Below are 1,108,410 nucleotides of genomic sequence, written 5' to 3'. Positions count from 1 at the left end.
ACAGATGGTATGAACTGGGAAGGGCAGTGTGATTGGAACAGAGGGTGATCAGTAGAAAACACTGAAGGCTGGAGAAGGAGCAAAGCACCAGGTAAAGGCCAAGTTGAGAATTCTGTTCTTTATCCTAAGAGCCACAGAAATACATTAAATGGTTTTAAAGAGAGGAATGACATGATCAGATATATGTTTATTAAAGATCATTCTGGCTGCAGGAGGATTATCAATTGTGTAGGAGAGTAGAGAGAATAGAAATAGGAAGATCTGCTAGGAGTCAATTTCATGGTCCCAACAAGGGAAGCAAAGCACGGTTGTCAGGCTGAGCACTACTGGAGTTTGGGACTGGATGAGGGTGGGGGTGGGTCTCATGCCTTGCGGGATGTTTAGCAGCATCCCTGCCAGTAGCGCCTGCACAGTTGTGACAATCAAAATTATCTATGGACATTGTCAAATGTCCCCTGGGGGACAAAATCACACCCAGTTGAAAGCCACTGTTGAGTCCATGTGTTAAAAATATCTTAAAGGTAAAAACCTATAGACGTTGTTGATGGATTGATAAAGAGGGGTAAGAGAGAAGGAAGAATCCAGGATGCTCCTGGGTGTCTGATTATCACAGTCAGAGATGGTTGTGTCCTTTGCTGAGGTGGCATGAGGAAGGAGTGGAGCTATGTGTTTCTGCCCTGAAGAATTTCTTTGCTGAAATGCGAGTGCCAAACACAGGCAGTGCTTAGTGCAAGTGCCAAACACAAAACTGGCTGACAAAATCCCACATTGCTGAGTCACAGGGAGAAGTGTCTTGGACAACAGTCAAGCTTTCTCCTCTAGTGCTTCTTAAGCTCTGGGCAGTTTCTGTTGCTACTCCCTCACTAGTTGGCTTATTTGTGTTTCCGTCAAGCTCTCCATGCACCACCCCCCAAAACACAATATACCTTTAACTACAACCTGAGCATTTTAAAGCCACCACTAGAGAAGAATGTGATGAGGCAAGTCCTGCCACTGCTCCCAGAGTAAATGGTAGGTAGAGGATGTAGGGTGGGCAGGAAGTGTGGACTCTGGGAAACAAATACTGACCTTGGCTGCAATCAGCTATGACTCTGGGAATCTGAACTTGCCCTGCGCTAGAGCAAAGGAGGAACTGAACAGAATCAAATTGAAAAAGCAATCATGTGACTATCTTACTCCATGAAATCCTGACTGGGTTTTAGATGAAAACGGAGGTCTCCAGCTGGGTTTCTGGGAAATATCCGTGGCTGATATTCAGGAGAAGGTGCCCTGACCTCTGCACCATGCAGATCAGAGGAAGATGAGTGGCCTTTCTTTCTTAGTTGGGAAGGGGAAAGATAGACTATCCCAGAGAATGGACTGGGAGAGATAAATAAGGAAAATGAGTTCCAGTTCTCACTGTGAAAGATTTACTGATATCGGTAGAGGCACAAAGCACAAAACTCACAGCATTCAAGAGAAAAAAGCTGAGAACTCTGGAGCCAGAAAGGGGTTAGTCACAGCAGTATATCTTTAGGGTCGCAGTGGTGCTGGCGGAATGTTGGGTGCTGTTACCTGCTGTTACCATGACAGAGGCCTGAGTCCTTTAAAGCAGGGGACCCATGGCCAGGGCACCCCTTGCTGCATTTGTGGGTGGCACTATGTCACATGTGTCTGACAAACCATGTACTTAGTGAAAGACAAAATAATGTCAGAGGAAGACTTTGTAGTGGCTGATGAAAGGGGAAAACAGGGTTATTTTTAAGAAGTATGATAAAATACATTACAGTGTAACAAAAAGTTAGGTATTTATCCCTGCGGGTGGTACCTGGAGGTAGAGGGGCTTCACCATGGAGGCTTGTGAGGTTGCTTGGGGCAATTTTGCAGAACTGGTATCTATGGACTCTAACACGGACATAATTTAAAGAATTCCAAGGGCCATTCATGGGCAAAAACAGGAGACAGTTTGCATTGTGGCACAAATAGCATTTAAAATAGCACTTTAGGAGAGCATTAAGTACAAAAAATTTTGAAGACTGTGGTTTACCATCATTACATGTTCAGGATTTGAGTTTGAATAATCTCATCAAGACCTAAGATCCTCTTCAAAAGCTTCAAGTCTCATCTGCATTAAATTCTCCATTGAAACTTCTCACAAAAGTAAAAGTTTAAAAGCACTAAAATCCATCAGTACCTTCCATATTATATCCTTTTATCTGACTTCCGTTCAATTTCCTTTGCCTTTAGGGTCTGTGTACTGTGTTCCCTTAGACTAAAGAAAAAGAAATAATGCTTTCCAAAAAACAACGTGTACTGTGGCTATAAGTTTTTACTGGTAGAAACCTGGCATGACCTGAGCATGTATAAAAACACCTCATTAATATCAATTTCTTATATATTAGATAGTATAAAATTATTCCATTTGCATTCCTGAAAATTCACAGAAGAATGTTCTTACCAAGTGGGTGTATATGGGCAATAAAAACAGGTGATACTTAGAAGGAAGAAAACTATTTCTTACCACAAGGACCTCTAACTCTTTATCTTTAACCAGCAGAATCAGTTCAGTTTAGCTTCCTCAGGTTAATATTACTGACAATTACAGCTACAAAAATTACAGCTACTGTGCCCTTTTACCTGTGGCTAACAGCAGTGTGTATCTAGATGTTCACATCTTATGCGCACAACCACAAAGGCCTTGGAGATGATTCACTATAATGCAGAGCAGTACTACAGAGCTGTACTTTCCTAGCACAGTAAATTTGCTTTCAACTTCTTTCTTCTGCCTTGCAAACTGGTTCATCTATACCATTTTTCTAGATTCCACGTATATGCATTAACATACGATATTTCTTTTTCTCCTTCTGACTTACTTCACTCTGTATGACAGTCTCTAGATTCATCCACGTCTCTACAAATGACCCAATTTCGTTCCTTTTTATGGCTGAGTAATATTCCATTGTATATATGTGCCATATCTTCTTTATCCATTTGTCTGTTGATGGACATTTAGGTTGCTTCCATATCCTGGCTATTGTAAATACTGCTGCAATGAACATTGGGGTGCATGTGTCTTTTTGAACTATGGTTTGCTCAGGGTATATGCCCAGTAGTGGGATTGCTGGGTCATATGATAATTCTACTTTTAGTTTCTTAAGGAACCTCCATATTGTTCACCATAGTGGCTGTATCAATTTACATTCCCACCAACAGTGCAAGAGTGTTCCCTTTTCTCCACACCCTCTCTAGCATTTGTTGTTTGTAGATTTTCTGATGATGCCCATTCTAACCAGTGTGAGGTGATACCTCATTGATTTGAATTTCTCTAATAATTAGTGATGTTGAGCAGCTTTTCATGTGCCTCCTGGCCATCTGTATGTCTTCTTTGGAGAAATGTCTGTTTAGGTCTTCTGCCCATTTTTTTATTGGGTTGTTTGTTTCTTTAATATTGAGCTGCATGAGCTGTTTATATATTTTGGAGATTAATCCTTTGTCCCTTGAATCATTTGCAAATATTTTCTCCCATTCCAAGCATTGTCTTTTCGTCTTGTTTATAGTTTCCTTTGCTGTGCAAAAGCTTTTAAGTTTCACTAGGTCCCATTTGTTTATTTTTGTTTTTATTTCCATTACTCTAGGAAGTGGGTCAAAAAAGACCTTGCTGTGATTTATGTCAAAGAGTTTTCTTCCTATGTTTTCCTCTAAGAGTTTTATAGCATCCAGTCTTACATTTAGGTCTTTAATTCATTTTGAGTTTATTTTTGTGTATGGTGTTAGGGAGTGTTCATTCTTTTACATGTAGCTGTCCAGTTTTCCCAGCACCACTTATTGAAGAGACTGTCTTTTCTCCATTGTATATCCTTGCCTCCTTTGTCATAGATTAGGTGACCATAGGTGCATGGGTTTATCTCTGGGCTTTCTATCCTGCTCCATTGATCTATATTTCTGTTTTTGTGCCAGTACCATATTGTCTTAATTAGTGTAACTTTGCAGTATAGTCTGAAGTCAGGGAGTCTGATTCCTCCAGCTCCATTTTTTTCCCTCAAGATTGCTTTGGCTATTTGGGTTCTTTTGTGTTCTTTTCTCTCCTCTAAATGTTTGATAGAATTCACCTGTGAAGCCATCTGATCCTGGACTTTAGTTTGTTGGAAGATTTTTAATCACAGTTTCAATTTCATTACTTGTGATTGGTCTGTTCATATTTTCTATTTCTTCCTGGTTCAGTCTTGGAGGGTTACACCTTTCTAAGAATTTGTCCATTTTTTCCAGATTGTCCATTTGATTGGCATAGAGTTGCTTGTAGTGTCTCTTATGATGCTTTGTATTTCTGCAGTGTCTGTTGTAACTTCTCCTTTTTCATTTCTAATTTTATTGATTTGAGTCTTCTCTCTCTTTTTCTTGATGAGTCTGGCTAAAGGTTTATCAACTTTGTTTATTTTCTCAAAGAACCAGCTTTTAGTTTTATTGATCTTTGCTATTGTTTTGTTTCTATTTCATTTATTTCTGCTCTGATCTTTATGATTTCTTTCCTTCTGCGAACTTTGGGTTTTGTTTGTTCTTCTTTCTCTAGTTCCTTTAGGTGTAAGGTTAGATTGTTTATTTGAGATTTTTCTTGTTTCTTGAGGTAGGATTGTATTGCTATAAACTTCCCTCTTAGAACTGCTTTTGCTGCATCCCATAGGTTTTGGATCATCGTGTTTTCATTGTCATTTGTCTCTAGGTATTTTTTTGATTTCCTCTTTGATTTCTTCAGTGATCTCTTGGTTATTTAGCAATGTATTGTTTAGCCTCCATGTGTTTGTGTTTTTTACGTTTTTTTCCCTGTAATTGATTTCTAATCTCATAGCATTGTGGTCAGAAAAGATGCTTAATGTGATTTCGATTTTCTTAAATTTACTGAGGCTTGATTTGTGACCCAAGATGTGATGTATCCTGGAGAATGTTCTGTGTGCACTTGAGAAGAAAGTGTAATCTGCTGTTTTTGGATGGAATGTCCTATAAATATCAATGAAATCTATCTGGTCTATTGTGTCATTTAAAGCTTGTGTTTCCTTATTTTCTGTCTGGATGATCTGTCCATTGGTGTAAGTGAGGTGTTAAAGTCCCTCACTATTATTGTTATTATTGTTATTATATTATTATTACTGTTGATTTCCTCTTTTATAGCTGTTAGCATTTGCCTTATGTATTGAGGTGCTCCTATGTTGGGTGCATATATATTTATAATTGTCATATCTTCTTCTTGGATTGATCCCTTGATCATTATGTAGTGTCCTTCCTTGTCTCTTATAACATTCTTTATTTTAAAGTCTATTTTATCTGATATGAGTATTGCTACTCCGGCTTTCTTTTGATCTCCATTTGCATGGAATATCTTTTTCCATCCCCTCACTTTCAGTCTGTCAGTGTCCTCAGGTCTGAAGTGGGTCTCTTGTAGACAGCATATAGATGGGTCCATTTGTATCCATTCAGTAAGCCTGTGTCTTTTGGTTGGAGCATTTAATCCATTCACATTTAAGGTAATTATTGATACGTATGTTCCTACTACCATTTTCTTAATTGTTTGGGGTTTGTTTTTGTAGGTCCTTTTCTTCTCTTGTGTTTCCCACTTAGAGAAGTTCCTTTAGCATTTGTTGTAGAGCTGGTTTGGTGGTGCTGAATTCTCTTAGCTTTTGCTTGTCTGTAAAGCTTTTGATTTCTCCATTGAATTTGAATGAGATGCTTGCTGGGTAGAGTAATCTTGATTCTAGGTTCTTCCCTTTCATCACTTTAAATATATCGTGCCACTCCCTTCTGGCTTGTAGAGTTTCTGCTGAGAAATTAGCTGTTAACCTTATGGAAATTCCCGTGTATGTTATTTGTCATTTTTCCCTTGTTGCTTTTAATAATTTTTCTTTTTTTAATAAATTTATTTATTTATTTATTTATTTTTGGCTGCATTGTGTCTTCATTGTTGGGTCTTCATTGCTGTGCACAGGCTTTCTCTAGTTGCGGTGAGTGGGGGCTACTCTTCATTGCAGGGCGCAGGCTTCTCATTGCGGTGGTTTCTCTTGTTGCAGAGCTTGGGCTCTAGGTGCGTGGGCTTTGGTAGTTGTGGCACACAGGCTCAGTAGTTGTGGCTCACGGGCTCTAGAGTGCAGGCTCTAGTTGTAGCACATGGGCTTAGTTGCTCTGTGCATGTCGGATATTCCCAGACCAGGGCTTGAACCTGTGTCCCCTGCATTGGCAGGCAGATTCTCAACCACTGCACCACCAGGGAAGTCCCAATAATTTTTCCTTGTCTTTAATTTTTGTCAGTTTGATTACTATGTCTCAGCGTGTTTCTCCTTGGGTTTATCCTGCCTGGGACTCTCTGAACTTCCTGGACTTGGGTGGCTATTTCTTTTCCCATGTTAGGGAAGTTTTCGACTATAATCTCTTCAAATATTTTCTCGGGTCCTTTCTCTCTCTCTTCTCCTTCTGGGACCCCTATAATGTGAATGTTGGTGCATTTAATGTTGTCCTAGAGGTCTCTTAGGCTGTCTTCATTTCTTTTCATTCTTTTTTCTTTATTCTGTTCTGCAGCAGTGAATTCCACCATTCTGTCTTCCAGGTCACTTATCCATTCTTCTGCCTCAGTTATTCTGCTATTGATTCCTTCTAGTGTAGTTTTCATTTCAGTTATTGTATTGTTCATCTCTGTTTGTTTGTTCTTTAATTCTTCTAGATCTTTGTTAAACATTTCTTACATCTTCTCAATCTTTGCCTCCATTCTTTTTCCGAGGTCCTGGATCATCTTCACTATCATTGTTTTGAATTCTTTTTCTGGAAGGTTGCCTATCTCCACTTCATTTAGTTGTTTTCTGGGGTTTTATCTTGTTCCTTCATATGGTACAAAGTCCTCTGCCTTTTCATTTTGTCTATCTTTCTGTGAATGTGGTTTTCGTTCCACAGGCTGCAGGATTGTAGTTCTTCTTGCTTCTGCTGTCTGCCCTCTGGTGGATGAGGCTATCTAAGAGGCTTGTGCAAGCTTCCTGATGGGAGGGACTGGTGGTGGGTAGAGCTGGGTGTTGCTCTGGTGGGCAGAGCTCAGTAAAACTTTAATCTGCTTATCTGCTGATGGGTGGGGCTGAGTTCCCTCCCTGTTGGTTGTTTGGCCTGAGACGACCCAGCACTGGAGCCTACAGGCCCTTTGGTGGGGCTAATGGCGGACCCTGGGAGGGTTCAAAACAAGGAGTACTTCCCAGAACTTCTGCTGCCAGTGTCCTTGTCCCTACGGTGAGCCACAGTTGCCCCCCGCCTCTGCAGGAGACCCTCCAACACTAGCATATAGGTCTGGTTCAGTCTCCTATGGGGTCACTGCTCCTTCCCCCTGGGTTCTGATGTGCACACTACTTTGTGTGTGCCCTCCAAGAGAGGAGTTTCTGTTTCCCCCAGACCTGTTGAAGTCCTGCAATCAAATCCCGCTAACCTTCAAAGTCTGATTGTCTGGGAATTTCTCCTCCTGTTGCCGGACCCCCAGGTTGGGAAGCCTGACGTGGGGCTCAGAACTTTCACTCCAGTGGGTGGACTTCTGTGGCATAAGTGTTCTCCAGTTTGTGAGTCACCCACCCAGTGGTTATGGGATTTGATTTGGTAATTGCGCCCCTCCTACCATCTCATTGTGGCTTCTCCTTTTTCTTTGGATGTTGGGTATCTCTTTTGGTGAGTTCCAGTGTCTTCCTGTCGATGACTGTTCAGCAGTTAGTTGTGATTCCGCTGCTTTCACAAGAGGGAGTGAGTCTCAACTTCTTTCTTTGAGGAATTAACATTTTACTTTATTGATTAACTGGATCTTTCTAATCATTACAACAAAATGTTGCATTATTCATACTAATTAGGGGACGGGCCATTCCAAATAAAAGTTCTCAAATAATCCCTACACCTGGAATCACTAGATTGGCCAATCAGAGGTTTTGCCTTGCTATGTTTAAATTCACAGGGTTAATTTGCATATCATTAATGTGCTAAAGACCTTCTAAACAGTTAATTTTCTAAAAAAGAGTTAAGCAAGACTCATGTTTTAGCAAAAATGTGGTCTAATTTTTTTGTTTAGTATCTAATAATAACAAACATTTATTTAACATTCATTCTGTGCCAAGAACTAAGTATTTCTTATTTATTAACTAATTTAATCTTTCTTCAAACTCTATAAGAGAGGCATTAAGTTTCTACCACCACATTTTACAGAAGAGGGAGCTGAAACACAGAGAGAACTTGCCCACATTCACATGGTTAATAAGGGATTATTATAATTCATATGGTTTCATAATAAATTTATAAGTTAAATTATGAAATTATGAATTCATAAATTCGTATGTTAAAGTCCTAACCCTCAGTACATCAGAATGTGATCTTATTTGGAAATAGGTTCATTGCAGTTGTAATTAGTTAAATTAAGATGAGGTCATGCTGGAGTAGGATGGGCCCATAATCCAATATGACCAGTGTCTTTATAAAGAGGGGAAATTTGGACACAGACATGCACCCAAGGAGAAGGGCATGTGAAGATGAAGGCAGCTATTTGATGATACTTCTACACTCCAAGGAGCACCAAAGATTGCCACCTAACCATCAGAAGCTAGAGGAGAGGCACAGAACAGATTCTCCCTCACAGCCTTCAGAAGGAACCAACCCTGCTCACACCTTGATCTGGGACTTACAGCCTCCAGAACTGTGAGAATAAATTTCCAGCGTTTAAGTCACTCAGTTTGTGGTATTTTGTTAATGGCAGCCCTAGCAAACTAATACAGGCATGGAGTCAGGATCAAACTCAGGCAGGAAGCCTCCAAGATGGGCATGCTTATCACCTCACTCTGCAGCTCCAAATATAGAGCTAATCAAAATAAAAACACTCCCTGCTCCTTCCTCCCCAAGTAAACAGCACAGGAGGTACCAGCTTGGAAATCTATGCAGACAAATAAAACATTGACTGCTCTTTTCCAGTATCTGTACTATGTGCCCTGGAACCCCCTCTTTCCTAATTGAGGGGGCTGATTGAGTGGATGATCTGGCCAGACATTTTTCATAGACCTGCAGACTAAATTCACTAACCCACCTGCCTGACTCTAAGCATGTGCCCCTACTAGGGCTTCAAAATCCCCGTATTTAATAGATTTTTGAAAGTAGCATCATCATTCTGAGATTAGTAATATCCAGATTTGTGCTGTTTCCTTTGGGTTAAAATTAAAAGGATGTGTCCTAAGGGTGACAGTAGAGACAGTGACCCTCCCCAGTAGTCATATTAAGTTAGTACAGACAGAAAAAAAGGAAATGGCTCTCCAGGTGGCTGGGCGACCTGGCCCTGGGCTATGGAAAGGAGAGCATGTTCTGGAACCTTGAGCAAGCACTGGCCCCGGGGGCCACAGGCTCTGAAGTAAGGGCAGCCTTTGGGTGGAGGGAGAGCTGCAACCAAGTCGGAGCCACGTGACTGCGGCCTGGGCGCGCGTCCCTGCCGCCAGGGCGCGGGGTGTGGGAGGTCAGGGTCTGGTTCCGGTGTGGACCCACGTGCCGGCAGACTGGAGACCACTATCCGTCGGGGTCAGGGAAAGGCTCTGAGGATTTTGAGCTTCATTTGTGCATTTTTTTTTTTCCATTGCACCAAGAGAACACCAAGTCTTTATTACACGAATTCCTATGAAACAGCTCCAAGAAAAAACCCACACGTAGGAGAAAAAACAAAAACAAAAAAACAAAGCCACACACACACGGACGGGGTGGGGGTGGGGCGACTGGTGCTCCCCCTCTTCTGTGCCCAGGCCACTGGGGGGTGGTGAGGATCGGAGGGCGGCCGCACTTCCGCACCCGCTCGGGATGCTGAGCCGGGCTAGGGTTCCCCTCCAGCACCGTGGGGAGCCCGCCACGCCCTCATTATCTCTGGGTGACTTAGGGCCACCAAGCCTGCTCCCAATGCCCCAACGCTGTGCGGCTGGGCTAGCTCGTCATGGGAGCACCTCCCGGCCAGCAGGCTGAACTTGGGTGCGACCTCCATCTGCGGTGTTCGAAGCTTTGCCCCAGCAAACCGGGAAGGCCGGCCCTGGGTCGGGGCTTACTGGGTGGGCGTCTGGCTACGATCTCCCACAAGGCACGCGGGAGGCGGCGGCGGCGCGTTCCTTCTCGCGGAGGGTAGGGAAGCCGAAGTCAGCCTGGGCGCGGGGTCGGATCGCCCAGGAGGCCTCCTGCGCGCGGGTTGCTGGCACTACTGGGAGAGACGGGGAGGAAGGGAGAGGGGGAGGGAGGGAGGGAGGGAAGGAGGAAGGGCGGGGCGACCGACTTTCTGAATCGCCTGCAAGCCCCAGCGCGAGCTGGGCCTGTGCTGCGCCGAGATGTCCGGAGGATCAGCTAGGAGCCTGGGGAAGGGTGAGGCCTGCCCGCCGCGATCCGCGGCGACCCTCAGACGCGTGTCGGGGCCAGGGCCTGGGGGCCGGGCTGCTCCGGAGCGGAGCCACGCAGGAGGTCTTCCACCCGCAGGAAACTGGCCCGGCCCGGCGGGGCGGCGGGAGGCTGGGAGTCCCCGCTGCCGTCGGGTCTGTAACCGCCTCCGCTTCTCCCCGAAGGAAGCGCGCCCCCAGGGCCGGTCCCCGAGGGCCTGATTCGCGTCTACAGCATGAGGTTCTGCCCGTTCGCCAAGAGAACGCTCCTGGTCCTGAAGGCCAAGGGAATTGGGTGAGGATCAAGGCGCGGGCCGCTCCCAGAGCCAGCCAGGAACCAACAGCTGCCGGAAGAGCAGGCGGAAATCTTCGATAGGGTCCCCGCAGCTTCCTTTACTACAAAATACACTACATCAGCCTTTTTTGGGGGGGAGGGGGGAACATAGAAAGTTATGAACCCTATCCTCGGGGGGCGGGAGGAATGCCACAGACACCACCAGTCTAGGACACCCCATTTAGATTAACCATTTTATGGATCAGAAAAGCTGAGGCTCCAGTAAAGTTAGTGGCATGCAGAGATCACTCGAATGGTAATCACAGGCAACTCTTTTAGCTCTGGCAGACCCCTGATTTCTGCTGTACTTCCTTCTCTTTCACCCCACTTCTTTCATGTCCTGTTTATATTGTTTGCTGTTATTCTGAGGCTATAGTCCCTTCCTGAATAGTCGGTAATTTACCCCCTTGAAGAGTCCAGACCTTGACCCTCCGCTGGACAGAGTGCTGAGTTAACTGTACTGTGAATATTCCTATAGATTGTTGGTTGAGTGAAATAAAGTGTTTATGCCTAAAAATTCAGACTTTTGGGAAGCCTCACTGAAACTATTAAGGTGATTGACATATGGGTTACCCACAGGAAATATGCAAGTCATTGGCTTTTCCCTGAGCTGAATAGCCATTGAACCGCCTCCCTTCCAATGACCTTTGGAATCTGTTGAACAGACATTAGATACCTGTAGTGTGGAAGTTTAAAACAAAGCCCCCATTACAAAGTAATTTTCCATGTATGTGCTTAGAATTTATAAACTAATTTTAGTCTTCTTGGGGGAGAATTAAGCAGGCAATTCTTTTCCCTAAAAAAAAAAAGTAAGATACAGTCTAAAGAAAAAAAACTAATTATCTTTGGATTAGTCATCACTTCAGTAAGATCTGCATCTTTTTTTGGATGAAACAGATTGTGAACACATAGCAAAATATTCAACAATTAGTTAACATTTATCAAAACATTATTTTATCCAACTCTTGTTATGTTTACTGTATTAGTCAGGATTCTTTTATTGCATTTAAGAGATATCCAATTCAGTTGGATTGAAAGAAGACATATCTTGTGGTCATACAATTGAAAAGTCCAGGAGCAAGACACAGCTGGATCTGGGGCCACAAAGTCCTGGGTTAGTGCCCTTCTGGAACTCTGGGTTGAAAACAACCATATCTTACTGGGACAGTTTTCCAAAGGAAAATTGCAGTGATTTTATCATAAAAGTGTGTGTATGGAAGGTGAAGGGTGTAATAGCTGCCAGGCAGTGCGAACAACAGAGGTCTGCTATGTTTATGGATCCGTTTTAAGTTTGAGTCCCAGAAGGCTTTGATTAGAGAGGTACTAGATTTTGCCACATGATGGAATTTACTAAAGCATGGTTTTCTCTAAAAGGTGCATCTTCCAACTTGTTGCAGCAGATATGTTGCCTTGTTGGCTCACCATGCCAGGTTAGCAAAATGCATGTGTGTTCTGAGAACTTTCTTTATTACAAAAGCCCAGGATTTACCTTTTCTTTTCATACTATAAAATTTCAGAAATGTTGATAATTCCTTAGCAGGGAACATCATTTTTCTTGCAGTGGCTTCTATCTGAAGTGTCCAGTAATCTGACAGCACACGAACCTTTTCATACATACACACAGATGCCAGTGTTCAATCTGGCTATTCCTTTGTTTCAACGGGGGGAGGGATTGCGTATTTAAATCCTCAAGATAATGCTGTTATAGCTAGCTACTGAGGTGGATGAGGAAATAGGAAACAAAAGGTGTTGGGTATATTATTTTTGAGTAGCTAATCTGTTCTATTGAACACTCATCCAGCTTTGACAATTATATGGACCTGGCTTTAACAATTATATGAAACTTTCTTTTCTCTTATTTCCCCTAAAATCTCTTAGGCAAGATACAAGTTAGTTCTAAAAACAATCTTAATATAGCCTGGACTTCACCTGTTTTTCACACTTAGTGTGATTTACCCATGTAACATTTTTAAAAAGTATCAGTGCATGGAGATTTAATCTGAAAATTTATTTTGTGGATGGATTTTTTGGATTCCCTAATATTCTTGAAAAAAATGAGGAACTTTCTATTAAAATTAGCAAAAGGAACTGAATTTTATCATGTTGATTCTCATACAGTGGAGTGGCGGGGTGTGGAGAAACTCAGTTAGTTGGCTCATATATTTTTACAATTAAGATTACCTCTTAGTCCCAAATGGAGTATCTAATTGACAATCTTGAAGCATTTCCACTTATTTATTCAACAAATGTGTACTGAGTACCTATCTGAAAATGTTTGTATTTCTTCATAGCATTTAAATCTATTTATAACTTTGCTCATTTACATGTTGGTTTATGAATATGACCAAGACACACAAGATCCCTGCTTCCATGGAGCTTACATTCTAGGGAGGTGACATAACAAACGTAATTAAGTAAGCGAAGTAATTTCAGTCACATATCATCAGTACAGTGAAGAAAGTAATTCAAGAAATCTAAAAAAGGCCAGTGTGGCCAGATCATAATGACCAAAGGAGAAGTCATAGGAAGCAGATGTGACAGGTAAGCAGGGGTCAGATCAAGGGGTTTAGAGTTTATCCTCATCGCAACGAGGAGCAATCGAGGGGTTGTAAGTAAGCAGGAGGGTGGCCTCATCCAATTTACTTTTGTGTGTGGAGAATGGACTGTAGGGAGGTCACAGTGGAAGCAGAGGGGCTGGTGGGACTATTGTAGAGGTCCAGGTGGCAGATGACATCTTAGATGAGGTGGCAGTGTTAAAGCTGAGAAGTGGATGAAGCCAGAATGTGATTTGAAGGTCTAGCTGACAGGTCTTGCTGATCCATTTGATTTGAGGAAGAGGTGGCAGGGGGAAGGAATCAAGGCCAAGCTGACTCCAAAATTTCGGGTCTGACCAGCTAAGTGGATGATACCGATGAGGCTTTATTCAGGGGTACAAGAAAAATGTTACTCTCTTCATTGTCCTCTATGTGTTTTTCAGGCATGAAGTCATTAACATCAACCTAAAAAATAAGCCTGAGTGGTTCTTCAAGAAGAATCCCTTCGGCCTGGTGCCAGTTCTGGAAAACAGTCAGGGTCAAGTGATCTACGAATCTGCCATCACTTGTGAGTACCTGGATGAAGCATATCCAGGAAAGAAGCTGTTGCCAGATGACCCCTATGAGAAAGCTTGCCAAAAGATGGTCTTTGAGTTGTTTTCTAAGGTGTGTGTTCAAGAAATTTCAGCTCCTATATAACACCTTTGTTTTTTAAGCTAAATCATTGCTGTCACTGATGGTTCAGTGATTTGGGTGGGGAAGACAAACAGGATTATGCTCTTGCCCGCTTGGACATATCCTGTGAGCCCTTTCATGGTCCGGATCCTGTTTACTTCCCAAAGTTACACCTCTCCACTTTTCTCCTAACACTTTATATTCCTGTCATGCTGAATGTTTTTATTTTTCCCAAACTTGCCACCTTCTTCTCAACTCTTGCTGGAAGACTCTTCCCCCTTCTCACTTTGCCTGGTTGTCTCCAAGTCCTCTTTCCTGTACAGTCTGCACTCCTGTATGTGCAACATGTGAGGATGCTGAGGGCCCACTATACTATGCCGTTTTATAAAGAACTTGTGCATCAGTGGATTTTGGTATCTGCTGGGGGCCCTGGAACCAATCCTTCAAGGAACCAAGGGACAACTGCCTTTGCTCAGATACCTTTGTCTTCCAGAAGCTTGTCCGGGCTGGGTTAGTGCCCAGCTCTGTGTGCCCACGTGTGCTAACTTTCCCCTGTGGGGACTGCCGCCTTCTTGCCTGTGTCTTGTACCAGGGCTGTGAGCTCCTTGAGGGTGAGGGCCGTGTTTCCATCACCGTTGGCCCACTGCCTAGGCTTGCGACCAGCCCTTCCTAGTTATGTGACGGTGAGCTAGTTGCTTATTACTTTACCTCTGTGCCTCAGCTCATGTGTAAACTGAGTATAGTAATTGATCCCATCCCATTGATAAAAATCAGTTAATATAAAACACCTAGAGTCCAACAGATGGTGGATACTCAATGTTAGCTCTTGTTGTTCTAGCCACATTGTCTAATTGTGAGCATCTTCTGTGTGTTGGCAATAGCTCCTTGTGGACTGAGTAAATGGCATTCCTATAGGTGAACTGCCTGTGTCTTAATTAGCATCAATGTTAAATCAAACATTTAGGTGAGTTCAAACAATTAGTATTAACAAAGAAATGACCAACAGTAGACAATGCGAATAGCATGGTCAGGTTATATCTCTATAATTCTGTTACTTTTGTCAGGATATATCTCAGCATAATAAGAAACATCTTGTCTCTAGGGAAAGAAATGGTTAGAGAAATATCCAGAAGGTGAAACTTGTAGGGAGAACATTTTCTTAAAGGAGATATTGCAAAGGGAAGTCAATGGGGAAGGAAGAGGGAGTTGTCTGGCTTAGCAGAACGAGAGTGAAAGAATACTAGAGATGGTTGCCATCAAAGATGATGGACAGGGGATATGGCATTTACAAGAAAGATGTTGGAGAATTTTTAAAAATAGTAACGAGATTCATTGTACTGTCCAGAAAGAAAATGAGCTAACAGCTGGAGATGCCCACCATTACTTCCCTCCTCACACTCAGGGAAGAGGTGGCCTTAAGTACTATTATGACACCACCCTCCTGGCCCCAGTTCAGCAAACCAGAAATGCCCCCACCTGCACCCACAGCCAAATCACCTTCTCCTGGGAACCTGGAAATGAGACACAGAGACTAAGACAATAAATGTGTTGAGGTTTTAGAGGTGTATGTATATATCATTGGAGACGACAAATCAGTCACACAAAAAAAGAATTTTTAAGGAATCAGAAATTAAGAGCATTGCAAAGGGATCTGACATTTGGAAAATAACAAGGAGCAGACATTTAAGGAGAAGCAGAGATGAAAGACCAGGCAGGCCCAGATGGAAACGTGGAAGGAAGGGCTGCCTGCACACCTTCAGTTCCAATGACGGCAAGCTGTACCCTGGGGTGGATGGGCTTTCAGGACGTTGTCCTGTATTTTTACAAGTGCCTGTTTACTTCCACTGGACGAGTGGACTTTTTTGTCTCTTGCAGTGAGACAATACCAAAGACCGAGCATTAAAACACAGACACCTCCACCACAAGCATGAGAGCATCTGACAGGACACCTGTCAAGTCTTCAGGTCATCAACCACTTTGAACTGTCTTCTCATGCCCTCCCCAAGATAGAAATCAGGAAAATCCCCTTCCCAGCTCCCTTTGCAGCTGGGGCCAAGGCCTGGACCTAGGCTCTTCCTCTCAGACACACACATGGTAGAGTTCAATTCAGAAATGAGACATGTGGGGAAATGGGCTTGGTGTGGGGTGCTGGTTCTACTGGGGAGGGTGGCTGGTGGCAGAGCTCCTGGCTTTCAGGAGCTGGGGTGGTTGCCAGGTTGAATTCCAGAGTGGCATTGGTTACCTCAGAGTCCAACTTCTGGCAGCAGCACAGACTGTAGCATCTAGTGCTCGGTTCACTGGTGGCAGTGGGTGCTTCCCATCAGGTCAGTTCCCAGCATGATTTTGAAATGTTCCAGACCTGTTTGTTCAGCCTCTCAACAATTCTATGAGCCACTCAGTGTCCTTTTAGGACATTTTTGACCCAAGCTCACCAATCAGCTTCTCTTATTTGCAGCTTATAAAATCCTGACCAGTACAGCATCTAAGCCACAAAACTGTTTTTAAGATCAGTACCCGACCTCTGTGAGCAAAGGAATTGGTGTACTTTTGAAGTTTCTAGAACATCCTGACACTGGGACTATGAGGGTTCTATGGTGCTTTTATATGAGGGGGCTGGTATAGTTCGCCTCACACTGATAAACTAAGAAATTACTCTCTGTCTAGGTACCACCTTTGTTATTAAGCTTTCTTAGAAGGCAAAATAAGGAAGACTGCTCTGGCGTGAAAGAAGAATTGCATAAAGAATTCAGCAAGCTAGAGGAGGTAATTAATCCCTTCTCCTTGATTTTTATTGAAGTGATACATTGTATCTGCTCTCACCTTCTACTCTTTTCTTCATACTCCCATTTCCAAAATCACTTTAAGGTAATTAGCAATAATACCAAATAGGAAATTTTAGTTTACAACAGATAGCAGCTGTAAGCTGTTGTGTTTAAGATACAAACCAAAACACCTAAAAATGGTTTGTCATGGGCTTGCTTTTAAAACATTTTATCACACTGACATGAAAATATCACGGAAAAATTTCACCCACATTTCCAGTTTTTCACCTGTTGTCATTTTTCCATGCTTGTTTTCAGTCCTTGAACATATATATTTTTATATATATATAAATTTATTTATTTATTTATTTTTGGCTGAGTTGGGTCTTTGCTGCTGTGCGCGGGCTTTCTCTAGTTGCGGCAAGCGGGGGCTACTCTTCATTGAGGTGTGCGGGCTTCTCACTGTGGTGGTTTCTCTTGTTGCGGAGCACGGGCTCTAGGCACGCGGGCTCAGTAGTTGTGGCTCGCGGACCCTAGAGCGCAGGCTCAGTAGTTGTGGAGCACGGACTTAGTTGCTCCGCGACATGTGGGATCTTCCCGGACCAGGGCTTGAACCCGTGTCCCCTGCATTGGCAGGCAGATTCTTAACCACTGCGCCACCAGGGAAGTCCGGCAGGCGGATTCTTAACCACTGCACCACCAGGGAAGCCCAGTCCTTGAACATATATTAAAAAGTTAACATAACTATAATCAGAGTATAAGTCATTGTGTTCTTTTTCCCACTTAGTATTATATAATAAACTTACATAAACTTATATAAAAAGAAATAAAATTATTTGTATAAAAACTTAAATAAAATTATATAAAAATGTTTATTATATAATAAACATTTCCCACAAGAGTTTGCCATTAGTCAGACAGACGTTTGGGGAAGCCCAGATGTGTTTTTACCTGCTTTGCGGGAGAGCTGCCATTTGGACCTGTATATGGAATCATCATCCTCCATTCACACTCAACCTTAGGTTTTTACTGAGAGAAGATACAGTCCTGTCTCGTATGGGAATGCATCCTAACCTTTTATCATTAAGTATGAACTTTGCTGGAGATTTTTTCAGAAACCTTTTTTTTTTCATTAAGAAAGTTCTATTACTAGTTTTCTAATTTAAAAAAAAGTCATGAATGAGTGTTGGATTTTTAGTGTTTTGTTTGCATCTATTACATCTACTGAAATGTTCACTGAACTTTTTCCCTTTAATCTGGTGAATATATATGGTGGCACTGACAGATTTTTCTGGTGTTGAACCATGCCAGTATTACTGTGTAAAACCTACTTGTTTTCAGTGGATTTTCATATATACTTTAGAATTAGTTGATATTTAAATGATTTTTGCATATTTGTTCGTAAAGGAGATTTTGTTCTTATCATATCTTTATTTGGTTTTTATATCAAGGCTACTGTAACCTCATAAAATGCGTTGGCTTACTTTCTCTGGATTTCTAAGGTCTGAAACCATTTGACAGGGTTTGGCTATTTCTTTAAAACATTTGAGTCCGGTGTCTTTTATGGGGGTGGAGTTTAATAGTATAGTTCAGTTTTCTTAATGTTAATTGATTTTCAGGATTTTTATATTCTTGAATCAGGTTTTTTTTGTTTGTTTGTTTTTTATTTTTGGCCACACCACATGCCATGGGGGATCTTAAGTTCCCTGAGCAGGGATCGAACCCATGCCTCCTGCACTGGAAGGCAGAGTCTTAACCACTGGACCACCAGGGAATCAGTTTTCACATATAGGGACATGAAGATAATCATGTTTCCTGATTTCAAATAATCTCTATGTACAACTACAGTTGACTCTTTTTTTTTTTTTTTAATGTCTTCCTTTTTTTTTTTTTTTTAATTAATTAATTTATTTATTTATGGCTGTGTTGGGTCTTCGTTTCTGTGCGAGGGCTTTCTCTAGTTGTGGCAAGCGGGGGCCCCTCTTCATCGCGGTGCGCGGGCCTCTCACTGTCGCGGCCTCTCCCGTTGCGGAGCACAGGCTCCAGACGCGCAGGCTCAGTAGTTGTGGCTCACGGGCTTAGTTGCTCCGCGGCATGTGGGATCCTCCCAGACCAGGGCTCGAACCCGTGTCCCCTGCATTGGTAGGCAGACTCTCACCCACTGCGCCACCAGGGAAGCCCTACAGTTGACTCTTGAACAAGGTGGAGGTTGAAGGTATCAGCCCCTGGAGCAGTATAACATCCACATACTACCTGCTAAATTTGGGGTTAGTTGGGGGACATATAATTTTCTTCCCATCTGAGTTCACAGAACTCCAGGTTAAGGACTCACACTTTACAGTGAGTGGTACCATTTCCATGTTTCAGGCTGCTGAGAGGGCATTTCCTTCTGAGTGAAACTATCATGCTTATTTTATTTATGCATAATATTACCAGGCACTACAGTTTAAGGACAGCCCCAAACAATAGTGATTCATTGTACAATTCTGAGTGCCTAATAATTGCAAGGCACTCTGCTGGACAGCATGGGAGAAGGTGAGATGCGGCCCATACTGCTCAGATGATCAGTTTGGTGGTAGACCAAAGACAAATACTCAGGTAGATATAAATGATCTATCTTCAATGCAGAATGTTATAAGGGCCCTGAGAAAAACTATGGATGTTTTATAAAATGGTTTGGTGTTGATTAGCCAGATGATAGTCTCAGTTCTTCTGTGTGCAAAACCATAATACCAATTCACCTTCTTAAATTTCAGAATCATAGTATTTGTGTTTGGTTTTCAAAGAATTTTATTTGGCATCTGTTTAACAGTTAATCTAGTTATTTCCAATATATTTTAAGTAAATTTTTTTTTTAATTAATTTATTTATTTATTTATTTTTGGCTGTGTTGGGTCTTCGTTTCTGTGTGAGGGCTTTCTCCAGTTGCGGCGAGTGGGGGCCACTCTTCATCGTGGTGTGCAGGCCTCTCACTGTCGCGGCCTCTGCCGTTGCGGAGAACAGGCTCCAGACGCACAGGCTCAGTAGCTGTGGCTCACGGGCCTAGCCGCTCCGTGGCATGTGGGATCTTCCCAGACCAGGGCTCGAACCCGTGTCCCCTGCATTGGCAGGCAGACTCTCAACTACTGCGCCACCAGGGAAGCCCAAGTAAATTTTTTATTGAAGTATTATATGCAGAGATTTACCCAAAGCATAAGAGTACAGCTTGGTGAATTTTTACAAAGTGAACACAGCCATGATACTAGCATCCATATCTAGAAACAGAATATTAGTTTTGGATGGTTTTTGTACTTTATACAAATGGAATCATATAATATGCACTCCTTGGGGTCTGGCTTCTTTCATACAATATCAAGTTTCTGAGGTTCATCTATATTGTGTGTAGTTCATTCCTATTCTTTGTATAGTGTTCCAATGTATGACTACTGTACAATTTATCCATTTTAGTCCTGACAGACAGTAAACATTTCCACTTTGGGGATGTAACAAATAGTGCTGCAATGAACATTCTTATACCTATATTTTGGTGAACATATGTTCACATTTCCAAGGAATATAATTACTGGGTTATACCGTATGCATGAACTCATGCATGAAGCTTCAGTAGATACTGTTAAAACATGGTTGTACCAAATTATTGATACATTCCTATCAGCAGTAGATCCACACCCTTACTAAGTCTGTCTTGTTCATTTTAGCCATTCTGATGGACGTGAAGTGGTATGACATTTTGGTTCTAATTTGCATTTCCCTGATGACTAATGTAGTTGAGCACCTTTTCAAATGGTTATTGGCCATTTAGACCTCCTCTTTTGTGAAGTCCAAGTCTTGCCTAGTTTTATGATGGGTTTTCTGCTTTTTTTCTTTTTGATTCCCAGGAGTTCTTTCTATATTCTGAATACCAGTCCTTTGTTGGATATATCTATTACAAAGATCATGTACTCTGTAGCTTGTTTTATTTTTCTCCATTTTCCAGTTTATTTTATTGACCGTTTTGCTTCATCCCAAACCAAGAGATTCTAAAGCTTAAACTAATGAGACAAAAAGCCAACCTGAATATGTCAGGGTAAAACCTGCTGCTCTCACTTGCTTAACTTAACTCTTGCCTTCATCATTTCTTTTGATGAATCTTACCAGATGCACAAATAAGAAGTACTCTTATGCTGTTTAATGTTCAGGTTCTGACTAATAAGAAGACAACCTTCTTTGGTGGCAGCTCTCTTTCTATGATTGATTACCTCATCTGGCCCTGGTTCGAATGGCTGATAACCCTGGAGTTAAATGAGTAAGATATTTGAATATTTTGTACTTAATTTAGGATAATGATAACTGAAATAGTATATACTAACCTTTTTTTATGAACAAAAATTAACATATCTCATTCAACTGGCATGAATGGGAGCAAGCAGACAGGAGGAGACTGGGACTTTCCAGGGCATGTCCTATACCTACACTCACCATTTTTCATCCTTGGGGCCGGTAGGGGTGGGGAGTTCTGTGACATGTAGTAAAATGTTTTCAAAATAATTTACTCCTTCCCTCCTGGTTAAAAATCCATAAGGATGTGCATTTTCATAAGGATTTCAGGAAGGATTGTATGACCAATGCTACCTCCCATTTACCATCAAGAGTCCCACACTATTTTCCAAACTCTGTGTTTCGAAGTTTGGTAGCGACCTTGGCTTACTGCCACTTCTTAGAGCTTAGAGCTATTCAGGGTTACTTTTAGTCACAATCTGACCATAGAATAACAAATATATAACATTCTTGGTTGTCTTTCATGTTCTCATTTTAAAAAACTATCAGCCTCCGTTTGGACAAGTTCTCATGCTAACTGAGCAAGTCACTTCACTCTAGTCTTAGATTCCTCTTCACAAAACAAGGACCTCTACAATATCTTCCAAATCTCATATTCAATGATTACATGCATCTTAAATAAGTATTTTTAAAGAACTATTTTAAAAAGTTAGAGGAAAACAATATGAAACTGTAGAGTGGTAATAATGATATATAGGAGAATTTGCAATACCTTCGTACTTAGCCTTGCTCACACCTTCATTCTTTCCATCTCCCACAGATATGTAGACCACACTCCAAATCTTAAGCTCTGGATGGAAGCCATGATGAAAGATCCTGCAGTATCATCCCTCTTCATTGATCCAAAGGCCTTTCGAGGTTTCTTAGATCTCTACTTGCAGAACAACCTCGAGGCCTGTGACTATGGGCTCTGAAGGGGACAGGAGTCAACAATGAAAATATATCTGATATTTTCCTTCACTAATATGAATAATAACATGCTTTTATTTTACCAAGTGCTCTCATGTCTCACTGGATCACCTTCTCTGATTTGACACTATGGCCTTACTGTGGGCTTTCCTCAAGTCCCTCCTGCAGAAACGTAAACACATTTCCTGTCTCAGGATGCTCAGAGGATGCTAAGGGTTCTATCACAGTCCATGCTGAAAACCTCTAAATCATCTCTAGTGAGAGCTGAACTTCAATCTGGGTTTCTAACTGCCCATAGGACATTTCCACTTGGATACTGTGTTGTCATTTCAAGAGATGCCCTTTCAAGTTTGTCTTCTGGGTTGTGAGTTAAGAACCTTTCAATTCCTCATTCTTTCCTTTCCATCACTGACTCAGTTTTACACCTTTCTTCTTACTGTTGTTGCCACTGAAGTCCAGACCCACGTCACATCAAAGCCAGGTGACTAGGTGGTCTCCTATTTGTTCTCCCAGTCTCCAGTCACTAACTCCTTCAAATTCTTCCTACCAAATCTTATGCTGGGCACACAGAAGGTGTCCCATATATGTAACTGAATACTGTGAAGACCACCTCCATCAATTCAGTATATAAGGCTGGATTTCATTCTACAGATGATTCAACTAAGGTCCTGAGGTTAAGTGAGGCCTTAAGACGCTGGCAGAAAGTTCTGGGGAAACACACCCAGCATAGGGCTCTTATTTCAGAACTAGGGGGCGGGCTGTCGACCTGCCCCAGTACAGTCTAGTTTCCTGTACTTATTCTTAAACGTAAGAGCGCGTTAACAGTCACCTAAGGCTCACCCCTGGATTTCCGATTCGGTAGGGTGGGCCGGGGAGTTCACATCTGAAATGAGTCCTCCGCCCCATGGTGACGCAGGCGACCTGGGGGCCGCACCCTGAGAAGCAGCTGAGAATTGGCTGACTTCACAAAAGGCCTCCAGCCACCCACCTCGGCCGCCACCAACGCCCAGGCTCCGGGCGGACCCATCTCTGCCGCCGTCCGCCTGCCCCACCCGGGGCAGGCTGCGGGCGGACTTCGGTCGGATGTAGACCAGGGGACTGAGGTGCCACGACCAGCCACTACCTGCCTTCCACTTTGGCCAGCCACAGACACCCGCGGGGACCCAAGACTCCGGGACCCAGGAGCCTGTAACGCGGCCGCCCATTGGCTCAGCTTGGCACTGCTAGGCCGGGGCATTTCCAAAGGCTTGGAAGATTGGCTGAAGCTCCGGGCGCCGCGGCCAATTGGCGGATAGGATCGCTTTCTAGGGGGCGGGTTCCGCCTGGGCCCCGCCTCTTTCTGCGGCCCTCTTCGCTTCACATCCGGTTTCGTCCGCCGTGCGCCTGGAGGTCCCTCGGCCTCGTCTTTCTTTTCTGCTGCGCCGGGTGGGTTGCTGCTGCCTGCGTAGCATTTGAAGGGGCGAGGGGTTAGAGGTCAATTTTGAATTTTGAGATTTTTCACGAATTTGGGGACCCAGAATAGGATTGCCAACTTTTAATTTTGCGTAACCGTTTTAAAAGAAAGCTCAACTACTTATCTTCACCAAAGTTTCATCAGAGATTTTACCATCAAAAAACAAAAGAAAGAAAAAAAAAGCGCAAGGGCTATAATCTGAGAGTAAGGAACAGGTCTTTAAAGCGAATACCTTTAACTTAAAGGGGGGGAAAAAAGTCATTAAATTGTTCTCGTTTTCTGATTTGACTGGAGACAAGTAAAGACGACCCCATATCACTAATTGTCAGCCCTGCATTGGGCACCACTAATTTAGCTACATTATAGGGCACTGGCAGACGGGCATTTGGTCCCCAGGAACGTTCTGTCGTGTCAGAACTATGGGTCTTCCCTGCAACATTCAAATAATTAAAATAATAGCTAACGGTTGCTACGTATTAAATGCTTCTCATCCATCGTCTGAATTACTTCAACCCAGACCATACAATGTGTTGGTACCATTAGCTCTGAATTACAGATGAGAACATCAGGGCATAGAAAGTTGCTGTGATTTGTCCAGGGTCGACCAGTAAATGCTGAAGAGGTGATTCAAACCCAGCCTGAACTCTTACAGTCATTCAGACCATTCTTAAAATAAGCGTTTAAATATGCCTCTGCCTCAGACTCTTTATTCATCAACTTTTAAGTTTTAGAGATTGAGCTGAGAGAGGACTGTAGCCACCTTTTTGACACACCACTATTGTTCCTGGGATAGGACAGGAAGTGTTGATGTTCCTTTTCGAAACCCAAACAAATCGAAATTTGTTTGATTTTACAAATGTTTGATTTTGGCTTATTTTAGGATCTTGAAAATGTGCCTTTGCATCTTCAAGTGTTATTATGTAAAGTTGTTAATTTTTTTTTTCTTTGATCCCTTAAGCTGTAAAATAGGGACAGGAAAGCAGAATCAGGTACTTAAAAAGAAAGTCTCCTTTGACCCTGCTTTCCCCAGTGGGAAGATGAAGTTCCCCCACTGACAACTTTAGTAATCTTATTTAATGTCCCAAAGACATGAGAACATAGGATTCTCTCTGATCCTAACTTCTTTGAAACGAGTCCTAAATCTAGGCCCATTTGAAAAAGAACCTTTTTCCTCACTTGCCTAACTCTTTGAACTTGGTGAATAATAGTGGGACTCCCAGTAACACAATCTGTCATGTAAATTAGGCTTCTGAAATATTAAGAGGAATGTCCTCCAGGTTCTGCCACTATCAGAGATTGGTATGATAAAAAAAAATTTTTTTAATTGCAAAATGCAAACCCCACTTCCTCTCCTCAAAACAGAGACTCATGTAAATAGAGTGAAGAGATTATTATTAATGTGGTGGCACTGTTTTCCTAGAAGGCTTAAGTCATCTTCACCCAGGACTGAAGATCTCCCCATTTTCAAAACAGATGCGATCATATTTCAGGTAGCTGGAAACCAATTTGGAGTAGGTTTAATATAGCCTTATTACCATTTATTTCTTGCTTGAGTGACTCAGTATAATAGAGGTGTAAACATGATATAACATACAAGGAACATTTGCAAAGAGGATTCCAAAGAGGTACTTACTGAGTTTTAAAGAGGAAATAGGCTTAAGCTTAAAGGTCATAATTAAAATCTTTCTAGGGAAACCATAGTGTTCAGTGGTAAGATTAAAAACCACATTACTGAAAGGTAGCCTGCAGCATTCAACCCATTCAATTGGTATTAAACTGGTAACTGATGAAATAAGCATTCTGAGTTGAATTTTAATTCTAATGTGCTTGGCAAAGCCGAACTGCAGTGCACTTTATCTTTTTGGTTATAAAATCAGAATGCACTATGCTATTAAAAATGTGTCCTTATTCACTTGTATTAATCATTAATTTTGAAGTACACTAAACTCTTACTATACTGAGGATGGCCACCTGAACAATTTCATTCGCTACATCAAAACCCTTCTAGTAGGTACTTAGTGTTCTCATTTTACAGGTGAGGAAGTTGAAGGTCAAAGAGGTTAGATAGCTTGCCTAAGTGCCAAAGCCAGGGTTTGAATATAGTGCCCAGTGAGAACTTTGACATAATATTGCTTCCATTCAGAGGAAGAACTTTCCATCCCTTTGTCCATTCTCCCCTGACTACATCAAATAGACTTGCATCTCGGAATGTGACTTCCCATATACAGGTATACAGTTGACCCTTGAACAACATGGGTTTGAACTGCAAGGGTCCACTTATACATGGACTTTTTTCACTAAATATGTACCGCAGTACTATATGATCCGCAGTTGGTTGAATCTGCAGGTACATAACCACGGATGCGGAGGGCTGACTGTAAGATTATACTTGGATTTTCTTCTGTGTGGCAGACCAGCACCCTGAAACCCTTAGTTGTTAAGGGTCAGCCGTACTTTTAATAAACAATATTTTCCAACTCTCGGAGTTGCTTTTCTTGAAAAGGTGGGAATGAGGAGACACAACATGAAAATACATTCTCTTCTGGCATGGTAGAAAGGTGGATCCAGGAACCTTTCACTTTACAAATGGAGTCCTTAGCTTGGCTATTGCTAATCCAGTCATTGTCAGTGTATACCAGGGATGGGCAAACTAAAGCCAGTGGGCCGAGTCCAGCCCCCTGCTCATTTTTGCACAGTTCAAGAACTAGGAATGGTTGGAAAAAACATCAAGTGAAGAATTATGATTTGTGACATGTGAAAATTACGTGGAACTCCTCAATGGTAAGAAATGCCCCTCCCACCCTGATGCAGGGTGCTCATAGTCGGGGAGGCTGTGCACGTGTGGGGGTCGGAGGTTAGTGGGAAACCTCTATATATTCGGCTAAATTTTGCTGTGAACCTAAAACTTCTCTAAGAAACAAAGCCTATTAAAATATATATGAAGTTCAAATTCAACGTTCATAAGTCATGTTTTATTGGAACACAGCCACACCCATTTATTTATATCTTATCTACGGCTGTTTTCACCCTACAAGGATAGAGTTGAGTAGTTGAGACAAGACGACTTGAGAAGCCTAAAATATTTACCGTCTTGGCCTTTACAGAAAAAGTTTTCCCATCTCTCGTATAGATTAAGATCCTGGTTGGAGTGATGCCCGTGGAGTCAAACTTCAGGCTTCATAGTACCCTTTGCACCTCTTAGTAGATGTGAGGCTTTTGACAAGTGACCTAACCTTGCTAACCTCAGTTTACTGAGGCAAGAATACAACCCTTATAGGACTATTTTAAAGATTAAATGAGTTAATACACATAAAGCACCAAATCCATGTTAGTATTATTTATTTTGATTTTTGAGAATTTCACATTCCTCATATGGCCTTTCCTTTTAGAATCTGTTTATATTTTCTCTCAACTATTTGAAATATACTTTCTCTATGTGAGTGTTATATTTGTCTGATCAGGAGTCAGCTCCTTGTCTACCAGAAGCTCTCACATGACATGGTTATGTTGATTGTTCCTATTTTACCCTCCAGTTTGTACTTTTTGATCAAAATTAGCTCCTGAAGAGTAGTTATCTTATTACTTCCTCTGTCTTCCAGATGCAAAACTGCCAGCACGGCAAGTCAAGAACGAATTTGTCTTTTCCAATGCCAGATTTCTTGGTGGCATATATGCATTTTCTTTCCAGAGGACATTGATTCAAACATTTTGCCATTCCCCAGTTCTTAGAAAGTGACAACTTACCATATCTTACATAAAATCACTCTGAGTAACTTAACAAAGAATGTAGTTGAGTGACTATTCTGAAGATTTTCAAAGATTCTTATTCAGCAGAAAAAAATGTAAACACTGTTAGCCAAGAATTTCTGGATAGGTTGGAATTCCAGAGACCAAAAAGTGCCCGTTCATAAGCTACATAATTAGGTTCTATTATTTTAGTAAAAGATATTTAGATTCAGCTAACATTTGTTGAGCAGCTATGATGCACTATATCTTTTTTGGGATTTATGTCCTTTCCTCTCCACACTGTTGCCAGCTTTAGAGACCAAGTCAATGAGCCAGACTTCGGACTTTTAAAGTTCTTCAACCCTACTAACTGGTCACTTTGGGCAAATAATTTTCTTTTTCTTTTTTTTTTTTTTTTTGGCCACGCCGCGCAGCTTGCGGGATCCTAGTTCCCTGACCAGGGTTAGAACCCAGGCCCCTCGCAGTGGAAGCACCGAGTCCTAACCAATGGACCACCAGGGCATTTCCTATTTTTCTGAGATTATTTTCTAACTTGTAAAATAGGAATAATAATAATAGCTGACTGAGTAGTTGTGGGAATCAAATAAGGTAACCCATGGAAATCATTTAGTCACTGTGAGTGAAACGTGATACTTTTCTTTCCTTCTTTACCTGTCAACCCCATAAAATGCATTTACAAGCAATTCCCATTTCAGCTCTATCCTGTAAAAATTAAAAGAATTATCTTTCCACCTGCTAAATTTTAGGATCTCAGCTTCTTAAGGTCAGAGCAAAAGCTAGCTACCTCCTTTATCTCACGTAGATGGATGTGCTATCGAAGTGGCCCCTGTATTTGCTGGCTGTTCGCAATGTGTCCTTGGTAATTAAAAAGGGTCTTCTCTGAAATTTATACTGGGAGTTGGAAAGAGCTCACAAATTTGTCTTTGCCTCTAGGTATCTTGCTTCTGTTCATCACCAGTTTTTCATAGTTTGGGTAAAATCTCATAAATATGGCCAGAACTAGGGTGAGGCAATGAGGACACAAAATTTAAGGAGACACTTTTAGGGTCGTGCAAGATCTTAACACTAATACGTTTTTCTTCTTATCTGCTAGATCATGAAAAATTTGGCCTTATTTTAAAATAAAGTACTCATTATACACAGGGTATGGCCAATTGTCTTAGGTACGCAAGAGGGAGGGTTTAGAATGGGAAAGAAAACGTTAGCGTTACCCTGGTCAATTTTTATTAAACTCCTTTGAAATAAGTGGAGTTTAAATGCCCATTCTTCACGGATTCTTGATGCAGAGAAGAGACCGCACAGGATGTTGTGAGTTCAAAGCAAGGGGTTACTTTTCAGGTGTTTTTTGTTTGTTTGTTTTTTGTTGTTTTGTTTTTTGCTTTTTGTTCTTTCCCCACTCCTGCTACGGCTTCTGAATCTGGGGCTATGTCTCTGCAGGTTGAATTATCCTAGCTGCCGTCCTGGATCACTCCCCGTCTACCTCGCCGCTGCCCTGTTGCTCCAAAGATGAATTTAGGGCAAGAGGGGAGAGCCGGAGTGCCGCTGTCCTTGGAGTCTGCAGCGGCGGCAGCAAGCCACACGGCCGCGACTGTGAGCGTTGGTTGCTGTGCAGACGCCAGGAGAGCATGACTGATGATGCGACCAGGACCTTGGGGAAAGGTGAGTCCTCTTGACAGCTGTCCGCGGGCTGGGGGCGCCCCGTGGCTGGATGTTGGCTCTGGTGAGGTGGCTGCCGGCCTTGGCCTCCAGACCAGCGTGGCGAGGAGGGACAGTGTTCCTCGCACCAAAGCCACGTGCAAAAAAAAGGTGTCTTCTCTGGGACACGGGAGGCGGAGCGCCCGCGGCCTTCTTGGGGTCCTGGGGAGGCGAGTGAGCCCCTCTCCCCTCTGGGCTAATCCGCCTCCCTGTATCCCCCTCCGCCCGCAGGGAGCGCCCCCCCAGGGCCTGTCCCAGAGGGCCTGATCCGCCTCTACAGCATGAGGTTCTGCCCCTACGCGCACAGGACGCGCCTGGTCCTCCAGGCCAAAGGCATCAGGTGAGAAGCGGGGTGGGGGGGGCCCATAGGCGTGTGGGAACGGCTAATATCTGGGGAGCCCTGTTCAGATTTCAGAGGCTCTCTGTGCCTTTCTTCTGAGGCAAAGTCAATAAATGGTTAGCAAAGGACAGGTTCTTGACAGTGCCGTCCTGAAATGCAGAGACAGGCCTGTGCAGGAAACTTTTAGGACAACTCAGAGTAAACTGAATGATGGCTCTGGTGAGCTTCTTCCTCCCCTAAAGCTTGTGAAGAAAGGCACCACGGAGGCTACCGAGGCCTTCCCTGACTGCTGCATCCAATGTAAACCCCACCCCAGGCATCTTCAGGTCAATTCTGTTCTCTTCATTGCGCTTGCAATGTTTTCTTATTTGTTTATCCGTCTCTCCTTTACATCCCCCAGCCCCACTTCCACTGCCTCTCCCCCTCCCCCAACACACATAGAAACACACACTCACGCACACACAAATGTAAGTTCTTGAAGGTAGGGACTTGTCTCTCTTATTCATGGGCCAGAAGAGAGCCTGGCATGTAGTAGGTGCTTAAAACTATTCTTTGAATGAATGAACAAATAGTTCCAAACAGTGAAAAAGAAGGAACTGCTATCAAAGAGGTATCCTGAAGGTACCCACACACCTGATAAATAGGTACACACCCGTCCAGAAGGAATTTTGCAAGACGAGCTCCTGCAAAGGACATCTGGATTTGGAAGGCAGAGCAACTTTGCTGGAATGTGGACGGCTGGATGGAGCCAGCTCAAAGCCAAGGTGTTGAGAAGTATTACTCCAGCCTCTTGACTCTGGCCTTGGAGAATCGGTAGTTCGGGAGTTTAGGATTCATGTTAAAGAGATGCAGAGACTAATACAGAGACATTTTAAAGAAAATTATGTAATTCTGCTCTGTGGAGTTTCTATGGCTTATATTTCCAGGTTCTTCCCCCTTGCTCAATTCTACTTGGCCTTAAGGTTACTTTTTTTTTTTTTTTTTAAGAAAAATAACAATTGATGTTTTACCCCCAGTGATGAAGTGGCAGCTTAGGAACTGATGTAAATACTTCTTTGGGGCAGGGTTTCTCACCCTTGGCACTGTTGACGTTCAGAACTGGATAGTTCTTTGCTCTGTGCGTTTGGTGAGGGCAGGAGCTATCCTGTGCACTGCTGGATGTCTAACGGCATCCCTGGCCTCTACCCGTTAGATGGCAGTAGAATCCCCCTCCCTCCAGTTGTGGCAAACGAAAAATGTCTCCAGATATCAGATTTGTACTTTCAAACTTTAAAATGTACTGAAATCTGTGGTGCCATGGTTAAGCTTGTGAGCTCTGAGTCAGACTGCCTGGCCTCCCATCTCGGCTCTGCTACTTCTTAGTGGGTGATATTGGGCAGGAGATTGAACCACAAGGAGGCTTATTTCTCATAGGGGCTGTGTTAAATGTTTTCTTTGCCTCCCCTCCGTTGCTCCTCATCATGATTCCCCGATTCACTGGGGAATCATGAGGAGCTAATGGGATAAGGCATCGAAGACATCTAACACATCTTACTGCAGGAATGAAGACAGTGATGTTGTTATGTATTTTTCTTCGTACAAACCTAAATTAAAAAAAAAACTTACTGCAAATTTTAATTTTATAGGTTGATTGCTTCTGCTTTCAAGATGAGTGTCTGCCTGCCTAAGCCTTTCATTTTTGTTCTGTCCTGTTTTCCCTTTGCTTTGTAAGACATGAAGTTATCAACATTAACCTGAGAAACAAGCCTGAGTGGTACTTTACAAAGCACCCTTTTGGCCACATTCCTGTCCTGGAGAACAGCAAAGGTCAACTGATCTACGAATCTGTCATTGCTTGTGAGTACCTGGACGACGCTTATCCTGGAAGGAAGCTGTATCCATATGACTGTTACGAGCGAGCTCGCCAAAAGATGTTATTGGAGCTATTCTATAAGGTATATCCAATTTTTGTTTAAAGCCACTTACACTCTGTTTTACTTTGTATGTCTTTCCCAAACTCCAATCCATTTTAAAAGTCAAATCGTTGGTGAAATCGATATGTTTTAATACATATGTGTGCCTTAGGAGGATAACTGGTGTGGAATTATAGTAAAGCTGTGACCTCTGATATTAAAGGTTAAAGGCTTAGCCGATAGGTACTTTTCCATTTGAACTAGCAGTCTCAAGAGTTACGGTTATGGTATAGTTATGACTGTGTAACTTGAGACAGGAATATTGAAAGAATTGAAAACTGGTGATACTTTAAAGGAACCATTTCCAAGATCCCAGGTTAAAAAAAAAAAAAATAGGGGTGTGAAAAAGGTAATGCACAGAAGGAGATTGTCCTTTATGGGGAACAAGAGTGCCAAGCATCCAGGAAATGTGTAGAAGAGAGAAAAGGGGGCACCTGTTGATAGTGGGAGAGAATACGGTGGAGAAATTTTAAGACAGTTCTCTTTGAAAAGAAACAAAAATAACTCAATGATATTACTAGCTGATGTCTGTTGAGCACTTGTGACGTGCCAAGCACTGTTCTAACTACCTTATAAAGGTTAACTCGTTTAATCCTCACCACTGCCCTTTAAAGTGGGTACTATTATTGCTCCATTCCTCAGATGAGAACACTGAGGCTTAGAGAGGGTAAGTGCCCTACCCAAGATTGTACAGCATGGAAATAGCTGACCAAGTAAGGAGCACCGGAGAGCCCCCTGTAAAGCGCCTTGTTTACCAGGGTGCTGTGACAAGTGGATTCCTGAAACCACAGAGGTGGCCCTCAGAGGGAGCTGGGGAGCCTGGATGTGGGTGTTGGCCTGTTCAGCTGGAGTGACAAAGCTCTGGCTGCGTTTTTAGGCGGAGCAGGAGCCATCAGACTTCTCCACTAAGAACCTGTGTCCTCTGATCAGGTCCCACATTTGACCAAGGAGTGTCTGGTAACATTGAGATGTGGGAGAGGATGCGCTGATCTGAAGCTAGCCCTGCGTCAGGAGTTCTGCAACCTGGAAGAGGTACAAAACGGGCCCCCCTCCTGGCCAGATGCAGTGGAAGAAGTGATGCAGGTCCCCACCCTGGTCACCCTGGCACCCTCCACTTTCACAGACTTATTCTTTTCCTGCCAGACTTTGATAAGTTCAGTTACTAGGCATCTGATTTTAACTTGTGGGTACTTGCCCTCTGCTAACGTGCTCTGGAACTTTTCTTGGAAATCTGGCAAGGAGTGAGGGAGGGCATGTGATGAATTTCTTCCTTTCCCAGAATCACCACGTTCCTTAAGTATCTCTGCACGGATCCTCTAGCTTCTGCCACTGAGTCCAAGGTCTATGTTGCTTAGAGATTGTGTTCGGCTGCTAGTAAAAGGGACCTAACCACTGTAAATTTGTCCTATAAGGATTTATTCTTTCACACACATACACACACACGCACACACACAGAGGTAAGGTAGTACAGGGCTGTTTTGATGCCTTCTTCATGAAGTTACCAGCGACTGAGGCTTTTTCTCTCTTCCTGTTTGTTATTTTTGGTGTAAGGCTTATATCCTCAAAATAACAAGATAGCTGCTAGAACTGCAGCCATCACATCCAAGTCCAGGTCACAGAAAGGACAACAGAAAGGAAAAAATGGCAAAAGGCCATACTACTTTAAAGGCTTTTCTAAAAGTCCTACCCCATGACTACTTAAATCTCATTGGCCAGAACTTAGTTGTAGAGTCATAAGTATCTGCAGGGGAGCCTGGGAAATTTAGTCTTTTAGCTGGGAACACCCTGCATAAAATCAGAGTTCTGTAATCAAGAAAGAAGGGGAGGGGCTTCCCTGGTGGCGCAGTGGTTGAGAATCTGCCTGCTAATGCAGGGGACACGGGTTCGCGCCCTGGTCTGGGAAGATCCCACATGCCACGGAGCGACTAGGCCCGTGAGCCACAACTACTGAGCCTGCGCGTCTGGAGCCTGTGCTCCGCAACAAGAGAGGCCACGATAGTGAGAGGCCCGCGCATCGCGATGAAGAGTGGCCCCCGCTTGCCACACCTAGAGAAAGCCCTCGCACAGAAACGAAGACCCAACACAGCCAAAAATAAATAAATAAATTAATTAATTAAAAAAAAAAAAAAAGAAAGAAGGGGAAAGTGTCTATGGGTAAGCAAGGAGCAATGACTGTTACCAGATTCTCCATTAATCTGGCAGTAATGGGGAATTCTCTGGTGGTCCAGTGGTTAGGACTCTGCACTCTCACTGCGAGGGCCTGGGTTCAATCCCTGGTTGGGGAACTAAGATCCCACCAGCCCTGTGGCGAGGCCAAAAAAAAAAATCCAGCAGTAATAGGGCTACTTACCCTGTACATCTAGAATAACCTGGAAGGCGGTTCTTTGACTTCCTTAATCTTTGTTCCAGAAACTGATAAATTCCCCCTATGAGTGGGTTGTAATTCTTTTGGCAGCCAGAGAATGCTACTTTTATCCCCTTAAGGGAAGGCTGATTACTAATATGCTTCCATTTGACCTTTGTTAAGTGGAAGCAGTTCAATTTATTTACAATTCCAGCTGCCTATCTTAGATTTATACAGTTGCAGTATTTCTGGATGAATAGTCACGTGTAAGAAATGTCAGCCTTTGGTCCTGAGAACACAGACTGTGGTCTTGACTCCAAGGAGGCAACTAACTAGGATGAGGTAGACTCTTGGATCCTAGACTTGGCTTTACTAGATTACAGAACCTTTGGCAAGGTTCTGGTCCTCTCTGTGCCTTGGTTTCCACATTTATAGAATGAGGGAGTGTTTTAAAACAGAGAGTTACTGGGTTCTACAGAGGGACCACTGAGTAGGGGAGGTCTGGTGGGTGGTTCCAGATCCTGCTTCAGCCAGACCAGCCCTGCTCTTATCACTGAATTTAACAAGACATCCAATAAGGTCGAATTTGGAGAGGGAGGGGGACCTCTGCTTTCAAAAAGAAGTTTGAAAGCTCTTGCCCATAGAGAATGTTTAAGGTCTTTATTTCAAAGATTAGCTGAACTGATTTTATAATGTCTGGTTACCTTTTTACAGTTCATTGCTGGGCCAGGGAAAGGAGCTGGGAAACAAAACCCTTTAAATTCAGAGATAATTAAAAACACGTTTTGAACTGTGTTCCTCCTACTCTGTGTTTGGATGATGGATGAACTTTGAAAATTACAGATTGCTAAAGAAGCGTATAATATTACGACGGAGGCACAGTTCTTTAGTTGGGTTCTTCCAGGGGAAGTGAACCTGCATTTTTATGCCAGGCATGATGCTACAGGTGCTTTGCATAATCCTCTCATTTAATCTTGCCAACAACCCTGTCAGATCTAATAAATAGCATCAGTGAAAGCTACCTAAGCCAGGGCTAGTTTAAGGACCACTCAGTATTCAGCATTGTTCTACCAGATTTGAATGTAGCTTTTGTCCCCTAACATGTTAGCAGGAATTATAACTACATCAAAGGCAATATCAGAATCTGAAACATGCCCACTGAGCTTGAATTATTTGATTCATTCATCTCAATACCAGTATATTGACTCTAGGAGATTCTAGTGAAATTGAAACTTGTCAGAATAACTCTAATAGAGATGGTCCCTCTATATTAATAGAGATGACGTGTACAATTTTTTCCCGTGGTTTTGTACAATCAGGATTTTCTGTGAGTTGAAAATATCTTAAATATCCTTGGGCTTTCTGAGTGATAAACAACTCGAGACCAATGTATAATTTTCTGCCACATTATCCTCAAGTGAACGGCTCAGTTTAACTTTTGCAGCCTTACACTCTGACATTTTCTTCTTTTGAAATAAATGCCCTGTTTGACTTTTAAATTTTTCTTTAAAAAAAGTTTCATCGAAATTAAAGGCTTATTGTGCTTGTTATATAACCATATTTTTCTATGTTATTTTTACAATTCTTTGAGATACATTACTGCTGTTTTTCTTTCTAACCAGCAGGCTCCCCACTTGCTTTCCTGTTCTGAATATTTTCCTGAGTTTTGAAAACTGCCGAGCTGCCCTTCTCTAACCACACGTTCTGTCTTCAAACCAATTTGCTAGTCTTTACTGAATCATTAATCTCAGCAGCATAATTTTTTTAAGCTTTAGTTTTTTAATCCTTATTGCTGACTTTCATTTCAAAATAGCACCTGATCCCACCTTTCTTTTATCTTTGTGGATTGGAATGTTGGCAGAACCTTTCAGCTGTTCTTTTTTCGGGTGGCAGTGCCTTCATTCTAAATATTTTCATTATGGAAGTAGTCCAATCAAGTCCAAGTGCAGTGAAGGACAGGATTCAGCCAGATTACAGTCACTCCCCATCTCTTCCCAACCCTCCCAGTTATAGGCAACTACTAATTTACTTTCTTTCTCTATGGATTTACCTGTTTTGGACATTTCATATACATGGAATCATTTAACGTTAGCCTTCCATGTGCTTCTTTTACTTAGTGTAATGTTTTCAAGTTTCATCCTTTATTCCTTTTTATGGCTTAGTAGTATTTCATTGTACGGATACACCAATCTTGTTTATCCACGCATCAGTTGATGGATACTTGGGTTGTTTCCACTTTTTGGCTCTTACGAATTGTGTTGCTGTGAACATTCATGTGTGAGATTTTGGCTCGGACATATGTTGTCTGTTCTCTTGGATTTGTTAGCTAATTTAGCGTGTCCACCTACGTGCCATTTTTTGGTTGTAATCACCATTCCTCCACACTAGGGAACTGGTTATCTTCTAGTCACCGTGGCTACTTGAGCAGTTTTAGTGCTGCTAGTTTGGTAACTTAATTCATTGTCCAATTCTGACAGCTGCTTTCTAGGTAAACTAATATTTGCTGTATTTCTTTTAATAAACTTCCTCTATACCTTCTCCCACCATGTAAACAATAGAATAATAGTTCTTCTTGTTATTTAAAAATTAATTTTACTCATCTTTGATTATAAAGTAATAGTTGTTCATTACAGAAAGTTTGGAAAATACAGAAAAATATAGAAACTAAGAAAAGAAATTCATAATCCCACTACCCAGAAACAACCACTATTATTATTTTTTTCTCTCCTTTTCTTATGTATATTATTATGTAGTTGAAATTGTACTGTATATAGAACTTGGTTACCATTATGACATAAGGATTTTTCCCATATTTTAATAAACTCTATAAATGCTTATTTATGGGTATAAGGGTGTTTATTAGAGCAGCCTTATTTGTTATGGTGAAAAATTATAAACCTTAATGTACATTAGATAGGGAATGGTTAAATGAAGGATTCCCTGGTGGCGCAGTGGTTAAGAATCCGCCTGCCAACGCAGGGGCCACGGGTTCGAGCCCTGGTCCAAGAAGATCCCACATGCCACGGAGCAACTAAAGCCATGTGCCACAACTACTGAAGCCCGCGCACCTAGAGCCTGTGCTCTGCAACAAGAGAAGCCACCGCAATGAGAAGCCTGCGCTCGCTGCAACTAGAGAAAAGCCCGCGCACAGCAACAAAGACCTAACGCAGCCAAAAATAAAATAAATAGAATTTTAAAAATTTATAAAAAAAAAAGAATGAGGTAGATCCATGTGTACTGAGATGAAAAGATTGCCTAGAAATATTAAATGAATTACACAGTAATACAAGTGATATGATCCAATTTTGTAGAAGAAACCAAAACTTAACTATATACGTATATATATATATATATATATATATGTATATGTATATATATATACATGTAAATAAACGCCTGGAAAAATATCTGGACATTTTTCAGACACACATCAGACTCCTACTGGTGACTACTACTGGGAAGGGGGATTAGCACTGGGGTGGGAAAGAAAAGTGGTTAAGAGCAGGGATAGGAAGGGAGAGTCTTTACCTTTTATACTGCTTTCTGTGTTTGAATTTTTTTTAAATAATGAGAATGTATTTCTCTATTAGATGTGTAACTATTAAAGATGGAAAAATATCACTTTTCATTCTGCATAATTTGCCATATGTATAAGCCATAGTTATTTATCCAGCAACACTCAGAGTTATTTAGTTTGTTTCAGTTGCTTACCTTTGTGAATGATGCTGCCAGGAACAGCAGCTTCTTTGAATAAAAATCCTTTTCTCTATTTTAGAATATGTCCTTAGGCCGTACTTCCAGGAATGGAGTTACCAGATCAAAGGGTATGACCACTTTAGAGGCTGGAGCTGGATGTTGCTAAATTGCTTCCTCCAAGACATGTGCTGTATACCCCCCACCCTCAGTGTATGGAAAATGCCCTTTGTATCGTCCCCTTTTCACTATTGGGAGATTTCATTTAAAAAGATATTTGCCTGTTTTGAGAAACAGTAGTTTCTCATTGTTGATTTAATGTATATTTCTTTGATTGCTAGTGAGGTGGTAGATTTTCCCCCAAAGTATTCCATCTCTTCGTGTTTTATTTATGAAAATGGTCTACTACCCATCTGTTTGTCAAGGTCTTACTGATTTTCCTTGTTGATTTGTTTTTTTAGAGTTCCTTATATATAAAGGATATTGGCTTGTTTTGAAGGCACATTTTTTGGTTTTGTTTTAACTTTTTGTCTTTGTTTTGTACATATATAAGTATAACATTATTGTTCTATACGTCTTTCCTGTTGTGATTTCTTCTGATGCTTTTATACATAGGAAATCCTCTCCTGCTTCAGAGATTTGATATTCATTTATATTTTCATCCACCACCCATCACTTTAAAGATATTTGACTTGTCAAGACTTACCCGACTAGCTTTTCCCCCCTACTATCTTACAAATATATTTTGACAAAAGAATTAAGCCCATGAAAAGGATTCCAGGATAGAATTTTCAGGGTGGTCCTTTGATCCCCCCAGATGTTGACAGGTTGCATTCCGAATCTTCACAGGGAGCTCCAGGTTGTAAGTGGTGATCAGCAGGAGGGGCGTGTTCTGCACAGACCCTACTTCTCAGGCTTCTTTCTAGAGAAGTGGTTTTATCTATACTCTACGTTTGTTCTATACCCTTGGTTTGTTTTAAAGGGAACCAGTTCATCTTCGTTAGCTCAGCCTCAGCTATAGTATGTCAGTGTAGCAGGGACCTGAAATTTGAAATCTTGAGAATCTCCCCCTTATCTTATATGAACTTAAAAGATTTCTGCCCTGTAGTTGAGTACTTTGCTTCTGCTTCTGGTTAAGGGCCTGCATTGCTGATGTACCGGCAGGTGGCTTTGTGTATTTTATTGGGGGAGGGGGGTCTGCTTCATTTTTTAAAAAAATAAATTGCTATTTCATTTTTAAAATTTATTATTTATTTATTTACTTATTTATGGCTGCACTGGGTCTTCGTTGCTGCATGGGGGCTTTCTCTAGTTGTGGCAAGTGGGGGCTACTCTTCATTGCGTTGCGCGGGCTTCTCACTGCGGTGGCTTCTCTTGTTGCGGAGCACGGGCTCTAGGCACGCGGGCTTCAGTAGTTGTGGCACGCGGGCTCAGTAGTTATGGTGCATGGGCTCAGTTGCTCCGCGGCATGTGGGATCTTCCCGGACCAGGGCTCGGACCTGTGTCCCCTGCGTTGGCAGGCAGATTCTTAACCACTGTGCCACCAGGGAAGTCCCAGGTCTGCTTCTTAAGAACTATTTCCATCAAGAAAAACCTCTTTCTTCCTCCTCCAGCCAGGACAGCAGCACCCACTGAGAGCCACCAGGCTGTCCTCGTTAGAGGTCCGGGATTTGTCGGCTGTGGTGTAAATGACCACGTGCAGGGCAGGTGGCCAAGTCAAGGTCTAAAGTGCAGTTATTGAAGCTGCACTTGAGAGTCCAAGATTGTAGACTGAAGCTTTTTAGAATGCCTGGTTTGAGGAAGTCTGGGCTTTGCTTCTCTTTACAATCTTGCTCCTTAAAAAATTTTTGCAGATTTCCTTTTCCTTCTTGTTGAACTTCCTGGCGGGGAAGCCCCGGCCAGTGAGCCTCACCACGATGGCCACGAGGGAGAGCCCCGCGCGCTTCTTCCTCCTACGTGCGCTCTAGCGCGAAATTCCTTTCGTCCGCCTGGGGGAGCCCAAGAGGCCTTCGCAGTAGATGAGTGGCCCTTCCAGGCTTTCCAAGTTCGGGGTGGAAGTAGCGATACTCATGTCTCACCAAGCAGTCCCTCCCTCTTGATTTGCATGCTCACTCCTAATCCCTTGTCACATCTAAAAGCAAGAAAAGGATCTGTAGTCATTTTTCAGTGAACTGGAGAACAGAAAAGTTTTAAAAATAGAATTTTCTACTATTCCAGAACATCAAATGGATTTCCCTAAAATATCTCAATTCTTAATCTGAATTGAAGATGTGTTAACACTTTAAGGAAGCCTGAGGGCTTGAAGCTAGAGGCTCAGTTTCCTCCCCAGGCCATGCATGGCCTTGTGGGGATGTCTAGGGCCTTGGTGGAAAAGTGTCTTCACTAAGCAGGCCATCTTGCCTTGCTTGACGATACCAAGGACAGTAGTTCTGAGAGTGAGGGAGTCCATCATGAGAAAAGCTATTCAACATTAAGAATGGCCAATATCATTATATGTGGCAGGTGGGTGACAGGAATAACTCAAAACAGAGTTTTTTAAAATGACATTGGATATTAACATAAGCACTGCTAAGTGGGTCGAGGTATAGCCACAGCTTCCTGTTCTGTTTCTGATGACAGAAAACTTAGGAACGATAAGACATTGGACATTATGACTGTCGGCTTATTTTACTTCTGAGTATCTGAAAATTTGTCAGAGCAGCTAATTGGCTGTAAGCAAGGGACTTAGTTTAAACTGAAAACACAGAAGAACTATTTTAAGTCAAGTTGCCTGAAGACCTTCTTATCCATGGAATGAAACAGGAAGGAGAGAATTTTGAAAAGCTCTTTTGCCATGATTGTGTCACACCTCTTGGTTAGTTAGGTGCTCTGGCAGAGCCCCTGACAGAGAGACTGAGAAAGAGGAAAATTGAGCGGGAAGTTCTCACAGGGACGCTCAGAGCTGGACCAGTCCTTGGATGTAGAGGGAAAGAGGCTTTCAGAGTTTGCTGATTCTAAGCTTTTTGCTGCTACTTAAATTTTAAGAACAGGCAAAGAATTCACAAGAGACTTGGGGAAGCCTCTGTGATTAGAGTCATCATACATACATATTTGAAGTTGAATGACACAGGGTTGACACTAGTCTGGGACTTAGGAGAATGGTGTTTTTGTCTCAGCTCTGGCACTAACCAGAGAGCCCTCTTACTTCCCTGGGATGGAGTTTCCTCCTCTGTAAGCGAGAGTCTCTTGTGCTTCCACGCAGGAGACAAGAATCAGCTCACCAGCATGTTTTCCTCTCCACTTGAACTGCCAGGAAACTCAAGTCAAATCCAAAGGTTTATTTATGAAAGAACTCTGCAGGAGCCTTGGCTTGATATCTTGAGACCGTTTTCCTTCCTTATTTTGACCTTCTGTTCTAACTTTTCTTTTCCCTGATCTTAGCAGTTATTATTTTTCATATTTAGTATTTTAGTGTACACGTTTTTGTACACTGCAACTCTAATCCTTTGTGTAATGAGCATGGTATAAATAAATGGAAAAATGGAAGGGGAGTCACACTAGATGAATCCCAGTGGCCCTTCCAGTACTGAAGTTCTGTGATTCTAAGGGGACAAGTCATTTCACATGTCCGGAAAGTCTCAGGTTTGCAGAGGAGGGAGATCTCCTATTGAAGATCCTAAAGATGGTAATAAACCTCCAAGGAGGCCTGGCCAGGTTGTGCTCCTGGGTCACTGCAATGTGTCTGTAGGGGAGCCAGCACTCTGCTGGTTTATAGGAAGACTGCTTTTCTATTGGGATTTTTAGACTTGCTCTATATGAAATCTGGTGGAGAAATGCCTGTTTGAGGCAGGGCTCAAGAATCTACAGCTGTATCAAGAACTCCAAGGAATTTTGATGTCACACTTGGATTAAAGAAAGTCTGAGGGAATGTGTAAATGTATTTCATGGGCGAGGGAGAGGCTGGCAGAAGATAATTGATGCCTCATTCATTTCATCCATATACTTATCTTGACTTTTTATTGTACCAAGCACCTTGATAAGGCTTAAATTGCTTTATGAGTGTTTATATAAAAATTGATTGTATCTATAAGATCATAAATATTCAAAGGCATACTCCTACTCTGAGTAAATGAAAAGCTTGAAAAATATATACTAAATAAATATCAATTACTAAGCAGTTATTCATTTTCAAAATATCTCATCACTTTACCAAAGGACTCATCATGGGTTCTAGTAAATGTCCATATGTGGTCTGTTTTGACAAGGACTTTCTCAAGAGTACCTCTGCTCTGTAAAGCAGAAGAGTTATATAGAAGTTCCAGAGTCGATCAGTTTAGATTCAGTTCTCATTTGTGCCATGAAAGGCCAATAAGAAGCTGGAGGTATACGTTTCAGAGCCAGTGATAAAAGTTTGGGTGATTACTATCTGTTCCTGAACATAAAGAAGGTTTGGGGCTTTCTGGAATCCATAAAAACTGAACAATTTGTTCCTTTCCCCTGTAAATCAGGACTTATTTACACATGGCTGAAAATAGCCTCTGTTTTGAGTTTTCATTGGCCAGATTCTTCCACTTTAGTACCATCCTGTGAGTTTCTTCGAACAAAGTGATGCCACCTAACATTTTTTCAGACTTTCAGGACACTAGTCAGGGGGGTCTCCTCTATGCCATACTGGGAGGTAATGAAAACATAGACTTCAGGGCACCAAGATTTGCTTTCTCCTCTGAGAAGCATGGCAGGTGGAGGATCCCATTGATCTTTTCTATTGGGGAAGGATTTGCTTTCTGTAGATGTAACCTCTGGGGGGGGGGGTCTCTGTGCTTTCTTATCATGAGAGCTCACGTTTATTCATGCATGATTCCGTCACTCCTCACCATAACCTCTGAGGAGGGCACTAACATTACCACCATTATACAGATGAGAAAAATGAGGCTTGGAGGAGGAGGTGGGTAAGTTGCCCTGGGTTCCATGTTGAATGAGAGGTAGAGCCCAAGGTAGGACCAGGTCTGCTGGTACCAGAGCTCATTCTTTCTTTTTTTTTTTTTGTAAATTTATTTATTTATTTATTTTTGGCTGCATTGGGTCTTCGTTGCTGTGCATGGGCTTTCTCTAGTTGCAGCAAGCCGGGGCTACTCTTCGTTGTGGTGCACGGGCTTCTCATTGCGTTGGCTTCTCTTGTTGCGGAGCACGGCTCTAGGCACGTGGGCTTCAGTAGTTGTGGCATGTGGGCTCAATAGTTGTGGCGCACAGGCTCTAGAGCACAGGCTCAGTAGTTGTGGTGCACGGGCTTAGTTGCTCCGTGGCATGTGGGATCTTCCTGGACCAGGGCTTGAACCCGTGTCCCCTGCATTAGCAGGCAGATTCTTAACCACTGCACTACCAGGGAAGTCCCCAGAACTCATTCTTAACTTCAGCCCTAGACTACATCATAGAGGCAACAAGCTGTCCTGGAGTACGAAGAATCAAGCCTGAGAGATAGAGATAGAAAGTTTGAAATCTAGATAAAGGACACAGGAATCTAGATCTATACCTACGGGGAAGTATCTAGTTCATTATGCTTTTCGTGGGTCAAAGAGAGCCTTTTGCTTGATTTAACTAGGTAACTGGTGTCATACTTTTCTCTATGGGAAGACCTGGCCCAGCAAAAACCTCTGCTAAGCACTGTTGCTTTTTAAATTCTCAAGTACCTTTTCCCCGCCACTGTCTTTGGCTATCTCTCTGTCAAGAGTTTATCTGTTTTCTTGATGATTCATCTATCCAAGTTGATTTGTCCCATTTGGGAATGCGAAATTTTATTTTAATGTAAAAAGTTGATAGTGTTGAGTGGCCAATACGTGTGAAGTTCAAAGAGCTCAAATAAGCAAAGAAAATATGATAGAAAGACAGTGTTGGGATTTGAGCGAGCCCATTAGATAGCCCTGCTCTTCCCTGCCTTAGTTTTGAATTGATTGAGAAACAAGGCAAAAGAGGAAGATGTGTGGAGACTGTGGTATCCCCTTTTTTACAGATAAAGTGGACCCTGGAGAATGGGAGTCACAACTGCAACAAGTGGGGTTCCTAATGTGGCCCCTCCCTCCCAGTAACAGGCAGTGATGGTCAGGGGCAGGGTCCCCTCTCCAGGGGCTGAGCTCATCCCTGGAAAGCTTAGCACAGGGAAGAACCTGTTCTAGGCTGAGAAGGAGTGGCTGGGCTGGGCTGTCCTTCGAAATCCTCCAGTCAGATAAGCTGCACGAATGCCCCAGGGTTGAAAGGAGGGCAGGACTGAGCATGGCCAGGAGTCCGACCCTAAAGGAGGTGGAAGAAACCTCAGAAAAAGGGAAGACGCATTCACCTAACAAAATGGAAGGAGAATCAAAGTCTTGGTTCTCCTTCTTTGGGAATTAATTTGATATTTGTACTTAGTGTCTATAAATACGTTAGCATATAGGTAAATTAACTTGCTTTTGCTCTGTTTAAACTTTCAGATTCTTGGCTATCAGAACACCATCTTCTTCGGTGGAGACTGTATATCCATGATTGATTACCTCTTTTGGCCCTGGTTTGAGCGGCTGGATGTATATGGAATAGCTGAGTAAGACATTTAACTGTGTGGTTGTGGATTCCTAGGGTCGCCCTAGTGCTTGAAATGGTCTGTGTGCCATTTGTCCTTCTCTGGACATGTGAGACATGTGAATGTGAAACACAGTCGGGTTTTAAACTATGTGTTTCCTTGTTCAAAATGCATCTGTGCTCTTATGCCACTAACTGTGGACCCAAACTTTACCCATATTTCTGCTGATAAGACCGTGTCCGAAAGCCTCCTGCAATGCTACAGAGCCCGCTGTCCTCAACACCCACCCAGCACAGGCCGGTGGTGAACGCAGAAGCAGGGGAAGGGTCTCAGTCACAGGGTTTTGGCGCCTTGTCTGCAGCTCCCTCGGTGGCCCTCCACCTGGTCCTGCTGTGTCACCCAGCGGACCCCACACACCTTACTCACACCTTAGTTCCCCAAGGAACCTTTCCCCAGATAGGCATACCCTTCAAAAAATAAATGATTTTTAAAGTAATATATGCTTGATGGTATACAAACAAACAAAATGGCCAGCCATACGCCATGGAAGTGTAGGGATGTTTAAAGTAGAAGAAATTGCCTGGTAGACTCAGGGAGGCTGCATAGGAGCCCTGGGCAGAGCATGTGCTTTGTTCCCACGATGCTCACAGGAGAGGTTGAACTTGTGCTGGCTCTGCTCTCACGCCAGCCGGTTGCATGGTGGGTGCCGGCCACTCTGGTGTTTGGGAATCCAGTCCTGCCGAGGTAGAACTGCGTCTCCTTCATAATGCACACACTTGAGTCTACCCAGGAGGCATCTCCTGTGCGTCCCACTTAGGGAAGTTAAGATATAACAAACTTGGATATTTTAAACTATGTCACACCATAAACTTTACAAAAACCTGTCTCTTCTGGGAACAGAGTGTTGAACCACAGATTAGGAACCCTCACCTCTTCTCCTGGATTTTACACTAACAAGTTTATTGCCTGGGCAAGTCACTTTACAGATCCTAGACCTAAACATCCCGATCGGTCTTTGAAAGGACCCAGTCAGCTCCATTATTTCAAGGTTTAATGATTGTTTTACTCATTGCTTTCCAAAAAAAGTGTTTTTGGAAACTACTTGTCTTTATTTTTTTCAAACCTCCTAAAGTAAAATCTGAGAACGACAGAAGGATGTGTCTTTCAGGGGGTTGTCTTTTTGTTGGCAAACAGTGAAGCACAGATACCTTATTTCCCCAGAGCACTCAGTCCACAAGCATTTTAACTGCAGGGTTAAAAGCAACAACTTTTGGGGCTTCCCTGGTGGCGCAGTGGTTAAGAATCTGCCTGCCAATGCAGGGGACACGGGTTCAAGCCCTGGTCTGGGAAGATCCCACATGCCGCGGAGCAACTAAGCCCGTGAGCCACAACTACTGAGCTTGCACGTCTGGAGCCTGTGCTCCGCAACAAGAGAGGCCGCGATGGTGAGAGGCCCGCGCACCATGATGAAGAGTGGCCCCCACTTGCTGCAACTAGAGAAAGCCCGAGCGCAGCAATGAAGACCCAACACAGCCAAATATAAATAAATAAATAAATAAATAAATTTATTAAAAAAAAAAAAAAAAAAGCAACAACTTTTGCAATTCTAAAGCACACACAGCCGTTCCAAGACTTAGATTTTCCTTCAGTAAGTGATTGTGCTCAGTTGATAGTAAGGGAACTGAGATACCTTTACTGCCCCAGTAAATCCATTTCTTGTAGTTTGTAAGTCTAAAAAGTGATCCGTGTCCCCTTTGCCCTTTAGCTGTGCTAATGATTCTCTCCTGTCCTGCAGCTGTGTGAACCACACCCCCGCGCTCCGGCTCTGGATCGCAGCCATGAAGCAGGACCCCACAGTATGTGCTCTGCTCATAGATAAGAACATCTTCCTCGGCTTCTTGAATCTCTATTTTCAGAACAACCCCGATGCCTTTGACTATGGCCTAAGTTGCTGAGCCTTGCAGCCTACCCATTCACCACCCAGAATTCCCAAGCATGTTGTGATTCTGCATCAGCACTTGTTTTGGTGGGGCAGTCAATCTCTGTTCATTTTCTTTGAGGTTCCCAATAAACATGGAGACAGAATCATTTCTGATAATCATTTGTATGGCTCCTCTAGCCCACAGCGTCCAGTGATTCTCTAGAAATCTCAGTGCTAATGTCCAGGGACATTTTGAGAGCCTGTGTGCCTCCCAGTTCCATGGTTATCAACCCAGTTTGACCTCCAGGTTGTTGGTGCTGATGTTGAGGTTCAAGGCCGCCCCATCACTGATGCTTGTCACTACAGATGGGACCCTCCACAACTTCCTGGTGAGAGAGATGAGAGGGAAGAAAATGCTTCAGGTCCAAATACTCTCCATTTGGCAAATGAAAGCTGCAGTCCCTGTGGGTGTGCATGAGTTTCATTCTCCCTCAAACTTTGGCCGTGGGCCCGGGAGACACCAAGGGTCCTGTGACTGAAAGAATTCCAAAGCAGGAAATGAAACACCCATTATCACCCTGGACTACCGACGTCAGAATATCACCGGTGCTGTCAGGGCTCAGGATGGCTCACAAAATGTTCTATAGCCAACATCCTGCCTTAAAAAAGTACACACATCCCAAACCCAGTCAGAGGTAAAGGTCATTCTGTTGGATTTGCGTCACAGACGCTTTCAATTCATCCCAACACATGCCTCTGGTTGCCTGTTGTGTACCAAGCCTGGGCTGTGTGGGTGATAAAGATGACAAAGATGACAAAGACACAGGAGCCCCTGATCTCTCCACTCATCTTGGTTGAGATTTTAAACCTAGAGCTTTCGGAGCTGCTTGTCTTGCAGTGGGAATGCTTCTCTTTTTAAAAAAATTATTTTTAATTGAAGTATAGTTGGTTTACAGTGTTGTGTTCATTTCAGGTGTACAGCAAAGTGATTCAGTTCTACATGTATATATTCTTTTTCAGATTCTTTTCTATTATAGTTTATTATAAGATATTAAATATACTTCTCTGTTCTATACAGTAGCTTCTTGTTGTTTATCGATTTTATATAGAGTAGTGTGTATCTGTTAATCCCAAACTCCTCCTTTCCCCTTTGGTAACCATAAGTTTGTTTTCTACGTCTGTGAGTCTGTTTGTGTTTTTTGTTTTTTTGTTTTTTTTAAATTTTCCATGCCCCCTGCCTTGATTTGTGCCAAAATAAATGATGTTTCGCTTTTAAGATCAAAATCCAATTATTCCTTGATAATATGTAGGAAAACAATTGGCTTTGTACATTAACCTTGTATCCTGCAACCTTGCTATAGTTGTTTATTAGTTTCAGGAGGTTTTTTTTTTTTCTTGAAGTATAGTTGATGTACAGTATTGTGTTAGTTTCAAGTGGAGAGCAAAGTGATTCTGTTTTATAAATATACGTATATATTCTTTTTCAGATTCTTTTCCTTTATAGGTTATTATAAGATATTGAATACAGTTCCCTGGGCTGTATGGTAGGTCCTTGTTGTTTATCTCTTTTATATAGAGTAGTGTGTCTGTTAATCCCAAACTCCTAATTTATCCCTCCCCCTCCCTTTCCCCTTTGGTAACCATAAGTTTGTCTTCTATGTCTGTGAGTCTGTTTCTGTTTTGTAATTAAGTTCATTTGTATCATATTTTTAGATTCTACATATAAGTGATATCATATGATATTTATCTTTGTCTGACTTCACTTAGAATGATAATCTGTAGGTCCATCCATGTTGCTGCAAATGGCAATATTTCATTCTTTTTTATGGCTAATATTCCTCTGTGTGTGTGTGTGTGTGTGTGTGTGTGTGTGTGTGTGTCTGTGTGTGTGTATGGATATATATCTTCTTTATCCATTCCTCTGTTGATGGACACTTAGGTTACTTCCGTGTCTTGGCTATTATAAATAGTGCTGCTCTGAACATTGGGGTGCATGTATCTTTTCAAATTAGAGTTTTTGCTTTTCCAAGATAAATGCTCAGGAGTCAGATTGCTGGATCATATGGTGACTCTATTTTTTTTTTAAATTTATTTAATTTATTTATTTTTGGCTGTGTTGGGTCTTCATTGCTGTGTGCGGGCTTTTCTCTAGTTGCGGCGAGCGGGGGCTACTCTTCTTTGCAGTGCGCGGGCTTCTCATTGCGGTGGCTTCTCTTGTTGTGGAGCATGGGCTCTAGGCGCGCATGCTTCAGTAATTGCGGCACATTGGCTCAGTAGTTGTGGCTCACGGGCTCTAGAGCACAGATGCAGTAGTTGTGGCTCATGGGCTTAGTTGCTCCGTGGCATGTGGAATCTTCCCGGACCAGGGATCGAGCCCGTGTCCCCTGCATTGGCAGGCGGATTCTCAACCACTGTGCCACCAGGGAAGCCCCTATTTTTAGTTTTTTAAGGAACCTCCACTTGTTCTCCACAGTGGCTGCACCAGTTTACGGGAATGCTTCTCTTGGCTGGATATGGCACCTCGGCTGGCTCCGTCCAACAACGCCCACCACTGAAGACGATAAGGAGCCCCAGAGGATGGCCAGTTGTGCCAGCAGGTGCCTTAGGAGTGGGACAGTTCTGTACAATGCCATTTTATCTCAGGGTCTCAGGATCAGCCTGTGATCATTTGCTTTGTTCACGCGGGATCTTTTCCCAGCCTCCAGCCATGCTGAGACCAGGCAGCAGCAGGAGTGACGTTTGGACTTGTCAGTGCTCGTGGAAGAGCTGTCTGCTGCTCCTGCCTCTGACTCAGCCCAAACCAGCCCCTCTCTCCTCATGTCTCAGCCTGGCCTAGCCTGGCCATCTGCTGCCTCTGGGTGGATTTTGACTCATGTAAATACTTACCAGTGTGACCCCATGCCAGTTGGACAGAGCCAGCCTGCTTGGGGAAGTAGAGGGTCTGCCAGAACAGGCGCCACTTGATGGGGCAGTCTCTGTACCATCTACTCAGGATGGGGCGCTCTGTTGCCATGGCACCCGAGCCAACACAGAGTGAGGTCTGTGAGTCACATTTCCCTGGCATCCTTGCTTGGCTTCTGTGGCCTCTCCTGGGACTCAGGGATTGATCATCTTTGCAGGTGTAAATCCTGTGTGCTGGCCAGTGTTTGGCATGGGACTGAGACTGCTGTTGACTCAACAAAGGCTTGTTTCTGGGTGGCCAGAACCAAAGATGTTCTCTTCTGGGGCTCCACATGCTAATTCAGAAAGCTTGGAGAACCAGGAAAGAAAGGATGATGGAGAAGAGTGTTCATGGAAAGTTTGCAGGCTGGTGGCCCACAGCCCAATTTGGGATTTGAAAGCCCTTCAGCCAGGCGTGCTCTGTGCAGTTGGCAAGGGTCACCTGCACTGCCTTACTTACTTCCTTATCTTTCCTTTATGTCACCCGTCAGCCACAGATGAATTTGAATTGTCAACCTCTGGATGAAACTAGAAGCATTTAGCCTGGAGAAAAGAGGCAATTAAATAAGTCTCCATGAGGAGCGTTCAAAACAAACACTTCTTTTATGGGTGGGGGTTTAAAAATATTACATCAGGGTTAAAAAAAAATCAGTGAAAGAGAAACAGGAGGTCTTCCATCATCCCATATCTCGGAGATAACCACTTTCAACAATTGAAGAATATCTTTTTTTTTTTTTTTAAAAGGTCCTGATGGCCAAGTCCTTTTTTTTTTTTTTAATTAATTAATTAATTTATTTATTTTTGGCTGAGTTAGGTCTTCGTTGCTGTGCGCGGGCTTTCTCTAGTTGCGGCGAGCAGGGGCTACTCTTCGTTGCGGTGCATGGGCTTCTCATTGCGGTGGCTTCTCCTGTTGCAGAGCACGGGCTCTAGGGCACACTTCAGTAGTTGCGGCGCATGGGCTCAGTAGTTGTGGTGCACGGGCTTAGTTGCTCCGCGGCATGTGGGATCTTCCCGGACCAGGGCTCGAACCCGTGTCCCCTGCATTGGCAGGCGGATTCTCAACCACTGCGCCACCAGGGAAGCCCCTGGAGAATATCTTATAAAAGCATGTTCAACTATGGATTTAAGGTGAAATGTGTGCTCTATTAGAAAAAGAGAAAGACAGTTTAAACCACAGCATTGAAAGAGCCTCCTCGTCATAGATGATGATAACATCAGAACTGATGACTAGAGGCGGTCGTGTGGACTCCTTTCCTTGGTGGTTCTGGACTGGAGCGCATCTGGGCTGAGTCCAGTTACATCCTGGCACAGTGGGGGTGGGTTGGGGTGGCCAGGACAGCTGGCAGTGGTTGTGCTGGGTGGTGGGGATGGTGAGTAAATGGTACTTGAGATTCCTTCTAGCTCTAAACTTCTCTGATCTCAGACAGCAGAGTGGCTGTGTTAGACTGGATTAAACCTATCAGCAAATGGTCAAGTCCAAGGTGGAGCACCTTCACTGCTGCAGGAACTGCCCTTGGGGACCTCCACATTGCTCCTCGGAGCTTTGGTGGTGAGGGCTGTGGTTGGGGTGTCTCTCGTAACTTCTTACCTCACATCCCACCTGGTCCACATTTCTTTTGTCAAAGTCAATGATCATCTTGATGGAGGGGAAACATCGCTGCTCTGCCTTAGGCTCCCCTGTGGTTTATGTCAGCCTGGTTCCATTTATTATCAAAAGTCTACACAAACAATCAGATATCCAGCCCGAGGGGCTTCTCACTGATTAGCCTCCAGCCCCTTCCCCGCCTTACACACACACTGAACACTGGGTCCACCCAGGAACCCCATTTCCCATTAATCCACCCCTATGAGTCCCTGGAAGGCTGGGCATTTGGTCTTTGCAAACATTTTGCTCACATATGGCTTGTGCCAGAGCTCTTGAGCCTTTGCAAATGCTGTTTCCTCCACTCTCTAATCTTCCCCAGAGCAGGCTCCTGGTGTTTTTCTTCAACCAGCTTTTTCTCTTGCAAAGTTCAGATAAGAATTTTTCTTTGGGCAAAGAGGTGGTGTACCATAGAGGATAAGAAGAGGGCTGTGTGGTCAGGTGTACCAGGTTCAGATTCTAGCTTTGCCACTCATTAAATTCCATGGGCAAGATGCTTAATCACTCTGAGCCTTAGTTTTTTATCTGTAACACGGAACGACTAAGGACCTGTTTCACAGGGTCATTGAAAAGTAATGGGGTCATCCATATAAGGACTTAGCACCCTCCAGGGAAATGCTCAGTGAATGGCCAACAACCCTATAATCATGGCAAGGCTTCTGAGGATGATTAGACATGAACTCTGCATTCATTCTCCAAGCACTTTGTGGAACAAGGTGTCCTACGTTGCACACAGCTTGATGCATGGTTTGGAGTTGTTTTCTGGTTGCTTCATGTGTGCAGGTTTAGACTCAAATGACCTGTGAACCCTTTGAAGCTGGGACTATTATTCCTTCCCCTACCCCCATTCCGTGCATCCCAAGCCTAGTTTAATATTGTGAATCTTGGAATCTTGCCATGTTGCTGATGATGGTAAAATAAATACCCTCTCCTGTGTTATGGAGGAGTACTCAGAATCCAGCTTGTCTGCCCTCTCAGAGGATGTTATCATCTTACGAGGGTTAAAGTGTTAGGGATTTGAAATGCCCGCAGGCCTGCCCAGATACCGGGCAGCTTGGATGCTGCATGGAGCACAAAAGCACCCGGAACCGTGCTGCTCATGGAGAGGATGATTACACACATGCTCCCGACAAGAACTGTAGGATACGCTGCCCTGTCATTTCCTCCCAAAGATCCACCACAACCAAGAATCCCCTCGCAGGCAGCAAGAGTCCCCAGCCCACTTAGTAGCAGACAGCCTTCCTCAGAGGGTGTGGTTGAACAGCAGCAGTCAGCTCCCTGGCGGAGAGCAAGCAGGGGAGAGCCATTCACAGGCCCGTCAGCCAAGGAGGAAAAAGCAACTGAGGCAGGCTCTGTGCTGCCCACGCAGGGGAATCTGAGTGTGGCACCCCTCTCCCGGCAGCACAAGACTGGGGGCCTGGGAAGCAAGGATGTCTGTTAGCAGGGGTGGCCTTTGCTAAATCTGGGTTTATACTTCCAAAGCTGTGGAATATTTGGATTATACTCAGAGGTTTAGAAAATCTCTCAAAGGTGTGTATGTTTGTGTGTGTGTGTGTATGTGTGTGTGTGTGTGTGTTTCTGGGCATTTCTGCCAAAGGAGGAAAGTATCAGGATGAATACTGAGGAACCCTATAAATGATCAGAGCAGGAGGTATTTTAAAAATTCCATCCTGAAATAAGTGGTACTTGGCCATTCATGTGCTAAACAGAAAGACTCCCTTTGGGGACTTTATCTGGGACACTGTTCTGATAATCTGCTGGCAGCAGGGGGTGGGGTACACACAGACTTCCCAGGTGCAGGGGCAGTGGGGGCTGCTAAGCCTGGAAGCTGGGGTAAGAGTTAGCTGGGGCTCTGCTAAGGAAGCACTGGAGGAAGCTCTAATCTAAAACTGGCTTTGGGTGTGTGGAGGAGGGAACCCGGGGTAGAGTCAGAACAGTAGAAAGCCTTCTGTTTACTGAGTGCTTGCCATATGTCAGGCAATACTTTACATATACTAGTGATACCTCACAGCCTTTGAGGTAAGTGCTAATTACTCCCATTTTACAGATGGTAAACTAAGGCTTAGAGATGAAGTAAAGTGCCCAGATGTCACATGGAGAGTAACAGGCAGAGCCGGGGTTTGAATGCAAGCAGTCGACTCCAGAGGCCCTGCTCTTAACCTCTACACTCCTCTGCTCCCCCCTCACCCATACCCCCTTGCCGCCTGCCCTCCCCGGCCTTCCCCTTCTGCTTCCCTCTCTAGACTGGGAGCTCTCTCAAGGCAGGAATAGTGTCTCACTTGAACTTTTTTTCCTAGCAGCTGGCACAGTGCCTGTCATATAGCAGTGACAGCCACTCAGTGTTTTGTGAAGGGGCAAATACGTGATTGGATGAAATAAGGGGTATATGGATGACGTTGAAACCTGGACCCCTTCTAGGGAGCTCATTATGAGGCAGCCGTCACAGCGGTTTCCCCTATTTGCTGTCCAGAGGAGGCACCTGGTCTCCCGAGAAGCAGGGATGCCCTGCCTGGTACCCTCTCTCTGGCTCTGTTGTTGCTATGGTAACTGCTGATCTAAGCGCTAGCTGTTCTGCAAAGGGACCAGGAAAGCAGAGGGGGCAGAGGGGCCAAGGAAAGATACCCCTTCCTATTCCCTCAAACTGGGGCCAGGGCTGCAGACCCCCTTTGGTTAGGTGCACAGACATTTCCTGAGCATGTGCCTGGCCCTAAGGTAGGTGTGGAGGTCCTGCAGGTCCCACACTGTGTGCTGAAGGAGCTCCCAGGGAAGACAGACTAATGTGTGATTGAGTATGGCAGAGGAGGTACTAGAGGGAGAGCCTCACTATCAGTGGGAGAACCACGAAGTAGGACTTTGGCTGTAAGGAGCCCTCCTAAGAGCAAGGGTAGAGACCTCCCTGGTGGTCCAGTGGGTAAGACTCCACACTCCCAATGCAGGGGGCCCGGGTTCGATCCCTGATTGGGGAACTAGATCCCACGTGCCACAACTAAGAAGTCCACATGCCACAACAAAGATCCGGCACAGCCAAAATAAAATAAATAAAAATAATAAATAAATAAATATTAAAACATGGGAGAAAATTTTTTTAAAAAGATCAAGGGTAATAACCACTACCTTTTTAAAAAAATTAATTAATTTATTTATTTTTGGCTGTGTTGGGTCTTCATTGCTGCGCGCAGGCCTTCTCTAGTTGAGGTGAGCGGGGGCTACTCTTCCTTGTGGTGCGCAGGCTTCTCATTGTGGTGGCTTCTCTTGTTGCAGAGCACAGGCTTCTAGGCGCGTGGGCTTCAGTAGTTGTGGCACACGGACTCAGTAGTTGTGGCTCGCGGGCTCTAGGACGCAGGCTCAGTAGTTGTGGCGCACGGGCTTAGTTGCTCCGCAGCATGTGGGATCTTCCCAGACCAGGGCTCGAACCCGTGTCCCCTGCATGGGCAGGTGGATTTGTAACCACTGCGCCACCAAGGAAGTTCCAACAACTGCTGTTTTTGTTGTTTATTATTCATCAAGCCCTAAGCTAAGTGCTTCACAGGTGCCCTTTACACTCAATCTTCTCAATGGCTCTATGAGGTGGGCAGCATTATACACATTTTACAGGAGAAGAAACGAGGCAAAGCCATGACTCACAGAGATTATGTGACTTGCTAAGCAGGACGTGGCACAGCTGGGATTTGAACACAGAGTCCAGGTTCTTAGCCCCTGTGCCATCTGCACTGTCTGGAATCTCAGTCTCATTGGTCTTTGCACGGTTTTGTCACGGGAGAAGTCTAGGTCCCTCATGGGCAGAATTTCACACTGGGCTTCCAGTTTGAGTGGGCACATGGAGATGGGGCAGGGGGACCTCCCTTCCTTGTCTCTCTCTGGGTCATTGGACACTCAGGCTGAGCAATCTTGCTGCTTGAGGTCTTGTCTTGTCCTGGATAGGTGGGGCTTCAGTAGCTTCTATGCCTCGCTGATTACAAAATGCTGCAAGGAGGAAACAGATGTGTGGTGGGAGCTTCTTAGGAATCGTTCTGGTGGAAGCTGTGGCTATCAAGAGGGCCGAACGCCACCAACCTCCCTGGCCCTGAATCTGGCTCCACTTAAGGTTTCTGCTGCTGCATCCGTTGGCCCTGATTCCTGGGGTATCAGCAATCGGGAAGTATGTATGGGCTGACTCCTCATCTCTGGCTGGGAGATCTCAGGGCTGACCTGAAGTCCCACTTCTGGGGGGCTGACTCAGCACTAGCCCTGTCTTTTGGGAGAGACCCAAGAGCAATATCCGCCTTTGGAGGCCCAACCACTGTCCCAAGAGACTTTGGTCTAACACAGCTCAGTTCTCGGCAGGAATAGGTGAGCAATGAGGCCGGGGGTGGCTGTGTGAGTCATCTCTGGCCAGTTGGGAAGACAGGCCCAAGGGTGCCTTGCGAGAAGTGGCAGGGAAGTGGGTCTTTGCTTTCTATTTCTATTTTAAACAAAGTTCCCCTAAGAGAAACCTTACTGATCGGTGGGTTTTAAAGGAATAGATTGGACTGAATTTTTCCCAACTCCCTACCCTACCCCTGTCCTGAAAATCTCATCTCACACTTTTTTTTTTTTAGGTTTTAACATATGTTTATTACATTGAAGCCTTCAGGATCCCTATGGGATCCTAGGATCAGGGGATGACACAGGTCAATGGATGTGAGGATGCTGAGAACTCAGATGTAAGTCTCAAGCCACCTGTCTCTTTAAAACATCCTCGGCTCTCTTAGGAGGAAAGAAGGAGGGGCAGCGTCCACCTGCCTAGGTCTCAGCACTTCTGAGCAGAAACCTCAAGTGTTCACAGCAGCCGCAGCTCCAAAGCAGCTGTGTTGGTGCTGAGCTGAAGGGGTGGGTGGAAGACAGACGCGGAAGTGCACCTCAGCAGAGTTCTCGCCTTCTAAGTAGAGGGGCGCCAGGAGGTGCTTCCCAGCCCAAATGAGAGGGAGGGGCCTGAGCTTCCCGGGGAATGGGTGCGGGAGACCGGGCTGGGGCAAGAGCAGCTGTCCTCGTGCCCCCTCCTCTGGGCCGGTCACCTTAACGCTCCTCCTCTTTGGTGTGGGAGGTTGTGCCACCCCTGAGGCAGTGGGGCTTCCGGGGGGCATCTGAGAGCACTTGGAGTCTCCTGAGATTGCTGCTTCTGCTGTGACATCGCCTGGCTAGCCTGTGGAAGCCTAGAGGAAGACGTGTGGACCACTTACCCCGGAGGAGTCTGGAGGCCTCTCCTCTTGCACTTTTTAAGACCTAACCTTTTCCCCTCGAAAAAAGAAGTAATATCTTTGAACACCTCTGAGGTTTATGTGGTTCCATTTTGCTGGGAGAGAGTTTGTTGTTGAAAGTTTTATTTTCTGTTTTCTTTTTGGGGCTGTAGAGGAACACCAAAGGGATAGAAAATGCCACTCTGGGCTCAGATGAATATAACACAGGCATTTGGTGACAGAACGACAATTGTGTTGATTTGATTTTCTTTGGGGAGGCTCTTCACATTTTCCTGTGTATAAGGACAAAGTGTCTCACTTGAACTTTGTTTTCCTAGGAGCTGGCACAGTTCCTGGCATATAGAAAGTGATAGCCACTCACCAAGTATTTTGTGAAGGGGCAAATACATGAATATGTGATTGGATGAATGACGGTATGAAGGGGTGTATGCATGACGCAGAAACTTACAGCTCAAACCCAAAGCTGATCCGGCAGCTCACACACCCCTCTCGCCACGCAGGCCTCAGAGCCACTTGTTTCCCTTTCAATTACTTACCAGTCTTCATTGTTTTCTGGCTTATTTTGTGGCCATTGGTCTTGTCTTCCTAATAGATCCAGTTCAGTGGGGACAGAGCCCTTCCCTTGTCTTATATCTCTGTTCCCCACATAGCATCTGACCCAGGGTGGAACACAAGCTGTGTTGTTCAGTACTTGGTTAAAAATGGCTTTTCCTCACTCCAGAGTCATGATGATTGAATAAATCCCAGAATAAAGGGATTCTTCTTATTTTTATGTTAAGATGCTTGGTGGTGAGTCCATATACAGCAAGTTGGTGAGTACAGAATATAGCGATTACCAGGAGAGGATCACTTCAAAGCAGGTTTTACACACAGAGGTGTTCACTGCAGTGTTGTTTAAACAGCAAAAAAAGTGGAGACACCTTAAGTGTTCCTCAGGGGAGGGTGGGTAAATTAAGGTACACCTCTCACACAGGGAGATAGCAAGCAGCTATTTTAAACAATAAGGTAGAGCCAAATGTTCCAAAAAGATGTCCAAGAAAAGTTAGATGGTATGGTGCAATTTATGTAAAAAAGAACTAAAGGGATGCATCCACACACGTGATACGTACATACACAGAAAAATTTTGGAAGGATAAACAAGATACTTCCTACTGATTAACGTTGGGGAATGGGCTGAGAAGTCAGGCGTGGGAGCTTTTATCTGTTATTTAATTTTTCTGTGGTTGAATTTTTTTATCATGACTGTATTGGTTTTGTTTTTAAAAAGAACAGACACACAAGTTAGAAAAACAAGCTATCTTTGGATGGCAAGGAGAAATGTTAACTTCGAAAGATGTCCCTCCAGGGTAGAGGGAGGGGGCACGTCCGGGGAGGGCGAAGTGGGGGGCCGTGGTGAGGTGAGCCGAAGGCCCACACTTCCGTTACTGCATGGCTCTTGGCTCTCTCTGCTTGTGGTCTGCTGGCCACACCAAACAACGTTCCCGCTCTATCCCGTGAGGCGGAGACCAGATGGGGCATGAGAATGTTCTGAATCCCAGTCTGCTGAGTGACTTAAGTTAGAACTTCCGGGACATTCACTCCCTGCTGCCACAGCTGCCACCAACCCCGCTCTGGAAGGGTGCTTGGCACACAGTACGTGCTACTTAAATATTGCCTACATCTGTGGTGCTTTCCTGCCCTCGCTCCATGGTTCTGGCTGAAATGCTTTTCCTGGTCAGTCCTGCCCATCTTTTAGAAACAGTATCTGGCAGCACTCTACCATGAGGCCTTCCCTAATCCTCCAGTATCAGGGGTTCTTGGACTTCCAGCATCACCTGGGAAACTCGGCAGAAAGCAGATTCCTGTGCCCGACTCCTAGAGATTCCACTGAAGTTTGCAGTGTGGCCCAGGAACCCGTGCCCCGGTGATACCCATGCGTGACCTGCTAGAAAGGAGCGCTCACCAGCTTTGCCTCCCCCATCCCCTCTCTGCTTCTCATACCACTAGTGTAAGCGTGGGTGTACTCATGGATGTCTGTGGTGTGGCAGATGCCGCCTGGACCATAGATCCCAAGCAGGCTCATTGGCTTCTACCAGGCCTTTCTCCCAACAGTTTTGTAGGGAAAGCAGTCCACTTGGGTTTTCTTTCACTTTCCATTTGGAAAGGAAGTGAAGAGCCATCCTCAGCTAGGGGTGTCATCAGTCACTTGAGGGCGCTTTAGAAATAGAGCCTTACCTGGTTGCCGTGTAGGTTCAAGGTGGGGTCTGGGCATCTGACCTAGCTCTCCATGGGATTCTGATGACACCTGTGATTACAAACAAACCAGTGCTGGCTGGTTTGATTACAAACCAGATTCTCAACCCAGGCTGTGCTTTTTTTTTTTTTTTTTTTGGCCATGCATCATGGCCTGCAGGATCTTAGTTCCTGGATGAGGGATTGAACCCGTGCCCCCTGCAGTGGAAGTGCAGAGTCCTAACCACTGGACTGCCAGGCTGTGCTTTGACAAGGCAGAGAGAGGGGCTGGGGCTTTTGAGGAGGAGGGGCCCTCGTTCAACCTAACCGACCTTGTGGCTTCAGGCCAGCCCTGCTCACTTCACTTGTCAAGAGGTGCAGCAAAAGTCCTGGGGCATTTGGTACAGCAAGTAAGCAGATGCTGGGTAAAGTCAAGCATCCTCGGGAAGGAAAGAGATCCCTCGGAGAAAGTTGTCCTTAGTGGAAAGGCCTAAGTGCCCTAAAGGTCTAGAACTCTTCTGTTTAAAAGACAGTCTCTTTCCTTCAAGCCAAAAGCTTCACATTACTCCCAGGGCCCACATTCTTTGCACACATCAGCTCTGTGAAGTAAGGTTTTGTGTTGGAATCCACCCTATAGCCTGCTTTCAAAGGCCCTTTCTGGAACTCTGCAGGCTGCCTCAAAGATGGGCCAGAAATATTCTGTTTTGCTATTTTTTAAATTTCCTGAAAGCATAAGAATAAAAAGGGAGTGAAAGCTTCCGCGTGTCAGTAGGAAATCCACCCCCTCCTCAGCTCTGCCCTGGGAAGCTCACAGATTTCCTGAAGTTAAAAACAAACACTGTGACCAGTTTCTACTCCTTGCAAGAATTTAATTCTTCCTTTAACATAAATAAGGCAGCATGAAACACCAAGAGTCCCACCGCCCTCTGCTTCAGAAGCAGCTTTGGTGCATAAAAGATCCCCATTTCCCCGCTGAGTTGTTGTCTCTGTATAAACAAGAGGCCAGAAGGGAATTTTTCAGTGAATTTTCTCCTGGAAGCAAAGGGGAAGCTGAGGGAGATTCAGGCTTGGTCTTGGCTTCTGGAGGCTGGTTCTTGGTTGCTGGGGTCTCCTCAAAGCACATCAGATGAGGATGAGGATGGGAAAGGAAAGGCATGGGTGACAATAAATAAGGAAATTCCCCCAAACTGGAAATGGGGCTTTGGGGTTACTGTTGGAGACCATGTGGGCCTGGGGAGGGGCAGACCCAGGTGCTGCTCAGTCTAACCCCAGCTCACATGGAAGGAAGCTTCCTACAGTTTCCTATGGGCTTCGATGCCCCATAACAGCTGAGCCTCCTACTGTGAATTAACCCTGTCAGGCAAACTGTCCATCTCCTAGAACACTCCGAGGCCAGGTGAGAGCACTCCTGGGGTAGAGACAGGATCCTTTCTTCAGTTCATGGTGAGCCCGACACCCCTGAGGAATTGGGTACGTGTCTGGGAGGCACGGCCAGCTTCAACCATGGAAGGAGAGTGCTGGGAAAGGAGCACTCATTCTTGCTTCCCCTCGGCCCTCTGCAAAGGTTACCGAGGCAATGCCAAGAGAGGAGCCCCCAAAGGGCAAGTGAAGCCATAATTGGAGGAGGGAGTGGCTTCCCAGCCCCTCTGAACCAGGCCTGGAGACTGAGGCCAGCTCTGACCGCAGGCTCTGGTGCCTGCCCAGGGACCACAGCACAGCAGTGCCAAGGTGGCCTCTCTGAGGTCTGAGGGCTGTGCTTGTAGTCTGTCCTTACGTGTCCCAGTCAGCCAAGCCTCTGTCAGGCTCTTAGGGTGTTGGTCATCTGTGTGGCCAGGAAGGTCCATCCAGAAGGGAGGGTTCTGTGCAGTGAGGGAGCCCCGCTGGAATGAACAGCCAAGGGAATTTTGGGGCCTGCATGTGGAGCTGGGTTTCCACAGCAGTCTTGTTTCCAGGCACGCCCTGCTCTAGGATTGGAACCCTGAGGAAAACTCAGGGCTACAGCATCCCTCACCTCTCAGCTCTACGACCTTCTCTGAACTAGGCATCAGAGGCCACACTGCAAACCAGACCCCAGCACCCCAGGTACCAGGCTCTGCCCTTTGCCCCAGTGACCCTGTGCTCCTCTTTCTCTCTCATCGTCTATCTTCAGTGTCTCCCACCTCCCAACATACTGGTGGCCATAGAGACCAGCTGTGGAGAGAATAACGAGGGTGAGGGGCCCACATACCATGCTTGTACCCAGCATGGTATGTGGCACCCACAGGGTTCAGGACATAGCATCCTGGGAGAAGGGGCAGAGAAAAGGGGGTGCACCCTGAGTGAGATGTGTAGCTGAAACAACAGCCAGCTTAAACTTCTGTCTGCCACCAAGTACCCACTTCCGTGTAACAGAGACATTAGCCACCTGGGGCCTTGAATCTCTCTAGGTCTTTTCTCCAAATAGTATAAAAATGGCAGCCACAGTGGGGACCCCTACTGTGCAGGCTGTGGATGGAACACTGCAAATTCCCACACTGGTGCCCACTGCTTGGTTGCAGATGCCTGGGGTCAAGGGTTACTGGAGTGCAAGGGTGCAAGGTCTTAACACGGGTCCCTGTTAGCATTGCTGTAGATCTTTTGTTGATATTCAAGTAAAGACTGGACCTGGGATGTAAAAAGAATCACACCCAAATCGATGTTTGCATTGTCTGTAACTCAGCGTCCATAGAGTTCTGTCATCATCTTGGCCATTGGTGGTGATCCAAAAGTAAGCTGCAAAGGATCAGTCCCCAAACCCAGACAACAGCTTCACCAGCAAGTCCCAATGGCATGAAAGCAAACCAGCTTTGGCTTGGAATTCTGTTTCCTTTGTGCTATAGGGTCTGGCTCCCCCGGCAGGCTGAGCCACGGCGCCCTATAAAGCCTGTCATTTTCCCAGGACAGGGCCTGCACATGCCCCCAAGTGTGTGGACATGTAGGATGCCTTGTGTCCTGGCCCTCTGGGTCGTGGATGCTCTACAAGATGACAGCTTTTGAGGGCAGGCTGCCATGGTCTGAGGGAATATGGAGGGAGTACTCGCTAATGAGCGCTGGGGCATTCTTGAGCATCTCATAGAAGGAGTCCACTGTCTTCCGGTAGACACTTCGTTGCAGGACGAAGGGCCGGAAGAGGTTGAGAGGCTCAGCCCTGCGTACGGCCTCAGGGAGCCCCATGGCCTCGGGCACCTTGCAATTGCCGATGAAAAAGTGATGGAGCTTCTTCTCCAGCAGGCTCTTCTCCAGGAAGCAGAGCAGCTCGTGCAGACGAGCATCGAGCTGCTCAGCCTTCCAGGCGGCTGGCCGCCGGGCGAGCAGGAGGTGCAGCAGGGCGGTCTTCAGGTGGTAGTTGCTGAGCCGGCTGGGGCCCGTCAGGCGGCTCTGTTTGGAGAGCAGGAAGGAGGCAATCTGCAAGCAGCTGAGGTGGCAGGCGCCCTCGGGCAGCGCCTTCGAGGTCATCCTAAGGAAGTGGCGCTCATAGACAGCGAAGGACAGGAGCCAATCTGTGCTGGATGGCGGGGTCCCCCCACAGGGCTCCCTGGTAAGATGGGAGACCAAGTACAGGTCGGAGTCATCATACTGGATCACAGGAATCAGGTTGAAGGGCATGAACTTCCCCGAGCGGAACCTGATCTTGAGGGACCCCGGGGTGTCCAGCTGGCCAAAGGCCAGGTCGAACTCGTACTTGTGGTTGATGCGGTGCCAGGCTCTGGTGAGGGCCGTCTGGAACCACTTCAGGACCCGCATCGTGTCCAGGTATGGGGAGTCTCCGACGCACAGCGGGTCTTCCGCCTCACTGCCTGGCCGCACCAAGTTGTTCTTGCCGTGGAGGAGACACAGCATGTCTTCCCCGAGTTTGGTCTTGCCGCAGATACAGCCCAGCGTGTCCTCGTCGGCCCGGACCACCTTGATCTGGCCGTAGCCCTGGCGATCCAAGGGCACCGAGCGGCTGGAGCACCAGAGCTCTGGGTGGAAGCGGTAGGGCTCGGGGGGCATGAAGGGCACAAAGAGGTCGCACAGCAGCGGCTTGTTCACCTGCCAGTTCTCGTACATGCTGTCCACGCCGATGAAGTCCTCCACCTCCATGTCCGTGTCCCGGCTGCACAGGCTCCTCAGGGCTTCCAGCAAATCATCCACGAAGCCTTCCACAAACTCCCGGGTGCGGGAGGCGTCGGCCGGGGCCCCCCGGATGCAGCGTTCGTAAAAGTGGTCGAGCGTGGCCTTGTTGGGCAGGGTGAGACCCCGGAGGGGGGCGCCCTCCAGGCCGGGCAGCTCGTCCTCGTCGGCGCCCAGGCACTCGGGCGAGGGCGCGTCCTGGTGGTCCTGCCGCCACACCTCGATCACCAGGAAGAGGATCATGCAGAGGGTGCTCCACAGGTCCCAGGCGGCGCGGCTCTCGTTCTGCTGCTGGCCCTCCTCCGCCACGCGCTCCAGCGCCTCCTTCTCGGCCTCCTTCTCGGCCGCCAGCCGCGCCACCTCCTCCTCCAGGCGCAGCTGCTCCAGCTGCAGCTTCTCCTGGTGCGCCTGCATCTGGCGGATGATCTCCTCCTCGTTCTCGGGGACCGTGGCGTTCTCTCGCGGGAACAGCAGCGGGTGATTGATGATGGCCGTCACCACCACCAGGCACACCCGGAAGAGCCCCAGCGCCATGGCTGCAGCTTTCCTGGGAACAGGCAGAGAGAAGCCAACGGTCACACCGGGCTTCCCTCGGTGCCGCTTCTTCCCTCGTGGTTCCCTCCCACCGACCTCCGCCCCGCCGAGCTGGTGGACGCCTTACGGCTCTTCCCCATCCCCACGCCCAGCCTAGCCTCGGGAACAAGAACCCCGAAGTCCCACAGCAGCGATCCTGGCAACACAACCACAGCGGTGGACCTGTTTCGGTCTGCCCAGACAGCGCTCTTTCTGGTAGCAGCACCCCACTTTCCCTGGGAACCAAACCTTTTCTACTCCCAGTCCTTATGGTCTGGGTGGGGATGAACCCACCCCCTGCTTAAGGGGTGAGCATGTAACCCAGGCCCAAGGCTATTTCATGCTCCTCCTCACCAGCCACAGGGGTTGTTTCAGGGTGAGCTTATGACCCTATGCTGGCCACTGGGAGATAAGAGGTAGGATTTGTTGGGACCAGTGGGGAGAAAGACTCACCCTGTTGCCTAGGGTTGCCGAGGGAACAGGAGTACACCTGCTGGTGGCTCTCTGGCTGCCTCAAAGAGGGGATGAGAAAGATGCCAACATGGAGGAAAGCATATGCCCTGGACCCAGCTGTGCCTGAAGCCATCACCTCTGGACTTTGTAGTCATATAAATCAATACATTCTCTCTCTCTTTTTTTTTTTTTGGTGGCACCACGTGGCTTGTGGGATCTCAGTTCCCCGACCAGGGATTGAAACTGAGCGGTGGCAGTGAAAGCCCACCAGGCCACCAGAGAACTCCCGATACATTCCCTTTTTATTTAAGTCAGTTTGAGTTGTTTTCCAACACTTGAAACCAAAATAGTCCTGTATAAGACATCCCTTCCTCCCCTGCCAGTGAATGCCTTCTAGTGAATGCTTGTTTCCTCAGTACAGTATAGCCTAGTGGTTAAGAACAGGAGGGTTGGGTTCCAAAGCCAGCCCTGTCACTCACTGGGTAGCTGTGTGACCTTGGGCATGTTAACTCACCCCTCTGAGCCCCAGTTTCCTTAGTGTACAAAAGGAAAGCCAGAGCACCCAGAGGGTCATCGTGTTGATGGATGTGTTGGTCCATGCAAACTGCCTACACAGCACAGTGAATGGTGCACAGCATACGTTCATTGAACAGTAACTGAAGCAGTCTTGAGCCCTTATCTTTCCCCACTGTAAACCTCTCCTTCCGAGCTGGAAGGCTCCACCCCAAATTCAGACATTGATCTCCTGGCTACTCCTGGGTCTTTCCCCAGAACAGTCTAGGAGACAACCAGAGTGACTGAATCGTTGGCTTTCCTCTCACGAGTCATCTGAACTTTAAATCTGACTTAATTGTGAAAGGAGACACACCATTCCTCCAGGATAAATGGATTTTTAGCTTTCAGGTGACTTTTGGGGAAGGACTAACCTCTTACAACACAGTACTTGCTATGCAGACTGCAGCTGCAGCATCTTCTGGGAGTTGGTTAGAAGTGCAGAATCTTGGGACTTCCCTGGTGGCGCAGTGGTTAAGACTCCGCCTGCCAGTGCAGGGGGACACAGGTTCGAGCCCTGGTCCGGGAAGATCCCACATGCCGTGGAGCAACTAAGCCCGTGCACCACAACTATTGAGCCTGCGCTCTAGGGTCTGTGTGCCAAAACTACTGAGCCCACATGCCACAACTACTGAAGCCCGTGTGCCTAGAGCCCGTGCTCCACAACAAGAGAAGCCACCGCAATGAGAAGCCCGCTCACTGCAACAAAGAGTAGCCCCTGCTCGCCACAACTAGAGAAAGCCAGTGCGCAGCAACAAGGACCCAACGCAGCCAAAATAGATAGATAAATAAATAAAATAAATTTATAAAAAAAAAAAAAAGTGCAGAATCTGTGCCCCACCCCAGACCTATTGAACCAGAATCTGCATTTTAATACCATCCACATTAAAGTCTGAGAAGCAGACTCACATGGTAAGTCTTATATTATACCCTCTTCTCCCTGGCTGGAATCTTGGGAAGTAACAATTGGCCTTTTCCACATTTGCCCCACTTGCTTCCTGCCGGGGACCTCAGCTAGGAGAGCAGATGGCCAAAGGAGGTCATTGTTGGAGAACCAAGAGCCGCCCCCCACGCCTCCCCAATACATGCCAATACACCCCATTCCCTGACCTTGAATTCGCACCCTGAAAGCCACCTGTTCTGGTTCTTACCCTAATGGTGCCAAGAGGCAGGTATCTGTCATTAGGTAAGAGCACCTCTGCAGGTTCTACTCAGCAGTGCCAGGATGTATTGGTTTGGCCAGAAAGTTTGTTCAGGTTTTTCCAATGTTACGGAAAAACCCGAACGAACTCTCTGGCCAACCCAATAGACGGCCTGAGTTGCCACACTTGGGCAAAGCCTGCTGCTCAGATGTGATTCCACCCTGTCAGTAGGAACCAAAAGGCTTGGCAGGGAGGAGGGAGGTCCAGCAGCAGCAGAGTTCAGTGTGCAGACACATTCAGGCCTCAGAGGTGAACTCTGAAGCACTTAGGTATTTCTACTTGAGGAGGAAATGGAGGACAGGAGAAAGTGGAGGAAGTCTCAGAGTGGAAGGGAGGTGGGGTGAGGAAAAAGAACGGGGGCAGCCAGCCAGCTTCTCTTCCCCAAGACAAGAAGCAGCTTGCTGGATAATTGCAGAAACAGGTCAGCCCCGGATTCTACATTAGAGAAACTTCAGTGGAAAGTTTGGCCAGGGTGGTCCAAGATAAAACTGTAAGGCCGGCTGATAAACGGGGATCAGAGTTTTAGGATAAAGGTGTGGAGTACTAATAGTAGAATACTAGGCAGCAGCCAATTAGGAGATAATTTGGGGGTTTTGAGGCCCTTCCGGGCCTCTACTGTAGGCAGCCACATTTGGGCACAGCGGGCCCTGACAAGTCACAGCAAAAGTCTTTGGCAGCACCTGATTCCAGAGGTCAGTTTCCACGCCAACTCAGGGTAGGATGCTACCAGCTGGGGAGGGGTGCCATCACCAAGCCCTGTGACTGGGAAGTCCTCCTCCTCTCCAACAGCTTCCACAGGGCTACCTGTATATGTCCTCATGCCTGCTGGAAGATGATGGGCTGTACTGGGGCAGGCAAGTTTCAAAACTCCTAACCAACTGGAGCAATTGACACAGTGCATGAGGGGCTAAGAGGATGGACTCTGGAGGAGACGGACCGACTTAGCACCCAGCATGTGTACCTACTGGATATGTGACCTTGGACAAATCATTCAACTTCTCAGAACCTCAGTCTCGTCATCTGTAAAATGGGAATAATTATACCTGCTGTTGTAAAGGCGATAATGCATAGAAAGCACTCAGCAAAATGCTTGCCCCTGAGCAAGTTTTCTTATAAAAGGGTAGCTGTGATGGGATGGGAATAGCAGATGAACTTGCCTGCAGGGGTTTGCGATGCAGTGGGCCACACAGATGCCCCTATAAGGGACTCGGGCAGGAAGCAGGCAGCCACAGGAACACTGGCAACAGCAAGGTTACAATCAAGACTCAACAGGAGCACAAGGGAAACAGGAAGGAGCCCAGGCTGTAGAAGCAGACAGGCCCAGGTTTGAACCGTGACTGCTCCTTGCTGAGGGGTCTTGGGTGAGTCACTTGGGTTCCCTGGGGCTCCACTGCTGTACCTGTGAGATGGCCCTCACAGCAGGCCCTCCTTCATAGGAAGGGGAGGTTAAGCGAGACCATCCACCTCAGGTGCTGAGCACAGTGCCCGGCATAGGGTCAGCACCTTACAATACCAGCTCCTTCCCCCTTGGCCTCCATGGGCCTATTTTCTCACCTGTCAAGCACACCAGCCCTGCCCAACTCCCATGGGCATGGAGGAACACATGCTCAAAAGTGCTCTGAAAGCACAAAATATTCCCCTGGGATTGCTGTTCCTTGGCACGCCACTCCTTCCACCCTGCCCCCAAGCAAATGGGGAGAGCCTTGGATCCTCCTGGAGGTGGAGTTCTCTCTGACTCACTCCCAGCTTAAACCACCTCCACCCTCCCATGGATGGGATGGGATCCCAGCTGTCATTTTGCTCCTGGTACCCTCCGTGCAGGCTGGCTCTGCCTGCGGCACCGAAGTGATGGTGAACAGGGCGGTGGCTGCTCAGTGCCCACGAGGTGGGGCTGGGTTAGAAGCCTCCACTACTTCCCCTCCCCAAACCGAGTCACGAGAACACTGCCCTAGGGGCTGCGGGGGTCAGAAGAATGAGGGGGGAGAATCTGGATGTTTGGACTTTTGGAGACCACAGGGACAGAACAGTAGCTGAGAGCCTCTCACAAAACCGTGGATACATGCATGCACGCATACACACACACACACACACACACACACACACACACACACACACACACACACACACACACACACTACTCACCACTCACCAAAGGGCCCCTTTCCCCCAATTTCAAGTATGTCCACCTCTGCCTTGGCCCAAAGCTCTCACCTCTACAAGGCTGCCCCATACATGTAGTCTGAGACATCCAGTTGGGTTTGGCTTTGAAAATAAACCTGGGCCACTTGGAGGGCTTTTGTTGGTCTGCTTGCCCGGAAGCAGGCAGGAAACCTGCTGAGTTCCTCTCCACCCCTGCCCCGGCCCACAGAGTGTAGTGGCCCATGCAAGTCACGGCTAAACTTAGCCTGGCAAAGGGCCAGGGTCACGGGGGCAGCAGGGGCTGGGGCAAAGGGCTGCAGGTGGTGGGCCCAGACCAATGGGTTACTCAGGCCGTTACTCTGAGTTTGGCCGGAAGCCCCAGACCCTGGGGGAGAAATCCAAGATGGCCCCTCCCTTCCGTGGGTCCCTCATTCCCAAGGCCCGCAGACCCCTATAGCACACCCACCACAGCTTAATCCAATAAATGCCACTGAGAGCTGGCTAATAGTGGGACTTCTCTGGCAGTCCAGTGGTTAAGACCCTGTGCTCTTAATGCAGAGGGCACAGGTTCCGTCCCTGGTCAGGGAACTAAAATCCCACATGCCACACAGCGTGGCTGGAAACAAAAAAAAAAAAAAAAAGAGTTGGCTAATAGTGATACACTAACATTTATCAAGCCCTCACTAGGATGTGCTGGGCACTGCACACAGCGAGCCCTGCAACCTTCTAGGTGGTGGGTGTCACTCCTGTTTCACAGGTGGGTTAACCATAGCCCAGGAGAAGTAATTTTCTAGCCCCACAACTAGAAAAGGCAAAGCTGGGCTGAGAAAGCTTGCTCTGACTGCCTCCGCCAAAGCCCAAGTTCTTTCCACTGTGTTATGTTTACAGAGCACCTACAGTGTGCAAGGAACATGCTGGGTGCTACAGGGCCCACAAAGATGAGTGTGCCATGATCCTCAGTAGTAGAAACGCCACAATCCATTATGGGAGGCAGACGGCCACCAAGTGCCCTCACAGGACAGAATGAGCAATAGGTTATAACATCGCAGAGAGGGGGCCCCTCCTTGTCTGTAGACCTTCCCTGTGCCCATCTGCTTGGCTCCATGTCCACCATGCCCCTTCCTTCCAGACAATTCTTACAACAAACCGAGAATAGCAAGAGCCTGTGTCCAGCCCCACAACATGTTCATCAACACCCCTCTGCCCTGTCACCCACCAGCCCCCTCCCAGGGCTGGCTGACCGTGGCCTCAGCAGCGGGGGCACCTTTCCCAGCAGCCCGGCAGCCCCCCTGGGACAGTGGTTCTCCAACTGTGGTCGCGGTTCAGCATCACCAATATCACCTGGGGACTTGTTAGACAAGCAAATTTTCAGGTGCTATCCCAGACCTGCTGATCAGAAGTTCCAGGGGGCGGGGCCAGCACCTCCAAGTGGTTCTAATGCCCAATCCAGCTTGCGAACCACCCCTTCCCAAACCAGGCAGGCCTCCAGGGAGGAGGAGGGTGGGGCTCCAGTGACACTGCAGCCCAGATCCTGGAGCTCGCCAAGGGTTTGCCCCACGCCCAGCCTGTCAGATGCAATTAGCTCTGCTAATTACCACAGCAAAAGTAGCTCAGGCCCTGGCGTCATCTTCAGAGCCGAAAGGAGAGCTGATGGGTCCTTACGAAATGGAATAAGGAGGTGGGCTGATGGCAGGGGAGGGCACTTGTAGCCCAGGCCCCGTTGGGTGACTTGAGTCCCTTTCCCATTGCTTAGGTTCTGGGCCTCCTGAGAAAGAAGGGGCTAAGGGAGACCCAAACCGTTGATAAGTTTGGGCTGAACCCCTCCTGTGTGCTTGGCCTTGTGCTGGAGTTTCGCAGTCCTGGCTAATGACATACATGTTGTTTGGGGGAAATAAATCTACACATTTAAGAAAGTCAGAGTTTAGAGTGGTACTAATCTAAGCCCCATTCTACCGAGGCATAATGAGGAGACACACTTGACTGAGAGATGGGTGAAGGTGGAAGTGGTCCAGGCAGGCTGGACATCACCCCGTGGACCCTCACAGACAGGAGAGGATTAGTGGAAGGTAATGATGCTTTCATTAACAGCTGATAGGAAGCTAATTACTCTGCGTGTGTTTTGTCATTTGTTTTCAGAACACCAGTTAGGTAGTTGCAACACCCCTACCTTGTGAAGGGACTGATGGTCAGGGAGGTTCACTGGGTGGGCTCTGAGATTCCCTGGACCGCAGTATGGGACGGAGTCTGCCCCTTCTCTCTGCTCCACCGCCATCCCCCAGGGGCTGATGGGAAACTGAGTGAGCCCTGCCACCTCCCTGGCATCACTGCCAGTGGCGACCACCAAATCATCAGGTTGACTGTCCCTCAAGTTTCTCAGGCCTTGGAGAAACAGGACTGTAAGAAAAGAGAGATTGAGGGGACTTCCTGGCGGTCCAGGAGTTAAGACTCGGCGCTTTTAACGCAGGGGGCGTGGTTTCGATCCCTGGTTGGGGAACTAAGATCCCACGTGCCACACAGACAAAAAAAAAAAAAAAAAAAGAAAGAAAAGAAAAAAGAAAAGAGAGGTTGAATGCAGAGCACAGAGTTTGACCCTGAGTCTTGGCTTGGAGTGTGGGCGCCAGGAGCAGTCCGTCTGAGCCCTGTGAGGCGCGCCTCCTGTGGTCCCGCCTGTCTCATCCCCGATTCCACGCTTCTCTCCGGCAGAGCCCAGGCCGCGTGCTGGAGTCTGACCAGCTTTCCTGTTGTTCAATAGCACCCGCCGTTCAGGGCCAGCTCAGGGACCCGTCCTCCAGGGAACCTGCCCTTCTCCAAACTCCTGCGGGTCAGGCGGCCTTCCTGCTGTTTACCGAGCTGGTTTACCCATGGGTCCCTGCCTTCCCTCCTATGGTGCCAGCAAGGGCCCCCTCCAGGCGCCAGGCATGAGGCTGGACACCTGCAGGCGCCCAGTGTGTCAGTGGGAGTTGGCTTATCCCATACTTGGGAGGAGACGGCCGGCTGTGCGAGTGATGGGTCTCCACACACTCCTTCCTCGTCGCCTCAGGACCCAGGGACAGACAGACTCAGCACAGACGGTTCCAGAAGGGCAGCTCTGCAGCCACTGCCTGCCACCCTTACAGGATGGGGCTTCCCTGCTGGAGAGGAGGAAGGCCCAGCAGGGGCAAGGCCAGAGAGCCACTCTCTTCGTCTGCATCCCACACAGTGATGGGGGAGGCGGCTTAGGGGGGAGGGGAGGGGGGCTGAGTACAACGGGGGTGGGGGTGGGAGCGGGACGCTGGCAGGGCCTCAGGCGTGGGCAGAGGGAGGGGCGCGCAAGGAAAGGAAGTGAGGAAAGAGGAAGGAAGAGGACCAACAAAAATTAATTGAGCAAGTGGGTAGAAAGGGTGCGGTTCTGGGCCCCCAGGGCCGCCTCTTCTCAGTGTCTTTGCAGTGACCGCCTCCATCACCTCCCACCCCTCCCACTGGGCAGGACCTCTGTCTTGGCCTCCAGCCTGTGTCACCTTCCTGGGACCTGCCACCCTCAGGGCCACTGGGCCCCTTCCCTTATGTCCTTTCCCCTTCCTGGGGGCGGGAGTGGCGGTGGGAGACATGCCTGGAGTAGGGGCGTGGAGAGGGGACACTCCCCCACCACAGATGAGCTTGGCTGCCGATGCCAGACCACTGGGCCGCACAGCCCTCCTCTAGGGGGAGCTACCGTACTGCGGTTCTATGCACCCAAAATGGCATAATCTTTTTTGTTTCCCCCAAGAGAAGCCAGAAATCTGGATTTTATCAAAATCCCAATTTTACAATGTCTTCTACTCTTTCAAAAATTCTTTAAAACCCATGTGAGCCAAATAAAATACGTCAGTGGGCCACCCAGAGTCTGCTGCCCCTCACACGCCTCCTCGCCCTGCCCACCGCTGCCCCCCACTCCCCACCAAGCATCCCTCAAGGCGGCCCGTGACCCCGGGGCTCTCCTCACTCTTCCCCCTCATACCACCACCTGCTAGCACCTCTGCATCCAGGACTCCCCAGAATACCCGCCTGGCTCAACTTTTCACCCCAAGTCCAGGGCTGACTCTATCCCAGTGTCTCCCAGTTGGCCCTAGCAGCCACCCTCAGAATAACCCTAACCAGCTTGTGCTAGGGGCTTATACGTGCCTTCCCCACAGCCTCTCTAGGGACTAGAAGGAAAGAGAGAGACCGTGTGGCCTAATGGGTGTGCACTCAGCAGCACTCAGATTACAGACCAAGGCCTGTGGTCCCCAGGACTGAGAGCTGGACCCCCGCCAGCCCTCCCTAACCTGGGGAAACCCCAAGGGTCAAGACTGGGCCCTGATGGAGGTTGGGGAGCAGGGCAGAATGAAGGGGAGAGCAGAGACCCCGCCCCCATGCCAGAGAGGTGGACCTACTGATGGGCCCGTGGGAAAGTGCACACTGTGAGGAGAGTGGCCTTTCCACTGACGTGAGCTCTGCTGTCACCGCACGTGGCCACACTGGCCAGACTCACAGCGGATGCCCAGTCACACCTGCCAAAGTGTGAAGTTTCCTCGAGGCCCACTCTCGGAATAGGGAGGCGTTTCCAAAAAGTCACCAGGATGCCAAACCCATCCTCTGGACTGGGGTCATGCAGCCAGCCAGCCCAGGTGCAGGAAGGACAGTGGACTGGACTCCAGCCACGTGGGTGGGAGAGCCCACATCCTTCCTGTTTCCGCTCCTCTGTCATAGCCCATGCATGTCCCTTAGTGGGCAAGGGATGGAAAAGGCAGGGAAGCCATCAATCTCCCAGGAAGGACAGGGCATCCTTCCTCCAAGCCATGCTGCCTGACTTCCCCATAGCAGAGGCCCTGACCCACAGGGAGTCATGGAAAATCACAGCATCTTAGGACAGACAGACAGACTGCGGCCTGGGGTCTCAGAGGCTAAGGGATGACAAGGAGACCTGCAGGTCACAGAGATAAGGGAAGGCTCCCCTGGCAGCCCTGAGTCAGGGCCCACACCTCCCCCCCCCCATCCATATTCCCCAGGGCTCCTCCGGCAGTCACTGCAGTGGGTCTAATGGCAGCCCTCAAAAAGACAAGTCCATGTGCTAATACCTGGACCCTGTGAATGGGACTTTATTTGGAAGAAGGATCTTTACGGATGTAGTTAAATGAAGGCTCTTGAGATGAGACAGTTCTGGATTGCCCTAAATTCAATGACAAGTGTCCTTATAAAGAGACAGAAAAGGAGAAAACAGACAAAGAGGAGAAGGTGATGGAAGACAGAGGCAGAGGTTGGAGTGATACTCCACAGCCCAGGAAGGTCTGGAGCCACAGGAAGCTGGGAGAGGCAAGAGAGGATTCTTCCTTAGAGCATTTGGAGGGAGTGTGGTCCTTCGAGTACCCTGATTTCAGGCTTTTGGCCTCCCGAGCTATGAGATAGTAGATTCCTGTTGTTTTAAGCACCGCGTTTGTGGTCTTTGGTTATGGCAGCCCCAGGAGGCCAATGCAGTCTCAAAGCACAATGCACCCCCCTCCCCTCCCAGTTTGGCCACTGACATTCCCATTTCTGCTGGGCACCTCCAACCTCCCCAGCTGCCGCAGCCATCGCTGTGCACCAAAGCCTGGGGCTTCCACACCAATGGGACTCTCCCTTCTGGCCCGGCGTGGTCCTTTGGAATCAGCTCCTCTAAGCTCTCCCTAATTCCCAGACACCTCAGGTAGCCCTGGCCCTGGAGGTCTCCCTGCCCCACTTCAGGGAGTTCTTGTGTCCATGAGACACAGGTCTGAGCTTTAGTTCAGTCTGATGTTCAGGGCCTGATCTCAACCAGCCTCAGGGGACCTCTCAGGTCGCTTCCCTCCTGCCCGGGCCACTTCAGATTATCTACTGTCCTCTGAACACCTCCTAGGCTTACTTTCCCACCATTCCCTGCAATGTCCATGCCTAAGCCTACCCAATGGTCCTCACGGCCAGCCCATTTCAGAAACCGCTTCCAAGATTCTTCCAGATCCCTCCCTCCCCCAACTTCTGAGACAAATCCTTCTTTCTTGAAAGGGATAGAAGAATAAGGGGAGGGAGATGGCCTATTTATTAAGCCCCTCCGAGTGCAGGCTGGTGTCTGGTGCCTTGTGTAGGTGGTGTCTCCATAGATGCGCCCCTAGCAGGGACCCAACAAACACTTGCTCCTCAAGCCTCTATTCTTAGCTCATTTCACCTGTGTAGCAGCCCCATTTCCCAGGCAGGAGCCCAAGGCGATGAGAGGTTGAGCAATTGCTTAAGGTCACACATGTAGGAAGAGAGCAGAGGAGCCAGACACCATGCCAGGCCCAAGGCTCCAGACCCTGCTGCCTCCCCAGTGGACCCCGGGCTACTCTTTCATAACAGCGAGCTGCTTGCCTGAGATCTGGTCTTATCCCACTGCCTTCCTTGGTTGGGCTCCTCTTGGGTCAAGGTGGGCCTGTTTGCCTTAACACTCTGCAGAGCGCCTGGCAGAGACCAAATGCAGGGCTGCCTGCTTAGTGTGCTAAGGACAGGGCGGGCGACCTTGGGGGCCCAGCAGCTCACACGTTGCACGTGGGAGACACCCACTTTCTAAAGACGGCCTCTATAAACGTCTCCATTCTTAGGAAGGATGCCTTTCCTACAGCAAGCGTGCACCCAAGGGCCTCCCTTGACCCCCAATTCCCTCATCAGGTTTCTAGACCTGAAATCACAGGGTGCATTTTAACAACAGGAGCTCAGGGCTAACCATTTCCCACAGCGAAGCAGCCCTCATGACTGTCAGACGCTGGCTTGGCTTGAACTAGTGTGTCTCACGAGTTCCCCTCTGCCCATGGGCCCCATCTCACTCACAAGAGCGGCTGCCCAGAGGGAACAGGAACGCCCACCTCAGGGCAGCCAGGCCAGGGCTCCCAAACTTGTCCGCTGTCTCTCCCTTCACCTTGTGTTTTCTACACCCCAGGCCTCCAAGCACAGCAGCAAATACTCAGGACAAACCCCACTTTTGCCATGGGGCAGGGAGGGAAGTCTGCAGCAGGGGGCGCGGGAAGCCGGCTCTGGACGCCGCCGCCGGCAAACACACAGGCTTAGGGGAGGAGACTTGAGGGGGTGGAGCAGGAAGCAGAGAGTAAACACGAAGGACAACAAAGGGAAGACAAGGCCCTCGCTCGGCCACCCGCTCCCCTGTCTCAGAGCTGGGATGGATGGGATCAAATAGCCTGTCACTGCCCAGCAGCCCCCTCCCCTGTGAGCCCTGGCCTCTCCGGCATGGGCGTGGGGGGATGGGCCCCGGTGGCTTTTCTGTGGCCACAGACAGTCAGGTCCCCCACTCCCTCCCTCCCCACCCAGCGCCTCTTACTCCAGTTACTCACGTTCTGGCTTAGAGGGATGCTGGCCCCTACACGGCGAAGTCCCAGGCCACGTTCCCACCCTGGTCCCTGAGGCTCGGGTGTACCTGACACAATGCCTGGGCCCCAGCTGGGCTGGGAGAGGGGGAGAGAGATGGGGAGGAAGGGAAGTGCTCTGGGCCTCCTGCACACGCACGCGCACACACACACACACACACACACACACACACACACACACGAGTCATGCTCTGTGACTGCAAAGATCTAAAGACGCCTTTCATCCTAATAAAGGGGAACAGCAAGAGACACAAAGGCAAGAGGGAGGCCAACACAGCTGTAAAAAACTTTAAGAGTTGTGTCTGGCCTCTTGACTGTGCTCTCTGCTGCAGGGACCTGGGCTGAAAACAGAGCGGCCAGTCTGCCTGTCCTCCCTCACCAGGGCTGCATCAGTCGTCAGAGCAAACCAGTCCTCCTCCACCAGGGGAAGCTGGGGGCCTAGGCTGTGAGGCCGGGAACTGTTAGAAAAACGACCCCCAGAATCATCTATGAACACAGTCACCCTCCCTGTGAATTACACAGAACAACGACCCACAACCACACGGTTCTCCAGCCACAGGGATGGAGTGATGATGCGCTTGGGAGGATGCCCACGCTCTGTCCTGGCTTCTGCTCGAGGCTGCACACGGCACACAGTAGGTGTCCCAGAACCAACACACAGCTCAGGCTGGTGTAGGGTGCAAGCAGCCACTAACACTGCTGAGTTCACCTGGACATGTTGTACTCCCGTCCCAAGGCCGCCCAGAAAGAAATAGCTCAAAGCTCTTCAGTTCAGAAGAGCTTAACGCTTTGTAGAGGCTTAGCAGCAAAGGGGCCAAACTCTGGAATCAGAGGCCCGGCTTTGAATCCTGGTTCTCCCACTTGCTGTGACAATAGCACCTACTTCATGGCATAGCAGTCACATGGTCGTGCTCTGTAAAGGACATTGTTATTGGCAATGGTATTGGTGACAAGGCCAGGTCTCCGTTTTGATTTGTTAAATCCTGCCGGGTGCATCTTAGGGACTCCTCTGGGCAGAGGGGGGTGGCCTGTATCCCTGCAGCACCTCCAGAAGCCTGGGGACAGGGTGAAGTTGTCTCCTCTACCTCCCCGTTTTCTTCTAAAGGCCCCCAGGGGCTGCCACAGAGGGAGAGCAGGAAGTCTGGCACCTGGGAAGTTCACAGCTCCCTCCTGCCCATCTGGCAGCGACACTGAAAGCTCCTCCACTGAACCTACAAGGAGAAACGGGTGTTGGTCTCTGATGCCTGGCATTAAAGGTGCAGGCGCCCCATGGATGCTTGCTGAATGAATGAATGAATGAATGAAGTCAGGACTGGGAAAAGAACTTCACTGCCTTTACTCCCAGGAGCAGGAATTTGAGATGGGAATGGAGTAGGGCATCCTGGATGAAGTAACTTCTAAGTTTTTTTTCCTGGGAGGCACCCTGCCATTAGAAAAGCAAAGCAAAGCACTAACAGTGGTAAGCGACTCGGGAAATGTGAGCAAAAACCCAGGCACACCCCTGGAGACAGACCACAGCCACTTTAGGTCTGGACAGCCTTCAGCTAATTGCAGGCTGACTGATTCACCACCGGCGCTGACCACAATAATGACCCAGGAATGAACTCTGACACAAGTTATCTGACCCCCAGCTGCGTCTCTCCTTGACACCCACCTCCTCGCTTGAGAGCCTTCTAGAAATGGATGATAAATGGCGGATGACAGGGTTTGATGCAAATCAGGTAAGAGAAGAAGCAGAGGAGCAACTCTTGGTAGAGTGACGAGCAACTCCCCCTTTCTGGAGAATACCAGACGAGCCGCATGGCCCTGACACCCAGGGGAGGGTTTAGTAAATAGCAACCAATGCACTACATTAATTGAGATTTAATCATTGTGCAAAATGCTTTACATTGCGATATCATCCTCACAATAAACCTCTGAAGGAGTCACTATCCTCATAAGGAAACTGTAGCACAGAGAGGGGAGGCCATCCACTCAACATCACAGAGACAGGATTTGAACCCAGGACTGCCGAACTTTCAAGCCTCCAATCTTCCCGTGACACCATGTTGCTCAGTGACCTGTGAAACATCAGTCATGCACCTGTGGGCTTTCCTTCCCTGCACTGTTTAGGGGAAAGCAGGTGACAATTTAGGTGAAATATGGGCATGAAGCAGGGAGTCAGACTTAATGAACCTATGATGTTCCTTCCACCCAGAGATTCTGGGAGTGTGGCCTGGGATATCGGAGATGGCTTTTCCTGGGGAAGCCTCCTCTGCAGTCGATTAGGAAAAGGGAGTGAGGTCTCGTCTAACCCTGGGTGGTGGGCTTGGGGGTGAGGCATCAGGAGGAAGAGGCATGGATGCATGGGGGCCTCCGGGGCAGCACACGGGGGTGGGGCCCAGGCACCCCCACTCTCTTCCCCTCCAGCCCAGGCTTGCCTGCCTCCTCAGTGACTCTGAAACAAAGTCTCAGCAAACAAAGGACCTTTTCATAAACTCCAGGCAGGTCCCCTGACTGCTACTAAGAAGGCTATTGAAACAGGCTCCCAGGAGAACAGTTTGTTATGAGCTCGTGGCTTTGCACCAACCAGCAGGGCCAAAATGATGACAACGCCCTCCCTTTGGTTTGATGCAGGTTGGTAGGAGGCTCTCCTGCATCTGCTGCAGGGAAATAACCTGGAGGGAGAAAGTCCAGGAGAGCTTCAAGCGGAGCCCCTCCTCCTGGGCAGCAGAGTGCCTCACTGTGTTATTCACCTGGAAGTGACCCACTTAAACGTTGTGGGCTTTGAATTTTTTTCTTGGGACTTCCATCAGAGGATCTCAAAGTGCTCTGAATATGACCTGGTACTGGCCATTACTGTCCCCATTAAACAGACAGGGAAACTGAGCCCTGTCTGTCATTATCACAGAGCAGGAGGGGACCTGGGGTTGGTGGTCTGCCTGTTGTCTTCTCACCTTTGACACTCAGACTTCGTGGGATTCTGTCCTTAGGCAGGACACTGTGAACGTGGCTGTCCTCTCTAACACGACTCACCAAATCTCTGGTACATCTCAAACACCCTCAAATTCTGGCATAAACTGCTGGGGAGGAAGGGATTCCACAGGTCTCATTTAGCCCACCTAGAATTCCACAGGGAATGCCAGAGCTGGGTGAGAGGGAACTCTGAGACCTTGCTTCTATTTCCAGCTGGTACCTACTCCTGGGGCAGTGGATTCCGGACATTCCTCCTCTGTGCGCATTCGATCCGAAAGCTCTGTGAGGCCACAGGAGCCCCAGCGAGGGCCCTAGCACATCGTAGGTGCACAATAAATACATGCTCGCTCCATCAGTGAATGAAGGTTCTCTCTTAAGTCAGCCCCCACAGGAAGGACGTGGGCAGCCTTGTTTCTCACTTTCCTTTGCGGGAGGGGAGGGGTCGGTGAAGAAGGCAAAGCCACTTTTCTGATCTCCCCATCACTGCTCTGGCCTGCTCTTGCCCTACCCCCTTCATGGACTGATTCAGGCGGTAGAAGGGAGACCCAGAGCCATGGAAGCCACCAGAAGCCCCTTAGGAGTCATGCATTTTGCTCCCAGTTGCAGTTCAGAGAACTAAACAAGATAGCATGCTGACAGCTGTGCTCTGCTCCCTCGGGGCAAATCCAAGGCCCGAAGACCTTCCGCCAACTGGCTCATAGCCCAGACCTGTGGCCTGCAGCCCCGCCCTCTTCCCCTGGCCCATCCTCTAAGAAACACACCTGTGGATGTAATGCCTTCTGAGCTCCTTCCCGTCAACGTCAACGTGTCTTACAGTTGGGTGGTTCCTGTTCCCCGGGTCTGACTTAAGGTGGAGGTGTTGCCTTGGGCAACAGTGATGTCACCTGTGAGGTACTTCCATTCCGCTGATGTCATGGGGTAGGCCACGTGGATGGAGGGGGATGTGCTTTCTACAGGAAAACGTCACAGGTCCCAAACTGCTCAGGAGGATCCTATACGCCTCTTGGGCACAACCAAATGATCCTCTTCTTGTCCCAGAAAACGTTCTCACCCTTCTCTCCCCTCTGGATGCCTGTTTAGGCCATGCCTCAAACCTGACTTTCCCTCTCCAAGTGTCAGTCAAAAGGTTGGGTTGGGCAGCTTTATCCTCAGCTCTGAATGAACCCCACGCAAGGGCACCAATGATCTCCTTCTCACCATCTGGGATAATCTGGGTCCCTGTGGCCTTGCCCTTTGCCCAGACCTCAGAGGAGGGAGCAGTGGCACTAATGGGGGAAGTGAGGGTCCCAATCTGGCAGAGAATGCAGACCCTCCATTGACCTCTACTGTCTTTAAGAGCTCATACTAGCCAAATACTGGTCTGCACCAGGCACTGTGCTCAGTGTTTTATAAGCAGGCCCTATGAGGGGTTATCCACATTTTACCGATGACAGAGCTGAGGCTTGGAGTAGTCAACGCAATTGACCAACTCCTGAGAACGCCCAACTCCTGAGCAGTGGAGCCAGGACTGAATCCAAGCTTTCCCTACTCCAAAGCCCATGTGAGTCATACCTCCTTGGCTCTGCGGCACCTGGAGGCTGTGGCTTTCTAAAGATGAACCATGAGGTGGCCTGGACAGAGACCAAGGAGAGCCCTTTAAATCCAAAGAGGCCAGCTGGGCAGGCCAGGTGGCTAAGGCAGCCAAAGCAAGCACTTAGGACTGCTTCACCATGCCCATGCTCACACAGGGGCTGCAGTAAGTGGCCAGTCCTGGGCCTTCCACTTCATTGAGCATCTGTGTTGACTAGGGACCATGTTTCTTTGTTCTGCTTGACTTCTTGTTGACCCATCCAGGTCACCTGACCACCCCCTTGATTTGAGTGCAGCATTTACCCCTGTGGCCTGAACCTACAACCCTGAAATTTTATAGTAGTTATTTAACTTATGCAAATGCAACTCAATGTAGTTGGGAGCTAATGCTTAGAAAGCACTAAATGAAATAAGTAAATAAAATAAAAACTGCTAAATTATGAAAGAGGACAGGGAGAAATCCTACTGGTACACTGCCTTTGAGGGACTGGCCAAGGAGATACACACAGCATACAGGAGCACTAGTCTACCTGGCAGGTATCTCTCCACTGGTGAGGGGCCACAGAAGTGAACAGAGCCCATGCTATTGGACCATCACTCCCCCTGCCCTCTCCCTCCCCTGATCTGAATCCAGCTTTGCCAAGCAGAAGCTGCCTTCTGATCTTTGGTTTCCCATGTGCCTTGCCCAGGACGCAAGAAGCAGGTATCATTCAGGCTGCACGATAGTCACAAAGTCTCCTTGCAAGTTAATACACTAGCCATTTTATTTGTACACTCACTTCGGGGAGCTCTCTTGAGATGACTCAGTAGCCGAAGTCCAAACCGTGCTGAAAACTGTGGAGATGGGGTTTCTAGAGGGCACAGCTAAGAGCCAGATTCTGGGACAGGTGACATGATGCAGGTAAACACCACCCTTCTGGGAAATCAGCTAGGCACCAGCCGACCCTTTCCAGGAGACATCGTGACTTTCCCATTAGCTGAGAAGCCTATTTTGTTTAAAATACTGTCTACAGACAGTACGTAGTAAAACGCTCTGTTGCACCTAATTAAGTGCTGAAATGTATAGTGTGAAAAATAAATGACCATATATATGGAGCTGTGAAATGGAGTTTTGGAAAGTCTTCCTGGACGAGCTTGGGAAGGGCGTTTGCACGTGAACAGCACTGGACAGGGATGGGGCCTGTGGGGCTTGGAAGTGTCAGGACAGCGTGTTCAGATACTTCTCCCATCGTCCACTCCGGCAGGCGTTCTCTGCCTAGGTCAGGGGCCCTGCGTGGTGCCTTTCCTCTGCACCACGCCCAGGCAGCACTTACGCATCACCCTCATGCCAGGCCCCAAACTGGATTTGCGACCTCACACTGCCTAGCGATTAAGAAGGAAAGCCATCTGAGGCTTGGGCCAGGCCACCCCATCAGCCCCCGAGGCCAGGCCTGCCTATTTCTTTCCTTTCTTTTGGCTGCCGGGTGAGTTTTACGTCTTTTTCCGTCTGAGCTGAGAGCAGGTATTACTTCCTTTGACAAAGAAAAATAGCAACCGCCCTTCTCTCTTTTTCATGAGGGCCCCCCAACCAAACTAGCTTTTGAAGCTTAACCTCCTTCTTGCTCCGTGAATGCTCAGTGACTGGAACATTCTGAATACTTTACTTCTCTGTGCCTTAGTTTCCTTGACTATAAAATGGGGATACCAATACCTATGTCACTGGGCTACTGAGAAGATTAAATGAGTTAATACAGACAAAGTGGTTTTGGGGAAAAAAAAAAAAGCCTGGCAAATGTTAAGCCCTTACTAATTGTTGGTTATTAGGGCTGCTGTGTACAGTTGTATGGGTGGTACACTGCTCAAGAACACCCGGCTGCGGGGTGGTGAGGATGAATCCAGCTCGCATGCTGCTTGCCCAGCTATGTGCCTTGGCTCTGTCCACCCAGATGAGGCCCCTTTTTCTAAATGGCACCAGGGTGCCATCCTCTTGCCAAGAGGAAGCACCTTATTCTAATTCATGCAAAGGATGAAAGAGGCTTGCAGCAGCCTTGGAGGTTATTATTATCAGCCCTCGGCACTCTCATGGCTATGTCCCCCTCCGCAGCAAGACGAGATTAGCCCCAGCCCCAAGTACGGTTCTGCTCCTCAGGTGCCCAGCATACCTGGAGCACTTGCCCCTCCCTTAGGACGCCTGTGGGGTAAAGCCTTCCCCAGGATCCCCCAGGGGCTGCCCTCCTATTGAGGGGACTCTGCACTCCAAACATGGAGCCACAGTGTCTTGACTCTGAAGGGACCTTCTCCTTCGTAATTGTTGATGGCTACCTGTCTGCTGACAGTGATGGCAGCGCTTTACCTACTGAGGAGCTCTAGTTGTCGGCAAGTTCCCCCTTACTTCTAAGTAAGTAAGATCTGTCTCCTGCTTCTCCCACCCAGTGAGTCTATGAGGCCAGAAAGAGCAAGTCTCCTCTTCTCAAGTGACAATGTTGGAGATTCCTGAAGGCCAGAGCCAAGTCCCCCTAGGCTTCTCAAACCTGGGGGAAATATTGCCAGTTCATTCCCTTCTCCCTCACAAGAAGCCCCTCCCAGACCCTCCATGGCATTCCATCCTCTCTCCTGCGGACAAGCGGGAACAGGGCTGTGCACTCCAGACCCCCTCCCAGATGTGCACCCTCTCCCTCAGACAGAATCCCCCATCTTCTTTCTCTTTATTGACGCCAGGGGGTCCAAGAAGGAAAAAATACAAAACCAGGTTCCTCCCTGATGATACCTTCTCAGGTGGACAATCTTGCCAGAGGTCTCTACCAGAAGTTCCTCCCCTTTCTTGCCCTCAGATAAAAAGTTCACCCACACACCCTCGTCTTTGTTTCCCTCGTGGGCGCTGCAGGAGCCAGGAGGTGTTCTTGGTAAGGTGACAACTTCTGGGCTGATGGCATGAGGATAAAAGTTCAGATCCTTGCCACCCGAAAGCTGGAGCTTGAAACTGCTGCATCTTTGAAAATTACGGAGCTAGAGGATGGCACTTGAACAAAAGCCTTCCCATTGGAGAGTCGGTCTAACCACTTTATGGTTACCCACAGTGGAAACTATGAGGGCAGGATGGCCAGGAGCAGCAGCACACAGCGAATTAGCAAACAATGAAAGCCACTTAGGCACGTAGGCTGGGATGAGGATTCAGAAGCACAGCCTATTACGTTATTAATAAGAGGTGAACGGCAGCAATTCTACCTGTCTACCAGGCCATTTTCCAGGCTGACTTGGACCTGTGACTGCACCCAGCACAGATTTGCTTTACCTGGCAGCCTCTCCGGGGTAGAACTGGTTTGTAAAAGGGAAGGGCCCTGAGTCAAATCCAAAAGAGGAACAAAGGAAAAAAGAACAGGACTCTGAAACCGACTTAGATCCAAAAGGATAGGGTCCAGGATCCACCAGTGGCTGGTACTCTTCTAGTTTTTTTTTTTTTTTTTTGGGGGGTGGGGAGGGAGGGAGGGGTGGTTCTCAAACCAGTCAGAGGAGCAAAAGGCAAAGCGTGGTCCCTGAGAGGTTCAGTAAAATATTTTCCCTTCCTGGGAGGCAGCAGTTTTGTTTTTAAAGAGAAAGAGCATTCTGAATGGGAAGAAGCCCAGCCCTGGGGCGTCTGAGTCCCTCCAACCCAGCAGCCAGGAAGTTGGAAACTCTGGGAAGGGGTCTGGGATGCTATCAGAGGTCAGGTGGCAGACTAGCTGCAGCCGCAAGAGAAAGTTCCGCACGGCGTGGGGTCTCCTCCACTAATAGGCCCGAAAGAGGAAGCGGCGGGGGCTTTAATCGGCCCCAGTAACCTCATAGCTTCACTACCTTAAACCGAGAAAAAAACAGGCTTCACACCTACTCCCTCCCTCCAGGAAGGGAAAGAAGGAGCGAAGGGAGCGAAGGAGCAGGACGACTCGACCACTCTTTCAGCTCTAGCACTCTGCTCGCAAGGTCGAAAGTAACGGATCTTCGGGGCGGTAGAAACAGCAACTTGGTCCCGCTTCCGGCACCGCGGCTCGGTCCGCGCGGAGCAGGAGCTGCCAGCCGCGCGGGGCTGCAATGAAGCGCCCACTGGGGTCTCTGCGGCCCGGGAGAGGCCCGAGCGGAGAGGCTGGGACGCAGGACCCCGCGCGGCGCGAGGAGGGAGAGGACAGCACCCCCGCTTTTGCTCGGGCGCCGTAACCGGGTTCCCCAAATCAGCCCAGACCCGGGAGGGCCGGGCGGGCACCCCGCTCCAATCCTCCTCCATCTCTGGCGCAGCTCCGCCTGGTCCCTCTTCTTCCTTCCAGCACTCGAGATGCCCGGGGAGGACGCAGAGCCTCGCGGCCGCGGGCCCGATACTTACGTTCAGCTTTGGTCCCCGCTCCCCGGCTCCGGAGAGACCGCGCGAGCCCCGGCTGCGCTCGCGGGTCCCGGGAGCCCCGAATCCGCTGTCTGGCGGCGGCTGCGGCTGAGCGTCCGGCCCGGCAATTAGAGGGACGGGGACGGCGATACCCCGGCCGGCTCCCGCCTTCTGGCCCCCATCAACAGGCTCTAAAGGGCTTCAGACTTACTCATTTCCTGGATGTCAAAGAAACTTTTCCTCCTTATAAGAACAAAACACCCGCCTCTACTCCCGGCCGCGGAGGCTCCTTAAGGTGGACCATGAGGGTTAGGAGGGGCTGGACCCAGGGTCCGCCAGGGCGGTCTGCCCATCGACCACCCCAGAAACTCCAGAGGGGACAGCAGAACTGGAAGGTGATCGGGCGAGACGGAATCTGGCTACGGGAGTAATCTGGGGCGAATGGACAGGGAGTCAGGGGAAGACGCCCTTAAAAGTCGTTCTGGGCCGGCGGAAAGGAAGGGGTTAAGTTCCAGCACGCCTACTAGCGTTTTCCGCGGCGCGTTTTACAAGCTGTGGAATTCCAGGGGCCACCTATTTTGTCCTCTGGAGGGAAATATAAATCGAGACCCAACGCCGGCCCTTTTCTCTTTTGCCGCTTGAGTGGAGTAAAATAACTCACCAAATGCTATGATAAATGAATGCATCGTCTTTTCCTGAGTAACCGGGCACAAAGGAGAGTCATGACTAAATGCTTTTGTCTGTAGAGGGCGCTTTACTGTCTGAAGCCTGTTTACAGTTGGGATGTTAGACCCCTATTTAAGATGCGAGGAGCAGGCCAGGAGGGACAGCAGCACCCGGTCATACTTGATGGGTTATGAAATCCATAACCTATTATCTTCTCTTTGTGACCTGCCCAAATTCCACAGCCAGTAAAAATGGCTGGGAAGGGCTTGAATAAATCCTACGTAAGTGGCTTTGCGGGAATCAAACGGCATTTAGGGTACATTGGGGGAAATTATGACAACACACTGTCCGAATGATTATCACCATTGCCACTGCTGTTTGGTTTTAGATCACCTTCTTCCTCTCCTCAGCAAGCCAGCCAAATAGCTTTAACAGTCGCCTGGAAGACATTAGGCTGAGTCTGAAAGATAAACAGGCAATGAGAACAAGTTCTAAAAATAGACCCCCTGGCCCTTGGCCCAGGTTACTCTTGTTTTCAAGTTTCTGCTGCTGCTCGCAGCTCTTTCCTTACATCAGGGACAGTTATGGCAGAGTTTTGGGGGCTGGTGGGAAGCGGTGGGGAATAGGGTGATCTGGGCAAACATTCTTGAAAGGGCGATGTATTTCCAAAACGTCTGCTAGTTGGATAGGTGGGGTATTCACCCACCTACCCCAAAGGAGGTGGGGGAAATTCCTGGGAGGTGGGGACCCTGGACTGAGCACCACTAAGCATGCCTTGTAATCCTTGGGGTAAGAAGTCAGGGTTATGTGTGGTGGAACGCCAAGGTTCATGCTTGAATGCCCTCTGGGATTGTCCTGTGTGCAAAGTTGTTTCAGCATTTTCTATCTGGCTGTGTATGTTTGCTTATACAAGCAACATCTCTTACCTTTGTTTTTCTTTCAGACCTGGTGATTTCACCCTCCGTGACCTGATGGTCAGCTTCAGCTCCACTCTGTTCTCAGCACAAGGTCCACTGTCCTAACCAGGCCCATGGCTGTTCATGAACTGGCCCCTACTTATCTCACCAAGCGCGTATCTCGTTCCATTTTCCACACCAAACTTCTTGTAGTTCTTGGAACTTGTGCTTCTCAGAATGTGATATGAGGTTTGTTTTCCCCCCTTGGATGTTCACATGGGCTCTATCTTCTGCCTGCAACCTTCACCCCACCTCTTCGTCCAACCTGTCACCCCTGATGCACACACACTTTTTCTTTGCCTGGCTAATGTGTGCTCAGTCTTAAGGTCTCCGAATAGGTGATTTCTCCCCTAGGAATTCTTCCTTGAACCCGCACGCCTGATTTAGACACCCCCCCACCGTGTAGTTTCCATAGCACCCTGTGCTTATTCTAGAAAGGGTTTTTAAAAGACAGGAAAGTACAAAGATTCAACTTCTGGGAACATGAAGGGAATTCAGGGAACCTCTGCTGAACACAGAAATGCTGAAAAAAAAAAGTCAACAATTGAAAGAAAGAAAGGGGGATAGCTAGGTGTGAGACAGGAAGAAGGAACTCAGAGGCAAATAGGGGTATTTGACATGAATATAAATACAAATGGCTGAGGACTGGGGTTGGTACCCACTCAAGCCTTGTGTTCTAGAAAAGCAGAGATCTGGACTTGAGACCCCTGCCTAAAGCTGACACCCTGGGAAGGATCTTAGGAGTGCCACAGCAAGGAAGTCTGTGGTTTGTCTGTGGGGCTCTGAATGAATTTAAAAATGTGTGCTATAGAAACTGAAACCACTAGTCTGCCTCCGTCATGCTTAGGTGTGAGGTCCCAATCTATATTACACATGTGTCCAGGGAATCCTGAAGTCAAGAAAGAATATAAAAGCTGGTTCCAAAGTGATGAATCCCCTCAGTCCTGTCAGAAGCAAATGCAAAACACAGTTGTTTTTTCTGATCTCTAACAGATAAAACAACTTCCATTGGAGATGAGTTTATAATAAGAATTATAAACCCAACTAGGAAATGAACCACATGCGGGACTGGATCAGTAATAAACAGGAGATTAGCCCCTTAAGAACTTGAGGCAGTAGAACAATTTGAAAAAGACTATAAAATAGTTACCTTCAACATAATTACAGAGACAGAATGATAGAACATAGCACTATGAAAAAATAGGCAAATTTGAAAAAGTACAAATACAATATGTAGAAATAAAAAGTTTAGTCATTTACATTTAAAAAACCCTCAATGGGTGGAATTCTTTTTTTTTCTTAAGTCAGTAGTAATATATCAGTCAAAAGTACAATAAAAATAACTCATTAAAAAGGGGAAAATAAAGAAAAGTAACACACTAATCTCATTTATGAATACTGTTTTAGAAATCCTAAATAAAATATTGACACAGAATCCCAGTAGCACATCAGAAGAATATTATATCACAAATATATCAAAAAAGAAAAACTGAAATATCATCACCATAGATCTGAAAAGCTATTAGAAAAAATTCATCATCCAAATATAGATAAACACTTCTGTAGTATGATAAAAGTGAAGAGTGAAATTCAGCTCCAAAGCTAATATCATGTTTAATGGGAAAATACTAGAAGGCTTCATGTTAAAATTAGTGCAAGGTAAGAATGTCCTCTTTCACCCCCACCCCCCTTCTTTTCAGATTTATCAGTTAGGAATGTGTTAGGTTGCAAGGAATAGAATACCTGACTATAATTTTATGTGTGTCTAAGCCTACAAGAAATTAAACAAATAGGACTTTATTTTCCTCAGAGGAGAAGTCTGTATATAGGCTGCTTTAGTTCAATGCCTTCATAGTTTCAGGGCTGGTCAAAGGTTATGCACATTTACTCTTTTGCTATTTATTGCAAAATTGTCCTCCAAAGAAGTTTCACCAATTTAGACTCTCATAAATGCATGAGAATGCTTATTTCCCCACATCCTTTTCTGCATTGGCTATTTCCTAACTTTAATTAGTTTGCTTCTTTTATAGGTGAAAAAAGATATCTCAATGTCTTGATGTGCATTTCTTTAATTATCAATGCAAATGAGGCTGAACAGAACATTATTACTGACCATTTTTTTAAATTAATTAATTAATTAATTTACTTATGGCTGTGTTGGGTCTTTGTTTCTGTGCGAGGGCTTTCTCTTGTTGTGGCAAGTGGGGGCCACTTTTCATCGTGGTGCACGGGCCTCTCACTGTTGTGGCCTCTCTTGTTGTGGAGCACAGGCTCCAGACGCGCAGGCTCAGTAATTGTGGCTCACGGGCCTAGTTGCTCCGCGGCATGTGGGATCTTCCCAGACCAGGGCTCGAACCCGTGTCCCCTGCATTGGCAGGCAGATTCTCAACCACTGCGCCACCAGGGAAGCCCGACCATTTTTATTTATTTGTGAATAATCAGTAATAACTTCACCTATTTTTCTGTTGTCTTCGTGTGTGTGTGTGTGTGTGTGTGAAAGTAAATGGAATTTTTTTTCATGATCTTTGGTGCTAGACATGACTTCACATTCCACAGTGAAAGGTGACTTGTGACCAACGCCGGACCAACTGCAGGACAACCTCACACTGTACTTCACAGTCAGGAATGTTGGAAACAAAAAAACCAAACAAACGGGGACAGATTTCCTGTTCACCCCAGCTGTGGTTATCCCAGTATATGGAATAAAATACATGGCAATGGGAGAGACAGGAAGCCAATGCTAGTCATGAAGGGTCTGATGGATGGAAAAAAAGAGCATTTTCCTTGATTTGGTCAATCCCTCACCATCCTGAATTCACCTTTGCATGCAATTTCGAGAGATAATAACAAGTTGGCTTATGGGGTTTTTTCTTTGGAACAGGCTGCTTTTCTGAGACCTCAAAGGTGTCCATTTTACAGGATGGATGATTTGCATTGGGCTATTTCTTTCCTCCAGGTTTGTGTTAGGAAACCACCTCCCACCCCTTCTTGGAATGTTGGTGCCAGCAGGGCCTTTGGAGATTTTTTACCAATAAAAATGAAACCCACCGAAGTTAGGTCACATACTCAAGTTCACATTATTGGTTAGTGACAGCATAATAATAGCTAAAACCTATACTACGTGTTAGGTATTGCTCTAAGCACTTTACATATGACAACTTGTTTAATTCTCATAATAACCCCATGTAATAGGATCATTAGCATTCCCATTTAACAGGTAAAGAAACAGGCCCAGAGAGGTGAAGTAACTTGCCCAAGGTCACACAGCTAATAAGCGGCAGAGTCAGGATTTGAACCAGGAACTTTGGCTCCAGAATCTTGCCTTCAACTACTATGCTAGCTATGTTGAAGTAAATCCCCTTCAAATGTACAAATACATTGAATTTCCCCAAGAATGAGATTATAATAGTTAGAGCATTTTTCAAACTTTTTTGAAAATACATTCTACCCCAGAATCCAATATACTCTCACATACAAGTACATTGTAAGTGAAAGACAGTTTCCTTAGAAACAATTCTTATGCTTACTACATGTGATAGACTTTGGCGTGTTCCCTCTTCTTTTTCTCTTTGCATGTCTTATCCTTTTTTAAAAAAAAACGCAGGCCACAACTTACTCATGAGTCATGATCCACAATTTGAAAAATATTCTTCTTTAAACTATTCTAGTTCACATCTCTGTTATGAAAGCTGTTAGTGGTTTGTACTTGCTAAGTTTCCATCCACACACACTACTTGGAGAGTGGGAAAGACTGTTAGATAATTCCTATCAAGCTTATTTCTGGTCAGGAGGTATTCATTTCTCTCCTTGTAGTTAATGTCTAATGATGGTACACAGGTGCTTTAAGACAAATCACTATGCCATTACCTTAGGAAAATCTTCATTCCCTCATTTGTTCATTCACTCATTCATTCATTCAATATATGAGCACCTACTATATGCCAGGCATTGTGCTAAATCAGGAGTTGGCAACTCTGGCTGGCAGGCCAACTCCAGAGCACCACCTGTTTCTGTAAATAAGGTTTTCTTGGATCACAACCAAGCCCATTCATTTATGTGGCTGCTTTTGTGCTTACGGCAGAGTCAAATAGCTGCTATAGAGACCGTGTGGCCTGTTGAAGCCCAACATGTTTCTTAATCTGATCCTTTATAGAAATAGTTTGCAGATTACGGTGCTAGATTCTAAAATACAATGGTATTTTAGGCTGGTGTCTACCATCCTGGATGTTTGAATTGTCCTGTTTAGCTTAAACTGGGTTTCAAGCTTGTTTGGCCGGCTTGGAGGGGGAGGCGTCGAGGCTTTTTGCCTCCTTTGCATTGCCTCAGAGAACACCTGTTCACAGTAGCTGCTCAGCAGACATCTTTTGTTATTGGAAATAACAAATTATAGCAAAAATAACAAAAATAACATTTTTGTTATTCGGTAGATCTGGCAGCAGATATTGGAAATAAAGCAACCTATCTACAGGGTAGAAAAGAGTTTATTCCTTTAAGATAGCAAGGAGTTTCACTTTACAGATGCTTATCTTCGCTGTTATGAGAAGCAAATTGTAATTTTTATTGAGTACCTACTGTGCATGCAACCCTGTGGGTAAAAAAAAAAAAGACTTGGTTCTTTGGCACTTGCATCAAAGATGGAAAGAGAAATGAGATACATGCATTTTATAGTAATACTTAATACTTCTGTTTGAGGACCTAGTGTATACTTGGAGATGATTTCATTTAACTACCTTAGAATCTTAAATATTTGTGTTCCAATAGCTTTTAGCTAGTCACTAATCACTCCCAAGAGTAATTGCTGTGTGCCTGAGTGCAAAGCTAATTGTATTTTTCCTTCCTTCCTCCCTCCCTCTCTTCCGTCCTTCCTTCTTTCTTTCCATTTTCCTTCCTCCCTTCCTTTACCAAACTTCCTGTTTTGAGTGTCTCTTATGGTTCAGCACCATAGATGTATTAAAGAAAAGAGTGGTCTTTCCAGTCTGGTGGGGGAGACATAGAAATAAACACATGATTATAATACAGTGCATTGATAGAGGGATGCTCAGATTGTCTAGTAATACAGAGAAGGTGTGCCAAACAGGGGAAGACTTCCTGGAGGAGGTGACATTGAGTTGAGTCTTAAAAAATCTCACTGGACAAAGGAGATACAGGATATTCCAGACAAGGCACCAGCATACGTAAAGACTAGAGGTATTTGACAATATGGTGTTTTCAGCAGATAGTATTCAATAGAAATAAGAGCATTGGCCCATCATCAAAAGGATTCGTGCTTTGATTTTTTTTTTTTTTGCCTACAATTCCCTCTCTTAACGTGATTATTAAAAATTCTATTTATTCACTTATTTACTTCTTCACTCATTTATTTAGTCAATTTATTTATTTGTTTGTTTTTTTGTAGTAGGAACAGGTTGTGTGGATCTATTCAGTCTTTTTAACCAAGCTAACCGGTTAGCTGGTTGGTTTGTAGGACATCAAACTGCAACCTTGGCCTGGCCTCTTGGGCAAGAAGCACCCACTGAATAAGCTAGCCTATCCAGTCATACCCAGAAGGAATCTGACCAACCGGGAGAGGTGCAGTTGCTGTTAAGCCAATAAAATTCAAGGCAGTTAAGATGACTGGGTTGTGACACTGTCTCCCTCTAGTAAGATCGACCGCCTGCTGTGGCAGATTGCCAACTGCTTCCACCTCATGCCTGACCTTTCAGTCTTCCTAATAAATCTGCCCGAGCTTCGTTGCCTCCTCTGGTATCAAGAGGGGAGTTTGTATGGAGACCCTTTGGGAATCGATGTCAAATGCTCAGCAAATGTTCTGTTAAGTTAGGTCTGCAGCAGGCTGGAAAAGGAGCAGATTAAAGGAATAAAATATGGCCCAAACAGTTTTGGAGAGCACTAGGCAGCTGGGTCTCTGTTCTGTCATTTAAGGTGAGCATGGGGTCGGCTGATAAATGATAACAATTTTCTGCAACACGTGGGCTTTTAATCTTCCCAGCAGCCTGGAGGAGAAGTGTTAGCTATGTTGACTGGAGCAGTTTTTCCCATGTTGTTTTGGGGTCCCAAATGCAGTGTTTAAATTTCATGGATACTAAATCCAGTGATATCACAATGCCTATGCAAACAGGACCTGTGTTTGTCCTATTTTGTCTTTGGGTTGTTTTTTTTTTTTTGCAGGGTGGGCGTTGGGGGGATAAAGAGTGCAAACTCGCTGCTTAAACAAATACGGTGAATTTGTTAGGAGGATGCAAAGTATCTGGCAGAACCCGAGAGAGCAGGTGTTACTGGACCCGCTCAGGGACTGCAACCAGGATGTGAAGAGGCATCAGCAACCAAGGGAGCCCCTCCCCCAGCCCTCCCTTCCTCTCCTGAGCCTGTGGATTCCCCTTCTTGTTCATTTATTCGACTCCCCCCAGATTGCTTCTAGAACCTCTCTGATCCATTAGAGGAGTAGGTTTCTTTTAGGGCACAGTTGTTTTGCATTGCAGGCTGGAATTTCCATGCAGAGCCGCATGTCAGCGTTTCTGCTTTTCTGGAGTTTCACTTCACAGCCTCACTGGATGCTGTTGAAGAGGTGAACACTGTGTACAGAAAATGCCGGGGTTTTTTTGTTTATTTATTTATTTATTTATTTTTAATTTTTGGCTGTGTTGGGTCTTCGTTTCTGGGCGAGGGCTTTCTCTAGTTGTGGCAAGCGGGGGCCACTTTTCATCGCGGTGAGCGGGGCCTCTCACTATCGCGGCCTCTCTTGTTGCGGAGCACAGGCTCCAGACGCGCAGGCTCAGTAGTTGTGGCTCACGGGCCCAGTTGTTCCGCGGCATGTGGGATCTTCCCAGACCAGGGCTCGAACCCGTGTCCCCTGCATTGGCAAGCAGATTCTCAACCACTGCGCCACCAGGCAAGCCCCCGAAAATGCTGTTTTTATTACTGAGTCACAGCACATAGCTTATAAGTCCTAAGGAAGCTAAAAAAGAGGCACTTATATCCAGGCTTAAACCAGGAGCTTTGCATATGTATTACAGATCATGATCATATATTTAAGTTATCTGGCAGAACGAATGGCTGCGTCCTTGGCTCTCCCTGGTCCTTGAGTTTGTAGCTACTTCTCTGTCATTCTTCCAAAGGCTCCACCATTCACCCAGACCCTCATATCAACACTAGTGTCCACTGGTCCCTGATAGGGACCCCACCCTCCCTGTAGCAGGATTTTTGCATTCTTGCCTTGGTATCTGCCCAGTGCTATTTCCCACACTTGAGATTCCTTCTCTTTTCTTCCATGTATCTAACTCATATGTATCATTTAAGGTCAAGTTCAAGACCCTCGTCTACCATGTACCTTTCCCTTCTAATACTATCCTTCACAGGTCTTCCTTATTTCAGAACTCGTTCAGTAGTCACTCACTTAATAGTTATGTACTGTAGAGGAGTGATGGCCGTTTGTATTAGTTTGCTGGGGCTGCCATAATAAAGAACCATAGACTGAGTGGCTTAAACAACAGACCTTTATTTGCTTACAGTTCTGGAGGCTGGACATCCCAGAGCAAGGTGTCGGAGGGTTTGGTTTCTCCTCTCCGCTTGGCTTGCAGATGGCCTTCTTCTCACTGTGTCTTTCGTCTGTGTGCCCACATCTCTGGTATCTCTTTGTGTGCCCAAATTTCCTTTTCTTATAAGAACAGGAGTCAGAGTTGGATTAGGGCCCAACCTAATGGCCTCATTTGTATTTATTCCCCTCTTTAAAGGCCTTATTTCCAAATACAGTCACATTCTGAGGTACTGAGGGTTAGGGCTCAGTAAGACCCTAACATAAGAATTTTAGGAGGACCCAGTTCAGCCCGTAACACCAGTGGAGACAGCGCTGAACTAGAGAAAAAGTGATCCTTGTTCTCTTGTTGTTTGGCAGCCTGGTAGAAAAGATGAAACTGAGCAGGACCCTGTGTGGCCCTCATGGGTACAAAAGCCTTTCCTGCCTCCCGTTTCTTATTTGTAGGAAAAAGGCTTCAGCCTCCTAGAGCTTTCCTGAGTTTCAAAGGGCAGATTCAAACAGTTACTAATTAGGGAATGGAGGGAATGCAGAAACAAAGAAGAAACAATAATGTATATCCCAACAAAGGATGTACATAACAATGTATCTCTGAGTTCTTCTATATGAACTAGGGCCTCCACCCGGGTGGAGGATGGTAACTTCTGGCTGAACATAAGCAGGAGGAACCCAGACTGGTTGGAACCTGAAGGCTGATGACTGAGATTCCAGGAACACCACCTTTGTTACCTCACCACCAACCAATCAGTAGACGATCACACCCTGTAGCCCACGCCCCAAATTTTGCCTATACTTTTCCTCCCTACCCCCCCCCACCCCCCCGACCCTGTTCTGGCTTTTTCAGCATGAGCTGGTGGTTCTCCTTGCTGGACCCTTGCAATAAACCTTTCTCTACTCCAAACTCCGACGTTTCAGTTTGTTTGGCTTCACTGTGCATTGGGCACACAAACTTGGGTTCAACAACAAGGACAGATAGGAAACAACCATTTCCATGAATACATAATTAATTACCATGTGGGATGATCCAAGAAGCAGAATTCGTTGTACTTGAAAAGGTAGTCTGGTGTTGGGGGCAGGTCAGGAAGGTCCCCTGAGGAAGCGAGATCTGAAGGATGGATGGATGGAAGTTAGTCAGGTGAAGAGGGAGGGTCGAGTATTCCAGACAGAGAGATCAGCCTTTGTGAATGCCAAGCAGCAGGGAAGAACATGACATATACAAGGAATTGAAAGAAGCCATTGAAGAAGCAAGGAGTGAGTGGTGGGAGAAGGCACCAGAAGGCTAACGGGGCCAGATTACACAAGATATTATGTTTTGACATCCTCATTTCAGTGCTCAGGCATCCTGCCTTGGACTGTTTAAAATTTTTTTGTGTGTGGAGGAGGGGAGGCAAGTATGTTTTGCTTCTCTTTATGATCCTTTAATGGGGAGAGCCTTTTGACTCTGATGCCAAAAGCTCAGCTTCTCTGTACCACCAGTGCAGGATCAAATCTTGGAGACAGAGTTTTGGATGAAGTAGAAAAGGATAGCTAGATTACTTTGCCAGGCAAGGGGAGACACAGTGGGTTCCTGCCTAGAAAAACTATATGTCCCAACCCAGGAGGATTTGATGAGGAGTTTTATGACAATACTTCCCAAGGGTGGGGTTGCTGACAAGATTAGGGTGTATGCAGGGTCTCAGGTGGTCGGGTCTCCTAATCTTGATGAGTTTTTTTGGTCCCTTTAATCTTGCCTCAGGTGGTTTCTTGGGTGCTCCTCCCTTGATTAGCAACTGTTCAAATCTGCCCTTTGGAACTCAGGGAAGGTCATGGAGGCTAGAGTCTTGCCTACTAGAAATGGGGGACAAAAAGGCCTCGGTGCCCGGGAGCCCCACAGGGCCCCGATCGGTTTCAAATCCTTTATAGTCTCCACAGCGTGCAGGAGAGGGCTGGGCATATAGTAGGTGCTCAGTAAATACATTTAGTGGGTGTCATGAGAAATGAGATTGATAGAAGCACTATTATTTGTCGAAATAGGGGCTGACCCAATCTGGAGAGAGTTTCTCCCAAAGGCTCTAGAAGGTGAGGACTTTTGGTAGTATGATGCCACCTAGTGCTCCTTTTTATTACAACAACAAAGGGGAGCAGGGTGATGAGTAGTCTTCTTCCATAATCTGGAAAACTGGAAATGAGGCATTTTCTTACATCAGCATAAACTAATTTGTCCAGGCGCCCAGCCTCTCATTCACTCATCCAGCCTTGTTGATGTCCACATGCATCTCTTTCCTGTGAGTCGAACATGTCACGTTCCTTTCTACCTCCAGTGGTTCTCTGATTTCCCATGTTCCGTCTTTCTGTCCCCACATCATAAGTAATACTCTCAGGAATCAGAGTCTAGATTCCCTGAGCCACCCATAGTGCTTGCTGTCAAGAGGGCCTGTTGTAAATGATACTATCACATCATGTTAGAATTAATTGTAGATTTTCCTTTCTCTCTTTTCCCCAAAGCCAGATTGTGAATGCAAAGGGGAGTGACTCTGCCTTAGTCACCTTTGTGGTTCCTGTGGCCAACCTTGTGCCTGCTAAAGTGTTTTCTGGACTGAATTGCTGTCACCCTGGCAGTCATCTGCTTGTGAAATGTCCCTTAGGAAATGGGGAGACACATAGCCCCACAATTGACACCAGTAGAAGATATGCGTGGCCAGGGCCTTCTAGGTCTTTCTTTATGGCCATGTACCTTCAGGAGTGTTATGGAGTCTCTCTGGATCATGGTGGTCCCACAAGCTGGTCCCAGTGTATACTCAAATTTTCTGTAAACACACAAAGCAGCCTGAGTCGTGTTTCCTGCTCCATCTTCAGCTTGTTTCTATTAGCTTGGCTTAAAGTTTGGTTCAACCTGCTTCTCCAGCTTCATCTGCCATCTCTTTCACCATTTTCCTGCACATTATGCCTCAGTCATATTTTTGTTCTGTTTGTCCACCACATATACAGTCTCTGTTCATGAATGAGATATTGTACAAATGTTAACTTTCCCCAAATTAATTCATAAATTCAATGAAGTTCCAATTAATATTTCTCATGAGGAACTTGAAAAACATCCTGAAAATTATATGGGATAATAAAGATTTATGAATAGCCAATGCAATTTTGGCAGCACAGGGATGAGAGTTCTGCCCTTTAACCATGATGACTGGCTACAAAACCAAAGTAATAAAACCCTGTGGAACTGGCACAGGACTAAACCAGAGAGCTCAGAACAGATCCATCTATATCTGGGAACAAAGATGTTGAAAAATGGGCTCACTCCATTGAGAAAAATAAAATTGGATCCTTATCTCACACCACATACAAAGGTGAACTCCAGAAGGATTACAGAACCAAATGTGAAAATGTACAATTATTAAGCTAACAGAAGAAAATGATAGAGAATACCTTTATGACCTTGGGGTTGAGAGGAACTTATTAAATTATACTAAAAAAGCATAAAAAGATGAAGGGCTATAAAATTAAAGATTATTGTTCTACAAAGGACATCACAAGCAATGTGTCCAGTCTTTGAAAGCAGATTAATATCTAGACTTTACAAAGACCTTTTGCAAACCAAAAAGAAAAAGAGCAATAGAGAAATAGACAAAGGCTATAAATAGACAATTCACAGAAGGGGACCCCAAGTGTCTTATGAATGTATGAAGAAATGCTCAATTTCACTCATAGTCAGAGAAATGCAAATTAAAACAAAAATGTGTTGACATGACTTCCATGATATTGACAGAAATTTAAAAACTGGCTAATCAGATGAGTCAGTATTTGTAAGGCACTGAGAATAGTATCTGGCACTTAGTAAACACTACATGACTGTTTATGAATACATAAACTACCACATGCTGGCAAGGATGGGAGTGGGGGACAGAAACCCTTATACTATATGCTGGAGTGTGGTGTAGTGCAGCAGTTCTGGGGTGCCATCTAGCAGTACTTGGTGAAGTCAAGTACCCAGGGCTTCCACCAGGCTACTAGGTAACTTTATGCCATGGGAAAATACTGTCCACCACAGTATGAATTTGAAGAATGCATACCCTCTGGATAGTCACAGCCTGTAGGTTCATGGCTTGACTAAGAAACAAAGCTTTTGTGGGAACGAAAGGACATGTCTTCCTCCAGCAGGGCACATGACATGGGCAAGGGGGTAGGGTCTGTCTTTCTGCCCCCACTGGCCCTCTGGCTGGATGTCATTGTGCAGGACAAGTTGAATTTGATGGCCCTGTGCATCCCCTATGGTTTTAACAATTTCACTCATAGGCATATATTTCAGAGGAGTTTGTACACAGGTCCATGAAGGACCACTACCAAGGATGACCATGGCTGCATTGTTTGTGGTATTGGAGAGGTGGAGTCAGCCTTGGTATCCAGCACTTGGAGGCTGGAAGTAAAAGGTGTGGATGTCCAACATGGAAAGCTATGCAGCAATAATTAGCAATAAACTGGGATTACAACTGAAACAGGGGTAGAGCCTTAAAAATGATGTTGAGCGAAAACAGTAGAAAACAAGATGATCCCTAAAGTCCAATAACCATTATTACAATTTTTAAAAATGCACTTATGGAAAATGCTATACATTTTTCAAAAATATATATCCAAGCACAGTAGCATGAATTCCTATGGGGGCTGAGGATGAGGCATGGGAGTAGGGGTGAGGAAAATGAGAAAAAAGAATACAAGAGAGGCGTCTTTAAAGAGTTTAATTACTCCAACTCTGCACCTTAAGTCTAAACGGGGTGGAGGAGGAGGGAGAGGGAGAAAGAGAGAGAGGGAGAAGGAAAGGGAAGAGAAAGGGTCTTTAGACATGACCCCCAGATACAGGCAGATTTTCACGATGTGGCTCCACATACGTTTTTCCAGGGTACCTCGACCTCTGCACCCTATTTTCCTCACCACTAGTGACTGAACCCTTTGGGGGCAGGGTCTGTGTTTTCTCTACCTTAGTTTTCCCCGTGTCCTGCACACAGTAGCTGCGTCGTAAGGGTTTGAATCGACTCGAACTGGGATTATTTCTTGTTCCCGTGACCGAGTCACTTTGTGACAGAGGGCAGAGGGAGGCTGCCGGTCTTTCCTTCATCCAGAACCCTCTGATCCACATCTCCTTCTAAGCGTCAGTCCTTCGTTCCCCGTTATCTGCTTCCGGGTCGTGCCTTGCATCTCCTTTCTCGGGGGTTGCTAACTTCTGCGCACGCCCTGGGACTCCTCCCAGCGGCCCAGAGGCACCGCCCCTCATCTCCCTGGTCCCGCCCTTTACAGGATATTTGCGTGCGACTCTGAGGAACACCGCCCAGGCGCCAGCCTCGGAGGCTCCACCCCTTTCGAACATTCGCTAGTGCCTCCAGAGGGCATGGCGGTTGCTCGGAGACCGGAGGACGCGCCGAGCGGCGGGTTTCCGCCCCCTGCAGGGGATAGAAATAACGTGGCGCCGTTTTAGACGCTGGGGACGGTGCACAGCCCCTTCCTCAGACTCCGGCCCAGCTTGCGCGTTCTCCACAGCGGCCTCTGAGGCGACCCGCCGAGCGCGTCAGGATGGCCGAGGTCAGAAGTCAGCGCCCCTCTTTCTGTCGCGTCTCGTTCGACCCCTCCCCGTCGTGTCTCTTCTACTATCCCTTGTCACATGCAATGATTCCGAATATTCCCCCAGTCAATATCCTGTCCCCAGCCGCATCCCCCTCCCCCTTTCCTGTTGGCTCTGGCTCCATTATCTCTTGCCCCTCCTTCCATTGGGTGGAACCCCCCCTCCCACCACCCTATTAAACTGGCGCGGTGCTAAGTGCCGTAGGAAATGCATAACTTTCCACACTCACACATGACAGGCCCCCACCCCTAGATTTTGAGCCATAAGGTGATACCACAAGAGAGATACACACAGAACTATTGATGTCTAGCTGACTGGGAGGCCCTGGAAGAAGGCTTCATAAATACCCAGTGTCACTGCTGTTCACTGACCCTTGACCACCTGTCATACCACGATTCCCTATCATCTGATCACCTGCTATGACACATCTTCATTAAGCTTTTCAGCCCATCGCCACTGCCCTGTGTTGTCACTGACCACTGTTTTACTATCTTAAGCCCTCCATTCACTTCCCCACTTTGTAGCACACCCCAACTTGAGTCTCACCGATGAGAGGTTATTTCTGCAACCCTTTAGTGACCCCTTGCCTGTCCATTAGCACCCTCATTTATAGCCTGGACAACCTCAGGTGCCTGCCATCACTTGCCAGTCACCGTCCTCATCCATTATGGCCCTAATGCAAATCCTTTATCACCCCATCAGAGCCCTTCCCTATATTATCCTTCACATGGTCAGTCCCCGACAGGATCAGCTACACAGTTTGTGGGGCTCAAGGAAAGATGAAGATGCAGAGCCTCTTGTTAAACAAATTATTAAGAATTTCAGCAGAGCATTAAACCAAGGGTAGGGCACTTCTGAGCAAGGAGCCCCGTGCAACTGAATAGTTCACACACCCATGAAGCCAGCCCTGGTCCCAGCTTCGGTCACCACCATCATGCCCCCACCCCTGTTCCAGTTCCTTCTCTGGTCTCCTCTACACCATTCACATCCCCTCATCATTCCATCTCCTCCACATCTAGTCCCCCCCTTGCAAACTCCATCTTCCTGTGGTCAACAACTCTCTCCTTTCCTTATCATACAATCCCTCTCATACTCTCCATCTTCCTCCCTCTCCAGGCTCCATCACTGTCATTTCTCTCTTACATCCATCCTGCTTGGCCACATTTCTTATTTCCGGTACCCACACTCATTCATATCTCTTTTCTTCCCATTTCCTCCTCCTGCTCCTAGTTTAATTTTTCCATTATTTCCTTTTGAGTATTTTCTCCCCCACTAGTCATCTTGGTTTATTTCATTCTTCTTCATTTTCCCTATGTAAGCCCCAGATACAAATACTATAAACTAATTATTTCCCAGTCTCTCTTCCCTTTCACAATCTCCTGTCGTTCCTTCATTTCTTTTATTTTTATTTTCAATTGACCTCAGCCAAGTTTTCCTCACCTCTGCTTTCATAAGTTGGCATTTCCACGCTGGCCTCATTTTTCACTGCAGCTCTCTTTTCCTTTTTCCTTTTCCTTCTCCTCACTAATTGGTACTCCCAGCACCTAGAACATCGCCTGGCTAATCGTAAACACTCAGTAGATAGGTGTTGTATGAAGGAGCGTCACAGTTCCTTTCTGATCAATTCCTGTTGAAATCATGCTTCTGAATTAGATAGCATTATATGCTATAGCAGTGTAGATCCCAGCTGGTTACTGGTCACAGCTAAGAGATTATTTTTGCTTTGCTTTTAATAGCGGTACATTTTAAAATGGCAACATAAACAAATCTCTTCTGTTCATAAAAGTTTCTTTAAAACTTTTCTTTCTTTGATATTTTTCCATTCCTGTGCTAAGTGCCAAGTGTACAGGGAAAACATTTCCTGTGAACAAATCATTAGGCTAGTGATCAAGTGATGACATTAATACCATTTACAGGGATGGAACCTAGAACATTGCTGTGATAAATGTTTGTGTGTTCATGTTTAGCATCAACAAGGGGAAAGTACAGAGCGGCAGCACCATTCCTTAATATGATTTTTCCTCCTTTGTGGAATCGCTATATTGTGATCTTTGCGATAATCTGCTTTTTAGTCAGGAAGAAAACCTCTGTTGAGTTTAACGTTAGTACTAGTGCTGTTATACAAAATGTTATATAGGTATGCTTGTGACTCCACGTCTGTTTTAAGATGTGGACTCTGTTTTGTTTGCATATCATATTTAGAAGTGTAATCAAGAGTACAAGTGTTTTTTTAAAATAAATTTATTGTATTTATTTATTTTGGCTGCATTGGGTCTTTGTTGCTGCACGCGGGCTTTCTCTAGTTGTGGCGAGCGGGGGCTACTCTTCGTTGTGGTATGCGGGCTTCTCACTGCGGTCGCTTCTCTTGTTGCGGAGCACGAGCTGTAGGCACGAGGGCTTCAGTAGGTGTGACACACAGGCTCAGTAGTTGTGGCTCGTGGGCTCTAGAGCGCAGGCTCAGTAGTTGTGGTGCACGGGCTTAGTTGCTCCGCGGCATGTGGAATCTTCCCGGACCAGGGATTGAACCTGTGTCCCCTGCATTGGCAGGCGGATTCTTAACCACTGTGCCACCAGGGAAGCCCCAGTACAAGTGTTTTTGAAAAGCAAGAATATGTAGACTTTCTCCATGTTGGCCAAGGCAGATTTGTCAAAGCAGAAGGTAAACTAGACTACTTACCCAAAATCTTCAGGGTGAGTTTGAATTTTACTTTATTATTGGGATTAGAGATTGTCTCAGTTAATTTCTTTGATTAGCAGTAGAGTTTTTTTTTGCTTTTTGTTTTTGTTTGTTTTAATTAATTTTTATTGGAGTATAGTTGATTTACAATGTTGTTAGTTTTGGGTGTACAGCAAAGTGAGTCAGTTATACATATACATATATCCACTCTTTTTAGATTCTTTTCCCATATAGGTCATTACAGAGTATTGAGTAGAGTTCCCTGTGCTATACAGTAGGTCCTTATTAGTTATCTATTTTATATATAGTAGTGTGTATATGTCAATCCCAATCTCCCAATTTATACCTCCCCACCCTCTTTCCCCCCCTGGTAGCCATAAGTTTGTTTTCTACATCTGTGACTCTATTTCTGTTTTGTAAATAGGTTTATTTGTACCATTTTTTAGATTCCACATGTAAGTGTAAGTTCCATATGATATTTGTTTTTCTCTGTCTGACTTAACTCAGTATGATAATCTCCAGGTACCTCCATGTTGTTGCAAATGGCATTATTTCATTCTTTTTTATGGCTGAGTAGTATTCCATTGTATATATGTACCACATCTTGTTTATCCATTCCTCTGTTGATGGACATTTAGGTTGCAGAAGCTTGTCCTGGCTGTTGTAATTAGTGCTGCAGTGAACACTGGGGTGCATGTATCTTTTCAAATTCTGGTTTTCTTCGGATATATGCCCAGGAGTGGAATTGCTGGATCATATGGTAGCTCTATTTTTAGTTTTTTTAAGGAACCTCCATACTGTTCTCTATAGTGGCTGTATCAATTTACATTCCCACCAACAGTGTTAGCAATAGAGTTTTGACGTTAAAGTCCTTTTTAGTGTAGAATATCAAAGCATAATGTCACAAACATAAATAAGACCTTTCAAACCTTATCAGTTCTTTGCTCAAAAGGCTAAGTGATTACCTGTGGCTTCCAGAATAATTCACTTTGTATTCCCTAGAATGCCATTCGAGGCCTCCAGTCTGTCCCTAACTCCCTGTCTAGTCTCCTTCCTTCTCCCTGTCGTATTTGTTGTACTTTAAGCTAACTTGAGCTCCTTAACCAATCTCAAATCCTAGATACCTGCTTGTCCCTGAGCCTTTGATCAAGCTTTGCCATGGGCCAGGAATGCCCTTTCTCTTCACATCTACCTGTGAAAACTCCAGTCTCCCTTTTGTGCCTGCTCAAATGCCACTTCCTTTATGAAATTTGCTTTAATTCTTGCTGATGGGAGTAATTCCGTCTTCCTATAGGTTCTTGTAGAACTCTGAATCCATTTTATGGCAGGTATCAAATTCTATACTTCCATTTTCTGCCCACACACCGCATCAGCTCTTCATGTATATATTTCCTATGGGAAGGCTGTGTAGTTCTTACTTTGATATCTCCTCCAGCCTCCATCATTCCAACTTACATACAGCAGATGTTCAATCAATATTTTCTGAGTAAATATATTAACCATAGTCATTCTTTTTTTTATTATTATCGTGCTGTATGTAGTAAGAAGTAGGGCATCTGTAACATAGTGCCACAAACTGGATGGCTTAACAGCAGAAATTTATTATTTCACAGTTCTGGAGGCCTCGAAGTCTGAAATCAAGGTGTCCGCAGAGCCATGCTCTGAGACTGAGTAAAATCTTTCCTCGCTTCTTCCTAGCTTTTGATGGTAGCCAGCAACCCTTAGCTTTCCTTGGCTTGCGGCTGTACCAGCCTAATCTCTGCCTTCACTGGTCACATGGAGTTCTCGTGTGGGGGGTAGGGTGTGTCTGTATCCAAATGCCATGCCCTTTCCTTTCTTAATTGAGTTATAATTGACATGTAACATTGTATTAGTTTTAGATGTACAACGTAATGATTTGATATATGTATACATTTCTTTTTTCTTTTTCCTTTTTTTTTTTGGCTGCGTGGCATGTGGGATCTTAATTCCCCGACCAAGGATCGAACCTGTGCCCCCTGCATTGGGAGCTCGGAGTCTTAACCACTGGACCGCCAGGGGAGTTCCATATATGTATACATTTCGAAGCGATTACCACAATAAGTTTAGTTAACATCCATCACACCACATAGTTACAAATTTTCCCTCTTATTATAAAGACACCAGTCATATGGTATTAGGACCCACCGTACTCCAGACCTTAACTAATTGTATATGTAATGACTCTATTTCCAAATAAGGTCACATTCACAGTTACTGGGGGTTAGGACTTCAACATATCTTTCTAGGTGACACAATTCAACCCATAACACTAGGGAAATAAGAATTCATATATAACCATATAGTCCTGGGTTATCATCTAAGTCGTAGTCAGACTTGCTTGAATTACATCTGTATGTCTGGGCTTACATTTTAAATAATTTGCTGCCCAGCTAATCAAGGAAAGCAAATGTGGAGAAGGCCCATGACCATTGCCCAGGGGACATTTCAAAATTCCTGTGGAGATGAACTAGGCTAATTTTTTAAGGGGTAAAAATGATGGAATATTTTTAAAGAGAATATTCCATATTCTGGATGGGTTCCACCATAAGTGTAGTTTTATGGTATCTATATTATGTCTGACCTCAACATACTGTGGCTTCCCTCTGCAGTCCTGGGGGCAGTAAGAAGCAGGCTTGGAATAATCATAATAGGTCTCGAAATTTATTGAGTACCTTCTGTTTGCGGGCACTTGGCTAAGTGTTTAACATGAATTATCCCATTTAATCTAATCCTTAACACTATGTGGTAGGAAATATTACTATCCCAGTGCTATGTATACATATACACAGGTATCAGGGGATGAACAAGGAGCCTTCCCATCATATAGCCTTAAATTGTCTGCTTGTCAGTGGCTTTTATTTTGCTCGTACGAAGGTCTTTTATTCACGAATAATAACAGTCATTCCTGAATAGTGATGGGGTAAATATTTCAATCTTCATTCCCATCTTTGCCCTTTTGAACAGGAAAAGAGTGAAAAACTAGTGCTGGAGGAAACTGCGTATGAAGAAATAGAAAGGGATTTTCAGGAAGTTCTCAGTGAACTTTCAGGAGACAAAAGTTTGGAGAGATTTAGGGTTGAGTATGAGAAGCTTCATGCTGTCATGAAAAAGTCTTATGACAATGAAAAGCGTCTGATGGCCAAGTGCAGAGAGCTGAATGCGGAGATCGTGGTTAATTCCGCGAAGGTCGCCACTGCCCTGAAGCTCTCTCAGGATGATCAGACCACCATCACATCCCTGAAGAAGGTCAGTGATCTTCTAGAAATGGAGCCAATGGCGAGCTTTCATAAATGCATCCTGTACTTAAAACATCATCCTTTCATTATATTGGCAGCTCTAGGCTGGTAGTAAAAGAGTTATTAAGTCAAAATTTACATGATTTATATATTCATTAAGCCTAGGGAATAATGTTAATTTTCAAAGAACTTAATTAGCTTGAGTGAATTTCACAATGCAGAAAATAAGGTAGAACCTTACTGGCTTGGTTTCTAAGAAATACTGTGTTCACAAAAACAATTGGCCATAAGTAAGTATAGTATTAAGAATATCAGTATGTCTTGTTTGACTCAAGATAAGTAATTAAATATCTTATGATGATAGCTTGTAAAAGATCTTTTCATATTTCTACGTTTTCCAATGTTTTAGGAGAGGTTACCTTGAGAATTTCCAGATGGTAGTTTTCATGATCTTTCCTCTTATCGCCCCTTTGCTTCTCCCTTGATCGTCCCAGTTCCTCATAATGCGAGAACAGGGATTCAGTCTGGGAGGGATATTGAGGAAGTATGGCTTTTTTTTACACTTTATTTTTTCATCCTCAAGTGTGTTGCATTATTTTGAAGGTGAAACACAAATGTTCCTTGTAGATTGCAGGGTGATAAGAGGTTAAGATATTTTAATTTATAATTGAAACCCTAGTGCTGAGAAATAATTTGCAATTTTTTAGATAATTCCCTTGATATCATGCAATTAAACATAACCCAATTCTAATGAAGTTCCAAGACTAGTGCAAAATGTAACTTACCTGTTTTCTTAGGAACCACTATTTTTAGTGTCTTTTTCTCTCCATTGTTATTTTCTTCTTCTCCTTGCAAAATACCAATATAAGAAGGCTTTAAATCATGTTATGATGAGAAAAGACCCCACTTTTTATTGTAAATTAAAAAGCTGGAAATGGAAGTCATGAATTGATTAAAATATAATTGGTGAATTTGCTTTGGACAAGACTCCATATAATCATATTTCATTTAAATATCCTTCATTTGTTTTGCCAAAAATAGTATATATGGTTGCTACAGAAAAACATACCCCTTAAACTGACATTTTGTTTTGAATCACTAAATTATGTGCTGCAGTTACCCAAGAATCATCTCTCTCTCTCTCTAATGTAATAGCATGAATTTATTTAATTAAATAATTTCTTCCACTCATTTTATTCCTTGCCAACATAAAAGAATATTTTCACCTTAAGCATATAGAGTCTTACCTGTATAAAAGGACTCACATTGCACTTGATGAAATTTTGCAAGAAAATTAAGTGGCAGGGCAAAACTCAAGGCTGTTGCAACATTTACTGTCCTTTGTCCATGTACTCGAATGGCTGTAATTCACTTTTAAGTATTTCTGTTAATATTCCACTTTGTATTCAGAATAGTTTTGTTTTTCCCCTATAGTTTTGTTTATCCCCAGCATTTGATGAGAAAGCCTGGGCTTGGGTTTCTGGAAATGGGAATTATCAAGGCTGTTGTGTACAATTAGGACAGCCAAGACCTCATATCTATGGATGGCTCTAAAGTTCACCTTGCCATCCAGGAGCTCACTTGGGGCCTGAGGGCAAAATATATTTTTAATATGGAATGTATCAAGAGCTTCAAATTTAGGACTTGGATCCAAGACCATTCCTTATGTGAAAAAGCTTTTTTTTTTTTTTTTTCCTATAAAATATCTGGACTTGCACAGCACATAAGCTTTCATTTTCGATTTTGTAAACCTATCCTAACATCTTTACTAGAGATAATACCATTAGTTATAGCAGCCCCTGCAGTATGTGAGCCCTGTGGCCACATTTACCTACACAAGAGAAAATATCCTTTGCCAGTATCCCTCTTTAAAACTGCTTTTAGTATTGACTAACTCATGTTGAACAATGCAGTAAGTCAATATACATTTAATACATAGTGTATAATGTGTAATCTTCTTTCCCCATAAATAGCTTCTATAACGTAGTTGTTTTATTATTCTATTTATTCAATTTAGCTTGCATCTGGGACCTAGTTTGGTTTTTCTCACTGATATCCCATGACCCACCTAGGAAATTGAAAAGGCTTGGAAGATGGTGGACTCAGCCTATGACAAAGAGCAGAAGGCAAAGGAGACGATTCTTGCCCTGAAAGAGGAAATAGTGAACCTAACCAAACTAGTCGAGCAAGGGTCTGGACTCTCCATGGACCAGGATAGCAAGTAGGTCATAGCCGTCTCGATTCATGTTGAACTTGCTTTTGCAGAGGCCACCTTCTTCAACAGACAGCCTGGGGCTTACCGGTACCGTCTTGAATGTTCTTTGTGAATGCAAGACTCCACTTTGTTGGGTTCCCAGAGATAGTTTTCTGTCTATTGCCGTTTCTTTCTTTTTAATACTCCCTTTCTCCACACCCAAGAACTTCTAATTCATAACTTCTAATTCCAAACTTCTGGCTCTATAAAATCAGTGCTACAGTTTTAAAATGAGTAAAGATTTTAAGTTTATTTCTCTCAAACTTGTGTGGAATGGCTGACTTTCTACCCAGATTCCCAGCCCCTCCCATACACCCCCTGCCCCATGATTAGCCATATCACTATCCTTCCTACCACCTCAGATTCTAGGCCAGAAAACAGTTGCTCTTCACACTTGTTACTCCTTCATCCCTTAAAGCCTCGTCTTGTTGACTCAGTCTTCTAAACATCACTTCATTCTTCCCCTCCCCACTATCAGCAGCGGGTCCCCTGTTCTCTGCTGGATTTGGCAGTAGACTCCTAACTGTTCTCCCTGCCTTTGAGGAGACATCTCCCCTCTTTACCATCTTCCATACCAGACTTAGTCTTCAAAAACATGTAACTACATGCTTCCATCTCCAGCATATGCACCTTCGACAGCTACCCATTTCCTAAGGATAAAGCCCAAAGTCTTGAACATGTCTTGCAGAGCCCTTCGTAGATCTGCCCCAGTTAGCCTTGCTAGACTCACGTCCAGCAGCACCATGCTTGCTCATGCCTCCATGCCTTTGGACATACTGTTTTCTATGCCAGGGATCCTTTTTCTTCCCTTCTCCACTTAGTAAACAACTATTCATTCTTCAAGACCTATCTTAAACACCATCTTAACTTTATCACCATCAGCATCTCTGTTCCAACCTCCTCCCAAGCCTCAGACCCAGTGACCAGGCAGAAGAGTCTTTGTGTTCCCTGTTTCCCTAGGACCCAACATCTCCCTCAAGTATGGCACTGATCACATGGTACTGAAATTATTTGCGCTTCTCTGCCCATTAAGCTGTAAACTCCTTGAGGGAAGACATCTATCTTTACCTTCCCTCTAGGAATCTAGCACTCTGTAGGGCATGCAAAACCTTGCATTAATTAATGAACCAGGAATGAGCATACACTTCCTTAGGCATCCTTAACTAAATCTACCTGCTGTCTAGGTTTCTTATACTTTCTAGATACGTTTATCGAATGTTGAATAGGTAAAATAAACAGAAGATGTGGTGTTCATAATAATGGACTCTTTTCTTATTAAAGAAGTCATGCACGATGAGAGCAACTATTGAAGAGCAACATGAGGGAACTGATTTGGTTAGGAGGAGTTTTAATGAAAATCAGAACATGATGAGGAGGAGAACTGATGAAACAATCCAACTCAGAATTTTGTCTTCAGCAGTGCGCTTAGGTGTAGCTGTCTGTCTTTACAGTAACCTTAGAATTTAAGGTCTTGTTTATGGAGAAGAGTTTGCGGTTTTGAAGGTTCTTAATTAAACAATTATATCAAAGTTGTTGGTCAATACATATTATCGAATTACTGTGTTTCCAACAGTCGTTTGATGTCTGTCAGCTGCAAGTGTCTCAAATGCAAGTTTTCTGCTTTCTCAGCTCTAAAGTAGCTGCCTTGTTCTAGATGATTTCTGCTGCACAGGTCCTATCAGACATAGTTTTTCTACTTTCAAAATGAATACTACAGGGATGTGGAAAGCAAGGAGTAGAAATCAGCCCCCCCAACTCTTCCACCCTAAATGTCACTCCTCAGAGATAACCAGTTATCAATTTGATGCCTATTTTTCTGGACTTCTATAAAAATGCCTATAGTACACACACACACACACACACACACACACACACACACACACACACAGACTGTAATTGCTTAAAAATAAGAAAAGGGGTCATATTATGCATATTATTATTGGAACATCCTCTTTTTCAGTTAAAAACTCAGAAACAGCTCCCACGTCAGGGCATAAAGATCTTTCTGTTTCACACCTGAATAGTGTTGATCCTTGACCATAAGTCTTTCCCATGAAAACGAGTTCAGAGGATGGTAAGAAGGCTCCCCGAGCAGATGGCCATTTAGTCTGACTCCTGTGTTCTTCCTTTTTAGTATCCGAGATTTGCTGAAGTTCAAAGAAGAAGTGACAAAGGAGCGAGACCAACTCTTGTCAGAAGTGGTGAAATTACGAGAGGCCTTAGCTCAGACCACTGAACAACAACAAGAAATGGAGCGGTCCAGGGAAGAGGCAGAGCTGGCCATCAGTCAGGTCTGCTGTGACACGGAGAGCAAGACAAAGGACCATTACCTTCCAGAAGGAGGTTTTGTCCTTCTCCAGGCTCCCTTCGGGTCTTGTTCCTTTCTTAGATTTACGACCCTCCCTCCCCCTTCCCCCCGGCCCCCCTGCCCCCGGGCCCCGTCACCAAATGAAGCATCCATTGTTTTGCTTGTTTCTCTGGTTTGTTTTTGGAAGAGCAGTTTTACTTGAGTCATTCTCTGTCTGAGATGTTACGAAGATAGGGCACTGCTTACATTTCTGGCCCAAGAAGTTGTCCCCTGTGACAGCCAGGGCGCCCTGCACCTGGGGGTGGTGAAAGCACTTCCCCTGGCCTTTCTCCTGTGTAAGGAAGCCACCTAGCTGAATCGTTCTGAATTCTTTTCTATAAAACCAGAAGTCGAATAGATGGTACACAAGCTCAGGCTTGAAGAGAAAAACAGGAGACTCCTTTGATCATGAGACAGGAGGAGGACTTTTCATAGAATTTGGCTATCATGATAAAACTGTAGTAATTTGTTTAGCAATATCCAGGACTCATGGAAAATACACTTTCATATTTAGGGTAGCTGGCTACATTTTATTTAGTTTCTGTTGATGGAGAGTTAGAGGAATTCTTTCCATGTTTGACTTCCCTAGAATTCTGGGCTTCTGTATTTAACTGGATTTAATACCTTTCTCTGTGGATTTGTTCCCACCATCAAGGTGGCTGTTTGGTGCCAAGGCTCTGAAAAACAATACAGAATATTCTTGAAAAGTTTGAACATTGCAGTTCAAAGATGACTCTCCTACAGGAGAAATACTACTCCAGAGTCATTGCCCTGAAAATATCTGAGAGAGGGAGCAGCTCGGCTGGTCGAGACCTGTCCTGAGGGGCTCATGTCCCGCACCCCATCCCCCATCGTCCTTTCTGTGCCTGTAGTTCCAACAAGAAATCCAGCAACATCAGAACGAAGCTTTGCGGGAGACTCGGAAGAAAGAAAAACTAGAGAAAGAGCTCAAGCAGATGCAGACGGACATGGACACCAGGCAGACGGAAACCAAGGCCCTGCAGCAGTACGTGCAGAAGAGCAAGGAGGAGCTTCAGAAGCTGGCGCAGCAGCTGAAGGAGCAGAAGGTGGGCTGGGCAGGGCTGCGCCACGGGGCCTGGCCGAACAGGAGCGGGGAGTTTAGAGTGTTCTCTGGAAAGCAGCAAACTCCCTTCACTGCAGATGTTGGTGGATGTTGGTAACACAGCGCGTAGCACTATACTGCGTCTGGTCTTTGAATGGCTCTTACGGGTAGATATGCTCTATCCCCCCCCATCCCCCTCCTGCCGTGCTCCAACAGGTTAATCTCTTTTTATCCTTTTATTGATGTGTAACCTACACATAGAAAAGTGTGTAAGTCACAAGTATACAGCTTGATGAATTTTCTCCCCTTGAACACGTCTTGGTTACCCGCACCCAGCCTGAGAAATAGCACCCCGGGAGCCTCCTCGTGCTCCTTCCCAGTCACTCTCTCCCCCAAAGGTCAGCGCTCTTCTGAATTCTAAGCAGAGGTTAGTTTTGCCTGCTTTTGTACTTTACAGAAATTAAATTATACAGGATGTACTCTTCTGTGTCTAACATCTTTCTCCTAACATCCTGTTTTTGAGATTCACTTATGTTGTTGCCACATAGTTATAGAACCACACTATCCAATATGGTAGCCACTAGCCACATACAGCTATTTACATTTAAATTATTTGAAATTAAATAAAATTAAAAATTCAATCCCTCAGTTGCACCAGCACCATTTCAGGTGCTCCATAGCCACATGGGGCTAGTAGATACCGTATTGGACAGTGCACATAGAGAACATTTAGTTCATTGCAGAAAGTTCTATTGGACAGAGCTCAGAAGACCATTCATTCTTATTGCTCTAAGCATTCCAGCCTGTGAATATAACATGATTTATTTTTAACAGGTTTAAGTTTCAAGTTTGGGAAACCCACACAGTCTTTATACGTTTTAAATATGGTAATTTTTTTAAACATTTCCTCTGTAATAACAGTTTAAAGTAACACAAATGCTAGTCTGTTCTAATTTCTTAAAGAAGAACCATTTCATCTAATTGAAAAAAGTCATTTCTTGAAAATATGTTCTCTTAGGAAGTTTCCAAAGTATTTTTAAGCCATACATCATTTTTCTACTTAAAAAATTAGATAGTAGAACGCATTTATTTGTCAGTTGCTTTATTAATTTTATATAAAGCCAGACATCAAATAGATAATATGCAGTGTGCAACATCCATGAAAAATCATGTGGCTTCCTTTGAGCATGAAATTTGAGAGGCTTTTGGTTATCACGTTAAAACTATAGTACTTTGCTTAGCAACATCCAGGACCCATGGAAAATTTTATTTAGTCCTTATTGATGGGAAGTTGGATTGATTCTTTCTGTGTTTAACTTTTGCTTGAGGGGAAGTTATATATTGGAGTAAGTGTCTTCTAAGCCATCTTCTCTCTTTTTTTTTGATATCCCTCCATCTCCCTAATATTTTCCCAATAGAAATGACTTCCCAAAATATAATCCTCTGTTTTTATAAAACCTTGTCTTCTCTGAATAGTCAAGGTAGGGAAGGGGAAAATCCAACTGATACTGAAGTCAGGGAGGTAGAAATCATTCCACTACTACTCCACGGTTTTGACTTAAGTTGGATGAAGGGGAATTGTTTTGTGTTGGTGTTAGTGAATGGTTCTGTTCACGAAAATGTTGTAGGCATGCTAATGCAGGATTTGCTTCTGAAGATGTAGCTTCTGAGCCCCACAGCCGATAAAGCTCGTTTGAATCTCTAGCTCATTTGCAATGATTATAGCAATTGTTGTGTATGCGAAGCCTGCCAAATGGCAAACAGGCATTAAAATATTTATCCACCACCTGTGAACAAGACTTCCCAAGGTGCCCAGAAAAAAAAATTATGCTCTCTGTGTTATTCATTAGAAGGCATCATTTCCCTCAACCATTTAACATTCATCATATTTGAGTGCCTTCATGCTTTCACTGGGGAGAAGGAACAATTTCTGCGAAGACAAAAAAAGTGTGGTTGCCCTGCTTGTCCCAGGACGTCTGCGTGGCCTCCTGCGTGGAGGTGCAGCTACTGTAATCAGATTCAAAAGCGTTAACCAGCTCGTTCTGCATCTTTCAGATACTGAATGAGAGAGCTGCAAAGGAGCTGGAGCAGTTTCAGATGAGAAATGCTAAACTTCAGCAAGAGAACGAACAACATAGTTTGATTTGTGAGCAGCTATCCCAGGAAAACCAGCAGAAGGCGTTGGAGCTCAAAGTAAACACCAAGTGACATATCTGTTCCCTAGCATGCCCTCCTTCATTCCCTATTAATATAAGTTGGCTGATGCTATTGGAGCCTTTGGTTGGATAACCTGTATTAGCCTTGGTCCTTCAGAGGCAGGTGTAAACCTACAGTGATTGCTTTATGCCCAGAAGCAGTTTGATAACTTCCATTCTTATAACATTGCTAAGCTGATTATTAATCATATGACTATGCAAATACTTTCCAAAGTGAGCTCAGATGTTCACCTCTGTAATTGAGCCTTGCAAGTAACCAGTTGCCCAGAGCTAGAAATCATTTACACAGGTGAGTGGCAAAGAAGTGAGATTGTATTTCGCTACTTGTATGGAATGGGAGGGGTGGGGGATGGACAGGTACTATTTGATGTCTACTCTTAGGACTGCAGAATCATGATTTTCACTTCTGTCCAATGTAAATTTCAAGATATGTCTCCTATCCTCCCTGCCCTGATTGAAGAGTGCTTGCAAATTAAGTTTGGATAACCGTTTTATACTTGGATACATATTGTCTGCCTACATGCTTAGCAGAGCGGCTTTATGTTTATCACCAATTCTGAAAAATCCACAAGCCCTACTCTAGTTATGTTAGAATACTGGGCATAAAATGAGTGACTAATCAGGAAAATACATTGATTCGAGTAGTAAATCTTAACAGTTTTTGCATCACAACACCTTTTGAGAATCTGATGAAAGCATGTGTGTGCGTGCACATACACATGCACGCACGCACACTTATTTGCACATCTTGTGTCTTGTTTTGCATGCAGTCTTAGAGGTTTACAGGATTTTTCTGAAGTCTAACCATGGGGTCTGGATTAATTTTTCTAACCATGGGGCCTGGATTAATAACTACTGAATTAGAACATCTTATTGTTTTAATGGAAAGGGGCCTTAGATGAACTAATTTGGACCCGGTAGGATCTGAGGCTGAGGAACATTTAAGCACCCCAGAAATGTTTGACTCAAAACCATTGTTCATGAGAATGCTCCAAGTTAAAGCAGAAATGAAACGACTCCTGAAGGCAAAATAATGTATTAGCCCCGAAGGTGAAATTAAAGGAAAAATACTTATGCCAATAATTCTCTCCTTTGATGACATGCATGGGGCACCTTGAAAGATGGAATATTTTTGTTATCAGATCCTAAACCTATGGGATTCTGCTTCTAGCAGTGATCTGAGGATAACGTGCCCAGCTAAGTGCAGCCTCTTCATTGTCAAGAACTGGGAATAATTGCTACTCTTTATTTGCAGAAGAATCACTAGTTGCTTTCCCAGTCATTTCTAAGAATGGCACATTTTTTAAAAATGAATTTTTAAAAAATTCATAAAACTTGAAATCCATAGACAAAAATCTGGTGCTTTACTTTGCTGGAATTGCTGTTTTGATACCTTTTGACATCGTGTAGACTTGCTTATTAATGCTACCCTGTCCACCTGTCCATATATACAGTCATTGACTAACATACTCTGAGGAAAGAGGGCCCCTTTTCTAACGTATGTAATTGCACTACAGTGGCTGGCCCCTTTTCTAACATACGTAATTGCACTACAGTGGACATGTGGATCCAAAAGACTCAATATTTTATAGCATGTTAATAACCTCCAAGAGATCACTTTGTGAGTCTATGAAATTTGCTAATCAGTACAGCATTTGTACACAAATTTCACACATTTATGATACAACTCAGCATTCTTATCTTGCTTGATTCAACAATTCCATGGTATCTTGAGGTATCAGGTTTAATCAGTCTTTTCATTGTTTTTAGCTCATGTAGCCATATATTTTATTATGGCTTATATAGACTTTTTCAATTTCTCTCAAAAACCAAACAGTGTGTGTTTTGATTTAATCCCACAGAACAACTTTACACTGACATAGGAACAATGTCCTTTTATTGGTTCTGAGTTTACCATCATCCAGTCACTGGCTCTTTATTGACTGAGTGTCCCTGGTTAATCCTCTCTCACTAATCATAGGCCAAAGAGGAAGAAGTCCATCAGATGCGCCTTGACATTGGGAAGCTCAACAAAATCAGAGAACAAATCCATAAGAAATTGCACCAGGTTGAAGGTCAAAAGGGAGAAGTGGAACAGCACAAGGAAACCCTGAAAAATCAGATCTTGGGATTAGAGAGAGGTAAACCAAGAATCATTTTGTGCTTTGTTTTATTAGTTTATGAGCGTTTCATTGGTAACTAATGTCATTTGGCAACTCCATGCATGCAAACACAAACCATGCCAAATGAATTCAGTAAAACAACATTCAAACTGGTAAGTAGATAATATGGAAGAGACATCGTTTTGAATACCTTGAACTTTCTTACCTTAAAAAACTCTTCGGGCTTCCCTGGTGGCGCAGTGGTTGAGAATCTGCCTGCCAATGCAGGGGACACGGGTTCGAGCCCTGGTCTGGGAAGATCCCATGTGCCGCGGAGCGACTAGGCCCGTGAGCCACAATTGCTGAGCCTGCGCGTCTGGAGCCTGTGCTCTGCAACAAGAGAGGCCGTGATAGTGAGAGGCCCGTGCACCGTGATGAAGAGTGGCCCCCGCTTGCCGCAATTAGAGAGAGCCCTCGCACAGAAACGAAGACCCAACACGACCATAAATAAATAAATAAATAAATAAAATTAAAAAAAAAAAAAACTCTTCAACAGGTTATACTGAGCCCAAAGTATTTTTCAGTATTTGTCAATGGAGTAAATAGCATCTATACTCTTAGGTCTGGGTTCTACATGTCTTTTCCTTCAGTCTTCTTTTTTCACAGAAGATGCGGGATAAATTCAAATGAATATTCCGCATGAGCGGTATTTGAGACAATAGTATACCCAGAATCAGTGAGACAAAAATTAATGGCTTCTAACTCCTTTCCTCTGTTAGTACTTTACCATATGGCAAACGCTTGTTTTAGCCAACTATCACATTGACCTGTGGAGGGAAAATTTAAGTGCCACAGGAGGCCGTGTAGTACAGAAACATCATTAAGGATACAAACTCTGGAGTCAGATCTACCTGGGTTCAGATCCCACCTCTATCACATTTAGCTGTTGGGGATGAAATGGCTAATATATAGAGAGCTCTTGGGACAGTGCCTAGCATATAGTAAGTGCTTACTAAATGTCATCTATTGGGACTTTCCTGGCGGTCCAGTGGTTAAGACTCTGTGCGTCCACTGCAGGGGGTGTGGGTTTGATCACTGGTCGGGGATGCATGCCGTGCAGTGCGGCCAAAATAAAAAAAAAAAGTCATCTATTGTTATCCAGATATATTACCACTTATAAAAGTAATAAGAGAATACTATCTCATTCTGAAAAAGAATATAATTAAAAATAGGATATGCTAGTTAAACATGGTGTGGTAGAAACAGCTCAGAGACTTGGAGACAGAGGATCAGGGTTTGAATTCTGACTGCACCAGAAAATGTGAGGCAGGAACACCTCATTGACCTCAGCTGTAAATTACTGACTGAGATAACATACATAGAAGCATAAAAATGTACATTGCCTCCCTAAAAGTTATGTAAAATCTAAATCTCTAGATAAGATTATTAGAAATATTTGTCACGTCTTTGAGAAGTGCAGATATTTTTCCTCCTAAGATATCGGAAATAATCTTTTACTGAGGCACAGTTGCAGCTGATATTGATAATTTCTCCATTTATTTATTCATTCAATAAATTGAGTACACACTATGTGCAGGCATTATGCTAGGCATTGGGTGCATGGAGGTTCCTGCCCTCAGGATGCTTACACTCTAGCATGAGTTTACAATCTAATGTCTTCAATGACAGATATGAAAAAAAAAATAGAACTAGTAGAGCATGTTTTATAACTGGCTTAGTGAATTTCCGAAAACTCTCCATATTAAAATTTCTGTATTTTTGCTGGCGATAGTTCTAAGCTTTGAAAAAAAATTTTATCCATTAAGTATTGAACCCAATCCTTCATCCTTAAATCATGTTCACAAAAGTCATCGTGCTTTCTCTTCTGGTTATTTTATAGATATCGTTAACATCATTATTTCTTAGGGAGCACTTCCTTTTGATGTGCCCTATCAAAGAGTGGCATTGGACATAATGGTTAGGAGCATGATTTCCTACCACATATGTTATGATTTCCTACCACAAAATCCAAGAAATGAACTGAAAAATTGCCAGAACTAACAAGAGTTCAACAGGGTGGCAGGTTATAAAATAAATATATAGATATCAATAGCTTTCTTTCCTACAAAGAACCAGTTACAATATATGATGGAAAATCCCCCTTTCACAATAGCAACTAGAGTAATAAAATATCTATGAATAAAGTTACCAAGATATCTGTAAGACCTATATATAAAAAACACTACAGAATTCTTTTGAAGGGTATAAAAGAAGACTTGAAAAATGGACAGATACACCAAGTTCTCGATGAGAAAACTTGATATGATAAAGATATAAATCTGTCCAAATTAATCTACACGTTTAATATTTCCAATAAAAATTTCAGTGAGTTATGTTGCTTGGGACTTGAAAACTGATTCTAAGTTTCCTCCAGAAGAATAAACATGTGACAATAGCTATAAAATTCTGGAAAAGAAGAGTGAGAAGGGAGCATTTGCCTTACCAGGTGTTTAAATGTATTATAACACTTCAGTAATCAAATAGTTTAGTGAAAATGCCTGAATAAACAGATCAATGGAGATCAGAAAGGCCGCAAAAAGACCCACAATTATCATCTAAGATAAAGGTGTCATTTCATACCAGTGTGCAGTATGGATTATTAAGAAAATGGTAGTATGACAATAAACTATTTTTTGGGAAAAAAGTTAAGGTCAAATGTAGGAACAATAAAGCCAAGATGCAGAGATTTAATGAAATTAAAGGTAATTTTTTTTTTAGCAGCCAAAGACTCTATATATGAAGGCAAATTGACTAAAATATTGCCAAAGAGTTAGTATCCTTATTATATATAAGGAGCTCTTACAAATTCACAGAAAGGTAAACAATTCATGAGAAAAATGAGCAAAGGACCAGTGTGGGCAATTTGAAAAACAGAAAAACAAATAAATGATCATTAAACAGGAAAAGTAGTCGCCTTCACTACTAATCAAAGAAATGTAAATTAAATATGGACATACTGGTTTAGAAAAATCTATCAGGTTGTTGAAGATCAAAGAGAATGATAATAACAGTGGTGGTTTGGGTGTGGATTTAAACTGCTTTTAATTTTTGGAGAGAATTCGGCAGTAGGGGAGAAATGTCTTTAAAAAGAAAATCACTTTTGATCCAGGACTTCCTCTCCTAGAGGAACAAATGAACAGGAACTTTCATAGGATTATTGTTTATAATTGCAAAAAAATTTTAAAAAAAGAAGCAACTTAAATGTTAAGATGGGGATTGGCTAAATAAATTATACATTTTTATACAGTGAAATATGAAGTCATTAGAAATTCTGACGTAGATACACATTTATAATATAGAGAGGTATTTATTTTATGTTTGTTAATTATAAAACAAGTTATAAAACTGTATGTGTGGTATGATTCCCTCTTGGTGTATGTGGTGTATAAACATTCATATTTATATACACATGTATATTTGCATAGGAAAAAGTCAAAAAAGAGACACATCAAAATCCTAAGTAGATTCTGATTTAGAAAATTTTCCCTTCTGTTTATTTTTATTTCCAATTTCTTCCTGTATTTCTAATTACTTGTATAATAAAAAAGATTTAAAAAGAGCAAGGACTTTTTGAAGTCAGAGAGACCAAACTTCCCATCTCAGCCCTGTCACCTCTTGGCTGTGGACCCTTGGCATATGGGCCTTTAAGTCTCAGGGACAGGAAGACCTACCTCACTGAGTTATAATGAAGATCATGTAACACTCAACGAAAAGTAGTTTTATAGCTACAGATAAATATATAAAGCAGTTTTTATGTCACTTTGGCTTTGGCAGATTCTTTCTTAGGTTTTCTTTATATTTATTATTGTTTTTCTCCCTGGTGATTTAGAGGTGGAGGCTTCAAAGAAACAAGCAGAACTTGATAAGAAAGCAATGGATGAGCTTCTGAGAGAAAGGGACCTATTGAATAAGGTGAGTTTGTTACAGTAACACTGGTAAATAAATGTCTTTCTTTAGTGCTATAATATCTGCCTATAACTGGTTGCAGGGGAGAGAAAACTCTGAGGCAAACAAAAGTAGATTAGAATTAATAATAGTGCTCAATTTTCCTCTAAGCAGTTATCCATGTTCCACCATTCACTGGCTGTGAATTGAAACCGCATTATCACCTGTGAGCACAAAGGGACTTTGGAGAATTATCATATAAACCAGCAGGGGATTTCAGGGTGTCTTGTGGTTTCTGTTTTTATTGCTGGTGTGTTATTTGGCATCTTAGCAGTTGATCAAAATTTCTGATTTTAATAAATTTATTGATTGATTGATTTTTGGCTGCGTTGGTCTTTGTTGCTGCACGTGCGTGGGCTTTCTCTGATTGTGGCGAGTGGGGGGCTGCTCTTGGTTGCGGTGCACGGGCTTCTTATCGTGGTGGCTTCTCTTGTTGCAGAGCATGGGCTCTAGGAGCGTGGGCTTCAGTAGTTGTGGCACGTGGGCTCAGTAGTTGTGGCTCGCGGGCTCTACAGCACAGGCTCAGTAGTTGTGGCGCATAGGCTTAGTTGCTCCGTGGCATGTGGGATCTTCCCAGACCAGGGCTCGAACCTGTGTCCCCTGCATTGGCAGGCAGATTCTTAACCACTGTGCCACCAGGGAAGTCCAAAATTTCTGATTTCAATATCTATAATCTGCAACTTGTACTAATCCAGAAAATACAAGTGAGTGCTAATAAAATTTAACTTTTAGGTGTTTGAAGGATGGCTGGTTGGCCATATAAAGAGTCTCTAACCTTTCCTCCATCTTTTCAGGAGTGTTGTAGGTTTTGGTTTCTGTTTTTGGCCCTTATTTCTCCTGGTCTTTGAGCTCAATATGGTCCAAAGCTGAGGGAGGGGTTGGGGGAGCTTGAGGCCTAGAAATCCTCTATTCAAGGCAGACCACCCCCCCTTTCCCCTCCTTGCCCCTTCCAGAGGATTCCTTTGATTGACAGTCACTCTTAGGAGATTAACTACTTTCAAGGATTTAGGGTAAACATTCCTGCTCAAGGATTTCCTCCAGGGAGGAAAAAGCTATGGGCCAGGTGTAGAGTGGGGAGGCTGCTTCCGGAGCAGACAGCCTGATGGCTTTTGGCCAAGATAGCTTCATCTCATCAAAGTAGATACAGCCTATATTTGTTCATTCCGAATTTTTATTATTTCTTTAAGTTTCCCAGAATTGAATAAATGTTAACAAAGTATTGAATAGATTACCCTGTAGCTTAAAGCAGACTATTTGGGGAATCTCAGGAAATAGTATAAGATTAGATATCTTTACATGCTGAGCACTCCTTAAGAAAGTCATTAATTTTTTTTGCATAATCCTAGTAACTGTTTCTTTATTCTATAAATTTATATATGTAAATAATGTTGGATTTAGATTTTTAAGTTTATTTGTAGCACATACAATATTTAATCCATTTATATTTTATATATTCTGATAAACAACCTATAGGTTTTCTGCCACAATAGGACACCTAACACATTAATTTTACACGTATTTTGTTTGATCTGACTACGTCAACTCCCTCTTTAGGGCAGGGTACATTTTTAACTTTTTTTTTTCCCGGGCCATTGCATCCTTAATGCCTGGCACAGCGCCTGCCCCTCTGCAGGTATGCAGTCAACCTTTACTGATAATACATTCTTTCCCCACTGACTTGAAATGCCACCTTCATTGAGTGAGTGAGTGACATAGTTTTGACAGGCGGCAATGTTAATAATATTTGGTTCTTTCAGTGTCATGTTGAAGTGGCTTTATCTTTCATAGAGCAAATGTTTAATTCAATACTTGAAAGTAAAGTTGACCTTTTCCATTTTCTACATTGTCATCCGACCAAGGTTTAATGTTCATTTTTTTTTTAACCTGTTTATGCCAGTGGTTTTCAGACCTGGCTGAAGTTCTGTATTGGTTAGAGATTTGTGAAGGAATTATGAGGCACCTCATGGAACCCAAGGATACAGCTGGGCCTCAAGAACAGATAGGAACCTGGCCTAACACTCTTGGGATGCACAGAAAGCTCTCTCCCTCCACCACTAGACTTCCAGCTGAGTTTTTGCTTCATTCCTTTTAGTGAAGATCGTCTCTCTCTGTTTCCCTGTCCATATGGCAGAAAAAAGCTATCACCAGCAGCTCCCAAGTTTACATCTTTTACTGAGTTATAAAAATCTGGAGGCCCTATTTCAAAAGTCACTGGGCCCATTCAGCTGTGGCTAGAAAAGCAGACAAGCTCTGCTCCATCATGAGCATGGCTGCCAGAGTTGCACTCTATTAACTCTGTGTTCCAGAGGAGCAACCTGGCTCCTTGGGCAGCCAACCCAAGGCATTTCCATTATAGCATCTGAAACCACCAGGGCAGCTTTTTAAAAAAATTTAGGTGCATAACAGCTCCACTGAATCAGAATCTCTGGAGTTGGGACATCTGTGTTTTTTTAAAAAACAAGTTAATTCTTTTTTACTGTTGTAAAATACATACAAAGCAAAATTTGCCATTAGTGACATTTAGTACATTCACAGTGTTGTGCAAACATCATGAGTCTAGTTCCACAACATTTCCATCACCCCAAAAGGAAACCCTGTACCTGTGAGGTGGTCACTCCCCACTTTCCCCTCCTCCCACCCTTGGAAATTATGAATCTGCTTTCTGTTTCTGTGGATTTGACCATTCTGGATATTTATATAACTGGAATTATACAATATGTGACTTTTTATGTCTGGCATCTTTCACTCAGAATAATGTTTTCAAGCTTCAACCATGTTGTATCGTGTACTTCATTCCTTTTTTTTTGTTTTTAATTTTTGTTTATTTATTTTTGGCTGCATTGGGTCTTTGTTGCTGTGCACGGGCTTTCTCTAGTTGCAGCAAGCAGGGGCTACTCTTCATTGCGGTGCGTGGGCTTCTTATCATGGTGGCTTCTCTTGTTGCAGAGCATGGGCTCTAGGAGCGTGGGCTTCAGTAGTTGTGGCACGTGGGCTCAGTAGTTGTGGCTCGCGGGCTCTACAGCACAGGCTCATTAGTTGTGGCGCATAGGCTTAGTTGCTCCGCGGCATGTGGGATCTTCCCAGACCAGGGCTCGAACCCTGGTCCCCTGCATTGGCAGGCGGATTCTTAACCACTGTGCCACCAGGGAAGCCCTTCATTCCTTTTTATGGTTGAATAGTATTCCACTGTGTGGATATAGCACATGTTGTTTATTTAGTCATCAGTTGATGGACATTTGGGTTATTTTCCCCTTTTGGCTTTTGTGAATAGTGCTACTATGAACATTCACGTACAAGTTTTTGTTTGAACACCTGTTTTCTATTCTTTTGAGTGATATTGTTGGAGCATATGTTAATTCTGGGTATCTGTATTTTTAATAAGTTGGTTTTATTTTATTTTGTAGTCAAAGCCTGTGTTACATGATTAGGTTCAGCTGTTCTGACTTCACAAGAAAAAGGCAAGAGCTGGAACAGAGGTTGGCTTTGGGGTCAGCTACCTCTGGATTCAAATCCTAACTCCACTGTTGTATGAACTTGTAGGCAAGTAGCTTAACTTCTCATTCTCAGTTTCCTACCCCTAATATGGGAGCGATATAGTGCCCACTTCCTGGGGATGTTGTCTCTTAGTGCATTTATATGTAGGTCTATAGTGCTCTGTGCAAAATTAACATAACAAGCTCTAAATAAGCTGTAAATAATATGATTATTTTTATTCATCTCCCAAACAATGCATCTAATTATTTTAGGATTAAGACAGGGAGTAAATTTAACCAAAAATCTCCAAACATTTTGAGTAATGGGGCTGCTGTGTTGTCCTTGTTTTTAGAATATGCTTAAGGCGGTCAGTGCAACCCAGAAACAGATAGACCTGGTAAAGCTCCATGAACAAGCCAAGAGAAACCTGGAGGAAGAAATCCAGAACTACAAAGAAGAGGCTCAGAAGCAGAGAAAGATTATCTTTCAACTGGAAAAGGAGCGAGATCGGTACATCAATGAAGCCAGTGACCTTACCCAAAAGGTAAGCTACTCCTCCATGGTGTGGGTCGAGCACCGGCACATTCTTTCTGATTGTCACATTTCTGATTGCCACACACTGTTGCAAAGATGAATTATTCAGATTTCAGCTTGTGGTTCACATGCAGATTTAAGATAGTGAGAAATAAGCTTTGCTAGGAAATCAACTACTTCCCATTTAGAGTAAATAAATGCTGAGCAGATATTTGCAGAATGTAAATTTGGAGGAGCACAAATGCATATGATCAGTCCAGCCCTGGCAGGGCATATCTTCCTTGTAAAAGAACCCCAGGGATCCTCGTATCCCTGATTGGGAGCCACTGTAAAACAGCATATTTCTCTTGCGACTTGATCATTTAAGAACCTCCACTGATTGGTTTACTGACTCTGAGAGGACTAGCTGTCAGTTCAGGCACTCGTATTCTCTATCTTGGCTAGCCTTGTTAGCCTCTGTATCAGTCAGATTAAGTTGTAACAAATAACCCTCAAGTCTCAGTGGTTTATAGCAACAGAGATCTATGTTTTACTCACGTTATTGGTCTTTGAGAGTCAGCTGTAGGCCTGCTTCACGTCCTCTTTATTTCAGACTGACTCTGTTGGGATGTGCTGGCCTCTTACAGAGGGAAAACAGTGTAATAGTGGACCTTTGATATGCTCTCAGAACTTCTGCTGGCAAGGGAAGGGTACAGGGTCTGTCCGCTCATATTTCATTGATCAAAGCAAGTTACGTGACCAAGCCTGATATCCCCAGGCAGGAGTGTGATCCTACTAAGGGAGGGGCCCTACCTGGGGAGACAGCCAGTATGTCTGAACATATAATCTGTTGCAGCCTCATACTTCTCCTTCCCAAGAGTCAGTCTTTCTCCACTGCTGGCTGCCATCAAGTTGTTAAAAATTCCAACCTGGTCTTATTATTACTCCCAGCCTTACAAACCTCTGTCATCTCTCAGCAACCTGGGGCGGTGCTTCCTAGCATTCTCTGCATCACAGCATCATAGAAAATTCTGTATCTACGGTACGTGGGAATGAGAGAGATGAGAATGTGCAGGGCTGGAGGGGACTAACCCAGGGATGCTAGCTGCCCAGGTCCCACCTGGCCATCCTGTGGGTGATACATACCTGTATTTTGGTACATACCTATAAGCCACGCGAGACACAGTATTTTGGTACATACCTGTAACCCATGCAAGACACAGCCATTGGTATATTCTGACTTGTGCAACAGAGTCTAAGCTCTTCGTTCTCCCTGGAAAGCCCTTTCTTCCCTTCTCTGCATAGAAAGCTCTTATTCAATACCCAGCTCAAATGCTCATCTCTGGGGTCAAGCCTGTTTTGACTCCCTAGGCAGAACTAGTCACTTCCTACTTTATTGGTTTGTTGGTGTCTCTGGAATGGCAGTATCATCTTCTAGTGTAATTATTTGTACCTTTGTCTTCCCTACTTTATAGTGAGTTCTTGGGAGCAAGGACTTTATCTCATTCTTTTTTTCACTTCCAGCATGCTGGTAAATAGTAGGCGCTGAAAAAGTGTTTGTTGAACAAATAGATAGATGATGAGTGATAAAAAGAATACTGCCACTGATTTTAACATAGGATTGTATATTTCTCTCTGTTTCATTGTAAAGGAGAGATACTGGTAACAAGTTTTGCTGGTAACTGTTTTTCACAGTTTCTGATGTTTAACTGCACAAGGTTACATAATGTCTTACCTAAATAATTTAAGAACGAGTTCTTAAAATGTTCTTTATTGACTATAATTTTTCTCTTACTTAAACCCTGACAGCATATATCAGTTGCTACAGCAACTTGTGTCACCTCTGGACTTCTTATTAAAAACATATATGTCTTTTTAACACCTTCCCATATTTCTTTCTTTCTTTACTGTCACACACACACACACACACACACACACACACACACACACACACACACACACACATACCTCATTCCCAGAAACAGAAAGTTTCCTTTCGTGCATTCTGTTTATAGGGAGTTGAGGAATAATACCAGGGGTGGGGAAGATGTCATGAAACTGATATTTTGATCTACTTCTAAAGTGAGTTGTTCCAAGTTTATCCTTTTGACCCAGCAATTTCTTTTGTAAAAACTGAATATATGAAAAAACAATAATGCAAAGATTTTTATAAAAGAATATTCTTCAAAATAAATTGTGCAAATTTGCTATGTACCATTAAAACCATGTTTTTGAAAAATATTTTTTAAATGGGGAACGTGGTCACAGTATGAATCTGATAAAGACAAAATGCAAAATTATTAATATGGTTTGACCTAACTTTTATCTGTGTGCAGAGGAAAAGGCTTGGGGGCATATATCATGGGGTGGTGGTGAGGATTAAATGAGGTAATATCTATAGGGCATTTAGAATGATCTCTGGCAGATAGTAAATGCTATGAAACATCTCATAAATAAGCAAGTAAATAAATAAATAAATTCGTTGATGAACAGCCCAGAATTTTTGTTCAAAGTGGCATTTGAATGTAGCTATTTTCAACTTCTTGTTAAATGTCAATAAGGTGCAGACATAGATGAAAAGTTTTAACAGTCTCAAACACTAAGGCTGACGTAAAGCCTGATGCTAAAATAGAAGAAAAGAGACTGGATGAGAATTTTAAAGCCAATAGAGGTGAATTGAGGAAAATCTACCTGGACCTCAACTCACAGTCCCTTGAATTTGCTTCCAATTGGGAAGGGGAGGGGTGGTGGTGAGCAGGAAATGGGGGGAGATAGGAGAGGATGAGAGAAGAGAGCAGACAACACCAACAGCGAGGCAGTAGGCTGGGCTCTTCTGGAAGAGATGACCAGTTCTCAGGGCAGGAATGACCAAGGAATTGCTAAGAATGGGATGTCCGAAGGTTGATTTTAAGTTCTTTACTGTGCTCTGTACCTGAAACCTTTGGTGACGGTCTGCTACATCAACCCAGTGGCTGGATTGTGCTTTGTGGGGTCAGGGATGGGGTGGTGAGGGATGTGAGGTAACACATCCCAGAAAAGGAACAGTATGTGCCAGAGAAAAGTGCCAATTGAGAATCCGGAATTCTATGGAAACAGGAAATCAAAGCCACAATGAATAGGAGAAATATAATTCCTCTAAGAATTCTTGGAGATACTAGGTGGGATGTTGGTCTTCCTAGCACACAGAATGAAGATTCTAGATGTTCTGTTGTGGTTAAGAACAGAGTGACCCTGACAGGACAGAGAACTATCATCTGGGTTATAAGTCCAAGATGGCATTACCTCTGTGATAAAGCAGAGATGAAACAGAAAGGAAGTGATGGATAAAATAAGGAACAGTTGTAAAGAGACTAAAATACACACAAACCCCAAACCAAACAAAAGCAAACAATGGCAGATTTAAAATCTACCTTGAAGTTAGTAAAGAACAGAACTGATGTGGAAAATAGAGTCAGTGAAGTGGAGTGCAAACGAGTAGTTCTCTTAGAATGCAGGTGGAAAGAAAAGATAAAAATGATCAAAGAGAAGATAAGAGATAAGCAGGACAGGGAATGTAAACCAATCTACAGACTGTTGGTCTCTGATGGAGGAACTGAGCCCCAAGTCAAAGATGTAACGGAACAGATTTTCTGGAAATGAAGAAAGAACGGTACACGCGGCTTGAGCATGTGTCCGGCAAAATCAGTGACAGGAGAATCTTATAGAGACTTGCTCTGGGAGAAAGTTGTGTGTGTATTGTTTCACCCACAGTGATGCGGAAAAGTACTCTCTGAGAATTAGGCAAGAAGAAAAAGCAGAAGCCTACTTGCCTTTTTCTTTTTTTTTTTTAAAAAAGGAAGAAGAGTGGAAGGTAACACACCACCATGTGAATACTACTTATCTCTGAGTGGTAGGGATACAGATTGTTTTAATTTCCCTCTTTTGTGCTTTTTGTATTTTTCAAATTTTCTGAAATGAATATGTATTACTTTAGTATCTTGACCAAAAGAAAAAAAAAGAAAAAATATTTTAAAAAACTTTGCCTTTCCATCAAGGGCCAATAAAATCCCACGTTTCCCAAGGAGCTTTATTAAAAATGTTTTCTAACCCATCTGTACTTGGCTCCCCTCTCTGGCAGTTGAAGAAATCTGATGTTATTACCATCTTTGCATTTCTGTGTCTGCCTCATGCTACTTATAAGCTCCTTAAGGGCAAGTCTCCTCCAATTTTGAGCTCTTCTTGTTACTTATTCACTAAATAGGTACTCAAATATATTTTGAAAGAGTGTATGGAAAGCATAATTAGACATCTGAATCAACTAGTCAAAGATTTAATTTTAGGTATCTATATTAAATTCTTCTTCAGTAATCTATTTATCACTATGGGTCTGCCCTCCTTTAAATTCATTTGAAATAGGTTGCCATAATGGACAATGCTATCTAAATTATCCTTGGCAATTTTAGCTGTGAGTGACTTCTGACCTGATGTCCTCTTCATTCTGGGCTGCAAAAACAGTGTCAACATTCGCTTTCTAGCTCTTTTCATTTAGAGAAATAAAAGTGACATCTAAGATGCTGAAAGCCCTACATTACATTTTATTAATTTAACTGGGCATTTGCAAATGAGAAAGAAGATACTTCTTTTGTGCCAGAATTGGATGGCTCAGAATCCCAAACCCTTTCTTTATGTGTTTGTCTCAGTCAACATGTGCCACAATATCGTTGCATAATAAATAAACACCAAATCTCACTGGCATGCAGAAACAAGCACTTATTTCTTGCTTACACACCTGCAGTTGACTAGCATCAGCTGATGTAGGCTGAGCTTGCCTGGGCTTGGCCTGGGGCTGTGGGTTGGGTCCAGATTTGCTCCACATGTTTCTCATCCTCCAGAATACATGGTATTCTCATGGAGAAAGGAAGGAACGCAAAGGACAGACGCAACCACGCAAGCACATTTCATGATTCTCTACTTGCCAAATGTTCTCTGACACCCCATTGGCTATGGCAAGTCACATGTCCAGGCCCAGCCTCAACAGCAAGGGCAAGAGGTGCTGGGAGCGAATATTCACGGAACCGTAAAACAATCTCCTACAATGTTGCAGCACTTTTTATCTTCATGGTTTTTCCTCTGCTGCACTGTAAATTTTATTATTCAGGTAAATTGAGAGGCACCAGGAATGGCATCAGAAGTTGTGGTCCACCATATTTACTTCTTTTCTAGACTTTTATAAATTCTAGGTAAAATCATTTCCAGTAAATTATTAAATCTGGGGAACATTTTGCGCATTATGCATTTGGCTCATTTTAGGACCCCTTCTTTTTCTTCTGGCTATCACCTCCCAGACAGCTTATATGCCAAAAAGCATTTTTCACAATGAATCCCTACCTACAGGTTTCTTAGCTGTCTGTTTATTTGCCTATGACAGTGTTAAACAAAGCTCTTTTAGACAGAGGTTCCAAGAAATGAATAATAATGTGCTTGCAAGGACTTGGAAGTAAGTGAGGCTAGCAAAAGTTGATCAAAGAGATATTGTTCACTGAATACGTACTTCATCATAAAATGAAACTTCTGCTTCTTCAATATTAATTTGAAGTTTTTTATACAGAGTGTCTTTAATAGGGTAGAACCCTGGAGAGAGCCTTCAAGGGGATGTACACAAATTTTAACCTTTTCATGTTATAATAAAAGAAGTGTACTATGGATCACTATTTCCCTGCAGGAGGACAGAATTTGATCCATAGAAAAAATCAAATTAATTTGTTAAGTGCTAATATTATATAATATCACATAATGTTAACCTATCATGATAATCTATTAACATTTATTAAATGATTAAATTATGATATGCCTGGTACTTCTATGATGGCATAAATATATTTTTTCTCACTTATATCCTTATAATAGCCCTCCGAGGCAGATATTATATCCCTCATTTTGTATCATAACATGTTATTAAAAGCAGATAGGAAAATAGATATGCCTCTCTAAATTTGAGATAGAGGATAAAATAAGAAAGCAAGAAAAACAGAGAAGACTTAAAATTTCACGTGCCTGGGCATATAGTTTTTTTTTCTTTTTTTTTTTTGAGAATGAGTTTTCCAGTTTTCATTATGGAGGTAAAGGCGTGTCAGCATCAAAACCATTGACATCAAGTCAGAAAAAACTTATTTGAGAAGTTTATTGTACTGATATTTCATCAAATGCAAGTTAAAGGATTCCAAATTCAATGACCCACTTTCTCATCCTGCCTTCGTCCATATGATGTTTTGACTATGGCTGCAGATTTCCAGCATGTGTTATTGATTTTTATCTCACTCGTTTCTATTGGCAGGTTGTTTTAACAGAAAAAGAAGAGGTAGTAGGTTATAAACTGAGATTGTACCCTGATAGCGCACCGCAAGCACTTTTGGGGCTCCTCTGAAGCAGGCCTCCACGTGCTAGGATCTCCAGCCCTCTGGCTATAATAAAACTTTCTATATCTGGTTGTGATTTAGCTCATGAGTTGGTTTGAGGTATCTAAAGTGTAATCAATTAATTAAGCTCCAGCCCCATAGCTGGCATTCTACATTCTCTGATATATCCTTTTAAATGGGGACATTATGCTGATTAAGGGTTTTGCTTCTACTTAACACTCCACGTATTTTATGAATTTTCAGGATTTGAACCTCTATGTGACATTGGTTTGAATGATTTCCATCAAAACAAATTGAGTCCCAACACTTAGAACTAAATTGCTTTGTGAATTGTCTTTTCCCTTTGTTTCAATACTTTTACAATTTTCGTTGTCATTTAAATGAAATACCCTTGATCTTCTTGGTATCATGATGGGTTCCTATTACTCCCAGCTTCAAGAATCCGGAAGCAAGTTTGATTTCGTGCATTGTTGTTTGCAGAAAGATGGACCCTGCTAGCTGGGTGCCCAAAAAAGAAATGCCCTTGTCTGCATCCTTTCTCTGGAGCATTATTCTGTCTGTGCGAAGGATTATTCTTGCTGTAATATCTCTGAAAGTGATTGAACAAGCAATTTTTTTCTTTTCTCTGACGTGCTGCTTGATATTCTGAATGCTGATGATGCTCTTCAAAGTATTTTCAATCTATTCATTTCACTGACCCCAACGAGGGTGGTCATGTCCATAGAAAGGCTAAATTTTGGGCTGAGATAGTCCCTTTCTTTTAAAAAAATCAAACAACTAACAGATCCAGGAATAGATACCTTATTTAGGTTTCACATTTGTTCCTAACTTATACATTTTAGTTGCTAGTGGTGGTACCTTAAAAGGCCACCTGCTACTCATTTTTAAGGATTCTAAAGGTACAGATCAAAAAAAATGATGGAAGAAGGAGTGGGATTTCTTTTCATTTCAGATCTGTCCATGTGCCTCTTCTCCAGACCTCCTCTTCTCAGATTTTCTAATTTTGTTCCTTCCAGCCCCCCAACCAATGATGCAAGCCATTCAGCACGGAGTCTGTATACATTCTTACCTTGGGCCATTTTCTTTCCACACAAAGTGAGTGATAGCAATTAATAGTAATAAAACAGCAAAATCATATAAAAATACTTTGTACAACTCTGGTTGCATAAATTTAAAAGATTGGTTGAAATAGATAATTTTCTCGAAAATATGTACACACATCGAGGCTTGACTCAAGGAGAAGTAGAAACCATAGAAAGATTAATAACCATGGAAGCCACCAAAAAGGCTGAGAGAATTAGCTCCAGCATTGTCACTGGGGACCTAATTATTTTAGAATTGAGTTCCTTCAAACTTTTAAGAATCAGATAATTCTCAGGCTATATAAATTTGTGTGTGTGTGTGAATTTAGAAAAATGTACTGTATATTCTTTGGGGTAATATTGATTGGCATTACTATACTGACGTAACCCCTGCCTTCTGCTGTGATAATGAACAAAGACTCTAGGCCAAGGAGAGAGCTTGGCGTGAGTCCTTGGCTAGGGTGATTGAGGAACAAGAAGGAAGAGGTGGTTCTCACAAATTATGTAAATACCAAATATTAACTTCTTAGATAAGATGTGAATGACCATCCTATTAAACTCCCAGTGTTTAATTCTGTCATAACACCCTATGCGTATCTCAGATTATTGGTTGTATCCATTCCTTGATTATCCATTTTATGGTGGAGTCACTCACTAGAGGTGAACTTGAAGGTAGGGAATGCATCTTATTCTTCTTTACATCACTAGTGCTTTTACAGTGCCTGTCATAGATGGGTCCTCAATGCATGTTCAGTGAGTGAATGAATAAGTAGGTGAGTGGATGAATGAGTGAACAGAAGGGTACTCTGCTCACTTTATGAAACTAGCAGAAATCTTGATATTGAAATAGAAACAAAAAGAAAGCTATAGACTTAGGTCACTTATGAATAGGTGTGCAGCATCCTAAATTCTAGCAAACCAAATTCAACAGTACAGTAAAAGAATCATCCAGTATGACCAAAGAGGGTTTATCCTGCAACTGCAAGGATAGTTTTCTATTGAGAAAACTGTTGCTGGCGGTATGGAAATGTAAAGTGTTACAGCCATTTTGGAAAGCAATCTAGCAATGTCTATTAAAGTTAAAAATATATATGTCTTTGGAGCCAGATATTCCACTCCTGGAAATCCATCTCAACAGAAGTAAAAGAACAAGTGCATAGGGACACATGTATAAAATGTTTATTGCAGCATGGCTCAGAGTGGCAAAAAAGTGGAAACCAAGTGAATGCCCATCAGAGGGGAGGAGCTGAGTATATGATGGCTCATCCACACTGTAGGGCATTATGTCCCCTTTAAAGAGAATGAATTAGAGCTAATCCACCTGATTTCCACAAAGTATTATTAAGTGATAAAAATCAAGGTGCATAAAGGTATGTAAGAGGATCCCATTTTGCTAAAAAATAAAGACCAAACTCAAAAAGCAAAAGGAAAACAAACAAATCCCTGTATCTGTATATTCACTAGTTGAACAGCTGTGAACTATATTACTTCTTTTGACTTCAGTTTCCTTGTTTGTGAAAGTGGGGTGATGATAATGCACATCTCATAGGATTTTTGTGAAGATTAAATGAGTTAATGCATGTAAAATTCTTGGTATATAGAAAGTACCTGAGAAATACTAGCTATTGTTATGAGGATGTTATAATGATGACATTAGTAGACCTAAAGAGAATATGCAGAATTCAAAGAAAATTTGGAAGAACACATAGTAGATTATTAACCTGGTTACTTTATGTATCAGTGAGGGATTGATGTGGGTTGAAGGGAGAAGGAAGGTCCAAGTAAATAAGGAAAAGAAAATAAATGTATATTTTCCATTTATGCATTTATTTAGAACTGTGGCACATGGGACTATGTATAAAGAAATAAAATTAAAATACTTGTAAAAGGAAATATTTATTACTAAGTATATCAAATCAGTAGACCCAATAATGTAGTGCAAAATAATATATGCTAAAAAGGCATTTACTAAAATTTAATCCCATCCCTCCTTAAATATAAGTCTAAGAAAACTTTGAAAGGTGTTTATTTAAAGATATAAAGGAAAATATATTAAACACCAGCCATCATTAACTCTGATGGGAAAACATTAGAAGAGGGTTTCTTGAAGTATATTTTCTGGAATACTAATTCCACAAGTGGAGTAAAAGAATTCCCTAGTGCAGTGGTTTGGGAACATGATGCTCACAGATAGCTCTCACCTGATTCACAGTATCAGCATGGCAGAAGGCCTAAGTCCTTTTTGACCTTTAGGTTCTAGGTAAAGTGCCTCTTCTTTAGAGGAAACCCTTCCTTCCTTCTCTGTCATATTGCTCTGTTTATTTCTTTCAACTGTAATCATTAATTAAGAGAACTCCACTGAAATGAAGTGAAATATTCTTAAGAATTTTCTCCTGTGTGTTCTAGCTGTTGTTAGATCATAAGCTCCATTGATTTAATCAGTCTTCCTTGTTAAATTTTTTTTTCTTAAGGGATTTTTGAAGAAGTTTGTCCTTAGAAAAGCCAATTCTGTGGCCATTGCAGCTGAGAGTCATGATTACCTTATTTCTACTGTATGGATTGCTTGTTGAGAGGTATAGGCTCATGGTAGAATTTCAGGCCTCAGTTTTTCATACTTGCAAAAAGGAGGCAGTTATTCTTTTTTTTTTTATTTTTGGCTGTGTTGGGTCTTCATTGCTGCACGTGGGCTTTCTCTAGTTGCAATGGGCAGGGGCTACTCTTCGTTGTGGTGCACGGGCTTCTCATTGCGTGGCTCTCTTGTTGCAGAGCACGGGCTCTAGGCACGTGGGCTTCAGTAGTTGTGGCACACATGCTCAGTAGTTGTGGTGCACAGGCTTAGTTGCTCCGCGGTACGTGGGATCTTCCTGGACCAGGGATTTAACCCGTGTCCCCTGCATTGGCAGGCGGATTCTTAACCACTGCGCCACCAGGGAAGTCCCGAGGCAGTAATTCTTGCATCTCATCTTGCCTAGAAGTGTTTTAGGCACAGTAGAACACATATTTTTATGGAGTCCTTTGGGTTTCCCTGATGGAGTGAGTTTGACATTGGCAAGACAGTGTTATGATTGCTATCAATGTTCAAAGGCCACTTTTCTTTCTCGTGGTTAACCTTATAAAGCCACGAGTATGGCCAAACAGCTAAGTTATCTCTTATCCTTCCTAGTGCTTTGTGTTAAGATCTGTTTAAGCCTGTGCTTTTTTTTTTTTCTTTCCTTTTTTGGTGGGTGGGATGGTGAAGAGAGGTTCTCAGTATTGAAAGAATTTTTTTACTTTCTTTTCCCTCTTATGGTCACAGAATAGCTGTGCTAAACCTTCATGCTTGAGCAGAACTCCGGCATAGATAAAGTATATGTTTGCCCCTCATCAGCTGGGCTGAATGTCTGTGTTGTACTGCAGTGATTATAGCCACAGCCACATTTTCTGATTGGTGGCATTTCTATGAGCTACCCTTCGATAAAAAATCTCTGTTTGTCCTGAACCGATAACCACCGATGGGCTATTCAACCATCTCTATTACTTCTTTCTCCTCCAGGTCCTCATGAACATGGAAGGCATAAAAGTCCGTGAAATGCAGATTTTTGACTACAGGAAAAAAATCGCTGAATCAGAGACTAAATTAAAACAGCAACAGAACCTGTATGAAGCTGTGAGGTCAGACAGGAATCTGTATAGCAAAAATCTGGTTGAAGCTCAGGTAAAGAATATATTTATGTCTTTACATTTTGATTCCTCCCCATCCTGGGTTTAAAGCAGTTTCTGTTATCCTAATGGCAGGATTTAAAATAGATCCAGAAAGAAATATCGTGGAATTCACCTGAAAGAGAAGATCAGTTTATGCAGAACTGTCAGATTGTTTGAAATGGAAATAACAAAACTTGACTGGATGTGAAGATCATGGTGCTGGTTTTAATTATTATGTAGAATTGCCATTCTCCTCTTTCTATTTTTTAAAGCTGCTAATAGCTACCATGACTCAGAGGGGATCAGTATACACTTGTCATTTAATTGCAGAGCTTTGCTTTGTAATCTTTTAGTTAAAAATGCTTGTTGTGATTCCAATTCCTCTCTTGTACAGTGAGGAATAAAGTAAGTGTGTGTGTGTGTGTGTGTGTGTGTGTATGACATATTCATTATGTATACTTTATCTCATGAGAATATTTGGAGAGTTAATGCTATAAAGTACTTTGAGGTTGATGGGCACAAGATACAAAGGAATAGCCCAGCTGAGACCATTGTTTTGAGTGAGTCTCCCTTAAAAGCTCTTGAATGTGTTTTGAACTTCCATAGGCATGGTGATGTCTATTTAATTCACTTTCCAACATTTCTCCTTTTATTCTCTTAGGACGAAATAACGGAAATGAATAGAAAATTAAAGATTATGACCCATCAGGTAGATCAACTGAAAGAAGAAATCTCAGCCAAGGAGTCAGCACTTGTGAAGCTACATCTGGAACAGCAGCATATAGAAAAGGAGAAGGAAACGTTGAAGGTACAGACCTTATAATAAAAGCAATGAACCAATAGTCAGTCTATTAGACCTATTGGGGCCAGGCTTCACGCTCATGGAAGGGAGTAAGGGGGCAGGAAGAACAACCAAAGCACCTGGAGGATGACCTCCACCACCTCCAGGTCAGTCTTCCCCACGAGGAGTGCTCTCAGGTAGAATGGGGAGGGGCCGGTGGAGATGCAGAGCACCTAGTTTACCTGTGATGGCTGTCATGGCATCAGTGCAAGAGAACTTAGCAGGTCCCAGGAAGTCCTGGAACTTTCAGGCTGACCACAGTCTCTTTGCATTTACAACCCAAGTCCAACACTTTGCCTGTACTCAACCCTCCCAAACTCCTCCCTGGGGCTTCTATAAGGCAATGCTGGCAGGACCCTTTGTCCCTCTGTCCTAATCCTTGTTTACTTCATGTGCATGTGCCTTTGCTGCCTTCAACGTCATTAACTACCAGGTGTCAAGCTTTGTCCTCACTTGATTTGCCCTCAGCTAGGTTCATTGTTCCCCTTACTTCTGTGAATCTAAGAACTTTGCAGCCACTCCTCTAGGGAATCACCTTTGTCTTCACACATATTACTAAGATATATCCTTTTAAATCTACTAATTTAGAACATTCTATGTCTACTAATATAAAGACTCTTCCCCAAAATACATGCCAAATAATTATACCATATCAAATCCTTGAACTAAATGTTTTACTGTATACATTCACTAAACCTAATGTATTTTCCTTTTCCTATCCAATCCAGTAGATTTCCCTTCTAATCCATTTGACCGAAGAATTAAAAAAGGAACTTCTAAGAGAATGATGCCACTTTTATTTTTTGTGTATGTTTATGAGCCACTTGCAGGAACTTTCTACAAACAATGAGACTGGTTATCTCGGTTTCTGCATATAATTAACTTCAGAGATAGTTCCTATCTTGAAAATGTGTATCTCATGTTGGACAGGTTTAATGCCAAATTTCCTTGATTCCATGATGCCATAGATTGACCTATGCACTCTCAGTTTAATAATAGGTTTTGTCAACTTAATGATAGGTCTTCATAGAAACAGAACTACTACATTAAATTAAGATACATGAGGTTTGAGAGAGATTAAAATGTAACAAAAGTGCCTTTACAATAGAGATATGGTAATTGATTTATTTGCCTAAAACTGTCATCTCCCCACTCTAGCTCATGACAGAAAAAAATAGAAAATTCTGTACTAAAGTTTATTTACATATAAAGAAACAAATGTATTTTCTAAAATTTGAAAATATTCTGTGTCTTTGTCCTTATTTTCCTTGTTTGAAAACAGTTTTATAGAAGGTAGTATGTTGCTATACCACCCTGGAATCTATAGTGGGATGGGGTTTATTTATTATGGGCTGAATCAGAAGAATCTTATTGTAAACGTTGCTTCACCCATGGGCCTCATGGACCCACGTTAGCAAGGCTTCAGTGTAACTTGACTTGGTACATCATCTCTTCCTTTCAGAGGATGACATTGATCCTCATCTCTTACTTTCCCAAGTAATGCTCGTTTCAAAAGATTAACTATTGCTGCATAATGGGGTCCAAGGTAGACAAAATCCTGCTTTAGAATAAGTAATGTCCTATGCAAAAAAGCAATTACTCCTGATTCCTTAGTTTGACTTTGGTTAATATTGGTTTCAGTTACACCCTCCATCATTAGACATCTACACACATAGCTCCAAAGAAGCATCATAATAAAATAAAGGATAATAGGGTCCTGTTTTTTGGTCCTGGGCCAGCCGAGTTGGCAGCTGGTGAATAACAGAGATGATTAAAGGGCTTCTGCTCTAGAGAGTCTGCTCTAAATGAGGAATCCTAGGTCTGGATAACTTTGGGTCATCGATTATAGAAAGGTGGTTGCTTTGGACTTACTTTGAAACTAGGATGCCTTTTCCTCAGGTTTTCCCATTAAGGCAAGAATTAGGAACAGAAAAAGGCTGCCTCCTTGACTTATTATTTGAGGTTATCCAAGGGGAACTTGCAATGGTGCTTTGACTGAATAATTTTGGCCTATCATTAAGCCCGTTTGACATTCTTTAGAAAAATGTGACAGCTTAAATGTTGAGTTTCATTTAGCCTCTTGACTTTTTTAGCCTCGAAGATGAATCACGTTTACAGAGGTCCCTGGATTTCATGCATCTGAAGTTCGAGAACCAAAATCCTGGAGGGGAGGGCAGACTTTCTAGTAACTTTGCTCCATGAGAGACATGTAGTCTATTATTATGAGTTCCACAAAGCTATGTGGCTACATAATCCCTCCCGGAAGGGCAAGCCCTAGCCTGTTTGGTAGACCGTGAGATGCCTTTTGACAGGACAACCCAATTTACTACTTCTCCAACTCGACAGACAAACAATCGTCCGTAATAGGTCATCCCCATCCTCATTCATCCCCCTCAAAAGAAAAGTCTTGCTTCTTCCATGTTTCTTTTTCTTTTTCAGTCGCTACCAGGCTCTACTGACTCCTCAGGATTCTAGACATTGTCAGCACATGATGGTTATGACAGAATGTCAGTAGATCTTTGTAGATGTTGCTGCATCTGCGTTCATCTGCCCATTGTGTCCCCGTCTTGTTTCTTCAGCACTAAAGGGGCCGTCTCATGTGGAGTGTCTGCCTTCCAGTCCTAACAAGCTCTCGATTCTGTTTGTCACCTCCCAATCATCCCACGTCAATCTGACAGCACTTTGATTCTTGGTGAATAATTCAGCAGCAAATTCTCTATGTCCAGAGCTCAGCATCACATTAGCAACTGGCTTCAGGGCACCATATCCTTGTACTTAGTCGACTCTCTAGAGTGACATGGATGGGAACTGTCGGAGGGGAGTGGGGGAGACAGAGAGAAAGCCTAATTATTCTCATGGCTAGAAGACTTTAGGTGGTCCTATTTGTTCTGCTAGAAATAAACAGATGGTTTCTGTGAAACCCAGTGAATGTTGGGATCCTGTATGAATGGGTGAAACTCCCTCAAGTATGATTCTTGAGATATGACTTATGCCTGAAGCAAGATTGGATGATATATATTCTGTAAACACCTGTCACAAAACTGTAAAATTGTAGAGGCAGTGACTAAAGAGTGTGTCCTGCCATTGTATTACAACTTCATACCTTGGGTCCCATCTAGAACATTACTTGATGAGCTTTTGGGTGCACAGTAGTTGTTACCATCTTTCCTGGATGAGACAGCTCAGATTTACAGCTGCTAAATGCATTAGACCTAAGGTAGTTTGTTGATGTTAACATTTGCTGCCAACATCTAATGGCACATCTTGTTTACAGCCCATAAATTTATGACATAAGGAGACCACTCAGAATTTTGATATATTATGAAAAAAAAAACACCCAGCAATGCCAAACACATGAATGGTTTTACATTTCAGACAGATACTTTTACACACCATTGATTGCATTTTAATATAACAGCCATTTCATTTTGTTCTGCTGATGGATTCTGATCAGCTCTCGGCACTTAGGAACAGGGAAGTGAATACCACACATCTGGGAAAATAAAAGTTTTATTAAAGAAAGCATGAGCCAAACGGGTATTTTATTGCTGTCTTTGCTGTCACCTTAAATGATTATAGAAGTAGAAAGGCTGGTTCTTCACTCTCTTTCCTAACAGGCAATCCCCCAAAGTGGTAAATACTAGACCAGATCTTTTCTCACTAAGTATTTCCTTTTGCTTTTCCCTGGACCAAAATATATTTCATGAATGAACAAAATGTCATAAAGGAAACTCTGGGTTTTACAGTAGCTAGCTGCATTTAGTTTGTGACATTACAGGTCTGTTGCTTGGTGCATGGTATCTTGTACTGTTTGGGTAAGTTTGAGCTATGGAATTAATGACTCTTGGTCTTCATGGATTAGAGGCAGGCTACAACTAGAGTTGGGTTGGTTCGCAGGCACTCACTTGGCAAATATTCGGTTTTCTATCATCCCAGTGACATTTCTGGGTGGATGGAGGTAGGGGACCCAATACTTTCTTGAAGGAGAAAACTATTACTTTTTCATTTTCACTTGTTGACCTGCAGGCCATTGAAACGTTGGAGCCTTTTTTTTTTTTAATATTTATTTATTTGGCTGTGCCAGGTCTTAGTTGCGGCATGTGGGATCTTTTAGTTATGGCATGTGAAATCTTTAGTTGCAGCATGCAAACTCTTAGTTGCGGCATGTGGGATCTAGTCCCCAGACCAGGGATTGAGCCCAGATCCCTTGCATTGGGAGCATGGAGTCTTAGCCACTGGACCAGGGAAGTCCAAAAAGTTGGAGCCTTAATATTGTCTTGTCCTCTCCCTTGTGATTTCAGGCATGGGTGAAAGCAGAATTCTTCCTGCATTTTTCCTTCTTGTGTTGACCTGGTTGTGATACCACCTGTCCTTCCTGTATGGGCTTGGAAGCTCTCGAAGACTTATTCTTCTTTAATATGATTAACTTTGTGGCTCCCCATTGCATACTGTCCACAGTACATACAGGGCCCTTCTCAGGTTGGCTCAGCTGTTTTACCAGCCTTACCTCCTGCTATTCCCTACCTAATACTCTAACCCAGCCACATTGGGTGCTCTGCTGTCTGGTGAACACACCAGGTACTTTATAGTTTGCATGCCTTTGTTCACACGAGCCTGACCATTGACTGCTCTCTCCCCAGCACATACCTCTCCATTTTAGAAATAACTGTCAACTGCCAAAGCCCTGACTGGTTTTTCCCTCTAAACCCCAGGAAGAAATAGGAACTCTTTCCTGTTCTCCCATGTCCTTCTTCACACAGTAGAGAGTATTTCCACACCGTAGTGTAGTTGGGTATATCTGTCATCTTCGATGGGTGGTGAATCCCTCACGTCTTACTCATTTTCTGTATTTGACTTGGAACTATTGTGTGGTGATAGCAAAGGGGGCAAAAGCTTTGGAATCAAAAGATCTAGGATGGAATTTCAACTCTGCTACTTATTAGCTGTGTGACCTTGGTCAAGTTGATTTGCTTTTCTTTGTCTCTGTAATTGCATTTGTGAAATGGGGATAAGAGTACTGAGGCAAAATACCTAATATCATGCCAGGGATATTGTAAGCCACAAATATACTTGTGGAATTGAAGCAAATGTGTCCTTTGATGAGAGGAATTTTCCTTCTGAAAATTACCAGTTCATAGCACGCTTTCCCCATCACTCTTAGGATTTCCATGTAGCCTCAAGAGCCTCAAGATCTGAGTTCTCCCAGGAAGGCTTGCTAACAACTGCAGTCCTCTGACCTCCTGTAGCATCAATTCACTGTCTGTGTGATAATAAAGGTCCTGGAACATTATTGCCTGGACTTGTTAATATTTGCATAATACTTACATATCTTATCTTCTCATCTAGATTGTAATTGTCTTAAGAGTAGGATCTATATATCTTTTTATACTATAACATCTCTTCTGTTCCATCAAGATGTTTTATATGATAGACCCTTGGTTGTTATCGTTATTAATTTAAGTGTTGCTTGTAATAGGCTTTATCTCTGCAGTTGATATGCTGGTGGTGTTAGGACTGTTATAGGAGCCAGTACATACAGAGCTGCCCTCACCCAACCCCCCACCATGCTGCTCCCCACATCTTTCTCTGCACTATTTGTGAATTTTCCCCATGTTTAGCTGGTAAGAGAACTGCTGCTGAATACCAATGAAGTCCCTGCTATACTAATATAGAAAAATGATGGAAATCCCTCAAGGGCACAACTCATAGAATAAAACATGATCACCTTAATGTGCACTGTTGTTTCTTTACAGGCCATGTGTGTGTGTGTGTGTGTGTAGCTTGCTTTGCTTGTGAGGATGATCAAACCATGCTAAATGAAACATCACAGGGAAGTATAAGAAGCACACTGTCCATCTAAATCTGGGCCCTGCCATCCTGGTTTGTGCTGTTACAGAGTGAAATTGGTCTTTCACTCTTTGTCAGGCCGAGCTGCAGAAGCTGAGACAACAAGCGCTGGAGACCAAACACTTCATTGAAAAGCAGGAAGCCGAAGAGAGAAAACTCCTGCGAATCATTGCCGAGGCTGACGGGGAGAGGCTGAGACAGAAGAAGGAGTTAGACCAGGTAAGAACCTCTCCTCACCAGACCTGCAGACCTTATCAGCAGACACAACTGTTTGATGCAACTCTTCACAAAGCCTCATTCTTTTCTAAGCTCTTCCCTTCAGTCTATCAGAAGAACAGCCCCAGAGGCCCACCTTCTGTTGATTAATTATGAAATATTCATTCATTTATTCAGCTCCTATTTATGAGCACTTACTATGTGTCAGCCACTCCTCTAAGCTCTGGGGAATACACTGACCAACAAGAAAATAAGGTCCCTGTCCTCAGGGAGCTTACATTCCAGCATAATATAATTGCTCGTGTATAATTACAATGAATAATTACATAATTTGGGGGTTAGAAACTTAAATGCTTTCAGAGATCTGGCAGGTTAAAAAAAAGACATTGGCTAATGCAAGACAGTAAGGAATGGTAGAACTTGGCAAGAGCTAGCTCACCCTAAAGGCATTCAAATTTAAACACTTATAATGTGTTGGAGAAAACCAACCAAACAAAGACGCATGGGCCTAGGATTATTGGATTATTATTATTATGGATTATTTGTTGTACTCTTTCCAACAAGGCTGCCAACTCTCATGGGAGGAGTCCAGTGTTGGTTGTCTAGCAGGCTATTTCCAGGGCCTCACCCACTGGGTGCTTAGCACATGTGGCCATTGGATGGGTGTTCATTGACAGACTGAATGCTGCTGCCATAATGAAACATGGGACTTTTTGTCCCCTGGTGGCCATGCCCTTCCTTACCTTTCTAGGTCATCAGCGAGAGAGATATCCTTGGGTCACAGCTAGTCCGGCGCAATGATGAGTTGGCTTTGCTCTACGAGAAGATCAAGATCCAGCAGTCCGTGCTGAATAAAGGCGAGAGCCAGTACAACCAGAGGTTGGAGGACATGAGAATCCTCAAACTTGAGATCAAGAAGCTTCGCTGGGAAAAGGGGATTCTTGCCAGGAGTGTGGCTAATGTTGATGAACTCAGGTAACAGAAGACCCCCTGGGAGCTGAGCACACAGCACTCTGTGGGGAGGTCCTAAAATGACCTTGTGTTCCTCCAGTTGGTCATTGAAGGTCTTTATCAGGTTGCATAAAATAATTTTTTTATGTTGAAATGATTAGCAGATAATGAGATCAACTTTTCCATAATCCAGAATCTATATCATGCCCATTCTATGTCACAAAAAATGAACTGGTTTCCTTTCAGGGGAACATAAGCAAGTGCAAAAGGATTTTTTGAAAACTTTATTCTGGATTTAGAAAAAGAAATTTCAAGTCAAATCATAACCACAAACCAGTTACAACTCAGAAAAAAATTCCCCCAATGAGCTCTTTAGAATTTCTTTAATTAGGTAGTATGCAAGAAATGGAGCATCAATATTTAAATTGAATCCTGGTAATGTCTGCACGTCTTTTTCTTGGAATTACATACAGAATGAAAAGAGGGGAAAAATTTAATTTTACACTGTTTGAAAACTCTGTTTCCTTAGAAGGCGGCCAGATTTTACATCTCACTCTTGATTTATCTTCTGCAGCTTTCATTTGAGCTTAGTGCACCTTCTCTTTGCTTTAAATCTTACATTATACAAGATCTACTTTCCCTTTGGGAAAACATCACCATGTTTTATATAGGCAATTGCAGGAAACCAAATAATAAGTCTGGTGTTTTCTCAGTAGCTATCTTATTCTCCACAGACTTGTAGATGAACAGTATCCTTGGCCACCTTGGGACAAGGACACAGTTGGGAACTACTTCATAAATTAATTGAATTAGATAGTTTTGATATTTAAGTGCAGTGAATATGTTCAGGAATAGCAAGGGAAGTTGCCACCATCAAGGATAGATCAATACTCTTTTTTTTCTTTTAAAGAGTTGCTCGTATTTCAGACGATGAAAGTAGTACAGATTCATTGTAGAAAATATGGGGCATGCAGAAAAAATATGAAGACGCAATTAGAAAATCTCTCATAAGTTTACTATCCAGAGATGCTACCATTGACATTTTGGAGACAAATGGATTCATTCTAAGTAGCTATTGAATGATCTCCAGGACTATCACTAAACTTGCCAGCCATGTGTTATTTTTATTATATACGCAAACGACCAAATTCTACCCATTCTCAGTCAACATTGCTGGTTTGTTGATAATAGATTTTATCTTTCTTTATAATGGGAAGACAATAAAAATATTGGAGGCAAGCAGGCATGAATTCCAATCTCAGACTTGTCACCTACAAGCTGTGCGACCTTGGGCAAATCACTTATCTGAGCTTAAGACTTGCAGTTAAAATTAAACACGAAAACGAACGTAATATGCCTAGCACAGAGTCTGGTACAAAAGAAGCCATCAATAACAGTAGCTAATACTCTTGCCCTTCGCTGCTGATGACACTATAGAAAATCATAGTGTTAAAAATATGGTTTTAATTCTAAGCAGCTTGAGCTCCCTGTTGAGTGAACATTATGCAGTTAATTCTAATGGTTTGTCTTGCTAATGAGGGGAAGTTGTATTATTGGTTTAAATGAAGCAATTAAGTAAAAGAGATGGCTTAGTATTAGTAATCTGCGCACACGCAGCAGATGAGGACAGATAATAATATCCTCTTCCCCGTGTCAACGCGAGTGCTTGCCTCTTCTCCACCTCCCAACAGAGCTTCTCTTTCAATAGGGTGGCAGCCAGCTCACTGGGTACTGTGGATGGCTGTAGCACGTTACCTATTAACTAGAGATCCTACAGATTTAGAAGTATGTTTGAGCCAGAGCTAGTTCTTTGGGACTTTTTCAGCCATCTGTGTAGTTGCGGAACATGAGAGAAAAGATCACTCCTAATTTGGTGTTTTTCAATGCTGGCTGCACATTAGAATTACCAGCAGGACTTAAAAAATCTATGAAACCCAAGCTGCATGCTAGACCAATTAAAGTAGAATCCCTTTGGGGGTTGGGTCCAGGCAAAGGTATGTTGTTAAAGTTCCCCAGGTGATTCCAGTATGCCATCAGGGTGGTGATGCACTGCCCTAATTGATGTCAGGTTCTCACCTGAGCCTCAGTCTCTTGCATTCAGATGCCATACCTCATGGTGGAATGTGGCTTGTTTTCTTCTGCTTCTGTAGGAGACGTTTAGACACATTGAACAATATATTGAAATCCTCATAATTTACCTCCTCCCTGTTCTTTCCATATACTTCTAAAATTCCTTTGGTATCCAGAATCGTAATTCTGAAGCTCTGGTACTTTTTTTTTGTAAAGCTAAAGCTGAAGTTTGCACTCTGCAAGAATTGATATCATCTGTGTCTTGCACAGATTAGGAGGCTAGTCTCAGTGGTCCTGAAGTCTCTCTAATCCCAGCTTTTTGTATAAGACATAGTGGACACGTAAAGGATATTCAAATGGGTGGAGAACTTCTTTGCAAAAGAAAGTTTGTCTTATTCAGGCAGGAGCTTTTTCACACGCAAAGGGAATTCCTGAAGGAGAGGACAAGATGCCGAGCCCTGGAGGAGGAACTGGAGAACCCCATGAATGTGCACAGATGGAGAAAGCTCGAGGTAACATTCGGGAGAGACTTCCTCCCACCCCCAAACCTCCTTCTAACCTGCTTGTCTTCTTACCTAAAGCACAATAAGAAGCATGGTTTTATTTAATGCTATGCCATTGTCACCTAAAATGCAAGGTTAGATCAAATGTAAATTGGATTGTTCCAGATTTGGGTTTTGTTTTTAAAAGTCTTGGACAAAATCCTTTCTGCCTAAAGAAGACCCAGTGAAAGCTGTGAACTGGCCTCACCAATTGACATTGATTATTATTATTTTTTGTTGTTATTTAAGCAGTGTTTGGTCAACCAGCTATTTTGCAGCTACCTGTTTGTCTTGGATGGTTAGTTGCCTTCAGCTGCGCTGGCTATCAGCGTCTTCGCCATCTTTCAATTGGCCTTTGCACCCTTTTATTTCCCAAAGAAAATAAGGCTTTTGTGAACTTGCCCTCTTTTCAAAGAACTAGCATTGTGTTAATCAAACTCCTTCTTTTAGGATCTGGGAACACAGCCAAAGTCCCATTGGTAGGTGATGGATAATAAACCTCATATTTTTATTTTATGACCTCCTGATAGACATTTCCACCAACAGATAACAGTAACAGACAAGCTCTGCTTATTCAAGAAAAAGATGCCCATCTCCTTTAGTTGTACCCAGCAATGTGGGTGTCAGAAGGGGCTTTGACTAAGTGAACAATTAGGGTGTTGGGAGAATAGAAGTATGTGGTATAAGAAAGAGCAGGGCAAGGGGGAAAAAACAGCCAAGTAGGTTTTTGTTTTCCATTTTTATTTTTTCCTTTAAATGAAGAAAGCATTAAGGAGAATGCATTATAAATTGTTATGTAAACATGAGGCCTGAGTTTTAACGACATCCAGTCTTGCCAAGTGAATGTGTGCCAAATCTACTTCCAAAATATGGATATCGGTTGGCAGTGCTTAGTATTTCTTAAGCAAAGTCATAGTCAATGGAATATCTCCCCCCACCTCTTTTGGACCTTCATTTATTCCTCTTCAAATGCCAAGAGTGGGGTAGCTTACTAAACTAACAATAACATGGATGTGTCTGGGGAAATGGAGCTGAAAATTTAATTTAATTTAATTTATTTACTTATTTTTGTGGTAGCTTGGTTGTTGCACAACTTTTTTTTTTTTTTAATTGGAGTACAGTTGATTAACAATGTTGTGTTAGTTTCAGGTGTACAGCAAAGTGATTCAGTTATACATATACATGTATCTATTCTTTTCCTAAGGAGCTGAAAATTTTAAATTCATTTACTGTCACATTAGTTTATTCCATGTGTTTTCAAGCAGATCTTTAAAGTTTCCAATTCCATGTCAATGTCTATTAAAAAAATTAGAAAATAGAGACTCTGGGAGGTAGTTGAAAATATTTAGCTGCTAGATTAATTCAGAATGTCAGTACAGTTGAAAGTAAAGCTTTGGCTCAACGTCTAGAGGACAAATTATCAATGTATAACTGTAGATCTTGTTTGAATTGTACACAGATAGCTATTGAAGGCGCATCAGAGCCTTACAGATTGATAATGCCGTTTGAGAGCTAAATGCCATGGTCCTGTTCTGCTGCCAATTATTAGCAGATGTCCACATCCTAGAAACTTTCCCCATCATAGGCTGTAATGAATCTTCTTGTTGACAATTATGAAAGGAGAATCCTGAGACTGAATGAATTAGGGAACCCTGTCTCATTCCTATGGAAACAGAAATGATGGTAGGGAAAACCTCAGAGCATAGTAATTAAGAAGCCCAGGCTTTGGAGCCAGGCAAATCTGGGCTTGAATCCAGCTCTGACCTTTATCGGTGTGGGTAAATGACCTCCTCTGAGCCTCAGTTGCCTTATCTGTAAAAGGGGAAGATAATACTGTCTAGTAGGGCTGTCATGTGACTAAAGTTTGATAATGTATGAAAAACACTTAGCATAGTGTCCAGATGGCGGCAGAGAACCAGGTATCAGACCCAGGAGCTACCATTATTGCTACTGTTGTTATTATTTTCCCTGGTGGAATAAACATACTCACTTTCCATTTATTGGCTAACTAGAGCCAAACATCAGTCTGTTTTGATGACTGTCTCATCTGTTGTACTTTTTTTTTTTTTTAAATCACTATTGACTTTCATTAGTTTTGAGGTCAGAGCTAACAGAAGTAGCTCGTTTTTTTTTTTTTTTTAAGATTTATTGATTGATTGATTGATTGATTGCTATATTGGGTCTTCGTTTCTGTGCGAGGGCTTTCTCTAGTTGCGGCAAGCGGGGGCCACTCTTCATCGCGGTGCGCGGGCCTCTCACTGTCGCGGCCTCTCTTGTTGCGGAGCACAAGCTCCAGACGCGCAGGCTCAGTAGTTGTGGCTCACGGGCCTAGTTGCTCCGCGGCATGTGGGATCTTCCCAGACCAGGGCTCGAACCCATGTCCCCTGCGTTAGCAGGCAGATTCTCAACCACTGCGCCACGAGGGAAGCCCTGTTGTACTTTTTATTTTTTATTTTTTTGGTTCTAATTCTTTCTGTATTGGGTCTACAGCTTTGCAATAGATTTTAACAGAACAATAATTATTTTACATAGGGACCTCAGTGCTTTGAAACTGATAATTTCAGCTGCTTTATTTTGTTCCCCTTGAGTAGGCCAGTGACCCCAGTACCTTTGAGCTGATACAGAAAATTCATACCCTGCAGAAGCGTCTCATCAGCAAGACAGAAGAGGTGGTTGAAAAAGAGCTGCTCCTTCAGGTAACATTTCCATTGTCTGTACTCATCGAACAAGTATATTTTCTTAGCACCATCATCTCCAGGACAGTGTTTTTAGAATTAGTTATTTGGCAGTGTTGCATGCCCCATTTTTAACTGTAGATGGCAACAGGGACTCACACACAGAGAACAAACAATCTGATTAATTGGTCTTTTATGCTGCCATCACTGATATTTCAAGAATTCTAGAAAATTAAGTTCAAGGCTACACTTACTGCATTGGGTAATGTGAGCTCCCTGCTGCCCTGCAGTTTTATTCGTTAGATTCTTTTAAATACTTTTCTTCATATCTTCATATAATGTGAAATGCCATGATTTTGACTTTGAAAACTAGCTTTCACATAGAGCACAAATGTCCTCTTGAAGGTTTGTGAGAGTGAAATGGAAGGAAAGGTATCTTTCTGAGGATTTTATGCAGTAAGTTATTCTGGAGCAATTAACAATGGTAACATCCTTGTGGGCCTGTATCTTTGCAAGTACCAGTTGTCACCACCATCATTTCCTTCATCACCATTATCATCATCGTGCCAGACACTGTGCTGGTGGCTTTATCTCCTTGTCTCAATTCCTCTTCATAGTTCTGGGGTTGGGGGTTGTCATCCCCAATCAGCGGATGAGGAAGGTTAACCTCAGGAGTTTGGTGTGGATAAAGAATATAAGCTCTGGTGTTAGGTGGCCTGGGTTGGAATCCTGCCTCTGCCAATCTGTAGCTGTGTGAGGTTAACTTCTCTGCACCTGAAGTTCTTGATCTGTATTATGGGACAATATAGAACCTATGAAAAGGGATGTTGTTGGGACATTAAGAGTGTACAAGACTAATGGCTCAGGATCCCCATCTTTGACGTCATACCTTGTCCTATTTCGTGCACTCACACCGATGCTCCTGGGCTGCCTGGGTCCTAACTCCCCAGATGTGGGGAGAGAGCTCCTATATTTTGCTCCTGGCCCATATCCCTGATTTCTGAGGACACTCCAGTGTGGGGAAAGCCTGTGATTCTCCCCAGTAATAAAATTAACCAGCACTAGGTAGAGAATTCTAGAATATAAGGCTACTTGTCCCCAGTAGTGTAACCATTTAACTTCAGTAGCTCCCTACGAAACTGAGTAATTCACTGAAAGGAAGAGCATGGCTTCACTCTACAGGCAGCACAGAAACTAGCACGTAATTGTGCCAGAAGAATTCATTTATCCCCCTTCATTTTAGCTGCCCTCAGTCATAGTCTCAGGTTTCATCACTCTCGTTCAGTTCCCACACGGGGAAAGCATGACACCTCAATGTCCTTGGTCACCGTTTATCATGTACCAACAACAGTAGCTCCCTCTTTTGCCTGGGCCCTCCGTGTGGCTGGCTTCATGCAAGGTCTGTGTCTCTGTTCATTGTTTTCTCTACAGTCAGTGAAATCTGAACATGGGATGTGTGTTGGATGACATTAAGAAATTAGTGTTGATTATATAAGGTGTAGTAGGAATGTTATGGTTATGTTTTGTAAAAAAAAAAAAAAAGCCTTTTTATAAGAGAGATGTATTGAAGTATTTACAAATGAAATGATACATAGTCTGGGGTTTATTTTAGAATTTTCCAGCAAAGAAATGAAGAAAGGGGGAAGGGATCAGAGACACATGGATATGGAGATGGAGGATCGATGAAATAAAATTGGCAAAATGTTAAAAATAAAAGGCATGTTGAAAGGAGGATTGAAAGAGCTTAGCATTATGCTTGGCAAATAAATGACCAATTATTCTTATTATTTCTAATTCCAAAGCCCATAATATTAACCGTACTTTGGGTTCATTCTGTTCTTTTTCTACCTGGTTAAGGTTGGTGCTCAGCTCATTAATGTTCAGCCTACTATTCTAATAGAAATAAGCATTTACAGGTACAAAATGTCCTTGAAAAACTTTCGTTTCTTCCCACAGGTTTTGAAACGTGGTATTTTCATTTTCATCTAGTCCTAAATATTTTCTATTTTCAAAATTATTTCTATTTTGAGAGTAAGTCTTAAAAAATATCCACTATTTCTCCTATGATAATTAAAAGTACAAATTTAAATTTCCAAAAATATAGGTATTTAAGTTATCTTTTAGTTATTGATTTCTCACTTTTTGCATTGTGATCTGTATTATACTGATTCTTTGGAATTTGTTGAGACTTGTTTTGTGACCAGCTAAATAGTCAGTTTTATTTATTTTTTTAACCAGCTTTTAGTTTTATTGATCTTTGCTATTGTTTTGTTTCTATTTCATTTATTTCTGCTCTGATCTTTATGATTTCTTTCCTTCTGCTGACTTTGGGTTTTGTTTGTTCTTCTTTCCCTAGTTCCTTTAGGTGTAAGGTTAGATTGTTTATTTGAGATTTTTCTTGTTTCCTGAGGTAGGCTTGTATAGCTCTAAACTTCCCTCTTAGAACTGCTTTTGCTGCATCCCATAGGATTTGGATCGTGGCGTTTTCATTGTCATTTGTCTCTAGGTATTTTTTGATTTCCTCTTTGATTTCTTCATTGATCTCTTGGTTATTTAGAAATGTATTGTTTAGCCTCCATGTGTTTGTGTTTTTTACGTTTTTTCCCCTGTAATTGATTTCTAATCTCATAGCACTGTGGTCAGAAAAGATGCTTGATATGATTTCAATTTTCTTAAATTTACTGAGGCTTGATTTGTGACCCAATATGTGATCTATCCTGGAGAATGTTCCATGCGCACTTGAGAAGAAAGTGTGATCTGCTGTTTTTGGATGGAATGTCCTATAAATATCAATTAACTCTATCTGGTCTATTGTGTCATTTAAAGCTTGTGTTTCTTTATTAATTTTCTGTTTGGATGATCTGTCCATTGGTGTAAGTGAGGTGTTAAGGTCCCCCACTATTATTGTGTTACTGTGGATTTCCTCTTTTATAGCTGTTAGCAGTTGCCTTATGTATTGAAGTGCTCCTGTGTTGGGTGCATATATATTTATAATTGTTATATCTTCTTCTTGTATTGATCCTTTGATCATTATGTAGTGTCCTTCCTTGTCTCTTGTAACATTCTTTATTTTAAAGTCTATTTTATCTGATATGAGTATTGCTACTCCAGCTTTCTTTTGATTTCCATTTGCATGGAATATCTTTTTCCATCCCCTCACTTTCAGTCTGAATGTGTCCCTAGGTCTGAAGTGGGTCTCTTGTACACAGCATATATACGGGTCTTGTTTTTGTATCCATTCAGCAAGCCTGTGTCTTGTGGTTGGAGCATTTAATCCATTCACATTTAAGGTAATTATCTATATGTATGTTCCTATGACCATTTTCTTAATTGTTTTGGGTTTGTTTTTGTAGGTCCTTTTCTTCTCTTGTGTTTCCCACTTAGAGAAGTTCCTTTAGCATTTGTTGTAGAGCTGGTTTGGTGGTGCTGAATTCTCTTAGCTTTTGCTTGTCTGTAAAGCTTTTGATTTCTCCATTGAATCTGAATGAGATCCTTGACGGGTAGAGTCATCTTGGTTGTAGGTTCTTCCCTTTCATCACTTTAAATATGTCATGCCACTCCCTTCTGGCTTGTAGAGTTTCTGCTGAGAAATCAGCTGTTAACCTTATGGGAGTTCCCTTGTATGTTATTTGTCGTTTTTCCTTTGCTGCTTTCCATAATTTTTCTTTGTCTTTAATTTTTGCCAATTTGATTACTATGTGTCTTGGCGTGTTTCTCCCTGGGTTTATCCTGTGTGGGACTCTGTGAGGCTCCTGGACTTGGGCGGCTATTTCCTTTCCCATGTTAGGGAAGTTTTCAACTATAATCTCTTCAAATATTTTCTCGGGTCCTTGCTCTCTCTCTTCTCCTTCTGGGACCCCTTATAATGCGAATGTTGTTGCATTTAATGTTGTCCCAGAGGTCTCTTAGGCTGTCTTCATTTCTTTTCATTCTTTTTTCTTTATTCTGTTCCGCAGCAGTGAATTCCACCATTCTGTCTTCCGGGTCACTTATCTGTTCTTCTGCCTCAGTTATTCTGCTATTGATTCCTTCTAGGGTATTTTTCATTTCAGTTATTGTGTTGTTCATCTCTGTTTGTTTGTTCTTTAATTCTTCTAGGTCTTTGTTAAACATTTCTTGCATCTTCTCGATCTTTGCCTCCATTCGTTTTCTGAGGTCCTGGATCATCTTCACTATCATTATTCTGAATTCTTTTTCTGGAAGGTTGCCTATCTCCACTTCGTTTAGTTGTTTTTCTGGGGTTTTATCTTGTTCCTTCATCTGGTACATAGCCCTCTGCCTTTTCATCTTGTCTCCCTTTCTGTGAATGTGGGTTTTGTTCCACAGGCTGCAGAATTGTAGTTCTTCTTGCTTCTGCTGATAGTCAGTTTTTATAACCAATGCCTAGGTGCTTGAAAAAGATATGTATTCTCCAAATGTTCAAGATTCGGGAGTCTATATGATGTTCGTCAGACCAACGTTGTTAATTGCATTGTCCAAATCTATATCTTTCCTAATTTTTTCGTCTACCTAATTACTGAAAAAAAGTTTGGAGATTTGTCTATTTTTCCTTGTAGTTTTTGGCCTTAAGTACATTTTAGATTATGTTCACAAGGTGAGTAAAAGGCTATAGTTAACATTTCTTCCTGGTGAATTGTTCCTTTAATATTATGCAAGAACCCTGCTTAATCCTTATTGCTTTTACTTATAAAATTGTCTGATATTAATATAGCTTTACCAGGTTTTTTTGCATCATTTTCCTGTACTTTTAAACTTTTGGTGTCCTTATATTTCAGTGAGTCTCTTGTAATTAAAAAAAAACAAAAAACCTAATCTGATATCTTTGTTTTTTGACTTGTGTGTTTAGTCTATTTATATTTATTGATAATTTTAGGTTTATGTCTACTTCTTATTTTCTATTATTTACCCTGATTTGTTTTTTTTTTTAATGCTCAAATACAGTGTGTTCCTGCTTTCTGTTGGACTGAGTTTTCTTTATTCCCTCTTTTTCCCTCCACCACTCACTTCTCTCTCCTCATTACTCCCTATTCTCCTTTTCCTGGTGTATTTATTTATTTTTGCTGAATAGTTATCACCGCTCAGTGTAATTCCGTCTCTCTCTGATTTCCTTAAAAATTTAATATGCATAGTTGACATCAAGTCTAAACAAATGTAAAGTTGATCAATATCCTTATCCTTCTTACAAACAGTGCAGGGACTTGGAATGTTTTAACTCCAATTACCTCCTACAGTCCTCCCAGTATTAGTCATCATCATCAGTATTTTATAGAGTCTATGAATTATTTATTCAGATTCACCAGAATATTTACCAGTTCTTTTGTTTTCTGTTTCTTCACCTCTCCAATTTCTTACCTCTAGGTTCCATCTCCTTCTTCTTGAAGTGCATCCTTTCATAGTTCTTAAAATGACAAATTTTTCAGTGAGTAACACTCTCTTTTGCTTGTCTGAAAATGTATTTATTTTGGCCTTACTTGTAAATGGTTAAGTTGAAACCCTGTTTTCTGCTTGTACTTTGAAGATGTTAGTCCTCTGTGTTAGCTTTTAATGATGCCGTTGAGGAGTCTGCTGTCAGTCTAATTATTATTGCTACTTTTTAAGTATCCTGCCCTTTCTTTGTTTGATTGTTAGAGTTTCTCTTTGTCCTTCGTGTTCTGGAATTTCAGCACAATGCATTTGGTATGAATTTAGTTTTAATTAATATGCTTAGGACTCATTGTGTTTCCTGAATCTGAGGATTCCTGTTGTTAAAAAACAAAATTCAACTGAGTAAATTTTAAAGATATTATTGGATTTTTCCAACAATTCATGAATTGGGCAACATTCCATCTAGCAATTAGAAAGGAACTCTAAAGAGCTGTACAAAATGGAAAACTTTTATAGGCAGAAGGGGGCAGGACAAGGAAGTTACTAGCAAAGAGTGTGTTGTCTCAGGCAAGGTCACCTTCCTTTGGGGTACAGCAGGAGTCTGTCAGGCAGATTTCCTCAATGACCAGGAATGACCAGTGCTGACCAGGTAATTTCAGACTGACCAGTTGAGATTACATTTCTAGGAAAGGCTGAAATTGCAATTGGGTTAGGCATTAAGTCTCAGTTTGTTGATGTGGGCTTAACACAAGTGACTGCATTTTGGGCCTTTCGTCTCTTTTTTTAACACTGTATCTTTGAATAATCTCTCCTTTATCTTTCTATTTTCACTCCTTCTGGAACTCTTATTAGATGTATGTTGGACTTCTTCACATTCTTTTTTTCTTATCTACTGACCTCTTTGATATTTTTCTTCTCTTTATTTATTGTGTTACATTTTCTCAGCTTTATCTTCTTGTTCACTAAGTCTCTCTTGAGGTGTGCTCATCTGCTATTAGCCAATCTATCAAGATTTTATTTTCAAAAATTTAATTTTTATTTTCTAGTGATTCTTTTTCACATATGACTGGTCTTTGTTGATAGTGTCTTGATCTTTCATGTTTTTATTCCTTTCTTTATGTCTTCAATTAATTGAAACATTTATTTTATAGTCTTTATCTGATTGTTCTATTATTTGAAGGTCTTGGAGGTCTTTCCTATTGTTTACTGTGACTGCTGACTTTCATTCATGGTGGACTTTTTCCGTTTGTGTTGGATTTTGGATTATGAACTCATTTTCAGAAAGGCTTTATTTATGGAACTCGGGAATGGTCCAGGTTAAGGGTATGTCCTTTCATTTGTTTCTGTCGGACGCTCTAAGAGATATCACTTGCTTAGGATAATTTTTTATGTTAAATTCTCATTTTGGGGCTTTCTAGACTACCTGGTTGATGTATATTAGAACTCTAAACTCTTATGATAGAAGACCCATGGATACAGATTCTCAGGGTAGGCTTTTTTTTTTCCCCCACGCAGAACCAGGAGAGATAGTTGGATTTCCTTGTGGTCTTCCTGTCCCAGTGGGTGAATTTCTCTTTGTTGTCTCTTTACACTAAGGCTGTAACTCTTTTAAGTCCCTAACTTTATCTGGAGGAGTCTCAGTACTAACTACCCACTTCACGCAGGCTCAGTACCTCATCCTTTATCCTCTTATGGCCATTAAACTCCAAGCCCCTTGTTCAGTGAGTCCAGCCATTTGTCCCAGTCAGCCCCCAAGAGAGAGCTGCAGTTTCTATTTACTGCTGTAATACGCAGTTCACCCTTTGATTTTGACATTTGAGGATCAAACTACTTGCAAACTCCATTTTGTGATTAAAAGGATGTGTTGTTTTGTTGAGCAAGTCTAATGCATTGTGGACTTCAGTTTTCAGGTTATTTAGTATGCCATAATGCCATAAACAGAAATTTCTTGTTTATTCTAATCCCTAGTTTTCTCATCCATAAACTGGTACAATAAGTACCCACCCACAGAATTGAGTGGAAGTGCACATACAGGTTGATCAGAGTGTTTAGTTATCATTAACATTATGGTGATGATTGTTAATATTATTAACCAAAAAGCGTTTTTTTCCCAGGTCTCCAAAGTTTAATATCCTGCCTCACTCCCCTCTGTCCAGTTCCTCATTTCACCTTTCTTTTGGATAGTTGGGCTGCCCTGGGTCTGCTGTGAATTTTCTTCCAGAGCTTGCACATCTGCTGACAAACAAGCCTTGGTATCTTGGTGAAACCCTGGGTGCTCCACGGGGTTTGACAGTTTCTCAATTTCATCTGTTTTATTAAATTATTAGAGAAGTTCTCTAAACTCACAACAGAACATTTTGCAATTAGGAAGATTTTTGGTTGAACTCTTCTGAGTATCAGAACATTTTTTAAATGATTGTTTAATCTGTTACATGGTGCTGAAGAGCCCCTATCATTTCCCAGCAGCAGATGTAATGGAAGTCTATTTGCCCCCAAGAGACTGTGAGTTCTTTGAGGAAAGGCACTTGTTAATTAATCCTTCTAACCCCAATGCCTGATACAGAACCAGGCATATAATAAGTGCTCAGTAAAGATGGACAGGCTCTTTGCCTGGGCAACTCCTGTTCACCCTTTAGACCTGAGACTAAATGCTCGCTCCTCAGGGGTCCCTCTTAGGTCTCTAGGTTAGGTTTCTTGGTACACGTTCCCATACCTTGACTTCACTTTCATACCACTGTCACACTTGTAATTAATGAAATAATTGCAATTGTGTGCTTAGTGACTTTCCTGCTAGACCATAAGCTTTCCAAAGGCAGTTCCCGTGTCTATTGCAATGATTATTTCATCCCTCGCAAATATTTATTTAGTGACTGATTAAATGTTGCAAGAACGGTGGTCCTTCAATAAGTGATGTGTCCCACAGTCATTTGAGTTCTGTCTTTGAGCTCTGAGAGGTTATGGGAATTACTGTTCCTGTTGCCTCTGCATTTGTGTTATTAACTTCTAACTTTGCAGGAGCCTGGAATTTACTGTGTTTTACAATGTTGTGTTAGTTTCTGCTATATAACAAAGTGAATCAGCTGTACATATACATATATCCCCATGTCCCCTCCCTCTTGCGTCTCCCTCCCACCCTCCCCATCCCACACGGAGCTGATCTCCCTGTGCTATGCAGCTGCTTCCTGCTAGCTATCTATTTTACGTTTGGTAGTGTATATATGTCCATGACACTCTCTCACTTTGTCCCAGCTTTCCCTTCCCCCTCTCCGTATCCTCAAGTCCATTCTCTACGTCTGTGTCTTTATTTCTGTCCTGCCCCTAGGTTCTTCAGAACCTTTTTTTTTTTTTAGATTCCATATATATGTGTTAGCATACGGTATTTGTTTTTCTCTTTCTGACTTACTTCACTCTGTATGACAGACTCTAGGTCCATCCGCCTCACTACAAATAACTCAATTTCGTTTCTTTTTATGGCTGAGTAGTATGGAAAGCTGCTTCTTCCTTGGCATCTGGGTCCTGCCCTTTCAAGGTGAACTTTCTCTCTAATTTTATGACTGGGTGCAAGTTTGGTTTACTTAACTGTAAAATGGCTTGAATGATAAGAGGGTTTGGATGGATCTGTGCAAATTATTAGCTGTGCAGTGAGAGCAAACCTCATAGAGCACATTTTTAGATAATTCTTTGGTAGGATCTTCATTTTTCTTTATCTTCTGATTGTCTTACATTTATTGAATGTTTACAGTGGGTTAGACCTTGTTCTAAATGCTTTGTATAAGTATTATCTCATTTAATCATTGTCACACCCCAATGAGATAAGAGCTATTATCTTTCCCTTCACAGGCAGGAAACATGAGGCACAGAAAAGTTGAGAGACTTGTCCCCAAGGCCACACATCTGGCATTCGGTGGAGTTTTGAGTCTAACTGTGGCAGTCTGGCTCCATGGAAAACTAGGTCACTGATTTGATTCATCTGCAGACCACGTTGGTCATTAATGGGGAAAGGTCACATTTCTCACTGCATCTAGAGCCTTGTCACTCTAAGCGTGGTCCTAGGACCAGTGGCATTGGCATCACCTGACAGCTTTTTAGAAATGCAGAATCGCAGGACCTCCCCAGGCCTTAATAAATCATAACCAGCATTATAACAAAGTTCCTAGGCATTCAGGATACTGGTTCAGACAGAGAAGCACTGAGGCCCCTTTCTTAGCTCCAAAGCAAGAGCCGTGGTTCAGGAAGGAACCCCACGACTCTTGGTTACTACATGCATGGCCTTGCCTAGTTATCTAACCTTCTTATACTTTGGTCTCTTTCTCTGAAACTTGGAGCTCATCATCTTATCAGCATCCTTTTGTTGTTGTGAAGATGAAGGGAAAGAACTGCATAGAGCACTTAGCAGATGCCAGGGGGCACGAGAATTGGCCAGTGCTCAAGAAATATCGTTACAGCTGGTCCTCCATATTTGTGGGTTCCACATCCGTGGATTCACCCAACTGCGGATCAAAAATATCTTAAAAAATTCCAGAAAGTTCCAAATAGCAAAAATTGAATTTGCCACATGCTGGCAACTGTTTATGTAGTATTCACATTGTATTAGGTGTTATAAGTAATCTAGAGACTATTTAAAGTATATGGGAGTATGTATGTAGGTTAGGTGCAAATACTATGGCATTTTATATAAGGGAATTGAGCATCCGTGGATTTTGGTATCTGTGTGGGGTCCTGGAACCAACCTCCCATGGATACCGAGGGATGACTGTATTTCTGGGTTGGAGCATACTAACCTGACACCTTGGTCCTCAGCTCTTGAATTCCAAGGACTGAGATCTGGGAGGGAACTGACAAATGAGTGCACCCAGGATTTGAGGCATGTTTTAGGACCCCATAAACTCTTGAAGGCTACTGATGTTAGTATGAAAAGTCTAGAATGTTTCTTCGTTAATAGAGGCATGAGGATCCTTGATCCTGTTTGATAGCAGCCTGGATGCATTTGGCAGAAGCTACGGAGAGTTTTGAAGAGTGGAGGAAAATGACGGTAACAGCTCACACTTACTGCCTGCTGCGAGCACGCGCAGCCACTCCGTGCTAAAACATTTTGCTTTCATTGTATCCATAGGAAACCCAGTTGAGGTTGAGGCTGTTATTGTTTCCATTTTACAGAGGAGGAAACTGAGGCTTGGAAACAAAACTTGCCCAAGATTTTATGGCTAAGAAATTCCAGAGCTGCAATTATAAACCAGGGTTTAGTAAGCTATGGCCTGCAGTGGGCCATATCTGGCTCACCGCCTGTTTTTTTTTTTTTAATTAATTAATTAATTAATTAATTAATTTTTGGCTGTGTTGGGTCTTCGTCTCTGTGCGAGGGCTTTCTCTAGTTGCGGCAAGAGGGGGCCACTCTTCATCGCGTCACCGCCTGTTTTTATATGGCCCACAATAAGAATAGTATTTATATATTTAAGGGATTAGAAAAAAATCAAAAGAATAATATCTTGTGACATGTAAAAATGATATGAAATTCAAATTTCAGTGTCCACAAATGAAGCTTTCTTGGTGCACAGCCATGCTTATCCACTCATCTATTGTACATGACTCCTTTTATGCTGCAACAGCAGAGTTGAGTATTTGTGACAGAGACTGTATGGCCCACAAAGTCCACAGGACTTACTGTTTGGCCTTTTACAGGAAGGGTTTCCTGCCTCCTCTTCGAAACCTTCGTCACCGGAATCCAGAACAGAGCCTCTCACCACTGCTCTATGGTGCCTCCGCATAAAGCCACTAAGCATCCCATTTCCATGACCACTTTCTCTCCCAAATTCCAAAGTAATTATAAAATTATTAATGCACTGCCTTAAGATATGGAAGGTGAATTCTAACATCGTGTCCCAGTTGCTGGTGGTGTGATGGACACCAACCACAGTTCTGGCCCATTCTGTTCGAGGATAGCTAAGTGACCATGCTCCCCAAACAGAGCTGAAGTTGTTGAAGATGTTCCCTCCCTAGAGAGACGGAAGGACTGAAAGGCACAGTGTAAGCCGAAGCTGTTGACTAGAAGCCCATCTGCAGGCTTTTGTTTGGGTCTAAAATCAAAGGGAAGAAGAATGAGGTGAGAGGGGGATTACCTCCTGGAGAGCCTTGCTGTCCTCACCAGAGAATGTATAACGTGTTGGGAATGGCGGCGGTGGCTTCTTCCCCAGCGTGTTCCTGCTGGGCTGCTGCGCCCCTGCCACCTCTTCCAGGAATCCCGGGGGATTCCTGCTGTCCTGCACATGCTCTTCCATGTCAGGGAGGATGGAAGGAGCAATTGGAGATGGTTTGTTCAGAAAACAAGCTGCTAATGCTGGCCCGACACAGAGATGCGCACACATCCGTGTGGGCTGCCTGCGGGGCACCATCTACCTCTATGCACCTGGTCTGTCTGGGTCAGCCTCAGTGTGAGCGCTTAGAGAGGGTGGCACCTCACTCATGGTCTTAGAGCACCACAGCAACCATTAGTGTCTGATGGGCACATTATCAAAGTGCCTTCCATATATTGTATCTCAGTCGTTCCCAAATGTTCGACTGGGGATTGGGAAAATCTGTATGTTTCCAAACAAATATTCTTTGGTTTGTAATGAAAGAGCACAATGTGTAGCATAAAGCCAATTTTACTTTTTAGTTTTGGGGACCTCTCTTTTTCCGTTGTCCTTCTTTCTTGCCTTTGGAGATGTAAGATGTTATTTTTTGAAATGGCATTCTCTTATTTTTTTGCGCATTCCTTTCTTTTTTTAAATTAATTTTTATTGGAGTATAGTTACTTTACGATGTTGTGTTAGTTTCTACTGTACAGCAAGATGAATCAGCTATACATATACATATATCCCCTCTGTTTTGGATTTCCTTCCCGTTTAGATCACCCCAGTGCGTTAAGTAGAGTTCCCTGTGCTATACAGTATGTTCTCATTAGTTATCTATTTTATACATAGTATCAATAGTGTATATATGTCAATCCCAATCTCTCAATTCCTCCCACCCCCCCCCTTTCCCCCTTGGTACCCATAGCATTCCCACAGCTGACTGGTGGGCTAGACCTTTGATTTGGTTAGGAAGGGTTTTGTTCATGTTATGTGATTTGAAATAAGTGGTTTTTGAAAGGGGCTGTCTTGATCGACTTCCTTCTCCTCACCCCTGTTTTCATCTCAGTATTGAGTTAGGGTTGAGGCATTTTAAAGTTTCAGAAATCCAGGGCAAAGCAGGCCTGATTCCAGAGGTTTCATTAGACAGACAGTAAGTCTGAGGTAGATACGGAGGCTCTTCCCTCTCCTCATGGGAACACCTACTATACCCACGAGAAGAAAGGAACTTCTGCCCAACTTCCCACCCATTTCTCCAACCCTTTCCAAGACTCCTTTCCCTCCCCACCCTCATCCCCCCAAGACCGGAAAGGGAGTCATTGCTCATCTGATTGGTCACAGCCTGAAACTTGGGCCACTTGTTGCTGATGGGCCAGGTCATCATATGTTAAGTAGCTCCTGCCCTTGTGCTGAAGCTCTCTTGCTCTTCCAGTTTCTGCGTCAGAGGTCAGCAGGCCAGGGCAAGATCCACCATGTCCACCATCCACCCTAAATCCTATGTATCTTCGATTAGGTGGATAGGCCTCATTGGATCTGTTCTGCCTGACCACTTAAGATACGAGAGAGAGAGAGAGAGAGGTTAAATCTCTTGGTCCCAACAATTATCCAGCCCAATGGACAAGAGAAGCCTTTCATGGCAGATGGTGTGGGTGATATCAGATAGAAAAACATAGTGATTAAGAGCTCAGACTCTTGAGCAAATCAGATGTGTGAGTCCAGGGTTACTCATAATACCGTGTGACCCCAACCAAGTTACTTTACTTCCCTAAGCCTCAGTTCTTGATTTGTAAAATACAGATTATAATAATACCTTTCATATGAGGTTTTTGTGTAGATTAATCAAGATCATTTGTATCAAGCACATAGCCTCATGCTTGCACTGAATGAATGTTAGCTGCTGTTATCATAGATTGCACATTGGATGTAGATTTTAGAAGGATTCCGAAACTAGTAGCTTATAAATGGCTTAGTATAACAACTCAGCATTTCATAGGCAAACTCACTTTTGGGAATAATCACATAGACCCACACATTCTTAGGGAAGCCTCTCACGTTCTCTCTGTGGTGACTGGAGCATTAACTGGTGTGCTCATGAAATAGGTTCTGTGATGACCTTGGTATCAGATAGCTTTTGCTGTATAACAAACCAATCCAAAACGTAGTGGCTTAAAACAAAGTCATTTGTTAGATTTTGATCCTATCAGTTGGCAATTCAGGCTGGGCTCAGCCAGCCAGTTTTTCTGTTGGGCTTGTCTGGACTCACTTGTGTTTCTGCAGGCAGCTGGCAGGTTGCTAGGAGCTGGTTGACTTAGATGGTATGTAATTCACATGTATGGTGCTTGGTGCTGGCAGTTGGCTGGAGTGATGGGAGTGACAGACCACATGTGTCCACTAGGCTAGCCCAGGTTTATTCTCCTGATGTCAGTCTCAGGGTTTCCAAGAGCAGCAAGAAAGGACAAGCCCCAACATGCAAGTGCTTTTTGAGCCTCCATTTGTGTCATGCTTGCTAATGTTCCATTGACCAATGCAAGTAACATGGCCAAGCCCAGAGTAAATGTGGAAGAGGATTAAGATCAGGAGACATGCAGCCATTATTGCAACAATATGCCACAGTCTCCATTCTTCTGTGAATCTGAGGGGAAATACTTTGCGTTTAAGCATTCAAGTGGTATAAGATCTCTTTTTTTTAATCCTTTGTCAGATATGGTATTTTAATATGCTTGGCATCTGGTCGCTCTCCTTGGATTTTATTGCTGACATGTTTTTCTTTTCTTTAATCTTTTATTCCCTTTATTTGGGAAATTATAGTTTGCTGCAGGACATAGTTCTTTTTATAGGAGAAACAGCTGTGATGTCATAACTGAGCACATTTCCTTAGGGATATGCATTTATCCCCATGCATTTGGAAACATGACCCATAATCCACTTGTTTATTTCTATTTTGGTCTCTGACTTCATATTGAATAAGAGCAAATATGTCAACCAAAAATATGTAAGTCGATAAATTAACCTTTTAAAAATGTTATTTACTATTTTCTTTTGATTTCTAGTTATTGAGCTCTAATAGATGAGGGAATGTTTTAAAAAATTCTTTCTTTTATAAGGGCCAGTTTGAATAAAGTTTCACAAAACCAAGTGATAAGCAGAATAACGTGAGGTTTTGGTGTCAGAAACTATTCACTTTTTTTTTTTTTTTGGTAAGAGCAGTGTTTAAACAGGATATTTTTAATGCAAAAACAGATAGTAGTAATATGGCTAGTAACTGAAAATGGAAATAAATAGATTACTTAGAGTTCAAACAAAACATTCTCAATAAAGAATTTCTCAGTGGAACATTTAGGTTCTTATTGAATCTGTGCATAATTATATCTTACTCCCCAAATGAAACAGATTTCCAGTGATAAATGTTTCTGGACAGCAGCAAGATTCAATTCAGTTCATTTCAAGATGCAGATTTATTTGTGAAATTAGAAGAAAATAGTTGCCAGTGAGAACCTGGGGGAGTCCTATTTTTAGCTGCTATGTTGGTGTTTCACCCAGAAATATCTCAGAGATAGAAGTGCTTCTCACAAGGATGAGAAAAAACTGCAGCTGGAGCAGAAATTAATTTGTATTTATAGTTCAGACACCTACATGATTCCTTAATCTGTTTTTTTATGATTTTAGGGGAATTTATAGAATCGTTTAGATTGGAAGAAATCTCCAGTTGGTCATCAAGTTCCCTCTCCTTATAATGGCAGCACTGATTTTATTATCCTTAAAGCAGCTCTGATAGATGGGTGTCAAGTCTGGCTCATGTTTCATGCATTTAAAAATGTGTATTCCCTACCCTGAGTATATTTAATGTGTCAGAGACAGACCGGGAGCTGCCCATATGCCCAGGAGACCTTTTCTGAGTTCCTGACACACAGTCTTTTCTGGAACAGATGCCAAATATGTAGCATATTAAGCATTATATTGATGCCATCAAATCCAGTTTGCTTCAGGCTTCTGACAACTGGAAACATTTTTCCCAATGTGTACAGGGACCCAGGTGTGCTCTCTGCTCTGACATAATAACAGAAGGTCATTCCATCTTGGATCCTTTTGTCCTGCATACCTCCAGGGACCTGCCATTTCCCCCCCACCTCACCCCACCCCACCACCCCAGTTAAGAAAGCCTGCTTGGAAGACCAATTATGAACCAAAAGGTGTTTTGGGGTATCTCTAATATCTGCAGAAGTTTGTGAGGCACAAAGAAATGCAAGATGTGATCCTTACCTGCAAGAAATTTATATTTGAGAAGATTCCTGAGGTATATCTGGGAAGAAATGAGACTGGTCTCTATGAGCAGTGTGTGAAAATGCAGATCATTACTTTATGGTTCCACTTAGTGAAGGATACCCAATTATGCATAATCATGTTATACTGGATACTGACAAAAGTGAGCGCCCAGTTATGCAGTATAGATGCTGTCTAGGACAGTATATAGTATGGTGTTTGCTGTTTAAAACAGCTGTAAGTGCCAAGGGGTAAGAGCAGGGGAGAGTAATAAGAACTGGCTCCCTCAAGGACAAAGAAGATGTGATTGGGCTGGACTTTGATGTGTTAAGTTGACTCATCCAGCCATTACCTAAAAATATGAGTTGAGGAAGGATGGGATAGTGGTTGAGAGTGCAGACCTAGGTTTTGAGTCCTTGTTTTACCGGTGGCTGACTTTGTGACCTTGGGTAAGCAACTCACCCTCTCACAGCCCCAGTGACTCCAGCTGTAAAGTGGCGAGAGTAATAGTACCTGGTTGTTTGGGCTGTTGTGAGGATGAAATGAGGTGCCTCATTCAAACTGCCCAGGACAGAGCTGGACATGCAGTGTGGTAAGAGCTCACTGCGTGTGATGTTGGTGCTTCTGGGGTGGAAAAGGCACTGTGGAGACACAAGGGTGGAGTGATGGAAGGAGTTCCTGAAGGAGGCATATTTGGAAACAAGTGCAAAGGGCACTTTAGGCCAAGGGAAGATGGAGAGTCAAAGTTCTGGGATAGGGGTGAGTACATTTGGGATGTGGAGATGGAACTGAATAGCAGGGATGCATAACTGGCTAATTTGTGTTGGGGAGTGCCTTGCATAAGTTGGGTGGGGACCAATTATATGGTCTTAGAGAACAAGTACCAGCATTAAACTTGCGCCAGCAGACAACTATGGACTCTAATCGTGATAATGGCCACAATTCTCATGGCAACAGTGATGGGTTTTGAATGCCTGTTGTATTATTGTGTGTCCAGTCCTATGATGGGTCTTGTATTTTATGTATTATTTTTAATCCTCACAGTAATTCCTGTTACTATGCATTAGGCCAATTTTACAAACAAGGAAACTGAGGCTCAGAGTGACCAAGCAATATGCTCCAGGTCACAAAGCTAACCAGTGGCAGACTTGGGGCTCAAACCCATGCAGTCTGGTGTGAGAGGTGAACCCCGTATTCTAGCCCAGGTTGGTTGGCCTGCCAGGCCTACGTTCTATAGGATATTAACCAGTCAGGGGTGTGACACAGTAAAAGTGATGAGAAGAAAAGACAGAAAGTCCCCAGTCAGGGACTGGGGCTGAAGGAACCGTTAAGAGATGGTCGTAGTTCAGGCCCAAGTTACTGAGGATATTGGCAAGGGACAGGTGCTAGGGTTGAGGAGAAAGGAGTAAATGCATGAAATCTTTAAAAGGATCAATTTATAGGACTTGGAAATTGAATGTCTGTGTAGGACAAAGAAGAAGAGTCAAAGGTGGCTTTCAGATTTCCATCCTGATCAGTGACAAGTGCCAGGTTGGTGCAGCGGATCACTGCCTTGGGGCCTGTTAACCACATCACACCCACCCTGCTCCTACTCTTCCACCATTTTCCCACCTCCCCACCCACACACAGAGCTGCCCAGGCTGAAACTTGGACCATGAGACTCTAAATCTTGAACAGAAGGTGAAAATAAAACAGGAAAGAAACCCCATGTCACATAAGGGCTGCAGTTACCATTACAGAAAAACGAGGGACTCTAGTAATTCTTTCCTCCCCACTTTCACTCTTCCTAACTGTGCCTCTGGTGGGCACTGGCAGTTAGAGTGAAAGAAATCTTTCCCCCACTATGTGTTCCAGTTGGTTACTGCTGGCGTATTGGGAGGCTGTTGATTTTTGCATGCTTAATTTGTATCCAACCCACCACACTAAATAGCTTCTCAGTAAATTTTCTGGGCTTTTTAGGTATATAATCATACCTTCTCTAAGAAGTGATGATTTTCTTCTTCCTTTCCAATAATTATTCAATTTGTTTTTGTTTCCTGACTCATCACTTTGTTTATAATATCGATATTTAAAAAAATTAGTTGGAATAACAAAAATAATGTTGATTTTTTTGAGCATCTGTAGGAAGGATGGATTGTAAATCACAGAGGCTAAAGATAGATTGAATGGCCAGGAGGCTACTGCAGTAGAATCATGATGTTATGATGCCCAAGGAAATTGAAAGGAAGGTAATAGTCACAAGAGAAAATGGGCTGGCCTTGTTATTGTGGCCTGGGCACAAAAGATGACTTTCGGGCCTCAAATCCAAAGTTTGGTAATCTAGAAGTCACCGGGAACTTGACTCCGTTGTTAATAGAGTTTGAAGTTTACTGCAATCAATTCACCTGAAAAGAGGTGAGAATATAGAAATTAATTAGAATTCTCAGGTTATAAACTGCTCCAGGACTGTGGATTTAAAAGAAATTAGCTGGTATTTTAATTTTCTTCAATATTGCCATGGTCTGATTCTTAACCTACCTAGAGGCAAAACATCACATACTAACTACAATTTATAAATGTTTTTTCCAGTTGACAAAACCGTTTTTCATACATCATCTCATTTGGTCTCCAACAACTCTGTGAGGTAGATGACGAGAGAAGTATCTAACATTTGCCCAGCAAGTTACAGTTTGCAAAATCCTCCCACCTACACAACCTCATTGAATACTCAACACTCGCTGGTTTCTAACGTGCACCCAAAAGGTTTATCTAATGGTGGTTTGCTACATGCAGACTTTTTGGTCTTTGAAAATGAAATTCCCCACGGAGAATGTCCTTCCTTGCCTTGTCCACATGCTGAACCTCTCTTCATTTCTCAAAACCCTGTTCAAGGAGGACATTATCTTTGCTCCTTCCTCACAAGAGAGAGGTAATGGACAGGGGTGGAGTGGAGGGAAGCTGGGCAAAGTAGCTCAGGAAGGGAGAACCCAGCCCTGTGGCCCTTGGGGGAGGAATATGGAGAGGATGGTTGACAAGAAGTCCTCTTGGCAATGCTGAGGGTTATGGAAACTTTGGTGTGGCCTTATCATCTTTGGCTCTCCCCCAAAGTAGAGGCAGTGGAGAAGGTTGTGTGAGGGTGTGTAGTGTGCTGTTTAGAGGATGACATTTCATAAGCAAACACACATACATGCATCTAGAGGCTCCCATTCTGCAGCTCCTGTTAATTCCTTTGATTTTAGGAGAAGGAAAGGGAAAGCTCCTTTGATTGCTTGCAGGATTTTTCAGTGAATTGTGTCCAGTTTTGCAATGGAACTCAGAAGGCATCTCGTAGAGGCCGAGAGAGGAGAGAGTTTCAAAGAGGGGGTAGGTCATCACTGTTGGCATCTTCCAAGAGTAGGACAGAGGGAAGGATGTGCCCACAAGGAAGCCACCCACTGATGCCCTTTTAGAGTCCAGTTCTGCGAGGTTGTTGGGCACAGAAGCCTGGCCACCAGGGGCCCAGAAGGGAAGAGACGGTGAGAGAATGGAGGAGGTAGACTTGGGTTACTTGTGTAAGACATTTGGCTGTGAAGGATTGGGGAAAAAGTTTTTTAAAACATACATGTAAACTATTATAAAAAATTCAAAAACATACATATAAACTGTTACAAAAGATTCAAAGAATTTAGAAACACAGAATAAACCATGCAAGACCTCTGTCCCTTTTCATTGCATACCCGAGTGTAATGGAGTGACACGTGCTCTTTCAATCCTTGGTAAACATTTTAGAGAGAAAGGGCGAGATTAATGTGAATGTCAGGCATGAGTGCAGAGAGTAAGCCCAGAAGAAGGAGAGGAGGGCGAGATTAATGTGAATGTCAGGCATGAGTGCAGAGAGTAAGCCCAGAAGAAGGAGAGGAGGAGATTCAAGGTAGGCATGATATGTGTGTGGGGGGGGGGCGGGGGGTGTAGTATGTGTGGTTTTATGTGCATGGGTGTATGTCTACATATGTTTATTCATCCACACGCACTGGGAGAGAGGATGAAGGTGTCCAGCTCTTCATTCAACATGGACAGGAAGGAAGAGAGCATTTATTAGCACTGATGTCTTATGATGAAGATTGGGGTCTCTTAAGACACCTCTGTGTGTTCAGATCAAGTCATCTGCTGAGAGGGAGTGTGACCAAGGTGAAATTGGAGTCCTGAGGAAGGAGGTCGGGAGAGGATGCTGAGGAGGTGACATCTGGGTGTTCACAAGACATGAAAGTGAGGATTGCTGAGGAGACGGAGGGAACACATCACCGTGCACAGCTGGACTTAGTAATGGCCCCACTCTGCACGTCCGTTCTGCAGTTCCCTCCAGCAGCACTGGTGGGCTGGGAGCTGAGAAACTGGACAGTCGGACAGAGGTCGTACTGGGAGTGTGCACGGCAGGCATGACAGAAGGTTGGAGGAGGGAGCTGAGAGTGTAGAGGGCACTTGGAAGTATTTGACTCTGGGGTAGGAGTTGGGGAAGCAAAACGGTAAAGCCAGGAGGAGGCTAATGGGCTGAGTGGAGCGGGAAGGTTGAGTGATTGTAGGTCCCAGGGAGGGCAGAGAGTGAAGGAGTGAGAGAAATAATAAGTTAGGAGTCTGCATTCAGAGAGGGGAACATGGAGCTGGAGCATTTTAAAGCCTGCTCTTGGATTAATGGCATTCATATTAAACTGGCTATGGAATTTCAGGTGTACTATTTCAACTGGATAAAAGCAAAAAAAAAAAAAAAAAAAGCCAGTGCCTATAGTGGTGTATCAGACTCTATTTCCTGAATTTGTTTATGAAAATTTCCTTGTTATTGAAGCATCCCTTAGTGTCATTTCTGAAAATCATTATGTCTCCCAATGGCATGTATTTGGAGAAGTCTCGATTCATCTTTAACATAGACTATTACAGATGCTCTCTGACTTGTGAAATCCTTCTATTCTGCAAAGTCTGATACATCCTGAATTTATCCTAAGTAAAAAATGACTCAAGGTTCATTTTTGTACAACCCCTCACCTTTTCTTTATAAAATCTGATCTTTTCAGATGTTTAGCTACCCATGTTGACCCTTAGAATAGCTTTGACTGGTTTGGACAAGACACCAAATATAAACTTAATTTTTTTCCCCACAGTCTTTCCTTTTTTCTGCCTGCTCGAGAGGGTTCTGGCTTTGCCCTCTCACTGTCAGGCCCTCCTCTGCACTTGGAGGGAGGTGTCTGTCCTTATCTGAGTAGTTCTCTTGGCTTTTGAGATACATAATCATTGTAACAGTGAAGGATGGATAGACGGGCACCACATGAATGAAGTTTTTCTAGGAATTATGAAGTCAAGGACGTGGGAATAGCTGCAGATTATGAGGGAAGGAGGATTTTAAGAACTGATGTAGATAATATAGCCCCTTTATAGTAGTTGATACCAAGGAAGTACTGAAGTTAGTCTGAAATTACCTTTTTAGTAGCGTTCTCTGACCATGGTCCTTCTCTGTGACTGGGCCACATAGGTCTTAGTATCAATAGGGCTGCACTAGAATCATCACTTTCCAGTCAAGAATAGACCACAGTAAAAAAAGAGAGTAACCCCATGACCATTGAAATAACATGTGCTGATACAGTGATGATCCACGGGACAACAGAAACATTAGAAGACTGACAACAAAATGTCATTTCGTTATGGCTGTTGTTTTTCATGTTACCTTCTCACCTTATGGTCTTCTTTTGCAAATGAATCTATTTTGTATCACAAAACTTAATACAAAATTTTCCACTTCCTTAAAATTTTATTAAGTGCTTTGTAGAACAATTTGCGTAAGGTCTAATTTTCCAAGTTGGCGGCTGTGCAGCATAATGACCTCATATTTTTTCATCTAGTTTCATGCCATTATTTATATAAAGATGTGGTTGATTTGCATTCAGATTTAGGCAAATGTGAAAAGTGAGCATGTTTTTTTCTTCTGTAATTTTAGATCTAAAACAACATTGTTTTTCTGTTTCATTGCTGTCCAGTAAAAATGTAATGTGAGCGATATCTGTAACTGTAAATTTTCTAGTGGTCCCAATAACAAGGGAAAAAGAATCAGGTGAGATGAATTTTAATAGTGTGCGTTGTTCACTCTTTATCCAAATATTTATCCAAAATATCATTTTAACATGAAATGAATTTTAAAAGTTATTAGTGTGATATTTTACATTTTGGGGATACTAAGTCTAGAGTATCAAGTATGTATTCCACATTTACAGCACATATCAATTCAGACTACCCATATTTCAAGTGCTTGATAAGCCACATATGGCGAGTGGCTACCATATTGACTGGCATAGATCTGTCTTACAGCCACGATTACTTGAATATCAGCTTGGCTGTTAAATTCTTTCTGATTTGCTGAGTATGTTTATATAGTCTGAATTTGAGTGGCAGAAAATTATTTAGTCATTTAGATGAATTATTCATTCATTCATTCACTCACTCATTTTTGTTGATTCATTCATTTATTCAAGTCATACTTTATATCCTAAATTTTAAGAAATATTGCACATGTTATAGAATAAAATAAAAGTGAATTTCTATATATTCTTGGAAGGTGGAGTAAGCCCCCCTTTTTTTCATTTGGGAAAAAATGTTAACGCAGAAAAATAGAGTGTAATAGAACAAAATAACTCACTACCCATCCAGAATGGTAAAGACTAATGTTTTGTCGCATTTTTTAAAGAGGGTTATTATAAAAGGTTTATTAGTCAAACAATGAGGCTTTCTGGGGAGATCAGAGTGGCTGTCAAGCACATCCAAAAATGGCTTGAGAAAGAGCAGGGGCAGGAAACTTGGTTGGGGTTTTTATGGTGGTTGGTGGTGAGGCTGGGGTGTGCATTTGTTTTTGATTAAAAAATAAATAGAGTAGATCTTTCAGATCGGGTGAATGCCTCTTTGTATCCCTTCAAAGTCCGATTTTTTTCCCTGCCTTTCCTAGAGGCAACAACTACCATGAATTTGATGTTTATTCCTTCAGTATGTTTTTATGCTTTTATTGCAAATTGATGCATCTACAAACAACATAGAGAATTACTTATATTTATACACGTGGTAATATAGTACAAGTATTATTATTCATTTTGTTCTTTTTTCCCCACTCAACATTATATATATATTCTTAACATCTTTATTGGAGTATAATTGCTTTACAATGGTGTGTTAGTTTCTGCTGTATAACAAAGTGAATCAGCTATACGTATACATATATCCCCATATCCCCTCCCTCTTGCGTCTCCCTCCCACCCTCCCTGTCTCACCCCTCTAGGTGGTCACAAAGCACCGGGCTGATCTCCCTGTGCTATGTGGCTGCTTCCCACTAGCTAGCTATTTTACATTTGGTAGTGTATGTATGTCCATGCCACTCTTTCCCTTTGTCCCAGATTACCCTTGCCCCTCCCTGTGTCCTCAAGTCCATTTTTTGCGTCTGTGTCTTTATTCCTGTCCTGCCCCTGTCATACAGAGTGAAGTAAGTCAGAAAGGGAAAAACAAATACCATATGCTAACACATATACATGGAATCTAAAAAAAAAAAAAAAAAAAAGGTTCTGAAGAATCAACGTTATATTTTGAGAAATATTCATGAAGATACACATAGATGCTACAGGTAATTCTGTTGTATATTTCACCATATTTATCTACTATATTTATATTTTTACTATGTTTATTTTTTTACAATGCACATTTAGTTTTTCCCCCAAACTTTCACTACTGTAAACCTATTTCAGTGGGCTTTCTTGTACAAGGCTCCTTGTACACATAGATGGACATCCCTGTAGATTATGTACCTAGAGGTTGGGGAAGAACTTTCTAAGTGTAATGTCAAAGGTAGAAATCACAAAAGAAAAGAGTGATAGCTTTGTCTGCATAAAGAGTTTGAAACATCATCAGTATAGCAGAAAACACTTTAAAAATGGAAAGGCAAAAAAAGAAAAAAAAACATTTGCAACAAATATGGCAGAGAAAGGATCAATATCTTTAGTATATAAAGAACTTTTGCAAATCAATTTGGAAAAGATGATCACCTCAATGAATAATTTGATAGAGACCATAAGCAAGTAATTCACAAAGGAAGAAATATGAATGGCTAATAAACATATAACAGTATGATTAACATTATTAGTAATCAGAGGAATGAAAATAAAAAGAATAACTATCCTTTTTCCTATCAGATTAGAGAAGTTGAAAAAAGATTGATTATACCTAGTGCTACTGAGAATGTATGGGGTAATAGATACTTTTGTATACTGTAGGTGGAGTTTGAATTGATGTAAACTTTCTAGAAGTGACTTTGGTAGTATGTATTAAAGGTCTTATAATGTGCAAACTCTGACTCAGAATTTGTACTTTTTTTTTTTTTTTAATATTTTATTTATTTATTTATGTATTTATGGCTGTGTTGGGTCTTCGTTTCTGTGTGAGGGCTTTCTCCAGTTGCAGCAAGTGGGGGCCATTCTTCATCGCAGTGCGCGGGCCTCTCACTATCGCGGCCTCTCTTGTTGTGGAGCACAGGCTCCAGACGCGCAGGCTCAGTAATTGTGGCTCACGGGCCCAGTCGCTCCGCGGCATGTGGGATCTTCCCAGACCAGGGCTCGAACCCGTGTCCCCTGCATTGGCAGGCAGATTCTCAACCACTGCGCCACCAGGGAAGCCCTCAGAATTTGTACTTTTTAAGAAATTAATTCAGAGAAAATAAGTCAGTTGTGTATAAATGTTGTACTGAAGATGCTTAATGTAGTGTTATTTATACCATGTATAAATTTAAAGATGGACCAATGTTGAATAATGTATCATGAACTGAAGAATATGATTAAGTCAACCCAAGGTTAAACAACATTGTGATAATGCCAAGGATGCAGTTAATTGGAGGAAATTGGAAAGTCCTCCTAAGGAGATTACTCCTAACAAGGTTGAGCAGGGTCTTGAAGGATGAGAAGGTGTTTGACCAAGGGTGGAGGTGGGAGTAGGGAAAGGGCTTTCTGGAGAAATGAGTGGCCAGTACAAAGGCAAGAAAGCTTAAAAGAGTCTGGTGGATCAGGGAGTGACAATGACTTAGCATCATGGGCTCACAGGGAACATGAAGGGGAGCAGAGTAAAGATGGAGCGCTCTCTGCTCTGAGCCCATCCTGTGATGTCATGGATCTATTTTTGCTTGGAAGCTTTTTAGATTTAATCACAAAATCTAAGTTACTTGGAGTTATTTCAACTTGAGTATGTAATTCCATCAGAGTATTTCTTATTTTTAAATTGAATTTGGCTTACTCAAAGCTATGCACTTTCTGAAGAATTTTCCAAGTTAGCAAGATTTCCCTGAGCTACCTCTCATTGGCCACGTTGCATGTTTTAGTAACTTCGTTGTGTAGGGTCTTTTATGCAGCAGTTATCACTGTTGATGAACAGCTACACAGCTGCTCTGTTCTCCCCTGATCCCTCACTCTCTCTGGTTTGGCTGACAGTGGTGGAGGAAGTTTGACAACAGATTGGAAGAAGCCAAGAATGTGCTGGTCCAGGTCTGGAGTCACACTGGCCTGGGTTAGAATCCTGTCTCTGTAATTCATAGGTGTGTGATCTTGTGCAGGTTACTTAGCCTCGCTGAGCCTCAGTTTCCTCATCTGTGAAATGGAGTTGATATATGAGGATTACATGGATAATGTCTGTAAAGTGTTCAGATCTTGTGGTATGTGTTCAGTAAGTGTTAGCTATTATAATTACTATTCTATGAATAATTGGAATCATCCTGCCTTTTCCTATTAATCCCCAACAGGTCATTCATATGGTAGGCCTAATTAATTTTTTTATGGTTCTAGAATTTTCCTTGTATCTCCTACCTCAGTGGTACCTCAGTGAGAGGAAGCTGAAAGTTCATTGTCTGACCTCTTTACCCCAGGCTTTAAGGAGAAGAGTATAGGAAGCCTTGAGCTCTCCTTCTAATTTAGACAATTTAGACAAGGCCTGAGGAAGGAGCCACTTTTAGGACCAAAAAATATGTGCTTGATTAAAGCATCCCCCTAGGCTGTCTCTCTCTAGAGCCCCAATATTCATGCAGCCTAGTTCAGCCACCCCTGAACAAATCACCAAGATGCAAGGGTCCCAGAGAGAGAGAGATCCAGGGGAAAGAAACAAATGGACCCAGCCAGGCAGTCTTTGCAGATGAACCCCTTGAGCCCTTGGGAAATGATGGACCAATATTAGTTATGGAATCTCAGGGGCCTTCCTTTTTAGGGTTGTCTTTCTCTGATTCTTATGTTATCATTTGTGCCTGTCCAGAATTGCTCTTATCACAACACATTGTTGAGTCACTTGTCTGTCTGTCTGTCTGTCTGTCTGTCTGTCTGTCTGTCTGTCTGTCTGTCTGTCTGTCTCTCTCTCTCTCTCTCTCTCTCTCTGACTCTAAATCCCTTGAGAACCACACAGTCTACAAGGACCAATATGGTCTTTTGGAATTAGGTTAGCTTCATAGCTCTAGCACTGGTGAGCTTGGTCACCTACTTAACCTATTTCCCCATTTTGTAAAGTGAAGATATCTACTCATTGAAATAATTGTTATAAGGATTGGATATAATTTATGAAAAGTGACTGGCATAGAGTAGTTGCTTAAAATGGTAGCTGGTGATGATGAGAACAGTCACAACAGCAGTGGTGATGTCACTGGAGTGTAGCACAGTGCCTGTGGTATCCATGAGCACATGTTGAATGGATAGATAGACAAATGGTTGGGTGAATGGATGTCAAACAAATGTATGTTTATTTATTTATTATTTTTAATTTTTAAAATTGATTTACAATGTTGTGTTTCAGATATACAACAAAGTGATTCAGTTATACATATGTATCTATCTACCTATCTATCTTTTTCAGATTCTTTTCCCTTATAGGTTATTACAAAATATAGAGTCTAGTTCTCTGTGCTACACAGTAGGTCCTTGTTGGTTATTTATTTTATATATAGTAGTGTGTATATGTTAATCCCAAACTCCTAATTTATCCCTCTCCCTCCGTTCCCATTTGGTAACCATAAGTTTGTTTTCTATGTCTGTGAGTCCATTACTGTTTTGTATGTAAGTTCATTTGTATCATGTTTTTTTAGATTTCACATATAAGCAATATCATATGGTATTTGTCTTTCTCTGTCTGATTTACTTCACTTAGTATGATAATCTCTAGGTCCATCCATGTTGCTGAAAATGGCATCATTTTATTCTTTTTTATGGCTGAGTAATATTCCATTGTGTGTGTGTGTTTGTGTGTATACACACCACATCTTTATCCATTCATCTGTCGATGGACATTTAGGTTGCTTCCATGTCTTGGCTATTGGAATTTACTTTTAAATAGACGAGTAAACAATGAGTGGATTGGTTTCAACCCTTGTCTTTGTTGACCTCAACCATATTTGATACTGTCAAACACATTCTACACTTTCTTCTTCCTTTATCTCAGGGCTCACAAGCTTGCTGATTCTCCTCCCTTGCTGACTATCCCTTCTCTCTTCTTTCTTGGCTCTTTTTCTTCTTTTCTTCTTCCCTAAATGGTAACCAATCTCCAAGGCATATCTTTGAATGTTGCTTTTACTGCTTTCTCCCTTGAGGATCTTGTTCTTTATTAAGGCTTCAATTTTCACCTTTATGTAGATACAGTCCTGGTGGCTAATCTAGACTCTCCTGTATTTGGATTCATATTTCTTAATACTTGTTGGTCAAAAGGATGTCCTGTTGACTCACCCCTTAAAATTGAACTCTCCATCTTCCTGAAGCCAGCTCTGTCCTTGGCTTGTGTGTGCACGTTGTTGGTGTGGCGGCTTTTCCAGGTACCAAGAGGCTTCAAATACCAGAGTCATGTCTGACTCCTCCATCCTTTTCCCACCATGTCAGTTGCTGAGTCATGTAAATTCCATCTCCACATGCTCTTGCATCTGTTTCTAACCTTATATTTTTGCTCCCAGCCACTGTCTTGATTTAGGTCCTCATTTCTATTATCTTAGACCTGTGTTCTTCAAAGTGGAGCACTTAAGACAATCCACTGAGTGTTGGAAGAAAACATTAGAATTTATACATACATGCATGCATACATATATATATATATATTAATCTCAGTCTTTAAAATGTTCTATTTTACATATATTCAATATCTTGTAAATAATTTATTAGGGTAGTACATATATACAATATATAAGAATATATTAATATTATTACTATAGTAATAATATATTATCCACCAAGAAACCCTCAACGGTTTCTACTGCCTATTATGTTGAAAACAAATTCATCTGCCTGTTACTCAAGACACATGCAATCCTCCTTTCTAGTCTAGTAAGTCTGCAGGCTTCTGTGTTCTCACTCCTTACCTTTATACCTTTGTTTGTATTTTTCTCTTCTTTTACTCTCCACTTGCTGTAAAAAGCAGTACATGTGTTACATAAGAGCAAAATGGATATATCTCAGTCTTTGAAATGTTCTATTTAATATAGGTTCAGATCTTGGTTCTTCCACTTTCTAGTTGTTTCATTTGGCTAAGGCACTGACACTTCAGAGCTGCGATGTCCTCATCTGGAAAACAGGAATAACAACCATCAGTTCTCAGGTTTGTTGTGATGAGTTATTGAAATAACACATGTGTTGAGCTTAGCATCATGCCTGGCACATCCATAATACCTGTTCTATAAATGAGAGCTGCTACCACTGCTTCTGATACTCTTTTTCCAGTTTTCTTTTGTCCAGTTATCCCAAATTGTGAGATTGTGCAGGAAAGTGTATGTTGTCATAATATAAATATGTTCAATAATGAGGTTGACATTTATATGACTATTACTACTCAGACCTCCTAACCAGCATCATGTGACTAACTCCTACCCATCTTGACATCTTTGGTCTCATTTTTCAGTAGGATTGTCCAATGTTATTAATACCCAACAGGAAGTGCAAATACAATGCAAAGCAGTTGTAAAGTGAAAATGTAAACTTTGCAAAAGATGTCAGGTCTCATGAAGTCAACACAAGTGATATTAGAAAAATGATGGAATCATATACAAAGGCAATGACAAATCAGCATCTGGTGGAAAAAGAGAAAATTGAACAAGTAAAGTATAGGTACCTCAAAAAAGAATGTTTTAAATATCAAAGGATTAAGAGGGGATTTGGGAGAAATTAATGAGGGCTTTGAATATTTCTGCTGAAGGAAGTCTTTTAAAAATAATTGGTCTGAGTACTTAACTAAGATACAAAAAGCATTAACCATGAAAGGAATTATGGGTAAATCTTACTACATTAAAATTAAGAATGCTCCTCAAAAAAAGTCAAAGAAAGCAAGTCACGAACTTTATATATCTTTATCTATCAGAATATATAAAGAATTTCAAGTCAACAAGAAAAAGACAACTCAGTAGAAAAACAGGAAAATGATGTATGTGAATAGGCATTTCTCAGAAGAGGAAACATGAATGATGAATGAACTTGAAAAAAAATGTTCAACCTTATTTTATAAGCAGAGAAATGAAATATACAACCTCATTGAGGCATAATTTTGCAGTTTCTAGAGGGATGAAAGTTGTTTATCTATTGCTCTGTTATAAATTACCACCAATTTCACGGCTTAACACAATATACATTGTTTTATCATTTCAGTTAATCAGGAGTATGGGTATGGCTTAGCTGGGTCCTCTGCTGAGGAATGCCTGACAACACCAAGTAATGGCAAAGATGCAGATCAGTTTTTATACAACACTTTGGAAAATAATTTTACATTGTCTTACAAAGTTGAACATTCATGTATCTTTAAGATGCAGCAATTCCACTTTTAGGTCTACATGCTGGGAAGACTTGTACTTGTGAGCTAGGGAACATGCATGAGAATGTTCATAGCAACATTACTGGTAAAAACAAAACCCTAGAAGCAATCCAAATGCCCACCAACCGGAGAATGAGTAAATTGTAGAATTCTTATCCTATAGAATATCAAGTGAACTACATGAGCAGAAACATAAAATGACATCAGTAAATCTAGAATCATCATGGTGAATAAAACAAGCAAGTCAAAGAAAATTAGGTACACTTGGATATATTTTTATAAAGCTCAAAGCAAAGCAAAATTAAATAATAGGTATATGATAAAACTATATGAAAAAATCTAGGGAATGATGATAATGGGATTCAGAATGGTGCTTACCTTGGCTAATGGTGACAGTTGTGTAGGCACAAGGATGGGACAGAGAAAGGGGTATACAGATTTAGGTATTGATAATGTTCTATTTCATAAGTTGGGGGATGGATTAATCACAAGCATTCATTTTGTTATTATGATTTGTAGTTGTATATGGTATAGATATTCTTTTATGTGGTTGTTAAATAATAAAAATTTAAGAAAATGGTGTATTGCAAAAGTCAGATATATGAAGTCAAATTGTACTATAAAATAATGTTAGTTGTGTTAAAAACACAATTATTTAAATTGATTTTTTGTTCTAGTAATTAGTATATTATTATAATTAAAATATAAAAATTTAAGTAAGACAAGATAAACTTCTTTTTATGAGTTTTAGATGAGTTTTTCAAGGAAAAAAATCTCATTCAAACTTTTTTCCTTATTATTTACTATGAAAAATGATCACATTTCAAGTGGATTGACTTCAAGTGGCTTTAGCTATTAAATTTGTCCTTTGATAGTGAGGCCCTTTTCTAATTCATGAATACAAATATTATTGCTGCTACTAATACTCCTATGAAGATCTAAATGAACTGTTTCCCTCTCTATGGCCCACCAATGGCTCTCATCTCTACCTCTGAACCTACTCACACACTGCGCACCACTCCTACCACCTCTCTGTGGACCTGGCATTACTCTGTCTTGCTTTATGACTTATTATTTGTTTTTCCTCAACTGAATAGTAAGCTCCTTGAAGTTTTTGATCTTACTTGTCTTTGTATGTATGAAACTGGGACAATCACATGCATGGTATTGGTACTAAATAAAAACTTAGTTGGCTGGCAGTTTTCTAGACCTGTTTCATTACAAGCTTAAACTCAACACTATCATTATTTAACATGTGCAGATTCTTCATGTACATTAAGTTGCTAGGTAAGGTACAAAGGTTAAACAAGCCAACAGTCGTGGTAATGAAGTTCAGGCTGCTCTAGACAATTATATACTTTGTACAGGACTTCATAAACATATATTTGCATTTGGAAATAAAATCCCTTGTGAAAAGATCTCTCAAGAAAGTTTGTGTTAAAAAAAGAAGAAAAAAGAAGTTTGTGTTGCTTATATCAGAAGGCACCAGAAGTATTTTCTATTGTCACAAAAATGGTGAAGGTTAGTGCATGCACATTTCTCATATGCCTCATAAAACACCTAATCATCTACATCTGAAGCCTAGAACCACTGTGTAACCAAGTAGTTCCATGCTCATAAGGAAGTCAGCTGTATAATTCTGTTTTATCCCCAAATCCAGCATCTCCCATCCTCTCCAGGGGGCTTTACTACTTCATGACATCATAAACAAGATAGGTCCAGAGTTCAGTTTAGCTGACATTTTTGTTATAAAGCTAATAAACAAGAAAGCCCCAAGGTATCAGCTGTTATTTTTTCCTTTTCTAAAGCTGGATAGAAATGTAATATGTTTACAAAGTTTCTAATTTATTTTCCTACTAATGAAAACAGGCATTCCTAGATAAATTAGGCAATGTTCTGGAGTTGCCTTTATAGAGAGAGGGAAGCAATTTTGTTTAAACATTTAAATCTTAGTCTTTCGTCTTTAGTCTTTTGTTAAGAATTGTGGATGGGGGTGGGAGGATAGAAAAAGACTAAAATCAAGCAAAGAGGCAAAAGTGTATTGCATTTTTTTTTAATTATGGAAAAGAGTTATGTGTGCAATTAGAATTTCTGTGTTTAAGGAGGCTGTTGAAAAAGCCAGCATATTATTTAGTTGAGGACTGTAGTTTAAGAGTTATGCTTGCATTTTCATACTTACATGTATCAGTATGTATGTGCACATACAAGTAGAGTTTTCAGAGCCAATTAAGTGAATACATTTGAATTTAAAAAGGCATTTGAAACAACTTGAACTATCAGAAAATCACTATAAACATATAACTAAAAGATCAAGTGACTTCCTCAGTTACAAACAGTATACACAATGAAAAAGTTTAGCTCAAATCTGTGAAACTTATAGTACTGGCTCACTGGGGTGAATTATATACAAGCTCTGTTAACAGGAAGATTGTACCCAATGGTCTAATTCAAGTAAAAGTTCAACATAAATATATCTTACCTCTATTGACGTGTCCTACTAAAGTATGATGGACATAGTTTGCTGACAACATAATTGCAAGCAACAAAATTACTGAGCACCTAGAATGAGTAGAGAACAATAGTAGTTGCAAGGGAGCTATGGAATGATCCATTGTGGTTCTGACCTTAAAGGCTCATAATTCAATTGGAGAGAAAGAATAGACTCATAAAGATTAAATACTGAAGTAACACAGATGGCATCTGTTGACATTTTGGAAATGAGATTTTCTGTATATTCTGTGAAATAGGCTTTCTCAGAAGTAGTGGTTATGGGATTTAAAAGAAAAATCAACTTCATCTTGAACCCATTGGGTGAGCAAGAGTGAAGGTAAGGTGGTGTCTCTTTCCTTAGAGTGTGTGATATCGAAGCATCTGAATGGGTGACTTTCACCCTGGCGGGTGTAGATAAGTGTGTGTATTTAGATCAGGAGGAAAGCTGCCTGTTTCACATGAGGTAGTTAGTCCACAGGGTGAGGTAATTATTCCTAATGCTCGCGCAAGCAAATTGACGCATCCAGGGTGAGCAGAATCAATGCATTGGCATTTGCCAAGCTCAGATTCAGATTAAAACGGAATAAATTAGTTCCTCTTAGTCAGTTATTGCCTCAAGTAGGTGAGCTGAGGAAGAAGAGTGTTAGGGTGCACATTGAATGTGAACTACCTTCTGTTTTCAGCCGAAGAGGCAAATCAGAAGACACAGAATAGAAACAGACAGTGAATATAAAATTGTAGCTCAGTGGGGAAAGGAGTTCTGTGAGCAACTCAATTTCTTCCTCTGAATTGTACCCAAAATAACACTGACTCTTATTTGCATAGACTGTTCAGAATGTAGACTTTTAATTTATTGTCAGATTAAATACAAATACCTGAAGTCTGAGTGGTTCCATATCTGGAGCTTCCAATATGGGGTTACAGACTGTCACCATGTAATGACAGCATTATTTGAAGCTAATACTGTAATTAATTTCTTACCACTGTACTCAGCCAATATTGACAATGAGCCATGCTGTTATCCAGCATAACTTGGCAGAGGCTCTTGCAGCAAAAGAATCCATAACCATGTCTGACAGTCTGTCCAACTGAGAGACTGGGCTGTCTAGAAAGAGAATATCATTTCAAGGATGGACGTAGTACGATTAATGCTATGCTCAGCCAAAGGGAAGGCTAGTCTTTTGGTGTTAATAGCCCAGTACAACTGTTCATAAAATAATTTAAAGCATGAGGCATGCTACAAAGTAATATTGATGTGCATTATGCACAAACTGAATAAATAAAGAAGTGCCGAGCTGAAGATGCTATCTTTTGTTGGTGGGGAAATAATAAACTATTTATGATTTTCTTATGATATTTCATTGACATATGGTTCTTCTAACCCAGTGACAAATTAATTGACTTGGTTTAAAAAGAAATGGATGCAGCTTAGTGAAGAAGGACAGGATATGTATTACAAGGCAGCTGGTTCTGCCACTGCTGGCTTATGGAGACGAACAGCTAATGAGTCTCTGTTGCATAAGATAGATTCTCTTTATAATAGAATTGCATGCTTTGTCTCTAAATGGGGTTATTATACACACCATTGCACAATGTTTGAAGAGCTTAGTTGGCCCTTGTAGAGGGTTAGGAGAGAAATAAATTGGAAAACAATCGTACTTAAGACCTTCAATCCATCAAACATTCCATGTTTATCTAAATTACTAGCACGTTCTCCCCAAATACAAATCTGTGTGATACACACGGCTAGAATGTTAATGCTGACCAGCTTTCACTTTGCTTTTATCAAAAGCTAGTTTTTTTGTTGTAAGCATAGACCCAAGTTCACGCACGTTGAAGCCTGCCAGTGCATTTCAACCAGAACCCTCCATTCCCTCTCCCACTGTCTTCGTCACTGAAGTTTCATTTGGTATTCTTTCCATCCACCATGAATGCACATGCATCACTTCTCCTGGGTTATTTCACCCTCAGAACTTTTTGACTTTGAATACTCAGACAGTTTTCATGGTTATTCACTCAGTTTCTTCATTTCCCCTCCACACTTGTGGGCCCTGACTGTTCACTCACTCAGTTATTCTTTAGAATAAATCCATTTCAATTCATTTTATAGCCTCGATAAAACCCCAGGAAGTTATAGAAGAAGACAGGATAAGTGGCAACATTGTCCACTTTGTATATGAAGATTGCACATCCTGTTAGAGGACACGGCAAGGCTCATACAGATGGGGTGGGTCAGGAGAAGTGGGAGCTGAGTTGGGCTCTTACCTCTGATACCCTCTCACCTGGCTTTGAACCTGACTCCATTCTTCTATTGATGTAATCGTGTAGCCTTTAGGAATTATGTAGCTCAATTTGATCCAGATTCTTTCAGGGTTGTAACACATCTTCAAGCCCCAGAGGAGGTGTTGCGTGGGAAAAGTGATCCTTGAGTATATCATGACAAGGTTTTTGACTTGTCGAAGAATTGGATGCACCACTCATTCCTGTTGACCTTGGGATTCTTATCTGTGAGACGAGGTAAAGTGATTTGCTTCTTCCCGTCTTTTCTGTGACTCTTTCCTCCCTCCCTACCAGGAGCAATTGAAAAGAATTATGCCTGTGAAACATTAGACGGTTCTCGGAGAAAGATGGCCTTTTCGGTTTAAGACATTATTGTATCCCAAACCAGATTGTTTCCTCCTCGTCACTGGGAGATTCTTTACTTTTCAAGTCAACTCGTACTCTGGGTATAGAGAAATGTGAGATGACAGAAATGGACAAAACAGTTTCATGGGCTTCCCCACATATTTATTACCCTCTCCAAATTGAATCTTGAAGCCTTGTCAGAAGTGTTATTTTTCCAACAGAGCAGGCATTAAGTGGCTAGAGAAAATAAACTCACTTCCTGATATCTTTCTCATTGCTTGCTACATCCATTTACTGGGAACATTATATTGTAAGGTGTGACAGGAGGTATTGTACAGCAAAGGAAAATCACCACTTTGTAATTCTATTTGTCCAAGTTTTTTTCTTTTGCATGGACTTTTGGGTTTCCGTGTCATTTCTGGAATTATTTCTTAAATGGTGAGCATTATTATTATTTTTTAACGTCTTTATTGGAGTATAATTGCTTTACAATGGTGTGTTAGTTTCTGCTGTATAACAAAGTGAATCAGCTATACGTATACATATATCCCCATATCCCCTCTCTCTTGCGTCTCCCTCCCACCCTCCCTATCCCACCCCTCTAGGTGGTCACAAAGCACCGAGCTGATCTCCCTGTGCTATGTGGGTGCTTCCCACTAGCTATCTATTTTACATTTGGTAGTGTATATAAGTTCATGCCACTCTCTCACTTCGTTCCAGCTTACCCTTCCCCCTTCCCATGTCCTCAAGTCCATTCTCTACGTCTGTGTCTTTATTCCTGACCTGCCCCTAGGTTCTTCCCAACCATTTTTTTCTTTCTTTTTAGATTCCATATATATGTGTTAGCATACAGTATTTGTTTTTCCCTTTCTGACTTACTTCATTCTATATGGCAGACTCTAGGTCCATCCACCTCACTACAAATAACTCAATTTCGTTTCTTTTTATGGCTGAGTAATATTCCATTGTATATATGTACCACATCTTCTTTATCCATTCATCTGTCGATGTACACTTAGGTTGCTTCCGTGTCCTGGCTATTGTAAATAGAGCTGCAATGAACATTGTGGTACATGACTCTTTTTGAATTATGGTTTTCTCAGGGTATATGCCCAGTAATGGGATTGCTGGGTCGTATGATAGTTCTATTTTTAGTTTTTTAAGGAGCCTCCATACTGTTCTCCATAGTGGCTGTATCAATTTACATTCCCACCAACAGTGCAAGAGGGTTCCCTTTTCTCCACACCCTCTCCAGCATTTGTTGTTTGTACATTTTCTGATGATGGCCATTCTAACTGGTGTGAGGTGATACTTCATTGTAGTTTTGATTTGCATTTCTCTAATAATTAGTGATGTTGAGCAGCTTTTCATGTGCTTCTTGGCCATATGTATGTCTTCTTTGGAGAAACGTCTATTTAGGTCTTCTGCCCATTTTTTGATTGGGTTGTTTGTTTTTTTAATATTGAGCTGCATGAGCTGTTTATATATTTTGGAGATTAATCCTTTGTCCGTTGATTCGTTTGCAAATATCTTCTCCCATTCTGAGGGTTGTCTTTTCGTCTTGTTTATAGTTTCCTTTGCTTTGCAAAAGCTTTTAAGTTTCATTAGATCCCATTTGTTTATTTTTGTTTTTATTTCCATTACTCTAGGAGGTGTATCAAAAAAGATCTTGCTGTGATTTATGTCAAAGAGTGTTATTCCTATGTTTTCCCCTAAGAGTTTTATAGTGTCTGGTCTTACATTTAGGTCTCTAATCCATTTTGAGTTTATTTTTGTGTATAGTGTTAGGGAGTGTTCTAATTTCATTCTTTTACATGTAGCTGTCCAGTTTTCCCAGCACCACTTATTGAAGAGACTGTCTTTTCTCCATTGTATATCCTTGCCTCCTTTGTCATAGATTAGTTGACCATAGGTGCATGGGTTTATTTCTGGGCTTTCTATCCTGTTCCTTTGATCTATGTTTCTGTTTTTGTGCCAGTACCATATTGTCTTGATTACTGTAGCTTTGTAGTATAGTCTGAAGTCAGGGAGTCTGATTCCTCCAGCTCCGTTTTCTTCCCTCAAGACTGCTTTGGCTATTCGGGGTCTTTTGTGTCTCCATACAAATTTTAAGATTTTTTGTTCTAGTTCTTCTTCTGGGACCCCTATAGTTCAAATGTTGGTGCATTTAATATTGTCCCAGCTGTCTCTGAGACTGTCCTCAATTCTTTTCATTCTTTTTTCTTTATTCTGCTCTGAGGTAGTTATTTCCACTATTTTATCTTCCAGGTCACTTATCCGTTCTTCTGCCTCAGTTATTCTGCTGTTGATTCCTTCTAGAGAATTTTTAATTTCATTTACTTTGTTGTTCGTTATTGTTTGCTCTTTAGCTCTTCTAGGTCCTTGTTAAACGTTTCTTGTATTTTCTCCATTCTATTTCCAAGATTTTGGATCATCTTTACTATCATTACTCTGAATTCTTTTTCGGGTAGACTGCCTTCATTTGTTTGGTCTGGTGGGTTTTTACCTTGCTCCTTCATGTGCTGTGTATTTCTCTGTCTTCTCATTTTGCTTAACTTACTGTGTTTGGGGTCTCCTTTTCTCAGGCTGCAGGTCCATAATTCCCGTTGTTTTTGATGTCTGCCCCCAGTGGGTAAGTTTGATTCAGTGGATTGTGTAGCCTTCCTGGTGGAGGGGACTGGTGCCTGTGTTCTGGTGGATGAGGCTGGATCTTGTCTTTCTGGTGGGCAAGACTGTGTCCGGTTGTGTATTTTGGGGTTTCTGTGAACTTATTATGATTTTAGGCAGCCTGTCTGCTAATGGGTGGGGTTGTGTTCCTGTCTTGCTAATTTGGCATGGAGTGTCCAGCACTGGAGCTTGCTGGTCGTTGAGTGGAGCTGGGTCTTAGCATTGAGACAGAGATCTCTGGGAGAGCTCTTGCTGACTGTAATTATGAGGGACCGGGAGGTGTCTGGTGGACTAATGTCCTGAACTCAGCTCTCCCACCTCAGAGGCTCAGGCCTGACATCAGCTGGAGCACCAAGACCCTGTCAGCTACATGGCTCAGAAGAAAAGGGAGAAAAGAAAAAAAATAAAAAATAAAAAAATAAAATAAAGTTATTAAAAATATATATATATTATTTAAATAAAAAATTAATTAAAAAATAAAGAAGATAGCAACCAAACCAATAAACACATCTACCAATGATAACAAGCGCTAAAAACTATACTAAAAAAAAATGGACAGACAGAACCCTAGGACAAATGGTAAAAGCAAACGTATACAGACAAAATCACAGAAAGAAGCATACACACAATCGCAAAATGAGAAAAAGGAAAAAGTATATATATATTTTATATATATATAAAAAAGGAAGAGAGCAACCAAATCAATAAACAAACCTACCAATGATAATCTCTAAATACTAAACTAAAATAAACATAAAACTAGAAACAAATTAGATGCAGAAAGCAAACCCCAAGTCTACAGTTGCTCCCAAAGTCCACCACCTCAGTTTTGGGATGATTTGTTGTCTATTCAGGTATTCCACAGATGCAGAGTACATCAAGTTGATTGTGGAGATTTAATCTGCTGCTCCTGAGGCTGCTGAGAGATTTCCCTTTCTCTTCTTTGTTTGCACAGCTCCTGGGGGTTCAGCTTTGGGTTTGGCCCCTTCTCTGTGTGTAGGTCGCCCTCTGGCATCTGTTCTTCACTCAGACAGGACGGGGTTAAAGGAGCGGGTGATTAGGGGGCTCTGGCTCACGCAGGCTGGGGGGAGGGAGGGGGTATGGAATGCGGGGCGAGCTTGCAGCGGCAGAGGCTGGCATGACGTTGCACCAGCCTGAGACGCTCTGTGTGTTCTCCCGTGGAAGTTGCTCCTGGATCACGGGACCCTGGCAGTGGCGGGCTGCACAGGCTCCCAGGAGGGGAGGTGTGAATAGTGACCTGTGCTTGCACACAGGCTCCTTGGTGGCTGCAGCAGCAGCCTTAGCGTTTCATGCCCGTCTCTGGTGTCCGCGCTGATAGCTGCGGCTCGCGCCTGTCTCTGGAGCTTGTTTAGGTGTTGCTCTGAATCCCCTCTCCTCACGCACTCCGAAACAGTGGTCTCTTGCCTCTTAGGCAGGTCCAGACTTTTTCCCAGACTCCCTCCCAGCTAGCTGTGGTGCACTAGCCCCCTTCAGACTTGTTCACGGAGCCAACCCCAGTCCTCTCCCTGGGATCCGACCTCTGAAGCCCAGCCTCAGCTCCCAGCCCCCGCCCACCCCAGCGGGTGAGCAGACAAGCCTCTCAGGCTGATGAGTGCTGGTCGGCACCGATCCTCTGTGCGGGAATGTCTCCGCTTTGCCCTCTGCTCCCCTGTTGTTGTGCTCTCCTCCATCACTCCATAACTTCGCCACCCCCTCCCCCCGCTACACCCCGTCTCCGCTAGTGAAGGGGCTTTCTAGTGTGTGGAAACTTTTCCTCCTTCACAGCTCCCTCCCAGAGGTGCAGGTCCCATCCCTAGTCTTTTGTCTCTGTTTTTCCTTTTTTCTTTTGCCCTACCCAGGTACATGGGGAGTTCCTTGCCTTTTGGGAAGTCTGAGGTCTTCTGCCAGTGTTCAGTAGGTGTTCTGTAGGAGTTGTTCCACATGTAGATGTATTTTTGATGTATTTGTGGGGAGGAGGGTGATCTCCAAGTCTTACTCCTCCACCATCTTGAAGGTCCTCTCGTGAGTATTATCTTGATATTTGTTTCTCCAGAAGCTTATCCCATCTGACTAATTTTTAACTTGCATACACTCTTTTGAAAGTAGAGCCATGTTATTTGTTATAAATTTTCTGTAATTTGGCTAGGGAAAACTAAAACAAATGGTAACAATGACTGGTTAATGAATTTTCTTTTACCTATTTTTTAGATGACATTTATGTTCTCTGGCAAAAACAGATTATTTGATGACAGTGGTAAGATTAGTTAGCTCTAGGTAAAAATTAGTTTCCAGTTGATTGGATGTTTATTTAATGAGGGGGCATTTACTTATATTTTTTTTCCTTAAACATAATTAATTACCTTAAGGAAGTAAATGTAAAAGTACAGAGACAAATGAGTAGACACGCTAGTCGTTTTTTTTTTTTAATAAATTTATTTTATTTACTTTTGACTGTGTTGGGTCTTTGTTGCTGCGCACGGGCTTTCTCTAGTTGCAGCAAGCGGGGGCTGCTCTTCGTTGCAGTGCACGGGCTTCTCATTGTGGTGGCTTCTCTTGTTGCGGAGCACGGGCTCTAGGCTCACAGGCTTCAGTAGTTGCGGCACGTGGGCTCAGTAGTTGTGGCTCGTGGGGTCTAGAGAGCAGGCTCAGTAGTTGTGGCTCACGGGCTTAGTTGCTCCACGGCATGTGGGATCTTCCCAGACCAGGGCTCGAACCCATGTCCCCTGCACTGGCAGGCAGATTCTTAACCACTGTGCCACCAGGGAAGCCTGACACGCTCGTCTTTATCAGTGTTTGTTCAAGTGACTGCAGTTCAGAGAAATGGGAATCCAGAATTGAGACGCCTTAGAAATAAATCTTGGCTCATGTGTAATATCTTTAGTTCAAGGATCTGAAAACACGTTACAAGCAATTAAACTTCAGAGTAGAAATGGGAATTCTGTATTGCTTATTGGTTTAAATAAGTCATAGAATTATGATTTGCTTTGGGATCCTAGGAAGTCCTTTCTTTTAGTTCTACAAATTTGTATACCTTAGGTTTCCTGGATTTTTACCTACTCCCTCAAACCAGTTCCAGATCTCATTTCTTCTCATGCCATGTTTCTTAAAAGACTCACTTCTTTTTTACTTCTGACTTGTTCTTCAGTCTCTGTGACCTTTACCCCCATATGTTACTCCATCCTTTCTGACTGAGGTTGCTTGGTCCTCACAGCCCACCCCAGAGGCTGTTTTCAGTCCTTCTCCTGTTTCTTCTCTTTATGCCCTTTGATATTACTGATGATTCAAATCTTTCCTTCCTTTTAAAATGTCTGCCTTTTCATGGTTTGGGGTAAATTATTCTCCCTCATTCTCTTTCTCTGGGTCTCTCATACTTACCTACCCCTTATATGCTAGTTTTCTCAAAAATCTGGTTGCCTTGGCCCTCCCTGTAAGCCATCCCAGTAGACAGATCCACTCCCATGGCTCTGGATGTGATCCACCTCTAGTTCCAACATGCTCCTCAATTCTCAAGTCTGAGACTTTATTTTCAACTTCTCTTCTAGGTAGTCCCACAGGGCCTCAAGCTTAACATTTCAGGAACCCACTGATCATCAGCAGAGAATGTAGTAACAGTTCCCTTCCCCTCTCCCTATATCCTCCCCTCTCCCAGCTTGTCTGCCTCCAATGCCAACACCTCCACCCCCCGAGGTGTCCACGGTAGCAACCTTGAAGTCCTATTGGCTCCTGTTCCTTCCTTCTTCCCTTGTCTGGTCATTCACCAAATCTCCCTGATTCTGCCTCAGAAATGTCTTTACATCTACCTACTTTCCATTCTAGCGGGTTTGGGTCCAGCTTTCTTCATCTTCTGCTTGTACTGGTCCCCTGAGCAGTCCCCTCATTCTGTTCTCTGCTTTCCTGCTGGATTTATTCTTCTGAAGACAAACCCAGGCATGGCTCATCCTTGGCTCCCAGTTGCTTAAAGGATGTGGTCTCAAACCACATCGCATGTGCCAGCCTACGCACCCAGCATTTTCTCTTCCTGTACCTGCCTAGTGTACCTGCTGAGCCGGACTCACCTCTCCCCTGTCCTATCACTGAATCTTGGCCTAAAAAGCCCTTCTTTTCTCTCTCTGCTTGGGGAAAACTCCTACTCATTCTTCAAGGGACAGTTTAAGTGACATTTTTGTGAACTCTCCCCCAACTCCTCCAAACAGTTAGTCACTCCCTGCAATTACTGGCCACAACACTTGTAGAAATCTTCTGTCACCATCCTTGTCTCTCAGTCATGTGACATAAGTTTAGGAAGAGAGGGACTATCTCTTCCTCATTTGTCTTATTATTTGTATCCAAATGCTAGCACATCCTGGGCCCTTGATCAGGGTTGGGATATGCACAACTTTTTAAAGTTGAAATATGGTTGATGTAGAATATTATGTTAGTTTCAGGTATTCTACATAGTGATTTGACATTTACATACATTATGAAATGATCACAACACTAAGTCTAGTAATCATCTGTCCCCACACAAAGTTATTACAATATTATTGACCATTTTCCTTATGCTGTATGTTATATATCCCCATGGCTTATTTATTTTATAACTGGTGGTTCATACCTCTTAATCCCCTTCAGCTATTTCTTCCTCCCCCTACCTGCCTCCCCTCTGGCAAGCACCTATTTGTTCTATGTATCTATGAGTCTGTTTTATTTTGTTTTTTAGATTCTACATTTAAGTGAGATCATATGGTATTTGTCTTTCTCTATCTGACTTATTTCACAAAGCATAATACCGTCTAGATCCATCCATGTTGTTGCATACTGCAAGATTTCAATTTTTTATGGCTGAGTAATATCACTTTGTATACATATACTACATATTCTTTATCCATCATCTATCAATGGACACTTAGGTTGCTTCCATATCTTGGCTATTATAAATAATGCAGCAATGAACATTAGTGTACATATATCTTTTTGAATTAGTGTTTTTGTTTTCTTCAGGTAAAAACCCATAAGTGAAATTCCTGGATCATATGGTAGTTCTATTTTTAATTTTTTGAGGAACCTCCACACTCTTTTCCAACTTACAAATTGGCCACACCAATTTACAGTCTCACTACAGTGCACAAGTACTCCCTTTTCTCCACATCCTTGCCAACACTTTTTATAGTCTTTTTTGATGATAACCATTCTGATAGGTGTGAGGTGGTATCTCATTGTGGTTTTGATTTGCATTTCCCTGATGATTTGTGACGTTGAGCATCTTTTCATATGTCTGTTGGCAGTCTGTATGTCATTTTTGGAAAAATGCCTATTCAGGTCCTCTGTCTGTTTTTTAATAGAGTTGTTTGGTTTTTTTTGATTTGAGTTGTATGAGTTCTTTGTATATTTTGGATATTAACCCCTTGTTGATTATATTGATTGCAAATATCTTCTCCCATTGAGTAGGTTGCCTTTTCATTTTGTTGATAGTTTCCTTCTCTGTGCAAAAGCTTTTTAGTTTGATACAGGTTCTATTTGGTTTTATTTTGGTTTTGTAGCCCTTGCCTGAGGAAACAGATCAAAAAGATATTGTAATGACTGATGTCAAAGAGTTTACTGCCTATGTTTTCTTCTAGGAGTTTTTATGGCAGGCCTTGCATTTAAGTCTTTTCATGGCTTTCCATTTTGAGTTTATTTTTGTATATGGTGTGATAAATTAGTTGTTTTTTTTCAACTTTAAAAAAATTTATTTATTTTTAATTTACATTTTTTATGTGGGTAAGCATACAATTTATTTTTTCTATGTTCTTGTTTTTTAATATTTTTAATTAATTTATTTTTGGCTGCATTGGGTCTTCGTTGCTGCGCATGGGCTTTCTCTAGTTGTGGTGAGCAGTGGCTACTCTTCATTGCAGTGCACAGGCTTCTCATTGCAGTGGCTTCTCTTGTTGTGGAGCATGGGATCTAGGTGCATGGGCTTCAGTAGTTGTGGCTCGTGGGCTATAGAGTGCAGGCTCAGTAGTTGCGGCGCATGGGCTTAGTTGCTCCGGGGCATGTGGGATCCTCCTGGACCAGGGCTCGAACCCATGTCCCCTGCATTGGCAGGCAGATTCTCAACCACTGCACCACCAGGGAAGTCTGATAAATTAGTTTAGTTTGATTCTTTTGTATGTGCCTGTCCAGTTTTCCCCACACTATTTATTGAAGAGGCTGTCTTTTCCCCATTGTATATTCTCGCCTCCTTTGTCAGAGATTAATTGACCATATAAACATGGGTTTATTTCTGGGATCTCAGTTCTGTTCCACTGATTTATGTGTCTGTTTTTGTGCCAGTACCATATTGTTTTGATTACTGCAGCTTTGCAGCATAGTTTGAAATCAGGGAGCATAATACCTCCAGCTTTGTTCTTCTTTCTCAAGATTGCTTTAGCTGTTGGGGGTCTTTTGTGTTTCCATACAAATTTTAAAATTATTTGTTCTAGTTCTGTGAAGAATGCCTTTGGTATTTTGATAGAGATTGCATTGAATCTGTTGATTGCCTGGGGTAGTATGGTCATTTTAACAATATTAATTCTTTCAATCTATGAGTATGATATATCCTTCCATTTGTTTGTGCCACCTTCATTTTCTTTCATCAATGTCTTACAGTTTTCAGAGTATAAGTCTTTAACCTCTTTGGTTAGACTTATTCCTAGGTATTTTGTTCTTTGTGATGCCATTGTAAATGGGATTGTTTCCTTAATTTCTATTTCTGACAGTTTGTTATTAGTGTATAGACATGCAGCATATTTCTGTATATTAATTTTGTATCCTGCAGCTTTACTGAATTTCTTTGTTAGTTCTAGTAGTTTTTTGGTAGCATCTTTAGGGTTTTCTGTGTATGTAGTATCATGTCATCTGCAAACAGTGAAGTTTTACTTCTTCCTTTCCAATTTGGATTTCTTTTACTTCTTTTTCTTGTCTAGTTGCTGTGGCTAGGACTTCCAATACTATGTTGAATAAAAGCGGCAAGAGTGGGCATCCTTGTCTTGTTCCTGATCTTAGAGGAAATGCTTTCAGCTTTTCATCAAGTTTGCTTTGAGTTTGTCACTTATGGCCTTTATGATGTTGAGGTATATTCCCTCCATATTCACTTTGTTGAGGTTTTTGTAATAAACAGATGTTGAATGTCAAAAGCTTTTTCTGCATTATTGAAAAGATCATGTGATTTTTATTCTACAATTTGTTAATGTGGTGTATCACATCGATTGATTTGTGCATATTGAACCATCTTTGTATCCCTGGGATAAGTCCCACTTGATCATGGTATCAAGGTGATGCTGGCCATGTAGAATGAGTTCAGAAGTGTTCCTTCCTCGAGGAAACAAGATGGCGGAGTAGAAGGACGTGCTCTCACTCCCTCTTGCGAGAACACCAGAATAACAACTAGCTGCTGGACAGTCATCGACAGGAAGACACTGGAACTCACCAAAAAAGATACCCCACATCCAAAGACAAAGTAGAAGCCACAATGAGACGATAGGAGGGGCACAATCACAGTAAAATCAAATCCCATAACTGCTGTGTGGGTGACTCACAGACTGGGGAACACTTATACCACAGAAGTCCACCCACTGCAGTGAAGGTTCTGAGCCCCACGTCACACTTCCCAACATGGGGGTCCAGCAATGGGAGGAGGAATTCCTAGAGAATCAGACTTCGAAGGCTAGTGGGAATTGATTGCAGGACTTCGACAGGATTGGGGGAAACAGACTCCACTCTCGGAGGGCACACACAAAGTAGTGTGTGCATCGGGACACAGGGGAAGGAGCAGTGACCCCAGGGGAGACTGAACCAGACCTACCTGCTAGTGTTAGAGGGTTTCCTGCAGAGGTGGGGGTTGGCTGTGGCTCACCGTGGGGACAAGGACACTGGCAGCAGAAGTTCTGGGAGGCACTGCTTGGCGTGAGCCCTCCCAGAGTCTGTCATCAGCCCCACCAAAGAGCCCAGGTGGGCTCCAGGGTTGGGTTGCCTCAGGCCAAACAACCAACAGAGAGGGAACCCAGCCCCACCCATCAACACTCAAGCGGATTAAAGTTTTACCGAGCTCTGCCCACCAGAGCAACAGCCAGCTCTACCCACCACTAGTCCCTCCCATCAGGAAACTTACACAAGCCTCTTAGATAGCCTCATCCACCAGAGGGCAGACAGCAGAAGTAAGAAGAACTACAACCCTGCAGCCTGTGGAACAAAAACCACTTTCACAGAAAGACAGACAAGATAAAAAGGCAGAGGGCTATGTATCAGATGAAGGAACAAGATAAAACCCCAGAAAAACAACTAAATGAAGTGGAGATAGGCAACCTTCCAGAAAAAGAATTCAGAATAATGATAGTGAAGATGATCCAGGACCTCGGAAAACGAATGGAGGCAAAGATCGAGAAGGTGTAAGAAATGTTTAACAAAGACCTAGAAGAATTAAAGAACAAACAAACAGAGATGAACAACATATTAACTGAAATGAAAACTACACTAGAAGGAATCAATAGCAGAATAACTGAGGCAGAAGAACAGATAAGTGACCTGGAAGACAGAATGGTGGAATTCACTGCTGTGGAACAGAATAAAGAAAAAAGAATGAAAAGAAATGAAGACAGCCTAAGGGACCTCTGGGACAACATTAAACGCAACAACATTCGCATGATAGTGGTTCCAGAAGGAGAAGAGAGAGAGAAAGGACCCGAGAAAATATTTGAAGAGATTATAGTCAAAAACTTCCCTAATGTGGGAAAGGAAATAGCCGCCCAAGTCCAGGAAGCTCAGAGAGTCCCATGCAGGATAAAGCCAAGGAGAAACATGCTGAGACACATAGTAATCAAATTGGCAAAAATTAAAGACAAAGAAAAATTATGGAAAGCAGCAAGGGAAAAACGAAAAATAACATACAAGGGAACTCCCATAAGGTTAACGGCTCACTTCTCAGCAGAAACTCTACAAGCCAGAAGGGAGTGGCATGATATAATTAAAGTGATGAAAGGGAATAACCTACAACCAAGATTACTCTACCCCGCAAGGATCTCATTCAGATTCGATGGAGAAATCAAAAGCTTTACAGACAAGCAAAAGCTAAGAGAATTCAGCACCACCAAACTAGCTATACAACAAATGCTAAAGGAACTTCTCTAAGTGGGAAACTCAAGAGAAGAAAAAGACCTACAAAAACAAACCCAAAACAATTAAGAAAATGGTCATAGGAACATGCATATGGATAATTACCTTAAACATGAATGGATTAAATGCTCCAACCAAAAGACACAGGCTTGCTGAATGGACACAAAAACAAGACCCATATGTATGCTATGTACAAGAGACCCACTTCAGACCTAGGGACACATACAGACTGAAAGTGAGGGGATGGAAAAAGATATTCCATGCAAATGGAAATCAAAAGATAGCTGGAGTAGCAATACTCATATCAGTTAAAATAGACTTTAAAATAAAGAATGTTACAAGAGACAAGGAAGGACACTACATAATGATCAAGGGATCAATCCAAGAAGAAGATATAACAATTATAAATATATATGCACGCAACATAGGAGCACCTCAATACATAGGGCAACTGCTAACAGCTATAAAAGAGGAAATCCACAGTAACACAGTAATACTGGTGGACCTTAACACCTCACTTACACCAATGGACAGATCATCCAAACAGAAAATTAATAAAGAAACACAAGCTTTAAATGACACAATAGACCAGATAGATTTCATTGATATTTATAGGACATTCCATCCAAAAACAGCAGATTACACTTTCTTCTCAAGTGCGCACGGGACATTCTCCAGGGTGGGTCACATCTTGGGTTGCAGATCAAACCTCAGTAAATTTAAGAAAATTGAAATCATATCCAGCATCTTTTTTGACCACAACGTTATGAGATTAGAAATGAATTACAGGGGGCTTCCCTGGTGGCGCAGTGGTTGAGAATCTGCCTGCCAGTGCAGGGGACACGGGTTCGAGCCCTGGTCTGGGAGGATCCCACATGCCGCGGAGCGACTAGGCCCGTGAGCCACAATTACTGAGCCTGCGCATCCGGAGGCTGTGCTCCGCAACAAGAGAGGCCGCGATAGCGAGAGGCCCGCGCACCGCGATGAAGAGTGGCCCCCGCTTGCCGCAACTAGAGAAAGCCCTCGCACAGAAACGAAGACCCAACACAGCCAATAAATAAATTAATTAATTTAAAAAAAAAAAAAAAAAGAAATGAATTACAGGGAAAAAAACGTAAAAAACACAAACACATGGAGGTTAAACAATACGTTACTAAATAACCAAGAGATCACTGAAGAAATCAAAGAGGAAATCAAAAAATACCTAGAGAAAAATGACAATGAAAACACCACGATCCAACACCTATGGGATGCAGCAAAAGCAGTTCTAAGAGGGAAGTTTACAGCAATACAAACCTACCTCAAGAAACAAGAAAAATTTCAAAGAAACAATCTAACCTTACACCTAAAGGAACTAGAGAAAGGAGGACAAACAAAACCCAAAGTTAGCAGAAGGAAAGAAATCATAAAGATCAGAGCAGAAATAAATGAAAAAGAAACAAAGAAAACAATAGCAAAAATCAACAAAACTAAAAGCTGGTTCTTTGAGAAGATAAACAGAATTGATAAACCATTAGCCAGACTCATCAAGAAAAAGAGGGAGAGGACTCAAATCACTAAAATTAGAAATGAAAAAGGAGAAGTTACAACAGACACAACAGAAATACAAAGCATCCTAAGAGACTACTACAAGCAACTCTATGCCAATAAACTGGACAACCTGGAAGAAATGGACAAATTCTTAGAAAGGTATAACCTTCCAAGACTGAACCAGGAAGAAATAGAAAATATGAACAGACCAATCACAAGTAATGAAATTGAAACTGTGATTAAAAAGTTTCCAACAAACAAAAGTCCAGGATTAGATGGCTTCACAGGTAAATTCTATCAAACATTCAGAGAAGAGCTAACACCCATCCTTCTCAAACTCTTCCAAAAAATTGCAGAGGAAGGAACACTCCCAAACTCATTCTGTGAGGCCACCATCACCCTGATACCAAAACCAGACCAAGATACTACAAAAAAAGAAAATTACAGACCAATATCACTGATGAATATAGATGCAAAAATCCTCTACAAAATACTAGCAAAGAGAATCCAACAACACATTAAAAGGATCATACAACATGATCATGTGGGATTTATCCCAGGGATGCAAGGATTCTTCAATATACGCAAATTAATCAATGTGATACACCATATTAACAAATTGAAGAATAAAAACCGTATGATCATCTCAATAGATGCAGAAAAAGCTTTTGACAAAATCCAACACCCATTTATGATAAAAACTCTCCAGAAAGTGGGATAGAGGGAACCTACCTCAACATAATAAAGGCCATATATGACAACCCCACAGCAAACATCATTCTCAATGGTGAAAAACTGAAAGCATTTCCTCTAAGATCAGGAACAAGAGAAGGATGTCCACTCTCACCACTATTATTCAACATAGTTTTGGAAGTCCTAGCCATGGCAATCAGAGAAGAGAAAGAAATAGGAGGAATACAAATTAGAAAAGAAGAAGTAAAACTGTCACTGTTTGCAGATGACATGATACTACTATACATAGAGAATCCTAAAGATGCCATCAGAAAACTACTAGAGCTAATCAATGAATTTGGTAAAGTTGCAGGATACAAAATTAATGCACAGAAATCTCTTGCATTCCTATACACTAATGATGAAAAATCTGAAAGAGAAATTAAGGAAACACTCCCATTTCACATTGCAACAAAAAGAATAAAATACCTAGGAATAAACCTACCTAAGGAGACAAAAGACCTGTATGCAAAAAATTATAAGACAGTGATGAAAGAAATTAAAGATGATACCAACAGATGGAGATATATACCATGTTCTTGGATTGGAAGAATCAATATTGTGAAAATGACTCTACTACCCAAAGCAATCTACAGATTCAATGCAACCCCTATCAAATTACCAATGGCATTTTTTACGGAACTAGAACAAAAAAATCTTAAAATCTGTATGGAGACACAAAAGACCCCGAATAGCCAAAGCAGTCTTGAGGGAAAAAAACGGAGCTGGAGGAATTAGACTCCCTGACTTCAGACTATACTACAAAGCTATAGTAATCAAGACAGTATGGTACTGGCACAAAACAGAAATATAGATCAAAGGAACAGAATAGAAAGGCCAGAGATAAACCCACGCACCTATGGTCAACTAATCTATGACAAAGGAGGCAAGGATATACAATGGAGAAAAGACAATCTCTTCAATTAGTAGTGCTGGGAAAGCTGAACAGCTACATGTAAAAGAATGAAATTAGAACACTCCCTAACACCATACACAAAAATAAACTCAAAATGGATTAGAGACCTAAATGTAAGACCGGACACTATAAAACTCTTAGAGGAAAACATAGGAAGAACACTCTTTGACATAAATCACAGCAAGATCTTTTTTGATCCACTTCCTAGAGTAATGGAAATAAAAACAAAAATAAACAAATGGGACCTAATGAAACTTAAAAGCTTTTGCACAGCAAAGGAAACTATAAACAAGACGAAAAGACAACCCTCAGAATGGGAGAAAATATTTGCAAACAAATCAACGGACAAAGGATTAACCTCCAAAATATATAAACAGCTCATGCAGCTCAATATTAAAGAAACAAACAGCCCAATCCAAAAATGGGCAGAAGACCTAAATGGACATTTCTCCAAAGAAGACATACAGATGGCCGAGAAGCATGTGAAAAGCTGCTCAACATCACTAATTATTAGAGAAATGCAAATCAAAACTACAATGAGGTATCACCTCACACCAGTTAGAATGGGTATCATCAGAAAATCTACAAACAACAAATGCTGGAGAGGGTGTGGAGAAAAGGGAACCCTCTTGCACTGTTGGTGGGAATGTAAATTGATACAGCCACTATGGAGAACAGTATGGAGGTTCCTTAAAAAACTAAAAATAGAATTACCATATGATCCAGCAATCCCACTACTGGGCATATACCCAGAGAAAACCATAATTCAAAAAGACACATGCACCCCAATGTTCATTGCAGCACTATTTACAATAGCCAGGTCATGGAAGCAACCTAAATGCCCATCAACAGATGAATGGATAAAGAAGATGTGGTACATATATACAATGGAACGTTACTCAGCCATAAAAAGGAACGAAACTGAGTCATTTGTAGAGATGTGGATGAATCTAGAGACTGTCATACAGAGTGAAGTAAGTCAGAAAGAGAAAAACGAATATCATATATTAACACATATATGTGGAACCTAGAAAAATGGTACAGATGAACCGGTTTGCAGGGCAGAAGTTGAGACAGAGATGTAGAGAACAAACGTATGGACACCAAGGGGGGAAAGCCGTGAGGGGGTGGGGATGGTGGTGTGCTTAGTTGGGCGATTGGGATTGACATGTATACACTGATGTGTATAAAATTAATGACTAATAAGATGACTAATAAGAACCTGGTATATAAAAAAATAAATAAAATTTAAAAATTAAAAAAAAAAAGATGTGTTCCTTCCTCCACAGATTTTTGGAGTAGCTTGAGAGTAATAAGTATCAACTTTTCTTTAAATGTTTGGTAGAATTCACCTGTGAAGCCATCTGATCTTGGACTTTTCTTTGTTGGGCATTTTTTTTACCGATTAAATTTCAGTAATTGATCTGTTCATATTTTCTTTTTCTTCTGTCATTATTCAGTTTTGGAGATTGTATGTTTCTAGGAATTTATCCATTTCTTCTAAGTTGCCCATTTTTTTGGCGTCTAATTGTTCGTAGTAATCTCTTATGATCCTTTGTATTTTGGTGGTGTTGGTTGTAACTTTTCTTTCATTTCTGATTTTTTGTTTATTTGGGTCCTCTCTCACTCTCTCTTCAAAGGTGGCCCTGCTGACTCCCGTTGGTGAGGTTAACCCCAACCCTAGCCCTGCCCTGTTGTGCTTTGATGACGTTTCAACTTCCAGTGATGCACTTCCTGCTGAGTCATTTCTGGCTGATGCAATCTCCACTTCCGGTTGTACCACTTGCTATGCTCCCCACCACATGACCGCGAATGAAAGAACCAGATAACAGGGAAACTTCAGGGTGAGAGAATATAAGCAGGAAAAGCTGACCATAGTGCACTGCCATGGCAACTGATTGCTGTGGTACCTTCTACGAGGTTATCATCTGCCTGCCTTGTGCAATTGAGCAACATTTGTCTGGCATATCTGACAGCTTCATATGATGGCTGGACAACACTCCCATTACACTGCCCATGGATACCCTCTGGGACATCCAACAGGTGAACCAGCAGATGGCCATCCTTGCTCTGATTCTTTATTATTTCTCTATTTCATTTATTTCTGCTCTGATCTTTATTGTTTCTTTTCTGTCCCCTAACTGTCAGTCTGTGTGTGTCTTTCGATCTGAAGTGAATCCCTTGTAGGCAGCGTAAATTTGGGTTTTGTTTTTGTATTCATTCAGCTACTCTATGTCTTTTGATTGGAGCATTTAGTCCATTTACATTTAATTATTGATAGGTATGTACTTATTGCCATTTTGTTAATTTTTTTTTAAAGTTTTTTGTTCCTTTCTTTTTCTTTTGCTCTCTTCCCCTGTGATTTGATGACTGTCTGTAGTGTTACAGTTGAATGCCTTTCTTATTTTGTGTGTGTGTATCTATTATTATATATTTATATATATATTTGATATATATATGTGATTATTTTAAGTTGCTGATCTCTTAAGTTTGAATGCATTCTAATCACCCTACATTTTCATTCCCCACCTACCACGGTTTATGTTTTTGATGTCATATTTTACATCTTTTTGTTTTGTGTATCTCTTAACTACATATTGTGATATAGATGATTTTACTACTTTTATCTTACAGCCTTCCTACTAGCTTTATACATTGTTGACTTACTACCTTCACTGTATGTTTAGCTTTACCAGTGAGATCTTTCCTTTCATAATTTTCATATTTCTAGTTGTATCCTTTTCTTTTTCACCTAGAAAAATTCCTTTAACATTTCTTTTAAAGCCAGTTTAATGGTGCTAAGCTCTTTTAGCTTTTGCTTATCTGTAATCTTTATCTCTCCTTCAAATCCAAATGATAACCTTGATGGGTAGAGAATTTTTGGTTGTAAGTTTTTTCCTTTCATCGCTTTGAATATATTGTGTCACTCCCTTCTGGCCTGCAAAGTTTCTTCTGAAAAGCCAGCTGATAATCTTATGGGAATTCCCATGTATGTAACTAGTTGCTTTTCTCTTGCTTTTTTAATATTCTCTCTTTATCTTTAATTTTTGCCATTTTAATTACAGTGTGTCTTGGTGTGGTCCTCTTTGGGTTGATTCTGTTTGAGACTACTCTCTGTGCTTCCTGGACCTGCATGTCTTTTCTTTCCAAGGTTAGGGAAGTTTTCAGCTATTATTTCTTCAAATATTTTCTCTGCCCGTTTCTCTCTCTCTTCTCCTTCTGGAATCCCTATAATGCAAATGTTATTACACTTGATGTTATACCAGAGGTCTCTTAAACTATCCTTATTTTTTTTTTAAATTCTTTTTTCTGTTCAGCTTCGTAATTTCCACTACTCTGTCTTCTGGTTTATAGTTCCTCTGTACCATCTAATCTACTGTTGATTCCTTCTAGTGTATTTTTAATTTCAGTTATTGTATTCTTTAGCTGTGTTTGGTTCTTCTTTATATTCTCTAACTCTTTGTTGAAATTCTTACTGTGTTCATCCATTCTTCTCCCAAGTTCAGTGAGCATCTTTATGATTATTACCTTGAGCCCTTTGTTGGATAGATTGCTTATCTCCACTTCCTTTACTTCTTTTTCTGAGGTTATGTCTTGTTCCCTCATTTGGAATATATTCCTCTGTCTCCTCATTTTGCCCAATCCTCTGTGTTTATTTCTGTGTGTTAGGTACATCAGTTACATTTTCCAATCTTGGGGAAGTTGCCTTATGTAGGAAATATCCTTTAGGGCCCAGCAACACACTCCCCTCTGGTCACCAGAGCTGTATGCTCTAGTGGTGCCCCCTTTGTGGACTGCATGTGTCCTTCTGTTGTGGCAGGGCTGACTACTGTGGGCATGTTGGTAGGTGGAGCTGGCCCCTGGCCAGGCTGGCTGGGAGGCCATTCCTCATGCAGTTGTTGCAAGTCCACTGGAGGGCAGGGTAGGCTTCCCATGTGGTTTGCCACACAACCTGGGAGTTGCAAGGCTGCTGCCAGCCTGCTGGTGGGCAGTGCCAGGTCCCTATGTGGCTTGATGCTTGATTGAATGAATCTATGTGTGAATATAATCAGTGTGGAGCTGAGAAGGGCCTTAGGATGATCCCGTATCATCCTGACCATGCTGTTAAAGGCACTTCCCTTGTCTTGTTGGGGTTATTTATCTCCACCTGTGGTTATACTCTCCACCAGGAAAAGGAGAAACTGTATGTGGAACTAAAGCACATCCTGGCCCGGCAGCCTGGGCCTGAGGCTGCAGAGCAGCTACAGATCTACCGCCACACGCTGCGGGAGAAGACCAAGCAGCTTAAAGTAAGTGGTAGCCTCTGCTCCTTCCTGACTGAAGGACAGACACACTCTGGGGAATACCCGTGGACAAGTCTACTGCCTCAGCACAAGGAGCCAGTCTCCCAAATTCTGTCCTCCTTTGATATCAGCTTTTTTAGTGCTCCAGTCCCGGGAGGCACAGGGCAAGCCTTAAAGCTACCCCTCCGCTCCTAAGCTCATAGACTCCCACAAAACAGGGAGATGAACAAGTGGAGAAAGAGCTAGGGAGAGGATGATGGCAATGGGATAGAAATTTGGGGAACAAAGTTTGTATAGATTATCTCAAGATGATTTAGAGGATTCAGATGGTGGGAAAGAACAGAGGGAATATTTTAACACCATTGCCCACTGAAGCAGATCATTGTGTCAAAGCAGGTTTTTACTATTCATTCCGCCTGAAATACATGTACACAAAACACAGGCTACTCCCCAGTCCCCAGGAACCTTGCTTCATGACCATCTATGAAATAAGAAGCCATGAAAGGGAAGTAAAATCATTCTAGGATTCTGTTAGCATAAGTTCCCTTCTAAGTGACATAAGCACATTAGCTGCGGAGAGGGAATGTTTTAGTATTATATGTGCCTTTTTAAAGTTTTCTCAAAAACTGTATGTTTCCACTATATCCTCAGCTTTACCTGCTAAAAAGTACTTAGATATTCTTGGCATGTTAGGGAAGCCTTATACACACACATGCACAGAATGTAGCACATGCCAGCTGAATTCTCGCTTTCCTGTGCAATGATGGTAATAATCATTGCCTTTCTGCCTGGGGTAAAATAGATGCCACGCTACTAATATAGTACTAATCCTTTCACAAATAGAATGTTGTAAAATCACATCCTTTTACTTAAAAAAGGCAGATGAAACAAATGTAATGAGAGCATTAATTTTCAACTTATCACTGTAAGCATTCATTTTACATGAGTATCCTGAGACATAATTTGAGTTTTGCAGGAGGCATAATCTTTTGATTATTTTCATCCCTTTAAACAATTGAATATATCAAATAAAATAAAAACTTATTTTCTCAGGGGTGGGTGTAAATTAGAAAAGCACATGTCTTTACACTACTCTCAGATAGGCATACTTAGCGCTGGATTGTATTCAGTGGTTCATAGGAGACTTTTGTTACTTTAAACCTTTATCTGAGGATATCCAGATTTTTGCTCTGAATGACATGTGACCCTTGGTGGAAGATTCAGGGGTGGATAATACCAAGCCTGTCCACCAGTTTGTCCTCATTATCTGGGCTGTTTTAGAAAATTCCACATTCATTGCTTGGAAACAAGGTCTTTGTTCCTAAGAGTTTAACTATTTTTTTTTTTAACATCTTTATTGGAGTAAGATTGCTTTACAATGGTGTGTTAATTTCTGCTGTATAGCAAAGTGAATCAGCTATACATATACATATATCCCCATATCTCCTCCCTCCCACCCTCCGTATCCCACCCTCTAGGTGGTCACAGAGCACCGAGCTGATCTCCCTGTGCTATGCAGCTGCTTCCCACTAGCGATCTATTTTACATTTGGTAGTGTATATATGTCAGTGCTACTCTCTCGCTTCATCCCGGCTTAACCTTCCCCCTCCCATGTCCTCAAGTCCATTCTCTACGTCTGCGTCTTTATTCCTGTCCTGCCCCTAGGTTCATCAGAACCTTATTTTTTTAGATTCCATATATATGTGTTAGCATACAGTATTTGTTTTTCTCTTTCTGACTTACTTCACTCTGTATGACAGAGTCTAGGTCCATCCACCTCACTACAAATAACTCAATTTCGTTTCTTTTTATGGCTGAAGACAGTTTTTCTTCCAACATGAAAATCATATTCTTTAGCTCATGATAACATCGTCAGAATCCTTTTCACAGCAGTTAAGAGGAAAGAGTTCAGAAGCAGATGAACACTTGAAAGATAAAGATCCGCCTTTTATGCAAATTTTTAAAAAATGCAGAACTAGACGAAAAACAAATCAAATCTATTGCATGCCCCTTAGGACAGTAGCCTCCCTTTTTTCCCCTTGGTTTTTTTGGGGGGTACCCCTCGCTTTAGTGTGCTCTACACATCCGTTTAGGTGAGCAAATTCCCTCTTTCCCTGTCCAGCCTGAAACCAGTAGCATCTACTAAACACAGCAGTGCAAGAGGCAGGTAATTAGGCTTCCTATTAGAGCCCCTCGCATGCAGCACACCCTCCCTGCAGATGTCATAGCCCCCTGCTTCTTAGACGTAAGTCCCAGTGCTGGGATAAAGAGAGAACCTGTGAATAGTCCCAAAGGGCACAGTAAAGAGGTGATTGACATTCAGCAGAACAGCAACCTTGGAAAACATATAAATTGAATACCTACTGAGTGGTGGTGGCAGCAGGATGATTCTGAGTAATTTTTACAGTAATCCTCAGATGAATCACGCTCCCTCGTAATGACTTCTCTGAATGCTTTATTAAAAAAGGCTTTGAAAGCAATTTTATGCTGTACGTCTGGGAGTTTTTCTGTTTCGACTCACAGTGTTCTTGAACCACATTACACCATTCATATGTGAGCCTGTGCCTGATGGTTCTCCTTTAAAGCAGGGGAATGAGGTTCCATTGTTTGCCACTGGATTATGAGTCTTCAGACCTCCGTCAGACTTTTACCCAGATACAGACCTTGAACTGGTAGAAGTGTGCGGGTTAACTGTTAAACCTGGGCATGGTTTTGTATCTCTAGCCTCACTGAGGTAAGTGGCCGCAGATTAAAAAGATTTTTCAGAAAAGGATATTGTCTCACCGCGTATCTTCTGTTAATGCTGCTTTATTTGTCACGCTAGGTTTTGTCTTCAGAATTGAATATGTATGAATCACAGAGCCAAGAATATAAGTATGAGATTGAGAAACTTAGCAATGAACTGCTGAACTTAAAGAAGAAATACCTTGCTCAGAAACGTAAAGAATACATTCAGAAGTAAGAATTAGTCAAATGTTCGAGTTTTGTTGTGCCTATTAACTCCTGATAAGAAAATAATTGCAGACAGTCACAGAGTCACAGACTTCACTGGGGTAAACTAAGTCAGGGGTGAGCAAATTACTTTCTACAGGTCCCTCAGTGGGCTGGTGTCAGAGCAAGATGGGTGTCTCCTCTGATACTGAGACCCCTCCTTAGGACCCTAACAGGGATTCATTAATATCAGCTCACCGGTGGACCTCGTGTGGAGCAGAGGAGACCTAGTGTGATTTTTTTCCCCACACTGTTCTCACGGTTTGGAGATAATCATTCCATAACTATGTCTGCAAAGGAGGTTCACGATTAGCCTTGTATGGGCTGAAGCATATTCACATTTAAAACCACTGTAATTATGAGCAGTTCACAAGTAATTTTCACCTATGTTTTAGATAAACTGTCTCTGAACCATTTCTATGTCTAGTACCTGACTTCAGTATCTGCTGTAGGGTATCGGCATGAGCATTCTTCTAGGAGATGGTAATGCAGATATCAGGTGAATATTTTGGGTTTCAGGATGCCTACATGTTGAAGAGTAAATGTTCTCTTCACTTTGTTATTGTTTGCCTAATCCTGGGGTGAGTGAGTGGGCCCAGGTGAATCATCAGGTTTGAACCTTGGCTGTGTGCATTGCCCAAATCATCTTGTTCATTCTGTAGAGGCTCACATTGTGAGCTGAAAGTCAGGATTGGTATTTCATCCACATGGGCGTTTCAAGGACATGGTGAAACAGGGTTTGAACGCATCCACCAATAATCCATTAGTGGCAAACAGCTACTTAAAGTAGCTGGATGTGAATTCATTTGCCAGTAAAAATCTATCCTTTTTGTAAATCAGAATATTCCCCCATTCCACATTTAGATGCCAGTTCCTTGGTAGACTAAAATATTGCTAAAAACTATAGCTAATTTAGATGGGTCTGGCTTAATGTGTGGGTCTAGCAACTATCTGATTCAGAATCACTGTTGAGATTTATTAAACATGCAGGTTCCTAGGCCCAATTTCCAGATATTTGGATTCAGCAGGTTCTGGATGGGCCTTAAAAATCTGCAGTTTACTTGCTCTCTAGGTGAATTCCATGCACACTGATGTTTGAGAACCACTGATATTAATGATGTGAATTGAATGAATGTTGGAGTAGAAACACTGTAGTTTTCTTTTAGGACACCAAAGTTGTGCTTATGAAATGTCATGTCTAGTTTCCATGTGAGGCAGTTGTCTAGTTCTGTGGCCTTCAAACTTTCTGAGTGTGCACCCTTATCAGAAAAACAGTTTTGAACTTGCAGCCCCCCTAATATATATGCATATAGTTTTTAAAATTAAAAAAATACTATTTTGGAATAGTTTTTTACCTCCAATATATTTTAATTTATAAAGTACACACAAATACTATTGTCACTTTGTGAGTAATTATTAGTAAAGAATGATTTTTAATTTTCAAAGATAAAATATTGAATCTCTAATATCTTCTTGCCACTTGCCAACAGGTCATCCCACTCATCTTGTAGAGTTCACGCACTCCATTTTGGAGACCAGTGGTCCAGTTGAAACAGTTAAAAACAGCTGGCTTGGCTAAACAGTTAATTGCCTTCCTAGAGCTCATTAACTCCCCTGCCTTGGCCCTGGGATTTGGCCTAGTTTCCATTGACCTTACTGATCCCCCGGCCAGGCACACACAGTTTTCTGGACACAGGGAGCATGCTGACAGAGGGACACCCCTCTGATAGCTCATTCCCTCCCAATGGCCCATCCACTAGAATTGCACTGCCCCCGGGCAGTATGCCACTTGTGGCTATTTAAATTAAAGTGAATTGCAATTCAATCAAATTAGCAGTTCAGTTCCTTAAATGCACTAGTCACATTTCACCTATTTAGTAGCCATGTGTGGCTAGTGGATGCCACGTTGGGCAGCTCAGATATAGAGCTTTTCCACCATCATGGAAAGTTCTATCAGATAGCATTGCTCTAGACTCTGCCTTTGCCTTGAATCCTCATTCCTTGTGGCCGATCTGACCTGGCTAGGGCATCATTTGGTCATTCCATTTAGTTGGGATCCATAAACTGGAGGGAGACAGAGAGTTTTGAGTTCATGGGAGAACAGGGGAAAAAAAAAAAAAAAAGATTAAAGAGCTGAAGGAAAATATGCCCAGGCAAGAACAAAAGTGCTGAGATGGTTTAGACTGGAAGGAAGAAGGCTGAAGGGAGTCATTAAGATGGTCTATAAATACATTAAGAAGATCGTATAAAGGAGACATTATTCCCATTAGTCAACTTAGATCAGGCCAGAAGCATTAAGCTTAAGTTCCTTCGGAGAGGAAATTTTAGGTTATTTAAGGAGAGAGAGGGCAGGGGGAGGGGGGCACTGCCTGCATCTAGCAACAGTCAGGAGGTAGACAAGTTGTCAGAGTACTTGAAGGAATCTTCTTTGCTGGACCCACTCAAGGCTAAAGCTTTTGTCCTATTTATGGAGGACGGCTTTTTATAATAATGAAATCAATTCTGCTAAGGGACAGCTGGATTGATTAACAAATTCTCTGCAGGTTCTTTTCAAATGGAATAATTTAGAATAATCTCTGTGGATATTCTCCTCACATATACTCTTTATAAAATAGCAACTCATATCATTTTTACCTTTTTGCCTTTTTTTTTTTCACTTTTCTCAAACCCTGTTTTTATCATGCTCCAGTCCTGACCTGAGCTCCTACCCACCTTCCCTTGACTCCCCTACTCTGGACTTCCAGGCTGATCTAGAGTCTGCAGTACAATTCAGATTCTTTTGCAAAAGGTAGAATTCTCTTCCCTGAAGTAAATCACTTCTATTAGCCAAATCTAATTGGTTTTAGTCTTAGTAGTTTGCTCAGTTTTTATTTTTAAAAAGGGACTCCAAAGATGTTTTCCATAAGACCCCTAATTATTCAATAGGTAATTTGTATAAATTTAAGATACCTCTGCAGGAAACCTGAATGTGTGTGTGTGTGTGTGTATGTGTGTGTGTATGTGTGGGTATTTAAAGAAGATCTGCATAGAAGATACATTGTAGATTAGAATTTCCTTTATCTGTTGCCAAATGTACTATCTTATTTATCTTTCCCAGCTTTTCTTGTATCTTAAACTATTTCTAATAATAACTGCTGCTCATCTAAAGTTATAGGAAAATTTATATTTTATAAATGTCCAAGTTTGATGAAGATACCTTGTGTGTGTGATAAATATTTATGTTTCCACTGAAACTATGGATTATAAAAGTTGATAAATGATGAATTAATCATTATAATTGAGCCAAGAGAAGGATTCTTCTGACTGATCTTTGGAACTAAACAAATGCTTTATAAAATAGGAAGATGATTACAAGTCAGGAGCCTCCAGTCCACAGGATCTGAGCTCTTATGAGGCCTTCTGTCCATATTTAGATCAACATGAGGAAAGCACATTTAATTGTGTCTTTCTCTAATTCTATGTGTTATCAGTAACACCTAATTAGATTTAAACCACCACCTTGTCTCAAACTGGAAGCTTTGATCAAAGCAGTTTTCAGTGGCTAATTCACCCTAAGAACTATCAAACATAGAAGAGGAAAAAGGTGGTAAGGAAGTTAACTTTCACCTCCTTTCTTATAGGAACAAGGACAGAATAGGCATGGAGGATGCCTTCTCAATGGCCAAACCAGCTGGCCCTCGTTTTACGGGGGGTGGATTTCCCCTCAGCAAGTCATCCAAGATGAAGTCCTAACCCCAAGCTGCTGGCTGGGTCCAGCTGAACAGCTCATGAAATTCACTCTGGAACCTTTTGGAGGAATCTCTTTGAAATCCCTTGGATCACAGACATTTAGGGAAGTCAGTCCTCAGATTCCAGGATGGAAAGAAATGCAGAACTATTATAGTCATGTACATATAAGAGTGATGACGTTCTACATAGTCCACATGGATATTAACAGAGTGTAATTATATCTGTTCAATTAGGCCGACCCATTCCATGAAGCTGATCTTTTGTTACTACCACATTGATTTATTTTGAAATGCACCACATCTACATACTCTGTATGGATGAAAGTTTGGATCCTAATGTCTCTATTATAGACATTGGTGCATAGGTTTTATATTTTTTAAAAAATTTTTTGAAATGCAATGCATTCTTATTAATAAGAATCTATTGTAATTATTCCTCACTAACAAGTCATTGATGAGATGAAAAAGAAGGACACACTCTCGAGTACTTAAAAAGTGTTCTGAGAGTGATTTCTATGTGGAATTTCTTTTCAGGCCTGGGGTATGAAAATCTATTCCAAAGAGACATACTAATAAATGCTTCATCATAAAAAATAAAAAGAACCTTTGTAGAGATTTTGATCTTTGCTTTGGTAGAGTACATAATTAAAGTTTAAAACTACTGTGAGAAATGTTTAACCCAAGAATGTGATTCAGAGGAACCAAGACTGTAAAATGAGGGGTTTGGGCTGGTATCCATTGAAGGTCTATCCTTTCTAGACCTCACACTTGGAGAACAGAGTTACATGGGACAGAGATCTGTTTGCCTTCCAGGCTGTAGGCCAGCATTTTGAGCCGCTGAATCCATTGTATTTTCTTTGTGTTGAAGCCACAGTTATGTGGGCATCAGTTCAAAGTTCCCTTGTTTAGAGTGTTCATTCAGTAATATTATGTGGGACACTCTGGCCATCTCTCTCCCAATAACTTGACTGCTGTAATTTTTTTAAAAATAACTGAAGAGTAAGTAGCTCATGGATAAGTAAGGACAGTATAAGTAGATCATTCCATTTGTGCTGCAGAACTAAGGTTCCCATTGAGAGGAGCAGGAGACTTAATGGCCCCAAGATGTTTGTTTAGATTATCCAGAGAGGTGGGAGTTTAGAGGGATCTAAAATCATATTCCGCTGTCCCTCTCAGTTCACTGCCAGAAGCAGACCCAAGGCAATGATGGCCATGAAAGTGATTGATTCTGAAGTGATCCCAGGAAACACCCTAAGAGTTGGGGAAGTAGGACAGGGAAGGGAAGGAGACCAACCTAAGGCTCAATGTCAAGTTCCATGGTGGGAGACTTTGGCTGGACCTTTCAGGGAGCTCTGGAGACAATGTAATCACATCTCAGAGTTGTCCCCATCAGGGTGAGGGAACTGGGATATTTATATCCCCCATGCTTCCAATCACTGGCCAAAGACTGCTCTGGAAGGGTCTTTCTGGTCTTCCCTGTAGGCAAAGCAGCTCTCAGACAAAGAGACAGCGGTTGCTGACTGTTGAAAGCAGAAGTGTTTAAGGGCTGGGGGAACTGAGTCAGGCAGTGTCATCCTCTGTTGCTTCTCTCACATGATCCCAGTTGAGAACTGCAGATGGAAATCAACCTCCAGTGTAGTTGGTGACCCTGTGGTGAGGTGTGATCATCAGCAATTTGTGTACCATGCGGGAGCGTGAGGATGGTTATATACACAAGAGAATTTGCTTAGAAAACCTTGAACCTGAAGAATCACAATGGGGCTGTTTCCATTTTTGAAAATCACTGATGCTGTATTCCCTCAGAGCCAACCACAGTCTGTTTAGGTAGAAGACTTTTACAGGTAAGGTGAGGCAAGACAGTTATGACATGTGCAACACTGGAGGGTTTCCCATCCATTCAGGAACATTTTGAAGTACAGCCATAGCCAACTTCCTTCTGAGCCCTTGGGTGGCTTTATAAGAGGTTCACTTCTCTAGAGAAATGGGATCTGTGATTCTTGATCTATTGCAGTATGGCAAAGACTCTGGAGACAGATGCCAGGTTCAAATCCTGGCTCGTCATAACAATTGAGTTGTTTTGAGGATTAAATGAGTTAATGCATGTAAGCTTAGAACAATGTCAGGCCCATAGTAATTGTTCAATAAATACCTACTATTATTATTACATAAGAGATACCTTATGTTTTGAAATTTGAGAATCAAAGTTGTTACTTAATACTTTATTATATCAACTGTAAAGATGATTCTTATCCTCGTTTAGCGGGTGAGTGACATTAAAATGTCTGGATGAAGCTAGATTTGCTAATGCAATTTATAGTTTAGTATCTTGCAGAAATGCCATATTGGGGACCTCATGAAAACTTCTGTATATTTTTCTTATAACTGTGATCTGGGGACAGATCCTTCACTTTCAGGATTTGGAGCTTCCAGAGGGAAGGACCCTGGTGGCCTCTAGCTACCATTTTCTTCTTGTTTCTCTCCACGTAATGGAGAAGGGTGGTCAGCCTCTGCTGATGACCTCTGATCTTGGTCCCATTAGCTGAGATCGCACAGGCTCTGGGAGCTGACGCAGCAGCTCTATCAGCTCAATACACTTATGTTCAAACGGAGGAAGAGTAAATTAAGGCTTAGAAAAGGTGGAAGATACTGCTGCTGCCTCTCATTTACTGCACATCCTGACAGCCCAGGGTATTAAAAGCAATAACTATTTAGGTGCAGGTGTTGCCACTGTAGCCACAGTACAAAAATGAGCTATTAAAAACACTGAGATTTGCAGATCATTAAAGATAACTGTGAGCTCACAGTGGGCTTAAGGTGCTTTTAAAATCACATATTTGAGCTGCATTGTAAAGCAACATTAGGAGATTATACAGTAGCATCATTTTACCCCAGGGTTTTGAGCGTTTCAGAAAGGAGTCCTTTGTAGTATAGTCTGAAGTCAGGGAGCCTGATTCCTCCAGCTCTATTTTTCGTTCTCAAGATTGCTTTGGCTATTCGGGGTCTTTTGTGTTTCCATACAAATTGTGAAATTTTTTGTTCTAGTTCTGTGAAAAATGCCAGTGGTAGTTTGATAGGGATTGCATTGAATCTGTAGATTGCTTTGGGTAGTAGAGTCATTTTCACAATGTTGATTCTTCCAATCCAAGAAGATGGTATATATCTCTCCATCTATTTGTATCATCTTTAATCTCTTTCATCAGTGTCTTATAATTTTCTGCATACAGGTCTTTTGTCTCCTTAGGTAGGTTTATTCCTAGATATTTTATTCTTTTTGTTGCAATGGTAAATGGGAGTGTTTTCTTAATTTCACTTTCAGATTTTTCATCATTAGTGTATAGGAATGCAAGAGATTTCTGTGCATTAATTTTGTATCCTGCAACTTTACCAAATTCGTTGATTAGCTCTAGTAGTTTTCTGGTAGCATCTTTAGGATTCTCTATGTATAGTATCATGTCATCTGCAAACAGTGACAGCTTTACTTCTTCTTTTCCGATTTGGATTCCTTTTATTTCTTTTTCTTCTCTGATTGCTGTGGCTAAAACTTCCAAAACTATATTGAATAATAGTGGTGAGAGTGGGCAACCTTGTCTTGTTCCCAAAATGTTCATTGCAGCTCTGTTTACAATAGCCAGGACATGGAAGCAACCTAAGTGTTCATCATTGGATGAATGGATAAAGAAGATGTGGCACATATATACAATGGAATATTACTCAGGCATAAAAAGAAACGAAATGGAGTTATTTGTAGTGAGGTAGATGGAGTTAGAGTCTGTCATACAGAGTGAGGTAAGTAGAAAGAGAAAAACAAATACAGTATGCTAACACATATATATGAAATCTAAGGAAGAAAAAAAAAAAAGGTCATGAAGAGCGTAGTGGTAGGGCGGGAATAAAGACACAAACCTACTAGAGAATGGACTTGAGGATATGGGGAGGGGGAAGGGTAAGCTGTCACAAAGTGGGAGAGTGGCATGGACATATATACACTACCAAACGTGAGGTAGATAGTTAGTGGGAAGCAACCGCATGGCACAGGGAGATCAGCTCGGTGCTTTGTGGCCACCTGGAGGGGTGGGATAGGGAGGGTGGGAGGGAGGGAGATGCAAGAGGGAAGAGATATGGGAACATATGTATATGTATAGCTGATTCACTTTGTTATAAAGCAGAAACTAACACACCATTGTAAAGCAATTATACTCCAATAAAGATGTTAAAAAAAAAAATAGTCCTGTTGCTAAACCAGCCATTGACTCTCAACTGGGCTGATGGGGAGCTGGTATGGTTTCTCTGTTGATAGAGAGACACATGATAAAGAGGACTCCCTGGTCATTATTTGCTGATAATAGCTTCTCAGTGACTGCTCTTAGGCCAGGTTTTTATTGTGCTTACCTCTGAAGAAGTTGCTCAGAGCAAAGGTTTGTTGCTCTGATAAGCCGTAGAGATGGAGGTTGTCATGCTAGGAGGAGATGGCAGCAACTCTCCTTGTCATGGGCTGTAATTTTGCTATAAAAATTTATCCAAGGTTGATAATTATTGTTTGATTTCCTGGCTTGCTCAACCAGATTCTGAAGTTTGACCTAGGCCAAGATACCCATCAGAAAACACTATATCTTGACTTTAGAGCAGAATGGCATTTCAGAGCCTGGACAATTTGAGGAAAGATATTCTCTGTCTTAAACATAATCAATTGTATGGAGACCTAGTTGTAATAGGAGCAAAGGGAGGGCATTTTAAAATATTAAAATGGTAAAATAGTTAAAAAATATATCTCACTATTTTCTTTGTAGTAGATAGGAAGTATTTTTATGGCATTATCCATTTTTAACTTCTAATTCAATGCTGTTTTAGTATACCGTTTCTAATATCTATTATTTAAAAGTTCCATTAGGGTTTTGAGATCCATTAGAATTTTATAACAGTATGAAATGTGATGTCAAGAGGGTACCATTTTTCTTTTTTATAATTAAAAATAGATTTTTCCCCTTATTTTAAAGTACCTGATTGAAATACAGATAGAAAATTAGAAAATACGAATAAGCAAAAAGAAGAAAAAGGACATCAGTAATCCCACCATCTATTGATAACTATTGTTTTCCTGGGCTAATACACGTCTCATTCACTGTACCAATTGTTCATGCCCACCATCTGTTCTGACTGGTTGGTGCTTGTAATTCCCAATTGTTAAATATTTTGAATACCACCTTTGAAATACTACTGTTTTAGAATTTTGAGTGTATCTTTCTGGACATTTAAAATAAGTATATATAGATATATTTTGTTTTTTAAAAATCAAAGATGTAATTGAGATATAATTCACATATAATGAAAGCACGTATTGTAAGTGTACAGTTTGCTAAGTTTTGACAAATGCATATGCCCAAGTAACCACTACCACAATCACTACCACAACTACAACCCCTGCCCTCCACCCCCACCAAGAATGCCCTTATGCCCCTTGGCAGGCAATATTCACAGCCCCCATCCAGCCTAAGCAGTGATGGATCTGTTTTTCATCTTATATTAGTTATGTCTTTCTTAGATTTCATATAAATGGAATCATACAGTAGGCACTCTTTTGCACCTGGCTTTTTTTCATGTAGTTTAATGTTTTTTTGAGATTCACCAATGTTGTTGTTTATATCAGTAATTAATACATTTTTATTGCTGAGTAATATGCCATTATATTGACAACACAATTTGTCTATTGGTTTACCTGTTGATGGGAATTCAGGTTGTTTCCAGTGTTTAGCTATTATGAATAAAGTTGCTATGAATGTTCATGTACAAGTCTTTATGTAGACAAATATTATCATTTCCAGGAATGGAATTGTTGGATCAATTCTAGTATACATTTAATTTGATGAGAAACTGCCAAACTGTTGGACCATTTTACATTCCTACCAACAATGTGTGTGACTTCCAATTACTCTAATCTTTGTCAGTATTCAGTATTGTCAGTATTTTTTTAAGCCATTCTATTGGATATATAATGATATCTCATTGTGGTTTAAATTTGTATTTCCCAATGACTAATAATGTTAAACATTTTTTCCATGTGCTTTCTGTCATTCATATGTGAAGTGTCTTCAGATCTTTTGACCATTTAAAAAATCTTTTTATTAGGTTGTAAACGTTCTTTGTGCCTTCTGGATACAAAACCTTTGTCAGATATATGTATTGCAAATATTTTCACTTGGTTTCTGGCTTACCTTTTCATTTTCTTAATAGTGTATTTTGAAGAGCAGACCTTTTAAATTTTACTGAGGTCCAATTTATCCTTATTTTTCTTATGTAGTTTGTACTTTTCTTGTCCTAAGTAATTTTTGCCTACTCTGAAATAGTAATGATTTTATATCTGTTTTCATCTAGAAGTTTTATTATCGTTTTAGTTTTTATGTTATATTTATGGTCCATTTAGAGTTAATTTTATGTGTGGTGTGAGGTTAGAGTAGAGGTTCATTTTTGTTCCATATGGATATCCAGTTGTTCAGCTCCATTTGCTGAAAAGACTGTCATTTTCCACTGAATTACCTTGACATATTTATAGAAAATCAGTTGACTTTATTTGAACAGTTCTATTTATGGAGTTTGTTCTGTAACTCTATACCTATCTATTTTGATGACAATAATTTTGTCTTGAAATTTAATGGTACAAGGTCTTCAACTTTTTTCTTCTTCTATAGAAATCTTTTAATTGTTCTAGGTTTTATCCATATCTATATACAGCTTAGAATCAGCTTATCAATTTCTACAAAAAAGCCTGCTGGAAATTTGGTTGGGATTGCATTGAATCTAGAGATCAATTTGGGAAGAACTGTCATTTTGACAAAATTGAGGTTTTTAATCCATGAACATGGCACATGTCCCCATTTATTTAGATTTTAAATTTTTTTCTCAGCAACATTTTGCAGTTTTCAGTGTACAGATATTGCACATATTCTGTTAAATTTTTGCCTAAGTATTTTGCAATTTCTGATGTTATTTTAAGTGGTATTTTACCTCTTATTTTCTGTTTGGTATTAGTATATGGAAATACAACTGATTTTTGTATATTACTTTTGTATCTGAGGACATTGCTAAATTCATTTATTTTACAACATTTTGGAATTACTTAGGATTTTCTATAAACGTAAACATGTTTTCTACAAATAAAGACAGTTTTTCTTTGTTTCCAATCAGTATGCTTTTTATTATTTGTTTGTTTCTTTGTTCGTAATCACCATACTTGCACTGGCTAGGACTTCAAATAATTGTTAGATTAAAGTGGTGCTTTGTTCTTGACATTAGGAGGAAGCTTTGAGTCTTTCATCATGAGGTATGGTGTTAGCGGTAGGATTTTCATAGATGCCTTTTATTAGGTTGAGGAAGCTCCCCTCTATTGCCTGTTTGCTAAGTTTTTAATCATGCATAGATACTGTTTCATTAATGCCTTTTCTGCGTGTATTGAGTTAATCATATTTTTTTTCTCATTTGTTAACATGGTGAATTACCTTGACTTTCAAATGTTCAACCAACTTTGTATTCTTTGCATAGACCCCACTTGGTCATTTTTATACATATTATCATTATTATATGTTGTTGAATTAAATTTGCTAACATTTTGTTAGTGACTTTTACAGCTATGTTCATCAGGGTTATTGGTCGTAGTTTTCTTTTCTTATAATATCTTTGTCTGGTTTTGGTTTCAAGGTTTTGCTGGCCTCACAAACTGAATTGGGAAATGATCCTTCTCCACTATTTCCTGAAATACTTTGTGTAGGATTGGTATTATTTCTTCCTTAAATACATGACATAATTTTCCATTAAAGTTACCTGAAATTACAATTTTTCTTGTGGGAAGGTTTTAAATAGATATAGGGTTATTTGGATTTTATGTTTCATCTTGTTTTTTGGGTTTTTTTTTTTGAAATTTATTTTATTTATTTTTTTTATACATCAGGTTCTTATTAGTTATCCATTTTATACATATTAGTGTATATATGTCAAACCCAGTCTCCAAATTCATCACACCACCACCAACCCTCCTTCCACTTTCCCCCCTTGGTGTCCCTATGTTTGTTCTCTACATCTGTGTCTCAATTTCTGCCCTGCAAACTGGTTCACCTGTACCATTTTTCTAGGTTCCACATATATGTGTTAATATACAATATTTGTTTTTCTCTTTCTGACTTACTTCGCTCTGTATGACAGTCTCTAGATTCATCCACGTCTCTACAAATGACCCAATTTCATTGCTTTTTATGGCTGAGTAATATTCCATTGTATATATGTACCACATCTACTTTACCCATTCGTCTGTCAATGGGCATTTAGGTTGCGTCCATGACCTGGCTATTGTAAATAGTGCTGCAGTGCTGCAGTGAACATTGGGGTGCATGTGTCTTTTTGAATTATGGTTTTCTCTGGGCATATGCCCAGTAGTGGGATTGCTGGGTCATATGGTAATTCTATTTTTAGTTTTTTAAGGAACCTCCATACTGTTCTCCATAGTGGCTGTATCAATTTACATTCCCACCAACAGTGCAAGAGGGTTCCCTTTTCTCCACACCCTCTCCAGCATTTGTTGTTTGTAGATTTTCTGATGATGCCCATTCTAACTGGTGTGAGGTGATACCTCATTGTAGTTTTGATTTGCATTTCTCTAATGATTAGTGATGTTGACCATTCTTTCATGTGTTTGTTGGCAATCTGTATATCTTCTTTGGCGAAAGGTCTATTTAGGTCTTCTGCCCATTTTTGGATTGGGTTGTTTGTTTCTTTAGTATTGAGCTGCATGAGTTGTTTATATATTTTGGAGATTAATCCTTTGTCCATTGATTCATTTGCAAATATTTTCTCCCATTCTGAGGGTTGTCTTTTCGTCTTGATTGTAGTTTGCTGTGCAAAAACTTTTAAGTTTCATTAGGTCCAATTTGTTTATTTTTGTTTTTATTTCCATTACTCTAGGAGGTGGATCAAAAGAGATCTTGCTGTGATTTATGTCAGAGAGTGTTCTTCCTATGTTTTCCCCTAAGGGTTTTATAGTGTCCGGTCTTACATTTAGGTCTCTAATCCATTTTGAGTTGATTTTTGTGTATGGTGTTAGGGAGTGTTCTAATTTCATTCTTTTACATGTAGCTGTTCAGCTTTCCCAGCACTACTTATTGAAGAGATTGTCTTTTCTCCATTGTATATCCTTGCCTCCTTTGTCATAGATTAGTTGACCATAGGTGCGTGGGTTTACCTCTGGGCTTTCTATTCTGTTCTTTTGATCTATATTTCTGTTTTGTGCCAGTACCATACTGTCTTGATTACTATAGCTTTGTAGTATAGTCTGAAGTCAGGGAGTCTGATTCCTCCAGCTCCGTTTTTTTCCCTCAAGACTGCTTTGGCTATTCGGGGTCTTTTGTGTCTCCATACAGATTTTAAGATTTTTTGTTCTAGTTCTGTAAAAAAATGCCATTGGTAATTTGATAGGGATTGCACTGAATCTGTAGATTGCTTTGGGTAGTAGAGTCAGTTTCACAATATTGATTCTTCCAATCCAAGAACATGGTATATATCTCCATCTGTTGGTATCATCTTTAATTTCTTTCATCATTGTCTTATAGTTTTCTGCATACAGGTCTTTTGTCTCCTTAGGTAGGTTTATTCCTAGGTATTTTATTCTTTTCGTTGCAGTGGTAAATGGGAGTGTTTCCTTAATTTCTCTTCAGATTTTTCATCATTAGTGTACAGGAATGCAAGAGATTTCTGTGCATTAATTTTGTATCCTGCAACTTTACCAAATTCATTGATTAGCTCTAGTAGTTTTCTGGTGGCATCTTTAGGATTCTCTGTGTATAGTATCATGTCATCTGCAAACAGTGAAAGTTTTACTTCTTCTTTTCCAATTTGTATTCCTTTATTTCTTTTTCTTCTCTGATTGCCGTGGCTAGGACTTCCAAAACTATGTTGAATAATAGTGATGAGAGTGGACATCCTTGTCTTTTTCCTGATCTTAGAGGAAATGCTTTCAGTTTTTCACCATTGAGAATGATGTTTGCTGTGGGTTTGTCGTATATGGCCTTTATTATGTTGAGGTAGGTTCCCTCTATGCTCACTTTCTGGAGAGTTTCTGTCATAAATAGGTGTTGAATTTTGTCCAAAGCTTTTTCTGCATCTACTGAGATGATCATATGGTTTTTATTCTTCAGTTTGTTAATATGGTGTATCACATTGATTGATTTGCATATATTGAAGAATCCTTGCATCCCTGGGATAAATCCCACTTGATTATGGTGTATGATCCTTTTAATGTGTTGTTGGATTCTGTTTGCTAGTATTTTGTTGAGGATTTTTGCATCTATATTCATCAGTGATATTGGTCTGTAATTTTCTTTTTTTGTAGTATCTTTGTCTGGTTTTGGTATCAGGGTGATGGTGGCCTTGTAGAATGAGTTTGGCAGTGTCCTTCCTCTGCAATTTTTTGGAAGAGTTTGAGAAGGATGGGTGTTAGCTCTTCTCTAAATGTTTGATAGAATTCACCTGTGAACCTATCTGTTCCTGGACATTTGTTTGTTGGAAGATTTTTAATCACAGTTTCAATTTCAGTGATTGTGATTGGTCTGTTTATATTTTCTATTTCTTCCTGGTTCAGTCTTGGAAGGTTATACCCTACTAAGAATTTGTCCATTTCTTCCTGGTTGTCCATTTTATTGTCATAGTGTTGCTTGTAGTAGTCTCTTAGGATGCTTTGTATTTCTGCAGTGTCTGTTGTAACTTCTCCTTTTTCATTTCTAATTTTATTAATTTGAGTCCCCTCCGTCTTTTTCTTTGAGTCTGGCTAATGGTTTATCAATTTTGTTTATCTTCTCAGAGAACCAGCTTTTAGTTTTATTAATCTTTGCTATTGGTTTCTTTGTTTCTATTTCATTTATTTCTGCTCTGATCTTTATGATTTCTTTCGTTCTGCTAACTTTGGGGTTTTTCTGTTCTTCTTTCTCTAATTGCTTTAAGTGTAAGGTTAGATTGTTTATTTGAGATTTTTCTTGTTTCTTTAGGTAGGCTTGTATAGCTCTAACCTTCCCTCTTAGAACTGCTTTTGCTGCATCCCATAGGTTTTTGATCGTAGTGTTTTCATTGTCATTTGTCTCTAGGTATTTTTTGATTTCCTCTTTGATTTCTTCAGGGATCTCTTGGTTATTTAGTAACGTATTGTTTAGCCTCCATGTGTTTGTCTTTTTTACGTTTTTTTCCCTGTAATTCATTTCTAATCTCATAGCATTGTGGTCAGAAAAGATGCTTGATATGATTTCTATTTTCTTAAATTTACTGAGGCTTGATTTGTGACCCAAGGTGTGACCTATCCTGGAGAATGTTCCATGCGCACTTGAGAAGAAAGTGTAATCTGCTGTTTTTGGATGGAATGTCCTATAAATATCAATGAAATCTATCTGGTCTATTGTGTCATTTAAAGTTTGTGTTTCCTTATTAATTTTCTGTTTGGATGATCTGTCCATTGTTGTAAATGAGGTGTTAAAGTCCTCCAGTATTATTGTGTTACTGTCAATTTCCTCCTTTGTAGCTGTTAGCAGTTGCCTTATGTATTGAGGTGTTCCTATGTTGAGTGCATATATATTTATAATTGTTATATCTTCTTCTTGGATTGATCCCTTGATCATTATGTAGTGTCCTTCCTTGTCTCTTGTAACATTCTTTATTTGAAAGTCTATTTTATCTGATATGAGTATTGCTACTCCAGCTTTCTTTTGATTTCCATTTGCATGGTATATCTTTTTCCATCCCCTCACTTTCAGTCTGTATGTGTCCCTAGGTCTGAAGTGGGTCTCTTGTAGACAGCATACGTATGGGTCTTGTTTTTGTATCTATTTAGCGAGCCTGTGTCTTTTGGTTGGAGCATTTAATCCATTCATGTTTAAGGTAATTATCAGTATGTATGTTCCTATTCCCATTTTCTTAATTGTTATGGTTTTGTTTTTGTAGGTCCTTTTCTTCTCTTGTGTTTCCCACTTAGAGAAGTTCCTTTAGCATTTGTTGTAGAGCTGGTTTGGTGGTGCTGAATTCTCTTAGCTTTTGCTTGTCTGTAAAGCTTTTGATTTCTCCATCGAATCTGAAAGAGATCCTTGCCAGGTAGAGTAATCTTGGTTGTAGGTTCTTCCATTTCATCACTTTAAATGTGTCATGCCACTCCCTTCTGGCTTGTAGAGTTCATGCTGAGAAATCAGCTGTTAACCTTATGGGAGTTCCCTTGTATGTTATTTGTCATTTTTCCCTTGCTGCTTTCCGTAATTTTTCTTTGTCTTTAATTTTTGGCAGTTTGATTACTATTCATCTCGGTGTGTTTCTCCTTGGGTTTAGCCTGCCTGGGACTCTGTGCTTCCTGGACTTGGGTGACTATTTCCTTTCCCATGTTAGTGATGTTTTCGAGTATAATCTCTTCAAATATTTTCTCGGGTCCTTGCTCTCTCTCTTCTTCTGGGACCCCTATAATGTGAATGTTGTGCATTTAATGTTGTCCCAGAGGTCTCTTAGGCTGTCTTCATTTCTTTTCATTCTTTTTTCTTTATTCTGTTCTGCAGCAGTGAATTCCACCATTCTGTCTTCCAGGTCACTTATCTGTTCTTCTGCCTCAGTTATTCTGTTATTGATTCCTTCTAGTGTAGTTTTCATTTCAATTATTGTATTGTTCATCTCTGTTTGTTTGTTCTTTAATTCTTCTAGGTCTTTGTTAAACATTCCTTGCATCTTCTTGATGTTTGCCTCCATTCTTTTTCCAAGGTCCTGGATCATCTTCACTATCATTATTCTGAATTCTTTTTCTGGAAGGTTGCCTGTCTCCACTTCATTTAGTTGTTTTTCTGGGATTTTATCTTGTTCCTTCATCTGGTACATAGCCCTCTGCCTTTTCATCTTGTCTGTCTTTCTGTGAATGTGGTTTTTTTTCCACAGGCTGCAGGATTGTAGTTCTTCTTGCTTCTGCTGTCTGCCTTCTGGTGGATGAGACTATCTAAGAGGCTTGAGCAAGCTTCCTGATGGGAGGGACTGGTGGTGGGTAGTGCTTGGTGTTGCTCTGGTGGGCAGAGCTCAATAAAACTTTAATCCACTCATCTGCTGATGGGTGGGGCTGGGTTCCCTCCGTTGGTTTTTTGGCCTGAGGCGACCCAACACTGGAGCCTACCTGGGCTCTTTGGTGGGGCTAATGGCAGACTCTGGGAGGGTTCAAAACAAGGAGTACTTCCTAGAACTTCTGCTGCCAGTGTCCTTGTCCTCATGGTGAGACACAGCCACCCCCCACCTCTGCAGGAGACCCTCCAACACTAGCAGGTAGGTCTGGTTTAGTCTCCTACAGGGTCACTCTGTTTCCCCCAAGTGATGATGCACACATTACTTTGTGTGTGCCCTCCAAGAGTGGAGTCTCTGTTTCCCCCAGTCCTGTTGAAGTCCTGCAGTCAAATCCCGCCAGCCTTCCAAGTCTGATTCTCTAGGAATTCCTCCTCCCGTTGCCAGACCCTCAGGTTGGGAAGCCTGCCTTGGGGCTCAGAACCTTCACTCCAGTGGGTGGACTTTTGTGCTATAAGTGTTCTCCAGTTTGTGAGTCACCCACCCAGCAGTTATGGGAGTTGATTTTATTGTGATTGCGCCCCTCCTACCATCTCATTGTGGCTTCTCTTTTGTCTTTGGATGTGGGATTTTTTTTGATGAGTTCCAGTGTTTTCCTGTCGATGATTGTTCAGCAATTAGTTGTGATTCTGGTGCTCTCGCAAGAGGGAATGAGAGCACGTCCTTCTACTCTGCCATCTTGAACCAATCTCCTGTTTCATCTTGTTTTGATTTTGATAATTTGTGTCTTTCAAGCAATTTGTGTATGTCATATAAGTTGTTAAATTATTGACTTAAAGTTGTTCAAAATGTTCTTCTGACTACCCTTAACATTGCTAGGATCCGAACAAATATTCCTTATTTCATTCTAGATATTGGTAATTTAAATCTTCTCTCCTTTTTTTTCTTTATGAGAGTCTAGCTTGGAGTTTATCATAAACTTTTATTGATATTTTCAAAGAACTAGCTTTTTGTTTTATTAAGTTTTGTCTATTGTCAGTTTTTTATTTCATTGATTTCTGGTCTAATACTTAGTATTTTCTTTCTTCTACTTTGGGTTTGATTTTCTCTTATTTTTTCTTTCCTTTATATCTTCTTAACATAGTTGATTTTAGCCCTTTCCTTTTTTAAAATACAGCCTTAGAGCTATATATTTCTCTTTAAGCTCGGCTTAAAATGCTCCCCCACATTTTAATATGTTCTGTTTTCATTATTATTCATTCTAATTTGTTTCTACTTTACTCTATGACTGTTTCTCTGACTCATGGGCTGTTTAGAATCATGTTTTTAAATTTCACAAACATCTAGGTGCTTTTTCAAGTGTCTTTTTGTTACTAATTTTTAATTTAATTTTGTTATCAGAGAACATGTTCTGTAAACTTTGAATCATTCCAAAATGACTGAGATTTGTTTCATGGGCTGGAGTATAGACTGTCTTGATAATTGTTCTATATGCACTTGAAAATAATATATATTTTGCTTTTGTGGGGTGGAGTGTTGTGTAACTGTCGATTAGGTGAAGTTAATTTGCTAAGTGTTGTTCAACTCTTCTAAATTGTTACTGATTTTTTTTCTACTTGTTCTATGGATTACTGAGAGTGGATTGTCAAAACTCCAAATATGGTTGTGGCTTTTTCTCTTTATCCTTTCACTGTTGTCAGTTTTTGCTGCCTGTACTTTGAAGCTTTGAAATTAGTGCATAGACATTTAGGATTATATCTTCTTGATAAATTGACCCTCTTATTATTATAAAAGACTTCTCTTTATATTCCTGGTAATATTGATTATCTCAAAGCCTACTTTGTCTAATATTAATATAGTCACTCCAGCTTTATTGTTATTAGTGTTTTTATAGTATAGTTTTTCACATCCTTTTACTTTTAAGCTATTGGTATCCTTATATTAAAATATACCCATTGTAGATAGAATATAGTTGGATGTTGCTTTTTTCCTTTGAAGTTCAGTATGGAGGGCAGTCTTGCCCTTTTAATTGGAGGGATTAGACCAATTACATTTAAATCAGTTATAAATATTGTTTAGTTTAGGTCTGCCGTCTTTCTCTTTGTTTTCTATTTGTCGTATCTGTTCCTCTTTTCCCATCTGCCTTTGTAGTGAGTTTTCTTTTTAGCTTTATTGAGGTATAATTGCCAAATTGTAAGATATTTAAAGTGTATGACATGATGATTCGATATACGTATACATTGTGAAAGGATCCCCCCCACTGAGTTAATTAGCGTATCCATCACCTCACATATTTACCTTTACTTTGTGGAGGAGTGAGAACATTTAAGTTCTATTGTCAGCAAATTTCAATTACATAATACACTGTTACTAACTATAGTCATCATATTATACTTAAATCCTCAGACCTTATTGCCCTTATAACTGAAAGTTTATACCCTTTTACTAACCTCTCCCTTTGTTGTATTGTTTTCTGGTATATAATATTTCTGATTATGAGCCTGCAAATATTCTTATCTTTCACCTGAATATAATTTGTCTTTTACTTTACAAAATTTGTCTTTAGAACTGATTTTGGGGATTTTATTATGATACTTTGGTGTGATTTTTTTTTTTTAATGTTTATCCTGCTTGGGAGTCATTGAGATATGGGGGTATATAGGCTTATAGTTTCCATAAAATTTGGGGAAAAAATTGAGCATTATTTTTTCAAAATTTTTTGTGCACTCTCTTTCTGGGATTTCTATTACTTTCATGTTGGACAGTTTGATAGTATCTTACAGGCATTGATTTCTCTATTAATTTTCAGTCTTTTTTTGTTTTGTGATTCTTTGAAATGGAAACTTTGGGTAGTTTCTATTGCTGTGTCTTAAAGTTTCACTAATATTTCCTTGTGCAGTGTTTACTCTGTGGTTAACCCCCATTCAGTAAATTTCTTATTTCAGGTATTGTATTTTTCAGCTTTAGAAGTTTCATTTGGTTACTTTTGTATCTTCCATCTCTCTCCTCTTTATGTTCATGGATTCTTTACGTATATGAGCTGCTTTTGTTTTTACCATAGCTGTTTTGAAATCCCTATCTACTAATTACATCATCTATGTAATTTATAGCTATTTCTACTGACTGAACTTTCTTCTGGTTTGGGTCACATTTTCCTGCATCTTTGCAAATCTGGTAATTTTCTACTGGATGTTAGATATTGTGAGTATCACACTGTTGAGTGTCTAGGTTTTGTTGTCTTCCTTTAATGAGTGTGCAGGTTTGTTTTGGTAGATAGTTAAATTCCTTGTGAATTACCTTAAAGTCTTATTCAAAAGTTTTAAAAAATTTAAACTCATTTTTAGACTTACAGAAAAGGTGCAAGAATAGTACAAAGAGTTCATTGATATGCTTCACCCAGATTAACCAACTGCTATCATTTTACTACATTGGCTTTACTCATTTATCTTTTTTTTTCTGAACCCATTTAAGAGTAAATTGTAGAGATGATGCTTCTTTACTCCTAAATGCTTCAAAGTGTATTTCCTAAAGACAAGGAACCCGGTTACATAACTCTAATAAAGTCAACCTCAGAAAATTAGCACTATATAATAGTATTTTCTAATCAGAGACTTTATTGAGATTTTACACCTTATCCCATTTATGTGCTTTTTTTTTTTTTTTTTTTTAAAGGGAACTTTATTTATTTATTTATCTATTTATTTATTTATTATTATTATTTTGGGGCTGCGTTGGGTCTTCGTTGCTGTGCACGGGGTTTCTCTAGTTGCGGCGAGCGGGGGCTACTCTTCATTGTGGCGTGTGGGCTTCTCATTGCCGTGGATTCTCTTGCTGCAGAGCACGGGCTCTAGGCACGCGAGCTTCAGTAGTTGTGGCACGAGGGCTCAGTAGTTGTGGCTCGCGGGCTGTACAGCGCAGGCTCAGTAGTTGGGGCGCACAGGCTTATTAGTTGCTCCGCGGCATGTGGGATCTTCCCGGACCAGGGCTCAAACCCGTGTCCCCTGCACTGGCAGGCGGATTCTTAACCACTGCGCCACCAGGGAAGCCCCCCATTTATGTTCTTTATAGAAAATGAAAATCCAATACCATATCTTACATTCAGTTGTTGTATATCTTTAGACCCTTTACATCTGGAATGGCTCATGAGTCTTCCTTTGTATTTCATGGCATTGAAAGTTTATTTTTTAAACTCAATTTGATTTTTTTCAATGTTTTCTTGTGGTTACATTTAGGTCATATAATTTTGGCAGAAATATCACAGAGATGATGCTGAGTTCTTCTCACTGCATCATACCAGGAGATAGATAGTCATTCCCCTTCTGATTATAAGTTTAATATTTTGCTTAAGGTGGTATTGCCATGTTTCTCCACTGTAAATTTATTCTCCAACCCACTGAAACTAATAAATATCTAGTAGGTAAATAATTTGAGACTATGTCAAAATTCTTTCCTTCCTTAAACTTTACCCACTAGTTTTAGCACTAATGATGATTCTTTCCTGAATCAACAGCAGTTATTATATTTTGCCAAATGGTGATTTTCTTATTCTGTCATTCCTTCTCCATTTATTAACTGGCTTTTTACTGGAAGAAAGAATGTTTCCTCCCTCCCTCCCTCCTATTTTTCTCTCTTTCTTTCTTTTTGATATTTATACAAACAATATAATTGTAATAAATATAACAATTTTAAAAATGAACAAAAAGCTGCCAGAACCTAAGCTCTTTGACAAAGTGACTATTTTCATTAAGATTTCTTATTTAATGATACAACAACAATTGAAAGAATATTCAGTCAACAGTATGTTTTGAGTTTCTACTGTATATAATTTATTGTGCTAAGCACTTTAGGAAATGTAAAGATGTCCTTGTAAATTTTAGAATTTTTGCATTTTTCTCCTTTTCACTTTCAAGCTCCTTTACATTTTTTTTTTCCTGGCTACCTTTCCCTCTTTTATTCTATCAAGCAAGGGAGCATGCCTCTACTTTTTCTCTAAGGCTAATTCCTCTATCTTTGCCCACAGTTCTCTTCCCTTTTATGGCTTATGGAATCTTGTAAGTAGACAGGATGGCATAGTGGTTAAGAGCATACAGTTTTGGGGACCACATGGACATTTTTATTTGAATCCATACCCTCTCAGTTATAGCTGTTTGATCTCAGGCTAGTTAAGTGGCCTCTCCAGCCTTTGGACTCTCATTTGTAAATGGGGGATAATAACAGTACCCATGTCATAGAATTGTTATGAGGATTATAGGAGACCATATGTGATATTTGCACAATGCCTGGCACATAGTAAGTGCTCAATCAGTGTCAGCTTTAATTATTATTATCTAAAAATCATCTCCTTGCTCCTAATAATAGCCTGGAAATTTAAAAAATATTATTCCAAGTGGTCAGTTGAACGGACAGTAAACATCATGACAAATGCTTATGTCTGAATGGATATAGTCAAGAATCCTCCTTGGATTGTGAAGCCTTCTATTTTGCTCTTTAAATAGGTGTTAGAAGATTGAACAAGCTATGAAAGTATATTTTACCAATTCTGTCTCTTTCACATAAGTGATTAGTTTTTCTTACAATTAATCTGAGACAAAATACCAGGAATTCTTTCCTCTAGTTCCAGAATAACTTTGTTTTCTTCTATTTAAATAAAGACAGTTCCTTTTCCTCCTTCTCATTGTGATGATGCAAGGGAAATTAATAAGTGTAATAATAACAGTAATAACCATCATCAACAAAGGCTTTTAAAATCCCTAATGCCCAGGCCACACCCCAGAATCTTTGGGAGAGGAATCCACATTCTCAAACCTGGTTTTTATGGGAATCATTTGGGGAACTTTAAAAAATACTGATTTCTGGCCCCTCCCCTAGAGACTCTGATTTTATCCGCCCAGATATGATGTGGGCATCAGGATTTTTTAAAGCTCCCACGTGGTTCTGATGCATGGCCATGCTTAAGAATGGCTGCTTTACACACAATACCTCCCCCTTGAGAGAAGCCTGTCTTCAGACTCACATGGCCTCACTAGTGACAGAGGAGGCAGCCTCCTGGGTCCTGGTCCTGGAGCTTGATTTTCAGAGATAGGGCTTGTACTGATATATGCCTCTTTGTGTAATCCTGTCATGCCCTTCCTCATGACATTGAGGTTTTTCCTCCATCTCTGATGCAAGCACAAGCTCCCAGCCATCCCATTATCACATTATTCAAACTGACCCAACCCTCTATCCCTCCTCACCCTCATGTGCCCTCTGAACTCTGACCTATGATCAGCAAACTTCCAACATCCTCAAACTTTTATTCTGAATAGAAGTCCCCTTTCTCCTCTCCTTGCCCTAAAGGAGACTTGGCTCACACCCTTGTATCTCTCTTGAGTGGAGACCTTTTTCTTCTTAAATCTCACATACTCCATACTCCAGGTTGAGGATATGGAGGAGGTGTCATCTTTGCTCTGCATTTCTACTTTAATTCCTATTATTTTTTCCTTCAAACTGTTAGTGTGTTTGAAGTTGGGCCATCCTGCTGTATCTCCCACCAGCCCTTTGAATTTCATTTGTCTACACACCCACCTCCTAGGCACTCTCCTCATGCTTCTGCACATGCCTTAGCTAATGGCTCATTGTGTCTTTTGCAAGCCTACCTACTCCTCTTATTGCTTCTCATGATGTCAGCAACTGTGTGGATGACCCACACAATGTGCCGGGCTCTTGTTCCTTGAGATCCTCACTTCCCACAACTTTTTCTCCCTTCCACCTCAAGTCACCATCCAATTATTCCACTTACAATTAATTATTCCAATTATTTATAGTCTTAAACTCTTGATTTTGAATATTCTGCTTCCTATTCTTCCAGATAATATGCTCTAGAGTAACCAATGCCACAGTTTTCCAACATCACTGAGCCCTTCAAAACTTAGACTCTGCTACTTTGTCACTATTCATCTTTTCTTCCTTCCCCACCTTATGTGGCTTAGATTTCATGGCCTCCAATTACTGTTGTTTCCTTGCAAACACTCTCATCTCCCGTGAACCTTCCCTTTCTGCTGTAATGGACTGGCAAGTCTCCTAGTGTGGGTATGCTCCCTTTTTACCAGCCTTTCTCACCCCTCACCTTCTAATTTTAACTCATGGCTTGTTTCATACCTAACTGAGAATGTAGAAGCCATAATCTCCCCACCAACAAATTTAGAAATCTACTTGGAGCTTTGCCTATCTTCACTTCCCTCCCATTAAGAGGTGAGAAGTGTCCCCACTTCTATAGAATGTCAACCTCTCTTCTTGAGTTCTGGATCTCATCTCCTCACTTTCTCAAGAATGTGCTGTTTCAGCAAGTTTTATTAGATCTCTCCTGCATCATTGGTCTGTTCTACTCTATGGGATCATCCTCATTAATGTATAGATATTTGCTAGCATGGCCCATTAAAAACCAACAACAATCTTCCTGGATTTCACATCCTCCTTCCACTCATATCCCAGTATCTTTTCTTTCTTTTCCAGAAAATTTTCTTGAATCCGTTATCTATCCTTGGTCCCACCCACTCTTCCAACTTCTCCAATCTAGCTTAAGTTTCCAGCTGCCCCTCTGGAAACAATCAAGTCAGTAGAAACCTCCCTGTCCTAATCTTATGCAACGTCTCAACAACATTTGACCCAACCAACTACTTCCTCCTCCTTGGAACACTGTCATGTAGATATGCCTCTAATATGAATTTGTCTAACGTTTTTCTCGTGATGAGATTGAAGTTATGGATTGAAGTTATTTTTGCGAAGAATACCACAGAGGGGAAGTGCCCTTGTAATCCCTTCATATCAAGAAGAACATGACAGCCATGTAACATCACAGATGACGTTCACCTTTATCATTTTGTTAAGGTAGTGTTTGCTAGCTTTCTCCACTGTCAACTGACTATTTTCCCCTTTCCATACTCTGTTCTTTGGAAGTGAGTCACTAATTCTAGTCTAGTGCAACCTCAAGCCGTGAAGGGATGTTAGTAATTAAATTCCACCAGGGGAGATATTTTTTGTCCCAGTATTCAGATGAGGAAATTGAGGCTCAGAGAGTTTGAGTGAACTTCCTAAGACCACAGATGGTTGTATGGCTAATGATGTTGGCTAATTACCTTAGTAACTTATAGCCATCCAACTTGTATTAATGCAGGTAGCCTTGCATGAGGGATTAGTTTGATTGAAATGATTTAAAAAAGAAAACCTCCAGGTAAATGCAAATACATGCTCTCAGCAAGACATTTTACCATTTCTGCAGGCCAGTGTGTAGGGCAATAAGAATACAAAGAGAACCTAAACAATGCTGGCCATTGTCATATAAACTACCATACCTCTGGTTCAGAGAAGAGAAGGTTTTAGAGAAGTGAATTCCAGCTTGTGTTCTGTGGTTTGGATCTGGCTGGCAGAGGTGTTTCATTTGGCTTACATGATATTTAAAATTATTTTCTGATTTGGTTGTCAACTTTCAAAAACTGGAAAATTTCAAATACAAATCTAGATTTCATGCTTCACTTGGAAATTTGAGAGCTCTGGCAGCATTGGATCTTCATTTATCTATGACAAAGTCGTATGGTGCCAAGTCATTGCTTGTCCCCTTGTATGAGCTGCTCTCTGGTTCCCCAGAGTCCCACATAGCCTACCTACTGTGACTTTTGACTACTGTAGCTGTTTGAGCCCAACACTCTTGCTGGGAGGGATGAAATTGCTCTCTCTAGCTATTTGAGGGGTTGCTAAGTTAGAAGGGGAGTTGATGTATTCTATGGAGTCCCTGAGCGTACAACCAGAATCAACAACTCAGGTTGTAAGGGATAACATCCAGCAAACGGAAGGCAGAATGGTCTACACATGTTTGCAGTCTGTCAATCCAACAGGTTGCCTCAAATATCGTGACCTTCTTTACATCTGAAGTGTTGAAGCAAAGTGGGGAAGATCATGTATCAGGCTATCAGAGAATGTGTGCACTGGAGAAAGCTCAGAGCAGACACGTTGGAAGAAGCACTCCCAGCTCAAATATTATGAGACCCTGTTTTCCTGAAGAATTAATAAACTTGATGGAGTGGTAATTCTACTCAAAGAAGTAATCATACTTTATGACTGATTATACAGAAAGACACGTGAAAGCTCCAAATTAAAAAAAATATGGGAAGCAAAGACTACAGTGCCTGACCTCAAGTATGCAAGCTACTGGGGATGGTGAGAAGTGGACAGAGATGTAGGGAGAAAATTGGGTGATGGGAGAAGGTAACTGGACCACCAGCAGCTTGTGTTTTGTATTAGATGGAGAGAGAGAGGGGTAAGGGCAGGGGGGCAATGATCCAGGGAAAGGAGTAGCATGCTTATTACTAGGCAAACAGCATGCTTGGGTTTTGTTTTCTGATTGAACGACCTTGGCTTGAAATGAAAGCCAGGTGTAGTATAAATCATTTGTGTAATATCATCTAAATACAGCCTGCGAAAGATGGTGTCTCAACTTTTTTGTTGTGGGATCATATGTAGACTGAGGGCAGTGGGGTTTTTAGTTTAGGTGGTTAAATCCTCAAATGCTAGCTGTCTAGTTTGTTACCATCAGAGATTGTTCCAGCTTTGCCCTGAGTTGCAGGGTCCACTTTGGCCACCCTCCTGGTGTTACCCATATTTATGTTGTTACAGAAAGTTAAGTGGTTTGGTCTAAGGCTGTTTATGATCACAGATGTGAGGATTTGCCTGAGGATGCCTTTGGACTCTCTGACTCTTTTCCTCCATGAGGAGGCCTGGGGAAATCATTCAGAAATTAATTTGGGACATTGTGTTACCAAATCAAGACAGATAGAGCACACCTATCCATAAGGTGGGCTATTACCCTAACAGTGATGGAGACATTAATCTCCTTGGCATCAGTGGTGTTTGCAATGAGAAAGGAGTGCTTGTAGCACCTAATTAATCCCCCTGTATTAATTAACATGTCAAATGACAGTTTTGTTCACACCTTGTTGATTTTGCTAAGGAAGAAGGAAAGAACAATTTTGTGCAGTTCTCTGAAGATTTAGAACAGGAATCTTGGCTCTTGTCCTTACCAGGTTTTAGGATCAAATAAGAAAAGAAGAGAACTATTCCACTTGTGCTTGGTGGCTTAATAGGAAAAAAAAGTTAATGACTTTTATCTTATTTTGGCTCAGACGCCTACTTGAGATATGATTTGAAATGATTTTCCTATTCTCACCTCCCCTTCTTGAAGACATGGAGATTTATCAATATCTCACAACAGCAAAGAACATTGCTCAGTACAATTTGACACCGGCACTGCTTTCTTCTCCAAAGAGCCATCACACATCTTTTTAACTTCTATAGATTTAAACAGGATTTATACTTCATAAACCCAAGCGTGTATCCAAAGCCTCTTGTTATTGTTAAGAACAACAACAAAAAAGCTGTACTCTCAATAAACCAGTTTTGTTTTCTGTAAACCTCTAAAGAAAGATTTGTACTTTACTTAGTCTGGGCATTAGAAGAAATAAACCCGGTTTGGCCAGCACCCCTCCCAGAAACAGCATCTGAGAACAGGCCCTGGGGCCCTGTAACTTTCCAAGCACTAATAGGAAGGACTCGGCAAAGTAGCGAGAGTCAATTTGTCACTGCTTCTTCTTTTTTAAAGTAGGCAGCAACTTATGTTTATGTTTGTCTTTCTGGAACATTGTTGTGTCACGCTGTTATTTAGTCAAAGACATTTTTACTATTTCCTTATGGGATTTATAACCACAGGGTTTATTTCCCTACTGATGTTTAGCGTTACATTTTAGAATTATGCCTACCTGACACTTCAGGAAATTTCCTCTGAAGAGGTTGTATTTAAGCCAGAAATGGCCAGGTTTGTCCAGAACCCACTACTCAGCCACTACTTTCTATGCAGTAGAAGGATTCTTTTGCCCTACCCAGGTACGTGGGGAGTTTCTTGCCTTTTGGGAGGTCTGAGGTCTTCTGCCAGCGTTCAGTGGATGTTCTATAGGAGCAGTTCCACGTGTAGATGTATTTCTGATGTATCTGTGGGGAGGAAGGTGATCTCTGCGTCTTACTCTTCCGCCATCTTGCCCAGACCCCCCTAGAAGGATTCTTTAAGTTAAATTGATTTTACACTTTCGGAGTTAACTCTACCTTCTATTTTCCTTTTTCTCACTTGGCATTCCTTTCCATTGCCTGCGTATTAATATAGTTGATGCAGAAAATGTGGTACCCGAGCATTGCACAAGCTTATCACACATGTGATGCCTACAAATGTGCATGCTACATGCAGACACACTTGGGGCATTGCTGAGAAGGACACATAGGGGTCATGGAAGGAAGTATGGGCTGGAGTCCAGAGAGACTTGGGTTAAACGCTGGTTCTTCCAGTTACTAGTTTTATTAATTGATTTCCTACCTTCTAAAATGTGTAGGGTTGTTGTAAAAGGACTACTCGAACTAATATATATAAATCATAGGAGATGAATAGGAAATGTTAGCTTATTTGTGATTGATAGCTGTTTTTCTTTGGAAGTATATCAGATTCAGGGTCCATGTGAATATTATGAAGCTTGGCTTTCAATCATTTAACAGTTTCCCATCTGAGAAGCACCAACATCCTTTAGAAATGGTATTCCTTATTTGATCAGTAATCCTACCTTCTCTAACATGAGTCTGGGTATAAAAGTTTAAAATACTTTTGACTGACATATATGTATATTTCCATATCTGTGTGACAAAGGACTCCATGAAAAGTACTGTACTATACCCACCCAGGCACTTTGATCCTATTCGAAATATTACGGTATAAGTTTAACCTATTTCAAAGGTCTAATAATTTCCACTTTTATTCCCAACATAGAAATAACTCTTTATGCAGCCCCCAGCCCCAGCTGGAACATTTCTGCCGCTGCTCCCAGGAAGGACACGTCCCTTTCATGCTCAGTGTGGACAGTCACTGATGGTATCAGGACACCACCCCCTCATGTGGATGATAGACTATGTACCGGCTTTTACTTAGCTGCTAATGAGTAATGGTCCTGCGGCTGGCACAAATGTGGCCAGCCACGACAGGGCTGTTGTGAGAAGGCAAAAACACTTTTATCCTCCAGGGCCTTAGATGTCGCCTTCAGGTTCTGCTAAGAAGAAACTGGCTGTTGGGCCAGCATCTCAAGAGCAGCCCAAGACTCAGGAAAGACGTGATAGGCTAGCGTGGTTGAGCAGCATTATTATTATTGAAAGACATAGCTATTGTCTTTCAACAGGATGGTCAACCTGTTCTCTCTTTAGTAGCAAAGTTGACTTGGGAAACCAGTTTAAGTCCCAAAAATGTTGCTTGGTATGTATAGAATCAGAGTAATGAGATTGAGAGGTTTTTATCATGATTTTTTTCCTTTTTAAAATTACACAAGCAATACATTTTTATTACAGAAACATTAGAAAACATGATATAAAGAAAAAAAGAGCCACACACACCATTTAGAGATAACCATTGTTAATATTTTGATGCATAACCTTCCATACATTTTTTTTTTTTTTTTTTTTTTTACGTTGGGTCTTCGTTGCTGCGCACGGGCTTTCTCTAGTTGCGGCGAGCGGGGGCTACTCTTTGTTGCGGTGCTCAGGCTTCTCATTGCGGTGGCTTCTCTTGTGTGGAGCACAGGCTCTAGGCACGCGGGCTCTAGAGCACAGGCTCAGTAGTTGTGACGCACAGGCTTAGTTGCTCCGCGGCATGTGGGATCTTCCTGGACCAGGGCTTGAACCTGTGTCCCCTGCATTGGCAGGCGGATTCTTAACCACTGCACCACCAGGGAAGTCCCTTCCATACATTTTTTTTTTTTAACATCTTTATTGGAGTATAATTGCTTTACAATGGTGTGTTAGTTTCTGCTTTATAACAAAGTGAATCAGCTATACATATACATATGTTCCCATATCTCTTCCCTCTTGCATCTCCCCCCCACCCTCCCTATCCCACCCCCCTAGGTGGTCACAAAGCACCGAGCTGATCTCCCTGTGCTATGCGGCTGCTTCCCACTAGCTATCTGTTTTACACTTGGTAGTGTATATATGTCCATGCCACTCTCTCACTTTGTCCCAGCTTACCCTTCCCCCTCCCCGTATCCTCAAGTCCATTCTCTAGTAGGTCTGCATCTTTATTCCTGTCTTGCCCCTAGGTTCTTCATGACATTTTTTTTTTTTTTTAGATTCCATATATATGTGTTAGCATACAGTATTTGTTTTTCTCTTTCTGACTTACTTCACTCTGTATGACAGACTCTAGGTCCAGCCACCTCACTACAAATAACTCAATTTCGTTCCTTTTTATGGCTGAGTAATATTCCATTGTATGTATGTGTCACATCTTCTTTATCCATTCATCTGTTGATGCCTTTCATACATTTTTATGCCTCCTTATTGAGACTTACAGACTTTAGGTCTTGATGATAATTCATTCTTTTAGAAACTTAAGGTCCTACAAGAGTAATTGTATTCAGATTTTATTTTGAGCAGGGGCAAGAAGGGGAAGATCCTTTTCCTGTAAAACCAACTCTTTTGCCAGATGCATGGATGGATAGATAGATGCATGGGTGGATGAAAGGATGGATGTGTTGCAGGAAGGGGGACCCCTCCAGGGCCTGAGAGTGGGCTCTTGCTAACACTCAGAAGTGAATTGTTTGAGGAGACACACATACTGACAAAGCAAGAGACTTTATTGGGAAGGGGCGCCCAGGTGGAGAGCAGCAGGGTAAAGGAACCCAGGAGAACTGCTCTGCCACGTGGCTCGCAGTCTCAGGTTTTATGGTTATGAGGTTAGTTTCCGGGTTGTCTCTGGTCAGTCATCTTGCTTGGCCCGTATTTGGTCTGACTCAGGGTCCTTCCTGGTGGCACACACATCTCTCAGCCAAGATAGATTCCAGTGAGAAAGATTCTGGGAGGTTGGCAGGACATATGGACTGGCATCTCCTCCCTCCTTCTGGCCTCTCCCGAATTCTCCTGGTTAGTTTTCGGTGGCAGCACCGTGTTCCTTATCGGGACCTCTTGTTGCGAGACAACTTACGCAAGTGGCTATCATCATGCCTGGCCTAGGCGGGCAGTTTCTGTCAACATTTCCCTAACAGGTGGATGGAAGGATGGGTGGAAGAAAGGAGAGATGGTTAGATTAATGGATTTTTTGGAATGAAGACACCTTAATTTAACCAGTAGAGTGCATTTTGAATTTGGATAACTTTCTTTGGGTGGGCAGGATTTTGTTTGCCAGCATCCTGTCCTTGGGGGAATCTCCTCTCCCCCTACTCAATGTGATATGGTTAACTGTTAAAGATGCTGTATGTATGCCCTCTCTCTCCAGATATTATAGCCACATATGACCCAGTCTGAGCAAATCATATTCTTGCAACCCCTTAGATACAGCGATTGGTCCAGGGGTGGGCATGTGATCCAAACTGTGGTAATCAGCGTTATTCCTGGAATTGATATATGAACACTAGGAGAAAACATCTCTTTATACTGAGGTAGCTCAATGGGGAAGATGGACAACAGGGGCAGCCTGATGTCTTCTTGCCGGCCATGTGGCAGAGAGCTTGTCTGAGAGCAGGGACCAGCAGTGCGGAGACAGACATGGGGAGAGAGGAAGAGGGAGGGGGAGAGGTTAAGGGAGAGGGAGAAGGACACACACACACACACACACACACACACACACACACAAAGGTAGGTGAGAACAAGCTCTCACCAATGAGTTGACACTGTTTGAGCCCTTGGACCCAGACAACTTTAAAATTCCCAGTTATGTTAGCCAACTAAACTTTTCACTTTTGCTTAAGCTAGTTTAAGCTGGTTTTGGTCAAATATAAGCAAAAGTCATAACTACTTCTCCAGCTCCTTGGGGACAGGGGCCCTGTCTCACCTAGTCTCTAAACACACAGCCTAACTTACTCTCTTCTTTTTTTATGCTCAGGGTGTAACTTTTCTTCATTTCATTCTGCCTCGAAGAGCTTCCAGCTCTGCATTCACTGTGGCGAAGGGCCCGTATCCTCCCGGGAAAAGAGGAGTGCAAAGCACCCTTTAGTTGATCTATCAACATAAGGTGGAGCCCATGACTTCTCTGACAGCCAGTGGGGTCAGATGCGTAGGGCAGGCCCGGTTTTGATTAATATGCCTATAAAATGGAATTCTGGGACTGACCTCCATTCGACTCAAGCAACACAAAGATAATTGACCTTTGGAAACTGCCTTTGGCAGTCTTTTATTATTTTTATAGGAAAGTCCTGCAAACTAATTACATCTCACAATGGGCCTTTTATGGTGCTATTAGTTTAGTGCAGATTTCAGAGAAATTAGTCCACGGGGAGCCTGAAATTCTAGGAAAAAAAAAGCTCTCCATGGACTTATTTGACTTTAGGATTAGTAGGAAAGATGGATTGGTGGCCTGATATTCTCTATAGTAACTTCTGGCATTTTGAGCCATCTGACCAAGGTACCACGTTCCCATTTGGGCCCCTGGTGTCCACCCCAAGCAAAAGGAAAAATATAAATTTAAAAAAGGACAAGCTGGCTCTTTAAAGAATTCAGTCTACAAATCAAAGAGGGTTTATGCCTCCCTCAGTCTGAGGTTAAAGAAGAATGGGGTGAGAAAATTGAAACAGCACTTCTGTTTAAAGGTCTGGGTTTTCCTGAATATGAAATTACAGATATCTGTCTCAGATTCTCATGTTGGCTTCTGCACCTGTCACTGTGACCATAATTATTTGTAGAGTGACCGTTCTGGGGCCACTGTCACAGGGTCAGGCTGTAGGTCTGGGCTGCAAGAGAGGAGGTATCATCTCAGCAAAATCACCCTGCCCCCAAGCCAGGGGTCAAGTGCATGGCTACCCATGCCCTGCGGAGCAGAGTGGGGGAAGGAGAGACGCTAGATGGTGACAAGGGTACCAAGGCTTGGCAGGGTGCCCTTCCATTTCCTGAGTTCTGGCCCCAGCTCACCCTTAGGACATGGAAGGGGCCGCAGAGCAGGTCCACACGGGGCAGAGTGCCTGAGTGACTTGTGCACCAGAGATGCTTCCCCATCAGCCCAACCTTGACCCTTGATGCCCCCAGCCCTGCCTGTGCCTGTGTCACGTGGTTGTCAGCCAGGCTGCACTGGGAGCCCACAGTCCTCTGTGCCCTTTCTGTCTTGAGGACTTGCACTGTGTCCTTACCCTCCTTTCCTTTCAGTTACTGTTTGCTCTGGCTCTGACCTTGTTGGTGCCTGCTCACACGTCCCGGGCATACCTAGCCAGGGCTTTCTTCTGCAAGCACCTGTGACTGTCTGCCTGGGGGCCTCCTCTAGCTGTAGGAGGAGCGTGCTTAGCCTGAGCAGGTGGGGTGGGCTGACGTGCTTGGAGGTATCTCCCGTGAGACCAACCCTCAACTATTCATGTGAAGGTGCTGATGGGCTAATACCCCAGTTCCCTAACCCCTGGGGTGGGACAGCTCTGAGGTTTGTTCCGCATTGTCGCCAGGAGTTCCCTGTGCAATTTGGCCCCAATTGCCCCCAGTGGTAAACTTCCTATTAACACGCCCTGCATTCACTTCCTTCCTCTTCTGCCTCAGTTTCCCAGCCCCTACTACTACTTCTGAGTCTCCTCCCAGAGCCTTGTCTCAGAGCCTGCTTGGGGGCTGGCAACCTAAGCCAGATCTCTTTCCTATCTTGGCCCCGAGTCTCTCATTGTAGGTCTAAGATCCGAGGTGGCTTGTCCTGTACTGTCTTAGGCCCTTCTTGCTCCCTTCCTTACCTTAAACTCATATGACTTCTCAGGGCATATCTGTTTCGGGATCCTCTGAGCAATGACTTAGACCCTCCCCAGGCCCATTTGGCTGGTATTCCTCTGATTTTGGCCCAGTCCTTGAGTGGAAGAAATGGAGTCTCATTTTGAAGGGAGAAGAAAGAAAAAGAAAGAAAGAAAGAAAGAAAGAAAGAAAGAAAGAAAGAAAGAAAGAAAGAAAGAAAGAAAGAAAGAGAGAGAGAGAGAGAGAGAGAGAGAGGGAGGGAGGGAGGGAGGGAGGAAGGGAGGGAGGGAGGAAGGAGGGAAGGAAGGAGGAAGGAAGGAGGAAGGAAGGAAGGAAGGAAGGGAGGGAGGGAGGGAGAGAAAGCCTCCCTCTTGAGGGAGGGCAGGAGAGGGTAGTGAAAGGACCACACCTCGGGCATGATACATACGGATGTGCGTCTAGAGAAGGAGCAGAGCCCCGAGGAGCTGTGTCCACCACCCACGGGGGCTGCCCTGCGTTCTTTGGATCAGTTTCTGGTCCTTGAACCCGCCAATGGACCGGCTTTATTAGCAAGTGGGACAGGGCCCCCTCTCTTCCGCCAATTCACTGCTCCCTTTGGAAGCAGTGGCGTCTTGCTTACGAAGCAGAAAGCTCTGGCTGCAAGCACTGCTTGTGTGGCGTGGGGCAAGTTGTTTAATCTCTCACCACAGCTCATTGTCCTCGTCTGAAAAATGAGGCTCAACATGTCCACCTCACAGGGTAGCTGGGAGCAGTAAATAAGAGAATGTGAGGAAGTGCTTGGTGGAGTGTGCGGCACACGGTAAGAGCTCAGCATCGCTAGCTGTTATCATTCACCTGGCACGCGCTGCCTGGTTTTGTTCGTTGTCTTTTGATGTTTTATCCCCCTGAAGGCAGGAGGCATGCGATGGCATCTTTCTTCCGCATGGAGTGTACAGCATGTGTATAAAGGGGGTGTGTAAAGAGATACGTGGGTAGGGAGCAGGTAGCTTAACATCCTGGCTGACACTTGCTCTTCTTGACCTTTCAGGCATGGGGCCGCCTGGGGGTTAGGACGCACGTGAAGAGGCAGTTCTGGTTGTGGCTAGGGTTCAGTCTCATCCCTGCATTCCTAGGGATGCAGCCTCGCTATGATGAAGCCCTTTCATCAGTGGCCCTCCTTCGTCATGCTCAAAACCTGAAGACAGTGCAGGGGCTGGTGCCCCAGGAAAGGCCAGGGCAGCAGTGGGGTATTTTGCACTCTGAGGTGCAAAAATGTTGAAGCTGGACAAGTCACTTAAATAACGGCGTTATCTGCTGCTTCCCCTTCAGTGTTCCAGACAGATAAAGACAAAATAGCCGAGGTAATTGTGGAGATGGAGTGTCGCTGGCAAACGATCTGAGCACAAAGACCATTTCCAGAGACAGATGGAGTGGAGGCTCTGGTAATTTTTCTTGAATCATGTTTAAAGGGGCACAGCCTGAAAACCAATTCAGCAGGAGTGCCGCTCGGAGGGTCCAGGACCACCTGAACTCTGAAAACATGAAAGCCCAGTGAAGCTCATCGGTGACAAAGAAAGGAAACTTCCCCAAATAGCCCGGCGTAGGGGTGGACTGGCGAGGGAGCTTGAGGGTCACCCCTGGGGAATTCCACCCACACAGTGCTGGGTGCCAAGTGCCGATGGGAAATCACTGGTGAATCTGGCAAAGCTGCCGTCTGGGCTTGGCTTGATTCCAGGGCCTGGGGAAGTGATTACTGCAGCTACGGGTGCGATCAGCTGAGCCTGGGAAGCTTCCTCGTTCATAATTTGGTTTGTTCAGGGGTATCAAGGCACTGGCTTCCAGGAACTGGGCGCCGTGGTGTTTGAATGTGCTGGCAGTGTCCTTGGGCCCAGTGCCAGCTCCACGGTGGTGGAAGCCGTTGGGGACTTCCCTTCACTCGCTTTCCACCTGCTAGTGAAGGAAGTAATGGGCTCTGAAGGTAAAATGACAACAGCTATGGAACACTTTGCAGCCATTAAAAACCATGTTGTAGAAAACTTTCTAATGACTTGGGGTAAGATTCATGATACATTGCTAAGGGGAAAAAGCAGACTACAGGACAGCATGTAAGTATGCCCCGTGATTGTTTTAAAAAATTACATATACGCACACATACGCCAAAAAAATGAATGAAGAGTCAGCTAAAATATGTCATTTACAAATTTTTTTCACCTTTAAATCTTTCTACAGTTTCCAAATTTTCTACAATGGGTGTGTATTTCTTTTGCAATGAGCAAAAGAGATATTAAAATCATATCTTACGTTCAAGTAGTATTTATAGTTTTCAACGTTTTTTGTATACATGCTTTGGTTTGATCCTCATAACAGTTCTGCAAATTAGGTACAACAGAGATTCCCATTTTACAGATGAGGAAACCGAGGCCCTGAGTAAATCAGGGACTTGAGTAACATGTTGCCTGGCTTGTAAGTCCCTGAGCTGGGGCTAGAATCCAAGACTTGTGTAGTCTGGTTTTAGTGTTCTTTCCACTGTATATTAGGAGTTTTAGGATAAGCCAGTGGCCAGTATCTGCCACCTCATAATTGAAATCCTAACTCATGTCACTTACTTAGGACTCCTACTCTGATCCTGCCAGTGAGACCAGGTTCCTGTGTTATGTGCTCTCAGAACCGAGTCCATTCTTTTCTATGCTGTCCAATGCGGTAGCTACTAGTCACCTGCGGCTATTTAAATTTGCATTTAAGATAATAGAAATTAGATAAAATTAAACATTCGGTTCTTCAGTCACATTAGTCACATTCTAAGTGCATGGCAGCCATATGTGCCTGTGCCGTGTCCACCTATATCCATCATCACGGAAAGATCTGGGCAGGCTGTTTCAGATTGCTCATCTCCCTTAATGATGATATGTTGATTTGTTCAGTTATTATTGGATTCATGTCTGGTCCCTGCACAAAATTGTAAAGTCCATGAGGGCAAGCATCGCATCTGACTTGCTTCCCTCCATATCCCCAATGTCTCATCCAGTCCTGACACACAGAAGTTGCTTAGTAAATATCTGGGGAATGCTTTCCGCTGCTTTAGGACAAAGTCCACATGCCTTAGCGTGGCTTCAGGCTGCATAATCAGTCTGGCCCCCTCACCAAGCTCCCTGCAAACACTCTCTTCCTTGTCTCCAGCCACCCAGTTGCCCAGATCCCTTTCAATTCCTTGCATATCACATTTCCTCTTGCCACTGAGCTTTCACAATGCTGCTCCCTCTGTCTGTAGCACCCTTCCCCTACCTCAGCTTCTCTTGGATGACTTTCTCATCCTTCAAGTCCAAGGGTTAAAGATTAAATGTCTCTTCCTCCAGGCAGCCTTCCCTGGTTCCCTGAGTCTGGTTTAGTGGCTCCTCCTCCATGCTCTCATAGCACCCTGTATTTCCACCCCCCCTTGGCATACTGTAACGTAATGGCCTCTTAATATCTGTATCTCTCCAGCTAGATCATAAGCCCCATGGGGCAGAGGCTCTGTCTCTTTTACTCATCATCTTGTCCCCATGTGCCTAGATTAGTGCCTGGCAAAAAGTAGTCAATCAGTCAAAAAATGTTTACTGGGAACTCCCTATGTGTCAGGACCATGTCGGGCACTGGGCGTACATTAGTGGACAAGAGAGACAAGGTTCTGACCTTTAGGGGCTTCCCCAGTCTTTAGAGCTTCGCAGAATGTTTGTTGAATGAATAAAGGACTAAAGCTGTGTCTGATGAGATCGGTCTGTCTCAGGAGGTGGTGATTTCTCTGACCCTGGAGCTATGGGAGCAAAGTCAGGGAAAATCTCGGAGGGGCCTCTGCAGGACTGGACTGCAGTCACTAGGTCAGTGGTTTCCGTGACGGCGTAGGGGGGAGACTGGGAGAGGCATCTCCCAGGGGATGTGTACTTAAATAACTTGGAGTCTTTTTGAGATTTTACCCTCACCCCCAGAATTACTGCTAGAGTGTTCCTGGTAATAATAGCATTGCTTATTGCACATTAGTACATGTCGTTTAGAACACCACCTGTTCTAAAGGCTTTATACACATAAACTCCTCATCTTCTTAAAAACTCTGCAAGGGTAGTACAATTCCCACCCCCATTTCACAGAAGAGGACACAGAAATGTAAAGCAACTTGTCCAAGGCCACCCGGCTAATGAATGCTGGAGCCAGGATTGGAACCCAGGCAGTGCATCTTCTGATATGTGCTCTTTATCACTGAGCTAAAGCCTGATGAAAAGATCGAGAGCCACTCAGGTGGAGAGTTGGCTCTGAACTCAGAGAATCCCTTCATCTCTGAGGCTCGTGCTCTTAGCTTACATTGGTTGGGAGACCCAATGGCTACCCATGAATCTATTCAAGAATGTTCCAGAGCAGGACACAACCCAGTGCTCCATTTGGTGGCCCAGACTGTGTGAGACCACATGGGATAGAGGAGCAAGGAGAGGGGTGGGTGCTCTGGGACAGGCAGGGCGAGGGCACATGAGGACCTGATGTAAAGTTGGTCCAGAGCTTGGGGCTGGACACAAAGTGAATTTCCCTGAATTTTCTAGAAAGGACTTGAGCCTATCCTTGTTAATTCATCATGGAGTTATTGAGCACCTACTGTGTTCCAGGCACTGTGCTGGCTGCTAAGGGTATACTGTGAGCAGAACACACTCAGTCCTTGCCCTTGTGGAATCTGATGAGGCAAATCGACAGCAATCAGTTTATTAAACAAATGAGCAAATAACCACAAAGGGAGATAGATGATCTAAAGGAAAGAACGTGTCTCTTTGGGAACATGTAATGGAAGGATCTGGCCCAGGCTGGCTGTGGGTGGGGGAGGAGGTCAGGGGAAGCCTCTCTTCCAAGTACTGTTTAAGCTGAGATATGGGTGATGAGCTGAAGTTAGTCTGTTAAAGGGGATGGCCAAAGGGATTCCAGGTAGAGGGTTCAGCACATGCAAAGGTCCTGTGGTAGGAAAGGGCACGAGGGTTTCCAGGGAGTGAAAGAAGGCCAGCCTGGCTAGAATGTAGAGCAAAGCAGGAAGGTAGCTCAGGCTGAGCTGGAGAGAGATTGGGGCCAGAACACGCAGGGCCTGTATGGATGGTGACCATACACCTCAGTTTGCTGGGGACAGTCCTGGTTTGCTTCTGTTTCTGTAGAAAATTAGGAATAAGGTCTCCCTTTCCTCCCAACACTGTCTTGGTCTGGGTGACAGAGTATACAGTCACCCCCTCAGGCCACATTAAGGATTTCATTCTTATTCTGAAATATGGGAAGTCGCTAAAGTGTTTTCAGCAGATAAGGTCCTCCCCTGACAGTATCAGGTTCAAGTTTTCCAGGTGAGAGTATGTGGCTGCAGTGAGGGGAACGGACCAGGGATGGGGGCCAAGTGTGCAGGGCAGAAAGCCAGTTAGGAGGCAATTTCTATAGTGATGGGGGAAGAGTTGTCTTTTATTACCAATGGTGAGGACTACTCCCTTCAACTTCACCCCCACCCCAAGAAAGTTCCAGAACTCAAGTTTAAAGGAGTTAAACCTTTGGCTGGGTTTAAAACATCCTGGCGTCTCGTCACCAGGTGACCTTGTGTCATGCAGCATCTGAATGGGTGGGAGCCCTAGTGGGATTTCCTGAAAGGCCAAGAACTTCATGCCTGTCCAGGAAAAAGCACACATAGGTCTCCCCAAATGTCACCCATAGGCCAGCTAGCACAGGCTGAGGGCTGTTCATCAGAGTCATCCATCTAAGGCGCCAGCTGTAGGGATAGTATCCCATGCCAGGGCTTGCTTGATGGATATTGTTGACAGAGGAGATTCTGGTTGTGGCCACTCATTTTCCTAGAGGCTGCCTTGGATTTCAGGTGAGGTACCAGAGTTTGAGAGGGGTGCTCCAAAACCCACTCCTCTGTGGTTATACTCTCTCACTCTCCATCTCTCTCTCTCTGTCATTTTCTCTGTCTCTCTGGAGCTTCTGCTTTGTTTAAAATCTGTCTTAAAGTACTCTTATTATTCCTCCTGCCAGCCTATTAAAACTGCCTGGGCTTGACTGCTTTTTCAAAGCATCTCAAGTCTTTTCTCTTGGTCGGTGAAATGAAAACACAATTATTCTAGCGGAACATTTTACGTTAGATGCAATCTAAGAAAACGGCTTACAGAACTGAGGGCTCATTTGGAAGCAGCCGGGGCTCAGAGGGGCTCAGAGGGGGAAGGAGAGCCGGCAGACAGAGCACATTCTTGGAGGGTGGGGCTGCGGGTGGGAGAAGCCAGGGCTATAAATGCCTCAAGGATCTGGGTGGCTCCAGAAAAGTCTACATGAGTTGATGACCCTCTTCAGTGCTCTCATCCCCCAGGATTTTAATTTTTTTTTTATTCCAGAATTATACAGCTCTTTAACAAGGCGCCTCTCTCTCTTCTCCTTTTATTTTCCCCTATCCCTCCTGCTTTTAATGCTTTTTTTTTCTCTGCTTCAAGTTTTTACTGCTTTCCCAGCTCTAGCCAGGAAGTCCACTTTCTCTGACACCCACCCGCGGTGCATCTTTGGGTTGTGAGTGAACCCTGGCAGCACGAAACAAAGGTGTCTGGCTCACCTCCCTCTAAGTGCTGGGGCTTCAGCAGCTGGGAGTGTTCAGCTCAGCCTGTCTCTAACAGGACACGGAGGGCAGGACTAGCTCTGAACAAGGACTGAGGCCCCTGGGGTCATCATGCTGCTCCTTCCCCTGCCAAACCAGATACTTGCTGATGCTGCGTAATGCCGAGTTAGTGCCAAAGGGAGCCTCTGCGTCCCTCTCCTCCAGTCTTCCCAGGTCACAGGAGGAGAAATGGGAGTCCATAGAGGTGACCTGGGGGAGGAGGAATTTACACACCCCTGGTGCCAGACTCCCAACCCAGTGCTCTTTTTCTTTTGGGGGACAAACAGAGTCTGGAGGGCAAAACTGTCCTGGCCTCTTCTCAGGGCACCATTTTAAGGACTTCATGGAACCCCATGGGACCTATGTTCTTTGTCTTCTTACAGAATAAGGGACCAACGGAGGGTCAGGATTTGACTGGGAGAGTAGCTAAGTAGGTGGCTCTAGACCAGATGTTGCAGATGCCCATGGGCCAGGCAAGCGATGTAAGTGAAGATAAAGCAAAAGGGAATGGTGAGGACTGTGGCAAACTGAAGACTTCTCGCCCCGACTGAAAGAGGCAGCTGCTACTGAGTACCAGCCTACTGCTGACACAGGGGAAGGAGGGTCCAGTGTGGCCTGATTTCTGGCTCTTCAAGAGGGACCAGAAACCTGAACTTTTTAAAATAGAAAATCTGATTTTAAAATATTGTCTGTATTAAAATATGAAACCCTGAATTGGTCAGACAAAAATTCTTGTGTGACCTGAGTTTAGGCTATTTTTATGCAGACTGAGTATAGCCTCTGCTCTAGCCACATCGACTAATCTGGGATTTGATAGGAGACAGGGCAGTAGAGGCAAAGGACGCTCAGTGCTGAGAGGAAACTTGGCTATTCCCTGGTGCTTCCTTTTCCACCACTCTCCTTGAACAACTTTCCTGTAAGGGAGAAGAAATTATTCCAGAATGCTGTAGCCTTTCTGTTTTAAGAGTAGAGGGCTAACCTACCTTCATCATGGACCATCCTGGATTATTTCACCAGTTTACCTGATGGAAATTTAGGAAACTAAATGTAGGACGTTTTTGGTGGTGGACCAATGACCAGGGGACTTAAAAAATTAAAACTGCCTGACAGATTCTACTCTGTGTGTTTTTGCCCCCAAATCCATCTTTATCTTTTGCTTTATCTCTCTTCCAGAGTATGGGTCAGCCTTTAATCATCATTTAATAGTTTTGATTGCTTTCTCTAGGTAGAAGAAGGGTTAGTTTTATTTGCTCATAGTTTCCAAACCACTTTTAATATCTTCCTTGAGAATGAACTAGTTAAACCATTGAGTCACAGTGAGTTTTTGTTACTTTCTATAATTTTCAGGTCTGTTTCTTCCTTTGTTTTTAAATTTGAAGTATAATTGATTTACAATGTTGTGATAGTTTCAGGTGTATCCAGGTCTGTTTCTTAACCATCTCAGTGTTGGCTTTGAAAATTAAATTTGTCATTGGAAAAGAAAAAGAGTGGAGGGCTAACTGTAATGCTGGTGGAACTTTCTATTCCATCCAGACAGCAAGGAATTAGGAGGGATCTTATTGTAAGAACTGATAGGACTCCCAAATCCAACCAAACTTAAAAAGAATATTTATTACTAATTGAGTGCTTACTATATACCAGGCATTATATACTAGCTCATTTAATCCTCACGATGACCATGTGGCGTAGATATTACCTTTTAAAAATTTTATGGATGAAGAAATTGAGGCTCAAAGAGGTTAAATAACTTACTCAAGTACACCCAGGAAGTGGCTTTCTCTGTCACTGTGCTTTTCTTTCCAGTTATTCTCCAAAAGTACATGCACACACGCACACACTCACTCTATATACAGATGCATAAAACTTTTATAAGTTTTGATTCCTAAAAACAAAGCTACTTTCATATCTTGTACAGTTTTTCATTAGTGATAATTGTCCTTGGATGAGCTCATGAACTGCAGTTTATTGGCTTGGCAAATGTGTCAGCGAGTTTGGCTGTAGCTTTATTCTCTTTCCCAGCTCTCAGAGAAGAAGTGCTCAGCCTGGGAGACAACCCAGCCCGTCTTTGTGGCAGCCAGAGAGCTGGCAGCAAAAGGAGCAAACATGGAACAAAAGCTGCTCCATTTCCTTTCTTCTTGTTCCCTTTGGGCGTAAGCCAGGCTCCCTGCTTCTCTCTCCTGTCCTCTCACCTCTGTGATGAATAGGATAAGCCTGCCACCCCCTTGAGTCCTGTCCCTTCTTCACTCTAAGCCACAAGCTCTGGCACAGGGTCAAATGCATGGTGGGAGCTCCACGCCCACCTGCCTGAGTGTTTGATTAGAGTCAGTGTTTGATCTGAAGCTCAGGAGAGAATAGCTATCGTATTTTCACGAAGGTGGTACATTTTATTTATTTAGGCAAAATCAGTTTATCTTTGAGGCCATATATTTGCTAGGAATGGAAGTCCCCTGGAGTTAAGTAAGGGGAAGAATATTCTAAGGCTATGGGCCTGCTGGAATCCAGCTAAAATCTGGACAAGTAGGTCACAGGAAAGGTGGGAACCGGGCTACCCCCAGGACAGAAGCAGCAGCAGAATTCCCCAACCTTGCGTTATTGCCTCTTCATTAGTGTGATTCAGCTAAACTCCACTTCTAATCTGCTCCCATTTGGGGCTGAATCTCAGTTTCCATTTCACATTCCCAGAAGTGGCAGATCACTTGGGCAAGATGGTCATTACTGATTGAATCAGATGTGCACAGGGTGCCTCCAAATGTTTGGTGCCCCCTATGATTTTACTACAATATTATCATTACAGCTAAGATTATATCAGAAAGCTCAGAAGGGGTGAAGTCATCCTTTTCTATGCTTGTGCCCAAATGCCTCTGCTCTAAATTTTGCAAATTAAAAAAATTTAATTTAATTAAAAACCACAACGTGTACTTGCTAGTGCTGAAGACAAATGATTCCCCCTTCATGGGTCAAAAAATGAACTTGGGAGGAAATCAGAGTGAAGAAAGCCAGATTTCTAACTTGCCAAGAATAGGAAACATCAGGGTTTAGACCCCAACTCAGACCTTGGACTGTCCTAATTTCTTTTGGAAAAAAACTATGGTAACAACGTAGAATAAGGGATATATTTGCAGCAAATCTCTGAAACTGGAATAGTAATGCCCCCGTCTTGAAGTAGTTAAGAACACCTAGGACAGTGACTGGCACATAATAAATGCTCAGTAAATGGTGATTGTGATTATCAACTCCTGAGGGCAGGGGTCACCAGGTACCTAGATCTAAGTGCAAAATAAAGTTGTTAACTGAATAACTGATAACCCAGCATGGCCCAGCGAGAGCAGAAAGTGGCTTTCATGGAATGGACTTGGTGAAAGAAGAACAGAGAGACAACCTGAACTGGCAGAAAAAAAGTTGGCAAAAAATGACCATTGAAGGTTTTCAAAAACACAAGTGAGTATAACCAATTTGTTAATAAAAAGAGAAAATAGAATCATATAAAATGCTCGGTTCAAAACCACAAAATACAAAAAAAAGAGCAGAAGATGAAAATAGGATCAAAGAAAAAGGGCAACAAATAGAAAACAGTAACAAATGTGATAGGTATTAATCCAACTATACAATAATCACTTTGAATAACAGTAATCTAAATGCACCAATTAAAAGACAGAGATTGTCAGAGTGGATCAAAAAAACAAGGCAAACTGTATATTGTCTATAAGAAACCTATTTTCTATATAAAGACATATGTATATGAAAAATAAATAGATGGAGAAAAATATACCATGCTAACACTAATCTGAAGAAAGCAGGAGTAGTTATTTTAATCTTAGAGCAAATTTCAAACTAAGGAAACTTATCAGGGATAAAGGAAGGCATTACATAATGATAAATAAATCATTTCTCTAAGAAGATACAACACTCCTTAATAATTGCTTCATAACTTAACAACAGAGCATCAAACCACATGAGGCAAAAACTCATAGCACTGCAAAGAGAAATAGATAAATCCACTATCATAGTTGGAGACTTCAGCACTCCTCTATAAGAAATGGACAGATCCAGCAGGCAGAAAATTAGTAAAGACATAGATGATTTCAACAGAACTTTCAATCAACTGGATAGTATATATATACTAGTTCATCCAACAATAGCAGAATACAGATTCTTTTCAAACTCATACGGAACATTCACCAAGACAGACCACATTCTGGGCCATAAAACAAAACCTTGACACATTTAAAAGAATAGAAACTATACAATGTCTGCTCTCAGAACACATTGGCATTAAGCTAGAAATCAATAACAGAAAGAGAAACAGAAAATCCCAAAGTACATGGAGATTAAACAACACACTTTTAAGTAACACATGGGTCATAGTAGAAGTCTTAAGAGAAACTTAAAAATATTTTGAACCAGATGAAAACAAAAACACAGCCCTAACAAAATTTGTGGAATTCAATGAGAGAAGTACTTAGAGGGAAACTTATAGAATTGAGTGCATATATTAGAAAAGAAGAAAGAGCAAAATCTATCATCTGTGCGATTCTAGGAAATCTGAATTTCTAGGAAACTGGAAAAAGAAGAGAAAGTTAAATCCAAAGTAAGCAGAAGAAAGAATAAGAATTAGAGTAGAAATCAATGGAATGGAAAACAGGAAGTCAGTGCAGAAAATCAATGAAACCAAAAGCTGGTTCTTTGAAAAGATCAATAAAATTGATAAGTCTCTAGTCGGGCTAACTAAGAAAAAAAGAGAGAGGGCACAAATTACTAATATCAGAAATCAAGGAGGGAATATCACTACAGATCCCATGGACATTAAAGGGATAACAAAGCAATGAACAATCTATGCCTCCAAATTTGATAACTTACGTAAAATGGACAAATTCCAAGATAGGCACAATTTGCCAAAACTCACGCCAGAAGAAATAGACAATCTGAATAGGTGTATATCTATTAAAGAATTTGAACCAATAATTAATAACCTTCCAAAATAGAAACACTGGGCTCAGGTGGGTTCGCTAGTGAATTCCACTAAGGAAGGAATTATACCAATTCTCTACAATCTCTGTCGGAGGAGAAGCAGAGGTAATACTTCCCAATCCATTCTGTGAGGCAGGCATTACCCTAATACCAAAACTAGACAAAGACATTACAAGAAAAGAAAACTACAGACCGTTATTTCTCATGAACATAGATGCAAATATCTTCAACAAAATATTAGCCATTATAATCCAACAATGTATAAGAAGAATTATACATTGTGACCAAGTGGATTTATCCCAGGTATGCAAGGCTGGTTCAACATTCAAAAATCAATTAATGCAATCCATCATATCAAAAGACTTAAAAAGATCACGTGATTATATCAATAGATGCAGAAAAAGCATTTGGCAAAATACAATATCTATGTTTGATAAAAATTCTCAGTAAACTAGGAATAGAGGGGAACTTTCCTAACTTGATAAAGATTATCTAGAAGAAATCTACAGTTAACATCATACTTAATGGTGAGAAACTTGAAGTGTTCCCACTAAGATCAGGTACAAGGCAAAGAATGTCCCTCCTCAACACTCCTTTTCAACATCATACTGGAAATACTAGCTAACATAGTAAGCTAAGAAAAGGAAATGAAAGTTATACAGATTGGGAAGGAAGAAATAAAACTGTCTTTGTTTGCAGATGACATGATCGTCTATGTGGAAAATCTGACCAAAAACTCCTGAAACTAGCAATTGATTATCGCAAGATCACAGGACATAAAGTTAACATACAAAAGTCAATTGATTTCCTATATGCCACATTGAACAATTGGAACTTGAAATTAAAAGCATGATGTCATTTACATTAGCACCCTGAAAAATGAAATATTTAGGCATAAATCTAATAAAATATGTACAAGATTCATATGAGGAAAACTCTGATGAACAAAATCAAAGAAGAACTAAAGAAATGGAGAACTATTTCACATTCATGGATAGGAAGAGTCAATATTGTCAAGATGCCAGTTCTTCCCAAATTGATCTATAAATTCAATGCAATACCAGTCAAAATCCCAGCAAGTTATTTTGTGGATATTGACAAACTGATTTCAAGTGTATATGGAGAGGCAACACAATATTGAAGAAGAAGAACAAAGTTGGAGAACTGACACTACCTGACCTCAACACTTACTATAATGCTACAACAATCAAGGCAGTGTGGTATTGGTGAGAGAATAGACAAATAGATCAGTAGAACAGAATGAAGACCCCAGAAATGGACTCACATATAGTCAATTGATCTTTGACAAAGGAGTAAAGGCAATACAGTGGAGTAAAGATAGTTTTCCAACAAATGGTGTTGAACAACTGGACTCCTATGGGCAAAAAAATGAATCTGATGCTTACCTTTTAGAAAAATTAACTCAAAATGGATTACAGACCTAAATGTAAAATGCAAAACTATAAACTCCTAGAAGATAAAATAGGAGAAAACTTAGATGACCTTGAGTATGCCTTCTTAGATACAACACCAAGGGCATGATCCATGAAGGAAATAATTGATAAGCTAAACTTCATTAAAATTAAAAGCTTGTGCTCTGTGAAAGACAACATCAAGAGAATGAGAATACAAGCCACAGACTGGGAAAAAATATTTGCAAAAGACACATCTGACCAAGGACCTGTATCTAAAATATGCAAAGAACTCTTAAAAACTCAACAATAAGAAAATAAACAGACTGATTTCAAAATGATCCAAAGACCTTGACACCTCACCAAAGAAGATATACAGATGGCAAATAAACATACGAAAAGATGTCACACATTATATGTCATCAGAGAAATACAAAATAAAACAACAAAGAAATACCACTGCATACCTATTAGCATGGCCCAAACCCACACTGACAATACCAAATGCTGGCAAGGATGTAGAGCAAAAGGAATTCTCACTCATTGACGGTGGGAATGCAAAATGGTATAGCAACTCTGGATGACAATTTGACAGTTTCTTATAAAAAACTAAACACACTCTTAGCATATTATCTAGCAATTGTTCTCTTTGGTGTTTACCCAAAGGAGTTGAAAACTTACGTCCACACAGAATTCCACACATGGATGTTTATAGCAGCTTTATTCGTAACTGCCAAAACTTAGAAGCAACCAAGATGACCTTCAGTAGGTAAATGGATAAATAAACTGTGGTGTCTCCAGAAGTGAGCGATCAAGCCATGAAAGGACATGGAGGAAACTTGAATGCATGTCACTGTGTGAGAGACGTCAGTCTGAAAAGGCTACAGACTGTGTGATTCCAAGTGTATGACATTCTGGAAAAGGCAAAACAGTGGAGACTGTAAAAAGATCAGTGGCTGCCTGGAGGGATGGGGGGTGATGCACAGGTGGAGCACAGAGAAGTTTTTGTTTTGTTTTTGTTTCTTTTTAAAATTATTTATTTATGTTTATTTTTGGCTGTGTTGGGTCTTCATTTCTGTGCGAGGGCTTTCTCCAGTTGCAGCAAGTGGGGGCCACTCTTCATCGCGGTGCGCGGGCCTCTCACTATCGCGGCCTCTCTTGTTGCGGAGCACAGGCTCCAGACGCGCAGGCTCAGTAGTTGTGGCTCACGGGCCCAGTCGCTCCGCGGCATGTGGGATCTTCCCAGACCAGGGCTCGAACCCATGTCCCCTGCATTGGCAGGCAGACTCTCAACCACTGCACCACCAGGGAAGCCCCAGAGAAGTTTTAAGGCAGTGAAAATACCCTGTATGATATCATAATGATGGAGACTTGTCATCATACATTTGTCCAAACCCATAGAATATACAACACCAAGAATGAACCATAGTGTAAACTATGGACTTTAGTGATTATGATGTGTCAATATAGGTTCATCCTTTGTAACAAATGTACCTCTCTAGTGGGAGATGTTGATAATGGGAGGGGCTATGCATGTGTGGGTTCAGAGGGTACATGGGGAATCTCTGTACCTTCTCCTCAATTTTGCTGAGAAACTTAAACTGCTCTAAAAAAATTAATGTTTTAATACAAGAAATATTAGTGATACCATCATTGACTAATTCTTAAGAATCTCAGGGATGAGGCTTGGGAAATTTGTCTTCTTTTTTCTAAATGCTCTTTGAGTGATTTTAAAATACAGTCAGGGATGAGAACCACACTGGTCTTAAAAAATAATCCTGAATTTGCTCTAATTTTCCTTGATTATATTGATTTCCTTGTGTAAATCAATGAACTTCCAGGGGTCTGAGATTTTCCTAAACCTTGAGGTATTGTAAGAAGCCTACCTAAATAGGGATTTACAAGTTGGTACCTTCTAATTGGTTTTTCTTACTGGTCAGAAATATGTTGGGGTTTCTAATTTCTGAGTGAGAAGGGAAAGTGAGATGAATGGTAGGAAGAGCCCTCACCATGGGCCAGTCTCGTGCTGAGTATCCAATGTCTGTGACCTCAGTTAACTATCACAATAACCCTTTGAATTGGGTCCTATTGTGCAGACGGAGATTAGTGATAGACAGGAAAACAGGTGGTTAAGTGTGTCTTGAGACATTGGCGGAAGCATCCTAGGAGAGGTCTGGTTGGGGGGCAGCCTCCTGTGGTTCAGACAGAACCTGGAGGGTGGTGAGGGCATCCAGTGGGTGTTTGCTCAGCCCTCCAGATTCCCACCCAGAATCCCATCCAGGTGTGAGGGCAGCACAATTGGCTAAGTAAGCTGAAAGCAGCGTTAAGGAGCCCAGGGAGGAAATCAAGACATCTGTTCCCCTCAGCTCATCAACTGGCTCCTTTGTGTTGCTCCTTTGTAAGAATGGGTCCCCCTCCTCTCAGCTGAAGGCCAGCATGGAGGGCAGGGTGAGGGCAGTTAGTGGGAGCTGCGGTGAGCCCCTCTCTTCTCTTCCCTTCTCCCCGTGCTCTCCAGGGCTGAACCTTTTACTTAATATCCACCTCTGGTGGAGCCAGTCCCATTTCTGTCTGGGGACAGCGTGCAGATCCCCAGTCCCCGCCCTTTCTACTTCATTTATTTGTTTAGTTTTATCCTGTAAGGAGAGCTACTTCTACTGCCCCATCCAAGGCGGGGAATAAAGGCTATGATCTGGTTACCAAGGGTGATAAACAAAATGAAATGCTGATGAAACCCCTGCATTTGGCTTCATGTGCTTGGGGAGCTCAGGTGCAAGGCACCATTCAGGCTCTTCTCAGGGACGACTGGTACAAAAGCCAAAGGAAGTTCAAAATCATTGGCTTCTTCGGTTTGTAGTGAAGTCAGAGATTGGACACACATAGTCACTAACATTCAGTGTGTTCTCAGCCCCCTTCTGTCACCCGGCTGGGGACCGAGAGAGGAGGCCAGAGGAAAGGTAACTGACATTCATATATTGAATATTTAGCAAAAAACATTCAGTGAACCATCAGTTCTATATCTTCTTATTTGTATTATTGTTGTTAATAAAAGCTAATATTTACAGAGTGCTTATATATGCCAGGCACTATTCTAAGTACCTTTTAATTCTCACCTATTTTAAAAAATTGAAGTATAGTTGATGTATAGTATTGTATGTTACAGGTGTACAATATAGTGATTCACAATTTTAAAGGTTATACTCCACTTATAGTTATTATAAAATATTGGCTATATTCCCTGTGCTGTACAATATATCCTTGTAGCTTATTTTACTCACCCAAGAGTCTGAATTTGCATCAGTTCTCTTACTCCAAACGACGTTCGACTCTTCTGTTCACGGTTGTGTTCCCAGTGCCTAGAACAGTTGCCTGGCATGGTAACTGTCTGTTGGATGGGTGAATTCCAAAGCCCCTTACTTTCTGCTCCTCATCTTGACTATAACCGTCAGAGCTGTCCGAGCAGGAAGGCACCGGGTCCTCCAGGGAGCCGTCTATCACCCATGTCTGCCCCAACACCCCTGTGAGACTCTCCCTACGGGCAGTTTCCAGACCTGACTTTCACTGCCTGCAGTATATCTTTCAATTTGGAAGATATGCAAGGAAATAAGTGAAATAAAGGTATGCCAATGAAATAAAAGCTCACCCAAGCTTTATGAATTTTAATCTTCAGAAATACTCGGAAACCACTATAATTTAATGTTTCCACCAAGGTCCAGAAAGTGTGCAAATATATCTATTAAAACTAAATCAGTTTTTCACAGCCAGTAGGCTTCTGTGATGTCCTGAGTCACTGACACATCAAAAGAAAGATATATTAAAGGAGATGAAAAAGAAACATTTTATTCTTTGTATAACTCAGTGTACATCACACCTGATCACTAGGGGACGGGACAGTTTTTGTTTGTTTCAGGGTTTCCTTATGCTCTGTCGGTGGCTGTTTAGATGACGGTATATTGTGCACATCCTGCAAAGCCCTGTGACATTTGGCAACAGCTGCCTGTCACCACCACCCACTCCTCTTCCAAAGCCATGGGTGTCTGAGGAAGCACGAGCGCCGTGCCTGGTGCTTGGTAAGAACTCGAAAACTATCTCTGGAACTCAGGTTGAAGAGGTCAGCAGGTAAAGCGCTCTTTGGAGAGCACCCATGTGCCCTTCTCCTGCCCCTGGACCTGCTGCCCTTTGCTTTTTCGTGAGGCCAGCCTCCCCTCTGCCCTCTACTCTCCCCCGCCCTCTGGAGCCTAGCACTTGCTGCTTATTGAGTCTGTCAGCGTTTCCCCCGTGGAGCTCAGACTGACTAATTAGCCTTCGCAGCCTGGTTGCTGAAGCCACAGGGCACAGCCAGGCCAGCATTTTTTCACATGGCATCTGCTGAGGAAAAGCAAGGCCAAGCCCTTAACCCAGTCTTGTCAACTCTGCATCTACAGGCGTGTCTGTGCTGTATGGGCACCTATGGACGTGTGTGTAGGTGAATGTGGGGTACATACTCCCGTTGGCTTGAGGGATATGGGGTGTGAGCTCTTCTCCTGGAGCCACTAGATACTTCCCTGGATGGTCAGGGCTGGTTGGAACCCTTGGAAAAACTTAAGTTGACAATTCTCATCAATATGGAGGATAATTTAGGGTGAAGGTGGCATGGGGTAACTGAAACTATTACCCTCATTTTGATGCAAATTTTATTAAAATTTTTTTTTGCCATCTAACTTGGGCTTTTGGTTTGAAAGAAATCATGGTCAGTCCAAAAAAAAGTCATGATGGACATCAGATGGTTCTTTCTCTCTCTCACATGCATTTAATATATGTTTCCTCAGGCCATTGCAGCATGAGGTTTAAGGCGGGTCATGTCATCAGTAATCTCCTATCTTTCCTAGCTCGCACCCCCTCCTGCTAAGGCAGGACCCTGATCCTTGCCAAAAACCCCCCAGGTGTTCCTGGTGTGCACTGGGGTGTCCCGTGAGAGCTCACAAGCGAGCTTGGTCAGCTGTTGCAGGTTTCTGCTGGGCGCTGCTGCCCCTGGGCCAACTGTGTGTGTGTGTCTCTGCTGGACGTTGCCGTGTCCACAGGGCACTCACTGCCCCTGCTTGCCACCTCTACCCCATCTCCCATGGGGCACCACAGTCTCCCTGCATGAACACATGCCCTCCCACTGAGGCATGACTAACGCCCTGGGGAACTTTGGAGGTGCTCATGCATGGTGGTCTGGGGTACAGTTGGAGGGAATTGCTGTCTCCTCTCTGTGCACCCCCAAAGCCATCCTGTCGGCAGCTGCTGCCTTGAAGAGTAGTCCGGCATTGGGCTTTTCCATGTTTTTTTAAGGTCCTCTCTCCCCAGGGGATCAGGATAGTGTGAGGTTAGAATCTGGGCAATGGGTTCAAACTGACTGGAATTTAAAACCTAACTCTCCCGTTCAGTAGCCGTCTATGCTAGAGAAAGTTCTTTCCTTCTTTGAGCTTCAACACCTTCCTGTGTGAAATAGTACTAAAACAGTCCCTGACTCAGGATTGTTTAAAGGCTAAATGAGCTAATGCATGCAAAACTCCGTATATGTAGTAATGCTCTGTAATGTTAGCCGATATAAATTAGCTAATAGGCCCAAATGATACAGCATAAGGGCTAGGCAAGAACAGGGCCAAGTGACAGATTCTATATTATCAGCAGAATTAGGCCTCATCTCTCACCTTGAGGACTTGATATTGGGTCATTTTTCCGTATATCCCTCTTCCCTTAGGAAGTTCGCTGCCAGGAGGCTTTCTCAGTCTTTATTATGATCTCCTAAATTGAATCACCAATTCTTCAAACATTCCAAAATATGTTGAGTTCCAGTGTTGATACAGCCTAGCTTCAAGATGGGACCATGCTCTCTCCTGCTTCCCGTTCATCTGATTGTATCTGTCTGTCTGTCTATCTATCTATGCATCTAAGCAAATACATATTTATAAGCTATTTTTTGTATATATATGTATATAGAGCTATTTGCTATATATGTGTATATATACATATATATACAAACATTTGTGTGTGTATTCTAACACACATGTACATACGCACACACATATAATTGCAGCTACTGAGTGCTTTCACTTTGTAGCTTAAAAATCTCCCCTGTGAACAGTTATGCAGTACACTCTATGAGAAGATGCTGATGAAGGACTTGGTTCCCCAGGCTCAAGAATATTTATCTGAATGGGGCATCAGGGAACTTGGAAGATCTAGTCTGAGAACAAACGCATAATCTAGCATATCATGGAGGAGAGAGGTTTTCCAGAACAATCTGTGAGAGCCATTGTAAATACACTGATGTTCCCCGAAAGCAGGAGTCTTCAGCAGACCCAGTTTGGCTCCAACTTTCCTGTCAATGAGCACGTTTTTATTCCCTTCCATTCCCCAGTTCCTCTGCCACATGATGGAACTTTCTACCGTTTAAATGACCTGTGATGCTATTGAAGGAATTAACTGGCTCAGGTTAATAGTGAACCCAGACAGCACAGGACTTTGGTTTTGGGTGTGGGATTTGGGTATCTCCTGGGATTACTGGTGTTTTGAAGTCTTCAGCAGACTAGGGTATATGACATAAACATGCCCTAGAATCTCTTCCTACATCTTATTCTCAATCCTTGCCTGAAGCTCAGGTGCTCTCCTACTTGCAGAGGCTGACAGTTCTGACTGAGGTCTGGTCTGAGTCGAGAATGGTCCAGAGAAGTGATTGTGTCTTATGTTGCCATCCTTTTTCCCACCCCGGAGTGACACTGTGTGGCTGCTTGACACTCTGCCATTCGCGTTCTAGATGAGACAGGCCATGGTATATGCAATTCCTTTGGTACCACATGCAATTCTATTCCTTCTCTCCTCCCCAAGGAAGCATATGGGTAGGTGTTCTGAAGGATCCTTGAGAAAATTCTGCAAAGGATTTTAAATCCCTGGCAATGGTCATGTGATAGATTTTTCTTTTCTAAAGGGTAATAATAAAGGATTTTAAATCCCTGGCAATGGTCATGTGATAGATTTTTCTTTTCTAAAGGGTGCTAATAAAGGATTCTAATAAATTATGACCATTGTTCTTAATCAAGGTAGCCCGAGGCCACTGCATCCTATAAGTTATGTGCCTAAATGCTTTGAGGGAGAAGGGAAAACGTCTACACATCTTGTGCTTGAGCCTCATGTTTAGCCAAAATTTTACATATACACACACATGGGCGTGTGCACACACATACACACACATCTTCTAATAGATAAAGAAAAAGTAGTCCCTTTGTATTTTTAAAACAAAGCAGAATGCTGTAATATAACTTCACCATGGGGTTTGCTCTCCTTTAGGGGCCCATAATCTTTTTTTTTTTTTTAATAGATTTTATTTATGTATTTATTTATTTTTGGCTGCATTAGGTCTTCGTTGTTCTGCGCGGGCTTTCTCTAGTTGCGGTCAGAGGGGCTACTCTTCATATTGGTGCGCAGGCTTCTCACTGCGGTGGCTTCTCTTCTTGTGGAGCACGGGCTCTAGGCGCGCGGGCTTCAGCAGTTGTGGCTCGCGGGCTCTAGAGCGCAGGCTCAGTAGTTGCGGCGCACGGGCTTAGTTGCTCCGTGGCATGTGGGATCTTCCCGGACCAGGGCTCGAACCCGTGTCCCCTGCACTGGCAGGCAGATGCCCAACCACTGCGCCACCAGGGAAGCCCTAGGGGCCCATAATCTTTTCCTGGGATCCCCAGGTTGAATGGCTACAGGAGTTGGGCAGAGGGTTGTGGTAAGATATTAGAGAATGGTACACATTCCACATCTAAAGGCAGTCAAAGTCAAACCTTAAATAACTGCTGGCCAGGCATGGATGGGTTCTTCTGAGCAGGAACCCACCAGGCTCTTGGAACCCCACCTGGCCCTACTGCCGGGCACCTTGGCCTCTCCTGCCCCTGATCTCTCCTTCCTCTGCCCACCCCCCCCATGCTGGGTGTCTGCAGTGTTCTGGTTCTTTCACCACATTATCTTGTACAGTTAGTTTGTTCAATTTGGCTTTGAGCTCTTCAGATGCTGGGGCAGGCAGATGTGAACTTAAATTTCAACTCCACCAATTCCTGGCTATATGACCTGGCTGTTAAAACTTTCTGAACTTCAGTTTCCTGATGTGTAAAACTGGAATCATGATATCTCGTTCATGGGTTGTTTAAGGACACGATGATAATATATGGCATTTAGCACAGTGCATATTCCATGGGTTTAATAAATGCTAGTTATTATTGTTGTTATTGATATTTACCACTCATTCCTTCATCAGGCATTGTCCTCTGTGTCTGTGCATCCCTGTTCACTGACCCACAGTCGGAGCACAGCGTGTGTTAGCTGAATGAATCAAGTCAAAGGGAACAAATTCCTCCTGAGGTCATGGGATACGGCATGAGTCAGCGCTCATCTACTTGGGTCCAAAGCAGGATGTAGGCTTGGAGTATCCTAGTGGGAGCTGGGATTTGGGGAGCAGGCATCAGGCGGGGCTAGCTAGCTGGGGACTGGATTCATCTGTGTCCTTGGCTTCCTTCTGAGTCCCGCCTTGACTACTCTCCAGATCGTAGAGCACCCCTCACATCCATGCATGGTCAGGGTCACCTCTGCACACCTCTGTGCCTGCAGGGTGGACTGTCACATAACCCTGAGCCTAAGTATTAGAAGACAGAGGCCATGGTCATTTAAATGCCCTGAGCATTTCAATCTCTTGTCTATTCTCATGGAAACCCTGGGTGGATGCATGGGGCCGGCCAGCTCTTGGGTCCTTTGTCATGCCTCTCAAATGCCTGCAGTGACCCCCAGAACCTGCTCAAGTGGCAGTGCCCACCTCTTTCAGAGCAGCCTTCTTTAGGCAGCCAATACCTCTACCTTCAGCCCTCCCTTTTCTTTCTTTCTCTGCTAATGATTTTTGTAGTTAATGAGATTTTCCCCCCTGTTCTCTAATTACATGACTCAGGGGTCATTTAGTAAACATCCAGCTCTCTGCTTATACACCACTGGGCTTCTCAGCTCTTCCTCCCAAAGTTCTTCCATGACCCCTTTATTTTTCACTGCTGCAGCAAACAAAGTATGTCTTGGGGAAGATGGTTATTTTCCTAATAAGGGTCTCAGTACTTGAAGAGACACTGCTGTCGAATGTGAATAATTATCAAAGACATTGTTGGGATCCTTGGCCTTAAGACCAAGTGTTTGGCAGCTCAGTTAATGCTCATCTGAAGTTGTCTAATATTCTGTGAGGTTTTCTCACTGTTAAAATGGAAACTAATAGAAATGATGGCTGCGAGGGATAGCCCCTTCTTGTCAGTCATATTGATCACCAAACTCTGCATCTCAATCGATTTATTAAGTCCTTCTTGAATATTTGTTGAACTCAGTATTGTGCTGTTTGCTCTAGGGAAGTGGCTAGGGGAGCTTTAAAATAATAGATACTTGCTCCATCCCAGGATCTCTGGGCATGTAAAGCTATCCAACAGACTCCAATATGCAGCCAGGGTTGAGAACCATGGCTTTGGGGGAAAGGGAGGAGACTGTGTTCCTCGCCTTCTGGAAGTGTAGCAGTGTTCAGAGAGTTTCTGTTGTGTGCTACACAATGCTGGGCACTCTTGCAGCCGTTATCTCACCTTCTTAGTTCTTTACCTGGACTGAGTTTCTTAAATTCTAAGCACAGATGTAGATTCTGAGGCTCAGAATCAAAGTTAGACAGCCAGGGACTGGCAGGACTAGCTTCAAGCCTAAATCTCTTTGGCTACAAAACCCACACCTTTTGCAGCCTATTGAGCTATTGATGCCAGGACAAGACACAGGGCCAAGTACAATTAAATGCCACATCCTTTTTTTTTTTTTAATTTTGAAATTTATCTATTTTACTTATTTAGTTTTGGCTGTGTTGGGTCTTCGTTGCTGCGCGCAGGCTCTCTCTGGTTGCGGCAAGCGGGGGCTACTCTTCATTGTGGTGCGCGTGCTTCTCATTGCGGTGGCTTCTCTTGTTGCGGAGCACGGGCTCTAGGTGCGTGGGCTTCAGTAGTTGTGGCACGTGGGCTCAGTAGTTGTGGCTTGCGGGCTCTAGAGCGCAGGCTCAGTAGTTGTGGCTCACAGGCTTAGTTGCTCCGCGACATGTGGGATCTTCCTGTACCAGGGATCGAACCCGTGTCCCTGACATTGGCAGGCGGATTCTTAACCATTGCGCCAACAGCGAAGTCCCAAATGCCACATCCTTGATTCGGGTTCAGTGTTCATTTAGAAGAGAGAGGGGGAGATGAGTAGGGTTTGGAGAATTCAGCCACGATTTTGCTGAGGAGGTGAGTTTAAAGTAGGACTTGACAGATCCCTGTGACGAACTTAGAAAGCATAAGCTGATAATGCTTCTTTTGTTCAAAATGAGAGCAATTTCCCAGGTTTAACTTATATTTTCATTATAAACAGGTGTGTGTTGGGGGGAAGACGGTGGATGGAGTGGACAACTTACTACCCATTCTGGGCCTCCTGGAATTTGTGATCCTCTAGGGGGTCATTTGCATCCTCAGCTTTGCAGGTTTAGAGCTTCACCTTTTTGTATTGGCCAAGCATTGAGGTTTGGGGATATGGATTTGCTGTGGCCAAACAGGACTCTGTTCCCAGGGGACCGAGACCTGTAGTGGAGTGCTGATGTGGAACTTTACAGCAAAAGGCCTCTCCAGCCTCATGCACCTGCAGGGGACATTGCCTTCTGGGGTGAGTGGGGAGCAGTGCTTGAGAAAGCCCCAATCGTAGATCAGAATATTGCCTGGGGACCCCAGAAGAGGAGCAAAGGGGGTTGGATATTCACCAGGAATATTGCCTCCTGTTTATCCTGAAGATACTTTTGCTGCATTCAGAAGTGTCTGTTATTAAAATCAGACCAGCCATTCACCTGGACAGGGATACCTCAAAACTTGATTTCTTTTGTCTTTCTGCTCTCCATCCAATACATTATGACAACTTTGTCAAGGTAATTTGTAATTAAACTTGTCTCATTGATTTTTTAAAATCTCCTTAATAGGTTTTTTTAAAGTTGTGGTACAATATACGTAACACAAAACTTACCATTTTAACCATTTTTAAGTGTACAGTGCCGTGGCTTTAAATACATTCACGTTGCTCTGCAACCATTGCCATCATCCATCTCCAGAACTTTTTCATCTTCCCCAACTGAAACTCTGTCCCCATGAAATGCTAACTGCTGGCCTCCCCCTTCCCCCGCCTGTTACATTTTTGATGGGACTTGAGACACCCTAGGAAATATCTCAAGTGTATATAAATCTGACCTGCGATCGTGTTTAAGTAGAGTCCTAGATCTCCCCCTCACAGATTCTGATTCTGCAGGTCTGGAGTGAGGTCTGGGGGCCTGAGTTTCTGTGATTCTGATGCAGGAGGCCCATGGATCTTAGAGTTTGGGAGGGTGTTCTCTCAATCCTGGTCCATCCACCAGCACTCCCCCAGCCCTAAGAGCCCACCTCCACCTAACACTCCTCCTTGACTGATGAGTAATGGAGTGATGCTTCCTGGGCAAAGGATCCAGAGGTGTGATTCCTCTAGAAAAATCTGAGCTCCTTGAGTGTATGCGTGTGGATACAGATGTTCATGTTTATATATCTACTCTGTTCAGTCAGTTGTTCTCAGAGTGGGGTCCCTGGGCCAGCAGCATGAGTATCACCTGGGAAACTGCTACAAGTGCAAGTTCTTGGGTCTCATGCCTGACCTACTGAAACTCTGGGATGAGACCCAGAAATCTGTGTTTGAACAAGTCCTCCAAATGGTTCTGATGGACAGCAGTGTGTGAGAACTGCTGCTTTAAATGCATTGTCTAATTTAACCCTCACAAGAGCGCAGAGAGAACCTCCATCAAAGAGAAGACAAGGAAACTTAGCAAGGTTTAAAGATAAGGGGGTTGACTAGGTCCCCTCAAAAATCCCGATGCCAACTGATTTGGGGGCTCTGGGGATCCTGGCAGATAGTACTCTTGTACACTTCCTTGCATTTCTAGCAACCAGCTGCTACATATAGAGGAGGGTCCCCAGGCCTTTGCAAACACAGAGAAGGACAAAGAGGACAGAGAAGCGTGCAAGTGGGAGTAAAGGGCTTGGTGTCAGGGGGGCTGTCTGCGCAAAAAGCAGCCAGGAAGCCTCTTTGCACACAGCTTCCCTTTGTCCCATATTTAGCCTGCTTGCCCTCCCCAGAGGGGATCCATGGCTTTCTTTGGCATCGGCAGCTGGCTGTGCTCTGCAGGAGGTGGCAGCCAAGGATCTGATTGGGAAGTGTCATCACTCGGGGCGGGCATGCTGTGTGTGCAGCGGCATGAGGGGGGCACAGAAGGCCAGCTGTTGGGTCCGGGACCCGCAAAGATTGGCGCCGGCTCCATTTGGTCTCGGCTGCCGCTTCCCGCAACGCCAGGGAACTGCCGTGCTTGCCGCTTGTACGCCAGCTGTTTAGGTTGCCTCTGAACAAGCATAAAATCCTCACTAGCTGTTTTCTTTTTCCTCTAAAGTTTGCTTTGATTAGTGTGAAGTTTGCTAATGGAAAATCAACTTGTCTTTCCGACTCTGGCTCTGGCAGAGAGGCTGCCGGGCATTGGATTATTGTCTTACATTTTCTCCTGGTCCAGCCTGAGGTGCAGATGAGCAATGGTGAACTCATCCATCAATACTAGGGGGCTCCTGCTCTGTGCTGGGCAAGGCTCTAGGTGGTGGGGATACAATATGCAGACAGACCCTGCCCTCATGGAGCTTACCTTTTAGAGGCAGACTTTCTTGTTGATTTGTGGTAGATGGTATGAAGATAGTGAAACAGAGAGATTTGGTATCAGGTGTCTATTGCTGCATGATATGCCAACCTAAAACTCCGCGGTTTAGAGCAAAAATTATTCAATTTTGTCACAGTTCTACCATCGGGGTTGAACTCGGCAGGGTGGTTCTTTTGCTAACCTTGCTGATGGTCCCTGTGTGACTACATTCGTCCGGCAGGTTGGCAGTGTCTGGCATCAGCCAGGTCAGATCCCCCCCCTCAACCCGCGTGTGGTCTCAGGGTATCTCCCTCTGCATGTGGCTTCTCCACCTAGGCTTTTAGGAGCAGAGCTGGACTTCTTACACAAGGGCTCCAGCCTCCCACAAGCACAAAAGTGGAAGTTGCCAGGCCTTCTTAAGGCACAGCATCACCTCTGTCACATTCTTTGGCTGAAACAAGTCACAGGACCAGCCTAGATTCAAGGGAATTTGACTGTGTAAGGTACAGGTAGTTGGAGGCATGATGCATTGGGGACCACCATTTAAAGGGCTGTCGCAGAGATGCTAGACTAGACGGTGGGTGGTTAGACAGATCAGGCAGTTGTGGGGATGGCAGGTGGGCTGGCAGGGGAAGGCGTCTCTGAAGAAGTGACATTTTGGCTGAGGCCTCCCTGACTGTTCAGGTGAAGAACTGAGGGATGAGCATTCCAGTCAGGGCAGAATGACTTTCTCTACCATAAAAGTGCCCTCCTCATAAAGACGTAGACGTAGAGAATGGACTTGAGGACACGGGGAGGGGGAAGGGTAAGCTGGGACGAAGTGAGAGAGTGGCATGGACATACATACACTACCAAATGTAAAATAGATAGCTAGTGGGAAGCAGCCACATAGCACAGGGAGATCAGCTCAGTGCTTTGTGTCCACCTAGAGGGGTGCGATAGGGAGGGTGGGAGGGAGATGCAAGAGGGAGATATGGGGATATATGTATATGTATAGCTGATTCACTTTGTTATAAAGCAGAAACTAACACACCACTGTAAAGCAATTATACTCCAATAAAGATGTTAAAAAAAAAAAAGAAAAAGAAAAACAGGGATGAAATTCATCCATCCATCCAAAAAGAAAAAGTGCCCTCCTCACCTTCTGCTTCCCTGGCTGGAGCTAGATGAAGATCCCCTTTTTGACAGAGGTGGGAGAAACAGAAGGAAGAAACTGGAGGGAGGAAAACAAGGTGCCTCTGGGTCATAGAGCCAGTCATTAATCAGCGGGGAGGGATCAGGAGAACAGAATCGAAGGAACAGCCTGGGGACACCTTCCTAGCCTGCGTCTTAGGCGCCTCTAGAACAGACGCTGAGCCACTGGCCCTCTGCAGGGAATGAATGGAATATGGGGCTTTAGCTCTAAAGTTCTTTGTGTCCTCTTGGTGGCACCAGTGTTATGGCAGCAGCTGTTGGTTTGCTTCTTGGGAGGGGACACCTATGTAGAAGTTTTGGGAATTGTTTTCAAATGTCAAGTGTCTGAAAACAGCCCTTTGGAGTTTTTGTTTCCATTCCTTTTTTTTAAAAAATAAATTTATTTATTTATTTTTGGTGGCGGTGGGTCTTTGTTGCAGTGCACGGGCTTCTCCTTGCGGTGGCTTCTCTTGTTGCGGAGCACAGGGTCTCTAGGCGCACGGGCTTCAGTAGTTGTGGCAGGCGGGCTCAGTAGTTGTGGCTTGCGGGCTCTAGAGCACGGGCTCAGTAGTCGTGGCGCATGGGCTTAGTTGCTCCGCGGCATGTGGGATCTTCCCAGACCAGGGATCGAATCCATGTCCCCTTCATTGTCAGGCGGATTCTTAACCACTGCGCCATTAGGGAAGTCCTACTTCCCTTTCATAATAGTACAGATAGAATCAAGAAGGATTAAACCAGTTCTTTCTCAGAATGTGGTCCATAGACCAACTGCCCCAGAATCCCTGGTGAGCTTGTTAAAATGCAGATTCTCCGTGCCAGTTTCAGATGGATTGAACAGAATCTGTGGGAGATGGACCCCAGGACTGCACATTTTATAGATACTCCCCAATGATTCACGTGTTCATAAAAGCACAAGAAGCACTGCCTTCAACCTTCTGTGACTGCAGATGGAGTCTCAAGTGAATTGCTTGGAACTGAAGTATAGAACCATTCTCTGAGGTCCAGCTCAAATGTTACCTCCTCCAAGAAGCTTTCCTGGTTTCCCTGAGATGAACCTGCTCACATGTTTACTGGGTTGCTTGGTGCACGTCTTTAAGGGGGTCTGATGACCCATCCTTTACTCTTGGCAAACTGAGAGCTCCTGATGGTGGGGACAAGTTTTATTTGGGTTCCTGTCCCTAGTGCTTGGCACAGTGCCTGGCACAGAGGAGGCAGAGTGAATGCTTGTAGTGAATGAACAAATGAATGAAGGAATTCTAAAGAACACCTTGTACAACCCAATCCTTTTACAAATGGAGACTTGAGTGCCTAAGAGGCAAGGTGACTGACTCAAGGGCTCAAGGCTAGCTTGTACTGGTACCCAGGCTTCTGGACTCCTCATCCAGGGCTCTTTTCTCTCACCCAGGCTGACTTCTTCCTTCAGGTGACAGGCATTTCGGTTTCCTTTAGAAATTAAATCCTGACCGTTTTCCTGCTCTCCTCCCCCCCTCACTGTGCAGTGTGGAAGGAAGTTCACATCCAAAGCAGATCCTCCTTTGCTATCCCCACTCAGGCCGAGCTGGGCACAGAGGCAGGACTTTTGCTGGAAGCGCTCTAAGGAGCACCTGGCCCCCAGCTCCGGCAGGAACAGGCTTCCTCTGCTCCCCTCCACCCTCTTTCATTTTTCAGGCTGCAAACCCCTTTCGGTGAGTATCCCCTTGGGCTCCTTGGAATGAATGTCAATGGCTGCTGAGGGTGCCTCTCACTTCATTGTGGGCAGCAAAGGGCTCCCGGTGGGATTTGCATATTGCTAATTACAGTTGCTTCCAACTTTGGAGAAAATCATTGATCCATTTATAACTTACAGTAATTTGCAAAGCAATTACCTCTGGCATCTTCTTTCTTGCTAAAAATGTGTTGTGGTTTGGTTTTTTTTTTTTTTTTATGTTCTTTTTGAAAGAAAAATGATCTGGGCATTATCCATGAAGGACCAGCCTCTCTGTGTGCCTGGAAGAGGTACATATGTAAAATCCTGCACGGCTGGAACATAAGAATCTTTAAATCTTATTTGGCGCCCACACGTAGTAGGTGTGCAATCAGCCTTTGGTTAAAAGAAGAGATTATAAACACCGTGGGGATCTGCTGGATCTAGGACCTTCCTCTCTCCTCTGATGTGCAGTGCAATGGTGGTGGATACAGCCTCTGGAAGCAGGCTGTCCAGGTTGGAATCCTGTATCTTCCCTTTACTGCTTTTGTGACTTTGGACAGACATACCTTTCTGTACTGGGCACTTCTCATTTGTGAAATGGAGAGGCTAGCAATACCTCCTTCCCCAGATTTGACATAAAGATGGAATGAGATGATGTGGGTAGAGTGCCCGGTCCGTGGTAAATTTTAAATTAATGTTAGAGATGACCTTTCCTTGGTTCAAGGAGTTGTTTGTTCTGATTCAATAGGTGAATTGCCATTTTTCAGCTGGACACCTAACAGACAAAAGAAAAGCTCTCTGGTGTGGACTGAGGATGTTGGCAGACAGAGGACAGCACAGTTTCCTGCATGCATGGTGGTCTGGGGGACTGTCATGGGGGAGGCCAGGCTCTGCCAACCTGTTTGAAGGGGTCACAGGAGGAGTGGGAGAACAGGGGTACCAGAGGGTGTTAATCTGGGGAACTGGGGTTTAGCGGAAAGAGTCATAGATTTGGGAGTCAAAAGTCCTGGGTTTGCACTTACTGTGTGATCTTGGGCAAATCACTCCACATCTCTGAGCCTCAGATGGAAGACGGGGATCCTGGCGCCAATCTTGCAACCAAGGCCAGGACTAGAGTAAGGAGAGTCAGGTACTCACCTCGGGTGCAAAATTTAGAGCAAGGAGGCACCAAAACCTCAGTAATCAAGACAAATAATATTTTAATGTGACATTAAAAAAACCTTAACCAGTGCAACCCATTCTGCTCATGTAGACGCGGCCCTGAGTGGATGGTAGGGAACACGACCCTCCCTTGGGCTGCCCTGTGTGGAGCTTCTCTCTAGAGAAGTGTTTCTCACAGTGTGGCTTCCACCGGCAGCATCGGCAACACCTGGGAACTTATTGAAATGAAATTTCTTGGGCCCCATCCCGAGACCTGCTGAATCAGGAGGTAGAGCCCAGGAAATTGCTAGTGAGACCCACTTCTTGGGGAATGCAGCCTTTTCTCTCCAGGTTAGGACAACATCCCTGTAGCCTTCTGACACTTTTGGTTTGTAATGAAAGTGTCAGCTTTCTAAGGGTTAGCAAATAGCTCCTCTTTATCCCTCTGGGTCCCTGGATACCTCCCTCCATTCCCACCCCAGTTAGAATGTAGATTTTTTTTTTTTTTTTTTTGGTAGCCAAAGTGGTAATAATTTATTTTAGAGACATCTATTTATTAATGCGATATAGAAAATTATTTTACAGAGTCTTCTCCTTAATATTATATATATATATATTTTAACGTCTTTATTGGAGTATAATTGCTTTACAATGTTGTGTTAGTTTCTGCTGTATAAGAAAGTGAATCAGCTATATGTATACATATATCCGCATATCCCCTCCCTCTTGCATCTCCCTCCCACACTCCCTATTCCACCCAGAATGTAGATTTTGAATGAGCTGGAAATAGAGCTGTTTCCTTCTAGCTCGGAGCTGCAGCGAGAGAAGGTATAATGCAAAAGAACCATCCCTGTTTCTCCAGGCTTAATGCCATGCTCAATTGTCTTTAATTTTCTTGTCAGAGCAGACAGGTTAAATATCATATTTCCTTCACTCTCTGCCAGCATTGCCTTCAGAGTCCTGGCCTGCTAAGCTTGTGCTATAGTTGAATACGATTTGGCTGCTGCTCTTTTGTTTCTTTTCTTTTAAAAGAACCAAGTAAAGAGTAAACATGTTGTTTCTTTTCTTTCCCATTTAAGTAAATATCTTTCTTTCATTTCTAAAATCTCCTTGCTCTGGTGGGTTTGCGTACTAAATGAATCCCATCAACTCTGATTGCATGCATCTTTGGAAGAGGCGTTAGAAAATAATCTCTCTGCCTCTTCCACTCTGCCTGAACCCTCAGCTAGTCTAGCTAAAAGCCATTTCTGCACAAAAGTGCCATCATCCTTGGTCAAACACATAGCTGGGAGAGTGTTTGGTTGTTAACATGTAATTGGTTAATTTGTATTGTGCAGGTTCCATTTCTTTCTCTGTTGACAAAGACAGTTTTGTCTACCAATAGTGCTACCCCGTAGATGGAAACTCTACATCTGTGCTGTCCAATATGGCAGCCACTGGCCACAAGGTGAGCACTTGAAATATAGGCCTTGTGCAAATGAAGAACCATTTTAAATTTTATTTAATTTTTATTAATTTAAATGAGAAAAAGCCATACGTGGCTATTGGCCACCATTGTGGACAATGCAGGTCTATGAACAAGATCACTCTTGATTAGAAGGGAATGACCCCTGCCCCCCAATGCTGCTCTGCAGAACCCCTAGACACCTGACGAGGGTTTACATGTCTCCACTGGGGGGAGTGGGGAGGAGTGGTTGGCTTCCTGAACTGCTCCAGACCCCTCTTCCACCAAGGGCACCACTGCTCTCAGGTCCTGGGCAGGTTCTCCCAGCTCTCAGTGGTCCCTGAGCACATTTGGCCATTGCAGGGAATGGGTGGGTCCCACAGCAGTGGAGAGCCTGAGCCACAGGTGGGGAGCTCTGGATTGGCAGTTCAAGTCCCCGGGACCACAAGACCCTTGAGCTCCTTCCTTAGCCACTTGGGGTCTGTAGGTTCCTCCTCTGGAGCACAGGCCCATTGATTAACTGCACAAAGAGCAATGGACCAAAGATGCTTTGCCTTCCAGGCCTGAGATGCTGACATAACCAGAGAAGCTGGTGTTCAGGAGATAGGGTCCAACCAGGAAAACAGACACTGTGAGTTTTTACAATGCTGGACATTTAGTGCAACGTGATGGAAAAGCCTCAAACTAAAAGGGATGATGGGGCAACCCAGAGATTAGCACCACAGGATGTAGTTGTCCCCGCTAGGCTGGAGGGTCAAGGGGAAGAGGTGGTATTACCAGAGCCCTGGAGTGGAGGCAGGGTTATCACCTGGTAGAAACTGGAGCCATGGGGCAGGGGTTTCTGATGGGAGCAGGAGCCAGTTAGGAAAGCATCTGTTGCCATAGACACTTTCTCCGATAGAGAAGGAAGGGAAGATACTCTGGCTTCTCCCTTCCTCCTGCCCTCCAGTCTCCTACTAATGCTTCCCATTGGGCTAACCCAGCAGGAAGCCAGCTGACACAGGAGCCTGGAAAAGGCTCTTCCAAGGTCTTCTGTTACAGAGGACAGAGCGGGGGAGGGGCAAGGACTGGCCCAGAGTCTATGCGAGTGTGTTTAAAATGTGAGCCTCTGGGGAGGGGGAAGGGTAAGCTGGGACGAAGTGAGAGAGTGGCATGGACTTATATAAACTACCAAATGTAAAATAGATAGCTAGTGGGAAGCAGCCGCATAGCACAGGGAGATCAGCTCGGTGCTTTGTGACCACCTAGAGGGGTGGGATAGGGAGGGTGGGAGGGAGACAGAAGAGGGAGGAGATATGGGGATATATGTATACATGTAGCTGGTTCACTTTGTTATACAGCAGAAACTAACACACCATTGTAAAGCAATTATACTCCAATAAAGATGTTTAAAAAAAAAACCTGACAAACACATTACAAAAAAAAAAAAAAAAATGAGCCTCTACTGTTTCCCCAGCACACAGTTACAGAGGGCAAGAACCATGTCCTGTTTCCCCCTGCTTCCTGCCCAGTCTCCGCCTCCCCCAGGGCTCCCTCCCAGTGTACCCAGTTCACAGCACACCTAGATGGGGTGTCAGTGGTGTTGATGGAAAAGACCTTTTGGAAAGAATGCTGTAGAGTGGAGTTAAACATTGGTGGTGGTGAGGGTTTGAACTGAATTTCTTTTTTTAATTGTAAATTATTTTTTAAATTAAAAAAAATTTACCACAATTAAAAAAAATCCCCATATAACATAAAATTTACCATTTTAGCCTTTTTTTTAAAGTTAGGAGACGTTAAGTTAATCCACATTGTTGTGCAACCAGTCTCCGGAACTCTTTTCATCTTGCAAAACCCATTCCCCCTCCCCCAGCTCCTGGCAACCACCATTCTAAATACTTTCTGTCCCTATGAGTTTGACTGCTCTAGACACCGCTGAACTGAATTATTTCTGAAGTGACTGCCGACCTGGAGATTCTGTGATTAAGTCTTCAAAGTCTGTGTATAAAAATGTCCCTGCGATTTAAAACAAAACAAAAAAGAGCATCTGGGTGGGATTGCCATGGGTGGATTTCTCCCTCAGAAATAGAAGGAAAGAAGTTCAGAAAGGCCTGCTGCTGACAGGGTGGGCTCCTTCTGGGTGAAGTTCTCCTGGTGGGTGTCCCAAGGCTTCATTCCTGTGAGATCTAAGTCTATTAGGGCTGCCTTTAGCCATTAATAATCCATTAACCAGGATTATTAGACGAAAGAGTACCAAAGGTACCTAGTGAGTCCCCGGTGCTCCAGACATAATTTCTCTAGCCCCACTGTGGGGCAGCTGCCCAGTTTCCCTCTGGATCAGTCCCCTCCCCGAGTCAATTGCCCCAGCCTGTGCTTGAACCCCCTTTTCTGCCTGTTGGTTCAGCAGCATGAGAAGTGGTTCAGCCCCATTCAATTCGTCCATGACTGAGGCTTAGGACATGCAAGTGCATCTATCGCAGGTCGACCTGGTTTGGATGTATGTAAAATCCTTAGTTTTGTTGTTGTTGTGTGTTTATACAATTTTCATAGCGGCTTTATTTGGAATAGCCAAAAACTCTGTGGTAGGAAGAATTCTAAGATAGTCTCAAGATTCCTGGCCCCTAGGATACATGTACCTTTTCCCAATTATTCAAAAACTAATCTAGCTATGCCTGTGAAGTGGCTTTGCAAATGTTAGTAAGGTCTCAAATCAGTTGAGTTTAAGATAGGGAGATGATCGGGGTGGGTTGACCTAATCGCACAAGCCCTTTAAATCTGGAACTAGAAGTCAGAGAGTGGGAAGGTCAGAGATATGAAACGTGAGGTCAGAGATTCAAGCATGAGAAGTTTTCCACTAGTGGCTTAAAGGTGGAGGGAGCCACCTAGCAGGGAATGAAGTCAGCCTCTAGGAGCTGAGAACAGATGCTGACAGCCAGCAAGAAAGGAACTATTTGACAGTGGATTTTTTTCCTCAGAGGCACCAAAAAGGAATGCATTCTGGTTGACACCTTGATTTCAACCTATGATTCCCGGAGCAGAATTGCCAGGTGTGCCAGGTGTTGCACACCTGGCAACACTGTGTTTGGACTTCTGACCTGCAGTACTAAAAATGAACAAATGGATAGTGTTTGCAGCAGCTCAGGTGGCAGTAATTTGTTATGCCTAAAATGCTTAGTTTTCGATGAAAGTAAAAGGCTTTAGTTCAGGATCTGGCATGAAGTTAAGTTCTCCTTAAATAGAAAAGGCTGTTGTCTATTTTCTAACTGAATTCTTGTATCATCATTATAGGGTAAGCAGTTCAGGTATTAATACAATTAATTATATAATTAATTATGGGATTAACAATAATTAAATTTATGAGGAAATTGAGTCCCAGCGAAGATGACTGACAAGCCTAAAGCCCCACAGTTGTTAGTTCCGAAGCTGGGACTAGAGTCCAGGTCTCTGGAACTCAAGCCTGATGCTCTAATTACATGGCCACATTCCTTTAAAGGTATTTTGAAATTTCAGGAGTACCTGGGAGGGGCAAGGTATGGATATCCCTTCCTGGGCTTCTTCTAGAGGCATTAGATGGAGCCAGAAGGCAAGCAGGGGCCTTGGCCTGTCTGGATGGCGAGCCTGGTTACCTTGACTCTGTTCCTTGGTGAGGAAGCCACCACCAGCTGCAGCTACAGGAGGTTCTGGGCAGGTGTCTGCAGGGGCTGTTGAGAAGGGATTGGGTGCTGCTCCGGCTGGCACCTGCTACCTGTATTTCTAATTGTAGCCTGACAATCAGCGCGCTCACCGGCAGGAATGGGTGGAGGCGCAAACAAGGGGTCCTGGAGGGAGGTCCTTCAAGACATCCGTTCTCATCTGCTGTATTCAAGAAAGTTCCTATACTAGAGGCCAGGACTATCCCTGCTCCAAGTGATTGTGTGGGACCTGAAATCAGCTCCAAGCATTGGTTGAGATGTGGGCCCTGGAGTCTCAGAGATGATGGAACTGGGCCTTTGAGGATTTAAGCTGGGATTATTTGGAGTGAAAAGACAAGAGCAGGGCCCTCTCCCCAGACACCGATCTGTATGTACCCCCCCTGCAGGTTCTGACACAGGCAGTGTCCTGCCCCTCGGGGGCTCCATTTGTGTCTGGAAAGGACCTCCAGCTGGAAAGGACCTCAGAGATCAGTTAGTCCTACCCTCTCATCGTGGAGGGGGGAAACTGAGGATGCTGGATGGGGTGTGGAGGTGGTGCACAGCCAGCAGATGGCAGAGCCAGGGCCAAAACCAAGAGTGTCGTGGCAGATGGAAGACAGGCCAACTGCCGCGGAGAAGCTGCTCTTCTGGAAGCTCTGGGCAGCCCCTCTCTGTTAGTCTGGAGACAGACTTTTAGACATGCTTGTTTATTTTGACCTACTTGTTAAGAACGTGAAGTCATTTGAACATGGAACCCACAGACCTTGTTGAGAAACAGGTTGAAATAAGTAACACAGATTGGTGGGTAGTTAACACAAGGAGAACGCATTGGCTTAGGGTAAGTTCAGAGTCAGACTGCTCTACCTGGATTAAAGTCTAACTCCACCAGTTACTAACATATGACCTTGACCTATAATCTTACTGAGTTCCAGTTTCCTCATCTATAAACTGGGGATTATAACAACTATAACTACCTACTACTTAGAATTGTTCTGGGGATTCAGTGAGATCGTTTAGCAACACCTGGCATATTAGGAGCACTGCACGAAGTATTAAGTATTACGAATGACTTATTATTTGTGCGGGTCAGCTAATTGTGAAGTTGCAGTGATCTGCCTCATTTAACTCATTAGAGTCATTTGATTTCTTTGTGGAAAATACATATTATAGTTAAATGCAAAATGGGGCAGCATTCACCATCCCCTCTCACCTCCCAAGCTTTCTGAGGTAGTGAGGTATTTTAAACAATCACCAGGTATTTATTAAGCACCTACTACATACCTGGCTCTGGGTTACAAATCTATCCATGCAGTAAGAGAAAGAGAAGACTTGGTCCTTGCCTTTAAGGAACATGAACTTGCTGGGGCACTGCATGGCAGGGTGAGACAGTATCTGAACATGTTCTCTCCTGGGGGGTATATATACTATGGGTTCAGGGGGTGAGGTGGGGTTTGGGACCCAAATCTTTCCATTAGCTTTTTAAAAATAAACTTTTAATTTTAGAACACTTTTAGATGTACAGAAAAATCTCAAAGATAGTAAGAGAGACTTCCTGAATACCCCACACCCATTTGCCCTATTATTAAAATCTTACATTATTATTGTATGTTTGCCCTATGCAATGAACTGATATTTATACTTGATTATTAACTAAAATCCACACTTTATTCAGATTCCCTTAGTTTTGGCTTACTGTCCTTTTTCTGATCCAGGATCCCATCCAAGATACCTCATTACATTTAGCCCTCATGTCTCCTTTGGCACCTCTTGCTTGTGACAGCTTCTCAGACTTGTGTTGTTTTGATGACCTTGACAGTTTTGAGGAAGACTGGTCAGGTGTTTTGTAGAATGTCCTTTGGGGAGAAACTAGTAAAAGATGCCTTTTTCTGATGGGCTGAGGTTGAAATATGAGGTTGAGAGGAAGAGACAGTTTCACCTTCCCCACAGAGTAAACAGAAGCTTGTAGAGGTCAGTGGAGGGAACCGACCAGTGAGGGCTGAGGAATCAGGGATGGGACTTGGGTGGGGCAGATTTAAGGTTTTGGAAGGAAACTCTAGAAGGACCGTCCTGGTGTTTCCTCAAAGACATAGCCTATTTTCCAACGTGACGTTGATAACCACATTTTTGGGAATGTGATGGCACTGAATTGCCTCACGCTGAACTTGTCATAAGTGTTTGTGCCTCCGGGTGGGCAAGAGAGGAAGTCACTGGCTGGGGCTCAATGCAGGCTGTACCAGGCCTGGCATGACCTGCTGGGGGCTCAGAGCACTCTCAGAGCGACAGGCTGCTGAGGGCCTGCTGGGCAATGGCATTAATTAGGAGGCTGACAGCATCGGCAGAACTGTTTGGGACATGACGTCGAGTTGTTTCTGTGTTATTAACCTACATAACATAAGCAAGTGAGAAAACGAATCAGGCTGCCCCTTCTGCCTTTGGGTGCAGCCTGGCTGGAATAACTAAGCCTGTGGAGGGGGGAAAAGAGTCAAAATTCAGAGTTAGTTTGAAGGGGCCAGAGAAATCTCCTCAGGATTAGGTCATCTTATTCATGTATTCATCCATCGAATCCCTCCATCCATCCATCCATCCATCCAACCCCTGTATGTGTGGGCAATGGGCGGGCCACGTCCTCAGTATACACTGAAGCCAGTCTTTACCTGGCCAGTCCAGCAGACCGAGTTTTCTCACCCACAGGCCCTTTCTGCCTCTACGATCAGCTGGTTAAACACCTCTTGTTTGAGTTTCCACCCTGTGTCAGTCCCGTGCCAGATCCCAGAGGGGATCAACAATAAGTATAAAGACAGTGCCTTCCTTAAACCATCCCTGTAATTGAGAAGAGAGCATGTCCACTCTGAAAATAGTATGTGCAGTCAGTATAGGAAAATATTTGGTGACCAGTCTCTAACACCCATCCTTTTCCAGCAAAGGAGGAAATGGAGGGTGGAGTAGGGGTATTGGGGATATTATTATTTCTGTTGCTATCTGAGAATAACAGGGTATTTTAAAGTATAAGACTGTCCCTGACTACAGCTGAGTCCACTGTGGACTCCATGAAAGCTCTTCTATGATATCTGTCATGGCACAGGTGCCCTGGTTTCATCGCTAGGTAAATTGAGGCTTCCCGGGATTATTTTACTGGTTGTTGCATGACCTCAGACTAGCTCTTGATCTGGTACCACCTGGCTAAATCCCTTGTGAACTAGGGTCTCTAAAGGGTTTCTTGTGGCCCCAGAGTGCTATAGCGGCCCTGCCAAACAATGCCTCCCTGGGCTTTTTCTGGTTCCCATCGCAGGCCCAGTTTGACCCCTTAAGGGAGCTCATGCTTTTGGCGTGTTTGTGACTTAAAATAATGAGGCAGTTGTTTTAGCAAGAGGAGACAAATAAATCACTAGGAGGAGTTTTGCACAGGTCAGCAGGTTTGGGACTCGGATACATTAAGATGGAAAATTGCTTTTCCTTCTGAGAGGGGGGCTAGACGTGGACGGGGCACGAGGCCTCGGGCTTCCCTAAATCACAGTGTCCCATTTTCCAGAGCCCCTCCTTAGGACAAGTGGGGAGTCAAGGGCTCAGCCCCACGGTCGCTCTTGACCCTGAAGTCTGTCACACATCAACTCTGAGACACCCTGCTGCTCCTTACTGCCCACTGCAGGGGCTTCCTCCAGCTCATCTCTCAGGGCACCCTACTGGCCTTTCTGCTCTTCCCTCTGCCCCTTCCACACATGTCCCCATCTCTCTGCTTTTGCTTGGGTTGGTTCCCCTCTGCTCTGATGAGTCCCTCCTCTCAGCTCACCTCCTCCCAGAAGCCCTCAGGGATCTCTCGTCTATAGGCGTCGACACTCTTGCCTCCATCCCTCACCATGGACCTTCTCCCAGTGCTCCTTAGCTGGCTTTGGTAGCTGTCCCGTCCCTCCAATGAGGCTGGACTTCCTTGAGGAGAGGGAACTTGTCTTAATGGCCAAGAGCCATTAGGTCTGGGGTTAGACAGGCCTGCCTGGTGCCTTTATGACAGTTCTTTTCACTTTCTGCCTTGAGCGGGGATCCACTGGGCACAGAGAATGGGATTTGAAGTCTGGATCTGAGCAGCACTGGCTTCTGTCACTTTCCACTTTGGGAACTTGGAGAGGGCACTTAACCTCTCTGGGGCTCCTTTTCCATCCATACAGTGGGAACAACTTCAGTATTTATCTCATCAGGTAGTGGTGAGGACGAAGGCATAATGCGTGTAAAGTACTTAGGACAGCTCCTGGCACAGGGAATGAGGCAGCTTCCTCCTGCACGCCCTCTGGGCTGGCACAGTGTCACTTAAACTGATTGGTTAAACCAGCTAATGTACCCACAGGCTTGTGTGAAGGAATCCCCTCTGTTGGAAGAACTAAAGTCTGGGTCTTCCAAGGCCGTCTCTGGTGAAGCATCTCAGCATGGGAATGGGACTGCTGGCCTCGCACACCCGCAGCTGCCTTTCGACTTCCAAATTCTCCTTCTGGGTGTCTGCACAGGTGACACAAGGCTGGATTTCCAAGTAACACCTTTTCAAGTTCTCAGGGATACCAACAAGACAACAGAGAACCGAGTGATGAGGAAGAGCAGAGGGTCTGGGGTTCGAGGCCCACGGCACTTGTACGCCACCCACAGCTCTTTCCCTACTGGGCGGAGGAGCCCAGACCATCCCGGGTCAAAGCCGGGCTCGGCCACGTGGAAGCTGTGTGCGCTCAGGCAGGAGGCTGTGACGCCATAGTCTCTCCACGTGCGCAGTGGGGACAGGATAGCGTGTGCCTCAGAGGGCGTGTGGGGCTACGGTGAGTTCAGGCAGGCTTGGTGCTCGGTTAGCACAGGCAGTGGACTCAGTCCTGAATGAGTCCATTGTCATTAACAAACGCGATCTGGTTTCCTCACCTTCAGCTGTGGCTTCCTCCACTGGGACCTCTCAGCTCCGGCTTTCCCTCTTCAGGGAACCCTCCCCAAGACATCTCTGCCTCCAGAAGCTGGGAGTGAGGAAATCCAGGCTTCCTACCCTCAGATTGCCACCAAGGGAGCCTCCCCGGCAACCCCGGGGGGCCACTCACACCTCCCACCCCAGCTCAGGTTAAGCCCTTCTGAATGAATGCCACGTAGTAACCCCATATCCATGCATTCCTTCAGAGGGAGGGGCTGGGGTAGGGAAGAGGGAGGAAGAAAGAGGGGTGCAAAATCATTCTGTTATAATGTCAACAGCCTCTTCTGCCATCTGGCAGCCCGAGCAACACCCCTTATTGCAGAAATGCATCCATCTCCGGGCTTCCTGAAAGAATGGAGACACTCAGAGCAGCGTGCTGTGTGATGTAGCCGTAGGGATGACAGGGCCCACTGACGGAGCATCCTCATGGCCACGCCCACTTCTGAGTGACAGTGTTTATCCTCACGACTCCTTGTGGTGAGTGCTATCATCATTCCTGTTTTGTAGGTGAGGAAACTGAGGCATGAGAGGACCTGACCCTTAACAACACTATTCCACTACTTTACTTTCAGGATGGTTACCTATGCCCTTGTTTTAAAGGAAAGGAAATCATAGTTCAGAGAGTCAAAGACACCTGCCCAAGGACACACAGTTAACAAGGAACAGAGCTGGATTAGGTTGCTGGTTGCCTCGTTCTAGCCTACGCTGGTTCTATTTCAGAATCAGAATGGTCTACTCAAGTCCCTGAGCCCCCAGGGAGATGGAGTCAGGTCGGTTCGGTAGACTCTGGGCTGGTCCTCCGGCAGGGTCTGCAGGGAGATGGTGATGCTGGTGGCCGAGGCTGCTGCGGCTGAAGATGAAGAGGACGAGATGTGGGGCTGGCACTGAGCCTGAGCATCCTGCCAGAGCTGCCGATACTAAGTTGCATTTTGTCGTCTGTTCCCTTTGCCTGATTTAATACAACCTTAAATAATAATGCGGCAGGGGGAAGGGGGAACGAGGGAGAAACAACACAGCCAAGATTCTGTGTAACGATCTCATCAAGGCTGGCGTTTTTCCTTTGCTATTTGAGGAGCAGTTTCTCCTCTGATGTAAACATTTTTTTTTGATGATGATTCCAGGCTGAGCGGCCCCAGGAGCTGCTGCTTGGCACTTTCCTCCAGCTCCCTCTGGTCCTCAGATGGAGGCAGAATGGGGCCTGTAACCATGGCAATTCTCTAATGTTCTTCTTCCATAAACCATAAACATAGGCGGAGTCTTCATTATGGCTTCTTCAAAGAGAAAACAAAGCTTTCCCTGACTGGGGCAGGGCAGGGTGGCAGGGGAGAGGGGAGGAGAGATCTTTGATTTTCTTTTTTTTTTTTTTTGCCACAGAGATGAATTGCCTCACATTGGTTCAGTCCAATGCATGGTTCCAGCAATTAAAAAAGATACAGCCCCACAGGACAGGAATAAAGACGCAGACGTAGAGAATGGACTTGAGGACACGGGGAGGGGAAAGGGTAAGCTGGGACGAAGTGAGAGAGTGGCATGGACTTATATATACTACCAAATGTAAAATAGATAGCTAGTGGGAAGCAGCTGCATAGCACAGGGAGATCAGCTCGGTGCTTTGTGTCCACCTAGAGGGGTGGGATAGGGAGGGTGGGAGGGAGATGCAAGAGGGAGGAGATATGGGGATATATGTATATGTATAGCTGATTCACTTTGTTATACAGCAGAAACTAACACAACAATGTAAGGCAGTTATACTCCAAAAAAGATGTTTAAAAAAAATAAAGTTAATTGTCAAAAAAAAAAAAAAAAGATACAGCCCCAGGGCCAGGCTCAAAGGAGGTGCTCCTTAAATATCTGTGGAAAGCTGGAAGGGAAGGAGACAGGGACGGAGTGGTAGGGGGGGAGGGGAGAGGATGTGGGGAATCTTGAGGAATAATGTTGGGCGACAAGATGGGCCCATGTTTTGAAAGGGTTTCAAGTTCTGCTGACCTGTCTAATAGGTTTCTTGGAAGAGCAAGATGATACATGGGTTGTCCTACCTGAAGGCTGGCGTGGCGTCTTATCTTGCTTGTATTCCCAGGGCTGAATACCTGGTCTCTGAATTGTCAGCATCAGTATTTGTTGAATAAGTGAAGGAAGGAGTGGATCAAATATTTTTAACTTTTTGGAAGTGGTCATAGTTGTACTGAGAATATAGATTGATGAAGGCTATGAATTCTTACTCCAAAATTGTAGTCATGAAAACACACATTTTATATGTCATTTCAGGGTGCTTACAGACTTACTCATGACCATCCCTAGACTCCACAGTGAGAATTCCTGCTGCATTAACCTCTAGATGATCTTGAGCATTTGTTAGTTCAGATCATCAGCAAGAGAAGGCTACTAGGCAGCCTTGGTTTCCCCAATGTAACTGAGAACCGATGGGTCTGAAGAGGCAATCTTGCTCCTAATTTCCAAGTTCTGAGAAGATAATCAGAGTTCATCCAAACTCTTTGGAGCCCGGGGGCTTCACAAGAAATTCTACTCCAGACGCCTACAGAGAATTCAGATCCTCTTCCAGGGAAAGGTGCAAAGTGTGGACCTTGACCTGAAGCTTCTCAGCATCTCTGTTGTCCTGGAAGCTTCCACATTAACGCTGCCCTTGTTTCGTGTGGTTTTGGTGTTGCAAACTGTTCTACTGATTTCCCACAATCATAAGCCGCGCACCTGCATGCATGTGCAAACATCTCTCATCTGTTCTGAGAGTTTTAAGGACTGCCTGATCTGAAGGCAGGAAACTGTGTCTTGTTCATCTTTGGGTCCCCAGGGCTTAGGAGAGTTTGGGGGTCCTGATACAGGCTTGGATTAGGTGACCTCTCAAACCCTCTTCAGCACTGTCATGCTGGGAACCCAGCCCCCCTGCACCCTTAGTATCCAGTACTACGAAAGCAGTTTACAATATTAGGCATCATCTTTGATCTTGGATTTCTTGCTCTTGGCTGGAGAGCTAAGGTCCTTTCCTTTTTTACCCATCAAAATCATTCTTGTACCTAAGATGTTCCCTCTCCTGCAAAGTAGTCCTTGACTTTTGCAGACAGGATATGTCGCTTCCTCCCCAAGCTCTTTGCTTCATATTCCAATGTTACCTCTTTATGGACTTACTTGTTTCTTTTATTGGGTTGTAAATTTCTGGAGGGCGAAGACTGGTTGGAATTCAACTTGATATCCCATGGTGCCTTGCATGTAGTGGAAACTCAGCAAATGTGGGGCCTGGTGAATAGCAGATAGTTCACTTATTATGGGGATGGGGTTACCCCTCTTTATAGCCATGCCCCTTGCCTTATCACTTTGCAGTCCCTCTCAAAAAGCTGGATTACACGTCCCTGCTTTTCAATGCTGGTTTTGGCCACTGGACTTGCTTTGGCCAATAGGGTGCTAGGGGACATGGTGCAAGCAGAGGCTTGGGATGCGCTGGTGCAGTCGACTTGCCTTCTTTTGCTGTGACCATCACCTGACTCACCCCTGACCCCGGGATGAGGATGAGAAACACGTGAAGCAGAGCTGCCCCAGCCAACCTGCTGAGTGAAAGGTAAATGCCTATGGTTGGGTGCCAGTGGGATTTGGGGGGTGTTCATTCCTTAGCAACAGTTGTTTAATACAACTGTTCATCTAAAATATAGGCTGAAAAACATAGAAGGCCTTGCGGCGCTAGTTGTTTTTTGTTTTTGTTTTTTAAATTATTTATTTATTTATTTATGGCTGTGCTGGGTCTTCGTTTCTGTGTGAGGGCTTTCTCCAGTTGCGGCAAGCGGGAGCCACTCTTCATCACGGTGCGCGGGCCTCTCACTATCGCGGCCTCTCTTGTTGCAGAGCACAGGCTCCAGACGCGCAGGCTCAGTAGTTGTGGTGCACGGGCTTAGTTGCTCCGCAGCATGTGGGATCCCCCCAGACCAGGGCTCGAACCCGTGTCCCCTGCATTGGCAGGCAGATTCTCAACCACTGCGCCACCAGGGAAGCCCCACGTTAGTTGTTTTTAAGGGATGACATGGATGTTTTAGAAAGAATGGAACATTGAGAAGTGACTTGAAGAAGTGGTTGGTTATCCCCCAAATGGAAGACTGAATGGAGGTGGAGGAGGTGTAAAAATTTTCCCAAACGTCTTCTTCCCTTTACCAAGTCTGCTGCTGTTAAGACCTGAATGATGACAGCTTTTGTGGGAGGAAAAAAGAAACTGAGCTTCTTTGAAGAGCAGCACATTTCCCCCATAGTTACACAAGGTGTTGTTTCCCATAGCTGAGTCTGCATTGTGATGAGTGGAAAAGCAGACTTCACGTTGTCTGATCTGGACGATTAGCTTCTCTTCTTTCCGCCTTGCCCACATTGATATGGGGTAGTATGGGGGCTCCCTCGGAGCATCAGGGTACAGGAGTTGTCAGGTCTGCATGGTTTCCACAGTGATGTTACTGCCCACCTGCTCACTGCTCATCTCGCTGGCACTCGAGGTGGAGGGGGCCAGGGACTCGTAGTGTTCTCAGGCTCTGGAGTCCAGTAGAGATCCCGACTTGGCCTTCACTTAGCTCTTCCTACCAGGCGTGCCCTGTGTGTCTGTCATGTTCTCCATCTATGCCCTGCCCCAGCCGGCCATCCCAAGCCTTTGCAATGGGATCATTTCACTCCTGCCTCTGTGGGCACTGCAGAAGGCCAAGTGATTCTTGACTTGGAGTCTACACCACGTGTCAACTGAGAAAGGCTGAAGAAGGTAGCACACGGTGGGTTCCCTCAGTTTGGAAAGGATGAGCTCGCATCCTACAGGGCACCCTGCACAGAGCTCTCCTACCAGAGTCCCAAACACAGACCCACTCTGTGATTAGTGTCACTTTCAAGGTTCATAATATCGTAAAGCCAAACTTGCAGTGGCCTTTGGACTTGGCTTCCGGCCTCTGATCTCCTCCCTCCTAGTTCATGCTCACATTGCTGTTGCTTTCCTTATTAAGACAAAGCTCTGATCATGACACCTCCAGCTCAAAAGCATTAAGTGTCTCCTCACTGCCTCCCAGATAAAGCCAGAACTCTTCAACGCGGCAACTCATAAGGTTTTCATTCCTGGCCCCAACTTACCCCACCAACGTTGCTTCCTAGTTGATTGCCCTTGCATCGAGGTACTGTCCTCCCTGAGCTCCTGCTGGCCCCTAAACACACCAGAGGCTTTCACTCTGCCGTACCTTTTCTCTCACTGTTTCCCTCACCCGGAGTTCCCTGTCTCAGTGCTGGCTCTAGACAGTCTTCTCATCTTTCATGGCTCAACTCAAATACCATCTTTACTGGGAAGACTTCCTTAAGTATCCCTGTGGGAATTAGCATGTTGTTTCTGTGTTATAGCCCATGTCGCTGCATTTATTTTCTTGGGTATTTTTCTTTCTAGGTTGAAAATCTTGATTTCCTGAGATCTAGGAAAGGATCTTGGTCATCTTTGTTAATGTGCTTGGTGTCTTTCTACCACTGGTCCCCCATAAATAGTTATTGCTGTCAAAACCGTAGGCAAGAGAAGGTGTGGTCCTTGTACTGGAGGTACTGACTGTCTGGGTGAAGAAACAACATACAGGCACATAAAATGCCGTGAAAAGAATGATGATAAACAAGTCAGCAGTGGTAGAAATGTAAAACGGTAAAACCACAGTGGAAAAACCATATGGTGGCTCCTCAAAAAATTAAACACAGAATTATTGTATGGCCCAGAATCCCACTTCTGGGTATACATCCAAAATAATTGAAAGCGGGGAATCAAACAGATATTATACACCCGTGTTCATAGCAGCATTATTCACAATAGCCAAAAGGTGGAAGCATCCCAAATGTCCATCTATGAATGAATACGTAAAGAAAATGTGGTTATACGTACAATGGAATATGTCTTAAAAAAGAAGGAAATTCTGATACATGCTATAAGATGTATGAACCTTGAAGACATGATGCTAAGTGAAATAAGCTAGTCACAAAAGGACAAATATTGAAGGATTCCACTTATGTGAGGTACCTAGAGTCATCAAACTCATTGAGGCAGAAAGTAGAATAGTGGTTGCCAGCTCCTAGAGGGAGGAGTTATTGTTAAATGGGTATAGAGTTTCAGTTAAAATGATGACAAAGTTCTAGAGATGGATAGTGGTGATGGTTGCACAACCTTGTCAACATACTTAATGCCCCTGAACTATGCACTTAAAACTAGTTAAAATGGTAAATTTTATGTAAGCTATATTTTATCACAATGAAAAAAATGAAAACAACAACAAAAACAAAAAGAAATTAGCAAGTACAAATAATGGTCTGTATGCAAATTGGCTGCAGCCTCAAATGTTTTTGGCTGGGAATACTGAGGTGGGTTTAAAGGGTGGGAGTTCTGGCAGGAATGTATGAGCTATTTGGATTCTGCCTAAGCGAGAAGTGGGTGTGGGGTCTTCTGGGGTCATGCCTGCCTTGGTTGGAGGTTCCCTACTTGAGCCCCAGAGGCTGACAACTAAGGACCAGTCAGCTCAAGTCCTCTGTCTTCCAGGTGGGTCTGGCCAGTGTGAAGGGCCAGCAGGTGGGAGGAGGGCAAGAGATGAATGAGGTCAGGGACTCTCCTGCTGGTTTGGCAGTAGCTTGGGTCCTTTACCGCCGTCACTTCTGAGTATGGGCAGAAAATGGGAAGAAGGGAAGGAAAAGGAAGACTTCCTAGAAGTTTCCCACACACTTCTGCTCCATTTCATGTGGTCAGAACCCAGCTGCCTAGGGAGGCCAGGACATGTAGCCTTTATTCCTGGAGACAGTATGTAGGAATCAGTCTCAGGATTCTGTTTCTAAGGAAGAAAGGGGGATGGATACTGGGAGTCCACTGGCTCTGCTGTGGAGCTGATCAAAGCCCACTCATGACTGGGATGGACAGAGTCAATGTGCCTTCTTTATTCTCCCACTAGTGGATGTCTAGGCTTTGTCTATTGGTGGGGTCTTGGCCAACTTGTGTCCCTTCTCCGTGCTGAGTGTAGAGCAGGGACCATGTGCCCAATCTCACAGGGAAAAGTTAAAGAACCAGAGCAGATCCATGTACAAATAACTTAGATCAGGAAGCTAAAAGTCCTGTTTGCAAGCTTGCTCCTTCCACCTCTCCTCTTGATGATGACGGGACATAAGTTGCTATGGTGATGGGAAGATGAGGGAGGGGATTGTGGTTACTGAGGCTGCTTTCACCTACACATAAAACTTTGTAAGTTTCCTCCAAGGAGCTGGAGTCGAGATAAGGCAAAGCCTGCCCCTAGATGCCAGAGGGCTCGAAAATGTTTCCCAGGTTTTTGTCCATCAAACAGATCTTGCAGGAAGCCAATGCTATAAACTGGGGAGCCCAGAAACTTCCCAGGAGGAGGAACGATTCAATGCAAATCCTAAAGCACTGAAATGAGCTGAAAGAGCTCTCTTCTGCTTCGGAGTTGAGGGTGGGCACGAGGAGAGGGGTGGTCTGGACCGCTGCCTAGCAAGGCCCCGCCCCCCTGTGTAGATGGCCGTCAGCACTCAGCACCGGAGCGCTGGCAGAGGGCCCAGGCTCTGGCATCTCCTGGACTTGTATCCTTCCTCCATCACTTTCTAGTTATATGACCTTGGGATAATTTCTTTCGATTTCCGAGCTTCTTCTTCCTCATCTGTAAAAAGTAGATAATACCAGATCCTGAGGAAATGACATGAGGGAATGCACACAACATGCTTAACCCAGTGTTGGGCTCATGGTGCGGGTTCTACATATAATGGCAGTTATTTTAACTGGCATTTCCAGGTGACCAAGTTTCTGGGTACTTCAGTGTGCAGAGAGTTACAGTCTTTTGGGGGGAATTAAGAAGCACCTGGGAGTGAGGGAGGGGCGGGGGTGGAGGAGGGGTGCTGTGACCAAGCAGGTAAGGAACCCTAGAGCATTTGCTCCTGACTTATTCATGGAAATAGGCTTTGAATCATTGGAAGCCATTTTTCATTACCATTATTTTCCAGAGAAATTACTCCATTGCTAAAATCTGAGGCGGGGAAGGATACTCGATTCAGCTTAGATCGCTTTCTTAAAAACTGCTTAGGGAGGGCCCCAAACCAGCACCTCGTTTGGGGCGGTGTGACTGCAAGGGCAGATAGTCCTGCCTTGTTAATTACTTCCTAAAGTGAAAGGGGAGGGGAGAGAGGGAGGAGGATGAGGGGAGTGGGGAGGGGACAGAGGGTGCTGAGGAAAGAGGGAGAAGGGCACTTAAAATGGAGGCAGGGACAATCCTGTGGCTTGACAGTCCCGGCAAAGGCCAGTCTGAAGATGCACACGTACGCACACACTCAAGCACATGCATGCACACAGGCTCATGCATGCACGCGTTTGCCTCGTCTGGGTATCTTATGAAGCCTTCTTGAATCCCCTACCTCCACCCCCCCTGCTCTAGCCCAGCTGACCCAGGTCAAGGCAGATGCATTCATATCTGGTGGGTGAGATGTAAGCAGAGGTGTCACATGTCAGTATCTGGGAACCTTCCTTAAGACCGCCGGCACCTGCCCTTGGTTGTAATTTACTTGCCATCTGGGAGGTTTGTGGGGATTGCGTCTGTCTATCTAATGAGTTAGAAGCTCTCAGGGAAAGGAATCCTTCTTCTATGTCTTGCCCCCTCCCTCCCACCCAGAGTCAAGCACAGGACTCTGGATGTCATCAGCCTGCAATACTCCACAGGCCATTGGTGGAAGGATGGATGGATGGAAGCAGATACCATCCAGTGACATGTTTTGAACCTGGCTGAGAATTCATCCTGGGGACCATCTGAGTGAAGAGAGCCTAGTGCTGAGGAGAATGGATGGATCAAATGGGTCAAATTTGACAAAGGAAGATAAGCAGGCGGCCCACCCTCATCCCACTGCCAGAAGGAGCCCTACACCCGGGGATCAGCTTCCTTGTCTATGTCAATTCTCCCCATTCCACTCCACGTGATAACTTCATTTCTGGGAAGAAGATGAAGAAAGCGCCGTATACGTAGTAACACTGGTCTTGATGTTGTTCCCAGAGAACAAAGCCTTAGCCCAGCATGATAGACACGAGGGAGGCACTAACCCCCTTAGGTCCTTTCTGGAGCCCCTGCTCTAGAAAATCACACGAGATTCCCCTGTGCTTGTGGTTCGTCTGGTGTGGGGACAGGGGGGCAGCTCTGACTTGGCCAAGTGAGTACCAGCCCCGGCATCTGTGAGCTCCAGACCGGCAGTAAAGCTGCTTATTGGGGGAGGGGCATACCACCCACTCCAGTGACGCTCCCAGGTAACCCCGAGGAAGCCCTTGACAAGGCTCACCACTGCTGAGGGGCCCAACCCAGACGGCCAGCTAAGATTGCTCATCAAACCAAGCAGTCATCTGAGCCTACCGGACCACTCCCCAGCAGGGTGGGCAAAGATCCTTAAGAATCCATTCTTTTCCCCTGCACAGAATTTTCCCCTATGATTTCCTTGCTTGCTTTGACCAGTAATTTCCAGATATGCCTCATTTAGGGACAGAGCTAGAGTTAGGGACAGAGATGATAGAGATAGAGATAGGAGATGAGAGACGGAGAGGGAGAGGGAAAAGGAGAGGGAGAGAGGAGATTATGTGAGTGTATGTGCTGTGTGGAGTGACTGCAGAAGAGGCCTGGAGCAGGCGTGGCGGGGGCTGCTGAGAGCAGCTGAGAGAGAACCTATGAATTCTGTCATTGTAAGTAGAGATTAAACAGTGGAGAGAATGGGGTTTCGCTGCAGCCACTGGATTAACAGCTTGTAAATGTCAGTAATCAGTTTAAAGTTGAGTTTATCACGCATGCCAAGAAACGTGGCTCTTTAAGATGAGCTACGCCTTTGTTGCTGGAAATGGTTGAAAGCCAGGGAGGCGATTTGCAGCCTGAAGATGCTGCCCCTCAGAGAAGAATCATCCACCCCTGCAGCAGCAGCCTGCTGGGAAGAGAGAGCCCGTCAATTCCTTAAAACCATGAATTTGAGTTGAGATGCCCCAAGACAAGGCAGATGCTATTTCTAAGGTGGTGACTGAGACAAACTGGCTCAAGAAGCCACTGCAGTGCCCCACGGCCAAAAGAGTAAAGCTCTAAACCCTTGGCCAGAAGCCTCAGCCTTCCCCCAGGGCCTCCGAACCCCTTCCTAGGTGCCCCCTCTCCCAGACCTGTACTCTACCAGACCTACCACCCTAGCCCCCATCTTCCCGAGCAGCCTTTCTGCCTGAAGCGCTCATTCTTTTCCACCTGTCTAAACTAGGCCCACTCACCAACTCCAAATAGAATACAGACGCCTCCACTGAAAGCTCCCTGAAGCCCTCCCCCTTCCCCAAGTGGGAAGACATCCCCTTGCTCCTACAGGGCCCATCACATTTTCCTTGTTATAGCATGCAGGTAGTTGTAACGTGACTCCTAGCAGGTTGTAAGCTCCAGAAGGCAGACGGCTCATCTGGGCTTCCCCATGTGTCCTGTGGCTTGTAGTCCGGTTGGCAGACTACCTTGACCATGGCTACCACATCAGATACTGTCTGTTCATTCTTGGCTTTCCCATCACATTCTTTCACCCACAGTAGCCAACTCACTGTCCCCCAGGGTACCGTGAATTTTCACACCTCTGGGCCACTCATTGATTCATTCATTCATGCCTTCATGCATTCAACATGTTTTTTTGAATGCCTACTATATGCCAGACTACTCCACTTCCAAGACTCAGGGGTGAGCACATGACCTGGACATGACCAGTCAGAGCATTCCATTCTCCTAGCCACAGGACTGGTTACAGATGGGCGAGGGACACAGGTCATACCACTGAAACTCAAATCTAAGACTCCTTTGGGAACTTGCATATATTGTACCTGCTTAATAACAGGTATCAGCCTGGAGCTCCTGGGGGCCACCCATGAATAATGAGAATCAAGTCCCATCAAGGAAAGCAGATCTGAGAGGCAGAGAGCTAGACATTCCTGGTGACATCCATTGAGCACCTAGATCCAGCCATGCCTGACTCATCCCTGGACTTTAGTTATACGAGTCAATCAGTCCCCTTTTCTGCTTAAGCCAGTTTAAACTTGACTTCTATAACATTCAATCAGTGTTCTCACTATACTAAAGGTAGAACATAGGCCTTTATGGACATGAAAACCTGTCCTTTGTTTTCCTGGCTGTTCTATACCTGGGTCTAGAACATCTTTGCTTTCTTGCTGCCAAGAAAGTGGGTGGGTGGGTGGTGGGTGATGGTGGAGGGGTTGTTTGCTTGTCTGTTGTCGTCTATGCCTGACCTTCAGGCCCCACTTGGCTGTAACCTCCTGCTTTGTCTAGAAGTGCGCCTGAGATGGGTCCCCCTCACATCTCTTAGAGTTCATGGATTAATAGCACACACAGATTGAATGATGGGCTCCGGATGGTGGAAGGGCACTGGTACAGAGGCCACAGCTCAACCTTGCTCAGCTTGATTAGTAACTAGGTAGGTTAGTGGTAGGTCAAATTAGGATTTGAATAGGAACAGTTATTTTTGGTATCGGATATCTACATTTGTCATTATTGCTGTTGTTTTTATATTGAGTTTTACTTTAGCTGCCATTTCGCTCGTGCCCCTTGAGATCCTGAGGTCCCGTCATTGCCCCAGGGACTAAGAACGTTCCCGCACATTTAATGAAGTCTGCAACGGGTGTATTTTTAGATGGCTTGTTTGCATCTGTTCTCTCCCTGTTCCTTGCCTGATAGACGCCGGCTGGGTGAGAGGCCCAGGAGCATGACTGACTTTGCCATGGGAGCTGGCGGACTGCAGCAGCTGGCTCCGCCGAACCCTCTGGTTGTATCTGGCCTGCGCGGGGACGTGGAGATTTCCATCTCTCCTGGTTTGCTGATTCCTCTGTTCAAATGGCCGGCAGGGAGGCGAGCTGGCCTTGTGTACCGCCTCTCCGTGGCTAGTGGGTGAGAGACCCAGGCTGCACGTCTGTGCCTGTTACAGCTCCCCGAGTTCGGGCTGGACAGCCTGCCTGAGAGAGGCATTTCCAGGCTGCGCCCGTCTCTGGCTTGGAGAGGCTTCTCACAGCGTAAGCAGTGTTTGATACAGCCCTGGCTCTCTGCTGGAGCGCCTCAGAGCCCTTTGCCAGTGGCAGAGCCTGGGGGAGCTGCTCAGGGTCCTGGCAGGAAACAGATGGTACATTCATAGAGGGGATTGAAGAGAGCTTAATAAAGGGACTGTTCACAAGTGTAGGCATGTTTGAGGGGACCAGGGATGCGAAATGCCTCGGGATTAGTCACAGTAAGAAACTATTACCACACTGGCCCCCCACCTGAGACGTGAAGCGCTTACCACACCCCAAGAAGGCTGTGGAAGGGGTGCCCAGCAGCAGCAGTGGTTTTCAGCAGAGGAACACAGCTTTTGCCCGCCTGGGGATGGGCTGTGAGAGAGCTGGGGGAATGAAGAGCCTGACCTCTCTCTCCTCCCACCCTCTGGTCCCTTGATCCTCCTGTTGGCTGAACCCAACCCCGTAAGGGAGTCTTACTGATGCTGTCCATGGATGCCAGCCTCCTAGGGACACAAGATGGGGGTGGAGAGTGGACCTGGGAGGAGAAACGGACAATATCTAGTCCTCAAGTGCTATCTGCTGTTTCAGGCAGGGCTCTCTGGGACAGAAGAAACAGAGAGCCACTCACGGTCACTTCAAGGAGAAGCGAGTGATGGGGCTGGAACCTCAGAGGTGGGCAGGCACAGGGGGTTGTGTTTAAGATTCCCAGGGAGGCTGTGCGTGGATGCCACATGGGATGGCAGGAGGGACAGATGATCTGCCAGGCCCCTCCCCATGCTGAGCTTGGCGGTTAAGCCTCATGGGAAAGAGGTAATGCTGTCTGGGTTAGAGCAAAGTCTGACATAGCTGGACTTTGCATTGTTTGTAATGCTTACTGATCCACCCACCCCCAGAGTAAAAAGTAACGCATGCTTGTTTCAACAAGCCATGTGACACGGAGACCGCAAAGGAAAAGCCAACTCCTTCCTCCATCCCCACCTCCATCTCCCCAAACAAACATTAACAGTTTGTTGTATATCTTTCCTTCCTTTTCTCTACATTCACTCAAAACATATTTAAATGTTTATAAAATATTAAAAAAATTTTTTTCTTCAACAATGAGATCACACAATTTTCATAACCCTACAATAATTTTTTTCCACTAACAGTGAAATAGATATCTTCCTAGGTCAATCAATATATATGGCTCCAACTTATCCTTTTTAATTGCTTCCTAATATTTCACAGTATCCATATGTAAAGATTTTGCTAGAAAATCACACTTCCCTTTCAATTAGCCAACACAGAGTTCTTGGTGACCTAACAGGTCAAATTGCCATAAAGACTCCCTTTTAGTCTCCAGGTACTTCTGGTCCAGTTAGGGCTGTACGACTGGGGCATGGACAGAAGAACTTATATTTCAAGATAACCCGTAAGTGGCACCTAGGTGACTTAGACTCCAGATGCTTTAGGGAAAGGTGTTGGACTGAGAAGTCCTAGAAAGCCTCATGCAGGGGCAGGAGAGGGGTGATTTGAGCTGGACCTTGAAAGTAGGGGAGAGTTACTGTTGCTATTTTAAGCACAGGCAACAACACCTATTAGTGACTGACGGAAGTGTTATGGGGCAGAGGGTCTGCTGGGCCTCTGATGCAGGGAGACAGCTATCATTTATTTGGATGCAAAGAGAGAGGCGCTAATGTCATTCCAAGTTCTTGAAATCAGCTGCTTTTCCCCAAGTAGGTTTATTATCCCTCTTGCCCATAATTCTCTCACACTCTTGATTTGTGGAACAAACTGTTTTCACTGAAAGCTCACATGTCAGTTCAAGTCTTGTCTGTGTCCACTTGATCACGAGTTTGAAATCAGGCATGTTCCTGTTAATGAGGTTTGACACGATGCCCATTAGCCGGTGAGCACCATGGGGCCCCACAGGTCTGTGTCAAATCCCAAGGGCGTCTCAGCTGCAATCAGTTTCCTGCGGAGATCAAAAAGAATCTTCTATCTCTGGGTAGTGTGAGAGGGCAGCTCGGAAGAGCAGGCTTCTCTCCTGGTCCCGCACCAGCCTCCCTCAAGCGCTCGTCCCTCATCTTGGCCACCACCTCATTTCTGCCCCTTCACCTGAATCTCTGAAGGCATCTCCTGTGCTTCGAGGTGGCCAAGCATTCTCTCCAGCTCCCCAGTTGTACCTGTTTCCCAGGCACCCTGGGAGAGTCTTATCTATACTTTATCTTAGGTTCCTGGCCATCTCATGGGAACATGGCCCCTTAAGGTCCTTGTCTAGGACAGCAGCATTTTGATTCAGCCTCCATTTATTTCCCAGAGCTCGCAGCTTGAGGACACAGACTTTCTCTTCGCACCCCTGCACCCAGCTCTGAGCTCCTGGAACGCTCTGGAATTCCGCATCTCTTTACCTCTCTGTTGCTGTAACTTTGGACTCTTCCAATGTTTGGGGTATAAACGTTCACCACTCATCTCCAGTGCAAAGTTACACCTTAAATCTCTTCATTCAGAAGCTTTGAGGAAACATTCCAAACCCCAGTGAGGAATGAAGGAGACACAGAGCTTGATGCAGTCCCCTTTAAATGGGAAACACTCCCAGTTATGGACCATATGGGGAAGGCAGATTCTCACCTTGAAGAAGTGGTGCTGGGAATTGCTTTTCCTCCGTGGCCCCCTCTGAGCTGCTGAAATATCTCCCCTCATTATTGAGAATGTATATAAAAGCCAGTAAACTTTTATTGCAGGCATATTATTGCTTTACTTTAAAACATTGCCCCCACCCTCCCTGCCCTTGGCAGCACTGAGGGGTGGATTTCATATGCAGTTTGCAGCTGCCATCCAGGCCCTCTCTGAGCGGGGAGGGCAGTGGAAGATAACTCTGGGAGCCCCCAGGTCCTCAGAGAGCCTCCTCTGCCCCAGGCCCACTCCCCTCAGTGCCCACTTGTGCTGAGCCTTGCGCTGTCCAGGGCACTAATGAAGGGCAAGGGATTACCGGCATGTAAGGGAGAGAGAGGGTCTTCAGGGAGGGGGAGTGGTTCCCAGTCATTCCCAGTTTGGGTAGCTGCAGAGAGAAGCCTCTGGAGAGAGTTGGAGACTGGCCAGGGTGGCCCAGTTGAAATGGGAAGGGGTTGGAGAGGAGAGGTTCCATTCTCTGGACCTGAGCCTCATAGGAACAAACCCTCAGCTTCCCTAAGTGACTCAGGCTTTGGAATCTAAGGCAGACAGAGAGTGGGGGAGGGGAGCATGGGCTCTGATGTTAAATTGTTCTCTATTGTCATCTCGGTGTCCCCACTCGTTAGCTGCATGTCCTTGAGCAAGCGACATCATTTCTCTGCCTCTGAGACCGCTCATGCTTTAGTAGAAGTAATATTCTCTTGGAGGGGGATGGTGGGGATGAAACACAATAACATAGGCAAAACTCCCAGTGCTGGTCCTAGCATAAAGTCAATGCCTAATTGATCTGGAGCATCTCCTTGTATTTATCTAAGCCTGCTTCTGCTGCAATCATGGTTTCCCCCTGTCATTCAGTTCTCAGTGGTCCAGTCTTATTAATTTTTATGGAAATATGTCTACCAGTTGAAGGACTATGTCTCTTGCAAGGCCAACTCTAGGACTCCATATGCCCATAGTTCTCTATTAACCTTTCATAACCGTTAAACTTTTTTTTTCTTTTTTGCCTTTCTTGATCTTTTCTACATTCTCTGCTTGTTAGCTAGGACTACCTGAGCTCTCCCAAAAGGGATATCTGGAATAAAGGCCAAAGTTGAGGTTCAGGATAATGAAAGGATGATTCACACATTTTAAATATCTGTTATATACCACCAAATTGGGTGCATATTAGTAGAAGATTACCCAGTTCTGCCTAAAATGATTTATAACTGGCCCTCTAGATCAGAGGTCAGTAAACCACAGCCTATGGGACAAATCCATCCCATCATCTTTTTTTGTAAATAAAGTTTTATTAGAACATGGTCACACTCATTTGTTTAGAAATTGACTATCAATGCTTTTGCATTACAACAACAGAGTTAAGTCATTGCAACAGAAATTGTATGGCCTGCAAAGCCTAAAATATTTACTGTCTGGCCCTTACAGAAGAATTTTGCTGACCTCTGCTCTAGATCATCTTCTCCTGGTGTGTTTCAAGGTTCCTGCCTCAGCTCCAAGGGGACATTGAGGAATTAACTCCGTGCAATCCACTAGGTAAGCTCCCCAGCCTAGCTACACATTTACTGGGAAAGCATTGCATAAATGCTGCATGACACATATGTTGAGTATGCATTTTAGGCAGTTTGGGCCTATCCTGACAAATGAATTGTAAGATTCATTTCAAGGTTAAGTCCCATCCTGGACGACCTGGGAGCTCAAGGAAGACCTGGAAGGCAGTTAGCTCCGCTGTCATCTGTCCTTGATGCTGATCACAAGCACTGATTGGGTCCAATACCTTAATAAGTAGCATCTTATGTTTATTAGACATTTTATTGTTTTCAAAGGACTGTAAAATGTGTTTTTTCACTTGATTCTACTATCACTTCTGAGAGTTATATTCTTTTTTGTATACATTACAGATAGGACCTGAAAGTATTTGGGGACTCTTTTTATACACCATGCCTTATCTGTATTTTCACAATTACAGCCTTACTTTCAGCCTCTCATGAAGCTTCATTCTGCCTTGCCTGAAGATCTTGACAGATAGCCTTTGCTGGAATGACAAGGTCTTTGGCTTTATTCTGGCATTCATATTGCCCATACCTACACTTGACTCCTTGAACTCCTGAAGTCACGGGCCAGGCCTCCACCACCCTCTTTCCCTTCTCTGCCCTCTCCTTTAGAATTTGCTTTCTCATGCCTCCTGCTCAATTTCCTTTCATTCACTCAACATTGGGCAACTTGCCCACTAGGTAATATGCTCTCAGGACACTAATTAAAGCCTCCAGGTAATTGGTAAACGTTTGTCTTCTTTTATAATAGGTAGTCCTGAGGTGAAGGATATTTTAAAAAGAAACAATGTGATCTTTAAGATCCCGTGGACCTCCAGCTCCTGACTTCCCATTTTGGAGGATCCTTCAGGGTCTTTGGACTAAGGTAGATATGTCACTTTTTGCTTCTTTCACCCTCTGGCCAAAGCCACAGCCTCACTCCCAGGACTGTTGGTTTATTCTCAGTTTGATAGTTGTATGTGATATTCTGCCACATGCAGGTGCCCAGGTGTGGAGTAAGGCAACACAGGATGATATTGCTTCATTTAATAGAAGCAGTTGTACCCTAGTGGTGGGGATATAGCTATCTCATAGAGTATCAACAAATAGTTATTCAGCATAATAGATTGGGGTAGGCATGGGGGAAAGACAGGAAAACCAATAATCAGATCCAGTAACCAGAGTCCTCCTTGAGTTATAGAAGTCAGAGGGTCATTAGTGATTACATACCGCAAGCTCTCCATTTTAACCATGAGAGAGCTGAGACTCAGAGAGCAGAAGTAACTTGTCAAAAGTCTCCCTGGCATAACAGATAGTTATGCCACTGTTACTGGCATAACAGATAGTTATGCCACTGTTACTGGCGTAACAGATAGTTATGCCACTGTTACTGGCGTAACAGATAGTAGAATTCAAGTCTTCCAATTCATCCTGTACTGATAGTTTTCTAAGGGTTCAGAGGTAGTGTCTCAGGGGATCCTTCAGGAGAGAAGGGGATGATGGGGCCAATTTAATCTGTTTGATTTATTTTGAAGAGAATATTTTGCTCCCAAAAATGATTTGAAAGTCACTGCAGCAAAACATGCTCACTCTTGGTTGAAGGAGATTGAAAACCTTTAAAAGAAAATGATTGGGATTGACATATAAACACTAACATGCATAAAATAGATAACTAATAAGAACCTGCTGTATAGCACAGGGAACTCCACTTCGCTGTACAGTAGAAACTAACACAACATTGTAAGACAACTATACCCCAATTAAAAAAAAAAAAAAGAAAACTGAAAAGTCATTATACAATTGGCTTCCATTTACTGAGTGTCTGTTGTGTTCCAGGTACTTGACGCTCAGTGGCTCATTTAATCTTAATAATATTCCTAGGAGACAAATGCTGTAATTCTATTTTAAGTGGAGAAACTGAGTACCACACAGTTTAAGAACTTTGTCCAAGGATTCATAGCAAGTTAAGTGGAGTAACTGGAATTCAAACTGAGGTCTTTCTGATTTTTTGAAAAAAATTTTATTGGAGTATAGTTGATTTACAATGTTGTGTTAGTTTCTGCTATACAGCAAAGTAAATCAGTTATACATATACATATATCCACTCTTTTTTAGATTCTTTTCCCATATAGGTCATTACAGAGTATTGAGAAGAGTTCCCTGTGCTATACAGTAGTTACTTATCAGTTATCTATTTCATTTTCTGATTTTAAAATGCATTCTTTCTTTCCAGATTAAATTAGATTATCAAATACTTGAAAGTTTACTGAGAATATACCCTAAGAGCATGATAGGTATAAAGAGTCAAGTGTCAGAGGGCACTGCTTTCATTGAAACATGAGATCCTAGCTTAGACCAGGCCTGGCTGATGTCCATGGGATAAACTGGGCATCCAGGGGCCACATTTATAGGCCTAGGGGAGACATGTGTAGTGAGATGGACCCTGGAAGGTAAGGTGGGCAGGAGCCAAAGGCAGAAACTAATTGCTAACTTTTACTGAATGTGTAGTATGTACCAAGAACTCACATGTGCATTAGCTCTTTTAATCCCAAGAACACCCTTTTGATGTAAGTGTCATTATTATTACTATCTCCGTTTTACTGATAAGGATCTCTAGATATAGAGAAGTTAAATAACTTGCTTTAGTTCTTTAGTTAAACAACGAGAAGTGCCAGAGTCAGGATCCAAACACAGGTAGTATCACCCCAGAGCCTGCACTCTCTTTTTTTGCAGAGTTCACAAAGGCAAGACTGTGAAAGAATAAAGGTATGGAAAATATCCATGACTCTAAGATTCTATTGGAGGTTTTCTCATCATACAACTATGATAATACTTTATACTACATATCTCTTTACTCTCTACAAAGTACTTCCACATACATTAACTTTGTGGGGTGGGCTGGAGGTAGACTGGCTGGCCAGGGCCTTTGAAGGCTGCTGTATAAGAGGGAACATCTTGACTAATGAGAACCGACCCTGCAGAGTGACTGTTATCGCTGCTCCATAAAACTTCAGGCAGGCCTCCTCCCACCCCCTCTCTTCAAGCCTCATTCTCTGCTTCTCTCCCTCTGTGGTTCAGCTTTGAATGTTGGGATCACAGAGCCAAGAGAGTTTTTTTTCCAGAATAAAGGGACCCCAACTTATTAGCAGCCAAACCAGACCTGGGTGAGGGTTGGGATTCTAGATTAAGTTTTCTAAAGTCATAGTTGGATAATTTGGGGCACCAGCCTAGGACCCACTGGGTCAATTTGGGGAGGTAGTGATGGACAGGGGCAGCATGGAGCTGGGCTCTCTGTTATTACAGACCTGGCTTTGGTCCTTTCTTGTTCGTTCAATCATTTATTCATTCAGAAGGGTTGGAGTGGTCCTTCTGAGCCTGGTCCTGTGTGGATGTGTGCAGGAGATGGGGCAGGGGAAAGACCCCATCCCTGGCTTCAAGGAGCTCCCAAGCCTGTTGAGAAGAGAAGGCTCCCACCAGAAACAATTGATCTACATCCGGAGCTATGGAAGGGGAGAAGGCAAGAGACAGAGGGCTCCCAGAGATGAGGGGAGTGCTGCCAGAGAGTGACAGGGGCCCTTGCTGCCTATTTAAACTCCACCCATACTGTGTCACTCAACCTTAAGGCTCCCTTCTCTCTGCAGCCTTCTGTGTTTTTGTGCTTACGTGGATCTCTCCTCTTTGTGGGCTCAGCAGCATTTTTATTCTCTTACGGTAGTTAGCATTGTTCTTTGCTTGACTTTTTTTTTTTTTGAGTATTCTTCATCTGGACTGTGGCAGAACCACTGTTATTCCTTCCCATCTTCTCTCTACTCCCTAGCAGGACTTTTCAAAATTCATTGTGAAGCTGAATCCCCAGGGAACTAGTTAAAATGCAGGTTTGAATCCAGTTAGTCTTGTGTGGAGCCTGAGATTCTGCATTTCTAACAAGCTTCCAGCTTGTTAGATGCCGAACCCGATGGTCTACGGACCTTGATTTGAGTAGCAAGGTTCTACAGTATTAGACACAGACAAAACCTTTCAAGCGAACTTGCTGATTTATTGAACTGGTTAATGGACAGATTACTTCCTTTCTCTGGGTCTCTTTTACCTAAAAACCAGATAAGCAATTTTTTTTAGGCTTGACAGATGCTAAGGCTTCTGTACCCCCATTTCCTTCTCCTGCTTCCTTGGCTGATATTGATAGTTGAAGATGGTATTCTTTCCCACTGAGCTTGGACATGTCCTCTTGAGAAGGGTTTTCTCAATATAGTACCCTAAAGATCCACTTCTGGTCCAACAGAGTTGGGTTGAGGATGAATCCTATCTGCTACCCTGGGTTAGATGTGCCTTAAGGTCTCTTCTAATGGAATGATGTTGGGTGTGTGGGGAAGCTGGGTGCTACACAGAGATGCTCCAAAACCTGGTGCCCACCCTGGGAGATGGAGGCATCGCTGCCTCCAGAACCTCTCGTGCTAGAGAAGCCCCTCAGTCTGGGTCTGGGAAGTGAGAGGAGGGGCAGGAAGATGGAGAACAGGTGATGGATGGGAATGATGAAGTCAGTGGTTCTCCCCTCCTACATTGTTGGTGGGAATATAAATTGCTGCAGCCTCTATGGAAAACAGTATGGAGGTTCCTTAAAAAACTAAAAATAGAGTTACCATATGATCCAGCAATCCACTCCTGGGCATATTATCCGGACAAAACTCTAATTCGAAAAGATGCATGCACCCCAATGTTCAGAGCAGCTTTATTTGCAATAGCCAAGACATGGAAGCAACCTGTGTCCATCAACAGGCGAGTGGATAAAGAAGATGTGGTATATATACACAGTGGAATATTACTCGGCCATAAGAAAGAATGAAATAATGCCATTTGCAGCAACTTGGATGGACCTAGAGATTATCATACTGAGTGAAGTAAGCCAGACAGAGAAAGACAAATATATGATTCCACATATAAGTGGAATCTAAAAAAAAAATGGTACAAATGAACTTGTTTACAAAGCAGAAATAGACTCACAGACATAGAAAACAAATTTATGGTTACCAAAGGGGATGGGGGGAGGGGAGAGAGACAAATTAGGAGTTTGGAATTAACATAGACACAAGTTTGGAATTAATATAGACACACTGCTATATATAAAATAGATAACCAACAAGGACCTACTGTATAGCACAGGGAACTATATTCAATATCTTGTAATAACCTATAATGGGAAAGAATCTGAGAAAGAATATATATTGTATATATAACTGAATCAATTTGCTATATACCTGAAACTAACACAACATCGTAAATTAACTATACTTCAATTTTAAAAAATGGTTATACAGAACAGACTCACAGACTTAGAGAACGAACTTATGGTTACCAGGGGGGGAAGGGCGGGGGGAAGGGATAGATAGAGAGTTTGGGATTGACATGTACACACTGCTATATTTAAAACGGATAACCAACAAGGACCTACTGTATAGCACAGGGAACTCTGCTCAGTAATAAGTAATGGCCTAGATGGGAAGAGAATTTGAAAAAGAATAGATACATGTCTACGTGTAACTGAGTCACTCTGCCGTACACCTGAAACTATCACAAGATTGTTAATCAACTCTGCTCCAATATAAAATTAAAAGTCTAAAAAAAGAAAAGAAAAGAAAAAAGAAATAAATGGTTATTAAAAAAAGTTAGTGGTTCTCAGCCATGACTGCATATTAGAATCATTGGAAATCTTTAACAAACAGTGGTGCCTGGAGCCACTCCTTGATATTACATTTAATCGGTCTGGGAGATGACTTGGGCATCAATGTTGAAAAATCTCCCAGGTGAATCTAATGTGCAATCAGGGCTGAGAACCACTGATTAAGCCCATATGCTTGTACTTAGCAAGGGGCAAGGGACTGAGGAGCTGGGCTTACCTTCAATCCCGGGCTCAGAGAAAAGCAGAGCCCTGACCTCCCTCCCCCAACTGACCGCTCCAGGGCTGGGATAAGTAAGCTCTTGGAAGCAGCTCCTGTTCAGGGGGCTTTCTGGTTAGAAATGATCCCATCTCTAGAGGCCAAGCCAAAGGTAAAGGATTTGAGGAAAGATAGCAACTCCCAGCCACCTTTTTTTTGCTTCTATCCTCAAGAAAATGAGGTAAGATAATGCCTTCTCAATTGTGATACATTTTTGAGGGGATGTGATTGTTACTATTGGCTCTGTTGATCTCGATTGGCTTTTCTCATTGTCTAAGTTTTGTGGCGGTGCCTCTTCTCCTTCCTGGTTGAGGGCTTGGATGTAGGAGCAGCCCTACTCATCCTTCTTCTCCCTTAAACCCCATCTTTCAGTGTTGCCCTTCTTTTCTAATTTTCCTCCCTGACATGCATGCCCCATCTCCTGCAGCTCCCAATCCTGGCGGCTCAACTATCTGTTCAAATGAAAGGACTGAATCGAACTGATAACCCACTAAGGTGTAGATGACTGAGCCCTGCTCTCTTGGATTTGAAAAGAGGCTGATTGCTGTCCTGGAATATTTTTAATTTGTGGAATTCCAGGTTGTGAATGAAGATAATTGAAGCATTTTCACAGCTACTGTTGGGGGAGGTTGGTGGGGCTTTTCAGTGGTGGTGGGCAGGTGGCGTTCCTATACTCTTCTGTGTAGATGTCTCCTTCAATGCTGAGAACCAGGAATTGCTTGAGGACAAGCCAGGTACCTGGAGGGGAGCAGTCCATGCCTCTTCCCTCTTTAAAAAAAGACAAAGTTGCAGGGGGGTGGTCTGCTTTAGGCAGTTTCAGCATATTTCTAATTATAGTGCCCATTTGTAACCAAGACTTTGGCCTTCCAAGAAGACTTGATTACTATATTCATAATTCATTGGTAGACAGTCTATTCCCGATTCAATGATTTCTCCAGCCAGGGAGAGAATCTTGATTCTTTAAAAACTGATTTTTCACATTAGAATAGCAAAAGCGATTAGTTTTATTTTTAGCTCAGTTAAGCAAGAGTTCTAATGAAGCTGAAAGGAGGTTTTTTTCCCTTCTCTCTTTCTCTTGTTCTTTCCCCTGAAGTGCTTTGGGAGGATCCAACCTAGAAGTTTGCCCCCTGCTGCCACTGGGTCTTGGTGGGATGCCTCTGGCCGGTTTAGGAAACCTACAGAGTGAGGAGTTTGTGAAGGTGGAGGGTGGTTGTCAGAACTTTGTACTTAGCTGTGCATTTCCCAAGGCCGAGCCTCCTACCTTGACTGTTGTCATGAAGGTGGGGTGGAAGTGTGTGTAGGGTGAGCTTGGCAGCCTTAGCACCTAAACCCCACATTATATCTGGAGTTCTTGGCATGAAAAGCTGAGAATAATATTACTTGGCATTCACGTCCTTTGTTTCACATTATGGGCTCAACTTAGCATTCCCAGCCTAGGCCTCCCACCAGCTCCCCTGCACAGGCCCCCAGTCTGGCCAGAATGACTTACACATGGACCCCAAGTAGGACCACACACATCTCTCCCTCCCTTCCTTGACCACCTCCCCTGCCCTGCCCAACATTCTAGAACTCCCTTTCCTCTGAATTCTTGGGGGTCCACTTGTGCCTGTAAGTGTAAATTCCTAGGTGGTGTTGGGCTCGTGCTGTCTTGCACCACAGGTTAACCTGCTCAGGCTTGTTACCCATTCAGATGCCTGCAGGGTCCAGGGGATGGCTTAAAACAGGAAAGCTGATTGCAGTGAGAACTGTGGTGACCTGCAGAGCACAGGCCCAGTCTAAAGGATGTAGCCATACTTCAACTACAAAAGACTGCTTTCATGCTGAGCTTCTGGTCTGGTGTTGTCAGATTTTCGATTTTTCAAGAGCAGCTGGAAATTCAGAGTTTAAAATGTAAAAACTTCTCCGAATTTTTCAATGTTGGAAATTCCATTTTCTTTAGTACTTCATGGGGGCCAAACCGCTACATCGGGGTCCACCATTTTGTTTCCTCAGCCTTAGGCTTTGAGAGCAGAACCCACAGGCCCAGCTAAGAGACCCCACATGAAAGCATCCTTGAGCCTCTTCTGCCTTGTATTCTGATAGATCAGGCAGAAGAGCTGGTCCTACATGGACCAGGCTCAGAGTGGTCCAGGGGGTTCCCAGTTACCTTAGGGACCTTCACGGGGACCTTAGGGCAGAGCCAACATTAACTCGTGGCCTCCAGCCCAGAATTCTTTCCATCAGTATTACACAGAATGCATGGTGAAGTTGCCTGAGTGTGTGGTGTCAATTTTTGTTGCATCTTTACTGTCCAAGCTTAATGGAAAATGAGGGAAACACTCTTCCCCTGCAATGAATTAAATGAGAGAAAAGAATATAAGACTTTATTCCTGTTGGTTTCTGCGTCATTTTTGTGGGAAAAATGTGACTGAAATTTAGCACTGAAGAGGCGCCATTGAGGATCTACTGTGTGTTGGGCACTGTGGAAGCCACAGGGCAGAGTAAGCCACCCCAAGACCTAGTTGCTGTCTTTGGCAGGCTTATACTCACGGGGTCCAGACTGTGAGCTCCCGGAGCAGAGACTGGGCCACAGCTTTGCCTGTCTCCCAACCCCCAGCCCTCTGCCCAGCACATCATAGGTACTTAACAAATTGACCTAGAGACATGGCAACCCAAGTGAAAGACAAATAAGGCTTCCAACTAAAATAGTCAAAGTGCTTCATCTGGATCTGAGGCTGTTACTCCTCGTCTGAATCTGATCTTGGCATGTCATGGCATCGTTTTCTCTTGGTGAGCAGCTGCTTATTGTGACAGACTAGTATCTCGAGCTGATACTGAATAATATACCATTATTCCAAGTGATATTCCCTGGAAAACCTGAGGTGGGGCTGGGGGAGGGAGGGCCGGTGCTCTAAGGGTAAAAAGCTGTGGTTAATGCATTCCTTCTGAGTCCTTCTCTCCGTTTCCCCTCTTCTTAGTTTATCCTGACTCCAGCCCCTAGGATATTCCTCAGAAAAATGGACCATTGCTGCGTGTTCCCCCACCTCCCCCCGTTTCCGGGCCCTGAAAGATTGCCTGCCATTCTCAGGGAGAGGGTATACAAATTAGACCCCAGTGGAGGCCAGCCCAGGGTGTTAGATGAGCCTCTGACAAAGGATATGAATCTTGGCCCCAGGTCCTGGTGAAGGATGGTGGGGCTGACAAGCCTACATCAAACACGCCTCTGTTCTGGGGGAGCCATCACTCACCCCTCCGTACTCTGGCGGCACATGCTAATGAGGGCCCAGCTCATATACCGTCCCTGCCGGAGGCTGGGCGTGGGGGAGGGGGCTCAGCCTCTTGGCAGATTTTCTAACCAAGGGAGCCCTTGGGGGAATTTTGAAGGAGGCAGCGTCTGGCTCTACCCCCTCCCTAGTTTCTAGCAGTCCCCCTTTGTAGGGGCCTTTCTCTTCTCTGCTTCTGCCTCACTCTCCTACTCCAGCCTTCCCAGGCATGGACTCCTTTCTCAAAGCACTAAGAATTGCATGTGTGATTCATTCCTCTTGGTGGCTCTCATGTTTACAGGAAGACCCAGGCACAGGACAGATTCTTAACCTAAGGAACAAACGACTGATTGTCCATTTCAGGCTGGGAAATGGTCTTGAGAGCCCTTGTGAAAACAGGGGTTCCCTTTTTATCAGTGGGTGGTCCTGTCAGCTGAAGGGGAACTGAGCACAGATGATGACAATGATGATGATAAAGATGACACAACGATGACGGCAAATTAACATCTATTAAGTGCTTGCCGTGTTCCAGAACTGTTAAGAGTTTTACAGGTATAAGCTCACTTACTCCTCCCATGAGCTCTGTGGTGGGCACTATTATTATTTCAGAAAATGAAGAAACTGGGGCTCAGAGAAGTTACAGAGAACTTACCTATATAGCTAAGAAGCACTCCTGGGACATGGCCCAGAAATCCTGCCTTTCCATAATAAAAATAGGTGGAGGCTTAGTCTGCTCAGATGCTCCTTCCTCTGTGAAGCGTTCCCCAGATGCCCACCCAGTTCCCCAAAGACGCAGAGTTGAAGAGCAGTGACTTAAGACGTGACTTTGAATCCTGTCTTTGACACATAGAAGCTGTGTGATCTAAGGTAAATTATGTAGCTTCTCTGAGATTGCTTCCCATTTTATAAAACGGGATCGACCTCATTTGGGCGGCTGTGAGGGTCAAGCGGGAGAATGCCCGCCACGCCCTCGGCCCAGCCCCCGGCACGTGGCACCACCTCTTACAGGCAGCCCACCTCCTCCAGCCCTCACACGTTTTAAGCATATGTTTGTCTTCCCCATAAGACTGAGTATCTGGGGGCAAATTCCACGTTGTAGTCATCTTTGAAAATACTTCCCTTGGAACTTTAAATACAGTCAGTTGACTTAGATGACTAGAATCGGAATAATAAGAGCAACTAACATTTATGAAGTGCACACTTCATGCTACGCTCAGTTCTCAGTCCTTGCAACCTCCTTGCTGTGTGGGTCCTACTATGATGCTCGTTTTGTAGCTGGGGGAACTGTGGCCCAGATAACTCAAATCACTGACTTTGGGATCCCATTATTGGCAGGTGGTGGAATCAGACGTGGATCCAGGTGGTCTGAATTCCGAGTCGGCGCTCTTAATCACTAGCCCATGGGACCATCCCCTAAAGATCCTTTTCTCCAATTCCCATTCCTTTTAAAAAGTTTCAAACAAGTAGGAGCTCGAGGCTCCCGGAGGGTGAGCTGGTCACGCTGCCCACGCTCCGTCACACGGCTAATTTGGTAGCGGGGCTGGAGCTGGAGCGAGCTCTCCCCACCGCCAACCCAGCGTTCCCCCTCGGAGGTGTGCCCTGTCATATGGTGCTGTGATTAATTGGGAGAGAAGCTGTAGGAGGTTGACATTTTCCCAGCCTCATCTGCGTTTCCTGCCCACACGCCAGGCCCTGAATGTCAAAGCCCCCCACGCTGCTTTGCCTGGGGGGAGGAGGAGGGAAGCCCACTCACTACTATTAAGCAATTAAAAATATGGGCTGAGCAGATGTGGGACAGCCGCCTTTCCTGACGTGTTGGGCAACAAGATAGTTGGCTGCATGTCACTCGCGCTGAGAGACGTTTAAGGGACTAAATGAAAAACAGCTACTCTGAACATTCAGGGAAGGCGGCTCTGAGTGCTGCTGACTCACCACCTTTCCAGCACAGCTGCCTGAACAGCCTGGTGGGGGGCAGTGAGAGAAGGGACCCAGGGCTGTGGTCAGTGGCCTCTGAAACACCATGGTTATCGCATTATACCTATAAAGAGAGGCGGGGTCTGAAAACTTTCCCTGGGTCCTTGGGTCTGTTCCCAAAGCTGATGTTTTCCTCATTCCATTCCCCTATAGCAGTCTGGAACCTCAGAAGTCAAGTTCATGTCAGGTTGGACCCAAATCATTCCTATTTTTCATTTCCACCTGTAAGGATGAGCCCAGGATTTAATTTACTAGAAGAAGAAATAGGGACTGAGGTTGGTCAGTGCTGTGGTCTGATTTTTTCAAAATTCCTGTGTTGAAATCCTAACCCCAGGGTGATGGTATTAGGAGGTGGGGCCTTTAGGAGGTGATTAGGTCATAAGGGCAGAGCCCCAATGAGTGGGATTAGTGCCCTTATAAGAGAGGCCTGAGAAAACTCCCCACCCCTTCCACCACGTGAGGTTACATTGGGAAGATGGCTGTTTATGGAAGCCTGCTCTCAGCAGACATAGAACCTGACCACGCCAGCACCCTGATGCCAGACTTCCAGCCTCCAGAACTGTGAGAAATACATTTCTGCTGTTTATAAGATACCCAGTCTATGTTAGTTTTGTTATAGCAGCCTGAATGGATTAAGACAGTTGGTGAAAAAGGCCTCCTTGACGTAAGACCTAAAGCTCTTGTTAGAATCTGGCCTCGGTACTTAGAAACAGGAACAGAGGATGGACTCCATGATTCTTTCCTTTTAGATACTTCCATATCCGATTAATTATATTTTTCTCATTCCTTTAAAATGTCTCTCACATTGATCCTAACCTTTGCTTTCTGCATGTCCATGGCTGTATACACATCCTGTGGGTGGAAACTAAACTAGGCCACCCAGTGAGTCATGGGATGGGGTCCAGGCTCATCAAAGAGAGTTCACTTACTCTGTGTTGTAAAAGGAGGACTGGAAATGAGTCACTCCCCATTGCTCTGCAGTGCCTGATGCTCAGGTTTCCAATACATATTTACTGAATGAATGAGATGCAGTAGACGGGGGTTTGTTGGAAGTCCTTTATTTTTTGCCACCCACAATTGACAATGACTTGATTTCAACTCCACAGATACTACGGAAATATTGAGTATGGCTTGATGGTGTGAAAGTTATACGGTATAAGTAGAAAATCACTTGTTTTAGAGTGTGTGTGTGTATGTGTGCCTTTTATGACCTTGATCCTTTCAAAGAGTATTGTGCTGAGGACACAACTTCATTTCTGTGGAAAAATATCACTTCGGTATTTTTGCCAGAAATGCATAACCTCAGTCTGATCATGGGAAAACACCAGACAAACCCAAATTGAAAGACATTCAACAAAATTGGCAATCAACCAGTACTTCTTGAAAAAACCTTGAGCCTCTGCTTTTGTACTCTGTTGGTCCCAAAATAGGTTTGGGGGACATGCTTGCTGTGGTAGAAAAATAGGACACTGAGCTAGGGTTTTTAAACACGACCTCATGAGGGAGAGGGGATGCTTCTCACTGGCATCGACGACAGTCCTGAGCAGTTGGAGCTGTGGATTCTGACATCAGCTCCCTCACGTCACTCCGAAGACTCCCAGATGTCTTTCTGTGACAGGGTGATACCTCATTCTCTGTCTCTCCCAACGGTTGGACTAAGGACCCAGCAAGATTATGTAGAGGGGCTTATCAAGTCTCTTAGGATGATACACAGGGAGGGTCTGTTATCTCTGAAGTTCACTGGGGACGCAGAGAGGTGAGAAACTGGTAGCTTTAGGCAAGCTAGAACCTTTTGAATTGGTCAACTTTCCCCTCTCCCTTATTTAGCTGTAATCTTCCTGGGAAACCAGGAAGGAGAGGAGAGAAGAGGAAATATTCCAGATTTATACCCTTAACTTTTTCTAGAGGGAAGTGACTTTTACAAGAGGTCCTAAAAGGGGAGATCTTGTAGAATTTTTTATATATGCATATTCTTTTATGATATGTTCTTATATGATCACCTGTTATGTGCCAGGCAGTATTCTAGGTGCTGGGCATATGTCAATGAACAGAACAGACCAAAATCTCTGCCCTATAGCAGTAACATGCTAGTGGGGGGAGGCGCAGACAGTAAGCAAAATAAGTAAATACAGTTGTCCCTCGATATCCATGGGGATTGGTTCCAGGACCCCAGCAGATACCAAAATCCATAGATGTTCAAGTCCCTTGTATAAAGTGGTGTAGTGTTTGCATATAACCTATGCACATCCTCCGGTATACTTTAAACCATCTCTACTATAAGATTACTTATAATACCTAATACGGTGTACGTAGTTGCCGGCTTATGGAAAATTAAAGTTTTGCTTTTTGGAACTTTCTGGACTTTTTTTTCCCCCAAATACTTTACATCAGTGGTTAGTTGAATCAGCGGATGCAAAACCTGTGGATAGAGAGGGCTGACTGTAAATAAGTAAATATTAGGAGGTGATGAAATGCTGCCTGTGAATTGAGAAAAGTCAGAATAATCCTGGATAAAATCCATGTTGGGCGGCAGACGGTCTCTGCTGATAAGGGGGGATGGTTATAAAACAACGAATAGCATATATTAGGGGTGGGAGAATGGTTGTTGCCAAATGTCTCGCCTACTTAAGCTTTCTCATTTAAAGTTTCAAATCAAACTCCCACTTTGCGTAATTAGACAATGCATGGAGCAGTTGAAATGTCATGCCTTTGACCTGGGAAGATGCCTCCTAATCATTTTCTCTTGGCCCCCATCATCTGGGGGAGGAGATGAAGGAATAAAAGCACACAGGAGTAATTCACTCTCGGAATACTAATACCAAGATTATAACTGAAGGATGAGTTGCATGCATCATTCGGGGGATATTTGAATAAGCATGAAGGGGACAGTATAAGATACACACAAGATTGTTAATCTGTTAATACCGGTGTTAATCTGTTAATAGCGGGAACCCGGTGTTTGTGAGAGTACAGAGACTGCAGGACTGGGGTGTGGGGTGAGCAGGTGGTGGAAATTCTTTGTTTACCTCTGTTGTTGGCTTGTAGCTACTAGGGAGTATTGCTTTGGTTGGAAAAAGAAAATGTAAGGAAACATTTAAACAAACAAATTAAAAAGATGGATGAAAGTAAGGAAGATATTATGGAACTTCTAAGTCTCCAAAGTTTATATATAGCTTTTCTACAGATTATTTATTCATCCAGGTAAATACTGTTCATTATCTTCATGTGCCAGGTTGTGCTAAAGATCAAGGGGGTGAGGGCACATAAAGATGAGTGAGACTTGATTTCTACCTTCAGGTAGCTTTGTCTTTTGAATAAATTTTAAAAATTTAAAAATTGGTTTATCTGGTTTACTTTTTCTTTTTAATTGAGGTGAAATGCATATAAGATAAAATTAACCATTTTAAAGTGAATAATTCAGTGGAATTTAGTACATTTACAGTGTTGTGCAACCACCATCTCTTTGTAGTTCTAAAATATTTTCATCACCCCCAAAAGAAAGCAGTTAACCTCCATTTCCCTGTCCCTCCCAGTCCCTGGCAACTACCAATCTGCCTTCTGTTTCTACGGATTTACTTATTCTGGATATTTCATATAAATGGAATCATGCAAGATGTGATATTTTGTCTGGCTTCTTTGGCTTAGCATAATGTTTCCTAGGTTCATCCTTGTTGTAGCAGGTGTCAGTACTTCATTCCTCTATATGGCTCAATAATATTTCATTGTCTACATATGTCACAATTTTTTATGCATTCATCCACTGAAGAACATTTGGGGTTCCACATTTTGCGTGTGTGAGCTAGTGCTGTTATGAACATGTGTGTACATATATTTGTTTTCAATTATTTTGGATCTATATCAAACATATATATCCAAATTTGTAGTGGAATTGCTTGTTTATATTGTAGCTCTAATTAACTTTTTGAGGAGCCACTAAATTGTTTTGGGTTCCAGTTTTTCCATACCTTCACCAACACTGATTTTCTGGGTTTTTTTTTTTTTTAATAACCATCCTAGTGGGTGTGAAGTGGTATCTCATTGTGGTTTATATTTCCCTGATGACTAATGATGTTGATCATCCTTTCATGTGTTTGTTGCTGCTCATCTGTATATATTCTCTAGAGAAATGTCTATTCAAGTCTTTTGCCCACTTTTTAATTGAGTTGTTTGTCTTTTTGTTATTGAGCTCTTAAGAGTTCTTTATCTATTCTGGATACTAGACAGCTATCAGATACATAATTTGCAAATATTTTTTCCTATTCTGTATGTTGTTTTTTCACTTTCTTGATAATGTACTTTGAGGCACAAAGTTTAAAAATTTTGATGAAGTCCAATCTATTTTTTCTTTTGTTGTTCATACTTTTGTTGTTATATATAGGAAATCGTTTGCTAAATCCAAGGTCTTTAAGATTTATCCCTAAATTTTCTTCTAAGAGTTTTAGGTTGTTGATACATTTTGAGTAATTTCTGTATATGATATGAGGCAGGGACCCAACTTCATTCTTTTGCATTTGGATATCTAGTTGTCCCAGCAGCATTTAAAAAAAAATTTATTGAACTGTAGTTGATTTACAATGTTGCGTTAATTTCTGCAGTACAGCAAAGTGATTCAGATATATATATATATATATATATATATATATATATTCTTTTCCACTATGGTTTATCACAGGAAGTTGAATATATTCCCCTGTGCTACACTGTAGGACCTTGTTTATCCATACTATATATAATAGTTTGCATCTGCTAATCCCAAACTCCCAATCCTTCCCTCTCTCACCTCCCTTCCCCTTGGCAACCACAAATCTGTTCTCTATGTCTTTGAGTCTGTTTTGTCGATATGTTCATTTGTGTTGTATTTTAGATTCCACATGTAAGTAATATCATATGGTATTTGTCTTTCTCTTTCTGACTTACTTAGCTTAGTATGATAATCTCTAGATCTATCCATGTTGCTACAAATGGCATTATTTCATTCTTTATTTATGGCTGAGTAGTATTCCAATGTGTATGTGTGTGTGTATATATATATATGTGTGTATATATATATGTGTGTGTGTGTATATATATATATATATATATATATACACACACTACATATATACATACTACATCTTCTTTATTCATTCATGTCTTGGCTATTGTAATTAATGCTGCTATGAACATTGAGGTGCATGTATCTTTTTGAATTAGAGTTTTCCTCTTTCTCAGGTATGTGTCCAGGAGTGAGATTGCTGGATCATATGATAACTCCATTTTTAGTTTTTTAAGGAACCTCTATACTGTTTTTCCTAGTGGCTGCACCAATTTACATTCCCAACAAACGTGTAGGAGGGTTCTCTTTTCTCCACACCCCCTCCAGCATTTATTATTTGTAGACTTTTTGATGATGGCCATTCTGACCAGTGTGAGGTGATACCTCATTGTAGTCTTGATTTGCATTTCTCTAGTAATTAGCAATGTTGAGCACCTCACCTTTTTTATGTGCCTGTTGGTCATCTGTATTTCTTTGGAGAAATGTCTTTTTAGGTCTTCTGCCCATTTTTATGACTGAGTTTTATATATATAAAAAAGTTATATATATATATATATATATATATATATATACACACACACACACATATATATAGAGAAAGAAAGAGCTGTATGAGCTGTTTGTATATTTTGGAAATTAAGCTCTTGTTGGTCTCATCGTTTGCAAATATTTTCTCCCATTTCGTAGGTTGTCCTTTGTTTTGTTTATGGTTTCCTTTGCTGTGCAGAAGCTTATAAGTTTGATTAAGCCCCATTTGTTTCTTTTTGATTTTATTTCTTTTGCCTTGGGAGACTGACCATTGCTACAATTTATGTCAGAGAACGTTTTGCCTATGCTCTCTTCTAGGAGTTCTATGGTGTCATGTCTTATACTTGAGTCTTTAATCCATTTTGAGTTTGTCTTTGTGTATGGTGTGAGGGTGTGTTCTAACTTCATTGATTTACATGATACTGTCCCCCTTTCCCAGCACCCGTTGCTGAAGAGACTGTCTTTTCTCCATTGGATATTCTTGCCTCCTTTGCTGAAGACTGATTGACTGTAGGTGTGTGGGGTTATTTCTGGGCTCTCTATTCTGTTCCATTGATCCATATATCTGTTTTTGTGCCCAAAACACGCTGTTCTGATTGTGTATGTTGTTACACTTATGTTTTCCACAGATCTGTTAGGCTCTGTTCATTGTTCTTCATTCTTTTTTCCCTACTCCTCAGACTGGAAAATTTCAATTGACCTATCTTCAAGTTCAATGATTTTTTTTTTCTTTTGTTTGCTAAAATCTATTATTAAAACCCTCTAGTAAGTTTTTGGTTTCAGTTATATTTTCAGTTCCAGAATTTGCTTAGTACCTTTTAATAATGTCTGTCTCTTTATTGATATATTCTATGTGTTCATACATAATTCTCCTGATTTCCTTTAGCTCTTTGAACATTTTTAAGACAGTTGATTTAAAGTCTTTGTCTAGTAATTCCAATGTCTGTGCTTCCTCAGAAGCAGTTTCCATTATTTTTATTTATTTATTTTTGTGAATGGGCCATACTTGCGTATTTCTTTTCATGCTTCCTAATTTTTGTGTTGGAAACTGGAACTTTCAGTATTGTAGGAACTCTGTAATCAAATTCATCCTCTTTTTACTGCTTCCTGTAGACTCTAGTTATTGGTTTAGCAATTTTTCTAAACTATTTTTGCAGTCTGTATTTTTTGTTATGTGTGGTCTCTGAAGTTTCTGTTCCTTTTGCTTGCATTCAGCTAGTTGTTTTGAGAAAGATTTCCTTGAATACCAGGAGTCAGAGGGAGAGGAAGGAAGAAAGAGAGAGGGAAAGAGAGAGACAGAGAGAGAAGAAAAAGAAAAAACCCCAGAAGGATCAAATTTTAAAATCTCTTCCAATCTTTGGAGATTGGGCTCTATACTGGGGAACTCCTTCAATTCTTAATCAAGTCGTTTAAATATTTTGTCTTAGCCTTCAATTCCTGCCTACAGGAAACTTAGAGATCATGCAGAGAGCAAAGCTTAGGGTCTTCACAGGTCTTTTCTGAGCACACATTCTACCCTGGGCATTTATGTGGCTTTCTTACTTGGGTAATTGGCCTCTATACATGGGAGCTTTTGACCTGAATTTCTCAAAGAAGCTCTCTCCCTAGCATTTCTTCCTGGGCTTTAGGCACTCTATTATATGCCTCAGGAATCTACAGGGTTTTCATTTACCTTACAATGTTTTTGAGGAATACCCACTGTGTTTTCCACCCTGAGTGGTTCCAAGATAGGCTAAACAAAGACATACACCTTGCATGAGTCTTCAGGTAGCTCCCAGATAGGTTGGGACCAACATGGTTACTTGTGAATAAGGCCTATTCTCTTGCCTCAGAACCAGGAGTCAGGGTCTCAAAACAGGAATACAGGTTAATGTCTTCAAGACCACTCACTGCCAAGCTGAAGAGGTCAGGGCAACCAACAAGTCACAAAGCTTTCCTACACTTTTAAAGTCTCCTTTTCTTGATTCAGAATTGACTTGTTTGCTATAAATTTTGGAGTGTTTTTCAGAGTTCTGACAAGTTGATTTAGACATCTTTTCTTTCTTTTTTTTTTTAAAGGAATCCTATATCTCTTGCCAGAATGTGGTCAGCTCTGGGGTGCTTTGCTAGCTGAAAGACAATTTTTTTTTAAATTAATTAATTAATTAATTTATGGCTGTGTTGGGTCTTCGTTTCTGTGCAAGAGCTTTCTCTAGTTGCGGCAAGTGGGGGCCACTCTTCATCGCGGTGCGCGGGCCTCTCACTATCGCGGCCTCTCTTGTTGCGGAGCACAGGCTCCAGACGCGCAGCCTCAGTAGTTGTGGCTCACGGGCCTAGTCGCTCCGCGGCATGTGGGATCTTCCCAAACCAGGTCTCGAACCCGTGTCCCCTGCATTGGCAGGCAGATTCTCAACCACTGCACCACCAGGGAAGCCCCTAGACATCTTTTCTTGATTGTTTGATGTTTCAGTAGAGGGATGGGCTCTTAGATCTACTTACTCCACCATTTTTGCTTCTTCACAAACTAATTCATAAGTATAAAGCTGGATGAAGTTTTGCATTTTCACAAGACATACACACCTCCAGATCTTTTGGTTTTAAAATATATTTATATCTCATCTCCCTTTAAGAACTGCTTGTGGTGACTTATAAAAGTGCATATAGTGCCAAGGAGAGAAAAATAATTTTAAGTGAGGAAAGAAGGCAGAGGGGACAAGAATGAAAGAAGAAAGAAAACAAAACCAGGAGTAATATTATTATCCCCAATATATGGCTTAATGTCTTACACACTTTAACAGAGGTGGGATAGAAATTTGTTCCAGAGTTCCCTGTTTGCAAATGCAAAAAGGGAAATACCATCACTTATATTTTTTTGTAATGCCTGAAGGTAAAAACAGACCTCAGTAGACATGCAGCTGTATTAGGTACTAAGGCTGGAAGAAATTTCTCTTGGAGTTATTATTAAAGAAGACATTGTTGGAATTAATAAGAGATGTGACTTTTAGTATCTCCTGTAGTAAATGAATCCCACATCAGGGATCCCAGGCTTTTCTGTGTGTGCACATCAAGGGATGCCAAAGCCACAATGACACAAGTGAAGAGTAATGACAGTAAGTCTATGAGGGGCCCCAACAGTGCTGATTAGATGAGTGGGGAAGACAGATATGAAAATAAGGGTGGGTGAATTAACTGCTCTAAACCTCAGTTACCCTAGCTGTAAAATAAGAATAATAATAGTAAGTACCCAAGAATGTACCATAAAAGGAGCAATTATGTATGCGTCTGGAGTGTAGTAAATGCTTGCTAAATTTAGTGATGATTATTATAGTTCTAAAGACTTGTTTAGAGACTGGTGATGGCCTCTAGTCTGTTGGTTGAGTCACCCCATTTCTTTTCATCTGCCCCTCTATTTCTAAGCCTGGACCATGCCACCAAGACTTTCAAATGGTTAAAATGTACTCAGAGCATTTTGATCCTATGGGCCTAAGGTGGAGCGACAGTATATGAGATTTAGGATATTCCTAGTTCTGGAGTCCCCCGTCCTGAGATGGATCGCTCCCAGAACTCAGTGGAGATAACGTGCACTCCTGCTGGGGAAGAGGAGGAGGTGACTAGGTCTGCCCCACTCCACCCCGCCATCCCAAGACTAGCTTCTTGCAGTGCGCAACCCACCTTGTATACAGATTAGGGCCATTCCGTTCCTTTTGAAACCCATCTGTACTGACTGCTATGGATAGTAAGAGTGCATACAGCTCATGGTTGCTTTTGAGTGTTGATAAATGCACATGGCATTTGTACTTTTTCTTGGAGGGTGACTACAGTCCAGAGGGGTGTGACTGCCATGGCCCTGGTGTGATACAGCCTGAAGGACAGCAAGGTGCCCCCCGACCTCTGGTGGGATAAGCATGCATCTAAAATTACAGCCAAGGCTTCGTTAGTGTCTCAGAAAGAAGCACCTCTTTATAGCTGGTCATGAGCCTTTAATATATGACCCTTAAATCATTTAGAACTGGACTAGCCTGAGCAGCAGTGAATACGCCAGTGGAGCTGGGGGCAGTCTTGAGCAGGCCCAGCGAGATGGCCGAGATGATCTAATAGATCTTTCTTCATCGCCAAAAGTCCATCACCCTGCCTCTCTCCTCCTTGTTAAACGAAAGCTCCCCACTCACAGGAAATAAAACTGCTGCCTGTTATTTATATATCTTCAGAGAGTAGCATAATTCAGAAACCAGGGAGAATGGTTTAAAACTATTTATTGAAAAGGAGACCGTTTCTTGCATGAAATAATCTTATTGGAAAAGTTACCTTATTTCTTCTACTGCACTCGGAAAATCTAGATCATTTGTAAAGCAAAGGGCAAAAGACAAATTGATTTTTGTTGGCATGAGGTTGGTTTTTGTACTTTGATTAGTGGCTTGAAGCTGGTGAGTCATGTGATGGTTCTGGTATTTGGGGGGAGGGTATTCAGACTGAGATCATAGTAACTCTTTTTGACCTTGACTTTGAGCAGGATATTGCGGGAAGTCTTATGTCACCCCCAAGTCTCTAGCTATTTGCAACCCTATGCTATCTTTTTGATTGATCTCTTGCATTAAGCGGGCCTCTCCGCTCCCTCACTGTGCCATTCCTAGACTCTAAAGTTTTGACTGGCTTTACAACATCTACAGGGTAAAGTCCATATTCATTGTTCTAGCGTTCTTGTTCCTCCAAGCTCTGACTTAAGCTGACTTCACTTCCAGCCCGCTAGCTCTCCTCACTCTCCTGCTTCCATGGTGTGAACCCTCTGCCACCTTCAGCCACTCTAGCTGCTCAGCACACATCTGGGCACATCTTGACCACTTCAGGATTCATGCTTCTCTTTTCCCTGTGCCCTCTGTTAAGATGTCTACTCCTTTCCCAGGTATCTGTCCAAAGGTGCTCTCAGAAGCGGCCCGCTCCCTTCTTGCCTGCAAGTGGAATGTCTCAGCTCTCCATGAGCTCACTATCCTCTGAGATTGACATATTTACTGTACCAGCCATCTACTCAGCATAGATCTTGTGCTGAAACATCTCGTGTTGATGGTGTGTGCATTGACCTTATGGAAACTCAACTCTACCTGCTGAAGAGAGAGAGAGAGAGACAGAGGGAGAGGGAAGGGGAAAGGGGGAAGAAAGATTTTACCTGCCCCACCCCCCCAATTCATATGTTGAAGCCCTAACCCCCAGCATCTTAGAATGTGACTGTATTTGGAGATAGGGTCTTTAAAGAAGTGATTAAGTTAAAATGAGGCTTTTAGGGTGGGCTCTCATCCAGTCTAACTGGTGTCCTTATAAGAAGAGGAAATTAGGCAGACATCTGCAAGCCAAAGGAGAGAGGCCTCAGGAGAAACCAAACCTGCCAACACCTTGATTTTGGACTTCCAGCCTCCAGAACTTTGAGAAAATAAATTTCTGTTATTTAAATCACTCAATCTGTGTAGCATTTTGTTACAGCAGCCTGAGCAGACTAATACACTCTGCCCTTGAGTGGGTGTGAGGTCAGAGGTGTGGATCTGCCATTCCCTGTTCAGGCTCAGTGTCTGCAGGCTTCCAGGAATGTAGGCATCTCTCCATTCTGGCTGTCAATCCTGTGGTTGAAGATTATCGGCCTGTCTATCTCTCTATCTTTTTATCATCTATGTCTCTAGCTATTTCTTATCTAATCTATAATAGTGTCCCTAAACACAGGTAATTACATCATCTGGGGTCCCATCAAAGAATTGATGACCTATTCCAGTATTGACTGGGTTGGACTTATTGGAAGATGTCACTCTACTGACTTTTAATGGTTAATAACGAATTTTTGAGGATAATATTAATTACATGTGATTTTCATCTTTAGTGATGACATAAGATCCCAATTCCCAGCTCTACTCTATGGTTATATAAATGGTACCTTTGTCTGGGTCAGCCCACATCATTGTGGCCCTTTCAATCCATTCTCTAAGGAGTATAGTAATCTTTTCTAAAAATAGGTCTGATTATGTCACCTTACCTTCCTACTCCTCCTCAATAAAACCCTAAAGGCCTCCAATTACTCTGAGAATAAAATCCCAAACTTCCTTTACAAGACCTGCCAGGCCCTTCAGAGTCTGGATCTTGCTGACCTCACCTGGCATGACTCGCCCCATCACGCCCCTGGCTCCAGCACTCTGGTCCATCATATGTCTCCTTGCTTCAGAGCATTTGTGCAAGTTGTTTTCACTGCCTGGAACACTGAGTCATCTCTTCATCAGCATCTCCATTCATTCCTCAGATCTTAATTCAAGTGCCACGTTGTCTGAGCTTCTGCTGACAAACTCACAAGGTTCCATCTCCCTGTTGTAGGAACTTTTTACCAGGTACCCCTTATCACTTACCTCAGAAGCAATTTAACATTTGTCCATGTGATGATTTGGTTCTGTCTCCCACTAGAGTAAATTTCATGTGGTCAGGGACCATGCCTATTTTTGTGCCTGGCACACAGTGGACACTTAGTAGGTACTTTATTGAAGAAATAAACATTTTTTCCTTTCTAAATTAGTCCTTACAAAGCAGAAACCATCTCCTATCCATCTCTGTATCCCTGTTCCCCCGGAAGCTTGCCACATAGGAGCTGTCATTGGCTTCTGTGGTCATTGAGATGTGGTCATGTAGGGAAAGATGAAAGAACCATAAGAGAAGAGGGCTGGAGGAAGATCCTTGGTGGGTCCTTGGTTTACGTGGAGGGACGAGGGGAGGAAAGCCCTAGAGACTGACGAAGAACCAGGAGGAAGGTCTTAGAAACTAAGGAAAGAGTTTCAAGAACGACATGGAGCTCATCAACGCTAAGGGCTGCAAAAGATCAAGCGGGATGAGACATGAGAAAAGGCTCTGGGATGGGTAGTAGGATGGCATGTGGGTGAACCAAGGGAGGCAGAGCTGGACTCGTTACCAGAGATGAACAACAGAGTGAATGGTGAGAAAATGCAGAAACGGCTATAGACCATGGCTTCTCAGTCTTGGCACTATTGATATTTTGGACTGGGCAATTCTTAGTTGTAGAAGGCTGTCCTAGGTATGGTGGGGTGTTTATCCCTGGCCTCAGCTCATTGGATGCCATTAGCAACCCCCCCCCCACACACACACACTTCCAGTTGTGACAACCCAGAATGTCTGCAGACACTGCTAAACGTTCCTTGGGGGCAACATTGCCCCTGGTTGAGAACCACCGCTAGACACTAGCATTCGCCCAACTAGTTGCCCTTGAAATGCTCCCAGAAAAAAAGGTTGGGTGGTCAAACACGGGTTGACAATACTGAGTGAAACACGATCCTCTGCTGCAGGAATGCTCAGAGCCTTACGCCACCGAGATGTAGCTCTCTTTTCACTGTGAAAGACCGGTGTGGAAGAAGCAGGGTTTCCCAGAACACTTTTACAGGACAGCATTACACGGCCCACAGGGAGTGTTCTGGCGAGCATACTTTGGGAGACACTACTGCAGACTGTGTTTGTGGGAAGAAGTGACCTAGCGTACCCACTGTCACTCAGGTAGCCAGCACTGGAGGGCGGCGGGGGACCTGGACCGATCTGCCCTCAATCTCAGCCCCTCCTTCTCCACCGTTCACTCTGAACTCATAACCCCTGCCCGCCCCCTCCAGCAGCCCGTTCTTTCATGCCTCACTCAGCATAGGCCAATCCTGAGATTGCTTCCCTTTGCTTCAAGTGCCCAGAGCGCCTCGGTTTCCCACAGGCAACGTTACATTCAGGCGTCTCCCCGGCTGACCGGAAACACTGCCTCATCAAGCCGGGAAGGCACTTAGGAGCCGGCTCCAGTGGAAACCTGTAGGCTCAAAGGACCCAAGCATCTGAGTAGGAAGGCTGCTTCCCTGCACGGTGCTGATATGGACAGGGCACTGGACGGGGAGCTCTTGGCATGTTCTGTGCAACAGAGCTGTTCAGCTATTCACCGAACCAACATTTATTGAAAGCCTTCTCTATGTAGGTTTCTCTAATTCTCTGCCTTTCAATTCTCTCTTCCACCAAAGAATGGGATTCGTTTAAGAATCTCAGACTCCTTCCAACAGCACCTTCTGTTTTCTTTTCTTTCTTTCTGGAGGGGGCAGGAAAAGCCCCATCAAGGCAGTGGTGTTTAGGAACAAGCGCTTACAATGAATGAAAGAGTTCTGAACAAAAGTTCTGAAAAAAGAGGAGGATCTATCCTGGATTTTGTCCTCTTCCTTACGGGTTAGCTTTTTAATGGAGGCTTTCTTATTTTATTTATTTATTTATTTACTTACTTATTTTTGGCTGCGTTGGGCCTTCATTGCTGCACGTGAGCTCTCTCTAGCTGCTGTGAGCGGGGGCTACTCTTCCTTGCGGTGTGCGGGCCTCTCACTGTGGTGGCTTCCCCCGTTGTGGAGCATGGGCTCCAGGGGCGCGGGCTCAGTAGTTGAGGGGCGCGGACTCGGTAGTTGTGGCGCACGGGCCCAGCCACTCCGCGGCATGTGGGATCCTCCCGGACCAGGGATCGAACCCGTGTCCCCTGCATTGGCAGGCGGATTCTTAACCACTGTGCCACCAGGGAAGTCCCGAGGTTTTCTTATTTGCTCTTTGGGAATTTCATTATAAATAGTTACTGAGTGTCCTCTGTGTGGCAAGCACTTGTTGAGGACAGAGGGGCAAGTGGTGAGGATGAGGGCTGAGGGTGAGGCAAGGGAAAGTCAGGGCCTTTTGAATACATGGGCTGTTTCGCAGGCAGCAGCTCCCAGGGATGAGCCCTTGGAAAGCCAGGGTTAGCTGCTGTAACTTCCCTTCCATTATGGACAGAAGTTCCTCTGAAGGCCTCCGCCCTGTGTGGGGCACCCCAGGGTGACCAGCTCAGAGCACCTGCTTGGATCTAGGTGATGCAATCAAGGTGAATGTCACTCTGCCTTCTGTCCCTTTGAGTCAGCACCTCCAGTTTTCTGGCCTGCTGGTCAGAGCTGCCCGCAGGGAGCCCTAAAACATGGCCTTCTCCCCCATGTTTCCATCAGATGAAGAAGGGCCAGCCTGGCAATGCTCCCATCCATCTGTGACAAGCAATTGGTACCCTGTGCCTGGGGTGGGACTTCTGATCTCAGCGTGGGGCTTACTGATAATCCGATGACTGGTGTTCTCACTGAGAGCCAGCGGAATGTGGTCAAATCACTGTTTAGAACATGGCAAAGGGATGAATCGTGCTCATGTTTATTCCATGGTTTCAAAGGCGGCCGTCTAATGTTTAAGAGCACAGAGACATTAAATGAACAAATGGTCTAGTGGAGAATAGAAGAGATGGACACCACCATGATTTGCTACTTAGTAGACAGACTTTATTTTTTTATGGCTCAGGTGCATAGCTTTAAAAGACTCCGAGGGCTTCCCTGGTGGCGCAGTGGTTGAGAATCTGCCTGCCGATGCGGGGGACACGGGTTCGAGCCCTGGTCTGGGAGGATCCCACGTGCCGCGGAGCGACTGGGCCTGTGAGCCACAACTACCGAGCCTGCGCGTCTGGAGCTTGTGCTCTGCCACAAGAGAGGCCGCGATAGTGAGAGGCCCGCGCACCGCGATGAAGAGTGGCCCCCGCTTGCCGCAACTAGGGAAGGCCCTCGCACAGAGGCGGAGACCCAACACAGCCAAAAATAAATTAAATTAATTAATTAATTTAAAAAAAAAGAAAAAAAAGAGTATGCCTTTAATGATAGAGCAGTAAAAAAAAAAAAAAGACTCCGAAAGTGTAGGTAAGATTTGGAAAGTCTCAACTGTGCTCCAAATTTGGAAAGTAGTCCCTGAGGCTAATGACATTTTTGTAAGAAGATGGTCTCCTTTTCATCATCAGATTGTCCCTTAAATTAGTTGCGGCCCAGAGGCCCTAAATAAAAAGCAAGAAATTACAATGCAGCAGATTGAATTGAGGTTCATGTGCTGTGTTTGAAATATGTGACTGGCTGTGGAAAACATGATTTTAAATGACTAGTGGGTTCCTCATGCAGCAACCCCTGAATGCCAGGTTATTTGCATTGAAAGCCCAGTTTCCATCCAGTTAGTGCCATAAAAAGGAGACCTCCCCCTCCCTTCACCGTGACCATGGCTCTCTTTGCAGGCCACCCTAAGCTGGCAGGGCCACACTGGAGCCTGTGCTGATGCCATCACACCTGCTGGAACCTACTCCTAAATTTCTAAGCTGGACAAGGCAGATCTAGTCCCTTGGTGTCCCAACCCCCTCTTGGCCATCAACAAGATTGGTGTCCGGGGAGGGGTGAGAACTGGACCTCTTTACCAGCCCTAGGCTCAGGATCCTCCCTTTCTTCCTGGCCTGGGTCTCAGGGTGCTAGGAAGGCAACATTAAAGTCTGCCGTTGCATCCTGCATTGGTGAGTCTGTGCTCTCTGGGCAAGGGCTGGCTCATTCATTGCAGTGATTCTTAACCCTGGATGCAAGTGGGGAGATTTGGAAAAATACTGATGCCCAGGCTCTGACCCCTAGAGATTTCAATATAATTGGTCTAGGATGGGGCCCAGGGATTGGGGTGTGTGTGTGTGTGTGTGTGTGTGTGTGTGTGTACACAAGCTTCTCAGCTTATTCTAATGTTCAGCCAGAGTTAAGAACTATTGGTTTGGAGGAAAAAAGTTATCCATTTTTACTGTTCTAATTGGGCAGATTTTCTTTACTCAGACTAAGACAATGTGATGGGAAGACAGTGCCAAATTAGCCGTGCAGAGAGAGGGATTTAAAGACTTCAGGCAATCTTGACAAAATGAGCCATGCCCTCTTCCCACTTTACTCAAAATAAGAGAGATGAAAAAGCTCAGGCTTACAGGGGACAAGAACAGGGTCTTCAGGGGCTCGGTTAGGACTAGAAAGTAAGGAGCTTCAGAGCTAGAGGCTTGTAGATGTTGCACATATTTCCTCAAAATCAAATTCATTTATTCCTTCCTTCCTTCACTCACTCATTCATGCACTACCTCCTTCTTAAGTACCTGTTTGGTGTCAAACACTTTAATAGGCTCCAGGGGTGCAAAGATGAATATTTTGAAGGTGGGGACTCTAAACGGGCTGGAAACACAGGAGATTAGGGTTACTTTTCTTAATCAGAGATACTTGGCTTTCCACCTGGGCTCCTGTTCCTTTGCAAATGTCAGAACCCAGCATCTGCCCTTGAATTTCCCCAGAACAACAACAACACACGCCCACCTTTCTGCTTCACCACTTGCAATGCCTTGTTACTGACATTTTCTCCAGGACTTCTTTGTATGACGATGAGTGGTATATGGGCACCTCTTTGTCAGACACACGTTATCTCAAATACATCCTCCACTCCATCCTGCCTGACTCATTTGGTGATTACAGAGAGCTCATATGAATAGGCAAGTGTGCTGGGGCAGGAGAAGCATTTTAGAATGTATCAAGATTGAGTACTGGAATATATAGACATATTTATACACACACACATATACACACACACACCCCCCAAAAAAGTGCAGGTGATTGATCTCGTGGTAGCTTCACTGCACACTTACTAGGATGGTTGGGCAGGGATTATTACACCTCTATTAGCAAACAGGAATCGGAGACTCAGAGAAGTTGGCTGGAAAGCATTTTGATCTGGATTCCTCCCCCTGTGGATGGTAGATGTACATCTCTAGGATTGGCGCCTGGAAATACTTCCCTCTCCAGCCTCAGGCTCTCCTTTGCAGAGTCCCCACAGCAGCCTTCTCTACCTTCGAAAGCAGCAGAAAAGCCAGCGTTCTTCTGGGCTTATCTCAGCCGGCTAACTATCCGTGACCACAGGGGGGCACCAAAGAGTTTCCATTACTTCCGCTTGCCTTAACTTTTCTGCGTTTTCTGCTGGGAAGCGAATAGGGACACAATTAGAAAATAGTGTGAACTTAGAAAAAGGGATGATGTTGGAAGGTAAAGCTTAAGCCCCAGGTAGAACACTGTGACTGGACAGCGGAGGTGATGCCCCTAGTTTTTACTCTGGGGAGGTGGGCAAAGGCTGCTGAGTGGCGTAGTTTTCTGATCGCTATCAGAACCACAGTGAGGCGCCCTGGGAATGTTTCAATTTTTCCTTAAGAAGCAAAGGAAGATGGAGAGTAACGTATGTGAAGCAGGCATTTGTGCCCTGTTCCACATCCGGCTGCTCTGCAGGAACAGACGCTGGAGCAGAGCGTGGACACATCAGAGTGGCTGTTGCCGATTTCAGAGACACTAGGGTGGGGAAGAAAGGGCATGTGGACTCGGGACGTCTTTCGGAGTCAGGACCAGGAGGTCTCACTGGTGGAGAGTCACCATGGTGGGTGAGCGAGGGTGAGGAGTCGAGGATGACACTCGGGTCTGGGTCTGAACCCTGGGTGGGTGGGGGTGAGATCTATTGAGAAGAAGGGCCCTGGGAGGGCTGAGTTGGGCGGGATCAGTGCTGTTTTCCGGCCCTGGGGCGTGTGCAGTGATGCCACTGGGCGGTTGTGGAGCTGCGCAGCTGGATTGGCTAGTGAGATCTGTGGGAGGGGCACTTGTTGAACAGAGTAATTGGCGCCTTCACAAACCAGGGTGGGAGCTAAATGCCCGGATCCAGGTGGGGATTTTCACCAGTAAGGAGAAAGCAGGGGGCCTATGGCTGGCCCCTGGGATTCCAGTGAGGGCTGCCACGGCCCCTGATCAGAGGGTTCTAGGTGGTGGTGGTGCAGGGAATGGGGGCTGGGGTGTCGGTAAAGGCAGGACAGACCTGGTCAGAGGGGCTCATTAGGGGCTACATCTCATCATGAGCTGACGATCAGGAGGCTGAGCGAGGGGTTTTATTGAGAGGAGAGGCCTGGCTGGAGAGAGGAGAGGGCTGCCAGACAGAGGTCCAAGCAGGTGGGTGTAGATTGATAGGGGAGTCCCCCAGGGAAGGAAAGTTTAGACAGAGGAAACTAGGGAAACCTTCCTGGGGTCCTTTCTATGGGCAGCGTTAGCAAGGTCCTTTCTCTTCTCAGACTGGCCCTTCTGGGGCAGAATAATCTAATGTGTAAGCATTTGATGAGGGGTAAGGAAGCTAAGCTTTGCATCTGCATCTGATTCATTTTGGACGTCCAACAAAACAGCTTCTGATGGATGAGGGATCCTCTTGCGTGGTGGTGAATTCTAGCTCAGGAAGATGCTAAAAGCACTGGACCTGCATGTGCTTCAAAAGAGCAGGGTGTGAGAACACCTGAGGCCTGAAAGGAGGAAGCCAGAAGTTCTTTCTGGGCCCTGAGATTTGCAGAGTGGCTTCAGAAAACTGAGGCACAGGATTGTTCTGTTCAGGCAGAAAAACCCTAAAAAGAAAATGGGATGGGAGATTATCTGGATATGGGCGTGTTAGGGCACCCTTAAACCAGACCCCACCAAAACCTATCCAGTCAGCAGGGAGGACACATCCGTGGGCTGCCCGGGCTCATCTTGTGTGTCTGCTGCCCTGTCCTTGGTGGGTTCTCTGGTGCTCTCCATTCTGTAGAAGTCTGCTGGCCTTCGTTCCTTAGTGTATGTGGGTAAGAGATAAAATCAAGGTCCCCGTGGGAGGCTGGGCCCTGAGTGACTCTCTGAGCACTTAACTATCTTGACCATCCACATCGGTGGTGCTGGCCCAAAGCTGGCCCTACCGCAGCAAGGGTGATTCCAGTCTGTCCATCTCAGCTCCTTTCCTGGGTTGTTTTTTGTTTTTGTCTTTGTTTTTTTTTAAAGATTTTTTTGATGTGGACCATTTTAAATTTTATTTATTTATTTATTTATGGCTGCGTTGGGTCTTCGTTTCTGTGCGAGGGCTTTCTCCAGTTGCGGCAAGCGGGGGCCACTCTTCATCGTGGTGCGCGGGCCTCTCACTATCGCGGCCTCTCCCGTTGCGGAGCACAGGCTCCAGACGCGCAGGCTCAGTAGTTGTGGCTCACGGGCCCAGCTGCTCCGTGGCATGTGGGATCCTCCCAGACCAGGGCTTGAACCCGTGTCCCCTGCATTAGCAGGCAGATTCTCAACCACTGCACCACCAGGGAAGCCCTGTTTTTTGTTTTTAATTAATTAATTAATTTATTTATTTTTTGGATTTTTGTTGCTGTGCACGGGCTTGCTCTAGTTGCGGTGAGTCGGGGCTACTCTTCGTTGCGGTGCGCAGGCTTCTCATTGCGGTGGCTTCTCTTGTTGTGGAGCACGGGCTCTAGGAGCACGGGCTTCAGTAGTTGTGGTGCATGGGTTCTAGAGCGCAGGCTCAGTAGTTGTGGCACACGGTCTTAGTTGCTCCATGGCATGTGAGATCTTCCCAGACCAGGGATCGAACCCGTGTCCCCTGCATTGGCAGGCGGATTCTTAACCACTGCGCTACCAGGGAAGTCCCTCCTGGGTTGTTATGGGGATACTCCTTGTGTTTTTCCTTTGCCTTATGTTAAATTTGTTGGGAAAACCACAGTCAGAAATTGTACTTTGTTTATCCTGAGAACACTTGGTGGGATGTGAGCAAGAAGCAAAGCCCTGGGAAGTGGGAAGTGGAGTCCAAGGTGCAATTTCGTGCAGGGAACAGAGACTGGGGTAGGGGCTCCAGAGGAGAAAGGAGAGCCACTGGTAGCTCCTGAAGGGGTGAAAATACTGGTCCTCTGCAGGCACCTGGGGGGGCTGTCCTCTCCCTCCTTTTATGGTCACCTCGGTGCGGGCTGCATCGTGCCCACCTCAGGGGGACAGAGATGGAGACTGAAGAGGGAGCAGAGCATTCTGCACCTGAAGGATGCCCTGGGGACTCTAAATAGCCATCGTGTAGCCTGTCCAGATGTCTGCCGCTCCCAAAATAACAGAGTGCACACATCACCACAAAAGACGTTTTTCAGGAGAATGTCATCTGCACTAAAGCTGGTTAGGGCCCATTGTGTACCCAGAGAGGAAGCGAGATAGGTAAATATTTGGAGGAATGAGTGTGTAGGAGAGATGAGTTGTCAGGGCGAGTGAACGTTAGGTAGAATGGATTGTGTTTTCTGTCAGCCTTCCCCCAGCTCAGTAACAAGATCGCTCCTGGGTCTGGGTTTCCTGGTAAGCGTCTCCCCAGTGCCATTCATATTCATTGAGTTCCTTCCAATCCGTGTCACCTGGGGAAGGAAAGGTGGGCAGAGAGCAGGGTAGCACATTTCCTCTGGGGGATGGGGGAGGAGGTGGGGCTCCTGCCTCAAAGACTCACCGTCAGCTGTCCCAACATTAGGCACAAAGCCGAGGGGTGAAGGGAGAGAAGTGTGCAGGTCAGGTGGCCCCCTTTATTTAAAGGACATGAAGAGTTGAGAATGTTTGGGTCCGATCATAACTCTCAGACGTATGGGGGATTTCAAACCATTTGTTAATCTTTGTCAGCTAACCTTTTGGAACCTTGCGAACTTTCCTGGCCTGGTTGTTTATTTTTATTGACGTCTAATTCACTACCATAAAACTCACTCACTGTGCATGTACAATTCAGCGAGTTTTAGTAACTGTAGACTGTTGTACAACCATCCCTGAAATCCCGTTTTAGCACACTGGTTGTTTTAATTATCTTGTTTCTCTGAATGATTAGCTTGCAAGGTTATCAAAGGAGGTTGTAGGGTTTGAGATGAGGGTGCACAGCCAGCCTTGGGAGGAGAGTAAACGTAAGAAATGGAGGTGGTGGAGTAGCGTGGGCAGGAAGGTTCTTTTGGGAAGGAACGATGTGTATGTACAGTGAGAAAGGCCTCTGTGGACCTTGTCACGTGAATCATCACATTCGCTTTCAACACAGTAACTCAATGAGGTGGGCAGCCTTGTTACTCCCATTTTACAGATGGAGAAACTGAAGCTTCTAGAGGTCGAGTCACTTGTATAAGGTTTCACTGCCAGGGAGTGGCTGAGCTGGGATTTGAACCCATACCTCTCTGCCTGCAGAGTTTGCGTGCTCAAACTCATAGTAGGGGGCACTTTGGTCTAGAGCATAGACTGTACCGTAAGATGACTTAAAATGCATCAGATACTGACTGCGCACTCAAGACTTCTAATTTTGTGACTCTTAACCAAGTTGCGTCTATTAAAAAGGAAAATGAGCCTCTGCCCCTCATTGATTCTAATTCTCACCCACCCCCGGGTTCACTGTCATTTTTGCTTTGGCTCCATCTGGAAAGATAAACACTAACCGCTGGACTTTGTTTGCTCTTTGAGGATCCTGCTCTGACCCTCAGACAGGAGAAAGCACCAAATGTCTGGTGCCTTCACCTGTGCTGAGGAATAAAGGAATCTGAAAATACACTGCCATTTCAAAAAGAGCCTGCCTGCAACAAAGGTAATAGTGTTTGATGATGCCACTGTGTTTCCTTCTCCCTTTCAAAAAAATCAATCTTTAAATTGTAGGCCTGAAAACCAGGAGCCACTATCTTCTAAAGGTATGCCAGGGGTTAGAAACGGAAGGCTATACACCACTTACCATGTGAAATATGAGTTATCTGTGCAAGCATATATGAGAAGAAAAAGAAAGAAAAACCTAACAGCAACACTTCTGTTGAGTTTTGAAATGTAAATGTTTGCTAATGCTTTGCCAAGACAGCTTCACTTGGGCTGAGAGCTATGTGTAAAGAAACATTAAAATGCATCATTTGCTCAGGGCTAAAAGTCATCAGCTTGTGATATTAATGCCCTTTAAAAAATAATTTGTCGGCATGAAATCAGAGCATGCCTTGTGCAAAGGATTGGCTCTTGTCAATTTCCTCATGGATCTACTAAGTTATAATTGCATTTAGATCTTGCCCAGAATGAAAGAGTTCTTTTTTTTTCCCTCCACCTCTTTTTTTTTTTTTTTTTTTTTGCTGGAAGAGAGCTAAGGGGGTTAACTTTGATTTCATCTAGGGCAAAGGACCCCTGCCCTACAGGCTGGGAACGTGCTGGTCAGCTACACGGTCGTGAGTTTTTATTCCTGCTGCTTCTCCATCCTAGGCCCACAGGCTCCCAGCAGGGCTCATGGGGCCGAATGTGAGAGTATCCACACAGATCAGCTAACTTTATTAAGACTGCTTTGGCTGCAAGTGACAAAAACCTTCCTCAAACCGGCTGAAGCAGCAAAATAGGACACAGGGGTGTGGCTCACAGAGCCCAGGGACGGGAATGAGGTACAGCTTTATCCCATCTGGAAGCAGGGGCTCGGAGCTGCCAAGATTCTTAACTCTCCTGGGCGTGTCCAGGCTGGGCAGTAGCCGATGACTGCTCCTGGGATGGGGGCTGCGTGGTGGTGGGATGGAGGGGGGCGGCAAAGGGGCAGATGAAGAGGTTGATTCCATGGAGCTCTGCCTCGTCTGAAGCAACCCCACTTCTCCTGTGGTGCACGGTGGAAAATGCCATTTGAAATAACGATTCTGTCATGAAGAAAGAAATTGAAAATGACTGGACTAGATAATTCCTTGGCCTCCTCACAGATGCTATGGTTTTGAGGAATCCGCCTCCAGGAGATGACCGTGAAAAGTGTTAACGACGACAGGATATGCACAGCAGACACCTGGCATACCCGAATGTTCCCTCTCCACTGTGTGGTCATTTATGCAACTACCCTGAACACCTCTGAGGCGGTGGGCTCCTGTGAGGTGCTAGGGAAACACAGATGAGTCACAGAATCGGCCATCAAGGTGCTCCCTGTCTAGTTGTTATTCTGGAAAGCTGAGTGTTCCTAGGGGATGAGGTTTATCACCTAAAGCATCGAGGCTTTTCTGTTTTCTTTCTTCCTTAAAAAAATGTTTAATAGGTTCCTTGAAATATATACACACATGCATTTATTTTATTCATTCATTCAGCGCATATTTATTGAGTGCCTACTGGGGATTCTTGCATCTGGGGACAGAGCAGTGAACAAAACAGAGTCCACGCCTGCCCTCATGGGATGTGTGTTCTTGCTGGGGAGGTGGTAGCAATTGCCCTGCTTTCAGTCCAGCTGGTTTGCTGCTGCCTCTCCCACTCTTCCCACCAATGCCAGAGGGCCATGGTCATTTCCCTCACAAGGTCAAGTGCGGATCCTTAGCCAGCCAATCAATCCCATAAGAAAATCTGAAAGGCTTAGACTAGTGATTCTCAAAGTGTGCTCTGGTAACTCCCATGGGTTTCTGAGCCCCTTTTAGGGGGTATGCGAGCTCACATGTGTTTTTATAATAACACTGAGGCATTTGTCTTTTTAAATCTCTGTCATGAATGGACAATGGAGTTATCCAAAGTCTACATGACATGCGATATCAAAACAGATTTGGGACTTCCCTGGTGGCGCAGTGGTTAAGAATCCGCCTGCCAGTGCAGGGGACATGGGTTCGAGCCCTGGTCCGGGAAGATCCCACATGCCACGGAGCAACTAAGCCCGTGTGCCACAACTACTGAGCCTGCGCTCTAGAGCCCGCAAGCCACAACTACTGAGCCCACGTGCCACAACTACTGAAGCCCACGTGCCACAACTACTGAAGCCTGCACATCTGGAGCCTGTGCTCCGCAACAAGAGAAGCCACTGCAGTGAGAAGCCTGCGCACTGCAACAAAGAGTAGCCCCGGATCGCTGCAACTAGAGAAAAGCCCGCGCACAGCAATGAAGACCCAACACAGCCAAAAATAAATAAATGAATAAATAAATTTATTTAAAACAAAAACAAAAACAAAACAAAACAAAACAAAACAAACAAACAAAAAACAGATTGAAGGGAGAAGCAGATAGATGATTTCAGCTGTCTTCTATGCAGCCAGCCATTAACGAGACCTGCAAACACATGAAACAATGCCATTCATTTCAATAATTTTTTCTGAAAAATATAGTTTTTATAAAACACCTAATTTATATTAACATGTTATGAATTTATGTTAAGGTGTAATGACTTCATTATTATTTTTAAATAAATTAATATATTTTTTAAAATGTCTCACTTTTAATTTCTAATACAGTGAATATCAGTAGATGTAACCAGCATAAACAAAAGCTCTTGAGGGTCCTTAATTTTTTAAGTGTGAAGGGATCTTGAGAACAAAAAGTCTGACAACTGCTAGTTTAGAGGCAATGGGTGTTGCGCACACACAGTGTATCAATCATGTAGTAGCAATGGAAGTTACTCAAAGGATATTAAGGGAGGAACTGTAGGAAGACTCCAGAATCAGCCTTGGAAAACCAGTGACTCCAGGAAAACTTGGAGGCCTGTTGTTTCCAGAGTCTTGGCCAGACTGGTGAGGACAGAGCCATCTGTGCTGGACACAGGAGGCCACGGGGTTTAGCCTGCTGCTGGAAACTGGATGTCCCAGTGCCATCCTGGAGTCCTCATGGTCCCAGCTCCTGGGTGAGGTCTGGTATGGGTGCATCTCACGGTGGAGCCGGGGTCACCTATGCAAGATCCTGTAGCCTGGAGCTTGGTGGAGTGTGCATGACTGTTTGGGCTCCTGTAGAGGAGGTGACGCGCTCTCTCCAAGAACCCAGTGTAGAAAGTGATGGGCAGTCAAAACATCTAACAAATTCCCTTCAACACAGTGTGTTTCCAAGATTCTTTTCCCTTCCAGAGTGTATTCCTGGGGCTCTGGGCGCACTCTTTAAACCTTGAGCAATCAGGGGAGCTGCAGATCAGGGCAGTCGTGTGTTAGCAATTCTGGTTCCATCTCCCAGGCACTTCTGTCTCTTAAACCTTGGAGGCTTAGGGATTTTTTGTGGCTGGATGACAAGCCAGGTGCAGAGAATACAGAAAGAGGTGAGGAGAGGCTGTTACACTCCTGCGTCTGCCTTCTTTCCTAGGTGAGGGTGGGGAGGGAACTTAACAGTGTAGTGCAGCAATTAGGAGCTGTTTCTAGAAAGGGCAGACTAGGGTCCCAATCTTGGGTCTGTGCTCTGCTTCCCTGGAGATGGCTATTTCTGAACAGGAGCTGGGTGGCCATGTTGGGGAGACCTGAGAAAGGCAGAAGGGGAACAGGCGGCGAGAGAAGAGCTTGCTGGACCAGGGCTCACCCACTTAACAGAGCGGGCACGTTCTATGCAGCTCTCTCCACGATGCTCTCTCTTGTCTGCTTTTCCCTGACTTAGTGCAACAGGTAGACTCATCGAGGGGTAGGAAGAATTTGCATGTGGCTTGAGATGTAGTGAGGTGGAAGACTCTCTCCCTTTACTGCCGTCTGCCAGAACTTTCTGGGGCCAGTGCTAAATTCCTTCTGGTGATCTGTGAGCTTGGGATGACCCGCTGGTTAGAGCTGGTGACCATTCTGTTTGGAAGGTAGGCAGGAAGGTGCATCCTCCTCTTCTGCTAGGAAAAGGCAATTAGAAGCCACACAAGAAAATCGTGGAGGAGAGGGTCCCACAGGCACTGGGACTCAGGGGCAGGCAGCTCTTAACGGAAGTGGCAAGGCTGTGAGCTACTGGAGGGCGGGCACCTTACATGACTGTTTCTCTGGCACGCGGCGGAGTGCCTCACAGGATGAATGACGGATGGATGGATGGACGGCCACAGCATACAGGGAGCCCAGTCAGGCTTCCGGCTCCTGCTTCGCCACTCAGCACCCTCTTCCTCACCCAGTGGGCTCACGCTAATACCTGGCCCTCCAATCTGCAGGAAATCGCCTACTCAACCAGGACTCCCACAAAGATGGCCTGCTGAATGTTCTTCCTTTTCTTAAGGGGGCTTGAGTTTTTAAAGATGACAGTGAAGAGAGGGCAGTGCTTTATCCAGATCGGTAGTTCTCTAGTGCAATTTTCTCTGCCTGTGTCCTCAAGATTTTAACTGGTGTTCTGTAAAACTTTTGGTTAAATCTTTTGTCAAGTGAATTTGAAAAACCTTGGATATTTACATCTCTTTCTTGAAGATTTAAAATGCACATCAGCACGCTAAAAGCTCTGAAAAGTCTTTAAAAAAAAGACTTTTAAAAAAACTTTTAAAAAAGTTTACAAACAACCTGTTTAATTGAAAAAAATAGTCTTCTTGAAGTATGGTTTACCTACAATAAAACTCACTCATTTTAAGAGTGTAGTTCAGTGAGTTTTGACGACTGTATATACTTAGTAACCAACAGTACAATCAAGATATAGGACATTTCCATCAACCCCTGGAGGTCTCCTATGACCCTTTATAGTCAATCTGTTTCCCCAACTCCCATCCCTTGGCAACCAGTGGTCTGTTTTTCTATAACTATAGTTTTGCCTTTTCTAGAAATTCATATAAATAGAATCTACAGTAAGTAGTCTTTTGTGTCTTTGGTTTCCTCCCCTTAGCATAATGCTTTTTGAGGTTCAGTCATGTTGTGTGCGCTGGCAGTTTGTTTATTGCCAAGTAGTGGTCCATGGTATGGATGTATCATTGTTTGTTAATCCACCCATACTAGCTGATGGACATTTGGGTCATTTCCAGTTTTAGGTGGTTAAGAATAAAACTGCTATGGAGATTTGTGTACAAGGGCTTATGTGGACATAAATTTTTATTTCTCTTGGGTAAACACCTGGGGGTGGAATTGTTTCATTTTATTTGATCAAGGGGCACTTAAATTGAACATCTGTTAATGAACCTTCTGAAAAACATAGTTTGGGAAAAAGAGCTCAAATGTGGGGCCTGTCAACCCCATGTAGGCTGCTGCCCTCAGGTCCACAGGCAAAGCTGAGGTTCCTCAGCCCCGGCCCTTGCTAGACAGACATTCAGAAAGGTGGATGGGGTGACCCTGGGTTTGCCAGGAAGAGCTCAGCTGGAGAGGGGCTCTTGAGCTGGAGTTGGTGAACTGGCCTCAGAACTGGGGTGTCTTCTCTCATCTGATAGTAAACTCAGACCCTCACCATCTCTGTCATCTCTGGTCGCCACGCAGTGAGGAAGCAGCGACTCTGGTCTGGGGTCAGGCTCTGCGCCCCTTCTCACTGGTTCTGCGTAAAGAGGGGAAGGAGCCCGTGTGTCGCTGCTGTCACGACGCCATAGCTCTCATCAGCAGATGGTGGAGGAGAGAGTCTAATTGAGAACCCCTGTAGCGTATAAAACAAAAACCAGCCACAGGAACCCGCAAGGTAAATGATGTCATTATAAAGCAAGTAAAGGAAACAGCGTCGGTCCCTGCATGGCAGAAACCAGAGCTGGGATGCCGGGGAGATAGCGGCCTCCTGAGCTGAGCCCAGGGGGGAAGCGCTTCTCACCCGGCAGCGGGGGAGCTGACAGCTCCGCGCATGCTTCCCCTGACCTCACCTGAAGAGGGAGGAGAACAGTTTGGCAGGGGCTGGGCCAGGGCTAGATTTTAAATGCTTATTGAGCATCCCGACTTCCTTTTATTTGTTGTTGTTGTCAGACAGTCTTGACAGGCTCTTGTGATCAAGTTTGCTGATCAATTAGAGTTGAAAAAGGCACGTTCCTTATCCTGCCTCCTGCCTTCGGGTGCCATGGGGCATATACCTGGCAGGCACCACCTGGGATAAGCATATCAGGGTTGCCAGCTTCTCTGATGTGGGGACCTGAGGCTGCAGGAGGCACGTGCCATTTGCAGTCAGGACCAAGAATTTAAAGACTCCTTCCCTCCCATTTAGCGCCACTCAGCTCTCAGGCCATGTTAACACAGAGAAGAACACGGAAGAGACAGCTGTTTCCTGCAGCCGCATTTCATGGGCGTTCTGTGGTTTTGTGAAAAGAGCACAAGTTTCTGGAATCAGACAGACCCGGGTTCCCATCCTGGCTCTGTCACTGACCAGCTAAGGCCAGGCCCCTCTCCTAAGACTTAGTCTCCTTGTCTGTAAAGTGGTGCCGGGACGGGAGGTATACCGGCTTCGGCGGTGTTCAGAGGAATTTGTAAGACACCGCGTCTCCTGTAGCGGGCCCGGGGCATGGCAGGTGTATAATAAACAGGAGCGCATAACCCCGAAGTCCTGGACCCACCCCCGTACACTCCCCCAGCAACAGTGTGTACCCGGCCAGGAGGCAGGAGGAGGAGGGCTGGAAGGAGAGTGTTTGGGGAAAAGACACTGTGGTGAGACCTTCTCTGCTGGAACACCACACTCAGAATCCTGGAATCCTAAAACTCCAGGCCCAGAAGTTTCCTCAAAGGTCTTTTATTCTACTGTCCACTCCATGCTGTAAGTGGTTTTTCAAAGTCCGTGCTGAATGGTCATCTGACCTTCCCTGGACCATCTTCAAAATAGTGCAGTGGGTGAGAGCAGAGTCTCCGTCACTTCCTAGTCCTCAACCTTGGGCTAGTTCCTTGCCCCCTCCCTGTCCTGGTTTCCTCATCTGTAAAACGGGAAAGATGACAGTACTGACCCAGTGAGACTGTCGTGAGGACGAGGTGGTCTACATAAAGGGCTAAAGTGGTCCTTGGCAAGAGAAGCCCCTCAATAAACACAACCTTTGAAGACTTCCCTTACTGTTTATGACCTTTTCGGGGATGAGGACTTGCTATGGCCAGTGATACCCACACCCTCCCTGGCACCTCAAGGCAGCTTTTGGTCCAGGAAAGGAAGCTCTCCCTGTCTTCCTGAAATTTCCATTTCAGAGTCTATTTATTACCCTCCTTCTCAGACTTTCAAAAAAATTTTTTTTCAGCTAGCTATCATCTCTTTTCTGGGTCTTTTCCTTGGTCACAATTAACACTTTTTTTAGAGAACATTATTAAGTCATACCAAATGAAATTGCTGTTTTGTACCTCAAGAGCTCCTGAATGTTGGCGATTTCACACAGTTACACCTAACATTAAGTTACACAAACAGCACCATCTTTGGATGCCTGGAGCCACAACTGCCACAGTCACTTTGGGCACCTGATTCTGGGACCCTGTCCCAGATCTGAGGTGGCACCCAGGAATCTGTATTCCTAACAAGGTGTCCACTGACACAGTGGAAAAGATACTGGCCTGGGAAACAGGACACCGAGGTCTGAGGAGCTGTCCTGTGTCTGGCTGGCCACACAAACTTGGGCAAGTCACTTCATGTCTCTTGGTCTCAGCTCTCTTACCTCCATACAGGAGTTTCCAGAAGGTGATCTCTAAGGTCACTTGCAACCCTGAACTTCTCTGGTTTATGAAATATTTATTGGGTGCCCACTAGGATCTGAAGGTCACAAAAAATATAGTCCAAACCTGCAGGGAATTTACTCTAGTTGGGGAGATCTAATCCAGGGCCATGGGGCAGAGCAACATCATATGGAAGATAATGCAATATGGTGATGGAGGTGCTTTTGTTCTGGAATGAAGGGTTAGCCATAAATGTAAATTACTGCTATAGAAGCTCAGAGGAGGATAGGGCAGGTTTCCTAAGGGAAGGGGGGATTTGGGCAAGGGATTTGAGTTGAGAGAAGGAAGATCACCTTACCTTCATTTCTCTTTGGTATTCCCAGCACACTGGCTCCTAAAATTTCAGCAGCCTTAAGGTACTTCGTTTGTTCATTTACTCATTCATTCATCCGTGTATCCATTTATCATGGCCACAGATATATATTGGGTGCTTACATTTAGTGAACAAGATAAAATCAGTCCTGGCCCTTATGGAGCCTCACCATATAATGCAAGGATCAGATAAGAAATGAACATACAACTCAAAATAGGAGATGTGGCGTGAACGAAGATAATTAAAATAGGATGCAACAGCAGTGATTGGTTTCTTGGGTTGGGGATGGGGATCAGAAAAGGCCTCTCTGAGGACGTGACATTTAAGCTGAGACCTGAAAGTCAAGAAGGAGCCAGCCAAGATCTTTCAGTGGACAGAGTGCTCTAGGTAGAGGGAACTGCCAATGCAAAGAATCCAACGTGGGGATTAACCAGAACCAAAGAAAGGCAGGCGGTGCGGGAAGGGTGAGGTGAGAGACGGGTGGGAGATACAGATGTTTCTGGTGAAGTAGTCAGGGTCAGAATGTAAAGGGTTCTGTAAACCAGAATAAAGATTTTATGCTTTACTCTAAGTGCAACAGGGAACCATTTGAATGGCTTTAAGCAGAGGAACATAATTTGACTTAACTTTTTGAGAGACCTCTCCAGCTACAGAAGGAAGAATGATTGTAAGGAGGCAAGAGTGAAGACAGGATGCCGGGTGAGGTTATAGCAGCGGTCCAGATGAGCGATGGCGATTGTGTAGGCCAGAGCAATAGCTGGTGAGCAGGGCACGGGTGTTTAAATACTCAGGGCAGGGAGGGTAGGGTAGACAGATACCAGGAGGTAGGGGAAGGCCTCAATATTTAAAGCAGTGCTTCTCAAACGTCTTCTTCCTGCCCTCATGGGGAATGTTGTGTACTTACGTCAAGAAAAGGATGTCAGTTCAGCAGTGATTCTCGTCTGGGGTTCCCCTGGAAGGTGGAACAGCACATTGTTGCTGGAGGAACGTGGGGGGCATGCCCTCCTCCACCAACAGGCACAGGATTTTGTGTCCTGATCATTCTGTAAATCCTGACTGTGAAGGAGGATGGCTGCCCAAGTGATGGGCACCATTTATAAACACAGCCTAGGGGGACTGACTGAGAGCTTGTTCTTGCCATTTGGACCCCCTAAGGACATTTTGATTCCATGTTTATAAATAAGATAATTTTGATTGGAATTAAAAAACCATTAATTTTTGTCAAAATATGACTTTATGGAGCAAAATCCATTAAGTAAATTTAGCTTCTTGATCATCTTTTGCTATCTGATGGCATCTAAAAAAATTGTTTGGCTTTCGTTTCCATTTTATTGATAGTATGAGAAATTCTATTCCATATATATTGTACAATAAATAAATACTTGATTTAGCATTCAGTTGTTTTATTTTTTTGGACCATTTCAAATTTTGGTTCTCACCATAAAAATTTTATTCTTTTCGGGTCCAGTTTTCTCAGGTTCAATTTTTGAAAATCTAAGTTTTGTCAAGAGGATAAGATTCTTGAGTGTATTTTAGTTATAATGAAATTTATCATGTGCAGTTTTAGCTCCTGTCAGTTTTAGTTTCTGCTCTGTTTTCTCCCAGTAATAGTCATTATAAACTGAGAAAAGTTGATAGTTGTATTTATATTCTAGCTAGTCTACGAGGACCTTGTAGGCTACTGTCTCAGATATATCAGAATTGTTCTTGTACGTCGGCAGCCCAGGTGGGCCATGAGTATCTGGGCTCCGGAGACAGGCTGTCTGGTTTCGAGTCCTGGTTTCACCACCTTCAAGTTGAGTGGCCCTGGGCCTCAGTTTCTTCACCTAAAAATAGAGTGATGGGTACTTCCCAGAAGTTCTGCTGCCAGTGTCCTAGTCCCTGAGATGAGCCACAGTCACCCCCCATCTTTACAGGAGACCCTCCAACACTAGCAGGTTGTTCCAGCTCTGGCCATTGGAAGCTCTTTCATGTTGGCTCCTGGGTCCAAGATCAGGAACTGGCTCTGCTAACAGCTCCTGGGGTGTCACTACTTCTAGGCCATCTCTGCTGACAAAGTGAGCCATGTGGCTGACAGGGTCTTGGTGCTCTGGTCGGGTGTCAGGCCTGAGCCTCTGAGGTGGGAGAGCCAAGTTTAGGACACTGGACCACCAGAGACCTCCTGGCCCCATGTAATATCACTCAGCAAGGGCTCTCCCAGAGATCTCCATCTCAGCATTAAGGCCCAGCTCCACTCAATGACCAGCAAGCTCCAGTGCTGGACACCCCATGCCAAACAACTAGCAACACAGGAACACAAGCCCACCCATTAGAGAGGTGGCCTAAAATCATACTAAGTTTACAGACACCCCAAAACGCATCACTGGACGTGGTTCTGCCCACAAGAAAGACAAGATCCAGCCTCACCCACCAGAACACAGGCACCAGTCCCCATCCACCAGGAAGTCTACACAACCCACTGAACCAACCTTACCCACTGGGGGCAGACACCAAAAACAACGGGAACTACGAACCTGCAGCCTGAGTAAAGGAGACCCCAAACACAGTAAGTTAAGCAAAATGAGAAGACAGAGAAATATGCAGCAGATGAAGGAGCAAGGTAAAAATCCACCAGACCAAACAAATGAAGAGGAAATAGGCAGTCTACCTGAAAAAGAATTCACAGTAATGATAGTAAAGATGATCCAAAATCTTGGAAATAGAATGGAGAAAATACAAGAAACGTTTAACAAGGACCTAGAAGAACTAAAGAGCAAACGAACAATGATGAACAACAAAGTAAATGAAATTAAAAATTCTCTAGAAGGAATCAATAGCAGAATAACTGAGGCAGAAGAACAGATAAGTGCCCTAGAAGATAAAAGAGTGGAAATAACTACCACAGAGTGGAATAAAGATAAAAGAATGAAAAGAATTGAGGACAGTCTCAGAGACCTCTGAGACAACATTAAATGCACCAACATTTGAATTATAGGGGTCCCAGAAGAAGAAGAGAAAAAGAAAGGGACTGAGAAAATATTTGAAGAGATTATAGTTGAAAACTTCCCTAATATGGGAAAGGAAATAGTCAATCAAGTCCAGGAAGCGCAGAGAGTCCCATACAGGATAAATCCAAGGAGAAACATGCCAAGACACATATTAATCAAACTACCAAAAATTAAATACAAAGAAAACATATTAAAAGCAGCAAGGGAAAAGCAACAAATAACATACAAGGGAATCCCCATAAGGTTAACTGCTGATCTTTCAGCAGAAACTCTGCAAGCCAGAAGGGAGTGACAGGACATATTTAAAGTGATGAAAGGGAAAAACCTACAATCAAGATGACTCTACTCAGCAAGGATCTCATTCAGATTTGACAGAGACATTAAAACCTTTACAGACAAGCAAAAGCTAAGAGAATTCAGCACCACCAAACAATACACCACTAAATAACCAAGAGATCACTGAAGAAATCACGGAGGAAATCACTGAAGAAATCAAAGAGGAAATCAAAATATACCTAGAAACAAAGGACATTGAAAACACAATGGCCCAAAACCTATGGGATGCAGCAAAAGCAGTTCTAAGAGGGAAGTTTATAGCAATACAATCCTACCTCAAGAAACAAGAAACATCTTGAATAAACAACCTAACCTTACACCTAAAGCAATTAGAGAAAGAAGAACAAAAAAAACCCAAAGTTAGCAGAAGGAAAGAAATTACAAAGATCAGAGCAGAAATAAATGAAAAAGAAATGAAGGAAACAATAGCAGAGATCAATAAAACTAAAAGCTGGTTCTTTGAGAAGATAAACAAAATTGATAAACCATTAGCCAGACTCATCAAGAAAAAAAGGGAGAAGACTCAAATCAACAGAATTAGAAATGAAAAAGGAGAAGTAACAATTGACACTGCAGAAATACAAAGGATCATGAGAGATTATTACAAGCAACTATATGCCAATAAAATGGACAACCTGGAAGAAATGGACAAATTCTTAGAAAAGCACAACCTTCCAAAACTGAACCAGGAAGAAATAGAAAATATAAACAGACCAATCACCAACACTGAAATTGAAACTGTGATTAAAAATCTTCCAACAAACAAAAGCCCAGCACCAGATGGCTTCACAGGCAAATTCTATCACACATTTAGAGAAAAGCTGACACCTACCCTTCTCAAACTCTTCCAAGAATAGCAGAGGGGGGAACACTCCCAAACTCATTCTACGAGGCCACCATCACCCTGATACCAAAACCAGACAAAGATGTCACAAAAAAAAGAAAACTACAGGCCAGTATCATTGATGAACATAGATGCAAAAATCCTCAACAAAATACCAGCAAACAGAATCCAGCAGCACATTAAAAGGATCATATACCATGATCAAGTGGGGTTTATCCCAGGAATGCAAGGATTCTTCAGTATATGCAAATCAATCAATGTGATACACCATATTAATAAAATGAAGGAGAAAAACCATATGATCATCTGAATAGATGCAGAAAAAGCTTTCAACAAAATTCAACACCCATTTATGATAAAAACCCTCCAGAAAGTAGGCATAGAGGGAACGTACCTCAACATAATAAAGGCCAAATATGACAAATCCACAGCCAACGTCATCCTCAATGGTGAAAAACTGAAACCATTTCCACTAAGATCAGGAACCAGACAAGGTTGCCCACTCTCACCACTATTATTCAACATAGTTTTGGAAGTTTTAGCCACAGCAATCAGAGACAAAAAAGAAATAAAAGGAATCCAAATTGGAAAAGAAGAAGTAAAACTGTCCCTGTTTGCAGATGACATGATACTATACATAGAGAATCCTAAAGATGCTACCAGAAAACTCCTAGGACTAATTGATGAATTTGGTAAAGTAGCAGGATATAAAATTAATGCACAGAAATCTCTTGCATTCCTATACAATAATGATGAAAAATCTGTAAAAGAAATTAAGGAAACACTCCCATTTACCACTGCAACAAAAAGAATAAAATACCTAGGAATAAACCTACCTAAGGAGACAAAAGACCTGTATGCAGAAAACTATAAGACACTGATGAAAGAAATTAAAGATGATACAAACAGATGGAGAAATATACAATGTTCTTGGATGGGAAGAATCAGTGTTGTGAAAATGACTATACTACCCAAAGCAATCTACGGATTCAATGCAATCCCTATCAAACTACCACTGGCATTTTTCACAGAACTAGAACAAAACATTTCACAATTTGTATGGAAACACAAAAGACCCCAAATAGCCAAAGCAATCTTGAGAAAGAAAAACGGAGCTGGAGGAATCAGACTCCCTGACTTAAGACTATACTACAAAGCTACAGTAATCAAGACAGTATGGTACTGGCACAAAAACAGAAATATAGATCAATGGAACAGGATAGAAAGCCCAGAGATAAACCCCCACACATATGGTCACCTCATCTTTAATAAAGGAGACAAGAATATACAATGGAGAAAAGACAGCCTCTTCAATAAGTGGTGCTGGGAAAACTGGACAGCTACATGTAGAAGAATGAAATTAGAACACTCCCTAACACCATACACAAAAATAAACTCAAAATGGATTAAAGACCTAAATGTAAGACCGGACACTATAAAACTCTTAGGGGAAAACATAGGAAGAACACTCTTTGACATAAATCACAGCAAGATCTTTTTTGATACACCTCCTAGAGTAATGGAAATAAAAACAAAAATAAACAAATGGGACCTAATGAAAGTTAAAAGCTTTTGCACAGCAAAGGAAACCATAAACAAGACTAAAAGACAACCCTCAGAATGGGAGAAAATATTTGCAAACGAAGGAACTGACAGAGGATTAATCTCCAGAATATACAAGCAGCTCATGCAGCTCAATATCAAAAAAACAAACAACCCAATCCAAAAATGGGCAGAAGACCTAAATAGACATTTCTCCAAAGAAGATATACAGATTGCCAACAAACACATGAAAGGATGCTCCACATCTCTAATCATTAGAGAAATGCAAATCAAAACTACAGTGTGAGGTATCACCTCACACCAGTCAGAATGGCTATCATCAAAAAATCTACAAACAGTAAATGCTGGAGAGGGTGTGGAGAAAAGGGAACCCTCTTGCAGTGTTGGTGGGAATGTAAATTGATACAGCCACTATGGAGAACAGTATGGAGGTTCCTTAAAAACTCAAAATACAACTACCATACGACCCAGCAATCCCACTACTGGGATTGCTATACTCTGGTATTTGGCTATACTCCCACTATACTCTGAAAAAACCATAATTAAAGAAGAGTCAAGTACCATAGTGTTCATTGCAGCACTATTCACAGTAGCCAGGACATGGAAGCAACCTAAGTGTCCATCGACAGATGAATGGATGAAGATGATGTGGCACATATATATAATGGAATATTACTCAGCCATAAAAAGAAACGAAATTGAGTTATTTTTAGTGAGGTGGATGGACCTAGAGTCTGTCATACAGAGTGAAGTAAGTCAGAAAGAGAAAAACAAATACCATATGCTAACACATATATATGGAATCTAAAAAAAAAAAAAATGGTTGTGAAGAAACTAGGGGCAGGACAGGAATAAAGACGCAGACGTAGAGAATGGACTTGAGGACATGGGGAGGGGTAAGGGTGATCTGGGACGAAGTGAGAGAGTGGCATAGAGATATATTCATTACCAAATGTAAAATAGATAGCTAGTGGGAAGCACCCACATAGCACAGGGAGATCAGCTAGGTGCTTTGTGACCACCTAGAGAGGTAGGATAGGGACGGTGGGAGGGAGACACAAGAGGGAGGGGATATGGGGATATATATATACATATAGCTGATTCACTTTGTTATACAGCAGCAACTAATACAGCAATTTTAAGCAATTATAGTCCAATAAAGATGTTAAAATAAAATACAAAAAAAAAAAATGAGAATGATGGTGTGAGTGCCCACCATCTGGGTGTTAGCTGCCGTGAGATTTGAAGCAATGAATGTGCTGCAAGCATTTGTCACACTGCATCAATAAATGAGCCTCATTCATTATTCTGATGAAGGCAGGATCTGGCCACCCATCAGGAAGGCCAGAGTGGGTGGGGTTTATGGCAGCTGCCCCATGTCCCCTTTGCATTGTTTTCCTCCATTTTACTGTTGGTTTCCATCTCCCTCAGAAGGCTCTCAGGCTTTCATTCCCACTGACTAAGGTTTCTCTAAATGTGCTCCAACAGCCTGCAACAGAGTCAATTGGGAAAGTTGTTAAAATGCAGATCTCTGTTGAGCTAGAAACTTTTGTTTCTGGCCCGTGAATCTGCATTTAAACACAGTCCCAGGTGCTTTTGATGCACACTGAGGTATGCAAGAGACTTAGACCCCTGTCCCCACATGTCCTCCAAGGCTGGAGAGTAATCTGCTCTACCTGCCAGGCCAGGTGTCCCACATGCAACATAACCCTGGGCGGTCCTCTGCCTAAGATTTTTAGCAATAGCTTCCAATTAGGAAGCACCCAAGGAAGGCCAGGAGAACTTGACCACCTTTCCGGGGCTCTGATGGTCTGAAAGTCACCATCTGTGTGAGACCAATAGTCTTGATCCTACCCATAACTTTAGTTGCCGCTGAATAGAAGCAATTCTATCATTTTTAGCTGTCTAAGGTTAATTCCAACAAAATTACCAGTGAGTGTTCTGGTTTCACATCAACAGAAGTTTACTGACAATGTAAAACAAATCAATGCACCCACATCCAGTATGAATACATCTGGGTTTCACCCTCTCTGTTTGCATCCAGTCAAAATTCACAGTGCCTACAACACAGGAGTTTCTGGTACCATGACCTACCAAAGACAATGTGGATTCTTTAGAAGGTAAAGTTTGCAGGCAGGGAGAGAAAATGCTGGACAAGCTGCTATGTTCTCCTTTGCCTCCATGTAAGGCTGACACTGCTAATCTATTGCTTCCCAGTTCCCATGAACCCAAGGGACAGCCAGAGCTGATACTCTACAGGTAATCAGGTGGTTTAAACATCTTCTGCATCAGTTGGTAAATAGCTGCTGCTGGGATAACTCCCTTGGACTTCGCCACACTGACCCAGCAACTGAAGAGTTACTGTCCAAACCAGCAGGGGGCCTGGAAGAGCTGATTGGTGGGTTGTTAAATATTTTGAATATCACCCTGGGGAGCAGTTTAAGACTCTTTCTCAGTAGAGTGCTCTGGGGCAGTCATTACCCATTGATCAAAGTTGGTAGTTTAGATAAAATTTATTTACCATCCAGGGATTAAGGTCTTATCTCCTCCGAGGGTATTTGGTTTTACACAGTGTGCTCTGGAAGTTAAAGAATAAGGCTTCCAGGACTGGCCCTCTAATGCTGTAACTTCAAGTGCTGGACTTGGATGGAATTGAGGGCTGAAGTCGTCAAGTCTCCTTCTCTGATGTAGACTGGCTCTGACCCTTGACATTAGAAGGGCGATAGAAACGTGCCTCAAACCCTCAGCCCTGTCAAGCCTTCCAGCAGAGCGGAGGCAGCTTGTCCAGGCCTGCATTCAGCCTCGGCATCCTCCAGTGTAGAAGCTTGGGGTGTCAGTGGTTTCTCTGCAACACATTTTTATTGTGGAGATTAAGGGACCTGTGCTGCCTATGGATGGCAAATGTAGCTTAGCATCTAAACAGTGTGACTTGTGCTCTTAAAAATCCTAAGTAAAAAAGAATTCTGCCATATTAATATCATTTTCCTTTTCCATAAGTAGCAAAGTGACCCTGATTTTAAAATGAATATGGTCATGTTATCCCCAGTGACAACCTGGGCAAAAGTGGAGCTGCCGTGAAGAAGAGCACTTTTAGGGAAATGAGCAGAGAGAGGAAGCAAGATGGTGCCTTTGGCATAAACAACCATATATGAATTGGATGGTCCAGAGGGAGAATGTGGCTGTCCCCCCACAAGGGCTGCTGGTACTTTTGAAGTGGGAGGGGTGGGAATAGTTTCTGTCTCCAGGATCTCTTTGTTTGCAATGAAAGACTTAAGAGTTCCCACAACCCTCATTTCGTCAGTGAGATGACTGAGGTCCAGAGGCGTTCACTGACTTTTTCAAGATCACACCAGTAGCCTAAGACAGATGCAGAAACTACAGAGTTCTGACTGCGCATTCCATTCACTTAGACAAGATGGCAAGGTAATTTATCCATTTCTTGATAACCCAGAGGTATCACTAGGAACACTAATTACCATGTAACATTGCAAAACAGGGCTGGCTGGGGTGTGTGGGTCTGCTTGCTTCATACTAAGTGGCCTCATTTAGTGCTGTTTTGGGGTCTTGATGCTTCTTAGGTCTGTCTTCATCATCATCCGTCTCTGATTGTGCCTGCTTCAAGCAAATCATCTAAAATCTATTCCCCCACCCCTCACATTGTTGATTGCAAAAGTACAATAGCAATTTAATTTTACATAATAATGCCCCCAGCATGGCTGGTGGAGATCTCCCCAGCGCAGTCACATCTACTCCCTCTTTCTCCTCTGCGTTCTCCAAGCCCTCTGCACCTCTCTCGGGCAATGCACTATTCTAGGAGGAAGGCTCCTAGCATCATGCAAAGAGCAGGGTCCAACCCTGCAAGTAACAATGCAACTGTAGACAAGTTTCTTAGCTTCTCTGAGCCCTGGATACCCCCTTGGTTTTTCAGGAAGAATGTGAGGCTCAAATGCCTGCACAGAGTTGTCTTTTAACAAAGTCTCGTTTCCTCCCTTCATTAGAGGCATGTTCCACCTTTGCCTTTTATCATGGTTGGTTATGTGCATGTCTGTCCTCTTTGGTAGGATTCAGGCTCTTTGAGGTTGGTGACTTTGCTTCCTGATTCTGGGTCCCCTTGTGCTAAGCATAGACTTGCTGCAGGCTCTCCATTAATGCTGGTAGAGCGGAGAATATTGTAGGTCAGTAAGTGCTGGCTTGGAGCAGCTGTGAAATGGCTGTGTTCTCTCCTGCAGGCTCAGGGACATAGGCCCTGGGGAGGCCTTTTCCTCTTCTCTGTGTCCCAGGAGGCATAGTTCCTGGAGCTGTGACCTCCACATATGTGGGGAATCTCTGCAAGTTATTGATGCTGAAAACTTGGCCTCTGTGCACTGGTGCTGAATCAAATCTTTGAGGCAGAGTTTTGAGTGAAGTAGAAAAGAATAGCTTTATTGCTTTGCCAGGCTTTGCAGCAGGAGGATTTGGTGAGGAGTTTTATAACAATGGTTCAAGGGTGGGGCTGCTGATAGGGATCAGGGTGTGTGTGTGGGGGGGGGGGCCTGTATTCCTTTAATCTGGCCTCAGGTGGTCTCCTGAAGAGCTTCTGTGATTCTTGAGGTTATCAAACTGTGACCTTCTAACTGGAATGCATAATGCTTCATCAAGTAGTTAACCTCTTCCATTTGTTGGGGCTTTTAGTTCCGCAGAAGAGCTCAAAGTTATTGCTATGTGAATCCCTTGAGGAAGAACCAGGATTCTGTTCCAAACCTTCACTATTGTCTCTTGACTGCTCCTCCCTTGTCTCTGCATCCCCTCCCTTCCTTCCCTGATTAGCAACTGTTTGAACTTGCCCTTTGGAACACAGGGAAGGTCATGCAGACTGAAGCCTATTTCCTACAATCAAGAAATGGGGGACACAGAAAGGCTTCCATGCCCAGGAGCCCCACAGGGCCCTGCTCGGTTTCATTATGACCTCTCTTTGGAAAGTGGCCTCATTGCAGACAGTCCTTCTCCCAAGAGAGAATCAGATTCAGGGGACCAGCTTCAAAGTCCGTGCAAAATAAGCCAGCCTCCTCCTTCCCTGGGGGTATAGCCAATGGGGCAAGGAGTCCCCAAGGCGGCACGTCCTCCCCTTGGAAGCCATGACTTTGAGTGGCTCTGAGTGTTTCTTAGTCTTTGGGAAGTCTCTTCATTCCTTTGTAGCAGGTTTAGTTGCCTAATCAAGAGCCCTGCGCATTCTATACACGGCTGGCTGTGTGCATGCAGAGGGGGCTGGTGGAGAGAGAAAGACGAGGGGAGAGAAGCCTCAAAAAAAAGAGAGATGAGAGAGTGAGACCTGGGGTTCCAGAAAGAAGGAGAGATGGACAGGAGCCCAGCTGTGCTCCCCCAACCTGGGTTCCTCAAGATGCTGTTCTTCTTGGCAACAAATCTCCTTTTTCCCTGAGTCATTTCCAGTGGGCTTTCATGTCCCGTCACAAACAGATCCCAACTAACTTCTTCTTTGAATGATCCATGGGGGTCACATGGTAAGTTTCTTGAGAGCAGGAACCACATTTCTATTCTTACCTCCTGCCAATGCACACTACGGGGCAGGGCAAGGAAGAGATGCTGGAGGGATAGCCAATGATGTTTAATGACTGAGGAGCCGGGGTGGCACCAGGGGACAGCATTTGCCCTCAGAAATGTCAACAATTGCTGGGACATTTCAGGCATAAAGGCACAGCCTCTGTTCCCCTATGGTGTATGTGTATATTCATGAGTCTGGCCCTCTAAACATATCATAAGCCTCATTTATGGCATGCTTTGCAGTGGTTTGCAGACACAGGAAAATCCATTTGAATCCAATATTCTCAGATTGCCCTGTTCATTTGGTAATTAGGATACATTACCCTCATAGATTACTTGAGCCTCTTACACTTTCTGGGTTTTCAGCCCTCTCAACCTCCTCCAGACCACTGCCAGTGAGACATTTGGGGAAGGTCATAAATGCCTTTGCTGTATCTTTCTACCTAAGTATTTGCAGCAGGTTTTATGGAGCTTGTAAATACAAACTGATTTTCTTTTACATATGTGAGTCAGCCTTATTTGGGTCTAAAGTGGACTTTATGAACCTGCATGGATTAGAATAAACACTGAACCCAGCAATCAGTTCTATATTTAGTTCTCAAGTAGCTAGGCTTTTTGTACATGCGTGTATACGTATATGTGTGTATATGAGCACTGCATATTGAGAAAAAAATTAAGTGTGTGAAGCTGATTGATCTGAGGTTGGGCCTGGGAGAATTCCTGGCCAGGTGGAGCTAGGGCCAACAGCTAAGGGATCTCTTTCTCTCGTGGAAGTCATTGTTTCTTTACCTATAAAATGAGTAGGATGGGTCCCTATAAAACCCCAGGATGGTTGTGCAGATCAAAGAAAGCAGGGGACACACAAGGACCTAGCACAGTGCTAGTGTCCAGTTAGGATTCGGTAAATACTTATTACTTACGCAATCTCAGCCTGGAATGGACTTGAAGGTTCTGGAGGGCAAAAGCATGTGTCTTCTGCTGTGTCCCTGACAGTTCCTAGGAAGCCCTGGGCCAAATAAAAAATAATATAATACAGGTTTTTACATTGATTGAAAGTGTCTGCCTGGGTCTTTATTTTATCAGAGTCCTGCCAGAGAAAAGTTCCCACCAAAAATGTTGTCTTGGGTCATGATCAGTAATAGAGTAGCGAGGTGGGGGAACAGTAAGGGTGGTGGAGGACAGGGCCTCCCCAGCTGGACTGCTTGGATTTGTGTCTCAGCTCAGGTACTTTAAGAGCTGTGTGACCTTGGACATGTCATTTAGCCTCTCTGTGCCTCATTCTCTTCACCTGTAGGATGGGCATAATGATACTAATGTCTAGCAATAATATATGCACATATATTTTTATAGATGTCAAATGCTTAGTGTGCCTAGCACACAGTGTTTGTTATTATTATCATTATCTTTATTGTTTTTAATAGTGGTTAAAAAAGTGGATTTTGGTGGCAGAAAGACTTCGATTTGAGTCTTAGCACTGCCAGTTACCACTTCAGTGACCTTGGATAATTATTCAACTTTTCTAAGCCTCTATTTCCTCATCTGTTATTGGGGACATCTCTTCTCCTGGGGTTATTAGGAGCATCAAATGAGATCAAATGTGTGACGCATTTAGCTTTGTGCCTGTCAGAGAGAAAGCACTTAATCAATATTATCTATTTTATTATCTTGAGAACTACTCGAATTTAATACCATTCATCCAACAAATATTGGTGAAGCCTGTGCGGCCTGTGGGCTTGGTATGGAATGAGGTTTCTTCCTTCTCTAGTGAAGAAGCATGAACATATTTTCTGTTTTGGATGAGTATTTGCTTCTTCTACTGTAGTCAGAACATTGTATATCGCATGAAAAAATCTGGAGAAGAGACTAAGGTGGGGCAACCTGAATTCCAAAGGGGATTTGGCTCTGAGAATTAGCGCTCTCGTGGGGAGACCTCCAGCTACAAAGCAGTTGCACACGTGGGACCTGGGACTGAAGCTGGTGGGGACCTCCAGGGTGACCACCCATCCTAGTCTTTGCCCGCCTTCCTGATGTTATTGGTAACTGTGCCCCCTTTCACTTGAAAACTGTTCTGGGATAGATATTAAATTATATGATTCCGCCATACCCGACCTACTAAAGAAAAACGTCCCCATGTAGCTCGAAGGGGTGTGCCTGGAAGTACCGCGAGGCCACATCTGGCCTTTGGGAAGGCAGCCTGGCATCTTGTTGGATCGAGGGGGTTAGGCGGCTTCTCTGATGTGGTCAGGGAGGCCACAGGAGGGGAGACCATGGAGAACGCATCTCCCTCCCTCTCCTGGAAACGTATGGATGTTTATTTTTTCCCTCTTTTTCCAGGTCAGCACACATTACGGGAACTTTGTCATCTTCCTAGATTCTGAAAGTGAGTGGTCACTTGCCAGAGGGAGAGCAGGGCAGAGAGGACAAATTAAAATGACCACCAAGCAACAAAAGCTCATGTAAAATGAACAAGCCACCAGCTCTAAAGAAGAAACTTCTGACCTTAATTTGAATCCTGTTCTCTCTTGGTTGCTTGTTGCTGTGGTTGTCATGGGGATAGCGGAAAGTGGTTGGTGGAGAAGTGCTCCCCTGCCCCTGTGTTGGTACCTCTGTGTTCCAGCTCAGTGATTAGGACAGCCTGGACGGAGGGGGATGGGGCCACGGGAGGAGGCACTGGCTGAATATCCTGGAGCAGTGCTCACTAAGACTCTTATTAAAAAATATTACGATTAAATAGCAAGCTAGAGGTCCCCCAAGATTTCTGCAATGCTGATGTGTTACTTTTAGTTGCAGGACACAAATATATTTTTTGAAGACTCGTAAGACTAACAATAAAACTTATATGATGATTACAGTATGTCAGGTTTCCTTCAAAGTGCTTCACATGTACTTACTTCTTTCATCCTTACAGAAGCCTCTTGAGCTGTCGATATCATTATCCTCAGTTTCCAGATGTGGACCCTGAGGCACAGAAAGGTTAAGTAACTTGCCCAAGGTCATATGTCTGGCCAGTGGCAGAAATTCTAGCTGGGCAGTCAGGCTCCAGAACTAAGCTCTTAAGCAAACTCCATTTCACCTCCTGGGCTGAAAGTCAGGCTGAGATCGGGAGACTGAGGCACAGAAAGGTTAAGAAACTTGCTGAAGTCACGCAGCTGGGAAGTGAGCGAGCAGGATGCAAGCTCAGCTGGGCCGAGCTCCAGAGTTGTTAACACTTAGCGGTTATTAATGCTTTTTCTCTTTCCTCGTTGGGTTCCTCAAAGGATTGTTGTGATGATCAAGTGAGACACAGTACGTGGGTGTGTTTAGTCAATTGTAAAGCGCCAAACAAGCTGTCATTCAGACACTAGATCTGAGGACTAGGGGAAACAGGGAGAAACGTACCTTGTGTTCAGGGGCGTGTTAGACAGAGGCTGGAAGAGAGACCCCCATATTTGCAGCAAGGGGGTCAAGCAGAAGAGACGTGAGGTGTGAAGGAAAATCAGGTGGGGTCTTAAAACCAGGTGGAGTGGGAGAGGGGAGCGTTTCTCTTCTAGTGCTAGATGATTAAGCCAAGAGACCCAGCCCTCTGTCATCTGTGCCCATGGCTCAGAGAGCCCAGGGATAACAAAGCACCATCATCATCAGGGACAATGGCAGCAACTTTCTTTTAGCCAAAGACATTCTGTCTCCTTCCTCCCACCAAGCTTTCCTTTCTTCAGGCCGCTTCCAAGCATCTTCCCAGGTTACTGGCTCTTGGCTGGCACCCCTGCAGAGGGGTCCTAATTGCATCACCATATGGAAATCTTTATCTTGAGCTACGTGGCTCCTCTGAGGTGTAATCTGCCTACAGAAATGCACTTACTGTTGATCTGGAAAGTGGCACAGAGACTGAAGGCTCCTTCCCTCCTCCCTATCCCCCTCCCCAGTTTTCCCAAATCCTGGCCCCTGCTAAAGGCCCAGGGGTTTCCCCGGGGGCGGGGGTGTGGGGGGCACATATGCCTGTCTCTCTCTTCAAGCCGACTTATTGTACAAGCCTTTCATCTGCTCAGAATCTGATTTTACATATGAATCCATAGAACGCAAACACCCAGCCCTCAGAAGAACTGTAACTTTGTTATATTTTATTTTGCCCAATCACAACAGTTTTCTTATTCTTCTCTGCCCGGTGACGTCCTGCCGAAAGAGACTAAATCACAACCTTTGGAAAGACAGCAACATTAATCACGTGAAAGTGGTTTACTTTTAATCCACCATGCTGCTCTGTCCCCTAGTTATTTGTGAATAAGTATCAAGCCCAAACGTTGAAATTTTGATAATTGGCTTCTTGCAGTTTCATTATTTCTCCTTTTCCTCTGTGTGTGAAAGTTTCCCAAGAATGTATCCAGTAAATGAATCCTAGACTCAAAGATAAGCACAGTAAAGTACAGTGCAATACAATAAAGCCTCAGTTATTCATTTATTTAATGAATATTATTTGAATGTTTTCACTGTGTCAGGTACTGGATGAGGTGCTGGTGAAACAGTAATGAGCAAGGTCAGAGTCTCTGGCCTCACAAACTTCCTGCCTAATGGAATAGAAATCAATGAAGGAGAAAATAAAGACATTTTACACATTGTGATAAATTCTTGGAGTGAAACAAGTGGAGGTATTATGCAAGAAAATCGTGGAAGGAAAAACTGAGGAAGGGAGTGTCCCCTGATTATCCAACCCGAAAACCGCCTTCTGCAGATGAGAAAAGTCAAGGGTAAGTAATTTCTGCCAATTGTATACAGATGGTTCCTGGTAGACCTATAGCTAAAGTAGATGCTGCCTCTTGGATGATATACTATTAGAGCTAGTGGTGAAATACACCATCCTCTTGTGGTGAGTTTTCTGGGAGGATTTGTCTTAGAGATATGTGAGTATATACAGTTAATACATTTCTGGAGAAATGTTAGAAAACATTCTGGTATCCTTTTTTTTTTTTTTTTTTTTTTTGTAGTCGAACATCAAAGTTTATTGCTAATCACAAAAAACAGACATCTCCAGTTAACAATTTTAGTGCTTTTCTATGTATGGGAAGCTGCAAGAATCTGGGCTCCTTGACATTATTCCTTTGATAAGCATCTTAACTATTTTGGGCCAGTGTCCTGTCTTTCTCTATCCTGAATTCCCCTCAAGGTGCATGGTTGGGCAGCTGCAGTGGCTGATGGCTTGATGGAGAGCAACATTCATTGTTTACGAAATGGCAGGCAACAATTCTTTGTCCACAACCATGAAGTTTTACCTCTAGAAATAATCCTAGAGATATTGCATCAGCTAATGGTTGCTTGGTATTGCTCTGTGAAATGTTTTTGGTTTTGTTTCATTTTTTAATGAAGGAAAAGAAGAAAGTAGAGATATTATCTTAAGGAATCTTAAAGCATGGACTAACCAAGCTTAGTTTGATTGGTTTATTCATAAAAGCTCAGTATCAGTCTCAATTTGCTAATCTTTTTTTTTTTTTTTTATTTCTGAGATATACATTTGAAAGTAATAACTAGAATTATGACTTATAACATTATATCTGGTATTCTTTTGTTTTGGATTGCTAAGTCTGGGATACTGCAGAGGAATGGATTCTTTTCACCCCTCCCAGGCATGAACTCAGAGTTCTTGTAGTGGAGTTCACTCCATGCATTGAGCGGAGGAGGCCCCTCAACTCTGAATCCGATATCCAGGAGACTCATGCCAAGAGGGAACTGGGGGGAAAAGCAGGGTCCAACAGAGAAGGGGGAGAGAGATGGAGAAAACAGCAACAAAGGTGGTACCAAGAGAAGCAGCAGAAAACCAGGTTGGCCAGCTATTGGCAAAGTAGGGAGACGTTCCCCACCACTTTGCTCAGCTTATGAGCTACCCAAGGGACTGTAATCTCAACTCACTAGTAAAGACCACCCCCTGCAGTGCTTGCATCCCCTGTGTCTGCTTATGATCCCCTGTCCATGTGGGAATCCCTGAGGATGGAGCCAACTTTTGTTACCTTCCTTGTTTGGTATTGCCTTACAGGTAGAGTTCTCTAGCAGCTTATTACAAAGCTTTGAGCTGTCATCCTGAACTTGTCTCTGGTACCGCTCACCCCTCCATCCTACCCTGTATCATTAGAGTACTTGTCGTAAAGAGCAATAATGTCTTCTCTTCCTCAAAACCCCTCCATAGTACCCTACTGAATGTTATATGAAGGTCAAGCTAGATGTAACAAGTGTTCCAATTTTTTATTGTTCTGTAACAAACTATCACCAAACACAGTAACTTAAAATAACAATTTGTTAAAATTGCGGAGGAAGGAACACTCCCAAACTCATTCTATGAGGCCACCATCACCCTGATACCAAAATCAGACAAGGATACTACAAAAAAAGAAAATTACAGACCAATATCACTGATGAATATAGATGCAAAAATCCTCAACAAAATACTAGCAAACAGAATCCAACAACACATTAAAAGGATCATACACCATGACCAAGTGGGATTTATCCCAGGGATGCAAGGATTCTTCAATATATGCAAATCAATCAATGTGATACACCATATTAACAAATTGAAGAAGAAAACCCCCATGATCATCTCAATAGTTGCAGAAAAAGCATTTGACAAAAGCCAACACCCATTTATGATAAAAACTCTCCAGGAAGTGGGCATAGAGGGAACCTACCTCAACATAATAAAGACCATGTATGACAAACCCACAGCAAACATCATTCTCAATGGTGAAAAACTGAAAGCATTTCCTTTAAGATCAGGAACAAGACGAGGATGTCCACTCTCGCCACTATTATTCAACATAGTTTTGGAAGTCCTAGCCACGGGAATCAGAGAAGAAAAAGAAATAAAAGGAGTCCAAATTGGAAAAGAAGAAGTAAAACTGTCACTGTTTGCAGATGACATGATACTATACACAGAGAATCCTAAAGATGCCACCAGAAAACTACTAGAGCTAATCAATGAATTTGGTAAAGTTGTAGGATACAAAATTAATGCACAGAAATCTCTTGCATTCCTGTACACTAATGATGAAAAATCTGAAGAGATTAAGGAAACACTCCCATTTACCACTGCAACGAAAAGAATAAAATACCTAGGAATAAACCTACCTAGGGAGACAAAAGACCTGTATGCACGAAACTATAAGACACTGATGAAAGAAATTAAAGATGATACCAACAGATGGAGAAATATACCATGTTCTTGGATGGGAAGAATCAATGTTGTGAAACTGACTATACTACCCAAAGCAATCTACAGATTCAATGCAATCCCTATCAAATTACCAATGGCATTTTTTTACAGAACTAGAACAAAAAATCTTAAAATTTATATGGAGACACAAAAGACCCCAAATAGCCAAAGCAATCTTGAGGGAAAAAAACGGAGCTGGAGGAATCAGACTCCCTGACTTCAGACTATACTACAAAGCTACAGTAATCAAGACAATATGGTACTGGTACAAAAACAGAAACATAGATCAATGGAACAAGATAGAGAGCCCAGAGATAAACCCACGCACCTATGGTCAACTAATCTATGACAAAGGAGGAAAGGATATACAATGGAGAAAAGACAGTCTCTTCAATAAGTGGTGCTGGGAAAACTGGACAGCTACGTTTAAAAGAATGAAATTAGAACACTCTCTAACACCATACACAAAAATCAACTCAAAATGGATTAGAGACCTAAATGTAAGACCAGACACTATAAAACTCTTAGAGGAAAACATAGGAAGAACACTCTTTGACATAAATCACAACAAGATCTTTTTTGATCCACCTCCTAGAGTAATGGAAATAAAAACAAAAATAAACAAATGGGACCTAATGAAACTTAAAAGGTTTTGCACAGCAAAGGAAACCATAAATAAGACGAAAAGACAACCCTCAAAATGGGAGAAAGGGGCTTCCCTGGTGGCGCAGTGGTTGGGAGTCTGCCTGCCAATGCAGGGGACACGGGTTCGAGCCCTGGTCTGGGAGGATCCCACATGCCGCGGAGCAACTAAGCCCGTGAGCCACAACTACTGAGCCTGCGCGTCTGGAGCCTGTGCTCCGCAACGGGAGAGGCCACCACAGTGAGAGGCCTGCGCACCGCGATGAAGAGTGGCCCCCACTTGCCACAACTAGAGAAAGCCCTCGCACAGAAACGAAGACCCAACACAGCCAAAAATTAATTAATTAATTAATTAATTAATTAATTAATTTTTAAAAAACAGATCATATAGTTCATGTATGTTAACATAGAAAAATTAAAAAAAAAAATGGGAGAAAATATTTGCAAACAAATCAACGGACAAAGGATTAATCTCCAAAATATATAAACAGCTCATGCAGCTCAATATTAAAGAAACAAACAACCCAATCCAAAAATGGGCAGAAGACCTAAACAGACATTTCTCCAAAGAAGACATACATATGGCCAAGAAGCACATGAAAAGTTGCTCAACATCACTAATTATTAGAGAAATGCAAATCAAAACTACAGTGAGGTATCACCTCACACCAGTTAGAATGGGCATCATCAGAAAATCTACAAACAACAAATGCTGGAGAGGGTGTGGAGAAAAGGGAACCCTCTTGCACTGTTGGTGGGAATGTAACTTGATAAGCTGCTATGGAGAACAGTATGGAGGTTCCTTAAAAAACTAAAAATAGAAGTACCATATGACCCAGCAATCCCACTACTGGGCATATACCCAGAGAAAACCATAATTCAAAAAGACACATGTTGGGCTTCCCTGGTGGCGCAGTGGTTGGGAGCCTGCCTGCCAATGCAGGGGACATGGGTTCGAGCCCTGGTCTGGGAGGATCCCACATGCCGCGGAGCAACTAAGCCTGTGAGCCACAGCTACTGAGCCTGCGTGTCTGGAGCCTGTGCTCTGCAACAAGAGAGGCCGCGACAGTGAGAGGCCCACGCACCGCAATGAAGAGTGGGCCCCACTTGCCACAACTAGAGAAAGCCCTTGCACAGAAACGAAGACCCAACACAGCCAAAAAATAAATAAATAAATAAATAGTGAAAGCTTTCATCATATTAAAAAAAAAAAAAAGACACATGCACCCCAATGTTCATTGCAGCACTATTTACAATAGCCAAGTCGTGGAAGCAACCTAAATGCCCATCGACAGACAAATGGATAAAGAAGATGTGGTACATATATACAATGGAATGTTACTCAGCCATAAAAAGGAATGAAATTGGGTCATTTGATGAGACGTGGATGAATCTAGAGACTGTCTTACAGAGTGAAGTAAGTCAGAAAGAGAAATATCGTATATTAACGCATATATGTGGAACCTAGAAAAATGGTACAGATGAACTGGTTTGCAGGGCAGAAATTGAGACACAGATGTAGAGAACAAAAGTATGGACACCAAGGGGGAAAAGGGGGGGGGGGGGGGGGGGCAGGGGGTGTGATGAATTGGGCGATTGGGATTGACATGTATACACCGATGTGTATAAAATTGATGACTAATAAGAACCACTGTATAAAAAAAATTAAATTAAATTAAAAAATTTAAAAAAAAAACAAAACAATTTGTTATTATCTGTCATGATTCTGGGTTTCATGGGCCCGACTGGGTGGTTGTTGCTTGATATCCTGTGTATGGTCATAGCCAAAAGAAGCCCTCTGAAGGCTTCTTGATTCACAGGGCTGGTGTCTGTGCTGGGATGAGTGGATCAGCTGGGGATGGGTCAGACATCTCTCTCTGTACATTGCCTCTCACATGGCTAGCTTGGGCTTCCTCACAGCATGGTGATCATGGTGTAGGCATGCTTCTTGCAAGGCCACTGACTTCCCCAGAAGACAGGAAGTGGAAGCTGCCAGTCTGTTAAGTCCTGGGCCTGGAAACTGTCATAGTGTCACTTCCTGTATGTTCTGTTGATCAAAGCAGTCACAGAGATTATCTACCTTCAAAGGGAGGGGACATAGACTCCCATGTATCATTGGGATAAGTGTCAAAGTATTTGTGGTCACCTGTAATCCATCACAAATGTACTGTCCCTTCCGTATGAGCACACTTAATATATAAAAGAAAGCAAATGTGTTTCTATTTTTTTCTTTTCAGGCCATAATCACCAATTTCTTTAATTTTCAGATCATGCACATCCTTCCTAACACTGATATACAGTCCAAATTGTCAGAATATCCCTAAGACATGGCACCATTATCCCAGATATGGCTGTCCTGTGGTGAATTGATCAGTGTCTCTTTTCTAGAAAATATAATTCTACGAATGCAGCCTAAAACTGCATTTGTGTTGTTTTTATCAGCCATGTCACACTTTTGATCTGTATCGAGATAAAATGAAATTTTTATTATAAAAAGTAATTTCAGCAAATGTGCAAAAGAGAAACCACACAAAGAAGAAAATAAGGTTACCTGTATTATCACCACTGAGAGTTAACCACTGCCACCTTTTGAATCTTTTTTCTATTAATAACCGTGTTCACATGTGTGTCTTATAAATTGGTTTTTATCCACTTAAGAAAGTGTTACATGCATTTTCCCCACATCAGGAAATATCTTTCTACATTATCATCCATAGTGATGACATCATATTGTACTGTGTGGTCAGGTGAAACACCTCGTCTTTTTTGAATGAGATGCAGTTAAGCCAGGTCTTCTCCTTTCTGTACATGTGTAATTGGTTTTTTTTTTCCTAACCTAAATGTAGGACTTTACATTTTTATTAAAAATCACCTTGTTGCTTTTAAGATAAATTATTATAGCCTGTAATGATCTTTTAAGTCCTGATTTCATCAACCAGTCTCTCCCAGGTTTATATGATTTCAAAATCAATAAGCATCAAAATCACTGATAAATCATTTTAAGTAGGATAGAGCCTTATAGCATTCCCTTGGAAACCACCCTCCAGGTTTCATTACTCCATTGATCAAACACTCTTTAGTTCTGATCAATTAATCATCTTAGCTGTACTATCCTGTGTCTTGTTTCTCCATTTGAAAATAAGAATTTTCAAAAACAAGAAAAAAGACTGCCAATCACTTTACCATTTGGATACATTACGTCTGTCACACTCCCTTTTATGCTCACCTTATAATTTTATTAATGAAAGGAGATTGGAGTGGTTTGGTATACCTTGTTCTTTTTGAACTCATGCTATTGTTCTGGAGGAAAAGAAATTGGTCAAATACTATCCAATTCAAATTCCTTATCATTCCTGAATGTATAGGTTGGACTTAAAGGTCTTAATCTTGACATATCCCTCAATTTGGAGATTAAAAATTTTTTTTTCAGACTAAATTTTTTGTTATTGTTGTTTCTCTTTGTCATCTACAATTGCTGGCAGAAAAAAAAAATGGGACTAATTAGTTCCTTTAAAGAACATTTAATTTAAGAAATGAAAACATTTTTCTAATGTGTTCAAAAACAACTGCTTAATTTCCCAAGGATTAAATACAACTCACTGGACTGTAAATAATAAAATACATTAAAAACAATCCAGACTATTTTTGAATTCCCCACAGTCCTTCAAAGAGTATCCCCTGTGGCTTGGCATTCTCATCTTTAAGTCCTGTAAGTACACTTCAGTGTGGCTCAGTTGGGACAAGCAATTTGGACTCATTCAAGGCAGTGAAGAGCTTTCTTCTGTCTCCTCATTTATGTCAGATTTCCAAGCCCTGAGAAAGCATTTGTTCTACACTCTTCATATGATGATTATTTTTCCTGAAATGATGGAGGCAAAATAGAAGTAGAGTAGTTGTGCTTTCTATCTCCTGTTCCCATTATATCATCGGCTTCAAGTAATGGAACCATCTCTTTCCTCTCTCAACTACCTGAGAGCTTGCTCATCTTGAGATCCTCCACAGTGCCCAACATAACGTCTTACTTGTTATAGGTATATTAGTCAGAACTCTTTTGGCTGCAAGGGATAGAAACCCAACGCAAACTTTCTTAAACCAAACACACACACACACACACACACATACATACACATATATGGGATGTTTTCGGTGAGATCTGAATGTTCTGTGTTTACAGCAATGCTCTATGTTTATGCTCTTGGAATACAGAAATGCCGTCATGGAGGTGCTAAACACAGAGAGGAAGGTCTAGGACATGTTGGGAGTTATGAGCAAAAGAAATATTTAACAAAATGCACAAAGCATAAATTGTAGCCATGTCTAGACACCATGTCGTATCTGAATAATTTTTGTGCCGATAAATGACATCAGAATTTTAAAAACAAAAACAGATTAAATATATATATATATATATATATATATATATATATATATGTATATATATTTCAACAGCAGATGAACTTCAGATAGCTGTATAAAGAGATGCAAGTTATGCCATCAGGACCTGGATTCTCTCTCTCCATTTCTCTTCGGTGCATTTCTCTCTGATTTTACTCAGAGGGAGTCTCCCTCCAAGTGGGAACTCCAGGCTTGCATCTTCACAGCTCTAAGCTATAAGAAAAAGAAAATTCTTCTTTCTTGATTGCTCAAGTAAAAGTCCCAGGGTTAGCTCTGTTTGACCTTATTGGCTTGGATTAGGTCATGTGCCCATTCATGAGCCAATCAATCACCATGCCATAAGCATTGATGCTGATTGGCCTGACCAGTGCTGATTGGTGACTCCCCAAAGTACTTGGGGTATAATCAGCTCTACATAAAGGGCAGTGGGAGAGTGAGGTGCTGGCACTTCCTCCAGAGGAAAGCCTGAGTGTCATTATCAGAAGAATTAGGGAAGGTTGATGGGTAGGTAAAAATAACACATAATCATGACAAGTTTTTCAATTAGATACTTTTTGAAGCAGCTAATTAGTCTCATTTTTTTTCTGCCAGTGATTGTATATGACAAAGAGAAATAACAACAAAAAACTTAGTCTGAAAAAAAGATTAGTTTTAGTCTCCAAGTGGAGGAATATCTCAGGATTAAGACCTTTAGGTCAACCTATACATTCATGAATGATAAAGGATTTGAATTGCATTTTAGTGTTTGACCATTTTTTTTTTTTTTTTTAGTATTTGACCATTTTTTTTCCCCCAGAATATATGGGTTCATTTTTCATTTTATGACTTTCCTGGAAGCAAATGCAACACTTCCTATCACCTGCCATTTAAACAAAAGGAGATTTCTCACTTTTAACTAAAAGAAAATTTGTTACAACAGGACTACTATATACATTAGAAAAGATAGGCTCCCTAGCTTGTGGTGGCCTTGGTAGAGAGTTGGGGTCTCAAGGGCAATATATTAATGCATTGTTGCCCAGTTCTCTGTGGTTTGATACTACCCTCTATGGTGCAACCAAGAATAGGAGTATAAAGGCTGGTGCTCTAATGATGAGGTGATCTGAGACAGCGAGTGTCCAGTTACAGAAACAGAGTACATACTAGGTAGTCCAATAGGAGGAATTTAATATGAAGAATTGATTACAAAGGTGTTGGGAGAGCTGAAGAGTGAAACAGGACCATGAGGCAACCCAGAGATTAACAGGGTTAATCAGGAAAGCAGGAAACCTCTACAAACTCTAAGGTATAGGGAATAAATGGAGGACATGATATGACCAGAGCCAGAGAACTGGAGTTAGAACTACTCAGTAGGATCTGAATCTACAATAGACTGCCTGACATGACCTGGGACCACAGAGGAGATGCCAATCAAAGCAGAATGAAGGGGGAAGAAATACCCTGACTTCTCCCTCTCATCTGCCCACCAATCTCCCAACATTGTCTCTCATTGGCTGAACCAGAAGGCAGCTAGCAAGGAAGTCTGGGAAATGTAGTTTTCAGGGCAAAGGAGAGAAATTATCTGAGACCAAAGGGACAAATGAGTGACATATGACCTGGAGCAAGATAGATATGAAGATTGAGGCTGTTTTCATGTGGAAAAGTAACAGCTTTATTCTTGATTCACTTCTTTGCTGTAGTAAGAGGATTTGAAGCCTTTCTGCTTAGAGGAAAGGGAAACTCATATTTTCTGATTCTGGAGAGGGGACAACCATGGACATTGAGGACCGAAGAGTAGGAGGAAGTAGGGGTTTTACAAAGGAAATTGCTTATAGAAAATGAGGTGATTCACTGGTGTAGACAAAATCTTGGAGAAGCAGTGGGGAAGGTGGAGATTCTCCTTCACACTGGAAATGTAGGGGGAGAAAGAGAAGAGAGTGTTGTCAATGGCCCCCAGATCAGATGGGTCCCACTTGCTGTTTCCTAGGATTGCTGCCTGCCGTGTGGTGTATCTGGACTGTCGAAACCACAGACTGCCTTACAAAAGGCTCCTGAGCCCCAGGCATGGCATGAGACCAAAAGAAGACCATTAGCAGGGTCATATTTGGAGGGACCAGGAGTTGTTCTCAGTAACCTCGAGGGCAGATCACAGTAGCTGACCCTTCCATCATTCTGTGGAAGATTTCATTGGTTGGCCCCTCACCTACCTAGGGCTACCCTATGGGAGAGCTGCTCAGTGGTATCACTAGACCCTGCATTCTTTTCCATCCGCCATGTGTGGGCATAGTCCTCTTGTCTGTAAGCCCAAGAAAATGAGGCTGCAGCTCTGAGTACTTAGTGTGGGTACCAAGTTAGGATAGTGTGAGTTTAGATACTGAGTTCAGATAATGAGGGAGTACTGAATTCTCTAAATATTTTTGGCTTCTGGGCATCGGATAGCAAGAGTTTAGCCAGTGATAGAATCCTGTCTTTCAGTATTTTAACAGCTGGCACAACCAAACTAGTGTGTTCTAACTGAATATCAGCCCTGCCCATAGTCCTTGCTCCTTCAGGAAGCCTTGGGCCATTATGGCCCCTGTAGACACTCTTCCAGACCCCAGGCTGCTCTGTAACACAGTTGTGGCAGAGTTCCTTATTGAGATTTCAGTTTGTGCTTTATATTGTAGTTATAACCCCCAACATAGCTTCCAAGAAACTACCCAAGAACATAAAACATAGACAAAAATCTGAGTTCCTTTGCCTCAGGAGCTTTTGTGTTGCGAGACTGCAGCAGACTTTTCCTTTGTTTTTAAAAGCTCAGGCTTTCTGAGACCAGTTGTGCCTCACACAATTGGCCCAGGGCTGAAGCCAGTGAAGAGATGTGTCTGTTATGACCTGAGCAGTATCAATACAGAATTTTAAGTCTGATAGTTGTTAAAATTTTTAAATGGAGAGGTTCTATCTATAAACCCAGATTTCAAGCTTTTCCCAGAAAATTGCGTGCCCAGTCAATATTGGCTCTGCATTTTAAGGGCCAGCAGTGACCCTGTCCCCTTTAGAAGGCAAGGGTGGTTAGCCACAGTCCCTAGCACTCCCTCTTGTCTTCCTCACCCAGACTTGACAGTCAGTTGCCATTTTATCATCTTCCACCTGGCAGGTACCACTCATTTGCATCATCTGCTGGACCTCTTAGGTATTTAAGTTTCTGAGTCAGACTGGATCAGGGCTTTCGGAGGGGAGAGGCAGAGGCAGCTGGAGGGGAAGTAGAGTTGAGATTCTTCAAGCTTATGTGGCAATTGGCTTTTGTGGGTCCTGTGAGGGGAAGAGACTAACTCCCCGCTTTGGGACTGCCGTGAGGTGGCTTGCAGATGCTTGGGAGTTTGAATACTGTGCCCTTGCTCACTGTGGTGGGAGACTGCTGGGCTCTGCCTTGAATCTGCCCCCTCAAATGACCAGACTAGCTTAAACCAGGATCACCTAGTTGTAACTGTGAGGATTGAAGACAAGGATTTTCCTTTGAAAGTTTAGGACGTACAAGAACCCTGGGACTTCTGAACAGCACTAAAAGGTAGCCCCATGGGATTACAGAACTGAATATCCTCTGACGATGTGGGAGAGAGTTCAGAGCAGAGTACTGATTCAGAGACGAGACATCAACCATTCTGTATTAGCTTTGGGGATGTCTGGCTGTACCCTCACGTCACCCTGTGTTGAGAGCTGTGATGAATCCCATTCTCCTATCTGCAGGGCTGGATTTGTGTGGTTTGCTTCCATGCTATCATCAAGGAGGGCTTTCTCTTTGTTTTGTCATTGTGTGAAGTTGCACGCCTGAAATGATCTGGTGATGATTTTTCAAAGAGCCCCAAGCACAGAGCTCCGTATTTTTTTCTTTACAGCAGCTGTTCTAATAGTCTGTCTCCTGTTTCACGGAGTATAAAGGAGATGACGGAGCCGCCACATATTTCTGAGTATCGGCTGACATTCCTGTGGGATATTGTAGTAACTTCCTTAGCGCCTTCCCATATTCTGCTTTCTCCATGCATTCCATACACTGGCTTCAGAGTCCTTTTCCCAGCTCCTGGGGCTAATCTGGATACCCTCACTTTTTCTCAGTCTATTTCTGCATCCCTACACCTTCATTTAATGTCTGGTCTCTTTAATATGGATTTCTAGACTCCTCCTGTGTTGCCAGCTTCATCCCTCGATCAACATGTTCTCCTCCCAACTTCCTGCTCCTCTCCAGGCCTCTTGCTTACCCTGGTCCTTTAGCCTGAGGTGCCTTTTTTTTTTTTTTTCTTCAAGTTTGCTTGTAGAACTCCTGTCAGACTCCTATCTTCAAAGCTCCCCTTAAATGCTGCCCCTTTTAAAAGGCATTTCTGGTATTTCCAGAGGCATCACAACATTTTGGATCTCTGTCCTAGCACTGTACCTACATTACAGTATGCATGACCTCTTCCCCACCCCCTCTAATCCAGAACTCCTGAGGGTGGAAGACCTATACCCTCCAAGAGAACTTGGAAAGAAGGAAACTGAGGTAAATCTTCTGAGAGTTAAATTACAAATCAACTTAACAGGCCAGAAAAGTCGTATGTAAAGACAACTTAAGTAGTCAGAATGATTTCCTGGTACAGAATGTGATTTGACGGAAACTATCTGAAAACAGCATTCAACAAAACTGTGAGCTGGGGGTGGGGGGAGATATGTGTGTGTGGGAGAATTCATTTTCTTATTAGATCTTCCTCTGGGTGGTTTGCATCATGATTTGCAGAGTCAATGTTCTGAGAAGTCCTGTGGTAATGAACCCTTTTAAAATTTGCTGAATCTAGTATTTTTTGAACTTATATGATGATTTTATTTTTCATAGAACATTATGAAATGTAAGCTTTCCATAGAACACTATTAATATCTTCTGGACTAAAGAAATACCACACCAATCACAAGGGGAATTGTCTGTACTGAATGTGGAAAAAAGAAAATCAGATGGACGAATGCCATCAGTGTCCATCCAAGGGCCACTTGAAGGAGATGATGTCTTGGCTCAAGGTCTGGGCTGTTGGGTTGTGGCAGCTGGTGGGTCCAGGGAGATGAACACAATGTGCTTCCCTTGACCTGATACCATCAAATCATTTGAGTCAGACAACTACTTTCCGATATTCTCACTTTACGCTGGCTAGGCAACCTGATTATACTCTATTTTCCAAAGTAAATTTCTTACATGAAGGAAATAATCTGGCCTGAGGACAGAATGTTTAGCCCCCTTGCAGTTCTCTTTTGATAGTAAATTGGCATTCTGGGCTGCGCATCAGTCCTTTGTGACCTCGATTACTGACAGTCCATCCTCGAGACACTGATTCATTTTCAGTAGAATAAAAGAAAACCACATTTCAGAACCCGTGAGGCTGTGGATGGCATCCTAGCAATGACAAGACCTAGCATTTATGAAGCACCTTTTCAGTTACCTGTTGTAATAAATCACCACTTAGTGGCTTGAATCAAGAACAATCATTTTATTGTTTCCCACTGTTTCTTTGGATCAAGAATTTGGGAAGATTTAGCTGAACAGTTCTGGCTTGGGCTGTATTTGGACAATGACCGGAGCAATTGGGGGTTGACTGGAGCAACTGGGGTTGACTGGCATCTCTCTTTTTCATGTCGGACTCTGGACCTCTCACGTTGTTCTCTCCTTATGAGCTGCTCAGGGCTTCCTCACAATATGGCATTCCCAGTGCTCCAAAAGCAGGGTTCTCAGTGAACCAGGTGGAAGCTCTATCAACTTTTTGAAAAAATTTATTTTATTTTGTTTACTGAAGAATAGTTGATCTGATCTAGCCTCGGAAGTCATGTCACTTCCAACTGCCTGCTATTTGTTACAAGAGAGTCACAGACTCACCCAGATTCAAAGGGAGAGGAAATAGACTCCCCCTTTGATGAGAAAATGCCGAAGTTCTAAAGAGCATGTGTGCAATGGGAAATAATATTGTGGCTTTCTTTGGAAAAATATAACCTGCCACAAGCACTTACTATATTCAGTAGCATTGCCATCTCTCTCTCTCTCTCTCTCTCTCCACAAACACACACACACACACACACACACACACACACACACATTTATTCCTCACAACAAATCCATGAGACAGTTCTTATAATTCCTCATTTTACAGATGATGAAACTGAGTCTTACAGATGTTAAGTAATTTGTCCAGGGACTTGTAGTTGGTTAGCTATAGGGTCGGGTTCCATTGTGCATTCTTAAATAGTATCCTCCACCACTCCCTGAGGCACCAAGGTAAATGCCACCTGGGGAAGCTTCTGGCAGTCCGTCAGCCAGCCTTCCTAGTGATTCCCACTTTGCTGTGTGTACTAAGTGTGGTGAGAGAATATTTCAAAGTGTTGATCAGGATGACTTCCCCCTTAAACCACCACATTCCTTTATTGTGCCCTGAGGGTCTTTTCCCCATGGAAACCTTGTCTACTTCCTACCACCTCTGGTCACCCCTTTATGAAACCAGAAAACAAAGGCCACAGATACTTGTCTGTTAAGTTTCCAAGCTGCTTGTTGACTAGATAAAAACGTCCTAGTGTTACTGACAACGTTGGTGCTTTGCTTTGATGGCCTCGGATCCCCTTTTACCATTTATGTCCCCCCTTTAGTGTCCTTGAGCTCCTAGTAGTGCCTGTGGCTCTTTTTTTTTTTTTTTTTTTTTTTAATATTTATTTATTTATTTTTGGCTGTGTCGGGTCTTAGACGTGCCACGCGGGGCACTCGGGATCTTTCATGGCAGCTCTCGAGTTGTGGCACGTGGGCTTAGTTGCCCCGGGGCATGTGGGATCCTAGTTCCCTGACCAGGGATCAAACCCGCATTCCCGGCATTGGAAGGCAGATTCTTAATCACTGGACCACCAGGGAAGTCCCTGTGGCTCCTTTTCAAAGACCTGCCCTTGGGCACCTGGAGCTCACTCTGCCCAATCACAGGAGAAGAAAGGAGAGCCTGGGAACTTATGTCCCCCCAGGGTGTCCTCAGCCAGTGACTGCAGGTGGGACTATGAAGCCCCAGCCCCCTGTCTATGGTTGGGGATAAACGCCCAGGGGTGACCTTCGACTCTATGAGCATCCCTCCAGGATCAGGGTGAACGTGAACGTACCCCCCTCTGTCGGATTTTTCGTGAACTGGATCCCTTTCTTGGCTTCTTCCCCTTTCTTCTCCTGTTTTTCCCAGTTCTCTGGGAGCATCACCTGTAAAAACCACTCAGAGTCTGCTTCTGGGGAACCTGAGCTAAGACATCTAGGTTGGGAAAGGAGAACGGGGAGGAGCTGGAGAAGCTTCTTCAATAGAAGCCCTGTCTCTTGCCATATCAGAGGGCTACACGGAAGCTGGGCCAGCCTGGCCTTTCTTATTGTCCTTCAGAGAGTAACCACCCCCCCCGCCCCCGCCCAAATGACAGCGGCTGGCTAGTCCGTCAGCCACAGCACACGTTCTGGACTGGAGTCTCTCCTTAGCTCTCCACTTAACCTGCCTTCTCCCACCCCATTCAATGGGACAAGCCCCCTGGGATGGAGCGTGAAGGATGGCGGTCTAAGGAAAGTTCTCCCTAACACCCTATCCCTCATACTTGACCAAGGTGATACTTGATTGGAATTCATCCAAAACCTGCCACCAATCCAGTGCACGGTTGGAACCGCATTGAAGTACGAGTTAGAATTATTGAACTCTAGTCCTAGCTCAGCCCCCAACCAGCTCTGTGACCTGTTTTCTCATCTGCAATATAGTCTCTGAGATCCCTCCAGCTCTAAATGTCTGTTCTTTCAATATGACACATTCGATGCCTCCCAAGAGCTTATAATCTTGTTAGGGAGACATGACACAATTAGAGGGCTGTATATGACAGACTGGTACAAAGCTGAAATCAGCCCAATTAAGGAGGAAAATGCCTGGTGCAGAAAACAAGTACAGTGGCTGATTAGAATGGGAGGATTTCTGTGGGACAGAGTGCTCAGGAGAGGGTTGAAGGAACAGTTTGAGAAGGGCCTTGGAGGTTGACTATTACTGGGATGGGGAGGGGGAGGGGGTGGGGGTGGGAGAGCCACCATAGTCTTATGCACGTAATTGTTACCTGGGTGTGAAATGAGGACAGAGGCAAGGGAGGGCAGAGAATGCAATCCTGGTTATCATGTAATTGCTATGCCAACTCTAAGTGATTACAACACATGCACTGCTCCAGTTATAATATGCTAGTTATTTATGGGACTATATTTCTATTCTCCCAGGCTTAACAAACATCACTGGAAATCTGACATTCAGAATTGGCTTTTCCAACCCCCTAAATTTTAATTAAAGTAATTATGTTACTAACAGAAGCTGTAATTTATCTTCTTGTGTTTACAAAGAGGAGAAAGGCAACTTTGGCCAAGCACATTTTCCCTGTATACTATATCTGGTTCCTGCCTTTTGGTGGTGGGGAAGGGGGTGTGTCTTTGGTTTGGGTGGTCTAGAGATTGTATTGCTCATTGCCGTCTCCTCTCTGCAATGCAGAGGGCCCTGGGCAGGCTGTTTGGAGTAACTGTGCCACTGAGAACCTCAAAATGGGTTGAGCTGTGTCATTCAGAACCAGCATCTGAGCTAAAGGACAAATCTATCTTCTAACAAAACCCTTTTGGCACAGGACTGTGTGTGTGTGTGTTTCAGGCATTGTTGGGAGTAAGAAACTCAGTGATTTAGATGAGAACTTTCCATGCAATTAACTTCCTCCAGACTAAAGCAGGTGCTGATGGAAACCGCTGGGCAAGTCTGCTTAGTAAATACCCATACCCAGATGTAGAACAATTCAGTGGAAATAATTATACCGGGTCAATTAAGCAGAACTCAGACCTCCTCCTGTTAGCCTGTTAGAATTTTGATTTCTATAAGTCAGGTTTGCTCAGGATTAAACTGCTTCCCTCGGAAAAGGGGCCCTCTGGGCAAACATCACTGATTTGTGTGGTGGTTGTGATTGCTAAAGAAGGTGGCCCTCACTTCTCAGGAAAGAGCCCCAGGGCTGGGCCTCATACAGGCCTGGGCTGGAATGCTGGCCCCAGCACCTAGGAGCTCTATAACCGTAGGCAAGTTACTTAACTCTCTAAACCTCAGTTTTCTCATTTGAAAAGTGGGGATGGCAAGAGGGCCTATATCCCTGTTCTTTCATGAGGATTAATTGAGAAAATGCTGGTAAAGCTCTGAAAAAAAAGGGCCTGGATATAATAAATGCCCCATAAGCAGCAGCTACTGTTATTATGATGACGATTATTATCAACGGAAAAAATGGGTATTATTGTAACTGTGCCACCTATAATGATCCAGTGGAAAAACTCTGTAAAGGGCAGCATGTGAATGTAAGAGCTAATTATGCTCAACTCCAAACATGCAGAATTTAAAGAAACCAATATGTGAGTCTATCAAATGGAACAATTAGGGGTGATGTAAGGGCTGGACAAAAGAAGGAACACCAGAATTCAATGAATTCTAAAGACCCTTGGCTGCACTGACCGTCAGTCCATTTGTAGATTACCAATGGCTTGTCACAAAGGCTGAGAGGGAGGCTGAGAAACTAAGCTTTGGGGGCCACTGTCAGGTTGAAAATAAATCAGAAACAAAATGACATCACCTTTAAAATGATAAGGCACATCAGTGAGAAATGCAATCCAACTGATAAAAATACAGGGGTTTTTTTTTGTTTTTTTGTTTTTGCAGAGTAATAGTATTTATTGAGAGCTTATAATTTAACAGAGGCATTTGTTAGTGCTTTATGTGGATTCCTTATTTAATCCTTACCATAACCTGTAAGGTTGGTTCTATGATTATCTCAATTTTACAGATACATAACCCTTGGTACAGAAAATGGAAGGGCACCTACTTCTCAGAGGCCCCTTTATAGCCTGGGAAAGTGTAGACCCACCGAAAAGCTCACATGTAGGATGAAGGGCTTACTTAAACACTGGAGAATTTGGATTTGGTTGTATACATACATTCACTGAAGATATACTACTCTGTGCTAGGAACTGAGTTTGATGTTGAACGTATAATGCTGAATAAAACTAGGTATGATCAGCTTCTGGGAAGATGGAGTAGCTGTACTTTTCTTCCTGTTATGTACAACAAAAAACCCTGACATTGTATGTGAAACAAACGTAATAAGACTCTGAAACGTGGAAGGAAGGCAGATCAGCCAGGGACCTCTGGACCCAAGGAATGATACAGAGGTGACATCCCTGGTTCTTCTTCTTGCTTTATGTGTCCCAGACCTGGAGATGAAGAAACCAGCAACCTGGAAATGCCAATAGGCAAAGACAATAAAAAATCCTCCTCTTTCTAGCCAAGGGCCCAGGAAAGGGGAAGCTTGGCTAAACAGAGAACTTTTAGACAATGACAAAAAGTCACTGTCTAAAATGACTACTCTAGCCAAACACCACTGAAAAAACTGGCTTCACTTCCACCCAGACTGCAAAGGCTGACTGAGGAGACTAGACTTGCACCCTCTTGTGGTTGTAACAAGGTGCTCCAAGACCCTGCTGCAGCTGTGTTATAGAAGGCCAAGTAGGAAGCTAAAACTTTCATCTGCTCCAGGTGGTAATGGGGCTCCCCCCCATTCCTACCTGTATTGTCAGTAGAAGCCACTTCTACCCCTACCCAGCAGGAATGAGGCACCCTTGCCCCTCCCTGCTGGAGTGGTGTCAGAGGAGGACTAGTGGAGACTCAGGACTTTCACCTCTGGTTGGTAATCACCAACCTCAGTGGAGGTTTGGTGGGGACAGGGAACTCAAAACTTTGCCCGGCCCCACATCCCCCAGATGTCAATGGAGGCCAAGTAGGGAATGTAGACTCATACCCTCACCTGGCAGTAACAAAATGGCACCCCTTCCCCTTCTCCTGCCAGAGCTGTATCAGAAGAAGCCAGTTAAAACAGAGGTTCAAATAAGATTCAGAGTCTCATAACATAATGTTCATAATATCCAGATTTCAATTAAAAAAAAAACACTTGTCACACTAAGAACCAGGAAATCTCAAATTGAATGTAAGAAGATAATCAGTAGATGCCAGCACTGAGATGACAGGGATGTTGAAATTATCTGACAGAGATTGTAAAGCAGTCATTGTAAAAATGCTTCAACAAGCCATTATAAACATGTTCAAAAGAAATAAAATGCAGAAAGTTTCAGCAAGGAAACAGAAGATGTAATGAAGAAACAAATGGGAATTTTAGAACTGAAAAACATAATAGCTGAAAAAACAAAAACAAAACACCTCAAAGGATAAATTCAACAGCAGAATAGAATGGACTGAGGAAAGAATCATTGAACTTAAAGCTAGAACAATAGAAATTACCCAATCTGAGAGCAGGGAGAAAACAGACTGAAAGAAAAATGAACAAAGTCTCAGGGGCTTGTGGGACTATAACAAAAGATCTAATATTCATGTCCTGTGATTCACAGAAGGAGAGGAGAAAAAAAGACAGGGGTAGAAAATTACTCACAGAGATAATGGCTGAAAACTTCTCAAATTTGGCAAAAGAAATACCTACATATTCAAGAAGCTGAGTGAACAATCAGAAATAAACACAAAGAAATCCACAGCAAGACACATCACAATCAAACGTCTGAAAATTGAAGACAAAGAAAAATCTTGAAAACAGCAAGCGAGAAATGACACATTACCTATAGGGGAAAAACAATTTAAATGACAATGGATTTCTCATCAGAAACCATGGAAGTCAGAAAGAAGTGACATGGCATTTTTTTCAAGTGCTGAAAGTGAAGAAATGTCAACCTAGAAACCCATAACCAGTGAAACTATCCTTCAAGAATGAAGGGGAAATGAAGTCATTCTCAGATGAAGAAAAACTAACAGGATTTGTTACCAGGAAACCTACTCTAAATGAATAACTACAGGAAGTACTCTAAAAAGAAAGAAAATGATAAAAGAAGGAACTCTGGAACACCAGGAATGAAGAAAGAACATGGTAAGAAAAAACACTGGTAAAAAAATAGGCTCTCCTTCTCCTCTTGAGTTTTCTAAATTTTGTTTAATGGTTGAAGCAAAAATTATAACACTGCCTGATATGGTTCTAAATGTAAATATAGAAAATATTTAAGACAGTTTTAAGTGGGGAGGGTAAAGAGACATAAAGAGAAATAAGATTTTTATACCTTACTCAAACTGGTAAAATGAAAAGCTAGCCAGCTGTGATAAGTTATGTACATTTAATGCCATACCTAGAGCAACCATGAAAAAAGCTATACAGATACATTAAAGAATACTATAAATAAAATCAAACTGGAATTTAAAAAATGTTCAAGTAACCCATAGGCAGCAGGAAAAACCAAACAGGTAAATGAAAAACAGAGAGATCAAGCAGAAACAAAAAATAAAATGGCAGGCTTAAATTCTAACATATAACTAATTTCATTAACTGTAAATGGTCTAGATATATAAAAGACAGAGTTTAGCAGAATGGATTAACAGTCATGAGCCTACTATATGCTATTTACAAGAAACTCACTTCAAATATAACCATTAAAGGATAGAAAAAGATGTATCATGAAAATATTAATCAAAAGAATGCAAGACTAGCAGTATTAATTGCAAATAAAGTAGACTTCAGAACAAAGAAAATTACCAGAGACAGGCATTATGTAATGACAAAAGGGTCAATCTATCAAGAAGATATTGCAGTCTTAAATGTGTAAGCATCAAACAACAGAGCTGCAAAATATGTGAAGCAAAACCTGATAGAACTAAAGGGAGAAATAGACAAATCCACAATTATAGTTAGAGACTTCAGGACCCCTCTCTCGACAATTGATAGACCAGCTAGATAGAAAATCAGCAAGGACATGGAATAACTCAACAACACCATCAGCCAACAGGATCTAGTAGTTATAGAACACATTACAATATACTTTGTTTTCAAAGAACCACAGAATATAGATAAGACAGACAATATCCTGGACTATAAGACAGACCACAACATTTAAAAAACTTGAAACCATACAGAATGACAGAATGTGTTCTCAGAGCACAATGGAATCACACTAGAAATCAATAACAGAAAGATAATAGGAAATCTCCAGATACTTGAAAACGAAGAACAAATAATCCATGGGTCAAAGAGGAAGTTTCAAGAAAAATTTAAAAATATTGAACTGAATGAAAATAAAACATATATCACAATTTGTGGGATACAGTTAAACTAGTGCTGAGAGGGCAATTTATAGCACTAAATCCATATATTAGAGAAGAGGAAATGATTCAAGTCCATAATTTAAGCTCCCACCTCAAGAACCTAGACAAAAGAAGAGCAGGTAAACCCAAAGCAAGCAGAAGGAAGAAAATAATAAAGAAAATAGCAGAAATCAATTAAACTGAAAACAGAAAAAAAAAAAATAGAGAAAATCGGTGAAACAAAGACTGGTTCCTTTGAAAAGAGCAATAAAATCGACAAACTTCTAGCAAGACTGACAAAGTGAAAAGAAGTTAGCAATATCACTACTGATTCTGCAGACATCAAAGGATAATAAAGGAATACTACTAACAATTCTACCCACACAAATTTGACAATCTAGACAAAATAGACCGATGTTTTGAAAAACACCAACTACCACAACTTACCCAATATGAAATAGATAATTTTAATAGCTCTATAACTATTACAGAAATTAAATTCATAATTTCAAAAACTCCCCCAAAAGAAATTTCCAAGCACAGAAGATTTCACTGGAAAATTCTATCAAGTTTAAAGAAGAATTAAGACCAATTCTACATAATGTCTTCCAGAAAATAGAAGAAGAGGGAACATTTCCCAATTCATTTTATTAAGTGAGTATTATCCTGATACCAAAACCAGGGAGTACTGAAAAGAAAAAAAAAAAGAAAACCACAGACCAATATCATTCATGAATATAGACACAAAAATCTTTAACAAAATATTAGCAAATACAATTCAGCAATATACAAAATGAATTATATATTATGATCAAGTGGGGATTATTGCAGGCTTGTAAGACTGGTTTAATATGAGGATATCAATCAATATCAATAGGTTAAAGAGGAAAAATCAACTGATTGTATCAATGCAGAAAAAGCATTTAACAAAATTTAACACCTATTTGTGATTAAATACTCAGAATAACAGGAGTAGAGGAGACCTTTCTCTATTTGATAAAGAGCACTACAAAAAACCAACAGGTAAAATTGTTCTTAATGGTGAAATTCTGAATGCTTTCCCCCTAAGATCAGAAACAAGGCAAGGATGTATGCTCTTACCATTTTTATGTAGCACAGTTCTGGAAGTTCAATCCTGTGCAATAAGTCAAGAAAAGAAAAGTAAAGACATTATGGACTGGAAAGGAAGAAATAAAACATTCTCTATTTCCATACAACATGATTATTTACGTATAAAATCCCAAGGTATCTACAGAAATAATCCTGGAATAAGTGAGTTCAGCAAGGACACAGGATTCAAGTAAAGATACAAAAATTAATTGTATTTCTATATGCTAGCAACGAACTTATGGGCACTAAAATGTGAAAATATAATACTGTTGAGGGAGTTCCCTGGCAGTCCAGTGGTTAGGACTTGGTGTCTTCACTGCCATGGCCTGGGCTCAATCCCTGGTCCAGGAACTAAGATCCTGCAAGCCGCATGGCACAGCCAAATATATATATATACACACACACACACACACACACACACACACACATATATATATATAATACTGTTTATAATAACTCAAAAAAGAAATATTTAGGTATAAGTCTAACAAAACGTACTGGAATTATATGCTAAGAACTACAGAATGCTGATAAAAGAAATCAAAGGAGATATAAATAATTGAAGAGACAAACTGTGTTCATGAATTGGAAGACTCAACATATTAAAGAAGTCAGTTCTCCCCAAACTGAGAACAATTGTATGTTCAATACAAATTCTATCAAAATCCCAGCAAGATTTTTTTTATAAATATAGGTAAGATTATTCTCAAATTTATATCAAAAGACAAAAGTTTATATCAAAAATATTAAAATAGTTAAAACAATTTTGAAAAGAGGAATAAAGTGGAAGAAATCAGTCTACCTGATTTCAAGACAATATATAGCTACAATAAGGAAGTCTGTGTGGTACTGGCAGAGGGATAGGCACATTTGATTGATCAATTGAATAGAACAGAGAACTCAGACATAGACCCACACAAATATGCCCAACTTATTTTTGATGGAGGTACAAAAGTAATTCAGTGGAGGAAAGGTAGCTTTTCAACAAATGATGCTGGAGCAATTGGATATCTATAGCCATAAAAGTGAACCTCAACTTGTCACATACGTTATACAAAGATTAAATAAAAATGGATCATGGCACTTATATGAGGAATCTAAAATATGACACAAATGAACTTATCTACAAAACAGACACACAGACATAGAGAACAGATTTGTGATTGTCAAGGGGGAGAGGAAGTGGGATAGGGATGGATCGGGAGTTTGGGATTAGCAGATGCAAACTATTATATATAGAATGGATAAACAACAAGGTCCTACTGTATAGCACAGGGAACTATATTCAATATCCTGTGATAAACCATAATGGAAAAGAATATGAAAAAGAATGTATATATACGTATAACTGAATCACTTTGCTGTACAGCAGAAACTAACACAACATTGTAAATCAACTATACTTGAATAAAATACATTTTAAAAATGGATCATGGGTTTAAATGTAAAATGTAAACTATAAAACTTTTAGAAAAAATCATAGGAGAAAATCTTCGAGATCCAAGGCTAGGCAAAAAGTGCTAATGACATCAAAAGTATGATCCATAAAAGAAAAATTGATAAATTGGACTTCTTCACAATTGAAAAATTCTGCTCTGTGAAAGATCTTGTTAAGAGGATGAGAAGACAAGCCATAGATTGGAAGAAAATATTTTCAAACTACATATCCAACAAGGACTAGTATCTAGAATACATAAAGAACTCTCAAAACTCAACAGAAAAACAAACCAATCCAATTAGAAAATGGGCCAAAGACATGAAGAGGCATTTCACCTGAGTGGATATATAGATGACAAATAGGACATGAAAAGATGTTCAACAACATTACCATTAGGGAAATGTAAATTAAGGCCACAACGTGATTACATTACACACCCACCAGAATGGCTAAAATAAAAACTAGTGAGAACACTAATTGCTGGAGAAGATTCAGAGAAACTGGATCACTCAGACATTGCTGGTGGGAATGTAAAACAGTACAGCCAAATTGGAAAAAAAATTTGGCAGTTTGTTAAAAAAAACTAAACATGCAACTACCATAGGACTGAGAAATTGTACTTCTAGGCATTTATCCCAGAGAAAAGAAGACTTATATTCACAGAAAAACCTGTACATGAATGTTTACGGCAGCTTGGTCATTATAGCTAAAACCTGGAGAAAACTCAGACGTCCTTCAATAGGTTAAACAAATTGATACATCCATTCCATGGAATATAACTCAGCAATATAAAAGAATAAACTATTGATACAAATAACAACCTGGATGAATCTCCACAGAATTAGGCTGAGAAAAGCCAATCCCAATCTGATTCCATTTAGATGCCATTCTTGAAATGACAAAGCTATAGTAATCAAGAACAGATTAGTGGTTGCCAGGGGTTAAGGAGAGGTTGGGAGACAGGATGGAAGTGGGTGTGGCTATCAAATGGCAACATGAGGATCCTTGTGGTGATGGAAATATTCTGCAGCTTGACTGTTTCAGTGTCAATATGCTGGTGATGTTGCATTGTGCTTCTGTAAGACGTTACCCCTGGGAGGAACTGGAATCCCTTTGCGTTATTTCTTACAACTGCAAGGGAATCTACAATTATCTCAAAATTAAAAGTGCAACTAAAAAATAGGTCTGATCCCTTTGCTGATGGGGTTTACAGTATTCTGGAGGAGAGAGGCATTAATTGAATCTCTATACAAACACAATATAGATTCAACTGTAATAATGCTTTAAAGAAGAGGCGTATAGTCCTGGGAGAACATATAATAGGTATGGTGGGTGACCACATAATTCATTGCTCGAACTGGGATACTTCTGAGAGTGAACAGCGGTGCTATTAGTAATTAGGCTGGGAGAGTGTCCTGAACTGGGGCCCCCGTGGCCACCCTAATGATAGGGGAGGAGGCTCGAGGTCAGGGGAGGCTCCCTGAAGCAGGTGAAGCTAGACCTAGGATCTGGAGGGAGATGGAGAGTGAATTAGGCAAGCAGGGAAGGGAGGAACAGCACAGGCAAAGATCCTGCGGTGGGAGGGAGCCTGGGCCCCGGGGAAGCAGGAGCAGCGCGGCTTCTCGGCTTGGCTTCTTGCAGTAGCGCCTGAATGCCCTGCGCGGATAACAGCAGGAGGCTCCGGTTCCTGGTTCCTGAGACCTCAGACGCAGTCTCTCTCTCAGGCCCGTGCTGGCTTGTAAACCACATGTTTGTTTTGCGGCTATATTTAGCTCCAGCTTTGCTCTCTCTGCCACCCTTGAACAATTTCCTAAGAGCCCCCCAGCCGCGCGGCTCCTGATTCTGACTAGGGGAGGAGTGAAAGGGACATGACCCCTGAGTATGCGGGCGGGAGGGCCACAGACGCATGCGCCATACAGCACCTTCTCCTCTGGCAGCAGCTGAAGTGGCCTCGGGCCATCCTTGAGGGCTTCCCTCCCTCCTCCCAGGTGGGCTGCTTCCTCTGAGCAGCAGCCCCCTCTGGCTAGTCTCACCCTAGGAGCCCTTCCCCCTGGTTTCTCCACCCAGACTTCTTAACTTGCTTCTCCTGTATCCAAACTTGCTCTTAGAAAATCTCCCAACCCAACCCTATTCTTAGCTTTGGACGGTGCGTTTAAGCTCTCTGAGCGTCATTGTGTGGATCTGACCGCCTCCCAGGACTCTGAAAAGATTAAAATGAGGAGGGGTTGCATACCATTGTTCAGAGTCACAGCACTGAGGTCAACCACTGAGGCCTTTTCCATGAGATTATTTGCTCTCTAATTCTGCAGTCTCACCATGGGGGATAAAAGCTTTGACTTCTCCTGAGGGAAATCCAGGCATCATCACCGGGCAGATGGAATATATGTTTTGGGGGGATGGAGGGAGGAATTAGAGAGAAGAGGTAAAGAGGGTCTAATAGTAATTTATTAAGTGCTTATTATGTCAGGCACTATTCAGACATTATCCTATGGGATCCTCAAAAAACTCATTGAGATAAGAACTACTGATATCTCATCTTACAGATGGGCAAGCCAAAGCTCAGAGGGGTTGCACACTTTCCCCAAAGTCACACACGGAGTACGGCAGAGCTAGGATTTGAACTCTGCTCTGCTTGGATCCAGAATCATTGTTTGCCCACTGGCCTCTGCAGTCTCCCTGGAAATCATGTCCCATCTCCAGTACCTGAAAGCTTATCTGTCTTGTCTTTTTCTGTCTTCTCCCCAGTGTTCCCACTACCACCACCCAGGCACCTCTTCTCTCTCTCCTTCTCTAACCCTTCCCTCATCTTTTCTTTGCTTTTCCATTTTCCCCCCCAGTCCTATTTTCTTCTCTGCTATCTGGGCTTTAACCCACCAATGGTACCCCTGGGGGACAGGTCAGCTCTGCTAGGATCTCATTGTCACTGCTGCCTGGAGTTTCCCATGGTTGTCTCTTCCCCTTGTTACACTTGGTAAGCATCTGGTGGTGTCTTTTTAAATGCAAATATTGTACTCCTGGGAAGGGTGCATTAAGACATCAACATTGAAGGATGAATTAGATGCTCCCTCTGTATAAACTTTGTTGGGGAAGCACAGAACTAGGAGTCATGGGAAAAGAAAAGGGAGGCTGCATGCAACAAAGAGTCTCTCTAAGCATATACTGTGTTCTAGAAATCAGAACTGGGGGTTGGCTTGGGTCCAGTCTAAAGAGATGAGATCTGTAACAATATCGATGTCAACTACAACAGCAGGCCATGCCTTTCCTTTTGCGTCGTCCTGTAAGTTTGCTTGGTGCTTCCTTGCACATTCTCTCCTTTAATCCTCAAACTCAGTGAAGTGGGTTTTCTTTCCTCTGTCATAATCATGCGACTTGTTAAAATTTCTCAGCTAACCCTGGGAAAACCAAGACTACATTTTAAATCCTCTCATGTCCTCATCTCCACCTCTCCTAGAAAATCCCCTACTTTTCTACCATAAGATATTCTAAATAAATTGCTCAAATCTCCTTTCTGTCTTCCGTTCACTCGTTCCATTACTCTTTTATTCATTTGACAAGCATTTAGGAAGGATCTGTTAGGTTCATCAGGCACTAGGTTAAGTTTTACATATATTATTCATTTACCTCTGAAAACCATCCTATGGGGATGATGTTAGAATACCTTCTTTTAAAATGGAAAAACTGAATAATGCCTAATTGACCAAGGCCCCAGCAACGGCACTCTGAAATCCATCACCATGTTAGTGCCCAGGCCATGCTTTCCACAGGCTGCTCCCAGCCACGACCAAGTGTGGCAGGGATACCATGGCAGGCCTGCTTCTGGGAGCTAGAGAACTACTTAGGGAGTGACTTTGACTCAAGGACTCCCCTCTGTCTTGCCAGACTTTCTCAGAATGCATGGTAATCAAAGATTCGTTCACTCAACTTTCCTTCCTCCTTTCCCTCTTTCCTCCGCAAGAGTCGGACGTACACCTTGGGCTGATGGCTTTCCCAGCCACCGCTCCTGGCTCCCTCTCATTCCCCCTTACAGGGCATTTACCGTCATACATTCCTTGTAGGTCTAATCCTGTTGTGGCATCTGCTTCTTGTGAGACCTGGATTAACACACTTGCCTTAAAAAAAATACATTTCTGGTCTTTGTGGGTGAGGCCAGAACTTGGGCCAGGAGGCTGATGTGGAAGCAAGTGTCCTCCTCCTTGTCCTCTTGTCTGAGGATGGTATTTGAGATCCAGCAGGATGCAGCCTGTTCTGAGCTTGGGGACTTGGGAGCTGACCCAGGAGCATCTGGCAACACTGCCCACTCCTCCTTTGTAAAACACTCATTTCCCTTGCTTCCGTGATGCCACACTCTATGGATTCCCCCCCAGCCTCTCGAGCTGCCCTTTCTCAGGCTCATCTGTTTGTTCTCCTGGCTCATCCTCTCACCGAAGTCAAGGGTCTCAGTTGGAAGCTTTCATTTTCCATGCTGTCTTGAAGAGACCACCGTTTCTTTAAGAAATGCAGCATTGCTTTTAGAGCAATAGGGAGAAGAATAAAACAAAATCCTGTTTTCCTCCAAACCTTATTTTCCAAGTGCATTCACCTCATTCGATTTTTTGCCCTGCTTTTCCTTTGGAGACACAAGTTTGAGGAAAATGTTGACAAAGTTGCTGATGACTTTCAGTAGCTTAATGAGTATGTGCTTTCCTGGAGGTTGTTCATTTTCCACTGTTGACTTTACTTCTTCAAGCCTGAACTTGCTACTTGAATGCAGGCCTGGAATTCACTGACCACAATTTTCTCTTCCTTACTAGGGGGTGCCATTTAAAGACAAGGATGCCACCAACCAAATCACCAATCTCTTCTCAAATTGCTAGGCATATTGTGGGAGCCATATGCCCAATGAGTACTGGCTACCAGCGTTAGTCCTCACAGTGTGTGCTTGGGTGGGAAGACAGGTGATGCAGCAGAAAGAACACTGGCTTTAGAGCCAGATAGACGTGAATACAAGTATTGTCTAGGACATGTTATGTGATCCAGGACAGGAAGACAGTATAGACCACTGTGCGAGAGCTTAGCTCTAATGTCAGACAGATCTGGATTCAAACCCCTGGCTCTGTCACTCACAAGCTATGCAACCCAACCTTTCTGAATCAACGTTTCCTCATCTGTAAAATGGGCACAAAGTGCTGGCCTCCACAGACTGTTAAGGAGAGTGAGAACATTTATAGCCGAATTCATATAGCAATTTATTGGTACCACAGTTTGTTCAACTGCTTTATGTACATTAACTCATTTAATCTTCTCTATCACCCTATCAGTAAGGACTTTCACCATCCCTATTTACAGATGAGGAATAGAAGTGCAGAGAGGTTAAGTAACTTGCCCGAGATCACACAGTTGGCGGTTGGAATGTGAATACAGAAATTTAGTTCTGAAGTCGAACTCTTTTTTTTTTTTAAACATCTTTATTGAAGTATAATTGCTTTACAATGGTGTGTTAGTTTCTGCTTTATAACAAAGTGAATCAGTTATACATATACATATGTTCCCATATCTCTTCCCTCTTGCATCTCCCTCCCTCCCACCCTCCCCATCCCACCCCTCTAGGTGGTCACAAGGCACCGAACTGATCTCCCTGTGCTATGCGGCTGCTTCCCACTAGCTACCTATTTTACATCTGGTAGTGTCTATATCATTCTGCTGGAATGCCGATGGGTCGTTACCCCGCATCTGGTCCAGAGTTATCGCTCAGTATATGTTAACACTCATCATTATCATCACCATGATCGCCTCCTCAATACTGCTTCACCTGTATACATTTCTGCTTCTCAGTGTATTGATTGGAACCAAGAAAACCTACTTTGTCAGGATTAAATGAAGCAGTGGGCATAGACGACTTCGAGCCTGACGTAAAGAAAGCCCTTGCTAAATGTCAGTTTTCCGGTTGTTCTTTCTTGCCTTCTCTCCTCTGCTTTTCCTCTTTCTCCTCCACTTTTCCTCATCATAAATTCTTTGGTGCCTTTCTGGGCAAGATTCTTAATGTTACTGCCTACACCTGTGACTGCTGGGCAGATGGTCACCTGTGGTAGGGAATAGCATCAATCAAATATTAGAGCTTTTGCTTCTTTAGAAAGCGTACGTATGCTAAAAAGAACAGATGATTAGCAGTTGCAGCAGAAGTATTATTATTTACATTCACCTGTTTCATCTTTTATTGCACATTTATTGAGGGTCAGTGCTGTGCCAGAGATTGGGCCAGGTGCTGAGGATACAGCAATGAGCAAAATAGACACTTCTTGCTTTCATGGACACACAGTAGTAGGAAGTCCTGATTTCAGTGGTCTTCTAACTGCTTTCATCTGCATTTCAGGTTTTGTTTTATAATCATTTGCCTCTGTAGAAATTCAGAGAGTTACAATGTGGACTGTTGTTTTGATGTTAATCAATTAATTAATTTCCTATTTAGTTCTAAAAAGGATATGAAGTGGTTTATCAACAATGCACAGACATAGTATGACCAAAGAGTATCAAACAATATTTAGTAAAAGGGGAGCAGAGGGTAAAGATCTTGTTCTGAAGACTGTTACAGCAAGTGAATGTGGTACTCAGCTTGACTGTCAAGACAAGAGGAAGACAAAGTGAGAAGACACAGCCATTTTAAGAAAGTCTTTAAGATAGGATGTCAGCTTCACAGGAGAAATCCAATTTTTTCCTGGCTCTAAGTTTTATGAGGAATTTGTCTTTAGAGCCTCATATGACTGCTGAACATGCTATAAAATATGAGAAACAGGCATAATTGGAATGCTTCCCTATATGTGCCGGCTATGGATGCTGATGGCAAGATATCTATTAGATTATTAAGGGGTTGGAAGAGTGTGTGCACGCACGTGCACACATGTGTGTTTGTGATATCAGGGAGAAAAAGTAAAGTTTCCCCAAGTGTTATTCCACTGTGATGGTTAAAAAAAAAACAAAACTGAAAGAAGCCATATTAAGGTGACATTTTTCTCCAGTTGTTTGTAACAGGCATAGAAACCCAGAGGGAAAATGCATTCTCAGTGAGGCCTTCTTTGCTCTCCCCACTGGGACTGGGTGAGGGCTAATCTTAGCTCTCAACCTGCCTTTCCCAGTTGAAGTAGGCATTATGCCAGCAAAGGAAATGGGAGCCCATTCTAACCCTAGCCCTCTCTTTTAAATTCTAAATCAATATTGGACAGCTCCCATCTTAGAGCAGGAAGACAAAGAATTTGGTGATGATGATAATGAAGATGGTGATGACCGTGGTGGTGATAATAATGGATACAGTGTCAGGCACTATGGGATAGTGGGGGCAGGATTCTTGGAAGAGCTGGCATTTAAACCAGACCAGAATGGAAATTGTGTCAGAGGACAGATTACAGGCTTAAGAAATACAGTAAGCTAGTTCATGGAGGTGAGAGTGCATGGAATCTTGGACACCATTCTAAAAAGTTTGGACTTCATGCACAATAGTTGGTAATGAAGAGTTTTGAGGAGGGCAATCCATGACATAATCTTCCTTGTGTTTAGAAGGCTATTTCTGCCAACAGTGTGGAGCTGTGCTGTCTAAAGCAATAGCCATTAGTCACCTTATTGAGCGCTTGAAATGTAGCTAGTCCGAATTGAGATGTGCTGTAAGTGTAAAATACACATTGGATTTTGAAGACTTAGTACAAAAATATGCAAAAATACTTCAATAATTTTTATGTTGATTACAAGTTGAAATGAAAATATTTTGGATATATTCAGTTCCGTATATTATGAACATTAATTTCATTAGTTTCTTTTCACTTTTTAAAATGACGCTACTAGAAAATTCTAAATTACCTATGTGGCTCACATTATATTTCTACTGGACAGCGCAGGTGGACAATGGGGAGGTTGGCTTGGAGAAGCAAAGAACTGAAGACCAGGAGAAGATAGGCATCTATAGCAAAGCCCTAGACCAGAGATGATGAGGGTCAGATCTAAGGCAGTGATGCTGGGAACAGGCAGGAGAGGACAGGTAAAAACGCTTTTTAAATAGGACTTGACACTGATTTTCCTGGATGTGGGGATTAGAAGAGGGAGGACTTAAGGTTGCATGTTAAATGTCTAGTCTGCATAACTGAGGTGTTGGAGGATGGTTTTTAGAACTTGATGCGGATGGCTTTCAACAGGGATATGCAATGGGGAATTCGGATGTGAAGCTCACAAGAGAGGACACAGTGGGGTTGTAGATTCAGGAGTCACCAGCAAGAGGTGATAGTTGAAGAAGCACAGAAACGGGTGAGAACATGGGGTTTACTCATGGAGAGAAGGTAGGATGAGAGCCAGGCACAGAGGATTGCACAGAGGTTGGGGCTCCAAGTTTAGGATGTGGAAGAAAGAAGAGAGGCTGGTGAACTTGAATAAGGATGGTCAGGGAGAACCCAGGAGACCCTGATGACATGTAGACCAAGGGCGATCTTTCCAAATGGAACACGTTTACAAATGCAGGAAGCAGAAGCTGTTGGGCCCACTGTCTCAGGGAGCCACTGGTGGTGTTTGTTGGGATAGGCCTTTGATGAGTCACCTGAAGACAGATGTCAGATTGCAGAAAATCCTGAAGAGAGTGGTTGGTGAGGAAGGGGAGAGTTGCAGAGGTCTGGACACTAGAGAAGGTTGGTGGGGAATGGGAGGCTGGGGGGGGGGGGGAGGGAGGCGGGGAGGGAGGGGCAGCACAGGGCTGAGGGCAAGGACTGTTAGGCAAAGGGCGAAGGAGGGCGAGACTGAAGATAGCAGGAGGATGTGCTAATGGATGGAAAAAGCTAAGAGGGGGAACTGGTGCAGGAAACTACATGAAAATGTTGCACCTAGAGTCTTTCATCCATTTTTTTCCCAAATATTTTATAGCCACATATCCATAAGTCCATCTCTAGGATCCGACCTTTCCGTGAGCTCTGTCTGGGTAGGGCTTCCTGCAAGTGGGAGAGAGAGGGGGGAGATCCCAGCCTTGCTCTTGCAGACAACTGCCCTCTGGGGGACTGCAGGGAGCTTGGCCACCGCACCTCCCCTGTGGGCTTGGGGCTTAGGAGGCCGTACCCTCCCCGGCTGTATGAGCCTCCCGTCCGGGAGCCCTGCCTAAGGGTCCAGACCCAGACCTTAGACTCTGGCATCTACCAGCTCTGCTCAGAGCCCGAGCAGAGTGGAGGCTTCGCATCCCTCCCCAAGCCCTGAGCTTCGGCTTGGGCTGCAGCGCCGGGCCTTCCCCGGCAGGGGCGCTGGGAACCCGCGGATGGCCGGCTCCCGTCTAGCGTCAGATCCCGCGCCCACCTCAGCCTTCAGCGCTGGAACTTTTCTCCCGGCGGCCAGTCGCCACTGTCTTTGGAAACCCACAGAGGACCCACCTCATTCTGAGTGGGACGTTCTCACCGGTGTGGTTCTCTGGTCCAGCCTCATTGGTTCCCAATATTCCATTTTAGCTCCGGGTGGAAAAGCAAGTTCACGAGGGTGGGGCTCCTGGGAACCGCAGGTGGTCTACCTCCTTGGCAGGCTCAGATTCCCAGGCACCTCCTCTGCTTCCTGCATCCCTCTTGGCCCTCCCCTGGCACTCGTTTGCCTCTTCTTTGCTCTCCCCTTTCTTTTTGCACCAGTATCTCGCCTCCTCTCCACCACTTCATTATTTCCCAGCTGGTCTCCCGCTCCCTTTTCTCTTTCTCGAGCTCCCCCTTTGTCCCCTCCCCCCTTAAACCTTCGCTCCCCCTTTCTTTTCTTCCCTCTCCTTGCACTCCCTCTCTCTCACTCTGCTTTAACCATCTCCCATAAGGGAACTCTTCTGTCTAATCCAGAAGAGGAGGCCTTCACTCTTCCCAAGCTCCCTTCCTCTATCCTACTCCTTTCTTAACAGTCCCTTCAGCTCCACGCGTCTAGGCCTTTTCAACCCCTAGAAATCCCGGGAGCTCCGCGGTGGTGGCGGCGGCGGCAGCTGCACTACTTGCCTGTACTCCTTGCCGGGGGGCCTGTAAACTACATCTTGAGGTTGTCTTTGGGTTTAGCTTCCTCTCTCCAGCTCACCCAAAGTTTTCCTTTTCCTATGGGCACGAACGGTCCCAGCCCAGGCTGAGTTCCGCGCACTCTGGCTCCGCTTCTGCGGCAGGGCACAGTGCGAACTGTTCCTCAGGCCTGCGTGGCGCTGGGCCGGGGACCCTCAACGGGCAGCCTGACGCTTTGAAAGAACTGAGCCCTTTCAGAGATTAATCTAAGGAGATGAGGGAGCGACCTCAAAATCGCAGGCGGAAAGATGGGGGCTAGATCCCCCCGGTGGGAGCGACCCCTCTCGACTACTCTCTTTCCCCAGCTCCGGGGCCGGCGCCTCCTAGTTCTCTCCTCTAGCCCTTCGGGAGGCTCCGGGAACAATCCGGTTACGTCCGCAAGCCGTGGGGGACTACGGGTGCGCGGGGCGCCCGGAGGAGCGGGCTGTGCAGCACCGCCTGCCTTGCCTCGCTCTCAATATTGCCTTTCAGACGACTCGCAGGTTCCTGGAAATGCAAACACAGCCCGTGCCTGATCCATGCTCGCCCACAGCCCGAGCGCACCCCTCCCTGCCTCACATCCCATCGTTCACACTAACACGCACACACACGCGTGCAAACGCGCACGCACAGAGCCGCGCGCCCCCGCACACCCAGGCACCCTTGGCTCAGCCAGGTACCCCCACCCTGGGCGCCCGCTGGCCCGCCAGCCTCGGGCGCACCCCTCGCCCCCCCTCACGCACGCGCACGCATGCACTCTCCGAGCCCCCGCACCGGGCGGAGGCACGTGGTGGGAGGTGGGTGGCGGGAGGGACAGGCCAGGGACCCGGGAGCGGAGTCTCCCAGTCAATCCCGCGCTCGCCTTCCGCCAACTGCGTTCCTGCGCGAAGGCTCCGGGCTCCCCTTTGGCTCCCCAACCCGAAGAGTAGGCGCTGAAAACACTTCACCCTCCTCCTCCTCCCTCGAGGCCCCCCAACCCTCCCTGCGTGCCATCTCCCACCCCCACAAAAGGCCCGGACGGTAACCCCCTAAACGCGGCCAGAAGCGGCTCCTAACTCTTCGCTGGGAGCAGGTTGGAGGCTGGGTTTTAGAGAGACCCTGGATTGGGGTCCGTCGCCAGCCACTCCTCCTGGATTGGGCTTCATTTTCATATTTTAAAAGAGGATTTTCGTATTACCTTTGAATACTCCTGAAAAAATTTCTGGAGGAGCTCGGTGGGAAAGATTTTGCGGGAATCTTGTTTTAAGGGAAAAAAAAAAAAGCACCGAAGGGGCATTTATTAATTTTTCTCGGGCTTTGGAATCGCCCCGTGGAGAGAGCAAGCCGTCAGGAGCCGGGAGGGAAGAGTGGGGAGGACCAGCAAGGCGCACCAGGCCGAGCCACCTCCTTCCCGGCCGCCCCCTCCGCTCTCCCCCGACACGCACTCGCTTGCTCGCTTACCGGCGCCTGCACACCCCCCGCGCCGACCCGCACCTCGGGCGGGCGCCACACACTCGGCAGCCCGAGCCGCGGCAGCCGGCAGCCGCAGCGGGATGGAGGCGGCGCGCACGGAGCGCCCCGCAGGCTGGCCCCGGGCGCCCCTCGCCCGCACCGGGCTCCTGCTCCTGTCGACGTGGGTCCTGGCCGGCGCCGAGATCACTTGGGACGCAACGGGCGGTCCTGGGCGCCTCGCGGTTCTGGCTTCGCCGTCCCCGGCGCTGCCTCCTCTCTCTCTGCGGGCAGTGGCAAGCCAGTGGCCGGAGGAGCTGGCGACTGTACGGAGAGGCGCCGCACTGGGGCGCCGGCAGGGACCAGAGCCACTGCCCCAGCCAGGCGGAGGCAGCGGCAGAAAGAAGCAGGGAGAAGCCGGAGGGCTGTTGCCGGCAGGCGCGCAGTGGGGACGGGGCATCTCGGCTCCTGGCAAGCCTGGTGGCACAAGGAGGAGTCGCCGGGCGCAGCCCCCCAGTGCCCTGGAACGCGGAGACACCCAGGCTACTGTCTTAGCCGATGGTTCCAAAGGAAGCCGCTCTCTGGCCAAGGGTCTCCGGGAGGAGGTGAAGGCACCACGGGCTGGGGGGTCGGCGTCCGAAGAGCTCCGGCTACCCAGCACCTCGTTCGCGCTGACCGGGGACTCGGCCCACAACCAAGCCATGGTGCACTGGTCGGGACACAACAGCAGCGTGAGTACCCACCCGGCGGCGGATCTCTCTGTCTGCCGGCAGCGAGGGAAAATGGGGGGGGGGCGGGAACGATGGGCAGATAGTTGGTCTGGGTCTAGGTGGAGGCAAGGGGAAGGGGGGCTCCTCGACTTTTAGACGGACTGGTTCATCCCTCTTTCCCCACGACCCCAACAGGTTAGTGGAGTTTGTTGTAAGACAGCCTGTGCTTTTGTTTACCGGAGGCCCTAGGATTGGGGCCGCCCGGAGGGGAGAGGAAGAAGAGGTCCTTAACGGGATCAATGACCACTTTCTCTGGTACTTGGCTTGGAGAGTCAGTTATCCTGTCGTGGGTGTGTGTGAATTCTTGGGTGAGGACACAGATTGATTTGGGGAAAGAACCGCTGGATAGACTGACGGGTTTCTGCGACTGCCCCGGGGGCTTCCCCCTTACCCTCCAGTCACACGCGACGGAAAGCCAGGAGACTGAGGCCACTCGGACTCTGGTACTCCTGCCCGCCGGGCTTAGGATGCTGCCTCGGGCTCCGGGCGCACTTTCTCCCAGCCTTAGGGGAGGCTGGGCCTTCAGGCAACACTGATTCCCCCTTCAAAACCCAGGCAGCATACAGCTGATTCACTTTGTTAGTTATACAGCAGAAACTAACACAACACTGTAAAGCAATTATACTCCAATAAAGATGTTAAAAATTAAAAAGAACAAACAAACAAACAACCCAGGCAGCTGCCCCGAAAAGCTATAGGAGGGGCAGAAAAAAAAAAGTTTAAAGTGTGAAGTGAAATTCAACACCCATCCTGCACCCCTCGTTCTCACGCAAGCACAAGCACACGTAAGTCGCTGAGCAAAATACTCGCCCCGGCTGCTGAGTCCTGCAACGACAAACTCGACAAGTGGAGTTGGGTCCCGGTGCTTTCTGTGCACCTCTCCACGCCTCTCTCTCCGCTGCCAGGTTAACCTGGAAGCTGCTGTACGAGAGGTGGCGCCCTGGAGTCCAGTCCGGCGGCTCCGGCGCCCGCGGCCAGGCACCGGGCGCAGAGTACCGTCTGTGCAGCCCGCAGCTCGGGCCGGAGGAGCGCCCCACCCTACCCCCAGCTGGCAGCCAGCACATGCAGTCTAGCCCAGGATCCGCGGGGGATGGCCCTCGGGGAAGAGTGGGGACAGCCTCCGACGATTTACTCCACTCCCCTGCCTTCCTCGGCCCCCACTTCAGCCACTCCTGCGAAAATCCTTTCCTCATCTCTGGCTCTGAGGATCAGATCAGAGCCCGGCACTGGGCAGAGTCTGGGGGATGACGGATGTCTGTACTGGCAGCTTTGGGGAACTCATTTGATGGGAAAGCACCACCCCCGCTCCCTTTATATTTCTCTTCATGACTGACATTAAAGATTTCCCGGGGAAATTTTCGCCTTATTTTAACAGGGCCTGGAGGGTGTCACAGGGGTGAGTGGTGAATAACAGGAAAGCCAGCAGTCCGCAGAGAGCAGCACATCAGCAATACCGAGCACAGATTTCCTGGTTCCTTCTGACACACAGCACCACGCAGGCAGCGCAGCCTGGGTTGGAAGCATTTGGGCAGTCCAGCTTACCAGCAGCGCGGTGGCTGACTCCGTCTGCCTCCAGTAAAGGCCCCCCATAGCTTCGCAGTGGACAGCTCTGGACTTGGGCGGTGGGCAACGTGTGCATTGGGAGGGATGGGTGACTGAGGACTTACAAGTCTCCGAAGGACTCTGTGTGTGTGGGGGGGGGGGGGGGGGGGGGGGAGAGAGAGAGAGAGAGAGAGAGGTAATTCTCTGACCGAAGGGATCGCGACTCTCAACTTCCTTTTAGTTTGATAGTGAGGAATTGCGTGCATGTGTGTTATTTTGTTCGTGTTCTTACTCCATGAGGAGGATGGACAGGATGTGTGGAAGTAAATGTATCCCTAGGAGAAGGAGGAGGTGATATCTTCACATGTCTGTGATTTTAACACTGCCACATTTGGACGATATAAATTCACTCTGCCTAAAGAGTATTTTTTATGTTTCTGCTTTTATTTTAAGGATCATTTTCGTGTGTTAACAAATTACCTGAAGATGGGACCGTTAAAGAGTGCTTTCTGCAAGTAGTAATTAAATGTGCATGGCCTTCTCTGCCCATCTTCAAGGCAGTTATACAGCAGAGGAAGTGAGGGGGCAAGTTTAGCCCCACACCCCCCAGGGAAATGGCTCTTCAGTTAAAAGGGGGTGCAGAGGGCCTGAGGAGTGCATCAGTTGGCCTTGGAGTCCTTAGTGACAGTGATGAGATTTGGGCAGTTCATTAATAGCTCCTCAGGGGTTCATTGGTTGTGCTCGTGGCCAGTCTTACTGTCCAAGCAAAGGACAAGGCAGCACAGGTAAGTGCAGGTTCCCCATGGTGTCTACTGTCTCTGGTCCAGAGAGTTACTGCCTCTTTAGCTCTTGGGCTGGACCTGCCTCTTTTGACGATGCTTCACAGGCAATTCCAGCGAGAAGGACTTCTTTGAGTGTAGGTCTGTGCTGCTCTGAGGAAGATGAGGAAACAGGTTAACATGGCCCTGCCTTTGAGAGACTTTAAGGAAACAACCCTGGGGGAGGAGCTAGGAAACCAGTTTCTGCAACATTACCCAGTTGGTTTCTTTCTCCCCTCCTCCTTTCCTGAGGACAGCAAAAGATGGCACTGTTAAAATAAAGCCAGGGTGAGGAGTGATGGAGATGATGTCCCTTCTGGAAGTTCCCTTTATCATTGGTTTCACAGTGGTTGGAGATGTCCCCAAGGCAGAGAACATGGGGCCTTGCACCAAGCTCTTTTGACGTGAAAAGAGAATTCCATCTTCCCTTCCGACGTAAAGGGTGTTAAGCATGTCCTTCTCTGGGAAGGCCACCGGTTTAATTGTTAACACATTGTGGGGCTTCCCGCTCTCCCTCCAAGTGCCTCTGGTGGACTTCATTCCTGGCGTGAGGTCCTTTTTGGGGAGAGTTTCCAGTTACCCCGTATAATGGAAAATTGAACTCCACTCTGGCCGTTTGTGTTCAGGCATAAGGAAGTGGACGTGCAAGGGAAGCACCTCCACCCCACACTATGTGCCCAGCATGTGCCCAGGGGCTGAGAGTCTCATTCTAGGCTTGAGTCACATATTCACTTTGGTCCCAGGAGTGGGGTGGGATGGCTTGGAGGGCAACGGGGGAGGTGCCCAGCAGGCTTGAGCCAGGAGGGGATGGAGTCTGGGTTCCCCTCTGACCTTTCTTGCCCTGCCAGGTGTTTCGGGGGAGAGGTGAGTGGGCTCGGGCTTGGAGCCTGGACTCTGCCTTATCCATTGGGCCACCGGGGCTGATTGGAGCCTAGATTCTGGAAGAGCGATTTGCCTTTCTCTCTGGTTGTCTCCAGCTGAGATCCTGGTGATTAATGGGCTAGAGAGTGTTTCACAAACACCCAAAGGGAGTCCAGACCCTGTGGCTGTGACAAGGATACAGAAAAACACATCATTCTGATCTCCTTCAAAAGAAGAAAGGCGCCTCCTTGCTTGGTCAGTGAGTTGGCAAATGGCTCTGGAGAGTGGAAAGCTGTAAAGACAACAGCCCGCTTTCCGGGCCCCCTCAGCATTGTAAGCCTTGATGCGGATCCCCCGTTCTGGTGCTGAGGTGAGAATGCTGCACCCTCCCGTAGATTGATCCCCATGCCTTTCCTGCAGCTCACTCCCAGAGACAGCGATTTGCAGGCTGCTACCCCTGCAGTGTGTCTGGTTGGAAGGACTTGCCAGATGGTATTCACGTGCCCAACTCTGCACCTTGGTGAAGAGAAACAGGGAGATGCCGATAACCCGGCGTCCTTACCCTGCTAGCAGGGGGAACGCACAGACTCGCCCAGGCACGATTTCATACCCGTAACTAATTCAGCCGGACGGTGTTCTAAAATATTTACTCTTAATGTGCAAAATAGTGACAGATTTGATCAGATTAATTGTGTTTCACTCACTGGAGCATCTAATTGTGGCTCCCAAACAGATTTTTCAAATAGCTTTTGGCTGGGTTGTCTAACCTTCTCGTCCCCGCTCTCAGTCCCCGTGTCACGATATCTTAATGCATTTTGCTTTCTCAGAGGCTTAATAAAGAAGCCTGCCACAAGCTCAATATCAAAAAAAACAAACAACCCAATCCAAAAATGGGCAGAAGACCTAAATAGACATTTCTCCAAAGAAGATATACAGATTGCCAACAAACACATGAAAGGATGCTCAACATCACTAATCATCAGAGAAATGCAAATCAAAACCACAGTGAGGTATCACCTCACACCAGTCAGAATGGCCATCATCAAAAAATCTACAAACAGTGAATGCTGGAGAGGTTGTGGAGAAAAGGGAACCCTCTTGCACTGTTGGTGGGAATGTAAACTGATACAGCCACTACGGAGAACAGTATGGAGGTTCCTTAAAAAACTAAAAATAGAATTACCATATGACCCAGCAATCCCACTACTGGGCATATACCCAGAGAAAACCATAATTCAAAAAGAGTCATGTACCACAGTGTTCATTGCAGCTCTATTTACAATAGCCAGGACATGGAAACAACCTAAGTGTCCATCGACAGATGAATGGATAAAGAAGACGTGGCATATATATACAATGGAATGTTATTCACCCATAAAAAGAAACGAAATTGAATTATTTGTAGTGAGGTGGATGGACCTAGAGTCTGTCATACAGAGTGAAGTAAGTTAGAAAGAGAAAAACAAATACTGTATGCTAACACATATATATGGAATTAAAAAAAAAAAAGGTTCTGAAGAACCTGGGGCAGGACAGGAATAACAGCAGAGACATAGAGAATGGACTTGAGGACACAGGGAGGGGGAAGGGACGAAGCTGGGACGAAGTGAGAGAGTGGCATGGACTTACATATACTACCAACTGTAAAATAGATAGCTAGTGGGAAGTGGCCGCATAGCACAGGGAGATCTGCTCGGTGCTTTGTGACCACCTAGAGGGGTGGGATAGGGAGGGTGGGAGGGAGATGCAAGAGGGAGGAGATATGGGGATATATGTCATATGTATAGCTGATTCACTTGTTATAAAGTAGAAACTAACACACCATTGTAAAGCAGTTATACTCCAATAAAGATGTTAAAAAAAAAAAAAAGCCTGCCACAGAAGCTGTTCTTCAGGGGTTTGCCAAAAAGAATCTGTTTTTAATTAATATTACAAGGGGAGCCATCTCAGTTGAGATGCAGCTGGGAAATGCCATGGGACATAACAGCACTAACTGCTCCTGGTCACCATAGGCCTGGGGGTGGTGAGTGGAGGGACCACACACCGGCTGTTTGCTCTGCGTTTTCTCTGATGGCCTGGTTACAGGGCGTGATTTGCTTCTCAGATCCTGCAGTGATTTCCAAGGTAAGCAGAAGTTGCAAACTCCTTAATTGGGAGGCCCAATTTAATGATGGCAGAAATGCAGCGGTTGGAACTCGCTTTGTAGTTGGCAGAGAAGGAATGCGGGAAGTGGCTTCTCAGATTGTGTTGGATTTAAGGGAAGGGAGTTGTGGCAGGAAGGCTGAGGAGGAGTGGGGGCAGAAGGGAGAACTGCTCTTTCCTCGGCTGTGTAAATCCTACCGTAACTGGGGGCACTTTGGAACCGGGTGATCGTCCTCTAGGGAGCAGAGAGGTGTGACAAAGCTGGATGGCTGAAATAGGAGGGTGTGTCTGGAGGGTTTATCCAAGGCCACGTACACCAAGGCCTGGGGGCTGGACTCGCCTGTTGATTTCCTGCTTCCTTTGGCCTCTTGGCTGGCTTGAGACACTTCCCTATGAGGAGAAAATGTCAAAGGATGAATTTTCAGCAAGTTTGGGGGAAAAGAGGTCTTGTGAAGTTGGAGGTGGAAAGTGTAGCATGCCGGCGCCTGGTGGGCCACCTTGGGTAAGCAGCAATGGCAGTGTGGGATGGATGGCCTTCAGCTAACCATGGTCATCCCCCTGTTGTGGTGGGTTACTGAGAGAAGGGTCTAGATGCTGCTCTGACTTTGTTGGCAGAGAGTGGAGATGAGAGAGCTCTGCTTTACACGCAGTAGAGAGACGCAACTGTGTTTGACCAAGTGGGTGAATGAGTGAGTCCCAAGTCTCACTGAGCAGAGGCTACGAAGGGATTGAAAACCCTTGTCCCTTGGGATAGCGATGCTTCCTTTCTCAGGTTGTTCATAACTTGACCGGTACTATAATCAGGAGCATTTCACCCAGGACGTCTCCATTCTCGCTTGAGTACCTTTAGCCTCTTGAATTAAACTCCAGAGTCCTTTAGCCTGCCATTCAAGGCTCTTCACTGCGTATGTCCTGGATCTGCTTCTCCAACTCTGCATCTGACTGTTCCCTGATGGGCCCCTTCACTCTAGCCAAGGCCGCCCCTTCATTGTCCCAGACCCCTTCTTGACTCAAGCCTTTGCTCTTAAGGTCTCCTCCACTCAGGATACCCCTCTTCCTCTCTTGAGATGCACCCATTACTCATGGCTCAGTTTAAGATTCAAACATGCTTCTCTATAGAACCTTTCTTAGAAGCATTTATTTTTCTTTCTCCTAACTGTTTATAGAATTTACAGCCTGTACCACACATTTGATTATGTTTAGTTTGCACTTGGTTATTTTATGAGTGTTTTGAAGGTGAGGGATGAGGGATAAAATGCTTACACCAGCACCTCATCCCCACACCTGCTGTGAGTTCTTCTCTTCTCATGTGTGCCTTGTGACCTGTGGCCTGGTGCTTGGCCTGTGCTGGAAGAGAACCTAGTTTAGGGGAAAAGCTGGACATAGTTATGTAGGGTCATCAAGGATCTTGTTAGGTTGTAGATTATTTAGCCTGGGTATGATTGTATGACTTGTGTGAATTCATACTTGTGGAGGGTTTTCATCATGAATGCCATCCTCTTCAGGATATATTAGGAACAGAGGTAGGCTGGGAGCAAGAAACAAAGCCATATGGTAAACAGGAGCAAGGGTTCTGGAGCTGGATGCCTGGGTTTGAATCCTGCCTCTGTCTCTCTCTCTCCTTCTCTCTCTCTCTCTCTCTCTCTTTTTTTTTTTTTTGGTTAAGTTTAATTTAGTCTTTAAAGAATTGAAATATAGTTGCGTACAGTATTATATAGGTTACAGGTATACAATATTGTGATTCACAGTTTTTAAAGGTTATCCTCCATTAATAGTTATTATAAAATATTGGCTATCTTCCCTGTGTTGTACAGTATATCCTTGTAGCTTATTTTATACCTAATAGTTTGTACCTCTTACTCCCCTACCCCTATATTGCCCCTCCCCACTTCCCTCTCCCCACTGGGAGCCACTAGTTTGTTCTCTATATCTGTGAGTCTGCTTCTTTTTTGTTATATTTACTAATTTGTTATATATTTTTAGATTCCACATATAAGTGATGTCATACACCATTTGTCTTTCTCTGACTTACTTCACCTAGCATAATGCCCTCTAAGTCCATCCATGTTGCTGCAAATGGCAAAATTTCACTCTTCTTTATGGCTGAGTAGTATTCCATTGTGTATGTATATATGTATATATACCACATCTTCTTTATCCACTCATCTGTTGATGGACACTTAGGTTGCTTCCATGTCTTAGCAATTATAAATAATGCTGCTATGAACATTGGGGGTGCATGTATCTTTTTGAATTAGTGTTTTTGTTTTTTTTTTTGGATATATACCCAGGAGTGAGATTTCTGGGTCATATGATAGTTCTATTTTTAGTTTTTTGAGGATGCGCCATATTGTTTTCCACGGTGGCTGCACCAATTTACATTCCCACCAACAGTGTAGGAGGGCTCCCTTTTCTCCACATCCTCGCCAACATTTATTTGTTGTCTTTTTGATGGCAGCCACTCTGACAGGTGTGAGGTGATACCTCATTGTGGTTTTGATTTGCATTTCCCTAATGATTAGTGATGTTGAGCATCTTCTGATGTGCCCATTGGCCATCTGCCTGTCTTCTTTGGAGAAATGTCTATTCAGTTCTCCCGCCCATTTTTTTTTTTTTTTCCTGCCCATTTTTAAATTGGGCTGTCGGCCTCTTGTCTCTTAATAGCTGTGTGACATTGGGCAAGTTGTCACCCTCTCTTGTCTATTTTTTCATCTACGAAAGGGAGTGATAATAATAGTACCTCTCACATTGGGCTATTTCAAGGATTAAATAAGATATTGTACATAGCAAAGTGTTTAAAAGAAATGCCTGACCTGTAGTTAGTCCTCCAGATATTTTAGTTAGTTTAGTTGTTATTCTTATATTAGAAGGGGTTTTCTCTTCATTTGCAGATGGAAACACAGAAGCAGAGGAAGGAGGTACTTGCCCCAAGTTTCCCAGTGAGCTGATTGCAAAGCCCTTGGCTACAACCCAGTTCTCAGTGAGATGCTCATTTCAGCCACCTCCCATAGTGCATGCCCTGACTCAGACGAGTCTTTGCGTGTCTGCCTTCTGTGTCATGCTAAGGGAAACAGTGAAAGAGAGAAGTGTGAGTGGCTGGGGACCCGGCTGATTGAAACTCATACTCAGAATTTTTAATAGAAGTGGTTAGAAGCAGGTGCTTAGAGTCAGGTTAACGATTATACTAACAGACAGCTAATAAGTGGAACATTTTCTCAGGGCTTTTGTTGAGTGGAGTTTTGAGAAAGGCATCCAGAAAGATGAAGAGTAGCTTCTCTTGGCTTGGGCACCCATGATTATACCTCACAGTTAATCATGGAAGACTTCTTGAAGGAAGTGAGTGAAATGTGTAGCTTTCATAGAAAATAGGAGAACACAGGGCTGCTGGGACTGGTGGACAAGAAAAGCCTGGAGTGCCAAAGACTCATTTCATCCAAGTCATGGGATGGACCTTGGTGTTCAAGGTTCGCTTCTCCTTTCCATCTCCTACCTCTGCTTTGTGCCTGGCATGAAATGGGGATATCCGTGGCTGGAACTCTCTGCATGATGTCTGCAGCCTCTTTCCCAGAATTATCATATTGGCCAGACCCATGAATATTTTGTAATAATCCACATCCATCGAGGTACAGGTTTGTACCTGCCTGTACCCTTTTTGCCTGCACCCTGTGCACTTCGAGTGGAACCTGAGATCCCTACACAGACACTAGGGGGAGTGTTGCCCTGGGAAAGAAGTGAAAATAAATAGGATGAAATAATAAAACAAATACTGCATGAGGAATTGTTCCAAGGGAGTGAAGAAGAGCTGTAGCAGCCTGCAGGTTCATTGTGTGAGGGTGACCCATAGATGAACAATTGATTAGCAACCGAGCAGCTGAGTCCTGGGGGACTGATCATTCAGCCCCTTCCCGCAGAAAAAAGGAAATGGATGTTTTGTACAAATACAGACGTTCTGCTGTCCATTCAACCCATAAATGACTCAACTAAGACTCCAGATGTAAATGCAGCCAGAAGTGATGCTCAGGCTTGGGTCTTCCATCTCTTCTGCATTTTCTGCTTTTGTGCTCCCTCACTTTCTTGGGCATCGTGATCAGTTAATATAAGCTTATTGAGTTGAATGACATAAGTACATTCTTAAATACTTAAAACTGCCTGGGTAAAGAATGCGTGTCTTGGGAATGGGGAAGAATTTGGCTGCTTCTTGCTGCCTCCAGGCCTAGGGTCTGCATCCCTGGGACATCACAATGGCCTCTCACCTGTTCCCAGGTCCCGCGTACCTAACTCAGTCATGCCTAAGCCTTTTTGGCATCTATGTGAGGTAAGAAGTTTCTCTTCCAGATGGGTAGAATCAGGTTAAAGAGTACACTGCTGCGTAAGAAATGAACTTTTTCCTTTTAAAGTCTGCTCTCAGTGGGAGACGGAGAACAATTACGGAGTTGAACATTTTTTTCAGTTGCTCAAGTTGCCATATCTGAATGTGATTACACGTACTGGGGGAACTCGTTACGTTAAGAGTTTTGAGGCCGTGGTACTGGAGATGAAGAGAAGCTTGTTTACCAGGGTGGAGGCAGGTAGAGGAAAGAATCTTTAGAGGCAAAAGAGTTGCTCATATAACTGTGTTGCTTTCAGTGTTATCTGTGCTTGAAAGCAAACTTTTCACTGGAAGATTTCTCAAAACTCAGACATTTTTTTTTCTGTTATGGGAAGGCCCCCAAGCAACAGTGATTTCAAACAAGTCTCTGAGCCTTAGTTTCACTGGCTGTAAAATGGGAATAATACTGGGATGTTGTGAATCTTATAGATAATACTCTGAAGGGGTTAGCATAGTAGGCTATTACACTGGTTAAAAAGTGTTAGTTCTCATTATCGCCTAGGCAGGAAATGGGGTAGGTTGAGTGTCTGTCTTTTTGTAGCAGATATGTTGGTACCCTGCCCATATGCCCTCTGCACTTGCCATCTGTCTGCAATCTGGCCTGACTTCTAACCACCAGCACCAGGGACTGTGTGCCCACTGGGGCTTTCTTCGATTACACAGGTGCAGGCTGGAAGCATCAGGGAATTGATTTCCATCAAGGAGTAGGGAGCAACCACTTGACAATGACTGTTGGAAGCTGGTGGATAAATACCCCAGCTCCCTTGCCCTTTGGGGTGGGGTAACTCTGAAGCTTGTTTTCTACACCATCTCCCAGAGCTACCAGTGGGATTAAGCCCCAATTGCCTAAGGTGGTAACTTGCTTGCTTATTGGCTACCTTCCATCCCTATCTCCTTTCTCCACCCCACAGTCAGTATCACCTGGGATCACCTACCGAATAAACTACACTTGACCCTTCAACAATGTGGGGTTAGGGACCTGGCCCTCCACACAGTCAAAAATCTGTGTATGACTTTACAGTTGGCCCTCCAGTATGTGAAGTTCTGTGTCCGCGGATTCAACCAACCAACTTAAAGACAGGCAGAGAGAAAGAATAACTTCTTACTCTTCCTTTGTGTTCTATTCAGGCCTTCAGTGGGTTGAATGAGGCCCACCCACATTGGGAGGGTAATCTGCTTTACTTAGTCTACCAATTCGTATGTTAAACTCATCCAGAAACACCTTCACAGACACACTTAGTATAATGTTTGATCAAATTTCTGGACACTCCGTGGCACAGTCAAGTTAACACATAAAATTATCCATCACACCAAATCAGGAATTTCCCTCATCTCTTATAAAATTATGCATCAGGCCCTACCATGGTACATACTGGGTATAGAGAGGAAAATGGAGTCACTGACCCCAGTTGTGAGAGGGTCTTCCTTTTGGGTTGGCACCTTCCAGAAGGAAGGAGCTCAGGTTATATTGAGTGGCAGGAATATGGCATTGGGGCTTTGAGGAGGGGACACACACCCAAATTAGTTTTCACTGTCATTTCTCAGAGCTAAAGAGCCCCTCCCCATCCCAGGGCATGTGCTTGGTCTTCACAATACATCGTCTCCCTCAAATTTGGACCTCTACCTGCTGACGGACGGTCTCTCACCTAAGAATAAGGTGTGATTCTTTTTTTTCTTAGACTTTGTCAAGATTTTGGCAGGAAGCAGCTGAGCTTACAGTTGGTACCTTCCCTTCTGAGATATCCTTAGTGAGGGGCATCACGAGAGGTTGGAAAGAATATTGGCCTGGGAGTTGGGATGTCCAGATGGCCTCCTGATTTACATTAACTCTCTTCAGCAAGTCACATGTTTCTTAGGTGTAAGAGAAAGAAGACCCTTCCAGGTATAGTAGCTTATTATGTCTGTGAGTAAAAAAAATTTTAATGGGCTCATTAGTAAGGAAAGGGTCTAGAACTATGATTTAAAAAATACTGGAAAATGCTTTTTTCACGCACGTATAAATTTGGTCTTATCCGATGCAGATGTACTTACTTTCATTCATTCATTCATTCATTCAGTAATTTGTTTGCTTAGTGTGATGCTAATTAAGTTATCTGGATTTTCTGGGATTCAGTTTCCTTACCTATAAAATGAAAGAGTCACTTATGCAACTCTTGATTCAGGCCCATCTCACAACAAGCTAGATATGGTATTAGGTCAGTCATTTCTTTATGTGTGAAATGGGGACAATTCTGTTTGCTCCCCTTATGTCGCAGTTAAATAATGAGCTACTGCACCTGTCAGCCTTTTGAAAAGAGTGCTTTTCAAAGCGCTGTGAACAGGAGCGATATGAGCAGGGGGTGATATGAACTCACGATATTAGTTCACATTACTTCTCCTTTATTCCTTGAGTAGCTGGAGGTCCTTCCATAGCAGATTTGAGACCATGTGTTTCTTTTGCCTTCTCCTAGCACAAATGAAACACTATCATTAGCACACAAACCATGGTGTTAAAAAACTCGAGATTCTTATTCCAGGCATGATGTACAATTTATTTCAAGTCACATCTGATATAATAAAAGTCTCAGATGGGAGTGTAATTTGATGTTTATAAAAAAACAACAACATTTGTTCCAGGTCTTGACCTGTATTGATTGCTCTGCCTTATTCCTTTCAGACAATATGAAGTATTTGGGGAGCATCTACTATATGCCTAGTGATGCAGAATGTGCAAAAGAGTGCACCATGGCTTTGTTTCTATTGGTGAGGCCTATCATGCCGACTGGATACCCAAAAAGCTTATAGTCTTGTGTGTGGAAATCACATTATTAGACTAATATTGCAAAGAACAATGTGAGATCATGTAAAATATGTGCTAAATTTGAGCATTCTTAGGAAATACATTGAATGTAATCAAGACCACGGTAAATGGAAACTAATAAAATGTTTAAAATATTATGGTTGTTTTATTATCTACAAAAAAATCCAGTAGCATGATTAGAAATAGATGTAATCCTCATGACTAAATCTGTGTCACTTGATGAGAAGTGTTCTGAGTTTTGAGGTCAAATAGATTATTTTATGCTATGACAGTTGCTCAGAATTCTGCCATATTAGTTTGGACTATTTTTCTTGGTCTGCTTTTGTTTTTCCTTGAGTTTCTAATTGTTTTATCTTCCTCACAGGAAGACAAACATCTGTTTTTTTCATCATAGCACTAAGATAGTCCAGCTTCTTAATTGTATTTTTAGTGGATATTCTAATTTGTACTGATATCCTTCTAGGCCTGCTTCCCTATTGTCATCTTGATATTTCTATTTATTTTACTCCTGGATTAGTGCCTCTGTTTTTTGGATTCCATTCCCCTCTTTTGGGCTGAGTTTCATTTTTCTGTGGTAGATCCTCAAGTATTCTTTTTCAGAGAGTGCAGGGGAATGTCCTGGCTTATTCCTGTGTCCTGACATAAATATTGCTAGGTTCCTTTTAACTCTCAAAAGATCCTGCCTTGGTGGTACATTATATAGTTACCCAGTGCTTGAGTGATACTTTTTATTTTCATTGTTGACATGTCTAAAATTTATTTTGGTCTCACACGGGTTTGATGGTTCATGTGGACATAGAAATCTAAGGTCAAAAAAATTACCCTTGGGTCTTTGAAGTTCTTAGAGTACTTGCTGGTTTTGCATCATATGCTATTTTTGGATGATGTGTGTCTTCCGCCTCAAGGGACTGATGAGGGTGGGGAAAGGATATGCCTAGCATGGGACACCGTGGATTTGTTCCTGTTGGTGAGGCCTAACCCTCTAAGGGAACCTCATGCATTAAAACCAGATTTATACAAAATCAGCAGTACAGTGTGGGAGATTAAATAAATGCTCTCTGGGGCAATTTGCCATAGACACTTTACCTGAATACCTTTAATATATAACTCAACCAGATGAGGTAGTCTCGGCTACCTTTTATTTTAAAAATTTAAAATAGCTTTAAAAAATGTCATCGGATATTCAACAGGTATTTGCGGGGTGCCGTCTATGTGCCAGGTGCTGCTGGGCTCAGAGTACATAATGGTGCGCTCTGAAGGAGAGGTTCACGATACTATCAAAGGTTACACCAGCGACATTAACTTGGAGAGGGCAGAGAGGCAGAGGCAGATGGGCAAGGTCAATTAGGTGAAGAGGAATGGGCAGAGTGTTCAGGGCACACAGCTTCTGTGGCATGAGGGAGCAAGGTTTCTGGAAGGGACAGAAAGAAGGACAGAGTGTCTGGAGCAGAGGGTCTGTGGCTTAGGGGCTGGTGAGAGATGAAGCTAGACAGGCAGGCATGGCTTAGACCAAGCAGGGCCATATGGGCTCCTGGGAAAGAGTTTATTCTTTGTCCTATGAGCAAAGGGGTAAGCCTCGGGAAAGTTTAAAGTCGGAGAGTCATATAATTAAATTTGACCAGCCTGTGGCTTGGAGGGAGAAAAGGCTGGGTTCTAGGAGACCAGAGTGTTGCCGTGGCTCGAGAGGATGGTGGCTTGGGTGGTGGCAGTGTAGGTGGTGAGAAGGAGCCCACTGAAGAGCTATTCAGCGGGCGTGCTTGATTGTGTTGTTGCCTCCTCTGTATAGTCCTTCACTCCCCCTCTCTAACTCCCTTATATTGGGCTTTTGTAGTGCCCTTTCTCTCTGGGTGGGGCATTCTTCCCCATCTCCTACCTTGGGTTTGGCCTTGTGACTTGCTTTGCCCAATAGCAGGAGTGCCAGTTCTAAGCTTAGTTATCAGAAGGTGTTGTGTATCTACATGCTGTCTTGCAGCTCTGCAGTAGCCATGAGAAAAACATGCCCAGGCTAGCCCACCGGTCCTGGGTAGAGAACTAGAGACAAGTCGTGTGTAACCACTCCCAGCCAAGCCCAGCCTAGATCAGCCCAGCCCAGCCCAGCCATGGGCAGCAGAACTGCCCAACCGAGCCCAACTGTGAGCAGCCAACCCACAGCTGCCCTGTATACTTATGAGAACAAATGATTGTTGTGACAGTAAATGATTGAGATTCGAGTGGTTTGTTCTGCAGCACTTTTGCAGCAAAAGCTGATACAGCAGATAAAAGCAACAGAATTTGATAGACTGGATGTAGCAAATTTGTGGGACCGTGACTACAGTGTAAAGGGAGGCTCGCTTATATTTCAAGATCATTAACCTCATATATGCTCAGGGCTCTACTTAAGTGTGTCTTTTTGGTGGTTTCCTGCCACTCACCTCTCTTTACAATTCATGGCTTCTTTTCCTGGAGCTGAATGAAGTAGGTCAGATTCGTGGTCCAAAAGAATTAATCTTCCACTCTTTTTCCTTCTCCCTTCTCATTCTCTTTCCAACAGCCTGATCAGATTCCAGCAGAGTGTTTGAGCTGAGTGGTCCTCAGATCCTTCCATGAGGGCCTTCAAGCCCTAACACTCAGTGTATTCTTGGTAGAGTTGAAGTCAATTTCTGCTCTAGCGGGGAAGATGGGATTTCACTTAAAGGGGGGAGGAATGTGGGGCAAGGGATTTTCTTGGTCTTGACTGAGTATTTAAAATACATTAGTGCTGATAAAATATTTAGCTTTTAAACAACAAATTTAATATAGGGAATTGTGTTTTATTTATTAATGGCAGTCGCAGAGAGTTTGGTAGGAGTTGTGCGAAAGTGCACTGTTGTGATTTTGCAAAGTATAGTAATTACTGTAATGTTTTGTTGAATTATTAATACCTACTATGCCTGCAGGAACATGCTCTTCTGCAGTTGAATAGATTCCAAGATTGCCTTTTCCCTCTTCTGGTTTTGTTTTGTGTTTTCTTTTCTTTTGTGCATACTTATGAATTTTTAAAGAAATGGAATTAGGAGGCAGAGTTGATAATATTGTGTGAAACACCGTTGTCACACCCTGTAACTGAACATAGGCAGGCAGTAGAGAAACACTGTAGTTCCTTGACAATCCCCTGCCTCAGCCAAGCCTCTTTGTAGTCCAGACTGAGGAATGCTGAAAGAATTGTCTGGGAAAAAAAGGACTCATCAGTGGGCCTTTTTCATGAGCTGAGATGAGGAGAGTAAATAGTAGGGAGGTCATGCGTGTGCACACGTGAGTATTATGTGCACACACCTCTAAGCAGAGCTGATCTGACCTGTTGATGGAGTTGGCAGGTTTTCAGGTGTATGTGTTGAAGCAGTACTAGCATCCTTTATTAGATATTTCAACAGCTATTACTTAGTGTCTATTATGGCCTCAAAAGAAATTATTGGGGATGACGATGATGATAGCTTAGTGGTCGTATGAACGGGCTCATGCTGCAAGAGGACTCTGAATCCAAGTGCAAGGTACACATAGGAGCATCCCTTTTGGTTGTGACTAAACTGAAACTGGAGGGCCAGCCTCCACATCATCATCTATCAGCTTTATGAAATGGTCCAAATCAGTCAACATCTGAGATTCACGTTTTCTCATCTGTATATTAGTTGCAAGGATCAAAATGAAATCATATATTTGAAAGGGCATTATAAACTATACATTTCCAGACATGTGTAAGGGAATGCTATTGTTACCAAATCATAGGAAAAGTTGCTCATTCTTGTGCTGTGATTTTGAGGGGCAGCAGAGAGGATTCTGTGCTCAATTTTTTGGGGGGGAGGGGGAGCAGAAACGTCACAATTCAAGAGTCATTCCTTTGGGTTAAACATTGTTCTCTCCAAGATCCTCTTGAAATATAAATAATTCAGAGACAGTATTTTTAGAGCTGGAAAGAACACATAATGATCTAACCACATCCTTTTCCAGATTTGAAAAATATGGCCAGGAGAGACTGTGGAATGTTTCAATTCACCAGGATCGTGGAAGGGCCCACACCAATGTCCATCTCTCTGACTTCTCGTCCAGTGCTCTTTTGTAACACCTTGATGTTCCTTAGTTTTCCATTAAGTTCTTAATGCAGTCTAGAGCTTTTTCTCCCAGTAGGCAGCCTTGGGCAGAATGAATAAATTAGATGACTTGTTGGGAGACAGAAGCTGGGGTGCTTTAGGTGGCAGAGTAGTGCTTGGGTAGATGGACCAGACTTTCTTAGCTCCACCACTGACCAGCTCTTCCTTGGGCAAGTTACTTTTCTGAAACCCAGTTTTCTCTTTTATAAAACCAGGATTATAATTCTTATTTTGCACAGCTGTTGTGAGGATTTGGGGAATTTGAAATGCTTGGCATGGTGTGTGCTTGAAGATGGGGAATAATTATCAGGTGATAAGAGGTCCTGAAGATTAGCTTGGTCTACCTCCTAGTAGGTCTACTTCCTGAGAGCTGTTTTCCCCACTGCAAAGATGTGCGTTTTAAGGGGAGGAGGAAGCTGCCATTTCCCTTCCCCAGGGTTAGGGGTGGAGGGACTCATGAAACGCTCCAGCAGAGAAAAGCCCTGCACAGTGGGAAAGGATCCTGTAATGGCCAGAGGTGTAAGCTAAGACTTACCAATAGCCTTCCCTTTCTCTTTAATCTCAGATCCAGCCCTATTTAAATTTCCCCTGAAGGGGGTGGAGATGGTGAGAAGGTAGGGATGAGCATCTTTAAAGAACAGCAGGTGACTCCGAAGATGAAACAAACGAAAGCACTTGTGTCCATTTGCTGCATGACTCTGTCTCATGGGGCTCCTCTTCTTGTTTTAAATTACTAAGGTTGTTTCCTAAAAACAGGTTTCAGTTTTCCTAGAGAGAGTTTATCCTGCTTGCAGCAAGTCTATCCTGAATTCCTTGTGAGCTGGGTAAGATCCGTTGTTTCTTGTGAATTTTAGCAATTAAAGCAGGGCCACCCATGGGCTAACACTTGGGTAGAGGATGAAATTTCCAGGGTCAGTAGGAGATCTAAAACACCCTGGAGCCTGTGTCAGCTCTCAGCCATGGGGACTGGGCCAGTGTTTGCTAAAGCGAAATAAGAAAAGAAAGGGATGCAGGGAAGAGCATCCTGGCTCTCATCCTCCCCTCTGCCCAGGGCCCTCCACTTTTCTCACTCTTCCTGGTCTGGGAAAATGTTCTGATAGCAGTCCTTTACTTCTTCAGTTCCTTTTCCTGAGGTCCTTGCATTTGATTTGATTTTTTCCAGCTTTATGGAGGTATAATCGACAAATAAAGATGGTACATATTTAAGGTACACAGTGTGATATTTTGATATACGTATACATAGTGAAGTGATTACTACAATCATGCTAATTAACTTCACATAGTTACTGTTTTTATGTGGTGAGAACATTTGAGATCTATTCTACTAGCAAATTTCAAGTATACACTGTAGTATTATTAACTATCCTCACCATGCTGTACATTAGATCTCCAGAATTTACTCCTCCTACATAACCGAAACTTTGTACCCTTTGGCCAATATCTCCCCATTTCTCCCACCTCCTAGCCCCCAGCAACCACCATTCTACCCTCTGCTTCTATGAGTTTGACTTTTTAAGTCAACTCACATATACGTGAGATTCCACGTATAAGTGAGAGCATATGGTCTTTGTCTTTCTGTGCCTGCCTTATTTTACTTAGCATAATGTCCTGCAGGTTGCAAATGACAGGATTTATTTTTTTTAAGGCTGAATAATATTTCGTTATATATAAATGCCACATTTTCTTTATCCATTCATCCATTGATAGACATTTAGATTGATTCTGTATCTTAGCTGTTGCAAATCATGCTGCACTGAACATGGGAGTGCAGATATCTGAGATCCTGATTTTATTTCTTTACAATACATACCCAGAAGTGGGATTGCTGGATCATATGGTAGTTCTATTTTTATGTTTGTGAGGAACTTCCATACTATTTTCCGTAATGGTAGTACCATTTTACATTCCCAGCAATAGTTTGCAAGCCTTCTCTTTTCTTCACATCCTTGCCAACAACCTGTTATTCCTTGTCTTTATACGTCTAATAGGCATTCTAACAGGTGATACCTCATTGTGGTTCTGATTTGCATTTCCCTGATGATTAGCCGTGTTGAGCATTTTTTCATGTACCTGTTTGGCCGTTTGTATGTCTTCTTTTGAGAAATGCATTTTAAATTTGACCTCCTAATGGTGAATGAAAATCTTCCACCTCTATTGGCAATGGTTTGGAAAAGGCGTTTTAGGGATGGGGACTCTGGAAATCATAGCCTGTACTATTTGTCTAACTTTTCCACCTTCAGGGCCGGCATTAGGGGGAGGGAGGCTGGCACCATTCCTGGCCAGAGATGCTTGTTTTCTTTCTCACCCATACTTCAGCCTCAAAAACCTCCTGTGAGGTGAGAGCAAAGGGCTCTTACTGAAGGATAGCTCCATCTCTGTGTTGGTCAAATGCTTCTCATAGTGGATTTTCTTTGGTTAAGGAGATGGGGAATTGGGGAGAGCTCTCTTCTGTTTCTTCACCTTAAATTTTATCTACCTATTTATTTAAAAATATGTATAACAGAGCATTTGCCCTTTAAAACATTTTTAAGTGGCTTTGGTTACATTCTGTGCTGTTGTGCAACCATCACCACGGTTTCCAAAGCTTTTTCATTGTCCAAGCAGAAATTCTGTAACCATTCAACAACGCCTTCCCATTGCCCTGTTCCTCAGACAGCTGAATTCTCTTCTTCAGTATCTGAGCAAGTGTTGAGACTTGCAGTTTGTTGCTCTCTTCTGTTCTTTCCAACCCCATCCCTAACCGTTTTCTCACCTCTGCTCTCACTGCAGGGGCCCGTGGAGCTGGGGAGGAGGAGACGGGCTGGTGGATATTCAGGGCTGAGAGATGGGCTCAGGCAGCGCTGGCCACCCTCCCTTCTTGCCCTGGGTCTGTCCCCTTCCCACCAGCAGTGCCTCTCGCCCGCGCCCTCCTCTCTGCCATGAGCTCTGTGCAGGAGCGAGCCTCTCCATCATTAGAGCAACCAGTGGGGTTCTGCTGTAATTAAAGGAGGCCATCGGGAGGAAGCAAAGCAGAGCAAGGGAAAAAGCAACCACCAACAAAACATCTCATTTCCCACACAAACTCCCTAACAACTGCGTCTATCGGCTTTCATGGGAACCTGCTTCCTTTAAACACAGCAAAGGGAAACCCCACAGGATGGTGTGGGAAAGCAGGTTATGAAGTTACCCTCAGACTGCTAGAGTGGAGATTTACTCCTTTTTTTCCCCCCCTCCCTACCCTGCAGAGCAAAACTGGTCAAATATTAGAGTCGAAAGAGACCTCAAAGGCCATTTTGTTCAACTTCTCCCCCGATACTGGGGTTCCCTCCATCACTGGCCCCGCTGACACATTGTCACCTGGTTCCCACCCTCCCCAGCTCCCTAAATTTGAAGACTCCTGTTGTCATTTATGGCACTGACTCCAGAAATGTCTAATTAATTCATTTATCCAATTAGCCCCTTGCTCTCTGAAATACTTCTTCTTGGTTGCTGAGCAACTGGGATAGACTTTCAACACATGCCTGCTGCTGGTGAATGAACCACCAGTTTTTTCTTCACCCTGGCACTCCCCGCTCCTCTTTCTCCTTTTATTTTTCTGATGCACAGTCATGAAGAACATCTCCACCAATCTCCAGCTTCTCACCTTCCGCAGGCCTCTGGATATGCTTGCTGCCTGCCTTAACGCATTTCTGAAGGTAATTTTTATGCCAGACATTTGTCATGGACAAGGAGAGTGACACAATATACAGGTACACAGAGATGCGTTTGCAAAATAATGGAATTACTCCCGCTCAGGCAAGACTTGGGGAGAACTTAGCTGGTGCCGGGGGCCGGGCTAAGGTTAGGCTCAGAGGTGTTCGGGAAGGGGGGGGGGCGACTCTCTTCCGGTGACGTGGCATTAACAGGGGCAGTGGTTCCATTTGTCTTTATGGTCTGCCCTTCCTGGGGAATTGTCATCCGTCCCCAGCCTGCAGTGCATTGTGAGCACTAACCAGGAGGGAAGACTTTAAGGGAGAGTGAAAGAGACAACATCCGCCCAGGAGGGCAGCAAAGTGCCTTGAGGAATCATCCTTGAAATATAACACTTTCCTGTTACAGGATGTGGAAATGCCACATGCTGCTTCAATGAGTTAGAATGTTAGAACTGGACTTTGAGCCCAGGCTTCCACCCTTCTCTGTCTTTGTAGATGAGAAAGTTGGAGCTCCCAGAGGATAAACCGTTTGCTCAGTGTCTCACAGCCAGAGTTTAGGGCTCCAGAGTCCCAGGCCTTCTCATTGGATCACACTGCTCCTCTTTGATTTATTAAGGGAGCTTTGTCCATAAAATTAGTCACTTGAGTCACCAAAACTCAATTTTAAAAATTGACTTTTATTTTGCAACAGTTGAATTTGGCAGTGAAAATTTGCAGAGTCCAAGGATCTTGGCTTCTTCTTTTTTTTGGCTGTGCTGCATGGCATGTGGGATCTTAGTTTCCTGACCAGGGATCGAACCCGCGCCCCCTGCATTGGAAGTATGGAGTCTTAACCGCTGGACCCCCAGGGAAGTCCCCCCAAGGACCTTGGCTTCTGTTCCATCATTCACCTTGGCATATGTCTATTGCAGAGGCCGGGGCATGTGCTCCAACCCAGTATTCGGTATGAATAAGGAATGATCCCTGCCTTCAAAGAGCCCCCCACTGTAGTGGAGGAGATGGACACTGAAGGAGGGAGGGACTCCTTCTTGGAAGGAAGCATTCAGAGAGGAGGATCTGGGCCATTTGACCAGAACCCAGATCTTATGGTTGAAGGGGCTGTGAGGGTAGGATGGGGGTGGGGGACATTCTTGGGCAAGAGGACAGCATGGCCAAGCTCAGGAGGCATGAGAGGTTATGTCCGGGGACTGGAGAGTGACCTGGGAATGGGGCCTTCAGGCCGTTTGACTTTCTCTGAGACAAGGTAGCTGGCTCAGTGCTGCCCATAGTGACGTCTGGAAGACATTGCCTCTTGCTCTCCAGAACAATAAGAAAGCACAGTTATATCATCTATATGCATGTGTGGATATAGAAAAACATATGTCAAGTTTCCTGGATGGAAGTGACTTCCCTTTGAAGTTGGTTCATAAATAATGATGAAGGCCATAGAAGTACATGCACACTGCACACGTATTTAGCTACTGCTGTGGACCAAACTTGCCAGCTGCCTAGACAAAGAAAAACAGACTCTGCAGTGTCTAAAGCACTGGTCCCAGAGCCTCCTGTGGGACCAAGGGAAACCTTTTATTGAGAAGGACCTGATCCTTGGCACTCACAATTGTGTCAGTCACTCAATCTGCAGTTTCGAGGGACGGACAGAGAAGGAACTGGCCTTGACAGTGAGCACCCTGACCAGGCCTTTCCAGTGCAACAGGTGCTTCTGTACTTCCAAGCATTACTCATCTGGGCAAAGCTCTCGTTCCTCCAACTGTGCAAACAAGGCCGGGATTACTTTTGCAGAACCTAGAGATGGCAGACAGCAATATGGGATGCTCCTTAGTGTAAAATCTCTGAGAATTTTCTTAACAAGGTGGTTTGAGTTCCTCTAGGAATTAAGCTGGGGGTGGCTGCTATTTTTCTGGTAAGACTTGTTACTATAAAATGTAACAACAATGCTGGGCCCACAATCACAATGGTCTATCTTTGGAGCAATCAGACGCACATGGCAATCTAAGGCTCTGGTAAGGAAGAGTCCGTGGCTTTTTATTCAATAAATAGTTTGTACATCGGGCTTTGGTGGATGAAGCCACTGTCTGCTTGGGTCTTCCGAGACTAGAAGGTGGAGTCTCCCGTAGTCACTGCCTCTTGTTCGTTCCTTTGATTTCCTTCGATGAAAAATGATTCTTGTCCTGGTGAGGTCTGTTAAATCCGTTCTTTTCCAAATGGGGCTGCTAATGTGTGGAAGGGATTGGAACTTTCTCTCCCTCTGGTCATCCCTTGCCATCCCTTGGGTAATTTGGTTTCCCATTTTCTGAGATGTGCCCACAGGGCTTGTCTCCTACCCGCCCCCCTCCACCTTATATAAGGAGGCAGGGTGCATCTGGTGCCAGATTTCATTCAACCCTGTAACAATCGCCCCTTTATGACATCACTGCTCATCACCATGGAGACAGTCCCGGAGTCACAGAGACTGGATTGTGGCATCATAGCATCAGGCAGGACAGGGGGAGAGGAGAGAAGAGAATTGAGACTGCCCGGAGGGATGAAATTCCAATAAAATACCATGTGATGGCAGGATGTGGGATTTTTCTGTTTGGATTCTTGAGTGGAGAGTCTAGCCATGGGTTGCCAGAATAAACCTCGTCTAGGATAAGGAGGAAGAGCTCTTGTGGCATGTGGACGCTGGGCTCCGTCCTTGCTCGGTAATAGTTAGGTGAACTGGATTACATTTAATGAGTCCTCCGCTGTATTTTATATGTATTGCTCATTTGATCCTCACAAAATCTCCGTCAACTATTGGATCAGAGAGGTTCAGTAACATGACTCAGATTACACAGTTGGAAAAGGCGGAGCTGAGAATTAGAGGCAGAAGTTGTAGCCTGTGCTCTCATGAGGCTTACAGTTGCGTGTGTGTGTGTGCGTGTGTGTGTGTTGGAGACAGTTATTAAGTAAATAAAATAGAAATCGTTAAAACTGTGGTAGACGTAAAGTGAATCCATGGTGCTTCAGTGAGGAGGCGTTGGAGTGTGAGTGGAAACTGACTTATGTTCGTGTATTAACTTTGGGACATGGCTCTGCATGTAGTAGGTGTGCACTGAAACACACAAGGCCCTGGGCTCCTAAATGCTCCCACCTGCCTCAGCTCACCTGCTGGGCTGCTTTCCTCTGCCGTGTCCCCGTCTTCCTGCACCCACACTTCCGCATTTGTCTGCTCCCTTCTTCTGAGATCTTCCCACCAGCCCTCCTCCCTTGATCCTGAATCTTCCTGCCAAGTCCCCCCCTACCCCCTTCTCTGTCTCTAGACAGTAATCTCAAGAGACAGAAGACATTCCCCTCTGCTGTAAAAAAAATCCTTGCTTTGCCCAAGGATCAGGCTAGACTATCTGCTGCAGAAATAAAGGAGCAGTGGCCCTTTTTTGAATAGGAAAAACAAATTATGGCTAGATTTTGCACAATGAAAAAATATTCTCTTTTAGACTTCTGTTATTAAACTCTGGCTGATAAATGAATGGACAAGTAACAAATGAACATTAAAAGGAGACACCCCCAAGGAAGTGGCCAATCATGTTTAGTTCAGCAGCTTGTTTTCTGTTGTGGTTTGCATGGCTCACGCCGCTTGTGATTGCAAGTTGTAGTCACGTGATCTGGCCACATATTCTCTTAGTAAAATTGGTCCGAGTCTGTAGGACTAATTAGCTCAGTTCTTCGCAGGGATCCAAGAGCTGTAGGTGCTTTGCTATGGACCACTTTTGGGTGCTGCTGTCCTGGTGCCCCACCTGGGAGATGGATGGGTCTAAGGAAGCCCACTTCTCTCCATTTGTGCCACCTTGCTGAGCTGTCAGGAGTGTTTGGTGCCTGAGTCAAGGCCCCTTCATTGTACCCCTGGGACTTAGAGTAGACAGCTCTCTATTTGGTCTCCTAAGTTGTGGTTGCCCATCTTGGCTGAGGACCTTATTGGTTGGAGCTCTGCTATTATACTTTTACTGTGACAGGCCTGTGTGTGTGTACGCATGCACATGCACAACGTGTACAGTGTTAGTAAGCCATATGAAGTGCATTTACAATCCAAGCTTGTTCTTTCTAGGACCTAGAGTATGTCAGTCTAGCTGCTAATGTGGCCCTTCTGGAACTGTGCTATTGATTCTCTCAGAACCATTTATGACTGGCACATACAGAACTACTAAGTGGCTTTTTTAAAAGTCATGCATGAAGAGTCTTGTAATGAATTATTTTATAGTTAAGATCACAGACTTGGGAGGGACATAGATATGGGTTCGGCCTCATCTCAGTTGGGCCTCTTACTAGCTAGATGATCTTGGGCGATTTACTTATATTCTCTATGTGTAATGTCTTCATTTACAATATTGGCATGAAACTTAGTACCTACTTCATAGTGTTGGGGTTCGGATTCAGTGAGATACATCTCGAACATCTTATTATGATGTCATTCTTGTCAAAGTTAACTCTAATTAAGTGGGCCAAATGTATCTTTATGTTTTTCCCCAATAACTTGTTAAATAAATACTTTTTGAGCTCAGTGCAAAACTTTGGCTGTAACCCAGATCACATCTATAATAGATTTTCTCAAATTTTGAATTTGAAGGATCAGAATAATTGGCATTTTTATTGCTCATCATTTGCAGGTGCCATAGGTGAAGGGGACACAGGAAGTGTAACTCCTGATATGGAACTGCTTTCTGAGAACTTTGTTATGGAACAGAGATATTTTCCCAAGTGTTACCCTGACCTCAGTGCTGTAAGAGCAAATTAAACAGGTGTAGCCTTGCCTCCGAGAGCGAAGAGTTCTCTTCACGTGGTACTGCCAGAGGGAAAATTCAGCCAGAGGGATGTGTGAGTTGACACGCACACACTGACCCGATGGGAGAGGCTAGCCAGGGTTGCCCCTCAAAACTAGCTCTCTGAACTTCAAGAACTCAGTTCATCTTTTTATATCCTCAGATATAGAAAGGGAGAAGATAGGAGCTACTAGAACCTTTTTAACATATTTTATATATATATGCACCAGAGTGCACAGATTTGAATAGTATCTCAATGAATTTTTTTTACGTGTGATTACACTGATGTTACCCCGCCACCTAAATGAGATGAAGATACAGAACATTTATAGCATCCCAGACAGCTCCTTCATTCTCCCTTCTCATCAATAGCCTCTCCGCCTGGAAGTAATCGATAATTTTGATTTCTATCAAGGTATGTCTGTTCTTGAAGTTCACAGAAGTGGAATAGTGTGTGGTAGGCAGCCTGTACGACGGCTTCCAATCATCTCTGCCTCCTGATAATCATGCCTTTGTGTAATATCCTCCCCTTGAGTGTGGACTGGACCCTGAAACCTGCTTCTGATGAATAGGATATGGCAGGATTGATGGGATAGCACTTCCAAGATTAGGTTACTCAAGGCTGTGACTTGCATTTAGCTTGCACTCTCTCTGGCTCTTCTTTGCTCTGATGAAGACAGCTGCCATGTTGTGAGCTGCCCGCTGGGCAACAGCCAGTGAAGAACTGAGGCTCTCTGCCCAACAGCCCATATAAGTGAGCCTGGAAGCAGATATTCTCCCAGCTGAGGCTTGACATCACCATAGTCTGACTGAGAGCTTGATTAGAGTCTTGTGAGCAACCCTGAGCTGGAGGACCCAGCTAAGCTACACCTGGATTCCTGACCCACAGAGCTGAGACAATAAATGTCTGTTATTTTAAGCCACTAGGTTTTGGCATAATCCATTACACAGCAATATCTAACTGATATGTATAGTATGTTCTTTTTTTTCACTTAACTTTATGTCTCTGAAATCTATCCCTATTGACATATATAGCATTATTATTTTTTAAAATTTGCGCATAGTATTACAGTGTGGGAATACACCCACATTATTTATCCATTCTAGAATTGATGGACATCTGGTTGTTTCCATTTTTTGACTATATGAACATTCTTGTACATTTTTTTTTTTTGGTGGATATGTGCACTCATTTCTCTTGAGCATATACCCAAGACCAGAATAACTGGATCGTAGAATAGACTTTAGTAGATATTACTGAACAACTTCCCAAAGTGGTGTACCAGTTACACTCCTTCCAGCAATATTTGATTTGCATTTGTGCCACTTCTTTGCTGAGGCCTATGTAGTGGTATGTAGCTCATGTGGTTTTAAAGTTGATGACTGACAGATGTTGACCAGTTTTTATATGCTTAATGGCCATTTGGATATCCTCTTCAGTGAAATGCCTGTTCAAATATTTTGTCCATTTTATGTTAGATTGTCTTTTTAAAATGGATTTGTAGGAGTTCTTCATATCCTGGATTTAAGTTCTTTGTCGGATATATTTATTTTAGAATATCTTCTAGTTCGTGGCATGCTTTGTTATTCTGTTAATGGTGTGTTTTTTATAAAGGGATACTCTTAATTTTAATGAAGTACAATTTGTCAGTTTTTTTAAGGTTATAAAACCTTTGCCTGTTCCTGTGTCAGGAAGATATTAGCCTATGTTTTCTTTCACAAGTTTTACTGTTTTAACTTTCACCTTTAGGCCCATAATCCATCTGGAATTTCTTTTCTTTTTTTTTTTTTTAATGTGCTGAGTAATTTAAGAAGGGGGTCAAATTCATTTCCTTTTCTCATATGGAACTCCAAGTGACCTAACACCATTTATGGAAAATATATCTTTGTTGCAAATCAGGTGTCTTTATTTGTGTATGTCTGTTTGTAAATTCTGTGTTTGGTTCTGTTGGCCTCTTTTTCTATCCTAACACCATTGCCACATTGTCTTAATACTGTAGCTTTATAGTCCATCCTCTTATTCGGTAATTTAAGTTTGTCAATGTTTTGTGTTTTCTTCTTGGCTCTTGGCCCTTTGCATTCCCAAATACATTTTAATTTTTATTTATTTATTTAATTTTATTTATTTTTGGCTGCATTGGGTCTTTGTTGCTGCACGCAGGCTTTTCTCTAGTTGTGGCGAACGGGGGCTACTCTTCCTTGCGGTGCACGGGCTTCTCATTGCAGTGGCTTCTCTTGTTGCGGAGCACGGGCTCTAGGCGTGCGGGCTTCCGTAGTTGTGGCACGGGGGCTCAGTAGTTGTGGCTCACGGGCTCTAGAGCGCAGGCTCAGTAGTTGTGGCGCATGGGCTTAGTTGCTCTGCAGCATGTGGGATCTTCCCGGACCAGGGCTCGAACCCGTGTCCCCTGCATTGGCAGGTGGATTCTTAACCACTGTGCCACCAGGGAAGCCCCCAAATACATTTTAGAATCAACTTGCCAATTTCCACCAAAAAAGCCTGCTAAGATTTTTGGCTAGGATTACCTTATATCAATTGGTCATTTGGGGGAAAATTGACATTATTTGGTTTTCCTTAATAAATCTTGGGAAAATAGATTTATTCCCAGGAATTTGATGCTTTTTGATGCTATTTTAAGTGGGAATTTTAAAAAATTTCATTTTTTAATTGCTGGTTGCTAGTATTATCTTTAGATTCTTTCAGATTTTCGTTTCATACCATTATATCAACTGTGAATAATGGGAGGGTGTTTTTTTTCTTTTATTTACATCCTCTAATTCACTTTCTTGTCTTATTGCACAAGTTACAACCTCTGCAAAGTGTTGAATAGAAACGGTGATAGCTGACATCTTTCTCTTATTTCTGAGTTTAAGGGGAAAGCATTCAATATTTCATGATGAATCACTGTGTTTGCTGTAGGTGGTTATAGATACCTTTTATCAGATGAGGGATAAAAAAATCTCTTTTTCAAGTCTAACATTTGATGATTGTCTCTGAGTGTATGTAAAAAGTAAAAACTAATATTATAGAAGGGAGTAATAATGAGGATAACATGAGTAAGAGTAAGAGAGACAAGAGAGAAGGGCATGAAGAAGGATGCTACAAAAGAGAGTACAAGAATCTCTTGGATGCCTCCTATGTTCCAGGCCCTGTGAGAACTGAGGGATGTTATGATCAAGAAGTCACATGGCTAATGAAGGCTAGAGGCTGGGTGAGAATCCAGGTCTTCTGGGAACCAGGAGGGACAGCAAACAAAAAGGAAGACCTGTAAGGAAGAGAACAGCTACTGCACAGTCCTCCTATGGGCCTGGGGCATTGTGTCTTTCCTGTGTCTCTCCATATCTGATTCTTTCTTTCTGTCTCTTTCTCAGTCTTTATCTCAGTCTTGATCTTAATCTTGGACTCCAACTTAATCTCATTCTCTTTCTAGTGGAGAATGGTGGTGTTGTACCACCTTTTCTCCTCCATCCAGGTCATATGTGGCCCCTTGCTCTGGGCTACCTCTTATTTTAGTTCAGCTTTTGAGATGCCCATTACATAATGCCAGTTGACCTGGGTCACTCAGATCACAGTGGCTGGGGCATGAGATGAACGGACATGGCTGGTGCCTCCTTGGTGTCTCAGTGTCATCTCTCTGCAAATAATGGCCACTCAACAGTCAGCGGTACACACAGAGTAAGAGGGATGAGCAAGCTTCAGGCTGGAGTGAAGGTTGCAGCCACCCTCCTCACTCCAGACAAGTCCATCGTTTGTGGCCACAAGCCAAGCTCATCTCCTGGGGCCCGAGGTCTCTGTCATGGGCCAGACCTAGGGGTGTTTTCACACCATGCAGCTGTGCTGCCTGAGCACTCTGCAGCTGGCTGGATTCTCCTGTGGGTTTTGCTTTCTCTTTTGCCGAGTCTATCCTGAGGCTATTGTTTGGTTTTCTAGCCCTGACTGAATTAGGATGGTCCCATTTAAGGTGGAAACAACATAAAACAGCCACAAAAAAGCACTGAAGAAGAAACAGAATAAAGAAGAGTTTTTTTTACCCTTTGAAAGACTAATGCAAACATGTTTTGCAGTGTTTTAATATATTCGAGACGCTCCTCTCCTGGTAGCCAATCTGTCACTGCTTGCCTGGGGACCTGGCATGTTTGTTACATGGCAGGAAAGTTTGTTGAGCAAGAGGCTGAGGTTTGGGCTGAGAAGTTGCCTGCGTAAGGGCTCCTGGGCCATCATCATTACTGAAACATGAAATAACACTGGTCCCCAGGGATGGCCACGATGGGTTGGCACAGTGGGTGAATGTGGTGGGAATGAGGCCACTGTCATCATCTTGTTTGGTAAAGGTGACCCCAGGGCTACAGCCAGTTTCCTAAGAGCAGCCAGTTGTCCCTGAGTGTGACCTTCTGGAGAAAGTGTGGATGATTCCGCACCATCCCCTCCCTGTTCCTAGAAACAAACCATTCAGTGTGTGCGTGTGTGCACGTGCGTGTTCAGTGAAGAGGACCACTGAAATTACTGATGCTCCCACCACAGAGATTTTCTACATTTTTCTCTCTTATGCAACATTTTCAAGTAAGAGGGATGGTGCATGACCAGACATTTGTTTAAAGCAATAGGCACTCTCACTTCCTGGGAACATTCTAGGAGCAATAGAATTGATGTCAACGGTAGACACACATGTGCATGATCTTAAAATAGGAAATTGTGAAGATGCCAAAATTGAATCTCTTAACTGGGCATAGACCCCTTGAGAATAAATACTTTGAGAATAAGCAAGGAAGGACCTCAGCATTTCACGTCTTCCTACATTCTGCCCTTAGGTGGTAATGTGTGACTGTGGCATGAAGCTTTAGTAGTGGTAAGCCTTGTCAAAGTGAGGTGACTCCCCTTATTTGTGGTGGACTAGACCTAGTGCACACGAATGACTTCCAGATGCAGAGTTCAGAGCTGCCAAGGCAGCTAGTAAATGAGCTCATACGAGTAAAGCTCTTGCACGTACCTGGTGCATAGTAAGTACTCTATCAGTGTTAGTGTGTGTGATTGTTATTGCTGGGCCTTGTCTACAGTGCTGCCTTCAGGTCTAGGCAACCAAGATAAATGAGAACATCATTTGCTGAGAGAGAGCAGGACGGGGAAGGGCACTGGAATCTTCTTGTAAAATAAACTCTTAAAAATATTAGGTTTGTTTAACCCGGGGAAGAGAAAACTTGGGGGATGGGAGCACTGAATATTCGAAGGGCTTCTATGCAGAGAAGGAAAAAATTGTTCTTTAGAGCCTTAGTGGGTAGAAGTTAGACTGGAGATGAGAAATTGCAAGGAGGCTGATTTTCTGGCACCGTAAGGAAGAACTTTGCCTGGGGGAAGAAGTGGTTAGCAGAGTCTTGGGGCTCTTATCGGGCAGCTGTGGAGGGGTGTGTGGAGGACTTTGGACTATATCTTTCAATTTCCTTCTAAGGCAGAAATTAAATGAGATGAGAGCTGGGTTCTCTTGCTTGTGGAGAGGGAAGGGAAAGCTTCTGGGGTGGCCTATTTGGGCCAACTACGGCTGGTGAGAACCTCACCCATCTTGAAAGAGAAAGGAAGGATCTACCATTTATTTAGTACTTACTGTGCATCAGGAGCATTGCTAGGTGCTTTCTTTTTCCTCCCCCACCCCCCCCTTCCTTCCTTCCTTCCTTTTCCAGATTATGTTCATTATAGGTTATTGTAAGATATTGGGTACAATTCCCTGTGCTATACGGTAAATGCTTGTCGCTTATCTATTTTATGTATAGTAGTTTGTATCTGTTAATCCCATACCCCTGATTTGTCCCTCCTTCCCCTTCCTCTCCCCTTTGGTAACCATAAGTTCGTTTTCTAGGTCTGTTTCTGTTTTGTATATACATCTATTTGTATTATTTTTTAGATTCCACTTATAAATGATATCTTATAGTATTCGTCTGTCTTTGTCTGTCTTAGTTCACTAAGTATAATATTCTCTAGGTCCATCCACATTGCTGCAAATGGCAATATTTCACTTTTTTAGGGCTGAATAATATTCCATTGTGTTTGTGTGTGTTTATATATATATATGTGTGTGTATATATATCACATCTTAATCTAGTCATCTGTTGATGGGCACTTGGGTTACTTTCATGTCTTGGCTATTGTAAATAGCGCTGCTGTGAACATTGGGGTGCATGTATTTTTTTGAATTAGGTTTTTGTTTTTTCCAGATAGATACCCAGGAGTGGAATTTCTGGATCATATGGTAGTTCTGATTTTAGTTTTTTAGGGAATATCCATACTGTTTCCCATAGTGGCTGCACTCATTTACATTCCCATCAGCAGTGTAGGAGGGTGCCCTTTTGTCAGGTGCATTCTTTACATGACTAACTTGTGTCAGAACACCTTCAGGTGAGTAGTAGAGAAGGAAGCATACTCAGGCAGGTAGAGTGACTGGGCCCAGGCTCACATTTTCCTTTCCTAATCATCTCCTGGAACCCTGTGCTGTCAGTTGGATCCTTTCACACCAAGTCCACTTTTTCCTCATCTAAATAAATGACTTATGGGTAGAACAGTCCTGTTTCAAACCCTTCTGCAACTTTCTCTGGGGGCTGGGATGGCCCTCTAAGCACAGGCTTTTGCCTTGTCAGCTAAGACCTTCTTCCCTTTCCTGCAGAGTCCTTCCCAGGGCTCTCGAACGCAGCGTCCCATTTCTCCCCCTTCCCTTTGTGGAGAGTTCCAGAAAGCCTTCTGGAAAAGGGAAAATAGACAACTTTCCTGGGACATCCCCACCTTGGATGGATCCCCCCTCTCTCGAGGGAGGAAGCCGGCTCACATGTGGATGTGACATGTGCTGCACCCCGTGGGGTGTGAGGTGGATGGACCTAGAGTCTGTCACACAGAGTGAAGTAAGTCAGAAAGAGAAAAACAAATACTGTATGCTAACACATATATATGGAATCTAAAAAAAAAAAAAAAAAGGTTCTGAAGAACCTAGGGGCAGGACAGGAATAAAGATGCAGACGTAGATAATGGACTTGAGGACACGGGGAGGGGGAAGGGTAAGCTGGGACGAAGTGAGAGAGTGGCATGGACATATATACACTACCAAATGTAAAATAGATAGCTAGTGGGAAGCAGCCGCATAGCACAGGGAGATCAGCTCGGTGCTTTGTGACCACCTAGAGGGGTGGGATAGGGAAGGTGGGAGGGAGACGCAAGAGGGAGGAGATATGGGGATATATGTATATGTATAGCTGCTTCACTTTGTTATATAGCAGAAACTAACACACCATTGTAAAGCAATTATACTCCAATAAAGATGTTAAAAAACAACAACAACAAAGAACCACACACAAGTTAAAAAATAAATAAATAAAAATAAAATGAAATAAAATGGGAAACAGGAGTTGGGTCTTTGCAGCACAGGCATGGCGAGAGGCTCCTGAACCAGCGGGTGGATTTTCTCCAACAAACCCCCTTTCTGGAGAGGCGGTTTCTTTTTACAGCCCAAGGAGACAGAAAGCTCACCTCGCCAGAGGGTTCCTAGCCCCTGGCTCCCTATCCCTTCCCTGTGTCTCTGGGGATCCCTCTGACTGCGGAGTGGGGCTGGTGAGGGAGCCCCAGTTCCCAGTCCTCCCACCGAACACCACCAAGCTTGCCTTTTTGCGTCAATTTCCTGTAGCTGTTTGAAACCAGAAAGGGATGGGGTTACCAGGTTGAAGAGGCCGTGGCAGGAGGAGAAGGCCCTGGGGTCTCTGCTCAGTGGGAGGAACCATTAGGGTTGATTTTGTGTCAGGGCCTTGGATTGAACTCTAGCTCTGTGTGGCTTTTAACAAATCACCAGCTTTCTCTGAGCCTCGTTTTCTCATGCATCATGCAGGGTTCGGTCCGAGACAAGGCCACATGGCTGGTCCTTGTCACGGCCCTCACCTTACGCCTGGTTTGCTCTCCCCTGGTTGGCTTGGGAGCTGGGTTCTCTCTGTTTCCCAACACATCAGCAAAGCTCTTGCCTCAGGGGCCGTCGCACTGACCGTTCTGCTCTCTGGAATGCTCTGTCCCCAGCTAGCTACATGGGTCATTCTCTTGCCTCCTTCTGGTTTTTGCTTAAAAGTACTCAGTGAGGCCCGCCCTTGCCACGCAGTCTAAAATTGTGCACCTCTCCCGTTCAGCTTCCTTCCCTGCTCTAGTTTTCCTCCTGGTGACTGTCTTGCATATTATGTTTTACTGATTTATCTCATGTATCGTCTCCCTCCTCATGAGGATGCAAGCTCCACGAAAACAGGTGTGTCTGTCGTGTTCCCAGCCCCCATGAAGTGAGGCGGAGGAGGGTGGTAGAGGTGGGGACGCTTAGCGAGGCAAGGCAGCAGAAGCACTTCGTGATCGCCAGCTTGCTGCCCCCCCCGTTATCTCCTGAGCTGTGAAAAGAAATGGCCTCTCCAGAAAGCTCTTTATTTACTTGGAAAAAATTCTATTTGGTGCCTAATAGCTATTTGCTGAATGCATGAATCCGAGGCCAGGCCCTGGGGCTGCGTGGCCGGGGCTCCTCCACATGGCAGCTCTGTGAACTTGGGCCCGTTCCTTAGCCTCCCTGCCTTTGGTTTCCTTTCCCGTAAAAAGGAGCTAACGGTGTAGCTACCTTGTAGGGTTGTTGTAAGGAGTCCATGAGAGTCTGAAGAATACCTGAATCTTCTGTGTGTTCAGCAGGCCAGCTGTTATTTTAGAAGTGCTTTCAGGTCTAATATTTTAATTCCGGGCAAAGGGACCCCTCCTCCATGGAACTTGGGTCCAGCCCTCAAGAAAGGACGCCTATGGGGGCTGATACGGTGAATGCATCCTGCCCGCAGGCTGCCCTGGGAAGGAGGGTGAGGGCTCCTGGACAGGTTGCGGGAAGGAAACTTTATTTACGGCTTTATGGTTCTTTAGCCTGCTGCCTCCCGTACCCCTGAGCCCTTACGGAAACCTCTACATGCCTGGAAATTAGGTGCGTCTCTAAGCAGTATTCTTAAAATAGGGGGCACATTGCCCTTTGGGGTACCAGACTGTGTGCATGGCCAGACTTAGCGTCCCTGCTTCCAGCCCACCAAGTCAATGTCAGTAGTATTCTCCCCTCCCTCTTCCACATGTCCTCTGAGAGGTGGCACCGCCACCAGAGTTGAGGTGGGGTTGGTTTTTGCTTCTCCTCTGGTGGGTTTCTTTGCTGACTTTTCGGCCTCTTTGGGATTGGCCGACACCCCTCTTGCCTGACCCTTTGCTCCTTATCGCCGGGGGTCAGTGAGGCCCTGCTGCCCTGGGGTAGGGGGAGGAAGTGTCAGGGAGAAGCAAGCTATGGTGGGAAGTGAATGCATGTGGGGTGAAAGGAGGTAGGAGCAGGCAGGGCAGTAGCACAGGACATCTCCTGAGGGACCCTGGGCTCTGAGTTCTCTTGTAGACCCACTTTGTCAGCTTCTCTGTAGTGAATGGAGTCAGGGAGGAGGCACTACTGTCTCTCTGGAAGGAAGGCTCTGAGCAAGGGTCTGGTTTCCCTGGAGGCGAGCAGGGGCTCTGTAGGAGAGCTCCCCAGGTCTCAGCTTCTTTAGGGGGCAAGAGTAGCAGTAGTGACTCCCTTGGGGCTGGGAGTGGGAGTGCAGGAGAAGGTGAAAGAGCTGCCAACTGCTGCAGACTCAGACTGTGGAGACGTCAGCCTTACCACCCCCTGCACCAGGCTCCTGGATAAATAAAGTGACGAATACCCAATCGTCGTGAGCTCTAGAACACCCACACTCAGTAAATTGCAGAGATGAAAAGCTGGGGTCCCCACAGGGCCATCTGTACCCTGGTATAACAGCATGGAAGGTTCAGGAACCTTGGGAAGGAGCCAGATGAATTCAAAATGCCACCCAGCTCTTCCTCCTCTCCTTTGTTTTCTTGCCTTGCTTCCTGCCTCCTTACCCCTGCCTGGTTATCCTGTTTTCATCCCTTTCTCCTCTCTCCTTGTGTTTAAACCTTTCACTGTACATGATGGAAAAGACCCAGCCTCCCAGGAGGAGTGCCATATGGTCAGTGGTCTCTTTAAGAATCACAAACCAACCCCCCTCAGGTTCTCCATCCGTCCAAACATCCATCCATCTATTCCTGCATCCACCCACCCATCCATCCATTCATCCATCCATTCTCCATTTAGCCACTCACCCATCCACGTGTCCATCCACCTACCCATTCCTCCATTCATCCATTCTCCATCCATCCTCCACCTTCCCACCTACCCACCTACCCACTCATTCATCCATCCAGCCCTGCCAAAAATCCTCCCTCCACCAAGATGGTCTCTCCTCCCCAGCTGGACAGTAAGCTCCCTCAATCAGAACATGTGACTTAGCCTTTTCAAAAATCATCCAGCCAGGGCTTCCCTGGTGGCGCAGTGGTTAAGAATCCGCCTGCCAATGCAGGAGACATGGGTTCGAGCCCTGGTCCGGGGAGATCCCACATGCCGTGGAGCAACTAAGCCCATGCGCCACAACTACTGAGCCTGTGCTCTAGAGCCCGCGAGCCACAACTACTGAGCCCGCGTGCCACAACTACTGAAGCCCACGTGCCTAGAGCCTGTGCTCCGCAACAAGAGAAGCCACCACAATGAGAAACTTGCGCACCCCAATAAAGAGTAGCCCCTGCTGGCCGCAACTAGAGAAAGCCTGTGTGCAGCAATGAAGACACAATGCAGCCAAAAATAAAAATAAAATAAATTAAAAAAAATCATCCAGCCAGTCTGGGCTGGGGAATGAGGTACTACCTGCGACACTTGGAAGGTCTCTGGGTCCCTCACTTCTTCCTGCTGCCTCCAGATAGGGACTGGCTGGGTGAATGGGAAACCCCTTTCCCAATACCAAATACTCACCAGTGACTGAGCTGCCTTTAATGGTGAAGATCTTTATCACTTAGTATGAGACAACTCCAAGTTCAAACGTCTGGTAGAAGTCACACCAAACATAAATACACATTAAGGGGTAAATGACTGATGCGAAGTTCTCCCCTGAGTGTGCCTATGCACTGGGAGCGAGGGCCAGGAGGGGGCCCTGGGATGGAGTGAGTGGGTACCACACGGGAGTAGGACGTGGGAGGAGAAGCCTCTCGGGATTCTGTGGGCCAGTGGTTTCAAACTGAGACGTAATAATTTGAACATAAGAACTCTTTGGCTCACTGATAGCCCCTGATCCACTGTGTGTCTCGAGAGGGTGGTGGGGAGCTTAGGGCACAGGCTCTGAAGTCTGATTCTGGTGGGTCCAATCTTAGCTCCCACTTCCTAGCTGTGCGCCCTCAGACAAGCTCTAAGCCTCAGCTTCTTCACCTGAAAAATGGGGAAAATAATAATACTGATCTCATAGGGTTGTTGTGAGGATTTGATGAAATAAGGCACGTGCTTCTTTTTGCACAGTGCCTGGTACATAACAGCTCAAAAACGTTAGCTATCATCATCATCATCTTCATCATCTGTAGTTTAGGAGAGGAATTTGGAGCAAAAGCAAGAGGGTTTGCATACCTGAACCGTCAGTCATAGCATTGCCAGATTTAGCAAATAAAAGTATAAATCAATTTGTTGTTTATCTGAAATTCATATTTAACTACTGTATTTTGTCTGGGAATCTTAACCAATTGAGCCCTTTAGAAGCAGGGTCTGGATCCCCTAGGACAGTCCCAGAAATGGTCAGAGAGGCCTTGGAAGAAGTGGGGGCCTATGGAGGCTGGGGCAGGAGGGCCAAGGGGAGCTGCCCAGGCAGAGGCTGTGTGCGTGTGTGTGTGTGTGTGTGTGCGTGTGTGTGTGTAGGGGGGGGGAGTTGGGGCAGGACTCGGCTGTGGCACAGAAGCTGCGTGCTTGGCGGATGCAGAGGGCGTTGTGAATCAGAGCGCGTAGACTCAGGCGCCTGCCAGCAGGCCGTAGGCAGGGAGAGTAGCAGCGCGTGTGGAGAGGCCACACCGCAGTTCCCAGTGGCAGGAACACAGCGGTGGGGACTGCTTCTGTTTTCTTCTTGAAAGAAGCAGCCAGTGGTGCCCGGAGCTGTCCCACCCTAGGGGGTGCGTAGGGCAGCCTCAGCTCCAGTCCTCCTGCGCCTTCTCTTTTCTCCTCCTCTCTGTCCTCTTTCCTTCCTCTCTCCTTCCCTCTCCTCTCTTGTTCTCCATCTCTCTTGAATTCCCCCCCTTACCAGCCTTTCTGAGAGAGCTGATGTGGGTGGGGTTCTGACGCATCCTTGGGTACCGGCTGTTCCACACCCACGGGCTTCTGCCCCTCCACGTGCTGACCCCCGCCACCTCCCTGGCAAGGCCGGCCTTTGGCAGCAGGGCCCTGGGTCCCCTGCAGCGAGGAAACGCACCAGGGCAGGTGCTGTGTGACCCTTGGGAGATGAGCCCCCTCCCCTCCAGGTAGGCAGGCGTGCCGGGGAAGCGAGGACGTGTCGTGCAGAGGGGCCGTCCGCTCTGAGCATAGCTGGGAGTGACCTGTTACCCAGTTAACGTTCTGTTGCTCCACCCATTTAGGGGACTCAAGTTCTGGTTCCCCTTCTTCCTTCTTCTTGCCTTGGCACACAAGGCCCTTCATGATTTGAACCTTTTATCTGTTTCTTGCTTCACCTTCCGTCACTCCTTTCCTCCCACCTGAGGCTCCAGGTAAATGGAACTGCTTGTGGTTCAGGAAAGCTCTACGTCCCTCACACCTCGAGCCCTTTGTACATTCTGTGTTTCTCCTGCTTTGGCAAAATCCACTCATCCTTCAAGATTCAGCTCAGATACCTCCTCCTCCGAGAAGCCCTCCCGATCAGCCAGCTCCTGGCCAACTTGGCTTTCAGCACCTCTTTCTCTGCTCACTTTGGTTCTGCTCACTTTGTTCTCTGTTACCTTATGAAATTGTGGCTGTTTGTTTGCCTATCTGTCTCTTCATCCAGATTGGAAGTTCCTTGAATTATGTCTTTAACCATTCATGCCTCAGGGCCTTTGCATGTGCTGTTGGCGCTTCATGAACACTCCCATCTTCTCACGGTTCATGAGACTGGCCCCATATCATTCTTCATACTCAGCTTAAATGTCACCTCATCAGAGAGACCTGCCCTAACTCTCCTTTCCCCTAGAGAATTATTTTGTTTATTATAACACCCTGTTTCCTCTCACAAGGGTTTATTATGACTTGGAATTTAATTTCTTTCTCTTTTGTCAGTCTTCCCCACTGGATGATAACACCTGTAAGGCAAGGGCCTTGGTAGCTGGTTCACCATTGTACCCGCGCTCCCCTGCCCAGTGCCATTTGTGGATGGGCTGCAGCGTGAGGCATGTGCAGTCAGTGAAGGCCTGGAGAAGAGGAATTCCAGGTCAGGACTCCCTAGATGTGTTGAACAGAGAAGAAGGGATGCGGGGACTGATTCCTCTGCAAACTGTATCTTCCCACCTGGTCTGTGGCTGCATTAGTTAAATTTGGAGCAGATACCTCCACTGTGTGGCATCATCATGTTCTCTCCTTCTGCATGTTTTAGTTTTCAGGTAAGTTTCTTTGGACTGCTTCAGTTTGGTTGCTGTCTAGCCAATGGAAAGGATCTTTGGAAAGTATGTAGGGTGTTTGATGAGGAGTAGCTACAGTGCCTGGGTCAGCTCTGAGTTTTGGCACTTTGAGGAAGGGCTGGAGTATCTTTTATCCTTTGCCTGCAGGTGGGAGATTCCCTTATAAATATATCTACTCCCGGGGTGGCAGTACCCACAAGGGCCTGTTCTTGGCGATGAAGCCCTTCTCTGGACCCTGGGACTCCTTGGGGCAGGGCATGGGGTGTGGATTTGAGGATCCAGTCCTCGGTAGCCTGATTTCTGCTGCTTTGCTCCCCTGAGGAGGGCAGGCTCAGAAGTCCCATCCCCGGAGCCCCGACTAATAGTGATGTCTGGCTACCTGGGTGCGGCCCGGGGAGATGATCTGCTCAGGGCCCCATGCTTTTTGGATGAGGAGGGAGACTCATGAAGAAGAAATTCTTTGCCCAAATCACAGGGTTGAGGCAGGAATAGAACCCAGGTGTCATGTTACCTTGTCTGGGGTGCTTTGCCCTCATCAGAGCTGGACAGATCCTCATGTAACCCAGGATGTTAGTTCAGAGCTGTGCGCGTCTGTGCAACAGGAAGCTTTATCTTTATTCTCACTGTACAGAGATAAGCCTTTTCTTCTTTCATGTCCCTTCTGCTGCCCTTGTTCATCATCCTGAGAACACTGAGTGTAGGCAAGGTCTTGGGTTCCAGGGTAGTGGACGGGCAACAGGTGTTTCCCAGTGATCCATGCTCCAAACAGGTACTGCTGACCCCTGACTGTGCCTCTCAGGGCCAGGCAGGATTGTGCTAAGGGTACCCCTTTGTTACCAATGGCTCCATGGTTCCTTTACGAAAGAGAGCACCACATGTGTTCCGAGTACTTCGTTTTTCAGATACAGATCTTAAAAGGCTGTTTCTACGCAGTTAATCTTTGGAGGGGTCTGCTGGAAAACTCTTCTGCAGACTGCCTTGGTTCAGGTGTGTGACTGCAGCTGGCTTCGACCACTGTGTCCTTTAGGACAGTGTCCAGGGGGATGGGCTTGGCCAGCAGCCTGTGGGCAGCTTATCCTGCAGTGCTGTGCCCTCCTGACATGCGGTAAAGGATGGAGAAGGAAGGATTCCATGGTAACAAGGCTGGAGAGTCCTAGCTCCATTGTGTCATAGCAACCAAATGGAGGACTTCCATCCACAGTGACAGGGGGACCCCTGGACCTGTCAGACTAGGGCTGACCCACTGTATTAGCAGCCAGGCTCTGATGGGAGTGGTAGTGGGAGGAGTGAAAACGACTAGGGTGGGAGGGTTGGAAGAAACTGTTTTGTGTGGGTGTGGAAAACTAAAAAAAATATTATTAAAAGAAACAGAAATAGAGAAGGCTCTGCGGGATCAGTGCCAATAAAAGAGAAAAAAAGCAGGACTGGCTTTACATCACATCCTCTAGGAAGTGTTTCCTGACTCATCCCCCTCCCCACTTGGGCCATTTAGTTTTCCTCTTCCTTGTCTGGTCTGGAGCATTTGACCTTGGTTTTCGGACAACACTCACCCATGGTTTTCCTCCTCTCTCTTATAACATCTCTGTTCCTTTTGCTTCCTTAAGACATGGAGTAGATGCTACAGTAACAATAGTTGGCTGCTCTTTCCTTCACCATGTATGTCTGTACCGCATGGCTTGTGATGTTTCCATGTGTGTCCATTTTTGCGAATTAAATGGTCTATGGTGTGTGTTGGACTTCTGTTTTATACTTGACCTCCCACTGGGGCCAAGTGTCTGACTTCTCACCGTGTGGTGTGGACACATGAAGACATTTCTGAATTGATGAGGACTTGATTTAAGGGCAGGTGATTGGGTACTGGCTTTTGCGGCTGGTGTCTTTTAGCAACCTGGCAATCTTTCTGAGATGGGACCATCTCAACATGGATCTGGAGGAGGAATTGAGCCTTCATCTGCCTTTCTCATCATTTGAGGAAGCGTGGGGGAGTAGAGGATATGGGAGGCCTTGGGGAGAAAGAACAGAGGGAAAGATGAATGGCAGGGGGTAGGTCTGTGTCCATAGCAGCAGAGAAAAGAAACCTGGACATTGGCCTTCAGCCCCAGGTCTGGATTACAGGTGCTTCAGGGGTCAAGGGTAGCTGTTGATGCAAAGTGTCTCTGAGGCCTTAGGGCACAACATGGATGGAGTTTTGTGTGTATACACAATGAACTCCTGAAAGGTTGGCCCGTGGCTAGACATTTTTATACCTTATGGCACCTGTAGAGGGATGGGCACCCATATTTGGATGCCCCATTTTTTTTGTTTGTTTGTTTTGTTTTTTGGATGCCCCATATTTGTTGAATGAGTCGTCATTCTTGTTCTTGTCAAGCTTACACTTTACCTGAGAAGATAGAACCTCTCTCCATGGATCAGGAAACCCCAGGGACATTAATAGACTACACATTTTCAACTGTAAAATAAGGATTTGCTGACCACTGAGTAAATATTTGGGACATATGGAGGCAGGGATTAGGGAAGTTAAAAACAATCATGATGACCAAGTCTGGTGATGTAGGCTGTAATGAAAAGCATGACTGTATTCTAGGGGCCTTCAAACTGTAGGTGAAGCAGAATCATCTTGAAATCTGTTTAAATATGTAGCTTCCCACCTCCACCCTAAAGATTCTGACTCGGTCCTGGGAATCTGCATTTTAAACAAGCTACCAGGGTGATTTAGATGGAGATCACCTGGGGACCACCCACTTAGAAACACTGGTCTACCCCAAGGGTATTCCTCATGCAATGAACCCTCTCTGAGACACCTGGGCTTCAAGGCTTGCTATTTTTAGGGGATTCACAAATAGTTTTTTTTAAAAAATTATTTATTTATTTATTTATTTATGGCTGTGTTGGGTCTTCGTTTCTGTGTGAGGGCTTTCTCTAGTTGCGGCAAGTGGGGGCCACTCTTCATTGCGGTGCGCGGGCCTCTCACTATCGCGGCTCTCTTGTTGCGGAGCACAGGCTCCAGACGCGCAGGCTCAGTAATTGTGGCTCATGGGCCTAGTTGCTTTGCAGCGTGTGGGATCTTCCCAGACCAGGGCTCGAACCCGTGTCCCCTGCATTGGCAGGCAGATTCTCAACCACTGCACCATCAGGGAAGCCGCACAAATAGTTTTAACAACCGTAAGATAGTCTCTGTGGGGCTGGCAGATCCAGGACCCTTGCTTTTTCCATCAGAAGAGAAAACACCAATTCATTCCTGCCTTATCCTTAACTCATGAAGCCAGGAAGCAAAGGCAGGTCGGCTGAGCTCCAGTGCACAGGTCGGAAGTGACTGTGCCCTCGCTGAGTGTGTGAGGTTTACGCACAGGCAGTGAGGGTGAGCTTCTGTCATTTCAGCCGGCCACACCATGAGCTGTGAAACGCAAGAGAGGGTGGAAAATTTTGAGAAGGACCTGCCATTTTGGGGGGCATCTCTAAAGATAGGAAAGCAAAGTCATTTTAAGCCAACATACTTCCCAGAAAGTTCAGGAAAACCGAACTCATGTACTGCACTTTGGTTCATTCTGACTTTTTCTGCTACAGTTGGCTATTGGGAGAGTGCTGATGATTATGGTAACAGACCTGACAGTAATAACCAAGAGCTGACGCTTAGTAAGTGCTCGTGCTGTACGTTCCCAGCGCTAAGCACGGAATGTTCACAATCTCATTGAACAGTCACACTGAGCCCCTGAGGCTTGCGTATCATTGTTCTCCATTTAACAACAGGGGAAACTGAGCCTTTAAGAGTAACTGAATCGATGCATCTGAGATTTGATGCCTTATACACAGAGGAGATTCTTTTAGTCACCTTTCTTCTCTCCTCCCTCTTTGTCTTTTCTTCCATGTGCCAAAATGTGCATTCCTCTCTCCTCCAATTTATCATATATGGCTTCTGGTTTTGATAGTTTATTATAGGACCTGGAGAGTAGAAATGGAATAGAATAAATGGAATTTTAAGCATCCATTTGAAACCAAACCTCTTTCAGTAAGACCCACAGTATAAGTAAGATAAGCAGAGTTTCTGTGCCAGGCACAAGATAGCCAAAGTGACTACAAAGCAACAGAGCCTTAGTTACCTGTGTGTTTGTTCTCAAAGCCCCTCTCCTGTGTTTGTGACAGATGTATTCTGCTTGATAGATTCCTTTACCATCAGATTCAAGAATTCTTTTCTCCCCTTCCGCTTGGTGGGCAAATGGGTATGCTTATCAGCCTAAAAGTCCAAATTTGAAGGGTGAGGTGTAGACCAGAAACCACCCTTCTCTGAGGCAGATGCCCCAAGTGGGTAGGTACTCCGTTTGAGGAGGCAGCATGGCATTAGGGAAGGAGTTTCGGAGGAAGGAGTCCTGCCTCTCAGCTTACCTTTGGCTAGTGACTTAATTTCTCTGTTGTTGTGCCCTCATTTCTGGAACATGGATTTTATCATAGCACGTGCATTAGGTGCTGTGCTGCATCGTGAAGATCTACCCTTTCAGGATGAGCCTTCATCCCCGCAGCTGCTAGGAGTGTTGGCGGCTGAGTCCTTCCTAGGAATTGCCCTCAGCCTAAGAGAGCTGCCTAGCTCAAGGTCATGCCCGCTCCCTGGAGGCAGCCTGTGTCCATGTCAAAGGTGTAATGGCCTGGCCATCTTGCTGTAAGGCCGGATCATTCCAGAGCTCCCATGGATGGGCTGAGGCCTCTATTGTGGCTGCATCCTCCCTCTGCCTTCACAGAGAGGGAGACTTCATTTCGCTCTGCCTGGTCCTACAGCCTTCACTTCCCCACGAGTGTTTATCTTGAGCCTCCCCCCTACTCCCCCACAAAAATCCTCCTGCATGCAAATCTCAGTTTTCAGAGACCTAGGTTCTGCACCTAAGACACCTCTGTCTTGTGATAATTAAATGAGGTCATTGATATAAGTGCCTAGTGTAATGCTTGAAGAACAGTAGGTCCTCTGTAAATGTAGCTTTTATTTTATTAGCTTTAAAATTTTATAAAATACATAGCTATAAAAGTTCAAGGAACTTTTCTGTATTTTGGGAAAATACTGAATATGCAGCCATCATCAGAGCTCAGTAAATTTCAGTGAAAGTAGGAATGCTTTGGAGCTATGAAGGAAGCCCTCCTGGTGAGTCACGTCAAACTTCGTTATAAGAAGTGGTCTGGGACATTCAGATCAGCTTTGTTCATTTTGCTTTTTTTTAAATAGGAAATTAGATTCTGAGAATTTTTCAGTCATATTTTCTATCACTAGTAATATCATTCTCTTGTCTTTTTTTTTTTTTCTTTTTTTTTTTCCAAATTTATTTATTTATTTGGCTGTGTTGGGTCTTCGTTTCTGTGTGAGGGCTTTCTCTAGTTGCGGCGAGCGGGGGCCACTCTTCATCGCGGTGCGTGGGCCTCTCACTATCGTGGCCTCTCTTGTTGTGGAGCACAGGCTCCAGATGCGCAAGCTCAGTAGTTGTGGCTCACGGGCCTAGTTGCTCCGCGGCATGTGGGATCTTCCCAGACCAGGGCTCGAACCCGTGTCCCCTGCATTGGCAGGCAGATTCTCAACCACTGTGCCACCAGGGAAGCCCCCAGATCAGCTTTGTTTAACGGAATTTTATCATTGTGGTTCTTTTTAAAGTTTTACTAGAAATCATATGCTCTCTGCAGGACCTTCCCAAAGATATTTTCACTTTTAGGAAGAGCTTGAACAAATTCAATCTTTTAGTGAGGAATTAACGAGGAAAAGAAGTGTTGTAAACCCAGCAGAGGGAAGAGGGAAGGTATTATCATTCACACCTGCCCTTTCAGTCTTCCAAATGTGTGCGTGTGTGCATGCACGTGTGTGTGTCCCTCAGAGTGTATTTGTGGTTTCTTATTTGCTGGAGCATTAGGGAGCTTAGGTGATGGTTACCAGTGGGAATGGTTATGATACTAAAGGGAAGAGGGTCTAGTACACCATTTAAAAAAATTGAGATATAATTGACATATAACATTACACTGACCCTTGAACAATGAGGGTTTGAACTTCCCCGGGTCCACTTATCTGCAGATACTGTTCAGTACTACAGTACTACACAGTCTGTGATTGGTTGAATCCGAGGATGAAGAGGAACCATTGACAGAGAGGACTGACTGAACCCAGATTAACCCCCTTATTGTTCAAAGGTCAACTGTATGTTAGTTTCGGGGGTACAACATAATGATTTGATATTTGTATATATTGTGAAATGATCACCACAATAAATGTAGTTAATACCCATCACTGTACATAGTGATATGTATTTAGGACATGTCGCCCTCAGCTTTCTTCTATACATGTATGATCATATGCATAGAGTTATAGTGATATATGTGTGTGCACATGCATGTATATATGTGTGTATGTATATATATATAGAATAAGATCCTATTGTACATTCTACTGTGTACTGCCTTTGTTCACTTCTTTTTTTTGTTTTTAATTTAAAAAAAAATATTTATTTATTTTTGGCTGCGTTGGGTCTTCGTTGCTGCGCACAGGCTTTCTCTAGTTGCTGCGAGCGGGGGCTACTCTTCGTTGCGGTGCGCGGGCTTCTCATTGCGGTGGCTTCTCTTGTTGCGGAGCACGGGCTCTAGGCGCTTGGGCTCAGTAGTTGTGGCATGTGGGCTCAGTAGTTGTGGCTCACGGGCTCTAGAGCGCAGGCTCAGTAGTTGTGGCGCCCAGGCTTAGTTACTCCGCAGCATGTGAGATCTTCCCAGACCAGGGATCGAACCCGTGTCCCCTGCATTGGCAGGCGGATTCTTAACCACTGCACCACCAGGGAAGTCTGCCTTTGTTCACTTCTAATTGAATATCTTTGCAGATCCTTACATACAAATCTACTTCATTCTTTTTTTTTTTTTAATAAATTTATTTATTTTTGGCTGCGTTGGGTCTTTGTTGCTGCGCACGGGTTTTCTCTAGTTGCAGCGAGCGGGGGCTACTCTTCATTGCGGTGCACAGGCTTCTCATTGTGGTGGCTTCTCTTGTTGCAGAGCACAGGGTCTAGGCTCACGGGCTTCAGTAGTTGTGGCGTGTAGGCTCAGTAACTGTGACTCGCGGGCTTAGTTGCTCCGTGGCGTGTGGGATCTTCCTGGATCAGGGCTTGAACCCGTGACCCCTGTATTGGCAGGGGGATTCTTAACCACTGCGCCACCAGGGAAGTCCTATTTCATTCTTTTTTGTTTGTGCATAATACTCCATTGAATGGCTGCACTAAAATTTATTTAAGAAGATATCCATTAGTGGATATCCATGTTGTTTCCAGATTTTAAATATAGTAAACAGAGCTTCAGTGAATATCCTTGTTCAAACACCCGTTATACCATTTAAACGTATGACCCTCGACTTGCACGGGTTTGAACGCACAATAGGGGCTGAACCATCAATTGTTGAATCGAAGTGAAGGCTAGGTGCAGCTTGATGAGAGATTACGGGAGCACCCCTCTCCTTAGCACACAACCAAGCACTGATTTCTCAGGAGAGATTGACTATCATATATAGATTTGGACAAGGAAAGAGTCTGGTGCACTGATGTCCTTCCTGGTAAAAGTTTGTTTTGGCCAGATTGCCTAGGTCTTGTTGGCCATTTGTTTTTATGTCACAGAGAGCTTTTCCTGGTGGTGGGCTTTGCCTATGTGCTGATTCCAGGATAAGGCGTGTTTTCTTCCTTCGTCGTTTTAGGATATGGGCTTCGATCCGAGCATGTTTGCAGATGATCACAGGGCTGCTACCCAAGCCAGTTAAAATGTTCACAGGTGTTTCAGGCTTTACATGACAAGGGGGCTATTCAAAGAGAACAGGTGCATCGCCGGGTGCTAAGCCGCCAACATGTAAATAAGCATCAAAAAGGATCCCCTATGAATAGTTAATTTTAAAATGCATCCAGGACACTGTCTGTGACATAGTAGTTGATCTATAGCCCCATTAGTGCATCTAAGTGAAGGGTCTAGTTAAATGATGCCATTCAGCATATTCATGATCCTGCCTGTAGTTTAATTCCGTCACCCACAATTAAAGCCCAGTACACCCGATGCTGCCTGCTGCCTGCCTCCGTTGTGCTTTAACGGAGGGCAACTTTTAAAGGGTTTTGTGCACTGTTACCTCGAGTTCGGGGGAGGAGGTTTGCATGAGGACCATTAATTGGAGCATCCCATGACCATGCAAGTCCATTATGTAGCACTTTTGTTTTCTCAAGGCACTTCCTCCTTTCCTTTGCACAACACTCTTGTGGAGCAGGGCAGGCATTAGTAGCCCCATTTTAAAGATGAAAATCTGAGGGTCAGAGTTTCCTGGCTTATGCAAAGTCATACTGGACCAGTGATCAGACTAGGATCTAAGACCTAGGTTTCCTGCTTTGTAGGAAATTTCCTTTTAGTCTCTTTCTACAAATAACAACCCACAGGACATCTCAAAGTTGTGTCCACATAGCCTATGTATGCTTCCACACATCACTTTGAGCACAAAACAAATTCCGTATGTGCAAATTCCTGGGTGATAATTTTTAGGGTTTTGTTTTGCTTTTGATAGTCAACAGGCCTTTCACTGTCACTCCCATGGTTCAGCCTATTGCTGGTCATTCTGTTTAGCACAGGTACACATACACACACCTGTTTATCAGCTCTCACAAATTAAATACAAGCCTTTTAGGAAGAAAGAGGAGTGATTTCACTATAAGGGAATCTAATTAGACTTCTCATCGAACAAATGCCTATTGAATGCTTACCCTGTGTGACTCTGGACTGGACAAAGGGAAGGATACCAAGCTGTGCAAAGAATTGTCCCTGCCCTGGGGAACCTGCATTCTAGTTGAGGCGATGAGAAGACAGTGAAATAGCACAGGGAAGCATGTAATCGGTTATCCATGATGAGCCATGAAAGCTTTCCCTTCAGTATGATTTTGGAGAAAGTTGGGTCACTGTGGGATGGAGGAGTCAAGGAAGCAGCATAGGTCCCTGTAGTCTCACAACAGAAGGGTCTAGAGGCGAGGTGGCCCTTGGATGAAGGGAATGGAAAAAGGAAGGGTATTCTAGGACCCTACGAACTTTAAGTGTTTGAGGTTCAGTGAGAAAATGTTGGGTCATTGTAAGCAGATGTGACCCATCTTGCTCCTTAGAATCAGTTTGCTTCTTGAGTGCCTGAATCACTGGTTCCTGGGACCCCTTTGCATAGAAAAGGCCCAAGCGTATAGGTATAAAAGGATAAAAGCCTGGACCACCAACTTCTCACAGACTGAATACTTTGGGCTTTCGCTTGAGTCTCTGATTGCCTGGTCACCACCATCATCATTATCACCACTGGACATGTGTGCAGAGCTCCTGAAGGAAGGTCATGGCGGTGTATGGGGAAATCTTTTACTCAGGAGCCTCCTCAAGGCTGTAGAACCAATCCTGAACATGGATCAGTATGCTGCCAAGTATATATCAAATAGCAAACAGGTACAAACTCAGAGAGGAGAGCGTTAACTGAGCTAGGATGTCTAGTACTGTTTCAAAGATGAGATGGGACCTGCCTGACCCTTGAAGAGAAGCTAGTATTGAGATCTCTAGGTGAGTGAATGGAAGATGAGTGGGTCAAGAGAACTGCCTGTTCAGATTCGAAGAAACAGGAATGTGATAGTCTGGGATAAAGTGGACCAGTTTTTCTGGAAGGCAGGGTGCTTGTGGATATCAGGTAGGAGGAGGAGAAGAGGTCTTTAATATGGGAGTCTTTCACATCAGTTTAAAGGTTTTAAGAATTTGAGTACAAAGTATTAAAAAGTTATAGTCAGGAAAAATAGATAACAAAGATAATCAGGAAATTCTTGATTGTCAGAAAATAATAAGAGCTAATAGATTTTAAAAATACACATTTTTTTTTTTATAAAGGGAGTTTTTTGTTTTTTTTTAATTAATTAATTTATTTACTTATGGCTGTGTTGGGTCTTCGCCCTTGCGCGAGGGCCCCCTCCAGCTGCGGCAAGCGGGGGCCACTCCTCATCGCGGTGCGCGGGCCCCTCACCATCGCGGCCTCTCCTGCTGCGGAGCACAGACTCCAGACGCGCAGGCTCAGCAATTGTGGCTCACGGGCCCAGCCGCTCCGCGGCATGTGGGATCCTCCCAGACCAGGGCCCGAACCCGTGTCCCCTGCACTGGCAGGCAGACCCCCAACCACCGCGCCACCAGGGAAGCCCAATACACATGATTTTAAAGAATGGATGATTTACTGTTACTCATTAGGGTAATTGCTTCTGGATGCAAAGTGAGCTTTATTCTAGAAGTAATATATTCTGAGATACTTATGAATTATTTTCTCACCCAGTTCTAAATAAAAGTGTATTAGATACCCATTCAAGAGGCTGTTGAAAAATTGCAAACATAACATGCCACAGAACAGAACAAACTCAAAGCACTGCTTCAGATGCATTAGTGGTTGGGCAGATGTTGAGCTGTGATTTCGCGGTGGGATGGTTTGCCCTGAGCCATCCACATTCTATCCCTTGATCACTTTGTGAAGGTAAATGGGATGGCCTGAGATAGGCATTCACTGTACTGGTCAGGAAGCTTTGGGTGCAAGTGACAGAAAGTAAACTCAAATTAGTTTAGGCCAAAACATTTAACCAAACAAAAAATTTAACTAAACCTTAACTAAGGGGTCCTGCATAGATGTGGCCTTCAGTTGTGGCTGGATCTAGAGGCTCAGTGTGATTGAGTCTGTCTTTTTCTCTCTCCACTTCCAAGTCTGCTTTCCTCATTGTCAGCTTCGTTTTCCAGGAGGCACTCTCCATGTGGTGGTAAAGATGGAAGTTTAGAACTTGCATTGACTGAAGGAGAGTCAGTCTCTTTTCTCCTTCCCCTCTTTGTCCTTCTCTCCGTTCTTATTTTTGTTTATCAAAAAGTTGCCCCTGCTTGGTTCATGTGTCCACCCCGCTTCTGGACCAATTATCTGTCAGCTTGAGGAGTCAGACTCTCTGATGGACAGCCTTATCAGAATTAAATGGAGTGAAAGGAACAGTTTCCAAAAGGAAGGGGTGTTGGCCAGACCAGAGAGAGAGACACACACACAAACACACACAGAGACAGAGATGGGGGAGAGAGGGAGAGAGAGGGAGAAGTTCAGATCAAGGTGATACCAGCTGATGCTGGCTGTCTTGAGGTAGGACTCTGTGGTCCTGTGGCCTTAGGAGCTCTCTGTTCCACACTATCAGCCCCATGCCTAGAATAACAGCAGAGACTTCGTCTTAGCCTGGACTGCAGCAAAGGATGTGGCTATCAGAGACAAGGACCTATTGGATCTCACAGCCAACCACAATTCAAGCTCTTTAAGGCTGGAGAAAGTGATTTAACTCTTTGACTTTCCATCCCAATTTCCAGAAAAAGTTATTCATCCTGATAGAAAGCAACAGTTGCTTAGCCTTTGGAGGATGAAGATGTTGAAGTTCCTCTCTTAGAATTTACCAGAATTTAATCCACAGAGAGTTTTCATCTTGTGTTGCCATACGTGAATAAGGTGGGAGACAAGTTAATAGGTCATTTGCCCTTGAATCCCTGGCTTTTGTTCTACTGTGCCATGTTCATATTTGCTGAGTTCCACCTCCCTTGAAAACAACCTGGGCTTGGAGAGCATACACGTAACAGTGTTGAGGATTTACCTGCGAAGGTCTTTTAAAAAGCTCACAGTGAATGAATGAAAGGATGCTGTCTTATACATCCTTCCAAATCCCTGGTTAGGAGGAGGCAGATAAGGGGTAGGAGATGGATATGATTTTCTCCATTTGGTACTTGTAAGAAAGTAAGACATAGCGAGGGTTAAGAGATTTGCAAGGGAATATCAGTGTCAAAACCTAAAGATAGAAAATGACGCTCTTAATTTGAAATCAGTTTTCCTAACAACTGTCTTCGTCTTTTTTGATTCCAATATGCTATTTCCTTTCAAAAGAGTAGCGTCTTAAACATTCCACTTTCACTGGAGAGTCCATTCAGATCCATTGGTGAGCCCAAAGGATAATAGCCAAGAAATCATTTAATGAGATCTAGACCATTTTACAAGGCATGCTGAGTTTCCATTTATTGTAGCACTGCATTCAGTGTGCACTTTTCTTTTAAAATACAGTAAAAAAAAGTTTGTTTTCTATAGCTTTTCCACTGATTGCTAATCCTAAATATAGTATGGTATGAAGGGAGTAGCTGTCTGATTCAGAAGTTCAGGGAAGAGTAGATGTTATTGACAAGAGGCTTCTAAGTATCAAGGTATCAAGTGCTGAGGTAATTGGTTTTGTGGATTTTTTTTTGGTATTGGGTATAAAAAAGATCCTTCCAGCTCTTTGAACATCCGTAGTACTTTATTTCATTTCTGCTGCTGCTGTTGATTCTTAGGTTGTCACTTCATGAGTCTACACCAGGGGTTGGCAAACTTTTTCTGTAAAAAGGCAGAGAGTAAAGATGTTTGGTTTTGGAGGCTGTAGGGTAAACTACTTGACTTTGCGGTTGTAGTGTGAAAGCCGCCGTGTACAATATTTACATGCATGGGTGAGCCTTTGCGCCAATGAAACTTAATTTACAAAAACAGATGAAGGGTCAGATTTGGCCCCTGGACAGTCGTTTGCACGTACTTCGTGTCCGCAGTCTTCTGGAGTCTGCGTGGACTCTTCTACTTGGGCAGAGCGGAAACACACTGTGTTTTCACAATGTTTCTGCAACCTCCATCATGCTCCCTTCCCTTTCCCTGCAGAGCTCTGTTACAGGTTTCAGTCTTAAGTGGTGTTTCCAAGAACACCACTTTTCCACTGTCTGCATTTCCACCTTAAGAGCAGTGGACCTTGGACTGGACTTGGGCGCCTGATTTTAGCTCTACAGAAGCAAAGTCTTCCTGTTCTATTGCTGCCACATGCTGGTACATGCGGGTACATGGTCTCGTAAAATGGCTCTAGACAAATGTTGATGGAGTCCCAAGTGACCCTAAGCAAACTACTTAAGCTTAATGAGTCTATCCTCAACTGGAACAACATCCGCCTTGCTCACCCTGCCAGGCTGTTGTGAGGATTACCATTCATCCAGTTTCTCTTTACTGAGCCCCTACTTCTTGCCCTATCTTTTGCTTGGCATTGGGGATGTACTGGTAAACAAAATGCTTACCAAGCTTACCTTCAAGTGATCCAGTTCATTAATGTTAAAGGAGAGAAAACTTCATGTTGACTGATTTTACACGAGTTTAGATTTTCCTGACCTTTTAAAACAAAGGTCATCCCAAAGACCAAGGGAAATTTTGGTCTCTTTATTTAGAAGCTGAACTCTCAAGAAAGCCAATGGAATAGTAGCTTAGATTAAAGGATAAGGGTTGGGGGCCAGGGCAGGCAGAGAGTGAAAACAAACTGTTTAAGAGTAGCCTGATGGAGCTACTTTCTACCAAAGCTCACTTCTGAAAGAAATTAAAGAGATTTTCAACTCCATCTGGGCTCTGAACCTATACCATTAAAGTCAGCCAGTTGAGGGTAAAAATAAGAGTGTAGGAGGATTCATTTTGAAACGTTGTCAGCAACTAGCTGGAAAAAATAGCAGCCACTGTGATTACTAGGAAATTTGTTGGAGGGTGTAGAGGTATATCAGATAATCTAATCTACCACCTATTTCAGTGGCATTTAGGTGGTTGGATAAGCATTTCAGTTTAGAAAGAAATAGCACCAACAGGAAGGAAAATAACATGGTTATTTTCAACTCTGGGTCCTTTTGGCTAGTGTGAATTTGTTGTTGATCAGATCTGATAGCCTGTCCCAGTTCACTTTCATTATACTTCCTGAGAAATAACTTTGTGCCCTGCATTGGGTTGGAAGCTAGAGGTAAGGTGGAGATGGTGGTGGGGATACCAAAGCAGAGGCGGACCCAGTTCCAACCTTCTGAGGATCGGCTTTCTGGAGAGTGTGTATGAAAAAGCTTTGTACAGTGTTATGGACCCACTTCTCCATAGAGCAGCAAGACAGTAAGTATGTCCTATGAGTGCAGATCCTAGTATGGTCCCTGGCAAACAACAAGTGTGCAAATCATCGTGGAAGGAATCACCTTCACCACCATTTGTTCAGGGTTCCAGCCGTACCAACTCATTTGGAGACCCACAAATGCACCATGTGCCTTTACAGATACTGCACTGTGTGCTCGGAATTTCCCTTTGCTCCTACTTTGCCTTCCTACCTCTTTCTTCTTCTTCAAGACTATACACATACGTTCCTTCTCCCTGAAGGTTTTTTTCCTTTTCCTCTTTCCCTCCTCCTCACCACAAGCCTGGTTGAGATGCTCCGCCTTCCCCCTCTCCCTCCCCAACTCCTCATGCCTCTATAACAGCCCATGACTCACTGGATTGTGGTTGTTTGTATCTTACAATGGAGACCAGTTGCCGGCAATTGAAAAATTTGCCTGGCGTTTGGGGGAATCACAAAAAATAATGTACATACATATTCTGAATATATTATTTGAACTGAAAACTGAGCGATGTATGTTCATTGACCCATTTTTTGATATAGGTAGGCTCTGTCTTTTCTTTCCATATTCTGCTGATTAGAGCTCTAGATCATCTTTCTCTTTGAAATAATACCTGTAATACATTATTTATAATTTCCAGTTTCTGATTTTTGTTTTTCATGAAGTAGGAAGACATTGGGAAAGCCATTCAAAGATTGTAGATTCTTCCTCACACCCAGTATTTTATTCTTTTCCTGCTCACACATAATTAAACTGTATTTTTTTTTTTTTTTTTAAACTAGCAGCTGCCTATAGCTAATCTTAATTGGCCGGCCATGTTGTTTCCTAATTTTCTTATTAAACTGTATTTTTTTTTAGTGATTCACGGTTATCAAGTCTTGCAAAACATTCAGATAAGTGTTTATGGAAACATGGATTTTTTTGTACTATTTTCTGTTGTTTTACATACTATTTAAATAATATACTTATAATAACAAGTATGACAACTATACACAGGCTTGAGAACAAAACACAATTAGCTCTTGCGAACACATACCTCGGCTGGTGGGAGAAGCAGTGCTTGGGGGGAATAACATGTGACTCAGTTGGTAGGAGTTGCACGAGGTGAGCAGCAGAAGCAACGGAGAACAGCAGTTAACCCAGCAGGTTGGTTAAGCAAAACTCTGTTTAGGGAGCGTATACTTGTTTGAGCTGGTCCAGTGTCTAGTCGAGCAGGTGTTGAAGAATTTGTTAAATGGATGCATGAATAATCCAGTAAGTGAAGGAGAGAACTTTTGGGAATATGACTTTTTCAGGACCACTGGTATTTGAACTCATACCTGGCCATCTCCTCTATCTGTAGGGCTGCTGGGCCCAAATCAAAAGGCTGGAACTTTCCCTACCATCTGCAAAATAGGACCATGAAGGCAAATCTCCCTCCAATGAACAGGGCACAGATTTCTGGATGAGCCTGCCAGCTGGCTCCCCAAACCCCTGCCCTACCTTCTGACACAGCTGCTGTCTTGTTGATGAGTGAAGTATAAAGTGTCTCCTTCGCTCCCTGGAGACCCTCCCTGCCATTACTTCTTGCTTCAGCTTCTTCTACTTTCGCTCTGAAACTTGTGAAATGTTCAGGGACTAGAGTTTCTAGAGAGATAGACCACTGAAGGATGCCACTTGTATTAAAATTCTGTACGTGTAAATCCCTTTAACGATTCTGGTTCCTCTGCAGCATATGGTATGTCAGCTGGCGAAGAGTGTAGCATATACATCAGGGCCCCATTTCTGGGGTAGTCCCATTTCTCTACAGATAATTTTACCTTACCTGTGTGGAGACACTGACAAGAAACTGACACACATACATACGTATATGCATTTTATTTTTATATATATGTATGTGTATATATATATATATATATATCTACTATATATCTCTTATATAAAATGATTATTTTCCCTGAACATGAGACAGATTAGTGTGGGCACATGGAAAATTGCTGTGGATGTAGGGTCAGCTATTGTAAACGAGGAATTATGGAGAGAGAGACTAAAGCTGTGTGTGTGTGTTTGTGTGTGTGTGTGTGTGTGTATGTGTGTAGCAGTGAAAGTAATGAGTTAATAGAAGGAAGATCTGTCTGAGCCATGGCATAAGGACAGGCCGCTCAGGGGCTTATCCACAAAAAGGAGCAGTGTGAGGTTGGATCTAAGAAGCAGAAAAATTGCATGATGTAGTGGCTAAGAGCATACATCCTAGTTTCAGATAGCTCTGGGTTCAAGTCCTGGCCCTGGTATTTACTCGCTGTGTGTCTAGGCGATGTACCTTATTGCTTCCTGTTTTAGTGTTTAAAAAAAGAGTAATGGGACTGCCTCACTTAGCTGGTGGGATGATTAGATTTTTGTTTGGAAAGTAATTCACATAGTGCCTGCCACATGGTAAAACACTTAAAAATGTGATATTCTTATAAATATTAATTGTATGTGGGGACAGCACAATTACATTCTGCTATAGGGGTGTTTCTTTGGGCTGTTTGGGATCAGAAGACCTTCACTGAGCCAGACTCTCTCTGATTAACACAGGGCGGTACAAAGTGTAGAGCTGGGTACTTTGGGGATGGGAGGATCAGAGAAGTAGATTTCAAGATTGCCAGGACGAAGGTTTGTAGTATAATAGGAGAGAGGGGCCTAATAGTCACAGAGGAGGACAGTCACATTAAAAAAATGTATAAATGAGTGTCACTGATGAGCTCCCATCCCGAGCAGGGGTGGAGATGCCTTGGCCAGTTTGTTTCCTCTGCTTTTAATCATTGAGATTCTTAACACGCCGGGGCTGAGAGCTGGTGAGGATGTGTCTGCTTCATGTCTATTTCAGCGACCAGAATAGAAGGCCTGTTGCTTCCCCTCCCCCTGCCCCGCCCAATCCAAACCTGTTCTGCTTTATCCCTTATATTAGGAAGGATTTGCCTATGGCAGTCTTGAGGCCCAACGTCAGATACACGCAGGAGGCTGTTCTTTTATTGCTGAGAACGTTGAGACTTTCCATGTGAGAGGGGTTGAGATGAATGAGTTTCCACTGTATTTATAGAAACTCGGTGCAATATCTCCCAAGGTATAAATAGAACAATGGAGTGTTGACAAAAGGGCTGGTTTTTCTGTAACTGTGGAAACCCTGCAGTTTTTCCTGGAACTATACTCATTGTTTATCTGCATCTAAATTTTAATAAACAGGGCTCTTGCTGCTTATTCATGAATTTTCAAATGGAAATATATTTCCCATTATTATCCCCTTCTTGTGAGTCAGGCCCCATCTTGCAAATTTGCAGCTGAGTACATAGACGGAACATTAGCAGCAATTAGATAATTGGTGCCCTGGATAAACCCGCCCGCAGCTGTGAATGAATAGGGACTGTGCCAGTGTCACCTGGTGCAGTCTTCCTGATGGCATTGTGTGCCACCATAGCCTTGCGCTTAAGCATAGAAGTTTACCAGCCCATGTCCTGGTCCCCTTCTTCCCAGGAGACTCAAGGTAGCAAAGTAAGGGAGATTCCCTGCTGTCCATGTGAATCATTGTGCAGTGAAAGATGTTAGGCTGAAGAATTTAGTAAAAAAGGAACAGTAAGTCCATTTATCTTTGCTTGACTGGTTGCTAAATTGCTTATGATAACTTGTTTGGTGCATACAGCCAGCAAAAATTCATGCTTGGATTCTGGGCTAGGGAGAAAGGGAGCTTGATTCTGACTTCTGCTTTTCTGTAAATCCCCCCAAACTTGCTAGCTTTGGACTGACCATTTTTTTAAAAACTCCATCATCAGTTATTTTGCCTCTGACATGACTTGGGTTTCCTTTAGTAGCCATGTTTTAATCTCTCTTTCCTTGGGATTATATTTCTCCCGGATGGAATAGGATGCCTTTTCCAGCTCATTCTTTACTCTTGTCCCTCAGGCAATCATGAAGCCCTTTAATTGCTAGTGATTCCAGGGAAACAGTAATATTACAAAAGGGAAAGTGGTAAGAGGACTTGCCCATTCCATCGAATCACCATGATGGAGGCTCATTAGAGTGCAGTGGGCTCACCCCACCCATTGTCCTTCTCTGTCCCATCTTGTCTGGCCTGGCTCCTCACTTTCCCTTTGGATTTGAGAGCAATTTTTTCTAGACCTCCAGTCTCTCACTCTTGTCTCCCTGTCTGCTTTCCTAAGTCACTTCCTTCCTTTTTTATTGCATACACTTTGTGTGTTTGGAGGGAGGTGGATGGAGTGGGAGTTGGGTATAACAGTAGAGGGGAGATTTGGATTGGGTGTTTGGGTCACTGAATGTGTCACATGGAATTCATTCATCTCTTAGGAATCATTCTAGGACATCTCACTGTGTCCCCTTAGAACAGGAATGTCATATTGGGTCTTGAACGGAAGGGCTCTGAGGAAAGTTCCAGGAGAAGTAGAGGTCCTGATGAGATTTCTTGCCAGACCTACTCTGTGTTTTGCTATGTACCATCTCCCTTTATAAACTCAAGATGATTATCTTTTATGTTTGTTACTGACATTGTTATTTTTAACATTCCTGATATTTATTGGTATTAATATAATAATAAAAGTATATTTCATGTATTGAGCACCTGCTCTGCTTTAGGTACAATTATACGTTATTTCAACAATCCAGGAGATTAAGTTTATTATCCCTATTTTACAGGTGAGGAACTCAAGGATCAGAGAAGTTAGTATATATCTAGGTCACACAGCTAGTAAGTGGCTTGTCTAATTGCAAAGCCCATACTCTCAAACACTGTGCTGAATGGCAGAACTCAAGTCATTTGGGGATACAATAATGTCTGAATTCTGGTCTTGAGAATGAGATGTTAACTGGATAGCCTGCATTTTAGTTCCTTAAATCATAATCATTTGCCCATTTTGGAGAAGACATTACAAACACAGACTCAGGCAGCAGTGGTTGCTGTCGTTATTGGTGGTAGTGTATTTTTTGTTTTTGTTTTTAAAAAATTTTTTTACCTTTGCTGAATCTTCCCTTCCAGCTAGATTCTAGTTTTCCCAGCACTCTCCTCTTTGTTCTCACTGCTGCCAACACATCAGATGTATCACCCACCTGAAACTGGACTGCAGGGGTAGAATTTATTTGCAGACATATTAATTTCCCTGGTGATAAGCAAATTAATTTTGTTGCAACTCTTTAACTTTCTAATTGAATGATGGAATGTCACTGAGTGTGTTTCCCAGATGAAAGGCAGTCAGAGTCTTACCATCCATCAGAAAGAACTGGGTTGGGACCTGGGTTTGCAGGTTCCCTTTGCCCTACAGCCCAGCCCAGCCCAGCCTATCCTCCTGGGCTTGAAAAAAGTCATTTGGCAGAAGAGTGTCAATTCTGCAATCTGCCCAGCCTGCTGGCGGTCACCTCTGCCAGGGGAGGACCTTTGCTTCATTCATTCACTGATCAAATATTTCTTGAGCAACCACCTATGTATGTGTCAGGCACTGTTCTAGGCTCAATAGAGAACAAAATAGGCAAGTCTCCCTGCCTTTCCCTTGGGAAGGAGGCAGATGATAAACTAATGAGCAAATGTCACGTAAAATTCTATGAAGAAAAACCAAGCAGGATAGCGGATGCAGAATGTTAGGGGAGATGTTTCGGAGAGCGTCTCTTGGGAGGTGATAACTGAGAAAAGCCTGAATGAAAAGAGGAAGAGCATTGAGCCGGAGCAAACAGCAGATCCATGAGGTTTATGCTCAGCTTCAGACCAAGTAACGTTCCCCCACCCCAGTCAGAGCAATGAATTGACCCGACCTGGATCAGCTGTGGCTGCCCTTTCTTGTGCTCATAGCAGCTTCCTCCAGACCAGCTCCTTTGGAGAATGCCTATGACAGCTGAGTCTCCCTTTCATAAGACGTCTATGAAGAAGTCAATGACATCACCACAAAAAGGCAGCATGTGAAGCACAAGGACAAGGTGACAGTAACATGGGTTCATACTTTCTGCCTCTATTGGCCAAGAAACAGAATTTATGAGTAGATGGAACACAACAATGTGGGGAGATTAGACGGAGGTTTCCAGGATCATTCCCTGAAAATGTTTATTAATTTCCTATTATGTGCTAGAGGTACGGGCTGAGGCAGGACTGCTGTGGTTTTCAAGCCCTTTCAGCAGTAATTACTATTATTATTATTAATTTTTATTAAACAAATATTAGCTATCACTGTTGGGCACTTAAATATGCTGGGCACTGTTCTAAGCACTTTACATGGATTAACTGCTTTAATGCTCACAACATGCCTAAGAAATAAGTTCTTTTGTCCACATCTGCTAATTGAGAAAACAGAAGCACAGAGAAATTGCTAAGTTGCCCAGTGTCGTATATCCACTAAGTATCCTGTCTGGGTTTTGAACCCGGGCAGTCTGTGAGTGAACATGTGTAGCTTACCATGGACCAGGCACCGTGGGAAGAGCTATAAGCAAAGTGCTGTTTACCATCTTCACAGGAGAAACTGAGGCTCAGAGAGTCAAGCCTGGAACTCAAAGTGACATAGTTGGGTAGCTGTGCAGAGGCCAGAATTTAACACGGGCCTTTCTCACCTCAAGTCTGTGTTTTTAATGGCCCTGGTAAGCTGCCCCTCACATGGCAGTCCATCTCAGGCCACGCTCACTTTGTAGGGTGCCGACATGACCCAGGCTAGTGACAGCCTTGGGCAGTTCCCCAGCACCAAGCTGTACCTCCTGCTCACCCCGGCGTTTCTCCAGGAATGGGGATCCAAGGTGAGGACCAGCCCCGGGGATGGTTGTGGAGTTGCACTGGAAGGGTTTTTGGAAGCATCGTGGGCTCCTGAGCTCAGAGAATCTCTGTCAAGGCTGGGCCTCCACATCTGGCTCTGGGACACTGGACAGTTCAGAGACTGGGGTGTTTGAGCTCAGGTGCTGCCCTGTGAGTTCTGTGCTTAGAGGAGATGTGAAGGGAATCTTTTTCGGTCTTCCCATGCTTCTTGTGATGGGCCTGTGGTGTGGTTCAAATAGCCACGTGGCCGTTCATGGTTAGCTTTTTGTTCTCCCTGTACTGCATCTCCAACAGCTAAGTTCCCCCTCATTCTCACTCTTGTGGTTCTTCCAATAATAACAATCATAAAATAGTAGAAACAAACAGATTTTGGAAGTACTTCCCACTTCACGAAGCACTTTTCATATGCATTGTCTCCTTAAAGCCAGATAACAACCTTGTGAGATATCATTATTTTGCCCCTCTATTAAAGATGAGGAAGTGGAGGTTCAGAGAGGTTAATTGTCCTGCCAGACGTCACACAGCAAGTACTACGTAACTATGCCAGAATCCAGTCCTAGTCGCTTAACTCTCCTCCACTCTGCCGCACCGCCTCTGCAAATGACTTCCTAATTAGTCTGTTTAACGGCTCTCTGTCAAGCTGGCTTTGGTTGCCCTTGCAAAGATAAGCTTGAATGGAATCAAACGATTTTGCTGCTGAATGAAAACATTCACACGATGCAGTTTTCTAGGCCATCCTCACATATGGTTCTTTTGGCTCAGTAAGCCACTCCAGGACTGGGGAGGGCTACAGAGGCTGAGGAGAGATATGATGTCCTCCTTGTCCCAGGTGAGCCAGGTAACAATCCCAGACCTTGGCGAGTGGGTCTAGGGGTGCAGGAAACGGAGAAAGCTTCTATGGCATAGTAGTAAGCATTCCTGTCTCTGAGAAGATGCCCACAGCTGAAGGGTGTCTTTTGCCCTACTGTTCCCAGCCCAACACTTTCGCAGTGTTCTTGGTGCCTGAGTAACCTAAAATACCTGAAGGCCCAAACTGGTTCATTCATTCAATGAAAATAAACAAACACCATGCAATGACAATATAGCAGTTATTAAAACAGCAAAAACCCTGGCCCCATGGAGTTTACTTTTTAGTGGATGATAGTCAACTAGAAAGGAAATAAGTTGTACAGCATGTTAGAAAGGGGTAAGTGCTGTGGAGAAAAAAACAGAGAAAGGGTGTGGGATGTGTGATGGGTGGGTGTCCAGGGAAGTGTTATGTCACCTTTTCTCATCTTAGCCCCCTCGTAGCACTACGCGTCAATTGCATGCAGGGTGCTGGTACCCAGGAAGGAGCCCCAACCTCCTCAGCCTCTGCAGGCTTCCCCAAACCTGAGAAAAAACATCCACTTTCAGTCTTTGTCCCTTTCCCTGGGATACTTCTCTCTCTGTTTTTTAGCTTGTGCCTCAAGTTAGCTGTAGGTATTGGGGGTAGATATTTTTTTTCATCAGATGGAGGAAAGTCCTCTTTGTTTCTAGTTTGCTGAGAGTTTTTATCATGAATGGGTGCTGGATTTTGTGTATTGCCTTTTCTGCATTCATTGATTGATTGATATGGTCATGTGATTTTTCTTCTTTAGTCTATGCATGCAATGGCTTATATTGATTGCTTTTTCAAAAAATTTATTTTATTTTTGGCTGCGTTGGGTCTTTGTTGCTGCGTGTGGGCTTTCTCTAGTTGCGACGAGCGAGGGCTACTCTTCGTTGCAGCGCGCGGGCTTCTCGTTGCGGTGGCTTCTCTTGTTGTGGAGCTTGGGCTCTAGGCACGTGGGCTTCAGTAGTTGCGGCACCTGGGTTCAGTAGTTGTGGCTCACGGGCTTCAGTAGTTGTGGCTCACAGGCTCTAGAGCACAGGCTCAGTAGTTGTGGCACACGGACTTAGTTGCTCCACGGCATGTGGGATCTTCCCGGACCAGGGCACAAACCCATGTTCCCTGCATTGGCAGGTGGATTCTTAACCGCTACACCCAGAGAAGTCCCTTATACTGATTGATTTTTGAATGTTGAACCAGTTGCACATACCTGAAATAAATCCCATTTAATTGTGTTGTATAATTCTTTTTATACATTGTTAGATTTGATTTGCTAATATTTGTTGAGGATTTTATATCTATGTTTACGAGAGATATTAGTCTGTAGTTTTCCTTTTCTTGTAGTGTCTTTTTCTCATTTTGGTTTTAGGGTAATTCTGGTCTCATAGAATGAGTTAGGAAATGTTCTCTCTGCTTCTGTTTTCTGGAAGGGATTGTAGAGAATTGGTAAACTTCCTTCCTTTAAGTAATCAGTAGTATTCACAAGCAAACCCATCTGAAATCAGTGATTCCTTTTTTTGAAAGATTATTAATTACTGATTCAGTTTCTTTAATAGATGTAGGGCTCTTCAGGCTATCTATTTCTCCTTGTGTAAGTTTTGGTAGTTTGTGCCTTTCAAGGAATTGGTCCATTTTATCTAAAGTATCAAACTTATGGGTATTTATTATCCCTTTAATATCAATGGGATGAGTAGTGATGACTACTCTTTCATTTCTGATATTGGTAATTTGTGTCTTTTCTCTTGTTTTCTTAGTTATCCTCACTAGAAATTCCTCTATTTTATTACTCTCTTCTAAGAACCAGCATTAGGTTTACTTGATTTTCTCTATTTTCTGTTTTCAAGTTCTTTGATGTCTAATTGTTCATATATTTTTATGCTTGCTTTAAGCTTAAATTGATCTTTTTTCTCTAATTTCCTAAGGTAGAAGCTAAAGTTATTGATTTTAGATCTTTCCTGTTTTCTAACATATGCATTTTAGTGCTATAAATTTACCTCTAAGCACTCCTTTTGCTGCATCTGACAAATTTTGATTGGTTATATTTTCATTTTAATTTGGTTCAAACTATTTAAAACTTTCTCTTGAGACTTCAGTTTTACCCACTGTTATTTAGAAATGTGGTGTTTAATTTCCAAATAATTGGATATTTTACAGCTATCTTTCTGTTATTGATTTCTAGTCTGTCATGTTCTGAGAACACACTTGTGTGATTTCTATTTCTATTATTTTAAGCTTGATAAGGTGTGCTTTATTGCTCAGGATGTGTTCCATCTTAGTGAAATTTCATGCCAGCTTGAGAACAATGTGTGTTTTGCTATTGCTGGATGGAGTACAATGTCAATTTAGACTAAGGCCCAAACCACAGGGTTCCCCTTCTTTTCCTCCCAGCCCAGAAGATGGTGCCTTTCCAGTAGGGAAGCTTTTGGGATAACTGAGACTTATACTAGTGTAACCTTTCAATCAGACAAGCGACCAGGTCATAGGCAGCTTCAGGAGGGCCAGAGGCAGGAGGACAGTTGGGCAACTGGTCATCAGCTAAGTTACATGGGGTGGGGGGGTGGGAGGAACCAATATAATTAAGATTGTCCTGTGTTCTCACACCTATACTTGATACTTTTTACACATTATTTGTATAATCTATACCAGGGCTCTCCAAATTGGGGTATATCCAGGGGTGGTGGGGGGACAAGGTATTCTGTTAGGTGGTTGGAACAAAATATTTGACCTTCTGAATTTTTGAATCTCATCCTCTTACTACTCCTATTTTGGGGTATATAATTAAGGGTATGTAACGCATTAGGGCAGAATTACAAAACAGATACAGACTAGTTCTCACTACCTCCGCTGCTGAAACACTTGTCTGAGCCACCGTGACAAGTGGCTTCTTGTCTCCCTGCTTCTTCCATTCTCACTGTGTGATCACACCTGGTGACCCTGTGACACACAGGTCAGGTCATGTCACCCCTTCCTTTGGCTTCCTGTCTTACTCTAAGCAAAGCCAGCGGTCTTGCCACTTACCTTCTTTCCTGCTACCCTCATCTCACTCGGAAGCACCTGGTTACAAGGCCCCTTGCTGCCCCTGCCTTAGAGCTTTTGCAGTGCTGTGCCCTCTGCCGGAATGCTCTTCCCCAAGTCTCCTTGACTTGCTTCCTTGATTTCTTCAAGTCTTTTAAATTTGCAGCCACTGCATTTCCTGTTCCTCCTTCCTGCTTTATTTTTTTCCTCAAAACTTTTCCATATAATTTACTTATTCACTTTGTTTAAGGATTATCTTCCTTCAACTGGAATATAAGGCGCACAAGGAGAAGGTTTTGGTCTGTATTGGTACTGCTCTGTCTCTCTCATCCAGCACATACGTAGAAAATCCTCAATCCTCTGTTGAATACATGAAAGAATAAATGTTGAAGAGAGTGTTAAATTTTGTTGACTGGTGGGCTGCATGAGGAAAACAGTATCAGCCTCAGAGAAGGGAGGTGAGGTCATGACACTAGAACGAAACAAAGCTGAGGTTAAAATTAAGGGCTTTCCGATGCCAAAGGCTACACTACCGCAAGCTGCTTCTTGGGAAGAGAGGGAGCGAGAAAGAGAGGGAGGAGGGGAGAGAAGGAAGAATGGAGAGAGGGAGAGAGGAAAGGAGAGAGGGAGAGAGAGGAAGAGAATGAGAATTGAACCGAAACAAGAGAAAGGCTCAGGACCAGGAAGAGCAAACCTTAGCCATGTCCGGGCAGTCCTCTGGGAGACAAGAAATCATCTTCCTTCCTCCCGGGCCTTTGATATTTGCTGACTCTGCAATATTCTGGGAGGCAGAGAGGTTTCCTAATCTCACCTGAGTCCTCTGAGGTTGAGTCTCAGGTCAGTGGAACCAGATCCCCTAGGTCCCCCCTCCATGGTGGACCATTGCCATTTTATTTAGAGGGTCGTCCTTAGTGCTTTAGATGTCAGTTGGCCTTGCATTTCTGGTGACTACAGGAAGAGGGAAAGTGCTTGAAGGGTTATCCTGCTATTGGAAGAGGAATCATCCTTCTAATCCCCTTCCCCACCAAAAAGGAAGTATGCTCTAGCCTTAAAAGTGGCATTACCCAGTGGAACAAAAGGAAAGAGAGGTTCTGTGTCGACCTCGCTCAGGTTCCTCTCTATTCTCCTGTCCCTTTCCCTTGCCCAGAGCATCTTTCTCCCTTTCCAGTCTGTCACTGACACTGCCTTGTTGCCTGCTGTCTGTGATCTGGTCCCCTCCACTGGGTGTTGGTGAAGGAGCTCCAGGTGTCTTTCTCTTCCTGCCTTTCAGTTGCTGCCTTTGCTTATGAGTATCTTCTATCTGATGATCAAATACCAAACCCAGGGGCAGTGACAATCAGGAGGCCCTTGTGGACACCACCTGCATATTGTGCTTGTGGGATAGTCACACCATCAGCTGAAAGTGATTTCAGCAGGAAAAAAGGCCAGAGCCGGGCAGTCTGATAAAATTGAAGACTCACAAAGCCTTGGGACATTGAATTTTGTTACCGTGGAACAAAAAGTTTGGGAAGTGCCTCTGAAGTATAATTAGAGTCTGACACATCTGACTGTGCCCTGCCCCTGCCCCAGTGACTTCTACTCTAGGAAAGAAATACGGAGCACACCAAGGGAGGAACGCTTCATGAATGGACTCCTGCTTTGAGGTATTGGGTGTGGCAATTTCAGCAAAGACCGTGACAAAAGGAAACTCAGATGATTTCTGAGAAGAAGGTCACCATGATGGACAAAGTAGGCCAGAGGAGCTGGGAGAGGTCCAGTAAAGTGGGGACAATGTCAGGAATATGCCATCGGGAAACATCTGTTTCCATGCTCTTAGGAATCGGAAAAGCAGGAAATTCCGGTTTTGTTCCATAAAAATAAAGAAGAAAACTGTCTGCAACAGCACTGTCCAGTAGAAATATAATGTGAGCCACATATGTAATTTAAAATTTTCTAATAGCCAGGTTAAAAAAGGAAAAAGGAAAAACAGGTGAAATTAATTTTAGTAATTAATTTTACCCAACATATCCAAAATATTATCATTTCAACATATAATCGATGTAAAATATTAATGATTTTTTATATTGTTTTTTCCACACTAAATCTTTGAAATCTGGTGTGTTTTTGACACCTGCAGCCCATCTCAGTGCTGACTAGACACATTTCTCGTGCTCAGTTATTACACATGGCTAATGGCTACCGTACTTAATAGCTCAGGTCTAGAAGAGTATCTTTCTGTAAATCCCTATTCTTTTATTTCTTCATCATTATAAGTATTCCTTGGTTTTGCGTGCCCTTTGTACCTGAGTGTCTAGTGTATATGTGCTCACATGTGGGTTGGGTTAATTTAGGTCTTTAGGTTTTCTCAGTGTAACTGAATGTAAGTAATTAGAGGCTGGACCTACATCCCTTTACTTCCTTATTCCTTGACTCAGGCCCTCTCCACAACGGGGGAGGATGTGGGGAATGATGGTGGATGCAACACAGGGAAAGACATTATTATGCATCACTGTCTGATCTTAGGCTAAATCGCTTCACCTTTCCATTTCTCTGTGTCCTTCTCCATTAAATGGGGACAGTGGGATCATTTATACCTGCCTCCTGCATTGCTGTGAGGATAAAGGACACTGGATGTAAAGGGCAGGGGAAAAGGTAAACACACTACCCACAGATAAAGCAGGGTGTTTTTTTTGTTTTGTTTTGTTTTTTTAACATCTTTATTGGAGTATAATTGCTTTACAATGGTGTGTTAGTTTCTGCTTTATAACAAAGTGAATCAGTTATACATATACATATGTCCCCATATCTCTTCCCTCTTGCATCTCCCTCCCTCCCACCCTCCCTATCCCACCCCTCTAGGTGGTCACAAAGCACCGAACTGATCTCCCTGTGCTATGCGGCTGCTTCCCACTAGCTAGCTGTTTTACGTTTGGTAGTGTATATATGTCCATGCCACTTTCTCACTTTGTCCCAGCTTACCCTTCCCCCTCCCCGTGTCCTCAAGTCCATTCTCTAGTAGGTCTGTGTCTTTATTCCCGTCTTGCCACTAGGTTCTTCGTGACCTTTTTTTTTTTTTTCCCTTAGATTCCATATATATGTGTTAGCATACGGTATTTGTTTTTCTCTTTCTGACTTACTTCACTCTATTTCAAGATGATCGAAATCAGTTGGGTCCTCTCCCTGTCTTTGCATGAAGGTAACCTTGTTGGCAACAAGGAACCATGGGAATTATACTCATGCTGAGGTTGGAGGAGTGTTTTGTATGTGTGTTGGGGCGAGGGAAACAAATGACCCTGGATCTTCATGTTTTAGGGCTGGGAAAGCCACGTCTGACAACAGATCTCTCTTTCCCCGTCTTGTGTGTGAGACCGTGTCAGGAAGGTAATCAGCCAGCTGCGTCCTCTGCTCAGAGAGGTCTTTAAAGTAAACAAGCCTGGCAGTTAAAGCCGGCAGAGGCAAATTTGCCTCCCTCAGCGTTCAGTGGCCCCCGATTCCAGGAACTCCTGCATTGGGTAACTATCCTGTGCTCAGGAGAGCACCTCCCTCCTGGGGACAGTCTGAGGAACACATAGTCTGGTCTTCTCCTGAGCACTCGTGCCTGCTGTTTCTTCATGACTCTGAAGACACTTGCTGGCAGACGGTGTTCTACTTTGTTAGACAGTCTGTTCTTGCGGGGAATTAAAACCATGCTTACTCATCTGCACTCTTGCTTTCAGCAAGTATGGTGAGGTGGTGGGTGAGGATGACAGCCTACGTGTGCATTAAGAGTTGTGGAATCGGATGTGAACTTTAGAACTTTAGGAGCAATACGGAGCTTCTCCTCCCTCAACTATTTTGCATGTTTGCATGTAAATGGCATTAGTGCCATCCTGCCACACACTTCCCCCAAGAGGGACTCTCCCTTGGGCACCTCTCTGGGATCTCACCTTGATTCCTTCTCTCCTCTAGTTTGCCAGGTAGATTACTGCCCGATTATTATTCCAAAATTGCTCTCCCTCTAAAATCTTCAATAGCTCTGTGTTGCCACTTGGTTAAATTCATCCCCTCTGGCTAGACTTTGGAGCCATCCGCAGCTTGGCTCCTATTCACATTTCCTCTAGGTGACTGCCTTCCCTCTGCTGAGCAAGCTTTGCCTGATCCCTTTCTCCTCCAGAGAGCACCCCCTAGTGCGGGTGACCAGTTGTCCCAGTTCACCTGGGGCTCGGGATTCCTGGGATATGGGACTTTCAGTGCTCAAGCTGGTGAAGTCCTGGGTGAACCAGGATGGGTTGGTCATCCCCCTCCCACACCATCTCCACCTATTGAAATTCCACCCATTTTAAGGGTTCTGCTCAATTCCCCGCTGGCCCTCTGAGTTCCAGCACTCATCGTCCACACATTCATGTGGCACCGGCTGTTTATAGTGTCTTTTGTCATAGGTGTTTGTGTTCACTATTGTCTCTCCATGGAAAGTGTAAATAATTCAAGGACGAGGGTCATGTCTCATTCTTTTGATCCTTTGGAGCATGGGGCACAGAGCCTTTCACATGTAGGTGTTTGGATCTTACTTGCTACATGAATGAATGGAGAATGAATTATATCCTTGAAGTGAGAGGATGTATCATAACTACACTGATTGATTTTTATTAATTTTTATTGATTTCAAAATAAATGTCCATTGTGTTTTTGCAGAAAATGTGGAAAAAGTAGAAAAGCACACATATATTGCTTGAAAACCCACTGTCAGAAATAACCACTATTAATATCATTTTGTCTATCCCTCCAATATCTTCCCTCCCCCCTTTCCATCCGTCTATCCAATCATCATCTATCTGTCTGTTTCTATATCTTTTTAAAAATACTTGGATCTTATGTACCTATTGTTCTATAACCTATTATTTCCCTTCATAGTATACCATGAACATTTTTTTCATGCAATTAAATATGCTGTTCTCATAATCCTTAGAGCATTTGTATATCCTTATATATCATATATTTATCCTTATCTATGTATATGTCTGTCATCTGTCTATCTCATTCCATTTGTGGTTGTACTAGCACTTTTTTCTTTTTTAATTAGTCCCCCGTTTTTGGACATTTGTTTCACAAATTTTGTTCACGTGGCTCTATCTTTTTACCATCCTTAATTATTTCCTTAAGATAAAATTCTTAGGGATAGAATTTCTGAGTCAAAGGCTTCTGGGTGATTTTAAAAGTCAGAGTGCAGCTTTTAGTTTTCATTTTACCTCCAAAAGAGGAAGCAAACTCTAGAGTTTAAACCTTGCTTAGATCTCAACTTTGGCCGTGACCTTGCTCTTGTAGTGCTGTTCTAAGACTTGAGCAGTGAAAGTCTGAGGGGACTGAGTTCTATTACAGGGCTGAGAAAACCTAGGTGAGGCTGAGAATTCAGTCTGTTTATGGTGGATCTGGATTCGGGGAGCCTGTGTATGCCTGAGACGTTAGGAGGATGGTTGAAGCCAGGAAAGGATTTGGGAACCAGGTGAGAGCAGTATGAGGGGTCAGACTAGGTCAAATCAGGTCAAAGATGCTTGAATTTGGGGATATATTACACTGCACGTGAGGACCTTCATATGGTGATAAATCCTACCTAAGGTAGGAAGCCTTTTATACCTGTCCTACCAGAAATCAAGGACTGATTTTTGTGATGGGGCTCTCTTGAGGCCTGTAGGCTCAAAGAACACCTCAATATAAGCCCTGGAAAATCCTAGTATCTGGCTGATCTTTCCTAGCTCCAGCTTGTCTGAGCTTAGCAAGTGACAGCGGAAGTCCAGCCTTAATGGGAGGTGAGTCCTGCAGGTCACAAGCTGGGGGTAGATCAGGACTGTTAAGAGTGGACCACCAAGCCCTGGCGACCTGATTAGAATAGAACTCCTTCTGCTTTAAATGAGCTCAACTCTCGATCTCGAGAGATCCCATCCCAGGTTAGATGTCAAACTTTGGTGTAATATAGTATTGCTGGTGATGTTTGAGGAAATCATTGCAGAGTGGGAGTGTTCCAGAAGGTTGGAGACAAGCAGTTATTCCTATTTTCAAAATAGTCTGTATGAGGTAGTTTATAAATTCATGTGCTAGTTTAAACTCCTGGGCAAGACTCTAAAATTGAGTATTTAAAAGATGGTTTGTGGGACTTCCCTGGTGGCGCAGTGGTTAAGAATCTGCCTGCCAATGCAGGAGAAACAGATTTGAGCCCTAGTCCAGGAAGATCCCACATGCCGCAGGGCAACTAAGCCCGTGCGCCGCAACTACTGAGCCTGCGCTCTAGAGCCTGTGAGCCACAACTACTGAGCCCACATGCCTAGAGCCCGTGCTCCACAAGAAGACAAGCCACCGCGATGAGAAGCCCGCGCACTGCAACAAAGAGTAGCCCCCGCTCGCCGCAACTAGAGAAAGCCCGTGCACAGCAACGAAGACCCAATGCAGCCACAAATAAATTAAAAAAAAAAAAAAAAAAGATGGTTTGTGTAACCTTGGAAACCAAATAGTAATCACTAGGAATCACCACGTGCTAAGAAAGGAGCAAGGCTTTTTCCGCTAACCTCTTTCCTTCTTTGCAGTAGGCATGGTGTGTCCTGATTTCAACAAGGCGTTGGAAAGCTCCTCAGGGTAACCCTGGGCTCAAGGCAGAGGGCTTTGGGCTGGATCAGTTATTCATGGAATGATATGCTCAGAGTACCTTTTTTTTTTTAATTTTGTTTTTTTTAATTGAAGTATAGTTGATTTACAATGTTGTGCTAATGTCTGCTGTACAGCTAAGTGACTCAGTTATACACATATATACATTCTTTACATTATGGTTATATGTGGAGTCTAAAATATGGACCAGTTGAACCTATCTACAAAGCAGAAACAGACTCATAGACATAGAGAACAGACTTGTGGTTGCCAAGGGAGAGGGAGAGGGATGGACTGGGAGTTTGGGGTTAGCAGATGCAAACTATTACATTTAGAATAAACAACAAGGTCCTACTGTATAGCACAGGGAACTATATCCAGTCTCCAGAGTACTTTTTAATGAAGCATTCTTAAGCCAGAGACAGGTTTCTAGAGCCAGGAGGTTCTATTGTTGATCCTGCGTTGTTAACATTTCCTTTAATCAATGACAAAGAAAGATGGGAGAGAAAATGGATATGTTGGATAAAAAGATTCGGATCCAAAATGATTAGTTCAGACTTGGAAAAGTGAACTTATGAACTTAACTTAACTTAAAATTATGGTTAGTAGGGTCATATGCTGGGTTTTAACCTTGCATTAAAAAAGTGAAACAACTGCACAAGGGCAGGAGGAGGAGGTTTGACTACTCATATTTCAGAAGATATTGTGTCAAGTTCAGTACGTGTCAAGTTGCATGAATGGAACTATAGAGCCTGTGATGAAGCTGGAGAAAGTCCTTCACTGGCGCTGGTTCTATCATACCTGGAATGAGGTGACTCATTCTGGGCACAGCACTTTGAGAGAGAGAAAACAAAGGCAAAGAACATGGCGACTTCCCAATCCGCCAGTGACAGGCTATGTGGACTTTGGGGAATGTGTTACTCTCACTGAACCTCAGTTTCCTCGTCAGTAAAATGGAGCAATAAATAGCTACTCTGTCACGTTTTGTGAGGACTGTATAACTCATGAACATCACTTAGAACCGGTCCTTGTTCAGACTTGGTGCTCGGCAAATCTTGAATTTCTTTTTGTTGTCCCTGCTAACAGGAGAGTGAATAAGATTCTAAGAGTTGAAATTCATGTCAAGTGAAGATTTGCAGTCTGGAGAAGAGTAGATTTGGAGGCATGTGAGATGGACCTGTCCTATTTGCCAGACGTTGTTCTGAGGGCTTTACTTGGATTATCTCTTTTGCCCTTCTGGATAGCCCTGTGAAGGAGGTCCTGTTTTTGTTGGCATTTTACAGATCAGGAAACTCAGGCTCAGGGAAGATGTGTTTAGGCCAAGGCTCCATAGCTAGGAAGAGACAGAGCTGAGCTAGAACCTGACCTTCTGTGTCCCTTCTAGACGGCCATGTTGCATCTCTTGCATTCTGGAGTATTGACGTTTGGTAGGTTGTCAGGGGGAAGTGTTTTGTGGTAAATGGAGAAATCCAGATGGATTGGGTGCCAGGAGAGTCTGAGTCCAAGACCAGCTGATGACGAGCTGGGTCATAACTCTACAGGGCCCCACACCCCTCTGCCTCCCACTTTACTATGTTTTTCTCAGCTGCCCTTCAGGCATTTTGCTGGACAGTCGCTAATATCCCTTCCAGACTGAAAAACGTGGTGAGTCCAGGCTTTCCATTCTACCCAGTGGATGACCCCAGGGCCAAGGGGCCAAGGTTGAGTTGGACATGGAGTGCATTTATCGTGATTGGGATGGCAGGGACTGGGTGGGGTTTGAGTGAGTGAATGTGTTCCCAAGGCAGCTGGGAGCCGTCTGGTTATCTGGTGTGTCGCACCACTTTGTCCCCCTCATCCCCTTGACTCCTGCTCAGCTGACTGCATGGTGAAGAGGCCTGGAGGGGGCTTGGGAAGACATCATCACACGCCATATATTCACATCTGCCACAGGTAGCATCTCCTGTGGGATGCAGCATAATAAATGGTCCATGGGAGTATCATGGTGACCTTTTCAAAGGGTTTTCTTGGGTCCCAGCTAGAGGCAGAGATGCAAATTGATGTGTCTTCTTAGTCTGCGTCTTCATTTATTGAATCATGTTTTTTTTGGGAGAAAGAGCAGGGCATGGGGTCTAAATCATCTCCTTCCCAGGAGTCACTGCTCAGGATTTTTCCAGAAAAGTCTGCCTAATCCCTGACTCTTCCTCCACCCTGATGTTGGGAGCCTCAGTTTTCCTGTCACCTTTCATCCACGTTCCAGGCTCTAGGACTTGGCTCCCTCTGTTTCTCCCACTGTGATCCCTTACACCTTTGTAGTTTTCCAAGCCTTACCCTGGAGTCTGCCCCCTTCCACAGACCTGCCCAGGTCACTAAGCCCATACAGACTGGCTGAACTATGAATAACTGAAGGGCAGGGGCACTGATTCCTGTATCTGGAATGTACCTGGCACTCTGAAGATGCTCAGTAGATACTGTAAAAAGAATGAATGAGAACAAAGGAAGGGATAAACACCGGCCAGCACTATTTAGCCCTTCAGAATTTCCTGGTTGTTTCGTGTTGGTCATTTATTGATGCTGACTTCAGGATATGGGCTCAGAAGTCAGAGGCCTGAATTCAAATCGCAGCCCTTCCACTAACTTGGGCACATTAGTTAAATTCTCTAAAATTGTTTCTTCAACATTGGGGAATATCTCACAGGGTTTTAAGGAGGTTTAAATGAGATTATAAACATAATACTCTTAAGTAGTTACAACGAGTGCTCAAGAAATCCTAGCTTGCTCTAGTGTATGTACCAGGAGGTCAGGACACCGACTTATATTACTTCTGCTGATTTGGTGTTTAATTGTCCCTCAGTAAATCCATCTTGAGTGCTTATTGGATAAGGACCCCACCATATAAAAGGAGAGCAAAAAGGGACTCCACGTAGGGGTCTGACACATTTGTAATAAAACAGGATATTGTTTTGCTTTATCGGAATTGTGCTAGCTCAGAGGCTTAATAGCAGACGTTATGGGTACAAAGAGAGGCACAGAGAAACATGAGGTCAAGGCCATTGTTACATCAGTGTTCTCTGTTGTCTCTGGCCACGATGTTCCTAAACTGTGGCGCTTGTATTTGGAAGGCGAATCACTCCAGGACGACACCGCTTTTAAAGATGGTGATAGATGCCTATGAGACAGGAACACACAGAACTGGGCTCCGCTGCAGGAAGTTAAACATGCCAAGTGCCAAGTGCCTCTGCTGACCTCCAAAGGGAAGCGGGGGTATCAAATTACTAGAAAGATTAACTCCAATCTCAGTCTCCTTAACTTGGATCAACCTCTGCTTTTACATACATGCTGCTGTTGGCCACTGTTTAGAAGCCTTTATCTTGGGCTAAAATGTGCATATTGTAGAGCAGAGATATCTCACCACTTCCCTGAAAATAACTAGCTATGCTAATGAGCAGGACTGGCGAGGAAGGAGGGTCACAGCAGTCCTCTGACATCCAGAAGGGCTGTTTAGCTGGGGAGCTTTGTGTAGGCATTCTGGGTACAGCCTGGTGTATCCAGAATGGAGGTGGGTACAGGGGTAGGGGTGATGGACCCCATGCAGGCGGAGGCTGCAGGGGAGAAGGAGAGCCTCCTCCAGGCCCTGTTTCTGGCTCTAGTGTCTGAAGGTTGAGGGGCTGAGCAGCAAACAGTGGAGGAGGGAGCCCCAGAGCCAGAGTAGGGGCAAGTCAGGCTACAATCAGCCTGCAGTGAACGGGCTGATTAATCAGGGATGAATTCAATTTCCCTACAAGAACGGCTGTGACTGTCATGGGCATCTGCAAAAGAATAATAACAACCCTTGAACCTGCAGAATGCTTTATGCTTCTGAAAATGCTCTGGAGTCCATGAGCTCCTCTGATGCTCCCAGGAGCCTTAAGAGGTGGGGAGGGCTGGCACTGCTCTCCCCTCAGCAGAGATGCAGAGGGCTGAGGGGCCTGTATAAGGCCACCCAGCTCGACGCCAAGGAACTGGACCTGATGCCTCCCTAATTTCTATAACTCATTCATTCATTCAGCAAATCTCTTGCACATTTTTTGTGTCAGGCATTAATTTAGGTTTAATACATATGGAGATCTGAGACTTGCCTTCAAATAATCCCAACAGTTTATGCATTTCAATAAAGCAGCTTTGCAGTGTTTCCCTGTCAGTTTCTCTTGGGAAGCACCAGATTTGGTGCTTTGCTGTAAGGTTCAAAGGTTTCAATTTTTATTTCCTCAATCCCCGTTTTGTGGTGGGGGAGGAAGAGGGGAGCCCCGCCTCTTTTGAGCGAGTTTGAAAACCTAACCCCATTTACATGGGGCTGCTCTCTCTCTCTCTGTCTCTTTTTTTTTTTTTTCTTTTTTTTAAGAATTTCACTTTTATTTATTTATTTATTTATTTTTGGCTGTGTTGGGTCTTCGTTTCTGTGCGAGGGCTTTCTCTAGTTGCGGCAGGCGGGGGCCACTCTTCATCGCGGTGCGCGGGCCTCTCACTATCGCGGCCTCTCTTGTTGCGGAGCACAGGCTCCAGACGCACAGGCTCAGTAGTTGTGGCTCACGGGCCTAGTTGCTCCACGGCATGTGGGATCTTCCCAGACCAGGGCTCGAACCCGTGTCCCCTGCATTGGCAGGCAGATTCTCAACCACTGCACCACCAGGGAAGCCCTCTTTTTTTTTTTTAGCATCTCCTCAAAACCAAAGGATTGGTGCTATGATGTTCCCTCGATGATGTCTTTAGATGCATGTCTGTCCCCAGACAGATTATAAGCTTCTTAAGGGTCCTAGTGTCTTGCTTATCTTGGCGACCTGCTCTCATGGCTCTCACCATAATGGTAGGCTCTCAGTATATAATAATTGGATTGAGTTGGAGTAGAGACATTACTGTGTTTAAGTTCATGTCTCTGCGTGTGTCTGTGCATGTGTGCATATCTGTGTGAATATGTATGTGTTGGGTTGGCTTAATCTGAAGTGCGGAAAAAAAATTATTTACTTCTGTGGTTTGTTTTTAGGGATGCTAGAAAGATCTCTTCCCTAGAAATATATCTATTTCCTAGTCCAGCATGCACTGATAATTTTTATCATTAGAAATATACTTGTTTATTGTAAGGATGAACATCTGTAGTTCTGTACACTTAGGATGAATTAGTCAGTGGTCTTTTCTTTTAGCTCTAGGAGCAATTACAGTAGTGAGTGTAGCCTGCAGCCTGTGGAGGTGAAGAGGAGACAAAAGAAGGCAAAGGGCAGAGAAAGTGGAGAAAGCTGAGGCACTAAAGACAAACTGCTTCTTTGTAATTCAGTTGAGAGCTGATGTTGGTCCTATCTTACCAAGTAGATTGACAGAACTTCAGGGGCAGAATATGCATTTCTCCCTGAGAAGCAATTATTAAGTAGAGAGAGCACAGAAGACCCTGTGCCTGCACATAGCACCCCAGGAAGACCCATTGCTGAGTGTGTGGGTTGCAGCCTCATGCAGGCAATGATGGCTTTGGTGACCATCACTGTGAGAATGACACATGAGGGTCCACATGTGGGCAGAAGGGTTCACCTCTGATATCTCTCTCCATCGCCTCTACTGACACTGCTCAGGACCCCTTGACAGGAGAGACCACGTTCTGCAGTGAAAAGTACATCTGCAGGCTTTGGATGGAGCTAGCTGGGTTTAATTCCAGCTCAGGTACTTTTGAGCTTTATGACCTTGACTAGAATGATTTAACCTCTCCAACCACCAGAGATAAAAACAACACTGACCTTGTACATGTGATATGAGTGTTAAATGAGATAACATGTATGCAGGGCCTGTTACTAACTTATTATTAATGTGCCTGGTGAGTTAGATTTCTCTTTCTTAAAACATTTTTTTATAGTTCATAAAAGAATCTCCCCTTTAAGGTAGTCAGTTTAAAAAGTCTTTCCCCAGAAAGTGTAGTGTACAAATTTAAGAATCGGTGAAGAACATCAGGAAAGAGAAGAGCTCCCAGAGGGGGCCGTCCCCCTGCAGCTCGCCTTTCCCAGTGCTCTCCTGCCTGGTGAATGTCGGTGGTGGGCAGGGGGCCCGGCTGCTGAATAGAAGCTGTGCCACTGCATTGTTCTTGGCACTTATGCCAGCCATTCAGGGCTCTCAAAAAATTGGCTTAGGAGATAGTTGGAAAGTTATTACTTGGGATTCAGGAAACTCCAGGTGGCTTTTGAGAGCTGCCCCCGAATGCCGCCGGAGATGCGTCCTCAGCTGTTTACTTTCGGGGCTTTCATTATTTTTCATGTTTATTTCTGGTTGGAGCCAGAGCTGGGGTATTCATGAGCTCTCACCATCTGATTTTTTTTTTTTTTTTTTTTTTTTTTTTTACCAATCCCTTTGTTTCTTTGGGAGAGAAGGAAGCTTGCTCCCCAAGCTGCTCTGCCCCACCGTAGGGTTCAAAGAAACTGGCCCTTGTAATTGAAAATTACCTATGAAAAAAGACAAAGCCCTCGGCTCCCTTCCTGGCTAAAGCTTCAAGATCAGAGGTGACGGTGGAAATTAATGAAAGCTGCAGCTGAGCTTCTGGCCTGTTGGTGGCTGCGGAGATGAAAAGGCAGCAATTGAAGTCGGCTTTGGGGCTGCGCATCCCAATAAGGATTTCTGTTTGGGACACGGCTATTACACATGCCACGGACTCCAGCCAGGCCCCGGATTTCTTGAAACCAGTTCTGATTTGCTCATAATAACTCGTTTTCTTTTCTTTCAAAGTGCAACCTCTTTCCCTCTAATGTGGCCACCCCCTCCCCCAAGGGAAAAATACAGCCCTCCAAACACAATACAGTAGTAGCTCAAAGTGAAGTCAAATGCACGTCTCTCTCTCTCTCTCTCTCCTGCTTCTCTTTAGTAGCAGAATGAGGCTTGGTTGAGCTCTTTTTCTTTTTCATCTGGGCTCATCTCCTTGGGCTGGTGTTAAACAGCTGTCATACTTGGGCTGCCCAGGAATCCACTTATGAAACAAACCAGCCAACCTTCTTAATTGTCCTCCTGCGACAGGACTAAATTTGTCGACCTAATTTTTGAATGCTTGAGCTCCTGGGCCTCGGGCCTCTGAGGGTCATTGCTGAATACGCCAGTCATCTGCCCTCAGCCAGACCCTCTGGTGAGTTGATTGGGTGGAGCTCAGAAAGCCTGGTGGTTGGGGTCTGACTTCAAACATAGAAGGAGGAAAAGGAATAAGGCCATGGGAGTGGCGTGAGCTTGTGAAAAACAAAGCTATTGCTTGTTCGTGTGGAAGGGTTGTCTTCTTCTTAATGTTCCAGTGTCTTCCTGAGAGAAGTAAACACCCAGGTGTAAAGAACCTGCTCTAGGTGGGGCATGCCTGTACCCGGGCTGGCAGGGATATCCTGGCACACATACACGTACACGTACACACTTGTTTAGTTGCATGTGAGGGCTGTGTTCTAGAGAGTGCAGTGACGCTTTGTTATTCTGTCGAGATTTAGAAATATATTTGAAATTGACATGGATGAATTCAACGTTCATGTTTTTGCATTTTATTGTCGGCATCTCAAAAGAGCGCTGCCATTATAGTAATTTTTTATGACCTCGATGATTTTGCGGTTTATTCGATTAAATAGTTGTTATATTCTCTCTTGAGGAAGGAGTCCTTCTGAAGACTGTTTTGTACAACAAAAAGTTGTACTCTTTGCAAGTGAACTTTTTCTTTTTCTTTCAAAATGTTCCCATCTCTGAGTCCTCTCTTTTGACTTTTTCAATTGGAAACTTTCTCCAGGTATTTGTCATCTTTCTTGCTTGGTGTTCAGGCTTTTAATGTGATGACTTTTTCTTTGTTCACAACCTACCCACACATTTATGACATGTGACACTGATCCAGCCCAGACACTCTCCAGAAACAGGTTCATCAGGAACTGTTCTTGAAGCAGCAGTTCATGGACGTAGCCTCTTGCAAATACCTGTTCATATCTGAGAACTTGGGAATATATGAGGCAGTAGTTTTCTCCCACTTGTTCTTTCTTTCTGGTCAGACTTTACATGTCTTCTTGAGGAGACTGTGCCCAAATTGCAGTATTTGTAGCTTCTTTGTGACAGATCTTCACGTGTTCCACATTTTCACTGTCTCTTGGGACCCCGGGGCAGAAGAGTGGATGCAAAGGCTCTGAGACAGACACATTTGTGTGTATATAGATGGAAACCATCAGAGGCATTGAAAAGTGAAATGGCTTTCATGTCACAGTCTAGGAAATTTCTTACTTTCTGCAAATTTGGGTTTATATGGAGTCAAGTCCATGGTTCAGAACTGACAGTAACTTCACTTCTTTCCCTAAGACTCACAACCCAAAACCCAAGGGCTGAAGATAACAGGGGAAGTTTCTTGACACTATTCATATTCTTGTAGAGACTCACAGCCTATTCAGCTGACTCTCCTATTTCTCCCTCCCAATGGTGGTGGCCAGAGCAAAGCGAGGGGAACCCGAGACACACACCACAGAGATGCGTGTCTCAGGGTTGTCTGGTGGACTCTGCTGGCCATTCACACATCTGACACTCTGCAAGTCGTTAGAAATATGAGGAAGCTATTGGCCATGGCTGGATCCAGACTTGTAAGCACACAGAATGTCCACATCCAGTAGTTCATGCTCAGTGCAGGCATAAACACTTTAATTTCAGCCACCAGCTGTCATGGGACCATGTTGATTGGGATCCTTTGTATCTGAGAGATATCAAGACACTGGGGACAAGTGAAAAGACCATCTTGATTTTTTTTCTCCAAAGTCCTGATTCAGGTGAAGCAGAAGCTGTGTTTGCAGAGAGTCAGCAGGGATTTTCAAACTAGTTCAGGCAAATGGATTGAATTTTTCTGAGTTTTTCTGCCATGGTCACATAGAAGCTTACCATGCCAGGGCAAATTCTTAGGCCTGTTCGTATTACTGGCTTCAACTCTCTGATGACTCTGACCAAATTGCTCAGTTCCAGGTTTTCCTGAATCTGCTTCTTCTGGGAGAACTAAAAGCACTCCGGGCAGATGAAAAGCCTTTTATCAGTCTCCATCACCTAGGAGGCAAGGCACCTTAGACAGGTGCTGTGTCCATACCTCGTGGAGTAGGGCTGTCAAAGTGGTTCCTGCAACAGGGGAAGGACAGTGCTTCCTGGAGTTCAGCCATAGGTGCTGGTCAGTTGAGGCCCTCTCCTCAGGCATCCGATTCTGAAGGCTCCCAGTGCCTCTGGAGGGATCTTGAGTCACTGCTGCCATTTTATTGGGATAGGTGAGATCATACCTTTCCCCCACATTCTGCCACACCCATTTCTCTCCTTTGACTGTATTTCCATTAAAAAGCCAATCAAAATAAGACAGGGAATTCACCCACCTATACAGGACTCCAGGATTTCTAGATGGTAATTTGCAGGTTCTGTGTTTATTCAACTATCAAAGAACATTTTACTTGGTACCTCCTTTCTGTAGGAAGTATGTGAGGAGATACAGAGTGTTTAATGGTGAAGAGGAAAGGCTTGGACCAGCAAATAGTAGTCAGTATTACTTTGTATAAGATGGAAAGTATTTGTTTTAATTTGTGTATAGAATTTCTTTCTTAGCATGATCAAAAAATACAAAAAGGTATGTATTTTAAAATTTTGCAACACATACTAACAAAAGCAAATTGGCAATATTTGCATGACATAAAACTGAAAGGGTCAACATTAATTTTAACACATTCCTTCCAAAAATCTGCCTATAGTATGTAGTCCTAGAAATTTGTGGGACTCTTTCTCCTCACTCATATATCACTGGATCAAATAATGAAGGCTTCTCGAGTGGGAAATTATCTGGATCAGATGGTGATCAAAATACACTGAAGCCAAGGGAGATGGAGTTTCCAGTGTTTGCTGCCTCTCCTTCTCCCTCTGTATTTCATGGAGGAAAAGTGGAACCTCAGTCACATTATAGGAGGCCTCTTTATATGGCAAGGTGAGCCTCTGGGATTCCAAAAAGAAGGAGGAGGGAGAGTAAGGGCTAACTGGAAGGGAAGAGATGCCCCTTTACCACATAACTTCTTTTTTTTTTTCTTAGAAAATTTGGAATTCCATGAAGAGTACAGTTCTTTGTGCTGAAAGTGTCCTCTTCATAGTCTGTAAGAAGAAACAGTGGGGGCCAGTATGAAAGCAGCCTGTGCCTCAGGGACTGACCTTGTACTGGGGTGCTTGGCAAATAGGGCCAGGAGTATTGTTGGATATAAGGATAGGAAACAGAAGTAGCTGGATATAGCAATCCCACTCCTGGGCATATATCTGGAGAAAACTATAATTTGAAAAGATACATGCGCCCCCTATGTTCATAGCAGCACTATTTACAACAGCCAAGACATAGAAACAACCTAAATGTCCATGGACAGAGGAATGGATAAAGCTGATGTGGTACATATATACAGTGGAATATTACTCAGCCATAAAAAAGAGTGAAATAATGCCATTTGCAACAACATGGATGAACCTAGATATTATCATACTAAGTAAAGTAAGTCAGAAAGAGACGACAAATACCATACAAATCATATGTCTAATATATGACACAAATGAACTTATCTATGAAAGGTAAACAGACTCACGGACATAGAGGACAGACTTTTGGTTGCCAAGGGGGAAGGAGAGTGGGGGAGGGATGGAGTGGGAGGTTGAGATTAGAAGATGCGAGCTATTTTTTATGTATACACACACACACACACACACACATATATGTATAACTGAATCACTTTGCTGTATACCAGAAACTAACACAACACTGTAAATCAAATATACTTCAGTAAAATAAATTTGAAAAAAAAAGAAGTAGCTGGATGTGCTCATCATTTAACAAATTCCTGAAGCTCAGGTGGGCAGGGCAAGAGCATTTTTGGAGCATTTAAAAGATGAGAGTCTGTTGAATGGGGGAAAACAGTGTATTTTGTAGGAATAGAGGAAACAGAAGGGCCACTTGCATTGACAGTCATCCTAGTATCTACTGATTTCATCGTGCATTTCTGGTGTGCAGGCTATGCAGTACCAATGTGATCGCCTTTCTCCTGTGCTCCATTCTGGTGTTCTGTTTTCCTTCCTTTTTTTCCGGGGTTCCTTTTTTGATCTTTTTCTTTTTTTTTTTTTTTTTTTTCTGTTTCAAGAGCTTCCTTTAGCCATTCTTTTGGAATAGGTCTGCTGGTAAAAAAATTTTCTTAGTTTTCTTTCATTTGAGAATGTTTTGATTTACCCTTTCATTCCTGAAGGAAATTTTGGTTGGATAGAGAATTTGGGGTTGACAGTATTTTTTTTTTTTTCAGTTCTTAGAAAATATCATGCCACTTCTTCCAGGTGTCACTCACTTCTCATGAGAAATTCACTGTCTTTCAAATTGTTTTTTCCCTTGTCTGTAAGGTATTGTTTCTCTCTTGCAGATTGCTAGATTTTTTTCTTTGTCTTTAGGTTTCAGAAGATTGTGGTAAGTCTTGGTATGAGTTTCTTTGGGATTATCTTGTTTAGGGTTCGCTAAGTTTTTTGAATCTTTAGGTTTGTGTCTTTTGCCAAATTCGGGAAAATTTTAGTCATTATCATTTTTGTGATTAAAATATGTTTTCAATTAAAACATTTAGATGATTATAAAGAGAATGTTAATAACCCCCCCCACATATATACTCTTTTCTTTTAACATCTTTATTGGAGTATAATTGTTTTACAATGGTGTGTTAGTTTCTGCTTTATAACAAAGTGAATCAGTTATACATATACATATATCCCCATATCGCTTCCCTCTTGCATCTCCCTCCCTCCCACCCTCCCTATCCCATCCCTCTAGGTGGTCACAAAGCACCGAGCTGACCTCCCTGTGCTATGCGTCTGCTTCCCACTAGCTATCTATTTTACGTTTGGTAGTGTATATATGTCCATTCCACTCTCTCACTTTGTCCCAGCTTACCTTTCCCTCTCCCCGTATCCTCAAGTCCATTCTCTAGTAGGTCTGCATCTTTATTCCCATCTTGCCACTAGGTTCTTCATGACCTTTTTTTTTTTTATTAGATTCCATATATATGTGTTAGCATACGGTATTTGTTTTTCTCTTTCTGACTTAATTCACTCTGTGTGGCAGTCTCTAGGTCCATCCACCTCACTACAAATAAATCAGTTTCGTTCCTTTTTATGGTTGAGTAATATTCCATTGTATATATGTGCCACTTCTTCTTTATCCATTCATCTGTTGATGGACACTTAGGTTGCTTCCATGTCCTGGCTATTGTAAATAGAGCTGCAATGAATATTTTGGTACATGACTCTTTTTGAATTATGGTTTTCTCAGGGTATATGCCCAGTAGTGGGATTGCTGGGTCATATGGTAGTTGTATTTTTAGTTTTTTAAGGAAGCTCCATACTGTTCTCCATAGTGGCTGTATCAATTTACATTCCCACCAACAGTGCAAGAGGGTTCCCTTTTCTCCGCACTCTCTCCAGCATTTATTGTTTGTAGATTTTTTGATGATGGCCATTCTGACCGGTGTGAGATGATATCTCATTGTAGTTTTGATTTGCATTTCTCTAATGATTAATGATGTTGAGCATTCTTTCATGTGTTTGTTGGCAATCTGTATATCTTCTTTGGAGAAATGTCTATTTAGGTCTTCTGCCCATTTTTGGATTGGGTTGTTTGTTTTTTAATATTGAGCTGCATGAGCTTCTTGTAAATTTTGGAGATTAATCCTTTGTCAGTTGCTTCTTTTGCAAATATTTTCTCCCATTCTGAGGGTTGTCTTTTCATCTTGTTTATGGTTTCCTTTGCTGTGCAACAGCTTTTAAGTTTCATTAGGTCCCATTTGTTTATTTTTGTTTTTATTTCCATTTCTCTAGGAGGTGGGTCAAAAAGGACCTTGCTGTGATTTATGTCATAGAGTGGTCTGCCTATGTTTTACTCTGACAGTTTGATGGTGTCTGGCCTTACATTTAGGTCTTTAATCCATTTTGAGTTTATTTTTGTGTATGGTGTTAGGGAGTGTTCTAATTTCATTCTTTTACATATAGCTGTCCAGTTTTCCCAGCACCACTTATTGAAGAGGCTGTCTTTTCTCCACTGTATATTCTTGCCTCCTTTATCAAAGATAAGGTGACCATATGTGCATGGGTTTATCTCTGGGCTTTCTATCCTGTTCCATTGATCTATATTTCTGTTTCTGTGCCAGTACCATACTGTCTTGATTACTGTAGCTTTGTAGTATACTCTGAAGTCAGGGAGCCTGATTCCTCCAGCTCCGTTTTTCTTTCTCAAGATTGCTTTGGCTATTCGGGGTCTTTTGTGTTTCCATACAAATTGTGAAATTTTTTGTTCTAGTTCTGTGAAAAATGCCAGTGGTAGTTTGATAGGGATTGCATTGAATCTGTAGATTGCTTTGGATAGTAGAGTCATTTTCACAATGTTGATTCTTCCAGTCCAAGAACATGGTATATCTCTCCATCTGTTTGTATCAACTTTAATTTCTTTTATCAGTGTCTTATAATTTTCTGCATACAGGTCTTTTGTCTCCTTAGGTAGGTTTATTCCTAGATATTTTATTCTTTTTGTTGCAATGGTAAATGGGAGTGTTTTCTTAATTTCACTTTCAGATTTTTCATCATTAGTGTATAGGAATGCAAGAGATTTCTGTGCATTAATTTTGTATCCTGCTACTTTACTGAATTCATTGATTAGCTCTAGTAGTTTTCTGGTAGCATCTTTAGGATTCTCTATGTATAGTATCATGTCATCTGCAAACAGTGACAGCTTTACTTCTTCTTTTCCGATTTGGATTCCTTTTATTTCTTTTTCTTCTCTGATTGCCGTGGCTAAAACTTCCAAAACTATGTTGAATAATAGTGGTGAGAGTGGGCAGCCTTGTCTTGTTCTTGATCTTAGTGGAAATGGTTTCAGTTTTTCACCATTGAGGATGATGTTGGCTGTGGGTTTGTCATATATGGCCTTTATTATGTTGAGGAAAGTTCCCTCTATGCCTACTTTCTGGAGGGTTTTTATCATAAATGGGTGTTGAATTTTGTCAAAAGCTTTCTCTGCATCTATTGAGATGATCATATGGTTTTTCTCCTTCAATTTGTTAATATGGTGTAGCACGTTGATTGATTTGCATGTATTGAAGAGTCCTTGCATACCTGGGATAAACCCCACTTGATCATGGTGTATGATCCTTTTAATGTGCTGTTGGATTCTGTTTGCTAGTATTTTGTTGAGGATTTTTGCATCTTTGTTCATCAGTGGTATTGGCCTGTAGTTTTCTTTCTTTGTGACATCTTTGTCTGGTTTTGGTATCAGTGATGGAGGCCTCATAGAATGAATTTGGGAGTGTTCCTCCCTCTGCTATATTTTGGAAGAGTTTGAGAAGGATAGGTGTTAGCTCTTCTCTAAATGTTTGATAGAATTCACCTGTGAAGCCATCTGGTCCTGGGCTTTTGTTTGTTGGAAGATTTTTAATCACAGTCTCAATTTCAGTGCTTGTGACTGATCTGTTCATATTTTCTATTTCTTCCTGGTTCAGTCTCAGAAGGTTGTGCATTTCTAAGAATTTGTCCATTTCTTCCAGGTTGTCCATTTTATTGGCATATAGTTGCTTGTAGTAATCTCTCATGATCGTTTGTATTTCTGCAGTGTCAGTGGTTACTTCTCCTTTTTCATTTCTAATTCTATTGATTTGAGTCTTCTCCCTTTTTTTCTTGATAAGTCTGGCTAATGGTTTATCAATTTTGTTTATTTTCTCAAAGAACCAGCTTTTAGTTTTATTGATCTTTGCTATCGTTTCCTTCATTTCTGTTTCATTAATTTCTGATCTGATCTTTATGATTTCTTTCCTTCTGCTAACTTTGGGTTTTTTTTGTTCTTCTTTCTCTATTGCTTTAGGTGTAAGGTTAGGTTGTTTATTTGAGATGTTTTTTGTTTCTTAAGGTAGGATTGTATTGCTATAAACTTCCCTCTTAGAACTGCTTTTGCTGCATCCCATAGTTTTTGGGTCATCGTGTTTTCATTGTCATTTGTTTCTAGGTATATTTTGATTTCCTCTTTGATTTCTTCAGTGATCTCTTGGTTATTAAGTAGTGTGTTGTTTAGCCTCCACCACATATATACTCTTATCCAATCCTACCTTCCTTTGGTAACCAATAGTAGCATTTTGGTGTGTTTCTTTTTCGCCCCAGCTTTATTTAGGTGTATGTAATTGGTATACAAAGTACTGCACATAATTAGTTTATACAATTTGGTGAGTTTGGACATATGTGTATACTCATGGTACACCATGACAATCCAGTAAATAAAGATATTCATCACCTCCAAAGGTTTTCTTGCATCTCTTTGGGGTTTGTTTTGTTTTGTGAGAACACAACATGAGATCTGCTCTCTTACATTTTTAAGTGCAAGGTACCATATTTTTAACTACAGGTACTATGTTGCACAGCAGAGCTCTGGAACTTACTCCTCTTGTGGAACTGTAACTTAAAACTCATTGAAATACAGCTCCCCATATCTTCTTCCCCCATCCCCTGGTAACCCCCATTCAGTTGTCTACTTCTGTATGTTTGACTGTTTGTGGTGCCTCATGTAAGAGGAATCATGCAATATTTATCCTCTGTGACTGACTTATTTCACTTAGCATAATGTCTTCCAGGTCCATTCTTGTTATGTTGCAAATGGTAGGATTTCTTTCTTTTTAAAGGCCTAATAACGTTCCACTATATGTATACACCACATTTTCTTTATCCTTTCATCTGCCATTGGATATGTGGGTGGTTTCCATATCTTGGCTATTGTGAATAATGCTGTAATGAATATGGGAGTGCAGATACTGGTTTTTGAGATCCTGATTTTAATTCTTTTGGATATAAACCCAGAAGTGGGATTGCTGAATCATATGGTAGTTTTATTTTAATTTTTTGAGGAATCTCCATACTGTTTTCCACAGAGGCTGCACCACTTTATTTTATTTTATTTATTTTTATTTTTATTTTTTTTTTTGCACCACTTTACATTCCCGATAACAGTGTACAGGTGTTAGAGATATGGGGATATATGTATATGTATAGCTGATTCACTTTGCTATAAAGCAGAAACTAACACACCATTATAAAGCAATTATACTCCAATAAAGATGTTAAAAAACAACAAAAAAAACCCAGCAATGTACAAGTGTTCCAATTCCTCCACAACCTCACCAACCCTTGTTATCTTTCAATTTTTTTTTTAATTTTTAAAATTAAATAATCAGTGTTGGGAATGGAAAAGCCTTTTTCTTCAAATGATCTCTCTACTCAAGGGACTCCTGGTCCTGGGGAGGGGAGGTTAAGCTTAATGCTTGAACGATGTAGTAGGAGGAGGGGTAGCAGATGTGCTGTGAGAGGCATTCACCTTGTGCTGGGGTCCCTTGACCAGATGCATCACCATGGGGGTGGGGGAGGCCAGCAGGAGGTGGGTGCCTTATAACTGTACCCAAGACGTTCTTTTCGATAAGTCTGTGTTACTGAGAGTGGGCTCTCCGGACGGCAGTGGATTGAGTTCTACTTCCCTAGGAGGGAGTGAGTTTGTTCTGAGCCATCCCCATGCTGTCCTAAGCCCCTTTGCACACATAAGCATGCTTCGGTGAGGTAGCGGGCTGGGGCTGGGAAACACAGGAAGTCTGCCTGGTCTGTACAGATGTAGATGTGGAGGCTTGGAAGAGAGGTTAGGAACAGGACAATGAAAAGCATCCTTTATTCAGGCATAAGTTTAAAGGCTAGCGCTCCAAGGAAAGGATTTCAGGATGGGCGTCCCTAAGCCTTCATTCATTCATGGTGATGATGGTAATCAATCATGATGATAATGATGCCAATAATAATAGTTACAAACTCTGATCACGATGCTTTCAACATTTCCCATTTCATCACCTCATTTGATCCTCACAGCACTGTGAGATGGATATTTTCGTCTCCATATTACAAATGAAGAAGTCAACTCTTAAAAGCTTGATGGGCTTGTGCACGGTGGCTGGCAGGAGAGTGGTGGGGCAACTTTCTCATGCCAGAGTTCTCCCCTTTACCCATCATCACTCTGCGCTCTAAACTCAAACCTCTAAAACAGTCTTATTAAAAAAAAACCCAAAACAAAACCTGAAAACAAACAGTCATATCTTTGCCTTCCCTCCCTTATCTCACTCTTGGATCCCTGACATGCTGGGCCTGCTTGGGGGATATTTATTTATGCCAGTGCATCCCGTTGAATGAGATTCCTAGCTTGTAATAGCAAATATTCTATTATAATAATGGTGATCATTATCAATTATAATAACGCTATTTTTTAAATTAAAACACAAACCATTTGCCGAGAATAGTGAAATATTTGCTTTTTCTTATGAATCCTCACAACAGTCCTATGAGGAGCATATTATCTCCACTGCTACAGATGAAGGACCTGAAGGTTAGAGACCCTGAGTGCCTTGCCTAAAACAATGTACTAGCGAATAAGCGGCAAAGCCAGGATATGAAACCAGATCAGATTCCAAGCGCAGGCTTTAACCACCAAACTTAATTTTCTCTCACACTAATGTGTTCTAATGCTAGGTTTGCAGAATCTGGACTCTACCTGCACCCGCAGAATGCATCATGAAAATAGAGAAGGGAAAGACCCTCAGAATCATCTTCCTGCAATGTCCCCCTTGCCTTTTGCCTTCTGTAGGCTGCTGCTTTGGTGTTGCATGCCTGGGACCATTTTTAAGGCTGTGCTGCTCAAGATGTGAGTGGTGTATTAAAACTGAAGACTCGCTGTTCACTTCACAGGCATTAATCAATGGTAAATTTGAATTGGTATATGCATATGACATGCACATTAATTCCAAATGTGTTTATCGTAATTAGTGCTATTACAATGAATACCAAAGGAATCAGGGAATGATTAGCTACACTTAGTATTTGTTATGGTTTGTTTAAAAAAGTTAAACATAAAATTAGTTGTGGTTTGCAGAGTGATGTTTCATTTGCACAGTGAAGATGACCGCAAGCCTTTGGTTTTTGTGAGTTGGGAGGTTTCAAGAGGGTTTCCCATGCACAGTGTTACAGCAAACTGAGTTAATGGGTCTCTCATCCTCAATTAATGATGTGGTTTTCCTTTTTTAATCATTTGTGTCTCCCAGCTGTTCCCTATTGTCACACTTATATGGAAAAGTCTACCAACTCAGAAAGATGAAGATGGAGGAGATAGAAAAGTAGACTCTAAAAATCTAAAAGGATCAGTGTACATTTATTTATTTATTTATTTATTTTTAATTTTTATTTTTTTCACATCTTTTTTGGAGTATAGTTGCTTTACAATGGTGTGTTAGTTTCTGCTTTATAACAAAGTGAATCAGTTATACATATACATATGTTCCCATATCTCTTCCCTCTTGCGTGTCCCTCCCTCCCACCCTCCCTATCCCACCCCTCTAGGTGGTCACAAAGCACCGAGCTGATCTCCCTGTGCTATGCGGCTGCTTCCCACTAGCTATCCATTTTACATTTGGTAGTGTATATATGTCCATGCCACTCTCTCAGTGTATATTTTTAAAAAACATATGCTGAATTAACAAGGGATGGGCTATTCATATTTGTTGACCTCTACTGTGTTCTGGTGCCTTCATTTGTATGATCCCCATTTAATCCTCAAGATGATTCTGTGAGGCAAGTATTAAAGTGAGAAGACCAAGGCTCAGAGAAGTTTGCTTGTTCAAAGTTACCCAACTGCCGGGTGGAGATGCAGGGATTCAACTCTAGGTCTGTGTGGATTCAAATCCATGCTTACTCTACTGAGTGGGGCACTTCCCCCTAAGTGGCTGAAGACCTAAACTAGTGAAGCCAGTGCCATGGGTGTGATTTGCAGGGAATGTTGCTCCATGGTCCTGTGGCTCAGCTGCACCCATCATCTGGCTGGCCACCTCCCAGTGGGGAGAGTTGGTCAGAAAGAAGACAGGAGAAAAGAGAACAACTAGTTTAGGACAAACCCAACTCTGCCATTGTTAAGAGCACCGGGATTGAAGCCTCGATCTCGATCTGCCACTTTTTTTTTTTTTTTTTAAGAAATTCACGTTCTTTTATTTATTTATTTATTTACTTATGGCTGTGTTGGGTTTTCGTTTCTGTGCGAGGGCTTTCTCTAGTTGCGGCAAGTGGGGACCACTCTTCATTGCGGTGCGCGGGCCTCTCACTATCGCGGCCTCTCTTGTTGCGGAGCACAGGCTCCAGACGCGCAGGCTCAGTAGTTGTGGCTCACGGGCCCAGTTGCTCCGTGGCATGTGGGATCTTCCCAGACCAGGGCTCGAACCCGTGTCCCCTGCATTGGCAGGCAGATTCTCAACCACTGCGCCACCAGGGAAGCCCCTCGATCTGCCACTTTTTAGCCATGAAACCTTGGGAACGTACTTCACGTCTCAGTCCCTGAGTTTCCTCATCTTTACTAGCTCCATGTTACAGGGTTGTCATAGGGGCTAAGTGAGTTTATGCACGTAAAACGCCTTAGAGCAGTAGTTAGCACGTAGTAAGCACTGAGCTAGTGTTGGCCCTTATTTTTGCCATGTAATTTTGATTAATCTTCTCAGAAAGTATCTCTCTTGGAAAATTCTGGCTTTTCTCTGATTTTATGTGATCTGATTCTAAAGTCTATAATCTCTTATGGATCTTGATGATACATTTTGCTGACATGATTCCATAATCTCTTTCCTAACAAGCTTTACTGAGTTCCATTCTGTGTGTTCTAGCAAATAGTAAACTATTAGATCTTGTTTTGGTTGTTTGTATCAGTCAAAAGCATGTGTAGCCATAGGCAAGGCCAGGCTGATGATGAAACTGGTATTCTTTCTCTTTATTTTCCTCAGTGTATTAGTTCAGTATTCGTGTTTAAACTAAAGGCAACAGAAACTGTCTGGAATTCACTTAGGCAAGAAAATGAAATTCATTGGAAAGATGCTGTAGTATCATAGGCGTTTCAGGGAATGATCAGAATTGAAGAAAGGGTGGGGATTAAGTAAATCCAAGACCTCAGGGGCAGGAGTTTGTAGACCCTCCTTCCAGATCTCCACCAAGAGTGTAACTAAATTCCTAACAGATGCTTGGGAGAGAAAATCCAGTTTTCCCAGCTGTCCACCAGTGGTGGTTAGGTGTCCATCATTAAACCAGTCTGCTGTGGCCAAAGGGGCAGGGTCATGGTGCAGAAACATGACTGCAAGGAGGCCACCACATTATGTGGGCCAGGCAATTCCCAGACGGGGGACATGGGTATACAGCGTAACTACTGCAGTTGATTTTTGGGTTGCCTGGAGAGTTGTGAATTTACTTCTTGTTTTCCAACTCTGAGGAGATCACTGCTCAGTCAAGCATGGTTATTTAGCACTTACCATGTACTTCACTCTGTGCAAGGCATGGGAGTGCGAGTGTGTGTGTGCACGTGCGTGTGTGTGCGCGTGCGTGCACGGTGGTCACAAAGAAGTGTATTTCAGGGACCTTGTCCTTTAGGAGGTTACAGTGCAAGGCCAGAACCAGGCAGAGATATGGCTTTATCAATTTGAACATGATTGTGACTTCTGTGTCAGCCGTTTTCCTAGTTTCTTTTCTCCTAAGTGATTTATAACTACCTCATATTTCATGCTCCTTAAAAATCGGGGCATCTTTCACCCAAGTATTCAATATTAAAAGTGGATTTTAAATGGGAACATATAAAATACTGTGGGGTTTAGTGAGTTCTTATTGTGTGTCAGTAACTGAACAAATACATTATTTCCTCTTTTTCATTGAATCCTCGTTGCCCCCTAAGCAGTAGACACTAGCATTATCCATATCTCACAAATGAGGGGGAGGGAGCCTTGGAAAGAAGAGGTAAGTATCTCAAGATGACACACTTAGTGTGAGCTGAACAAAAGCATTTAAACTCAACTTTGCTAACCCGAAAGCCAGTGCTCTTCAGTACTATGCTATCCTAGCTTTCATTTTAAATAGGATTTAGTAAATTATACATTATTTTGCTTATTTTTACATATTTGATGTTGTCTATTTTCTTTCTTTGATTTCCACATGGAAAGGTTTTTCTTTTTTTTTAAACATAACCTCATTGGTATTTCCTGAGCCTGAAATAATTATAGATCCCTTGCAAAGCAATGAGATTGAGCATTGTTCTTTGAAAATCAACAAATGATAAAATTAAGTTATTACATGACTATGTAACTTTATTTTGCCTTAATCAGCATCAGACACAATTTTTAAACAATATGTTTGAAAAAGTGTTCGAAGTCAAGGTGTGTGTAATATAAATGAGTGGGTGGCGCTGACCTAAAAGAACAGTTTGGAAGGCAAAATTTTAGAATACCTTACGGTTAAACAAAAACAAGGGCAAGAGCTAGATTTTTGTCAATATTAAGGCAAAGATATCAAGGAAGTGACGGATGACAGGGAGAAAGCAGAGCACCTCAGTTTCCACTTTAATTTTGCCTTTAGGGTTAAGGTAAATTGATCTTTGGACTCAACGGTGTAGAATGAACGTGTGTAAATGAACATGGATAAATGAGAAAAGCCAAGTAAGGTGCATGTAGAGACTGATAGAATATGATATTGATCTAAATAAATTTAAGTCTTCTATCACGGAGCAGTTTTATGGTAGGGCTCTGAAAAACATTACCTAGGAGATCACTGTTAAAGACTGACTAATTTCAAGAATGAGATAGACAAATGTCAGATGATGGATGTCACAACTCTGGAGCAGTGAGCTTGAAGATGACCATGGGCAAGATTTTAGAAGGGATATTGAAATAATGAGGAGGAGGTGATGACCACTAGGATGCTGTGAGGGGTTGATGCAAGCAATCCATGCTAACATCAATTTTGCTTCCTTTATAAGGGTCGCTAATCTATTAGGTGAGAAAAAAATAACACAAGCAGAAAAGGTCTCAGCAACATATCTGAACAACTTTCTTGTGATATTTTTGTAATTAATATGGATTCATGTTTGTATGCAAGGGAAGATGGATTAATAACTGGTCAAACAACCATTCTCAAAGGATATTGACCATGGTTGTAAGTTAACCTGGAGATCACCCAGTCGCGGGCTGTAAGCTGCTGTCCTTGGCCTTGCCCTCTACTCTGCCTAAGAGAGGCATCATTTCCCTCAGGCTGGGGAAGATATTGATGGGAAATTCATCCAATGTGCAAATAATATAAAGACAGGAGAGACTGAATACTAAGACAGAAACAGGATATAAAATACTATTTATAGACCGGAGATCTGGGCCAACTCTAACAGAACAAAATGTAACAGGGATAAATGTAAAGTTCTACAAATCCCAAAATTAAACTGTACAAAATCAGATGAGGGAGATGTTTCAGAGAATTAGTAGCATGAGTAAAATATTATTAAGTGGCTTGAAAAACAAGCCACTATTCACTATGCTCAACGGTTCACTATGAGTCAACTCTGTTATCATAAGCCGAAAAGCTCATGAAACCTTAATCTCTGTCATAGTTGTGTAATCTAGAATGAGAATGGGGGTGATTTCTTTGTATTATGCACATTCAGGTTTGGAATATTGTCTTTGTAATATTTTAGTTTCGAATAATTCTCCTGTTTTGGTGGCTACATAGTAGGACATGGACAAATGGGAGGACATGTAGGAGAAGAACCCTATGACCAGACTTCAAACCATGTCATATAGGGGATGTTTGAAGAAACAGGGGATTATTAATATGGAAAAGAGAAAGAGAAGACAGAGAAGAGACATGATAGCAGCCTTCAGATGTAGTAAGAGTGTCAAAAATTAGAAATATTAGGATTACTTAATATGGTATCAAATCGCAGAACTCATGATAATCTGTGGCAGCCATAGAGAGACAGATGTGGGTTTAAAATAATGAATAAAGTCCTAATAGGAATACCTGGTAATGACATGAGTTTTCTTCGGAGGTTATGAAATTTCTGTTATGGGAAGTTAACAATCCTGGGTTGGAAGCCCACATAGGGTGAATCTCAAGAGACATTCCTGTAGATTAATGGTGTCTTCTGCAACATGCAGACTCTAAACATTTGAGTGACAAGGGCTCTCAGCACCCTATAAGACTTATGCTACCATGCAATCAGGGAGACTAGTTAGGAGGCTATTTCTATTTTCCAGGTGAAACAAAACATGGCAACTGAAAGGATGTAAAGGTTAAGTAGATGCAGAAGTAGGGTATATCCATTTCTCCAAACCCTTGTAAAGCACAGAGAGTGAATAAAATGTGACTGTAGCTTGCTGTGTGATCTAGGGCAGATCATTGAATGGCTGTGGTCTTTAGCTTCCTCAACTGTGAAATGAGAGGCTAGAATCAGGATCCCTTTCATCCATGATGTTCTGGGGTGAGAACAAGCTACAAGAATCCCATTTTAGGGAAAGTGCATTTACAGCTATTTGGCTTCCCTCTTGAATAGTGTGATATGAGGAGGGATGTGAAGGTGGCTCCTTCCCTAGTATATTCTCTCATATTCTCCTGCAGTGACTTTATATAGAGACTGGAATGTCACCTTTCAGATTTTATTCAATTGAATTAAGTCCTCATCCTCTCCGTTAAAAAAATGTAAAAATGCTAATGGAAGGACCAAGGGAGTTAGGTTTTTGGTTAGTTTCCTCTAAAAGCTCCAGCTAAACACAGGATTTTAAGAAATTTTCGGTGTTTAGGAAAGGAAGATCATGGGGACAGTGTTTGGGTTGCAAAGTTGAGTAAGGTTCAATAGTTGTCAAACTTAGGGGGATGGAGAATCACCACTGAGGGTAAGCCTTGTTTGAAAAAAAGTGGAAGGACCTCCAGGACACATTTAAATTATTTCAGTTGAGCTGTGGACTGGGCCTGCTCTCTGGCTGGATCACAGATTCATTTAGCATCCCTTTTCCATTTCTTTGAGAATAAGATCTCAAGGATATGAGGTGTGTTGCATTGTGATTGTTCTTATATCTGCTCGGTGATTGAAATATAACTTCCTTTCACCAGCACTTGATTCCCTTAAATGGAATTAATTACTCTCGTCTGAATATTTCATATTAAAAATAAAAGATCATAGCGTGAAATGGGGCAGTATATAATAATGAAGTTACTCTTGGGTTTCTGATAGTTACTATGGACTTAAAATAGAGAGGTTATGTATTATCTTGAATGCCTACAGACAGCTGTTTGTCTTTGGGTATTTAACATGCTTGGAAAGAATTTGCTGGTGGAATTCAGTGAGGATTTTAAGAAAAAAAAAAAAAAAACCTTCATGGAAACTGGGAGTTTGGCTCCAAAAATAATTTATTAAACTCTTTGTAGCAATTAACTGCTCAAGCAGGAGTATGTCCACTGTATTGACTGACCTTCTTTTAATTAAATGCTGTACCTGGCTAGGTATCTTATAAGAATCTGGCGTTGACTGTAGACAACCATGGGGAATCTATCCAAATAAGATTTGCTTGGGTCTCCCCGCAAGAAAAAGGTTTAGGGCACCGTCTAATATTTTAAATTAAGAGTGAGGAATCTATTTGATGGATGGAACCAGGGTCACCTTCACTGTTTGAGGAAGGTTAAATGATATTTACCAGTAACTTATCTTGCCAAGAATAGAAAAGTGATCTACATTCATGTAGAGTGATTGGGCTGAGTTATGTCAAGAGAACTTAAGTGCTGAAGTCCCACATACCTTTCTGTTAAGGCTAACTTCTCAAAGATACACTGAATACAGAATGTGTGTAAAAAGCAAGAACAGAAAGAATGCAAGTGTTTGCTGATAGCAACACTTAGCTTTAATCAAGAACCCATTTCCTAATACTATATGAATGATTAACCTTTATAATAAAAGTATAAGAATGATTTTAATGTGTAACTTTGTTGATGGCTTTTCCCTCTTTTGCTTCTAAATGTGGCTTTAAAGATACTAACTTTTATTACTATATAGTAGACTTTCCAAAGGACTTCCTTGTCCATCTTATTTTCTAGTATGACATTGTCCTTGGGGTTTATGTTGTAGCACCATGTTATGAATGAGGCAACATTACCATGACATTCTTCAGAGATCAGTGACCTAAAAGTCCAAGGCTGTAGCAATGGAATTCTGTGCTATCATTATGGTAACTATATTTTCAGAAACCGCAAGTACACTTTATTCTAATTGAGAATTTATGTATATGAAATGATTAAATCATACTTATGTCCTGATACAGAGCTTTAATTTGATAGACCTAATATGATTTAGTGAAATTTGGACTGGCCCAGACCGTCTGGCTCTCTTTGTGGGCAGTTTCTATTTATAAAAATTCTGCTGTGTGCCAGGCCCTACACTGCTAGTTTTGTGAGTGTTATGTGCTTAAAGCCCTACAACAACTTTCTGAAGAAGCTGTTCTTAACCCGGAGGTTAAATAACCTGCCCCAGTTTGCAGGATATAGTAGAGCTGAGATTTCCACCTAGACCTGCCTGACTCAAAAGCATGTTATACAGTGTTTCCATTTGTTTACCAGTCTGTCTCATGGTTGGTTGCATCAGAATCATCTGGGGCTCATGTTAAACATCAGATTGTCAGATTCCACCCAAGACCTACTGAGTCAGAATCTCTCCAGCTGTTGTTAGCCAGCTCTCCAGGTGATTTGGATGTGTGGCCAGGTGGCAGGTTTGGGTCCTCTGTGCATTATTGCCTGCCTTAGACTGTAACCCTGTAGAGGGAAGGACTTTTGCTGTGTACTTATACCTATCAGTATATTTTAGATATAGAGTCCAAAATAGTGGGTGGGGGGACCGTTTCCCCTGGCATTTCTGGTTTTAGGTGATGTAAAGGGAGAAGTCAAGAGAGACATAGTAAGGTAGATAAGCTTCCCTGGGCTTGGTGGTTGAGATCAGTGTTTGGGCTCATGGCCTTTCTTCCTGTACTAGGATATGGACATTTACCCAGGAAATGATTCCCATCCAGACTGCTTGTAGCTTGGGATATTCATAGAGGGATGAAAACTGATTACAGAAATCAGTCCCTGCTGGGGCCCTACCAGGCTAGGTCCTGACCTCCATGCCCATGTATAGGCATCTTGTTTGTTAACATCAATAAAAATTTATTCCACGCATTAAAGGATGGCAATTTGAACCACAGAATTATACCTCTTTCCTGCCAGCTCATTTACTCATTTTCTCCTTTTCCCCAAGCACTAAAAAAGTCCAGATGGAGTCAGGGCGGGTTGGAGGGGGATGGCAAAGAAAAAATTAAAATAGAAAAGATACTATTGAAATAACCTGGCTAATCTTTTTTTTTTTTTTGAGAGTTTAACCACTTGAAAACTGTATTTCTGGTTCTTTTTTCTAAATTCATGTTTTTTCTTTTTCTTTTTTTTGAATTTTATTTTTTTATACAGCAGGTTCTTATTAGTTATCTATTTTATACATATTGGTATATGTATGTCGATCCCAATCTCCCAGTTCATCCCACCACCACCAGTACCCCCTCCCCTGCTTTCCCCCCTTGGTGTCCATATGCTTGTTCTCTACATCTGTGTCTCTGTTTCTGCCTTGCAAACCAGTTCATCTGTACCATTTTTCTAGATTCCACATATATGTGTTAATATACAATATTTGGAAAACTGTATTTCTAATCATATAAACAAATGACAAAGTATTTAGCAAATTGAATTACCTCAGAATTAAACTATAGTTCCCAGATTGAGAATGTAAGAAACTGATGAAAAATTGGCAGCATGCAATTTTTTTTTTTAACATCTTTATTGGAGTATAATTGCTTTACAATGGTGTGTTAGTTTCTGCTTTATAACAAAGTGAATCAGTTATACATATACATATATCCCCATATCTCTTCCCTCTTGCGCCTCCCTCCCTCCCACCCTCCCTATCCCACCCCTCTAGGTAAACACAAAGCACGGAACTGATCTCCCTGTGCTATGCGGCTGCTTCCCACTAGCAATCTGTTTTACATTTGGTAGTGTATATATGTCCATGCCACTTTCTCACTTTGTCCCAGCTTACCTTTCCCCCTCCCCGTATCCTCAAGTCCATTCTCTAGTAGGTCGGCAGCATGCAATTTAAATGGTAAAGATTCTAGAAATACTTTAGGGAATTTTATCTGGAATAGTAAATATTATTGTTATACAGCTCACACATATAACCTAAATAAATGAGTTCATTTTAAGATAACTGGAAATAACATTTCAGAGATCTAGCAACTCAGAAATTCGTGGAATTGCCTTAAAGTAAATACATATTTCTAAAAGGTTATAATCAAATAAGGCATGTGTCATGGGAAATAACCTGGCTAATCTTAGCAGAGATCTGTGGCTAATGCATTCCAGGTGAACTCATTCTGGTTGACCCAGAATAGTATCATGTCTCTCTGTGTTAGTGTGTAATAGGGAAGAGAGAAGACAGCGAGAGGGTAGATTTATTTGGAATTATTGATAAACAATTGAAACCTGACTAGTTACATGACACATTCATTCATTCATTCATTCATGCATTCATTCTGTAAGGAGATATACTGACCACTTGCTGTGTATCTGAGACTTGCCCATATGTGAATTTTCTAGAGGAGAGAACTTGAGACCCACCATTAAGGAATTTAAAATTTAGATCAATAATAAGATTGCATGAGAGTTAAGTAAGGACATAAGAATTGAACCAGAAATAGTATGAGACAAGATAAGTGCTGCAGAAAGGAAGTGGTAAGGTTGTTAAGGAGAGCCTGGATGAACTCTAAAGTTTAGGATTCAACCTGAAGCTTGAGTTTCAGAGATGAGTTAGATTTACAGGGGGAAGTGAGGACATTTGGGGTGAGGAGAGTGGTGTGGAAGAAGACCTAGAGGCGGAGGTATGCTGCAGGCTTTGGCAAAGAGTCAAGCCCGTCACTTTGTGTTCATGCGGAACATGTTGGTGAGTTGAGAGACATATGGAGCTTCATTTAACGATCTAGAATGATACTCCTTTGACTTTTCTGTCATCACACTTGTTGCATGGACTCATAATGATCTGTGTTCCTGTCTGTCTTCCCCCTTAGATTGAAAGTCAAGAGCAAGGACTGTATTTTTCAACTTTCAAGTATTGTTACTTACACAAAGCTGGCAAATAACGTGCCCCCTGTTAGCGTATGTGGACTGAATGGTGATCTCTCTGCATGGAGGTTAGGGACCAATCCCTCTTCCCTTCCTTGTTGCCTGCTATGTGTGGGATAACAGCCAAAATGGTTTGCTCTTCTATGAAGTTATTAGGTTGTTATATGGCTCCTCATCAGTGTGGTTAGAAGAAGTCGAGGTCACTCCGAGCCCCACAATACTATTATTGGAGTTAGGTCATCAGTGGACCACAGAGGAGAGGGACCAGTGATGGGCAGATATTTATTAAGGATCTACTTCTGTGTACTCTTATGTTAAATACTATGCGGTTATAGAAAAGACTAACATAAAGAATAATATAAGAGCTTTGTCTTTCAGAAACATAACAACATATTAGACAAATGAGATTCCCATACATGAAACTGAAATTAACAAAAGAATGTCTGGGCTAGCCAGATAACCTGCCTGGGCTTTGGTTGATTTATTTATTTATTTAAATTTATTTCTTTTTTTTTTTTAACATCTTTATTGGTGTATAATTGCTTTACAATGGTGTGTTAATTTCTGCTTTATAACAAAGTGAATCAGTTATACATATACATATGTTCCCATCTCTCCTCCCTCTTGTGTCTCCCTCCCTCCCACCCTCCCTATCCCACCCCTCTAGGTGGTCACAAAGCACAGAGCTGATCTCCCTGTGCTGTGCAGCTGCTTCCCACTAGCTATCTATTTTACGTTTGGTAGTGTATATATGTCCATGCCACTCTCTCACTTTGTCACAGCTTACCCTTCCCCCTCCCCATATCCTCAAGTCCATTCTCTAGTAGGTCTGTGTCTTTATTCCCGTCTTGCCACTAGGTTCTTCATGACCTTTTTTATTTTTCCTTCGATTCCATATATATGTGTTAGCAAAGTGTATTTGTTTTTCTCTTTCTGACTTCTGTATTTGTTTTTCTCTTTCTGACTTTGGTTCTCTTTCTTAGAGTCTGACTTATGACAGACTCTAACTCCATCCACCTCACTACAAATAACACCCATTTCGTTTCTTTTTATGGCTGAGTAATATTCCACTGTATATATGTGCCACATCTTCTTTATCCATTCGTCCGATGATGGACACTTAGGTTGCTTCCATGTCCTGGCTATTGTAAATAGAGCTGCAATGAACATTTTGGTACATGACTCTTTTTGAATTATGGTTTTCTCAGGGTATATGCCCAGTAGTGGGATTGCTGGGTCGTATGGTAGTTCTATTTTTAGTATTTTAAGGAACCTCCATACTGTTCTCCCTAGTGGCTGTATCAATTTACAAGGCTTTGGTTTATTTTTATCTATCAAGTTGGACTGGATGATTTCTAAGTACCCTTTGAGCTTGAAATTGATCCAGGGCTCAACATGTTCAGCAGGGATAAATCACTGTGAAGGGCAGGTGACGCTTATTCAGCACCTTCTTCATAAACAGGGTTTCCTGGTGGATAAGGGTGGAGTGAGATGGAACTTGGGGTGTACCAGGCGGGGTGTGACTGGAACAGGAATAAGCATCCTGAGAGTGGAGAAAGCCGGAGTGAAGAGGTGGAGGCTGGAGTGGGCATACAGAATGGGGGCTGCTGTGGGTCAGAGTGGGCCTCGCATGGCACCCGCCCTCTGAGAGGTGGCAGAGTGATACTTTCAAGACAAATCCCTTAGGAGCTTAAGTACCTCACTTCCCAAGCTGTTGGCAGTGCATGGGCTGAGTCTGGATGTCCATGTCCTGTGCTGGTGCCCGGGGAAACCTTCCTGACTTCCAGATTTGTGATTTCTGGGTCTCAGTGCTAAGGACGTGACCTCCTGACAGTTCCACCTGCTTTCAGGATCCCCCCCCCTGAGATAGTCCCTTGTCTTCTCCTAAATCAGGAAGGTCTGTATCCATGTTCAGGATCAACTCTTACCTTCAGACCTCTAAGTCACTCCAGCACTAAACAGTTCCTGTTATCCACGTTAAGGTGTTTTAGCCCAATGACTGCTCACAAGAGTTTGTGCCTGCTCTGTCCAGGTGGGTCTGCCAGAGGTCCCCTGACCCAAATGGTTTGTCCCCACATCGTGTGGTAGCACAGCCCAATTACAAGTGACCAGGGGAGCAGCGCACTTAGTTTTATGCAGTTAACACCTAACCCTTGGTTTTCTTGGCAAAGCAAAGGCATTGGCCTTTTGACCTCTGCTGGTCTGGTCAGCAATTAGCCAGTTGTTAAAACTAAATAATTGCCATTAGCTCGTGTCCTCCAAGCATTCCCGAGTCCCACTGCAGGCTGCTTTTCATCTCATTTGCAAAGCTCTCCAATGCAGGGCTGGGAATGCTTGTCCTTCAGACACCAGGCAGGTGCAGTGGCAGAGCTGGCTCCCGGGGGCCACTTTCTCTGGCTGCTTTTGCTCTTGGAGATGGTGCCTCTTGTTTGCCCTTCAGCTCCGGCTCCACTACCCGTGCATCTGGGTTCCTGAGTGTTTGCAAGGCTGCAGTTTATTGTCAGGATAATAGGTTTTCTTCTTGCTTTTCCTGAGCTGGCTCTTGCTTTGTGGTGGTAGTGGTTTGAAATTCAGTTTGGGGGACGTGAACTTTCTCTCTCCCCGTTTCTTTCTCTTTCCTTTTGTTTCTTTTGAGTTCTCATTTCTGAAGAGACTTCTCCTCTTAAACTCTGGCAGTAAAGGGAGACACTTTCATTTGCTGTGGGCAAGGTCTCCCTGCACAGGTGTCCGTGTGATTGCTGCGCTGGCAGTTGTTTTTCTTCCTGCCGCCTTGATGCTGATCGCGGCTGTCTGAAGTACAAAGGGCAAGTTAAGATTACAGGTTGTCCTTCTCTTTGATTGTATTCTTGGCTGTAGCTCCTCAGTCCTTTGCGGGAAGAACTCACATTAGGCTGGGACGTGGAAACTGAATTCTCGGCTCCAGAAATAATTGCTTCTTGGACTGGATTGTTTGGGAGCCTGAACACTAAGGAATGGATTTAGACTAAGCCCCAGCAACTGATAGGTCCTGGTTGGGGAGAAAAGGGTCTGAGATCTGTGTTTTGAGGCAAAGAAAATTCTGGCTAGACCTGTGTGCATATGTATTCAGAAGTCTAATTAGGCCCTGGGTGTGTTTGCACTGCTCTGTTTCAGTGGGTATGATATTATTCTATTTTAACTGCTTCCAGAGGGCAATGATCTTTACCCCAGATTCATTCTTGGTCTTTTTTTATTTTTTCCATCGGAGTTAACCACAGTGAGGGTTATTGCATCTTATCCTTATCCTTACGGCTTTGGATTCATTCATTTATTTCTTCCTTCATTCAGCTATCTGATAAATGTTCATCAAGGGGCTGCCAGGTATAAAGTATGCCACAGCCTGGAACCAGAGACCAGGACAGCAAGAAGGGTCCAACCTTTCACTTTGCAGATGAGGAAACTTAGTTTCCATTTCCTCAGCTGTGCAGCCTGTGTCCAAGGTCCAGGCTCTGGGATCTCTTGTTTCCTGAGTGCCCTGGGCCTCATCACTTTAAAATGACAACTAGGACCTCACGGGGGTTTTGAGCTGTTAAGGTGATCTAGCGGGTACTTGGGGGACTGTGGTTGCTCTATGGGTGCGAATGGGGCTCACATCCCTCTTCCAGACCTTCTTCCAGGATGCTTCTCAAAGCCAAGGGCCTGTTGTTTTTGTGCTCCCCCCTTGGTGGCCTGACAAGGCTAATCTGCCTCTACAGGGCCCCCGGGTGGACCCCAGACACGTCTTTACCCTGTAGAAGCAGACCCTGCTAGGGAAGCTGGTTTCTAATCTGAGGTTCTGCCATGGGTTGAATTGTATCCTAAAATACATATGTTGAAGCCCAAACCCCCAGCACCTTAGAATGTGACCTTATTTGGAAATAGGGTCATTGCCGATGTGATTAGTTAACGTGAGGTTGTACTGGAGTAGGGTGGGCCCCTAGTCCAGTATGACTGGTGTCCTTATTAAAAGGGAACTTTGGACACAGACAGACATATAGAGAGGACTCCATGTGAAGTTAAAGGAGAGATCAGAGTGATGAAGCCAAGGAACACCAAAGATTGCCAGCAAAGCACCAGAAGCAAGGCACGGAACAGATTTCCCCTCACAGCCCTCAGAAGGAATCAGTCTTGTCCACACCTTGATCTTGGTCTTCTAACCTCCAGAATGCTGAGACAATACATTTCTGTTGTTTAAGCCGCACAGTTTGTGGGGCTTTGTTATGGCAGCCCAAGCTGACTACTCCAGGCTCCACATGCAAAGTATTTGTGTGCTTGCTCCACTTTTCAGAGGGAAACTCATCACCTGGGGGGAGATGGCAGCGGAGGGGCTCCATCTTTCTTGTTGCCAGTCCAGCAGTGCAGAGGATTCTTGGACAATATTTAAATCATTAGCCTGAGATTTTGTGGAGAGGTTATGTTAATGTATATTTTTGGTATGTTAATTAAATGTGTCTTTTTGTCTGGAATACCCTTGGACCTTTCTTGCTCACTTGCTGAGGCCAAGTCACATCTTCCCTCCTTGAGATCTCTTTTTCTCCTCCCAGGCTTGTGTAGGTATTCTCCACTCTCCTTTCTCAAAACTTACCCTGCTGTATTCTAACCACCTGTGCTGCTTTGCTGACTCAGCAGGTGGTCCGTGGAGGGCCTGGTGCTGTCCCAGGGGTGCTGGGCTGCTGGCTGACACCGAGGAGGCCCTTGAGCTCTGGAAGCTTATACAGAAGTAGGACAAGTCGACACAAAGGATGTTAGTGGACAGGATCATGTCAGATCATGGAGGAGTCTATGAAGAAGACAAAACACAGTAATGTACCAGAAGGGGGCAGGAGGCAGCTGGAGGTGGGGCGGCCGGGGATGCGATCACTGAGGGAGACCTGCAAGCACGGGAGGAATCAACCATGCAAAGATCCTCGGGAAGAGAGTCCCGGGGGAGGAAAGAGCAAAGTGCAAAGGCCCAGAGGAGGGAATGGTCCTGGCGTGCTCAGGCTGGAGTGGTTGGCGAACGGCTGCCGAGCAGGAGAGTCGGGGTGGGGTTGACGAGGTGCGCAGGATCAGGGTTACGTAGGCTGCGTCTCCCTGCCAGACTGAGCTCGCGGCGGAGAGGATTCTGTACCTTTGTCAACACGGCACCTAGCACACAGTCAGTGCTCAATATATATAAATATGCTGAAGGAATACCCGTAAACACCTGTATGTACACATGTTAATTAAGAATCACTAAACAATACCACATTTATCTAAGGACTGCTTCTCAGGCAAACCCTACTATCCAGGGTGCCTCAGGAAGGAATAAATACATAAACATGGTTCGCAGGTGCCAAGGCAGGATGGCTCAAGGTCATACAATTTATGTAGTCAACGCTGCCTTTGGCCCTTGTTCAGAGCCTATTAACTCTCTTTTTACATACTATTGTAATGATGTTGGTTGTTAAGTTTCCTGATTCCTAGCAAATTTAGAGCAACGAATTATAATTGGGAAGTAAGTGGGGGTGGGGAATCGGCACTAGAGGCAAACAAAGCTCATCAATGTGAGGCTATTAATTAGGGGTCAAGCAGCCCAAAGTGGGAGAATAAGCTGGGACATCATGTATTAGAGCATGCTAAAAATACAGGCTGTTCACAATGAGGATTCTGAAGTACATTTTGCTTCATGTATTTTGTCTAAGAAAACAGGGAAATAGGTACCGTTCCGTTCTGGAATTATTTGCATTTGAAATGGTTAAAATTCAGAAACAAATCTAATGCTTCAGGATAAGCTTCATTTATCTGAAAAATGTATGTCTATGGAATTCTACCTCCTTGAATGATGCCAAATAAATGAAAATGTGATTGTTCAGCCCTTTGATCTTCAAAAGCCTTAGTACAAGTGGTAGATGATTTCCTATGACCTCCCAATCAGAGCCAGGAATTATTATTTCTGTTTTTTTCCTCCCTAAGAGCCAGGTAGAAAATGACGAGCAAACAATGACATTATTACAGTGGCACTTTAATGGGTGTTCAGGAAACTAAAAAGTCAGCAGAGGCACTGCATGAAATATTCATGGGTATTTTTCTTTTTCTTGCCTCTTCCTTCTCTAGTCGCAAGAATGAAAGCATCCAGGACAAAAGTTCTGAGCAGAGGAAGCATGTAGAAATGGCTCCTGCAGGCCTGTCTTTGACCTTCTGGGGGATGGAGGGATAGACAAAACTCTTCCCCTCCAGTTCCAACTTTCTTTTTCCTCATATGACATCTTGGTTTTCCAATAAACTAAGATACTGCCACTTCTTACTACATCTCCAGGATCTTGGATGGATATTGACGGTGCCATCTCCCCTTGGGAATGAGAGCAGGATTTTGAAGATGCAAATTCTCCCCCTAACCGATTCTGGGAGAAGGTGGATGAGATCAAACAGATTGGTATCATCCAAGGGAAAAATGGGGCCTGATTGGCTTGTCCAGGTTGCCTCTTAGGCACAGTGACTGTGCACTTGTTACAAAGCCAGGCAGTCTCTGGGAAGCACTGGTAGGGTTGGGTGGTAATGCTGTGGCTGGCTTTTGTCTTAAGGATCCTTACAGAAAGTTTAGCCACTATGTAATATGGTCCTATACTGCATGTATGCACTTTTCTATGGGAACCCATCCTATGAAATTCTAAACTTCTGAAGTCAAATTTTCAGAGAAACACTCTTCTACAACAAGAATTTTTCTCCTGAGCATGTTCAGTTCCCTCAGTGTGCCCAGAGGCACCTTGCCCTGTCCCACCTCCAAACATTGGCTCCTATTTTTCTCCCAGGCAGATGGCTTTCTTTCTATACAGATCCCATCCATCGCTTATGGCCCATCTCGGAGACCTCACCAGCTCCATGGAGTCCTCTATGTCCACTCCAGCCCAGTGGGATTTCTTCCTCTTCTCATCTCCTCTGCTACTTCTTGTCTGAATGTTTATTTGGTACCTGTCACATCTGCCTTCTATTCAGTGGTTTGCTGGTAGAAGTTTAATAACTGGTTCTCTGGGGGGATGGGCAGGGGTGCACTGATTTGTAGCACTTGCCAATCTTTGTGGTGTAAATACTGTTGCAGTGGCTGATTTCAAGCTTGAGGGGTGATGGCCCTGAATGCAGTGTTGGGAAGAGATGCGCACATCTAGCTTTCTCCGCCTGGTCCCGGCAGGTTCTGGCACACCACTGCGTGTGCTGCCCTGGAATTCTTCTTTCATATCTGTCTTACCCCTTGCTCCCCAACTTAGCTCTAAGGCTCAGTGGAGCTAAATTCTGACTTCACGTTAGAAATACCTGGGGAACGTACGAAAAATGCCGGTACCCAGCCTCTACCCCAGAGATTCTGATTTAACTGGTCATTGGAGGGAACCAGTCATCAGTATTTTTAAAAGCTTCCCAGGTGACTCAAAAGTACAGCCAAGGTGAGAACCACTGGCCTTAGATGCAGGATATTGTATGCCAGCTCTTCTCCATGTGTGATCCCTGGACTGGCTATATCAACGTCATCCTGGCACTCATTAGAGATGCTAATTTTTGGTCCACACCCCAGACCGACTAGATGAGAAACCTGGGGGATGAGGGTTAGGCCAGCAATCTGTGGTTTAATAAGCCCTCCAGGTGATTCTGATGCATGTTAAATGTGAGAACCACTGTCTTATGTCTCCTGAATCCTTATTAGACCCGTAGACAGTTATAGGCACACAGCTGCACCCAATCAACACTTGTTGATTAAAATATATCAGGGAGTACATTTTCATGAAGCAAGCTATTTTTTTCCTCTTTGTGAGAGGATTTAGTGCAGAGCACCTTAAAATAGAGTTTCTTCTTGCACACTGAGTCATGTGGTTCACAAATATTCAAGGATCTAAGACTTACTGTTCATTCAGCTATGCAGAAACACACCTATTATATGAAAGAAAGCACAGTGACATTCACTCATTTTTTCATTCAACAAGTATGTATTGATGGACAGAACCTCCTGCTAGGTGTGAATAATTTGTTATTAGTCCATCTTTCCCTGTGATGGGGGTCAGCATTGGGACAGCCCAAGTATGGACTTTTGTGCTTGATCTGTTACTTACAAGCTGGGTCATCTTGTGGCAGATACAACTTCTCTAGACCTTAATTTTTTCATAGTTATTAATATTTACATAGAGCTTTCTGCTTTAACTGATACAGGATATCTATCAAAAACTTCTAATAAGCATCATAAGTTATGATGAAAATAGAGACATTCTCATTACAATCAGAGCAAAAACAAGGAGAGCTTTAAATATTTTTCAGTAGGTAGTAGAGCAATGTTTCTCACATTTTAATGTGCATATGAATCACTTGAGGATCATGTTAAAATGCAGATTCTGAGAAGTTTGAGATGGAACCTAAGATTCTGCCTTTTTAGCTAGCTTCCAGGGGAGGCCGGTGCTGCTGGTTCATAGACCATACACTGAGTAGCAAGGCTCTGAGGTTCTGGCTGGTGCAACAAAATAGGAAAAAGGAAGGAGGGGCATGAGAATTGTAAAGGACATTACTTGCAAAAATGATTTCCTACTTGAAAATTTTATGAACCACTAAAACTACTAAGAATTTAATGCTTGACACATTTACAAGGTGCCCACCTGTCTGGTGAGGTAGTTTTGAGGGTAAAATGATGATACTTTGTAAATCATAAAGCATTCTAGAAATTTAAGCTAAGAAAGCAATGAATTATTAGTTTCTCAAAGCACAGCTAATTGCACTGCATTGCCTGGCCCACTGTAGTGGGGTCGTCTTTTTTTTTTTTGGTCCAGAATTTTAAACCAGGATTCACCTAGCAGTTTCTAGGAGTATATATTTTCACTTGTTTCCTCTGTCCTAGTCAGTTCTCTAAGTAGATTACCCACACTTTAAAGACAGGGGGCTTCTTAAACTCCTTTTGGCAGCATGGTGGATAGAAGGGATGGCAAATATATTTTATCTAGTAGTCAACTCTGATTGATTGACAGGGCTTCCTGGCTGAGACTCTTTCCAGGCCTGAAGGCATGAGTGCTGTGATTGATTATTTATGTCTGCCTTTGACAGAGGGCAGGAAAAGTGGTGGGCTGGTCTCTAGAGCCAGATTGAGTTAGGTTTGAATCTCTACCAAGAATCAGAGACCCTGCCAGAAATTCCTCTCATGAAGCTCTGGGACTTCTTCCTAGGCCTAGCTTCACCTTTATTTCCTTCTGGCCCCATGGCACCTAGTCTTTTCTCCCTACCGCAGCCACACTTCCTCTGTCCCCTGCGATTTCTCTCTCCATAGATCCGAACAGAGAGGACAGCAGTCTCCCCAGCTCTACTCTTCCTCATAAACCCCATTCTCTTATGGACCCAACTCCTAATCTTTCTGTGGAAATAGAGGAACACCAATATGAAGAAGTTAAGAGGTTTATGGACCCTTACAAAACTGTATAGTCATGGAGCTAGTCTCTAGTTCCTAAATAGGTCAGAGGAATTTCTGAACCTCTGTCTTCTGATATGTAAAACTGGGACAATGATTTTGACGTCTCAGGACTGTTGAGAGATTAAGTGATATATAATGTATGTGGGAATACCCACCCCAGTGGCTGGTGCCCAACGGGCATTCAGTCAGTGCTGGTTCCTTCTTCTAGCTGACCCTCTGCACACAGTGTGTACTTCTTTTTTTTTTTTTTTTTTAACAACATTGACATAGGGTGGGAGTTGTGACCTGACTTGACATAGAGTCTTGATGACTTTCTTACATGCTGTTGGATGGGGAGAAAGAAGGACAATTATTTTATTTAACAAAATCTTCCGTCCATCTGTCGATGGACATTTAGGTTGCTTCCATGTCCTGGCTATTGTAAGTAGTGCTGCAATGAACATTGGGGTGCATGTGTTGTCTTTTTGAATTGTGGTTTTCTCAGGGTCTGTCATACAGAGTGAAGTAAGTCAGAAAGAGAAAAACAAATATCATATGTTAACGCATATATGTGGAATCTAGAAAAATGGTACAGGTGAACCTATTTGCAGGACAGGAATAGAGACACAGACGTAGAGAACGGGAGTGTGGACATGGGGAGTGGGCAATGAGGGGTAGGATGAATTGGGAGATTGGGATTGACATATATACACTACGTGTGTAAAACAGATAGCTAGTGGGAACCTGCTGTGTAGCGTAGGGAGCTCAGCTCAGTGCCCTGTGGTGACCTAGATGGGTGGGATTGGGGTGGTGGTGGGAGGGAGATCCAAGAGGGAGGGGATATATGTATACATATGGCTGATTCACTTCGTTTTACAGCAGAAACTGACACAACATTGTAAAGCAACTATACCCCAATTAAAAAAGAACGTCCAAGACTTTTGCTCTGTGCCAGCTGTAATTCGAAGTGCACTATAGATATCAATTCATTTAATTTTCACAGTAACATTGTGAATTAAGTACTGTTTCCACTGAGAAATTAAATATGTTGCTCAAGATCTCCCAGCTAGTGAGTGTCAGAGCTGGGATTCCCATTTAGGGAGTATAGCTGTAGAGTCTGTGCTTTCAGCCACCGTGCCATGCTGCTTCATCTAGGCCTGCGGTGGGGGACCTCCTGGTAGCCACAGCCACTCACTTCCCTTTTGAGGCCAGAGATGTTAGAGATTTGCTTTGTTTCCTGGAGAACTCCTTATCTTCTGGAATTTCTGGAATTGTCCTGCTGCTTTCAGGAGAAATGACCCAGGAAAAAGTCAAGATGGGAGAGAGGGGAGTGAGACTAAGTCTGGGACAGGACGCCTACAGCTGTAAAATCAAACCAGAGAGAATGAAGAGGGTGAGGCTGTGGTCTGACTGCTGTGGCATCCATGAGAAGAGCTGAGAGTGGGTCAGGAGAGTGCTGGTGGAATGGATGCTTTCACTAGATCTGGTCCACATTTGCCTTCTTGACCCAGTGTTGGAGCCACAGCCTGACCCCCACTTGTGGAGCTGAGAGACGAGCTTTGTGGGAAGCGAGGAGAGTGGCATCCTGACATACCTCTGTCCTAGTGCATTGCATTCACGGTGTTTGTTTACCTGTCTGTGCCCCATCTGAGCTGTGTGGGAGGAGCTGGGGCTGTGTCCTCTTGCCCACTCTTGTATGTCAAGCACTAGCACAGGGCTGGGCACGCAGTTGGTCAGTGAACCGTGAATGAATGAATGATTATAGGAAGGGCCCTTCATACAGCTGACTGTTGGAGGAGGCTCTCTTCCTTCATGGTGGTGAGTTGCGCATTCATCTTAGCTTTCTCTCTCTGCTGCTGTAGGGATCGTGATGGGACAGGATTTGGGGAGGTCATAGGTAGAAGGAGGAGCAGATGGCACACGCTGGGCTCAAGAAGATGTGGGGCCACAGTACATAAAGAACATAACTCTCTATTGTAACTTGAATTATTTGCCCGAAAGCGGCTACCTCCTTTCTGTGCCCACCCCAAAGGTGCATCTTGGCTTTCCGTGACATGTTCTCTCATTATGTCATTTACCATGACCGCCTGTGCATTTTGATTTAACATAAGTATTACCTGTACTCCAGTATTATGGGTAAGACCCATTAGTTCCTAGGTAACGACTGTCAGGTTTCTAGGTTTTCCGGGTTTAGAGGAAGGATGCGAAAAGTGGCTGCTCTTTGGATTCATGTTCCTTCAGTAATTTTGGTGAACAGTGTCTCCAGGTCCTCCTTGGCCCCTGATTATTCTGACTCTCAGCCTCTTATTTCCCAGCTTAGGTGTAAGCGCTCAGAGAGCTGGTTCTGTGACTTGTTCTGACACAACTCAGGATTTATATAGAGAAAATGATGAGTGAATACTTGCTGAGTTGGTGGGCAGTGTTTGTATACTTCCTCTGTGCTGAAGCAGCTGAGAAAATGACCTTCCCTAGAGGGTGGTGAGGTTTGTTTTCTGAATCACTGAGTAAATGAAAAGCTCGGAGGAGTTCTGGGGTCTCTAGCCTACACACTTGGTGAAATTGCACCTTAAGGTACAAATGAAACCCTACCTGCCAGGCCTGCAGAAATAACATCTTTTTGTAACGCTGCCTCCTGAGGACTTGACTGTAGCAAGCTTTTGGGTTCTGCTGTGAAAGTTGGACATCACTACTTCTCTTTAGAATCATGACCCCTCCTCTTTCCTTTCATTTATTTATTTTTTATTATTTACAAGTGATATGAGAGCTTGGCTGTAATATAAAAGACGGCCAGTAGGTGCCACTCTCTGAATCGTTTTACTACAGACAAAGCAGCATCAAAGCTTGTGACATTCCAGGGCAGGACAGATTCAGGGAACTAGCACCCAGGGGTTAAACTGGATAAAGCAGAATTAGCACTTAAGTCAAATGTTTTCTGAAAATCAACCTCTAAATATGTTCTCCTTTACCTGGGTCAGAACTGTTAGAACAGAGCTTCTCACGGTGTGATTCAGAGGAGAATTGCTTCAGAAATACCTGCCTTGCTTGTTATAATTATGGTTTCCTGAGCTCTGAAGTAGTTGCATAGCATCTGAGTCTGTCGGGAAGGCGCCGTGAATCTGCACTGTTTTACGACCTCCCCAGTTGACTCTTTTTTTTTTTTTTTTTTAATAAATTTATTTATTTATTTATTTATTTTTGGCTGTGTTGGGTCTTCGTTTCTGTGCGAGGGCTTTCTCTAGTTGCGGCAAGCGGGGGCCACTCTTCATCGCGGTGTGCGGGCCTCTAGCTATCGCGGCCTCTCTTGTTGCGGAGCACAGGCTCCAGACGCACAGGCTCAGTAGTTGTGGCTCACGGGCCTAGCTGCTCCGCAGCATGTGGGATCTTCCCAAACCAGGGCTTGAACCCATGTCCCCTGCATTGGCAGGCAGATTCTCAACCACTGCGCCTCCAGGGAAGCCCCCAGTTGATTCTTATGTGCATTCAAGTTTGTGAATCATTTAGTGTAGGCTCTCTTCCTTCTTCTGGGGGAGCTAAGTAGGCACATCAGATTGGAGTTCAGTGCTGAGGAGATGGAGAACAGGCAGTTTTTGAGAAAATCTGAGAGTGTTATAGTAAAAAGCCCAGCACCCTACTTTTTCTATTTGTCAATCATATTTTATAACGCAAAGAATATTTAAAGAGCAGTTGTGCTTGAGATGGGGCCAGGGGAAGTGAGAGGAGGAGGGGAGTTCTTGATACATAGGAAGGAAAAAACAATCTTTTTGCTTGTCTAATTTTTCGTTTTCTTCGACAGTGTGGTATCCATGGCCTCCAAACAGAGCCCCTACATAATAAGCCATCAGGGCACTTGAAGGTGATGGTGTTTAGTTCTCTTGTGGTGCTTATTAATCATTCAGTGCTTGTTGAGCTTCCACCGATGGGGAATTTGCTATTCAGGAGCTTCACAAGTCAGGGGTCAGCCCTTGCTCCCTCCAATCCAATTTTCTATGAAAGAAGCATCTTCTTCTCTGCCTAATTGGAGGCCCTCCTGCTCCTGAGTGACACTGGAGTGACCTGACGTGGAGGCAAAATGCGAGTGCACAGAGTGTGTGAACAAGGGTGTAAGAACCTGGGCACAGAGGAGGTGAGGGCCGAGGGCAGCTCGTGGAGTCCTACTGACTGTGCAGACAGAATCACATGGCCCGAGAGAGTGTCTCACCCCGAGGACCCTGCAAAACCTTGACACTGGGCTTCACTTTCTCACCTCCTTGCTGCCGCATCTCCTCCTTCCCTCCCCTCCATCTTCCAAGTCTCCCACCTCTCCTGTTTTCCTGAGTGACAGCACAGAGGGTCAAAGAACCGCCAACTTACTTGCACTTAAGGAAGTAGATCTCTCAGGGGGGTGTGAGAAAAGTTGTAGCTTCACCAGGAATGAGGGAGTCACTGGCTGGGGGCTCTTTACAACGCCGCCGGGGAGAACACAGAGAGTGGGAGCAATGACACCGCCCTGGGGCTCTCCACTGCTGCTGGTGTATAGCCAGAGGGAGAGCCGGGGTGAGGCCAGTTCACAGGGCTGGCTCTGAAGGCCGCCCCGGGCACCGTGCCCACAAGGGTGCTGCCGGCTGTTTCTATTCCTGGAAACAGTTTTAGAACAGAAGTGTCTGGTGAGATATTTGGAGTGCTGCTGTGGACATTCCTACCCCTAGGAGTGATGCTAGCCGTGGTCCTTGTGCTGGGGAGTGTGCCCAGGTGTGGTGAGATGCCTGCTGAGGAGCTGGGGCTGGGTGTAAGATTCAGCATCTGATGGAAGAGGCTGGGAGGCATTACCAGGGTTCCAATCTGATGCCTAGAGGAAGTGCGGGCAGTCTCCAAGACGACTTGTTGGAGCTAAGGGAAGTCCACCAGGAATTGGTGCCCAGCCTCCAGAAGGTCTGGGATGTCTGCTCAGAGCCGTAGGGGTATTTAGCTGCTGGGGTCTGAGGCAGGGCTGTCAGCAGTGAGCACTGACTTGGAGTCTGATGTCTGCTTCTGTCTGTGTGTGTGACCTAGGATAGGACTTGCCCTTCTGGTGTCTCAGCTCCTTATCTGTAAATGAAGGGTTTCAGCTTGGTGAGCCCTCAGTCCTGTCTTGATCTTAAGCGTTACAAGCTTTGGTCAGATGGCTCTTCTTTTGGGGGCCATTTGGGTTCATGATAATGGTGGTAATAAGATCACCAAATGTGTAATGATTGTTGCAAGAGTATTAGCTGCCCAGTAGTGAAACAGGCTGCCTTATGAGGTGATGAGCTCCTTGTCACTAGGAGTATTCAAGCAGCAGTCAAAGAATACTTTCTGGTGATTCCAAGATAATGTCATCAGAATCATCTGATTATTAAAAAAATGATTCCTGGACCCCACCCCCAGAAACTCTAATTTGACAGGCTTGGGATGGGACTTGGGAATTTGTCTGAAAAACAAGTCTGAAGCCATGTGCTTCTATAGAGGGACCAAGTAAGTCTGGGAAACCCTGCACACTATACCCTTCGTTGGAAGTTCACAAAGCACAGGAGCCAGAAAAAGTTTCTGGGGAATCTGATAGAGAAGGATAGAGTTAATTTTGATTAACTTAGTGTTTCCAGAGTGGAGTGTGGGACTCTGTTGGATATGGGAGGAGAGGGGCACTCCTCTGATGAGGTTACAGAAGCAGTTCCATGGGTGCTGCCTTCGTGGGGTTTACTGCGTTCGCTGGGAGGATCTGTGACAGCACTGTCCCATAGAAATTCAGTGTGAGCTCCATATGAAATGCACAGTTCTCTAGTAATCACATCAAGAACAGTTAAAACAGGTGGAATTACTTTTAATAATTTGTATGATTACAAATAATACAATTTGGAATTGTATTATGTGGAATTACGTTAAATAATTTACTTAACCTAATATATCCAAAATGTTATTTCAACATGTAATCAACATAAAATTATTGAGATATTTTTCATTCTTTTATTTTTTTCCTACTAAGCCTTTGAACTCTGGTGCAGATTTTGGGACTGGCCATAGTCCAAGCGTGGCTGGCGGGAACCCTACTGGTCAGTGCAGATCTATGAGATCTTTGTAACTCCACGTGTGGTCCAAAGATCGAAGCATCAGCGGCACCTGGGAGCTTGATAGAAATGCAAAATCTCACACCTGATCTGTGAATTGGAATTTGCATTTAGCACTGTCTCAGGGATTTCTGTGCACCTTAAAGCTTGAGAGAGTGTTAGATGACTTCTCTTCCAATTCCAAGATTTACTGTCCCTCCAATTCTGTGTGGGTGCAGTTACCTGATAAGCACCGCTGATGTGAGAAACGGGGACCCCCGTGTGCAAAAGTGGATGTGGTTTGGCTCAGGGAGTGACCTCTTGGCCCCTGACCCTGTAAAGGGGTCCTGGGATCCCTGGGCAGAGGACGGACACATCACATTATAATGAACTGTTGTAATTTGAATATTGGGGCTGTCGGAGTGTTTTACAGGGAGACCTAACATCAGGGAATGCTTTCCTGAAGCAGCAACGTTTAGGATGAGAATTGAAGGGGCAGGTAGCTAAGCAGTAGAACGCTTACAGTAGAACATAATTACCTAGTACTCTTCAGACTTCACTGGAAGAATGTTGAGGGGAGCTTGATGCTAAATAATAGAAGAGAGACATATAAAAAAGAAAAAATGACAAAGAGCATGACTTCTGAGAACAGCAGTGAAGGAAAGTCAGAGAAGCACATGGATGTGAGGCTAAAGCATGGCTTGGCCTATGTTCTCCATACATCAGGCACTACGGGGATACCTGAGATTGTCAGAGTCCCTTATGCATGTATAGTGCCAAACATCCAGCACGTTCGAGAACTACATGGACTTCCCTGGTGGCGCAGTGGTTAAGAATCCGCCTGCCAATGCAGGGGACACAGGTTTGAGCCCTGGTGCGGAAAGATCCCACATGCTGCGGAGCAACTAAGCCCATGCGCCACGACGACTACTGAGCCTGCGCTCTAGAGCCCGCGAGGCACAACTACTGAGCCTGCGCTCTAGAGCCCGCGAGGCACAGCTACTGAGCCTGCGCTCTAGAGCCCGCGAGGCACAGCTACTGAGCCTGCGCTCTAGAGCCCGCGAGCCACACTACTGAGCCTGCGCTCTAGAGCCCACGAGCCACACTGCTGAGCCTGCGCTCTAGAGCCCACAAGCCTCAGCTGCTGAAGCCCGCGCGTCTAGAGCCCGTGCTCCGCAACAAGAGAAGCCGCCGCAATGAGAAGCCCGCGCACCGCATGAAGGAGTGTAAGTGTGAGCCTGGAGGCTTCTGGAAGGAGGTGAGGCTGGAGAGGTGGCAGGGGTCAAGTCCCGCCAGACCACGGAGGCATAGCTTTTCTTCCCAGTATGCCATTCTCCTGCATAGCATTATGTCTGTGTCTGTCCACATTCTCCTAATCAGGCTGTGGGCTCCTTGAAGCAGGGGCTGCTCCTAGAAACCTTCAGTTGCTCCCCAGCAGCAGTGATGTGCTGCTGCTGAGAGACTGAGAGCGGGCGGTTACATTTTGGGGAATTTTGTAAGCTGGTTAATGCACATGGGTTGTTTGAAGTTGGCCACGATGACAATATTTACGCTGTGGAAATTGGTGAATGCTATAAATCAGGGCTCTCATTTTTCCTTTCAGTGAGCCTGTGTTTAAACATTTAGCAGCACACCCTTGCCAGCTGACACAGCGATGGGCATACAGAGCAGGAGGCAGCGGCGGGGAGAAGCAGGGACTCAGAATTGGGAGACGACAGCAGCTGTGTGTTGTTGGTCAAGTAATTTAGCCTCTCTGAGCTCAGTTTCCTCATTTATCAAATGGTAAGATTGAGACGGATTTGGGAGGATGGCTACGGGAAAGAATTGTCAAGAGAGCTGCCCAACAAAGAGTCCTCACTTCAGGGCAGACAAACCAAACCGTGACGGTTTCTGCTGTTTCTCAAGAACTGGAAATATCTATTCTCTGTTCCTTTTGCATTGCTTTTGATTACACTTTAAATTTTTACTTTATAAAATATGATATTGTCTGCGGTGTTTAATTTCACAAACCATCTCCCACCCTTTTGGAAGAAGGTGGGATATATACCTTCCTGTAAAGGGTAAACTCTTAGATCACTGCACCCTTCTGCTACCCCCTCTCCCCACCCTGGCTCTCACTGCTCTCAGTGGGAGATGAGCCTTTGTTTTTGACTAAACAGACTGTCCCAGCCCTTCCCCGTGACAGCAAGATGAGGGCTCTCCTCCTCCTCCTCCTCCCCTCCCCCTCCTCCCCTCCTCCCCCTCCTTCTCCTCTCCCTCCTCCCCCTGCTCCTCCTCCTCTTCCCCCTCCCCCTCCTCCTCTTCCCCCTCCCCCTCCTCCTCTTCTCCCTCCCCCTCCTCCCCTCCCCTCCCCCTCCTCCTCCTCCCCTCCCCTCCCCCCTCCTCCTCCCCCTCCCCTCCTCCTCTTCCTCTTCCTGAAATTGATGGCTGGATCCTGTAGGCTGTGCTGTTAACCCCCAGGCTTCCGAGGGGGTGGGGCTGAGCAGCAGCCCCTTCTTTCTCTGCAACCTGTGCTGATATCACTGTATCCCTGGGAAAAGGGAAGACAGTCTTGTCCCTCGAAGGGTGTCTTCTGTGTGTTGATTATTTAAGGATAATATTTCTGGCCATGGAGCTGACGAGGCGGGAAATGGCTTTTGTGGGTGACTAAACGCTGAGATGATGTGGCAGCTTCGGTCTGTGGCCATGCGTCCTGGTCACCCAGAGATCTGACCAAGAGTCCATCTGCGAGCCTGGGTTCTAAGGGCTGTGGGCAGTGAGGAATCACACCCAGGACATTTAGAACTGGGATCCCAGAGCACAGAGGGAACCAGGAGGGACCATTCTGGATTCTGGTCCTGTCATTGCCACATCTTGATGTGCTTATGACCTTGAGCAAGTCATTTTCCATCTGTGCCTCTGTGTACCTGTCTGTAAGAGGATGGGCTTGAACTAGAGGATTTCCAAGGTCCCCCTCAGCACTGAGAGTCTATGGTTTTATGAACTTCACCAACAAGCAGAGACATTCCTATTTAGGCTTGTTTTATGTTCTAATTCCCAAGGACGTAGTTCTAATGGGCTGTACTCCAGAGACTCTATTTATTTCTTGTTAGCTAAGAATAATTTTTGCAAGCAGCAGTAAGTTGTGAGGAGCCTGGTCTGAGTGTGTGTTCCATTTTAGAGTGTTCTGGGAATTCAGCTGAACTCAGCAAGCATTTATGGAATGTCCACTCTTGGGATGAAGTATGGTACACTGGAAGCTACATAGGAATTTGAATTGAAAATCTGGGTTTCAATCTCTGATTTGCTATTTGTAAGCTGTGGCCTTGGGCATGTACTTAAACTCTTTGAGTCTCAGTTTCTCCACCTATAAAATGGGGACAGAAAGACTCCCTTCCTCTTTGAGGAGTGCATGAGAGAATAGGTCTAGAGCACATAGCATATCATGCTTGAGGCTTGGAAATGCCGATAAATGTGACTCCTTTCCCTATTAGGCTCCAGGCTTTGATTAGGTGTTAGGAACACAAAGATACATGCAAGTCAGGGGGTTCTTGCTTGCAAGACACCCCCTGAGCTACAGGGAGACAGATACCCAGTCCGTGATGAGGCATCCATCAGCACTTGAGGTAAGTATGCAGTGATCAGGGCCACAGAGGAAAGACGTCCAGCTCCTAGCGTTATGAACTAGAAAGCCAGTGGCCAGTGTGCTCCTGGTGACAGTCAGGAAATACAGACACAGTGCAGCTGGGACCAGTTCTGTGAAGGCAGAATGACAGACTTCAGCACTACATCGGGCTTGGGTGTGGCATTTAGACTATCTCCCTCCTGGCGGCACTGTACTTGAGGTGTTCCAAGAGAGAACAGCATCAATGTTTATGTTTCCAGTGCTGGGCTAGCACCATGGTGGGAGTGGCGTGGTGAGATTCTACAGATGAGAAGAAACAGCCCCTGAAGCCAGGAGTCACTACTTAGCTGGGAGACAAGGTGTGCTCACTTGAATAGCAAGAAGCTAGAGGCAGAGATGCGTCATGGCTTCTGACCCCGGCAAGTGCATGGTCATGCAGTGCTTTCCCTCCTGGCCATCTTTCTTCCCTTTTCTTTCATTAAGTAAGTAGATATTAAACACTTGTTGGTGTTGTGTGCTAAGGGTCTTGGAGTGACTAAACCTGGTACTTGCCTCTGGAAGATTCCAGTCTGAAGGGGAGGCAGACATATAAGCTACTATGCTCGGCAAAGTATTGTAGGTGCTAAGGATGCTGAGACAGAGTATGGGAGCCAGGGTGGGCTGTACTAGGTGACAGTTTGCCTGGATGTGAGGGTCATGGGGTTGCACCAAGGCATATAAAGAAGAGGTTCATGGGAGTCCGAGGTGGTTGGGGGGAGATTTTCTGGAGGAAGTGAGCTCTGTGCTGTTTCTGCAAGTCTTCCTTCAGGCCATAGAGTGCCAACATTCCCCAAGGTTGGGGAATTCTCCTGTCTATTTTGAATTCTTTCTGCTCAGCCTGCTTGAACGTTGCCAGACAATGCAAGGGTAGTTGGCGTTGGCATGAAGCCCTCATCTAAAAGTCAATTGCATTGGCCTTTTGAAAATGCGACAAGATATTTATGCTCAATATTTGGGTATTTTTGTTGTTGGGTGCTTTTTTTTTTTCATACCTCTTTATTGGAGTATAATTGCTTCACAACGTTATGTTAGTTCTGCCGTACAACAAAGTGAATCAGCTATATGCGCACACGTATCCCCATATCCCCTCCCTCTTGAGCATCCCTCCCACCCTCCCTATCCCACCCCTCTAGGTGGTCACAAAGCACCGAGCTGGTCTCCCTGTGCTATGCAGCAGCTTTTTTCCCCCAGGTCACACTCTGCTCATGAAATAAGATTAATTTGAAATGAAATTAAGTGTGTTCCATGTAGGACACCCTTGCCAAATAATTACATCAAATATAGTTTGCAGGGAGGGTTGTCTTTTTACCTTTTCTTAAAGGGCAGTCCAGAATCCAAATGCCTCTGAGAACCAGCCTGTTCTTGGGCCTCTCTCCAAAGATCACTGTCTCAGCTCATCCCTGGGATCCTGGGTCAGGCAGAATTGTAATCATCTTATATCTCAGGACTCAGAGAACTTTTCTGTTCCGTCTTCACTGAAGGTATCAGCTTTAATAAAAATAAAAGTACCTGGGCTTATTCAGCAGCAAGGGAAAAAAATAAAGCCTCACAAAGCCCTGCATATTTCCTCTTTTTATATGCCAATAGAGACAGAGAGGCAGAGAGAAAGAAAAACCTACAAGGAGGGAGAGAAATGGGGGTGGTGGGGAGTAGGGGCTGTTTCTGGTTCACTGCACATGCCCCGGTCACAGTGCTGCAGATATCTGAGGCTGTGCCCTCCTCCCAGGAGCCAGGGTCAAGTTCCCCTCCAGCCCCGCCTTCTCACAGTTAGGAAAATTGGTTGAAGATGGGCCCACCTTTGAAGAATTCAGAACTCAAGGTGACCGAAGAAATATTCTTGCTCAACTTGTTCATTTTGCAAATAAGAAACTGAAACCCAGACTAGGAAATTTGACTTGGGGTGTGAGTCTGTGGCTGCCCTCAAGGATGGCTACATGATGAGCGCTGGGCAGGTCGGTGGGACCAGAACCCTACATTCTTGATTCTCAGGTGCTGCACTTCCCACTGCCCTGTCCTCACTTGCTTTAGCTCAGCGAGGGGTGTGAGCTGACCAGAGACCGCAGGTCTCCACAGGCAATGACTTTGCTTTCATAACCATTCTTTCTGCCACCCCCCACTCTCCAGGCTCAGTGGTTTCCAACCAGGGGCAATTTTGCCTCCCAGAGGTCTTCCAGAAATGTCTGGAGACATTTGTCATAACTGGGGGGAGAGTGCTACTGCTGTCTAGTGGGTAGAGGCTAAGGATGCGGTTACACACCCTGCAACATGCAGGACAAGCCCCCGGAACAAAGAATTATCCGGCCCCAAACGTCAATCACGCTGCTGTTGAGAAACTCTGCATATCTGATTTTGTGTGTAAGTGTGTGTGTGTGTGGCGGGGAGTTGTATTTGAAAGAGATGAGAGCTCATTGTGACTGCAGGGAGGGTACTGATATCATTTTGGGGGTAGATTAGGCTCCTGTTTTACAAATTTGCCCAAGCATCCACATTATACATCTAGCTTGTTAAAAGATGTATTCCCAGACCCCACCTCGTATATACTGAGTTGGAATCTCCAGGGGTGGGCCCAGGAATCTGTATTGCTACTCTGCTTCAAAGGTGATTCTGACCGAGAGGCCGTTTTGGTACATAATGGATTAGGTAACAGTGATGGTTGAACATTTATTATTTGCCCATTCAGATAAGGCTGGATCTTAACCTCAGCTCTGCCATTTGTCAGCTGTGTGACCTTGGACAAGTCATTTATTTATTCTCTGAGCCTGTATTATCTCATCCTCTGAAGAGGGAGGACCACATCCATCTCAGGGTTTGCAGTGAGCATGCAATGAGATAACCTGCGTCAAAGCTCCTGGTGGACAGTAGGTGTTCAGACCTGTTAGATGAGTTGACTGTATTAGATAATAAGGAGACCTAACAGTCATCAGCTGCTTACATTCCAAGCACGTGTTAGATACTCTTATAGTATCTTTTCTACTTAGCTTCACAACATCCTTCTTTTATAGCTGGGACACATTCTAGGTACTCTTGAGTATGGCAAGCTGAATAACAGCCTCCCAAGATGTTCATTTCCGCATCTCTTGAACCTCTTAATGTTACCCTACATGGTGAAAGGGATTTTTGTTGGTGTAATTGAATTAAGAATCTTGAGATGGGGAGATTATTCTGGATTGTCTGGGGGAGCCTGATATCATCACAGGGAGGCAAGAGATCAGAGGAAGTAGGAGATAGGACACTGGAAGCCAGAGTCTGGAGTGATTTTAGGAAGGGGTCACGAGCCAAGGAATGATGCTGGCCTCCAGAAGCTGAAATCGGCAGGGAAGTGGCTTCTCCTCTGGAGCCCCCAGGAGGAACCAGCCCTGTAAGACCCATGTCAGACTTCTGACTTTCAGAACTGTAAGGGAATACATCTGTGTGGTTTTTAAACCACAAACTTGTGGTCATTTGTTAGAGCAGCCATAGGAAACTTATACACTTACCGTGGTTTCCTATCCAGAAATTCTTTAAAAAAAAACCATTTTTATTAAAGTAAATTTTTATTGAATTGTAGTTGATTTACAATGTTATATTAGTTTCAGGTGTGCAACATAGTGATTCAATATTTTTATAGATTATACTCCATTTAAAGTTATTACAGATAAGGACTATATTTCTCTGTGCTCTACAATGTATCCTTGTTGCTTATTTATTTTATACATAGTAGTTTGCATCTCTTAATCCCATATCCCTGTCTTGCCCCTCCCCCTTCCCTCGCCCTGCTGGTAACCATCAGTTTGTTCTCTCTGTAAGTCTGTTTCTTATATACATTCATTTGTTTTATTTTTTAGATTCCACATGTAAGTGATAACATAGAGTATTTGTCTTTCTCTGCCTGACTTATTTCACTAAGCATTCCTCTCTAGGTCCATCCATGCTGTTGCAAATGTAGAAATTGAGTGGTAAAGGGGAGTTCAGACATCTGATGTCTAACCAGTTAGAGGAGACACATACACAACCGAAAAAGAGGGGGGGGGGATTTGCATCAAGGAGCAAATGAAAACATATAAGAGAAACAGTTGAGAATAAGAGGATCCTTCCCATCTGGTACTGTTAATCCAGGGGAACACCCTGGAGGAAGTGGGAAGGTGGCCAGCCCCTGAGGTGTGCATTTGATGCCTTGTGAAGACATTGTGGCATCTTGGAAAAAACTTCTCTCTTGCCCAGTGATCCTCTGACCCTTAGATGCTGAGCCTTCCATCTGGTCTCCTGCCCTCTCCTTTCCCAGATGGCACAGTGGTTCCTGCTGTTGGCTTAACATGTTTGGAAGCTGCTTCTGTCTCCCCTGTGACTCTGCTTAGAGAGGATGGCAGGCGAGGTCCCTCTTCATTTCCCGTCTTTGCCATGTGAGTCTCCACTCTCCCCAGCCTCCGCCTGCACTACCCTGCGTCAATTGATGGGCGGTGTAAGTGCTGACTAACGTGGTTATTAGAAATATGAATTATTTAAGGAGACGTGCGCATCATTAACCTGTTGTTCATCGGGGGAAGTCTTGACAGGCATATTAACCTTAAGCACAGTGCAGCTTTGCTTGTGGGAGGGAGGACGGAGGCAGGGGTGGGGTTGGGGGCTGAGGGGGTGGGCGTGGTGCAAAGGATCTGCTGCGTCACGCAGGATTGGAAAGAGTTGCCCCGAGAAAAGAGGCAGATTAGAAAAAAAGCTGAGCGTCGTTTGATAGAGCAGTATTTTTGGCTCCGGGATGCTGTGAATTGGAAATGCAGGAGAATTAGCACGTCACACATTCAGAGGCATCTGTGAGCGTATGTACCAATATGATCACTGTAATTATAATAATAATAAATGTTCTGTCATGGTGTGACTTGTGGAGGTCACCCTGAGATGAGAGGGAGAAGAGGAAGAGGGATGGAGAGGGAGGTTATTAATAAACCTTAGGCCCAACCCTCGGAGTCCTCACCCCTTTCCCACACGGAACCCTTCTCTGCGAAGCCTCCTCGTCCAGACTTTGGGACATAACGAGCCTGCTTGGTCTAGAGGCATGAGCCCTGGGTAGCTGCTCTTCTTTCCAAAGGAGCTGTTTTGTTAGATGAGGAGCCCACTTCTTATTTTTGTCCCTGTTTGGATCTGGAGGGGCGTCTGATCCAAAAGCACATTTTGCTTTTGTGGGGTAATGAGGTTTGAAACCGGATCTCTGGGTGCGATGGGAGATGAGAATGATCTCTGCTAGACTGTGCTGCACTAAGGCTCTGAAACGGTTACGTTTAGAGGGAGGCCAGGCCAGTGGCCAGCTGAGATGGCATCAACCAGGGGTCGCCTGCGGCTTTTGTCAATCATCAAATGTTTGCTGAGTGTCTGCTGGGTGATCCTCAACTTATGGGGACACAGAAGTGTCAAATAAGATCTTAGGAGCTCACTGCCTTCTTAGGGAGAGAATAGTAACACACTGTAGAATATTCTAGCTATAGACTACTATTACTGTTACTGGTACCAGTGCTGCTAGGAAATATATTGTTCCCTAATATCAGAGAGTAATATAGTTGTTAGGAGATACATGATGTAGCTCTCTTAGCTATGCATACCACTATTAGTAGCAATAAATGGAGAGCACTGTTGTACCAATCTAGATGCGTTTTGGACAGAAAATGAGTATCAGTGGGGATTACAGAGGGTAGAGAGCTCTATAGGCAGGTGTAGTGGTAATACTGATATCTAACATCTGCAGGATGTTTTATATAGCTCGTATCCATCTTTATATCTCATGTGATCTGCACAACGCTCAAGTACATCCCAGAGAAGTTAAGTAGCTTGCTTATATCACGCAGCTGGTAAGTGGAAGCACTAGGGTTCGAACCCCTTGTGACGCTAAGGCCAGGACTTGCTCCACCCCACCACAGCTGCCTGCCCCACAGAACGGTGTGCATTCCTGTGTGCTATGCGGTCACAGTGCCTTATGCTCCAGAGTCCTTCCACTTCAGTCACCTCCTTTGATCCTCGCAGAGGGGCAGCATATGAGGAGGGGTTGGGTTTATTCTGGGCCTTTCAGAGGCATGAGATTGTTAGATGACATGGCTTTGAGCCACCTGCCAGCCTTTGTGCGAGGAGGGCACCATGACTCCTGGAGAAAACACAAAAGTCACACGCATGCGTGCGCGCGCACACACACACACACACACACCCCAAGGAAAAAAAGAAGAAAAACACACAGAGCAAACAAAACAATAATAGAAAGCTGCAACCAAGAAGAGCTTTTAGCTATGTCACTGTGCCTCACTCATTGCCAAATATCAGGTGTCCTTTCCTACCTTCCGGAAAGGCAACAGCAAATGATGCGTGGGGTCCATTGGGTGCCCCCATTTCCTCCTGCTGACCATCAGGCCCAGTCTGGGCATTTATAGCTGTGTGGGGTTTTGGCATCCGTCAGGGCAGATCTTCCTGCCCCTCTTTCCTGGGTTCTCTGGGTCTGTCCCATTTCTCTGCCATCATTTGTGCAGCAGAGTCTTCTTCAGAAAAAGGAAATGAGATGGAATGAGGATACAGTTACTGAGTTTTGCAGACACAGTGCCAGTTTTGTTTCGACGTGTAGAGTAGGGTGCGGGTGTATGTGGACCCACACACGCACTCACAAACATGCCTCCACTCTCAGTAATCCGGAGCGGGATCTGCCATCCTGTGCGTGGATCATTTGTATTACCAGTTCCGAGACGGCTTTATTATTTTAAACCTCCCTTATGATATTTCCTGTGACTGACAGTTACTGTCATATTTCTGCCTGATACGCACTGAGCCTGGACTTAGCTTCGGGATGTGTCACCTCGCCGTCTACCGTCGCTCACCCACGCTGAGCCCTACACTGTTCATTTCAGCTGGCCTGCTTCCATCAAGAGGAGGCAGAAGCTCGGGAACCAGACAGGATGTGCAATGGTCGTGGTGGCTGTTTGTCTGGGGCTGTGTCACTTCTCTAGAACAGGCTTCCCTTGAGCATCCTGTCGCTAATGACAGGGAGGACGTCTCAGTGCTAGTGAGAATTTAATAAGAGACTGCAAAGATGTCTAGTTTATCTTTCTTATCAGTGCAGTGACCTTACAAGTGGTCATCAGCCTATTCTTGGATACCTGCAGAGACGAGGAGATCACTCCATTCCAAGGCAGCTCGCTCTCTTGTAGATTAGCACACACTCAGCACGTGGGGAGATGGGAGGGGCGCTGAGCTAAGAGCCTGGTGTGAGTCTGGGTTCTCCTCCTGACTCTCTTACCCATAAGCTAGGACCTCAGGCAAGTCTGGTCATCTGTCTGCGTCTGTTTCCTCTGCCTGTGAAATGGGGGGACTGGGTTTCAGATGGTGCTCTGAGCAGCTTGGGGTTTCTGGAAGGTTCCTCAGGGGCTGCAAAGAAGGTTGAGGTGGGGGTTAAGTGTTGGCAGGGACACCAGTCATACTAAAAGAGAATCATTATGATTTTGTGTTTTATGTTTTGGGCTTTGAATAAATGACTTTTGTAGATAAACAAGTTTAAAAAACATTAGGAGTAGAGGATTCAGGGTCCTCTCTAGCTCTAATTTCGTATGATCTTTGAAATCTGTGGCAATTACCATGAGGTCTATTTAGTAGAATAATACTACTTTAAATCTATTTTGCAGAGAACAGTTCTAACCCCTCTTACAAGACAACCTTCCTGCTGTCTCCCACCTTTTTAAAGTCCACAAGGGCAGGTTGTGAATATTACATCAGAGGCAGGCCTGGCCAGAGTAGTGAATTAAGAGAGGTTTGTTTCGATGTCCTCTTTCCTTACTTTCTTTCCTGTGTTACTCTCTTTTCTACTCCAGGTGCCTCTGTGGTTTCCCATTCTCCCCAGACCATCGGACCCAGCCAGCTCTCACTATGGGGAAATTCTCTGATAACCTTACCCTGCTTATAAAGTGTTAGCTGAGGATGTTTTAATAGCTTCCAAAATATTTGGTACTTTTGAAGCCTGAGAATCTAAACCTTTTCTCAAAAAAAATGAATGTCTAATGATTAAGTCTGGGGTTCTAAGATAAACTGTGTCCCGGGAAGTTGTGGCGTGTGCATAGGCAGCTCCCGGCACCTTCAGCTTCTTCATCCCTTCCTTTGGATGTGTTTGCCTTAGAGGTGTATTTCCAATTTTGCCTTGCAGAAGTGTTTCTAAAAGTAAATCTCCCGGAATACTAATCCTAAAGGCTCTGAGAAAAGGATTCCTCCGCCAAATGCCTTTGGGAAAATGCTGGGTATTATGGTTCCCTCTTAGAGACTCACAACGCACCCTGATCTATTTCAGACTCCGAGAAATCCATCAGGGAGGAGTCCTGGTTTATCTTTGTTTAATCCAGTGTTTCCCAAAGTGTTTGACCAGAGTAGCCTGTTTTCCTCTAAGTAATAGCTGTTAACATCCCTCAGAACTGGTGTTCCCCAGGACACAGTGGGAGCATTAGTTCTCACCGGGGGTGGTTTTGCTCTCCAGGGGGCTTTTGATAAAATCTGGAGACGTTTTGGGCTGTTACAGCTAGCGGGGAGCGTGCTCCTGGCATCCACTGAATAAATGCCAGGGATGCTGCTACACATCCTAAATGCACAGGACAGCCACCTGCAGCAAGGAACTCTCCGGACTCAAATGTCAATAGGGCCGAGGATGAGAAACTGTGTTCTGGAGTTAGGCAGGAACCAGGTCTGTTTAAATGCAGTGCAAGGTCCCGTAAAATCAGGTACTCAGCTGGGCCTTTTATGATGAGGGGTGTTTTCTGGACAATGTGGAAGGACACGCACCAGGTGATATTTCCCTAACACTACCGAACGAATCCAGAGCCCAGCGCTCCTTCGTGCCCCGAGAGGGGCAGCTCTCAGCTCCCTCGAGCCCCCGATCCCACTGTGTGGACAGGGATGAAAGGGGCCTTCTCCCTGCAGAGCTTCTGGGATCAGGGCTGACAGGGCGCATCGCCTGTTCTTGTCCTCCCTTCCAGAATCAAGTGGTTTAGCACCGTTATAGGATGATCCTGTTTTCCCAGCTTGCAGACTGTGCTTTATTTATGTTTTTGAATCTTGCTCCAAGCCTCTTTTCTTTTTCTTGGATCGACAGGGCTTGGCTGCTCCTTCTGGAGATGTTGACTTAGTGGAAAAAAATGTGCTTGCTGTCAAGCACAAGAGCGTTCCTGGGACTGAGATTCTTTAAGTCCCAGTGATTGATCTGTTTCCATAAAGCAGAGCAGTGATGCTTGTTAGTCAGCAGAACTCACACCTGCAGCCTCCCCACGCCGCCCCCGCAGCCCCCCGCCCCACTCCATCCTGCTCCACATCAGGGCAGAAGAGCCTGCTCCAGTTCTCAGGCTTTCTGATTCTGTAAGTCAGTGAGCAGTGAGCTCTTTGGGGCTATGGATCCCTTTGAGAATCTGATGGAAGCAAAGGAACTTCTTGCAGAAAATTGCATACAGATGCATATACACAATATTGCATGTGATTCGACGTGGTGCGTGGTGGTCTGTGTTTGTGAACTCAGAATTTGACATTCCTAATTTTCAGGATACTCCTTGGAGACAGTGGCTGCTTTTGTGGCTCTGCATTGAGCATCTTCACTGGGGCGTACAAGGGAAGGACCACCTCAGTTCCTTGCCTCAAAGAACTGTTGTTCTTGGGGAATCATAATTTAACAGAGTGAGTTAGTAGCTCATGCATTCATTCATTCATTCATTCATTTATTTAGCGCAAGTTTATTTTGTTCCCGGGGAGCAAAATATCAACTACTGGGGAGTCAAAGATGAAAAACCACTCTTCTTTCTCTCAACAATATAGGATATAAGAAAGGGCACTGGTCTAAGGTCTACCTGCTGGGATTGAAGAAGTGTGTAGGGTCCGGCAGGGTCTGCTAGGTGCCTGGCACTTGATCCTGGACTCATCTTTGACCCGAGAAGCACTTTAAGAAATCACCCAGAACCTTCCAGGGTCCCAAGGCAGCACTGTCCATTTCCCCTTTTCAGTGCCCTCTGCAGAGCTGAAGCCACTTGGGTGACTTCCCATAGTTTTCATAGGCAAAGAACGGAGGACACAGGGCCCCCACCTTGGGGTTTTAGGAATCGGCTCACCTGTTGTGGTCCACAGCTTCCACAGCGCCTATCAATGAACTTGGTAGGGGATAAAGCTGTCTCTTCTGATCACATAGCCTTATTGATGGAGCTCACCGATGTGGGAGTCTCTGTAGAGGGAGAACTTTGCAGAATGATGAACACCTTTGCAGTGAATCATGTTTATGCCAGTTACCTCTGTTTTCTTCATTGTTTGGCCTCCGTAATGCATCCAATAAAACAACTAGCCTCCTTCTTTGGCTAGTCATTTGGCTAGTATGGCTCGGACACATACTCTAGGCATCCTGGTAGGAAGACGAGCTGGTCTGTCTGTTTGAGCTGGTGAGTACTTGGAGCTCAGCTACAATCCAGCCTAGCCATCTGACGCTCTTACAGGATAGGCAGGTGGGATTTCTTTTTCCAGAAACAATCTGTTTCTGCACAGGGTTGTGATGGTCTCACCTGAAGAGGGACAGTGAAGTCCATAGCAGTTGGATTCAAAAGAAGAAATCACTTTTCCGTAATTGGTACCTTTTCATTCTCCTTTTCAAAATGCCCAGCACCACTACCACAGCTCTGAATCCCCAGCACACTGCAGGGTAGGGAAAAAGACCACACAGAAATTACAGTTGTAAGCAGGTAATGAGAACCAGCTACAAGGAGGCAGCTCTCTGCGTGTGAGAATGGGGGTTACAATTACAGATTTATGTGGCTCCATTTTGTGCTTTCAGTATAGCTGTCGACATCTCAAACTGAGAAGCCCATCGCTGCGGCCTGGGCAGCCTCCTCCCAGCGCCTGTGTCAAGAGAGATTTATTATTCTTACAGATTCTACTCATAGCAACTCCCTCCAGATGGCCCTAGGGAGGGAGGATTTTATTTTATTTCATTTTGCTGAGAACCGCAGCTCCGCAGAGACTGTGTTCTGTCTCTCAGGCTAGGCTCCTGAATCTGGGTGAAGAAGGCGGGGAAATTGAATTGGGCAGTAGCTGCGTTGAAAGAAAATGAAAATGGAGCCAAAAGACCATTTATTGCTGCATTGTGGGAACAGAAGACTGGAACAATAACCATAATGTCCATGAGTTGGGAACTGGTTAAATTAATTATGGTCCATCCATAAAATAGAATACTATGCAGCTGTTAAAAGGAGTGAGGAAGACTTATGTACACTGATAAGGACTGATCTCCATGGTATAATTAAAGAAAAAGTGCAGTGCATTTTATATAGCATGATGCTTCCATTTGTATAAAAGTAAGAGTGATTTCTAAATATGTACCTTACATCTTCAAGGGTGATTTCTGAGGCGACTCACAAGAAATTTGTAGTAATATTTGCCACTAGGGAAGGACTTGATTGAGAGACAGGGGAGGCAGGAAAGCTGTTTGTAGAAAATCCTTTTGTGCTTCTGGATTTTTTTTTTTCCTATACGCTTGTATTACTTTCTCTAATATCACTTAAGGCTAAAAAAATGATTTTCAAATCTAATAATGCCTAGCAAGGTTTGCTTTTGGAAGGATGAGCAAATTGTGGTTTGAGTGTGACTAACCAAAGCTACCCAGAAATGAAGAGTCTCCAGGAACTCCCATTATTGTGTGGGATTTATCACTTCTAATGATAAGTAAGAACTAGAACCTGTCAGGTGAGGTACGATTTTACCTTCATTTATGTGGATGCATTGAGTACATTATGGTCCACATAAATTGCATTTATACCACACTAATTTGTTTTGTGCCATTTATTAGAAGCTCAAACATCCCTCCTAATGACATCTTTGTTTCCAACAGCTGGGCTCACTGCTTTTTCTTTCCTACTATTCTTCCGCAGGGGTGGGGTGGATGGTGTGTTTCTTGGGGGCTCTCAGAATTTCTTTCCTGTGAATCAGGGGTCAAAGAAGTAATACAAGTGTTTGAAATGGCCAAGTGGGAGGCGGTAAAAGTGGTGAGGCCTTTGGCAACCAGAATGGCATGCCCCTTTTGGATCAAATTCAGCTTGAAAAAAATCTGCGGGTCATATCTTGTTCAAGACCTGGGAAATTCTATAGTCCCTTTCCTAAACCTTTCTCTGATGTCTCAGCTTCCTCTTTCAGGCATGCCTGGCCCTACAGATTCAATAGAAGCCTCTCTAGTCAGAAAGCATCCTCCAGGGTTTTGGTGTTGAGTCGATAGAGGAAGGTTGACCAGATAGCCGGGAAGCAACCTGACTCTGCCTGTCTGTGAATTCTGCCCCAAGTTATTGAAAAAGCATCTTGTCTCTTGTATTGGACACCCGATTCCTGGAGGGCGAAGACTTATTCATCTTTTTACTCAGGGCAGAGATGAACACATCTTGCCCTGGGCTGTTCTTCAAAAACCTAGATCATGCAGTATGTTACTGGGTTATAGCATCACAACTGGGAGGCTCTCTTCCCAGGGCGTATTTCTCTGATAGGAAAAGTGAAAACTAGAACGGAATGGCTGAGAAGATGTAATTAGCAAATGAAATCATTCTTAGCACAATATGTATTCAGAATAAGAACCTGATAAGCATTAAGGGAATAATGGTTGCCCTTTGAAAGTGTAGCTGTAAGTGGAGGTGAGTACTTTAGATTGTCCTGCTCTGAGCCCTCTGCTGCCACCTCCATGTAAAGAATATCTGGCTGCGTGACTTTTGGGGCGATGTTTCCTCTGTCTGTCTCCCTCTGGCTAGTAGGAATCTTGGCTGTCCCAGTGGCCAACTTTGTCAGATAATTCAGGACTTTCTCCCTTATGCTGTCTCTTCTTAATGGTTTGGCATGACTCAGGGGATTCTGTGCTAATGCTGCCATAACTCTCCTCGGCAACTCACCCGTACAGGAGCTTTTTCCCCAGAATAGGAGTGCGAGAGCCCGTCCAGGTTCCATGTAACACTGCTTCTCTCTCCTGCAGAAGACCAGTGTGCAGACTATATCCGAGAACCATACGCAGTACTAAATAACACAATGCAGCAGACAGCAGTTCCTATAAATTACTGAAAACAGTGCTGAAAAGACAATGTAGGGTGCATAAATTCAAGTGTTTAGCCAGAAGCCCGTTAACTTAGGGTGGACAAAAAGAAAGGAACAAACGACTTCTCGGTAGGAGTTTGCAATGGATGGGGAAGTAGGAGAGGGTAACAGAAAATAAGCTATACTGGAAAGAAGTCCAGAGAAAAGGAAAAGAAAAAAGGATAGAGATCCTTTTCAAGATGGAGGGAGAGAAAAATCTATGGTCTTGAGTTGTAATCCCCAGGTAGACTGATTACCATTGGAAGATCCACCTTGTTCCCTTGTTGGCACAGCCCTTCCCTATCTCTGCAGTCTAATGGTTTACCCACTTAGTACCTTATATGCCACTTCCTACCTGAAGCCTTCCCTGATGTTCCAGATGAAAACAACTTTCCCTCTTAGGACATAATTCTGTTTCACTACTTGTCTCTCTCTCAGTGCTGACTTTCTACCTTTTATGGTGGTTATTTGTGTCCATGTTTATATAAGATCTCTGAAGGCAGAGATTATGACTTGGTGATCAACATTTTAGCAACTATTTTACTGAATGCTTATTATGTACCACTCCCAGTGCTAATGGGAGAATACTTACACAAGCAAAATGTAGTCTTAGCACTAAGGCATTTACCTTTAGGAGAATCAAGTATGGTTCTTTGCACAGTGTATGTGCAATCTCTGTTGAGTGAATGAGACTCAACCCTCTCTGCCCTGTTTTAAGGATGAGGAAATTGAGGTCCATGACTACTTGACTTTCATAAGATGACATTCCTAGTTTGCATAAAAATGGAAACTCAGGAGACTCTTTTCTTGCTTGATTTTATAGCCTACAAACAGCATCATTCTCTTGACCAGTCATCTCATAGATGAATAAGTAGGGCTGGGAGAGCCTGGAAGTAGCCCTGACCTTCCAAAGTTGGGAATACAACTCAGGGTGCACTGAGAGCTAAAGAAAGAACATGCATGAGCTATTCAAAGCAAGGCCAGTGGAATGGTAGGTATGTCTGAAAAAGGCTAAGAAAAGATTTCGTGAACCAAGGAGGACGCTGGTGGTGGAGTGAGAAGGCTGAGCCTTGGGGCAGGTGGATCCTCTTTAACTGGTCGCTCTGCATATGTTTGTAGACTCCTGGAAGCAATATGGACTCAGAGCCCTGCAAACAAACCTATGTCTATCCAAACGTAGCTTTAATCCGTCCCTTGTCAAACTCCAGCCTTCCCTTTTCCTGGTAGCTATGCAGGTGAGTTGGAACTAGAAGATACCTCAGGAAGCCATCTGATCCAGCCCCTTGCCTTTATGCCAGGAGGATATTGTCTCCATTTAACAGGTGACTTAAAAGAGGCTCAGAGGAGTTTAAGGGTCAAAACCATTCAGGAGAGATCTCCCCCAGTGGTGGTCCACGGTATACAGAGTGGCCATTTTGTGAACATTCTTTTTTTTTTTAAAGAAATTCACGTTCTTTTTTATTTATTTATTTATTTATTTATTTATGGCTGTGTTGAGTCTTCGTTTCTGTGCGAGGGCTTTCTCTAGCTGCGGCAAGTGGGGGCCACTCTTCATTGCGGTGCGCAGGCCTCTCATTATCGCGGCCTCTCTTGTTGCGGAGCACAGGCTCCAGACGCGCAGGCTCAGTAGTTGTGGCGCATGGGCATAGTCGCTCCGCGGCATGTGGGATCCTCCCAGACCAGGGCTCGAACCCGTGTCCCCTGCATTGGCAGGCAGATTCTCAACCACTGCGCCACCAGGGAAGCCCTGAACATTCTTTTTGATTAAGGCACCTCATTCAGTTGAAACTCAGGCTCCTCAGGGACTGACTCTAAAGCCACCCCTTTGGCCTTCAACTTGGAGCATGAGAGCGTTGGTGTCTAAGACTTTGAACTCTGGCTGCTGTGCTTGGGTGACACAGCAAGACTTGGAGGGGGTGCCCATGCCGCTCTGAGAGGGTGTGGAGCTGGAGCAGCCACAGGCACACAGGTTCCAGAGCATCTCCTGAGTCCCTGTCTTCATTCATAAGCAGATAAGCCCTTCTGTTGATACCTAATGGATCATCTGCAGTTCTCTGAAACTCTGGGAAAACTGAAGATCTTTCCAAATTGGGAGTCTTTTGGTGGCTGTGGTCACAACAGATATTTATATTTTCCACACCTCTTTCCATAACAAAGCCAGTAATTAAAATCTTTTGCTGAGACTAGAGTTGTTAGATTTCTGTTTGGGAATCAAATCAGAAAGAAGGTGGGGGGAATAGATCCGAGTCATAAGTGTAGAGAGAAGCCTGGACAAGTGTCTACATTTTCTGCAAAGAGAAGCTCATGTTTTGGGGGTGGTTCTGGTCTGAATTAAAAACTCAGGGACCAAGAAAGGCAGAGTTATCCTAAAACATCATGGACCTATCCTGTTAGAGTTACCTGGGCAATAGAGCTTGGTGGGAAAAAGATGGAGAACGTACGATGGGACCTCTAAGCTCATGCTCCTGGGGCCGCCTGTTTATCCAGTGCAGCTTGACGCTACCTATAGTCTCATCCTCCTGTGGCATGAGGTTGGTTCCTCTTTTTGACTGCATCCCATTCTGTTTTGCTTCACTAGTTAAGCATGTTAATGACTACCTAAGACCATTTGGTCCTTGAAGGCAATGAGTATTTTATTCCCCTTGGATTGCTCATAGCGTTTGTGCTGTTCCTGGCAGAAGAAATGCAGTGGATGTTTAATGCTATGGTCTTTGCAACATTTCCTGCTTTGGAAAGTGAACTTCTAAATATTCTTGGTTTCAAGATGGCTACAGTTCTTCTTCTTCACACTTATTCCTTCCTTCCAAAAAAGATTATTCAGAAGCAGCCTTCTTCATGAAACTTTTAATGACTCTGATTTACATGACCCTACCTTCTCTAAACTCCTACATTTCTGTAGGTTGTGCATTATCATTTTTTTTTCAGTTCTTCTACCTTCAGGTAGATTGTGGGCTCCTTGGGTCTTCCACAGTAGCTATTTCCCTACTTTGGGACTGAATGATTTTTGGATTATTGATTTCCCAAGTTTTATCTCTTAATAAGGAGTTTCATTGTATCAGTATCATGTTGGGGCAAATGAGGAGAGGAGCCCTGGAACTTGTGCTGGAATATATTTATATATAAAATGTGTATACATATGTGTATATATGATGTATTTATAAATATGTTTATATAGAAATGCATATGTGTATATATGTAACATGTATATATATAAACATATGTATTATGTAATATATATGTACATCTACTTATATTTTTTCTCATTTTAATCCTCACAACAAACTTGTGATAAACATAGTTATTATCTCCATTTTTGAGGAAAAAGAGATTCCTATCACTTTAGAAGTGAGTTACCTTGAGTGTCAGATAACATAACCCCGTCTCATATGGGTGAATTTTTTTTTACCTACAGTGGCTGAATAGGGAGTTGAACTCTATGTACAATAATCACAGACTCTACAATTAAGGTCATTAAAATAATGAGTCTGCACTCTCATTCTTGCCCAAGATCACAGAGACAGTAATCTGTGAACCTGTTATTCAGCCTCAGGTCTGCCTGACTCAAGTGCTTCTACTCCTTCCTGACTGAAAGGGAACAGTAATGGAGGGCTGTGTTTAGGAATTTGGATTCTGCACCACAGGTGACCTTTGAATGCTTGATGAGGAGCTAAGTATGAGATCTGACAATATATTTTATTAGGACATCCTTGTTAGAAGGTTGGGAGATGGGTGGGAGGCTGCGAGAAGGAAGAGGAATCAGTTAAAGTCCATGGTATTACAGTATTCCAGGTAAAAGATGGTAAAAATCTGGATGGAAATTGTGGGAACACAGAGGATGTGATAACAAGTTATCATTGCAAAGGTAGCGTTAGGACTTAGCAATGATTGAATGAGTTTAGGGAAGAATTAGATCAGTAATATGGCTTTTAGGTTCCTGCTGACACCATTAACTCAGACAGGAATACAGACAGGAACAGGGATTTTCTTTAGCAGAGGGGAGGGAAGGAGGACGTGTATGATTTTGACATATTATGATTGAAGTACCAGTAGTTCAAAAGGTTGGAGTTTTCTAGGAGGCAGTTGGATTTACAGGACTGAAGATCAGGAAGGAGTTCCGGATGGGAGAGGGAATTTTTGGATCCGTTGGCAGTTAGGTGGTAATGAAGCTGTAAGAATGGACTAAATTTCCCAGGAATAGAATGTGGAGAGAGAGGGAGGGTTGAAGGTGGAATCTGGCAGTGACCAAAATTTAAGGGGTGGAGTGAGGCAGGTCAGTGATGATAAAGCTGGAGAAGATGCCCACAGAGTGTTAGAAATGCAAGGGCTGGGCCTTTGTCTCGCCTCAGTTTCCAGGCCATAGGAAAGTAATATGCAGCTCCGTCTGAAGACTTCTAAGACCTCCCTATCAGGATCATTCATCCCTGAATTTCTGCAACAGTCACGATTCCAGATACTTTGTTCTGTTGTCAGACTTCATACCCATATTTTTGTCAGATTTTGTGTCCAGGTTTTTGGCTTGGGAAACGTTGCACATGTATTGCCCGTCAGCTCTCTGGAGTGAAGCGTGCAATATTCCCCAGTACGCCGGTTTTCCTCCAAGGGTTCATGGTTGGGACGTTTTCTATCATGAAGCCAAAGTGATAAAGAGCCAAGTGGCTGCTGTAGATGGAAAGATAAATAGTGATAAAGGGAGCTCTGGGGCTCAGAAGAGATGCCTGTGGTATGAGGTGGAGAGTCCTTCAGGAGCCCAGAGGAGAAAAAGCTACAGGAATCCAGGGGAAGTTGACCAAAAGAGCCCCCATCAGAAGGATTTAAACAAAAGTTCAAGGAGGGGTGTCAAGGCAGATTGTGTGTGTGTGTGTGTGTGTGTGTGTGTGTGTGTGAGAGAGAGAGAGAGAGAGAGAGAGAGAGAGAGAGAGAGGAGGCTGCTGGGGGCCGGTCATTGATTATTATCCTGCATAGTTAAAGAGGAAAAGATTTGGAAAGTTACTTCAGCAGACAGTGCATACCTACGTATCTTATTCAGGTTTTGCCATCAGGACAAGGAGACTGCTGTGGTAACAAGGAGATACAGGAGGGGCCTCGCTGGAGTTGAATTCCCTGGCAAATACACTGTCCTTCTGGATGTCATAGCCCAACACCCACATAAGGCTTAGAGAGGATTAGGAGCCTGCTTTTCTCTACCCTAAGGAAGGCCCTCGATGGACTCAGTGGGGGATATGGAGATGATTACGACACACCACAGTGGGCCTGATGTCTGAGAACAACATTCTTGGGCATATCAGACCTAGTTTCCCCTTTTGTAACAAATATTTTGAAATCCTCACTTTACAGTACTGAAATGAAAATCAGAGAAAATGTAACCTGCCTACAAACACAATTAAAATCAACATAATGCCCTAACTCTAATATAAAGGAGAAATAAATGGAGAGTAATTTATAACAAAACAGTGTGTATTTCACTGAATGCTAAGGTGTGACTATGCTGGAAGGTATAATGAAGTCATCAGATGCTTACTCCTGTACATAGAATTACCCCGAGTAAGATAGCTACAAAAGCAGACTGACACAGGTGTGTGGTATTGGAAATTCAAACACTGTAAATGGTGTTTCCATTTATTATGTGATATTTTTTTAAAAAATGGTGAATAATTTGGTAAAGTTCTTTATAGAACAAAAGGCAATCTTCCCTCAACCTCTATGGTAGCTGTATACCTAGAAAATTCAGTCTATTAGTACTGTGCAAAAATATTTTCTGCTTATAGATAAAATGAATTTAGGCTCTAGGCTTGGTTAATGACAAACAGGTTCTTCCCCACAAGAATGTCTGGTGGTGGTTTTTCTACCCAAAGATGTGAGATGATTTTCCATGGTACAACACAGTATGGAATGATTAGCATTCCTGCCTCTGTCCACTAAATCCAGGATTGCCCTGCCCCACCAAATTTTCAAAATGCCCCCTAAGGGCCAGTAGCTCTCCTGTTGGAACCACTATTTTAGACTTGGTGGGAGTCAGAAAAGACCAATTCTACTGGGAAGTGAATAACTCCAGTTATCCTGTATTATCAGTTAGGAGCTGTCCGTGGTGCTGCTTAGTCTTTGGTGCAAACGAATTTGATTACTATGGATTTGACTAATTCCAAGTCCTAGCTGCACTGTGACCCCTCTTTGATCAGGGCTTCCTGATTCAAGACTCTAGTTATCAACTTCGGTTTTATCTGTAATGAGAATTATGTGCCCAATGGCCAGGCCAACAGCCAGACCTGGCCCTGCTTTGGACTGGGAACCATCCTGAACAGTGGTGTGGTTTTGGCTGAACCTTCTTTGTGGGATCAAAAGGAGGACCAGATCTTCACTTCTAAGATGTTTCATGGAAAAGTCCTTGAAGGGGGATTCCATTAGTTGTCTACCTTTTACCAGGGTGGAACACAGTTGTTTTCTCAGATTTGGATTTAGTAGGGCCTGCGATTTCCATGGTTTGTTGTGTATTTGTGAAAAGTCTGACAGTGCTATACTTTCTGTAGCCAAAGCTCTTAACAGTATTTCCCAAAGTGTGAGACTTGTAAGAGTTCATCTAGTACATAGATGTGGCAGTAAGTAACATTGGTTCATTTGGTGAGATAATTAATCCTTTCTCAGTTTGCTTTTAATCCCTTTAGGATATCAAGGAGAAAATCTCAGTTTGGGGCTAGTGTGTCTTTAACACCTTTCTAACACTTGATAATCTCCTATTTTAACAAAGAAAGGGTAGGCTTCAGGCTCAGAGCCCACAGCAGGGGACGGTATTGACTAGACTTTAATGGCCATGTTTTCTCTGCTTTGTAATTATTTTCATGATTACTCTGCATTTATAGCAGGTGATACTGATTTTCCATTTTGGTAGTAATACCAAGTTTTATTTCAAACTCAATTAATTTTAGTAAAAAGAAGAGCCAATCTGAAGAAATACATTTAGCACAGGTGTTACACAGATGTCACTTGCAAAGAAGGTGGTGCCTGTAGAATTGAAGTTTAGGAAATATTGCCATTTTGTATCATTCAAGGGGCAGGTGCCTGGGTGTAAAACAAGTTCAGGGGCAGAGGCGGGCCATCCTCTCAGGGTATTGGCTGGTTGTCAGTTCATTAAATTATTGGTTTCTTGCGCAGATCCACTCCAGACTATTTACTATTCTTGTTGCTGTCTTTGTCCCTGGATAAGGAAGCAGCATGTTAATGCCTCATATAATCGGTGATGGATGGCCCCAGCCTGTCAGTCTCTGACACCTTGAGTGTTCAGTAATTTCATTATCTGCCCATTTCTCTACTCTTTGCAGCCTAGCACTTATGACAAGGTGGCATCCATCCCTAATGACATGGGATGGGCTGAGATTCCCAAGAATCATTCTGCTTTTAGAAGAGGTAAAATTCCTTGAAAGGAGGCATTTCCCATTTTTTCTCTCCCCAGTCTAGAACGAAGCAAGAAGCTGGGCCAAGAATATTTGCTGCTGCAAAAAATAGAAAGAGAAGAATAAATAGCCTAGGTAAGAGGTCTATAAAATGAAACCTTTAGTGACTAATGACAATGATTGAGGTAAATGTTTTCTAACTCAAAATGGAGTTAAAAGTATTTTTCCCCCCATTTTTTTTTAAACAACAAATATTGGTGTAGATTGGATGCCCACCAAATAAATAAGATCAAAGGAGCCACATTTGCCATTGGTTTGATGGAACCGAGTGGTTTGCTAAGCCAACCTTGGCCAATTTTGCTGCTCTGAAAAAACTCTGAATCAAGCCTTATTTTTTGAAAAAATAGAGTCTGTAAATGTGTTGCATATCTACATTATTGGCTGTAATCGTTTGACTAATTCCTATGTGCCACATGCATTTACTTCACTTAGTCTTTATATCAAACTGTAGCTTCAGAGAGGTTAAAGTTAATTGCCCAAAGTCACACAGCAAGCAAGGTGGGACAAGGATTTGAATTTCATATCTCCAGCTAATGTCTCTACATCGAAGGACCATGCATTTTGGACTTAGTTGCCTTTTTCTAGCCTGGGTGGAACTATGCCCCTCCCCACTTTTAATTGTAAAACTCTCCCAAAAGATAAGAATCACCTTGGGAGATTGCAAAAAACAAATCATCTTGGGTGTTTTTAAGAAAGAAAAACAAAAAACCCACATACCCAGGTAGGTTCCTGGGCCTCAACTCAGATCTATTGAATCAGCATTTCTGAGGGCCAGGCCTTATCATCTCTCTGACAAGCTCAGCTGGTGCTTACCGTCATCAGGAAAGTTTGGGAAACAGTACATAATCTCATGGGGCAATCCCATGGTTGATATTCAAAATATTTAATAACCAGGGAAGGACTGGACTCTGCCCAATCAGAAAGGACCCTCGCTGTAGCTGAAGTGGGATCTTAGAGGTCCTCTCATGCCAAACCTTAGTTACTTAGGTATAGGATGTGAGAAAAGCTGGCAGGTCTAAGCAGCATGTCTGGATGGTGGGACAAATGGGGAGCTTGGAGCAATAGCTTTTTAACTAAGGGGCCTGAAAGTATGTTAGTATTTTAACTGGTGTGGCTGTACCAGTGAGTACCAGTTGAGTATCAGCCCTGGTAACCTTCATATAAGAAACTGCAAGCAGATGGTAAGGGTTTCTTTTTCTATAAATTCCATATTTCTCAAAACCTTGAGCCATCTGCATGTGAATCACAGGGAAGCTCTTTTTAAAAATGCAACTTTGATACCACAACACACCTATGAGAATGGCGGAAATCCAAAACACTGACAAGACCGAATGCTGGCGAGGATGTGGAGCAACTGGAACTCTCATTCATGACTGGTGGGGGTGCAAAGTGGTACAGCCACTTTGGAAAACAGTTTGGCAGCTTCTTACAAAACTAAACCTACTCTCACCATACGATCCAGCAATCACGCTTCTTGGTATTTAACCAAATGAGTTCAAAACATATGTCCACACAAAACCCTGCATATGGATGTTTATAGCAGCTTTGTTCATAATTGCCAAAACTTGGAAGCAACCAAGATGTCCTTTAGGAGGTAAATGGAGAAACAAACTGTGGTACATCCATACAATGGAATATTATTTGGCATTAAGAGGAAATGAACTACCAAGCAATGAAAAGATATAGAGGAAACTAAAATGCATATTACTAAGTGAAAAAAGCCAGTCTAAAAAGACTGCATACTGTATGATTCCAGCTATATGGCGGTTTGGAAAAGGCAAAACTAGAGACAATAAAAAGATCAGTAGTTGCCCGGAGTTAAAGAGGAGGGAAGAACAAAAGATTTTTAGGGCAGTGAAAGAATTCTGTATGACACTACAATGGCGGATGCAGGTCATTACACATTTGTCTAAACCCAGTGAAGGTACAAAACCAAGAGGGACTGTAAACTATGGTATTTGGGGTTAGACTGAGTTACTCATTGAAAGAACCGGAGCATATAAATTTCCTTCCTCAGTCCTGGTTCCCCTCATGGCTAGGCTAATCATCCCCTTATGCCTCTAGTTTCAAAAAGCACCTTTTCTGTGAAGCATTCCCTGATTCAGCTAGCCAGGACTGATTTCTCCTTCCCCTAATTTTAGAACTTAGTGACTATTTTATTGCCTCTTCCCCCCCACCCCCGTTCGTGTCTTTTCACTTCCTTTAGCATATCAGGGCAGCTTTAATGTAGTGGTGAGGGGCACAGCCAGATGGCCTGGGTTCAAATTCCATTTTGGCCACTTGTTGGTGTCACCTTGGGAAGTCACTTAACCTGTCTTCCCAGACTTCCTCACCTGTAACCATGGGGGAATTAAGAGGGCCTACCTCATATGAAGCTTCAGTTAGGGCACAGCAACTTGTGTCATTCTTTCTCCACTTTCCCTACTCCCGTGGAGGGAGACAGTGTAGGGCAGTGGACGAGCTCTGCAACCTGACAGATCTTTGATTTTGACCTTGGAAAAATTAACCTTTTCAAACCATAATTTCCTCATTCGTAAAATGAAAGTAAAAATGCCTACCTTTTAATGTAATTCTGAGGGTGACAAATATCACCCCTGACTCTGTCGGCATGAATATCCCTTTTATGCTGTCACTCACGCTGCCGTAAACACGAGCGTGTGAATGAATGAACTATGTGTTGTCTTGCAGCACAGAGGGAATCTTTGAGGGTAAGATACAAATCTGTTGTGAACCTAATTTTTACATCTTAGAACTTCCATCTGGTCATGTCTGTTTTGAAGCAGAGCCTGAAAGGAGGAACTAAAGCATTGAGGGATTCAGTTAGTTCTAATCCCAAAATTGTACATGAATTTACAGATATGTAGAAGCTTCCAGAGTCATTGTGGTACATGGCAAGGGTGAGCTTCAGATCCCCTTAAAAAATTCAAAAGTTTTACCACTTCCGACGGTCTTAAGTTTAAACACTGTTAAGAATAGAACTTACAATGATTTTGAAAGATCCTGGCTTCTTTGATGCTAAAATGGGAATTGTATTCTCTGAGATCTACTTCCCATTGCCAGCTCACTAAGCAATTGCTCACATTCTCTCTTTTCACTTTATTATATTTAAAGACATTTAAAATATTTGGGTGAATCATTCTTCTTGGTAATTAGATGTAGTGATTACTCTTATATTCCAAGGTATTACATTTCTTTTATACACCTCAACATCATCATTTTCAGTAATGACCTAGTATTTAACAATGGTTTCACAAAGATTCTGGATCCCTGAAGCCAAGAGATGGTGAGCCTGTCAGGCGATGGGGATGGAGGACCTAAAATCTCCTTATTCTGCCTCTATTTTAAAATTGAATCATCCAAGATGAGAAAATAGAAAAGAAGAAAAAGTGAAAAACAGCCTCAACAGAGAAAAAACTTTATAGGGTTTCTCAACATCTTGTAATAGTTCTTTGAATTGAGATAGCAGTTTTCAGTCTGAGCTGATAGATCTCTTTGGGATTTAAAGAACTAGATACTAGGCTGTGGTTTCCCCCAGGAAGCAATGGCTCATCCTGGGAATAGCCCGGAAGAAGCAGTGTTAGGAAGTGCAGAGTGAGCAGGACTGTGAAATCCTAGTTCCAGCTCTGAGGCCCTGAGCAAAAGCAAAGAGAGGAAAGGAGCTCTCTGCTGTCAGAGTCTGGTCTAAGGATCCTGTCGGGATCTATTGAGCATCTACAGAATCCTTTTCCCTGAAAAGTGGAGCATAAACAGAATCTGCTACCATTCAAAGCTGCTGACAACTTCTGAAGGTCAACGAGGTCACCATTCTGGTGTTAGGGCCGGGAGTCATGTGCTCAGAGGAGATCTTGGAGGGGCTTAGGAGGCACCAAGCTGAATTTTTCCCACTCTTTCTCTTTCCCTCCTGCAGACCTGGTTAGTTAGGTTGTAGGCATCTGTTACCATGATATCCAGAGTGCTGAGGCTCAAACAAGAGATTTCTCTCTCCCACGTCCAGGTGTTGGTTGTTGGTCCACGGAGGGGAGGTGACTCTGCTCCACAAGATCATCTAGGGACCCAGGCTCCTTCCATCTTGTTGCTCTACTGGCCTCTCAGTTTGTCTTTTCCACGTGGTTGAAGCTAGTTACTGTCATGTCCATGTGGTGGTGAGGAAGAGAACAGTCCATTTCTTTTTAAGGAAGTGACTCAGAAATTGCACACATCACTTCTGCTCTCGTTCCCTTGGCAGAAAAAAAAAAAAAAAATCTTAGTCTCATGATCACCTCTAGCTGCAAGGCAAGCAGGGAAATGAAGTTTCTAGCAGGATAAAGGCTAAAATGTGGCAGGAGGGGTTCCAGTTCTAAAAGGAAGAAAGGGGAACGCGTTGGCAGTCTTAGTTACAGATCTTGTTCCTTATTCAGGCAATGGCCTTCTAATTCTGCTGTCACATCCCTTAGGGGGCCTCAGATTCCTCTCAGAAGCTACCTAAAGGGGAACAGAGAAGCTGTGGGGTTGAACATTCAGGCTCCAAACCTCTCCTCAACTACTTCACCTTGATTTTACTTGTTTTATGCAAGTAAAATGCATGTGGATTTTCACATCAATTTCTTTTAAAGAAAGATTTCCTGGGCTAAATTATCTTTGAAAGCCTCTGCAGTAAGCACTTTTTATAATCCTCTGCATAACCCATTACTGGCACTGTTCTCCCTCTACCTTATCACCTCTCTCCCTTCCTGGGTGTCTCTGGGTCGCTGTTTATAAGGAATGCATTTATGTGCCTGTGTGAGTCTCCAGGCTCATTTACTCACTCAAGCTCTTACTGCAGGTGAGCGACCTCATTTTTGCTTCTGGATTCCTTGAAAGGCAGTATTTTTTTCCTGATCCTCTTCTCCTCCAGCTCTACTTTGGAGGGTCCTCTGCCTCCTCCAGGGCTCAAGGTCTCCCTCCTTGACTAAATTTACTGCTGTCACAGTGATCTTCTCTAACTCCCAGCTAAAGCCTGTTTTAAACTCTACAGAAAGAACCACTATGTCATTGTTTACCACCCAACGCTAGGACCCAGATCAATGCCAAGCAATTGCTTTGGGATGTCAGTTCCCAAGTTGGTGGGTATACATCACCCATTTACCTCCAGTTATCTGGTTACCTTGTTAGGGTAAAGGGTTCTGCTATTTTAGTAATGATACCTTGAAATTGCTTAGTGCTTTACAGTTTCCACGGCTTCCCTCCTGCCCCCACATGGAGCATCTCATTTGATTCTAACAAGCACCTGGAAGGTAGGTATTTTCATCATTCTCAGTTTAAAGATGAGGATACAGGTGATAAAAGGTCAAGGGACCTAGCCCAAGACCACACAACTGCTAAGTGGCAGAATCAGGATTTGAACTCAGTTCTTTCAGAATCGCCCTTCATGTACATAAACTCTTGGTAATATGGACTGTAGAGAGGATGAAACATGCTGTTGAAAGTTTCTTTCATGGTCCTTGCTTCATAGGAAGGGCTCAAAGTACATGTTAGTTTTCCTTCCTCCAGTTTTGTACCTGATACTTTTGTAAGGTGGCCTCACTTACATCATTTTGTACACTCTTATAGCTCTGGAAGTGGGCAGGGTGGGCATGCTTATGTGCATTATACAGATGTCGATACAGAGGTTAAAACAGAGGAAGTGACTCTACCGTTGTCACGTAATTAACAACATAGTCTACAGCTTAGTGTACTCCCTTTCCATGAGCTGCATCACGGAAAGTGGGATAGTAATGCATTTATTTTAAAAGTTGATATTCAATCTTCAGATATTAACAAAGTCCTGGTAGAGATAGGGTAAGATTTGAACAACTGATATCATTTCCTAAAACCAGAATAGAGGCCAAATCATATGAACTGGGCAAACTTACTTGATTTCTACCAGAAATGGACTGACTGGTAGGTGTGAGCTTCTCGTGTCCCTTAGGAAAGGCCTGACTCTAGACACTCTGAAGTTCCATTCATTCATTTGTGCACTGATTTATTCATGCATTCAGATAAGCAGTGTTTTAGATAAGTAGACAAAGACGGGGAGACAAATGCTGAGTGTCACCCTTAGCTGGTTCTCGGGTGCTGCGTGGAACTAATTCAGTCTTCCGATAAGCCCACCCAATGAGTACCTCCTCTGTGTGAGTCACCAGGGGGCTACAAACCTTGGTCCCTGCACTTCAGTTTCTTACCCTTGATTACAAGGAAAGAGACATGTACACACAGACCTAATACAACCAGAATGTGACTTGATCATAGAAGAGGTAGAAATAAAATTGTCCTGAGAGCACAGAGGACGATGAGCGTAATTCCAATGAGAAAATCTGGGGAAAGCTTCATGGAAGAGGAGCCATATCAAGAAGGAACATGAGGGACTCCCCTGGTCGTGCAGTGGTTAAGAATCCGCCTGCCAATGCAGAAGACACGGGTTCGAGCCCTGGTCCGGGAAGATCCCACATGCCATGGAGCAGCTAAGCCCATGCGCCACAACTACTAAGCCTGCACTCTAGAGCCTGCGAGCCACAACTACTGAGCCCATGTGCCACAACTGCTGAAGCCTGTGCACCTAGAGCCCATGCTCTGCAACAAGAGAAGCCACCGCAATGAGAAGCCCATGCACCGCAGCGAAGCTCCTGCTCGCCGCAACTAGAGAAAGCCCGCGTGCAGCAACGAAGACCCAAAGCAGCCATAAAAAAAAAAAAAAAAAAAAAGGAACATGAGCAAAGGCTCAGAAGGGGAAAATGCAAGGGATAGTCAGAAAATCCCAATGTTCCACGTTGTTTCAAAGTATTGGGTTGGCCAAAAAGTTCATTCGGGTTTTCCGTAAGATCTTATGAGAGAGAACCCGAACGAACTTTTTGACCAACCCAGTAGTTTTGGCTAGAAGACATTAATACAGAAGCTGAGTTGTGGTCCATTTCAGGAATTTTGAAGTGGGGCTAACGAGTCACCCTAGGGGGGTAGGACTTCTCTTGGAGGCAGCAGGGAGCAGGGGGTGATGGGAGCTGGGAAGGCTCTAAGACAGAGACCAGTCACAGTCACTTCCTTCCGTAGGGTGGAATTGGGGGCAGGGAGCGCCAAGGAGGGACCTGATACAATGAGTGAGCACAGCGCCCCTTCTTCCATCTGCTTCCCTGTTTGCTGGTGCTCCATTCCCATCGCTCTCCAACCTTCTCATGGCCTTCATTCTTCGCTCTGCAGCCCAGGGTCCCCCTCTTCACACCCTCTGCAGCCTGGCACAGACTTCTTTCTCTTCCTCCTGGTCCTTCTTCCCTCTCACCATTTATTCTTTTCTTCCATTTTTCCCCTCTCTCTTTTTCATGAGTAAATTTCAGACCTTTTTAAAAAAACCTCTATCTCAGATGCCCTGCTTGTCTTGCTACAGATGACCTCAGCCTGTATTAGAAAGGGCATGGAATGGGAGTGGCGGTTGGGAAAGATGTTGTGAACATTTTTGCCACGTTTAAACTTCCTGTAAAGTAGGTCGAGTTATCCTTAGCTTCCGGATGAGGGAACTGAGGCACAGAGAGGCCAAGTATCCTTCCTAAGCTAGTCGTTAGCAGCGTCAGGAATCTAAACACGGTATTTATGACTTAGTCTCATACTAGGTCTTTCTACCATTTTAGACTGTTTCCTCTGAGTTAATTTTCTACGTGCCCGGAGGGGAAGTCTAGGCATAGAGGGGTGGGAAGCTTAGTTACGAGCAAAAGAGTAGGATTATGAATAGTAGCCTCAAGTAATAGCTGCATGATGCCTCTAAATGTGGTTAATGGTGCTGCAAGCTCTAGAACCCTCTTCAGTGGCAGTGAAACTGGAGGAATCTTGCTGGTGGCATTGTAAGTCAGAGCAACTATTTTGGAAAGCAGTATGGTAGGGCGTACCCAAAGCTACAACATTGATCGTGGCTTTTGACTAAGTAATAGCACACCTTGGAATTTATCCTAAGGACTTGTTTGAAAATGAAAAGATGCTAAATGCATAAAAAATCACATTTAAAAAAATGGAAACATAATAAGGTATGTTCCCTGATAACAATAATGATCATTATGAAGATTTTAGGGCAAAGTGGGAATAGATTTATGATAGGTTAGGCGTAAATGAAAAAGTAGCTCACATGTTATATGTACTTGATCACAAGTCTCTACAAAGGTGTACATTTCATCCAGTCAGAAAAGAACATAAGGATAGAAATAGTAAGAGGCTAGTGTGCTTATGGATGACTTTCTTTCTTCCCCAAATTGTCTTTGGTGTGCTGTGATTTTCATAATGAAAGCATATGGAAGAGAACTAAGGGGTTAAGGTTTGCTTGGAGCTGTTGAGACCAGCTTAGGTTTCCCTTTCCACGTTGGATGTTGACAAACTCTAGAAAACGCCCTAGACCTTGGGAGCTTTTAGGGCAGAGCCAGGTTCCACAGAGCCTATATCCCACACCTTTTATTCTTCTTGTATTCTGAACGCCTCTGGGAAAACCTCCTATGATGTGCATTCGCAGGCAGCATTTTCAGACACTCTGGACTGTTGCTCTTAAGAAACTACCTCCCGCTAATAATCTTTTCACTAAGTTTCCTGCACAAAGTGTATGTGTGTGTGTGTGTGTGTGTGGGAGAGATGTGTGTGTGTATGTGTGTTGTGTGTCGCTCTGTTTTGTGTTTGGAGACTTCAACCTACCACTGTTTATTCTTTCAGTCTCAGCTGAGGGATAATGTAGAACAAATTCTATTTTGGGGTTTCTTGGTCCATGGAGAGGCTTTAGGGAATCCATGAATGCCTTACTACTGAGTAGAAAATTTTATGTGAAATATATGTTTCTGTGGAGAAAGTATCTGTCATTTAATAGTTTTCTCTAAGAGCTCTTTGAGCCTTTAAATTTAAGAGAACGGAACTGGAATCATCATGGCAAGGACAAAAAAGAGCTGCCTAGTCTGGAAGAGGAAGGAGATGAAAGTTTAAGAATCACGTATCTGGAGCATCTCCGGTTGTTGGTGGTGGGGAAGCAGCATCTGTCCTCCATGTGCTTTCTCCAACTCTTCTCTCCTTATTTTCTTCTTAAACTTGAGGTTGATTTTTATAGCTGAACTTTCTGAATATGAGGGTGACAGCCCAGAAGTTAAAATCATTCTGTGGTTCCCAACACTTGCTGCTCTCTCAGCTTGTAACAGAATGTAACAGAAGGATTTATAGCTATTACTCCACAGAATATGGTGCATGATGAGGTCATCCTCACATGAGAAAAAAAAGCCTTCATAATTTACCTTCAAATCTGGGTTTGAGTGAGTGCTGGGAGGCCTGACTCTGCCATGGTGTGAAATGGATTCCCAGGATGGGGTATGGCTCAGTTGTCTGACCTTTATGGCATATTTAAATACATATTACGGTGTTCATGGTAGTAAATAATATAGCTAAGGCTATGCGCAGAGGAGAGCTGAGGGAAACATTCTCAGCAAAGCTGTGGGCTGCCCTGGCAGGGAGACAGGCACTTGGCTTTGAACTGGAATTTGGAATCTGGGTAGGAGAGTGACAGCAAATATTTTCCACATGGGTGCCAGTTACTTTGGCACTGAAAAAACTAAGACACCCAAGACAGAAGAAGTTGGTTCTATTGATTCAGGGTATGTTCTGCTTTTGTGAGGTGGTGGAGGGTGTGAGAGTGGATGTTCATTTATTTATTTATCCATTCATCAAGCATTTACTTAGCACATACTGTGTGCTGGGCACTATTTTAGGTGATGAGGATGTAAAGATATGGCCTCTGCCTTCAACTAGCTAACAGTAAAGTAAAGATGGGTGTAAATGAATAAGTTATGATAATGTGCAGTTCAGTGGAAGCATGTATCGAATGCAGAGATAGCATATAAGAGGGACTGATTGGAGGGAGTGACTAACTCTGTACAGGGGGCTCAGGGAGAGCTGGAAAGTATGGAGGTAAAATATGACTTGGGTTTTTTTTTCATTTCTGAAGAATTTATTCTTAAGAAATGTGCGGAATCTCATGAGATAAATGGGAATTTTTACATGTATTTCACATAAGGTTTTCTTTTTTTATTGGGGTAGAGTTGTTTTACGGTGTTGTGTTAGTTTCTACTGTACAGCGAAGTGGAGTTCCCTGTGCTATACAGCAGGTTCTCATTAGTTATCTATTTTATACACAGTAGTATATATGTGTCAATCCCAATCTCCCAACTCATCCCACCTCTCCTTTCCCCCCTTGGTGTCCATACATTTGTTCTCTACATCTGTGTCTCTATTTCTGCCTTGCAAACACGTTCATCTGTACCATTTTTCTAGATTCCACATATATGTGGTAATATATGATATTTGTTTTTCTCTTTCTGACTTACTTCACTCTGTATGACAGTCTCTAGGTCCATCCATGTCTCTACAAATAACCCCATTTCGTACCTTTTTATGGCTGAGTAATATTCCATTGTATATATGTACCACATCTTCTTTATCCATTCGTCTGTCCATGGGCATTTAGGTTGCTTCCATGACCTGGCTATTGTAAATAGTGCTGCAATGAACATTGGGGTGCATGTGTCTTTTTGAGTTATGGTTTTCTCTGGGTATATGTCCAGTAGTGGGATTGCTGGGTCATATGGTAATTCTTTTCAGTTTTTTAAGGAACCTCCATACTGTTCTCCATAGTGGCTGTATCAATTTACATTCCCACCAACAGTGCAAGAGGGTTCCCTTTTTTCCACACCCTTTCCAGCATTTATTGTTTGTAGATTTTTTGATGATGGACATTCTGACCGGTGTGATGTGATACCTCATTGTAGTTTTGATTTGCATTTCTCTAATAATTAGTGATGTTGAGCATCTTTTCATTGTGCTTCTTGGCCATCTGTATGTCTTCTTCAGAAAAATGTCTATTTAGGTCTTCTGCCCATTTTGTGATTGGGTTGTTTTTTTTTTTTTTGATATTGAGCTGCATGAGCTGTTTGTATATTTTGGAGATTAATCCTTTGTCCATTGATTCATTCGCAAATATTTTCTCCCATTCCGAGGGTTGTCTTTTCATCTTGTTTATGGTTTCCTTTGCTGTGCAAAAACTTTTAAGTTTCATTAGGTCCCATTTGTTTAGTTTTGTTTTTCTTTCTATTACTGTAGAAGGTGGGTCAAAAAAGATCTTGCTGTGATCTATGTATGACTTGGGTTTTGAAGGATGAATAGGAGTTCACCTGTAACAGATGGTGGGATAGGACATTCCAGTTGGAGGAAAAAGCATTTGTAAAGACCTGGAGGCAAGAGAGAGAATTAGGCATGGGTGAAGATGGTTTGCTGTTGCCTTCACATAAGCAAAATGGTGGGAACACTCAGTAGATGAAAAGACTGAGGCCCAGCTTAAATGGGCACCACGTGGTGTATTATTAAAGAAAATAAACATTTACTGAACACTTACTTTATACCAGATCTTCTATTAAGCACCTAGATACATTATCTCATTTAATCTACATAGTAACTCTCTGAAGCAGGTACTAGCATTATCTTCATTTTACAGTCAAGGCAACAGAGGCTCAGAGAAGTAAAGTGACTTGTCGAAGGTCATAGAGCAGAAATGGATTGATGGTAACTTGGAAAAGTGTTTGTGATAAAGACTGAGAGAAATAAATGGATTTGAGAAGTATTTAGGTGGCAAAATCAACAGAACTTAATGGTGCATTGGATATAGAAGAATGTGGGGAGGGCAAGGAAGGATTTGAGGATGACTTCTAGATTTTTGTCACATGTAATGGGAAGGACAGTCATGACAATCACAGACTCCTAGAGGTTCTGGGAGAGAGAGTGTGAGTTGAGTTTTAAGTGTGCTGAGTTTTCAATATCTTTAAGATATACAAATAGAGATTTAAAATCTGAAATGAAAGTCCATTTGTCATTCATCTCCCAACACTTAGTGGCTTAAGAGAACATTTAATTGGTTTAGGATTCTGTGAGTTGGCAGGTTGGGCTGGTCAGCTGTTCTGGTCTTGGCTGGGCTTCCTCATGCATCTGCTGTCATGCCTGTGTCAGCTGGGTGGCTCTGCTCCTGGGCAGGTGGCTGGTCACAAGTCTCATGCTGCGACAGGTAACCCAGGGTGTTCTCAGGGGGGTTAGCCAACGTTCTAGAGGAGCAAGTAGAAACATGTGATGCCTCTGGAGGCCTGGGCCCAGGACTGGAATGCCTTTCTTCTGCCATGTTCTTGTTGGGCAAGACAAGTCACAAGCCACACCAGAGGCAGAGGCTGGAGCAGCAGACCCTGACTCTTGATGGGAGAAGCTGCAAGTTACAACTGGAAATGAACCTGGGTACAGGGAGGTGTGACAGTTGGGGCCATTGCTGCAGGCAGTTGGCCACACGTGTGTTCTTCAAGAAAGCAGGGCTCCTTTACAGGTTCAGAGCACATCCTCACTTCTCCACCTTCCAGCTCTCACTCATGTCTTGCCCATCCTGATGTAATAAGGGTTATCTGGTTATCTGTTGCGGGGCTGCTAGTCTGCTGGCTGCTGGGATACAGAAGTGAATAAAGCACAGTCCCAGCACTTGAGGTTGAGGAAAGTGGTGGTCCTGTTAGTGGTGAAGGCGAAGTTACTCTGTGCGTCCCAGAGTCTCCCTGGTGTCCTTTATCTGACGTCCTCCTGATGTAACCACTGTTGAAGCCTCAGCCTTCTGGGACAGGGGCTGCTTCCCGTAGGTGTGCAGGAAATGTGTCACCCACCAGTGGGATGGGCTATTTCTGAACACGCTTCAGACAGAAAACACGTTCTCCTATAAGCAGAGCCATATGCTACATCTTGAATGTTAAAATTTAGCCACCACTGAATCATCTAGAGATGAAATAAAGGTTATGAGTTTTTTAAAGCAGAAATAAAAGACTTTCATCTCTATTTTTATAACTGTCTTCTGATTACAAAAGAAATAGGAGTATCTATCGTAAGAAATTTGAAAGTCTGAAAACATATGAAGGAAATAAAAATCACGTATCGCACACGGATGATTATATCAACATACATGTACATTAATTTTGTAAAATTAGGTTAATACTTTGTATAAAAATTTTAATTTAACATTGTCATTATGCAGAATATACATATATACATATATATTTTAAAAACATTTGTTAGTATTATGTATACTGTTTTATAGATTGTATTTTACACTTGACACTACACAATGATGCATTGTATTCAGTATTATAAAATAAGGATGTGGAGATATGATTTTATCTTATCATATGGAAGTATCACCGTTTAATTAACCATTTCTCTATTGTGGGGTATATATGTTGTTTCGGAGGGTTTGCTACTATAAATAATGCTGTTATGTCCTTCCTGGTGCCCAGATCACTGTGAGCCTATGATTATTTACTCTGGATATAGTCTTAGAAGTGGAAATACTGGGCTGGAGGGTATAAGCATTTTTTTAAAGGTTTCCAGTAGATACTGAGAAATTGCTTTGCAGAAAAATGCTATAGCAGTTATAATCTCATTCTTTGAATTTTCTTTGACTCAAAGCCTATCTGGGTGGCTATTGTGGAAACTTTCCAGCAAGCATTTGTTCGTTGTTTCCATCATTCAGTGATTCATTCATTTATTCAGTAAACATTTATAGAGAGATAAAGTACCCAGGGAGAATAAAAATGTCTAAGGTACTTACACAACTTTATGCATTTGTCAAAACTCATAGAACTGTATACCAAAATAAGTTAATTGTCCTGTATGTAAGTTTAAAAAGTAAATTTATTTATTTATTTTATTTTTTTTGTTTTTTGTTTTTTTTAACATCTTTATTGGAGTATAATTGCTTTACAATGGTGTGTTAGTTTCTGCTTTATAACAAAGTAAATCAGCTATACATATACATATATCCCCATATCTCTTCCCTCTTGCGTCTCCCTCCCTCTCACCCTCCCTATCCCACCCCTCTAGGTGGTCACAAAGCACCGAGCTGATCTCCCTGTGTTATGCAGCTGCTTCCCACTAGCTATCGGTTTTACATTTGGTAGTGTATATATGTCCATGCCACTCTCTCACTTTGTCCCAGCTTACCCTTCCCCCTCCCCGTGTCCTCAAGTCCATTCTCTAGTAGGTCTGAGTCTTAAAAAGTAAATTTAAAAGTGACTAAGGCATGCCCGTAGCTCCAAGGAACTTAAAATCCAGTGAAAAAGATAAGACGTGGGCACAATAATTACAACACAAGACAACATATTAAGATACCATATAGGAGGGGAAAATATGCATTGGTATATTTTGTGCCCTAGGAACTGGGCCAGGTGTTTTACACATTCATTCATTTGTTCATTTCCTGGGAATACAAAGATGAAGAGCCAGAATGCCTGTTGTCAAAGAGACCCCAGCAGCACGGGGGTCAGACCTGCAGTTACTACCAACATGATGATTGTAGTAACAGATGCATATATGTAAGAGGAAAGAGTCTGCCTGGGGGAGTTGAGGTTGGTTTCTGAGAAGAGAGAGATTTTGATATAAGGCATGAAGGAAAGATAGTGCTTTGCCTCATTTACTCCTCACAAGTGCCTGGAAAGGCGGGGGCCTCGTGCTTGGTCTGCAGAGGAAGAAACTGAGGCTTATGGGGGTTCAGTAACTGGCCCGAGGTCACCCAGCTCAAAAGCGGAGTCACAGCATCCACCTAGATCTGTGCTTGCTCTCCTAATCACTGGAGCCCTGGAGAGGGACTGCGAGTTAGGCTGAGCCTTATGGGATGGGGAGGAGGGAGACCTGGCATGACCGAAGCGCAGCATCTCCTGGGAAGAGCCTTGGAAGTAGGGAGTCAGGTGGGAGACCAGAGGTTCATTTGGGGAGCGGTGCAGGGAGGCGATGGGGAGCCGGATATCAGAGGGCCTTGCGTTCTAAACTAAGGGCTCTGGACCTTAGTTGGGTGGTAGAGAAGCCATTGATATCTTAAGAACAAGGGAGTTGCCTGCCGAGAGGTGTGCATCAGAAAGGATTCATCTGGCAGTGACACCTTCAAGGATTGGGTGGGGGGTAGATGGAGACTCCCAGTTTCCCTTGGAGAGCTGTCCTGCTTCCAAAGATAGCATTTACCTGTTAAAGAAAGGAAACCGGTGCAGATAGCCCGGTGCTCAGTCCCTGACTAGTTAGGCCCATTCAGAGTTATTCCAGGATTTTATTTGCTCTAGCAGTTCTTTTACCGATTCAGTCAAAATAGTAGAAAAAGCTCTGACCTAGATTTTGTTATATTATTTCAGTTAAAATAGCAAACAAACAAAACGTCCCTGACTCAAAATATTATTTCCTTTCTACTTTCTGTCTCCACTCCCAGCTTGCAATTCCAAAAATAAAAGCTTTGTTTTCTTAAATAATAACAACATCCAATGTTGAAATACTCCAGTGAGTGGTGAGGTGGTACTAGTGCAGTGGGATGGGAAACATAGGGACCCGAGAGACCCAGCCCCCAGCAAAGTCTGTTCTGGTTGGAACCAGACTTCTCTCTTTGATGGTCCAGCTGAAGCTCAGGCCAGTGGGTGGTCTGTGGCAGGGGCTGGGTGAGTGGGTAACAGGGCAACGCTGCAATGCTCCCCGGGAATCAGCTGGAAAAGGGGAGCAGGCAGAGCCTCCGAGGGGATAAGCAGAGTAGTATTTGGAGGAAGTGTGGGCCAGTTCCACGTCCATTTCCTTGTTGATGAGGGTGTAATAGGTGGGTGGTGGGTATCTGAATTGTATGTATGTATGTATGTATGTATGTATGTATCTACAGAAAGAAGAGCCCGTCTCTTTCTTTTCTATAGAAACATGGTTTCCTCTACCTCTAACTCCAAGACACCAATCCTTGGTCTTTAGCTCCAAAATCATCCTTAGGATAGTTTTCTTTTTCTGGGTCCTACAAGGCCCCTGCCTGCTTCACCACCTTCCCAGCTCCATCTCACATTTATCTGCCACCCTCCAGCCTCACTGACTTTCTTTTGGGTTCCTATTCCAAGGTATTTTCAGCCTCAGGGTCTTCACCACTGTTCCCTGTGAGTGCAGTGATTTTCCTTTTCTTCTTCAGATGGCCAGCTACTTCTCATGATTCATTCACCGTTTAGAAAGAATATTTCTGACCCCCCAGTGTGAAAGATATCTTCTTTACTATTCTCTGATTCAGAGAACATCTTTACAATTTGTAGTTACATATTCATTTCTTTGACAGGGACAGCGTATTTTATGTACTTATATATATATATATATATAGTATATACATGTGCTATATATTATATGTGTATATATTGTATGTATAATATATATGTACATATACTTATTGTACACACCTGGCTCAGTGGCTGGAACATAGAAGAGGCTTCGTTAATATTGATCAAATGACTGAACCTGAGGCATCCCATTTCTGTGGCCTTATCAGCTCATTTCCAGGGTAAATTGGGTGTGAGCACATCACACATCCCAGGAGTAGGGAGGCTTTCCTCTCTTCGGGGTTGGGTACACTGGTCCTTTCTATACCCCTTGGTCTCTCTCCGTGGGTGGAGCTGATGGCCGTAAATGAGAATATTCCTCTGAAGATGCTCTGGGTTGGGAGAAATTTCATTAAAGATGAATAATTCATTTCTGAAGCAAAATTAGTAACCAGGACAACAGCATTTTGATGGGTTTGTTGAGAAGATATTTTTCTTCTATCATTGTCATGAACATTTTGGAAATTCTAAAAGCTGTTTCTTCCGGCAGGAAAACGGTTGTCTCACTGATGAGGTATATTTGGGGGAGTCAATTTTTTTTCTTTCTTTATTTCTGTAAGTAGTTTAGGAAAACTCAGGATGTTTTTCTTCACTCTATCCCAGAGTAACTTTGCAGCTTTACGAGGTAGAAATTAGTATGTGTTCTCTGCCATCTTAATCATGTAACACTCCACTAGAATCTCTCTTGTCTGAATAGCTTCCAAGTTGCTGGTTCCTCACTGCAGTGGGAGTGGTGGTGTTTTGAGTTTTGTAGTGTCTTGGGGAAGTGGATTCTGCTTTCCTTTTATGTTGGAAATGGTATTCGGAAAGTTACCTCTCTCCCTAGCTGCAGTGAGATGGCTCACTTGCCCTTGCTGTATTCCTTCCCTCTCATCTTCCTGCCTTCCTTTCCCATTCTAAGGACATACACTACCCAAAATAACTGAGTGAGACCCTCCTCAAAAACCAGGCTTTTGTGATGACCCAGCCTCAGCTGCCTCTAACTCAAACCCTGTGTTTGAGATCTATTTGTTCTTGATCATCATGCCTCTGCCTTTGCAGGTATTCTTCCCTTTGCCTGGAATTCTGCCCTCATCCTATTCCTCTGCCAACCCCTCTCTCCATATCTTCCTCTCCTTAATCATCCTCTAAGACTCAACCCAGGTGTTACTCCTCCTCCTGGAAGCCTGAGCTGACTGCCGTCCTCTGTTCACTGACAGCATCTCCTGCTAAATAACCTCCATCAAAGACACTCTCTTTAGATTACTGTTGTGTGTTCATGTATGTAACTCACTAAATGTGAAACACTCTGGAGGAGGGCAAGATCGGGTCTAGTTTATCTATCACTAGGGCATATACTAGATGCTACTTATTAATTAATGGATATGGAGAATATTTTATTTGCTTCAAGATGTGCCAGAATAAAGCACAGCAAGTTGATTATTTGTACTTAGCTCCTAGTTTTAAGTCTCCCAGCATTATTATAGCTTGTAAATACAGCTGATAATTATGATTCTTCCTTTTCTCTTTCTCTTCATCATCAAATCCTAATTGAGCTCCAGTCTGTGACTGAGAACTTATAAGATGCTCTCTGTGGATACTCTTGGAAGAAGAGGGAAGACACAATCCTTATTCACAAAAAGCTTGCATTCTGAAAGAGGAGGCAGGACAGACAAACAGTACTAATAGAAGAAGGATATGTGTACCTGATTATTGCTAGTGTGTCCGCTAAGCCACAGGGATTAATAATAGCTAACCATAGTAGCAAAGAACAATTGGGAAGTCAGTCACTGGGGATCCTGGAGCATAACATTCTTGGACACACTTAACTATAAATAAATAAAGATTTGAAATTGAGATTCAAAGTAGAGTCATCTTGATCCTAATTATCTGTTTAAAAATGTTATTCTGTCTGATTGTCACTTCTGGCCATATATAAAGGAGAATATGTTGGCATTTCCATAATTACATATTAGACACACATTTTTTTAGGTAGGTCTCAGGCTAAGTCAATACATAAAACAAAAATAATTTTTCATTATGCATATACCTTCATAAGATATAATGTCATTAATGCCAAACACCAGCTTATCGGTGGATATACATATTTACATATAGCTATAATCATGAACACGCTTTTTGGTCTAATTTATAACTTAAGTATGTTTCTACATTTTCCCCCTGTATTAAAATAGACCATGTAGTTTCAGTTTTTATTTTTTTAAAAATTTATTTATTTATTTATTATTTTTGGCTGCATTGGGTCTTGTTGCTGTGTGTGGGCTTTCTCTAGTTGTGGCGAGCGGGGGCTACTCTTTGTTGCGGTGCATGGGCTTCTCATTGCGGTGGCTTCTCTTGTTGCGGAGCACGGGCTCTAGGTCCGCCGGCTTCAATAGTTGTGGCACGCGGGCTCAGTAGTTGTGGCCCGTGGGCTCTAGAGCGCAGGCTCAGTAGTTGTGACGCACGGGCTTCGTTGCTCTGTGGCATGTGGAATCTTCCTGGACCAGGGCTGGAACCCGTGTCCCCTGCATTGGCAGGCGGATTCCCAACCATTGTGCCACCAGGGAAGTCCTCAGTTTTTAATTTGTAGTAACAATGTAGAATCCATCATAGAATATGCTACTAATTGCTTGCATATGTCTGTGCTATTGGGTATTTAGGTTGATTGTTTTTTGTTTTTTGTTTTCCTGTGACGGAGAGCAGTGTTATGAACATTTCCATACAAGTAGCTTTTTTCTTTTTGAATGAGTTCCTTGGAATATAAGAGTATATTACCCAAAGTGGAATTAGCAGGTTTATGGGCATAAATAGCTTTGTCATTTGGCAAGAATGCTCTCTGGCAGGCCTGGGCCAGCATACAGTATTCCCAAGAGGATATGAGGATATCCATTTCTTTAGAATATTCTTACACTTCATAACTTCAAAATTAATTTTCACTAATTCAGATGGTATCCCAGCATTTCAGAAATGAGTTAATGTGCTTTTCTAGAACTCTGCTGAAGATGGTCTGCTGGGCACTTGATTTTCTTCCCTTGTACACCACCTGTTCTTTGCTTTCAGGCATCTCTGTTTCTCTCTGGTGCCTGTAAGCACGGCTTCTGGTCTTGGACCAACAGTGGTTATCCTTTGCAATATAAGGAAAAACAACCAAGTTTTATTACTTTGCTAGTAGTTTTTCTTGTTCTTGTATTTGCTCTTGCCCTGACAGCATGTTTTCACATTACAGAAATGACAGCTATCCCAGGTCCACTCAAGTGCAGGGAGTTTGTGAGCTTAGTGGATTCTCAGCTGTACCCATGGGGCCAGGCAGGACCTGGCTTCTGCTCAGGTCACCTTCCAGACCCACCAGAGATTTTTAAAAACCATGTTGAGTTGAGGAGAGAGCAATGGCCTTGAGGTCCTGCATGGACTTGAATCTTGGCTCTGCGCTGAGTGAGCTGGGGAGGTTTCTTAGCCTATATGAGCCTGAGCTTCCTCTGCTGGATGACAGTGAGAACAGCACTGAACTTGGAGGGTTTCTCTGGAATAGCTTCTCTCCTCTGCCTTTTTAGAGAACCGGGGCTTTCTGGAGTTAATTCTAATGCCAACTAACACTGCCCAACTTCTTTCTATATGGTAGATGCTGGGTTCTGGTTTGAGGGTTTTCTTCTTTGTTCTGCATGGCAGCCCTATGGGGTCCACATGCCTTTGTGCAGAGGCAGAAAGGGAGGCTCTGGGGATTAAATAACGTGCCCAAGGACATGCAGGAAGTGGTGGTGCTGGGATTGGAACCCAGGACTATTTGCTTTCTGTGATTTAGGCTTTGACTACTGTACATTTAGTCTCTGGGATAATTTGTTCTCCGTTAAATAGAATCTATCCCAGGAGCTCATTAACCACCTGTGACTTTGCTCCTGCCTTCATTCAGCCAACACCTGTTTGTTGAATGCCTCTTTCGTGCCAGTCCCCGATTTAGGAGCTGGGGTACAGCTATGTAGTGCTGATGGGCTTACCTCCTCCAGACTGGCTGTGGGAGAGCCTAGGACTTAATCCTGAGAACTCCATCCTCCTCAGCATCCAGGGGGGCCTGTGCAGGCATTGGCTGCCTGGTGGAGGTGAGCTCTACTCGGCGGGGGGGGGGGGGGTCCACACTGCAGCACAGGAATGTATTGTCAGCGGTGGCTTGTAGGCCTCCCGTGGCTGCATCCTGCCGTACTGGGTATCTGGTGTGACACATCTGTCCCACCCTTGGGTGGGGCCTTATTTGCGCCGCACCTCACGCTGCTCAGAGCTGCATTAATTAGAGGCTACTGGAGAATTTGGGTGAGGCTCATATGTAGAAAGGGAGGCTCCTGGCTGAACCATAGATCTCAAATGCATGAAGGCCGTTAAGGTGGTAGGTTCAGCCTCCGTGTTCTGGGTTGGCTGGGAATAAACGCTGAGAGTCATTACAAGAGGCGGTGTGGCGCCCATCACCTTGGCCCTACTCTGGTATTTCCCATGGCCCCGAGCCCCAGTATCTTCTGGAAGGACTGCTCATGTAGTTCTTGATTGTCTTGAGTTACTGGAGTTCTAGAAACAAATCCAATTTCCCCAGAGGCAGTCGTGCCCTCTGGCCTCCTCTGGAGGCTCCCGCAGATAATCCAGGTCTGTGTGGGAACAGAGCCCTTGTAACAGCCTACAGCTCCCAGGCAGTTGCCCAGGGAAGGCCACCTCTGGGCACAGGTCAACCCTAGAGGGCACCCAGCTGTCAGAGCTGCAGGGCAGCCGAGCCTTCAGCCCAGGAACCAAGATTTCACATTGCTCAGATTCCGGTGAGCACTTCTGCACCCACCTTTGTGGACCCAGCTCCCTGTCTTCGGGGGCAGTGTATGTCCTTTGCTCCCAAGCCTGGAGGAGGTTTGTTATTTCTGAAAGACTCAGCCCCGTGCGGCCCTGGCCATGGGCATGGCCTGTAAAATGCAGATGGCCAGTCCCAGCTCCGAGTTCTCACTCCCAGTGTATAAAGAGTGGGGTCCAGAATCTGTGTTTTTTTAAGTTCTTCAGATGAGTCTGATTCACATGGTCCGTGCGCCACATTTAGAGAGGTCCTTACGTGTTGTATGTTGTACACAGGCGCTCACACACACACACACACACACACACACACACATACATATACACCTGCATCTGCATCTCTCATTCTCTCTGACCCACCCCCATACGTTCTCCCGCTCCCAGCCTCCTACTCACTCACCTGTCTCAGTGGACTCCCTCCCCCATACGCCTACAATGCCTGAGAAGCACATGACACATTTTAGGTATTGGACACATGCCAGCTGGTTGAATGACCCCTCTGCTATGATTCTGGGTTAACTTCTCCTTGGAGTGGAGCCGCATACTCTTCACTTGGACCCTTTAGTGTCCTGGACAGTGATAGCAGGCATGTCCCTTCCCTTTCCCCAGGTCACCTCCTACCCACACAGAACCTGCTCTCTTGAGTCAAAGTTCCAATTTTAGAAGAAAAACCAGAGCCTGAGCCCTGCCAGGTAGGTGGCCTGGAATAAGAAACTGAGGGTGGAGCGTGATGTAAAGCATGGGCGTGGACCCGAGTTTCAGGACAGCGGGGAGGCAGACAGGGGCTGTGGAAGGGGTGTCAGGTCCTCACTCCTGAAGAGCTGAGCTTGCTTGAACAGCTGTGGAACCAGACCTGCAGGTTCCTGTGTCTTCCTTGACCACCGAGCTTGGAATAAAGAGTGGCTTGAGGTTGGCTCTGTGGTTCTCTCTTGAGGATTTTGTTGGGTTTACTTCTAACTTAGCCTTGAGGAGATTCCAGCAGAGGTTCTAGTACATGCCGAGCTGCCATGGGAACTTCAGTGGTGCTGATACTGCTGAGTTAATTGACACCCTTATTCAGGAAGGAGGTGGAATATAAAACTTTGGGAGGGAATAGCCAGATTTTTCAGAGGAAAGAATATACCAGGCGCTGCCATTTATGTGTTGTGGGACTTTGCTTAGTTATTTAATCTTTGTAAGAGTCTGGTTCATCCCTGTAAGAAATGACAATAGTGGCAGTTACATTTCATGGGATTGTTGTGAGGATTAAAGGTGTTAATGGATGTGAATGTTGAGTTCTGTTCCTACTACCATTATTATTAACTGAAATTTATCAATAGACTACTATTTATCCTATAAATATTTACTTATTAACAGATATTTTAAGAATCTATTATGTATCAGGTAGGGTTATGTTAGGGTTTAGTTAGCTAGTTATTTTAGTTAGTTTGTTTATTTATAACACAGATTGAGAGGCTCAAAACTTGCTTTCAAATATTTCATAGTGTAGAAAGAAGATAAAATATCAGTATTACAATTCAGTAAAACATTGATGTAATGTTAGGATGCATGGAGGGACATATAAAAGAAAGAGTAACAGAGTCTGTCTGGAAGAGTCTTGGTAGGCCTTATGGAGGAGATAACTTTGATTTGAGGCTTACAAGATGGGAGTAGTATTTCCAGTTTAACAGTTAAGAACATGTATGGGCTGAAACAAAAGGAGGATTTATTGGCTGATCTAACGTAAAAGGTTAATAGCTTCATCAGATCAGGCTTGATCCAGCAGCTCAAATGATATTGTCAAGGACTTAGGTTCCCTTAGTATTGCTACTGGCTGTGCAATGTTGGCTGCATCCTCGGTTCCACTTTGTCTTCCTTCAGCAACTTCAGGAACTCCCTTCAAAATAACAAAACGGCTGTAGCCATTCTATAACTCATCTCTTTATTCTGTATTATTAAAAGAACTGGGTTTGTTATGATGTTTCCTGAGGGAGGAAGAGGATGGTCCTCTTTCCCAGAAGCCCTAGCAAGACTTATGTTGGCTTTCACTGGCTCCAGTTAGGTAACATGTTTTTTTCCCTTAACCAATCCCTGTGCCATAGGGGTGGGATGGATGATTGGCTTAGGCCAAATAGAGCCTACTCCTTAGACTGAGGACGGGTCAATGCATGGTCCATGCCACCTGAACCACATGGCTCATTATGGGGAGAACTGCTTCCCCAGAGGGACATTGTTCCCAGGGGGAGAGGGCATGGATTCTGGGAAGCATGGAGAATCTAACTCTCCACCATACCAGTAATTTGGGTGAGGAAAAAGCAGGGGGCAAGTGAGAACAGAGTATGTTTGAAGAACCACTCTTAGCTGAGAATCTCTAGACCAGCACTGTTCACTAGAACTTTGTGCAATGATGGAGGTGTTCTATAATCTACTCTTTGCAGTATGGTGGCCACTGGCCACCTGTGACTGTTTTTGTTTTTTTTTTAATTTATTTATTTTATTTTATTATTTATTTTTGTCTGCATTGGGTCTTCATTGCTGCACACGGGGTTTCTCTAGTTGTGGTGAGCGGGGGCTACTCTTCGTTGCGGTGCACAGGCTTCTCATTGCAGTGGCTTCTCTTGTTGCAGAGCACGGGCTCTAGGCGTGCGGGCTTCAGTAGTTGTGGCTCACGGGCTCTAGAGCACAGGCTCAGTAGTTGTGGCTCACGGGCCCTAGAGCGCAGGCTCAGTAGTTGTGGAGCACGGGCTTAGTTGCTCTGCAGCATGTGGGATCGTCCCAGACCAGGGCTCGAACCCGTGTCCCCTGCACTGGCAGGCGGATTCTTAACCACTGTGCCGCCAGGGAAGCCCCCACCTGTGACTGTTGAGTGCTTGAAATGTGGCTAGCATGACTGAAGAACTGAATTATTAATACTAATTGTACTTAATTTTTATTTTTTAAATTTAAGTAATCCTGCATAGCTAATGGCTATAGTGGTAATTGGAAAGCACAGGTCTAGACTCTAGACAGGGTTCTGAAAGAGGACTGAGAGAAAGAGGGAGAGAGAGAAATTAAGCCAGAATGCCCTGGTTATGTATCATTTTGGGAGAGAATTGAAAAAAGTCACTGAAATCGTTTTCTCGGTTCTGTGGTTCATATGAATAATACAGAAAGTAGAACCCAAAGTGAAGAGCTAGTGACCGGAAATGAGGATAGAGACCTAGAGACTTAGGCTGGGGCCAGGTTGAAAGCCCTTGTGCTTTGCCACTCACTTCAGATTCTACCCTGTAGGCAATAGGGAGTCACTGAGGATTTGGAGGAATGACATGACCATATTTGCATGTGAGGAAGGCAACCTGGCCCCTTGTGGAAGATGGACTTGTGCGACTAGAGGCAGGGAGGCCAGTTAGGAGGCAGACGCAATAGAGCTCATGAGAAAGGATGAGAATTTGAACTTGGGAAGGAGTGGTAGCCATGCATGGAAGGGTTAGATACGGACATTAGGGGCAGAGTAACGGGGTGGGTTTGCATGTGGTGTGGGGAGGAATATAGCAGGATAGAGTAGGTTGGCTTGGACAACCGAATGGATGATCGTGCCCTCTTTGAGATGTGGAGTTCCAAAAGGAGGGGGCAGGTCTGAGTGGTTTCTTGATAAACACTCTTTAGGACAGGTGGTATTTAGTCTACCTGTAGGAAGATGTATGATAGGTTCTTAATCTCTTTTCTCAAGGAGTTTACAATCATCTATCTATGGAAATTAGATCTACATAAATTAAGTCATTAGAAAAATAATTCCACGTGCATAAAGACTGTAAGCCTTAAATGCTGCACGTGCTTTATGAGTGGTGTCCTGGGTACTTGTTCTGCATAACAAACCACCCCAAAATTTAGCAGTGCAAAAGGAAAAGGAAAACATTTTATTATGTTCATGATTCTGTGTGTTGAGGATTTTGGCTGGGCACTATGTATACCATGTCTGAAACCTCAGCTGGAAAGAGTCAGAGCTGAGGCTGACTCAACAGCTGGGGCTGCAAGGCATCTGAAGCTGTCTTCCCTCGTAGCTGGTGACTGATGCTTACTCTTCACTGGGTCCTCAATTGGGCTGTGAGCCGAAACACTATGGCCCCTGCATGTGGTCTTCCCTACTGTGGTACAGTTTGGGCATTCTCACACATGGCACTGGCACCTTGAGAGCAACCATCCTAAGAGTGCACAGCTAACCATGGAGGTCACTTGGCACTACTTCCCCTATGCACTGTTGGTCAATATAATAACAAAGATATGCCTGCTTTCAAAGGGAGGGACATGAACTCCATCTGCCACTCAATAGGAGGGGTGTCAAGGTCAAACTGTAAGATAAGCATGTGGGATGGGAGATACTGGGAAATAAGTTGGCCATAAATGGAGAGATGAGTTTGGACTGGGGTAAGGAGCAAGTCTCTGCTGGGGATGGGGCTTGAGCTGGTGCTTGAAGGGTGGGTCGGTGGATGCTGGCAGGGAGAAAAGGACACATGCATGTTGTTGGGGACAGAGGGGAGGACTTGTGTTTCTTTTGGGCTATCTAGTCAATCTCATTAATGCTGAGGACAACTAAATAGGCTAAGGAAGAAATCCTACAATGGGATACAGCAATTTAAAGCAAATGGCTTCCTTCTAGACGTCCATTCAACACATTCAACATCAAGTTTAAAGTTCCTTGTGCCCACCCAAGTTGATCAGCCTTGTTAAAATGGAAAGCCATTTCTCTTTATTTTTCCCATGATTTTCTGCTTTATTCTGGAGTGAGAGGAGCTACTACACCATGGGATTATGAGTCACAAAATTTTTGAGTTAGTGTAGTAAGTACACTAGAAATCACGTTAAATAAAATACTTGCTTACTTGCCTTTTCCCCCTTCCATTAGGTTGAGAGTCTCTGGAGAAAAAAAACTATGTGTAACCTTTTCCAGCTTCTCGAGCAGAACCAGATACATAGTAGATGCTCAGCACAAGATTATTTGGATGAATAACCTTCATTCCAGGTTAAGTGAAAGCAGTGCTGAACACCTGGGCACTTTTATGCCGTGTTTCTGCTCCTTATTTTGTATTCCTTCTCTTTGTCTCAGAATGCAACCAGCTCCCCTGTGCTCCTTATTCCTCTAGCACAAGAATCTGATCTGTCCCTAATTTCTGTTTCTGTATATGACAGTCCCTGTTCCAGAACTGAAACGTTAATTTCCAAGCACACCTTGTCTGTGGGAGGGAGATTGTTTAGACCAGGGTCAACACACGAGGAGGCTGCAGGCTCCCTTTCCCCTTTTCCTTGGCAAGTCTCCCTGACCTGACTCTTTTGCTGAAGCTAAGATGTGTGTGGAACTTACTTTTTACAGAGATATTTTGTGAAAGATAAATTTCTCGGGACCATGGCCCTGGATTCTTAGCCAAAGGAAGGACAAGTAGATATGATCAAATGTGTGCTGGTGAATCAATACAAATAAATTATGTGTTCTTTGTTATTATGTCCTAGACTACACGAGAGAGGGCTCTTAAATCATCCACCATCAGCCACTGGAGGTTCTCCTTTCCAAGGAGTTACGTGGAGACAAAGTCCAGGCTTATGTTATTTTAGGCAATCCAGATAACTTTCTAGTGGGGATATTGGTTTGGCTGCTAGAGTAATGCTAGCAACTGCAAAAGACCAGAGGGCAGCAATTCTTCTCTGGGTCTGGCATGGCCCTGAACATACCCTAAATATTTTCTACCTCTAATGTCTGGGATTTATGAGTACTCTCTTGCTTGAGTGGATGATCCTTTTACTCTATGATTCAGAACTCTGGGTTTTGATCAAGTGTTTGTCCATGAGCTTGAGCTTGAGACTAAAATTGACACCCCCTCCCCACTTCCCACCTCTTGAATGGGATGGCCCTTTGATCAGCCAATATCATGCGGCTGCCATGGTCAAATTCTCTGGGCAACCCACAGGTGAGATCCAAGCAAGCAGTGTGCTAAAGAGGCTCAAGAGGTAACCGGAAATGTGAATGAGGCCAGGAAATGTTAATTGAGGGAAGAAGATTCTCAGAAGTTCAGGCAGTTGGGCAGGAAGTAACAGACAGACCCTTCAGTCCCCTAGGCAAATGGGCAAGAACAAGATGGGGCAGAAGGAGCAATTTGGCCACGAGCATGTGTCCAACAATGGGAGGATGCATAGATGCAGGGAAATAACTTGAAAACCCATTCAACCAAGCTGGGGCATGAAATGAGGGTTAGACTGTGGGAACATATGAGATGGTCCTCCTGCGAGTGTTGGAGCTGGATTTCAAGCCCAAGCCTTCGAATTAAAATGAAACACATTAACTTCCTTGGAAACCTCAGAGGCATCTTTGACTCCATGCTTTTCTGTTATACACTATTTGCAATTTTTAGCAACAGTTTTCGTAGGGCTCCCACCACCCCCCCCTTTCTTTCTTTCCTTCTCTACGGCCATTGTCTTAGTTCAGATCTCTTATCTCTTATATTGAGACTGTTGTAATATCCTTCTCACCAGACTCCCTGTTTTTCATCTTCACTGATTCACCCTTCATACCCCTGACAGTTTTGTTTCCAAAATGCAGGTGCCAACTGATTATTCACCTGCTCAAGCACAGTAGACATTTCTATGCTATTTACTGAGTAGAGTTGAAACTCTTTAACCTGATGTGCTAGGCAGAATAGTGTCCTCCTAAAAGATGTCCATGTCCTAATCCCTGGAACCTGTGAATATGTTAGATTACATAGAAAAGGGGAGATAAGATAGTAGATGGAAATAAGGTTGTAATCAGTTGAGTGTAAGGTAAAGTAATTATCTTGGGTTATCTGGCTGGGTCCAGTGTAATCAGAAGGATCCTTAAATGGGAAAGAGGGAGGAAGAAGAGTCAGAGTGATGCAGTGTGAGACTCAACCAATCATTGCTGGTTTTGAAGATGGAAGGGGACCAGGAGCCAAGGAATGCATGCAGCCTCTAGAAGTTGGAAAAGGCAAGAAACGGATCCTCCCCTAGAGCCTCCAGGAGGAATGTAGGAATACAGCCCTGCTGACACTTTGATTTTAGCCATTGAAACCCATTTTGGACTTCTGATCTCCAAAGCTGTAAGATAATACATTTGTGTTGTTTTAAACCACTTTATTTGTAGTAATCTGTTACATCAGCAATAGAAACTTACATACCTAGTAGTTAAAATCATCATTGTCTTAACCCCAGCCTGGGTCTCCATCTCCTTCTCCATGTACCTGGAGCTCTAAGCTCTGCAGACCCCAGCACCCCCAGGCCTGGAACATGACAGGCAATTTCAACCTAATTGTCTTCTCATGCTGCATCCTTAGCCTGAAAAGGTCGTTGCCTTCTTCACCTACTAAAAATAAGCCAGTTCAGATAGTACCTCTTATAAAAATTTTCATGGAAAGTAATCCTCCACTTCATCCCTGTTAGGGAATCACTCATTTCTATCATATGTCAACCTTGCTGGGTTACTGTGAGACTCCCATGAGACAATAGGTGGAATGACTTACAACCTGGTATAAGTCAGAGTGATTCCAGCTTTCACTGAAGGTAGTCGTATAAATGTGTATCTCTCTGGTTGCACTGAAAGCGTCAGGAACATTGTGTCCTTCATCCCTCCATCCTCCACAGCATTGAGCGTGGTGCATCGACCATAAGAGACACTGTGTAGTAATTTGTAGCGTTGAATAGGAGACAGGTTGTGAGAAATGCCCGATCACGGGATTAGATGATAGGTCATTCACTCCACCCTTGTATACAGGGAATCTGGGACAGGCTGGGTACTATCCCAGGTGCTGAAGATATAGTAGTGAAAAATAGGACAGACCATTGTGTGGCCCGGAGGCATCTTACAATCTAGTCAAATCCCTGCTCTTGGTCTCTTGCACTGGTAGCTAGTTCCAATCTGGGGATATCTGCTTATCCCTCGAAAATCCACTTGGTTCCGCAGCTACAATGGTTTGGCTGAGAGCTCTTTCAGCTCCTGAGACCTAAGACGGAATGATGCCCCTTGACAGGAGTGGCGGAAGGAAGGGGAGTATGCGTGCCTACAGGCAGGTCCAGTGGAGACAGACCCTGAAATGAAAAGTGACAGGTGGGTAGGATCGCACACCAGGCAAAATGGACTTGGTGAGCCTGTAATCTTCCCATTGCTGAGGCTGTCAATGCACGTCCACACAAAGCAAGCACCAGCACTCAGGGAGTGCTCCGGACTTTCGTCTCTACATCAGTGAGAGACCTTGTGAGGTTGCTTTTTATTTTCTGAGCTGCAACTTGTCATCACTAAAGAAGTGACATGCTCCCTCTTGGGACATGGCGTTTTCCTACTTGGGTGGGCAAATGACCTGGTTTGCTCAGAGACAAACCAGGATGGCCGGAACCTAATATATGACGAGGCCTAAGAATGTGCCTGGCACATAATCCTAATCCTCACAACAGTCCAGTGAAGGGAATGATACCGGTTTCATTTTCCAGATAAGGACACTGAGGGTCCACAGGGTTAGCCACTTGCCTCCGGTTACACAGAGAGTAAGTGGCAGAGCCTGGATTCCACACCACGACTGTCTGGGTTAGAGCTTTTGATCTATTACCAAGGTAACAGATAGCTTGTATTTTCCTATGTGTTGATGAGTATCTCTGGAAGCTTCACACTAGTGGCTTTGGAGCCATGGTTTCATCTTTCATCTGCTCACACCTGTTTCTGCCCTTGGCCTCCTCATGAGGGTGGTGCTGGTGGTGGTTGGATGGAAGGAATGATGGACATATAGGAGGGTATGAGCTCAGACTCCTAGTTAATGGCATACTTTGAGCTAATTAACTCTGGTTCTGGTGAGCTCTCATCGTGTAGTACAGACACTGGCAGGGAATTCTGGGCTAATTTGACCCCCCCCCCCTCTTACTGGGCTGCATGCTACCTAAATCATTTCCAAGAGATGGCTAGCGTCTCTTTCATTTTCAGAGTCCCTTAGGGAATGAGAGTGAATGGATTTTTAATTCATTTTTAATGGCTCGTTACACAAAACCAGAACAACCTCCCACTATTCAACAGCCATTTTTCACAAGCTCCTTGTTTCAACAACACTGCATTTTCATTTCCTTGGTCTGCCACTTGCCTCGTTCAGCTACCACATTCTGCAAAGTACTTTCTTAACAATGGCCCCATTTTAAATAGAGCTGACTAATACCTGTTAAATTCTGTATCTCTTATCCCTTCCTTGGATCATGGGGGAACAGACATGCCCGTGTTTGGGTTCTGACTCCTACCTCTTCTAGCTGCATGGCCTGGACGGTTTGCTCATCTGGACAATGTGGGTAATGATATCTACCCTTCACCGTGGCTATGCCTGTTACCTATGTAACGCACATAGAGCACCAAGCACAGCGCTGGGCACTTTGTAGGTGCTCAGCATCCATTAGCATCCCCGCCTCTGCCCTTTCTATGTTTGTTCTTCTCTTGTCTAAATTACTTAATCAAGTCGTGCTTTTGTCTGTAGGTGTAATGTTTTCTTTAATCTACATCCCATCAGGTATAGGTATATATCTTTGTCCTCTCTAGAAGTCCCTAGAGAATACCAACTCTTGAAAACTCAATGCAGTCATACGAGAAGGTTGCTTTCACCATCTTCCCTCCCTGCCCGTGTGTTCCCTTTATCTTACCCTCTTGTGGACATTCTTGAAATTCTTTCATACCCATTTTGAATTCTTTCTTCCTAATTTACCTAAAAAAAAGATACCCTTGTAAAACTGTATAAGATATTCCAGAAAGAAGAGGGCTGGGAATTTCCATTCCCCACCCATCTCTTATGACCTTACTTATGCCTCTCATCCTTTATGAGGACATCTTGATCACCCCAGCCCAGACTCATCTTCTCCTCCTTTGAATGCATATGGCAGCACTTTCAGTTCATTGAATGTGTCATATCTCTGTTAGTTAATAGGCAGCATGTTGATGAAGAGTGTGATAGTACTCTTGTATAATAATGAGAAAAACGAGGCCTGTCCTGAAGGAGCACATCCCCTAATGGTGGAGATACATATGCAAATAGAAAATTATAGTATAATCTAGGGAGTAGCATACTTGGAAGTATGTGCAACAAGGTAGGGGAGCATGGATTATGGGGGACCCATTCTGTCTTGGAGGACAGGTAAGACACCAGAGTGTTGATGGTATTTGAGCTGGGCCTTAAAGAATGAGATCCTCAGGTGGAGAGTGGGAGAAGGGCTTTCAGAGGAGAGAAAAGAGCTTGTTTGAAAGTGTGGGAGCGTGGAACAAGGAGAAACATGGGTATTCTGGTGTGGCTAGAATTTAGATGTTATTTTGGGAAAGTGGCTCTAGAAGAGGGTTAAAATGTCAATTGGGGCCAAGTTGAGAAAGACCTTTTATGCTATGCTGAGGAATTTGATCTTAAAGGCGACCTGAAGCCACTAGAGATTGTTTGGCAGTAGGCAACGGGATTCAGCCTCTGCTTTAGAAAGGTCATTCTGGTGTAAGGATGGAAGAGGGGTGAACGTCAGAAATTAAGTCAACTCGTTATTTTGAAGGCCCCTGCAGTCATCTAGTAGCTAAATCCAATGGTCCATTCTTCATCTTTCTTGTCCACAAACTGCCAGCAGCATTTCACACAGCCAATCACTCCTTCCTCCTTGAAACCCATCCTTTTCTTGGCTTCCAGAACACATGCTCTCCTGAATTTCCTCTAATCACACAGATCACTCTGTGTCAGTGAGCATCCCTGACTCTAGATATTTCTCAAGAAAAGATGTTGAATGCAGGAATTGATTTACAAGAGTGCCGGCAAGGCTGGAGGAACAAGAAAGAGAAAATATAGTTGCTCAAATCTGGTAACTGCAGAAACTGTTACCCCCCTGCCCAGGAGGAGGAAGAGAAGTACAAGAGGCCAAGGGTCTCTCGCATCCAGATTCCTGGGGCTGTGCTGAGCTGCACGAGCCCTTCATGTCACTGAGACCCAGCACCGCTGCTGTTGGTACCACTGGCTCTGTTGCTGCTGTTGTCTTGTCACCCAAAAACAAAGTGTGAGGGCTTCCCTGGTGGCGCAGTCATTGAGAATCTGCCTGCCAATGCAGGGGACACGGGTTCGAGCCCTGGTCTGGGAAGATCCCACATGCCACGGAGCAACTGGGCCCGTGAGCCACAACTACTGAGCCTGCGCCTCTGGAGCCTGTGCTACGCAACAAGAGAGGCCACGATAGTGAGAGGCCCGCGCACCGCGATGAAGAGTGGCCCCCGCTCACCGCAACTAGAGAAAGCCCTCACACAGAAAACGAAGACCCAACACAGCCATAAATAAATAAATAAATAAAGGAGTTCCTTTAAAAAAAAAACACAAAAACAACAAAGTGTGAGGAGAGTAGCTTTTCCCTTGTCCACATGTCCCCCGAGTGACCCCACCCCCACTAGCAGAATTGGAAGCCAGATGACAGGAGAGTCTTAGAAATACTCTTCTCAGGGTCCTGGTTACCTATGATACTTAGGCAGGAAAGTGGACCGAGAGTAAACAGACAGAACAGTCCGCCCTTTTAGCTACTCTGAGTGTCCATCTCCATCCCCTATTCATAAGTAGCCTCCTCGTTTCCTGTTGGTTCAGTGGTAGCATGTGAAGCTCAAAATAGCTGGGTATTAGTTTCAGCCTCCAGTTCAATGGAACAGGTGTTTTTTTCTCCTTAGGAGCCAAGATTTATCAACAGAGCCAAAAGTTGTGTGGATGTGAAGAAAATACTCTGTGATGGCTTATTGCGAGGAATAATGAGAGGCGCACTCCCACTTTTCCCCCTTGATTCCCAGACCTTTGTATTTTGGCCATTTACTAGTCGAATCCACATCCTAGAAGACAGCACCACAACCTCATGCAGTGCTGGCTTCTAGCTAGTTGTGCCGTTGAATCTTTGAAAGTCCATTCAATCATTGTATCAGGTCAACTGCTTCTGGCAGATGTAGTTTGTGGGAAGACCAGTGAATTCCATGGACATGCCCATGACAACACTTGATTTGCTGTGAAATGAGTTTCTTTGTTAGAAGCAATTGTGTGGGATATCATGACGGTGAATAAGGCACTCTGAAATGGAAAGATTTTGATTCTAGCATATTTACCGCAGGCAAGGAAAGCAAGTCCAAGGAGAAGAAATTGCTTCCTCTACGTGATGGGCGGGGGACAGTGCAATCAACTTGCCACCAGGTGCCATGTTGAGGCTCAGCACTGGTTTCTGAGGTTGGCAGGTTGGGAACTGCAGTGACGTTGCCCATGTCAGCCTTGGCGAGGGGAAGTCCATGGCAAACATAGGCAAAGCCTCCATCTCTGCCACAGTAGCCACTATACACAGGAGCCCACAGAGCAAACAGGGGGGTCTGGGGAGAAAGGCTTGCCGGCCTCAACAGAAGGCCATCTTGTTCATCTGCTTATTGAGAGACTGCTCTGTAGTAAGTGCCATTTGGTGAGTATTCGCACAGGACACGGACATTCACTGTGCCAATTCTGAGAGGCTGAAGCACATACCGGTTTCCCTCCTCATCCCCGGTCTCTCAGTGCTGAAATGCCCCAGCTTTCGATCCTTATCTCTTACTCTGTCCACACTCCATCTCCTGGTGACCTAACCTAGTCTCATGTCTTTAAATACCATCTAATCACTGACAACTCCCAAATTGATATTATTTAGCCTAGACTCTCTGCCCTGAACTCCAGGCTCATTTATCCAGCTATTTGACTTCTCCACTTGAATTCTCTTAGACATCTCAAACTTAATGTCCAAAGCTAAACTTCTCAGCTTTCCTCCCAACCTCCTTCTCCTACCGTTTCCATCTCATAAGATGGCAACTCTATGCTTCTAATTACTTAGTCCCAAACTCTGAGGGTCATTTTGGACTCTCCTCTTTCCTTCACGCCCTATATCCAATTTGTCAGCAAATCTTCTTGACTCTACCTTCAAAATATCTTCAGATCATGTTTCTTTTCCTGTCCACGGCTGTTGCTCTGGTCTACCCCGTACCATGTTTCACCTGGATGATTACAACAGGATCCTAATTCACTTCTGTCTCCTCAATGCCTCTCTCGACACAGTAACCAGAAGCACCCTGTGAAAACTTAAGTCCTCGAGTAAAATCCTCCAGGAGCTTCTCATCTCACTCAGTAAGAGCCAGGATCCTTATGGTCCTTCACAAGTCCCAGCAAGATCTAAGCCTCCCCAAATTTCCTGGACCTCGTCTCCTACTACTCTCCCTGTCTCTCAGCTCCATCCTCATTGGCCTCCTTGCTGTTTCTTGAATATGTCAGGCACATTCCTGCCTCAGGATCTTTGCATTTGCTGCTTTCTCTGCCTGTAATGTTTATTACCCAGATAGCCACATGGCTTCATCCCTTACCTCATTCAGGGTTTTGCTTGAGTGTCAGTTTTTCATAGAGAACTTTCCTGGGCTCCTTTTATACTGCTTCAGCCTGCATAGCTCTGGACCATGCCTGCATATGAGCACTTGCTCTAAGTGCTAATATGTCCATCATCTGACCCACCATCATCTGACTACTATGTCATTTACCTACTTATGTGTTTGTTTATCTCCCTTGCCAGAATATGAACTCTATGAGGGCAGAGAAGCTGGTTTGTTGTCTTTACTGCTGAATCCATAGCACTTGGCCACGAGGAAGCATTCCATACATATTTGCTTAGTGAATGAATGAAAAAATGAGGACCGGAAATTGGATGATCCAGTGGACTGCAACACATTTCAGAGGACTTGATGTTTGTCTTGCTAAGTGTGGGATGAGCGTGGACTCAGGAGTCATGCTGAGGTTCTATCTTGAACCACAGAGTTGATGATCTGCCCTTTAAAAAAAACAGGGAACGGGATAACCGTTTTGTGAAACTGCGTGCAATGGAACAAGATGACAAAGTTGATATTCCTTGTACAGTTCCTTGTCCTATTCCTTGTCCTCTCAGCTAGATTGTAAACTCATGGTGGGCAGGGAGCACCATTTATGTTATTCTGAACTTGGCATATACCTAGCACAGTTCTGGATACCCAGTTGGTGCCCAGACATTGTTAGACTGGGGATCAGTTGGGCTGTGGACTGTAAATACGCAGTTTCTGTTCCCTGGGGGGAGTGCCTCACGAAGTGGGAGGAGGGCTTCAGAATTCAGACTCTGCTGAGACTGAAAAATGCACTTTTGTGTACACTCCCCGAGGAATATGTTAGCATCCTTACTATGCTACCGCTGTCGATCACTTTCGGTAAAGAAGGCCACTGTCCATATTCCAATTGGCTGGAAACGAACTCTCAGGTAGGGGCAGGAATGAGGTGGTGAGAGGTGAGGGGGACCTGGAGGGGACATGCATAGAACCCCATGGATTTAAAGGTACCGAGGTTTCAGGAAGGTTTAATGAACTAAAGTAATTTTCCTTCAGAGTAAAATTTTACAGGCACTAAAGGTCCTCACTTCACTGAATGTGCTCACGGGCCAGAGCGTCCCAGTGATTTATGAATTCTCAGATTATGCGTTACCCTTTCAGAGGACAGGAATCCCCCGGGGCTTTCTGCTTTGCTTCTAAAGCTGAAGCTGAGTGCAGGAGCCCAGTGAACATACCGGGTCTGATTTGCAGCCTGCTGTGTTGCAGCTGGGGTCTAGAATGGGTGGGTATTTTTCAGAAGGAGCTTAGCAACGCTAGGATCTGAATCCCCCTCACCCCATCAAATAAGGATGACTTGCAACCCTTGTCTCCTGAAGGATAATTATCATACTAATCACTCACATTTGCATAGTACAGCTTCTAAAGCAGGTCAGCGTTCCTTATTTGATTCAAATCAAAAATCCTGTGAGGCTGGCAGGGGAAGGAGAATCATTATCCCCATTTTAGGAAACTGGAACAGATACTGAAAATGTAAGGAAGTTGATCAGGCTCGCCCAGTAGCATATGGTGAGATCGGGTTTTGAGTGCAGCCCTCTAGTTGCAAGGGCTCTGTTCTTTCCGTGCTGCCAGGTGAGCCCCATCCAGGAGGCAGACGGCTGGACCCAATGGGTCCTGTCTTCATGAAATGTAAAATCTTCCTAAAGAAGATTATACATTAAGGGAGAGTATACATTTCATGAAGACAGGAGCCATTTCTCTTTTGATCACTTTATCACCAAGGATCCTATGCTGTGTTTGGCATAAGGCAGGAATAGAAGAATGAACGGGAGAGGGGATGTGACAAATAAAGACATTAGTTACTGGCATTGTGTGTGTCTAAAGATCAGGCAGTTAGCTGAGGGCTGGCCTGAGCATCTGGGGGCAGCAGAAGACATTAGATGCTTGGGGACAAGAAGATTGGAGGTGGATGGTCAGCAAGGGCGGCACCAATGGATTTTGTAAGAGGCCAGCCATGTCCCTTATTGTCACCTAATTATATGAGTCCCTTATTACAATATAGTCCCTTAGTGTGTGTGTGTGTATATATATATATATATATATATGAACACACAGTAAGCCTTTTGTTATAATATAGTCATCTAATATACAATATATTGATATTATATATGTAATATATATTAATATTATATGTTATATGTTTATACATAGTAAGTCTCTTGTTATAATATAGTCCCTCATTATCACCCTCTTCACTCTTATAAAACTTTTTGTCAGTCCATAGTTGACTACAGGCTGGGCTTCCTCTGTCCTTCCTGCATGATTCCATTGTCCTTTGTGCCTGCTTTCTCACCTTGGCACAGCCTGACTGTGTCTCCAAGTGGTTGGTGTCCCCATGACATTGCAGTCAACACATGACTGTTCTAGCCCCTAATGGCCCATTCTGCTCTACCTCTGTGCTATTTCTTGTAACTGAAATGGCACCCTTCTGCCCTGCTTTTTTTCTATCTGTTTTTGTCCAACTAAAATATGAAGGAAAGAAAGAAAGACAGGGAGGGAGGGAGGGATAAAGAGAGAGGCCAGACAGGCAAGGGAGTAAGCTCCATTTCTCTATCTCCAAATTCTTCATACTTCAAGTTTTGGCTCATATAATCTTTCCTTCATGAAGACTTTGCTGACCACATTTTCTGGACTTAATTGCTTCCTCCTTTCAATTCTTATCTCACATTATCTGTACCTCTCAGATACACTTATCATCTCATCCCTTCTTTTACTGTCATTCATTTATAATTCATTCAGTGGACCTTGTATAGCACCTGCCATGTGTCAGGTGTTGTGCTAGGCATTGGGGATGCAGAGTTGAATGAGACCTGATTTTTGACCTCAGAGAGGTCACAATCTAACAGACAAGACAGACATATGGAGAAGTCACATTAATCCAGTTTGATAAAAGCTATAAGAGATGTATGAACAAATGCTCTTCCAGAGAATATGTCTGATGCCAATTTATGGTTATATGTGCCTATACATAGGAGCTTTTATATATGTGGCTTTACTACTCTGTGTGTGTGCCTGTATGTGTATAGCTTATATTAAGAGAGAAGTGCTATTTACTCATGAATAATTCCAATTTATTTTCATTTCTCCTGCTGTCTAAAATCCCCCTAGGATTTGTAGCCTGTTGGTCAAAAAGAAACTTTTTGACAAAGCTTATTTGACAAACCTGGATCTCCCAACAGTTTGTCTAGTTATTTCCTCATTACACATCTCTGTTTCCTATTTCTTTCTCCAAGAACAAAGAAAACAAAAGTTACCTTCACCCCTGGGCCTTGAGCTCTGGATCTTTCCCTGATTCCCAGAGTTTAGCAAGTGTCTTTCTAATTCACATAAGAGGAGCTCAGTAAATATTTGTGGAATTCATGATTGAGTGATAAACTCCTTGAGAGCAAGGATGTGCCCTCCTCTCAGTTCACCTGCTCATTGCCTTTCACACAAAAAGCTCATGTAAACATTTGCTGAATGGAGGAGCATTGCATTAGAGCGGAACAAGCATGGTGGAGTCTCATAGCCCTGGGTGGGAATGCTGGCTCTGTCTCTTGCTAGTTGTGTGCTTTGGGGAGCAAATTGCTCAACTCTTAGGACTCACTTTCCTCATCTGTAAAATGCAGATGCTATGTTACATCCGCTCAGTCTCAAAAGTGTGTTGTGAGGATTGAGAAGCACCCAGTGTAGTATTTAGCACACAGTAAGGGTTCAATTAATGTTTGGTCCCTGCTTTTCCTTCTTTGAATTTGACTGCCAACTCTCATCTGGGGGTATCTGCTGGACAAGAGTCAAGTCAGGCTTTGCTGTGGCTCCCAGGGTAGCTCCTCCATCCTTCCTGCATTCCTCATCTATCCGCTGGTGATTCTTTGGTCACACTCACATCTTCTCGTTCTGATCTGAGTGAGTCCTTGCCCAGCAGCCCGGGGCTTGTTAGTGGGTTTACTGCATCTGCTTTCAGTTTTCTACCCTGGTAATCCCTTCTTTCTGGTGGCCTTTGGAAGGCTCTGAATGGTGAGAGAAGCCAGAGGTTGACAGGCTTTCTTTCAATCTTGGTTGTCTTTGCTAGGCACAGAATATCTTAAGGCTAAAGGTTACATTATCATGTCTTCATAACTTTATTATTGTCCTTCTATGCTGGCTCCAGGGGAAAGGTAGCTTCCAGCCCCAATTCTCAGTGTTTGGACCTTTCCTCTGGGGAATGTTGGGGTGATTTTGCTGAGACATCTTCCTTATGCATCTCCTATGGCCTGCTTTCTTTGTAAAGTCCACTCAATTTAAAGGCAAAGATGCTTTTAGAGATCAGGATTCCACCATAGTGGAAGGTTGGTGTCACTGCCGCATGGAGTTGGGAGAGGAATCATGGTGTGGTGGAGTCTTTCTCAAAGCGTGGTCCTCTAATAGCCACAGGAAGGTTTCTGGACCCTCCCCAGGATCCACCAAGTCAAACTTGCTGGGAATGGGACCAGGGAATCTGCATTTAGCAGGCTCCCCAGTGACTGTTAGTCTCCAACTTTGCTCATGGAATGGGAAGAACTGTGCCCTGGGCACTTGGTCAAGGTCACACATTGTTGGGACTTGAACTTGAGTCATTTCCTCTCTCTGTGTCTCAGTTTCCTCATCTGTAAAATGAAGGTAATAGACTAGATTAACACTATCCCCTTCTGAAGACTATGCTTTACTGCTGAAACATCATTATCTTTCATTGACTCAAAAATGATGATTTGATTTGAGAAGATGGAAGGAAGGAGAGTGATCCAAGCCCTGGGTAAGGAGACACAGACACATGAGAAGGGCTCTGCATTTTTGAGGGGTTTTCCAGACCCAGTTGTTTGTTAGACAATCAGTTAAGTGACCTCTAACCCCCAACATCTCTTGCTTCTTTCTTTGTGGGCTTTGCACTTTTTTGAGATTGTTTGATGTCCCTGAAGGCTTGATGTTGGGAGACAGTGAAGTAGTCTTACTTGCTCCTGCAGATTCTAGATGGGTGTTCGGATCTGTTTCTAGAAGCGCATAGGTTAGAGTTTCTTTGTCCAGATTTTGGGATGGTCTGCATATGGGCACACATGTTTTTACATAGTGACTGTGAAAGAATGACTTGGTCAATGAAAGAAGTAAAATGAAGAGAAGTCTGGTGTGTGTGTATGTGTCTGTGTATGTGTTTGTATTAATTTAACAAATAGGAATTATCGGCACATTGCTAACTATTTGGTTGGAGAAGGTTTGGATAAGTCTTGTCTTCATTAGCTCCTGAATTTAACAAATGAGGAAACTCGCTATTAATGGGAGAGGCATGGACCACTGAGTGACCATGGAGAACAATGCTTTGCAGAGGATACACGCTCCTTGCAGTTGTGCTATGCTAATAGGACAGGTAGCTTGGTACTTTGGTACCTATCCTCCTGTTCTGCAAATAGCCATGTCATTGATGTTCTTCTTGGCTTGGCTGTTTCTTGCCAGCCTACTACTCCCCATCACAGGACACAATCTGAGAGAAGACGTAAGAATCCTCCAGTCATGGCCCTGTAGAGAAGTTGAATGTTGCAAGTCAACTTTTCCAGGGATTCTCTTTGACCCATAATGGATCATATCCTGGCCTCTAATTTTTTCTTAGTTTACATAAAAGAGGTGGAAATGGTACTGACTGACCCCATGGGGTGCTGGATGAGAATAAATCTCAAAGTGAGTGTTTTGTTGTCGGTTAAATGCCATAAAAATGTTCAATATAATGGCTGATTATTTTTCTTTAATCTTAAATGGATACCTAGAATGGGAAAGTCCCATCTTGGTAGCAGAAATTCATTATCTCGGAAAGAGTTTAATGGGTGCTGTGCAGATGGACTGGAGGAAGTTAAATTGTGGAATGCGAAGGAGCTGAGAAAAGTGAAATGAGTTGTGCATTAAATTTAGATAAACACAATTATGTGTAACTGGATTATCACGCGTGCAGGCAGACACTGTATATTAGGCACCTGTGTTTTGATTAAAATCGATTCAGGTGCGTGCGCTTAGCATCCTGATAGATATGGGGTTGTGCCTAAGCCAGTGTCTGGGCGCACGAGGCATAGGCAGGGAAACGTCTGAGATCCAGGTTCCCAGCTGGAGAAGTTAAAAGGGCCTGGGACCAGCCTGGCCAATGGAAGGTCATTTCAGAAAACTGCTAACCCTATTACAGGCTGTCCAGCTCTTTGACACATACAGCTTCCTTCTGGGTTTCTTAGTTTCAACTGGAGTCACGAAAGTGGTCCTGGAGTCCAGTGGGGTCTAATGACCTGCTTACTCCATGGGTGGGACATGGTAGAAGGCAGATGGCATCAGAGACTGCTGGGGACTGGGCTTGCCTGTCATTCAAGTTTTTATGGCTGTGAGGCCCTGTGATGGGAACACAAAATCTCTTTGAACCTCTCTGTAGACACAGAATCAGGCCCAGTTCTTTCTTAGCCTCTTAGGTCTACATCTGTAAGTCAAAGTCATCTCCAGATCAAAGGCAAGCCCATCCTCTGATCTCTGGGTGGCCATACGTGTGAACAGAGCCAGCTGGCCTGTGCCTGACCTTGAAGGAGGACAGATGTGGAGAAACAACTGTCAGTACCCAGTTAATTCCTGGTGACATGTTTTATTTCAAATGCAAAGCATTGTCGGGATTAAAATAAATGCTACCAGTTACGGGGGAGTATTAAATTAATAATTTTTTTCCCCTTGCTTGATCCTATAATACCCCTCAACTCCACAGATAAATTCTAAGCCCTCCACTGGGTGATTTGAGATGAACTGTATATTGTTACACAAACTAAAGTCGGCTTCTTTTTTTCCCTCCCCTTTTGTTCTTCTCCTCTGCCCTCCTCCTTACCCCCCTCTCAGGTTATACTTATCCTGACGAAGCTGTATGACTTCAACCTAGGAAGCGTGACAGAGAGCTCACTTTGGAGGTAAGTGGGTTAGAGATTCTTACCCGGCTCCTTGGGTTCGGCTCACGTGAGGAACGCCAGCTAAGCAGTTGGAGAGCACGTTTTGAAAGGAGCAGAAGATGGTCCTCCTCCTGGATGCCCTCTTTAATGCCCTGGGTGGCACTGATGGCCTCCATCTGCAAATTCCTTAGCACTCTGCTGACCTCCCGTGGGGTCTGTCACATAGTCTCCCTGGCACTGTGGTTGCTTCTGCGTTCCTGCAGTGTCTCCTTTGACTGGATAAACACAAATGTGGGTAGAGAGATCAGAGCATGCCTGGGAAAAGTGGAGGCCGTGGATAAGGGAGCGTGCTGTAGAAGGGATGCTGGCCTTGGCATGAGTCTGGGCCCAAGGACTGTTTCTTGTCCTTTGTGCCTGTAAGATGCTGTGATTCTTGAGAAGCCCATGATTCTGGGAATAGACACATGTGGGAATCAGGCCTGTGTGATGACGTTTGTGGTCCCAAGCCTTCGTGGGCTTCTTCATCCATAAAATAATATCAAAAAATATATTTTACAACTGTACTGGTGTAAAGACAAATATATTCATATTGTATATTAAAACTTGTTTTCAGCCTAAAATATTCATTTCTTTGTTTGTGGCTTTAAAAGAAATGACAGCATTTTTGTGAACCCTAGGCTCTGTGTCCATGTGCCTGCAGGATAAGTCAGCCCCGACGGAAGGCTGGGACAGGGAGAAGGATGTGGGTGGATTAAGTCAGAGAGGGCTTTCACGAAGCCGTGAACCCCGCAGTCTCTCTGGCTAGGGGACGCCGCACACTCACTCCTCCATATACCTCCTCACATGCAAGTTCACGGTCACCGCCACGCTGCTGGCAGTCACACAGGGCACCAGCAAGTTTCATCAGCCACTCTGAGTCAGCGCTTCACGCTCTGTGCTTATTACCTCCGCGGGCCTCAAGAGGGCTGTGTATCCATTCCATTTGCTCTGCCACTTGTAAACACTGGGGAGAGCGCTGCCACAAAAGGCCGTTCACTTGGCTGTGTCTTCATCCCAGCGCCAGTCCTGAGGGTCTGCTGGGGTTTTGGAGCAGAGGGGTCTGGGGCGTGAGTATCTGCATGCCGGGCTGCTTCTTCCTCTGACCTGTCTGCGGAGAATCAGCCAGAGCCTCTCTCCCAGGGAGGGGAGCAGTCACAGCATCTATTAAATATTTAGGGTTAATGGCTCATGTCGCTGGAGGCCTGCCTCCATCTGCACAGGGTGTCCAAAACCTAATTTTGCTGCTCAGTGAAAAGTGGCAGAGGTATAAGTAACCAGGGTGCCTCCCGTAGATGAAAGCATGCCTGTTTCCGCTCGCGTGGGACTCCTGGGGACTTAGGCCCTCAGGCCCTGTCACAGGGATATGGTGGTGATCCTTTAAGCCTGACTCCAGTGCTGTCTGTTTGGTGCAAATAATGAAACAAACCAGAAAAGCCCATGCTTACAATGGGAAACAGCTGTACCTGGCAGCCCATGTTGTAGGAAAGGTTTGCTAGTTTTAGAGGTGGACCAGGCAAAACCATGGGGCCGAAGCCAGGTGCTTAATGCTAGAGGCCTATAAGTGACAGAGTGTGTGCCCCACAGTCATAAGAGCCAGTGTATTCACTAGCGTGTGTCAAGGACAGCAGATGGCCAAGTGGCCCTAAGGGCACCCTGATGTCCCATTGCCGGGATTCAAATCCCAGCTTGTCCACCCAAAGAGCTCTGTGGCTTTGGGCACTTTACCTAACCTCTCTGGATCAGCTTCCCAGGGCTGCCGTAATCAAGGACCACTGGCTGGGTGGCTTCAAACAGCAGAAATGTATTCTCTCCCAGTCTGGAGGCCAGAAGTCTGAAATCAAGGCATCTTTAGGGCCACCCCCCTTCTGGGGGCTCTAAGGAGAACCCTTCGTTGCCTCTCCCTGCTTCTGGTGTCTGTCGGTGTTCCTTGGGGCTGCATTACTCCACTCTCTGCCTTTATCATCTTCTCCTCTGTGTCTGTGTCTTCTCCCCTTCTGTCCCTTAGAAGAACACTTGCCATTGGAGTTAGGGCCCAGCCGGATAAACCAGGATGCTCTCATTTCCAGATCCGTACATCTGCAAAGACACTTTTTCGAAGATGGTCCCATTGCAGGTTTTGGGGGTTAGGACATATTTGGAGCGGGGGCTGCCATTCAACCTACTTCACTCTCTCAAGTCTCAATTTCCCTGAATGTAAATTGGAGATAGTACAGATGCTACCTTTGCTCCAGCCACAGTGTCCTTGCTGTTACGTGAACCAGCCAGCCTCTTCCCCGGAGCCCTTACACTCAGCTCTCTCCTGGGTCTGAGCTCTCTTCTTCCAGGGAGCAGGGCACACCCTCACTTCCCTCCTCTCTGCTCACCTCATCAGTGAGGCCTTTGCCTGAGGACCTGGCATTCCATCACTTGGCTGCATTTTCCTCCTTAGTACCTGTCACCCTCTAGCTGCTAAATATTTACTTACTGATTTATTTATATTCTACTTACACCCAGTAACATCTAAGCTTGTAGAGAGAGAGAATTTTCCCATTTAAATTCAGTGCTGTATCCTCAACACCTAGGACAGCATCTGGCACACAGGAGGTACTTGATAAATGTTTGCTCGATGAATAAATTCATGGATGGGTTGCAAGGATTAAATGAAATATGAAATGTACAAACATTTAGGACAGTTACCCACATGTGGGAAGTGCTTAGTTAATTATAATAATTAATGATTATTATAACCCTGTGTGTTTGTATAGTTTTCTTTGTAAGGATCCACTAATGCAGGGATCCATGGGATGGAAATTGTAGGGCACCAAAGGGATGTATTCTGCGCCATCTAGGAATTAGCACAGATCTTTGGGGGGACGACAGGGGATAGGGAGGGGAGAAGAGTGATTTATAATGTTGTTCCTTCTGCTGATTGGGGGGAATTGGAACAGCAATGGCTACCTAGTCAAAGACATTCTTTTGTAGAAAAGATTCTCTGAGCTGGGTGCTGGAATGATGGGCAGGTTGCAATTTGGCAAACGGAAAGTGGAAAAATGCCCCTTGCACAGGGCAAAGTCCAGGCAAGGCTGGACTGCAGGAGATAAGGCGGCCAGGAAGGAGGCAGGGGGAGCAGCTGGGTGTTGGACCGGGTAGGGAGGGTGGGGGGAATCATCGAGTTCACAGAAGGGGTCAAATCAAAGGCGGTTACTCAGAGCATAGATTATCGATAACAGAGTATATGTGGTGTGACCTTTCAGGGATTTGAAAAAAACTGGTGGATATTATAGGCTTTCCCTCTGGATAAATGTTATGCGGGTGTATTTTTGTGTTGTGATTCAGAGGGTTCACAGGTCTGATAAAGCCCAGCTTAGGAACCCCTGCAGAGGGTGTGATTGAGGAAAGGGACTGCTCCTAAACTTTGTGGGAATTATCCAACTTCCTGGGGTCTCACAGGGTGACTTCTTACTTTTTATTGTCTTCCCTACTCATCCCCTAAAGACCTGTGCCCTCGTCCTCTTTTCTATATTGCTAATGATGTATTTTACAGTTAGAGCCTAGAGCACTATGATCTTCCTTACTCATACAGTGAGCAGAGAAAAGAAACTAAATTAAACACACACCCTTTCATTTTTGTGATTCAGTCCAACATGCCTAGCCAAGTTGAAATTGAATTTGGTGATTCTTCTTCAATTTTCTGTACAGCAGAGGCACCTGGAGCAGCTGTCATGACAAGATGATGTTCCCTGCCAGGTTACAGTATGACATAATTATTTGTCTCACTGAATTAATAATTGAAAAGCCATCTACTTCTAAATAGACAAAAGACTGTTTAAAGGCATTCTATAGTGTAGCAGTAGCCTGTGCCCTTGTGACCCCCTTTCTGGGACTCCTAGGTGCCAGTATACTGGGGGTGGTCAAAATTTTTTCTCTCTACCCACACAAGGATGGTTGCATAAACTGGTCATTTAGCACAACCGTCTGTTGGCATCCTTTAGTCAAAGGACATTTTACATATAGGATGTCAAGCTTGTAGAATTAATGAGGTTGGGGACTGACTTTTTAAAAAGACCCGGGGCTTCGCTTTCAGGGTGTTTTCAGTCCATGGTGTGTCAAGCCTGGAGGCTGTCCATCCGTCAAGAGTGATACTGGAGACCGACTCTATTAGATTTTATAGAAGCCTAACCCAAGGAGGAGAGATGAGTCAAGGTTGGGAGGCTCAGCATCCATCAGTTTCCTCCTATTCAAAGTATTTAAAAGTGAAAGCTCTGGGACTGATGTCCTGCGTTCAAGTCCACACTCCTCCACTGAGCCACTAAGTGACCTTGAACATGTTTCTTTGCCTCTCTGTGCCTCCATTTCCTTATCTGTACAATGAGGGTTATACTTGCACCTACCATGTAAAGTTGTGAGGCTTCATTGAAATAAAATATGTAAACTGCCTAGAAAAGTACCTGACATGCAGCGCCCATGTGGGAAATGCTCAAGGAGAGTTAGTTGTCATCATATGATCCATGAGTAATTGAGCTGCTTCTCTCTGCTAGTTCCTTTACCTGAGCTGTCTTGTTCTATCTTTTGCAAGAAACTTGAGAGTCGGATATCACTGTCCCCAATTTACAGATGGGAACGTTGAGCATTACAGAGGTTAAACAACTTGCCCCGGATCATGGAGCTAACAAGTAGGGAGATCCTACTGACTCCTGAGTCTGTGCTCATTCTACCCTGTGTGCTGTGTCTGATTCTGGGTGAGAGTGGATTTATGGACTCCTTCAGAATAAGAGATCTTTTTTTTTTTTTAATGGGTAGGAGAATGGGATGACATGGAGAATGGGATGACATGGAAAGTGGGAGAGGGAGAAATTCCCAGAGTGGGAAAATTGCTCTAGAGTGGTTGGGCTGGGATTTCGACTTCTAGGCTAAAACGTTCCTTCTGCAATTGAGATGGATACTCTCTAGTCCAGCACTGTCTGATTAGAAATATATGGGAGCCACATAATTTTCCAGTAGTCAATAATGTGAAAAGAAACAGTGGAGATTAATTTTATTAATAAATTTTCTTTAGCTGAGTTAAATAGAACTATCATTTCAACAGACAATCAATAAAAATAATGGGCTATTTTGCCTTAGTTTTTTTTTTTTTTTGTAGTAAGTCTTTGAAATCCAACGTGTATTTCACACTTAAGGGCATATCTCAATTTGGACCAGCCACATTTTGAGTGTTTAATGTTAGTTAAATATGGCTAGTGGATACCATAGTGCCCAGTGGAGGTCTAGTAACCTGTCTCTCACATATTTTCAGTTCATTTGGGGGTGACGGTAACTTTTTTCACCATAGAAATGCATATCTGTTTTATCAAAGGACAATAGGTAAAAAATTCCACCTGTTCTGGAAGGCAATTATTTTATAATGTTATGGTACTGGGAATATGTGCAGTGTCACAGGCTGACCTGATCCATATTAAAACTCTGATCATCTAAAAGGAAGGGAGGACTGTGGAAATCTGTCCATAGAAATAGAAGAGGCACCACAAGAACTTTTAGGTCTTTGAACTGTGATTCTTGGTAATTCTGAAATAATCATGGCTGTTGACCCTGGAGTAAAAGAGACTTAGGGGGCTTCCCTGGCGGCACAGTGGTTGAGAATCTGCCTGCCAATGCAGGGGACACGGGTTCGAGCCCTGGTCTGGGAAGATCCCACATGCCGCGGAGCGACTAGGCCCGTGAGCCACAATTGCTGAGCCTGCGCCTCTGGAGCCTGTGCTCCGCAACAAGAGAGGCCGCGATAGTGAGAGGCCCGCGCACCGCGATGAAGAGTGGCCCCCACTTGCCGCAACTAGAGAAAGCCCTCACACAGAAACGAAGACCCAACACAGCCATAAATGAATGAATGAATGAATGAATGAATGAATAAATAAATAAATAAATAAATAAATAAAATTAAAAAAAAAAAGAAATGTCACAGGGCAACGATTAATCCCAGTTTCTTTAAAAAAAAAAAAAAAAAAAGAGAGACTTAGGGTGAGAAAGGATCATAGCAAACGTTCTCCTTGAGCCCCAGAACCGTATTGTTTCAGAGATAAGGGTGTGAGTTCAGGGAGAGGAAGACACTTTGCCTGAGTTTCCTGGATCAGAAGTCTGAGATTAAGAGTGCACCCTGGCTCCTGCTGGCTCCTGATCTCCTTCTGTAAACTCACACATCCCCTAACCGGGAACCCTGGAACTGGCTAGAGACAGCCCTCTTCTTTTTTAAATTGAATTGTAGTTGATTTACGACGTTGTGTTAAATTCTAATGTACAGCAAAGTGACTCAGTTATACAGATATATGCATCCTTTTTCATATTCTTTTCTATTATGGTTAATCACAGGATATTGAATGTAGTTACCTGTGCTATATGGTAGGTCCTTGTTGTTTATCCATTCTATATATAATAGTTTGCATCTGCTAACCCCAAATCCCACTCCTCCCCTCTCCCACCCCACCTCCCCCTTGGCAACCACAAGTCTGTTCTCTAAGTCTGTGAGTCTGTTTAGAGATTGCCCTCTTCTTCACATCTCCTTCATTCCCAACTGCAAATAGGCCATTGTTATATGGTGTACAGGCACCATGGGGCTCAACGGCTGGGTCACGCTCTCATTTCTGTGACAACAGCATGTGGCACATGCTTTGGTGCCATCTTCATGTCCCTTTGCACATATGGGTGTGTGCACCTCTGCCGAGTTTGGTGGCATTCATGGTCCTTAATTTGGGAGCAAGGGCGCCACTTTTCTTTGAATGTGGTTCTTATGAAAAGGTTGATTAATCCACTGCTTGAGGTTTTTGAGTCTTTAGTTTAGAACATAAGTCACGGTGGGGGCTGGCAGATCGGTTCTTGGACTCAGTTCTATATGTCTTAAACATTAACACTTAGACTGATAAACAAACACATTGCCCTCCCCTCAAAAAATTGTTTTTAAGGTCTCATTTTCTGGAGGTAGATGAGCTGGCAAGCAATCCCCGGCTTCCATCTGTCCATCTCAAGCACTAGCCTTTAGTAAAGGTCCGGGAGAGGCCAGTTTCTGATCGGGTGTGATGTCTCCACATGAGCTTTCCCCTGGAATTTCTATTGGATTGGGGTCCTCACAGAGAACTGAATTTGCAGTTGTCTTGGTGTAAGAGGAACCAGGAATCCTTTACAGTGGATGGTACCCCTGCATTGCTACGTTACCTCAGTTCCCTCCCTCCCCTCTTGCTCCATTTCACCCACCCCCAGCCTGGCAGTGTGGGAGACATTCTGCTCTTGGAAAAGCAGCGAGGCTTCTCAGCCACTGCTCCTGTATGCCTGGCCTCAGGACCTGCAGCGCAAGGGGGCTTCAGATCGAGGCGTTCCTGGTTAGGGTGTTTATGTGCCCACTTGGTGGTCACATCCTCCTGGATACCTTCCCTGACACTCCTCCCTGGATTGGGTGCCTCTCCTCTGCTTACCACTGATGTCTCATCCTTACACTGTGCTGTTGATTTGTTCCCAGCCTGGGAGCCGCTCGAGAGCAGGGACCACGTGCTCTTCCTGTTTCTGGATCTACACTGCCCAGCACTCGGGCTGCACTAAATAAAGGCTAAAAGAACTGAACTGAAGTACCAATAGCCCCGAACCAGTCCCAGCCCCAGCCCCGCCTTGTCCTGTTGCTTTCCATGTATTGAGTTGTCTATCCCCCCGCCACTGGGGAATCCTGTAACTTTTCATCTGTTTTGCAAGCTGTTGTCTGGACCATTTATTTCCTCCTCTAATTGTTCTGTCAGTGACCTTTCTGGGAGACCTTTGGATTTATTAATTTTTTTGTTTGCCAAGAAAACCCTGATAATAATTGCTAAGACTTCCCAGAAGTTATTAGTTTACAAATTTTAATGACATTCATGATTTATTTATGTGCTTCCCTCCCTCTACAGCTGTTCACCCCAATTCCTTAGTGGAATTCCTGCTGAATCTGAGTGAATTAATGGAAACAAAACTGCAGATTGGAATGACATTTTTTTTTCTAGGCTGTTAATTAAAAGCTTTCCATCCTATTCGCTAGGCTCTTCATATGTGAGGTCCCGAAGGCTGGGCAGGTACAGGCTGTGAAATCCTCCCTCTAGAACTGGGGCCTTTGTCTGTTGGCTTTCAGTGGTAATAAATCTGGTGAAAACTCCTGAATTGGTCACAGAGCATTCGGTTGAACAGATATTAACTGAGCATTCATTATGTAAGCAGTCCTGTGCTCATTGCTGGGTGATGCCGAATAAGTATGTCGTGATTGCTATCCTCGAGGAATGTTTAGTTCAGTTGAAAGGTAAGATTAATGCATATAGGAAACAATGTCAGGCATATGCAAGTATATATATGTATATGCAGAACACATTGCATTCTGTGATGAGTAGCCCTACTGTAGAAATACTTATATTTTTATTATTATCACATCTCATTCCGTGAGGATGCAGAGCAATTCTAGGAATGAATTAGAGAAATGATCAATGTGTCTCATGTATTTTGTTTTGCTGTTTAATATAAAACATCTTATTTCTCCATTAGGGTGTGAAACTTTTCAGAGGAAAGACTGTTTCATATGAGAACTAGTAGTTTCCATAATTCTCAGAAACACCTGGTAACAGATGGGATTGAGTATGTGTAGTGGTTAAAGAAGTGGGTCCTGAATTCAAATTGCCTGGATGTGAATCCCAGATCTACTGCTTGCTAACTGTACCACCTTAAGCAGTGTTTTCATTTCTGTAAGCTTTGGTTTACTTATCCATATAGTGGGATGATAGTAAGACCTATCTCATGGAAGCTTTGTGAGGATTCAGTGAGATAATGCATGGAATGCAAAATGCCTACTATCTACTTAGTACTTACTGTAATAATTATTATTTGTTCGTAGGCTCATATCCTCCTAGCCCAGCAGCTTCTACCAGGCTCCTGAGGACAGTTGTGCTGATATCTTTAGGAGGGTGGGGTGCAGAACATACCTAGAGTCCTAAGCACGTGGTGCCTGGAAATGATACATTTCTATTGAGAGAATGTTCTGGAGTCTTCTCCTTTTTTTTTTTAATGAATTTTTATTGCAGTATAGTTGCTTTACAATGTTGTGTTAGTTTCTGCTGTACAGCAAAGTGAATCAGCTATATGTATACATATATCCTCTCTTTTTTGGATTTCTTTCCCATTTAGGTCACCACAGAGCATTGAGTAGAGTTCCCTGTGCTATACAGTAGGTTCTTATTAGTTATCTATTTTATATATAGTATCAGTAGTGTATATATGTCAATCCCAATCTCCCAATTCATCCCATCCGCCCCTTCCTCCTGGTATCCATACGTTTGTTCTCTGTGTCTGTGTCTCTATTTCTGCTTTGCAAATAAAATGATCTACACCATTCTTCTAGATTCTATATGTGTTAATATACGATGTTTGTTTTTCTCTTTCTGAGTTACTTCACTCTGTATGACAGTCTCTCGGTCCATCCACGTCTCTACAGATGACCCAATATTATTCCTTTTTATGGCTGAGTAATATTCTATTGTATATATGTACCACATCTTCTTTATCCATTCCTCTGTTGATGGACATTTAGGTTGCTTCCATTTCCTGGCTATTGTAAATAGTGCTGCATTGAACATTGGGGTGCATGTGTCTTTTGGAATTATGGTTTTCTCTGGGGATATGCCCAGTAGTGGGATTGCTGGGTCATATGGTAATTCTATTTTTAGTTTTTTAAGGAACCTCCATACTGTTCTCCATAGTGGCTGTATCAATTTACATTCCTACCCACAGTGCAAGAGGGTTCCCTTTTCTCCACACCCTCTCCAGCATTTATTGTTTGTAGATTTTTTGATGATGGCCATTCTGACCAGTGTGAGGTGATACCTCATTGTAGTTTTGATTTGCATTTCTCTAATACTTAGTGATGTTGAACATCTTTTCATGTGTTTGTTGGCCATCTGTTTGTCTTCTCCTTTAGATACTCATCTGTGCTTGGCAAAAGGGAAAGGTTAATATATTTCTTGGTTTTTCTACATCAGCTGCAGTTGCTGCTGATTTTGGGTGTAGGATGCCAAGCACAATCTGATTTAAGTTCCCCTAACACAGTGTTGAGTTAACTCATCCATTGCTGGTTATTTTCGTTTTAATGCAAGTGTTGGGGGAGGTAAGCCCATTGAAGAGCTTTGTTCTTCCCAAGTAATTAACATGGAAGGCAGGATGGGGTCATCCATGTTTCTCAGATTTGGTGTAGCCTCAGAATTACTTGTGGATTTGTTAAAAATCTAGATTCCTGGCCCCTAACCAAGAGATTCCAATTTGGTAAGGCTGGTGTTACTCAGGATGTATACTTTTAAAAGCTCTGTGGTTGGTTCTGATTTTCAGGTAAGATTGGGAGCCACTGAGCTCAGAGGAAGCTTGGGTTCTAGGCCCATCTCAGTTGCTAATTAATCGAATTACTCATGCCATCCTTCTGTTTCCTCATAAAGGTATTCGATGAAGTGATCTCAAATCCCTTTCAACTCCAAGTCCACAGACACTACCAACCTGGGAAGTCAAACAGGGAACACACACAGGATTTATGGTGCCCAGCAGATACCTTTTATGAGCTAACAGCCCCACTTGTGAGAACGTCCACCCTCCTTAAGGAAAACTAACGTGCTGTTTGTTCATGGATGGATAGTAGCCAATGGGCAGGTGTCAGCCAGAACACCTGTCCTAACTACTTAATTTCAATTCATTAAACATAAAGAGCAGCATTCAATCTATGAAACCCTTTGCTCCCCCGAAAAATAGAATGAGAAAGGAGTTTGCCCTAAATATCGAGACCTCAGACATCTTACTTTCCTGGAGAATAGAGCAATGTGAACACTGGAGAAACAGATCTGGTTTACAGATTTAATGTTTTCCTATTTATTATGGGAAAGAGGTTTCTTTTTTATGGCCTAGTCTTTTTTCTTCCACCCTGACATGTATAAATCTTGATTTTTGTCCAGTGGCTGAGAGAACATAATCCTTTCGTATGGATTGTGTCTGTTGATTGTTATTTTATGTTGTTTTCCCTTCCTTCCAAATGCTGTGCCATTTTATCACAATCACAAATAACCCCACCATTTGGAGAAGGGGTGTGAAATTCTGCCCATCCCTCTCCACACCCTGAGTTCCCTCTCATTTTCTCAGTAGTAGATTTGTTGGCCTTCTAATGAAGTTAATAAGTAAACAGGATCAGACAGTTCCTTCTAAAATAACATTTATAAATGGATGCATTTCCCGCCTCTCTAAGGTAAAGCCTTAATTCATTTCCCTTCCAGATGTCCACATGTGTAAAACCATGATAGGTGGGCCCCTGGACTGTGGTTTGAAGCCAAGAAAAAGGGAAAAATTTCAATTCACACAGAGCCTATCTATTTCCAAGTTTATAGGAGAGTGGATTTTTACATACTCCATTCCTGCTTATATATATAATGACTATAAAGATTAGGTAGTCAGGCTTTCATAGTTACTTTATCATCCTTTGGTGGCCAATTACTTTATTGGACATAGACTTTAAATGTCATTAGAAGGCTTTTGGCAACTTCCCCATGAAGACCACTATCTAGACTTTGTTTGGGGAGCCATAAACTGGTAAAAAGGCCTCTTCTTAATGTTACATGTCTGTGACGTTTCTTTTCAGAAATCGCTGAACTTATAAAGGAAATATTTCACAGCTTACTTTTGCTTCCAAATGGTTTGTGCCCAAGTTAAAGCTAAAGTCAAGTATGAAAAGGCAATACATAGAGTTTATCTTCTAAAAGATTTTCCTTTCAGTGGCACTGATATCTTAAATTGGTATAATATTTGTAGTCATTGCCCACACGAAGTATGGCATGTCTCATATTTCTAGGAGGAATGGGAGGCCTGTGTAATTAAACATTCCATTTTACAGATGGATAAACTGATTTCTTGAGTAGGTTGGTGGTTGGTGATTTCAGATCTGGTGCCCAGATCTAGGTATCCCAATTCTCAGCAGCTTCATGCTCCTGCTCTTACATTAGTAATCAGTCTTTCCTGGCCTTTCCAGCTCAGCAACCATTTATATTTCATAAGAGATCTATGGCCAAGGGACTACTTTGGGGACCAGGAATGGATTTCCTTGGATATTTGTCTAAGTGATTTTCAGTTGTGGTGGATCATGAGAATCATCAGGGAAATATAAGAAAAGTGAGTTTCCTGGGCCTTATTCCAAACCTACTGAATCAATTTCTGGGATCAAGATCTAGGAACTTATGGTTTTAAAGAGCTCCCCACTTGATTTTGATATAACCACTCACCTGAAAGACTTCATGGCCATTTTTATTTCTGAAAGGTCCATGAAAACTTATTTTGGGGAATCTTCCCCTCAGTATAGCACCTGGCCCTCTTACCCATTTTTACCCGTTTTCCTTATGGCTGGCTCAGAATGACAAGCACAGTCATTCATGCAAAAATACATAGTTGCACCCTCGTCTTCATAAATGACAACCATAAAGGTTAGGAATTGGAATGAGCTCTGGCACTTATTAATTAGCTCACATTCTGTCAGCATCAGGCTTGTTTAATTGGGCAATTAACATTGATTTTAGATAATGGTGCCACAGGAGAATGTTCATAAGGTTCTGGTCTCCATGGAGTTGTGTTGAGATAAACTCGATGAAGTTGAGTTTTTAGCTGGAAAGCTAGGCTTCCTGAAGATCGAAGAGCACAACAAATGGGGAATGGTTTTCAGGTGACTTTGGAAGGCTTTCTGTTCGTAATTTTTGGTTGCAAGCAACAGAAATCATCACTAACTTGGGCACCATATAGGATTCATTGGAAGGATACTGGTATGACTCAACATTTGGAGGAAGAGATAATATAAAAAACTTCCCTCTTACTGCTGCTTTTGCTTCATTCCATAAATTTTGATATGTTGTGTTTTCATTTGTCTTGAGACATGTTCTAATCTCTCTTTTGCTTTATTCATTGACCCATTGGTTGTTTAAATGTGTATTGTTTAATTTTCATGTATTTGCAAATTTTTCAGCTTTCCTTTTGTTATTGATTTCTTGTTTCATTCCATTGTTGTAGGATGGAATGTTCTGTATATGTCTGTTGGGTTCATTTGGTCTATAGTGTAGTTCAAGTCTGCTGTTTCATTATTGATTTTGTCTGGATAATCTATCAGTTATTGAAAGTGGGTTCTTGAAATTGTGTCCTATTTTTGCATTACTATCTATTTATCCCTTCAGACCTGTTCATGTGGCTTTATATATTTAGGCACTCTGATGTTGAGTACATATATATTTATAATTTTTATATCTTCCTGTTGAATGGACTCTTTTATGTAATTATGTAATGATCTTCTTTTTCTCTTGTGACAGTTTTGACTGATATAAGTTTAGCCACCCCTGCTCTCTTTTTGTTATCATTTGCATGGAATATCTTTTTCATACCTTCACATTCACCTTATATGTGTCCTTAAATCTAAAGTCAATCTCTTGTAGATAGCATATAGTTAGATCTTGTTTCTTTGCTTTTTAAAAAAATTTATTCAGCTACTGCATATCTTTTTGTTGGTGAGTTTAATCCATTTAAATTTAAAGTAATTATTGATAAGTAAAGAGTCACTTTTGCTATTTTGTTAATGGTTTTCTGTCTGTTTTGTAGTTCTTTTGTTCTTCTCTTCCTCTCTTGCTGTCTTCTTTTCTTATTTGATAATTATTTGTAGTAATATACTTTGATTATTTTGTCTTTATCTTTTTGTTTCCATTCTAGGTTTTTTCCTTTGTGGTTACCATGAAGTTTGCATTAAACTTTTTACAGTTATAACAGCCTATTTTAAGCTGATAACAACAATCACATACAAAAACTCTACACTTTTACTTTCTTCCCCAACACTTTGTCTTTGATGTGAGAATTTACTTGTTCGTATATCATGTAGCCATTACCAAATTTTTGGGTTATAGCTGTGTTTTGGAAAGATGTGTTTAGAAAGGGTGATTTAGTGTGGGAAGAAAATTGTAGGCAGGGAGGATCAGTTCTGAGACTGTTGTGACATTCTTATGCTTTTTACCACTATCTATCTATCCATCCATCTATCCATATGTGTCTTTGCTTCTATGTTTATTTGCCTACCTTTGTAGAATGTCCAATGATCTAATGTTATTTAATGGGTCAGGAACGAGGAAGGCAGGAAGCTGAAATTCAAACTTGCTTGAGGGAAACCAGAAACTTCCTTGCCATCCCCCTGAATCTCTGACTGGCTCTCAGGTGTATAAACATGAATTCTATGCCACTGAAGTTAAGGTGTGATGACTAGCTCATCAAGTCAGACCTGGTGAAGGGCCATCAGGAACCAGGCATGATTTACTGGCTTACTATACTCAAAGGTCGACCTTCAGCATTCTGGAAGCGTGGGGCAGAGGACAAAGGAAGTGATTGACTTCCTAAGGTTATTCCATTTCATTCCTCGCTGTGGGGATATGGAAGACAGGATTGTAACAATGCAAACTGGAAAGAATTTGGAATTGGAGCAAATTCTGATTTACTCTGATACTGTGATACCTTCTGTTGGCAGTCCCTTTAAACACACCTGCCTGAATTCTCTAGGACATCAGAATTGAGATGTTGTATAAGATTTTGTCTGGCCAGCAAGGAAGAAACAATAAGTTTCCTAAGCTTCTAAGTTTTTTTCTTATTTTGCATATTTAAATTTTTATGCAATAATTTCACTAATAAAAAATGAAGAGTACTATAAAAAAGTAGCCACCATCTTAATCCTGTTTAAAACCATTGTTAAGTTTCAATATATATATATATATATATACCTATACATTTTTTACCTATACAATTTTACATAATTGTGACTCTCTTGTATAAATAATTTTGTTTCTTATTTTCATATAATATTTAACTAAGCATTTTTCTATGTTATTCAAAATATTTTACAAACATAATTGTGATGTTTGCATAATAGTGTATTGTATTGCTGTTCTGTAATTTACTTAACTATATTCATTCCTCTATTTTTAGAGATTTAGATTGTCTTACAGTTTTTCACTATTTAAAAATGTTGCCATGAATATCTAGATACATAAATCTTTGTTTCTGTCTGCATTTTAGATGATTTTCTTAGGATAGACTTCTAGTGGAGAAATTTTAAGACACAGCATACTTGTTCAGTTGGTTATGAAAAGGTGCGTTTCTGCAACTCTTATGCTGGGAAAGAAATCTCTGAAATTTAAAGAGAAAAGTTATCACAGTTTCCACTGTGTATATATGTGTGTGGTATATGAATACTGCACGTATGCATTTTTATGCTTTAGGGTCATTAGTATACCTAAAATTATCGTAAAATTATTGGAATAAGACTTGGGTAATGAGATTCTGGAAAATGATGTATCCGCAGTCTCCAAGAAGAACATACATGTCCCTTGCTGAGTGAGCATACGCAGGCCCATCTGAACTGATAAAATGAAAACAATAGCAATCACACCAATAATAGTAGCTAACACCATTGTAAAGCAATTATACTCCAATAAAGATGTTAAAAAAAAAATAGTAGCTGCTCACACTTACTGAGCACTAACTATGCACTGATTGAAGTGCTTTACATATGTTTTTACCCAGCCTTATGAAAAATCGGTTAGGTAAAGACTGCTGTCATCCCCATTTTACAGCTGAGAAACCTCAGGGCCAGAGAGTTTAAATGACTTTCCCAAGGCCATGCACTTAGTAGGTAGTATAGCTGGAATTTGGATCCAGACGCTCGGATACTAGAGCCTGTGCACTTAATCCTACTCTAGGCAGTCACTGAGGAAGACCTGACTGAGGTTGGAAGTTGTTATCGGAGTTTCAACCAGTCTAAGATTTATAATGCTCTCCGTGCAAGACCTTGGTGCAAGACTCATGTGGAGGAGGGAGACTACAGGAAATTCCTCCTGGATGATACCCATGGCTCCTCCAACCCAGGGCATGATCTGTGATGGAAGCTTCAAGGGTAGGAACATGGGAGGGTCTAGTCTCTTCCTTTCTGTAAAGGTTTGGAATAGGGCTCATCTCCCCCACAATTCTCTTAATAACCCCTGAGGGACTTGTCGAGCATAAGCTTACCTGTTCTGTACCTGTCTTACCTGTTACCTGTACCTGCTTGCCTACAGGTTCTTGAGAATCACTGTACAGAGAGGTTAAAAGCACAGACTCTAGTGTATACTGCCTGGGTTCGAATCTCAGCTCTGCCACTTCCCAGCTGTGAGCTTTGGGCAGTGACTTCTATGGGCCCCACGTCATCATTTCTGGAGTAGGAGTGATGACAGTACCTGCCTCACTGGGAGGCTGAGAGACGCCCTGAGTTACTAGTGGTAACGTGTTTGGAAGAGTGCTGGCTCACAGCACATGTGCTTTGTGAGTGTTTGCTTCAGTTTCTGGACTGCTCTGCCTTTTGCCCTAATCCCTCAAGGCTCCAGTCCAGTCTCCTGCCTGCCAGGACTTACTCCTATGTTTCCCAGACGCAGTCAGCAGATACTTGTGGAGCGCTCCCACATGCTAGATCCCATGGGTGGAGGGGGAGCGAACAGGCCGGCTGCCTGCTCCTTTCCTGCTTCCCTCCAGAGTGGAGGCCCAGGGACCCAGGACTCTCCACAGCGGGTGAGAGAAAGTGTGGGCTCCACGAGGCAGTGAGAGGGCAGGAGCCCCCCCAGCGGGAGGATTGTGGAGGGCTTTCCTGCGTGTATTCGTTTCCTAGGGCCGCTGTAACCAATACCACAGACTAGGTGGTTTCAACCATAGAACTTTATTGCCTTGCAGTTCTGGAGGCTGGAGGTCTAAGATCAAGGTGTGAGCAGGGTTGGTTCCTTCTGAGGGCCGTGAGGGAGAATCTGTTCCATGCCTCTCCCCTAGTTTGTGTGATTGGCTGGCAATCTTTGGTGCTCCTTGGCTTGTGGAAGCATCACCCCATCCCTGCCTTCCTGCTCACAGGGCCTTCTGCCTGTGTGTGTGTCTGCATCCAAATTTCCCCTTTTTATAAGATTATAAATTGGATTATTTTATTTTATAAATTGGGTTATATTGGATTAGCTCACCCCACCCCACTCACGTATGACCTCATCTTAACTACTTACATCTGTGACAAACTTGTTTCCAAATAAGGTCGCATTCTGAGGACTTGAAGGTATGAATCTTTGTGGGGGATGCAAGGCAATCCGTACCAGCTGGGAAGTGCCCATAGCTGGGGCTGAAGGATGAGACAGAATTAACTGTGAGCTGAGGGGCTGGAGAGGAGAGGGGGGGAACTATTCCAGTCAGGCCTGTGCAAAGGTCCTGTGGTGGGTGGGAGCTTCCCTTTTCAAGGAGCCAGAGTAAGCTAGTGGGTGAGGGGGAGTGGTCTGTGAGACATGGGAGATGGCAAGAGGCACGCCCGTGGTGTCTGGTCAGCCATTTAAAACACTTTGGGTTTTACTTTGGGCACATGGGATACACCTAAAAGGCTTTAAGCAGGAGTGTGCCCTCATTTAATGAATGCTTTAAAGATCTATTATCATTGAAATTTTGCTTAATTTTTTATTACTGGTTTTGTATTATTGTGAACGGAACATTTTTTTTCTTTGTTTTGTTGGCTACTTGTAATTCCTTACATGTATTTTTCTTTTCATGCGTTCTGTATGTTTATATATTGGGGGCTTGTTTTCCTTATCATTTATACATTTTTTAGTATAATATATAAACTGAAAGCATTGTTGAATCTGATACCAATATTTCCCCCATTCTGTTTTTTCCTGTTATCATAGTTTTGCTTTTCATAAAGTAGGAGTTTTACATTTTGTAAATAATCAAATCTGCTAATCTTTATTTTTTAAAAACCACATTCCTTCTTAGTTTTATTTAAGATTGAAGAGCGCTCACCTTTTTAATCTATTCTTACAAAGCAGCACGTCATCCTTTAGACGGGAAACATGTGCTAAAAATTGTTGAATAAGCTGTGACATTCATTTTGGGGAAACGTCTGCTTGTTTTCTGCTCAGTTATCTCATCCAGTCCTCCCCCAAAACTTATGAAGTAGGTCCTATTATGCTTTTCTTATTTGAAGATGGGGAAACTGAGTTTTTTAATAAAATGAGTAATCTGCTAAAGTTCACGCAGGTAGATTTGGGCTCTTAACCCAGATGAACAGCTCAGGACTTATTCATAATCAAGGAATTTCTCCACTGGAAGCTTTGAGTGGTTTCTTGGGTGGCCTCCACCCTGTCTCTTCAGAGTTTAGTACCCATTTCACAGATGGAAACTAGGAGGTTCCCAGCAGAGCAAATGCTTCCACAGATTTTTGTTCTAGCCAGGCCACTCCCTCACTTCCTGACAGCCCTTACTTATGCCACGTGCCATTCTGGAATTCCCTCTTCTCTCCTCCTAACCACTTTCAGGACATATGTTCTACTTTCTTCCGGAGACTTTCTTGAGCACCCTAGCCCAGCATTCTCTCTCTTCTTTCTTTTGAGTCCCTTAGAATCTGCTTTTCTACCCACTTACCTGCTACTTGGTCGTACCACGTGTGGCTTCTTGAGATCACCCACAGCACGTGGCTGTGTGCTCTGAGTGTCATATGTGCTGAATAAATGTCTTTTGGGTAGCCAGGTCCACCTGGGTTTCCTTGGTCTTGATACGGGGAATCTATTGAAAGCCTGGCTGGGTCCAGCAGCCTCAGGTCCTGCAGGGACTCCGAGTGCCAGGCAGCCCCCAATAGACACTTAGTTCTTGGTGCCCCTTCTGCGCCTGTCACCAGCTTTGCAGTAGCAGTGTTTTCTGCTCTGTAGCCTGTTCTCTGTCACAGTTAGATGGTGTAGGATGGGATAAATGGATATTTTGGAGTGACAGCAATGTGTTGAAAGCCAGCCAGCTGAAAACTGAGAATGCACACGCAGAATGCCACAGTTATCAAAATTCACTGGCCATTTTGAGGCAGTTGCCAGATTGTTTCATCAGGGTTGACAAAATGAAAGTTTCCAAGAGATTGGGGGATAAGTGGGGGTGGTATGTGCTTGGGGGCAGTTTTCATACTCGTTAGGGTATACCGAACGGCTGCTGTGCACCAGGAATAGGGACTTTCTCATATTATCTCTAATCTAAACATGCTGATGGCAAGGTGTGTAGAGAAGTGCTGGGTATCGTATGAGCTGAGCAGGATACTACATGTGTATGGAAATGTTATGTGGAGTTCTGGCTTTGCTATCTTGCCCAGAGATGTCAGAAATTATTACATGTTTATAAAAGATTAAGATTTAAAAAATTAAGATTAAAAAAATTTTTTTAAAAGATTTTCCTCTGCTAGGGATCTGTAGGAGTTGGGGCGAGCTTAGTGTTACTGCACCCACAGCCCCAGAGCCCTAGCGAGCATGGCCTCCCTGGAATCACAGGATGGATGCAGCCACAGAGGGACCTGTCCAGCCTTGGGCATCTACGTAAACCTCGTTGACCTTTTCATACAGACTGGCACCAAAGCCAGAGTCAGTCCTTTCAGGGTCCAGCTAAGGATCTCACTGGGTGGCACCATCTTTCTTTCATGGCTCTTTGGTGTGTGCTGTGATGGACGGCATCAGCCAGTGAGGGCTGGACCAGGGTGCTGCCAACATCTTTGCATCAGAAATATCACTGGACCCGTCATTTTGCCCCTCATTGTCCACTATTAAAGCATCAGTGACCAGGTGAATGCACCGAGTTTATCTAGACCCATAAGAGCAAATGGTGGAGTGATAGTGCATGCCGCCCCAAATCACCAAAGGCAGTCTGGTGTTCTCTCAGTCTCTTTAGAACAAAGCAAGCTTTTTCCTGCCTGGGGACTTCACCTCTGTCTGGAATACTCTCATTCTCCTCCTGCCCCTAGTCACATTTTTCACAAGCCTAGTTCTTCTTTACCTTTTATTTCTTCAATCTAAACATCTCTTCTCCAGAGAGGTGTTACCCAGCCATCCTCTCTAAGAGAGGTTTCCGAGGTGGTCCCTCTCTCATTGTCTAAGAGCACTAATTATTGTACAGCTTAAAGTCATTTTATTTTATGTCTTATGTAAGGGTTATTAGTTAGTTATTTCACTTCTGTGCCACCTTCCCCACTAAACAGAGATCCACTGAGAGCAGGGGTGTGTTTGTCTTATACAACATTCTTTCTCATCACCAAGCACTGTGCTTGGCACGCGATAGGAGCCGTGTGACGAGAGGGAAGCAGGAGGTGCGCAGTGGGAATCCACAGGCAGAAGCCAGGGCAGGCAGGTAGACATGAGATTCCCATCTCCCTGGATAGCAGTTCTTGACTGAACCCCTTGTAGATCTCTTCCTTCGCACATTCTCTCGAGTAGATTGCTGACATTTCATGTAGGAGAAACATGTATCATCAAGCTTTCCCTCCAGATTGTAAGGATGAGGAAAGTGAGATTCAGAGAAGGGAAGTGACTTTCTTCATGTCACTTGGTTGGGGCAAGATACTGGACCAAAACTGAAACCGTCACACTTTCAGATGGAAGGCAGGGAGCCCTGAAAGTTCTTGGGAGTCCTGTCCTTAGGGGCTTGTGACTAAACCCTTTGCCTTTGAACCAGAGAAGTGGGAAACTGAAGACATGGAGGTGATCAAATGCCGGGCTCTCACCCAGGAGAAATCTGGCTGAGTCTGAAAAGCCTCTCTCCAAGAGACCCTTGAAAGAACACGGCTTTTTTCTTTTCCCTAAAGTGAAGCTACAAGCTGAACACAATGCACCTGACAGCGAAAGTCGGGCTCTGTTTCAGAACACACCAGGGATGGAAGGCTCATGCATCTTTCACCTTCTCTGCACGGCTGGGCTTCACACACACAGGCTGACTGCAGTGCTTCTGTCCTTGGTCACGAGCCTTCATGGGAGGCAGATGTGTAGGGATCAGACAGTAGTTCTCTGTTCACGTCCCACATTCATCAGCTTGTGGCTGACACCTCATATGCATTATCCCTGAAATTTGAAAAGGAAGGGAGCAAGGAAGTGCATTTAAAATACAGCCAAAACAGTGAATAGTGCGTTTAAAAAAAGGTCTGAGAGGGAAAAGGGACACAATTGTGGTGGTTTCTTTTGAGGACCTAAGGTTTGACTTAATGTTCAAGGTCAGGTACTTGAGGCAGAGAGGTCTGATCAAGAAGAAAAGACACAGATTAAGTAAGGTAAGGGAGCTATTAGGTGTTTATGTAGCAGAAGTTAATAAGTCTACGTCACCTCACTGTACAGTAGAAACTAACACAATATTGTAAAACAACTGTACCCCAATAAAAAAAACACCTCAAAAAAAAACACAACTATTATGGTGGGAAAGTAACAGGATGGATATTTAAAATATGTAAAAAGATATATATTTCCAAAAAACAAATTATTTAATTGTGTTGACTACTCTGACTTATTGGATTTATTGATCCAGGAATTCTTTAGAATAATCAGAGTTGGGAAGAGTCATGACCATCAGTAATTGTTATGTTTATAACCTTGAGTCCTTGAAGTTAAATCAGTCTAGACGCTTCGTTAGGCCATGTGAAAGAGTAGTTTTGGTGTTTGCGGAAACCTGAATTTGAACACTGGATGCCTCAGTTATTCTCTGTAAAATCGTGGACAGATTATGTAACCTCTTTAATCTTCACATTAATGTCCTCATCTGGAAAGTGCGAACAGGGTTTATTTCAGAGTGTTAATGTGAGCATTAATTGAAATAATCTAGAAGTGCCTATTATAAGCGGGTGTTCATTCATTATTTCCATTTTTTTCTCTCAACAGTTTGGGAAAATGTGGCTCTAATGCTTGTGGAGTTCACATTTTTTGAATATCTCTTTACTAACTCAGGTGCTTTTTCCCCCCCGCCCCAAGTCTCGTTTGGAGTATTTTAGTTTTGAACATGCACCCACAACACTGGTTCTTTGTGTAAACTTTAATATCAGGAGGAAGAATAAGGGTTTAGGAGGATTTTGTTGGTTGTTTAGAGTCATTGCATACCATTCTCTTCGGAGGCGTTCACATCCTTGTTTTATTCCCATTTAACCCATACATTCCTGGAAGCCTCCTTACTGTGTGCTGAACCCCACATGGGGCAGTAGGGACCCCAGGCAGGGGTGGGGAAGATAGATAGACCATGTCCCTGCTCTCATGGAGTGGACACAAGAGTGGGGACCACAGGAAGCAGATGAGTAACGGTGATAACTGAATACGTATGGCAAGTGCCACCGGGTGGTATGATCGGTGGGCATGGGGGAGGGGTGGTGAGGGGGGCCAGGGAAAGAGTGTCGCTCGCCATCGGTTTCTACAAGAATGAAGTCACTAGCCACTGCGTTAGCTGACCTTTAACACACCCTGAAAGGAGTTCAGGGTGGAGGTCAGGAATGGGGCACTCTGTCCTCTGGGAAAAACTGGCAGAACAGGCCTTCAGATAGTTAGATATTATCAGGAGAAAATTTTATGAACCCAGTTTCTTGCATCTTCTCATACCTAGAAAAGCACTAAAATCATTCACAGAGACATCTGCTCCTCGTGACTAGCAGCAACCTTCTACCAAGCTGCGTGCTTGGTTGCATGTACCCGCTTCACCAAAATCACATATATATCCTGACCTCCCCCCTTACCTCTTTGGAGCAGTTCCGCAGAGCCATCTGAGAGGCTGTCTCCCAGGCTATAGTCCTCAGTAAGCCCCAGATAAAACGAAACTCACAGCTCTCATGTTGTGGGTTTTGTTTTTTTTTTCCAGTCAACAGGGGGCACTTTTATTAGAATGGTCAGGGGTCACCTCACCTACGAGCAGGGCTGGGACTAGGGTGAGACAGAGGAGGCAGGTGAGGTGCCCAGGGTGTGTTATTTAAGGAGGCACTCCTCCTTAGGGCCCTGCATGGGCATCCTTACATTTCGTGCCTTAGACACCCTGCTTGCCTATCTCCTGCTGGTCCCAGCCCTGCCTAGGAGTTGACCTTTGAGCTGAGACCTAAAAGATAATGAGGAGGCAAGCCTTCAAAGAGCTGCATGGTCATCAGCTAAACAAGTGAGTGAAGATTGCTTTTGCCATGGCTCATTTCAATGTGGTGCAAAGATAGCCGCGTAAATCCTGTAATTGCCAAAATTGACCCATCAATGTTAAAGACCCTTTTTAAGTGGATCATTTTCTTCCTTTTACACAGCCATCAAATGCAGCAGTAATGAGGGGTGGTATTCCGTGGTTTTACAACCCGAGCTTCTCTGCGTTCCTTAGCACGCAGGGCTCTGGCTCCATGTGGTTCTTAGAAACATGCCCCCCCCACCCCACCCCATCCTTGCTTCATCTTTTCCTATAGGGTTGTTTTTAATTGCTGAGGAGCCTTGTGGCTCAGCCCAGGTGATTCTATCCATTTCTTCCTTTACTCTGACTTCAGAGTGCTTTAGGGGTTTGTTCTTTGACTGAGGGAAAAGGTCTTGGCTGCTTTCTTGGGGAAATGTCTCTTTATAAATAACATGTGCAGCTAGAGACCATTAATTAAAAGCATACCAGCGATATTAACACCTCATTGAGAAATGCCACATCACAAAGTTCCAAAATTATGAGCAAAGTTCTAATTCCCGAGCCACGTCTGATAGCTTACTCTTTCTAATGTGGACTCTGTAGGAGCAGAATCTCGTGCTGTTGCAAAGCTGTGTTCTCATGGGACTGCCCATCTCCCGTGCTTCATATAGTTTGCCAGGGATGCTCACTTGTGTCTTTCACTTCAGATGTAGGCCACTTTAATCTAGCTAGTCCATGGCCATGGCTTCTAGGACAGGCTTTCCCCATCCAGCCCAGCCATCTTTCCCCCTGGCTCTGATTTCCTGATGGCATCTCTCAGATGGACCCCTCTAGGCAATGCCACCAGCCATCTCTTCCCAAACTCGAAGCAGAACACACCATGTGTCATGTTTGAATGTGTTAGATTAAATGTTTGAACTCAGGACTAGGAATTTCAGGAAGCATGATCACTGCACATATTGTGTAGTCCTGACTGCCTTGGTTCTCTTGCTGGCCTCATCATTATTAGCTGCAAAACATTTCCCGTTGTTGTACCTTGGTGTCCTCATCTGCAGAATGGGCATAATGATGATGGCAACCACTGCATAGAGTTGTTTTCTGGAGTAAAGAGGAAGTTCTTGGAACAGTGCCTGGCATATCATAAGAGCTCTAGTAATGCTGTAGATGGTTGTCATTACTATTATTGTTACTGTTAGTATTTCTGTTATTATGGTTGATGCCCAGTAGATGCATGTTCTAAGTCTCAACAGATCTCAAAGGATGGTGCACATTTTACCCTATTTTTGTCTTTCAGATAAAACATATGTAAACAAAAGCACTCGATTCAGTTAATATTTATTTTTTCCATACTGATCCTATCATCTGGAACTGTCCTTCTTGGCCAATCTAAATCCTTGGGAAAGGGAAGCATCGAGCCACCTTTAGTAAGTGGCAATGAGTGGGAGCCATGTGTTCATTCATTCATTTGTGCACACATTTATTCAACACGTATTTGTTAAGCTCCACCATGTGCCAGCCCCTTGATGAAACTGATGGATCATTATTATATTTAATAAATATTTTTGTTCTCATTAAAAACTGTATTTCAAACAAAGGTAATACCTACAACTGCTGACATCTCCTGGCACCTCAGTGTGAGGGAAAGTTTTGAGAGAGATTTTGATGGGGTACTGGGGAAAGCATGAGGGTTTAGGTTGCCTTGGTCCTGGGGACAGCAAAGGGTATAGGGCGGCTGGCCAAGAGGGCAGCCCTCAGAGTGACCGGAGGAGTGGAGGGAGGGAGGGAGAAACGAGTTCAACGTGAAGGAGAGGCTGGCCGTAGTGAAGATGGCGTCTGCCATGTTGAGAGTGACCCCGTGGGCTCTGCCCAGCTTGATTTACATGAGGCAGGCCCGTCCCACCACCCACCCGTGTCCTCTAACCACCGCTCCTCTCACCTCCCCTGGATGTCTGTCTTGGAAGGGCTCTTGCAATGAGCCCACCTCTAAGGCATCATTCTGACTCTGTTGCCGGCCTGTCTTCTGGCATCTTTTATAGTGAGAGGCCAAAGGATTTAAGGCTGCCCGGCCCTCAAGGAACCTAGAGACTGACACAAAGCACACGAGTGAGCAGAGGTCACGGTGGGAGAAACAGCCCTACATGCGCACGGGGACCCTGTGTGGTTGAGGAGAGGAGCAACTGAAGAAGAAACGGGCCGGTGTTGGCCAGAGGGGCCAGAGGATAAAGCAACAGTCATATCTACTGAGAGATTACTAGGTGCCATGCACTGTTCGAAAATTAATACACTTACTTTACACATAGTATCAATAGTGTATATATGTCAGTCCCAATCTCCCAATTCATCCCACCCACCTCTTTCCCCCTTGGTATCCATACATTTGTTCTCTACGTCTGTGACTCTGTTTCTGCTAATGAGAACCTACTGTACAGCACAGGGAACTCTACTCAATGCTCTGTGGTGACCTAAATGGGAAGGAAATCCGTAAAAGAGGGGATATATGTATACACATAGCTGATTCACTTTGCTGTAGAGTAGAAACTAACACAACATTGTAAAGCAACTATACTCCAGTAAAAAATTTGAAAAAAAAAAAAGAAAATGACTTGTAGATTAAAATTCTCACAACCACCTGAGGAGGTGACTTCTCTCACGATCCCCATTTTGAAGATGAAGGAATGAAGGCACAGAGGACTCAGCTCCATCGTGGATCTGGCCTTGCAGCATGGCTGGGATGTAATTAGGCAAAGAGACAGGGGAGAGCTTTCCAGGAAGGGAGGAGGAAGGGCATGCGGTCTATGTATGGGGTCCCCTTAACTAAACTGGGGGTGCAAGCTGATGTTCGGAGCTGGGACCCATCAGAAGTGCCTCATTAGAGTCCAGCTACCTTAGAAATGTGAAGCCCCTGATCTTGACCCCACTCGGCACGTTGGCTCCGGGCTTCTGGCAATCCAGGTGGACCCTCAAATGCAAATCGCCAGAAAGATGAATGAGAACTGGCAGCTGTATTTAATTATGCAGCCTTCTGCAATGTGTCTACAACAGACACTTTTCTTACAGAGAGTAATTATTCTTAGCATGCCCATCTGAGTGAGATTATACTTTGGTAATTGGTTTTGAATCCTTGATCCATTTTTATTCGAGCCGTCTTGCTGGAATCCTTTCTATCAATGTTTGTGAGCTGAGGCCCAGGTGCTCCTGCCCCTAAGACACAGCTTGACGGTGATCTTGTTTCTGCCCTTCCTGGAAACCTGAACGGGGAGGGCAGGGAGTCCCCCGGGGGATGCACAGAGTCTGGATTGTGGGATATGCTTGCTTGGTGCTCTCAGACCCTGCTGAGAGGTCTTTATTTTATTCCTTTGCCTCGTATTTCTGATTAGAGTCTTAACCGATTGGAACACAGTCGTACTTTAGGCGAGGAGGTGACTTCTGCTGTGTCCCACACTGATTGCTCTGCTCACTCTGACCATTTGATTCAAGGCAAAATCATTCACATGAAGCCAGACACTGGTCTACGTGGCTGAATAAAGCACACAAAGTTTACACCCTAGTCAACCACATCCTACTCGAAGTCTCTATACCCACGTCTGTCATAGAAATATAACTGCCGTGTGAAACTCATAAGATGCTGTGAACAGTGCATGTGATGATAATTGGCAAAGTGCTCTTAAATTATATGTTAAATTATAAATGGCAGGCATTGTCACCAGCCTGGCCTGAATTCCAGCAGTGACTCCTGTGTGACCTTTGGCAGGTTGGTTTTCCTTCCTGGACTTCAGCTTCATTGTCTGGAAAATGAGGGGATCGTGTCTGATGATACTCCTGATTGAGTATTTTTGAGAATCTATCTGCATGTTGGGGTCTTTGGCTTGGACAAGAAAATAGAGGACTGGTTCTCGAATTGAGTGTCCATCAGCGTCACCTGGCCACGACAGGCCACAATCCTGCTAGATGCCAGCTTCCGGCTCCCATCCTCCAGGGACCCTGTTCCAGTAAGTGTGAAATTGGACCTAGGGATCCTCATACTTTTACAAATGTCCCAAGGGATTAGTCCGCAAGTCATCATTTGGGAACCCCTGCAATAGGGGAAGAATAACAAAGGAGATGCAGGTAAAAGCTTCTTGCGTTGACATCTCCTTTTGGGTTTCTGATTAGCTTGCTTTCTTTAGCTCCATTTCCTTGTGTGGGTCTCATGTGCTCGCCCATATGTGCACGCGCACGCCCATTCCCATGCACCATTACAAACAATATGGGTTGAAAAGTTTGTTTTCTGAAAAGCACAATATGCTGGAGTCTTGGCAGAAGGAAAATTGTGTTATGTGCTGGAAGTATCATCATTTGCCATGACTGAGAGCTTATGTCTCGAATGGCTCGAAGGATTGATATTCTGTTTGCAGAATGTGATTATAATCACATGCACACACACACACAGACACATACTTGAGTATGCTCCCACACAATAAATGTGGTAAGAAAAGAGCAAAGAAAGATCTGAAGAACCTGTGCCCTCTTCAGCAGGGAGCAGGGGATGCCAACGTGTCAGTCATTTTCACAAGAAGGGCTTTTGCTTCCTGTTTTCAAAACTAGAAGAAAATGGAAACATAGCGAGGGCTTCTGAGGCAGAAATGCGGTAACGTGGAATGCAGGATGTCTTTGTCCCTGGACTGCTTTCCCTCAGTGATATAAGACCCCTGGTTTTCTGCTCTTCCTTAGTTGCTGGGAATCCGTTCATTCCTAAATGAACTTGACAACCTTCATTCACTCCAGAGTGCTCCCCACTGAAATGTGTAGGTTCTGTGCAGTGGGACCCAGTTCTGAGCACAGAGCAGAGGCAGTCAACAGCCCCATGTGACTTTTACCTGACTGTCTTTAGAAGAAGTACTGTTCTGCCTATTCAGAAGGAAAGTTTGCGTGAAAGGTAATTTCCTCCTTTTTTTTTTTTTTTATAGCAGAAACAATTGCCTTTTGGAGGTAGGGCCCCAGCGCTCTCCTTTGGATGCAGTAGTCATACAATCACCGTTTGCAGATGCACAGTCTCTCATTTTTATTATAATTGTGGCATGTCTTTAATTTGCATGGCTTAATGCACTTAATCCATAATTATAAAATATGCGACTAGCCCTTGGCCTCATCCTGCTCTCCCACCACAGAGGCAGCTTGGTGTTTTTATTAATTTAACTTTATACAAGCTAACAGATTGCCATAAAGGAAAACAGAATTTCTCAACCAGTTCGGCTGATAGCTGTGCTCCGGCAAAGGGCCCTGTGGTACGGGTTGAACAATAACCACCGCTCTCCAGCTCTACTTGCAGCTTCTAATTGAATTTCTATCCCGTGGATATCGCGTTGCAACTATTCATCTATCTGTTCCACTAAGTCTTCCGATATTAAACAAGTTCTTGCAGGTTATTATTGTAATACAAATACTGTTAGACAGTTGATTTGCATTAAAAATTCACTGCCGTGGTGACACGAACACAGTGATGGGAGTTTGTCCTGAACAAGGCCATGCAAAGAAATCACATTAATAGGGGTGAGAATGCCGTGTGCTTATCTTGTTTGCTTCCTTCACACCCTCCTTCTTTGTTTGAGAGAGAGGATTTGGTCATGCTGACAAATTCCGATAAATGACAAAATACCAGGCATTTTCATATAGTCCTTGGTTTGGCCGTAGGTAGCTGCCATTCTGATCTGCCACCAAGAGGCACGTACATTCCGCTGAGTTTCTCTTTACCTCCGTTTCCCTTTGCTATCTCGTCTCTAGCACACATTGCTGTTTTGGTCAGCGTTGGGAATATCTGCCACTGAGGGCTATTCTGTTATGAGAAACATGTTAAAAGTCTTATTGCCCCCTGGATTGTGTATACTGGTCCCTTTCGAATATTCGTCACCTATAATTTTTGATTTTTGTAGACTGGCTAGTTCACCAAAGTTTTGGGGCATCAAAACTGTGGAGACCTTCTGAAAACTCCCAAGAGGTAGTTTTCTTAATAAATGAAAGCCAACCTTATATGTAATTGGGATGGGTGAAATTAGGAGTGGCTACGTCTATGCCAGCTCTGAAGGTGTCATAACGGAGGGCAACTGCTATCCTGCCTACTGTTCCTTTAGGCTGTAAGCTAACCTCAAGTCTACCTAGCCGTGTTCCTTCCCACGTCCCTGGCTTACAACTCTCCTCCTCATCATGTCCTTTAATAACCTCTGTGATGATTTCTCCATTCATATCAGAAGATACCTTCAGTACTCTGACTTCATCATCTGAGCTCTCTTTTTCAACCGCCCAGCAGCATTACCAAATCTTGGTCCTCATCATGGTTTGGAACTGCCTTACTTATAATAATATGAACCCTGAAATTCCCCTCTCTGACCACATTCTCTTCTTTCTCCAATTTCCTCACACTCTTATGTCTGCTGAATTTGAGTTTTTGTTTGAGTACATGATGTCTTCCATTTTCTTGATTCCTCCTTAACCTTAAGCCCTCAAGTCACATGTCTTATCATCCTTAAAAGACTGTCTTCTTCAAAGGCAAGAATCAAGCTTTCTACATACACAGTGCTTTGCTTGGAATAGATGCTCGATGAATGTTTGCCAATAGGTAGATTTTTTTTCAAGTCATGAGTGTTTGACCAATCAAGAAAATTATACCCTGTCTTCTATTTTGGGATGTGCATTGGGTCAAGGATGCCATCTTGGCAGATAAACCATTATTTGCGCTTTGCTTTCACAATAGTGGTTTACGTGAACAGTCAATCTTGCATTTAAGTCCTGGCTCTACCACTAAATAGCAGTGTGACCTTGGGCAAGTTACTCCTCTTAACTTCAACTTTCCCATCTTCAAAACGGGGCATGATGATAGGGTCCACCTTATAAATTAATTGTGATAATTCCATTAATAAATGTTTGTAAAGTGGTTAGCATAGTTCCTGGAACTTAGTAAACTCTTTAAAATGTGATCATTATTATTAATTAGAAGTCATTGACCTGCTAAAGTTTCAAATCAGTGTTTGCCTCCAGTGAACCTCTGAAATTTCAGGTTCAGCTCTGAAGTGTTGAAGACATTTGAGTCTGTAAATTGTGGCTAAGACCCAGCTGCTCTAATGCAGTTCCTAGTTAGTTATTGTCACTGGCCTGCCCGTGTCCATGAAAAAATAGATGGTCTCATGGTGCATATTAGAAATGTTTCTAAATTGTAAAACCTGCATACCTGTTTGATTAAGTTCCAGGCTGATGGTCAATGCAGAGCTTCAGAATGGACATAATTTTTAGTGTTTTTGAATCTCTAGACACCATATCACTGATGGGAAAGCTTTAGAATGGCTAAATAGACTCACGTGGCAGAAGGAAACTGGCTGTTTTTCACCTAACTGCCAAACATAAGCCCACAGGCTCCTCAAGTTTATTTGGGAGTTTTCGAGCCATGTCTTTTCTTTCTAGTTAGTATTACTCCATGCATCAAGGTCAAATGCCAGTAAGTAGCAAATCATATTGCTCACCTTGGCATGGTTGTTAAACCTGATATTTCTTTTTTTTTTAATTTTTGAATTTTATTTATGTTTTTATAGAGCAGGTTCTTATTAGTTATCCATTTTATACATATTAGTGTATATATGTCAATCTCAGTCTCCCAGTTCATCACACCACCACCCCTGCACCTCACCGCTTCCCGCCTTGGTGTCCATACGTTTGTTCTCTACATCTGTGTCTCAGTTTCTGCCCTGCAAACCGGTTCATCTGTACCATTTTTCTAGGTTCCACATATATGCGTTAATATACGATATTTGTTTTTCTCTTTCTGACTACTTCACTCTGTATGACAGTCTCTAGATTCATCCACGTCTCTACAAATGACCCAATTTCGTTCCTTTTTATGGCTGAGTAATATTCCACTGTATATATGTACCACATCTTCTTTATCCATTCATCTGTCGATGGACATTTAGGTTGCTTCCATGACCTGGCTATAGTAAATAGTGCTGCAGTGAACATTAGGGTGCGTGTGTCTTTTTGAATTATGGTTTTCTCTGGGTATATGCCCAGTAGTGGGATTGCTGGGTCATATGGTAATTCTATTTTTAGTTTTTTAAGGAACCTCCATACTCTGCTCCATAGTGGCTGTATCAATTTACATTCCCACCAACAGTGCAAGAGGGTTCGCTTTTCTCCACACCCTCTCCAGCATTTGTTGTTTGTAGATTTTCTGATGATGCCCATTCTAACTGGTGTGAGGTGATACCTCATTGTAGTTTTGATTTGCATTTCTCTAATAATTAGTGATGTTGAACAGCTTTTCATGTGCTTCTTGGCCACCTGTATGTCTTCTTCAGAGAAATGTCTATTTAGGTCTTCTGCCCATTTTTGGATTGGGTTGTTTGTTTTTTTAATATAGAGCTGCATGAGCTGTTTATATATTTTGGAGATTAATCCTTTGTCCGTTGATTCATTTGCAAATATTTCTCCCATTCTGAGGGTTGTCTTTTCATCCTGTTTGTAGTTTCCTTTGCTTTGCAAAAGCTTTTAAGTTTCATTAGGTCCCATTTGTTTATTTCTGTTTTTATTTCCATTACTCTAGGAGGTAATGATCTTGCATAAAAGATCTTGCTGTGATTTATGTCAAAGAATGTTCTTCCTATGTATTCCTCTAAGAGTTTTATAGTGTCCAGTCTTACATTTAGGTCTGAAATCCATTTTGAGTTTATTTTTGTGTATGGTATTAGGGAGTGTTCTAATTTCATTCTTTTACATGTAGCTGTCCAGTTTTCCCAACACTACTTGTTGAAGAGACTGTCTTTTCTCCATTTTATATCCTTGCCTCCTTTGTCATAGATTAGTTGACCATAGGTGCGTGGCTTTATCTCTGGGCTTTCTATCCTGTTCCATTGATCTATGTTTCTGTTTTTGTGCCAGTACCATATTGTCTTGATTACTGTAGCTTTGTAGTATAGTCTGAAGTCAGGGAGTCTGATTCCTCCAGCTCCGTTTTTTTCCCTCAAGATTGCTTTGGCTATTCGGGGTCTTTTGTGTCTCCATATAAATTTTAAGATTTTTTGTTCTAGTTCTGTAAAAAATGCCATTGGTAATTTGATAGGGATTGCAATGAATCTGTAGATTGCTTTGGGTAGTATAGTCATTTTCACAATATTGATTCTTCCAATCCAAGAACATGGTATATCTCTCCATCTGTTTGTATCATCTTTAATTTCTTTCATCAGTGTCTTATAGTTTTGTGCATACAGGTCTTTTGTCTCCCTAGGAAGGTTTATTCCTAGGTATTTTATTCTTTTTGTTGCAGTGGTAAATGGGAGTGTTTCCCTAATTTCTCTTTCAGATTTTTCATCATTAGTGTATAGGAATACAAGAGATTTCTGTGTATTAATTTTGTATTCTGCAACTTTACCAAATTCGTTGATTCTCTGTAGAATCATAGAGAAGACAATAGAGAAATGTCTGTTTAGGTCTTCTGCCCATTTTTGGATTGGGTTGTTTGTTTTTTTAATATTGATCTGCATGAGCTGTTTATATATTTTGGTGATTAATCCTTTGTCCATTGATTCATTTGCAAATATTTTCTCCCATTCTGAGGATTGTCTTTTCGTCCTGTTTGTAGTTTCCTTTGCTTTGCAAAAGTTTTTAAGTTTCATTAGGTCCCATTTGTTTATTTTAGTTTTCATTTCAGTTATTGTATTGTTCATCTCTTGTTTGTTTTTTCTTTAATTCTTCTAGGTCTTTGTTAAACTTTTCTTGCAAATCTCATTCTTCGCTTCCATTCTTTTTCTGAGGTCCTGGATCATCTTCACTATCATTATTCTGAATTCTTTTTCTGGAAGGTTACCTATTTCCACTTAACTTAGTTGTTTTTCTGGGGTTTTATCTTTTTCCTTCATCTGGTACATAGTCCTCTGCCTTTTCATCTTGTCTATCTTTCTGTGAATGTGGTTTTTGTTCCACAGGCTGCAGGATTGTAGTTCTTCTTGCTTCTGCTGTCTGCCCTCTTGGTGGATGAGGCTATCTAAGAGGCTTGTGCAAGCTTCCTGATGGGAGGGACTGGTAGTGGGTAGAGCTGGGTGTTGCTCTGGTGGGCAGAGCTCAGTAAAACTTTAATCCGCTCGTCTGCTGATGGGTGGAACTGAGTTCCCTCCCTGTTGGTTGTTTGCCCTGAGGCGACTCAACACTGGAGCCTACCTGGGCTCTTTGGTAGGGCTAATGGCAGACTCTGGGAGGTCTCACTCCAAAGAGTACTTCCCAGAACTTCTGCTGCCAGTGTCCTTGTCCTCATGGTGAGACACAGCCACACCCCACCTTTGCAGGAGACCCTCCAACACTAGCAGATAAGACCTGACATTTCTTAAGAAAAACAGCAAAGCCTGCTGACCAAGGGGGACTGGACTTCAACTGCCGTAAGTCACTAAGGGCAGGAAGCATTCCAGAAAGGCATTGGATTCTAAGGTTTGTAGTCATCTCCTATTGTAACCAGTTTGTCCTGGATAACGTTATCATCAGATGTTAATTACTTGCTTTGATTTTTCTGGCTATTGGACAGTGGTGCTTGTTTTCATAAGGTTATCCTTTCTCTTTGGGTTTCTGCATTTTCTTGCAGCTAACTAACAAAGGAAGTCAGGTTTCAAAGTACTTTATAGTTATGCACCCTTCAAATTCATCTGTAGAGACATAGAAATTGTATGTCAATCAAAGATCTGTTTCTATGAGCACGATACCAGAGACCCCAGAAGACCTTCAGATCCTTTTGCAAAATAATAATATCTCAGTTTGATATAAAAGAAAGAGCCTGAGTTGGAGGTTAGGAGGCTTGGATAGAGCTTTTCATGGCTCTGACCCTCACTGACTGTAGAATGAAAAGGACACCTTCTCCACATGCCACACAATCTGCATGGTGGTTGAGTGCTGGCATATAACATGCACACCACACCCTGGTCCAGGTCTAGCTGTTCTAATCATAACATCTAATATTTCTCAGTAACCCTAACCTCTGCTTGAGCTAGTCCACTCCCCCACCATCCAGCATGCCCTGTAGTTTCCCACATTATTGTTGACACTAAAATATCTCTCTCCTCATTCCTTTCTTCGTCTTTTTCACTTTCTCCATCTTTCAATGCCCAGCCACACTTCTTTCCAAACTACAGTGATCTATGTGACCTTGGACAATCTTATTGATCCCTCAGAACCTATTTCCTCATCTGTAAAATGGAAGCAATCTTATCATACCTTTCATGAGGATTAAGTAAGTCAGTAGTCAGTGCACAGGCATTTGACTCATAAAGATGTTCAATATATATAATTTCCCACCACTATTAATTTAGCTTATTGTCGTTTATTCCTTCAAGCCTTGTGTGTAGGGACCTGGGCTGGGCACTGGGGATAAATAAGTTAGAAGCTGGCCACAGTTTCCAGGGGCTCAGGATCAAATAAAGAAAGGTGTACACAAATAATTTCAAGGCAAGGCCTTATAAAGGAATGCCACATGAGGGACAGAAAACAGGCTAAGAGAGGAAAGGAAGGCTAATTATACAGGGAGATAGGAAGAAAATCTCCTGGGAAGGAATCAGATACCACACAGGATGTCCTTGCTCTATTGTTATGTACAATTTTCCAGTTTCAAAACGTAATTGTGTCATTCACATTATGACTTTGAGAGTCTTCTATCACCTCTGTGTTATAAAGTTAGTTTTCTTAAAAAGAGGTCTCTTTGGTAATAACATTTATATTTAAAAAAATGTTTACTTGTGTATGCATATATAATTACCATTTTTCAGAAAGGACTTCAGGTGACTTGACAGTATCTTGGAGAAATTTCTCCCTTCCACTGAATAGGCTCACAGCCTGCCTAGCGGAGTGCAGACTGGGTCCACTCTCTCCCTTGACACAATGTCCTGAATCTGCCCAGCACTCTACAGAGACCCTGGGCAAGGTCAAGGGGTGGAAACATCTAGAAAAGAGTGTTGAAGTCCAGTGACTTTTACCTGCCACCTCTTTCTGGGGATGGTAATGGTTGTGGTGGTAAATCTGGGTAATGCCAGGTCACTTGAGGCAGGTGAGGGGTCCACAGCTCAAATCCTTCTCCCCAGGGCCCAAGTCACCCTGGATTCACTTCCTCATACTTTCATCTCTACTTTTAAATAATTATATATCACCTCCCCAGCCAGGCTGTAAGTTCCTGGAAGGACAGCAAGCCTGCATGCTCTTCTCCTTACATTCTTTGTAGCCCAACCTCATTATTAGATACTTAATGACACGTGTGGCCTAGATGAACCAATGGCTGAGATAAAATGTGGTGGGAATTGTAAAAGACCTTTGAGACTTACCAACACATGCTGTCATTATCTTTTTCTTACGGCCACCCAGAGCACAAGTATCAGAGAGCAAAGTTTTGTTTTTTATTTTTTAAATCAGAAAATTCATTTAAGATTAATACATTTATTTATTTATTTTTTAGCACCTTTAATTATTATTTATTTATTTATTTATTTTTGGGCTGTGTTGGGTCTTCGTTTCTGTGCGAGGGCTTTCTCTAGCTGCGGCAAGCGGGGGCCACTCTTCGTCGCGGTGCGCGGGCCTCTCAGTATCGTGGCCTCTCTTGTTGTGGAGCACAGGCTCCAGACGCGCAGGCTCAGCAGTTGTGGCTCACGGGCCCAGTTGCTCCGTGGCATGTGGGATCTTCCCAGACCAGGGCTCGAACCCGTGTCCCCTGCATTAGCAGGCAGATTCTCAACCACTGTGCCACCAGGGAAGCCCGAGACAGCAAAGTTTATCTTCCTTCCCTGAGCACTCCTTTTCTCTGTGGGACCTCTCGTCCTCCCCTTTGGCTGCTGTGTGCTCTCTACCTTTCCTTTCCTCTGTCAAAATCTGCTAGCTGGTATTGAGTTTATCACTGTAGTCTGCCTTTCAGGGATACATGCCTTTGATGCCTAATTACAGGATTAAAGCCTTTGCTTTGTGTTAAAAGAACTGTCAGAGCAGGTGGGAAAAGCACTTTGGAGTCAGGGGCTTCCTCATACCGGGGACGCCTATCGCATTGGTTGTCGCCTCTTCCACCAATGCCTCTAGCAGCCTTCCCCCTTCTACCGCCGCCCCCCACCCATTGTGGGGAGAAGGCCTTGCTCCAAAACATTTTTAAGCACATTCTCCAACCCCTTATTAGAAATCCTGCTTTCCCCCAGCCTGGCCTCCCTGCCTTTGCTCTGTAATATTATAGTGCAGATAAGCAGGGAGGTGGCTCATATTGACGGGGTCATTACTAAGCGGATCTCCCATTACATGCTATCCATTTTACAGTGGGAATATCAGGATATGAGCCACAGTTGTATTTCAAAACCATGTGTTTGTCACTCTCCATACAGGGGAGAAAGAGATTAATATTCTAAAATTCCTGACATGGCTCTGTGTATCTGACTTGTTAAAATATATAATCTCTGTAGTCTGAGGGATAATGCCTTGAAGTTGAAACTGTGATTATTTATTTGCTCCAACTTCAGCATCATTTATGCAGCAAAGAATGAAAAAAGAGTTACACTTCTTAATCACATCACTAAAGCCATTTTTAATGCAGATTTAAAAGGATAGCTGCTAGTTTACTGGTCCCCCCTGATCATTACAAACACACAGAGGTTTAGCAACTGTGCCATAGCTGTGTGCAGAGTACGAAAGTGATTTGAATGTGGGTGGGTGTACATAGATTGTAGTTTAATCTGCGGAAATATTTCTACTCATCAATTGCTGTAGCATTGTGGTATGTAAATTGTCCCCTTTTAAACCAAAATGACCTGCCTATTTGTGAACTCCAGCTCTGTGCTTTGCTGGGGGAAAGAAGTGGGAAGAAACATGTTAAAAATGCAGAGAGCAGTACTTTGTAATCAGAGTATTAACGTTTTGATTGAATTGATGGAGCATTTAAATGGAAATATTCAGTTGCAAAGACCAAGCTTGGGAGGGAACCTATAACATGCAGACAGAGTCTGAGCCTTTTTGCTTGATTAAAGAGAGTTCTTTTAATAGAAAAAAAACTAACAAACTAAAGAACTTCATATTAAGAATGGAAGGGTGGGCAGTGTTCACTTTTTCAATTGCTTATATTTAAATATAGATAAGTATACACATTGACAGCTATAAAGGCAGAAGCTTTGCTCTACTGAAGCAGAGTGTCATAGTTTTTTTTTAATTTTTTTTTTATTGTGGTAAAAGTCACATAGTATAAAACATACTATTTTAACCATATTTAACTGTACAGTTCAGTGGTACTAAGTACATTCACATTGTTGTGCAACTCTCACCATCATCCATCTCCCAGATTTTTCACCTTCCTAAACTGAAACTCTATCCCCATTAAACACTAAGTCCCTAGTCCCCCTTCTCACCCCCCCAGCCCACCCCCTGACCCCTGGCATCTACCAATGTACTTTCTGACTCTATGAATTTGACTATTCTAGGTACCTCGTATAAGTGGAATCAAACAGTGTTTGTCTGCACCTAATGTATATTGGAATGCATTTTTTAAGGTTAACTTAATATCTGTCCTGCAAATAGATTGTACCTTCTTTTTTTTTTTTTTCCCTGTGCTATACAGTAGGGCCTCACCAGCCATCTACTTCATACATCATGTAGTGTGCATACATCAATCCCAATCTCCCAGTCCATCCCACTCCCCCCGACCCTTAGTGTCCATATGTTTGTTCTCTACACCTGTGTCTCTATTTCTGCTTTGCAGATGAGTTCATCTGTACCATTTTTCTAAATTCAACATATATGTGTTAATGTACTATACTTGTTTTTCCCTTTCTGACTTCAAAAACCTAGCATAGTAGCATAGCAGAAAGGCCATGGAATGCAGTATGTCAGCAGGCTTGGATGCCAGATCCACCTCCCTCCCTAACTCACCACCTGATCTTGGCCAAGCCACCTCACTGTCTGGGCTCAGTTTTTCTCACTGGTAAAATGGGAGCATCAATACTTAGCTTAAGGAATTCATATGGATTTCATGTATATTGAATGGGATAAAAGCTCTTTATATCTTCAGCAGTTAGCAGGCATCTCTATTTCCCACTGGGAAAAAAGTAAATTTCCAAATGGGATCTGAAGGCAGAGGTGATGCACAACAGATGCACAGTGAAATTTGGAAGGTAGATTCCCCTTTAAAAATTGTAGATTCTCCTTTGAAGAGTTTTAGCAGATCACTGTCACTGATCAGTACTCTAGTTTGGAGAGTTGATCAGTACTCTAGTTTGGAGAGTTGGAAAGTATGAATTTTCTTTCACAACAAATTGTGGATAGAGATCCACCTGATTCACTTTCTGCCTCTGCGTATAGCAGAGATTTATTGAGAGATTTATTCTCAATCTGACTGCTTGTGAAATGCCCAGATTTATTATAAATGTGGTTCCCAAGTCACTTTTTTTGGTTTGGCTTTGATGCACGATTGAAAGGGTGATTACGTCCTTGGTCAAAAGAAACCTCCTGGCTTCAGACACTCTTGGAGCAGAACTTAGTATTTGGAATGAGAAAGGAGAAATGACTATCAGAGCATCAGTTTATGAAGCAAGTATCCTCAGAATGCTAGTTTTGAAGGGAAATCCTGATAAATACCGCCTCACTGTTTGTGATGGGAGAAGAGCATGGCCTCCTAGAGCTGTAGAATTCTACAGAACCATTTTACAAATCAATACACTGAAGCCTGAAGAGAGAAAGCCCACTGGGAAATGTGTTCATGGATTTGACCCAACCCGCCTATTTAGGGAAGAAGCATCCAGATGGCCACTCCCTTGTCCATAACATATTGATACATTGTGATTTGTATATTTCCTTGGACAATCTTCGAATTTGGTGCTGCCCAGTCCCATACTATAGCTGCCTGGAATAGCTGCCTATTCCAATCTCCCCATCCACTGCCCCCTCCCAGCCACAGCCTGGGATGAGAGAATCTTTGCAGATATCACAAAGGCTGGTGAACATTTGGACTAGAAAAAGAATGCTAATTCACCATTTCATTGTCACACAACGTTTCCCCTCTTGACCCCCCTCTTCCACTTCAAAGAGAATGCCGCTGATGTACGGTGAAGGGTAGAAGAAAGCATCCTGGTCCTTAGGAGAGCAACATCACAGAATCACGGGGAGGAAGGGCACATATTTTAAGGTTACAGGTTGCTGCATCACCTGCTTGGTTCATTCTCAGTAGACAAAGTAGGAGCTTCATTTTTCTACTCCAGAGCAGAGGAGTGGGTGTGAGGAAGTTTCCTGGACCTCATTTAAGCTGGTTGCCACAAGGTCTGGGGAGCCCAGGAGTCTCTGCCTTAGGGTGAGCGGGTTTGACAGCAGAGGCAGGGAGGGAGTCTATGGGAAAAAGAGACCTAATTAATCACAATCTATCAGAGCCCATCGCAGACAGAGTGTCCGAGGTTTTAATGACGCCCCTCAGTAATGTTAAAAACCAGCTTGGTATGACTTCACTTTCTTAGAGACACATGATTGATCTGGCTATTGGTGAATGGAGACACGGTGGCTTCTCTCTGTAGACAGTGTCATTAGATGAGAAGATTAAGTGCCTTTGCGCAAAGGCTACGAGAAGACTGTGAGGGATTCATCGTAAATGAAGGGAAGATAAAGAAAACTCTGAAATATGTATTTTAAAAGGCAAAACCTTAGATTTTACCTCATTTATTAGCATCATAAAAAGATTGGTGGAGAGGCTGAGCTAAGAAAAATGGTTCTTTGGGTCAAGTCTTGCAGGGATGTTGCACAAAACAGCCAACTGGGGCTGGAATCTATGGGGAACGTCTTATTTCTTACTGGTGATCCTACTAAGCATTTCAAGGCTCTGAAAGGAGGTGGACATCTTTTTCTCAGAGCTTCTTAAGTACTAGGGAGCCAGACTGGGGCAACTCAACTTTTTTTCCTCTGAGGAAGGTGGGAGGTGGGTTTGTTAGCGTGGCCCCGGAGACCAATGCTCCACCTTCCCCAAGCTTTCCTGAACTTCTTAAAGAAGGCATGGAGTCTTTCCTTTGGGCAGCCAGTAACTATACCTTCAGTTCCTTCTGTGTGTGAACCACGGAGGGGACCAGCCTCTCTACTTTTTAAGATCCAACTGTCCAGTTGGGGATAATGCTAACACCACTGAACTATTAAATGCATAACACCAGGTCCTTATTGTTGACTATCAGATTGTGTAAAATTCAGTAGTATGTGAAAAGTCCCTAGAACAAGTTCTGGCACAAGTGAATACCCAATAAAATTCAGTTATTGTGATGATTCATTTGTGTATAAACGTGAAGTCAAGGATTGCAGAATCAAAAATTCAGAGGAGAACAAATGGGTAAATCAGGACAGGTAATAGAGAGGGGCGGGGCCTGTGGTCAACAGGAATATTTGTGTTCCCTCTGAAGTTACTCAAGTTCAGATTTTTAAATACTTCTTGGCAGGCCAAATCAAACATGTTCAGGAGGACTTAGCCCACAAGCTTCCAGTTTGCAATTCTACAAGTGATACAGATCTTTAGAAAAGAGAAGAGATATTTAGCACAAGTATGCTTTGATCACTTAATTAATTATTTAATTCATTCCTCAAACATGGAGGGACTACCACCTGCTAGGTTACCCTGGAGGGGATGAAAAGATAAATAAGATGTGACAAGTGATATAAAGCAATCCAACATCTGGGATCTGTGATATAAAAATCAATATGTTCTATCAGAGACCTTTAAATAAAATACTGTAAAGTTCAGGGAGGAGATGGGATAGTGGACTTTGGATAGCAGGTTAAGGAAGCAGTCAGCAGATTTTGGGGAGCTGTTGAAGGTTTGAGCTGGGTGTGGCCAGATTAGAAATAGAAGTTAGGAAGAATAATCAGGTGATAGTGTATGAGATGTATGTGACAGGTTGGTCGTAGAAAAGAAGGACCAGGTTCTATTGGTATAGACAAGAGGTGACCTTTTTGAGAAGTAGCATGGATACGAAGTCCATCACACTTAATGGAAGATTTGTGTGTAAGGAAAATAAGACATTTCCAAAAAGAAGTATTGAACTCCTATAGGTAGCAATTTGGGGGAAAAAGAAGGTGCTCATCAGCAAAGCTCTCCAGAACCTGGTTCCATATACCTTTCTAGCTTTTCTTTCTTCCATATCCCTTCACGGATGCTTGCTACTAATCATAGTAGACCTGCACTAGTTACTTTGCCCAGAGCATCCCTTGCATTTCCTGTTTGTAGATTGCTTTCTCATTCCATTTCTTCTGCTTCATCGAAGTTGGTAGGAAGTCAGGAAATTGTGGGCGGACTAGTAGTAAATTTCCAAGTCAGTATTTTTAACACAGAGTTCCCGAGAATCCACCAGGTGCCAGGAACCATGCCAGGGGCTGGGAATACAGTGAACACGCTAATCTCTCTAAAGCCAGGACGGTGAAAGGGGCCTGAACTGCTGTTCACCCATGCAGGAAGCAGCGTCTCCATGTCCCCTTATGGATGCTTATAGGCACAGCCAAGTGCACTGCTGCCTCCTGTCAACAGTGTCTCTTTACTGGATGTTCTGGAACCAAAAATGTTACCTTTATTAGGGTCAGGTGAACAAAGACCTCAAGGATAGCAGATTTCAGTTTACACTGCCAGGGAGACTTAGATTTCTGAGGGCACACACACTTGTGTTTCTAGTGCCCAAGAAGCACTTCAAAACTGTTCAATAGACATTCCTTTCTATTCCAGAGACCCTGCTGTGTAGGTGGTCCTGGTGGTAATATGGTCTTCAGTACTCTGCAGGGCTTTTAAAGTATATCTTAATGCATTTTAATTTTGTTAGACTTAGAAAAAAAAGTTAATGGTCATTATCTTTTAAAATGCTTGCACGGTATTAAGGCTTAGGAGAAAAAGGTTCTCCCTCAAACATAAAATGCATAACCAAGAAATTATTTTTTAGTTTGTTTGTTTCTACTTCTCTTCCACTCCCATGTCAGCCTACTTACATGAAGTGTATGATGTAAAGCAGATACTGCATCAAACTAGACAGAGCATACATAGGATGGATATCCCAGTATCCTGGGCAAGTTTTGAGTGCACCTTAGTGCAAAATAACTTCAATTTTTAGGATTTCTACTGTTCTCTTAATATTTCCAAGAATTTCTCTTAATTCGCGTGATCTGAAGTGGAACAGCAAAGGCCGCGATGTCAACAGAATAGTTGGAAAAGAGAAAAAAGAGAAAACATAGTTATATCTAGTCTCGGTGACAGGTGATTTGGTAATGTTCAAAGTAAAGCAAGAACCTCGGAGTCAGAAAAGACATCATAGCCATTCCTCCTGTTTAACAGACTGGCAAACTGAGAGTCCAGAAATATTAGGTGATGATCTCACAGATTCCCAGCTAGATATTGGATTGGCCAAAAAGTTTGTTCGGGTCTTTAGTAAGACGTTGCCTTAAAACCCGAATGAACTTTTTGGCCAACCCAATAGTAGTTGTGTGAGGACATTTACGTCTCTTGATTCCCTGTTCCATAGTCTTTAAATACATCTTTATTTTTTTCTAGTAAGAGTTACTTGATCCGGGGTTTTATATAATGGAGTGGGGGCGGAGGCTTTTATTTTGGGGATTATGATGCATAATGATTGGTCATCCCTGTATGGAGGCAGCAAAATCTATTTGGATCCCCTTATTCACATCAGCGGTCCCAAAATTCTTATTCAAGTGCTGCTTCTCTCTTTTCAGTATTCTTGGAAATTGAATTTGAATATCTTTGTCACAAGGATAAATGATGAATTCATTCCATTTACTTTATGGACTTAATTTTATATATATTTCTGTTTGTTCAGAATAGGCACCTACACAGAATGTGCCCTGACGCCATATAAGTAATAAATTACATGTACTTATGTATATGTTTAGCATACATTATATACAATAATGTATAAAATACACAAAATACTACACATATATGTATATGTATGTATGTGTATGTATGTGTATATATATATATATATATATATTTGTTTGTTTGTTTGTTTTTTCCCTAGACATAGATTTGGAATTATAATCTTTCTTTAGGTGAGAGCCCAGGACAGTAACTAGGTATCAGCCGGAAATGGCATGTGAAATAGAACCTGTTTACCGTTGTGCTATATGTTTAAATTAATATGTAAAATTCATAAGATAGTGGAGAAAATATTTCTCTTTAGATTACCTGAATTAAAAATTAAAATGTTTACTCTTTTATCTATGGTGACAGCTTTCAGGCTTGCTTTGAGGTTTTGTTTTTGTTTTTGTTTTTTCCTTCCCAGTTTTCCCCATCATCTTCTTGGTCCAACGTTTTGAGTAATCTGATTGGAATTTCTAATATATGACTTCCTTGTACTTTCCTTTCTGTGAGCTCAGTTGCAGTGCAGGTTGACAGCAGAGTTTTCCGAAAGGAATATTTAGGTGGGAACATGTGGGTAATCCTAGAGATTGAAATTTCTTCATTCAGCAAGTAATTTAATGAATACCTCCCTAAGCATAGTAGGGAAAAGAGTTTATTTTAGAGTGTCTGTTTTATAGGAATTTATGATTTAGTTGGGGAGATAAAAAATTCACGTGAGTGGTAATTATATGACAATTTAAAACCCTCTATGAGCTATGAGCAAATGTCATAGATACTTTTCTGTTTGTAAATGCTAAAGTACTCCAAAATAAGAAGCAATCATTATGGACTGGAGTGGTTGGGAAAGGGAATTTGGGTGGGATCTGCTTGAGCTAAGGCTGAAAGGATGAATAGAAAAGAGCTGGGCAGAGAGGAGTCATGGAGGATATTCTAGAAGGAGGTTTGGCATGAGCAAAAGCTTGGGTCAGAAATGAACATGGCTTTGTGGGACACTTGGACTCATTCATTCCTGCTGGTGTGGAGAGGGAGTGCAGAGGAATAATCAGAGACGTAGTTACACAGGGAGGTGGGAAGATATAGATGCTAGAGGGCTTTAAAAGTTCCACTGAGGAGTTTAAGTTGCTCCTGTGGGCTTGTGACATAGAATGCAGCTCTTAGACAAGAGTCCAGTGACAGGAAGGCCTAGACTTGCCACTCCCGGTCAGGTGATTGGGTGCTTACCCCAGCATCCTCTCTGCCCCAAGATCTCCAAGTGGTGATGTTGATGGCATGCAGCTCTCATCCATAAAGTTACCTAGATCCCGTGTGAACTGGATTGTTTTCAAATGGTGCCACTTTTGAGAGTCGTGTTTACGTCTTCTGAATCTCTGTTACTTTGTTTTACTCATGCTTCTGTAGATGTTTTAAGCTTTACTGCATCTGTCATGGTGTACAGTGGCCAGATCTGCAAGGGGTGTGCAGGTACAGATGCTTGCGCATTTAGTATAAGCCAGGTGACCTCTCTTATCTCCTGTACCTTCCCAGCAACAGGGGGAGAGGCGAGTCCATGGAGACAGCCTGAGACCAATGAGAGTGCTAGTAAGAGTTTGGGGTTTATGGTCTTCTTTTCAAAGGTGGCCTGGAAGCTGTGCTTTCCCCCAGGATCTCTTTTCCTCTTGCTTGCAGCATTGAGACATCATAGATTTCTTTTAGAGAGCATTGTAAAACCGTTCCCCTTCCTTTCACTTTTTAGAGTCTCATACAATTGTAACACTTGACCTCTTTTAAACGATTTTACTCTTTTATTCCCCTGCTACTGAGAATAAAACTGAGAATTAAATGTTGAAATCAGATCCATAAATCCCGAGCTACCACCAGAGCAAAGTGACAGGCGGAATGGTTGGGCCAAGAGACTGATGTGCTGGTTGATCCCAAGGGTTGAGCTGAATTGTATTTTCCTGCAGAGCATCAGACCTTGTGGTGTTCAGTGAGAAATGAGAAATGGAAGAGGCCCTTGTTTCCATGTTTCTACAAACACGTGTTCTACACCTACCACCAATGCAAAATAAGGCCACTGTCCATTCTTGTTTCTTTGCTCTAACCACCCCTCCAGCCCTCAGTCTTTTCTCTATGTTGAGTCAACTTAAATACATGAAACGGTAAAACCTTAGGCATGGCAGAAAATTTGGATATTACCTCCATCTAAGCTCAGAGGTTATATTTAAAATACTAAGTAGTAGGTATCAATCAATCAGAGTAGACTGAGGCAACAGGGCTGGAACAGGGTAACGAAGCTCCATGCTGTACAGATGTTACTCTTTTAGTTTCTGAATTGTGGGAAGATCCTGGGGGAGAAGCAGGGGTGGTTGGGGGATATTTAGGGGCCTTGGGGAAACAGCAATTTACCAAATTCCATTATTTTAACATTATTATGTTTGAATATTAGCCTTGCTTGTGCTTTATTATGCTTCATGTATTTTGAAATTCCATTAGGAGGTGCATAAACATTAGAATTGTTATGTCTTCTGGACAGCTTGACTACTTTATCATGATGTAATTGTCCTCTTAATCCATGGTAATATTCTTTACTCTGAAACCTACTTTTCCTGATAATAGTATAGCCACTCCAGCTTTCTTTTGACTGGTACATCTTTTCCCATCATTTTCCCCATCATTTGCTTTTAACCTATTTGTGTCTTTATATTTAAAGTACTGTAGATGCTATATACTTGGGTCTTGCTTTTTTTTAACTCCAATCTGACGATCTTTGCCTTTGACCACTTACATTGAATGTGGTCATGGATGTGTTTGGATTTAAGTCTGTCATCTTACTCTGTTTTCTATTTGTCCCATTTTTCCTTTGTTCCATTTTTCCTCTTTTTCTTCCTCCTTTGGATTGAATATCTTTTATTCCATTTTACCTTCTTTTTTTGGCTTATTAGATATGACTCCTTAATTGTGTTATTTTAGTTGTTGCTTTTGCATTTATAGCACACATCTTAAAACTTGTCACAGGCTAGATTCAAGTGACATTTTACAACCTCAGATACGGCGTAAGAACCTTACACCAGTGCACTTCCATTTCCCCCTCCCAGCCCTTGGGCCACTGTAACCATGCATTTCATTGCTACATATGTTGTAAACCTCACAATACATTGTTATTGTTTTTGCTTTAAACAATCAGTGATCTATTAAAGATATTTAAATAATAAGAAGGACATATTTATCCATGTAGTTACCATTTCCATGCTCTTCATTCCTTTGTGTAGATCCAGATTTCCATGTGGTATCAATTGTTGTTATTTTTCTATTCAGTATTTTTAAAATGTTGCTTCACTTTCTTGTCATTTATTTTGTTTCTAACAAAAAATCTGCTGACATCCGTATCTTTGTTCCACTCTATGTGCCATACCCTTTTTCTCTCTTTCCTTATGTCTTTATTACTGGTGTTAAGCAATTTGATTATGATGTACTTTGATGTTGTTTTATTCATGACTCTTGGGGTTTTTTGTGCTTCTTGGATGTTGCTTTATAGTTTTCATCAAATTTTGAAAATATTCAGCCATTGTTTCTTCAAATATGTTTTCTCCCCTCCCTCTTCAGGAACTCTTAATTACACATGATGTCCTGCAACACACTGATGTTCTATTCCGTTTTTCCATTTTTTTCTTGTGTTTCACGTGTACAGTTTCTGTTATCATGGTTTTAATTTCACTTGCCTTTTCTTCTGCAGTGTCTAATTTGCCATGAATCCCATTTAGTGTACTTTTTAGCTCAGACATTATAGTTTTTCTCTCTGAAAGTTTGGCTTGTATCCCCTTTTTATTTTTTTCATGTATATAATTAACATATACGCTTTTCCCTCTAGCTTCTTGAACATACAGAATACAGTTTTATTAACTGTTTTAATGTCCTTGTTTATTGATTCTATCACTTGTATCATTTCTGAGATGGTTTTGAATATGATTTCCAACAGTGGTAATAGTGACATCTTAGACTGGCTAATGTTTTGTTGTGGGGAGGATTTCCTGTGTATTGTAGGATATTTAGCATAATCCCTCTCCTCCCCCCCACCAAATGTCAGTAGCATCTTCAGTCTTGACAATTAGAAATTTCTCCAGTCATTGACTAATGTTCCCAGATTGACAGATTGGAGAGGGTGGAAAATCACCTGTAGTTAAGAACTAGTAGTTTAGATTGGTTAATTTTTCTCCTCATTATGAGTGTGATTTTTCTGCTTCCGTCAATGCCAAATAATTTTTCACTTGATGCCAGATACTAAGATTTTTATCTTATTGGTTGCTAGATGTTTTTTAATTCCTATGAGTATTGTTGAGCCTTGTTCTGGAACACACTTAAGTTACTTGGGAATATTTGAATTCTCTCTAGTGTTAATTTTAAGATTTATGAGGTGGGACCAGAACAGCATTTTGTTTAGGATTGATTTTGCCCCACTACTGAGGCAGAACTTTTCTGACGTATTCTACCAGATATCCCATGATTTATGAGGGTTGCCACTCTGGCTGATGGGCACAGCGATGATTATTGACCTTGTGTGAGCTTCTGGGATTGCTCCTTCTAATCCTTTCAGGTGATTCTTTCTCCAGCCTTGGGTAGTTTCTTCACTTGCATGAACTGATTAACACTCAGCTGAAGACTTGAGGGGGACCCTCTGCATTTCTCTAGAGTTCTCTCTGTTTCTGCAGCTGTCTCTTCTTCAGTACTGTTTCTTGCAAATTGTAGGCACCTTTGCCTGCCCAGATTCCCCATTCCATCAGCTCAACTCAGGGAGATCACTGGGCTCTATATAAATATCTTACCCTGCGTGTAGCCTGAAGACTCTCTCCATGCAGTGATCTGGGGCAATTGTAACGCTTATCTCATTTGTTCTCTATCTCTCAGGGATCCCTGCTTTTTGTTGCCTGTTGTCCAATGACTTGAAATTGAAATGGAAATTGTTTGATATAATTAATTAATTAATTAGTCATTTCATGTGAAAGGTTAGATTCAGTCCTGGTTACTCCATCATGTCCAGAATCAGAAGTACCTATTCCTTATTTTATACCTGATAAACTGAGGTCCAAAGAGGTGAATGTTTACCTAAGGTTTATTCAACGGGTCTAGAGGCAAAGCTGACATTAGATCCCAGATTTCTTTCTTCCATGTTTGTGCTCTTTTAGTCATTTTACATACTCCAGCCATCACCCCCAAAGGTAATGATTTGGCTACTGGATCTTCTAGGACAAGATTTAAATCCCAGACACACAGAAGCTCATGGAATTCCTGCATCTTCTTTGATTCTTATTTGTCAAACACATGCTTCTGTAGACAGGGTTGTGACCCCCGGGAAGAAGATGCAGACTGTGTGTCAGCGTGAATATATTGTGAAGATTCTTGATTTAAGTTTTACAACTTTATATTGTTTGATGTTGTAAAAATATGTACTGGGTTGTTGATGTGTCCCTTTAGAAAATTCCCTTTTGATGTTTAAGATATCCATTCAGGTTTCTGTCCATCACTGTTGCTAAGAAAGCTAGATTTTAAGTATACAAAAAAAGCCTAGTAATAATGCACCAGCTCAGTGCTGTGTTTAGGAAGAGGCATCAGGCTAGTTGGGATTGTTATTTTGGCTGAAGGTGCAAAATGAGATTGTCTTACCCACAAATTCTTACCGAACCAAGACCAGTAAAAACACCTCCAGCATGACTGACTGTATTCTCTCTGTAAGCTTCTACAGCTTGAAAAATACCTCTCCCATATAGAAGACATAGAAGGCAGTCAAGATATGTTCGTTACTTTCTCCCATTTTGTGTCATCCCAGTGTGAAACATGAGGCTGGGCCACAAGTGTATTCCCATTGCGTGCCTCTCTCTCCCTTGCTCACCGTATCCTAGCCTTACTGCCTCTTTAATTCCTTAAGCCGGTCAGCCCCTTTCCTGCCACAGGACCTTTACAAAGCACTGTAGTGCTTTTTATTTCACATTTTGCATATGCTTTTATACTTCAGGTCCAGCCTAAGTGGCATCTCCTCTTAGAATACATTGCCCCCTGCCTGTCTCTATCCTAGTCCCTCTTTATTTCCTTCAGCATGCTTCATAATTTCAGTTTTTGAATTTACTTATTATTACACTGGTTCATTGTTTATCTCCTACTTTAGATAGTGAGATTCATGAGAGCTGGGATTTTATTTGCTTTATCACCCCTGCAGTGGTTGATTTGGGCAATGGGACAATGGTTCACACTTGTTGGATTTGTGTTTATACAACAGCATCATAATGCAGGGCACTCAATAGGCACTTGTGGAGTAGAATCTCCAAAAGCAATGAGTCAGTTTTCTGGGCATCACCGTGTACAAAGCATAACCTCATTCTGGGTATAGAGTGACGGATGGCAAGGACCTCTTCCATCCGATCCCCACACTGTCTGCCTTGTCAGCTTTGGCAGTCAGAACATGGTAGGGCACAGTTCACTCCAGTTTGATGTCACTCGTAGTGTGATTTCCTGGCTTTGGAACTCTATCAATGATACGTACTGGTTGTTTTCAATGCCTCTGACATGTGACAAACCTTTTGTCCCTCTTGTCCCCTTTTGTGCCTTGTCCCATTTTGGCCGCCCAGTCTCCTGGTGTGAGACCTTTAACGGGTGCTTCTGTAGATTCTGTTTGTTTGAATCAGGGCTCGTTTCCTTCCAGGTATTCATGACTCCTTGCCGTACCTGCTCTGCATGTTGAGAGGAAGCTGGCGGTCTCCATGCCGGGATGAACGGCTCTGTGCTTCTCCAGTTATTTCCTTCTCAGGCAAACCCTGTCACACTTAGTGGTCTGGTCAGCCTTCTCCTCTTCTGAGATGCTCCTTCACCCATTCTGATACGGACCTGGGGTTTTTCTCCTGTGGCAAATGTATGCCTCTCTCCAGCACCTGTTCCCTCCCCCGTTCCTGCAACACTCCTCCCCCACAAATTCATTTCCTTGTTTAGCTATATCTACTCCTCATCAATAAATTACTTCTCCCTCGCTCTCCCAGGCCCTTCAGCTTTATTCCCAGACCTTTCTGGGCCTTGCTTTTAATTATTTGGGCTGCTTACTGACTAGGCTGCCTCCCTGTTATTTGTCATGAAGTCTGGTGTAATCGCCTTTCTTCTTTCCTCCCTTTGCTTTCTTATCATTGTTTTACACACTTGTAACTGTCAAATCAGTTCAGTTTTATAAGCCCACAGGTTCTCTCAACAGCAGCATTTCTCCCAAGTAGCCATAGAGGAGAAGAGAAAAAGCATCGCTCTCTTCCATATTCTTCATTCATCAGCCATTTCATCATCAGGCAATTACTGAGATTCAACTGTGTACTGCCCCCGGTGTTGGGGTGAACAGTGGTGATAGAAGGCTCAGACGGGTATTGAACCAGAAGTATATTTTGTGGTAAACATGGAACCATGAAGGTTCTTGAGCTGGAAAATGACTGCTTATAGCTATGCCTTAGGAAGGTAGATTTGACACCACTGTGAACCCTGGGCTGAGGGGAAGGGTATCCAGAGATGGGGCAGCAAGTTAGGGGAGTATTACAGCAGCCCAGGCAGCCCATCATGTTAAACGTGGGCTGTTCAGAAGGAGACAGAGAAGGGTCAATGCAAAAGAGATTTCTGAGGCACAGTTAACATGACTTGATGGTGATTAGAGGTGAGGGAGGAGGAGAAATAGTCGTGATGATTATAAGATTTCAGACCTGGGAGGGTGAGAGGGTTTGGTTCCATTACAGAGTGAGGGAATGGAAGAGGAGAAGGGGGGAGGAAGTGGGGAGGAGAAACATTGTTATGGTGGAGGGTTGATGAGCTCGGTTTTAGCATCCTGGAATTGCGATGCCGATGGCTCAGTGCACGACATTTGGAAATGTGGGAGTGGAGCTCATAGGAGAGGCTGGAGCAGGATAAATTTTGGCAGTCATCCAATTAGAAGTGGGAGATGTACCAGAGGAGCAGTTGTATGCATATTAAAAGGTAGCTAATACTGCAGGCAGCGGGTGTGGAACCCTAGTGTGGTGTGGGCAGGTCCTCTGCACTGTGGACACTCAGTGGATGGAGCCCCATGGACAGAAGCGTCAGGGGCAATTTTCTCGAAGAGGTGGACTTCCCTTTGCCCCATCGTGTCATTTGTTTTTTTTTTTTTTCACGCTTTTCAATCCCTTTTCATAAATGGACACTATTTTCATTTGCATTAATTGTCTTTAACTTCAGTGTTTTCCTTTCTTTCTGTTTGTCATCAATCTGAAAGTGGAGAGTAGATCACAGAGGAAATAGAAGCAACCAGTGCAAACTGTGAGTGATTGCCTTTCTGTAAAGCACGCTGGGCAGCAGAGATGGAATCAGAAATTCCTGCTTATTTCCCACTAACGCCAATGAGGAAAATGATTAAACAAAAGTGTTGTAGAGACCTGTGCGCACTTTGCCTTCCTGAGAACCCCCGTGCACTGTGCATCCTCTTTGCTTGTCCAGAAGACTGGTTGCTCCCACGTCTTTTGGCCCTCACTCTCCTTTACAGTCTGCTTCTCGGTTTCTGTGTCTCTGTCCTGTGCTAGAATAGAGAAATGAGTCCAGCTTCCTCAGTTGGGCTCATCAGCTGCTCTCATTCCCACTACGCTGCGTCACGGCTTTGCTGGCAAGGAAAGGGTTCCCTCTGCTGTCTGCGTGCATGCCACCACGCCTGTACACGCTTACACATGTGTCAGAGGAAGGGTTTGGGAAGCTCTCTCTGCCTGCTAGCTTTGCCAAGACCATTGAATTAAGCAGGCAATTTCCTCTCACTTTGCCTTTCTGTAAATTTCCCAACCATATGGTATGAGGGGAGTTTTTGGATTATAAATAAACAACTGCTCATAAATCTCAGGGGTTTTGTTTTCCCCTCCAATGGGAATAAATAGAAACCATTGACTTGTAACTTCAGAAAAATGTGTTGGAGAAGAAGATAATGTCTCTCTCTCTCTCTCTATGGATATAAATATTTCCCCCCCCCCATTTCTCCTTATGCAGTGTGTCTTTTTTGCTGAGAATCATCTCTCTGGCTGGGTTCTATTTATTTTTTATTGCTGCCATTTTCCAACCTGGATGTAGACTGTTGCTTTAGGCAACATGAGTTTAGCCACATGGACCTGGCCAGATTGCACTGACCAGATGGGTTTGGTGCACAATTTCCCCTGCTGGAGTTGTCAGTTCCCCCTGTTTACAGGACACATGCTTCCTCACTGGGCTTGTGGCAAAGAAAGTGAAGTGGTGGATGCTTCCCGTTCTTTTTTGGAAGAAGCCCAGCTTGGGCATCATGCATGTGGGTCCATGGGGTAAGCTGCAGCTTGGCCTCTCTTAAAGTGCAGATCTTTTGAAGGCATGAAGAAGCACAACATTTGGCAGCCCTTTTGTTTGCTTTCCCACTACTAAATCTACTGTGAATCAGATGAGCATGCCAGCCGCCAAGGACAAAGGCCAGGATGGCATCCTGGGACTGGGGTGGTTCAGGCAAGGCACAGCTCAAAGAAGGCATAAGTCATAGTGTGAATGCAGATTTCGGTCTAGGAGGTAAGCTGAGTGTTGGTGCTGCCAGGTCAGCATGGGGTAAGGGAGCTCATAGTGGGGAGGGGGCAAGAAGGCAGGGGCCAAGGGCAGAGGTCAGCAGACGGTGGCCCATGGGCCAAATCCAGCCTACCTCCTGTTTTTGTATAGCCTGTGTGCTAAGGGCAGGTTTCACATTTTTAAATGGTTGAAAAACAAATCAAAAGGATACCACATTTTGAGTGGGGTAGTTCACCTCACGCTTGCCAGCCTGCCTTTGGGAACACACATCCAGATAATCTGCAGTCCATCCTAACTTCTCACACTCAGTCCAGCCTGTTTATTCTCATGGAGGTGGAAAATAGAGGGCTAAATCTCCCCGGTTAAACATCTGTTCCTTAGCACCATTGAGAAGCTGATTTTAGGATTGGGTTGCGATGGCCTCTCTTTAAGGCATCTGCCAGTTTCTTTGGCTCAGAGAAGTATGACTTGCATTATGAAGTCAAGCAGACATGATATCAGACACCCACTGTGCTACCTAGCAGATGTGAACTTGAGCAAGCCACTTGGTCTCTTTGAGAGTAGTTTCTTCCTTCCTCTCTCCCTCCCTCCCTCCCTCCCTCCCTCCCTCCCTTCCTTCTTTCCTTCCTTCCTTCCTTCCTTCCTCCCTCCCTCCCTCCCCCCTTCTTTCTCTCTCTTTCTCTCTCTCTCTCCTTTGCTCCCTCCTTCCCTCCTTCCTTCTTTCCTTCCTTCCTTCAACATTAAGGTCTTTCAGTCTTGGAACTGAAAATGTGTGTCCTTTTGCAAGCCTCTCCCTACTTCCTCCACCACACAGCCCCTGGCAACCACTGTTCTACTCTTTGTTTCTATGAGTTTGAGTCTTTTTAATTTTTTATATTCCACATATAAGCGATACCATGCAATATTTATCTTTCTCTGACTGGTTTATTTCATTTAGCGTAATACCCTCCAGCTTCATCCATGTTGTCACAATTGGCAGGATTTCTTTCTTATTTAAAGCTAAATATTATTTCATTGTATATGTGTAAATATATGTATAAATATATATACATATATACACACACATATATATGTATATATGTATGTATGTCACATTTTCTTTATTCATTCATCTGTTGACAGACACTTAGGTTGTTTCTATACCTTGGCTACTGTGAATTATGCTGCAGTGAACATGGGAGTACAGATATCTCTTTGAGATCCTCTCTTTATTACCTTTGGATATATACCTAGAAGTGGAATTGCTGGATATGGTATTTCTAGTTTTAATTTTTAAAGGAAACTTTGTACTGTTTTCCATAATGGCTGTTCCAGTTTACATTTCAACCAGCAGTGTACAGGGGTTCCCCTTTATCCGTATCCTCAAGAGCATTTTTTTTATTTCTTATTTTTGTTTTGATAATAGACATCCTAACAGGTGTGAGGTGATACCTCATTGTGGTTCTGATTTGTGTTTCCCTGATGACTGGTGATGCTGAGCACCTTTTCATAAATCTGTTGGCCATTTGTATGTCTTGTTTGGAAAAATGTCTTTTCAGATGCTTTGCCCACTTTTAAGTGGGTCATTTGTTTTTTTGCTATTGAGTTGTATGGGTTCATCATATATTTTGGATATTAACCTCTTATGGAATATGTGGTTTGCATACATTTTCTTCCATTCCATAGATTGCCTTTTCATTTGTGGATGTGAAAAAAAAAAGTTTCTTTTTCTATGCAGAAGTTTTTTTGGTTGAGGCAGTCCTATTTGTTTATTTTTGCTTTTGTTGCCTTTTCTTTTGGTGTCAAAAAAAAAAAAAATCATTGCTAAGACCAGTGTCAAGGAGCTTACCTCCTATGCTTTCTTCTAGGAATTTTATGGTTTCACATCTTACATTCAAGTCTTTAGTCCATTTTGAGTTGATTTTTGCATATGGTGTAAGATAATGGTCCAGTTTCATTCTTTTGCATGTGGATATCCAATTTTCCCAGCACTATCCTTTTACTGAAGATACTATCCTTTTCCCCATTGTATATTCTTGGTTCCTTTGTCAAAAATTAATTGACCATATATGCATGTATTTGCTTCCGGACTCTCTTATTATGTTCATTGATATATGTGTCTGTTTTTATGCCAATGCCGTACTGTTTTGATTACTATAACTTTGTAATATAGTTTGAAAACAGGACCTGTGATGCCTCCAGCTTTGTTCTTCTTTCTCTTTTCATTTTGTTAACATCTTTATTGGAGTATAATTGCTTTACAATGGTGTGTTAGTTTCTGCTTTATAACAAAGTGAATCAGCTATACATATAAATATATCCCCATATCTCCTCCCTCTTGCGTCTCCCTCCCACCCTCCCTATGCCACCCCTCTAGGTGGTCACAAAGCACTGAGCTGATCTCCCTGTGCAATGTGGCTGCTTCCCACTAGCTATCTACTTTACATTTGGTAGAGTATATATGTCCATGCCACTCTCTTACTTTGTCCCAGCTTACCCTTCCTCCTCCCCGTTCCCTCAAGTCCATTCTCCATGTCTGTGTCTTTATTCCTGTCCTGCTCCTAGGTTCTTCAGAACCACTTTTTTTTTTTTAGATTCCATATATATGTGTTAGCATACGGTATTTATTTTTCTCTTTCTGGCTTACTTCACTCTGTATGACAGTCTCTATGTCCATCCACCTCACTACAAATAACTCAATTTCGTTTCTTTTTATGGCTGAGTAATATTCCATTGTATATATGCACCACATCTTCTTTATCCATTCATCTGTTGATGGACACTTAGGTTGCTTCCATGTCCTGGCTGTTGTAAATAGAGCTGCAGTGAACATTGTGGTACATGACTCTTTTAGAATTATGGTTTTCTCAGGGTGTATGCCCAGTAGTGGGATTGCTGGGTCGTAAGGTAGTTCTATTTTTAGTTTTTTAAGGAACCTCCATACTGTTCTCCATAGTGGCTGTATCAATTTACATTCCCACCAACAGTGCAAGAGGGTTCCCTTTTCTCCACACCCTCTCCAGCATTTATTGTTTGTAGATTTTTTTGATGATGGCCATTCTGACCGGTGTGAGGTGATACCTCACTGTAGTTTTGATTTGCATTTCTCTAATGATTAATGATGTTGAGCATCCTTTCATGTGTTTGTTGGCAATCTGTATATCTTCTTTGGAGAAATGTCTATTTAGGTCTTCTGCCCATTTTTGGATTGGGTTGTTTGTTTTTTTGATATTAAGCTGCATGAGCTGCTTGTAAATTTTGGAGATTAATCCTTTCTTAAGATTGCTTTGGCTATTAGGGGTCTTTTGTAGCTCTGTACAAATTTGAGGTTTGTTTTTTCCTGTGTAGCCAGTATCAGAAATGTTCTTGGAATTTTGATAGGGATTACACTGAATCTATAGATCACTTTGGGTAATATGGACATTTTAACAATATTAATTCTTCCAGTCCATGAATGTGTTATATCCTTTCATTTATTTGTATCTTCTTTAATGTCTTTTATCAGTGTCTTACAGGTTTCAGTGTATAGATCTTTCACTTCCTTTTTTTTTCTTTTTAAATTTTTTTAATTTTAATTTTTGAAAATATTATTGCCATATAGTTGATTTACAATGTTATGTTAATTTCTGCTGTACAGCAAAGTGATTCAGTTATACACATATATACATTCTTTTTTATATTCTTTTCCATTATGGTTTATCACAGGATATTGAATATAGTTCCTTGTGCTACACAGTAGGACCTTGTTGTTTGTCCATCCTATATATACTAATTTGCATCTGCTAATCCCAAACTCCCAATCCCTTCCTCCCCCACCCTCCCTCGCCCTTGGCAACCATCAGTCTGTCCTCTATGTCTGTGAGTCTGTTTCTGTTTTGTAGATAAGTTCATTTGTGTCGTATTTTATTTTATTTATTTATTTATTTTTTAATTTCCCTAATTCTCTGGCTTACAATTAACCTATAATTTCATCATGAGGAACACATTTTAAACTTAGAAATCCATAAGTGTGTTTAATCATTCTTCAAAATTTTATAGGAATTCTCTATCTTCAAATTACCTATAAACTTCTCAATGTAGATCAAAGTGAGTCCATTTATTATCCTGCTTGATTCACCTGCTTACATTGAAGTTCATACCCACCATACATTTTCTCCTTTTGCAATATCCTTTGCCTTTTTCTACCAGACATCATCATTGTTGTTAAGTGCACAAACTCTGGCACTGTACTATCTGGATTCAAATCCTAGCTTAGCCATTTATTAGTTGTGTGACTTTGGACAATTTGCTTAATGTCTCCATGCTATAGTTTCCCTGGGTGGAACAGGAATAATAATAATCACTTCAAGGTTGTTAGACATTAGTGAGTCAATGTACACACTGTATTTGGAGTAGTGCCTGACATGTAGCAAGTATGATACATGAGCTAATTATCATTACCTTTCACTTTTTATTCTGTTGTCTTTTTTGTGCATGTGTGTGTGTGTCTTTTATTTATTTATTTATTTTTTATTAGTCATCAATTTTATACACATCAGTGTATATATATCAATCCCAATTGCCCAATTCATCACACCACCCCCCCGCCACCGTTTTCCCCCCTTGGTGTCCATACGTTTGTTCTCTACATCTGTGTCTCTATTTCTGCCCTGCAAACCAGTTCATCTGTACCATTTTTCTAGGTTCCACATATATGCGTTAATATACGATATTTGTTTTGCTCTTTCTGACTTACTTCACTCTGTATGACAGTCTCTAGATCCATCCACATCTCTACAAATGACCCAATTTTGTTCCTTTTTATGGCTGAGTAATATTCCATTGTATATATGTACCACATCTTCTTTATCCATTCGTCTGTCGATGGACATTTAGGTTGCTTCCATGACTTGGCTATTATAAATAGTGCTACAATGAACATTGGGACACATGTGTCTTTTTGAATTATGGTTTTCTCTAGGTATATGCCCAGTAGTGGGACTGCTGGATCATATGGTAATTCAATTTTTAGTTTTTTAAGGAACCTCCATATTGTTCTCCATAGTGGCTGTATCAATTTACATTCCCGCCAACAGTGCAAGAGGGTTCCCTTTTCTCCACACCCTCTCCAGCATTTGTTGTTTGTAGATTTTCTGATGATGCCCATTCTAACTGGTGTGAGGTGATACCTCATTGTAGTTTTGATTTTCATTTCTCTAGTAATTAGTGATGTTGAGGAGCTTTTCATGTGCTTCTTGGCCATCTGTATGTCTTCTTTGGAGAAATGTCTATTTAGGTCTTCTGCCCATTTTTGGATTGGGTTGTTTGTTTTTTTAATATTGAACTGAATGAGCTGTTTATATATTTTAGAGATTAATCCTTTGTCCATTGATTCACTTGCAAATATTTTCTCCCATTCTGTGGGTTGTCTTTTCGTCTTGTTTATGGTTTCCTTTGCTGTGCAAAAGCTTTGAAGTTTCATTAGGTCCCATTTGTTTATTTTTCTTTTTATTTCCATTACTCTAGGAGGTGGATCAAAAAAGATCTTGCTGTGATTTATGTCAAAGAGTGTTCTTCCTATGTTTTCCTCTAAGAGTTTTATAGTGTCTGGTCTTACATTTAGGTCTCTAATCCATTTTGAGTTTATTTTTGTGTATGGTGTTAGGGAGTGTTCTAATTTCATTCTTTTACAAGTAAGTGTCCAGTTTTCCCAGCACCACTTATTGAAGAGACTGTCTTTTCTCCATTGTATATCCTTGCCTCCTTTGTCATAGATTAGTTGACCATAGGTGCGTGGGTTTATCTCTGGGCTTTCTATCTTGTTCCATTGATCTATGTTTCTGTTTTTGTGCCAGTACCATATTGTCTTGATTACTGTAGCTTTTGTAGTATAGTCTGAAGTCAGGGAGTCTGATTCCTTCAGCTCCATTTTTTTCCCTCAAGACTGCTTTGGCTATTCGGGGTCTTTTGTGTCTCCATACAAATTTTAAGATTTTTTGTTCTAGTTCTGTGAAAAATGCCATTGGTAATTTGATAGGGATTGCATTGAATCTGTAGATTACTTTGGGTAGTATAGTCATTTTCACAATATTGATTCTTCCAATCCAAGAACATGGTGTATCTCTCCATCTGTTGGTATCGTCTTTAATTTCTTTCATCAGTGTCTTATAGTTTTGTGCATACAGGTCTTTTGTCTCCCTAGGTAGGTTTGTTCCTAAGTACTTTTATTCTGTTTGTTGCAATGGTAAATGAGAGTGTTTCCTTAATTTCTCTTCAGATTTTTCATCATTAGTGTACAGGAATGCAAGAGATTTCTGTGCATTAATTTTGTATCCTGCAACTTTACCAAATTCATTGATTAGCTCTAGTAGTTTTCTGGTGGCCTCTTTAGGATTCTCTATGTATATTATCATGTCATCTGCAAACAGTGACAGTTATACTTCTTCTTTTCCAATTTGTATTCCTTTTATTTCTTTTTCTTCTCTGATTGCCACGGCTAGGACTTCCAAAACTATGTTGAATAATAGTGGTGAGAGTGGACATCCTTGTCTTGTTCCTGATCTTAGAGGAAATGCTTTCAGTTTTTCACCATTGAGAATGATGTTTGCTGTGGGTTTGTCGTATATGGCCTTTATTATGTTGAGGTAGGTTCACTCTGTGCCCACTTTCTGGAGAGTTTTTACCATAAATGGGTGTTGAATTTTGTCAAAAGCTTTTTCTGCATCTATTGAGATGATCATATGGTTTTTATTCTTCAATTTGTTAATATGGTGTATCACATTGATTGATTTACGTATCTTGAAGAATCCTTGCATCCCTTGTATAAATCCCACTTGATCATGGTGTATGATCCTTTTAATGTGCTGTTGGATTCTGTTTGCTAGTACTTTGTTGAGGATTTTTGCATCTATATTCATCAGTGTTATTGGTCTGTAATTATCTTTTTTTGTAGTATCTTTGTCTGGTTTTGGTATCAGGGTGATGGTGGTCTCATAGAATGAGTTGGGGAGTGTGCCTTCCTCCGCAATTTTTTGGAAGAGCTTGAGAAGGATGGGTGTTAGCTCTTCTTTAAATGTTTGATAGAATTCACCTGTGAAGCCATCTGGTCCTGGACTTTTGTTTGTTGGAAGATTTTTAATCACAGTTTCAGTTTCATTACTTGTTATTGGTCTGTTCATATTTCCTATTTCTTCCTTGTTCACTCTTCGAAGGTTATACCTTTCTAAGAATTTGTCCATTTCTTTCAGATTGTCCATTTTATTGGCATAGAGTTGCTTGTAGTAGTCTCTTAGGATGCTTTGTATTTCTGCAGTGTCTGTTGTAACTTCTCCTTTTTCATTTCTAATTTTGTTGATTTGAGTCCACTCCCTGTTTTTCTTGATGAGTCTGGCTAATGGTTTATCAATTTTGTTTATCTTCTCAAAGAACCAGCTTTTAGTTTTATTGATCCTTGCTATTGTTTTCTTTGTTTCTATTTCATTTATTTCTGCTCTGATCTTTATTTCTTTTCTTCTGCTAACTTTGGGTTTTGTTTGTTCTTCTTTCTCTGGTTCCTTTAGGTGTAAGGTTAGATTGTTTATTTGAGATTTTTCTTGTTTCTTTAGGTAGGCTTGTATTGCTGTAATCTTCCCTCTTAGAACTGCTTTTGCTGCATCCCATAGGTTTTGGATCGTCCTGTTTTCATTGTCATTTATCTGTAGATATTTTTTGATTTCCTCAGTGATCTCTTGGTTATTTAGTAACGTATTGTTTAGCCTCCATGTGTTTGTGTTTTTTACGTTTTTTTCCCTGTAATTCATTTCTAATCTCATAGCATTGTGGTCAGAAAAGATACTTGATATGATTTCAATTTTCTTGAATTTACTGAGGCTTGATCTTTGACCCAAGATGTGCTCTATCCTGGAGAATGTTCCCTGCGCACTTGAGAAGAAAGTGTAATCTGCTGTTTTTGGATGGAATGTCCTATAAATATCAATTAAATCTGTCTGGTCTATTGTGTCATTTAAAGCTTCTGTTTCCTTATTTTTTTTCATTTTGGATGATCTGTCCATTGGTGTAAGTGAGGCGTTAAAGTCCGCCACTATTATTCTGTTACTGTCGATTTCCTCTTTTAGAGCTGTTAGCAGTTGCCGTATGTATTGAGGTGCTCCCATATTGGGTGCATATATATTTATAATTGTTATATCTTCTTGGATTGATCCCTTGATCATTATGTAGTGTCCTTCCTTGTTTCTTGTAACATTCTTTATTTTAAAGTCTATTTTATCTGATATGAGTATTGCTACTCCAACTTTCTTTTGATTTCCATTTTCATGGAATATCTTTTTCCATCCCCTCACTTTCAGTCTGTATGTGTCCCTAAGTCTGATGTGGGTCTCTTGTAGACAGCCTATAGATGAGTCTTGTTTTTGTATCCATTCAGCAAGCCTGTGTCTTTTGGTTGGAGCATTTAATCCATTGACGTTTAAGGTAATTATCGATATGTGTGTTCCTCTGACCATTTTCTTAATTGTTTTGGGTTTGTTTTTGTAGGTCCTTTTCTTCTCTTGTGTTTCCCACTTAGAGAAGTTCCTTTAGCATTTGTTGTAGAGCTGGTTTGGTGCTGCTGAATTCTCTTAGCTTTTGCTTGTCTGTAAAGCTTTTGATTTTTCCATCAAATCTGAATGAGATCCTTGCCGGGTAGAGTAATCTTGGTTGTAGGTTCTTCCCTTTCATCACTTTAAGTATATCATGCCACTCCCTTCTGGCTTGTAAAGTTTCTGCTGAGAAATCAGCTGTTAACCTTATGGGAGTTCCCTTGTATGTTATTTGTCGTTTTTCCCTTGCTGCTTTCAGTAATTTTTCTTTGTCTTTAATTTTTGCCAGTTTGATTACTATGTGTCTCGGTGTGTTTCTCCTTGGGTTTATCCTGTATGGGACTCTCTGCACTTCCTGGACTTGCGTGGCTATTTCCTTTCCCATGTTAGGGAAGTTTTCAACTATAATCTCTTCAAATATTTTCTCAGGTACTTTCTCTCTTCTCCTTCTGGGACCCCTATAATGCGAATGTTGTTGTGTTTAATGTTGTCCCAGAGGTCTCTTATGCTGTTTTCATTTCTTTTCATTCTTTTTTCTTAATTCTGTTCCTCGACAGTGAATTCCACCATTCTGTCTTCCAGGTCACTTATCCGTTCTTCTGCCTCAGTTCTTCTGCTATTGATTCCTTCTAGTGTAGTTTTCATTTCAGTTATTGTATTGTTCATCTCTATTTGTTTGTTCTTTAATTCTTCTAGGTCTTTGTTAAACATTTCTTGCATCTTCTCGATCTTTGCCTCCATTCTTTTTCCTAGGTCCTGGATCATTTTCACTATCATTATTCTGAATTCTTTTTCTGGAAAGTTACCTATCTCCACTTCATTTAGTTGTTTTTCTGGAGTTTTTTCTTGTTCCTTCATCTGGTATATAGCCGTCTGCCTTTTCATCTTGTCTATCTTTCTGTGAATGTGGTTTTTGTTCCACAGGCTGCAGGATTGTAGTTCTTCTTGCTTCTGCTGTCTGCCCTCTTGGTGGATGGGGCTATCTAAGAGGCTTGTGCAAGTTCCCTGATGGGAGGGACTGGTGGTGGGTAGAGCTGACTGTTGCTCTTGTGGGCAGATCTCAGTAAAATTTTAATCCACTTGACTGCTGATGGGTGGGGCTGGGTTCCCTCCCTGTTGGTTGTTTGGCCTGAGGCGACCCAACACTGGAGCCTACCTGGGCTCTTTGGTGGGGCTAATGGCGGACTCAGGGAGGGCTCGTGCCAAGGAGTACTTCCCAGAACTTCTGCTGCCAGTGTCCTTGTTCCCACGGTGAGCCACAGCCACCCCCCGCCTCTGCAGGAGACCCTCCAACACTAGCAGGTACGTCTGGTTCAGTCTCCCCTGGGGTCACTGCTCCTTCCCCTGTGTTCCGACGTGCACACTACTTTGTGTGTGCCCTCCAAGAGTGGAGTCTCTGTTTCCCCCAGTCCTGTCAAAGTCCTGCAATCAAATCCCACTAGCCTTCAAAGTCTGATTCTCTAGGAATGCCTCCTCCTGTTGCCGGACCCCCAGGTTGGGAACCTGGCATGGGGCTCAGAACCTTCACTCCAGTGTGTGGACTTCTGTGGTATAAGTGTTCTCCAGTCTGTGAGTCACCCACCCACCCATTATGGGATTTGATTTTACTCTGATTGCACCACTCCTACCATCTCATTGTGGCTTCTCCTTTGTCTTTGGATGTGGGGTATCTTTTTTGGTGAGTTCCAGTGTCTTCCTGTCAATGATTGTCCAGCAGCTAGTTGTGATTCTGGTGTTCTCGCAAGAGGGAGTGAGAGCACGTACTTATACTCTGCCATCTTGGTTCCTAATCCTCACTTCCTTGATTAAATTTATTCTTAAGTATTTTATTCTTTTTGATGCAACTCTGATGGGATTGTTTTCTTAATTTCTCTTTCTAATAGTTCATTGTTGGTATATAGAAACACAACTGGTTTTTGTATGGTGATTTTGTATTCTTCAACTTTACTGCTGCTTATTAGTTCTAACAGTTTTTTTGTTTTTTGGGTTTTTTTGATGGATTCTTTAGTGTTTCCTATATATAAGATTATGTCATCTGCAAACAGAGACAGTTTTACTTCTTTTTTTCCCCCAATTTGTATGCCTGTTATCTCTCCTTCTTGCATTATTGCTCTGGCTAGGACTTCAAAGGTTATGTTGAATAAGAGTGGTGAGAGTGGGCATCCTTGTCTTGTTTCTGATCTTAGAGGAAAAGATTTCAACTTTTTACCACTGAGTTATAATTAATAATATCATTAGCTGTGGGCTTGTCATATGGGCTTGCCTTTGTTATGTGGAGGTGAATTCCTTCTAAACCCAATTTGTTGAGAGTTTTTTTTTAAAATTTTTTATTACGAAAGGATGTTGAAAGATCCTGGTTTCTTTATTTGAAATATTGGGATAAAAGTAAAAATATCTATCTTAATGAAAGTGCCTGACACATGGTTTGTTTGTTCGTTTTCCGATTAACATGGTGTTTTGAGTATTTAGTGTCAAACAAGTCATAGGCACTGCATAAATAATTTGCAATTGAATAGGTAATCAACAAAGTATATTCCTGTTCTTTTGGTGAGTAGAATGTGTCTCAGGTGAGCTCGGAATATTTTTGGAAGCAAGAAGGCATTAGGTGGTCAATCTTTTATGTATAAGACAAAATCCTAACTTCAGAATTCTGAAACCTCACCTTATGTTCATGTGGCAGAGACTGAATAGAAACAGGCATACCAGCAAGATATTATGGGTTTGATTCCAGACCACTGCAGTAAAATGAATATGGCAATAAAATGAGTTATCCAAATTTTCTGGTTTCCCAGTGCATGTAAAAGTTATGTTTACACTATACTGTAGTATATTAAGTGTGCAGTAGCATTATAATGAAAAAAACCAAGGTACATACCTTAATTGAAAATACCTTATTGCTAAAAAATGCTATCATCTGAGCCTTCAGCTAGTCAGAATGTTTTTGCAATAGTAACATGAAAGATCACTGATCACAGATCATCATAACAAATGAAATGATAATGAAAAAGTTTGAAATATTGTGAGAATTACCAAAATGTGGCACAGAAACAGGAAGTGAGCAAATGCTGTTGGAAAAATGGCGCCGATAGACTTGCTCGATGCGGGGTTGCCATGACCCTCCAGTTTGTAAAAAACACAGTATCTGCAAAGCACAATAAAGCAAAGCACAATAAACTGAGATATGCCTGTATTCACTAAGCCTGTTTCATCTTCATCCAGGACAAACAGCTAGACTACATTCTTTCACTTACATATAGTCATATGACTGAACTCTGGCCCATAGAAGGAGGCTAGGAGTGATGGATGCCACTTGCATACATGGTAAAAACAATTCTCACTCATTTCTCCTTCCACCAGTTCAATTGAGAATTCCTAAGATTTCGAAGCTAGCAGAACGCTGATATGAGAGGAGCTCAGTTCTTTGAATCATGGTACGGAACCAGAGCCCCTTCCTGCCCCTCACCTCCCTGCAAGTCCATATTGGACTATGGTGTGAGAAGTACACTAACACGGTGTTAAGTCACTGACGCGTTGGTGGTGTTTGCTACCGCAGTTAGCTCCTCAGTGCATACAGTCTCTGGAATGCATATCCAGCCCTCCTACTCCTACATTCACTTTGTTCTCCAGCCAGAATGTCTTTTTATTATTCCCAAGATACGCTGTAGTTTTCCAGTATCTAGCATAGCACCCTTTACACCATAGGCGCTCAATAAACGTCTGTTGATTGATTTCTGGGTCGAAGAATGAAACAGCAGCTTCCTATAAAATGCAAGCATGTTTTATGTTAGACCGATCTGATATTTCAGAGGAAATATACAATTGGGGGTGATTCTCTACTACAGGATTTAGTATACAGCTCTTAAACAGAGAGTTCAGCTTACCTGGAACATTAAATCTAATGTTAAATTTACACACAGCCTTTCAGGGAGGTTCCTACCATATACAAGGAAAATCCAGCCATATAGAATTCTAGATATGTTAGAGCAGCTTTGCAGATGGGCTCCATCCAGGAGAGATGGTTCTAGGCCAGGATATATGACCTTGCAGTAAATTTTAGGGGCCCAGAGGTCTTCCCATCCATATTCAAGTGCTTAAAATAGAAACAGCCTATCTTTCCTCCACTTTTAGAAAGACTCACCTAGCTTTTCTTTCATGCTCTTGCACCTCTGATGAACTGTATGACTGATGTTGAAAATCCAGAGTATGACAACTACTTAGCTTTCTGCTGCTTACACAAAGTAGGTCAGAAAATGGAGGAGAAATGAATTATACTCTCGGTCAGAGGTTGTACAGAGAACTGTAGTTGCCCGGTGTTGTTTTCTTTCGTCCATCAAGTATGTTGGACATCTTGCCATCTTCTCGATGCTAGCCATCACAGTAATAATAGAAGGCATTTGCTGAGTGTCATGTGCTATAAGCCTTAGGTTAACTTGAGGTTAACATTCCCTTTACCCACCCATCAGCTGCTGCAAGAAATGTGATGACTTCTTCCAGAGGCCACCCCTTCCCACATCTGGGATGGCCAACGACTGGCTGGTATGGGGCACAAAAGCCTGGCCCTTTGCCTCAGGATGGGTTAAGTCTGTGGTGAGAGTTCTGCACCAGAGCCCCCCTGTGGATTAAGCTTTACCTGGAACCACAACCTTGCTGGTCTGCTGCCCCTTCCCTATCTTGCCTCCCTCTCTTCCATTAGGTTTGGCCTAAGAGCACTCCCTCAATCATTCTTAAGCTTCCAAATCCCAGACTCAAGCTCTGATTTTAGGCAACTCAGCCTAGGATGTTTTTTCTTTTTCCTCAAGGTCACTTTATACTCTGCTCCAGAGATGTCAGTTCTACTCTTGTTTCTGTCCATGGTGACAGTATTCTCTTAGGCGCTCAGGCTTAGAATCTTGACGTTGTCTTTACCTGCTCCTTCTCTGTCCCTGTCCAGTAAACACAGTGTGCTTCTTCTGTGCTCCTCTTTCATTTCTTACAACACAATATCATCAGGTTAGTGGATGGATTCCTAGTAAGTCTTTCTACCTCCAGAAGGACAGGCTTCACCAACCCATCATATCCATCAGCAACCGATTAGTCTTTCCACATGGGTTTCTATCATGTCCCTACCCTATTCCAGAACCTTGGGGGCCCCAGTTGCTTGTAAGATTAAGTTCAAGCTCTTTAGCAGATATTCAAGACCCTCCACAAAGTCTTATTCTACTTATCTAAACTTACACCCTTTTATGCCTGTGTATGAACATTTCTTTCAGGCTGGGCCCATCTCCTAATTTTCTTCTGAAAATACTTGCATGTTTCAGGTTCCAAGCCTTTGGACATGGTCTTTGTATTCCTTTGGGCTCCTAATGCTCCACCTTTTCCTCAAAGTTCACCTCTTCAATGAAATCTCCCTTCCTCTTCTCTGAGCTCCTCTAGCACTAATGAATATCATTATCTTCATCATTTTCATCATCATCATCATCATTGCCATCATATTAAGAACCTATATATAATATGCCTGAAATTGTGATAAATGTTTTATGTGCATTTCCTTATTGAGTTCTTACTGAGTTCTTCACTGAGTTCTGAAACAACCCTGTGAGGTACTTAGTTTAGATAGTTTTGCCTATTTTATAGATCAGAAAACCTAAGTTCAAAGAGGTTAAGTGACCTGCCCAAAATCACATAGTAAGGGGTGTGGAGCCAGGTTTTGAAACCGCCATGACTCCAAAATGTGTGTACTTAACCACACTGCTATCCTATTTAGTTTGGTCTAACTTCTTCCTACTCATTTATCCTTTATTCATTTATTCATTGAAAATAGTGATTGAGTGCCAGGGACTGGACACTAGGGACTTAGTAGGGCCCTTGTCCTCACAGAGTTTTATCTAATTGTTTTCTTGAGCCCCTTTCCTAATTGCTGTCCCTCTCCCTAAGCTTCTCCCTCCCCACTAATCTCTCCAGGAGACGACTCTATCAAAATTTCGCCTGGGTTCTGTGTCATTTTGCCTATCATTTCCTGATGGTTCAGGTGCTGTGTTTAAAATGACATGTCCCTTGGCCTTCAGGACTGACTCATGCCATGCTTTTTAGTTATTTAGTGAGAAATGGTCTTGTCTCCCCAAGACCATATGATACTTTCTGAGAGCATTCCCATAGGTGCCTAGATTAGGTGATCCATAGGCTGGTAGACCTTTGGGAAGCTGAACACTTATTCCAGAGACATGCCCAAGCCCAGGCAGTTTTTTTGCAGGACCTCAGTAGCCCTTGGTGATAACAGATTTGCATCCCTAGAGCATAGATCTGCATCTTGAAAGCAACCAGAAGCCATTTGGAGCTTGGTCAGATGCACAGAAGGTTGGAGATGGCAGGGACTTTTGGGATCACTGATTCCAACCCTCTCATTTTACAAAAGAGGAGAGTAATCAAACTGTGAAGCATTGTTTTGGGTTGGAAAGAAGGAGTGTCTGTAACGACAAGATTCTGGAAGCCCAATAGACCAGAACTTGTGGGCCTCGCTGAATGCTGAAGTTTGAGCCCCTGGGGACAGTCCATGCATTGTGTTGCTGCCAGTCTTGGTGTTTGTTAGTGGGCTGGGAGGTACTGCTCCCAACCAGGCTTCTGGCTCTTCTCAGCATCTTGACCTGCGCACTTTGAGCACTGCCTTTCCCCAGGGGGGCAGCCTGTGTCAGGAAAGGCACTGAGTTCCAGGGACTCCGAGAGGACATGAGCCTGAGGAATGTCTGTGTATGTTGAGGGGGGTGGGCTGTGCGGGGCTGGCTTCCAGAGCCAAGACCTCTACAGGCTCTCGCGTGGATTGGCAGTGAATGTCTTTTGGTATAAAGACACCGTCCTTTCTTTCCAGTGATACTTTTGGCCTGGGGTTCTGTAGCCTCTCTGTACCAAAGACCCCAGACCCAGGTGTCTGGGATAAAATATTTTCCTGTTCAGTAGATTGTTCAGGCTATAGGAAGTGCCTGTCATCATTTCACGCAGTCCTTCTCATTTTTCAGAGGGGAAATAAAGGATGGCGGTAAGATGGCTTTAGGAAGAAATGAAAGTGTATCCGAGAACTAAGCTGATTCTTGCACTGTGCTTTATGTAGATTTTCTCGTTGGGTCCTCCCAACAACCCTGACTGGTAGCAGTTATTATGCCTATATTAGAGGTGGGAAAACTGAGGCCCAGAAAGCTAAGGCAATGTGCACAGGGTTATATTGCTAGTAGGTGGGAGAGCAGGAATTCTAGCCTAATTTTGACTTCAAATGCTCTCCTTTTTAATACCTGTAATACCTCCTAGTAGGAAATGTCTTCAGAGATCCCCTGAAAGGATGAGTCAGTGAAATCTCTATTATGTGATATTTTGAGAAACAGATACTTCGTTACCACTGCTTCCAATAAACAGCCAAGAATTGAAGTAGAGTGCACGGGATTTGGAATCCGTTGACCTGGTTTTAAGTTCCAGCATTGTCATTTACTTAGTCACTTAACCTTTCTGAGTCTCTATTTCCTCATTTTTATGACAAAGATAAAATACCTTTGTCAAAGGGTCATTGCGAGAATTAAATGAAATATCTCAAGAGAAAGTGTTTTTTATAAAGCACTACACAAATGTTAGTTCCTTAAATGCCACAGCGACTTAGGGTGGCACTCTCCCGAGAAATCAGTTATTGAGCCCAAGTGTGTGCCAAAGGCTTGATCCCCAACCTCAAGAAGCTTATAGTTTTGGCGGGGACAAGAGGCAATGAAAATCAGAGGGTATAGGCCAAATTGTGCTGCAGTGATATAAAAGTAGTAAAGAATCAGAGAAAGGAAATATCACTGTAGGGCAAGGTAGATGAGAAGGCTTTATATAGGAGGCTGGATTTGAACTTTACAGGGTCTGACGAAGAAGACTGTTTGAGGTGAGAGGAGATTTGCAAGAAGTCCATAGCTTTAATTACAATTCGAAAAGATCTCTTTGTAAGTTGCAGTCCTCTGGGACCCAGTTGTTAGGCATAGAGCAGCAGTTCTCAAAGTGTGGTCCTGGGAACCCTGGGGAATGCCCACAACCCTATCAGGGGATTAATGAATATATTTTCTGATAATAATAAATGTTATTTGCCCTTTTTTATTCTCATTCTCTCACAAGTGTACAGTAGAGTTTTCTAGAAGCTACGTGACATATGTGATGTCATAACGATTAAATGCAGATGTTGATATGAGAATCCAACTGTCTTCCATTAAGTCGGATATTAAGGAGCTTTGCAAAAAATGTAAAAAAAAAAGCCACGCTTTCTCACTAAATTGTTTTTGTTTGGGAAACTATAGTTGTTTTTCATAAAATTATGGTATTTATGTTTTATTATTGTTATTTTAAAATAAATGAATAAATATTGTAAAATTTTATCAGATGCAATTTCTAATACAGTACAGACTGATGGATATAACATATGAATTAAATCTCTTAGGGTCCACAATAATTTTTAAAAGTATCAAGGGGGTCCTGTGTTAAAGACATGGTATTTCAGTGTGAAGACACAGTTAAGGTCTCATACTTTTATTATGCGTTGGTGCCAACACACCTATGTTTGGAGATTTTAAAATACTAATGCCCAGTGTTGGCCAGTATGCAGTGAAACTGGTGCTCCCAGGTACTGTTAGTGGAAGTGCAGATTGACCAGAATATTTATGTCATGCAGAATATTTTGTAACAATTACCATATTAATGATAATTTTTACCCTTTGAACTAATAATTACATTAACATGGATGTACTTTAAGGAAACAAAGACGCATACAAAATTTATGTAGAAGAGTACACACTACAGTTATTTACTATAAAAATTTGGCCAGAAACCAACCATCTGACCGAGAAGGCAGTTAAAGTAAATTATGATACATTTATACACTGGGATGCTGTAAGGTTTTTAAAATGATTTTGGAAGAATATTAAACAACCTGGTGAGATGCTTAAAATATTATGTTAAGTGAAAAAGTAGGACACCAAACTGTATGCAGAGAACAACCCCCAATTTTGTAAAACATACACATGCACACAGATTAGAGAAAAAAAAAAGTACCAAAATGTTAAGTGGATTTTTCTCTGCATAGCATGGCTATAATTGATGTCTATGTTGCACATTATACTTTTCTATACTTTATGATATTTCTACCATAAGATTTCAGTCCTTTTATTTTTTAAAAAGACCCCAGAGTGTGACATTTATTTTCTCTAAGGCCATGGGCACCAGTCTACTGAGCCAATCCATGGCACCAGGGCTTCAGATGAGTGCTGCCTCAGGTCTCAGAGGGGCATTTCTCTCAGTGCCAAATGATGGTTTAAGAAATACTCTGTGACTTGAGAACAAACCCAACTTCTAGCTAATTGCTTCTTCTTCTTACTTAGCCTTTCAAAGGAAAGCTTTAAAAAACTGGGATTGGTTTTCATGCCCTATAGCTCTGGTCTGTTGTCAAGGGCATTTGGAGTGTAGAATGTGGTGTCCAAGAGGGCAATTGTTTAAATAATGTTGTGTAGCTGCCATGGTGCAGGGAGCATAGCAATCAACATATAATTCTTTTAGAGGAAGAGGTAAATGAGATTTCAGATTTCTGGGCCCATAAGGAGATGGAGTGGCTGTGGTATAAGAGCTTCAAATGGGAGACCTGCAATTCACTCCTGGGTATCTGGGAATTTCCAATTCTTTCTTGGGCTGGAAGGTGTCAGGTGTTGGAATACTTTAGTCTTCTTTCTTCCCCGAATGACCGGTAAGATAACTGATAGAACCAGCTCTGCCTGAAGGACATCTGCTTTGTTGTTAGTCTCTCCCAGGAGAACCTTTCCCAAGCAGAAGGGAATCTGAGTGTGACTATTTAGTCCCTGGGACACATTTGCTCAGCCTGAGTATCCAAAAACTGCATGGCATTATGCAGCATGCATTAGGGCCTAAGAGAGATACACAAGGTAGTTCCTTGACCTCAGAGGACTTAGTCTGTCTGGAAAAAGAAGCCTCATGCACAAAAAGTTAAATCATGACATAAAACAACAGCAGAAGAGAAGAGATGTATATCCCCAGAGAGCGGGTACAATGCTCCCTGAGAGTGACACAGATGCTGAGCGCTAGGAAACCAGAGGCAGGAAAGATGAGAGGCTTCTTGGAGGAGGATAGAAGCTGGAGAAGCCACTCTCTTTTCTACAGGGCTGGTTGCTCAGGGGAGAAATAGACTTGCTTTAACGGATAAATTAATTAATGCTTTGAGTGCCTACCACATGCAAGGTATTATGTTTATCTCAGAGAAGAGAAAGATTTACAAATAAATGGGGCACAGAGTTTAGCTTCTCTAGGGTAGCGGGATGGTCTGAAGGCTCTCCATCAGTTTACATCTCTCCATTAGGCAGCTACGCACTTTATCCTGGGGGTTTCTGGATGTGCACAGATATAATTCTGGCATGTCATAGGGACCCAACTGGCTGCATGTAATTTTGAAGGGAAATGGTAAACATCTACTCCCCAGATAGAGATGCCTTGCTAAAACTGTCCAGAACCTTCTAGTTCGTGCCTCATTATTTTTTTCCCCAGGAAAACTTACTGAACAAAGTGAGGTCTGTTTTCCCTAGACTTTAATTTGTTAGTATTGGCCACCTGCTGGAGGCTATCTCTGATTATGCGTGGCAACCCCTCCATCTTCCCGTGTACCTTTTGGTAGCTGACGGCTGATCTGGTGGGGATGGGATGGCTTTAACCTGCCCACTGGTGGTTATGTAACTATAACTCACCTCCTGTTTGCCCAGAGATGTATGGGACAATTTCTCCTCCAATGATCACATTATTGTTCTACCATGGGGTCTCCCAACAACTGGCAGTGAAGTGAACTGCGTGGCATTAGGGCCATTTAAGCTTCACAGTAATCCTATGAAGGCGATATTTATATTTCCATTGAGCAGATATGACACAGGAGACTTATGTAATTAGCCTAAGGTTACACAGGCTGGATTTGAAACCAAATCTGCTTGACTCTGAAACAAATCCTCTTATGGTTATGTTGGGTTGTCTTTTTGAATGCAAATGCTTATCTATAATAGAGTTCCTCTACAGATGTGTTAATTTACTGATCTGCCTCATAACTGCACAGTAACAAATCATTTTATTGTGATTATTTTTAACTGCATGAGTGACACATGGCTATATTTTGGTTTTGAAAACATTGCAACATTACAAATAAACTCAAGTTCTTATAGCCAACCCACCCCACCCCGGGCCCCTACTCAGAGGTAACTTCTATTACCATGTATTTGCGTTTTCCTCTAGAAATTTTAAAATGCACTAGTGTATACACTTAAAAACCTAATGGAAATATATTGTTTTGTTTTGTTTGGGTATACTGTTTGTATCTTTGATGCATTATTATTCAGTAGCCTTTTTCATTTAGTAATGTCGTAGAGACTTTTCTAGGTCAATAATCTTGATATCTACCTGATTCTTTAATGCTGTTGTATAGTGTGTGTGTATGTGTGTGTGTGTGTGTTGTGTAAAATACACTATATTCATGTGAACAGAGGTGCAGTGAATTATAGGCTGTCACATCCTCTCAGGGTCTGCTCGTGCTCTTTCCTCCCTTCCCCAGTATGACACAAACAGGCCTCTTTGCTGATAGGGTTGAAATCTTTTATCATTTTTAGTCTTCAGAATAACAACCCAGCAGCCCTATTATCTTCACTGAGATTCTTCAGTGAGAAATGAAGTGTTCACACTTGAATGAACACAAAGAAAGACCAAGGATCTGAATGTTTGGGCCAACCCCACACACGCCAACCTTCCCTCCTAGATCTGAACTGGAATGGTGCTGCTGGTGGGTCTACATTTTATTTGATATAAACCATGAATTCTGCATGATCTGGTCTCCAGAGTCAGTTTACCTTCAGTTTTCTGCACTTGGACTCCGTGATGGCTCTCATTCAGATAGCTGGGGCAGGAGAACATTAATTATTCTGTATCACTGTGTCTCTCTTTGTGAGATTAGAGAATGCGGCGGTGGAGTCAGATGACACAAAGAGCTCACGGAGAGCTGTGTGAGCTTCTGCCTGGGCATCAGCCTGCCTGTGGTTTTTCTGAAGCAGAGGGTGGGGCCGCTATCCACTTGGAGACTGAAGCTATTGAAGTCACTCGTTTTTGGCTTGGAGTCTGAAATTAGTTTTCTGGCTGGTTATTTGCGGTCAGGTTGGGCTTCTGCCATTGCAGAGATACAAATTAACGTGGCCTTAGGAGCTGGCCTTAAGATGGGGAGTGGAACAGGCCAGAGGGGAGCATCAGTGGTTTCCCCATTTGGATCATAAAGACTCTCTGGGCAGCCATGGGTCTGGAGCTATGCTGTGGAAACTCCTGACCTGCCCTTGGAGGGGGCTGTGGTCCACCACACACTGGAGCCCCTTGTTGCCTCTGGTCTTTGATTGTTGACTATTCTTGGTGTAGCTCAGGGGAACACACTCGGGGGGAAAGGCTGGTGGAGGCTTTCCAGGGCCTGGCACTTGGAAGCTTGGTTCTGCCTTTTGATTCCCCAGGCAGCTGGGCCATATTGTACTTTCATGGCAGCAATGGGACACTGTGGCCAAAGATTCCTTAATGATTAATTGGGCGTCCATGTGCCTCACCCCCTAAGCGTAAGGAGTTTATAAATCAAGGAAAAAAACCCAACGTGATTGTCCTTGAGAAAAATACAATCTGGAGTAGTCATAAAAATGACAGCCACACACATTTATGGCACAGGGGTTTATCGGATGCTAGACTGTTTTTCTCACTATTCTCTATGTAGTCCTCCCAACAACGGCCCTATTGTTCAGAGAAGTGAAGAGCTCACACGGCTAGTTCGTCCAGCACTGGGTATGGTTGTCTTTGCCCTGCTCGCATCTTCCTTGTTTTCTCTACTTAGTGCTCTGCACCTTCAGCAATTCAAAAGAGAGTTCATTTGTTGTTTTCTTTTAAGGAGCTTTTAGTCATTGCTGAAAAGAAAAAAAGCACATAGGTGTATTCAGAGAATAAATAGGGAACTTCTAACGCTGTTGATACAAATGCAGAGGAGGGTGTGGGCTGAAGTTGTAGGAAAAGTCTCCAAGATGTAATTAGTACTAGAGCTGGGAGTCAAAAAGGAGGAAATCTGGACATTTGCCAGCCGTAAGCTCATTGGGAGAGTGGAAGATGGGAGGTAAAGGGGGCAAAGGCCTGAGAAGGCCTGAGTGCCAGGCTTAGGCAGACACTTTGACCTGATGGCAGCCAGGCAGGGAAGCGTGAGTTAGGGTATCAGAGACCTTGGCCAGAATCTTGGGAAGCTGTCTTAGAGACGAAAGCCAGATGGGAGCCTGGCTGGTGGTGGGGATGGTAGGGGTTGATATTGTAGTCAGCTAGAGCAGTGGTGGCCACCCAGTTATGCACTGCCTGCTTTTGTAAATACGGTTTTATTGTAACACAGCACACCCATTCATCAGTGTATCCTGCTTGGCTTTTTTTGAGCTACAAAGGCAGAGTTGAGTAGTTGTGATAGAGATTGGCAAAACCTAAACTATTTACTCTCTGGCCCTTTTACAGAAAACAGTTTGCACTTTGCTTGCCTGAGCTTTGTACCTCCTCGTAAGTGTCCCTCACTGGGGAGGGAGGAGGGGTAAGCCCAGTGCCTGGCACACGGTAGATGCCATAACAGAGAACACATAGAGATGTGTTAAGAAATGAGCAAAACAAAAATAAAATTGCTAACAGGAAAAGGAACTATCAGGACTGAGGTTGTTTGCTAATTTTAGATAATATCACAGAGAAGGGAGTCCACTGAGAAGATGAAAGACTGATAAGAGAATCAAAGAGTAAAAGACTTGAAATTTCCCAGTTCCTTCTCAGGGGCGAGGCTTGGAGAGGGAAGGCGGAGGGGGACTGAGGAGCACAGGTGGCAAACAAGGGGAAGGCAGCTGGTGGGATTAGGAAAGCAGTGTGCCCGCCCTGATCCTGAACATCTGGTGGCTGGTGAGAACTGGCAGAGTGCCCTCTGGAGCCCTCTCACCTCTGGCAGGAACGTGGCTTTGGGGATGCAGCAAGGGCGGGTGGTGTTGAGATCCAGCTCAGCTCTACCAGGAAGCCGACTTGGCTGCGTTGGCTAAAAGTTTTTCTTTTCTGTTCTTTTACTTTTAAAATAGCAACCCATATGCTTGTTGCCACCATCCGCTCCCGCAGAAGCTCACTAGAGGAGTGGGAGCTTGCTGGGCGGATGAAAGTATCGTATATTCACAACTCAACCCTGGAAATTGTCGTTGAGAGACTGGCTTTGGGTAACTACCAGGGTTATGGGAAGTTAGGCTGAGGGGGTCCTCCTGGAAGGTACTGGCCCACACGGAAGTCTTCTGGAAGCCTATCAGGATGGGATAGGAGTTCTGAATAGTCGAAGGGCTCAGACTAGGAGTGCTGGGAGGCTGAAGAGGATGGACATCTAGTCTACCTGTCAGCATCGGGTACCTGGCGAGGAGTGTGAGCGGTTGGCAGCTGGGAGGCCCAGCCCGACAGCAAGCGGGTCCTTGGGCGGGCAGTGGAGCCATGGAGCAGGTGACCTACAGTGATGTGAATGGGAAAACCAGAGACGGCCCTCATGAAGCCAGGACTCAGGGCCCCAGCTGCTAATTGGGTTCAGATGCTCTGGAATTCAGGATTCCAGAGACAGAGATAGCTGGGATGAGACAGGTCCGGAGCTATGGACTCAGGCCCTGGCAATAAAGAAGGACCCAATTTCTGGAGCTGGGGACTAAGGGAGTGTCTCTTTGAAGCCCTCCTTAGAGAAAAATTTGTTTAATACCAGCAAAGAAGTTATGCATGGAGTATGAGTGGTAATTGCACATCAAGATGTCTCTCCAGAAAAAACTTTTCTTTACAGATGCACAAGAAGCCACTTGTAAAAATGGCGATTGAAACATTTATCATAGCAAATTTTAAAGGAAAAAGACAAAAATATTTATCAGGGGTTGAAAGGATAAATAGACAGTGCTTTATTGGTAAGCTGCGATGCTCTACAGCAGTTAAAATGAATGAATTACGGCTAGGTGTGTCAACATGGATAAAATCCCCCAAACTGAATGTTGGACAAAATAAGCAAGCTGCAGAATGTATATCCTGTATGATAACATTTATGTGAATCTAAAAACACTCTAAAAGATGATCAAGCGTTTGTGTTCATACACAACATATAAATCTAGTAGTGGGTATATGATTGGCTTCTTGTATTTTTCTGTGTTCTGGAAATAGTTCGTGACGAAAGACGAAGAGCACGAGAGAGGGAGATACAAACATGTGCACGTGCGCGCGCACACACACACACACACACACACACACACACACACACACACAGCAGTGGAATAACCTTCTGGAACTGGAGGAATCTGAGCCCAGAACAGAAGCTGGGAGCCCTGTGGCTGGGCACTTCTCACGTGCTGCCTGCCAGGCTAGCTGTGTGTTCTGAGCCATTCCAAATGGTAACTGGCATAGTGCCCGGCCTATGGCAGGTGCCCCATGCATGTGTGTGATGTCCCCAGCTTTCAGGACATTTCAGCGTTAGGAGCTTAGTGTCAAGATTTGGGCAACTAGCTTTAAGTTAGGGGAAATGAGCCTGCTTCCTCTAAGAGAGCCCGCCGGCAGATGTCTGGAGTCACAAGGTGGAGGATGGTCTGCTTTCCTGTCAAAGCGACTTCTGCAGGCACAGCTGGCTCTGGCAATGGTGCTGAGGCCTGTCTGCCAGCTGCCCCTCACCCCAGGTGAAGGGGGCCCACAGAACTCTGTGGTCAACGCGGTGTGTGGCCTCCATGCTGGGAAGGGCAGAGTCCAGGCCTCCTTTGGTCCCAGGGCTCAGTGGCTCCTTGAGGTGTCCTCACCGAGTGAGACTTGTTTCTGTTTGCCTGAATAAGCAGCAGCTGCCCGAGGAGCAGAGGAGGCTGAGCTGTGGCGTATCCTTTGCTGGGAAGCCCCTACCCTGTGCAGCCACTTTTGGAAAACAGCAAAGTCAGTGGGAATCGGTTGTGCAGCTTGCAGAAAGAGAGACTATGCATCCTGCTAAGTACATTGCCTCTGATGAGTGTTATTTGGATGCTGGAAGGAAGTTTGTTGTGACACCAGTCATGCAGGGAGCCCTGAGAATTTAGCTCTTATAAGTAAGATGTTTGCTATATATAGCATGAGGAAAAGTTGCTATTTGGAAACAGCTTAGCGCTGTGCTGGTGGGATAATAAGATTTCAAGTCCAGAAGGGGCCTTATGATTATCTGAGTTAAACCTGTTGTGTTGATGATAGAATGGGGCTTGACAAAGATTCTCTTCTTGACCAAGCTCTGGTCAGGATCCTCCGAGCTCTTTTTCAACTAGGCCCTGTCCTCGGATATGTCCTCAAGAGCCCATTTTTAGCAACAATCCCGCTAAGTGAGTTTAGCCAGGATCCTCCCACCCCCTTGCAATATCTCATCATACTCAATATCTGATCAAATTCCTCATCCTTCACCATCCCCCAGGTGATGTCTGATCACCCTGACCTGCCTTCAGTGAGAATCCTGTCAGGTTGGCTTAGCAAAGAATTGCCCTACCTTCTTAGTAATGTTCTATCCACTGACTCCCACCCTTCTCTTTGGCTATAAATTCCCACTTTTTCCTTGTTGTGTTTGGAGTGGAGTCCAATCTCCCTCCTCTACTTCAAAACCTCACTGCTGTGGTCCTTGTACCTATTGCAATAGTCCTGAATGAAGTCTGCCTTTCCATTTTAACAAGCGCCAGAATAATTCGTTCTTTAGCAGGCTTAGAGAATTGACCTTTCCAGGGTAACACTTTGAGTACATTTCAGAATCACTCTAGACTCTAGATTTCCAGATTCCAAGTTCAATTTTCTTTTCCCACCTGGTGCCATCTTTATGCCTTCAAGAGTGTAGAATCAAGAAGCAATTTGTTCTATAAAATATTTTATTTGTATTAAGAAAAATATACTGCTGACAGTCTGTAGAGATTATAGTGTGTCTTCTCCCCTGCCCTGGGTAGGATAGGAGGTCAGATTGATTGGTCATTTCACCTTAATTCTAGTGTCATTTAACTTAATTCTCGATCTTTCCCTGGTACCAGATGGCACTAAAAGACCTTACCATTCTGCAAGTTGTATCTGAAGTATCTGAAATATCAGGTGTGTTTTCTAGGTGTGGCTCTCTGTTGAGCTGCCATTAAACGTTAGCAGTTGGTCAAGAACTTGTGAGTGGGTTTGGACAGGTTCAATCATTCATTCATTCTTGCAAATAAAGACAAAGCAAAACAATACAAACATTAATACATTCAGTACTTGCTTTGTACCAGGCACGGTGCAAGGCATTGGGTTGTTATAAGAAATGGCTTTTGCCCTTAGGAAGGTATAGTCAAGGACGAAGTCTCCGGATAAAAATAGCATGATCACAACAATAGGATAAATGCTAAAATAGAAATATGTACAAGGTGGTATGAGAACACAAAGGAAATGGTGATTAATTTCCCAGTGAGAAAGTTGGAAGGAGAGTGATATTGGAGTTGATTGTGAAGATTGCGGAGAAGTTTACCAAGTAGAGGAAACAGAGGCTGGAGATAGTTCAGGCAGAAGGGAATGATGTGCCAGAAATGGAGGCCACAAAAATGTAGGACATTCAGGGAAGTTGAATGCGGCTGGACAGCAAGGGGCAGAGGAGCAAGTGGCTGGAAATAGGTCTAGTAAGGGAAGTTGTAACCAGATTTTACAAGACTAAGCTTGGAAGAAAGAACTTTACTGTGTGCAGGCAGTGGGTAATTACTACCACAGAGTGAGGTGGACAGATCTGTGTGGTTGATATACAGCCTAACGACAGCATGGAGATTGGCGGGAGGGGGAGGAGGTTGAAGAAGAGCATCCAATTGGGGACTCGTTGCAAAAATGATGATGTGTGAGCCACAGCATTGGAATGAGAATGGGAAGATCGGGGGTCTAAGTTATGTAGGAGATAGAATCATTACGACTTGGGGACTGAGCTGGGTTCGAGAGATAAAGGCAAGGATTTCTCCAATTGGCGTTGAGTCCTAGTGCCTAAGGTAGAGAGGAGACAGAAGATAAGAAGTCAGTTTGCAGAGGGGGGAGGTGCTGAGTATTAAAGTTAGCATAACCGTGTGGGGCCTGTAGCCTAGGGAGGGATTAGAAATACTGATTTTTTTTTTTTTTTTTTTTCAATAAACAGGCCAAGCACACATGATGTGTAAGACCTGGTTCTGTACAGTTTGGGGAAAGGGGAAGTCATTGTCCTTTGTATTTTCATTTATTTTTTGACATCTCAGAACGCCTACATCCTGTTAGGAGGTTTCCCGTGTGTTGTATTTTTGCATGCTCAGAAATGCCTTGTGAGATTAAATTATCCCCATTTTTCCAAATAAGAAATTTGAGGCTCCAGCAGGTGAAGTAACCTGCACTTGGTCATGTGACCAGGGAGCTGCCCATCTAGGAATTAACCAGAGATTTTACTGTGCCCCAAGTTCATGTTCTTTCCTCTCCCCATAGCGTTCTCTGAAGTTCCGTGTCCTTGAGGAACTTACATTGTGGTTGGAGAAACAGAACATAAGGAAACTAATCATGACAATATGGGGAAATGAAAGGGGCATGTACAGCGTGTGCCTTGGGTGTACAACAGATGGGGAACTTTGTTCTGGTGCAGAGGAGAAATGAGTGGCAACCAGGGAGAGGGCCAGTGAAGCCTTAACCAGAGGTAAGGGTGGGTATTTAAGCCGGGCCTGGGACATGGAATTTGCCAGGTGGGATGGGGGTGGAGACAGTTCTTAAAGGTCATCACAGAGCTTGGCTGCTAGACTTATAAAGCTAAGCTGTGGGCCAAGGCAGAAGCAGATTAGAGTTAGAAGGTGGGTAAAGGATCAAGCAAAGATAGGGGCAGGTAGTTACTAGGGGGACACAGGGCCGGCGTCGGAATGCAGGCACCCGTGAGGCCACTTCACCGTAGAGAGAATGAATGGGCCTCTGTGGCCTTCTAAAGCTCCAGTGGGAGAGGTTTCCTGAGTCTAGCCAAGGAAGGCGATGGCAGAAAGGGGGTGAGAACCTGAAGATACTGGTGGTCTGAAAAGGGAGGGAGGTGTCTGGGACGGGAGTGGGGAAGCAAGGCGGGAGCAGCAGGGGTTTCGGCTACTTGAATCCATTGTCGGGTACTCGCTCTCCCTTCTCCTCTGTGGAAAGGCGGGATGCAGAGGAAGGAGCCCGTGGCTTGGTTGGCCCGCCTTTGTTCTCTGAGCCCTGACTCGTGGTCTTGGTATAAGGTCAGAGCCCTGGAAATTAGGCCCAAAGGAGGGGCGGGCGGCCAGCAGGATCGTTGGGATGGTGAGCTACCGGCAGCAGTTCAGTGTCGCTGGCTCTTCCCCCTGACACACCATCGCTCCCGTGTAAAGCCTCAGACTCTGACGGGTGCGGCCGGATTTGGCCCTTGGACCCCACAGCTCCTGGATACAGTGCTTCCTGCCCTTCTGAGGGTCCCTTGGCTTCAGGCTCAGTGGAGGGGCGTGAAGTTGGTTGTACCCAGCGACCTCAGGAGAAGGTCCCTGCAATGCCCCGCGGGGACAGAGGGCTGATTGTGGCAGGTGGCCCGGCTCCCCGGCAGCTCCTGTCACTCACAGCCACACAGAGGGCAGGAAAGTAGGTCTCTGAGAAAGGTTGGGAGCAAAGGGGAGCGAGCTTAGGTAGTAGGCAGATGCATCAGTCTAATTGCTCTTCTAAAATTAATGGGGCCTTTTATCTCTGAAGAACAAACACCTTTAAGCACTCGTGTGATTTGGGAACAAAGATGCAGGTCGGGGTAGAGCTGGGCTCCCCTTGAAACACAATCCCCCATTTGGTAAAACAATCTCTCCCTTTCTTTCTTTCTCTCCTACCTGCAGATCAACAGATTACGGCACCACCTATGAAAAGCTCAATGACAAAGTGGGCTTGAAGACTGTCCTCAGTTACCTCTACGTCAATCCGACCAACAAAAAGAAGGTGAGAGGGGTGGTCAATGGGTCCTGAGTATTCCCTGTGGAGTGGCAGGGCTGCCAAGGCCTAGGAGTTAAGGAAAAAACCAGTAGCCGTGGAGTCACTTACAGAATGCCTATTTTATATGCCAAGAACACCACAGACATTGTAATTCTAACAACTGCCTTGAGATAGTAGTAGCAATAATAATAATAATAACAACAACAATAACAATAATAAAACTATATAACTACGTAAGGGGTTCCTCTCTGCCAAGGATGGCGGTGTGTGCTTTACATACCTTATCTCATTTATCCTCACAATGAATCTCTGGGGTAGAAATGACTACTGTCCCCATTTTACAGATGAAGAAACTGAAGCTCAGAGAGATTAAGTAACTTTCTAGCCTAATGCCAGAGAGTAACAGGTAACATGGTGAGTAACAGATCTGGGGTTTGAACATGGGTCTGCTTGACTCCAGAGCCGAGTCCTCCTATAGCCTCCTTTTGGCTGCTCTGTTTTCAGAGAGCTCCTTGTAAAGAGGGAATCGGTTTCCTCCAAGGGAAGGATAGGCAGCCCCTGGATTCTTCCACCTGCTCCAGAGCTCCTTCTGAGGCCCAGGGGAGCACACTGGCTCTGCTGGCCTCTTCTTTTCTGTCTTTCCTCTTCACTTAACAGCCAGGACATGGGTGAAATCATATAAGGTCAGACTTTGGTCACGGAGACCTCCTGGGAGGAGGGGGCCTGGGACGATGGATGGTTTTAGAAAATAAATGCTGTTTGATATATTGGCCTTAAGGAGAGATGATCTTTCCCCAGCTAGGAAGGCACTCCTGTTTAGAAACTTAGGCAGGCCTGGCCTCAGTAAACACACCACGAATATCAAAGGCCATTTCAAGGTTTCTAAAGGGCTGAAAATGGCATTCCCCAGCTCTCCCCGTGTCATCTTGCATTCCCCAGTGGTTTTGCAAACCCTTTCTTTAGCAAGGTAGGTGCAGGGGTGATCTTCAACCCATTGTGCAGCTGTCGCTGATCTCTGATTCCAACCTGGTGGGGCCCAAGCTGTGGCTTAGAACAGCTGTTGGTGCTACTCAAAGCAGAGCAACTTGGACTTAAACCCTTAGCATCGTAACTCACAGCCACCCCTTCTCCCCACTCCCACCTAACTGTTCCCCGCAAGGGAGGAAGCAGAATTGGTGACTCCTGGTTCAGTATATTGGCAACTGATGCTCAAAGATTCAGCAGCTGCTGGGGTCCCCACACATGGGACTGTGCCCACCAGCCAGGTACCAGAACTCTGATAACCAGGATGGCCGTTTAGGTGCCTGTTCCTGGTTTTAGCTGAGTAGTTTCTCTTTTCTTTGTCCCAAAGGGTTGTCATTTTCCCATTTTTCAATATTGTTATTTGAATTACTGAATGTTAGAGCTGGAAGGGATCATCGATTTCATCTATACGAGCAGTTATTTGTAGTTTTTGAACTGCAGTCTTCTGCCAATGTGATTAAAGCTCTGGACCTGCCCTCTGGACACATGCCCCCAAACGTAAAATTTTGCAAACAATTTTTAGGTGTTTAGGAACACCTTGAATCCCCCCTCTGGACCCAAGATGTCCACGGAGTCTTGCTTGAGAACCTTGCATCTATACCGGTAGTCTCAATTCCCAGATGAGGAAACTGAAGCCAGAAAAGGCTCCAAAGCCAGGTACGATATGGAGCCAGTTAGAGCTCAGGATTCCTGATGCTTAGTGTAGGTTTCTTGACTTCAGCCCACGCTCTGCTCCTTTTCCTCCCATATAGTCACAGCCCCGTGCTTCAAAATTGATGGTCTAGTCCTGACCGGGGAGTTTGAGGCAGTTGCTTCATGGCCTTGAATTGAAGCCAGGTCCATGATGGACACATGATAAAACTTGACTGAATCAAGTCAGCCATGATCTATCTCCACTCTTCCTCTGCCTTCTCCCTTCATTAGGAAGGAAGCTGAAGCCCACAGAGGACAGATGTCCCACCCATGTCACTCAGCTGGTCAGTGGCAGGATGGGCAGTTGGTTTTTAACTCCCAGCTTAAAGCTCTTCCCACCCAACACAGTGACTTGGGGTCAGGTGGAATCATAGGGGGTGTCTGCACTCTGGGAGAAGCAAGAAGAGGGTATTTGACACATGGCAGATGTCCTTTAGCACTGATCTCTGACCTATGTCTGGACCACAGCAGAATTAATCACGTCTTCATGTAGATGATAGATCAGCTGTCTTCATGAGGATTTCCGCAAGGGGCACATGAAGGGTCACACCTGTTTGCATCCATTCTGGTAGTCATCTGTCATGTATGTTTCCCATTGGACTCCTACTCATAACAACATCTCTTTCAGTCTTTTTTCCATTTTTCTCCACTCCTGACTGTTTTATCTCTTCTTAGTATGACCTAGAGGTGCTCAGTAGTGTGGGAGACAAAGGGCAGGGTAAGGCAGATACTCAGGGTTAGAAGGAACATAAAGCTGGGATTTGGAGCCCGCTGGTGCAGAAGTGCACCTCCATTTCTCCTTCCCAGAGGTGACGTTCAGACCATGGGCTCTCTGGAGCACTTCCTCACGGGAATTATTGCCCAGTTGACAAAAGTTAGGCTGTTTTGCGTGTCTTTTCAGAGAAACACCACCAGAACACAGTTAAATCCCACCTTAAGAGGCACTGCCACCCAGAAAGTTAAAAGTGCAGACATTTTCTTCACTCAGATAGGGGAAAGACAAAAGATAGACTAATGCCATGGATTTATTTATTTATTTATTTAGGAAATACCAATAGAAATTAATTTCATAAGGAGACTGTGTGCTCCTGAAGGACTTTCTGAATCATCCAAGGAGAGATGAAATTAGATTCTGTTTCATTTTGTTGTTAGGTGTTTTTGATTGTATTCTGAGCCTTGAGACGCTGATGCCCAAATATTCTACACGGTGACTTTCTCTTAACTAGAATATTCAAGTTTACTAGACTACACGCCACTCAGGCAAATCGACAGTTAGACGTAAATGAAAATACTCTTATTTGTTTCTTTATTGGTCTGGTGCTCTGGGTCATTATGACCTTGTAATGCAACTTTTTTGTTTTTTAAGTGTCCTGCTTACATGTCTTGGAGTTTAAACCTTTGGTCACCTGGATTCTCATCTGAGCTTGAATTAAGCAGGATTCTTTTGATTCTCTCAGCATTCAAATTATCGGTAGCTGCCCATGTTCATCAACCAGCTAATGGAAGTAGTCTCCAGCAGATTTTTTAGTTAATCTTGTCGAAACACTTGCTTTTCACCTATTGAGTTACTTATGTAACAGATGGCTACTGTTTTCCTTGGAGGCTATGAGTACATCAGAGTTCTGTCACCCCTAGCAAAACAGTAGAGTGTGCTTGTATTTATATAGTTGTTCCCAAAGCTAATTGTTGATGTCTTAACACTTTTTTGACAACATAAAATCTCCAAATGTAGATAGCTAATAAGCTATTAGGTTGAAAGTAGAAGTGGTTGACATGTGTATAGTCTCCTACTAGTAATAATCTTAGCATTAACTATGCTCAGATTCCTTTTAGGAGCTTTATCTATATAATTGCCAGTCCTCCCAGGCACTTTAGAAGGCAGGCAAGATAAGGAAATAGCCTCTGTGTAAATCACACCAAGCTTGTTTTACTTACAAATGGTGAGTCTGCAACAGTCTTTCCAAGAGGTTTATTTGGGGGACAAATTAGGATACATCTGGCAATGCTGGACTCCCTCAAGGAAGTTGAGGTTTAGATTAGTGGTATCTACTAGTTTTTTTTCCAGATGAGAGTATTGATATGAAATGCTGGGTGCTACTTGAGTTGAAGTGTTCTAGACCATCCTGTGGTATGGGGCATCAGCGTTATTTTAATGGCGTTGACCTGCCCCACTTGTATTTGATGTGATTCTGCATCCCTTGCTGTTTGCTTCTCTCTGGCCACTGGCCAGTTAGCCCATTGCCTGGGTGATGTCTGAGTCTGGCACTTTGAACACGAAGCACTGCATTAGTTCCCCATGTGGATGTGAGGCTCGCCTCTGCAGGAGGGCCCTGCTCACAGCCTCCCCTTCCCTTTGCAGGAGATACACGTCCCTGGGTTCCTAGAACTCATGACTGTCAGCTGACTCTGTCCCTAGGCCCATGCAGAATGGCATGTGCCGAGGTCAAGCCTGCATTTACCAGCACTGTGCTTTGTACAAACAGGCTGAAGTCTTTGTGCCTCAACAAGGGAGGGGCTTAGCTACCACAGGTGTCTGTTTAAGAGCAAATCTTTGAGTGGATGGAGAAATGCAGGCCTGTTACGGCCTAATTGCTCTGGCTCGAAAGCGGCTGACACCTGCAGATTTGGAAACAGTGTTTTGGAAATGACAGAGAGCAGACAAAGTCCTGCCTGCCAGGGAATGTGATCAAATTACTGCAGGGTAGAGGTGCGTGTGCCTGTGTGTGCCTCCGCCTGTGAGGGCGGGAGGACCATAAGGGCTGACGTCAGAAGAGGATAAAGACTTTTTAAAATTGAGCTCCTAATAAGTTCTGGGCACTAGGCTAAGTTCACTTCTATGCTCTAAGTTTCACTCTTAATCCCCTGAGCCTGGTAATTTTGTTCCCATTTGGCAGGTGAAGAAATTGAGGCTCAGGCAGATGAGCCATTTGCTTTCTCTAAAGTAGTTAGACCACCCCTGTCTGACCACCCCTGTCTGACCACCTCTGTCTGAGGTGGTCCATCCACCTCTGTCTGACCACACAGGGCCTGCTCTCTACTCTGACCTGCCTCAGCTCGGCTGCCCCTGCCACAGGTGAAAAGACCAGGTGAGTGCATTCATCCCTCTATTAGTAGTAACTCTGTTGCCTGGGGTTTTCCCGCCCATTACTGTTAGAGGATTAGCAGTTTTTTGGAGGAGAAGAGGAGAGTTAGATCCTCCTTTCCTAACTGATTTACCAGTGAGAAGGATAATTACTTCCAGGCTACCCTGCAGAAATACAGTGGGAATTACCAGTCAGATTTCTCCGATGAGCAGGCAGGCTACCTTTGTCGAGCTGTTAAGAGGCATTGTGTGTGTGGTCAGATGTTGGTTATTCCCGTGTCAGTCTCTCAATACAGCAGCATAACCCTGAGCAATCTTTGACACAACGGAAAACCTCTAAACAAAACAAAACACAGACTCTTAAAATCTTGGACCCCTGCTTTCCTTGACCGTGTCTCCTGAGATTGTTGGAGGGTCAGGGAAAGTCAGCTCTAAGGTAGTACACTTTCAGTTCACAGATGTTAAAATCTCTTACACTAAAGCAAAGCATAAAAAGAATGTGGAAAGATAATTTTAGGCTATTATGCTATCTGTTAAGTGTCTAGCTCTGAGCAAAGTATTTTGGATGGGAGTTTCTGGTTTTCAGAAATGTGCAGTCTACTTGGGCAGACGAGATGCACACAGAAAACAACTGCATGCATAGACCTAGGGACTCAATCGCAAATGCAGACAAGGGCCAGGCAGGTAATGTCCATGAGAGGTGTTGGCCAGGTGGGGACTGCAGCAGCCGCTCTGTAATCTAAGCTCCAGATGACTGTCGTCCTGCGAGACACGCCATCGTTGTCATCAGTTCCTGATTTTCTTAATAGATTTTTTTCTCTGCATATTTTCACATGAAACTTACGTATTTCGAAGTGTTTTAGACAGGCTAGGGTGTGGAGTTCAGGGTGTGGGGCCTGGCAGGCTGTCCCAAATCTGCTTTAATCCTTGTTTCCAATTGGTGTCATGTGCCATGACCTGAGGAGTAAGTAAGTCTCCAGGTGAAAAGTTGGTATTTGCAGCGTGGTCTCCGGGGCAACAGAATAAGGATAACGCTTAGAAGCTGCTCTTGCTGGGGGCCTGCAGTGATGCTTTTATGATCTGAGTGAGAGAGAAATTAAGCTGAGCATGGCTCGCAAAGACCTCTCTTTGACTCCGAGGAATCACATAGAAGGTTCTGCAATTCAGAGGGACCTTTTGTGTCAGTTCAGAGTAAGACCATTAAGAGTAGGAGAAGGCAGCAGACGTCTTCTTTCTGGTCCTGGTTTTCTGCCCCTGGGTAACGGGGTGTTCTTGAGTAAGACGTCTCCCTTGCAGAGCCTCCATTTCCCTATTTGTACAGTGGCAAGGGTAGGTCCTATACTTTTTGAGGCTCCTTCCAGCTTAGATGGTCTGGATGACCACCATTTGGACTGTGCCTCTCAGAGGGCTACATGGTGATATGTGCGCAACTGTGGACTTTGGGCTCAATGGATAGCCAGTTGGCTAGTCCTTGGAAGGGGTGGTCCCCAAAGGTCCTGGTTGTATGGCCACACATTGGCCAGATAAGCCCTCCCATTCAGGCCAGCTCTTCTGAAGTCCCAGCTCCTTGTTCAGAAGGTGGGTGGTTCCCTGAAAGCTGCTGCCTCTGCTGGTGGAACTCAGAACTGCGGCATCCTCCATGGCACAGTTGAGGGGTTCCATCAGCACGAGCTGATGCAACTTCCCAAGACCATCACTGTGCTGACCCGGGCGTGCACAGCCCTCCTTCAGCAGGAAAGGGAGCTAGAGATGCTATCTGCATCTGTTCTGGCAACCCAGGGGTGAGGACACCAAGTATCACGACAGCAGGCAAGGGACCAGCTCTGCTGCATCACACTTCTTCCTTCATGGCCACCTACTTCCTGCAGCCTCATCCAGGCACCTCATCTCTGTGGACCCTGCTTTCTTCCTTCAGAAAACGTGCACAATAAGCTATATTTAAAGAGCAAGTAAGAGAAATCCCTCTTAGCGCTAATATTCATTTCTGTTTCCAAAGGTAACACGTGTTTATGAAAATAATAAGAATGACAATCATAATGGTGAGGAGGGGGAGGAGAAGGATGAGGGGGAGGGGGAAGGGCAGCAGCTAGCAGTTTTTGAGAATTTTTACTATGTGCCAAAAATTATGCTTTATGTGAATTAAATGCTTTATGTGAATTAACTCATTTAATACTTCATCAGCAACTCTATGATGTTGGTACTATCATTAGTCCATTTACAAATGCTGAAAGTTTGGCACTGAGAGGTCAGTTTGACCCGCTCAGATTTGGTTGCTGATGGTCACTTACCTTGGTCTAACGTGCTCACGTAACTCACTTTCACTCATATTTCATTCTTAGACTCACCACGTGTTGGGGATAAAAGGGCCCTCAGAGACTGTCTAGGCAGGCCCTCATTTAACAGAAGAGACCACTTGTGGGCTTGCCTGGGGTCATGAAGTCATTTGCAGCAGAGCCAGTGCTGGAACTGGGTCTGCTGACTCCTAGGCCAGTGTTCTCTGTTCAGCCCATGGGCTGTTGACAGCTGGAGCACACAGATCTGGTGGAGAGCCTGGACTGGGGACCGGGGTGGATGCAGGTAGGGAACAGCCAGGAATATGTACTCCCTGCCCATCTCAGTGAGTGTGTGTTATAAGCTGTAGGCTTCATACAAACATCCATAGCTTCTCATCTCTCTGGTCTCAAAGCCTGAGCAATATTGCAGCTGGAATCCCACTTCAGATGAACCTGGATGAGAAATCAAGGGTCTGGAATCCAAACTGCCTTGAGCATATTGGAAGCGCAGAATGGCTGAGTAGCGTGCCCAAGGCAAACGGCTATCAAAGAAGTGAGACTAGGTTCCCTGGGGCAGAGTGTCAGGGAAGGAATCAGGATTTCTGGTTTAGACCTTTCTCTTCATTAGCTGTTGGGCTTCGGAAAAGTCATTTAACTTGTCTGAGCCTCTGTTTCTCAAGCTGTAAAGTGGGGATAAAAGACCATTTACCTATCCCCTCTTTCTGGGACCATAATTAGGATAAAATGAGAAACGTCGTATTCTTTTGCAGGAAACCAGCTACAGAAAGGGACCCCTCATATGGAGCTGCCCTCAGGACCACACCCTGGAATCCAGGGACCCTGCAGGCCATCCACAGGGCTGCTGGGCCTCCCCTGCTGGGCTGCCTGCTTCTTGGCTTCCTTGAGGAGGATGTAGCCCCCAGAACCCTGGGTTTTTAAGAGTCTCACATTGTGCCCTGTCTAGGAGGCATGCTGCCACCTGCGTTTTTCCAGTCGTCTTCCCTGTCTTTTAAAACCAAACCTGCTGACTGCCTGAGAGAGACTGATTATTCTGCTGATGGAGAGAAATGGTCCCACTCTTGTTAATTCACAACCACCTCGTTTTTCTTGCCTCATAAATTAACAGTTACCGAGAGGCTAGAGCAGTCTTTCGGAAGTTGAGTTTAGGGGAAAATGTGTGAGAGGAAGGAGTGAAAAAAAGGAAAAGAACAGAACTTGGACCAAACCATCTTCATTTACTGATTCCAAGTTCAAACCTTTTTCTTCTTGGTATGTTCAGAAAAAGAACCAGAAAGTAAACCCCCCGAAAGTGAAAGTATCTGACTTCATCAGGGCCTGAGAAATCAGAATAAAGGAAAGTTAAGAAGTCAGAAGAGAGGTGGATCAATGAAGGGGCAGACACTGGTTTACAAGTTTCCATTTGCCTTTGCAAGTGTGACCCAGTGATGGAGTGGATATGAAGTGTGGTTCAATTCAAACTAATCACTTAAAGGAAAGGAATCTAGAGTAATTCTTGGAAATTCACTCTTTAGTCACAAAGTCCCTTTCTCGGCAAATATATGCATGTGGTCCCCTGTATAAATTGCTGCAGTGTGCTCTAGCCAAGAATTTATTTAAAGGCTCATTAAAATGATCACTAGTTTTTTTCTTTTGCATTTTATTTGAAAATGGGAAGAATATAAACCTAAAGCCTGGCTTCTCTCCAAAGTGCCCTTTTGGGTTTGCATTGAGTGTATCATATTTTTTTAAAATAATGATATGATTTGCAGTAAGATTATCCAGGCATTTAAGAGAAATAATAAGAATTAGCTTTTTACTGTACTTCTTCATGATTTATGTTTGCCTAACCTATTTTTTTAAATTTTATTTTTCTTGGTTTGGGGTTTTATATATACACACACACATGCATCTGTGTGTGTCTAGAAGATGTTCAACAAAGAGCATTATGCAAATGTTAGAAATAACTGAAAGAGTTAATACGGTACAAAGCTTGAAGAAAGATGCTGTCCTGTGACATAATCAGAGCCAGTGAAAGATAGAGGCAAAAATCGGGCAGACTTTGGAAGAAATCTTGCTATTTGGAGAAGGAGGGAATAGAAATGACAATCTCAATAGGAGAATGAGGGTTTAGAGGTCTTAATAGGCATATTGCGTTTAGCAGCAGCAAGTCGAGAGAGATGGGTGGGGCTATATATTGTAGACCCATCGAAGCTCAGGGATGGAGTTACGACTCAGTGCAGAGGGCATGGGGAGCCATAGCAGGCTTCTGAGCTAGGGGCTGATAGCATGAGAGCTGCGTATGAGAAAGGCTGACTGACGAGAGCCCCTTGGACCAATGAGGTGCCTGGGTCAGGCATCCTGTTCCATCTCTTCTCCCTGCCCTGCCCTCACCAGACCTTCTAGGTGTGTTTTCTGAGCATCACAGGCAAGAGCAATTTTTGCAAAGAGCCTGGGAAACCACAGCGATACGTTCTTCCTAATATTCTGACGCACAGTTGTATAGCAAATGGGTCTCACTGCCCCTGAAGTAGAGATATTTGTGACAAACACCACCACCACCAGTGAAAGAAACAACTATTTTTTTCTTCCTTGGTGAGCTCAACCAAGCAGAGAGATTGCTACTGCTACGCATGCCTTGCCCCCAGCCGGACCCCCCATTACCAGCCCAAGGTCAGAATGACAGACGTCAGCGCTCAGCACACACTGCTGGTGAGCATGTCCGGGTAATGAGGGGCGAGCATCCTGGGATCCTCGGGCTGCCAGATGGCTCGAGGGCAGGTTTGGAGCAAGCAAGTCCCGGTCCCCGCACGTTGGGGTCAGAACCAGCAATGCAGAGTGAGACACTGACCTCAGTGACAAATGGGGGCCCAGCTTGGTGCTGGCAGCCCCATGAGGAGGGTCCCCGGGAACAGGAGCAGACAGACAGCCCTGTCCCTCCGCAGCCCGAGTCTCACCCTGAGCAATGGCCGGGCTGTCTTATGATGACCAAACGGAGGAAAGAAATGAACCAGAGAGGATGGAGGTACAAGAAATGTATGTGAATATCTCTCAGCTGCCAGAGATGGGAAAGAGTGCGGTTCAGTTTAGAAAGTTCCCCGCTGTTCCTGGTTCCTCGGTGGTGCCCAGCGAGGAGTGATGATGTGGAGGGAAGGGCTTCACAGCGCACCCCGTGCCTGGCTGTGTGACCGTGGATGTACAGTTTACCTTCTCTAAGCCTTAGCTTTCTCATCTGTAAATGAGGCTCACAATGGGATTAAAAAAAGCAAATTTAAGAATGAAATAACATAATGTATATAGAGTGCACAGGGTAGGGGTTCAACAGTGTGACCCCAGTTCCATGAACCTCTCTTTGGCTTCCCCTCTGCTCAGCAATGTCTCCCAGTTCCCAGGTAGCCCATTTCTAATAGCCGACTTTTTCATCCTGGGCAAAGGAATCCACCCCTTCCTCAAACCAGCATTAGGCAAAGTCCGTTGAACTTCCAAAACAACAAAAGAATTGTCCTCTCTGTATCCCTTCCTTTTCTCCCTCTATCCAGCCACCTGCCTTGTGTGCCTTCTCACCGATCCATTGATTGCTTCTATCTCACTTAATGGAGAATAAATTAAAAGGGATGGTTGCCAGCCCTGGGTAGTATGTGCAGAGCCAGTTTCCTCCCATTGTCACCCAAGCCCCAGTAGGCACATAGAGCTGCTGGAACAGGGCTTCGCATCCGGGTCTGCCTGGCTCCAGAGCCCCGGGGAGCCCATGAAACGCCACCTCCATCTGTGCAGACGCACCCCCGGATTCATTGCTCCCTCTTGGTGGTGTACAGATGATCTGTCTCGAAAGCGCACGTCTGGGGAGCTCGTTGCTGTTGGGCGGGAGCTCTGCGCCAGGCCCGGGAAGCACGCAGGCACTTCAGGCTTGGACCCCGCACTGGCAGAGGTGGTATTTAAGTGGGACTTTCATTTGGGGCTGAGAGCTGGGAGAGAAGCAGGTTCCCCAACACCTCAGAGACTGCAGTTATGACAGCAGCTGCTAGACGAGACATCAGGACCAGGTTCTAGGTCCAGCACGGGTGTTAGAAAGAAAGAAGTTTATTGAGCACTTACTGTGTGCCATGCTCATGGTTTTACATGAACACTTTCCTTACAAAAATATATAAGGTTAGGGACTTCCCTGGTGGTCCAGTGGTTAATAAGACTTTACCTTCCAATGCAGGGGGTGCGGGTTCAGTCCCTGGTCAGGGAGCTAGGATCCCACGTGCCTCGGGGCCAAAAAACCAAAACATAAAACAGAAGTCATATTGTAACAAATTCAATAAAGGCTTTAAAATATACATATATATAAAGTAAATACTGTTATTATCCCCATGTTATGAGAACGTTAGGGAGACGAGAGAGTGAGAGTGATTGCGGGCACTCGTGGGGGGAGAAAAAGAGAGAGAGCGCATCAAAGCGAAAAGACAGAGGTCTCCGAGCTACGGAGATGCCAGGCCAGGCTTCAGACCCAGATTGTCCAAGTTGGAAACATAAGCTTTTAGCATGGTGTCATGTTGGCCTCCCTCGGCTTAGATGGACATTGTGACCTTCTGGAAACCTCTCCTTACATATCTACAAAAGGAGTGTAGATACGCAGAGGGATGTGTTTCCTTCAGTCCAACAATGCCGTGGTCCTGTGCTGAGAAGCCGTGGAAGATGTTCCCTGTGGAGAGGAGAAGTCAGAGGAGCACAGGGGGGCTGAGTTTCCTTCAATGTCGGGCAGACGACAGACTAGGGAAGATGGGGCGGCTCGTCGCCTGTGGGAAATGCCTGAGCTTTCAGTGGTTCTCTGGGGTGAGCATCGGGCCTCGGCTCTGGCATTCCCACTCTGGAGCCCCACGGGGTGGGGCTGGCCGGGTCCCCAGGGGTCTCTTTCCACGTGGGCAAGAAGCCACTTTGTGCAAATCCTGGCTCTGCCTCTTAGCAGCTGGTGGCTTGGGAACATTATTAACTACTTCCAAGCCTCCGTTTCCTCGTCTGTGTAATCAGGATAACGCTAGTACCCATCTCATAGGCTGATAGGAGGATTAAGTGAAAAACGCTTGCAAATGGTTGGCCAGTGACTGAGTCCGGGTGTCCAGTTAGTAGATACCATTACTGTTACTCTTACCATTGCCCCGATGTCGGGACAGCCGGTGCCTGCAAACAAGGGATAAGCCCATGTTGAAGCTGCCCATGTACGAATGGCCCTCAGCCTGGCTGGGCACTCAGGCCCTGTCTCAGGCATGGAGTGATTGGTTTGGAGAGGTGTGGCTCTGGTAATAGGTGACTTGAAGGTTGTCTGGTTCAAGCCTCTCATTAAACTGATGAAGAAACTGAGTCCCTAGGGGGGGACTCTCACTTACTCAAGGTTGCCCAGCCACTTAATGGCAGAACTGTGGTTTTGGACATCAGATTTCTGGCTTCAAGCCCGGCGCTCTTCCTGTGAAGTGGCACAGAAAGACGCTGCCCAGTGCAGACAGACCTAGGCAGACGGGCGGCCAAGGAGGGCACTGACAAATGGGAGCTTTGAGGCTCTTGCTGTCTGTCCAGTAAACCCAGAGTCTCCAGGGCACTGGGAGCAGAAGAGGCCAGGTCAGTCTTTCAGACCAGCGTGACTCAGGTGGGGAACTGCCCAAGGGCACATGGCCATGGATAAGGTCCCCAAGGCCATCTTGGACCCAGAGCAGGCAAAGGCAGCAAAATCAGAGGAGAGTCTGAGAAGAGGTTGAATAAAGAGGGAAAAGGTCCAAGTTGGAGAAAGAAGGTGTGCTAAAGTCCAAAGGGTGAGAAAAGGCCCCAAACAGAAAGACCAGCCAGAAGGGAAGAGAGCAGGAGGACAGGCCACGGAGTGCATGGCAGGCCTGGACACGGGCTTCCTGAGTGGGACTGGGTCGGGTTGTTGGCAGCCCGCTTTCATAGGGTACCTTTCCCTTGTTGGGGCATGGTAACCGGAGAGGCACTTGACTGATTAAAACAGTCAGGCCAGGCCAGACAAGAAGGACAGACACAGAAGAAGAGTAGCAGAGAGATAGAATGCAATTATCCAAAGTGGTCGTTGGCCTGAACCTCCAAACTTTAATCATCCCTGAGGGGATAGTGACAGCAGATAGATGCATGAAAGATTTCCTGACGCCGCTCTGAACCTTTGGAGAGGAGTGAGTTGATGTCAGAGCAGAATCTTAGCATGCAGCTTAGCTCCGGAAAGTAGGCTTGGAATAATAAAGTGCTGGCTTCCTGGTCTCAGCCTCCCTGCCTCGATCCCAGATCACAGAGCACCAGCATTCAGTAGCTCAGAGGAGAACGGCCTCATAGACGCAAGGTTGTAAAAAGTTATCTCTCAGAAGATATCCTCAACACTAACAGCTTCGTGACGTGGCTGTCTGGAGAGCCTGTCTTGCCTCAGCTGGACCTAAGACAACTGTAAATGCTTAAAAGTACTCCAAGTCATCCTCTCCTCTCGAGCAGCTATAAAGATGCTTTCTCTTTAGTCCTCCAGCTGCTTGTATATGAACTCATGCATGCTGAGTTTACCCTGAAGTTTTGGGGCGGGTACTTGGGGTCTGGACCATCAGCCTCTGGAAGCGAGGGAGGGAGAGGGAGTGGTGAGGAAGCAGCCCCGTACCCCAGCCATCCTCTCAAAAAATGATAGCAGTCAGAATGGGTCATTTATTTTTCGGAATCACCACTTTGGTCACGGCACTCCTTACTCAGAAACTTCCACGATCTGCCCAGTGTCCCTGGGAGAAGTCTATACGTGTTTGTGGTTTAGCACGTGGTTCCAAGCTTACCTGTCCAAGCTTCTCTTTGTCCTTCTCGACAGTATCAGTTCTTTGACCTTGGACACATTTTAAATGCCTCAAGGACCACTGGTCTAGTTGGAGGAAAGATAAATTCATTTATCTAACGAATATGTTGCAGTGTGTCTTGTGTCCTGGACCTTGGCTTTCATGGAGGCATGTCCAGGAGGGTGATAAATGCTCTGGGTCACAGAGGAAGGAGGTGCTGATTCTACCAGGCAGGGCCAGGAGGGCTCACAGTGAACCTAATATTGAAGCCAAGTCAGTGCATCATGGGGAGTTTACTGAGGACTCTTGGCAGGGGTGGGTTGGGGAGGGTTTTCCGGGCAGAGGAAATAACATGTGTGAAGGCTTAGACACGTGAGAGAGTGAGGTATGTTCAGGAAGCCCCAAGAGCTTTGCAGGGCGTGGGGTGAGAGCACACGTGAGGAGGTGGCAGAGGAAGAAAAGGAGGTGGTAAAGGGCCATGTGAGTAAGCGTCTCCTGTTCTGGGCTAGGGTGTTGAGTGGTTTTTCTTGTTTGTTTGTTTTGTTCTTAACAGAATACGGAGTAGGGAGTCATTGCACCTTTCTTAGAAAGGTCACTCAGGGAACAGGGTGAAGGATGGTGAGACTGACATCAGAGTCCAGTATGACATTGCCTTATAAAAATTATTATAAAAATTATTATTATTTTTTAAATGATTATTTAAAAGATTAGAAGTCACATGAGTGCCCAACCATGAGAGGTTTATTAGTCAATTAAAATACAATTAGTGTGGTGGAATACTATGTAGTGATCGAAGACTAGGTTTGTTGATATTAAAAGCTGTTCATTACATATAAGAAAAAACAAAAACCAGGTTATAGAACTGTATATTTGAAATAAAGCAAGCAGAAAACTAGTGGCTGACATGATGCTCTGGGCATGGGATGCTGAGGACATGGCCTCCTGCGGTGGTGGAAGGATGGCGAGGAGAGGTAGGCTTTGAGAAGGGATAGAGAGGTGGAATCAACTCAACTTAGTGCTTGCTTGGATGTTGGGATACAAAAGATTTAAGGGTGGTTTTCAGGATTTCAGTTGAGTGGCTTGGTAAATGAGTGGAGGTTGGGGATGTTTGTAAGAGATAGATGAACTACAGAGAAAGAACAGGTTTGGGGCAAAAGGTAATCAGTTTGGTAGGGGCATGTTGAGTTTGGCAACATCCAGGTATGAAGGCTGTTAGGCAGTTGGATTTATAGGTCTAGATCCTAGGAGACAGGCTTATGCTTAAGAGCACACATAAGTCTTGGCAAACAAAGGTAAATTCCACAATAAAGTATGTTTGCGATTCTTGTTGTTGAACCTAGGATTAAGAGCAAATAAACCCAGTTCGACATCAATTCAGCAAACATTTATTAAAAATTTACTCTCTGGTTAGCACAGTGCCAGGCACAGGGGTCACCAAGATGAACAAGACTTGGTCTCTGACCAGGGAAACATATTATAATAGATGTACGTGTCAGATGCTTTGGTAACACAGAGGAGGGAGTGATTAAATTTACCATAAGTGGTTAGTAGGAAGATTTGGAACAGAGGTCACATTTGACTAAGCCTTAAAAGATGAGTTAAGAGTTTGCAAAGTGGATCGGTGGTTTACACATCGCTGTTGCAGCTGAATTTCACTTTAGAAATTAAGCATCTTCTAGAAAAAGTGGGTATTAATTTGAATGCCAGGAAGCTGGATATTAAATTTATTACAGGCATTCATTATAAAATTCAAGTTCCATTCTAAGAGATCGCTAACACTGAATATGTGTTTTGTAAGCCAGTTTAAGTTCTCTCTGTTTGGCTGAAAGCTCATGTCACCTTCACGTACTATGAGGCAAAGCAACATTGACTATCTGAATATGGATGGTGCCTGTGATATGTTTTCCTCCAGTTCATCCCGGCCAAGTCAAGCTTGGGTTTTGGGTGGACAACCCTCCGCTGAGCTCCAGGCAGATGCCCCAATCCCCATGGCTGCTTCAATAGGAATGGACGAATCTGTTCTTTCTCACCTCCAGGGCGGGTATTGAAGGTCACTCAGCAAAGTGGTGGCAGAATCCCACTGCTGCACGCACCTTGCCACACCACTGGGCACTTCCAAATGATGCTTCCCACGTGTTTGACCCCTCTCCTTTGGCAGTGCTTGTGTGTACTTTTACCTTTAATTACAAGGCACAGCGGTGAGGACCGGTTCACATTTGAGCACCAGTGGGGGTGGAAGCCAGCCAAGTGGTAGACGCTTGACCTGGTCGAGGAGGACTGATGGGCAGAGTTTGGACTCCAGTCTTACCCTTTGATTTTGCTGCCGCTTAATATGTTCTCTGTACCTCCAGGGCTTTTGGTGCTTTGGGAACCCATTTAACAGCTTGCCTCTTTCTCTACTGTTGTTAGTGCCTTAAATTTTTGACTGGGAAATAAATTTGGTGCAGAGACCAAACCTTCTCAAGCTGATATAGCTCTCAGTAGTTGGGAGGTAAGTTTGTAATCTGGGACTAGGCTGTGCTTTGACATCTTCCAATTGAGTGGCCTTTATTGGTCAGGGAGGGATGTTTTTCAGGGAGAAGTGTTATGTGAGATAATTTGCTTTTATGCAGTCCCTAACCCACTCAAAATCTGCTAGCGACTGCCCATTGCCTTCAGGACTCAGGCCAGACTCATGGGATTAAAGCTGCCCCCTCACCTGCACCAGATGTTTCCTCCTGCTCCGTCTAACTTGTACTCTGCTACTCTTGTGGGATTCAGACACTCCACGTTCCCTTTTGCCTGTCCTGGCAGCTCCTGTGCTTGGGCTCATAGTGTCTTCTTGGAATGCTCCTCCCTGTTCTCTTTCTACTTCCTTGAATTCTAACCATCTTCAGGGCCCCGTGAAGAGTCATCTCCCGCTAGAGACCTTTACCTGTCAACTCACCCAGTGTTTCCTCCCACGTTGACTGGCGTTTTTCACTTTGCGTACCATCTTTTAATGTTTCTGTCTATAGAAATTCGGTTAGATCTTTCAGGGTCTGGACTGAGTTTTCCCATTCTTGTACCCATCATAGTGCCTGGTGCAAGGTCTCGCACGCTCTCAGAGCACAGCATTCTCGTTGCTGCCTTGGAGGGAGACCATAGTGCAGGTGTTGGGGGCATTTCCAGGGTTGCTGGATCCCAGCCATCTGTCGATGGTTCTCAGCCTTTCCCTGGGCACGGCCTGTGGAGGGCTAACTAAGCAAGAGGGCTTTTGCTTCAGGTTTTATCCCAGCTTCCCGGATCCGCTTTGCTGGTCCAGATGGCACCTGAGCTTGGCTGCTCCGTCCTGGACTCACCTTCTGTGTTCAGCCTTCTGCTGGCTTCTCCTGTCACTGCAGCGGGACTAATGGCTGCTAGCTGTGATAGCTTATAATCTTTCCCCAGCATCCTCTGCCAGAATCCAGAGCCTAGCCCCTTCTGCTGGGGGGTGAGAGATGAGGAAGGGGAGCGGGGCATTTGTGGTGGAATTGATCACTCCCTCCCCGGTGCTTTTACAGCATTCTGTTTATCTCCTCTCCAAGTATAAATCTCCCTGCAGCTCAGCCATTCATGTGTCTTGTCTCCCCTGCTAAACACTGAATCCCTCAGGGCAGAACCGTGCATTATCTGTCCAGGCTTCCTGGTGCCTAACACAGCGGGTGGCACTGGGTTGCCATTCATTTCAACTAAGCTGAAATTAATCAGCCATTACTGAGTGAAAATAACCCAAGAAAGAGCCCAGTCAAAGCAGGTGAACTGTCTGAACTCCATATCACGTTCCTGCTGCTACTCTTCCGAACTTCCTTAAGGCTGTCCCATTGGGCCCGCACGCTGGATGTTTAGAGGACATTTTCTGTCCTCTGGATGGAAGTACCACTGGGAAAGAGGGAGGTCAAGGCAAGCCACACTGTTTCTGAGGCTCTATGAAGTGACTACCCTCACCAAAACCTACTTAGAAAATTAATTTCCTGGTCGGTTGCCACACTGACCCTGTTCCAAAAAGTGCAAAGAGATGTGAGCATAGTTCCACAACACTTGGAGATTCAAAGATAGGCCACATTTAAAATTCTTAAATTTGTTTTGATTGAAAAATGAAAAAAGAAATTGGGAGCTGGAGTCCTTAATTGCTAGACTTATTGATCTATTTCATACCAGTTATTCTTTCTGGCTCTCTCCCCCTGTGGGTCATGTAAAAACGCTGGGTTTTACACAACCCAGGGAAGAGTGGGAACATCTTTAACCTCATTTGGTGATGGTCTTCACTACACTTGGCCTTTGACAAGTGTCCTTCTGGTCCTTTCAGCCATGGCTCCCTCCAAAGCCATCTCCACTCCCTCTGTGTTGGGTCGTGCTGTGCATATCTTCCTGAGGGTTCTCAAGGCTACTGACTTCATTCACAGGCTATATATGTACAGTCGGTACTCACAGGCACCCCCGTTTGAGTTTCTGCCCCTCCGAATGCTGCTGATCAGGCTAAGAGAACAACAGCTCTTCTTACCGTTATTGAATAAGACTTTAAGGATTTGGACTTTTCTCTTTTCAACCAGAGCACCAAAACTCAGACAGTCTGGCTAACTTCCCTGGACTGGCCTAGGCCTTGGAGAAACAAGCAAAGATGATTTTAGCATTGGCTTCCAAGTACAAGCCTCTCTCTCTTCTTGCTCAGGCTCTGAAACACAGTAACAAAAAAGCTGTGATGTCCCCTTTGGGGGAAAAGAGAATCCAGTGCTTGGAAACCAAGCCCTGGCTGCTTGTCTAAGGAGGTTTATGTGGGGAAATGGGACTTAGCTTTTGTTACAGCCTGATGAATCTGGAGCGCTGAGAAAGAAGACACAATGTTATGTCTTAATAGGTTATCCTGCTGTGTTAAATTCTCAATAAATCACCCTGCTGCAAGGACAGGGATTGTCTTTTCTTTTTTAATGATAAAAACATCTTGTATTCATCAGAGAGGCAATGCTGAGATAGGATGAGAACCAAGGAGATCCGACTAAAGGATCAGGACTGTGAAGGAGAGTCTGACCAATGTGGAGGGAATCTGACCAGTAGAACGGGTTGGAGCATTTTCTGAAGACTTCTAGGAGTCAAATACTATAGTTTCCTAGAGAAACTGTTGAAATATTCTGGAACACTAGAAAATTTCAGGAGTCCAGTGTCTATTGGAGAAACTGAATCTGTGATGAAAAGTCTTCCCACCAGGAAGTCACCAGGCCCAGAAGGCCTCACCAGTGAATTCTTCCAAATGTTTGGGAAAAAAATAACAGGAATCTTAGAGAAATTCTTCAGAGAATAGAAAAAGGCAGAAGTTTTTCCAGCTCATTATGAGGGCAGCGTAACCTGGATACCAAGACCTGAGAATGACATTAAAAGAAATAAAAATTACAGATTAATTCCCCTCATGAACATAGATGCAAACATCCTTAATAAGGCATTAGCTAATTTGAACCTGCAAAATATAAAAAGGATAATATATCACACCCAAGTTGGGTTTATTTCAGGAATGCAAGGTGACTTTAATATTAAAAATGAAATATTATTCACCACAATTACATAATAAAGGAGAAAATCATATGATAATCTCAGTTGATGTAGAACAAATATTTGATAACACTCAATACTTGAATTTCATATTAATAACTCTTAGCCAACTAGAAAAGAGACCTTCCTTAATGTGATGAAATAAATATATATTTTTTAAAAACCCACAGCAAACATCACACTTAATTGTGAAATTTTGAATGTTTTTCCCCTAAGATTGAGAATTGAATAGGATGCCCACTATCACCTCTTTTATTCAGCATTATAATGGAGGTTCTATCCAGTGGAAAAGACGAGAAAGAAATCAAATGTATAAGGATTGAAGAGAAGGCAATGATAACGCAATTGTCTATGTGGAAAATTCAAGAGTCTGTAAACAAACCACTAGAATTAATAAGTGAATATGGCAAGGTCACTGGATACAATATGTATGTGCATATATATATATATATATACACATACCATATTTCTATATTTTATATATTTATATAAAATTCTATGTGATGATAAGCAAATAGAAAATAAAAAATATAAAAAAGGTTCTGGGTATAATAGCATCAAATAATATCTGATAAATATGTAGGTAATATAAAAAGGTAATGAATAGAGTAGTACACAATGAGCAAGGCCTTGATACAGAAGACTATGAAACATTGCTGAGAGAAATTAAAGAAGGCCTAAATACATTGAAAATAAAACCATGTTTATGTGGTTAATTCTCTCCCAAACTCATCTATTAATTCAAAACAGGCCCAATAAAAATTCTAGTGTACTTTTTCTGTGGAATTTGACAAGCTGATTCTAAAATTTATAGAAAAACATGATGGACCAAAAGTATATAAGACAATCTTGAAAAAAATAAAAAAGCTGGAGTAATTACACTACCAGATATCAAGACTTATTTAAAGCTGCAATAATTAAGACAGTATGGTATTCGCACAAAGATAGAAAAATAGACCAGTGGAATGGAGCCAAGAAGTAGACAGATATATATATATATATAGTTGCTTGATTTATAACAAAAGTAACATTGAAATGGTGTGATACAGAGGGTGTTCTTTTAAAAAAAAGTAACTTGGTCTATTGAATATCCTATTATTTTTTAAAAGGAGTTTAACTCCTATCTTACTTCTACACAAAACCATTCCTGAAGAATTACAGATATAAATGTGAAAGTTAAAATCATGAAGCTCTGCAACAAAAACGTAAGAGATTATCTTCATGGCTTCTGGATAGGCAAATATTTCTTACTAGGCCACACAAAGTTTTGACCATAAAGGAAAATATTGATAAATTGAACTTAAGTAACTAAATAACTTTTCAACAAAAGCATTATAAGAGTAAAAAGATAAGTCACTTAATAAGAAAAGATGTTCGTAAGATATATGTTACAGAGGACTCATATCTGGAATATATAAAGAATGCCTATAAATTATTAAAACAAACTGATAACTTAATAGAAAAGTGGGCAAAGGACCTGAACTGACATTTCATCAAAGAAGATATCTAAATTTCCAGTAAACATATGAAAACTTGATCAACTTTATTAGTCATCAGGAAATGCAAGATGAAACCACTCTGAGATGCTTCATATAGCCAACATATTAGCTAAAATGAGAAATAGACAATACCAAGTGTTGGCAAGGATGTAAAGTAACTAGAACTTTTGTACACTGCTGAGAGGGATGGAAACTGTTACAACCACCTTGAAAAACTGGCAACAGCTACTAAACCTGACCATATACGTAGCTTATGACCTATCAATTCTACTCTTAGGTATATATCATACAGAAATGCATGCATACGTGTACCACAGGGCACGTAAAGGAATGTTCATAGGAATAAAAACCGCCATCTGGAACCAACTCAAATGTCCATTAATAGAAAAATGGGCCAATAAGTTATGGAATATTTATACCATGGAAAGCTATACAGCAAAGAGAAAGAAGGAATCGCTGCTATAAGCAAGCAACAAGATGGATTAATCTCATAGAATGTGGAGCCCTACAAGCAAGTGTAGCTCTGTTGATATAACATTTAAAAATGGTCAAAAGAAATGAATGTTAATAGAAGAGAGGATAATGGTTACTTTTGGAAGAGAGTGGACACATGGTGGGTTTCTGAGTGGCTGCTAAATGTTCTTTTTGTTTATGTCGGAAGTAAATACACAGGCACGCTCACCCGTGAACTCTGTGTATGTTGACTTCAATATATTGTCTACATTAAATTATTTTGTAATGTTAAGGAGGCACCTTGATTTAAGAGGGGATTCGTGGCTGCTCTATTCAGCAGCACACAATTTTTTCAAAAAACTAACCACACGTACATACACCCACCCAAAAGAAAAGTGTGTTTGCTCCATGCTGTGCTTTGTCTTCAGGCCAGTGAATCCTCATTCATGTTGGGGAAGTTGAGTGGCTTTGGCGACCCTTTCGGGGGCTATGGGAATGGGCTTTGACTTAGGTGGCTGCTGTTTTTCTGGTGTGGTTTTTAAGAGCCCCCATGCTGGCTTCAGGCAGACCTGAATTCTAGTCTCTACTACTTATTAACAGTGTTATTTTGAGTGAGTAGTTTGAGTCCTGAAAGCTTCAGTATCCTTATCTGTGAAATGGGAATAATATTAATGCTTATCCTCTAGGGTGTTGTTATCAAATGAGGTAGCCCATGAAAGTGCTTCCCACAATGGCTGGCATATAGCATGTGCTCAGGAAGTGACAGGTTTGACGGTGGGGACAACAATTTCTTGCCGTACTGCTGGCCACGGAGGGGGCGGGGGGCTGTGTAAGATGCCCACAGGGGATTGAGAATGAAGAATCACAAACACAGGACTGCCAGGCTGGTTCCTGCTGCTCTCCTGTTCAGTCTCCCATCTCTTCCTTTGGGGCCCCCTCTTTGTGCTTCCCCTCCTCTCCTGTTTCACAGCAGCGCAGTGAATTCTAGCCACATTACTCCCTGCCTGGGTCACGTGGCCCCTCCCTTTCTGTCTGAATGATATGTATGGTTGCAGCGGAACCAGTGTGGTTCTATTTTATCAGCAGAAACCAAAATCATTCCATAAGTGCTTTGTTGTAGTCAGACCATCCCAGGGGCTTTGACGTGGAGACAGGGCACTCAGAACTCTTTGTAAACGCTGGGACCCGTCTCCTGCTCGGAGGTGAGGTTGGCTGCAGGTCGGTAGCCTCACTGACTCCACTCTTTCTCAGTTTCCCCTGGCAGGGAGTGCGCCCACGTGCCGGAATCACACAGCCCATTATCCTTCCCCGTCTCCTTCTGCGGGAGAACCAATCGCATGTGGCCCAAGGGAGCAAAGGCATCAGAGCAGCTTCTCTTTATTTGGAGTTAATAGTTTTATGCCTCCTTGGTGGGATTTCTACGTCCTAGAGGAATAGGAGCCCTCACTCCCTCTGAGCTCTCAGCCTGTCCCTTCGGTGTGGGGATAGGGAAGGCAGATGCAGAAGGAACAGGGATTGCGGGGAACAGGAGTCTGCACTGAAGCCAAACTCACCTCTGGGGGTGGCAAGTTGGGGTTGTTTGCAGTGCCTGGCATGGGTGATAGAGAGAGGTGATGGCAGCTCATGTGCCAGAAAAAGCCATGGTGTGGCCTATTAAGATTAGCATTGATACCTAGTCTAATCTGCTACCCCCATCCTCACAGTCACATCACTTTTTTTTTTTTAACATATTTATCGGAGTATAATTGCTTTACAATGGTGTGTTAGTTTCTGCTTTATAACAAAGTGAATCAACTATACGTATACGTGTATCTCCATATCTCCTCCCTCTTACGTCTCCCTCCCACCCTCCCTATCCCACCCCTCTAGGTGGTCACGAAGCACCGAGCTGATCTCCCTGTGCTATGCGGCTGCTTCCCACTAGCTATCTATTTTACATTTGGTAGTGTATATATGTCCATGCCACTCTCTCACTTCATCTCAGCTTACCCTTCCCCCTCCCCGTGTCCTCAAGTCCATTCTCTGCGTCTGAGTCTGTATTCCTGTACTGCTGCTAGGTTCTTCAGAATCTTTTTTTTTTTAGATTCCGTATATATGTGTTAGCATACGGTATTTGTTCTTCTCTTTACATCACTTTTTCTTGTGCTCACATATAGAGAGTTCCTCTGTTTCCCCTGCCCGGAGGGAGAATGTGGTTGACCGAGGAAGGGCTGCTGGAGAGAGGTGCACTTTGAAAAATAAAGGTTCTCTGGCAGAGACCAGCAGTAAGGTCCGTGCCTGCTGTAGTTTATGCAGATTGGGGAAACTTTTCCCTTCTCTATGGGTATTAGAAAGAAGGACTGGTACCATCTAGAATCCCATACTCTACTGGGACTGAGGAAGGCTCAGAAAATGCTGGGATTTAGAGAGAAGAGCTTCATTCTCTCTCCTCTTGAGGGAGGCTCAGCGATTCCAGAAGCCCAGAGGATCTCCTAGAACAGAGGTGCTGCTGTCCTTTTATGGACAGTGAGGCTGACCTGTGCAGTAGCACATCAATCCCATCAACTCAGAGAGTTGTCTTCTCCATTTGCTTGCTTACCAAGACCCGTTTCCTGACCCAGCACTGCATTTTACGGTCTTTAAAGACCTTGGACATAAGCATTCAAAAAACAAAACTGCTTTTGTCTAGACACCAGAGCTATTTTTGTCATTGTAGAAATGAGTGAGAATGTTTAAAGGACTCCTTATAGAGAGCTCCCAGCAGGACTGAGAATGGGCTTGGCCGTAAGGAACAAACAACACATATATAAGCTGCATGCTTTTCCCAAGTGTACATTGTCCACCTCTCTGAGCGATTCAGGATACTGACCTCTGCCTGGCCCTGTCTTGAGTGCCTCTGGGTCCTGCTTACCTCCCCAGGGTTTAGCTGTGTTCCCCCTCAGCCGTTTAAGTCCATCCCCAGGGTTCTGCTGTGCTGATAGAGGTCACAAAGGACAGCATGCAAAACCCAGAAATCAGGGCTTTACCAAATCAGTGGGTCATTACCAATAAATTGTGATGTGGGTGCATCATACAAGATAAAGAAATCAACATCAAGGATCTGGGAAGCCAGACTCAGATATCACATGGCATCCAGCTGGGCATGAAAAGTGTAGAGGCTGGGTGGGTATGGAAGTGATAACAGAGAACTGGGCAAGGGCAGCAGTGTGGAGGTCAGTGGAGTGGAATGAGGAAATTCTCATGAGAGAAGTGGTACAACTGGGAACCGAGTTGACATATGGATTCATTCACTTCACAGCATCTTCAGGGTGTCAGGCCGGGGGACACAGTAGTTAAAACCCTAAATATAGCCCTGCCCTCATGTTATTGACTTTCCACTTTGATATCTGTCAGTGTCTTCCTTTTCTTTGATCCTGACATGCCTCATGGGTCCAAAGGAAGGATCTTTAATGAAAGAAACCTCCTCAATTGCAAGAACACACAGGAAATGAATGAAGATCAGATTTGCCTCTTAGGAGTTAACAAATGGGATAGACAACTCCATTATCCTAGCGTTGATTATTCATAGTTGTGTCTCTATGCAAAGTATTTAATTATAGGCCACTCTTCTCCCCGTCCCATTTGCTACCACCCTCACTCCTCCCAGCCACCCACTAAATATTACTTACTTTGTCAAGGAAGGCAAATCCATGCTAACAGTAGCCCAAGCTCATTCAAGCTAATTTGTTGCAGAGAAGACCACCATCCAGGATATAAAGAAAAAATAAATGCTTTGATTAGTTACCATTTGGGATTATACACCCTTCCAGGTCTTCTCCATGGTATGAATAACCAAGCTTTGACAGTAGAAGCCAAGTTTTTTTTTTCTTCCATGTTTAAAATATCAGTAGGTTCCTTGAGCATACATAATCCCTGCCCCACTCGAGAGGCAGAAAATTGAGAGTTGGCTTTATTAAAAATTGCAGTGTTTGCTTTGCCTTTAAATTGCTGTGTTTTCCACAGATACTGTGTTTGTGTTTGGGTGTCAGTGGGGAGACACGGGTGGTAGAAGGAGCTTTTTTGCTTACATGCCAGAGGGAAAGCAAAATAGTTTGGAAAGTAGTTCAAGCCTGGTAAGTCAGGCTTTTAGTTGGAATTGGCATTTCAGGAAAATGATAGATGAACTGAATTATTTTTCCCAGTAAGAAAGTGAAACATTTTAACAGAGTAGGCATTCTCTTAGGGGTTCAAAGTATAGAGTATTAAGAAACGAAGTTAAGTATGACTTAACACCTTCTACTTCTTAGGAAATTTGATGCTGTCTCTTGGAACTTCTTGCTATCTTTCATTAATGTATTCTATTTTCCTTCCACATACATATATGATAAAGAGAACCTTAAAGTAGTCATCTGGCCTGGTCTAGGTTTTGGGTCTTTGTTCATTGTGGCTTTTTGAGTAGAAACAAGTGCATGCTTAAATTCGTGTTCCCTTTAAGAAAACCCACAATATAAATATTTCGAATTGTAAAATAGGTGGGCTTTGAGATCCTGTGTATGGAGGAGGGAGGGGTGGAGCAAATAGTGAACTTATTGGTCAGTGCCTTGGTGTATTTCACTGTTCATTCACAGATCATTAGCTACTTGGTGGAGAACCTAAAAGAGAGAAACTTTAAATTGCACATTGAATTATCAATCTGAAGTGAAATGGTAATGAGTCAGTGGAGGACTAAGATTAGATTTACATGTTTAATTGGTTTTTTTTGGTTTTTAAAAAATTTTTATTTTATATTGGACTATAGTTGATTTATAATGTTGTGTTAATTTCAGGTGTACAGCAAAGTGATTCAGTTATACATGTATCTATTCTTTTTCAAATTCTTTTCCCATTTAGGTTATTACAGAATATTGAGCAGAGTTCCCTGTGCTGTACAATAGATCCGTGTTGGTTATCTATTTTATATATATAGTAGTGTGAATATGTCAATTCCAAACTCCCAATTTATACACAAGTTTAGTTTGTGTGCAGTTTTTGTTTAAGCTGCACGAGCCCACCTGTACAGGTGTCAGGTTAAGTCACAGAAAGCATCAATCTAAGATGCAGAGGTTGAAGCCAGGGCAATAAGAGAGAAGGTGAAGGTGGAGCAAATAAAGTGTACCAGTAAGCAGAGCAGAGAAACCAGGACTCCTCTGAGTTTCCCCACCTTTACACCTTTGTGCCCCTCTTTGCAACACTCTTCTGCTCTAGTTCCTATTAACCTTCTACCCCATTCAAGGTCATTTTCAAAATGTCACCTTCTGAAATGAAGCCATGTGTGATCACTACCCACAGCCAATGAGATACTGCCTATTGCCTTTTTTGACCACCCCCCAGCCCAAATGCTAATTTTAACGTAGTATACAACAGTAAGTTTGGGGGTTAGAAATATCAGATTTTTGTTCCTGCAACAGTACCTCCTAGCTGTATGATCTTGTATGCTTCTTTACCTTGCTGGACCTTTCTCTGAAAACGGGTTAATAGAGTGTTAACTCATAGAGTCCTTGTGCGGGTTAAATGAAGGACCCATGAAAAAGATTCTTAGCATACAGCTTGGCACATAGCAAGAGCAAGGAATATTAGCTATTATGATTGTGATTATGATTTTAAAGCTATTTTTATAGACCTGGTTTAGTTACAAAAAGGTTTTATAAATTGGTTTTGGAGAAAACCTGCTGGAAACTTCCATTTGGAATAGAAGGGCTAGTTTCAGTGCTTGGGGAAAAGCAATATTTTCCTTCAGCTCAGACTGGAGAAGTGCTGTCTTGGAAGAAAAGGGGGCTTGGGAGGTTTATGTTCTTACTTCAGAACTCCAGAATCAGCATCTCCAGAGCATGTAGCATGGGGTGTGAATGGTCTACCAAGATTTCCAGGTGATTCTTATATAAAGTTGAAATCCACAGATTTATATGTAAATACTGTTCTCTCAGTGGTCTCATAACTAAAAGGCTGGGTCTTAAATAGAAATGATTTCAGCAAAGTGATTGTGTAACAGGAGTATCTGAAGTTGAATGTGTTTTTGAAGAAAGCCTACTTTTTTGACCTTCTAGTCTATAGAGGAATAGTTATTCCTATACAGAGCCCTTTGGGCATCTATAGTGGGCACTAGCAGTATTTCCATTTTCTGCTTATCTTTACTATTTACAGATAATTTCCTTCTTAGTCTTCACTAATACTACTTACTATATTTATATTCTGTCTTGCACATTCCCTATGAAATGTCTTGCGTATAACAGGCCAAGTTCACACTACTTAGGACTGAATGTCCTCTACAAGATTATAAATTTCTTGACAGTAGAAACCATATTGCTCAATTCCCAGTCTCAGAGGCACCTTTCACACTGCCTTGCATGGTGTGAGACTCAATTAAATAAATAACTGATCAGTCAGTTTTACCTAGCAGTCTACATGTCAGAGGTGGAAGATCAGACATGGGCAAATCAAAGCAGACACAATACACAGATTCATGATTATCTTGACTTCTGGGCAAAGTTGGCTTTTGATGTGAAGCCTTATATCATGAAGCCACATCCCAGGATATTCTTATAATTCAGCCATGCTTCCTTCTGGCTAATCTTGACAATAGGAAGGAAGTTCACAATTGTCCATTGTCGAGGGCCTAATAATCTATGCTAAATATTTTATGTGCGTCATTTCATTTAACTCCCACCCAAACCAATGAACCAACCCGTAGATATTAGTTATTATCTGCTTTTACACCAGGTTCAGAGAGCAGAGCAAGTTAGCCCCACACTGAGATTTGAAGTAATTTCTGCTTGATTCCACGTCCAGTGTTCTACTACCCCAGTGGTTCTCAAGTGTGGTTCCTGAACCGTATCATCAGCGTCACTTGAGAACTTGTTAGAGATGCAAATTCCCAGACCCACCCCAGAATTCCTGAGTCACACACTGTGGTGGTAGAGGGGGCAGCAATCTATGGTTCCACAAGCCCTTCAGGTGACAGCACTACATCAGCTGTTGCTCAGAATACTTACTCTAAGTCCTTGCTAGTCAAGGTGTGGGCTGCAGACCCAGAAACATTGGCTTAATTTAGGAGCCTGTTAGAAGTGCAGACCCTAACCCTCACCACACCTATTAGACCAGAATCTGTATTTTAATAAGGTCTTTGGTGATCCATGAGCATATTCAAGTTTGAAATGCACTGCTCTGAGCTCTACTTTTTCTCCCCTTAGTCTTAAATTGGCCTATTCTAGATGTCCACGATCCTTGGCGTATGCATTAAACGGTGAGGCAGGAACAAAGACTGAAGGTCCTCTCGTGTTTTACCTTGGGACTAAGTTGAGAGCTGTGCTTACTCCATTCTGATCAGATTCAAGTTTCCGTCCCCACATGCTTGCCTCTCTAGCCTAAATGCATACACACAGTGACACCAAATACTTGTTTCCCTTTGACATCACCTTAAGCTAGGCACGACAACCACGGAGTAGCTCGGGTTGTGTTAACATGTTGTAAACTAGTAGGGATGGCAACTCTCGCCTGTTAATGAGGAGAGAGGATGGCTAATTCCTGCTCATTTCTATTCCAGAAACTAAATGTACAACCTGAAAGCAGCAGCTCATTGCTCCACAGCTGATGCTAATTTCTTTCCAACTCTGTAAATAGGTGGTGTTTAGAAAGCCTAAAATGTAGACTCTTTAGGGGGAAAGACACACACCTTTTAGGAGCTTAGTGTGAAGTTAGCGAAGTTACGAAACGGATATTTGGGGACCTCACCTCTGACAGAGTAGTGGGGGTTAAAGGCTATTCAGAGAAGGATATTAATAAATGTTGTCCTGATTCCCTTGCTATGATTGTTCTGTCCCTGGGGCCACATCCTTCTCTCCTGCAGCCCTTGATTTCCCATCGAGTACAGGGACACTGACCCGTCGTGTGAAGGCTGCACCTGCATTTCACGCTCCATTTTACTTCGCGCGAGTTCTTCAGACTCTCCATGGTCACCTCCTTGATGGAGGGCTATCAGGCACTAGCAGTTTACTGCTGTTCTGCAAGGAACTGGAGAAAAATAGTTTTTCTTGCTGTAAACACTCTGAAGGTGAGGTGCTGACCCGTGTACGTACATGAGAAAAATCTCGGTGCGTGTCCTAAGGCCGATTCGGAGCTCTGCTCTCTGAGTCAGAAATCCCAATTCGGTATGTCTGTGGTGGGACCTAGGAAGATGCAGAGTTTAACAGGCATTTCAGAGGATTCAGATGGTCTTATCCAAGGTGGCACTATTGGCTAACAATTATATCATTGATAACTGTGGGATTTTAAGAAGATCGCTGAATCTCTCATGTGCCCTCAACTGTATATTGAGAGAGTTGTGACGGATGATTCTGCTCTATAATAGTTTTCTCAGAATTAGTTAACTATTATTTCACGCAGACACATCTATTAACATCTGCAATGTACCAGATACTGTGCTGAACGCCGGGGAAGAGAAAGAGAAGTCAGACACAGTCACTGTTCTCAGAGATGTCACAGTCTGCTGAGGACATAAACATACAGAGCAATAGATGACAATAAGCATACTAGCCGGTATAATAGCAATAGGACATAGGACCCAAGAGGGTCCAGAGTTAGGAAAGGTGACATGGAGTGAATTCCCGCTGTATTTGGATAGCTCTTTATATTGGGTTCTGTAGGGGTATCTACAACAAGGGGAGACCAAGAGTCGTAGGGAACTCTTGGTCATATGGGAAGGGCAAGATTGTCCTAAAAATGTCCAGTCTGATGGAAAAGGCAGATCCAAATATTTAACTAACTGAGTTTCCTCTGACTGATATGGGATTTGGTCTCTACGAAACAAAAAGCAAACAAACACAAAAAACTGTCAAGAAAATTCATGCTGCCAAGAGGGAATCTCGAAAGGGACTCTGGGGATTTGTGTCATTTCCAGGAAATATGGTGATCCTATTATTAAAAGTGTAGAAGAGACGTGGTTCGGTCCATTGCCTAGAGGTTTGAAGGCTATCCGTCCCATTTTTCATTACCCAAGAATAAATATCATAGTGAAAGTCACCTTTAACACTTAAATATTGCTAGGGTTTTATGGGATTGAATTGAACGGACTGCCATGGTATATAAAAGCCGTATGGGTGAGGTGGTTTTATAACACATGCTTCGTAAAGCTGTATAAAGCAAGCACCTGTACACCGTCCTTTAAAATGAGAGCGTTCAAGCATGGTGTTTAGGCATGAAGGGACCTCTGCTTGTTCATTAAACCTGTTGGTAATGTTAATTTTTAAGGAATAGGAAGAGGAGCCTTGAGGCAGTTAGAATGGGATTTGTTCCTGGGAGGGGTCATCTGCCAGGAACTGTCACTTACATCAGCAGGACATGTGGGTTCTTTATGTAGATTCTTCAGCCTGAGATGGAGTTGGGCATCACCGGGAAGAAAATAGACCAGTGCCAAGACTCCTGAGCCAATAGGGGGCTGTTAGGTTAGTAGAGCTGTTCAGGCTTCCCTGATGGTAGTGGTCTGTGGGACCTGTTTAGACCAACTATACAGTTATTAATTTTCATTAAGCAGAGGAGTTTATTAGACTGGTCACTTTACAAGCCAGGTGAGAGTCAGTTTTGCACTTACTAGAATCTTCCGCTTAGTATTGTCATCCTAGTTTTTCTTGGCGTGGCCGAGGGAGGCTGGAGCCAACCAGTGCTGGCCATAGCTCTTTTATTTTATTTTTAATGAGGTGAAATTCACATAACATAAAAGTAACCATTTTAAAGTGAATAATTCAGTGACATTGAATACATTTACCATATTATACAGCTACCACCTCATTCTAGTTCCAACACATTTCATCACCCCCAGAAACCCTGTAACCATTAAATTGTCACTTCCTGTTCCTCCCTACCCAAACCCTGGAAACCACCAACTTGCCTATCTCTATGGACTGGCCTGTTCTGGATATTTCATATAAATGGAGTTATACAATATGTGACCTTTTGTGACCAGCTTCTTTCACTTAGCATAATGTCTTTGAGGTTCATCCACATTGTGGCATATTATCAGTACTTCGTTCCTTTTTATGGCTGTGTAATGTTCCATGTATATGTCCCAGAATTGGCTTATCCATTCAGCTGCGGATGAATGTTTGGACTGTTTCCACATGTTTTGGCCACATTCTGTGAATAGTGCCACTGTGAACATGAATGTACATGTATCTGTTTGAGTGTTTGTTTTTGATTTGTTTGAGTATATACCTGCGAGTGGAATTCAGGTGTATTATTTGTACAAGGTATTCCTTGCCCCCAACCCTGCCCCTGGGGTTCTCCCCCTGGGGGGATTCTATACCTCACATTAGTGGGAGCAGGCGTGGCCGTATGACTTGCTTTGGCCAATGAATGCGGTGAGAGCGGAGGTGACCAGGGCCCCTTGTGATCAGAAGCCTTAGGAACCATTGAGAGGCTCTGCCGTGACTCCTTTCCCACATCCAGTGGTCCTGCGGGGATGCAGCGGCTGCTCCTTCAGGCTGAGTTCACAAAGGCAGGCGGCATAGAGCAAGCAGTTGGTCTTTTTAACTCCCTCTGAAAGACATTAACTCGGACTTCGGGGGTGTGGGGATAAAAAGATGGGGGAACTCTCCCTGCCATGAAAGAGCTTACAGTTTTACTGTAATTTAAGCAGGTAGTCATAGCTCTAAAAAGCACTACAGAGGGAAAAGGGAGGAATCCACGGAGCTTTCTTAGAGGACGTTGGGTTTGGCCTTAAAGGACAGATAGGGTTTAGGTGTATAGAGTGTAAAAAGAGCTTTCCAGGAAGAGGAATGGGATTAGCAGTGGCTTGGAGGTGGCAAAGTAAGATGTTTGGGGAAGAGTGAATTGGGTGACTCTTTTCAAGAGTATAGGCACCCTGAGGACATGGGGTTGGAAAGTTCTGTTGGAACCAGTGAATGAGAGACTGTGACCTCCAGGTTAATGGGTCTGTTCTCTGTAATCTGGCATTGTGTATCCCAAGCATGCACAATACTGGATGACTGCCCCACTGCTCCTTTCATGTGCTTTAGGGACCAGACACATCCTTCTACAACAGTGGATATCAATCTTTACATGGTTTTTACTTCCTACATCTCAGCTCTGCAATCTGAGTGACTCGCCTCCTTCTTCAAACTGATCCTCTGTGTTTGTCACCATCTTAATTGAGAATAACTGTTCTCAGCCCTGTGGGGAGCAGAAGGGAAAGAAGAGCCCCAACATTTGAGTTTGCCAACATGCGTCAGAAGTTTCCAAACAATGGTTCTCTTTCTTACTTTCTCCTCTAACGGTGGTGGGGCGGTGTGTTCCTTTTGGATTTTACAGTGGGGCAAAAACTGAAGCTCTGAAGTCAAGGAACTAATAAATGAGCTAATAAATGGAGTTGGGATTTGAATCTTGTCTTACCCTGTTTCTCCCATGCCCATCCTAGAATCTGACACAGAAGCGAATGTGAGCGAATGATTGGCCACATGACCGAATGACTAAATGAAAAAGCAAGGGATGTTTGATTGCAAATCTAAATGTGATGGGATTCTGTAAGGGATCTCTCTACCACCACAAACACCGAAAGAAATACTCTGGAGCTGTGGTGAGGGTGGTCAGAGGGTAAGATGGCACAGCTTTGGTGGGAGTGAGGGGAGCCAATTTCATGGGGCTCCTGGATGGAGGGGGCTCAGCTAAGAGAATATTCCCATTTATCTCAGGTCCTGAAACAGGAGGGAAAGGGGCAGGGCACAACCTTTAAAAGAATGACATAGCTATAGAACATGAAAAAAACTAGTTAGAACCAACTATATCCAAGATGATGGAAGATTTGATTTCCAGTGGACCTTGAGCATCATTATACGCTCGTTGTAATACATCAACATAAGCTAAGTAACACACCCACCAGCGCCATGGCAGTTCCGAGGCTGACCGTAAAAGGCCGAAAAGTGGGCAGTGGCCCAATTCCTGGAAATCTCCACCCCCTTCCCCAAAATAATTGGAATAATCATTAGCCTGTGAAATTACCCAGCCCATAAAAACTAACCACCGTATCGGGGCCTTTTGCCTTCTGAGACGGCCCATACTCTGTCTGTGGAGCATGCGTCTCTCTAAATAAATCCACTTCTTACCTATCACTTTGTTTCTCACTGAATTCTTTCTGCAGTGAGACATCAAGAACCTGAGCTTCATTAAGTCCTGAGACCAGATGTGTGATCTCAATTAAAAGACCGTGGGTTCCAGTGCCAACCTGAGTTCTGGCTGGGTTCGAGTCCTGGCACGTGGGTTCAAGTCCCATCTGAGGTGCGCAGATTCAGTCCCGCATCTCTGGACAGACTTCTGGGTGCAGGGAAGTCCTTGGGCTGATCCTATTCAAGTATATTGTCAAGGGCGTTTCCTGGCCCTTGGCTGTGGGATTAGAGCTCTTTGAAAACCCTAGCTAGGAAAGGGGGGAAAAGTGAAGAAAGCAAGATGAAATGTAATTTCCTCTTTAATACAGACTGTCATTTAATCTAATATCATAGAGAATGATTAGATCTTAAACACCTATACATTACATTTGACAACTCTCTGGTATGCCTCTGCTCTCCCTCTCGGCAATTATACACCAAAACAGTGGGCTGTGGCTGAGAGGAACTCTCTCAGTGTAGTTTGTTTATTGGCTCTTAATGAGAAGCGATTAATCTAAATCACCATAGGGGTGGATCCTTTGCGAGCTTTGGAATCGGAGATGACAGTGGACCTTTATGACAAATGTGCTGCTCCATCCTTAACAACAACACAAAGTTTGTGTTGAGAATGTGTGTGGTGATTTCTTCCTTTGAGCAATGGGGAGAGAAAACACAGAAATACACACACAGAGCAGCAGTCACTGGGGCAAAATATAAAACTGCAACCTTTGGGCACTTCCATCTCTCGCCCTTTCAGTCTTTCCTCTCCTGCCTCTTCCCACGCTCCCTGACTGCGGCAGCTGGGGCTCCTCATTACGTTGTTACGTGGAAGACCCTTTTCTCCGTTTATGACAGTTATTGTGGCTTTCTCTCCCCTGCCTGTCTGGGAACCGCCCAGTGCAGGATGATGGATCATTACAGAGAGTACCTGCCTGACAAAATTGCCACCTCTCTGCCCCCTCCCCTCCTGCATCACGTTGGGAAAGAGAGGAAGCACCACCAAACAACCCAACACCCTGAAAACCCAAAAGGAAAAAAAATACATTCTGCCAGGGGCTCTTTTGTTTGGGGAGAATGGGGTCAAATTTGCAACTGAAGGGATGGAAACCAAAGGGGGAGGATGATGGACAAAAGTCTCTCCTGCTCTCTGTTTGATTCTTTTCCGCTCCTGTGTTTGCACTCACTCTGTTGTTCGCTTGCTGTGTCCTCTCACTCTCCTTCACCGTGTCACCAATACAGAGCACAGCAAGGATAGGGCACTCAACTTGGAAGGTCAAGTTCTGAGTTTGAGCCCCAGCTTTCATACTTGGTGACCAGCTGTGACCTCGGCAAGTCACCAGGTGCAGGCTTGGCATTTCCTTGCCTCTGGAATGGGGTGTGGTAGGCAGAATAAAGGGCCTCCTGGAAATATCCTAATCCCTGGAATCTGTGAAGGGGGAATTCAAGTTCTAGATGGAATTAAGGCTGTTAAAATATTTGACTGTTACTGTGGCTTTCTCTCCCCTGCCTGTCTGGAAACTGCCTGACACAGTATGGCGATCATTACAGAGAGTACCTGCCTGGCACAATTGCCAGGGGAGCCCTCTGGATTCTCCAGGTGGGCCATTGTATTCACGAGTGTCCTTAAAAGTGCTGCGGACAAAGACTGTTGCCTGCTGCATCAGTAAACAAAGGATGTTGTGGTCATCGAGCCACTGCAGCCAATCCCAGCTGTGTACCCTGAGGTGATTCAGGTTGGGGAAAAACAGGATACTGGCCCTAGGTAGTTCAGGTGCATATCAAGTGAATGATTTTAATGAGCCCAGACTCTTGTATCTTCCCATATATAGAAAAGTGCTAAATTCATTTACTTGAGATGTTTGTTTTTTCTTTTCTTTTCTTTTTTAAACATCTTTATTAGAGTGTAATTGCTCTACAATGGTGTGTTAGTTTCTGCTCTACAACAAAGTGAATCAGCTATACATATACATATATCCCCATATGTCCTCCCTCTTGCATCTCCCTCCCACCCTCCTTATCCCACCCCTCTAGGTGGTCACAAAGCACCCAGCTGATCTCCCTGTGCCATGCGGCTGCTTCCCACTAGCTAGCTATTTTACATTTGGTAGTATATATAAGTTCATGCCACTCTCTCACTTCGTCTCAGCTTACCCTTCCCCCTCCCTGTGTCCTCAAGTTCATTCTGTACGTCTGTGTCTTTATTCCTGTCCTGCCTCTAGGTTCTTCAGAACCGTTTTTTTAATTTTTTAGATTCCATATATATGTGTTAGCATACGGTATTTATTTTTCTCTTTCTGGCTCACTTCACTCTGTATGACAGTCTCTAGGTCCATCCACATCTCTACAAATGACCCAATTTCGTTTCTTTTTATGGCTGAGTAATATTCCATTGTATATATGTGCCACATCTTCTTTATCCATTCATCTGTCGATGGACACTTAGGTTGCTTCCATGTCCTGGCTATTGTAAATAGAGCTGCAATGAACATTGTGGTACATGACTCTTTTTGAATTATGGTTTTCTCAGGGTATATGCCCAGTAGTGGGATTGCTGGGTCGTATGATAGTTCTATTTTTAGTTTTTTAAGGAACCTTCATACTGTTCTCCATAGTGGCTGTATCAATTTACATTCCCACCAACAGTGCAAGAGGGTTCCCTTTTCTCCACACCCTCTCCAGCGTTTATTGTTTGTAGATTTTTTGATGATGGCTATTCTGACTGGTGTGAGGTGACACCTCACTGTAGTTTTGATTTGCATTTCTCTGATGATTAGTGATCTTGAGCATCCTTTCATGTTGCTTTTTCTTTAACTAACAGTAATCTCTTAATGTTCGGACTGCCTGGTTTTTGTTGCAGAAACTCCTGTACAGCGTGGCTCCTCCCTGACCTTTTCACAGCAGTCCCTCTGGACTGAGAGACTGCCTCCCAGGCTTAAGTCCTCAGCAAGTCTGTCAAATACACATAATTCTCAACTTTTAGGTTGTGCTTTTTTTTTAGTCAACAGTTCGTAAGAGGGAGGAAGGGTCAGAGTGAGGTGATATGAGAAAGACTGGACTGGCCATTGCTGGCTTTGAAGATGGAAGGGGGCTTTGAGCCAAGGAGCTGGGGGTAGCCTCTAGAAGCTGGCAAAGGCAAGGAAACAGATTCTCACCTAGAGCCTCCAGGAAAGAATGCCACCCTGCTGACACCTTGACTTCAGCCCAGTGAGACCCATTTTGGGCCTCTGACATCCCGAACTGTAAAATAATAAAATTATGTTGTTTTAAGCCGTTAAGCTTGTGCTAATTTGTTTCCAGCCACAGGGAACTAATACAGTGGGTAATAATGCCAGCCCTGCCTTCCTCAGGGAGCAGAGGGAGGACGGAGGGGAAAATAGCTGAGGAAGGACTTGGCAAAATATAAAATGCAATGCCACGCGAAGGCCTTGATATTAATTTCAGCTGAGGGTGAAGGGATGCACAGCAGGTGTCTTGAGCTGGGGGTGGAACGCACAGATCAAGGGTCTGCCCAGCTCCTTGCAGGGTCTGGTTCCTTTTGGTTTTCACTCTTTCTGGGAGCTAAATGTCTCTGGTCTGGGCGAATGGGCTCAGTGCCACCATTTCCTTTCCTTAGGACGTTTCCTGCACTGGTGAGGGACTGTGAGGGACCACTGGTTAGGACAGCCTGGCTTTGAGGTGGTCCATTGGCCCCAGGGGCTGCTGCCTCAGAAAGTTGCCTGACTCCCCGTTGATCACATCCAGCATTTAGCTGTATGTGAGCCCATCCCTGCCCCTCGGAAGTGTGGGCAGCGATGGGGGTGAGGAGTTGAGCTCTAACTCTAACTCATGTTCACATGCTCATTATTCTTCTTGAGCCAGGAGGTGTTCCCGGAATGTAGTGACCTTGTTCCCTATGCTAATGAAGCTCTCCACTGCCTAGCCTCTTCCAACTAGGCCAGGACACAGGACACTTCCAAGCATATTTACTCCCCTGATTGTTTTCCTTGGGATAACCTAATGCTTGTCTTGCCTCTCCTGACTAGAATAATTGTTCCCAAATTGCTAATCCCAGTAGGGTTAAGTCCTTGAAAATTGCCGAGGTTGAAGGCTTCTCATATGAAGAATTCAAGATCCAATGGGAAAAATAGGATTAGCAGGTGAACTTATAAAAGTCCTTGTGCCTTTTTTATAATGTTCACTGAATGAAATACTAAAGCTAGCACACTAAATAAATACTGTATCAGTGACAATCTGCGATTCTTAAATTAGTCATAATGGGTGCAGTGCAGTTAATTTCCGTTTACCATCCCTTGTGCGGTAGAATCTTTTCAGGATCTTCCTCCCCCGCAGCTTCAACAAGATGCTTATAAATTAAGTTTCTTTTGTGGTAGATAATATGCATGCTGGTGAGCACTTTTTCTTTATCTCTTCATATAGTCATTGCCTTTCTGATTTTAGGATTCTGAGCGGCGATTCTTAACTCTGGGGTTCCACTGTGGTCCCAGATGTGCACAGTAGAAAGTTGGATGCTTGAAACAGCAAATAATGTGGATGATCTTGATTGAGCTAGTTTGATATTTCTCTAAACCTTTCCCAATACACCTGGTTACCAAATCCTATGCCTTCGTCCCATCTAACCTGTGTCTCAGCACCCTCCATCTGATCTCAGGAGTACACGCATCTTTCTTTAGTGCTCCTAAGACGGACAGAGACCAAACAAATAAACCAAAGACCCTCACATCAAACCATAACAAAACATTAAAAATAATTCAACAAAAGTAATGAAAATGACTTCCAACCCAATCCTATAGATTTCAGGGTTTTAAAAAAAAATTATGAAACTTCTTTTTCCTTCTCTCCTAGGGTTAGACTTGCTTTCTTAAAAATATTGGAGTTGAACATCTTGCAGAAAAATAACATGGCCGTCAATTTATTAACTTATCTGTATTGGACTTTGACAGAGAGGAACTAGATTGACAGAGAGACTGTCCTAAGTGATAATCACCACAGGTAGGGCTGGAGATGCCTGGACTGCCAGTGGGCAGTGCTTGCTTCACATAAAGGTTTGCTGACTGCTGTCACTGAGATGGAGCCGGCCTCTCTGGACGGGGCCCTGGTAAGCCACAGATCCAGTGCAGTGAACGTTTGGTCAAGCAAACTTTGAAACCCTTGAGCGACCTTCACTCAGCCGCACATCAGATATTGATTGAGTATGTGCTTCACTGAGCACAGCAAAGACCAGCGGATGTGGTATCAGTGACACTCTCTGTCTTTAAGGCACTTAACAGCCAGGGGGCAAAGTGAGATGAATACAAGTGAAACAGAATTTAACTAATATGTTAAAATACATAAAATGTTTATAACTTTTCACATATTTTAAACAGGAAGCCATAGTTCAGTGTGATCACGAATTTGCCAATGGAGTTCATGGAAGGTAGAGATCGTTCCGCTGGAGCAGTTGAGAGGCTTCACGGAAGGGAGGGAATTACAAAGGGCCTGGAAGGAAGGCATGGACCAGGGAAAATGCTGGGCTTTCTAGGTAAGGAGGAACATTAGCAAAGATGGGAATGTTAGAGGAGTGCTTGGCTAGGGTATATGGTTGGGTTGTAGAGATCAAGCCTGAGAACAATATGGGGGCCCACTTAAGAAGTGTCTGAGGTGCCAGACTTGGTTTTCATGACCTGTTGAGGGTACTGGAGTTTCTTACGGAGAGGAAATGCCATGCTCATGATCCGAGCTGGGCCAGGGGAGAGCCATCATGCAGTGCAAGGCAGGCCAGATGGTTTACAGCCTGGGTGGGGTGGACAGCCAGGACTCCTGCTCGAGAGGAGGTCAGGACCAGCACTCCCTGAGCTGGGAGGTGCTCTTGCTGTTTTCTCAGTGAGGTACGCCCGGTAGCTACCCCGCCTTCACCCATGCCTGTGCTGCCCTCAGAGCAGTGCTCGCAGTGTGGGCAGATACTTGTCCAGCTTCTCAGTTTTTCCACCGGCGGGCAATGGGCAGCATAATCCTGTTGGGATTCTCGAAAGGGCTAATGGGAAAGTGTGGGTATGTGTGGTGAGAGAGAGAGAAACATTTCGTTTTTATGAGCAGGTAATATCTGCTCATTGCAGAATAGCAGAATAATAGGGAAAAAAATAGAAAAATGTAAGAAAAAATATGAAAATGACTCATGATCTTGCTGCACAGTAACACCTACTGTTAACATGTAGTGAATTTTTCCTTCAAGTTGTTCATTTGTGCATAAATATAGGCATGAGATAGAAACCGTTTTTAACAAATTTGAAATTATGCCTCATGTGTTTTCAGCCTGCTTTTTATGCACGGCTTCCACATATGATTATTTTTCACGTGTCATAAAACTATTTGAATTCATACTTAATAGCTGCATAATATTCCATTGAATGGATTTAGCCTACTTTATTTAATTATTCTATCAGCTATTTGGTTTGTTTCCAATGTTTTAGTGTTATAAATAACGCTGAGATGAACACACAGGTGCATAAGTCTTTCATTGGGTCCCTGTTGGTTTCCTTGGACAGATTCCTAGAAGAGAAATTACAGGGTCAAAAGTATGAATATTTATGAATCTTGTTCCATATTGCTACATTGCTTTCCAGAGCAGTCATGCCAATGTATACTTGCATCAACACTGACTGTCTGCATGTTTCACTCCACTGTCTTGGCCATGGTCACCAATATCCTCCACATTGCTAGATTCAGTGGTCAGTTCTCCAGAGCTCATCTTACTGAACTGTCAGCTGCATTTGACACAGTTGGACACTCTTTTTCCTGATACACTTTCTTTCCTTGGTTTCAAAGTTTTGAGGACATCACACTCTCTGGGTCTTCCTTCTCCTTCTCACACTTCATTTCTGGTCCCTCCTTACATCTTTGACCCTTAAACAGTGTGCTAGAGCCCAGTTCTCAGACTCTTTTCTATCTATATTTGCTGTCTCTGTGATCTCCAGATTCATATCTAAACGCTGTTCAAACACTGAAGTCTCCTAAATTCTTATCTGCAGGCCAGCCCGCTCTATCCACTGTCTACTCATCAGCCCCTCTGGATGTCTGTTAGGCATCTGACACCTAGCCTTTTCAAAATCATATTCCTCATTTCCAAAGCCCCCAATCTGCTCCTCCCATAAGCTTTCCCGTCTCATAAACAAGCAATTCTGTTTTCCCACTTGTTCAGGCCAAAAACCTACCTGACCATTTGAGTTATTTCCAATTTTTGATCATGATAAACAACACTGAAATGAACATACAGGTATAAAACTTTTTATTTTTTAATGAGACCCCTCACTTTCTCTTACTCCCTACAGCTCATCTGTAAGCAGACCTTTTTGACTTTTCCTTTATCCCCATAGATGGACCACATCTCAGTAACTGAGACGGCACTCCATCATATCAGCCTCTCCCACCTGGATCATTTCAGTGGCCTCTTACTGGTCTCTCTGATTCTTTACCTGCTATTCCCCACCTCCCACAATGCTCTATTCAGCTGGAGTTAAAGGATCAAAATACGAGCCATAGCCTACATCGCCTTGCTCGAAGCCCGCCAATGCTTTCCACATCCCTTGGGATAAAGCCAGGGTGCTCATATCACCTACTGCCCCCATGCTCAACTCTCTACTTCCTTCGCTCTGTTCTAGCTCAGTGGACTCCTACAGCCTTTCTGAAATGTCCCCTTCTCAGTGAGGCCTTTCCTGACCCTGCTACTCAAATTTCAGACCCTCCCCTTCAGTACTTCCTATCTCCTTTCCTGATTTATTTTAATCTAAAGGACTCGTCACCATCTGATAAGCTACGTACTTTACCTCTTTGTTTGTTTATTGTCTATTCTCCCCTCACTAGGATGCAATTTCTCTGAGGGCAGGGTTTTTCATTTGGTTTGATTATTGCCCTTATCCTGGTCTTTATAGTACAGCCTGGCATAAAGTAAAGACTCTGTAAATAATGGTTGAATGAATACTGTTTATATGTCTGATTAGCTTTCAAATTTTCTTAGCAAGTTGTTTTATCTCATCTCATATCCAATTTTATATTTTTCTTTCTATGTTTTTTTTAAATTGTGGTGAAATACACATAACATATAGTTTACCACCTTAACCATTTTTAGATGTACATTTCAGTAGTGTTAAGTACATTCACACTGTTTTGCAGCCAGACTTCAGAACTCTTTCCATCTGGTAAAACTATGCCCATTAAACAACTCCTCATTCTCTGTTTTCCCCCAGCTTCTGGCAGCCATTATTCTACTTTCTGTCTTTATGAATTTGACTAGTCTAGGTACTCTAATAGAAATCATACAGTGTTTGTCTTTTGGCTTATTTCACTTAACATAATGTCTTTACGTTTAATCCATGTTGTAGCATGTGTCAGAATTCCTTTCCTTTTTAAGACTGAATAATATTCCATTATATGTATATACCACATTTTGTTTATTCCTCCATCAGTGGACACTTGGGTTGCTTCCACATTTTGGCTATTGTTAATAATGGTATTTTGAACATGGATGTACAAATATCTCTTTGAGATCCTGCTTTCAATTCTTTAGGGCATATATCCAGAAGTGAAAAGTCTGGATCATATGTAATTCCATTTTTTTTTTTTTTTTTTTTTTTTTTGAGGAACTACTATACTGTTTTCCATAGCAGCTGCACCATTCAGAATTCACATCAACAATGCACAAGGGTTCCAATTTCCCTAAATCCTCACCAGATATATATTATATATATATTTTTGAAAAATGTCTATTCAAGTCCTTTGCTCATTTTTTAATTGAGTTGTTTTTTGTTGTTGTTGATTTGGGATTTTTATATATTTTTTTCCTGATTGGCCTCAATGATTGTTGCTTTACTGCTGATGCTTGAGTTAAATTCTGAAGGACAAGTAGAAATATGCTTAATAAAATGGGTTGGAGTGGAAAGGTGGGGAGTCTAATCTTGGTAAAGAGAATGGCATGTGTAAATACTAATGGGTGAAAGGGACTTGCATATAAACATAAAGATGAATTGATGTTCTACCTGAAAAATGTATATGTACCTTACAAATTTTTCCCAAAATAGGATATATGTGTGTGTGTGTATACATATATATATACTCATAAATGCACAAATATTGTAACAAGGTTTCTCAGTAGCAGTACTATCGACATTTTGGGCTAGATAATTATTTGTTGTTCAGTGCTGTCCTGTGCATTGTAATTATTTAACAGCATCCCTGGCCTCTACCCAGTAGATGCGAGTTACTCTCTTTCTTGACCCTAGTTGTGACAATTAAAATGTCTCCAGGGAGGGGGAATATATGAAATAGGTGAAGGGGATCAGAGGTACAAAGTTCCAGCTATAAAATAAATGTCATGGGGGATGTAATGTACACGCAGAGAATGTAGTCAATAATATTGTAACAACTTTGTTTGGTTAACAGGATGGTATCTGGTCTTATTGCAGTGATCATGTCAAAATGTATAAAAATACAAATCACCATGTTGTACACCTGAAAGTAATATAATATTGTATGTTAATTATAACTCAATAGAAAAAAATGTTTCCATACATTGCTAAATGTCCCCTGAGGGCAGCCCCTTTTCTTGCCAGCTATAACTTCTGCTATGAGAGGAGATGTTAGGTAGAGAGATAAATAGATAGATGGACGGTGGGGAGGTGGGGAGCGAATACTGGTATATTGTTATATTGTGATTAAGACCCTTATCTGTAACAGGCTTTATTTGTGTGTAAGTCAATATTCAACAACATATCGATTATGTCAGTAGGTTTAGGGGTCAGCCTAAAGAACATCTCTTATATTCTTTGTGAGCTTGTATTGATATTATTGTTATTTCTTACTGAGCACTAACTGTGCTAAGAGTCTCCCATTAGGACTCAATTATACAGTAAATTATAGCATTTCTCCTTTTCTATTCAGAGGAAGTCTACTTATTCCTATTCACAGACTGTTTTCAAAGCATTGAACTACAATTTGTTTCCTTTGCATTTCTGGGATTCTGGCAGAGCGAGAGGCTGAGAAACCTATAGCTTTCACCCCATTTTATAGATTGCACACAGGAGAACCAGAGCATGGCAACTGAATAAAGTAACATATTCATTAATTTTACAACTTGGGTATTATAAGACTCACCCAGCAGCAGGAAGGTGGGCATTCTGGAAAGATTTCTGGGGAGGATTTTGACATCTTCAATACTAAGTTTGACTGGTTTAGACACAAATAAGCCTATAGGCTTTTGAAAATCTAAGTTGCTGAAGCAAAGCCTTGCCTGATTCCTGACTCACATCTGTGTCTTTTGTAATTTGCAACCCGCCATTAAAATCAGGGCCACCATTATTCAAGTTTCCCAGGAATTTCCTACAAAAAGAATTACGGGTCCAAAAAAAGAAAGTAAAAAAGATATTGTACCATCTGTATGTTGGTAAACTCTAAAACTTGTCCATCTCTAATCTGAGATACAGACAATTCATGTACCATAAATGCCCAAATCCATAGAGACAGGCTGTATGAGGCTCTTACCCCTAAGGCAGTGGTGTGTTTAATTCCTTCATGGGCCAGAGCCTCCCATTGAAGAGATGAGAGTGGTCATTCAAAGTGCAATGGTGTTTAGTGAATTGACAATTACCTACTGATTGGTGTTCATTTTGGCGGTGTTGCTATTTGCTAAAATAGTGTGTTTTTCTTAAAATGTTACAAGGAATGTAAAATAAGTGTAAATTGTAGTCTTTTTTTTCCCTCATCCTTTCACGTTTTTTAAAAATTGTGGTACTAAAATGCATAACGTGAGAGCTACCCTCTTACCAAACTCTTCCAATTGCGCAGTGCAGTATTGTTAACTATAAGCACAAAGTTGTACAGCAGATCTCTAGAACTTGATCGTCTTGCAGGCCTGAAGCTTTATACCCATTGAACAGCAGCTCCCCTTTACCCCAACCACCCATCCCTTTGGTTTTTATCTACAAAACTCAGGGAGCCAAGAGGGAGGCAAATAATCCCCGAATCTCCAACCTGCTTGGCATCACTTCTGACTTCAGTTGTGCTCTTATCCTGGGTGGTTTATAGATCCAGGTTCATGTTTATTTAGCCGTTATGGCCCTGTGCTAAGCTCTTTAATCATTATCTCATTTAATCCTCTCAAGAGCATTGTGAGTTAGAGATAATTATTATCGGTTTTTTTCATAGATGAGATAACTGATTGGAAAAACTGGGTAATATCCTCACGTTTACACATAAAGTAGCAGACTGAAGGTTTGAACTCAAGACACCTGCCCCCAGAGCCTATGGCATTAATAACTCTGCTCAACCCGAAATGAAAGACCCCCTTCTCCTCTTCCAGCACGTGCATACACCCACTGCAGATGTTGTGTCAGGACAAGCTAGATAAAGAATCAAAGCAAACTGAAGCAAAAGCAAAATAAAACAAAACAAAAAATCTCCAGTGGGAACTCTTCCCTGTTCATATTAGCAAAATCACATAAATGCAGAATTCACAGATGTCTTAACAGGTATTGCCATAAGTTTTATATGTATATACCTGCAATTAAAGATTCAAAGGCAAGGGTTATAAATTTTTTTGGGTCTGTAGGATAAAACTGTCATAACTATGCCAAGAGTCACATTCCTATTTCATAAATTCAGTCCACACACATATTGAATGTGAGTAAAAATTGTTTTGTAACAATCTCATTTTAAACGTTTTAAGGAAAGGTGTGTACTTTCCATGTCGGCATAGTTCTTACCACTCCTTGTTTTGCTTTATCTGCTTTGCTCACTTAGTTTACCTGCTTTGCCCTCTTAGGCATTTACCTTTGAAAGCCCTTCTTCCCAGTAACAATCTTGGTGGGCATGGGATGATTTTCTTTATATATGTAGTTATAGAAGTAGTTACGTAGATTCATACACAATATACATATTTTACCTTGAGGCTTAACTTTTGCTGAGGCTTTGCTTTCTGATTCTATTTATGTTAATATTATGGTTCCCTCTTTTCCTTTTTCTTTTTTTTTTTAGCACTAACTTTCTGTTTCTCCTTTGGATTCCTATTCATTTAATTCTTCGTGTCCTCTTGGCCAAAGGTGGATATGAGTCAGAGGAGGAAAGGGGCTTTCTTGAAACTGCTTTTTGGTGTGTGGATTTCTTAGAGTTGCTTTAAAAAGAATAAAGAGCTGCTTCTCTGACGTTCCCTTGTCCCTTGGTAAAGCACAAAGTGCTAAGATTTCAAGGTCCAGAAAAGCATTAGTGTTAGTGTGTATGTGTGTGGCAAGAGGTGGTGGCATTTGAGTCCATCAGAGGAGGTAATAGGCAAGTTGCTTTCCTCCTCTGAGCCTCAGTTTCTTTACCTGTAAAATGCAAGTAATGATATGTCACATAATTTGTTTCAGGTTTCGATAAAATACCCTGTTAAGTGCCCAGCACAGGTTAGGAATCCAAAACATGTAGGTTTCTACGTCCCTCCTTCCATTCTTCTCATACACTAGGATTGAATACAGACACTGCCAGTGATATCAAAGTATATAAAAGGATTTTTTTAACATCTTTATTGAGGTATAATTGCTTTACATTGTTGTGTTAGTTGCTGCTGTATAACAAAGTGAATCAGCTATACATATACATATATCCCTACATCTCCTCCCTCTTGCATCTCCCTCCCACCCTCCCTATCCCACCCCTCTAGGTGGTCACAAAGCACCGAGCTGATCTCCCTGTGCTATGCGGCTGCTTCCCACTAGCTAGCTATTTTACATTTGGTAGTGTATATATGTCAGTGCCACTCTCTCACTTCGTCCCAGCTTACCCTTCCCCCTCCCCGTGTCCTCAAGTCCATTCTCTACGTCTGCGTCTTTATTCCTGTCCTGCCCCTAGGTTCTTCAGAATCATTTTTTTTTTTTTAGATTCCATATATATGTGGTAGCATACGGTATTTGTTTTTCTCTTTCTGACTTACTTCACTCTGTATGAGAGACTCTAGGTCTATCCACCTCCCTACAAATAACTCAATTTCGTTTCTTTTTATGGCTGAGTAATATTCCATTGCATATATGTGCCATACCTTCTTTATCCATTCATCTGTCATTGGACACTTAGGTTGCTTCCATGTACATGACTCTTTTTGAATTATGGTTTTCTCAGGGTATATGCAAAAAAAAGGATTTCTGATGAGAATGTCAGAGAAAGGTTGCAATAAAAATGTCCTCTTGACAACAAAAGCACCCTAAAACCAACACACAATCTCAATACACCTTATATATAAGTGTATTTCTGTACATGTGCATGCATATATGTGCCACAGCGATATATGTGTAAGTGTATGTGTACACACATATATGCCTCATTTGTGTGCGGATTAATGTGTTTGTGTATGCAAGTAATGTAGTGTGTGTGCAGGAAGAAACAGGGCTGGACGAAGAGAGTACATTGCACTAGATATTTGATGGTAACCCTTATTCAGTATATTGTAACTCATGGTATATAAAATAAAGTTCATTTATGATGTTGGTCTTATCTTCTAATTAAAATCATAGGCATGAAGCTTCTTTATACCTGCATAAAATAAGCAGTTTAATTTCTCTGCACCAGGGGAGAAATGATTTCATTGCCTGTTATGTAGCTCATCGGTACGTGCCGGGAAGCAAGAGAGGGTGGTTATGAAAGCTTCATTCTTTCCCTGTATATTTGTCCTTGCAGACTCTGCAAGGAGCATGGGTGCCCCTCTTAGGTTTTTTCAAGGGCAGCAGGGGTGCTTTTACCAGTAGTCCCTACCCTTCACAGTGCCAAGGGAGGAGAAAGTTATTGTCTATGAATAACCCATTGCAGAGCTTTTCCCTTAGATTATTCACACATGAATGGAAAAAAAAAAACGATACTGCATCCATTTCTCAGAAATTTGCTGATAACTAGTAATAACTTATTTCAATGAAGCCAAAGCAAGTATTTGAGAAAAAGAAAGTAGACTTGTCTTGGAAGCTATAAAGGAATAAAAGAGGAAAATAACTATGAATCTTAGCAGTTAAAGGCATTGAATTTGTTTAAAGCTTACTTCATAATACTAATATATACTATGGGTAAATTTTTAAAATCCTAGTATTCAGTAGTTTTATTTTATGAGGTATGGAAATTTTTTTTGACTTTACTTGGTACTTTGGACCCCATGGTGCGGACTGTGTGTAGCGGTAGCCCTAATAACTGGTGGCGGTACAGCCCAAGACAGGACAAATTATAAGAGGAAATAAACTCATTTGCTCATTCAGTCACTGGGCGAACATTGGAAGTTCAAAGAAGCTGGGTTGAGTTGGGTGATAAAGGTCAAAAGGGCTTTGTTGCTGATGGAACCAAACGCATACACAAGGGGCAGATCCTATCAGGCTATTTTAAGAATTTTAGAATATAGGAAGATCAAAGATAAGCCATTGAATGGTTTTAGATTATTCTGGCCACAGTGTGCAAAGTGAATTGGAGGGGATACTGGTTGAAGCTGTGAGAATGACGAGGGGTATCTTACAGGAATCCAATACAGAGATGGTCACATTTTGGACTAAGGCAATCACAATGGGCAGGGAGAGAACGGATCTGATTTTAGAGTTAATTAGTAGGTAAAATACGCAGAGCTTAGAGACTAATTAATTATAGGAGGTGAATGGAAAAACAGAGTTAGGGATGGTGTTGGGCATTTGGCTTCACGTGGGATGGGTGGTTGGTGGAGACACTCACTGAGCCAGGAAACACTGGGGAGGGGGAGGGCTTGGATGAGGTAGATCCTGGGGCATGCTGAGTGTCAGGTGTCTTGAGACATCCAGTCTGAAACTCAGAGGAGACCTCAGACTGACATTTAATTTACGAGTTGTCCCCAGAAAGGTGGTAATGAAAAAAATAAATAAAAGTGAGGGTGGAGGGGCTTCCCTGGTGGCGCAGTGGTTGAGAATCTGCCTGCTAATGCAGGGGACACGGGTTCGAGCCCTGGTCTGGGAGGATCCCACATGCCGCGGAGCAACAAGGCCCGTGAGCCACAACTACTGAGCCTGCGCGTCTGGAGCCTGTGCTCCGCAACGGGAGAGACCGCGATAGTGAGGGGCCCGCGCGCCGCGATGAAGAGTGGCCCCCACTTGCCACAACTAGAGAAAGCCTTCGCACAGAAACGAAGACCCAACACAGCCAAAAATAAATTAATTAATTCATCAATTAAAAAAAAAAAAAAAAAAAAAGTGAGGGTGGAAGTGGTCACTGAGGAACGGTGTGTCGAGTGAAAAGAGAAGAAAGTCAAAACTGAGGGTTGAGGAGTGGCCATATTATAAGGGTAATCAGAGAAAGTTGAGTATTCAAAAGAGGTAGAAAGGAGAACCAGAGAAGTATGGTGTTACAGAAGCCCCTGGAAGAAAATGCTTCCAGAAGGATGGAATTGTCAGTGGTAACCAAGACTGCTAAGCGTTTAACTAAGGGACAGCTAGGTCTGAGTATCTCAGTGTTTATTGGATTTAAATACTAGAAAATCACTCACACCTTTAGTGAGACCAATGCCACTGAGGTCCTGTGAATAGAAGTCAAATTGCCCTGACTGGAGGGGCTTTTAAATCCTGAGAGGTCGATAGTAACCATAGCTATCACCTGTCAAAAATATGCACTATGCCAGGCATTCAAAGCCAGTTCTTGTGTTGTCAGACCCAGTTATTGTTGAGGAAACCAAGGCCTCCAGAGGTTAAGTGGCTTTTCAAGTTGACAGTATGACAGAGAAGTGTTGATACTTGAACGTGCTCTTTCAGGTGACGAAGCCTTTTCACTACACCACCCTGCCCATTGGGCTTGGGGACGACAAACTTTCCTGAGCATCAATATTTGTCCCAAAGGCCTTTGGGGATGTGTGCTTTGGAAAACACCTAGAGCAAAGGGGTCATGAAACCACTTAAATCACGAAGACAGTTTAGAAAGAACGAAACAGTGGGATCTCTTTCATGACTAAAGAGCAGTAAGACCAGTAGAGTGATGGAAGAGTGACATGAGAATTGACTGCGGGACGATGAGGAGGCAGAGGTGTGATGGTCCTAAGGTCAGGGGACAGAGGACCCCAGGAATAAACTTCCAGTACTTAAAGGTACAAGTTACAAACATCAAAAATGAAGGTATTTAAAAGAAGGACCTCAGAAAAATGAATTTTCATTTGTATGCAGACCTAGCCTTGAACAGTATTTTAGCTCAATTCAGCAATGAGGGACTAAATTGGGAAAGAAAAATACCAATATTTCATCTAGAGGCCCAGATGCCCCTTTCTGTGCTGTGATATACAAGTACAGAGGACTTTATATTTATGCTTTAATTTCTTGTATTTATTCTCTCCTACTAACTCTGTCTGTATTTTCTCCTCTCCCCTTTCTTTAGATCATGCTTCTTAGTGATCCTGAGATGGAGAGCAGCATATTGATCAGCTCAGATGAAGGGGCAACCTATCAGAAATACCGGCTCACCTTCTATATCCAGAGTCTGCTCTTTCACCCCAAGCAAGAGGACTGGGTGCTGGCCTACAGTCTGGATCAAAAGGTGAACAAATACTGCTGTCATTCATGTCCTGTCACTCAGGTGCCACCCAGTGAAAAGCACTTGCTTAGTCAATCCAAATGTTGGAGGGGATTCAGTGACATTGTATCCTTCCAACCAAGTTGATTGTGTCTGCAGCTAACTAACTTTCCTTTCTAGTCTTTCATATCAAAGTATGCAGGCAGATATATTTCATTTATTGACAATGTTATTTGTCATTTCACGGGTTTGAGATAGTTTTCTCTATGATTTTACTCATTTGACCTTTAAAACAACCTTGTGCTGTAAGTAGGAAATGTATATCCTTAATAATTTTATGGAGACTATAGTAAACAAAGGTGCAGAAAAGCTAAGGTGCTGGTTCAAACACACTCAGCTAGTAGCTGGAGGAGCCAGGGCTTGGATGCTTGCTGTCAGACTCCAAGTCTAGGAATATCCCTTCACACCTGCTGCTTTGAATTGGAATATAACCATTGTTCTCAATTTAGCAAAGGGAGGGAAGCCTCCAACATGTCCATTTCATTATTTTCTAAAAGTACATCCAAGATAGAGTAGCCCAATGAGTCCTTCCCTTTGAGTTTCAGATCCATACATCCAGCTGTGTACTTGACCTTGTCTCCTGTGTATCTCAAAAGTTTCTCGATTCAACATATTCCAAAGATGAACTCTTGACCTTCCCCCAGCATAGTTGGTTCTCTTCCAGTATTCCCTAATTATATTCATTTAGTTGCAAACCTAGGAGGTATCCTTAATATTTCCTGTAGTATGTGTTCATACTATAACCTGAACAATATATTTCCCAAATGTAGATCTTTTGATTTCATGCCTTTGCTTAAACTCCTTCAGCATTTTCTCATTACTCGCAGAAAAAAAGACCAAAGTCCTCCGTAGGCTCTATTAGCACCTACCTGGTCTGGTCCCTCCTTCTGTCTCCTGACTCACTGTTAGCACTTCCCTTTCAATGGCCATCTTTCAGTCCCCTCCCCGCCCCAGCTGTCCCCCTTGCTCCCTTTCCTGGGCCTGGGATCTTCTTCCCTAAAGCAAACCTCCTCACTGTCAGATCTCAGATGTAGCATCACTTCTGCAGGACGTCTTCCCTAAACTCCCTGATAAAGTTAAATCCCCCTTGGTGTTCTTTCTCGTAAGGCTCTGCACCCTTCCCTTCAAGGGTACCTGTCACGGTTGAGATTTTCCATTGACTGATGTGAATTTGGCATCGTCAGCATTTCTCACTAGATTGCAAGCTCTAGGAAGGCAGGACGGTGCCTGGTTTCACTCACAGTTGTAGCACCAGACCCTAGGACAGGGCCTGCTACTTACTGATCATCAGTATTTGTTAGGCAAATGAATTAGTGGATGAATGCATTGGTGCTATGGTAATGAGCCCTTTGTAGCTGATCAACTTATACCTAAGAGACTTAATTCTTCTTTGTATTTCCTGCTTTCTCCAGAACCTTAGTACAGTGTTTGATGCCAAACTATTATGTAACAATGTTTCAATCAGTGAAAGGAAATGGATAATTATGAACACTATATTGCATAGAGATATCTACAGAATCACCTTGGTTGAAATAGCTTCCTCTCTCTGTTCTCTCTTAAGTCCTGAAACAGTTGCTCCTCAGTATATATTTGAATATATACTTTGTAAATGTGAGTGTGTGTGCGTGTGTGTGTGTGTGCATGTGTGTGAGATGTCAGCACCTTTAAACAATAATTTCAACATAACCTTTATATCTCTCATTAATAGAGCCTCATGGTAGGCGCCAGGTGCTAAATGCAATTCCCTAAGGACACCCACATGACATTTGCAGAGCAAAAGCCATTGCAAATACATTTCTTTCATGACATCAGGTGGATATTGTATGAAAGACTTAGCCAAATGTCAGATAGTCTGTGAGTTTAGATGCTTAGTATAGCCAGGAATTTTGAAGATACATTGAAAAAAAAAATCATTTGGATGTTAAATGGTATGGTAATTTATTTAGATGAAACTCAGAACCCTTAACCCGTGTTTTTACTTATGCAGAGACAAGCTAGGTTAGAGGCAACAGACGTCTCGTGCCAAGAGGTTAATAAACCAAATGCAATATGCCTTGCGTGTCTATAGAAGAACTATTCTTTTTCTCCAACTCCACAGCACTGAGAACATCTACGGCATTGCTTGTGAAGTACCCTTGTGGATATAGTGCATTCAAGATACTTTCTGACTCGGTGGTTGCTTTTTCACTTGGTAAAAATATTTGGAAATGTGGCAGTGGGAGCTGATGGATTTCTCTAATCAAACTGCACATTTCCGGATGTATTCTTCCTTAAGTTTGCTTTCTTGTTGACATCTTTTGTGTGAAGTGGCTGAATGTTCTTTAGGTCCATCACGTTTCTAACCAGTGCCCTGCCACTCTTTTAAATAAATGGTGTGAGGAGGCCGATGACGCCCCTGGCAACATTTGTGGAGATGCCATAAAACATCATCCAGGCATCCAGTTTACAGCAGAGTTTTTCTTTATTTCAGGGTAATTTATGGGTTTAGAGTCAAGGAGAGGGGCGCTACGGAGCAGCAAATGAAGATGCAAGGGTGGTTGAGATTGATATACAAATGTCTTATTTCAGACTGCTGCCTTCTCTGATATGCATGCATTGAGGTGCTGGTTTCTTCTAGAGAAAATGAAAAGTGCTAGGATTAAGGTAACTGCAGCATCAAAGGGAGATGTTTGTGGCGAGGAGTGAATCAATGTTTCCATTACTGTGCCTTTGATGAAACGCACTAGCCATTTCTTTAGAATTGGTAAGGCTGTCTCTTTAGTTGTGTGTATTACAAAAGACCTAATTGAATGATATTTTAAAAGGACAATATCCAATTGCTCTACTTTCCAAATTGCTACCCCAAAGCTGCAGGAGACTTGCTAGGAGTTCTTACTCGGTAAAGGCACTGCTGGAGAATTAAGGAAATACCTTCTGGACAGAACAAAATTGTGTCTAGAAGTTGAGAGCTGCACATGACGTTGTGTTCCTTGAGATGCTGTATGGCAGGTTGTGAATCACCTGGGAAACATGGCTCGCTTGTACTGGTCAGGGCCTGTTCGGGGGTGAAAGTGATCCAAGCCTTCCAACTTCCAAAGCTATGAAGGGGTATGGAGGTAGGGGCAAATGCACCTTGCACTTGACCCTGTTGAAGGATCATGCCTCTCCAATTCTGCTGTGTCTCGATCTAGCCAAGTCCTTTCTGTGTCCTGCTCAGTGCAACTTGGGCCTTTGACCAAGTCCTTCTATTCTGGCCATCCTGTGAGTCCTGCCACAGGACTATGCCAGCTCCCCTCTGCCTTACAGATTCTCCTGCCATCTTGCATTTTAATATTCACTGACTCAGTTCTTAGTAAAAACAAGAGATTCTTTCTTGGGTATAAGAAGCTTGGAGATGTTTTATAAAAAATCTTTGAGATTAAAAAAAATAGCAGAAATAATAGGTTATGGTTGATCAGTTGGAAATAATAAAAGTTACTCCTCTCCTCTGCTCTCTGAACCAAAGCTCTAGAACATCTTAGGAGAGCTGTGTATTTACCCATTATTTAAGAAGCAGGATTCTCTTTTGCTTCCATCAGGCTACTTCCTTGCTGGTGACCGAAACAGCTCACATTGTGATGTTTTGGATTAGCTGGATGGTTCAGTAATCTTATTGAAACTGAGAATTTTTGAAAGATTTTGAGATAGATTTTGAAGACATTGCAGTCCTCTAAAGAGATAGGTGCTGTTCTCATAGCTATAGAAAGCTGGGTGTTTAAACATCCCTCCTTTTGACAAAAGACTCAGTATAGTTTTTTTAAAAAAAAATGGGCACATGCTCATGTATTCACAGATGCATACATCCTGGACAGGGGGCCTTCCACGGAGATGGAGAGTTGAAAATAGCTGTTTTTCTGCCTGAGAGGCGGGATCGCAGAGCTCTCTATTATCATTTATCTTCTTGACGAAATGAAACTTTAACAAATCTAGCTGCTTTAGTCATCAGAGATGAGGATCTCAATGGGATTTCAGACTCTATTGTTTTTCATATGCTTCTGGGCTAGACTGGTCTAGAATTGCCCATAATTTCAATGTAAAAACCACTTTCTGAAACACTAGCACACATAACGAAGGGTTTCTGTTATGGTAGTTGGGAGGGAGGTGGGTACGCAACTATGGGTTTTTTTGGGTTGTTGTTTTTGTTTTTCTTTTATGTCTGGCTACCCGCCAAGTTCAATAGTAGCTGACAGAGTGACAAGCTTGTTAGGAAGCTGATGCAATTTTAGTCGGGTCACTGGCAAAATAGGGTCTGCAGCAGAGGAGATGGCAGTGGTTCCAGGTCGGTTTTCCTGATTGGACCCTCCTACCTGGTGCCGCCACACACGAGCAGGACACTGGTGAATTAGGGTGTATCTGGTGTGTGGAGGGCCTGAAAATTCAAAGGGAAGTTTAAACTTGTACTTCTAGAATGCTGGATACAAATGAAGCTGTTCCTTTCATTTATATTCTCACGTAAACCCTCAGATTAGAAATGTAATTGCACTCAGAGCCTCCAGGATCAGCAGGTGATGGTAACTTTCCTCAGCAGCCCTTGACAGGAGCAGGTTTCGTGGCTCCGCACCTGGTGGGGGCAAAGCTGTTGGGGATTAACTAGGGATGCTCATGGTTTTGAAGCTTATTTCCCATGGAATAAGGCTAGAACTGAAGGGTGCCTTTTTTTTGAAGAAAAACATTACATTTTCATTAGGTCCTCTTCCGTGCCTGTAAAATCATATGTGCATCATTTAAGAGAAAGAAAAATCCATAGGCCTACTCACCTAGGGGGAGCCCACACTGATCTTACAGATGTCTCATCAGTACAATAGAAATGCGTTATCTCCATCACCATAGAAACACCAGTTTCCATGCGGCCACTTTCCTGAAGGTGAAAACAAAAACAGTGGGCCAAGCAAGAATGGCCCTATTTTGTATTAAAAAGGTGGCACAGCCACTGTGTTATTCAGATGTTAGAATTAACCTATTTGAGCTGAGTTCTGAATGACAAAACTGGTTTAATGTTCAACATTAACTCGCAGTCAGTGATGGTGGTGCAGTAAGAATCTCCAGGCTTTGCAACATTGCTTGCGAGAAAGCTAGCTCAAAGGAACAACCTTCAGCAAAATATGGATCTGGTGGCCTTTGTCCTCCTAAGCCTGCTTTTTCTATATCATGTCCCAGACTTCAGTTCCCTGCCTCTACCTCCTATGTGTTCCTTTTGGTAACCTGCCACAGTTCTGTCAGGGAAAAGAACATTTGCTAAAATAATTAATGGAAGATGCAGCGTATATATGTATTAAGAAGGGTATGCAGGTACCTCTTCCCAACAACACTTTTCCCAAAGCAATTATGCTCTCAGGGTAGAAATTCAGGCGTGGCAATACTTTGGTGAAAGAGGTGACTGCAGCTACAGGTGGGCAAGAGGTCACGCAATGCAGCCTCCTCTGGTTGAACACAACCTTTTTCTCTGTGTTCCTTCACCCCTTCCTATATGGGGTGACCTTGTCTTTACACACACACTGGTCCTTAGTGCTCACACTACTGCCCAGGGTCCCTAACTCTGATCCCTTTGCCTAATTCTGACCCTAGGTTTCCAGTTTTCCAGTTGGAACTAGGAGTTCTTCTGCTTATTGCTTCCTTTGCAAGCCTCTCTGGACTTACGACCCAGTCGACCTGACCTCGCCACACCTTCTATCCTCCCTCCATTCTCTGCCTCCACCTTGACTACTCCCCCTGGTATGATAGCACCTGGCCTTTTAAAGTCAGGTCAGTCTTTAAACATTTTAAGTCAAAGTGTACTATACATACAGAAAAGTGCACATATCATGAGCTCAGTGAATTTTCATAAACTGAATACACCTATGGAACCAGCACCCCGATCAAGATACACAGCATGACCAGAATCCCAGAATCCCCCTTGTGCACTTTTTCAGTCATTACCTTCCACCCGCAGTGGGACTGCTATCAGTTGGGTCATTTTTAATTTCATGCAGATGATTTATGGCTGGCTAAACTGGTGAAGAAATAGACACAAGATGAATTCTTTGGAAGAAAGGTTGGACGATATCAAGTGAGGTAAATGACAGAGAAGGAGACTTCCAAAAATATTAACATTAGAGAATTAGTCTAAGCCAAAGGCAAGAATTCACTGATGTTCAGTAAGTCTAACTAATCCAGAGAATTCATAAGGAAGCTTTCAAAAGATGCTCATTTAAAATTAATTTAATAGGTTGTATTTTTAAATATGTGTTCCTTTCTGTGCCATAAGGAAAATACCCAATGTTGGCAAAGTTATGGTGAAACTCATATTACGAAACTGTATTGATGGTCATGCAAATGAGTTTTCCTTCCTGGTGAACATCTTGGCAACATGTATCAGAAGGCATACACATATTCATAAATTTGATCCAATGATTCAGTTACTTCACTGCTGAGACTGCACCAATAGCATAATACCAAAAAGATTTAAGCATAATAATGTTTATCAAAGTCACTCATAATGGGAAAATCTGGACAGAAATTGACTGAATGCCCAATATTAAGGGACTTTAAATCAGGATGTATACATTGGCCAGAATATTATGCAGCCATTAAAATGGTGGTCATGATGACCATGTAGCAACATGATACATATTAATATCTATTTAATACATGTATGTCTCATATTGCATACATTATATGTATATATAAATTCATACATGATTCATATTAAATAAATGAGTGCTCTTTGAATACAAGTATGTAACAAATAAAATAAGATGAAGGAAGGAGGGAAGCAAAGAGGGAAGGAAGGAGAAAAATTTTTAAATGGTAGGAAATATTCCCAAACATTACCTGAGTTATCTTAAGATGATGGAATTATGTTTGTTTTTTAATAACATTTGTTTTTTAAATTTTGTATTATTTCATTATAGATTAATTTTATGATTAAAGAATTCTGAAAAGTAATCTACCTTGAATAGCTTATTGAACATAGTTTATGTTCAATTATAAGGCAGTGATCTTAAAAAAGGTTTTAGGTGTGAATAAGGTCAACTTAGGTAAAATCATTTCAAGTCACTATTTAACTACATTTTCAAGAGGCAATGTGGCGTAGAGGAAAATTTCCCTAACTAGGAATATAACAAGTCTGAGGTTTCTCTTTTCTTTAGCTTTGCTTTTCACTATGGTCCCTTTTGAACTGTGAAACTCTAGGAACTACTTTTTTCTCCTAACAGAAAGTATCCTTGTCGGATATAACCTCAATCCTTACTATTTACAACTCAGTGATAGATAGAGGTTTTATTATTTAGAAGAACCCACTAGAGATGGATGTTAAGGAAGCGCTTTATTCTGGTGATTTTTCGGATGAAATTTGTGGCTATATCCTAAAATTGAATTAGCATTTGGTTATTTGATTTGACAGCTGTAATGGAAACAAATACTCTGGAGCCAAGAGGTGCAGACATACGCAATGAATTGGAGTCTGCGCCTAGTGACTCTTACACTTCCCATGTTTCGTTACTCCGTGTTGAACATATAGGCGCTTCTCAGGAATGGAGATATATGTCATTAAGTATCTCCTGTCTATGGGCACTGATGGGTGCTTTTATATACATGGTTACATTGAGTCTGCAGCGGAATCTGCAAAGTGGGTGTTATTATTTCCAAGTTACAGGTGAGCATATGATTCTTGAAGGCAATATCCACCTGGTCAAGGTCACCCAGAAAGTGAGGGGCCTGGCCTGCTCCTCTAAGCCTGGCTGAGACCCCCCACTATGGCCACCACACCTCGCTCTGGCTAGTAGATGGACAGACTTTCCACCACCTCAGGGCAGAATTCCATAGGGGCCACTTTACATTGAACCTTAACCCCAGAAAACATGGTACACGACGACAAAATCAGCCGGGCAGAGACCAGACCTTCAGATGAATCTAGTTTCTTCTAGCACGTCCCTCTGCTGATGGCACTTGCCGAGGTAGAACCTTGAGTAGGAAAGCCATCAGACTGCTTCCTGATGACAGGTCATAGGACTAGGTAATTCTGCCTCTGGAAGAAAATAAACAACAAAGCAGTTTTTTGTGTTTTTTTTTCCGGGTTTCATCCAGTTTTGCACACTTTTCCCATCCATTTGTTCCAGTGTTTGGGTTAACATGTAAATTAAACAAGTCTTTGCCATTCAAATAGCTAATACTATAATCTGGGTTTTTTAAGGAAGTTTATGGAGACAACATCTTTAACATGGTAATGAAGATAGAAGTTGAAATCATTTAACTTCATTTACAAACCATGAATATGTATTATGCTTTAAATGAAAAGAAGGGCTAAAACAGATACAGTGTTTGTTCAGTTTGCTAAAGAGAAGACAATTTGTCAAGATTCTTTTCCCCCAAAACTCAAGCAATATGCAAATGTAGGAAAATCAGACCCCCAAGTTAATTCCATGGCATGATGAATATTTTTATAATCCTAATTAGTACCAGTCATTTAGTCTAGCAATTTCCCCCAATCTAGCCAATTTGAAATTAAAATAGATGCCTTGATTACAAAACTCATTAGCAAAGAAGCACCCTTCTCACTAACCAGTTCATTTAAAATGCACAAACTGAATGAAGTGTGGAACACTTGTGTTGTCAATTGGCATAAGTGAAGTGAGTCTTAATTGGAAGCATTGTGAAGTATTTGTATCGCTGCATGTTTCATTGCAGTATAATATATCATTCATTAAATGTAACAAAAGCAACTTTTAAATGGTTTAATTAGCGAAGTTGGTGTGCTTAGTAATTTTTATAAAGTCGAATGTCACAATTGTTTGCATTTGGAGTACTGATAGGTATTAAAGTCAGGAAGATGAAGTCTGACTCTGCATTTATCACTCCAATTATGTGACGAATGGCAGGTTTAATGTGAGAGGAGAAAATTAAATTATAGAACATTGATTTCTTCCTTAAAAGTACCCACATGCATATTGTCCTTGTGCATTTGGACATGGAAACTCCAGAAATGCCTGATTTATGGCTGAGAATGAAGGGGAAGGACTGAGGACTTGGAGTGAAATGAAAGGAGAAAATAACAGTTGGGGATTTTATTTTTGTAATTTCTTTTTTAATTTTCTTTTTTTAATCAAGGGAGGAAGTAGTAGGTGGAGGGAAACTCTATCCAATATATTTTTGTCTACTCAAAAGAGCAATAGACATGTGCAGCACTGTAGATTGATGTTCTGTCTAAGCCAAACGTGGTGGGAGTGGGAGAGGAGGGGGAAATTAGCTTTGGACCAGGGAAATACTGGAAACGGGATGCTACGGAAGTCCTGAACAGGGGCCAGAAAACAAGGAGTTCAGGGCTGGTTTTTCAGTGGAAGAGACTGTAAAATGGGTTGCAGTGGTGACCGATTTCTAGGCATAAAGTGTAAGACAAGCACAGAAGTCGCTTTCTTTTGGTGCTTATTCTCTGTGCAATCCAGATGTCAGCTGTTACCTCATATTTATGGACGATTTCAGCCCCACATCAATGAGGATGCAAAACTCAGCCATGTCACTGATTTCCATGAGAAATCTAATTTTAGCAGACACTGATGATGTCCTGCCCATATCCATTTGGTATTTCCATTGTAATAGAAATGCTCCCACTGACTTCTGATTGCAAGATTTGCATTTCTTTGCTGGCGGGCTTTCTCCAAAGCTTCTAGAGCAGCGGTCCCCAACCTTTTTGGAACCAGGGACAGGTTTCATGGAAGACAGTTTTTCCCCGGGGGGTGGGGTGGGATGGGGGGGGATGGTTCAGGCCGTAATGTGAGCTATGGGGAGGGATGCAGAGCAGCAGATGAAGCTTCACTCGCTTGATCGCCTGCCGCTCACCACGTGCTGTGCGACCCAGGGTGGGGGGTGGGGCGGGGGCCGTTTGGGACCCCTGCTCTAGAGGCTACTCTACTCATTTCTATAGAAGTACCAGGGAATTAACATGTGGGAGCAGCCCTCAGCCAATGACCAACAAAATTTGGTGTAGAGACACCACGGTTTCCTCACTTCTCATGTGGAACAACTCCCAAGAGTTTTACACTTTTTTCCAGCATTTCCCAATGGGATTAAGCTCTAGTTGCCCAGAGAGTTAGCTGGCTTTATAACATACTGTATATTAACTGCCCTCCATTGGCTGTAATTTCTCTACTGCTATACTATCTCCCAAATAAACTACTCAGTTCTTGTCTCAGTGTCTGCTCCTGGGGGAACGCTAACCAACTGTGACAAGTATTTTGTGATGGGTGGTGGTAGCGGAAGATTTCTGAGGTCAAGGGCAGGGGCCACAGCATATAAATTTTCACCTCCTTGGCCATGTCTGTTTGCCTGAGTTCCTCCTGGACTGTGCCACCCTCTAGGTGTCCTCACTGTTATAATCTGAATAATGCTTCCTCCCCCGAAGATGTCCACCTCTGCATCCTCAGACCTGTGAATACATTTCCCTAAAGGGCAAGAGGGGCTTGGCAGATGTGATGAAGTTCAGGATCTTGAGATGAGAAGGGTATCCTGCATTACCAGGTGTGCCCAGTGTAATCACAAGGGTTCTTATAAGAGCGAGGCAGAAGAGTTTAAAAAGGAGATGTGACTATAGAAGCGGATGTTGGAATGATGTTCTTTGCAGATGGGGCCACGGGGCAGGGAATGCAGGAAGCCTCTAGAAGCTGGAAAAGGCAAGGAAATGGGTTCTCCTCCAAAGCCTCCAGAAGGAAGAAAGCCCTGTCGTTACCAAGTCCAAGCTCGCTCCGCTCGCCCCACGACAGGCCAATAAATCGGAGACGAGGTGTTGAGGCAAGGAAGACGACTTTATTCGGAAAGCCGGCAGACGGAGAAGATGGCAGACTATTTTCTCTAAATAACGATCTTATCGGGGTTTGGATGCCAGTTTCTTTTATAGCACAGAGAAGAGGAGGAGATGAGAAAGTAAAGTAAAAAGCCCCATAAGATTTGCAAGTATCCCCTGAAATGGCCAGCCTCAGGAAGGGGATGTGTTCATTTCTTCTTTCTTGCAGCCATCCACAGGTGGACAGGGTCTGGATGTTTCCCTGAACAAAGGCACTTTGGTTTAACATTCAGGCAGAGGGGCAGGGTTCCCCGAGGCAGGCCATTATGTATAGACAATATCCTTTTAGTGAACAAAAGCAACAGGAAGCAAAGGTTAAAGTAAAAGAAACATATCCAACATCTAGTGAGGTTTGGCTCTTCCCTGTTAAACTGTTGACACCTTGATTTTAACCCCAGGAGACTCATTTGAACTTCTGACTTCCAGAACTACAAAATAATAAACTCCTGTTGTCTTAAGCCACTAAGTTTGTGGTAATTTGTTACAGCAGCGAGAGGAAACTAACACACTCACTGACCTTCCCCTGGCTTCAGTGGGTCTTCTGTCCCACAGCAGACAAAATCCTCTACTTATCTGCACCTACTTCTTGGAAGCCCAGGCATCCACAGATCCAAATACAGGCCATCTAGGTCATACTTATGACTCCTCTTTACATTGATCCATGCAGTCGTGAAATAAGAAGAGTTCCCCCAAACAGGAATTATGGTGGAAAAAACCCCAAACCTGTTCCCCATCTTGTCACATATTGTATTAGTTTGCTAGGTCTGCTGTAAGACCGGGTGACTTAAACAGCAGGAATGTAAGGTCTCACAGTTTTGGAAGCTTGAAGTCTGAGATCAAGGTGTCAGCAGGATTGGTCTCTTCTGAGGCTTCTCTCCTTGGCTTCTAGATGGCTCTTCTCTTTGTACTTCACAAAGTCTTCCCTCTGTGTGTTTCTGTGTCCTAATTTCCTCTTCTTATATGTAACATATTGCTATTTAGGGCCCACCCTAATAACCTCATTTTAACTTAACCCTTTAAAACCTTATCTCCATATATAGTCACATTCTGAAGCACTGGGGATTAGCATTCCGCATATGGATTTGGAGGGGATACAATTTAGCCGATAACATAAATGCAAGTCCAGGTTGCTAAGTGATGAAAGTCTTACTGTCCTTTGGGTCTGTAATGCCCTGTGTAAGGAGAGGGTAAGAGTCTCCTCTGTGTAGCATGACTGCTTCTGAGGCAAGTGGAATGGAACCAGCCACCAGGAAGGATGTGCTATGAAGCCGGGTGGGGGGTTAAGGAAGTGAGGGTGAGGCTTATCCCTGGGATGGAAACCTCATGAGAGTCCCTGAGACTGGTCAGGAAGGTCTCAAACTGGTCTTTGGCTTTGACCCTGGGTTAAGTTAGGGAATCACAGAGGGCACAAGAGAAAAGATGGTGCCCAGGCCATGGAGAACACTGGGGAACAGTTTGAAAGAAATCTCTGCTAGAAACTTATTTTTGAGAATCATGGCTGTTTGCTTGTATAAGCTAGATTTGTTGTGTTTGATTTTGTTTTTGGTGCTTGATTTTTGTTCTCTCTTTGCCTTTGAAAATGTCAGTAGATCTCACAGAAAGAGGTTTGAATGACCTGAAGGTGTTATACATCTTCTTACAATTCGTCATTGGCTTCCCCATAGCTTGGAAGATAAAGTCAGCTCAGCACATAGACCATCATAGTTTGGATGCTGTCTTACTTTCTAGCCCTTTTCCCAAGCCCTTTGTTCACTCATGCAACATGGAAATGTATCCTCTTGGTTCAGCCCAGAATACCTTGACATAGACACTTCCCTCTAGGAGTCCTTTTCTCCTTCTTTATCTAGTTATCTATCTCTTTATCTTTTACAACTCAATGCAATCTGACTTTCTAGAGAAAGCTTTCTCGACTTTTAAGAAAAATCTAGAAAAAAGCTATTTTCACATCAGCATACTGGAAAACTTTTTATTTTATGGTTTTATATTTTTTAAGTACATGAGGGGTAGAGAGACCAAAATGTATCTCAGTGTTTAGGACATCCAAAGATCTTAAATTGTCCCTGGACAAGAGATAAGGAAGACCTGAATTAAGATAATAATTGTGGAGTTGAAAAGAAAGGGGAAAAAATTATAGAGGGGTTTGAAAATAGAAGCAGACTTGGTGACTGCATAGAAGTCACAGGAAGAAGGGGAGCCTGATAACCTCGACATGGCAAAAGCCAAAAGGACACCATGGATCCGATAGTCTGATTGCCTGCAAAAATATCTAAGGCCGTGAGCTGTGCCCACGGCACATTTCTTTCCTGACACAGGAGGTGTTTGTTTCTCAAGCACACTGAACAGGAGAGGGGAGGCCCTAGTAGGCATTGCCACCAGGGTATAGCACGGAGGGGACGACGAACTTCTTTTATGGTTGTTTTTCCCTTTGGCTGCTTTTCTGACATTTTGCCCCATGCCTCCCTTGGCTGCTCTTGAGTGCCAGAGGCAGCAGTCAGCAGTGTCTGTCTGAGAAAGTTATTGAAACAGGCTTTTTAAAACGGAGACTTCTTAACTTGAAGCGCTTGGTAGAGATACCAGGGATTGTAATCCAGAGCTTTATAATAGGTAGCTGGGGAATGAGTGAGGAAGAAAAGCTATATTAACTTTTCTCTAATCAAATGTTGTTTTACTCATATTGGACTTGAATGTTTCATAATTAACATTCTGAAAGGTGGCTGAGGAATCTACCCTCTCCTGTGTTTATCTGAGGCATGGATGGTCTCTGGAACCTTCTAGCCCAGAGGCTCCAGCCCCGGAAGGGAGCTTTCAGGTCTGACTAGCAGATCATTACGCTTGATATAATCTGTCTACCCTTAGGTTTATATAGTCTCTTTCCCTTTTTGATGCTGAAAAATGCCACTTTAATAATCAGGTAAAAAGCTGATATTATTCATTTAATCACCATTACAGGTATCACAACTTAACCATTGAAAATAACTGAAAAGTATGCCATGACGTTTGTCTTTTTTTTCTCCCAAGTAACTTACTAACAGATACCAGACAAATTCTAACAAATTCTAACAGAGATTCATGTTTTAGAATCTTGAAAACAATTTTTCTAAAATGAATATTGACAAAATAAATGGGAAAATGAAGAAAAGCTTAGAGAGCAGAAACCATCTCTTATTTTTTAGTGTATTTAATTTCAAGTATCAACAACCTGCTCTTTAGCACCCAGACACCAGGTCAAAATACTATATCCAACAAGTACTTATTGAGCACCTACTGTGTACCAGGACCTAGAGATGCAGGAGTGAAGGATACTGATACCATCTCTGCTGTCATGGAAAGAGAAGAATTGATCAAATGAGTAATTGATGGCAATGGTGATAAGTCTACAAAGTAGGGTTCTAGGTATTGAATCTTTGCCACAGCAGTTTCATTGCAAGCAGTTTCACTGCATAACTAACTGGCTAGAGGACAATTTTGCTGTAAAAGATAAAATAATGAAAATAAAAGAGGGGCATTAAAAAGGACACCATGAGACATGAAAAAGTAATAACATTTAAAAAAAGATTTCAGTGTGAAAACTGAAAATACAAAAAAAATTTGAATACATTTAAAATGTGTGTAGATTGATAGTTATCGTCGTATTTGGGTATATCTTAGAGAAACCTATGATAATTTCTTTCTCAAAGTCGATCATTAAGGATTCTGGATCTAATGTTGGACATAGATTCTTCACAATATAGAAAAATCTGCTGTAAATCTCTTCAGATTTCCCTGGAAGGAAAACAAACAGAGGAGGGATGCTGATATTTCTTATCAATATAGGTAATGTATATAACTGGTAGAACATATCTGGACTTCATTTAAGTGTTCCATCACATGCCCAATTCTTATATTACACCAAATCATCAAACCCAGATTCGTGCCAACTACCAAAATTCTATCTACATCATGTTCTATACTATCAAATAGCAAAAATTTTTTACCATTTTCAAGAAACTTAAACTCATCAGGAATCGTGTACTCATTTCTTTTTGGGGGGAGTAGGAGGAGCTTGATTCTTCTTCTTTTGCCTCCAACTTATCATGTTGTGTGATAAATATGGTAAAGATGACATGAGCGAACAAGCTGTTGTATCCAAATCAGCCAAAGACTCGATAATTAAAGCTCCCAAAGTCTGGTGTGAATTACAAGCCGCCTCTTTTATATTTGCCGTAGCTTGGTAAACTCTTGGTTTTGATGGGTGGGAGGGTGCCTGGGCTTACTGAAAGATTTGCAAACTGCTTTGTTATCATTTTCTAGTATACTGTGCAGTCTGGCTTTACACGCTCTTGTCTCACACTTCCAGTAAGTTTTCTTATCACCATATTTTCTAACGGAGTTGTTGTCATGCACTATTTTCAGACCGCCATGTCTACTCATCACGGTATAGACCATTATGAGACCTAAGATGTAAACAATATGAAAATGGGAGTAGTGTGTCAATGATGAAATGAAGCCAAATTGTCAACCAGTTATTTTATCTTTTAGGGCAAAATTGCTTTACGGCTCATTAGTTGTACTGTGAAATTGCTTGACCCAAAGGTGTTTATGGTGAAAATGCCAGACGTGACAAAATAAGACTGTAGATTGTTATGAGAGCATATTTTAGGGAGAAGGTCTGACCTAGCTTCAAAAATGTTTGCTATAGCATTTGAAGAGTTACATCTTGAAGATATACGTATTGAAGAGTTAAGGTATTCTCTTGGCATTAAGTGCTCATAAACATAGTTTGAAATAAAACTAAGGTCACTCTATGAGTTGCCTGCGGATGTTTATAAACAACTTGATTGAGGTATAGCTGATATTCAATAACTGCACGCATTAAAGTATACTAATTTGATAAGTTTTGACGCTAATGCGCTCATGCATTCATAACTAGAGTCAAGAAACTCAGCATATCCATCACCCCCTTGTGCTCCTTTGTAATTCCTTCCTCTCACCCTTCTTCATCCCCTCACAGTATTCACAGCTGGGGATTTGTTCACAGTAACTATAGATTAGTTTACATTCTCTAGAATTTTATATAAAAGGAACTAAACATTATGTACTCTGTTTTTGCATAGCTTTTTTCTCTTATAATATTTTGAGATCCATCCATGTTGTTGCGTGTATCAATAGTTTATGATTATTTTTCTTCTGGGGAGTATTCCATTGTATGGCTATACCAAAATTGGTTTATCCATTCACCTATTAATGGATTAATCTAGGTTTTGGCTATTACACATAAAGCTGCTATGACCATTCCTGCACAAGTTTTTGTATAGATATATGCTTTTTTGTCTCTTGGACAAATACTTAATAGTGCAATGATCGGATCATACGGTGGATGTAGCTTCAAATTTTTGAGAACATGCCAAACCGTCTTCCAGGGTGGTTGTGCCGTTTTACATTTCCAGCAGCAGCAGCACATGAGAGTTATAGTTGTTCCCCTCCTCATCCACACTTGTTATAATTGGTTTTTAATTAATTAATTAATTAAACTGAAATATAGTTGACATACAATATTCTGTTAGTTTCGGGTATACTACATAATGATTTAATGAGTTGAGGTTTGCATATGTTATGACATGATCACCATGATAAGTTTAGAAACCACCTGTTCCCATACAGAGTTGTTATATTATTATTGACCATATTCCTTATGCTGTATATTATATCCCTGTGACTTATTTATTATATAACCGGAGTTTTGTACCTCTGAATCCCCTTCAATTATTTTGCCCGCCTCCAACCTCCTCACCCCCTCCCTTTGGCAACTAATTCATTTGTTGTCTGTATCTATGAGTCTGTTTTCATTTTGTTTGTTTCTTTGTTTTGTTTTTTAGATTTTACATATAAGTGGAGAACGTGCAGTGTTTGTCTTTCTCTGACTTATTTCACTTAGCATAATACCTTCTAGATCCATCCGTGTTGTTGCAAATGGCAATATTTCATTTTTTAATGGCTGAGAAATATTCCATTGTATATATGTATGTATATGTACCACATCTTCATTATCCATTCATCTATCAGTGGACACTTAGGTTGCTTACATAGCTTGGCTATTGTACATAATACTGCCATGGACATCAGAGTGCATGTATCTTTTAAATTGGTGGTTTTGTTTTCTTTGGGTAAATACTCAGAAGTGGAATAGCTAGATCATACGGCAGTTCTATTTTTAACATTTTAAGAAACCTCCATACTGTTTTCCATAGTGGCTGCATGAATTTACAATCCCACCAACAGTGTGTGAGGGTTTCCTTTTCTCCACATCCTTGCCAACACCTTTTGTTTGTTGTCTTTTTGATAATAGGCATTCTGACAAGTGAGGTGGTATCTCGTGATTTTGATTTGCAATCCCCTAATGTTTAGTGATGTTGAACATCTTTTCATGTGTCTGTTGGCCATTTGTATGTCTTCTTTGGGGCAGTGCATATTCAGGTCCTCTGCCCACTTTTAAATCAGGTTGTTTGTTTTTTTGATGTTGAATTGTATGAGTTCTTTGTATATTGTGGATATTAACCCCTCATCTGATATATCATTTGCAAATATCTTCTCCCGTTCAGTAGGCTGCCTTTTCGTTTTGTTGATAGTTTCTTTGCTTTCCAAAAACTTTTTAGTTTGATGTACTCCCATCTGTTATAGTTATTTTTAAAAATCTTAACCCTTCTAATAGGTGTATAATGATATTTCATTGTGATTTTAATTTTCATTCTCTTAGTGACTAAGGATGTTTTGAGCATCTTTTCATGTGCTTATTTGCTATCTAGATTATTTATTTGATGATGTCTCTGAGCAAATATTTTGCCTACTTAAAAATTGGGTTGTTTTTGTCCTATTATTGAGGGTTAAGAGTTCTTCTTAAAAACTGGGTTGTTTTTGTCTTATTATTGAGGGTTAAGAGTCCTTCTATACTCTGGATAAAGTCCTTTATCAGATATATGTTTTGCAGATATTTTTCTCCCATACCATAGCTTGTCTTCTAATCCTCCTTACAATGTCTTTCAATGAAGAGACTCTTGTAATTTTGATGAAGGGTAGTTTTTCAGTTATTTATTTTTGGATCATGCTTTTGGTATCATGCCTAGGAAATCTTTGCCTGTCAAGTTTATAAAGATTTTCTCCTCTGCTCTTTTATAGATGTTTTATAGTTTTAAGTTTTATATTTAGGCCTTAGGATCTATTCTGAGTTAATCTGCATATGGTGTGAGGTATGAGTCAAAGTTTATTATTATTGCATGTGGATGCCAAATTAGTCCAATGCCACTTATTGAAAAGACCGTTATTTCTCCATTGAACTGCCTTTGCACTTTTGTCAAGAATCAATTGTCCATATATATACAGGTATATTTCTGGACTCTCTTCCATTTCAACCATTTATTTGTCTATCTTGACACCAGTGCCACATTATATTGATTATTGTAGCTTTATAATGTCCTGGGGGTAGGTCTCTTGAAGTTGTTCTTACTTATTAAAGTTGTCTTGGTCATTCTAGGTACTTTGCATTTCCATATGAATTTGAAAGTCAACTTGTCAATTTCTACCCTCCAAAAAAGGGTTCTGGAATTTTTATTAAGATTACATAAAGTCTATAGATCAATTTGAGGAGAATTGGCATTTTACAAGTATTGAGTCTTCTGATTCATGAACCCGTTATTTCTATTTATTTGGATTTTCTTTAACTCAGCAATGTTTTTTTTTTTTAATTTATTTATTTTTGGCTGTGTTGGGTCTTCGTTTCTGTGCGAGGGCTTTCTCCAGTTGCGGCAAGCGGGGGCCACTCTTCATCGCGGTGTGTGGGCCTCTCACTGTCGCAGCCTCTCTTGTTGCGGAGCACAGGCTCCAGACGTGCAGGCTCAGTAGTTGTGGCTCACGGGCCCAGTTGCTCCGCAGCATGTGGGATCTTCCCAGACCAGGGCTCGAACCCATGTCCCCTGCATTAGCAGGCGGACTCTCAACCACTGCACCACCAGGGAAGCCCCAGCAATGTTTTATATAAATATTTTATAGATCTTGAACCTCTTTTGCCAGATTTATCCCTAAGCATTTCGTAAATATGATTTTTAAATGGTATTTAAAAAATTCAATTTTTGATTCTTTGTTGGTAGTTTATAGTACAGGTAGAAAGAAAAATCAGTAAGGATGTAGAATTGACCAACTGTTATTGGTAGAACACTTCACCCAACGAACCAGAATACACATTCTTCTCAAATGCATATAGACGGCTTACCAGGATTGACCGTACTCTGCTCCTTTGTGACTGAGTACACTTATTGTAACTCTTCACCTGTAAAATGGAACTATTTTAACTAGTTTCAGAAGAGTATGAAAATTACCTAGTGTAAGAGAAGATGTTTTGAAGCCATTAGAGGGACTTTGGGAGACAAGAATTAATAATAGAAAAAAATCCTTACTACTAAAATGTCACTTTAAAATGTCAAGTAAGTACAAACTTCTGCCCTCACATCCCACTAGAGAGGTAGAAGTACTTCAGGATTTTAGTGAAGGAAGATCCAGCCAGGGTGTGTGGAAGATGAAAAACATGGCTTTTTTGGGTAGATGGTTCCTGGAAAAAAATGTCAGATTAGCACACAGAGAAGATACTATAGGCAATGCAAAAAGCCTAAGTAAACTTGTGAAGGTGGAGAAAGGGGAGGTATAGTTAAGTTTAGCAAGTGGTTTAGTTTGGCTGAAGCACAGGGTGCATGATGGAAAGTAGCCAAGAAGTTATCCTGAGGTCAGCCAATGGGGGACCTTTGGGTGTTAGTCTACATAATTTGTGCTTTTTTATGCAAAGATTGGAAATTATTTCTTTTCTTGTTAGCATAGTTCATCTGGAGGTTGGGAACTGTCTGTGTTAAAATAACAAAGGCTACTTGAGTAAGTTATTTCTTTACCATAAACTATTCAAAACCTAAAGATGATCTTTAGCTTTACCTTTCATCAACTTCATGTGGACTTCCAATTTGTTTCAGAATTTACGATGTGAACTTTTCTCTCCAATTCTGTTTCTCTTGGTCTGAGACTTGGGCTTTCCATCGATAATCTTATCCCAATTAAGAAATCCAGTCTTGATCAGGCAGTGACCTGTCTTTACAGTCATAGGGAACAGCCCTTTGTGGATGCTTCCAATCTCTGGGAGAAGGAGAAAGCACATCGGGGATTGGGGATGGGAGAGATGTGTATGTATGCTTTTTGTTTTCTGGGGAGTGTCCCTTAGGGATTATCTCTACAGTAATTAAAATCTGGGACACAAAGTGCAGCATGTGATAATCTTTTCTTCAGTGTCTGTTTCACATGTATGCCTTGGCTCTGTAGCAAGAACCCAGTTTCCTCATGCCAGAGCTTACTTTTCCATTCTACACACCTTTACTGAGGACTTGAAAGGTTTAAATAATTGTGTACAGTGCTTGTGTGGATATAGTGATGAATCAGACTCAGACCTTCCCTGAGGTAGCTCAGTCTGATGAGAGAGAAAAAGTAATGAACTCTTGTTAATCACATATGTGGACATTGGAACCTTAGAAACTAATGCCTTTCTGAGACCACCAGTGAGGAAAGGTCTTTGGAGACTACAGAATTTGGGGGAGGGAGTTAGCTGGACTTTGAAGGATGAGGAAGGTTCGACCAAGGAAAGAAACCCACTGGGGTGCTTGTTAGGTGCTTGTTACATACGTGGTGACAGTGGGTTATGGAGAAAGGCTCAGTTAAGGAAATACTTTAGAGCAGGAGTCCCCAGCCCCCGCCACAGAACAGTACTGGTCCATGGCCGCACAGCAGGAGGTGAGCAGCAGGCGAGTGAGCGAAGCTTCATCTGCCGCTCCCCATTGCTCGTATTACCACCTGAACCAGCATATAACCATCACCCCCCACCCCCGTCCATGGAAAAATTGTCTTCCATGAAACCAGTCCCTGGTGCCAAAAAGGTTGGGGACTGCTGCTTTAGAGGACAATTCATAGCTAATTAATATGCAGCAGAAAGTTGACCCTCTTGAGGGACATAGTATTAGGCTCTGGAGAGAATTGGACTTGGACTCAAAAGGCCTGGATTTATAATTCCACGCTTCCCTTTTTCCCAGATGTGTGACCTGGAGTGGATGGCTTAACATTTCTGAACTTGCTTCATTTTAGGTAGAGTGAGAATCATGACAGAAAGCTCACCAGTGTGTTGTAAGAATTCTGTGGGTGAAGGATTCTTAGCTGTGCTAAGTCCCTTTTCAGTGTGAGCTCTCTGCTTGGCATAAACCAGCTTTACCCCGTCAGGCCTCACAGCTGAGCAGATGACACTGATCTTCATATTATTTGGCCTCTGATTGGATGAGCTAACTCAGATTTCCTTCTCCTTCTTGGCAGGTTTTTTTTTTCTGTTTTCTTTTTTTGTGTGTTTTTAAAAATTTCTTCTTTTGCTACCATGAATTTTAACTTTTCTAGGACTTCAGGGGATATTTTCTCTTGGATGAATTTACCTCCCAAGATTCTTTGAGCCTTCAGTCTCCTTAATGCCTACTTGTCCAAACTCAAAACTAGAAAGGCCAGAGGTCTTAGGCCGACTGGGTAGTAGTTGGCTAATAGGACCATATATCAGTGAGGACAGTTTCTCAGCAGAAAATCATCAGCCCTTGATTAACATGGAGTGAGGACGGCTGTGACTGGGCTATCTTTCCTCATTAAGTCACAAGCAGGGATTCTCACTCCATTTGCAATGCATCAGGGCCCATGTTCTGCAATTACAGAGTTGAAGACAGCAGTGCTCAGATAATCCAGCTCTTTCTCATGGAAATATACACAGAAGGGGAAAGTGATGACAACGTGGGAACTATGACATTTTTAGCATTTCAGTTGTGCCAGTGTCACTTGGTGGTATTCCTTTGGATTGCTTATGTGTGTGAGTACTCACCCTCTGTTATGAAAATGGAAAAAGGGAAAGAGGAAAAATTACTTATTATCATTTATTTAATTAAATTCTTTTTGTTTTTATTAAAGCTTCCAGGTATGGAGTTCATTTTTTATATTCTCATTGGTAAATATTTTTGTAGTGTGTTTGCTGCTGCCTTTTTTTATAAAACATCTTTATTGGAGTATAATTGCTTTACAATGGTGTGTTAGTTTCTGCTGTGTAACAAAGTGAATCAGTTATATGTATACATATATCCCCATATCCCCTCCCTCTTGCATCTCCCTCCCACCCTCCCTAGCCCACCACTCTAGGTGATCACAAAGCACCAAGCTGATCTCCCTGTGCTATGTGGCTGCTTCCCACTAGCTAGCTCTTTTACATTTGGTAGTGTATATATGTCCATGCCACTCTCACTTCGTCCCAGCTTACCCTTCCCACTCCCCGTGTCCTCAAGTCCATTCTCTATGTCTGTGTCTTTAACCTTCTCTCTTTACGTTTTATCTTCTTAGGCTATTCTTACAGAATCCATGAGCTGGATGGGTCTTTAGTCCAACTCCCAAATCCTTTGTATATTAGCTCTGACAGCAACCACATAGTTTCTGTTTACACGCTTCCAGTTTCAGGGAGCTCATTTCCTCAAACAGCCAATTCTGGTTTTGGAGAATTCTAATTATTAGCTAAGGCCATATCACAGTAAAATGAAATCTACCCTCTTTAGTCTTCTATCTATTGGAAATAGTTTCTCTTTTGGCACCACCTCATTCAGACATTCTTTTCTGAAGCCTACAAGTCCCCTCTCTCTCCGTGTGAAAACCCTTCAAATAGGTGGCCTAGCTTTAGTACCTGCCCTATTACTCTTGTTTCCTCCAGGGTGAACATCTCTTGCTCCAGGAAATAACTTCTGAAAACCCTGAATTACAGCCCTGTTATATATAGGGGAGGCAGGAGGGTTCATACTCCAGTGGTCCAACTCTTGGCCTTTAAAGCACACACACAAAGTTTAGAAGGATGCTTTATGCTCTTAAGCTTTGGGTTCAATTCATGGACCCAGCCCATTAGAGTCCACAAGTGGAGCTGGAGATTCCTCTGTGGCTCCCTTCTCTATACTGCTAGCTCCTTCTCTCATCCTTTTTTTTTTTTTTTTTTTTTTAACCACTTGGCTACTCTGTTGTGGTAGGCAGATAGATTGCCTTTCCCTTGAACTGCCTGCCTCTAGCTTGGCCCCTGGTTCTCCATTATTGCCTTGGATTCTTTTATTCCTTTTTTTGCAGTGGTGTATGAATCAATATGGTGGTAGCACAAAGGACTGTCTTCCTAAAGCTCAGTGCTGGTCATGGGCTCCTCTGCTAAATGAATGAATGAATAAAATATAACAAAACCAAAAATCAGTGTCCCACACAGAGACAAGGGCAGAATTTTGGAACCATTATTTAGGGTATAGAAGAAAAGAGAGTGGGAAATAGGAACTGTTGAATAACCAATATATACTAAGCCTTATGCTGTTTTACTTATGCTAATTTTCATATTCTAGGTTCTTTCTGACTCATTCATCAATTTCATTAATTTCAGATATCATAGTGGTGTGTGTATGTGTTGGGGGGGTTATATATGTGTTTTAAGTATTAGCTCATCTTCACATGGAGTTCTCTGTTCTGCATTTTTATAGGGTTCCCTGTATTGTAAAATGTCCCCTGTAGGTGGTTTTGCATTTGCTTCTGTTTGAGCCCTAGGAGTATCAGTGGATGTGCCATATATATATATATATATATATATATATACACACACACACACACACACACATCATGAAGGTCATGTGAATTCAAACTCCAGATCCATAGCAATAACTAGCCTGGGATTTTGTTTTCTTTTGGTGGCTATTCCCACAGCACCCTACTCCAAGACTCTGACCAGAAGGCAATTTGTTGTTGCTTGTGCAGACACCGGCTAACATATTTCAAGGCTCTGTGTCATGTCTGATAACACTGCAACTTTTCTATATGGGCTCTTTCCAGCTATTTACCTTGTAGGGCATAAAAACTTCTCTTTTCCTTGGATAGATCTTAGAATCCACCCCTCAGTTCCCAGAGCCTATATTTAGTTCACAAAACACCGTGGATCATGATTGAGTCAGCCCCTGATTGCCACTTTGGTTTTGAGTTTTCAGTTTGATTTTGACATGCTGGAATTTCCTTCCAAGGTGGGAAACTATTTAAGATTCTGAGTTTTATTTTATTTATCATGTCAAAACATTTGTTAGGAGATGGAGTACCATCTAGTTGCGGCCTATTTCTCTTATATAATCTTCAAACTAACCTTATGAGGTAGGTATCATTACCTTGATTGTATGAATAAAGATATCAAGGTTCAGGATGGTTAGGTAAGTTTTCAGAGGTCGCACAGCCAGTAAGTGGAAGAAGAGAGATAAACAGCCGCCAGCCAAGGAGACAAAGGAAGAATGTTCCTCAAGCAGGAAGAAGACCATAAATGAGCAATACCATAGGTTTCGATGAGAATCAAAAGCTGTTAGAGAGGTAAGGGCTGAGAAAACCATTAGGTTTGGCAGTTTTCTGAAAAGAACAGATTGTGTCTACGTGATTCTTCGAAATGTGCCTGGAGGGCAGGACTCTGTAGTCGTGTCGTCTTCCTTCAGCACCACTTGTGAAGAGGCACTTAAGTGCCTTTTTATGGTGATGGTGATTATCCAAAACTTCCTTGAAATTGCACTTCCCATTTGAAAAGTTTATGCAAAAATATGGGATCAGATCCAGCTTTATGCTCACCCTCTGAATACACTTTTTCTTTGAAAAGTTGCCTGTAGAAACCCCCTCAGGGGAAAAACATTGAAAGGAGGGATGGGTTAGTGACAGGCCAATTAGAGGAGGCAGTTGCCGTAACTCCAGCCTTGCAGGGAGAAGCAGAACATTGTTTCCTGAACAAGTACAACACATTGGGCGTTGCACTAAGCTCTTCATACTCAGCGTCTCTTTCAACCCTTTGGAGAAGGGCCCTGTTGTTCCCATTTTAAAGATCAGGCAACTAAAGTTTTAGAGTATTGATGTGGCCCAACGTACTGGAGCTAGAAATGACAGAACTGGGATTCAAACAGAGGCTGGTCAGACTCCATGCCGAGGCATCTTAATTTTTCAGGTCCCAGAGTGGGATGTGTTTTAAGTGGTTTTTGAAACTTCCCTGGGCACATGGGGGGATGTGTCCGCCAGAATCAAAATGAGAGATCAGTGCATTCCAAATTCTCCTCCAGACACTCAGCTGTATGCCCAGGTGGGAACCAGGTGACAGGATTCAGGATCTTTACGGCCTCTGAGTTTGGCCCACTTGTCTTTCCTTAAGAGCAGACAAGAGCTGAAAGGCTGCAGGCTGAGGAAGGGGTGTCTGCAACGTGACAGAGGAGGGGAGACCAGGAGACCAGCGCTGCTTCACATGGAGCTGTTTTCTACCTAGGTGAGGTGGCAGTTCATTTATTTATTCATCCATTTTACAGGCATTATGAGTTCATCTTAGCTGTATAACCCTAGTTAGAGGACAGGCTTGTGAAGACACTAATGTCAGAAAGATGGGAATAAGGGTTTATTTATATCCTAGAGAGAGACTGGAGTGCCTACCATGCGTAGGTCAGGTACTGAGCTAGGGTATAAAGACTCCAAAATGAATCAGGAAGTGAAGAGGTGAGCTGTCCGATACAGTAGCCACTAGTCACGTGGGGCTATAAATTAAATTAATTACAAATAAATAAGCTAAAAACCCCATTCCCCAGCTGCCCTAGCCACACTTCATGTGCTCAGTAGCTACATGCAGCTGGTATCATCGTATTGGTTAGTATGCCTGTAGCCCATTTCCACCATCACGGAACGTTCTACCGGACAGCATCAGTGAAAGGGTACGTTGGCGCCAGAATCAGAAAGCCTGGGCTGGAACCTGGCTCTGTCCTTTAGCAGCTGTGAGTCTGTGTGTGTTCTTGAGCACGTTTAAAAAATCCCTCTCTGCCTTTCTTCCTTTATCTACAAAATACGAAATATAATTAACAAGAAAATAGGGAACATCTTACAGGGTGCTCACTACGTTTTAGGCACCATGGTAACTGCTTTATTTGATTATTACTTAATCTTACAATCACCCTAGGAGATAAATGCTATTATCATCCACATTTCATAGATGGAGAAGCAGGGACAGAAAAGTCCTGCAGCCCTTTCATGGAGCTGGATGTGAACCCGGGATCAGGAATCTTGCTCTCAGTCTTTATTGTAATTCCTAACGAGGGCATCAATCTCATAGTGATGTTGGGGGATTTAGTCATTTACTCCACGAAGATCTTAGCATCTGCCTGGCATGGAGTGAAAGCTGACAAGATGTTAGTTATTATTATTCTGGCCTTCAAGGAAGTTAGAAAAAGTCGAATTTTTATTCTCTTTAAGCATCTGGGAGAGGTGGGTACCTTGTTTCCCTTGTGAGTGGAAAATAGCAAAATATAGCAGGAAAAGGACCTAGTGGAGAAAGGAGCTCTTACCCCTTGCTTTTCCCCACCATGGCCACATCACTCCCCTTCTCTGCTTTAGTTTCCTCACCTACAACATGTGGAGGTTGGACGAGAATGTCCCTGAACTGTTTCCTTCTCCAAATTCTCTGATTCTGTGATAAATGGGGCCTAATTTGCATTGCACGAGTGCAAGTCGTGTATAAATATTAGCTTATGCAACTGGTTAATCACTTAATGTCAGATACATGTGCAGAGCAAGGTGTTAATATGTTTACAGAAACTGTACAAACCACTCGTCATTAATTGTGCTTACCTGGCATCCTCGCACAAGTGTGTGGAGACAGGAGCTCAGGGTGGGCACCCATCCCCCCTCACTGATTCTTCTGACCAGGCTTTGATTGATGCTGTGGGCTCCCTCCCGAGCACTTGGGAGCTGCGGTCTGGAAAATGTTTATGCAAACAGTGCAGCCCTCAGAACAGGGGGCGCACTAGGCATTATCTCTGTCTTCAGACAGCCTGAGCTCCTCCCGGACACTTCATTTCTCATCCAGTCACAGAAAAGACGGGAATTACCACTTGTTTACACCTGGATGTCAAACCCTCTTCTTTCTTCTTTTTTTTTCCACCTCTTTAAGTTTTACCACAGGAAATCCAGGACAATTTCAGGGCAGTTATGGGAAATTTCTCAGGTGTGGTAAAGATTCTCTGGGTTTCTGTTCCATTGATTTTTATGAGACTGTGGATGGCTGTAAAATCAGAGCGGGCACAGTGCAGTGGGCTGCCTGACAGCCTGGGCTATGCAGGAAGATGGGAGGGGCTGGGGCCAGAGCAGGATGGTGCCGAGAAGGGGTGCAATTTGACCTCGTACCAGGCAGCATGCAGGCCTGGACGAGAGGGTCGGCCTTAGCTAGAATTCCACGCGAACTGAGTGAAGGGAGTCTTTTCAGAGGGGTGTGCAGGGTTAAGGGGAGCAGCGCAGCATGACAAGGCCCTGAGAGCCAGCAGTATTAGGCAGCTGCAGCAGGAAGGTGTTAAACCCCTGAGCCTGAAGGAGCAAGCACGCCATGAATTCCCGGAGTAAGCTGAAGTGGCCCAGGGGCAGCATCCAACAGCTGGAGTCACAGGAGAGGGAGCCCCTGCCGCACACGTGGAGCCAGTCGGGCCGGAAGGGAGCTGGAAAGACAGATCCTGACCTCTCCATTTTCTCCCCTGCTTTTTAACCAGTTGGTGAATTAATATTTATTAGGAATTACTTTCTATACAGGCCTGTGTTGGGTGTTATGAGAGATACAAAGAAATATGTGATATAAATTCTGTTCTCCAGAGTCTTGGTCATCTATCTGAGGTGAAGCGCACACACACACACACACACACACACACACACACACACACACACCAGTAATTAACAGTACTAGGCGATGCCAGTAGTATTAATAGTTGTGTTCCAGACACTGTATCAAAATTTTGCATTGGGAATCTCATTTAATTTTTATAACACTGTTAGAAAAGTACCATTGTTATATCTACCCCTTACACCCCTCCGGAGAAAGAAAGAAACAGATATGAGGCAATGGAGGCCTAGAGAGTATCAGTAACTTTACTGAGGTGAGTGTCTGAATGGGAGTTTGTGAGGATGGGGGCAGTGAGTGAAGTAGCAGAAGCTGGATTCAAAACCACCTGCCTGACTCTCAGTGCCATAATCGCAGACCATGTTTGCTGAGCCCCCAGAATCAGGGCATAAGATCCCTTCATGACATGAACAATTGTCGGGATGATTGTTCATTGGTTGTCTATTTATAGAAGGGCTTACTAGGTACCAGGCAGGGTTTTTTTGTGATGGATATAAAATGCTGAGCTACCCCAGGCATGGGCCTTGCACTCAAAGAGCTCAGGAGGTAGAAGGACATACATTTGAAATCAAGTTAGCAGGTGAAAATCTGGGTGAATGGAGATCTCCTTCCAGGGAAGAAATCTCTTTGGTCTGGGATGATTGGTTATGTCACTGAGAAGGAGAAACTTAAGGTTGGCCTAAAGGATGGGAAAAAGAAATGGTGTTGCTGGAGAGGAATGGGGAAGAAAGAAAAGAAAAATCGCTGGCGAAGAATGATTCTGGTTACGCGGTTTGGTTTCTGTTTGGCAAATTCTCACTCAGCTCAAGTACCTCTGACAAGCCTTTTTGATCTCTACTAGGCAGTCTCAGGTTCCTTCCTGTTTTTGCACAGACACATCTTCATCTTAGCGTCTACCATTTTGTATTATAACCACCCTTTTTTTGTACAGACTGTGAGTACAGTGGAGAAGACACCTTGTCTTTTCTTTTGTGAATCCCTAGTGCCCAGCACATAGTAAATACCGAATAATCAGTTTTTGAACAAAGGTCTGCATTTCCCTGATGTCTAGTAGAAATTCCCCATGAAGGGATTTTTTTTTTCCCCATCATCAGTCCTGTTCAAGGAAATATATTCTAACCTGACTAAACTTGAAGGCTGTAATATTATTATGGGTGCATCTATCCCTTTGATGTGGCTTTGAACTGTCCTTCAGTATCTGTATTATGGTTTTTGTTGCATTTGAGTCATCAGAAGAGGCTGGTGGTGAGCACTTCATAGCCAGCGTGTTTTTAGAGGATGCTGTCCATCTTACTGAAAGTTACTGACAGAGCAATGGTGAGTAGTTTTGAGAAGGTAGGATTGAGTCAAGTTTGGCTGCATAGTTTTTTCTTCTTCTCTTTTTCCCTTGAACTCTAAGGGGAAGTATGAACATAGACACATGTTGTTTTATATTCTCATGTCTAACACATATTTATTGAGCCCCTGCTGTATACCAGATATTGTGCTAAGTGCTTCTGTGTGCTTTTTGTTGCACAATTTTCTGGTGAGTTGGTAATTATTATTATTATTTTTTAATTTGGAAATTGAAGAATTAAAAACAGGTCATAGAGAAGTATGTGATTTGCCTCTATACTGAGAACTAGTGAAGGCCAGAGCCAAAATGAGAAATTGATTTTATTAAGAGAATCTGGAAAAGAAAACATGGCTTTAATTGTGGAAGGACAAATTCAAGAAGCAGAGGAACATAAATATAAATGTCTATTAAGGCTTTTAATGCTACTAGCAGTAAACAATAAATGCCGAGGCACATCCAAAGATGTGTTATTTAGGGTCTCTGCCCTCAAGAAGCTCACAATAAAGGTGGAGAGAAAAAGTATTCTGGAGGTACAATATTTGCTCAAAAGAAGAACAAAAGCATAGACCTTCTTCCTTGTGAAAATGGCAGTGGGATGATATATCAGCATGGAAATGTATAGATGTATGTTGAAAAAGACCTGGCAGAGATCATGAGGAAATGAAAATAGTTGATCTGTTGGGGTTATTAACTAATAATTGATTTTTAAAAATCTGATATGTTATGATGACATTTTTTTCTCAGTATATTTGAGAAAAAAACAGGAGTGATACCGAAGGAAATGCTACCTTTTTTTTCATGGTATTACAGGGCCCTCGCTAGGAAGAAAACTAACCATCCTCCCCAATGATCATGAAATAAAACCCCTTTTTCTCTGGTTTCCCATTTCTCAGCTTATGAAAGCATATTTAAGAGACTATTGGAATTTAAGAATTAAAGGGATGTTGAAATATCCCCTCTGTTTACAGATGAAGAGACTAAAACCCAGAGAGGTTCCAGGATTTGTTCTAAAGTCGGTCATAACTCATGGCAGAATCAGAGCAGAGACCTTATTGCCGGCTCTGTGGTGGTGGAAAGAGCACTGGCCTTGGAGTCAGAAGTATGGGTCTGGCACATCTCTGCTGTTTTCTGTGCAACTTGGGTACCTCATTTGTCCTTTACCTCTTTAGTTCCTAAGTCGGTATGGGAAGTAATAACACTTCACAAGCCACTTAGGAGGAGTTCTCTGTAAACCATAAAGTAACATGAAATGGCAGAGAGTGTTAATAATTCTACTTCCCTATACTATCTTTTGAAGATGGTGGAAAGTTTCTAGCATCGTCCCTTCCTTTGCCTGGTTCTATGTTTCTTCTAGAGGTGAAAGATGCAATCTGGGTGAGACAACAAGACAAGCCAAACAAGGTTTTTGGAAAAAAACATTGTTTTTTCATACGAGGCCTCTGTAAATTTATTGAGGGCATCTCATCACGCTGGGCCACTAACCCTGAAGATTATCCGCCTCTTAGAAGCTCAAAAGATCAGGGAACTATAGCTTTAAGTTGCACTCTAGCTAATGTGTGAGTTTCCACTGCATTGCCCCAGCTACTCTTGCATTCAGTAAGCATGAGGAATTGTACTGTAATACCAACCAATGCACCCAGACACACACTTTAATTAAAGGGATACATCACACAATAAAGTGCATTTAAACGAAAAATCTTTCTATTGGAAGTACACTTTCTATCTTTTTCTTTCTGTGGTACTTTTCTGATGTGTAAACACTTCTAAGAGAACAACAAGGGGAGGCTAGGGTCAGGGTGAGTCTCCAGGGAGATGCTGGGGGTTATGGCTGCCTTGGCCCAGACAGAGTGTTGGCTAAAGCTTGTGTGATGACAAGTGGCACAAACAACATCTAGGGTGGCCACACAGGTACTGAGATGGATGAGCAGAACTGGTACATGCATGAGATGCTGTTAGAGGATTTCTTCACTTCAGGAGGAGGAGTGGTAGCTGGAAAAAGGGGGAAGGGCAAGTGAGAGAAAATAAACCTACTTTAGAGTTGACACCGTACATTGTGGACATCTGGCCTGATGACTGTACCACAGTCTGATTGCTGTTGTTCTTTGGATCCCTCCGTTCCAGTTTCCTTTCATCTTTCCATCAATATTCATGGCACACTGACTATGTCCCAGGCACTGCTCTGGGCACGTGGGTACGTTAAGGAATAAACAGACAAACAAAAACCAGGCAAAAATTTCTCCCATCATGAAACTTGCCATGTGTGTCAAAAATAAAGTGTTATGACACTTATTTTTATAGTTGGTTTATATAGTTGGTCAACTCTTGATATACGGTTGACCCTTGAACAACGTGGGGGTTAATCCATCTATAATTTATAGTCAGCCCTCTGTATCCTTGGTTCCTCTGTATCCATGGATTCAACCAACCACTGACCATGTAGCCCTGTAGTATTTACTATTGAAAAATATCTGCGTGTAAGTGGACCTGGGCATTTCAAACCTACATTGTTCAAGGGTCAATTGTAGTTGGCTAACTATTGTCAGAGTTGGTCTAATAATAACATATGTTGTTAATTATTGTCATAAGTGCTATAAGGAAAATAACACAAGAAAGGATAGGGAGAGCCAGGATGGGAGAGTTACAACTTAGAGTGGTCAGGAGAGGTCTCGTCAAGACAGTGATATTTGAGAGAAGCAAAGTTCCAGAGCAGAGGCTCCAGCCAGTACTGTGGGTCTCCAGCATACCATCAATATCTAGAACGTGATCTCTTGAATGTGGGCAGGCTTTTAACAGCACAGAAGGGATGGAGCCACATTACACCCATTCTTGAGTTTCCCAAAACTTTTGCCTCCCTAGGCCTAGGTTCTCCTCTGTTCATTTGAGTTCTCTGTGATGTTTGGTTCTAGTGACTGAATTTAGAAAAGGATGTGGAGAAACTAGAGTAGGTTGAGAAAATCATCCATGTTCAAAGTGAAGGAAAACCATGCTTAAGGGGAAATCTGAATGAACTTTTGGACATTGGATGGTTTGGTGAGAGCTTGCCAGTTTTTTCCTGGTGAATATCTTTTCAGTCTAAAGTTAAATATTGAGTGGTTGACAATGGTAAAAGTTCTGATGAGAAAGTGTGAAATATGTGGAGGTGGACTTGGGTAAATAGATTTGATGGATTCATAAATCTAGATGGAAAGGAGGTGAGGAGGTCCCTCTCCTCCCATTAAGATGGTAACCTGATAAACTTCAAGTCACTTCCTCTAATAGACCTAAAAGACATTTTAGTCTGCATTTACACTCTTTCCCTCTGGTTTTAGAGTGTGTCAGTGCCAGCAGTTCAAGCATCTTTTCCTCCCTTTATACTCACACATCTAAAAGGTTGACTTTCAAGGCCTACCAGTCAAGTTTAATTAAATTAGCCTGTTGGATCTTACTGTCTCAAGAGCAAAAACCTAGACTAGTGGACACTATACAAATTTATGTTGAGGCACTCTTATGAGTTTTTGACTTCAGAGCATCCAGAGAGGTATGGCAGTTGGAAAATCTTGGAGTTTGGGGTCAGACAGGCCTGAGGTCAAGTTCTACTTTTACCCTTGGTCACATCACTACTAAATGACACTCTGTAAGGAGATTGTAAAGCACCTGCTTCATAATGTGAAGATTCAGTGGGATAAACTGAATCCAGCAGTGTATGCAAAAGGGAATATTTTATGATAAAGTTTCATTCATTTCTAGGATGCAAGATCATTAAATGTTAAAAAAGTGTAAAAATGAAATTCACTATATTAAAGGTTTAAGGAGAAAAACGACATTAACATTTCAATTGACTCATTAAAATTCTTGAAAAGAATTCAATACCTGTTCGTGATTTACAAAGCAAAAACAAGAAACAAAATGAACAAATAAACAAAAACCCTTAGCAAATGAGTGGAAGATGAGTGCTTCCTCAACATGATAAGGATTATCAATGAGACAATACAATGGATATTATTTTAAATTGTTAAATATTAAAAACATTTCTTTTAAAATCAGGAGTGAGACAAAGATGCCTACTACTATAGCTTTGAATCAGTGTTGCACTGGGAATCTTAACCATCATAATAATATAAGAAAAAGAAAAAAAAGTCATCCTCTGTTGATATGATTCTCTACATATAAGACTCAAAAGAAACTACAGACAATTTATTAAACTTAATAAAGCTTAGCAATATCAAATGGATTTTTATTCCTCAGCAATAATCAGTTCGGAAACATAATTAGAAACATAATTTACATGCATAATGTGTTTTACTTTCCAGCAGGAATACAGTTGTGCAAGACCTTTATGGAGAAAACTTCAAAACTTTTTTTTTTAATTTTTAAATTTAACTTTATTCATTTTTTTATACAGCAGGTCCTTATTAGTTATCAATTTTATTCACATCAGTGTATACATCAATCCCAATCGCCCAATTCATCACACCACCACCCCACCCCCTTGAAACTTCAAAACTTTTAAAAAATACATTAAAGGAAACCAAACTAAATGGAAAAATACACCATGCATACTTACTAGAAGCCTCAGTAGAGTAAAAATGTCAATTATCTGCAAGTTGCTTTGTTTTAATACAATTCGATCAAAATAACAACAGATGCTTGTAGGAACTTATCAAGTTGATTTTCTAATACATGAAAGACAGGAAAGGCCCAAGAATAAGCCAGATTCACCTGAAGGGGAATAAAGTGTGTGTTGTTGGGCTGGAGTGGAGCATTTATCAGATATCGAAAATTATAGTTTTATTCTGTACCCCTGTTCAGTTTGTACACACACACACACACACACACACACACACGAGTACGTACATACACACACAAACATGGGCACATTGACAAGTTGGTAGAGAATAGAGAGCTCAGAAAAGAGTCATACAAAACATATGGCAAATTAATAATACCAAAGTTGGTGTAACAGAACAGTGGGCATAGAATGAACTTTTCTGGGATAATTGCCTATGCAGAGGAAAGAAATATATTTGGGTCTGAACTTCTTAACATACACAAAAATAAAATGCCAGATGAATTTAAGAATTAAATGTGAAAGAAAATATTAACCTTTAAGAAGAACATTCTAGAAGCTATATTTTACATCTTATGATAAGAAAGGGTTTCTTAATTAAGACCCCAAAAATGCTAACCATAAAATGAATACATTCAACTTATATTAATTAAAGTTCATAATAATGAGGAATAGTTTTTCATTAAAGATACCAAAAATGTGAAAATATAAGCCACAAACTTGGAGAAGATATTGACAACACATATCTCTATCAAAGGATAAGGATCTATTTTACATAAAGAAATATTACAAATTTGTAAGTGAACCAGAGGCAAATTAACAAAATAATTGCCAGAATAAATGACAAGGTATAACATTTAAGGGGATACACTAATGGAAAATAAACATGAAAAAAATGTTTGGCCTCATTAGTAATTGGTGCAATGCTAATTAAGATGACAGTAAGATACCATTTAATACCCACAAGACTGGCAATATTAAGGCACCTCGTCATTTCAAGTATGAGGGTGGTTGAGCTTCAGTGGGAGTCCTAGTACATCCCCATAGCGGTTTAAATTTGAACAACCACTTTGGAAAACAGGCTGGCAGTACCTTTGACACCAACTAAATGCAGATCCTACAATTGAACAATCAACTCCTGGTGTAAACCTTGGGGAAATGCTTGCCAGGAGACACATGCATGAATATATGAACATAGTTTCCTGTTATAGGATAAAAGCTGGAAGTAACTCAAGTATCCATTGATAGGCAAATGGACAACTAAACTGTGTTATACTGACACAATGGAATATTATTCAGCCATGAAAATTAACAAACTAAAACTGCATTGAACTACATGCATGGATGGATCTTGGAAAAATATCCTGGCTGGAAAAAAATCAAAATAGGCTTCATACAGTATGACCCCATTTTTAAATTTCAGAAAGAAACACTGCCTAACAATATTGTGTTTAGAGTTACATACTTATGGGGTAGAATTATTTTTAAAATCAAGGGGACAATAAAACTCCAATTCTGGTGAGTGTTACCTTTGGGGTTCAGGGGGGGCACACAGATAGTTCAATGCAATAGATGAGTTTCTACTTTTAAAATTTTGGTGGTAGGATCACAGGTATTTGTTTTGTTGTGCTTCATAACTTACATTTATTTTATGTATTGCATATTATAAATATTACATACATATTTTATAAGAAGAAAATATTACAGGATTTTTTAAAAAACTAAAACATAACACTGAAGAAACTGTAAAGCTAAACAGCTTAGCACCATGTCTGTAGTCTAATTGCTGAATAACAAGAAATAGCTGTATTATTTTAACTATTTTTGCAAATAGTCATACTTTTTTTGTGCCCCCTCATATATATTATTATCATAAAAGATTAAAGCTGCTGAGGGCTCTATCATGTTGTCTGGATGGTGGACCATGACCGCAGGCAGTGGTATTCCTGTCTGCCACTCCAATTTCATGCTGTCCCTGCAGAAGTTGCTTTTCCTCTCCACTCAGTGTGTCTGTGGGGCATGGATAGATGGCCTGCTCAAAGCTCACAAAATAAATGTTATTTTGAGTTGCAGGGGGAAAAAAAAAGTTTCCCAAAACAACACATACACTATTAATAATCTTGAAAACTGTCTCAGGGGAGAGATGCGTTTGAACTGATTTGACTCTTGGAATCAGGAGAGTGGTGTTCTCATTTGGAGGACAGTATTTTTAACAATGACTTTGATGCACTGCTAGAAACTCCGTTACATCTCATTTAAAGATTAAGTCTTGCTTGTTCTCTTGTGCTAGTGATATTTTGTCTGCCACTTCTGGGTAATTATCAAGGTTATTTGTTGTAATGAAGGGAATATTTTTGAGAGAGCCACCTGCTCTTGTGCTGGTCTCTGCATGAAATGGTTGTACCTTTGGGGTGTGGGCAGCCAGAGGCAGGGTGGGGGGGGTCCACCACAAAGGCAGTCATGGTGGCAGTGGCAGAAAGGCCCTCCCTTGGATGAGCACGGACTCCAGAAGGCAATCAAACAGTAAGAAGGTAGTTTCCTGCTTCCGACTGGTATCAGGCAAATAAAGAGTCTTTGAAGATTCAGGGGTAGGAAAGAGAATAAATTAACCAGAAAGGCTGGTTGGATCAACCAGGCAATAAGAGGTTTCTAGTAGTATAGTTTACTGATTAAAGCATGAACTTTTAGATTGCACAGTCCAGCCTAAAAAAAATGGAGGAAGCAGTCATGGGCTTTACGGCTTTTATTATTATTATTACTGTTGCTCTTGAGAACAGAACTACAGAGATAGTACATGTGAGAAGTTCTAGCACATAGAATGTTGCTCAGTAAATGCTGCATTCGAAAAAAACCACAGTCCTTCTTAATTTCGCTTGTCTCACGAGGATGGATCCTTCTCTGTTAGTCTCCACTCTTCATCTCCTTAAACTTTGTTCACTCTTTTGTTGAGTTTGGCATGCAGCTGTTTCCTACATGAAATCATGAGGTCCCTGGTTAGCAGGAGCTGCACTGAGATCATTCTTTATACTCCCTGCAGTGCGCTACGAAATGTCATTAGCCAAAGCACGGTAAACCAGCCTCCAAGAAGTAGTCACTGGCTAACATAGCCTACAGAACACAAGCGTCTCTCTGGACTTAGTTTCTGTATGATTCAGCGTTATATGATTCAGTGTCGCCCATGGTTATATGTTGTGTACAGTAAGGGATGTTTTGGTTGGAGGTTTTGAAAATCCCTTCTCAAACTGGTGTAAGCAAAAGGGAATTTGTGGGTTATTAGGTGTGACATTCAAGAGAAGACCTGGCTTCAAGTGTGATTGAGTCTAAGGGCTCACAACATGCTGGCGGTGCTCTCTTTTCCTACGTCTTTCAGCTCTTCTTTTTTTTTTTCTGGCTTATCTTTGTTCTTGAGAAGGAAACTTTCCCCTCAGCGTGGCAAGATGGCTGCTAGCAACTCCACGCCCCTGTCCTAGTCTCTCATGACCCTGGTGGAAAGAGGGCTCCTTTAACAGAAAGTCTTTGGGTGGGCTGCAATTGCTTCTGACTGTGCTACACGCCCACCCCCTAAACTAATCACCAAGGCCACTGCAATTGGCTTAGGTCTAGATCACATGCTGACCCTGATGTCAAGGTAAGAGTGGGGAATAGTCGCACCAAATCTCATGAACTAGTTGGAGGATCAGTGGTCACAGGGAATTTCAGGGTTACTGAAAAACGTACAAATAAGCACAGAGTAGGAAAGCAACAGACACATATTTTATGTTGACTTATGTAGAACACAGATTTGGCGTTTTTCTCAACTACATTTTAAGATTATTACATGTGAGGCTGTATTTTCCTCTTTTATCTGTTCTAATTTTAAAGCAGAATATACAGTTATTATCTAATACAGACTCAACACAGTTGAGTTGAATTGCTTCCCTTGGTAGAGTGTAGAAGAAACCATAGCTCTTCATACAGATTCTCCCTTGACTAATTGTAGTTCCATACTCTAAACTCAGTTTCTCTCTCTCTATCTTAAACTTACGTTCATGAGGGCACTGAGGAACTATTAAAATCTTCCACCTCATCTGCTAAACTCCAACCTAATTTTTTTCTTGTCTTTGCTAGTTCTACCAATGACCCATCCATTCTTCTTGTCACTTAAGCTTGGGACTTCCCCTCTCCCCTGTCACCCTTGCTGAAATCATTGTATCTTGCTGTTCTGTCATTGTCTTCCCTTCCTTCCCAGTTCCACTGTTACCACCTCAGTTTTTGTCTTTATTTTACAACACCTGTAGTGGCTTCCTAATTCTTCAGATGTCCCTCTGTGTCTCTGCCTTCTATGCTTCCTGTGCAGTGACACCAAGTTAAAATTCCTACAGAATGACATATTTGATCATTCTTCAGAAATCATCTCTACCCTTTTCCCATGTTACAGATAATAAAACTGAAGAGAGATTAAGATAACTGTTGAGTGTCATAAAGTCAGTTTGTGGTATTCTACAGGAAGTGGTATGTCATTCCCACATGAAAGAATAATCAGTTGTTCTCCATTGCTCATGCTTCTAGTTAGTATTTGTGTCTTCCGTTCTAGACTGTACCTGCCGTTTCTACTTCTCCTCTTCAGATCCTTCATGTTCTAGACACATGTGGATTGTGTTCATCTCTGTAAACGTTTGTCGTTCTGCCACTTTCCCTTCCTTCTCTTACCTCTCCAACCCACATGCTAATGTACTTCCATGATCAGATGCCACTTTTCCAAGTGCTTCCTTTAGTCATCTAACAAAAAGTGGCCACACTCCTTCTGAGGCTTGACATTCCTTCTTCCTTTCATCTAATACTAAGGGTAGCTATTTATCAGGTGTGTACTTTGTGCCATATCCTGTGTCAAGCACTTATTCTACCTTGCTCAAAGATGCCCAGTCCTGTATTGTATGTAATAACCATGCTGGAATTAATCTGTCTTATCAACTTTGTTACTTTTGCATCACCCAGAACAATATCCAGCATGCAGAAGACCATCAATAGGCATTGTTGAATGGGTGAAAGAGCAAATAAATGAAGGAATGCAATTATTTCTAAATTAAAGATCAACTTGATACAGGAGCCCATTATCCCTGTCGAAAGTGACAGATGATCTTTCTGTTCTATATCAGAAGGGGACTGGTTACCATAGAAATGCATTTCTTTCTCTTTCTCTTCCCTGAATTTTGCAGAAGCACCAACAACTTATATTTGAATGTCAAGGCCTAAGACCTCTAATACTTTATGACTTTACTTAACTCAAGTGACTTAACCAGAGCCCAAACCTGCTCTCTTGGAAAATCCAGTGTTTTGTTTAAAACACCTTGTATCCATGGTCTTGCTGCTACATCAGGAAGCTTCTTGGATCTGTAATTGTCATCCATGGGGTTGCCCATACTTACCTGTCATTGGATGTCCAGGATATGGGATTTACTCTTTATGGAATGAGAATCTTTTAAGTCAAAGGCCTCATAAATATTGACCATATAAGACAGTGTCTTCCAAATGAAGTTGCCCAAACTTTATGGCTCTCCCTTGCTGTCAGGGGGAAGTTCAAGTTTTTAAACACAGAATTCAACCTTTACACAGTTTGTATCATAGGCGTATCACCCTCTGATTCTCTCTGCAAACCCTATACCCCAGGTTTATCTCAGATGCACATTAAGTATGGGCAGATCATAAAAATAACTATAGTAAATTGGTGTGGACATGCCCTGCCTAAAGCTATTCAAACTCATTAAAAAGCTATTTTAACAAACAAATAAATAAATAAACCAAAGTAACTCCCCCTTTCCCCCCCAAAACCCCACACACAAAGTAACAAAAGCTGGACTTGGATTACAAGGTTGAGACTCCTGCACCAAAAAAAGGGGAGGCACCTGGTCGTCACCATTGCCCTCTTCCTCCTTATGCTGTCCTGTTACTGTACCCTTGCTTATGTATGACCTTCTGCCCTTCCTGAAGAGCTACCAGCTCACATATCAGCCAGTCAGAAAGCACCTCCCTTGTCTGAGCTCCTACGACACTCATCCTCTGTACCGCCATTGCCCCAGCGTATAATGCCTAACGTTGGAGTTAATTATTGCAAGCAACACATTCCCGCAGGAGATCATATGCGACTAGTGTGCAGGGCATGTGTCCAAGACATTCACACGTCCAAAGTGCGTTGCCCAAAGCCTTGTCGTTGCTACATTCTCAGGTAACACCCATTGGCTGGTGCTTGATCCATTAGCATGTGTGTACACTAAAATAGAATTAACCAACCAATTGAATGAATATCTTTCTGTGCTGTTTCACAGAGCTCAAGCACTCTTTTATTTTTCCACCTGAACTCTGACACATTCTCATTTTAATAATGAATAATTGTAATAATACTCCCTGAGATGGGATAATTTCAGTTGACTCACTTGGCATATCTATAAACACGCACTGGATAATATAAAATATGTCTTTGTGGATTTGCCCTTAACAATATTAGGAAGCACCAGGCTTTTGTTTGATTAGTTTTTCATGGTGTCCCTGATCTGCTTTAAAGCTTACAGTTAAGAGAAAAGAAAGTTGGGAGCCATTTTAAAATTTCCAAGCTACTAGTCCCAGCTCTGTGTTTACAGGCTACTAGTTCCAACAAACAAACAAACAGACAAATGAAAAACAATTCTTCCACGAAAAGACCTGGACGAAGCTTATGCTAAGTGAAAGAAGACAATTTGTATAAGCTATGTAATGTGTGATTCCAACTATATGAAATTCTGGAAAAGGCAAAACTATGGAGAGAGTAGAAAGATCAGTGGTTTCCAGGGACTAATGAGAAAGGAGGGATGAACAGGTGGAGCACAAAGGATTTCTAAGGGCAGTGAAACTATTGTGTGTCAATGGTGGATACGTATCCTTCCTTCTACATTTGTCAAGACTCATAGAATGTACACAAAGAGTAAAAACAGTGGACTTTAGTTAATAATAATGTATCAATATAAGCTTATTGAGTCTAAGAAATGTACCAGCTACTGCAAGATGTTAATAATAGTGGGGAAGAGAGAGGCTATCTGGGAATTCTGTACCTGTACTTTCCACCCATTTTTCTGTAACCTAAAACTGCTCCAAAAAATAAAGTCTATTAATTATAAAAGTCTTAATTTAAATAATTAAGACACTGAAACATATTCCAATTGTCAAGAGATGACCTCTTAGATATTTTACGCAGAATACCATTTTGGACATCCTGGGAGGTTGGAGAAAGGCCATTGCAAGGATGACTATGGTGAAGTGGATGGAAAGTAGAATGTTCAAGCCAAACTGACGGTTAATTCTCTTGAGAACTTTCTCTAAACATAGAGCTTTTAAAACAATTATTTCTAAGATGCCATGAAGATCATTAAGTCTGTAATAAAAAGACTTTAGAAGAGACAGGATTAAAAAAAAAAAAAGATTAGAGCGTCTGTGGGAAGGTAGTCCAAGAGTGACCTTGTATTTAATATGCTCGTTGTTTTACCAACCAGTGACACTTATCAAAGTCCTCTCCCCCCCGCCCCCATCCCAGGCTCACTCCTGGTAAGAAGAGCACTGGGATAAGCTGTTTCCACAAACTCTCCTGTTGGGTGAAACACTATTTTGGAGTTCTCACCAATTTCCAATCGACAGAATAAAAGCGAAACCAAAGCCAGTAGATAAATGGGTCTAGTTGTTTTTATTTCAGTTACTGGTTTAATTTTTTTATTATTATTACTGTGAGTAAACAAGGGCTAGAAATAGAAGTACATATGCAGATTTATTTTTTTAATCTCCCGATTCCTGTCTGCTAGCTGCTACTCCTGAAATTGCTTGGCCCCTATCAGTGGCTGCCTGTAAACTCGCAGCCAGAAGAAAGAGCAGAGAGTTCCCAGTGTTGGTTGGAGAGAGGAGACTGGTGGTGGGGCCACTTTTCTGACTGAGGAAAACAGCCCCCGGTCTTCCCGTCATTGGCACTGATGGATTGAGTCTTTGTTTTTGGTGCTGCAGCTTTTTTGTGTGTGTGCTTGGGGCTGTCTGCAGAAAGCTGTTTCAGTTGGAGGCTGTGTACCGTGCCATCTTGGCAATTCTGTATTTTCAGCATTTCATCAATGCAGAGAGTAAGAGAAATCATAATTGAGGCTGCCTTTCTATAAATAATGCCACAGAGAGTGAGCACATCCAAATGATGGGTCCGAGAGGAACTTTTGTCCCTTGCCTGGGGACAGTGGCGGTAGGGGTGTTGGAAAATCAGTCTGAAGCATCTCTGTAGCTGCTGAGCAAAGCAGTGAGGAAGAAATAGAAAATAAATTCTAAGTTTCCTGGTCAAATTATGAATGCTGGACAGGGACAGGACTGGGAGGGTGGGGGACAAATAGCAAGAAATTAGCAAACCATAAAATCCAGTTGGAAATGGGGGGAGGAGCTCACAGGCAGAGTGATTTCCATGCACTTGCCTGGGCAGACGAGGAGCTGGGAAGTCTCCACTTCAAGGAGAAGCCAGCCTCCCTTTCCCCTAATTATTTTGACTTGTGTAGTTTGACTCTGTCATGGGGACACTGCTGGAATTTAGTGTTCTTGGTGCAATAACGTTAAATCAAAAAGAAAATGGCAGAAGGGGGCATCTGTATGTATAGGTGATTCGCACTCCTTATGTGATAGGCAATAGCACAGAACTGACCTCTGGGTGAGAGCGCATTGAATAGCCCCTCGTGTGACTTTGTGGGCGGTCTTCCTGATTTTCCTCAAGGGATTGTACACACTTTCTCATTCTCGTATCTACTGATGTAGCTGAGAACGCATTTGACTGTTGGTTGTCATTCACTGTTCTCTGAGTACAAAATGCCACCATTGGAGGGTTGAGGGGCCACTTTCCTGTCAGACAAAGATGTAATAAGCCCATCTCATGTTTACTGGCTTCAAAGGGGACTCCAGCATTGATCCCTTGGGACCCTGCCAGCCCTGAAATGCAACGTTTGCATGAAATAGGTTGGAATAAGGTCAGGGGAAATGGAGAAGAGGGGGATCAAGTCTTTACCCAACCCGTGTCTTGTCTGGAAGGAATCTGAGTTTTGCCTTGTTCGCCCAGGGGAGCTTCAAAAGTCCTGATATCTATACATTTTCCCCCAGACTAGAGTAGAAACTCCAGGCATTTATCTAGAAAAGAGGCGGCCAAGGAGTGTGTATAAATGTATGTGTGTGTATGAGCTGCCTGCTTAAGCATTAAACAGAGCCTTTTTCTGAATGCAGAACTTGCAGACAGAATGTGTAACAAACGGCCTGTGTGCCTGGTAATTATCTATCGTGAGGTCAGGAAGCTCTGCTCTGTGAGTGCAACAATTTCATAGTTTTATATTTCCTTTGTTTATTTCCCTCTTGGATTTCTACAGTAAGTTCTTTTTGAAAATGCTGGTCTCTACCAGCTATACTGTGGAGTCTAAGGGAAAGGATTGTGTCTTATTTTTCAGTTTGGTCTCTGTCAACGCTGGGACCAGAGAGAAAGGTAGAAACACACTCAGAGGGAAAAGTGTCTTGCCTTCAGCAGGGCTTTTCCTCAAGACAGCTATTTTGTCCTTGCTCAAACCTTGGAGGAAGTTGTGTCTCGTTTGTCTGCGGAGGTATTTCCCTTGCTTGAGGACTTTGAGTTCTGTGGGTGTCTCTCTCCCAGCGGGTTGCTCTTGGTTACACATTCAAAGCAGCAAGCACATCTACGGGCAAGTTCAGCAGGTGAATGAATGAACCTGGGGATTCCGGTCCTGGGAGCTGAGGGCTACCCTCTGAGCGAGGAGACATTTGTGTGCCACTTGATGTCATGGCGGCTATTGGCCTGCCCAGCCTTCTCAGAAGCCTTTTCCCAAGGAGAACCTAGTAGTGATTTATTCAACAGCTGTGCTGAAAACTCTTGACTGTATTTGTGAGACCAGCAAAATCATTCTTTCTCAGGTCTTTCTTTGGAGAAATTGGAGTTTCTGCAGATTAGGACGTTTGGATCTCACTCCAGTGTTCTTTCTGTGTTGCACTGGGCATTGCCTGACATTCTTTGGCTTCAGAACCTGTATTGAAAAAAATAAAATAATCACCTGCTTACTTGTCTGTTTCCGCCATTCGATTTCAGGCTCCTCCATGGCGGCTGTGTTTTGTTTCTGCCTATCCCTAGTACTTAGCAGAGCATACACAATAGGTAATTTATACACATTTGATGAGTACCTATTACTTATTTATAATTTTCTCTTTTCTCTTTCTCTCTCTCTCTCCCTCTCTCTCTCTCTCTCTCTCTCTCTCACACACACACACACAGACACACAGACACACACATAAAAATCCAAAGAAGAATAAGTTAATGCATGTACCTCTTGATACCCTCACACACTCTTAATTTTCCCAGATTTGAATTATAGTAAATGACACCCCTTTCTATAGGCTCAACATCTTGGAATTGTCTCCTTCTCTCAAACTCGACTCGAGTACAGCAGCAAATCTTGTCATGTCTACCTGCAAAACATATCCTGAATATGATCATTTCTCTCATCTTCCTCCACTGCGCAGTTGGTAAGAGTCCAAAATCTTTGAGTTGTCTGTGATGCCTCTTTTACTCTCAGATCTCACAGCCTTTCCATCACCAAATCTTATTGGCATTACCTCCAGAACGTTTTGCCAATCCCTCCACCTTCCCAACTCCACCATTCACAGGCTAGTGCAGGCCACCACCCCTTTTCCCTTGACCACCCCCCCTTTTCCCTGGACCACCCCAATCATCCCTTCTCTGTGGATCCCCTACTTTCTGCAAGTGATCTTTAAAACTTAAATCAGATTGTGGCAGACTTATCTTCAGATGCCTCCATACACTTTCATCATGCATAGAAGACCCCAGATCCTATCAAGGACAGATATGCCTTGTACATGAAGTCCTCCCTGATTTCTCTCTAACTTCATCTCCCAAAGCTTCTCTCGCTATGCACTGCTCCAGCTACACTGGCCTGTAGTGTTCCTCCAAGATGCCACTACACTCGCACTTCGGGGTCTTTACCCTTGCTCTTCTTCCCTCCTAGGTCACTTTTCGATGTTCACATCACCTGCTCTTTCATTTCATTCAGGTTTCTGCTCACATGTTAGCTATTCAAAGAGGTCTTCACTGACCGCCTTCACAAAAATAGTACCCCTTTCTCTTGCTTTATCCCCTTATCCTGCTTTGATTTTCTTCTTAGTAGTTATCTTTGCATGATATTATACAGTTGATCCTCATTATTTGCGGATTCCGTATTTGCGAATTTACCTACTCACTAAAGTTCACTTATAACCCCCAAATCAGTACTCAGAAAGTTTTTGTGGACATTTGCAAACATGTGCTGAGTGGCAAAAAATTTGAGTCACCTGACATGCATGTTCCCAGCAGAGACTGAACAAGGCGATGCTCTGCCTTCTTGTTTGAGTTCTCAGGGTACAAAGAGCTGTCTTTTTCATGGTCTGTTTTGTGCCATGTTTTTTTGTATTTTTGTGCTTTTCTTTGGTGGTTTCACTATTTACAGTGGCCCCCAAGCATTGTGCTGGGATCTGTATACTGTTCCCAAGCACAAAAGGCTGCTGACCCCTCAGTTCATGGAGTGTACATGGTAGTGGGAGAAAGGGGCAGTAAGTGAATGAAATATATTTTAAAATATATATACATATTTTTTGACAACTGTGTTTTCTAGCACCTTGTTCTTTGCTGTATCCTTAGAATATAGAACCATGCCTGGTGCAGGTAAGGTGTTCACTAAATTACTGAGTGATTAAATGGATGAAAATAATTAGTGAAATATTGTCAAGAATGTCTCCAGAAGAAAAATCTAACAGAAAAATAGTTTGTCTACCAGACAGTTTCATTTTAGTAGGCATCGTGCTACCCCTAATCTTACCACAGCCCTGTATGGTAGATATTCTTAGAAGTCCCCTACCCCTGCCCCTGGAAGCAGCCTGCCCAAGCTCACATTGCTATCTGGCTCAGAAGCTCCATGTTTCCATGTTGTGAATCTTGGCTTGTGTGGTTATTAAGCACATAGGCCATGGAATCAGACAGCCTGATTTAAATCTGATCTCTACACTTACTCTGTGTTTTCAGACAAGTGACTTAGTCCTCTCCAAAGCTCAGTTTTCCATTCTGTAAGTTGATGATAACCAGAGTTCCTCCCAGGGTGGTTGTAGGGTTTAAAGGCGAAGATACAAACCACTTAATCTAGTACCTGACGTATAATAAGTACTCGTTAGACATTAGTTATTATTATTATCATGTACTTGTGGGCTCCTGGTGTTGGAGAAATAGGTAAAAAGGGTGTGTAACCAAGCTAGGAGGCATTCAAGATAAAATTCCTCTGTTGGGACCTCTTAACCGATGCTAAAGACCAGTACCTACGGGCAGTGGTCGGCAAACTTTCTGTAAAGGACTGAATAGTATTTTAGGCTTTGCTAGCCATATGATCTCTGTTGCAACACTCAACTCTAAACGAATGAGTACGGCTAGGTCCCAGTCAAACTTTCTTTATGAAAAAAGGTGGATCATAGTCTGCCAACCTCTGTTTTAGACCAGTAGTACTCAACCCTGTCTGCACATTAGAGTTACCTGGAGACCTTTAAAAATACCTATGCCCAAGTAGTCTATTCCTAGAGATTCTGATTTAAGTTTTCTAAGATGGGGCCCAGGTATCAGTATTGTTTAAAACTTTTAGGTAACTGTGATGCAGAGTTGAGAACCACTGACTTGGGTCACTAAAGCCAAGAACAGAAGAACATCAGAGACGTTGCTGTCTTCCTGGCTTCACCCCAGCTCCCTCCTCACCCCATTTTAGAACCCAGGGATCAGCATTTTCTGTGCGCTTTGGGCAAGGGTTGGCTAGGCTGTGGTAAGTCCCCTTTGCTTAATTCACAGACCATATGACTTTTGGATCCAGAGGGAAGTCTAATTATCTGTGTAATAAATGCATTGTACTTTCAGGGAACACAGTCCAGCTGTTACTGTACATTTTAGCTGAGGCTATGCTGTTTGCTGTTTAATCGTGTTCCAGCATTGGCAGTTGGACAGAATCTTTTTGAGTGGAAGCAGTCTGCCTATCTTCTTTTCCCAGGCTCTGGTTTCTGGGAGGGAGCTAGGAGCGGGTTTCCCAGGAGCCAAAAGCTTTCTGACTTAAGAGCCAAAAGCTGTCTGACTTAAGGGCAAGTCACTCTTCTCTACTGGGCCTTAGAGTATCTGTGACACCCCATCTCTAAGGAGCTCCAAATATTCAGCTGGGCATCCTCTACCTGTGATGAAGGTAGAGATTGACTGAAGGCAGGATGATGAGCTTAGTTATAAATGTCCAAGCTTCCATAAGAATGATCTAGAATAGAGTTTCTCCATGTGTGGTTCCTCTGCATTTACATTAGAATCATCTGATATCTTGTCAAAATGCATATTTCTGGGCTCCACTCTCGACCCTCCAAATCAGAATTTCTAGAGGAGGGCCTGAAATGTACATTTTTAACAAGACAGCTGAATAACTTTGACATTTGAGAGCCACTATTGTGGAGAAAGCCCTTCATCATACTTAGATAAGAAGACTGAGATTGAAGAATATAAAGTCTTCCTCAAAACAGCTCAGTTAGGCCAGTGATAGAGCCAAGACTTGTATCTAAGGTCTGTGTAGCAGCTAGCTAATGCTGTGTAACCAACTCTCCCTAAACTTAGAAGCTTACAACAATAAACCTTCATTATGGCTCACAACTCTGTGGATTAGTTGGGTGATTTTTCTGGTCTCGGCTAGATTCATTCATGTGTCTGTGGTCAGCTGTGGCTGGGTTGGCAACTGTGTTGATCTTGTCTGGGCTCGCTTTTCTAGTTAGAGCTCAGCTGGCTGTATGATGGTCTGAGATGGCTGTAGGCTGGGTTCTCTTCCATGTGGTCCTTCATCCTCCAGCAGGCTAGCCCAGGTTTGTTCACCCTGGGTGACAGCATTCTGAAAGATTGGAGGTGTCCAAGGCTTCTCAGAACTGGGATTCTTCTACTGCATTCTGATGCCCAAACAAGGGATGAAGAAATAAATCCTAGTTGTTGAAGGGAGGAGCTGAAAATCCTTTTGCAAAGGTCTTAGATACAGGGAGGCTGAAGGAATCCATCAAAGCTGCCACACAGAGTCCTGGCCTTTCCAACAACATTTGAGTGCCTTTGAAAAAAATTCCTCTGCCAGCTTTTACAAATGTTTAGGGAGCATGATTAGTGAATATTCTCTTGGGTTCTCTTCCTAGGATTATTGCTCTTGGATTAAGAATCAAAAATCATGTATCTAAAGGGACCTAAGAACTCATTGGCTTAAACCCTATCTGAAGCTTTAATTTCCTGATGGTATCACCTTAATCAAAGTGCTCATCCATTTTCTACTTAAGCACATCCAGTAACTCCCTGGAGAACTTGTTGCCATGCAAGGAAGCTTCTTCCAGCCTTGGGGAGTTCTTTCCATTAGAATATTATTTCTTATGTCAAGACAACATTTACTTCTGTCTAGATCACCTTTTGGTCCTGCTCTGTCCTTTGATGCAGCAGGAGAATGTCTCATTGTCCTTCCACAGAACAACTTTTTCCCATGTTTGAAAACAGTTATAAACCTCTTTGCTCCTTGGTCAGTTTTCTGTGTCACAACCTCAAGTTCTGACAACTTTTCTAGGATATTATAGTTTGAGCTCCCTTACAATTCGGGTCGTTTCCTTGATAACACTCATTTTTCAATGGCAGCAGATATTTTGGAATGAACACTGGTTTTGGAATCAGATGTCTTGGAGTTTGCTTTGGGATCTTGAGCAAGTCCTCAGTGTTCTTCTCCAAGAAGTGTGGACAGAAATAACCATCAAAAAGTGTTTATTTTGGGACTTCCCTCGTGGCGCCGTGGTTGGGAGTCCTCCTGCCAATGCAGGGGACGTGGGTTCGAGCCCTGGCCCGGGGGGATCCCACATGCCGTGGAGCAACTGAGCCCATGCGCCACAACTACTGAGCCCGTGAGCCACAACTACTGAGCCTGTGGCCGCGACTGCTGAGGCCCGTGAGCCTGGAGCCCGTGCTCTGCGGCAGGGGAGGCCACCGCAATGAGAAGCCTGTGCACCACAAGAAAGAGTAGCCCCCACTCGCCGCAACTAGAGGAAGCCTGCGTGCCGCAGCGAAGACCCAACGCAGCCAAAAATAAATAAATAAATAAATAAATTTATTAAAAAAAAAAAAAAGTGTTTATTTTGAGTCATTTAAACTATATACAGAAATACCTGTCAGGGGCAGATCCTCCATAAATGTAAGTTTCTTTTTGTCTTTATTTTTATTTTTCTGAAAGAATAGACTTTGAGGTATACACTATTTTTTCCCCTTTAATGTCTTGAGTTTGAATGAATTCTTAGAGTTTCTGGCCACGTATTAATACTAAAATCGTGAGCATGTTTAAGTACTCCACCTGGAGATATATTTCAAATGGTGTTTCATATGGTAGGTATAGTAAAGTCTTCATTTCTTCCAAATTAAAGGCAGGTATTATTGTTTTGATACTTAAAGATAGTAATTTACATTAAATAAATGACCTAAAACTAAAAAAAAATTAAGTTCTTTCCATCTCTTTTAGATTCAGGTTTTGGGGGAAAGAAAAACAAATTTGAACTTGGAAAAGAGTTAAAGACAAATTGAATGCAGTGAAAAGCCAGTAAAGTAGGTGATAAAGTGGATATTAATAGTAGGAGGTGATGTGAAACCAAAACCATGAAGGAGAGAGAACACAGGTACAGGGGGAGAGGTGTGGGTCAGAACAAATAAAGTCAGCTTATGGAGGAATACCAACATTTGTGTTCAAAGGGTACTGCTTAAAATGAGATGCTTCTGAATCATAATGAATAAAAATGAATAGAATCTGATTGCAAAGGAAAATGGCCAAGAGAATAGGACTGTGGAGACAAAAGAATGGATTTTGGTAAATACTGTGTGAATTGTTTGTAAGATTGTCTCATGTGTCTGTTAGCTCAGAAACTCTTCAGCATGAAAGAGGATAAAATGAATTGTGAAAATGATTTGTAAATAAAAGTGCTGAAGAGATTCAAGGCACGGTGTTATTCATGTATGGTATACCCAAATAATGAGCCAAATAATGAGCCATTATTCCTGTGAGGTTATATTAACTTGTTTTTCTTTTAGAATCAAGCAATTAACAAAAAACAACAATACAGCACAGTTACAAGAGCATTGAGGTGGGAATCAAGACTAGCTGTGTGATACTAGGCAAGTCACTTAGGTTCTCTGAGCCTTCCCCATGTGTAAAAAGAATTTTCCAGATTACCTCTAAGGACACTCTCAGCTATAAAAGTTTATGATTCTCTGATTCTGTTTTGTCGAGCAGCTCAGTGGAAGTTTCTTTGAAGGGATCAAGATTTCAGATGGGATTCTCTCAACCAGGGGCCCCTAATCTATCTGAAGAGATTACCTGAAGTTTTGATGCATAAGTGAATTAAGTGACCAGATTAATGGTTGGATGAATTAAATAAAAGCAATTTGAGAGCTTATAAGAGAAACCTGTTACTGGAGTCTGGTTGGGCACTTGGTGTTAATTATGAGAAAAGAGATACTATTCATAGGATACTCTTCCTTTCTCTCCAGCTTCTTTTATGAATTTGCTTTTAAAAGTAGTCCTTTAGGTTTCCTTTTATAATCTTGTCTCTTTTGACCAAGTGTGGCTTCATGGACAGGAGACAATTTGAACTAATATTGAAAGAAGGGTAGAATTTAGACAAGTTTGGGAAGGGAAGGGAGGCCTTTCAGGTGGAAGGAATAGAACTTTGAAAGGCTTGAAATGGAATAATCATGTATTCATTCAGGACATATTTATTGAGCATCTATTCTTCCAGACCTGACACTGTGTTAAACACTTGGGACTATTAAAGTGGCAATTCCTACTATCTAGAAAGGAGGACAGACGTCAATCATATGATTACACAAATATATAATTTCATATTTTGGTGAATATTATGAAATAAGAGGATAGAGAGCCATGAGAGCAGGTGGCAGGTGGACCTGGTGCTGTCTGGGGCAGGAGGTGACCAAAGAGCTTCCCTTAGGAAGGGTTATTTCTGCTGATACCTGACACAGAAGCAGCAGTTGACTACATGCATGGAAAGAGGGAGAAGTGCAGAGTGGAAGAAGGGCATTTTAGGCAGACGGGACAGCGTGTGCAAAAGCCCTTGGACTGGAGAGTCCATGGCATGTTTGCTAGAAGGCTAATGTGGCTGCAACTTGGAAAATAAGGCGGATGGAGAGAATCCTGGAGGAAAAGGCAGGTGGGGAATGAGCACGGTGTCCCCCCTTTGACAGAGTGTAGACACGAACATCCTTATGAGCCAGTTTCTGTGTGCCCAATTGGAAGAAAGCATCTTTACTGTGGGGTGGGCATTGGGGCATCTGGGCGCAAGCATCGTCTATGCTTTGTGTTCTCAAATGGGCCTTTAGAGTCACCAGCACCTCTAGCAAGGAGTAGAACACTGACTTGGGAAATAAAAGGCTTTGCTTATTCAGATATACATATGACCTCTGAATTGGAGGTACAGTCGGGTGGATAAGCCTGAGGAATCCTACAAAAGCCATGACAAAAATAAGGCTTGCTATGTTAGCAGACAGGGTCTAATGGAATTGCTTTCTTGCAAGTATGGTATCACCAGAACTACATGTTTTCCTCTCCCTTGGTCATAAAATTAAATGAAAACCCTGCCCAAGGGTGTCTCCTCATATCAAGTCCAGGATTCCAATTGTCATAGGCACCAAGAAATGATCACAACCCCTGCTTGTAGTCACCCTACAGAAAACACAGTTGAGACAGTTAAATGAGTCACCCCCATCAGTAGCACCTGGTCCCTAATTATGCATCAGCCATTTTTGGTGTCACTCCCCCCTCTTCAAATTGGGACTCAAAAATGCACCCCTCGGGGACAGTGGTGTAAAGAGAGTATGATAGATATAGAATGTCTTTCTGGAGGGTCCATTTCACTTGAAGATTTGTGAAGAAATTTATTTTTTTATTCTAAGCACAGATATAGAGTAGACTAATCCATGGAATTTTCTGGTGAAAATTAGAGACTTGAAAATGTTTGCCCTAATGTCAGACTGCTTACAGTCAAACTTCAGATTCCTGGTGGGATGCTTTATTCCCTTTGGCTGTTAGAGATGTTTTGATGAAAAACTTTGAGAAGCATTGAGTCTTAAACTGTTATAGGATATCCTGTGCTTTTCTCACCGTCTTCTTAGAGTAATGAATTTTATGAACTTGCTTTTAAAAGTAGTTGTTCACTTTTGCTGTTGTAATCTGGTCTCTTTTAGGTTTCATGGGAGGATATTTTGAAACTTGATAAACAAGTGTGTATCTACTTACCCCTCTCTGCTTTCATAGCCTTCACTCTCACAGTGCATCTTTTTTTTTAAAATTAATTAATTAATTTATTTATTTTTGGCTGTGTTGGGTCTTCGTTTCTGTGCGACGGCTTTCTCCAGCTGTGGCGAGCGGGGGCCACTCTTCATCGCGGTGCGTGGGCCTCTCACTGTCGCGGTCTCTCCCGTTGCGGAGCACAGGCTCCAGACGCGCAGGCTCAGTAGTTGTGGCTCACGGGCTTATTTGCTCCGCGGCATGTGGGATCTTCCCAGACCAGGGCTCGAACCCTTGTCCCCTGCATTGGCAGGCAGATTCTTAACCACTGCGCCACCAGGGAAGCCCTCACAGCGCATGTTTAAGTCTTCATTTTATCCTCACACCTATGCTCTTGTAGAGTTGTTTTCCCCTGTTCCTCTTGAATCCTTTACATGACCTTATTCAGACCCCTTTCCATCTCTGCTCTTTCTCCTTTGAGATGTGACGGTTAGACCAATGTACACTGATCCACGGCCAAATGAGTTGTACTTTTGTAGGAGGATGAGATAATATTTGTTTTATTTCCAACATCTTTTCTAATGTCTAGAAATCTTCACCTTTGTTAGCTGCAATGTTTTGGGGGGAACTTACCCTTCAGGCCAGCTCCTACTCATCCATTCTGACTCAGTCCCTGGCCCAGTGCCAAGCCCTTCCTTTGAATTCTCCTAGCCCTCCTATGCCTCTGTTGGCAGGGGCTTCCTTGTGTCGTGTTGCACTTACCTGTTGACACATCTGTCTTCTCATCTAGAGATCAGGGAACCTTGTGTTCTGCCCCTTTGTATCATCATACCTGGTACCGAGCTTAGCACATGCTAGTGCTCAATTAACATTAAATAGATTGAGTGAAATGGTTTGACTTAATTGATTACAGGGAGTATTTACAGTAATTTTGAGATTCTTTTATTCACTTGGTGGCATCCAATGTCAAAGAGTAAAGAAGCCCAATATAAGGGGCTGCATCTTATAATTCAGACTTTTAGAGGTGGAATGGGAGGGACTTCAAGGTAAGGTTGCCAGATAAAATATAGGGCATGTAATTAAATCTGAATTTCAGATAAATAACAACGTTTTAAAAATATAGGCATATCCTTACTGTTATACAAGATGCACTTACACAAAAAAATTGTTTATTTTTTATCTGAAATTCAAATTCCCTGAGCATTCTGTATTTTTATTTGCTAAATCTGGCCATCTTACTTCAAGGTCAAATAGTCCCACTGTCTCCTGCAGGCAGTTGTAGGTCTACGCTAGGATTCAGATCGCCAATTGGTGGTCCTCAGGCAGCACTTGGCCATCTGGATTAAGACACATCTTATTTGCCCTGCAGTATGTTTTAAATTTTTCAGTTTTTGCCAAAATTGAAAAATATGGAGATTTCCCATAAAAAATCAGAATTTTCAGGTTCTCTTCAAAGTTCTAAAGCCTGACCACACTGGCTCAGCACTCCTGTCCAGCTAGGGAACAGCTAAGCCCATTTTTCGATGGAGCATGAGCTCTGTGGACTCCCTGCTTCTCCCCAGCGTTGTGGGGAAGTTTCATCTGCCAAACATTATCAGACTTGTATGGTGTTTTTCTTAGAGTTAAGAGGAAAGTGAAACATTTTTTGAACTCATGTCTCTATTAAAAGCAGGAAAATAAAAGATAGCCTTTTATCAAGTGTTTCAATAAAAATGGAAAAATCTTCTTCTTGGATAAGCAAAGAAATTTCCTTAGTGCATTAAGTGCCAGCAAAATGAGCCTGTATCTAAAGAATACAAATAGTGGTACTGTTTTTCTTATCCCTCCCTCATGTATTCACACAATGAACTTTAGGGCATTTGAGTTCTTGATCTCAGCTAGAATGTAAAATTCCTGACAGCAGAGACTTTTTGTCTTTTTGGTTTACTGATGTATCCTAAACCCACAGAACAGTGCTTTGTTCTTAATAGACATTTGATCAATATTTGTTAAATGAAGGAATGGATGATGTAAACCATCTGAGAGAGAGAAAACCTTCTTGGCTAGAAATCTTCAAGAAGGGAAGAAAAATGTTGCCATCTCCAATAGGATGGCATAACTAGGTGACTGTCTATGTCTTTTTATAAATATCTTTATGGTGTAAATGCCTTATAACTCCTAAGGGCAAAGGAAAATGGTTACTGAGGACAGAAGTTCTTGTCTACATCTCCAGAGCTTAGAGGGACCTTGGATGCAATTGTTTCCCCTGGTTATCAAGAAAGGAGTTCTTTGGAGAACATCTGAGGAAGGAGCCAGAGGCACAGGTTGGAAAGGACTCTTTGTTGCTATGTGACCTGGTTTCTCTCCTGCCTACCACAACCCAGGGGATCCTTTCTATAGCCCTGCATAAGCCAGCCAAGCCCTCCTACTTGCTCTGTGGCTACCAAGGAAAAAGGTGCAGAGACCTTATTTTGAGCAGAAACCAGTCTCATTTTATTTGGAAGACCAAGATCGTCATGGCCATAGTTCAGTGGAATGCTACCTAAACTCCATGGGTTTTGAGCAAAAAATCGGGACAGTTACACACTAAGTTTGAATTTGCCTACAGGGGAGAGCTTTTATATAAATGTATTCCAAACCGTCCTTCCCTCTACATGGGAGATCTGCTGGCTCTAGGGAATCTGGCTGGAATACCAAAAGCTGCTATAAAATGTATAGCTTGTTGCCCCTTCTGATTATGTCTGGTTACTGCCATATGGTCTTTATGAATTCACAGTTATTCTTAGAAAATATCCATAGGGGTGTGGTAAATATGCACAGGACAGAGAAATATAGGCAAATGAGAGTTTGGTTTTCAACCACAGATTCAACAGTCTGGTCCTAAACAAGACTTCTGGCCTTACAACTAAATGCCTAGGAGTGGAGACAAGAAAACAACAGAAAAATGTAGCCAAATCTGTCATTATTACTCCTGGTAGCAAGCGTAAGATGCCTATATTAGTTTCCTAGGGCTGCTATAACGAAGTGTCACAAACTGGATGACTTGGAACAATAGAATTCCATTGTCCCACCATTCTGGAGGCTAGAAGTCTAAAATGAAGGTGTTAGCAGGACCATGCTCCCTCTAAAACCTATAGGGGAGGCTTCGATTCTTCTTAGCTTTTGGTGATTTGCCAGAAGTCTTTGGCATCCCTTGGCTTGTAGATACATCACTAAAATTCTTTGTCTTCACATGGCCTTCTCTCTGGGTGTCTTCTCATTGTCTTCCCTCTGTGTCTGTCTGTCTATGTGTCCAAATTTCTCCTTATGACGATATCAATCATATTGGATTAAGGCCCATCCTGACCTTATTTTAACTTCATTACATCTGCAAAGACCTTATTTCCAAATAAGGTCACATTCTGAGATACTGGGAGTTAGGACTTTGACAGATCTTTTATTGGGGGGTGGGGCATAATTCAACCCGTAACCTCCTAACGCAGTCGTATTATTCTTTGAACTTAAGCTTTCCAGATACAACTTGTTGTTCTTCCTGTGGAATATTACATTGATTAAATTGCCTCTTTAGTTTTTCAGCTATCAGATGCTTTTCCCTGGCAGGCTGATATAATTAAGGAACGAATAACTGAATCAATAAGGAAAAGAGCGTGCTCTTTCATATTTTCCAGCTGTTCCGATGATTCATTTAGTGCGCTGCGTGTGCATGTCACTACTAATATGTGCTTGTTAAGAGAGATGAGACCATGACATATAGTGGAAGAAGGGAGAGAAGGGGATCTGGATTGTTCTTTGGTAGAAGTCCAAGAATGACATCCTTGAAGGGAGGGGACATCATAAGGCAGTATATGGAGGAGAACACCATCTCATGTGTAACTTTGTGTAAACAAGAAATGTTTTAAACATGTTTATTGTTTGGAAAATACATTTTATTTTAATGTTGCATGAAACACTTTGGGTTGAAGCCATGCAGGACTATATAAACACTGCGTGAGCTAATACATTTTCTGTCCAAGGAAGGATTCACTACTATCCATAATAATAACCTCTGTGAAATACCATTTTATGGAAAGTTCCATGTTGCTTTGTCTAATTCCAGTTCCCCAATGGAAAAATTGCAGGTTTGATTCTTGGTCTTTTAAAAGATAGATAAATATAACATGTACATTTATAAAAAGAAAATTATTGTTACATAAATATAAATAGAATAAACCATAGGTTACTATTACTATTGAAGTATAATATATATCTATTGTAAAGAAATCTAAAAATAATGGGAAGCTTTAAAAAGTATATAAATTACTCATCATTCCACAATTCAGAGATAACCACTACTAATATTTTGACATATTCTCTACTAATATATTTCAAGTTATGCAATACTTTAAATAAAATTAGCATCAATATATGCATGGTTTGTAATATATTTTTAAATAAATAATATATAATGAACATTTTCATACCATTAAACAATCTTCTAGCACTTTCTATTGAGTGATTGCCTATGTGCTTTGTTTCTATTTCAGTGTCAGAGCTTTCATTTTTTAAATTACTAAAGTAATACATGTTCACAATAATTTTTTAAAAATCCCAATAACCGAAAGAACAAAATATCAATTGCCCACAATCTTACCATTGCAGAGATAAACAGTATTAATATTATGACATATAATGCATGGCAGTGTAATTGTCTGGATTTCTGTCTTTTACTTATCCATGGTATTTTTAACCTTTGTAATCCCAGCACTTAGTTCAGTGCTTAAAGCATAGTAGTTGTTTGATACACTTTTAGTGAATGAATGAATGAATGGATGGATGGATGGAGAGGCTGCAAAGATTCAGCTTGTGGGAGAATACAGTTCATTTCAGACTCAGCAACTTACTGTAGATTGAGAGACAAGGTAGCTAACCCAAGGCCCTTAATGAATAGGAGCCTGCTCTTTCTGTTCATCTGAATCAGCCTCCAGGCAGACAATGCAATTTGATTTTTCTCTCATCAGTCAAACTGAAAAGCTGAAAAAGCAAAACCAGAGACAGGGAGGCGGGAAGTGGAACAGGCTTGGATGAGTAGATCGGCACTGAGCTCTAGTTGTTTCTGTTGGGAAGTGCGTGGGATGAGCGGAGCCATGCTTCTCCCAGCAGTACGCCCGAGCAGGAGCTGTGGAGGGTGGCGTTCTGCCACGACCAGCATCCTCTATGATGGAGGGTCTGATGATTTCCCTGGGGTATTCAGGGGTCGGTGTGACCCTCAAGGTTTTTGCCTGACCTGTTGCTAGAGTTGCAGCAGAGGAAGACACAATCGTGCTGGGTTTTATTTGAAGGAATTTGGGGTTCTGTTTGCTCAGATTGGAAGCAGGGCCGACAGAGAGTCTGATCGATATCTTTGGGTTATAGAAGGCACCAACCAAAGTCTCTCCTATATTTAATTGAGAAACATCTGTCTTAAGTCTCAGCATATGCCATGGGAAAGAAAGTGATCCATTTCTTAAAACCCTGCATAGAATACTCAGTTCTTGCAATAAATTATGTGGATATATTCTACCCAGTGGGATGGTCTGGTCCTCACAAACCCTCTCCTTCCTCCCAAGCCCCTCTCCAATCTAAATATACATACAGAGAGATATAAAAACATCCGCAAATAGATAGATGGATGGATGAATAAGGAGACAGACAGACAGACAACCTCCACCTGCTTTTGGCCAGCAACTGTTATCACATCCCTCCTTTCTCTTAAAAGCTCCCCCAGAGCCAAGCTCAAGACCTTAGCCATATTGACACCTTTCTCTTCATTGTCTCTTCCATCCAGGAAAATCTCGATCCACCTTCTCTCTGGGCCACACCACCTATTTCCAAAGGCCTAGCTCAAAATATATTTCTTCAGTAAGCCTCATTGTTCCATTTTTACCCCAGTTTATCTTTCCCATCTCTCACCTTCTAGAGCCTTAGCCTTTGCCCCATTTTCCCGTTTGATGTGGTGGACCTGTATGGATATTTGAGGGTCAGAGTAGTTTTGCCTATTTTTCCCATGTGCAGAGTTGGACACACATAGTAGTTGGTACTTACTCATGGAGTAAGAGCCTGGTTTGAATAAATACTGTGAGAGTTGGTGGAGTTGGTGGGGCTGGTGTGGTGTAGTGTACACCTGGCATCTGCTACATCAGCATAGACATCCTGGTTTTCCATACGGCTGCTATAGTCACTTTGTAGAACCGAGCATGGATGTCTTCATCTATAAAATAGGAATGCTAATATATCTCTTTAACTACCTTTTAGACTATTTTGAGTTATATGTATGTGTGTGTGTGTGTGTGTGTGTGTGTGTGTGTATATATATATATATATATATATATATATATATATATATATATGACCACACACAAACATATCTGTTATTTACTGGACAAAAAAAGAGACTTTAAAAAATGTAGTTCATTCATGGTGCCAATGTTCAGTAATATTTCCTGAATGAAACTGAAATGGGACCAGACTTCTCCAAGCCCCCCAAAGCTTTTTTGAGATTACCATAAGTTCATACAAAAATTATTTCTGTGTGCATTGTAAGATTTGGACTCAAAACTTACAGATGGAAACGTTACCTGGATGTGGTGCATTGGAGAGCACTGTGGGTAAACGGTTATTGGGGATGTGATTACAGGGATATCCTTCACCTGACCCCATTTCTATAAACTTGAGGACCACCTACTTCTGCCTTGCTCAGTTTTTCCAGTTGTAAACATTTGTGGAAAAATATAAACATGATGGAATTCTCATTATAAACTAGGCACCGTGATTCCATAGAAGGAGATGGTGGCTGGGGCCTCAGAAAACCTAAATCCTAGTTCATTTGACAAAACTGTAACTTCTTCAAGACTGAGTCTCATTAAATGTGAAATAGGAGTTTTGTGTGCTCCTCTGTTATATGCCAGGCGTTGTATAACCACGGACTCACAAAGGTGAATAAGGCATGATCTCTGCCCGTCTTATGACTCTCAGTCTAGTGGGGCGGAGAGGTGTGCCAACCAGTAATGGCTGACTGTGAACCCCTTCTTGCAGGCTGATAGTAAACACAGTGATGCCAGCAGGGAGGGAGTGGTTAACTGTCTGGGTGGATGAGAGAATGCCTGAGAGCAGGGGTTTCCATTAGTAATAACTATCTTGCCTTCCCTTCAGTGTCCTTGTAAGGCTGAAATGTATGTGAAAGAGCAACACAGTCAAACATTAATAACAATAATGATGATGATAATAATATTTATTATTACTAATTATTACTAATTATATTATTAGTATCATCAGTCTGATTCACATATTGCACTTCTAGGCATTCAATTAAAAATTGGGCTTCCCTGGTGGCGCAGTGGTTAAGAATCTGCCTGCCAATGCAGGGGACACGGGTTCGAGCCCTGGTCTGGGAAGATCCCACATGCCGCGGAGCAAATAAGCCCGTGAGCCACAACTACTGAGCCTGCGTGTCTGGAGCCTGTGCTCCGCAACAAGAGAGGCCACGATAGTGAGAGTCCCGCGCACCGCGATGAAGAGTGGCCCCTGCTCGCCGCAACTAGAGAAAGCCCTCACACAGAAACGAAGACCCAACACAGCCAAAAATAAATAAATAAATAAATAAATAAATTTATATTAAAAAATAAATAAATAAATAAATAAATAAAAATAAACTAGCCACACTCCTGGCTAGTCTCTTAAAGGGATGCTGGGTTTTCCCTTATGTGTTACAAAGGCTTCAGACTCTGCATTCATAAAATAAGAGAATGTGGAATCTGTGTCGTTTGGCCTCTCAGAGCGTTCTTTTTTTTATTTTTCTAAAGTCCTGGGGCTCTTCTGGGTTTTTTTCTCATTCCATGAGTTTCTGTCCATCTTTATTGCCTGTTTTAATTACTGATTTAGGAAACAGATATTTAGTGAACACTGTATGTATTCAGGGAGTATAAATACAACTAAATAATACAGACAAATCTGAAACACACAAACATATTTTATCCCATGATAAGTGCTCAGTGGAAACAAATGATGAGTGAACTGAGAAGGAAGAACAGTGAGTGGACCAGAGGTCAGAAAAGGCTTTGTGGAGGAAGCCACACTTGTGCTGGCCCTGCACGGATAGGTGATTTTCACTTAGGCACAAGAGTCGTCTTATCCTTGCCATCTTACAAAGTCATGAGAGTGTGAATGAGCCTGGTATCTTAGTGGCATCGAAGAGACCATTTCATTTAGATTATATTATATTTAACACTAAGAGATAAAACTGAAAGAGCATAATATTTTGATTTAATATTGGCTCAGATATCAGCTGATGAGCATTTTTACCTATGAGTGTTACTTTTCCTATGAGCACAGAATGTACCTCTTCCTTATCTTCATATCCACCAGAGTGCCTTTCATGTAAGAGCTGTTCAATAAATATTTTAAAATATTCAGTGTTGCTGAACTGTTTTATATGTAGCTAGAGACTTCTTGGAATTTGAAGAAAAAAGGAAGATATAATTTACTAAAGGCTTTACCCCTAAAGGAGAGACATGGATGGCATCAGAAATGGTTTTACACTCAGCTCCAAAGCGTCCGTTGTTTGGATGTATATTGAGTTAGAAGACCCCATGATAAGCATAGCGCAGTCATATTCATATATTTGGATAGAATGGATGCCTACTTGTGTGCATTAGGCACTCGGATGGGTTGGAATGTTCATCTCCAGAAGGGTGACACGTGCATTTCTGTTAAACAGTGTCCCTTGATGCTTATGCTCTCCTCACTTCCTTGTTTTGCAGCTCTACAGCTCCATGGACTTTGGGAGACGGTGGCAACTCATGCATGAACGCATCACACCCAACAGGTTTTACTGGTAAGCTCCATCCTCAGTCTCACCACCCTCTTGGGTAAGGAATTATCAGACAACATAGCACTCTGGACAGTCCCTGGACACCTTCAGCATTTTTTTTTTAATTAATTAATTTATTATTTATGGCTGTGTTGGGTCTTCCTTTCTGTGCGAGGGCTTTCTCTAGTTGCGGCAAGCGGGGGCCACTCTTCATCGCGGTGCGCGGGCCTCTCACTATCGCGGCCTCTCTTGTTGCGGAGCACAGGCTCCAGATGCGCAGGCTCAGTAATTGTGGCTCACGGGGCCCAGCCACTCCGCGGCATGTGGGGTCTTCCCAAACCAGGGCTCGAACCCGTGTGCCCTGCATTGGCAGGCAGATTCTCAACCACTGCGCCACCAGGGAAGCCCCACCTTCAGCATGTGAAGTCATGTGTGTCCTAGCCCTTTGCTACTCAGAGTTTGGTTCACAGACCAGCAGCATCGGCATCACCTGGGAACTTGTTAGAAGCGCACAACCTCAGGCCCCACTAAGACTTCCTGAGCAAGACTCTGCGTGTAGCATAATCCCTGGTGATTTAATGTGTATATTAAAGTGAGAAGCCCTGGGCTGGAGAGCTCCATGAGAAGGTCATGATGGGGCGCTCTTAGCTATGTACTAGTCTCCCTTCTTTTTGGAAAAAGTAGATATTTTATGAACCTATTCTAAAAGCAGTATTCCGAAAACATAGTCTGAAGAACACTACTTCCACACGGTGCTTCTCCTTCCAAAGGTGTTTCTGTGGTCACATAATTTTAGGTAACGGTTATCTAACTCTGCCCTCCTGGAGACTCAGGATTCACGTTAGGATATTGAAGACTCTGGAGAAGCCCAGAGGGAGGGAAGCTGCCAAACACAAAGTCACTGATTCCCAAACTCATTTCACTCCAGAATCCCTTTCTCACGTCACACCTGAGTCCTTCAGAGCCACTTCTGTGGAGCACATTTTGAAAAACTCTTTTAAGAGTGAATACATGTTTAAGATGGAGAATTAGCCCTTCCCCCAATCAGAAAATGCCATTCTTTTTTTTAATTGAAAAATACTTCATTAACTATATATTATGTTGTAAATTTTAGTTGGTATTATTAGGGAGAACAGATTTACTCTTGTACAAGGGGCAAGTGTTGTTATTAATTGGTATTTTTTTAAGACATGCATACTGTTGTTACCTTGGTTGTAGCAAAGTAAACTTGGTTTGGTATAATTTTACCTTTTACTCTTCCTTGCTCTATGAAATGCTTCTTAGTTCTATCTCGCTTTCATTTCGGCAGAAATGGTGGCCAGATATATGTAGGAAGCATACACCAAAGTGTATAATATGCTTAATTATGTGCTTAATTAAAAACAGAAAAAAATTAACAGTATTTGAAAGTAGTACCTCTTCCATGTCTCATTTTAAATACCTTAGTTCCCTTAAGAAGTCACGAGATGGCCATTTATGCCTTCCACAAGGCAGGGGTGGTGTGTGTGTGGGTGGTGGTCATGTAGGTATATGTATCCCTGTATGTACATACAACCATACCAACATCTTTGGAAGCAGCGTTTTCACCCAGTCCCCTCTGCACCTATAGAACTTTGTCCAGAATTAAAATGATGATTGCTGAAGCACACTGTGAAAATCAACGTGTCGTATTATACCCAAAGAACTGGGCGAAAAAAGGGAATTGGGATCACTGCTTTTGACTCAATACCTTGGCTATTCCCAGTTATTTTTCCCTTTTCAGACCAACTATTATTTGGTCTGTAGCTATTATTACAATTATTATTTGGTCGTATTTAGAATTGTATTAAGATTTTTTTCAGTAGGCTATGGCAGAAAAAGGAAATATTTGTTTTTCTGATGTTCTAGCTATATAACTACTGCCTTTTTGCTCAGCTAAGATGGACCAGTTTCTCAGTGTGCCAACACTCAGAAGTCCCTCAGAAAGAAAAAAGTAGCCCTCTGCTATTTCTGGAACAAACTCTTGAGATGGTAAGGCAGTTAGCCGACTAGGAAGTCACGTTGACGGAGAAGGAAAGTACAGTAGACTGGATAGGACTCGTCATTGTTTCTGAAGGAAATTAAATTAAGTGGATGAAGGGCAGCATTTTTCTTTGTTTTGCAAAGAGCAAGAAGAGAATGTCCCAGTTGCTGTCTGCCTTCCCCCTTCCTTTGTGTAGCAGAAAGGATAAATCCCCAGGTCCTGGCAATTGTATTTCACCTCTTCTCCACTCTGTGCTTCTTTCATATATGCCCCCATGGGGAAATATAAAAGTTAGTGCCTGTGCTGGCTAGCCAAGTGGAAGCTGAAAATTCCATTTTTGTAATTATCATTTCTCCGTTTCTGATGTATAATTGCCGTGATTATTCTTTTAGGTGCCATAGGAGTTGCAGAGGAAGAGCTCATTTTACACAGACCTTTTTTTTTTCCCCACCAATGACAGAATTCATGGCTGTTGAAAGCGCTTATGTTGGAGAGACATGGCTTGTATGGGTTAGGAGTGGAAATATCGACTAGGCACCTCCTTGAGGAAAGACAAAGTGTGCATTTCTCAGGGTGTAGAGCACAGCTTTGGTTGAGAGAGCACCTCTCCAAGCTCTGGTTTCCGCATCTACGCAATGGGAACAATATTCTTCTTGTCAGTTTCAGATGCTTATTGAAAGGACCAGATATAATCCTTTCAAAATTGGACTCTTGGCAATTTTGTTTCACCATTTCAGATTTATAATTTGTAAGTTATGTCTTTAAATACTATGTTTACCAGTAGTTCTGAAGACTGTGACACATAAGTGATTTGTCATTTTTCTGGGACGCAAATTTGAATCCCATTCCCAGTGAGACTGTTTGTGTGTGGACATCTGATAACAATCGAATGGGTCTAATTTACTGCCAAGAATCCACATCTCAACCTAACTTTATTGTCCTCACTTTTTCTGGAGTCATAATTCTTCTGACGTGGTAAAAACAAAACAATTCAACAACCCAAAGCCCTACAGCTGCTTCTTTGGGAGGGTTGCTGCAGGGTGAAGTGGTATTAGGGACGGTGGGGACGCACTGGGGGCAGGGAAGTCATGCCAAAAACAAGACATTGAAATAAAAGACTTTTATCTTGCGGTATGTAGACGAATAGAGTGAACACGCTAACCAGACAAAATATTGTCCAAATATTGTTATCTATAATTTGGAGATTTTCAAATGTCTAGGGATAGATCCTTCACGAATGCTAGGTTTCTTCTCCCATGTCGCCTTCAGTTGGTGGAAAGTAGCAACCTAGAAGGGACTTGTGGGGAAGAACACTGTGATTCAGAAAAGATTTCTGCCAAGTGTGCTGGAGAAGAATCGACCATCTACAGTGATGATCAGTGTAATGGCTGTGAAAATGCATTGGGAATCATAAGGGGCTATCATGATTATCCATTTCCTCCTTAGTGCCCCACAGTGCCTGTGGGTTAGACAGGGCATGGGGCATAATATTCATTAGCATCAATCATAAAAGCTTCATCTAGAGATAAAATTTTCTTTATGAATTCCAGATGTTCTAACGCCATCAAGAGAGGTCACCTAGGAATCTTACACCATGGAGTGACTGGGCCATCAAACTCGTGCCCTGAGAATCAGACTGACGTGAAAACTCTTTTATATGTGACCTTTTCACTCATTTGATACCTGGTTAACAGGCAGATTATGCTCGCATTCATCACCCCAACTGCTTTAGCAATTTTAGTTTGCAGGGAGAGCACAAGAGTGGCTAAGTAGCCTCACGTAATCTTTCTCTAGTCTCTGCTTGGGCAGAGCTATTGTAGGGAAAAAGTGGGGTTTTTTGTTTTTGTTTTTTGTTTTAATATCCTACTGAGCTACAAATGAATAGTATTTCCACTCTTCCATTGGAAGATATTTAACAGGCAGGCACATTCTGCTGTGGGAAGATTGTTTTCGCTGCACATCCAACATGAATACTTGTGACGGTTCACAGCTCTGCCTCTGCAGCCCCTCACCCTCCCTAGGTGTTCACCCTCTTCTGGCCTCTTTTTCATTGAGGGAACAGGCATCCTAGGCCTGCTGAGTTCTCTGTGTAACTGGACTGGCCTCTAAGTGCCTCTGATCCCTGATGGCATTTGGTCGTACCATATCTTGAAGGAGAGATAGAATGTGTCCTATGTCTCTTCCTTACTAACTTCCCCTTAATTGTTCTCTCTCCTGAAAGATCAGGGTCCATTTCTTCTTCTTTGCTGTCACTGCAGGAGAGTGTTCTGATAAAGTAATACACACTAAGGTGCCAGGAACTTAAACTCTTACCTCTTTTCTGGAGTATTTGGGTTGCAAAATGGACTGGTCTTTAGAGTAAAAAAACCCTATAAGAATCAACAGATGTAGAACAAGTTGTAGATCAGCCCACTTTAGGGGGGCTCATGGAGAGAGTCCCTTGTGGACCGCTCTTTTGAGCTGCTGTGATGCCTGGTTGCAGGCTGAAGAGTGGCTGGTGTGTAGGGACAGTCGGGATGGGCTCTATTGTCCTTTGATTAAGGTCGGCTTCCTCATTGTGGATTTCTAGCGATGGCTCTGCCAACAGCTTCTTTTCTCTTCTTTTAGAAAGGTCATGAGGGAGGGTAGGGAGAATGGAAAAGCAAAACGTGTCCTCCCTGGTGTGTATAGATAGGAGGTCCTAGGAAAATATCTTTTAAAGGAGAAAGGAAGGATATGGACTAAAAAACCCTTTGATTGCAATATTTCCTTTCCAATCTTTCACTGTTCTTGTTTTTCCCAGTCTCTTTTTGTGTGCCTGTGCTCTTTAATGTGTAGCCTAAACATATTGCATGTGAATTTCTATAATCCCCCTTCTCCCCTCTTAATGTGCTATTATAACAATTTTTATTATTATAAAATCTTTATAACCATCATTTTAATTGTCTATGCAACTCTTCGTTATGTAAATATACATACTGTATTACTCTATTTTTTTTGTATTACTCTATTTTTATTGGACATTGGAAATGTTCATATTTTTCACTATCATAAATAACAGTTTGGATAATATTTTATGCATATTTCCTTAATATCTAGGATTGTTTTCTTGAACCAGTGTCCTAGGTAGCCCAAATAAAAATTTATGTTTTCCCCAGTCTCAACAGAGTGTCACATTCAAGTGGTATGACCCAAATTCAACACTGAAAGCATTTTAGAGCAATGTAGGTTTTTACTGAACATTTTCTTGAAGGGAGTTGCAAAGAAGCATTATATCACACAGCACTCAGTGAGTCTTTCTAAAACTATCCTTTGCCCATCCATATCTGTCTCTCCAAGATCTTGATCATCATGGTAGTTACCTTCTCAACTTTTCCTTCTCTTTCCATGGGTTCTAAAACTATTCTCAGTCACAGAGGTTTATTGTCCACAGAACATCCCCTTCCAGAGCACCCCTCTATCCCCACACACCTTCCTCCCCGAGTATCATAAGCTTTTCTTATATAGAATGACCTACCCTCTCTCCTCTTCCTCTCCGTCTATCACTCTCACCCCACCCTCCAGGAAATCAATCTTTGTTTGCTGTATATCCCTTAGAACATGTAGGAGGGGGAATTGGTGATTGTTAGGGTTTAATGACTTTGTTTTAATTACCACTGAAAGGAGAATAATTACCTCAGAATATATTCATTTGAGTATCTTTGACACCTGTCATTAAAGATATCAATTTTGTGCTATTGTATATTCACACTTAAAACATGTGCAAGTATGAGTCTATTTATAGTCAATACTTACTTCATTCTTGTGGCAGGCAGCCTCCAAAATGGCCCCCAATGACCTCTGTCTTCTGGCGATCATGCCATTGTTTAGTCCCCTCCCTTTGAGTTTGGGCTGCATTTAGCGACTTGCTTCTAGTTACTAGAATGTGGCACAGGTGATAAGATGTCACTTCGGAGATTTGGCTACCAAAAGACAATGGTTTTTGTCTTAGATGCATTCTTGTAATTGCTTTGTGAGCTGCCCAGTGGAGAGGCCCACGTGACAAGAAACTGAGGGAGGTTATAGTCAGTAGTCAGTGGGGAACTAAGGGCCTCAGGCCAACAGCTTGGTTCCAATGAGGAACAACCGAATCCTGCCAACAATCATGCGAGTGAGCTTGGAGGCAGATCCTTCTCTAGTCAAGCCTTCAGGTGAGTCTGCAGCCCTGGCCAGCACATCTATTGAAGCCTTGTGAGAGACGCTGAGACAGAGGCACCCAGTTGAGTCATGCCCAGATTCCTGACACATAGGAACAGTGAGATGAGAAATATTTGTTGTTTTCAGCTGCTGAGTTTTTTAGTGAGGTTTTCTGAACTTGTTTCATTCTGTTCTATTCTGTTTTACATTTGGATGGCAGGATTTTGCTTTGTGAGAATACTGTTTATTGCCTCTGTGTGTGTGTGCGCACATGAGCCAAGTGTGCACATTCCTGTTCAGTGAAGTGCTAATTTCACTTACAAAAATCCCATATAGCTGAGTCCTAGACTTACCCAGCTCAGCCTAGTAGCAGCTGTGAGGGTGGAAAGCATAGGGCAGAGAAGCAGGAAGTGAAAAGGGGACATGATCACCTTGAGATAATGTGGCTGGGTGAACCCTCTTACACCTTTACTTCAGTTTAAACTCTATAGATCTCACCTGTTCTGGAATGTATTCTGTTTTGCTTCAAGGATGGGCTCCTAAACAATGGTTCCAGAAGAACTACATGGCGAGTCATCCTTTGGCTATTAATACATTATCCATGACAGAGACAGAGCTAAGGAACAGGCAGAATGATTTGAGATTGCTTCCTGGAAAATCAAGGTCTTTTCAAACAAAGTTAACATTACGGGGTGAATTTTTGAAGCTGCATCTAAACGTGCATCTACAATTTTGCAAACACAGTCATTTGCAATCTCAAATAATGGGATTTAGGCATCGACCTCGTGGAAGGAATCAGATTTAGAGGCCCTTTGCGAACCAGTGCACGCCACAAGTAATATTTAATTCAACTCTCCCTTACGTTTTTTAAATGGTGTAGCAATTTAAAAATACATTCAAAATAATACATGCAGGGTCAGGAGGGGAGATGTGAAAGCTCAGCTTGCAAGCAGAAATCAGTTTCTACTTTGCTGCGGGGGGCCACCCATATGCTGCATGTCTGGTTGCATCTCGGCCTTGGAAGAGCTGTCTTAATGCCGAAAGCAAATGCAGTGTTCGAAAGCTACACGTGGTCGTCAATCCAGTGCACTGAGGAAAACAGGACACTCACCTCTTTGGTTGAAGTCAAGACCTGTTGGACTCAGGTGGTGATCACGCTTAGCACAGATGAGTGCTACAAAGGAGGGGAAATAAGGGGACATATGTAGCTGTAGACTTAAGTGAATTCTTTACTGTGAAGGAAAGGCATCATATTTGACCCTGCCTTGGGAAATCTGAAAAGATTTCTGTGTGTCAAAAAGAATTCAGAGATAGCCACATCCACTCTCCTACTTCAGTGTAAGAAAAATTCCAAGATACAAATGGAAACACCATTTCTTCTTTCCCCAGCTTTTTGGCTGGTTTCTCTGGAATTAGAGACACGTGGCTTCCAAATGCTTATTCCACCCTGATGATTATGTGGAGGGCATGAGAAGTAGTCCTTCAGCTCAGAGACAGACAGATCTCACTAATAAACTTTCAGAGGGGAGCAAATTTGATTGTTCTCAGTGGGTGAGATTTCAGAGGTTATTGTCCTTTGAGGAGGGGTCAGGAGAGGCCCACGTGGAGTAAAGCACTTTGACTGCTCTAGTCTTCCTGAAACTCAGATTGCCATTTAGGGCTTGTTCCCTACATAAAGAAGTGGGGACATTGAATACATTGATAGTAATGAGCTGTGCTTAGTAGCCTTGACTAGGGAATCTGAGAATTGGAGGGTCAGGGAGAGGCCCAGAGAGAGAAGAAAGAGAAGGATATTGAGCTGAGCAGCCCAAGGAGAAAGCATCCAACTGAAGGCTCAGAGGCTGTTTAACACGTAGATTGGATACAGGGTTGCAGGCATGCGGAATCACCCTTTTACAACAAACTGCCATAGACTGGGTGGCATCAACAGTAGAAGTGTATTTTTTCCCACTTTTGGAGGCTGGAAGTACGAGATCAGGGTGCCAGCATGGTTGGTTTCTGGAGAGGACTCTCTTCTTGGCTTGTAGATGGCCACCTTCTTGCTGTGTCCTCACATGGTGGAGAGGAAAAGCTAGCTCTCTGGTGTTTCCTCTTATAAGGATGCTAATGTGATCATGAGAACTCCACCTGTGATGACTTTATCTAAACCTAATTACTTCCCAAAAGGTCTCATCTCCAGATACGATTGCCTTGGGGGTTACGGCTTCAACATATGAATGGCGGGGTGGGGGTGCAGACAGGCACAATTCAGTCCATAGCAGGGTGTAAGGCAGGGAAGACCTTAAGAAGAAATGCAAACTTTCCAGAGAACTTCTCACCAAGAAGAGTCCTGGAGCAGAAGTGTCTCAGGCTTGTAGGAAAAGATGGAGAGGCAAGGCCAAAACTACAAAAATAATTTTTAAAAGACACAAACACAATTTAACTACTTTTTTTCTGGTTGTAGAGAAGATACGAGCTTATTGTATACGTTCAAGGAAAGGCAGGAAAATAAAAAGAAAATAATTCCTTCTAATTTCACTGCCCAGAAAACACCACTTAAAAAATCAGGTACTTCTTCATAGACTTTTTCCCCTATTATAATATAGTATAATTTTCAATATATTTAAGTTTTTATTACAACTGAGATCATGCTGTTTATAAAATTTTGTATCTTTTTAAAACATACTTGAGGGCTTCCCTGGTGGCGCAGTGGTTGAGAGTCTGCCTGCTAATGCAGGGGACACGGGTTCGGGCCCTGGTCTGGGAGGATCCCACATGCCGCGGAGCGGCTGGGCCCGTGAGCCACGGCTGCTGAGCCTGCGCGTCTGGAGCCTGTGCCCCGCAACGGGAGGGGCCGCGATGGTGAAGAGGCCCGCGCCCCGCGATGAAGAGCGGTCCCCGCACCGCGATGAAGAGTGGCCCCCGCTTGCCGTAACTGGAGAAAGCCCTCGCGCGAACCGAAGACCCAACACAGCCAAAAATAAATAAATAAATAAATAAAAGATCACTTAAAAAAAAAAAAAAAAAAAAACATACTTGAACATCTTCCTGTACCATTCTCTACACTCTCTAAACATAATTTAAAACTTGCATTACTTACATTGTATTTTAATTGGTGGCTATATAATAATTTAATCACTCTACTATTATTTTACATTGATCTTGCTTCTGCATTTTTACTATTAAGGAAGGCATTGGAATGTTGTTTTGAAAACCTTTAAGTAATTATCTTTTCAAGGTCTGATTATTATAATTTTTAAGGATAGACTACCAAAACAATATATCTATAAATATTAGCATGCCAAATTGTTCTCTGGAAAGTTTATACCAATTTGCACTCCAACTAGTGAAATACCATTTCACTGCACCTCATAAAAATTTAATTTAAAAAAGTAATCTAATTTAATATGCAAAAATGGATTTTCCTTGTTTTAATTTGCATTTCTTATCTGACTGGTGAGTTTAGACATATATTTATTAGCCATTGTATTTCTTTTATGTGACCATCTGTTTTTGCTTCTTCTTTATTATGGGCATTTTTATATGGTCTCATTTTCTTTCAATATTGTCTCCAGTTTGTTCTTTGGATTTTAATTGCCTTATGATATCAAACATACTTTTTACTTAAAAAAATTGATCAAGTCTTTTTATTTTTCCTGTTATAATGTCTTCTATTACTTTATGTTTAAATCGTGCCCTCAACCTGTGGTCATGTAAATATTAGCTGAAGTTTTCTGATTTGTAATGCTTCTTTACTAAATAGTATATATAATATGTATATATTATATATTAGATTATATATATTAAAAGACTGTGCATTCTCCTATATTATGCTTCAGAAATCTTATATTGATAGTTGTCTATTTCCTCTTGTGACTATAATTTAATCATTTTTATAATTTAATAATTTTATCCATACTGATGGATATTTTTAGGTTTTGTAGGATTTTTATTTTTTTAAGTAACTGAAATCCAATGAACATCTTCCCACTTAATTCTGTGCCCATATTTCTGACCATTTCCTCTGATGGTTTCCTGCAGGAGAAACTCTGGTCAGAAGTTAGGGACCGTTGATGTTGGTAGCATTTGTCAGCAGCCTTTATTCTGCTGGATTGGTCAGTCCTCTGTGCCCTGAGCCAGACCAAACTGTGTTTAGTTATTGTTTATAACACAACATAGTGCCTGGCTGGGCAAGTCTCCTCTCTTTCAAAACATAACAAAACAAAAAACCAAGAATAGAACCTTTTGTTCTTTTTCCAAATATTCTTGGCTTATCTTACTCATTTATCCATCCAGATAAATTTGAAATAACTTCGTCATATTTCAAAATTCCTCTTTCCCCCTCCCTATAGAGCAACTATTTAGATTCTTGGTTAGAATTGCAGCAAAGCTATAAATTCATTTGGCAAAAACTGAATAGTTTTCAATATCCAGTTTTCATTTTGGGCCATATGGTTTGTCTCTCCTTTTTCACTATTTCTTTGTTCCTCAGTAAAAGTTGTATAGTTTTCTTTATACAAGTCTTACACATTTCTAGTTAATATTATTTCTAGGAATTGTTACTTTTGGTGCTATTGTAAGTAAAGATATTTCGTACATAACATCTTTCTTCAGATTGGCATGACCGAATTGGATAGCCATGAGGTATATTTGTAATTTGCCTACATGCATATATAGTTGGTGCCCTAAGATTCTTTTGTTTTTCTTTTAAATGTTGATTTTTAAAAATTTATTTATTTAATTATTTAGGCTGTGCTGGGTCTTAGTTGCGGCATACGGGATCTTTAGTTGCAGCATGTGGACTCTTAGTTGTGGCATGCAAACTCTTATTTGCGGCATGCCCAGACCAGGGATCGAACCCTGGCGCCCTTGCATTGGGAGTGCAGAGTCTTACCCACTGGACCACCACGGAAATCCCGGTGCCCTAAGATTCTTTACATTATAAAGAAAATACATGTTTTAAGAAATTTTAAATGATTAGGAGAGTGTGATATGGCTAGAGATTCATTCCTGTGTTGGGGGGGGGGTGGTTGAGGATTTAAATAGGAGGAGAGCTTTGCCCTTAATAGCTTTATGACATTGGGCAATTGTACTTCATCAGCTGGTGTCCTTTCTGACTGATGGGGCATCAGTATACCCTGCCATTGCCTCCTGGCTGAATGTCAGTCTTCTAGCCTGGCACATAGTAAGTGCTTAATAAATATTAGATATAAAATTAATAGTAAATCAACTTATAATATGAGAGGATAATTGGAAGAAATGACCATCCTCGTTAATTTGGTGGCAAATAACACTTAGCATCTCTTTGAAAGTGAGCAAGGTTGAGTACATCTGCATATCCTTTTTTTCCTCTACATTCAAATCACATTTATTACCTAATAGTCAGTGTTTGTATTTCTGATCTGTTTTTCCAGGTATCAGCATATGTCTTATTGTTATACATGTTAAAGTTATTTTTAGAGAAAAATATTTCTAGCTTGATGTTAATAAAATTCATAAAACCATAAACTAAAGATTGTGTTGAATCAGGTCCTGTGTGCTTTTACAGATGTGATGCAAATGTTGAGACAAATCCATGCAGATTGCCAAGGGCATGTGGCCAGAAACGGCAAGCACCAAAAGAATATTAGAAGAAATGTCATGATTGCTCAGAAGCTAAAGGGCCCCATGTTAGCCTGGTATGCCAAGTGAAGGCTTCTTGGGGATGGGGTTGAAGAACCTTGAAGAGTGGGTTGACTTGGCAAGTAAGAAAGGGAAACAGGTTTTCCTGGGAAGGGAAGCTGATTAGAACAAAGCCGAAGTCATAGTATGTTTGGAGAGCAGTTAGTAGATCTACTAGAATAGGGTTTTTCAGCCTCAGCATTTCTGACATTTTGGTCTGGATAATTATCCTCTGCACTGTAAGAGGTTTAGCTGGATTCCTGGCCTCTACTCCGTAAATGCTCACAGAACTCCTCTAGTTGTGAAGAGCAGAAATGTGTCTAATATTCAGATACTGCCAAGTGTTCTCTGAGGGGCACCCCCCTCCCCCCATTGAGAATCACTGTGCTAGGAAAATAGGATTTGCATTGAGGGGCAATGAGAAATGAAGCTAGAGATGTAGACTAGATTCAGACTGTGAAGGGCTTCAAATACCAGGTAAGTGGTTTAGACCTGTCTCTCTGGGTAATGGAGGGCATTCATATTTGTGCAGGGGAATGACATGATATTCATGTTTTATGAAGACTTATTAACATTAGGCACTTTCCTTGAGATGCTTAAGTGCATTGTGTGCAACTCTCTGTCAATAGATAAGCTACTGATTTTCCTCAAGACATGTGCAAATCTTCTAAAGTATCTTGATCTCAAGTTTCATTCTCCAAGGAAAAATTATGGAATTGTGGACTTTTAAAAATATATGCCTAGTATATATTTTTGAATAATTCATTTCTGTTTATACTTTAATTGATATGACATTACAGATTTTTACTGAACTAATGATTTAATCATTTTAACACACACTTTACTCTTTCTTGTCCTCTTCTAATTTTTGTACACATAAAAGTAATTTTTCACCAAATTATAGTTGTAATATGTCCTTGCATTTATGTCTTTGTTTTTTTCACTTTTAACCAACCTAAGTAATTTTCTGTATGTGGGTCTAGTATTTATAATGATCATTTTCATGTGGCAGAATATTCCACTGAATTGATAAACTCTCTTTTATAGTAGAGAATTATGGAAAAGTTAGAGTGGAAAGGACCCTGAAAGATGATCTGGTCTAGTGATTTCTCCACTAGTGCTCTCGGAAGTTTTGTGGGACTTCTGATAAATTGCCCCAGGGACTACCTGGTACACAGAGAAGCCTTAGGGGTGCTTAGTGATCAGGTCCTTGGCCCCATCATTTTTGCTTCAGCCAGAACTACTCAGCTTCTTAAGGTTTTATATATCAGGCTTACGCATAAGATTTCTTTTGAAGATAGAAGACCATTCATTAAAGAAACAAACAAAAATGTTTATAAAATCATTCATCTAGACTGTTCTTTTCATTTTACACAAGCTGCATACTGGTATAAGAGTCTTCAGGTTATCCTTCCTTAGTGCTTGCACCACCCTGAAATGTCCAGTTCCATAGTGTAGACGCTTTTTGAATGGCTAAAATCTTGCCAAAGAACCTAAGCCGTTGTGCTAATGAGGACACTACCTGATGACCCTCTACTCTGTCAAGGGGCTCACCATGTTTTTTGGTGAGAAGATAAATGTCCACACTCACGTGGAAATGATTTTGACAAGTTAAGTGAGAGCCAGGTGTGAGAGAGGGTGAAAGACTATGGTGATTGGATTGGAGGAAATTAACACTTTCATTTACTTGGTGGCAAATGGCACTGAGCCCAGGTGTTGTGACTACACCCTAGCTTGTTTTGTTCTCAAAGGGATGCTTAAAACAGGAAATACCGTTAGGCAGTTAGGCTTTTTCATCTGTCAGCAAATTGCTTTTCAAAGGCAGCAGTTTGCCTTCCATGTACATGTTTGTGTATATCTGAATCTAGCAGTTGACGTGTGTATTACTACCTTGATCTCCTTTGCTTACAAATACAATGAGAGAAAAAACTGTCTTTCGAGAATCCTCAAATTCTCCCAAATCAGGACGCATTCCCCCCCTTTAGGCCTCTTACTCGAATCTGCTCTTTGGAAAGACAGCCTGAATGATGGACTAGGGGCATGCCCCGCCCCTTTTCATCTCCCCACTGGCCAGCTGTGTCATAGTCAGACATTCTGCAACCTTTTCCCTTAACGGTGTTGAAGAGAAGCTGTCAAGTAATTCGAGCAGAACCATGCACAGTAGAGGCAGAGAGAGAACCCGGGTTGGGGTGAGGGGTCCCTGCTCTGCCCACTCAGCATTTCAGATGGATATGAGGAGATTGAAGCGTTGAAAAGGTCGGACCCTGGAACCCGTCTGAGCTATAAAAGGCACCAAAGTGTGCAGTAATTGCCAAGGAGCTGGGCCAGAAGCACCGGAGGGTTTAAAATGGGATGGCCATGCACTTGTCCGAGTGATGCTGGGAATGAGGGGTCCAGGAACCTGCGCCATACATTTCTTAGCCCTGTGCCCCACCCCTACCCCCCATTTAACAAGTGTCGCTAAAAGAAGTGACAGTGAAATAGAACAAATAGAGTTGGGTTTTACGACTATTTTCTACTTCCGTGGAAGAAGAGATTTGAAACCTGAGTGACATGATAAGGGGAGTGATGCCATGGCTCCTTTTGTTCTTTCTTTTCTTTCTTTCATTTTCTTTTTTATTATTTTAATGTGAGATTTGTTAGGATTTTCCAGAGCGAAGAGAAACTCAGCACGTTAGGAAGAGAAAATCCCTGACCTGTGAGGTGTAGTGAAAAGAGCCCGAGAAGGAGTCAGGGCTTTCAGGTGCTAATTGTGTTTCTGCCACTGGAATAGCAGTCAGGCCTTGGGGCACTCATAGGATTCCTGTGGCTTTCTGCATCTTCCTCTGTAGAATTTAAAGAGCTGACTAGAAGGTCTTGAAGGTTTGGTCCAGTGCTTTCATCCCAGGAGTCAATGATCCCCTTGCAGCCTGAGTGTTGATCTCCAACATTAAGCGGTGGCAGGAGAGAAAATCCTGTCCACTCCCCTGATAGAGAGAATTTTGTGTCTCAGATGGTGGTCAAGGGAGAACCTGCGGTGGATTGACCCAAGGTGCTCGTTAAAAATGCAGATTCTTGGGCCCCACCCTGAAACTCTTGATCTGAATCTGTAGACCCTGGCCTCAGGAATCTATTTCAGCGCTCTCTCTCAGTAATTTCTTTGCCCAGTAGGTTTTAGAAACCAGAGGAGGTGGCTAGGAGGTGGTTTTGAAAACCAGGGAGGCAAGTGAGTGGGGTCCTAGGTGTTGTGCTTTGAGTCATACAGACTGGGGCCCCATACCAAAACCCCTCTCCTTTCTCCACAGTACTTGAAATCCACAGTGAAAGAGTAGTTCCAACCAGTGAAGACATTGCCACTTCCAGGCATCTTTTAAAAATGCATACACTCCATGCTAAATGAGATAATACATTTAAGTGTGCTTTGAAAGCTGTAAAGCATTATGAAAATGCTTTGTAACTGTAAAATGCTGTATAGATGTTAGTCATTATTAAAATAATACCTCTAGTTTTTATTAACCCTATGGCATAAATGAGGTTATGGATTTTATCTATGTCCATTTAGATGTCCTTACTAAGGATTTCTATTCAAGAGACTGTTTGGAGTCTCTACTCTGTGAATAGTGTATTCATACAAAGGGATATAAAGGACAGTAGGTGTGGGTTATTGTTCCAGTGCTTAATTATCTCTTAAGTAATAAAATTGTACTTCCGAACCCATTGCCGTGTAACTTTGTGGTGCCTTTGGACTGTGTGTGGCAGGTATTTTCTCAGCCTGGCTGTGGGCTCATCCATCTGACTCATCTGACTCGTGTTGATAAAGTTTAGCAGATGTGACACAGCAGAAACTTTTAAAGTGCCTGCCCGGTTGGGGTATGCGTCTTTTCCCTCTGCCATCCCATGGTAGCTGCGACCCCCTCATTCCAGGCTCCATAATGAAGAACATGAGGCACACGGACGCCTGAGCCTCTGCGGAGCCCAGCTCTGCCCCAATTCCTAGCTTGGAGCAGAGTCTTCCATGGAGCCCAGTCTAGACAAGCTAATTCCCCAGCTGGCCCTGGATGTATGAGCATAAATAACTGTTGTTGTAAGTCATTGCATTTTAGCATGGGTTATTATGCAGCAAAAGCTACTGATACAGTAGGGCAAAGAAAATTGTGACAAATGGACTAGCGTCTGATACAAAGGACAGTGGTGAAGTGCCACAAGAGAGGTACCACCTGAGATGGCGGGGCCAGGGGAGGTGACATCAGTAAAGCCTTCGTGGAGGAGGTGGCATTTGAGAGGAGCCTTGACAGATGGGTTCAGTTTCCATAGGCAGACCTATGTTTGTGCTCATGGGCCTTCTGGTGTGACATAATGGTGGCATATCAGGCAGAGGAAGGAGCAGGAGGAGAGGCTCAATGTAGCAGAGCATGGGGTGTGTTTAGAAAATGTTAATAGTTCAGTCTATCGGGAAGTTCAAGTTCTACGCTCATGAGAGAAGAGATGCCGGTAAGGCTGGAAAAGAAGATTAAAACGATAACTTAGAGGCTTTAAATGCCAGGTTGAAGATGTTGCAGTTATACACTTGAAGGGCTCTGCTCAGTGATAGGCATACTCAGGACCAGCCATTAAGAAGGTCATTCTTGCAGTGGGATGAAGGGCAAATCATAGAAGGAAGAACTGGGGTCCAGGTGGCCCATTAAAAGGCTATTACTGGGGGCAGCAAATACTGGAAAGAGTAGATGGACCTTCAGGAAATTCTAGAAAATGTGCTTCACAGTTGAAAGAGAAAAAGAACATCTTGAAGAATAGAAAATAAATCTAAATCCTTCTTCCATTCTAGAATGTTGTTTCCTGTCTTTATAATATCTAAAACCTCAAGTTCTATTTGGAACTAAATCAACAAGTTATAGTGACCACAGATTCAAAGACTTTACTAATAAATTTTTTTAGTGAGTGTTTAAATGCAATGTGATATTAACACACTTAATGGAAAACCATACTCTGGACTTAGGTGTAATTTCCCCCAGTGTTAAAAAGACACTAAAGCAATATTCCCTGTACATTTTTGTATTTATTTGCTTGTTTTTTGTGTTTTTTGGGGGCATGGGTGGGTGTTGTAGGCAGTGCCCCCTTGGTAAGCAGACTTTGAGACAGGAATTTGTGTGCAGCAGGTTTACTGGAACTCAGGAATAACACCCCTTTGAGGGGTGAGGCGGGCAGTGTTGGGCAGGGAAGGAGTGGGCTGTGAGGCATTTGCAGTGACTGATCCCATTAGAGCTGTGTAGCTGGGATGGCCCTTCAGAGATGTCCAGCCTTGAGCCAAGGGACTGAGCCTTCCTACCTCCACGCTGACTGTCCGTAAGATGTGGGCTACCACTGGGGAAGGGTGTGAACTTGGTGAGGTGCTGTCACCAGCTGTGGGAAGTTCCGGAGAGGGACTCAGCTGGGAGTCAACAGCCATTCACACTTCCAACACTGGGAGTGAGTGCCTGGAAGAGAGTGGGTTCTGGATAGCACACCACTGTATCCACTACAGCAGGGGCAGAGAGGTTTGCTCCCAATCCTGTTCTTGTTCCTTAGAGGGAAATGAATTTTGATAATAATCACAATAAATAACAAGGCAATCATAAACAACGTTGTAAAATAAGTAACAATAATAACCATAAATTATCACTTATTGAGGGCTCGTGCTGGGCCAAGTAATGTGCTTTGTCCATGGCACCTGTTATTGCAATTATCTTTTAACAAGCGTGCAAGCAGAACAATGCAGTGGCCCAAGGTCGAGGGGGTTGGCTGCAGACTGCCTAGGTTGGAATCATGGTTGTGCTGCGTATTAGCCGTGTGTTCTTGGGCACCCAGGGCCTCAGTTTCCTCATTTGTAAAATGGGATTAGCACCAATAGTCTGTCCCATAAGGTTTGGGCGAGTGTTATGAATGAGGAAAGAGTGGGGCTGATATTTCTGCGTTGAAAGCCCACACTGTCAAGTTTAATTTTTGGTGTTTGTGGGAGGAGAGGCCAGAGAAGGGTGCCACAGCAGGGGCCCTGCTCAGCAAGAGGGTGTTCGGTGTTTTGGCAGTGGGAGGATCAGGGCTAAAAGTACAGTGAAGGAGGGCAGTGTGATGGGTAGAAGGCTGCAGGAGAGAGTCAGCTCACAGGTTCTACGTGCCTTTCTCACAAAAACCCTGCCACCAAAAGAGCAAAACCTAGGGAGTCAACGCTTTATTCTTTTGTTCCGTACCTCATCCGTGGTGGTTTGTCTGAGGGAGCTCCACGCTAACTTTCCCCCAGGCCATGGAATGTGTCTATTTAGATGCTTTCATTCAGCCCCACTATGGTGCCAGGCTCCATCAGATACTTTTTGATGGAGGTAAAGGTCTTTTAGGCTCAGAAATCTACCCTGGTTATAGAAAGAGGCTTGTCACTCCAGGTGTGACTGCTGAGACCAGAGAGGAACAGCAGCAGTGGGGAAGTGACCGTGGAGAAACTTAACGGTTGTATGTCATTAATCACTAATTGCTGAATGATTTTATTATATGGCGGCCGTAAAATATCACTTGAGGTTTTACAGCCAGTTCTTGCTTTAAGAAAACAGTTTCTTATGTCAAAATGACTATTAAATTAAGTGATTCCATATTAAACATCCTATGGACTCCAGATGATTGATGGGGCTGTGTAATGAATAAGGACCTTTCCTTCTGGCTGCTCAGAGGAAGTCAGCAGCCATTTCTGGAACAGCCATTGACCGTGGGAACCCAGGAGAGACATACTGGCTTCTAAGAGACACCTGGACAATTAAAGTGGGAAGGGAGTCTTGAGAAAATAGACTTAGCTTACAGACAAGGAAACTGAGGCCCAGAGAGGTAAAGAGACTCACTGGGAATCATGGTGTGGACAGTGGCGCGGCACTGTATATATCATGCCGCTGTTACCCTTAATTATATATCGTTCCCATTATTCCTAGCTCTCCTTAACTATCCCCATTTTATTAATGACAAACCGAGTCTTGGAAAACTCTTTCATACATTACCGCAAGTACAGCCACTTCTGAGATAAGTTGTGATGTCTTCCAATGACACCTATCTGCATTTTGCCCTGAGTTTGCTTTTACGTATTCTAGGTGATGGTAGATCCAGTAAAATCACCTAAAACTAGATTGTTTTGGCCTTGCTACGTATTTCCACTGAAGCATTCACAATTTCAGACTTGACGTACTCTGGTGACAGTGACTGTATACCAGCCACAGTTGCTTCCTTCAGAGATCAGCTGGGAGACCTGATCGCAAGGTGTCAAATGCCTGAGTGTCCGCCTCTGTGATCCAGGTAATTTGCGCCACAGGAAACTGGAGGGTGGGGTAGGTCTCACAGGTGGCGGCACTTGAGCTACGTCGGCAAGGTGAGACCTGGCAAAGCCAAAAGAAGGAGAACGTTTCAGCTAGGGCCGCAGCAGGAGCTAGAGGGTCCGAGACAGAAGTAAGTGTGATGTTTTGGAGGTGCTGAGGAAGTCGGCGTTTCTGATGTACACTGGGTACACCTTGGCCAGGTAGGATGGGATCTGACTGTGAAGGGCTTAAAACCCAGGCAGAGGAGTTGAAACTCCTGGAGCTCATGTTGCCTTAATGTTTATCTTTGCTGATTTTTATCAACCGATCATTTGCATTTCTCTCTTCCCCCATCTATATGGTAAACTTTTTCTAGGCAGAGATCCTGCCATATAGTTTATCTCTATATATATTGCCTCACACAGTGTTATATACAGAAATAATTACAGGGAAGAAAAAAGGAAGAAAGGAAGTTAGGAGGAGGCAAGAAGGGAGATCAGGAAGAAGGGAGGAGGGGAGAACAGACCTGCCTGCCCTATTGATAAAAGGCCCCTTGAAATAAGCCTGAAGAAGTTGCTAGGCAGAGGAGCTAAGCTGCCCTGGAGAAAACTTAGCCAGGCTCAGCTCTGCGGCAGTCCCGGTGTCCTCATGGTGGCAGCACTGGGCATCCTGCTAGGTCCCGTAGTGCCTGCAGGTGGCCCCAGAGTGCTACCCTAGCATTACTTCTCCACTCATTAATTAATTCTTTCAACAAAATTAATTCTTTCATTATTTGCTCGGAGCCAGGCACTGTGCTAGGCACCAGGCTATGATGGTAGACAAAACAAACATGGTCTTTGCCCCCTTAGTCCTTATAGCCCAGCAGGGAAAACAGATGGTAGTGAAATAATTATGTAAAGATGTAACTGCTAACTGTGGTAAAAGCAACAAAGGATGAGTAAATATTGCGATGTGAGGGTAAAACCGAGGGACCCAGCTTAGTCTGGGAGTCTGGAAGGCCTGCCTTAATAGTGTATATGTAACAGGGAACCTGACCTTGTCAGATACACAAATATACTTAAAATCAAACTATGTAGGGTGCAGGTATTGAGGAGTCTTTGTGCACGGGTCCATCTTTCTTAACCTCTGCGTGAGTGACTATGAGGAGATTCAGTAGTTGTGGCTAGCACTAGGAATCCTAGTCCTAATCTAACTCTCCTGCTAAGAAATTATGTGTTTGTGGTTAATTGCCTTGTCCCCTTACACTTCAGCTTCCTTACCTGAATGAAGAGTGAGAAGTTTGTACCAGCATCATAGCTGCTCAAAGTATAGTACAGGGACCAGTGCTGGTCCACAAACTGCTACTGATTTGTGATCAGTATAAATAAGTACGTCCATTGAGGATCTTTAGAAACTTCTGTAGCAGTGTGACATTCTGTGATATTTTTATTGCGTTTACAAAAATGTCAGTCTGTGATAGTTTGGGAAAATATATTCATTCCCAATTGGTTTGAAAACCAACTGTAACACAGTGACCTCTGAGAACCCTTCTGGCACTAAGAGCCTTTGATTCTAATTGGAAGGGGTAGAAACTTTTAGATCAGTGTTATAAAATACCCATGGTGAGTTCTAGAGCCTGGATTTGAGTGATTATGAATGGGAAGATGTTACTGTAGAAAGAACTGTTCTTCATCCTGGATCTCTGAGACATTAGCCAGGTCAACTCCAATGCCAAAGAACACAGAAGACATGATATCATTGGAGTTGGAAGTTGGTAGTCTAAGAGGACAGTCACAACATGTTCTTTTCTGGCAACATACCTGATCTCCAGGCCAAAGCTGAAGACACCAGACCTGGCTCAGAGTATCTTCATAGAAGCGGTTAGAAGTAAAAAAAAAAAAGAAAAAAATCCAATTAATTCAAATGACCAAATATATATATATATATATACACATATGTTTATTCTTTCTTAATCCATTTCACTCCCATCAAATTGCTCAAAAGCTACTTTGATTTATAAATGGAATTTAGGAAGTGAGTAGTGTGAAATATAAACAATTTAAACTTTGAAAACTAGCTCCCATGAAGCAGAGTAAAAGTACTTAAAGGATTTCTATTTCCCAAGACCCTAGAAACACAATGAGTTAGAGTGTCTCTGTTTAACTACTGTTATGGATGGTCCCCTGGGTAAACATTGTGCTTTATAAAAAGCTAATACCCAGGAAAGGTTTTTAAAAATTAATATTCATTCAGTGGCTCATCTGGTGGAATAATACATGGCTGACATTTTGTCACCATGTTGCACAAAAGACCTGCATTAATAGTAAGAAGCAGCTTCTCCCTCCTTCCTGTCCCCACTGAAATCTTTCCCTGTGAGTATCAATTCCTTGGCTGTCTCTTCTCGAATGTTCAGGGCTTGGAGGATCTATTCTAGATTGGTGGTCTTGCTAGGAAACGGTGGACTTGAGGAGATGGAGATAGATGAGAGAAGGCTATGGGTTTAGAGGTTGAAAGAGCTGGATTTGGAAGAGTTGGAGATAAATCAAGGACAGACTGGGGCTGCCATCTCATTGGCCGCAAAACGCTGCTTTTTCCTTGCCAGGAGCAGAGCTGGTGTGGGGTTGTGGATTTACCACATCACATTTGGATCATTACACCTAGAGACCTAATTAGCTTTGTCATCATTGTCTGCCATTCATTTGGTAGGCACCACTGCATGTCACTCCATTCTTTTTTTTTTTTTTTAACATCTTTATTGGAGTATAATTGTTTTACAATGGTGTGTTAGTTTCTGCTTTATAACAAAGTAAATCAGCTATACATATACATATATCCCCATATCTCCTCCCTCTTGCGTCTCCCTCCCACCCTCCCTATCCCACCCCTCTAGATGGTCACAAAGCACCGAGCTGATCTCCCTGTGCTATGCGGCTGCTTCCCACTAGCTATCTATTTTACATTTGGTAGTGTATATATGTCCATGCCACTCTCTCACTTTGTCCCAGCTTACCCTTCCCACTCCCCATGTCCTCAAGTCCATTCTCTACGTCTGTATCTTTATTCCTGTCCTGCCCCTAGGTTCTTCAGAATCATTTTTTTTTTTTAGATTCCATATATATGTGTTAGCATACGGTATTTATTTTTCTCTTTCTGACTTACTTCACTCTGTATGATAGACTCTAAGTCCATCCACCTCACTACAAAGAACTCAATTTCCTTTCTTTTTATGGCTGAGTAATATTCCATTGTGTATATGTGCCACATCTTCTTTATCCATGCATCTGCCAATAGACACTTAGGTTGCTTCCATGTCCTGGCTATTGTAAATAGAGCTGCAGTGAACATTGTGGTACATGACTCTTTTTGAATTATGGTTTTCTCAGGGTATATGCCCAGTAGTGGGATTGCTGGGGCATATGGTAGTTCTATTTTTAGTTTTTTAAGGAAACTCCATACTGTTCTCCATAGTGGCTGTATCAATTTACATTCCCACCAACAGTGCAAGAGGGTTCCCGTTTCTCCACACCCTCTCCAGCATTTATTGTTTGTAGATTTCTTGATGATGGCCGTTCTGACTGGTGTGAGATGATTCCTCATTGTAGTTTTGATTTGCATTTCTCTAATGATTAGTGATGTTGAACATCCTTTCATGTGTTTGTTGGCAATCTGTATATCTTCTTTGGAGAAATGACTATTTAGGTCTTCTGCCCATTTTTGGATTGGGTTGTTTGTTTCTTTGATATTGAGCTTCATGAGCTGCTTGTAAATTTTGGACATTAATCCTTTGTCAGTTGCTTCATTTGCAAATATTTTCTCCCATTCTGAGAGTTGTCTTTTCGTCTTGTTTATGTTTTCCTTTGCTGTGCAAAAGCTTTTAAGTTTCATTAGGTCCCATTTGTTTATTTTTGTTTTTATTTCCATTTCTCTAGGAGGTAAGTCAAAAAGGATCTTGTTGTGATTTATGTCATAGAGTGTTCAGCCTATGTTTTCCTCTAAGAGTTTTATAGTGTCTGGCCTTACATTTAGGTCTTTAATCCATTTGGAGTTTATTTTTGTGTATGGTGTTAGGGAGTGTTCTAATTTCATTCTTTCACATGTAGCTGTGCACTTTTCCCAGCACCACTTATTGAAGAGGCTGTCTTTTCTCCATTGTATATCCTTGCCTCCTTTATCAAAAATAAGGTGACCATATGTGTGGGGGTTTATCTCTGGGCTTTCTAACCCGTTCCATTGATCTGTATTTCTGTTTTTGTGCCAGTACCATACTGTCTTGATTACTGTATCTTTGTAATATAGTCTGAAGTCAGGGAGCCTGATTCCTCCAGCTCCGTTTTTCTTTCTCAAGATTGCTTTGGCTATTCAGGGTCTTCTGTGTTTCCATACAAATTGTGAAATTTTTTGTTCTAGTCCTGTGAAAAATGCCATTGGTAGTTTGATAGGGATTGCATTGAATCTGTAGATTGCTTTGGGTAGTATAATCATTTTCACAGTGTTGATTCTTCCAATCCAAGAATGGGGTATATCTCTCCATCTGTTTGTATCATCTTTAATTTCTTTCATCAGTGTCTTATAGTTTTCTGCATACAGGTCTTTTGTCTCCTTAGGTAGGTTTATTCCTAGATATTTTATTCTTTTTGTTTCAATGGTAAATGGGAGTGTTTTCTTAATTTCACTTTCAGATTTTTCATCGTTAGTGTATAGGAATGCAAGAGATTTCTGTGCATTAATTTTGTATCCTGCTACTTTACCAAATTCATTGATTAGATCTAGTAGTTTTCTGGTGGCATCTTTAGGATTCTGTATGTATAGTATCATGTCATCTGCAAACAGTGACAGCTTTACTTCTTCTTTTCTGATTTGGATTCCTTTTATTTGTTTTCCTTCTGTGATTGCCATGGCTAAAACTTCCAAAACTATGTTGGATAATAGTGGTGAGAGTGGACAACCTTGTCGTGTTCCTGATCTTAGAGGAAATGGTTTCAGGTTTTCACCATTGAGAATGATGTTGGCTGTGGGTTTGTCATATATGGCCTTTATTATGTTGAGGTAAGTTCCCTCTGTGCCTGCTTTCTGGAGGGTTTTTGTCGTAAGTGGGCATTGAATTTTGTCAAAAGCTTTTTCTGCATCTATTGAGATGATCATATGGTTTTTCTCCTTCAGTTTGTTAATATGGTGTATCACATTGATTGATTTGCATATATTGAAGAATCCTTGCATTCCTGGGATAAACCCCACTTGATCGTGGTGTATGATCCTTTTAATGTGCTGTTGGATTCTGTTTGCTAGTATTTTGTTGAGGATTTTTGCCTCTATGTTCATCAGTGATACTGGCCTGTAGTTTTCTTTCTTTGTGACATCTTTGTCTGGTTTTGGTATCAGGGTGATGGTGGCCTTGTAGAATGAGTTTGGGAGTGTTCCTCCCTCTGCTATATTTTGGAAGAGTTTGAGAAGGATAGATTTTAGCTCTTCTCTAAATGTTTGATAGAATTCACCTGTGTAGCCATCTGGTCCTGGGCTTTTGTTTGTTGGAAGATTTTTAATCACAGTTTCAATTTCAGTGCCTGTGATTGGTCTGTTTGTATTTTCTATTTCTTCCTGGCTCAGTCTCGGAAGGTTGTGCTTTTCTAAGAATTTGTCCATTTCTTCCAGGTTGTCCATTTTATTGGCACATAGTTGCTTTTAGTAATCTCTCATGATCCTTTGTATTTCTGCAGTGTCGGTTGTTACTTCTCCTTTTTCATTTCTAATTCTCTTGATTGGGTCATTCTTGAACAAATAGAAACATAATAGCTCAACACCAGCCACGACCTGCATCCTTCCACTCCTCTTATTTGATTAGCCAAACAGCCCTTGCTTTTGCCACATAGTGTGTTCTAATTGGCTGTCCTCCTGTTCCTGGTGTGGGTTTGTCCAAACCTTTACCACAGCTTCACCACTCACCTTAGCCCCCCACCCTTCCCTGTCCCTTACTTTGAGCAATCATTGAGCCTTCTGTCTCACCAAAAAATAGAGGCTACAACATATAAACGCATCCTACTTTCCTTTGCCCCTCTCCCCACAAAGTTTTCTCTTCTTCTGTATTTCTCTGCTATGTTGAAGAGTAGCAGTACCTTCTTAGTGAACTAAATTTCAGGTGCACCTTTAATCCTGTCTCTTCCAGCTCTTTAGGAGTTTTGCTTCATCAGTTACTATCTGGGTGCACTATCTTCAAACTGTTTACTCCCTTGCACCTAAAGACATCATTAATTCTTCTCCCTCTTGAAAAAAAAAAATCTTCTCCCTCCTGAAAACAAAACTGTTCTTCTTTCCACTCAAGTGATTTCTCTATTTGTCTCCTTTCTTCATTGCCATATTTTATGAAATTATGTGTAATGAATGTGCTTCCTCACCTTCAATCCACCTCTAAACCCCCTCAATCTTGTCTCTGCCCCACTACTTCTTGGACCATGATCCTCAGGGAACTCTTAATGTCGAATCTCTTTTCATTCCTCTTTCTACCTGACTTCAGCAATATTTGCACTGGTGTCTGCTTCCTTCCAGAGTTTCTGTCCTTCCTTGGCCCCTGTGATTTTCTTCTGTCTTTCTTTCTATCTTCCTGACCATTCCATTTTTGTATTTTCTTTGGCTCTTCTTGATTTGGGGACCCCATAAATGTCAGTGTTTCCAGGATGTTCTCACCATTTTCTTGTTTGCTTTTAAAAAGATTCATTTTCCCAGAAAAACATACCCATTATCATCATGACTGTTAGTTCATGTGAAGATCACCAAATCCTTCCCATAATCTACTCTTTCCAGAATTTCACACTTCCCATACTCCATGCCCCACTAGACATCTCTACCCTGCTATTGCTCAGATACTGCTGGATAGCTCTACTGGAGTATTTCTCATAGACCTCAAAGCCAAACTCTCCATGACAGAACATATTGCATTCCTCCTTCCCCCAAGTTGGTTAAATGATTCCTCTTGAGTTCTCAGATGATCTCATTGAACAATCTCACCATCCATCTGCTTGTCCAACCTGGAAATCTCAAATCACCCTGGACTCCCTTCTTTCATTCTCTTAACCATCCCCACCCACTTGATTCCCATGACAATTTATGACACCTGCAAGATATTTTTTCAACTGCATCTTTCTCATCCCTACTGATGTTTTTAAAAATCATATCCTCATCATCGTTTGCCTGGATCAGCTTCCTTTCTGTCCTCTCTCCCTTCAGTTTTGCTACCCTTAAATTGATCCTTTATGTCACCTTGTAAGTTTCCTAAAATGCAGACTAAATGATGTTATCCTTTGGTTAAAAACTGCTGTTGAAGTCAAGAGAGACCTATAAAAGAATTTTAAATAAAAGTGTAATGACACTGGTGAGTCATGATTATATGTGAAGTGTGTCACAAAAATTTTGTGGCCAATAATAAAGATTGATGTTGATGAGTTATCGCTCTTCCATTTTTTTTTGTTTGTTTGTTTTTGGTAAATTTGAGGCAATTCAAGGTTATCAGTAAAATTATGTCATTCTTACATACTTGCATTCATAAATCAACAAAAATCAACTGAGTGACAGCTAATGTGCCCCCATCCTTTTTTCTCTTACTGCCCATAGTAATCTGCCTTTATGGACAAACCCCATAAAGAGATGCCGTGAATACAAATCATTGCTGGGCAGGATTTCACTAAAGATTATTAGAGACATTTTCAAAATTGTGGTATGCGCACCTGGTTGTGTCTTATGTGAACAGCATCACCATAGATTTTTCAGGGAATCAAGATTGAGAAAAACTAGCCTAGAGATCTTTTAAACTGAAGTATAGTTGATTTACAAAGTTGTATTGGTTTCAGTTGTACAGCAAAGTGATTCAGTAATACATCCATACATATCTTTTTTTTTTAGATTCTTTTCCCTTATAGGTTATTACAAAATATTGAGTAGAGTTCCCTGTGCTATAGAGTAAATCCTTGTTCATTATCTATTTTATATATAGTATTGTATGTATGTTAATCCCAAACTCCTAATTTATCCCCCTCTTTCCCCTCTGGTAACCATAAGTTTGTTTTCTCTGTCTGTGGGTCTAATTCTGTTTTGTATATAAGTTCATTCGTATCATTTTTTTTAAAGATTCCACATATAAGTAATATCATATATTTGTCTTTGTCTGGCTTCCTTCACTAAGTATGATCATCTCCAAGTCCATCCATGTTGCTGCAAATGGCACTATTTCATTCTTTTTTATGACTGAGTAATATTCTATTGTATAAATATACCACATCTTCTTTATCCATTAATCTGTCGATGGACATTTGGGTTGCTTCCATGTCTTGGCTAGCCTAGAGATTAAATCCCAAACCCTTTAGCATGGCATAGACTGCCTTCTCACACCAAATACCTGAAACATCTTTCCAAACTCACACTCACCTACTGATCCTCAGTTCCCCACCCACACTCTACACCATCACCCCTCTGCATACATGCCATGAGATCATTTACCTCTGGCTCTTCAATCATGCCTTCCCTTTGCCAGGACAATGAAAACAGAACATTGCAGTTCCAGGCAAACTACTTAATAATCTTCTAAAGTTCTGCTCAAAAGTTACCTTACTTTTTTTTTTTTTTACATCTTTATTGGAGTATAATTGCGTTATAATGTTGTTAGTTTCTGCTGCGTAACAAAGTGAGTCAGCTATATGTATACATATATCCCCATATCCCCTCCCTCTTGCGTCTCCCTCCCATCCTCCCTATCCCACCCCTCTAGGTGGTCACAAAGCACCGAGCTGATCTCCCTGTGCTATGCAGCTACTTCCCACTAGCTATCTGTTTTACATTCGGTAGTGTATATTTGTCAATGCTACTCTCTCACTTCATCCCAGCTTCCCCTTCCTCTTCCCCGTGTCCTCAAGTCCATTCTCTATGTCTGCGTCTTTATTCCCGTCCTGCCCCTAGGTTCATCAGAAGCATTTTTTTCTAGATTCCATATATATGTGTTACCATATGGTATTTATTTTTCTCTCTTTTTTTTGAATTTTACTTTTTTTTTATACAGCAGGTTCTTATTAGTTATCTATTTTATACATATTAGTGTATATATGTCAACCCCAATCTCCCAGTTCATCCCACTACCACCACCCCCCCAAACTTTCCCCCCTTGGTGTCCATACATTTGTTCTCTACATCTGTCTCTATTTCTGCATTGCAAACCAGTTCATCCATATCATTTTTCTAGATTCCACATATATGCATTAATATATGATATTTCCTTTTCCCTTTCTGACTTACTTCACTCTGAATGACAGTCTCTAGCTCCATCTACATCTCTACAAATGACCCAATTTCATTCCTTTTTATGGCTGAGGAATATTTCATTGTATATGTGTGCCACATCTTTATCTATTCATCAGTTGATGGACACTTAGGTTGCTTCCATGTCCTGCCTATTGTAAATTGTGCTGCATTGAACGTTGTGGTACATGTCGCGTTTTGAATTATCGTCTTCTCAGGGTATATGCCTAGTAGTGGGATTGCTGGGTCATATGATGGTTCTATTTTTAGTTTTTTAAGGAACGTCTATACTGTTCTGCATAGTGGCTGTATCAATTTACATTCCCACCAACAGTGCCAGAGGGTTCCCTTTTCTCCACACCCTCTCCAGCATTTACTGTTTGTAGATTTTCGGATGATGCCCATTCTAAATGGTGTGAGGTGATACCTCATTGTAGTTTTGATTTGCGTTTCTCTAATAATTAGTGATGTTGAGGAGCTTGTCATGTGCCTCTTGGGCATCTGTATGTCTTCTTTGGAGAAATGTCTGTTTAGGTCTTCTGCCCATTTTTGGATTGGGTTGTTTGTTTTTCAATATTGAGCTACATAAGCTGTTTATATATTTTGGAGATTAATGCTTTGTCCATTGATTTGTTTGCCAATATTTTCTCCCATTCTGAGGGTTGTCTTTTCATCTTGTTTATATTTTCCTTTGCTGTGCAAAAGCTTTTAAGTTTCATTAGGTTCCATTTGTTTGTTTTTGTTTTTATTTCCATTACTCTAGGAAGTGGGTCAAAAAAGGTCTTGCTGTGATTTATGTCAAAGAGTGTTCTTCCTGTGTTTTCCTCTAAGAGTTTTATAGTGTCTGGTCTTATATTTAGGTCTTTAATCCATTTGGAGTTTATTTTTGTGTATGGTGTTAGGAATTGTTCTAATTTCATTCTTTTACATGTAGTTGTCCAGTTTTCCCAGCACCACTTATTGAAGAGACTGTCTTTTCTCCATTGTATATCCTTGCCTCCTTCGTCATAGATTAGGTGACCACAGGTGCATGGGTTTATCTCTGGGCTTTCTATCCTGATCCATTGTTCTATATTTCTGTTTTTGTGCCAGTACCATACTGTCTTGATTACTGTAGCTTTGTAGTATAGTCCGAAGTCAGGGACTCTCATTCCTCTAGCTCTGTTTTTTTCCCTTGAGATTGCTTTGGCTCTTTGGGGTCTTTTTTGTCTCCATACACATTTTAAGATTTTTTTGTTCTAGTTATTTTTAAAATGCCATTGGTAATTTGATAGGGATTGACGCTGTAGATTGCTTTTGATAGTGTAGTCATTTTCACAATATTGATTCTTCCAATCCAAGAACATGGTGTATCTCTCCATCTGTTTGTATTGTATTTAATTTCTTCCATAGGTGTCTTATAGTTTTCTGAGTACAGGTCTTTGACCTCCCTAGGTAGGTTTATTCCTAAGTATTTTATTCTTTCTGTTGCAATGGTGAATGGAATTGTTTCCTTAATTTCTCTTTCTGATCTTTCGTTGTTGGTGTATAGGAATGCAAGAGTTTTCTGTGCGTTAATTTTGCATCCTGCAACTTTACCAAATTCATTGATTAGCTCTAGTAGTTTTCTGCTGGCATCTTTAAGATTATCTATGTCATCATGTATGTATCATGCACATACAGGTTCATGTACACATGTGTATCATATGTACATACATGTGTGTCATGTACATACAGGTACACACATCATCTATGTATCATGTCATCTGCAAACAGTGACAGTTTTACTTCTTTTCCAATTTGTATTCCTTTTATTTCTTTTTCTTCTCTGATTGCCATGGCTAGGACTTCCAAAACTATGTTGAATAATAGTGGCGAGAGTGGACATCCTTGTCTTCTTCCTGATCTTAGCGGAAATGGTTTCAGTTTTTTACCATTTAGAATGATGCTGGCTGTGGGTTCGTCATATATGGCCTTTATCATGTTGAGGTAAGTTCCCACTGTGCCCACTTTCTGGAGAGTTTTTATCATAAATGGGTGTTGAATTTTGTCAAAAGCTTTTTCTGCATCTACTGAGATGATCATGTGGCTTTTATTCTTCAATTTGTTAACATGGTGTATCGCATTGATTAATTTGTGCATATTGAAGAATCCTTGCATCCCTGGGATAAATCCCACCTGATCATGGTGTATGATCCTTTTAATATGTTGTTGGATTCTGTTTGCTAGTATTTTGTTGAGGATTTTTGCATCTATATTCATTAGTGATATTGGTCTGTAGTTTTCTTTTTTTGTAGTATCTCTGTCTAATTTTGGTATCAGCGTGATGGTGGCCTCGTAGAATGTGTTTGGGAGTGTTCCTTCCTCTGCAGTTTTTTGGAAGAGTTTGAGAAGGATGGGTTTTAGCTCTTCTTTAAACGTTTGATAGAATTCACCTGTGAAGCCATCTGGTCCTGGACTTTTGTTTGTTGCAAGATTTTTAATCACAGTTTCAATTTCATTACTTGTGATTGGTCTGTTCTTATTTTCTGTTTCTTCCTGGTTCAGTCTTGGAAGGTTATACCTTTCTAAGACTTTGTCCATTTCTTCCAGGTTGTCCATTTGATTGGCATAGATTTGCTTATGCTTATAGTAGTCTCTTATGATGCTTTGTATTTCTGTGGTGTCCATCGTAACTTCTCCTTTTTCATTTCTAATTTTGTTGATTTGAGTCCTTTCCTTCTTTTTCTTGATGAGTCTGGCTAATGGTTTATCAATTTTGTTTATCTTCTCAAAGAACCAGCTTTTAGTTTTGTTGATTTTTTCTATTGTTTTCTTTGTTTCTATTTTATTTATTTCTGATCTGATGTTTATGATTTCTTTCCTTCTGCGAACTTTGGGTTTTGTTTGTTCTTCTTTCTCTGGTTCCTTTAGGTGTAAGATTAGATTGTTTATTTGAGATTTTTCTTGTTTCTTGAGGTAGGTGTGTATTGCTATAAACTTCCCTCTTAGAACTGCTTTTGCTGCATCCCATAGGTTTTGGATCATCGTGTTTTTGTTGTCATTTGTGTCTAGGTATTTTTTGATTTCCTCTTTCATTTCTTCAGTGATCTCTTGGTTATTTAGTAATTTATTGTTTAGCCTCCATGTATTTGTGTTTTTTACATTTTTTTTCCCTGTAATTTAATCTCATAGCATTGTCGCTGGAAAAGATGCTTGATAGGACTTCAGTTTTCTTCAATTTTCTGAGGCTTGATTTGTGACCCAAGATGTGATCTATCCTGGAGAATGTTCCTTGTGCACTTGAGAAGAATGTTTAGTCTGTTGTTTTCAGATGGAATGTGCTGTAAATATCAGTGAAATCTATCTGGTCTGTTGTGTCATTTAAAGCTTGTGTTTCCTTATTAATTTTCTGTCTGGATGATCTGTCCATTGGTGTAAGTGAGGTGTTAAACTCCCCCACTATTACTGTGTTACTGTTGATTTCCTCTTTTATAGCTGTTAGCATTTGTCTTATGTATTGAGGTGCTCCTATGTTGGGTTCATATATATTTATAATTGTTATATCTTCTTCTTGGATTTATCCCTTGATCATTATGTAGTGTCCTTCCTTGTTTCTTATAACATTCTTTATTTTAAAGTCTATTTTATCTGATATGAGTATAGCTACTCCAGCTTTCTTTTGATTTCCATTTGCATGGAATATCTTTTTCCATCCCCTCGCTTTCAGTCTCTGTGTGTCCCTACATCTGAAGTGGGTCTCTTGTAGACAGCATATAGATGGGTCTTGTTTTTGTATCCCTTCAGCGAGCCTGTGTCTTTTGGCTGGAGCATTTAATCCATTCACATTCAAGGTAATTATCGATACGTATGTTCCTATTACCATTTTCTTAATTGTTTTGTGTTTGTGTTTGTAGGTCCTTTTCTTCTCTTGTGTTTCCCACTTAGAGAAGTTCCTTTAGCGTTTGTTGTAGAGCTCGTTTGGTGGTGCTGAATTCTCTTAGCTTTTTCTTGTCTGTAAAGCTTTTGATTTCTTCATTGAATCTGAATTAGGTCCTTGCTGGATAGAGTAGTCTTGGTTGTAGATTCTTCACTTTCCTGACTTTAAATATATCGTGCCACTCCCTTCTGGCTTGTACAGTTTTTGCTGAGAAATCAGCTGTTAACCTTATGGGAGTTCCCTTGTATGTTATTTGTCCTTTTTCCCTTGTTCTTTTAATAATTTTTCTTTGTCTTTAATTTTTGTCGATTTGATTACTATGTGTCTCAGCATGTTTCTCCTTGGGCTTATCCTGCCTGGGACTCTCTGCACTTTCTGCGCTTAAGTGACTATTTCCTTTCCCATGTTAGGGAAGTAGTTCTCAGCTATAATCTCTTTAAATATTTTCTCAGGTCCTTTCTCTCTCTTTTCTCCTTCTGGGACCCCTTTAATGCGAATGTTAGTGCGTTTAATGTTGTCCCAGAGGTCTCTTAGGCTGTCTTCATTTCTTGTCATTCTTTTTTCTTTATTCTCTTCCATGGCAGTGAATTCTACCATTCTGTCTTTCAGGTCACTTAGCCGTTCTTCTGCCTTGGTTATTCTGCTATTGATTCCTTCTAGTGTGTTTTTCATTTCAATTACTGTATTGCTCATCTCTGTTTGTTTGTTCTTTAATTCTTCTAGGTGTTTGTTCTTTGATTCTTCTAGGTCTTTGTTAAACATTTCTTGCATCTTCTCCATCATTGCCTCCATTCTTTTTCCGAGGTCCTGGATCATCTTCACTATCATTATTTCTGAATTCTGCAGGAGACCCTCCAACTCTAGCAGGTACGTCTGGCTCCATCTCCTATGGAGTCACTGCTCCTTCCCCTGGGTCCCAATGCGCACACTACTTTGTGTGTGCCCTCCAAGAGTGGAGTCTCTGTTTTCCCCAGTCCTGTCAAAGTCCTGCAATCAAATCCCACTAGCCTTCAAAGTCTGATTCTTTGGTAATTCCTTTGCCCATTGCCAGCCTCCCAGGTTGGGAAGCCTGACGTGGAGCTCAGAACCTTCACTGCAGTGGGTGGACTTCTGTGGTATAATTGTTCTCCAGTTTGTGAGTCACCCACCCAGCGGTTTATGAGATTTGGTTTTATTGTGATTGCGCCCCTCCTACCGTCTCACTGTGGCTTCTCCTTTGTCTTTGGATGTGGTGTATGTTTTCTGGTGAGTTCCAGTGTCTTCCTGTCAATAATTGTTCAGCAGTTAGTTGTGATTCCTGTGCTTTTGCAAGAAAGAGTGAGAGCATGTCCTTCTACTCGGCCATCTTCTCAAAAGTTACCTTACTTTTAGAACTGCCTGAACTCTCTCTTACGTTTTCAGAAATGTTAAGAGCATGTTTCCTGAAACAGACATCTTGGCTCCTCCATTAGAAGCTCTAATATTTAGGGCCAGTTTTCTAAGCCTCAGTTTCATCATCAGCCTAATGATGATAATCATGCTGTTCTCTACATTATAGAGTTGCTGTGGAGATGTGTCAGGTAATTAACCATGCCTGGGGTGGAGTGGGGGGATCTTCTGCAGCCCTTTCACAGGTTCAGGTCAGTTAATATCTGCAACTGATTCAGACAGTACATGGTAATGCCATGCTCAGCTGTGGTCAACACTTCACTTTGCATCTCTCCAAAGCACCTAAACTGTGGAGTAAATTAATTTTCAGCATGTTAGATGCTGTCTCAAGGTAATTCTCCATGGTACTTCTCAGCAGGGAGGCTCTGAAGTGCCATCCCTCTTTTAATTAATACTTTGTACTGTGCTGAACTCGAACTCATCAGCAGATGGATTTATCCTTGCACAGTTGGACTTGACAGAGGTCAACCATCATCTCTCTGCATGTGTCCTTGTGGGCTCCCGACAAGCTGGCTTCTTTCCTTTCCTTCTTTCCCAGCCATCCTCATCCCATCCTACCTCCTAGTCTAGCCAGATCCTTAGCTCACTGGCTGAAAGTAATTATGATATCAGGCTGGAGTTTTGAGACTTGGAAGAACTGCATTTTCTGTTTAGATTTCATTTCTGACCAGAGTCATCAAGCCATCACAGTATCAAAGGTGCCACATTTAGTCCTTCCAGACAATGGAGGACATGGGAATTGGGCCCTTCCCAACCTTTTCTCGGCTTCTTAGATTCATTCCTGGGTTCAGTTCCATTTAAAAATTTCCTGATTTTGTTCATATGGTGTATCACATTGATTGATTTGCGTATATTGAAGAATCCTTGCATTCCTGGGATAAACCCCACCTGATCATGCTGTATGATCCTTTCAATTTGCTGTTGAATTCTGTTTGCTAGTATTTTGTTGAGGATTTTTGCATCTATGTTTATCAGTGATATTCGCCTGTAGTTTTCTTTTTTTGTGACTTCTTTGTCTGGTTTTGGTATCAGGGTGATGGTGGCCTTGTAGAATGAGTTTGGGAGTGTTCCTCCCTCTACTATATTTTGGAAGAGTTTGAGAAGGTTAGGTGTTAGCTCTTCTCTAAATGTTTGGTAGAACTCACATGGTAATCTCAATAGATGCAGAAAAAGCTTTCGACAAAGTTCAACACCCATCTATGATAAAACCTCTCCAGAAAGTAGGCATAGAGGGAACCTACCTCAACATAATAAAGGCCATATATGACAGACCCACAGCCAGCATTGTTCTCAATGGTGAAAAACTGAAACCATTTCCTCTAAGATCAGGAATGAGACAAGTTTGCCCCCTTTCACCACTATTATTCAACATAGTTTTGGAAGTTTTAGCCATGGCAATCACAGAAGAAAAACAAATAAAAAGAATCCAAATCAGAAAAGAAGAAGTAAAGCTGTCACTGTTTACAGATTACATGATACTATACATGGAGAATCCTAAAAATGCCACCAGAAAAGTATTAGAGATAATCAATGAATTTGGTAAAGTAGCAGGATACAAAATTAATGCACAGAAATCTCTTGCATTCCTATACACTAACGACGAAAAATCTGAAAGAGAAATTAAGGAAACCCTCCCATTTACCATAACAACAAAAAGAATAAAATACCTAGGAATAAACCTACCTAAGGAGACAAAAGACCTGTATGCAGAAAACTATAAGACACTGATGAAAGAAATGAAAGATGATACAAACATATGGAGAGATACACCATGTTCTTGGATTGGAAGCATCAACATTGTGAAAATGACTATATACCCAAAGCAATCTACAGATTCAAAGCATTCCCTATCAAACTATCACTGGCATTTTTCACAGAACTAGAACAAAAAATTGCACAATTTGTATGGAAACACAAAAGACCCCAGTTAGCCAAAGCAATCTTGAGAAAGAAAACGGAGCTGGAGGAATCAGGCTCCCTGACTTCAGACCATACTACAAAGCTATAGTAATCAAGACATTATGGTACTGGCACAAAAACAGAAATATAGATTAATGGAACAGGATAGAAAGCCCCGAGGTAAACCCACGCACATATGGTCACCTTATCTTTGATAAAGGAGGCAAGCATATACAGTGGAGAAAAGACAGCCTCTTCAATAAGTGGTGCTGGGAAAACTGGACAGCTACATGTAAAAGAATGAAATTAGGACACTTCCTAACACCATACACAGAAATAAACTGAAAATGGATTAAAGACCTAAATGTAAGGCCAGACACTATCAAACTCTTAGAGGAAAACATTGGCAGAACACTCTATGACATAAATCACAGCAAGATCCTTTTGACCCACCTCCTAGAGTACTGGAAATAAAAACAAAAATAAACAAATAGGACCTAATGGAACTTAAAAGCTTTTTCACAGCAAAGGAAACCATAAACGAGACGAAAAGACAACCCTCAGAATGAGAGAAAATATTTGCAAATGAAGCAACTGACAAAGGATTAATCTCCAAAATATACAAATGGCTCATGCAGCTCAATATTAAAAAAACAAACAATGCAATCCAAAAATGGGCAGAAGACCTAAATAGACAGTTCTCCAAAGAAGATGTACAGATTGCCTACAAACACATGAAAGGATGCTCAACATCATTAATCATTAGAGAAGTGCAAATCAAAACCACAGTGAGGTATCACCTCACACCAGTCAGAATGGCCATCATCAAAAAATCTACAAACAGTAAATGCTGGAGAGGGTGTGGAGTAAAGGGAACCCTCTTGCACTGTTGGTGGGAATGTAAATTGATACAGCCACTATGGAGAACAGTATGGAGTTTCCTTAAAAAATTAAAAATAGAACTACCATATGACCCATCAATCCCACTACTGGGCATATACCCTGAGAAAGCTATAATTCAAAAAGAGTCATGTATCACAATGTTCACTGCAGCTTTATTTACAGTAGCCAGGACATGGAAGCAACCTAAGTGTCCATTGACAGATGAATGGATAAAGAAGATGTGGTACATATATACAATGGAATATTACTCAGCCATGAAAAGAAATGAAATTGAGTTCTTTGTAGTGAGGTGAATAGACCTAGAGTCTGTCATACAGAGTGAAGTAAGTCAGAAAGAGAAAAACAAATACTGTATGCTAACACATATATATGGAATCTTAAAAAAAAAAAAAAAAGTGGTCATGAAGAACCTAGGGGCAGGATGGGAATAAAGACACAGACCTACTAGAAAATGGACTTGAGGACACAGGGAGGGGCAAGGGTAAGCTGGGACAAAGGGAGAGAGGGGCATGGACACATATACATTGCCAAATGTAAAATAGATAGCTTGTGGGAAGCAGCTTCATAGCACAGGGAGATCAGCTTGGTGCTTTGTGACCACCTAGAGGGGTGGGATAGGGAGGGTGGGAGAGAGACAAAAGAGGGAGGGGATATGGGGATATATGTATACGTATAGCTGATTCACTTTGTTATAGAGCAGAAACTAACACACCATTGTAAAACAATTATACTCCAATAAAGATGTTAAAAATAATACATAACTAATAAGAACCTGCTGTATAGCACTGGGAACTCTACTCAATAGTCTGTAATGGACTATATGGGTAAAGAACCTTAAAAAAGAGTGGATATATGTATATGTATAACTGATTCACTTTGCTGTATACCTGAAACTAACACAACAGTGTAAATCAATTATTCTTCAATAAAAATTTTTAAAAAAGAAAATAAAAAATTAAAAATAATATTTAGACTTTGATCTTAAAAAAAAAAAGAAAAGGAGTTAATGTGACAATACTACCTTGACTTAATTGTTTCTATGACTATTTCCTTGACTAGCTGTGGAGGGCAGACCACTGTATTATTAAGCTTTGTGTATCTCTCACTCTCCTTACTATTCTCAATGGTGCCTTGTTCATTGACTTTAGTAGGTGTTTGATGAACATTTGTTGAATTAAAATGAATTCCCACTCAAAAAAAAAAAAATTCTTGAAAATGTAACTGGGATCAATAGTATGAACATTTATTACTATCATCATCATCTTTGCCTTTCATGTCATTAACAGACCTCTTTCACAGAAGAGAAAACTGAGGTTGAGAGTGATTAAGTAAGCAGCCCAAGTTCACACAATTCCTAAGTGGCAGCGCCAGAATTCAACCTAGGCTTTCTCCAAAGCTGAGATCTTATCTACAATTTTATACCACCTCTCTGTTTCAGATGGGTATCTCCTTCAAGACTATTTTCAGATTCAGGATGAAGGAGATTTCTGGATCAAATAGAACTGAATCAGAAATAACCTGACATCTTCACAGAAAGGGAGAAATCCCAGGACCTTTGTCTAAGAGCCACTTCCCAGCCTGTGATCAGGGAGCTTCTCATCATCTCTTTCAATGGAACCACTGTCCCCAGCCCTTTGGGGAACCCTACATGGGAGGGAGGCAACCCATATTTTCTCCACAAACCACAAGACCCTCCCTTGATAGTTAAACAGGATGATCTTGGCAAAGCTGACAAGATGTTTCCATGTTTGTTAAACAAGAACCTTTTGTTTAGCTCAGGAGCATCTGTTGAATAAACAAGATATCTGAGGTGCCATTTGCTCATTGGAAATTAACAAACCCTTTAAAATGGCAATTTGTCAGGAGTTATATGAGGCAGAATTCATTCTCATCAAGTGCACAAATTGAGACTTCCTTCCGGGGCTTTCTGGAATCCCCTAGAGCTAGTTGTGCAGAAATAGTTCAGTTTAATTCTGCCATAATTCAGGAGAATATGCAGACGTGATGGGAGAAGCAAGGCAAGTGTCCTATTAAGGAAATGAAGGGTCCTGGAGGATGCATCCTCGAGAACAATTGGTATGAGCTAGTCCCCTTGTGTTTCCATTCAGAGAATGTATGTCCCCCGGATGGGAGGCATTTTTTTCTTCTTCCATGCTGTTTCCAGGAATCATTTGGTAAAACTGTCATCAGCCAGCATTGTTCCTATATGTGGCTTCCTGTGGGGAGGGAATGGAGGAGAGGAGGTCTTAACTTATTACAGGAATAAAGGAGATAGGGAAAATAATAAACGAAAAAGCTGTCGCTTCTCTTAGGGATGCAGCAGCTACGAGCACACTGGCTAAAATGAAGTCTGAGTATAGTCCTGTATTTCCTGTGAAATACGAGTGCTTCATAGTGTTGGTCTGTTTTGACTTCATCCTTGAATGAGTACAGTGTGCTGGCGCCAGGCGGCCCAAGAAGAATGGAGAGTGAATGATAGCTAGCATTTATCAAGTGCAGGTGCCACGCTAAGCACATTACTGGCATTCTTTGGTTATATGCCCACAAACCTCTATTATTGCTCCCATTTACAGATGAGGAAACCGAGGCTTTGAAAGAGGTAGAAATGGGATTTAGACTCACACAGCCTGAGAACCCATTGACTTGATCATGATATTGCATTGTCTCAGATAGTCTTTGAAGATGCAAGGTCCCTGGGAGGCTCCATACGAAGACTGAGAGGGGCAGGCTCTGAGCTCAGGAGCCCTACACCGGGCTGAAGGGTAAGTGTATCCAGCAAGATCTTCCTGAGATTCCTGGGAAGTGCTGGCTGGCTTGAGGTTGATACGCTTTTCTTGCTGGGTTGCAATTCAAATTCTTTATTTAGAGGGGGTTTGCGGATGGGAGGGGCGATTGAACCAGGCGAGTTCTCAGGCTTTATGTAAGTGAGTCCCTGTGGGCTCTAGTTAGAAGCTAAGGAATTAGCTGATTCTGGGCCCGGAGCAACTTGCTGCCTCATCTCCTCACATTAGCCCTCTTAGCAATTGATCTTGTAAACCTTCTGAATCAGAGAAATTAAAGTTGAAAAAGGGCCTATTAAGTGGTGTTGCTGTAGCCCTGGACCAGGCGGAATGGCTCCCAGGAGAGGATTTCAGAGTATCTGGTTCTGTTTAATTGTAATCGTCCCAGAGGGCCTGACTTCTTGCTCTTCCCCTGGGCAGCCCTTCTCCGGGCCGGCAGATGCAGGTGTGAGCAACGTCTTGGAAGATGGTGCTGCCCTGTGCCAGGGCTGTGCGTCCTCACCTTGCTCTCAGTTTTCCAGGGTCTGGGAGTCTTCACATTTTGCCTCTGGAATGTGCTCAGGTTTAGGAGGAATCCTCTTCTGGGGGCAGATGAAACAGCTCTACCTATAGCTAAAATCTGGTGATTGTACACGTTTCTCCTCTTAGCCAGGAGATGTGCCTCCAGCAGTGTCTATGCAGGTAAAAGAGGGGTGTGGGGACTCAGGACAGTAGTGGGGGTCAAAGACGGATGATCCATGGGGAAGACCAGAAACGCTAATGGGGCGTGTGTTGAGTATTCCTAAGCCTAGGAGTGTCCTACTGCCACCTACTTTAATTCTCACAACGCTTAGAAGTAAGTGTGGTTATTATTCCCTTCTCAGAGAAGGAGATTCTGAGGCTCAGAGAGGTCAGATGAGTGTCAAGGTCACTTAGCTTGGTGGTGGGGTTGGGATCAGAGAGACCAAGGTCTCTCTGACTGCAAAGTGGCCTCTCGTCACTGCCTCCTAGTGAAATGTACCGAACAAGGTAGAAGTCAGGGAGAGGAAGAGGCAGGGAGGGACCAGTGCCGACTGTGAATTGAAATGGCCGATTCTCAGATCAACCAGGTTTAGCTTCCTAAACTGGGAAGCTTGGGTATGTGGCATGAGCTCCCATGCCAGGTCTCAGGTGCAGAGATCTTGGGATGTTTGCAAATCTGTGAGCGCTTAGGCCATGCTCCCTTCAAGGCCTAGGAAAGGGGGTATTTCATTCATGTATCCTCTGCTTAGAGAATGAGGCTGCTGGGCAGAAGGTGTTCAGTGCATAGTCAGGGTAGCTGGTTAACATTCAGTGGCTCTGCTGCCCCTCCCAAGATATCCTTGCTTGTTACTGAAGGAGATCTTTTCATTCATTCATTCGGTTACTTTTCCTTGGCTGCTATTGGCTGAGGGCCTGGGCATAGACATGAGCTGCTGGTGGTTGATTTTGAGCCCAGAATATTATCCAGGAAGGGCAGGCCTAAGTGGAGGACTGTCTTGGGTCCTGGCACAGGTGTAGGGTGAGAAGCATGAGGCCACTGAATGTAGAAAACAGAGAGAGAAGTACAGAAAGGGGAGCTGGGATCAGGGGTGGGCGTGGGGGTGATCATCAGAGAAAAATTACCTGTGCCACAATTTGTCCCCAAGTTGTCCCTAAAAGATTTGTTTGAAGGAACAGGAGACCATACACTTTTATTTTCCTCTCCTCCATGCCTTGTGTTTTTAGGGTTAGTTTGATCTGTGCGGTGTCACTCTCTGGGACGAATGAAGTAAAGGGAAGCTCTGTCAAGGTTAAGTTATGGAATCATTTCAACCTTTTCTCTTCTCCTTTGCCACCTGAGGAACCTTGGGCAAGCCACTTAAATTCTCAGGACCACCATTTCTGCATTTTCAATTTGTGGGCAATACTTCATAGGTTTCTTCTTAGGATTAAATGACATAAAGAAAGAAGGTGCCTGGCACATTGTAGCTGATGAACATGTGCTGGTCATTTTCTTGCCTCCCTCCCTGTTTCCAGGGGAGAAAGGAGGCCTCCATGGTGCATCACAGAATGTGCTCCAGGGCCGAGTCCAACTGACCTGGGTTTGAATCCGAGAGCTGCCATTTATTAGCTGTGAAGTCTTAGACAAGCCACCTCCCTAGTTCCTCTGAGCCTGTAGTCCCTGGCTACTGAGATGCAGACAAAAATTAGGAGTTTTGATCATTGGTTCAACTACATGATTAAGTGCCAGCTTTGTGCTAGGAAGTGGATTCACCATGGTGGGAAAAGCAGGCAAGGCCCCCTCCCTTCAAGAAACTTACAGTCTAGAGGGGAGGCAGGCATTATTCAAATAACCACACCAATTATTATGAGGCTTAAATAGGATCACACACACAATGCATTATATCCCAGGGACCAAAAGACAGCACACACATACTAGCTATCGGTACATTATCATCGGGGATGCTGTGGTTACCTTCTTTATGAGGGTCCCACGTGACTGCAGCCTATTTCCTCACGTGTGTAAGTGAGGAATCCATAAAGCAGATACCCATGGACCCATTTATACACATGAACCCATAAAGCAGATACCCTCTTTTCTAACTACTCCTTTCAACCCCAGTTAGGTCTGGGACAGCTGTGAGTAAGGTTTTCCTATGAAGTGGGCTGTCTTTGTAGACTCTGGGCAGGTATGTCCACGCTACTATAGTATACCAGAATGTGTGTCCCTAACAGTCCTGAGGCAAAGACTAAGAAATTCTGTTTTTATTCTCTTCGGAGCTAAGATACAATTAAAAATGTTACCACAGTAATTGGCAACATCCCTTAACTTGATGAGAATTGCCGGGCAGCTCGCCCCCTTCTGCACATTTTTGGTCTATAAGTATACCTGGTTCCTTTCTCTTTCTTCTCTAGAACGTCTACAAAACATCCTCCCGAGCTGTCTCCCTAATGCCCTTTGTCTTTTTAAATTAACTCTCTGAATTCCTCCAGCACTTCCAGTCGGTACCACATAATCTTGCATCTGATTACACACGGCCTCGCGGCTGATGCACAGGGCGGCCGGGAAAGCCCACAGCACTGAGAGCTCTGGGCTTAGAGTCAGCAGAACCTGGGGGGAGCACCAGCTCCGCTTGGTGATCTTCAGCGACTTTGGCTTGGAGTTTGGCCATCTGTAGAATGGGAACAATGATATCTTCCTCCCAGGACTAAGGCAGTGAGATTAGAGGTTGATGATGGGAAGGAGCTCTGTGAACCGGTGAGTGTGGAGCCCTCCAGCTCGTTGGTCCCCAGCAGTGACTTCGTCTGCCTGCTCCCTGCTTGGTCTTCTGGTCCCCATGGAGGTGCAGGGCAGGCAGGTTCTGGCGGCATGAGGATGTTCAGGAAAGCCCTCTCCAGCTGGGTGTGGGCCCTGCCGGCGGTGAGCGACACCTCAGGGACCTCCCCAGCAGGAGGTCCTTCTGCCTTCGGATGCACTTAGTTGATTAGAAAGGCACCCCTGTCTGCCTCAGAGAAGGGGGCAGAGCAGGATGGAGCAGGAAGGGCCCTGACCATCAGGGGCATAAGAGCTGCCCGTGCAAAGGGGCAGCTCACGTGTCTCCATCTTTGTAGCTGTGGAGTCACCCAGTGCCAGAGAGCAGCGGTAGAGAGGATCCCGGTGCCCTCACCACACAGCCCTGGCAACCCCTGCAATTTGCAGAGAGAGGAACTGTGCCCAGTGGGCTCAAATGACGTATTCAAAGCCACAGTGCTGGTCAGTGAACAGACTGTGGCCAGAATTGAAGTCTTCGCCCCAGCCCAGTGCACTTTCTCCTACACTCCAATGCAAATTTTCCTTAGACACTTTCTATGCAGTCAGTAGGTATTCAAATGAGTGTACGTGTGCATGCACATCTGTGCACGTGTCTCCCTGTGCAAGCTCCGTAAGATGCCTGGAACCCAATGGGCACATTCTCTAAATGTGTGCATGTGCCATTTCGTTTCATCCTCATCAAGACCAAATGGGGAAGTTTCTGCTGTTATAAGAGAATTGGAGTTTTAGAGAGGCTAAGTAACTTGCCCAAGGTCACACAGCTAATAGGTGTAAAGCCAGAATTAGAATCTAGGACTGAACTTTGGTTCCTCTCTTAACCACTGGACATAGAAGAGACAAGTTCTTGTCCTAATAACACATTACGAGTTAAAAATAATACCCAGTGTGATCAAATGCAACCCCAATAAGCACGAACTGTGTCATCCTGAGCTCCAGCTTGGGAAATGTGGGGCAGTGAGACTTTTCTTCCTTCCTAATTGTTTTTCTTTAACGGGTCTCTATACCTTTATTAACTTATTTCTCTCTCAAATTACGTTCTACCCCACTTTTCAACCCATTCACTGCCTCTGGCTCCTGACCCTCATTTTACTGCTGGGCTCCATGCTGGACACACAGGAAACGGTTGGGAAGTGCTTGCCTTGGGTGCCAAAGGGCTACAGTGGTGGGCCAGCAGGAGCAATCTGTGCCTCATCTAGGTACCCCTCCTTTCTACTCACTTAAAGACCCACCGCTTTGCAGATTGTCGCAGCCCTCTGTGCAGAATACTCCACTCTGAAAGCATGCGCCACATTTTCTTACAAACACCTGCCTCCCTCCGTTGCCTGTATCCATCTGGGCTACTGGAGGGAGCTGAAGCCTCATCTTCCTCCTCTTGGCATCTTCTCTCCCATATCATCTTTTGGTACCAGACTCCTAGCAGGTGCTCAGTGTGTGAATAAGTTGAATGAACTAGTTAGTTAGTGTGGTCATCTGCCCAGAAGAGACCTGCAACGTGATCATGGGGATGACAGAAAGATGCTCCTTCTCCATCCAAGTTTTCATGAAAATTCTTGCCAAACACCTGTCTCGTCTCTTCTTACGTGGCAGAGTTGGGTGGTTTGGGACAGGTCAGTGGGTACTCCCTTTGTTCTGAGTTTGCGTTTCACCCCTCCTGAGTGGCCATGGGTATTGGCTCAGGCCCTCAGTGAATGAGGGAGTGAGAGTATCTCCACAAAGCGCCGCCGCTGGGGGGGTCACGCATGTTCCAACCCGTGATATTTTAAGCACATCTCGTAGACCAAAAGTAAATAAATAAAGGTAAAGCAACATTTAAAAAAGTATAGATTCTTCTAAGTAAACAGTTTATAAAGGTTGTTTTAATACAAATTAAGTTCTAAATAAATAAAGTGAATATACCTTCGGAAAGAGAAGCATTTGTCCCGTGGTATAACCAATATGTAGGGAATGTTGCAGATTTTAGTTTGCGGGAACCAGTCCATAATTCCTGGCATAGCAGCTTGTCACTGCCTTCAAATTCTTTCTTATTCTGTCTCCAAAGGGGTCTCTTATGACTGCTGTTCAGTATTCTCCTCCACAGCATGCCTATTTGCACCATCATGCCTTGGACCATAGCATCCCTCTCTCCTTCCTGACTTTCTAATCCCACACATTCTTCAAGCCTGGTCCTTGTTTTCCCATCTCTATGAAACCCCATCTGATCCACTGCAACTTTCCAACAAGACCACAAGTTCTTTGAAGTTCCCTTTATGTGTTACCTTATAAATACCTATTAAAGGTACTCTCAGGAGATAGGTAGTAGGGTCTGAGAATGGACGTTCCAAAATCTAATGTCTGGGAACAAGGGCATTGCCGGTTCTCTGCAACCACTCTACAAATGTGGCAATGTACTTGGTCTGTTTAATAGGATTATTAGGTCTTCTGTGAGTAACCTTTTTTAAGGTGTGTCATATGATATGGTCTTGTTCACTAGAACTATGCTAGGCTATAGCCCACATGTATACAGCAGACAAATGGGCCATGTGGTAGGCTGGCTGGCAGTCCCCTAAGTGCTGACACATAGTGGGTATTCAGTCAGTACTTGCCAAGGGATTACTGGCTGTATTCCTAGCAGACCAGTTATTCAGTTGTATTTAGGTAAAGCCTCGTGGATTGTCACTACGTTAGCACAATCACAAAACCCCAGTGACCAAAGCTCAGCCTCAAATTGCTACTGCCAGCATGTTGTGTGGTGTTGGCTACGGTTCACAGAGATTCTTCAGTCGAGTTCAAACTCCTCATCAGTTTCAAGTGACCTCTTGATGTGTGTATGCCTTGTCTTGAAAATAGTTCATGTGACCGCTGAATTTCATTCTAGCCATCTAGAATTTAGAAAGATATTATATTAAATTAGACCATGTAGTTCCTTCCTTCCCCCCTTCCCCCCTTCCTCCCTTCCCCCCTTCCTCCCTTCCTCCCTTCCTCCCTTCCTCCCTTCGTCCGTCCCTCCCTCCTTCCTTTCTTCCTTCAGTACTACTTCCCTGGTAGGAAATGCTTATACTTATGACCCTGTATAAACCTATGTCTTTTTATATATCTTCAAGTTCCATGAAAAATACTTAGTATACCACATGAGATGCTCTCTTATATCTTGTATTCCATTCCATTTTGTTTTATAAAAAAATAATTGGGGTTGTGATCCACTAGATGTATTTTATGACCCACTAGTGGGTCATAGCCCACAGTTTGAGAAACACTGGTATAGTAGTCAGTAGCCCTTTTAATTTGCTGGGAGAACCAGAGTGCTGAAGGGATAGTAGCTAATCCAAGTGTCATGAAATGGCCCTGCACATGCTGAGCAACTTTTAGGGGGCATGTTGGTAATGATTCTGTGGTACGAGAAACAGTAACTAACTTAAGCTAGCATATTGAGAGAGAGAAGCAATTATTAGAATCCCAGAAAAGGAATGCATTTAGATCTCACAAAGGACCCTATTCCAGAATCTCACAGAGTGCTTTCTTTCTATCTGCCATCTCTGTTTCTCTCTTCTTTCTGGCAGAACAGGTAAAGGTGTCCAAGGCAAGTTGCTCCGTGTCTCATGCCATAGTTTCTCAAAGCAATCCGAAAGCCCGGGGAAACAAATATCTTTGACCCAGCTTGGCTTGGGGGTCTAGCCCTGGTCTAATCAGCTTTAGACAAGGGACAGAGCCGTATGGTACCGACACGGGTGTGGGGGTCTGCATGTAGAAATCTGTGGATGGGGAGGGGCCAGCAGTTGATAGAGGCAGGGATTACTGTAATTTAGGAGGAGAGCTCCCAAAATGCCCACTAGAGGAGCCATGTTCATTTTTTTTTAACATCTTTTTTGGAGTTTAATTGCTTTGCAATGGTGTGTTAGTTGCTGCTGTATAACAAAGTGAATCAGCTATACATTTACATATATCCCCATATCTCTTCCCTCTTGCATCTCCCTCCCACCCTCCCTATCCCACCCCTACTACTGGGCATATACCCTGAGAAAACCATAATTCAAAAAGAGTCATGTACCCCAGTGTTCATTGCAGCTCTATTTACAATAGCCAGGACACGGAAGCCATGTTCATTTGAGCTGGATAAGATCCCTGAGTTTTCACTGCCCTAGCATTTTCACAGGGTGATCATGCATTTGTCAAGAAAATCACAGATGACTGTATTTGGCAGATCTAATATTGCTTTGAGGATAAATGGTGAAAATTACAGCATAATAATGGAAAATGAAGGCTTTATTTTTTAATTGCCTAGAGATTAATTGAATGAATGAAGTCTGTTTCACCATATTATAGAGCTATTTTTAACATTTATCTTAAACATATTGCTGGGGTTATTACTGCTCTCATTTGTGTATTCACCTATTCAACAGATATTTAATACAGAGCAAGGCACAGTTCTAGACACTAGTGGAAAAATAATTAGACCTAGAACCTGTCTTTAAAGACAGTACAATAAAGAAGGAGAAGAAAATTCAGGTACACAGATAATTGATGGTGGAGTAAAACAAACCATGTTTGAATCCAGGCTCCATCTCTTTCTCACTCTGTACCAATGATTAGGCAATTTGACATCTCAAAATTTTCATTTCCTCATCTGAAAAAAAAATTATACTACCAATTTCAAAACTTTAAGGATTAAGTGAGATAACATATTAAATTAATAATAAAAGGGGAATTCCCGGGCGGTCCAATGGTTAGGACTCCACGCTTCTACTGCAGGGGGCTCAGGTTCAATCCCTGGTTGGGGAACTAAGATCCCAGATGCCACATGGCACAGCCAAAAAAAAATGATAATAAAATTTTTGGTACATTAGATGCTCAATAAATATTAGTTACACTTAAAAAGTATTAGTTGCACATAATGTGAGTGCTATAATAGTAAGCATTATATAGAGTTAAGTGTTGATATAAGCCTCTCTCTATTAGAAATGTTTATATGCATTTAGTTCATCTAGTTCTCATAAAAACAGTGAGAAGGGTGCTATTATCTTCTCTCCAGTGTGCAGATTAGAAAAATGCAGCAAGGAGAGGTTGAGTTAATTGCCTGTGATCCCACGGTGAGTAAGTGATGCAGCTGAGACTAACTCAGAGCGTCTGATTCCAGAATTCACGTTCTTAACTACCTCACTGATACATAAAAAGGAACGGCTTTTCAGCTTGATCCGTGAAGGTTGCTTTTCGAGCTCTAATGAGTGATTCTCAACTCTGACTGCACGTCCTTATCACCCAGGAGCATCTAAAAGCTATTGATTCCTGGATTATACTCCAGGCTAGTGGTTCTCAGAGTGTGATTCCTGACCAGTATCATCATATCATTTACGCGTTTGCTAAGAATGCAAATTTTTGAGCCCCACCCCAGACCTCCCAAATCCAGAACTCTGAGGGTAGAGCCCAGCATCTGTGTTTTAACAGAAAGATTCTGATGCAACTAAAATGTGAGGGGATTATTGCTCCAGAGCAATGAAACCAGAATTTATGGAATTGGGATCTGTGCATTGGCATTCAGTATTTTTAGAAAGGTCCCCATGGGATTATAATGTCCAGCCAGGGTTAGGAAGCTTTCATGGAAAGTGGTATTGAGCTGGGTCATAAGCGGGGAATATGCAGAGTGGGACAGAAGGAATATTCCAGGTGGAGGGGCAGTTTGAGCCAAAACATCAAGGGGGAGAATGTTTCTGGTGTGAATTGGAGAAACATGTTGAGATAAAATTATTTTGAAATTTAACAGTCTAGCGAATCAATTTGTCAAGCAATTGTCCTTTGACTTCATCAGTGTTTTACCCTCAATACCTCTCTCATGCATACCCCAATGTCCAGTTTTCTTATTTCTGGGGAAGGTTTTGCTCCGGGATTCACATCCACAAGGAGAGAAAAACACACAGCAGTTTAGCCCCGCCACTTCTTCATGGCAGGCACGTGTGCTACGAAGAGGCTGGCCTGAAGTTCAAAACTGGCTTCTAGACACAAGCTAGCTGTGTGTCTTTGGGCAGTTGTGTGAAGCTCAATTTTCTGATCTACTAAGTGAAGGGGTAGAAAGAGATCACGGTGTTTCACAGTTGCTGCGTCCAGCTCTCTTGGGCACTGTTGTGTCTGAGTGAGCCGTTCTCGGTTTCTGATAAGTTCCTGTTTGACCTATTTCACGTGTTAGGACTTGGAGACTGTGTTTGAACAGAGGGTTCGGTTGCTGGAAAATAAGTTTGAAAGCTGCTTGACCTTTTCCAGGTACTTCCGTCGTAACATCTGTGAGCCTGCTGTTCCAAGAGCCAATTTCAGTTTCCTCCTTGGAGGCTTAGCTATGGCTCCTTATGTCCTTTTGTTCCCTGTGTCCTTGGTCCTTGCTCAGAACTCAGGAGGGCTCTCAGTTTTGGAGAATAATCCTTCCTCTCAGAGTTTCACATGATTTTTGTGTGCTGGTGCTGAGCTTGGTAATTGTTATGAAATGAAATATCCCCAGGCGGAAACCACTTCACACATTATTCAGGTCTGTATAGATTTTTTCCCTCCCTTTTCTCACCAGTTGAGCAATCCGCATGATAAAAATGATCTGGAACGTAGACAGGAAAGTGAGATCTCTTTTGAGCAGCGGTCCCTAACCTTTCTTGGCACCAGGGACCGGTTTCGTGGAAGACAGTTTTTCCACGTACGGGGGCGGTGCGGGCGTAGTTCAGGCACAGGCTGCGGACCAGTATCGGTCCGAGGCCCAGGGGTTGGGGACCCCTGCTTTTGAGCGTAAAAAAAGTTTTCTTTGAGACCCAGACATGAGCTGAAGGCTTACTCAGGGCTTTAGGAAGTTTGTATGCCTGAATGAAAGTGTTGTAATCATTCATTTGACACGTATTTATTGATGGTCTGTTATTCACTGTGAAGGAAATGTCGGTATAAGAACCAGCAAGAAGACCAGTGAGATGGCAGCATACAAAGATCTCAGCCCAGTGTTGTTGGCTTTGAAGATGGAAAAATGAGGCCATGAGTCAAAGAGTGCCGGTAGTGTCTAGAAGCTGAAAATGACAGGGGAATGGATTCTCCCCTGGGACCTCTAGAAAGCAGCCCACTCCTGTTGACACCTCAGCTTTCGCCCAGTGAGACTGACTTTGTGCTTCTGACTCCCAGAACCATGATAATAAACTAAAAATAATTAAAATTAAAAGATGATAAATCAAAAAAAAAAAAAAAGAACCAGCAAAAGCTGGTGAGGTCAAGGATTGTGTCCCATAGGCAAAAAAAAAAAAAAAAAACAAACTTGCAATGGGGCCTTACAGGAGCCCTTATCAAGGGTGGGTTCCCAGGATTTGTTTTGTGATATAAACCAGTCTGGAGAGTGAGAAAGGTGCCTGAACTGAGCTCCTTGGTAGCAGAACTTTTCTTATCCAGTGCACAGAACAATGCTGTGACTATATTAGGCACTTAACAAATGTAGAAGGAAGTTACAGGGGAGGGAAGGAGGCAGTCAGGAAAGCAGACTCGTTCCTACTGTCCTTTCAATGAAAAATAATAATAGCTAAAAGGTAAAAAATGCTTTCTGTGTGTCAGTCACTGTCCTAAGTATTTACTGCTTAGCTCATTTGACCCCCCTGACTCTATGAAGCAGGTATTATTATAGTGCCATTTTACAGATGTGGAAACTAAAAATCCTTATTGGCGTGTGTGGGCAAAATGTGATGGGGAATTTGCACAAAGTTTGATCCTAGTTCTCTTCTTTAGGAAGACTGGGAAGAGCCACTGGAAAAGATTAGTTTTTTTCCAATCCTGAGTGTTAGGTTTCAGAAGAAACTTGTGTTAGAAGAATTCACTATTGAGGAATTTAAAAATACTCATAAAGGCTTTCATAGATTCGTATCTGGTCTTGATCCTTTAACTCTGTTTTGTTCTATTAAATTTTGTTTTATCGTCACTTAATTAAAACCAGGAATACAACATAACCAAAGAAAGGCACTATCGATGACTTGTTTTCATTTTGCATTAGTAATAACATGTACTGATAAAATTTCTTTTTACCATCTGATACTTTCTAGAAACTTTCAGGGAGTTTCCTTTCCTGTGGTTTCAGTGGGATGCTTGCAAATTCATTTTTCCTTTGTCGCAAACATTAAGCACAGGGAGCTTGATCTGTGCCGTGGCTGGTTCTGCACTAGATATTGTTTCTCATCCTCTGGTCCACCCTGGCCCCATTTTGGTCCTGGAAATGTGAAGGAACTTGGCTGCTAGAGATGGAAGAGGTGTCAGGGGCACTTACTAACCTGCTTGGCATATCTGAGCAGGCATGCCTCTCATCCCCTCCCATAGACTCATGACAGTTTCACAGTCCCTCTTATACATGTCTCGGCTCGTTCCATCCTCAAAGACCTAAAAGGGGGTCAAGCCCAAGTCTCCAGTTTTCCTTTCCTCAACTGAATTTGTCTTTCTTAAGGCTTCTCTGCAAAAATTTCCATCTGCTACTCTTCTACTGTCAGCCCAACATCTTTTTCTATTCCCAACATTTTCTTTTTATTGATTATCACCAGTATGAGTGACCCCCAGCTCATGTAAAATAGAAACAAAATTTTCTGAGATGTAGAATATGTATACACAACACATTTATATTTCCTACAATGCTGATGGACTTACATGTATGGGGAGAGCAGGCAATGGGGCACCATGGTTACGATCCTCAACTCTGGGAGAAATGACTGGGTTCAAAGCCTGTCTCTCCTCTCGGCAGCTGAAAGGGTCAGCTTACAGGGGAGGTTAAGCTCCTGACTCAAGGCCACCTGGCTGGTTCAAACCCTAGTTTTGCTGCTTCCTAGCTGTGGACTTTCTCGGCAAGTTGCTTAAGCTTTCAATGCCTAGCTGGGCCCTTTTAAAATATGGAAAAAGAATGATTCCAGACTCATAGGATTGATATGTGGATTAAATGAGATCAGCATTTACATTTAAAATAGTGCCTGACGTAAATTACTCTCAATATCTGTGAATTGTTATTATCGTGTGACTTGAGGTATGTTACTTAATCTTTCTTATTATCCCCATTTTACTGAAGATGAAAATTAGATGAATGGTATCTTGAGGACTAATTAAGGTAATTAATTAAAACACCAAACACAGTACCTGGCATGTGAATGGTCTCAGTATCCATTGACACTTATCATTATTACCACGTGCACTTTTCCAAACATTTCCACAAGTTTACGCCTTGCAGCTTCGCCCCCACAATAACAACAAACAAATCGCTAAATATCTGCATATTATTGTATTTCTTTGCTTGCTGTATCTGTGTGCACGCTCCATGCATTAGGTTTTTAGAAGTGGGGACATCGTGAGGCTTTAAGATTAGGGACCTGACTGCTTCCACCTGGCAAGTGTCAGATAGTTTTCTGGTGAGATGGTGTGGTCCAGAATAGTTGGAGTTCGTGGGCATCTCAGCAGCGTTAGGGCTAGGTGAGGAGGTGAAATCTCTGCCTGCTTATATTTGCTGCCTTGTTAGCAGGGAAGGCACAGAGTTCAGGTATCAGCTAAGTGTGTCCAGGTAAGGCAGTGGTTCTCAACTGGGGGCAGTTTTGCCCCCAGGGAATAGTAGGCAACGTCTGGAGACAGTTTTGGTTGTCAGAACTGCAGGGATGCTACTGCATTTAGTAGAGCCCAGGGCTGCTGCTGAATATCCCACAGTGCATAGGGCAGCCCCCCCCAATAAAGAATTATCTGGTCCAAAATGTCAACAGTGCCACTGTTGAGAGACTCTAGGTTGATGCCAGCAGTACTGCAGAAAATGGGCAGTGGCATTCCTCTGTGAGCTAGACGAGGGCAAGAGTATTCTCATTACCCTCAGCACCCAACATCTTTTGCTCCACCTCTGGCCAGCTGAGCAACTTAACCTCTTTCCCTCTGGATCCAGGGACAGAGCAGCTTTGAAGTACAAATCTCTTATCCCTATCATTTAATCTGAAGGTATGCCTAATCCTGACTTGTGTGTGGTAGAAAATATTGGAGAAAAATAATTAAAGTCTCTGTCCTTAGGAAGCTCACTGTCTGATGGGTTGTATATTAATAAGACCCATTCTTTTTGTAGTTGATGGCCTAAGCAGATAAATATGCAGACACACTCGCAAAGGTGCGTTATGGGCTTATGTGGATAAACGGGCTGCAAAGTTGGAGCGGGACTAAGAAACAAGTTTTATTAATCAAGGCTCTCCAGAGAAACAGAACCAATAGGATAAACAACCGATACACTTACAACCATTCTGTACCCATTTAACCATTCTGTTTTACATTTTCAGTACAGCATTCAATAAATTAAATGAGATATTAAACACTTCATTATAAGATAGGCTTTGTGTTAGATGATTTTGACCACCTGTAGGCTAATGTAAGTGTTCTGAGCACATTTAAGGTAGGCTAGGCTAAGCTGTGATATTCAGTAGCTTAGGTGTATTAAATGCATTTCAACTTGATATTTTCAACTTTCCATGGGTCCATCAGAACATAAACCCAGCGTGAGTAGAGGAAGATCTCTACTGTTGAATTCAGTTTGCTAAATCATTTGTTGAGGAGCTTTGCATCATCTGTAATTTTCTTGTAGTATCCTTTACTGGCTTTGGTATCAGGGTAACACTGGCCTTGTAAAATGGGTTTGGAAGTATTTCTTCCTCTTCTAACTTTTTGGAAGAGTTTGTGAAAGACTGGTACTAGTTCTTCTTTAAATGATTGTTAAAAGTCACTAGTGAAGCCATCTGGCCCTGAACTTTTCTTTGTTGGGAGGTTTTTGATTATCAATTCAATCTCCTACCTAGTAACTGGTCTGTTCAGATTTTCTATTTCTTCACGATTCAGTCTTGGTAGATTGTATGTTTCTAGGAATTTATCCATTTTTTCTGTGTTGTCCAATATGTTGTCTTATAACCGTTCATAGTAGTCTCTTATAAGCCTTTGCATTTTTGTGGTGTCAGTTATAATGTCTCTTCTTTCATTTATAATTTTATTTATTTGAGTCTTTTTTTTTTCTTGGTAAATCTAGCTAAAGATTAGTCTATTTTGGTTATCTTAAAAACAGCTCTTAGTTTCACTGATCTTTTCTATTGTCTTTTTAGCCTCAGTTTTTTTCATTTCTGCTCTGATCTTTGTTATTAACTTCCTTCTAATAATTTTAGGGTTAGTTTAGTCTTTTTTTGTTAGTTTCTCTAGGTGTAAAGTTAGATTGTTTATTTGAGGTCTTTTTTTTTCTTAATGTAGGCATTTATTGCCATGCATTTCCATGTTAGACTGTCTTTGATGCATCCGGTAAGATTTGCTGTGTTGTGTTTCCATTTTCATTTGTCTCAAGATATTTTTTGATTCCTCTTTTGATTTCTTCCTTGATTTATTGGCCATTTAGGAGCCTGTTGTTTCATCTCCATGTATTTGTGAATTTCCTCTTTTCTTCTTGTAATTGCTTTCTAGTTTCATACCATTGTGGTTGGAAAAAGATGCTTGATATGATTTCATCGTTTTACATTTATTCAGACTTTTTTGAGTCCTAACGTATGATCTATCCTGTGGAATGTTCCATGTGCACTTGAGAAGAATGTGATTTTGCTGCTGTTGAATACAATGTTCTATATACAGTAGTTCCCCCCTTTCCCATGGGGGATGCATTTTAAGACTCCCGGTAGATGCCTGAAACCATGGACAGTACCGAATCCTCTCTATAATATGTGTTGCTCCTATGCATACATACCTATGATAAAGTTCAATTTCTAAATTATACACAGTAAGAGATTAACAACAATAACTGATAATAAAATAGAACAATTGTAACAAATACTGTAATAGAAGTTGTGTGAATGTGGTTTCTTTCTCTCAAAAGATCTTATTGTACAAATTTAATGCCTTTCCCATCTTACCTAAGCACTTACTGTGCACTGTAGCCATAACTTTTGCAGTTTGAGGTGCAACAGCAAAACCAGCATGAATTTCTTTTTTCCTTCCTCAAAGTTTCATAAATAGAAGGTTCATTCTTCCTGTAGATCTTAGCAACCTCAGCATATCATTTTTTTTCTTTCCTTATTAAGTTGAAACCTTTCACCTTTTCACTTAAAGGAAGAATTTTATGGCTTTTCTTTGGCATATTTGAATTGCCAACATCACTACTCTTGCACTTTAGGGCCATTATTAACTGAAAAAAGGGTTATTTGAACACAAGTACCGTGATAACTTGACAATCACTTTGGTAACCAAGACAGCTACTAAATGAGTAATGGGTGAGATGTGCTGGACAAAGGGATGATTCACTTCCAAGGTGGGATGGAGCGAGTGCAATGTTTCATCATGCTATTCATACAGCATGCAATTTAAAACTTACGAATTGTTTATTTCTGGAATTTTTCATTTAATATTTTTGGACCACATTGACCTCCAGTAACTCAAATCACAGAAAGTGAAACCTAGGATAAGAGGGGGGACTACTGTATGTCTGTTAGGTCCGTATGGTCTAAAGTGTAGCTTAAATCCAATGTTTCCTTATTGACTTTCTGTCTGAACAATCCATCCACTGGTAAAAGTGGGGTTTTGAAGTCCCCTGACATTATTGTATTGCTATTTCTTCCTTCAGATCTTTTAATACTTGCTTTATATATTTAGGTTCTCCTGTATTGGCATAAATATTTCAAATAATACATCCTCGTGATGAATTGCCCCCTTTCTTATTATATAATGACCTTCTTTGTCTCTGACAGTTTTTGGCTTAAAGTCTATTTCATCTGATATAAGAATAGCTTCTTCTGCTTTTCTTTCCATGTGCATGCAATATATTTTTCAATTTCTTCACTTTCAATCTATGTGTTTTTTTAATGCCGAAGTGAGTCTTTTGGAGGCACATATAGTTAGGTCCTGTTTTCTTTATTCATTCAGCTATCCTTTGTCTTTTGTTTGGGGAATTTAATCTTTTGACATTTGAAGTAATTATTGATAATCAGACTTACCATTACCATTTTGTTAAATGTTTTCTTGTTCTGTAATTCCGTTTTTCCTTGCTTCATCTCTTGCTCTTTTCCTCTGTGATTTGATGATTTTCTGTAGTGGAAAGCTTGGATTCCTTTTTCTTTTTCTTTTGCATACCTCCTGTATGCTTTTGGTTGGTGGTTAATGTGAGGCTTAGATAAAACATCTTCTATTTATAGCAGTCTGTGATAATAGCTTGAAACACATACAAAAGTACCCCCCCTTTCGCATTTTATGTTTTGATGTCACAATTTGCATCATCTACATAGTGTATTCATTAACAAATTAACAAATTCATTAACTTTAATAATTTTGTCTTTTAACCTTCATAGTAGACTTATCAATGATTTACCCACCACCATTAAAATAATAGCATATTCTGAAAGTAACTGCATTTTTACCTTTACCAGTGAATTTCATGCTTTTGTATATTTTTCTATAATTAATTAGTGTTATTTAATTTCAGCTGGAAAAACTCCATTTAACATTTCTTTTAAAGCTGATATAGTGGTGATGACCTCCTAGAGTGTTTGTTTGTCTAGAAAACTCTTTATCTTTCTATCAATTCTGAAAGACAACTTTGCTGGGAGGAATGTTCTTGGTTGGCAGGTTTTTCTTCTTTTTTGTTTTTTTCCTTCAGTACTTTTAATATATCGTCCCACTCCCCTCTAGCCTGCTAAGTTTTTGCTGAGAAATATGCTGATAGTCTTATGGGAGTTCCCTTGTATGTAACAAATTGTTTTTCTCTTGCTATTCTTGTGATTCTCTCTTCATATTTAGCTTTTGGTCACATACATTAATTATAATGTATCTGTGTAGTCCTCTTCAGATTCATCTTATTTGGAACTTTCTGTGTTTCCTGGTTCTGGCTGTCTGTTACCTTCCCCCAGTTAGGAAAGTTTTCAGCCATTATTTCCTCAAATAAGTTTTCTATCCCTTTCTCTTTTCTCCTTCTTGGACCCCTATAATGAGAACATTAGTCTACTTGATGTTGTCCCATAAGTCCCTTAAGCTATCTTCACTCTTTTTTTTCTTTTTTCTTTTTTGCACCTCTAGTTGTATGAATTCCACTTCCCTGTCTTAGACTTCATTGATTCTTTCTTTCACTTCATCTAGTCTTTTGTTTACCCCCTGTATTGAATTTTCAGTTCAATTATTTTCTTCCTCAGTTCTGTGATTTCTGTTTGGTACTTTTTAATAGTTCTGTCTCTTTGTTGAAATTCTCACTGTCTTCATACATTGCTCTCCTGACCTTGGTAGGCATCTTTGTGACAGTTGCTTTGAACTCCCTACCAGATAAATAACTTGCCTCCATTTTATTAAGATATGTTTCTAGACATTTATCTTGTTCTTTTGTTCATAACATATTTGTCTGTTCCTTCATTTTTCTTGACTCTCTGTTGGTCTCTGAGCATTAGATCAGCGCAAGATGTGTCTCCCAGTCTTGACAGAGTGATCTCCTGTAGGAGATGAACCTCATTGATCAGCTTGACTGAGCTCATAGTTGTCTCTCAAACTTTTGTGATTGTCCAAGCCTCCTTCTTTGTCCTTAGTGGCTCCCAGTAGTTAAGGGTGTGCCAAGACCTATCAGTGATCAAGGGGAGGAGTGCGGTCAGCAGCTAGATGCAGAATGATGAGAAGCTGGACCCTCAGGCAGCAGCTAAGAAAGTATGTAATTAAGCCCCTTCCAGGGAGAAACAAGGCAATGGCATTTTTGCCTGCTCCCTCTGTGCTTCGTGTTGGTGTATAGCTGCAGGGGTGGGTGTGCTCCTGTGCCCATTAATAACTGTTCGTTTGTTGTAGTCCTTGTGCCTCATGAATGTAAGGCCCATTGGTTATTAGAGCCAGGTGTTTCAGGGGCTCATCCTTCATGAAATTGTCACAAGTGCTGGGGTGCCAGATATGTATACAACCTCCTTTCAGGGAGACACTGGTGACTCGGTTTTATTATTGGAGTGGCCTGGAAGGAGAAGATGGGAGGAGTGTCTGCAACCTTCCTCAGTCTTTTGAGGAGGATCACAGCCCCGAGGTGCCTGCTAAATTAGAAGCCTCAGGTGGCAGCTTTTAAAGTATCCACATAAAAACCTTTATCAGGGAAAGACTGGGAGCTGGGCATTTTTTTGTCTGCTCCTTCTGTGCTGAACCTCAGGGAGATAGATTGTTAAGATCTGCTTCTTTGTTTGTTACAGTTCCATGGGACTCATGAATGGAAGCTCCACTGGCTGTCAAAGCCAGGAAATCTGGGGACCCATCTCATAGGTGGCGGCCCTAAAAGCTGGGGTGCAGTCATGTATGAGCTCCTTCCAGGGAGATACTGGCAACCTGGGGAGGACCCGAGGCAGAGGTGGGAGGGATATTTGTCGGCTTCCTCTGTCTCTGGGGAGATTCACATGCAGTCCCTAGAAGCCTGCTAAGTTAGAAGACGGGCCCTCAGGCAGCAGCGGTTATAGTATTCAGATAACACTTTCAGGGAAAGACGGGGAGATGGGTGATTTTGCCTGCTCCCTCTGCACTGAGCCCTGGGGCAACAGCTGCATCAGTGCTCCTGCACCCATTAAGAATTGCTTCTTTGTTTGCTATGTCTTGGGGACACAAGCCCCACTGGCTTTTAGAGTCAGGTGTTTTGGGGGCCGTCCCTCTGTTGCAAGTCTTAAAATTTGGGATGCTAGATGTGGGCTCCAAACCCTTTGCCCCTCAGGGAGAACATGAGAGTTGATGGTTCACTTCCAATTGTGTGGTCGTGTGCCAGGGGTGGGGTTTATGGTGAGAGTGTGTCTTAGCCTTTTCTACCCTTTTCTACCCTTAGCCTTTTCGGTGTGGGTATTTTCTCATTCATCTGATGTGTAGAAGTTACTCAACTAGTTTCTGGATCTCTTTCAGAGGGAATCGCTCCATGTGTACATTTGGTGTATCCATGGGAGGAAGGGAGCTCAGGAGTCTCCTATGTTGCCATTTTGGTCTACCCTCTCTGTTTCTTTCTGAATCTCTGTCTGTCTGTCTCTCTCTTTGCTGTGTGTCTATCTCATCTCTGTCTTGCCCACTATCTTCCTATCACCCTTTGTAGCCCCGTCTCTCTGTTAAACTACCTGTCCCAATGTCAGCTCTCTTTTCTTTTTCTATGTATATCTACATTGCTCCTTTAGACCTATTCTTCCTATCAGGCTGGGAACATTTCTCCCAAGAGTTCTGACCTGATGATCAGAGAGGAAAGGCAGTTTTTTCCTGCCAGCTCAGTTAGAGAAATCCTGAGGAAGTCCTCTAAACTGTCCTGGCATGTTCTGACCACCACAGCCAAGATGTCTCATGATCACGCTGGATCATGCACCATCCTGGGGGTTCAGAGGGATGGGCTCCTGGGATTGACCACCCTGGACAAAGCACATGGCGTGAGTTGGGTAGAACAGTCCTGCAAAGGGTGGAAGGGTTGTAGGGGTACTAAGCCAACCACGACCACAGGTGTCCACTCTCGGGAGCCAAGACCAACTCCAGAGAAACAAACACACAACTTAATAACAATACAAGTGCTAGAGGAAGTTTAATCTTGATTCCGAATTCTCTAGAAGTTCAAAGTGGGGAGAGCTAGAGTAATCAAGGAAGACTTCCAGGAGGACTTGATTCTTGGTTTTAACCTTAAAAGGTGTGTAAGATTTAGATAGGTGGAAAGGAGTGAGCAATCCTGGATGAAGGAGAAGTTTCTGTGCTTGTTTTATTGGTGTTGTTTGCCTTGTTTCAAGCTCCTAAGAGGCAAGGACTTTTCTTTTGTTAAAGAATATAGTGCTTGTTGCCCGTAGTTAGACTGTCATTATGGTTCCAATTCTGACCATCCTACCCTGCCATTGACCTTGGGGGAGGATAGAAGAATAATACCTGAGAGGCCTCTAGTTCTAAGAATACCAACTTGCTTATAAAGAAACAGGGAGGCTGAGGAACAGAGGTGTCCATATAGTCCCTTCTGTGTGTCTGACCTCAAGTGAGTTTCACATTGGAATTTTGTCATTGTCATGGGCAGATTGGGTTATTCATTAATTCAGTAAATACATCAGTAGCACCTAATATATACTAGGCACTTAGGTGCCAAGGATTCAAAGATAAATAGACAGAATCCTACTCCTTTAAAGTTTATATCCAAGTACAGAATTCACAGAAGTGCAATTACATGCGACCTGATTGAGTCATGCAATGCAGTGGTTCTAAGACTTGGCTGTGCATGGAAATCACCTGGGAGCTTTCAAAAATACGGATGCCAGGGCTTCCCTGGTGGCGCAGTGGTTAAGAATCCGCCTGCCAATGCAGGGGACACGGGTTCGAGCCCTGGTCCGGGAAAATCCCAGCTGCCGCGGAACAACTAAGCCCGTGCGCCACAACTACTGAGCCTGCACTCCACAGCCCGCGAGCCACAACTCCTGAAGCCTGTGCGCCTAGAGCCCGTGCTCCGCAACAAGAGAAGCCACCGCAGTGAGAAGCCCGTGCACCGCAACGAAGAGTAGCTCCCGCTCACCGCAACTAGAGAAAGCCCGCGCACAGCAACAAAGACCCAACGCAACCAAAAAAATAAATAAATAAAATAAATTTAAATTAAAAAAAAAAATACGGATGCCTTGAGCTTATCCCAAAAGTTTTGATTTCATTGGTTTGGGGAGGGGCCCAGACATCTGGATGTTTCTCAGCTCCCCCAGTGGCTCTCGTGAGCAGCCAAGTTTGAGAACCACCAAGGTTAGGATGCTGTGGAAGCAGACAAAGGTTCTTCAGTGAGATGAGGGATGGCTGGGCTGCTGGAGGGATGAGACCAACTGAGCACTGAAGGAAAGGGGAGAGGTAGCTGGAGAAGGAAAGGGGCAGGGAGAGAGTTGCATCTAAAGGACATTGCAAGCAGACGGGAGAAGAGCCAAGAAGGCTGGGAGCTGCTCTCGATGGAGAAATCTCAGTCAGTCAGTCCGTCTCTCTAGTTCTGGCCTAGTCCCTGTGTCATCAAGATACATATCCATTTCTCTGTGCCACAGTTTCCCAGTCAGTCAAATATAACTAATGATACCTGTTCTCCTTACATTAGGCATCAAATGAGGTGAGGAAAAATTAAAAGATAGTGTATCAGCGATCACTGGGAAAAAATACAGCATTAGAGTAAAACTTCTTTTATTCAGTATTTTTGGGGGAAAGAAGTATTTTACATAAATGAACTTTTAAAGTAACTGAAATTTAGCCATTCAAGACAACAATCATTAACAAATAAAAATCATTTCATTTTTCCTAACATAGGTCATTTGCAACCCTATTTTCTTAGAGTAAACTGATATCATTAGCCTCCTGCTTCCCGTTCTCTGCCTTCAGCCCCTCAGCAGAGATGTCGGATGCTGAACCGTGCTATAATAACAGCTATGGCCTCAGGATCAGAAGAAGTGCAGTAGATTTATGATGTGGAAGATTGGGTTTTGAGTTCTTCAGTCTGTTTTTCATAAGTTTTCAATTTGTCTTGCTATCTGGGTACCTTGATTCTCATTGTTTTAAATTCTCCTCTTCCTTTCTAACTTGCTGCCTCTTCTCTATTGAGGACTGTAAAACCAGAAAACCAATCTTAGAATGAAATTTAAAAGTAAAAAGACTGTGAGTCCAAGCTTGCTGGAGAGGGTGGATTATGTGATGTCTTTAGTGCATGAATGTTTTAATGTCTGTGTTGCCTTTTTTAACTGACTTTCTGGGTCTTACTCTGGCCTGGATGTCTCATGCAGGAGGTGGCTGACTGCACTTTATGTGTGGGAGGTTGGAGGCCCACAGGAATTAGTTTGTCAGGATTCTCAGCCTTCCTTTTTCTGACTATTGGCCATCAGCCTTTAAGGTTTCCCACTCCTATCACCAGAATTGTGTCCCTGTTAGACCAGATTTTGAATGTTTGTCACCAAACATTTATTGTTCACAAGGCAGAGGTAAGGAAGGGCAGATAGGTCCAAACTCAGGAGGGCAGGAGTGTCTGGAAGCAGATAGCCAGAACAGAGGCTAAACCACCTTCCCCAGGGGCAGAACGTGGTAGGGAGTAGCACACCCCAAGTGGGACGGCAGAGGGGAAGGAAGTGGTGGAAATAACCGGGTGTGACAAGACTGGGGAGGTGGAAGGTATGAGGTGGGGAAGGGTTAAGGACAGAGGTTTAGACCAGCTTTACTATGGAGTACATTACTCTGTGCTCCTTTATGTTTTTTTGCGAGTTACTGACTCCCTGACACTGCTCCAAGACACATGAGCTGTGACCATTATAGGTGACAGCTGCTAGAGAGAGCCACCCTGCAGGGGCTGCAAGTCGCCATATTCTGTGGGCCCCCACAGTGCAAGACAGGCCATCTTGAGAAAGTGGCTTTCTGAGGAATAACTCTGAATGGTTCCCCACTTTGTTGTCTGCCATCCTCACGGTCACTGAGCTTCTGACTCTCCTTTCCTTCCCCAGGTCGGTGGCCGGATTGGATAAGGAGGCGGACTTGGTGCACATGGAAGTGCGGACAGCTGATGGATGTGAGTGCTGAGGCCACCAGGCTGGGCCCCGGGAGATCTGCCTGCAGGTCTCCCTCCTCCCCCAATTTGCATTTTAATGGCTTGGGAAGATGAAAAGCCCTGAGCTCCCTTACTGCCCTGTGCATCTTATTTCCTAGAGTAGGGGAGAGGCCTCCAGTCCCAAGGGAGACGTTTCATTGAAATAAACCCTCAGGAATGAATTTTCTGGGGATGGGAGTTAATGTGACCAATTTTGAGGCTCCTGTTAGTCATTTCCTGGCATCTTCAGTGTAATTCAAATAGGGATGGCCATAGCTCATCGTGGTATTTTGCATTCACATGGTGAATAAGATGATGCCAGCTTTAAAAAAATAAACCTTTATATAGTCAAGATTACAAAAAAAAAAAGTAACTGGACAAACTATTTCCAGAATTGTTTGTTCATTCATTCAGCAAATATTTAGGGATGGCCTACTGTGTGCCAGGCAAGATTCTTAGCCCTGGAGATACAGTGGTGAGCAAGACCTCTGTTGTCCCGCAAATCAGCCATGGAATCCAAGATTTCAAACATGTGACCCCTTTGTACGTCATACACCTGTCTACATCTTGAACAGAATTTGACTGATAAAGTATCATTTTGCACCAACTCAAGTATCTATAGGACTCTTCCCTGTCCAAGAAAGATAAAATCAACTTAAATATGTGAAAATATATATATGAAATCTGAAAAATATATGAAAATATAATTAGCATATTCTAGATCACAAATAGAGCCAAATAATCCATGGAAATAATAGTGACCTTAGGGGTGCAGCAGATCAAAGCACCGGACTGTGAGTTGAGGTCCTGGGTCCTGCCACCCACTAGCCATGAGACCATGAGACCCCCTAACCTCTCTGTGCTCTGGTTTCCTACTATCTGAGGATTCTCATCCTTGCCCTGCCCACCTCATAGGGTTATGGGTTGAATGTACAAACATAAGGAGATTCTTTTTGACCTGGATGCAGGTATTGGGTGCGCTTGTGCTTTGTCCATGGGAAATCTACTGCTTTTGAAGCCAAACTCAGATGTATGCTAGAAACATGCACTTTGGGGAATATATTTTATTTGCTTTATTTCTATTTTTAAAAGAGTTAGAAGGCAATTGACACTTGTTACTATATGCCTGGCACTCTGCTGAGTTCCTTCCTTCCTTCCTCCCTTCCCTCCTTCCTCCCTTCCCTCCTTCTTTCTTTCCTCCTTCCTTCCTTCCTTCCTTCCTTCCTTCCTTCCTTTCTTTCTTTCTTTCTCTCTCTCTTTCTCTCTTTCTCTCTCTCTCTCTCTTTCTTTCTTTCTTTCTTTCTCTGATACAGCCAGGGATGAGGGATGACCCACACTATTTTTACATTTTTTTTTTTTTAACAGAAGAGTTATATAACATCTAGGGAGGTAATGCCACATATTCAAATTCACTGATCGTAAGCATGGTGAAGCCTAAATTCGAAATTACTCTTAGTGCTGAGAGAAAAAAAAAAACATGGGAAATTGGAGGACGAGTGGGATGGAGGGGTTTGAAGGAGCGTAGCGGAAAAGCAGGAGGGGAGCAGACAGCAGCTCTCAGAAGATGACCCACAGACAAGTGTTCAGGACAACCCCTGCCTTGGCTTTGCTTGTCATGTCAACAATTTTTTTTTTTAATTTTTGGCTGTGTTGGGTCTTCGTTTCTGTGCGAGGACTTTCTCCAGTTGTGGCAAGCGGGGGCCACTCTTCATCGCAGTGCGCGGGCCTCTCACTGTCGTGGCCTCTCTTGTTGCAGAGCACAGGCTCCAGATGCGCAGGCTCAGTAGTTGTGGCTCACGGGCCCAGTTGCTCCGCAGCATGTGGGATCTTCCCAGACCAGGGCTCGAACCCGTGTCCCCTGCATTAGCAGGCAGATTCTCAACCACTGCGCCACCAGGGAAGCCCCAACATGTTTAAGCTGTATATGTGATCTGTGGTGGTTGTAATATTGTAGAGTTGGAGGACACTTTATATGCCTGTCTGACCTCCTACCTAGGGTAGGAATCCCTTCCCCCAGAATCTCTTATAGTGTGTTCTCAGGTTTCATGAGCTCAGGCTTAAGACATATCCTTTTCTACTGCTGGACAGCTCCTTTTTTTTTTTCAAGGTAATTTCTTACATAAAGCTCAAACTTACCTTCTGAAAGTTCAAGAATTCTGGTCCACACTGGGATAAGGCCTGTGGTACAGAACTGCTGTGAAATTTTATGATATTAAAAATGCAAAACACATAGAAAAGTTCCTGACCTATTGTCAAGAATTGAATAAAGCAGACAGAAATAAAACAGGGATAAATGTCATACGCCACACTTAGGTTAAAGTATAGTATATATTAATTCTGTGTCATTTTTTAGGTTTGTTAAAATGAGTTTTTCAATACTTCAAAGTATCTTCTTTCAACCTAGTGAATTGGCTGTAACCCCCCTTTATTTAGAAAGTGCACATAACAAGACTGAACTAACCGGGGATGTTTTATTTTACATACCCTAATGAAATGTATGACTCCTTTCTTCTTTGGTATGTAGTGAATGCTTTCTTACACTCACACACTCACACATACACATACATCTCTATCTTTTTGATCATCACAAAAAGGCACAACATATATTTTATTTCCTTTTTTTTCCCCCTGATGTGGTAGCTTGGACTTGAATTTGCCCAAATTCACACAGATAGCCTAGTGATAGAATAAAAACTAGAACACAAAACTCTCAACACACTACAAATAGAGGAGAACTTCTGATAAAGAACAAGTACAAAAGACCCACAACTAACATCATATTTAATGATGAGATACTGAACGCTTTCCCCCTCAGGGCAGGAAAAAGGAAGGGATGTTTACTCTTTTTTTTTTTTTTTTGAACTTTTGAATTTTATTTTATTTATTTTTTTATACAGCAGGTTCTTATTAGTTGTCCATTTTACACATATTAGTGTATATATGGGATGTTTACTCTTAACACGCCTTTTCAACATGATGCTGGAAGTCCTAGTCAGTGCAATAAAGGAAGAAAAATGAAATGCAATTCATATAGATTACAAAGGAAAAAAATAAAACTGTCATTCTCGTTGACGTGATTCTCTATGTAGACTATCACAAGGAATCTACAAAACAAGCTGCTAGAACAAATATGTAAGTAGAGCAGGGTTGTTGGATACAAAACATTCAGTGGAGAGAGGATGATTATTTTTAATGAATGGCGTTGGAAAAAATTGGGCAGCCATATGGGGAAAATGAACTTCAACCTATGATTTACAACTTATACAAAATCTAACTCAAAATGGATCACATTTCTAAATGTAAAATATAAAATTATAAAACTTTTGGAAGAAACTATAGGAGAAAATCTTTATGACTTTAAATTGACACCAAGAGCAAAATTGATAAAATAAAGAATCCATAAATTGGACTTCATCAAAATTTTGTTCTTCAGAAGACACAATAAAGACAGTGGGAGAAACTATTTGCAGATCATATAACTAACAGAGGACTTATAGCCAGAACACATAAAGAACCTTTAAAGCATAGGAATAAGAAACAACCCCATTAAAAAAAATATATATAGGAAAAAGTTTGAACAGAACATTTACCAAGGAAAATATAAAGATGACAAGTAAACACAAGTATTTGCTATATTTGGAGTAAGTAATACCTAGATCCTTTGAGTCCTTTTGTTTTGTGACTCATATGTTTAAAAGAACAATAACAAAATTCTCTAAGAATCTTAAATCAGGAGAAATAATGGATCTTAGATAATTATTTTTCCTTCCTGAGACTTTCCTTCACTATTCCACTTTTTCTGGCATGTTCAAGTGTCTATTCCTTAATCAGCCCATTTCAGACCCTTTACCCTGTGTTATAGATTTGCTAACTGCTATTTTGAAAATTATCATCAAAGGGGTCTTGAGCAGTAAAATTCCATTTCTCTGCATCTTCCTGCATCACAGTTCTCATGGCCATTTTGCTCAACCAGTGGCATTCATGATCATCCTCTGGTGAGTTGGTTCCACTACAGATTCCTGGGGTCCACCTCAGAGGTTTTGGTTTAGGTGGTCTGGTACAGGACCTGGGCGTCTCCATATTGTTAAGCACACTCCCAGCGTGATTTTTTTTTTTTTTAAACTTTTAATTTTTTATTTAATTTAATTTATTTATTTATTTATGGCTGTGTTGGGTCTTCGTTTCTGCGCGAGGGCCCTCTCTAGTTGTGGCAAGCGGGGGCCACTCTTCATCGCGGTGCGCGGGCCCCTCACTATCGTGGCCTCTCTTGTTGCGGAGCATAGGCTCCAGACGCGCAGGCTCAGTAATTGTGGCTCACGGGCCCAGTTGCTTCGCGGCATGTGGGATCCTCCCAGACCAGGGCTCGAACCCGCGTCCCCTGCATCGGCAGGCAGACCCTCAACCACCGCGCCACCAGGGAAGCCCCCCAGCGTGATTTTGATCCAGGTGCTATTCAGAAACACTGCTGTGTGGATCCCTTACCTCATGTGGTGCTGGAGTCACAGCTCGGGGACAGTTATACCCTCAGTAAGCATGAACAAGGAGCCTTGGTATTGGAGTCGGGAATTACTCTGCTCCGTAGCACCTGGGCTGTCACAGGAATGCAGGTGAGAAGAACGTGTAAAGAGAGCAAATGGGTCTTTCTTTCCCTTCTAAAAAACAAAAATCAACAAGTCACAATTCATTATAAAGTGCTCTCCACATCAAGATAACTTTCAAATGTCTAAGATCATGGATGAGAGAACTTCTTAAATATTAGCAGGGATAGTATGAGCTTTGAAAAGATCTAAAGGGGATGGAAACAGGATATGCCTGTGAAAAAACAATTAAATGTTGCTTTATGTACTTCCCAGAGTATGGCAGAAATATAGAAATTTGTGTTACCTTTATTTATTGACCCACTCATAATTCACTCCACTGTGATAGAGCCCTTTCCATGTGTAGAAGACAAGAGGTTCTCAAAACGTAGCATTAAAATTGCCACACACACACACACACACACACACACACACACACACACACATAAACACTCACCTGGTCCCACCACAGATCAATGAAAGAAGATTCTCCAGGGGAAGGTCATGGGCATTGCCCTGTATAAAATTGTCCTAATGATTTTGAAGTACATGTGGGGTTGAGAACCACTGCACTAGATCTGAGCTTCTCCAACATTAACTACAAATGAGCCATCTGGAGAGCTTTTTAAAACACACCTTCCGTATTTCTGAGAATCTCCCAGCTGATGCTGCTGGCCAGTAGACCCCACTTTGATCAGGACTGCACTGCACGAAGCTGTGGAGGGTGTGTGGGTAAATAGGACACAATCAGCATTGAGTAGCAGAGGCAGATAAGTACACGGATTATTACTGCAATATAATGTGCTGAAGGCCGTGGGGACTCTGTTTTGTCTCATGAAGAAAGTGCTATCTGTGCGAACCAAAAGGCAGGGTAGCCCAATCGCTGAGGAGCGACTGAAGGCTGCACTGAAGAGCCCATGGTTAAGTTTCGCCTTGGGAGATGAGTTGGATTTTCCCAAGGGGATGGTAGAAAAGAAGAGTGAGAAAGTTATGCTAGACTTGTACTGTCCAATATGGTAACCATTCAGTTACACGCGGTTACTGAGCACTTGAAACGTGATGTCCAAATTGATGTGTGCCGTATGTGTGGAATACACACCAGATTTCAAAGACTCACTATGAATAAAATGATGGAAAATAGCCCATCAGTAATTTTTATATTAGTTTCATGATGAGATCAAAAAATTTTGGGTCAAATCAAATATGTTAAATGTACACTTTTCTGTTTACCTTTTAAGTATGGCTGCTGGGAAAGTTAAAAGGTCATTAGTAGCTCCACTGCACAGGACTGCCCTAGACTGAGGGGCTGCAGGTGCAGAAGCATGGCGTGTGGCTCTTCAGTGCGTGGTGTGGCATTGACAGTCCTGTCTCTAAACCTGGCTCCCACACTCTGGAGCAAACCCAACATAAACAGGTCTCCTTTTCTTGTTTAGATGTAAGCATCTCCACTCTTCCCCAGTCCTGGTCGTCCTCTTTGGGAATCAGACTTCCAGATTAAACTAAAGCCACTGAATTATCTCTTGCCTTGGCATGGTTTAAACAGGGCAAAGCCAACCAATTTGGTTAAAGCAGTGTGAAACCTGTTTCTGCCATGAGATTCAGGATTCAGATGGCTTTTTCTCCCATTCTCTTCTGGAAATCATCTCTGTCTGAATGTCTCAATGTCCCCTGTGAATATGCATATTTATATTCATATTCATGTTCTCTCTCCCTCCCTCTCTCTCTCTCTCTCTCTTTCACTCAGTTACTCAGTCACACACACACCCCTTCTCCATCCAAGAGACAATTGAGTGTCAATAGAAAGAGTATTAACTTGGTGCCCTAAGAGTTAAGTTGGAGAATTAACTCTGTCAATTAGAGCCTGTTTGACCCTGGACAATTTTTTTTTTTTTTTTTTTTTTTTGACCCTGGACAATTTTTTTAAAAACTTTCTGTGAATCTTCTAGTGCTTCACATGTTTGAATACGCAAATATAAGAGGTATTTTTATAATTTTTTTCGTCAGTTGGATAACAAAGATCTTATTGTAGAGTAAAATTTACAATGAGGCAGATTTCAGTTCAATGAACAAAGGAGGAACAATTAAGAGGACCCCAAAATGATACAGCCTGCTTTGTTAAGTAGTTGATTCCTCTTTATTGGAAATGTTCAAGCATAAGCTGTATGGGGGCCTTGTAGGACACTGTAATAAGCGAAACTCGACATGAGCTGAAAGTTTTTAGACATCTAGACTTGAGATTTCTAGAATCAAAACCCACAGCACATATACTACCATTCCTTGTCCTGGTACTATTATCAACTCTCTTCATCAATTACTGTACTTTCTCACTAAGCCAAGATAAAGCCCAATACATCTTAACAGAGCATTCCAGGAAGTCATTAGTAATCAAATGGGCTTGGCACACAAGGCAAAACTATTAGCCCTGAAGTCTAAACTGTAGGTTCTAGACACATAGAATAATGGCTCTTAAAGAACTTTGGGTTACTGACTAGTTCAATGGTTGTAAACTGTGTAACTCAGAGATCCAGCAGTATTCTAAGAACTCAGAGGCCAAGAAGAGGATAAAGGGGAGCTAAACCAATAGGATTACAAGCCTTCTGTTCATTTAGACAAGGCACACTAAAATCTACTTGATATATTGAGAATATAGGATTGTTTTTGATAAAGGACCTCAGAATTTTAAAAAATGGTTGGAATGGATTAGAAATTTTCAAATTGTATCACTCTCCAAAAAGCACCAAAACGTGTAACAATTTTCCCAAGGTCACATAGATAGTCAGTGACAGGGACTGAACCAGAATGTAGATTCTGGTCTGATTCTCAGCCTGATTTTCCTTCCAGGGTTCAAATACATAACGATTAGGATCACTGGTTCTGGTGTCAAGTCGCCTGGATTCAAATCCCAGAACCCTGAGGAGTATCAGGAATCCTAAGGTATTCAGGATCGCTGTGGTTTCTAAATGTCTATAACTCTGCCAGATTCTCCTTCTTTTCTAGAAGGAAAAGACACTAGAATTCTCCTGTGAGCAAAAAGAAGTTTCACAAAAACTCTAAACCCATAAGCACAATAGGAAGGAATAGTAGCTACCTTTTCTTGTTTTGCTGATTTTTATTACCTGCCTTGTCTCAGGTGCTGTGTTAGGCATTTGGAACAATGTCAATATCCTTTGTTTTGCCCTGTGCCTACAAATAGTTTAGCCTCACTCCCCAGTCAAGGAAAAGGAGGCTTTTGGAAGCTAAATAACTTTTCAGAGTTTCTTGGAATCTGCTCGATTTCACTTATTTGCATTTGAGAGTTAATGTTGTTATCTAAAATAAATAGCTCCTGGGTATTTCTCTAAGAAAAGACCTGAAGAGCTGAATTTGCTTTTTGTTCACAATTTTAGTTCACTTTTTCAATTTTGACAGTATTACCCAAAGGGATGGAAGTTGAGCGAATCATGGAAAGTTTTTTTCTCTGAGATGGCAAGAGGCATGACGTTTAGGATAGTTTGAATATTTAATAATCTTAAAGGCAAAACATAATCACAGGTCAGAATACAGCACAAATGTATCGGCTTTTAATGTAATTCAGTTCAGCTTAACTTGCATTTACTGAAGCTTTATAAAGTCAGTGCGAGGAGAGAAACAAAGATGACTAAGACTTTATCCAGCTTTCTAAGGAGGTGATCCTTTTGGAATGGTTTGACAGAGTGAGAAATGGTGGACTTCACGGTGAAACTCATTGATATAGATGGATGAGAAGCTTGCCTTAACAAAACTGTTGGTGGAAAAGCAACCTCTTAGGAAGATAAGACTAAGGATGTTGGGTTATCTGCTTTGTGCTCTTGCCACATTCCTCAGTTCTCAGATCCAGCACAGATCCCAAGGCATGTTCACTTGCGAATATCCCGTCTCTATCACTGGCCTGGGATTCTTCTGAGGGCAAGAACCAGTCTTATGTTCTCTGCTTTCTGGAACCTCAGGGAGTGTCTGATGCATGCAGCTTCTCTATACACCTTGACCCAATACAAAAGAAATTAATCAGTCAGTCTAAGGTCACCCCTTCTCAGCATATGAGACCCTTGGTCCACCATCTGTAAGATGAGGAGGCATGAGGCTGGACACAGTGGTGCAATGGTACCACCTTCCCTAAAGTCTTGCTAGCAGTACAGCTAGTTGAAATAGGGCCTGGTACTGATAGAGTTATGGAGCAGATCTCTCTATTCACAGGGAACAAAGCTTTTGACTTTTAGTTTTTGTAAGTGACCGCACCAGCTCTTAGAAATACATTAGAAAGACATTTGATATTTAGAAATACATTAATTATGAGGATGATGTGACTCTTAACCATTTGGGGAATCCCTCTCTTGTTTTCCCATAAGGGTATCCTAATGAGATCTTCATTCAGTTTGGTCTTTCTAGTTTTCCGTTTGAGGATGCTTTGAAGGAAAGGATGGGAAACAGCAGTTCTAGAATAAAGATTAATCCATGTCCACCCATTATCGTGTAATTATATAGTGCCTTCAGTGGGCTTTCCCTACCTAAACGTCCACATGCAGTTTTCACTCCCTTTTTTAGAAATTCCCTTCTCCCACAGAACACTTCTCCATCCATGCCAAACACAAGCACTGTCTCCTCCTTCAAGTCCTCCTTAATCCAGCTCCGATGTGCTTTTTCTTGTCTGAACACCTATAGCATTTAGAGACAGTAAACAGTGACGTCAATCCAGAATATGGCTTCACTAGCAGGACCTGTGCTGTCATGATCCTTCGATTCTCCACAGTAAAACAGAACATTACTTGTTAATTGTACGTAAGAAGGATGCTGAGTGTTAAATCTCCTTCCTTCTCTCTTTATGATTAAAAAGAACTAGCATTTGTTGATCCTTTAAAATGTATTCAACAACGTACTGACCTTTTTCATACATAATCTTATTTAATCCTGACGACGGTCCGGAGAGGCAAACACTTGTTTGTACCTCACAGATGAAAAGTGGAACTGCTGCTTAGCCCGGGGCAATCAGCAAGCAGCAAGTTCAGGATCTGAACTTCGCACTTTCTACCTTCAGAAGCCTTTCTCTCACACACCACAATATGCTTGAGAAGTCTGGACTGCTTTTCTTCCTTTTTATCGGGCATCTTGTGTTATTAAAACAAACACACACACAAACAAACAAGACCACAGTTGTTTAGAAGCCTATTTGGGGATTTCATGTTATATGATAAATATGTGCTTTCAGTTTCATCATAGAATCCTTATGACTGTATTCAGCCTCACTTGGAGATAATGTCCAAAGTCCAAATTTAAGACCTTTTGCAAGTTGGAGGCTTGAGCGAAGTGGTGATTCCTGCTCTCCTTTGACATCCCCAGTCCCCTGTGACACCCTCGGTCACTTCCACCTGGTAGCCTGGCCTGCCTGACATGTTCCTCTCCCCAGGCCCCCACTTGGGGTTCTCACCAGGCAGTGGGTATCTCTGTGTTTAGAAAAATAAAAGCATTGAGACTTCTGATATATGAGTCTGGCTACAGACTACAAGGCCCCTGAATTTTAAGTGGATTTCCCAAACGCAATTTTAGTGCTGCTTTCCTGTTAAATTGGACCTTTTTTTCCATGCTGGGCAGTGGCAAGCAGCAGGGGAGCCAAGAAGGAGGATGAGTGTGGCCCAATAGCTCACCTACCAGGGGCCACAGTTTAGGTAGGTTTCGGTTTTGTGTGGGGTGGCCTCAAGTACGCTTGATTCTTTTTTCAAAGTGTCCAAGTATGGGAGTAAATAGTAAATGGACAGGAGAGAAATGAGCCCATGGGAGGGATAAGCAGACGTCCTCCTGTGCACACCTTTGATTACCAGTACAAGGGGCTTTCCAAGACACTCGCTGGCGAGAAAGAAGCAGGTCATCAAGTCAACCCTTGTGGTTTCTTTACATGTCTTCACTGCAGCGTTTCACTGGGTTTTAGTGCTTTATGCTAGGAGCAAATTACTCAGGCTGGCGGGGGGGACCAAGACTATGCCTGGTGCTCCAAAGCGCTTCTAGTGTCCTTGGCCTCTCAGCCAGACGTGGAAAGCCTTGCCTTCCCTTGGCCTCTCAGCCAGACGTGGAAAGCCAGGCCATTCTCGGCTTTCTCTGTGGACAGAGACAAAAGGGAGGGGTCCGCAGGCGGTACTCACAGAATGGGGAACAAGGTGGTCTTGCCAACAGGTCAGGGAACATGGGGACAGGGCACAGTCTATTCCCTGGAGAGGTAGGTAGGGACCAACTTACAGAGTCGAGATACGAAATGAATGGCTCCTGGTGGACTGTAGGCTTGTTTTGTTTGGCCTAATACTGTTTGGCCTGCACCATATTTTAAATTTAAATTAGCTGTCCAGTTTTTACACATTAGGAAATGTCACATTAAAAAAACTGGGCCATTTAGCTTTATGTAGAAACTCAGAACATCTTATTCCTGCATCTCAGTGATGACTGATGCTGAGAGGCAGCTCCCCGTGAAGAGGTAAGTGTTGGCCATTTTCCTGCAGTCCCAGCCGTTCCTCAGTGACCCCTGACGCTGAGACCATGCACCCGCTGCCATCCATCGTCTTACCCCAGCTCAGTTTCCTCTTGTACATTATTTGCCTCGCCCCTGAGACATTTGACTTCATTAGGCTAGTTGTAAAAGGCCTTCTATTTTACAGAAGTATATTTGGGCTTTGTCCCCGGGCACTGAGAACCGTGGGTGACTTTGAAGCCGAGAGGGATTAGCTGAGGTTAGGTTTGAGAGGTGACGCTGGCTCCTTGCCTCGGGGCCACCCAGCTTGCACTCCATCCTGCACCTGAGCACCAGTTGTGAAATGGACGCAGCAGGCAACACAGATGGGAAGGCCTTTTCCAGGCAAGTGGCAGGGGTCGTGGAGAGAAGAGAGAGGCTGGAAGCACTTCAGAGGCAGAGTTTTCAAGGCTGGGAACCAGCTGGATTGCATGGCATGTGGAGGAAAGAAAAGTGAAGAGGCTTGAGCTACTGGGCAGATGATGAGACCGCTGATGGAGAGAGTGAGATTAGTGTTTGACGTGTCTGGAGGAAGGGCACCAGAGCAAATTGGCTTTGCCCAGATACAGACATTTGAAAAGTAGGGCTATAGCACATAATGAATTCATTTCCTACCAAAGCATGTTTCTTTGTTAAATTAGCGTTTTGTTTATTCATAAATGTGTGTAATAGCTAGCTATAAATTATATGAGTGAACCCCTTCCTAGACAGCAGGGCCTTTCACAATAGAAAATCTCTGTCTCGTGCACTGCCATATTCCTGGTGGTTAAATAATACCCAATACATTATATGCACACAAGAAATACTTTCTGGATCAATCAATCAATAAATTAATTAAAGGTCAATAATTAGGAAAAATTTAAAGTACCCTTGTTTTACACTCAGTTGTTATAAATTTTTGTTTATTTAAACTTTTGCCTTTATTTATCTCTGCCGCTTACCACCCCTTCCAGTGTAGCCTCCGAAACGTACTCACATCTGTGCACATATTTAAGTGGGCAAGCGCATTAGATGTATGTAGTAATGCATGTCATTTTAGATGATAACAAAGACGTCTCTGCTTTTAATCCTAAAATGACCTCTATTTTTCACTTTGACCCATTTATTATTTTTAAGTACCATTAAATAAACAATACACATTTTTAAAGCAAGTGTATACAGAGGTTTCTTTATAGAGATTCACATGTGGTTTTTCCTTGGGGAACAAAAAGCTGAATGGATTGTCTTCCTCGGGTGACCCTGTCGTCATGATCAGAATGCTGAGGCTCGAGGATTTCTCATTCAGCTACAGCTGCTGCCATAATTTTGTGGGGTTAGTTGAGGAAGGTTCAGCTGCTGAGATCTTTAGAAAATTTTACAAGTAATTATACAGGTTTTACTTATAATAAGTAAGTACCTTCTTATTGTAAACACAAGAAAGACGTATATAATATAAAAAGCAAAGGCCCCACTTCTACTCTCCTTAAGTCCATCCCTTTCCCCCAAAGTAGTCATAGCTAATTTATATAGATGTCTTTTAAAACATTTTTTCCTATGCAGTTATGGCACAAACCTGTATTTATAAAGACATTGTTCTTTGTTTTTTTATAAATTGGATCGTGCCATACATGTTGCTAAATAATTTTTTAAAAGGTTGCAGAACAATGCACCTTGGGGAAATCAGCACCTGATGCATATGTATCTACCTAATTCTTCTATTCACAACATGGTGCTTTGTTATATGTGTACGTTTGTTTATTTAAATGTTCTTTAATTCATGGACATTTAGCCAGTTTCTGGTTTTTCACTGCTATGAATAATGCCACAATGAACATTTTTGCCCTTGCCTCTTTGTGAAAATATATGAGTATTTCTCCAGAAAACGCCCCTTGAATTAGAATTGCTGGTAAAAAGATATGTACATTTAAAATTCTGATAGATATTTCAAATTTGTTCCTTCAAAAATCTGTACCAGGAATAAAGATGCAGACGTAGAGAATGGACTTGAGGACACGGGGAGGGGGAAGGGTAAGCTGGGACGAAGAGAGTAGCATTGACATATATACACTACCGAATGTAAAATAGATAGCTAGTGGGAAGCAGCTGCATAGCACAGGGAGATCAGCTCAGTGCTTTGTGACCACCTAGAGGAGTGGGATAGGGAGGGTGGGAGGGAGACGCAAGAGGGAGGGGACATAGGGATATATGTATACATATAGCTGATTCACTTTGTTCTACAGCAGAAACTAACACAACATTGAAAGGCAATTATACTCCAGTAAAGATGTTAAAAAAAATAAAAAATAAAATATAAAAAATCTGTACCAGTTTACTCTTTGGCTGGTAACCAGGATATAAGATTAACTCTTTCCCCACTCCCTTTCCTGAACTAGATATTCCTCTTTTTAAAAAAAATTATTACAGATTCTTTGGACAAGAAAATGCAGTCTCATGGTTGTTTTACATTGCATCACTGATCCCCAGGAGGTAGGGCTTTGTGTGCTGAGAGGTTTGGTGACCGTTGCCCCTTGTGTCTAAGTGTCTCTCTGCCATCCCATTTCAGATGCTCACTACCTCACCTGCAGGATCCAGGAATGTGCTGAGACTACGCGGAGTGGCCCTTTTGCCCGCTCCATTGACATCAGTTCCCTGGTCGTCCAGGATGAATATATCTTCATTCAGGTGAGTCCAGATGTGCAGTCAATGGTAGAGGGAGGATACGTGGGGGAAGTCAACTGCTGACTGGGAAGATGAGGACGGCTCTCCAGAGGCTGTGAAGACGCGGAGCTGGGGTGCTGTCCCTCCTGTGCTTACGGTACACGGTCCGCTGGGGAGATCCCAGACTTCTGGTGAAAGATGAAGGTGTTATGGGTCCTTATTGTTTACAGGGAACTTTAGTGGCCCACTGAATCCTTCAGTTGAATTGTCCTTTTATTATACCAGAGGGGTCTTGAAATGACCAGGACTTGGGCTGGAGTTTGAGATTACTTAGAATCAAATCTCATTAGAGATGAGTAATTAGAGATAAGTAATTTATCAAAGCCACATTCTATTTCTGTCCAAAGTGACTTATCTAATGTGGGAATGAGAATCTCCAAGAAATTAAGCATCTCTAGGATCTTCTTTCTGTGAAAATTGAGGTCTCACTAAATCTTCCCCTCCCTTTCCAGTGCTGACCACCCCCTCAAATGTCCAAGCCCCAAATCCTTCACTCCAAGAACTCTGTGACTCCTAGAGAAAACTGGATGGGACTAACATTTTTAGGCAGGCAATGGAAGCCTCGTTTTAGATTTTGAGTTTCACTGAAAGGAGGTGCAAAATAGATCAAAAATGAGGGAAAACAAAAGAAGATGCTCCATCGAGTGATGGACTGTGTGTGTGGGTGTGTATGTGTGTGTATGTGTGTATGTGTGTGTGTGTGTGTGTGTGTGTGTGTGTTACTGAGCTAAATCATACTTGCATTTGAGGGCAGCCTTGATCCCCCTGTCCTCTGCCTTTCCACCCTTCTATGGTCTGTTGTTTTCCAGACTGCTTTCTATAGGAACCTTGAACTTCAGAATCTCCCCGAGTTTGCTCAGAGCTGAAAGCACCTGAAGGGCTTTCTCGGCCTCACTCCTGGTTTCTTAGTCCAGATCAGCCCCATCTCCTCTATGAGACCTTCTCTGAACTTCCAATCTGGGTACGAGTTTTCCTCTGAATCTTTGGAGCTCTTGCTACCTGCTGTTCCTCTAGCACATAGGCTATTAGGAATTGTTACTTAAGTCTTAGTGGATTTGTCTCCTTCTTTCCAAACTGTGTTTTACACTCTCTGAGAAGAGGGACAATATTTTGTACACACATTTTACCCTGAACCTTGGCCTTTGCAAATCAATGGTGCTCAGTGTCTACTTGTTTTATTGATTGACTGTGCATGTAGTGGTTCCTTTTTTTTACAAATTAGCTGCATGAATTTTTTTTTATTATTACTAGAGTATAATTGCTTTACAATGTTGTGTTAGTTTCTGCTGTAGAACAAAGTGAATTAGCCATATATATCCATATATGAAGCCGCATGGATTTTTGAGCTCTACTATGACATAGGAAAAGTAGCCAGCCATGCAAAAATGAGCTTGAAAGAGGGAGTGAAAGAGAGATCTTTGTACTTATATAATCACTGTTTCTCAGCCAGAATTTCAGGAAATTTTTTCTAAATCTTGGCAGGTCATTGGCACTACCATTTTCTTATTCATAAGTATTTATTTAACACATACAATGCAAAATATGCAGTACTAGGCACTACACTTGGTGTTCCCCAGCTTTCTGCCTTTGACCTTCTAATCTTTGCCCCGCCCCCTCACTCTCTGGGAGATCTTATGGTTTTGAGCATCTGCTCCATGTTCTGATGACTCTCAAGTCAATGTGCTGTGACCTCTATCATGTACGGTAGACCTACATATCTAACAGCCATCCCAATATCTTCACTTAGATATTCCACAGGTTAAATGTAATTGACTTGTCCCCCTTGAACTTGACACATTGGTGGCACTGCCCTCTACCAGGTCATTCAAGGTAGAAACCTGGAAGCCAGTCTATGTCATCAAATTAAATGAATCCACAGCCTCTGCTAATATCACCCTTAGTTATTTCTCAAGTGTTTCCTTTCATTCCATTCCCATTGTTATGGCCCCAGTTTAAGGCTTTATTGTTGCTTTCTCTCTATTTAATTTTTTTAAGGTAGAAGCACAGGGATGACTTATGAATTTACCAATCTGATTGCCCTTTTCTTAATGCTAATACTGCATAAAATGATGAACATGGAAGAATTGTTTCTGGGCAACATGACTTAGAATTTAAAATGTTCAATTTTCTTGTTTCCTTTTTCTTTGTATTGCATAAAGTTTTCTGTAACTGCAGGCAGAAATACAGAATTTTTTTCTAACTGTTCTGAAGTACTCCTTTTTAAAAGAATTATTATTATGCTGGAAACCAATAGAAGTTTTTCTCTTTAATCAGCATCAAATTTTATTTTTTTTGAAAGAGATATGCATTCCCATTATTCAGTAAAGTTTTATTGATCCCCTACTACATTGCAGCCCCCTGTTTTAGGTGCTGGGGTTAAGATACTGAACACAACAAAGTTCTTGCTTTTGTGGCATTTACATGCTAATGGGAGAGAGGAAAATATGTAGGTGATATGTATACATCCATATATACATAGATATGAAAGGTTGTGAAGGGTAGTGGTCAATGACCTGTAGTTTGGAGCCTGATGGCCTGCATTTATTCCAACCTTGGTTTGCCACACTTAGCTGCATGACCTTGACCTGTGCCTCATTTGACTCATCTATAAAAAGAGGATAATTGTAGTACCTACTTCATGGGTTGCTAGGAGGATTACATTTGTAATCCTGTAAAACACCAAAACAATGTTCTATAAATGTTGCTTTGTATCTTTTTATCTATCTTCTACTATCATCTGTTTATCTATCTACAAAGTATAGCAGGTGATGGCAGTGCTATGGATAAAAATAAGTGAGGGGCCTTGAATGTTGGGTGTCTGTGGATGTTGCTATTTAGGATGACCTGGGAAGGCCTTGTTGGGTGATGACCAGGGAGAGAGTGACAGAAGTTCGTAGTCAGAGGGGGACGTGGAGCTAGGTCTGTTGTGCTCTGCACTTCCTTGTGCCCCTTATGCAGATGTGGGGTAAGCAGCTAGAAATTTGAGGCTGGGTTTAGAAGCAGGAATGGTGGGAAGATATAAATGGGAAGGGTGTCTGCATAATGATATTTTTGAACTGCAGCATTGAAGTCACTGAGGGAGTAAATGTAGCTAGAGAAGAGAAACCATCTAAAGACTGAGCCACAGGGCCCTCCAATATATAGAGTTCAGGGAGATGAGGGAGGTAGTAAGTGACACTTGGAGAATATAGAGATTACATCAGGAAGGCACAGGGTGGTAGATTCCACAGGACCTTGAAGGCTGTTTTAAGGGTTTTTTTTTACTATGAAAGAGATGGGAAACAGTTGACTAGCAATGCTCCAAAAAATGCAAAAGGCCAATCCTCTTGAGAAAAACATTGAATTTCATTAATCTTCAAATAAACACAGATTAAATGCTGTTATTTGCAACTATCAATTGGCTACAATAGAAATAAAATAAAGGATGTCAGTGGATTGCAGGTAAACAGCTACACATAATATGGGTACAAATATAAGTTGGTTGCCCATCAATACTGAATCAGAGTCTTTTCATTCTCATAGGTGAGTTTGAGGGTTGACTGATTGATGTGACAAATATATCTTAGTTCTGACAGTGTATGCTTAGTTTTTAGTTTTAATTGCTTCTTTTTAAGAAAAAAAATCATTATGTGGTCTGTTTTCCTTGCTTTCCTGCACATGTATTTGTTTGAGGATTTTGAATATTTGTTCTAACTAAACTTTATTAATATAACTTTATACAACATAGCACATCTTCTATTTTTGTATAATCTGTTGATTTCCTCTTGTGACCAATTTTAAAATTAGTGCATTTCCATGCCTTTCTATTTCTTCCCCTATCTCTTTAATTCCTCTACCACCCAGTTTTGGTTGGTTATGTTATCTCTTAGTGTTTGCTTTCCTATAATTCTGTTAGTTTAAATATTTTATTAAGCACTGCTGAAGACAAGTAGAAAAAAATAGCATGTGTGTTTATGACCTCCTTCGTTCTCCCTTCTATCCAACCCCAGTTTTGTTAATTAAATCATTCGGAGCATTTATATTCTGCTTGAACCATCATTCCTGAATTTATTTTGATTTTAGTTTTAGGTAAATTTATTCAGTGGTCCTTTTACTATAGTTTTCCCATTAGTTTCTTGGTTGTCTGAAATTTGTCCTTTAGTAATGTCTTCAAGAAAGGTGAATTCTTGAATGTTGAAAATATGTTTGTTTATCCCCTTTATGCTTTAATGTCATCTTTTAAGGTATAAAAGATGTCATTTGCTTTCCATAAACACTTTGCTCCCTTAACTTATTGAATGTTACTGTGTCTGGCTAGTCTCATATTTTCCCTTTTAGGTGCCTTGATATTTTTTCACCCTTGATACGTAAAGTCCTTTAAAAAAATATATATCTATATATATATATTACACACATACATGTATATTTGAATACTATTTACTTTAGTAGTGTATGTTTTGTGGTCGTTAATACTATGTTGATTATTTCCCATGGAATATATCTCATTCAGTTGGTTCAATTGCTTCTTCCTTTTTAATTTCTCAAAAGTTTCTGTGATTTATATTTTGAAATATGTATTTTATTTATTATATACGTTAGTTTTATTGTTTTGGCTCTCTTCCTTCAAGACACTTAGGATGTGTACAATGGGCAAGAAAGACAAAGGGGAGACATCTTTTTTTTCTTCTAGTATGTTTAACTCCCTGAGCAAAATGAAATTTATAAAAACAGTTTTACTCATACTGTCCTTGAATGAGTATGTAGCCGTGTCCAGGCTCCTCTTTGCCTTTTTTGCTGCTATTGTTTTTAACTTTTTTCATGAGCTTTGCCAGCTTATATTTTATCTCTTTTTGTTGTCTCAACATATCTCCCCCGAGCTCTTGTATTTCTGCTTGACCTCTTCTTTTATAGAGGTGATTGCATCATGTGGGTTATTTTTATTTGTAGCAGTGTGGTCACAATTTTTATTTAGTTCATGGAAACATTTTTTGTTCTATGTCTGCTCTTTGTTTTTCCTGTTCCTTTCTCTCTTTTATTTTGTCATATTATTTTGTAACTCCTGTGCTGTTTTCTTCTCTCTTTATATTTTTCATCATTACTTATTTTTTAATGACATGAGCTCTTCTGGCTGAACTATTTGAGGAGGTTCATCTTGGGGATCAGGGCTCTGATCAAGGCTCTCTTTCAGCTTAACAAGAGTCCCCCTTTGTTCTCAGTGAGGTTCCATATAACTAAAGATTATTAGTCTGTTAGTGGATTCTTCTTATAAGGTAAAACTGCCTGAGCAGTTCTCTAGCCAGCCATGCCTCTCCAGCTTCTCCTTGTCACCAGTGAATTCCAGAAACACTCCCACTGCCAATTCCTGAGCCACATTCCCTTGGTTCCAAATAATAGGTTGTTAGTTTTACTCCTTAGGAAATATCATCTTTAGAGAACTCTATATCTCTAGCTTGATCTAAGATTCGTAGCTGTAGGCATTTTTGCTCTGGTGCCTGTCTGTACCCTGTTTGTCCTTCACTGCCTTTGGCTTCCTTTCCACATATAGTGTTTCAGGGTTTTGTTTTCCTTAAGTATAGAATTTGCATTTTTCTTTCGTGTTTTTCTTGTTGCTCCAGGATGATTTAAGAAAAGAAAAGGGGGAAGCACCATTATTACTTGGCTATTTAAAACCATTTATAAACCCTTACCATGTATTTTCTGAAATGTTGCAATAACTTGCTAACTGATTTTCTTGCTCCCCGGTCAGCATACCTCCAGTCTGTTCACAGCACTACTTCCAAAGTAATTTATTTAAAATAGAATCAATGTCCTTGCCTTCAGTGGCTTCTCATCACCTATAGGTTAAAATCCAATTTCCTTAACATTGCCTACAAGCTCTTCTACTATCTGGATCCTACCTACTGCATCAGCCTCATGTGAATTCCTTTCCCACCACTGTTCCCCATATACCTTCCTTTTTATATTTTACCCTTCAATAAAAATAAACTATTTTAGTCTCGATGCATACACCATGTCGTTTTTGCACCATGTCATTTCTTGCCTAATATGCCTTTCTTGTATTCTTTTTTCCGGCTTGGAATGTCCCTTTATCAAATAAACTCATCCTTTAAGATTCAACTTAGACAATGCCGCCTATAGGAAGTCTTCCCTGACATCCTCAGTCAATCAGGATTAGACCAAGCTCCTTTGCTGATTACTTATCCATGTGTATTACGCTTCCCGAGCCAGGTCTGTAAACTTTAAGAGGACAGGACTATGTCTTATTCATCATAGTTTTTCCTGCACTTAGCATAATGACTGGTACGCAATAAAAGTTTGTTGAACTGAACTGAACTGAGAAGATAAGACGCCGTCCTTATTCTCACGGAGTGTAGTTAGTTATCTTTTTAAAGCAAGGGAGTCTTGTTTCTCCAACTAACAATATAAGACAACTTAGGGTAATTGGCAATTGCTCACTGCATAAGAAATGACCGTATGTAGAATGTCTCTGCATTTTTATAGAACTGCTGTCCAGGAATTATCCATTATATTATTCAATGTCCTTTTTATATTCATTCATTTAAATGTATTCAAATACATTCAGCCCAGTGGGGAACACAGACAACAAAGCAATTACAATGGAGTGTGGTGAGAGCTGTATTTGTGGAAAACATGCATTGCTCTTGGAGTGAGGAGGAAGAGCTCCTCACCCGGCCCTGGGAAGAGGGTCAGTACAAGTTTCCTGGCAGCAGGACTATGAGTACCAGTTAGACAAGTGAAGGACAAAGGGCACTGCAGGCAGAGGGGAAGGCATGGGGAAAGTGAGGGAAGTGAGAGACCATGGTATTGGGTTGGCCAAAAAGTTCGTTCAGGTTTTCTATCTATTGTGGAAAGACCCGAACGGACTTTTTGGCCAACCCAATGTATCACGACCTCTATCTAAGGACAGCTGTAATTATGGGAGGGAGTGAGGTGGCTGGAAAGTAAATTAGAAAATTGTCCTGAAGAGGTAAACCTTTTCTATTTCCTTTAACTGAATACTGATAATTTTGTGTTTCCCTCTTTACAGTTGCTAAAAAGCTCACAACTGATTTTTGTGTCAATTTTAGCAGTTTCCCTGCATTAAGCTTTATGCTGTTCTTCTTCCTTTCTCCTATACCACTGGTCATTTTTGATGACTTGACACCTTTCTTGTATTTTTTTATATTTTTGCTTGATAATTGCCTTTTTTAAAAAAATTATTGGATGCCATCTCAAATACATTTCTGCAATCAGTGTGGGTCTTTAATTTTTTTTTTTTTGGAGGGTATGAGTTTTGAAAATAAGTGGGGATCAGGAAAGGCTTTATGGAAAAGGTAAGATTTGCACTGCAGTGTTGAATATCTACCTCTGAAGCAAGGAAAGAGCAAGGATTTTTCATTCTGTTCATTGAAATAAAGCTGCTTCAGAAGACTTTTATAAGAGCAGAAAACCCTCAGACCAACAATAACTTCTCCTCCATTGTTTAAACCCACAGATTTGTATCTGAGCAAGATATTAGGACATCAGGGTAGGTTTTCTTCCTACCCTGGCTAGAAGTCTGCCAAAGAACGGTTTTGGGAAAAGCTATAGCGCACCTGGGCTTGGGTCCAGCCCAACCTTTGTGGGTGACATTCCTGTGGAGAGCTAGACGCCGAGGATTATGCTGCCACTGAAAGAGTCTTGCCATTTTTCCATAGTTTGACTTTAAAAGGGGAGACTTGCAAAAGCAGATTATTCACTTCTATGCGTACAATTTGAATAGCTAAATAACAGCAGGATGGGCATAAGGGGCTTTGGTGGGTTTGGTTTTTCATAATTTCAAGGGATTGACCACTTAAATTTTCTAACTTTTAAAAGTATTGATATCTTATATTTTGTTTTAGTGCTACCGGAGATAGAACTCTAAGGGAGAAAAAGACAAAACCTCGCAGAAAAGGAGACCAGTCTATCCCCTCACTCTTTCCTACCCTTTTGTGCCCGATGTTTTTCTTGGTGGCTCTTACATTGGTTCTTAGGGAACTTGTCTCAGATGCTAACAAAAATGGAAGAGGGTGGGCCTCCAGGACCCTTAGCCCTCCTTAAAAGTGTAATTCTGCTTTTGTTTGCTCTGTGTATCAGCGTTCTTAATACTTTTATTTGACAAAAGGAATCTGCTGCTAAGAAAGGTTTGAAAACCACTGACATTTTTATAGCACTGCTGACTGCATAGGTCAGGCTTTTGTGTGTGTGGACAGCTGAACCACTAGGAATTCGGGTGACATCCAGGCTTGTATCCTCTCTCTGCATATTTATAAATGAGGTGCATGTATTTAAGGCATAATTATTTACCCACAGTGAGTCATTATGTACAAACGTATATGCATTTGAGAGTGCAGTTTAAATAACCAAAAACCTAGCTAAGCTCTTCATAATGCACTTCCCATGATATTAATTTTGCATAAAATATTCACCCTCTCCCATTTGTTCCTCTAAAGGAAAGTTTCTCAGGCCCAGTCATAATTTCCTTTTTCTGGGCATGATGTTATTATTTTTTATCCTGTATCTTGTGTGGTAGGAGGGTCCATAGACTTATTCATGCAGCTCCTATAATTTAGACAGATCGCAAAGGTTCTGCCTCACCTTTTACTTTTTCATTGACAAAGAGGTAAAGGTAGCCATCTTGATGGTTTTGCTCAGGGAACCTAGTGTTTGATCTGCTGTTGGGGATGCTGAGCTGGAGATGTACAGAAAACTGTGAAATGTGTTGATCTGTCAATGCCTTTTCTGTGCAGGAGGCCCAGGGCCTGGGGTTTTGTAGTAAAGTCAAAAGGAGCTAATCCTTCCCAGAAGAGCCCTTGTTTTAATGGGGAAGTGTCTGCCTGAAATGCCTCCGTTCCACATGGATAAAAGAGAAATCTGCTTTCCTCTGTAGGGGCAAAGGGAGAGAGAGATAAGTTGGTTTCTGTGTTCTGAGTCAAGATGGTTGGAAATCTTGTCTTTTCTCCTTATGGAGTAGCTTTTCTAGTGATTATCCTGGAGAATAGGTAGGTCAGCAGTGGTTAGCAGTAAAATCCCTTCAGTGATATGATTCATACCCTGGCTATTGGGGAATGTGTTGAAGAAATAGGAGCAGAGCCCTAATAAGTTATCACAAGAGATTTGTACGTCTTTACTGAGCTACATGAAGCCCGGTCCTTTCCTCTCTTCTGGCACAGGAGGTGGCCTTTAATGTGATATGGGTTCAGTTTCACTGTGCATGCAATTGAATTAAAAAAAAAAAGAAAAGCAAGTATGATACTGACCTATCTTCAGATATCTAAAGTATAAGAGAAAAAACAGATCCATAATTAAGATCCAAATAAAGTACTCTGGAGGGGTGGACAAAGCAGAAAATTTGAAGGAGGGAAGGCCATCCCAACCCTGCCAGATCCTTCTCCATATCCACAAGGAGACCAGTAACAGGGCAGAACCATCTGCTACGTAATGCCACTTTTGACCCCTGGTGAAGTTGTGTAGAGAAGCCCCTTCTATAGCAAGGAAATCTGAGGGTGGAGCAATGCCATACATAAGCGTGGTTCTCAGATGATTCCAGTAGTACAGTGAAACCAGTGGGTAGTTTGGATACGAGTTGCTGTTTGTTTTTAAGAGTTGTGTGTATAAACATAGAAAAATAGCACCATTGTACTATTTTTGTGTGTTGGGAGACGTTCTAGAAGTATTAGCAATTAGCAAGTACAAGTAGCCAATTAACAGATATTTGTTGAGCCACTAGAAATACTCCAGGTGCAATGGAGCATGTTAGAGATGGAAGACGTTGTCCCTGCTCTGAAGCAGTTTATGACTCGAGTAGCTAGTGGTCTGATGTGGGGAAAAGAACCCTGAACTCAGAGACCTGGGTTGTAATTAGGAATCTGCCACCTGCCAGCCAGGGAACACTGGGCAAGCCACTTGGATTCTTAATTTCCTGATCTTTGTAGAATGGAATCATGCTACTTGCTCTGCCTAAATTGGAAGGTTGTTGTGAGGATCAAGGGAGATACTACTAATGGTTTTGGAACGCTTTGAAACTACTAATGGCTTTGGAATGCTTTGAAACTACTAATGGCTTTGGAATGCTTTGAAAACTAGGAGCCCTATAAAATGCAAGAATCAAGAGACTAATCCACGTGCAAAAATCAGCCTCACTGTATTTTGTGTATGTACCTTCTCTTTGAAGGGTTTTATAAAAGATTACTAAATCTTTCCCCCAAATTCATTCTTTAATTATTCATGGCTTCAAGTCATTTCTCGACATATGTGCATAATAAAATCGTCCCACATGTCTCCCACAGTGTTGGTTATCAAAGAAACCAGCTTTTAATGATACCTATATCTGTGTATAGATAACTGTAGATATCTTTCAAGACTCTTGAGTGCCTTCTTGTAGCATCTTGGTCCCCAGATCACCTGGGTTTTGATACATTAAGAGCCCATTTTATGCACCTACATGAGAGGTAGAAGAGCCTCGATGATGTGGCTACTGTATCCCTAATAAATTGTTATCTTTCTGAAAGAAAAAAAACCCTGAGGCAGAAATTGAGTGTAATTATTCGAAGAAAAACTATTTGGCAATATTTTAAATGATGTTAATTTGGCCTTAATGGGAGAGATTTTGAATGTTAAATAAATAGCAATTTCATCATTAGGGGCACATTTACAACACAGGAGTTTAAAGAAAAATGAAAGAGTTTCAGAGATGATCTTCAAAAGAAATCCAATAAAAACATCTTCAGGTGACTATCCTTGAAGCCCTTTCAAAATCGTAAGTGTTTTTAACAGGCAACACTAATGGAAGTTCTTTATCTTTTTTTTAATTTTTATTGGAGTATAGTTGATTTATAAGTTGTGTTAGTTTCAGGTATACAGCAAAGTGAATCAGTTATACATATATCCACTCCTTTTTAGATTCTTTTCCCATATAGGCCATTACAGAGTACTGAAAAGAGTTCCCTTTGCTGTACAGCAGGTTCTTATTAGTTATGTATTTTATATATAGTAGTGTGTTTATGTCAATCCCAGTCTCCCAAGTTATCCCTCTCCCTCCTTATCCCCTGGTAACCATAGATTTGTTTTCTACATTCGTGGCTCTACTTCTGTTTTATAAATAAGTTCATTTGTACCCTTGTTTTTAGATTCCACATATAAGCGATAGCATATGATATTTGTCTTTCTGTGTCTGACTTCACTCAGTATGACGATCTCTAGGTCTATCCATGTTACTGCAAATGGCATTATTTTGTTCTTTGTTATGGCTGAGTAATATTCCATTGTATATATGTACCACATCTTCTTTATCCATTCCTCTGTTGATGGACATTTAGGTTGCTTCCATGTCCTGACTATTGTAAATAAACACTAATTATTAGAGAAATACAAATCAAAACTACAATGAGGTATCACCTCACACTGGTCAGAATGGCCATCATCAAAAATGTACAAACGATAAATGCTGGAGAGGGTGTGGCTAAAAGGGAACCCTCCTACACCGTTGGTGGGACTATAAGTTGGTATAGCCACTATGGAGAACAGTATGGAGGTTCCTTAAAAAACTAAAAATAGAGCTACCATATGATCTGGCAATCCCACTGCTGGGCATATATCTGGAGAAAACCATAATTCGAAAAGATACATGCACCCCAATATTCATGGGAGGTATTTAAATAGCATGTAGCTGGGCTGTGTCTCTATACCTATAATGATTTTAGTGGCTTGATGTAAAAGTTGTTAGTATTGGAAATACTTCCATGAATAAACACAAAATAGTGATCTGATCGTGAAGTAATAATATTTAGTTGACCTTTGTGTTGAGCATCTGTGTCCCATTTCCCGTGCTCCTGGCTCACATTTGCTCAGCAACTAGCTGTGCACAGCGGTGGCCTGATATCACCTCACCTCGCTGCTCTGTGGACCTCTTGCTTTTTGTTCTAGGGCTGATTTCTCCCCAAGTGGGAGGCTCACGATAGACCCCTCAGTCATTCCGGTGCAGATGCATACCTTGAATTTCAAGGGTGTTGAGATCCTCTGGGACAATCTGAGCAATAGAGTCATGGGCCAGTGGATAAGGACTCCCCTCTTCCGGAGTCAGGAGGGCAATGCTGGGCCGCATCCTCTGAGTCTTCACAGGGTCCCCAGTAGAACTGAGCCCCAGTTGCTTATAATAATGACCAGTTCAGTAACGCACCTTGGGATGGCTTTCCCTTCCGCCTTGTTTCCTGCTTCCTAGTTCCACCACTCCTGTTCCCTAGGAACATTTCGCAAAAATAAACAAACAAGACCCAAACAACCCCTCCGAAAAAATAAACTACCTGCCCAAAAGCCCTTGTCTCAGGCCTTAATTCTGGGGGGAACCCAACTCAAGACAAATTGGGAAGACTGTCTCTTTGAGTCCCTGCTATGCATCCAGGATTGTAGATAGGGTGGACTATACGAGACAAATAGAAAGAATCACTCGCATCCCCGTATAAAATTCCTCAATCCAAACACCCATTCCCATGCCTTCTACCTTTTCAGGGACCTGGCTTTATTGCTTATCCTTCTGTCCCCTCTGTCTTTAGCTTATTCATCCCTCTTTCCGACTTTCCATCAGTGTTTAAATATTTTAAAATATCTACCATCCTTAAATTAAAACAAAACAACAAAGCTTTCTTTGAACCCCATACTCCTCTCTAGAAATGACCCATCTTTCATTCACGACCAAATTTCTTGAGCGCACTCTACCTTCATTATCCCATTTTCTCATTTCCTTCTCTCTTTAACCCACTTGAGACTGACTTCCGCCTCTGCCACTTCCTTGAAATTACCAAATTTGCCAAGTTCATCAAAGATATCTTCGAATGGTATCTCGACAACACCACTCAGTAATGATATTAGTGGACTCGTCTGCAGCTTTGGAATCTCCTGACTGCTCCTTCCTCCTTGAAGCAGCCTCTCTCCTTTGCTTCTTTGATAATTTGCAGGCCAGCTCCTCTCCCTACCTCTTCAGTCTCTTCTTCTTCCTCTTCTACAGAGGTACCTCTTCCTCTGCCCACCTTTTAAGTATTTTCTCTGAGAATTTAAAATATTTTCTCAGAGCCCTCACTGGATTCCTCTTCTCTGCTCACGTCCTGCCCTCTCGCTGATCAATCCCTCCTGTCTGTTCCTACAGCAGAACATCAATTACAAACCAGATGCTGATGATTCCCCAGTGTCTCCTGCTGAGACAGAGTGACTCCTGGGAGGGGCTCTGTATTTACAGGATGCCCATCAATCCTTTCAGCATGGCGACGTCTTCACTCTATTCAAAGCTTTGCTGTGTCTATGTCTAATAAATGATTCCTGTTTGCTCCTTCCCAAGAGATCTGCTGAGGCTCCATGGAAGTTATAATGCTTGTTGCTTACTAGGCCAAAATAGCAGGGAGTGTTTCCCCTTAATCTCAGAGAATTGTTCTGTAATTAGCTACGTATTGGAACCTAAGTTATTTGCCTTTCTGGTAGTACATGGATGGGTATGTCCGGTTTAGGGTTGTCAGTTTTTTGTTTTTTTGTTTTTTCTCATTTTGTGTATCACCTCTGAGTAATTAGTAATAGCTGCATAGAAGACTGTGTTATCGTGGTTCAGTAGGAAAGACTGCTTTTGTTAATTAAGTGTCTCCATGGGCATGGTGGGCAGTAGTGGCATGTCTGCTGTGCAGTGCATCTTACAGGAAGAGTGGCACTCATAGTGTTTCATTATCCAGGGGCCTCATATTGTTAGATGCAGCCTGGGCGTTCTGGTCTGGAAGGTGGGTATGCTTTCCAGGGACCACAGACGTTTCTGTATTCAGCTCAAAGGCATGAGATCAGGCACACAACTTTCAAATCTCTTCCGCTGTTTGGAAACCTGCAAGTTCCTATTTCCAAAGCAGTGATTCTTCATATTATTTCCACCTAGCCACTCCATCAATTTTTGCCCACCAATCAGCAAATTGGAAGAATTGTTGTCTTTGTTGGGAAAGGACCTCACATTTATTTAGTGTCAAATTTATATCCGGCATGTGTGCATTTTACTATTTTTTTAATTCTACTTTATCTTCCTAGGATCTCAGTGTGGTACACAGCATGATCTTTATTTTGCAAAGGGGGAAACTGAATTTCAGGAAATTTTAGAGAATCACCCTTTGTTGTGTAGCTCAATAAATGTCAGCATGAGGACGATCTGACCTCAGGGCTGCCTGGGTTCATGAAGGATGAGAAAAGAGGACAGTGATCCATTTCTCATTCATTTCCCCAAGATGAAGATCTTCACATCAACACTGAATAGCTGGTGTTCCCAGAACTTTTCCAGATGGCTGTAAAAGTGAAATAGGCAGATGCTCTCCGTCTTGGTAGATAGTCGGGGCAAGAAAGCCTCATTCCACTCCTTGCTCAGTGAACTGTTTGTCAGGATCTGTTTCCGTTTTGTTTCAGATCAGAAACTTTCTGAGTCATTAACCAAAGAGAGGCTTAAAGGAATTCAGTAGAATGTGATCATGCCCGCACCTCTGAGGGTTGTCCCTCAGATGCACTTAGAGGATTATTCAAACACTCATCGCTAAGGTGCCAAGAGGGGTGAGTGGCAGCATGGCTGAGCATCGTTACCGTCCCCAGCTCCACTCTTCTCGAGTCTTCTGCACTTGCCTTGCACCTCTCAGTGCTTAATCCACTTTCCATGATGTATTTCGGGGCATGGCATCTCTTGTGTCCCACTCCCGGATGCAGAAGGGCTGTTGCATCACGACCCGATCAGGTCTCCCTGTTATCATTCTCTTCCAAGTTCCAGCAAGTCCCCAACACCCACTGTGCTAAGCGCAGCTCCCAGGAGGATCCCTTTTCTGGAGCCTTCTATTAAAGATAATTGTATTGTAAAAACAACAGTGCTGATAATGAAGGCAGTTGGGCTGTTGACTGAGGAGCAGACTATTAAGTCCAGTTCTCTCCCCATTACCATTCTAACTAGAATATACATTTCAGAGGTTCAGCTTTTAAAAATTTTACTCGCTCTTCCTTTAACTGCATCACTAGCTAATGGACTAAACAGACATTTTGGATTTCTGCAAGAAGCTTTTGAGACTAGGATTCTGAAAGCCCTCGTGGTCAGCCAGAATAAGGTCTTCCTGGACTTTAATAAGTGGCAGAGCCAGTGGCTAATCAATCAACTTGATTTGATTGAACACCTACTATATACCCTGGGCTGTCTGAGACAGAATGGTTGATTGGTTGATTCATTCATTCAACAATCATTTATTGAGCACTTAATACGCTCCTATTACTGTTCTTAATGAAAGGGATATAATGGTAGACAATACTGACAAAGTGGCTGTCCTCATTTTCTGTTCAGTTTAGATGTAGAGGTAGGACTGGATGACCTGACAAGTCTCCATGAGTGAAGCTCAAAGCACCTAAGGTATGCTAGGCTCCTTTCCAGAGTGAGGGAGACCCATGAGGTATGATGTGATCAGGGACGTTTCCTGGAGAAGGCAGGGCTCAAGCCAGTTCCCAAAGAAGGGAATTAACTTGAGGAGTCCAACATCAGGACCAGCCAGTGCTCCAAAGAAGAGAGACCTCTAATGGCAGGAGACAGTGTCCATGGTAATGGAGTAGGCAGGTGGGGGAGGGGGTAGCAAGTATTCCTACCTTTAAGCCTGGTATCACCGTAACTCACTCTGTGACCTTGGGCAACTAACTTTCCTCCCTGGAACTCAGTTTTCTTATCACGAAAGGAAAGGATGGCATCCAAGTAGAGCTTTCAAACTCTTTGTTGTTGTTACTGCTCTTAACAGTGGGAACCACTTTTCAGACAGCATTGTTCAAGGAATTCCAATATGTAAAACAGACGCAGGTGGAATGGATCTAGTTTAAGAAGGGTGAGGGACTGGATCAGCTCCCCCACCCACCCAGCCTCCTCTTCACCTTTTTATGGACACTCTCAAAGCATTGCTGTAGAATTCTAGAATAGAATCCAGTTTGGAAGGCAGTGGGCTTTATGACTCCAGAAATTCCCTTCTCATGCTAAAATTCCATAAGTCTGCTCACTCTGTGGGGCAGTCCATTGAGTCAGACATGTAGAGGGGACTGTTATTTGGAAGTATTTCCCGACTCATTTCTCCAATGTCAGAATTAAAAAAAAAAAAAAAAAAAGATATTTGGAATGTAGCTAATTGCTCAGGAGAGTTGCTGAATCATTCTTCCCTTATTTCCTTTCACATCCATGTACTGAGGGCTCAATATGGAGATAATGCAATAGATCAAAAATTAAAAAGCAAAAACTAAAAGTTCCTGCCATGGGAGGGTTTATAGTCTAGTGAGAGAGAGAGAGAGATAATACATAAGCTAAGCAATAAAGAAGAAAAATAATTGCATACTGTGAGAAATCTATGCAGAAATAAGCATAACTGAAAGAGCCAATAATAGCAAGGAGGGGACTTCATTCATTCATTGATTCCATCAGTCCCTCAAGTTTTTCTGGAGTTACTACTATTCACAAAGCATAGGGCCCCACTTTGGAGATTTTATAGTGAACCCAAGACAGACCCAGTCCTCTTCTCATGGGAACTTATGATTTAGATGGATTCTCATCTCTGATAGTTATTGGGAGACAAAAATAAAATAATATAAAAGCATAAATTAAGATAAAATTGTGTGTGTGTGTGTGTGTGTGTGTGTGTGTGTGTGTGTGTGTGTATAATATACCCAGATTTTGCTTTTGAGCCTGGGACATGTGAAGTATTTTCATGACAGGCAGATTCACGCACCCTCTTCCTAAACTGGGAGTCAGAAGGTCTGAACAGAAATCAATTCCTGCAATTTGTTTTTAACTTCTTTCTCCTTAGCCAGGATTGATTTTTGTCTTTGTGATCAATGGCAAAGAGAATAGCTCCATGGACCGAGCAGCTGTTCAAATGCTTGGTCTGGTTAGCCCCACATCCAACAAACAGAACTTTAGAAGCTGATTATGAAAGGAATAGGATGAAGATGCCTAAGGGATGGGCCTGATTACCCCCCGCCTTCCTGGTGAAAAAATGCCTGCAGGTGTGGGATAAGGCAGAGGGACACCCTGCCGTCCCCAGTGGGTAGAACAGAGCATGGTGACGCTGGAAAGGAGGGAAGCATTGGGATTAGCTTCCTGTTTGCCAACCTGACTCTCTCCTTCCCTGACTCCCTTCCCTTTAAGCTCTTTCTTTTTCTTCCTCCTCCTATTTCATCCTTCCTACATTCAGAACTGCAAGCAAAACATCTGTTGCAAAAAAAAAAAGAAAGAAATTGATTGGTTCTTCTCTCTCTATGTTTCTTGGACTTTAAAATTGTCTGATTCTTTAATCGCCATTCTCTCCTCCTCCTCCCTTGTTTTCTTCTAATCCAGATTGTGTGTAATGGGAGCATGAAATTAGACACTTCCCCTGTCTCCCTCTAGCCTTGGAAATCCTCGAGGCCGGGCAAGATCGCTTCCACTTTCTCCTCTGAAAAATGTTTTCGGAAGGAATGCACACCTTGTGATAGCATGTGGTGGTGATCCCACTGAATGCAATTACGGTGGAGAGGGGGCCATACCCAAGGCCTTCTGTCTGGTTCTCCAGAATAAATGCTTGCCGTTTTACTGCCTGCCCCAGGTGGCGACCGCTTCCAGATTGCAGTATGGAGAAATCATCCAAGGGCTCTTAATACGACTGTGTTAATTATTTCAGGGCGCTGTGTAACTGCTTCTTAGGTGTTCTTTGTATATGTGGGAGGGAAGGCGTAGAAGTAGTGGCTTTCTTACTTCCTCTGAAATATCTGATATGAGTCCTTATGAAGTGGATTGAACATACCTCTTCTGTGTAAGAAACAGAAGTTTCTCAGCATTTTCTTGGTTAAAGAGTTGTTCTCAGCCTTCCTCCACAATTTTCACCGCCTAGCTAATCTTCTGTTTTATTGAATAATCTGTAGTTCTTGGAGAATCAGTTATACATAAAGAATCAGCTGACATTTGTTGAGTGGCTAGTATGAGCTAGGCATATTATTAATGCATTTAATTGTTATGACAGCCTATGAGGTAAGTCCAACTCTTACCACCATTTCACAGAAGAGGCACAGAGCGGTGAAGTCATTTTCCAAAGATCACACAGCCAGTAAAGAGTGGAGGAGAAATTTGACCTAGGCTGAGAAAGCGTCATGACTTAAACTTTCTTATTTGCCTGAGTCAAACTGGGTCAAGAATTGTATAAGGGGCAGTGAGTGGAAAGCTTAACACAAAGTTAAGTGCTTACAACATGTTTGTGGAGTCATTGAATGACCACAAAAAAAACTGGCCGCATAGAATCTTAGGAGACGGGAGTTGAAGAAGACATTCACGCTGAGGAGACTAGGACCCAGCAAGTGAAGGGATGAGGAACACAGGGATGTGACATTTTTGAGTCCCTACTTTGTGTCAGGTGCACGTTGGGCCTTATGATATGAGGATGCTTATCAGTTTTTAGATGAAACTGAGGTGTAGGAGCAGTTAAGTGCTTTTCCTACAGAGTCGTAATTGCCAGTAGGGGTGGGCGGGGGTTGGGATCCATGTCTGGGTTTCTGTTCTGATGTTCTTTTTTTTTTTTTTTTTTTTAAACATCTTTATTGAAGTATAATTGCCTTACAATGGTGTGTTAGCTTCTGCTTTATAACAAAGTGAATCAGTTATACATATACAATATGTTCCCATTTCTCTTCCCTCTTGCATCTCCCTCCCTCCCACCCTCCCCATCCCACCCCTCTAGGTGGTCACAAAGCACCGAGCTGATCTTCCTGTGCTATGCGGCTGCTTCCCACTAGCTATCTATTTTACATTTGGTAGTGTATATATGTCCATGACACTCTCTCACCCTGTCACATCTCACCCCACACCCTCCCCATATCCTCAAGTCCATTCTCTAGTAGGTCTGTGTCTTTATTCCCGTCTTGCCACTAGGTTCTTCATGGCCTTTTTTTTTTTTTTTCCTTAGATTCCGTATATATGTGTTAGCATACTGTATTTGTTTTTCTCTTTCTGACTTACTTCACTCTGTATGACAGACTCTAACTCCATCCACCTCATTACAAATACCTCCATTTCATTTCTTTTTATGGCTGAGTAATATTCCATTGTATATATGTGCCACATCTTCTTTGTCCATTCATCTGTCGATGGACATTTAGGTTGCTTCCAGGTCCTGGCTATTGTAAATAGAGCTGCAATGAACATTGTGGTACATGACACTTTTTGACCTATGGTTTTCTCAGGGTATATGCCCAGTAGTGGGATTGCTGGGTCGTATGGTAGTTCTATTTGTAGTTTTTTAAGGAACCTCCATACTGTTCTCCATAGTGGCTGTATCAATTTACATTCCCACCAACAGTGCAAGAGTGTTCCCTTTCCTCCACACCCTCTCCAGCATTTATTGTTTCTAGATTTTTTGATGATGGCCATTCTGACCGGTGTGAGATGATATCTCATTGTAGTTTTGATTTGCATTTCTCTAATGATTAATGATGTTGAGCATTCTTTCATGTGTCTGTAGGCCATCTGTATATAAAGGATTAATCTCCAAGATTTACTAGCAGCTCATGCAGCTCAATAACAAAAAAACTAACAACCCAATCCAAAAATGGGCAGAAGACCTAAATAGACATTTCTCCAAAGATGATGTTCTTTTTAAATTTTCACAACAAAGAACTAAGTCAGTAACCCTAAAAGGTACAGAAAGATAAAATCCCTCATAACCCAGCTGTAGCTCTTGGATGTTTTCTTGAAGTAAAACCACGTTCCTGATGTGAACCACCTCTGCAGAGATAAACAAATAAAATTTTAATAAGATTATTGAGCAGTATAGTATTGCATTTTTATTGCAAATGTCAAGTGAAAATGAAGCATAGTGTCTATGTCAGATACTGAATGGCAAAGACTCTTAATAAAACCTACACACGCCCACTATTTCTTGCCCTTCCCCCAAAGTGCCTCTTCTGGAACCAAGCAACGCCCAGTGATCCACTCGCTTGGATCTCCCATCGTGCTACCTTTCCATCTCTGCTGGTGATCTTTTTCTTCTTTCAAGCTCCATCCCCACCTTTTCTCTCCACGTCTCCCTTTGGTGTGTAGGACAGTTCAGCCGTTACCTGGTTTCTCCAGTCTTCCATCCTCAAATCCATCATCCCATTCGGCAAAGAGGATGTCCTTCAGTATGGGAATCCCCTCTCCTCCTAAGGCAGTGGGAGTGTAAATAACACCTGTTTATACACTACTTATTACCACGTGTGTGTGCAGTTATGTGAGTGTGTGTGTGGAGCTAGGCAAACATGAGCTGAAACCCCAGTCCAACCCTTTGCCTTCTGTGTCACTCTGGCATCTCTGTGTCTCAGTCGTCTCATCTATAAAATGAGGTAGGATGAGTGTGGACTTCACAGTGCCAAGCACTGATTTTATTGTAGTCTAGAAAGATCATAAGTTGTGTAAACTATTGTGGTTCTGGGGTGGGGCGTTTCTCTGTTTTATGGCTCTTAGCCTTTGCCCTGCTCAGAGTACCATAGCATTGGCATTCATTTTGTATTGTCATTTATACATCTTACATGTTTGGCTTGTTTTTACAAGGAAATGGTGAACTCCATGAGGTCACAGCCCCATGACTCCTGTGATACCTACCTGACACAGCCTGGGCACAAAAGTGCTGAATAAGTATTTGCTGATGGATTGATATATGTAACACATAGTAGAATTGGGGCCAGACATCTCTCATCCCTAATGAGATGTCTAAACATGATTAATGTTCAAGGGACGATGTGAATTCGGCCAGACCTTTAATTAATATGTGGATTCGGCAGTGGGTAGGGAAGAACATCTTGTAATGTGCTTCTTTGTTTCCCACAGGAAAGCATGACCTGGTTTTCCATGTTGTGGTGTTGCCAACCACTCAAAGGAGTATTTGATGTAAAATCACGACCCACTTGTAAAAATCCATGCAATTATCTCCACTTTGTGTTTTTCTGATCTTGACTTAGTGAACATAGACCGAAGCAGTCTGGCGATGTGAAAAGAGCCTTGGGCTTCAAGTCAGAAGTTCTGAGGTTGGCTTTGAGCCTTACCTTTTAGGAGCAAGGTGACATAATGTGGCCTGTCTGGGCCTCCGGCCCCTGAATCCTAACATGGGGATGTAATTAGACCTCCTTTGCATGCTTGTGCTCCAACCCAATGAGATTCAGTCCAATAATGAAAACCAATGGCATGAAGTAGAATACAAATATGAGTTATGACGTGGGTGCCAGGTACTAAGAGATGGTTAAATGGGAACAGGACACATTGTCTACCCTCGAAGATAATACAGTACAAGAGACCTAAGATGTACCCTCTTCCAGTAATTCAGGACAGCAGCTGATAAGTGCAACAGGAGAGCTACAAACAAAGGGCCCTGAGAATCAGAGGATGAAAAGCTGAATTCCAGCTGGGAAATTGGGATGGGGGAGGACTCTTTAAGGAGGTAGCTTTTGATGTAAGCCGGTGTGAAATTCGTTAATGCTGGGATTTGTGTCAGGATGAATCCCTCCAGGTAACTGGTCTTAAACTAGCTATTCTTTGAAAAGGCTCTGCAGTAGACACTTTAGACTTTTTCAGGGTTGCAAAGTGTAGTGGACATTGTCAAAATTTAAAGACCCAAGTTCAAATCCAGGCTCTGCTACTTTGGAGCTGAGTGACCTTATCCATGTCAATGAACTCATCAGTAAAGTGGGGCTGCATAGTCTCTCTCCTCCAAGGTCATTGTGCATGAGGGCAGACAGTGCATACAAAGTGGTGAGCACAGAGTCTGACTCTCCAACAGTGACACTTCTGCTGGTGGAGGATAGGACAGGCATGACACAGAGAGTACAATGGGGAAGCTCCAAGAAGTAGCAGAGTAGCAGTTGGCATTTTACAAATATTCATGGCTCTCTTGGGGAGGTGGCAGTGTTTTCTGAGAAACGGCTTGACAGATGGTTTAAATCCATCCACTGCTGTCCCAAAATGAGGCATGCAAATCCCATGTTGGCAAAGTTTTCCTGTTACATCTAGCAGCCCAGGTATCTCCAAGTCTGCCTGGAAATCCCGTGTCCCAAAGAAGCATCCCTGCTTCTCTAGAAAATTAATGGCTTTGTTTTCCTTGCCCTTTTAGGATCTTTAAAATATCTTGCACATATCAATAAAGTTAGTCATTCTCAAAGCAGCTATGTGCACCTGCCATTCATCCCATGTGGCTGAAGACACATCTGATCTATAGCTCTGCCCATCCATTTCTTGCTTTTCTTCTCATATTCTGTATTGCCTCTAACGTTTCAGTCTGTAGATAGCTATAGCCCTACAGACTATATATAGCTACTGGCCCAATGGCAAATGTCAGTGCCCCAAACAATCAATAGAGTGGGCATATGTGGATCATCACCTTGATTTCTGTACTTAGGCTGCTATAAAAGCCATAGACTGAGTGGTTTATAAAAGCAGAAGCTTATTTCTCACAGGTTTGGAGGCTGGCAAGTCCAAGATGAAGGCACTGGAAGATTTGGTATCTGGTAAGGGTCCACTTCCTGGTTCATAGACGGCTACCTTGTTGCCATGTCCTTACATGTTAGAAAAAGAGAGAGCTCTCTGGGGTCTCTTTTATAAGAACCCTGGTCTCTCCCAAAAGCCCCACCTCCAAATACCATCATATTGGGGATTACCTTTCAACATACGAATTTTGGGGGGGGACACAAACATTCATTCTACAGCAATTTGTCAGTGAGAATACTTCTAAAATCTTTGGGTTCCTGGGTACATATACAGGTCAATCATAACACCCTACTCATTGTATTTGTAAAACAATTTATAGTTAACACGAAAGCATTTTATTATCTTATTGCATTTACTTTTCTGTAAGAGAAGGATAATTATTATTTGTTCCGTTTTCATATAAAAATAACCTTGGAACTCCAAGAGACTAGTTACCATGCCTAAAATTGCATGTCTGATACATGATCAAGCTGAAACTAGAATCACAGATGTTACAGATACTGAGATCTTTTACCTTTCTTCCTTCTTCTCCTTTCCCACTCTTTAGTTTTTGTTTTCTGAAATTCTGGGATGTTATAGAAAAGACAGAGCCTGGCTTGGGAAGATTTCAGCCAATTAATTGACCTCATAATGTCTACCTGTATAAAGGAAATAGGCTATGTGATATCTCAAAGAGAAAAACTTACATAAGTGTAGGAAGACTATATAAGCTTGACTCCTTGCAATATCTTTTCTAGCCCTTTCTCAGTTCGTCTTTTACAAAACCATATTAAACTCACAGTACACAAGAAACAGGGACATTTGTGAAAGAGGAAGCAGGGCAGGTGTTTTGATGGTAAGTTTTAACATTTGTCTTTAAGGTTTCCACGGGTAGTGTTTCCTTTTTCTGTGAAGCTCTGGCATCCTGATCTAGAACTCAACATAGACTGTCTCTGTTTTAGCTTTTTATCTGTTATTATATTAACTGGGAGTATTCGAACGCTCCCAAATTTTATACTCCAGGATGACAATTCAAATCCATATCAGTTCTTTTTTTATTGCTGCACTTATTATCTTTGCCTTTTTATCCCCCAACAAAACTAGGAGAGGAAAGACAATGAACTTCCATTTTGCAGGGTCAAGTGGGCATCCCAAGAACTTCTTCCCTTCCTTTTAAATCGTAAAAGCTAAAACATGAAGATAAGACTTGCAGCTGCTTAATGGTCAAATCTCTGGCACAAAACACGTTGACTTTGTGGTCTCCATAGGTGGTCTTCTCTACAAAGTCATCCCTGCTGAGGGCAACAAGAAGAATTTCAGTGTTCTATCCCTGGTCGATTCTGACCCAGGTATCCCATGTGGCAACCCTGACACTTCCTGAACAGCCTCCAGTTTACATATAAACTGTTGCCATGGTCAGTCACCCTAAGTCCTCTAAGATATTAGACTGATACAGGCATCTGTGCCTCTAGTTCAGCAGGGACAGGTAATATGCATTGAGTACTTAGGATGTGTCAGGTATAGGGCTAAAACTCTTTACATGCCATGGTAGATTCATTCCTTGTGATAACGTGTTATTAGGTAGCATTAATGTCTCCATTTTCCAGAAGAAAAAATTAGGAAGGCTAAATTACGTGTTCAAGGTCACCAAACCAGCAAATGGCAGAAGCAGGATTCAAACACAAGTCTGGGATCCCAACCAATGTGCTATAATGCTTAAAAATCAGAAGAAGGGTCTTCTTTGAAAATATGTAATTGGAAACTTATCAAGCCCAGCTCCTTTATTATATTTGAAAAAACAGTCTCAGAGAGTCAGGCCTACTGATTCTTCTTGTTTGTGTGGTCTAGATCTAGACATGGTCTTTGTCCCATGCTTTTCTAACTCACCACCTTTTCTCTGCCTTACTAGCATTTCCCATAGGCAGTGAAGGCCCCAAGAAGTCTCTTGGCAGGACTGGTGAAAGTGGCAGTTGATTTGTCAGTATTTTTTGGCCAATAGTGCACTGGCAACCTCAGTACACGTCTTCCCTCCAACACCAGCCCTACAAGCACACGCGTGCGCACACACACACACACACACATCCCTCATACAAAGAGAGAGAGAGCAATATTGGCTTCACATCAACTATCTTATCCCAAATCTATTCTTGGTAAAGCCATTTTGGGGCTATGTTAGGGGCCCAATAAAAAATTTCATGGGCAAATCTGTTTCAAAGAGGTTCAGCCTCAGCAGGAGTGTTGTGTTAAGCATTAGACCCACTCTTTCTAGAAACAGGCAAATAAAACTGCATATTGCATTAATATCCCAGAGCCTCTAGGACATAGAACGAGCAAACACCAGTTTGACAAACACTAAATTCAACATCAAACAGTCTAGCAGAGGAGATGGCTTGCTGATAGGTGTCTTGTTCTAAATGCTGAACACAGGTTTGATTCTGACACATAGTGTAGTGCCTTAGCAGAGCGCTTTCAGAAAATGAACTCAAGATGACAGAGGCGACATAACCTGCCATGGAGGAGCCATCCTGACACTTAAAGCTGCATCCTAATGAGACCCATGGCTATTTATTGACTCTTATGCCCTGGTAGTCAGAAGCCTGTTTCTTTGTTCTTAAAGAAGAAGTATGATCTTTAAAGGAATTATGTAGGTGGAGAGGAAGAGAAAGGCCTAACAACGTCAAGACTTATTTTAAATAATCTGAATAGAATTAATGAGCAAAGAAATTGGAAAAGTTAATTGTGCATCATAACACTCAGCTGTTCCCTCTCATTTTTTAAGGAAGAGGAAACAATGCAAGGGCTACGTGAGAAATAACTAACGTATGCCTATAAAGATGGTCACTTCTCTTGGCTTGGACAGATTCTTCACATCGTACTGGACCCAGCAAGGTCCTCTAGCTGGAAAAGCTTCTAAATGTCACTTCCTATGAGGGCAGCAGCTCTCGTGTAAGCTGAATTTATTTCCATTATAGTCCCTCTTATTCACCAATTTCAATAGCAGCACTATTCACTCCTGTGCAACAATAGAGCATTGATTTCTCAGGGCTGGGAAATTGACATGAACCCTACCAGAGAAAGATCTGCCTTGTTGGTGGGCATCTTATCCGGGAAATTGGGAACTGAATGACCTGGGATCCATTCCCTTCCATAGACAGGTTTGGAAACCGCACATAGTCTGCGGGACCAGCATAAACTTTGCAGTCGGATAAACTTGGGTTCAAATTCCAGCTCCACCATTTACTTGCTGTGTGTCTTTGAGTATGTTGTATAAGTTCCCTATGCCTCAATTTCTCCTCTGACCATAAAACAGAAAGCTGGTACATACAGAAGAATAGTGCTTGGTATTTAATAAATGCTCAAAAAACATTATATTATCAATACTTTTACCTTGTAGGGTACTAATAATAGTTTTAACAATAATAACAGTAATAATTATTGTGGATATTGAATAGTATTGTGGATCTAAAGCACTCATCACATGATAAATATTGGAAAATATTAGTTTCTGCTTCTCTCCTCAGATTACCTATGCCCACTTATGAATTCTAGAGACATTACAAGTTTTCTTCTATCTATGGAAGAAGCAGGCTCAATATGACTCAAGGCCCTCTGGTTCCATTTTGGGGGGCACATTTCTCTCTCTCCTACGGGGCAAGTCATCATCCAGAAGCAAGGAGAAGTGAAAAAAATATAGGATATGTCAGTTTAGACTTGGTTACGGCAGGCATGGGAACAAGTCAGAAGAGACAGATGTGTTTAACGGCCAATGCATTTGTCCAGAGGAATCATTTTCACTGGCCAGGAGCCCAATTAAACCTGTAAAATGGAAATCCAGAAAATCAGATTAACGAGCCAGTCATTAGTCAGGAAGAGGCCCAGCTAATTCTGTGTTTAGCATGACGGATGGTCCCAGAGCAAATAATTGGATGACATCCATCAAATGTAAAATAAAAGGTGTCACTGAAAGGGAAAGTAGTAATAATCTCTGGGATTTACAGCGCCAGCAGATTTGCTTGTAAGGAAGAGAAAAGTTCATCAAAATAGATTAATAGTCGCTAAACTTTATTCCTTCCTTGTGTGATTGCCAGAGAACCACACAAATAATAACGGAGAGGCAGCAAAGGCACTAGGCTGGTATCATTCCAGCACAGGGAGTGCTAAGGGGGAATGCTAGAACTCCTATTTGGAGATAAGTCCCTGTGACCAGCGGGGACTGGGCAGGGATGGAGTTCTTCTCTACAGCCGCCGTGTAGTCACTAAACAATGGAGAAAATCGAATTCAGAGGCTCTCTGGTTAAGCGAATGAATCACAATTCATTGTTCAGTCAGTAAGTATTGACTTCCTGCCCTATGCCTGCCGTTTTGGAGATGTGCTCATTCCTAGTTAAATTTTTAAGCATAGGCTGGAGTTGTACACTGGCTGGGACAATGAAAGGCTGTATGATGTTGGGCAAATTAGTGACCTCTCTCAGCCTCAATGTCCTGACCTGTAGAGCATATATATATATATATATGCTCTACATGTCAGGAATATATATATGTATATGTATATATATGTATATGTATATATATAAATGCAAATGAAGTATGGTTTATAAACTGCTTACTGTAGCATCTTCCACGTAATATGTTTTCTCACTGCATGGTAATTACTATTCCTCTGGTTTTTATTACCTCACTTCTCTTCTAAGAAGACATCATTTTTAAGATGCAGTGTCAATGTCATGGCAGATTCTCTGGGAATATGAAGAAACACAAACGTATACACACAAGTCAATTACAGAGATTTACAAAAATTTTTTTAAAGATGTTGGAATTAAGGAAATGTTACAATTGTTGACACGAGTAAGATGAATAGAGGGTTTGTCTCAGTCACAGGAGGAGGAGAACAGGTTTAGAGCCAATCTTTACTAGGTTCATATTTGTCTTATCTTGGGCAAGTCATTCCATATCTTGTAGACTCTGCAGGGTTGTCAGTGGGATTAGACTAGATAATTTATGTAAGGGAGGTTCTGGAGCATGGTAGATGAACCCAACTGATGACAGTTTTATCATTATTTTTATCATGATGCATCCCCTAATCGCCTGCCGTGAGACCAGCATTACTTAGTAATCAAGAAGTTACACCCTTATAATAAGACATGGAGGGATCATTATAGGTATGTACACCACAGGAGTAAATGTTGAAAGTGCTATAGAAATGGAAATAACGAAATTCAGGAGCTGAGAGGAGGGAGAAGTTATAATGAATTGGTGGCGTCCACAACCCTTCTGTGAACTCCGGGGCCTTACACTGAGGTTTAAAGTATCAGCTGGATTTCTGCAGTACAGAGAGTGGACAGCCAGGACAGAGGCAGAGCTGCGGGAGCCAGCTTGATGTCGCTGGGGGATGCTATGGCATCAGAGGTACTGGGGAACCTCTGGGCTCCTTGGGCTTCGTGCAGCCCTTTAATGTTTTAGATTATTCCATGGTAGTTCTGAAGTGTAATTCCATCTTCATGCTTTATTTAAGCAGAAACTCTGCCAGGTTGTGTGTGTGAGCTTGTGTGTGTGTGTGTGTGTGTGTGTGTGTGTGTGTGTGTGTGTGTGTGAAAAAGAGAGAGAGAGAATCTGTGCTTGCACAGAGCCATACAGGCATGGCTGGGCTGAGTTCCAGAGTCAGGTCAGCGGGACCCTATCAAGGGGACCACTCTGTTCTCCTTTGGCCCTTGGTAAGTTAGAAACCCCAAGGGGCCCTGCCTTGCCCTGTGGTGCTGATAAGAAGCCTGGTGGTGCTGTCATCTTGTGCCCTGCGGAGGTGACCGGGTCTTCGGGGGAAATGCTTCTTTTAATTGCGGACCTCTGGCCAGCATTAGTAACGGGATTCTGACACTGGTCTAATTCACTAAGGGTGAGGTTGGTGAAATTCAGGATGTTCTGTGGAGAGCTGATTTTCAAGCACATGATAGGTGACCAGAGGATATATTTGGGGGTTTAAAAACTTTATCACTGGGTAAAGGGTCTTCTTGGGTGGGGGTGATGCAAATGATTTAGAACTGTGTCAGAGGTGGTGGTCATACAACATTGTGAAGGTTCTAAATGCCACCGAATTGTACACTTTAAAATGGTTAATTTGATGTTATTATGAATTTTGCCTTAATTTTAAAAAGACTTTATTATCACTGTAAACACAAAATTCAGGGCAGTAGCTACATCTCAGAGGGAGGCAGGGGTCAGGACAGGTGAGGAGCACAGAGGCATAGAGGTGCATGTCAGTTGGCACTGAAGTTCTTGTTCTGTGCTGCTCCAGGTGTGGCCCCCAGACCAGCAACATCAGCATCATCTAGAACTTATTAGAAAAGACAATTCTTGGACCTCATCCCAGACTGATTGAATCAGAGGCTCTGTGGGTGGGGCCCAGCAGTCTGAGTTTTAACAAGCTTTCTGGGCGATTCTGATGCATGCTGAAGTTTAAAAACTACTGATCTAGTTCTTGGGTTTGCAGGTACATTTACATGTGTTGGTTTTATAATTAAAAATAAAACCAAATTAAAGAAGCAAATAAATAGGATCATGCCAGGACTAATGGTGACTGTGCTTAGAACCAAGGGTTATATTTTAATCTGATTCTATATAGTTGAGATATATTTAAAAAAGAAAAACAAAAGACTTCTCAGCAACTCATTGGTCTTAATCTGTCAACACCCCACCTCTAAGCCAACACGGAACAATATAGATTCAGAACAGATGTCTTATAAAAAAAAAAAGTCTTGGAATACAAGAAAAGAATGATTCTCATTAGAAAATAGAGATGTAAGGATAGCAGTGACCATCAGGGGGAAACCAGTCTCTCCTCTTGGTTCACAGCCTAAGACTTTGCACCAAGTTTTTTCCAAGGTTCTGCCTTCACGCTGACTTGAACATCTGTTCTACCTGGCAGCTTGTGGTGCCTGCTTTGTGGGCTTGCACTCTGCGCAGGTCGAGGGAGAGCCACGGGAAATGCCACCTCTTGGAGTGAGGAGCGACAGGTGGCTTTCAGTAGAGATGTTATACCCCTCCTGCTCCCAGCAGCCGCTGTGGATGGGCACTAGGGTTGGACCAGGGTCAGGGGACTGGCCTGTCTTCAGCAGGAGCCTGGGCTTCCAGTGATTGCTTCCTCAGCACAACAGCCTGCTTGCGACTGTCCTCCTGTTATTTCCTCTGAGCCCGCTATGTTGTCTTCTCCTGTGAATATTAATTTCCCCTGAGTTAGGATAATTGGGCCAAGAGCAGCCATCTGCAGAGCTATGCCATGTTGGTGAGACTTTCCAGCAAGCCCAGGCCAGGGGACCATCTCTTGGAGTGGTTTCCAGGTTCCTCCAAGAATCCATCTGTTGCCAAGTGAGGTTTCAGATGTTGACTCCCCCTGCCATGAGCTAGTAGAACTGAGACTCAGACCTAAGATTTCTGACTTTCAAATCCAGAGTTCTTTCTTTGACTTTTGATGCCTTTAATTAACTAGCACATGGAAAGAATCAGTAAATATCTGCTCAATGCGTGGATTTGTAAATTGGAAGGAAAAAAATTGTGCTCAGAGAGGAAGTGAAATTAATTTCAAAGTAATAAGGCTTTGAGCAATAGTAATTGTTCAGATACAAAACAAATTTTCTTTGACAATCATGTCATCGTTGCAGTGGATTAAAAGCTGTTGAAAAAAAAAAGAATATATAGATCATGGGTACAGCAGACATCAGTAGCTTCTCTGTTTTCAGTTGAAAATATTTATTAAGTGTGTATGTATTCAGAGCACCGTGACAGAGTACAGAGCCCCTGCTCTCACAGACATTGCCAGCCACAGGGAAAGACTGTTGGAATCGCTCACTTATTGTCTAAGTGCTGTGTCACAGGAGCAACTCAGGGCACTGTGGGGTTGGAGGATCGAAGCCAACAGGGAGTATTCCCTAAAAGGTTGTCACAAACCTACTGTGGCTGTTGATGGAGAGGCTACTGCTTTCCACCTTGTGCCGTGATCCGTAGCCCCACCTGACCTTTTGTGTTTTCCCCACGATACAGGTAACAACTGGTGGAAGAGCCAGCTACTACGTGTCTTACCGAAGAGAAGCCTTCACTCAGATAAAGCTGCCCAAGTACTCGCTGCCCAAGGTACGCACCTCCTGCTCCCCTGGGTACTGCCAGATAAAGCGGTGGGGAGAGGCTGCCCTGTTGGGCTGCAGAAGGTTTGATCCCTGCCTGGGAGACAGCTGGCATTCAGCCTGACTTACCACTGCGGGGTTTAGCCTCTGCCAGTGTCGCTGAATCTGGGTTCTGTGTTCCCCTCTCAGCAGGGTACACAGGCAAGAGCTTTGATTTCCTATGATTCAAACATCCGATATGATCTTGGGTCATTTCCCAGGACTGGTAATGAAAGGAACACTAGGTTTGCAATCTCTCCTGAGGGCCCCTCCCTTTCGCAAGGGCCTTATTGACAAGTAGAGGGCCAGGCTTAGAATGGTCCAGGCAGAAGCCATAGATAGATAGATAGATAGATAGGTAGATAGATGCGGACAGGTTAGTCTCATGGCTTTCTTGCTTCTCTCTACCTTTTAATGCTAAATATAAATGCACTGCCTGTGTTTCCTCTCCCTTCTGCCACTGTGAGTAATTAAAAAGGAATAATTTACTGTAATATTAATATCAAATCATGGCATTTTAACTCTTGTATTGGAAAATCATAAAACTTACTCTGTGGACCTCATCCCCTGTGAACAATGGCGTCTGGGAGGAGACAGGTCTTAGAACCTCGGTGTGAACGTGGGAGGGCTTTAGTTGCATCACCTATTAAGGCTGCAAAGAAGCAAAGTCTCAGGTTGGACATGTATCAAATGTAATGTTACAAAGGCTTGGATCTCTAAGTTGGTGCTAGGAAACATATCATGAAAGGCGAAATGAGTACAGAGGTAGAAGGGATTATGGGATAAGAAGGTGGATAACCATCTACCCCTGGTTGCTTTTATACATTAACCTATTCATATAAGCATGCATATACCCATTCATTCATTTGTTCCTTCGTTTATTCACCCGTCGATCTATTCTTTCTTCCATTTAAGTTTTTACTCTGTGCCAGGCACTGAACTAAGCTCTGTGATTAGAGTGGTAAATAAGATACAAACGTTCCCTGCCTTAATGGAGCTTGTGTTCTGGTAGAGGAGAGACACTGGACAAGCAACTGTGGGTGTAGGGAGTATTATAGGTACAGAAGTTCAAGGGCCATTGTGACATGGTAGTTGGAGCTCACCAAATATGGGTAGAGAAGACGAGTTTCCTAAAGAAAGTGATGCTTAAGATGATTCAAGACAGATACGGAGTTAACCCTGCAAGCAAGTGTTCGGGAAGCTGGTAGAAAGTACATATACTGGCCCGATTTTAAGAGAGAGTATGGTTCATTTAACAAACTGGAAAACCATATTGAGAGACTGGGTTCCACAGAGAGAGGTGGAGAGGCTGACGAGGTTCGCAGGGACCATGGGAAGTAGCCTCAGGGGCCGTGGGCATTAATTTCTCATTTTCTCTAATGTCTCTGTGATTGGCTTTATAGGCCCATTGTCTAGGACTACGCTTGCAGGATGTACCCATCAGATATTCTAAACCCAAGCAGGAAAGAGGTATCCCTGCCTGCAGAAGATGAGGAAGCGGAAGTTCACGATCATGTTCTTTGTAAAGGAGAATGACCCTTAGCAGTAGCCTGGTGATTTCCATGTATTGGCCCAGGAAAAGAGTTTCAGGAACTTTCCAAACCACATTCTCCATGTAGGGCCTATTTTGCCTCTTGTATGTATGCCTGTTTTATGTATTTTTAAACCTCTCAGAAAAGCAAACAGTTTGCTCCCCTGGACAATGTGCCTGCAGGTGGGGATAAATGAAGCCTGGCATCAATCACAACCCTAGAACACTCCATCAGTGATTAGCAACCCCATGGCAATTTACTGTGGTAGACTACCCTCCGTGCAGCGCCTTTGATAGAACTTCATCCAGAACAGCTTCTCATTGACATGAGGGCTGTTGTGAAGATAGCTGGATGGTTATCGATCCCCTTCATTCGTCGGCGTTGGCCGGGTTTTCATAGCCTGGGCCGAGGAGGTGAGGACAGAGTGGGTGGAGGGAGACTGGTTCTTTCCATTGTTTAAAAATGGAAATGGCTTTTAAGCAAGTTGTTGCCGTTCCACGTTGTGCTGCAGTTGCTGCTGGGCATCTTGCTTAGAAACAGAAACACGGCAGATCTGCCCATCATCACGGCCCTCCCACCTCTACTCCCAGCTGACTGTTCAGAATACACTCCCCTGGGGCACTCCATGGCTTCCGAGTGTTTTGCAGGGAAGGAGATGAAGACCATTAATAAAGAGTGACGTTATTAAGAGCAGCAGCCTTGTGCTGAGTCCTCAGTAACCCAGCCCCTGGGCACTGGGCGGGCGCTGAGTCTCAGGCCGATGGCCGTGTAAAGCACGCACCTGCGGAGGGCTTGGAGACAGATGACAGAAGCCATGGCAGCCTTGGGAAAAGGAGATGGAGCTCAAGAGCAGAAACCCAGGGCTTTCATTCCAGCTCTGTCTGCTGCTCATCTGTGAGCCCAGGTCTTCTCATCTGTAGAATGGGCATCATAACACCATTCCATCTGGCAAAGTTGTAAGGATGCAGCAAATGGCTCGTTGCTGGTAAAGTGTAAAGCGCTGGGCAAGTCTAAGCAGCGATTGTGTTCCAGGGGAAATACTACTGACGCTCTTAACCTGTTGGGCGAGTTCCTCATGGGGTCGTGTCCCAGGCTGCTCTTGCTCTCAGAGTTGCCGGCCTCACTGGACCCCTCTGAGTCTGATAGACCTCCTCTTGCCTCTTAGATTCTGGACTTGTTCTTAACTCGCTACTCTGTCATTTCTGCAAGAGAAAAAATTGTTTCCTGTTGGTTGGTTTGTTTCTGTACGGAACTCAGTTTCGCGGTAACAATGTTGAGCTTTGACTTGAGCCCCAAGCTCCTGGAAACAACAACATTTAAGAAATCCCCCCACCCTTTTGTGTTCCTGGATATGGCTTACTGCAAAGAACCCCCCTTCTCTTAAATGTGCCCCATATTTACCTCTGGCAAGACCAGATTCCTGTTCTTTGTCTCATAAATGATTCGCTGAACTGTTTGTCCCCACTGACCAATCTGGACAAAATGCCTGCTAATTTGACTGGACCAGACTTAAGTCCGGCTTTTCTCCTTACGAGAATCGCTTGACCCTAAGGAAAACCATTTCCTGTTTAACTACTCACCCCACTCCCCGCAGTTCATGCTAGCCTTGCTTTACTTCTCCCAATACAAGTAATTCTTTTCTGCCTTCACTCTGAGGTGCTTGCAGATACTTTGATCAGAGTGTTCTCCCTATTCCCATAGTCTTTTCCAATCAACTCTCTCCTGAGGCTGGGTTTGTTTTTGACAGTAGAATACAGTTAATCCCACTTTGAATAATGAAAGAGAACAGGGGGAAATATGTTTTAGATAATTTATTAAAATGATAATGACAATGATGTTAACCCTTCCTTAATTTCCTTAGGAAAATTGTCCTTAATTTTTACATTTCCCCGAATACTGATTTATCCTTCCTTGCTGTGCCATGGCCTCACTTCTTAAAGAGTTATCTGTAGTTTTAACCTCTTTTCTCACTTTCTATTCACTCTTGAACCTACTGCTAGCTGCCCTCAGCTCTCCCACATCCATCTCTCCACTGTCCCATTAAACATCTGCTAGCCATTGTAACCAATGGCCACCTGCATGCCAAATCCAATTAGACATCTCTACATCTTTATCTTTTGTTTTGTTTTTTTTAAACTCTCTGGAGCATCTGACACTGTTGGGGGAAAAAAATCCACACTTGATACTCTTCCCTTTGGCAGTGTTTTTCTCCTGATTTCCTTTTCTGGATCCCCTTCCCTTGCCATCCTTAAAGTGGCGATGTTCCTAAATTCCCGTTGCATTCATTCTTCATGGTTCCTGAGTGACCTCATCCCTTCTCTTCACACTGATGACTCCTATATCCACAGCCCCAGCAGATATCTCTCCATTAAACTCTGAACTATATCGTTAACTGCCTATTCGAGGTACATTCCCTTAAAGAACCCGTTTAACAACTGAGCTCAGAGTCTCTACCTTTTGACCCTTATATCCCCTCCTTTTATTTACTTACTCCATTTATTTACGTACTTACTCCACTTATTTACTCAGTGAACTATTGTTGGGTGTCTACCATGTGCTAGATACTCTGGTAAGCACTAAAAATAAAGTGACAAATAAGAGAGACATAGTGTCTGCCATCTGAGAACTCATTATAGTCTAATGAGAGAGGCAGATATCACACAAATAATTATGGAAGTGATTGTTAATTTTGATTGTAATGAATACTCTAAATAAAAAGCAGAAAATTTTGTAATTCAGGTATCTGAGATATTCAAGATATGTCCTTCTCCCTTCTGTAGATTCTACCTCCTTAATATCTCACAAGTTCATTTCATAGAGTTCTCATAGAGAATCTGCTTCTTCACTTCAGGCCCTTGTGCATTACTGCCTAGATGGTTGCGATGACCTTTTAAGCCTTCTCCCTTCCTTCTAGCATTGCCCCATTTAAATCCCCTCTTCACAATGCTTCCACATTGGAAATTATCATGTAATGAACTTGATATCTTCAACAAAATCTATGCATTAATTAACCAACTCTAATCCTCCCTTTCTCCTGCTTCAAATCTTGTGGCAGCTTTGTACTTCCTTCAGGGTAGAACTTCGGTGTGCCATACAGAACCCCTTATGATGTGGCCACTGTCTATCCTCACCTCCCTCAGAGGAAAATTGCCTTCAGGTTATTCCAAGTTCCATACATTCCCTTGAATACTCCACCTGTCTCTCACCTGTAAGCCTTTGTTCACCATTTTCAGTATGTCTGTTGTAGTCCTTAGTCAAGTTCATGAAAGGCCACCCAATTTTGTGATGTCTCCACCATCAGATGGGCATATTCTTGAGGTCAGGTTCTACGTTTTGTTCCTGTCTGTATTTATATATGGTGTTTGGCACATGGCAAATGCTTAATAACATAGGTGTTTCTGTAGTGAATGAAGTTACATTAGGCCTGAATTACAAGAAAATGTTTCAATAACATGGAAGTATTTCTACATTGTTCACCTAGGAAGTCATAGGTTAGATTTTCAAAAAGCAACCATGATTCTCCCTAGTGACTGTATTGGGAGGATGTAGGGGGAGTGTTATTTATAATTGTTTTAATAAGGAAGTGACACATGCTTTGGAGTTAAATTAGGGTAGCAAGATGAAAGAAATAAGCTTTATTGTCATTCAGATTCCTATTGGACCATTTTTAACTAATGATGCTTTTCTTTGTTCTGGAAGGCTTAATATTCTCATTATTGGTTGACCCCTATTCAACTCTAAGACCTATTAGGAGAGAGGGCACATAGTTCAGAGTTTTTCAAAAAGTGATTCCCTAGATTGCATGCACTAGAATCATCTGGAGGGCTTGCTCAGGTGGTAGAATCTAAGGCTCCACAACCAGACATAATGAATCAGAATCTCAGGCATTGGGACCCATGAGTCGGCATGCTATTAGGATCTCCAGGTCATTTTGATACACACCGAATTATACCCCCACTGGTAAGGAGTTTAGCCTCTTTATTCAGATAGTCTTAGGTTCAAATCTTAGTAATATAATTTATTAGCTAAGTGACTTTGGTAAATTAAGGATTTCTCAAGTGGACATCCCATAATTCTATATACTAGAGAGTAGTCTGTCATCCTAGAGCCTGGAGTACCTGCTCACCAGGTGACATAGTCCCAGTGCAGATTTAAACTAAGATGCACTCACAGCAAATCTGGCTGCCTCTAATCCTGACCATGCCCCAGTGTTTTAAGGTGTTTTTTCCCCCCTCACTTCTTTTACATTAGTTTAGTCTAAAATAACTTAGCTCATTCATTTTTATGACCAAAACATCTGGGGAAAGCCAGGCATTTCTGTTGCATTTTTAACAGGTTAAATGAACTTAATCCATATTTCCTGCAGCTGCTATTTCCCCTCCTACTGGGTTCTTGGGCTTTCATTCCACACCACACAACGTGACTTCATCACATGGTTTTTAAGAGTAAGCCTTATTTCCATTTTCAAGCACCTCAGCAGGAACCTGTAATTCTACAAGGTGTGAAAGCACAAATGAGCAAGTGAGGTCTTAGTCAAGGTGACGTAGGGAGTCCAAGGCTAGAGGCTGAGATCTGACGGAGAATCTCCAATAAAAGATCCAGAACTCACTTTCTCACTTTTGCCCCCTCCCCGCTGTCCAGATGAGTTTGCGTCTTTGTACAATCAGCCTGGAGGAGCTCTCCATGGTTCTGACATTAGAGACATTGCTGCCTCCTTTTTTTTGTTGAAACCATTTCTGGGAAAGGTTGTCAAATAAGGTGAAGGCTAGATCCACCCTAGTTATTTACTTACTGTCACTCCACTTGCCTGTGTCCCTATTACCAGTGTTTTTTGCCACAGTGACAAGGGTGCCTCTCTTTTTGCTTTCCTGGGATGATATTACTCTTTGGCATATACACCTGTATAGTTATACATTTTTAAAATTACTCTTATTTAGTCTGATATCTATCCAGGCTAACATTTCTTCCTGACAGTGTAAGTTCCTTAGGTAATGACTTGAGTTTGTGGTAATCTTTGTACAGTGCCTAGCCACATATGCAAACTGGCTTTTAAAAATGATTTTGAATTCTGAACTATTAGATTTGATTTTAGAAATGACCCAGTCCAGGAATACAAACTAAAGTGGCTTCAGGGACCAAGAAGTTAACATTAATATATAAGGGCAGATCATAGGTATGTAGGGCTAAGACTCCAATGAGTGCTGATTCTACCTAAAATAGTACATTTTCAGGTATTTGATAGAGGTTATGGTCAAACCAAACAATTGTGATTCATATTCATATCATGGGTCATTGGTTTGCAACATCTGATTTAGAGGCTGTATATACAAATAGTTAGAAGCTAACAATTAGGTTAGAGTCATATCACAGAGGTTCAAAACATGGTTTGGCTACTTAACGAGTTATGTAATCTGAAGCAAGTTGGTAAACCTCTGCGTGCCTTAGTTTACTCCTCAGTAAAACAGGAATAATCATACTACCTCCATTGTAGAATTATTGGATTTTTTAATTAATACATTTAGATGACTTAGAATGTGCCCAAATGTTAGCTATTTTTATTGGTAGCCCAACCTCTTCACTCTTTCAGTGAGAAAATGGAAGCTCAGGGAAACTGATGCATCCAATATCATACAGCTGACTTATAGCAGAGCTTATATTATGACCCAGAACACTAAATTCTAGAGTGAGTATCCTTTCCTGTATATCTGTGGTTTTCAAACATTACTGTATTAGCAGCAGAACCCCCCTCACCTTTTACTCCTAAAATATTACACAGAACTCCAGGACATAACAGATCTCAATAGTGCCGCTCTGTTTACAACAGAGTTGGAAGCCCAGAGCCCCACCCATCGGCTATGCCTCTGTGCCACCCTTCTTGCAATCCCCATCTGAAGATTCCAAAGAAAGGTGTGAAAACTGTTACCCTAAAAAGTTTGAAATCATAAATGAAGATCTAATGAAGGGATAGGACCTGTCATTTTTGCACGTGTGGGTTTCCCCTTGCAAGGTTTTATGTCTCCGTTAGCAAAGACCAACTTTCAGTTATAAAAATAAAAAATGAAAGTGGATAAATCCCTTGAAGCCATGGAAAATCATACCCACCAAAGCCCCTTACACCCATCTTACTGTCACTTAGCAAGTAACAGAAATCATGAAGCTCATAATTTATAGCCTTGGCCTGACACAGAATTGTTTAACCTTGCCTATAACTCAAGCTTTTTCTCAACTGTTTCATAAGTCATGGTAATTACTCTGGGTCTCAGTGGGCAAGGAGATATGAAGATCTGCTGCCTTACAGGCCTTCCATCTTCTTCCAGGACATGCACATCATTAGTACCAATGAGAACCAAGTGTTCGCAGCTGTCCAAGAATGGAACCAGAATGACACGTACAACCTCTACATCTCAGACACACGTGGGATCTACTTCACCCTGGCCATGGAGAACATTAAGAGCAGCAGAGGTCTGATGGGAAACATCATTATTGAATTGTATGAGGTATGTAGCCAAGATTTCATGAGTTTTAACAGTATGAACACAAGCATTGGAGTCAGATGGTCCTGAATTCAGTTCTCAGCTGTACACTTAGCAGTTGTAACTTTGGGCAAGGGACTTACCTTCTCAATTCCCTCACCTGTAAAATGGGGATAAAATATTGATCTAATGAGATTGTTGTGAGAATGAGGGATAATGTTTGTAAAGCATCTAGTGTGGTGGTTGACTCAATAAGCCTTCAACAAATGGGAGCTAAAGTCAATGTCTTATGTGTATGAGCAGGATTACAACCCAGAAGTGAAGGCACTTGACTTCAGTGATCTCTTAAGTACTTTTTTCAAGTCTGTGCTTCTTTTTATGAGATCTGGGTGGAGGGATTAGTGCTATTTATATACCTTAAATTATTTGGAAGATCATGTTTTATGAACAACTTTATAGGAGAGGAAAGCACATATCACTGGTAAGAGTGAGGGTTTCCCTGAAATGCCACCAGATGCCAACACCTGTGCATAGAGAAGAACTGGCCGTGACTTACATCTTTTTTTTAATATGATCACCTTTATTGAGTTTCCACTTATATTGAATGTTTTTAATGTGACCACCAGTTAAAGAATAATTTATCTAGGAAACCAAGTGATTCCATTTAGGGACTAGATTTAAAAAAAAAAAACTAATTGTTTCAGTGACCCTAATGATACACTGCTTGTTTATACCTCTAGTGTGTGATCTTTCGCAGTGAAAGAACTTGACTGACCACTTCAACTAGATGGATTGATTTGAGCAAAGGCGGCATGTCTCATTATCCAACATTTACTAGTGACCTGTGGTCAGACCCACACAGGCTGTACTGGTGGAGGTCATTCATTCACAGCAGGACAAGTTGCCTGTTGTGGGCGGTAGCCTCAGATGGTATGGGTGAGCTACTCCATCGTGAGTTTTCCTTTTCGAGGAGCGGGAGTGGCTGTCAGAGCAGAGAGAGCAGTGCATGGGCTTCTGCTTGACAGTGGTCTGTTCTGAGCAGTGCATGTCAAAGTTCCAGCATCCCTACTCTGGTATCTAAGTTGGCTGCTCAGTTACTAAGAGTGGTGGAAACATATAAGATTCCAGTTATTTTATTAGGTAGAAGGCATGGGGTGAATGCAAGTACGTTAAAAAGAAGGAGAGAAGTGAATGTCCGGGTAGAAATACGCTGATTTTCTAGGACGTAGACAAGTGCTGAAATAATTCCCTTAGCAACAAGGTCCCAGCTTCGGAAATGGCCTAGGTTTCTTCCTAAAGTTGTAAAGACTAGTAGAGATGACTAGGGGTGTAAATGGCTTTGGGAAGCTTACATTTTCATGCCTCTAATCACACCAGGAAGCAGAAATATACCTTTGTTATTGGGCAGTAAATCACATCTGTGGGAAGGTTTGGATGAATGTTCCCAGGACTGAGGCCATTCCTGTTTGCACAAGTAAGCCTGTAGAGGTAAGAGGATTATTCATGCTCCTGTGGTCAGAGCCCAGTAGGAGAGGTGGACATTGCTGCAGATGACCTTTCAGCTGAGAAATTCCTGTTTCTCTGACTCTATTGATATGGTGGGTGAGTTTGCCACTGTGCAGTTCCTTTCCTAAAACAGGGTGCCTGAAACTCCTTGGTCATTTAGAACAGTGAGACATTCTGATCTGAAGTGGCACATGAATCAAAATGAAGAATGTGCCAAGATACATGTAATTTTTTTTTGTCTTGCTTAAGTCAGTCTTTTTTGGGGAAAAAAATACATGGTGTCATCGCACCTACAGAGAAGCAAGATACACCAGGCAAGGCAACTTCCCTAGAACCAATTCTGTTGACCTTGTTCTCCATTCATTTTTACCAAGGTTGATCGTGCCCCTGCATTGTGTTCCAGCCCATGAGGAAAGCAGGAAAGATAAGGGTTCTTACCCTCAGGGAGCTTGCAGTCTAGTTTGTTGGGCTTTGAAGGGGTCAGTAAACAAAGTTCCTCTTTTACCTGCCCAAGAATGAAACCATTTGAGACAGAAACAAAGGGTGAGACAAAAGGAGATCAAATGTCAGCTTTATGGCTTTGAAAAGCATGTAGGAGGAAATGGTCTTGCTAATACTGCTCCCCAGAATTGAACTCATCCATCCAGTCACAGGCAGAAATAGTGAATCAAAAGCTCTCCCGTAGAACACGGGGAGAGGGAAGGGTAAGCTGGGACAAAATAAGAGAGTGGCATGGACTACCAAATGTAAAATCGATAGCTAGTGGGAAGTGGCTGCATAGCACAGGGAGCTCAGTTCGGTGCTTTGTGACCACCTAGAGGGGTGGGATAGGGAGGGTGGGAGGGAGATGCATGAGGGAGGGGATATGGGGATATATGTATATGTATAGCTGATCCACTTTGTTATAAAAACAGAAACTAACACACCATTGTAAAGCAATTATACTCCAATAAAGATGTTAAAAAAAAATAAAAAGCTCTCCCATGGAAGCCTGTCTCTGTAACACCACAGCACTGTGGTGCAGAGGATGTGATCTTTGCAGGCAGATCCCCAAAATAGTTGAGTTAGGGATGTGCTGTAAAAGACCAGTTCTTTTTCTCAATGTTACCAATCCGATTATCAGTACTTTTGCCCTGGGGAGGAAGAGGTGAAGAAGTGGAAGGCATTCCAAATGTCAAGAATGACATAAGCCAAGAGTTCGGCAGACAGTGTAGATTTGTAAGTCCGTGAGCTAGCCAGTCTAATTGCATAGAATAGATGGTTGTCAGGTACAAGAATGAGTGCTGCATAAGTAGTTGGGGTTCAGATTCTAGAAGGCATTTAATACCAAGGTAATAAATTATATCCTGACACTATCTAGACCATGACCACACTGAAGGTTTTTAGAGGGTGATGCTGTTTTGCACCTGGGTATACATTCTGTGATTTGAAGATTAAGCCCAATTTAATTGGTCTCTAGGGGTCATTAGACTTTAACCTTCTTCACTGGAGATTCTCACAGAAACTGAGATTGTGTACCATATGGCCAGTTAGCAAAGAGACTATAATTTTTGTGGACTCTGAATGCCCTTAAGTAATACAGCTGGAAAAAACAGTGAGCTTTCGTGTTCAATTCAGCGAAAGTAACACACTTTCATGAAATGTATTTTGCTTGATGAGGCTGGTACATGAGACTCAAAATCTACTGGAAAGACGTAAGTGACTCTAGTAGGGTATTGATCACAGTCTAACTTGTATTAGAGGTGCAATTCCTGCATGTTATGGGATCACTAAGAGGAAAATTAATTCTAACTTGATGAATTTGGGGAGACTTGCAGATGAGTAGGTTTAAATGATGAACTGCTAGAGCATGGGAGAAAGGCATGCCTGGTAAAGTCCAGCATAAGAAGAGAACCAGAGTCTGATGAGTAGAGGTCCATTTTCCTAGAATGTCGAATGACCTTGGAGAATAGTGGGGATAAAGACTATGAAGATGCTAGTAAAGAGCTTGACTGAAGAGTCGGGCATTTATTCTCTGGGCTGGTATTTCTCTATGTTTTCCCTTACATCTAGCAAATGATAATTGTATGCACGAGGTAGTCCCTATGCCAAGTTAATGTAAAGCTTTATATTACAATGTGACAGGGTGGTACATCTGTTTTCCCTTGTCTGAAATGTCTGAGATGCCTTTAGTTAACACAGATGTGAGGAGGCTTGAGCTGACCACAGCTGCTTAAAGCTACTGGTGTGTCATTCTGTCTTCCACATGGACCTCTCAATCCTCTTCTTGACATTGGAAAGGGGACAAAGAAAGTGAGAATTTATTTGAGAAGTTCACCTTGTAGGTCTTGGCACTGAGAGACCTTGGAGATCAAGGGGATCAACCCCACCCAACTCCCTAAAATCTAAGGCGAGGCATTGTTCATTTCCTGGTCTGTTGGAGCAGTTGCCTGCTGAAGAGGGAGCCTGTTGTGCTCTGTCCAATCCCTTCGTCAGAGTGCAGTCTTGTCATGGCTGTAATTACATAATCAGGGGAGAAAATTATTCTTGAAGGCCAAATAATGATCTCTTCTTTAAGGTAACAGAGCGATTCCATCAAAACAAGGCTGGTGTTGACAACGAATGCAGTTCATTATGTGTGTTCACCATTATTCTTATGACACTCTTTCCATATAGAGCTCTGTAGTGGTTTTTTCACATCTCTAACTATAAACTGCATTTCTTCCTAGATGTTCTCCACTGATAAATCAGGTAACAAATGTTCTTTGCAACACTTTCAGTTATATTGTAGAAACATTCTCTGAGCTGCTGCATTTTCTTCAATATTTTCCTGGATTAAGCATCCAACTTGTAACTCTGTATAATAATAACAACAGCATACCAGGTAACGCCTTAAACTGACACTGTCGAGTAAATATATAACAAGCTACACGTGCACTTCAAAATCAAGAGAAAAAAGTAAAAAAAGTAAAAAGAAACAGGTGAAATTAATTATATTAATTTATAATATTATATTATTATAATAATGTAATATTATAAATTAATATTATATTTTATTTAACGAAAATATCCAAATACTGTCATTTAAGTATATGCTCAATATGAAAAATTACTAATGAGATATTTTATATTTTTTGTCATACTAAGTCTACAGTATCCTGGGTATATTTTTCACTTCTCAAGCATCTCAATTCATATGCTAAATTTTCACCAGAAATACTTGATCAGCATTTATATTTCATAAAATTTACAGTAGAAAAGGTAGATTCACATACCCAAGTTATTCCAAGCATACTTAAAAGTTTGCCAATAATTGGATCAGGTATCAGTTCTTTTAAATTTCAGTTTAAATTGGTTAAAATTAAATAAAATTAAAAGTCAGTTTCTTAGTCCCACTGGCCCCATTTCAAGTTCTCAGTAGCCCTGTGTGGCTAGTGGCTATGGTACTGGACAGCACAACCCTTAACGATATATATACTCTTTCTTTTTTTTTTTAAATTTATTTATTTTATTTTTATTTATTTTTGGCTGCGTTGGGTCTTTATTGCTGCAGGCGGGCTTTCTCTAGTTGCAGAGAGCAGGGGCTACTCTTCATTGCCATGGCTTCTCTTGTTGCGGAGCACGGGCTCTGGAGCGCAGGCTCAGTAGTTGTGGCACACGGGCTTAGTTGCTCCGCGGCATGTGGGACCTTCCCGGACCAGGGCTCGAACCTGTGTCCCCTGCACTGGCAGGCAGATTCTTAACCGCTGCGCCACCAGGGAAGCCCTATATACTCTTTCTTATTTATCTATTACAATAACTCCTTGTGGTAGATACCATTCCCTATTGTGCCTGTGAGAGTACAGAGATGCAGGGAGTTTGGTAACTTGGCTCAGATCACACAGCTAGTAAAGGGTGAGGCTGTGTTTGAACCAACCCGTGTCAATTTGACCAAAAAGCCCAGGATCTTCCTATTATACATTTTTTTTCACATTCATTTTTTTTATTGAGATATAATTTATGTACAGTAAAATTTACCCTTTTTGGTTATACTCTTTTTGGTTCTATGAGTTTTGACAGAGGTATGTGCATCTACCACCATAATCGAGATATAGGACATTGAACATATAAGGTGTTGTCTCACGACATTCCCTCTTATGGCCCTTTTGTAGTCATCTTCCTCCCACCAAAAGTCACTGGCAAACCAGTCTGATTTTGCTCTGTCCCTCCAGTTTTATTTTTTCTACATTTTCATATGAATGCAAAAAAGGGAGTCTTTTGAGTCTAGCTTCTTTCCCATAGTACATTGAGATTCACGCATGTTGTTGAATATCAAGAGACGTTCCTTTCTTTCTACTGCTGAGTAATACTGCATTGCCTGGGTGTGTCCTCGTTTGTTTATTCATTCACCAGTTGAAGGTCATTCAAGGTGTTTCCAGTTCTGTGTGATCATGAATAAAATTTCTATAAACATTTATGTGAACATAAGTGTTTCTTTCTCGTGGGTAAATACGTAGGAGTAGAATTGCTAGATTGAATCTCAGTGTAGGTTTATAAAAAGCCACCAAACCATTTCTTAAGTGGCAGTATCATTTTGTATCCCCACCAGAGATGTATGCAAGTTCTAGTTGCTTCACATCTTTAACAACAGTTGGTATTATCAGTTTTGTGTGTGTGTGAGTGTGTGTGTGCACACACATGTGTTTAGACATTCTTTTAGGGTCCTAGTGGCACCTCGTTAGTTTCGTTTAAATTTCCTAATGACTAACTATCATGAGCTCACTATACTTGGATGGATAAAATGAAACTCTGAGCCATCCTTAGTGTTCTGGCCTCTTTGCTCATCTTATTGATGTTTTATTGCTTTCTGTGTCTCTAGTGCCTGCCCTCCACCCACTGCTTTATCATGACCTTACATTACCCTTCTTTGGACAGATGGACGGCTACTTACAGACCCCATGGGGACATTTTCCCCAACTGACCTTCATCGGCCCCTCACCACAGGTCCAACTCTAGGGACAGCCCAAGGCAAACCATGGTAATTGCTTTTCTCAGCAGAGCCCTGGCTTCCTTGTCCTGAGGGCATGGGGGTGAGCGACAGATGATTATGCCACCTGGACTCAGTGCTCTGCCAAGGGGCTGCTGTCAGTGTCCCTTTGCACCTCAAATTGATTCCCAGAGGGAAAGTGGGCCATGCAGGCCTGGGGCCTTGTACTGCCCTCTTCTTTGGGGACCACCTTACAAGCTGGTACCTTTCTCCTTGAACTCTTGGGGCCAACAGCAGCAGCTATGCTGCTGATTTCAAACCACAGTGGGAAGAAGCATGTTTAAGTTGATCAGATTCCAAATACCTCCGTGGATGGAGAAGAGTTAAAATGTGTATCTCATTCCCCAGTTCCTTTACATTGCATGTAGTGAAGGTAAGTAGTGTTTCATGGAACTTTTGTGTCAGATATATATGTAGCTATGTGTGTACACATACGTGTATATATGGGTATGAGTCCGCTAGGTGCCAACAGAAATGTATTTCATACTTGGGTTGCAATCGAAAAGTTTGAAAGCTATTGGCCTAGGATACAGAAAACAAAGTGCCCTCCAAACTTATAGTCCATTTACACAAGAGATGGAGCCAAGAAGCAACTCAGCAATAATGTAAGGGCTTTGAACAATCCAAATCCAAATGGGAAGTGTGTTATCTTTTGTTTTGTTTTTTTTTTTCCAGACAGGCAGACAGGACTGAGATTGCTTTGGCATTATGTGCAACTGCAGGAGAAACACCTTCAGAGGTGCAGATGGGTTCCTTCAAAATCTCCCCTTCTATATATTTTCAGTCTCCATTCTCCTGATTTTGCTCTCAGACTATGTGACGCACACAGAAAATAGCCATCTGAGTGGTGGAGTTCTTAGTGGGAATATGGTAATATAATATTGGCATATTATATTTTCCAGACATGCTCATCCAGAAGAACACAAGAAGCAGCTAAGTGGCTCGTAATTCGTGCTAGAATGTATCGAGCTAGGAGGCAGGGGACTGTGACAGACAGGAGTCTGATTCTGACCTGTATATGTTCTAGAAATTCGATATCAAGGCCCTGGGTACGTGTTGGGGGCGGGCGGCTGGCTTAGGGGAAAGAGTTCTATGGAATCATTATCTGGTGATCCATCAGAAAAGACACCAGCTCTATGTTTAAAGAGAATAACAAAAGGCCTCCATCAGGCAGAAGGTTCTAAGGAAACACAGATTCCATTTTCTGTGAGGAATTATTGGTAATTGGGTTTGAGAGAAACAACTTCGCAGTTGGTTTTAAAGACCGAGGTGATCTGAGGGCCTCACAGCCCTTGGATGGGTGTGTAAGGTGCCGGCCTTCCTGAAATGGCACTGACTTTAAGCAGCTAGGGCAGGGAGGGTACCTCTGGGGAAGGGCATAACTCTGACAACACTGCCCCTCTCCCCACCTTGGCTTCTGTCCTTACCCACCCTCTGTTCACATTAGGAATCTAATCAGTTCCATCGCTGGCCTTTTGTCAAATCCCCCTGGTGGTGTCCTTCCCAGATAGCACTGTTCTCCTCCTGACATCCTCTGTCCATTTTTGTTGTTGTTTCTTGTTTTGTATTTGGGTTGGCATTCTCTATTCTCTTTCAAGGACAGTCAGGTTACTTTAAAAAAAAAAAAAAAAACACTTCTCATTTCATCAGGTAAATTATGTCATTAAAAAAAAGAACTCACTTCTGTGAAATTCCTTCCCTTTGTTCCCACTGGCATCCTCTCAGAACTGCAGTAAACCTCAATTCATGATGACCCTCAAATAATGGGGATAAGTACAGTTAAAATTTTGAGGTATCTGAGTGTAATCCAGAAAACCTGCCATTCTACCTCTTATTTATATATAAATATTTAAACAATTTGAATTACCTTTCCTTTGGAAAATCCTGGAACTTGAACCAGAAGTCAAGGGAATGTTTCTTTGACATAGATTGCTGTCATTCTAAATATCTCTTCTTATTGCCCAGATGTAGGCATAGAAGAAATAAAAGTGAGTCACATCTGTACTTACTCTCGAACGCTTCTGGATCATAAATGTCCTCATTCTCTAGCTACTTGTTTTGTGGTGGTGCTCTTCTTCCTTCAGAATATCAAGGGTATGCAAGTCCCGATACATCGGAACTCTGGCAAGAGTGCTCTACATTATCTGTTGTATCCTTTGCCAGCTGACTGAGGAAAAAAAAGGAAGGGAAGGGCTCTTTCAAAGTGACCATTGGCTGAGACCCAAGATAATATGGGAATTATCCAAAGTCACACTGTGAGCTGGTGGCACTGCCAGTGATAGGGGCCAGGTCGCCAAGCTGGGTCACCTGCCCTGAAATATCCACCTCACTATTAATCAGGACACCTGGACGTCTGCCATTACAGATTATACCTTGATGCCTTGAAAACCTGTCAACAAGCCACTCCTGAGCAAAATCCCATGTTCTCTGTTTTTATTTATTTATTTTAAATTTTTATTGAAGTATAGTTGATTTACAATATTTCAAGTATACAGCAAAGTGATTCAGTTATATATGTATGTATATATACATATATATATTCTTTTTCAGATTCTTTTCCATGATAGGTTATTACAAGATATTGAATATAGTTCCCTGTGCTACACAGCAGGTCTTTGTTGTTTATCTATTTTATATATAGTAGCCTGTATCTGTTAATCCCAAATGTTCTCTAGAAGGAGTAACTCCTTCAGTTGTTATCAGCCACTCCCACCTCAGAGGAATGTTGATAGTTAATTAAGGATAAAGTCCTCTGAACAAAGTGCAGAGACCTGTAGAGTAGGGCAAAGCAGATGAATAATAGGGGAATGGGACATCTGGTTTGTGGGGGTGGAGGGAGCAGAGATGAACTTAAACTTCTTTTGGAGACCACGTGGCACGTGACATTTCTCACCATGTTCCTCCTCTTTTCCTCTGTTGTACCCCCAACATGCTGTGGAAAATGCTGGGGCTTCTCCCAGGGCCTCTCCAAAACTATAGGGATTTTGGCCCAACATGGTTCTCCATCTCTCGCCCTTTTTCCTAGGTAGCAGGTATCAAAGGGATATTCCTGGCAAACAAGAAGGTGGATGGCCAAGTGAAGACATACATCACTTACAACAAGGGCAGGGATTGGCGCCTCCTGCAAGCTCCAGACGTGGACCTGAGAGGAAGCCCAGTACACTGCCTGCTGGTCAGTCCCCCGGTCTCATGTGGGACCACAGGGCAGGCTGGTTACCTGGGGATGCTCCACCGGGGGCTTTCTTCCATCAAGGAGGGCTTAGGATCTTGGCTGGTGCTGAGCAGGGATTTCCTACAGGTCCCAGGGCATTGACCTGTGGACCCAGACTGCCATATCACTTGGATGGAAAGTTCAGTTGAATTCCACAAACCTTTACTGAGAATATACTATGTGCTCCAACTCCTAGGAAGATAAAGAAACATAAGAGAAAGAGCCTGTGCCCAAGGGTCCCAGACAGAGCTCAGTAGTGGTAAATACCTATTAGCTGATGCTGGTATGATACAGTGCTTGATGACAAGTGCTTGATGGTGGGCAAGGTAAGCAAAATTTGCCTTGGAAGCCCAAGGAATGTCAGGCTGGTATGTCCACATGGGACAGAGTTAATCTCTCAGCATTCCCAGGGTTCCAGCTGTATGGAATATTGGGGTAGGCACCATGGAGGTGCAACTCCATGTGAGGAGGGAAGACAGATAATTAACAGTGAAATTCACAACTCTCAGTGCCCTCTTAAAGAGGACCTATTTGAGAAAATTTTCTAAGGTCCCAGAAATGGTTATGTTTCCCCTTCGCAAAAAAAGTTGCCTTTTGCCACTTACTGAATATTCTAGACATTATGTTAAAAACTGGGAATATAGTGGTAAATAGGATTAACAGGGCCTTTCCCCTTTTGTAGTTTTCAGTCCAGCTCCTTGCTTCTGATTTGCGGTACTAGGAAGGTCAGAGACAGATTTGCGGTACTAGGAAGGTCAGAGACAGATGCCTGCCTACATGCAAGAACTGGTCACAGCAAGAATTTTTTTTCCCCAAACCTTACCCATGGATTCATCTTATTGTATTAACCTAATTTTCTCCTTTCCCCGATTTCACAATTTGTTTATTTTTATTTATTATATGGTGTCTATAAATCCCTAATCCTTTTAAAGAAACTCAAAAAGGGATAAATAAGTAAATGAATAAAGAACACAAACTTATATGAGTTTCAAATAATGGCTTCAGACATTTTAAGTAAAATTCAGAGTAAAATTATAAACAGGAACCAAATACATAAAGCAGAAACAGGGACCATCTGGTTGAAGAAGAGGGTAGAGGGCCTGAGACTGTCTCACTTAACTTCCCCGCTTCACTGCTCCCAGTGGCCCGTTAGAGCTCCAAGAAGCAGAGCATGATGGCCAAGGTCAGTGATGGGAGAAGATCAGTGTCATCCTGTGGGAAGGAATGGTCTGGGAGGCTTCATAAGGCTGACCATGAACTGGACCTTGATGGATGGGGTAGGGGTGAGGAAGAGAGGGGAAGCCTACAATTGTAACAGGGACAGGAAGGGACCTATGAATGGTGCTCAGGGCAGCTTCCGATGTGAACATATCAGCTGTTCAGGGAGAGATGACTTGTGCCCCAAACTAAGTGAGTGGCTCACATCCAATCCTTACTGTCTCTGGAAGCTGAACACCTGGGAGCCCCATATCTGGTGGGGCAGGGGGTGCATGTCAGGAGTTTCCTGGAACGAAGCTACCTTCTCCTCCTCTGTTTTAGCCCTTCTGCTCCCTGCACCTACACTTGCAGATCTCCGAAAATCCGTATTCCTCAGGGAGGATCTCCAGCAAGGAGACGGCTCCAGGGCTCGTGGTGGCCACAGGTAAGGAAGACGTTCCCTGGGCTTCTTCCTCACTGAGGGCTTCTGGAATATGTTATGACCTCTTTGGAATCATTTTGAGCATCAGATAAAAGCTATGGGCACTCTTCCCAGAAAATAGGCAAGATCTGTGGGACTCCAAGGCCAATCTAATAACCCAGTAAAAGAGCTCCAGACACTTGCAACTTTTGGTAAATGCAACATCTCACATGGTCACAGGGCAGTACCCTGTGCTTAGCAAGATGCCAGAGTTCCTCTCCAAGTAAACTGATAGATCAGAAAGGTTGTTTGTAATAGGGAATTCTTACTTTAAGAAAACATGATATATGAACTTCCTAGCTCACCAAGTATAAGTTGGGGTAGTTTTCTTTTTACACAGAGGGTTCTTTACAAAGGGTTTCACCCCAGAGCTGTTTTTAATCAGGAAGTCTCTGGTGCATGTAAAGGTTGGTTTACACATGATTAACCACTTGGCTGAGAGCCTGGGGGAAAGGGCAGAAAAACTCCAGTTTGTATTGTTGGAACCACTGTCCACTGAACATCTATCAGAAATGAAGATAAAACAACTCCGAGATGAAAATGGAAGTCTCTGGGGGAAAGTGCTCTGATCAGCATGCATTTGATTTCCACACACCTTTTCAGGAATACATTGATGGCATAAAGCAAGGCAGGCCTCTAATCTTCGAAGTTAGAGCTCTGCTATGAGGCAGCTATTTTTCTAACGAAAGCAGAAAAATTCACAGCAACTTGCTGAGATGGTTTAGTCTGTTTTCTCTCATCAACCTGAAGCTCCAGCCGCTGGAGTTACTGCTCTCGTAGACATGACTTCCTTCTCCAAGCCTCCAACCAACTGTATGAACTTTTTAACACCACCAGTGACCATCCACTCGAATCGGGTTGACAGCTAGCATAGCCTTCTGACACCTCAACCTACTCCCCTCCACCCCCTGGGAACTGGAGCCACCATATTTAACACCACTGGCTTCAGGGAGCCCAGGACAGTGAGAGATGAGGGCAGGCTCTATTGGTGTTCTCCTGGCTGGGGGGAGGGAACCCCACACACCATCATCCATGCCGACTGGACCTCCCAGCTCTGGGACTGCTGTGCCCTCTGCCTCTCCTCAAGGCCTATAGGAGACCCCGGACTGGAGTGGAAGGAACACTGGAAAATGGTAATCAGTAATAAAATATAAACGCTAACTATGTTGTCAGGCATCGTTCTATGTGCCTTAAGGCCCTGGGAGGATGTGAGGCCCCTCCCAGGGCCCAGGGCATTGTTCTATGTGCCTTAACCACTCTGAACGTTGGTGTTTTCATTGGCAAAGTGGGAATAATAATACCAACATAATGGAATTGGAGTATTAAATGAAGCAATGGATTTCAAGTGTTCAGAACAGTGCCTAGGACATATCGAATGCTCAATACATGTCACCTATTATCATTGTTAATGTTACAGAAACTTAGAACTGCTCTTCTTACACCAGGAGAGTATGGTTTGCACATCTCCTTCAATAGAATCCATAAATAATATGCATTCACTCTGCATCCACGGAATGAATGAATGCACTCAGGAACCCTGTAGTCCTGCTTTCCAAGCTGGCCTCTGACACTTATGAGCCTTATGGATTTGGCTTAGTTCTTTAACCTTGGAGCTTCATTTTCCTCATCTGCAAATGAAGTTTTTGGTTTTTTTTTTTTTCCTGCCTTGTGAGTGTATTGTAAGAATTAGAGATGGGGGGCTTCCCTGGTGGCACGGTGGTTAAGAATCTGCCTGTCAATGCAAGGGACATGGGTTCGAGCCCTGGCCCGGGAAGATCCCACATGCCATGGAGCAACTTAGCCTGTGCGCCACAACTACTGAGCCTGCGCTCTAGAGCCCGTGAGCCACAACTACTGAAGCCCGTGCGCCACAACTACTGAGCCTGTGCTCTAGAGGCCACGAGCCACAACTACTGAAGCCCGCGTGCCTAGAGCCCATGCTCCGCAACAAGAGAAGCCACCGCAATGAGAAGCCCGCACACAGCAACGAAGACCCAACACAGCCAAAAATAGATAAATAAATTTATTTAAAAAAAAAAAAGAATTAGAGATGGAAGATCCCGCTGAGGGCTCAGAGCATAGTCAGGTAGGTTAGTTGTGGTTGTTATTACCTGAGACCATCACGTGCCTCTAAATTACTCTAGTGCTAAGTCTTTATAAACTAACAGACACATAAGACATTAAAGATTGGATTTTGAAACTTTTTTGTCCATATACATGAGAATTTACTAATTCCTTTTCTCTCCTTTTGTCACTCTTGTAACTTTGTATGGTGCTTTGCATTGAGAGGGACATAACACAGCTGACAAGATCCTGCTGAAAAGCCAGTGCTAGGTCACCAGCACATGCCTTCTCATTCCCAGCTTCTCCTTACCCTGCTTGCCAGCTCTCCCTGGGAAGCTGTTCGCTATCGGGAGAATAATTACAAAGTTATCCTAGGTTGGCTTCATTGGCCTGAATGGAGCCCATCTCTCCAGGATCCTTTTCCACATCCATGCATTTCACCTGCCTTCAGGTGTCAGTGACCCTGGCCTCTCTCCTCTCCACTCCTCACTGCTCACTGCGTCCTTCCACCTCTCACTGAGATGAGGGCTCCCGGAAGCTGTGTGGATGACAGGACACCTGGGGATTCATCTCAGACTCCTGTTGAGGCCGTCTCAGAAGGCAGATGGAATTCCAGTCTGGAGACTCTGGCAATTGCTTTTAGCCATCAGAAGCACTAGGGTTCTTACCGTCCTTACACTGTGGTTTCAAGCTAGTAGTCGAGGCCTCACATCCTCCCAGGGCCTTAAGGTGTGCAAAGCACTTTCCTTGCCTTGATTGCACAATGGCCCCATGATGTAGAAAAGGCGATTACTCTTGTCCTCGATTTACAGATGAAGGATGGAGGGCAGGGGGACAGGTGTTGTGCCCTCACTCACACTCCCTCTGGCTCCAAGTCTAGTCTGTCCAGTAGCCATTCAGCCAGACCTAGCCCCGAGCCTCTTCACATGCCCACTCCACAGCTACCCCAGGCTCCCTGCCATGCTTCCTATACATTCTGAATGTTCGTACCCTTGCGTTGTCCCCTCCATGGAGGTGCTTTCCTTTCCTGCAGTGGCTTGTGCGCTGTCTGCTTCCCCCTGCATTTAATCACCCTGAGTGGGCATCGGTGGTGAGAGAAGCATCTCTAACCCCAGAGGATGTTAAAAGTTTCTCTCTTTCTCTCTCTCTGTGTGTCTCTCTCTCTCGGTCTCTCTCTGTGTGTCTCTCTCGGTCTCTCTCTGTGTGTCTCTCTCTTTCTCTCTTTCCTTTACACGTGTCTAACTAAGGAGCAGAGAAAGGTAGCCCTGGGAGGACATAGGGCTTAAAAGTGTGTTGTTTACAAATGCCCAAAAGGGCAGCAGCACCTCTCTGATTTCCAAGCTAAGCTGTTGCTGAGAGGAGCTCCCCATTCTCCATCCCTCTCCCCATTTCTCCCTCCTATCACATCAGTTCAGCGGGGACCAGCTACCTCTTCCTCCAATCTGGCTAGAGACCACCTTGGGAAGCCCCCCTCCAGTTCTGCTTTAGCCAGTGAGGCACATTATTCAGATCTTCCTTCTCTGACGCCATAACCCTGACTCTCCCTATCAGAGATTTCCTTCCCACAGGTCCACTTAGGGACTGAACATGTTCAAAGATCAAATCATCCTGGACACCTCTTGTCTGCCCTTTCTTCTGGGAACTGACTTTCTGGTCCCTGTGATCAGCAGCATTTGTTTCAGGGATCCTTTCAATTGACCCAAGATACTTCCAAAACAGTCTTCACTGGGAGCCTTGGATTCTCACCACCACCCCGCCTCCAAAATCAATCTGGGTCAAGCTTTGAAAGAGAGGCTTAAGATGTAGGCAGAACCAGCTCCTGAAGAGGGTAAGAGGTGATGAGACAGAGCCTAAGAAGCCATGACAGGGCTGGCAAATTCCAGCTGTAGGGGGACTTTATACCTGCTTCCCCCTCTCTCTACCACCCTTGGTAGACGTTACTAATAGATCACCGTACTCTGTTCTGTTGAAACCAAATATGGCTTCAGGATCCTTCTTAGCACAATGTCCCAGGCAACCATCATTAAAAGACTCAAGTTGACATTTTCTGCCCCATCCCTCTTTTCTTTCTTCATCTGTGTCTTCTAAAACCTGGATCTGAAGAGCTGAATTCCAAATTCCAGACATAGCTCCTCAGAGCCGCTCACCATGCCTGTGCCCACTCCACTGATACTGGCTGCCTGAGCCCTGAGCCCCGGGGTTATTTTTGGAAGCCTGAGTGTCAAAACAAGTTGGCTAGCTGTGTGCTCCCTGATGCTGATGGGAGCTTGACAAGCTGTAGCCTGCCTTTAAATTCTCATTTTGAAGCATTAAATGTCAGGAGCTCAATTAACATTTTCATTACTGCATTTTTATTGTGCTCTTATTTAGGCTACTAATGTGAAGGGAGTTAACATTCCCTTCATGCTATTTTTAAAGAAAAAATATCCGCCTCAGTGATAAATTCTTACATGTTTAGGGTACTTTTCCTGCTTCTCAAGACCTCCCCAAATGCACATCAACATCAGAACATGATTCATTCATTTGTTTACTCATTCATTTGTTGCACAGTTATTTATTGAGCAACTCGCTTCTAAGTTTGGGGCACTGTTCTGGGCACGGGGGCTGTGTGGGCAAACTTGGGCAATATGGATAGACTAGGAAATCTTAACCACTTTCTTTTTTTTAATAAACATAACCACAAGGTGATGAAGTATTAATACAAGGAGAAGAAAAAGAAGGGGAGAGGAAAAAACGGTGTGAAGGGATAAAGGCAGTAAGTGTGGTCAGGCTAGGCATAAACCAGGTGACTTCTCCTGCCATGCTGGATGGCCATGGTCTGCTGAATATTGTCATATTCTTTTGGGCTCTGTATAATTTTGGTTACATAGTCTATACTAATGGATTACTCAACTGCCTATACTAATGGATTACTCAACTGCCTGGCACTCAAGAAACATATTGGCAAGTTTAACTTGGAAACACACACATACACACACACACTCACACACACACTCATACACACACCAGTTTTTCGTAGGCTAAAGTTATACATGAGGAGGAAGGTGTCCCTAGAGGCAGCATGATTGTTTACTCTTCTCTTTGCCACCATCAAGATTAATTTTGAAGAGATTAATGGTATGAATGAGTAGTTCAAGAGGTCCAAGCTTATCAATATTTGGCCTTTGAGTGTTACCAGTTAAAGATGCATCCCTGTCATATTATTTATTTATTCATTTTTTCCCATGTTAGGTTATCTTCCTGCTGGGTTTTTCATATGGCATCAAAGACAGACTGTATGAATCTATTCTAAAAATAACTTGGAAAATCTTTACTCTCTGCTACCCCCTCACCCAACCCCAAGCACACGTAATCTGTAAACTGCCTGACAATTTCAAACGATCTGCTTCTGTTTCAGGCAACATTGGTCCAGAGCTCTCATATACTGATATCAGCGTGTTCATCTCTTCCGATGGGGGCAACACATGGAGACAGGTAACTGGGAGATTCGGGGACAGGGAGGAGCCATTTAGGGCAAGTTCTGCCAACATCTTTCTTATAGATTCTCAGGCTTGTTATGACTTTTTAGGTGCAAGAAAATTGAAGCAGCTCTTCTATTTGGTCAATGTAGCTGGCAGATTAGATGGACAATGGGGTAAAATGGGAAGAGCTGGGCAGGGAATAAGAAAAACTGGGATTTTCCCGATTTGTTCGTTCTTTCATTCAGCAACATGTATGGAACAGTCACCAGATGCTAATTACCATGCTGGTGTGAGTAGATACAGCCAATAAAACAGTTTCTATCATTAATGTGCCACGGGGTCTTGGCAAGTAGGTCTCTTTACCTTTCTGTTTCTTTATCTACAAGAGGAAGGCAGTAGAATGCTAAGACCAGCAAAGCCATGGAAGTCTGTGATGGCTTCAGTATTATGTAGGCCCATCTTTCATTAAGTATGAGACAGCTTAATAGTTACATGACCACATGAAAAATTAATTCAATTATACACACTTTTTCTTGCAGCACTGTCCAGTAGAACTTTGAGCAATGATGAAAATGTTCTGCATCTATACCGTCCCATGCGGCTATTGAACACTTGCAATGTGGCTAGCGTGACAGAGGAACTGAATGTTTTATTTTATTTATTTTAATCAATTTAAATTTAAATTGTCTCATGTGGCTACTATACTGGACAACACAGATTTATACAATGTCAACTGGGTGTCAAGTATAAACCTGAGCAGACAATTGAATACTTTGGAGTCCCTTTCCTCATGGAGCTCAGAATTAAGCAGAGGAAACAGGTTCATAAATAACTAACTGTAGTTTAGAGTGATTGTGTTAATTTAGTGGCATTATTAGCTTACAGAGAAGAGGGAGGAATTGATTCTACTTGGGGAAACTGGGAAAGGCTTCACAAGAAGAGGTGACACTTTAGTAAGTCTTAAAGATGAGAAGGTTTCTATCTGAGGAAGACAAAGGAAGAGCACTAAATGTCTTAGCGATGAAGGTGAAGCCACCATCTGAAATCTACTTGCACAAGCTTCTGTTTGGGTCCCTTAGTGAAGATTATCATCACCATCACCAACATCATCATCGTCACCCCCATTGCCACCACTGTCACTACTACCACTGTCAAAAAAAAATTACCCAGGACCTACTAGACACAAGTCCTATATTAACTACTGTAAGGCCTACAACAAAGAATAAGTTAAGATTCCTGCCCACAAGGGAATCAAGTAGATGAGGAACAGACACATAAATAAGAACATACCTTCAAAATATAAGATACTCTCTTACAAGTGCCGAATGGGGTAGAAACTGGAATGTAAACTCTTCTGGTCTAGAAACTCCCAACAGACAAACCATTGTCCCTCCAACACAAGAAATAGCTCACCTGGCCAGGTGGCCACTGTTACATTCCTTCCTTATGTTGTCACCACTTTGGTTTTCTTTTCTCTTTTCCCAAACAGCTAAGGATTCCAGCTTCCACTACATTGCTGGACAGGGCAGGAGTTAGCCGTGGCCAAAATGATACAACAGAGAGGAAAGTGCGAAGAAAATAACTTCTCTCTCCTCCTCAGTGCCAAGAATCTTCCTCTAGTCCTTACCCTCAGACTTCAGTCCAGTGTTTCTATTATGTGGCTTTGAGCTCTGGAGAGAAAAGCTAGCATTACAGGCTCAGAGTCTATGTTTATATCTGACATATAAATGAATATCCCTTAAGTCTTTTGTGCATTAAGGCTCACCATTAGTGTGGGCATTTAAAGGCAAATATGAGAAATAAAACCAATTGAAAGGTTTAGGCCTGAGAGTCCATTTACTTTTCTCTGTGGTGTTCCCTAGGGCATGTTTACGGGAGACACCACTCCTCCTATTCTCTCCCTTTTAAGTCTACTTATACTTTCTTACCCCTTCTAGTACTTCTCACTTAACCCACCATCCCAACCTCTCCATCCAGGCTATAAGAGCCACCATTAGTGGTTAAGAGCTAGAGGAAGTCTCCAATTCCACTTTCCTCTAGATGATCTAGAGGAGAGAACTGGTCCTCTGGTGGAGAAATATTTTTCCTGTCTTAGGTTGGAGACTTAAAAGTCATAAATTGTAGAAGTGTTGCTATATGTGGGGTTAGGTCTAAGCTAAGGCTCTGAGACTTGCATCGTGGTAGGTGCCTAGTAAATGCCTATGTAGATGGATGGATGGATCACTGAATGAGTGAGTGGATGGATGAATAGGTAATGGACAAATAAATCAAAGAATCAGTAACTCTGGGTCCCAGGAAGCATGGTGTCCCAGTGAGCATTTAGAGTGAGGATCCCCAAGCACTAAACTTAAGTCTTCATCCAACTTGCATGGGAACTTAGGAGGTGGTGGCTAAGTCTGAGAACTCAGTCATCACGTAGATCATAATGTCTACAGGTCTAAAAGGAATTGTCCTTTAAATTCATAGATAATGTATAAACATTATAAATGTTTCTAAGACACAGATCATTTATAAATTAGCAAACGTCTCATTTGAAAAGATGAGAAAGACACAGACCATTTATAAATTAGCAAACGTCTCATTTGAAAAAATGAGAAAGAGAAAGCTGAGTAGTAAGTTACTCAGATGAAAAGATGGGGAAGTTTTCTGAAGTCTTATTTTCCGTTGAGTTATCTAGTTGAGCACGCGTCTTATTGCCTGAACTTCTTGTGGCACACTGGCTCACAGTACTAGAGGAAGGAGCCCTGGAAATGCCATTTGAGTAGCCGAGGGACAATTATTTGTTCTCTACAAGCCCATTTCCTCATCTATTAAATGGGGATGACATTACTTGCCAAACTTCCTGATAGGGTTGTTGGAAGGGGCAGAATCTAGATGAAACAATATATGTGAAAAACTTTATAAACTGTCAAGCACTATGCAAATGTAAGGCGTTGCTATGATTGTTATTGTTGTTGTTGTTCCAGATCTTTGATGAAGAGTACAATGTCTGGTTCCTAGACTGGGGTGGCGCCCTCGTGGCCATGAAACACACACCTCTGCCAGTCAGGCATTTGTGGTAAGGACAGCTCCCTACCCTGTTAATGAGCAACTTTTTAGTGGAGAAGGTTGGGACAAGTTATTCTGCATGATTTTCTACCCACTTTACCCATTTCTTCATCCATTTCTTTATCCATCCATCCATTTGATGTACATTACATCATCCAACTCTTTGGTAACAGTAGCAGACCAGATGATTTAGATGGGAAAGTATAATGAATACAGTGGGGTGGTAGGAATGGGTGCTCAGATGAGCCAGAAATGAGCAAGAAGGACCTTCAAGTTCAAGCAGCCGAGATTAAGAATCCAAAATGCAGGAGCTGGACGTTGCTGTAAGAAGAGGGTTAGGTGCATGTAGCAAATACTAAGTTTAGTTCTAGATCAGTTGAAGTTGCGATATCTAGGGATATTCAAGCAGAGATGAAGATTAGTTGTCAGATACGTTCATCTGAAGGTCAGGAGAGAGGTCTGGGATGACACTCTAGATTTGGAGTCACTAGCCATTAGGTGGTAGTTAAAGCCATGTCAGTAGGCTGCATGCCGCATGAAAGTGGGTACAAAAAGGAGAAAATAGGGACTCCTATGGAACACTGTTGAATACCAACATGCAGAGCAGAGGAAGAAATTATAGGAGAGGCTAAGGAGAAATAGCCAAAAAAGATAAAAACACAGCAGAAATGTTTTCATGGAGGCTGAAGGAAGGAGTGATCAATAGCACCAAATTCTATAATCAGAATAGATTTTACGGAGTGAAAAACAATCTAGAATTAAGCAATGTAAGAGGTCATTGGTGATCTTTGTTAGGGTAGATTCGCAAGAGAGGTGGGGTTGAAAGGTAGAGTGCAATATATGAATAAATGGATGAATGAATGATAAACAATGAAGTAAAGTAGAGACAGTGTAGATAATTCTTCCCAAGAAAGTAGATTATGGAATGCAGTTGAGTGTATGTATGTAAGACCCTCCAGGGAAGACAAAGAGTTGAGGGAGAATATATTATTATGATGATGATTATAACGATGATGAAGATGTTTTTATTTTTGGTGGAGGATGGATAAGTATCGTGTATGTTTATATCCTGAAGGGAAAGAATTTCAGGCTTCAAATTCAGCAGAATGAATATTTGAAAGAGTGAATGTTTGGTAGTAGAGGGAATGCTATCTAGAATACAGTTGTTGGGATTCACCATGGGCTGGAAGATGGATGCTGGCATAACTCCCAGGCCCTTGATTTCAGGAGACTAACCCTTTTAGAGTAAGCGTTTTACTTAGAAGCATCAGTTTGTAATCAGGAAAAGAAAAAATAAGCTTAGGATCCCCAGGTACCAAATTCAAGCTTCAGCCACCTTGGCAAGGATTTAAGAAAGTTTCTCTTAAGTTAAAGCCGTTTGGGGCTTCCCTGGTGGCTCAGTGGTTGAGAGTCTGTCTGCCAATGCAGGGGACACGGGTTCGAGCCCTGGTCTGGGAAGATCCCACATGCCGTGAAGCAACTAGGCCCGTGAGCCACAATTACTGAGCCTGCACATCTGGAGCCTGTGCTCCGCAACAAGAGAGGCCACAATAGTGAGAGGCCCGCGCACTGCGATGAAGAGTGGCCCCCGCTTGCCGCAACTAGAGAAAGCCCTCACACAGAAACGAAGACCCAACACAGCCATAAATAAATAAATAAATAAATAAAATTAAAAAAATAAAAAAAAACCCTAAATTTCTAAAAAAAAAAAAAAAAAAGCCGTTTGTAGAAAAAAAAACAAAACCAAAACACACAAACGCACAAAAACAGTGCTCTGCCACCTCAAGCATGAGCTTGAAAAAGTTCCTAATGTAATTGTTTATCATCCTTTTACTACTGATTTTATAATTTTTGGGTAGTATCAGAAGAGTGGAATTACTTGATAATAATGATAGTCAGCATTACTCAGGGATTCTTAAATTCCAGGCACTGTTCTAGGCCCTTTCCATGAATTACCTAAGTTACTTCTTGAAACCACCCTATGCATTTTCCTGTGGGTACTCTTTTTATCATAGCATTAAAATGCAGACATGTTAAATTCTTTGCTCAGAGCTACACAGCTAGTACCTTGCAGCACCAAGTTGGGTTTCTATCATGGATGCTCTTCTCTTTTACCTGCCAATTTTCCAGATACTTTAATGAGTACACAGAGGCTTATCCCATGGTCTCTGTCCTCTGGGAGATCATAGTCAAGATAAGGAGCTTAGACAGTTCACATATTACTGGAAATCTAAGCAATGTCTACGAAAGGATGCTGACCGTGTGCATTGCTGGAATCCTGAGGCTGGATAGAGCCCCCCGCCTGTGTGTGAGGGGGTCTTCGTGCAGCAGGTGACGTGAGGGCTGATCCTTGATAAAAGGATTCCAGGAGTAGGAGAAGTGATGGGAGGAAAGCCAAGGGAAGGGAAAACTCTGACCAAGCCTGGAATTCAGGAGATGTAGGGAGTGCTCAGAAGACTGTATGTCGTTGGAATCAAGCATGTGAGTAAGTAATGGTGGGTAGCCCTCAGAAGAACTTAAACGCCACTTTAAGGGGTTCAGGTTGAATCTGTAGGTAATTCCTTCTACTACCGAGACCTCTCTCTCTGTGGTGAGAAGAGTTCTCTCTACTGAGGACTGAGTAGGACTTATACTCTCAGGGAAGGCAGCTTGACTCTTAAGACAAGTTTGTTGTTTTTTAACCAAGAAAAGTAACATTCCTTAGTCGTTATCATTGTGTTCTAAGCACCTCTATGTAAATCTCAATGACATAATTGATAAATGCCCTGCAGACAGATTCAGCTGGCAGATTTCTTCCCCTTAAGTCCTGGGAGAAGAGGGTGGCAATCCCATCTTACCCTTGACTGTCACCCTCCTGCTCTCTCTCCTTCATGTGGTAGGGACTTAGCACTCACTTCATGGTTGAATTTTAGAGACTTTTACACAAAAGTTGCCTTGTCCTAAGGAAAACAGGAGTTTGCTATTGTTGTTATTTCTTTTTAGTGACAGGAGAGGAGAGTACATTTGGCATGGAGCAGAGGAATAGAGAAAGTTTTGGCTTTGGCGAATCTTAGCATCCTTACATCTGACCATTCAGTGTGTTCTGCAGTGGTTTCTCTCCAGAGGCCTGATCACTTCTAGAAGGAGTTTCTGGAGGGAAACCATCCAAGTTGGGAAAATCAATATTCACTCAGGGATATGTAAGTAGGATCAAATCCTGCCTCTCAAAGGCATTAATACAAAGTTTGAGTTTCCCCTTATTCCATGAAATATCTCTTTGGTTGGTAAAAAATATTTATTGAGCTCAGAAAAATAGCTACATCCCATTGAATTTCCTCTTTTAATAGTAATGATGATACTACCCTCCATTTGTTCACCTACTTCAATTTACAAAGGCTTAGTGATGATTTTTCAAACTAAGCTTTGGAAATAGAATTTTCTCCATTTAAAGGATGTTGGTGCTGTCATTTATCATAAATGCTACAAATGCTTCCCTGAACTTACATACCACCCGTGACTTCTGCTTACCTGCCTGTCTGTGAATGCCCTTCTCCGAAATAGTCCCTGCGACGGTTAAGTGCCAGCTACTGAGTGTATGTGCTAGCAAACAACAGTGGCACTTAACTCATTCAGGAATTCTTTTTTGTTTTTTTAATTTTTTAAACATCTTTATTGGAGTATAATTGCTTTACATTGTTGTGTTAGTTACTGCTGTACAACAAAGTGCATCAGCTATATGTATACATATATCTCCATATGCCCTCCCTCTTGCATCTCCCTCCCACCCTCCCTATCCCACCCCTCTAGGTGGTCACAAAGCACCGAGCTGATCTCCCTGTGCATTTTGTACTTCTTTCGGGGCTAAGTAAGTGTTCTGTAAGGGCCTGACCTTATCATTATCATCAATGTTTCCTTATAAACTTCTTGACTGATTTTGTCTCTGGCTGGCTTATGAATTGCAAGCTTGTGAAACTCAAATGCAGTTTCTTCATCACCAGTAGCTTCTAATTAAGTTACAACCTTCAGGGTAAACACAGAGCTCATTTGAAGTGGAAGAAAGGTTAAGTGATCAGTTCATTGTTCTTTTCTGTAGTAGGTCTCAGACTCACTGACGTTATTTTGGCAGCATATACAAATGTATATATATTTGCATAGGAAAAAGATACTGGCCTACCCACTCTCCCACAAGGGTATAGTGGCTCTCGAATTTAAATAATAACTACGTCGCCTTTCAGAGAAAATGAGAATCATAATTGAAAAGCTGGGGAAACGTTAGCTAGGCTAACAAGGCATGCTGTTTCCTATAAATTGAAATGATAGGTAGCTAGATATGTATGAAGACAAAGCAGCATACAAATGAACCCATCCACTTGTGACCGTGTACATTTAGATGCATTGAGATTAGAACCTAAGTGCTATTTCAGGTAAACCCTCCATCCAGTATTACCAGTATTACCTTTGTACCTTAGAAGCATTAGAGTGAAATGAACAATGGCACCCCATGGAATGCAGTGCTGTAATGAAAACTCACAATAGACAGAGCTGCTCATCGGAGGGTAAGCTGGGGTCCTACTGTTTGCTTAGCCCTGACAAGCTGTCAGTGTCTCCTGTCAAAGGGAGGTTCTTGGAAGCTAAAAACAAAACATCACCTGGCCGTTTTTGTTCCTTTGCTCTTCTGTAAATGGTGGTGAACACTGGCGTTTTGTTCATAGAAACATTCACATGAAAACAATAGCTCCAGCCAATATGTGCCTCTCAGAGGCGAAAGTGCATGTGCTACTCTGAAGGACTTCTGTGTGGCTACAATGCCATCGCCTCATGCGGTTGGGATAATAAAAAATAGAGCAATGCACCTCACCAAAGGGAGGAACATTGATCCTCAATGTCCATTATAACTCTATTTCTGTGCTAGAGTGTTCCGGGGAGGATTCTGATTGTTGGAATCAGATTCTATTGGAAGATTCTGTTCCTTTTAGTGGCTCTTACCTCAACATTATAAAGTCATCAATGCATGGAATAAGGAAGGGTCTTGGAGGGCAAGTAGTCTAGTTTCACACATACTACAGCAGATACCTCTGTGACACCTAAGAATGACACCCCACTTCACCAGGACGGCACAGAGCTGACCAATTTGAATGAGTTTCCACCCTGTATATTGGCTTTAGTTGTTAGGAAGATTGTTTTGTGCTGAGCAATAACAAATCTACTTGTAATTTCTGTCCATCAGTCCTTGTTCTGCTGCCCAGACCTATGTAGAGTAAGTCAGCTCCAGAAATGCATGCGATTTTTAGAGTCCTACGCCTATAAAGGACCTCAAGAGATGGCTCTGTCTAGGCTTTCTAAATTCTGGGAAATGATCAGATACACAATTTAAGACAGATTGCATGCATTTGTTCATTTATTTCTCACATATTCATTGAGCCTATACTATTTATCCAGTGCTAGTAGAGGGGCTGGGATATACCAAAGGACAAGACAAAATACTTGGGAACTTACATTCTTGTTCAAATATTTGACTTTCCTTTTTAGAACAATTATGAGAATAGAAATCTTTTTTTACCTTATTCTATCTGTATTGTTTAATTGATATTTTCATGCATCTATCCACATTCTCTCTGATTTCATTCACAGACGTTACCCCTTTTCCGTAGGCAACAATAGAATTATTTTTGCGTGTTGAACTATTTGGAAGCTTTCTTACTAAAAAAGTTAAAAGGTGATGGTAAATTATTCAGCTCTTATTCTTCTTTCCCCTAAGCTATCTTCAAATCATATAACCTGTTTCTAGAACAACTTGTTTCTTACTTCTAATCACATTGATTGTCAGTTTTCTACAATGAATGAAACTGAACATAGTATTGAGGATCTGGTGGAAGGATAATTTCTTTTATTATTCACGCTACCTGTCTGTGAACACACGCTAGACTCACAGTGCCTTTGATTATCACAGTAGGGACATTGCTGGAAAATATTTACCTTGTGATTGACAATCACCTCAGGTTTTTTTTTTCCAGCTTGAGCTTCTCATTAGTTACTCTTTTTCCTTTCTCTGGCTGTGGGGCTCTTTGTTTTTTCATTTTAATGAAGCATTCTGCTTTAAGTTGGTCCTCTCCTATAAGTGACTGCCAAATCTACATCCCTGGCTTTGAGCCATCTCCAGAAATCCGGATGCATCCATCCAAAGGTCCTCTTGACAGTGTTACAACACGGAAATCCAAAAAGCATCTCAACCTTGATGTGGACCAAACAGAAACAAACAAACAAAAAGCTTTGCTTCTCCTGTTCTTTACATTTCCCTTTCCCAGTTGCTTAACCCCCCAAATCCATGTTGTCTTTGACTTCTCTCTTTTGTTCAAGCAAAATCCTTTTGACTTCATCTGTAAAACTCCTACTGACTTTACGTGTAAAAATATCCTCAACCTTTCATCCCTTTCTATGTCCACTATTAAAACCATTTTCCAAGCCCCTTCTCTTACTTGGTCTCTTATAATTGCCATGCCTCCCCCACTGATTCATCTCCTTGCATCAACTTTGGGGCCTGACAATCCATTCACCACAAAGAAACCATCTTGTAAAGGTTAAATCAAATCATCTCTCTCCCTTTTCAGCTGGGAACAAGGTCCTTTGTAATCTGGCCCAGCCTTATTTTCTTGACTCCATTTCCTCCTATTAATCCCTTTCCCAGTAATCTACAACCACCAACCATCTTTCTGTTCTTCCCATACAGCAACTTCATTTCACACCAGGTCTGCCCTCCAGAATGGCTCTCACGTTGATCTTTGCATAGCAAATTCCTTACTATCATTCAGATCTCAGTTTAAATGTCACCTCCTCAGGGAGGACTTTCTTAAATTTTCAATACAAAGTAGCTTCACTCACTCTCTATCATATCCCTCTATTTTAACTGTCTTCATGACACTTATTTTTAACATATTTTTTTGTATCCATTTATCTACATATTGTCTCCTCAAACTAGAATGTAAGTTCCACTGAAGCTAGGGCCTTCCCTTTCTTGTTCATTGCTATATCCCCAGAACAGTGGCCACTGCCAACCAGGCACATGGTAGATGTCAATAAATATTTGCTAGGTGAATTCTATTTTCTTTTGGTTCTATAGTCCTGTCTTGTCACTACTTAGAGGTCAATTGTAACTTTACCCCTGTCTCCCTGAGTACTGGCAGTCTTATCAATTTCAATTTCACCTGTGGGCCTAATAAGGGATTCCCAATTCCTTTGTCTTGGCCATTAATGAGCTATTGAATAGAGGAGGAGAAGGTGGGTCCCGTGGGGTTACCATTCAATACAGTTACTTCAGAACATCTGAAAACTCCTAGTCATCTGAAAGAACAGCTCTCACAAATGACAGACCCAAGTTTCTGATACTCAAGAGATTAAATTTTATAATGTATTTTTTTGGAGTTTCTTTAGGAGTTTTGTTTTGGTTTTCATAATTATCTCGGCATGAAATATTCGGGTGTTAGAAATTACTGATCTCAGAAAGTCACCTGAATAGCACGAACCTGGGCTTCCTAGTGGTACGTTGACCATAAATTATAGTCACAGCATTCATTCCTCACCCTGGCTCTGGAGAACTGTCCCCTGGCCTATGCTAATTTTATGTCACCGTTAGACTTTGGTTATTGTATATGCTAGCCTTTCCACCTGGATGTTGGCATTTCCTAGTGTTTTTGCTGCTCCCGTTCTTCCATCTAATCCATGCTTTTGCTCCTTCCACATGGATTCAGTTCATACAGCGTGCTTTTATCTTCCACACCCTGTCTCTCCACCTTGGGCTTGGTTTTTCTTTGGAGCTTACATCTTAGAACTCAGAGCTCAGAAGGCTGTGATGGTCCCTCTGTTTCTATTACTTTGTGGTGTCTTATCTTCATGTATAAAGTAAAGATGACTGTCCTCTGCCCTGTTAATGGCAGTGGTATGAAGGCTCCTCCTTCCCTGGGATGTGGTGGCACTCACTGCAATTTTTTCTGCTAATGTTAATAACTGACCTTCATCAGTAAGGAAACTCTGAGAATGAGATAAGGACAGAGGTCTTCAACCACTTTGGCTTCTTCCTGTCAAGACAATAATCAATCCAAAGTCATCAAAATAAACAAACCAAAAACTAAACGAATATCTTTTTATACCTTCTGGGCTTACCAGGCAGACTTAACTAGTTAGTGGCCGTGACATACTTTGAAATACCTACAATTATTTTAGGAACCAGGAGGGTACATGGCATGAAAGGTAAATCCATTCCCAATTATGCTCTTGTTTTCACTTATGAATGAGAAACTCATTTCCAAGAGAAGCAGTTCAGATCTGCCCAGCTTCCTCTGGTTCAGCTTCAGTGATTATTTAGCCTTCAGCCTATTAAAAAAAAAAAAAAAAAGGCTGAAATGGCCAAGTCCTTAAAAGTCAAGACAATATTGACTTGTCTATACATTAGATCATCGGGCTATACCTTAGATCTCCAAGAACTCATTCTTCTTGCATAACTGAAACTTTGTACCTTTGACCAACATCTCACTTCTTCCTCCTGCCCACCCTCCACTCCCACCCCCTCAGAAACCAGCTTCATTGTGGCCAATGTTTCACTATATCCCTATCTATCTATCTATCTATCTATCTATCTATATCAAAGCATCAAGTTATACACTTTAAATATATAGTTTTTGTATGTCAAAGATAACTGGGTAAAGTTGTTCATAAAAAGTCAAGGCAGATACTGATAATTTAGGAACTCATAAAAACTTTTATAACCGCTGCCTGCTTTTTGTTTGTAGAAGTAGGCCTCAGTATACCAGAAATACAAAACTTCATATTGCATGAGACTAGTTTTTCTAGCTGGGTAAAGAGATTGACTTTCTAATTTTTAAGATCGGTTTATTTGGGAAGAGAAGATAAGATAGAGAGACAAGTAATATCCAGAGAATGGACTGAGTAGGTTGACTAGTAATGGGGACAGGGATTCACATCCAATTCATGGATGCCAGTGTAAGTAACGCTTGAAAAATTATTGGATGGATTAAAAGAGTTTCTGTAATCACTTCTTATTTTTTTCATTCATATATTCATTTAACATTTATATAGTACCATGTGCCAGTGTTTCTGCTAATTTTAGGAATGCAAAAATGAACAGTATGGTCTTTGACCTCAAAAATATCACAGTTCAGTGGGAGAGTTAGACATATCTTTTGAAACTATGTATGTAATATCAGGTAAGAAGCATTGTAATAAAGATATGTAGGTGATATCGGTGGGGCGGGAGGGGTGGTCAGACAATGCACAAGACATATGTGACCCCTGAATTCCCAAGATTATAATGTTGAATGGAGGGATTCAAGATGAGTTAAGAAGTCATCACTCAGCACCATGATAGGGGAAGGCCTGGGTGTTGTAGGGAAATAGAGTTTCTACAGTTGAACTCAGAATCCTGTGTTGTGGCGTCAGAGAAAAATGAAGAATTAACCAGGCCAAAAGAATCACAGAAAATGAAGCAAATAAAGCTGCCTTGGGGAAGGAGGAGTGTTGGGAAAAGCTTCTCAGAGGAGATGGTCTTTGGGCTTTGTCCTCCGGTTAAATCAAGGGGCAGTAGGGAACTCGATAATATCAAGAACGGGAAGGAAGCGACTGCTCAAGATTGCTCAAATCCTCTCCGCTAGCAGCATTCCTTTAAAGAGTTTCAGATGCTGTGTCCACAGAGGGCCAGACCTTCCCCTTACCGTTGGTCGAAAGATGGAACAGTGTTGCCCAGAACATCTCAGACACTCAGTACTCGTCCCTAAAAGCCCCTTAAAGTGGCATCGGGGAGGGAAAATGGTACTTCATCCATTCTGAACAAATAGGAAATTGCTATTTTTAAGGTTTGATCTGAAAGACACACACCTCCCCTCCCATAGGGTAAACCCCCGCACTGCTGAATTTATCTGTGTCAGAGACTCCAGAGGCTGAATTGATTGTGCTGTAAATTGAACCTCGGGTTCCATTCTGAGTACTTGAAACATGATACTCCAGCCACTAAGCCCTCCCGCTTGGGTGGTTTTTTTCCTTCAATTCTGAGATGTTGAACTGTTTCTGCAGCTCTTGGTGCTGTCTGTGCCTGGGCGGGGAAATGCAGTTTTGATCAAATCTCATAATAATATAGGGAGATGTTGAAGATTAATACCTATTGATAATCCAAACTGCCAGAAAGGGAGATACAGAGGAGAATTTAATCACCTGAAAACTGGTTGCAACATATTGTGGTTTTATTTTCAGCTGTCTCTTCCATCTACTTGTTTCCAACCCAGGGTGAGTTTTGACGAGGGCCACTCCTGGAACAAGTACGGTTTCACTTCGGTTCCTCTTTTTGTGGACGGTGCTCTGGTGGAGGCAGGCGTGGAGACCCAAATTATGACGTGAGTACTTCTTTGTCTGTGGTCAAAAGGAGCCTGGAGACCTGGGTTCCACTTCCACGGAGACCATGGACTTTCCCCAGGGAGGCTTACACGAAAGCATTTCAGTCTCTGGACCAAAGTTTCCTCATCTGTAAGACAGACATATTTATGCAACACCCACCAACTCAAGAGGCTACTGACAGGATTAGAGAAGCTGGGCTTCTAATTGAAAAGTCAAGGTTTCTCATAAAATTATGGTATTGTAACAAATTTCCATTTATCCAAAACCCAAGCAAACAGAAAGCTTAAGTCTTTCAATGTGTTTTCTCTCTTTCCAAAACAGCCTAGTAAGGAACTAGAGATGGGGACAGAGGGAACAAAACAGCGAACTTACTGAAAACAGGGAATGTTTTAAAGGAAGCTCCTAGAGTCTGTGATATACACACACACACAGAGTTGCTCTTGTTGCACTTCAGATTAATTTGCTGTGAAAATTTTTCTACACTCCTTTACGATGAGAATAGGTGATAGAGATATAGATCTTAAAGCTGTAAAAAGCTCCAAAGTACTATCTGAATATTAAAGAAGATAATAATAATTTGATGTTTTCTAAGATTATATCAAAGTTCAATTCTTAAAAAGTTGATTATGCGTGTTTGTGTGCACTGCTGTAGGTAGGGGGGTGTGGAGGAATAGTTGTGGTAACCCTTCACCAGCAATACGAAACCCCACCGCCCTCCACCTCCCCTACTCCCAAGAGACTGGAATATCTTACACTTTAATTATTTGCTGGACAGAATGAAGGGAGTCTGCTGGGCAAGATTAAGGGGAATTTTCTATACTGTGGACTTGTCACAGAAAGGCTCATAGAATGCTCCTGGGCTAGCTTGGGGGAACGCTGTCATCTTCTTACTCTAGGGGACACTGCTCTTCTTTTAACCTTTGCGTTCATTAATTTCTTTATAGTTTGAATCAATCTTTTCCTGATATGACACTGATGAGCTTTGCGGAGGAGGCAAATACAAGGGCAAATGGCTAATTCCTATGCTTTACTTTTTTTCCCAGAGTGATCAGTTGAAAAATCTTTTATAATTGCAGCTACGCAGTTTTGATCAAATGTTGTAATCTAGCCCCAGACTGGACCACTTTTTGCCATGCTCCTTCCCTACACTTCCATCCTCATATCCAGAGGGCTGACCAGCCACTCCTCTGAGCTTTCAGAATGACAGAAAGAACCCAGCCATGATGGAAAATGGTGCACAAATTGGAGAAAACAGACAGAACAAATGGACAAAAGTCCAGTCCTAGGAAATTCAGCAGAAACACTACAAAGGGGTTCCATGTCTATAGGGTATGTCTATAAAAAGAGTCTGTAGGATTCCCAGTGTCCTCACTATTTAAAAAATGTTCGTAACAGAAAATTTGGGTGGCTCCACAAAATGTCTTTAAAATTATTTGAAACAAGTGCAACGAAGAGTGATTTTAAATTATCTTCTTTAATTCTTTCTGAATTTTCCAAATTGCCTGAACAACCTTCTCTCTAACTTCAAGGGTGTGAACTGTGTCTTTTAAAGACTTAACGCTCATTTCTGAGCATGATCCGTGTGTTGGGCACGTGTGATCTATTGTTGGAAATTGAAAGACATGATGTCAAACCCTATGAGGCGCTACTACAGTCTTCCCAAGGGGTATATTGTATTCGTAACTGATGTCTTTAGAGGCCAACTTGTGCCATGATAGAACTTCTCTGGACAGTTCTGTTGTACAATGTAAACAAGGATTTCTTGTAGAATTTGTTACTCAGGAAGTACAGCTTTAATTTGAGTTTTTTCAGCAATTTCTTTTCGTTCTCCTAAAATATCCTCCGAAACAGAATTGTCTCACCATCTAAATTTCTAATTAAATTTCCTGTGATAACAAATGGACTCTATTGTTGCTGTCAAGTCACTTTATTAATTAAGAGTTAACACTGTTGTATGCAAGTTTAGCTGTTTGAGCCATAGACAGTATTTAAGATATAGTATGTTAGTAATGGTTAGAGTCTAAAGCCTCATCGTTTGGTAGATACACAGCAACAATATGTTGTATAAATACAAATTCTGGATGTTCAAAGGCAGTATCATAACATAAACTTTATTTCTAAAATACAAATGATTTGATAAATATGTAGATATATATGCATAGTGAATATATATGCAAGTATTTGTGTGTATAGACATATGTACACATATATGTGCACACATAGATATACATGTATATATGGAGAGATTTAGACAACAGAGATACAGTGAGAGAGAAATCCCAAGGATCTAGGGTCCCAGCAAGACCTTCGAAAAGTTATACTGTTAAAAAAAACTAGTGGTACCTATGTGCCAGATACTATTCTAGATGAACAAATCAAGAAGAAACCCCTGTCCTCGTGGACTGCATACATTAAATAAATGTGACATACAAATGACTCTGTCATGTTACCCAGAATACTCTGCCAAGGGATTGAAATATTTTCTTAGGAATTCCAGGAAGCGTACCCCAGAATACTAGGAATTCTGCCATCTTTTTTCATAAGGATCTCTGACCATGAGCTGACTTTTCCAAATGATTTCCCATCCTTCGCTTAATCACTAGATATGAAAAGAAAACCTTCCTCCTTTCTGGGACTTCCTCCAATACGTCCACTAGGAAGTTGCAAGTATTGAGTTCTAAGCTCTGTAAGGCGAAGGTTCACACATTCAAGAAGGTTGTGCAATCTACTTGAATGGATCAAGCCAAATGTGACTGCTCATCACAATCAAATCTGACATGGCCCTAGAAGGTTGGGCAGTGAAGACACGTATGGTCCTAAAGTCAGGCCTTCCCTGTTTTTGTAGCAAAGAGACATACTGGTCCTCCTTTTGTTCTGTGTTCTCCTTATCTCATACTGTGATTTATCCTGCGTTCTCTTGAATGAGGCCTCTCTGAACTCATTGCATGCTTCTCTTGGGCATTACTTTGAACAATAGTGCATGTACACCAATCTCTGCATGACCTGGCGTTCCCCAGCAAATTTAAAGCCACAGTTTAAATTCTGTATTCATCTAATAGTAAATGGTAATATTTTTTTTTTTTCTCAGCTTTGGATGGGGTTTAGCTGGTCACATGGATATGAGGGAGATTGACCTCAGGGCTAAACCATTGACTGAAAAGATGATCTAGTGCTTCTGTTTTTCTTTCCTCCCCAGTAAGACTCCAAGGAGTGTGGCAGAGCTTTTGTCTCCCTTCTACCTTGCTTATCAAGATTCTTTAAATGCTAGTAAGTAGAACAGGAACTAGAATAGTGCATAATTTTCTTACATGGGATTTGAGGCAGACAGGTATTTGTCCTTCATGGAATTAAGATGAGTTTGGAAGCAATCATCCAACCAAGTATAAACAATTCAAGCTCCCTATTTTTAACTTTTTATTAATTCAAAGTTTCTCTAGTATGAAAATGATCCAGGGCTCCTTAGACAGCCAGAAGTGTAGGCCCTGGAATGATTGCCGAGAGGCAATTTCTGGCTCTGTCTTAGGTTTAAAAAGGACTTTAAAACCAAGTGGCCCACTGAGGATGACCACTGTTTTACTCGCGTGGAATAGCAATGACAAAGACTAAAGCAGGAGTTCAAATAATTTTATATATGCTTTAGGAACTTCGAGGACAGGAGGTCCATCTGGGGACAAGATTGCTTAACCTTGCCATTTAGCCAAAAACTTATTTATGATGTAGGCTATTTGAATTCTGTATCCTGCCTCTTTCTGTTAACCCTGACTCTGTAGTTCAACTGAAGTCAGGGAGAAAGAAGGACTGGCTCATTCACACTAAGGTTTTATTGCCTTGTTGCCTTCATTTGGAGGATATAATATATATAAGTTTGTGATGGTTAATGTTGTGGGTCAACTTGACTGGGTCATGGCGTGCCTAGATACTTGGTCAAACGTTATTCTGGATGCTTCTGTGAAGGTGTTTTTGGATAAGATTAGCATTTAAATCAGTAGACCCAGTAAAGCAGATTGTTCTCCCTAATGTGGGTGGAACTCATCCAATCAGTTGAAGGCCTGGTTAGACCTAAAATGCTAACTCTTCCCTGAGCAAGAGAGAATGCTTCTTGCCTGGCTGCATTTGAACTGGGACATGGCTTTTTCTTGCCTTTGACTCCAACTGAAACTTCCACTTTTCCTGGGTCTCAAGCTTGGAACTATACCATTGGCCCTCCTGCATCTCCAGCTTGCTGACTCACCCTGCAGGTCTTGGGACATGTCAGCCCCCATAATTGTGTGAGCCAATTCCATATAGTCAGTCTCTCTCTCTCTCTCTCTCTCTCTCTCTTTGTCTCTATCTCTATCTCCTCTTCATTCTGTTTCTCTAGAGAGCCCTGACTACTACACATTCATTCAGAAACATTTCATGAGCTTCTGATATGTTTTAGACCCTCTTAAGGAATATCAAAGAGGTGAATACAATTATATCTACCTTTAAGGAGCTCTCAGTCTGGTGTGTTGGGGGGTGCGGGGAATGAGATACACAATCATCAAGAATCCCTAGTTATGTAACCAGGATACAAGTAGAGGGAAGTGAAAACTTCACATGTATGAAATGTGACAACTGAGTCAGTCTGGAAGTTTCAGTAGCAGTTCACCAATGGACAACCAATTAATAGGTAATAGAATGTAAGCTCAAAGAAAGCACACATTTTAAACAGTTTTGTTGAGCACTGTAACCTCAGTGCCTAAAAGAGGGTTGGCATGTAGTCAAAAATCGCTTCTTATTGGTTGAAAGAATGAATGACTTCAAAGCAAAGGAAAGAACCATGAGAGAGCATGACTGGGGTTAAGGGGTTGAGCCTATGAAGGGTCTTAGGTTATGTTTAGGAATTTGACTTACATCCAGAGTGATGTTCTTGAAATTGGAAATATGGAAACACCACTCCTCTTCACAAAATGCGTGGAGGGCTTTCCATTGACTTTAGGATGAAGTCCAAACTCATTGAATGGTCTATAAATATCTACACTGAGTCCATGTCTGGGACCTCATTTCTGGCCCCCATGCTCTGACCACCCTTCTCTGATCTACTGGTGCCTTTCTGCCCCAGGGTCTTTGTCTGTGTATCCATCTGGAATGTGCTTGCCCTCCCCACTTGAACAACCAAGCTTCTAATTAAGTCTTTCAAGTGTCAGCCTAAGTATCAGTTTTCTGGCACACTCTCCTTTAGCCCACCAGACCGGGTTGGGGCCCCACTCTACATATAGCCTTAGCCTTATGTATTTTTTCCTTCACAACACTTTAGGCAATAAATATTAATGAAAATGGCAGTTGGTTTAGTAGGTTCCCCTCCCCCTTCATCTAACCTTAAGACACAGACACACATGTGTTTGCACATAAACAACACACACATGCACACACACACACTGACTTTAAGTTCCCATGAGGGAGGATCTTTGTGTATTTTGTTTTTTGACTGTCGTGTGCATCAGTTTTGTGCTAGCACCGAGGATTTAACCGTATATATGTATTAAGTGATTGAATGAAGAAATGAATGAATGAACACATGACTCTTATGGTCCCCAATAATCTTACCACCATTGTGAGTATAGTGACTTCTCTGGCCCATGGCTCTAGCATTTTAGGGAGTTGCTTATAGATCCCCAGAGATTCTGAAGTGCTCTGATCAGAATCCAATAGTTGCAAGTTATGGGCGCCTGGAGTTGGGTAGGAATCAGAGCAGCCTGTGTCTGTGTGCAGATGTGTGTATAGGGGGTGATGAAGCAGGGGTGGAATGGCAGTGGGCGCAGAAGGGCAGCTAGAGAACGAGGACCATCCTGGGAATGATTTCTTATTTCTTCCACTTTCTACAGAATCTCCCCTGTGTGCAGTTCTCCCGGAGGCCAAAGCTCAGGAGCATGGAAACTTCTAACACCGTGGCTTTATAGGGGAATCTGTGTGGGAGAGATAGTCCCCAGCTTGCAGGCATGGGATTTGCTTGCTTTTATTCCTCTCTTTTCCACTGTCTTTTCAAATGTTATTATTTCAGCATCTCCCTGGTAACCTTGACAGAGGAACCATCTAGTCTAGTCTAATTCACAGTGAAATGTGACCGTTCTTATTACTTAAGGCTGAGAACAGGGCTGGATAATTGACAAGCCGGAGGGCCTATTGCTGTCTCAGGCAGTGGCTCTCCAGCTGACGAGGTGCCTGTGGCTGTTAGAGCACTTGGGACTCTTCGGTCCACTATTGGCCCCCAAATTAGCACTTTAAGGAGAGCTCTTTTTGGCTTGGCTCAGATGTGGCATCAGATGGAAAAACACTGCTTTCCTACAGCCTCAAAGCCACATTTGAAATTCTTTCTTGATATGAAGTGTTTTAACCAATTGGTTGTGATTTAGCTGATCTTTCACGGGGGCCAGGGAGAACCTGGCAGCCTCCCAGGGGGAAAACAAATCCCCAAAAGGAGGGGTGCAGCTTCCCTGGAAGAGAATAGATAACTTCTTACCGGCAGCAGCCAACCTGTGTCTGCTCCATACCTTCCTTTGTGTCAGGTATCTTGCTGAGCTGTCTCTCAAACTTGATTTCGTTGACATTTTGCAATAACCCCATCAGGTAGATCGGATTATTGTCCTTGGGCAGAGGAGAGCACTGAGGCTCAGCTCCCATACCCAGTAAGAGGAAAACTGAGGGCAAGGAATGTGAGTTTCAAACCTTAGGCTCAGAGCTGAAATTTGAAGAAAGATACTAGAATTCTCCAGGGTTTGTTCAATAAAGGACTGTGGCGTTTGGGGCAAGAGGGGCAGGGATGTTATTCACTAAGTATTGATGGGTACCCACTGTGCTACCAGACACGAAGTCACAGCAGACCCATTCAAACACAATCTATCTGAAAAAATATGACAGACACATGAAAGAGTTACAAAACAAGTAAATGGTAAGGGGGTAGGACAAATTGTAGTTGCCAATGGATATCAGAGAAGAGATTAAAAATAGAGTAGCCGAGTAGGGCTTTGTGTCTGTGCAGAGAGGGGGGAGCACAGGTATTGTAGGTGGGGGAACAGTGTGAGCAAACATGGAGCAGTAAGAATATGAACTTGCCTGGCCTGTGCAGGGGAGAGTGACAGATGAGAAGGGCCAGAGATGCTCTCAGCAAATTGTCTAGGGCCAATTGCCTCGCTGAGTCCCTGTATAAATCCAACTCTAATTGGCATAAATCTCTGATCCATTGTTCTGCCAGCAGAACTAATAGCCAAAGTGAAGGGGGAGAGAGAACATTTTGCCTAGAAAATTATACAAACCCCAAAGCTGCGGAGGTTTAAAAAAAGTGAAGACCTTCTTTCTACTTAAGAGACCGTGACCTCATGCTTAGCAGCGAACATGCTCTCAAATATAGCCCTGGAGCAACACAGAGACCTAGCCCTGAGCTTAAATACATTGTTTAGCCTCTAGTAACTACGTCCGATCAAGTCGTTGGAAATGAAGCAGTGCTGCTTGCATTGATCTGTTTTTCAGTCCTCTGTTGTTTGCTAGAAGAGTCTGATTTTACTTTGCCCAAAGTAAGTCATTCGAGTAATCAGCAAATCCAGTGGAACTCGCAAATCATCGCCTCTCAGGCTGGCTGCTGGATTCACGTCCTTCAGGTTGTCACCAGACTTGCCATCCATTCAGAGGCCCACTGAGTTGGTGCCAAGGAACACAGAAGCAGAATGCATGCCTACATAGGGGGCTTGGATGATATGGGGAGGTACTGGCAGCTGGCAGTAGGCTGGGAAGAAAAGGCTTATTTTGACCCATGGGTTGCTGGGTGGGATGGGGTGGCAGCTGAGAACATAGATCTTGGAGGTCCACACTCCAGGGACAGCACTCAGGCTGCCACTTAGTATCCCTGTGACCTTAGATGTCTTACCTTCCCTCTGAGCTTGGGGTTCCTCATGTGAATGTGAGAATTAAGTGAAATAACCTCCACTGAGTGACATTCGAGATGTTTGCAGTCTCCAGAGTCTAATGATCAAGAAACGGGCCACCTTCAGGGAAGAAGTTTGGCCAACCAGGGCAGGGGTCAGCAGACTCTCTCTGTAAAGATTTTTAGACTTTGCTGGCCGCAGGGTCTTTGCTGCAGCTACTTGCCCCTCCTGATCCGGTGTGAAAGCAGCCATAGACCACATGTGATGAATGGACATCAGTGTGTTCCAATAAAACTTCACTTACGGACACTGAAATGTGAATTTCATACAATTTTCACATGGTATAAAATATGTTCCTTCATTCACTTCCCCCCAACCATTTAAAATGTAAAAACCATCGTTAGCTTGTAGGCCATCCAAAACAGGCCTTGGGCCAGATTTGTCCCACTGGCTATAGTTTGTTGACTCTGAACAAGAGGGTACATGGAGTTTAATCTTTTGTGGCTGTGTTATAAGTACCATTTGAATTGTTGACACAATTTTTACAAACTTAGAAACTCTCCACAAACTACTATCCGTACTACTTATCCATATCCATAAACTACTTCAGTTGCACTGTCTTATAGATGTCCCTTGGTATCCACTGGGGATTGGTTCCAGGAAACGCCTTGCTCCCCTGTGGATACCAAAATTCATGGATGCTCAAGTTCCTTATATAAAATTGTATAGTATTTGTATATAAACTTTGAACATCCTTCCAAATACTTTAAATCATCTCTAGATTACTTATAATACTTAACAATGTAAAAGCTATGTAAATAGTTGCCGGTGTGTGCCAAATTCAAGTTTTGCTTTTTGGAACTTTCTGGATTTTTTTTTTAATGTTTTTGTTCCATGGTTGATTGAATTTGTGGATGTGGAACTGGCAGATATGGAGTGCTGACTATATTGAATAGACAAGTCATGTGAAATAGTTAAGAAGTTTCCTCATTTCTTATTTTAACCATACAGACAAGTCTCATCTCTTTCAGGAAGCCCTCCACAATTCCTCCAGCTCTTGCTTATTTTCTTTCATTAAATTCCTATCTTAAGCTTCAGCGTTTGGATCACAGATATATTTAGTTTGGCCTTCACTTTTCTTAATGGAGCTAAAATTTGCAGGCAGAAACATCTTGCAGCACTGAGCCCAAATGCCCATAGTCCTACAGGCTGCTGGAGCTGCATGGCAGCTGCCCAGTTTCCAATGCGTGTGCTATTTCTTCCCCCACCTCTCATCTGATGTGCATGACTTCTCCAGCTGCGTCAGCTTACTCATTGTTCATTTAAGTTGCACTCCTGGCTCCTGTAAGATTTTGAATTTATGATTCACAGTATAGATTCTACATCCATAATTTCATACCTATATTGTTTTCTTACAGTTCTTTTTGAAAGTTTTAAAAATACAGTCAAGTACAAAAATAGTATTATGAGCACCCATGTGCCAACAACCTGGAGTTAATAAATATTAACACGTCATCATTTGGGTTTCAGATTTTTAAAATAAATAGCAGGGCATTCCAGGTAGAGTTGGTTTTCTTGGTATTGCCCATTTTCAGAACCTTTCCCCTCACTCCCTACACAGATCAACCACTGATGTGAATTTGATGTATATCCTTCTAGTATGTCTGTCGATACTTTTAATACATATTTAATTATCCATAGAAATATAGGTGGTATTGCTTTGTGTGTTTTTAAATGTGTAATTATCTAAATGCTGTCATTCCTCTACATGCTTCTGTCACTCAGTATTATCTGTCTTGGGACAAATCCATCTGATCCAGACACATAATGCTGTGGCATTATGTCGTCACATGAATATGCACAATTTATTTCTCCATTCTCCTGTCGATGGACATTTAGGCTGTTTCCAGTTTTGCACTATTACAAACAGTATTGTCCTATCTTTGTATATGCCTCCAAATGCATACACAGAAGTTCTCAGAACTGCATACCTAAAAATGGAATTGCTGGGTCATGGTGAAATGGCATTGTCACCTTTATTTTTGCACTGTGTTCTGTTTTACATATTGGTCATCTCTGAAGTTGAGGTCTTTTTTAGTCTGAAAGATTCATGAGGTTGGCAACTGTCTTATTTGTCATCCTCCGCCGCCCTGAACATGAAGGCCTGTGCATAATTGGGGCTCAGCAGATACATCGAGAGTGAATAATACTATTGGCCTGAACTGAAAACTATTTAAAAGAAGGGGCTGAATTTTATCTTTTTCCCGATTCTTTTTATCTCTTGGTTCAGGATTTGACACAAAGTAGGAGACCGAGAAATATGACGACAGAGGAAAACGGCGCCTCTCCTTCCCCTGCTCTCTTACAGCTCTTTTGACTCCCAGATATTTCCTCCTCTCTCAAACCCCATCTTGAGCATCTATCTTCTCCCTCTTGTTTCCATCTCTTAGGTTCTCCTTCATCACCCAACTCCTGCCTCATCTTTCACAGGTTCACAGACCACACTGCCATTGTTGTGGACTTTAAACTTTCAAACCCGTTGAAGGAGCTTATTAAGTTTTGAGAAAAGAGTCAAAGTTGTTTGGACATTGAATGATTTCTTTCAGTGCATTTAAAAATGAGCTTTCTTTCTTTTGCCTCTTCGGGTCCAATGCCTTTTAGTCTCTTTCTCAATCTTGCCTTCTTCTCTCCTGGTACTTATTTTCAAACCTTTTAATCCCTGCCTCTTTTCACCATCTCACCCAACATCATATCTTGTAACTAACACAGGCTCTGCGTGCAGGATTCCTGGCTGTTGATTCCCTGCCTATTTCTATTAAGGTCTAGTTCATGTCTCACTTTCACTCAATGCAATTCCCCTGCAGCCGCTGACCTCCTTTACTACTAATCCCTTCTACACCCTGATGGGAAAACAGTCAGGTGGCATAGATGCACACCGAAAGCCAAGGATGTGGCCTGAATTTCTGGAGACCAGCAACTGCTGGCCTCGAAGCCTGGCCTTTCCAGGACGCTGCTCTTTCTGCTTTGATATGAAATCGCTCCTCAGCAGCTCCCTCCTTGCATGCAGAGAGGAAGGGCCTATGGAGGCAAAGGAGGCGTGAGGGAGCCTAGGCCTTTCAGAGAGCTGAACTCCGTAGGAACACTTAAAGGAGGACTCAGGAATCCACATGTGTCAAGTTGCTATTGCAAGAACATTGATCATTTCTTTATTCAACAATGTGTATTGAGTGCCCACTACAAGTTAGGCACTGTTCTAAGAGCTCCAGGAGCTGGGCTAAGACATAAACAGGATAGCCAAGGTCTCTGCTGATGGGAAGTTGCTGTGTTCTACAGCCTCTTCTGTACCCTACAGAAGAAAGGTCAGTTTTGTATGAGGTTTATTTCAGCCCTAATATTTATGGAATATTTTTCCATAATCCAATTGAGTTTTAATGGTGGTGGTGGTGGTGGTGTGTGTGTGTGTGTGTGTTTGTGAGAGAGAGAGAGACAGGGCGAGAAAGATTTCAGGGTTACCTCTAACTTCCAAAAATTTAAACTCTGGCTGTGGATTCTGATTACTGCTTATCTCTTAGTCTGAGAAAGAAGAACACTGTCAGTGAATGGAAGGGAATATCACAAAATATTAAAAGTGATTACCTCCAGTGGGGTTTTTATTTTCTCAGCTATAGATATTTAAAGTTTTCAGTTTTTTTATGAGAATGCATTCTTTTTATAATGAGAAGAGGGAAATCATTTATCAAAATTTACTCATGAAATAAAAAGCAGCTTCCAGATAAAAGAGTAGAGGCTGCATTTAGGTATGTGTAGATGATTGTGTGAGTCACACTTACTCTACTTTTGAAGTCATGACCTAGAGGAAGGGAGAGTCATAACTACCCACCATCACTCCCCAGTGTTGACTAATGCTCTGAAAAAATTAATACTAAATCATTTCAAATCAGCAGGCTACTAGAACCCAATCAAAGACAAGAATGGAAAAAGACAAATCCCACTCATAAAATAAAAATTCAGGAAATTGCTAGATAGTGGCTTCTGATGAAGCAGTGCTCTAAATAATCTTTTCAAGGTCATCTGATTAATTTATGCTGCATTTGTAAGTTATTGCGTATTTTAAAAATTAATGAAAGATTTAATTATATCAGGGTTGCCTGTGACCTTTTGTGAAATGACTTCATCATAAATCTGCAGGTATTTCAGAACTGTTTTCCAGGTTTCTAATAATTTGTTCTTAAATTAATGACATCCAGCCAGTGAAAGGAGTTGAGGCGGAGTAAAAGGATTGAGTTGGGATTTGCGGTTTCCTAGCAATGGCTAATTCTGAGTCCTGGACGGAGGTGGCAGAGAAGATGGTGTGTGACTCACCAGAATCCATAGCTGGTTTAATTGTTTACTTAGAAGAAAGAGAAATAAATCCAATATGTCAATAGGGGAAATTGCAAGTAGCCAGTCTGGGTCATTGCAGAGCCTTTGATTTGGGGCACGTTTATCTACATGTCAATGTGGAGGCAACACCTGGACCAATGGGAGACTCCCTCTTCCCTGGTACCCAGAGGGATATCCCCCTCATTTGTGAACTGAAGGTCTATGCCTGCCCTCCATCCTACTGGCCATCCATGAAGTCCAATTTAGATTCCGTCACCCTAGTATCTCTGACCTTTACCCACCTTAGGGGCTTGATGAGAGCAGCTAAGCTGTCTCTGGAGGGCAGCTTATTTCCCTAGAACCCAGAATACATCATTGTCTGTGTCATTCTGATGACTCATTTGGCCCATTAGACTGTGCAGAGGAATGACAGATCTTAGCACATCAAAGAAAATCCTCTCTTAGAAGAACCTAGTAGCACACATTTATAGTTCCAGAGTTGGAGGCTAGAGCTTGGAAAACCCAGAGCTCTCTTTAGACACAGGGGCCTTAAGGAAAAGCCAGCAAAATGTGGAAAGTGGGTCTTGTCTGAAGCCTTCCCTGGTTAACCGTAACCCTGGATGTGATCATGTTCTTCCAGCAATTACTCATGGTACTATTGTCACATATGGCGCACCATGACTCAACCTGCAAGCCGCAAAGGTATCCCCATGAAAAGCAGTCAGTGTTGTTGAAAAAATTGGGGTTCAGGTGCCTTGGGTTCTAGTCCTTTGTGTTCTTGAGCAGACCACTACTTTACCTGGGACTTGATTTCCCCAGCTAGCAGGTGAAGGGGTTGGGCCAAAGGTTTATCCCTAAGGACCCTTGGTCTTGAGTACTAAGACTTTATAGTTCTGTTTGCTCTTTTCCATGCCCAGGAACTCCCAACTAGAGGCCAAACCAATGAAGATTGCCATAGTTCAGGTTCAAGTACATAATTCTCCACATAGTAAGTGCTTTAGACCTTGAGACAAATTGGGCCATAATTGGAGCTCTCTAGGTAACATCTCTGCCTATTTCTCTTTTCTTACTTCCTCCAGCTGTGCTTTCAGTTTTATATATTTCATGGTGTTTTCTGCCTTTTATGCAAGCAGCCTAAGAGATCCCCCCACCCGTGCCCATACCTCTGTGCCAAACTGTGCAGTCAAGTGATTGCTAATGAGTCACAAAATGCTTAAAAAGGGATATGAGAGCCTTGTTGAAAGCGGTGCTGATAACTGTTATAACATTAGCAGCAGCTGCCTAAATTGGACTCCTGGCTCCAAGAACTGTTCACTGTGTAACCTTTCACTGTGCTAAGGGTGACACTCAAAACATAGGAAAAAAATGCTACAAAAATTCAGAGGAAAGAGATCATTTTTTCTTCTGAAGAAGGAAAGGAGTGGAGAAGGAAGAAAGATCACAGAGTGCATAATAGAAAAGTTAGCATCTAAATTAAAACCCAGAAGAATAATCCATCAAGAAGATAGAAGAATCTCAAAACCTGCATAGTGCAATGATTGCATAATACAAAAACCTACAAAAACTCAAGGAGAATTGGAAGATTTGAAATATTGTAGGGGAATAGTTTAATAAACTTCACATAGAAACCAACAGACCAAGCAGTCCAAAAGTTAGTGTGGTTTTGGATATGAATGACAGTATTGCAAGCTTGGTTTAAGAGAACTATATGCAACCCTCCACACAACAAATAGAGAATATGTTTTCTAAAAAAAAACATTTAATGTATTTTTTAAATTGACTACATACGGGGCCACATACAAAGGCTGGACTAATTCCAAAGAGCTGATACCATTGAGATTATATTCTCTCTGTTCAATCAAAATTTTAAAATGATAAGAAAAATAAATTTACAAAACCCCACCTCATCTGCTTAGTTTTGTTTTTTAAAAGAGAAATCAAAATGGTCACTACAAAATACTTAGATTTGAAAAGATTTCCTTCTCCTTTCCCCCCTTCCAAGAATTACTGCATATTATTTGACTTCAGACTTGCAGAATGGGTAGGAGTTGGACAAGATCAGATGTTGGGACAGGCATCCCTGGCAGAGGAAAAGCAAGCGCTAGGAAATCATGCTTCTTTTAGTGGAACAAAAGGGACTTCTGTCTGAGCACAAGTAACACTGTGAAGTAGCAGGAGATAATGCTGCAAAGGTAGATAGGGAGGCTCTTGTATCAAATTCAAAGTTCTTAGCATGATATTCATGACTAAATCTTGTAAGAGGTTAGGAACAAGAGTAGGTACCTTGGGATTTTTCTGCATAGAAATTAAAGTTGAAGAGATGAATGTCATAGAAGGACATTAGGGGACCTCTTGAGCCACATATGAAGAACCAATGTCAAGTGTAGGGACAGATAAGAAGAAGGCTTAAATTACCAACAGAGATGTGAAGAGGAGGAGTGGGGGGAGAAGTACACTTGGAGAAGTAAGAGGAAGACAGGGAGGATATGGTGTTACTGAGACAAAGGGTTAGGGAAACTGAGGAAGGCCTCTGCTCCTTGGGAGAAGATTACCATGTGCTCACACAGGAAGTCTAGAAGAGAGATCACTTGGACTTTGAATACCTCAGGAACACTTCTAAGAGGAGATGGCATTTAAGTCGGGGCTTGGGTAGGTTTTAGGACAGGAGAGACTGAAGGAGGATGTTTCTAGTGAAGAACATGGCAAAAATAAGGTGTGAAATCAGGAGTATGTGTGTGGGGTGTGTGTGTGTGTGTGTATGCTAGGGACTCTGCTAAATGTTCCACAGCTATTATCATCAGCACGTGTGTGTGTGCACACAAACACAACTATCTATGTAGACTAGGCATTTGTAGAAAGGGAAATAGACCAGTTTGGCAAGAACAGATAGGGGAGAAGGAAGAAAAGTTTGGAAAGGAATATGATGGAATGGGATGAGATGGAATGCTAGTTCTAGGAACGCGATCCCTATTCTATAGCCATAATTTCTGAGTGTGGATGTGGTGTCATTGGAATAATGTTTTAAGACAACTGTCTGGAAACAGGTGGAGGATAGGTTTCATGAAGATGGATGTAGGGTGTAAACGAGTGAGAGGGCAAGAGGTACTGAGAGCCTGGAATGCAGTCTTCAGATGGAGGAAGAGCAGCCAGTAAGAGCTTTGGCCTCACATGAATGTCAACTTGAAGCCTAGCTCAATCTTGACCTTGAACACGGCCCTAGGGCCTCAGTTTCCTCATCTGAAAAGGCTATACCTAAGATTCTCAGGCCTTGTGTGGAGGATTCGGGATAATAACAGCCGGGGAACATTCAGCAGAGTCTCTGGCACCTGACAAGCATGCTGTCAATGGTGACCGTCAGTGGTGGCCATTATTAGTATCAGGGCATAAGAGTGGGATACAAGTGGAGTTGGTGAATGTGAGAGATTTTGTAGAAGTGTAAGAAAAGGATTGAGTGTCAGGCTAGAGGTTAAGAGAGAAGACATACTGAGGGCTGAGCCTCTGCTAATGCAGAGGTTTCTAGCCTGATGTCTGAGAATTCAGTTGAGGCAGTAACAGAAAGAGGAAAGTCAGGAAGAAACTGGCAGAGTCAGCTTTGGCCTTGTTCTCTTTCTTAAGGTTTTCTTCAGGCAGACAGAGATGGGAGAGGTGGGGGTTACAGGAGCTCAGGGTGCTGGTGCTGGAGTGACTGAGGAGGATAAAGGAAGGGGGAGGGCCTGGGGCAGCTTGATGACAACACAGTATTATCCTAGTGGAGTTCCACCAGATGTTCCCTCAAAGGTCAGTCTGCAGTGACATCCTGCTAATCTAACTCCCCACGCACTGTTGATTATATATTTTGCATATTTCCAGTGGTTTCCTAGTGATGAATTCTTGTTATTTTCCTCTCGGAAAGATTGTGGTCAACCACTGTCTCCTTGAAACTTCTTACAGCTTTTATAACTGTATATAAAAGTTGGTGTATTTGGAGGTCAAAAAAAGAACCAGGTTACTATGCAGGGGAGAATCAGGTAACCCAGAGTTGCTCTCCTGTAAAGACGAGCCTTTACATAGCCTGCTCCTCTAATTACATTTAGTGTGGCATTGTTTCCACCTAAATTATAGCAATTATATACCAAGATCCCCTTTGAAATCATTTAATTAATGAGTAGCTATCCCTCTGTGTGGATGGAATTCTAATGAAGCCTTTTTATTTTTGTAAACCACCTCCATCCCTCAAATTAATCACTTCCCTCCGCACAAGGTTTCCTCAGGTCTGGATGGTGGATTAGAGAAGGTGTGTTATTTAGGATCCCAGCAAATCACGGTTGTTTGTGGAAATCCTAGCACAGACCGTGATAACAAGGGGTAGAGAAACTGCTGCTATTTTTCCTGAGATTGTTTTAGTCCTCCTAAACCTCAAAGGGCACACAACTCAACCATGATCTTTGGCCCAGAAATAAGGGTAGATAAAGCTATTACCCCAATTTTGGAAGAAGTGGATGGTTTTGATAGATTAATTCTACCCATTAATCAACCCAGAACTATTTATTGAGCATCTGTTATATGAAAGAAGTGCCGGTGGAGACAAAGCTGAATGACTCTAATTGATAAATCCTTTGTGTATGGGGTCACCAGGAGACAGATAGCTTATCTACCTGGAGGTAGACATAGGGATTGAAAGAACATAAACTCTTGGAAATCGTCTTTAAGGAGCCATGTTCCACCTAGACTATTTTTGCATCCCATCCTTTCAGTATACGTGTCACTGATTAAAAATGATCTTCTGTGAGGAAGCTGAAAGCTTGAGAGATGAAGTGATTTGCTCAAGGTCACCTAGCTAATTTAGTGGCTGACAAGGACTAGGAAAAGACAAGTCTTCTATTTCCTTGCCTACTACTTTTGCCACCATGCCCAGACCACCTGTATGTTCAAAGTTAAACAACCACACAAGAGGACACTCTGTAACCAGAGTCACATTAGCAGTGCAGACAGATAGCAACAGAGGAGATTAATAGAAAGAGAGAGATGGTCTCAGGTTTGTAAAGCCCAAGAAGAAGGCAAATCTTGAGTGGAGCCAAAAACTCTCATGAAAAAAAAATCCAGGTGACAAGGTAAAAAGAAAAAGAAAAACAGAAGTAATAAATTTTAATAGATTTTTCCTGAAAATCCATATTGTGAAAAATGGCTCTGAGAATTCATTTATTTTGTTCTGTGGTGGGGAGTAACTTCTTCACGGGAACTAAAGGGTAGGCTACCTGTTTCCAGACAGTCATCTGTATTTATGTATGAGGTATCTACTTTCTGCAAGGCTGTATAGAAGATGTCACACACACACACACACAAAAGACAAAGCCCCTGCATTTTAGGTTAGTATTTACCTTGCAAAAGGAATTTTGAGCCAACCCTATCGAAACCTCTTGATGAGTAGGGCCTTGGGTATGAGTCTGTGGGGGTCCCAGCAATGAGAATGATGGTGATGGTAATGAATATTTATTGTCAATTGGGAGTTTTCAAGATTTTCACATATATTATTTTGGGGTTTTGATTATGTTGATGAAAATATGCTTTGAGTTAAGAAGGGGGACTGGGAATACATTTCTGAAGAAGGAGGTCAAAATAGTTTATCTTGGTAATTGCAAGGAAGTGGGACTGTGGATGACAGTGAATTTGAACACGCTAGAAATTAGCTTTTTTGCCAAAGACTTGAAAATGAAGCCACCCTCTCAAATTGCCTTGTTCCCTTGGTACCCAATAATCAGCCATTCTTTGTCAAGCAACTATTGTTGAAAGGCTTTATGTGGTCCAAAGAAGTATAAGAACATTCCCAGCCTTACAAAGCTTTCTAATTGTTTGCTACAAATTTGATCAAAAATACAAGAAAATTAAATTCTGCATAAGCGGTCTAGAACAGTGTTTCTTAACAGGTGGTCCTGGAGACAACAACATCAGCATCACCTGGGGAGTTATTAGATATGCAATAATCAGGCACCCAACACTACTAATTAGAAAGTCTGGGTGTGGGACAATCTATATTTAACAAGCTCTCTAGTTGATTCTGATGCGGACAGTGGAGATCCTCTAGTCTAGAGATAACGGGACCATTTGAGTTTCTGAGGAACGAGAGCTCAGTATTATTGGAACAGTCACAGAAGACTTTCTAAAAGAAGTAGTACCTGTTTTGGGAATTACATTATCCTTTTGGAGATGTTCCACATCTTTGGTTCCTCCACCCTAGCCATCTCTTGAGTTTTTGTATTCAATTCGTTTATGAATCACTTTGTTTCCCAAAAAGTTACCACAAGTGGGACGAATATGCTGCCCCTGCTTTACTGGTGATAAGCTTAGAGGAACATTTCCAGGAGATGAGAGGCTTTTATCGGGGAAGTTGATTTCTTCTATTATTATTTAGAAGCAGTCTAGGTTTTCTCTTTCTCCAATCCAGGACCAAGTTCATCTAGTCAGTGTTTATCACCTCAAAGTGATGGACGTGGTTTCTAATCCCTCTGACTTCTCTGCCGGGTTCTCACTTCTGCAGATCCTGTTGTGAATTTTAACATCTGTTCTAAGAGTAGTTATGAAAGGGGATGAGAAATGCTTGAAATTAAGTTAGTCCTTATTTTATCTCTGACTTAGTTTGCTGTGTTTCTGTCATTTCTTCATCTTCCATGAGCTCCAATCAGAAGAGCAGTGAATGAATCCAGTATTGAACAGAATTAGGGAAGCCAGACAAAAGAGAGACCCTGCATCAGAGTCACTTATGCCCCATAGGAGGGGGCCCACCATGAACTGATAGTGGATGGAGAGACGGGAGTACATCAATGTCTGAAAGTTACTAAGGGGTTTTACCCTACTAATTTTAGTTGGGATCCAGTGAGAAAATGAACAAAGCTCATAATCCTAACATTAAATGTTTAAAAATTTGCATCTGGCACAGGAAAATGACCCCGTGGGAGAGCATACTAGCCAACCCCTGAGTGGAAATATCAGTGTATCAATTTACAGTTCGGGGAAGGACCTGGAAAACATGGTGTAAGGAAATTTGGGTTAGAAGCCAAAGAAATACTGGTGAAAGGAATGCACCTGCGGGAACTGTAGAAGAGAAGAAGCTAAGTTAGTCCACAAGTTCTGAATGAGCCTCTGTTTTATGTTCAGTTCTGAAATGAGCCATCAGATCAGAAACAGATATCCCTAAAAGCCGGAAAGGCCAACAACATGGACATCGTTAGAGGCTCAGGGTCAGTTAGGCCACATGTACTTGGATGATGCCAGCAGCCTCCTCAACATCAGCCCTGGGAAATGGTTAAGCCTGAGCTTGAAGTTCTCTGCTTACTAACTCCTGAGCCATTCCTTTCCTGTGTGGGCAACTTTGTCTATTAGAAAGATCTCTCACATTTTGTAAACCTTTACATTTTTATTTTTTGTTATTTTTTAATACTCGAGAGATCTCCCTAAAGTGCCCATTTATTTATTGTTCTTCCCTCCACTGCCCCTTCCTAAGTCATCCCCAGGTTAACCAGCCATAGTTTTTATACCACTCCTTGGATTGGTAGATGAACAGTGGTCTCAAATCATATCGCCATTTGTATTATTTCTTGTGCCTCCTGTAACAAATTACCACAAACTGGGTGGCTGAAAAAACAGAAATTTATGCTCTCATAGTTCTAGAGGCCAGAGTCCAAGGTCAAGGTGGCAGCAGGACCGCGCTCCCTCTAGTGCACTAAAGGAGAATTCGTTCCATGCTTGTTCCATCTTCTGATGGCTCCAGGTGTTCCTTGGCTTGTATCTGCATGACTCGTCTTTGCCTCTGTCTTCACATAGCCTTCTCCTCTCTGTATGTCTCTCTTCTTTGTATCTCTTATAAGGATACTTTTCATTGGACTTAGGGCCAGGATGATTTTATCTTCAGATCCTTAACTCACACTGCAAAGACCTTTTTCCATATAACGTCCCATTCACAGGTTACAGGGAATAGAACATGGTCATGTCTCTTCGGGAAGCCACTATTTCATCCAGTACATCATCTGAATCCCTCTCTTTTTCAGTGGTCCTTAAACTTTGGGAACTGTGAACCCTTTTGAAAATCTGATAAAAAGATATGTAATGTCTCCATAGATAAATACACACAGGCCAGTAAATGCATATTTTTATTTCAAATTTCAGGAGATTCAAACTCCACTACCACCACCAAAGCCCCTACATGTACTACTCACGTATATCCTTCTTGAATGGTGACATCCAACACTAAGTACAATTCTCCTTTGTTATGTAGTTAATGTAAAGCAGACCAGGATATTGCCTCTTTTGTTCTAGAGAATATACAAAATTCTGCATTCATTAATGCATTCTAAGATTACCTTAAGTATTTCTGGTCTCTCTGAAGTGTTTACTTATATTAATTACTTTGTATACGAAAATTCTTAAGCTGCATCATTATCATTATCATCATCATTATTATTATGTATCCTGAGCTGCACCAAGCCCCATTTCTTTTATCCAATACTTATGTAGTTGCCAGGGAGGGGCCTGATATTTTTCCCTGTTATGTCATATATTATTAAATTCAGCCTGTCTCTTCAGTCTGTCAAGACCTTTTTGGGTCCTGATTCTGCCATCAAGCATATTGACTGTTTCTTCCAGCTTTGTGTCATCAGAAAATGCAACTTCCAATGATGACCATTATTTTCATGTCATCAAGTCATTAATAAAAATGATGAACAAGAAAGAGCAGACAGCAGGTAACCTTGCAGCTGACTACTCACCCCCTCCCTCCTGGTTGATTTTAATGCCTTAATTAGGTACTGTTCAGCCACATAATTTTACTAGCACCTGGCTCATGTTTTTTCATCTTTTCTTCAAGACTGCTACAGCAGACCATCAGATGCCTTGTTGATATCTGGGTAAATCATGTGCCTCATATTTCCTTCTTCTGTATGCCTAGTAATCCTTTCATAGAAAGGAATGGGATTCATCTGACATGATGTATTTTGTGAGCTATAAAATAACTGTAAACTGTTTGGAGTAGGTGGAGTGTTTTGTTTTTTGTTTAGCATCACTAATATCCTGCTACTCAGAGTACTCCAATCAGGGAAGACTTTCTAGAGGAGGTAGCATTCGAATGTGGGAGGATTTGGATAGGCTGGATAGAGAGGGAAGAAGACATTTATCAAGGTTTCTCCCACTGTTTGTTTTTTCTTGGTGAGCTTTTAACCTTATTCTCCTCTCTTAAAACAAATAGAAGCTTTTTATGAGATAACTGTTTTGTTAAAGATTAAAAGTTGACTGACTCATGACCTTTCCGTGAGCTGAATCATCACTAAATGGTAGAAATACCTTAGTGTAGACCTGGCATGGATGTATTGGATTTGGAGACCAATGAATATAGCAAGAATGCAATAGAACAGAGAGAACGTCAGGGCAGGTACCCCACACAGTACTGGCCACACAGTCCAGGGTATTCTAGCCTCTTGGCTCCTACTACTCAGGGCTGAGGTAAGATTCATGCAAAGATCATACGATTTTACTAAAGGAGAGACCCACAGTCACTCCCTCAAATCTGTTTAATCTTTTTTATTTTTCAGACAAAGCTCTAAAAAGCTTTATTTAATGAGCAAATGATAGGAGATTAAAAATCATTTCCTAAGGTGTATTTTAAGTTGTGTGATCTACAAAACAATTCTTTCTCCATTTCACAATTTTAATTAGCTCCATCCCTCCCAAAGCATCTTCATCTTTCAGATAGCAGAAGGAAATGTCCCTTGAGGAGAATTAGTCTCTTAGGTGTCACTATGAGGATATTTGAACTTGGGAAGAGGAGAATCCAGGGCTGTGAGCATGATTAATTCTTGCTGGAATGGAAGCCATCCGGTTCCTTGAAAGACTTCAGTGGGTTTTGGTTCCCGGCATGATTGGTCTCCCCTTTACGTCACTCTGATAGATGCCTTGCATTGTAATTACAAGACATGCCACCTGAGTGGAGTATGGATGATCAGTCTTTTTTTCTATTTTTCTAGAAATGATTGATCATTCATGTTTATAGGGCTATCAACTGCTGGACTTTGAAAAGGTCAGTGTTGATTATCTAAGTCGCACAGAAAGTGTGCTTCTTTGCTATACATAAATATGATTTCCTTTTATGAGACGACTGATTTTTCAGGGCAGGGGGAAAGAGGGTGGTATTCACATGAATTAAGCAATGAGAATTTCAACTAAAGCACACTTAGATTCAGTCAGAATATTGGAACTGGCAAGGTCATACTTTAGATTAGCTAATCCACACCCACCCCTCCCAACATACACACGTACAATTTACTTTACAGATGAGAAAACTGAGTCCCTGCCTGTGGACATCAGTATGCTTTGAGAAGAAGACTATATGTGAAAGTACGAGGAGCAGGTCTACCTGTGGAGAGGATTGTAGATGATTGGGGAAGATTTTTCCTTCACCATACCTTTCTATATCTGAAATGCTTCCTGTAAAGCACATATATTACTTTTGCAAAAAAAAAAAAAAAAGTTGGTTTTACACCCACAGTGAATACTGTGTCAATTGGCTGGAGTTGTGTGGTCAGTGGAGTTTCCCCTCAATAGCCTTCACAGACCTGGCTTTAGAAGAATCATTAAAGTCCAGGCTGCAATTCAGCCCTCTCTCCCTCCAGTCCTTGTGCACTAGACTAGACACTGTGACTGACTATGGGGCTTTATCTGCTTGCCTTTCTCATTTGTCCCCTAAACACTTAGAGTTTTTGGCCACTTCAGCCTCCGCTCGGAATGGCAGTTGGTGAAGGTGGGCTACAAATCTATCTTCAGCCGGCGCTGCGGCAAAGAGGATTATCAGACCTGGCACCTGCTCAATCAGGTACAGTGCAGGGTAGGGGGTCCTGTCTCCTAGGAACAGGGGCCACTGCAAGCCCTGTTTGGTCCTATTGGGCCTTCCTATTTGGAGAAGGAAAGTAGTGGGCCATCTGGGGGTGATGGTGGGTTTCGGGGGAGGGATTGGAACCCACACACCCAGGTCTAGCAGGGGCAGGTGATATTTTGGGACCATTGTGCACCATGGAATCCTGATCTACTCGTTGAAATCACCGAGCAGCCTGGGGAAGTGGTGATAATGGTAACCTGAGATTTTAGTGCTACCCATGGAGAAATAAGCCCAGAAAACTAGGAGACCACACCAATGATGTGATCATCTCAGCTTTTACTGGGAAGCATGAGAGCATTTCTCAGACCAGCCTGAAGTCAGGACCCAGGAGCGTTGTGGACGGGACCACAGAGAAGGGGTGAAAGGTGGAGGTGAGGGGCTCTAGCAAGGCAGATATTTAGTGCTGTGCAACATAGGCAGACTTCTTTTTTCTTCAGAACTATTGGGTCCTTATAATTTGTACCAACAAATTATTATCCTTCTCTTTGTGCCCTTGACAAGGAATAAGGGCTTGGACACAGTGGTTTATCATAGAGAGGGAACTTATTGGGTCCACTTCAATTTTACTCTGAAGATGATGGGAAAAATATGCCAGAAGTGGGTTCTTTTCCACTGGAATTTCTGCTGACGCCATTCGGGCAATTGCCGGGTGATCTGTGAGGATGACTTGGAGTGTTTGCATTCTCTATGGAGGTGGAGAAGAAACAAGACGAAGTAGCCATCACTGGCTAGGTTGGGTGGAGGGACAGTGAGAGGCCAGCCTCCCATAGTGTTCCTCTTGCGGGGTAGTAAAAGATCAGCCTTTTAATCTTGGAAACTCCTGAATGGTTCCTGGGAGGGAGATTTCTACATAGAGTGACGAGAAGAGAATGAAGAGGCTAACGCTGGTTTATTTCACCATCTTTGTGTTTTTCTGCCTCTCTCACTATGGACTTTCTTCGTAAGGGGGAGCCGTGCGTCATGGGAGAAAGGAAAATATTCAAGAAACGCAAGCCAGGAGCTCAGTGTGCCCTGGGCCGAGACTCCTCAGGGACGGTGGTCTCAGAACCCTGTGTCTGTGCCGACTGGGACTTTGAATGGTGAGTCCCTGGGCATCTCATTGCCAATTCCAGCTAGACGTTTACTGGTTGGGGGGATGAGGGTGAAGATGAAGCCGGGGAGGAAGGCATGACTAAGAGATAGGTGTGTCTGCTGGCCTATGGGCCTGGCTGCCCCAGTTCCTGGCCAGATGGGATGTCTGCATCCCTGGAAGGAGGACGGGAGGAGGCGATTTCACAGGGAAGATCACTGTTCTATCAGAGCAGCATGTCCAAGGGGACTTCTTCCCATCTTCAGTTAGCATTTGTCCTGGAAAGTCCCAGAGAGGTGGGGCTGGGCACAGAGAGCTCAGAGAGCTGCCACCTTGGACAGTTACCTCCAGAAACGTTAGCTAGAATTGTGCTCTTCCAAATGAGCTCTCTTATCCTCATTTCTTTTTTTCTCCCTCTAATGACAACCACAAAGAATGACTTTGACTCTCACCTATTAGCTAATGACTCACAAGTTTCCAAATATTTACCTCCATCTCTGGCCTGTCTCTCCTCTTGGATGGGGACATTTGTATCCATCTATTTACTCAGCATCCATCTTCCCTTGAATTGCTAATAGGGATTTCAAACTTCGTGTGGCCAAGCAGAATTCTTCCTGAACACCCACTAGTGGAAGCAGTTTTTCAACTTTTCTTAAGCCACCCACCCCCCATCCCGGACCAGCTTTTCCAAATTCAATAAAACAGACTGATATCCACTCAGTTGCTTAAGTCAAAATCCCAGGAGAGCTTGATTTTTCCCTTTACCCTCAGGTCCAGGCCATCCACAAGTCCTTGAAAGTCTCTATTTCCAAAACACATTCTAACTCAAAGCACCTCTACCCATGACCACTGCAATCTGGATCACTCCAACAGTTTACTAACTCACTCTCTGCTTCCACTCTGGTCACCCTGAAATCTATCCAAAATTATATTTTAAAAACCCAAGTCAGATCTTATCACTCCTATACTTGAAGCACCCCAATGGCTTCCCCTCTTCCTTAAAATATAATCTAATCTTCTTTCTTTGCTCCACTGTAGATGATTGACCCATTGCCATTGTTCCTTAACTTCTTACTGTTCTCCCCTCATTCACTATTTTGCAGCCACACTACTATCTCCTACACTTTGATTAACCCAGACCCATTCCTAGCAAAGGAAACAGCAAGTGCAAGGATTTCTTCCACATCTCAGCATGGCTGGCAACTTTGGATCACTCATGCCTCAGCAAAAATAGCAGCTCCTCAGAAATGCCTTCTGAGACCATCTAATCTCACCTACACCCTGGCACTCTCTGGCACATCACCCTGTTTAATTGTCATCTTAGTATTAATCACAAATAGAGAGATTGTGTTTTGTGTTTTTTGATTTCTTTATTATTGCCCATCTTTCCCCAGTAGAATGGAAGTTCTGTGAGTGCAGGAATTTTAGACATTCTTTATTGTTGCATCCTCCATGCCTAGCCCAAAGTAAGCATTAAACTGTCATACGATGTTTCTGAATGTTGTTTCTTTTAGGAGAGTCAAAAACCTTCCCAAACCTGGGAATGGGTGATCCCATTGGTGATCGCAGAATCATCCCAGGCTGATTCCAGTTGGATGAATTCTTCCTCTGTGTCACAGTCAAAAACTGAAGTTCATTTGAGATATTTTCATCACCCATTCCAGGTTAAAAGACAAAGCTAAGGGCTCAGGTGTCAGCCTATAGACATGGAAGGGGCAGGACCATGACAGAGCGCATTAGGGCTTATCTGGTGTCTAATAACAGAAATAAGTCCAAATGGGACTTATACAGAACCCTCACCCCCTCCATCCTCATTTCATCCAGCCTGTTTCTTGATTTGTTCTGTAAGCCATCTTCCATTTCCCACTTTCTACTATGACTGTAAGTGGTAACAGCAAGCCCGCTAGTTGACCATGACTGCCCCCCTACCTGCTCTTCATCCCTGAACTCATGCCTTGAAAAGCTTGACTTCAGCAAGAATCATCCAAATGAGATGTGCTAAATGGAATTTAATTTAAATGACAGGGTCCTATCTGTAGCATTTTTGACCCTTTGGAAACAAAGGATATTTTCACAATTGGGAAGAATAATTTTTAATTATTAACCACAATCCGGAAAAATAGTCATAGCAGTGATACAGTAGGCCACTCAGAATTATGGTACATGACATATTGATGTCAACCTGAATATGCAGAATCTGAATATCAGGCTTCCTTGTGTGCTTCTGCAGACTGACTCCACAGAGGTGCATTGTCTTCGCATATGTCATGCTACATTTTCTCCTGTGTCTCTCTGAACTGTACTAGACCCTCACCCATTGTTGGGAAACCTTACAATTGAGAAAGAGTAGGAATTGTAAGATAAATGTTTTTTTCTTCAGCAATTACATTAACATTTACTAGTCTGGAAAAAAACCCCAGCTCTGATATTCAATTTTTGACCTTGGGAAATTTACTTAATCTCTATGACTTCACCTCCTAGGCTATTAAATACAAATATATAACATGTATCTCATTGGATCCTAGGGAGGAATAAATGAATTCACATACATCATTAATGTGAATAAGGAATTTATCCTAATGGTATACACAGCTTTTGATGCTGCGGTTGTTGTTAATCTTGAACCCCAGGGTTAAGTGGTCCCCATGGTATTGTTAGCAAGTAAATCAGAGCTTATACATCCAAATAAGCACTATCTTCAAGGTTGAACCTTTGGGTGTTATCCATTTATTTCAATGGTGATGGTTTTGCTTAAACTATTTCTGAACCTGTCTTTGGAAAACTGCTGTCAGAATGCATCTATAAGTAAAGAAGTGGAGGGAGAAGCCCTTGCAAAGTACTCTATGGTTCTCACACTTGCATTGGTAGAGGTACCACCTGGACCCAACACACTGTAATGTCAGTATCATTACTATGACATTTTAATGAGAAGAAAATTAGCATCTGGAATGTAAGTTACTTGACCAAAATCACATTAGCAGTGAGAGAAAGAAGTGAGGATCAAATGTAAGTCTAGCTAAATTCCACATTCTCTTCTCTATATCATGCCATTTCTCAAGAAATCAAACAAATTTTGTTATTTTAGATACACTTTATTTTTCAGAAGAAATAGGGTCCCCAAGTTTGTTTATTCTAAAATTAAATGATCTCATTCTCAAATGATCTAAGTTAACTGCTAGTGATGAGGTTTAATATAGAATGTTCCATGAACTCTAAACCAACGCTAAATAAAGTAGTTTTGGCCATTGGTAGTAGAATTGTCATAGGTGTATGGCGTTCAAGAAGACTTTATAGAACTTTGAAGGGAGATATGTAAGACATGGTATGTTTGGCTCTCTGTAGCCAATCACACCTCATATTAAAAAGAAGATAGAACCACTTGAGTCTGAGTTAGGACCAACAAACACACAAGACTTGAAGCTGGGTTAGTAGTCATAATCTGAGAACAAAAGCAAGAAAAATCATGTGACCTAAAAGTATTTTTGCACTATTGAGTATGGCAGAGAGAGTTTGATTCTGAAATTTCTGGGATTTTTTGTTGTTGTTATGGTGGTTTTCATGGACAATGGGACTGAGTGTTTAAAATTTTTTTCTTTGTTTTATTTTTAAGTCAACTTCAATAAGCATAGGTATCAGTTAAAAATACAGTTTTTCCCTCAAATATAGTTTGTCTGTTTGTTTGTCTTTAATGCTCATGCTGAAAAATCCGTGTATGGCAACAGTTGCATAGCCCTGTCTCCTTCTCGATGTTCCTTCCTACCAGGAAGTGTTAGCTAAGGAATCTGAAGACCCCAGCTTGGTTAGTATAAGTGATTACCATGCATATTCCACCTAGTTGTTTCCCTAAGCCAAATCAGGTCATGTTCATTGGATTGGTCCAGGCAACTTTTTTATTTTTTATTTTTTTTAAAGGGGAAGAGGAGGAAGTGAGGAGTCTTTTTTTTTTTTTTTTTTTTAATTGATTGATTGATTGCTATGTTGGGTCTTTGTTTCTGTGCTAGGGCTTTCTCTAGTTGCGGCAAGCGGGGGCCACTCTTCATTGTGGTGCGCGGGCCTCTCACTATCGTGACCTCTCTTGTTGCGGAGCACAGGCTCCAGACGCGCAGGCTCAGTAGTTGTGGCTCACGGGCCTAGTTGCTCCGTGGCATGTGGGATCTTCCCAGACCAGGGCTCGAACCCGTGTCCCCTGCATTAGTAGGCAGATTCTCAACCACTGCGCCACCAGGGAAGCCCCAGGCAACTTTTAAGTCTCAGAGACAGCAGGGAGTAGAGACTGGGGAGGATGGATTAAACACGTTGATTCTGGTGGAAAAGTTAAAGAATGCAGCCTGGGTTCACAGAGGAGTTTTCTGCCCGTATCGCTGTGCTTAAGAAGGAAGGCTTTATAGATTCTCAGATACCTTTACTTGTAGAGCACCATTGACTTTCGCAACTTTCACCCTTCCATCCAGAGCGGGTGTCAGTAACAAGTATGAATTTTACATAAATATTGATGTTTCTACTTAACGGCCTCACAAATCCCCCAGCCTCATGTTTACTGTACAGAACCTCTCTGTAGCAACCTCCATCATGGCGCTGGTAAGGGGATAGGAGCAAATCCTCCGTGAGAAGTAAGTTTGTCAGAAACTAGTGAGTAGCCAGAAAAGGGAGCTGCTCTGAAGTCCTATGAGGGCTCCTAGGAAGTACTTGCCCCCTGGGAGGTCCAAATGCATTTGTTCAGTGAGAAACCAAGTTGGACCAGAGATTATGCCAAATTGTTCTCTTTCTTACTCTTCATCCAGCCACTCACACAGCAATAATTTTGCTGAGCACCTACTAGGTGCCAAGTTTTTTAGATGGATTAACTTACTTAATCTTCCCAACCAGCTCTTGGAAGGAGAGTCTGTTATCATAGGCGTTTTATAAATGAAGAAATCGAGACAAGAGAGGTTAAGTGTAACTCATTCAAAATAATAATATGCTACTCCAGAGTCTCAAGTCTCAGTATGTCTTTTTTTTTTTTTTTTTCCCACACCTCGCAGCTTGTGGGATCTTAGTTCCCCAACCAGGGATTGAACTCAGGCCCTTGGCAGTGAAAGCGTGGAGTCCTAACTACTGGACTGCCAGGGAATTCCCAAAGTCTCACTATGTCTTAGTGTTTACCTTCCATGTCCAGTATGGCTCCAGATCCACAGAGCGAGTTTATCAAGTGGCAGTGTAGAACAACGAGGGGAAGAGATTTGGGGTGCCATAGTACATAAATTCAGGCACGTCTGAAATCTAGTCAACCTTTAGTATTCTGCATATAGGGCCCAATCTAGCATATTTTTTCTATAGACTAGGCATTGTAGAAAAATCGAAGATGTATTAGCCAGAGTTATTGGATGCAAAGAAGGGATGACAGGAAATAATAGAGTATAATTGGGTGCTGAATTTCATGATCCAGACCTATGCTGTACAGTATAGTAGCCACTAGCCACATGTGGTTATTTGCATTAAAATTAGATACAATGAGCCCATCGACAGACGAATGGATAAAGAAGATGTGGTACATATATACAATGGAATGTTCCTCAGCCATAAAAAGGAATGAAATTGGGTCATTTGTAGAGACGTGGATGGATCTAGAGACTGTCATACAGAGTGAAGTAAGTCAGAAAGAGAAAAACAAATATCGTATGTTAGCGCATATATGTGGAACCTAGAAAAATGGTACAGATGAACCGGTTTGCAGGGCGGAAATTGAGACAGAGATGTAGAGAACAAACGTATGGACACCAAGGGGGGAAAGCGGCGGGGGGGTGAGAGTGGGGGGGTGATGAATTGGGTGATTGGGATTGACATGTATACACTGATGTGTATAAAATTGATGACTAATAAGGACCTGCTGTATAAAAATAAAATAAAATAAAATTCAAAAATTAAAAAAAAAATTAAATACAATGAAACATTCATTTCTTCAGTTCAACTAGCCACATTTTGGGTGCTCAAAAGTCACATGTGGCAAGTGGCTACCCTATTGGATAGCATAGATGTAAAACCTTTCCATTATCACAGAAAGTTCTGTGGGACAGCATTGGTCCTCCCTGCAAGTGCTAGGAATGGTCAGAGCAAAGAGATCACTGAGGACTGGAGTAATGATGGAAGGCTTCCTACAGGAAGTGGTGATGGAGCTGTATAGACTTGCTGCTGAATAAGTATGAGGAAAATGGGCAGCACATCCAAGAAAGCAGATATATGAAGGTTGTTGATGAATAGAGGGATAAGGCCAGATGGGTAGCATGGGGTTAGATTAGGAGAGACACTTGAGCGATGATTGTTTGATTTTTTCAAACAATTTCTGAAATGGTTTGGATATAATTATCTTTCTATCTCTATAGCTCCATTTAGGCTATGCCTTAGCAAATGATGATGATGTTAATTATTAGTACATTGTTTTTGTTGTGGTTTTTGTTGTGGTTGCTTCTCTTTTCTGAGTGTTCATGCTGTGGCTGCCATAAACCTCTATCTGATCCTAAACCCAGCGTGCTCTGCTGTCTCCTAAAATGAGACAGAGACACCTGTGGAACACTCATCCTAGAGCCTCAGCTCCCAAATGGGGAAATGGAGGAACTGGGGTCGATGAGGCTATGGTGGGGTAGTGCATAGCCTGAGAGTAGGATACACCCTACCACTGGGCCAACAGAGACCATGACTTCTTAGATGGCTCCAAGAGGCTCAGAATGACATTAGGCCCTCCCTGCTGATTAAATGGGTGTTTCATGGGCTTGTACTAATGCTGAACCAGGGATCAGGAGTCTCAATTTTCGCCTTTGGTTAACATCATCAGGTGTGTACAGTCTTTAACAAGTCATTTCTCCTCTTTTTCTTCTCCTTTCCAATCTGTCAACTGAGGGGATTGAACCCAAGGAATACAGGTGTCCCTTCCTATTCTGACATGCAGAAGCTTTTTGATTTCTGAACCTTTTCTTGTCTATTCCTTCTTTGGATTGTCTGAGGCTTCTCCCTGGATGGGACTTGGAGGACACATAGGTCCCTATGTGTCCTAAATGGGCAAGTTTTCCCATAAACTTTTAGAAGTTCTAAACCCTTTTATAGTCAAGAAAACCACAGAGGTGACTTATTTCTTAAAGGAAACTATCTGTGTGTTTGCAGAAGCTGTGGCAGCTTACTTCCCAGAGGCAAATCAAACTTTCTGGTACATTCTCTCCAAATGTCACAATTCAACAGAAAACCACCTGTCCTCAAGAAGCTGTAGCAGCAGCTGGGACTGCTTATTTGCTGACATCATAAAAACTCCAGAGCTGGGAGGGAGCTTGGGCAGGATGAGAGATTTTAATATACATTTAGCAGAAGTTAATGAAGAAGTCCATAGCTTGGGGGCAGCCAGTGATGTTTCCATTAATGTTATTAAATATTAATGAGGTGCTTTTTCTCTTTGGGGCAAAGCAGCATGGCTGATGCACCTTTTTAAATTACTACATCACTAACAGGTAGCAGAGCTGAACAGAACTGCTAAAGATGGTTACATTTAGCAAGGAGAAATAAGACATTTCTCTCCTTCCCAGAGCTGCTTAGGAGAACACCCTTCCTTCAGAGATTACTAATATTTCTTAGGATTCACAGGACATTCAATAAATTTACCTCATAAAGGAAGCAGGGAATTTTCTAGAAGTAGTGCAGACACACCACAGTCCAAATCTTTCTGCAGATAAATAATGCTTAGAAATCAGATATTCAGTGCTGTACTGGAAAATGTTTAACCACTGGCTCTCTGGGAACAAAGAAACGAATAAATAAGCCCTGATTAGTAGTGTTTGCTGATTGCTGTAAATATTCCCACCATATCTGATTCAAGTTACCAACATGACATCATTGAATGCAGAATTAGGAAGCACAACATGTAGCTATGTATTTACTGTATGGATACATAGACATAAATGACTTCAAGAGCATAAATAATAAAATGATGTACAGTGACATTTTATATATAATATTTATTGCATATAATCAGCAAAATAATGAGGAATTTCTGTGTTTTCGGTATTTATTATCCTTTGAATATAATTTATTTAATTGAAATTTTGTATAACTTAATTTTCGATAATAGTTGTGTTTAACAACTAATAACTAACTTGCAAAATTCCTCGAATTTTAAGTTGGCTCTCATGGGCAGTTACCAGCTGGCACAACATTGAGTCCATATGATCTCTCAGGCTGGAAGATGTCCAATCATTGATCGGGGGAGGCATGGCAAAAGATTACCTTGACAGACATGTCCCTTTCTCCTTTTCTTCCAGTTTCATTTAAACTTGCCATATCAAAGCTGGTCTTGACCTTCACCTTTCCGTGTAGCGATTTGCAATGACTCAAGCTCACACTCACTCCACAGGCATCTGCTGAGCACCTGGGATTCTCTCTGTGGTCCACACTGGGAAGTCAACCATGGGCTCACAGTCTCCCTGCAGAAATAGACCAGATGCCATGGGATAATTTGTGCAGTCATTTAAAAATGTAATTAGAGTGTCATTCACCCAGTAAATATTTATTCAACACCTTCAGTATCCTATTCTAGACGCTTATATTGCCAAACAAAACCAACAGAAGGGTCTGCTCTTTTGTAGCCTTGATGTTTCTAAAATGCTCGGACCATGAAGGTTTGGTCCAGGGAAGCAAGAATGGCTTCATCAGACCTAGATATTGAAGAAGGATACATAGGGAACCACCTGAAACAGAAAAGGGTAGAGTGCTTCAAAAGCCCTGGGCAGGACTTCCCTGGTGGTGCAGTGGTTAAGAATCCACCTGCCAATGCAGGGAACACGGGTTTGAGCCCTGGACCGGGAAGATCCCACATCCCGCGGAGCAACTGAGCCCGTGCACCACAACTACTGAGCCTGTGCTCTAGAGCCCGCGTGCCACAACTACTGAGCCCGCGTGCCACAACTACTGAAGCCCGCGTGCCTAAAGCCCGTGCTCCACCACAAGAGAAGCCACCGCAATGAGAAGCCCGCATACCGCAGTGAAGAGTAGCCCCCGCTCACCGCAACTAGAGAAAGCCCGCACACAGCAATGAAGACCCAGCGCAGCCAAAATAAATAAATAAATTTATATTAAAAAAAAACAACACGAAAGCCCAGGGCATCACACAGACAAAGACAAAGAGGGTTAAAGGTTGGCCTGAGTTTGGTTTGGAGGAAGGTGGTGACAAGGTAGGGTGGGGTCAAACCGAGAAGATAATTTATATAATCTCATCAGTCAATTGGTACTTCTTAACTGTACTGCTTCATCCTGTATCATGCTATGTTCTGCTTGATACTGTATTACTCTGTTCTTTTGTTGGATTTGAGGCATGTTGTCTTCCTCTCTCCAAAAGACTGAAAACCCCTTGAGGATAAGGATTATGGCACTTCCTTCACAGGACAAGGCACATACTGAGTAATAAATAAATGTGGAATTAAACTTTTCTTTCTGTCTCCCTTTCTTTGCTATCCTCGTTACCCACATAGACAATTTGCTTCTATTTTCATTGGACTTTAATTAAATCTTGGCTGAAAGAATAGGAGAGCAGAAAAAGAAAGGAGGCGTGGGTCTGGAGAGAGCGATTTTCCTGTTGTTTTATGTTTTATTAACACTCAGTGGATCAGTATTCAAATGTCCAGATTGTTCTGCCCTGTCTGTGGGTTTCAGGACATCTTTGGGTGCTTGACTTGGAAGCATGACTCCTCCTGCCAATTTAAGCCACGTTCAATGACCTGGGGTTGGTTACAAGAGGAATAATGCCTACTTTGTTGCTCTTTTTCTACCCTGGAATTTATGATTCTGGGAGTTTTATAAAAGTCCAAGAAGGAAGGCAACACCATTTACATTTCAGATGGGAGAGCTCCTCTCCTACACTGGTCTATGACTTCCTCATTTTGGAATGTGGAGGAAAGGAGCAGAAAATCATACCAGACTTTGTTTCTTCATTTTACTATGGCTAGGCTTTTACAAAAACATGGAGAAGAGCTACAGTATAGTTTTTGTGGGGTTTTGTGTGTGTGTGTGTGTTTTGTTTTTTCCTAAAGGAAACAGGGGACCTGTGTTATAAACAGTTGGGAAAAGTTTGAATGACTGTGTATATGTGAATGCAAATGTGTGTATTTGTTTGAGAGAGAATTTCAGAAAAAATGAAAATAAGATCAATGAAGTCCATTTTGGAATAAAATGTGGAATCCGAACACAGAAATAAATCTTACCTTTAAAGTCATCTTCTTGGTTGTCATCTACTTATTTCAGTAAATCCACTGTGATCCAAAATATACTTTTAAGCTTACAGCATCCCTCACACCCACCCCAAGCCAGTGTACCTGCCACATTATGTACATCCATACTTTTTTAAGCCTGGACTCTCCATCTGAGAATCTATTACGTCTTCTATACACTGAACTCCGAATGACTTTGGGATTATTTCCAAATCTGAAAATCCATTTTCAAAGTATGACTATTTGTCCCCACTGGGAATATTTAAAGAATGTGTTGCAGCTTTGGGGATGGTTAAAGGGATGTGTTTGTGTGTACCTGTGGGTATTTTCACATTTGTGCATCTACACCAGTATGCAATATTTATTTTCTCGACAGTGACTATGGTTATGAGAGACATGGAGAAAGCCATTGTGTCCCAGCTTTCTGGTACAATCCAGCATCCCCGTCAAAGGACTGCAGCCTTGGTCAAAGCTACCTTAACAGCACTGGGTAAGTAAAACACCTGAAGGAACTCCACTCACTGTTTCCCTATTTCCCTAAGTTGGGATCAAAGGAGGATTCCTACTGAAGCAAAGTGGAGTGTAAATAGAGTTTGTTTGTAACAGGTGGCTTCTGAGGAAAGCTGAAGGGTTCTTTAGCTGAAGCTAGCTTTTTTGGAACATCAAAAGAAATTTCTAGAGGGGTGGGATAGGGAGGTTGGGAGGGAGACGCAAGAGGGAGGAGATATGGGAACATACGTATATGTATAGCTGATTCACTTTGTTATAAAGCAGAAACTAACACACCATTGTAAAGCAATTATACTCCAATAAAGGTGTTAAAAAAAAAAGAGATTTCTGATTACCCAGATTTCAGTACCTTTTGCTATTTGCCTCTGAAATACCATAGCTATTATTTGATCAGACCTTCTCTTTTGGAAAACGATGCCACCTTTTTTTCCAGACCCCGATGGAAATAAATTAACACTAGTGATGTGCAGATACTACAGTGCTTTCTAGCGATAGATGAACCGAAGCTCTTGTAGACTGATGATGAAAACTTAGAATGAAAAGTCAAAAGTCCCATCCTAGAAACTCCTGGAATAAGAAGGTCAAGGCACACTTTCTGTACTTGTCAAGTTATGTATGTTTCTCTCTTTGTTCACTTATTACTTACTCACTCAGATGCTTGAAAAAATTTTCCTTGGGGATCTGTTGTCTTCCCCTTTCCTTTGCCACTCCTATGACCTAGAACAGATTTGGGAAGTGGATTGGTGGTCTGAGACAGTGCTTTTTAAAATTTAATGTGCTGTGAATCACCTGGGGATCTTGTTAAAATACAGCTTCTGATTTAGGAGATCTAGAGTGGCATTGAGATTCTTCATTTCAACAAGCTCCCACGCGATGTCAGCATTGCTGGTCCTAGCACTAATCTTTGAGTAGCAAGGGACTAAAGTGCTCTGGAATTCAGTCTCAGCTCTTCCAATGGATCTTCTAACATCTCAGACAAGTTACTCACCAGCTCAGTACTTTTACCTTACTTGGTTGTAAAATAGTGGTAGGGGTACTATCTACCCAACTGATGTCTACAGAGGAAGAAAAAACATGATGGAAGAGATCTGTTGAGTGGTCTGAGATACTCTGAGAAACATACATTTTTTAGTCAAAAATTTGGTTCTTAGGGAGCTATTCCTGGGATCTGAGCTGAGGTTTAAGCACTGTTGATGTCATTTTATTTTAGGTGAATGGTCTTAGGGATTTAAGCCACTCAAACTACAGATCCAGCAGCATGAAACTTCAAGACATGTGGTGTCAGAGACTAAAGTGCTAGGAAGTTTGAGGAAGAGGAATATAATGGGCACAGAAGATCAGCTATGCCACCAAATTCCCAGCCAGAACATACCTGGACATAGCTGGAAGATATTGCATTAGGGCTTCTCATATGATCCTGTGACATGTGTAGGTAGACCCAAGTTTAAGCAAGTTAGGTGTACCAAAACCCCAAGTAGCCATCAAATAAACCAAGAAGATGAAAGGGAAAAACTATTCATTTTTTTCAAAAGATTCACTACAAGTGAATCTCCAGGTTGCTTAAATGTTGGCTTATAGTACAAACCGTCAACCAGCTGGCCAGTTGAGGCTGAAGAGTTGGGTGATATCAAGTGTGCATTAGGACATGATACCCACCAAAATATCTATCATAGGTAAAACTCTATCTTCTAAATGACTAAAGCTCAGCAAGAAAATATAGGTTAGAAAAGTTTGATTATATAGACCAGTGCTGACCAAAAGAACTATAATACGAGCCACATATGTAATTTAACATTTTAAAATAGCCACACTGAAGAAGTTTTTTAAAAAAGGTGAAATTAATTTTGATAATATATTTTATTTAACTCAGTATGTCCAAAATATTATCATTTCAACACACACCACTAACCAAGTTCTCAGTAACCACAGGTGGAAAGTGGCTAGCTTATTGGACAGAGCAGCTCTAGAACCATTATGAATTCAGTTGACAATTAAAAATAATATATTGAAATTGAGTCATTTGTTGAGACGTGGATGGATCTAGAGACTGTCATACAGAGTGAAGTAAGTCAGAAAGAGAAAAACAAATATCGTATATTAACGCATGTATGTGGAACCTAGAAAAATGGTACAGATGAACCGGTTTGCAGGGCAGAAGTTGAGACACAGATGTAGAGAACAAACGTATGGACACCAAGGGGGGAAAACTGCGGTGGGTGGGGATGGTGGTGTGCTGAATTGGGCGATTGGGATTGACATGTATACACTGATGTGTATAAAATCGATGACTGATTAAAAATAATCATGATAATGTATTGATACATCTATAAGAGGATATATTGTAATTGCATATGAGGCAATAACTACATATAGCATTTGCTTGACATCTTCCTGAGATCTCTGGATGGAGATGTGGGGCTGGTAGTTCAGCAGTATGTGAGGGGCAGGGGGAGAGGAAATATCAAGGATAGTGGAGGACTAGTATCACTCCTAAGGAATTTGCTTTCACCTGCTTTCAAGGCCACCAGAAAAAGGCAACATGGATGGACTGGTTGATTACTCCTGACACACAGATTGAAAGAAGATGTGATGATGGTGATGATGGTGGTGGTGGTGGTGGTGTCTGTGGTGCATTTATTTTATGTGGTTTTACCAGAGTATTGATTTTGTGCAGCCTTACAGACAGTGATGTACCTGGAAATAAAGTCTGTCATGCAGGTCAGGGCTGTGGGCAAGCTCTCGGCTTCACGTGCTGGGGTCAGTGGTCAAGCGAGATGACATGTCATCACTGTGCGCAAAGATGCCCTTAACCTAGAAGGTCACAGCGTTTACGGGGAGGTTTTCCCATGCAAGCTTCTTCTCTGAGGCAGTTTTACCACAGCAGGATCAAATAGGAGTTTCAAACTTGTGCTTCTAGTCTGGCATTGTTGATGAGTGAGAAATGAAATATTAACAAGGAGAGAAGATGTGCTGTAAAAGAGCCCAGTGGCTCCAGAGTAAGGGCTGTTAGGTATTAGGGGATGGCATGATGTCCTGGGGGTAGAGGGAAGACCGTAAGAGGCTTCCTGAGTAGTTACAGTTAGAAGAAGGCTGATCTTCTAGCTGCTTTCTGGCCTCAGGGAGGTAGGCACAAGTCTCTCCATCACAGAGAGAAGCACCTGCTTTCCTTGCTTCCCTAGTCCAGTGGGTCTGTTCCCTCCTGTATCATGTGTGAGCCAGACATTGATTTTTCTTGCCTGGTTTAGACACTGATCCGATCTGCATTTCACCAGGTAGGATCGATAATAATGTTTAAGGAGCTGCTCTTCCTGAGATGGAGGGATAGCGGTTTCTCACCGTTTGCTTAGCATCCTAAATGGCTGCTGTCTTTGGGACTCAGTCTTTAGATGCAGCTGTGCAGAATCTCTGTCTCACTCTTGTTCTCCTGCATGCTCTGCCATACGTGCTCCTGCGAGGGTGCACACACTGGCACAAACCCCACCACTGACGATGGTCAATACTTCTCAGGTACCGGCGGATCGTGTCCAACAACTGCACAGACGGACTGAGAGAGAAGTACACTGCCAAGGCCCAGATATGCCCCGGAAAAGCCCCTCACGGCCTCCACGTGGTGAAGACCGATGGGCGCCTGGTGGCAGAGCAGGGGCACAATGCGACCTTCATCATCCTCATGGAGGAGGTAGGGGAGACCCTCTTGCGTCTCTGAGGTCAGAACTCACAAGCAGGTCATTGCCCGCTTCCAGGTGGGAAGAGAAGAAAGGTCATGTTTTCCCACCAGTCCTTGTAATAAAGTCAATGGTGAGAAGTGAAGACTCCTGAGAGAAGATGGAAGGGGTGAAAGAGGTCTTGGGATATTTAGGGACCCTGTTCCCTTCATCCCACAATACAGAAGTGGGGCCCCCTTGTCTCCGGGCAGTTGCAGATTTGAATATATTCTTTGAGGTATCCCTTTAGGGTCTGCATCTTTGGAGGAATGTTTATTATCATTAGACTGTATACTGTAAACTTTGCCGGAAGAAGGGAATTCACATTTTTTTCCTTTTTTTTTTTTTTAACCTTTAATCCCACTGATTAGAAAAGCGCACAAGGCTTTCAAAGGGTCTTGAAAGTATGAGTGTGAGGGTGGGGGAAAGTGATCCTAACCCTTTAAACTTATTTTTATAAAGAATGTCATATGAGTTGATTTTCCATCAGCTACCTGCTCCATTGGTTCACTTTTTAGGTCTTCTGCAATCTGGGCAGTAAAATCAGACTGCGTTCGTTCATTCTAGGGTAGAAATAGCTCTGCTGTATGCTTCTTGCTTCCTATATGAGTTGTTTCATCTGTTTCCAAACCAGGGAATTTTTCAGGCACTCCTTTCTGAGGTGCTGAGGCAAGAAAACTTGCCTGATTTACAAAGCCATCTAAATTTAAATGCAAATTACTGTGTGCTCTTGAGAGCTTGGAAGGAGACCAAAGCAGGCCAGGAGTTTTTCCCCTAACTCTGAATACTTTAGAGACCTTTAAAGTCTGGCCCACACTGGACAGGATGGTGAGGGTTCCTTATCCTGGGCTGACAGATTCTTTAGGCTTCATCCACAATGGGTGCTTGAATTAAAGAAATTTAATATTCAGAGGAGGTCATTATCACATTCCCACTAGGGAGTTTCCAGGACCAGCTCTATAAAAACTTCTCTTGAATAGATGTGAAGAGCCATGATCTTATCCATTTGAATTGCCTTCAGTTCATTTCCACTTTAATTTATATTCATAAACTCAAGGGTAGTTGACATTGTGTGGGGGGCAAGGTAGCACCTATCAATATTTTACATCTGGGTTGCCACGGGGGAAGAGACAGAAAGTCAAACTGTGATGAATGCACATTCACTGGGCAGATAATTCCAAAATGATGTATTTCTCTCTTTATTCCATCAACCATCTTTGTTAATAAGTAGAGAGACCCGACTCTTCTTTTTCATCCAGGATCCTTATCTTATGGTCAGGTTCAATTGAATTTATCCAGAGTGTTGGCCCAATATAGTGGGGAGAAGGACAAGAAAGGATGGGGTTCAATATCAGCCCTTAATAAGCTAAGGATCAACTTGGGATGGTAAGATGCACTCAACTGAACCACTGCCATCACCTCCTCAGGCAGTACCCAGGGGCTCTTAGCGTCCCAAGAGGCAGAAATATCTGTGAGCTGAGATGGTCAAAAAAAGCTTTAGGGAAGAGGGAGCTTAGGCAGGTTTAGGGAAACCCAAGGTCAACAGAGCACAGGTGTAGTTTCAGCTGGTATGCAGTATTCATCTGTAGAATGGAAATAATCATCCTATCTCATAGAGTTACTATAAAGATGGTATTATATAATATGTGATTAGCATAATGCTTGGAACCTAATAATAAATTCTAAAAAAATTTTAGACAATTATACTTATAGCATGGTGGTTGAAAGTATTGACACCAGACTGCCTGGGTTCAAAACTTGGCTCTTCCAGTATTGGCTGCAAAGACTTTGATCTAATTACTTAATTTATTTTTGTCCCCATTTTAGAAATGGGTCCAGTAATACTCTCTACATTATAGAGTTGTGAGGGGATTAATTGCTTAGAACTGAAAAGAAACTTCATCAGTATTAGCTGTTACTAGTACTACTACTACGATGATGAGGAGGAGGACGACACAGGAGAGAAATTATTAAACAATGTGTATGAGGGAGCCAGGGAAGCCCTTGGCTTCCCCAGTTCATAGCTTCACAGAGGCTCTACCTTATCCACAATTGCCGGTGTCAACCAAATCAGGCTGCCCCAAGCTTGGGCATACAGGGGCAATAGGTCCATAGTACCTGTTCATAGTGCCCAGTAGAGAGAGTCTGATGATTGTGTCGAGGGTGTTTCAGCCCTCTGGGAGAGATTAGGGCCTCAAAGGGTGATGCTGAAGGCACAGGACCAAGTATCAAATAGGAGTCAGGCTGGACCATGTGAATGGGCCCAGGCCAACTGCTATTCCACCTTGCAGGGTGATCTCCAAAGGACAAACATCCAGCTTGACTTTGGCGATGGGATTGCAGTGTCCTATGCTAACTTCAGTCCCACTGAGGACGGCATCAAGCACGTGTACAAGAGTGCGGGGATCTTCCAGGTGACAGCCTATGCGGAGAACAACCTGGGCTCAGACACAGCTGTCCTCTTCCTGCACGTGGTTTGTAAGTAGCATGAGCCATCCCCTCTCTTACTTTCTTCCCAGTTGACAACTCCCTTTGTTCAGACTTCCCGGGATTCCAAGCCGAGCAAGATTTGGTGTGACTACTACCCCAAATGATGACCCCAATCAAAAGATTGAGATGTGACCTCATCTGTGTTTGAGTTTCATAATACTAAAGTAGACTGATTATTTTGAAAGTTTGGATAACATTACCACTTGGCCTCTCTTTTCAGCTCCACTCTGTTCTGACGTAAGTAAGTGTGCGCATGCAAACACATTCAAGTAAAAGTCCCTTCCCTTTGCTTTGGAGACTCCTGACGTAGAGAAAGAGGGAACTCATCTGATTCGCAGCCACAGGTTCATTTTCAAGCTACTCTGAGTGAAGAGAGCACAAATCAAAGTAAATTGTTCTCTCCGTTGGAAGAGCCGAAGAAGGGTTAAAGAAACCCATGCCCAGATTGTTTTGAATGTAGAACTGAACACACAAAATAACTTAATTCTTACATCCGAGGTTACTTCAAGTTTATCCCAGGTGTGAATAATTCTAAGAACTCACCAACATATTTTTGTTGTCCTAGAATGTATTTCATGGCTATTGGCTGTTGCATGGCACAAACCAAACAGCAGTTGAAGTTCCAGAATTGTGTGTTAGTCCTGGAAGTATTTTGTGCCTTTGCTATCTTGGGACTTGATTCATATAAACTGAAACTTAATATGATTTTAGAATGTTGGGTCAAGGAAGTGTTGTTAGGGGCCGTTATTGGTTTCCTATACGTTATAGTGATACTCATGGGTCTAAGGACTTCTATTGTTCTTACTTATATACTCCACGATAGTTTGGGTGGTAATATGCTACATATGATGAAAGTTAGATGCTTTAAAAGAATCTAGGTGAAAACAAGGGGCACCTTTTCAATTAACAACTCAGTAAAGATATAAACACTACTGTGTAAACAACCTACACTTAAAAGGTCCCTGGCAAACAGTGACCTAGCTGGTCTCCTAGCATTCTGGTCACAATAGTAGCATAAGGACCAGCAGTGACGGGGGAAGTGCATGGAGAAAGACCTGGATTATATGTGTTATATCCTTAAAGACGCCACACTACATGACCATGAGATAAATGATTTCTCCTCTGGGTCTTCTGAACTTCAGTTTCAAAATGCCTTAATTCTAACTGACACCTTGCTTCATGGGGATCTTGTAACAATAAATAGGAAACACAAATAACACACCCAATCATTCACTAATTTATTCAATGACTATTTGTTGAGTTCTTAATATATGCAAGGCCTTCTGCTAGGCACTGGGAGGCAACAATACAGAGATGGCCCTGCCCTTGCAGAGTTTACATTCTGGTGAGGGAGGGAAGGTACTGTGAGAAACGGGCCACCAATAGCCCCAGGGGAGATAACCACACCACATCAACAATAATAATTCTGTGTCAGAAGCAACAGGTCAGAAACCCAGGTGGGTGGTGTGCAAGGTGTTTATGAGCCAAGTTTAGAGCAAGGGAGACCTGTGTTTGAATTCTGATCATACCTGTTTGTGAAATGTCTACTATCAGTCAGCTTTCTTAGTGTTTACAAACCCCTGATTCCTCGCCTTTAATACTTAGATTATAGCAAGGCTATGAGAATCAAATTGGATTATGTTTATGTGTCAGGGGTCCCCAAGACATCCCCTCCCAGGTTTAGTGATTTGCTGGAAGGACTCATTAAGACTCAGCGTATAGTCATACTTCAGACTATAATTTATTACACTGAAAGGAGACACGTCGAGATCAGCAGAGGGAAAAAGGCCAGTGGGACAGAGTCTGGAGGAAACTAGGTGCAAACTTCCAAGAGTCCTCTCCCCATGGAGTCACATAAAACATGCATAATTCCTCCAGCAATGAGTTGTAGCAACACATATGAAGGGCTATTTACCAGAGAAGTTCATTGGAGACTCAGTGCCCGTGGCTTTTATTGGGGACTGGTCAAGTAGCCATCCTCTGCCTAGGGTATACCAAAATTCCAGACTCCCCGAGGAAAGCATTTTTTTAGGATAAACCCTATCATTGGTTAAAAAAAAAAAAAAAAAAAAAAATAGTCTAGGCAGAGTGAACCACTCTTATCAGCTCACTGTTGACTGGAAACACTCCCAGATGCCAGCAAAGGGCCAATCTTGCCCACAGGTCTTTCTAAAGATGATGATCTCAGGTCACCATCAATGTTTTTCTGCACAGTATGCAAAATGCCACTTAGCACCCAGCCTGGCACATGATGAATGTTACCTGCTCTAGTAACTACTAAGTACTTCCTATTCACTTTCTATCTGACACTTCTGCTGCATTTAAAAATGAAGACAAAGAAAAAACATTTTCTTTCCTCTCTTCCAACGACCTGCCCCACCCATGTTCCTAATTCTGCCAAGAGTGGGCCTTGCCTGCCAGGCACAGTGACCAATGTATTTCAGTGACAAAAAAACACAACAGCAGGGAACAGGTTTATACTGTGGGTTATGTGTGTGAAGGAGGAAATGTCCCTTGAAACTTTTATCGTGCTCATAATTCCCTCCAAATCAATCATGGCTGCATTTACCAGCCAGTTATTATAGTGGAAACTGCTCTTGGCCTCATCTTGGGCCATTAGTTAACAAAGGTAGTTGTTAGCCCCCCCATAATAACCAATCTCGCACAGATTATTAGATTTTTATCAAAAAGAGCACTCTTTGACAGTGAGGATTTTAGGAGTTTGCTATGTTCCCTCCTGAATCCCTCAGCTCTCTTCTCCCCGATCCATGGTTTATCTGTAGATTGAAGTCTGGAGCTTCTGGCTCAGGTTCTTTGCCCTGAAAAGCTGTTTGATGTTGTTCCTTGAGATTATATTTACCCAAATGTACTTGTCCTGAAGCTGGCATATATGTGGCCGTGCTTGATGGTGTTCTAATTCGTGGAAGCCCCACCCCTTTTGTGTTTGGCATGAATTTAGGGAGAAGGAGGTCTCATTTTATATTTTGGGGTATCAGAGTACCCAACAATGTAAGCCCTGGTTGACCTGAAGCCTCTGAGTGACCGAAAGCTGAGAAGTCTGTCCAGGGCCACGAGTCATAGCGACATCACTGAACTGTGGAAAAGCCCAGGGTTCCCATGAGCTGGCCAGGGGAATGGGCTCCATGCATTTTGAGGGAGAGAGATAAGACAGCAGCGTTATCTAAAAAATAGTACAAATGAGCTTATTTACAGAGCAGAAACAGACTCACAGACATAGAAAACAGACTTACGGTTACCAAAGGGGAAGAGGGTGAGGGATAAATTAGGAACATGGGATTAACAGATACACACCACTGTATGTAAAACAAATAAGCAGCAAGGATTTATTGTGTAACACAGGGAACTATGTTCAATATCTTGTAATAACCTATAATAGAAAATAATTGGAAAAAAGAATATTTATATATATATATATATGTATATGTGTATAACTGAATCACTTGGCTGTACACCTGGAACTAGCACAATATTGTAAATCAACTATACCTCAATTAAAAAAAAAAAAGAGGCATTGACTTTGAGCATAAAAGGGTCCCCTTTCCCAGCAGGAGAAGAATGAGGGATGTGAATCTGGGCATGAAGAACAACTCTGAGGTGTTAAAATAAGACCCAGATTCCTTATCTCCCTCTTAGGACATGACCTGGCCAGGGCCCCCTTCCCATTACCTCATTCTCTTCCACATGATCAGTAACACACAAACAGCAAAGAGAGATAAACCAGAAAAACTCCTAAAAATGAGTAAAGCAATGAAAAGTAGGCGCTATTTTCTCACACGTGTGTGTGTGTGTGTGTGTGTGTGTGTGTGTGTTTATTCTCACCAACAGTCAAACCATACCAAAATAATTAAACAGATTTACTCATTGAAAATAATTAAACCTTCAGCCAAATGTGTATCTGAAGTGACAGGTTTGAAATTATTTGTTGAAAGAAATCTTGAGGGGCCGTATGTCTGGGGTCAGGTGAGAGAGCAGTAGACAAAGAATATTTTCATGCTGTAGATACACAGATTCACTTGTTGATTGTTCAGGAAAATACCATCTGGGAGGTGGCAAGCCAGTCTGGCTAATCTCCTCACCCAAACATCAGTCCCTGTCCAAACACCTTTTATCCCAGTATAAATTTACTTACGACATAGGAGGTACCCGGTGAGACTCAGAACGCCCACTCTTCCAAGAGGGACTTCTACACAATGATACACAGGAACGGCGATGATGTGGTGGTAGTGGTAGTGGTGGTGGTGGAAACAGTGTCAGCACATAATTAATTACATGATACCTTTAACATCCACGCATCACTTTCATATGTTCTTATTACTGTAAGGAAGGCAGGGGACAGCATAACAGTCTGTGTAGCGTCAAGGTTCTGTAAGATAGAGGAAAAGGTCATACAGCTAAAATTAAACAGGAGCAGAAGTGAAAAGTATCCATCTGTTTTCTTCCCTTTAAACTGAGCTGTCTCCAAAATAACCCAAGACATCAATAGTGAAGGCTGGGTGGCCTGGAAAATGTCCCACCCATGAGAAGAACTCAAGGCCCGCAGGATAAAGAGCTATCCATGCTATGGCTGTGATCTTAAGTCACTTTAGGTCATCAACACTATCATGGTGGAAACCAGGAAAATGTGCTCTGACTTAGTGTGGACAGATAATTAGAAGATTTTAATTGGATTTGGCTAAGTGGGAAGGATATAAGGAAGGGAAGAAAGGGAGGAAACGAAGTAGGTAGGAAAAAAAGAAAACAAAAAGGAAAAAGAAAGGGGTAAGGATGGGGGAGAAAATCCCACAGAGTTAAAAAATAACCTATCTAACCCACAAAGGCAACGCTGATACACTAACATCTTCTAGCAGCGTTTTCCTCTAATCACGTTATTTTGGAAATGAATTAAATTAAAATCCTCACTTAGTATGCATAGGGTGGGTTCCAATCTATTCTCTTACTTGCTAGTTTAGAACCTGAGACTGCTTACATCAGTTTTCCGAGGAAGAAAAAAAAATAGAAGCTTGGTCACCTTTTGGCAAGCAGCTTTTTAAATTATTATTTGGGAACCTGGCACTTATTTCTCCTTCAATTTAGGGAGATGGGCTTTTTCCTTTTTATAAAACAGCCTTGCGAGCTGCTGAATGACACCCACTGAGTGTTGCAGATGACAGGCACAATGGCCGATTATTGAACAAGGTGGCACCAATTAACAATTGAGGATCATGGCGGAGCCCTCCGTGCAATGCACTGACCCCCAATCACGATACAGGCTAATCGGCAGAAATGCAAGAGACCACTCTTTATCTCCCTATTTACTGACTAAGTGTCCAGGAAACTAGCTTTGTCCTTGGGCTGGAGGTTCATAAGCATTCGAGGTTGGGCTCATCGGATGGAAATTAAATTCAGATGTCACTGAAAAAATCTGAAGCCCGATTTGAGTTCCCTATTATACGCGGTACTTCATTTCAAGTACACACACACACACACACACAAACACACATACTTCTCAACATCTGTGAGTTTGCAATCCTTGTTTTCTTATAGGTGATGGTAATAGAGGTTAAGATTAAGAATCTGGGAGTGTGATTGTTTGTTCATTCCAGGAATAGAAACATTGACATTGTTCTTCTTATTCCCTTAGGTCCTGTGGAGCACGTTCATCTCCGAGTTCCATTTGTTGCCATAAGAAATAAGGAGGTCAACATCAGTGCAGTTGTGTGGCCCAGCCAGCTGGGGACCCTTACCTATTTCTGGTGGTTCGGCAATAGTACAAAGGTTTGGCCCTTTCTGATTGGTGTCTGCTTAGGTCTATACTGAACGTTCCCATGTTCCAACTTCTGTGTTGATGTTGCGGCGGGGGGGGTGGGGGGCGGCGGGGTGGGGCATGGGGGGATGTGGGCAATAGGGGATACTTAATGAAGCTATGAATCCACGTAATTGAATATGACATACCCTCCTACAGCAAGTTCATTGTTATAACAGGGAAAGTTCAAATAATCCTGAGGAAGAAAGGGTACTCGGAGAATCTGCACAAACCTGGTTGTTCTTGCTCCTCTAACCAATATTTCTAATATTGATGTCGCTCCCTTTTGTTCTAATCCCGGCCTTTCTACTCACCCGCTCTGTGATATCAAGAAAAGTCATTTAGCATCTCTGAAATTAAGTGACACCATCTGTGAAATGTGAATTAGATATCTAAATGCAGGGCAGTGAAAGTCAAATGGGGTAATAATGCACATAAAGCATCTTTAGCAAGACCTACTAGGTGTTCTATTAGGGCCGGGTACTGATGTTCTTCTTCTTAGGCATGGTACTGATGTTGCCAAGTCTCAAAGAAAGGGACTTAAGGGCCAAACTCTGGATGTTGCCAAGTCTCAAAGAAAGGGACTTAAGGGCCAAACTCTGGACTTTGCAGAACTCCCTACTCCTGGCAACTGGTGATGTTGAAGCTTTTTCAAGAGTAACCACACTTGTACAACAGAAGCTGGGAGCAGTTTGGCTGAGGGTTCCTCAGCTTAAGGACTTCATGTTTTTCACTCTTCCTGTTTTTGTCTTTGCATTTTCTTTAGTCATTCTTGATGTGATTGGTATTGCTCATCTTAGACCTTTACTTTAAAAAAAAAAATTTATGAAAGATATATCAGACTCAGAAATGCTGGATATCTAAAGAAAGGGGAAATAAATATTCAGTTGCCGGTGTAGTAATTCCTTTTAAAAAGGAATGGAACAATGCCAGTTTTGTTTGTTTGTTACGAGATGACCAAAGAGAACTTCAGCTCTTGCATGATAAGAGTGGGAGATGATTCATCCCTGCTCTTATTTTAAATTAAAAAAAAAATTTTATTGAAGTATAGTTGATTTACAATGTTGTAAATCCTGCTCTTTTCTAGGGTGGTAGCATGATGCAGTTGAGAGAATAGGGACCTTGGGGTCAGAGAGACAAGGGTTAGGTTTCTAGCACTGCTACATGTTTGTTATGTGAGCTTAATCAAGTGATTTGACCTAAATTTAATTCACTCAACAGCAAACTGGAGAGAATAATGCCTGCATCATCTCGATTTTTGTGAAAACTAAGTAAGATACTATGTATCTCCCTGGCACAGACTAGTTTACTCACTAAATGGATGCTTTCTATTTTGGTATAAAAACTGACAGGATGGTTTGATAAAAGACTGAATTAGATTTATGGACCCAAGGGACAATTTCTTGTTTGCATCATTTGTGCTGTATACTTTCAAGTTCTTAGCATAGACTATGATGCTTTTGCATTTCTGGTGTTATTATTCACCAAGACAATAGGTAAGGAGGTTCGTTAATGAGATTCCCCATTTAGTATATTAGAGAAGTGAAGCTGCTTGCGTGAGATGAGCATCCTACGGTCAAACAGCTGGTTAGTTGTTGAGCCAGACCTAAACCCAGGTCTCCTAACTCCCATCTACCATGTACCCCCCAGCCCCAGGATGCTTTCTCTGCATCACTCTGTTTGGAGGTCACAGACCCTAAAATTCTGCTTCAAACACCAGCAGACATACGTGGTGAAAGAAAAAGAGAAAATCTTCTGGGAGGAGAGCATCAGAAAGAGAAAGATTTTAAGTTCATTTCACCTCTGAGGATGTGAGGTTTGGGCTGTCCAGCCAGGGAGTTCTTTTCTGTTAGTGTTTGTTCACCTGTTGATCTTTACTGGGAGACAGCTGTGTGTAGGGAGGGCAGTTCTTGGCTGTCATGAACCCAATGATTTACTCAACAGCCCACAAGGAACCGAAGACAGTGTTTCTCTATAGCACCATTTTTTTCTTTGGGTGTTTATTCTAAGGCCTGAAATACCAGACAGTGTCTAATAAACATTTGATCAACAGAGAAGTGGACAAAGTGATTGGAGGGTCTAGTTTCTATTTCTCTAACAATTATCTGTTAGTTTGAACAAGTCACCTGATCTGAAGCTCAGTGTTGTTTTCTGTAAATCAAGGATACTAATATCTAATCCATGAACATCATTGAGTTATTATTTGAAATATCTTTCTTTCTATCTATCTATCTATCTATCTAATCCATATTATGAGAGGGAAATTTTAAAATTGCAGAATGGCATTATGGTTTTATTTTTTTAATTGAGGATGACCTGAAGTACTTCTTAGGTTAGGAATTTCCATCTATAAACTTGAGCATAAAGTGCTGTACAAATACCCAAGATCTCAAAGGTCTTACTAGTTGGTTTTTTCTTCCCAAAGAACCAAGAGAATGATAGTACATTAGAGGCATTGGAACAGAGTGGTTTTGAAATGAGACAAACCTGGGTTGGGGTCCAGGCTCAGGTTCTCCTTGCTGTATGCCTTTTGTCAAATCAGGTAATTTCTCTGTGCCTTAGTTTTGTCCACTGTGATGTCAGAATAAGACTGGTAGCTGCTACACTCTAACACTGCGTTGAGGATTAAGCAAAGAATGGCGTTTGAGTGCTGAGAACACATCCAGTCACTGTTGTGCTCATCCTTGGCATCAGTGGCATCTACATCTCAGTGGCAAAGCTGACATGGTTCTAGAGATTTCCCTCCCACCTTCAAGCATCGTTATTCCATCCATTTAAAAGAGGTACATTTGCAGTGCTTTTGCTAGCACCATGACAGAAACACATCAGTGTGGCCACGGTGCCCAGAAATTGATCTAGTGAGCATTGTATTTTCCTGGCAAATGAATGAGTGTCTTTGGGTGTCTTGGTGAGTGCTCTGAGTGTCGAGCTATGTGGTTACCTTTGATGAACAAACCGATCTGTAAAAGGAGCTAATACGAATTTTGAGCATTTCTTTCTAGCATTGGCCTTGCACTAGGCTCTTCATATATGTTATTTAATCATCAGAACATCACTGATGAAGGAGAAATTATCCCCTGTGTATGTGTATGTGTATGTGTGTGTCTGTTTCTATGTGTTGTGACCAGGTGAATTGGATTGGACAGGTTTGCCCAGGTGGTTGAATTAAATCAACCTCCCAATAAGAATCAGTTGATTCTCCACAAAACTTTATAGCCAACCCTCTGCTTGGTGCCCTTAGGAATAGAATAGCACTTACAATCTTGTCTCTATCTTCAAGGAGATTACAATTCTGATGAGAAGGCAAGATGAGCACACACACACAATGATCGGTGAGCAAGTGTGATGATGTACGAATAAAGAGAAGAGAGCAAGCATTCCTGAAATCCAACTATAGGCCCATATACCTACAAGTCTATCAGTGGGAGATGCGAAATTGTATCAGTAGCTCCGTGGATCTTTCTTGAGAACCTATATTTTGTGCTAGATCTTATGAGGAACACAAAGCAGTATAACTTCCATTTGTTGCCCTTAAGAAACAATCTATTCAAGAAGATGAGGTTAACATCCCAAAACAGATACTGTAAGGAATGGTAATAGGAATGTAACATTACTGGCCCAGCCAGGCAGCCTAGGGGTTGATGGATGCAGGGCTTCTTGGTCTTGGAGCAAGTTGTGTATGAAGCTGGTCCTAAGCTGGCATTGAAGGAGTGGTAGAATTGAGGCCAGAGAGGAGGGGAAGGGATTTGTGCCCACTGGTAAGGCTTTGGGCCTGTTTGTGTTCTGTGTAGACAGACACTATGAAAGAGGGATTCATTTGGGGAGAAATTGCATAAAAAACTAAAACTGGGGAGGATAGATGACAAATGGCTTTGAATGACATAACCGGATATGTTTTAGTTTGTCATAGAAACTTAGATTTAGGATAGGATAGTAGAAGATAGAACCAGATTCATGGACAGTGATATTTTCAACAATGAGATACTTTTGAAGAGTTTTTAGAGGGGTGTGTGTGTGTGTGTGTGTGTGTGTGTTTGAGGGAATTTTTTTTCCCCAAAACTATAAATTTTCAAAATACTCCCATAGTCATAACACATATTTAGGTACTATTTGCTTTATTTATTTTTGGTCTTTTTGTGTATTTTAGACTTTTCTCTCATGTAGTTCTCATCATAGCATATCCACAATTATATATCTTGCCTTCTCCACTTCATAAAGTAAAGCACTTTCCACATATGTAATCTGCTGAAGGTTTTAAGTGAGGCAAGTGTAGTGATTACATAGTCTGTCCAATTTAGGAATGGAAGGTTTTATCAAGGTATACATTTAAATTGTGGGGATTTTATAATATTCGATATTAACTTGACTTACTATGTATTGGGAATCTGGTGTAGGCTGCATCCAAACATTTCCCTGAAGCTCCCTGATCCATTGGTCACGTGGGAATCTCCTAACTAGTTACTCAGAGCTTCGTTGATGTCTTGCTGGGCTTAGTGGATGATACATGACCTGTTGCACATGAGGGATCCTCTGTGGGCAGGGGTGCAGCCTGCAGCCTAGGCAGGACATGAGCCTTGCTGTGGGCTGGCCCTGCAGCTTGGACAAAACACGGAGAAGTCAATTGGCCGCCTGTTGGATTTGTGGGGCTCTAAAAGGCCAATCTGCTGAGATCAACAGAGTTCTGGCTTAATAAATGTGTCTGCTTGCCTAATAGAGTTAGTAAACGAACCTTAAAATACTTGATTTAATTTAGTGTCGTGCACTAGACATGGGTGGCCAGTGAAGAACTCAGGAATCCCGTGGAGTGTTCCAGCTTTGCAAGGAAGGTGAAATCAGCCATGATGTCACAACAGCTGATGAAAAACAAAAGCAATTTGGAAAACAAAATTAGCTTCTGCCATTTCCCTAGGGTGGAAGCCTGGGGCCTGTTACCTGGAGGCCAAGTGTTCACATTCAACACAGTTTGTTTGCTGTGGCTCAGAGCCCTGACTGGCTGGTGGGATGGCACACTCCCTCCCACCTCAGATGGCATTCCCTTGTCCTGCAGACTTGCATCCTTGTTTGGTTCCTGGATCTGCTAGGAAAGCAGCCAGACAGAGGGGAGACCAAATCTGCTGGGACAGGAGGAATTCCACTCCCTCAGAAAGACGTCATTGGCTGGCACAGCACCATCACCCAAGCCTAAGATAAGGCGAGTGTGCAGAGACAGGAGAGCGGGGGCCATGTAGACCCCTGAGAGCTGAAGAAGATGACATGGTAGTCGTGCAGATTCCCTGAAGAGACAACCATTAGCGGAGAAAAGTATCCTGGGGCTGAGAGCTGGGAAGAGGTGAGAGATAGCTGAGGGCAGTAACCAAAACGGAAGGACAATGTGATATAGTTATGGTCAGAGAGAGCAATTCATGGGATCAAAAAAACAAACAAACAAAAAACCACAACATCAATTATTCCTTTTTTGTTTTGTTTCTCTCCCAACATTTTATTATTAAAAACTTCAAACACAAACTAAAGTTGAAGTGAACATTCACATACCCACCATCTGTAGTCTGTCATTAACATCGACTGTGCTTGTTTTATCATGTCTATTTATCTGTCCATCCCTCTATTCAGCCATCAACCGATCTTAAATTTTTGATTTATTTCAGGCACTTACATGCTTTGTCCTAAATGCTTTAGGTGGCAAATCATTAGCTAGAGTCCTTTATTTGTTTATACTTTTTCCCCCACGGTGGGTAAGAAATGTATCAACAATGAAATGTACAGATCTGAAGTGTGTAGCTCCTGAGTTCTAACAAAGGTATATACCTGTAACCCGAACTCCTATCAAGATATACAGTATTAGCATCACTCCCAAAAGTTCTCTCATGCCGCTCGTCAATTCCCACCCCAACCCCCAGAACCAATCACTATTTTTTTCATCATGAATTAGATTTGCCTTTTCTAGAACTTCATTAAATGTAATCATACCATGTGAATTCTTTCATATAAGGCTTCTTTCATTTCTTATGGTTTTGGGACTTATCCATACTGTTGTGTATATCAATATTTGTTCTTTTATGTTCATTGTATGCATATACTATGACTTGTTTATTCATTTTCCTATTGATAAATTCTCCTAGGTTCTTTTCAGTTTTTGGCTAGTATGAATGTACTGCTATAAACATTTTCTTTTGTTTGTGGATATTTTCTTTTATCTTGACTAAATCCCCAGGACTTCAATTGCTAAGTCATAAATATAAAATATTACAACTACTTTGGAAAAAATTATCGCAATTTCTTGTAAAACTGAACTTTTTCCTACATCGTTGCACCATTGTACATCCCACCAAAAATGTATGAGAGTTCCAGTTGCTCCACATCCTCAATAATATTTGAAATTATTATTTTTAAAGAAAATGTAGCCATTGTGTTTGGTATATAGAGGTATCTCATTCTCCTTCCAAAGAATATGACCTAGGTACTGAAGCAGTTGAAGGTATTCTGACAGGTAAGTCATAATGAGTTGACTAGTAGGAACTAGAAAATTTGCCAAAAGCCATTCATCAATCCTATGTGTTCTGATTCCTGAATGAGTCCTCACAACTTCTAACCCAAACCTTTAATTTAAAAGATAAAGACCTAAGGCACACAGTGGGGACACATTTTGCCCAAGGTCATTCATTAAAATAGTAACAGAGCCAGAGTATCAAGTCTCTGTTCTTGTTATACTACAGACGGCAACTCAGTGGCACACATTCTTCCTCTGTCCGTGGCTGACATTGCCATGCTGAGCCCAACTTGACTTCAGCTTCCTTCTCAACACAGGACACTAAACAGCCACTCTTGGCCCATGGGAGTTGATTTCCATCACAGAACCTACTTGTACCTCATCTGTTGTTTAATTAATAAGGCCACACCCTGGTGCATATCAACACAGAGCCATAAGTATGGAGAAGCATGCTTGGGCTCTGGGGTTTACCCTTACTTAAGAAAAAGAGTGTAACTCTTTCTATCCTCACTTCTTTCTTTCATTTAGCAAGCAGAGAAGAAAGGGTGTCAGAAAGCTTAGGGCAATATCTCTAATCCTGTCCAACTCCAGCCATCAGCCTCGTCATAAAATAGAGCAATAGAATATTAAAGCCAAGAAATCAAATGATTGTTTCAGACGCCCAGTTGAAAATTCTGAGCTAGAAAGGAATTTCAGTCTTGCAGGAGGGACGCTGTCTGAAAGCTGCCTCTCTGAGCCTCTGCAGGGTCCAGGTGCACGGGTGTGCTGTGTGAACACTGGCCGATACCCACATTTTAAAAGGGAAACTCTACACATCCCCAGCTGGTTACATCATTACTCTATCCTATTGTCGTCCTAACACACAGAGAGGAGAGAGGTCTGCTCATCTGCACTTGTGACATCTCTTCATGAGCTGCCTTAGAGAAGCCTCCTACTAATATGTCTTACCTTGCAAACACCAGATAACTCGAGAGGGCACTGGCTTCAAGATAATCACTGAATAATGACCCTTCAGTTGCAGAATCTGCATTCTCTTCTCTCCAGTAAGCACCTGCTTCTATCAAGATCCTAATTCCCAAGAAAAAAAATATGCTTATTCTCTTTCTTTATCCTTGACAAGTCCCTGTCTGTTATGATCAAGGAAAGAAAACAGAAAAGGAAAAAAGATTAAAAAGTGAGCACAGATACGCATGTTTATATGTTTTCCAACTTATTTAAATTGTTAGAAATGCCTTGCAATGGAAAACACAGATACGACCAAACAAAATGTCAATAATATAACCATACATCCAAGTTACATACGGATTCTGCTAGATGTAAGACAATTTGCCAAAGGTGGTTGATACAAAAATAAATAAAATGAGGTCACTTCTCTGAAAAATCTTACAGCCCAATGGAATACAGGATGAAAATATAAGTGACACGGAATATTAGAGGAAAAGAGAAAAATGATCGCCTATTCCCAGAGTCACTAGGAATAGATTACAAAAGATGCTTCTACTTTGCCCCAGGAGAAGGAGTAGAATGACATGCAAAATCCAGGGTGCCCAGTCTTATCTTCATCTCTCAGAATTAACATTTTACAGTGCCTTTCAAGTATATTAATGCTCTTCCTGGATACTGGATATACAATCACAGTTTTAGAAAGCTGTGCATTTTTTTTTTTCCTTTTTCAAGTTAGGATCCCTTGGGGATATGCAAATGCTATGCAGATTGGTGACAGTCTGAGATTTACAGGAAAAGAGGGAATCTGATATCCCATAAAGGACTAAATCGGTGTTCCTGCTTCTCTCTTTTAGCCCCTCATCACCTTGGACAGCAGCATTTCCTTCACGTTCCTAGCAGAGGGGACCAATACCATCACTGTCCAGGTGGCTGCAGGGAATGCCCTCATCCAGGACACGAAAGACATCGCAGTTCACGGTAAGCCCCGTGATGCCCCTTCCTGCCCAGCCAATCTCCTCCATACACCATAGCAGCAATCACCAACTGCTTTGGAAATGCCCCAGGGCATAGGAAAATTAGGTAGGTCCACAAAAGGTATCCAAACCTACTTCTTACCTTGCTCTTGAATAGATACGGAGGTTGTTAGAGAAGCAGATCACGGACAGGCATTTCTTGTCTTCTGTGATGTGTCTGCATCAAAACCTGATGGTCTCATTAGACAGAGATGTATCATAAATTGAAGGAATGCTGAGCTGGAAAGACTATCATAGAAGCATCTAGATCTGATGACCTGCCAAGGTATCTCTCACACACATGTGGCATCCATTCTTTGTTAGGATGGGGACCAGTGATTTCAAAAGCTGGAGGAGGCATGGTCCCTGCTCTTGAAGAACTCACAGCTTAGGCACTGAGATGAACTACACAGAACTGATGTGTTTTCTTTGTCGTTTGAGATTCTGATCTTTGGCTGCAAAGGCTGAGACTAAGGCTGAGAATAGAAAGACAGAGCAAGGCAGGAGAGTGGTAAATAGGGCCACCATTCTGTTCTCAATCCTGGAGAACCACTCTTAATTATTAAATTTCTTTTAAATCAAATTGTGCTTCTACCACCATCCCACAAACCTCCCACATACCCTAAAAACAGCCACTCTACCAGGGTTTTCCAGAAAGTTGTACTGGGTGAAGTATGTGACCCTCTGACTCAGTCTGTATTTCTTCCACCTCACCCCAGGTGAGTGCCTTTTCCTACAAGTCTGCAAACTTGAGGCTCAGGCTCTCTCATCTGGCACCTGGAAGACTTTAAGTAAACATTTTTATTGGCATGTAACTGGGAGTTTGGGGTTATTAGATGCAAACTATTACATTTAGAATGAATAAACAACAGGGTCCTACTGTATAACCCAGGGAACTATATCCAACCTCCTAGGATAAACCAAAATGGAAAAGAATATAAAAAAGAATGTATATATGTATATAACTGAGTCATTTTGCTGTACAGCAGAAATTAACACAACATTGTACATCAACTATACTTCAATTTTAAAAAATTTTTTTAAATACAGAGAAGTGCACAGATCATAAGTGTTTTAGCTTCATGAATTATCACAAAGTGGACAGACCTGTGTACCTACCAATCAGACTGAGAAACTGAATGTTACCCACACCCTAGATACAGGGTTTTGACCTGTTTTCTAACCCCCTGAGGCAGTTTTTCTAGCAGGATCCATGGAACTAAGGGAAGGATAAGAAAAGGCTTCATTCTAATCTAGCCCAATTTATTAATGCTTTATTGTTGCCTCTGCATGATACCATCTATAGCAGCAAAAGTCTCCTTCTTCTGGAGTTTCACAATTTTCTTGCATTTCAGATAATGTTCATTTACAAGAAGAAGTCCTTAAGATTTTAAAAACAAACAAAAATGGTAGGAGCACAAATTTACTTCCAGTCACCAAATGCCACTTTGTTTTAGAAGTCAAGAGACAGGCTGAGAGGAAGGAATTTGAGATGAGGCCACATGAAAGACTGTGCCCTTTCCCTAAAGCACAGTGATCATGGAGTCCCCTTGCCTATCACACCCTCTCTCAGCCTCACTCACACACGCTCTCTCCTTGCAGAATACTTTCAGTCCCAACTCTTATCATTCTCTCCTGATCTGGATTACCACAATCCTGACATTCCGGAGTGGAGGCAAGATATTGCCAATGTGATCAAGCGGGCTCTGGTGAAAGTAAGTTGGCTTTTTCTTTGCTTAAATGTTTATGAACAAAGAACAAGGTGCTGTGGTCCAGAATACATTTTCATGGATGCAAACCACCATTCCGCAGTTAAGTAAAGATTATTTCTCTGTGAAAAGAGAGAGAGAAAAGAAGAATGGGGGAAGTGAAGGATGGGAAGGAAAGATGGAGAGATTAGGCAGAGAGAGACAGAGACAGAGAATCAGTCCAGTGTTCAAGGATGGGAAATTGGCCCCATCTTAATCCTAAATTTTTCTAAGACAGGAGATTGACCCCTTTAATGAAATGATGGCTGGGTCACTCATTGAGTCTTTACTAATATCATTCATTTGGTTGGCTGTTTGCCCACCAAGATTTGGGGTTTTTTTGTTTGTTTGCTTTTGTTGTTGTTTTTTAACCACTCAGACTTCAAGACTCCCACTGACCATATGTGGCCATCAGAAGGGTGCAGGTCAGGAAACAGAGCATGGCGGCAGACTCTGGGGTTATAGAGTTTGCCCAAGGTCATATTTTCCTTAGACAAAGTTGAAAGTTGAAAGGGTTTTGTTAATCCTTTGCTCAGACCTAGGCACTGGACTGTAATAGTGAATAAAACATGGTCAATTCAAAACTGAGAGAATATATTTTGGAATAACACAAAGAGTGGTGATATGAACTTACAGACAGAGGTTGCTAAAAAAAAAAGAAATTGATTATAAATCTTCTGAACAAAATTCTCTTTTAAAACAAAAGTATAAAGTACTAAGCTATAGCCTTTCTTAGTTTACAGATATGATTCCTTATATCATCATAAAGTCCTTGTTTTCCAACAGACACAGTTATAACAGTTATACTGATTTACATTGTGTCCCTAGTAAACTTATTACTTTGCAGTGTGTTCTGCTTGCTGTAGGATGGGAAGCTTACAGTGGGTACAATTTTCCTTGTCCTTTAAAGGTTTCAACAGATTATTGATAAGAATGAAGCTATATCTCATCCTCAAGGCAAATTATAATGAATTTAAAAATCCCATCCATCTTAATATAGTCATTTACTTTATTTTCAAATTATATTTAGATTTTAATGCTTAATTTTTATTTTTGTGTATGGGTTACCATTTTCTGTATTAGTATGCAATTGATATGTATCTTGTACAAAATCCGCTGCTATAAAAGTATATTTCACTATATCAAAAACTATGTTTTCTAAAATAATAACTTTTAAAGTTATAACAGCTGGAGCATTTAACTGAGAAGCTTAGATTTATATTAAATGCTATGATAATGTTTGAATGCTAATTAGATTAATATGAAAGTGCAACTGTCAAAATACTGTATTAAATATTAACTGAAGCCAAAAAAAAAAAAAAAACATGGTCAATTCAAATGTAGAGATAAGTCTAATATGCAGCTAGTTCTATGGTAGAGGCATGGCCAGCATTTCGAAAGAGCACAGAGAAAAGTGCAGTTCACTCTGTCCAGGAAAGTTCAAGCTTCACACACATTTGTGATTCAGTAAATACTTGTGAACTATTAGAATAGTCTTTGGAGGGGATGCTTGAACTCTGTTTGAAAGGATAAATAGTAGTTAACAGAGAGAAGATGATGTCTTTCAGGTAGAATGAACAGCGTGTGCAAAGCCAGGCTCAGTGGAAAGCACAGCATATTTGGGACATGGCAGTTTAGTGTAGCCAATCTATAGGTTATAAGGGCAGGTGTGAATGATGTTGAGCAGGGATGGATTGGTCAGTTTGTAAAGGGTCTGAGAAGCCAAAAGGGGTTTGACATACATCCCGTAGGCTCTGGGAAGTTGTTCTTTCTTTATTATATTGGGTTGGCCAAAAAGTTCGTTTGGGTTTTTCCGTGAGATATTACAGGAAACCCGAACGAACTTTTTGGCCAACCCTATATAAGTAAAAATTCCTGACAATAGATTTATGTTTCAGACACCCATTCTGGTGGCAATGCAGAGGATGGGCTCCAGAGGTGGGAAAGTGAATAGTGTAGGGGGAGATTTCACAAAAGATGACCAGTTAAAAGACTACTGTGATCCTGAAGAGGGACGATTCAAAGGCTACTTAGGCAGTTGAGCAGTAGAATCGGTGACTAATAAAATAAGAGTGTGGATGAGAGGGAGGGAGAAACTTTCTGATTTTCAGAGTAGGACGGGGAGGGTTTTCCTTGCCATTGATCAAGATGGTGACTGTGTAGGAGAAACATGCTTGGGGAACAGTAATCATTTGGTCTTTCATATGAATTTGGAGCACGTGAGAAACAACTGGATGAAGATAAGCAAGAGAGTTGAAGATATGGATTGGGGATCACGTGAGGTTTCCGTGGGAGGTAGCAATGTGGGAGCTGAGGCTGTGGGGCTCTGTAGATCCCCCCACCCAACCCTGAGAGGGAGAGGGGGCGGGGCAGGGATGGATGCTGACGCTTCCCAAGGCAGAAGAGGAAGATCCAGGCAAGGACATGGAGAAGGAGCTGCCAGGAAGGAAGAAGCACAAATAAAAAAGAGAATGATATGAGAGCATTCCTGTGGGCAGTTGTCCACAAGAAGAACTTCACCTCACATCTGTTTATAAAGAGATTGTTCCTAGAGAGGGATGAAAATGAAATTGGTCTTGTATGCCTTCGACTGTGAAACATCCAGGATTGTGTGGGATTTTGTATGACTGGAGTTAGGTCCCTCCAAGGTCCCTAGCCAAGTGACGCACCCTGAGACCACTCTTCCCTGGGACACAGGGTCACACCAGCCACAACACTCAGAGGCGCGTCCCCTTCTCTCAACTGGGTGATTGTCTGACCTCAGTCTGGTCTCTGAGACTTACTTCCCCTGGCTGGTTAGGATAAGGCCATCTTGCCTCCCAGTAGGAAACTGAGACATCTGGCAAAGCCTCTTCAGGCTGCACGGGGATGCCTCCCCACTTTGGAGGGCTTTTCAGGCTTCTGACTGCCGCTTGCTAGTTCTCTGCAGGTTGGCACTCTCTCTTTCCTGCATCACATTCCTGAGCGTTAACTCCAATCTCTAGTTCCAAATAAGAATCAGAGCTGAGCTAAGGGGAGAGAGCCCCTCTGCTTCTATTCAATCCAGTGTCTATTCTTTCCTCCAGGTCAGGCATCATTTGGAACAATGAGGTAGCCACAGAGTTCGCCCCCCGCCCCCCTGGAATGTCTGGGCAAACATATAATAAGAAGTTATCAGAGAAAAGAACGTAGCAGACAGACATACTCATATGTTACTGTGGACATGATCTAAGTTCCTTTCATGGTAATCTGGAGGTGCTGGGGGCGAGAGACCGACACGGAACAGGTCACTGCAGACGAGGTAGTCAGGGTAGACTTCTTGGAGGAGGCAGGTGTTTCAGCCAAGTCAAAAACTCTATATATCGTATTTGGATTGACAGAAGAAGAAGTTTTGTTCTGGATATAAAGACCTTCCAGAGACACATAGGAAAGAACAGGCCTACTCTTTACACGGGAGAACTCAGAGTTTTGTTTTCTTAAGGAATTTGCCTTCAGACGGAAGCTTACGTTTAGTTTTTATACAAAAACAATATAATCCTTTTACTAAACACTCAGGAATAGAAAAATTCATTCACTGCTTCAACATCTTAACAGAACTTTTAGTGCTTTGTTTTATTTTTTATGTTTATTTTTTATTTTTATAGAGTTGTAACCAAAGAAATGTGAGGTAATAGATCAGGATACAGCTGCCGTTAAGTGTTTTTCCATGTTGCCTCCCTGTACTAATTATCATCTTAATGGTAGTATAACCATTATTTACTTAACTTTTTAGAATATTTGAGTCTTTCCCATTTATTTGACATAAATAATGTTCTGAGTGTTTCTTCCTCCATATGGCTTTTCCTATATTTTGGATCATTTCTTTAGGACAAACACTCCAAGTTACAGTTACTGAATGAAGGGTCTGAATATTTTTATGACCTTCCAGTAAGTCTTTTGAAAACCAAATCGGCAACATGTATCCATTTTTAGTGCTGCCAGCAACAATTGAGGAAACCTCTTAATTGAAGCCTCACCAGTATTAGCTACTGTAACTTAACAAAAAATCCTGCTTTAGTAAGCGAAAACAAGAGCTGCTTTGCTCTTTTTTTTTAATTTGCCTTTTCCCATGTTTGTTTATAACTTCCTATTCTTCATTTGCAGCCAGTCTGTTCATGTTTTAGCCAGAAGCTCTAGTCCTCTTAGTGTAGAAAAATGGAAAATATGGGAAGAGCTTTTGCCAATATTGCCAGCAGACAGTATTTTGAAAATCACTTGTAGTAGTATTTTAGTTTCAGTACAAATGTATATAAGAGCAGAGGAGGAAGTAAAACTAATAATTCTCTACCTGGCAGTTCGAGGGGAAAACAGAAAAGAAGCCTGGATATATATTGGAAACTGTGCCTTAAATGCTGCATTTAAAAAAATGTATAGTCCATATCCTTGTTATTGACTTGGGGAAGGCTGGCTCCTCCAGGACCCCATTCTTTGGTCTGAACATCTTTGCAGGTAACCAGCATCCCAGAAGAGCAGATCCTAGTTGCCGTGTTCCCTGGCCTCCCCACTTCTGCAGAGCTCTTCATCCTTCCCCCCAAGAACTTGACAGAGAGGAGGAAAGGCAATGAAGGGGACCTGGAACAAGTAAGTGAAAGAAACTAACTTGGTAGGAGACTTGCCTCCACCTCATAATCTAAGGGGACACAAAGTATTTCCAGCCAAAAGGTGAGATGAGCCCTTTCCTATGGGTCCATCAGGCTGTCACTCTTTGTCCAGCACCCAGGGCTTTGGAGAACAGTCAGCCTTACCTAGAATAAACACAAATGCATAAACACTGGAGCATTCAGCTACACAGGAAGGAAGAGTACCCCTGAAGTCATTCATTCCAACAGTTGCCATTCCTGCAACTTGCTCATGTCTCCCACCCAATGACTTGTTCTGGGGAAAAGAGATGGGGGAGATGAGGAGAGGAATTTGAGTTTCCCTATCTATTTCTGGGGAAATGTGCTTCCTGTCTTTAAAGATCCTAGTCAGTAGAAGTTCTGCTTCTAGGAAGAAAATGAACTGCTTTTAAACATGTGTCTTTGGAAAGAGATGGATTGCCTCATGTTGCTTTGACTAAGGAAGCAGCATTCCCAAAAGGGGTCGTGATTTACTGTCCTTATCAAATGGCATATAGTTCTTGTGGTCTGCATACTAGCCTAGAAATGAAGTCAGTGGTGGTCCCGTGGTTCTCCTTCTCTTCCTGCTCTTGCTGGGGTCTTAATTGGCCATGCTTTGCTTTACCCTTCCATGCTCCTGTGATGCTAAGTTAGAAGCAGAAATAAGTGAGAAGGAGGCCGCTAGAAATCAGCATGAATCAGACACATTTGCTCCCATACGAGTTAATCACTGTACAGATGTCTTCCACATCCCTCTGCTACCCACCTGGCTGTCACCCCATCCCCACATCCATCCACAGTCCTCTGCGAGCTGCACAGATGCCATCATGGTCAGTTTCTCTGGAAAATGAAGCGGATCCTTGCATTGCAGGGCTGCATATTGAAATTGGCCAGATATAAATTCAGCTTCTCAATGCGTACATCCCTTTTACAAGACCTCTTTACTCTGAAATAGCAAGTGGCATGTGTGAACTATATTTGGAAGCTCCAGTGTCCATCCATTTAGATAAATAGGTAATTACGGTGATGAATAGCAGCTGTGATATTAAGGCGCGTACAGTGAGATAAGAGTTAGGGACAACAGCCTTAGTCTGCCTCAGCTTTCATGTGGGAATTACACAGTGATTAAATCGATGTTACGTGTTCCGAGACTTGCTGGGGAAAAGTAAAGAGGAAGAATTATCCCATAAAAAGGAGGCAGCTTCTCCTTTAATGTTTGCCGCCCATTGTCTCTAAAAGAGAAACAGCAGAGGAGTAGGCTGGGGTGTATGTGCCTGCTTTAATCCTGGCAGGGGCTTTTCTACCCTGTGCGTATTGCTTGTTCAGATTAAAGAACTAACGGTTGGTCAGTTGACTTTCTTTCATTGGGACCCACAACAGGTCTCTCTATGGAAAGTTACACAGGTTTAAAAGGCACTGAACTGGGAGCTGAATGAAACCTCTATATCCGTTGTCAACTCGAATTCACTAGGTTGACTGTGGACACGCCTCTCTCTGTCTCACTCTCCTCTCCAGTATAAGCGAATAATACCAGCTGTGTCCTTGGCTTCCCAGGGCTCTAGGGGCTGGGAGAACCAGATGGATAAAAATGTTCCAAAATCCTGTCCTCTGAGTGAACATGATCATTTCTTGCCTATTGACCCTGGTTTCTTATTCCATGAGAGAGCACGGTCACATGACAGTTCTTCCCATGCAGCCTCTCTCTCTCTCTTTTTTTTTTTTTTTTCTCCCCAGATTGTAGAGACGCTGTTTAATGCTCTAAACCAAAATTTGGTCCAGTTTGAGCTGAAACCAGGGATTCAAGTCATTGTGTATGTCACACAGCTGACTTTAGGTGAGCGCCTGTTGGGATTCGTGGGGTGGGGGGGTGGGGTGGTGCTCTGATATCCTGGAGAGAAAAGGGAGGAGATACTTACCAAACACTTCTCCATAAATGCCCGTAAATGGCTTTGTGTAGTGATGGCAAAGAAAGATTAATCACATCTTTCTTGAGGCTTCCTGTTAAGGTGGCAAGAAGACTTTCTTAGAAGCGGCTTTGCTATTGAATTGCTAGATGATCTTGGGGAAAAACCTACAATTTCTTTGGGCTTTGGACTTTATTATGTTTTTTTTAATCTATAACAGTTGGGGTTGTATGAGGTAGTCCTCAGGCTCTCTTAATTTCTATGATTCTCTGATTCAGTGAATCTTGGTTGGAAGACTAGATCAAATAACTTTAAAACTCTCTTTGATTTATCATGTGTAACTCTAAGTAGAAAAAGTGACCAGCTCTAGGCGGTTGATTTGTGAAAGGAATAAAAAGAGGCGTGTCCCATTGGGCATCTACCTCTGGCTCTCTGGGGAAGCCTATGTGCTGAACGTTTCTAATTAATAAAAACTTTTCAGATGAGAAGGTCCCAAACGTACCCATCCAGCAGTGTTTTACCACAACAGTATAGAGGCAGAGATTGAAACACTCCATCAGTGTTTAAGCCAGAGTTCCCAATGGGCCACCTATGATCATGTTGACAGGCAATCGGGCTGTCTAAGAGAAAGAACATTCAAGCCCTATTCCTACTCCCCTTAGCTGCGTACAGTTTACACAAGGAGCAGCAAGTTTCCCCAGGCAGAGCAGATCCCTAAGAAGCTGTAGATCAGGGGTACCATTCTCATCATTGAAGCGAAGCTTCCTCTGCCCAGATAGCATGCAGGGCAATTGGAGGCTGGATATAAGGATGGAGTCCAGCTGGCTTCCTTTCTCCAACGGATGCTCCCTCCAGCTAATAGCTTCCAAGTGAGCAAGTCTGTTCTTTCTTCCTAGCTCCACTGGTGGACTCCAGTGCTGGGCACAGCAGCTCAGCCATGCTTATGCTCTTGTCAGTGGTGTTTGTCGGCCTGGCGGTGTTTTTGATCTACAAATTTAAAAGGTATGTGCTACCATCACTCAGTTTTAATCGTGGGGCTAGATTCATGGGAGCTGATTCCTCCTGTAACCGACATTCCTAAACTCATCCTAAATAGGTAATTTTAACTGTCCCTGAAGCTCTGCTTGGCATTGGCGAAGAACAGGAAGGGTTTAGGGTCAGGGAATAAAGGAGCTTAAGAATCTGAACGCTCTCCAGTTTATAATTATGTTGAGTTAGGAAAATGAGGGGTAGCCTATGAAATCAGTTAATTCTCTTCAAGAGAAGTTTGAGGGGTTTTCAAACCTCACCTAAGTTTCTGAAGTAAGGTCTCAAATATTTAAGAGATCTTTTTCTACAGCTTACCACCCATTCAGGGTGGTTAAGTGGAGAAAATGCAGCTGAAATCTGGTTACGCATATATGCACACACACATATTTTCTTATCTTGTATTGCTGATATCCAACATCTCTGTTTAAATTTGCATGCTAAAATATGCAATTTTATACTCCTCCCTATTTTTCCTGTTTCTAGAGGGAAATTGATCAGGAAAACCAAACCCCACTCGTATTCAAAAGTTATTTTAAAAAAAAAAAAAAAAAAAAAGTTATTTTTGAAGGCCAGAGGCGGGGGCGGGGTGATGTAATAGGATACTTACTAAAAACAAGAAATTGAAATCAATAATTCTGTACCATTGTTTGGATAATGTAATACATCTACCAAGAGATATGCTGGTTAAGAGTATGAACTCAAAAATCAGACCCAATTTTAACTTTCAACATTTGCAACCTTAGGCAATTGAATTTGCCTCTCTAAGCCCTCATTTCCTAATGTGTAAAATGGAAAAACAATAATACTTTGTAGGTTTGCTGTATGTTTTCGAGGTAATAATATCTATATCTAGTACATAATAAAAAATCACAAAAGCTAAGCTACTATAGATAACATGCCTCCCAAAGGCACCTCCTGTGTTACAAACTGGCACATAGTAGGGCTCAGACATATCAGTGGCATAGAAATGTGCTTCATAGGAAGCCTGGGTAAAGTAAAAATATCATTAATTATTGTCAGATGAGTTTTGAAAGTATAACTTGGTCCTGGGAGTTTTTCTAGACACTGAAGGTAATGCTTTTAGATTTTGGAAGAGATCAGTGGTAAAGGTGCTTCACTCTCCCTCCCCCGCCCCCAGCCCCCATCAGCTCTCCTTTAGTGGATTTCTCAGGCTTAAAAACACCAGTTTTACTCAATAGACATCTCAGCATTAGCCAAAACAGCAGGAATTCTTAAACACTCTCCACTAGAAGGACAGAGTGGGGTTTACCTTTCTACTCAATTTATAGACCAGTTATGTGAGTTCACATCCTCTTGGATCAAGATGGGTCAACCCACCTGCCATGTTCCCTTTGAAGAAGGGGAAAAGCCTTCATATCCAATTAGCGAGCAAAGATTCAATATAGAAACAGTCTGGTCAAAGCAACACCCATTTATGGGTGCACTTCAGTTACACACAAAGCACACTTTCATTCATTCAAGGATTTGGTTGTGGGGAAGGCTGGTGGTTGCTGGGACTTGAAGATCAATTAACCCAAATGTATCACCTTCTGGCTCCTAGACCTCCATCCTTGCTGAGGACCAGGGCCAATAGAAGTCCTGCAAAGAGGTATTTATGTCAGGTGTCTCCAAATTAAGGCAAGATCTGCCCTGTGACTTAGAAAGTTTTCTGCTCTCTTGTAAATGTTGCTAAACTCCGTAGACAGTCAACTTACTAATGTCGCCATCTCTTAATGTGCAGACTTTAATACTTGAATCTATGCCAGTTAATGGCATCTCTGAATTATTCTACCTCTGTTGTCCCCAGATATCAGCCAACCCTTTCTATGTCCCTGGCAGGGAATCAGGATACAGGAAACAAATACTAGTCAAACTGGATAAATGGTTTGAGTCAATTAAGAGTAACCAATCATCAGTTACCTTTTCTTTTCTAGTCACCTTTTCTGGAAGTTTTCCTCCCAGTGCCCAAGCCCTTTGGCAGAGGTCCTTTTGGATCTCCCTTTGTTTCTCTGGTCTCCTTTCCCTCCTCACCACCTGGAACTCCAGTGATGGCTATATGGAGGGTGCATAGCTTGCTGACAAGTAAAGGTCAGGTTCTTATCCATGATTCCTAGAGTCTCCTCTGCTTCTTTCATTTCTGTCCAATAGAACTTTCTGCAAAGATGAAAACACTCCATAATCTATACTGTCCAATACAGTAGCCACTGGTATGGTGGAGAAACTGAATTTTTAATTTTATTTAACTTCAATTAATTTAAATTTAAATAGCTACAGCTGACTAGTAAACACTTTGATGGCACAGGCTAGGGAAAGGGTAATTCTGTTTCTGTTTCCAAATCACTGGCCATGCTGTTTTCAAACCCCGAAACTTTCTCTCTGCCATCTCCAGCATTAATTCATTAAGCCATGAATTTATTCAGCAAACATTTATTGAGCACCTGCTGTGTGCCAGGCACTGAAAACAATCTCAGTGTCCCAAGTGGTCACTTAATAGAGGAAGAATAGAATTATTTAAAGGAATCTTGGGGATCATGGTAACTCTATTCTCCTTCCTCTGTTAAGTGACCACATTTGATCTTATTCTTGGATAGTGACTGCTATTTTGTGATATCTTAGGGAATATAAAAATCATTTTGAGATGGCTTTTATTTTCTGAAAACTTCCTAACAAGACCTTCTTTCTATACTGTAGGTTTGTTTTTTCTTATTATCCAAGAAAACTTTTGAAATTTTATATTTCTTCCAGTCTTTTTTCAGTAAGGCTTTCATCACAGTGCGAAGCCTACTTTGCTTTTGCTAAATTCCTCCCACGGACTTCTAATACTTAATCATAGTTGGAACAAACAAATAAAAACTGAAATTTATATAGGTGACTTGGATTGATCCATCTTACTCCTCTTATTAAAACGTACATGAATGAATAGCCCAAGACGTGCCTCTAAATCTCATTTCCCACCTTTCTTATCTGCAAAAGTGGGGTTTAGTCTTGACTTATTGTCTCAACGGTCCTACAAGTGGATGTGTTAAGAAATAAAAAGCAATTTGAAAAAAATTTTAAATGCTGCAAGTTGTGACATAAAATTCATTCCCTTCCAACCATCTATTAAAAATATTGAAAAAATATGCCCGTTTTCAGAGATTAAAAAAAAGTGAACAGTCTTTATAAGGGCAAATTTATCCAAATTCTCACAGGTATCAATCATTAAAAAAGCAGGAAAAGGGAGGCAGTGACCTCTGGCTACAGCTCTGAAGTACCCAGACTTGTGTGATCAGGAATGGTTTGACTGCCCCCAGCACCTAATAAATATTACAGTTGATCCCAGCGTTCATGAGTAATATGTACTTTTATGATTAGAAGAAATCTAAGTCGTTAGGCTGCCTTTCTATTTAGATAAGAAGAAAGTGAGGGCCAGCATGAAATTTTAATTACACACATTTAGAGAGCCTGCGGTTTGCTGCCTCACATAGAATCTCTTCACTTAAAGTTCTTGTAAATCATAGTAAGCTGGTTTAGACCAGTAAGAGTCAGGAGGACACCTCCCTTAATGTATGGAAAGCAACCATTAAAAACATGAAAACTGGACATAAATGAAAGGTAGGAACTGTCCATGTTTTAAACATATTTTGGGATCTTTCCTTCCAAATTAGCTATGGAAGACCTTATTAAATGCCTCACATTCTACCTCATTGTGGGGTTGGAGTAGGGAAGGGAATGTAGATGCTTGAAAATACCACTGGTTGGCACTAGGGTAACAGAGTGATTCTGCTTCATACTTGCACAGAATGTTCTGGTTTGGGGTAGGTGTCAGATGTCTCAAGTTTTAATAACATCTATGCCAGTAATCAGCTTCATGAAATGTCTGGACTTCAGACCAATTTCCCCATCATTTAGTGAGGTAAGAGAGGGCTCTTCTACCTGTAAAATTCTAAGATAAAGTGTGGTCTTTTTGTTTGAGAACATAATATATGAAAATAGAAAGAGCATAGGCTTTGAGGTCATTTATTCATTTATTTGACAAATACTTACTGAACGTAAACCACATGCCAAGCACTGTGCTAAGTTAAGTGTAGAGCAGTGAAAATGGAAAATGTAGACCTTGCAGACATGGGGCTTTTTGTGGGAGAGAAAGACAGACAGAAAACAAGTCCACACACATAGCCTATTCCATCACCCTAAACCAACACCCTATTCATTTCTTTCATAGACACCATCCCATAATTACATATTTATGACGGGAGAGATTGGGTGGTCAGGAGAGATTAGGTGGAGATTGGGTGGTCAGGAGAGGCTCTCAGAAGTGACATGTAAGCCAAATTCTGAGGGACAAGAAGGACACCGTCACGAGAAGAGTAGAAGGAGGTGTGTTACGGAGGGAACAGTTGATTCAAACCTCGTCCCCAAGGTGGGGACGAGTCTGATGTATCAGAATCTTGAAACTCAAAAGTTTGGGTTTCAGACCAGCAGCATCAGTACCACCTGGGAACTAGGCAGAAATGCAGAATTTCAACCCATCCGGTTCAGGCCTGTAGAGTAACAAATGCATTTTAACAAGAACCTGGTGAGGCATAAGCATATTGAAGTTTGAGAAGTGCAGGATTAGAAGAAGTCAAAGGAGGCTACAGAAGCTGGAACACAGTGGGTCAGGAGATGATGGAGGTGGGTCAGGAGATGAATACTCCAGCAGATTTCAGTTTGAACCTACCCGCTCCTCCAACCTCACGTCTGTCTGCCTTGTTTCCAAACCTCCTACCTTCGTGTCTTTGAAGGAAGTTATTTAGCTTCTCTTAATCCTTGCCTTGATCCTCTCCACAATCCTAAAAGAAAGCTATTGTTATTCCTATTGAACAGATGAGGAAACTGACTATGGAAGTATTTAAGATACTTGGCCCATGGATGGTGTTCTAAAAATGGTAGCAATGGCTATAAGTCTTTTATTTCTTGGCTATTCATAAAGAAAACCAATGTGAATTGATGAAACTGATACAAACTTAGAAAAAGCTGTCTTTTCACTATGATGCAACCTTATGAGTCGCAAAGTCCAGCTCCTTTGTAAATGTTATAACTGGTAAATGTTTTAAGGGTTTTAGTGCACACTTGGTCGATAGCGTTGCCCTTCTGTTTACACCTGCTGGTTTTGTGCCTCAGAGGAAGGTGCATGCCTCCGGGAGTTCTGTGGCTTACCTCTCCCCTGGGCATCTGGGTCCCTCCTTGTGTTCACTGCCCTCATGGGGACAGTATCTGGGTGGCCAGCCCCTTTCCCTGATACTGGTCCTGTAAATAGCTTCTTCCTCCACCTTATCACCCAGGATTTCCCAGTTGCCCCAGTTGGGCATGCCCCGTGATCGTAATCTGATTTTGCTCTGCCCCATATAGGAAAATCCCCTGGATTAACATCTATGCTCAAGTCCAACACGACAAGGAGCAGGAGATGATTGGGTCAGTGAGCCAAAGTGAGAACGCCCCCAAAATCACACTCAGTGACTTCACCGAGCCCGAGGAACTGCTGGACAAAGAGCTGGACACCCGGGTCATAGGTATGTGTACTGGTATCACCAGGCTCCTGAGTCCTCTGTCCTCCAGACCCTGAGTCAGCCAGCCTATGTGGGCTGTCCTTCAGATGGGACTAGTCTGGAGGGTGGGGGGAGAAAACAGTTGGCTACAGCGACATAATCATGTTTTAAAGTGTCCGCCACCTCTGACCACATGAAATTGGCAGAACTTTTTTCTCTTAGAAGTAGATCAAGATCAAAAGTGCTGGAGTCTGAGTGGGAGAGGGTTGAGGCCAACTATTACTGTTGGACTTTATTTTTTCTATAAAGCAAAAGCATTATACGTCCCAATAATCACGTGAATAGGAACTCTGCCATCAGATAGCCCTGGATTCATTTTCTTGCTCTACCAATCTTCTAGCTCTGGGACCTCTCTGTGCCTCATATTCCTCATCTGTGAAATGGGAATAATAGTATCTGCCTTCTAAGATTGTTGTGATCATGAAATGACATATATCATTAGCACAGTGTCTGCCACATAATACGTGTTCAGTACCTGTTGGCTATTAGTATTGTGATCAGCAGAGTATAAGACGGCAAGGTATTGCTCCTACCTTGTGTGCTGGGGTGGGAGATGGCAAACATTAAACATAGGTAAGATAAGCCAGTGAGCTGGTAGGATAGACTACCTAGGTGCCCTATTTCATAAGCACACATTAAGGTGGCTTGGTATTTAGCAATAAATAAAGCACAGACCCATGCCCTTGTGACAGGTACATCCTTACCTCCCTCTGTCTTCTCTCCCCTGCAGGAGGCATTGCCACCATTGCAAACAGCGAAAGCACAAAGGAGATCCCCAACTGCACTAGTGTTTAATACCAACAAGCCACGTGGTCAACCATCTTTCTGACTTTTTATTTTTGATGGTTCCTATTACTCTTATTATGGAAAAATGAAAATGTCTTTTTTACCTTTTGTTTACCAAGGGCCCCTTCATAAATAGCAGGCTTAGCTTTGGTAGGCGAAGGCATTCGTAACTGATTAAAATGAGACACAAAGAATAAATGGCTGTATTTGTGTTAAGGGCAAAGGATGCATCTTCCCATGGCTTTCTTGCTTCATTCTGCCATTGACAGTGCAAGGAATCTTGTTTTCCTTGCGGTCTTTCTCTCCTTTTATTTTTTAAGTTGGGTTGGCTTTCCACTAACCTCCCATCCTCCCCCCGACAAGCCCAAATCACCAGTACCCGCCTCCTCCCTCCCAGCACGCACCTAAAACGTAAACCATTTCCCAGTTAGGTCTGCAGGAGGAAGGTTTGTGGGGAGTGAGCGTAGCTGCAGGAAGCGTGCACACCTGTCGGAAGAGGCCCTGCCCCGTGCATGTCCATTGCAAGCTGCAGATGGCTTATTGTATATAGTTACAATGTAAGTAGCTCTTTATTTCCTGAGAAATAATTTAATGTTCAGTAAAAAAGAAAACAGAAAAAGGAAAGATGTGTCTGTTGGCTTATGCACCCACCTTCAGAGCTGACCCACCCCCAGGCCTGCTTGACGCTGGGTTCTGGATGCTCTCCAGTTGTCTGTCACACTTAACTCTTGCATCTCTGTGTCCCTGCCATTGCTGGTTTCTATTTCTGTATATAAAGGGGGGAGGGGGGAGGGCCTCTTCGAAACACCTAGCAAAGGAAGGACGAGAGTGACATCATAGAACGTGGGATTTTTTTTGGTCCCATCAGTGATGTGAAAGAAGTTGCCAGATGAAGCCCAGTACAGACTTCAGACTGGAACCCAGATGGGGAAACAAGGCTTCCCCTCCGCAAGGATGAGGTTGAGGATAGCTGTGGGCCTGAGGTTTTCTCTAAAGAAGCCAGGCAATGGATCTAAAAAGATGACATTCTGTTTTCCAGTTGGATTCCATGGAATTGAATAATGCTTATGGGGAATTCTCTGGCTATTCTTACCCCAGAAAAGTCCCTTGGGCACTAGGTTAAGCCCAGTGAGTGCCTCAGCCTGGGAGAAGTTAGAGGTGGGAGGGAGCCGGCCTTCGTGGAATCCTGTGACGGTGCAAACCCTGCAGGCCCCAGAGGGGTGTAGCCTTTAATGATCTTAGTCAAAGTTGATTCTCGCAAAGCTGTGCCGCTTGCTTGTCAGATGTACACAAGTACACAACTTCCTTAAAGTCAAATGTCTACCTTCAGCTCCCTGAAGGCAGTTCTTGCATCTGGGGCGAGTGACTTTCAAAGCCAGTGTTCTCTTTTCCTGCACCCCAGCCCCTTCACACGGTTCATGTGTCAGTTCTTTTTAGGAGGGTCACTTTAAGCCATGCTGTAAGCATTGTTTTATTTTCAGGATCAGCCTGAGTGTACTTGTTTTATAAAAATGATACACTGTATATATATATGGGAGAAAAGGCTGAATTTTTTACCTGTTCATTTTTGTGGGATATTGTTCACATCCTTCTCTGTGAGACCCTGAATGTGACCTTGAGAAATCGGACTGGCTACATCATAGATCAGAATTAGGAATATTTCTAAAGATCTTGCTTTTTCGTTTCAAGGGTTAAATGGGGCAGACAATTGCAATACTTGTACTAAACACTGGAATACAAATGCATGAGTCATATCTATATATACAGTATATGTACATATACTGTCCTTGGTTTTATTGTTCCATTTGAATATTTCTACTGTAAAAAAAAAAGACAGTGGTTTTGAAATTGTTGAAAATAAATGTATTTTTGTACATCAAAGCTATATACCTGGCTGAGAGTTCTCTCTTTGGGCAGTTGCCTTGATCTGTTGTATTATTCGACTGTTGCTGCAACAATGCTCCATGGGAGAAAAAAAAAACGACTAGCTTATGACAACAGATATTGATGTTTCGCTTGTGAGTCTTCAGGTTGGCTGTGATTTGGGTGAGCTCAGCTGGGACTGACCAGGTTCTCCTGGGCTAGTTTGGATGCAGGCTTCAGTTGTTTGAAGTCTGCTCCATGAGCTGTCATCATTCTGAGACCAGCAGCTACCCAGGGCATGTTATTTTCATGGTGGATTACGGAATTCCAAGTGAGGCCAGCAGCATCCTCTATCCTCCAAGGCCTTGGCTCAAAATGGCCCCTCTATTTACTGTCACTGACGTTCCATTAACTAAAGAAAACCATATGGCCACGTTCAACATCAGTGAGCTAGGGAAATAGACTCCGGTGCAAAGCATTACTAAGTTACATGACAAGAGGTGTGGATATATAATTCCAATCTACGGAGGGTAAGAAGAATTGAGAACAATAGTTCAACCTATTCTACCTACTCAGTTTCTGTGACCCCCATGGGGAACTTACATTAGATGGCCCATTTGAATCAGTATCCAAGTTCCCCATCTCAAATGAGCAGAAGTCTTGGTAACCCCAAGGCCTTTGAGTCCGACACAAGCTCCCAGTGAGTGGTAGAGGTGGGACTCCAACTCAGGTCTTAAAGATTTCAACAGGAGAAATGAAAAGAGGAGAGGAAACCAACATGACATATATCCTTTTTTTAAACCTTTTTTATGCTGTTGATGCATGAAACCAGCAACAAATCTCTTTCCTACACCAAGTAAGGAATTTGGAAGGAGGAGTAACTGGCTTTCTTGTACATTCGGTAATAATGGAATGTGAACTAAGTGCCTAGAATGAGGGCTGCAAGTTAGATGTTTTAATTATTTAGTATTCAAATATGTGATAAACTTCCATGGATCCCAGAAACCCAAGAAACCAGAAGTTTTGGTCAATAATTTGCTCCCATATTTTGGATACTGACTGACTATTCTGGAATCATATTTTCTGAACTCAGTTGAAGATATAGGATTAAACAAAGGTGGTTTTCTTTCAATTTGTGAATGTATTTAAAAATTGTGTATTATTCTTGGTATAACTTTTCTTGACTTATACTCACCTTTTAAGAAGATTTACATTATGTAAGTACCTTCCTCAAATATTGAGAATGTCACATGGTACCTCTAAAAGAAGCAGTGAGTTTTTGGGTCTAACTCCATTGGTTTATAATATAAAGTGCCTAGACATCTTTAAGGGATTTTTAATGGTTTTGAACTTCCCCAATAATGTGAAGTGTCTAATAGTCCTATCCCAAGTCAAAGGAGAATTAGTTTTTGCTTTCCATGAGATCTGAGTTCTTCTCATGTTAATTTTATGTCCCGGTTGATAAAATTGCTCCACCAGAGTAAAGAGGAAGAAAGTGAAATAAAGTGGTAAAACAGTGTGAATCAGTGGGTTCATTTGGGCAAAGTCCTGCTATGAATATAGCCTCTGTATCCACCACCAGCATAGGCCTGTCAGATTTCTCAGTAGAAGGCAGGCAAAGGCAGACGGCAGAGGGTGTGATTGGCTTTGTAGCTGGTTCTATGCAGGGTCTCTCACCAGTAGTGAGGACACTGCATCAGAACTGTCTTCTCTAAGGCAATTCTAGACCGGAGAAGCTAGCTTGCAGAAGCATTCTGGGGCTAGAGCCCAGCTTTCAGCATCATAAGCAGATTCTCTGAGGATTCTCATGTGCACTAAAGTTCAAGAATAACTGCTCTGCCACTAAAATAGTTCAGGGAGAGTTACGGGTAAAAGCCACCTCCCCTGGCTCCTGTTACCGTGATACAAGGCACCTTAATCTACAGAAGTGAGAACAGCTTCCAGATTTGCTCATTTCCTCCTGGGCAACAGCTGCAACTGTGGGAGAGTCGCCCGACTGAGTTATCTAAAACAAATCACACTATGAGTCAAGGTGGTGATGGATTGTGCCTTGGAACAAATAGTAAGCCAGGAATTAGGAGATCTCTGACTTTTAGCAAGTCATTCTAGACCACAGTTTCCTTATTTGTAAAAGGAAAACGCTTTATGGCCTGCCTCACTGGCTAGTTTTGATTTCCAGAGATGTGAAAAGCATACTGCCAATTCCAAAATTATTGAGAGATGACTAGTACTTAGGAGTACTTAAGAGAACTCTCTTCTTCTGTAGAGGGATAAACTGAGGCTCAGAGAGGAAAGTGATTTCCCTAAGGCTACACAGCAAATTAGTTCAGAGCTGAAGATAGAATCCATGTCCTCTTTACTGTATGGCAGTATTCTTTCTACCACGTGCCTCCCCAGCAAATGCTAAACTGATTGGACTGCCCATCATTGAGAGTCAGTCGAGAGCCTGATGGATATGGCAATATGTCCCCCGTATTTACAATGTCCAGAACGCTTTAGAATCTAACTTCCCGAGTGGGCTCATCATTCAGTGGCTCACGACCCTCCACATGCCATTGCCCTGCTGATGCACTGGTCTAGTTGCCCATGGCCTGATGCCTATGCTTCCCTCACTGGACTGAAATAAGGCTGCTCAACAGACAGCTGCCAGACCCCAGCTTCACACACCGCGCTGCTCTCCTTTCAAAGCATTTGGCCTTGTTCAGAGGGAAGAAGGCCAGAGAGCAAACATAAGCAATGGGAATGCCTCATCCTGACTCACACCCCAGATCCTGCCAAATTCTCTTGTCTGGTCCAGTGGTACTGCCAAAGGGGCCATGTAGTCCAACGATTACCTCCCAAAGTACTACTGCATCTCGATGTCCCTTAAACTTAGTTTAATTACTGCTAACTTTACAGTAGCAGAGTTAAATTGCTCTTTGCCTCGATGCTTTCAGGCTGTATATCATTATGAGATACAGGTTCATTCAGAGAGGAACCAGTGGGACATTGTATATGAAAAACAGAAGAGAGCCTCTGCTAGTGTTCAATTTATTTGGAGACTCAGATTCTCAATAAAACTTGAACGCACTGCTTTTTCATTATCTGAGGCCCAGAGGGGTAAAATGACATCATCAGGGTCCAGTTTCCCTATCTATAAATTGAATATAATGACATCAACCTCACAGTGTTGGAACCAAGATCAAATACGATAACTTGGATAAACCCAAAATAACTAGACCTTGACAAATAATGAATTGAATCTGAGAAGCTCTAGTATTGTGCTAGATCCTTTTCCTCTGTCCTTCCTGGCCTCAAGTTATAAAAATTATCTTACCAGTCTTTCACCAAGGGCTGTACTGCTAGAGAAAGAATTCAGAATTACTTGACATTACGTCTCCCCCATCTGGAAGAGATTTTTGGTTAAAATCCACTGTTTACACCTTGTTCCCAAAAGTCACTGCTTATTTAATTGCTTTTTGTTGTTGTTGTTAATATAACGTCTAATTTTCCTTGGATCGTATGGAGGGGGCAAGAAATGGACACTTGTAATCAGGGCTACCAGAAACCGCCTCATAAATTAGAGGCTGAGGCTCTCAGGTCCTGAACCATGCTCAGCCTTGCTGAATGTGGCGATACCCTGGAGAGAGCCACGCTACTGGACAGAAACAGTTCAGCCTTGCTTGTTTACGGTTTTGGCTCCTTTATAACATAACTTGCTTCTTATTTACACTCCCTTCTCATACAAAGTTTTTGTGATGTACATTTCCAGGTCCTGGGGTCCCTCAGAGCCTCTCTGAGGGTCACTGACTTGAGTTCCCTTATCTTCATACATTGAAAGATAATCAGATAAAACAATTATTTGTAAAAATATACCTTTTATATAGATGGAGGTACCAAGGAGATGGTTTCTTGCCTTCAACGCTGGTCACAGCTCAAGGAGAGCTCTTTCAGAGAGTGAGCACAAGACACATTCTTTCCAAAATGTCAGAAAAGACAGAAGAAAATAGATCATGACAGGCACACATGCCACCTGTCATTATGGCTTAGTCTCCGGGGAACGGAGCAGTTTGCAGCCATTGGAAATTAACTAGATAAAGTGGGGCCTTCAGTGGTTTGCTCCTGAGAAAGTGTGTGGTCTGTTCCCTGAAGAACAGAGACTTCTTCTGCTGAGATGTCTGTGCCGAAGCGTCCCAGGTGCTAAAGGCTGCCGGGCCCCAGGGGTTTCTCCCCACCAAGAAGGCCCTACTTCTTCCTGGAGCCTGTCCCAGAAGCCTCTTCCTACAAGGCAGGCTTCTTTTGTTGCTTATCTCCCTCGCAGAGGGTTATCGCTGCCCATGTTCCAGGAACTGGCTGCAGTTAAAAGTGTGTCCAAGCATGGTAGAGGGGAAGAGAAAGGAGGCAGAAGCAACAGAGACGAAACAGAATTGCTTTTCTTGTCACTAATCTGTCTTTTTTGGTTTCTAGGTAGAATCACCTGGGAAGCACATAATTGTCTCCATAAACAACACACCTGGTCCTTGGAAAGCCAGGATGGTTTTCTCATGCTGACCTTCCAAAATCTTATGGTTCAGTTAGAGAATCGCTGGGCTTCTTGCATTGGCAGCTGGGACATTCTGAGGGTGGGGTGTCGAGGGGAGAGGTGAGGCTAGAGAAATAAAGTTAATCTTTGTCAATTACAGAGCTCTCCTTGACACATTCTTATTTCAACCTGTCAATTTCAGATTCTCCTTTGTGAGGGGAAAGTACAGATGCTCCCCAGATTTCTAATCTATTTATAATGGTAACAAGGCAACTCTAGCCAGTGTGTGCTCATCATGAGCTAATCATCCCCTGCTATGCCTTGTGCCTCCTAATTAGTGGCATGTTGGTTGCCTACTGATCAAGTTGGAGCCTCATCCAGGCGATGGGAGGGCAGGTAGCGGGAGGAAAACTCTGAGTCCAGTCAAGCTCAGATCTTGGCAGGCTTTGTGACAACAGGTGGGCTTCACACCTTGCCTTGAAATGTATCCCTTTTAAAGAGGCAGCTACCACTTCCATGGGTGCTAACAGGAACATGGCAGGTCTCCAAACATGGGTCTCCTTTCTGTCTAGGAGCTTTCCATAGCAAGATGCTGTCCTTCCAAAACCTCTTGGCTCAGTGATACAGACCCAGCAAGTGACATCAAGTAGAAGAAAAACAAATAACTAAATAGGCACCTGTAGCTGAGAATGGGGCAAGATCCTTTTCATTCATTCATTCATTCAAGAAATATTTACTGAAAACCTGCTCTCTACCAGGCTCTTTTCTAGACAGTAGGACTATATCAATGATCAAAACACACAATTTAGTGTGACCACATCTTTTTTCTTAATCCAAACTGGGACACAGTTGGGGGTAAATGGAGCATTATTAATAATTACTCTGGGAAAACAAGCATGACACAGGACTGTGTCAAGCAAACCAGGAGGTAGGGTCACCTTAACGTAAAATTCAGAGGGAACATAAAATCAGCGATGTGTCCATGTTACATTTACCTTTGAATTGTTTTTTTCCCTTTCAATCCCCTACCCATAGATGGAAATCCAATTCTCTGAGCCTGAAAATTCTTTATGGATATCGCCTATCAGCTTTGGAGGATTTGAAGGCCTCTCATTGGGGTGGTGAACTCTTTCATAGTCAGAGGTCAGTGAGCATAGCTTTGGATGGTTTTTAAAAAGATATTTAAAATATTATATCAATTAGGATTTTGGTTGCAGAAAACAGACCCTGATCTTGGCTAATTCCAGCAAAATGGAATTTACAAGAAGGCTATCGGGAGCCCACAGAATCAACTCAGGTTTGGAGACAATAACTTGGAAAGAAGCAGGAGCTAAGACAGATTTAGAGGGATCAGGAAGTACAGGAATGTTTCCCGGGCAGATAGCATCTTACCAGGGGACTCTTCTGGAATGAAAGAATGTCAATCATTTCTTCTATCCTCATGTTACTGAAGATGCAAAATTCCAGATAAGTTTCCTAACTGGTAAAGTTTAGGGCACATGCTCACTGCATGGTACAGTGAGTATTATGGGCTGAATCCTGTCCCCTCAAAATTCATGTGTTGAAGCCCTAACCTCTAGTACCTCAGAATGCAATTGTATTAGGAAATAGGGCCTTTAAAGGGGTAATTAAGTTAAAGTGAGGTGTTTAGGGTGGGTGCTAATCCAATCTGACCGATATCCTTATAAGAAGAAAGTAGGGCACAGACACCCACAGAGGGAAGACCATGTGAAGCCATAAGGAGAAGATGGTCATCTATAAGCCAAGGAGAGAATCCTCAGAAGAAACCAACCCTGCCGACACTTTGATCTCTGACTTCTAGCCTCCAGGATGGTGACAGAATACATTTCTGTTGTTTAAGCCACCCAACCTGTGGTACTTGTTATAACAGCCTTAGAAAACTAAACGGTGAGGATAACTATCTGGGGGAATAAAGCTGTATTTCTCTGGCTTTTCAGGTGGGGGTAGAGGCATTTGGATTTACTGTTCCACGTAGATGACGTACACTAGGAGAAAAATGATCCCGCCACCACCACCAAAGGAAATAAGTGGTTGTCTATGAAGGCACAATGGATTCTGGACAGAGAATGAATGTCCACTTCAATAACCTTTCAAGGAAGTTTTGAAATCACTATTCTTTCAATATTTTTTGAGCACAAACTAAGAAACTAAGTGCCTGGTAGTATGTTAGGTGGTTGGAATTTCAGATATGCATATACGACCCCTTTCCTGGCCTGGTGGAACATTCTGCAAGTACTCAATTTTCTATCACACTTTTCTAGGGGACAAAGTACTTTGATAATTTAGAGACAGTTAACAGAGAGATGTATAGGGATGATCCTTCCACCCAGAGGAAGGATGGTGGTAAAATTTAAGGAAGAATTTGCAAAGGAAATGACATTTACACTAGGCATTAGAAATGTTGGAATTTGCTCACACTTTTTTTTCCATCTAGCATCTTCCTTTCCCTTCTTTCTCTGGCAACGTGATAGAGCTCTAAACGTTGAGGCAGTGGCAGAACTGGAGGATGAATGGGAACGGGGGAATGGTGGGAAATGGGCTAGAAAGACAACTATGAAATAACAAAAACTCAGAGGTTTAGAGTTAGAAAAATGTTGACCTTATGTGCACAGGATAGTTTGTATTTTCTGTATGACTCCAAATGTTTATGATGAGCTTGTGTTCATTTCATAGTTTAAAAGAATAAAGAAGAAAGTAAAAGTCACATCAAATGTTTATAATGGTTTTCCAGATCTAGTGGATTTCAGGGTATTTCATTAGAGTCCTTTTTAATAAACTTTAAAAATAAAACCATAAGAGATTGTTCTGCAATACTGATTATTAAGCATAGTTAAAATAAGAACATTCATAGGTCAAAGATAGACAATAATTTCAAGAGACTTGTAGCATAATATCTGCTAGAGAGTGGTTTATTGGTCTTTATAAATGGAAAAAGAAACTAATTACTTAGGTCTTTCACGATGAGTATTAAAGATACAGGAAATCATTACTCAAGATTCTTGGCAAAAGAAATTGCTCGTACGTTGCTCTCTACTACTCTTTTGTCTTATTCCTTTCGCAAAAGCAGAGAAACTTTTTTGTCGAGCAATTTTGCTGGCAATATCCCATCTGTAAATAATTTGCCATTGTTAACAAACGTTGAAACCGAGCAACACCAATTAAGGTTTTAAGTGGTTATCGAACATGGTGAGAGATTCTGCGTAAACTGTCAGGTGAAGAACTCAGCTTGAGGAAGGCATTGCCTGGTGCTGGAAAACATTTTAAGCAGAAGGGAAACTTGGACCAAATTTCTCCCCTGAGCTTTAGCACCCACCTGACCCTCTGATGCAAGGGTGTCGGCTAGAGGTTCAGAATTGGAACTACAGAAGTCATGGACCTGGATGCGATCACCCACGGGAGACATCAAACAGAAGGTGAGCACGTCCAAACTAGCCCCACCAAGCTTTGGAAGATAGGCTGCTCTTTAAACAATTTTTCATTTGTAGTATTTTTTATGAGTGTTTATCAATGTATCATGCAACTTTCCTTCCTTCAAGTGAAGGCTCTCCCACTCTGACCTCTCAGAATTCAGGGATCACGTCCCACCCCAGACTCAGCTAGGGCATTGCCTCCACCTCTGGGGGCAGAATCATGATGTTATCAAAAGGATTTAGCCTTTGCAGGGCTTACATCTTGGTTCAGTTCCAACTTCTGCATTTACTCCCTGTGTGGTCTCGGGTGAGTCTCTCATCTCCCCAAGCCTCAATTTCCTCCTTTGTCTTATGAAGAAAATAAGATAGAAAACGTGGAGCGTATGATAGGTTCAGCATAAATGAGCATTCCCTCTGCCCCCCACCCTTCTTCTGTGCTTTCCTAGGACACCTGTATGACAGGGCACAGGACTCCTTGCTAAGGAAGAGACAACACAGGAAGGCTCAGACCCCCCAAGAGGTGTTCCTCAACCCCCTCGGCCATGGGGGCTCTACTCCAGCCCGTTCATCCACCCAGAGCTGCCTCCCCTCCCTTGTGTAGAAAACAATGAAAAACAATTAGAAAAAACAGCCACTAAACCAGTTGCCCACCCCGTGAAAGTTTACACCTATTCTTTTGTCGAGTCTCAGAAAAGAGCCAAGGTAGCAATAATTTTGTAGAGGCAAACTGAGGGCTGGGACAGTGAAGGAGACTAGTGGCCTGACCGGTGACATGGCTGGTGGGATGTTGGAGGATGAATGCTGCATTGCTAAACGCAGCCACGCCTGCCAGCTGAACGGCTCCTTTGCTGTATAACAAATCCGAGACCAAGCAAGGTCCTTCTGGGAGCCTATCGTCATTAACTTTGTTATTATGGTTATTATCAACAATGTGCCAATTTTCCTGCATCTTTTAAGATCTTTCAATTATGGCATGCTGAGTTTTTTTTTCCCTCCCCTTCCTTCTCCTGGCCTCTCCCCTCCCCCCCAACCTTCTTCCCCAAATGCCAAGGTTTCTTTTCTTTCCTACTCCCAAATTGTTCTCCTTAGAAAAGAATGGCCGTGACAGGGCTGAGAACTCAGCAGGATTTGGCATCTCTCTGACTGAGGAGAAAGAAATATTTGTATATTATTCAGTGTCCTCCAAGTTATTCATCAGAAGTTTCATTTTTCACTAAAGTCTTTTCCTTATCTTAAAGCCGTTGACATGAATATATATCATGAAGTTAAAAAGATTGAGTTACACTTCACTGGCTACTGCTAAGATTCATGGAAGCTCAAAGCCCCAGCTAGTCCCTGGGTGTACCAAGCCGCTGCGTTTCACGTCTGCTTTCTTTTTCTTGCTCAGCAAACACACTTACAGGGTTTGTCTCTTCACTGTGATATGAGAATGATTGAAAATACACTCGGTGTTACTTGATAAAAGACCTTTGCCAAAAAGGAGAACAGCTCTGTCATTTGAGCGTATTTCCCAAGGGCCTTGAGATGTGCTTGAGCCGGGTTTAATGGGTTGTTTTTGAGCCGGGATGCTGGCTGATGGGTCATGAGCCGGGTTTAATGGGTTGTTTTTGAGCTGGGATGCTGGCTGATGGGCCAAAGGCAGAATCTTCTGTGCGGGGTTGCTGGCCCCAGGAGACTATGGAAGTGCCCACGTTTCGGTGCAGGTTAGAATGCTGGTTGGTAGGCTTGTTCCCTGATGGCTGAGGTACCTGGCAGGGGGCAGCCTAGTGGTTCATCTATCCAACCACACCGCTGTTACTAAGGATGTTCCCAAGGAATAGCACCTAACAGGCTGTATTCGTCTCCTAGGGCTGCTCTAACAGATTATCATAAACCAGGTGGCTTAGAACAGTAGAAATGTATTCCTTCACAGTTCTAGGGCCAGAAGTCCAAAATCAGGGTGTGGCAGAGTTTTGGCTCTTTCTGGAAGCCCTGAAGTAGAATCCATCCCCTGTCTCTCTCTCTCCTAGATTCTGGTGGCAGCTGGCAATGCTTGGCGTTCCTTGCCTTGTATCTGCATCACTCCAATCTCTTCCTCCATCTTCACATGGCTTCTCTGTGTGATCTCCCTTCTCTCTTATAAGGACACTTGTCGTTGGACTTACGGTCCATCCGATTAATCCAGGATGATCTCATCCAAAGATCCTTAACTTAATGATATCTGCAAAGATCCCTTTTCCAACTAAGAAACCCGTCACGTTCACAGGTTCTGGGTGGATATATCTTTTGGAGGGTCATCATTTCAACTCACTCTAAGGCCCATTCCTAAACAAAAGGTATAAACAAAGGTGCAGGTAGAAGGATAGAAGTGGGGATAAGCAGAATATCTGTGCAGGAGCTCTCAGCATCCAATGGCAGCCCCCATGATCTATTTCTTTCCCCCCACTCTTTCTTCCCCATCAAAACTTACCAGGCCAGGGTCCCTTTGGCTCTCTAATATGAATCTGGGCTGTCTGCTCTGGGTTTGTTCTTCTGGTCTGCATGCTATGAACTATTATTATTATCATGTGTCTTAAGTTAGCCAAGTGGTCTATCGCTGACCAGAAATTTCCCATTATACCCCTGTCCGTACTTCTCTTCGAAGAAGAAGAGTGATCTGATTGCTCAGATTTTAGGACACAGGTTGAGCTTCCTTGGTTAGTCGTTGGCATCACTATGCTGCTATGATGTGGCCTTCCCTCAGCAAAAAAAAAGGGAGTTTTCTTTTGTATGCATTCTTGTAGTGGTCTATGTTTGCATGAAATAGACCGAGCCATTATATCCTGTGATTTCACTGGAGCTTGCAGGAAAGGGGAAGACTGGTGTAGAGGCTTCGTAAATATCTAGGCTGGGCCACATGTATCACTCAGGTTTCTCAAAATATTCTGCCTTTAGGGTTTGTGGCCCAGGTCTTAGGAACAAGAAGGTAGCAATTTGTTCCTCTTTGTCTTTTCCCATGAGACCCTTGGGAACCTCTCGGGTAGGAGTGTTTGAGACAAGAGTGGGACATTTTTTTAATACATTGTCCTCTTCTAAACCATCTTAATCCTATAAAATCCTACCATTACTTCATAGGAACTGCATCTTGAGTTCAAAGGGCTTTATTCCTCTTCATCTGGTGGAGGAAAGCGATTTCATGCAACTCTCTACTGTGTAGGACCAGTTATTCGGGAGTTAACACAACCAGAAACAACCAAATTGAGAAGATAGAGAAGGGTGTGATGTGGGTATGTGGAGAGAAGACCCCGTGGGGGATGGGTGAGAGGAAAGACAAGCTGCAGTGACTGAGCTGTCTCTTCCCAACACATACCTACAGCTGAACAGCGTTTCCACAAATCTAGCCCCTTTACAGAATGATCCACCTGCCATACCCCAGATGCACCCAGGACCGTTCTAGTCTCTGGACTACCTGAGTCTGAGAAGCTCTCAGACTCCGTCCATCTAAATCCTAACCATGGAATAGACCCAGCACAGGTGTGGCTCCCTCAGCAAGCCTTCCTGGTGAGTCCAGCTCAATACTCCTCCCCTTTCCCTGCTTCCCATGTGTTTGCTATATGACCTATAACCTTGCTATCACCATTTTCCTTTTCTCCTCTTTTACCGTGAGAGGGGCAAGAGACAGAGAGATGTAGCATAAAGGACGCAGAACTGGAAGTCAGATGTCCTAGAGTCTAGTTCTAGCTCTTCTCATATTATCCGGTTGACTTTGGCTGGTGATTCAGTCTATCTGGGCACATTTCCTCCTCTATAAAATAGGAGTCAGTGCTGAAGAGAAATGACGTCTGCCCTGCCTGTCTTATCAGGGCCATTATATGTATCAAACGAGATGCCCCATCCTGTAATGAATTTAATATACTGGCTCAGAGCTGCTACAACAGTAAGCTGAGTATGAAAGCAATTTCCTGTCTTCTCCCTATGCCTGTATTTGCACTTCGTTGGCTGCAGCAGGTCGCCCAGCACCAGCCTCTGTGAGTGCTGACTGCTAATGTCTCACAGCTGCTCCTGCCCCAGAGGGGTCCCCATCTCTCCTGGCAGTAACACCCCAATCCCACTCCTGGATGGGGCAAGTCTGTGGTATAATTTATGCTTCAGAACCCCCTGCAGATCAAGTCAAAACTAAACTCAACAAGGCTACATCCTTGCTCGACTTTTCCTCTCTTTCCACCCTTCTTCCTGCTTTCCCTTAGTGCACACTCTTAATAAATTGCATGCTCCAAATCCCTGTCTCCGGCTCTGCTTCTAGAAAACCCAACCCAAGACACCATCCCATGGTGGTCAGATCACAAAACAAGACATCCCCATCCCTGTGTTCAAAGGGTTCTTACAGATATAAGACAGCTACACCTTCCTCGATATAAGATCTCAAGGAGCAGAAAAATCAGATCCCATGAATAGCAAAGTGTCCCAGCCCAGTCTCCAGCTGTGAGCCAGAGCAGAGGATTTCTGGGAGATGGGAGGGCAATGGGGGTTGCTTGTAGCCAATGAGATATACAACAGGGTGGAACCTCCAACCCTAAGGCTAGAGTACCATAGCCTATTGCCACAATGGGGCTTAGATAGTAGCCCTCCCTCTACCAGGAATTTTCTTCTGTAGCTTCTGAACCCTCAATCTCAAGAATGATTATCATCCACACAAGCTGAGCTTTCTTGAAAGTGATTGTTTAGTGGGAACAGCTGGTGTGTGAATAGAACGCTTATATATTTTTTCTCTTCCTTCCCTCCAGTTGACAGTAAGTGAATACTTTGAAAGGCGGCCCTGCTTCTCTCCCAAGGACTAGAGAACTGCTTCCTTCTTTTCCTCTGGCTTTTCATCACTGCACAAACTGTTTTTTTGGAGCCCTTGCCTGGTGAGAGGAGGTATGACCCACAACTTGGGATATTTTCTTGCTAATTAAAAGTTTCCAATATTCTCTATTTGCCAAAGAAAACACTGCCATCTTACCTTGTTCAATTATTGCTAATTAAGTAGGACCAACTCACCATTCCCGAGAATAATTGTTATAAGACCTGTGGATTTCTATATTTTTGCTTCAATAGGTCTGAATATATATTCACACATACATACACGCACAGACACAAACATTTTTATGTGTGGACATGGAAGATATCATCTGGGACCCTAACGTTATAAAGAAGTTGAGTATCTACTCATACATTATGTTTATTTAATTAAATCCAGCCTTTTCTAGGTTTTTCTTTGCAACTGTCCTCCCCAAAGCCCATAACTACTATGAGTGTGATTGGCGAATGCATAACTTAAACTATTGATTGCCTTGCTCTTGCCAGCAGTCTGGGTTAATTTGGGTAGGAGGTCTTCTGTATGATCTCTCCTTGTAATGAAGAAGACCACAGAAATAGACCTGGGTCTTATCTGTCACCTCTGGCTCGTGACTTTGGCAAGTGAATTCACATCACTAAGCCTTAGTTCTTTCCATCTCAAAGTGCAAATAATAATAATAGTAGGTGCTTCTTGGTACTATTTGAGGATTATATGAGAGAATTCTTGCATCCCACTTAGCTCCCATTTATCAAATGCTAATCTGGGTGCCTCCGGTCTGTGCGTTATTCTTGTGACTTGGTTTGGGGCTCTTGATGAAGAAAAATATGTTTGCATTTTATAGGAATTAGCCAAGCCAAATCAATATATCCCTCTTGATAAAACTCAGAGGTAGTGGACAGACGATGGCTCTGTAGCAGATAGAAACCAATCAGTCTGTCAAGTGGGCTACAATGTGTACACTGTGTGAAGTGATGAACCAATGATTATAAACACAGATAAACCGCAAGTACCCTGTGGTCAGACATGGGAGTCTGAGCTGCCCTTGGTTTGCTGATAGAAAATCAAGCTGCCCTTCAATTATTGCAGAAATGCTCTACCCCCAAACTGCGTGACTTTAGCTGCTGTTTCTAATTCTCCTTTTCTCCCTTTTGCAGTGAACCCTTAACACAGGGTTTTCTTTTCTTTTTCCCACTGTGAGAACTATTTGAGGATGGTGAAGATAGAGTCTTAGTTTCTATGTCTGCTATAGAGTGGGTGTTTGATAAATATTTGTTGAGGACATCAAGTTGCAATCATGAAGAGATAGTGTCTTGGATAAAATCCATGTGTATGTTCACTAGGGCTCTTTCGTTGTCATGAACTGAGGTCTTGAGTATATTATCTTTGGATTGACTTTGTTCTTGGTTTCTGACTTTTTTGTTCTAAGTTCCAGTTCTTATGAGGCTCAGTGGTAACCTTACTCTGTCTCTCAGGAACCATATGGTCTTTCATCTCTGATTTCCTCTGCCTACGCTTAGTCCTCTCTATTTTCACTTGCTTTTCCAGCCCATGCTCCTGCAACTGGAAGGATTCAAGCTAAGGGTCCCAGAGGGAAGTTTCAGTTAGAGGGAATCTGATTACTGTAGCTTGTCTTTTTGAGCCAGCAAGGCACTGTCTCCGTGCAGATTTTGAGTGGTTGTCCATCTCCAGCCCCGTCCAGCTGAGACCTGGCTAGTAGAATATCGTGGTACAGAGCTGACCATCCCTCCCAGTGTACATGTAGATGAGGCAGCTCCTCTGAGATGGGGATGGGATGGCTACTGCCAAACAGACAATATAAGTGTCATACTCTTCTTCCTCCCCAGCCCCAAGCCTGATGCATCTTTTATGAGTTAAAAATGAGCAGAGAAAATATTCCCTCTTGGAGCATATGTTCATGGGTAAGAGCAAGGCACTCCCTAAGCTTGAAATTTAGATTACCTTCCAAGCAGAGAGCTAGGAAAAATTCAACATGCGGGAAATGAAATTAGCCATCTGTAGAAAAACCTACCCTAAATGATAAACAGTTGAACTTCCAGGTTCAATGATTTGAGCCTCATCAATCTCGGGAGAGTATGGTTGCTTAGCAGAGCTAAAGCTGGTGCTTTCTTCATCCTCCATGTAGAGAAGGGATGTGCTAACAGAGTATTTCCTGCATGAAGAAAAGAAAATGAGGGTCCAAGAGGTGAGTCTTGGAAAAAGAATATCCAGCTCTCCCCTTCCCAGAAGGGCGGGGCTCCCCATCACCAGTCATGAGCTCTCTGGTATATCATCCTTGTTATTTGCACTTCCATCCCCATCTACTTTGTACTTTCATTCATCTAATAGCTTCATTCCCTGTTACTCTTTGAAAGTGCTTTGTCCAAGGGTATCAATGGTTCATCTCACCCCAGCCACCAAAATGCCTGGACACTTTCTAAACTTTAAACTATAATTTATTTTTATTTTTTAATTAATTAATTTATTTATTTATTTTTGGCTGTGTTGGGTCTTCATTTCTGTGCGAGGGCTTTCTCTAGTTGCGGCAAGCGGGGGCCACTCTTCATCGTGGTGTGCGGGCCTCTCACTATCGCGGCCTCTCTTGTTGGGAGCACAGGCTCCAGACGCGCAGGCTCAGTAGTTGTGGCTCACGGGCTCAGTTGCTCTGCAGCACGTGGGATCTTCCCAGACCAGGGCTCGAACCCGTGTCCCCTGCATTGGCAGGCAGATTCTCAACCACTGCGCCACCAGGGAAGCCCTAGACTATAATTTAAAAAGATTAACATAGCAAAGTGAAACACTTCCTTCTGGAAATGTCTTATTACACTTTCCCTTGTGAAGCTCCTTCCTGATACTTCAAACCTGATGCATTCAAATCTCTTTGGGGCCTTTTTGTTTTCTCTTTGCTTCTCCCCTAACCATTCCTTGTTGTTGTTGTGTGTGTGTTTTAAGCTCTTTTCTCAATCTTCTGCTTTTATCACTCTCCCCTAGGCTAGTGTGTTTATCACAAGACTTTTACTACCACCTGTATTCTAATAACCCTCAAACTTCACTACAGGCTCTAGAATCCAAAGAAGTCACAGTCTCTCTCTGGTCTCTGTATCCGGTCTTTTGCTCCTCTACTCAATGATGGGCCAGTAAATCTTTAACAACCAGCTCTCATGGAGCGAGGAAGAGGCGCTCTGATTTGAAGTTTGCCAATTTCCATGACAGAAATATACCGATCGTGGCTGATTTTTAGCTACCAACTTGACATCAACCAGCTCACAAAATAACTGAAAACTCAACAGTTGGCTCTCAATTGTTAGACACCTGAAACTCTGCCTACTCAAAGCTGAATGGCCCATGGCTTGTGTAACTGTTTTCCTCCCAACTAGCAATCTGAATCATCATGACTGACACTGTAATCACCATGGCAGCAGGGACTTTGCTGCTCATATTTACTGGCTTAGCCCCACCGTCTAGAACCACACTGGCACCTAGTATACAATAAATATTTGTGGAATGGATGAATCATTATAGTCAATATTCCTCTCTGTTTTCTGGCCCTACTTAGCCTTTTAAATAATGAATTAGAATTCTTATTCATACATCAGGTTCCTGTGCATTTAGAAAACTAGTTTCCGATGAAGGAGAAAATTGAGTTCTGAACCTAAAACTGGACCATGGGAATCCTCCAAGGGCCTGTGTGGCCAGGTGTCACCTTACTGTTATAATGCTCCAGTAAGTGTTCTAGAGAAAAAATGTGAGCATGTTTGCAGAAGTGCTATAAATAAGGAAACATCACCGTATTAAAACCACTTGAAACAGGCTGAGTAACCGACGGAGATGCCTGATAGAGTGGAAGGTGCATGGGTTTGAGGTATTTCTAAATTTGTGTTGAAATTATTAAGCTGATAGCTTGAATGAATTCCTTAACCTTTGTTTTGCCAACTGTAAAATGCTTACTATAATATCTAACTTGCATCGTGAGGGAGGAAATCATGTCTGTAACACAGATAGATGGTGCATAAGAGTGGTTCAAAAATGACAGTTTCTCATTTTAATGACATAAAGAAATCATTGTTCTGGTTTCTAGCAGTTCTAGATTTTAGTCTTGATACCTACCAATCATACCTGAGTGACCTATCCAAAGCAGATACCCATTAACCATTTATTGAATAAATGAATGAGTGAATAACAGGAAAGTGAGGAACTGAGAGGTTAAATGACTTATCCTACTCAAGATGCAATGAGATGCTTTTTCTGGGGAATAAGGATTATGAGGAGGATGTCTTGAGGCAAACAGGAATGACGTCACATGAGGACCCTTATCTGAGGTACCTGCTGACCTGGCTGCCAGTGACAGAGAGGAGATTAAGTCCTCTTGCGTCTTCCCAGCTGACACTGATCCTGTGTTAGTGGAGGAGGGGTCAAAGTCTCTGCAGCTGGCTCCTCTCTGCCCCAGGCTGAAGCATACTGCAGGAGGGATGCAGGTCGGTCCGCTTGCTCTTCTGTGGTGCTTCTATCAGGAGGGGCAGATACTCCCTGGCACTGGCAGTTCCTAGGTTTCCGCTCAGCAATCAGCTCTGCCTTCATGAGAGCCCTGAGCTGGGAAACTAGCCCTGCCAGGCAGAAACAGCAGATACAAAGGCCTCTAAGTAGGCTCTGGCATAAAAAATTCAAAAGACGTGATTAGAGCGATTTTCTTTCTTTCCCAGATGTGATAAAGTCCTCTTGCTACTCTGGGCTGGCTAGAAAATTCCTCAGGGAATTTCCTTTATCTTTTAAACCAGGGGAGTCCCTGAGATGTGGCTCTAGCTAATTCTATCAGCCACCACTAACAAACTCAAAGGCAATGCTTGATAACAGCAGGGGCCCAGATATAGTCTTCTAGAAGCCTAAGGACTGAGTCCTGTACTTGAGAAATCCCCATGGCTTTGCAGCGCTCAGTGCTGGTGAGCTGATTAAGGCTCAGTGGCTCAGGACAAGGTGGGTAGAGGGAATCGGCCACAGCCCAATAGTTCTTTAGGAGGCTAATTTCCCTCAAATTATCCATACAGGCAGAGAAGAAGAGGTGCCCCTTTCCCCTCCTGCTTCTCAGAGGTGCCCCAACTTGGATCATTCTGTGACAAAATCTTGATTATCTGAGCGTCCTTCTGACTTTTATCATATTCTGAGAATTCAAACTGCTGGACCACAGCCAGGCCTCTCTGGCTGCAAGATGTGCTTTGTGGGCCATATAATTGTTTAAACTGCTTTATGGAGACATAATTGAAGTACAATAATTGCAAATGTTTAAAGTGTACAATTATGATAAAGTTTGACATATGTATATACCTGTGAAGCCATCATCACAATTAAGATAATAAATATTTCCATCAACCTGAAGTTCCTCATGCAGCTTTATCATCCTTCTCTTCCTCCATCCCCATGCCCAGGCAACTACTGACCTGCTTCTGTCACTATAGATTTGTTAGCACGTCATAGAATTTCATGTAAATACAGTCTTACGTGACGTACTCCTTTTTTTTTTTTTTCCTGGCTTTCGTCACTTAGTATCACCCTTTTGAGACTAAACCATTTTGCTGCATGTATCAGTAGTCCATTACTTTTTAATTGCTGAGTAGTATTCCACTGTATAGATATACTGTCATTTCAAAATTAAAATCCATTCACCTGTCAATGGGCATTCAGGTTTTCTTCCCTAGTTTTGACTATTATCAATAAATCTGCCATGTATATTTGCATACAGGTTTTTGTACGGCCGTATGTTTTCAGTTGTCTTTGATAAATATCTGAGAATGGAATAGCAGCATCACATGGTAGGTGTCTGTTTACGTTTTTAAGAAACTGCCAAGCCGTTTTCCAAAGTGTACGTTTTTGCTTTCCCACAAGTAATGTATACCTGTTCCACTTCCCACAAGTAATGTATACCTGTTCCACTTGTGTCATGATCTCCAACTCTTGGTATGGCTAGTCTGTTAAATTGTGGCCATTCTAATGGGTAAACATGTGTTTAATATGAATCTTAATGAGTCATGATGTTGAACATGTTTTCATGGTTTTATTGGGCATTTACGTATTATCTTTCATGAACTCTCTATAAAATAGTCTGTTCAAATTTTAAATTGGGTTGCTTGTTTTCTTATTATGTAATTGCAGGAGTTCTTTACGTATTCTTGATACAAGTCCTTTGTTTAATATATGCGTTGCAAATATTTTCTCCCTGTCTGTGGCTTGCCTTTTCATTTTCTTAATGGTGTCTGTGTTAATTTTCTATCTGTGTAACAAATGACCATAAACAGAATGACTTAAAACATGACCCATTTATTATCTCACAGATCTGTAGGTTGTAAGTCTGGCACTGTGTGGTTGGATTCTCTGCTGAGGGTCTTAAAACATCAAAGTGTTGACAAGGCTGTGTAGCTTTCCAGAAGCTCTGGGGAAGAATCTGCTTCTAAGTTCACTAAGGTTGTCAGAATTCAGTTTCTTGTGGTTGTAGGACTGAGGTCCCTGTTTCCTTGACAGATGGCCCCAGCCATCTTCTGGCCAGCAACATTAAATCATTCTCACTCTTCAAATTTCTCTGATTTTCCTTCTGCCTTGCTCTTCAGCTTTTAAGGGCTCATGTGACTACACTTTGTCTACGCAGAAATTCAGGATAATCTGCCTATTTTAAGATCTGTTGATTGTTAACCTAATTTAGGAACTGCAAAGTTCCCTTTGTCATGTAAGGTAGTGTATTCACAATCATCCTGGGGATTTAGGCATGGGATTTTTTGTTGGAGGTTGGGACATAATTCTCTCTGGCATAGTGTCTTACAAAGAGCAAAGGATATTAATTTTGATGAAGTCCAGTCTGCTAAAATTGTTTTCTTTGTTCTTTTATATGCTTAGAAATCTTTGCCTACTTCTAGGTTGCAAAGATTTTCCCTTATGTTTTCTTCTAGAAGCTTTTTATAGATTTAGATTTTTCATTTAGGTCTATAACTCATTCCAAGTTAATTTTTGTACCTGGTAAAATATAACAGTCAATTTCCTTCCCTCCCCCACATGGATATGCAGTTGATTTGGCACCATTTTTTGAAAATACTCCCCTTTCCCACTTGAACTGAATTGGATTATTTGTTTACTATTGAGTTGTGATAATTATTTACATGTATCAGTACTTGATACAGATGTGCTTTTTCAAATATTTTTTGCCCAGTCTGTGGCTTGTCTTTTAACCTTCTTCATAGTGACTTTCAAAGAGCTTTAATTTTAATTTTTATGATGTATAATATATCCATTTTTTTCTATTACGGCTTATGCTCTTTGTGTCTTATCTTAGAAATCTTTTGTCTAACACAAAGTAACAAACATTGTCCCCTATGTTATTGTGAAAAGTTTTATATTTAAAATTAATTCATTTTGAGTTAAATTTTATATTAGTGTGAGCTGTGGACTCAGTTTCTTTTCTTTCTTATTTTTTTTAATATGGATATTAAATTGTTCCAAAGTCATTTCTAAATTGAATTGTCTTAGCTCCTTTGTCAAAAATCAATTGAGCATACATGTATGTGTCTGTTTCTGGACTCTTATGTGTTCATTTAATCTATATCTTGATTACTGTAGCTTTATAATAATCTTGAAACTAGATAGTGTGAAACTTCCTACTTTGTCCTTCTTTATGAAAATTGTTTGGCCTATTTTAGTTCCTTTGCTTTTCCGTATAGGTTTTAGCATGTTCACTTCTACATGACTGGAATTGCTTTGAATCTATTTATCAATTATGGAAGAATTGACATCTTAACAAAATTAACCCTCCAATCCATTATTGTGGTATATCTTTGTTTTTTAGGGTATTCTTTGATTTGTTTCAATAATGTTTTGTGGTTTTCAGAATAAAAACATTGTACATATTTGACATATTTACACCTAAGTATTTCATAGTTTTTATGCTTTTGTAAATAGTACTGGTTTTCATTTCAATTCCCAGTTGTTCTTTGCCTGTATAAATGTATATGTAGCTTTTGTGTAGATTCTTTGGAGCCCTCTCTGAGCATAGCTCCCTCTTCATCTCTGACACCCCATGCTGTAGATTTCAGTCATCTCATCTTCTCCAAATTCTGATCTCTGCTTCTGCAACTCAGAAGGACTGCCACGACCTGCTTTGACTCCAACTCTCTGTACATAGTCAGGAAATTATCCCCCGGGAGAAGGCTGGACAATTTGCACCTCACCTTTTTAGTTTCCCTGCGATCAGGAATCCCAAACTTATATAGTCCATTATCCAGTGCTGAAAAATGTTGCCTCATATATTTTGTCTAGCCTTTTAGTATTTATGGCTGGAGAGCTAGCTCATACCAGTTAGTCCATCATGTCTAGAAGTAGATGTTCCTCCCATAGTTTATTTAACCAGTTACTATTAATGAATATATATGTTGTTTCTTACCTTAACTTTACCTATAATGCTGCAATGAAGGTCTTATTAGTATGTCATGTTGCACACATGTGAGTTTGTCTGTGAGATACATACTTAAGAGTGGAATTGTTGAGAATTAGCCCTTAAAATTTTTTACTAGATATTGACAAATCGCTGTTTGCATTTATAATTCCATAATCATCATAAGTGGGAGCCCATTTCATAGCTCCCCACAGAAGTCTGTGGATCTTTGCTTAATGGGACAAACAGATAGTTCATGGAAAAGGAAATGCAAATGGTTCTCCAACATTTGAAAGATGATCTATCTCACTCATACATTCACATACTCTAAAGATACTATTTCTCACTTATATAAGATTAGTGATATCCTGTGAAGCTTTCTTCTAAAAGAGAGTGTTCATATAGATGCAGAAAGAATAAGCCAAAAAAAAAAATGGAAACAAAGTCTGGGCAGACTGGGGGAATGGCAGTTCCATTTTCCCCTGCCACTTGCTGCTGAGTTATCTGAGAGGAACACTAACCATAGCCAAAGCATCCCTCAAACCTCTATAGGTTGCTGCCAAACCTTGGCTACCCACTCGGTACCGTTGTCCCTTACTGTATTCCAAGAACTGACTTGTGTCACTGGCATTGCCAAGCACAAATGGTGGATTGCCTGAAGGCTTCCACCAACACAAAATCTGCAGAGCAAAAACAGAACCAAGTCCCGGGCCAAAATCTCAGCACACTTCTTAATTACCCCATTAAATCTTGTGCAGGGCTGTGGTGAACTCGCTCTGTTCCTGGCAGCCAGCTGCTAGGAGGGAGGAAACCTGTTGGGGATTTAGAAACTGTGTTTTGTTTGGGATAAGGGAATTTGGATTCTTTCCATCTACTGGTTTTCAAGGTCCCTTTGTGCCATTAGACATGTTAAGCTTAGTAGAGTACAATGAAGTTTAAACTCATGATTTGCAAGGTAGATGGTCCTTAAATTATATCCTAAACATAGATATGCATCACCAAATATCTCTATTTAGATTAGAGTATTCAAAAATATTTTTTACAACAATATAGCTTTTCTTCCTTCAGCCCTTAGTGAAAGATATCTTATTTCATAGAAACTCAGGAGCAAGACTAGACAATCTATTGATAGATTTGGGAGGTTGGTGATTAAGTACACACAGGCTCTAGAGTCATCGTGCCTACATTTGAATCCCAGCTCTATCCCTCATGGATATATAAGCCTGGATAATTATGTAACCTTCTCTGCCCCAGTTTCTTTATGTATAAACTATGGATAATAATATATATCTTATATTATTGGGCTTAAAATGCTTGATTCATGTTGAATATTAATAATAACTTAGTTGAAATTATTATCATTATTTTTGTGATTATTAGTTATGCTTTGATAACCGTGAGTGGAAGCACCATGGAGAATGGCTCCAAGAACAGAGGGAGAATAGCTGCTTATAGATTAGTTAGTAAGTTAGCCAAACATTTTGAATGGCAACTGTATCCTCAGCATATTGCTAGTCCATGATCCTCAGCTTTGTGCGGTCAGTGGTCTATTTAAAATACAACGGATAATATATGTGAAGGTCCAATGAAAGGAGGAGAATATCACAGAAATGTCACTTGCTATTGTTATTATTAATACTTAACGTTTCAAGAATTGCATTCTTAAAACTATCAACAAACAGGCCAAGATTATGTTTATACTGAAGTCAGACTATTATTACTTTGCTTTACTTGGACTGTTGCAATAGACTCATAATTACCTTTGGAAGGAATTAAAAGAGCAAGGCTTAACTCATATTACCCACAGGGTCCTACTCCAATCCATCTGCTGCCCAGGCTGACAGATCAGTCCTCTAAAAGTTCACATCTGATCTTGTCAACCCACATTAAACACCTTTAAAAACTTAGCAGTGACTATCTGACTACATTTAAACTTCTTAGCATATTTTGTTTGTCCTGCTGTATTCTTTTTTTTTTTTTTTTTAATTTTTATTTATTTATTTTTTTTTAATGCTATTCTTGTTTGCTTACATTCTTTTTTTTTATGTATGTATGTATGGCTGTGTTGGGTCTTCGTTTCTGTGCGAGGGCTTTCTCTAGTTGTGGCAAGCCGGGGCCACTCTTCATCGTGGTGCGCGGGCCTCTCACTATCGCGGCCTCTCTTGTTGCGGAGCACAGGCTCCAGACGCGCAGGCTCAGTAATTGTGGCTCACGGGCCGAGTTGCTCCGCGGCATGTGGGATCCTCCCAGACCAGGGCTCGAACCCACGTCCCCTGCATTGGCAGGCAGATTCCCAACCACTGCACCACCAGGGAAGCCCTGTCCTGCTGTATTCTTACACATCACGCTCACCTACACTTTTCTCATGTTAAACCAAACTACTCACTATTCCCCTGGTAAGGCCTGTGGCAAGTGCCAGGATTCTTACCTCAGATGAAGTTATTTTGCTCCTATCTGAAACCTCACAGCTCCTTGTCTGTGTCTTTCTTTTGCTGCACATGACATTTGAAAGATAAATGTCACCATACGTTTCCCTGCCTCACTATATACACACACATATACACGTACCTGGAAATGCATACATATAATACAATTGTCCAAAGATGTTATAGCCTAATGGTCAAGGCCTTGTTCTCAGAGTTAGTTCTGGGCTTACGATCTGTTTCTGTCAATTACTAGTAACGTCACCTTTAATGAGTGAAAGAATGAAGATGATTGATTTCTGATAACACATGATCCAGACGGTGAAGTTCTTTGAGTTCAAGGGAAAGAGCAAAATGTGGACTGAAAGAGTGGGAGAAGTGTTTTTAGAGCAGTTGGGAGGACTGAGTTGACTCCTCAAGACTGAGAAGAATAAGCAGAATTAGACAAAAGGGCAAGAATAGTGCAGACAATGCGTTTTGCTTATGAAGAGAAAACCCAGGGGACTGGAATGGTCTTGCATCTTTGGCTGTGATGTGGCCAAACGAAGCAAACAACACATTCTTCAATCATACAAGACTCCCATACGCCACCCTTAGAAAAGCAAGTAAAGTAGGCACAGCAGCTGCTGTTTGTTCCAACTTAGATGTTTCTCAATGAAAATGGGAATCTTAACTTGAGAACGACTTTGCTGTCTTGCAAAAACATTTCCACTGTAGTGAAGTCAGAAACCTTGAACCTCATCAAGGATTTTTAGGTTGCAAGTCAAATCTTAATGGGGAGAAAGAATTTGGAGTGAAGTAGATAGAGTCCTGGACTGAGTGACCCATTACTCATTACCTGGACACTTTTCAGCAAATCACCTCCCTCTCTCTCTATTTCAAGTTCCTCAGCAGCAAAATAGAAAGCATAATATCTGACCTATTTCCACTGCAAGTTTTGTGTATGTGTGTGTGTGTGGTTTGTTTTTATTTTTAGTATTCTATGTGTAAATACACTTGAGACAAAACTGTTTGCAAGTTTATTTGAAGTGATGGTTTGGGGGAGTGGTACTGCATTCTTTAGAGAGCAGAAACAGGAAGTATCGTGGTTACCACCTCTTACAGATGCTGATGCTGAGGAAATACCTGCTTTGGCTATGTTTCCAGAGGTCTTTTAGGCCATTGTTAAAGCCAAGAGGTTGATACCGAGTCTATCTTTATGTCTGAATGTCTGGGTGTTTAATTGTAGAGGTGTCCTTGGGGAAAACGCAGATCTCTTTGAAACTACCATGGGTAAGAGCACGATTATTAAAATGGTCAGTGTGGTGGATTAAAGAGGCTCATACTTCCTTTACATTCTTCTCATTAAGAGGTGGACTTATTTTCCCTTCCCTTGAATCTGGCTTGACCTCTGACAGCTTTGACCAAGAAAGTAAAATTAAAGTGATACTGTGCCTTTTCTAGGTCCAGACTTTAAGAGAACTGGCAACTTCTGTCTCAGGCTCGTCAAGTCCTAGGTCTTCATGAGATAGTTGGACTCCCTGCTAGAGAGACCAGTGACGAGGCCAGAGACTAAATGGAGAGGGACTCAGCTGATCCCAACCTTGTCAGAGTTAGAGAACTCTGACCAAGTACTGAGCATGTAAACAAAGCTATCTTAGACTTCCAGAGCAGTCCGACCACCAGGTGACCCTAGTCAACATCATATGGAACAGAAGAATTTCCCAGTTGAGCTATTACCAAATTCCTGATCAACGAAATCATAAGATATAATAAAGTGATGGTTGTTAAAGCCACTAAATTTGGGGATAGTTTGTTTTTGATGCAGCATATTTTCATGAGCAAGGTGCATGCAAAGAAAGTCATATGGAAAAATTGGGGAAATGATGGACAAAATAGATTGATACCTTTGCAGTGTCTGCAGTTAGTAATGTGGAACCTCAATGAAAAGTTCTTTAATGCAGTTTTAAGTGAGAAGTTTGCCTCGTTAGTACTACAGATCATTTAAAGTGATAAAAAGAGGTAACATATTGTATAATTCAATCAGTGCCAGTTTCTGACAATAATTTTCTTATTAAATTTATGCCGGATATATCATAGTATAAGGAACATATCATGACCAGATTCCACTTTGAGGTGAAGGCAGGTGCAGAACTCTTTAAAAATGCTTAATAATGAACGTCTACCATCTTTGCTCTAACTTGTACCTCGGAAGCTGTACACAGCTTAATTAAGTCTCAGAATGCCTCTGTGATGCAGAAAAGGAATAACAAGGAATCATTTTACCCACCACTGAAATGTAGTCACCTCTTGGGTTGAGCACAACAGCTGTTTAGCAGCTGTAAGGGACTCCTGAACTATCATTCTGGGCAGCCATGCTAAGGAGGATAACAGATCTGATTGAAATTGCAAAGGAAATTTGAGCAGACAGGATGCAATTACCTGAATTGGAGCCCAGCTAGCTCACTGGGGCTAAGTGGCAAATGGCTGGAGCTGAAGAGCATGCCTTTTGCATATTTCACAGATTACTGGGGCCGTTCAGCACCCTGTATGGACGATAATCAGAGGCTGTGTAAGCCTGTGATCCTGAACCTGCATTACAGCTCCCCGAAACACATTTCTTTCTAGGGCGAGATGGCCATTCTGTTAAATCTGTTTGGGAACAGAGGTTCATATGGGCCCCAGACATAAACATGGACAGCCAAGATGAAGCAGTTGGATGTTACACCTTTAAACTGCTCATCCTAACACAGTTCAAGGCACATATTTTAAGGATCTGAAAAATAGTAAAGTGGTTTCTATACTGTTACACTTACAAATATCTGATGACTATTTTAATAAGCGTAAGTACACAAGATAAACAACATTTGAGTTTAAATTCAAGGGGCACTGAGGCTCACATTTTCCTTTCTAAATTCAAAGAAAGACTAGAGATCAAGGAACTAAACCTTCCTGTGAGTTATAACCAGCATCTCTATCTCCTTACAGGAAAAACAGGGTTTTGGATGATACACATTCTAATAACCTGCTCAACCTAAAATTCTATAAGTCTGTGAGTCTGAAGAGCAATTGCTGGCTTTACTCTTTATTTTTTCTTTTTTATTTATTGTTTATATTGGAGTTTATTTGATTTACAATGTTGTGTTAGTTTCAGGTGTATAACAAAGTTATTTAGTTATACATATATCTATTCTTTTTCAGGTTCTTTTCCATACAGGTTATTACAGAGTATTAAGTAGAGTTCCCTGTGCTATACAGTAGGTCCTTGTTGATTAACTATTTTATGTATAGTAGTGTGTATATGTCAATCCCAACCTCCTAATTTAACCCTCCTCCCCCATTTCCCCCAGAAACCATGTTTGTTTTCTAAGTCTGTGTCAGTTTCTGTTTTGTAATAAGTTCATTTGTATCATTTTTTTAGATTCCACATATAAGTGATATCATATGATATTTGTCTTTCTCTGTCTGACTTACTTCACTTAGTATGATAATCTCTAGGTCCACCCATGTTGCTGCTGATGGCATTATTTCATTCTTTTTTATGGCTGAGTAATATGCCATTGTATATATGTACCACATCTTCTTTATCCATTCATCTGTCAGTGGACATTTAGGTTGTTTCCATGTCTTGGCTACTGTAAATAGTGCTGCAGTGAACATTGGGGTGCACGTATCTTTTCAAAGTATGGTTTTCTCTAGATATATGCCCAGGAGTGGGATTGCTGGATCATATGGTAGCTCTATTTTTAGTTTTTTAAGGAATCTCCATACTGTTCTCCATAGTGGCTTGCTTTACTCTTTAAGTGAAACAACACATTTTCTGAAAGCACGTTTAAACAAGGTCACTGATTAAACAACATTAGTGAATTGAAATAAATTTACCTAAAGAAAATACACTATTCAAAAAAAGTTTTTAAGCCAGGCAATTACAGGACCCCTATGCCAACATCCAAGAATTTAGGTTATAGAATTCTGTACTTGACTTCCCTATGTAATGTGCTTAATACTCTCTAATGAAAGGCCCCCTACCAAGTGCTTAGAGGAAGTGAGATGAGAAAATAAACAAGAGGCTGGAATTAAAGGATCATCCTACTTAGTAAAGGTAAATCATATGTACAAAAATGTGCAATAAAATGATATTTGAACTTTTCTCCCTCTTCCCATAAAAGATATGCAGAATCAAAAATGTTCCACTATATCTATTCAACTTTCTCACACGAAGTCTGAATGCACTAAAGAACTTTTTTACTCCAAGTGTGGTCCACAGACCTGCGGTACTGGTATCGCATGGAAAATTCAGAATCCCAGGTCCCCCCCCCTAGACCTATGGAATCAGAATCTGGATTTTAACATGATCCCCAAGCAATTCATAAGCACATTAAAGTTTGAGATGCTCTGCTTTTAGCGTATTACATTTTTGAAGAGTCGTGCACCCATATACATCATTTGACCTTGTTTAACTCAGTCCTTGTTTTTGAGTATCATCAAGGACCTAGACCTATATATACGATGGTACTTTATCCCTCACCATTTTCTATTCTTTTTTTTAAATTATTTATTTATTTATTTATTTATTTATGGCTGTGTTGGGTCTTCATTTCTGTGCAAGGGCTTTCTCTAGTTGCGGCAAGTGGGGGCCACTCTTCATCGCGGTGCGCGGGCCTCTCACTATCGCGGCCTCTCTTGTTGCGGAGCACAGGCTCCAGACGCGCAGGCTCAGTAGTTGTGGCTCACGGGCCTAGTTGCTCCGCGGCATGTGGGATCTTCCCAGACCAGGGCTCGAACCCGTGTCCCCTGCATTGGCAGGCAGATTCTCAACCACTGCGCCACCAGGGAAGCCCACCCCTCACCATTTTCAATTGAGATTTTCAACAATTCTGTACTGTTCATTTGTTTCAAGTAAATACTGAAATAATTATTTTATCGTTGATTCCTCAGGGTCTTATATTTAAGGAAAAATTAAAACGACAAGTAGTAGCTTTGAAAACTAAGGACTCAATAAACTAAAGACCCTTTTTGCTCTGCTTTCAATTTTTCAACCACAGCAATTATTTCTCTTATGCCAAAGGATTTACATGTTTGTGATACATCACCACATTATGTAGGCGTATTGTGAGCCATAATTTTACATAAACTTCTTCCATTTAGCTTAATAATATCCATTTATAGCTCAGTTTATAAAACACTCTCTACTCGAGAGTAATAAAATTGCATTTTGTTAACAAAACGCCTGTAATTTAGTTTTGTTACTGAGTCATATTAGCATCATTATTCAAAATTAGTGAGGCTTTACCACATATGTCATGACGTTAGCCAGAAGGGTGTGAATAATACCAACACTGATTCTGAGATGTGGAATTTGTTTAGATGTGGCACTTTCTAGGAGTGCACAAAGCATGCCTCTGTAAGCCCAGAGGACCCAGTAAGCTCTCTTGGAGCCTCTGGGTTCAGAGTATGGAGTAAATCTGATTTAGACTCTTCTTCGGGTTGGGACTTTGCATCAACTTTCACTTGAAGAAAGGGTTCTACAGTGAAGAAGTTTGACACACATTCTTTTTTTTTTTTTAAATTTATTTATTTATTTTTGGCTGTGTTGGGCCTTCGTTTCTGTGCGAGGACTTTCTCTAGTTGTGGCAAGCGGGGGCCGCTCTTCATCGTGGTGCGCGGGCCTCTCACTATCGTGGCCTCTCTTGTTGCGGAGCACAGGCTCCAGACGCGCAGGCTCAGTAGTTGTGGCTCACAGGTCCAGTTGCTCCGCGGCATGTGGGATCTTCCCAGACCAGGGCTCGAACCTGTGTCCCCTGCATTGGCAGGCGGATTCTCAACCACTGCACCACCAGGGAAGCCCGACACACATTCATTTTTGTCCAGTTTCTCACCCACCAAGAGTATGCCTTGGAGAGGAGAGGCAGTGAATAATGCAACATGTGCTGCCATAACCCTCAGGGCTTTATTTATTTATTTTTAATTTAATTTTTATGTTACACTGGAGTATAGTCGATTTACAACGTTGTGTTAGTTTCAGGTGTGCAGCACAGTGATTCAGTTATACACATACACACATATCCACTCTTTTTCAAATTCTTTTAGAGTTCAGACGATCCTCAGCCTCAGCCCCCACGTCCCTTCTCTGTGCTGCCTGAAGCATCAGAGCCACCAAAGAGAGCAGACCTCAAGGGCGCTCAGCTCACTCTTTGCTTGCCATGCCCCTGAGCATCAGGAAATAGTAGATGTCCAGCTTGACCTGGTTACTACCTCCTCCTAAGAGATTTCTGGGGTTAATCCAATCGTGCCTTATATCCGTATCCTCCTAGGCCCTCAAAACACCTAAACTATTCACTGACGGGACTCCCATCTTCATACTACTTTTTATTGTTACTGGTTAGTTCTGATTTCCCATAGAACTTTCCATTGTGCCTCTGGACTTACGATCTGTTAGCTGTAAGCTACCGTATACCGTGCCCTTCCTCTACACTTTTCCTTCCCCTTCCAGCCCTAACAGAAACCTGGATATTCCTTTACAAATGGTCTCCTTTAGCAAGAGCAGCATAGGAGGTATTGCTATTGCCCCAAGAACCTCAGAGCATGAAGACAGCCACTTATAAACCACTTCATTAGTCCTCCTTCAAAACCACTGCTTCTGTGAAATGCGCGCCGTCAGATGTTGCGGCACATCGTGCTGCGTTCACCTTGCTCCTTCATTCATTGATAACTTCTTAGTGCCTGCCTCGTTGTCTTCTCTTTCCTCTCCGTTCCTGAAACTGAGCTTAATGATGTCAGTGTACCTTTAGAGGATTTCCTCTTGGTTCCTTGACCTCCAGTAGCTTACCTCCCTCCTCCCACTCCTGCTCTCCAGGGAACCTTTTAAACTAAGTCGTATCACATCACTCTCAGGTTTAAAACCCTCCAATGACATTTTGTTGCATTTAGAATAAAAGGAAATTCTTACAACCTTGTAATGGAAAGGCTTATAGACTGATAAGTCCCTCTTCAGTCTGGCTTCTGCTTAACTCTCTCCCTTCCTTCCCATGCAACCCGTGAATCTCAACCACACTGGCCTTCTTTCTTTTTTTTCTGTGACATCAAGCTTATTTCTGCCTTTAGGACCCGAAAAGTTATGTCGTCAAGTCTTCGCAGACCTGGCCCCTCTGGCCAATATCTCAGTTTAAATGTCACCCCCTCAGTGCCCCCTGCCTTTACGCTTGATCTAAAAGAGAAGCCCAGTCCCTCTCTATCACATCATCCTGTTTTAAATTTCTGCATAGTTAATATTACTATTTATTTGCAGGGTTATTTGTTATTTGTTTGTCTTTCCTCATTAGAATGTCAGTGTCATGTTGTGTCTTCTTTGTCTTACCACTAATACCCATCACCCAGGGTAGGGCCCAGCACATAGTAGTTGCTCAATAAACATTCATTGAAAAAACTTAATAAATGGTAGGTTTCTCTAGCGATATCACAACAAAGCCAGAGTATGCCAATCCTTGTCCTATTTTTTTTCAGATCTGTTCAATCCAGTGAGCATTTTCTCTTAGTTGTCATACAGGCAATATCTGCTTTGAATCATTAACTTCAGAATTAAACTTATTCCAGCACCTGGGATAGAATAACACCCTCCTTAAAAGATTAACAAAATTTAAAGATTTTTCTGATGAGATCAGTGGTGATATTAATGAATGTCATTTGTTTGATATTTTTCATGAAATGTATCAATATTTAGAATATGTGCATAACCCAGTGATCCAGTATTTTCCATTCAAAGGTATGAAAGGAGCTACCAAAATGCAAGATAGACTAGTTGATTTTAATAGAGTAGTAAAAGTTCACTAATATAGCATTAGATTCCACACTGTAAGTAATTTTTAATAAACTACCACTTTTCTAGTTTTGGTGTTGCATCAGAGAAGAATATCCACAATTATCCAAAAAGCTATTAAAATACTTCTTCCTTTTCTAAATACATATCAGTATGAGGCCATTTTTTTCTTATGTTTCAACCTAACAATATATCACAGCAGAAAAAATGCAGAAGCGGATATGAGAATCTAGCTGTCTTCTGTTTAGCCAAACATTAAAGTGATTTGCAAAACTGTAGAAATGTCACTCTTCTTACTGCTTTTTGTTGTTTTTGGAAACATATAATAAAAGACAAAAGAAGGAAAAAACAAAACAAAAAAAGCAAGTGTTGTTAGGTATCCTGGAAATGTCAGCTGCCACCCAGTCTGTGTGGCCATCTTTGGCTGAGGTCCTAAATGTCGTCAGTGATGCAGACTTCTCAGGGGAGGGTGTGGCTCCTACATTTCCAAACAGTCAGAGGTACTAGGAGATGGAAAGAGCTTTCCTGAGAGGTAGTGTGTTTTCTGTCACTGAAGGTGTCCAGGGGTTGACGGGATGCCTTGGACCCGTGCTTCTCAAATATTAGTGACCATAAGAATCAGCTGGGGGTCATCTTAAAATGCAGATTCTGACTCAGTAGGTCTGAGCTGGGGCCTGAGAGTCTGAATTTCTAACAAGTCCCCAGATGCTGCTGCTGCTTGTGGTGGGTGGAACACACCTGAGGGCTTTCAAGTAATTAGGAAAGATGAAGCTAGAACAGGGTTTCCGGTTTTGTTTGGTTCTAAGAATAACCTGGTATTCTTATTAATCCAGATTTCTGCGTTCCTCCCCTGGAGACTGTGACTTAGTCGATCTCATTGGAAGTCCAGAAACTGTGTGTTTAAAAAGGAAATTCTTATGATCAGGCCAGTTTGGGAAACACTAACTAGATGATCTTCATGATCTTTCCACAATGTAATTTCTCTATTTCCCACAGGGCTAGCTATTGATTTTTTTTTTCAGTTATTTTCCAATGTATTAAAAAAGCTAGAAGAGTCCTAATACAAAAATCAGATATGGAAAATTTACCCAAAGAGTAACTAGAAGCACATTTCTTTTAAGATCGTTAAGTTGTACCTCATATTAGCAAATAGATTCCAGCAACATATTTTTAAAAAGTCATTATGATCAAGAGGGATTTATCACCATAAAGCAGATTTTTTAAAGTAGGATAAAGTTGGAATGAGGAAAGAAATGTCCGTATCCAATATCAAAACACACTCCAAATTTCAGTAGTTTAAAAAAATCTAATAAGCTATAACAGTACATCAGTACATTATTAAAGCAGAATAGGAACCCATGTATATATGAGAAATAAAATATAGGGTAAATAAAGTACAGGCTATCCTCACTGTGGAGCTATAAAAATGATCATACAAGCTGAACTGTGCAAAGTTGATCTCAGTGAGTGATGGGGAAAATATTATTGTTCTATGACCTTAAAATCTTTGACAAAAACACTAGAAACTTTGTTATAAAGTTATAGATAGACTTAAAAAATTAGTAAATCTTATATTTAGTTAATACAGTGCAACCTAAAACATGAGAAATATTGAGAATTAACATGTTTTATTCCATTGTAAAAAAGTTAATGAGACTTCTAGTTTTGAGTCCAGCAAGGAAGGAGCTTGGAAGTTGCCACTCTGTCCTAACAGGGAAATATCTGAACGCACTGAAAAATTAACAGTTCTTCTTAGATTCATTAGAGAAGTGAGGTCACAGGAAAAATCACCGTGCCCAAAATTGGAGAGGCAGATGGCAGATACAGAGAATAGCAACTTACCGGACTAGCTATTGATTTTATATCTACTTTTTTTTGTTGTTAGTTTTTGCCTTTTTCTTTTGCCTTTTTTTTTTTTTTTTTGTCTCAGAGTCAAAAAAAAATAAGATTTCTACTAGAAGGAATCACCGCCTTGTGTTTTTAATAACCAAGAATAAGCACCCAACATGTGAACCCACTCTTATCATTTGGTGGTTAAGTGATTTTGCTAAGTGATATAATTTTATTTGTATAATGACTCTGTGAGTTTCATATTATTTCCCTCATTGTGTGGATTAAAAAATTGAAGTTGATAGAAGGCAAGTGACTCACTCAAGGTCACACAGATGTAGGAAGTCGTGGGGTCAGGATTTGACTCTCACCTCGGTCTGAAGCCGGGTCACTCAGACGCCAGACACCTGATCACCCGAGGTGCCACCTCCTCCCACGTGAGTCACAGCCCTGCACAACCTTCACATCCGCTGCTCTTCTCTTCTTGATTTAATGTCTCCGTTTACCTTGGCTTTATGTCTCCTGCTCAGGACTTTGTGCTCTTACCTTTGCCTCTGCTCTCCCCAGGTCTTCCAGCCCTGAATGAACACAGCCCTGCTTCTGACCAGCACTGGGGTCAGAATCGCTCTTTCTAATCTCTCTCTGGCCTTTATTAACATCCACCTTCATCTGGGGCTGGACAGAAAGCCAAACTGTGATGCAGTGAGGTTCCTGATGACCGGCTCCTCAGAACAGCAGTAAAATGTATTCCCTGAGCAAGTCTTCAATTAGAACCAGGTTTTCTGCAGAGTCATGTGGTGGGCTTGGTGGGTGGGGAAATTAGCCCTTATAGGTGGTTAATAGTGACTTTTGCCGATTTTCTTTTCTGGGTCTCAGTGATCATTGGTATAAATTCCATGGAGTTCATTTGTTGATTTATTTAACACAGATGCATTGAGCACCTACGATGTGCCAGGCATCATGCTGGTAGCTGGAGGTACAATACTGTGCAAAAGCAGACAAGCATGCTGTGCTCACGAGGTGATGATCCAATGAGAGTCAGATTTTAAACAAATAATCACAATAATGAAGGTATAATTACATGCCAATACCAGAGCCATGAAGGAAAGGAATCCAGCTCTTTGAGAATTATGTAACTGTGGAAACTGAATTAATTTAGAGAGTCAGAAAGTAATATCACTAATAGGTAAACATATGCACCTGGTGCTTTACTCTGTACCACACTGTACTAAATGTTTTTTAATTGAAATTTATTATTAATATTTTTATACAATTTGTAAAGGTTACTTTCCATTTACAATTATTATAAAATACTGACTATATTCCCCATGTTGTATAATACATCCTTGAGCCTATCTTACACCCAATAGTGTGTACCTCCCACTAAACGCTGAACATGAGTGATCTCAGGCTGTCCTAAAAACAGCTGTACAAGGAAGTTACCTCATATTCTAGGTGAGCACACCGAGGCTCAAGACATCAATACCTAATCCCAGAACGTGCTTCCGCCGACCACTAAGGCTCCCTGCTGGCTACTCACTCCATCTGGTCTGTAGCAGAGACAAATCCTGTAATTAAGGATTTAGTGCAGAATAGACTGCTCCATCCTGCTCCCATTTGAGGTTCTCTGCCAGGGTTCCTAAGTGCTGGTTCACATTGAGACTAAAGGTAAAAATAAGGCTAAGGTGTGCCCGGCCTGAGATTGAGTGCAGTGGTTGCTACCTGGGAATTCAGAGGCCAGTAAGATTAGATCAGTAGGTACAGAGGAGCTGGGAAAGGCAATGGGAGATGGTCTCTAAATCAGTAAAGGGTAAGCCTTGAGGAAATTTAAATGCAAATTAAAAATGTTTAACACCTAGGTGGTCAAATCCAAAAACAGAAGCACTACCGCTGAACCAAATCACCTGCAGTTTGTGGGGGCTGCTTTGCCTTTGTTCTTTCTGAATGATAACAGGAAGATTAAATGTTGAGTCCACTTAATAGTAGGTACACTTTGTATCTTCCTAATTCTTTAGCAAGTTTTCATTCATGAAACGCATAGCTTTTCATTTGTATGGAACACTGAGGTTTTTCTCAATGGGTTTACTTGGGGTCAAATCTGATCCCCCAAGTCTTGTGATACTGTAATGATCAAAGCAATGGATCAAAGTTCCCAAACTCACATAGCCAATCAGTAACTTAGCTAGGATTGCCACAGGCTTTCTGATTTTTAATACTGTGTACTTCCTACTAAATAAAATGCCATAATTTACTTTAAATTAATGAGACTATTTTATTACCCAGACTAGTTTATACTGTAGACTTGCTTGAAAATGCAATAATTGTATATAAAATATTAGGTGATAGAATGTCAACAGAACATATAACAGAATTATATGCCATTATATAGATTTGAATATATGTCAGGGCAAGTTGTGTTCACTGATGTAAATAAATGCTATCCATTGATATTGAAATATCAGAATAGCCAATTTTCCTGTCATAGTCTATCAGTAGTGTGAAATAGTGTCATACAGAGTATTACCTTAAACTTAAATATGTATGGCCATGTGCTTCTATCCCATAATGGTACCATGTTTAAAAAAAAATAAACACAGTTCATGCAACAAAATTAATCATAAATTAATTCAACTTTTTAACTTAGATTTCTAGAAAATTATGCAGGTGAATTATAGCCCCATTAATATCGCTAAAAACTCCCCATGTCACTCTTTCTTCTACTGCATCACTCTCCAAAAAACACAACCCTTCTGCTTTTTCACTTAATTTTTCACTGCAAATATTCCAAGGATTGATCTGACACCTCAGAGCTCTCTTTCATATGGTAAAATTAGAAAAATAAAGACCAAGCAGACCAAACTACCTAATTCAAGACAGGAAAAAGGCTGGGATCATTACAGATTATATTTGATTTTTTTTTTTTTTTTCCCCATCACAAGTATAATTCAAGTCTCACTGAGCTTATGTTGGGCATTGAAGGCTGATAGTGCACAGCTCTACCGAACAGACTTCATTGATTCAGTGTGTTGCACAAAGCTCTGGATGAGAACTGGGGAGAGCAAAGGAAACCCACTTAAATTCAAGTTCAGAAACATCTACAAATTATGACAATGAAGATCCTTCTCAAAATTCTGTAGCATTTGAGGCATCTTTCTTTTTCCTTCATCCTTTGTTTTTTTTTTCAACAAATTTATTTTATTTATTTATTTTTGGCTGCATTGGGTCTTCGTTGCTGCGCGTGGCCCTTCTCTAGTTGCGGTGAGCGGGGGCCACTCTTCATTGCGGTGTGCGGGCCTCTCATGCGGTGGCTTTTCTTGTTGCGGAGCATGGGCTGTAGGTGTGTGGGCTCAGTAGTTGTGGCTCTCGGGCTCTAGAGCACAGGCTCAGCAGCTGTGGTGCACGGGCCTAGTTGCTCCGTGGCTTGTGGGATCTTCCTGGACCAGGGCTCAAACCCGTGTCCCCTGCATTGGCAGGTGGATTCTTAACCACTGTGCCACCAGGGAAGCCCTTTCCTTCATTCTTCACTCATTAATTCCCCAAGAATGGATTGCACATTACAGTAGCCCAAGTTCCTTACAAGATGCTACAGTGGGTGTCTTGAGTAACGGTGTCTACTCCTTGATGTCACTGGCCCCAGTCGGTAGAGGGTCTGAGATCCTCTGTATTTCCCACCTGGTCTTCTGGTGGCCCCTTCACTAGTCCACGCTCACTAGATTGACATGTGCTTTGAGCAGCAGTCTCTTGCAGGAATTCAGTGCTTTATGAATTACAAGTAGTTAGATCATCTGTTCTCTGTTTTGTTTTTAAGCTGCCTCTTAGTTTTTGTTTCTGTCCTTGTGACCACTTTTTGATTTATTAGCATATGCTTATCAGAATTCCCAGAGGCAAATGCAGATTACTGCTTAGAAGTGCAACTGTTTAAATTCCAAAGGATGCAATTACGCACCAGGCAAGAACCTAAGCACAGGGCTCTTGTCTGATCTGAAGTCTGTAAATCTCTGTAAATCATCTAATGTGACCGACCATCCTGGTTTGCCTTGGACTGGGCAGGGCAGGATGGGACTGGGGAGGAGGTTTGTTGCAGGTTGAGGGACTTGCTGGGATAAAACTAGGACAATCCCAGGCAAACTGGTATGATTAGGCAAAATATAATTGGCCGCGCTTATCACGAAGGGCCTTAGGTTAAATTTGCCCCTGCATAGTCTTCAGTTTTCTGGGAAGAGGAAGCTCCTTTTTAAAAATATCCTGGCTCTGCTTCCTCTTCTGGCATAGTCACTGCAGACCAGAGGGCATCTGCTCTGTAAACTCTTGTGCCTGTAATGGGGGGGGGGGGGGGTGTCTCTGCTCTTTGCTTATTGGTCCTGTGAAATTTACCATGTAGATCATTATTTACACAGAGAAACTCATAAGAGCGAAAGGCAGGTCAGCTCCTGCACCGACTAGGCCAGGAACTCACAGTCCCCTCTGTGAATGCAGAGCGGTGCAGGGACCTTGCTGGAAGGCTCAGGGAGAGGTGAGCTCAGCAGATCATAAGGCACATTTTGTTCACCCTTTTGGACTTGAGATTGGGTCTGTGCCCTCTCTTCTGTAGACACGTTACAGATGTAAATCTCTAGCAAGTAGACAGAAGAGCTGAGTTTTAGTCTTGACGCTTTCACTCTTTATAGAACTTGGAGTAAGTCACTTCTCTGTTGGGGCCTCTGTGTCCTCATTTGCCGAATGAGATTGTTGAAGTATGTCATTCTCGGTTCACGTCAACTCTGGATTTATAGATGAGCTTATCATGGGATCCGGATCAATCTCAGTATTTTACATGTTTTAATTCACGTGATCCTTGCAACTGCTCTCAGAGGTAGGTACTGTTATCATACCCATTCAACAGATGTGTATTTGTTTTTAGATTCACTTTCTACTATTCCCTGTCCTACTGGAGTACTTGGGAGGCCAACTTCTGTGAATGCTATTCCTGCTTTCTGGCTTCCGTTTCCGTTTTGCCAACAGGGAGCAGGAAATTGTAAGAAAGGGTGAGAGTGAGGTTGCCGTATTTATTCTCCAGCTCCCTCGTTGTCGGGTCCCTTTTGGATAGATGCGTCTCTTGACTGAAACCTGCATCTTCTGCCAGCCAGCCCTTCCCACACAGATCTCCTCTCTCTGTGGACTCCTCCTTCTTCCTCTTCAGTCTTGGGGAGGGAGCAGATCCTGGCATTGTTAATTGCTGGAAATACCAAGTCTTTCTTTGTGGTTCCCAGGAAATTTCCCACACCTTTGTGAAAAACCCCATTATTAAACTCTCAGATTCCCCAGTCTTTATCCTAAGTGGTTGAAGTAGGATTCAAAATCCAGGGATGGATTTCAGAGCCCATGCTGGTAACTCCTATGTTATGTTACCCTATAATATCAGTGATTACTTGATCTGGAACTAGGTTTAACTCATCCCTTAGTCTATAAGACTGCTCTGACAGACTTTATAAAAAATAATTTTAACACTTCTGGGCATTGTATTAGACCCCACCAATATATAAATCTTTTTTTTTTTAATTAATTAATTAATTTATTTATGGCTGTGTTGGGTCTTCATTTCTGTGCGAGGGCTTTCTCCAGCTGTGGCAAGTGGGGGCCACTCTTCATTGCGGTGCGCGGGCCTCTCACTATCGCGGCCTCTCTTGTTGCGGAGCACAGGCTCCAGACACGCAGGCTCAGTAATTGTGGCTCACAGGCCCAGTTGCTCCGCGGCACGTGGGATCTTCCCAGACCAGGGCTCGAACCCATGTCCCCGGCATCGGCAGGCAGACTCTCAACCACTGCGCCACCAGGGAAGCCCTAAATCTTGTACCATTAAACAATTCATACAGAAAGTGAAAAGTATTGGGCTTTGGAATCAGACAAACCTACATTCCAACCCCAGACCCACCTACTGGAGGTGAGATCTTGCTAAGTTACTTAATGTGATTAAACTTTTCTGCATCAAAACATATGCACAGTTTAAATCCTCAACAAAATACTAGCAAACAGAATCCAACAGCACATTAAAAGGATCATACACCATGATCAAGTGGGGTTTATCCCAGGAATGCAAGCATTCTTCAGCATATGCAAATCAATCAATGTGATACACCATATTAACAAATTGAAAGATAAAAACCATATGATCATCTCAATAGATGCAGAGAAAGCTTTCAACAAAATTCAACACCCATTTATGATAAAAACCCTGCAGAAAGTAGGCATAGAGGGAACTTTCCTCAACATAATAAGGGCCATATATGACAAACCCACAGCCAACATTGTCCTCAATAGTGAAAAACTGAAACCATTTCCACTAAGATCAGGAACAAGACAAGGTTGCCCACTCTCACTACTATTATTCAACATGGTTTTGGAAGTTTTAGCCACAGCAATCAGAGAAGAAAAAGGAATCCAAATCGGAAAAGAAGTAAAGCTGTCACTGTTTGCAGATGACAAGATACTATACATAGAGAATCCTAAAGATGCTGCCACAAAACTACTAGAGCTAATCAATGCATTTGGTAAAGTAGCAGGATACAAAATTAATGCACAGAAATCTCTTGCATTCCTATACACTAATGATGAAAAATCTGAAAGTGAAATTAGGAAAACACTCCCATTTACCATTGCAACAAAAAGAATAAAATATCTAGGAATAAACCTACCTAAGGAGACAAAAGACCTGTATGCAGAAAATTATAAGACACTGATAAAAGAAATTAAAGTTGATACAAACAGATGGAGAGATATACCATGTTCTTGGATTGGAAGAATCAACATTGTGAAAATGACTATACTACCCAAAGCAATCTACAGACTCAATGCAATCCCTATCAAACTACCACTGACATTTTTCACAGAACTAGAACAAAAAATTTCACAATTTGTATGGAAACACAAAAGACCCCGAATAGCCAAAGCAATCTTGAGAATGAAAAACGGAGCTGGAGGAATCAGGCTGCCTGACTTCAGACTATACTACAAAGCTACAGTAATCAAGACAGTATGGTACTGGCACAAAAATAGAAATATAGATCAGTGCAACAGGATAGAAAGCCCAGAGATGAACCCACGCACATATGGTCACCTTATCTTTGATAACGGAGGCAAGCATATACAGTGGAGAAAAGACAGCCTCTTCAGTAAGTGGTGCTGGGAAAACCGGACAGCTACATGTAAAAGAATGAAATTAGAACACTCCCTAACACCATACACAAAAATAAACTCCAAATGGATTAAAGACCTAAATGTAAGGCCAGACACTATAAAACTCTTAGAGGAAAACATAGGCAGAACACTCTGTGACATAAATCACAGCAAGATCCTTTTTGACCCACCTCCTAGAGAAATGGAAATAAAAATAAAAATAAACAAATAGGACCTAATGAAACTTAAAAGCTTTTGCACAGCAAAGGAAACCATAAATAAGACGAAAAGACAACCCTCAGAATGGGAGAAAATATTTGCCAATGAAGCAACTGACAAAGGATTAATCTCCAAAATTTACAAGCAGCTCATGCAGCTCAGTATCCAAAAAACAAACAATCCAATCCAAAAATGGGCAGAAGACCTAAATAGACATTTCTCCAAAGAAGATGTACAGATTGCCAACAAACACATGAAAGAATGCTCAACATCATTAATCATTAGAGAAATGCAAATCAAGACTACAATGAGATATCATCTCACACTGGTCAGAATGGCCATCATCAAAAAATCTACAAACAGTAAATGCTGGAGAGGGTGTGGAGAAAAGGGAACCCTCTTGCACTGTTGGTGGGAATGTAAATTGATACAGCCACTATGGAGAACAGTATGGAGATTCTTTAAAGAACTAAAAATAGAACTACCATACGACCCAGCAATCCCACTACTGGGCATATACCCTGAGAAAACCATAATTCAAAAAGAGTCATGTACCACAATGTTCATTGCAGCTCTATTTACAATAGCCAGGACATGGAAGCAACCTAAGTGTCCATCGACAGATGAATGGATAAAGAAGAAGTGGCACATATATACAATGGAATATTACTCAGCCATAAAAAGAAACGAAATTGAGTTATTTGTAGTGAGGTGGATGGACCTAGAATCTGTCATACAGAGTGAAGTAAGTCAGAAAGAGAAAAACAAATACCGTATGCTAACGCATATATATGGAATCTAAAAAAAAAAAAAAAAGTGGTCATGAAGAACCTAGTGGCAAGACGGGAATAAAGACACAGACCTACTAGAGAATGGACTTGAGGATACGGGGAGGGGGAAGGGTAAGCTGGGACAAAGTGAGAGAGTGGCATGGACATATATACACTACGAAACGTAAAATAGATAGCTAGTGGGAAGGAGCCGCATAGCACAGAGAGATCAGCTCGGTGCTTTGTGACCACCTAGAGGGGTGGGATAGGGAGGGTGGAAGGGTGGGAGACGCAAGAGGGAAGAGATATGGGGACATATGTATATGTATAACTGATTCACTTTGTTATAAAGCAGAAACTAACATACCATTGTAAAGCAATTATACTCCAATAAAGATGTTTAAAAAAAAAAGAATATGCAGACTTTAAACTCCTTTCTTTTTTTTTAATAAATTTATTTTTTAAATTTATTTATTTTTGGCTTCATTGGGTCTTCGTTGCTGTGTGCGGGCTTTCTGTAGTTGCAGTGAGCGGGGGCTACTCTTTGTTGTGGTGCGCACTTCTCATTGTGGTGGCTTCTCTTGTTGCAGAGTATGGGCTCCAGTTGTGCAGGCTTCAGTAGTTGTGGCTCATGGGCTCTAGAGTGCAGTCTTAGTAGTTGCGGCTCACGGGCTTAGTTGCTCCACAGCATGTGGGATCTTCCCAGACCAGGGCTCGAACCCATGTCCCCTGCATTGGCAGGCAGATTCTTAACCACTGTGCCACTAGGGAAGCCCTAAACTCCTTTCTTCAATGAAAATATTATAATGTTAAAGCACCCAGTTCAACACCTTGAACAGAGTAGGGGCTCAGCAGATGTTCATTGCTCTTCTCTTCTCCTAAACTTTTTTCTTGAATTTCTTAGTAGGCCATCATTGTGCCCCATTTGAGTTTTCACTGCTATTCTCATTGGGTTTCTGCATTTTCCCATCTGAAAGCAAAGACTGAGACATTTACTATGTCTCCCAAACTGATTGCTGAATAAATACATAAGTGAATTTTTGGACAAGGTTTCTGACCAGGATCTAGATCTCAGTTTCCTAGGTGTTCTTCTATTCCAGAAGGGACTTTTTTCAAATGAAGGTCACTGATATGCTCCCCAACTTATTCGACTCACCCTTCTGGATATCCCCACTACTATCATAGCTAGAGGGAAAAACTAAAGTATTATACTCTTTCATATAGAAAATAGTCATGTGAAATACAAACTTATTTGCCTGCTAATAAATGTTTCTACAAACCACTATTTCATACCCAAACTGAGGCTAAGGATTGATAGTAAAGAATGAGACAGACAGATAGAGGAATTTCAAGTCATATCACCTGGAGTGGCTGCCATTTTTCTCTCAATCCTCTTGCCTGGGAAAGGCCTATAGAAAGTTACAATTCTATGGGTAATTTTCTCATCTCATATTTTGGTGATGCTGATGATAAACGCTTCAAAATCCTTGGCCTTTCCCCAACTATTGTCATAAATGGGGATTGTACATCTTGTTTTGCACTTAAACAGATTAAATTATTGATATTTCAAGAATCAGAGATTGCTTACTCCTGATTTACTTTGTTCATAAATTCCCCAAATTTGGGGTGTTATAAAGGCAAACTGAATTAAAGAAGATATAAAATGGAAAAACAAAACAAAACAAAAAAGTAACCTGTGGGTGAATCAGTGCATCACTCTTCTCTTTATGGTGACTGTGGGATTTATAGGCAATAAAAGTATAAGGAAAATCTCTCCCAATTTACTTACAGTATGATAATGTGTGAGCTGAATTACCCTCTCTGAGTATCAGTTTCCCTCTTTATAAAATGGTCTACAGCATTGTCTCCAACTCCCATTTGGAGAGTGCATGATTCTTCAAGATGCTGCCCTGAGGGAATTGTTAGAGTACCATTAAATAAGCACAATGCAGGCCCCCCTACCAACTGGCTCTGAAGATTAAAAGAGCCTCAGCAGTAAAGTTCCTTGAAAAACGTTAAACATTTAAAATAACCACCCTTGTGCGGAGAGTTATGTGGCTCTGTGATTAGAGGCTGGAGGGAAGAAATCAGACCCCCTACAAACATGAAACTGCTCTCTGCGAGAGAAAACCACTGGTTGTTACCATCGCTGTGATCCCCTCTCTGAAGGCACTCCCTGAGGATGGATATTTAAAGAAACCTCTCCTTGCTCTTTCTATGCTCCTTCTCTCCCCCTTCTCCACGTCTAAGGATCTCATACTCCAGTATCTATTGAGGAAGCTAATGCTGCAAGCTGGTGACATCTGACCTGTAAAAGGTCCACTGAGGATGTATTTCCAAACCCTTTACGACCTTAGCGAGTGGTGTGTAATTGTTGCTATAAAGTAAGGCGTGGCAGTCACCTTGGAAATTTGAAATCACTACAGGAAATTGAAAAGTAAATTCCTCTTAATAAGGCAGAGCACAGCAAGATGCGAGAAGCAAGAAATTAACTCATACAGCAGCTGTTGCTTAGGCAAGAGAGATCTCCACTGCCAGGAACCATCACGGGAGGCTCTGGATATTTTTCCCACCAACAGTCCCCTGCCCCATTTCAGAAGTGGCCTTATGACCTTCCGGATGAAGAGTTTTGAAAGCAAAATGATTCCTCTGGCTTAAGTAGCAGAGGCAGCGAGCTGGAGTGGCGAGGGGTGGCACAGGGGAGATAAAGGCTTTGAGAAGCAGAGTCTAGTCTAGGGCTTTCCTCTGTGACTTGGTCTTTGATGTTGAGGACTCCGATCATATCCCACCAGCCTCAGTTTCCCCGGGACTAAGTCCAGCATCAGAATGCATGGCGACTTTTCTTTCCCCAGCACCTGGGGAGAAAGATAATGTCTGTTGTGTTAAACGTGGGAAGTCCACAAGAAAGAAAATATGTAAAGCTTGGGCAGAGTGGCAGGACATCAATACAAATTACAATATCAGTACCATACAATATCAGTATGGTAGCACTGCTGTTTGAAGCACTTTGCATCATGTTAGGCATTAATGATTTTTTTTTTTTCATTAACAACTGAGTGCAGACAACCTGTCTAGGCAAAAGAAGGTGAAAACACCACTCAAGCGGAGTGATATTGCCCTGAGAGGACATGGTTGTGAGGTCCTGCTGGATGCATTTGCTGAAGGATTTGTTGTGGTGAAAGACCCAACCCCAGGGAAGGGTGATATTAGCTGGAGTTAGTTGCAGCCATTGCTTTCCAGGGACTGTCACACTCTTGATTATTCTACTGACTTGTGATTACTCATATTATCACTCCCCATCCAGACCACTGTGTCTTCAGCCCAATACCTTACTAAAGTCTGCCAGTTTCTCCTGTTGAGCCAACACCTCTCTTTTCCTAGCCCTGATGTCCCTTGCCCTCCTACCCTAACCCCTTGGTTTTCTCCTGTTCTACACTATCTTAGAAGCAACAGAAGGTTGGCTCTTAGTATAGGCTCTGGAGTCTGACCGGATGGATATGGCTGAGTCTCAGTTCTGTTTTGTATAAGCAAGTTACTTCATTTCCTCCAGCCTCAGTCTTCTCATCTTTAAAATGGAAGAAGGATTGCTAGCAGTATTAAATGAGTCCAGGTACAGAAAGCATTTAACAGAGTGGCTGGTTTAAAATCAAAGCAATACATTTTTACGTGTAATTGTTTTTGTTCCCGAGTACCTATTTGTACTGACTTCTGAATTGCTTTTTGAAGTTCTCCCTAAAAATGTTCACCTACCCTACTTTCTGTCTCTCCTGATTTATCCAACAAGCCCTTGACTCAGACTAAAGTTACTGAAACTTTCTAGACCTCTGTTTTCTCATCTGTAAAATGGAGACTAATAATAGTTATTCTCTCATGGTTTTCTCTTCCTGTGCCCAGTGGTCTCATCAATAACCGCCCCCACAAGCCCCAACCTGACCTCAGGCCACCTCTTCCAGGAGATTCCAAATGCTACAGACAGCTTGTCAATTTCCCTGAGTCTTATCCACCCTAGAGTAAACAACCTGGTTTTATTTATTCATTTAAGTTGTAACTGCTCCTCATATGAAATTATTTCCAAGCTTTTACCATCCTGGCTTCTCTCTTTTAAATGATCTGATTGGTTCATTTGTAACCTCACTATAAGGTGACAAAAGCATGTGGAATAACTTTTTCCATAAACAGTCAGCTCAGATAAAGCAATGATGTCTATCTCCTTTGTTTTTTACATTTTTCCCAAATTTTACGCATCTCAGAGTGAAGCCCAGATCTCATTAAGGTTTTTACATGTCACCTTCTACTGTTGCCTCATCTTGAGTTTCCTATCCACAAAATTCCTTACATCAAAATACTGAGTGTCACCTCCCCAATTCTGTTTGTATACAGTTGATATCCCTAACTCAAAAGGCAAGGCTTCACTTACATTTGCATTACATTTCACATTATTAGATGCAGACCTTCATTTCAGTTGGTGGGAATTTTTGTGAATACTGATTATGTCAATCAACATATTAACTCCTCCTCTCAGCAGCTTTCATCCACAAATATGATGAACCCTCCCTTTTCATATGTTCACCTAGATCCAGTGACAAAATATTTTAGACAGGGCCAAGCTATTACAAACCTTCTTCCTGTTTGTGAACCACCAAAAAATCCTCTTTGGGTCTATTTCTTCAACCAATGATTAGTCTACCTAATTGTTCTTACATCTTGCCACCATCTCCCCATCGTGGGCCCAATTACTAGTGCATGACACAACTTGTGACTATTCCTATTGATTCTTAATACACCACACCCACCATGTTTTGCTAAGGCAATAAGTCATCCGTAGTTGTTATAAACTTGAGCACTGGAGTCAGACAGACTTGTGTGGAATTCATCACCCACTAGTCACAAGCTGTATGACCATGGGCAGGTTACATAAGCATTCTTTCTAAAAGTCACAAAGGAAAAAACTGAAGTGGGATGGGAATACCTATTTTATAGGGCTCATATGGTATCTGTGTAGATATCATATGTTAAAGCATATCAAGTGCTAATAAGAAACCACTTGCACACAATAAGGACTCTATAAATGTTAGCTCTTTTTATGTCTATAAACATTCCAACTCCACTAAAGAGGATAAAAGGAAAAATGAGATTAACCTGACCAGATCTTTGCTGATTTCTACCACATGTTTGTGACTTTATTTTAGTGCCTTTGTTCCTTTCCTTAACAACCCTGGTCTCTCTTTGTAATCACACATGGAATGTTGTGATTATTTATTTACAATTATCTCCCTCATTGAATGAGAAGCTCCATGAGGACACCATCCATGTCAACTTGTGCTCAGCCCTGCAACTCCAAGTACCCTGTACCATGTCAGGCAGGTGTTCAATGCATATCTGTTAAATGAATGATCACAATGCAATTTGTACTAACGATGATTGAGGTAAAGAGATGAAAAAGTCAGCAAAAGTCATTATTAACCACCTATGAGAGCTAATTTCCCCACCCCACCAAGCCCACCCCATGGTTCTGTGCAGAAGAGCCGGTTCTGGTTGAAGACTTGCTCAGGGAATACATTTTACTGCTGTTCTGAGGAGCCGGTCATCAGGAACCTCACTGCATCACAATTTGGCTTTTTGTCCAGACCCAGGTGAAGGTGGTTGTTCATAAAGGCCAGAGAGAGATTAGAAAGAGCGACTCTGACCCCAGTGCTGGTCAGAAGCAGGGCTGTGTTCATTCAGGGCTGGAAGACCCGGGGAGAGCAGAGGCAAAGGTAAGAGCACGAAGTCCTGAGTAGGAGACATAAAGCCGAGGTAAGTGGAGACATTAAGTCAAGGCGAGAAGAGCAGAGGTTGTGAACAGGGTGCAGGCGATGTGCCTAACAGGCACACAGTGGGAGATGGCGTCACGTGTCATCAGGTGTCTGGTGTCTGAGCGACCAGGGTTTGAACTGAGATGACAGTGAAATCCTGGCCCCACAACTTCCTGCATTTGTGACCTTGAGCAAGTCACTTGGCTTCTATCAACGTCAACTTTTTAATCCACACAAGGGAAATAATATAAACTTCACAGAGTTGTTATATAAATAAAATTATATCACTGAATGAAATCACTTAACCGTCAAATGGTGAAAGTGGGTTCACATATTGGGTGCTTATTCTTGGTTATTATAAATAAAAGGGGGGTGCTCCTTCTAGTAGAAATTTGAATGTCCCTGGGATGAAACAGCACACCAAGGGAAAGCTGGAGATAGGTATCCACTGAAAACCTAGTCAATAGCTAGCCCTATGAGAAACACAGAGAAGCAGGGTCAGGGAAAGTCACTGTTGAAAACCATCTTAAAGATCATTTAGTTAGTATTTCTCCCAATTCACTGATTATAACAATCATGAAGTTAAAACAAAAATTCCAGACTTCTAGTAAAGAACAACTAAGGCATCATCCCCAGGGCAGGAGCCTAGATATTGATATTAACAAGAGTACCAGGTGATTCTTATGATTAGATGAAATTGGTAAATCCTGCGTAGTTAGTTCAACCTTGATAATTATTTGAATTTTTTTAAGCTTTCACTGCTCAAAGCGTGGTCCTTAAGCCAGCAGCCTCAATATCACCTGGGAGGATATAGAATCTTGTAGAACCTCAGATCCCACCCAGACCTACTGCATAGAAATCTGCAGTTTAACAAGCCTCCAGGTGAGTCGTACATGTGTTAAATTGCGGCAGCGCCGGCATAAGACATCTTCACCTCCTCTTGGAAACAGTCATTGCAGAGACGTCTCTTCACCAGGAAACCTTTTTCTACCTCTTGGCACTTCTGACTGTTTAAAATGTAGGAACCGCAGCCTTCCTTATGGAGTCAACATCATTGAGAGTATTTTGGGATCTGAGCCACCTTTGCAACACAGGCCGATAAGAGCTGACAGTCCCAGATGCCAAATAAAGGTAGGTACTAACTCTCTTCTACAATATTAATCCTCAAAATCTAAAGGTGTTTGTGCTTCCGGTTTTGGGGAGATTTAAAAAAATATGGTAAAAACATATGCAAATTCACCATCTTAATCAATTCTTTTTTTTAATTTTTTTTTTTTTATTTATGGTTGTGTTGGGTCTTCGTTTCCGCGCGAGGGCTTTCTCTAGTTGTGGCAAGCGGGGGCCACTCTTCATCGCGGTGCACGGGCCTCTCACTATCGCGGCCTCTCTTGTTGTGGAGCACAGGCTCCAGACGCGCAGGCTCAGTAATTGTGGCTCACGGGCCCAGCTGCTCCGCGGCATGTGGGATCTTCCCAGACCAGGGCTCGAACCCGTGTCCCCTGCATTGGCAGGCAGACTCTCAACCACTGCGCCACCAGGGAAGCCCCCCATCTTAATCAATTTTAAGTGTACAGTTGAGTAGCGTTAACTATATGCACATTGTCGTGCAACAGATCTCTAGAACTTTTTCATCTTGCAAAACTGAAAGCAAAACTCATTGAACAGCAGCTCCCCATTCCCCCCCTCCCCCAGTCCTTTGCTGTCTTTGAAGAAATAAGCTGCCCTGTTGTGAGAGGGTCTATGAAAGGTCACCTGACAATGAATTGCAGGTAGCTTCCAAAGGAATGCAGCCCAGCTGACACCTTGATTGCAGTCTTAGGAGACCCTATGTTGTATATTGCATGTCATTTTAAGATACTAATTTTGTGGGAATTCCCTGGCGGTCTGGTGGTAAGGACTTGGTGCTTTCACTGTGAAGGGCCTGGGTTCAGTCCCCGGTTGGGGAACTAAGATCCTGCAAGCCGTGCCGTGCAGCCAAAAAAAAAAAAAAAAAGTTTGTGGTAATTTGTTATGCAACCACAGAAATCAAATACATCTGTGGAGTATTTGATTTCTGGATTTCTGGAGTAGTACTTAGAAACTGCATAAATGTCCCATTCTCTAACTTTTTATCTAATAATTTTATTATCTTGTCCCCTTTACGTGAATGTTGAAAAAAATTATTCTACATTCTTCTTGTTTTTGTTGAAGTATAGTTAATTTACAGTATTATGTTAGCTTCAGATGTATGGCAAAGTGATTCAGTTATAAGTATATATTTTTTTCAGAATATTTTCTTTTTTTTGTTTTTTTTTTAAATAACAATTTTCTTTTTTTTTAAATTTATTTATTTATTTTTGGCTGTGTTGGGTCTTTGTTTCTGTGTGAGGGCTTTCTCCAGTTGCGGCGAGCGGAGGCCACTCTTCATTGCGGTGCATGGGCCTCTCACTATCGCGGCCTCTCTTGTTGCGTAGCACAGGCTCCAGACGCGCAGGCTCAGTAGTCATGGGTCATGGGCCCAGTTGCTCCGCGGCATGTGGGATCTTCCCAGACCAGGGTTTGAACCCGTGTCCCCTGCATTGGCAGGCAGATTCTCAACCACTGCGCCACCAGGGAAACCCACAGAATATTTTCCATTATAGGTTTTGTAAGATATTGACTATAGTTTCTTGTGCTGTACAGTAGGTCCTTGTTGTTTATTGTATGTATAGTAGCTTGTTAATCCTAGACTTGTAATTTATCCCTCCCCCTCTCTTTCCCCTATGGTAACCATATTTGTTTTCTATGTCTGTGAGTCTGTTTCTGTTTTGAATATAGATTTAATTGTATTATTTTTTAGATTCTACATGTAAATGATAACATAAAATATTTGTCTTTCTCTGAGTTACTTCACTAAGTATAATATTCTCTGGGTTCATTCATATTGCTGCAAATGGCAATATTTCATTCTTTTTTAAGGCTGAGTAATATTCCATAGTGTGTGTGTGTGTGTGTGTGTGTGTGTGTGTGTGTGTGTGTGTGTGTATCACATCTTCTTAAGCCAATTGTCTGTTGATGGGCACTTGGGTTGTTTCCATGTCTTGGCTATTGTAAATAGTGCTGCTATGAATATTGGGGTGCCTCTATCTTTTTGAATTAGAGTTTTCATCTTTTCTAAATATATGCCCAGGAGTGGGATTACTGGATCATATTGGTAGCTCTATTTTTGGTTTTTTAAAAAAACCTCCGTACTCTTTTCCATAGTGGCCGCACCAATTTACATTCCCACCAAAAATATATGAGGGTTTCCTTTTCTCCACAGCCTCTCCAGCATTTTTATTTGTAGATTTTTTTGGTGACAGCCATTCTGATCAGTGTGAGGTGATACCTCATTGTGGTTTTGATTTGCATTTCTCTCATAATTGGAGATGTTGAGCATTTTTTCATGTGCCTGTTGGCCATCTGTATGTCTTTGGAGAAATGTCTATCTAGGTCTTCTGCCCATTTTTTGTTTGGGTTGTTTGTTTTCTCAATATTGAGTCATATGAGCTGTTTATGTATTTTTGATATTAATCCCTTGTCAGTTGCATCCCTTGCAAACATTTTCTACCATTCTGTAGGTTGTCTTTTCATTTTGTTGATGATTTCCTTTGCTGTGCAAAAGCTTATAAGTTTGATTAGGTCCATTTTTAAATTTTTGCCTTATTTCTATTTCCTTGGGAGACTGACCTAAGAAAATATTGGTGTGATTTATGTCAGAGAACGTTTTGCCTATGTTCTCTTCTAGGAGTTTTATGGTGTCATGTCTTATATTTAAGTCTTTAAGCCATTTTGAATTTATTTTTGTGTATGGTGTGAGGGAGTGTTTCCCAACACCATTTGCTGAAGAGACTGCCTTTTCTCCATTGTATATTCTTGACTTCTTTGTTGAATATTAACTGACCATAGGTGTGTAGGCTTATTTCTGGGCTCTCTATTCTGTTTCACTGGTCTGTTTTTGTGCCAATACCACACTGTTTTGATTACTGTAGCTTTGGAGTATAGTGTGAAGTCTTGGAGGGTTATGCCTCCAATTTTATTCTTTTTCCTCAGGTTTGCTTGTGGCAATTCTGGGTCTTCTGTGGTTCCATACAAATTTTAAGATTATTTGTTCTTGTTCTGTGAAAAATGTCATGGGTATTTTGATAAGAAATCAGCTGATAGCCTAATGGGGTTTCCCTTGTAACTGACTCTTTTTCTCTTGCTGCCTTTAGAACCTTCTCTTTAAATTTTGTCATTTTAATTTTGACATGTCTTGATGTGGAACTATCTGGGTTCATCTTGTTTGGGACCCTCTTTGCTTCCTGTACCTGGATATCTTTTCTTTCTTTGGTGGGAATTTTTTTGTTGTTGTTTAAATTTTTTTAACATATGTATTTTTAAAATTAATTAATTAATTAATTTATGGTTGCATTGGGTCTTTGTTGCTGTGTGCAGGCTCTCTCTAGTTGCGGCGAGCAAGAGCTACTCTTTGTTGTGGTGTGTGGGCTTCTCATCGCGGTGGTTTTTGTTGTTGTGGAGCGTGAGCTCTAGGCACGCAGGCTTCAGTAGTTGTGGCATGCAGGCTCTAGAGTGCAGGCTCAGTAGTTGTGGCGCACGGGCTTAGTTGCTCCACGGCATGTGGTATCCTCCTGGACCAGGGCTCGAACCCGCGTCCCCTGCATTGGCAGGCAGATTCTTAACCACTGCACCACCAGGGAAACCCTTTGGTGGGAATTTTTAGGACGTCAAGCCCAGGAGGCAGCATCTCAAGTAACCCTGAGAGAACTGCTCCAAGGAGGTGAGGGGGGAGCTAGGCTATATAGGGGTTTTGTAACAAAGGGTAGGTAGTCAGAACATCAACAGATTACTGTTAATTACAGAAAACTAGATTGGATATGTTTCTTTCTTTAGGTTTTCAGCCATAATTTTATTAAATATATTTTTGATCCCCTTTCTTCTCTTCTCTTTCTGGAACCCCTATTATATGTAGGTTGACACACTTTATATTATCCCATGGATCTTGTATATTGCTTTCATTTTTTTTTTTTTTTTATCTTTCTGTCTACTGTTCAGATCACTTATTTGTTCCTCTGTGTCATTTAGCCTGCTATCTATTGTTACTAGATTGGTTTTTATCTTGGCAATTGAATTGTCTAATTTTGATTGGTTCATCTTTATAGTTTCTATGTCCCTGTTACAGTGATCTGCATTTCTGCTGATAATCTTTCTCAATTCCTTTAGCATTTTTATTACCGCTTCTTTGAACTCGGGATCTTGTAGACTGGTGGGCTCTGTTTCATTATTTGTTCTTTCAGGGGATTTCTCTTGTTCTTTTAATTGGGAGTAGTTCCTCTGCTTTTCTTTTTTTTTTAAACTTAACTTTCTCTGTCTCTATGAATTTAGAAGAAACAGTTATCTACTGTGGTCTTGAAGGGGTGTTTTCATGTAGGAGCATCCCTGTGTAGACTGTGTGTGTGTCCAGTATTTTTGGTGCAAGGGCTGTTTTTGGTATGGACGCCTGCCGTATCTTTCCTGTGTGCTGGCTGTTATCCCCTTGATAGAGGGTGTAATTGGTATTGCAGTGTTTAGTGCCTCTGCGGAATGTGTGGGGGGCTTCCTCTTTACTCTGTGGTTGTCACTGCTCTGTGGCGGGTGGGGTCTGCTCCCCAGTTGTTGGAATAGAAGCCCTGAGGGTCGGGTTCAATCAAGCTTCATTGCCTTTGAGTGCGTGCCCTGCTGCAAAGGAGGTGCTTGCTGAAGCTAGTGAGGCCCTTGCCATCACAGTGAACCTATGTACCGCCTGTGTAGGTGTCTGCAGTTCCACCTAGAAGCAGCCCAAGATTGCTTCCCTTTCTCTGTTGTGTTCATCCCAGATCTAGCACAGGGCTGTGGTGTAGGTCGGGACACTGTGGCTGCAGGAATTGAGGTGGCTGTGCTGGCACCTGGGATCAGGGATGCCTCGGCAGCAGACCTCTCCCAGGACCTGTCCGCCCCAGATCTAGCGCTAAGCTGTGGTGTGGCTTTGTGGTGCTCTCACTGGGAAAGGAATTGCTGAGTACTGCCTGGCACCTGCCCAAGATTCAGCACTAAGCTGCTGCTGTGCATTCTTGCGGCGCCGCCTTTTGAGCACGTTGACAGTGTCTCCCACGGCTGGACCCACTGTCACCTGCCTGCATGCACTGACGATGGGCTCCGGACCACACCCCAGGCCCTCCGGGTTGTCTCTGAGGGGCTAGACTGAGTCCTCTCCCAGGGCCTGTCTGCTCGCGATTCAGCGCTTAGCCACTCTGGGTTCTGGTGGTGCCGCCTGCCTGGTGGGTGCACTGATGGTGTCTGTCCAGCTCGACCCGCTGCCCCTGTGTGTGTGCTGACAGTGGTCTCCACGGTTCTGCCTGGATCACACCCCAGGTGTCCCTGTCTCTCTCTGCGCGGCTAGACCAAATCTTTTCCCTGATCACATGCCAGGCTGTGGTGTGGAGTGAGTGGGGCTGGAGCATTTGCCTCTTAGGACTGGGAAGTGTGGTGAAGAGGCAGCGGCCAGTGCATGGCTCTTTGTGTCCTGATTCTTAGCAAGCCAGCACGTGGGCACTCCTTGCAAAGAGTCTAGGCTTCTCCAGGTCTTCCGTTGGTCTCAGCAGATTTCCCAGCAAGCAAGGGGGCTTGTCTCCTCTATGCAGGATCCCCGGACTGGGATGCCCAGATTGTGAGTCGATCTGTTCCCTCCCCAAGGTGAGGGTCCACATGTGTGGACCTTCTGTTTCTTACAGATCCCTCCCAAGGGCGCCAGTCCTGACCTGATGCCTTCTTTTCCATCCTACCTGATTATCTGAAGATCTTTCTTGCAGCTTTGGCTGCATAAGAGATCTGCCAGATTCCAGTTAGTTTTCTGTGAGAATTGCTCCACATGTAGATGTATTTTTGATGTGTTTGTGGGGGGAGGTGAGCACCACGCCCTGCTACTCCACCATCTTGATCTCCCTCTCCTAGTTCTACATTCTTAACTGCCAATTTTCCGAGTGCAGAATTGGGAGAAGTGTCACCCCCAGTGGTAGTAACTGGCTGTTTCCTTTTATTGTTACTATGGGTTTTTATCTACTAAGTATATTGCATATAATTACAGTCATTCTTTTTGTTCCACATAGCTTTTGAAACATTATATCAGTCACTTAATTTAGATGATATGTTTATTTAAAAAGAAACCAGAAATTGTCCACTTAATTTGTAAATGAAGTCATAGTTCTTGTACTAATTTCTCTTCCTAGAAGAGACTAATGTACATTTTCTATTATTTAGGAACTCCAAGATTCTGGGCTCCGTTTGACCTTGCTAACTTCCTCTAAATGCAGGCAGACTTTTAGCAGATTTAGATATGAATCTAGCTATTTTGCATTTGTTAATGCAATTCTTAGCGGTGTATTCTGAGGAAGGCGAATAACTGTGATCAGATCATCTAGAGCAAATCTATAGGTCAGGATTTCTTTAAACAAGTGTTTCTCACAGCATAAACACTCCTACCTAGTTTCACAGAGCATAACTTCACTTTAAAACACACAGGAAGAAGTTGGGGATTGATTCCTATAGCACTAAACTTTGCATTGTTTTCTTTTTATAAAGGAGCCCCATTCTGAGCCTTAGTTCTGCCCTGTGTGGGTGCATGTTTTCTGGAGGGTCTTCCTTAGACTCCTTGAAACACTGCCCTCCTTAAAGTTACCCTCATCTGCTCTTTCTAGTCCTTGTGTATTCTGCCCAAGGAAGTTCTCCATGCTGGAAAAAGGAGAAACTGGAAAACTGAAAACTCAGCATTTGCAAGTAGACTAGAAAACATCATGAATCATTAATGGTCAAAATGCAGTAGGCAATTTTGCACCAAACACAATTACTATGTGTCTTGGGAAGCAAGCCTATCCTACTGTTAAGCTAAGAAAATATTCACTTGTAGTTTCCCTGACAGTAGAAAGTAAACACTCTACGAGCTCAGAAGAGAGAAGGTTCCAAAGAGATCTGAGAAATGCTCATAGAAGAGAGAAAAAAATATATACACTATCTTCGCAAAATGTAAAGTCATTGAGAAAATGCAAAAGGAGATTCTTGTGATGTTTAAGAGATTTGTACTTTTTATTTTTCTTAAGTAAAAAGAGGCTTGGAGACCCAAAGAGCTCAGTAATGCCCCTACTGTTGATTAATGTGTCTAAGAAAGAATAGAAATGGTAGAAATAGTAGTAGAAATTGTCCTGGGCTGTGATCTAGGAAATCTTAGTTCGAGCCTTGGGTTCCTATCTCTAGTTTAGTATTCCTGTCTTTATAGAACAATATTATCTTTTCTTCCACTGTTCATTTTCATAAGCCCACATAGAAATTATTTTGCTACATCTGTCAAAGTAGTAAAACAAACAGAATTTACTGTGGAATAATAAAGCATTTGAAATAGAAAAGATCTAATAAATCCATGAGTCAAATACCTGGTCCCTATTGGTGTTTAATTTTTAAAAAATGGGTGAAACAACTGGGTTTATTTTACAGTGGCCACTTAAATTATATTACTTCGTTGCCTACATATATATACATATGGAAGAGTGTTCTTTATTTCCACAGACCTGCTATATCTAACTTTTCTTGAAATATATGGTCACTCAGACCTTCTTTTTTTTTTTTTTTTTTTTATTTTTTTTATTTTTATTTTTTTTATTTTTTTTATTTTTTTTTATTTTTTTAGACCTTCTTTGATGTTCTTTCTTTGAATAGAGTCCTGGGTAAAGAGCCAAAATACCTTGCCTTGTATTAAATGACCTTGGTGTGCAACCTCAGAGTCCAGGAGACAATTGAGGCACAAGACTATGATAAACCCAGAACATACGAAAAGTAAAGGGAACAGCAACCTCTCCTCAGCTCAGCAAAATGTTGTGTAAAATTAGACATCTCTTGAAATTTTAAGATAAAGCCAGAAATCCAAATACTAATATAAAAATGCCAGATTTTTAAAATGTTGACAATTAATTTCACTTTTTAAAGACACTGGGTAGGCCAATATTGCACAAACTGGATCCTGTCCAAGGGCAATTAACTAGAAATCTGATTTAATTTGCAGGTCGTTGTCCCATTTCTGAAACGGAAATGTCCTCAATGAGTTAACTACGAAACCTAGAGCAAAACTTACTTCCCCAGACTCTCTCTGTAGGAAAGCATATGAATACAAATGCCCGCTCAAAAGAAACAATGTAAAACGCGTCCCCCCTGGACTCTGAATCTTGCTGTATGATTTGTTCTTCCACTTTTTTTTTGTTCTGAGAGATAATCTGGTAGATCGTGGAGCAGAGCTTTTATTCAGTTTTTAAACTTTAATGTTGGTTAAAAAATAATAATGCATCTTTAAGGCATGTGTTATGGTGGTAAACATTTAAAGTCTCATACATCAACCATGACAGAGATTCCCAAGTAAATGAAAATGGATAGCAACACTGAAATGTGCATATTCCCTTTGGAAGGGTGATCTAAGAAAGAACAGCCCTCTCTCCAAATCCTTCTTTCTCTTTTGCCTTAGGTCAGAATTCCTCATTTTTCTAGGTAGAAGCAATCTTGAATGTTCATAAGAAAGCTTCCAGCCATCTTAAATGCTCCCCAATCTACGGATTTTTCATGATAAAACATAGTAGGTGAGGCTTCTCAAATATAGTCCATAGGAAAGACTGATAGTCATTAATTGTGTTTTCCCTTATCCTTTTCATCTGGCCCAAAGGACACTTACATCGACATTTCTGCCTCTTTCCAACATACTGATCTGTGTATAATTCATGGTTTAATTCCATTCAGAGCTTGGCTTAAGTTAAAATTAATATTATATGAACATACACAATATGATTTACATATAATTTTTTGTATATTTCATATATAAAACATATGAAATATTTAATACATATTTATATTTTTGCTCTGGTTTTCCTGTATATAGTGCATGTCAGTGTGTCTTTCCAAATATTTCTCAAATACCAATGTGAACTGTGGTGATTGTGGGGTACCTTAAGGAAGGGATATTCCTTTCTGGCTTATTGACTGTCATACATGGTTCTGTACAAACTCAGAATCTTCCTGATAGGTAAAGTGATGAGAAAATATGATAGAAGAAAATGTAATTGTTCCAGGCAACTTTTGAGGTATCTGTGCAACTTATAGAAACCATCTTCTTTGGAAAAGAGTCCCACCACATCCTGAGCCCACCCCATCTACCAACAGGGATGAACAGGTGCAACCATAGACGTGGGCCGCGAGTGGAAATTTAACCAAGCGGACATAGACTTTCTCGCTTTGGAAATTTGAAGTTTGTTTGCTTCAACAGCAGTTGTATATATCTGGGAGCTGTGGGGCACTATTCTCCACCATGGTCATGGAGAAGCAGACACACAGAGAGAAGCAGAGACCAGAGTTCTGAATGTGAAGCTGAGAGGCGTCTCCAGCTTCGTTTATGAAATCTTCTTGACTCCTTGTTTTAGTCTTTTGCTAAGGCCGGCAGTATGCCTTGCCCTTGGGCTTTGTGAGATAGTCATTTGATCTTAGACATCTAAGTACACAAATCTATTTATTTGCTTAAACTTCCTTGAAATCACTTCTTTGTTTGCAACCAAAAATACATTAGGCCGAAAGTACATATTATGTTTTATTTTTTAGGCCATGAAGACTATAGAATATCATTGTAGGGGTTCATAACAGAATTTGAAAAGTCTTCAGGACCTTGCCTTTTCAAAAAAGATATGTTTGTCAAAATGAAGTGAAAATAAGCTAGGAAAGAACATGATACAAATTTAACATTTATATAGCAATGTGTGACTTAAAAACTCTCCCTAAGTCTCCATTCTAACCCTAAGTGTTCAAAATAGTTATTCCCATTATATAGAGGAGAACATCATGGCTCAAGGATGTCACATGAAACCCATTGCATCGTAGCTGCCCCCATGTAGGGTCTAATACAGAGAGAAGGTCACCATACACTAAGCAAATGTACAGCAAGCTCTCTGTATAATTATGTACTTTATTGCTTTTTCTTGGGTGGGGCTGTCAGAGGTAAGATGATGATACTCAATTGTTTTATTGGCAGGAAGCCAGGTGGACACAAGTAATATACAAAGTGACAAAGAAAGATTTTTTTTAAATCCTGTAATGCATATCTATTTGTAAATCAATAACTAATCAAATAGTAAATAGTAATAAAATGGAAAATGTAGAAACTCATTTTTTAAATTACTTGGTACAAGGTGTTGTGTGCAGAAAACAACTTCTATCGTCACAAAAGATAGCAAAACATACAAGGCATCCTAGGTTAAGCAATGGAGTTGGAGACAGAAGTAAAAAGTTGCCCTACTTCAGACACACATATATCCTTCAGTGTACACAGTTAGAAGTATAAATTCAGGTCTGCCTAAACAAAATTTTTCAAAATAGTGGAAGCCTATCCATTGCACATGCTTAGATCTCTCCTTATGCAGAGTTGGCCAGTGAATGTTTGCATTTGCTGGGAAATCAAATGTTCACTTAACTTCTTTATTGTAAGGAACAAAGTAACATTTGTGTGCATGTGAATGAGGATGGGCCTTTTCTGGCAATGTGGCTTTGGCTCTGAGAATCCATGTGAGCTTTGTGGAAGTTTCCCTTTTGATGCATGGACTCCGTGTGCTTCCACCAGCCATCCATTCATTTATCTGAAAATAAGAAAAGAATATGGAAAGTTCATGGTTATGTTTGAACAGTGTAGAGCATAACATGGGTATTTGAGAATTCAGTGAGAGTGGGTGTAATCCAAACATAACAGGAAAAACAGAAACAAAGAAAAACAACAACAATTAAAAACAAAAAAAAAGCCCAAAACAAAAGAAGGAATGAGTGAGGGAATATTACGTAATCTACATTGTCTTCCAAATAGTAGACATTAACTGAGGGTCCAGGAGTTTGAATTAATGATCTCTGCCCACCTTCCCCCCCTGCCCAAAAAAACCCAAACACATAACTAAGAACTCAGTGTGTGTGTGTGTGTTCTTTGAAGTGTGACTAACCTATATATTGCAGAGGCTTTGATTGTGGGAGATGCATGGTAAGGGTTAGGAATAATGCCCAAGGATCCCATCAGGTTGACTGGATATGGCTTAGAAAGGGAATGAGGTAGAGGATGATAGAAAAGGCAGAGTGAGAAAAAATCCATTTCCTGGGCAAACATAGATTCTCTGACATGGTGGAGAGTCTGAATTGGAAACTATTTTCTTTGAAGACATTTTTTCTAAAACCAAACCCTCTACATATTTGAAGTTGAGAGATTAATGGACTCTAGAAAATAAAGTTAAGTGAGATTTTTTAAAAAGTGTAATATATGAGTCCTATTGGATGTAATGATACAGCTTGACAATAGGACATCTCTTGGTCAGAATTAATCTCTTCCCCATAGGCTTTTGTGGGACTTTGCACTTATGTTATGAAACTCATCATAATCTGCAGTATATTATAGACAAAAAGGGAACTGTTATTTGTTTGAGAGACCATGATATGCCCTGCACCTTCTTATATTGTCTCATTTTAAGTTACTCATAAAACAGGATATCTGGGATATTAGACTTAAAATTCCTATTTTACAGAGAAAGCAACTGAGGTGTGAGAGGTTAAAAAATGTCTTAACTAGTAAGTTTCACTGCCAAAACTTAAACTCAGATTTCTCCGTTCCCATTGTTCTTCATGGTTCTGCATATACATAAGCATCTAGAGGGAGACAACTCATCTTTTTCAGCTTAAATAACCTACTGTGCTAAGGAGATGCTCAATAAGTCTTAGGAAATTGACTCTAGTGAACACATGGCAAATAGATGTGTCATTTTTCAAGCTGAAGACTCAAATAATAGCCTTTAGAAGCTTTATTCAAATTGCAATGCAGCAATGAACTTCAAATTAGGATCAGCTCACTTTTTTTTTTTTTTTTGGATAGAAAAAATTCTGAAAGTTCACAAGAGAAATAATTATTCAGAACTTCTCAACACTTAAATCAAGAATGAACTTGCCTTACAGATAAGTAGAAGAGGCATTATCTGTTTCCCACTCATTCTGATGAGTTTGGAAATGTTTATCTGTCTCAAATTCCCTTCGTCTATGACCCTAACACCAATGGAATGCCTAACATTTCCACTGTTGGAGCTAATGCCTTATGCAAAATAATAGTCAGCCGAAGACTTCAATTAAACTGCTCATCTGCACTAGGAATAAATAAAACATAAACCTCCATTTTATGGTAACACACACATACACACAAATCAAAGGATTAATTTAGCCTAAAGAAGATCCAAGGATCATGGGAATTCTACATGCAGATTTGGAGGGGAGAGGAGTGAAAGGGTTAGACAAGAAAGAGAAACTTACCAAGCTCACAGTGTTGCCCAAGGCAACATTCTGAATTAGAAGCACATTTACCACGTCTGAATGATGTAACTAAGTAGAATCTAAATCAGTGTGACTTTAATATAAATGGTGTTCTGTGCCTCCTGTGTAATCCTAGCAGAGTGCTAGGCCAGGCGAGTCTCCAGGGCCAGAAGACCTGTTGGGTTCCTGAGTCGTCTTTGGGCTGGGGGTCCTTTGGGAAATAAAGCTTTGGAGGTAAATAAAGGCTGGGGCCCTGAACATTTCAGTGTTCAGCAAGTCTGCTTAGCAACCAATGTTCTAGCAAAAGTCATAAGCAAAGAAAAATTGTGAAAGCTGTGGGAGAGAAAAAAGGAAGAGACAAGAATTGCCCTGAATTTGAGACATAATCTAATTAGGTGCAGACTGAGAGAGAGAGAGAGAATGAGAGGTATGAAAAATATTGGGACAGTGCCTTAAAATTACAAAATTATTTTATGTTTCTTCATTGGACCTTCATAGGAACTTCAAGAGAAAAATGTTGTTACGGCAGAAAACTAGACCCAGAGAAGTTAAGTTGACCCAAGACAAACAGCTAGAACATGGCAGCCCGAAATACACTTTCCCCTCCTGGGTCCACATCTCATGTTTTCTGGTGGCTTATGCTTTCTGCTGCCTAGGAATGAAGAATATAGAACATTCTGTAATGTAGGTGCTACATTCTGTCATGTGGGATCTAGAAAGGACTAACGTAGTCAAGACTGTCTTCCAGGGGAAAGTGAGATTTGAGTTGACCTGTGTGGGAATTGGGGGGCGAATGGTTGAGAATGGGGTTTTGAACTAGATTGCCTGAGTTGAACTTCACCACTGCCACTTTTCAGCCATGTGAACTTGGCAAATTAATTACCTTCTTTGTACCTCAGATTTCTGATCTGTAAAGCGTGGATGACTTTTTTGTATCATAAATGGGTTAAGATTTGTAAAGTGTCTAGAATAGTTCTTGACAATTGTACACCCTCAACAAATGATAGCATCATTGTTAATCTCTAAAGGGAGAGTCAACTCCTGTATGAAAGTGTTTGTTTATGCACCCACCCAAGTTGTTTAGTATTTATTGAGAGTCCCTGGAAAGGCTAGACAAGTATCCTTGACCTTTATGGGAACTAGCAACTTATCTGTGACCTCATTTTATTTGAGAATCTTAAATGCTTTACCTACAGAGAGGAACTTATCTCCATGTAGGAGTCAGAAGAAAGATAAAGAAAATGAAAGATAGACTGGAAGGTGGCAGGAGGAATGGGAAACACTGGATGGAGAAGTGAGGACACACACACACACACACACACACACACACACACAAACACACACACACACACAATGTGGAGCAAGATGGGAGGAATGAGGGAGGTATATAGGGGAACAAGAGGATGAGAGATAGAGGTTAAAATAAAGGTGAGGACAGAGAACGAGAGCTCCAGAATTCAGATTCCTAACACTTACTATTTGCCAAGCAAAGAGAAGCAGAGTTTACTAAGGAGGAGGAAATAGCATGAGCAAGGTCAAGAAGAAGATCACAGGCAAGGGGCAGGCACTGTTCTAGGTGCTTTATTTATTTAACACAACAATACCATGGAGTGTATATTATTCTCACAGTTTGGAAACTGAGGCACAGGATAATCTGAAAACTTGCCTAAGGTCAAAGAGCTAATACGTGGAAGTCAAGGACTCAAACCCAGGTGGTCTTGTTCCAGAAGCTGCACTCCCCATTGCTGGATTGCCACTGCCAAAGGGTCTCTAGGACCTGGTAGCTCCTAATCAGACTACGTAATGTAGTGTGATTTAAGTGTTGCAAGTTTAGATTTGCTTTTCTAACTGCACTGCTCCCCATCCCTGCCATTCCACCCTATCTAGGACAAGGCCGAGCGTGGGTGCACAATGTCATAATGGATAAGCCGAGTTTAGTTTCTTTGGCAGTCTGAGAGAAGACACAACTGCCACGAGTATAGAACCATGGAGTGCCAGTGCTAAAATGGACTCAGATAATATATAGTCCAACTTCTTTTAACACAGAAACCAAGATCCAAAAAGGTAAAGGGACTTATTCAAAATTATGTGACAAGTTAATGATACAAATTTGGTGAGAGCCTATGTTTTCTGACTTGGAGTACCAAGACATTTCCCCACAGGGCAGAGTCAGATATCCTAGGTACATCCTAAGTTTCACTGTTAAAGAAAAAAGAACCATATGATCCAGCAATTTCACTTCTGCATGTATATTCAAAAGAATTGAAAGCAAGGTCTCAAAGAGATATTTGTTATACCCATTATGTATGTATGTATGTATGTATATATGTCTGCATTGGGCCTTTGTTGCTGCGCACAGGCTTTCTCTAGTTGCAGCGAGTGGGGGCTACTCTTCGTTGCTGTGCACGGGCTTCTCATTGTGGTGGCTTCTCTTGTTGTGGAGCATGGGCTCTTGGTGCGTGGGCTTCAGTAGTTGCAGTGCACAGGCTCAGTAGTTGTGGCTCACAGGCTCTAGAGCACAGGCTCAGTAGTTGTGGCGCACGGGTTTAGCTGCTCTGAGGCATGTGGGATCTGCCCGGACCAGGGCTCCAAACCATGTCTCCTGCATTGGCAGGCGGACTCCCAACCACTCTGCCACCAGGGAAGTCCCTGCTATACCTATTTTTATAGCAGCATTATTTGCAGTAGCGAAAAGGTAAAATCAGTGCAAGTATCCATGGTTGGGTGATGGAAAGACAAAATATGGTGTGTACATACAATGGAAGGAAATTCTGACATGTGCTATAACATGGACATTGAGGGTATTATGCTAAGTGAAAGGAGTCATATTGCAGGATTCCAGTTATATGAGGTACTTAGAGTCGTCAAGTTCGTAGAGACAGAAAGTAGAATTGAATTGTGGTTGCCAGGGACTTGAGTGATGTGGTAATGGGGAGTTATTGTTTAATAGGTAGAGTTTAAGTTCTGCAAGACGAAAAGGGTTCAGTGGATGGTGGTGATGGTAGCACAACAATTTAGATGTACTTAATGCCACTGAACTGTGCATTTAAAAAGGGTTAGGATGGTAAATTTTATGTTATATATATTTTGCCACAATTTAAAAAAATATAGCCAGACTAGGAACTCCAAAAAGGTTAAGGCACTTTAAAAAGTTAATACATTTCAAGAGTCAAACCAAAACCAACTACAAGAATTCCAGCTTTGTCCTGATATGTTACCTTGATTGCATTCAATTGCATCACAGAAACAGAGGTTCTATGTTGAAAGAACTATGGAAAGTAATTCAACATCTGTAGACTACATATGCCTTTGGTCATTCCTACCATAAAAGGTAAAATGTTACCTTTTAACAAATATCTACAGGCTTTTGAAGGTATTTTTTCCTCTAACTGGAAGCCACCCCTTCTCTTCTGAAATGTGCTCTTGGGAAAACATACAAACAAACATAGAAGACCATATGGTCTGTTCCAAACTCCTATCTATCCCTCAAAACCCTACTTAAAGCCTTCTAAATCTTTCTGAGAAACCAGAAACCTCCATTATCACTTGCCTCAGATCAGGACAATCTCAACCTGTCCTGTGCCTCCATTAATGCTCTTATCTCAGTAAATTTCAACTTATTATTGATATGTTTGCTTCAGTAATTACACTGTGAGCTCTTTTGAAGTAGGTACTGGCCTTTGTCTCTAAATCTCTAATATTTAGAAAATTATACCTCATAGGATTAGCCTTCACAAATTAATTGAGTGGATAAATGAAGGAAGATGAATTCTGAGACTGGGCATCGCATGTCGCCTTAGCGTCTGGCACTCACAGCCCTTAAAATGCTCTTGTCCCTTGAATCAACGCATTGGTGTCAGTTGAAATTGTCTGTGACATCTAATAAACCCAACATCCTGCCCTGTGCTCACTCAGTGCTGCCTTCAAATATGTAAAAATGTCATGAAAGATCGCTTGCCCTTCTGGAAGAGGATGATTAAGTGTGTAATTAAAAATTGCTGCAATTTTCTGTGATGCAACAGTATCTTGCGGTTTCTCTTCCTGTAGCATATAAATGGAGCTGAACACAGAAAATGGATTGGTTCCCAGTTGCTGGCACCCTCTGCCCTCCTTTCCTATGCTGGAGGGAACAGAGATCTTGACTTCTCTCTCTCCACTTTTGGAAAGAACCATTCAGTTATTGGTTTGCAGGATCTCTGCTCAAATACAGCCTTATTCTGTACATGTGTCATGAGATGTGAGGTTTCTAGGCAAGCATTATGCTATTTGCAAGCTACAGAGAGATGGGCAAGCTTTGCAATGGGCAAGGTGGAAAAAGCACAGCTTTTCTGTCCAGGTAGCCCTAATTGTTTGCAACATAGGTGTTTTTATAATTTGAAACTGGTAAATCAAATGTTGGGAATCCCAACCATATAAAAATATAATAAAGGAGGAATTATTTAGGCATAGACATTGTTGTTGTTGTCACATCCCTTCTATTACCACCTATGTTTTCCTTTTCAATTCCAGGTTTTTATCTACCAGATTCCTTTAAAGAAGAGAATATTTATTTTTCACTCTTGGAATGCTATAATCTGGGTAATAAAGAGGCAGAGATGTGGAAAACAAGGGTTAAGATAAAGAAATCATTATAACGAAAAAGTAATATCAGAATCAGTTAGAGAGGTTTGGTCTTCATCCATAGGGTTCTGCCAGTGCGTGGTTCATTCATCATCAGGATGGGGTTTCCCTCCCTCCTTCCTTCTGATGCTGAAAGCTCGGCCTCTGTGCACCAGTGCTGAACTGAATCTCAGAGACAGAGTTTTGGGTGAAGAAGAAAAGAATAGCTTTATTGCTTTGCCAGGCAAAGGGGATACACTGGGCTCCTGCCCCAAAAAGCTGTATGTCCCAACCCGGGAGGATTTGGTGAGGAGTTTTATAGCAGTAGTTCAGGGGTGGGATTGCTGACAAGATTAGGGTGTGTGCAGGGCCTGCACCCCTCTATTCTGGTCTCAGGTAATCTTCTTGATGAGCTTCTCTGGTTCCTTTAATCTGTTCTCAGGTGGTCTTCTCTGGTATGAAGAATGCTGACAACTTCCTTTTGTTGGGTTTTAATTCTATAAAGAGCTTAAAGACATTGTTATGTGTATCCCTTGAGGTGGAACCAGGACCCTGTCCCAAGGCTGCACTATTGTTTCTTGACTGCTTGACTCTGCATCCCCTCCCTTCCCTGATTAGCAACTGCTTGAATCTGCCCTTTGGAACTCAGGGGAGGTCATGGAGGCTGGAGTCTGTTCCCTACAAGAAAGGTGGGACACAGAAGTTGTGTCCCGGAGACCAAGGTCATGCAAGGTGGGACACAGAAAGGCTTCTGTGCCAGGAGCCCCAAGGGGTATGCCAGGAATTCCTTCTCCTAGTCCTCACTCCCTTTCCCCCCTCTTCTTCTATCCCCCTCTTCTCCTTTTTCTTTTTCGTTTTTTTATTTCTTTCGTTCTTGGGTTCCTTTTTTTTCTTCCTTCCTTCCTTTTCCTTCTTTCTTTCCTTCCTTCCTTCTTTCTTCCAGTCCTCCTTCTCTCCGCCTTCCTCCCTCCCTCCCTTCCTCTCTCTCTCTCCCCCCTCTCTCTCTTTCTCTCTTTCCATCCTTCCTTCCTTCCTTCCTTCCTTCCTTCCTTTCTTTCTTTCTTTTCTTTCTTTTCTTTCTTTCCTTCCTTCCTCCCTCCCTCCCTCTCTCTCTCTCTTGCTCTTTCTTTCTTTTTCTTTCTCTCTCTCTTCCTTCCTTCCCCTTTCTCCCTCCCTCCCTCTCTTTCTTTCTTCCTTCCTTTCCCTTTCTTTCTTCCTTCCTTCCTTTCCCTTCCTCCCTTCCTCCCTCCCTTCCTTCCTTCCTTCCTTCCTACCTACCTTTCCCTTTCTTCTTTTCCCTTTCTTTCTTTCTTTCTCTCTCTCTTTTTTAAAATTTAAAAAAATTTTAGATATAGCTAAGGTATGAGCTATCCTAGTAGCCTATACTTCAGTTCATCTCATGTTGTTTGTATAAGAAACTAAATGAAGTACATAAAATGGTAGAAAAATACACTAGAAATTAGACCTTAAGACTAACTTCTAACTCCAAATCTTGTGATATTTTGTATGCATATAATCCCTTTGGACCTCACTTTCCTTGCCCATCAACTGTTGAGTAACATGTTTGTCGCACACATGAGTTTTGGTGATAGTCTTGAACTGAGAACACAGATACTAAGGAAGCTGTGATAAGGTGGCTGTGGCAGAGGAAGGGGCATGACTCGTAGGTGGGACCTCAGGAAGTGCTTCACAGGGAGGCCAGCAGGGAAATTGGGCTTCCCTAGGTGGATCCGCTTAACAGAGGTGAAGAGGAGATGGGAGATGGGGGAGCACATTTCAAGGGCTGGAAGAGTAACTTAGGATACCATTGAAAATAGGCAACCTAGGAGTATGTTTGAGAATAAGTTAGTTTAAAATAATTAAGAAAGAGATTCTATACATATTTGCATGCCAGTTTTTCTTCTCAACTATTAAAAAAAAATAACGCACTATAGCTAAAATGAAAGAATATCACGCAGCTCTGTTATTAGTTCAACATATAAGGAGGAAAGGATGAAGAAGAGTATCATCTGGCAGCTCTGTTTTTAGTACAACATATGAGGAGGAAAGAATGAATGCAGTTAAATTGTCAAGAGAGCCCTCCCTGTATTTGGCCTTTCAGTACATCCCTCCCAGCCCTGCCTCTCTCTGCAGCATTGATTGGGTATAGTTAACCTTTATCTACCTCTTGTTTACGTTTCTCTTAGAGCCAAACATCAATAGGAAGCTTTTAGAAAGGACAGCAGCAACCAACAAAGAGACATTGGGAAAAGGTCAAAATCTCAGAGATGAGGTGGGCTGTTCTCAGCCAGGCCTGGGGAAACACGCTCGGGCTAAGAGAGCAAGGTCAGGGCTCAGCAGCTGGCAGCCCTAGTGCCGGCCTTTTGGGAAGAAGTACCACGGCAGTACTTATCAGTAATTATCAGGCAGTAATTATCAGGGCCTCCTCTGTCAGGGCAGCTGTCAGAAGCAAACGCCCAGCCTAAAGAAGAGGGAAAAGTAAAGAGGGTTCATTGTCTTGAATGGGTGTGAAGGCAGTGAGAGCCCTGGATGGGGACTCAGGATGGGGGGAGGGACAGCAGGTGAGCCATGCCTACCACCGCCTGGCCCTTCACCTCTGCCCCCTTCGTCCCACCCCTGCTGTGTTCTGCAAGGCTGGAGTGCAAGTTTTCATTTCGAATGGGAGGAAACTGAGGCCATGAGAGGTTAGGTGACTCGTGCAGGTCCCACGGCAGCAATGCTACACTTGGGTTTCTCAGTTTTGAGAACCCACACCTGCATCTGAGAAACATAGAAAACACCTCCCATTCTGCACAATCTGGTCTGTGCAATGTCTCCCCAGAAACCATGAACATTTGGCAGAATTGTTCTTCTTTCATGTATTAAAAAAATACAGTATTTAGCTATAAATACTAAGTGATAATCTAGTAATAATTATAATCGTGAACGTGCTCTCTCTCTTCCATCCTCCCATTACCCCTCCATTAGGGCTCACGGTTCTGTGGTCCTAGTATGCCAAGCTCAGCCCTGGCCAGCTGGGAGGAGCAGTTCATCTTCCTAGGTCTTCGTTTTTGAATACTCATCCTAATTTTACTCTAATATTACTACTTACGGGCCACTTAACGTGGATTTTAGTGAACCTTGGATCCCCTGTGTGTCTCATTCGAGAATCCATATCCTAAATTATTTTGCTAAAGCACTGTAAGTTTGGGCAATGGAGGTTGTGCTGCTTTCTTGACAGGATGCCTGTGAGCATCAGATGCAAAAGTAAAGGCAACAGTATTAGGTAGCCAGAACTGTGAGGGTGATGGCCAACTTCCTTCCTCTCCACTGAAAATGGAGAAGAAGAAACAGGCCTCAAAGCAACTAGAGGACTGAGAACAGATCTGTGTATGATTTTGCTGCTCGGTCATTGCCTGGCAATAAGTATGAACAAAGCTTGTGGCAGTTCTTTAGAGGAGGCGGGAAAGTTTCTTAGAAACCACATTGTGTACCCCCTACCGTCTGCCCCTGTATTTAAGATGGGGACTCCAAGGCCCAGAGCAACACCTGGAACGCCCAAGCAGAGGAGGACATGCTCTGATGACTCAGTTCATGACTCTTGCTGATCCACTGAACTTCCTTCCAAAAGGAAGAGTATATTTTGCATGAAATCAGACCCCCAAACAAACAAATAACCAACCAAATACAGAAAATAACAAAAATACAAAAAAGCCCACTTGCGTATGAGTTAGGGTTACTGAGTTCTTGTGCTGGGTCCACCAGAAGATTCTGTGTGACCAAGCCACTCTGATCCTCATTTTCTTATCTATATAATGGAAGTGATAGCTTTGCCCTGCTTACCACATTAATTTGTTGTAATCAAATATATTTTAAAAAAGCATTTACAATGCTCTGTCTCCACAAGATGCGTGACCTTGGGCAAATCATTTTACTGACTATAAAAATAAAACTACACTAGAAGGTTTTAAAATTATCTTTTCCCTATTCAACATTACTGGGGGCAAAAACATCCCTTTGTTACATGGCCTTTGCTGAGATGTTTGCTGACATGGGACCATCCCTTTGTGTCCTAAGCCTCCCTGTAGGGCTGGTAGCACACAGCCAGACTTGTCTATCCAGGGGCTAATCTGGTCAGGTAAAGACAGCTTCTTTACCTACACATAAGTACAGGAGAATCCCATGTCCAAGCTTTTCCAGGAAAGTCTAGATTTCAATTGTCCTACTCTTATGTCACATAAATCTGCTACTTGTCAGATGATGTGGTCTGATTCTGAGTCTGGTTATATTTATACTCATGGTTGTAGTGATGGCACTGTCTGGTAGCTCCCCTGGTCATGGGAGGGCCATGTGTTTGGTTGAAGAAAAAAATGACCAGGAAGAGCTCTTCCTCTGGCCCTCACCTTATATGGACAAATGTCCAAATATGTCTCATAGGTATATATTTCAAGTTGGCAGGGGTGTGCTACAGCTTGGTAACAGGTTTCTTCTTTTTTTAATTTTATTTAAAAAAAATTTTATTGGAGTATAGTTGCTTTACAATGATGTGTTAGTTTCTGCTGTACGGCAAAGTGAATCAACTATACATATACATATATCCCCTCCTTTTTGGATGTCCTCCCCATTTAGGTCATCACAGCGTGTTGAGTGGAGTTCCCTGTGCTATACAGTAGGTCCTCATTAGTAATCTATTTTATACACAGTAGTGTATATATGTTAATCCCAATCTACCAATTTATCCCACCCCCTCTTTCCCCTCTGGGTGTCCATACGTTTGTTCTCTATGTCTGTGTCTCTATTTCTGTCCTGCAAATAGGTTCATCTGTACCATTTTTCTAGATTCCACATATATGCATTAATATACAATATTTGTTTTTCTCTTTCTGACTTCACTCTGTATGACAGTTTCTAGGTGCATCCACGTCTCTGCAAATGGCACAATTTCATTCCTTCTTATGGCTGAGTAGTTAACAGATTTCTTCTTGACCAAAGAAGGAAGAGAAGAGACTGCTTATAGACTTCTTATGGGTGTTCTGGCTTATAAATAATGTTAAACTTAAATGTCTTGGGGATAGGTGGGTAGATGATGGTTACGACTGCTTCATAATATAGAAAGATACAGCTTATAAATGCTGAGCCCTGAAAAGCCACCTTCACACACCTATCCTTTGGCTAAGGCACTGATTAAAATGCAAATATCTCTAACGGGAAAATATAATAAACTGTGCTGGTCATTAGCAATTTAGTGCTAATGTGGCTGTGAAACTGCTTTTTCCTTTCCTTACCTAGACAGCCAGCTGCCATTAGCTTTCTATTAGGAATAAGACATATATCAGGTCTGAAATGACTATGGGAAAGGGAAAGTGAGAGACCAGAAATTCAGCCCTGTCTGAGAAGCTCTGTCATGAGCATATTGATAGAGTATCCTGGGGCAACAGTAGAAGGGAGGACATTAATGTTTTTATTCAGATTGTATCAGTGCCGAAACATGTACTGGTCCCTCTCCATTCCATCTATACATTCAATATGTATTTTTGAGTACTTGTTACTTGCTACGTTGGTCCCTGAGAGTCCAGTCTAAAATGTGTAAATTTCCCTGCTGCTATAGACGTAATGGCTTTCCCCTGAAATTCATATGTTAAAGCCCTAACCCACAGTGTGGTGGTACTTGAAGGTGGAGAGTTTGGGAGGTAATTAGGGTTAGATTAGGTCATGAGGATGGAGCCTCCATAATGGGATTAGTGTCCTTATCAGGAGACTAAGGGACTAGAGCTTTTTCTGTCTGCCAGGAAATGGCCGTCTGCAAACTAGGAAGTGGGCACCAGACACTGGATCCGCTGGTGCCTTGATCTTGGGTTTTCCGGCCTCCAGAACTGAGAAATAAATGTTTTGCTGTTTACGCCACCCAGTTGTGTGCTGGTCTCAGCCTGCTGATAGCCAATGTGGCTGGTCCAGCCCTTGTGGTTCTTACTATGATTGCAAATGCCCTCAGCAATAACCATCAGGAAACTGGGCGGGGGAAAAAAGTTTACTACTTACAAGTCCTGGAATTTATAATGCACATCTGGGAGCACACACCAAGGTAACAGGTGGAGAAAGAGAATGTGAGGGCCTGAGGTTCGGCTTTTATTAGGATTCAGGGTGGGGTGCCTAGGGCTTCACAGGCTCACTCTTTCTGGTGTGTTTGAGACCTAAGAGCGAGACTTTAAAGCTTGGGAAGAGAAAAACAAGTGGTCCAAGTAGTCAGTTATTGAGATCAATCAAGATCTCCAAAACAAAGGAGTCTAGGGTACCCAAGAAGGTGTTGGGGGGCTCTTTATCTAGTGGAGCCTGGCAATGTGTTTATTCAGATAGACTTCTTTGAAGTGGATGTCTCAGCAATCAAAGCTTAAGTCAAGTACTTGCATTACCAACAGAAAAGCCAGCTATACCAGTCTGGTATTTTTGTTATAGAAGCCTGTGCCCTCAGGGAGCTTAGTGTCATGGGTGTGATCATAAGTATGCAACAACTGTGATAAAAACCAGAAAGAGTTCTCATTGGGGTAGAAGTTTCCATGAAGGGCCATGGGATGGGTACCTCGCCATGCAGCTGTAGGGAAGTTGCAGAGTCATAATGCATTATTTCATTTAATCTTTACACTAGTTCTATATGGTAAAATTTTAACCTCAGTTTTACAAATGAGGAAATCCAGGCGCAGGTAGCATCCATAGTTATAACAGCAAAAACGGAGAGTCACCATTCTTTAATTACCAGACCCACGCCATGTGTCAATGAGATGCCTAAAGTTACAAAGGCAATAAGGTAGAAAGTCTAGATTTGAATTAATGGTGTAACTGACTCTAAACGGTAAATGAATACTTGATCCCCTCAGTCTCTGCTTTGAAGAGGAGAGTGAAAGGGAATAGGCAGGGGGAGGAGGCTGAACCAGAGAGCAGAGGGGTCATCTAAGGTCATCATCATTCTTTAGCCCTAATGATAGTCTTAACGAGAAATATGGACAAAGAGGACTTATCACCGGTCAACTTTTGTGCAGTGTCTTTTAAACAAAGAGCGCGGCAAGACCACATTTTCAAAATGTCACAGATTCGCTCACCACCCTCCCTGTGGCAAGAGCTTTGCTATTTTCCTTCATTCGCAAAGCCAATTGCCTGACTGGGGCTGGCTCCCCTGCTCCTTCATCTTCTCAGCTAAAGAGGCCAGGGGAACTGCCCTTTTCAAGTCCTTGAGACAAGGATTGGAAGGAGATATAATTTTTATCCTTTACACGGAAGACATGGATTCAATAAAGGGTTTGAGAGTGTTTACCTGCCCCATGGGCCACCCCCAGGCCAGGCACAGGAAGCTCTACATTAAAGAGGTTTTGCTGAGATTTTTTTCCCAGACTTCTTAGGGATAGAATTTCTCTCTAGGCTGTCGGGAATCAAGTCTCAGGAGGACAAAGAACACAGAATTATTCTAAGAGGATTTGTGGATCTTAAGAGAAGAAAACCTGACCTCCCTCCTCTCTGGATTCAGAGGAGGCCCTATCCTTGTAAATAGCCCTATCCTGATTGCTATTGATGAAGGAAGTGGAATCATTAAGTCAGTTCCTGCTGACAGAGGCAGGATGGCTATACTACTGGTCTTTTTTTTTTTTTTAATTTATTTTTATTTATTTATGGCTGTGTTGGGTCTTCGTTTCTGTGCGAGGGCTTTCTCTAATTGTGGCACGAGTGGGCCACTCTTCATTGCGGTGCGCGGGCCTCTCACTATCGCGGCCTCTTTTGTTGTGGAGCACAGACGCGCAGGCTCAGCAATTGCGGCTCACGGGCCCAGTTGCTCCGCGGCATGTGGGATATTCCCAGACCAGGGCACGAACCCGTGTCCCCTGCATTGGCAGGCAGACTCTCAACCACTGCGCCACGAGGGAAGCCCTATACTACTGGATTTTATGTGACTTAACTGGCTGGTTTCTGCTGTGTGCTTGCTCCCCAAAGCCAGCAGTTTTCCAGGGGTGGAATTTTATAAATCACAAATAAATAAACACAAGACTTTCACCCAGGAGGCTGAACAAGTGGACTTGTAGTTTTAGGGAGGTGACACAAGTGACTGCAGGTTTGCAGAGCTCGGTCCCGCCCTCGTCATTATAGGCATAGATCACGCTCAAGGCAGGTCTATTGGGGAAGCTCGTCTCTCATTCCCCCTGCACCCCTGCCTCACTGCTGCTCCATTTCCCTGTATGGCTCAGCATTGAAGACTGTAAAGAGTCAAGAAACAGGGCCATGAGGCTCATTTGGGTCTTCCTTGAGCCTCACAAAATAACCTTGGTTGCGGACCCATCTAATAATCATTTTAAATCATGGGAGGCAGATCTGAGGACTGCAAAAGCAGTTAAATATCAGGGTTGAGGCATCTCATTAAATGATGGGAAGTAGCCTTCTGCTACCCCGGGCTGGCTGACATACTCAGGCAGAATGTCACTCTCAGCCTGGCACTTTCATCAAAGGTAACACAACAGACAACATCAAATACAATACAGGAGTCTACAAAAAGGGATCAGTGTATAAGGTCTTGAGGCAAATGGCTGGAAAGATATTGTTCTCTTTGATTTTTTTGGTACCATCCTTTCCTCTTAATTCCCAAATCCAAAATCCAATTAACAGAGAGGCAGAGCCAGCTGTTGGGTGGAAACCATGAAGAGTAAACAGCAACGACTAAGGGATACACAGTCACTTTATGAAGTCGTCTAGAGGTGGGGCCGTGTGTCCGCTTGAGATAAGAGAAAAAATGCAAAGATTGTCAATTTGGTAAAAGAGAAAGGGATTGACTGTTGAGAAGATAAACCATGAAAGAAGGCTGGCTGCCTCTGGTTTCTCCCGATTGAACAAAAACATCTTGCTAGTGGGCTTAATACTGGATTCCTCTCCTAGTGAAGAATTAGAAAACAAGAAGCTTCTGGGGCTGAGTCAGTGTTTGCAAAAATCATGAATACAAACGCAATCAGATTCATAATGCATTGAATATATATAGCCCTTTTATTTTGAGGAGCTATAGAAAGTCACAGAGGGAATCTCTTTAATCCTTACTTCTCTCTTTTGTAAGATGAGGTGATTAGCAGAAACGGAGCAAAGAACTGAAGTTCAAGCCAGTGGAAGTGTCTGAGGAGTCATCACTGTCCCCACCTTCATGGCAGAAACAACTAGAAAAGAGGCTATTCTGGGTTTTACACTTTTGCCCAACATAGGAAACTCGTGTATTCATGCCTCGAAATAGATGCATTTGCAGACATCTTTCGCCTGTCCTATCATATTTTCATCAAACTGTAGCAAATGGAATAAACATATTGCTTTATAAACTGTAAAATTCTAGCATTTCATGAATAGGTTATTAAATATATGCAGTGTTTCTACAATAACCAAGGAAAATATCCCATAAGTGCATCTTGCCATAGGAAAATGGCAAATACACACCTGTCAAAGCTTTGGGGCTTTCCTCCCACCACCCCCTAAAAGAATGTTTTTAAACAATTGTTTAAAGAATTTGAACTGGTATATCCTGAGAGTTAAGATACACAGAAATAGGATTACTTGACCCAAGGAAAAGAAAGACAGGAGAAACTTTATACTGTAGATCTTATGTGGAGAAAGATTTTACAGAATTAATAGCCATTAGGAATCCTTTATCCTTACTGAGCAAGAGACAAAGGATCAGAAGATAGACTTTTCCATGGCTGTGCAAAGTATTCAAATGGCAACGAGCTTATGGTTATTAATATTAAGATTGCCCATTTCTTTCCATCACCATTATGGCACCCTGAGGTTCAAACCACCACCATTGGTCTCCTGGATTGCATTAACCTGATAAATGGTCACTAGGCTTCCACTATTTTCCAATGTATTCTCTAAATAGCAGTTGGAGTTGTCTTTTGAAAACACAATTCTGATCATTTTATTTCTTTCTTAAAACCCTTTAAGCGTTCAATTATTTCCAGTGCTTGGGCCAACATGTTGAGTGACAAATGGCCTGCAAGGTCTGACCTATGCCAGCATCCTCTCCATCCAAACCTAGCACTTTCCTCCACCCTTCTTCTCTGTGCTCTAGTCATATTGGAAGTGTTTCAGTTCCTCAAGTATATTATGTACCTTCCTTTTTCAACTGCTTTGCATATGCTGTTCCCTCTTCATGTAATACTCTTTTATTTTTCAACTGACCCACTGCTGCTTGCCCTTCATACTCCAGATAGATTTGATATCCCTATCATATGCTCCCATGATATACTTCCATGATATCCTTCCTTTATCTTATCTAACATTTATCATACTTGTAATTACCTGTCCAATGAAATAGAAGCTCCTTGAGGACATATTTGTCTTATTTGCCCCTGTATCACCTTAGAATCTGGTTGGTGTCATGTCTCATAATATGATTCTAATAATTATTTACTGAATCAAGATGTGAGTCTAGTTGGTGCTCAATATTTGTGAAATAAGTGAATGGATTAGAGAGTGGGATTAGCAGAGAATCACAAAAAATCAGGTCAGTTGGATGTCCTCCAAATATATGAACTTGAGGTTGTTCTATCCAGTTCTCAGTCATTTATTTCTATCCCAAATTCTGTATATGGGATTCAAAGTAGACTGGTTAATGTATATAATTAATAATTGACAAATAAATGTGTAGTAAATGTACATTAATTTCAAATTTGCTAGTTCAACTTTTATGATGATCCCCACCCTTTCACCATTTGTAAAAGGAAAGTTTCCTGGAGGGTTTCATTAATCGGGCCCTTTAAAATACTGCCACTAGGAGTTTGGATTGGTACCATCTCCTTGAAAAGTAGGTTGGGAATATCAATAGCATTAAAGAAGTGGGACCTGGTAAACTTATTTTGAGGAAGTTTTCCTAGTAAATTTTTTTTTTTTAATTAATTAATTTATTTATTTTTAGTTGTGTTGGATCTTCGTTTCTGTGCGAGGGCTTTCCCAAGTTGCGGCGAGCGGGGACCACTCTTCATTGCGGTGCGCGGACCTCTCACCATCGCGGCTCTTTTGTTGCGGAGCACAGGCTCCAGACACGCAGGCTCAGCAATTGTGGCTCATGGGCCTAGTCGCCCCGCGGCATGTGGGATCCTCCCAGACCAGGGCTCGAACCCGTGTCCCCTGCATTGGCAGGCAGACTCCCAACCACTGCGCCACCAGGGAAGCCCCCCTAGTAAATATTTTAATCAAAAACGTAGATAAAGATTTTCACATCATCATGTTCAGTGCAACCATTTTTACAATGAGAAGTTGAAACCACTGAAATGTCAGACAATAGTAGGCTGTTTTAGTAAATTATGGCACATCCACATTGTGATTGTTAATAAAATAATGTGTTTAAATAGTTTTCAAAGATGGGGAAAGTTTATGATACAAATATTAGGTGAAATAAGAAGAATGCAGCATTATACATCAGAAAGACTTTGATGTTGCAAAAATTATACAATCATAGAAAATATTTGGAAAGAAATATACCAAAATGCTTATATTTGTTTGGCAGAGTTTATGGGTAGCTTTGACCTCTTGCTTTCACATTTTTCAGTCTCCACTTTGTCAACTTGCACACCAGCCATTCCCTGACAGCAAAAATTTAAAAAATGAATACTGTGTGCCTGGCACTGGTGGAAAACCATATGTGTTAATTCACCTTATCCTGACCACACTCAGCCTGACACATACTAAATGCTCAAAACATGAGTACTGATCAACATGTTAGAGTATGCATCATTAATATACTTCGTTTGAAAAATGAGGAAACTGAGGCAGAGTTTAGGTTAATGATATATAGCAAATAAGTGATGAACTTGGGATTCATAGCCAAACAGTACTGTCCAAGAGCCCACACTTGGAAAAATGTGGTGGTCAAAGAAGTTACACAGAGGTTACCAGATTGGGCCATATGTGAGTATCATTTGGAGAGCTTGTTACTACTGCAGATGTTGGGGTCTGCCACAGAACTTCTGATGAATGGGTCTAGAATGGATTGTGATAATCTGGATGTTAACTAGTCCCTTCAAGTGGTTGGGAATCAGGCAATCTGTAGGACTAACATCTGAAACCAAGAGCACTGGTTTGGGACTCAGACAGATGCAGGTTTGAGCCCTGGACAGTTACTGTGTGATGGGGCAGACTGCATAAATTTTCTAACTTGGGATTTCTCACCTGTAAAATGGTGATAATAATAAACTCTCCTAGAGAAAGTATGAGGATTCAATGAAAGAATTATATTGCTTACTTAGCACAGTACCTTGCAAGTAGTAGTTAATAAATGAATTATCATAGAAACAGATGCCCTATTTAAGTTATTTATTGTTAAAACAAAAATATTTATTGTTAATGATAAATTATTTTTTATTGAGGTATAGTTAATGTACAATATTATGTAAGTTAAAGGTATACAACATAGTGATTCACAATTTTTAAAGCTTATACTCCATTTATAGTTATTATAAATATTGGCTATATTCCCTGGCTTGTATAATATATCCTTGTAGCTTATTTATTTTATACATAATAATTTGTACCTCTTAATCCCCTACCCTTATCCTGCCCCTCCCCACTTCCCTCTCCCCACTGGTAACCACTAGTTTGTTCTCTATATCTGTGAATCTGTTTCTTTTTGGTTATATTCATTAGTTTGTTTTATTTTTTAGATTCCACATATAAGTGATATCATACAGTATTTGTCTTTCTCTGACTTATTCCACTTAGCATAATATCCTTCAAGTCAATCCATGTCATTGCAAATGGCAAAATTTCATTCCCTTTTATGGCTGAGTAATATTCTATTGTGCATGTTGATGGACACTTAGGTTGCCTTCATATCCTGGCAACTGTAAACAATGACACCATGAACATTGGGATGCATATATTTTTCAAATTAGTGTTTTTGTTTTTTTCAAAGATATACCCAGGTGTGGAATTGCTTGATCATATGGAAGTTCTATTCTTAGTTTTTTGAGAATCCTCCATACTGCCTTCCATGGTGGCCATACCAATCTACATTCCCACCAACAGTATATACAAGTTTTCTTTTCTTCACATCCTCACTAACACCTGATGATTAATGATATCGATGATCTTTTCATGTGCCTGTCAACCACCCACCTGTTCCCCCTGGAAAAATGTCCATCCAGGTCCTCTGCCCATTCCTTAATCAGGCTGTCTGTCTTTTTGCCCTTTAATTGTATGAGCTGTCTATTTATATATTTTGGATAGTAACCCCTTCTCAGTCATATCATTTGCAAATATTTTCTCCCATGCAGTAGGTTGTCTTTTCATTTTGTCCCTGGTTTCCTTTGCTGTGCAAAAGCTTTTAAATTTAATTAGGTCCCATTTGTTTATTTTTGCTTTTGTTTCCTTTGCTTTAAGAGACAGATCTGAAATAATATTGCTATGATTTATGACTAAGAGTGTTCCACCTATGTTTTCTTCTAGGAATTTTATGGTTTCTGGTCTTACATTTAGGTCTTTAATCCATTTTGAATTTATTTTTGTATATGGTGTTAGAGAATGTTTAACATTCTTTTACATGTAGTTGTCCAGTTTTCCCAGCACCACTTATTGAAGAGACTGTCTTTTCTCCATTGTGTATTCTCTCCTTCTTTGTGGTAGATTAATTGACCATAAGTGTGTGGTTTTATTTCTGGGCTCTCTATTCTGTTCCATTGATCTATGTCTGTTTTTGTGCCAGTACCATACTGTTTTGATTACTGTAGCTTTGTAATATAGTCTGAAGTCAGGGAGCATCATTCCTCCAACTCTGTTCTTTCTTAAGTTTGTTTTGGCTATTTGAAGTCTTTTGTGTTTCCATACCAATTTTAAAATTATTTGTTCTAGTTCTGTGAAAAATGCCCTTGGTATTTTGACAGGGATTGCATTGAATCTGTAGATTGCCTTAGGTAGTATGGTCATTTTAACAATATTAACTCTTGCAATCCATGAACATGGTATATCTTTCCATCTGTTTGTGTCATCTTCAATTTTTTTCATCAGTGTCTTATAATTTTCCAAGTACAGGTCTTTTACCTCCTTAGGTAGGGTTATTATTAATCAATACTAATTAACATTATTAGTAATAAAATATTGTTCATTTACTATAGACATACCTCATTTTATTGCTCTTCACTTAATTGCACTTCTCAGATACTGCATTTTTTTATGAATTGAAAGTTGTGGCAGCCCTATGTCTAGCAAATCTATCCCGGTCATTTTTCCAATAGCATTTGTTCACTTCATGTCTCTGTGTCACATTTTGGTAATTCTCATGACATTTCAAACTTGTTCGTTATTATTATATTTGTTATGGTGACCTGTGACCAGTGATCCTTGATGTTACTATTTTAATTGTCTTGGCATTTTTTAGAAATAATTTTTTATTAAAGTATGTATTCTCTTTAGACAAAAAGCTATTGCACACTTAATAGACTATAGTATGGTGTAAACATAACTTTTATATGCACTGGGAAGCCAAAAAATTTATGTGACTTGCTTTATTGCAATATTTGCTTTACCATGGTGGTCTAGAACAGACCCCACAATCTCTGAGGTCTGCCTATATATTAATTTATCATTATTGTCATTATGATTAGTGCTATTTTTACCATTGTGAAAGCCAGATATTGGCTCCAAGTTGTCTGTGGAGCAGGATTCCTATAACAGTGACCTGACCTAGCTTAGCTCCCAGGGAGCACCCCAGAAAACTCGGGCTGCAGCAGAAATAACAGAGAAGGCTACCACTTGTTTACTTACAGCCCATATAGAAGGCAACCAGCACAGCCTCAGCATTATCAATAAGGGTTTTGAAATCACCCAAGGCTAATAGCCCAAATTAATAGCCTCAGGGTGGCTCCAGAGCAATTGAGAAAGAAAATCCATAACGTCACTAAAGACGCCAGCAGCTGTTCAGGGAGAGAGGTCTATATTAATTAAGAGCTGTGAACACTGTAAAAAGTGGTGCATTCAGGAAAAAGAGAGAGAGAGGTATAATTAACCAAACACAAGAATCCCACAAGGCAATCCAGGTTAGGAAGCAGAGGGAGCCGCCGCTGGAGAGACTGGGCTGGAAGCAGCCCTTCCACACATGGCACCACCTCCAGGGAGTCAGATGTGTTCTCCTACCAGTCCTGCATCCCTTTGCTCACAGCAGCCTCTAGGGTGAGCCTGGCCTTTTAGCATCAGCTATAAACTTTAGGGAGGTTCAGGTTTGGGATGTGCGTAAAACTCTTTCGTCATTTCTTTCTGCAACAAAATCATTCAGCTCCAGTGGCCTCCTTTCTCGCGGTCCCTCCTTGGTACTTTGCAAGGCAGGGGACTCAGTGTGAAAGGAGATGGGCTGAGGATGTTAAAGCAATGGTTCTTATCCTTCAGCAGCCTCTCTCAAATGCTTTGCACATAAGGGGGTTGGTGCCTAAGAACACTTCCCAACTCAGGTGAGAAAAGAACATGTACTTAGAAGAAGCTGTGGCGTCCAGAGTACACAATGATCAATGCATTTACACTGAAGGAGTGTGGTTTGAAACCAGGGGTCTTGGATTTGAGATCCACTTTGTCATTTCCTACTTGAATTAATTTAGGTAAGTCACTCAACCTTGCTGCATTTCTCATTTGTAAAATGAGATGAATACCACCTACTTTGCAGAGATAATGTAAGATTCCTTAAGCTAATGTATATTACACATATTATTCACATTTTAATTATATTTTCTTTCTAAGTACATTTAGTGACGTAGCTTTAAATACTATCAGTATTCTAAAGACGGGACATTTTTATTTCTTGCCAGGACCTCTCTTCTAAACCACAAACTATAAATAACCTTGTCTACTCAGCACCTCCTTTTTGATATCTGATAGGCATCTCAAAGTTAACACGTCCAACACTGAGCTCTCACATTCCATTCCCCATCACTGATGGCTCAGGCCAGAAATCTTGGATGATCTTTTCTTCTCCTACTTTTCACAGCCAGTCCGTCGGCAAGTGCTATTGGTTCTGTCTTCAAAATACATCTAGAGCTGACTCCTTTTTATCAACTCCATCACCACCAGTCTGGGCCAAGCCACCTTCATTTCTCATGTGGATCATCACCATCACTTCTTAACCGGAAACCCTGTTTCTGCCTGGTAGCACCTCCCAGCTTGGTAAAGTCTCTTCCCAGCATAGCAGCCAGGAAGAGCCTGTTACAATGTCAGATCATGTGACCACCCTGTTCAAAACCTTCAGGTGGTTCCCATATGCAAGTAAAGGCAAAGTCCTTGCTTTGCTCTACAAAGCATCAGGTGATCTCCCCGCTTCCCCTGCCATCACTTCTCTTGGTCATCCTCTTCTCCCATCTGTTCACTCTGCTTCCTTTATCTTCCTTGCATATGCTAAGCAAACTTCAGCCTCAGGGCTTTTGCACTTGCTGAAATACTTCCTGTAATGTTCTTTCCTTGGGTAAGTATGTAGGTTAGCCCTTTACTACTTCCAAATTTCTGCCCAAATATATCAGAGAGATAGGCTTTTCCCAACCCCCTGTTAAAATAGCACCTTGCCTGGCTCTCCTGCATTTTATTTTGCACTTACCTGCTTGCTTTTCTCCATGGTATGTATCACCGTTAGACATATATTTAATTATCATATCACCTCCCAACTAGAATATGAGGTCCATGAAAGAGTTACATTTTCTGTTTTGTTCCCCACTGTAATCCCCAACACCCAGAACAGGCTCTGGTTGATAATCAATATATAAAGCAAAATCAATGAATGCAGGAATGAATGATTCTTACCAGTTGAGTTGTTTTATCCATGAAGTCTTTTGGGAAGTTATTACAAATCCAGAAGCACTAAGGATGTATATATTGTGTGTTTGTTTTATATGTTTGCTTGTTTTATGTTTATTCTTGTTTGTTTACCTAGTCACATGGAGGGAGGTCAAGATGAGGGCAGAGAAGTACAAGGCTCCTTGTCAGTGTACTGGGGTGGGTAGCCTTAGCACAACTCTTGAAAGGAAAGTCGTATCACGCTCATCCAGAGTAAGGAGGAAAACCAGCAATTTTTTGGCCAGGGCCGTGCCTGGAGAGGACTGGAGAACCTGCCTGTACCACTCACCAGGGGACTTGCTCTGGACCCAGAGGACTCTCTGAGCAGTGCCACACTCAGATGCCCTCATTCCTCCAAAGGTGACCTGGGAAGAGGGACTCCACCTCATACCCCTGCAAACTGTGCCCACAGACTTCATTTCTGCAAGTGAAGCTGTGTTTTCTCCAGCAAATTACCTCTTTAGGACTTGAACATTTATCTGTCAAGTGAAGGTAACAATAAATTATTATAAAGTTAGTCTTAGATGGAGATAATGCATGTAAAGGGCCTAGATTTAGGTCAGTCACATAATACATGCTCAATGTGTTTATTATTTATCTGATCATTTCCATTAAAAAGATCCCCTAATTCCTTGACATCTGAATTGGCTGCCAGAATTTCCTTGTGAGACATAATTTAGATTTATGACTCAATCAAATGCCCTTTTTCTGAAATTCTGACCTATAAAAAAGATGATAGAGTTACAATTCTAAATTATCTCACAAGAAAAATTTGAAATATATATGTATATATGCAAATATATACACATAAATATACACATACATACACACACACATCTCTCTCTGCCTTCTCAACATCTCCGCTAGTTGCCTCAATAGCACCCTAAATAAATATATCCAAAACTACATCCTGTCTAAAAAGGGAGCTGTGCATGGTGATTAAGATCCTGAGCTCTGAGAGCTTAAATAACTTGCCCCGTGTCACATGGCTGGCCACACAGAATTTAATTTCCATATCTGGAAAATGTAACAATAATGTGCGAGACTGGCTACATAATTTGTGTAACTTTAGTGCAAGATGAAGTTCAAGGGCCATTGTTCAAAGAGCAGGATAACGCCATTAAAGGTACTAAGATATAAAGCTTTCTTCTGCAGTCTGCCTCTTACATTGTCATGGCATTTTTGTGTGTGTTTTTGTGTTTTTTTGGTTTCGCCATTTCCTGTCATGCTCCCTCAGGGATGGAAATCCTCATGCAGACTCCACAGGTGGCCTAGGGTCCCACCCTGTGAGGGCAGGTGGCAGCAGGTCAGTCAGCTGCCAGACCAAGGCAACGTGTCCCAGTCAATCTCCTGTCTCTGGGTCTGCCGACCCAGCCCCGGGCCAGTGGTGACCTCCAAGAGTTTTCATTCTCTGTGCTAGGATGTGCTTGGTGCCTGGAGTGGGGTAGATGAAGGGCTCATCCCTGAAAAGTCACCCGCGAAACACCCCATGGTGCTGCCAGCCCTGGACAGCGGGCAGGGATGGTCAACACGTGTCTAAGCTCCATCCTATACTCTTGCGGAGGGGACGGCCCTGCTGGGGGCACAGGATGATGGTGGAAAGCTGGCCTTCTCAGACCGACATGACTCCATCATTCCCTGGGGGAAAGAGTGGCTGTGGTCACGGGGCAGGGATGGAGGGGGGAGGTCTGGTGGGACCCAGGGTGCCAGGGAACTGGGAGCAGACAGCTGACAGCCCATCTGAGAGAGGCAGAGAGGGCAAAGGAGGCAACACTAAGCCCCGGGCAGTCTCCATTGTTCCAGCCACATCTCCAATCATGCAATGATCAAATTATTAGGAATTTCAAAACAGACACCACAGAGCCTTAACACCCCAGTGCAGGGCTCTTCCGGGTGCCAGGCACTTGGCTGACTGAGCTGGTCCTTTGCAACATGCCCACAAAACCAACCCTGAATCCCAGCCACATAGAGTGAGGCAAAGTGAGTTCGCATACATCAAGCGCAATGCCTGCCAAATAGAGCATTCTCAGCACAAACCAGTCACTGAGGTTATCTTCCGATAGCCCCTGTTCCTGCTCTTCTACCTGTGACCTGTTCTCAAAAGAGGGCATCTTTTAAAAATGCAAATCCAGTCATGTTGTTCCTTCATTTTAAATGCTGAAGTTGCTTCTCTTTGCTCTGATAAGAAAGTTCAAATTCTTCATGTGGTCTGTGAATCCCCGGCACAGTCTTCCTAAGACACCCCCGACCCCCTCACCTCAGGCCCTTTCCTCCCCCCTCACTGTCCTCTAAGCATGCTACTCTTCATTCTGAGGATCAGGCTTTTTCCCACTTAGGCTCTTGGCCACAAGGGAAGGGAGGAGTTCCAGGCAGAGGGAACAGCCTGTGTGAAGCCTTACTCATTCTTAGGTTTGAAAATATCACTTCCTCAGGGAGGTTTGCTTTGAGCTTTCTGGCTAGCTAAAACAACCCCCGCCCCGTGACGTGCTCTCGTAATACCCTGTGTTTTTTCTTTATAGAACTTCTAACACTTCTCAGTAGAATAAACTATCAAAAGATTATTTATTGAATGTGTCTCTTTCTAATTGAACTGTGAGCATCATGTAGGCAAGTTCCATGATTCTCTTGTTCACTGCTACATTCCAGTGCCTAGTTGAGGGCCAGACATGGGGTAGATTCTCTGTAAATATTTGTTGAAGTACTTACATCTAGGGCTTAACTAAGATGGCCTGAGGTTATTATTTGGTAAAGAATGCTCTTTATATAGGTGAATCCTGGTTAGGTTTTAGAAGGAGGATAATCTTAGGTTTCTTTCGATTCTTGCTTGCTCTCCTGGACCTTCTGGATATCACCTCTTTTGGTCTAAAAACCTTGTCTTCAGCTATTTCCCAATACCCTTTCCCGCTGTTCCCCTGTATTATCTTTCCTCAGCAAAAGATATGTGTATGTTTCTTCTCCATAGTCTTTGATTCTCTACTTCTTCCCCCTGTCATTTGTCCAGTCCCTGACCCCTCCTTATTTATTCAGTTGTTAGTGTCTTTACATCAGCATTTTCTATAATTTTCCTGTAAGCTGTCTCATTATTTCAAGGCGGGAAGGGTACTGTGATGCAGCTTGCAGAAGAATCTCTGCAGAAGGAAATGTTCTCATAAATAAATATACTGTTTTTTTAAATAACCTTGTCATATAAGCAATGATGAATTAACTTGTGAGTCTCAGCTCTCTATATTACACAGTTTGATAATCACAGAACAGGTGCAGAAAGCAGGGCCCAGGGTACATAGCCACTGAGTTTCAGGAGTATTTTGAGATGGTCCAGAATATATTTGTCATTGTCTACAGCCTAGTAAGACTGTGCTTCCTTTTCAACTCTCATTTTATCACTGTCTATAATAAAGGGGTGGATTAATTTCATCCGTAAATACAGATATGATAGTTTTATCCTGTGGCTATGAATGGTGCTTTAAAGTAAAGAGTCAAAATGATAAACCAGTGTAGTAATTTGCCATAATTACAGCCATGAAATATTACTTAGAATTAGTCATGGCAGTAATACATGGCTCAGGAAGTTCTAGTGAAATCTGCGAAGTGAGAGAGAACAAAAGGGAGGAAACAAAATATGAGGACAGGCAAAGTTTGTAGCCACTAATGCAGACAGTTGGGGAAAATAAATGCAAGCTGGAGGACTCCGGGAAAGATCTGCCCTGGGAGGAGATGCTCTTGTTTTCTCTGGAAAGCCCGCCAAGTTTAGGAGACTTGCCACAGTTTAATTAAAGTCTGCAGCTGGTGTGAAAGCAAAGGAGAAAAGAAATTAGGGCAGTGCAAAAACTAATGAAAGTCTCATTTTAAACTTTTCTCTCTATTATGAAAGAAATGTGACTTGTCAGCTGTGGCCCCATTCACCGTGACAAAGCCCTCAGGGAAGGAACGTTCTGGACAACAAAGAGAAAAGACCTGTAGTCAGGTCTCTTTGGACTTGATTGCCACTGCCTTTTTCAGTAAAAACTCATCAGAATCCTTGTTTTTTTTTAAAAGAACGAGTTGGTAAAAGAGAGCAGTACAGATTGAACAGTTTTTAACGACGGGAAAGTCCATTGGAACTTTGAAATGAAGAACTGACCTTTGCAATCAGAGCTGGATTCACATTCAGGCTTTATCAACTGTATTAAGTCAGAGTCTTCAGAGAAACAGTACCAATAGGATATATCCTATTATGGGGGCTTATGAGTCCAAAATCCATATGGTAAGCCAGCAGGCTGGAAATTCAGGTAAGAGGTGACCTAGTCTTGTGTCCAAATTCCACAGGGCAGGCCAGGCAAGCTGGAAATTCAAGCAGGTTTTTTTCCCCCTTAAATTGCTTTATTTTTAAAAATTTTTATTTCATATTGGAGTATAGTTGATTTACAACGTTGTGTTAGTTTCAGGTGTACGGCAAAGTGATTCAGCTATACATATGCATCTATCCATTCTTTTTCAAATTCTTTTCCCATTTTGGTGATTACAGAATATTGAGCAGAGTTCCCTGTGCTATATTGTAGGTCCTTGCTGGTTATCTGTTTTAAATATAATAGTGTGTATATGTCAGTCCCAAACTTATAGTTACCAAAGGGGAAATGTGGGGGAGAGGGATAAATTGGGAGTTTGGGATTAACATCAAGCAGGGTTTCTATGTTGCAGTCTTGTGGCTGAAACCCTTCTCCTTTAGGGAACCTCCGTCTTTGCCTTAGCCTTCAACTGATTGGATAAGGCCCAGACACATTATGGAGAGTAAACTGCTTCATTGAAAGCCTACTTATGTGGATGTTAATACCTCCACAGCAACATCTAGACTGACGTTAGACCAAACGAATGGGCACCATGACCTGGCCAAGTTGACACATGAAATTAACTATCAAACCAACTAATATTAAGAATAATATATTAGTTAATGTTTCTGTAACACTTCCTTTTGGTCAGGCACAATGAACTCATTTAATTCTCACAACAACCCTATGATCTGGGTAATATTATTATTCTCATCTTATGGATGAGATAACTAAGATAAAGGGAAAGTTAAGTAACTTCCCAAGTTCACAGATAATAAGAGGCAGAGCTGGGATTTGAACTCACGTAACCTAACTCCAGAATTTGGGTTCTTAGGCACCACAATATGATGAATTTTGGCAATTGAATGAACTTCCCTGACCTTTGTTCCTTTATGGGAAAACACATATAATAACAGATAATGTGTGGTTTGAGGGGAAGATTAAATTAGAAAATGCATATAAAGATCTAACCGTAATACCTAATAGATAGTAAGTTCTCAATAAGACTTAGCTCTCTTCCCCTGACCTTAAAATTGATTGCTTTTATATTGTGTCTTAAGTTTAGAAATCCCTTCATTCTAGAAAGCCTCACTAAAACACTGAGGTCTTAATTTTTGTAATTATTTGCTTACTATTAATTTCTCTGGGTAATCCCCAAGATTCATTTGGGCTAGAACCTGTGTTATCCCATGCGGATCTTTAGCACTAAACTCGACCCTTGGCATATAGTAAGGTCTTCAATTCATGCACTAAATCAGTAAACAGAGTTAGAAATTAATGCCTTTTATTGTCAGTTGACAGACAAGAAACTGAGGCACAAAGTGGTTAAATGACTTGCTCAAGGTATATGCAATTTATAGACTGGTATATCCAGGTCTCCAGAATTTCATTGTTTTTATTTGTTTGTTTCCTTCCAAGAGGCAGTGTTGGATGTCAGCAGAGACATAGGCAGTCTTAAGGTTCATCACCTCCCTGCCCAGTTGGAGTGTGAGAAACTTTAAATAACCCCCATGCCTGCTTTGGGTCGTGATCAGTATCTGAGAGTTGTTGACTCCAAGAGCCCTCATTTGGAGTGGGCTTCTTCTGATCAGGCAGATGAATAGCTTTAGAACTCAGTAATTAAGGGGTCAATGATTCATGCAAAGCGTCCCACAATTTTTTTTTTTTTTTTGCAGCCTCTAATAAGTTTATTGTGTCTTCGAGACACTACAATGTAGACCCCTCTCCCAGAGAAGAGTCTTTCAGAGACAAGGGACCATTATCCAGATGAATTGCTCATTTGTCATTTTCATAGGCAGCTGGATTCTTCCCCTTGGATTTCTCAAACTCCTGTGTTCCCCATGTGTAGACAAAATAAAACACTACAAATGGCGGCACGACGCGAAAGATGCACGCCCGAGTGCGGTGCAGCATGTTGGGCATGCCCTCGCTGAAGTAGTGCGGGAAGGCGCGCTGCTCCAAGGGCGACAAGCTGTAGGTGATCACAGGCCACACCCGCATCAGATGCCCAAACTCGCGGCCCAGGGTCGCTGCGTGCAGCGCCGAGATCACCTCTCCCTCTGCGGCGCAGAATCCACTGGCCTCCCATTCCACATTTAGACACAGATAACATGCACTTCAAGAAAGAGAGAAAAAACCCTCACCTTTAGCCAACTTTCCTTCCTCTTGCTCTCTCACTCTCCTAGAAACTGATGAGAAGTACCTCTGTAATTTAAGCCTAATGACAAAGTGCAAAGTCATTACCTACTTGTATTGAATTGTCTTCTGCTTTATGGACTAACTGAAGGAATGACACATTGCTACAGAAATCCATGTGCTCGTCCCCATCCAGCCCAGCTTTCTCCTGCCTAGGATTCGCTGTCTTTGCTGTAGGAGACTGATCTCGGACTTGAAACACAACCACGGGACCAGTTCTGCCTTGGCCACTTATACTCTGAGTGGCCTCAAGTAAATGACTGAACCTCTCTCTGCCTTGCTTTCCTGACATAGAAAATGTGGGTGATAATTTCTACCCTAACTTCTTCATGGATAAGTGAGATTTCAATTAGGTAATTTATTTAAGAGTCTTTTGAATAAAATAATAAAACATATAAATAAAAAACAAAGTGCATAAACATAAGCTATTATTATTGTCACCAGGGGTTTTTTGAAAGCAAAATGCATCCTACTCGGTATTGTTTCCTTTACACTATAACCTCCAAGTCCAGATTTTACGTAGGGGTAAATAGATGACCAACTCACATTCTTCCAGGCGTTACCACCTTCTCATCATTCTGAATTTCCTTAGAATGCCAACATTCCAGTCACCCTGTGTTTCCTGATCTCCTATAGATTCTTGGTTCCTATTATTTATACTTTCTTTTCAACACCTCAAATCAAAAATTTATTGTTTTCCAAGAGGTCTTCCTCTTTCCTGTCTCTCCTAGACTGATCTTCATAATGGCTTTCCACTGCCTGGAGAAAATTCCAAATCCCTTAGAACTCTACAATTTGGAACTGTCAAGACATCACTGCTTTATGTTTTCAGGTTCCATAAAGAACCCCTCTGCCCCGCCCCCATCCACAAATTTGCTCGTTTTACTATTCCTTTGGAACTTCAGTGAGGCTTATTAGAGTCCTTCACAAAATCCTTCCTTCCTTAGCCTACAAACCATTCAGTACACTGGGGTCTTACACATTTTATGAAAACTCTAGGGTTATCATTTCTCTCCCTCTCCTGAAAACTTCTGTGAGACCGCACTGTCCTTAGACCAATGTCCCTGAGAGGGTTGTTAAGGTCCTCTATAACGTTCTTAGCTTGTGCACTTCACCCCACACTTCTTCCCCAAACAAATCATTTCTTATCAAACTTCAACACCCCCTTGTTTCCTGTTACTGCTCCCTGATCAATCTCTTTTCCTGGTTTGATTTCTCTTCCTGCCCCTTCTCGGCTTATCAAACTCTCAGCAGTCTTTATAAAAACAGCTCATGTAAAAATCTCCTCACAAATCTTGCTCTGTTGCTGCATGTTTTCCTTCACTGACCTCCAAGAATACAGAGGAGGTAGGATGGTGTAGGAGAGGCAATAAGGTATTCTAGAAATAGAATTGCATTTGGGGTCACACAGAGCTGTGGTTGGAATCCCAGTTTGGCTTTTAATATTGGTGAGTCCTTGGGAAAATTTCATAACTCCTTGAGCTTCCTTTTCCTTATCTGTAAAATAGAAATATTAATTATAACCTTACTTTGATTGTAGTGATAGAATGAGGCAATTTATATAAAACATCTGCCACATAATAGTTATTCAGTAAGTGGTAGCTACTTTCATTATGAGTACTGCCTCTGTCACCCATTTGGCATCTACCATATGCCACTTTGTGTTATTGTTCAGCTACTTTATGAGTTTATATGTCTCCTGTAAATGTGGTTTTCATAAACGTGCTGTGTATTACACTTACTCTGAACGTCCCAGAGGGGTAAGCCCAGTGATGGTATCCTCTCATTTATTAGAAACCTAAGAAGCCCATCTCTTGAAAAATTCATTTCAATCATATGTCTTGCAAGTTTAAGTACAACACTTATGAAGTTTTGCTGAGTAGAAATCCTTTAGGATTAGTTTGGCATGTTCACTGAGCAACACTTTATAGTCCCATCCTGTTGTCTGTATGTCATCAATTGAAACTTAGGAAGGGACTCAGACCATCCCTGAGGGTGACGATAGATTATTGAGTCCCCTCACCTCAACCACACTGAGCCAGAATACTTTATAATTTACATATGTACTGAGCACATTGAGTGATTCATAATCACTCTGAAGTCTGAGAGCCCTTGATCTAGGGGAAGCTGAGCAGCTTTGAGCCACACTATACCTCTCTGAACCATAATTTATTTTTTAAAAATAAATTATCATAGTTCTTTCTCATAGAGCTTGTAAAAAAGAAGCTCTTAGCCCATTGTCTGGTATGTGGTAGTTGCCTAAAAGCCATAGCTGTTATTATCCTTGTTAGATTGGAGGCTGTGATGATTGTGACCCAAGGAAGATGACTCATCCTTTACCAGCTAGATCCTTCTCAAAGACTAGTCTTGGACCAGAACCATGGGTGTCCTCTGAGAGCTTATTAGAAATGCAGAGTCTTAGGCTCTATGACTTAACAACTGAATTCAAATCTGTGTTTTGACAAGAGATCCAATGTTACTGGAAGGCGCATTAAAGTTTGGGAAGCAGTGGTCTAGATCAGATTCTGAATCAGTAGGTCTAGGAAGGGACCCAGCCCTTGGCATTTCTGACAAGCTCCCAGCTAGTACCAGTGCTGTTCACCACATACCACGCTATGAGTTACCAGGTTGGATCACTGATCCCAAACTTGACTACACACTAGAACCAACTTGGGAGGGGCTTCAGAAATATGGATGATTGGTTTTCACTCGCAGAGGTTTCATTGGAATGGGATGCAGCCTCAGCCTCCAAACTTCCAGAATGAACTAGTTTATTCTAATATACAGAAAAGTTTGAGAACTGCTGCTGTGGATTAATTTGGCTGGAAACTTTTTTTTCACGCATTAATCAAAAGCAGCATTTCAACCAAGATATTGCATAAATCAAAAAATTTTTAAAATCCATCACTGAGATTTTACTAGGAATATTTTTGACATTAAAAAAAAGTAAACATATATATGTACGAAGACAAAGACAAATAGATCAATTTAAATCCTTTTAACTCCTGTCTTGGTTCTTGTGTGACAATAACAAAACAAAGTTGAAAGCCTGTGAGAGATTGTTCCAAGATAGAGTTAGGGTGTGGCTTGAGTTGAAGGATTTTGGAAGGAAGCATCACAGAACACTTGAAACATTAGGAAATTTGTTCACTGAGTTTCTGCCAGATTTTCACTTGTCAGTATATCAGAATTAAGGTTGAGCCAGATAAATTGTTAACAACGTCAAATTTGATTGTTTCAATATGTTCTAAATCAAGGCTGCCAGGGTGGGTCTTGCTGGCTTTTGCATATTCCTCCCCAAACCTCAAAAGAATGATAGATGGACATATTCTTTTCAAAGCGTAAATGATACCTTTATTTAGAAACAAGTGATACTTTAGTGGGTGGGCTTGTGTGAAAATATTCCACCTACTGGTAAGACCCGTGAAAAATCTTATCGGGAGTTTCGCCTTTAAAAAAGATTGTAGCATCTCATCAGGATGGATGTTTTTCCAATTTTAAGCAAAAGCGATATATTTTAAATAAACTTGTTAGATCATACATCATTACTCTAAAAAATTCAGTGGTTGACAATACTCCAGATACGCCCCTCGTGTTAAAAAAAAAACAAACAAACCCTGAAGTTAAAAACAAATCCCCAAATTTTGGTTATTCACATTAACTAATAATATACCAAAAGGCAACTTGGAATATACCTAGTATGTTTTCACTTTTTAATAACTTCACTGATGCTCAACTCTACAGGGAAAAAAAATTACCAAGTAAGTTGTACCCATTCATTCAAAAATATTCATTGAACGTCTACTACATGCTGGACATTTTTTAAAGACCTTAAAATAACACTCTCTTCTATGCACTTAAACTTCCTCATGCAAAATGATTTCATTATGGGTAAAAGGTGATATTAATAATGATGAAGATTTGTTGAGACCTGAAATGTGCCAGGCACTGTGCTTGGTCCTTTATGGCCATCATCTCTTCAGTGGTCATGGCAACCGTGTGGGGATGGACCTAATATTATCCAAGCCTTAGGATAAGGCAACTAAACTTAGGGAGATTCAGGGACTAGAAAAACAGTAAGCAGCGGGGCCAGAATTTGAAACCTGACCGTGTGAACCGGAACCCAACTTCTTAATCACGTTGGACGAAGCAAGTGTATCTTAATTGTTCTGGACATGGTGTTCAAGCTGAAGGACTCCTCATCCAAGTCATACTCTATTTATTGTAAAATAAAAGTGACTCTTGTTCACATGGAGAATTGTCTCTACTCAGTCTAGAAAGAACTCCATAGTATCAGTGCCCTCCAGCTAGAGCCCATCCTGAACACAATGGTAGTTGAAAAAGTCTTGTTTATTACTTGTTGCCATGAGCAAAAACATACACCATGGGACCAGTGGGGTTTCTCAGTAAGATAGTGTTATAAAGAACCTATTAAAGAATTTGGGCTTTGGTCAGGTAACAATAAACAAATGCCTATTGTTTATTAATATAATACAGTAACAACAACAAAAAAACTTCCCAATCAAAAACATCGTGGTCTTTGGACATCTGTTTGAGCAATAAAATGTATTGACTCCAAGAGCTTTGTGGAGCTTGTATCACCAGAATGCCAAATTAGCTTTGAAAGCTGACCAGAGTGAATGACCCACTAATGTTTTCCACGTTTAGTACGATGAAGTTATCATGCAGCATTACAAGCGTGAGGCTGGATTTCTCAGACTTCTGGGCATGGCTGAGTTTTGACGGTGGTGTGCAGGAAAATGAGAAACAAAATGAAAAATCCTCATCTCCTTAGCAAATATTCATCCTGTTCTAATCTGCCACAGTACCTCTGGATTCCTCCGGTATTGATAGCCCTCTTTATACAAGTGAATTCTGAAAGCTGTCTCATTAATGCAGTGAATGGATAGTGGTGTTTAACTGATGCCGTTTTCCTGGTCTCTCTTATCAACGTGTAATAATCCATCATGGAGGTCAATTTTATTCCTAGGCATTTCTCACGGCAGAACATTTTTTCCAGAAACCAAAGCTTCCCTTCCACTTCCCTTTATCATCACTCTTTCCCTCTTTCACAGAGAAGTTGCTCCTGCTCTGTCTCTCTTCCTCTCTCCCTCTCTCTGAATTAACACCCTCTGGGCTCATCTTTATACTGCTTATGGTGTGTTTGACAATCACTGATACCTCCCTGGGCTTCAGCTCATGGGGTAAGCGATGGAAGCATGAGCTTTCCTGACAGATTAGATTACAGATTGCTTTGTAACAAGGGGAAAATCAAATCAAATGCTTGTCATAGGGAATTCCAAGCCATGTTAGAAGGCAGAAAGGGCATGAGAGAAAAGGAGTAGCTGGGAGAAAGTGAAAATGCAGTCTAATATATGAGAAGAAAACGCCTGATAAACGGCGTCAATTGGTGAAACAATAGAGACAGTGCTCTATTGCATAGCAAGAAAGCTATGCAAATTTAGAAGGTACAAGATAGAGAAGTGGTTAACAAATGACAGTATCACCAATCAAAGGAATTTATGCAGCCATTAAAAATGTTGGCTATGAAAAAAGTATAATAGTGTGAAAAAATGCTTATTAGGTTATGATAAGTGGGAGAGTGATGTAAAATTACAAAAGCAGTGTGACTACAACTAGGTAAAACTTCTGCATAGAAAAAAGGATGAATCTATACCAACAAAGTCAGTCTAGCATAGTTAACTGGTAGAAATTCATATATATTTCCTTTTTAAAATTTTCTATAGTTTCCACTGTTCTTTAAAGTACATGCCACCCTAATTCTTTTGGGAAAAAAAAAGCCATGTTTATTTTCATGCACCAGCCCTTAACATTTCTACACAGGGGGTATCTCACATATGTTTCCTTGTATTTTATTGGCTGAAGCAAGTGACACAGTCAAACCTGAATTCAAGGTGTCAGGAAAGTAAAATCTTCCTGCAAAAAGAGGAACTAGATCATGGTAAGTGATAATACAGTCTACCAGGTAGTTAAATGGAAGTTTGGAATCCTTACTGGGGCTTGATTTGTGAAACTACACATATATACATACACACACGCATATGTAGAGTGAATGAGTGTGTGTGTGTGTGTGTGTGTATCCAAGTATGGAAATAATTCACATTCCCATGGCCCAGTGAACAATTTTGGTGCTATGTATTTTTTTCTTTTTGTATATCCATATTTTAAACATTTTCTATAGTGAAGTTTTATTGTTGTTTCAAGTCTTTAAAAAAATCGATTTTGTTGTTGTTTCAAAACAACTGGTTAAATAGTTGAACCCAAAGTCTGAGCTTAGGTTCAGTCATCCCCATAACTGAAACTGATGAGCCATGTGGTTGCTGGGATACGGCCACCCAGATGAATCAGATCAGCTTCTCACGTGGTCAGCCATCTTTGAAATAGACACCTTTCCCACACAGGGCAAGAGGTACTTGCACGAGCTTGTTATGAACCAGATCTCTCAGCACAGTTTAAGCTCTGGGGGGCTGCTACTACTGGTTGCTCAAGTTTTCACACTCTCATAACACACCTGAACAACCAGACAAGTGTAACAAGGAGGAGTAAATAGGACAACTGCAAAGTGCTCTCTGGAGAGAAATGCTCACGTAAATGGAAAGTGGCCATCACATTACTCACTCTCATAGCAGTCTCTAGATTGCCGTCTCAAAGTCCTTCCTGAGCCATGCTAAGTGGAATGAATTTTGGAAATGCAGTTTACATTAACTACCTTTTACTTATCTGTCGATGACAAACTGGGCTCCTGACAAATCTTCTCCCCTGCAATGCACTGTATGCTAATAGCCAGCTAGGTTTAGAGCTCTCTAGTAAAGAAGGTACGTTTATGACTGGAACTCAATTCTGGCTTATTTTCATCATGATATTTTACTATGAGGCAGCTGGAGAAAAAAGGTCTGCGGCAGATAGGGAATGTATAGGAAGTGCCAGAGGTGAAATATGTTTTTACCACGCTACCTTATATTTGTATAACATATGCACAGCATACCAATACAAAAAAATTAGAACTGATGAGACGAAAATGAGGCAAAATGAGTCAGAAGGAAAATAAGTAAAAATGTCAGATGGAGCCACTATAAGGTTGGTCTACCACATGCATGCCTTCTTCACATCTGCTGAGCCAGGCTTTGAGCTGGAGCTGTTTGGGCACCAATGGGAAGAGGAAAACAAAACCATTTAATACAACATAGTGAATAAAGTATTAGAACAAAAACAAAAGTGTTTAGGAGTCAAGTTATTTCTGGTAAAGAAACACTAAGAATTATCCATCATGGGTTATTTTAGACATCGAGTTCATGGGATGGTTACAAATGTGAGCCCAGGAGCCAAGCTACTTGGGTTTGAAACCAACCTCTGACATTTCCTCATTGTGTTATCTCGGGCCAGACTCTTCAAACCCCTTCAGGCTCTTCTCCTCATCACTAATTTGTAACAACAGCGCTAGCCTCATAGGATTGTTTTGAGGATGATGTTGGATAGTCCATGAAAGGAATTCAGCATTATGCTTGTTCATAATAGTAGCTAAAACTTAGTGAGTTTATTTTTAATTTTTTTTATTTTTATTTTTTAATTTTTATTTATTTATTTATATTTATTTTTGGCTGTGTTGGGTCTTCGTTTCTGTGCAAGGGCTTTCTCTAGTTGCAGCGAGCGGGGGCCACTCTTCAACGCGGTGCGCGGGCCTCTCACTGTCGCAGCCTCTCTTGTTGCAGAGCACAAGTTCCAGACGCGCAGGCTCAGTAGTTGTGGCTCACGGGCCCGGTTGCTCCGCGGCATGTGGGATCTTCCCAGACCAGGGCTCGAAACCATGTCTCCTGCATTGGCAGGCAGATTCTCAACCACTGTGCCACCAGGGAAGCCCCAAGTGAGTTTATTTTTAATGTAAGCAAAATTTTTCACAATAATTTTCACTAATCAAAATAACATGATTCAAAGTGCATTGATATAAAGTGATAGTGTTGAAAAGGATTTCGGTTCAGTAACTGCAGTTCTATAAAGTAGCAGGAGGCTGGGCAACACAACAGGATTGGGTAAGAAGTTTTGGAGGTATAACCTAGGAGTATATATGGGAATAGCTGGAGAAACATTTCCCTGAGTATACTACACTGGGATTTGCGTAAAAATGGTTCCTTACCAAATAGATTGGGAGAATTCTAGGTTAATAATTTGAGGCATTTTTCTCTACTTCACAAATTCTCAGATATTTTTGTACACCCTTGTGTATTCTGAATCAATGGAAGGGAATATACATAATATTTGCCAAACTTGGTTGACCAAAGAATTCTTTCTTCACTGGACATCTTGTGGACATTTTTGGGACATAAATGATGTCCCAAAAGACACACTTAGGAAACGCTGATTGGAGGAGGTGACAGATTTGCACTTCCTCCAGGCAAGTGGTCATAAATACTGTTTCTATCAACTGAGACTTTGAGTTTGAATTTAGGGTTTGGGCACAGCTGCAGGCTGACTCCAGTTAAACATCTCATTTCTCAGCCTAGTTGGAAGAAGTGATTGACATTTTCCTATAAATATTGAAGAAACTGAGGAAGATGTGTCATTGACTAATCTATATCATTTTAAACCAACAAACTGGTTTGGGTTAGATTTTTAAATCACTTTTTTTTCCCCCTGTGTTCTCTGGGATTTTTTTGGAATCTTATGGAACTGTGAGATACCATTACCGCACTTTAATGTTCCATGTTAATGATATACATCTATATAAGTTTATGCCATGAATACACACACACATATGCTAATTGTAAAAAAATCGCAAATTTTGAAGTATACAAAAGAAAAAAAGGTAAAAAAGGAAACTTTCCTTTTAATTAGGCCTTATATTTTTTCTGTCCATTCCTTTAATTGAATGAGTATATAAATATGTAGTTTAGAAAAAAAAATAACAGAATTGTATGGTGTATACCTTTCTGTACTTGGTTTTTGTACCTTAAGATATTTCCTGTGGATCTTTCTTTGTCTTTGCCTCTGTCTGTCTTTTGATCATGGAAAAAAGAGGACCCGTGGAAATATAAAGCATGATTTCATAAAGAGAAGTTTGCATAGGGAGGTATGAATTGAATAAAATTCTGGGTTGAGGACTTTTGGGATTTTTATAGGAAATAGGAGTCACCAATAATTCCTAAGCTGTCAAAAAGCATCAAGCAGCAGAGTTTTAGACCAGTTCTGGCAGTGAGAGGTGTGATGAAATAGCGTTTTTTATGATGCCTGTTCATCCTTTTATGCACTGAGGATCGTCATTTTTAAAATAAGTAAACACAGTTATAAATTGTGAAATGATGGCCATCAAAGTCACACTTAAGTTTTTGTCTGTTTCTTGTTTGTCTGGGAGAATGCTCTCAGTTTTTAAAAACATTGGAAGGTTACAAACTTCCATGTTCTCTGGAAGTTAGCTCACATGTCAGTCTTTTCTACTAGACAAGAGTTCAGCCTGGAGATTCTTCTGGGAAGCGTCTTACCTCTTCCTGGACCAACGAGTCCCCTGAGATGTCCAGGATGTTTACAGACACCTTCTGAGTTCATGCTTTGGGGCCATAATACACTTAGAGTTTGCCTGGTTATTTCACCTGGTCCAAACGTCAGGAGGTTTTATCCTCCCCAATGCTGTTTGTGGCCAATCTCATATTCTGCTTCTTCAGCACCTCTCTGTAACTCACGGCCTGTCATTCCTGATGAGCATCAACAAAGGCAATGCCTTGCGAGCTGCTTGTCATGTTTGAAGAGGTGCATGGTACTCTATGGTTACCGCTAACTGGGGAAAGGGATGACTTTCTTGCACACCAGCTAATTGATGTCAAATCACATCACCTTGCACTGTGGAGACAGGCACACATCAGAGCGGCCAAGGCTTGTCCCCGTCTCTGCCACACCAGGGCCCAGCTGGTATTTCAAAGTTGCCACAATTTAGCATTGAGGCCCCCCCCCGCAACCCCCAAGCTCCAGAACCAAAACAAATTTTGCTTTAAATTGCCTTAATCTTCAGGTCAAACAAATTTCAGGGACTCAAACAGCTGAGCCCATATAATTACTGCAGATGCCTTCCTCTTTTCGGTAGCCGACTCTAGGAGGAAGTGTGCTGAATGTCGAACTTAGAATGAAGGTTAATTAAGGTAGGGGAACAGCTTTGCTCCCACTGAGTGCTTTTCCACTGGCATTTTTTGTTAGGTGGCTTGATCCTTGTGCACTCAAGCTACTCATGTCTTAAACTTACAAGAAAAGAGGATAGATGAGTCACTTTGAAAGCAACCTCTTCATTTCAGAGATTCCCTTACAGAGCTCTGTGAAATTTCTACTTAGAACTCTTAGAAAATGTGATTTCTTATTGAAAGGAATGACAAAGAATAGAGATGGTGGTCTCCAAGAGACAAATAAGTTCCACTCAAATTCTTGGAGCACCATCCCAGGAGCCTTTCTTCCAGGAACACTTTCTCCAGCTTTCTTGGCTCCTTCTCAGGCTGCGTGTCTAAATTCCTAAGTACTCCTCTCCATCTCCACCCTATCTAATGCCCCTGTCTTATCCTCTGTGGCAGAGGATGTGTCCCAATATTTATTTTCTTTATTAATTGTTCTAATTGCGTGTGATCTGTTTGCTCCACTAGAATGCAAGCTCCCTAAGGAGACAGGGAATTTGTCTGTATTGTTCACCACTGATTGATCAGGGCCGAGCCTGTGGTAGGTGCTCAATTAATATTTAAGTGAAGTGGAAGAAAGGGGCAAAGGAAGGAAGGACAGGAGGGTAAAAAAGAGGGTGAGAGGAAGGAAGGAAAGAAAGAAAGAAGATGGGGAGGAAGAGAGGAGGTAGGAAGGAAGAGAAATGAACATTTGCATTTTTGCTTTAGTGCCTGGTGTGTAAGTCAGGGTTTTTCAGAGAAACGGAACCAGTAGGATATATCAATACATAGAAATATATGAGATTTATTGTAAGAATTGGCTCACTTGATTATAGAGGCCAAGAAGTCCCACAATCTGTCGTGTGTGAACTGGAGAATCAGAAAAAAACAGTAGTATAATTCAGTCCAAGTCCAGAGACCTGAGACCAGGAGAGCTGGTAGTATAAGTCCCAGTCCAAACCTGAAGGTCCAAGAATGAGGAGTGCCAAAGTCTGAGGGCCAAAAAAAGATGGATGCCCCAGTCCAAGCAACAAGAGCAAATGTGTCCTTCCTCTGCCTTGTTCTTCTCTTCAGCCCCTCAATGAACTGGATGATGCCCACCGTCCACTTCATTGACGGATGCTGGTGATGTGGATCTTCTTCTCTCAGTCTACTGATCCGTATGCTAATCTCTTCCTGAAACACCCTCTCAGACACACACAGAAAAAATGTTTTACCACCTCCCTGGGCATCCCTTAGTCCAGGAGAAGTTGACACATGAAATTAGCCATCACAGCTGATGTTAATGGCAGCTCAGGACCACCTCTCCTTCTGATGCGGGCAGGCCTCTCTGCTGTCATTGGCCTGGAGGCCCTGCCTTAATCTGGTTTTGGATGATGAGATTAGCGGCAGCTGTTCATGCTGTTAGGCTTCTGAGTGGAAAATGGCCAAGCTTCCTTTTTATTGCTCATGCATTTGTCATAAGTTTTATAGAACAGAAAAAAAAAGTCAGCTGTGGGACTCAGGGATGAAGCATCCAACAAGGAAGGTCTTGGCAGTTAGTCCTGTGTATGTTGAGGGGTGGAGCAGGGGGCAGAAGAAAAGCAGGCCGGCTCCTCCCGAGCAGCTGATGCTAATTTTTGTTCTAATTTCACCACTGACGCCCAGCTTGCCACATGGCTTCCTGTGTCAGGTTGGCTGCCAGCTTTAAACACCAGCTTAATTAATTTAGTTGGAGATTTACGAGAAGAAAAATGAAAGAGAACTAAGCCAAGTGCTTAACTTTAATTCAGGACGAATTACCTGATTTCTTTTAAGGAAGAGCTCCTTAAGCTTCGCAGAAGTATTGGCAGCTTTTTTTCAAAGATACATCTTAATACGTGGTTATTTCCACGTGACTTTTAGAAGCTGCAGTTCCTTCAGTGTGAGCCTAAAAAGCTTGCATGAGGACCTTTTGTTTTGTTTTTTAACTGCTGTGGAGATAGGAAGTGCTTCTTGGAAATACCAGAAACCCCTGTTCTGACAAAATATTGCTTTAGGGCTGATGCCGCATATTATGAAATCTGTGTTTGAGATGCTGGAATGCATTCAGATTAGAACCCATCGTGGCAACCCAAAGGTTTGGTCCGAAAGGTACAGACACAGTTTACTCTGAGATGTTCTGGAGATACTTTGCTGTTTGTGGCACATAAGACTCACTTGAGAAACTTGTTAAACTATAGATTACTGGGTCCCACTCCAGGGATTCTGATCTAGTATGTAAGGGAGGAAGCCCAGGAATTTTTACTTTTCAGTATGCCAGATCATCATGGTATGATGTATTTTAGAAACACTGCTCTGGGGGATTAAAAGAAAACAATATAATATAATCCTTGTGTGTATAAATGTAATAAGTGTATTACTGAAACTGCCTTCTAAACAGCCCCCAAACAGGCAACTTCTTCTCAACAAGTGGACCTTGTCCTTCTTCTACTTAAGACCCTTCAATGGCTCCCTGGATCTTTCAAGGTCCCTTTCAAATGTCTTTGCTTAGCATTTGCTCTTCATGCTTTGTAAAAAGAGTTTATTAAACGTGTAGATTACTGGGCCTCACTGAATCAGGTTTCCTGGATCTGGCCAGAAATCTCTTCCTTTGTAAATTCCCTAGGTGATTTTGATGTATATCAAAATTCGAGACCTTCTATTTGAGATTTTCTCTGGCCTGTTTCCCACCACTGATTGCATGCATTTTCTGCACAACCATACTAACCTGCTTAAAATGTCTTTAATACCTCAGACTGTTTCAAATCTTCTGGGAAGTCCCACCATATCTCCCAAGCAGGTAAGTCTTCATGTTGCTCACAAACTTAGCTGAGGTCCCATGTCCTCCAGGAAAGCCTCTCTTGCCTCCCCAGTCTGAAACCCATGCATCTCTTCTGTGTTCTCATAGCATCCTCTAAATACCTCCAGCTAGAACTTCTCCTGCTGGATAGACATTGTCAGTTTATTCAGAATTCCTTGAGATCTGGGAGTATATATCATTTACATGTATCTGTAATCAACACAGAGATTGTATGCATATGCAAGTGTTTAGTTTAATGAACTAGAATTTTAAGGCAGAACAGTAGACAAATAGCTGTACATAGAAAGATGTGGCTTTACATATAAAATCTCAAAGTATATTTGACTGGAGAAGTTTTTTTTTTATAGGATGGAATGGATTGGAGATCATTGCTTGAAGGGGGTGAACATTGAGCCTGGTCTTGACCAAAGAATATGGTGAGAAGAAAGGAACCAGTTGACATAATCAATGGGAGGAAGGTTGAGGAACCTAGCATGTGGATACCCCAAGAAGAGCTAAGTATAAGTGAAGTAGCAAGGTCAGAATCTGGACCAGAGAGTCAAAAGTCTAGAGGAAGACTTTATTTAGACCAGGGGTGCTGAGGATGCTGGTTTGCCTTAGGGGTCTTAGTTTTCACTCTGAGAATGTCATCTGAAGATTAGCCTTATCTGTGCAGCCTTAGCTCACATGGTACTTTCCGTGAACTGTGTGATTCCTGGGCAGACATCAGTGACAGTGATCTATTATCTTATAAATCTTTCCTTTTCTTCTTGCTTACCTGGAGGTAGCTCAGCTCCATGATATACAGCCTGTTTTTTTCTATAGAATATCAAGGAAAGATGTCAGAATATGAGGATTTCAGTTTGTTTATTCTGTAAGGAAAGCCAATATCTTGATCTAGAAGAATGAGAGAGGGATTGAGAGAGAGAGAAGTACAGGAGAGGCAGGGATAAAAACAATGAGAGAAAGAAAAGTTTAACAAACTCTTGGCATTATTTATTTCAAGCATGTTTATTTCTTAAAGAAAATTAGAAGTTCACGTCTTTCACTTTTCATTGAGAAACCCAAAACTTTGAGATGAGAAGTTTTGAGATAGAAAGAAGCGTTTTCAAAGAAAGCAAAGAGAAATGTACATTAAAGGTGGTCAAGTGAATTAACAAGTGAATCCATAATTTAAAGGTGGATTGTTTCACATTTTTCTAATTTCTTCCGTAAATCAATGGTGCCGGTCTGTATCTTTGGCTGTGAGCCAACTTAAACTGCATGGTCTCTCCTGCCAGCGCCTCAAGTTTGCTTCTGTCTTGTCTGCAGGAACTTTTTTGTCAGGATCTCTCAATCAAACCTCTCCATCAGACCCAGGATTAAAATCAGACCACTTAACGGATCACACCATTTTAGGTGGCACTGATTTTTTTGGACCTAACCTTACTTTTAGCTTAGGTCTTAGTTTTAGATTAGGTCTAGTGAAACTGAGATTTTTGAGGGTCATAATATTGAATTTCATAATAATCAGAAGATTAAGGAAAAAATGAGATATCAACTACCTTCAGCAAATAATCCTTGAAATTCTGTAATGCTGGAAGACCAGCTGGTTTGTAGAGTAGACTTACAATAAATAATGGATTAATATTCCTTCCCCAGCCTTCTATATCTTGATTCTAATCTGTCATTCCTCTATTCATCCAGATCAGAAAACTTGAAATCAATTTAGGTATTCTATCAACCTATCCAGTTTGTCACTCAGTTTTGTCCCTTTGAGCTCCTCCAAAGCCCTTCAGTTCAGGTCCCCTCCCCACTGCTGCTCCTCCTCCCTTTAGACTTTCACTGAGGTCAGTGCAGATGCCTTTTGACAATTCTCCATGCCCTCCATTCCCCTACCTCCACATTCATTCTTCCTACTGTTCCTAGACTTATATTTATTAATATAGAAATATGATTATGTTATAGCTTTTAATGTTTTCCTATAACAGGCCATTTTTATGGTCTTAAATTTTAGTCTTGAGGATCTAGCCTTTGTACCTACTTATCCTCAAGTTTCTCTGTCCTCCCTCTCATGCACCTTCCTCTTTGTCACCAGAACTACTTACAGATCGTAGACTGCAGCAGGCTCTCTTGTCTAACGTTGTCCTCATGCTTGTACAATTATTTGCAACATGCACATCAGTCTTCTTCATTTGCCAAGCCCTAAGCATCCTGCAAGATTTAGCTCCTCCAGGAATCCTTTAGGTAACACTCCTCTGATTGGCCTTTGTCTGTTCTCCAAGAACACCCTGAGCATAAAGATATTCAGTAATTATCACATCAGACTAGAATTGTCTTGTGTCTGCTTCCTTCACTAGCTACAAGTTCCTTATAGGCATGTCTTTCACCTTGTATGCCCAATGTCTAATATAATGACTTGTCCATTTGTGTAGTGTGTTGCCTAGAATAGAACCCTTTCTTTCAGAAATCACATAGATATCATTTTATATGATTCTGGTGTGTCTGATCTAGGGCCCTTTAAATTTAGTGATGGACGTAAGCCCAGGCCAGGTTAATCAGTAGCCCCCCCAAGACTGTTATGAGAGAGCTTTGGGAAAGATGTTCTCCTCTTTTAGAGTCCAAAGCTCTAAGGACATCCAAGCTGAACATCTGATGGCTATCTACCCCTTCTGAATGGAGAAAATCATCTTTAAGAAGACACTGAGGCCAATACTCCAAAAGAAATGGAACCTACAATCACAGGAGTTGAGAGAGGGAGAGAGAGAGGGAAGGCCATTTGAGCTTTTTCTTCAATACCCTGTATGCAGCAAAAGATGAGATTATTCCATACCTCTATATTTCTCATTTATATAAGCAAATAAATACTTCAAATACTGTAATTAGAAAACAAAATAAATGAGGAGATCTATTAATGCTTATAGAATGGATGAATTTAAAAAGATATCTTTCATAAGGTGAAGTGGGAGGAAAGACAGGGAGGGTTAAGAAGGATTAGGGCATCAGAAGGCATATGGCAGTCAATTAGGATAGAATCCATGTCCTAGAAGAGCTTCTAATACAGAAAGAAAGACGGTGCACACACAGAAGGGAAGGACATGTATAAATTCGTGGCTTATGGACTAAGGATTTGTAGTTGAAGAAACCTAGAGCAATCTGAGCGGCATGAGGTTTGGGACGTAGACACACTGCTTACAGACTGACAAGTCAACGATTCTTCTGAAAGGGGGAAAATTAGGATTTAACATCATAGAATGCATTTAGTTAATTTATCTCATAATTCTATTTCTAGCATGTACCTAATTTAGGGTTAAATTTGTAGCATCTCTGTAGAAGTGTATGCTGACAGATATATATTCAGAGTTACACTTCCGGTCAAAGAACAAAGTGATGAAAACCACGAGGAATGGGTTCAGAATACAGTGAGTCTGACTAGGTCCCGTTTGTCATGGTGAGTGAACAGTGGTAAAAGAGGCACAGACATTACACTCAGAAGCGAACTTCAGCTCCTGACCCTTTGTGACCACAAACAGCCAAAGGAAGGGCACAGCCAGAACGAAGGGGCCAGCATCAGCCATGGGAACTGTGTCCTCTCTCTGCCCTCCACATGGCGATTCTGGGAATTCATATCCATTTCCTGACTCTGTCAGCTTATAATTTGCACACACAGAGGATAGGAAAACCCTCTTCCGCCTTTAATAAGGCTATTTATGGGTAATGAAAATGAGTTGATTCTAGCAGATACTTACTTTGCATGAGGAAGTCAGTTTCTATCTTAAGACTAGGATATGAAATGTGCTTGCAAATCACATGGGGGTACTAATTCTAACCATGACTCATCTGGTTAAGGAGCTAGTTACAAGACTAGCAGAAATACATGTCATTTCCACTAAGAACTAACCATGCAAGGAGAGGGTATCTGTGGGGAACAACAACAACAAAAAAGGGTAGTTCCATAGGTAAATAGCCAGTTAATTCACTTTTGAAAATCATAACATCTTCCATCATCAGTTCTATAAACATAGTAAGGAATATAAATCTTCATTTATTAAAAAGAAAAGCAGTAAATACATTTTTCTAACATATGATCAGTTGAGGAAGAAGAGCATCCTGAAACAACATAAAATTTTGAAATTTGTCAAAGTTTTAAGTGACAGAGGTAAGATACTTGCCTAATATTGATACTTGCCTAATATTGCCTGTTTCCTGGGGGAGAAAAGCAAGCAAAGAGCAACAACCACTACTCCAACCAATAAAGTAAAAATAAATAAAATTTTGGCACACAAAGTGAACAAGTATTGTCAAAATTTATTTTTAAACATATTTTAACTTTTCCCTGAATTTAAAATCTGTAAATATTTATTATTTTCATAATTTTAAAGAAGAAAAATGTTTTCCCATTTTGTAAAATGTTCTATAATGTACACAGTCGTGAAGATAAAGTTCTTTTCTCATGGGGCAGTCATCTCATCTTTTAGAATTTTTAGGATCTTAGTACTAAAGACTCATTTTATTATTAGCATCCATGGGTATAAATGGTTTCACACAATTGGCCATCACCCAAATGACAGAATTTTGAGAATTGCAATGTTGATATTTGGCTTGTAAAGTGAAGGCAGTGGTGGTGGTATCATGTGATGGTGAAAGCCCCCTACCATTTTCCAAGCAGCACAAATCCAGATCTTTTCAAATTCTTTCTCTAGTGATGTACAAACCATATTAATCTGCAATTAGTTCTTCATAAAAATATCTTTATTTTGCAGAAGTTTGGAGAGCTCCATGTCATCCTCCTTCAGGGAAATCAGGTTTAGAAATTTACTCTGAAGCTTAGATGAAAAATTCTTGGAGATTTTACCTTAGGATATACCAGTGCTTGGAAGGCCGAGTCTGTCTTGGCAATGGCTTGCTTTTAGCTTCATTTCTTCCAGAAAGTGACTGTGCTCTGAATGAGACACTAGATAAAATATTTTTATAATATCACAGTATGCATATTATTCCTCATGCATTGGTGCCTTCCTATCTGCCACCAAAGTAACTCAGGGTCGGAACCCCACCCATCTGATCTTATTATCTGTTACTCCTCCATATGGAGATTTCTTTCTGTTCACTGTCTCATTAAAATGTGGACGTCACCTCCAACCCTCCTATCATTTCCAAGCCATGGAGATCTCCCTTGTTTTCTGAAGGGTTAAGTATGTGTTAGACAAATACTGAAACAATCAGGAAATATTTAAAGGCTTTGTGTGTATAGTATATGTGTATGGAATGTGTGTGTGGAGGGGTGCTTAAATTCTCTTTGCCATTTAAGTTACTGCAACCTTTGAGTGACACCTAGAAGTATAGCAGAGAACACTTGCCAGGAGTTAGAGCTGAATTACATTACTTTGTGGGTATAGTTATGAGGCACAGGATAATCATTAGAAATCACTGCAGTGTGTAATTTTTTATGTGTGTACCATAAGTACACATTGTTTAGCACTGCAGCTAGTTTGCATTGTGCCTTTGTTCCATTTGTATGTGTATTTTGCTCTGTAGGAAACCTGGAGGACAAAACGTTACCACTAATTTGCTAACATTACTGTGATTTATGTTGTAATACATAGAGTGAGAGCAACCTTCAAAGTGTTGAGAGAAGTCATCATTTGTACAACAGGTGTTTTAATAACAAGAGGTGCTCAAGTTTAAATGACCAGAGCCATAACCTGAAGGCAACGCCATATCTCTGATGTGGACAGAGCCTCTCCCTCACCACATAAATAGCCACTTACTGTATCCGAGGCTTCTTTTCAATTCATGGTCACTTCAACCCAATGAGGGACTGTGTGGCTGGGTTACCTTTAAAAGTTCCTAACTGTCATTTTAAGATGTTGTTGTCTGTATGAATAATCACAGTAAATATGCCTTAATAATTAATTTTAAGCCATTTAACATAAAATGATGCCATCAAAACTAAATTAAATGTCTAGCCCCAGATCTTAAGAGAGCTTATTACCCCCCAAATGCAAAATCCCCTATCAATTAGAACTCTTTGCAGCAATAAATGTAATAATGATTGCACCAACCCACTTACATTTCTCTCCTATCATCCTGAACGTGTCTCTCATCTTGGCACTGTAGGAAATCTTTGTGTTGGCAGGATGTTAGTGAAGCGTGTTGTAGTTAACACTAATTAATTCATGTTGGTCTCTTCACAATCTAATGAAAGAAAATTAAACCTGTACTTTGTTTATCTGGTTCATAGTTTCCAAATGAGACACCTAATGTAGACTTTGTAAAGGGCATATAAACTCTGCATAGTTAGTCTCTTTGGGTTTCTTGAAGCTTTCCAAAGGGAAAACCCTGAATACCATGCCAATAATAGTGATAATGATTATATAACAAAAATAGAATGAATTATCATAGAGTGGCTGAAGATTTTTCAGTACCAATTTCTAGCTGTGAATTTATAACTAGACAGCAGTTTCTGCTTAGAATTGATATTTAAGGAATGAAATTAAAGCACTAAAATTGTTCAAGGCTTCCTTCCTTATATAATATAGGAAGGCTTAGATCTATACTGCCAAAATCATTTTGAAAGTGGAATAATTATTCAGGTAATTTTAAAATTTTGGCTTTTATTAGAATTTACAAAATTAATATCCATTTGGACATCATGAAGGTGAAATTTTCCATTTTTTTTCTGCATGGGTTATTCTTTAATTTATTTGTATTTAATTTATTTATTTGTGTCTGCGTTGGGTCTTCATTGCTGCGTGCGGGCTTTCTCTAGTTGCAGCGAGCGGGGGCTACTCTTCGTTGCGGTGCACAGGCTTCTCATTGCAGTGGCTTCTCTTGTTGCAGAGCACGGGCTCTAGGCGCGCAGGCTCAGTAGTTGTGGCTTGCGGGCTCAGGAGTTGTGGCTCACGGGCTCTACAGCGCAGAGCTCAGTAGTTGTAGTGCATGGGCTTAGTTGCTCTGTGGCATGTGGGATCTTCCGAGACCAGGTCTCGAACCCGTGTCCCCTGCATTGGCAGGTGGATTCTTAACCACAGCACCATCAGGGAAGTCTGAAATTTTCCATTTTTACTTGATTGATTTTTCATTTTTATTTGGTTAAGGAAGAACTTCCTTGAAAATAGCAAAAATTAAGTTGGTTATAATCTCAGAGATTTACATACACATTAGATCCTGTAAAATATAGTCAAAAGACAGCTTAAAGAAGATTTTTTTTCCTGGTTTATTTTCACCAAGCATAATTGTATATATACTTTGGAAACTACTCTGTAATATTTGCCAAGTCACTTTCTGGCTATGTTTTTCTGATTTTTCTCTTTAAAAATGAGCTTGTTGATCCATGTGATCTCTCAAGACTAAAATTCAAAATTATATGATTCAAAATGCAGCCAAATGATAAGCAGCCAAAATTTTATTCAGAGGAAAATTCATAGTCCTATACATTTAGTACTTGTTACTAAAAAGTATAAAAATTGCTACTAAAAAAAGTGTAAAAATTGTTACTAAAAAGTATAAAATAATGTTTATTTATATCAGTAAATAATGTTTACTGATATAAATCTTTTGACCCTATAGACAGAAACTCCTTTAGATAAGGAGACTAGGCTGCTTTCTTGTCTAAACCAGAGGCCCAAGTATAATGTCCAGACAGTGAATCAAGAAGAAAGAAAGATAAAGATGGACTAGCATCTGAGGTGATGGGAAATAGCCAGATTCAAGCAAATATTGCAGATTTTGAGGGCTTGTCCCTGGACAACTACCAAAAATTTTTATATAAGATAGTTTCTGTCATCAGAAGGCTTTACAATGCAACAAAAGTAGTGTATAAACATTGACTGTTTTCTAGGAATGAAGATGTGTAAGATTCCTATTGTGTAGAGTTCAGGATATTACTTGGGTGTTCCCTGTCACCTCCAGCCCAGCACAATCCTCTCTATTCTCTATAATGAGTCTGTGGTCTTGTTCTGTGTAATGACATTACTCCCCTCCCATGACTAAAGTAGGAAATCACAAAGTTATTTTTACTTCCTCTCTTTCTCTAGTCTCTTACATCCCATCACTCACCAAGAGCTTTTGTTTGTACAGAAACTTTTTCTCAAATCATTTTTATGACAACTTCTACCCTGTTTTTATCTCAAAACTTTCCTGTTATATAGGAGGTCAGTATTGGTATTGTCATTTAATTGCTGATAAAAAAATAAGACTCTAAAATGTGAAATGATTTGTATGATATCACATTTGATAATATCATTTAAGAAGTTTGGATCCAGGCTGCAAAATCCTTATGCATGGCCTGAACAGGTTTTTATGCCTCTCATTACTCCCATCTGCTAACCTACAATTCCTAGTTTGCCCAGGACTCTATTGAGAACTTCAGGCATAAGGACATAAGTAATTCAAAACAAAAATAAAACTAAACCAGAAAATAAGACGAAAGAAGGCCAATGTAGACCTAAGCTTCTCCAGGACAATTTTGATGCTTAAAAATATTAAATATCATATTGTTTCCATCTTTTCCTCATTTATTTCATATTCCTGTTTTACTGGTACTCTAAGTACAGGGTTAATCTTCCTATCAATTAACCTATTAATCATACCAGTACATTTACATACTGTCCCTTTGGACTTGAAGAAAGAGTTATATATATTATATATATAATGCATATGTAAATATATAATTATTTTATATATTATATGTCTGTGTGTGTGTGTGTATAAGAAGTGTCCACACATGTGAACTCCTCTGTTACCTTCTGTCTCTATCTTTCTCTCTGCGTCTCTCTCTCTCCCCCTTCTCACATGCAAACACAAAAGCAGCATGCAATTTACCCAGTATGTTTTATTAAATTCTCAGATGGCATTTTCAAAGCCACAGAATTCCTTTATCATCATCTGTCATATATGTTAAGAAAGAGTCTTAAATTCCTAGAGAAAGAAGCCTTAGGCAACTGGATTTTCCTAAATGGAAAAGCTCCCTTGGAGGCTGGCCCAATTCAGTATTTGTACCATACACTCTAAAGGCTCTAATTTTAACTTAAAGATAGAAAATGTTTGGAGATTCCAGTCTCAGTTGCTTTATCAAGTAGCTGCTGTTAATTTCCAGAAGGAAGGTTATAACTCATTTCCAAATTCCAGCAGCTCTTCACTGAATGCCTTGGGTGTCCAGCACTGTGCTGAGTGCATTAATAGATGGTAAGACAGGCAAGGGCTCTTTTATTCACTCAAAGGAGTTACAGTACAGTCATGGAAACCAGGTTTCAACAAAATGAAAACAGTAGAAAGCAGTGAGAAATTAAAAATGGTAATCAAATGCCAAATTTTAATTATTTTGACTATTTTAGTAATATGAATTTAGAGAAAGAAGATGCTAAAGATTATAGTTAGTAATCAAGGAAGCCCTCCAGAAGGACTTTTGCAAAGGCAGCCATGGTTGCTCTTGTTCCTGCACAGTATATTGCCATTGCAATCAACCAGACATGTTTAACTATCTATCTGTACAAGTTACTGTGCACACCTGATCATTACAGAGTCAGTATTGCCTAGCCCCATAAAGCAAACATCGAAAGAAAAGTATACTCTCAAGCCATCAAATAAGAACCTGGAAAAATATGGCCTGTAGGCCAAGTGATGTTCCTTGAACCCTCAGACTAGATGGTTTTCATGACCCATATAAAGGTCCATGTATGACCAGCAGGTGTGCCTGCTTCCCTGATAGAGAACCAGCTTTTCAGCCACTCCTCAGTTTTCCATTTATTCTCTGAAGCAGAAGTGAGAAAGATCAGGCTGGCTACACCTCATAGAGTAAATTCAGTCTCTCCCTACATCTCTGGCAGCCTGATGAACTAAGTAGATGCTGGAATAGGAGTCTGGGAAACCCACCATACCAAGAAACTAATTCAATATTCTATATTCCCAGTGGCACTGACTTTACGTATCTATGGGACTCATTTCAGGCGTGGAAATAGGAAGTGAATCTTCAAATAGAGTTAATGTTATTTCACGGAACCAAAGTGAAAGAGAGTAGAGAATTGTGGTGCTGACCAAATCTTCCAGGACCTGGATTCCTAGCTGCCAAGTACTTCTGGTTTTTACTGTGTTGTTAATCTAACTAGATGGACAGTTCATCACCTGAGAGCTTATTAGAAATACAGAAGCTTAGATCCCACCTTACCTCTACTGAAACAGAATCTACGCTTAACAATATCCTCAAGGGATTTGTATGCATGCTAAGTTTTCAGCAGCCCTGCAATAGTGAACATCTAAACCGATGCCTTCATCAGCTTACTATCTAGTGAGGAATATGAACAAGAAAATGAGTTATAAGACTAGTCATAACAATGGTAGGTATTTCTTGAGCAATGATTAATTATCGGACATTTTCCTAAGGGTTAAATTTGTGCTCATTGTGTTACTTTGTTTAGCCCTTACTTTGAACTAAAGTTATAGTACTATTAACCTCATTTTACAGGTAAACAAACTGAGGCACAGCAATTTTATTTTAGCCAAAGTCGCAGTTAACTGTAAATGATGATGTTGAGATTAAAACTGAGGATTATCGGGTATCACGGCCACCCCCTTAACTACTACATTCTACTGATAATTTCTAAGAGTACAAAGTCAGGCTTCTGACTGAAGAAACAAATAACTCAGGCTTTCCAGAGAGGTAGCAAGTAAGCTGAGAAACAAGAATGAGGAAAAATTAGCCAAAGCCGTGGTGTCCATTCACCAGGAACCGGACCTCCTTTTGTGACCAGTCCCGTAGTCTGTCCCTTAGCTACTCAAATGTCATTTCTCTTGCATCTTCTCTTTGATCCTCTCTGCTTGCTCTACATTTGTGAGCAGGACTGCGCTTCTCTGGACCTCTCCCTCTTTTCTTCTGTCTCCTCAAGGATGCTTGTTTCCACCATTAGGATCATGTTTTAAAGCGCTTAAACAGGTGCAGTCTACATCTGCGAGATTTCAATTTTACCCTGGCAATTTTTTTTTTTTTTTACTACAAGGAAAATAGCACATATATTTTACAATAGCTATTAAATATCGTAGTTTAGTCAGTCCTCCCTACCCCTCCCCCCTTTTTTTATACTCCATCTTTACTGGAGTATAATTGCTTTACATTGTTGTGTTAGTTTCTGCTATATAACAAAGTGAATCAGCTATACGTATACATATATCCCCATATCCCCTCCCTCTTGCGTCTCCCTCACACCCTCCCTATCCCACCCCTCTAGGTGATCACAGACAACCAAGCTGGTCTCCCTGTGCTATGTGGTTGCTTCCACTAGGTAGCTATTTTACATTTGGTGGTGTATATATGTCCATGCCACTCACTCACTTCATCCCAGCTTACCCCTCCCCCTCCCCGTATCCTCAAGTCCATTCTCTACGTCTGCGTCTTTATTCCTGTCCTGCCCCTAGGTTCTTCAGAAACTTTTTTTTTTCTTTTAGATTCCATATATATATGTTAGCATACGGTATTTGTTTTTCTCTTTCTAACTTACTTCACTCTGTATGACAGACTCTAGGTCCATCCACCTCACTACAAATAACTCAATCTCATTTCTTTTTATGGTTGAGTAATATTCCATTGTATATATGTGCCACATCTTCTTTAACCATTCATCTGTCGATGGACACTTAGGTTGGTTCCATGTCCTGGCGATTGTAAATAGTGCTACAATGAACATAATGGTACATGACTCTTTTTGAATTATGGTTTTCTCAGGGTATATGCCCAGTAGTGGGATTGCTGGGTCATATGGTAGTTCTATTTTTAGTTTTATAAGGAAACTCCATACTGTTCTCCATAGTGACTGTATCAATTTACATTCCCACCAACAGTGCAAGAGGGTTCCCTTTTCTCCACACCCTCTCCAGCATTTATTGTTTGTAGATTTTTTGGAGATGGCCATTGTGACCGGTGTGAGGTGATACCTCATTGTAGTTTTTATTTGCATTTCTCTGATGATTAGTGATGTTGAGCATCCTTTTATGTGTTTGTTGGCAATCTGTATATCTTCTTTGGAGAAATGTCTATTTAGGTCTTCTACCCATTTTTGGATTGGGTTATTTGTTTGTTGGATATTGAGCTGCATGAGCTGCTTGTATATTTTGGAGATTAATCCTTTGTCAGTTGCTTCATTTGCAAATATTTTCTCCCATTCTGAGGGTTGCCTTTTTGTCTTATTTACGGTTTCCTTTGCTGTGCAAAAGCTTTTAAGTTTCATTAGGTCCCATTTGTTTATTTTTGTTTTTATTTCCATTTCTCTAGCAGGTGGGTCAAAAAAGATCTTGCTGTGATTTATGTCATAGAGTGTTCTGCCTAGGTTATCCTCTAAGAGTTTTATGGTGTCTGGCCTTACATTTAGGTGTTTAATCCATTTTGAGTTTATTTTTGTGTATGGTGCTAGGGAGTGTTCTAATTTCATTCTTTTACATGTAGCTGTCCACTTTTCCCAGCACCACTTACTGAAGAGGCTGTCTTTTCTTCATTGTATACTCTTGCCTCCTTTATCAAAGATAAGGTGCCCATATGTGCGTGGGTTTATCTCTGGGCTTTCTATCCTGTTCCACTGATCTATATTTCTGTTTTTGTGCCAGTACCACACTATCTTGATTACTGTAGCTTTGTAGTATAGTCTGAAGTCAGGGAGCCTGATTTCTCCAGCTCCGTTTTTCTTTCTCAAGATTGCTTTGGCTATTCGGGTTCCTTTGTGTTTCCATACAAATTGTGAAATGTTTTGTTCTAGTTCTGTGGAAAATGCCAGTGGTAGTTTGATAGGGATTGCATTGAATCTGTAGATTGCTTTGGGTAGTATAGTCATTTTCACAATGTTGATTCTTCCAATCCAAGAACATGGTATATCTCTCCATCTGTTTGTATCATCCTTAATTTCTTTCATCAGTGTCTTATAGTTTTCTGCATACAGGTCGTTTGTCTCCTTAGGTAGGTTTACTCCTAGGTATTTTATTCTTTTTGTTGCAATGGTAAATGGGAGTCTTTCCTTAATTTCTCTTTCAGATTTTTCATCATTAGTGTATAGGAATGCAAGAGATTTCTGTGCATTAATTGTGTATCTTCCTACTTTACCAAATTTATTGATTAACTCTAGAAGTTTTCTGGTGGCATCTTTAGGATTCTCTATGTATAGTAACATGTCATCTGCAAACAGTGACAGCTTTACTTCTTTTCCAATTTGGATTCCTTTTATTTCTTTTTCTTCTCTGATTGCTATGGCTAAAACTTCCAAAACTATGTTGAATGATAGTAGTGAGAGTGGGCAACCTTGTCTTGTTCCTGATCTTAGTGGAAACGGTTTCGGTTTTTCACCATCGAGAACGATGTTGGATTTGCATTTGTCATATATGACCTTTATTATGTTGAGGTAAGTTCCCTCTATGCCTACTTTCTGGAGAGTTTTTATCATAGATGGGTGTTGAATTTTGTCTAAAGCTTTTTCTGCATCTGTTTAGATTATCATATTGTTTTTATCCTTCAACTTGTTAATATGGTGTATCTCATTGATTGATTTACGTATATTGAAGAATCCTTGCATTCCTGGGATAAACCGCATTTGATCACGGTGTAATGTCCTTTTAATGTGCTGCTGGATTCTGTTTGCTAGTATTTTGTTGAGGATTTTTGCATCTATTTTCATCAGTGATATTGGTCTGTAGTTTTCTTTTTTTGTGACATCTTTGTCTGGTTTTGGTATCATGGTGATGGTGGCCTCATAGAATGAGTTTGGGTGTGTTCCTCCCTCTGCTATATTTTGGAAGAGTTTGAGAAGGATAGGTGCTAGCTCTTCTCTAAATGTTTGATAGAATTTGCCTGTGGAGCCATCTGCTACTGGGCTTTTGTTTGTTGGAAGATTTTTAATCACAGTTTCAATTTCAGTGATTGTGATTGGTCTGTTTATATTTTCTATTTCTTCCTCATTCAGTCTCAGAAGGTTGTGCTTTCTAAGAATTTGTCCATTTCTTTCAGGTTGTCCATTTTATTGGCATATAGTTGCTTGTAGTAATCTCTCATGATCCTTTGTATTTCTGCAGTGTCAGTTGTTACTTCTCCTTTTTCATTTCTAATTCTGTTGATTTGAGTCTTCTCCCTTTTTTCCTTGATGAGTCTAGCTAATGGATTATCAATTTTGTTTATCTTCTCAAAGAACCAGCTTTTAGTTTTATTGATCTTTGCTATCGTTTCCTTCATTTCTTTTTCATTTATTTCTGCTCTGATATTTATGATTTCTTTCCTTCTGCTAACTTTGGGGTTTTTGTTGTTGTTGTTGTTCTTCCTTCTCTGATTGCTTTAGGTGTAAGGTTAGATTGTTTATTTGAGATTTTTCTTGTTTCTTGAGGTAGGATTGTATTGCTATAAACTTCCCTCTTAGAGCTGCTTTTGCTGCATCCCATCGTTTTTGGGTTGTCATGTTTTCATTGTCATTTGTTTCTAGGTATTTTTTGATTTTCTCTTTGATTTCTTCAGTGATCTCTTGGTTATTTAGTAGCATATTGTTTAGTCTCCATGTGTTTGTATTTTTTACAGATTTTTTCCTGTAACTGATATGTAGTCTCAAAGCATTGTTGTCAGAAAAGATACTTGATAAGATTTCAATTTTCTTATATTTACCAAGGCTTGATTTGTGATCCAAGATATGATCTATCCTGGAGAATGTTCCATGAACACTTGAGAAGAAAGTGTATTCTGTTGTTTTTGGGTGGAATGTCCTATAAATATCAATTAAGTCCATCTTGTTTAATGTGTCATTTAAAGCTTGTGTTTCCTTATTTATTTTCATTTTGGTTGACCTGTCCATTGGTGAAAGTGGGGTGTTAAAGTTACCTACTATTATTGTGTTACTGTCAATTTCCCCTTTTATGGCTGCTAGCACTTGCCTTATGTACTGAAGTGCTCCTATGTTAGGTGCATAAATATTTACAATTGTTATATCTTCTTCTTGGATTGATCCTTTGATCATTCTGTAGTGTCCTTCTTTGTCTCTTGTAATGGTCTTTATTTTAAAGTCTATTTTGTCAGATATGAGAATTGCTACTCCAACTTTCTTTTGATTTCCATTTGCATTGTCTGTCTTTTTCCATCCCCTCACTTTCGGTCTGTATGTGTCCCTAGGTCTGATGTGGGTCTCTTTTAGACAGCATTTATATGGGTCTTGTTTTTGTATCCATTCAGCCAGTCTTGTTTTTGTATCCATTCAGCCAGTCTATGTCTTTTGGTTTGAGCATTTAATCCATTTACATTTAAGGTAATTATCCATATGTGTGTCCCTACTACCATCTTCTTAATTGTTTTGGGTTTGTTATTGTAGGTCTTTTCCTTCTCTTGTGTTTCCTGCCTAGAGAAGTTCCTTTAGCATTTGTTGTAGAGCTGGTTTGATGATGCTGAATTCTCTGAGCTTTCGCTTGTCTGTAAAGGTTTTAATTTCTCCGTTGAATCTGAATGAGATCCTTGCTGGTTAGAGTAATCTTGGTTGTAGGTTTTTCCCATTCATCACTTTAAATATGTCCTGCCACTCCCTTCTGGCTTGCAGAGTTTCTGCTGAAAGATCAGCTGTTAACCTTATCAGAATCCCCTTGTATGTTATTTGTTGCTTCTCCCTTGCTACTTTTAATATTTTTTCTTTGTATTTAATCTGTGATAGTTTGATTAATATGTGTCTTGGAGTGTTTCTCCTTGGATTTATCCTGTAAGGGACTCTCTGCACTTCCTGGACTTGACTGACTATTTCCTTTCCCATATTAGGGAAGTTTTCAACTATAGTCTCTTCAAATATTTTCTCAGTCCCTTTCTTTTTCTCTTCTTCTTCTGGGACCCCTATAATTCGAATGTTGTTGCATTTAATGTTGTCCCAGATATCTCTGAGACTGTCCTCAATTCTTTTCATTCTTTTTTCTTTATTCTGCTCTGTGGTAGTTATTTCCACTCTTTTATCTTCCAGGTCACTTATCCGTTCTTCTGCCTCAGTTATTCTGCTATTGATTCCTTCTAGAGAATTTTTAATTTCATTTATTGTGTTGTTCATCATTGTTTGTTTGCTCTTTAGTTCTTCTAGGTCCTTGTTCAACATTTCTTGTATTTTCTCAATTCTATTTCCAAGATTTTGGATCATCTTTACTATAATTATTCTGAATTCTTTTTCAGGTAGACTGCCTATTTCCTCTCCATTTGTTTCATCTGGTGGGTTTTTACCTTACTCCTTCATCTGCTGTGTGTTTCTCTGTCTTCTCATTTTGCTTAATTTACTGTGTTTGGGGTCTCCTTTACACAGGCTGCAAGTTCGTAGTTCGTGTTGTTTTTCTTGTCTGCCCCCAGTGGGTAAGGTTGGTTCAGTGGGTTGTGTAGGCTTCCTGGTGGAGGGGACGGGTGCCTGTGTTCTGGTGGATGAGGCTGGATGTTATCTTTCTGGTGGGCAGGACTGAGTTCAGTGGTGTGTTTTTGGGTGTCTTTGAACTTATTATGATTTTAGGCAGCCTGTCTGCTAATGGGTGGGGTTGTGTTCCTGTCTTGCTAGTTTTTTGGTATGAGGTGTCCAGCACTGGAGCTTGCTGGTCATTGAGTGGAGCCGGGTGTTAGCATTGAGACAGAGATCTCTGGGAGATCTCTCACTGATTGATATTACTTTGGGCCGGGAGGTCTCTGGTGGTCCAGTGTTCTGAACTCAGCTCTCCCACCTCCGAGGCTCAGGCCTGACACTTAGCTGGAGCACAGGGACCCTGTCAGCCACACGGCTGCTAGTGTTGGAGGGTCTCCTCTAGAGGAGGAGAGTGGTTGTGGATTCAACAGAATCCTTTCCTTTAATGGTGTCTGTCTATAGATTACTATTTTACTTTCTCTTGAATATGTTGAAATCTGCTTTTACCAAATGTTGAAACATAGATCTGTCTCCTTGTTTAGTTTCTTTCCTGCCTTTTTAAGGTACTTTCTCAAAATATCATACCTACCTCTGAATCACCAGCTTGTTCTTTCTTGTTCAGCAAATTATGACGGAAGTAGCAGCTAACTCATTTATGTAACAGATAATTTATTCACCAAATGCACCCATTTTATCCTGGCATTATGCAACTGGGTAAGAGATGAAGCTAGGTGTTAAGACTGATATATAGGTTAAAATATATATATTTAGTAATTGTTAGCATATACGTGGTAATTAAATATAAATTTTGTACAATTACAGAAAAGGATGCCTAAGGAAACACAACACCAGAAAAATTAAAAGCTCAGAAATATGCATTTTCTATACCACTTGTTCATTCTTAATCACAGAGATCAGAATTGGAAGAAATTTCTTTTCCAGTTTTCTGCTTTGAACAAGCAATGTGGGCTTTTGTCTCTTGATTTTTATTTTGTTTTGTTTTCTTAAAACTTTAAAAATATTTGTGTGTTTCTTTCTCTACTTTATCATGCGTACTTCCAGGACAAAGTCTTGTGATTTATTGTAATTTCGACAATTTTCAGTATGGTACTGTGCCTATAACAGGCACCCATAAAATAGTTGATGGTTGATTAAATAGGTCAATTCCATATTATATGCCAAGATTCCTAGAAAATCTGGAACACTATTCTTAACCAAATTTGTCTTTACCATATTTTATGCCTATATGGACTATGTGGGTGGATCTTTCCTTGTATTTTTTTAAACCAGACTCTAAAAGTGAGTTATCTACACAAACACCTTCCAATGCCTCTACCTCTAAGGTAAATGATACTTGTGGGAGTAGTTGAATATTATTACTGGAGGTAAATAAATATGTTAGGAGGATCTTATGTGAAGAATCTGAACAGGTTATAACTTTCCTTGATTACTGGTGGGAAATCCAAAATGAGAATATCATAATTGTAATAGTCCAGTAATCAATAAATGGGAGGCACTTAGAAAAGATAGACTAAAAGATTCCAAGTGAAGCAGAGAATTTAAAACAATAAATGAATTTTTAACAAATAAGTTAAAAAGCCCAAAACTATGTCTTTTTTCTTAGACTAACACCCTATTATACATTTACCAAAAAAAAAGTCTGGAGCACAGTACCCTAAAGCATTTAGTTTTACATGTAGTCAAGTAGCGCTAATTAATGTCCTTTGGTATCTTCAGATGTAGTGGAATTGTTTTAATATCTTCAGTGTTATATAAAGAGAAGAGCATTTAGTTTGATTCAATGCCCTGAAAATAAAGGGTAAAAATATATTTAAATGAGGTGGGGTTGAGCTAGCCCTCTCAAAGGAGCTGTGCTATTTACAGTTTCATCTCTCTCTACTTTTATTATTAATAATATTTTCTGCTTATGTCTTTTTTCTAAGCTCCTTAAAATATTCTTAAAAATAATATTTTTAATAAAAAATATTAAATTTCTAGCTTCCAACATTCTTGCAAGGTACTATTATATTTATTTTATATGCGCTAACCTGAAGCTGCTGGAAATGAAGGGAATAAACATCACAATACCTCAGTGTGGCACGGAGAAGAACCAGATGTAAGAGCCTGGTGTCCTTATCACTGCTGCAGGATTTGCCACCACCTTGTTCAGGCTCATTTAGAATAGAGAAACTCCAGACAAATGTTTAAGCCCAAACTAGGCATGGAAGAATGTTTGGGTAGCTGCATAGGCTGACTCTGAACCAATTGGGAAAATAATTCCTGACATGATACCATAATTCTTGTGTTTACAAGGAAGGTCTTCAGAGATAACAGAAGAGTTCTGAGGCAAGCAGAAGTCTTGGGTTACTGGATTATTTTATCATAGGGCTAAGAGTAGCTATGAGCCTCTGAGAATAAGAATGTGTAGATTCATAGAGTTCTGATGCTGTCATCTCAAATCAATAGGATTGTGAGATGTCTTGGAATAAGGCATTTTTTCTTGATCCATGTGTTTGAGGCAGACAAACTCAGGGAGTCAGGGGATCTTTGGCAGCCAGTACATTTATGGCTGCCTCAGTTAGTGCTGTCTCCATTGCGTCTATCAGCTCGGACAATTAGAAAAATCAGGACACTCAATTATATAGCATATCCAAAATAAATGCCACCTATTCTGGAGCTTAATTTTATGTACCTTGATTCTTTTGTTCCATAATCCTCCTTGCATAAAAGAACCCATTTACATGCCCAAAATTTGTTTGGAATTGTCTTGAGTTCTCAGTTGACTTGAGTACTCAGTGGTATTTAATCATTTCACATGTTTTCACTTGCCTTTCTTGATAGAGTGCTGCTGTCAGTGTTCATGCTTATGATGAACTTCCTTGACTTCTTGTTAATCATAAATAATAGGAAAGTGAAATAGCCTTCTACCAGCTGCATCAGTATTTCCATTTGGTAAGGGTCTTGGGGTGACCTTAGGTACTCTTTTAACTACTGAATAAAAGAAAGCCTTCACTTTAAGCTGTTGATCATCTTGAAGTCATCAACTGCTGTTCCATCTATCTGAAACATTTTCTCACTATTTTCTCTTAAGCTAAAAAATTCCTGCTTATCTTTTAGAACTGAGTTCTAAAGCTTCCTCTAGGAACCCCTTTTCGATACTCTCTAGAATAAGTAGCATGCTTCTTTCATCCATACCTAGCCCCTATCATGGTTTACTGTTACTGATAATTTAATTGATTTATTTCTCTTCTAGCCTTTAAGCTCCTGAAGGCAGTCATATACCTCCATTATCATCCCCTAGGTCTCTGGTACCTAGTTCCTATCCCTTGATATATATTCAGCAAAAACTTATTCAAAAAATGAATGGGTGGTTGGATGCATGGATGAATACTAGTGATACTTTCACTCAGCAGACAGTATGAACAAAAGTAGAAATAATACCTTGGCTGTACATTAATTAATGTACATTAATTAGCTTGTTAACTCTATGACTTTCTGGATACTGGGAACTTCTGAAGAGTTGGCCTTGCTTGTCTTGGATATTTATCTTGCACTCAACTTTCTGGATCTACCAGATTGTATTGGTTAGTGGAAATCTCAGTTATGATTATTCTTGGATTTTCCTGATTAGCCTGGTCCTATTATCTGTATATCTTAATGGAATAATAAGTGCATTTTTTCCCCAAACCTCAGACATCCTCTCTGTTCTGTTTTCAAAAATCAAAATATCTGTGGCTTTCACTTTTTTCTGTAGTGTTTTTCCAGCATGTATTTACCAATTATCTATAATATTCTAGTCAAAATATTAAGAATATATGGTCCTGATGCCAGTGAAAATTATGTAATGACCAAGATAAAGCAAACATAGACAATATAACTACTAATTAGTTATTTTTAAGTTCTTTTTTAAAAAGCATCTTATTTTAAAAGTTGTATATAATACCATTCTGAAGCTTCTTGACTTAGCATGATCCAAGATAGAAGGAAAGAGAAATCCTTTATTTCCACAAAGCTAAGAAATAAGTAAATGATTTTAATGCAATGTGTAGAATTCTAGATTTTATATTATAAAATAATAACCTAAGTTGAACCAACCACTTGATCAGTATTATTTAAACTAATGCAGGGGTTATATGCTTTTTTTTTTTTTTTAATGAAGTCTCTGGAACATATTTCAAGTTTTTAGTACAGATTTGGGGGAGAAATTTTTCTCCCCAAGTATAAGCTTTGACTCAATCCAGTCATCTATCTATCTAAATGCCCTTTTCTCTGTCCTCACACGTTCCACAGAAGTTTGTTGGGAGCAAATATTTGTTAGGCACAAATCATAAATTTACTTATTAATTCACAAATGTTTTTATGTACCATTTATGTTCCAGGCACTGTGTTAAGCACTATGAATATAGCAATAAACAAGTCAGACACAATTCGTATTCTTATGGAACTGGTAGAAAAGCCCTAAGTAGTTACCCTTATGTTTGAAGCACTCAATTTGCCTGAGAAAATAACTCTGTGAGTAAATCATTAGAATATGTTTAGCTATTGGGATTTGAACAAAGTGCAATGGGAGTATGAATTCAAGTTTAGCTAACTTTGCCTGGGAACATAGGGAAAGAGAAATGGCTAAGGATGAGGCTCCAAAACAAGAAGTTTGAAGATCAGGATTAGGAAATATTTTAATTGGTGAATTGCCTAGAAGATAAAGGTACAGCACTTTGTTAGTGAAAATAAGAACCCTCCAGAACTCTCCCAACTTCTCTTCCTGGTATCTTCTTTCATACTTCACTTTCCCACTTGTACCTAATAAATCACACAAACTATTTCAAATTAAGGTGGCTGATATTTTAACAATAAAAAGTCTAGTATTTAATCAGAATTTGCCATGGTATAGAAACTGTGATGAGCTTTTTGCTTGTGTTGACCTAGTACACTCATTCTAAGATGAGAGCTAAATTTAAACAATTCCTATGTTACATATATAAAAATGAAGTAGTAAAGAAGTTATGTTATATGTAATTAGTGAGTATTGAATCCAGGACGTGAATATAGGAAATTTATTTCTAAAGCTTGTGCCAGCATGTTTCTCCTCACATAGACTAATCATTCTTAGCATTGGTGTTTGAAATCACTGGACTCTCATCTTCAATTGGAAAAGAGGTCACAAGTAATTTATTACTTAGAGTAAATTCTGAAGCTTTTAATCATTTATATTTTTATTAATTAGAGTGGATTTAATATTATTCATTTAATAACACTTGTGTTCTGATACACTTTCATAAGTAACTTATAGGAGTGGAGTTCCAGTAAGTGCTATGGGGACATACAGTACATGTGAACATCATTGGTCCTGGAGATTTCATGACAGATATGATTAAGTTCTAATGTACAAAGCTACTGAGAGTCCATGGAAATTATTGGATTCAAAAGTAAAATTTTATACTAATGTACGTAGAAAGTACTGTGGCTATTTTGTAATGAGATTGAGATTACAAACTATGAGAAAAAGCAAGTTTTATTGTTTAATGATCACAGATTGTATAGATAGGCAGACAGATGATGAATATATATATACAGGTATTAGCCATTTGTCTTCTATCTGCATCTTTTTTTACTGAAGTATAGTTGATTTACAGTACTGTGCTAGTTGTAGGTGTACAGCAAAGCAATTCAGTTATATATATATATATATATATATATATATATATATATATATTTCAGATTACTAACCATTATAGGTTATTACAAGATATTGAATATATTTCCCAGGGCTATACAGTAAATCCTTGTAACTTATTTATTTTATATATAGTGTTATGTATCTGCTAATTCCATACTCCTAATTTATCCCCCGCCATCATTTTTACTAGAGTTTTACTATGTTGAGCCCAAGCTGACAAAACACCCTGAAGATAATCAGATACATGAAAATGAAAATTAAAAATGTGAATTGTATCATTTTAGATAATAACCAGTGATATATACATGGATGTATAAACAGGTACATATACAAGCTTTAGCTCAATATGGGTGTTAAGAATTCCAAGTCAAGATACTCTCTTTACCAATTTGGAAACTAATATCCTGAGAGACCACAAGCCTTGCTACAGATAACACTGTGTCTTTTGCTGCTTTCCTTGTAATAATCATGATAATGCTGATGATAATAATAATAAGAAACATTTTAAGTATATTCTAGATGCCAGACATTGTAAAAAGCACATTACATATGTTATCTCAAATTTTCCTGACTACTCTATAATGTAATAGTTTTTAAAGGAGGTAGTAGAGGTAGAGAGAGGTTATGTCACCAGTCTATTTGGGGATTTGTATTCAGATGAAAGAAAGTCTTAAAAGGTTATTTTAATACCATTTACACCATGCTGTTACTGTTTCATTATTAGAGGGAGAAAGCAGTACCAGAAAAATAAGCATAGGCATCTATCAGAGGCATAGAAGCAACTGTAAAGCACTTTACAACTTAAGTATATTGGTATTGCATATACTTCTCCTTCAGATGTGGGAAGTAAGTTGTCATTCAATCCTCATAAAACTCCAAAACACTTAATGTACACAACAACTTTGCCCAGTGCCAGGTATTTTGTGGGATCTCAAAAAATATCAGCTCTCTTCCTCTATCTTCCTTATGCCAGGTCTATAAATTTAATTTTCTTTCTATTTCAACACTTTGTACTCAGTTCAATCTTTAATGAATGCTTTCTTGGGACAAAACTTGTACTTGGCCTTAGGGATAAATGAGAAATTGTTAACAAATATGAATAAACTTGTTTACTGTTTCAGTATTTCTGTCCGTATATTAGAAGCCATAAAACATTATAAAAAATGCCTGGAGTTCTAAGCAAAATATGCCAAAAAAACCAGAATGGGTATAAAGTTTCAGTTATGCAAATGAGTAAGTTCTAGAGACCTGCTGCTCAGCGCAATGCCTGTAGTTAACGTATTGTATACTTAAACTTTTGTTAAAAGGGCAGAGCTCATGTTAAGTGTTCGTACAACAACCAAACTAAACCAAACCAAACCAACAAACCAAAAAACCCAAAGAACTACAAGAAAACTTTTGAGGTGATGGATATGTTTATTAGTTTGATTGTGGAGATGGTTTCACGCATGTTTGTCTATGTTCAAAGTCATCAAATTGTATATATTAATTATGTGCAGCCTTTTTTTGGTATATCATTGTACCTCAATAGTTGTTTTAAAAAAATAAATTTTCTCATTCCATCTGAGTTGTCAAACTTATTGGCATAATATTCTTAATATAATCTTATTTTCCTTTAAAAAGCTATAAGATGGGTAGTGATGTTGTATCTTTTATTCTTGATTCTAACTCATGTTTTCTCATTTTTGTTGATCAGTGTAGCTACAGGGTATCAATTTTATTCATCCTTAAAAAAAAAAAAACTAGGCTTTTTAATTTTATCTGGTATTTGTCTCCCTTTCATCTCATTGATTTCTGCTCTAAAATGTATTTGCTTTCATTTATTTAAGTTTATCTTTGTTCTTCTTCCTTAAGGTCGAAGTTTGGATCGTTGAGTGTAGTTTTTTCCTATTTTCTGATAAAATCATTAAAACTATATTTTTTCTCTAAGAACCGTTTCAAATGCATCTTACAAATTTTGATATGTTGTGTTTTTATTACTCAATTCAAAATGTTTTCTAATTTTCTTTTTTATTTCTTCTTTCATTGATGAATCATTTATAATTGTGTCGCTTTGTTGCAGTATTGGAGATATTCTAGAGTTCTTTCTGTTACTGTTTTCTAATTTAATTTCACTGTGATGAAAGAATGTCCAGTATAAAGGTTCAATTCTTTGAAAAAATTTAAGACTTGTTTTATGTCTCCTTTGTTTCTCTTTACATGGTCTTTATTGGTGAATATTTCATGTGTATGTGAAAAGTATGTTTATTCTTTAGCAGTTAGGTGTAATGATCTATGAATGTCAGTTCATTTTAGTTGATTGTTTTGTTCAAAACTTCAATATTCTCATTGAGTTATTGTTCTATCAATTACAAGGGAAAATATACTACAGATCTATTTATAATTATAAATTTGTCTGTTTCTCTCACTGGTTTTTCCAACTTTTACTTTTCGTATTTTAAGCTCTGTTACTTGGTGCATACACATTTAGATTGGTTATGCCTTCTTGAGCAATTGACACTTACATATTTATGAAATATCCATTTTATCTCTGGTAATAATTCTTGTCTTGAAATATACCCGATTTCTTATACTTAGTACTGTCATGGTTTATCTTTCTCTTTCATTCACTTTCAACTTCTGTCATATATTATGCATATCTGCTTTTTTGTTCAGTCTGAGAATTTTACCCATGTAGCTGGTTTATCCTCTGGTCTGATAATCTGCCTTTTATATGAAGTGTTTAATCTATTTGCATTTAATATAATTATTGATATAATTGTGTTTAAATTTACCATTTTGCTATTAGTTTTCTATTTATCCTTTCTATATTTGTTCTAAGTATATCTCTTTTTGCTATCAGTCCAGCTCTCAACTTGCATTGCCATAGGCTGATAATTTATAAACAGTTTTAAAAGTAGTTGAATTTGAAGGAAGTTTGTTTACAGTTTGGGTAAGACTAATTTCATCTCTGGCTTCAAATACTTTGAATGTGTTTCAGACTTCTCCCTCTAGTAGAGCCTTCTAGACCTCAAAACTGTGAACCTTCAAGTATGGTAGATTTCAAAACTGTAAAACTCCTAGAGTTTTAGACTTCTAGAACTTGAGTCTTTATGAAACTGTGAGACTTCTAGATTTGGATACCATGAATTTGCAAAGTTTAGAGATCATGAGACCATAAGACTGATTCCTGGAACCTTTAATATTGCAATACCGTGGAATGTGAGACTGCCAAACCATGAGATTCTGAGTCTGTGAAATTGTGAGAGTGTAAATCTACAAGACAGCAAGACTTTGAGATTATGAGAATTTGAAACTCTGGAGGTAAGAGTCAGAGCCCTACTCCTACTTTTTAGTCTTGCCTTCACATTTGCTTACCCACCCACCAAAAAAAAAAAAGAAAAATTCCCTTGTAGGATAATTACTCGGCAGAGTGAATTATTTCACGTGTTTGATTAAAATTCTACAGGTTAATACATGTGTTCATCAACAGTTCAGTTAGGTACAGACTTTCCTTTCCCCTGCACCCCCACAACATTAGTAACTTACCCCAAGCATGAAAATGTCCTTTGTCTTGCTCACTTAGGAAGAGTTCATCATTCTAGATTTCAGTGTTTTAGATTCTTTTTGCCCTCTGATCTTCAATGGCTCTAAAGAAAGGTGCGATTTTTTTTTTTTCTGTTGATTTCTTGACAGTTTGGTGAGAGTAAATGTCTTTAATCTTCTACTTCCTAATCAGAAGTTGAACTTTCATTGAGTTCTTAATTTCAGTTATTATGCTTTTTTAGCTTCCATTTCATTTGGTTTTATAGTTGCCGGTTATTTGCAAAAATGCTCTCCATTTTTCCATTTAAATTCTTGAGCAGTAATTTTAAAATTTAAAAATCACAGTTATTTTAAAATAAGTGTTTGACAGCTCCAGTATCTGGATACCCTCTGGTTCTATACTATTGTCTGCTTTTTCACTTGCTCTTGGTCAATCATGTTTTTTACACACTTGTTATAGCAGTTATTGGGCTGTAATTTCTCAGCCTCAAGTCCACCATCCTCTACTCTACTCTGAGGAGGGAATCTGCAGAAAACATTGCTGATTTGCCCACTGACTTCCCATTAGGTTCTGCCTATACAGGACCCTAGATGGAGATAGTAAGGTTGGAGGCAGAAGAAGGGACTTTTTCCTGCAGATTTGCTTCCTGTTTCTATCAGTATCATCATAGCTAAGTTTCTTCACTTCAGAGCAGGTGTTTGTTTAAGTAGCAGCAATTGGTTCCAGTTTCTAATTCTTCAGACAAACAAAGAACCGGCCTTAACATTACTGCTCAGAGACTCCAGCTCTGGCCAGGCATCATTACCTCCTAAGAAGTCTGGGTCTCCGTCCCATAAGAATCCTTCTCCAAGCTCAGAAAGGATACTAAAAGAAGCAACTCCTCTCTTAATGTCTTGGTTTTTATCTTTGAGGGACCTCTCTTCTAAGATTTGTTGAAATATTTCTAACTTCTTTCTCCTGTTCAGTTGTAAATGAGATGGCTGTTTCCATATTTGCTACCTTTGTGACATTTTGATATCCTCCCTTCTGCCTTCCAGTTCTTCAATTTCCATTGAAAAACTCTTTATTTTAAATCATTGCTACTGAAATGCATTGTATGGTTTCTGCTTCCTGAGTGGACTCTTATTGATATTCTTTGTTGTTGTTTTTTAAATGGATACTAGATATTTTGCATTGCATAGTTTAGAGATAAAAGACCAAGGAGGACTTTTGCTAGAGGAGCTACTTTAATCAGGATTTGAGCTGATTCAAAGCTGAACCTCACTCCTATAGCAGCGGGTCTATATCTGGTTCACACTTAAGTTTACAAGGCAGCTTTTCAAGTTCCCAATTAAAGTCTCATTTGTAAGTAAGAGCCCCTCCTTTTTGATGGCTCCTGGACTCAAATTTTGCCCCCAGACCTGTGAGACTGCCAATCATTTTAGCTTTTACTTTATGCTCAGAATTTTAGCTTCTCAGCTGCTGCTTTTTAAATCAGCAAATGCCTCAGAGAAAAGTAGTACTGAATGTTGGGCTCACAATTCTGGGCTTCCCTGCTTTCTGAAATGTTGACGCTAAACTTTTGACTCCTTGATAGCTCCCTTATAACTCCAAAAAGTTAAAAAAATTGTCCAAGCTATATATATTTTTCCCATTGGGAAGTTTAGACTAAAACAAGCTGACATTCCTCTCCCCTTTCCAATGCCAAAGGAAAATTTCAGCAGTCCTTCTACTTTCTTTCAACTGCCCCGGACCCTCTGTAATAACATTATTTTTCTAATAGTGCTATAAGGTGAAATTTAGAGATTCATCCCTTAGACCTGCCATGATTTCCTGATGTTTCATTTTAAATTATGTGCTCTTTAGAGAAAGCAATCAAAAAATCCACCTAGATATCAACTGTAATTTGAACTGAAGTGCTAGAATATAGGTTAAGAATTCAAATTGTCTTTATTTTTGGACTAGGGGAGATATCAGGCAGTGATACGAGGGGCAAAAATCTTCTTTGTTTTTACATATAGTATAATAAATTATCCATTTCAGGGATTTATAATCATCACCACAACTTCAAATTATAAATCCCAAAGTGACATTGAAATTAAGAAGTCTGCATTTATCTATACAATGTGACAAACTAAGTTGCTTTTTAAAATGATGTTTGAAGAAAATGTTCAAATTATACCAGCTTAAAATTGAAACATATTTTGGGTAAAGTGTAGGAAATGTAATATACCATAAAATCTCAAATATGTTTTAAAATTATAGAACAGACTAATGGACTCTGAATAAAGAAGAGTGTATAAAATTTTATCTTTGATATTGTTGTACTTGCCTACAGTTTCCCAATGCCTATAATAAGCATGTATAATTGTGATAATCAAAAAATAGTTTTAAAAGAGAATAAAAGAGTAGTAGAAAGTGGAATGCGTGATTGCCAGGGGTTGGAGGATGGGGAAACAGGAGATGCTATTCAATGGATATGAAGTTTCAGTCATGCAAGATGAAAAGTTCTAGAGATCTGCTGTACAACATTTGTGTTTATAGTTAACAATACTATACTGTACACTTAACATTTGGTTAAGAGGGTAGATCTCATGCTAAGTGTTTCCTTACCACAGTAATGAAAAATGAAAAGCACTATGTAAAGACACATGTGTATAGAACAAACAAAACAACTTTTCCAATTTTTTTTCTTTTTTAATGTCATCGTAAAAGTGTTTTTCCATAATCATTTGAGACATTTGCAATAAACTTATTTTTAATGTGGAAATAAAAAAGGAGAAAGTAAGAGAATGAGGCCCTCTTCATAGTGTTAACTAACCATCTATTTAGCTTATCTGATTTTCATCAGCCTCATTAATAATTATAATATCCTCTCTGCATCCACGCATCTTACAGCTGTCTCTGCCCCAGTTTCTTCGCACTGATCTCTGAGACTATGTAAAGCCCATTTACATTAAGTAGATTCAGTCTTCTGCGTGTCCCCTTGAGGCAGTCAAGGCAAGCCAGTTGTAAAGGTAACATTTGTTGGCAAAAGTAGGGAGCCCATAATTCACTGGGGTGAGAGTGTAGAACACTGTGGCCATTCTGGAGAGCATCATGGCAGTACTTCATGAAATTAAATGTCCAGATACCCTGTGACACAACAATCCATGTTTTATACAGATTCATATGGAGATATGAATCAGTATATTTAGAGTTGGAAGCAATCCATTATTTAAAGAAAGGACAGTCGTAATGTGGTGAATGCAAACTGTGGAATATTCTGTGGCAAGTAGAAGCAAAAAATCATATACACACAGTCATGCATACACAATAAAAATGAATTATCTTAAAAACAGGGCTGAGAGTGAAAAACTAATAGAAATAATTCTATTATATGATAAACATTAAAAAGACATATAAAATGAAAAATATAGAAATTAAGTATATAAATATAAAAATAAAATATTTTTAAATAAAAATAATTAAAGTTTAAAAATATCCCCTAAATGCATGCATTTTACAAAGTTATATACAAATGTATAGATATATTTAAAACCCATTAAAATAGTGGCCTGTAGCTGGGAGAAAAATGCTATTTCGAATGAGGATACATGGGAAAAAAAAAACAAGTAAAAAATGGAGGATTCAAAGATGAGATTGTTCTGGCATAAAGAATATGAGCAGCCTTTCATTTGTCCTGTTTAAAAAGAAAAATAAAATAGAAAACTCTTTCAAATGAACAAACCAAAGAAAAAATAAATTAAGGGAATTTGGTCACATCACAATTCTCATTAGGCTGAAGGCAAGCTAATTTTTTTTCATGATTTTGTCACCTCATTTCATATTTGGTTCCAGAGTTTGGTTGTCCTAATTGAAACATGTTCCTGCTATTTTGAGTATTTTAGGTAAAGATATGGGGCTTAAATTATAGTTTAATTTTTTTTAGGTGCCTAGTTCCTTTCAATCATTATGAGCAATAGCTTCTTTTCCAAATTGCCCTTGGATATGATTTTAAAACAATTTTCCCAAGCAACAGTCTAAGTCACTGAGCACAATGTCCAATAGTGTTTAATTATATTTATTCAGAAGGAAGTTTGATGGTAATTTTCTTTGGCCTCTCGTTTTCATGACACAGCTGGCACAGAGCAAATACAAGTTGAGACCAGACCCATTCTCCAGTATTTATTAAGCTATAGCCAAACCAACCCTGTTCTCCCTGATTATCACTGCAGTGCCAGGACCACAGCCCAGAGTTGTTTGGTGTTGTCGGTTGTTTATTGTTCAAATGTGCACAGCCAAGAGAGTAATGAGGACTGAAATCCAGCCAGCACCCTGCTAACCTGGCTGAGTGCACACAGGCTACATCCTCCCAGAGTGGAAATCCTTCCTCCGGTTCTTGGAAGGAGCCATATGAGCAGCATCTGTCTTAGTGCTTCCTGTCACCCCATCTCTTTGTACCCTTGTTCCTTCCCATCATTTTTTAGTGCATACCTGCCCCCTACCTGGGGAAAGGAAAGAGCATCTAATATACTTTTCTTCCCCATGGAGAAGGAGAGAGAGGGCTCCAAAGTGAGAGAGGGCTCCGAACTCTACAAATGAGTAGAATGTCTACATGAGAACACGCTGGTATCTCACTCCCATACTGGTAGATTGTTCAGTTGTAGAATCTGAAGACACTGGAAAAGGAGTAGAAATGAGTTTTAAATTTTTGGTAGAGCCTGACACTTTCTCCCTGGAGTTGGGGAGAATTCCCAAAGAGACGAGGGATTGCTTCTCATCTGGAGATGTTTGAAGGTAGAGTCACCCAGAGCAATAGAGCAAGTTGGCATCATTGGATAGTGTGCTTAGTATGAAGTGGATGGGGACTCACACCCAGCTTAATTCTCATGGAAAAGAGTTAAATAAAGGTTAGTTAACTTAAACCAATCACGGTTCAGTTCTAAGGCAGAGAGAGCAAATCCTACCCAAACTCAAAGCACATAGGTGCTACACAATGATGTGGGAGGAATTGATTCCCAAAGGAAAACCTGGGTGATGGCAGCAAGTGGATCTGGGTAGAAATGAATGCCAGGGAGAGTGCCAGAGTCCTACACCTGTAGGGTTTGGAACGACATCTCTGCAGCCCCTTGTGCCTTCAAGGGAAGTGAAAAAATCTTGAATAGAGCAAAGGCAAGGACTGTGAGGTGGCTTATGGCTTCCGAGGCAGGGGGAACTGACCTAGAAAGAGGAGTGGGTGTGTGGAAATCTCAGAGCTGAAAAAAGATACAGCTGTTCCTCTCTGCACCCTCAGTATTGGAGGAGCCAGAGTGAAACTCAACTTCTGCCTCAAGGAAACCACTCGCATGTTTGCAGATATCACCGCATTGGTGGATATTACATCAGCAACAAATGGAATTAGCTGAGTCACAGTAAGACCATGGATGCCTTCCTGCCACTGACACCCTTCCTTCTTTCCTGCTCCTTCCTGCCCCCTGCCCCTGTGAGGAGGGGCTGGACACGGAGGTGGGAGGAGAGAGGAGGTGTTCCAGAACCAGACCAGGTGACCCCCATCCTTCTAAAGTGTTGGAATGTGAGGGTCCAAGATCAAACCACATGTTCCACTCACAATGAGGCCCATTGCAGGGGAGAGAGGAATTGCCATTGAATTGTGTTTGAGACAGGAGTCTTAAATCCTTCTTGGCTGAGTGATTTTTCTAATAACCTAAAGTGATTGTAAAGCTATGGTATCTGCCTAACATATTGTTAAGGGATCAAAAAGAGTGGTTTGACAGACTGTGGTTAAACACAGGGAATAAGAAAAGAGTAGTTAAACCATTTTATTTTTACACTTAAAGTTCAAAATGTTCAGTAACATGGGAAATATCCAGTATCAGGTAAACCTATAAATACTTCCTCTTGAGCCTTAAGAAAAGATATAGAAAAATGGAGGTGATGTAAATTTAAAGGCTATGTATTACATTGGAGGTTTGTTCTGGCCTTTAAAAGCTTTCCCATCAGCTGTTTCCCTGGAGAAGGCCCTTTATAGGATTGATGTCAGGGGAGCATGGGCCACTTTTCAATCCATCTGCCATTTGTTTATCCAACAAGGATTTTTCATCACTCTCTGTGTGGGCCCTGGCTCTGCATGTTGAAGTGAGGAGGAAGAGATTCAGTATAGGAGAATAAGCCTCTCATATGGAAAGATTAGAGTTCAAAGATTCAAAACTGAACCAAAGCCAACCCTCAGGCAGTGACCAATAAACAAGTTCCAAATGGCGTGAGTGGATTATGCCACTCTTTTATTAAAGCTGTCAATAACATCCAAAAGCTTTTAGAATAAATGCAAGTTACCTCCACTCCACCCATGGTGTAATGATCTCGCATGATCTGGCCCTTCTAGCCAGTCATCTAATTAGGCTACTGTCTTTCTGTCTCCTGTGCTCCTTCTACAGTGTTCTTATGGCACTTCTTAGGAAATGTTTGATTTTTTCTGCTTTAGAGCTTTGTCCTTGAAGTTCACTCTCCCCCAAACACTCTTTGCTGGCTTCCCCAGATGATCAATTCAGCTCAACTTTTACGTAGAGTGATCAACTCATTCTCGTTTGCCTGGGACTGTACCAGTTTTAGCACTCAATATCCCCCCTCCCTAGAAACACCTTAGTCCTCAGTAAACCTGGGTGATTGGTCACCCTACATTCAGGTCTGTCAGACTTAATGTCACTTCCCCAGAGAGATATTCCCTCAGCACCTTATTTAAAATAGCTTCTAAATAAATAAATGCAAATTTGATTTCATCATAATGAAAAATATCTCCAAGAAAAATTCATATAATCAAAGCAAAAAAACAGATGACATAGTGAAAAAAACCAAACATTGGCAACTTTTGTCATACATGAGAGTTAATATTTAAAGAACTTCTAAAAAGACAAAAGAAAAAGTTTACCCCATAGGATGATGAGCTAAAGAAATAAAGAGTTCATAGGAAAAAACAAACTGAAGATAACTCCTAATCACAGGAAACCATGCTCAACCTCACTTACATAAAGGAAATGCAAATTAAACTTCAGTGTGATGCAATTTCTCATCTATTGGCCAGAATTCTAAAGTTTGCCAGAATACTCTATTTTTGAGGTTATGCTGCTGATGATGCAAAATGGTAAAATACTTATTATGGTCAGAAGTTTGACAATATTTAGCAATATAACATATCTATTTCCTCTTTGACCTGTTGATGCCACTTTTAGGAATCTGTTCCTAAGACAGATGGATAAAAATATAAATCCTAATTATTAAAGAATTATTAGTAATAGCAAAAGTTTAGATACAGAGTTGGAGATGGTGATTAAATTGTTAATCCAAGAGTTTTTGAAAGTGAATAATTCCTGAAGCAGTTTTCAATTAAAACAGCAGCCATTGTTTAGGTTAGGCTACCAAATGTTATGGCAAAAACTAAACTGAGGCTTAGATAGGAAAGTGAAAACGTATTGGTATGTAATCTTTTGCCTGCTACCAGCTGGAAGGAGGAAAACAGGATCAATTTCAAAGCACAAGGAGTCTTTTAATTTTCCCTGACTGGAGCAAGTCCGTTTAATGTATGATAAAATGAGAAATAGAGGTTTCAAGCCCAACTGTTCCTCGATTTCTCCCTCATACATGTAGAATTAAATATAATGTTCAAGCTAAATGAATCCATCTCTAGAGCAGGGGAATTATTGGAATATTAAAACTGGAAGGGACCTTCAATATTATGAAGTGTTTTATGTCTAATTTTATAAAACCATTAATCATATAGAAGAGAAAATGGAAGCCCAGAGAAGTCAGATACTCTTTATAAGATCACACAGCTGGGATTGCAGCTAGATGGATTTAGATTGGATCAACTGTCAGTGAGCATTTTAACTACCACTTCTATCTAATATTAGGAGAAAGCCGAGACACAGAAACGGAGCAAAATAATGAGAAAGTGGGTGTAGGTAGAACATGAAAGATCACCAAAGATGAGACCGCTGGCCTCATCGATTTATTTCAGACTACTTCTTGCCTGGATTCCCATTCTCCATCCCATTTCAAATCTCAAGTTTATATGAGAACTAATGTATATTTACAACCCTCTTAATCCCCAACTATAGACCGTATCTTCCATGTTCTCGATCTATGTATAGCAGCCTCTAGGCTCTGCTCAGTTTTGTTCAATGACTGGCACATTTGGAGGTAGAGTAGACATTCATTTGTGACCTTTCCAGCTCATATTTCCACCCACCTCCATTTTCAATACGACTCAGATTTTCCTTTGAGGAATGATCTCCCCACATCATTGTTTAGCACTTAATGCGGTTTGCGTTTGGGTAGGATTTACGCTATGCTGACTTCAGAACTGGACTCTGATTGTTCTAATGCAATCAACAATAGTTTATTTGCCCTGGTGATTGGTAAAAAATTGACATCAACACTAGTTGAAACTAATCAGTACATGGTATTGCCTTAGTCATAGCGCTTGCGTATGGAAAGTGCATTTAAATTACATTGGCCCATCAGAACTAAGTCCGGGACTTGTGTTTGTAACTTTCTCTCTATACTGTTTTTTCTTTCCTCTTTTCTTGTGGCTATCTTTCTCTCCCAGAAGCTGTTAATAGTTATGCTGTGACATAGTGTGAGCCGTTCTTAAGACAAAAAAAAGTTACAAAAAAGAGAGTGAAGAGATAGAAAAAAATCAGTTAATATTTCTGAACTACTGGATCAAACTAACCAACCAACCATCATACCTACCTATCTACGTTTGAACTTACTATGTACATAAACTGATAAATTCTGTTATTGTTCAAGTCTATTTGAATTCAAGTTTCAGTTATGTGAAACTAAAAGCATTGAAACTGATAGTGGAAGCAATATGATTTAGGGGCAAGAATTCCCATCAGACCCAGATTCCGCTCTAGCAACTGACTGTGTGACCTTGGGGTAATCATTATGCCTTTCTATAATACATTCTCCTTTGCTGTAAATTTGTAATGGCATATTTCCCTTGCCTGACATTATGTGGCATCATGAGCACCACGTGAAATATTGATTTTGAGTGGGAAACCTGAAAACCCTGTGCAATTGAATTGTAGGTGATATTACTACCATTAGAAGATCTCACAACCATCAACATGCTTATTATAGAACATTGCTTCTTTTTTCTGCATTGCTGGAGACAGGAATAATTTATCAAGATTTGCACTTCTACAAAGCACTTGACGAAAACAAGAGTGGAAGTTTCTAAAGCAAAGCAGGTTTCATTAGGCTGCTTAATATGAGTATTTATAGCCAAATTGTTTCCCAGTTGACTCTGCAATCCTCATTTGTGATTCATAATTCTTGGTGAATAATTGCAATTATCATCTGTTTAATGAGACAATTGTTCCCTCTCTCCCCCATCTTTATGTTCCTTTTGGTAAAACC

The 1,108,410-nt window shown here is 42.4% G+C and overlaps 6 protein-coding genes and 1 long non-coding RNA gene across 22 annotated transcripts; 4 read left to right on the top strand and 3 right to left on the bottom strand.

Annotated features, from left to right (window-relative positions):
* The first annotated feature begins 10,234 nt into the window (after nt 1-10,234).
* On the top strand, nt 10,235-21,984 carry LOC118882667 (glutathione S-transferase omega-1). 4 transcript variants are annotated; one of them, XM_036828803.1, is made up of 6 exons: nt 10,235-10,353; nt 10,551-10,659; nt 13,676-13,898; nt 16,572-16,670; nt 20,848-20,954; nt 21,747-21,984. In XM_036828803.1, exons 1-6 carry the CDS (start codon nt 10,320-10,322, stop codon nt 21,898-21,900), a joined length of 726 nt encoding a protein of 241 aa, XP_036684698.1. In that variant the 5' UTR covers nt 10,235-10,319; the 3' UTR covers nt 21,901-21,984. The 4 variants fall into 4 exon arrangements, with proteins under 4 accessions (XP_036684698.1, XP_036684700.1, XP_036684697.1 ...); XM_036828802.1 differs by having other exon boundaries at nt 10,260-10,449; XM_036828804.1 differs by having other exon boundaries at nt 10,274-10,353; nt 10,600-10,659.
* LOC118882668 lies at nt 17,349-22,874 on the bottom strand. 2 transcript variants are annotated; one of them, XR_005016829.1, is made up of 3 exons: nt 22,736-22,874; nt 21,699-21,896; nt 17,349-17,384 (listed from the first exon to the last, which is right to left on the bottom strand). It is a non-coding gene; the product is annotated as an uncharacterized LOC118882668 (long non-coding RNA). The 2 variants fall into 2 exon arrangements; XR_005016830.1 differs by lacking the exon at nt 17,349-17,384 and adding an exon at nt 19,760-19,794.
* A 10-nt stretch (nt 22,875-22,884) lies between these two features.
* On the top strand, nt 22,885-45,781 carry GSTO2 (glutathione S-transferase omega 2). Of its 6 annotated transcripts, none has more exons than XM_036828795.1 (8): nt 22,885-23,320; nt 28,533-28,754; nt 29,022-29,130; nt 29,775-29,894; nt 30,842-31,064; nt 32,013-32,114; nt 43,563-43,669; nt 45,444-45,776. In XM_036828795.1, exons 2-8 carry the CDS (start codon nt 28,721-28,723, stop codon nt 45,601-45,603), a joined length of 855 nt encoding a protein of 284 aa, XP_036684690.1. In that variant the 5' UTR covers nt 22,885-23,320; nt 28,533-28,720; the 3' UTR covers nt 45,604-45,776. The 6 variants fall into 6 exon arrangements, with proteins under 6 accessions (XP_036684690.1, XP_036684692.1, XP_036684694.1 ...); XM_036828796.1 differs by lacking the exon at nt 22,885-23,320 and adding an exon at nt 26,049-26,129; XM_036828797.1 differs by lacking the exon at nt 32,013-32,114 and having other exon boundaries at nt 45,444-45,781.
* A 12,649-nt stretch (nt 45,782-58,430) lies between these two features.
* Nucleotides 58,431-83,843, bottom strand: LOC118882592 (inositol 1,4,5-trisphosphate receptor interacting protein). 7 transcript variants are annotated; one of them, XM_036828547.1, is made up of 3 exons: nt 82,847-83,467; nt 77,709-77,897; nt 58,431-62,256 (listed from the first exon to the last, which is right to left on the bottom strand). In XM_036828547.1, exon 3 carries the CDS (start codon nt 62,241-62,243, stop codon nt 60,573-60,575), a length of 1,671 nt encoding a protein of 556 aa, XP_036684442.1. In that variant the 5' UTR covers nt 62,244-62,256; nt 77,709-77,897; nt 82,847-83,467; the 3' UTR covers nt 58,431-60,572. The 7 variants fall into 7 exon arrangements, 6 of the variants coding, with proteins under 6 accessions (XP_036684442.1, XP_036684444.1, XP_036684446.1 ...); XM_036828549.1 differs by having other exon boundaries at nt 83,055-83,467; XR_005016808.1 differs by lacking the exon at nt 58,431-62,256 and adding an exon at nt 75,875-76,096 and having other exon boundaries at nt 82,847-83,470.
* Nucleotides 83,844-100,212: 16,369 nt separating this feature from the next.
* Nucleotides 100,213-206,384, top strand: CFAP58 (cilia and flagella associated protein 58). Its single transcript, XM_036829293.1, has 18 exons — nt 100,213-100,245; nt 103,249-103,530; nt 105,593-105,741; nt 107,909-108,065; nt 108,994-109,188; nt 111,240-111,377; nt 113,382-113,541; nt 117,392-117,474; nt 121,334-121,525; nt 132,504-132,665; nt 133,314-133,460; nt 139,419-139,559; nt 140,308-140,531; nt 142,978-143,089; nt 145,711-145,815; nt 199,548-199,667; nt 202,486-202,619; nt 206,273-206,384. The coding sequence occupies exons 1-18, from the start codon at nt 100,213-100,215 to the stop codon at nt 206,382-206,384; spliced, it is 2,646 nt and encodes an 881-aa protein (XP_036685188.1).
* Nucleotides 206,385-383,725: 177,341 nt separating this feature from the next.
* SORCS3 (sortilin related VPS10 domain containing receptor 3) lies at nt 383,726-972,190 on the top strand. Its single transcript, XM_036828794.1, has 27 exons — nt 383,726-384,352; nt 562,911-562,978; nt 643,747-643,846; nt 693,674-693,832; nt 754,453-754,526; nt 816,426-816,490; nt 830,136-830,254; nt 860,799-860,888; nt 868,767-868,946; nt 878,459-878,605; nt 880,184-880,286; nt 885,784-885,860; nt 888,814-888,905; nt 899,164-899,271; nt 922,231-922,348; nt 923,357-923,490; nt 934,077-934,190; nt 937,718-937,889; nt 940,206-940,392; nt 946,046-946,179; nt 954,494-954,617; nt 956,255-956,367; nt 960,868-960,999; nt 962,751-962,850; nt 963,817-963,922; nt 969,323-969,483; nt 970,250-972,190. Exons 1-27 carry the CDS (start codon nt 383,726-383,728, stop codon nt 970,312-970,314), a joined length of 3,669 nt encoding a protein of 1,222 aa, XP_036684689.1. The 3' UTR covers nt 970,315-972,190.
* An 87,931-nt stretch (nt 972,191-1,060,121) lies between these two features.
* Nucleotides 1,060,122-1,060,586, bottom strand: LOC118882912 (cytochrome b-c1 complex subunit 8-like). Its single transcript, XM_036829289.1, has 2 exons — nt 1,060,549-1,060,586; nt 1,060,122-1,060,461 (listed from the first exon to the last, which is right to left on the bottom strand). Exons 1-2 carry the CDS (start codon nt 1,060,584-1,060,586, stop codon nt 1,060,122-1,060,124), a joined length of 378 nt encoding a protein of 125 aa, XP_036685184.1.
* Between the last annotated feature and the right edge of the window lie 47,824 nt (nt 1,060,587-1,108,410).

The sequence above is a fragment of the Balaenoptera musculus genome, chromosome 16 (assembly GCF_009873245.2).
Source record: "Balaenoptera musculus isolate JJ_BM4_2016_0621 chromosome 16, mBalMus1.pri.v3, whole genome shotgun sequence".
Taxonomy (NCBI): Eukaryota; Metazoa; Chordata; class Mammalia; order Artiodactyla; family Balaenopteridae; genus Balaenoptera; species Balaenoptera musculus.
Note: the sequence above shows the minus strand (reverse complement) of the source record. Positions and strands in the feature narration are given on the sequence as shown.

Bases quoted from the DNA above. Each gene is read 5' to 3' on its own strand.
- GSTO2 (XM_036828795.1), top strand. From the start codon at position 28,721: ATGACTGATGATGCGACCAGGACCTTGGGGAAAG. The intron at 29,131-29,774 runs GTGAGAAGCGGG...CCTGATAAATAG, and splicing joins CTCCAGGCCAAAGGCATCAG to GTACACACCCGTCCAGAAGG. The intron at 29,895-30,841 runs GTGTTGAGAAGT...TTGCTTTGTAAG, and splicing joins GGAGCCAGCTCAAAGCCAAG to ACATGAAGTTATCAACATTA.
- SORCS3 (XM_036828794.1), top strand. From the start codon at position 383,726: ATGGAGGCGGCGCGCACGGAGCGCCCCGCAGGCTGGCCCCGGGCGCCC. The intron at 384,353-562,910 runs GTGAGTACCCAC...CCCCCCTCTCAG, and splicing joins GGTCGGGACACAACAGCAGC to GTTATACTTATCCTGACGAA. The intron at 963,923-969,322 runs GTATGTGCTACC...TGCCCCATATAG, and splicing joins TTGATCTACAAATTTAAAAG to GAAAATCCCCTGGATTAACA.
- LOC118882592 (XM_036828551.1), bottom strand. From the start codon at position 62,243: ATGGCGCTGGGGCTCTTCCGGGTGTGCCTGGTGGTGGTGACGGCCATC.
- LOC118882912 (XM_036829289.1), bottom strand. From the start codon at position 1,060,586: ATGACTTTGCACTTTGTCATTAGGCTTAAATTACAGAG. The intron at 1,060,462-1,060,548 runs GTACTTCTCATC...TCTTTCTTGAAG, and splicing joins ATTAGGCTTAAATTACAGAG to TGCATGTTATCTGTGTCTAA.
- CFAP58 (XM_036829293.1), top strand. From the start codon at position 100,213: ATGTTGGCCAAGGCAGATTTGTCAAAGCAGAAG. The intron at 111,378-113,381 runs GTAAACACCAAG...CACTAATCATAG, and splicing joins AGAAGGCGTTGGAGCTCAAA to GCCAAAGAGGAAGAAGTCCA. The intron at 117,475-121,333 runs GTGAGTTTGTTA...CCTTGTTTTTAG, and splicing joins AAAGGGACCTATTGAATAAG to AATATGCTTAAGGCGGTCAG.
- LOC118882667 (XM_036828802.1), top strand. From the start codon at position 10,320: ATGTCCGGAGGATCAGCTAGGAGCCTGGGGAAGGGTGAGGCCTGCCCG. The intron at 13,899-16,571 runs GTGTGTGTTCAA...CTCTCTGTCTAG, and splicing joins TCTTTGAGTTGTTTTCTAAG to GTACCACCTTTGTTATTAAG. The intron at 16,671-20,847 runs GTAATTAATCCC...TTTAATGTTCAG, and splicing joins AATTCAGCAAGCTAGAGGAG to GTTCTGACTAATAAGAAGAC.